Source organism: Peromyscus californicus, unplaced genomic scaffold (assembly GCF_007827085.1).
Source record: "Peromyscus californicus insignis strain IS unplaced genomic scaffold, ASM782708v3 Scaffold_6__1_contigs__length_162567912, whole genome shotgun sequence".
In the NCBI taxonomy this organism is placed as follows: domain Eukaryota; kingdom Metazoa; phylum Chordata; class Mammalia; order Rodentia; family Cricetidae; genus Peromyscus; species Peromyscus californicus.
Window position 1 is genome coordinate 71,361,636 of NW_026294584.1, and position 1,153,433 is coordinate 72,515,068.

Here is a 1,153,433-nt window from a genome sequence, read left to right on the forward strand (position 1 = left end):
AATTGCTTACTACAGCTAGGACAGTGGAGACCCTGGCAGCAAAAGTAACTACCACAGTTAGTTAATCTTTCATTCTATTGGGCATGATAAATTTAATTCAATAGTTATATACATTTCGATTGGCTTTGAAAATTATAAATTTATAAACTCAATTTCCATTTGCTTTTGGTATACCATCTTACAAGGACTCCAATTTGCAGTAAAGCTTGTTAAGGAAGGGAATGGCTCAGTTGCCTTTAGCCTACTGGTTATGGGTGGGTTAGGACTTCTGTTGGTCTTTTCTGTGTTGAACACACAGATTGCAAGCCCAGCGCCACTTTGAGATCTTTGGCAACAGTTAATTCTGCTGCTCACACACGATTGAGCCTGTATGATAATGAGTATTCAAAGATGGGTAATGCCTGGGGGGCACTCACCAACCTAAGACAGAGCGCCTGTGTGGCCTGGACAGGAGTCTCCATGACGGGTAAGATGACTTGCTGACGTCCCACGCAACCTAAGTCAGAAGCTCATTTATTAGTAAAAGGAGGACCTGTAGGGCCCTGACCCCATTTTGGGTAACTGTTGCCTTGCTTGCTGACCTTGACCTTGATATCCTCCCTATGCTAATTCCCTCCCGGGTTTCAACCTCCTGAATGCTTAAGGGAAGTTCCTTGTCTGTGTATCCTACATAATGGGTGTTAACAGCTTAGATGCAAGATTGTAAAACATCGATAGCAAACTTCTGCCCTCTAGGGTTCTCCCATTGTGCTGTAAGCCTGTATTTAAGACCTCCTCCAAGCCGGGCGGTGGTGGCACACACCTTTAATCCCAGCACTTGGGAGGCAGAGGCAGGTGGATCTCTGTGAGTTCGAGGCTAGCCTGGGCTACAGAGTGAGTTCCAGGAAAGGCGCAAAGCTACACAGCGAAACCCTGTCTTGAAAAAACCAAAAATAAATAAATAAATAAATAAATAAATAATTTATACTGTATCAAGCTGATAATAGAAAAATAAATAAAAATGAAAAAAAGAATGCTTGAGTAAATAAATTTTAAAAAAAGAGCCTGACTTAATGTCTTTCATTTCTCCATGTGCATGGAAGTCCTATATAAAGTAAAATAAATGTACAATGGATGTCTCTGTGAAAATGACACCGCTGGTTTAAACAAATAGGTGTTTGTTTTTCTTACATAATAAAGAGTGTGGAGCTGGAGTCCTTGGCGTTGACTCTGAAACTTGATGTCAAAACCAACAGCTCTGCCATGCTCCTGGCCACTTCCAGATGCCCGTCACCTCCTGGTAACTTCACAAAGAGCTACTGGGGCTCTAGGGTATGCGCCAGTCAAGACATGGCTAGAGAGAATCAGGGTCAAGAATGTCCTTTCTGTTCATTTTCTATCAGAAAAACAAGGAGCAACTCTCATCCCTGGATAATATATCTAGGTGTCAGTGGCCAGAGCAGGGTCATTTGAGTATTCTCACCTTCTCAGGCAGCTGGCATCATGGGAATCATGATAAAAATACTAATTTAAACCAGAGTTTGTTTCCCAAATGATGGGTGGTTGATGTAGTCTATAGGGTTTAGCTGTGCCCTATAAAACTGGCCCCTTACTTCTCATGAGTCTGGAACCTTCTGACTGTAAACATGCCTTTTCTGAGCTCATTAGAAGCTGGCTAAATTAAGTGGTGTCCAGTAATGTGCTCTGTGGTCTTTTCAGGAAGTGAGCATGGGAGAAACACCCAGCCCTCACTGGCATCACGGAATGTGTGACACCAGCGTGCAAACTCACAGTGAGGCACAGGAGCTAGAGGCCTCTGGCCTTGATGGAGGGAACCACATATCAGGCATCCAAAGAGGAGACTGAGAAGACTGAGGTGTGCTCATGAGGAGGGTCAGGGATGCAGGATTTCCATCCTTCAAGTCTGTGTCACTGGCGAGCGACCAATGCACCACTCCATAGACATCCAAGCTGTCTGAAGGCTAATCGCACTTTGGAAATCAAAGCTTTCCCATGACTCTGACACATGGAGGTGAACATTTTGACTGGACTTCAAACACATTCACATGATCAGGCTAAGTGTTGGAATTACATTTGCCAAAGAAATGTTAGATTGCGACTGCATTTTAGTTGCAACTTTTGCATGATAGTAAATGCAATTCTAATTTTCTTAGTCACCCGCTTGCGTTAGCAAAATTGTGTTGGCTACCAGGAATCTGAAGACGCCTTCATCTGGAAACTGTTACATATGTTTATGATGACTAAAGGGGGTTTAGCTACCTAGAGTCAGAGGGGTAAGGAAAAGATGCAGAGGTAGATCGACACTGCTCAAGGGATGTTTCCTGCCTTTTTACCTGACGGAGCCAATCCATTAATTCTGGAGAGAGAGAGAGAGAGACAGAGAGAGACAGAGAGACAGAGAGAGACAGAGAGACAGAGAGACAGAGAGAGACAGAGACAGAGAGAGACAGAGAGAGAGACAGAGACAGAGAGAGACAGAGAGAGAGAGACAGAGAGAGAGACAGAGACAGGGAGGGAGGGAGGGAGGGAGGGAGGGAGGGAGGGAGGGAGGGAGGGAAGGAGGAAAGAAAAGGATGGATGAGAGAGGCTATGGGGTAGCACAGTGGCAGAGTACTTGTCTGACGTAGGTAAGGCCCTGGATTCCATCTTTAACTTAGGGAGAGAGGGAAAAGGAATGACAGGGGCCTGGATCCTTGAGTCACCTGTCTGCTGGTCAGAGAGCTGCCAGGAGAGCTGACTGATCAGGCAAGTTGGAATTTGCAGGAGCGAGGTCACTCCCATGTCATTAAGTCCTTGATTTGTTTTTATTTGCTTGTCTTTTTTTGTTTCTGAAAAACAGCTGGGACCTAGTTTGACTTATGCAAGGGGAATGAAGGGACATCGAGTCACAGGCTTTTGTCAAATAGGAGTAAGCGTCATCATTGCCAGCAGGACTCAGAACTGGCAACAGCCTGCAGAGAGCAGCGAGGTCCACATTCTCCTTCCACACATGGAATCAGAGGCCCAAGGCCTTTAGATGACTCACCCAAGGTCCACAGCTGAATTTGGGTGCCAGGCCTCCAGAGGACTAGGCCACGGGTTTTGTTTTCTTTCTGTATTGGCCCAACAAATTGAATACACTACAACCATCCACAGTGAGTCCTTTAACACAAAATAAAAAAAAAATTCTCTTGTAAAACAAAATAAAATCAGGAGAAAAGGAACATTTTCCCAAACCTCAAAGATAAGTTAAACTGTTCACACGTGGGCGTTTTTAGTGCATTGAGAGGAAACTATTGCTGTTGTCCAATCACGTGGCTACTTTGTGCCTCTAGGTGAACAGCTTGCTCAGAAGTCCAGGGAAATGTGCCCTGGGAGATCAGATTCCTACACGGTGTCCCAGTCCAAACCCTGGGCATTAAACATTAATGATGGAATAATGATTCTTAGTCTATTGTGCCTGGGTTGCTTGTGATTAAATCAAAACAGCATTAACTAATAAGAGATTAAAATATTTAGAGTTACATTAAGAGTTTCCACAAACTATCTCTCAAAGCCACTTAGCTCTGTGTGTGTGTGTGTGTTTTAAACTATTTTAAATTCTTCTGAAGATTTAAGTGTCACACAAACTCATCAGGGACAATAAAAAATTAAAAATTGCAAGTGAGTAACACATTAACAAACATTCTTTAAATGTACAAACCCCTACGGATCACTAGAGAGTGCAATGGAGCTGAAGTCAGCCTTCCCAGGTCTGAATGCTGGCTGTGCATTGGATGTTTCCCCCACAGTTAACCTCTAAAGGTATCAGTTACTGTACACACAAAATCAGCACAACCCTACTCTGCTCTGCGAATGACATGGCACGTCAGGTTTGCAGAGTGGAAAGAATGCTGATACTGTTTAGATGTGGAATGTCTTCCACAGGCTCTTGGGGTTCCATCCTTGGTCTCCAGCTGGTGGCGCTGTTTGGGGAGGCTAGGTGCCTGGCTGGGTCATTGGAGTGTGGCTGTTGAGCATCATGGCCCATTCAATAGCTGCTTCCTCATCTTTATCACCACATGTTTCTACCACGCAGCACCCCTTGACAATGCCTTCCCCACAATGATGGATTGTACCCCTGAAGCCACGAGCCCCAAATAAATCCTTCCTAAATGACCTCTGTAGAGTATTTTGTCACAGCTGTGAGAAAAGTAATATATACATGCAAACTAAGTGATTTGAACTTCCTCCATGCCAGCCAGCCTTCAAACGTAATCACTGCATAGGACTGTCCACACACTGAAGGGGAAATTTGGGGAAATGGCAAATTCTGTGGTAGCCAGATCTGTGTTCGCCTAATATTAGTGCTGAGTTAGAAGGAAGCCTGCCTGGCCACTCTGCCTGCTATGAAGCCATCCCCAGTAATCAAGGGCACATCCTCTTTTACAGGTTACCACTACTGGGACAGTATTTCAGTCTCACATAAGTGGCTTCCCCTTTTGTCCAAGTTTTTCTCCAAGATTCTAATCAACTTGAAAACCTAGACTACTATGCTCATGGGGGCTTTGAACATACAGGGTTGTTCAATGAAAATTTATTGAGCTGCTCTGACCAGCTGTCACTGGGGTAGAAATCATATCAAGCACTGAGAAAGATCAAAATTATTCAAGAAAAGAACCTTCCATGCCCTAGGCAGAGAGACTACACAGCAACCACAGCAGTCGTGATTCAAAGGCAGCCATGGTGGTCTCTTCATAGTTCTTCTTCCATCCCAAATTCAAGGAGGGGAGCCACAAAACAATTGACTTTAACACACAAGTGCACACACACACACACACACACACACACACACACACACACACACCAAGTTATGAGATTCATTTAAAAACCAAAGACAGATTAACAGTTTAGTACAGGAGAAAGGCCAGTCTTACAGGGATTGGCTAAGTAACCTCCACATCTGTCTCAGGGTCACTTAGATCAAAGGATAGAAAACATAAAGCCCCCAGCTTCATAGGTGGCAGCAGTGACATGGGCCAACCAAACACTGATGGGATGGTGGGAGAAAGGAAGGTGCAATGAGGACCAGAAGGTAGCAGAGGGATGCTTGAAGACCTTCCCTTTCCTGCATGGGTGACTGTACTAGTGCATACCTCTCCAGCTGCCCTGCATGCTGGCTGCACTAGGCATGCCTATGGAAGCCATCCTGCACGGTTGGTTGTACTAAGCATGCCTATGGAGCTGCTCTTCCCGAGTGACTGCTATTCTGGTGTATGCCTGTGGGGCTAACCCTAGTGGCCAAGGATTGTGGACCAGCTACATAGGTGTCACTCAGGAACTGATTAGAAACACTGACTCTCAAACCCCATTCTAAACTTAATGACACTGAATGAACTCCCAGGTCATTCACTGAACTATTATTGAAGTTTGGAAAAACAGCTTCTACAGCACATGGTTATGACACACAGCCTTAACCATGCAAAGGAAGTAGTGGATATGGGAGCAGGGGCTGGGAGAAGGCTGTGGACACTCACTGGGGCAGAAGCAGGTTCCACCAGCCCCCAGCAAAAACTGTATCCACTGCTGATTGCCAGAAAGCGACTAGATCTCAGAGAACAAGAAGCAGTAAGTTCAGTGGTTCTCAACGTGTGGTCTGGGGAACTGGAGCATCATCCTTGCCTGGGAATCTGCCAAAGAGCAGAATCACAGGCTCTACCTCAGACATTTCGCACTGGGTGGGAAACCTAGTGAGCCGTGTTCTAAAGCTCTCAGGGTGACTTGGATTTGAAAACTACCAACGTCATGTAGGGTCAGTTTGACCCACCAGAAAGCCAGAGCAGGGCAAGGAGCTGAGGAACTCCCCTAGAAAAACTAGAACATACTACAAGTGTTTCTGACTTGAATCACTGCTCTTATACACAAGGCAGATAGTTAGAGGCAAAAGTTGAGGAATTCAATTGTTTAAATATCCAGGGAAAAACTGGGGCTGCAATTCAATGGTAGAATGCTTGCTTAGCGTGTGCAAAGGCTCAGGTTTAATTGCCAACACTGCAAATAACAATAATAATGTTTTTAAACATAAAAAGCCAGATAGAGGGACTGGAAAGATGACTTAGACTTAGTTGGTAAAGGTCCCACACACAAGTATGTGGACCCGGGTTACCCCAGCATCCATGTGAGAAGCCAGTGTACGTGCCTGTAATCCCAGTGCTAGAAAGGTAGAGACAAGGAGGATTCTAGGGACTTGCTGGTTAGTGAATAGTGGCAAACTGTGAGCTCAGGGTTAAGTGAGAAAGCCTGTCTCGAGAAACAAGATAGACGACAGAGAGAAAGACACCTTTAACTTAACTCTCTCATGTGCTCCTGTCTCCCCACAATTAACATGCACATCCACATATACCCTCCCCTAGGCGTGATCACACACACATCCAAGAAGACAAGATAGATAAATTTTGTTTCTTAGGATGAATCTAACCAGTGGGAAGCATTGAAACATTTATTGATGTGCCTTTTCAGACCATGCAGACACGGCGCATCTACAAAGACCCCGACCGTCTCTCTGCAGAGCCACACATGATGTTGTGGAGCTGTTTCTCTTGCTCTAAGGTCTAAAAAATTGTTCTGCCCCTGGGCCGTTTCGCTCCATTCTCGTTAACTTACAGTTTCAGTTTACAAAGTGCTTAATGCGTAGAGCGTCTCTTATTCACCATGTAGTATGCTCAGCACTTTCAACTAATGAATGAGTTTCTACTCCCCTTCCAAGTATTCACATATAAGATGCATTTGAGCTCCCTTTTGTATGCAAACAGCCAAAGCAAGCAATTAGACCTTGCCCATTTCTTCAGAACAAGGGGCCAGAATAGACACAGGTCAGGACTGTGCAATTTTTATGTTCAGGAGTCCATTAAACCAGCCGAGGGAGACTCACTTAAGTGAAGTGCACTGTTCCTTAGCAGCTGCTCTGCCACACAAAGAAAATCAGCTATGTGTCACCTCCCTGAAGTCTCTTTATCTCTTGAATTGAACTTTCAATATCAGAACGAGTATTAAAGTTCTATCACTTAATACAGACCACGGCCCTTCTTTCTCCTTCCCACTCTATCCTGCAGGCCCCCCACGGTGTCATATGATGAAAGCTACTCTTTAAAGCTTATACAATATTGATGATGATGTGTCCTGATAGTGGCATGTAAGCAAATATCAAGAAAAGTCTGACCATGAATGGATCTGAGCAGGCCAGTCTAAAAGGACTGGGGAAATAACCTAGGGTCCATCAAAATCTAAATGTAGAGTACTCGGATCCGACAGACTTTGCATCTAGGTGGATCTCACTTAGTGGGGATTATTGCAATTGTGAAAAGGTCACAGATGGGTGATGTTCAGGTAAAATATCTTCCAGGAGCTGTAAGAATGCACATATGTACCACAGGGGGACTCTTTCTACTGCTTTTTAGTGGGAGAACCCTGAAACTATTGTTTTTGTTCTACTTCTATTGAGTGAGATGTTGAGGATGGAAAAATCACCGACGCTTACAAGATATTGTTCTTGTGGATGGGCGTCTTCCTTGGTGAGTCATTCAGTCCCACAGAGCAGCCAGTTCTTGAAGAACAACTCCCTCCTTGTGACTTAGAACCTGATCACCCTCACAATCTCCTGCGTCCATTTCACACCATGCCCGCTAAAGGCTTCAGTTACAGTCGAGCATGTATTCACACTGTGTTAAATAATGAATATGCGAACCAGTTCCTTCTGGCTCCCTACTTAGAGCATGGCCTCGGAATGTGGGGTTGGTATGGCAGACCCTTAGTTTTCATGCCCTCACCTACCTAAGATTTTCAATTCTGCTAGACATCAAGGCCACGTAGTTTTGTTTTCAACATAAAACCTGAATCTGCTGGTTTGCTTCCCTCCGTGGCATCTTGTCACCGCAGAGTTAGATAACTGTGGCACCCAATGGACTCCCCTATTGACATTCCTTCCTTATCCTGCTATACTGCCCATTCACTCCTTCCTCAAACACATGCATCTCTGTCTTCTCTGGATCAGGACCAGCAAGTCATTCTTCAGTAACAAGTTCCTAAGGAGGAGGACCAGGGGATCAGAAGATAGGAAAGTGGGGGTCAGGAGATCTTGCATAAGCTATGACTTATGCCAAGCAAGTTTATTAAGAAGTACAGTATCGCCAGGTAGTCACACCTTTAATTCCAGCACTTGGGAGTTAGAGGCAGGTGAACCTCTGTGAGTTCCAGGCCAGCTTGGTCTACAGAGAGAGTTCTAGCACAGCCAGGGATACATAGAGAAACCCTGTCTTGAAAATCAAAAAACAAACAAACAAAACAAAAGTACAGTATCTTATATATGGTTTGTAGGGGGAAATGGGACAGGGCCAGCAGAAAGCTATCCTACAATGGGACAAGGTCAGCAAGAAGCTAATCAAGTAATGCTGCTCAAAGGGAACATAGGATATCTCAAATGTGCCACAGACCAAATGCTCAGTGGCCTTGGGAAATGATAACAGCCTTTCGAGAGAGTGAAAAGTCAGGTACCTAGGATCCAGAACCACAGCTCCCCTAAGGCCACCCCAGGCCGTTACTGGCCTTGCCAAGCATGTTCCTAGACATGGAATTTAGTTCTCCATACATCAGGACCTCAGGTAAAGTCTTAGACAGGCCTGGCCCACAACATTCTCTGCTTCCCTTTGGCTTTCTTATTTTCCCCTGACATACCTGCAGATATTTACACAATACATGTATGTGTGCAGACACAGACCCACTCATGTGCAAACACACACCCCCAGTCTTGCCTCAGCCCATGAGCCTTCTGTGGCTTTTCACTATGCTCCAGGCAAAGCTCAGATTCAGGGACTTCAGTACATTGAGATGAATTCTGCAAGTTCTCACTACTACCTCTTCATCCTCCACGTCCTTCCCACCTTGATACCGACTTCCACCATCCCAGGGATGACTGTCACTATGCAGGCCTGCCCCTTATCCATGAGCAGATTTGTTGATAGACATTCCTCTGCTGAGAGTCCCTCCACTGGCTCCTTCACTCTACCGGTGCCCATCAAGTTCCCACGTTCTCCAAGTCCAGGCCCACTGCCCCTTACTGTGGATTGGGATGTGTGCTTCCATCTACTCTCAGAAGGCTTTAGTGTAGCAAGCTTTTTCTTTTAGGCCACCAACCGGCTCCCAAATCAAAACACGGAGATTTATTTTTAGTTATGAATGCTTGGCCTTAGCTTAGGCTCCTTTCTTGCTAGCTCTTATAACTTAACCTGTTTCTCTTCATCTACATTTCAGGGCTTTTTACCTTTCTTTCCTTCTGTATATCTTCCTTCCACTGCTTCTCGTGTCTGGCTGGCTGGCGGCTGCCTGGCTTCTGGCCCTAGGTGTGTCCCTCTCTTTCTCCCTCATTCTGTCATCCCATCTTCTCTCGAGCCTAGATTCCTCCTCCTACTGATCCTCTCTGCCTGCCAGCCCCTCCTACCTATCCCTCTCCTGCCTAGCTATTGGCTGTTCAGCTTTTTATTAGACCAATCAGGTGCCTTAGGCAGGCAAGGTGAAACAAATGCAAGACATCTTTACATCATTAAACAAAGGCAGCACAAACAAATGTAACACATCTTTACATCTTGAACAAGGGCAACATAAACAAATGTAACATACCTTCACATAGTTAAAGTAATATTCTGCTGCATAAACAAATGTAACACATCTTTGCCTAGTTAAAATAATATTCCACAACACTTTAGTCATTATTTTTTTATCATGGTACTCTCATATGTCAATATTTCCATGTCTGTTTCACTCTCCTACTAGACTATCACATCTGTGGAACTGTACTGGAACTTATTCATTTCCATCATCCCATATGGTACCCAGTACAGGGCTGGGCATTGAGACAGGGCTTGGAAATGTGTTTGAGTATATGCCATTAACTTCTATAATAATGCCAACAATATTCTCTCTCTCTCTCTCTCCACCCCCCCCCCCCCAACTCAACACAAAATATAAATCTAACAGTCTTCTTTAAGGGTTTTGGTAACCACTTGCACAGATATCTCATCTACTGATGCAGATGAGGCCCTCGCTTTCCCCATGGAATTCCAGCAGATAGCCCAACAGTGATTAACATATAACCTGAAAGCCCTCAGAAAAGCTCCTGGCCATTTTCCTTTGGGTACCACTGACCTTGTCCTGGAAGAAAATCATTGATCTGAAAGTCTATAAGAGCTCTCTACCCTAAGACACATGCACACATCCCTCAGGCAGTCATACGGGGCTCCTTAACTTGCATTAAACTCAATGGCGCTGTGGCCCATTTAATCCAGTAGGTCCCAAATTGGCCATTTTTTCTGACCTCACACCCAATAGTGGCCTTGGGGCTAACAAATTTTACTGGATAAGCATGTTAAGTGTTGCAGAGGTTGGGAGGGACTTTCTAAGTAGGCTGTAGGCTCTCTTGACATCTCTTGGTTGTTGGTTACAGACCCTCTGCTCACAGCACAATCTCACCTCCCCATTTAGTCTGGTCCCTCCAATCTGTTTCCAGGCTAGATAAGAACAAACGTCTGTTTATATTTTCCTCAGTGTAGCTAAAACACTTTTTGATCTAGACAGTGCATAAAGCTCAAAGGTGACAAGCTGTAGAAATGCAATTAAAGCCCCCAAAAATTTTACATTAAAATATGAAAAAAAGTCGCCGGGCGGTGGTGGCGCACGCCTTTAATCGCAGCACTCGGGAGGCAGAGCCAGGCGGATCTCTGTGAGTTCGAGGCCAGCCTGGGCTACCAAGTGAGTTCCAGGAAAAGGCACAAAGCTACACAGAGAAACCCTGTCTCGAAAAACAAAAACAAAAAAAAAAAATATGAAAAAAAGCAATATTGAGATTTAAGGAATAAAGAGACACTGGGGAGTTGGCAATGGGATTTTTAAACTGTTAAACACGAAACGAATTTCTTTTTTCTATATTCTCTCAGATGGTTCCTTCCTGAGACACAGTATCTGGAAGCCAGAACAGTCCGAACCCTTTGATTGGCAAGAGCTGTTCAAGAGACTGTGTGGTCAATGCTCATTATTTTAAATCAGCAGCCAAGGTAACTGCTATTCACAATGCTTTGATACCTTTCTTCTCCATGGACTCATCTGCTGAAGGAAGCACAGGAAACACCTTCCTGGCTTTAGCTTCAGATTTTCTTTTATTGGCAAAATATAGTTAGAAAAAGTTGCATGTATTTCATGTCCTACGGTAGGTCCTAGAGTTGAGAAGTGGGACAAGAAATCATTCTTTAATTCTTACAGTCAGAACCATGCTGCTTGCCAGCAATAACAGTCCTAATAAAGCCACATTTAAGCAGCATCTTCGTCACTTTTTATCTTTGTTTATAGCAAGATAGACTGATGGATTTGGCGGACCTACTGATCAATCCTTACATGTGTGGGCATATGAGGGGACTGAATAACAGAAGTCCATTTAGGTTCATGCAGACCTATAGTCAAGTTCAGATAGGAGCCGCAGCCGTAGAAATGGTGGCAAAGAACAATGTTGGCTTCCATGGTTTCACAGCTTCTTTATCTCCATCTCTTTGCATCTGAAAATACAAGCTCTGTAAGTGACTTGTACAGAATAAGCTCCCCACCCTCCTTGAGTGGCAACACAGTGTCTCTAGTTCTTAACTCTTATCTGAAGCAGCATGATGAAATCTTCAGGAGCAAGCTGTGTTCAGAGCAACACTGATTCACTTATTAAGTCCATCGACTGATGTAACTGAGAGTCAAGGAAAGAAAAAATGTGTAACTAGCGCTAGAGCATGTAGTTTGTATATGCAAGGCCTTGGGTTTGATCTCTAACCCCACGAAAGGTGTAGACGAATTTCTAAATGGTCTTATTAAATAAAAAACACAGAGCCAAATATAGGGGTGAAAGCCTTAGAGAGATCAGGAAAGCCACCAGCCAACCTTACTTCACCAATTCTGCAGCTTCCAAATGTGAGCTACTTCCTGCCTTACCCATGCCTTTATTGCCTTGCTGTTCTGCCCTCTCATTGGCTATCTTAGCCCAGCTGCCTCACTTCCTTGTCACTGTCTGTCTTTACAGACCTCCAGGTCTCTATGGTTGAATTAAAGGCGTGTGTCACCACGCTTGGCTCTGTTCCCTAGTATAGCCTTGAATACACAGAGACCCTGCCTGCCAAGTAATCAGATTAAGGGTGTGTGCTGCCTTTAAAATACCTGGCCTTTTCCCCCTGATCTCCAGGCAAGCTTTATTAAAGCACAAATAAAATATCACCACAAAAGAAAAGAAGGAAGGAAAGGAAGGAGAGGGGAGAACTCAATTAAGAACAGTAGGGATTGGGGGCTGGGGCATAGTTCAGTAGTAGAGCACTTGCCTAGAAAGTGTTAGCAATTCCATTCTGCTCTATTCCTAGCACTGAACAGGTAAATCAGTGAATAAAATAATCCTAAAGATTATCCTGGCTCAGCAGTGATCTTCCTGGCTCAGGCCTACTTGAAAACAAATGATCATTGAAGACCCTAAGTTTTGGATAGTTTGTAAAGTTTGTAAAGCAAAACTGTTAACCAGATACTAAAGCAGACATGCAGTGCTGGGGAAACTGAGTCCTGCTTAGATTGGGGATGCTAGCCCATTAGTCTGTTTGTATGAAGATGAAGAAATCTCAGGGCCTTTCTGTTCTCTTCTACTGTGCGTTTGTACTTCACTTCCAGGCAAATCACCAGTTCTTTCTTCTTCTTCTTCTTCTTCTTCTTCTTCTTCTTCTTCTTCTTCTTCTTCTTCTTCTTCTTCTTCTTCTTCTTCTTCTTCTCCTTCTCCTTCTCCTTCTCCTCCTCCTCCTCCTCCTCATCCTCATCCTCATCCTCATCCTCATCCTCTTTCTTCTTCTGCCACAGGCAAATACTGTATTCATAATTCTCCTTCCCACACTCACAGGATGTCTCAGAGATGCCACCTTTCCTGGCCTCTGCTTCTAAATAAGGAGCGATTTTAGTGTTAACCATCAAATAACTATGAAAACATTTTTATTTTGCTTATTTTTCATACAAATGTCAAAGGTAGAGTCCCACACAAATGAATGGAGTCAAGTCTCTGGCATTCTTTTGATCTCAAGAACTGGGTTGCCTGCCCCTGAATGGTTTAAATTCTCCCAGAACCCCATCGGGCCACCTGTCACCATCCCAGAAAGAACAGATTCACTAGAATCGCTTACTCTGTATCTGTAGGCCACTGCTCCCACCTCAAACTGAGGTGCCCCCCAGAGGTTTCAGGAAGGCACTTACCTCACCAGCACATTAAGAATACATTAAGGCCAGCTGAATATCCACCCTTACCCCTTCTTCCTTGCAAGCCTCAACGCGCAAGGCCCCGCCTGAGACCAGGATTCATGGACTCTGACTTCATTCCACTTGGAACCTAGCAAAGGGTGAGACTGACCAAGAAACTTGTCATCAGGCAGGGCCTTTGTGAAATGGCAGTCTAATTAGCCATTTCATATTTTTGTTATTTCTTTTGCGATTCACGTTAAAAATATGTTCCATGAATGGCTGCCTGCTGGGAGCAAGGAGCCCCTGTCACTCAGCAGTTGTTCAGCGAACTAATAAATATCTGCGCCAGCTGTCTCGCCTCCTGCCTCAGTTCCTTCATTCCTCCCCCCCGCATCCCGCCCCCTACCACGGCTCTGAGGCCCGACCCACACACCACTCTCCATGCTCTGAAGGGTCATAAGGATTACCAAAGTAGGAAGGGAACATGGTCCACCCGGGAGCCTCTACTCTACAAGTTTCCTTCAGAGGTTACTCTGCCTCGGGTCTATGAGGTCACCCAAAGATGGGTGTGGATGGCTATCTTCAAGGACACGTTATCATAAGTAACCAATCCCCTGAGAGAATTTCAGCATCGGAGACTCCTAAGGGGAAAATGCCGTTTCATCCACTAAGCCACATCAGCTGGAGCTGGGAGGCATCCAGCTCACATCTGCGGAACAGCTTGGACCAGGACCGCGTGTTCTGTCAGCATTTAGGTGGGGCCCACTCTGCGGCCCTTGCCAAAATTTCAGCCGGGTCCTCCCTGCTCCCCACCCTGGCCCACGTTCATCATCTTTACTGAGCATCCCAGGAAAGAAACAGTAACCTCCCCTAAGAGGCTCACTCATCTCCTCTGCTTTAGGAAAACAGGCGGGAACCATCAAAACACGACAGGGGAAGATGCCGTTCGGCAACCAGCCCCACAGTCATCTTTCTCATGATGTGGCCTTCTTACCCTGTGGGTTGTTAAAGGGAGAATGAGCAGCAGAGGGAGACTGGCCTATTCCTCCCCACAATAAAGCTGCATTTTCATTTCATTTCATTTCAATAAAGCACCAAGGGTCGCAACCTAGCCTTTAACTGGAAGTTTCAAAAGAAAGAATTCAATGGAGGCACTAGAGACACCCCCTCAGCCTGCACTTGGGCACCCAGAGTACTATTTTTTTCTAGAGCCTCGTTAAGAGGGGCCATCACTTTTGGTATACTGCTAGGCACATGCATCACTAGGAGTGGATTTAGTGGTTTTAACTCCTTAGAAACTGATAAGCAAAGTTAGTCTCTGGGTCTGACTGCCATAGGTAAATAGCAATGACCAGTCACAGCAAAACCATGGCTCTTGTGACAGCAAGGGACCAGAAAGGGAAATGGACATGAGCAGGCTTGTTTTTCCTTCCCTACTCTCTTGTTTTGAAGCAGTGATGGATTGAATCTACAAAACAATAATCACGTTAAAGCCCTTTATTTCAGTAATGAAGTGTTGAGCAAACAGGCTTAAACATCAGTGATGCTGCCCATACTTGGTCTAGGAACAGGGTTTTCTTGCAGCAGTAAAAGTCTCCATAGATGCCCTTACTGTGGTCCAGACAGTCTTGCATCCAATGTGCCTTTACTTTTCTAACTCATGAGAAATGTAAAAAAAAAAAAAAAAAAAATCCACATATTTGCTTAAGTTCTTTCCCTCACACTAAAAATGTTAGCTAAAGAAACCAAATTTACTTTAGACTGATTTGTGCAGACCCTTGAGAAACAACCTAGCAAAGCAGTGTAATGAGGTGATAGCAAACAGGCTCTTGATGCTTGGGATGAAGTTTTCTAATCCTTGCTGGATAAAGAGGATACATAAGCCTGCCACAGCCTAATGCATGGTCAACAAGCACTCTGCTCTGAGCTGAGTGTCTCTCGACCCTTCATTAACTTATCTAAACAAAACAAATATTGCAGAAATACATGGTTAGTTTTAGGAATGATTCCCTTTATGAACACACATAATATAAGTCTCCAAAAATTTAAAATTAAAATACTGGTGTGTATTTATTAATACTAAAATATATTCTAGTGAAAAAGTAATTCCAACTACATCATAAAAATCAGATCTTCTTCAATTTTTCCACCAAAATCCCATTTGGCCCTAAATTTTTTTTTTAGACAGCTCCAACTATATACATATATAAGTAAATATACAAATCAAACACTAATAATAAGTCACAAATTGATTTTATAAACAATTATTTGGTGTATATATAATGTTACTATTTATTAAACATGTTTGGAAACTTGCATTCTAATAAGAGGAATAAGTTTACTTTTAAATAAAGAATTAATTATATCTTGGCTTAATACTATATCTTCAAAGTTCTTCAAAACTGATCAACATTTTGATGTTTTAAATAGAAATGCTAAAAATGCCCCTTACATAAATATGTAGTATAAAATGGCAGGAGCATGTTTAGTGTCATTTCAGAAATTGCTGGAAATTATGTCCTAATTCCAAATGAAAATTCATTTAGAGAATTTGTTTCTATGAAACTCAAGGCAAAAGCTTAAACAGCAATTTTAAAAAACAAACATTCTAACAGACTACAATCAATCTATGGGTTTCCTAATGTGATTCTGCCATCCTGAATATTGATGATAGGAAACACTAACAGTCTTTCTTTTCCATAACTGAACCATTATGTTTCTATGTGAGCAGAACACTTTGTATGCACAGTAAAAACCCTGCAATCCCTAACATGAAATAGCCTTACTTCTGAGCCAGCATGTTTCAGACAATGTCCCTTAGCTTCCTGAGATGCACACACTGTGTGTTGACAGCCAGGGCTCCCATGAAACTATGTGATTCCACTCACACACACTGCCAGAAACACCCCAGACTCATTATTTGTTCGATTTTGTATTAATTTTGGTATTTTGTGCCTTTAAAAACCTCTTAGTGTTGCCAAAATTTTGGCAACACCCGTTATCTATTACATGGCCCATGGGATCATACCCCCACACTTTAAGAATCTGTGGTGTGAATACATACTGCGGTTTTTAATGAATGTATGTTTTTTAAAGGAAAACTGGACAGATATATATAAGAGTAGCAACTGGCTAGTCTTGAATGTTGAGCAGAATTATCAGGGATATTTAATTTGCTCTTTACCCTTTTCTGTATGATGTGACTTGAATTTTAATTTAGAATACCCATTACTTTACATTAAAAAGAAGTATGTTAGGGCTGGAGAGATGACTTCAAGCTTAAGAGTATGTACTGCTCTCGTAGAGAACTGTTGCACGAATCCTAATCGGTCTTAATAGACCCTGAGCCAGATATCAGGGTGAAAGCTGAAAGATCAGAGAAGCAGAGTAAGCCACAGCCACCACCTCTTACCTCACCAACTCCTCAGCCTGAAAGAGAGCAAGTTCCTGTCTCCTCCGGCCTTATATTCCTTTCTCAGCCCAGCCATATCACTTCCTGTCTTAATAACTAGTGCTGGGATTAAAGGTGTGAGATCCCAAGTACTAGAACTAAAGGTGTGGCTCTGTTTCCCTTTTAGGCTGGATTAATCTCTTGTAGCCCATTGTGGCCTTGAACTCACAGAAATCCAGACAGATCTCTGCCTCTGCCTCCCAAGTGCTAGGATTAAAGGTGTGTGCCACCACTGCCTAACCTCTGTGTTTAATCTAGTGGCTGGCTCTGTCCTCTGATCATCAGGCAAATTTTATTTGTTCAAAATATCACCACAGAGAACCAAGATTCATTCCCAGCACGCACATACAGTGGCTTACAACTACCTGTAACTCCAGTGCCAGGGACTCTCTGACCTCCGCAGGCACTTACACACCTCTGGTGCACATATAAACATGCAGGCATACACAGAAATAAAAAAATAAACAAATCTTTTTTAAAAGAAAGAAATATGGCCGGGCGGTGGTGACGTATGCCTTTAATCCCAGCACTGGGGAGGCAGAGGCAGGAGGATCTCTGTGAGTTCGAGGCCAGTCTGGACTACAGAGGGAGTTCTAGGAAAGGCACAAAGCTATGCAGAGAAACCATGTCTCGAAAAAAAAAAAACCCAAAACCAAAAAAAAAAAAAAAAAAAAAAAAAAGAAAGAAAGAAAGAAATATGGACTGGAGAGATGGCTCAGTGGTTAAGAACACTGACTACTGTTCCAGAGGCCCTGGGTTCAATTCCCAGTCCCTACACAGTGGCTCATAACCAACTACAGCTGTGTTCTCATGAGCTCCATTGATATGTTCTGGTGTACAGATATAAATGCACACAAAACACCTGTATGCATAAAATACATAAAAATGAAACTTTAAAAAGGAAGAGATTGGTTTTCATTGAAAATATTTTCCCTGAAACTGATTTTGTGCACATTTCTGAATTGGACCAGCTCATTCTTTCCTCCAACAGTAAAGATCCCACTAAGGCCAGAAAGGCCTCTGTCCTCAAAGGCACTTTCACGGAGAAAAAGAGTACGAAAGTATCTGATGTAAGTGACAAAGATGTGTTCAAGTGAAACTCAGGAATGAAGCATCAGTGGGCCACATCCAAGATGTTCTAAAACTTCAGCCTACATAGTTTTGGGAAATACTACGGAAGTACTTTATCAACTAAAACCCCACAAATTCAGAATTTTGAAGTAAGAATGAAAATTATCTTTTTGAGTGATGATAGATTGACTAAGCATCAAATAAGCTGAATTTCAGGGTGAATGTTTATTTCCTGAGAGCCACAGGACCGAGGCTCCCAGGAGCACAGGGCACTGTTCTCACCCATTGACTACAGAGACCCACTCCATGCACAGCCAGGCATGCCACACTTGCTTAATAAGAACATTCTTTGACATTTCTCATTGAATGGCTGACTAGTACGAGGCTGACATGCAAATGAAGCTACTTCTTACTAATGGAAGTTATCAATGGTCTCTCAGCCAAACGGCCTTGGAAGTTACTGTAGGGAAAGTGTTCTCTTCATTCTTAAAACTAAGATGACTGCATCCTTCTCAGGCTTTGGGCTACATTTTCCTTTCCCTTGGTGGTTAGTCTGTAAGTGTCTCACGTTATATAATTTCAGATTTAATTAGAAAGTTTCAACTGGCACGAGAAGGTTAGGTGAATAGTAATCGGACATTTCGTCCAGAGACTGGGGCTCTTTTACACGCTCTGTGTTTTGATTCTCGCTGTCTGATTTGAATGCACTGGCGGCTTCTCTTCACCGCCATCGCGCCCCGTCACTCCAACACGAAATGTCATTCTCCCATACATGTGTTCTTCAGTCTAGCGTTCTTAGTCACGGGCAGCATCTTAACGAGCATTGTTTGCTGCTGCCATTGAGTTCCTTTCCACTTACAGAGGTGCTAATTCTGCAAAGAAAGAGCCTTGGGAAGCTAAGAGCGTCAGACCAGACGTTCTTCACAGGTTCCTCGTCAGCCCATGGCGGTGAGCTTCAACAACAGAGAGCAAGTGTGTGGCGACGAGTTTCTCTTTGAACTTTTTTAGTTTTCAGTAGGTGAAGGGGTGTCCTTGCACAGAGTAAGCCATGTATACTATACACTTGACATCCTCCACCACGGGGAAGCAACTATACTATACACTTGACATCATCCACCACGGGGAAGCAACTAAATGGTCTCTCGGAGCTGCCACCAACTTGAAATTGGAAGGTGACTTCTGTACATAATCTCCATCTTTGAAATCTCTGAATTCATTGTGACTAAGATAGTGGAGGAGGAGGGCATGCAGCAGCGTTCCAGAGCAAATGCACGATCGTGCTTCTGCTACGACAATACACAAGTGTGCAGAACACCGGGCTGCATTGTGACCTTGCCTTGCATGTCTATAGTGGACTTTGTGCCATCTTTCCCCTTCCTGCCATCTGGATTCCTTTTCCCATGGCACACACATCCACACCTGAATCACTATAGTCCTTAGGAATGTATCCAAGCGTGATGATGAGAGGACGTCCTCAAACTTAACTCATTCTGAAGAATGGATTGAAATTGTGTGTTAGAAAGATCTAGACTCAGACCTCAGAGCCCGTGCCTGAGACTTTTCCTTGTGGCCTGTGAAATCAGAAGTCTATCAGCGGTGAGTGACAAAGCCCTGGCCCCGTTACTTGGGGTAGATTTTGCAGCAGCTCTCTCTGTGATTGCAGACTGAAGCGTGGCATTGAGCAGTGGTGGCCTTCTGGATATGGAGTTTATAAAGGAGTAAAGGGGGGGGGGAATCTAATTCCCTTAAGTCTGGATCTTATTTTCACTTTTGCTGTTAATTAATGCCTTCTATGCCGGTAGCTAAATGTTGAGTGATGATTAATTTAAAAAATTCTGAGAATTAGAAATTCGTCCATTTTAATTTTGTTTAAAATATAGATATTTTCCTTCTTTTTTCTTTCCTTCCACTTATTTATTTATTATATTTAGTAAAATAAAGTGTTAACTATAATCTTCCCAAAATATTTCATTAGAGTAAAAGCTTTTTTTTCCCCCCAAAAGATTATTGGTTTGAATCAGGAGAAAGGATGGAACTTGAGTAAGAGAAGGGCATTGCTTCCCAGACGCTGCCTGCCAGTCTTTCATAGAGCGTGCCTGGTTCTCTGGGTAGGAGAGGTTTCTTAGACTCCCTTTTCCACACCTAATAACTTACCCTTCCATTCCCCATGCACGTGTTTATCAAGGTTGGGACCTTTTTTTCTTCCAATTATTTAAAATTCTTCACTGCCTTTACTTCCTCTGAAACAGAGCAGCTCTTTCATTAAGAATATTTATGGGAAATAATGTATTTGCAGAGTTGAAGGCCTTACCTCTTTTGCCAAGTCAGTTGTCTGGATGCAAATGTGCAGCTACAGGGTTTATCAACAACACTCACTAATGGAAAGTACTAATCAAAACTTTTCTACGGCAGTAAATTTTTATATTTTTAACCACTGGATTCCAATTAAATGTATTCAATATAGCAAGCTTTGATTAAGCAAATTTAAAAAGAGATTATGTATATACCCCCATGGAAAACAAGGCAGGTTAGGTATGCAGACACTTGTATATTCTTAATAGAAGTCTTTACCTGAAGGTAAAACCCAATAAATTGTAGCCTGTAATGTGCCTGGAACTGTGTTGATTTACCTGTATTACACAGTCAGCAGAAACCAGCATTACCAGGTACACACCACACTTATATATTCCGTGCATATAAAATGCATATAAAAGATCCTTTTTTCTTTTTATAAAGAATTACTGAATTTCATTAGGGCACGTTTTGCTCTAAAAAAAGTTCTTTGTGGACCGTGGAACACGCTGATTGCAAATGAAGGAGAGATAGCCCGTGCCCATGCCTGTAAAGGGAGGAAAACTCTTAGTGTGGAAAAAACACCATAAATACAAGATTTGCCCGTATCCTAATATGCGGTTAGCAAGATCTTTAAAAACTTCTCCCTGCTTTCACTGGTATATAAATATTTTCCTAAATGACTCAAAAAAGATATTATGTTATTTAATTGAGTCTGTTAGGAGAGGTCTGGGAATAGACAAATGAAAATCATTTGGGACTTTTTTGTAAAAAAAAAATGTCATTTTCCTCATCTGAGGATTTAAACACAACATCTTTGCACATTTCCAGTAAAAATAAAAATCACAAGCTTTTCATATGTGGGATTTCCCCCTTGTGTTTAAGTTTTTAGGATTAGTTGCAGCCTTAGAAAAATATTTAATTCTCTTTATTCTGTGACAAGGCGTAATGAATCCAGGCTGAGTGTCTTAAGGAAATCGAAGAAACCTCTTGACAAGCGAGAAGTCTCCCAGACACCCATTCCTGTCAGGGTTTTCCAAACCCACACGTGAGCCAGCCCCGCATCTGTCAAGAGGAGAAGGACAGGGCTTCCTTCCCTGACCTTTGCCGTGTTTAAGTAAGAGCTGTGCTCATTGCTCAGTCTCTCTGAGTGTTTAAATGTCCCTGTTGGGCACTGCTTGGATAGCATATTATGAACGCAGAAACGCTCATTACTTCTGTCTCTTGGACCCTCGTCTTATTCATTACTTCTGTCTCTTGGACCCTCGTCTTATTCACCACAGTCCACCTTTGGTTGGTTGCAAAAAGCTGTGCCAGCCTTTTTTGTCTTTGCTTTAAGATAATGTCACTACATGAAAATCTTGGTAGAAGTCCTGTAGTGACATTTCCTTGGTAGAAGTCCTGTACTGAAAGCCCATGCTACCTTTAAAGGAGGTCCAGCAGACACAGCATGCTTAAAGGGGAGAAGCGAAAGATGAGGCAAGTGACGTTACTCATCCTTTTTAACCTCAAAATTTAGGGAAAAAAATTTTTTCAGGAAAGACTTGTTTCCTGCCTTGGGGCCCTAACTTTATAGATGGACGAGGCTGCTGTTGGAGGGGGCCTTACTTTGTGGGAGGAAATGGCAGATATTTTCAGAAGTTGTGGGGGAAGCCGGGATCCGTGGGGCTGTGTCCCAGGTGACTGTCAAGACTCAAAGCTAATCCTGCGTTCAATACCCCGGTATGAACCTACTTTTCCATGTGGGAGAAGTGATCCATGGGTTTCAAGAGTAAGAGGAAGGCTCAGGGAAGGTTGGTAAGTGAGTCACGGAGTGTCCAGGTGTCCCCTCACATGCCCTGGGACCTCCATCTCCCAGCCACCAGCCTCTCCTGCACCTGCAGAGGAAAGTCCATGGACCAGCAATTTGCTCCCAGGAGTCTGGTTGCAGTCACGGAAGCGTTTAGGTTAAAGAGGCAGCCTGTGTAAGTGTCCCAGGGTAAGGAAATCTCCAAGCCAAGTCCCTAGCCCGAGGGTCCCTACGTGGGTCACCTGCAGGGCACCTCCTAAAGGCTGTTTCCTCAGCTCGGGCGCCCTCTGGCGCTGGCATGGGGGAAGTCACATGCAGGGGGAGGAAGGGGAAAAGGAGAGGCCTGCTTGGCTGCTTTGACCCTGGAGGAAGCAGGGCTGGCAGCCACCCACCTAAAACACTTACTGGGCTCTGTCCTGAACCGTAGTTCTTGCCTGAGTGTTTCAGGATCACAAAGCCTTGGGCCACAATCTCCCCAACAGTCTCCCTGGAGAGATAATACTGCACCTCCTGCTCCAGCTGGGACCCAGCAGGTCTCTGGCTTCTAGCATTCCCCACCCCTACCGCCAACCCCCACCCCATCCAGCTGTTCCACCTCACGCCTTACCTATTCTTTTGTTTGCATTAACCCGTGGTACATTGTTTGATGTACCAGTTTGACAAGCTAAAGTCCCCTTACCCCATCAGACACGAATCTAGAGGTTACTTGCGAAGCCCTTTGCAGATGCCATTGAAGTCACTATCATCTGGCTTTAAGTAAGGGAGATTATACCGGATCATGGGAGTGGGCCTGGATCAATCCATCTGAAGCCGTTCAAAGCAGGCTTGAGACTTCCCGAAAGGAGAGAAGATAGTCCAGGTGTGGACACTAGCTTCAACCATTCCCCTTGGAGTCCCTCTGTCTCCCATCTTCCTTCTTGAGGCTGCCCAAGGAGGCTTAGACCTGTTTTTCCAGCTCAGGCAAAGGACAACCCCATCCTTCCTCTGGTTGGACAGTACCTGACAAAACCCCACTCAGCCCAAGTCAGGAAAAGCATTAAGGGAATTCAAAGCACCAGGAGGCTCCACTCATCTCTTCCAATAGCTAATAAGTACTTTCTGCTTGTCTGGTAGTGGTTGGGTACAAGGTACTGTGCTCTGGAGAGGGAGCTAAGGACACAGACCCAGAGACTGGGTTACTTCCTTATCTGGGCCTCAGTATCCCCTGAGTTAGAGACAAGGAATTAGGTACTGAGTGAGAGGTGATGACTGGAATGCCTTTGCATGTGCGAGCACACAGAGCTCCATAGGGGACACTACAGTTTTCAAACCTGGACCAGACGCCATCTTTAATTGATGGTTTGTTGTGGGTACTGATGGCACATTTGGAGCTACATGAAGATACTGTAAGAGGAGGAGCCAGAGAGAGGCTGCAGACAGTAGTCTGTCCTGAGGGCCCCCAGTCTATCATCACTGGAGGTATAATGCTTGTTTACCCCACCGGCAAACCTCCTGAGTCATCCACCCCCACAGTGCATTTCCTTTGCACTTACTGCTTCTATATATGGCGAAGGGTGACACTTGCTGAGGATGGATCAGAGCTGTAGAACGCTGGCAATGGCAAAGCTGGCCAGACTGGGAAAGAAAGGAGCCTCCCTGGTGAGTAGCAAGACCACTGGTCCTCCAAACGGAGGAGTCAAGTAGAATCTCATCCCATCTCTAACATTCCTTCCTCGCATCCATGCCTTACTGCACCAAGGACAAGGATAGCAACCAAATAGAGTATTTCAACCCAACACACACGAGTGAGTCCCTGCCTTGCCACAAGCCCTCACTCTGTAGCCAGTGCCTAAACGTGTTTTTCCCATCACTGTTGGTCTACAAATGGATTGCTGCCTCTGGGGCTGACTTCCACATGAATCCAAATGATTTCTCCAAGGATAGTTTCCTTCGTATCTACACCTTCCTCTGGGCTTAGTCACACCTGGAAATGACTTTCTCCTTATGTCTTTACGATTTTGAAGGAGGCTTCTCAATTGACCCTCCTAAGTGTCATGCTTCTCAGAAGATGAGCAGTCTCTGATGACCTCCATTTCTGCGTCGGTGGTGTGGACTCCAGAACTAGCTATTCTCTTGCTATGAACATCACCACCATGAAAAGTTACCAGAACTGGGCATCCTCTTTGCCTTGCTTCTAACTTGTTGCCAACCCAGAATGCTCTTGCTGAATTAATGATACCAGAAAACAGAGATGGGGAGAGAGAAGGCCCTCCTTGGGACCTATTCCGGGAACCACTCTCAACAGAACCTGTACCAAGACTGCCAGAGGCTGCAAGCTGGCCCCGCTCGGTTGTAGAACATCTCCGCTCTGCTCCTCCTTGTACCCCTGCTTGTCTTCTTCCTTCCTTGACTTCCCTCAGGAATGGAGTGGGAGTGTCAACCAAATAAATCCTTCTCCCGTAAGTTGCTCAGGGTGTTTTACGGCGGCAGCTGACAGGAAACTAGAACGGTATGCATGTATTTTCAGGTAAGGTCTTGATAAGTCCTTTAGGCTGACCTGAAGGTGCTGTGTAGCTCAAGCTAGCTTCAACTCATGATTCTCCTGCCGCAGTCTTCCCAGTGCTGTGATTATAGGTGTGTACCACGATGCCTGGCCTCAACAGAACTTGAGATTACACCCTTGTGTGGGTGTTGGAGAGGATCTTTAAACAGCCAGTAGGAACGTCTTTCCATGGCTTTTGTAGGCCAACCTGCATCCGTTCACTCACCCACAGTATTTATTGAGCTTTGAGCACACACAGACTTCCTGGCACTAGAGACATGGGGCCTCATTGAGAACAGGTCCATGGTCATATGGAGATGATGTCTAGTGGGATAACCAAGGAGCAACATGAACAAATAAGATAAGTTCAAACAGTGCTTAAGTGCCACTAAGAAAATCCCCAGGGCAGCATGGACGGGAGAACGGGCAATCAGGAAAGGTCTCCAGCAGTGAGAGAGACACACTGAGCCTTAATAACAGGAAGCAGCCTTGGCAAGATCTGGAACAGAGCCAAGCAGAAGGAACAGTAGTAGATGGAAGCAAGGACGGGGCTGAATTTGTAGCTGGAGGGTTTGTGTTTTCTACTGGAGAGAATGTAGACTAGCCAGAGCAACGCCAGTGAGGCCTGGAGAAACCGAAGTCGGAGCCCTAGGTGAGTCCTTCGGGGCCTTTGAAGGCACTGAGGGCTGTTTAGACTGGATTATAAGAACAGAGAGAACCGGTCCATGTCCACAGTGAGGGAAATCATAAGGTTTGACTGACGAAGGAGGAGCTGGAAATTATGGCAGCCAGCAGCCTGGGTGAGCGAGGAGGGGCATGACAGGGACATGGTCAGGACAGAGTGACTCTGGGAAGGAGGACGAGGGAGGGCGGCCAAGCTAACTTGTCGCAGCTGTGCCGTTTGCTGAGCTTGCAATATCAACTCCTTTTGTTTGTTTGTTTGTTTTCTCAATTTGACACATCTACACACACCTGGGAACAGGAAATCTCAGCTGAGGAGTTGCCTCCATCAGATTGGCCTGTGGGCATGTTTGTGGGACGTTTTCTCGATTAATAATTGATGTGGGAAGGCCCAGGCCACTGTGAGTGGTAGTGCCGCTGAAGGTGGTCCTTGGTTCTTGGTGGTAAAAGAAAGAAGGCTGAGCAAGGGATGAGGAGCCAGGCAGGCAGCGGTACTGCTCAGTGGTCTCTGCTTCAGCTCCCACCTCCAGGTTCCTGCGTTGAGTTCCCGCCCTGACTTCTCTCACTGATGAACTCTGTCCTGGGATGTGGAAGCCAAATAAACCCTTTCTTCCCCAAGTTGCTTTTGGTTGTGGAGTCTACCACAGCAATAGGAAGCAAACTAAAACAGTCAAGCATCCTAGATTTGACCATTTACCATATATATTAAAATAATAAAAAAGGGGAGGGTTCAAAGGCTCAATACTTAAAATAATTTAAAAAGCTTTAAAAGGCATCAACATAAAGGAATACTAACTGTCCTGACCTAGTCATGGTATACTGTAGACATACATGTATCTTGAATCATCACGTGTCACCATGTGTCTGCGTGTGCAAGCATGCAGTTACTAAGTTTCCACTCAAAACTGAAAAAGTAGAAGCAGAATTCCGAAGACAGGCTACAGGAGAGGAACAGGTGGGGTTGCAGGGCGAGGTTAGATCCAGCGTTATAAATTTGCGTCGTATCCGTTTGCAGATGTTATTTAAAGCCACGGAGCCAAATGAGCTCACTCAGGGAAAGAGTGTAAATACAGACAAGGTCCCGGGGCTTGGGATCCAGCATCGATCTGGAGGTCATCAAGAGGAAGAACCACTCTTCCAGAATATGGAGACCTTTCCCATTACAAAGGGCTGCTTGTGTTTTAAACGTTATCCAAGGACATAAAGATTTCCCACATATCTTAGTAATAAACGCTGTGGCACAGTCTCCTGTGAGTTTTAAGTCATACTTGTCACTATGGGGAAGTGACTGCAGGAGAATGGAAAATGCATGTAGCTGAGGGTCAGGAGACCCTGGCAGCTTTCAGACACTCTGTCTGACACTCACTGGTGCTGTGACGAGCATAAGTCATAGCTGGGCAGAATCCCATTTTCTCCTCTGTAGCTTGGAAGTCATGATGCCTCACTTTGGGGTGCCATCAAAATTAATAGGGGGGAGTGTGCTTTGTGCCCTGCACGACCATGCTGTTCATTAGGAGCCACTCACGGCCAGGCAGTTAAGAGTAAACCCAACTAAACATTAGGGTCTTAAGACTAAAGAGACACGATGGCTAACAGCAATAAGGAAAATACCAGTATGAAGGCTGGTGGAATTCAAATAAAGTCTGCAGGTAAATGAACGGAACTGTGTGCTGTGTGGGCACAGTCCTGCAGTACTGTGTCAAGGTTAATTCCTCCCTTGATTTGTTTGGACGAAGGAAGGGTGGGTGGGGACTCTGTATTTGTACAGCAAAAAGCAAAAGAAAAATCAGCTTCTCAATCACATTTGCGGCACACTTTAAGTGCCTGCCGGGCGCCAGTCTCGTGAGCACTTGCTCATTTTGATAGCTGCAGTCAGAGTCCAGCATTCTCTCCAACCGCACTGCCTGCAGGATTAAACACACATGGTTTCCAGGTAACTCTCTGAGTAAAGCATCATGGGAGACTCATGGCAGCTTCAGTGAAAGGATTCCGATAAAAGGCAGATAAAGAAATCAGTCTGCCCTCTCAGACCTGACCAGCACTGCCTCTCTTTGGATATTCTTCCGTCTGTCAATGAAGGACTTGGCTATACCAAGTGACAGGTCTCCAAGACACCATTCCTCAGTTCCCTGCCACAGCTGGATCTGCCCTGTGCCAGCACACTTAGGCACAGTATGGATACTGAAAAGTGCACATGGCGCCCAAAGCCGCAGTCTGCTGGTCAACTCGCTAGCACATGGGGTTGTAAGGGTTTGATAGTTGAGGGGAGCCAATGGGAAGTCGTCTTTTCAACATGAGGCCCATCTGGCTTTCTGCTAAGTTTTTATTCATGACTCCCAGTTTTCAAAAGAGAAATAACTCAGTTCATACTACACAGGGATTTGGAAAGCACAGCTGACTATTGATTTTCCCTCTTCATACCCGAGTGGGCAGTCAGTAACAATAAATATCATTTTCCTTTCCAGATCTCTGAGACAAAGCTTGAACATTAACCCGTTTATTTCCATCAAGTTTGTTGATATTAATACATGCTCTTTTCCTTTCTGCTATTGATAGGGAAAAGCAATCGAAGAATGTTCCATTATAAAGAGGAAGAATTTGTCTCAACAAAAGTTCCTTTCTTGCCAGATCAACCTGAAATATTGGCCAGAATTGCTTAGCTTTCTTTATATTAACAGCTATTAAGTATATCTGAAGTTTATTTGCTTGTTTCTTTATTTGTGACTTGGTCCCAGTATATATCCCAGATAGCCTTGGATTTGCTATGTAGTCTAGATTCACTTTGAATCCACAGTCTCCCAGCTTCTGCCTCCCCAGTACTGAGATTACAGGTATGCATCACCAAGCCTGCACATGTATTTGAAATTCTGATCACTAATGAATTGTTTTTCTTTTCTTTTCTTTTTTTTTTTTTTTTTTTTTTTTTTTTTTTTTTTTTTTTTTTTTGGTTTTTCGAGACAGGGTTTCTCTGTGTAGCTTTGCGCCTTTCCTGGAACTCACTTGGTAGCCCAGGCTGGCCTCGAACTCACAGAGATCCGCCTGGCTCTGCCTCCCGAGTGCTGGGATTAAAGGCGTGTGCCACCACCGCCCGGCTTTGTTTTTATTTTCTTTACAAAAAGTACACATCAGTTAGGGTTCTTGTCTAAATTTGAAGTCATGTTTGAAAACCAGATTTTTTTAATAGGCATAAATCATGTACACATAATACCCAGAATTTTCTTTTGTGGTTTAATATATCACTGTATAAAAAGCCCCTTATATAATCATTAGAGATGTTCAATGAAGCTGATTTGCTAAGAATGAATTACCTGTGCCTAAGCAGATATGAGAATTTTTTGTTAATACCACAAATTGAAAGTCTTTAAAACTGAAAGACAGACAAACTACCTGGAGACCTTGAGGCAAAGTGATTACTAAGCTACAGATCTTTGGGTGGCTCCCCTGAGATTCCACCGAAGGACGTAGGGTGCAGACAGCCGAGGACAGCCAGCCAGCCCAACCCACCCAGGTGGTGACTTGTGTGTACATTCTCTTAATGTTCAATAGTAAAATAATGCTACACCTTAGATCTCACGTGTCCCCAGAGGGCTTATGTACCAAAAGACCAAGTTCCTAGTCTATGAAGCCTTGGGATGTGGTAGGATCATAAATCGGTGGAGCCCATGGGAAGGAGGTTAGATCACATGAGACTGGCCTTGAAAGGGATGTTGAGACCCCTGGCTTCTTTCTTTTGCTCAGATGAGTACACCTCTGTCACACATTGCCACTGCCATGGTGTGCTGTGCTGCCACAGGCCCAAACAGTGGTCTCTGAAACTGTCAGCCTTGTGAAACTTTCCTTCTTTTTTAAGTTGCTTGCCTTAGGAGTTTTGTCACAGCAGTGGGAAACTGACTAGCACAAGTGGTCTTCATCTGAATGGAAAAAGGTAGAAGGTTTGTGATTTGAATTGCAGACATGCTTTCTGTGTCTATGGTTATCAGGAGCAGCACAGTTGGTGACTGGTATCCATCGCTGCCTTGACTTGAACAGAGAACAATAATCCCATTAAAGGCCTTTGTCTCCCAATACTATATTTTCAATATGATGAATTCAATCCAGGAACAAAGGAATAAATGCCAGGTTATGACGATTGGGCTTAATAAATATTGGTTGGATGCATTAGTAAGTCTCATAACAGAAACTATGGTTCAAAAAACCAACAACAAGGTTATACAAAAGTGTTAAAAGAGATACTTTCTTCTAGCAACTTTAAAACGGATGGTCAGAAACCATGGAAAACACACACACACACCATTTACAGCAGAGCAAGAGGGTACTGTGCTCCTCAACTGGGCTTTTGCATTCTAGGTGGATCCGGACCCTGAGTTCTTATCTGAATTTAGTAGCCCATGCTTGGGAACTGGATCTTGTAACAACCCTCGGAGTTTTAAAAGAATTCTTCCAGTCTTTTCCAAGGTTAAAAGAAGACACAAACATTCCTCTTTGCTACAGTGTTTGAATTCATTTTAACAGCCTGCCAGACGATAACAACGACCAGTGGCCTGTTGCTTTCCCCTCCTCCACCATGGCTACAATCCTTCCCACCATCCCTTAGAAATGATTAGTTGCATTTGTTAAACACCCAACGACCATGGAGCTGCCTGTTGTTTTTATGTGCCTTGAGATTAACTGTGTCTTCCTAAGACAAATGCAAACATTCATTGCATTCCAGAGGAGAGACAGAAAAAATGCCCAGGGAGATTTGGAGACTCGGGGAAGATTACTGCAGACCTGGGAGGGCAGCCGTCCTCCCACTCTGTCACCTACTGAAGTATCATTCAGAGAGGACCTGGGGCTATCAAGAGCTGTGAGTGATCTCCATCGGAGGCTTAGGGTTGCTGATGACAGAGTCAGGTTCAGGGTTCTGACAATGTAAAAGTCCTTTCCAGGATAGGACTGAAACACATTGAGCAGAGACACCCTCCTCTCCTTAAAAACTCCATGGTGTTTTAGATACCAGAGTTCCTGAAAGGCTAGCTCTTTTAAGTCTATCAGATGGCACCAAAGGCTGCCCAGACCAGTCCTTTTCCAGCATCCTAATAAGTACAAGGGGGATCACAAGATCGGTGTCTGGAAGACAGGGAACCTGAACCCAGCTCAGGTCTATCCCAGAGAAGTGGGAACCTAAGAAGTGTCCAGAGAAAGGCAGATGGCAAATCAGTCAAGCTTTAGATGAATCAGGTGCAAGGTCTCCCAGAGTTCTTAGCTGTGGGGCCTTTAGGGCTTCCAACGATCAGAGATGCTACCTCCAGGCCTTTGAGCTTGACTCCCTTCCAGGCTGGAAGGGTGCTGCTCCAGGGTTCACCAGGCCCCTCCCTGGCTGTGGGTCTGTGCTCTGGGATGCCTGATCAAAGAGGCTTTTGCTAACTACATATGAAGTAGAACCTTCTACACTCACCTCCTCACCCTCCTGCAGTTTCCTTCCCAGCATTAAGACCAGTTCGTGCATTAAATATCCCTTTGTGAACAAAAACCTCAAGCAGGAACTGGCCCTGCTTTCTCATTTGTTTCTGCCGCTGAACATGGTTCTCCATTGTATTTCAGCTGGTGTGTGTAGGGGGGTGTGGGGTTGTGCGCGACACAGCTCTGGGTTTGGTTGATCCAGTAAAACCCACTGGCCAAGTATTGCTTGCACTGGTAATAATAAATGAAACGCAGTTTCTGATAAAAACACAAGAGCACCTAGCACCTCCCACATGAAGGATGGTACAGCTCTATGAATTGGTTTGAAAAATCTTTTTAAATGTTATTTTAGTATCTGAGTCATTTAATGTGCATTTTTTGGTACAATTTACTAAATCCACTTAAATAAAAAAGGGACCCATCCAAATTTCTGCTACCGCCTACCAGCGGTGGAACACTGCTGAATAAACCTGAGAGAAGGGGTGGGCATGGAGGGGAGGAGGCAGAGGCAGGCAGTGGACGAAGGAAAGAGCTGTGTTCCGCACAGCAGCCTTCCAAAGTGCTCACATTTAGGTGCCTAGCATTTTGTTTTGCTGAGAAGGGACAAAGGGGAGGGGGTGCTGAGTGTACAGCTCTAAATGAGTGGAGGAAAGGGAGACGGGAGCCTCTCTCTCTCTCTCTCTCTCTCTCTCTCTCTCTCTCTCTCTCTCTCTCTCTCTCTCTCTCTCTCTCTCTCTCTCCCCTCTCCCTCTCTGCCACTGAAGTCCTTCACCCAAACTGAAGATAGAGCATGAAGACCGGAGTCAGTGGGGTCTGCATTTCCTGTGAAGTTCCCTTCACCGTGGTCAGCCCTTACTGTTTTCCTGGGCAGCGCTGTCTTTTATCCGACACCCTGGAACATTTTCCCGCGATTTCGCTGTCTCTCCCCCACTGGTGAGGCCTCTGGAATGGAGGCATGCTCTTGCAATGGGTTTTCCTCACTAGCAGAGAGAATGCGGGCGCTGATTTATCTGCAAAGCCCCTGGGATGACTTTTGTACTTAGATGTCAAAGAATTTCTCCTTCTCCTTCTAAACCATTAATTTTATCATTATGGAAATAGCTTCCATAATGGGTAAAACATTGTCAACTGAATTTGACAGACTATTAAAACACTTCGGAAGATTTGTAAGCTCAGGCTCCTGCCTCTTGGGACTTACTTAAAACACCCACACCCATATTTATATTCTCTCTTAAATGTCAATGAAAAAAATCTTCATGATAAGGTCTTTGTACTGCATTCAGTCAGTAATCAAGAACCAAGTCCCTCTAGTCCTCACCAAGACATGCTACTATTTGTGAATAGGGCTAGCCATTCATCTTTCCCAATAGCTGTGAAATCTGAGGCTTTGCCAGAAATAGAGGAAGACCACCCTGTATAAGGTATTGCTGGGAGGTGAGCAGATCTCTGTGAGTTCAAGGCCAGCTTGGTCTATGTATGGAATTCCAGGACAGCCAGGGCTACATAGAAAGATCCTGTCTCAAACAAACCAACAAACAAAAAGGTATTGCTTGTTGTGAGGTAACTTTTTATGACCCTTAAATTTTCAGGTAATTATAGATCCACAGGCATCAGCAAGGGAACAATGGAGATCTGTGTGCCTGAACCTAGTATCTCCCAATGGCACAATTGTGCAAAAGCTGGGCCAGAGCCCGGAGAGATGGCTCTGTGGTTCTGGGCACTCACTGCTCTTCCAAAGGACCAGAGTTTGTTCCCACCACCCATGCCAGGCCACTCACATCTGGCTATAACTCCAGCTCCAAGGGATCAGATGCTCTCTTCTGACTTCTGACATATCTGAACTCACATGTGCACAGAACCACACAGACACACACACATTTACCCAAAAGATCGCTAGGGCAATACATCAAGTCTATTATGGACATTGATAGGTATGGATCTTGTTCCAACTTCCTGTTTTACTGGTATTCACGTGCCAGTTGAGAAGAAAGTAGTTTTACCGTGTATAGACTGTTCCACCACAGTCGAGACAGAGGATAGGTTCAGCACTGCAGGCTGGCTCAGGTTGGTCTTCTGTAGCAGATTCACAGCTCTCTCCTTGGGTATTGGTTTTTTGTTTTTTGGTTTTTTTTTGTTTAGTTTGCATTGCCTTATTGAACTTGGATGCATAATCAAAAGGAATAGATTTATGAAAATAATTTGCCTTCTGTTTGAACAAGGACCTCTCCTTGTAGCAGACTCAGAAGGCCTAATTTCTGCACCTGAGCTAGATTTCCACCCCATTCCTCTCACCAGGCACTTTCTGCGCATCCCTTGCTGCACAGCCCTGTCTCGCGGCTTTGAGTTCAAGCAATGGCACTGAAGGGAAGGAGGCATCCATCGTGGGACAAGACACTTCATTGCTTGGAAAAATTTAGGTAAAAATCATCAATCAAAATTCCAAATTTTCAGGTAAGTCAAGAAATTTCTCCCAAACCCAGGAGTTCCTTTGCAAGTTCCAAGTGAGAGCATCCAGAGTGCAAGCTGGGCTTCTCACTGGGACAAGGGTGGCACCATTCTCTAGAATAGCCACATTGTGCCAAAATATGAGGATACCCCCAAAAAGTATTTTTTAAATAGATTTAATAAGTCAACTACAATGTCTATCCTTTATTACAATCTAATATATATATATATATTAAATATATATATATTAAAACAGTGTGTGTGTGTGTGTGTGTGTGTGTGTGTGTGTGTATTTCCAAGCTGACATTCCCCATCTGCTTCTGTGGACGCTTTTGCCCATCAGATATAAAAGGCCAGCAAGGAAGTCCTCGAAGCCAGCCGAGTGACTTGATAAAATACAGTCTTCTTGTCACCCTTAGAGCTTAAATAATTCGTTGTCAAACTGGGTGGCTTTCAGAGTTGACATTTACTGCTGTTTGCGGCAAAGGAGATTACAACCTAAGGAGAGGGCCAGAGCTGTCAGTACCGCTGCCAACTAGGAGAACAAAGGCCTGGGTTCGACTTCTGTGATTTTCTTGCTGCCCCGTGGCTCTCAAGATAGATGGTTTCAAGCCGTGGATTTCTAGCGAGACACTCGAGACGTGTTTACCCAGTGGTCCCCATAACCCCTGCATATACAGACACTCAACCTATGCAAACACAGAAAACTTAAAAGGTCCTTTATTTCCCCCATCACTCCCCCCCCCCCACCACATACACACACACACACACACCTCTCATGCTGTCTTTTGTTTCTTTTTCAAAATCTCTAGGTTACAAACAAAAGACATGGGCTTTCTATACACGAGGAATGCATATCTGCAATGGGAATGAGTTTGGCTTTTGTTTGCTTGTTTTTTAACCTACAAAGACCGAATTCAGTAAAGACGCATTGAGTCTCTTAAATGTTTATGGCACTATAGTGTTGCTTTAGGGGACACCGGGGTGAGTCACTCCTCTTTCTAAAAAGGAGGAAACCAATATTGCTGGAGCACTTGTACAAGCCAAGTATTTTGTGTTTATCATTTCCTGTGATTCCATGACAATATAAAGAAGGTATTAGAGTTTTCTGTGCTGGGAAACAGTGCAGGTGGGCTGAGGGGCTCACCCAGGCGGGCTGAGGGGCTCTCCCAGGCAGACTGAGGGGCTCGCTCAAGCTCATACAGCTGATAGGAGTTTACAACATCCATGCCCTTTCTGCTCCACATCCTTTAAGAAGTGCTCACAAAGAAAATGTCTCTAGAACTGTGGAAACATGGAAACATAAGTCATCATAAAACTAACACAAAGCAGATTTTGGTAAATTGTGGATGAAATATTCAACTGAAGGATGATAAAGAAATTTAACATGTGGCTGATAGAGTGGCCCTCGTGATAAACATGTCAATGGAGCACTTGTCTGGGCTGCGGCGAGTGCTGGCGACATGTGACTGCCAGCTCCTCTGGAACTTTCCCTTCCTGAGAAGCCTACATCCACTGACCGATTGATGGGTGGGTCAAATGACTATAGAGCCTTACTTTCAAACCACTTAAGGGCTGTTCTGGTTCCAGAGTGCCCTTGTCTACCTGTGAGCTGCAGAGTCTCCTTCCTCCTGTCCACAGGCAATGATGCTCAGAGCTCTGGGTGCTGAGAATGCGAACAGATATGGAGGTTGCTGGGCGGACTCCAGCACAGTCCTGTACTTCAGCACAGTTCCATGGGCAGAGGATGAGACTTTCTGGAGAAGACTAGTTTGAGGCCTGGCTTTATCACTTACTATCTGAGGAGTTTGAGGGCGTCTCTTCATCCCTCCAAACCTCAGCTTCTTCCTGTGGTAATACAACACTTATAGTGTTAAATGTCTGGAAGTTTCATGGCATTAACACACACACACACACACACACACACACACACACACACACACACACACACACCTCTTTAACTCTGAATCAGCAATTCTATTTCTCAACCTGTCAGTCAGGACCCCTTTGGGGGTCAAATGACCCTTCACAGTGGTCACATATCAGATAGCCTGCATATTAGATATTTACATTACAATTTATAACAACAGCAAAATTATAGTTATGGAGTAGCAACAAAAATAATTTTATAGTTGGGGGTCACCACAACATGAGGAACTATATTAAAGGGTCACAGCATTAGGAATGTTGAAGACCACTGCTCTAAATAAATGTGAGTTCTAACTGTGAAGAAACAAAGGCCTGGGGCAGGGCTAGCAGACTCGAAACAGCATTCCTCCACTTTCCTCAGCCTGTTCCTGTCACCGAAGTTTGATTGGAACACATTTGCATCTATTCTTCAGATATTGTCTATGACTGCTTATAAAATACAGCATCAGGGAGAGGTGCTACCCCTAAACCCAAAATAATCTACAGTCTGGCCCTTCAGGAGAACTTTGCCACTCCTGACCTTGAATATTATAGTAGGTGCCTGGTAAAAGGACCGGACAGGGAGAACGTTTACAAGACCCAGCAGCAGTCACTCAAGCTTGGGAGGACAAAGGAACAAGATCCCTAGCCTTGCTCTCGTGAGAGTAACAATGTTGCTAACTGCACAGAAGAAATGAGACGGAATCACTCCAGTGATGGGCTTGATTTAGGGATCTTGGGTTTCAGATTCTGGTAAAAATATTCGCTGAGAGAATGAAAATGCAAATCTGATAATTTGGAAAAAAGCTAACGATGAAGTTCTGAGTTTCAGAATGTGTATACAGTTGTGGAAATTTGGGAGACAGTGGCTCTGGGTGGGAGAGCTTTTATTTAACGCCTACACTTTCTAACAGAGCTTCTGTTTAGAGACTTATTCCCAGGCTCGGTGTCTGAAACTGGAGGATTAAAGTTAGATTCTGCTCACCATTATCATATTGAGCAGAAAATGGAGTGAAAACAGTAACGTTCCATCATTTCTAGAAGGGGGACATCTGACCGAAAACCAGAGGTTAGTGATCTTTACCAGCATGGCCCAGATTGGTCCTCTAAGGTAAAAAGATTTGAAAGTCAGAATTTTGGAGAGAACCAGATTAAAGAAATTGAAGGCTTCACCACTGCAGAACTTGTCACTGACTGTGACATGTTAGTAAGAATCAGACATCCCTCAGAAGTAGATAAAGGTAATTGGATAAGGCTTGAAGAAATCACTGGCCTGGGGTCAAAGAGCTGTTATGGGGCAGAGGCTGGCATCACATTCAGCAGCCCCCCTGGGAGGTAGCCTGCCAATGATGCTGGTGGGGACAATGGTGGGGTGTAGTGGTAAAAGCCATTGATACAGTCAAGTGGACCTTCAATACCTGATGTTCCTTAAAAGGCTGTAGTAATTCTTAGTCTGATAAGCTGGTGTCAAAATAACCCTACATCAAGCCCCCAAAGCTTAGTAGTATAAAACACGAAGCATCTACCTATTGGCTGCTATAACTCTGGCTTGGAGCTGCAGGTTCAAATCAGGCCTACTCTGTAGAGCACTCGCCTTTCTGGAACCCCAGTCTGTCGCCGGCATCATCCACTCCTGTAGAGCAGAAGGTCTCTTTACATCACACCTGCTAACCATACCCACTAACCCCACTGCCCAAAGCAAGTCACGTGTCTGAAGCCAAATCTGAGGGCCTGGATGTCTGCTCCACCTCTAATGAGGTAAAACGCAATTGCACAGTAAAGCCCGTGGATACAGGAGGAATGAAAGAATGGAACCAATTGCCAGGCTACCAGGACCCCTGCATAAAACTCATTACAGAGCAGATAACAAAAATGTAATCTGTTCTGTCCAAAAGGGCACAGAGCACTGGCGTCAAGTTTCAAGTTTAGTCAACGTGATTTTGCTAGGCTTTTTCTTACTCATTCAGAATTTGCCCAAGTCTTGGCTTAACAAGGTGGACGCTCCTAGGTTAGCTCAGGGTTTGTGGATAAGTCCGGAAGTAGTCAACCGGCCCCTCTGTGCGCTCCTTCCCAAGCAGCACGTTTGTCCATCTGCCCTCTCTCTTGGTGCCCTCAGGTTTCTCTGCTATACCCTCTGCTTACTGTTCAACTGCCCAAACCAGGGGAGTGGGCCTGGATGTCACTGGAATGAAACTAGAGTCTTAGGAGAGTTGGTGTATCCATTTTAAGTGGGCATGAGAACCCCTGAGCCTTCCAGGACAGTCTGGCTGAAGTTCAAAGGCATGTTCAACTAGGAGGGTAGACAGCAGGAAATTAGGAAAGTAGAGCGAAGAATAGGAGGGTCCTGGAAGTGGACTATGAAGAGATTCTGGGGGAACTCAGGCACAAGGACAGCCAATTTTCTATGGGACACTTACAGCTCTGACCTCAAACAGAGAGGAAAGTGGTGATCTCTAAAACTTGTACAATTACTGTGTGTGTGTGTGTGTGTGTGTGTGTGTGTGTGTGTGTGTGTGTGTGTGTGTGTTGTACGTATACACATACAAGAGTATCTGCAAACACTTGGATGCATGTGCTAACTACCTTGTTCCTTTGAGGCAATCTTCTTTGAGCGTGAGGCTTCCCATCTTTCCACTAGGTTTATATAGTTTTATCTCTCTCACCCTGAGGTTGTAGATGCTAGCAGCCGTGCTCGGCTTTCACATGGGTGCTGAGGACCCAAACTCAGGTCTTCCTGCTTGCACACCAAGTGCTCTTACCCACTGAGCCATCCTCCCAGCCCCTCTTGTAAGATTCTTTGGTCATAAATGTGATGACGATGAAATACCCATCTTTGAAACCAGATAATAAGCATAGATAAGCTTCAAATAATCTTAAATGACCTTCTCATTCAAGATAAAAGCTCACATGTCCCTCCATCTCCCCATGTACCTTATTGAAAGAAGCCACTTCTCTGACTGTCTTTAAAAGTCATTGCTACGGCACTTCTTCCCAACTATCATGGTCCATGTGAAGGAGGATGTTACCAGGCTTCTGTTCTACTGCCCTGATCAAGAGTTATTTCTCTGAACCAAAACCATCCCTTCCCAAATTCCTTTGACTTTCTGGTGAGTCTTAGTGTCAGGTAGGAGTCCTCTTGTAACTGGGTTAGAACTCTATCTAAGAGAGGGAATCAGGCTCAAACATTTTAATTAGAGGAATAAGAGAAACGATGTTAAGCACTGGACCCATCATTTCTCTATAGGTCATACATTCTAGATTCTGCTCCTTGGGACTGGTCTAAGGTCGTCTCACTAGACGTCCACAGTAACTATTCTGGCTCCTGTATCTATTCTCCTATCAGGTAAGCGAATCCTTGCTTTAAAACCATATTGCACTCATCCCAGTGGCTGATGAAGAGTGCAACATTTGGCTTTTCTGTTTTTGCTTCAAGACATTCACTGAGACGTTTTGCAACACTATCACACCAATAGCAAATAAAGACACGGTAAAGTGTTGTGTTTGTGTCTGCTTTCACATTTAGCATATATTAATTGTATAAAACAAAAGGTTTCATTATGACTTTTTTTTTTTTTTACACATGTGGGTTACCTGCTTAGCTGCTGTGAAGGAGCCTGTAGGTCAGTGCATCTCCTAGACATTATTTACACAGGGCTTTCTGTTTGTGAAGGTAAGGCAGGGTGAGTGGGTGAGCTGGGAGCTCTCCTGGGGGCAGTTGGGGCTTTGAGGGTCTCTGCTATAAACTCTCTTTTCTCTCGGTGGACCACACATTTTATAACTCATTCTGTATAAACAACACAAATCTTTGGAGCATTCTCCATACGGTGAATGTTGAATAAATTCTATTCAGCGGTGACATTGGCTCCTGAGGCTATTTATTCGGACTTCCTCGGTGGAGATAGACTTCTACAAAGCAAGCAATCTTTTAAATGTGGGGCCTGGGACATATTGTAACTCATGTTTATGAAAGGAGTTTTATATTTTCTATGAAGGCGCAGAAAAAGAGAGATTGTAGAATGAATGAGTAGAATGCATAGGATTCACAGTTTGGTCTACACATGGCCAAACACATTGAAAGTAACCCTAGACATTAGAACTGTGTGCTGTGGAAATGCACCTCTTCAGGAGCTTTGAGAACTGGTCTTAAAGAAATATTAAAGCTACAAAAAATTGGCAATATATATTTCAATATCATTTACTTGACAGAATGTGCTAATGGCTACAGAGAAGAAATACCTAATTTACTAGGGAGAAATTAAACCGAATGAGAAAAATGAAATTATAAACAAGAAATCCAACTCAAGGATTGGGGCTGTGGTACAGTGGTATGCTGCTAGCTTAGCAGGCACAAGGCCCTGAGCTGGATCTCTCACAGCAATATATGTATATTCACACATCAACCTGCTATGTGTGAGGTGTGTGTATATGTGTATCTTTAGACGAGAGAATTTATGAATATTAAAAGAAAGCAGAATTGAAAACAAGAGTCAAGAGGTGTCAAAGAGATGGGTTGTTCCCCCCCACACACACACAATGAGCAGCTGAAAAAGGGATTTAGATGGTTGCTATGTTTCTACATTAGGAATAGCATGAAACTGCATTCTTGCAAGACTGTGTTGGGTGCTCCCAGTTTCCCAGCTTCCCTGATCCATTTCACCACTTCCGTCCCCACACATAAGACCTCCTTGAGGCCACATTTGCTTGTTGCCCTGAAATCGAGGAAAATATCTTCATTTCCATCACTGTGTAAAATCTGCATTCAGGTTACAATCCCTCACAACAAATTAGAAGAGCGTTTTAATGAAAAGAAAGTAAGTATACTTTTTTAAACTATTATGTATGTGTTTGATACTTTTGTCTTGTTTGTGTTTGTTTTTTTAAGTCAAGGTCTCACTATGTAGCTCAATTTGGCTTTAAACTCCTCAAATTTGAAGTCTTCCTGTGCAGGAGAGGATTACAGCCTATACCAGCATGTCCAGCTTGCACCACACTATACATATCAAAATGCAGGGGTCTGGAGAGGTTGCTCAGTGGTTAAGAGTTTTTACTGTTCTTGCAGAGGACCTAGGTTCGGTTCCTAGAACCCACAGGGCAGCTCCTGGCCGCCTTTAACTCCAGTTCCAGGAGGTCCAATGCCTCCCTGACCACCAGTGATTTGCGCACACATGGAACAATGAATAAATGATAGCTACGGTATAATCAAAATTCTTCAATGTCATTTGTAAGTTTATAGTCACAAATTTATAGTTTGAATAGAATTATCAGATTTATTTACCAATTAAAAAATAGGGTACAGATCTAAACAGAGAATTCTCAACAGAAGAATCTCAAACGGCCGAAAGACATTTAAGGAATTGCTCAACAGCCTTAATTATCAGGGAAATGCAAATCAAAATGACTCTGAGATGCCATCTTATACCTGTCAGAACGGCTAAGATCAAAAACACTGAAGACAGCTTATGTTGGAGAGGATGTGGAGCAAGGAGAACACTCCTCCATTGCTGGTGGGAATGCAAACTTGTCCAGCCACTTTGGAAATCAATATGGCAGTTTCTCAGAAATTGGGAATCAATCTACCTAAAGGTCCAGCTATACCAATATTGGGCATATACCCAAAGGATGCTCAAACATATCACAAGGATATTTGCTCAACTATGTTCATACTAGTATCATTTGTAATAGCCAGAACCTGGAAAAAACCTAGATGCCCTTCAACCAAAGAATGTATAGGGAAAATGTGGTACATTTACACAATGGAGTACTACTCAGTGGTTAAAAAAAAAAAATGACCTCATGAAATTTGCAGGATGGAACTAGAAAAAAATTATTCTAAGTGAGGTCACCTAGACCTGAAAGACAAACATGGTACGTACTCATAAGTGGATATTAGGAGTAAAGTATAAAATAACCAACCTTTAACCCACAGCCCCAGAGAGGCTAGATAACAAGGAGGGCCCAAAGAGGGATGCATGAATTTCCCTGGGAAGGGGAAATAGAAGAGATCTCCTGGGTAAAGTGGGGGCAGGGAAAATGGGAATAGAGGGATGGGAACTTGAGGGAGTGGGTTGGGTGGGCTGGATGTGGGAGCCAGGTTGGGGGCAGGACAGAGGAGAAAAGTAATGAAAGAAACATCTTGATGGGGGGGTGCAGTTCGGGGTTAGGGAGAAACCTGCCACCAGGGAAAAGGAATCCATAAGAATGACCCCAGCTAAGCCTCCAGGCAATAGTGGAGAGGGTCCCTGAACTGGCCATCCACTGTAATCAGATTGGTGACTACCCTAATTGTCATCAGAGATACTCTATCCAGTAACTGATGGAAGCAGATGCAGAGATCCACAGCCAAGCACTGGGCTGAGCTCTAGGAGTCTTGCTGAAGAAAGGGAGGAGGGATTGTATGAGCGGGGGTTGGGGGGGTGGGCTGGGGTGGGGTGGGGGGTTTGGGGTCATCATGGGGGAACCCACAGAGACAGCTGACTTGAGCTCATGGGAGCTCATGGACTCTGGACCAACAGTTAGGAAGCCTCCATGGGACCAACTTAGGCCCTCTGCATGTGTGTGACTGTTGTGTAGCTTGGTCTCTTTGTAAGGCTCCTAGCAATGGGATCTGGACCTGTCCCTGGAGCTTAGCTGACTTTTAGGAACATGTTCCTGTTGCTGGATTACCTTGCCCAGCCTTGATGCAGGAGAGGAGCTGGGTCCTCCCTCAACTTGATGTGTCATGCTGTGTTCAAGGCCACAGGAGGCCTGCCCCTTCCTGAAAGGAGACAAAGGAGGAGTGGAAGGGGAGGGAGGGAGGGAGGTAAATGGGAAGGGGGGAAGAGAGGAGGGAGGGGAAACTGCAGTCGGTACATAAAATAAATGTAGATGTAACCAACCTTCTTATTAAATAAGAAACACAGAACCAATGCAAAGAAGAAAGCCAAGAGGTCAGAGCTAAGAGCTAAAACCTTACCCTTCCTCCTGCAGTGGTCCTACCTCTCCGAACCAGAGCTACCCCTGTGTTAAAGTCTTTATATAGAGTTCCTGTCCTGCCTTCTCATTGGTTGTAAACCCAACCACATGACCGCCTCGTCATGGCCTGTCTGTATAGACCTCCAGGTTTTCCATGATTGGTATTGAGATTAAAGGCATGTGTATCCAATAATGGCTGTATCCCTGAACACACAGAGACTTACCCAGCTCTGCCTACCAAGTGCTGGGATTACAAGCATAGTCACCACAGCCCTGCTTTCCTACGGCTTGCTAATAGCTCTGACCCCCAGGCAACTTTATTTATTAACATACAAATAACATTTTAATACAAATAAAATATCACCATATTTCCCCTTTTCTATTTTAATAAAAAGAAAAAAAGAAAAAGGTTATAACTAATATAAGAAAAACTATATACAAAAGTACAATAACTATATACAATATATACAAGTAATAAATACCTAGACAATGTCTAGTCCATTTGTATTTGACAAATTCAGAGAAAATAATTTCATTATCTATCCTATTTTTGTAAGTCCAAAATGTATCTAATTCACTTTCTATCCTAATTAATCTTGAACTATAACTAACTAACCTTCAACTATAACTAACTAATCTTCAACTATAACTAACTAATCTTCAACTCCCTCAGAGACCCAAGAAGGAAATAATATTAGCTAACAAAAATAAAAACAGGAAGTGCATGCAAGCAACTTCCAAAAAATTTGTGAGTTGACAGAAACAGCCAGATGTCTGGACAGTCACCTGAGGTTTCTCCGCAGTGCTGGGGCATCATCTTGAGCCTATAGGCTTAGCATATCTGACAGACTCATTTGTGAAGTATGATGTACACAAGGTCAACAGTTCAACCTCACATTGAGTGAGAGCAGTCCATGTACCAGAAACACCTGAATTCCACTAGTGTCATGTCATGATTCAGGATTTTAAATTCTGGAAATTGTTGATGGTTTTTTTAATTCAGCTGTCCATTCTTCTTGGCTGTGTATATATGGCTTCATCTCAGCATCTCGCTCTTCTCCACATCCCTCTATCAAATGCCAGTCTACTATTGAGAGGCGTGAGCTTAGTTACTCTTCAAGAATAACTGTTTCAGCTGCTGTTCCATTGCACTTCAGAAGCCATCGGCCCACTGCCTGTTCAACTGCCTTCGAAGAAAAGGGCACTGTACCTTTTCTGAATTGCGAAGGCCACTTCAGGGAGGGTGCCATATTGTCCTGGCCTCAGAAGATGCCTTTTGATAAAGCCATAACCACACTTGTTTTGGCAAGAATCAGTAGTCCTTTGTTTCATGTCCTGTCTGTCCATTTTGTCCTGTTGATTCGAGGATACTTTGTTGTCCAATGGCTAACTTTTGCCACAATGGAAGTTAACTCCATATGCAGTTTCTTCAATGCCCATATTTTCTCTGAAGTAGATTGGTACTGCCAGGAGCTGACATGTCTCATAGTCATAACAAAAAAGAAAAATTTACTAAGTTATTAAAACATTTTAAATGCCATATTCTGTAGATCTCTGAAGGGTTTGAAGATAACCTGTCTATCTAAAATATATCTACTCAATCTTGAAAACATACCTAATATAACTATAAGTTCTATTATAATGTCTAACTACTAACTTTCATTTCTTTATATCCTAATAGTAATAACATTCAAGGATCAGAAAATTGCATTACATTGTTAGATGAACGGTACAATTAGAAATATACATATAACATTTTCTAACAATATCAATTTCAATATATATAATTTGTATACAATATAAAACAATACAATCCAATGTAAAGTATTTACATTTTTCTTTTCTTTTCTTTTTCTTTTTCTTTTTTTTTAATAAGAACTTTAAATCTAATCTTCTTTGCTTAGCCCTTTTCCTCACCCTCGACAACAACTTGTAACCAACCCCCCTAATCAATGAAAATTATCCCAGACCCAAAACCCATTAAAAGACCAAAAAAAAACATCTGCCCCACACCACCTCTTTGGGAATGTGGGCGTCGTATTCTTGAAATTGCTTCCTGCTGGGTATGGACGAAGGTATCTTTATCCTGAAAGAAAAATTTTAAGTTAATTGTCAAATTCTAGGAAAGGTAAATATATCCTTCATTATCCAGTCTGTGTATAATGCCAAAGTTCAGGGTTTATCTCAAATCCTTATTCAAGTAGTCTTTGAGACTGGATCATCTCAGCTAGCTCTCTCAAAATTGCTCTGAGCACTTTGTAGTTCAAAGCTGATCTGTAGGTGATGTTTGTCAGCTTAGTGATGTTATTATTGTCCACGTGGAATTGTTGTTGTTGTTGTTGTGGGGCCCCATCTTCTTCCTGGAGACTTCAGTTGATGTTAGGCCTGACCGTGATTTCCTGCAAAAAACTGATAAGAGACTCGAACACAAAGACTCTATATGCGGCTTTTTAGAATTAGTTAGTACTCTATATGACCATTTATATCTTAACAAAGTTTAAATGTGTATATATATATATATATTAATCTTGTAAATTTTGATATAAAATTCATACTTTAAGAAAAGTTTAAAGAATCAGAATAGAATCAAAGAGTTGAGATTAGTAATAGAATAGTCCCTTAATTAATTTGACTTTTCTCCTGTCCCATAGCAGAAGATGGCTCTTTTATTCTGGCATGATACAGGGAGTTTGCATTTTCCTTTTAACAACATGCTTGAGTTTAAAGAAGGAGAGAGCCATTCTCCAACTCCAAAGTCAGCTTTAAATTTTAATTGAACTGGGACTATTAGAAGTTAAATAGTGTTAAATCTTTAAAGAAAAGCAGAAACAAACATTTAGGAAGACATAAAATTTTTTTAGATAACATACCCATACGCCATTTCACTCTGTTTCTTAGGATAGACGATTTGTCCCTTTTCTTCAGTTGTCTCATTTGTCCAGTGTTCTTCAAATTCCTTAACCTTCATTTTTCTAAAAAACAAAAACAAAAACCTTTCCCCAAGGTTTTTTTTGGGAATGTTCCTTTTTGGCAAGTTATTATCTGATTAAATGAAAAGGCATGTGTTACTGGTGTAAGTTAGTTTAAATTGGATATTCATGATAGTTAATGAACTATCACCTCCTCTAATTAAGAGGTCTCTCTTGTTCAAATCGAACCTTTATCAATTTTGATGGTACCCACAACTTATCTTCTCCTGTAGAAATAAAAGCAAAACCTCGTCCCCAATGTAACACATATCCTGGTTTCCATTCTGAGGTCAGCACATCCTTAAAGTATATAGGCTGATTTAATTCTGTAGTTTTTTCTATTACCCAATGTCTCTCTGCAGCTGTTGTTCCTTTCTCATTGGCAATGAGAAAATTCAAAGTTAATAGAGCATTATGTAGTCTATTTCTGGGGGGTTTTGTTACTCCTTTTTGTTTATTTAGCATATCCTTTAGAGATCTGTTTGATCTTTCTATAACTGCTTGACCTGTAGGATTATGTGGTATACCTGTAATATGGTTTATATTATAATAAGCAAAGAACTGTTTCATTTTAACAGAGACATATGATGGAGCATTATCAGTTTTGATTTGTGCAGGTATACCCATAATGGCCATAACTTCTAGCAAATGAGTGATTACAGAATCAGCTTTTTCAGAACTCAAAGCAGTTGCCCATTGAAATCCTGAATAAGTATCGATAGTGTGGTGTACATATTTCAATTTTCCAAATTCTGCAAAGTGAAACACGTCCATCTGCCAGATTTCATTCCTCTGAGTACCCTTTGGGTTACATCCTGCTGGTAATGGCGTTTGATTGTAGAAGGAACAAGTAGGACATTTCTTTACTATTTCTTTGGCTTGTTGCCAGGTTATGGAAAAATCCTTTTTTTAAACCTTTACTATTTACATGATGTTTTTTATGAAATTCTGAGGTCTCCAGCACATTTCCTATCAATAATTTATCAATCTCATCATTGCCTTGTGCTAGAGGGCCTGGCAGACCAGTATGGGATCGGATATGAGTTATATATAAAGGATGACTCCTTTTCCTGATTGTATCTTGTAATTGAATAAATAATGAAGTTAATTCTGAAGCATCGTGGATAAATTCTGCAGTCTCAATATGTAATACTACTCTTTCAGCATACTGAGAGTCAGTTACTACATTGAGAGGTTCTGAAAAATCCATTAATACCAACAGAATAGCATACAATTCTGATTTTTGAACTGAATTATAAGGACTTTGAACCACTTTACTTAAATTTTCTGATTTGTAACCTGCCTTTTCTTGTTTGTTGGCATCTGTATAAAATGTACGAACTCCAGATATGGGTTTTTTTCCTCACAATTCGAGGCAAGATCCAATCAGCTCTCTTTATAAGATCAATTCTATTGCTTTTGGGATATTTGCTGTTAATTTCTCCCAAAAAATTACTACAAGCTTTTTGCCAAGCTTCATTTTCTATCCATAATTTTTCAATGTCCTCCTTAGTTAAAGGTACGACAATTTCTGCTGGGTCTATTCCTGCTAATTGACGAAGTCTCAATTTTCCTTTCCAAATCAAGTCAGAGATTTTTTTTCCACATAAGTTTTTAATTTTTTATTTGGTTTATTTGGTAAAAATATCCATTCCAGGCCGGGCGGTGGTGGCGCACGCCTTTAATCCCAGCACTCGGGAGGCAGAGCCAGGCGGATCTCTGTGAGTTCGAGGCCAGCCTGGGCTACCAAGTGAGTTCCAGGACAGGCGCAAAGCTACACAGAGAAACCCTGTCTCGAAAAACCAAAAAAAAAAAAAAAAAAAAAAAAAAAAAAATATCCATTCCAATATAATATCTTCCCTTTGCATTAATATTCCTGTTGGGGAATGCCTAGAAGGTAAAATAACCAAAATGCAATCCAGCTTTGGATCAATACGATCTATGTGCCCTTCATGTACTTTCTTTTCTACCAAGGCCAATTCTTTCTCAGCTTCAGGTGATAATTCTCTTGGACTATTCAAGTCCTTATCACCTTCTAAGGTTTTAAACAAATTATTCAGTTCATCATTTTTTACCCCAACAATAGTTCTTAGATGAGAAATGTCTCCAAATAATCTTTGAAAGTCATTAAGAGTCTGTAGTCGATCTCTCCTAATTTGCACCTTTTGAGGTCTAATTTTTTGAAGTTCTATTTTATATCCTAAATAATTAATAGAATCTCCTCTTTGTATCTTTTCAGGAGCAATTTGTAATCCCCAGCAAGGCAAAATTTTCTTTGCTTCTTCAAACATTCTTTCTAAAGTATCTGCATTTGGGTCAGCTAATAAAATATCATCCATATAATGATAAATTATAGATTTAGGAAATTTTTTACGTACCACTTCTAATGGTTGTTTTACAAAATATTGGCACAAAGTTGGGCTATTCAACATTCCCTGTGGGAGAACCCTCCAGTGAAATCTTTTAACCGGTTGAGAATTATAAGTAGGCACTGTGAAAGCAAATCTTTCTCTGTCTTTTTCTTGTAAGGATATTGAAAAGAAACAGTCCTTTTAAATCAGTAACTATGAGAGGCCATCCTTTTGGTAACAGAGTAGGCAAAGGAATTCCAGATTGTAAAGAGCCCATTGGCTGAATTACTTTGTTAATTGCTCTAAGGTCTGTTACCATTCTCCATTTACCAGATTTCTTTTTAATAACAAATAAATTTTAAAAATGTTATTTAAATACAATTTAAAAGAAAAAGAATTCTCAGATGTAGTGATGCCCAAACAATTTTCAGGTGTTAAACAACAGTTCTTTCACAGAGTATGCCCCAGGCAATATTAGGAACATAGAAATAAGAAAAAAAATGATTATTGTTTATCTAACATTCATATTTAACCGGACATCAGGCATTTTCTTTGGCACTTCAATGAGAGGATCTTCTGTAGGAAGCACCAGCCTGTCTGCCCCACAGCAACAATACTCTGAAGATCCTACTCTCTCCTAACCAAGCCAGACCCTGCAGCCTTCTGTCCTCATCCTGGCTTCTTTCACACCTTCCTCCACGCCCGTAGACTGCCTTTCCTTCCTCCATCCCTTTCCTGCGAATGCTCATGGGCCCTTTCTGATGTTTTCAATCCTCCTATGGAAATCTAGCAGAAATCTCTCTCTCTCTCTCTCTCTCTCTCTCTCTCTCTCTCTCTCTCTCTCTCTCTCTCTTCTGTGTGTGTCTGTCTGTCTTTCTGTCTCTCTGTCTATCTCTGTCCGTCTCTCTATGTTTCTCTGTGTGTGTGTGTGTGTATGTTTATGTGAATGTGGGTGTACATGTGGGTACACAGATGTGAAGGTTCACATGTGTGTGGGTATGCAGTCATTTGAGTACATGTGTTTAAGGGTGCATTGTGTGAGTGCATATGTGTAGGGGTGCACAGATGTGGGTTCACATGTGTGGAGGTATACAGACGTGTTGGTATACTTTTGTAGGAGTGCATGGGAGGCACACATGTGTGGGAGCATACATATGTGTGTCAGCACATGCATGTGGAGGTCAGGGCAATCGGGTGTAGCTGCTCACGGCTCTTCCACCTTCTGTCTGTGACAGGATCTCACTGGCCTGAGATCTCATCAAGTAGGCAAGGGTAGCTGGCCAGGGACCTGCAAGGGATCACCTGCCTTCCATCTCTCTTTCTGGATTACAAGAGTGCCCCAGCATGCCTGGCTTTTGATGTGGGCTCTGGGTATTTGAACTCAGCCCCTCACGCTTGCAAGGTGAGTGATTTACCTGCTGAGCCATGTGTCGGCCAGGGCATGCTTCTTAATGTCTCACCTGCACTAAGCCTGCAAGAAGGCTCTCAGCTCCGAGACACAGTTTTCCTCTCGTCTTCTTCTCCCAGGCCGCTTGGATGTTCTCAACTCTTCTCCCGATCCCTGAGTAGTATCAGAGACACTGTCGGGCTTCTGTGCTGTGCTGCTTGGCCTAAGGATCCAACCCTCAAGGGGCCATGCCTTAGGGGTTCCGCTGTCTTTGAATGACCTGGATGGTCAGTCTTCTAGCACACACTGCTAAATACAGCAAGCCCAACAGTGCCTTTTCTCTTTGGCCACTAAGGAAGAAAGCAAATTTCCCAATACTAAGTTGAAGATAGTGATTTTTTCTTTTTTTTCTCTCTCTTTTTTTTTTTTAAACTAAGTTTCCTTTCAATTCCTAGTTTGCTAACTAATCAGTCGGTGTTGAGTCCAATATTCTCCCTGCTGCTATTGGTGTTCATCATTTGGGTCTTTTTTCTTCTAAAAGTGTTGAGTTGCATTCATGTTTCAAATGTGAAAGCAGCTGTCACAGCTAGCATTAACTGACAACGTGACATGGCCTGGAGTCACCTGAGAGGAAGCCTCCACTGAGGAATTGTCTAGGTCAGATTGGCCTGTGGGCATATCTGTGGGGAAATGGTCTTGAACGTGGATGGGAGGGCCCAGCCCACTGTGGGCAGCACCATCCCTATGCAGGTGGTTCTGAGCTATATAAGAAAACTAGCTAAGCATGAACATGCAAGAGTGAGCCAGTGAGCAGCATTTCTTCGTTTAGTACCTGCTTGAGTTCCTACCCCTACTTCACTGCGTGATGGGCTGCCACCTGGAAATGTAACTCAAATGAATCCTTTCCTCCCCTAAGTTGCTTTTGCTCAATGTTTTGATCACAGCAACAGAATGAAACCAGAACACCACTTTGAACTTAGGGAAGAGATCCAAAATGGTCCTGAAGGATAACCCTTTTTATACATGTCTGGATTCATTTTCTATTGGAGACTTTAAAAATCTACTTTTTTTTTTTTTTTTTTTTTTTTTTTTTTTGGTTTTTCGAGACAGGGTTTCTCTTTACGCCTTTCCTGGAACTCACTTGGTAGCCCAGGCTGGCCTCGAACTCACAGAGATCCGCCTGGCTCTGCCTCCCGAGTGCTGGGATTAAAGGCGTGCGCCACCACTGCCCGGCCAAATGGAAGAGATAAGGCTGCAGTTGTCTTTCCTTACAGTCCCCCACTCTCTTTGTGCTGGTGCAGTTTGCAGAGTTCACAGTATGAGCTGGAGATTATCCTTGCTTCAACTCTCTGGAGGACTTGTTTAAATTTGATTTGTTTCTTCCTTAAACTCGTGAGGTTTCCCCTACAAGTGCCAACCTTTTCTATATCCTCTCTCTCTCTCCCCCTTCCCTCTCTCTCTCTCTCCCTCTCTTTCTCTCTCTTCCTCCCCTTCCATTTTTCTTGAACAATATCCATAGAGATTTACTGATCAGAATGGATCTTCTTAAAGAATTGACTTTTGACTCTTGATTTTTCCCTCTTATGTATTTTTCTTAGTACCTGGATTTTGCTTTTTATGATTCCCTTCCACTTCCATTGAGGCTAATTGCTCCTCTCCAAACTGTTAGAGGTGGCTGCGATGCTGAGGCTGTGCATGTCACCTTTCTTTCCTAACACCTAGATTTAAAGCTGTGCATATTCTTCAAGGCACATATTTAAACAGGCTCTACAAGTTTGATCTATTTTATTTTCATCATGTAGTTCAATGTATTACCTAAGACTTCATTGTAATTGCTTCTTTACTCAAAAGCACACTGCTCAACTCACAAACATTTAGAGATTTTCCTATAGTGTTCTTTGTTACTACTGATTTTATGCTTAGTTTTACTATTTTGAGATAATACATTGTGCAATTAATATTTTTAGATATTTCTGTAAAGTCAAGAATTTGGTTCTTTTGGTAAGTGTTTCCTGTGTGTTGCACAGGAGTGTGTATTCTACAGATCCTGAACACAGGATACTCTGTATATAAACTTTATTAAGTCTGTTACTCTTGCATTCAATTCACATATGTATTTGCTAAATTTTTATACTCAATCTATGGAGAAAGAAAGAGATTTGCTAAGAATCTATAGCTATGATTAGAGATGTGGCTATTTCTAATTCTGTCAGGTGTTTTATCTTCATATAATATGAGGTTATTTTATTTGTTGCACATAAATTAAGGATTGAATGTTATATATTTTATCATTTTAATAAGGTCTTTTATATTGAAGCCCGTTTTTCTTCGTTGCAATAGTTACATTAACTTTTATTCCATTGTTCACTTTATGTATTTTCCCATCTTTTTATTTTTAATATTTCTATAATCCTTATATTGAAGATGAGCATTATGTACTTGAGCTGCATTTTATCATCTACTAACAAAGTGTGCCTTTTCTTTGTAGTTGTCCATCCATTTATACTTAATGTAATTATCAACATTTTAATTTTTGTCTGACTTATTGTCATTGTTTTTTACATGTCCTATCAATTGTCTGTTCTTTTCTTTTTTTTGGGGGGGGGCCTTAATTGGTTATTTTAAATTCTTTTACTTTCCTTTCTAATAAACTATAAATTACTTCTGGTTTTATTAGCTTTCCTGGTCTTCTATAGACGCTCTTAGGGTCAGTTTGTTAGATAATGTTTAAATGTATATCCCTCTAACATTTTATCAGCAATGTCTTTGGAAACACAAACATACCAACATCTCTAAATGAAAACAAGAAAACATTTAGTATGAAATGTGAGTTCACATTAGACTTGAGTGGAAAAAGAGAAAGTCTTCCAGTAAATATTGAACCAATATGGTTTATATTCCCATTTCTGAATAGTCAGTATAAATTAGTGTAAATTTTTGTAATTAACAGTATTATAGGAAAAAACATGCTTGGAGGTAGACATTAACAAAAAAAGGAAAGAACTGACTTTTCTAGGAAGGAGAGATAACCACAAAGATGAAATTTATAAGAAATGACCGTATGCATGGGGCCCTCAGATTATGTATGGAGATGTTGGAAGAATGCCCTGTTGTCCCCAGAATCTAGAGAGGATCAAGTCCCTTAAATAAAATAGTGTAGTGTTCATGTACAATCAACACATGTTTTCTTATATGCCGTAAACCAGCTCTAGAGCATTTACCTTCCCCAATACAACATAAATGTTCTGTAAACTGACGGTACACCCTATCGTTGGGGCAATAATGACCGCAAAAGTCTGTAATGTTCTGTACAAATGAGATTTTAGAAAGGGTTTTGATCATGTTTGACTGAATCTGTAGATATAGAACCTGCAGATGCATGGAGTGGATGACGTGTCAACATCTGGTCCCTTTCTCACTCAAGGCAGTCGCCAGGCTGTACTTTCTGTGGCTCTCCCTGACTACCTCCATCTCTACTCTAGGGATTAAGGTGTGTATTGTGAAAATCCTCAGTCCTTGAAAGGTTTGCTTTCACCATTGGGCACAAATGGTGACCGGATACAACTACCACTGAGGAATATAAAGTCCTCAAGGTGAGACGTTGGAGAAGACTCATTCCTCTGTTGCCTCTGGCTCTTTTCCTACCCGCACAAGAGAGGTGCCCATCTGAAAGACCACAGTCTTCACAAACATTGAGTTCACAGGAAGTCTTTCCAAAAGCTGGAAGGGCTATGGGATGAGGTGTGACTCTTGTATTGCCCCTACACAGACGTCCATCCTTCAGGTGTGTCACGCATCTGCAGGGGGAGGAGGCCACTCAGGAAAGTTTCGTGAACTCTGAGGGAGGAACATCAACTGAACTCTCAGTGCGGCCTTGGTAGCCTGTTTTCTGTATACACACACACACACACACACACACACACACACACACACACATACACACACATACACACACATATACACACATACACACACATATATACACACACATAATGCACGCACGCGCACGCACACGTGCGCGCGCATACGTAGATGCATGCATCTCTCTTCTTCCTTTCTTCTTTCCCCCTCTCTTTCTCTCTAGCCCTGTCTTTTCATCCTGTCATTTCTAATCTGGGTTTCTTGCTGCCCTAAATCTCATTAGACTTTCAAACTAGGGCATGCCTTGGCTGTGGGCCCATGCAAGGGAAGCAGCACTTCCCCCTTGGACAGTTTGCACGTTCTGACACTTGAGTATTTGAATTCTCCTCTGGGGCCTGTTATCCCTTCTCTAGACTGATGCTGTTTTCATTATCATCTGGCCAGGTGTCTTTCCCTTTGCATTCCCCTGACAAGACAGTCGTTTTCCACCTCAATGCATTCAGAAGACTGAGAAGAATATATCCAGTGTCATCCCACGGGGCTTTAAAAATTAAATTATCAGAGCTTGTTGTATATCAGCTAAAGAAAAAAGCTCCTAACATTCCATGGCTGCATCACATGTGATTCTAAAATTATGATAAACTGTTTGCTGAGATGAAGTTTAAAGAGGAGAGACATTCTAACTAGCTATAAGACAGCGTGACAAGGAAATAATTTATATCATTAGCATTGGAATCTACTCACTGTTACCTGATTTGTCACTGATTCTTAGTCATACTTGTTCCTAAACTTGTCCATAAAATCCGTGTAATTTAATTATTTGGTTTGGGTTGAAATTTTTGATGGGTCTCACTATGTTGCCCAGACTAGTCTTAGTCATTGTCTTCTCACCTAAACCTCCAAGCTGAAAGCAATCTTAACCAAGATGAGGGCAAATAACTTGTGGGACTGACAAGCTGATCTTAAAATTTATATGGGAATGCAAGTAAACTAGAATATTGAATGCACTCTTCAGAAGTAGAGAGCTCCATATGTCAACGGGTTTTAAGAATTACCATAATTAAAATGAATGATATGACACAAGGAAGCAGCATCTGAGGGCTCCAACAGGAAGTCAGCTACTTGATTTACAGCGGTGCACCGTGGAAATTATGGTACTGACAATAAATAGCACAGGACTCATTAGCTATCCATAGGAACAGAATGACCAGAAACAAACAAACCAACTAACAAACAGAAACAGATAAAAAATACCAGTTCCAAATTGATCATAAGAAATTTAAAGAAACAAGGCTTCTAGAATCTAGAAGATATCAGCATGTACCTTCAAGACTTTAGGAATAGAGAAAAAGTTATCAGCAAAAGTCCAAGAAAATAGCAACCATAAAGAAATGACGGATACAATAGATGTCATTAAAATAAAAACCCCTGAACCTTCCTGGATCCTACATCGGGGCAAACTATAGAGCCCAAAGTGAAGTATTTGTAACGCATGTGCAGGAAGTGTAACCAGTGTGTGTACTACAAATCTCTGATAATATAGATAGAAAGCTCAAAACTGGGCAAGAACTTGAACAACCTTGTTACAACAGGGAGTGGTGTCTGAACAGCTATGTGCATGCAAAAAGGACCCCAGCATTATTAGTCACCATGGAAATGCAGATTCCCATACTTCCTATTAAGATAGCTTGATAGTACTTCCTACTGGTGAAGATGTGGAGTTTCCATACGCTGTACATATATTCAAGCAGTTTAACAGAAGCTAAGATCAGTGGTTAGCTGGAGGCAGAGGGTTGCACAAGCAGACACTTTAACAGAATCTATGATACATTAGCTGGGGTATCTTTGTTTTGAACTTCCTTTTTATGTATTCTTTGTGTCTTTCACATCATGTCTCCACCCACAGCCTGTCTCCCTATCTCACCCATCTCCATCACCCCCCAAAATATAACAAAATAAAATTTAAGAGAGAAAGGATTCCAAAAGAGGAAGAAAGGGAGAATCTCGTCATGGAAGCTGCAGTGTGATACAGTGAGTCACGCAGTAAACCCCTTTATCCATACATCTTTACATGTAGGTGCTCATCCCAAAGAATCATTGGTCTGGTTTGAGGCCCTTGGTCTCTACTACACCATCAATGCTGGGCCCTCACTGGGACTCTTTCTGAATGTCCCATTGCTGCCCTGTGTCGTGGAGATCCTGCAGCTTGGGTCCACAAGACAACCCCTCCCTACTCTCCCCCACCCGACACACAAACACACATGCTCCAGGAGATCACAGACTGGGTGGGTTTTGGGGTGGGCCAACACATAGCCCTGGTTCTGGGCCTGGGTGGTTTTAGTGTTGGTTAGCCTGCCAAGCTGGGTATCTTGATCTTAGGTTCCTAGAATAGAGTTGGGTAATATTTCATGGGTTTCTTTGTTAAGAGATCAAATTTTAGTTAAAACTGAAATGGCCTCGGTAAATATACAAGATGGAGGAACCCCTGCACTGTCCTCCCCTGTCACATCCTCCACTGGTTTTATGCACATGAGTCAAACAGCTGGCTCATCCTGTTCTAGAGGAGCATAGTTGATCCTAAGGACCAGCAGCTTAGTTGCCCATGCAGTTGAGGATACAGGGTCTCACCTTTAGCCCAATCAGAATAAGAACCAATGGTTGACTGATGCTATAGGAGCAGCAAAACAGGAACTCACACGGATTATCTAATTTTTGTCTCCTTCCTTTGCTTTCTTTGAGGTTTTATCTGACCATAGCAAGGTTTTCCCTAATTACTGCTGATTGGTTGGCATAGAAACAACAAGTTTCTCCTAAGGCTGGTGCCTTTTTCAAGTCTTCAAAGGCCCTCTGCTCAGTCTCAGTCTATCCCAAAGGCTAGCTATCTCTGGTGTTGGCATAGAGGGGCTTGGCTATCTCAGCAAATCCCATCATCCATAGCCTGCAGTATCCAGCCATCCCCAGAAATTCCCACACTTGTTTCTTCAGTGTGGGAGCAGGAATTTGAAGGATGGCTGAATTATGGTCACAGGCATATATCGGCTTTTCTTCCTGTAGGTTGTAGCCTAGGTATGTGACCTGAAAGATGCACAGCTGAGTCTTCTTGGCTGGCTCTGTACCCCACAGCTTGGAAGTTTTCTAAAGGGCCTTCTGTTGTCTATCTATTCTCCTCCTCAGTGGTCAAAGCTATGAAGAGGTCACATACACCCTGGAGCATGGTGCTTTGTGAATATTTTTGTCTCAATTCCAGCAGATCTGCACTCAGGGCTCCATCGAACAATGTTACAATGTTGGTGAGTTTGTTAACCCTTTCTTCTGGTCTGTTTTCCCCATATCCTCTCTCCTCTGTTTTCCTAAGGGCAGCAGTCACTTCATAGCAGAGTTTCTTTCCCTGTATGCCTTGGGCTGCATCTTGGCTTATAGGCACTTCCAAAAGTTGGGATCTACTCATTCCTTTAAGTCCCTCTAATTTCTAGAGCTTTCTCCTTATGTCTGGGGCCAAGTGCATGATAAAGACAATAAATATTAGTGGCTAGCTGGTTTGGGGATGGGGGGCATCCAAGTCTGTGGGAGTAAATACCTAAATACCGGATCTGCCTCACAGAGCCTTTCTGGAAACCCAGCAGGCAACTAACTCATCAGGTCTTTGAATAACGTGGCCTATCTTGGGTAAGCTGGTAGGTTTTCTAATGCTGTTTTTCATCCCTCTAATAATGTTTGTCAACGAACAAACAAACCAACAAACTGCCTCCATTCCTGTTACCTTATAACAGTTTCCAACAGGCTGATAAGGGCCTGTGCCTTCTCCAGAGAAAAGGCAGGCTTTGGGATCTTCCGGTCATACAGGTTACAGGAGAGTTGAACTTCCACTTTTACCCTGGACGCAACTTGGGGAACTAATTTCCCTTTCCCCAGAAGCAACCAGCTGTGTAGAACAGGAGGTGATGGAGAGAGAGAGTGCATGGGTGGAGGACACTATTTCTTCCTGCCTGCAGCAGGGCTGAGACTGGAGAACAGAAGTTTGGGGGTTCTCTGGGCAGCCAGGCACAGCAGGGTCCCCAACAAGAGGGCACACACAGATCCTAAGTCCTGATAAAGTGGGGGAATCTATAAATTTTGACTCTTTTTTAACTTAATACTTGAATTTTTAAATTTTATTTTAGACAGGGTTTCACTATGTAGTTCTAACTGTCCTGGAACTCATTATGTAGACCAGGCTGGCCTTGAACTCACAGAGATCAGAGTACCTCTCTACTTCCCTTTAAATTTTTTTATATTTACTTCATTCTTACTGATGATTAAATACTTCCGTGTGGCCTGAATGTACCATGACCACTTCCCCTTTTATGCATTTATGTGGTTTCTGACTACTAAAGACTGAATTGTGTCCCCTCAAAATTCATGTTAAGCCCTGAGCTTTGATGCCTTCTAACACTTTGTAATGTGACTCTACTTGGAGACAGGGTCTTTAAAGAGATAGTTGGTGCACCCTAATCTAATAAGACTGGTGAACTTACTTAAAAAAAAAAAAATGATCAAGACACAGGCACTCCAGAAAAAACAAACAAACAAACAAACAAAAACCAAGACAGACAGAGTGTAGAGGCGGCTACCTGTGAACAAGGGTAGAGGTCTCAGGATGAAAGCCACCACAGAGACCTTCAATTTCAGGCTTCAGCGACATGACGATATAGATTTCTGCTGTTTAAACTGCCTAGTCTGTGGTACCCTGTGATAGAAAACTAACAAACCAATGCACAGCTTTTTACACTTATATAGACAACTGTAGTGAACAGCCTTGACTGTACATGGATCTGTGTGTGTGCGCTTCATTATGCTGCATGGATAGAAGTTACAATCACAGTGGACTCTCATGTTGGTGGATACTGCTGGATTTGCTCTTCAGAGATACTTCACTATAATTATTTTTTTTCTTTAATTGCCAATCCTCAACATTTAAAACTTTTAAAAAAATTTTCCAATGATGAATCAAATTTGAGATTTAATTGGTTTACTTGATTATTATTAAAATAAAACTAAGAATAGTCAAATATGCCGGCCATTGAAAGGGTCCCTAGCGTGAGCTGGCTTTATGTTTCCATTGCCTTTTTGCTGGTGTTTTTGTTTGTTTGTTTTGTTTTCATCATTTCTTATTGATTTGTAGGGTGCTTTGGAAATTTTAAGATTAATCCCTTGTCTGCTGTATTCTGAGTAATTACTTCTCAGGGTACTGTGTGTTTTGACCTTATTTTTGACAGCCTGTCCTTGAGATCTAAGCTCCCCTTTCCCTACATTGGCTAGCTCTGTACTGCAGTGGCGCTGGATTACACAGGGACCCTTAGTGTTTTGTTTCCTTTTCTCCATTTTAATGGCGAAGCTTCCAACACAGGGGTCAGTCATGGTTGCTTTTGTTCTCTCCTTGACCCTTGACCCCTGGACCAGCTTCCTAATGGGGCTCTCTGCAGCTTAAGGCTTCATTGTTTACATTTGTTATTTGGTTTTGTGGAGGCAGGATTTGATTCCAGGAGCGTTCAAACTGTTTCCATTATTCCTTCCTCATTTCAAGTAAGATTTAAAGCTTCTAAACACCAACAGAAGGTGAACAGAAAGAGACTTGAGTGACAGGAAGATCTCTTTTCAGTCACATATTGTTTTTCAGATTCATCTTCAGTAAATGACTACATTTGGGGCATCTATAGCGAGTTTACTTCAAAGAAATGTTTTTGGCTTTTTTTTTTAAATAAATTCAATGTTCTATACAACCCAAAAGTCATGCACGCTCTAACATATGGAATAGAAAACATTCCCATATACTCCTCCTGCATCAGACTTAGTCATACTCCCATCACATACAGGCTTTTGATGTCTGTTAAAAACACACGAAAAGTCCTCCATTAAGGTAAGATTGTCTTTACCATGCAGAAGTGAGAGAGAGGGAGAGAGACCTGTGCCAGGAGCCGCTTCGGCACTCACGGTGAGACCTGTGCCACGAGCCTACTTCGGCACTCACAGTGAGCTTCCTCTTACTGAACACCTTTACTTTTGGTGTTCCTCGGAGTCCCAGGGGGCTAGCACTGGGTATGTGACATATGACGTAAGACATATGAAGCTTACAGACCCACTTGTGCCTCTATCTGCCACTGCAGGCCGGTTACATTTTCCTTCAACTGTGCCTGTGGGCAATGGCCAGGTAAAGCCAGATAGCACTTAATTGCAATTAATTCTGGAGTGTCTTGGCAGCACAGAACCAGCTGAAATAAAAAGCAAGTATATTTATGTGATGAATAATATTTGGACCCAGGGGGGTATTTAGAAGATGGAAAAAAGGAGTGGGTTAATTTTGAACCATTTTCAATTTCCATACCAGTCATTACCCACATTAGTGGATTTATTATGTTCTTTTTCTTTCCCTAATAAGAGCCTTGTAAAACTCAGCATATCATCAAGCAACCTAATAATTACTGTATTTAAGGGCAAATGTTAGATCCTAGACAGAGACCATTTATTACGTCCTGCTCCCTAAAGTTCAACTGAATAGCCATTTTTCTGCTTCCTCATTAATAATTATAATAAGTAAACTGCACAAAAGAGGAGGAAAGAGCTCAGCAAATCAAAACTTAGAAAACTGGAAAGGCCAGAGCGGTAAAGCATCCTGCCATGACTCACAGGCCACGCGAGATATTGGAATCATGATTCTTCATTTCTCATGACCAGAATTCTAAAGGGAACAAAAATTGGCACCAAATGAATCCACTCAATTGATGTGGATGCCCAGATGGAAAGGAGTGAAATAAATAATTCCCCTGAATCTGCTCTTTGTCACCTCCAGCCCCAAGCTGTAGGCCTCCCTGAAGGGCAAGGATCACAAAACAAAGCTTCCCGTGCCCAGTAATCCCGAGGGTTTGCTAACCCTCTGTCCTTTGGGCCTTGTACTGCAGCCAGAAAAACAAGATGTGATGGAGTCACCTTGCTCTTGGCAATGGCGTTGGGTTTCCAACAGCCCGGACCACTCACCACAGAGATCCTCCCTTCCTTTTCCTTCTCTCCCTTATCATCCCTTTCTTGGTTTTTTCCTTCTGTCTTGGTCTTCATTCTCTCTTTCTGCCTCTCTCTCCCTTCCCCTGTCAGCCTCTGTGTGTGTCTCTCTCCGCCTCTCTCTGTCTCCGTTTTTCTCTCTCTCCCTCCCTCCTCTCTCCCAGTTTAAAAATCTCTTCTGTGTCTTTGGACTTGCCCCTTTCCGTCCCCGGTATTTCTTGCTGATTTCCCCTGTCTATGACACGTTTAACAAACTTATCCCTTGCTTTAATTGCAGAAGGTACCACTGATGCCTAAACTCGAGCATAACACAATTACTGGTCAAAGAAACAGTTTTGAGCAACCGAATAACAAAGAGCCCATCCCTCCCATGATGTCCCCTCTGCCTTCCTATTTTCTTATCCCAAAGTAGAACCAAGGACTTTTTCCTTTTACAGATTTCTTCCCTTCTGCTAAGATCTGGGTATTTTGGGGGTGTTTAGACACCTTCTACAAGTATTCCCCTGAGGTGAGAGCAACAAGAACTCCCTCTTTGTTTTTGAAAACTTAGACCAGTTGGAAACTTTGGAACAACCACTTAGTGCCAAGTCTGCCCTTGATCTTTTCTTTATAGCACATGGGGTTTACACTCTACAAGCCAGATTCAGTCCCCCGGGACCTCTGCTGGGGAGCACAGGAAGAATTCTCCGGTCTGCAGGGAGTGATTTCCGGCCAGAATGCATAAACCATTGAGAACATCTCCTGTGGAGTCTGATGAGAGGAAGACAATCCATTACCCTGCAGGCGGTTGGCCCGGGTGGGAAGGACTGGGGACCCCGCCTCCAGTGATACGAATGGGAGCTGCATTTGAAAATCTCCCCTAAGCCAGGCTCTCTTTCCCCACAGGCTTCGCATTTCTCGGAAAGCAATGTAAAAAGAGATAGAGAACAGAAATGCAAATCGCAACCTTTAAGAAAACATATAAATCCAAAGAATGAATAAACGTCTTCTATTTCCATAGCAGCAGAAGAGTCCTGTTAGCTAAATTAAGACAAAGTCCCACGGCTGCAAGAAGTCTTCGCACAATGGCCAAATGAAACCAGCCTCCTTCTCAAGAGACTCTCCGGTCATACTTCAAAGTGAAGCACAGACCAGCTTTATCACCACAGGATTTGACAAGAATCCAGAGAAAGGCAGAGGAAACGAGTTAAGGCCTCCTTAAAAGCAGAAGCTGGGTGTAGACACTGAGCTGAGGCCCAGCATCATTGAGGGAAGCCTGCAGAGAGGCTGCCAGAAGTGGTATCCAACACTCATAGCCATTTGGGGAAAGACAGATCTCCTGCGCTTTTAAATCCCACAGCCATGGCAGCAAAGGGCTAATAAAAATGCTATGGAGGTTGGATTGTCCCTAAGAAGCAATGAGGCAGGATTTGGAAGGTATATGTGCAAATGGAGGGCTCCACCCAAAGCCAAGAGAAATGCTAAAATTGCAGAAGTGGGGAATGAGCCCTCAAAAAAACAGGCATGTGGTCCACAGAGGAGGACATAGAAATGGAACACAAATAGGAAGAAATAGACTGAGAACAACGGTAAATCAAGAAGGCCAAATCTACAAAAGGTCAAGGTTGTCAATTAGGAGACAAGGAGAAAGTGACCTGGGGCACACAGGCAGAGAGACAGACTGTGGGATGGACCTACACTGGGAGATATTTTGGACACACACACACACACACCCTCACACAACACCACCATCACTACACAGAGAGAGAGCCTGGCAACGTTTATCAAAATAAAAACAGTACGTTTATCCTTCGGCCCCACAGTTCCTCTTCCAGAGTGTCACTGATAGACTTGTGCTCATCTAGAAAGCAAACATGCACACAACAGCAAGGTTTTAATAAAAGAAAGCAATCTATTAAAAAACTATTTACAGTGACTATGGCATATATACATATATATGTTTGCATATAAATGGAAAGATACATAATAAATTGCAAATAATGATGGCCTCTGGGGAGTGAGAGAACATTAAAAGCATTTGATTGTGCTTTGTAAAGTTTCAAATATTTTAGCATTTAACTAGGTCATTGTTATTATTGTTGAGGAAAAGTGTAAGAAGTGAGTGTGAAGACTGTCAGATGGCACTTGTATCTGAGTGGCCAAAAGTCTGGACCTGGGTGAGGTACTGTTCTCGAAGGAGCCCTGGGAGGACCAGCTTGATCATGTATGTCCTTTCTTTCTGGAAAGTCTCTCACAGAAGAAATTTCCCTAGCCCTCCTCTTTAATGGATGCCATGTGTGTATAGAAATGATTTCCATGTTCAGAATCCTGTTTAAAGATCGATTTGACTCAAACGTTTTACCAGCTTTTGTTTCTCCCGAAAAGTATTCATTTCAGCAGACATTGTTACAGGCACACTTGCCCTGTAGCCAGTTAGCATTTCCACCCGCTTCAACAAATATCTTCAATTGCTCGCTGCCTCTAATTGATCGGCTAACTCTGCGAAGGCCTGCTGTGTGCTCAGCTTGGGAGTAGGTTGCCTGCCTTAGAAGGCAGCAGTGATGACTAACAGACGGCGAGGTTTCAGGTTTCCATATTGAAACGGCATTTGATAAAGTACTGGACTACGACTTTCCATTGAAAACGTGGGTGCCGGTGTTGCACCGAGAAATAACTCATTCATCCAAACATCAACCACGGGCAAACCTGGCTGTCTACCCTGCATAACTGAACTTGGAAATAGTAGAAAAGAAATGGAAGAGAGAGTCTCAAGACGAACAGGACTGTTACAGAGACCGGAAGAAGCACAGAGAAAAGCAACAAGAGGCAGAGGTGTGTTGCTCAATGAACTATCGAGTCCTTCATCTGGGAACTACTCACTGCTTCTATCCCAGTTCTTGTTATGGACTACGAATGATACCAAATGGGGTTCTGCTTTCCTCTTAGAGTCACCTGGGTGTGGGCCCTCTACAACTTCCATATAAAGTGACAACTGGCACATAGCACTATGAAATCTTTGCTCCAAAACAGGCTGGTTTGTTGTTGTTGTTGTTGTTGTTGTTTTAAATAAACATCACAACTGGAAATGAAAGCCACAAAACTCTGAAAATGAAAACCTGAAAACCGCGAAGATTTCTTTGGGGGTATACTACATATTACCTGGGAACACCCACTCTCAGTGAGTTACAAGCTTCAACAGCCGACCTCAGTCGAGACAAGCCTTAAACAGGGGGAGGGGCGGGGTGGCAATCTTCATCTAGCATGTGAAATTGGACCGCTCATCTAATGCGACAGAGTTTTCTCATTTGCTGTGGACAGCCCTTGTTATCAGCACCACCACCACTCTGGGCTGTCTTGAGTATCATGTTCTCTGTCTCATATGCATCAAAACTCACAGGCACTCTGGGTTGCAAAAGAGGTTTCATTTTTGCATCTGTCTTTCATGTCTTTGTCCACCAGTGTAACAAACACACACACAAATGCTACTTAAAACAGTTTTATTACCTCTTAAAACAGCAGCTGGTAGGGTATTGGGAAACTAAAATATTACTGATGGGAATCGAACAGCCTTCTCTTCTGACACTGCTCTGCATTTCTTGCAAAAGAAGAACCCATTTTTATCTATGTACCTAAAGTCTATTGTCTGGAGCCATGTGCTCTGTGACAGACTTCTAAACTAGCCACACATGATTTTGACCTCTAGTGTTTGCTTTATAAAATTCCCTTCCTCTGACTGTGGCATGGAGCATACAAAGAAGGTGATGGGCACATTGTGACCAGCTAACAAGACTGTGACTTCCATTTTGTTAGCAGACCTATTCATTGGCTTCCTGATGCAAAGCTAACTTCAGAGAAGTCTCCAGCTGCTATCAGTGAGGAAGTCAAGTCCTCAGTCCAACCAAATATGAGGATGTGAATTTTGTCACCAAGGACATGAAAGAGCTTAGAAGTGTGTTTTTTGCCCAGATGAGCCTCTTTCGGGGTCTCAGCTCTGGTTAACACTGACCACAGCCTAGGGAAGAGAGCTGAAGCAACTGTGTAGCTGAATCTTTATACCACCAGCTCACAAAAAACAACACGGAGACTTATTATCAATTATGAAAGCTCGGCATATAGCTTAGGCTTGTCACACTACTTAAATTAATCCATTTACATTACTCTACATTTTGCCTGATGGCTTTTCATCTCTCTTCCCTCTTGCACCTGCTCTTTCCTCTTCATGTCCTCTGGTGTCTCTCTCCTGCCTAGAGTCATCTCCTCTTCTTTCTGTGCCTGGATGTCTGGCCTAACCTCTTCCTGCCTAGCTATTGGCTGTTCAGCTCTTTATTAAGCAGTCACCGTGACACATCTTCACACATTGTAAACGAATATTCCACAACACTACTACCCCTAGATTCTTGACCCATAGAAGCTTGACCCACAGGTGTGAAAGTTAAGCCTGTTGGGGTGGGTCTGGAGTCATTGTAGATATTTAGGTAACTATTGAGTCCTGTGGATACTGGGAACACCACTCTTCTAAGCCTGCTTCCCTTTCTGCCTAGAGTACAGTGTGTTTTCGGTGTGTGACCGAAGTAGATGTGAAATAAGTGGTTGGGAGAGATGATGGCTAAGATTCTGTCTAACAAAAAGACTTGGCAGGTTTTGCCTAGACTGTGACAGCTCTTGGGTTGGAAAGATGCCTCAATCCTCAAAGTGCTTGCTGTGTGTGTGTAAGGATGACAGTTCACACCCCCAGAATCCACACAAATGCTGAGTAGGAGTAGTGACCCACCAGTACTTCCAGCCTCAAAGGGCAGAGACAGGGAATCCCCAGAGCAAGCTGGCTACCTAGATCAACCATAATAACAGCCATACTAGAGAGCTCTGGATTTGATCAAGACCCTGCCTCAGTGAGTGAGCCAGAGGGTGGAGAACGCTTCAGTGTCAACCTCAGCCCTCCACAGGCAAGTGACAGCTCTCAATGACAGGTTTTTAAATGCAGGTCTATTCACTGTCCTTTCTTGCTGTTTTTTTTTTTCCTTTTTGAGAGTATATTCATAAATTACCTTAAATTCTGGTTTACTCTTCAAATGAAAGCCAGCCCACCTCAGCATAGAGGCTGCTTGATTTCGGAAACACATCTCATCCTTTCTTGTTTTAAGTACAGCCTAACCTGTGGGTGTCTCGGCAGCCCTGGAGGATCTTCAATACTTTCAACTGCCTTTGACATAGTCACACGTCCTGCTGTCTTCCAGTAGAGGAATGTGCATTTTATGACCACAGCACACCTGGCGCCAGGGGAACACCTGGTTGTCATCTAAAGGAGAGGCGCATATGGCCTGGCCCACTGGCTGCATTTCCTGCTGCCTCTCTCTCTCTCTGCCTCCCCAGTGCATCATTGTCCTAACCCTGCAGATCATTTCCAGGAAGCTCTTGTACTGAAACACCACAGACCTGTTCTTCTTGCCCTTGCTTTCCTGAGGATCCGACTTGGCTTCACTGTCCACAAGACAGAAGTTTTAGACTGTAAACAATGTCTTTGAGGTCAAAATTGTAGGCATCGTGGGCTCCAAAGGTGACACCCTAAAATTTTACCCACACTGCTTTTAACATCCAAAGCAAGGGATGGAGAGATGGTTCCGGGCTTAAGAACACTTGCTGCTCTTACAAATGGCCAGAGTTTGCTTTCCAGCAGCCATGTTCGGTGACTCACAATCTGCCTGTCACTCCAGCTCCTGGGGTCTGATACCCTCTTCTGGCTTTCGTGGGCACTTGCACACATGTGCATTTACACACACAAATGTGTAACTGGTCTGGGAGAGATGAAGATGTTCTAGGGATATACTTGCGTCTCTCAACTTATCAGAGTGTTGAAACAGTGAACTACCAGGAAATCGGAATTCTCAGGCTGGAGAGATGGCTCAGCAGTTAAGAGCACTAGCTACTCTTCCAGAGGTCCTGAGTTCAATTCCCACCAACCACATGGTGGCTCACAACCATCTATAATGAGATCTGGTGCCCTCTTCTGGTGTGCAGGCATACATTCAGGCAGAACACTATACATAATAAACAAATAAACAAACAAATCTTAAAAAAAAAGAAAGAAACAAACAGGAATTCTTCAAGGCATTTCATGCTGGGAGAATGAAGGGTGGGAACAAGAATTCACACGGACCACCTTACAAGGTGAAACTGAGACCCGGATAAGATGAGTCAGTGGATGGCAGGACCACACCATGCTGTGGACTGCTTAGATGTGCATATCCTTGGCTTTCTACTTAAACTTCGATGCCACTCCAGGACCCTGAAGACTCTGGAGGGTTGCCGGATCTCTCTTCCCAATGTGGTCACATTGAATAGATCTCCTTTTGAGGCTTCCCACTTTTAATTGTTTCACTGAAGACACAAGATTGGACCTGACTTGGAACATGAGCTGTGACCCCCAAGTCTGATCATATGTGGACAATTTAAAATAAATACTTAAAAACAACTTTTTGCTTTATTGCTTTATTTTACAGAGAACAGTATACAGTAAAAAAAGAGGCATGCTTCGCTCCTGGGGCTTGTTGCTTTTGTACCCATGACAACCTCCCAACACTTAGCTCCAAACAGTTAGCTGGAGGGAGAAAGCCTGGTTCAGCAGAGCAGATAAAACATCCGACTTTACTTAAGTGTGGATTTTTGGTTTTCTGTGATGGCTCATTGACCTGTAAGCTTGTTCTTAAGACAATACTGCCAAAGGAACTCATTTGTGTTTAAATAAGCAAACAGAAATAAATACTGCATAGAAGTGTCTCCAGTCTTAAGCAGAATATAGGAAAAATGATAGAAAGTGTATGTATACACATGGGGAAAAAGATAGAGACTATAAAACCATATTTTATAGCATCATTTCTGTCTCCTTTTTATTACTTGCCATTTCAGAGAATTTAATAGTTCACCCAGACCTAGAAAAACAAATGTCATATGTTCTCATTCATATGTGAAACTCAGTATCAAATCTTTAGAACTGCGTGTTTCAACATAGACTACCTGCAGAATACAGAAAACTATAAAGATAACGTTGGCGGGGAGGGAGAAGATCTTAAGTGGGGGGGGGGATAGAATACAGGTGATATGAAGGGGAAAGAGGTGAGAATGGGGAGTGAGGTTTAAGTGAGGAGAAAGCTGGGGGGGGTAGGTTAGAGGAAGATGTGGAAGGAGAGATAACTAACACTAAGGATGTTTGAAAAGGTCATGTGGAAAGGATTATTATAAATATTCTTAAATGTCTATATATCCATGTACATTATGCTCATAAAGAGTTTAATTGGAGCTATCCTGCACAGGGATAATGGCTATCTTAGAAGCCACAGGTTTCCAGATGAAGTGGCAATGCCAGGTGTGGGACACCTCCCTTCCAGCTGTTCGTCATGGGTGTCCTGGAAACCCATCCCCCAAACGATACAAGCTATTTCTACTGCCCCTGGTTACCCACCAGAAATGAACGGTAAGACATGACTCCTGAAGACACCACACACTGTGGTCACAGGTTATGGAGAAATCAAGTTGGTACTAACCAGAAAGCCTCCTCCCTGGTGCCTGGCTTTCCTAGATAGAGCTGGAAGGTGCCATACGGATTGTTGTGGTGGGATGAGTCATCAACAGCTGTGAACTCTGTGAGTTTTAGCAATGACTGACTCTACGGGATATGCCCAGGGTGTGTTGGTGGCACAGACGCCATGGGGGCCACCAATCACTTTCTAATTGGATTTAAGGCTCCCTCCACAGGAAGAAAGGCATGCTTGGGACTGCAAATCTGGCCAAGAACCTGATTATGGAACTCCCAGGGGTGTTCAAAGGCCCCAGGGGTGACTGTACTGCTATTATTTTGCTGAATGGACATAGTTTCAAATGGCCCCCTAAATTCATATCTCTATACCTATGGATTAGTGCAGCTCTCAGAACCTCATTGGGGAAGTTTCTTTATTCAGTAGATGCTGGTTAGTACAGAAATTCACAACCTGTCAAAGTTCAGAGACTAATTGTCAGTGATGTGCTTAGCCACAAATGGGGCATATACCCTCCCCAAGGCTTAGGAACCATCATTGATGAAGGTTTGGAAAAATTATACTAACCAGAGGTCTGGAAAAACCAAAGCAAAACAGTTTCTTCTGAACTTAACAATATCTCTGTGCTCATGAATTCACAGCAGAGGTAGTTGCCTGAATAAGATCAAGTCAATGAATGTGCCAGCACAGCATGGGGAGGGCTCCCCCCAGAGGACCCCCTCCCATCCCATCCATCCCCTCCCCTAGGAGCTATTGAAAACTGATGGCTTTTGGGGAAACCGAGTCATTTTTTGGCCCCAGGTAGGTCAACCACACTCATGAGTATATGGGCAGCACAAATCGGTGGGTTATAAAATAAGGGGGGGGGCACTTATCAAATTATCAGAGGATCGGGACTTGGAGGTGGATCTGGCAGGAGCTGGGTAGAGGAGCAGAGGGTGAATGTGATCAAAATACATTGTATACATGAGTAAAATTCTCAAAGAATTAATAAAAATATTATGTTTTTTTTTAAGCTTCCTCTTAGTGTCCCTGCAAGGCCCTTCAAGGTATGGGTTAATTGTTGAGCAATTGGAGTAGGAGCTTGAGAAGTGGCCAAAGGTGGCAGAAGAAATGTCCTTGGCCCTGATGCATTTACTGCACTCATCTTCACCAGGGAGAAGAAGCCAAACATCTCCTGCTGGTGATAAAGGCACTGCATGGCCACACCAGGGTCACTGGATGGAATTCAACAGAAAGCAGCTGCTGAGGGGGAAGGTTTGCTTCCTACTGTGACTCCACTTTAAGGTTAACAGCTAAGCAAGACTATGTGGCATTTCATGCAAGTAGAAGATTTTCCATTGAAAGGAATCTCACAGATGAGCTCAACTGAATCACCTCATGAATTGGTAAGTGCCTTATACAAGGTCAGAGCACTGGAAACTGCTGAGACTGTGAATGAATGAATGAATGAATGAATGAATGAATGAATCTTTACAAAGATCTAATGAGAGCATGGAAAGATTGCCAGAGCCAGAGACCATTCAGCCCTGTCCCGACAGCTCTTGGGAATGGAGGGTAGATGCTAAAAGTTCATGAATGCATTGACATGTCCTGGACAGAAGACAGCCTCTCACTGCACACTTCTTACGTTCTTTCTGCCTCCTCTTAACAGGCTCAGTGTGTGTGGGTGTGTTCAAGGTGGGAGTGGAGTAACAAACATGTCCCATTTAGAGTTGAGTATCTATTCTCCAATTCTCAGCACCTGACCATTTCTACATCTACATTGATCCCCTCCTACACTACAAAAAGAAGCTCCCCTGACCACGCTTGAGAGCAGCTCAAGTCTGTGGATATAGACATAAATATTTAGAAGGTACTTGGATCACTTAAAGGACCTGCATGAGATCAAGCCAGCCAAGATTCCAGCATGGGTGAGGAAGGTGCTTTCTAGGTCCCACCCCTTACTGAAGAGCTACTGCCAGTTGATAGCTGCTAGGGAAGAAAACCCTTCTTTCTTGAGGGCATCCCTATGGTGAGTTTCCCATGCTCCAGGGGGCTGCCCCATACCCATGCACATGCAGGCAACACTAATTTAACTTAGAAAGTTAAAAAAAAAGACTTAAAGGTGTCATGTTTCAGGGATACAAGGAGTTGGAAGTGGGAAAGGGGGTGAAGATGAACATGTTTCATTTTGTATGTGTTTAATTTAAAAAGAATGGAGTATAAAGGAACTAGTTAGAAAGACGTGGTGCATTAGATGGTCAAAGAATTCTGTAGCCCCTGGCTAGTGCTGGTTTAGGAGAACTCTTTCACTGCCTCAGTCCAACATGTGAAACCTCACAGCATCAAAAACTGAGCAGATCTTTGTGAGTTCGAGGCCAGGCTGGCCTACAGGATTAGTTCCAGGATAGCCAGGGCTACACAGAGAAACCGTGTCTTGAAAAACCAAACCAAACCAAACAAAAAACCAACATAACAACTGAGGCTCAGTCACTTCATTACTCCACTTAGGGAAGAGTTTCCATTAATTTATAAAGATCATGGAGCTGAGCTCAAGGCCCGAGGTGAGAAAGCCCAGAGGGCTTGCAAGCAGCTCAAAGCAAAGCCGCCATCACATCACACCCAAAGGTAAGCGTTCTTGTTCCTTGTGGTCGCCTCAGGGACAATCGGATTGCCGTCATGAAGCGTCACTTTTGCTCTTACCCAGCATCGTCCTGCTTTGCCACAAGTTCAGTTGCAGCATAGCCAAGTGGCCCCCAAAACTGTAGGTCAACAGGAGCCTTCTCACTGCCTATGACATGGCAGAGGGCATCACATGGCGAATAGAAAACTACCCTGGGCTCTTTTCCTCCTCATATAAGATGCTCCACTCTCCCAACCTCGCCTAACTCTGATTACCTAACGGCCACATCCGATACCATCAACATACAAATTTGGATATGAAATTTCCTTGATCCTTTAGATTTGGGGAATACATGATTAAAAAACAATAACAACAGCAAAGAATTCAGCTGGGGCTGATCTTAGAAGAGCACTGCAGTGGCCGGGCGGTGGTGGCGCACGCCTTTAATCCCAGCACTCGGGAGGCAGAGCCAGGTGGATCTCTGTGAGTTCGAGGCCAGCCTGGGCTACCAAGCGAGTCCCAGGAAAGGCGCAAAGCTACACAGAGAAACCCTGTCTCGAAAAACGAAAAAAAAAAAAAAAAAAAAAGAAGAGCACTGCAGAATCAAGAACGGTTCTTCTCACCAGGTAGGGATGCCTTGTGCTTGGAGCAGCCCCCACAAACGTGCACCAAGAGTGACTGAAAAGCCACTGATTGATTCGTGTAAGCCTAGTGGGTTTAATTAGAATTACTTCGGCTTTACAACTTCATTAGAAAATTATTTGAGACTATTTACTCTGCCTGAATGTCTGTGCATCTAATTATCCAGCAAACTGAATTAAGTTTTATATCCAACCAAAGCATACATGTGTATGTGCCTGAAGCATGGGTAAAGAATGTTCAGAGTGTTCATAGGAGTCTGTGCAACCGGCCCAAACTGGTCACCACTCAGATGTCCATCCACAGTAAAAAAAAATGTGTGTGCCATAGGGAGCTGGTGAAGTCCTGAGCAGGCGAAACTCGGAGAGACTGTGTATTGTTTGACGTGAGCTGGCCATGCCAAGGATCACGGAATCCGGCCCATGGGAATTTGGCAAAGTCTTTCCCCACACGGGTCAGACTTGGAATTGGCAAAGCCTTTTTCCTTTGGTCCAAGTATGAGTGGTTATTAATGACTGATCAGTGTGTACAAAAACTAGCAAGTGTCTCGTTGTCCTTTCCCCAGATGCCTCAGACTGCTCACCTACAGAGACCTCCTACTGAGACGAGCTTAAAAAATGTGGAGGTTCTCAGTTACAGCAGTAGTTGATGGGGCTCCATCAGAGTGTGTGCAGTCTACCGGACCCCAGCTTCTCTCTCTCTCCCTCTCCTTCCCTCTCCTTCCCTCCCCCTTCCCTCTCTCTCTTTTTTTTCGAGACAGGATTTCTCTGTGTAGCTTTGGAGCCTGTCCTAGAACTTGCTCTGTAGACCAGGCTGGCCTCAAACTCACAGAGATCTATCTCCCTCTGCCTCCCCAGTGCTGGGATTAAAGGTGTGGGCCACCACCGTCCGGCTAGGCCCCCGGCTCGACCCCAGGTTTTTTGTACCTTTGTCCACATTTCTCGGGTCTCCAGTCCCTCACTGCCCTAGCCAGGCTTCTGGATCCAACTGCACAGGTCATGGCGATGTAGCATGATTCGCCCAATTAAATGAGTTTCCGTCCAGAAAGGAGACTGTGCTCTTTCTGCACACCAGCACGGACAGAGCTACTGCAAACACGAGGGATGAAAATGTCAAAGGGAAGCCGTGCAAGCCGTGACTTCCTTTCTGTCAGCTACAAAAGTGGAGCTGCACTGTTAGAAACTGACTCAGTCTTTCTTTGGAGTGGAGTCGGGATGAGAAGGGGGCTGGGGACCCTCTGCGGGGCTGGTGGTTTTTTATTTCTGGGTGCAGGATCTACTTACCCTGGGGTGTTCACTGTAGAAAATTCACCAAGCTATGCATTCTCATCTCTGTATGTATGTTGGACTTCCCTCCAATGCTTTTTAATTGAAAGTTAATTATTTCCTGGGAACCCACAGGCCGCTCCAGCCAGGGAAGCAGGTAGACTGACTGCAGCTCTTCACCTCTCCCTCAGCTCCCCTAAAGCCAACCCCCGAGTCTCACCCCCAGCTCTGTAACGGAACACTTACTGCAGCCGCCTTTCCCCAACCATCTCCAGTGGCTCACACAGACCTTCCCCTCCTGCCTTCCTTCTACCAGCCATGGCTTTATCCCAGCTCCCAACTCTATCAGGCACTCCCCGGGAACCCATAGGCCACTCCAGGCAGGGAAGCTGGGAGGCTGACTGCAGAGCTTCAACGCTCCCTCCATTCCTCAAATCCAAGCCCCATTCTCACCCCCAGATCTGCACAGAGTACCTGCTGTGGCATCTCATCACCCTCTGCCCCGTTCCCAGGAGACTAAGTAGATTCTGGTGGAACACCTTGCTCTCCTACTTCCTGTGGACACGCTCAACCCTGCTCTAGCCCATCCCTATGCCTAAGTGTCAGCTCCCAATACTTAGAAATAGATTTTACCTGGAACCCCCAGTAGCCACACCTATCAGGATCCCAGAAGAATTCCCTACCAGGCAACATAGAGCCACCGCACTCTTAAGAACCAGAGAGGGCCGTGTGGTGGTGGCGCACGCCTTTAATCCCAGCACTCGGGAGGCAGAGGCAGGCGGATCTCTGTGAGTTCGAGGCCAGCCTTGTCTACAGAGCGAGATCCAGGACAGAAACCAAAATGACACAGAGAAACCCTGTCTCGAAAAACAAAACAAACAAACAAACAAAAAAACAAAAACAAAACCAGAGAGGGCAACAGAAACCAAGGAACAAAACACCCACCCAACCAAGACAAGACCGGATATCAGCACCTAGGATTACAATCTTCCTACACCAGATGCCTAGAGGCCATTGTAGAAACACAATTAATAACAGCCAGGACAATATGTCTCTCCTGGAGCTTGGCAACCCTACCTCAGCAGGCCCTGAGTGTTGTAACACAGCTGAAGCGCAAGAAAAAAGACCTTAAAATAGCTTTTGTGAGTATGATTGAGGCCCTTAAAGAGGGACTGAATGAATCTCTTAAGGAAATCTATGAAAACATGAACAGTAAAAGGAAATGAATTAAAAAAAGTTCATGACTTGAAAGTGGAAATAGAGTCAATAAAGAAATCCCAAAGAGAGGAAAATCTGGAAATGAAAAATTTAGGAACTTAAACAGGAACTAACAGAATACAAGAGATGGAAGAGAGAATCTCAGGGATTGGAGACACAATGAAAAAATGGGTATCCTGGTCAAATAAAATGGTAAATCTAAAAAAATTCCTGACACAAAACATCCAGGAAGTCTGGAACACCATGAAAAAAACCAAATCTATGAATAATATGAATAGAAGAAGCAGGAGGAGGAGGAGAAGAAGAGGAAACCCAGGTGAAAGGCACAGAAAATATTTTCAACAAACTCATAGAAAATGTTTTCCTAACTTAAAGAAGGAGATGTCTGCGAAGGTACAAGAAGAATACAGAACACCAAACAAACTGGACCAGAAAAGAAAGTCTCCTCAGCACATAATTATCAAAGCACTAAATATACAAAACAATGAAAGAATATTATAAGCTGCAAGGGACAAGACAAGGTAACATAAAGGCAGATCTCTTAGAATTACACTCAACTTCTCAGTGGCATCTCTAAAAGCCAGAAAGGCCTGAACAGATAGATATTCTACAGACTCTAAGAGACCACACATGCCTGCCCAGACTTTTACACTCAGCAACATTTTCAATCACAGTAGATGGAGAAAACAAGACATTCTGTGATAAAAGCAATTAAGCAATATCTATCTACAGTTGGTTGATCTCCACAAACTGACAGCGAAACCCCATTGCTGAAGACACCACTTATGCAACTCATTATACACGGAGAAGATTGACCTTATACATAGAACCTTCACACCTATGTTCTAGCATCTTTAGTATGGGAAGGTACTCTACAGGCTACCAAAGGAAAAACATAAACACCAACCCATCCACAAAACCTTTGGTCTAGAATGGTGTCCTGCCTGCACCATATGCTAGGGTAATAGTGGCACAAGGTTTTTGTGGGAGTACCAACCAATATCTGACTTGACTTAAGGCACACTCCAGGAGCTGGAACCAGTACCCAACACTGCTTAGGTCACCAAAACCTGAGACTAGATAGCCCAGGGACCTAGGGGGAAAAACTAATTGTAAGCAATGTTTGCTAGAAAATGTTTTTGAAAGTAGTAAAGGTGGTGACCGCAATGTCAGAAAGAACAATTGCATGGCGTGAAGTACTCTGAGAATAAAAGAGTTCTTCTTACATCAATAAAGGGCCAGTCTTAGCCGGGCGGTGGTGGCGCACGCCTTTAATCCTAGCACTCGGGAGGCAGAGCCAGGCGGATCTCTGTGAGTTCGAGGCCAGCCTGGTCTCCAAAGCGAGTTCCAGGAAAGGCGCAAAGCTACACAGAGAAACCCTGTCTCGAAAAACCAAAAAAAAAAAAAAAAAAAAAAAAATTAAGGGCCAGTCTACCATGAAGGTTATTGGCTGACCTATGCCTCAGGCCAGCTAGCATCAAATTACATTGAATAAAGTATTTGAAGGGGAAAATTGGTAAGCATTTCATATATATTTATATATGTGTGTGTATGTATATATATGGTATATATATGTGTGTGTGTATGTATATGGTATATATATGTGTGTGTGTATGTATATGGTATATATATATATGTATGTATGTATGTGGTATATATTAAATATATGCCACACAAATGTCCCACTATAAACACAGATGCAGCAATCTCTGATGTGGTGGCAGAGGCCATGGAAGCTTGGATTAGGCAAATTATAAGACGGCTACCCCCTTTGTCAAAAGTCCCATAGCCTACTGTGGCTCTGCTCCTCACAAGAGTAGCCAGTGACTTAATGGCAGATCCAGTGTAGGGTCCTTTTCCAGAAAAGTGACAATCTTTCCTTGCTGCACACGGCACATTGGAGATGGCCAGGTGACAGAACAGAGGTCTAGGTGTCTTTGATGAGCCAATGTGGGATGAGACAGTTTCTGAGGTCCTGGCGGTGCTGACTCCCAACAAGGCTGTCCCTGGCCTTGGCCATGTATGTGTGTGTCCTTGCAAGGCTTGTGGCCTTCTTGCCTTGGTCATCTACTCACACCCAACATCACCCAATAGGGTCACCAGTCCTGTGGAGATTCTCTGGCCTCTGAGCCTCAACTTCCCACTGCCTCCACCCACCATCGCCTTGTGCTGGAATCTTCCTGGGCTCATCACCCCTCTCCCACCCCATGCGGAGCCAAACTGTGGAGACTCGGAGAACAGCAGTGCCTATGTTTGTGTGGGCACTTAGCCTAATTTTCTTGTGCTGTCTGGGAAAGGAAATCTGGAAGGTTCCACCTACACAAATTCACAACTTTGTTTATTTTCCTTTCAAGTCTCTTTCTGAGGCCAAGAGTTGCTGAGATGAATAGCCCATTTACTGCCCTGGGTTAGGACATCGCCCGTCTGTCATTACGCAATGTGTTTTTATGTGTGAACTTGGGTGCTAAGTGAAAGTGCTCAGAGGAGGAGGCGGTGGGGGGTAGGGTGGGGGAAATGACACAAACAACCCCAGGGGATGAACCGCCTGATCTGAAGACTGACTTAGAAGGTGACAAGGTCATAGTAGACTGGACCCTGCGTCTCAATGGGCAAAGATCGAGAAAATAACAACGCTAGAATGAAGTGCTTGGAAGGAGCACTCAGGGAGCCTTTAATAAAGAGACAATGTAACCAGCTGGGGTTCGTGTGCAGCCTGAGCTTGCTCTCCATTGCTGAGGTAAAGCAACTTGATGAGGAAAGGGTTTATTTCATCTTACAGCTCCCAGGTCACCCTCCATCACCGAGCGAGTCAAAGGCGGGAACGGAAGTGGAGGCCATGGAGGAACACTGCTCCCTGGCTTGCACCTCCTGACTTGTTCCTTTGGCTTTTGTATGCACCCCAGAAACACGCGCCCAGGGGTGACACCACACACAGTAGTCTGGGTCCTTCCGCATCAATCGTCAATCAGAAAATGCCCTGCAGACTTGCCCTTAGGCCAATCTAATGGAGGCAGTTTCTCGGTTTCGGCTCCTCTTCCTAGATGACTCTTTAAGTTTGTGCCAAGTTGACAAAACGAACCAGCAGACTTGGGGTCTCGACTGGTCAAAGACAGATTGGGATACAGAGGGCCCAGCCAAGGAGGTTAGATGATGATGCCTTGTGTGATGGAACCATTGTTACAAACGTGTACAATGGGGACCACCTGCTCAGGGGGCGTTCTAAGAGAACAGAACCTGAATTCTTGTTCTCTGTGTGGGGAACGGGCAGAACCGTGTTACTAACACACTGAGACAGGAAGAGACCAGTAGACCCAGTCGGATGAGCTCAGCCTGACAGAGAAATGGAGAGGATGAGCTGGGGTGGGATCAGAGGAGAAGTGTGTGTGTGTGTGTGTGTGTGTGTGTGTGTGTGTGTGTGTGTGTGTAACACTTCCGAGGCTTAAGGGCTGTTAGAATCTGGCTGCCAAGCTCAAGACCTGAGTTTACTAGCACCCAGCTCCTTCTCATCTGTCTTTGGCTTCCGGGGCAGAATGAGCATCTTATGTTCAGCCGGAAATCAGCCAACTAAGTTAGTTACCTCCTCCCCCTTCTCTTGGTAGCCAAGCAGCTGCTGTTCCTCCTAAGGGATCCGTTCGTGCCTTTTGGAATTTTGTCACTCCTGTAATTCGTCATTTCTTCCTTGTTTCATCGCTGGTAAACTCCAAAGCAAATCTCCGATTTACCATTTATTGTCAAACTGAGTTTTTATTAGAGCCCTGTATAAACTTGTCATGTTTGGTTTATGTTCCTACCTGTTCTCACCTGGCCTTATCGCTCTCTGCCAATTTTCACTTTATGTAATTTTTTGTACTACTTGGAGCTTTAGATATTTTGACACAAAGGACTGTTGTTATTAAATGGTATCTGAGTGGCTTTTAATAAACGTGTTCTATAAAAACACATGGCTTGTCTTCCAGTGTCGGTCGGCCTTGTGATTCACAGGAGGACTTTTACCAACAAGACCAGCAATTGTAGAAATAACAAAACGGGAGCTTGAGACTTCCAAGCTCTCCTTCCGGGGTCGTTCCGGCTCCTAACAGGCAGCCGACTACTTAGATCTGCACTCAGGCAAGTGCCTCCCGTTCCCTAACCCAGGAACAGGGGAATTACTGCCGATTCTACCAAACCTTAAAGAGGTGCTTTTTGATAACTGTACGACTGTAATATTGAAGGTGTTTTAAAGCCCTAAATCTCAAAATACATTATAAAATACCCTAGTCTGCTTATCACACTTCCGAGGTATGTTCGTTTCAGATGGGCATGTGTTTGGTTTTCTTTTACATCTGTTTATTTTGTTTAAGATTGTTTTAATACAAAAGAAAAGTAAATTTATGCTGGAAAATGAATGGATGATAAATCCAAAGGCAAAAGTATCCACTCTCCTGCCATCTTCATCTCAGACCCCAGAGACTGTGATGTTAGCAGTTTGGCATCTATTCTTCTAGACTTTTCTACATGCACGTAAACACAAGCAGCTGTGTGTACAAGCGACTACGTAGCACATCACAAAACGAAGCTTTCTATTTTAAATGAACCAAATGGATATTCTCCCAATTATCCACCCCATTTGCCATCCAGCTCACATTTTCAGTGTTTGCTGCTGTTGTCTGAAGCGGGGGAAAGAAGCCTGGGGCTTGGGGTCTCCCCGCTCAGCACTGTCAATTTGGTGTGCCTGAGTCCCACATTCCAAATTGAATCCTAACACACCCGGTGAGTGGATCACTCACACCTTCATGGACATCCGTGAACTAATGAGGACAAGAATGATTTCACCTCACTGGTCACACATTGGCGCCTTCAGGTCTCAACAAGACTATGCCTTTACCAGCTCTCCAAGGGAGTGATTGTTTTCCTCGCATTAAATTTGGGTTAAATGTGTAAGTACCCACAATGGCCACCAGAGGGCGACAAGTACTCAGTGTGCTTAGCTACAAAGCTTACAGGCCTGCTGAACAGGGCTTGGTTCCTAGCTCGAGTGTATGCAGGCTCCCATTGGCTGGGACTTAAAAATTTTCACCATAAATTTTAAAAGAGACGTGCAGGTAAAGCACTAGAAATGAATGTGCTAGGATTACAGGCTTGTGCCACCAGACTAGCTGTTATTTTTGTTGTCATTCACAGTCTATTTCTTTATAAAATAAAAATAAAAGACAGAGACCTACCCTTTGCTTTGATGGCCTCTGAGTCCTTGTTCAGCTTCTTCTGTTGGGAAGCACCATCCCCCCCAAAGTACCTCCTCTTGGAATTGCCGTACTGCTTCCAACATAGGCCGTTCAACCCAAGTTCACTTTTCAAATGTACCTCTTGTTTTCGAGAATTTCACATGTATACAACGAAATGTGATCATATCTACTCCATCCATCTCTCTCAAGACTCTATTGGTGAAGACACTAACCCTCTGACTATAGGACACAGAGAAATCAATTTCAAACTGATTGGAGAACTTCCTCCTGGCTGCCTAGCTCTCCTAGAGTGCCTGAAGGCTCCTGGTAGAGAAAGATATGGTCTTCTCAGTGCTGGACCTGCATCCTGCAATACTGATCTTCTAGGCACTGCCTGCCCACTTCTGCAATAGGGACATGGCCGTTTTGAGGTAACAAACCACTTTGATTAGTTTTGAAAACTGTTCCATGGGAGGAAATTTCATGCCTGGTACTATAATCCTGACCAAAAGCCCATGGCCTGAGAGGTCACGTGTTATTTTACTAAATAGTTATGCTTTCAAATTGTTGACTTCTAAATTGTTGGTTTTGTTTTGTTTTGTTTTTAACCAAAGACTAGGGCTACTCTCAGCCCTGGTTAATGATGCTTCCTTTGGCAGTGGGCAGCCGTCAGTAGAGTGATGCAGAACTAATCAGAGTGTTGAGAAGACAAGACAGAGTGCTCAGCCCTACACAGGACATCTGTATTAACCACCCCACCATCACCACGACAGCTCAGGGGACACTGCGGAAGAGGAGGCAGAAAGAATGTAAGAGCCAGAGGATCTGGGGGCGGGGACACCACACTGTGAAACGCTACCTTCTGGATGTGGCATGGACTTACAGCAGCTGTGGTTGTCTGCACAAGACCTGCGCAATATCAAGCCAGCCAGAATCCAGGCATAGACATAGATGGTCTCCACCTCCCGCACCTTAATCAGGTACTTTCACCAGTTGACAGCTGCCGGGGGAGAGAAAACCATTTTGAGGATGTGGCCACAGGCAGATTTCACATGCCCCAATGAATGGCCCACATTCATGCATTTTATTTTATAAAAAGTATCGTTATTAGAATTTCTTATCTTTCACGGTCATAAAGGCTGACTTGTTGTCAATATTTAAATTTTCGGTCACTCACAAAAGTTCAAGTGTTCCAGGTATGAATGGGTACTTCCAATAGCAAGCCATCGGTGAATTCAACTGAGGGCAGTCCATCGAATTTCATTGAATGCAAATGTCTCCACATATTTTCTGTGGGTGAATACAAGAAGCTGCTTTTTTATCTAAACATAAGAGCAGACTTTCTGCTGTTTATTTACGAATACTGCACCACACAAAATTCAAAGGGTGGGACCAGACCTCTGAAATCCTGGCATTCTCAAGGCTGCACCTGGAGGAATTTTGAACCTAAACCCACACAGTAAGATCCTGCTACAAAACACAATGGGCTAAGGTATCATTCCGGTGTAAAGTAGTACGTGCCTAGGATCTCCGGGGCCTGATTCTAGCCCCAGCGCCACAATAGATAAATTGATAGGCAAACTGATCTAATCCAAAGGCCAAAGGCTAATGCAAGGCAATACACCTTCAGTCCACATGGTGGCAGTATTTCATCGCAGTTAGACTTTCGCTCTTTGGCTTCTTTTGCCTTTAAATGTAAAAGGACCCTGAACACGTGATTTCCCCTGTATTATCCTAATTTGAATGCGATAAGCCAGGGGAGTTGAATGTTTAGAATTAGTTTCTATACCAACGACACCAAAGTACAAGTGTGTGGAGTATGAAGGAGCCACTGCCGAGAGACAGGCTTTTGAAATCTCACATAAAGGCTCCATGACCTTGACATCCCTGCCGCTTTTCACAGCGATGCTGGGCACCCTTGGATGTACAACGTGTCTCTCCTTCCTTTAGTATGTCTATCGGGTCCCAGGGAAGCAGGTGAGGGATCCTTTACTCTAACCATGTTCGGCTAAGGAATCTGACACACCTGTGATGCCCATCTTCTGCTGCGTGGAGCCATATGTGTGCGCCCACACTCCACCAAGGCTTGTCAGGAAGACTCACTCCAACGGGTGCCTTACCCAGCCGTGCCCGAAGTCTGGCCGGTGAGCTTTCCCCACACCTGTGGAAAGAGAAGATTGAAGTCTGAGGTTTTCACCCATTCTCCACTGACCAGGGCAGACACGAATCTAGGGGGCAGATCACAAGGAAGTCCGTTATCCACCACCATCAAATCCCGGCTGCACCTATCTCCCATCGCAAAAACATATGATGGTTTATTATCTGCACCCTTCAGCTGTGGAGCTGACATGTGCAGCATGCATCTAGTCTCTTCTGATAGGGAAACTGTAGAAAACAAACCCTCGTGCACTCGCTTATTATTCATAGGGAAGGCAATGTATAATATGATTACATCATGATGGATTGAATCTGACAGACAGCCTAAAAGGCGAGCCAGAGAACATTAACTAGGGAATGAGTTTTTCAATGATATTCCATGTCTCTTACAGTCAGTGGTGGAAGGGGGCAGGGCATGAGACCTATGTAAAGCCACACACACACACACACACACACACACACACACACACACACACACACCTTTCACTACAAACTTTCAAATGCACTTCTCTTTGAGGCAAAGGCTCATTGTATGCTGACTTAATGAGAGGCATTTCACCACGTGCTTTATACACCTGATCTCTTTCAACTACCCTTGCTGTTTGGATACAAATATACACACACAGTATTGTAGGGATGCAGTACTTAAAGTCCATAGAACTGTCCATCCTGGGCTTCAAGTTTATACTCACCTGTTGTATGACCTGGATCAGAACCAGATCTAGCTAAGGCCACTCAGATTGCTGTTCTCAACCTGCAGGATATGTTCTGCGATGATGGTCAGCCCCCAGATGGTGACTGCTGCGGAATAATACTTTTGTACACTGTGAAGATGTGTCACTCTGGTTGGATTAATGAAAAGTTGAATGGCCAATAGCTAGGCAGGATTTCCAGGCACAGAGGATGCTGGGAAGAGGAAGGGTGGAGTCTTGAGGAGACTCGGGGGAGGCTTGGCATGTAGAAGATGAGGTAACAAGCCATGAGCCACATGGCAGCACATAGATGAATAGAAATGGGTTAATTTAAGTTATAAGAGCTAGTTAGAAACAAGCCTAAGCTATCGGCCAACCTTTTATAATTAATAAGTCTCTGTGTGGTGATTTGGGAGCTGGCTGGTGGGGCAGAGAAAGACTCACTACAGGTGAGACCTCTGAGTGGGTGGCACCTGAGACCACACTTGGAATCCCAAAAACCAGTGAAGCTATGACGTCTATATCCTCCCTCAGCACAAACCTCGGAGCTGGATAAAGAACCATGGACCCACAGCCAGGAAAGCAAACTAGAGTTCCATCAAAAAAGATTCTTGGGGCTAGTCAATGGGTCAATGGTTAAGACCACTTCCTGTTCTTGCAGAGGACCTGGGTTCAATTACCAACACCCATATAATGGCTCACAACCATCTGTAACTCCAGTTCTAGGGGAATCTGATACCCTCTTCTGGCCTCCAGGGCACCAGGCATGCATGTGGTATATAGACATACATGCAGGTAAAACATGCACATAAAATACAAATTTTTTTTAAGAGCAAGAAATTTTAATTAGATTTTTGTTTTTTGGTAAATCCCTAAAGAGATTTTCAGGAGAGATGGGACCAAAAACTCCAAGGCCCCCATAACTTTTTGTGATACTAGTTTTCATTTAAAAATTAATATTCATATGATGATAGTGTAGTAAATGAATAACATATGTATATTTATAAGCCAGCTCTTTAAGTCATATAAGCCTCAGGCTTCACAAATTGAGGTCTGCCTATCCAGTGTGTTTCCCTCCTGTTAAATATTTTGCCTCTTGGTGCTGAGGAGGCTGAAAAGATTCCTCACCAATCTCGAGGCTGTCATGTAAGGCATCATGCCCGAAGCATCACTTTCCTGGAAGAGGAGAGGGAGAGAGGCAGGATTATGTAATTGCACGTAGACCTTGCAACTGGTTTATTCCATTAAAGGAGATAAGGAATCCACCTATGAGCTGGGGATGTGGCTCAGCAGTCCTGGGATTGATCTTTGTGTGTGTGTGTGTGTGTGTGTGTGTGTGTGTGTGTGTGTGTGTGTGTGTGTGTCTCGGGGAGCTCTTTCTGAACAGGTGGGATGCTTTCTCCTCTTCTGATGGTTCCCCCATACTTTAAACAGCTCTACCAGACCAGTCAATAAGAGAACAAAGATTCCTGTTGCCATGGAAATTGAGAGGCCAGAGATAAGGTCTAGACATTGTTTGTTTTTTTGTTTTTTTTTTGTTTTTTTTTTTTTTTTGGTTTTTCGAGACAGGGTTTCTCTGTGTAGCTTTGCGCCTTTCCTGGAACTCACTTGGTAGCCCAGGCTGGCCTCGAACTCACAGAGATCCGCCTGGCTCTGCCTCCCGAGTGCTGGGATTAAAGGCGTGCGCCACCACCGCCCGGCTAGACATTGTTTGTGTAGAGCCTGTTTTGTTTATTTGACAGTCTGTTAACACAACCGTCAGATTATCTCAGCCAGAGAGGAACAATCGTCATTTTGGCTCATCCTGTTCCTCCAATGAGAGGATGCTGAAGTTCCCGGAAGAGTCAGAAAAGATGACCAATGTGTACCAAGTGTTATAGAGTATTATCTTAAGGTGTGTTACTTTTGGTTTTGTTGCATTTGGTTAACTCCATGAAGCTGTGTTACTTTGCCTGTCTAAAACACCTGATGGTCTAATAAAGATCTGAATGGCCAATAGCAAGGCAGGAGAAAGGATAGGCAGGGCTGGCAGGCAGGGAGAATATATAGAACAAGAAATCTGGGAAGAGAAAAGGAAAAGGAATGAGAGAGGGAGGGGGAGGACTCCCGGGGCCAGCCACACAGCTACACAGCAAGCCACAGAAGTAAGAGAACAGGAAAAGCCCTGAGGCGAAGGACAGATGGGCTAAGTTAAGGAGAGCTGGCAAGAAACAAGCCAAGCTAAGGCCGAGCATTCATAAATAAGAATAAGCCTCCATGTGCGATTTATTTAGGAACTGGGCAGCAGATCCCCCCCACACACACACACAAAAAAAAGCAAAAAAACAACCAACAACAACCAACTACCAGGTAGATAGGAGAAATAAGTTCTGGTGGGCTTTGCACAGTTGGGGGACTATAGAGAAGGATAACACACTACCTTAAAATAGTCAGAAGAGGGACTGGGGCCATGGTGGTCAAGAAATGCTTGCCTTGAATGCTCAGGGGCTTGGGTTTGATCCCCAGAACTCATATAAAAATGCTGGGTGTGGTGGTGCTCACGTGTCTTTCTAGTACTGATGTGGACACAGCTGCTTCCCTGGAGCCTGCTGGCCAGCAAGTCTGACCTAATTGATGAGCCAATGATGGACCCGTCTCAAAGAAAGTAGACGTGCCCTCTAGCCTATACACATACATACCCACATACACACACACACACACACACACACACACACACACACACACAGAGAGAGAGAGAGAGAGAGAGAGAGAGAGAGAGAGAGAGAGAGAGAGAGAGAGAGAGAGATCATAAAAGATTTGGGATGTTCTCATCACAAAGAAATAGCAAACATTTGAAGAAACAGGTTTGCCCTGGTTTGACCATTGTTAAGATGTACAGGATATATTAAAATATTATATTTTACTCATGGGTACACATAATGTTTTGGAAAGAAAGAAACTAATAATTTGCTGTTCTGTGGAGTTCTCCACAGCCCTTTTGCTCCTTCAGCACATGGCTCCCTGGGTCATTAGGCCTGCTTGTGTCTCCGGAGCTTCTGATGGAGTTTAGACCCTCAAGATGCCTTCACGTCAGTGCCCCTTGAGGGACACTTCAACCACATGGCAGGCAGGCCTGGCCATTCAACCAACTGTCTCATCACGCGTGTCTGTAGCCACGGCCTTAACACTGGGGAAGAATGGATCACCAGCCTTGAAGAGTTTGGACTCCCCTTAGCCTTGGACCTCAGAGTCCGAGCAATTAAAACTCAGCAGTGAAGATAGATAGATAGATAGATAGATAGATAGATAGATAGATAGATAGAGCTTGACAAACTGAACCATGAGCCAGTATCCCACTGGAAGCCTTGACCCTTTCTGTTTCTCGAGGGTCTGATGGCTGAAAAAAGACAGAGTAAAAACTACACAGGCTGAGAATAGGAGAGTGAGGTGGAAAAGGTTTTTGGTATGTGGCGGCATATAAGGAGTGTATGGGTTTATGAAACAGAGAGGAAGACGAGCTATGTGGTCCTTGAAGCGCCTGGTCCAAGTGCATGCTTCCTGGCCTGCCTAGAGCAGGTTCTGGGCAGCTGTTGCCACTCTCTGGTGCCCTCACCCCCTTCGCCTCCTCCTCACCCCCTTCACCTTCTCCTCACCCCTGCACCTAGCCTTTGTTTCCTGTCCTGCTTTGGAAAGGTGGGTTGACAGACCTGCTTCTGTAGCTTGGAGTTACTTGGATCTCTCTTGTCCAGAATTAAACTTTTAAATTATTTTAATTAGTTGCTAAAAGAAATTCAAGTTTACACGTCTCAAGTGAAATTTTGCTTCCTGGAAGACAGAGAACACTCGGTGCAAAAAAAGTAGGTTTCTACCAAGAATTTACTGTATGGCTTGGGCGGCTTCTTGTTGCTCGTATTCAAAGACAGTCAAGTATATAATTAAGCCCACGTGAAGGTGTGAAGTGTGGTTTTGAATTTACTCTGGAAGACAAAGAGTTAACAGGACAACCTGCCTTCTTTTGGCTTCTATCTTTCTCTAAGGCTGTCCTCAAAGGTATCACAACGTGAGGAACCCTGAGTATCATCTAATGACCACTGCCACTGTTGGCCCAGCTCCTGGCTATCCCAGAAGTGGGCTTACTCATGCTCTTAACATCACAAACACGCATTTGTAGCACCATCCGTGTCCCGCTGGGGTTAACTAGCTGGTGGGGTAGCGAGGAGAATAAGGAGGTTAACTAGCTGGTGGGGTGGCGAGGAGAATAAGGAGGCGTGGCCAAAGGGCTTTATAGTGAAGCCATCGGGCGAAGAATCATCAGCGCATCATCCGCTTGTTGCCAGAGGAACCGCACGTGGTCTCTGTGTGAGGAAAGCTCTTCCGGGCTTTTAAGACACGCTGCTTGACTGACAGATCTTTCTAGCCACAGGATGCTTTCTGTTTAAAAGGGGGCAGCTTTGGGTTCCAGAGGCGATGGGTAGGTGGAGCTGTGGGGCCCAGGAAGGAAAGGGCAAGGCTCCAGAGCGGGTCTGCACAGCATGGGACCTGCTGGACCGCTCCCCGGCAGATCACTTGCTTCCTTCTTAAAAAGCCACTGTATCCCCGATTGGCCGCTGCGCGGCAGCATGGTGCAAAACAAGAAGCTGATTCCCACTTGGAAACAGCATAGTGCATTCTACAGGTAAAATGCTATCAGGGGTTCTCCAAATACTTTCCAAGCTCTCTTTTCCACCATATCAAAAATTAATCAAGTGGTAAGGCACCAAGGAAGCTATCCTGCCTCCCTTTCTCTCTCTTTCTTTTTTCTTTCTTTCCTTCTCTCTCTCTCCCTCCCTCCCTCCCTTCCTCCCTCCCTCCCTCCCTCCTTCTTTCCTTCCTTCCTTCCTTCCTTCCTTCCTTCCTTCCTTCCTTCCTTCCTTCCTTCCTTCCTTCCTTCCTTTCTTTCTTCCTCTCTTAGGTCTCAAGATTTAGAAGGAACATGAGAGACTACAAGAACAGATCCATATCAGAACCCACAAAATTCTAGAAACTCTCCTCAGAAGCCCAAAGTAAAAACTCAAAAGTAGTAGGTCTCAACCAGGGAGTTTTACCCTTAGGGACAGGCAGTGTGTGGAGAAACTCTTTGGATGTACCAGCTAAGGGAGAGAGGTGTAGACACTAGGACCCAGGGTACAGAAATCAGGATGGTACTCAGTGTCCCCAGCAAGAGCAAGCCTTCCATCCAAGACGCCTCTGGGAAAGTGGCGGCAAGCACCGCAGATCTTTGGTCCTTCTGGGCCTAGGTTGCACACCCTCTGTTTTAATCAGCTCGGCCCCTGGGCATGCTGAAACTGTGTCCCAAGGCGGCCTGCGCTGGAGGCATACTCAAGCATGCCAGGCAGACGAGCCCATCCTTTAGGTGGGGAGACCTGTCCCTGGCACTCTCTGCCTACCAAGTCCCACAGCTCTGATCACCCAGAGATGGAGTTACGGCCTGGGACCCTACTTTGGCCTCTAAGCACTTGGGTCGGAGACCTGCTTCCGCCTACTGTGACCTCAGTCCACTCAGCCTTGCCTACAAAAGATGTGGGGGTGATAAAGACTCCTGTCTATTGCCTGTGCTTAGGGCATGATGTGAATAAAGCCTGGTAGATCTTTAAGAGTCTCAGGCATTTCCCTGGCTCTCTCTCAATTCACAAGTCACTATATGCTCGCTCTCTCTCTCTCTCTCCTCTCTCTCTCTCTCTCTCTCTCTCTCTCTCTCTCTCTCTCTCTCTCTCTCTCTCTCTCTCTTGCTCTCTGACTAAATAAACCTAAGACCTTGAATGTTTAACAGCAAAACCACTCACCTAAAACCCATTGCTCTGCTCTTGTATCTGTTGATGGCCTTCTCTTCATCACAGAGAGCGGCATCCATCGTCCCTTTTTAAGACTTTAGCAGGGGTAGTTGAGCTCAGCAGCTACCCCTAGGTTCCTCATTGCCTTGTCTGCCTTCTTCAAAGCCAGGAGGGACTAGTCACCAGTGGAGTGTGAGTGGAAAACATGTCTGCCATCTGTGGGCAGAGCTCCAGCAAGCCAGACAGCGGTTCTTCAGTGACCTTTTGGCGTCCCTCACTCAGAGCCACCGTTTGGAAATGGTGGCATCACAGGGCAGAGGGAACAGGAATCAACACACAGCTGTCTACCTACCAGAAAAGCCACCCTGAAAGTCATTACACTCGACTGGCTTTCATAAAGTGAAAAACAACCATTTGTGTGTCTGTTGTCACTTGAATACTTGGGTTTATTTGTTACTGCAGCAAAGCCTGTCCTGCCCTGCCTAGAACAGTAACATTGAAATTTTTAAGTCAACAAAGTAAGTGAATTTAAAGAAAATATTAACTAAATAATGGTTCTGGATATATCAAAACTGAACAAAATGATGTTCAATGTCATGTGACATCCAACCTTCTTCCCTCTCTGGGAACCAGGACCAGAATGGAGTGAAACTCATCCAGGGGTTCCAAACAGCACAAAGTACAGTTCGTGAGGCAAGTTGGAGCCTTTGCCTCCTTGGTGATCATATTAAACTGGCTCTAAAAGGTGGGGGGCAGCAAGAATTGGAATCTTTGGGGACTGAAGGAGAAGATTTAAAATCATCTCCTTTTCCATGGGTCACCGGTATGGCACATTCCCATTACATTCCTTGGATGACACTCAGCTCTGCCGCAGCTCAGTCACATCAATGATGCACTGAGCTTCCTTGTGGCCCTGATAGGTTAAGTAATGGGATGCACGAGTCGGTAGCATATGCTTCTTGGTCAGTTTTTCCTTTTCCAGCCCTGAAGGTCTCCCTGAGGTTAAAATCCTTATTTAACTCACTTCATTAAACTAGACAGGGCTGGACACACAGAGAATTTGCAGATGAGAAACCCAAGTCTTGATTAGAGAGAGCCAGAGCTAAGGGGGAGTAGGGCCAGAATTGAAGTTCTCTCCATTCAAGTCAAGAGCATGCGGCCCAGGAGCCCTCCATCCCCTACCACACCACTAGATGGGGTGCGAGAGAAATGCAAGGTGAAGCTTGTCATGGACAGTGGCTACAGTGTCTTGTAATTAACCATTTGACCACACGAATTAATGAATTTATCTGCCTCCAAACCTAAATAGCTCAGGAGGAGAAGAGGCTGGTGTGGTCTTGGCGGTCCAACAACGGCTGTCTCCTGATGGAAAGGTCAAGTATCTGGTAGCTGTTCTGTCTAAGAAACCGGATATTTCAGTATTCCACCGCTAGTGCTGGAGTCCTAGAGCACTGCTGGTTTTCAATCTACACTGAAATCCCAAAAGGTAGGTTCGAATACCAGTGACAAATTGCCTCAGGAACAAGATGAGTGGATTTGCCATTGAGAATGAGGGCCAGCGCACAAAAAGCGAAAGCTTTCTTCTCCCATGTCCTTTTCTATGGGCTTCCACCAGAAGGTGTGGCCCAGATTTAGGGTGGGTCTTCCCACCTCAAATGGTCCACTCGAGAAGATCCCTCGCAGGTGTGCCCAGCTGCTTGGGCTTTAGTTGATTCCAGATGCGGTCAAGTTGACAATGGAGATGAGCCATCACAGGCATTTCGAAGGAAAATGATGTCTAGCACATGTCTTTAAAAGAGTGGGATGGGGAATAAAAAGTAAACGTTTCAAATTATGTTAATCTGGTGGTGACGTGAGAGATCCCTGCTCTTCATGCTGCTATACTATTCCTGTAGCCCTGTGCCAGTCTGGTGGTTCTGGGGGTGATGTGTGAGGTCTCTGTTCTTCCTGCTACTGTACTATTCCTATACTATTACACGTATTTGAAATTTTTTGTAATGGAGAAAATGTAGGTCACCAACTCCTGTAATTTTCCCAGGATGCATTTCTTTTATTTGCATAACTCATAATCATCTCAACATCTCAGCAAAACGTCTCTGCTCTGTCAGCCACTTTAGAAAAATGAGCAAATCAGATGCCATTGTGTTTAATGTAAGACATTCAGAGAAAGACAAACTAAAGTGAGATTTGTATTTGAAACAACAGGCTGGGCCTCGGGAAGCTGGGGTCTGGGGAAGTGAAACACTACACTGTGTGTTTCCTGGGGTTTGGTGGGACTGTCTGCAAGGGATTTTCTGCTGCAGAGAACAAGGGAACTCCCTGGAGGGAGGCAGGATTATCCTGACACTAATCTGGTCCCAGCCACTAATTGGTTACACGTCTTCTGGCATTCCTCAAATAACTAAAGCACTAGGGTAGAAAAGAGCCCAGGGCTCCATCTGGCCCCCAGGTTGTTCCTGTCTCTGAGACAGGACTCAGAGGGAGCCAGTAGGATTAAGCACAGTGCAGGCCAGGAGTGGCTTAGTGGAAGGTGTGGTCGAGCTCTCAAGCTTTAGCAGAATCCACAAGGATGAGGAGCTGGACATGCACAACAAGAGGAGAGGTGTGTAGAAGGAAGGAACATGAGCAGTAGATTGTGGTGGGATAGGGCAGGTCTCCAGAGATGCCAGGCAGCTGGAGCACAGGGCCCACACAGGGTGTGTGACAGGGCCTAGAGATGCTAGCTGAAGGGAGAGTATTTGGGACTTGAGTACTACGAAGTAATTCATTTGTGCCTCTGTAGCAAAATACCTGAGACTCTGTGATTTAGAAAGAATAGAAATTTATTCCTAGCAATCTGGAGACTGGACATCTAAGAACAAGATGCAGACACAGGCAGGTTAAGGGTCAGGTGAAGGCTGTGTCTGGGTCTCTGCTTCCACGATGGCACCTCACAGGCTATTCTTATGTGACAGGAAGGCTTTAGGCACTACCTTTAGCCTTTTCTGGAATGCCATTAATCTCGTCATGAGGGCTCTGCCTGAAGGCTTAATCTTTTCTAGAAGTCCCCACACTCGAACAATATCAAGCTGATTAAGGGTGAGTTTGGAGGGAAGCTGATTAAGGGTGAGTTTGGAGGGATGTGTTCAGGCAAGGCAACTGTAAGAACAGTTTATCTTTGCAGTTCCAACGATAATGGATATTCACCTGAGGATTAAATCATAAGCTTTCACTTTTTTATTTTTTTTTTTTATTTTTTATTTTTTTTTGGTTTTTCGAGACAGGGTTTCTCTGTGTAGCTTTGCGCCTTTCCTGGAACTCGCTTTGTAGACCAGGCTGGCCTCGAACTCACAGAGATCCACCTGCCTCTGCCTCCCGAGTGCTGGGATTAAAGGCGTGCGCCACCACCGCCCGGCCAGCTTTCACTTTTTAATGAGATCCACATCCCAGCTCTACACAACAGGCAAGTAGGAAGAAATGAGGTGAACAACTGTAAAACTCGAGAAAAGACACGGTAAGGGCTTCAGTTAGGAGAAGGGGTTGGGATTTATGAACCAGGTCATAAAAGGGCTGAGCTTTGAGGAGAGCTGTGTCTGGTAAGGCTGGACGTAGGACAGCAGGGACAGGAGGTGAAGGGGTGATGCCCACTCTGGGGGAGAGGGTGGGAGGGCAATGCCTGCCTGCTCTGATGTCCAGATGGAAGGCCCACAGTGTGAAGTTTGAGCTGCCCACCTCCTGGTACCACACATCTTAGCACAAGAGCGGCATCTCTCACCAGCACCCCAGTCCCAGAAGTCATGCATTAAGCATTGCTCCTCATGTCTGGTGCCAGCAGCAGGGTCCCACTCTAGCAGGAACCATAGACCGTGCACCACCAGCTGTCAATCATTTTTAAAAGGAGTGAAAGTTTAAGAGGGGGAGGTATATCACAGTGGGCCCTTGGGGTTCTGAGTACACCTTGCCTGCACAGACGTTTTTACCTGTCCTGCTCCCTTGGGCTAGTTTGGTTTGGGGTGTAAATGATAGCTATGGCCCCAAGCCCACCTTGCTATTGCTGCCCCAAATACTGCATTCTGACTTAATGAGTTGGCAGGATTTGCAGATACAGAGGATACATCTTGGATTTAACAGTAAAAACTGAAAAATGGGCACTGCCCCCTGGTACACATAAATGATGACTGATGAATTACTAAGTAGAATGCTGCATGCAAAGCCAGGTGTCGGGGCGGGTCAAATGTCTAAGTGGTTTTGATGTGGCATCTGCCACTAACTTTCTGCATCAAAAAGCATTCAGCCACTGGGGAGGTGGCAGAAATCCTACCGCTGGCTCTGCCTAGCACTGCAGAGATCTGCAGTGACTCCCAGGCATCTGCAGAGGTAGGTGGGAGGGGTGAGTGGAGAAGCCCTTCCCAGCATCTCTTCCCACTCCTCCCCACAGCACCACAGCCCAACTCCACACTCTGTGGCTCCCAGCCGGGAGTCAGCAGCCCTGACTACACTACACTACATGTGAGACTCAGAACGAAATGGAAATGTGGGGATCTCGGTTTCAAAGTGGGGGGAAGTTTACACTCGAAACCTTTCACCTTCTCCAGTCTGTCTCAACTTAGGTGCTTTTTATTTGCTACTTAATGTCATGCCAAGTAAAGAAAAATTAAGATGTAAAATCATTTGTGTCATTTTTTAATGTTATTTTTACTAGACAATCATAATTTAAAGGCAAATATGAGAATGTTTTCATTCATGTGCAGAATCACTAAAATCATGCAGATTTGATGTGCTGCCTCCCTGGTGCATATGGATCTTATTCTTACCAGAGTAAGAGTGGTTACAGTGTCACAAAGTAAGACAGCATTAGGGTCTTCTCATTGCTGTATAGTATTCCATTTCATGAGTACCTATGTATACTAATATATACCAAAGTATATTTACATATTCTCTTTTGTTTCCATTGAGAAGTACTGTTACAAACAGTTTTGAACATACCGTTTACTACGTGTGTATACAAGGGAGCCATTGCTATGCTCTTCAGCGTACTTACAGCCTCAGTACAGAGCAAGCATGTTACCAGAAGACTCTACGGCATGCCCGGAGGCACTTTGGATTGCATCCTGCAATAGTGCATGGGCCTAGAGGGAAATTCTGATGTAATCCAAAAAGTCTGGGGTTTAGTTGTCACCTACTTTCTTAATTTTGACAAATGTATGTAGTTTGTAAGATGCCAACATTAGAAGCAATCAGGTGAGCAGATTCTCTAGATGAGAATTCTCTGTATGGATTCTGAAACTTACATGACAATCTAAAGCAATTCCAAGATTAAAAGCTTAATTAAAAAGAGATTTTCTTAGCATGGACTTCACTAAGAATTACTAGCTTTAACTATCAAACAGCATTTAAGAGTTAAGGCGGCTCTCGGTTGTCTGGGGTGAGCGTCTGTTTCTGTGTTTAGGAGATTATTAGAGATCTGGTCAGCTCGGGTCTACGGAGTTCCGTGACTAACTGTCTAACCTTTGAGGTGTAATGTTTACAAATAAGTAATAAAACAATGGAACTGTAGAGCCAGCTAGGTTCTTAAAGAAAATACTCACCACCAGGCGGTGGTGGCGCACGCCTTTAATGCCGGCACTCTGGAGGCAGAGCCAGGCGGATCTCTGTGAGTTCTAGGCCAGCCTGGTCTATAGAGCGAGATCCAAGACAGGCACCCAAAATACACAGAGAAACCTTGTCTCACCCCCCCAAAAAAAAGAAAGAAAAGAAAATACTCACTAAGGACCTAGTACAGGCTCTTATGGCTTTGTGAGCTTGCTGGCCCAAATAGCTGATATTCCGAATCTTTCCTCTAAATGTTCAATGGTGACTACAGTTCTTAATACAGGTTACACCAAGTCCTGTCCTCTCTTTCTGGAAGATAGAGACCAAATGTATAGGAAATAAGGTCTCACGTCCTCCTTTCTGAAGCGACTACACTAGCTTGCTCATTTGAAGGCAGCTGGAGACATCCTTGCCCTATTTGTGCCAATGACTAGGAAGTTAGGCCTGCAATTTCCACAGACTGCTGCCCTAAGGGGCAGTCACTGACTGTCTGTAGAGAGGCCCTGAGTTCTGTTGTAATGTGTGTGCAAACCCTTTCTGTGTGACCCCCTTTCTAGCCTGCCACCCAGGGCAGGCTCCTGAATGCCTAGGATCCTTGCTGTGTGCCCCTTTTCTAGCCAGTCACCCAGGACAGGCTCTGGAACCACTGGGATGCTGTGTGAAATCCCTTTTCTGCCAAGGGCAAGAAGCAGTGTGGGCAAAACATGGATGTTTTCCAGCATCATGTTTCAGGGAAAACAGAGGGACGGTGGAATCCTCAGGCTGCTTTTTGTCTCCGGGTCCTGAGAGTTCCGTCTCATTGTAAGGAGAACATCCACCCAGAATCTTGGCAAGTGCTGAAGCAGAGAGGCACTGAGCGCCAGCTCCCTGGCTCTGATGAAATAATGTGAATAGCTTAGGATGTTTCCAGGCCCCTGGGAATAAGGTCATGCAAAGGGCACCGGCTCAGGGGTGAATCAGACGGAAGGAAGGAAGGAAGGAAGGAAGGAAGGAAGGAAGGAAGGAAGGAAGGAAGAAGGAAGGAAGAGCAGGCTGAGGTCACCGAGCTGCAACAGGAGGGTTAGCAGAGCTCACAGGAGGGCCAACCGCAGGAGCTGCACCAAGGCTAAAGGGAAAAAAATAGTGGCTCATCCTTTGGAAGAAGTTAGCCATTCTACAGTAAGTCTATCCTCACTGCCAGGCCAGCTCTAGCCCTCCATCCAACACTTCCGCCACTCACAACTGTAACCAACGCTACCCAGGCTCAGGGGACTGATGTTGGAAGGCAAATGATATGAAAGAGAACACATCACAAAAGAGCCTGTTGAGCAAAAATGGGGAGTTTATGGGAAGACCCAGGTAATCTCCAAATAAAGCACAGTGGTTAGATCAAAGCAGGAATTAGAGTCACCCAGAATCAGAGCAGCCTCTGGCTTGCCTCGGTTTCTGGCTCCGGTTCCCCGCCCCCCTCTGGTCCTCTGTGAGCATGGCTGAGCATTGTGAGCAAACTCCCTGTGCTCACCGTACTGCGCTCCAGTACAGTAGACGAACACTGCTGCTGATCGACTCCTGAGAGGTTCTGCTATGCCCAGCTCAGAAACGGAGCTGGCATGCTGGTGGAGTCACAAAGCTAGAGTGATGAATCTAGTCTTACAATCCTTCCCAAAGTGATGAGAACAGAGAGGACTGGGGCCCATAGAAGCCCCCAAAGACATGCCACATGTGGAAAATTGCCCCTCCTAGCAAATTCAGAAAATAGTGCCTTAGTCATTTTCTTTGGGAGCTCCTCTGTTCACCAGTTTAAATTCATCTGCTTGGAGATTGGAATCCTGATGAACAGGAAAAGACAGAGAAGGAGGCTAATAATGACGACCCACTAACTTTCAAGCTGCCTGTGAATGGGTCAGAGTCTGTGGCAAGATCTGGGCTCCCTTGGTGTCTTTTCCTGCTGTTCATGCTGGAATTCACACTGGAGAAGAAATGTTACCAAAGTCTGGAAGCATGCGGGCACAAAGGGCAGCTCTTCAGCCAGACTGGCATTCCAGCATACCACTCGTTGGTGGAAGTCACAACTGGCAGAGGCCATAACTGTTGCTTTAAGAAAGCAGGCCAGGCTGGGTACATTAGAAATGAGAAGGAATCTGATGGTGGGAAAGCTGGTTTCAGTTAATGAGACAATGTGAGCCTTGGCTTTCCTGATAGATCCCATGGTTAAGTGCTAGCCAGTCCTTCTGTGGTTGTACCCCTGTGGTGGTTTGAAAGAAAATGGCCCCCAAAGGGAGTGGCACTATTAGGAGGTGTGGCCTTGTTGGAGGAAGTGTGTCACTATGGGGGTCAGCTTTGAGGTCTCTGATGCTCAAGCTATACTTAGTGTGGCACACAGTTGTTTCCTGTTGCCTGTGGATCAAGATGTAGAAAGAACCCTCAGCTCCTTCTCCAGTACCATTCCTGCCTCCATGCTACCGTGCCCCACCATGATGATAATGGACTAAACCTTTGGAGTATAAGCCACCCCAATTTAGTGCTTTCCTTTATAAGAGTTGCCGTGGTCACAGTGTCTCTTCACAGCAATAGAAACCCTAACCATGACACCCTATTCAAACCTCAGCCCAGGATGGTGACTTGAAACCCAAGGCCACAGGCAGTGAGCATCTGTGAGCCCCGGTGAATCAGTGCCATGGCCTTGGAAAGCTCTCCCAGGCCTGCTTCCTCCCTAAGTACCATTGCCCAGAGGCCAGGTGTATGGTGGGAGCTACAACAATACCGTGTAATTAAGATAAAGTGTTCTTGGCTACATCTCAGGCATATTCTTTTATGACCAGAACAAAGGGTTAGTTGATGAAGTAATTTTTGGTGGGGAAAACTGTAGCATCTATAATTAAATGAACGCTTAGGGTTGGTTGGTTGGTTGGTTGGTTTTTCAATATCCCATTATGCTTGCTATACAGAGTCTCCAAAGCTCATGTTTCCTAATTTATTATCACTCATGACAGTCCTCTGGGATCCAGTAATTGAATCTCACTGTTGCCATTACCATACCCACCAACAAGCACGTCTTCCTGAGCAGAATCAGTCAAGTGTCCACTGTGCTCAAAGGATTTGTGTCCAGGGTGGAGATCAGTCTCAGACCAGGAGGGCCGCGCACGTCTCATACCACGGAGACTGACTGTCACTTGTGAGCTGAGAGCACAGGAGGCTGTTTGCAGTCAGGTCACCTCGAACATCATCCTCAGCTGGCAAACCCTGGGAATCCTTGCTGAAAAGAAAACTGTGATGTTCCAAATGGGCTTCCATCAGATGACCAGATGGAGTCACTGCCAAATAGGCACTCCTCAGGGGGACAAAGGTCTACATACAGGAAATTCTGTAACAAGATATTGAAATTCCAACTAGTAAATAAACTGAATAAGTAAATAAATAATAAAAAAAATGTAGACTGAAGGCCTGTGTTTTCCTTATACTGGAAACAGCTAAATGAAAAGTCAGAATTTTAAATGCATCTTAGTGTGACAAGGGAGGGCACAATATCCTCTGAATCCAGCATCATTTTAAACCAGTCTCAAGGGAATTCTTATCTTAAAATGAACATTTTTTAAAGTGCTCTATTTCTCAAAGATTGACTCCCAAATATGGACTGTGCAGGATTTAGCTGCTGCTTGCCTCCTGGGAGCCCTTGGGGAGTCATCAAATGCTGAGCCTTGAGATCCTGCAAACCCTTCTTCAGGGTCTAGCCTGCTGGGTCTGCCTGGTCCTGCCCTCCATGCACCCTTCCAAACCTCCCACATCTAGCCTCAGACTCATGAGGCCTCAACCCTCCTCAAAGAACTGCAGGCAGCTAAGGAATTCTGAGAGCGGGAGAGATCGTTTTCCTTGGGGAAGGGTGCAGCTACTTGTTATCCAGTACCAAACGGTCAGCCCTGAAAATACATACACACTAGCAATGTTATACAAACTGAGAAGGTTGTGTTAATATAGTTAGGAATAAACACACGCGCACGCGCGCGCGCACACACACACACACACACACACACACACACACACACACACACACACACACACACTCTACCAGCTTTGTTCCTCTAGAGAGCCCAGATTAATGCAGAGATCAAGGAGATGGTACCTAGGAGAGGTTAGAGGGAGGGAAAGGAAGGGGGATATTACGTGATTATATTATAATCTCAAAAACGAAAATAGATAGACAAAAATGTGAGCCTCCACCACTTTACCTGGAAAATGGGTTCTCAGGTTTCGTGTCCCTTACCCAAAATGCTGAGGACCAGAAGTGTTCAGAATTTCAGCTTTCCTTCCAGATTTTGAAACATTTTCACATTAATAATGAGATACCTTGAGGATATATCAGTAGCCTAAATATGAAAATTCCTTAACATTTTGCAGACTTCTTATACACAGAGCCTGGCTTTCAACGTCCCCGGATTTTTACCTCCACCTACGCACGAGGTTTGATGAGGTGTCTTCCACTCAGCGCTCAGGAGTTCCGGATTCTGGATCTTCCCCCTAGAGATCCTCAGCCTCTGGCTAGTCAGTTGGCTCCAGAGAGAACTGAGATACAAAGGCAAGGGCCTGACAAGGCACCAGCATCCAGACTGGGCAGAATTCCTCTCTGCTGTGGCATCTGGTGAGGAAATGAAACACGTGAGAGAATAACACACACATGTTGAGGGCAGGGGTCAACTTCAACCGTTTTTCTCTGTTGCTCTCCATTTTATTGTTTGAGAGAGTCTCTCAATGAGCCCGAAGCTTGTCATTTCAGCTAGACTAGCTGAACAGCAAGCTCCCAGGATCCTCTTGTCTCTGATCCTTAATTGTGGGGTTAAAGGCACGGGCGGCCACATCCAGCTTTTTGGTGGGTACTGGGAATTTGAACTGGGGTCCTATAGCTTATTCATCAAGTGCTCTTACCCACTGAGTGATTTCCCCATCACTGCCCCCCCAAAAGAATTTTTATGGTTTTTCGAGACAGGGTTTCTCTGTGTAGCTTTATGCCTTTCCTGGAACTCGCTCTGTAGACCAGGCTGGCCTGAACTCACAGAGATCCACCTGGTTCTGCCAGGCTTAAAGGCCTGTGCCACCACCACTCGGCTAAAGAATTTTTAAAGCATTGCAATATCAGTAAACAGACAGAAGGGACTCTGCAGGGAGCTGATCCACCCAGTTCCATCCCCACCGTATTGGAGAACATGGAGAGAAGCAGGCCCCTCAGATGAGCACCCCATATTTCTGAAGGCATTAGGCCAAGGACTTGAGAAATGTCCGAGAAGCTGGAATTTGCATGCCACTGGAGACTAAATTCTCTTTGAACCTTAGATCATATTTCAAATCAGACACTGTCAGCATCCTCAAAACAATGGCCATTTTAATGAATGAGCTGGAGTCCTCCAGCTTCGCCCTTACACTTCACTTTGCCACGTCCAGATTCTTTGTCTGAAAACACTGACCATCCTGCCAGTTCTCCATCACTTCCTCATCTTACGTGCTAGTCAACAGTCAACCAGCCAAGGACAGAAGAGCAAGGAGTATGAGTTATATTATGTCCCTTCCAGATCTGTGTGTGAATTCTATTCCCTGCACACAGCCTGGCCTTATGTGGAAGCAGAGCTACTGCATATACAATTAGTCAACACGAGGGCCTGTGGAGTAGGTGGGTCCCCTATTCCGTCCTGGCTGTTGTGACCAGAAGTTTGAACACAGAGACATAGATAGGGAGGATATGCCATTCAGAGATCAGGGCAGATTGTGAGTCCACAGGCTGAGGAACACAAGACTGTAAACAGGCCAATGGAAACCAGACCAGAGGATGTCACGAGAAGATTCCAGGCCTCAGAATAAACCCACCCTGGGATCTCTTTTTGGACCTTCATCCTCCAGACTGCGATAACATGGTTCTGTGTTTTAAGACTCCCAAGTTTGTAGTTCTTTGTTCTGGATGCCCTAACCACATGTTACAGGTGGTGACAACTTCATGGAAATATTGTCCTGGTGGTTTCTTTACCCCTGACCTAGCACAGCCAGAGACTAAGCACTATCTACACACTGGCTCCGACACAGCTGTGTCCCACTATCTCAGGGCATTTGGAGCTGTTCCATAAACCCCAGGCCAGCCGGGCAGTGGTGGCGCACGCCTTTAATCCCAGCACTCAGGGAGGCAGAGGTAGATGGATCTCTGTGAGTTTGAGGCCAGCCTGGTCTACAGAGTCAGTTCCAGGACAGCCAGGACTGCACAGAGAAACCTGTCTCGAAGAAAACAAAAATAAATATTAAAATAAAATAAAATATAAAAACCCAGACCAGAAAGTGGTGAGTGCTATGGTAGGGTCAGGGTGGGGAAGAAAACATGCAGCTATCCAAGGTTGTATCATTCACCTCAGCCCTAATCAGACTGCAATCACAGCCAGAGAGATGCTAGCTCAGATTGTCCACGGTCTGCAGCCTTGCTCAGCTCCCTTATAAGGGAAAACTATGCCCTTGAAGTCTTGCAGACTGGAATAGCTGCTGCAAATCTGAGCTTTCTGATAAGGATGAGAGCCCAATGCCATTTTCCCTCTTCAGTAAAAATAGAACAAAGTCCAAAGAGGAAAGAATATATAAGAAACCAGTCTCTCCCCCCCCTTCCTCCCTCCCTCCCCATTTTTCTGTCTCTTTCTCTGCCTCTGTCCCTCAGTGGAGGGGTCCACTGACATAGACAATTCTCTCCCACTGGAGTGAGTCTCTGATCCTTGCTGCACATTCACAAGAATGGAGATATTAGCTTCTGTGCCCTGGTGCAATGATGATACATGGGCCAAGTCAGCGGCCCCATCAGCTGCGGAGGCTGCTCTCTCTGGCAACCGCAGATAACCGCTCACCTGGCAGGGCTCCTTGCCTGTACTTCAATTCATGCTCACAAGTGTCCCTTATCTCACAGAAACACCTGTCTTTCTGTGACAGAAAGAAATTAATAAATTATCAATAGTCCTTGAATTTTTTAAAGTCTGTGTTCTGATTTTGCGGGAGAAGTGAGTGGAGTGTGGAAGACAAAGTGAAGTCGTTTGTGTGTGTGTGTGTGTGTGTGTGTGTGTGTGTGTGTGTGTGAGAGAGAGAGAGAGAGAGAGAGAGAGAGAGAGAGAGAGAGAGAGAACCATCTTCCATGTTCTAGAAAAGAGAGACCCTGACTTTGGTAGAGCAAAAGTTTTTCAGTAAAACTTCATTCCTAACAGGGCAGACTCCAAAGGGAGCATTTACAAGTGCACTAGCGTTTCCTGCGACTCTACCCTGTGATGCATACCAGGTGAAGAGGAGAGCTAACAGACGTCAGCCGATCTTAGACTCACTCCCAACACTCCGAAGTCTACAGGAAGACACAAACGGAAGACATCTACACTAAATCTCCCAATTATCTTGTTGCTGTTGTTGTTTTTAGCAACATCTGGTGTATCCAGGCTGGCCTTCAACTCCGGAGCTATAGCCAAAGCCGACCTTAAATGTCGGAGTCTCCTGCCTCCACCTCCTGAGTGCTGGGAGTACAAGAGTGCACCGTGGTGCCTGGTTTATGTAGTGGTGGGGATCAAACCAGGGCTTTGGAGCTGCTAGGCAAGCACGCTTCCAACTAAGCTTCTCCCTTGGACCCTCAGTTCTCCCCCTTTGAGAAACGTATTTCCACATTACAGATAGAAACACTAGAATCACATTACACCCTCAGTTAAATGCACTATGTCACAGCATCTGTCAGTTTTCAATGGTGGCTGGATAAATGTATACTTGAGCAGAACTGCAGCCATTAAATGACCTTCCCCAACACAAGGATGCATGTAACTCTCACCAAAGGACCTGGCATCTGAGTTACAGCAGGGAAAGATTGAGCAGCTGCCTTGCAGCTCTGGGTAATAAGCCAGGGAGGGGACAAGGAACTCTCTGCTAGCGCTGTCTGTAGAGACAGGAAAAAAAAAAAAAAAAGCAAGGCACACATCTTATCCTTAGGGAGCTCAGATCGGAAAGAACTGACCTTGCACTGTACAATCATGACCCAGCCATGTCAAGACAGACTGAAGCATTTGTGGCCGGGAGGCAGCTACATGTCCCTGGAATACGAAGGATGAGTTATATAACACCAGACACTGTCTTTACATATTCCATAAATTAAGAAAACTAGGCAGAAAACAAAGGTCAAAATCATACAGAAATACAGCATGAGTTTCACAGTGTACTGGGAGACGCATGGCTACATGGTGCATCTTAAGACAAGCCATTGAGGTTTTTTTTTATCTATCATGATGAGCAAGACTGAAGTGGCCGAGTACCAGGATTGGCAGCAAGAACTGGGGAGCTGAACAGCCTGGCTTTGAATCATCTCCAGCACCTTCGGACTGGGGATGTAAGCGCAGATCCATATCTGCTCCACGACCAGGCTTTGGCTCTACTGTGGGAAGTACTTCAGCAGTGGGTCTTATGAAGACTGAGTGACTGGATGCAACATGCGGTGTAATAATAAAAGCATGAAATACCCAAGACTCCGGAGCAGTATGTAAGTGAAAGTGTTCACGGACAATACCGAGGTAACGATCTCAAATACAGTCTCTCTCCGATGTGCCCCGACCTCATTTTCTAATACTTTGCTGTAGACAGCATCACCATTAGTCGTTTCATTTTTCTTGTATCAGTGAGCTGCTTTTCTTTGTCTGCAGTGTTGAGCTGCGGTGACAGCTCTAGAGTACCAGGCTTCTCTCTCACCTCACTCTTCTCCCATCAGTATTGGTTTTCGGTTGCATGTTTGCCTAAGTGAACCATGTACAGTGCGAAGTCCCGGCCTGCTGTGAGACGCTGCCCCTTCCTAGTCAATGCAACATTCAGAGAGACATCTAGGTGAAAGTTCACGAGGCCGTCATGAAAGATGTTCCCATGCTGATGTCAGCCGCACGCACAGGACTTTAGAAAGCACAGGACTCTCCACATTACTAAACCATTTTCATAACACCAAAACAAACCTCACATACAGAGCTATTTGCCTGCAAAATGGATCTCACATTAATTCATTTGAAAAATATAAAATCACCAGGTTTTACACACTATTACAAAATTTAACCTAATTCCTTCTTCATGCCTACAAACTCTTCAAAAAACACAATCCATTCAAACAAGAGCATTTCTTCTTGGGGCTGGAGAGAATTGAACTCAGGATTCAGAGATCCTGAGTTCAATTCCCAGCAACCACGTGGTGGCTCACAACCATCCGCAATAGGATCCAATGCCTTCTTCTGAAATGTAGGCATATATACAGACAGAACACTCATATACATAAAATACAAAAGTAAATACATAAATACATCTTTAAAACAGAAAATTTCTTCTTTATTATAGATGATATAAGCTACTGAAAAAAAAAATACCTGAAGTCTTGAGCATGCTACTTGACAAATAAGCCCACAGAATGCTAGAGGAATCTGAAGTCTGTAGTGGATGCTAGCAACAGTCAAACCTGAATCTGCTAAAGAAAATTCTTATTTGATTCAATTCCTCAGTCATGGTCTAAGATAAGAAATGACACATTCATCTCTGAGGATAAAACTATTTCCGTGTTTTGAACCAATGTCTAGGATTCAGCTATTAATATAACTTCCAGGATAAGCTAGGGAGGGAGAAAAGCAGCTTACCAGTGCGATGAATCAGTCGATAAAACTGGACCTCAGTGATAACCCACTGCTGAAGCCATGAGAAAGATACTTAATGTGGTGGACATTAATGTGACAGAGTACCTAGTGAGAAGTTATGGCATATACCAACAGGCGGAGGATTTCAGTCGGTGGATAGAGACTTTTAAAAATGACAGATATTCGAGATGAAAAATTCCTTGAAGGCATTTTTAGCAGGTGGGGTTAAAATTAGCAATCTTAAAAAGAGGCCAACTGAAATGCATTTTTTAAAGTATGAAAGGAAAAAGAAACCATTCTAGCCAGGAGTTATACAGTGGGATTATATGGTTGACACTTGCGTAATTAGATTCCCAGATTACAAAAAGAAAGACAGCAGAAAGAAATACTAAAAGGTGCCTGTAAAACACCAAGAATTCACTAAAACTTTTGAAAGAGAATCATCCTCAGGCCCAAGGATTCCAGAGAGACCTAAGCAGTTATGGTTACCGAAATTGTTTTCCTTTTTTTTATTTTTAGAGACAGGGTCCAGGGTGGCTACTCATTAGATAGATCAGACTGGCCTCGAAGTGGTGATGATCCTCCTGCCTCAGCCTCCTCACTACTAGGATTACAGAACTGTGCCTAAATGCTGGGATTCAATCGCTTCTTCAACTGACTATAAGATAGAGGTTGAAGGGATTTTTCTTAAAGGGGCAGATAGTAAGTATTTTATGCCTCATAAATTATGTGTTCTCAGCTTGAGTTACTCCACTTTGCTATTTCAGCATGAGAGCAGCCATAGACTAAACATAAACAAATCAGGACAACTATGAGCCAAGACAAGCTTTCATAAGGGCCTTGTATAGTTCTACACAGTGATAACAGAGGCACTGGGGAGGTGGAACTAAACTTTGAGGCTAGCCTGGGCTATAGATTGAGATCGTCTCAAAACAATAAAACAATATGGTTTTGTTTATGAAAGGAAGTAGCTTGTCTACAGAGCCAATCCTTACTTTAAAATAAAATTTTTCTCTTGAAAAAAATTCATATACTGTACATGAAAGATACATCATCATGCACGAGAAGGCTCCCCGTGGTTAAGTAAAAAATGAAGGTTGTAACCTCTAGAGCAGAAAGCTCCTAGAACTAAGTTTAGCAAGTCCATAAAATATATAGTTGGTCAAATGTGTAGCAGTCACCTTATTGTGAGGTAGGCAATGACCCAATTAGACATCTTATGCCACCAAGTAAAACTTCCAGTGCCCAAAATGGGTTACATCTTGTTGAGACCTTGGCCAAAGGGATCTCATAAACTGATGGTAAGGCCCTGTTGCTGGAAACACAACTTACTCATGTCATTGAATACAGGGAAATTGAGCTGGTGTCCAACTGGAAGCTTTACCCCTACTGACTAGTGTTAATGATGTTAAAAGGCACTTTGCAGGATACTGGAGGAGAAAAGTAATCATCAGTATCACCTAGCTACAAATCCTTTGACCTACAACAGCAACCTGACTGAAAGATATACTGGTATAATAGTGGCACAAATGTTATGGAAGTAACCAATCATGGTTTGATTGAATTTAAGGTCCACTCTGTGAGATAAAAGTCATACCTGACACTGCTAAAATGGCCTATTCTTCTTCTGAAGGAGCATAACAATAAAATGACTCCAAATGACAAATTGCTGTAACTATAGAGCATCATGAAGCCCTCATCAGAGAACCTTCTTCTTGCAATAGATGGTAATTAACAAAGAGACCAACAACTGGACAATATACAGAGAGAGGGACTTTGGAACAGGCAATCCTAAATGGGATGTCTTTATAAAAGCCCTTCCCTCAAGGCTCGGGGATCTATTCAGAAGAGAAAGCAGAAAGCTTGTAAGAACCATACGTGATAGATGACTCCAAGGAAAAACCATCATCCAAACACAACAGGATTAATGCACATACAAACTCACAGAGACTGTGAAGAGAAGTGGACATAAAGTTCCACCCATAACCAAAAAACTATTTGCAACTGATACCTTCTAGGAAATGAAAAATTAATTTTCCTCAATGGAGTATCATTGGGTTTATCAACCACACTCCCAGTCAGGCCCCTTGCCCAGGAGTAGTAGATAAACACAAAATAGACTCCACTAGAGTGTGTGTGTGTGTGTGTGTGTGTGTGTGTGTATCTTTTGTATTGTTTTGGTAGTTTTTTCTTACTGATTTTTTTTCTAGTTTGTTTTGACTTTTGTTTTATAGTTTTTTTCTCTCTTTTTTTTTAGAAAGAGAGAGAACAAAGTTGGTGGGTAGGGAGGTAGGGAGGACCTGGGAGAGCTGGGGAGGGGTAAAGAACATGATTAAGCAACATTGTATGAAAAACGTTTAATGAAAAAAAGAAAAAATGGAACTAAAACCCATTTATGATAGCCTCAAAAAGCTGTGAAATACAGAGAGTGCTAACAACACAGACTTAAGTTTGTTGTTTGTTTCCTTGTTTTTTCTAAAAACCAGACAGTATCTATCAGGAGGTAAATTCATTGAGAGCTGTGCAGCATTCACAGATCCAGGGTTATCCGTAAAAGGTCAGTTCTTGTAGGGGTGATGGTGTCTGTCTGTAATCCCAGCACTCAGGAGCTGGGGGCAGAAAAATCACAAGTTCTAGAACAATCCATGTCACAAAACATTCAGCTCTCCTCCAAATCAATCAACTGTACCAACTGCAACCCTACTGTTTGTATTCTCCCAAACACCAAATTCATACATTGAAATGGTAACCCCCAGGAAATGGCATTAGGAAGTAAGGCCTTTGGGACAGACACACTTAGGCCTTAAGACAGAGCCCTTGTGAATGGCATGTGGACTCTTATAAAAGAGGCCATAGACTGGGCTACTTTGCCCCCGGTACCTGGTGAGGACACAGATAGGGACAAGTAGGCCATGCCCTGATGTGGGATGGTCTATATGTCAAATGTGTTGCTGATTGGTCAATGAATAAATCACTGATTGGCAGTGGCTAGGCAGGAAGTATAGGCGGGACTAAGAGAGGAGAATTGAGAGAACAAGAAGCTGGGTGAGGGAGACACTGCCAGCCGCCATCAGGACAAGGAAGATGTAAAGTACCGGTAAGCCACAAGCCACGTGGCAAGGTATAGATTAATAGAAATGGATTAATTTAAGCTGTAAGAACAGTTAGCAAGAAGCCTGCCACGGCCATACAGTTTGTAACCAATATAAGTCTCTGTGTTTACTTGATCGGGTTTGAGCGGCTTGGGACTGGTGGGTGAGAGAGATTTGTCCTGACTGTGGGCCAGGCAGGAAAACTCCAGCTACAATGCCCAAATGTGAGATCTGCCAGTACCTTGATTTGGAACTCCCAAATCAGAGCACTGGAAGCTGTCTATAAGCTATCTAATTGTGGCATTTCTTATTAAAGAAGCTAAATTATCAAAAATACAATAAAAATAAAAATATATCTTAGAAACATTTTTTAGTGCATGCGTGCATGCACACTGTGTGTGTGTGTGTGTGTGTGTGTGTGTGTGTGTGTGTGTGCATGAACAAATGCTCATGTGCCACAGTGTGCTTATGGAGGCCAGAGAATAATTTGCAGGGGTCCGTTTCCTTTATTTAGCATGTGAGGCCCAGGGGTCCAATTCAGATCCCCAGGCTTGGCAGCAGGTACCCTTAGCTGTTGAACCATCTTACTCACAATCAAACATATTTTAAATAGCAATAACAAAATTATTTTAAATTATATATGTATGTATATATAAACTTTGATGTAGGGGACAGAACCCAGGGCCGCACACAGGCTAAGCATGCACTCTATCATTGCTGTGTTTTCTGCTCTCTGATGCATGCACACAGTTGAAAAGGTCAATGAGTCAAAGTCATCTTTAGTAGAGGAAAAAATATGGAAAACTGATATTTACCTCATTTCAAGATTTACCATTGCTGGGCAGTGGTGGCGCACACCTTTGATCCCAGCACTTGGGAGGCAGAGCCAGGGGGATCTCTGTGAGTTCGAGGCTAGCCTGGACTACAGAGTGAGTTTCAGGAAAGGTGCTAAAGCTACACAGAGAAACCCTGTCTCAGAAAAAAAAATTTACTGTGTAAGCAAGGTAACTTAATGTTGGCATACAAATAAGCATTAATCAGTGTTTCAGAATAGTAATAAGAAGAGTTAGGGTCAATTGTTTGTAACAAAATTGAAGGGGTTATTCAGTAGAGGAAGGCGTTTTGTTCTGTTTTGTTTTGTTTTTGAGACAAAGTTTCACTATGGTGGCCTGTCTTCCCTTGAACTGGCAGGGATCCACTTGCCTCTTCTTCCCGAGTACTGAAATCAAAGGCTTATGCCATGGCTGGTTGAGAAAGGCTTTTTACATTTTCATACAAAAAGTACAGGAAACACATCTATCCATGCTTACTTACCTCACACCAGAAGGTGTGGAGACATTTCAAGATCAATTTGCAAGCCAGGCACTATGGTACACGCTAGAATCTCAACACTGAGGCAGGAGAATCGCTAAGCTGCCCAAACCGGCTTTCTATTGCTGGGCTAAAGACTATGACCAAAAGCAAGAGGACAAGGAGCAGGGGGAGGAAGGAGAAAAGGACGAACAGGAGAAGAGGAAGGGGCATGGCCCTGGGTTTGTTTAGGAATTTGGTAACTTGAATACAAACCACGGAAAAGAAAGGAAAGCTGATTTTACTGCTTTGTTCTTTTTTTATTTTTTAAATCAGGGTTACAATTTCTGATCATGATCATTGTGTTATGGTTATTTAAGAGACCAGCCTTCTCTTGAGGGAAAAGCAACATGAGCTTAGGAATTGCTCTCGGGGGGACTGAGATGGGGAGCTTTAAAGCAAATGGGAAGAACATGAGCAGAGGATAATGCTGAGAGTGCATAGGCGTGAAATACTCTTGCAACTTTCTTAATAAATTTAAAATCATGAGCTTTTAGTAAAACAAAACAAAACAAAACAAAAACAACAACAACAAGAAAAAAACAACCCAAAACCATAGTAAGGGAGAGGGTAGTAATGATAAGAATACATGGTGCAGAAAGAAGATAAGGCCAAGGCAGAGATAACAGTGAGTGTGCATGCGTGTGTGTGTGTGTGTGTGTGTGTGTGTGTGTGTGTGTGTACATGCATGTATGTGCTAGTGTGTATGTATGTGACTGCGTATATGGACGTGAATGTGAGTGTATGAGTATATGTGCATATGAGTGTGAGTGCATCAATGTATATATGTGAGTGTAGGAGTGTGTGGATGTAAGTGTGAATGAGTGTATGTGAGTGTGAGTGTGTGTTCAGTAGTAATTCAGAAGTAGAAAAAAATGTGACAAGACCTGAGAAGGCTGAGAGAGGAAGCAACCAGCTTTCTTGAGTGCAACTCCATTCAAGTAAAATACATTAAGCAAGGGACTGAAGTCAATAGCTTTGGCAGCAGAAAGCCAGAGTGTACAGCCCTGTGGAGCTCTTCCTGAGAAAGGAGGGATTGGCAAGTAGGCAGAGATGAGAAAGGACACACAAGCATCCCTCAAGAAAGACAAAGGATCTGCCCTCATGCTACCACCATGCAATGCAGCACTGTGGAGGGAGCAACCTAGAAACAGACACTTCCTCTCTCAATACACATATGTGCATAAGAAGCCACATACACAGCAGAGTGTGTAGAGTTCACGCATACACAAACAGCAACGCCTGGAATAGGCAAAGCAACAGTATACTGGCTGAACGGGGTGTAGCTGCCAATTTAAAACACCAAGACGGGCCTGTGAGACAGACCCATGTGGCAGAAGGATAGAACCAATTTTTGCAAGTTATCCTTCGACCTCCACATGTGTTCTGGCAATTGTGTCTAAACTTGGACTAGAAAGCACTACATCAAACAGTAGTTGGGTCTGAGGACAGGGCTTAGGGATATAAACTGGAGAATATTTCCAGTGGAGACATTCCAGGCTGGAAACAAACACTGCAGTTTTGTTAACTTGCTGGGAGGTGCAAATGCGGGTGTTTGTTGTTATTAGGAGGCATTTTAATCTCCCAAAGTAAAAATCCTTGGAAGGATACCATGCCTGGAAGAAGAGGTAATCAGAGGCTGGTGGCCTGCAGTAAAAGTGAGTTTTTACATGCTACAGTGTTCATGTGCTAAGAGGTGTGACATCAGCTACAGAGTGAGCACCACTTCACCTTTAGGTGCTATAATTTGGAAAGACTGCTCCACAGCCGCAGCTAGTCTCAGTACACAGTAGCACTCCCCTGTCTCAGCATAGACTGTGGTACAGAGCTAGCACCAGGAAGCAGCAGTCTGGAAGAAATGCTGCTGTCTGATGACACAGTCAGGGCATGCTGGAGTCTGGAACGATGGATATGACAGCTGAATTCTGTCTTCACAGACAAAGTACAAAACCACAGGACCGTGCGAAGGACAACTCACACTATCCATGGCTGGAATTCTCTCAAGATAGAGCAACCAGAGGATGGTTTTTCCAACTAGGCTCTCACAACTATTTCAGTAATTAACCCATTAATGCTTAAATGGAATCTCTGAATAGCTCAGTTTCCTTGTGCAACCTGAAAGGAGTATTGTTTGCCCCACCATTTAAGAAGGATGAAGTGGCTTAGAAACAGTCAGAAGAAAAGCATGCAAAGCCTACATTTATGCAAGCAGAGAGGAAAAGGGATTCTGGGTAGGCTGTGGATGAGGGGACTAAAAAGGGAGCCGCTGTAAAACCCAGCTGCCTCAGTACCCTAAATTTTAATCTAAAGGATGAGGCAAATTATGCCAAGAATTTCATAAACACAAAACATTTCTTGACTCTCAAACTCATCCCGTTTTTAATTATGAAAGAGTATTGCAATTACTATCATTCTGCCCCAAACTGTGGAAAAGTCTCAGGTAACTGGGACAAGGGGCCAGGGGCAGGAATCGATAACTTTAATCCGATCATCTGACGTTCTGATTGTGTTTAAGCAGAAATGCCTAGGCCCTGGAATTCGAAAAATCGTCATGCAGCTTGCTGTTTCCTGCAGGAGGATCCAGCTACTGAGGGTGACCTTAACACTGAGCACAGGTCGGCCTAAGTGCTGCTGGCTGCTGTGAAGTGTCACAGTTCCACTGTGCAGTGGGCATGCAGGATGCTCATCTCAACTGATGCAGAAGTGGAAACACAGACAGAATGGGGGGAAGAGACAGTGGTGACCTTCTGGTGGCCAGGAGGCTTCACCACTGATCCTTGCTGTGGACCCTTCCACACTCTAATTCTCTTAGGATGGTGAAGGTCATCATCCTGGGTCACAGTCTGGGGTTTTAAATAAATCTCTGGCACTCAAACACTAGACTGTCATTTACCTCCAACTCTTAAAAGAGAAGCAGGAATGATTAACTACGAACAATCCAATGTCTGCTTTAAACGTCTGTTTAACATACAGGAGCAGCCCAGTATTGTTGCCTTTGGTGCAAATCAGGTGTGTGGCAAATGAGTGAAGCCGCCCTGGCCACACTTAGCACCTTACAGAAGCAGTCGCAATAGTGAGGCGCACACGGAACCAGACCTAAGGGTGGCTTCAGAACTGAACACTGCTACTGCGTACAAAGATCATTCTTTATCTTCAGGAATTTTATATTTCCACAAGATCTGTAAATGGGAAAAGAAAAAGAAAAAGTCCCTATAATCGGTGCTCATGAAATCCAGAGGGTGTGGCTGTCAAGGAGCACCCGATGGGACCTGGTCACCTTGCTGTCACCGGCATTTGGTAACATTTTCACACTGGGCTGGCCATTTGGTTTTAGAGTAACATTCATGTCTCTTTACATATGAACTCACGCAATTGTTTCTTTTAAGACAAAGTCCATACTCTCTATGAAAAGGAAAATAATAATAATAAAAAACCCCTCATAGACATCGAGCTTCTGTTTCATTTATACAAGTGGAGACTGCTGTCAAAAAACTCCTCCTGTCTTTGTAAACATGCATCAAAACATTTGGAAGTTCCAACCAGACATCTCTATTAGTATGTGGGTTTATTGACATAATTGAACATAACAATGTATAACATTTATTCATTTCTCACTGAAAGACTTTTCAGTGAGACTGCTTTAAGTCCAGGCCGTAACCATTTTTTGGTGATATTCGACAGTTGAAAAAGGCAGGTGGTAGATACAATCAGTGGGGTTTTTTTTTCCCAGACTTTCAATGAGCCCCGGTTTTACACTGTGTAAAAGAAACAGCTAAGAGATGCAACTGTGCTGTGCATGACAAATTGTGAGTTTTACAGAAGGTGCCAGAGAGCCTGCAGGTTGAAAATAAAAGGGAACAGCTCCGCCTCCCACCTCCCACGTACCATACGCTTGGAGTCTCAAACAAGGCCTGGCAGCAAACACAGGATGACAGTCTATTTCCTGGGGTTTATTAAGTTTGGGCCCTGCAGATAAGACTGCCAGCAAAGCAGCTGTGGCTTCAGTGGTCTGGACATTTACTCATCCGGACATAAACAAAGACCAGCTCATTTAGACCCTGGGTCCTCAGCTGCTGAGACAAGGCAGGCCCGGCTCATGTAGGTCAAACATAGAGTGATTGGGTTGAAGGGCCCTGGACTGTGATGGGTTCCCTGAGTCATTGGGACCTTCAGGGGCCTGAGACCTGAAACAGAAGAGTCACTGTTAGCCATAGCACCTTGAACTGGCTGACCTGCATAGTACCCCACTGCTAATAAATCCATAACCACGGTGACTGTAACCACAGTGTACACTTGGACCACACATGAATTATTAATGTGAACCCAACCACTACATTTAATACAAACACAGACTTCATAAATATTAGGGAAGAAAAGTATGCCACATAGCTAAAAGCACAACTAAACAAATACAGGAGACTAATCCTAAATTTAAAAAAATAATAAAAATGTTGCAACTACTACTAAAAGTGGAGATTTAATAACACAGTAAAACACTGACTACTGAAGGAATTAATTTGTAAAATATGTAATTATTTCACAGTGAGGGTTAAGTACTCATGATCTTCTGGGTTTAGTAGAAGCAGATACTCACTACTGTGTTGTGTTTTCACATTTGTTTCCCACAAGTCCTTCTCATCTTCTATTATAATGTGGTCAGAGATTACACGGCTAAGAGACCATGCCCCATTGCTCTGTTTTGTGGTACTGGGATGCACTCAGAGCTTCACGAAGGCCACCATGGAACCCAGCCCCCAGCCTGACAATTACCTTATGCTTATCGCCTAACTGTGCAACTCAGAAATAGGTACTGTCAGGAAGGGTGGGACATCGATGATATGTAATGAGAAGTAGGTCACATCTGTACCCATCTAGACATGCTATCAGAATGTGGTAAGTGAGCTGGAAGGCCGCGTGCCCTAGGTGGTCATCGGTTTCCTACATGTTGCATTATTTTAATCAAATCTGGCATTCACTTTTTCCATATATAGATTTTAAAAATAAAATTAAAACCACAGGAGCAAGCCTGGTGGAGAAGTATCGCATGCAGCTTTCTCTTGAGAACAATGTCAGTTAACCAAAGGTCAGCAAAAGGTCACATCCTGCACAGGATAAACAGTAGATGGGATCCTGTCCAATCATGAGTCGTTGAGTTTACTGGTCAGTTTATTAAATGCTCCTCATCTTGTTGGAAAAGGTAGCATCTTATTGTTTAAACCTTAAGGCTTCCAGGGAGTTCTACCAGCCAACAGAAAAGGCTTCCTGGATGAGTGTGGCACCTATTTATTTACCCTGCCCATTCTGGCAGGGACCACCAGATTGGTGGGGTCAGTTGCCAGACCCCCTTTGTGATGGTGGTAAGTTCCCCTATCCTTAACCGGGAACAGAACCCTGCCATAGAGCAAACCAAAGTACAAACCGGAGTCCTCTGGTCATGGTGCGAGCATAAAGCACCCTTTCTAGCTCAAGGTTGGTCAGGCTACTGTGCTGCAATGCCACAGGAGCCGTGCCCCACCACAGGAACTCTGCCCTGCCACATGAGCCATGCCCTAGGTGTGCCAAGGCTTCCCACCTTTACCCCCCATCCATTGGTCCCTGCTCTTGGGTTTGACAACCAAGACCCATCCATTTGTTTTGTGAGTACTGGGACGTGAAGGGTGGCGTCCAAATTCACTTTCAGTACCACTTGACTTCAGCAAATGCACAAAAAAGAGAAAGAAGAGGTGTAATAAATCAAGGTCTTCCTCTGAGATAGCATGGGGCCACAGAGAGAGGCTCCTCGGGGCCAATGAGATGGTTTCCACATCGAGGCGCTAAACCTAGTCAGCAAATCTTTGCAAGAGGTGGTCCTCTCGCCTCAAGCTGCCCCCGGCCCCACCTCCCGTGCTGTCCATGAAGCGGTCGCAGGGAAACTCAATGAGGTCCGCCTCGCTGAGCGCGCACACGGTGGTGCGGGGCCGGTGCGACTGGAAGCCCGAGAAGTCTGCGGACACACCAGTGCCCATGGAGCGCAGTGGCCGTCGGGTGGAGTACATGTGGCGAACGTGGACCGGGCCCCCTCCCTTCCGCCTGGCACGAAGCTTCCTCCGCAGCCACCGCGATCCCCAGGCCGCCAGAGCCAGGAGCACCAACAGTGCGTTGACAGCCAGCAAGACCAGGGTCAGGAGCTGGTAGTCGACGCCGCCTCGACCTCGTGCCTCCGGCAGGGTTACCAATCCCGCACAGTGGTCCCTGGGGGCCACAGGGCAAACTCTGCCCCCGAGCACGCCCTCCACGCACACTAGGTAAGGAGTGTCTCCGCGCAGCTCGTGCAGTGTGGCCGAGTCGCTGCGCTCGGGCAGGTAGACGAAGCGCTGGAACTTGGGCTGCTGGCCAAAGCGGTCGAAGAGCAGGCGGAAGCGTGCGCCGCCCTGCGGCCGGGGACTGCGGTGCTCGCGAACCGCCCAGCGCACCGAGGCGCTGTTGGCGCTCACCGCCTCCACCGTCAGGTTGCACAGAATGAATTTGTTGAAGTCACAGGGGTCAGACACCAGCGGTGGCAAGCCGACCCCACCGTCGGACAGGACTTCTCGCTCTTGCTGCTCCGAGCCTAGACGCTGCTTCGCTGCGCGCTGCCAGCTGTCTCTGGCAGATGGTGTCCCAGAGGCGGGCTCAGCCGTCGGGGTGGGCTCTGCCTGGGCAAGATTGGCACGGGTGGGACCTCCTCGCTCAGACTTCTCGTGCAGGTCCATGGACTGTGGGACAGGACCCGAAGCAGCAGCGGTAGAGGGGCCCTGATGCTGCAGGCCTGGACCCCGCCGGCTCAATCTTAGTGAGCTTCGGTTGCCCACGAGCTCCTTGGCAGCCCCGCTCCAGGTCACTCCTGGTAGAAGTCTCCCCCTCTGCTGGGGCTGGGGTTGCGGCGGCAGCTCCTGCGCGAGACCCCCTGTAGGGGGCGTCATCCTCTCCCCTGTGGCTGTGGATAGAGGCCACTGCCTACGGCCTGCTGTAGGGGAAGGTGAGGGATCCACGCAAGACCCATTCTGCAGCAGTTGGTCATCCAGGTAATCCAGGTACTTGCCCCGCAGAGCCGGGGGGTGGCGACACTGCACGAAGACAGTAAGAAGGCGGCCCTGAGAATGCCAGTCGCCCATCCAGCGCTTCAGACCCCGCAACCGGCAGTCGCAGGTCCAACCATTGCCATCTAGATCTAGGCGGTAGAGAGCCGGGCTGGCGGCGAAGATGTCTCCAGAAAGGGCTCTGAGCGCGTTGTCGCGTAGGCTGAGCTCACGGAGCCGGCCCTGGTGGCCAAAGGTGGCAGGGTGCAGAGCAGACAGCTCATTGCCGCTCAGATCTAAGGCCTCCAAGCTGTGCAGAGGCTCCAGCAGTGCCAGGGGAAGCTGGCTCAGCCGGTTGCCTTCCAGGTGCAGCTCGCGCAGGGCCTCCAGGCCCCAAAAGGCCTCTGGCGCGAGCTGTGTGAGCTGGTTGCCGCTGAGGGAGAGCAGGCCCAGGCGTGGCAGGTGCTGGAAGACGCGGGGGCCGAGGTGCTGCAGGCTGTTGGAGGAGAGGATGAGCGTGGAGAGGGAGCGTAGAGGGACGAAAGTGGCTGCATGGCGCAGGGAGGGCTGCAGCTCGTTGGCAGAGAGGTTGAGGAATCGAAGCTTGCCCAGCTGGGTGAAGGCATTCTTGCCCAAAAAGCGGATCCGGTTAGACTCCAGGTGTAGGTAGAGCAGGTTGCCCAGGGGAGCGAAGACTGCATCCGGTAGTGCCCCTAGAGAGTTCCCGTCCAGTCGTAGCTTGACTAGACTCTCCAGGCCCTCGAAGGAGCCGCGGCTAAGGCGGCCAATCTCGTTACCGTTGGCATAAAGGATGCGCAACTTGCGCAGCGGAGCCAACGTGCCAGGAGCGAATGCCTGTAAGAGGTTGTTCCCCAGGTACAGCTCCTCCAGGCGCGACAGCTTCTCGAAGGTCTTGGGGTGGAGAGAGCGGATCTGGTTGTACTGCAGGTCGAGCCGTCTGAGCTGCCCCAGGCGGTGGAAGTCGAAGGCGGTGATGTTGGTGATGAAGTTGCCGCCTAAGCTATAGGTGAGCACGTCCTGGGGACTAGGCAGCGAGCTGGTCTTGGGCACCGCGCGGAGCCCCCTGTTGGTGCACAGGAGGTGCTGGGGGTGCTGGCAGTCGCAGCGCTCGGGGCACACGGACTCTGCCCGCGGCGGGAACGCCAGGCAGCCGCACACCATGAGCCAGAAGCGCACGGCGCCGACACCCTCCATTGCCGCCCGTCCAGCGCTCTGCGGCCGGATCGTCCTCTGGGCCGGCCGGCTCTGTGTCTTCTCTGCATTCCCCTCGGCCGGGCCAGAGTCGCTAAAAGGCCTCTTTCGGACTTCTCTGCTGCTCAGTCCAGCCCTTCCTTCGCCCTTTGTCCGGGTGGCTGGCCCGGGTCTCCGCAGGCGGGCTTCGCGGAGCCAAATCAGGAGGCGCTGGGCGCTCGATGAGCCCCGGGTGCTACTTGTTGCATTTCTGCAGAAAACTGTTTCTTCGGCTGTGCGTCGGGGGCGGGAGGAACCAGCCAGAGTTGGTGCTTTTTGTTTGCGCTGGAGTCCGGAGAGCTGGATTCCCTGGCGCGGATTCTCCCCGCCAAGCGGATTCCCCCACTGCAGGCGGGATCCCTTCCAAGAGCTGCTGGGGTGCGGCTTGGCTGCGGAGCACCGGCCACTAGGCCCGCGTCTCCGGCGCCTGCTCGCTCGCGGTCCGGAGGGACTCGGAGCGCAGCCGGAGTGGGCAGTCTGGGGGCCGTGCAGGCTGCGCCCGGAAGGGACCCATGTCGGCGAGGAGCGAGCAAACCCGGCGGAAATTCGTTCTTCCCACACTCTGCCCCCCGGGGGATGCAGGCGGAGAAAGAGGAGACGGCGGAGGCAGGACAGACCCCGGCTGGGGGAGGAGGAAACACTAAGTGGCTCCGCGTCTGGTCAGCCCAGCCCGGACGCCAAGTGAGAAAAGTAGGGATTAAAAACAGCTGTACGGGTCGGCGCGCGGGCTGGGGGCGGGGGTGGATTACCGGGCGAGCAAACGGGGATTGCAGACAGAGACCTTTTTATTTTAGGCCAGTTCGCTGGCGGCTTCGGAGGAGGGCGAGAGTGCCTTCTCTTAAGCATTTAACCTACTCTTCCCGGTGCCACCCTGAGGGAGGTTGAGGCAGCACCGACTCTCCCAGCTTTCTGCTCCAAGTCTGGGAGAACCTAAGGTTGCCTGCAGAAGGCCGTCGGTGGACTGTTGTCAGAAGACGCCAAGCTCAGTCCTTTGAAAGTGTTTGTTTTTCTGGTGTCCTTTTGCTAGAGTCAAAGGAGAGGCACCACCCCTTTTAGGTTTCTAAACTGAATATCCACTGGATTCCGCTCTGGGAAAGACCGTGAAGAAAGTTCCTAAGTGGGGCTACAGTGATTGTGTCAGGGCCAGATTTGGCGATTCAGCCCTTATTAATTCTCCTGCAGTCTTAAAGCCCTTGAAGTAGGCCCTGAACGTGTGCCTGTAGACAATAACCTGCACAGCTCCCTGGGAAATCGCTTCCTGAAGGGCTCTCCTGCTTTGTGCCTGAGCTTGCAGCGGTCTTGGAAGTTTTCAGGCTCCACTGTGCTCAGGCCTGGATCGGTTGGGGAAAAATATTAACATTTATTAACAATACAGAATAGGGGACCATTTCATTGACAGTTCCTTTAGGGGCAGTCCCTGAAGAATTAAAAACAAGCCAGAGATAGCTGCTGCTGCTGCTTGCTATTTGTTTATGCAAATTAACTCTTTGAAAACAGCCCTTCCCCCAAGGTGTGCAGAAACTGTAAATGTTTAGGTTTACGTTCTGCTAGCAGTGTGGAAAATGAGAGTACACAGCCTCAGTTCTTGAGGCTAAGCATCCCATGGGAAGGGAGGTGCATCGACAGGTCAAGTAAGAAGATGAGCCAGTGAGAGGAGAAATCTGCGAAGACTCCAGTGATTTTAGTAACTCCAGCACTGCATTGTCTTGTTGAGCAGTTTACCGAGGGGAGTGATGGAGATATGTGCCGAACCTGGCGGGGTGGTGAGTGAAGAAGACTTCATGGTGAAGGAGCGACCCTGACTTTGCAGGGAGGTGGGTGTGGGAGAAAAAAGGTAAGACACTAGTGAACTACATCCAGTTTACTGTGATTTGCTTTGAGTTTCAAATAAAAGACTAACTTGAGACACAAGTGTCTGTTTTCCTAAAATGAAATATGAAGTTTATTTTTCAGTTATTGTGACAACCCCACACTCCCTTTAACTACTGACTCTTCCGGTGAGTGTGGCTGCTGGAAGTGGGAGAGCCTGTGCTTGTGCAGTGTTGTATACCTTGCTAGTTCTGCTGACCTTGGCCAAAGACACTGTCCTTGCCAGGAACAGGGATCATATGGAGTTTTCAGAGGAAACAGAATCCAAATGCTGCCGACTTTTAGGTTGAACCACCCCTAAAGATGCCTGGGATGGAGCAGCTTCAAAGTTCCTGCCTCCCACTGCATCCAGGCAGGGAACAGTTTAGAAGCTGAGAGATGCCTGGTGTGGAACGGGAATGGCAGAAACCAAATCCCAATGCTTTGTTTGCATAAACCCATTTCTTCTCTGGACCTTCTGCAGAAAAAAATCTCAGAGCCAGGATAAACAAAGGTAAGGGTTCTCCGTATATCCATGGAGTATATGGATGGATCACCTAACCTCCTTCACAGACACCTCTAAGTCAGACTGACAGACTTATCCAATATCTGAAGATAACACACACACATGTGCACGTGCACACGCATAGGCACATGCGTATGCATACTCACACATGCATGAACCTGAGCACACCCAGTGTCAAACATCTCCACCAGTCATCTGGATTGCCAATGAAGTGGTATCAACCAGAGCTTTGTGTCAAAAGACAATTGTTCTTCTATTCCATTCCATTTTATTGAAACAACCCATCCGCTACATGCATTTAACAAAATGGATATAATGTAGCATATTTCAAGTTAGTAGGCACAGTTTCCGATGGCAGGTGTTGCTTGCCTCTTCAATCCAGTTTCAGGAAGGAAATCTACAGAGAAGGGGGTAGCACATAGCATTCCGATTCCTTCTTAAAAAGGGGGGGGGTCCTTCTTGAAAAGCACGTGGCCTAAGGTCAACTTTACAAGTTTAAATAATTCAGAGTAAACTGATAAGGTATTTCTGTGATACAATATGCTCATGTGTTTAGTTTATTTTCTGATAACCTTTCTCTTTCGGGAATTATAGTGATATTTTATTTGAATTTTGATACCAGTCACCACAACCACTACACTCACTTCCATAGCAAAGAGCTGTAACAACTCCCAAACTGCATTTGCTTGGAGAACTGGCTGCTATTGGCACACTATGGAAAAGCAGCCATGAGAACTCACTGTCTGGAAGGGAATGGGAACTGATAAGATGCAGTGCTAGACCGTAGTGTGATGGGGAGGCTGCTAAATTACTCTGAACTATTTAACTATCGTTCACAGGTAGAGTTGACCTAAGGCTGCATGCTTTTCAAGCAACAGGTGGTGGGGAGGCTGCTGAGCAAGCAGCCTTGATGTACCAAGTGATGAGAACTGAGAGGTGGAGATGTGGCGACTCCAGCAAAGAGTCCCGGGATCCTCCAGGAAGCCTGTGCTGGGCTTCAGAGCTGAGGGTATTACCTACATGGAGGTGAGCTGCTGATATTGGAGGGGAAGCCTGAAAAGACACACAGTACAGGAATGCAGGAAGCTTCAACTCTACCTGCATCCTAGGGGTGAGATGTACTGGATGATTCTTCAGCAACACCAAACAACACTGGCTCACAGGATGTCTAGAAACAGTTACTCCTTTCTTCTCCTTGAAAAATTTTACCAGACAGTAGACATCATGTTATACTTTGTAGAAAAAGAAATCTCTGCCTAAATAGATCAAATAGACAATGTCTATCTGGATATCTTCTTCTAGGTCCTTGGTTTTGGTGATATGGTTGGCAAGTGTGGCCCAAACATTGGACCAGGATATTCACTTGTGCAACACATACTTGGGCACTGATGAAACTGTTATTCACTTGTATACACTGGGCATTGATGAAACTGTACAATCAGCATCAATGGGCTCCTTCCCTACATCCCATGCCTTTGAGGGTCATGTCTCAGCTTTCTTCTGATGGTGCCCCTCCAAGGGCAGAATTTCAGGTCTCCATGGGGATGTACCTTCCATAGCCCGGGGCATTCCTGCTCAGGGTTCCTGGGACCCAGGATTTCCCTGTCTTTCTTTTTTGCTAACGTTTTTGTTCCTCCATCAAGTTTGTCAGGCTACATGGTGTATAGTCTAGATAGCCAAGGGAAGCCCAAGAGACAGATGTATGAAAGGAATCTCAAGACAGGGCTGGTATTTTCCAATGCGATACACCCAAGAAAACTCTGGAAACACAGGGGATGAGAGCTGCAGAGGGGAGCTGGGTGCCTGGGGCCTCCTTTATCACTAATTCTAGACTCTTGAGATGTCAGCGAGGCCTGATCCCATGTAGCACTTAGGGAATGGGAAGGTACATGTTTGATTGAGAAAGAACAAGGAAGTTAGAGGAATTTAAAGGAAAGCACTTTTTAGAGAGTGTAAATTCTCCTTTAGTCTAACGTAGCCAGGCCCAATTTTCTAGGAAAAGTGTCTTTAGAAAAGGCAAAAGCATGGCTGTCTCCATTCAAAAAATTGTCTCTTAACTATAAACGTTTTGTTAATGGATGGATTCCAGCTCGATCAGGTTCTGGGAGAGTCACGTATCAATTATGTTTGATTGATAAGTCACAACTGGAAATCCTGGAAGGAATTCTACTCAGCAGGGGACCTGTGCTCTCTGCACCTTGAAAGCTTGCACCCAAAAATCTCAAGCAGAGGACACAGGCAGACGAGTTGGGGCTGGTCCTGTGGCACATGTGTGTGTAACAAGGATCCTCAGATGCTCTTGTTCCAGCATGGAATATTCTTGGATTTGCCAAGGATATACACAGGTGTTTTCCCCAGAAACCTGTGGTCCCTACTGAACTTTCCATATAAAGGTATGAAGAAGGCTGTGTCTTCAGCAGCTCCTGGAGCTGGGCTGAGTTGGTTGAGGCACAGCTAGGGTGCAGGATGGGTTAAGAAGAGCATTCTGGCCAAGGCTCCTCTGGTAAGGGGTTGGGGCTGGGGGTGGGGAGATCAGGACATGGGGCTAGCCAAGCCTGCTGGAGCAGCGCCCTGGATTTTACCCAGGGCGGCCAGCAGAGCCGGCAGCTGTTTCCTCACCATGGGTGAGCCAACCCCAGATAGGCAGTGTGGCCTCTGACACAGACACACAGGAGGAAACCAGAGAGTTCCCTGTGGGCCCTTCCCAGGTTATCAAATGACCCTCCCCAAAGTTGGCTTTCACCCCCTAAATGAGCCTTCTCTCATTCCCCAGTCTGAAAAACAAATTTCTTGTCCTGGAGGGGTGGTCTGGAATGTGAATAAGGGAGCCACTGGTTTATAGAACATCTGCCCATGTGCCATTTTCCCCTTTGGGACATTACAGCAGTGCAGGTATCTGGCTGAAGACCAGAATGTCTGGGTGACAAAGTCACAATGTATGTTTACAAGCTCAATCGATGATTTTTAAAATGCGCACCCCAGGTTGAGAAGAGACAATACTCTAAATCACTTCCTTATGGCTGATGTGCTGCTCACAAAGACTGCATATCAGTCTTTTAAAGTGCTTTGAGACCACACGTGTTTCAGATTTTAGAGAGTACATGTGTATGCGCATGTGTGAACGTGTGTGTCTGTGTGGATATTGGCATGGATGACATTGCCAGTTGAGCATTCTTAAGTCCAAACTCTGAAATACTCTAAATTGAAACTTTTTTGAACATCAACGTGACTTTTGAACACTTAGAGTTGTTTTTTTTAATAAGTATTTATTTTGATTTTCTGTGTGTGAGTGTTTTGCTTGCAAGTATGTATGTGCACCATGTGCTGGGATGCTGTGGAAGCCAGAAGAGAGTGTAATATTTCCTGGAGTTTTGGATGGCTATGAGCTGCCATGTGGGTGCTGGGAACTGATCTTGGGTCCTCTGCAATAGCAGTAAGTGCTCTTAATCACTGAGCTGTCTCTCCAGCCCCACTTAGGACATTTTAAGATTAGGGCTGCTCAACCTATAACAATAATAATAGTAAGTAGGACTTACTGAAGACCAGGGATGAGGTGAGCATTCTGCATAGAATAACTCCCATGTCTCCATTACTACCTTGTTATGTAGGAACTATCACCCACACTCATTTAGCAGATGACTGTTAAAAGTACAGGATCCTGGGCTCACTCTTCAGAATTGGGCCAAGGACTTTACTTAGCACATTGCTGGGTAATCGATCCCAAGGACCGAAGCTTAAGATAGCAAGAGCTAGGATTTTTAAGAACTTATTGAAGCATCTCAGCATGTCCTTTGTTAGGAAGAAAATGGGCAGGACAAGACTAATCACACACACACACACACACACACACACACACACACACACACACACACACACAAATGAACAAAAAAACAAAACTGAACAAACAAACAAAACCCTATGCCCTAGAAGATCCCAGATTAGTAAATATGTGTGATCAAGGGGGGTCAGCACCAGCATAGGTGAAAGCAGTGTGTCCATACTGTATGTGTCCACACAGTCCAAAGGGCACTCTGTCCTTTGAAATAATAACTGCTCCTTAGACCAGAGAAGGCAAGCACCAAGCATGTCTCCATTCCCTTGCAAAGTGAATGCATCCCACACTGGATTTTTATATCAAAGGAAAATCTTCCAGTTCTGAGAAGCCCGATGATTTGAAATCAGCGCGCACACACAGTCTAAGTATCTCCCAGTGGCACAGTGAACTGTAGCTACTCTGGCAATCCCCACAGGAAAGGCAGATGCTGAGTGAGCATAACGACTTCGGAAATAAGGCAAATCCATTCCTGTTTATGGTTACAGCATCGAGCTGTTTACATGGAGCTGAAATTTTAGAGCAGTAATATAATGCTGTCTTCCGGAGAATCAAGTGGAGTTAGCAGCCTACAGACATACCCTAGGTACAAAAGTGTCTCTTAAGAAGAAAAATATGTGTCATTTAGGGAAAACCAAATGTGTGATTGTGCTTTATGATATAACTTTTCACTAGTCTTTATTTCAGATTTTTATCTCTACCTCACTAAAACATTTATTTAGCCACACACAACTCCACCCATCTAAAAGGGCCATCAGCCTTTTCACTCATTTGGGGGGCATTCAATAACCAATCCTGGATTTTCAGCACCTTCACAAACAGGAAGAGGCAAAGAAAATCAGGTGTTAGCAGGTTCTGGCTTTAGACAGTGAGGGAAAAAAACCAATTTTCTTTTTACTCTACTTCGCGTGTTCATGATTGCTGCATGAATTGAAATTATGATTAAGGTATCTTACAGCGCGCACTTTCATATTTAATATTTGAAAATCAATATAGCTCTCATTAGGAAATCAGGTGAGAATTGTTCATCTCTCCAGTGTTATTGTTTGAATCGGAAGTGTCCCCCCAGAGTTTCCTGGTTTTGACACTACTGGTTCCCTTGCTCGTGGCACGGTTTTCAGAGCCCGTGGAGCTTTTAGAATTGGACCCTCGCTGGCACACTTCAAGAGGGGTCAGTCATACTCAGCCCTGCTCTGGGTCTCTTATTCTGCTTCCTGGTCTGCGATGATCTGAATGGCCTCGGCAGAATGCCCAGCTGCCGTGAACTGAGCTCTTTTACCATGGATGTCTTTTACCATGGACGTCTTCCTTGCCGCGGTGGCCTGAAACCGTCAACTGCTGGGGACGTCTGTCTCTACGCTGTGAATATATGTTCTTCCCATTGGTTAATAAATAAGCTGCTTTGGCCTATGGCAAGGCAGCTTAGAGGCAGGAGGGAAATCTAAGGAGAGAGACAGGAAAGAGAAAGGTGGAGTCTAGAGCGACGCTTTGAGCCGCAGCCAGGAGAAGCAAGATGTAAAAGTACCGCTAAGCCACGAAGCCAGGTGGCAATGCATAGATTGATAGAAATGGGCTGAGTTGAGTTGTAAGAGTTAGCTAGCAAGAGACCTGCCATAGACCAAACAGTTGATAATTAATATTAAGCCTCCGAATGATTATTTTATAAGCGACTGCGGGACTGGAAAAATGGCTACAATCAACCAAAGCAAAATTGTTCTTCCCTTAAGGGGATTTTGTACAGCTATGCAAAAGTAGCACTTTTTTCCTGGTTTTGAGGAAAGGATGTCAAGAGTTAGAGAAGTTAGCTAACTTATGGAACAATCTATGCTATGCTGGAGAATGAATGCAGAGCACCCTCTGAGCTATTGGCTGTTGACTCCAGGGTTTTACAGATGGACCCCAAGAGGCTGCTCATTGACAACATGGTTGTTTCACACCAACAAGGCCGGTCTGAAAATTGATAGTACTTAACTACTCAAAGCATTTAACAACTGATAGAGCAGGACACAGACAGTCCAGAAGAGTGGCCGCTGTGAAGCAGCCCATTGTGTTTACCTGCTGCAGGTGGATGCGCCAGTCCTTGATTAGACTTTCTGAGTGATATTTTATTTCTCTTTCCCTTTGCCAATGAGTACGACAGTCAGAAACCCTGGAAACATTCAAGGCCTTTCTAGCTCCAAGTACTTTCAGGTTTCTGGGACCCTATTTTCTGAGTTCAGGTTCACTAGAGTGGCTGAGATTTCACAGAAAACTGTTGTGTGGAAGCAAAGAGAAACCAACTGTGATGAATCACAAGCTAGGTTTCCAATCTCTAGGAGAAATAGCCTCCCATTCTCTTCAGTGAGATGTATGGAACTCATTAAAAATTGTTATTTGGAGCCGGGCGATGGTGGCGCACGCCTTTAATCCCAGCACTCAGGAGGCAGAACCAGGCAGATCTCTGTGAGTTCGAGGCCAGCCTGGTCTATAGAGCAAGATCCAGGACAGACACCAAAACTACCAGAGAAACCCTGTCTCGAAAAAATAACAACCAAAAAAATTGTTCTTTGGGGGCAGGGGGATGGCTCATCAGGGAAAGCTACTTGCCACTAAGCCTGATGCCTTGAGTTTGATCCCTAGACCCCTCATGGTTGAAGGGGAGTGCTAGCGTGCATGCACAAAGAAATAAAAATTACATAAGTAAACTTTCTTAAATATCATTTTCCCCTCACAAACAGATCTGAATTGATTTAATTGATGACTGAAATATATGTGTAGAGGGCCACTGCATCACCAGGTAGGAGTATTGGTCTGGTATGAGGAAGGCTGCGTTAAATTCTAAGATCCCTTCCAGTTTAAAACATAAAGGAGACAATTGCATTTCTTCTTGGAACATAATTCAGTTCATTGGAATAAAAAACTCTTTTGAAGATTATTCATCTAAAGGACTAGCAACCCATCCTTCAAATTTTCAAAGACTTCCTATAAAAACTTGGGGGCACAAGTGTCAGCTCCCCACATTTTCTCTTCCTTGGAGTAGTCTATGTCTCCTTAGCCCAATGTCAATGTGTTGAGGCCAAATAAGGATGGCACATTCAGACCTATGCTGAAGAAAACTCTGGTTCTATCCTGGCAAGAAATAGCCTGCCAATCTCAGTAATGAAAATAATCCTGCCCCGTTAAGTAATTGACTGTATATATTGTAAATACTCTGAAAGTGCTTGCAGATTGCATCAAAAGACCAGGAACATGGCAGGAAAGGAAATGAGGGGGAGGAAGCCTCCATCCCTCTTCAGAGAGACTGCAATTGTCTGTGAAGGTTTGCACGTTGATTACACTTAGTAACACCATATGCTGAATGGGACATGAGATCAAAGACCCTGCCCACAGCCCTGGAGCCCACCCCTCCAGCGAGATGAAATGTGTCTGTTGGGAGAATGCTAATCGATCCATGAAGACACTTCCCTGGGTTCCCCTACACTCCCTACTCGGTTTCAAAATACAAAGGAGCAGCTTCAGATCTCAGTGCTCTTCAAACTTTATTCATTGGCATTGTGCTTTGTAGAGTGGGGGAAAAGATCTTACCACTTAGATGTTTGGAATCCAAGAATTTTCAAAGCCTTAAATTAAATGGTTATTTATTTATTTATTTATTTATTTATTTATTTATTGAGAAAAATTCTCACTATGTAGCCTTGGCTAGCCTGGAACTCACTATGTAGACCAGGCATAGACCACGCTAACCTCAGGTGCACCTGCCTCTGCCTCCCAAGTGCTGGGATTAAAGATGTGCACCACCATGCACAGCCCATAAATTGTTAATTTTTATACTACATATGGCCTTAGAAATTTGGGGAGAAAGAGCTTGCTGGCCCCTGCATTTTCTTGGTTGAAGAGAGTATGGATTTTCTCGACCATTTTTATCTACAATAAAAATTGTACACAAGTTAAAAATCTCCAGGAAAAATAATATGATGTCATATACATTCTAGTGTTCCCTATCACCCTGCCTTGTCCTTCTCAGTTACAAATAGTCCTTCTGGTAAACCTTTCTAAAAAATCAATCTTGGTAATGGAAATAACCTTGGCTAGTCAGTTTACTGTATACAGAGTAAATATCCCCAAAGCTTTCACAAATGTCATAAAAAGCTAAATGCTTGTCATAAACCATCCATGTGACCAATACAAGCGATAAGAAGATGACATGTAGTTGCATTACCTCTGCCCTTGAGCCGCATTCGTGGTCCAGGGTTCATTTTCTCATCTGTAAAAGAGGACAAATCACACTTGCTCAGGGTAAGAGTTTGGGAAAATATATGTGAAAGCGCTGAGAACACAGAGTTCAGAAAACAGGACCAGCACCAACATCTCAACACTAGCATCTTCTCCATGACAATACCAGGAGGCCCATGAGGCTAAGATGGAGGCCCACCCACAGTGCCTTGTTGTCCTGTCTGGCAACAACCCAGGGTCTTTACTTAAGTGGTTGACCTTTAGCAGAGGTTAGGTTGAACTGAAAGTCTTAACCTTTCCACTTTTGCTGCTAGAACAAAATACCAGGGAATTGGAGAATTTATGAGGGACAGATATTTACTGATGGTAGATATGGAATCTGGGAAGCACAAGATCAAAGTGATAGTGTGTTCACTGTACTGTATGGATCTGGTCTCTGTAGTCAAGAGAAAACTTTGAATGTTACGCCCTCCAGAGGGAAGTACAACTCTGTCCCTACATAGGTAAAATGAGATCTGAAACGTGGGAGGGACCCAACCAAACCACAGCAAAGAGGAAACCACACTCTGCTTCTTCTCTCTTCCCTGCAGGTTGGTTTCTGGCTTTCATTATTTGATTCTTCTCCAGGCTGCCTGGGTCCTAAGCACACAGTGTTCAACAACCCAATTCTCTCTGGAAATCTGATCAGACAGGCCTGGATGCCAGGTTTCCCGTGTAATCACATAGTTCACACTCCAGATCCTTTGACCACACTGGACATAGGTTTCCTTCCATGGGAAGGGATGTAGTGGTGGTGTAGTAGGGTTTTCCAGAGGGTTCTTATCATGTGTATGGCCTTTGAGGTATGAAAAGACTGTGCAGGGCCAGGAGGAGGTCCTGTGCGAGGCTGCTCCTCACTGCCATATCTGTCTCGGGGGTTCCCAGAGGACAATAGCCCATTTGGGCCTTAAGAAATGCTGCAAAAGTTTAGATTGTCCTAGGGGTGTCAGGTAAGACTGTTGGCCTGCCTTGAGGGACACTGAGGTAAATGTTCTGGAGCATCTCTCTCCTTTCAGCTGTAAACATAAGCACTGAGTTGCATTTCTTAACTGGGACACTGTTCAGTTCACACACTGCTTTAGGGGAACGTGTTCTTTTAAAAGTCTGCATGTTATACAATGGACTGCAATTTTTCACACTGTGTGCTTGGCTGGTCTCAACTCATGATATCAGATGGTCTAATATTCATCCGTAATAATAAGGACAGTATATATGAAGCCTGTCACCTATCTCTCACAGTCCTAGAAAGCTGTTTTGCTTTGCCTTTAAGCTGCCAAACTAACAAATGACTAGACCCTTCCTTCCACCAGGATACAGGTGTCAGAGCCGCATAGCCGAGATTACCATTTAGCGTGCTGGGGATTCTGGCTAAAGAACTGTTGACTCTTCAAAGCATTGCTAGCTAGTACTGATGTTAGTACTGATGGGGTGTTTCCTGGGAATGTTGCCATTTGGAACATCATCAATGGTAAAACCTTCAGGGTACTCAAGGATGCTCAGGTGAAAAGGCACCTTTGGTACTCAGTATGTGACTTCCGCTCTTCCTTGAGGTGAGAGATGTAAGGACCAGCTTAACTAAAATTCCAGAGTCATTTTCCAGCCAAAAACAGGTGGCTACAAACATCTGCCAGAATAACAAGCATTCATGACTGGCATCACCGTGTTGATCCTGTGCCAGGTGCCACTCTGAGCCCTCTGGAAGTATTCAATCTCTAAATCGCCAATAGCCCATCCAGGAAAGTGCATTATTCCTCCTGTCCTAGATAATGCACCTGAAGCAAAGAAAGGTTCAGTAATGGGTACAAGGTCATCCAGCTAGACTCCAGTGATACAGTGGGAACGTAAACTAACAGCTTAAGGAAATTCCTCTTAATACTCATCATGTGAATCTTTGACCTAGGTGTCCTTGTTATGATTTTTGGAATCACTTAAAATGTTATTATTTATTTATGTGTTGGGGAGAATGGGGGTAGGGTGTGTGTGTGTGTGTGTGTGTGTGTGTGTGTGTGTGTGTGTGTGTGTGTGTTTTGTACACGGGATGGGGTGAAGCGAGGTGGGATGGGGTGGGCACAGTGATATGGAATGGATTCCCTTGGAAGTTGGAAGGATATTGGAATACAGGTGGTTGTGAGCCACCTGGTCCGGATGCTGGGAACTCAGCCACCGTGATGCCCACCTTGATGATCTGGGACAACATGGAGTTTGAATCCAGAATTTCACATAGAGATTCCCAGAGCCAGTCCCTCCCACCTTCACTGTCAGGGACTGGTGGAGCCCCCCAAACCGTACTTAAGAGACCTCTAAATCACTCCCCTATCCTTGCTGCTTGCCTATCAGCCACAGCACGATTGTGGGACTGCCCAGAGTCTGAACTCTAGTCCTCTGGAAGAGCAACAAGTGCTATTAACCACTGAGTCATCTTTTCAGCTCCCATGGCCAATTCTGATACATAATGTTTTCCAGAGTAACTCGTCTGCCCTTTCAAATACATTGTTTGAATGACAGTGTTTTGAAATACCATTCTTACAGTGGAAATTTCAAAGCCGTCAGCATCTATTCCCATGCAGAACTCAGCATTTTCTTCATTCCTACTATTGGTTCATATTCATGAGCTCCACAATAGCACCACTTATTATATTAGGTTATACACTAGCCTTTTGTTATTGTAGACACAGTATATGTACATTATAGAAATTCAGAAAATACACATTAGCAACAACAATAATAATATAAAATACTGCACCCCTTCCATGGGGGGCTGGATAATGGCCCCTTAAAGATGTTTACAATGAATATCTACCCCACAAACTTAAAGATACGTTAAACTCCATCACATGGAGTGAGAGGGTAAAGGTCAGTGTAATTAATGTTGCTCATTAGTTGGCTTTAATACAGAAAAAGAATCTTAGAGTTTCAGAGTGTCTGAAAGGGGCAGAGGTGGGAAGAAATCTCTGAGTGCTGTTATGCAGAACAGCCATTGCTGGCTTTGAGGAGGAGCAGGGCAAGGGCCATGAGTCTGGAAATCAGGCAACAGCTAGGAGCCATAACGGCAGGAAAATGCATTCATAATTTGAGCCTCCAAAGGACAGCATCTCTGCCCATACTCTGAATTAAATTCAACCAGACTCATGTTCAACCTCTGTCTGGATTGGTGTTTCTATTGCTGTGAATAAACACCACGGTCCAAAGCAACTTGTGAAAGACAGGGTTAATTTTCCTATGCTTCCACAGTCCATGGAGGGAAGTCAGGGCAGGGACTCAACCAAGGCAAGAACCTGGAGTTGGGAACTAATGCAGAAGCCGTGGAAGAGTGCTGCTTACTGACTTGTTCCTCATGGCCTGTCCAGTTTGCATTCTTATAACTTTCAAGACCAGCAACTTGGGGGTGGCACTGGCCACAGTGAACTGGGCCCTTCCCTATCAATCTTCAGTCAAGAAGATGCACCACAGGCTTGCATACAAGCCACTCTGGTAAGGGCATTTTCTCAATTGAACTTCCCTCTTTCCAAATAACCCTGGCTTGTATAGAGTTGAAATAAAACTAGCTAGCTCAACTTCTGGCCTACAGGTTGTAAGATAACAAATGTGTATTGTTCTATGCCACCAATAATTTTAGTAGTTTGTTACAACAGCAATAGAAAATCCTTACACCTAGAGTTTATGAAAATACAAGCCTTACATAGGCTTAAAATGTAAGTGGGGATGGGGGTAGGGAGACAGAGAAGTGGGGTGGTTAACCTAAGCTAAGGATATATGAAGAAGCCTTGCAGAGGTCTAGTAGTTTGTAAGCTAATTAAAAATAGAATATATAGCCTGACAGGGGTGGTGCACACCTTTAATCCCAGCACTCAGGAGGCAGAGGCTGGAGGATCTCTGAGTTTGAGGCCAGCCTGGTCTACAGAGTAAGTTCCAGGACAGCCAGGGCTACACAGAGAAACTTTTCTGTCTTGAACATATATACTTTGCATGTGCAGAGCGTACTGCTCCCAGAAGATGTGTCATTAAACAAAAACCTGAGTTTCATGCATTAGCTATTAGTCAAGAGGTGCCAGAGTTTCCCAAAATAATGCAGGCTATTGTAATTGCTCATGGTTTCACATCATGACTAGATAGTAATACTCTACTGCTGCAGACATTACTCACTTTGGATGGAGGATATAGAGAAATCAACTTGAGTGATCAGCAAACTCCCTCCCTGCTGCCTAGCTTACACAATGCCAGGCACCAATGGTCTTACCCAGTGCTGGGGTCTGCATGCTACAATACTGCTCCGCCAGACTAGATGCACCCTTTAGTGCAATAGTGGAGAACATCACTTATGGAGAGAACCAACCACTTTCCGAGAGCATCAGAGTCCTGTTTCACAGGAAGGAGTTCCTGCCTGACACTGTTAACCTTGTCAAGATCTCATGGGGCTCTAGGGGCGACCTACTGTTGTTCTGTCAAATAGTCATGCTGTCAAACTGCCTTCTGGATACATCTGTTTGTATCGATAGATTTGTGTTGCCCTCGACTCTGATCAGAAATGTCTCTTTTCCCAATGAATAAAAGGTTAATGGAGAGACTCATCAAAGGGTCAAGTATAAATAACCATAAGTGCTCAGCTGTGGATGAACCACCTGTATCGACCTCCCCAACCCAAGGCTCAGGGAACGTTGTAGTGGAGTACTCAGAAACTGTAAGAGCTGACAGAAGAGGATGGGGACTATGGAATGTTGGGTTCTGGACATGATGTGGCTACTGCACACATTCACTCACAGCAACTGTGATTATCTGCAAAGACCTGGATGAGAACAAGCTGGTCAGAATTCCTACATGAAGGGTGGGCTGGAGCTTGAAGCCACATCCTGGGAGAGGAGGACAGTGGATGGTTGCTAAGAGGGGAAGGGAGGGTCACTCTCCTCGGGGACATGGCTGTTGGCAGGTTGGCCATGCCTCAGTGAATGCCTCAGACCCATGGGCAGCATTTGGTCTCTGGGGATTATCAATGACACAAACTGGAGGAAGGAAGTTGGGAGGGAGTCGGGGTGGGGGATTTTAGGAGGAGCTGGAAGGAGGTAATGGTAGAAGAATATAATCAAAACACATTGTATGAAATAAGCAAAGAATAAATGAAAAATAATTTTTAAAATTTATCACATCAGCTAACTAGAGAGTAGAACTATTGAAATATATGTTTCTGATCTTTATATGACCATTTTTAAAGATTTGTATTATTTTTAAAATTCTGTGTGTGCCCACTCGAGTGCAGATGCCCACAGAGGGCAGAGGAATGGGATATCTCTGAAGCTGGAGTTACATGTAGGTTACTGTGACTCTTCCAATGTGGGTGCTGGGAACAGAACTCAGGACCTCTGGAAGAGAAGCAAGACCTCTTAATTGCCAAGCCTCTCCACTCCTGCGATCTTTCTTTAGAAATAAAGTTAAGATCGTAATGTTGTAAACTTCCTGTCCATGTCTGTTTTCCATTGCTGTGAGGTAATAATAAAAGCTGCATAATCTGGAAGGAGCGAATTCTGACCAACAGCCCTGGAGGTACGAGCACCCAGTGCCTGCATCCTCTCAGGGGCATGTGTTGCACATGTGTGGGGGAGAAGCAAGAGACATGTGGGCATATGTGGAAGAGACTGCCAGAAAAAAAATGAAGCAGCAGAAAGCCCAAATGCTTGTTTAAGAATCCATTGCCATAATAATTAACTCCCATTCCCATGGAGTTCACGTATCCCTCTGTGAGGACGGAATTCTTGTGATCTGACTCATAAGGTCCTACCCCACTCCCACACTGCTCTGTTGGTAATGACTTGGTGGGACAAACCACATCCGGATCCTAGCCCTGCCTGATTTCTTTCACTAGGTGTCTTCTCTGGTGATAAATTTTCATCATATGTAATATTCAGACTATACTCATTCAGATTTCCCTGGGTACCAGGAGTCAGTTCAGGAATATGCATTATGCATTATTATTATGTTGCTTAGGTATTTTAATATCTAAAACAGTGCATCCGTTTTCTGGTTCAGTATCTGTCTGATTGCTTCTCCATATTGCCCACCTCTGCTTGTTCTCATCTCATGTATTTCCTGTAAATTGGAAGTTAGGTCTAGGAACCTGGGTAATTACCAAAGATGTGTATTCTAAAATACATCTTGGGTGCAGTGGTGTGTTTCATTTGGCGTTATGAAAGGAGGCACATGCCAGACAGTGCCACCATGACTGAAGACCACTCTGCATGACTCCACTGACATCAGGTCTAAGACCACATACCAGGTTGTGGAGATCAGAACAGTAACCTGCCTGGAGATAGTGGGATTTGACATAACTAGACTCTACAGGAGTTTCTGGATGATGGCTGTATTCTGGACCTTTCTGTCTGGGGTACAGAATGGCCTTCCAAGCTTCCTGCTGCACAGTGAGATTACCTCCTGTATAAACAGAACATTTTCTGTGTGGCACTACTTAAGTGCCATACAGATGTCTGAGTTCTGCCAGCTGCTGCCATGACTAGCAGCATGTGTAGATGCCGGTAAGCCACGAGCCACGTGGCAAGGTATAGATGTATAGAAATGGATTAATTTAAGATATAAGAACAGTTAGCAAGAAGCCTGGTACGGCCATACAGTTTGTAAGCAATATAAGTCTCTGTGTTTACTTGGTTGGGTCTGAGCGGCTGTGGGACTGGCGGGTGAGAGAGATTTGTCCTGACTGTGGGCCAGGCAGGAAAGCTCTAGCTACAGAGTTCTCTTCATTCATTCATCTAATGGTCAATCCCATCTCACAATCTTGCCTGGAATGATACTGATTAGAAACTGTAAAAATAGCGGTTCATCCAATGTGTCCCTTCCTTTTTAAACTTATTAGCTGCTGTTCCTTGAGGAGGTCAGGGTTGGGAAGCTTTCCCCAATTAACTAAAGTATTTGCTTCCCTGAAAAACAGTTTGTACTGAGGAAACAGGAAATACTCTACCCTTTAATCATCAACTTTCAAAGAGAGAAATTTGTTAATAATTTCAGTGATGACAATTGATAGCTTTTACTGTCTCACTGGATCTCTTTATTTACTCATTTACTTAAGGGGGAGGCACATGTCCAAGCCATAGCATCAGTGTGGAGATGAGGGGACAGCCTGTGGAAGATGATTCTTTTCTTCCCCATGTGGGTCCCAAGGGCCTAACATATCCTGTCAGGCTTGGTTGCCGGTGACAATGAGCCATCTCAGCAGCTGTCTGGCTGTCTCCTTCTGAGAAACACGAGCTCAGGGATTTCCCACAAATCCATTGTGTTTCTGTGTGAACGTATTATCAGTTTGTTAGGTGTACGCTGAATTTGTTTTGCAGTTCTGGGATAGTTCTTGTTGTAATTTTTAATTAAGTTTTATCAGTTCAATATCAAAATTAAATGAAAAATCTTCACAGAGAACCTTATTTTTGACACCTCTCCCTAATCTACATTGCCTTTTCCTGCTTGTCAACGTCTTATGAGGTATTCACCCACACACAGACACATGCACACACAGACACAGACACAGACACACACACACACACACACACACACACACACACACACACACACACACACACACACACGTAAGAAAGGGTTATATGTGTAAGTGTGTAGGCCTTTGTCCTGATTTCATTCACCTCTTTCTTTTGGACCCTTCGATTTTCTTGTTTGTTTTATTCACCAGTGGCTTCTTCTTGTGACTTCTCTACATCGACACATGCAAACCATTTTCATTCCCTTTCTGGAGCGTATTAGAAGTCCATACTGTAGATACACTGCTATTTGTTTATTCAACCAGTTCCCTGTTAGCATAGACTTGGAATTTTTATTATTATATATAACAAACTTGGATATTTAGCATCTTGTACTTTAGCAGCTGTAAATATCAGTGGTATTTTAGAGGTAGAATTGCTGGGTCAAAGAATTACTACACCTGTAATTTTCTCTATACTTCTAGATTTGTCAAGACCTCAGATTCGAAGCCACTGTGTCAGAGGTCTCTAAGAAGTCTTGTTCTCATTAAACAGATGATGACACTAAAAACTGAAGTCTTAGGCTTGGGGTGTGGCACAGTGACAGTGCTTGTCAAACAGACAAGAGGTGGCCAGTCCCGTCCTTAGCACTACCAAGGCCAAACTAGAGCAGGAGATGCTTAAAACATGAAGGCAAGAGTATGGAGCAAGTGGCGTGCTCACATGTTGTTGATGGGAATATAATAGTGCAGATGTTTTAGAGAACTGTTTTTCAGTTTCTTTGTACAACTAAACCTATGCCTGTCCCTCAGCTGGAAATATCCAACACTACATATTTGCCCAAGAGAAACTAAGACATGTTTCGTTTTTAATTATAAGAAAAATAATCATAGTAGCCTCATTTTAATAGCCTCCAACTGAAAGCAACCCACATATGGACTATCAGTTAAGAGCATGAGCAAACTGACATGTGGGGTGGAATGTCATTCTGAAACAAGCAGGGATTACACACACTGGCACATACAAGCATGTGGATGACCCCAAATTGCTGAGTAGTAGAACACAAACACACATTCTCTAAAGTGGAGATATAATCATGCCCCCTCCCTGCCCCTGTTCCCTTTATGCTGCCTATTCTTAGACTCACTTAATAATAATTGGTCTTTCCAGGCTGACAACACGAAAAAAATTAATTCAAGTAGACCGAATGACTTAAAGAGCAGAGACGTCTTTTCTTACTCCTAGAAACAAGAAGCTCTATGATCATCAGGTTATTGAGGATGGCTGGGTTCTGGTGAGGCTCTCTTCTTGATTGCAGACGTTGAATTCTCACTGTGTCCTCATGAGGTGCTTAGGAGAGACAGACACAGAGACAGAGAGATCTGGTGTTTCTTTTTCATAAGAACACTAAGCCCATCATAGGATTTCCTGCCCTGATGACTTCATCAAGGCTAATATTTCCCAAAGGCCAAATCTCCAAATATCACAGCAGGGATTCAACATAAATATGTAGGTGGGTGTAGCATTTAGCCCAGAGCACCTAGGAACAATGAATGGACAGTGGCCACATCTCATTGAGAAGTTTCTGCCGATGCAAAAGGCTGGATCAGACCAGACTGAAAAGCAGATAGATACAGGTTTCCTGGGTGTTGCTCTTGGGCAGGTTCACCAGTTCCAAAGAACAGGGCCAGAGAAGTTACGGGTCCAGGCTACAGTAAGGAGGTTTTATAGACCTTTGGCAAGGGGTGATGATGTGCCAGCCAGGACCTGGGACTGTGTCCCAGTATGGTCAAAAGTTAAGTCCCTGGGCAGGCATTTGGGTGCTGGTCACGTCAGAAAGGAGGGTTGCATTGGCTACCAGAAATGCAGAACTGGGGGCTTTTAGTGCCATTCCTTTGTTCCTGGTTCTCAGTGTGGCCAGGGTTGGGGGAAGTAGGGCAGGCAGGGGTTCCCATCTTGTGCAGGGACAAGCAGGGATTCCAGTTGAACACTCCTCTCCAGGGATTCTGACGGGCATCTGAATTATTTCACACTTTGCTGTCACATGCAGCTAGAATTGCAGACCTCTGCTGTATACCTCACCGTTCAGGGCTGTTGGTCATAGCATCAACACACACCAGAATCATGTTAAAATGCAGACTCTCTGACCCCATTCCAGTCCTGTCCATCCAACTCTCTATCTTAATGAGACCCCAAGGAATACTTGCTTGCACTACTATGTTTTTAAATGCTGGTCTGCAGCCTCTCGCAGAGATGTGGGAACACTCCACCAATCAATTCTCAGTTGAATCTAAATAGATGAGCATTTTGTCATCAAACCAAGTTTCTGCCTTTTTCATCTGGGAAGGCTGTCAAGGTGTGTAGATCTTGTCTTCAAATAACTGTACTTCAGTGTAAAAACATATACATTGCCTGTATATCATTGCCTCTTAGCAAACCAGAAAATTCAACAAGTACAGCCAATATTAACAAAAAGCTTGGATGGTTTCTGAAAATATACTACCACCCAGTGAGCCGGTTGCTGTGATTGATTACTTCCTGACTTCCAAGGAGACTCTCAAGTCCACGATGAAGTAGAATACACACTTGCACTCGAGTTGCAAAACAAGTCAGAAACAGCACTTAGCACAGAGCGTGAATACAGTGGAACTAACAAACAACTCAGTGAATTAGGGAAATAAGAAACAACTGTGCTTAAACACGTAACAGTTTTTAGCATTTAGCATAGCCTCGTGACAGGAGATGGGGGACTGTGAACTAGGTTGAGCCCGTGTCCCATGTAGAACCAGTATTGAAACGCTGATTCCTGCATTAGAAATGTTGCAAGAACTACAATCTTACCTGGTGTTCTAGAAAGAAATTCAAGGCCTTGTTACCCATCACGATCCACTGCGGTCAGCAGCATGAACGCGGCTCATGGCTCTGAACCCGGTTTCCTGCCCGACAGACACGGAAGGTGGTGATTTCCACTGTTGTGTCATAGAAGTGCAGGACGGTCACATGCTTTATTCTTAGGAACTACTGATTTCCCGACCCATGATATCTACAACACCTCTTAGTTCAGTATGACCACATATCTAAACTCTAGCGTCAAGGGCAATGCCTGCTTCAGGAAATTAATCTTCTCATTTTCTTAGTCTCTGCTTGATAACATCTTGTCTGCTAATATAATATGATGAAACTGTTTGCTAAGATGTGTCAGGGCAACTTTCTGTTTTAGACCATAGTGACATTATAGTCTGTCCAATAAGCTAAAAGTAAAAGAGGAAGGTAGGTGTTCAACTGTATTAAATGCCCGTGTATGTACAGAAGTATACAAACCCATCCTCACAACAAGAGAGCCTCACCAAGGTTTTGGATTTACATTTCGTCTACCAAATGCTGAGGGATGGTATTGATGTAAATAGTAATCAGATTCAAACCAACAAGTTCTCATTGACTCCCCACAGTGCGCCCAGGAGAGACATATTTGACTCTAAAAATGCTTTGCACTGGGTGTATGTAATGAGATTTCCAATCCTAAATTCCAAATCATAGGAGAAAGACCTTGCTACTTGTGGGCTCAATTTAAAAAAACAGTTTAGAGTGATCTGTTATGTATCTTTTCCCACTTGTCTTGCAAAACAACACTAGAAGAAAGTGAGAATTTCCCCGTAGATTGTATATAGGAATATGTATTTGTTAGTAAAATAATGAACAGACAGAAATGTCTGCATTTTTTTAATCAAGAAGTTTTCTATTTTTAATAAAAATAATAAATACACTTCTTAAAAATAGCCAAAACATAAGAAAAAGATAGTTGATGCAAAGTGAATTCCCATGTGATCTCTAAGAAATGTTTTATGTACATATAAAAGTATATTTCATGTATAATTCTATACAGCATCTTGCTCCCTACTTTATTCACATAAGAAAATATGGTCTGAACTCTTCAAATCTTAAACTTTTTTATTTCTTAAAGATTGTTCCAGATCATCATCCATTACATTTTCTTTTCAGTGCTACATAGTGATCCAATCATAGATTTAACCATAGCTATCAATATACATTTAAGTTTATTCTAGATTTTTTTTAATGTCATTAGGAATGTCATAATAAATAGCATGCAGATGCTGGTGTCTCTTTGGAATAGAATCTTAGAAGTAAAACTGATAGGTCAAAGAATAGGTACATCTCTAATTTTATTGTATAATCTTGATTTTTTTTTAAAAATGTTCACTCACTGGCGCGCATCCATCAGGAGTAATTCTTCCTTTGCTCTCCCAAGCAGTTGGTAGCTCCTCTGGATAATTCCTGTTAGTACACAAATACCCTGTCTTCCTCATCAGTACAAAAAATACAGTCTTTCTCATATCTTGAAACAACAACAAAAATCCTCTGTGAACAGTTGATGCCATAACTATTGTCATATTTGCCTGCTTCTTTTTACCTTGAAATTTCTAGAAAACCCTGAGGTCTAACTTCTCCTGCCTTTCTCTTTCCATTGTTTGCAGTCTTCTCCGGTTGGGATTTTTAGCCTTCCACATCCTCAGAGCTGTGCTCCGCAGGTCACAATGACCCTCCTATTTTGCTTGACAGTAAGCTTTGATACAGAAGATCTGTCCGTTCTCCTGGTACCACTGTGTTCACTCGGTCCAGATGACACCATGCCCTCTTCTGGCCTGAGGGGCTGCCCTGTCTCACCTGACTTTTCTGTTGTCTTTCATCTCTACAATGTCTGGACTCATCTCTGCATTGCTTTCTATCTCTATAATGTCTTGAAGTTCTCAGAACTCAATCTTCAAGCCAGAATCCTGCTTGTGCACTGAAAAATTTCATTCCATGGCATTAATTAGGTGCTTTGAATTGTCCCCAGCCCCGACTGATTTTTTTTTAAACACAAATCTTGTACGTCACATTTGCTTGGCATCTCTGCTCAAAGACCATGGAGAGCTGAGTAAATCATTTCCAATTTGGTCTTTTCCTCATACCTTTTACTCCTGATTTCTCATTTCAGGCTACAGCCTACGCACCCAGCTCTACGTAAAACACTGTAGAGTCATTGTTAGCTGCATTCTTGTGTTCATACCTTATATCCAGTCCCTTAGGAAAGCTCATGGGTTCTTTTATTAGAATATATCCAAATTCTGACCACTTCTTACCACTTCTACCTCTAACACCCATTCTGTATAGCCTTTACCTCACTTAGATTGTTTTAATAACCCAATTCTCCACTGTCCGTAGAATTAAAGACCTGTATCTATCAAATCCCATCATCCCTCTAGTCAAAACCTGCAGGGGCTCTTCTCTCACCAGACTTTATAAGCTATATGTGAACCCCCAGCCAGATGCATGTAACACACACACACACACACACACACACACACACACACACACACACACACACACGGAGGGAGGGAGAGAGAAAAAGAAAGAGCTCTAATCTCATCTATTCCAATCCCCCAAAGCTACTGCATCCTTGGGGTCTTTTGCTGCATTTTCTGCACCATGGGAGTATAGTCCTAAGGAACAGAGAGCAGAATCCACAAACAGATTTACGTGTATATTTAAAGGCTTCGTCTAAACAGCTATTATTAACTAGAAAGAGAAGAAATTATATGAGTTATATAAATATTTTCCAATATTTTGCCAGAACTTTCATGGTACTTCCATGATGTACCAGGGAAATGCCTTTCACCTTGAAAGTCTCTTGTCTAATTCATGAAAGTACACTGAGCTAGTTTCCCACACCATGTGTAGGCCGGCACAATGGCAGTGTTTTCCCACAGTAAGCACGAAGGAAGGCAGGAGGGAATAAAAGTCCATGGTAGAACCCTCACTGACCATGACCCTGCCATCTGTCCATACCTGCCATAGGGACTTGGGAAGCTGGGAAGCTGTGGCCACATCTGGGGAGGGAGGGGGGACTCACTGTTCTGGATTCTGCCATTACTGTGGGAATACAACCATCTGTGTATTTCCAAACCAACTGCTATTGATTGGACTTGGGGCATTGAACAAGCAGGTTGAGAAGGCTCAATTATCAAACAACTTTATTTGTATTTCCCAGGATCTCCTCAAATCTATTCCAAGAGAGATTTTCATTTCATTGTGTGGGTGGAGCTGAGGGATACTACAGTTTCTGATCCCTCCTGGATGTAGGAAGAACAGAATTAGTTGTTGGGATCAGGTTTCTGCATACTTCCTGGATGTCTCAAACCAGCTGTCTGGTTTGGAGATTCTTATGAAACCTCATCAGGAGGAGACACCTTCATAGACCTCTTTATTTGGTGAATTCTGGGCTTTTAGAGGACAGAGACAAGCAACAGACTTAACATCTGGAAACACAGTGGGTACAGTTATTTTCCTGGGCACAGAGGTTGGGAGCACAAGCAAATTCTCACAGTACACAGGGGTCTTATCATAGGCAAATTGTTTGTGACTCTAGAGCAATATAGACAGGCAGTCTACTAGGGATTTGTCTTAGTCAGTGTTCTATTGCTGTGAAGAGATGCCATAACCCAGGAAATTCCTATAAAAGAAAGCATTTAATTGAGGAGACTTGCTTACAGTTTTAGAGGGTTATTCCATTATCATCATGGCAGGGAGCATGGTGCTACACAGGCAGGCACAATGCGAGAGAAAGAGCTGAAAGCTACATCCTGATCCATAGGGAATAGGCAAAGAGAGAGACACTGGGCCTGGCTTGAGTTTTTGAAACTGCAAAGCCCACCCCTGTGACTCACCTCCTCCAACAAGACCACACCTCCTAATCCTTCCAAACAGTTGAGCCGGGGACTAAGCATGTAAATATATGAACCTATGGGGACCATTCTCATTCAAACCACCACAAAATTATGAATTTATGGAATTGGAGAACCTAAAGGTCTAATTAACACAAACCTGAGGTGTTCATTAGAGAGAGGTAGATTCTCATCCAAGTCCAAGATCAGAGCCAGTTCAAAACACAGAAGTCCAAAAAACTCTCCAACCACGACCCAGAAGTACCAGCGAGAGCAGTGCCTGAGAATTTGTTTAAACACTGACTTATCAGGCCCTTCTCGAACCCACCCGACAGAGATAATAGCCAACCAGGTCAAGGACATGCACAGCAGCTCTTACTGGGTGACGCCAAGGAGCTCTTGGTGCTCCTGGCCTGGCTGTTGGTCTTCCGGATGCCTCTTCCCCTTAATAGTAAATGAGCAAAGGTCACCAGAAAGAGTTTGCCCTGCATCAGCAGGAGGATTGATGTTACAGGCCATGTCACCTCTGCTCTCTCTGTGGGGCTTTTCAAGGCACCATGCTGATGGAGTGCCTTCTTGGCACAGTAAGCAACAAGCAGAATACACCTCAGATCCCTGCTGCAACACATGTGTGCCAGAGGTGGGAGATGCCGCTGAAGAAAAATCAAAGTCTTTGGCTGATGACATTTGTAGGGTCTAGTGGCCTGGGGAATATGACATTTCCTTCCAAAGCCAAGGAGTTAGTGTGCTTTGTACTGTCCATCAACAACACAGAACTGTGTGTTTGGTATCTTTTTTGATGTCTGAGATAACAAGTCCTCCTTTAGAGTATACTGATCAGAGAAATCTTCTGAGGGACTCAGGAGGCTTCCCATGTTGCAGGGAACAGAGAAGAAAGAAAGAAGCTCAATGGTGGCCCCGGAGCTGTTGGCATTCAAAGGACGGTGTGGCTGTTCTTGGTTGTCAATGTCGCCACATCTGGAATTAACTAAAACCCAAATGGCTGTGCACACTGGAGAGGGATTTTTTTGTCTTAATTAAATGATATAAGTGGGAAGATCCACTTCTAATGTGGATCTTTGAGGTAGAAATACCCACCCGTAATCCAGATCTTTTGCCGTGGGAAGATCCACCTTAACTTCTGCTGGCAGCCTGTGTAAAGGACATGGAAGGAGAAAGCTTGCCCTCTCTGGCTCTTTGCTTGCTTGTTCTCCCTCTCAAGAGCAAATCTACTCTTTCGCTGGCATTCCAGCCTACTTGTTCAGGATTCTGGTGTACACTGAAGAGCAGCTGAGACATCCAGCCTCAAGGACTGAACAACTACTGGATTCATGGACATTCATTGGTAGATACTGTTGTTGGACTAGCTAGATAACAACCCGTAAGCCATTCTAATGAATCCCTTCTCTCTCTCTCTCTTGAATATATACTCTTATTGAGTATATACATGCAGATATACATATGTACATATATAGTCATCTCTCTCTCTCTGTGTTGAGTGCTAATGAAGTTTTACCAGCTACTTCATATTCCTGCTGCCATGATGGTAGCTAATCTATATAAATCTTTCATTTCTTAAGTTGTTCTTATCAAGTATTTGGTCACACAACAAATTAAGCAACTAATACAGTCACTTTATCCAAAATTCTCACATAACTAGTCCCCACCACACCATATGTTTGGCATATAGAGCAGAAATCCATCATCTAGTATAAATAATATATACCAGGGAGTTTGAGTAGGTCCTTAAGGCACAAGTCAGTGGCATGAGCAGATGAGTTTGTTTCACCTAGCACCTAGTTTTGTTGACATTATTTTCTTCCTCAGTTCACATATAAAGCCTCTTGGAATTAACAAAGGAGGAAGGCATTTGGATCTGGTTTACAAACTGATCCTTGTCATTTGGAGGCACCTAGTAGTTGGGGAGTGCTCATACAACACACCTCAAATTGTGAATGAGGTAGAGAAGTTCTTTTGAACTTCTGAACATATCGTGTGGATGGAGATGAGGCCAGAGATAGCAACAAACACTAGTTCATGGGTCACTGATGGGTCTGACTAGCTTGTTGACGATAAGGAAGTCCATGGGAGGTTTGCAGATGGACTTCTCCATGTGGCATAGCATGTATCCATATGAATGCTGGCCATGGGGCATCCACTGCAAAGGCTTTCAGTAGTAGCTTAGACAAGACTGTCTGGCCTGTGGCTGTCAGTCTGCTTCTCAACAGAGAGGAGGAGTGATGCCATAGTGACGTGATGCTACACATGGCATTCATGTAAACTCCCCCTGCTCACCCTGATCTGACTCCTGCTGCCGCTACAGCTATCAAACCTGCTGATGGGTATCTACCAACCCTGAATAGAACAGTTGGCTATCAGGTAACAAAATCATTTCATGGAACTCCTTATGCTATGGAGGGTTGTAGGTGGAGATTTTCTGTCCCACCAGTGCCTCCCAAATAACCACACAGAGACTTATTATTAATTATAAATGCTCAGTCACTAGCTTTGGCTTGTTACCAACTAGCTCTTATAAATTAAATTAACCTATATTTCTTATCTACCCTCTGCCATGTGGTGGTACTTTCTTTCAGCAAGGCACATTCATCTTGCTTCTATCCCAGTCTCCTTGTGACACCCATGACTCCACCTTTTTTTTCCCAGCATTCTCTCTGCCTCAAAATCCGGCCAGTTAGCTTTTTTATTGAACCAGTCACAATGACATATATTCACATAGTGTAAAGGAATAATCCACAGAGGGTGTGATTTTTTTCTTTTCTGCAATGTATATGGTTTCTAAACATACTAGGCATTCATTGGCCTCACTGTTCCCAGTAGTCACAATGTCTGTGAACATAACAACACTCCTTATCTGGCATGAGTTCCCATGCATAATTGCTTACATGAAAGACTAGTTTCACAGAAAACAAGTAGTAAAGCATGGACTCATGCTCTGGGAATTACAGGCTGCTATGTACCCCATTTGACCAAGCAGTCATTGTCACAGAATACAGAAATAAATAATTAAACTTTCAGATATAGCACCAGAAATCTCATGGCTTTCTGTTAGAAAGTGGAGTTGCTTTTACTTATTGAAAACAAGTTTTCCAAGTGAGAATACTCAGACATGGGTAAGGGGACAAGTACAGGAGTGCCCCCCCCCCGTCACACCCTCAATGTCAAAGGATATTTGCCTTCCCTGCACTGGGTCAACAGTCAAGGGAATAATTACTGACTGGGATGTCTGAACAGAATCTCGAAGAAGTAACTGGGTAGTACATGGTGACCCAGAGGTCTGTATTCACAACTCAGTAAATAATGACCAGAAAATACCCACATACCTCCATCCACACAGCATGCTCAGTATGTAACCCTGGAAGAACTTTGAACCTCATTCATGACTTGAGGTGTAGCATATGAGCACCCCACATCTACCAGGTGCCTCCAAATGACAAGGATCAATTTGTAAACCAGAGCCAGATGGCTTTTTCCTTTGCCAATCCCAAGAGGCCTTAGATGTGGACTGAGGAAGATAACAATGTCAACAAAACTAGGTGCTAGGTGAGTCAAACTCACCTGCTCATGCCACTGACTTGTGCCTTAAGGGCCTACTCAAACCCAATCAGGGATATAGCATCTTCCAGGTGCTCCTGAAACTCGTGTGTCCAGTAGGAAAAGGCACTAGACTAAGAGTACAATCTGAAGGACTTCCAAACTGCAGCCATCTCAGAGATACAGGTTAAAATCATCAGAGTGAGGAACCCCAAATGACTGAGGTACAGGCTGAAACAGAGAGATTACGGAACAGACATGGAAGGGGCTCATTAGCACTTCTACGAGCATCGCCCGTAGCAGAGTTATTCCCAGTTATCAGAGCAAGAACTGTGGCAGCTCGTGTTTTCTCCTTTGCCTCTGACCCAGTTTGCATTCTATTGCTTGAATAAACACCATGATCAAAATAATGAGGGAGGAAAGGACTTCATAGCTTACAGTTGTGGTCCATCATGCAGGAAAGTCGAGGCGGGACCTCAAGGCAGGAAACTGATGAAGGGATTGTGGAGGAGGGCAGCTTACTGGCTTGCTCCTCATGGCCTGCTCAGCCTGCTTTCTTATACAAACCCAGGACCACTTACCCAGGAATGGAACCTTCTGCAGTGTGCTGGGCCCTCTCACATTAATCATTAATCAACAGGCCAGTCTGATGGAGGCATTTTCTTAACGGAAGTTCTTCTTCCCAGATAACTCTACTCTACCTTGTGTCAAGCTGACAAAATAAAACAGAGGACGTCCCCTGATGGCTCTGAATGCCTATGTGGTTAATGGTCCTTTCAACCTTTAGCTTAGAGAATGTCCAAGCTGCCATGATGACTAGAAAGGAAGATTGGGCACAACCTTAAGGGAAAGAGTGGCCAATGCACCTGCCCCCAGGGGCCCTGTTTTATGATTTTCCCTTCTTAATAGAGTGAATCTAGTTTCATTTATATGAAAAGTACAGATATGTTAAGTTTGATAGAAATATGCTGCTGCTGTTTTTGGGCGGACACGATGGGATGTGTAGGTGCTTAATTGCCAAGGATAGAGGTACTGGATTGTTCCTTGACTCCGTATCTTTCCTTCCAGATCTTCTCCGTTCCCTTTTTCATCTAGCCAATTTCATGTTAGATTAGTGGTTCTCAACCTGGGGGTCGAACATCCCTTTCACAGGGGTTGCCTGTGAAATTGGAATATACAAATATTTACATTAGGATTCGTAATAGTAGCAAAATTATAGCTATGAAGTAGCAATGAAAATAATTTTATGGTGGGGGGGTCACGTCAACAAGAGGAACTGTGTTAAAGGCTCTCAGCATTCGGAGGGTTGAGAGCCACCATGTTAGATTATCAGGAGAAGCACAGAAGGCAGACTCCGGTGCAAAGGAAGAGGCCAGCTGTTTTTTTCCTCCTTTGACAGAGGACATAAAACAGGGCTGGATTGTGTGTGCTTCAGGCTGTGGCAGCCTGGGTGTGGTTTCAGAAAGAGCATTGAGAGTCTGCTCATGTCCTCCAAAGAACAGCGGCAGCTTCCCAGTCTTTGGGAAGATGTCCCTGTTTTATTTGTTTCTTAGCCCTTCCAGCAGTTTTCAAAACAATGCTCTACATTGCATTCTCTGCTGCTTATACGCTATAAAGTGGCTTCTGCTCTGTGGAGTTTTGTAGACTGTTTGTACACTGAATCATGGAGACCTCTCCATGTCAGTACATTGCAAGCTTCCTTATTCTAAATTCTTTTGTTTTGCTTTTGTTTTTTAAAGAATAAATCGTATTTTCATGAGTACCCCCAACGAGTGTTTATATCTACCTCTCAATCAGTAAGAGCAATAAAGGATGTTTCCTTTTTAGGGAAGAATGGTCCAGGCGTTTACTTGGCAATGTTTGTTGTGTCTTCCCATTTGGACTCACACATGCTAACACTCTTATGCAGGGAGCCAAATGGCTGAATTAGGAAATAGGATTAAACTCAACTCTGGAATCCAGAGTGTATCCATCTGTAGCTTGTTATTTATTGCTTAAAAAGTGTTTTAAAATATTGTCCATGTATGCCCTGGCTTTATCTCTTTCAAATGGATTAAGCACTTTGATGCTTGTTTTTTCCTCCAGTCTATGAAATAATGTAAACATGTTGGGAGACAGCAGCTTCCTCTTCTGTGGGTAACATCAGCTGAAGGTATCATCCATCTGGCAGTATAGAAAGAGCCCCATCTCCTCCATGCGGTCATGTGACCAGAGTCATGAAGCTTCCAGTTCTACATAGGGCAGCAGTCAGTTTAAATTTGTTCAGTTGGTTTTATTATTGAGCTCACTCGGCACCCCTTTCTTTGGAGGAGCATCTACAGTATTTTAAAGGATGTGTAGGTAGTGCTGCCTATTCAGTGACATGCGTATTGGAGGACTGCCCAGACCATTCCACTGCACTTCATCCCTTGAGGCTACACTAGTCCCCTCTCTAATAGGCAGTAGTCTGCCTCCACTTGCTGGAGGAGGAAGGCTTTAGCTATGTAGGTCAGCTCTGTGCTGACAGTATTTTCTCCACACTCTACCTTTCTCAACTTCCGGGTGTTCAGATGACTCCCCTGTCCTAGTTCCCACTTCCTCACGTTGTAATGTTCTGGAGTGGGGAAGGCATTTGCAGTTGCCAGGCCAACTTTCAATGGCCTTTTCCCTAGCAGGATGTCTCTTCAGCAGGTCCCACTGTCATAGCAACTTAATGTGTGACAGGAATCCTCAAACATCCACAGGCAGTGTGGCCAATAGGCCCATAGCATCATATCCTAAGATGAGCCTCCGGTTTCCTCCATGCTCCACAGGATACAACTTCTATCATCCTTAGCACAATCCCATAAGGCAGAAATCCTTGGCAAATCTGAGTGGCCACGGTAGGGAAATTCTATTTAAAGGCTAAAATCAAAGCTGCTTTGGGAAGGAATGCCGTTATACCATCAACTGCACTGTCAGCTGCATTAACAAAATGCCTTACTAATAATCAGCTAATCCTGATAAGACACATGAATATCCAAATCCACTTAAGCTCCCAGAAGCTTAAACATGGCTGAATCACATTGCTTCTTTTGTGGGGCTGAATTCTAGAAGATTCGTTTGGGTTATACTTCTAAATACTCAGCTAAAATGTCAAGAGGCATGAAAGGAACATTTGTTTTCTTTTTGTATTTCATCACTGGGAACACCTAGCATTTGTATTCATTTCTAATGCTCTGTAAAGAATGGCGAATGCTGAACATTAAATACACTACATAGGTTATTAGAGTAAATGAAGACCCTAGTTGGCTAGTTTTCTAGGTAGTTACATCTACGCATGAGTTTATAACTGGGTCGTCAGCATATTTAACACTTTTTCATTACTGGGAATTGAACTCGGAACTTTACATTGACCAGGCTAGGGCTAGACTACTAAGCTATGTCCCCAAGCCTGCTTTAATTTTTTGTTTTGAGACAGGATCATGCTAAGTTGACCACGATAGCTTGAAGTTGTAAAGGTCTTGCCACAACCTACCTAGCAGCAAGAATTATAGTACTGGATCATATCACCAAGCCTACTAGAAGTGGGTTTTGAAACTGTCAAAACAGAAGGAACATGAGAAGTTCATCCTCAACGCCCAGCAGCACACTGGAGATCTCTTAGGTTATTACTTTTTTTTTAAACCAGAATTCCACACACAAGTTGTAATACACAAGAGAAACTCTCAGGAGCCTCAGGTTTGACATGATCACATATTAGTTTTGCCCCTTAGGATACAGATCCACTAGACTTAGATGCAAAGACACCCCTGGAAACTCCTAGGTCTCCATCTGAATTTTGTTCAGACGACTCAACTCTGTCTCTGCCACCCTTATCCCATTTACTTCTAGGGCCCCAGGGACTTTGCTCATCTGTGAGCACATTTGGGACAGACTCATCTCTCTGGGAGAAATTCATTTAGCAATCTGGATTTTATCCTTCCATTTATAAGTGAGACAGACTTTTAAAAAGTCGCTCAAGAAGAGCTGCCCAGTTTCATCTGGCATGGGGCCTGAAGCTCTTGGAGTCCTACCTCTGCCATCAGCTGTCTTTTTGATGTGAAATCAGGGGCTGAAACTATGTTTGCTCAGCTCTTTAACCTCTGGCTCAGGTAACTATGATGAAGAATAAAGCAACATGGAGTAGATTTTAGAACCAGGTGTTTTATACATGTCCAGAGAGGAGGGGAAATGGGGAAATATCCTCTTAGCATATCTAATTTGAATTATGCTCTTGTACATCAATCCAGAATTGTCTCTGCAGGCATTGAGAGAAGGGGAGGAGACCATCGCATGCCATTACCACACCATTACCATCAATGTTTAGCTTACAAGTACAAAAAATATCCTTACATTCTGCTCTGACACTAGATAGACTTTTCATTGCATGGAAGGCTTGGTTTCCTAATGAGGAACAGAGTTTATAAATTCAAAGAAAGCTATATCTTAAACATTCTAGTTTAAGAACCTTGTTGTCTTCTAAGAGTGGAACTAGCTCAGTTTTTCCTTAATTCAAGGTGGATAACCAGCTCTGTTTTTGCATGAAACACAGCAAAATCCAAAAGGTGGTCAAACGCAGTTTCCCATTAGAAAATACCTCAGTTCATTCAATAACCAATGTGAAGGAACATTGCCAAGTGCCAGGCCCTCAACAAGGAGCTGTGAGTCCAGGACTAGACATAAGGAGCAAAGCTGGGTCCTCCCAGCTCTCCTGTTGCTTTTCTGGATGGCTTCTGGGTTGAATTAGAACATTAACAAACTGTCCTTCCCTAAATGGGTGTGGTCTCCAATGTGTTAAAAGCAACATAATACAAATTAAAAATAAATCCCATGCAAGTAATTCCTGCAACGCTCCCACAGCATCAATACCTTGAATGGTTTTACCATTGTGCTGACTACAGTGAGTGAGCTGTAAACTAATTTTTCTCATGAAAATCGTTGTCCTCTGGAAACCATTTTGCCAAAGAAAAGAAATGATCGTTTCTGGGGAGATTCGGCCACAGAGCTGGGAGTGATTCTGGCAGGGCGAGCAAGGGAGGGAAAGGATATTAGCAATTGGAAAATGGGTTCTTGCCAGCTGCTCTGTGTGATGACATTGGAAGCGACATGATGGAATTAACTGGGGTTCTCTGCAGGTCTGGTTAAGCTCAGAGCATCCAATAACCCACTGAACTGACGGCGAGTCAGCAAGCTGTAGCAGTCTTTTATTATCTCCGGGATGGAAACGCTATTTGGAAACCCATCGCTCCGGGAGAGTGACAGGATTAGCTCTCCATTCTAAGGGGTGGCAACTTTGCTGTCACACCCGTTCCAGCCCCTCTATACCCTGCCTTCTCTTAAAAAAATAAAAATAAAAATCCTAGAGTAGCCTCATTACTTTAGGGAAAGAGAAAGGGAGCGAAGAGGTAGGAAGAAGAGGGAAAAGGGAAGAAAGGATGGAAGGAGGGAAGGAAGGAAGTCTCTGCTTTGCTGGTGATGTAGCGGTTTGGAGCTGTGCCAACCAAGAGTAGCTGCTCTGTCCGTGAACATCCTGCCTACCTGGGCACCTGGGATCCATTTTCCTCCTGGTTCGAATCATCTTGACTATTTGTCAGTGGTGGGAGAGGGAGTTCTCTTTCAATTTCCCATTAATTTTGCCATGCTTTTGGTTTGTTGTCTTTCAAGTAAAGCGAGTTTTTAGTACATTCATTGGTTGCTTATGGGCAAAGCTGTGGCAGCGTAGCGGAAATACATGTCCAGATCATTAAAATGTCGGCTCACCTGTAGGATTTGTATTTGCTCCAAAAAATATTTAACTGTGCCTCCTCTTCGTCCTGGAACATGCCTTCTAATTCTCCCAGGGCTGAGGACCTCTCAGCACAGACCCCACAGTTTCCAGAAGACTGTCCCCAAAGCACATGGAAGGACAGAAGACTTCTATTAGCTCCCTCATTTATGTGAAAGGCATGTGTTTATTTGCAAAGTTGGAGAGTTATTATTACCTACACATTGAAAATAAATATATCTTATGTTTTTGTTCTTATGATGGGACCCATCATAGATGGTTTAAGTTGGGGTGATCTGTTTTATTTTTCTTAAAAAGTAATATTTTCTGGCTCCTTTAAGAAGGCACAAGTTGTAGATATTGAAGCAAGCTGAGTCATTCCTCCAGAGAATTAGAAACAGCTGGGGGCAGACACTAGCTGTGATTGCAAAGTCTTGAGGCACAGAATGCCTCTCTAGGACATATTCCAGGGTCCATCCCAAACCCAGAAGGGGATTGTCACAGACTTGGTCTTTCCAATGACAAACCCTGTGCACTCTGAAGCAAAAATTTTCCTAAGCTGGTGACCAGACTTTGGTTTCCTGCAGCAAAAGATTAAAAGAGCTATCTGGGTCAGCACACTGTCACTCAGTCTTGGACCACAAGATTTAGTGGCCCAGAGAAGACCCTTCTCATGATATTCAGTGGCTACTGAGTATCCTGTGGCCCCTGAGAGAATCAATAGCCTCAGGGGAACTTGGCCCAAATTACTGACACCAGAAATCTGTGAATTAAGCCATGATATCAAAACGAACAACTGATTCCATGGTTTTTTTTGTGTGTGATTTTTGCCCTGTTTTAGTTTGGGTACTTTTTATCTTATGAGTTCTCTCTCTCTCTCTCTCTCTCTCTCTCTCTCTCTCTCTCTCTCTCTCTCTCTCTTCTCCCTCTCTTCTGATATTTATTTTGCTGTTTTTCTTTTCTTCTTTTTGAGAAAGAACATGAAGACTATGTGGGGGCATAGGGAGGATGTGGGGAGTTGGGCAAAAGGCAAGAATTTGATCAAAATATAATGTATGAAAAAATCTTTTTTAACATAATTTTTTATCTATTCTTTGGGAATTTGGGAATTTCATGTCATGCACCCCAATCCCACTAATTTCCCGGTCTCTCCATATCTGCCCTTCACTCTTACAGCACCCACCCAAAAAAAAGTAAATTTAAAAATAAATAAATAAAAATATTAATTAAAGCAAACAGAAACACAAAACAAATCAACAACAAAGCAAAACAAAAACAAACCAACAACAAAAAAGAACACTTCGCTCCTCCGTCTTTCCTGCCTCTCCAACACCTCTTCATTTGGCTTAGCAGCCTTGGGAGCTGGGGCTGTGACGTTGTCACACAGTATGATACTCTTCTGTCCCCTCAGCTTTATTTGCAAATGTTCATTGCCGTCACACAGTATAATACTCTTTTGTCCACTCAGCTTTATTTGCAAATGTTCATTGCAAGAGTTGTTGGTCTGGTTCAAGGTCTCTGGCTTCTGGAACACTATCATGACTGAACCCTCACCAAATCTTCTCTTGGATATCGTGCGGTTGCCCTGAGTCATGGAGATCCCGTGGCTGTGGTTCCAGAGGGCCAGTCCCTTCAAGCACTCTGGCAGGTCATAGGTAGATGTAGAAGAGTGCCAACTCAAAGCCCCGGATGTGTGCCTAGATGGTAGCTGAGTTGGTCAGTCTGGGCCACTGGGACCACCTCCCTCAGCCGCCCCCCTCAGGTGAGGGACAGAGCCAGCTTTCCCACACTGTGGTGAGGAGTGGGACCAGCTTTCCCAAAAGGGAGATGGCAGCTGTCTTGTTTTGGGGTCATCAGGGGCCAGCTCTCCCATGAGGGGCAGGGCCAACTTTCCCAGGGCAGGTGATGAGTGGCACCACCTCAACACGGCACGTGCTTCTTCAATACAGATGGTGGCCCAGACCCCGGGCATCCACATGGCCTTCAATGCTAACAGGAGCCATGAACATCAACACAGACTCCAGCTTGCTGCAGTAGGACCAGTCATGGCCCCCTGCTGCAACTCTGACAGGGAAGTCACCATAGCCCCAGGTGGAAGCACAGGCCACCCAGATCTGTATAGCCCTGGCAGTAGCATGATGAGAAAAATCTTTTTGTAATTTTTTTAAATTGTTGATGGTGAAATGAGGAAAATGGACATCATCTCTTCATTGTGGAAAAATTAAGCTCTATAAATTAAGACTAAAAGAAGCATAGTGAGCATTCAAAGGTGGATATATCTATGCCCTGGGTTTATGGGTAAATTTTCGTGTTCCACATACTTATACTTTCTGTGCTGTGTATTATTTGTAATGAGGCATCAGTAGCCATGTGTGGTCCACTCTGCATTTAACAACTGTTTCCCAGGCACTTGCGGTGTTCTTGGTACTCTAGGAGTGAGCAGAGAGGGAAACAAGTCCCAAGCCTTCAGCATCATCAGACACCTCCTGTGACTGCCATCCCAACTCTTCTCCTCTCTTTCCAGGCTTTGGGACCCCCTGTTGGTCCTGCGGTGCCTGCCATGGGCTGCCCATAATAGCAGAAGCGGTGTCGTTCCTGCAGCTCCCTCTCAGCTGTCAGGAAGGCCCCTACTCATCCTGGTAAGGTTTCCTAAGAATGAGTTACTTTGCTCATCGCTGTGACAAAATACGTGAGGGGGAGGAAACAGGGGTGGGGGAGGAATGGTGTTGGGACCAGCAGTGAGGTAGCTTGGGATACCACTGCAAGGGTCAAGAGGAAGAGAGCTGTAGCTGGGAGAACCCATTTCCTCCAGCTAGGGCCCATCTCCTGAATGGCACCACCAATGGGAGACCAATTGTGGTTGGACAATTGTCAGTCAAACAAAATCAGCTCTTAAAAGTGTGTCTGGTACACACACACACACACACACACACACACACACACACACACATACACACACATACACACACATACACACACATGCACTCTCTATAGATATATCTATATATAGAGAGATATAGAGAGATATATAAAGATACATATATAGAGAGATATGTATTTGAATACTGGCATCCCACCCATTGTGATGTCTTTGAGGAGGAATCTGCAGCCTCGTTCATTACTATCTAGAGCAGTGTCTAGCTCACAGTATTCAAATACATATGTATCTCCCTCTCTCTCTCTCTATAGATATATATATATATAGAGAGAGATATATAGATAGATATAGATATAGATATAGATATAGATATAGATACAGATACAGATATAGATATAGATAATGCCAGAAACAGACATTACTCCACAAATTGAGTTGATAAGAAATACAACACCTGTTCATCTGAGTTGTGCATTTTAAAGCACAGAGGCAGCACAGTCCAGGTGAATTACAGAGGGTTTGGGGAACAGCAGCAAGACACCTTCCAGGAAGCCGTGTGGCACTCCAGGGAACACACCGGCCAAGACACCTGCTAGACAAGTGTTGTGGGGGATTTGGTCACTTCTTTAGCCCACAAGGACAAGGCCAGGATGCCTGCACACAGAGACAACTTTTGAAATTGCAAATGGCAAATAGGAAGTTACTAGATTAGCATACCCAGACAATCCATGAAAGCCCGCAGCTCCCTTTGTCAGTCGATAGCCTGATGGCCTGTTTGATCCTGTCAGCCTCCTGCTGAGCACTTGGCATGCTGTTAAAAGGGGCGTCTTGGTTTCATTTCTTGTTTCCATGCCACTATGCCCTACCTAGCATCACCTCTAGAACTCTCGGGAATGTAGGGACTGGTTTGGAGCGAGAATTAGGAGAGAATGTGGCAAACCTTCCTGGGTCCCTGCTTGTCAGCATTCTCTTTTACTAGAACACCCTCCCTCTGCTGCTAGGGTTTTGTTTGTTTGTTTGTTTGTTTCTGTTTTTGTTTTTTTTGTTTTTCGAGACAAAGTTTCTCTGTGTAGTTTTGGTGCCTGTCTTGGATCTTGCTCTCTAGACCAGGCTGGCCTCGAACTCACAGAGATCCGCCTGGCTCTGCCTCCCGAGTGCTGGGATTAAAGGCGTGCGCCACCACCACCCGGCGCCACTACTAGTTTTAAACCAACTGTTTTTGGGGTTCATCATTGTATAGAGCCCAGTAACACAGGATTACTGAATTCCTTCTTATTTAATGACGTATTTTTTTTTATTTTTTGTGTGTAGGCATTTTAAGTTGCACTTTAAAAAGATCTATTTTATTTTTACGAATATGAATATTTTGCCTGCATGTATTTATGTGCACCGTGTATGTGCTGGGTCCAGGCAGAGGTCAGGAGAGAGCATAGATCCCTTAGAACTGGAGGTACATACAGTTGTGTGCTGCTTTATGGGTGCTGGGAACCGAACCCCAGTCTTCTTGCTAGAGTAACAAGTACTCAGCCACTGAGCCATTGCTCCAGCTCCAAGGTTACTGAATCCCTTTTCTCGCTCTTATAATGCTTCTGACTTGAACTTGTGGCTATGGACTCTTTTTATGAAGTGTTGGGGGGGAGAGGGAGAAAGAGAGGTGGGTTGGGGGGATTCTCTGACAAGTTAGAATAACAGAAGCTTTGGGCGCTCCACTCCCTAGGCTGGTCCTCTCTCTCTTCTGCGAGCATTTCTGCAGAGGCGAAGTTTGGTGGAGTCTGATGCACTTAGGAGGCCACATGAGAACTATGTATCTCATCAGTTAAGCAACTAGACCTCCTAGGAGCTGTTCTGGGACTTGAGCCTAACAAATAGGAAGGTTTAGGGGTGCAGCGGAGCTCATTTGAGAGAGCAGGGATGGATTAGAGATCTCATTTCTTCTGTAGCACACCCCAGCTGCTGAAATCCCCCTGGGAAGGTGCTGCTGTCTGAGTAAAGAAGTCCCTGCCCAAGGTCTCTCCACCCTGTCCGAGGTCAACTTGGGTTTTCCAATGCAATGCCACTTCAAGCTTTTGTCATAAAAGCCGTGTGTATTTTTTGAACTTTTGTTTATTTTGGCCCCCAAGCCTCTGCTACTTCCCTCCAGTGAATCACAGGATAGGGCCATTTCAAAATGTCCTCCTTAAAGAATAGTTCTCTTCCCTGGGGAGACTGGAGTTGGCAAATGACAGCCTGTCCTAGCTGCCGCCCCCCATCCCCCCATCCCCCCACCCCCCGTGTGGGGATTGAAATACAGAAACATCACTTTACACTCTCCCAAGGCCATTTGGCAGGTGGGCTTCCAGATCTTTCCCCAACTGCATAGACACAAGAAGGGAAAAAATAAGCTATGGTTACTTGAAGGGAAAAAGTAAGCCATGATTACTTGAAGGGAAAAAGTAAGCCATGATTACTTGAAGGGAAAAGTAAGCCATGGTTACTTGAAGGGAAAAAATAAGCCATGGTTACTTGGGAATTAGTCCAATCAGCTTGTCATAGACTGGGTGCTTCTCCTCTATTAATTACAGGAGTTTAGGGAAGTTATTTGTGAATTCAGATTTTCAAGGGGGAAAAAAATATAAGGAATAGGAGAAAAGTAAGAGAGAGGTAGAGGAATGCTGAGAGCCTCACTGTCCCTGAACACCAACGTGGAGGCTCAGCCACTGGCAGCGCCCTCTTTTCTTCAACGGGGACTAGACACTCTTACTCTCCAGCAGTGTTGGAGCTTAGCAGTCACTCTGGAGTTCATTAATATTCATGAGGTCGGCTCCTCCCATCACAGACACTTTCTTTTAGAAGGCTTCAAGGGCGGGGCGGGAGATGGGATTTGTCTTTGGGTCCTTATCACCCAGAAAGAGTTCTGTCTCTCAGTTGAGTGTGGTTCAGCCTGATGTGCCGTGGAGGAGGGCCTGCCTGACTGTTCCCCGGGAAGCTCTGTGCCCAGGGCTGACTGCCTCATGCAAATAGGTCCTACTGTGTGTGTCCTTGCTCTCTCCCTCACTCCTAGGGCATTTCTTTTCCTGCCCTCTTTTTTTTTTTTCCACATGTGAGGATTTCAGATAGTTTCAGAAATTACTAGATACACACATGAGTTCTGCTTGTAAACATGCACTGGGAAATTCCAGAGTATTTCCAGTTCAGGTCAACAGGCCGAATCTGGCCTTCATCCTTCCGCTGGGATGGGAGACTGGTGTGTGGTGGACAGGTTTTGGTGGTTGAATGCCAAACATCTAATCCATCTGTGTCCATCTCTTCCAGTCACAGCATCTTGGGGAGTTCTCTTTCTCTATTTGTTTGGTGCAGTATTTAGGAAGTGGCTCCTGTCTCTGCCACAAATGCCAGTCTCCGAAGCACAGGTGAACATTAGCAGTAGTCAGTCACTAGTGTGTGCTACGGAATTATTTATTATTTATTTTGCAATGAGCCTCCCTTACTTTTGCAATTTGAAAATTAAACATTTAAGGGAAAGATTAATATTTGCCCCCCAAAGATTTGGCTAGATGCAACAGCATTTCCTGTGAAATCCATTTAGGCAGCAGCTACAACCCTGGCTTTCTCACACACCCAGAGCCCTGGGGAATGCAGACAGTCCTGTGTCATACAGCCCAGTTTGCCAAAAATCCTGCTAAAATGACTGGCCAGATGTCTTCTCTTGGTCTCCAGTAGATATAAATCACAACAGTCTGTGTTTAATTCCTAGGCTCAGTGTCTTAGGGGCAACAAAATGAATCACTTTCAGGGTTTTTTTCCCCGAATACTTTTTAAATCTCCAGCATTTTTATATCAATATACTATACTATGTGAGATAAAGTCAACATATGTGTGCAGGTAGCTGTATGTCACCCCAAGAGACAAGCCCCTATGTAATAGTGGAGGTGAAGAGTCTCCAGCCAGCCATCACCCCAAGGGTCCTGCATGAAGAACAGAATGGCTCTTAAAGAGCGTAAGACTGACATGGCCTGGCCTATGTGTCCACAGATGCAGGGAGGCTAGGGGGAGGAACATCAGACTTTCTCTGCATCAGGGACAAGATTCCGGCCTTGGTTTCTGGCTGTACCCATCCTACTTCTGGTGGCATGACAAAAGATAATTTGGCAGCATGCATTAAATGGCAGCTCTCAGCACTTCGCAGAGACTCATAACTCAAATGCATTTTCATACAAATCATTGTCTCTGCGGCTTCTCCTGAGCCCAGTGAATGCAACTTTTAAAGTAAAAGGTGTCCACTGCTTCCGCCTCTCTCTCCTCTTCCCCCTCCCTCCTTCATTCCCACCCCCTCCTTCTCTCCCTTGCCCTTCCCTTTCCAACAACCCTCATTCCCTCCCCTCCCGTTCCCTCCCTCCCTCCTTCTCTCTCCCCTCTTTCCCTCTTCTCTCTCTCCCTCTCTCCCTCCCCCTCCCACTTTCCTTCCCAACTCTCTCCCTTCCAACTTTTTTAAAACATATTCTTTATTGATTCTTTGAGAATTTCACATCATGCACCCCAATCACACTCATTTCCCAGTCCCACCATATCTGCCCTTCACCCTTGCAGTGTCCCCCTAAAAAGAAAAAAAATTTAAATTATTAAAACAAACAAATAAAAACCCACTTCAATCCTCTGTCTTTCCTGCCTCTCCAGCACCGCGTCATTCATCTTAGTGGCACTGGGAGCTATGGTGTGTCATGCAAAATAACCTTTTGTCCAAACAGCTGTACCTGCAAATGTTCATTATAATGAGTTGTTGGTTTGGTTCAAGGCCTCTGGCTTCTGGTACACCATCAGTACTGGACCCTCACCGACACTCCTCTCAGAAATCCTGCTGTTGACTTATCATGGAGATCCTGTGGCTATAGGTCCACAGGACCAGTCCCTTCAGGTGCTCCAGCAGGTCATAGATGGGATAGATGTTGGAGTTGGCCAACTCAAAGCACTGGATGTGGACCTGGGTGGTAGCTGAGAGGTCAGTCTGGGCCTCTATTGGGACTGCCCTCATCAGGTGAGGAGTAGAGTCAGCTCTCCTGCACCCACACCATTGGGGCCAGCTCTCCTGAGTACAGGGCCAGCTCTTCCAAGAGGGACAAAGAAATCAGGTTTCCCAGGGTTGGGGTCGTTGGGGCCAGCTCTCCCATGTGGCATGGAGTCAGCTCTCCTATCTCCTAGGACCAGTAAAGGGTGGGGCTGGCTCAGCATGGTCTTGGATTTCAATACACATGGTTTACATGGCCCTTGGTGGTAACACGGAGGCCACAGACATCAACACAGACCCTGGCTGTGGTAGGGACATGGACCCAGACATGGCCCTCAGCAGCTCAAGTCTGGACAACACCATGATCCCTGTGACAGCATGAACCTCCAACACCAACATGGTCACAGGTGATGGCCCAAACCCTGGGCATCTGTGTCATCTTTGGTGGAAACACGGGCCATGGACATCCACACAGACCCCAGCTGTGGTAGAACCATAGATGGACCTAGGCATGGTCCTTGGCAGCAGCCTAGGCAGCTGAGGCCCAGATGTCACCACGGCCCCAGGTGGCAGCACAGGCCACTTAGATCAGCATTTCCCTGCAATGGTCCCTTCCTTCTTTTAATTTCAGAAAATCAGCAGAAAATTAATACTACTTTCAAATTAGACTTTTTCTGTCCTCCCCAAATAGCAGTGTCCAAATATTGTTGCTACCAACCTCTTCACTAAAAATATGTAGGGTTGAACATGTAGTTCCCAGTGCAGAAGTTGCTTAGCATGCATGAGCCTCTGGGTTCATACGGCTCTGCAAAACAGAAACACTGACAGTATGTTAAAATGTGTAATTACATGCTTACCAGGTGGGTAATACAAACACAGGGCACTTTAATCAAAGTGGAAACTACAGAAGGTAAAATAAATATCAAATTTAAAATATCTGAGTTCTTATTGGGTGTGGTGGCTCATGTCTACAGTTCCAGCACTTGGGAAGCAGAGGCAGAAGAATTGCCATAACTTTAAGACTGTGAAGGGCTATAGAGTGAGATTCTTTCTCAGTAAAATAAAATAATCAAAGAAATTTAAATTAAATAAAAATCTGTCTCACAAAAATAAATTTAAGAAATAAAATAAAAGGCCAGTGAAATGCCTTAGCACTAAAAGATCTTGCTAAGAAACCTGGTGACCTGAACCTGATCCACAGAACTCACAGAATCCCACAGCGGAGGAGAACTGACTGCCAGAGTGCCCTCCACGTGTGCACTGTGTAGACAGGTATGTGCTCAGGCTCCTACACACACACACACACACACACACACACACACACACACACACGCACGCACGCACGCACAAACGTATATGTAAAATGTCTAGTTTCTTCTAAATGTGTTTGATTTTTAATGGGACAAAATGTTTGCATTCTGGAATGTCACTGTTAACACCTTTAATTGGATCAGTGTGTCGCTATGCTTTGTCACTTGGGGAAATCCTGGGTCAGACCTTTTTTTAACACAGCTATTGGATGTCCAGTCATGTATACAGTCTACTTTATTGCTTGGTTTCGAAATCCATGGCATCTGGAAAGGCCACTTTACGGAGCTGTGTGACTCCAAATGGAAGACAATTCTCATTAGAAGAGTCACATTAACGGGACAAAGGCCTTCTCCATCCTGTCTATCTCAGGCAAAGGTTTTGTTGAAAGTGTCCTGGACTCTAAGGAGAGTTTTGCTTTTGGTAATGTGCTCAGAGCAAGATGGAAACATTACCAAACATCTGTTTTCAAATTCTCTTGTTATAGAGTCATTCTGAAAAAAGACATCTCACTAATTGTGAACATGTCACTCTACCTTGAAAGCCAATCTGTGCCTCCTTTGGAAAGAATGCGATGGGGTGGCACACTGCCACTGGCCACTGGCCAACAGAGATGCTGTCACAAGGTACTGGGGTGACACAGAGACCTACTTGCCCCTTCCCCACCAAGAGTGCAGTGCTACAGTTTGCAAAAAGTGTTTCTTTTAAACTGATTTTGCGGTAGAGCCATAGTTGCCTTCCAATATGATTATGGATGAACATTCTTGGGACTGTCATTTTAAAATTTATTTTGAAGCTATAACTAGGTACACACATGATTATTTGTACTTTTGTGTGAAGTATTCCTTTTTATACAGGGATCACATTTTTCATAACAAAGTACTATAATGCGTTGATAATAAATGTTCAAACATTAAAAAATGAGTGAAGTGTTACAAAGATCAGAAGGCTTTATGAAGTTAATTTGATGCTTTGATGAAATTAGTCACTGATGATGTTGTGTTTGTTATAAAGTGCAGCTCTTGGCACCATGCTGGACCCTGAGACACCAGAAAAAGGCTTCTGTGGACCCCTCCTCCATGAAAGCCCCCTCTCTGCAGGTACCACAGGCTTCTAGAATAGGAGGGCATAGTGATCATCAGCTTTCAGGCCTATGAGTGAGGCTTATTCATGCTCTCATTTCAAAATGAAACAAATAGATTCAGACATTCTAGAACTTTCTCTCTGGACATCCCCCATGGGGTAGTCACCCCACTTGGAGAATACCTGCACAAGACTCTTTCCAGTTAACCATAATAACTTGGTTTTCTAACCCTCTCTCTTTTATTTTAGATTTTATTTTTTAATGAGCTTACAACTCAGTAGGCTTCTTTATGGAATCTTCATATATAATTTTGGCTGATCCCTTCCTCTCCCTCCTTAAAGTTAAGTATCTACAGATTCACCTCCACATGCCTGTCCCCTTGGAAGGGCTGGTGAGGATGGCTCCTGGAGGCCTGGCAAGCTGATCCCCTTCCCCAACCAAACACTACCTACTGTCCTGTGATGAGAACAAAAAGATGCTAAAACACCTATGATTTCCATTTATTGAACTATATTTTGGTACCAGCCACTATGCACACATCAAGGCAGTCCATTTTTGGTAGGAAAGGAATTTGCTGCAAAGTGCCTGGTGGCCCAGCTGAGGCTAAGCCTCAGGGCTCTGGCCATGCTCAGTACCCTTTCCATTACATGTTTATAGAACCAAACCCAGCTGCTTCATCCTAAGAACAGGAGAAGCAGTTCACCTTCCCTGCCCCTTTGTTCTCTGTGATACGGAAGTCAACTAGACTTCAGAGTGGTTGACTTGATGACTTATATGAGTGTGATGAACAGCATACTGGTTACTATTTTAAAAAAAAATTACCAAGCTGAACAAATCAAGCCCAACTGAGAAATTACAACTGGAAACACATTACTTTAGCCAATGCAAAGTGTGGCTTTTAAAATCCTGGGTGAGGTAACCCAGACTGAGGAAGTCAAATATGGTGTATATTTGCTTATATGTTCTATTAGTCGTTAAGTCAGTGATAACCCGAGCTACAATCCACAGAACCACAGAAGTCAGGTGTAGAGTAAGGGGTTGGGGGAGACAGAGATCTCTCTAGGAAAGGTAAATAGATTAAATAGTTATGGACGGAGGTGACTAGAAGAGGAGAATCAAGTGGGAGGGGCCTGAGGGAGGAAATCTGGGGAGAGACAACGAAAATTAAGTGGCATTTGGGGGGTTGTATGGAAACCTAATAGAGTAGAAGCTTCCTAAAATATACACATATCTGAAGGAGATCTAAATGAAGTCACCAAATAATGGGGGAGACAGAGCCTCAACTGGCCAACCTATTGTCACCAAATGAAGCCCCCAGTACTGGGACTGGGTTACAGAGAATTGAGTTGTTGGCCAAAAAGGTCCTCTGTATCTCCTCTTCTCTCTTTTAACTGTACAGTCCTCTGATTATATATTATAGCTTCTGGTTTAGTGTCTTTATGGGATTTCTGAGAGTGCAAAAGGAGTGTGTCTCTGCATCTGTACCTGTTTCTTGCACCATTTGGGGGTTGGTTGTTCCCAAACAACCCAGGATGTTGCTAAGACTATATATTGCTCTTGACAAGCTCAAAGCAAGGCCCCATTGCTCAAGACAACACCTACACAACTCTCCGAACATGGAGAAGTTGAACTGAACCTACATGGAGCCTTCACCCCTTCATCCTAGTGTCTTTGGTACAAGAAGGTCCTCTGCATTCTATCAAAGAAGAAACATAAGCACCAACCCAGCCACAAACTCTTTGATGTACAGTGCTGTCCTGCCTGCAAGAAATGCCAGTGCAGTGGTGGCACAGAGCTTGTGGGGGTAACCAACCAACATCAGATCTGATTTAAGGCCCACTCCACGAAGTGGAACCCATACCCGACACTGCTTGAGTGATCAAAAACCTGAGACTAGACAGGGAACTAGGGCAAAACAGAAATACTACTGTCCTAAAAACAAAACAAGGAAACAAAAACAACTGATGTAGCGATAAAATGATTCCTAATGACATTCTGCTATACTCAAAGATCAGTGCCTTGCTCAGCCATCATCTGAGAAGCTTCCTCCTACAGCAGATGGGAACAAATGTAGAGAATCACAGACAGTCAATGTGTAGAGAGTGATAGACCTTGTAATACTGAGCCTTAAATGGGATGGTCTCCATCGATTCCCTCCCCTTAGGGCTCAGGGGAACCTGGAGAAGAGGAGGTGGAATGTGTGAGAGCCAGAGGGAATAGAGAACACCAAAAAACAAAACAAAACAAACAAAACAAAACACAAGTCCCTCTAAATCAACATGATAATCACACACATGAACTCACAGAGACTTGAGGCAGCATGCACAGGATCTGTATGGGTCTGCCCCAGATGGGGTCCTAGAGCTGAAAGGAGAAGTGGACACATGTCTCCATCCTTAACCCAGAAGCCATCTCTAATTTGAAAATGAAAATTTCGTTTTCTCCAACCGAGTCTTACTGGGAGAACCAACGACTTCTAAGGTTGCATGCCCAACAATAGATGGCCAACAGAAGACAAACACAGGAGATTTCTTGTTTCCTATTGTTGTGTCAGGGATTTTCATTTCTTAAAAACATTTTATCTTCATTTTTATTTGTACTTTATCTCTCTGTATCTCCTCTTCTCTCTTTTAACTGTACAGTCCTCTGAGTATATATTATAGCTTCTGGTTTAGTGTCTTTATGGGATTTCTGAGAGTGCAAAAAGAGTGTGTCTCTGCATCTGTACCTGTTTCTTGTACCATTTGGGGGGCTATTTTCCTCCTATTCCAATATGTTCATATGTGTTTTATCATGTCAAAATATACTGTATATCATTTTATTATTGTCTCTTAGGAGCCTGTTGGATTTCTAATAGACAGAAAGGGGTGGATCTAGATGGGAGGGAAGATGGGGAGGTACTGGGAAAAGTAGAGGGAGGGAAACTGTAATCAGATATGTTATTCAAGAAAAAAATCTATTTTCAATAAAAGGAAAAATAAAATTTAATTTTTCAGTGAGCTAAATTGTGGTGATATATTGTGTATCCTAATAAAATTTGCATGAAGATCAGAGAATAGAACAAGCTACTAGATTAAACATAGAAGCCAGGCAGTGGTGGCACACACCTTTAATCCTAGCACTCCGGAGGCAGAGATCTATCTGGATCTCTGTGAGTTCAAAGCCACCCTGGACTACTTGAGATTGACTCAGTCTAGAAGAGAAAACAGAGCCAGATATTGGTGGCACACACCTTTAATCCCAGTACTGGGAAGCACACACGCCTTTAATCCCAGGAAGTGATGGCTGGGCAGAGAAAATATGTAAAGTGTGAGGTGACAGGAACTAAAGGCTTTTCAGCAGAAGCATCCCTTTCAGCTAGAAGCTTTTTGGCTAGGCTCTTTGGGCTGAAGCCTTTCGGCTGAGAGGACCCTTTTTGCTCAGAATTCAGAAGACATTCAAACAGAGGATTCATGGAATTGGCGAGGTGAGATGTGGCAGTGGCTTGTTCCTTTGTCTCTCTGATCTTTCAGCATTTACCCCAATATCTGGTACCAGGTTTTTACTATAAGACCTTTAGAAATTTGAGCAACACCAAATCATACCTGGGTAATACATGCTGAAAATCTAAATGTGCTGTAGAATTTCAGAGATGTGTGTGTCAAAAGGAAAATACGTCTGGATGTGACAGTTTTGTCATGAGAAAGCTAATGAGTGTATTCTCAACTATCCATATTTTGGTGCCAAGTTAGCTCAATTTTAATTCCAACAATGACATAAGATTAGGTTGCTCTTCATTTGATTACAGAAAGCAGAGAATTAAAAACTCAGATTTAAGAAGATCTAACATAGCCTGCAGGCTGTTTACAGAATGTGTACAACTCAATTGAGCCAGCGAACTCCAAAAAAGAAAAGGCAGATTGAGTGTGCTTTCTGCATCACATCCCCTGCTTATCCGGAGCTGGTGACATATCATTCTTCTACAAGGACAGTTTCTGCTCCTGAGAATTACATGATACCTTCTATGCTGAGATTTTGTGTGCTCAAAGTCCCTTCCAGAGACTGTTACACCTTCATCTTCTCCTTTGGGATGCTCAGCTGTTTTCATAGTAATATTCATCAACCCCCTCAGAGGCTGTTATAGTTCGAATTTGAAATGTCCCCACACGCTCAGGTTGTTAACTATTATTTCCCAGGTGGTGGCACTGATTCAGGAGTCTGTGCAACTTTTAGGATGTGGGGTCTTGCTGGGAGCACCAAGGGGTGAACTCTGAAGGTACAACCCAGCCCAGCATCCAGCCTCCCTCTCTGCTCCCTGGCCCACCACTATGTGAACAGCCTCTCTCCACACTCCTGCCACCATGGACTGAGCCCCTGCTGTGCCTTTCCTGCAGGGAAAGACTGAAACCACCAGTCAAAGCTAATCTTCCTTCCCTCTGCTGTTTCTGGATGCCAGGTATCTTGGTCAGAGCAACAGGAAAGTCCCTAGTACAGATGTGTCCAGAGATAAACTGTTTCATTATTTGCAGAACCAAATGTTGTCATGAATCTATTAATTTATTGAACTTTCTGTCCTGGGAAGGATTAGGTATTCCATCAGAACCCATTTTTCCCATCCCCTACATCAAGATGTGGTTCTCATTTAGGAGAGATAAAATCAAAAGGTCATGCATTTCAGCTTGACTTTTATTGATAAGAAATACCTTGCAAATATAAAAAGATATGTTTCTTATTTATATGGCATCTTTTTTTTAAAATCTTTTGTGATTAAAATTTGTAACTGTTTATGGAAAGGAGTTTATGAATTGTAAGGTTCCCATCCTCTGTCAAAGATGAATCGATTGATCATGTCAAAAGATCTCAGCGGCTGGTCATAGGGCAAAATGTGTCCTCCACCTCGAACAATTACCTTGATGAACAAAGACAAAGAAAACAGAGAAGCACATGTTATCAATACATGGACAACATAAACTCAGATTAAACACCACACACACACACACACACACACACACACACACACACACACACACACACACACGATGACTCAAATGGAATAAAAAGCTTGGCCTCTCTAACTTCATGTCATGGCTGCCCTTAACCTTTGAATCAAACCCTGTCCAGCTCAGCATCTAGATATCCTAACCATTTAGGAAATGTTTGGGTCACTACTGTTTAGTTGAGGGTTAAATTGCCTGTGGCCCATTGCAGCAGGTAGGTATTTCTTCTCTTGCTTTCCCAGCAGCACAAGCACCATGGTTTGACTGTCCAACAAGGAGAGAAATGCTTCCTCTTTGGTTCATTGTGAGTCGTGTGGAGGCTTACTGGATTCCTGCATATGGAATACTTAGCACAGGTGCCTGACTATACAATAAATGTTAGTCCTGTAGAGGTCTTGGGTTCACTCTAAGTGTCACAAAATGAATAAACATTTATTTGTTGTTAACAACACTTGTCCAATAATGATCTGTATCAAAACCCTGGGATTGGTATTGGAGAGATGGCTCAGTAGTTACATGGGCTTGAAGGATGAAGGATGAATTATGAAGGATGGCGTGAAGACCCTAGCACAAACCTAAGATGCCAGGCCACAGAGTGGAAGAGGAGGACATTGCTCCCTTCTTCTGACTGCTTCATGTGTTCCTGCACACACACATACACACACACACACACACACACACACACACACACACACACACACACACACACATACACACACACAAATAAGTAAATTGATTTTCAAGGGCCCCTAGAGTCAAAACATCCACTTTAACCTGGTTACCCTGGGACACTCGGTGTTCTGACCGTCATAGGAACAATCTGGGTTTAAAACAGTTGTTTGAGGAGTGGTCTCCTCACTTGGATGTGCATAAAAATATTTGTGTTTTCCTATTCTGAGGGTCCATGGAAGGTCTTGAGAATCTGCATCGCCAGCAATTCCAAAGTGTGACTGGAGCGGTCCATCCAAGGACTACCTGCTGTGATCTGCACCAGTACTTTCTCTGTTCTGCAACGAAGCAGGGGGTCTTCTATTGACGCCAAGACAATACAAGTTCAGTGCAATTCCATCCTTCCCGGGCATCTCTTCTCCTCCCATCTGCTCACATACCCTTGAGCCTGGGCACCCTCCACATCCTCCATCATTCAGTGGTGAGGAGAACAAGGGAGTTATTTAATCATTTTACTCTGTGATGTATCTCACCTTGGTCTACTTGTGAGCTGCCATATGGAATGAGCCAATGACATGGGACCCAGCATCCTTCACACTGGGAAGATAAGCTTCTATAGGCACAAGATTGTTTCCCATGGCTCCAAGTTCCCAAGCTGATCCACATACAGAGTTTTACCAACATCAACCTCAAAAATAAATTTATGAGTGCTGAAAAATAACACATTCGGGTTTTTTTTATAGCTAAGTCTCACGACTCACAAATCAAGGATGCAAGCCACTCAGCAGCTTTCAGAGGTGTGCGACAAAATGTGGCAGGGTTGTGATTACATATGTAAATGTGACAAGATTAATCTCAAGGCTCCCCAGATGGAAATAGCCTCATCCCCAGAAATGATGTATTTTGGGAGCTTCTAAGCTCATGCGTTCCAGATGTTCTGGAGGGTCGTAAGTGTGCCATGAATTTTAAAAGGGTTATACAAAGACTTAGAGCTTCATTCCAATTTAGTTTTTAGTAAATGATTCGATTCTCCCTGGATCTAGAGGTGTGGATCTAGCAGGAAAGGTTTCCCAGTTGGGGCTTTTTTAGCTGCCAGAACACAGGGAAACTCACAATGGCCTTATGGTACAGACATGTCAGGGCTGACTTCTCAGGGGTCTTTGGGGAAAAGATTTCTGGACAGTGGGTGGGCAGGGGTGCATGGATGCTTGACTATACTGCCAAGGAGGAATCTGCTCCTGCATGTACAGGAAATAACAGGCATGCACCACTTCTGTATGCAGCCCCACTCCCTGAGTAGTAGAGTGACACTGAGGAGAGCTGACCGGGCAAGCAACCACAGGATACACACCCACTGGGATGTGCTAGGGTGAACAGATTAGATTTGGGGTTTATTTTTAATTGCAGTAAAATACACTTAACATAAAGTTAGTGCAACCCAGTCACATTTAGTGTGTCCTCTGACATCAATAGGTAGCTGTGGATTTTTTTCACTGTCCCAACAGAAACCACAGCTGATATTCTGGCTGACCAGTCCTCATTTCTCCACAGTCTCTGGCAACCTAAGCAACTTCAGGCCTCTGTGGATCTGCCTAGTCTGGGCAGAACCTAAAGGGTTGTAAGTAGGGAATGACATGCTCAGATTTCTACTATTAAAATTACCTAATATCTAATGAGGAATGCTGTGGAATAATCCTTCTGTACACTGTGAAGATGTGTTGCTCTTATTGTTAAAAAAAAGAGCTGCCTTGCCAATAGCTAGGCAGGTAGAGGTTAGTTAGGACTTTCGGACAAAAAGAGAGCATGGGAAAGAAGGGGGTAGAGTTGCCAGCCAGATGCAGTGGAAGCAGGAGAAGAACATGCTGTGCTGAAAAAAGATACCACCATGTGGTAGAGCATAGATAAGAAATATGGGTTAATTTAAGATGTAAGAGTTAGTTAGTAACAAGCCTAAGCTATTGGCCAAATATTTATAATTAACAACAAGTCTCCATGTGGTTATTTGGGAGCTGGATGGCAGGACAGAGCTGACTGGTGGGAGAGAAAACTCTGCCTACAGAGGAGGCTTCAGAAGGGAATGATACCAGGACCATCAGCTTAGAAAAAGGATGGTGTAGGTTCATAGGGAAGAGTGGGAATGGGAAGGAGGTGGTGGTGCCAGAGCTGAACCAATGAAACCAGCGACTGATCAGATACAAAGGCAATTGACAATTGTCCTCCACTGCTGCCTCCACTTAGATTTCTGACATGAGCAGATTTGCAAGGATGGTAATTATCCAGGACAATGAAAAGGGGACCCATGGTAGATACAAGAGGTAGGATGGGTTGGAGGAGTCCAATGTCCGTGACAAACTGATGCACATGAGACACCTACTTGTTAGGATTTCAGATTTAAACTTAAGTTCTTTTACTGTTTTCAATATACACCCTAGCTGTGAACTCCTGGCTTCTAGCTTACAGATAGTAACTACAGGTCAAACTAAGATAAATATACCCTCAGGAAAAGACACATTGAAAAGAAAAAGTAACTGAAAATGAGAGTCAAAAACCCAGCCCCAGATTGTCAGTAGACACCTCTGACTATGAATGAGGCAAGGACTGTCCAAGAAAACCGGAGCAGAGATCAAGGCAGGGCTGCTTCAGCAATACACAGGAGGAGCCACCCTCAGGATTTCCCATTGTAAACCATCAGACTATCAATGACTATTGAACAGGAGGAGAAACATGGCTTCTGGGTGCCTTAGTGGATTCAAATGTCCCCAACACACTATCATCCATATGTTCCTGGAGAAATCCAGCTGGAGCGTTGGTGTGAGTGTTGTCTGTAGTGGATTCAAGAGAAAGCTGACCTTATAGTCTTAGGGGTATGTTGAAAAGCAAAACACAGTGAAAACCTCCAAAGGGGGAAAAATGGAGGCTTGGCACTGGGAAACGGCAGACTTTCCATTAGATCTGTGAGTTCCCACCGAGGGAGAAAGAGCAGGAGATAGAAACCCTCAGTAACCCCAGCAGCCAGCTCCACTGAAATCCTCTAACCACTGAACCCTCTTCAGGCATGCTCACACAAGGTTCATACATAAGCATGCAGGTGAACACATACATACAATACATACATACATATGTACACACATCCATACATATGTAATAAAAATAAATCTTAATAAAAAGATTTTCATCCATTGCTAACTGGAATTAAAAACTTAACAAATGACATTATAGTAGTTTATACATAGTAGATGAAAACATATTAGCAACAAAAGTTTATGTTTCTAGGTGAGTCAACAACATCCAGACTGAAGCATGGTGAGCAGCAGTGTAACATTACAACGGAAAGGCCAGGAGTCTCCAAAGCATCAGATTATTCTTGGCTGGACTTTGAGAATAAAAGCTAAGGGACAGGGCGAAGGAAATAGAAACATTTAGAGATACTGGTTGATAACTGTCCAGACTTGATAAAAAGCCACCCGTTCTCAGTCTTGGGAAGCTCGACAACCCCAAATAGGGTAACTATAGAGAAAACGACATCTAAGCACATCACAGGATACTGCTGAAGCCGCAGACAGGAACAGGAGAAGCATTCAAGAATGCCAACGCTCCTGCAGAGGAGCAAGGTTTGGTTCCCAGTACCTACAGCACAGCATAGAGCTGCTTGAAACTTCAGTTCCAGGGGAACGCATTCCCTCTGCTGATGTCCTCAGGCACACACACACGGCACACACACACTCACTCAGGCACACACACACGGTCCACACACATTCACTCAGGCACACACACACGGTCCACACACATTCACTCAGGCACACACACACACGGTACACACACATTCACTCAGGCACACACACACGGTACACTCACATTCACTCAGGCGCACACACACACACACACACACACATAAAATAAAACTTATTCTTTTAAATGTTTCACAGGAAAAGAAGGAGGAAAGTTAATTACAGAAATGGTGAAAACTGGAGATGATGAGAAGGTGCCTTCAAAGTTCTGCAAGAGTTGCGGGTCTAGCACCTCGGTACGCATGGAGACCTCATTGAGACATTTTCAAGGAAATGCGAGACTGAAAAACACTTTGGCCAGCAAAGTCTAAAGGTCGTTTATCAGACAGAAGGAAAAGGATCCCTAAAATAGTGGGCAAAAGTAATGAATGTTCTTACCATAATAATGGTAAAAAGTGTCACTTGCACAAAGGTGGTGTAAATCGAGTGAAAATAGTTCAAGGTATCCTTGCGTACTTGGAAAGTTGCAAATATGCCAGTTCACATATATTTCTTAAATTGGGATATCTGGGCATAATTCTTAGGTAAATATTAAGTGGGTCGAGAATAAAAGCATATGTTATCAGCAGATTATAATAGGGAACATGATGACTAAAATAATAGATGGACAAAAGGGTGCAAAGAGAATACAGACGAGATACCACATGTGAGGCGGAAAACTAACTATGATCACTTATTTAGAAAACAAGAATTATGATTCACTCGTCAGGAGTGGAAATAGCTATCTTCAATGGTTTTTTGATTCTCATATTCGGGGTCCCTCTTGCTCATGGAAACAATCTGAACAAAAGAAAGTAGCTTGACTGTGAGCTCAAAGCTCTATCAGCATGCTCAGCTTAACTACCTAGGTGATTTTTTTTTTTTTTTTTTTTTTTGGTTTTTCGAGACAGGGTTTCTCTGTGTAGCTTTGTGCCTTTCCTGGAACTCGCTCTGGAGACCAGGCTGGCCTCGAACTCACAGAGATCCGCCTGGCTCTGCCTCCCGAGTGCTGGGATTAAAGGCGTGCGCCACCACCGCCCGGCAACTACCTAGGTGATTTTACCCCTTCCGCTTGCCAACGCTATCAACCATCCCATTCTTTCTCTGCATCCCATCTCCCCTTCTCCCTACAGGTAATGCCAACCCCCTTCATCGCTCCACACACAAATGACAACCAGGCAAGACCTTACTTGCCGTAGCAGAATGGCAAGAAACTGTTCTGGCTTTCCCCCTCTTAGGAACTCACTTTACAACACAGTGTTTGGTGCAATTAAAAAGTAATTGAAACGTCCCTCCTCGTTCGGCCTTTCTGAATCCGGTTTTTATATCCGACATCCACAGGAAGGTAGAAAGCACAATCCAGTTCATTATTTCCCAGTATCTTACTTTAGGATCTACATTTATCGTTTCTTTTGTGTAAGGGTTGGGGTAGGGAGAGGGCAGAGGCTAAGCAGCCAGTGCCCTCCAGCAGTGGGGATGGCTCAGTATCCTGGATATCATGCAACAGGAGCCAGCCAACCCACTCAGGCTCTACTTCCTGCAAAAAGCTAGATGGAGTGGTTCTCGCAGGGCTGTGCTGGGCCTTTCCCACTAAATCAGAAGGGCCCATTAGATACAGAATCAGTGACATAAGTCAGTCACATGAAATTAGCTGAGGTCGAAGTGTCACTGCAGATCCTGGCAAACAGTGCAAACGAAAGCCTTTGACATATGGTCAGACAATGACCATTTTTGTCTTTCCCAGACAAACAGGGAACACGCTGGCAGGCTTCCTCTTTTTCAAGGTAAACTTAAGCACTGTGGTTTGAATATGAAGTAGTCTCCAAACACTCATGTTAAAGGTTAGGTCCCTGGCCCTCAGCACTACTGGAAGACAAGGAAGCCTTTAAGAGGTCTCAGGGGAAGGAAAGGTCACTGGAGCTGTGGCCTTCTAAGAGATAGTGGCTTTCTTCCTGTCTTCTTGCTTCCTGGTCACCATGAGGTAAGCAGCTTTGCTTCACCACACACTCTTGCCACAGTGTGTTACTTTACCACAGACCAGAAGGTGACCAAGCAGCTGACCCCATTCAGGGACCATGGACAGTGTGACCAAAATGACCTAGCTCAGCAGTCAAGAGCAATGGCTGCTCCTCCAGAGGACCTGGGTTCAATTCCCAGCACCCACACGCAGCTCATAACTGTCTGCAACTCCAGTTCCAGGGGACCTGACACTCTCACACAAACATACATGCAAGCAAAATACCAATGCACATGGAAATAAATAAATCCTTTACAAAATGACCTTTGCTCCTTTCCACCAGCTCTTCCACTGTGTTTTTGTCACAGTGACAGAGAGCCACCGCCACACAAAGAAACAGTCATTGAAACATAAATTACAAGGCCCCAAACTTCGATGAAACCTTGCCTCTGGAAATCAGATGGGCTAGATTTCAAATATTTGCAGAAAGATGAGGAGGCCTGCTGCTGGCCTGCCCATACCTGCCCCATGCTTTCTGGTGTAACTGGCAATAAGAAGATGCAAGCTTACCCACCAGGTCCCGGCTCCTTGCATCTACATCAGAGCATTCAGCCTGCTCCAAAGCTAGGCTGTTAGGGAAACCTCAGACCAGAAAGGATATTTGAACTTAACTGTATTATCGACCTGCAGTCTACAGGGATCCCAGAACCCACAATTGTTCCTGGGTCCCAGGGATTTGGGGTAGAGAGCATGCCAAACGTCAAAATGTTCCTGAAGACATTTCCTGAAATAACACATTTGACCGAGGAGCCCCTAACTGTAAGAAGATGTAGTTCCTTGGTCCTGCTGACAGCATGGCAGTACTTCTAAGACAACTTCGTGTCATTTTGCCCAGAATCAGGCCTACCTCCCTCTCCCTCCACTTTCTCCCTCCTTGTTTGTTTTCTGACTCTGTTTAGCATTCCCATAGTGATTGTGGTGACTGTTGCTTATGCTTTGAATCCAAACAACAAAAAGTTACTGTTTAAAAAACAAACCCGATTCTTTCTTGCTACTGATATACCATTAATTTTCAAAACCCATTCTCCATGGGTAGATAGTTCTTTAAATGTTATATTTCTTAGTATTTATTCACCTCCCATTTAATGAAATGGTTCTCTTTCAAATTTCAATAGATTATTAAAAACCACTCAACAGATAAGAGAAAATGATCTTTCTCTTTGTTGCCTAGCTGTAATACATCAATAAATAGATCTGCTAGCCAATGTATATTTTAATCATACAATAAATTAGTTCCCAGAGTATTAACTAAGTGCAATTTGGACAGCTTAATTTAGAAGCATTCTTTTTATGCTAAGCAGTCCTCTCTAATGAAATAGAACCATGTGAGTTAAGAAGGCTGCTGGCAAATCCTTAGAGTCAAATTGGGTATAGCTATTGTTTATTGTTTCCTTTGTTTTCAGGAAGCAAGCTGTGTGGAATTTTTTTTTTTAAGGAAACCAAACAAAAATCAAGAATCCAGTCTTTGAAAGGAGACGATGCTGTGCTCAGCCGCAGGATAATGAAGCCTGCAAGTTCTTTCATAACTTTGTGTTCCAGAATAGTCTTTGTGGTTGTTTTTTGTTTTTGTTTTTGTTTTCCTTCTTAAAGAAGACAGAAGGGAAATGGTCCATGGCTGAAATAATGCAGTCCTTAGTGGGAAGAGAATTGTTCTGAATTCTCCATTATCTCTGTATGTCTAGTCCATTGCCTGGAAGATGCCCTGCCCTATCTAAGTGCTCAGAAGCCATCACACTTCTTGGGAAATGTATTAAAATGCACATGTGCAGGAAAGGACAGGTGAGGGAGGGAGAAGTGAGGAGGAGAGGAGATCGGTCTATGGATGAAATTGAAGCCAGTTTGATTTGAATCCACTGAACATTCATTCACTCAGTGCCAGGGACTATGGCAAGGGGTGTGCAAATGGAGCCATGATACAATATCTCAGCCTCAAGCAGCTTGGTGTCCATCAGAAGCTGACAATCACGGTGTCCAATGTAGTACATACAATAGGGATGTACCTATCAGAGCCACTAAGAAAGATTCTACCCCTATGCTGAGGGGTAGAATCAAGGAAGGCTCCCGAAGGGAGCATGGGAAATGAGTTTTAATAAGCAAAGGGGGGATATTTCAGTAGCCAAAGCAGCAAGCATCATATCAGGTAGGTGTGAGAACATTGGGGGCTTGCTGGGCTCCTGTGGGGAGTGACATGGTATGTTGCTTTGCATCTCAGGGTTCTAACTGGGAAGGGGGGGGGGGAGGAGGATTGAGGCCTGAGCAGGGAATCTTTGTTAGGCTAAGCAGAGTTTAGACTTCAGCCAAGGGAACCAGTAAGAGGCTTTACACAAGAAAAGACAGGACCAGACTTGCAGTTTGGAAAAGTACTAAGACAAGGGTCAACTGATGAGTTAGCATCAGCTAAGGGGCTCCTGAGAAAGGAAAGAATTGAACAATAGAAACTGAAATACAAATACAGTTGGTCTTAAATGGCATCATTTAGAACATCGCCACAAGGCAAAATAGAGTTTGACTTGGGAATTTTCAGTGTGGGAAAGTCCTTATGGTGTTTTAATGCTCCCCTAAACACTGCACTATTTTTATTGCTATGTATGGATGCAGTGTTATGCTTTTTAAGTGGTTCTCTGTGGTTTCTATGACGAGCATTAGGGAATGAATCGAATCAGGCCAATGAGCAGGAGACTACAGAGCAGATGTGAGAGACGCCAGCTGAGGACCGGAAGTTGGGGAGAGGACAATGATGGCTCTCCTTCATCTTCTGGTAAGACTTATGGCAAGGCAGAATCATGCAGAGCAAACCAGCTGGATCATGTCTCCTCCCTGTCTGGACGGACAGGTGATGAAAATGAGGATTCTGAGAGAGAAAGAATCACGTTCTCTCTGCTGTTGCCTAAGGCTGGGTTGGAGCTGCAAGGCACCGCTGAAACCTGGTGGTTTGACTCGTTGTCTCTTATTACAGAGCCACTGACTGGTGGAGTTGAAAGGTGCTGAAGGAACGTATTTCTGATTTTTTTCCCCTGAAATCAGCTATGGCAGGGGATATGTTGAAAGAAAAGCACAACTAAAGCACCCTGGAAATTTGGGTATGCCACAGTCAGTACAGTTGGTAGGGGCCAGAAAAGTAGAGAGCAGAAGGCAAGAACAGGAGAAAACTAACCACAAACATCAAGACCCAGAAAAGATGCGAAGGCCTCCCTCACTAACAAGCCCAGGTAAGTGAAAGATAACAAGGAAAAAGACACAGTGTTCAATAACCCGACCTCTTAGACCTCAAGGACACAACCCGTGTGGAAGACACACATATTCTAGTTATGCTAACACAGGTACAAAGAGTTATTGGCAAGAACGTTCACAGTGAGACCAACTGTAGACACAAAGTCTGAGGAGGAGCCTAAGGGCCACCAGCGGTGGATGGGTGAATAACACAATCGTATTGTGTAGTGAAAAAGAATGGCGACATTGAGCACGTCGGCGTGGGTGAATCTCACCAGTGCAGGCTGGCACTAAGTTATGTCGTCACAAAATACACACTGAGCAGTTCCTTTATGTGAAATTAAGCACAGAAGGAACAAAATGTATATTTATAGAGAAAATATTATATATGTAAAGGATTATTAATACAAATGAGCAAAGGAAGAGAATGATGAACTCAAAACACAAGACAACACTTCCTTCCAGGGGTAGTAGGGAGGGGGTAGGGCAGGGAAAGCCAAGATACTGGAATGCTGGATTTCTTAAACTGGCCAGCAAAGATAATGGCATTCACCTCTGATCCACCTCACCTTCCATAAACATTATTACTACTGAGTATGCATTCAATATTTAATTGTAAAGGGGAAAAAGGAAAACTGCCTACTGATGCAGCCAGGCTCACAACAAGGAATCTGGAGGAGACCTAACATGCGATCTGATATGCTTTTCTCTTCTCCCAACATAGAGATGATGAGGTCAGGGCCCCTGTCTCAACACGGTGGGTGGGAAGGACACAGAAAAGCTACGGAGCAGAAGCCAAGGCTGAAGGTTCCCTGGAGGTCCCCTTGTGTAGCAGCTCCAGGAAGGCAGAGCTGCCAGAACCTAAACCCTGGGACTCTGGCCGCTGCGTAACAAAATAAATATTAGGAACAAAAATAAATACTGAGATCTCCACACTGGACAGCCCAGGCCCAGGAAGCTTGCTTTCTTGTTTTGAAGCTTGCTTGCTGCTCGCTACAGCTAAGCTCCTACATTTCCCTCCTTTGTTTCCATCTGTTAGGAATTTGGTACAAATGAAAAGAAAATGAAAGACTGGCTCCTCTTCACTTAGTGTCAGCAGGGATGTTTTGGACCATTGTTGAGCTAGAAGGGACTCGAGACTTTGGAGATAATTTAATGCTGGAGCCAGGCGTGGTGGTGCACATCTGTAACCACAGCGCTGGTGAGGCAAGAGGAATGTAAGTCAGAGGCCAGTGTGGGCTGTACTGTGAGTCCCTATCTCCAAACAAACAACTAAAAGGAAAGAGAAAAGAAAGAATGTATTGCTCAGTTTAGACAACGTGAACGGCAGACATCACCTCAGCTGTCCCTACTTCTAACTCAAAGCTTTCCCCGTCACAGAGAAGCAATAACCAGACACAGCTCTAAGTCAACCCGATAAACACTACTGAAGTAATTTAATCATTTGAACTTTTAACATGATGTCAGTAAGTGATCCCATGAAGATGGGAAGAGCTGCCTGGCCTGGGAAAACAGATGAATGCAGGAGAGGCTGGTACGAAGAGGAGGGACCAATCACCACTTGTCCACCAGGAGTTGAATAATCAGTGAGCATTAGTTAAATCATCATGGTAGCTAATCTTCCCGTGAATTTTTCCTTTTCTTTTAAAAACTAAATCATTTAAAATGCATAAATTTATGCTCAATAGTAATAATGCTTGTGTAAGGGAAAACAGATCAGAAATGAACGTCATTATTTTTGCCAGCAAGTTTAAGAATTCGAATGTGTCACAGGTGAGGACCCACTTGGACAGGCTAAGTAATTTGCCTCAAGTCACGCTGCTAGGGAGTAGAGCAGGGACCTAACCAGGCATAGCATGGTTTTGGCTAGGAAGCGCCCCTCAGAAGTTCATGTGTTGAAGGCTTTTCCCCGGGGGGAATGGATCAGATCTTTGGAGGTGTGACGGATCATCGGGACTCAGATCTAAACGAAAGATTCATCTACTGAGGAGTTAGACATTTGATGGCAAGATTGAGAGAATGGTCTGAGTGGGAGGAAGCGGGTCACTGAGAGCATGCCACTGAGGGGTGGATTCCAGCCACTGTCCCATGCCCTCTGAGTCTACGCTCCCCAGTGCTCTGCTCTACAATGTATGCCCTCTTTTACCTCTCTGCCTAACCACAGGCCCACAGTGACAGGCCAAGTAATCACGGCTAAAAACCTCAGAAACAGAGAACCGAACTGCTGCCCCCTCAATGATTTCTCTCAGATATTTGTTATGAGAAACATGAACACATTGCATCTGTCCTCTTAACCCCTCCCCTACAGTGTTAGCAGAATATGCAGATAACAGGAGAAGTGGATAGGCTCACTAGGGAAATAATTTACTTGATAGTTTAGCTCACAACTTCTCAGCCTTGGGTCACCAAAGCTAGGCTGTGACTTGGGTTTGGGAGACTCTATACATTATTTCAATAATTCAAAACAAATTTAACACATGGGTCCCTAATCTTTGGTGGGGGGGTGTTATAGGTACCTCTGTCTATCTGATATAGTCATAATGTTTTAAAACGGGGTGAGGGTGGGCTTTATATCTGCAGGGAATAGATTTTAGGACCTTCTAGGGATAGCAAAAATCTATGGATGCTCAACTCCCTTGATATGAAAGTGTGGTTATGGCTAATATTAAGCACACACTTCTGAACACGCTAAATCATTTGTAAGTTAGTTAAAACACTGTCATTTCTTACTTTTTTCATTTCTGTGACCGAATACTTGACAAGAAGAAACTTAGGGGAAGAAAGATTTATCTAGGCTCACACGTTCATGGACGGTAAGTCATGGCAGTACGACTTGCTCCCTCTCCTGGCAGCCTGAACTTGCCCTAATTACATCTCCTCAAAGCAGGAAGCAGGGGGTGGATCTGGACCATAAACCCTCAAGGTCACCTAGCAACCTTCTAAAACAGCACCACCATCAGCCAGTGTCCTGAATTGTAGAGCATGTTCTTCGGAATCACAACATTCCCTCCAGACTGAAACAGGAGGAAAGGGCAGACTCAGCTGCCAAAACCCAGCCTCAAAGACTGAATATCCTTGCCCAGCAGTACAAAAAGGAATAAACATCCCAACTGTGGAGCTCCCTGCAAGACACACAGAGAGCAGCAGGGTGCTGTTTGGGAGCTAGTATCCATGTCGCTATGGTATTTCTGGGGATGCAGATGCTTTTCAGTCATTCCTGCTCCCAGGAGTCATGCCTCTCCCACATTCCTATTTGGAACCTCAACAAAAAAACTTCTTGTTTCACCAAATGGGTCATTGGCTTAATTATCACATTGGTCTGTAGTGGACTCCTTTTCTAGGGTAAGTGTATGTGTGTGTGTGTGTGTGTGTGTGTGTGTGTGTGTGTGTGTGTGTGTGTGTGTTGTATCTTCCCAGGAAAAGGCAACATGTTCAAAACATAAACCTATGGGGGCCACTTCAAAGCCAAACTATTATATACACCCAATACAAAATGAATGATACATAAATCATTGTACTATATTATATTTAATAGGAAAAAATTGTCTACATGTTCTATGCAGATGTATCTATCATAACCACGTTTTGATCTATGGTGAATTCACAGACACAAAACCCATGGACACAGAAACCTAATTGTATAAACACACACACACATACACACACACACACACACATACACACACACACACCATATTTGTAGATCACAAATGAAGCTATTAAATAGACATAATCAATATGGTAAAATGTAAATTTACAATACGTGTATGTGTGTATATATATTCTATTAATTTAATCTGAAATCACTAGTTTCAGTAAGTCTGTAATTTTAAACTAATGATGAGCACCAAAGTCATTTCCAGTATCAACCTCAGCATCTGTGACAGTGAATCTGATGTAAAAATGGCTCTCCTTTCTGGCGAGGTAGTCAAAGGCACCGCCAGTGCCACTGTGATTTTTTTGTGTGTGTGCCTACATTCAAAACAAAAGGAAATGCCAAATTTCGTAATTCATAATGGAAGGAAATACTATTTCAGCAAAAGGTTAGTAAAAATAAGGATGTGATTTTTTTCCCCTAAGTTCAATGACCTCTTGAATCCTAACCGTAAAGACTCTAGTCCTAGACTAAGAAGCTTAATTGAATAACTGAATGGAAATATTAAGTTTACTCATAAAAAGACTACACACACTAAAACAATAGACTTTCCCCCCAACCCCTGCCTTTGGCATAGAAATCTATCAACCCCTTATAGTATTTGATCAACAATGAATAGAAACAAATTCTCTGTGGCCAGTGACCAGTGCTTTTGTTGAGAACCAACACTCTGGACGGTATTTAAAGCAGACACTGCCCCAAATAATCCCTTCTCTGTCAGAGAAGGACAGATGCATCACTATCTAAGATCATTCACATCAAAACCACATAACCACAGCACAGAACACAACTGCTAGCTTTTGAGAAAGGAAGCTGATGCTTTGAATAAAGAAAAGCGTTTTTCTACAAATCTAAATCGCCAACAGTCTCCCTTGATTTGAGAGAACAAGGCCTACTTGTAAACCAACAAGGACTGGCAAGAACAGAAGGTGAAAATTCAGCTTAAGTTTTTGGCTGAAGATTTCAGTGAGTCGAGGCTGTCGTAGTAAACTCTGCTGAGGGGACGAGCCATCTCCAACTGTGGTGCTTCTGATCAATTGCTGATTTTTTAGGGGTAGAGCCATGCTCTCTGATGTCTGACTAGAAAGCTAGTCAGTAAAATAAGTTAGAATTTAGCAATGCCCTTGTGAATCAGAGGACATTTGTACACACACGAGCCACATGCGGCTTCTGCAAGATGAAGGCCACAGTAGTGTCAACGGGATCAAAAGACAGCATAGTTTCTACTTTCAAATTGTTTGCTATCCTTTGCCCCAAGAAGAATACGACCTTTCTCTGGGGTTTTCTTGACAAAGACAACACAGTAGAAGAAAGTATTGTGACTTTTGAATGCAGACCTTAAAAGGAGACTTGTGAGTCTCAGTCTGACAGAGCTGCTGCCATGTTGTAATTAGGTCCAGGCTAGCATACTACCTACATGGCCCCAGAGAGAGAGAGAGAAAGCCCCAAAGAGGGGACCACGCTGACATCCCAACTTTAGCCAAGCTCCAGCTGGATACAGCCGTGTGTGTGTGTGTGTGTGTGTGTGTGTGTGTGTGTGTGTGTGTGTGTGTGTGTGTGTGAGAGAGAGAGAGAGAGAGAGAGAGAGAGAGAGCTCAGTCTACCCTGCCTGAATCAGAACATCCAACCAAGTCTAGTCTGTCCATGCTTGTGAGAAATAATAAACTGTGGCCTTACAGCACTGAGTTTTAGAAGCATTTGTTATTACACAGAAAATAACAAAAAAAAAGAAAAAAAGAAAAATGTTTTCTGATAAGTCTTAGCCAGTTTTTTTATCCCGAGAGACCAGGGTTCCTAACTTAAAATCTAAGAAGTGAAAACCAAGGTCCAATCCACCTTTCTTTTTGTCTTAAGTTAACTTTTATTAGCATTCAGAAAAGGGTTCATTATTATGACCTTCATATATATATATAAAATTGTACCTTTCTCATGTGAATGCCCTACCCTACTAATCCATCTTTATATGGCAGATGTTGGTGAGAATGTGGAGCAAGGGGAACATCCTCCACTGTTGGTAGGAGTGCAAACTTGTGCAACCACTTTGGAAATCAGTATGGTGGTTTCTTAGAAAACTGGGAATCAACCTACTTCAAGACCCAATGATACCACTATTGGGCATATCCCCAAGGAATGCTCAATTGTACCACAAGGACACATGCTCAACTATGTTCATAGCAGCATTATTCATAATAGCCAGAACCTGGAAACAACCTAGATGCCCCTCAGCTGAAGAATAGATAAAGAAAATGAGGTACATACACACTGTAGAGTACTACTTAGCAGAGAAAAACAATGACATCATGAAATTTTCAGGCAAATGGATGGAACTAGAAAATATCATCCTGAGTGAGATAACCCAGGCTCAGAAGGACAAACATGGTATGTACTTGCTCATAAGTGGATACTAGATGTAAAGCAAAGAATAACCAGACTACACCTCACAGCTCCAGAGAAGCTAGCTAACAAGGAGAAGCCCAAGAGGGATGCATGGATTGCCCTGGGAAGGGGAAGTAGATGAGATCTCCATGAGTAAACTGGGGGTGAGGAGGGGGAATGGAGGGTAGGGAATGGGGGATGAGAAAACAAGGGAATGGGATGGTTGAGCTGGAACAGGGACAGAGTGGGAGAGCAAGGAAAGAGACACCATAATAGAGGGAGACATCATGGGGATAGGGAGGAAAAAGGTGCTAGGGAAGTTCCCAGGAATACACAAGGATGACCCCAGCTTAGACAACTAGCAATAGTGGAGAGGTGCCTGAACTGGCCTACTCCAGTAATCAGATTGGTGAATCAGAATATGATGATGGTCATAGAGCCATCATCCAGTAACTGATGGAAGCAGATACAGAGATCCACAGCCAAGTTCCAGGCAGAGCTCCAGGAGTCCAGTCAAATAAAGAGATAAAAAAGGGATTCTATGAGCAAGGGGCATCAAGATCATGATGGGGAAATGTACAGAGACAACCAAACCAAACTAGTGGGAACTCATGAACTATGGACCAATAACCATGGGACTGGACTAGGCCCTCTGCATAGGCAAGACAATTGTGTTGCTTGACCTGCTTAAGGGTCCCCCTGGCAATGGGATCAGGATCCATCCCTGGTACATGAGTGGGGTTTTTGGAGCCCAGTGCCTATGGTGGGACACCTTAAACAGCCTTGGTGCAGAAGGAGGGGCTTGGACCTGCCTCAACTGAGTGGACTCTCCTTGGACACATTCACATCCTCAGCCGACTTTCCTCTCCATTGAGAGACCATTCAGTGGCCATCCTCTCCTACTTTTTTGAATTATGTGTGCTCACAAAAAACAAACTAAGGTTAAAGTTAGTTTTAAAGCAGTGCGGCTGGAGAGCTGTGGTAGTTATTACTTTCTGTCTGCATGGTCTGCCTTCTCCCTCCTCCTCCTCCTAAGAAGTGCACCTGCCTTTAGGGAACAAAGTCGTCTGTATGATCAGGATGTATTGCCAAGTACTACAGCCACCACCACTGCATGCACATCCATGGCAGGCATGTAGCCTCGAGCCTGCTGACCAGAGTATGCCATCCCACTCTGCCTCACTGTCCCTAAAGCGTTTAAGCGCACTGTGGTGTAGTGGGAAGATCTAGATGTGCTGCCTAAAGTTACCTACTAGGAAGAGTCTTTAGAGCATTGAGCACATTTCTCAGGTGATGCTTCTGCTTCCCCATTTACAAATTAGTAAGTATATTACCACAGATTACAGAGTAACAACAAGAATTCCATAGACTCAAGGATAGAGGTGGCAGGCTACAGCCCAAGGGGTTTTGCCAATGCAGGAACCTTGTCAACCATCCTTGGCATCTCCCTTGGTCCTTGCCACATCCCTACAGAGTAACTGTTCTTACTCTGAGTTTGCAGAACAGGTAGTAAGTGGCCAAACTGAATTCAAATCAGGTTAATCTAATTTCACAGTCTACCTTGTGCTCACTAACCACATGACCCCCAACGTGACCCCTCTCTGGAAGAGTCAACCTCTAAGTCCCTGTGCTCCTTCCCTCTCTGCTAAAGCTCAGGGCATGTTGGAGAAGCCCCCGAGACTGTGGCAGACCACATGTCTGAATGCTCAGTGGGGCAAGCATCCCCCGGAGTCAGGCGTAAGCTTGGCCAGGGCTGTACTGCAGGGGTTGGAGCGTCTTAGGACAGCCGAGCTGGCAGGGATACCAGCATGCTTCCTCTAAACATCATGGGCCTTTAAGGTGACATGAATACATGGTGAGAAACATCTCTCCAGGGAATCTGTCCTTACAGCTTGGTCATTAAAGCTTACTTCTCCATCTCTTCTTCGAGCTAGAATCAAGTGTCAAGCAGGCAATCTCATTGAAGAGATGAAGCATGTTCCCATAGTAAAACTTCTAACAGGACATTGTTCCCAGGGCCTCCCTGGCCTAAATTCATCCTATTGCTGCCATGTTAAAGTTCTCTTGCAGCTGTAAATATGTCCTTAAAATCTTTCAGTGATCCCCTGCAAACAGAACATATGTCCTTGAACCCACCACTAAGTCCCCATGACCCCCTTCTAGTCCTTTCCCAGCTATCCTCCAAGCTCCAGACCATGAACCAATGTGCTCTGCCCACTTCAGCTCTCCTTTCCAGCTCCCCACCCACATTCTCTCTGGTTACTCCGCCACTTCCAGCATTTGCTATTTTATTACTATCACAGGTTCCTAGTTACAACTCTTCTTAACACTGGATTATTGTATATACTAGTAAACTAATTTAGTAAAATATCAGCCTTAGATAATTTGCAGTTATGGATTCTTGTATATTGATGCAAATGTAAATTATCTTTATATTCCTATTTAAGATAATCTCTATATTGACATAAATACAAAACTATATTTGTTGTATTATATATATATATATATATATATATATATATATATATTCCTACTCCTATTTGAAATATCTTGTATATTGATACAAATGCAAAAATTATATTTATCACACTGAATATTTGTTCTACCTCTGTCTGAATATTTGTTCTACCTCTGTTTAAGATATTTTGTGTATTGTCACAATTTTGAGGTCATTGTCCTTTTACTGTACACCTGTTCACAGACTGTTTACCTTGTTTATATGAATTCTCAGTCCTTAGGTTATTTAGGTAGATAAGACTTACAGATTTATAGTCATCTATGCTTGTCATTTCTTAGTTATGTTAGTTAGGTTGTCCAGATTTACAGATACATAGGTCAGATGGACAGGTAATCTTCAAACACTTCATAGACCTAGAGAATATGGCATTTAAATGTTTTGATAACTTAGAATTCTGTTGACATGGACACAATTGCTCCTGGCAGCACCGATCTGATCCCAAGAGAGCGTTGGGCTTCTAAGACACTTCATTTGGAAGTTTATCTTCTTGGCGTAAATGGCCTGCTGGGCAAAGAACTGCTCTTGCCTTGACTGCTGACAGTACTAATGCTGTCCTTTCCATCCAAGCAGGACACAAGGAAAAGTGACTACTGAACTCTGCCAAGACAGAGTAAGATGGTCTTTCAAAATTCCTGCTTCTGAAAATGGTCTGTCAGATACTCCAGGCCTGCAGCCATATTGGATGCCTCAATGATGCTGAGAAAATTTAGGTGACTTTCCAGGCTGCCAGTTGTCTCTGTCTATTCTTGCAAGATTTCTGAAAGTTGATTGCATGCATCTCCTGTTTCCTCAGGTATTATTATATTCCTTCTCAGGTCTTTGATGGTGTTGAAGACTAATAGTTACAGTTCTAATCTTCTCGTATCTTAGCTAGAACATATTAAGTATTAGATTTAGATTCTTCAGGATAGGACAGCTTTTGGAATAATCTCTATAACAGGCCATTTACCTATGTTCTGGACATCTCTAGATTTTAGTAAGTGTCTCTTGTTTGATGTTGTTCTTGTTGGTTGTAGTTCCATTTTGTTTAGGTCATTACCCTTTATTTCTCCTGGACAATATTTGCTGATCATTCCTATTGTATATAGTTTTGTGTTAGGTTAGAACTTTCTTATGTAGACAAAAGAGGGAGATGTAGTGGGTAACTGTTCTAGCTATGACCTTGAAGCACTGCCTCTAGTGAGGTGGCAGTTAACTGTTACACCTGCCAATGACCTTGAAGTACATGCCCCTGAGGCATGGTCACTCAGGACCCTTAAGGTGGGATGCACATACACGGTTCTTCTCTCCCTGTGGTTTTGGATGCTGGAGACAAACCGGGCAAAAGAACAGCGTGGGACTGTGCCTCAGCCTTCCAGGATCCTGCAATAATTCCTCTGTTCTGGACAGTGGGTTTTCTTTCTCTAATAAATTCCTTTTTCCTTTAAGGAGACTCTGTGGATTGCTAGCAATATCTGGACCCATTACACTATGATTCCATCTTGACAGTAGCAGGCATGAGGTAAGAAAACATGAGGTAAGAAGCCAGGTCTCTTGGAATCCCATTTCAGCAATGATAAGAAATGAGGATAATGAGTGAGAAAGAGACCATGGTAGTTTTAATGAGACTGCCTCTCATGTGTCTGAGCAGCTGGTCCCCAGATGGTGGCACTATCTGAGGAGGTTTAGGTGGTGCAGGCTTGCTGGAGGAAGTATGTCAGTGGGGACAGGTTTTGACATTAAAAGCCTTGTACCATTTCCAGTTCACTCTCTCTGCTTCTTACTTCATTTGAGGATGTAAGTGAACTCTCAACTACCTGCTACCCACCATCATGCTGGCTAATGCAATTTCTTTTACTGTTCATTATAGAATAAAACTCGGGGACAAATATTAAAGATAAGATCTGAGAGAATCTCAAGTGACTGTGACACAAACTGCCATCCTTTGCTTCCTAGCTCAGCTCAAAAAGCCTGGGAAACCTTCTGGCCCAGCCTCTTCTTCCCCGGGGCCTCTCTTTCCCAAATACACCAGGGAACTCCATGATCCATTCTGACCAGTTGAATGTGAACCCCACCTCTCAAACCAACCCCTGATTCCACTGTACATTGGACCACAACATAGACAAAATTCCCCATAACAACTGGTTGTTGGCTTCCATGCCTCCCTGCCATAATGAACTCTTACCCTTCTGGAACCCTAGACCAAATTAACTCTTACTTCTATAAGCTACCTTAATTGTGGTGTTTTATCACAGCGATTGAAAAGTAACCAATACAGAAATGATGTAGCTTCTGGGATGTTGAGTTCTATGTTCCAGTTGTAAAATGCTACCTAGCTGAGATAACCCATCCTACGAGTCCTGAATATGTGTGGATTGATACTGATACTGAAAATGTAAAATACAATACCTATGAACAGCTGCAATCAGGTGAATTTGATTTATTAATTTTACAAAACTTATGTCAACAGAATTCTCACTCAGTAAAATCTAATAAAGAATGAAAATAGACAGGTAATCCAAGCTCTTATTTCAATGTTTACATGGAGAATAATTAGTGTCAATAAATATTTGCAGTAAAGATACAAAATGGAAATGATTAAATTATTTTCTTCAAGACATTTAGCTTAATGAAGTTTAAAATAGAAACATATTCCTCAAGCAGTTCATCAGTGTGGCTAGAATCTTGATAAAGTTTTATACATTTCTCAATGAGGAGTCAAAACATCCTTGTGGGGAAACAAAACCTTGGGGCCAGGCCTAGTGGTGTAGGCCTGTGATCCTCACCACCCAGGAAACTGAGGCAGGAGGATCACAAGTTTAAGGCCAGCCTCAGCAATGTAGTGAGACCCTGTCTCAAAATAAAAATGAAAAGGGGCCAAGGGTGTAGTTTAGAGGTATAGCACTTGCCTAGGGAATGTAAGGCCCAGCACTGAAACAAACGAAGACCAACAAAGCATCCCTTAGCTGGCGTGAAGATTCCATGATGTCAGCACAAAACAGCCTGCACATGGCCGAGGTGTGGAAACCAATGCACATCACCAACTTTCACATTTGGAAAAGGACCAGAGAGATCTCAAATGCTGCAGCAACTGGGTGGCCTTGACCTGGCCACATTTAAGAACAGCCAATGAAAAGGGACTAGAGCTCTGTGATCTAGAGATAACATTCGGAAGAGCCCAGGGTGACATCATCGTAGAGGCTGCTGTGATCTTGGTGAACCCCTATTCTGTGGATTATACATTATACATAGTGTATTTCCCTCCCTGCTCCCCTTCCTCCCTGTGTGTCTTTCTCCACCTTCATTTTGACTTCCAACTTCTTTCTTCCATGTGGAGATAGATAGATAGATAGATAGATAGATAGATAGATAGATAGATAGATAGACAGACAGATAGAATGTGCACAGACATGTATGTGTCAATGTAGCGAAAAATTGCAACACTTGCTGAAGGCCACTCTCCCATTCCACATTTTTTTTCTTATATTTATTTTCACTGTGTGCACAGGCATGCATACATGTATGTGCATGTTTGACTGCTGGAGCACACGAAAAGGTACCAGGACAGCTTCTGGGTGTCAGTTCTTGTCTTCTACCTTGTTGAGGTATCACCTCTCTTTGTGCTGCCCTACTGTGTACCCCAGGCTGGCTGGCCTGAGACTGTGCTGTCTGTCTCCCATCTCCCAGGAGGAGTGCCGTTATTCCAGATGTACACTCCCACATCTGACTTTGTGTGTGGGTTCCATGGTTTAAACTCATGTTGTCAGGATTGAGGGGCAAGTGCTTTTACCCACTGAGCCATCTCCCCAGGCTCCTACGTTTCTTACTAACTGTGGGACACCCTTGGACATTCATGAAAAATAGTTCACGTTTTCGTTAGAGGCCATATTAGAGACTATTTACTCCAGAGCCTGCATTTTCCAGACAAACTGAGACTCAGAAACTCTGTTGCCCCAAGCTGAATGACTAACTGGGCTGCTGTTTGCCATGCCCCAAACATCAAAGACTTGTCTTCTCTGAGCAGAACCCACAGTGGGACAGAGAAGCGCTCTCCCTGTCTTCTGAAGCCTTGCTGGAGGTGCAGTAGCACAGTTTCCTGGTAATATGGGACATGGAGAAGCTGGGGTGAGCCTTCTTCTCAGCCCCTGGCCCCACTAGGAGACCTGCCACCCCTTTAAGTGAGCATTTTGGGTACTCATGTGGAGACAAGTCTCCTTTGTTTTTGTTTTTTTTAATTAAGAGCCATGGTGTCCTGTAGAGACCGTGGTCTCTCCCTGGCAGACGCATGCACATACTGTCTTGTGTGTCTGAAGTCCATGGCTAGGGCCAGTTTTCTTCATCATCGGGTGCTTGGACTGTACTCCCAGAGCTGAGCCTCACAGAGAATACCTTTGTTCACCTAGGACCTCCTTACTCTCCTCCAGTCCCTCATCTCCATAACCACCAGGTAGTTCCAAGGCACCGAGGGGAGGGAGGTGTCCTCCCAGCATGCTCAAATTGCATATGCAGAATTCAGGTTCCCATCTGTGAGGCAACCCCTCTCTATAGATAACATAGGTGGGCCTCCTGATTCTTTTGTCTTTCCATGTTCTTGCCTTCACAGGAAGAATCAGATGGCTTAGAGTGATACTGGCTACAGGTTTCTGGCTGGTAGTTAATTCCTTTTTCTGCCTCTGTGATACACACTGCCCTGAGCATCCATCTGGCTTCCTAAGTTGGTAGTTTTGTGCAAGATGCAAGAAGGACATGTGTGTGCAGTCTCAGGTACTGGAGCAATTCACAAGGCTGATGGGGGGCATGCAGCGACAGGTGACTGGGGAGACCTGTGTGTGCTTCTGAGATTGCATCACTAAGAGGAGCATGGTGGGTGAAGAAGTTACCATCTATCTGCCCTTCACAGCTCACTGTGCATATTTGCCTCTGTGACCCAAATATTAATACCTAGCTTTCCCTTATGGGTTGGTTTTGAATGAAAAATACTTTCTTAGATCATGAATTTCACTGTTTATAATTTTCCATTTGCTGTATGCATTCTTTAAGCAATCCAGGTAATAGCAATAAAAGTAGAAACAGCAACATTTGTTGTGAGTCAGTAGTGCTATATGTGTATTAACATAGCTGAATCGTCTCAAAGGTTCCTGGCAGGAACCACAGAAGGGATGCCTGAGAAGCTGATAATCCAGGCACTAATTCCACTTCTGGAGATGATACTCTCTGGTCTTGCAGTTAGTAGCCATCTATCTGTGCCATGGAGCACATCTCTGGTGTCTCTTCTTATGAGGGCAAGACAGACATTAAAGAAAAGCACTACCTGATATATTCATTTGACCTTAATTATAACCTGTAGGTCCTATTTCCACAATGCAGTCACATGGTGTAGGGTTAGAGCAATTGAATGTGTGTGCTTGTGCATGTATGTACAGAAGTGTGGGACATGGTCTTCATTTCTGGGTTTTGGGGGGTGGTATTTTGGAGATCTTTTGGTGATTTTCTTTCTCTCTTTCTAGTGGTAGGAACCAAACCCAGGGTCTTAGCAGGGTGAACACCCAACACCTAAAGACAGTCTTAGAAGGAGAAAAAAGAGACAATGGCACATGACCATCCCGTTAAGAAATAGAGGCTGAGAATTTTATAAATATAACAACATGAACAACAAACTCCTCAAATTATAGTTTCTGCATGCTTAAGAAACCCAGGCAGGATGCATACCCAGTGTTCTAGTTAGCTTTCTGCTGGTGTGAGAAGGACCATGGCCGAAAGCAACATGGAGAGGAAAGGGTTCACTTCAGCTTACACTTCTTGGTAACTGTGGATCACTGCAGGAAGCCAGGACAGGAACTAACTCAAGGCAGGAACCTGGAGGCAGGAAGTGAGACGGAAGCCAGGGAGGAGTGCTGCTTGCTTCCCAGTTTCCTTTCTTATGCCCAGAGGTAGCACCACCACAGTGGGCCGGACACTCGCATTTCAATCATTAACCGAATAGATAGGTAGGTAGGAAGGTAGATAGAAAGATAGAAAGATAGATAGATAGATAGATAGATAGATAGATAGATAGATGGATGGATAGATAGAAAGAAATGTCCTACAGGCTTGTTTACAGGCCATTCTGATAGGGACAGTTTTTATCAAGTCAGAAAAAAATAAACCACTCAATGACAACAACAACAAGGACACCCATATTAATACCTTTTGGGTTCAAGCAGTAGAATTGCTGGAAAACAAGACAGAGATCATCTTGAAAGGCATTATGCAGAACAAAACACAAATCACCTTCAAAGTGGCATAAAAAAAAGCTAATATCTGACTCCTCATCACAAGGGTGCAGGACAGGACAGAAGTCACAGCCTTCAGGAGCTCGGGGAAAACAATTAAATTATTCCATTTCATGAGATATAGCTTTCAGTCTTTCTCAATCAAAGCCAGCCTCCTATTGCATGGGACAAGACCATCACAATCAATGAAAGCCTTCCATTGCATGGGATATGACCATCACAATCAATGAAAGCCTCCCATTGCATGGGATATGACCAGCCCAATCCATGGCAGCCTCCCATTGCATGGGACGTGGCCTTCCCAATCAAAGCTGAGAGAACAACACTTAAAGACAAAAATAGAGAACATGATGTCAACACACATTTCTAAAATAAGTGCTTAAGGGTTTTTGTGAGGGGACAAGAAATGCACGGAACATGATGGCAGCTGACAGGTTAAATGTGTAGTGAATTCTCAGTGAGTACTGGCTGGATCAAATGCTGTAAATAATGCCTGTTTAAACCAGATATAGAATTGCTTTTTAATAGCAAAAAACAGGAGCATAGGTAAAGCATAAAATATTATGAGGTTCTCACATTTGTCTGGAAAATAGTAAAATTCTAATTTATATTAGCATTAAGTAAGCCTAGCATCCATATTGTGCTGGTACTATTATAAAGCAATTTCAAAAGAATAATAGCTCACAGATCTATTGATGGAAACAAAATGACATAAAACTCTAAGGAGTTAAAACTAAAAGAAACAGAAATATAGACCCAAAGGGAACAAATAAAAACCATATAACAAGACAGTAGATCCTATAAAAAAAATCAGTAATTACTTTAAATGCAAATGTATGATTTCAAATTTAAAATATTGTTGGGATCCACAAAAAATAAAACACATTATACTGTGTAAGAGAAACATGTCTCAAATAGGATGCCGTAAAATGACAGGGAAATTCTGAAAAAAAAAAAAAAGGTATCCCACATGCACACTTTCAAAAGAAACTTCGTGTAGTTACACTACTATCAATCAAATTGACTTTAAGATGAGAAGCATTACTACAAACAAAGAAGACAGTTCACGGGAAAAGGAATATTTAGTGCCAGGAATGTGTAACAGAGATTCTATGGCTGTATGCAGTTAGCAGCACAACGTAAAAGGAAAAATAGAACAGTCTTCAATCACAGTGGGAGATTTTAAGAGATCTCTCTTGTCAGCTATGGGACACAGAAGGGTAGTTGGGGGAGAGAGACAGAGACATCACAGAAATCTATAGCTGATCAAATGCAGAGAACAACTGACTGTAGGGTGCCCATTGACAACAAAACCCCGACACCCAAAGCTCAGGGAACACTGTAGAAGAGGGCCTGGAAAGATTGGAAGAGCCAGAGGACCAGGACATCTGCTTCCGGATAGTGTCTGCTATAGAAGACAGAGAGTAACGCCCATGACATTAACAATATGGTCACCTAAACAAGACTCACACAATGACAACACTAGTTGACATTCCAACACAGATGGAGGACATCTCATAAGGCCCCAATCCTGGTGAAGAGCTATAGTCAATTAATGGCTGATAAGAGAGAGTGAATGAGTCTTCTCCAGGGATGAGCCCTCCATTAGGTTATCCACTCTCATGTGGTCAGTCTTAAATACATAAACATATAAGCAATGCTAAATGGACTCAGCAGGCTATATTTGTTTATACGTATGCATGTATGTGCATATATACCAATAATAATTAAAGAAGAAGCTGTAAATTTGAGAGGGAGTTTGGGGACACAGGGAGCATGTGGGAAGGGTGAGTGGAAGTGATGTAAATTCTCAAAATAATAAGTGTAAAAATGTTTTTCAAAAGACTTTGATTGACATAAAAAGCATTACAACTAGCAACTGAAGAATGAAATCGCTTTAAAAGTATACAGGGAATATTTGCCAAAAATAACCACTTCGAGGGCCAGAAAGTAAATTTCAAATGGTTGAAATTATAAAGATATGTGGGCTTTTAAACTACAAAGCTACAATAGAGTGTATTCCCTTTAGTTTATAATAAATACAAGAATGGAAGAGTCGAAATCATTAAAAATTAATCAATGCACTTTAAAATAATATACTGGCCAAAGGGGATAAAATACAATGGAAATTATGAATGCCTCAGCTCAATAAAACTGTAATGAATTTTTGTGTACACTTAAGACCAAGCTTAACACAGATATAACATCCGTTGAGCGCACGTATAAAGTGAAGGCAAAAGCTTTGTATTCTAGGCCTCCATTTTAAAGAATTTAAAAAGACAGCAGCCGGGCGGTGGTGGCGCACGCCTTTAATCTCAGCACTCGGGAGGCAGAGCCAGGCGGATCTCTGTGAGTTCGAGGCCAGCCTGGGCTACCAAGCGAGTCCCAGGAAAGGCGCAAAGCTACACAGAGAAACCCTGTCTCGAAAAACCAAAAAAAAAAATAAAAAAATAAAAAAAATAAAAAGACAGCAAATAATTCACTCCCACAACCTGCTCCCCAACTGCATACCTGGTGGAATTTATCCACGCTTCGCACATAACCAGCCACGTCATTATCAGATTTGAAGATCTTCCAAACCACTTTTTTGGCCTTTTTGTATTTCTGTGATCCATTCCAATCCATGGCCAGCAAGGAGCGCTCTGTCAGGGCTGCTGCCACGATGATGTCTAGTTGGCCATTGTAGAGCAGAACCTGAAATGAAGTCCAGCCCTCAGCAAGTATGGAATTCAGAGGGAAAAAACAAGGAGCAAACTCAGGAACAGAGGGTGAACATGAGTCAGACTTGGGAACCTGAGCTTTGGAGCCAGTGTCCCAAGAGGCTAGCCTCACAGATCTGAGGCTCACTTCCGTCCAGGTCACCACACACACCAACAACCTGAAAGAAACTCTGGTCCTGTCTTAGCCAATGCATCCTTCCAAACTTAATTCATCATAGTCAACAGACAACTGTGTCCCAAAAGATAAGCAAAGAGCCTTTTCTGGACTCTGTACAATGTTGATTTCTTCAGTCTCCAATTTGACCGGAATGGAGCCCTTCGGTTGAGTCCTCAAATTGAATTTCACTGTGGATGCTCTTTCTGCCTTCATAATGCAGCCTTCTTAAAAGGTTTAAGCAAATGTCAAAGCCCAGTGTGTGTGTGTGTGTGTGTGTGTGTGTGTGTGTGTGTGTGTGTGTGTGTGTGTGTGTGTGTGTTCATGTAGGCTTGGACAACTCACTTGGCTGTCTAGAGGGAAGTTATATTTTAATGGAACCAAGGAATGCTCTACTTGGAATTTTACATTGCTTGGGCCTCCTATGTCATTGGTAGCAACTACAGCTTCTTCAAATAGAAAGACAGACAGAAGTTCTCAAATCCGTTGACCCCGGGACATTACCAAGACTTCTTTGCTTTACTGTGATGGCCGCTCATCCACAGTGAGGGGAGCCCTTCCATTCCAGAACACACCTTTTCCTCCCATATGAATGGATACCATAAAGAATGCTGGGGTGGCTTTCCTTCTCTCCACACAATTCAATAGTTTACATGTCAAGGGTTCAGAGGTATGGATACTTTCTGTTCCCAGTAACCCTATTTTGTCAAATTCACTCTAGAAAAAAAAATTCATTTAACTATGCTCCTTGAGTCTGATTATAACCAAGACCTTAACAAAACCCAACATCTTGTAACTGGTGCAGAGCTAAATGCGCAGTGGTACAGGAATTCTATGGGATGGTGTAAATCATGTAAGTATTTGGTTGAGCCATGAAGTAAGGTGGGATATGCTTATCATGGAACTGAAGTGTGAAAGCTGAAAGTCAAACAGAAGCCAGATTACAATTCCCTTACTCAACGTACATACAAACACACATATATGGAATGAAAAGTTTGGAAAATAATGTGGTTCATTAATTTCCACGGTGGAGACCTGAGCGACTCCCTCCTTTGTTTGACAATCTCCTGACATTGTTCACATGGTACTAACAAGGTCCTGATGATCATAAAGCATTGCCACTTTGCCCGATCGAGAGGTTTTCCTAGGCTCTGTACAGCTTTGACCTACTCCCAGGCTCTGCCTTGGCCTGAGTGGAGACCTTTGGTTCAGGTCCTCAAATTGGATATCAAGTGTTTGCTGCATATGTTTCCAGCTCTGCATGGCACAGCTTCCTAAAAGGCTTAAATGTAATTAAAAAGCCCAGGACTTTGACACACTCCCAACCCTCAAACAGAGATGGGATAGGATTCTGGCTAAGATGAAAGAGTCCTGGACCTCCACCACAGCAACACTCAGTCTTTCATGTTGCTCAGCTGCCACCGCCACCCCTTCTCCTACACAGGAACCCACAGGAAAAAGTCCTTGATAGATTTAAGGCCATTTGTAAAGATCTGACTCAACTGAGCAATAAAATATTTGCATTGTTTATACAAAACACTGCCTCAAAGGCTTCTAGTACTTATGGTCTGTGCAAAGCCTTGTACAGCTGTTTCAGCCAAAAGTATGGAAACAATTACATGTGATGGGTACCAGTGAACAAGGCTCAAATGCTTCACTATTCTAGGAAGGCCTCATTAGGGCTGATTAACAAAGATAATCACATTCAAAGTAATTCTCCTCCCAGAGTTCAATGAAAAGATGCTGATTAATTAGCAATTCGTCAGGTTGTCTGCTCATCTGGGCTGTCCATGGCCATGCTATGAGCTAGCATCTTCTCCCAGATGGGTCCCTGGAAGCGACCTTTTTATCATCACTGTACCTTAGAAGCCAACGTAAGGTTGTTCCCTTGTTTCTCTTTTCAATCTTAGGGGACAATAACAAAAGTCATAGCTTACAGGGGCTTGTCTGCACAGAATTGCAGCATGCGTTTGCTGATCTGAACTGAGACACAGCCCACCCCTGAGCTGCTTTCCTTACCATTCCAAACTCTTCACAAACGAGAACACCAACACTCTGGGACAAGGTAGTGAGGACCAACATGCACAATTTTGTGTGTGAAGTGATGCAGAAGACTCACTGTGGGGGCCAATGAATAGCCTTCCTTTTCAAAGCAAGGAACACACTTTAAAATTCCTAAAAGGCACAGAAATCAAATGCAGCAAAAGAGAAATTAAATAAACGGTTGTGACCATCATGGCTGCCAACTTGGCTTTTTGCTAAAGCCTACTTCCACATGCATCTATGAGGATGTTTCTAGAGGCAACCAGCATGTAGGTTAGTGAACTGAGTCAGGAAACATTTGCCCTGAACGTGAATGGTACCCGCCAACAGGAATAACAAAAAGTCAGGAATAACGGAAGCCTGTGAGCCGCATGCTCCATCTTCTTCAGCAGACGCTGTATGTTACTGCCATTTCTCAAAGGTTTTCCAGATTCTCCAGGTTTTCAACACACATTCACACCAGTCACACCCTGGAGTTAAGGTGGGTGGCTTCTTGGTCTTTATCAGGCAACCTCTAGACTGAATGAATGGGCGAAAATGCCCCAGATGCAGCACCCATGAGCTGAGAACGCAGGTATGTGTAGTCTGGAAGCCATGAGCATGTACCATTTACTCACATCTAGAGAGACACGGAGATCTCAGGGCCATGCCTGAACCCACACTCCTGCAGACAATGCAAGATGTACACATGTACACATCCTCCGGCTTTTCCCAGATAGGTAGGCAGGGCTCTAACTCCTAGACTGAGGAGTTTCCCAGGACCAGGCTTGTCAGTGGTAAAGCAGGAGAGTCATGCAAACTTAGATGAAAAAATGCTTATTGTATAAAAAAAAAATCAATCAAAAATTGCACTCTACTTGTTTATACTCTATAATTGCTGTGTTTTTAAAAACACATGCATGCTTTCAACTTGTGACAAGAATGAGGAAATGTGCTGTCAGTTTCAAGGCAGCCAAAGGACGCTCAACGTGTTTCATAGCTTGATTGGTGTTGAGTGTTTTAGGTCACATGGTTACAGTGCTGTCATAATAAAAAAACTGTATCATAGACGGGGACAAAGCAGGTGCCTCGGTTTAACAAAGGATATGACTAAGGAAAGCACTTGCAAACCTCCAATATGACCAGTCCCATTTCTCACAGCAACTAGATGAAACAGCTTCATTTGGGGTCTTAGACAATCTTAAAACCGCATTCCCAAACTGAAGTGTTTATGAGCAAGGGATCAGGAGATCAGGATGACAATCGCCTTTTCATCTTTGACAAAAAGCAGAGAGGGTGGGCCAGTGAGGTGACTCAATTGGTAAAGTGACTTGCCACCCGGTTTGACTTTAACCCTCGGAACCCACATGTGAAAGAAGAGAACTGACTTCATTTTAGAGCTCTCATTACAGCTACGTGTGTCCTGTGGCACAATCATCCATGCATACACAGATACACACATGTACCAACACATGAGTAAGTGGAAAAACAACACACGAATAAGTGGAAAAACTTTGCACAGGCAAAGTGTTTTAGTCTGTATTCCGAAGTGCACTCCTCTACACGTGGCTTTATTCTTGCCCACCTTCCTGAGGCAGGGCTAGGTATGTGGCCACTGTGTTGTGAAGGAAGTCAGGAGTGTAGGAGGTACTGAGTGACTCCTGGATCCCAGACTTTCAAATTCCTACCTACAGCTCCTTCAGAAAGCAGCCTGGACCCTACAAAACAGAAAAGTCCTGATTCCCATGGCTAAGTGGTCAGTGTCACCCGAAGCCCCTAGAAACTGCAGGTGGGCAAGTGTGAAATTCAGTTCTTGTCTCCAGAAGCAACCTTGGGCAGTTTGTCTATCTCTGCTGAGGTGTATCCCTCAGTCACTTCTCTCTTTGTATGGACAAGAATGCATGGGAGGGGGCATCATTCACAGATGGTGACAGAGTCTAATTCCTGCCATAGGGGTGGCCTTTTTTATTATTATTATAGTTTTGCTTTTCATATATATTTATTGTAGAAATCCCAGGTTTCATATGGCATTTCTGTACAAGTATATAGTGTGCTCTGTTCAAATTTACCCTCACATCACTCTCTTGTCCATCTCTCCCCTTCTGACTTTCATGCTGTGTGTGTGTGTGTGTGTGTGTGTGTGTAAACTTACAATCTACATATGAAAGAAAACATCTGATATTTATTTTTCTGAGCACAATTTCTTATAACGTGATCTTGCATTCAATCCATCTTTCTGCAAATGCCAAAATTTTTGTTCTCCTTTATGGCTTAATAAAATTCCATTGTGTATGCATTCTATTCCACTTTTGTTTTATCTGCACATGTGTTGGTGGACATCTAGGCAGAGCCCATAACTTCACTGCTGTGGACACAGTGCTGCAATAAACGTAGATGGACAAGCACCTCTGTGACATGCTCACTTTGGAGTCCTCTGGCTATGTACCCAGGTGTGGAATAGCTGGGCCATATGAGAGTTCTATTCTTAGTTTTCTTGGGGACCTCAACAATGGTGTCCATAATGGGTGTGCAGCTGACACTCCCAAGAACAACATATAAGATTCCATTGACACCACCACCCAGTCCTTGCACACCAGCGTTTGTTCTCAGTTTTCTGTTTTACCAGAACCATTCTGACTGGGGAAAGATGGAATCTCCACATAGTTCGTTTGGTTTGGGTTTTGGTTTTCTCTGTGTGTGTGTATGTGTGTGTGTGTGCGTGTGCATGTTTATGAATGTTTGTGTTCAGGTGCACACATGCATGTGGGGGACAGAAGACAATTCTGAGTGTTGGTCTTTGGCCACTGTCCACCTTTTTTTGTTTTTGTTGGTGTGTTATTAAAGCCTCTCACTGGCCAAGTAGCAAGGTTAGCTAGCCAGCAGGTCCCAAGAATCTTCCTGTCTCTACATCCCCAGTGCCGGGACTGCAAATGTCTACCTTTCCATGTGTTTTGGTTTATGTTGCCCTGAGGACTATAGATACTGAACATTTTCATAGACTTATTGGACATGTGTACTGCTGTTGGGCATTGTCTGTTCTATTCTTTTGATGGTACATTGATTGGATTCTTTTTTCTGTTTCATTTTGGAATTCTTTATGTGATATAAATATTAATCCTCTGTCAGATGTATGGCTGACAATGATTGTCTCTCATTTTGTAGGCTGTCTCTTCATTTTAATGGTTTCCTTCGACCTGAAGAAGCTTTTCAATTTCATATATCCCACTGGTCAATTGTTGTTATTATTTCCTGTCCTTAGACTACTAGAAAGTCCTTACCTCTGCCTACACCCTGAAGGTGTCTATGGCCTTCCTGGGTCTGCTGTGGGATGCCATGAGCTGCTTGAGGAAGGGGTTCTCCATGCACTTGCTGTAGCTACCCCACTCCATACTCCCACAGAATGTATTGATGCTTGGAGGGCAGAGATTCCACTCCACAAAGGTTTTATGTCATGCTATGTGGAATCATGTGCTGTTTTGTCTCACCAGGTCCACTCTGTTTTCTCTTGGTTACTACTTTTGGTACCCAGTACTCATTGGAAACAGCTCCTCAGAGACTGTCACTCCTGGTTTCCTGCTTCTGCAGGAAGAACAGGTATGTGAATTAGGATAAGGGACTCAAAGCTCTTCCCCTACAATTTGGCTGGTGGGCAAAGGGACACAGGGGACCCAAACAGTATACAAACTCCCTCTCCTATGTAAGTGTCCAAAACCTCTTCTTGGACTTCCACGTGAGATTCAGACACAGATCTGCGGCAGGAGGACATGCAGCCAGGGTAAGTCTGCACTCACATACCCCAACTCTTGAGAGGGTAGTCAGTCTTCCAATACTTGTTTTATGCACATTGGTCATAACACCTCAGGTTTTCTTGAAAGAGCCATAAATTATTAAATTATTGCTCTAAAAGCACTTAAAAGCCTGGAATTCAAGATCACAAGGAATTTCCCAACATTAAATGCCATGCAAGTGTGGTCAATGGTACTACTTAACAACAACAACAACAACCACAAAAAGTCTTGAATAATACTACAACCCACTGTTGTTCTGTTGTGGGAAGCATGCTAAGCATCTTACAAAATGCCCAGAAGGCAGATGTTAGGGACTCCATTTTCAATGCAAGGTGGCAGAGATACAGAGAAGCATGCTAGCAGACCCATGGTTGTGTGGGGTGCAGAGAACAAAGTTCAGGTTGGACTAAAGCCCAAACCGTGTTTCTAATAACCCTCTTCCACAGTGTGTCGCTGTCAAAGGTCACTGTTTGCAGAGACCAAGTGACACTCAAGGTAAACATAAGCCTTTAGACTAAAGAATGCCTACTTAGAGTTAACACCACAGACTCTGCCCAGGTTTGCACGCCAGCTCTAAACAAAATAGCAGATTTACATCAACTAAGCTGCTAGATCCATCCACCAACATCTCCTCACCCATAAAATGGGGATAAAAAGCATATAAGAATTGACAGAACCGTGTGATATATGCACACAGTGCTCACAGCATCCTAGGCGTGGAAAAACAATCAACATTTCCAGTAATAATCTTATCACAGCCACCTTTAAGGCAAAATTCACAACAGCTTGGTATTTTCCAAATGAAATGTGTGACTAAGGCCACAAGAATTAGAATCTGACACAGCTGTGCTGGACCACAATCTGACAGCCAACAGCAGAGGCTTGTAAAGGCCCATGAAACGTGCAGACAGAAGTCATGAACCCCAGCCCTGGCCTCCCCAACCAGGCCTGTGCTCCCTGAGTGAACTTTGATATGTCACTAACTCATTGTGAGCCCTAAATTCTCCTGGAAGAGTAGAATCTCAATAGCTCAGAGTTTGGGGAGGGTCAAGTCATATATGAAAATGTCCTGTGATCTAAAGAGCAGGGGTCTACCAATGTCATTGCTGCTCTTCATCAAGTCCAAAGGCAAACTTAAAATATGCATTTCTATTGCAGTACAAAGGTCCCTATTGGCTGCCTGAAACCCGCATTCTTCAGCATTATTCATGGTGGATGTCCACCATATTACAGCCTACCAGGAGGCAGAGGACACATACCTTCAGAGACCCATCCCAGTGACTTACTTCTGCCAGCCAGGCCCCACTTCCTAAAGGCTCCACAGTCCCCCAAATTAGTGCCACCAGCTGTGGAGTGAGAGACATGAATGTGCCAGGGACATTTCAGATTGAAACCATAATATACCCCGCCAAACTCTAATCCACAATGCCATACAGTCAGAAGAAGAAGACTTTGGGTGTGACAGGTCATGAAGGTGGGCCCCTTAGCAATAGAAGGGAACCTGGAGAGATTTTTTTTTTTTAACATGTGATGATACCAGAAATCAGAAGGTTACACTTCTAAAAGGACCTTGGCTGCAGCCAACCACTCTGGCACTTGATCTCAGACTTGCAGCCTCCAAAACAGTAAAGCAAAGCCCTATTGTTTTCAAATCTCCCAATCTATCAAATATGTAACAGGAGTCCAAACTACAACAGTGGAACCTGGCCAAGCTGCACTCTCACTTCCCCTTAGCCATGGTGAGCTGACACTGGGCGGCGGCTTCCCACCCACCTGGCTCTAGCCTTCCCTAGTGTCCTCACACATAGAAGTTAGGGCACGTGTCTCTTATAGTCAAAATTAGCACTGTTATTGTCATTTTATTTTTAGGAACAGAAAAAACTTATTTTCTTGTACCCATGTCTCTGTCTGGGATAAAAAAAAAAACAAAACCCTCAATAGTTCTCATTCCAACACTGCTTCTTTATTTCCCCCCTGTTCCTGGACCTGTGGGCAGCTGAGTGTCACTTCCATCTGGCTGGAAGGAAAGTGGCCTTTTGTCTAAGCTGGCACTGACAACGTTCTCACTTAGCTAGGTGATGTAATGTTTATGGTTTGATTGCTCAGTCATCCCATGTTTGTCTAACAGACAAATATTTATACGGGTAGCTGAGGGGCCAAGCACCTGGGAACAGATCTGAAAAGGGGTGACCCTGACGCAGCTGACTTTTCCAAACTTTGCAAAACAGTGAACAATCAGGAGAGGAAAGCACACTTGCTCTTTCATTTTTGATGTTTTCCTCAGAAGAGGGGCCAACAGAAGTCAGCTTCACCCTGGCCTTTCTGAAATGCTAGTCATGTTAACAACTCAAACCATAAACATGGCAGATTCTCAAAGTACATTAATCAGCAATTCACCCGGGGAGTAACTCTCTAAGCAGGAAAGCTCTCTTCATCTCTAAGGAGCAGAGTCAGATGATGGTATAAGATGGCCTCAGTCTCACGGTCATAACCAGATACCTCCAGAAGCACCCTACAGTTCTCAGGTCCATCCAGAGAGGCTCTATGCTCTCTCAACCTAGACTTCGCCTCAAATAAATTAGGGATGCCACAAGACAACTGAAGTAAAAAGGAGACGTGTGCTTTAAACCTAGCTTCCATAACTTAGAAGGGGCTTGAGACAGAATTGTGTATGAAGGTTCATGCTGGTGTATTTTCACTGCCACCAATGTAAAAGGGTAAGGTAGAAAACAAAGGGCATGTGGCCCACTTACTGACCTAAACTTTACCTGTTTGATTTGTAAGTGTGCAAAGGCAAAGCAAAACACATACCTCGTCCACAGACAGCACAAGGCTTCTTCTCTCCCTATGTTCCAGTCGTGCGTCCCCTCACTAGGAAAATTACAGAAATGCTGCTGGGGGCAGCTTGGGCCTCTTGGTACAATGGAAAAGCAAACTGGGATTTTGTGTGAAGGGTAGAATTTTGTTGTTGCATTTTTCGGTGAAAGATTTATGCCTGCATTTTGGCCCACTCACAATACATCATAATGCCTTGCAGACAAACTTATGCTCTTTCCCCAATGATCTAGTGACCTTAATCTCTAACATTTTGTGGTTTCCTGTTTGGGGAAATGATTGAACAGAAGCCTGAGCTGTTCCAGGCTACACAGCATTCCCAGTGGGCCTCTATCTGTCTTACTTTTGAATGTTCTCCTGTTCAGTAATCAAAAAAAAAATTTTTTTTTAAAGAAACTTTCCCTACAGATGGTAAATCATCAAAAGCCCTGCAATGAAGCCTTCCACGCTTCCTTTTTTGGCTGCTTTCTTTATCATTCTTCTACTGCAGTCTCCAAGGTTCTGGGAGCTCTTTCTGCTTGAAGCAATTAGCAGGACCCACTGGTGCCTTGCCTCTGAACAGAGAGAATTAATTGCACTAATATCCAGCTCAACAAAGGATAATTCCCAAAGGCTTCCCAAACACTTAAAAGCAAAAGAAAAACTTGAATTCAACGAAGGAGTAAGACATTTAGGAACTGTTCTGACTAGAGGCAAAGCTATCGCCCTTCCATGGACAAAGATCTGGTTCCCGTGGTCATGCTTCACAATCTCGGCCCTTCTCCTTTCTCAGTTTTGCAGGGACTCTGGAGTACATTACACGGGAAGCCTGAGTCCCCAGGATTACTTGGAAAGGACTAAGGCAGAAAAATAGTGTATCTGTTGAGTCAAACAGTAGTCGAAACTACAACCAGGTCACTCCTACAATGAGAGATTTGCTTCCAAGTGTAGGCAAAGGGAAGACCAGGAGGCAGGGAAGTGAGCTAGGAACAACTATCACGTGTGCCTGCCAGTCCGCCATTGACTGGTTTGGTCAAGAAGGATGGAGAACAGTGAAAGTAGGGCAACAGACTTGAGTGAACGTCCAGCACTTGCACAAACAGGGCCTTTCAGCCAAAAAATGATTGCTTCTGCTCACAACGTCACGCTAAATAACTGAGCTGCTTGTAGAAGGGAGCACGAAGCAAAGCCAACTTGAAAAGCATCCAGAAAGCCAGTGTTCCCACACAGGGGTCTTACAGAAAACACCAACTACCTTGGAACAACACAATGCAAAAGACATCCCGTAACGACCCAGATTAATGTTCTGCTAAGTTTGAACGTGCAAGTCCTAGTGATCCTCTCTAGGGATCAATCTCTTTCCTTCTTGATCACTTCTCAAGAATGTTCACTAACTGTTACCAAAAAATGCATTTGAATGAGCTGGACACACCCCAGGAGCAAGCCTCCCCACTCTCCCACACAAATCCTCCCAGAAGAGAGTGTCTTCCTACCAAAGGGAAACCTCAAGGTCATGTTCAAGGGACAACCTCAAAGGCTACAATAGGCTTGTCAATATCATTAGCTTTCTGAAAAGGGGGCAGGGAGCCAATTCCTTTCCACATTATTAGATGTATTTAATTAATGTGTATACATTTGCACACAAACTAACCAACAAGAAACAACCCTGCAAAGAAAAAAAATGCTCAAATTTCTAGGTAGTTAAATCTAGTACCAATCTGTGCTGTTAATAGGCTGGTTAGTGAGTGCTTAAAGTGTGGCCAGTCCAAACTCTTTAAGTTCAACATACACACAGAACTTTGAATTTTTTGTACAAAGTAACCAATGCAAAATACCTCAATGGTTTCTTAATATTTACTGCAACTGATATAATAACATTTATATATATATATATACATATATTATATATACATAATTATATGCAACATTTTATAGGGTCAGTATATTATCAAAATTGATTTCATTGCCACTCATATTTTTAATGTACCTCCTAGAAAATTTTAATGTGTGTGGCTTGCATTCTATTTCAGTTATAAGGCTCTGGTATGCTTTGTGTTGAGTTTGTGCTGGAAAGAACTGATTCCTCTGCTGTTGCGGCCCAACGACCCAAGAAGCGTCAAGATCAGCCAATCCTGGCTGTGGTCTGCAGTGTCATCAAGCTAGATTAAGGCAACAGGAGACGTGACACTTTAGGGGCACAGCAGATACTCCCAATCGTGTCTGCCAACACAGAATGCATGTGCACACACACACCGCACACTATTGACTCCCCCATTCCCTATCATTACCACTGTTCTCAGATTCCAAAGCAATAGAATTGCTAGAGATGGAGAGGCTTCCCCGGAATGGCAAGAGAAGCCAACCCGGAAGCAGTACCACAGGGCAGGTTTGGGAAGGAAGGCCCATTTCCCATCCGGAGTTGCTCCAGGTGCCAGAGGACTGCAGCATAGCTTTGCTGTGGGAGACATTAATAGGAACACTGAAGCTCTCAAATGTAGCAGGAAGAGTGCCCGGGTGGGGGGTGGGGGGCGCAGCACGCAGTGTTCCGAGAGCGGAGCACTCATGGGTTGCAGACCACCATGGACTCTGGCTGGCCCATTCTCTTCTCCCGTAACACACTTGCCTTTCAGTTTGAGAGGCGTCTAGTTCTCCATGAATAGAGATTACTTTGTCCTTCTCTTACAAGGGGACTGGGTGTGGAGAGCAAGCAGGCATTCCTCCAATGAGCCAGGGGAGCCGCTTCCAGGAGTCCGATTCCTATCTGTAGAGAGGAGCCCGTAGAGCCCACCCAGGAGGGCAGCAAAGTGAAGGGAGCCATGCTAACTTCACAAAAGAAATCAAGTAGCTCACTTTTCCTTATCACGGAGAAAGTTTTTATCTCCACCGGAAAACCTGGTGTCAGTCAGATACAAGTCTCAATGGCTCTATTCATCAAGGCCACTCCATTAGCTTGCAATTAGGTTTGGGATGGCTTACTTTCTTCTGGAAGTGCAGCTCCCTCATTTGGAGAATAAAGCAGCCCTCTCCTCATTCTTTCTAGAAAATGTCAAACAGGCTAAAAAGATGGCACAAATCACTGTAACAAATACAGAGGCTGGCCGGAGGCCGTGGAGACAAATGGAGCAACAGTGTGATAAGAGCCCATTGGGGTATGGAGCAGAAAAATCAGGCCGGGAAGGTCAGGGCACGTCCCCAGAGTTCAGCTTTCACTCAGTCATATGTCACATAAGAAGCCTGCCCTGGGTTTCCTTGGCTGTCCCCCTATGACAAGGCTTGTTTACAGTAACAATAGCAACCATATTTAGTAACAGATGGTCCCCCAGCAAGGGTGAGGTTGAAAAACTCCCACAGTATAGGCTGGGCAAATCCTTCAATAAAAATCTTCTAGAAATAGTCCTACAGGGTGCTGTTGTGGCTTCTTCCTTGGGCACTGGGAAGTATGGGAATCCTGTTTTCTCTCTTCATCTACAGGCCAGAGCCAGCTGCCACTGAATTAGGCTATAGATTCTCAGAAGAATGGGAAATAGCCATGGAAGGAGCATTGGGCTGAGAGTCAGACTAGGTAGAAAATAGTTTGAAGGATGTAGAGGTGGTAGTGATGATGATGATGATGATGACGGTGATGACCAGAGAATGCAACGAACCACAAGCACTAGTTTTGCATCCTGACTCTAGACTGTCTGACGAGTGATACAGACCATAGCATCACCCCAGGCCCAATCTAAACATTAAATACGAGTAAAGTTTATTGCTTACGTTTTTAAAAAATGATGTGTTGCTGCATCCTCCCCCATTCCAGGGGGTGGTATTAGACACTGTTTTGAAATCTACTGAATCCAGTGTGGTCCAGTCATTCAACAGCTGCATCATCTTTTTGCATAGGCTCTGACCACTCCTACATCATCTTTGCAAAGTCGACTGACAGAATTGCCTGGTTTTAGCAGCTGCCTTTCCAGTAACTGGATTTAAAAGACTAACTCTTAGTTTACTGGTTGCCATTTCTCCAGCTCCACCTAACAAATGTCACTGCTATAATGGATAAATGTCCATTATCTTTCTTTCCAAACTACCCTCCCTCTGCCACATTTGGATGGTTGCAGATTAAATCCTACTTTTCTTGTTGCCCTAAACGACAACATACTTTTTAATGTTTCTAACATGAAGTGTGTTCAAATAACAAAGTAAATCCCTGACAAAATGACAGTGCTTGCAAGCAAAGCAACTTAACAAAATAATTCACAGGTAGATGCCCTGTAGAATAGAGATAAGAGGGGGAATGCACACTGGCCTGCATTTTAAACATTTCCTGCAACTTAAATTTAGAGAATGAACATGCAAAGATGCTACCTACAATCAGGTGAAAACAAATTCTATTTCATAATTTGTGGACATTCTCTTCCTTTTATTTATTGAAATGTTTAATGATTAAAAAAATCAGACAGACAAACAAACAACCCAGCTGCAGTGCCTGGAGACACGCCTCACACAGGTAATTCATTCCGTTCTTTCCTTGGATTGTGACCGACACAGGTAGACTGACTTCCCAAGGGGTCAGCAAGAAGAAGTGTCTGTGCCCACACTATTTTTATGTGACTCTAAGGGACAACTGATTGTCTGTAGTAGGCTAGGCTACAATGACAAGAAAATGAATGACCCCGGATGAGCATCCTTCTCCTCCATTACTGTTCACCGATAATCACCTTCTCCTCCCTGTGGTGTCTCAGGGAACAATACTGTCACTGCCTTCATTGTCTTCAAAGAGCATGGAAGAAGGGGGTCCCATTAAGTTTAAGGTCAACGAAGTCTGCTTTTCCCCTGTGGCTCAAGGGACGCTTGGATCCAACCAACAATTGAAGAACTGGACTCATTCAAATGTGAGCGTTTCTCTTGGCACGCTGTCATTTACCAGACCCAGACTTCTGGCCCCCAGTATCATTAACATGTCACTAGAAGATGTTCTTAAGGAAATACAATTAAAATGGGTGCTAAAACAAGCTAAACTAGAAAGATTTACCCTTTCAACTTCTCAGTCACATTCATTAATCAGGGCCTCCTCAGGCCTAAGGGAAGCTCTTTCGATAGCCTCAAGAACCAAATCAAACACCAGTGACCCGAGTGTTAAGGTCTCAGTCTGGTGGCAAAACTGAGAAACATTAAGACCCTGAATTCTGAAGATGCAATTAGGGGACATTTAATGAGCTGTAGAATGATAAGTGACAGGGAAATGTAACTTTATATTTACAATTTCCTGGCTAGATGAACTTTTAAACACAGTACATTAAGCCCTATCCTGGGGCCACTTAGCTTTTAAAAGCCCAAGCGTGTGTTGGCCAGAACAGCCACTTAGGGAAGATGCCTTCCCAACCTGTAGCACACTGCTGGCTTACTTGGAAGACAAGTGGACTCTGATTCAAGGGCAGTGGGAAGGGTTGGGCCTCACTGGCTCCTTTGTAGCAAGCTGTTGCTCCTACCTGTGGAAATGCTGACTTCACACAGAAAAGCTAACACGGTCCTGACTGCCTTTGGATGTGCAGCCCATGCACTTTTTAGGAAGAAGAGAACTACAACATTTTCATAACTTTTCTGGAAAATGAGCACAATGAAATGTCCTTTCCAAAAAGAACCAAGGGACCAGGGGACCTCTCCAAAGAGCTGAAGTTTCAAAGCTAGCAGCTCCATGGGATGAATACTGGCTATGCTTCTGAGAGTCTAGGGATGTGCCATCTGCTGAGGACCAATGCTACTATTTTAAAATCAGGATAGAGTCTATCTAAGCGAGAATATTTACATTTGACTTGTTTGGAAATGCTGTTAACATGAGGAAGGAGGCTCACATATACAATATAGTCAATGGTAATTAAGGTGGCAAATGATTTGTACTCATGATTGTGAAGACCGTTTACTGTATACATGGACCTCCTTTCTTTCTGTAACTCCCCCTTTATTTCCTTCCTTCATTCTTTAAAAACTTACTGCATGCCACTATATGCTTAACTACATCAGCGCCTTTCATGGGGAGGGCCATGGCTGGATGATTTTGAAGTTCCCCTGGTGCCCCTGATGTAAAGGGAGTCATAAGAATCACAGCTGCTGTGGAAGGAGAGCTTCAGGACAACAGGAAAGGAAGATTAAAGGAAGCAAAGTGTATTAGTGACATCTGCGATCCATCAAGACGTTTACCGCTTCCTTTGTTCCTGCGACAATTCCTTTTCCATTGATTAAGGGTTATTGAGTTGTCTGCCATGCACCTAGCCCTGGGCCAGGATATGGATACAGAGTGATGAACAAGGGTGCACAGCCACCCTGAGAATGCTTATTTTCTATGAGATAAGATACAATTTTACAGATCCGAAATGAAAGGAGATGGGGGATCCCAAATTCCAAGAACTTTGACTTCTGACCCTGAATGATCTTCCACACCACCACCAAAAGGATGTAATAGCATATGATTTACAGGGCTAATCCGATGCCAAGCACTTGGTATGCAGAGCCAGGTGCAAAAGATTGTTCTAGTAGTTACCGCTATTTTGGATTACGGGATCTCTTTCCAATATTGAGTAAAGTTGTTAGGAGTCTCTATGAGGGTAGATCAGGGTCTTTTCTCCACCACACTGTCTCACAACTCTTTGCATCCAGTTGAGAGGCTTTCAGGACATTTTCCCACAGAGCAGTCCAAATGTTTACAATACAGTAAATTAAATATCTGCATAAAAGTAGTCAATATGTGCCTTCAATAAAATTCCACACAGACACACACCAAAGACCACATAGCATCATAGCTTATCTATAGTTTAGAAGCATGATAAGAAATGTAATCACACATGTACCATCCACCTTAATATATTGAACCATGTTCCTAGGAGGCTGCAGCCGTGCCCTCTGAACTCATGAGCATGGCCTATTGGGAGGCTCCAGCTCTACCCATTGTTCTGGCAAGGACCATCTATACAGGAAAGGCTCCAGTCTTACCTATTTCCCCTTGTGGTAAAAAGATCTGTGGGGCTTTAGCCTTGCTTGTTGAGATGGTGGGGTCAGTGTACCAGGGATACTTCAGTCACACCCATTGCCCTGTGAGGTCAGCATGCCAATGAGCTGCCAACCTAGTGAGGACTCTACATGGTGAGGCTTCAGTCCTGTCATACCCCAGGGAACAAAGTGCCAGTGCACCTGGGAGTCAACAGCTCAACCCATTGTCCTGGTGCAAAGTGTGTGTCCACGAGGCTCCGATACCGTCCATCTTACTACTGCAGTCAGTATACACAGAGCACTTCATCTCCTCTCCTTGCCCTAATGAGGTCAGCATGCCCATGAGGCTTCTGTTCCAACTTTCATAGGGTTGCTAGAGAGTTCAAGCCCTACTTGTCAGATATAAATGAGGTCACTCCATACAGCTCTAGGGGAAAGCCATCAAGAAGACACTACAATTCCAAACATACATTGAACACGGGTGTACCTAACAGCATGAAACTAACGCTACTAACATCACAGACCAACCTCAACACAGTAACTGTGGTGACTTTGATGCCCTACTCTCATCCATAGACAGGAGGTTAGCCTGACATAAGATAAGCAGAAAGCCAGGTGTGGTGGGTGCTGAAATTCCAGCACTAGGGAGAGAGAAGCAGGCAGATCTCTGTGAGTTCAACACCAGCTTCATCTACTCATCAAGATCAGGCTGGTTAAAGTAACATAGCGATACCCTGCCTTATAAAAGCAAACAGTCAAATAAAACAAATTAATACATTAAAATAAACAGAGAAACAATTGAACTAAATGGCATCATGGATCGAATGGTCTTAACAGACTCTTACACAGCATTCCATGCAAACGCTGTAGAGCACACATTCTTCTCAGTAGTCTATGGATCATTCTCTAATTAGATTATATCTTAAAACACAAAGCAAGTCTTCACAAAGACAAGAAAACTGAAATAACTTCTTATGTTCTGTTTGTAATGCAGTAGGTCTTCTGATCAATAGTAGGAGAAATTATAGAGCATATACAAAATCAGGCAGATTAAATAACACTGTTGAATGAATGGTGGGTGGGTGTTTGAAGAAACCAAGGAGGAAATCAATAAGCTCCCAGAAACTGAAAATAAAAACACAGCAAACTAAAAAATATAGATTCTAATGAAAGCAGTCTAAAGAAAGAAGTTTATCACTGTAAGTGTCCATGCTAAGAAATCAGAGAAATTGCAAATAAATGGCTTATTTATATACCCTAGGGCACTGGAAAAACAAGAGAAAGCCAAGGCCCAAATCAGATGGAAAGTAATAATAAGATCAGGACAGACATTAACAACATGAAAGTGAACAAATCATGAAGCAAAGAGGAGAGTCTTTGAAAAAATAAATAAGATTGAAAAACCCTTAGCCAAGCTAAACAAAAGAGAGAGAAGCCTTAAATTAACAAAATTAGAGATGAAAAGGAAGCCATTGCAAAAGATACTAATGAAATTCAGGACTCACGAGGGCATACCTTGAAAGCGTATATTCCATAATTTGGAAAATCTAAAACAAACGGATGAATTTTTAGATGAAATGATGTCCCAAAATCAAATCAAGATAAGATGATTTAAATGACTCTGTAACAAGCAGTGAGACCAATGTAGTAAAAACAATTTTTCCAACTAAAAATAAGACCTAGACGGATTCATGGTTGAACCCATCAGACCTCCAAAAAACTAATAGTAATGCTTTTCAAAAAGAAAGGACACTAGCAAACCCTTGTGACAAAGCCAGCATTATTCTGACACCAAAACTGCATAGAGATGGCAAAAACATAAAATTGAAGATTAATCTCCCCAGTGAACATAGCTGGAAAAAAAATCAACAAAATACCTGAAAACTACCTTTAAGAAAACATTGAGAAGATTATTCTTCATAATCAAGTACTCTTTATTCTTGAGATTCCTGGGGGTTCAATATACGCAAATCAACAAATGTAACACATCAGCAAATGGACTGTAAGACAGATAATACAAAGTCATATTGATAAATGCAGAAAAGGCCTTGAACCAAGTCCAATATCCTCCCAAGACTCATCTAGACTACTCCTGAGCTAGCCCAAGGATTCTGTACCTTACAATAGAGATACCTCCTCATTCATGTTTATTGCTGCTCTATTCATAATGGCAAAGAAATGAAATCAGCTTGTAGCTCTATCAATAGATGAATGGATGATTCTACACAATAAAATCTCATTCAACTACAAAGAAAATTAACCTATAGAGTGCATAGGAAGCCGGGAGGTGGTGGCACACACCTTTAATCCCAGCACTTGGGAGGCAGAGCCAGGCAGATCTCTGTGAGTTCGAGGCCAGCCTGGTCTACAGAGTGAGATCCAGGACAGGCACCAAAACTACACAGAGAAACACTGTCTCGAAACAAAAATAAATAAATAAATAAATAAATAAATAAATAAATAAATAAATAAATAAATAAATAAAGTGAATAGGAAAATGGTTCAGAAAGAAAAACCATGTTCCTTCTCATTTGTGTGTGTACGTGTGAGTAAAATATAAAAAGCTTAGAAAAAAATAACAGAGGACTATACCTCTGATCTTTTGGGTTAAGCATTGGCCTCTTAGGTACAGTAACAAAGCACCCACAATAAAAGAGGGCAGAGATCAAGGAGAATTCACTAAAACCAAGAACTGTGGGCCTTGATGAATACCATGGAAAAAAAATCCTGAGAGTTAGTAAGGTACTTGTATGAACTGTGGAAGGAACGCTTACAGCTACACAATTCAAAGACAAACCAATCAATAAGCGGATGGAGAATGGACATAGAAAGTTCTGCAAAGACACAAAAGCAAGCAAAGGAAAACCAGAAAGGTGCCAGGTGCTGGCAGTCTTGAAGAACGTGCACAAACCACCCCAATGCTCTCCTTTCATCCCTTCCTTTTTACCCTCGATGAGTTTGCTTAGACACACAGTAACTGTCATTTCTCCTCTTTGTTTTATTCAACAACTGTTTCATTTGATGCCAGTTGGTTATCCTTAAAACTGGCCTCCTCATATTTTAAAAATACTTTTACATAATTTACTGACTTACTATTTATTTCCTTATTGGGGGCAATGTGCACATGTCATGGTGTGTGTGTGTGTGTGTGTGTGTGTGTGTGTGTGTGTGTGTAGGGCAGAGGACAACTTGCAAAAGTTGGTTCTCTTTTTCCATTATGAGCACCCCAGAGATCAAACTCAGGTAGTCAGGTTTGGCTGGACAAGAGCTTTTACCTGCTGAGCCATTTACTGGCCCAGCGTCAAGATACTTGATAATTCCTTATTTATCTCTTATTTTGTAACCCCATTTTACATATTTAAGTATACTATATAGAGTTATTTTATATGTTTCCTGCATATCAAGCATCTTGACTCTCCACGTCTGTTTACTCTATATGGCAGCCTATTTGTGTGGTAAGTGATTTTTTTTTTTAATTGTGGACTGAGATGCTTAGTCTTTGTTGTCAATTTAACTGTGTTTAGAATCACCTAGGAGACTCACCTATGGCTGTGTCTTTGAGGAAGAGGGTTAACTGAGAAAGGGAGACCTATGCCGAATTTGGGTGCCACCAACCCATAGGCTGGGATCCAGGACTGAATAGGAACAAAGAGGAGAGCGCCACGTGAGCACCGAAAGCCAGATGTGTGCCAGCATTCTCCTGTTTCCTGATGCACGCCGATGGGAGCACGGGCTTGCTACTCTGGCAGTGACCCACTCCCAACACCACGCTTTTCTTGACATGATGGACACTGTCCTCTTCAACTATGAGCCTGAAGACATCCTTCTGCAGGGAGTCACTTTCTGTCAGGTCTTTGGTCACAGAGAAACATGAAGAAGACATAAACGTACATTTTTATTGAGTTTAGCTATGAAAATTCCCAGAGACTAATGTCCTTCTGGGTTTTGTTTGTTTCTGCTGGTTGAGTGTTGACTACCAACATGGGGACCGTGTAGGTACTTTGCCCATCCCAGACCTGGTATTGAGCTTTAGGTTAGGAACCGCACTTCACATGGACCCACAGCACAGTCCCTAGCTGAACATCTGGAGAAACAGTTTCCTGGTGTTGTTTTTGCTCTAGATCTACAAGCTTTGTGACTGTACTTATACTGTATCCCGGAGTTAGCTATACTCATTTTGCAGGTGGCTATCCAGTTTTTCAGCATCATTTATTAAGATTATACCTGCTCCTATGTGCTGCCATTTGCAACTTGTAAATGAGCATCTGACTGTACTTACATGGCTCTGCTTCTCAGTTCTTTTCTGTTCTACGGATCTATTTGTCTGTTCTATTGCCTGCTCTGTGGGAAGTTTTGTTTCTCTGTTGTACTGGCCACTCTAGGAAGTCTTTGTAAATCCTCCAACAATGTGCATCTTTAATGTTGTATTGATTAATATGAATCTTTTGACTTTTCCTATGAATTTTGGAATCAACTTATTCACATGTACAAAATAAGTTGCTGACAGATTTTGGTGGGTGTTAGATTGAAACTATGGATCAAGGTGAGATGAGTTGACATCTTGGTAATACTAACTTGGCCTCTGCATAAACAGGCAAACTTCTCTATTCTGTGTTGCTTATCTTTTATCAGTTTTGTGAGTTCACATTTCACTAGATCTACACCTAAGTCCCCCTCCCTGTGTGTGTGTGTGTGTGTGTGTGTGTGTGTGTGTGTGTATGTGTGTGTGTGTGTGTGTGTGTGTGTTAATGTGAATAGTACTGTTTTAATTTCAAATTCTGTTTATTTATTGCTGATAATTGAAAAGTAGTCAACTCTTGTGTATTTGTCTCATATCCTACAACTCTGTCATGGTTATTCAAGGAGATTTTTTTACACTGATTCCTTTAGATCTGTTACATAGCCTATGCTGTTCATTATTTGATTCCCCCTTTTTAAATCTTTTCTCTTTTTTGTTGTCTTTTGGGGGGATTGTTTGTTTGTCTGTTTGTTTGTTGTGTGTGTGTGTTTGAAAACAAAGTTTCTCTATATAGCTCTGGGTGGCCCGGAACTTGCTATGTAGACCAGGCTGGCCTCAAACTCATAGAGATCCACCTGCCTCTGTCTTCCAAGGGCTGGGATTAAAGGTGTGCCCACTATGCCTTGCTCCCTTTCATTTCATACACCTGAATTATTCATAGAACGTTTTGTTTTCTTTCTCTTTGAAAATCTTTGAAAAAGTTTCTGACAATGCAGATCTACTGAGAACATATTCCTTTCTTTCTTTTCTTTTTTTTTAAAGAACACCTTGCATATTAGATACCTGTTTTGTTTATTTGTTTTGCATTTATCCTGTCTGATGTTCTCTGAGTGGTTTACACACAGCATTAATTTGCATAAATTTTCTGTCATTAACTGCTTACAATGTCACTTATGTTACTTTTGAAAGATTCTCCCTTTGGTAATGTCATTGCATGAACGTCACTGTTTTCTTTCTCTTGTCACACGGAAGCTGGACACTGTTTTGTGGGATGAGAGTTGTTTTGACTGCTTCCTACCTTGGTTTTTAAAGTTTCTATTCTCACTTTCTTTCCTCAGTGGTACCCAGTCTGCTAATGAACCTACCAAAACACTTCTTAATTTCTGTTGTATCACTAACATTTCTGTTTTTCCTCTTAGATTTTCCACATCTCCATTCCCACTATCTACCTGTTCATACATTTTTGTCATTTTCTTTGAAAGTCCTAATCAAGCATCTTCTGTTTTGTTTTAAAATTCCTGGTCTGGAATGTTGCCATTCTTGCCACGTTTCATTCTGGTTCTAATGAGTATTCAGTGTCTTCAAAGCACACTTGTTGCCTTTAGTTATGCTTGTAAGTTTTTGTTGAAAGGTTGGCATGTGCACTTGGGAGTGAGAACTACAATAAATAGGTCAACATACGCAGTTGAAAGACTCTGGGAGCAGGAGGTGCTTCATAGTCTCTCTCTCCTGGGAACTTCCTGGTTGTCCCTGCCACTCCCGGTGGAACAAGATGGCTGCAGGTGGGTTTAGACGGCCCTAGACTTAGGATGAATCAATTTAGCCTTTTTCAACTTTCTGACGATGTGAAAGTGATACTCATTTGCAGAGACTCTTCTTCCATGTCTGTATTCTGATCTTTTCCCAGGTCAGTCACACAGACGACTGTGTTCTCTTGCAGTGCCCTAGTGAGAGCAAGCTACAGCTCCCAACCAGCCCTGCAGCTCACAAGGCGATAGCTACCCAACAGTGCACCACAGGACCAGTGGTTTTGGTTATTGCATTTTGTGATTTCATATCCATTTAACAATAAAATGCAGGAACCAGTCAACATTTAGTTAGAGTAGTCTCCTGTTGGATGACTTTTCCCAGCCGCAGACTAATATGAGTGGATTGAGAAGGCTGAAGACAGGCTGGGCTGAGCACTGTCTGTTAGGTTGTGTTGAAGGCATTTTCAACTAGCACTGTGTTTAACCTCCCATGGCTTTTGGGGGGAGGGGGTACAACCCCACCTTAAGTCAAGTAGAAGCTCTAGTAGACTATGATCAAACTCCAATAGGTTTGATGCTGGGAAAACAGTTGCTTTCCCAAGCAGATCCTGTGAAGAGCACAGCACTCAGGCAGGTTTCACAATGTTCCCCTACCCTCTCCACTGACCATGATAAATGCCAGGGGTTATCCTCCAAATAGTCCCTGGGGAGCCTGGATGAACTCTTGAAAGTAAAATTCAGAAACATATACAGTCTGGCTAAACTGGGTCCCCAGTGTTTTGACTTCTACACACCTCATATTGGCCTCTAGCCATGTGCCAGTCACAGTTCCACTTCCTGCTAAGGTCCCCAGGTTGTGTTCCAGGCAGGGAGGGATGAGTCTCTATTTGCCTTCAATTTGGAGTTGAGTGACTTACTCTGTGACCTTATTATATTCAATGTTGAGAAGAGCTTTTTCCCTGTAGGGATGGAGTGGTGATCTAAACTCAAATTCTAACAGGTAAGTGGGAATCTGGAGGCCTTTTCTGCTTTTGTATGTTTGGGGGTTTCTTGTATAAGCTTGTGAGTGTGTGTGTGTGTGTGTGTGTGTGTGTGTGTGTGTGTGTGTGTGTGTGCTGTGGAGGTGAGAAAATAACCTCAGGAGTTAGTCCTTGGCCTCCATCTGTTTTGAGGCAGGGTCTCTTTGTCACTTGCTGCTGCATACTCCAGGCTAGCTGACATGCAAGATTCTGGGGATCCACCTGTCTCTGAATCTCATATTGCCATGGGGAAACTGGGACTACATAGAAGTGGGTTCTGGAAATGTGTACTCAGGTCCTCACACCTACACCTGCATGACAGGGCTGTTACCCATTGGGCCATCCTTCCTGCCTTCTTATATCACTTCTTCACTCTTATGTATAGTGGGATCTTAGGTAATTTGTCTACAAGTTCTTGGTAATAGATTATGGTTATAAACATGTTTCATCTATCAGGGAGTGTGGTAAATATAATCACTCTTAAACCTCATGAAAACACACTTTTTTTTCTCCCATTTTATAACAAAGAAACTGAATCACAAAGAGTTAAAAGAACAGCCTTGAGCCCAAATTCACTGTGTTTTACCTGACCCTGGGGCATGTTCTCTATCTAGACCACCACAGTCTTTTACTACATGACTCCTAAAAATCCTCACAACATTCTGACCTGATTTAATCATGAAGAAATTTAGATCTTCCAACAGATTATTCTAGTTGTATAGATCTCAGTTTACCATTCCACCATCCAAAATCGTGGCATCTGAATCTCCTACAATTCATTGTAAGAACACAGCTGTGCTTTCATTGGTTTGCACAGAAACTGATGTTCACATGGAAACACACAACAAAACACCATCCCAGACACTCCTGAAGGCCTTTCTCATTCTGCCAGAGGCACTCACATTGGCTGAAGAGAAGACAGTACTGGGGAAAGACTCCTGTGTTCATATGAACGGAAACAGACCCACTGCTTTCTATGACAAATGAGAGCTGAGTCTTACATAAATAGAACATTAAGAACACTAATGTCTGAAGCCAATCTATGTTGTCCTGATTCTGCTATATACACATTGAGGTTCGCCATCAACAGCAGACAAGCCAACAGTGATCCCTGCCAGAGGCTTCTGCCAGCTGTCTCCATGAATGCAGGGTCTGTTCCACAGCCGCCCTGTCTAGTTGGAGTTTCGATTGACTGCACAGTTCCTTCTTTCTTCATGGCAACATGCATTATCTGCACTGCTAAACCATTTTCTTTTGCTGGAAACTAATCCAGAATGGAAACATAAAGAGAATATTCAGATTTCATTGGAGTTCACATTTGTAGGCACTGGGGTCTGAATATTTCTGTCTTTCCCCCCAAATTCTTGTGCTGATACCCAATCTCCAAAGTGGGGACTTGGAAAGTAAGGTGATCGTGAGGGTGGAACTCTTGAGAATGAGATTAAAACCCTATAAAGGAATTCCAGCCAAAGAGAACCCTGAAAGAAGGCAACAGGAAGCTGACTCACACTCCCACAGCATTCCCAGCAGACAGCAGTACACTTTTGTGGAATGGAAATTACCCAGTCAAGTATTTTATCATGGCAGCCAGGAAGACTCAAGACAGCTAATTTGGGTTATAGGGGCAACAAAGGGAGATGTTGAAATATCCAAATGTACACTAGTTAGTATGTTCCCTTTTATCATCCAGGGCTCAGCTTGAGACGATTGGTCAACATTTGGAACATTATACCACCAGGAATTCTGTATGCCCTACCCTAGTCTCACATGTTGAGAAAGGGCTCACATTTCAGATGTGTGTGTGTGTGTGTGTGTGTGTGTGTGTGTGTGTGTGTGTGTATACATATCTCCATCCATCCCAGGGCTCAATAAAGAACAGTACTAGAAATGCTTTTCAACAAAGTCACTTTGGATTTTGTTATGGTATCTCTAACTTTTTATGTCTTAAAACACAAGTGTTAAATGCTTTTTTGTTTAATAAATTTGAAGATGATAAATACCGAATTAGTTATGATAGGTTTTCTGGGTATATTTTTGACATAGCTAGGGTTTCTTTTATTCATTCCTTGGTCATGGACATGTGCTTTGGGTCCGCACCTGCCTGGGTGTCAGAGCAAGCACCGAGAAGCAGCAGCATGTTATAAAGCTCACCAAAGGGGAAATCACTTGGAGAGGAGAATAGGCTAAGAAGAGACAAGTACCATATTTTCTCAGAAGAGCCAAAAGTAAGGATGGCTGAAATGCTGGCCTGATCTTGTGTGGTCCCTTCTTCCCTAGAGTGTAGGGTTTTCTCATGTTCTGCTGGCTAGCAAGACATTACACAAATGTTAAATCCTGTGTACTAGGGGCAGGACCAGAAAAGGTGAGCCTTCCAGGTAGGAATATTCTAAAACACAAACTGGTAAGTATGTGTTTGTTTAGATGCTTCCTGCACCAGAGTGCAGACAGTACATCGAGAATCCCCAGACCATTCCTACACAGACGTCATAGACAGGGATGCTCCTCATGCTGGAAAGGAGCTATGGTGATATTTTATTTGTACTGAAATATGATTTTATTTGTATGTTAATAAATAAAGTTGCCTGGGGATCAGAGCTAATAGCAAGCCACAGCAAAAGTCTGGCAGTGGTAGCAGATGCCCTTAATCCCAATCACATGACAGGCAGATCTCTGTGTGTTCAAGGATACCACCAGCATGGAGACACATGCCTTTAATCTCAATACCAACCATAGAAGATCTGGAGGTCTGTATAGATGAGCAGTGATGAGGAGGTCATGTGGTTGGGTTTACAACCAATGAGAAGGCAGAACAGAAAGTCTATAAGAAGACAGACACACAGGAAGTAGTTCTCTGACTGAGGAGGACAGCAGTGGCAGTGAAGGGTAAGGTTTTTAGCTCTTAGCTACTGCTCTGACCTCTTGGGCTTTTTAACTTGGCAGTCGGCTCTGTGTTTCTTATTTAAAAAGACGGTTACATCTACAAGGAGCAGTAAAGGCTGTGACTCTACAGAAGCAGAATGTGGACAACTTATGAGAGATGAAAATTAAATACTTTGAAGACAAGACTTTGTCTAATTCATACAAGGTGCCTTACAGACTGCATGGCTTTTGTTCATTCTGGGTATCTCTCTCGCCTCTTCCAGATACAGAAAGGAAGTTTCAGTGGAAGTAATCCTTCATCATTTCTGCACTCATCCTTCAGGGATGCCCCACAGGCCATCCCTAGGATGCAGGGGTGCTGTTGAGAGAGTGGTACTAGAAAAGGAGCAATGCACAGGGACCCAGATCACTTGTTCTTAGCATCCTCCCTCATTGTCAGGGACCAAGGGGCAGCTCACTGTGTTTCCACTGCGGTTTCCTGTGGCCAAGCAATCGGAATATGTCAACCCTAAACATAGTGCCTGCCTTGCTCTGTTCAGAACAGTGTCTTTGCTCACTCCAACGCAACAGCCCAAGAGGGCTAGGCTTGTGGCAGACACAGGCAGAATAATCACTGATTACAGCCAATGGGAGCAATTCTTAAGCAGACACACTCTTGGATTAACCACGATGAGGCTGTCATTCACATCATAGAGCAAACAAGGACAACTGATTGTTACACACGGCTGGGCCTCTTCTGGGCTTTATTTTTCCTTAACTAGGAAAGTATGCGGACTGGTGTGGGCCACAGGGAATTTCATTTTCAGAAACAATTAAAAAGACAACTTGGAGAAGTAAAATAAAGAAGGTTATTTCTATTTTATAAATAGAATAGGTGATGTTTTTTGAAAGGAAGAAGTAAAATAAGAAATAAAAGGACGTCCTTCTTGGCTCACGGTGACCCAGGAGTTCTGGGATTGACCTCCCCGCCAAGGTGCCCTGCTCACCTTGTAGTGATCCATGATCTCAGCTAGCCAGGGCTTCACCGACTGCACTGTGTCCTCTCTCAAGTACTTCTCGACCTCGGCACCGTCACTGAAAGTCCGGTTTCCCACGTGGATGGCTTGTCTCACTTGTGGGAGTGACAAGAATTTCCCGTAGTAACCTTGGTCCTCAGGTTCCTGGCAGAAGGTACATCAGTTGGTGTCATGGAGGAGGATGTCAGGCATGGCCTAGAGGGAAAGCTGAGACTTTCTCACAACACACAGCACAGTAAACAGGACGTGACTAAACCGTTAACTTGTCCTTGGGCTTGACATTTTAATGGGGCATCCTAGTCAGGTAAGAGGAACCCTTTCGCTGAGGCCAGACACAGGGGATCTCCTCAGTTTGCAGTCAGTATCCAATGTGCCCGGAGAATGGCTTTTCTTCCTCACACTAGTCTTTGCAGCCCTACCATCTAATTAGCCAGCTCATTGGTGACAATACCGGAGAAAGGAAAGAGGGTAGACTATGTAAAGCAATCACGCCTTGACCTTGGCTCTGTGCGAGATGGTCAAGCTGCTTTTAAGGGACCAGGGGCAGCATAGTGGTTTAAAGCCATGGTGTACTTGCCATTTTCTGCTGTTCACTAATATCGCTCTGTCTCGCCCCTCCCTCGCACAATCACCTGATTATAATTTATGGGGGGATTATATCGTAGGCAAAATACTGATACTTAATAAAAGACATAAAGCAAGTTACCTACAGCCCTTTTTAAAAACCAAACCGCCCCCTCAAAAAAACCTACTCAAAAGTCTCTAATAATCATTAAGCTTTAAAGAAAAAGGAGCAAATATTCATTTTTTTAAAAAATCCTCTAGGTTACAAAAATACTGTTTAGGATTTATGTTCAACAATTCTGTGCTTCATCAGCAAATTTTTTTTGGCTGTGAATATATTACTTTCTACAGAAAAACATTATAATCACAAATTCTGTTTCTCTGTTTCCTGCCATGTTTTGTTATTGTCCAAAACCACAGGGCTGGGAATCCCACCAAAAGTAACTTAAAATTTTACTTACAAATAGCTCATAAATAAGGCAATTTAAAAACCGAATGTATTGTCCTGTGTGGTAGACAAAGAGTCCGCACATCCGAACTGCCAAGCGGGCTCTCCTTCTCTTATTCACTTAACTCTACACAAAAGATGTCAGTCAACTCTGGCCTACTTTTATGAAAGAAACTACTTGAATACTTTAAAAAGTATTCCAGAGGCCTTGAAGTGAGGGCGGTCCTAGATGTTCTAAACACCTCAAGTTCAAAGTAAGACAAGGCAAATATTTTCAGGGAGGCTTGGCAGTGTTGATTACCTCAGCCATCTTAAGTGCATAACAAAGAACGTGGATGTTTTCAAGAGACTCAGATTGAAGCCTGAACCCAGCACTCAGGGCTGCAGTCCCAGCCTGCACCCTCCCCAGAGCCCATCCTCCCAGGGACAAGGTCTAGTAGGGACACTGAGTTAAACAGACACCATTCTGCACTCTCTAGAATATCACATATTATGGGTGTCACTCTAAGCAGCCATGAGAAACAAGCCCCAGGGGTCAGGAGACAAAATTATGCAATACCCGTCGGACATAGCCATCCAGTTTAAACTGAGCTATGCTTCCCAATCAGAGGCTGTTCAGTTTGGCCCAAAGTTGGAAGCAGACATTACTGTGTTTTTAACATGTCGTTGTTACCGTGCACTGTAAAATGTTGTAGTAATTGGTACACCCTGTCACATTCTGGAAGTAGGATGGCTCATTTGTTAAATCACTGTCCAGCAGCTTATCCAGGATCTAGGTCAGAGAGGGAGAAGGGAAGGACAGTGTCAGGGAGGTCTAGCATGCACAGCCCTTGTTGTAGCATGCAGTCAGGACGTCTTTCTTTCTTACTTTTCTTTTTGTTAGGATGTGTATATCTATATGTGTGTGTTTATGTGTTTACATATGCGTTCATATGCATGATATGCATTTGCATGCACTCACACATACGTGGAGGCCCAAGGACGACAGCCTTGGGTATCATTCCTGTCCACTGTTTTCTTTGAGACAGGGTCTCTCACCCACCTAGGACTCGCCAAGTAGGGTAGATTGGCCTCCCCAGCACAAGGCCATGCCACCATGCCCAAGCTCTTGTTTATACTTGGGTTATGGGGCTCAGATTCCAGGTCTTTGGGACTGCATGACAAACACCTTCCCAATTGAGCTCTCTCTCCAGCCGCTATATTTTAAAACCTTTCTCATTTCACTTCCTGAACATTTGTAACAGGCGAACAACATCTCTCGTAGAACTTACATTCTCGGGAAACAAATAAGCATGGCAAGACAAAATGCATCAAGTGTTAGAGCCATATGTGCGTTGGGGATGGTAAGGAGAAGAATGGGAGGCGTTATGGGTGTGTGTGCCTACAGGTAGGGGGCACTGAAAAGCAAAGTTTCACTTAGAAGATGGCAATTGAGTTATGACTCATTGGCTGGGAGAAAACCAGGAACATAGACAACCAGGGGAAGACTATTCTAGGCAGAAGACAATAAAACCAGATGCTTCAACTTGGGAGTTTGCCTAGTGAGAGGGGTTGCCTTCACAGGGTCCCTGGAACACTCACCCACAGCATGAGCAGAGAGGGCATGGAATGTGGGCTGAGATTCAGGGTCTTAGAGCTGGTGGCAGGTATCTATAGACTCCAGGTTTCATCACCACTGGGTAAGGTGACATTTGCCATGGCTGTTGGCTTTTCTCCAGCCATGGGCTGCTGAACAAGGGCCAGCATGGAGGGAACAAAGAAGGAGCATCAGCCAGGGTTTCGGCTTAGCCAAAGAGGTTGGAGGAAGCGTTAGCAGAGCTCAGTGGCTGGAATGTGTGAATGGACCTGGGTTTAGGTTGGGTACTCAGAGAAATGAAGACTCAGGGCTTAGGGCTCACGAAGAGGTGGTGATTCAATGGGCTGAGAGGCATCTGAGCTGGACAATGGCTTCAGCTGGTTCATGAACATACGTGGGCTGGGGGGATAAGATGTGGCAACTGAATCAAGATATTTCAGCTTCAGATTGTGGGTGATGGCTCTGGCAGCTCTTCAGTTGTTTATTTACTTGGTTGCTTTTCTGGTTTTTGTTTTGTTTTGTAGCAGGAATAAGTAACTAAAGGGGAGAACAAGACTGCTAAAGAACACAAGAATTGAGTATTAAAACATCCCCCTGACGGATACTACAGTTACCAGGAATTATATTGGGAGTGATGGTGAGCCAAACCAGCCAGAGAATGTGAAGAGAGACCAGGGCATAAACAACTGGCCTAAACAGTGCTTGGTGGCGCCCTCTGAGGCTGTGAAATAAAATGCTCAGTGCTTTAGGGGGAAGAGAAAAGTGTTCTGGAAGCCGCCGTGAGGAAAGAGGGAGATAGCTGCCCCACCTATGGGTCAACCGGAGAGATGCGGGTGTGTGTGTGTGTGTGTGTGTGTGTGTGTGTGTGTGTGTGTGTGTCGCATGTTAGGAGAGTGTCAGGCCTGCGTTAAAGCAGGAAGAAGAGAGGAGGAGGTGAAGGTGTGTCTTCTCTTTCTGCTGCTGTTGCTGCTGCTGCTGCCGATGTATTTTAAGAGGGTCCTCTGAAAGGACGGTATGACATGAACGCAACCCATTCTGAAAACCATCAAGGATGAGTTAAGTTTATTATAAGATAAAATAGCATTGTCCTAGTGTTGGGTGAGGAAATTAGGATGCCCAGAAGTGCAGTAACTTGCCAGGGCACCCGCTGATAAAGGCATGAGTGAGACTCTAGCCCCTCCACGACTTCAGCCGGCACCCTCCCTGTCCTCAACACCTCTGGCTGTGCAGTGGCCCCACATCTGGCTGTATAGAGATGAGGGGTCTGGATGAAGAAGGAGAAGGGTAAGAAACCATCCAAAGTGAGCTAGGCAAACCAGGGATTCTGCTCCAGGCTACATCTGGAGAAATACCCATACTCCAACCTTCACACTGTGGAGATACCTGCGTGTTAAACAATGAATCCACAGGTTCATAGCCCAGAGCAGGTGTCTTCCTTTAATTTGCCCACTCTAGGGTAGAAGTTGCACTGAATGTGCACATCATTTGTGGAACTCATCTTTAGAAGCCATCCTCAACACCAATGAGAATGTAGGTTAAACCTTTTTTTTTTTTTTTTTTTTTTCCGGTTTCTTGAGACAGGGTTTCTCCATGTAGCTTTGGTGCCTATCCTGGATCTCACTCTGTATACCAGGCTGACCTCGAACTCACAGAGGTCTGCCTGGCTCTGCCTCCCGAGTGCTGAGATTAAAGGCGTGGGCCACCGCCGCCTGACTAGATTAAACCTTTAAAGAGTCAGTTTGTTGGGGTTAGGGTGAGAGGTTCATTGATAAGGTTCTTGCCCTATAAGCATGAGGACCCAAGTTCAATTCTCAGTACCCATGTCTAAACCATGGAGTATTGGTGCTCACTAATAATATCTGAGTTTTAGAGATGGAAAGAGGGAGATTCCTGGGTTCTCAGGCAAGTGAGAGACCCTGCCTCAAAAAGCAAAGTGGAGTGAAGAACACATCTGACATCAACTTCTGTCCTCCACAGGTGCATAGGTAAGCACACATCTGTGCTAGTATTTATGCACATGCACATACATGTGTGCATACATGCTAATTTTTAAATGAAAAAAGCAAAATAGTAGGTTTGCTTTCACCAAGAAACAAAATCACTTGCCGTCTAACAAGTAATGCAGCTAGTTTATTCAATCTTTTGAAATCTACTTTCTAATCAAAACTTGTTTCACAGAGAATGTTCTGTGATTCAGAGCATCATCAGGAAGGAGAGAGGAGGGACCAGAGATCAGCCATTTTACTCTTGGAGAATTGTGAGGATGCCCAAGGAGTTTTATGGAATACCCAAGAACTACTGCAGAAGGGAGAAACACTGGGCTAGGAGTCAGGCCAACCCATCCCAGCCCTAGGCCTCCCACAATCTACAGGTATCCTTCTATGACTCATGACTCTCTTCTGTGCCCAGCATCCCCACCAGTGCATGTGCAGGGATGGCATCACCTGTCTCCCATGTTCTCACCAGCTGTTACTGCTCTTTTACTAATTGATCCATCTTAAAAAATCAGAACCCTGGGTCAGGAGGAGGAGGCCCAGCCATGAAGAGCACTTGCTGTTCTTGCAGAGGACCCATGTTCAGTTGCCAGCACATACTTATTGGCTCACAACCAACTGTAAATCCAGTTCCAAGGATGTGATGCCTTGCTCTGTCCTCGAGGGGCATCAGAAATGCATTGGTACACATATATACATGCGGGCAAATACTCACACATAAAATAAAATAAGTAAAATTTAAAAATAAGAGTCAGAACATCAAACAGGCTGAGTCTGTTGGACTTGAGATTTGGATATCTGTGTCCTTTTGAACTGTACAATGTCTTAGCATCTTTGGCTAATGTACTAAACACTGCTTTGTCTGTTTCCTTTGAAAACTCAGAGGCTTTGATCCATCTCAAGATCTTGGATCAGTGATTGAAGAGACATCTCATACCTTCAAGGAATGACAATGGAGGTCTTTTAAGTTTCTACTGAATTTGGTTTAGGAGAGACTCCTGGGCCAGAGCCTCATTGTCTCCAACTGCACAAAATACTCATACTTTTCAATAGTTTTCCCAGCCTGTAAGTGTCAGAGCTGTCACATCATGTGCCACGGACATCATTTTACCTCCTTCTTTCAGGTCTCTCAGCTGGTCTTGACACTGCTTAACAATCTCTGTGAGCTCCTTCAAGCCCATAGCAAATGTCTCTCTTTTGCAAATTAGTCTCACATCACATAAAGCTTGGTAGTAATTCTCAATTCTCAAGCTTTCCTCTTTTCCCTATCTCTAGCATAGCAGGCAGCCTAAAACCCAAAGCCTGTCTGGAAGATACTATTAATGTCCATGAAAGCATGTATGATCTTACATGCTCACAAGACAATCCCGATTCCTTCGTGTTTACATCTGCACAAGGCATCTGACTCCATGTTTTGCAGCCACATCTGGTACCCTGACACAGAAAGGAGTCTGTCAGCATTCTGCCTAGGGCTGGGACTTCCCTTTCTCAAGCCATCTGCACAACTTGCTGTTCCCAGACTCCATAGCAAACCAAGCCACCTCCATGAGGGGTCCCATTAATGTCCTGCAACCCTACTCATAAAATGAGCATCACTGTAAAGCTGCCCCTTTTCTCCCCAGGTTTGCATGTCTGCTGTTTGGGTCATAACTGGCACATTTGATGCACCTGAAATTCTATTAACATCAAGCCTTGGTCTGAATGGTCACAATGACTTTAGGTACATGGAATATGAGTCTAATAGCAAGCATACTGAGGTCGGTCCTCGGAGTCCAGCCCTTGTCTCGTCTACCAGCATGTCAGGCAGGATGGCTCTATAGATGTGTAGCAAAATCACGGAAGGAAGATTGCTTACTCTGCTTTTGCATTGGCTGAAACATGCAAGTTCCTGTATCAAAGTGTTAAGTATAACCGCACACCTTAAATAACCCAAATCCAAAGAAAAACAAGCTGGTGAAGCCTCAAATCATATCATCATTTTGTTCAATTGTTAGGTTAACTGGGTAATAATATTCACACACACACACACACACACACACACACACACACACACACACACACACACTATTTCTGTTGGAAGATCTTTCCCATTACACTACATTTTGTAGTCTTTGATCCTGACACTTGAAAGCATGGGACTTTGGTTACACACCAGGTCACTTCTCCAGCTGGAGCCCTGCTTGTGGACATAACCCTTCTAAATGTTTCCAAGCATCTGTTGAAGCTCAGGCATCCACTTCCCAGGTTGCCTTGCTTCTGATTTCCATATGCTACAGGACCCCTTCAGATCCCACACAGCATTTAAGGAAATCAGAACAGCTCATGAAAGACACAGATAAGCATGCCAGGATGATCTCGGGTTGAAAACAGCCAAAGTGAATTCAGAGAAACGTAGGCAATGCTTTTCTTCATGCCCACTCCTCCCTCCTCCTGATCTTAGACAGAGGAGGGGATAGATACCATCCCCAACGCTGGAACAGCATGGTGTGCCTCCTGACCCCGCCTCTCCTCAGATGGTTTTAATTGCTGTAGGGCAGCCTGGGGGCCCCAGAACTCACTTCAAAGGCCTCCAGCCAGTGCTGATCTTTGATGTATTTTATGCACTTGTTGCACTGCTTCTGGAAGTGCTTTTGCTGCTGCTCATCCAACAAGCCAATTTGGTACAGGAATGTTGCATACCCTCCTATAATCTGGGGACAGAAGAGACAGGCATGAACACCAGAGAGAAGAGGTCAGGACACCCTGTGCCTCGAGAAGAAACACTTTGCAATGGCCTATTAATGTTTGCTGGAATTAGTCAAGGAGGGCAATTATACACAGAGACATATACAACAGAAAAGTCACACATACAGCACAACACACACAGATGTACAATCTGGCATCGGCAACCAATGAGGCTTGAACGGTAAGTTGACACACTGAAAGGTTTAGTTAAGAATTAGATTGGAGCTAAGTTAACATTGCCTTTTAGCAAGTTAGGCCTCTGAGGTAAAAGTGGTGTTCATCCAATTCAAAGGAATTAGTCTCTGTAAGGGACAGACCGAGAAAGAAAAGGCGGGTCACCAACCGATTCGGGATCAGAGTATGCATCTCCAATGGCAATTCCTTCCAGGCGGATCTTGAACTCTCTCACGGGGTTGAGGGAGTGGATATAGTGTGCTATGGCCGGCACATACTTCCCTGCATAAGACTGAGAAGGACAGATGTTGAAATGACAGTCCCAAATTGATCCACACACAGCTGCATGTGCTGAAGCTAATTAACAATAATTATTTCCATCCATACCTTCGGCTCACTTTGAAAATTCTACAGTAACAAAGAGCTTTACTCTTACCTCTGTTCTCACACCATATGGCCCCAAGTGACATGGAAAACACATAAATACCATGTTATCATGGAACATTCTAATGTCCTTCAACACAAAATGAATGACCTAGAGCACTGGACACACAATTCTATCACCTGCTGGGTGTCTCTTCCCACAGTCTTCTATTCCAACTTTTACTAAAAGAAAGAAAAAAAAAAAACCTCAAGTCTAAACCTAAGACTTAAAAATCTGCATAATGATGCAAAATTTAAAATCAGTGTGTATTAAAGGAATAGGAGAAGGGGCCAACCCGATAATATTGGTCACAGATTTTCTTTGAACTTATCTGTGTGTTCCAGCTTTTTCTAGCACAGGATCCTTTTTCCAGGCAAATTATTTTATGGGCCATTTTTCTTCTAACAACACAGTACTTCCACTTTCAAACTATTTCAGCAAGTGCTATTATTGGTTCAGTTATACAGCTTTATTTTTTTTATTACATACATTTTATTTATTAGGGGGGTGGGTCAGAGTCAAGTCTTTCCTTCCACCACATGGGTTCCAGAGATGAACCTTAGGTCATCAGACCTGGCTGGAAGCACTTTTTTCCTGCTGAGCCCTCTCACTGGCCTGCTCGGTAGTATTTGGAAACAGAGTTTTGATTAATTCCACCAAGAGTTGCCTTCATGGCTTGTCCAGTTGTTTAATCCAACTGGAAACTCCATATGCTCAGAATGAAGCCCTCAATCCCAGAGTCTTCCGGTAACCTCCCTTGCGATTCATGTGAACTTTGTTCTGAATGTGCCGGCCAAAAATCTCAGTATCATCATTTTTTTGTGTTTCTTTCTCTTGTACCCCTTAAAGTTCACAACGAGGCTTGTCAATCCTATCTAGCCTATCAAATGCACCTGGAATACAGTGTCTTCTTCCATGTCTGGTTCCTTGCCCTCCTCCAGGTCGCCATCACACTATCTGCAGCCTGGGTGACTGCAGCAGCTTCCAGGTTGGTCTTCTTTGGCCCTTAGGCCCAGCCACTTTATTTTCTAGACAGTGGTACAGTTAAAGCACAAGCCAGCCCATGCCATCCCTCTGCTTAAATCTTTCTGTGGCTGTGTACCAGAATCAAAGCAGCAGGCTGTATTTAAGACATAAAGTCTAATGTGAGCTACTCCTTTCCCCAGCCTCAGCCCATGCTCCCTTCTTACTCAATCCTTTACAGCCCCACTGGGGGCCAGAATGTTCCCCATGTGCACCAGGGCCTTTGTGCTCATATCTCTTTCCACCTGGAATGCTCTCTCCCACATATCTGTGTGGTTCATTCCCTCATTCCTTTAAGTGAGGCCACCTGAGCAATGTCTTCTCTGGCCTCTAACCAAAAATGTAATAGTCCTGTTTTCTTGTTTTACATCCTTTGCTTTCTCACTTAATCCTCACACTTCCTCAACAAATGCTTACCTACTCATCAGCTTACATCATCCTGTTTGCCCCCATCCTCGAAGATGCCTGAATGTAGACATAGCATCTACTGTGCTTATTTTTGTTCACGCTGCCTGATGCTGTTAGTGTCCAATAAATAGCTGTGAAACTAATGAGTCCATGTGCATTTGGAAAAGGGCAATGCACAGGTCAACTAGAGGCCTTAGATGGGTATCTGTGAGTCCACAGACCTTCTATGACATTCCCAAGGCTCTTCATAGGCTTGGAACATGTGGCTGCTCTAATTGATCTATATCATAATCCCAGTCACAGGTTGCAAACACCACTGTCCTCCCTTCAAGCTAAGACACAGAACTTGGAGAGGTTAAGTGGTAAGAGTCACATGTGGTCTGATCTACTCCAAAAGTTCCAACTCCCTTCAAGCTGATAAAAGCAGGTAATTCACATAACTTATCTGAGATCTTGTTTGCACAGCCAGCCCTCTTGTGCAAGAGCAGTTACTTAGGTAAAGCAGTGAATCAAAACACCTCCAGCATTCATTCTTAGGAATCTGTTTTAGTTTCCTTGTGGCAATATAAAGATGGGATTATATGTCTGAAGTTTGGTTTGCTGCATAACTGTGCGATATGATCTTGCTAGTGGAAATAAGTGAAGAAGATTTATCAAATGTCTGTAAGATAATACATTTTCCTGAGCAATGACTTTCCCGGTAAATATGTCACCCAGACTTCAGTCAACAGGGGCTTCTGGGTCAAGGTCATTGTGCTAGATATTTCGGGAGACACAAAAAGGAATAAAACACAAAAATGTCCTTAGAAGGGTCATAGTTACTTCTAAAGAACATCATGGAAATCCTGTCTCCCACCCACCAAAGCAAACATATGATTCATGAACTATAGTCCCATGATGTGCATAATGATCAGGGCAAACCAGGCCCACACAAACACACTTGACACATGAGTGACTGATCTCATATTACCTCTAATTATTTTTCTCCAAAGAAATTGGTACAGAAATGTTTGTACTGAGTGATAGTGTCTCCTGAGTTGTCTTCTTGTTACATTTGGTAAATGAAATGTATCCTTTCTGAGATAGAAGGCCACGTCCTTTACATGGCTGTGTAGTCAGTGGTGGTAAACTTAGCCTAAAACATCCAGTGTGTGGACTCTTCCTCCCAGTCACTGCATGTGAGACATACTAGGTAAGAAATGCAAAAGGGCCGGGCGGTGGTGGCGCACGCCTTTAATCCCAGCACTAGGGAGGCAGAGCCAGGCGGATCTCTGTGAGTTTGAGGCCAGCCTGGGCTACCAAGTGAGTTCCAGGAAAGGTGCAAAGCTACACAGAGAAACCCTGTCTCGAAAAACCAAAAAAAAAAAAAAAAAAAAACCTGAAGAAATGAAAAAGGACCCTGCATTGTAATACCCATTCCAGAATTGGAGCTTTGTCCATGAACCAAGCCATTCCACTCATCCTAATACGAGCCCATGTACAATAAACTTCATTTTCTTACATTTAGCAACAGTGAAATGAGGTCTGTGCATGTTAATGGAATGCATAGCTGGAGTTCTCCCCAGGCATGGCTGCTTCCACAGCACTCACTTTCTCTAGCAAATCACATTCAGTCAGTGGTCACAGAGTGTCCTGTAGCTCTCGGGTCCCATGCTGGGACCTGTTTTTATCTACCCCATTCTTACTAAGCAGATCACTCATGACAAACAGGACAACGAGATGGATAATTCTATAACCACTTTATTCTTCAATATTCATCCCACATCTGCTATCCTAGCGGTGAGGATGTTTATCTCATTCTTTGTTTCTAATGACTATCACACACTTCCTTGCTTTGTGTCAGTGTGACAAATTCTTCATTGTCTTGTTCATTAATCATTCCATTGGCTGAGTGACTCAGGCTGTCACACAGTAGACAATTACAGGATTATTTTATGGGGAATCAACATGTTATAGCGAAATTTCCATTATTTTTACATTCCTTGCTGGGATGTATTTCTTTGTTTTCAAAAGCAGACTTCTTATTCTGGAATCATTTATTTCTCTGCGAAACTATGCACTGACTATCACAAACACTTTGGAAGACAACAGGTTAACAAATCAAGTATTTTTTGTTTTACCTCCCACTCCTTCTGTATATATCTTAAAAAGAGTAAAACTTCATGTTTGGGGGGAGTGTCTGCCTTAGAATCCGACTATGGTTGCCTATGTCATTACTTTAGACCTAAACATAAGAACACTTGCTCCTTTGGTTCTGAATTATTCCCTTAATGAGGACAGTAATGACCACAACCAGAATTCCAGTCCCGAGCCTTCCCTGACCTCCCAATGGTGCTCCTCAGTGTGACCACCAGCAGGCCAACAAAGCCCCTGAAGTCTGCAAATTAATAGTAACCTTCCACCCCCGGATTCAACATGAGCCTTATAAAAGCTCAGAGCAACATCAAAGCCATTCTAACAGGGAAAGGGAAAAGTGCTGCCTGTGGGAACAGACACATTGTATTAGCATTTGGCAGTGACCTTTGAACAAGGAACTCAGCCAGATAAGCATACACGTCCCACACAGCAGCTCAGGAGAGGTTAGTAATCAACACATCTGGATCCCAGTCTCACCTTGGGATTCTTCGCTGATATTTAAGGTGCTGCAAGCTGCCAATCCCAACACTGTGTGTGTTTAACTCACTTTCCCCATGGTGACTGTAATCCCAGTCACCTCCAGCAAGAAGAACCGGGGACTTTGGGCTGTGTTTGTTTCCATTTGCTTCATCTGCTGAAGCTCAAAGAAGCAATAAAGCTCGGATTCTTCTCCTGTATCAGAAGCGTGGCAGAGTTCAGCTCTCAGTCTTTTATTTTGCCCATGAGATAAGGGTCTTAAGATCATAGCTGAATGTAGTTTTGACTCTTGGTCTGCCATCCCTGTGAATACTCACATGGTGTTGGGTACAGCTTCATGGAAATCACATCAAGAGCTTACTGTACTTGTAAAACAGTCTGCAGAGGATGTAGTGCTCGCCTAATTACCCAGATGTGTAAACGTCCAATGAGAGTCAACTTAATTGTGTATTCCGTCTGAATCTCTCCCTTCTTATATGTTTCGACAGCATCACAGCTGACTCCCTGTGTCCCTGCCATCCAGGTACTTTAAAGGGAAGGGAAAAGATTTCATGGCTAAAACCAAGCTTCAGTTAGCTCCTTCAAAGAGGGGGTGGGGCAGACAGTAACATTACGCTGGAAACAACACCCTTTTATATAAATGCTGCATGCACCCATGGATTCTAGTGTTTACAACACATTCACCCACACTTGTGAAGTACAGCTTTAAAAAATAAAAACAAAAAAATACCAGTGCAATTATACTCACTCGTTGCCTTGTTTCTAGGCATAAATTTGGGGGTAAAACATTCATAGCTTTATCAGTGATGATAAGCAATGGCGTTTCAAAGAGAGACAGCTGCCCTGAACATAGATCCTTCATTCAGAGTTGGGCACAGTCCTCATTTCTACCTGGCAGAAAAGGCCATGGAATTTGCGACCTCAGCAGTAGTGAATTGATTCCCCTGAGGGTCATCCTGAGCACCCATCTCCCCAGTCACTCAGCTGGCCAAGATGCCCACCCCTTTGAAGAATTCACGGCTGAGCTGAGGGAACTCTGTGTCTCCAGAAGGGAGCAATGGTAGCTGCATGTCTAGAAAGAGTTACACATGCCCCAGGGCAAAGCTCTTCCCAGGCTCGGGCTTTGGAGCAGCCGCCCGCACTTAGGGGAATAGACTAAAAGAGAAGGAAATCTTCAATACCATGAACAGAGTTCTACATACACACTGAAAACGCAAAGAAAGCCACAAAAATGGCAACTCAATAAATCAATCAACAAAAACCTAAATCTAATGGAATAGCCCAATCAAAATGGGACCGATGCAACCCTGACTTCATCTAGCCTTGGGGTTGGGGGGTTTTCACTTTCGCTCAATGTGGTGGTTTGAAAGAAAATGGCCCTGGCCCCTAAAGGGAGTGGCACTATTAGGTGTGGCTTTGTTGAAGTGGGTGTGGCCTGTTTGAAAGAAATATGGCACTGTAGAAGTGGGCTTTGAGGTCTCATATGTACTAAAGCCACATACAGTGTCTCAGACCACGTCTTGTTGCCTGCTGGTTAGCCCCTTCTCCAACACCATGTCTATCTGCATTCTGCCTGCTTCCCACCATATTAATAAGGGACTGAACCTTTGAACTGTAATCAAGCCACCATAAGGAAATGTTTTCCTTTAGAAGAGTTGTGTGGTCATGGTGTCTTCACAGCAATCAAAACCCTAACTAAGACACTCAGCACCACTATTTTCTCTGCAGAGAGAAGTGTGACTTCAAATGGTCAGTTTGGAAAATGAGCAAGGAAGGCCAGCATATCAGTAGTGTTGTGGTAATCTCCACAACTTCCTAGACATTTCTAGACCATGCGTCATCTAACTTTGAGACCATACCGCTGCAATTAAAAGGGGAGCTTTTTAACAAGAGCATGATATTATCAGCCATCCATTTCTTTTGAATATGAGCTTGCAAAGAAAGCTGCAGGAGCTACAGGCATAGACACGGAGCAAGAACATTTTGACCTGCCGCCAGCTTCCAGTCACACCAACCCACACAAAGGGATATGCTGACTTCTAAATGATGGATAATTCAGCTTTAATACTGAGGATGTGTCTTTGAAAACATTGCCCGTCAGGGACAGGTACAACGACACGAGATGCATCCTCTCCTCATCCTATTCTCACCTCAAAGCTGACTGGGAAAGCCAGCTTGCTGCCAGCTGACCGAAGTAGATGAATAAACTCCTTTGTTTGAAATGGAGACTCCAGTTAATTTGACTCGTAAATAATGAGTATGAGCAAGCCGGGCCACAGGCACGAACCAAGGCCTTTGTGCTCTGTAGATAAAATTTAGAAAGTTGAAGCTGCTTAAGTGATTTACCTTAGAATTGCCTGTCCCCACCCTGGACATCTCTAACTAGGTCCCAATGTTGTGTCTAGACTGTACTGTATGATCCACCAAGATAGTTCACTTTAGACAAAGCTTATGACTTCTGTCTATGTACTCACATTCTTCTCCATGCAACTTGAGAATCAGTAAATATGTACTGATTTGATTTGGATATATTCTCTGAAAGCCAGAGGCCCAACTTGTAAACATTTCCATATGCCCTCGTTCAGTTCTTTGGGTTACAGCTTAAACCTTCATTTTTATAATATTAAACTCATTAAACAGTCACAAATCCGTTTTCAATTCTAAAAGAAAATATTGGCAAGTGCAGATGGATGTAATTGAAAATAGACGTTTGTCATGGACTGAAGAGTTAAACCAGCTTGAATGCTATCTAATAAAATTCAGCAAGTTCCATGGCCGAGAAATAATTGCATTCCAAGGACTTCCAGCCCTTATATCACTTGAAACTTCCATTTGCTCTATAAAACTTTATGATCAAAGCCAAGGCTTTGTGATTAAAACTAGGTCTTGGCCAGAAAGACAGACATCCGTAGAGCTGGGGAACCTCTTCCCACTTGTAGAGTTATAACCCTAGACAGATGCAGGAAATAAGAGTGGGGGTGTCAGACTCCCTTCCAGGAGAAGACGGAGGAGAGAGTTCCTGGAGACAATTTGGTTTCCAGAGAGCATCTCCCCATGCAAGGCTATATAGCCCACAATTGATGTCAGCATTTCAATTTTTTGCCCTAGAGTCTCATCATTAGATTCCAGTTTTGGCTTTCCCCCTCTCTGGCTAGGTGACCTCAGGAAAGCGTACTTAGCCTAAGTCTCAGTCACATTAAGACTGGGATAATTTTAAGGAGGCTGTTGGGATTAAGTGAAACAATGCATTGGACAGCACTCAGCAAGGGCTCATGGCCGCTGTGTGTTCCAGTGTGAGCAAATGTTCTTATGCAAGATCACTGATCAAACACCTGAACGTGATGTCCTTCAGCCTGTCTTCTGGCCCCCCAGTTCCATGACTCCAAGGCTGGAGTAACAAGGCTGTTGGAGGCCGACACAGAATGATTCTTGGCCTGCAGCTAGCATGGTTCTCCCACTTCACCTTACACGTCACTCCATCACTTGCCTGTCAGTGCTTGTGAGTTGACTATTAGAAATATCCTTCCATGGGTCGGCACTTTTCTTAATTCAAACATAGCTATGTGTAGCATGAATCTTAACAAGTCTTATTAATAAAATCAAACTGAGGCCAGATATTGGGGTGAATTCTGGAAGATCAGAGAAGCAGAACAAGCCACAGCTAACCTCATCTCGCCAATTCCTCAGCTGATCCTGTTTCCTCAGACTGGATGCCTCTGAGTCCTCATCCAGAATGAATCTCAGCTGAACTGCTGCTCAAAAGCCTGAATGCTTAACCAGCCAAATACTTCTAGTTTCTGGTCCTCACGCTTTATATATCTTTCTGCTTTCTGCCCCACTCCCTGGGATTAAAGGCTCACTTTCTGGGATTAAAGGCGTGAGTCACCATGCTTGGCTGTATCCTTGAACAGATGGATTTCTGCCTCTGGAATGCTAGGATTAAAGGCGTGTGCTACCACGGCCTATCCTCTATGTTTAATATTGTGGCTGTTCTGTCTCTGACCCCAGGTAAGTTTATTAGGGTGCACAATATTTTGGGGAACACAATACCACCACAGCTATGTTAAGAGGAAAATACACTGGGTGGAATTAATCTCATCTTTTTATTGAGCTGTGAACTGGTAAGTCAGAATGGAGAAGGAGAACCAGACTGTGTGGCTGGGTAGGGAAGAAGAGTGGAGAAATAAACCTGAGCATGAGATTGCCCAGGAGAGAAGACCGAGTGAGCGTGGGAGACTGAGCAGAGAGAGGATGAGAGGTGGGAGAGTTTCCAGGGATCTGGGCAGGAGAGAGGGATGAGGGCAGAGAGATGGAAAGTAGCCGAGGAGAAATACCACTGATCCATTTATTGTGACTAATAGCAGCCTCTCATGAAGCCACCCTGTATCATACATTTAGCAAGCGCTTAACACTGCATGAGAAAAAAAATGATACAAGCATGGCTCTCGTGTGCCGGGCTGCTCCCTCAGCCCATCGGATTATAATGATGACAACATGCTCCCAATAGGATTTTTTTTCATGTAGATGAAGATAAAGTACCTCCGTTGGACTGATTAACTAACATGTAAGTAGATGCAAGGTTCATGCCTGTATTTGGTCCCCAGTTCGTCTACGACCACAACCCTTTTCTGCTATGGGGAAGAGATGCCCAGTTTTAAGCATATGCCTTGCCATTTGGGAAGCATCCTCATTTCTAAAACCACGGACAGATTTGAGTGGTTGCCCGTACTGGGACGTACAGCCCCATGCTCCAACAATGGCCAATCCCTTTTCACCCTGCCACCTGCCTGTCTTCCAGGTAGAGCTGTCTTCTTTGACTTCAGGCCCACTCTGTGGAAGCTGCAAAGAGCTCTACAGTGCAGAGATGCCTCTAGAACAAGAGCTTTCTCACTAATTGTTACTGGCTCGGGGAGACTAACACTTAGAAAGAAAGTTAATCATGGGAATTAAACGCAGCTTGTTTCTTTTTGAAGTATATTTTTTTTCCTGCCTCAAGGAGGGTGATTTACAGACACATTTGTCTCTCTTTAGAGAAAATTAATTCCAGTTGGTGTTCTGGGCATAGATGAAGAGAAGAAAGAGAGAAGAGGCTTCTCCCTTGTCCTTCACACCCACAGTGGACCTACACCGCTCTCCCTGGTGTGCCCTGCCAGTGGGATGTGGGTGGGTCCTCACACATGCTGATGTGTATAAAGCAAATCATTCCAACTTCTAATATCAGCTTCAAGGCTCCTTCATCTTTTAGGTAAAGCAAATGCTTTTTAAAAATGCATTTGACTTGGAATGGAGCACAGTGGGATAGGACTGGTTTATCATGCTCAAAGCCTTGGGTTAGATCTCCGGGGACACACACACACACACACACACACACACACACACACACACACACACAGCCAAAAAGACTCAACAGAATAGAACAGGCAATGCTATAGACCTCGAGTGAGCAAGCCGAGCTGCTGTGAACTCTTCTGGCCTGCTCTATACGCCTTGGGCCATATGCTTTGAGCCCTAACGGAGGCATCATGTGCCGGATGCTCACTGCAGTCAGTCACTATTTGACATATCTAAGGAGGATTATATAATTAAACAGTCAAATAGTACTATGTAGTAGGTACTATTAGCATTTCCAGACTCTCTTAGACCAATGCCCTGGCTCAGAACAGCCACCACAGCCCCCTTTGCGCAGGCTGCTTTCATTCCCGGCACACAAATGTAAGGGTGCTCTACCACATGTATGTCCGCTGAAAAGCAGAAAAAAACATTTCTTGAGTTTATCCATTATTTTCCAAGATTGAGTCTGCAATTCGGTGGTATTATTTCTTGTGACTCCCTGAGAAGAACAAATGAACATTCAGAACAGGAAGGGCTTTCCTGTAACAGTTTGGTGAAGGGTTGGAGAGAGGCAGGGAGGGTTGGTATTATGTCCAAACCGAAGGAACATGGAGATGCTGTGAGAGTGAATCTGAGTGTCTGCCACTGAACTTGTAATAAATACAGCAAAACAGCCATGGGAACTGATTTCAAAACTAACCAACCTCCGCTACTGGCAAAAACAAAGACTCAGAGAGGTTAATGACTTGCCTGGAACCATCCATTGAGACCCAGCTCTTCAATTATCAACCCAGAACTCCTCTACTCTGTTCCAGCTCTCCAATTATCAACCCAGAACTCTATTCTCCCTTGTGGTCTTAGAAGACAAACAAAGCAGAACATGTGAGACCGGAGAAGAGGGCATTGCTACTTAGCATTCTTCTTTCTACAAAGGAATGTGACTTCTAGAGCAGGCATGCCCATCTTGTAGACTTAGGGCTGCATGTAGCCAAATGCAGAATCACAAACATCTTTAACATGTGAGGTTTCATTTTTTTGTTTTTTTCCTGTAGGCCAGTTGCTTAGTTCTCAACTGTGAACTTTGAACTTTGGAAATGGAATAGTGTCACAGTGCCAGAAAGTTGGACACCCATGGGCAGACCACTGTGCTCTTCTGAAGCTAAGGGCACATGGTTACTGCCTTTCTGCCCCCAAGCCCTTCTTGCCCTCCTGCTCATCTTCCTTTATCACGGAAGGCACAGGTTTCTCTAAGAGTATTCATCCTGGCAGCAGAGAATACAATTTTTTTTTCTTTTCCCACACACATTTGGAGATGATATGCATAAAACCACAAGGCACAAATAAAAGAGACCAGTCAAAAATTTCCTCCAGTACTTGGCAGCTTTGCTGAGCATCATGGTTAGCAACATCGCCACATTATTTGTTAGACAAGGAATTACACACTGAGCAGACCAGTCTCCTGCCGGAAGGGGAAAATGTGTGACTTCCAGGGGAACTCGGAAAATGACAGGGGTGTCACCTTCTGCTCCTTTTCCAACTTGCCTCTCAAAATGCTCAAAAGGTAAAGGACGGCGGGAAATATTACTGATGGAGAAAGTAAATGTGATTTGACACTGAGGAACTGAGTATTAATAAAACCAAACTTAGTATTGATTGCTAAACCGGTCTCTCTGACCACTTAGAAAGAGAAGACAGGCTCAAATTCCTGGCTCCATGCTTGCTGTTCCCCAGGAATTTAGCCTGTTCCTCTCTTTCAGTCCCTTCATAAGCACATCTGTGGACCACTTGCCTGTCATCCTTTCTGGCCTTCCTCTGGCACCATCCCTTGACCTCTCTGTGATGATCACTCATTCCACCGTTAAGCCTTATTGCTCAGAGAATGACCGCCCCAGCATGATCCTTCCTCCCCCAGAGCAACAGAGTAGGCCTTGGTCACTGTTCTTTATTCTATCCCTCTAGCCCAAGTTATGGATGGGACCTAAAGAAACCCTCGGAGATTCAGGAGCATGGAGAGACTTGCCTGGTTCGTTAGATATGCACCAGCGTGGAATGCACGGGCTGTTTAATATGAAAAACACTTGCCTGAGAATGAACTGAGAGACAAGAGAAAAGCTCCAGAGACAGAGCAGCAGAGAGTGGGAGACTACATCCTGGTGAAAGAAACGTGGAAGCCTTTTGTCAGCTATGGTGAAGACAGAGTCATTCTAAAGTCATGCAGGGTACAAAGTGGGATTGCACAGAGGAGGAGAACGCAGTGCTGCTGGAAAACTTGCTCCTCCATGTGGGAGAAGGTGCACACAGACATCCGTGGAGGAAAGCATTGGAGAAGCCTGTGCTGGGAATCAGAGTTACAGGACTCAGCCACAGTCCCAAGGTCCAAAAGAGCGGCCATCCTCCCAACAAGGAGCAGTACACTTAGTGCTCCAGTCTTGGCTTTTCAGTGCCGCTCTCCATTGGAATGAGCCAGAGTCCCTAGAAAAATGACTGATTCCAGGACCCGGGAAAGGCATGCACAGGGTGCTTCAGAGGCAAATGTGGCAATATGTTGTGTACCCTAATAAAATTTGCCTGAAGATAAGAGAACAGAACAAGCCACTAGATTAAACATAAATGCCAGGCAGTGGTAGCACACACCTTTAATCCAAGCACTTGGGAGGCTCAAGCCTTTGATTCCAGCACTGGGCAATCTCATGCCTTGTATCCCAGCGTTTGGGAGGCTCATGCCTTTAATCCCAGCATAATCAAGAGGTGGAGACAGGGATATAAGGTGGGTGGAGACAGGATCTTACCCCCCCCCCCAATTTGGTATGAGGATTTGTAGAGGTAAGAAGCCTCTAGTGGCTGCTGCCCTGCTTTTCTGATCTTTCAGGTTAGCTTTATTTGTCAGAACACAAAATATCACACAACATCACCCCAGGGGCAAACTGCCATGGTGTGGTTCCTGGTGGAATGCCTAGGAAGCACACAGGCTTATCCAGGTGGAATCTTCACTGAATCTGAACACTGAGGAGAGAATAAAACATGTTCCCAATATGGAATGTACTAGAGGCACCTGGCCCCTCCCTTAAAATCATTGATATGAGTGACAATAACAAAAAGGGTAAGAAGACTGGGACATGGTAAGCTGCTTCACCCATCCCAATATGTGAACCTTCACTGATCCCTGCATCAAAACATTGTTACCGAGGATACTTGGGGGATACTTGGGAAATTGTGATGGTGGACTGGATCAACACTAATACACACACACACACACACACACACACACACACACACACACACACACATACACACATGAATATATTTGCTGTAACTGTCATCATATAGTCCGGTCTTTGTAATATTGGAGGCACACAAGAAAATAAGTTGTCAACTCACCTCCCCAGTGACATAAAACAAATTCTTCGCATACTCAGGGAACAACTTGAAAAACTGAATCAGTGCACTGTGGGAGAAAGGACATCGAGATTGAGTGGAAAAGTAAGGCAGGGGCTTGGCTACCGTGCCTCACCAGCTGGGGGCATATGCCCTGCTTGGAAGGAGCTGGCACTGGGCTGTGCACTCCTCTGGTGTATGGTTTTAGTCCCCGCCCCCCCAGCAGGTAATACTGCATTCTACATGGGTGGCTAGGCAAAACAAATAGGGAGGCTGATATTGCCATTGCCATCCTAAGAAGTCTAGACACGGGACATCAACAATGTCAAGTTCTAAACCTGGGATTGCTACTCTGGGTCATCTAACTGCCGAGGGGTCCTTGTGTCCACGATGCCAGCTTCCACATATTGTTTAGCCATTAGGCCAGATTTGTGGGAAAAAAATAGAAAGTTTAGCTTCTTATCAACAAACCATGGTGGGGAACCCGGACTCTTTCTAAAGGAGCTCCCAGAACGTCAGTGTTTTAATAAGAACCCCAAAGCTGTGAAAAAAGAAGAGAAGGAGGGGTGGAGGGAAGAAAAGCAACCAGAATCCCATGGCCACTTGAGTGAGCTATGCTGAAATAGCTTAAAAACAAGCTGATGGGGGGTGTTTTGCAATAAGGAAGAAAAGACTGGCTGACTTTTAAATGTCTTGACCAAAGTCTTCCCAAAAAGGAGACAAAAAAAAAAAAAAAACAAAAACAACAAAAAACAAAACAAAAAAAAAAAACCATGAAAAATGGAACTCAGGCACTCTAGGAATGTCTTGACCTGGACTGCAAGGCCTGAGAAGTCAGGCAGGGCTTTGGTCCCAGCTTCCAGCTGAAGGACTAAAAGCTATGACCCCTCCAGGGAAGATGAAAGGCAAGGAGGCTCTGAAAAGCCAGGAGTGGGAGAGAGTTCAAAGGTTACAGAGAGAAAAGCTATGACCACCGTGATCCCTGCTAGACCTAATTTTCAAAGGCTCTATAAAAATCGACTGTGAAGCACTGCTGGGGTGTTTTGGTGTGTTCTCTATTTGTTATTTATAGTGACTTTGGGCAACTAAATTTGGGAGACTGCATTGTGATAGTTTCCACGTTAGGGCTGGCAGCGAACTGGCTTTAGAACAAGGGTAAAAATAGGAGTTCATTCTCCACCCTCCCCTCAGGAACCTTCAGGCTAAAATCCACTTCCCTTCCCTCTTCCTGCTGGTTGGACTCATTTACTACAGTCAATTTCAAGTCCCCTGCTCTAACTTACATCTTTCTTCCTTGGTATTTGATGGGGCGCTGTTAGGGCTGATAGGTTTAACAAATAAAAAATTCAAGGTGTCCAATTAAAATTCAAGTTCAGATAAATAATAAATAATGCTTTAGTACAAGTATGTCCAAATATTGTCTAGAATATTCTCGTGTGTGTGTGTGTGTGTGTGTGTGTGTGTGTGTGTGTGTAAGCCACAGGTCTGTGTTGGCTGTCTTTTTTTAATACTCTCCACTTTTGAAAGATACTTATATATAAAGAAATATTCATTGTTTATCTGACTTTCCAGTTTAACTGAGCATTTTGTGCTGTATCTGGCAACCTAAATTAAAGGAGATACTCTCCCATGTTACTTCTGTCTGGAGAGCACCAGCGTAGCTGAGGTTTCTAAAGCGAAAGCTTGCTGAAAGAAGTTATTACTCTTTGAATCTCACAGTTCAGGTCTTTCCATGGACTGCCTGTTTTTTCAGAGTCTTTGGTAAGTGGTTCTTACACAACAGTAAATTATGAAAATGATAAGTTCAGTACCCAGAACCACACACACTCCTTGCCCATTTGACTGTCCTTAAACTAAGCACTATTCCGATGACACAGCGAGGTTCTGCTTAAAATAAAATCAGGATTCATGTCTGCATGTATTTCAAAGCTTAGCATAATGTTGGTGTGTGTGATAAATAAATGTGTGTGTGTGTGTGTGTGTGTGTGTGTGTGTGTGTGTGTGTGTGTGATTTATTTAGGTATGAATGCTACCTGGCACAGAAATCTTATATCATCGGATGACTCTATTAGATATCCCTGATAAACAGAATTTTAGAGAAAGGCTATTTGGTCACAGAATGATACATTATTGAAAGAAGGAGTGGCTGGGAGAACACTGCTCCTCAGATGCCTTTTTGAAAGGTCCTCTGGTGCCAGTAGGGCAGAGAAGGTGATGGAATAATATGCAACAGAGCCAGTGGCCGTAAGAGAATCCAGTCAGTTCTGCTTGAGTAGAAGCAATAGGAACTCAAGAGACGTTTAGCAGGCTCAAGACTCAGGGCAGGAGCTGCACACTAATGGTTTGAATCTGAAAGGTTTGCCAGAGCTCCAATGTTGAAGGCTTAGCCCCAAGGCACCGAGATGGGACTTTGGGGAGGTACCTGGCTCACAAGGGCTCTGACTTTAGGAATAGATTAATCCACAGGTGGATTCACAGCATGATGGGCTATTGGGACAGAAACTTGAGGAGGAGGGGAAAGAAGTATGTCACTTTTTGACAGGGTGTGATTTGCCTTGGCCTCTTCCTCTTCCTCACTTTTGACTACCAGGCTGTCAGGAGGGGAGAGCAGCTTTGTGCCATCTCCATTCATCTCCAAGAAGGTAACTTCAGGAGCTCTACCAGGCCATGAGCTCTAGGAGCCCAGGGGTTGTGTCTGCCAGCGATTGAGGGAGACCAGAGGACAGCAGCACCAGACAAGAAATCCACGTCACAATGAGGAAGCTGACTACATCTCATTCACATTTTTCTAAGCTGGGAGCCGCCTTGGCTCAGCAGCATGCGTTACAGTGTGTGTCTGCACGTGAGTGAAAAAGTTTCTCTCTGCACACAAAGAAAGCCAGCAGAAACGCGAATGCTAAATGGCTCTTTAGGAGGCCATTCCTTCCAGGCCAGGCACTGTTCACAGAAAAATAGAACTCCATCTTCAGGGGTGGGACGTGACTGGGGTGGGGGTGGGGCTTTCAAAGGGAGAAGAAAGATCGGTTCTTTAAAGCCCCGGTAGCCCATTTACTGGTTCCAAAGCAACCTTCTTATTGCAAACACCCATCTGGCAAGCTGGAGAGAAGAATGCAGTCACAAAAGGAAACGAATAGTGTAAACTGTAAAGGAAACAGCTGAAATCAGTTTTCTGCACTACTCCTGATTAGCTATTTTCCAGTTCTAAGAGCCTGAAGCAAAGGGAACTGAAACAGCTATAAACAACGGCTGCTTTGAAATACGTCCTCTTTCCATGTCATGCAAGAGGAGACGGACCACATGTCAGCAGTAAACATCCACACAGAGGGTCAACAGCAAGCTGGAAGAAGCATCCTTGTTTCCGGCTTAGGGGGTGGGGTGCTTTGCAAAGCTCTGGCTTGCAAAGAGTGAACACGTTTTTTTAATAGAGAGCCTCCACCCTCGGGGGCGTGTTTGCTAGTTAAACAATGGAGCCAGAAGATGGTTGTAGTAAGGGCTGAGGGTAGGTGTCTGACCTGAAGGAAAACACAATAGTGTAAGTGGTGGTGGGAGGCACCTGAGTCTGCTTCTGAGGACAGGCACCACAGTCATGCCTGTGCAGGGAGAAAGACAGTAGAGGGGGGAGGTCCCTCTGGGAGGATCAGCTAATATGTCCGAGGGAACCACTGTGCCCAGGTACAAAGGTACCAGGACCCAGGTATCCCTGCTGGAAACTGAACACAAGTGTTAAAAATCTTGAGGGATTTTATGTGAGAAATTAGAGAACAGCCAAATTCTTTTCTGGGACAGCAGAGGGAAAGAAAGAGATGTCCTTGGCAGAAAATAAAGACCAGGAAGCCAGCAAAAGCTTGGTCCCTCAGCCCCCTGCCTGATCTGCCCCAGAAAAGAAGGGAGGCTTCTGTCCTGACCAGACCAGATATGCTTTCCCCTTGGAGTTGTGCTAGGGGCCGGGTTTGCTCACTGGGTAGTTAGCAGAGCCAGTGGGCAGGTCAGACCGGCCATTAGGAGTCTTCTAGTAGATTCTCATGAGGCATCCAAGGGTGCTCAGGAGCTCTGAAAGAATTCAGACTTGGTTTGTTTGTTTGTTTGTTTGTTTGTTTGTTTTTTAAAGATTTATTTATTTATTACGTATACAGTATTCTGTCTGCATGTATCCTTGCAGGCCAGAAGAGGGTACCAGATCTCATTACAGATGTAAGCCACCATATGGTTGCCGGGAATTGAACTCAGGACCTCCGGAAGAGCAGTCAGAGCTCTTAACCACTGAGCGGTCTCTCCAGCCCCAGACTTGTTTTCTACTAACAATTTATAGCCTGGAAAAATTTGACCAAATTAGAAAGGTCAACTTAGTTTTTAAAAAGTACTAAAAATAGATGTAAAGAATGCAAGAAAATTTATGTGTATATACTTTAACCAAGATCACAACTTTACATTCCTTCCTTCATTTTTTTTTAAAGTGAAAGACAAATTTTGTAAGATGAAGGAGAAGGAGAAAGACCATTTTCAGTCTGGAAAAGTCATGACAAAGCTCCAGAGTGAACTATACATCTAGAGTCACAGAAGGAGCAATTATGGGAAAGAAGACAAATGCCTGGAAAAGACGTTATCTCCTGGCAAGCACAAAGTTAAATAGAACCTTAGAGACAACTGGAAACTTCTAAGCCATCCAGGTGGACGGCTTGAAAAGGAATCTTTGGTTGAAAATGTGTGTTGAGTCTCTATTGTGTCTTGTAGGATACTGCTATAAAACTTACGTTTATAATTTAGCTCTGTTTACTTTGTCTGCTGGTCATTCAAACAATAATCAATGACAAGATAAGAAAGAGCAGAAGAAACTGTGTATGTGCCCACATACTCATGCAGAATGTTCTGCAAAGTTTTAGAAGTTGGGCAAATGAGGACCGATTGGTAGTGATTCTACCATTGGGAGACTTTCCTTATGGCCATAGATGCATGACATACCTGTACAAATTTTGGGCTATATCGCTCTCACTGTTGGCATATCCCCGGAGATCATCAGTGAAGCTGAACCCTGTGCCCACCTGAGTGGGGAGGAAATGAAGATAAGCATGAAGACGCAAGTTCCCTGGGGACATTCAACTAGACCCCACACTGGGAGATGACCTCACTGCTTCTAAAAACCACGCCTCTGACTCCAGATCTCTGTATCACTCCATGTATCACTGAGGCATTCTGCTTCCCTTGGAAAGGGAAGTACACCAAGTTTGGTTCTTTGTATCTAGAAGTCTACATGAAAGACGGGGAATCCATTATCAAGCAACAAGCCATGAATCAGGAAACCCACACGGTCAGTGAAAGGCTACCCACCCCTTATCCAAGGGGTGGCATTCAATGCTGTTTGAGATGGGAAGGGTCCCACAATGTAGACTAGGCTAGCCTGGAGCTTGTGATGTAGCTTAGGCTGGTCTTGAACTCACTATCCTACAGCCCCAGCCTCCAAATACTGGGATTATAGGTGTGCTCCACCATGCCTGGCTGCTCACTCTATAAATTAAATTCTAATCTAAAAAGGAAAAAAGTGTATCTATATTTTAGAAAATGTACAGCAATATATTTCGTAATGTCGAGGACAACTAAAGCATTTGTTCTTGTAAGCCACAGTGAGGACTCACACAAACCTAGAAGGCATAGTCCATCACCTGCTGCAGGCATGCACACAGTAACATGTTATTCTACTGGATACGGCAGGAAACTCGAGCACAGGGGCAGGTATTTGTGGATCTACACATGTGTGATGATTGAAGAGGTAGAGGAAAACACAATTAACAGGAGCATCTCAGCTTCTTAATAGCCTTACAGGAGCATCATTGTGTATGTGGCCTGCTGTTGACCAAACTGTCACCATGCGGCCATGACTGTGCGTAGTAAAAGGAAAAGGGGCATGATGCCAGCACTGATGCTTCCCGCTGTCCCCTGGTTCTCACCGGATTGTCAATGTAAAGCATGGAAAGGGTAGTGGTCCAAGTGAAGTCTCTGGCAAGAACTGTCAAAACAGAAGAAAGGGTTGAGTTTTAATAAAACATCCCAGGCAGGTGCTCCGGACCCCAGCACACCTGCTTCATCTCACCATCCCGGGTATCCCCTCTGCCCTTGTGCCACAGTCGAGAACCTCTGACTGTATCAGGGCGGACTCCATCTCTGTCTCACTGGGGAGGTCGTTCACTTTCCCTGGGTCAGCATTCAGAGTGTGAATTTGTTTGTGATTCACTGTGTTGTGCCAGCTTTGATGGGGTTGATGTTTTCTTCAGCACTGGGGAGGAGGAAAAGGATCCGAGAGCCTGGGTGCAGGGTAGAGGGTGTACTCTGGAAGGGCAGTGCCCATCGCCCCTTTTCTTCTCTTCTGTACTTTTGCCCACCGTAGCAGTATCTATAGCTAAGAATGCAGCCGTGACAACGAAACGTCACGAGAACTGACGTGAAAACGCCTGTCTGTCCTATCCTGTAAAGGGCTCCTCCACCCTCCACCCAGGCTCTCGGATCCTTTTCCTCCTCCCCAGTGCTGAAGAAAACATCAACCCCACCAATGCTGGCCCAAAAGCTTTTACAGTGAATCACAAACAAATTCACACTCTGAATGCTGACCCAGGGAAAGCGAACGGCCTCCCCAGTGAGACAGAGATGGAGTCCGCTCTGACACAGTCAGAGGTTCTTTCTCCAGCCCTTCCTCCACCTCAGCCTCACCCACAGCATCTTGCTCTCAAGGCATCGGCTCAGTTAAGTGATGGACTCATAAAGCATTCTATCCCCAGGGATAATGAGGGATATAATTCCACCATTAGGCCCGTGCAAGAGGGCTCACCCAAACAGTAATAAATACCAACTGTTTTTGTAAGCCAAGAATGCTTGAGTCAGCAGCCGGCTTGCAGAAAACAGCTTAGACCCTTTCACCCACATTTGCAGGAGAAAGTAAGCCAGGCAGGACACTCACCCTGGGGCTCCTCCTTCTGGACAGAAGTTGCCACCAAGTTGTGTTTCTCTAATCTGGAACTATTAAGCAACTCCCAGTGATTCTGTGTTTATTCTAAATTTGTTTTAGAGTAGATACTGGCTGGGAGAAGGCCCATGGCTAAAGTAGTCAGAGCATCACTTACCAGTCAAGTTGCTTGTGATAACATAAGGCCCATGTTCTACAAAGAGTCCAAACATGGATGAACCTCCAGGCCCGCCCTGAAGCCAGAGGACTACTGGGGCATTCTCAGGCTGTATCTGGAGGGAACGGAGAAACCAGTGAGCAGAAACGCACCAAGGTTGCCGAGTAGACCCAAGAGCATGAAGCCTCTGTCTTCCACATCCCTGACAACATTCTAGAACGCCTCTGGCCCCAAAGGTCCCACTCTCCTATAAAGAAAGGTTGGTCCCCTTTTCCTCTTTGGGATTTACACGTGCCCCAAACGCTGGTGTCTTTCTCTGCAGTTGGCAGCATCTATTGATCTGCATGGTCTATCCCCCAAACACAGTAAGGGAACCAAACAACTCCTGCCCCTTCCTCGTTGGCTCAGTCCTTCACACAAGTACAGACATTGCCGGACTCCTCCTCAGGACACTGTGAGGAGGTTAGTCTTGGGAGGCTAGACTAACTTATGAGGGTGTCACTGGGAGCCGAAGTCAAGCATCTGGAGGAAGATACATGGGGACACGGCCTTCCTGTCGTCTAAGATCTGACATAGGTTCCCTCACATGTTCTGGCCCTTCTCTGAGAGTGCTCTTGGGAACAGCCGTTGTCTGCAGAGTAGCCTTTTCATGAGGGGCTACCTCCAGATGCATTGTTCTCAACTGTCAGGACATAGAGTGACATAGCTAACGCCCCTGGAGCACTCAGACACGATAAATGTGAACGACGGCTGTAATTGAGGGGAGAGTGTGGCAAGTGCTGACGCCCACAGTCAGGCTGGGCTTTTGTTCGGCAGGCCTACAGCCACAGTCAGCCATGGGTGAGTGACAAATACCTGTACTCAGCTCTCCACACAAGCCCAGGCTCTGCTTGTCCCCAGCTAGGTGACTTTAGGTGAGATGCCTAAGCAATGTGGGCTTCACTTTCCACACCTGTAAAATGAGCGCCAGCACCATGATCTACAATGTGTAGTTGGCGGGAGGATGACTCGCGTCCCATAAAACCAGCGGAGTGGCTGTGACACGTGTTTGCAAATGCTAACTACTGCTGCAAAGGATGAATGCTGAGGGTTTAGAGGCGAGCTGCCCTCAAAGCATCTACAAAAAGAAGAACAGGAGAGTGCTCTGCTTGGAGGCTTTTCTTTAGTCCTTTGGCCCCTATCATCCCAGGTCTACTTTTTACTCCTTTATCTTCCTGCCTCAAATGTTGACATGCCACAAAAAAAAAAAAAAAAAAAAAATCAGGTTGTGGGGGAGTCAGCGGGGGGAGGCAGGTGTTTCTCTGTCAAGTCACAGCAGAAAACCAAAAATGAAAGCCCTGTGTCAGAGCTGCTGTGAGGGAGGCCTGGAACCAGGAGGCTCCCACTCTGCTTGACAAAGAGTAGCTGTGGTGACCTGGTGCTCTGCTTCTTCCAGCCTCGACTTCCTCACCTGCCCCACGGCAGCAGTACAAGTGTCCCTAAATGCTCTGCTGAAAAACTCTGCTCCACCCTGCCCCAATCTTCTGGAGCCAGTGTGTGCTTAGCTTAGACACGTGAGTTCCCTCCTCTCAGAGCCGCTACCACTCACCAGGACCCCCCACTCCTCTATACTTTCACTCACCCAGTAGTGGGAGTAAACCCCACACAACAAGGGGTAGGAAAACCAGGGAAACGGGAAGGAAGCCATCTCCATGCTTCCCAGCCTCCTGGGAGTTTGAGGTGCTGGGGTACACTGACTTCAGGATACTCAACCCTCAGGCCCTCACTAGGTTCATGTATACCAGGGGTCCTCAAGCTTGCTTGTATATTAAAATAATGTGGAAATCTCTTTAAAAAATGACTTCTGCCTTGGCTCAAGCGACAGCGATTGCAATGCCCTGGTGTGGAGCAGGGTGGCACCCTCAGCTTTTTCCAGAAGTTTCTTACATACAAGCAGGACTGGGGACCTATAAGGTGACAGGGATCCTGCTTTCTTAGTCTCCTAGGTAACCAGTCTCCACCCTCGCTTCTCCTCCTCCACCTTCCTGTGACCTGGCAGGGTTAAGGTTATCTCTAGACTCTCAGAAAAATAGCCTGGTCCTGAGAGGCCACACTACAGGACAAGTCAAACAACAATGTGCCAAACAGGGTTCTCCTGGGGCCATAAAGCACGGCACCTGCATTCCTGGGATGCTAGAATACCAAGAACTAGCAGGCCTCCAGCCTCAGCTGACCTGCCTCCTCCATGCTCAGCAGCCCTCCAAGCAGTCTGTTTTTAAAGAAACCCTCCTGCATGTCTTTCTACAATGAGCCAACCAGCCTGTACATTTACTCCATGCCTCAATCACATGCTGGGATGTGAAGGTGCTGTTTAATGCTATGTACCCAAGAGTTGTTTACAGCTCAGCACGCTTCTGTGATGAAGAAAGCGTCATAACCGTGACAGACAACAACCACTGTGGCCACACTAGTGGCCCGAAGTTCTCACAGAGAATCCCCTGGGACATATCTATCACTTGTGAGGTGAGGCCCTTCTAGAAAAGAGGAGAAGTTGACGATGGCATCCTGAAGGAAACCACACTGCAAACTTGGGGGCCAATGAAAGAAGAAATGTCTGCTACTTCGCTACAGGTGGGATGGAATTCAGAACTTTAAAAACATTAATCTCATTAAAGTTATGATTCAAGACATTTAGTTCTTCCCCTGAAGGCTTGGAAGTCATTTTCCTCAACACATTTTATATTTCAAGTAGAGTACTTCTTTTGAAATCCTAGTACATTTATTAATTATCAATTTATTTGCACGGCACACTCGTGGAGGTCAGTGAACAAATCTCGGTAACTGGTTCTCTCCTGCAATGTGGGTCTCGGGGGCAAACTCACATCCTTAGGTTTGGTGGAGATGGTTCAGATGCTGGACCATCTCTCAGCACTAGAGTATATATTCTTACCTAGGGATTGTTAGAGATCAGTTTCAAAAACCCCTTTGCCCTTCCCAGTCTTACTCCCTAAAGTTGATCATGGAGACATCTGTGGACTCTTCTCAATAAACATGCCACGCTCATGGTCTTATGGATGGACATTCCCTATGCTGTCGACATAGTTAAGAGACAAGATCTTGTTTCCCTGGTCACTGGACCACAGGTTATGGACATCTCTCCACAGCAGTGAGCACTATTGTGCTCCCTGCATCCCGCACAGTTCATCTAATAGCACACACTGTCTTTTCCCAGGCTGCTCTTTGAAGCTATGGGTTAGCTCCTACTTGTGGCCATTAAAAAAGGAAGGAAGGAAGGAAGGAAGGAAGGAAGGAAGGAAGAAAGAAAGAAGGAAGGAAGGAAGGAAGGAAGGAAGGAAAGAAAGAAAGAAAGAAAGAAAGAAAGAAAGAAAGAAAGAAAGAAAGAAAGGAAGAAAGAAAGAAAGAAGAAAAAAAATGCACACTGGTAAAGAGTGTGGATACCAGAGTCACACTGCCAGGACTGGAGTTCCAACTATGCTATTTTACAGCTGTGTGTCCTAGGACAAATGCCTTCATGTCTCTGTGTCTGCGTGCCCTCTGCCTGGAAGCACAGGTTGTTAAGCATATGCACTTCAGGCGGTGTCTGGTGTGTCTTTCTAAAATGTCAGTTCTGATTGGTTTTTCTGATGGGTGGGAAGACAGCTAAGTGTCACTACATATGTGACAGATGGACAGAGGAGCAAGAGATTGAGGACTCCAAGCAGCTTTTGAGGGGATTATTCAAATGTGTTGGACCTCACAGATGAGCAATCCCACTGGCCAAGGGTTATCTGTTTGATGAAAAAGGAAGCACCTATGAATGAATCATGGGTCTGAGTATTAACTATCACAAGAGCGGCTGCAAGAAGGGAGGGGTAAGGGAATGGGAAGGAACAGAGGACTGCTGGATCTGTGGGATACATAGATAGCAAAAGCAGATGACTGACACGGGAAAGATGGGGCCCAAGAGGATGAGCCCTTCGCTGGTAAACAAGAAAGAACCATGGTCGCTGGGTGTTGAGACATACCTGCAAGCCCGCTGCTAGGGAAGTGAGACAAGAGATGAAGAGTTTATGTTGGCCTGGGCTACACAGAGAGACCCTGTCAAGATGAGGGAGGGAGGGAAAGAGAAAAGGGAAAGAAAATGGAAAGGGAGAAGAAAGCTCGAAAGAAAGAGGCCCATTTTTATCAGCTGTCCTCTCAATTCTTCTAGCGACCCCTGGTGGCCGGTCACAAACTTGGCTACTCCTTCCTTGACATTTCTTGCATAATGAACAGCCAGCCAGGAGGAAGAACTTTTTCTTTCTACACTAGCACATTCTACTGCTTACTATCAATGACTGGCAAAGAAAAATGATCCTGTGCCTTCATGGATTGTCATTTGAAGGAAGCAAAATTTATGAGCTCTAAACTGGTCCTGACCTGGCCCATCATTTTCCTAATGGAGACACATCAGCTATGCTCCTAGAATTTTCCTCTATGTCTCCAATCAGACCAGACCCAAGCTTTACATACATAGGCAGACAACAAGACAGAGTCTATGTAACTCTCTATTTGTATCTTGCACATATTGCTGAAATGGAGAGTCAATACATGGGGAGCAGGGACTAAAGGCACCAATTTCAATCAATGTGACTGTTCTGCTGTCTTTCTGCTGCTATTATAAACACCATGACCATAAGCAACTTGGGTAGGAAAGTATTTATTTCATCTTACAGTTCACAGTCCGTCATTAAGGGAAATCAGGACAAAAACTCAAGGAAGGAACTGAACTGAATCAATGACAGTGAAAAAATGTTGCTTATTGGCTTGCTCAGCTTGCTTTCTTATACCTCTCAAGATCACCTGGCTAGAAACAGCACCACCAAAGTGGGCTGGGCTTGCCCATATCAATCATTAATTAAGAATATACTCCACAGTCCAATCTGATGGATACAATTCGTAAGTGGCTATTCCCTCTTCCAAGGTGACTATTTTGTGTCAGGTTGACAGAAATCTAACCATTCCAGTGGTTATACTCTACTTAGAAGATCCTACTGTGGTTGCTCTAGGGAGTTTAGGCAGCTTACCCCGTGAGAGGGCAGTATTTCTGCTAGTACCCAATCTGCATACATACTTCTAGCCAACCCTTTCCTCCATGCCCCTAAGAAACACCATACTAGGTAAAAGGATGTAACAGCCAAACCACTGACAGACTTTAAGCCAGGCTAAAAATGGAAGTGTGCTCTGTAAAGCAAGGAGTCCTTCTCTGTACTTCTATATGTAACCACTGATGGTTTGCTTGCTTCCAGTAACACGTTCTCTCTCAGTTGAAGTCATTAGTATCCGAAGTAAACGTCTTTAAATTCCCCAAAGTAGATTTGAATGGACTCCCACTCTGCCCCACAGATATCTGCTCTTATGACGCTTCAGCTGCCACACTGTGTTAATTAAGGAAAAGAATTTTATTTAAAGCAATTAGTTTGGTAACCAGAATCATTAAACAGCTATGCGGTGCCATTTTAATTCTACACACATTGTTCCAACACATGTGAACAGCTTGCTAAGCTATCTGTGTGTTCCCAGGGAATGCCGCTCATCTCGCTTCATGTTGACACACATTAGAGCATCCTTTACTATGATCATTCATAGGGAAAATTAACTTTTTCATTTCTTTTCTGGTCTCCTTATATCACTTCTAAACTCCACTGGGTTCTTCTCAAGCTTTGACTTATCTCATCAAGCAACCAGCTTCAAGCCCCCAAGACTGCTCTGCTGGCTCTTCCCTAAACATCCCAGGAGGTAGGGGAGGCTTCTCAGGTTCTCAGGCTGGCTTAGAAGGAATGAGAGGCAGTGTAGATGTGGGGATCTGGTCTTATTTCTGCTTCAAGATAAGATGAAAATGATTGGAAAAGTTAATATCTTCCACCTCTGTGTAGGGTTTTCATTTCCCCAAAAAGGCAACTGAGCACAAAAAGTTTTCTATAGAGTTCAAATATACTTAGGAATAGAGTGATCTATAACTTATCATTTTTAGCTACTTTGTTTTGTTTCTCATGGTTTTGTTATTTCAGATCTTTGATGCCTCAAGAATATCGAAAAGAAAATATGAAGACAGTAGTTTTTGACTTCTAACACTTGTTGCTTTGTGGGTGGCTTGGTAAACACCTGCAATAGACGTAGTTTGAGAAATCTGTCGACCCATGTGCCTTTCACAGGAATGGCCCCTATACTCATAGAAAAGCCCCATTGGCCATGCTTCTGCCACTTGACCCTTGGCTGATCGGATCAAAGGAAGATTACCTGATGTGAAGTTGCCCAATCACACTGTACCTTTAGGCACACACTGGTGAATCCCTGTTGGTTCCATAACCAAGGTCAAGGTAGGCCTGCAAGCTGCAGTTTGGCCAATTTGGCCAAGTGCCTGAAGAAGGAAAGCATATTGTTGTGCTAAGAATAAGGGTGAGTGATATGCTGGCTGATCCAGCCCCTGAGGTCTTTCCAGAATATTCTCGTTTCCTTGGGAGAGAGAATGAGTGGCGATACCACTCAGGGTCCAATCATAAGACAGGAACTACACAGTCATTTCCCTGTGTGACTGACCAGTTGCTCTGTTTAACCAGAAACACTGTCCTGTAATCCTGCTCCAAGATGCAGTTCAGCTACAGCCTCGGTGGGGAGCACACAGCATCAGGGACTGAAGTCCAGAGAGCTGACCTAAGACCAGCATGTCAGTACGCTTCCAGTGTCTTCCAGGGAACAGGAAAGATAGTATAAAAAACACAGACACAACGTGTGTAAAAAGGACACTGGGCTAGAGGGGAGAGAGCTTATTGAGGGTAAATCCCATAAGGAGGGGTGTGGACACTCCCCAAAGCTGTGCTTCAAACCTCCTCGAAGAAGGCCTAGGAACAACCCTTTGGAGCTAAGTTCCCTGGGTTACCTGGCCATAAGCTAGCAACAGCTGGATGGTCACCTAGGCAAAGGGTCTCACGGTCCTAGGGACCAACTAAGGTAGAGCGTCACGGAACTGCGCAGCAAGACCAAGAAAAAGCAAAACACAGAACAGGGAACAGAAAAAGGAAGGCTACTTTGTCCGCAGTGCCAGCGCCCTCTACTGGCCTACCCACCCAATAGCAAAGATGCCTAAAGCTGTTGTCTTGGGCCGTGGTAAATTAGAGCTGAGATGCAAAACAAGCGAGCATGCACACTGGCACACCCAACCTATGCAGTAGTCACCACTGCCGAGGTTTCGGTCCCACGGTTTAGTGAGTAGATACCAATTGTCACAAGATACTATAGCTCAGCCTAAAGGAACAAGGTGTTAGTTATCCAGGACTGCGCGGAGTCTTTCCAAACCTTAATAGTTTTTTAAGACTTGGTGATAACATCATCCCTCATACTGTTCGTGGGTCAGGAACAAGGTGATGTCTGGCAGGGTGGCTCTGGTTCAGGGTGTCTTGTAGAACTAAGACATAGCCCTACACATCAGTTAAGTTGACCTTCTTTATTTGAATGAGATCAGAACCCCAGGGAGAATAAATGCCTTATACCAAGTTAAACAACCAGGAATTGCAGACCTGGAACAGAATCTCTGTACCCTAACCTCCAGTTCTTTATTCCCAAGTTCAAGACCACTGGCAAGCTCTACTAGCATAGATGTGGAGCGCTTGTGGAGTGCTGATCTGGAGCGTGGGGATCCTGGATGGGTAGGGTACCCGAGAGGGGGCTGTCATTCTTTTGAAACTCCCAGATGATTCTGATGAGCCACAGGGAGTCTGGACTCCCTCCCCTCTCCCACACATACTCTGCTACTGAGGAAGCACCCAGAAGAGGGAGTGCACCTGACTGCCCGTGACAGATTAGGGGGCCCCTGACTACACCTTCACTCCCAAGACAAGCTGTCCAGTAGGTTCTCAGGACACTTTAGAACATCTGCCTCCAGTGACAGAGAAAACACCTTGTTCCATGAGTGTCAGAGCATTCTCTCATGGCTGGGGGCAGGGATTGATAGCCTAATCCTGTGTCACATTGATTCCCTGCCATATGGCTGTGAAGGGTCCAACCTGCAGGTTCCTGAATGAAAACCTCTTCATCTGCTGCCCCCCCCCCCGTGCCTCATAGTATCTCTACTCTTTTATAAGCACCAAATAAACCAGGATTTGCGCCTTGTCCTCTGCCAGGTGAGCGAGGGGTGGACCTCAGGAAAGGGGCGGGGCTACCTCTGAACACTTCAAATTACTTGTGTTCCTAGAAGATAAGGTCAAAGTCTCTTTCCAATGAAGCTGGCCTCAGAGGTCTCTTTATCTTCTCAAGTGTGACAAATCCCAATTTTATAATAGTCATTTCCTTATCCAACAGCCATTAATCTACATTCTTGCCTGGTGATTGGAGCCTTTGGATTTGCAATTTCCCTCTATTTCCTTTAAAGCCCACAAACTGTTATTTATTTGGCTCAGTATTGGTGGCAACTGGTATCACCAAAGTGATAATGGTAATAATAGTCACAGGATATAACAATAAAAGTGATATTTATTGTGAGTCCGGTGTTTCTCTAATCAGCTGACTCTGTTTCTTCTTTTGCCCTGAGACCCAGGTCAGGCAGCTAGCTGTTCTAATTCTCACTGTGAACTGAGACAGCAGATGCTCTGTGCTGCCAGGAAATGTGGGTAAGTGCTCTGGCCACCCAATCCTGACTAATTCAAGAAGTCATACTTTCAACCTCTGTACCCCAGAATCTGAGCTTTAAATTCTGGCTCAGCCAAAGGAGCAAGGGGGTTGAGCACAGGCCTTGCGTTGTTCCCCTAACAGCAGCCACCAGAGACGCTGTCTTCTATTGGCTACAGTGCACTGCCCATGCCAGGCATGAAGTCTGCTATTTCCCCTACAGTATCCCCACTGCACACCAACGTTGTCCTCTGGAATTCATTATGCACTGATTTGTAGACAATAACAGGGACTCTCACAGAAATAACAGGAAAACTAAACTAATCTGAGAAACAGCATCCAGAAAATGACTCAGAGGATGCTCTGAGTGCGGCGTCCTTCCTGGATCTCTATTTTTGCTACCCTCATTTTTAAAAAGGTGTCACTTTTCTCCTGATGACAATGTCAGCTGCTTCCCTGGGATAGGCAGGGAACTCATATTTCTGCCAAAGGAAGGGGACTTCCCTCCTTGTGGTTGGCAGCTGCGTCCCCTTGGGCACTGTATCTGTCCCACCCTGTTCCTGGTTCCTTGCTGGAAGCCTTGGATACCTGGTTGTGCCTGGGAGCATCCCAGTGGGGTGTTGCACAATCTTTCCCTTCCACAGCTGTCTGCACCGTGGCCTTTTCACAAAACTCGGCCAGAAGCTGGCCTGTCGCTTCTTGCAGAACCCTGAGCCTAAGACCTTGAGACAACACATGGCCAGAATTCTGGGACCGTCTTAGGAGTATTTATGGCTATAGCACTGGATCTGAAGGACCAAGGCCCAGTCAGTGGGTGAACAGCTAGGTTCTCAGTTAATTAAGGTGGGGGGGGGGGCGACTAACAAGCCAACAGGCTAATCTTGAACCCACAGAGCATAAGGAAACTGCACCCCTTTCCAGTCCAGCATACAAAGTCATGCTCAACCAGGCCTGCCATGTAGAAACAGAAGAGAAGAAAACCTTCTTTCTGTTGTTAGATTCTTCTCTGATCTTTTACTAACTGCAGTTCTCTCAAATCTGAATAATGACTAAAGACTCAACATTCAGTCATTGATGAGGAACTTCTTGGTACAAAGCCGGGGTGGACAATGTAGAAGTGAAAGGAGAGAACCAGGCTTCCCTGGGTGGGATAGGGGTGGAGATCACAGAGACAGGAAGGGTGAGATGACGGAGGCTGAGCCCCAAAAGACCTTAGTGAAATGCCAAGCAGGATCTGGAAAGCTGACCCCCATCCTAGCCGACACCCCAAAGGGATGTGGGTGACTGGGTTTGACTACTATGAGCACTTCTTTCTGATAAAGATGGGGACCACTGTGGAACAGAGCAGTAGCCTGGAGAGAGGAAGTGGGGGGGGGGAGAGTGGGGCAAGGTTTAGTCCCCAAATTTAGCCCTGTAGGCACTAAGTTATAATAAGGAAGAAGTTCCATGTGCATGCACAGTATCGTGTCAGTAAATAACGATAATGTTCAGTACATTGCAAAAAAGATAGAAAAACTGTTTTGAACATTTTTACCACAAAGAAATAAATGTTTATAAGACATAACATGCTCATCTGAATTTGAGCATCACGCTGATATTTAAACACCACACAGTGTACAGATGTATCAAAACATCACGTGGTAGTCAATAAAGATGTATGACTTTTATGTGTAGATTAAAATTTGCTATGTAGCCAGGTGTGGTGGTGCATTCCAGTCATCCAGGCACTGGGAAGGCTGAGGCAGAAAGACTACCACTAGTTCAGGGCTAGCCTAGACTACATAGCAAGACCCCATCTCAAAACAAAACAAAGCTTAAATAAATACATATGTGCTTCCTAAGTCAAGTGTGAAGCCTCAGTTGGAGTTTGGGAAGCAAGTAAAAAGAGGTGAGGGGACAAGGTGTGGAGAGGAGAAATGGGAATGGACAGAGACAACAAGAAACACGACAAAGTCCTGCTGGGAGCTCATGGAGATCTTCAGGCCAGCTTAGGGTGTGTATAAAGCTGAGCTTGGGAACCAATACAATACAGAAACACAAGTTCGGTGATATTTTATTTGTGCTCTAATAAATAAAGCTTGCCTGGAGATCAGAGGAAAAAGCCAGCCATTATAAGTAAACATGAAAGTCATGTAATGTTAGCACATGCCTTTAATTCTACCACTTGGGAGGCAGGGATCTGTCTGGATCTATGTGAGTTCAAGGGCCACACTGGGAACAGAGCCAGGCGTGGTGGCACACGCCTTAAAATCCAACACTAGTTAACCATGGAGGTCTGGAGGTCTCTACAGACAGACAGGAAGTGACAGAGCTGGGCAGGAAGAGGAAGTGATGTGGCTAGACAGAGAGAGCAAATCAGATGGCAGAACAGCAAGGCATATAGGCGTGGGCAGACAGGAAGTAACTCGCTTTTGGAAGCTGTGGAGTTGGTGAGGTGAGCTTAGCATGGGGTTGTTCCTATTCCTCTGATCGCTCTCGTGTTTTCACCCCTATATCTGGCTCTGTGTTTTCTATTAATAAGACGGTTTAGAAATTCATCTACACACAAGAAACATCTCTATGTAGTAAAGTGGGGTAATATTTTTAGGCCTCATTTAGATCAAGTGGCCTGGAGACCTCTGGGCTATTTGCTGCTAAAAGTCCCTTAGCATCTTTCACCCTGCTGGGCTCTGCTGGGAGCACACCTCAGTTTCCCTGCCAGCTGCGCGGTCTACCAACAGCTTGCACTAGGGAGAAGACTACAGTCATGTACAAGTGCTGACCTTAGACACAGCCACCTCTCCCCATCTGTCCCATCTCTCCCGAAACTCTGTGCCCTGCGCGCCTCAGTTCCTCATTCAACACAAAAGGAAGAAGTAAAAATCCCTTTTAGAGTCCAGGACAGCCTACCAGGAACAGTGAGGGTCCAAAGACCCAACCTTAAACACCTGAAACTCTCCGTTGCTCACCGGCCCACCTCCATTCTCTGAAGGACGGCTTACTGTGAGGTGAAGTACATCAGAAGTCATGAGGTTAGGGGAGAGAAGTAAGTCAAGAAAACACAGCAGGACAGTACCAGTAAAAAAAAAAAAAAAAAAAAAACCTATTCAACTTCACAGTGACACTGGTTGAAGCAATTTACTAGGTTATTAAATATGCAACACTGTTGTATGCAAATCATATTCAAATATGAATACCAACCTCCACAGAGATAGGCTTTACTTTGCTTTCTCCAGCTTCTAAAGCAAATCCAATTTGGCAAGCGAGAATAGAAAAGGGCTCTGTAGTGGGCTTTTAATGTGTTTATGGAGCACGGCACCTCTCCCCAGAGCCCCAGAGGGACCTTCAGCCTTAAAGTGTCTTGTTCACAAAGACCGGTGTGACCTGGGCATGAGCTAACCCGCAGTGGTGAGCTCAAAAGCATCCCCTCCGGTGTCTCCAGGGCCCTGGGAAGGTGAGTAGCTCCCAAGACTACACGTGAGCCTGGTGACTAAGCTGTGACCTGTTAGCTCCAGAGGCTGCCCACTCGTTGATCTCAGCGGCTCTCCCCATCCCTTCCTTTCCTTGGTCTCTCTCCAACGCCCACCCTGACCCAAGTATTATTTGAATAAAACAATTAAAAGATACAAAGAAGGTCGCGACAGGAAGGAGGTACTGTGTTACTATAAAGTGTGTGTCGGGGGGGGGGGGGGGGGGGGGGGGGCGGTCTCCACGCCTCCTACACAAACACTTATTCATGTTTGGAAACATGTTAAAGTACTTTTTAAAGATTCTTAAGCCTTATGGGAAATAGAAGTTTTCAGGAAAGTGGGGGAGGGTAATAGAGCTTATGGCCTAAAAGCAGTAAAAGGACTACCAGGGGCAGAGGGGACAAAACAGGTAGGAGGGAGGCAGATGGGGAGGAAGTGGGACAGGGGAATCAGCAAAAACGAATTTCCATAGGGATTCCATTATGAAATCTGCTCCTATGTCAGTTTTAACCTATTGTTTAACCTCCTGTATGTTAATTTTAAAAGAAAGGCCATTAGGGCTGGGGAGATGGACCAGTGGTCAAAGTGCTTGCCCTGAGGATATAAGGACCTGAGTTTGGATCCTCAGTGCCCACATGAAAACAAGATGGGTTTGGAAGCATCGGTTTATAGCTCCAGAATTTCAGGGAAAAAGGCAAACAGATCCCTGGGGCTGGTGGCCAGCCAGGTTCAGCAAGAGACCCTGTCTCAAAAAATAGGGCGAGGAACCAATGAGGAAGACACATTGACTTCCTCCCTCCATGCACACACACACACACACACACACACACACACACACACAACACGAAAACAAACAATAACAAAGCCCATGGGTCTACCCACGGAAGCTACCATTCCCACTCCATCTGGAGCGAGCTCCTCTCAGCTCTCCACTACAGGCCTTGGCCACCTACCCGAGCCGGAAAGAACCAGAAGAAGAGGTTGCTGTTGTAAGTCCTATTCACCGTGATGTAGCCGGCATAACTCTTCAAGTTCATTCCAGGGTAAGGACTGACCTCGCTCTTCCTTTGCGCTGGGGAAGAGAAAGAAAATGTACCCAAGGATTAGGAGAACATGCTCCACGAGGCTGCTCAGGCTGGTGGAGACCACCTATCCTGACCACCAGGCCAGGATAAGAAGCCAAGAGGAGGCTGGCCGGCATGAGGAATACTCACAACTACAAGTTCCAGCCTCCTCCAGCTGACCCCATAGGTTCCCCACTCACAGTGAGGCCAAGGTCAAAGGGAAGCTGTGAAGGGGGGCAGGATCGGAAGGGGGCCAGGATCCAGGTCTTTGCAGCTGTTTTGTTGTTCTGTTTTGTTTTGTTCTTAAGAAAAGGAAATTACCAATCATCTCTATCACTTTAGTACCTCAGGTGTTTCTACTGCACCCATTGAATGGGCATGAGGAAGGGTACAGGGAAACAAACTAAGCAGAGGGAGTCTTGGGGCAGCCTCTGGGCCTCACCTTCTTGCTGTTAGGAGCACAAAGTCTGCTGGCCTCTTAAGGATGAGGTCTGAGGGGCTCAGAGTGGCTGGAGAAAGGGTGTTGAGCCTGGGGCGACCTCATGGCTACAAAGTGGAACAGGGACAGTTGAAGAAGGCAGAGGCCCTGGATTTCTGATGGCAGCCAAGGGACAGGAAAGGAGAAAGAGGACATGTTCAGCCAGCTTTGGGGGCCTTAGACTAGATGATGGTGGTGGAAGCTAAGATTTACAAGGCTCTGACAAAAGAGACGCATTGGAAGGAGAGGGAACGTGCCCAAGGTCTCCCAGCAGTAAAGAGGAACTGAGGCACACACACCCCAGCAGCCGCAGCCTGGCTGCCAGGCTCCTCCTTTCTGCCTCCCGAAGGTGGCTGCCCTGAGTCGGGGTACAGGCAACAAGGAATGGGAGAGAAGTAGCGAAAGGAACAGGGTGGGAAGAGAAGAGAAAGTGGGTGTTGGGCAGCAGAGTGAGAGGAAGGGAACTCAGGGAGGAAGAGAAACGGCCTTCAGTACAGACTCAGTCCAGAATGGTATTTCAGTCTGAGATATATTAAATTAGAGAATGCTTAGGAGGTCAACATGCCATCAACTAATGATACCCACTGTGGTGGGCATCTCTCTCAGCCCAGCACCCAGCTATGGTGATATTTTATTTGTGCTGAAATGTGATTCTATTTGTATGTTAATAAATAAAGTTGCCTGGGGATCAGAGCGAAAAGCAAGCCATTTAGCAGAAGTCCGGCGGCGGTGGTGGCATGCGCCCTTAATCTGATCACATGACAGGCAGAGTCTCTGCGTAGTCAAGGACACAGCCAAGTGGTGACCCTAACCTTTAATCCCAGTACCAACCATAGAGACCTGGAGGTCTGTTTAGACAGGCAGTGATGAGGAAATCATGTGGTTGGATTTAGAGCCAATGAGAAGGTAGAACAGAAAGGCAATAAAAAGACAGGCCACACAGGAGAAGGTCTCTGTCTCAGGAGAAGGATGGCAGCGAGTGGTAAGCTGAAGGGAGTCTTGGCTCTTGTTCTGATCTCTTAGGTTTAACTCTGTATTTGGCTCTGTGTTTCTTACTTACTAAGACCGTTTAGAATGTCATCTACACCCAGCCACATCACTGACAGAGCAAAGAAATCTACCATAGTAAGAGTATTCAATCCCAAAGGGAGTGATGGAAAATCCAGGGCCCTTCTCCCACATAACTCCAGCTCAGTGCTTATAGCAGGTAGGAAGGAGAAGACTTGCAGCCAGGCTGCAAATGCTGGGGTGTGTGTGCCTCAGTTCCTCTTTGCTGCTGGGAGACCTTGGGCATGAACCCCCAGGACCTACAGAAAAACTCAGCTTATGTGATGGGTGCTTGCAATCCCAGTGCTAGGGAAGCCAAGACAAGAGGACTCCCGGGGCTTGCTGACCTTCTGGTTTAGCCAAATCAGTGTGTTCCAGGCTCCAGGCTAGTGAGAGACCGTCCCAAAGGAGGTGGACACCATTACTGAGGATGACACCCAACATTGTCTTTTGGCCTCCACACTAAGGCACATATGGACACATGAGTACATACACACAGGGGAAAAGGGAAAGAAAAAGAAGCTTGCTTGCACAGAGCATGGTTACCATTGTCTTTAAAGTGCCAGTGGGGATGGAGGCCAGGCAGCAGCTGGGGGAAGAGACAACGGTGGGCAAAGGCTGGGTCTCAGTGGGAAGTGGACTGAGGGTCCAGCTGGGCTAGCTTGTTAGAAAGCTGGACTTTTTGGTCAGACAGACTTAGTTTATAATCCTAACTCAATCCCTCACTAAGTCACTTCCCTCCAAGACTCTTTCCGTGTGGGCCAAACGTGGGCACTGATTGCTCTACTGGAGGCTTTCCGTGAGGAAGGACAAAGAGTGCTTATCAACATGCCTGGGAGGGAACCTGACAGAAAACAAGATTCTGGTCTCTAGGAGGTGGGTCTCCTTAGCCCCTGAGAAGTTACCCCTAAAGGAAGCATAGCAGTCTGGGAGTTTTGCCTTTTTTTTTTTTTTTTTTTTTTTGGCAGGATTGTTTAGTCCAAGTCCCATAGTTCTGCCTACTCTCTTGCCAGGGGCACTTGTCCCTCTTGTGTCTGAATGTCCCCACCAAAACTCACGTTGGGTATTGAATACTCATTTTGAAGTATCAGAAGAGCAAAAATTCAGTATTTGAGAACTGGGCTTTGGTGGGTGATGAATTTTACTTGTACCATCAGGGCGGGTCCCTGATCCAATAGGGCTGTGGCTGTATAAGAAAAGAAGGACCGCCGGGCAGTGGTGGCGCACGCCTTTAATCCCAGCACTAGGGAGGCAGAGCCAGGCGGATCTCTGTGAGTTCGAGGCCAGCCTGGGCTACCAAGTGAGTTCCAGGAAAGGCGCAAAGCTACACAGAGAAACCCTGTCTGGAAAAACCAAAAAAAAAAAAGAAAAGAAGGACCTAAGCCAGCACCTTCTGTCTCTTCACGATGGCCTGTGCTGTTTCGGGGTTCTACGAAGCACCCATGCCCAGAATGATCTCACCAGAGCCGGCCTCCAGTCTTGGGCTCTGCAGCCTTCAGAACTTCAAGCTAAATTAACCTTCGTTGTTTATAAACTACTTGGTTTGTGTGAATCAGTTACAGCAACAGAGAATGGACTAACACCTCCACCCCAAAAATGACAAAGGAAAAAGGAAAAGGATTTTAAGAGAAAGAAAAGAGAAGTGTCTGAGGAAATGTGATGTTTTCTGACTGTGATGGTTTGAATAAGAATGGCCCTCATAGGCTCCTGTATTTGAATGCTTAGTCATCAGGGAGTGACCCGATTTGAGAAAGATTGGGAGGTGTGGCCTTGCTGGAGGAAGTGTCTCACCAGGGGTGGGCTTTGAGGTTTTAAAAGCCTGTGCCATGCCCAGCCTCCCCCCTCCCCCCCCCCACTCTGCCTGCAGACCAGGTTGTAACTCTCCATCATCATGTCCTGCCTGCATTCTGACATACCATGGTGATAATGGACTAAACCTCGGAAAGTGTAAGCGAGCCCCCAGTTAAACATTTTCTCTTATAAGAGCTGCCTTGGTCGTGGTGTCTCTGCACAGCCGTAGAACACTGACTGAGACACTAGGCTTGCCTCAACGCTCACTCTTCCCTCCAATTGTCATTTTCTTCCTCTCCTTCTGCTCTCAACGAAAGAACATTGCATGCCAGAGTTAGAAAGCCCCTCCCTGAAACAAATCTATTAATCATCTCAACGTCAAACAGACAGACATCCATTCCCCAGAAAGAATGACCAAGAAGTAAAAACTGAAGGCTGGAATGGGTAAGGTACAATCCAGAGAGAGGTAATGGGTAGGACAAGATGATAGAAGACAGAGAAAAATGAGAGAGGTCAAAGTCCAATGAGAAAAAGAGAAAATATATAATAGAAAGGAGCTGGAGGGAATGGGATATGGGCGAGAGATGATTGGATCAATCTGTCTCGAGACCAGCACTGCACAGGGTGGTTCTAGATTGATGTGGCTGCTCAATTCTCCCTCCCCTTAAGAATTCCTGGGTTGCATCTCTACTGACTTGTACGTAGGCATGTCCTGTCCCTTTTCTCTTCCAGCAGGAGCCATAGGGAGGCAAGGAATGTGTCTTACTTTATCTCTGAACCCCTGGGACTTAGCATGATAGTTCACATACTTAAGACACTCCATAGATACTTTTTAATGAATGAATCATAACAAAGGGGCAGATGAAGAAATGATGGACAGCCACGGACACTACCTTGGGATTAGCATCATCCTACAAACTCCTCTGGAAAACAGACCTTATCAATATCTTAACAAATTTTGAGGACCCCTTTTTAATGAAAGAGTGTTTTTGCCCCATTTCATAGTTTAAATTCCTATTCACCCACTCACAGTAAAATAATCAAAGTTCCCTCAACTAACATGATTTCTAAATATGTTTGAATGTGTCTTTCATCCTTAGCCCAGAGTCAGCTGTTAATTAATAATAAGTCAGCTGTTTTTGTTTTGTTTTTTTGTTTTTGTTTTTGTTTTTAAAAAAACAGTTAAAGAAGGAAAAGGTTTTCTTTGAAGTCATCTCACTTCCTCTTTGCTGTTTACTGCTGTGGCCAGTGTTTGTGACATTAACACTCTGAGAATAATTGAAGTGTGGCCAGTAAAGGGTTGAACCAGCCAACTGGGGTACACAGTAGATCCACAAACACTTCAGCCACCCCCAGTGTAGACAACACACTTTCAGCCCACAAGCAACAAATTAAGAACCAGCAGCAAACATCCTTTGGAATTTGTAGAAATATAGTGTTTGTAAAGAAGCTAAAATTTGCTCTCTGCCTTTTATTCCAGAATGTAAGGATTTATTTTAGCCTCAGAGAAAGCAAACATGCAATTACAATTACATAAAATTAAGCTAGCTAATTGGGTATTAAAAAAATTAAAATTCCCCTTGTCTTTCTGTGAACTGCTGTTTATCTCAAAAATGTTCCATTGCGATGTTAGGACTCCCATTCCTGCAGCTTTGACAGACTTCATTAACAACAGGGATTTAAAGAGGGAGCTGGCCATCTGTCCACGGCTCCCCGAACTTTCAGGAAAGCGGATGAATAAAATTATCCTTAATTATGTTGTCGGGCAGCATCTGAGTCCCCAGATGTGCCGGCTTTGGGATCCACCATTCAAATTCCATTCAGCGATTCTGAGTGTGAAACACACTTTTAGAGACGGAAGTTGCCTATCAGTCAGTCCGTGCCTCACATTCAGGGGACGAAGATCTGCTGGGCTTGCCACCAAAGGACTAAAGACCAAGCTTTCTCCCTAACTGTGTATGCCCATGATGGTGGAATGCTCCTAGGCCAGAGAAGCCTCGAGGGAGGGATGGGGATGACCCTTTGCTTGGATGGATTCCACAGTGTTCTGTTCACTCAGTTCTGCCACAGAGGGTACAGGCATGCGATGGTTTCTCCACTTAATGCATCTGCTTAGCTGTCTCCTAATTCAGTGTGCACAGAGACCCTTCTGGGGTCACCCATATCGTACCCACAACCTTGAGTCAGGAGACGGTCATATGGCACAACAGTTCATAGTGTGGTTGGTAGGCAAAGGTTATGATCTCAGATCTGCCACTTTCTGGTTTTATAGCTCTGGGCAAGGTACTTATCTTCCTAGAACTTTGGTTTTCTTGTCTACGCAATGGGAACAATAATTATATGTTCTTTATTAGGGTGCTCTGAAACCTACATAAGCTAATATATGGAAAATGTGGTTCCTGGCACATGATTGAGACTCAAATGTAAATTGCATAAGTATTTACTAAGTGCGTACTGCATAAAAATATTGTGCCAAGTATTAGGAAATAATAAATAAATATTATTAATCATTGTTTATTACTTATTTTAATTCATTTATTATTTTAATTGTTTATTTATAATATGTACTTTATTTGTAATTTATTGGTATTTTATCATTAATTATTTTCACTATTATTATTATTTTCTGCCTAGATTATATCAATAGCATCCCTTCTCGAACTTTTGAGCATACCTACTGTGGATGTAACACTTCAGCTGCATTCCTTAATTGGTTCCCATGTATTAGCACATCTATTTCAGAAGACCACAAGCTTCTTAAACGAAAGAAAATAGACTACAGTAGGCAAAGCAGAGGGCAGAAGCCACAAGATCTGAGCCCCACCGTCTTCTCTGTTCCCAGCCTCCCCTTCGGGCAAATCCAGATGCCTGAGTCTCCTTCCTTGCATGAGGCTGGGTAGGACTTGGCTGTAATGACCTTAACCCCCTTTCAGCTAGACATCAAATGATTTTCTCTGACTTCTTGGTAATGAGATAAATCTGTGCCTCCGTCTGAAGTCACTAAGGAAGCTGAGCTGAGTGGGATCTGGCTTTGTGGGGTTGGGTTGCTGATGTGTTTCCTAGTTGGATACATCTTTAAGAACCAGCCCATGTGGCCAGGCAGCGGTCTTTCTGTGAATTTGGTGCAGAAAGTGAAACTGAATCCCCTTTTTCTATATTCTGATTACCCAGTGAAGGCTTTTTCACCTCCCTGCAGCAAGAAGTTGGCAAAATCTAGAGCTGAGGCAGATTTCATGGAGAAGCACTGAAGGTAGGCTTCAACCCCTCTGCTATTAAAGAAAACGAAAGAGGTCATAACTCGTGTTGGACACTTCCAATGAGGAAACTCCGCTTTATTTTAAACTTCCTCATAGAGTGTTTAGACTTACTTTCGGTCTTTGAAAACATTATTTCCCTGAAACTTCTGGTCTCATCCACCCTCAGTCCCTCATCTGCGTCTCTCCCACTCAGTCCCCTCCAGCAGCTCCTCAGACCGCACCTCACCCATCCCTTCCTTCAGCAAACACTCACTGTCTGTCTCCTCTGCTTACGACCCTCCCTGGACTCTTTCTGGCCACCAGCCCAGGCCTCTGCTCCTTTGTACAAACAATTCCTCAAAGCCAGAGCCTGCCTGCGCACTATTTGTGGCTCAGGGGTCAACTGGGTTCCCAAAAATGAGGTTCTTTGTGGCCACAGTGACTTCCCTAAGCACCAGGACGGAGTAAGAGCAGATGCAAACATACGCTTTGGTCTAGTAACACCAAATGGAAGGAGCTTCTTCCTGTTAACTGCAAGGTATTGACCTCCGGGTAGTCTCTTAATGACGCCTCTGCCAACACTAAGATTTGTGAAGAAATTTACAGGGTATGGGGAGTCTTCTAAATTTTTTTTCTCGCTAGATTTCCCTGGCACTCTTCCAAGTTATGTAAGAGGATAATTAAACCTGCATCGTCCTAACAAGGAAACTGAGGCCTGGGCTGTGGATAACTCACCAGGTGAGAGGCACAGCAGAGTGGGTGGAGGGAAGCCCTGTGAATGTGGAGCCCTCACCTACCAGCTGGCGGGCGCCTGTGTGAATTCTGGCAGGGCCGTGGACCTCCTACTTCAGTCTTCCTGTGTGGACGGACACACCTTGCTTTGTTGAGGAGCGTGAATGTCAACATTCACAGATGGAAGGTGCAAGGGTTGTAGTGGCTTCCTCAACGCTGTCCACAGGGAGACAGTCACTGGTTTTGTAAAGAGGAACGCTGCAACTTAGCGACATCAGTACTCCTTCCCTAACCACCTCATTTTAGCTCAAAACTCAGATAACACATGGCACCAAGCCTTTAGTGTTTGAAGTAAAACTGAATGAAAATGCCAACAAGTGTTTTGCATCTTGGGGGGTAGTTGCTTTTAAAACACCATTGAAAATGTAGCAGCAGTTTTTGGACACTTACCCAGCTTGATCTTCCCAGCTTGGATATAAGGGCTAAGAAACAGAGGCCAGCCTGCGTTTCCCTTGAATGGCGGGGAAACAATGGTGCTTCGGTATATGGAGCGAAAGAGTCCGTCACCAGGGCTGACCATAAACAGGACCAATGAGACAATCACCTTCCACATGGTGCCAACTGTTTCTTGGCCTGGGGTGAGAGCGGTAACATTCCACACATGAGTCGAAAGTCGGTGTTTGCCTATCCCCTTTACATGCAAGAAATCCTTTTGTTTACTAAAAGAAAAACAAACAAACAAACAAAAACCCTTTTCTGTTGTGTATAAAAGGAGTTTGCTGAGCACCGTGGACATCACCGGGAGCTAAGTAAGGCCCACCCAAACCCTGTTGATCCCAACCTCAGCTACCTAGAGGAAGATTCTGTAAGGAATTTCCAGTGTACCTGGAAAGCAACTGTTACATTTAAAAACTATGGCCTGGAAAATAAATTCAGTAGAGAGTCAAGTAATGCTGGGGAGCAACCAGGGCTCTAGAAATGGCCACTGTGTAAGTGGTAGGGACCATTCCAGCACTGCAGAATTGCAGGGCATCTGGTGCCCATTTCAGGAGGGGATGACCTAGGGAGTGCTCCCCAAGGTGACTGGAAATGAAAGGGGGTTGAACTCAGGTCTATGGGAGCAACAGGAAAAGCGCGCGCGCGCACACACACACACACACACACACACACACACACACACGCACGCACGCACGCACGCGCTACCAAACATACAGAAGATGGCTTAAGCATAGGGGAGACCAAGGGTTTCCAGTGCACTTCACAGGAGAATTTAAAATAACCTATAGGTTTCTTCAGCATTGCTCTGTCTCTTACAAATCACAAGTTTTATATCCAACAACAAAACAGAAAGAAGGGATGGAGGATCCTATAACTACACCCAAGTCCCTCTGCTCATTGTCATCTGATAAATAAACTTAAGGAATTAGGCCCCACAGGGCACATGCTTGCCTATAGTCTTAGTGGCTGGAAGTTGGGGTCAAAAGGATCAGACATTCAAGACCATCTCTGACCACGTAGTGAGTTGTCAGCCAGTGTAGGGTATGGGAGAGTCTGTCTCACACAGCAAACAAAAAGTTTGGGTGTGAAAGGGGCAGAGAGATGATTTAGATGCCAAGGGCTCCTGCTACTCTGATAGAAGACCAGAGATTGGTTCCCCACATTGGGGACTCACAACCTCTTGTACCTCCAGATCTGTGGATCTGATGCCCTCTTCTGGCTTCTGTTGACAATTGCACACAGGTGCACATACCCACATACAGACACATGCACACAGACAGTTAAAAATAAAAACAAATCTTTTTTTAAAGAGAGAAGAAAAAGGAGAATATTAGCAACAAACTTTAAATGGGATTTTTGCTGAGAGCATGCTCACAATGGCTTGAAATCATGTTATCTGCCATCCAGACTTTACATAAACACATAAATTGCGTCGGCAGTGGGCCTTCCTGTATATTTTTAATGTGTTTTTAATCTAATTTAAATAGCCTAATAACTCCACCAGAAAGGCAAGAAGGAGTCACATCAAGGTTAGCTAATAAAACTGGACTTGATATGTTGTCTCATGTAAGGACCTGAAGGTAGAGAAGCCAGGGCCTGACTTCAGGGACCCTGGATATGTGGGGATACATGAAGCTCCTGTGAGGTGTGGTCAGAGGCTGTTCTCATTTAAAATCTTGATTTATTTCCATCATAGTTTTTTTTTTAATCATTATATGGAGTTCTTGGTTGATTGCATTAAAACACAGTTCTCCTGATCGCTGGGCTTTCGTCACTGCCTTAGTCTTGCACCTGAGGCAGATGTCTCTCGGTCACACCTTAACCCCACCCTGCCTCGTGTGTTACAGGAGCTGCACCTGCGGCACCTGCCTCCACACCACCGGCACTTAGGCATGGTGGACAGCCTTAGTTCTAAATTCTGATTTGGGTAGTTTTCTTTTAGAGCTGGGGATGGAACCCAGAGCCCTTCACTTGCTAGACAAGTACTCTGCCACAGAATCATAACCCCAGCAGCTAAATTCTAAACAAAATACTGTGCAGTGAATAAATACCCCCATTCACTCAGGTTTCTGATTACAAAAGGAAATATACAATTATGCAAATACCATGCCTGATTTTGATTTTCAGTGCTTGAAAACGTCAAACCATTAGAACATTTTAAAAATACAAAATGTGTACAAACCTATTAACCACATGTTTAACATAACCCAATTTAGCGTATTACAAAATACTGGGTTGTGGCAAATTTTAAAAGCTTTTCAGCAACATTTTCTTATTGAGGTAAGGGTTTATAATCATAATTTGATTGAATATATGACCCTTGTCATATCTCTCAGGGTTAACTTAATAGAATTCTCTATGCTTAATGTAAATAAGCCCATCTGAATATAGTACATAGCTAAAAATGATTTTGCCTATTATTGACTATAATAAAGAACCAAATGAATTTAGAAATTGAAATTAAGTTCTCAAGAGACCCAAGGGTAATGGCCACTATGGCACTGTTAAGATATTGTTTTTAATTATGTAAATTTGTTACACCAAGGCTTTAATCACATAGCTACTTTCAGAGAATGCCTGAAATCAACAATTCTACTCGTTCTGAAAAGAGAAGCACAGTTTAAAAAAAATAGTAATAATAGAAGAAGCTCTTCCAGGAAGAGGGTCCCCTGGGGTAGACACAAAAACCCACCCTGTTGTCTAGTTTCCCTGTCTCCCAGCACCAGGCCTCCAGCCTGCTTAATGGCACCATTAATATTTAAACAACCACTGAAGTCACAGCATCGCCCCAGAAAGCAGAACTTCACTCAACGATTAAAAAAAAAAAATAGGTGCGAAGGGGCTTGTTTTAATTGACATAAATTTAGTACACAGAAGTAAGAGTTAGGTCAATTTAGCAGGGCTCATTAACATTTAATCAAATAACCGCTGGAGTCATGGTTTTCCACGTCAGTGAATTAAGGCAACAACAGACTTCATTCCACAGTTCTCGTTTAACAGTCAGAATTCCACAACTACTCAGCTGTCATCTCTCCTAAGGGAAATGAAAACCATTAACAGGAATGGAGGAATGAAAAAAACAAAACAAAACCAACCTTCTCCGATGCTTTTGCTGATCCTACGTTGGACTAAATCTCTCATTTATGAAACACTGGGCACTCTCTGAGTGAATAAACCTATCCTAAACAGAAGCTGTGACTCACAGAACATAAGAAAAGAAAAAGAAATCTACTGACCACACATTTCATCAAGCCTACTTGAATGGATATGAAGGGCAGAGAGCAAGCTTCAGTCTAAATATGTCATAGCGAAGGGTTCAGGGAAGATGGCCTCTTAGTGATCAGAAACACAAACTCTAGGTGAATTCCAGCCATATTAGTAGCATCAAATCAAGGCAGTTCAAGAGTATGTGCTTGCTACAACCACTAAATATTACTGTTAAGAGTCCAAGTGTCATACAATGTTTATATTAAACAAAGCTATCTACGCCACTGTTCTTTAGGATAAGAAAACAACACACTACATCTATAATAACGCACCAGATAACCAAGTTACCACTCAATAAAGTTGATATAAACAACAACTGAAATGATTAAAGAGAACACTCTGGAAATATGACAAAGTATTGGGTCAAGAAAAGTAAACCACTAGACTAGATATAGGTATTTTCTCCTTGTTTTATACGTTTTACAAATTTCTAAGTTTTCTACAATAATTAATCTTATAGATACAAAAGGGCAGTTTTTCTGATAATTTGATTTTCCTTCAGACAAAATGAAGCAACCGATAGACATGACAAAACCAGGGGGCTTGTTCCTTATTCCTCATTACTACCTGGTTATGACCTCTTGCGTTTCCTAGGAATAAGGTTCTATTTGTTCTTTTTTCCTTGAACATTCTATGAAGATGTACCCTGATCTAAAGTCACAGAACTTCAGAGGCTCAAAGTGAGGTTTTCCTTGGTAACTTAGAAGGATCTGGAAAAAGGTGAAATACTGTTGTCATTCATTATTATGATATTTGTATCTGGTTCTGATTAGAGTCTGTAACAAATATGTACGTGAGCATCACTAAGCAAACGTGTGTGAGACTGATGGATCTAAAGGGACCCAAGGTATTATAGACCTACAGAAGACATTAAATGTTTACATGATCTGAGTTAGGTGTTTGATGGGGTAGAAAACCCAAGCCTGACAACAAAATGGACCTGATCAGAAGGATCCCATAATCAGTGAGTAGTGGGGCCAAGACCCAAAGCCAGGATTTACTTGCGATTCTGAATCTAGCAGCTTTCCACTGCTCCCATCTTAGATCATTCATATTCTGACTCTAGTCTCAATAAACACCAGTCTTTAGCCTGTGCCAGTCACAGATTGTTGAACAATACACAGACAAGAGATAGATGGAATATGGGGAGGTCAGTCTTTCTGGGGAAGGGCTGCCACCGTAACTCATGGACCTTGGTAAGATAGCAGCTTCCCTGTCAGTGTGGCAGATCATGACCAGGACAACTGTTAGTTACATCTTCAGGAGCCCTGAGAGGCAGTTCTCTAACACAGATACTTCTTTTAAAAATCAAATTACAAAACTATATCATGGAATGAGTTTTATCTTAAAACAAGTTTAAAAATTAACCTCCCAAACTTAACACTTTTGGTTATTTTACTACTAACTTCAGTTGGGAGTCGTGTTTTTTTTTGTTTTGTTTTTTGTTTTTTTAATGTGTCTGGTGGGCAGTCTATGTGAAAGCTTCCCTCATGCGTCTTTTTCCAACTGTGTTCTTTTTTTTTTTTTTCCAGCTGTGTTTTGTAGATGGGGAGAGCTTGGCATCGGCCCTGACAGTAGTATTTACACCAGAGAAATCGGCAGTGTCTCACACGAGGTCTCCCTCTCCATGCAGTCCACTGCTGTAGAGTCTTCTGTACATCATTATCTGTAAAGTGAGCTGGACCCTACTTCTCATCAGCTCCCACTCCAATCTCCACCAAAGTGGCCGGCAGAAGGGACATGAAGGAAGTCCTGCTCAGTAGCCCTCCGTGCATTTGAGCAAGAGTAGAGTGCTCAGTCCGGAAGCCTCAGGAAAAGAAACCCAAAAAGGCCACTTGAGAGTGTTCACTAGTGAGAAAGAGATACAAAATCTTAGAATGAGAACACACACACACACACACACACACACACACACACACCCCTGCCTCTCCTTTACTCCTTCTCGCTTCCCCATTGGACACTATGAGTGCTCCAGCCAAAGCAATAATGTTTCATGTGATAAACATTATTGCCATGATTAAAAAAAAAATGGGCATTTGGATTCCTTTACACATTTAACTGCATTTTAGATTCCCAAAGTGATAAATAATATTTTGAAAAATCAAACAAGTCAGTAACAGACACTTTCATGAAAGCTGTAATTTAAAAGAGTATAAGTAAGTGGTTCTGCTGTTTAGAAAAGGTTTGGGCCCCTTGCAGGGTTCTGTGAGCATAAACAAAGCATGAGAATTTGATAATAAAGGGCTATTGTATTAAAAAGCAGTCCAAATCCTAAATGGAGCCATTTTGCTAAAGGATTCCCAAGTAAGCAAATGAGTAAAACAAAAATTATTTCCAGATCTCCATTGTTCATTTTCTTAAGACATCACTTCAATTTCTAAAACTGATATTTGCATCAGGCCACGCCCCTAAGGTGAAGGAGGCTTTGGCTGAAGTGGCCTGGCATGCCTATCTCATTTTCTCAGGCTTCACTTCTGGCCCGAGACCCAGCATCTGACCTCTCTGATGAATTTAGCTGTTGTTATCTTTGCCACCACAGCCTTGTACTAGGAAGAGTGAGACACAAGCTAGAACTGTGTGGCAGGGAAAGAATGAGCACGGTCGGGAAAGGAGAGCGTAATCCAATCACAGGCTGAACTGTGGAGTTCATCTTGGGCTCTCTCTGCACTTAGGGAAATGAGGGAGGTCAGGGAAGAATGGGAAATAAAGTAAGCATGCCTCCGGTGTTTATCAGTGTTGTGAAGCAGATCGTGTTCATGATCAAAGGCATCATCATGCCATGACTCTGGAGACGGCAGCCAACTGGTAAACACTGAGTACTCCTCACATACAAAGCACTGTGATCATTGCTTTACAGTCTTTCTTTTGAACCCTTATCAGGTGGGCAGTATAACTGATCACCCTATTTTGTAGTGGAGAAACTTGCTTCTCAGAGAATTCTTTCCTGGATTCACACGAATCATACATAACAGAACAAAGAATTCAGGGATCAGAGCTGAGAACATGACACCCCAAATATGACACCTGGGCATCAAATGGCAAGCTGACCCTCCCACTCTCCCCTCTAAAGACCTGGCCATGGATGCATAACCTGTCTTTCCTTCTCTGAAGATGGTTGTAAGACCCTCTTTCCAGACGGGCCCTGGCCTTTCCCAGAAGGAAGGAGTAGACTAGTAAAGAATCAGTTCTGTTGACCCATTTGCTGCCACAGACCCACTCTGGTGTTCCAGACCTCCTGTTTGTCTGTCCCAAAATGCTGTTTTCCCTGGGTCTTTGCTTTCTGAAGGCTCCTGATTCACTTGAAACTTACATTAAATAAATGTGTTGTGCTTTTCTTTTGTTAATTCCTTTTTCCTTTGCTGTAAGAGTCTAGGCTGTGAACCTTGCGATGGATAAGGGAATGACATTTTTCTTCCCTCTAAAAGCCAGTTCTAATTACAAAGCCCATCTCCATAGCCCCAGTACCAGCACTTCCTTACATGTCTCTTTCTCATTCAGGCAAGTATAGAAATACCACATGATTCATCCTTTCAGAATCAAATAACTACTCTGAGAAATTCTGCTTAAATATGGAACTTTAGCCTGAGAAATATTCCACAAGTTAATATTTGAACAAGGAAGTCTCTTTATCTTGTATAACCGGTACGGATAACTCGGTGGAGCATGCCTTGTGATCTTACTCCTTTTACAATCCTTTCTGAGGAACCTCTGTGTCCTCCCTGGGCCTTGCCCTCCAAACCCTCAGGAAAGTGTTTAGCTAACTGGAGCCAAGAAATCGGTCTCTGTGGAAACAACCGAGCCATGAGAAGTCACCAGGCCTGACGAACGTGCAAAGACCCTGAAGTGAAAACAAGCTTCTCAACTGGTGGAGACAGAGAGAACAGACTCGGTAGCACAGAAAGAAGTAGAGAGAGGGGTGGGACCTAAACCTGCAGTCTTCTGGTGGCCAGAGGGTTGGGGGGGATGGGGGGCACTGCGGGTGGGGTGGGAGGGGGGAGGGGGCGGGACTGCTGTGGGCCTTTAAGGCCCGGAGCAATAGTGTGAAGCATATTGTGAAATGATCACTCCAGCTGTTCTCTAGCAGGTGGACTTTAGCAGAATGAGAACGGAACCAGGATACTAATTAGAGGAGCATATAATGGTTGGTAGTGACGAAAGAGCCTGTGCCAGGGAGTCACAGCAGAGGTAGTAAGGAATGGCCAGCTGTAGTTTGAAGGCATAGCCACCTGTGTCTGTTAATAGGGTATGTTGATTTGGAGGGGGGGACATGGAGGCCAGCTGTCTTAGTCCATTTTCAGTTCCTATAGCAAAACACCCAGGACTGGGGAACCCGCAAACACTAGAAATTGATTTGACGGCTCTGCTGGGGAGTCTAAGAGCATGGCAGCCATGTCTGCTCAGCATCAGGCAGGCTTGCTGCATCATAACATGGAAAAAGCCGTCTACTGTGAGACAGAGCAAGCAGACTAGCCAGGGGCTCTCTTCTCCTGTGCAATCACCACCACTATCATGACCTCATCTAATGCTAATTCCTTCCCAGAGGTCATACTTCCAAAAATAAGTCATATGAACTTCAGAATTGTTCTTCTAACACATGAACTTCTGAAAGACACATTCAAGCAACGGGACTTCCACCTGAGTGGCTGCATCAACTTTTAAAGACTGGGTTGTATCTTATACAGAGAGAGAGAGAGAGAGAGAGAGAGAGAGAGAGAGAGAGAGAGAGAGAGAGAGAGAGAGAGAGGTTGAAGCCCACCACCACCTTGACACAGGGCCTTATTTGGGAAAAGCAGCTTTGGAGATATTGGAGATATAATTGGTTAAGATAGGATGAGGATTAGGGTAGAGTTTGTCACACATGATTCATGTCTTTTGAAGGAGGATGAGGAGGAAATGCAGGAAAGAGAGCGCTCTGAAGGGATAGAGAGACATAGAATACAGCCACACAAGAAGTGGGGATCAGAGTGTGCAACTAGAAGCCGAAGGCCACCCGGGGTCTTGGAAAGCAGCCAGTGCTGGAAGAGACAAGGGAGAACCCTTCCCTAGAGGTCTCAGATGGGGCCCCATAGCTGCCTCTGTACTGTGGCCTCCAGAACTGTTGGAGAACAAGTTCCTGTTGTCTCCAGTGTGAATGTGTGTTCTTACGCAGCCTTAGGAAGCTAATACAGGCAGGGGGAAGCCCTCCTGGAGGGAGGCATGGCAAGAGAAAAAGGAAATACCAAACCCCAAGAGCTCTTTAAGTTGCCTTTAGTTACATACGAGAAAACTCTAAGCGGCCAGCATGAAATGGAAGGGGAGCTACATTCATTTCTCATGTGAGATATGATGAGCATGGGAAGCAAGTTTGAAATTCAAGCCAACCAAAAGGTCTTTCCAAAGCTGACCTCACTAACTGCTTTAAGTCTGCAGAGCCTGGGTGGCATTCAAGGTGAAGACAAGGGAGCAAGCCCACAGACTGGCTTGTCTGGTTCCTAAGTTCTTGAATCACCCAGCAGTATTGTCCTGTCAGCCATCTCTGAAGGCAAACACTGTTCTCACTCTTACTTTCTACATTCTGACTTCTGTCCACACCATCTTGCTAAAATCACCAATGAACTCATTTCCAACTTAAAAAAAAAAAAATCGTCAGTCTTCATAGCTGACTTTTCTAGACTTCACGATGCCTCTACAGGTTTGCCATGCTTTGCCTCCTTGAATCTGAACTTTTCTCCACCACAGCTCCCTCCATTCTGGGGTTCCCAGGAGCCCACCCTTGGTCAGATGATTATCTCACCCCACCCCCACACTCTCCTGGGTAGTCATCATTTTAACTAGCTCTTTCGGCTGACATGCTTCTCTAACACTTCTGGCTCACCTCTCCAGCTCCCTGGTGAAGTTCCCATTTGAATTCCCCGTCAAAATGGAAGCCGGTCCTGTTAAACCATAGAGAGCTGAGTCCATCTGTTTCGGTTCCCACAGGAACATCTCTAGAGGGAGAGTAAAGACTTTTTAAAAAATATTTATTTATTTCACATCCTGATCACAGTTTCCCCTAGCTCCTCTCTTCCGAGGCCCTCCCCTTACCTCTCTTCTGACCCTCCCCCCATCCACCCCTCCTCTGTTTTTACTCAGAAATGAGCAGGCCTCCCACGGATATCAACAAGACATGGTATATCAAGTTGTGGTAGGACTAAGGACCTCGCCCTGGCAAGGGAACCCAGTATGAGGAGTAGGGTTTCAAAAGTCAGCGGAAGAGTCAGAGACAGCCTCTGCTGCTACTATTGGGAGTCCCACAAGGAGATCGAGCTACACAACTGTCACATATACGCAGAGGGCCTAGGTCAGTCCCATGCAGGCTCCCTGATGGTCAGTTCAGTGTCTGTGAGCCCCTGTGAGCCCAGGTTAGTTGGTTCTGTGGGTTTTCTTACGATGTCCTTGAACCCTCTGGCTCCTACAATCCCTGTCTTCTGCAGGATTCCCCAAGACCCACATTATGTTTGGCTATGGGTCTGCATCTGTTTCCATCAGTTGCTGGATGAAGACTCTGATGACTATTGATTGGCACCAATCTATGAGTATAGCAGAATATCATTACGCAGCATTACATTGACTTTTTTTTTTCAATCCTGTTTGGTTCTATCCTAGGTCTCTGGGCCACTCAGCCTTTGGATCCTGGTGCTCCAGGCAGTATGTACACATACCTTAGGCAGGACAGATGGTTATGTCAAAGGTTATGTGGCTGGATTGGTGTCCCAGTCCTTCCACTGGAAGTCTTGCCTGGTCACAAGAGATGGACAGTTCAAGGCTATGTGTCCACTTCAGCTAGGAGTCTTAGCAGAGGTCATCCTTGTAGATTGCTGGGAGTTTCCCTTGTACCAGGTTTCTACCTGACCCTGAAATGACCCCTTTTCAAGTCATCTCTTTCAGTACTCTCCCCCTGACCTGATTTCTCATGTTCCCTTCCCCACCTGCCCCCCAGTCCACCCACAAAATCTCTTCTATTTTCCCTTCCCAGAGAAATCCTAGTGTCCCTCCTGAGCCCTACTTGTTACCTAGCCTCTCTGGGTCTGTGAATTGTAGCACGATTTTTCTCTACTTTGCAGCTAATATCCACTTATGAGTGAGTACATGCCATGTTTGTCTTTCTTGGTCTGGGTTACCTCACTCAGGATAATTTTTTCTAGTTTCATTCATTTGCCTTCAAATTTCATGATGGCATTGTTTTTAACAACTGAGTAATACTCCATTGTGTAAATGTACCACATTTTCTTTATCCATTCTTCAGTTGAAGGATATCTGGGTTGTTTCCAGGTTTTGTCTATTATGAATAAATCTGCTATAAACATAGCCGAGCAAGTGTCCTTGTGGTATGATTGAGCATCCTTTGAGTATATGCCCAAGAGTAGTATAGCTGGGTCTTATATCAAAAAATGGAAAGATCTCCCATACTCATGGATCAGTAGAATTAATATAGTAAAAATGGCCATCTTACCAAAAGCACTCTACAGATTCAATGCAATCCCCAACACAATTCTTGAAAGAATAATACTCAATTTCATAAGAAAAAAAACCCATGATAGCTAAAATAATCCTGTACAATAAAAGAATTTCCGAAGGTATCACCATCCCTGATTTCAAGCTCTACTACCGATTTATAGTAATAAAAAATTGCATGATATTTGCATAAAAACAGACAGGTGGATCAATGGAATCAATCAAAGACCCAGATATAAATTCACACACCTATGGACACCTGACTTTTGACAAAGAAGCCAATGGAAAAAAGAAAGCATCTTCAACAAATGTTGTTGGTCTAACTGGATGTCAGCATGTAGAAGAATGCAAATCGATCCATATCTATCACCCTGCACAAAACTCAAGTCCAAGTGGATCAAAGACTTCAACATAATTCCAGATACACCGAACCTGATAGAAGAGAAAGTGAGGAATAGCCTTGAACACATTGGCACAGGAGACAACTTCCTAAATAGAACACCAATAGCCCAGACACTAAGATCAACAATTAATAAGTGGGACCTCATAAAACTGAAAAGCTGTAAGGCAAAGAACATGGTCAATAGGACAAAACAGCAGCCTATAGAATGGGAAAAATCCTCACTAACCCCACATCTGGTAGAGGCTTGATTTCCAAAGTATATAAAGAACTCAAGAAATTAGACATCAAAAAAAACAAATAATCCAATTAAAAATTGGGGTACAGATCTAAATAGATAATTCTCAGCAGAAGAATCTCAAATAGCAGAGACACAGTTAAAGTAATGTTCAAAATCCTTAGCCATCAGGGAAATGCAAGCCAAAACAACCTAGAGATTCCACCTTACACCTGTCAGAATAACTAAGATAAAAAACACAAGTGACAGCTCATGCTGGAGAGGATATGTAGCAAGGGGAATACTCCTCCATTGCTGGTGGGAGTGCACTTTGAAATTCAGTATGGCGGTTTCTCAGAAAATTGGCACTTCATCTATCCTAAAGACTTTTTTTAAGGGCACAAATCCTCTGGTAGAAGAAGGCAGGAGAGACAATGGTCAATGAGGCAACTCAGACATGTAGGATGAAAAGTAAACAGTTTTCCAAAAAGAAAGCAAGGTGTCAATGAGAAACACACTACCTCAGATTACAAAGCTGCACAAAGGCTCAAACTGGTCAAAAGCTAAGCCCTGAGGAAGGTGTGGGTACTACAAGAAGCAGGGAGAGTCTGTGCAAACAAACATTCCTCGTTCCTCTTAAGAACATTTAACAGACATGGTAGATATGAAACAGTGTAGAAGAGGTGCCGGCCCAGAGCTAGAGAAAAGTTTGCACAGCCATATTCTCCACAAACCTGGGGTGTTCGGCATAGGGGGAAGGGGTGGCATCTAGACAATCACCTCCACCTTCACCCTACTTGGGAAGCTGAAGGGTTCCTCTCCACAGTAACCAGATCTTCTTAGAGGAAGAACCTATGTGCAAACGTGAGGGGCCACCAGTCACATGCCTGGGACCCTTCCAGTCAACTTAGTAATTACAGATCCCCTGATTACACAGAGGTGCTAAGTAATAGTTTCTTACACTTACAGAAACAGACTACAAAGAAACCACAGGAAAGTACCAACTTGGGAGAAAATCCAAAGGCACTATGTAAAACAAAATATCTAACTAAACCTTCACAAGGAACAAAAATTCATGGAGTGGAGTAGCTCTTAATATAAATATTATATAATATTTTTATGTATTTTTTATATTACAAATATGCTTAGAGAGATAAGATACTCTATTCAGTAAAGACCAGAATGTTATCTTAAAATACATTTGGACTAATCAAAAGAGAAAATTTTTAACTAAGTTAATTATATGAAACTTACAAGAAAGGATTGTAGTAATAGTAAGCCACACAGCTTGGCCATGAACCACACTCACGCAATAAGGTAAACATTGGATATTGACTTGGGATAACAAATTATTTCCACCATTCCACGGGTTGCGAGTAAGGCAGTCTGGAGATACAGTATGCAGAATGCTAGCTGCTCACTTTGTGGCCTAAGACTATAATCAGGAAAGCAGGAAACAGTCTGGGGAGGAAGGAGGGCAACAGGAGGGGACAGGGGACCAGAGAGGGTGTTGGGAGGGTAACCATGAGCATAGTACAATGACATACATGTATGGAAGCATCATATGAAACCCATTATTTTGGAAGTTAACTTAAAAAATTCATAAAAATTACAAATTTAAAATCAAAGAAGCCGAAGATTCCTTAAATGTGTATAGCTAGAGTGAACAGAGGTACAGAAAGAGGCCTCGAGTTAAGGGAAAGACAGGGGAAAGTGAGAAGAACACTGAATTGTAAACTAGAATAATAAGGGTGTTAGTGGTTTTCACCTACGCACAGGCATACGATGTTGACAGACATGAAAAGGAATGGGAACTCGGACACTGACTGCATTATCCTCGTCCCTACACTTCTTCCTTTAGTTCCTGCTATGGTTGGAAGTGCGCTGTGCTGTCAAGCTCCAGTACTAGAAACCCAGCCTGGCTTCCTGCCCATTCCCTCTTGATCCTCCTGTCTGGGGTTCCATGGTTCTCGTTCCATTTCAATATGTGCTAGGTAGCAACAGGCAACAAAGAGGCAAGATGGGAGCTGAGGGTGGAGACAGAGCACCGCAGGACACACAGACATCAGGGGAAGCTCGTGTGCAGGACGCCCTAAGGACTCGGACTTGGTCTCTAACAATTAGGAGCTGCTTCGAGGCTTGGTGTTTCGAGGACAGAGAAAGGCCACAGTGACAGGATGGACTTGAATTTTAAAGTCATCAGCATTTGCCAGATAAACAGAGTCCAACAGAATGAGGATGGTGGGGGCTTCAACCAGGGCAGGGAAACAGTCACGTGTGGTGAGAGCAACCAGAAACAATGGGGTGGTAAAGCTGGCAGAACCTTCCTGGTGATGAATGGATCACAGCCACCAGGGTAGGAGGTGGGGAGATCCTAAGGGAACATTCCTCTCTCTCCCTGGACTTTGGTTCCTTTAAATTGTAATGGTTAGATGAACTACATGAGTCCCAGCATCCTAGCTCAGAATTCCAGGGATCTAGCAGCAGGTGAAGATAAAACTGCAGGCTTTCTAAGTCTGAGGGATGGCTCACTCCAGCCACACTTGCGAGAGGAAAACCCACATCACTACTCCACCCCGGACATCAGTGTGAGGCTGGCTACCCGGGAAGAGCTATTTGGTAGTATGGTTTTGAGCATGGATTAACACAACAACAAAACCGTACCAGCAAATTCCCAATACGTGCCTTCCAGCTCATTGTTGGTTAAAATGGGTTTTGATGTGGCTCCACAGAAGGTCACTTCCCCTCCAAGGCAAGTTAATTCTGTAAACACATCCATACTCAGAACGGGAGGGAAAACAAAACAAATGATTTGGGGTTGTATCTGCTGCTTGTTGATAATATTATTTGTCAAGAACCCCAGGTAGGGATGTTTCTCATTTTCAGGATTAGCTAGAGCTGCCACCTGCCCTTGTCAGGCTGACAAGCCATATCTCAGGGTCCAGGCTACTTCAAGACAGTTCCGCCTTTATTTAACTTTCTACATTTCTTGCTGCTTAATTTAGAAGTGTAGGGGCTGTTCTACCAGCCTCGTCTGTCCTTGCAACCTTCCTACTCTCCCTCAGCACGAAGTGGCCCCTTGTCTCAGCCTGTTCAAGCCCCACCACACTTTTCCCTGCAAAAAGCTTTGACTCGTTGAACAACATTCAGTTCTTTAGTGATATTGGGGCCTTAGACTACGGAGTGAGACAACATCAAACCTTAGGAGGAGGATGGAAAGAGAATAGCTCCCGGCCTCAAAGAGCACATATTCTAGAAAGGGGAGTAAGCATGCGCAGGGAAGCCAGGGACTTTAGACGGCCTGTAAGTGAGCATTGTGATGGGGTTCAAGGGCTGGGCTCTGTGGCCATTAAAATAAATCTTACCCTCATTAAGTTTTCACCTGGCCATGACCTGCTTGCAAGGTAAATCTTGTACAGGTAGCTACTTGTTAACTTCAGCGAAGATAGGACTATGGGAACAAAGCACAGTTCCTGTGGCTACCTGGCTACCAAACGCCTGGGGGTGGTTTTTCTATGGGCATCCATCCTAACTTACTCTCTCCCTCTCAACTCACAATGGGGGGGAAAACAGATTAAAAAGTAAACACTGGCTTTGGAGACAATGGAGAGGGGAGGGAAAGGCCACAGGTGAGCAATGCAGACATCAGAAAGATTGTTCCCCATTTCACACTTAAATCAGCAGAGCTGAAAGTATCATCTCGGGGAGACTTAAGGAAGCAACCGCTAAGCGCGTGGACATGGGAAGTTGCAAGACCACATCAATTCCAGAGGCTGGCATTCAGAAGAGGGATTGGCCCTCAGCACCAGGCTCAAGAAGCTGAGTAGAGCAAGAGTACCTGAAAGAGAGGCACCTGCACGGGAATAACCAACTGTGCAACTTACCAGCCTCCCAAGATGGAGCAGAGAGCTCACCTGAGCAAACATCTGAGTCACCGTGCCTAGCAGTGGACTCCTGGCCAATGCGGTTGGGACTTAGAGTATGTATACACTGCTTCAAATATGGCTTCTGTCCATTGAAAAATCAAGTACTTTTAGACAAAGTGCTCATCTCCTGTGGAGACTCCCACTGCCTTTCATGGAAGTAAGGGATATGTGCATATCTATACATGCATGTGTGTAAAGTAATATAGAAAGTAACAACAACAGTATCTGACCTCCTTTTCTACTTGAAATCTTGGAACAACAAGCCCTTGGCAGAAAAACGAAACAAAACTGGTGCTAAAGTTTGCATAAGACATGTTCAGGGAGCTGAGTATTTATTCAACACATAAGGAATGCACACATGTATTAAAGGGGAGAAAAGGAGGGGACTTAGGTTGCCAAATATATGGATAAGGATTTGGTATCCATACATCTGAATGAGTGCCACACCAGAGTTTGAGTTTGGAAAACAGCGGCCACCGGGATAGGCTGCTGTGGCGCCAGAGAGAACAAGCATTGCTTTGTGAAAGGGTAGACAAATGCCTGCGCCTCGCCCACTGCCCTAGCATGGAGGTGCCTAGAAAGCACCAGCTGTAAGTTTTTGGAGGAATTGTGCTCTAACACTGAGAACAGTTTCTAGATCTCCCATAACTGAACTCCTGGACTTTGTCCTTACAAGTTCAGACACATCCCTCCAGGCCTTGTCTTCTGTGGTCCAGCCTGGGTTCAGGTCTGAGACCGGGAAGGGACATCAGGGCAAAGAAATGAGTTGTCCAATCACCGGATGAGTTTCACACAAGCGGCCAGCCCCGAATAGCTCCAGCTGTTTTTATTTGTACATCAAAAACAAGCATGTTTTTCCATAATAACAAACAAGTTTTTCCCGTCCTCCAAAGTTAACCTCCGGCAAAACCCAAATGTGTCAAATATGTTTTTATCAACTTTTATATCAAAACATCTTCAAACCCAAAACAACACTTATCGTTTTGCTAGCTTGGCCAAATACCAATACTGAGCCAGGTACATCCTGTCTTTACAAAACTAAAAGGTTATTACATAGGCACACATTTTCAAGAACATATTAACAGAAATAGGGGTGATCTGCCTCTGATTCTGTCAGCACTGAATTAGAACAGCTCTCTGGGTCTGAAGCAACAGCTGGCATCTTCAGCCAAGACACCTGAGAAGCATCCCAAAGAATTTTTAGGGGCAAGATATTCAAGAAAAACTGGGGTTTCCAGGAATGATCACGTCTGTCCAATGCGTGATTGACAAAATGACACTAAAACCACCAAGAGAATCATCAGTATTCCGAGAGAAAAGAGAATGTGCAGGCCACATGGTCCCAGCAGAATTCTGCGCTGTCCTGAAGTCCACTGGTGCTTGCCGAGTGAGACTGTCCCCATGGGCTTTTGCCTCATCTGGAGACTCATTGGATAAGCACTCATATACTGGCCCAAAACTAGGCCACACGGCTCCCAATACTTGTCTTTCTTTCTCTCCTTCCATGCATTCATTCTCAACTACCCCTTGAACACCAGCCACTAATTTACTTGCGCAGTCTTGCCACTACAGTGGCAATTTCAGGACACTATTCCTATTCTCAACCATCACTCACCAAAGAGTTCCTGATAATCATCGACCCTGGGGCTCAATGACACTGTGTTACAACTGCAGATCCTGGTCTCTAAGGACAAGAATCTTCACGGTAAGTCAATCACGAAATCGCAGCCTTCCGTTTTCCTCTCTGTGTAACCCAGACTAGCCACAGTACAGCACTTACATGCCCAGGATGTTTGCAAAGCCTCTGACTCCATCTCTCAGCCGTCAGTTCCTCTCCACCACAGCACATCCCGTCTCCGATGCTGGAATTAACTACCAAAAATACATGCCAATTTAGTCACATGGCCCCTCCACACACTTTTTGCTCCAGGCTTTGACTTTACCCTTTGTTGTTCTCGTGTTTACACCTTTGTAAAGGACAGCGTGAAGCAAATAGTGGCGGGATCACCAGAACAGTTGAGTGAGAACAGAATGGGAGAGATGCACCAAAAATTCTTCAATTTTTCTCAATGTTTGAATGTTTTTATACTCAGATATTAGAAAAACATTGAGTATTACTTGATTAAATGACTTGTAAAGACCCATCTAGTAGAAGATATAACAAGAGGGCTTTTGGAAAGATGAGTGATGGAATGGGAAGCTTCAACAAAGAAAGAGGTAGCCCCAGAAGCTCTAAGGCAGTGGTTCTCAACCTTCCTGATGCTGAGACCCCTTAATACAGTTCCTCATATTGTGGTGACCCCTCAACCATAACATTATTTTCGTTGCTACTTCATAACTGTAATTTTGCTACTGTTATGAATCATAACATTAATATCTGTGCTTTCCGATGGTCTTGGGTGATCCCTGTGAAGGGTTATCTGACGCCCCCAAAGAGATTGTGATCCACAGGGTGAGAACCACTGCCTAAACAAATATCTGGGCCAGTAATCAAATCTGAGCAATGTAAAGATGACTTGTATCCAAAATCAGACCACAGAGAAAAGGGTGAGAGAAAACCCCAACTGTATTCAAAAGATAAAATGCTACGAGTTGGGGTTTTTGAACTAATATATTTGATGACTTAGTCACCTCTCTCCCACTGCTAACACCCCCATCTTGCTGCCAGTCTCTGAGTCAAAACAATCAAAGAAAAAGATGCTTTTCTGTTGAAGGTGGTAGCTACAATGTCTCCTGGGAGAACAGCATCTGTACCAGGTTTTGGCTCAGTGATATGTAGGAGTCCCAGTTTCACCCAAAAACCCATTGAGAATGGTCCTGTGAATCTGAGCCATGGCTGCCTAAATCCATGAACTTGAAAACAAGAGTATAAAGGGTTCTGCTCTGTTCCTGGGTTTAACCTTAAAAAGACAGTTCTAAGCTTTCTGTCCAGTTAAAGCACTCTACCATGTCAACATGGGTTTGAGGTGTCAGTGCTGGGGTCAAACCCAGAGCCTCGGGCATGCCAAACAAGTGTTCTTCCACTGAGTAACGTAGCCTAAGCCCCTACACTTGTAGTCTGAATATCAATGAGTTGTTATATTAGAAGCATCTTTCTACACATGACAATTTTCCTTTGTAAATTCTTTCAGGTAGTCTTAGTTTAGCCCATGAAAATCCCACATAATAAAATCATTGGGAATATTGACCTAAATAGTAATGCTTGCTCTTTGCTAGGCTTTGGATATGGACTATGCTGGGCTGTGGGATCCAAACTTTAATAGGTGACAAATCATGAGAGCTCTTACCTAAATAATCAGTGGATGAATTCACTGATGGATTCTTAGTATGATAACATTATTGGGATGTGAGAGGAGTTTCCTCAAGTGGGGTCCAGTCGAAGGAAAGATGCGCCATTAGAGGACACTTCTTGTTTTATGCCCTATCTTTCTCTCCTCCTTTTTCCTTTCTCTCTCCTCCCTCCTCCCTCCTTTCTCCCTCTCTCTTTCCTGCTCATAAGATGAGCAGTCCTGCACTAATTATATACATACATAGGAAGAAAGAGAGATAAATAGAATATGCATTTCTAATATATATTCCAATATATATTCCTATATGTTTCTAAATATGTAAATACAATTGGTTATCCAATAACAAGTGATTAGTCCTGAAACCATATGCATACAGATAACACCATATGGATCGTGCAATAATTTTAATAGTGACCAAATGCCAACCTGGAGCCAAGCACTCTTGCATTGCTGCTGGAATCTTGGAGCAACCTGATGTGATCTGTGCTGTATCCTCATTTTGTAAATGGGGAACTGGGACTTAGGTTAAGTAACCATCAGGGTTACATTGCATGCCAGTGAGCTGAGTGTATATTATAAAAAGCCACCGTGGGGTGGGTGGTGAGCCAAATGGCAGACATTTAAAATGGCAAGGAGGCAGAGTGGGAAGCAGTGAAGAAAAAATTGGGGGATTTTGTCCTCATTCTCCGCCATAGCAGCACCAAGCTGGACGCGAGTGAGAGGAATGAGGACTCCTCCCTCCCAGCCCAGGCTCCAGCTGTCCTCAGCTGCCCACCCAGCCAGAGAACCAGCCATGCAGCAGCCAGCCCAACTCTCCAGAAGAGAAAAAAGTAAATCATTGCTATTTTAAGTCACTTTCAATTTAAGGCAGTTTATTGTGCAGCTGAAGCTAACTGGAGCTCTGGTTTTGTGGCCTGGAACAAATTACTCAATGTCACTGAATCTTAGTTTTTCCAGAGCACCTCCCTGTTGTGTGATTGTGAGCAGTAAATGAAAACCCTCATGCAGATTATGTAGTCTCCAGACTGCAGACTTTGTTTCCTGTCATGCATTATGCATGGAGGTATTCCCTACACACTTAACTCTTCACGGAGAAAAATTTGTTAGTGGAAAAAATGATTCTTCAAGACCGTATTCAGAGCCTTGAATGGTTATGGTACCCACAGTGAGCCTACAAATACAAGTCCATAACCCAGATGCCTAGATGCACAGACATTGCCAAGCTAAGAGGCCATTGGCCATCATAGATTTTGCCTTCCTACTTGACATTGTAATGATACAAAAGGCCAGGTTTGGGATTCCCGGGTGTTCTGCATCTCAGTGTAACAACCTGAAAAAGTGGTATCCTGCCCCTGCTCTGCAGCCACCTCCCCTCTTCCCGAAAACCTCCATACCATAGGTGGAAGACCAGTTCAGCAACATGGAAACAGCTGCCACTAGCTACCTCTTGAGTTTCAGGACAGAATGGCAAGAAGCAACATTGTCTGCCCATGGAGCTAGACTCACCTGGGTACAGCTAGTCTGCTTACATGTGGACCCTTGAAGCAGGCTTTGTGGCCTTTGTGGAAGGAACTTACAATCCTGGATTGAGGAGCAGTGGGGCTTAGGAGTGAGGTGTTCAATGGTACATTCCCATGGACTCCTAACTGTGTTGGAGCAAATACCAGTCATGGGCCAAAGCAGAGAGGCTTCTGCCATGCAGCCCTGGACAAGAGCCTCTTGGATTTAAGTGCAAAGAAAGCTGCTAGCCAAGAGATACCTGTGCCAAAGATGAAGCCAGTCAGATGAAAGTCAAACTGAATTTTGTAATAAATACAGACTGATCACACATCATATTTACAAGCATGTTGTACCAAAATCCCTACTATAGTGTATCTTTGGAGGGACGAATGTTGCAACATTCGAAAGTTTAAATGTATTTCACAATCTTTTCGTTTTGTTAATGCCGGGTATTACTTGCATATTAATTTTTGTTTCTGTTCTCCTGAGTCAGCATACATTTGCTAGAAGAAAACAAAATTACAATAATATTCATAAAAAGTAATTAAGAATATGACTAACAGTGATCAATGGCCAACACTGTTTTTCACCATTGTAGTTCTAAATTATTCTTAATTTTATTTTCAGGTTAATTACTATGTGACCTCTTGCTGGTAACATTATCATGGATGCTACAATGAGAAAAACATGAAATTAAATCAAATTTGAGAGAAAGTATGGTGCAATAAATTCTGTGATCCTGAAGAATAAACTGGCAGAAGCTGTTGAAGGACCTGTGTCATTGGAAGTAGAAAGACTGACAAACAGTGGCTGGGGGAGGGGATTCAGACTGCAGAGTGCTTACTGTGTAAGCACAAAGACTTGAGTTTGATCCTAGGCACCTCTGTGAAAAGCTGGGTCCAACAGTATCACCTATAATCCCAGTGTTGTTTTGGGGGGGATTCCTGAAGCTTTCTGGTGAATTAGTGTACCCAGATCAAATCAAATGAGTTCCAGATTCAATGAGAGAACCTTCTCAAAGGTGAAGAGTGATTGAGAGAGACACCTACCATAAAGCTCTGGCCTGGACACACACACACACACACACACACACACACACACACACACACACACACACGTTCATGCATGCACACACTGACAAATGCCTGTATGAAATATAATGTCTTGGGTCAGAGACCTGCTGCAGGAGAGTATTTGTAATCAGACTTTCCTTTGGGCCCCCAGCTCACTCCCAAATAAGGACACAGAGACTTCTTATAAATTATAAAAGTTCAGTCTATAGCTTAGGCTTGTTTCTAACTACCTCTTATAACTTAAATTAACCCATCTATGTTGATCTTTGCTCTATCACATGGCATTACTTCTCTTCCATCTTGCACCTTCTATGTCCTCTCCATGTCTCCTGGCATCTCCTGTACATCTCAATTCCTCCTCCTCTTCCTTTCTTTCCCCGGAAATCCTGCCTATACCTGCTGCCTAGCTATTGGCCATTCAGTGTTTTATTACACCAATTACAGAAAATACACCTTCACACAGTGTGCAAAAATTCCACAACAAGTATTCCTCTAAACACCAAGACAATTGTGGCCAAATCAAAAACATTGTTTGCAATATTGAAAGGATGGTGGACCCAACCGTGGTGTTGATATCTACGTGGCTTAAATAATTCAAGTCATTCTCCATTTCATAATGTGAAAATGAGTGGTGAGTCTTTTGAGAATTTGGGGGCAATCTTGTTCATGGAAAAAATTAATTACCAGAGCAGATCATCCATAGAATAAAACTTCTCTAGTCTGGAAACTTATGTCTGAAAGAACTTTCATTCATAAAAAGGATAACAGAATGCAAGGATTCAAGGCTCTCACAGCCAAGAAAACTATCTAATTTAGACCAGTGATACAGCTACAAATTGGAGACCTTTGTGTACAGTGAGGATCCCAGAGCCTTTAAGACTTTGGAGAAGTACGTGTGGTTTGGGCATGGTGGCACTCATCTTTAATCCCAGTGTTCTGGCAGCTGAGGCAGATTCACCTCTGTGAGTTCAAGCACATCCTGGTCTACATATCAAGCCCCAGCCCAGACAGGGATGCACAGTGAGACCCTGTCTCAAAAAGGAAGAAGCAAGTTGAGGGAAGGAAGAGAAACAACAGAAGAAGCAGAGGCAGCAGCAGAAGATGGCAGACAGCCATTGTGAGGACATGGCTTGTGCACACAGGAGGAAGAGAAGTCGTGGACCACATCGATCCCAATGCAGGACATCCTTCTTAACTGTTCTGCTGCTAAGATGGAGTATGCTGTTTGGGAAACAGACTGCTTTTCCAGATATGCATAGCCAATACCAGTGCTGCACGGCACCCTCTCAGTGGTCTGCATGCCAATATTGAAGTGGTGTTTTACCCTCCAAATACCACCCTTTATACCCAGTGTGCTCTTTGGTCTTGATAGAATATGTGAGTGGATTAACAAGAGTCTAAGAGTGACGAATCATACCTATATCTATGAGTGTCTGTGGGCACATATCCAGGGAGCATCTATATGTGGGACAGTGACTGAGGGGAGGAACACTTTCCCTGAATGTGGGCATCACCATCCAGTGGGCTGAGAGCTGTCGAGAAGCCAGAAGAAGGCAGCGTGCTTGTGTATGCACATCTCTTTTCTTCTTGAATGAGTGTGTGTGACTGCTGCCATCATTGGTGGCCATCAGACTCTAGTAATGACTCTCCAGAGAGGTTTTAGGCCTTCAACCCTAGAGGACCCCCGGGTGAGGTGTCTGGATTCTTTTGTTTTGTTTTTGTTTTTGTTTTTTGAGACGGTTTCTCTGCGTAGTTTTGGTACCTGTCCTGGGTCTCGCTCTATAGACCAGGCTGGCCTTGACCTCACAGAGATCCACTTGGCTCTGCCTCCCAGGTGCTGGCATTAAAGGTGTGAGCCACCACTGCCCGGCTGAGGTGTCTGGATTCTTGTAGTGAGTAGCTGTGGTATTTTCTGCCTCTCCAGCATGCAAGATGACCGAGTTTTCTGTGTGTGTGTGTGTGTGTGTGTGTGTGTGTGTGTGTGTGTGTGTGTGTGTGTCTTTGGTTATGGGGAAGACATCAAGAGGACACTGAAGTAGTTCTGGAAGGCTTAGCACAGCTGTGATTTCAGCAGAATCACAAAAATCCTTTCTTGGGATCTGGTACTGTCTCCAAGAAGTGTATGGTGCGTTCAGGAAGGCCACCATAACTTCAGAGGACGCCAACAGGAAGCAGGTGCAAGACACCAGCACTCTGAGAAAGTTACCAATAGTTGTGCTCTTGGAATGAGCAAGAATGCCACTGGAGTCCCTGGAGGATGGGCCTGAGGAGTTGGCATGAGGAACTGCTTGGCTGGGAAGGGAATTCACAGCTGAAGATGAGGCCAGAGCTAAGGCAACTGCAGAGGAAGGAGGAACACTGCAGTAGAATTCACAGTGAATCATGAAACAGTAATAGATCTTAAGTAGATGCATAAAGCTCCCTAAAAGGTGTGAGTACAGGAGCCCAGCCTGGGCAGTGTTTCATTAACAGAAAGGAATGCCAACAGCACATGATTTGTTCACAAGCAAGTTTACGATGACTGTGAAAAGAACCCAAGGGAACCCCCATGCATATATTTCAGAAAAGAGGGATAGTCCTTTAAGAGTTACGGTAGGTCCTCAGGAGGGATCTAGAAGATGATGTCACTGGTAGTGAGAGGTCCATATGTGCTATCATCCCTGCAGGCTTTCCCATGGTACAAGAGAACAAAAGGGAAGAAAGTGATATTGATAATTCCAGCCTTGTGTTCTCTCTCTCTCTCTCTCTCTCTCTCTCTCTCTCTCTCTCTCTCTCTGTGTTTGTCTGTCTGTCTCTGTGTGTGTGTCTATTTGTCTCTATCTCACTCTCTGTGTGTTTCTCCGTCTGTTTGCCTGCCTGCCTGCCCACCCCCATCTATATCTCTCTGTCACACACACACACACACACACACACACACACACACACACACACACACACACACTACCATGTATCCAAGGCTGTCCTTGAACTTGCTGTATATCTGAGGATAGCATTGAACTCCCAACCCTGTTGCTTCTACCTACTGAGTGCTGGGATTCTTGGGGTGGTGTGTACCACCGTGCCCGGTTTTATATGGTGCTGGGAATCTGCTAGACAAGCACTCTACCCACTTAGTTGAGCTACATCCCTGGCCCATGTGTCTTGATTTTTAATATAAAGAACTTAAAGAGAAAAAAATAAAAACATAGAGAAATACTTATAAAATAATGATACCCAAAGAAAATATTTTTCATAGCTGCACATTTGCATTTTATACAATATTTTTACAAAAAGAATCACAGTTTTTTAAAAGTTTAAAAATTTATAAAATAGAAAGTTAGATGCAGTTAATACTATAATGTAATAAAGTATAATCACATCATGATCATAAGGTGGTGGGTGCTGTGTGCAGAGATGGCCTGGTTCTTCATCAGCATTCCCACACACTCATTGACACACCCAGAGCTTATACAGACACGTCATTTTTTATATCTGTATGCCATATTTACTGCATGTTTTCAGTATTTGGATATGTTTAGTGCCCCATATACTTAGCACAGTAGTAGAATTGCCTACAATGTCAGTATAGTAATGCTCTATATAGATTTTAGCTCAGGAGCTGCAAATTATAACCATAAGCCTGAGTGTCTAGTAGGCTGGACCACCTAACTTTTCACAAGTATACACTGTGGTGTTCACACAGTGGCAAAGTAGCTTGATGACAGTCCTCAGGATGGGCTGCCAAGATTGAGTGATGCATGATTGTTATTAAAACTTAGTGACAAAGAAGTAAAATTCCAATGACAGTTTTGTCGACCTGTCGAGTTCAGACTTCTGCTACTTACAACCGTTTGGGACATGTTATATCGGGCTGTAGCTTAGTTTGTTGTTTGGGACATGTTCTGTGCTCAACACTTTTTAAAGTGAGGAAATAAATGGCTTTCCCTAATAGACTCTAAGAAATTTGCAATCCAGTGAAGAGCAAAGGTGAAGGAGACAAAAATTGCTCTCAAACACACGGCGACCAGAGAGCAGGGAACAAGTGCCTCTCTGAAGAAACACAATGTCACCAGAGGTGACATGAAGAGCACTGGGAGGAGGAGGTGGCAGTTCACTCACTCCAAGAGCTTCCCTGTTCTCTGAGAGTGAAGAATGAATCAACTGGACGTGTCTGAGGGGGCCTTCAAGTGTGGAGGCTAATGTCACTCAGGATGACTAGATTGAGAACTGTGTTTGCTTAATGTGAACAACAATGGAGCCAGCATACTTAGTTTACCAGGGCTGGGTGTTCAGAAGGCTGCAAATCCAAAATTAAAGGGTCACGAAAGACCTGTTCTCTCTGATACCAGTAGGGAAGGTACCCCAACTTCTGGTGGTCCCAGGTATACCTTGGTTTGTGGCAACCTTACTTAGATCTCTCACTTATCTTCGCAAGGACTTTGTGTGTGCGCGCACGCGGGTGTCCGTGTGTGTGTGTGTGTGTGTGTGTGTGTGTGTGTGTGTGTGTGTGTGTGTTTCTGTCTGTCTGTCTGTCTGTCTGTCTGTCTCTGTGTCTCAGTTTTCCCTTCTTATAAAGACTACAGTCATAAAATGGCCCTGTTTTAACTTGGTTGCTTCTGCAAAAAACTTTGGTGCTGAATGGCTCCTTCTGAGGTCCCGGAGTTTAGACTTCAGCACACACTTCTTGTGGAACACAATACAGTCCACCACATTAGGAAAGAAAACATCAGACTCAATCATATTTTAAGGACTTTTTTTTTGCTGTTTTGCTACAAATTACTGCAAAGTTAGTGTCTCAAAAATAATACAAATGTATTCTCTTATAATTCTGAGGTCAGGAGTCAGAATGGTTTAGTTGATAGAATAGCTGTGTTCTTTCCAGGGGCTCCGGGAAGAATCTGCTTCTGCCTGTTCCATCTTCTAGGAGCTTTTCACACTATCTGGTTCTTCATGATGTCCACCTGAGTACTCTAACATAACTAAACGATCTCTTTAGTTTAATCCCATCTTCAAATTTGACAGGAAAGGTGGAACATTTATAGATACCATGCCTCAGGACCTGGACAAGACAATTCAAAGGGACAATTGAGTCACAGTGCAAGGTAGCCTAGAAACAGCAGTATTGAAGGACTCCTGGATATTTGAATGAGATAAATTGTTTTGCTTATTATGAGCACAACATGATTATTTATAGAAATGTGAATGCATACAAAAAGATTAGATAAATATTCACATTATAACTTCTCAGAGATAACCTAAATTATAAAATTTTGTCTTTACAAAACTATCTATCAAACAATCAGAATCATATTACATGAAGTTGCTCATCCTTTCTTATCATGTACCAATTCTTTCCACAAGTTGTCAGTTCGAAGACATATATTTAACAGCTGCATGATGTTCAGTTGTGGGGACATATGATGATTTATTCAGCCATTTTCCAGTATTTCATCCTGGCGATGCTTCCTGATGGCTGTCACCAAGAAGTGTTCTCATATAAAAACCTGGACAGCAGAACTTCTAAGACACAGAGTGCAGAGAAGTTTATCCACGCTTGAAGAGGACAGCTATGTTGACAGAGATGGGATGGGGGGAGTGCCTGTGGGAAAACTGGGAGGGAGGACGTCAATAAAACAAGTGTGGGCATTGGTGTTCTGGAGATGCCCTAGGAAACAGACAAACCTGGTGGCTGGAAACGATAGTAACCTACCCAGTTCCCTGAGGGAGAGTGTCTGAATAAGAAGCCTTCTGACTCTTTCACTGCCCCCTACAAAGCCGGGACATCTTTTGCCTGGCAGCTGTCCCTGGGTGGACTCTCTGCTTCTGTTGTTGCTGGTCTTTCCTTGAGTGTCTCTGCACATCCTCTCCTGTTCTTATGAGGACACCAGCCATTGCATCCGAGCCTCATACTATTCATTGTGACTTCATCTTTACCAATTTTACCCACAAATACCTTTTTGCACATAAGATCACATTCAAGAGTTCTGGGTATTTATGAATTTTAGGCAGTCTTTTTAACCCACCAAAAAGAAAATGTGGAAAATGTGGGGAAAAAATACAGCTTAGAGATTTAGATGCATTGAGGAGATCTAGGGCGGGCTAACTGTGACATAGACAAAGGAATTGAGTCTGTACATTCCCATTAAATAATGCCCTATCTCTCGGCATCCATTCTTCAAGGGACTGTTCTTCTGGAGAGACATACCTGCTGAATCTCCTGAGTAATTGCATCTGGAAACCAGACTAAAGAGGAGAAGGTCACCTTTAGGGGGGCCTCCAGCTAGCTGTGTAGGTACAGTTGCCAGGAATGTGGAGAAGGATGATTTTAGTGTTGGCTTGTCCATTGAGACAGATGGAGTCCTTCTCCACACTACTCAGTAACATTTTCTTATATCACTGGAAAATATTTCTAAAGCTTTCCATGGTAACAGTTCCAAAACATTTCTCCCCAAGTGTCCATAACAATAATTAACTTTGTAGTCAAAGAATCAAACTTCGTGACTTAAGGTGTGTGTGTGTGTGGGGGGGGGGGAATCTAATGATGTGTGCCATGCCCTGAGCTCTTCCTGGTGGTGCATGTACTAAAAAGAAGACAGAGATCCAGGCTAGCAAAAGGTCTCACACTTGTCTCTGACTGGAATTTCTGAGAACAAAGATTGAAAATGACTAGGGTGATTGGTTGATTGTCAGGTTCCCTGATCTTGTGTTTTCCTTGGCGGGTCAGAGCATGAATCGGACCAGGGTTCAGATCCCAAACCTGCTATTTGGTGACTCAGTCAAGTTACTTAATCCGTTTTCTCATCCATGGAGGCTACTTTGCAGGGCTTTAAAGAGAATGAAATGAGGTGGTATACAGACCGAGTTCATATATGCTCATAGATATAAGCGGTAGTTCACAACACTGAGAATGGGGTAATCTTCAAGATTCTGGTTGTGTGACTGCAGGTCTTTCTGCTCTCTCTGTCTATCATAACGGTGTCTGGACTTCCCTGGAAGGCTTGCCCCTCCCTCACTGGCCTTGAGCTGATGTCTGCTGTGTGCCACACACGCCAGTCCAGGAGGTGGAAAAAGCAGCTTGCTTACACGTCTGGAGCAGGTACACACGATTCCAACTTCCCGGCGGGCTTTCACAATTGTAGCTGCTGCCACCAAGATAAATGTGGAGCTAGGATGAGCACCAGAGGAACTCTTTTGCAGCAGAATTTATGGTTCATGCAATGTCTTCAATGTGCACAAGAGGAGCTACCACCGAGATAAATGTCAAGCTAGGATGAGCACAAGAGAAGCTGATTAACCTTGCCGACGATCACGCCCTTCTTGGACCTGTCTGTGCCTCTCCCCAGACTTGGCAAGACTGCTTACGTTGCTCCTCTAAACATCATTACCAACCTTTGATGGGCCACCTCACAACTTGCGCAATGGTCTACAGGTGCACCGAAAAGAAATGTCACACCCTGCACACAGCACATCAGCCTGGTTTTGCTTGGTAGGTCAGAGGCCAGATGTGGCAATACAAGAACGGGGGATACAAGGCAGGAGGCTCACAATTTCAAGGCCAGCCTGGGACATAGTAAGACCATGTGTGAAAAATCCGTGCACGCTCCCTCCCCCACAACAAAGAAAACAATCTAGTTAGGTACATCAAAACTTCCACTTGCAAAAATGCAATTAATTTTAAATTAAAAAAATATATTTTTTTTTTTTTTGGTTTTTCAAGACAGGGTTTCTCTGTGTAGCTTTGCACCTTTCCTGGAACTCACTTGGTAGTCCAGGCTGGCCTCGAACTCACAGAGATCCGCCTGCCTCTGCCTCCCGAGTGCTGGGATTAAAGGCGTGCGCCACCACCGCCCGGCAAATTAAAAAAATATTTAAGTGTGCTATTTTTAAAACCAGGTAGGTGGGAGATCTGGCTGAAATCCCCGGGCCCAGCTGTTCTGCACCTAAACCATAACCATTGAAGACTTCATCACATGAGAGACAGGCACAGGTGGCAATAACCCAGCCATGGGACACTGACAGATGCCTGATAACTTACTGAAGTGTTTCAGTCTCCTAATGCTTCCTAAGGAAGGCTACCTTCTAAGACTAGCCTCGGGCTACACACTCCAGGGAAGTTGTGGATAATTACATGGTAATCGTTTGTAATAAGTGTTCCTACTCTCAGCGTGATTATATCCTTCCCTGGGTTGCTTGCCTCCTTATGCCTGGTTTATGGAGGGAAACAATGTCCAAATTAATCTCTGTCTTTTGTAAGTGAGTCTGTACTCCTCTGATGATCCAGATGGTTTAGGGTCCTTTGGTAGCAGATGTTACGGCTTTTCCAGAAAAGGCGTATTTTCAGCTTCCCATTGGCTATGGGGGAAACTGGGAAACAAGATGTTGGGGTTTAAAGATGAATTATAGGATTAATATAGATCTGGCCGCTAGGGAGAATAGAGCTAGCTCTGGGCAAAACCAAGACAAATCACCACAGCAGTCCTTTGCAGGTGGGCTTATGGCTCCTGCAGGTCCTCAGGAGGTTCATCTCTGTGGATTGTCACTTCACCACAGCAAGGTGCACACTGTCTTATCCTGAACCTGCTCAGATGCAGGTCAGTGTCTGATTACGGACATGACCTTAGGAGTAGGCAGATGAGGAGCTGAATCCTAATGCCTGTCAGCTGCGTGACCTCTGCTGTGTTAATTAACCTCTCTAAACTTCAGCCTTCTGTATGGAAGAGGGACTACTGCAAGACTACAGGCTGATCTGAGAATTTGATGAAATGCAAACAGAGCCATTAACATGACCCTTGACCTGTAGCAACCCAGTCACCCACTGGTTTAGAAAATGATATTCCCAAATGATAAGCAGAGGTGAAAGGAAGTGTGTCTATAAAATAACACCCACAGTCACCTCTCTTCTCCTCACTCAGATTTTATTTTTTGTCCTCCAGGGGAAATATTGGTGTTGCATGTGCTCTCCTCACTGATTAGTTTCATTATACTGAGAGCCACTGGTCTAAGGGCAAGGGTCCACCTGACCCCATGGACTCATTAGGGCCTGAAATAATCTTAAGATGCACAAGACTGAAGCTGTAGCTCTGCGGTAGAGCACTTGCCTAATAAACACATGGTCGGAGTTTGATCCCCAGCACAGCAGACAAACAAAAACAAAGCAAAAGCATGCAATACCATCAAATAAAAAAATGCAACTGAAATGAATCGAAACAGAGCAGCTCCTAGCAGGAATGCTCAGAGTTTCAGAAAACAAGGTGTTAGGTTTCAGGCTTGACAAGCTTGGGAAGAATTGCTCACACCTCCTGCCTGTCTTATCCCTATGGATATAAAGGACTCAGTCTTGATTTTGAGACAATCTGGAAGCCCCTGGCAGTTAGAAGAGGATACACTAGACTCCCAGACCCCAGATTTTGGGTTTTTTGTTGTTGTTATTGGTTTATTTGTTGGTTTTGTTTTTCACTCTGTTCTCTGTCTGTGGCTACCACCATTAAACTTCGGTTTCCTCATTTGTAAACAAATTGTCCATCCACCCTTAGTACTGTCCGATCCCAGATTGTAGAGACACAACTGTGGGTACACATATTTCAGTTAATAGATTGTGTAGGCAGAATTTTCTGTCCCACCAGTCAGCTCTGTCCCACCAGCCGGCTCCCAAATAACCACACAGAGACTTATTATTAATTATAAATGCTTAGCTAATAACTTAGGCTTGTTACTGACTAGCTCTTTCACTTAAATTAGCCCATATTTCTTATCTATGCTCTACCATGCTTCAGTACCTTTTTTTTTTAGCATGGCATATTCATCTCCCATTTCTCTGTATCTGGCTGGTGACTCCACCCTCCTTCTTCCCAGAGCTCTCTATTTGTCTGTAAGTCCCACTTAACTTCTACCTGCCTAGTTATTGGCTAGTCAGCTCTTTATTAACAATGAGAGTAATACATCTTCACAGTGTTCAAAAAGATTGTTCTACAGAAAGATTGTTTCTTTGGTTCAGAAAACTATGAAATATTTAGACACATAGTGATATATCAGCCTTCCTTTTGTATTCTTGTCCCGAGTCTCTCAAGAAAGGAAATGATCCTTTCCTCATGTATGCTACTAACAATGTCTGTGTCCTGTTATTATATGACAACCTGGGCTATTCTGACTATTACACTAGGGGAGGAGTATGGGGAGCCTATCTGAATATATACTACTGGACATTAAATTAATAGCACAGGTATCAGGAAAGGCTCATCCCAGCAAGGAGTCCAGCAGCCTCTGGGGATATTCCTTTCTGTATGGTAAGGATGCTCATTCAGTGTACAGTGAGGAATTCATGACAGATTTCTATACATTTCCCGGGTCAGGATTCTGATGGAAAGATGAGGAGCACCAAGGGCTGTGAATCCTGAAGACCAGGCTCTTCCCCATTTGTGTGTTTGAACTAAACAGGAGAAGAGCTTCCCATTCCCCTCTCTGTCCTAAACTTAACTGATTTCAGACCTTGTTACCAAACTAAAAAGGCCATTTTCCTCCCTCGAGGATTTATAGACAGTCAACTGTTATTGTGGGACTGAGAGTCACTCCCAAGGAACCACGCAACCCTAAGGATATATGGACAGTGGTTGCTTGGGAAAGGGAGAGATTTTCTTCTATGGGTCAGCCACCCATAAGTTGTCTATACTTCTGTATGTAACTCCAGATAAATTCACTGGCCTCTAAGCTACGCTTGCCTGGAGTCTGTTTTTTGTTTCTGCCGTTAGTAACATTTATACGGTGAGTTGGTGCTTGCTCGTTCATGCCCGTTCATGCCTCCTTAGAAAATTTCAAGTTAACGGTGAGTTGAGATGCTCCTATGGAGCCCAATTCACCCCTGCCCAGTGGTTACTAGTTTAAAAAACAAAACAAAACAACAACAAAACCCTCACATTTGCAATCAGTCTTGACCCCTGAACTCTAACAAGGTCAACAACTAGGACGGCAAGGCCAGATTGGATGAGGGGAATGGTTACTGTGCTCAAGGCAGAATCCAGAGAGGCGGCTGCAAACCACACATCTCCTCTTTTGACATCAAGATTTTTCTCTCCTCATTCCTTAGCAGCCTGGTCCTCTGTCTCTTCATTCAAAAGTCCTTCTGTGGCTTGTCTCCTTCCCTGCAAATCTCTCCCAAAGCAGTCATATCTCAGTACCAAGCTCCGTGTCAAAACATCCTCACGATGAAGTGTTGCAGCAGGAGCTTTTTGCTTACAGTTCCAAGGTCCATGTGAAGACCACAGTTTAATTAGAAATTTCAAGTCTGAGACACTGAACCACCCAGCCCATCTCCAAAATCCAGAGTCTCCATAAAGTCTTAATTTGGGAGGAAAAAAAAAAGAAAGTTTAAATCTAAAGACAGAGAGCTTGCTAAATAACTGGCCACATTTCGTTTAAGTTGAAATTCTGACCTGAGGCTTCTGAAGATCAGCATCATCCATATTAAAGATTGGATTTTTTTTCTTTTCAGAAGTTCATTTATTTTGTTCATTTTTATAATAAAGTTTATTTTTATAGTCTGTAAATTAATGAAAATACATCTTAGTTGCGTGTGTGCGCACATGTGTGCATGCGTGTGCGTGCGTGCGTGTGTGTGTGTGAGATATATATATATATATATATATATATATATATATATATATATATGTACCCATGAGGAGGCCAGACGACAAACTCCAGCGCTATTCCTCAGTTTCTCAGGCGCTGTCCACCTCAGTTTTCTGAGACAGTTTCAGTGGCCTGACACCTGTCAATGGGCTAACCAAGCTAGCCGGTGGGCCCCAGAGACATGTCCACCTCTGCCTCCCCAGCCCTGGAATTGGAAATACATGCCCCCACAGCCAGATTTTAGGTTTTGTCTGTGAGTGGTCAACTCAGTTCTTCATGCATCCTCAGCAAGAGCATTACTGACTGAGCTCTCCACAGCCCTACTGTTGCAGTTTTGGCCACCACGTGGGAGTGACTATTGCTTTCCCATCACAGATGCAGGCGTTTGTGGCAAATAACCAGACATCCCTTCTCTGCAGAGACAGTGACAGAGCCCAAGAAGTCAGAATTCTTTATTAAAACTGTCCGTTGTTCTAGCCTGGACCACTGTCCGGGGAATGATGTCTTGTGTTCTCAGCATGCAAGCCCTCTGGCTGCTGTTCATACTGACCAAGTTGTCCCATTTTAACTAAAGAAAAGATGACTAACAAATACCAGAACCAAAGCTACCCTCTGAGATCGCCATTTCCACATGTTGGTCCACTCTGCCCCGTCGTGATGCCAGCAGGAAGTAATCTCACCTGTAGAAAGGAAGCCAGCATCCTGGCTGTGCTGCCAGTTTGTGGGGAGTGAGAAGGCTCTCTGACTAATGAACAGTATCCTTATTTATTTCCAAAAGCATAACGAAGAGCTTCTTTTCTCCCACAGCCCATCTAAGCGCACACTCAGCTTACAGGACAGGTCCGCACACCTCTGTGGAAGAAGAAAAGGGAATAAATGAGGTGTACCCCTCTCTAACCCTGCCACGCCCACGGACCCCTGTGGGTACTGTGTCCTAAGTCAACTTTCCAATTGTGCATGCCCAGCCCCTGCTGGGTTAGGGAGCTACCCATGTGGTAACGGACTACCCATTGTTCCTCTGTCTTCAGAACGTCTCTGGAGAGAAATGGCATTTTCTCAGTCACTGGGCCGAAAGCTGCTTCAAGTTGACTTTTCACAGTTGTTTGCTCAGTCTGCTTCCTGCACTCTTCATTCATTTTGCTTTAAAAAAAAAATCAGATGGATGTGCAACTGTGGAAATGTGAAGTGTTGAAGTGGCCTCTTCTAGAAATTGACTGGGATTTGCATTTTGCAAATGCCACAGAGAGCAAGATAATTTTTCTCTCCTCCCCATAATGTCTCATTGGTGGTAAATTTCTACTTCCTCCACCAGTGAAAAGCCACTCAGTGACCTGAATAGGATCTGGTGAGAGAAAACGTATTTTCAGTAACCGTGAATTCATTTCTCTGCCAGGACAAATTAGTTGGTAGCGCTCTCCTGTCACTGAGGTCCTGAAGAGGCACTTAGGAGGGTGTTAAAAAGATCCTTCGACATAGATGATTAGAAATGTCATGTGCTAATGTAAGAGCAATCTTTCTGCTGTAAAAAAAAAAAATCTTCCTGAAACCATGTTTTTATTTTCAATTCCATTCCTAAACAGATGTCCTTCGAAAATGGCTTCAAAAGGGACAAGAAAGGGGGACTTCATAATCTAGCCTAGAGAGGCGAGAAGGAGCAGCATAGAATGGAAACAAAGACATAAATGAGCTCATCTTTTTCTGTTCCCATCTCTACTAGAAGCTGCTGTGAGAAAGGCTGGGCTGCAAGCAGGAAGCTCTCCTTAGATCTGAGTTCCCTGAAACAGAATGAATTTCTGAATGGTTGAAGGTCCGTGTTCTGGGCCTGGCTTTCTTTTACAGCACACATATAACTCTTGGGCCCCTGTTCCCATCACTGCATCACAGAGGAAACAATGGCTACTTTTCGGGGCTGCTGAGATTACCTAAGGTGCTGTGAACAAAGCATCTGCCATAATATCTGCTATACAATTAAGAACAGCTCGAGTGAGGTAGAGCTATGATGCATGTGCCTGGGGTTCAGGGAGCTGAATGCTCAAAATGCAGACAAGAGCCGGGCGGTGGTGGCGCACGCCTTTCATCCCAGCACTCGGGAGGCAGAGCCAGGCGGATCTCTGTGAGTTCGAGGCTAGCCTGGACTACCAAGTGAGTCCCAGGAAAGGCGCAAAGCTACACAGAGAAACCCTGTCTCAAAAAACCAAAAAAAAAAAAAAAAAAATGCAGACAAGAACACCTAAGTTTGTGCTGCCTGGATTTTTGCTGATGAACTTCTTATTAAAGTTTACCAGTGCCTCTTCAGCGTGGACTATATGATTTATTTCACACACGTGGTAGGTTGCTTTTTCGGAGACAAGCAGTTATTGAGAGCGACGGCTTTGAACTTGCTACGTAGCTGAAAGTGGCCTTGAACGCCTGCTCCTCCTACCTCTGTGTCCAGAGTGCTGGGGTTAGAAGCCAACGCCACCACGCATATGATACTAACTGTGTGCTTCAGTAGGAACTCTGTCCATTCCCTTGTTGAACCTGGGTGTCGTGCAAGCTTGACAAGTACTCCACCACTGAGTTTGATTACCAGGCCTTTACCTCAACTTTCTTTAAAAATTGGGCCGTCAGACATGACCGTATTGTCAACAGTTTAACATAAAAAAAAAAGTGTTGTCGTTTAGCAGTATTTGATTTCACCCATTTTAAATATTTACAGATGCTTCACTCTTAGGTAACTTTGACATTCCAACAGATTTAAACTCTCTATAAATATTCTTTGGGGACTTTTCCTCTTATTCTGATAGTAAAACCTACTAGAGGAATGTGAATTAAACCTGATTTCCAAATAAGATATCCTGAAGCAATTGAAATAGCCTGTGTGCTTATTATCCCCTGTAAAGTACACTTCACCCCAGGGAATCTGCTGTAAGAGAAAATTAAAACCTAGCTACCCGTTTTAAAGCCCATTAAATCATTACCCGGCTCTTCAGAATTCCTGGCCTCATTTTCCCGGTGGGCGACAGAGCACAGCTTTCCCCATCAGCCCCAAAGAAAAGCATCAGAGACTCCAGCAAGGAGAGTCTTCGAGTTAATCATGGAAGTATAGACTGAAGACTGACCCTACACTTCACTCAGCTCCTTTCATTGAGAGGAAAAGTGAGGACAGGGAAGATTTGATGGTGTTTTCAAGACTCATAGCTGGTTAGAAGCAGCTTGAAGGCTGATGACCTCATCGATGCCTCCTGCTGAGCAGGGTCCTGGAGGTGGCTGGTCCTGCTTCCCAAGGTGGATTTTGGATGGTGGGACTAGAAAACTATCTGGTTTGGTAGCTATGTGGAAAAGTAGAATGGAGTTAGTCATTCTAGGCGTGCTCTTCCTGTTACTGGAGCTGTTCTGGTCAGAGCGCAGGCCCTGACAACCTTAACAAGCTGGACTTGAGCACTGTCCTCAATAGAGAAAAGAAACAGTGACAAGCACAGAAAGGAGATTATTCAATATGTCCACACTGAGAAGAGCAAAGAGGTCCAGTGACTTCCCTTAATCCATCTTAAGAGTGCTGATCTGAGGTGTAAGTTTACATGGCGGGCTGGGCGGTGGTGGCGCACGCCTTTAAGCCCAGCACTCAGGAGACAGAGCCAGGTGAATCTCTGTGAGTTCGAGGCCAGCCTGGTCTACAGAGCGAGTTCCAGGACAGGCACCAAAACTACACAGAGAAACCCTGTCTCGAAAAACCAAAATAAATAAACAAATAAATAAATAAAGTTTACATGACGGGCATGAGACATTATAACTAGACAGACCTGGTCAAGATGTCACCCCATCCATCATGGTTGTCTGGACTCCATCTTTCTGTAAGGTGGTCTGACTAGTTATCAGAGCTGTGTTAACTCTCTTCTTGGAAGACAAGTTTTTCCTCTGGCTACGTGATACTCCTGAGGAAATTCTAATTCCTGTGGGACCATTGTCTCAATAGTCTGATTCCAAACAGGCTGGACACAGGTATCTCTCTTCACAACACCTTTGCTCCTGCTAGGTTATTTACATTCCCACATGTGGCTACCTCAGCCTCCATCAGCACACCAGGTGATTCTCAGGCAGCTCTGTTATTACATCACCTTGCAGGAGGAGAAACATGTGCTCGTAGACCAGCAGTTCTCAACCTGTGGGTTATGACTGCTTTGGCAAAGCTCTGTCCCCAAAATTTTACTTTACAATTCATAACAGTAGCAAAATTACAGTTATTAAGTAACAATGAAAATAATGTTATGGTTGAGGGTTATCATAACATGAGGAACTGTGTTAAAGGGTCGCAGTATTAGAAAGGTTGAGGACCACTGCTCTAGTCTGTCTGACAAGGCCAGCCATTAAATTCAGCATTTATTGTTTTACACATCTATCCCAGGCTGGTTTTGAACTTGCTACGTAGCTAAAGATGATCTTGAACTTACGAACCTCCTGTTTCCACCTCCCAAGTGCTGGGATAACATGCAGGTACCAGCATGTCCTGTTTGGTTCTGTGGTGGAGATGGAACCCAGGGCTGGGTATGCTAGGCAGGCTCTCTACCGACTAAGCCACATCCCCAGCCCACCAGCATGACTCTACATGTTTAACTATTACTCAGTTTGCTACCATCTATTCTTTGTTGTCCAAAAATCTCTATTGAGCACCAGCAGTGTGTGAAGTTGGTGTTACACATTCAGTGGTGGCAGGCACCGCTGGGCTGTATATTTTGAAATATATGAGACTACTTCCCCATAAAGTTCCTCTACTTCCCCTATAATCTCCTTCTGGAGTCTTGGCCTCCTCTGAGTGACAGACAAGGTCTCTGGCATATTCCTCATCCTTATTCTTTGTATTTGGTATCTCATGCTGGTTTGGGCAATGAGCAAGCCCAGGAGTTGATCCATGTTTGGCCCTCCTTAGTCAAGGACAACCTCTTCCTCCTTTGACTATGATTGTTCTAGAAGAGAACACACAATGCAGTTCTGGAAAGTGAGATATAGTGAGTATCCCCATGGGGTGCTTGGGAAAGATATTCCCATCCTGAAAAGATATGGAGGTGTAGCAATCCTGACGTGCTCTACCACCTGGATACCTTGATCTGGAGGTATCATGTGATGCCTGGTGTTGTGGTAGCCATCTGGTGGCCACCAGGAAGGACAGCTCATAGATATGAAGCTAGCAGAGAAGACTGATGGAACCAGAGGTCTTAGAGACAGTGTTTCAAAGCCAGCACACCCACTGAGACCATTCTGCCTCCTGACTTCTTTGTCACTTTCAAATGATGGCATCACTTTGTCTCTTAATAGCAGACCAGAAGTCTCTACTGAAAAATCAGAATTGTGTTTATAGCTATGTCCGTCTTGATATCACATTAGGAGAGATTTCATCTTCCCAAGTCTTTCCTCTGTCACTGACTTTTCCTTACTTTTTAAATTCTTATCGTCCTCTTTCTAACTCTGTGAACTTATTTTTGTATAGGAATGCTATAGGCTGTCTGTCTTCTTGTGAGACGTTATCTTAAGCTCCTTTTAGCTTTATCTCCTGTTTCCTGCCTAAAGCCCTATCTTTGCCTGCGATTAATAAGATAGGGGAAACTATTTACAGTTAGGAGAAAAACTGAAATATTTTCAACCTCAGGTCTGACTGGGTTTCCAGGGCTGAGTAGGAAAAATGAAAGAAGAAAGGGGGCCAGGAGGGAGGAGGAAGGATCCTGCTGTTGTTTACCCAGCCCATCTCCCTCCCTGACCACTGCCTGCAACACTCCATTCTCCTGGAAGAGGGCTTGCTCCTCAAGACCTGCTCAACCTGTTTTCTTATATACCCCAAGACCATCTGACCAGAGGTGGTACCACCCACAGTGAATTGGGCCCTCCCACATCAATCACTAGGAAAATGCACCACAGCTGTGCCTACAGGCCAGTCTTACAGAGGCATTTTCTCGGTTGAGGTTCCTCTTCCCAGATGACGCTTGCTTGTATCAAGTTGACAAAACATCAACCATGACAGCTGATCCACCTCACGGTCTTCTTTGTGTCTTGTCTTGTACTATCCCATTTTCTATAAACTCTGATACAATGACACCTAGTGATAAGAATGGACGTTTTTGTATTTGCTTTTACCCTAGATGAAAGGCTGTTAATTGTGCTATCAACTGTAAAGTTTCATGATGTCCTTTATCTGATTAAGCTTTATTTTCTCCCTTTTGCTGAAATTTTTCAGCATAAATAGATGTTGGATTTTCATTAGATGATCCTTCTATGTGTATTAAACCAATTTTATGATTTTTAAAAAGGTATGTCAATATGGTGAATCACATGGGTTAATTTTCAAATCTGAAATCAACATGGAATTCTTAAGATAAACTTTTTACTTGGTAAAATTTGTAAATTTGGGGTGAATTTGTTCATAATAGATATCTACATATTTTGTCTTCCTTCAATGTCTTTTTGGCTCATAGATGATGGCCTCATAAATTCATAAATGTTTCATCTATTTTTTGAAGGTTATATGGAGAATTAGTATGCCTTAGTCAATGTTTTATTGCTGTGAAAAGACACCATGACCACAGCACTTTTATAAAGGAGACCATTTAACTGGGACTTGCTTAGAGTTTCCAAGGTTTAGTCCATTATCAGCATGGTGGGAAGCATGGAGGTATGCAGGCAGACATGGTGCTGGAGGAGCTGGGAGTTCTATATCCAAATCCACAGGAGTTCTATATCCAAATCCACAGGAGTTCTATATCCAAATCCACGGGAGTTCTATATCCAAATCCACAGGAGTTCTATATCCAAATCCACAGGAGTTCTATATCCAAATCCACAGGAGTTCTATATCCAAATCCACAGGAGTTCTATATCCAAATCCACGGGAGTTCTATATCCAAATACACAGGAGTTCTATATCCAAATACACAGGCAGCAAGAAGAGAGAGAGAATGGGCCTGGCTTGAGCTTAAGAAACCTCAAAGCTCACCCCTAGTGACACATTTCCTCCAACAAGGCCACACCTACTCCAATAGGACCAAATGTCCTAATCTCTCTCAAGTAGGGCCACTCCCTAATGACCAAGCATTCAAATACATGAGCCTATGGGGGCCATCCTATTCAAACTACCACATAGTCTTAATTCTGATTCAAATGTTTGGTAGAATTTCAGAAGCATTTTGGTGCAGACTGTTTCAGGGCTCTGATTTTGTGGAGGGAGGTCTCTGGCTGTGTGTTCTATTGCTACAGAGCTGTGGAGCTGGACAGGTTGACTGCATTATTCTGAGTGATCTTTAGGCGAATGCCTGTCCCAAAGACTATGTGTATTTAATCAAACTTGCTGATTACAGTGACAAGAGTTGTTTATACTTTCTTGTATTTTGAAGCTTCCCTGAACAATTCCAGCACCCCTCTGTGTTCTATAGTTGACAATTGATGTCTGCCCCTGTTATGGTTCTTTTCTCGTCTTGAACTCAAATAAGAAGATTTTTTTTTAATCTCAAGGACATTATTTGGTTTTGGTTTTCTTCTACTTCCTCTACTTTCTAGTTCCTCCAAGATCCACTCTCATTTCCCTATCCCCCAAAGTGTACGTCTTTACTTATTTATTTTTAATTTTTGAGAATGTCATATGTGAATACTGTATGTACATCACTTCCACCCTACTCCTCTTCTACTGACTCTCATATCTCCCCTCATTCCTTTTAGAAGTAATGACCTCTTTCTCTATAATTATTGTTTTACACACACACACACACACACACACACACACACACACACACACACAACCTACACCTACCTGTGCAACCTATTGAGTCAATTTATTGTTGCTTGTATATAAATGTGTTGAGGGCTGACCCATTGGTATTAGACAACCTGTCAGGAAGCTCGTCCCTGATGAAAACTGATTCTCCCTCCCTTAGTAGCCATTATTTGCCTACAGCTCTTCATTTAGAGGTGAGGTCTTGTGAAAATTCCCCCACTCATATTGGCATGTTGACTGATGTTGTCATTATGCAAGTCTGTTTCAGCAATCATATTGTTGAGTCGTCCTAAGTACAGCTTCCCTGCCATGTCCAGAGGACACTGTTTTGCACCAGGTCCCCTGGCCCTCTAATTTACAACCTTTCCAACCACTCCTTTGCAATGTTCCCTGAGCCTTTGTAGGAGTCATATTGCAGATGTAGCTATTGAGGCTGGGTACCCCATGGTCACTTACTCTCTGCATTTTGACCAGTTGGGGATCTCTCTAATGGCTTCCATATGTTGCACCAAGAAGCATCTTTAATAAGAAGAAAGAGCTACACATTAAAAAAAAAAATAACCTATGGAGATCAATGTGCCCTGCCCAAATACTCCTTGGTGTCAGGCTGTCCACAGAAGCATAGTCAACCAGGGGCCATACCCTTAAAGAGAACTGATTATCCCTCTCCCCTAGCCATCCACAGCTTCTAGGTTAGGGGCGGGCCTCTTGAGCTCCTCCCCACTCCATGCTAGAACATCGACTGGCTTGATCTTGTGCAGGTTTTGTGCGGACGACCACAGCTGCTGTGAGGAGGAGTGCAATGGTTCTGCCATGTCCAGAAGCCGCTGTTTTGCGCTGGTTCTCCCCAGCCCCTAGCTCTTACACTCTTTCTGCCTTCTCTTCTTCGGTGATCGCTGAACCTTGTCAGGGAGCGTGCTGCAGTGTACCATCTGTGGTTCCACTGGCACTGACTCTGTATACCTTGGCCAGTTGTAAGTTTCTGCATTAACCGCCATCACTGGGCATCTCTGACGAGGTCTGAGAGCTGCACTGATCTATGGGAAGAGAGGTATCAGTTTAGAGGACATGTTTTGATACAGAATAAGCCTGTGAGCTTCCCAAACACAACTTCTTGGACAAATTTTCAGTACTAGGTATGTTTCCTTCTGTAGAGAAGGCCTTACTTAAGTCCAGTCAGAAAGTTGTTGTTTACCCCCATAACATTCATGCCATAAAATTAGCTTGTATATCTTCATTTTTGCTTAACTGCATAATCCTAACCAATGTATTAATTTTTATTACTGAGACCTTTTTAAAAGTACAATAATTCTTGATTTAACTTTTTCACTCAATATGATTATTTTAAAATTCACCAAATGATAATATATGCTTAATATTCATTTTCTATGCTGAATGATATGGTATCAAATGAGCATGCAGGAATCTCATCTATTGTAGTATATTTGTACACGAAAACTGTTTATAATCATTCAAATCTATGAGCTGGTGGGGGCCATTCTCATTCAAACCACCACAACATGCAAAAGTAGAGAAAGAACTCTGATCATGTGACTGGATTTGGAGTCACCTGGGAGATACATTGCTGGATGCATCTGAGGGTGTTTCCAGAGGTTTAACCGAAGAGGGAAGAACCACACTGAATATGGGTGGCACCATCTTATTGGCTGGGGTCCTGGACTGGAACCTTCCTATTGGCTGGGGTCCTGGACTGAATAAAAAATAAAAAAAGAAGCAAGCCCAGGAGCCAATATTCATGTTCCCTGACGATAAGCACCACGTGATCAGCTGCCTCATCTCCTGTTGCCACGCCTTCTTCCCTCCGTAGACTGTGAGCCAAGACAAACCATCCCTTCTTTGAGTTGTTTCCCGTCAGGTGTTCAGTCACAGGAGTGAGGAAAGTAACTAACACAATAGTGTGACACACCAACTTTAATAACTACTGACTCATCATCAATCTTGATTAACCTCTGTCTACCCCTCCCCCCAACCCTTGGGTCATTTTGAGGAAAATGCCAGGCATCATATAGTTTTATCTCTGCATCTCAGAGCATAATGACTCATTGTCACGTATAATGCTACCTTTATGTACAAGTGTCTGCCCACTTCCTTGTCAGTACAGAATCTTAGGTCTCAGGTAGTACATACATCCAGAAATGAGCTCAAGCTGGACTTCAGAAAGATTTCTGGCAGTCAGATAAGAGCCAGCATTTCTCAGGAACTTGTGAAATGGGTTTTCTGTCCACCAACAGGGGTCATTTCCCTTGCATCTGGCAAAAGGGACACTTGACTCTCCATTGACATATACCTGTGGCACCCATCAGCTTATCAAAGTCCATGCTAGCTTCCAGGCTCCCAGGTCCCTATTTACAGGCACCTGTTACACATTTCAAAGCCCTTCTCACCTTCCCCTAAACTCCCAGGCCTGCTCCAGGCCACAGGCTTCCCTCCCCCAGCTACTTGTCCTCCTTATAACCACCCTGATTTTCCTACCACCCCCTCCTGCCCTGTCACTTCTCCCTCAGCTAGGCGGGCCATGTCCGGTCTGTTTCTTTGTCTCCCTGCTCCGGGCTCTTCCAGATGCCTCTGGATAGTTTCTCTCTTACACAGTGCAAACCTTCACCCCTAATGGAGCAGCCACTGTCACTGGCTGTTTCAGAAGATTCTTTACTGCCCCCCTTGCAGACACAGACTGAAGGCTCAGTCTAGACTGTTGGCTTCCAGGGAGAGCCTGTGTCTTTGCCCAGCAGGTGACAGGAGACCCTTAAAGACAACCTTCTCTTCTGTATTATGTTAAAAAGTGGTGGCAGTAACTGAGCTTCACGTACACTCATGTTTCTAAGACACTTCCTAAGAAATGTGTTCTATACTTGTGTGTTTTACATAGTTGTATGTTCACCACTGTCCATCGTGACCTTTAAACTTCTAAAGGGTCCGAACTGTTTCTTTGTGCTGTGTTTGAAGTAATGCCAGCCCATGATTCAGAAGTAATGTGTCGTGGATTCTGTTCTGTAGAAACAAAAGCCCTGGTGAGTGTTAGGACAGAATGAGGGGAGGAGCTCACGGCTTGATTTATATAAGACACTCTAATGGCTAGCAGAAGAAACTTGCCTCGTGTAAAATAAATTTGGGATGTTTCTTCCTGTTCGACAAATCTCAGCTGTCTTCCTTTCAGGGCATTTTTAGTTAGTCTATGTATTGTGGATTCAGCACTGTCCATTGAAAACCACACCATTGAAAACCGTATCACTCAGACTATGTAGTGTCTTGGGGATAAATGCACTACCATGACATCAGCATTGTCCAAGAACTGAGGAAGAGCTTTCTACCTTTAGACTTCTTGAATGAACACCCCCCCCCCCCGCGCGCCTCATTGAGTCACTTTTTTCATGAGTAAAGTACTTTGTCTTTCAGAATGTTTCATTTCTCTCTAAAACGATGTCTTAATTGTTAGCTTAAATAACACAGTGCCATGTGGTGATTTCTGCCCTTATATTGCAAAACAAAACTATATATACAATGTTAAATACAATGTTCTGTTAATTAAATAAGTGTAACTATCTTATTGTTCTATTATCTTTCATTTATAAGAGAACAGAAGATTAAGTAGGGGACACACATGACCTGGGGCTGGCTCTGGCTCTCTGTGGCCTGTCACTACGTGCAGCTGTCTCTGGTCCTCAAGGCTTACTTGACACGTTTGACCCGGGAAAGTTCCTCCCTTCCTTCTGACCACACGTGTTCCTTTGCTGTGTCTGTAACTCTTCCTGCCCTCATCCTGGGGCTGTCAGGCAGGACCAAGAGTTGTGAGTCCTTTTGATCTTTATGTCTGACCTTGAAAAATCCACAGGAGCCCATTTTCTAGAGTGGAATTCAAGGAATCCTGACGGGGTGGGGAGGGCCTCTCTGAGTTCCTGACCCTGGTTCCAGTGAGCTTCCTGGACACTTCATGCTTCACAATAGATTGCTGGCTACAGTGGCCTCACTCTTCCTTGTCCTCTATCTGGCATGCTTCTCCCCTGCCTGAGTGACCAGCAAGGTTTCTTTGATCATTACCACCAATGAAAATTTGTTCTACTTGATATTAAAGACTTGCCTTTATTAATTTCGGATACCTGTACATGGTGGTTTTTCTCCCCATCATTCATCATTTTCTAGTTGCTCACTGAGAGACTGAAGTGTACCTATCCTCCCATTAAAATGATTTTGTCCACTGAACACATATTTACAGAAAACTACCATTATGTTTGTGGACTGACTGTGTATTTTGAAGGGTAGCCATTATCTGTCACCATTATGTGACAGATGTACATCTTCTAATAATTTCATTTCTCAACTCTGTGAAATACTTCCGAGTGGCTTTCTGGGATATCTAATCTCAGTGAATGTAACTAGGCTGGTCTATGACTCCACAGATCCACATCTCTAACAGATACAACCAGGCTTCCTCTTAAATGGCTGTTCACGAGGTGTGTCAATCAAGATGAAAAGTGCGGCGGCAGGAAAGAGCTGGTCATGCATCATCCGGTCCAGACTCTTAGATGTGCAGTCCCCACCACAGCTTCCAGTGCATCACTTCTGCCTGGTTCTAGCACCAGCTGCTTGCTTTCCTAAGACACTTTCCAACGACTCCCCAGAAACCAAAAGCTCTTCGGCTACTTCGGCTACCCGGGCAGTTTACAGGACTGCAGAAAAACACTGCAGAGTGGCCTTGCCTCTCTGTGGGAATGCAAGGAGCGTAGCACAGAGGCCACACATGACAGACAGTTAATAGTACTACCACAGTGAGGGGTGGCAATCCCAGAGGGGCCAGTTCAACCCAGAATCTTCCTCAATCCAACCTAATCTACAATACAAAAAAAAAATCAAAAACAAACAAACAAAAAACTCCAGGATCTTCTGTGTGCAGAAGTGAGTGCCAGACATTTCTTTCGTAGCTGAACCAAGAAGATAAATTCTAAAGCCTTAAGGGACACTATATAATCTAACCCCATAAACTGAATGCCTGTCAGGAAATACTTAAGCCTGATATTTATTGTAGGCTTAACCTAGACTCATGACATAATTAAGAAACTACCAGTGTGTCTCTAAATAATGCAATTTTACTTTGTCAATAATAACTGCTTATCTATCCAATCTATGTGACTTTATCCAATCCTATCACTTTCAAAGTCATGGAGGGTTGAAACTGAATTCCTCCAATATATCTTAACATGTAGTCCCTACAAAAGGAATTTAAAACCTGCCTTGAAGAGCAGCTTCCAATTCCTAGATCCCTGGTTGCAAAGGACAACATAGCTGTGGTGTGAAAGATTAGCCCCTCAACAAATGGAGTGCTCCGCTTGGGTATTGTGAACAGTAGGTGGGGGAACTCATGAGACACAGAGGAGGAAGTGGGCAGCTGGACCACATTATATGCCTGAATTGCTTCGCTGTCTACACGAACCATGAACAACTCAGATTATATCTGGAAAGCTTGTTGCAATCATTCTTCCGTCAATGGGGCATCTTACTGTGAACCATTTAAACTCAAGTCCCCTCCACTCCAGGCCCCAGTCCACTGAGGACGAGAGCACCATCCCAGTGGAGATCTTGGCAGACTTGTGTTAGCTGCACCCAACTAAATGACTTTGTGGTCCACGTATCCACATGTTGCTAGGTCTAGATTCATTCTTGGTTGTGTAGGGTTAGTGTCTAAAGTTTGCCTTGGTATGTTCTCCCGATAATATCCTTGTCTCCCCTGTCAATGTGCTGCCTTCCAATTACCATTGGCCATTTTTATTTTGCTAAGCCCCACCCCCAAGCTATTGAATTCAGAGAATCACTAAAATCAGTTTCTTTTCCCTTGCAGTTGGAAAATGAGTTTTAAATTATTCATATTAACACCCTTCAGATAAATTGAACTTCTAGACTCTATTCAAGACTATTTAAGTAAAGATTAGTTTAAAAAAATCAATTTTTTACATTAATGGAAGGCATTTTTAAACTATTAATTTCATATTAACCATTGGTTTTGACTTACATAACTATGTCATCAAGAATTTCAAGAGTCATTAATATTAATAAGGAGAGAAGTAAACATCATAAGTTTAACATTACAAAACATACTCTCAACTTCTACTTCTAGTCATATAACTCCCTAGCTGGCAGAGCCCTTTCCCTACCCCACACATCATCTAAACATGCTGACTGTGGCAGTATTTAAAATACTTCCTGTTCATTGCAACTCAGTTCAGACATGAATTTAGAGGGGGTTCTCTAAGACCAGAAAGCTAAACAGGACGGTAGATTAAACGTGAGTGGGCCTCCAGCCAGCATTGCCCGGAAGTTGTTGCCTGGTGCTGTGGCCTTGAGCTCAGGCTCACCCTCAGTAGCTGTCTGAGTCTTGCTCCTCGGTTCTGATCAAAACCAGCCTGGAGGAGGAAAGGGCTTGGTCAGCTTACAGATTAAAGTCTGTCTTTTAGGAAAGCAGGACAGGAATGGAAGCTGAGACCACGAAAGAATGATGTTTACCTGATTGCTCCCCATAGCTCGCTCCACCTACTTGCTTTTTAAACCCAGGACTACCTGTCCAGGGGCAGCATCACCCAAATGGGCCAGGCCCTCCCACATCAGTCCTTAACTAAGAAAATGCCTCCATAGACTTGCTCACAGGCCAATCCAATGGAGGCAACTCCTCAGTTGGGGCTCCCTTCTCAGATGACACCTGTTCTTGCAAGTGACAAAACGACTAACCAGTGCAGCAGAAACATGAGTTATCCCCAAAGACACTGCTTATGAAGCAAAAGGTGGCACTTTCCTAGTGACAGCTCAATCAGAACATTCTGATAAATGGTGGGCTGCATATGACAATGTTCCCATGGATTATAATGAAGCAGAACAATTCCTGAGGTACAGTGACATGTCAGTCACCATGATGTCATGGTGTAACTCATATTTTCAGACTTAAAAATAACCATATAACAACTCTGGAGATGAAAATATCATATCTTATTTTATTCGGCAGATAAGCAAACTATATTGGTGAAAAACCATCAATGTGGTAAAGAGTAAACTGCCCACAGTAGAGGACAGAGAAATATGAATGGGGAACACAGAAGGGAAATAGCACAGGAGAGGTTCACCTCACTGAGGGCTGAAAGGAGAGAGCAAGCAGTGCTCATAGAGGAAATGGCTACTTTCTGAATCTGGAAAAAGACTCCTGAAATTTACTAGGGCCCATGAGGCTTAGGAAAAAGAAATAATGTTACAGCTAGAACCATTATAGGAAAAATGTTATGTTCCATCCCAAGCCCCATGGGGAGAGGCAGTTAACAGACTCTGAGAAGCATTAGGGTGTCAATGGTTGAGGAGAAGAACCCATCACTAGAATGATCACGGTTTTCTCATTTGCAAGAGAAACTGTCCAAGCACGTGGGCTAACATCTCCAGAAAACTGAACAAAATTAACTGCCAGCTTGAATCCTTACTACAAATTAAAGAAAAAAATAAAGACATTTATAGACAAAACTTTTTAATGAACAGAAAGATCTGTACAGTTGGATCTCCATAAAATGCCCCATCCTTGACAGGAGATTTTTTTTCCAAAATAATATTTGTATTGATTATTTGGGAATTTCATACAATGCACCCCAATTATCCTCACTTCCCAGTCTTCCTAGGTCCAACCTCCTATCCATGTGCCCTCCCCCCAGAAATAAAAAAGATATATCAAGTCTAATTTGTGTTGCCCATATACTCACCAGATCCTGGTCAAACTCCCAGTGGGCAGCCCCTTAAAGACAACTGAGTCCTTCCCCACCCCACCCCCACCAGAAGCCATCAACTGTGAAGAGCTACACTTCAGCATCTTTAGTATAATTTTTTTTCAGTTGATTCCTGTCTGAACTGTTCCGGGGGTGGGGGAGAGGTTGTCACAGAAACCTTCAAGGTCTCTCATTGCCAACTACGAGTCTGCAGCCATGGATACTGAACTTCCTTGCCATAACAGCCAGATCAAGGACATCCACAAGGCCTCTGGCGGCAGCACAGACCACAGAGGTCTTTTGAGGGAGCTTACTTCAGAATAAGAACCTTTCTTCACCTCAGATATCTTGTGAGCTCCAGACTGGTGCACACCACCCTTCTGGTCCTACCACAAGGACATGCTCGCTTGCCCATGGACTGCGGCTATGTTCCCATACCTATCGCTTCTGCAGTCTCTAGTTCGGCCTCTTTCGGCTGCTAGCATGCCGCTCTGTTCTGCAGTCTTTCATCCATCATAAAGGCATAGCAAACTGCTGTGTGTCACACAGTGTGTGTTTGTGTGTGTGTGTGTGTGTGTGTGTGTGTGTGTGTGTGTGTGTGTGTGTACATATTTTCCTCCCAAACAGCTTTACATGCAAATACTTATTGCAACAAGTCATTGGTCTGGTTCCAGGTTTCTGGTTTCTGAAGGACCATAAATACTGGACTGTCCCTGAGACTTATCTGGGAATAGCCTATTCTTGCCCAGAGTCAGGGTGATCTTGCAGCTGGGCAGTATGTGGGGGGTGGGGGGTGAGGGGACAGGAGCCAAGTGAGCTCCAGGCCTTGCATACCTCCCTTCCCTCTGTGCCGGCTCACAGGGCACAGCCATTGTGCTTGCAGCCCTCAGGCAGCGCCAAGGCCTGAGTTCTCCTCTCCCCAGCAGGGAGTGCATCCAGTGGCAGCAGTGGCAGTTCTAAGCTGCAGGCCAGGCCTCCTGGCCCAAGCCTTCTGGCAGGCCAAGGACCAGCCCTACTCATGGAGGACATGCTCCTTTGCGGCCTTAGCCCATGCTCCCATAGCCATTGCCACTGCTACTTTCCCTTCTCTCATCTGCTCTTGCAGCTCCACTCCACCATCTTTTTTCCAATTTCACTTTGCTGTGTCTTCCCTCAAAGCCCCTGTGGGTCTCTCAGGCTACTCAGCGGTCCTGAGGTGCTGGCACTGGCCACCTTTTTGAATCGCTTCATTGAGATTTTTATCTGCATGCTCATTTACCAACACCTACCCATTTAAAAAAAAAAATGTCTCCTGTAAGTAGTTAAGCTCCTCAAGAGAGGGGCATTGAAGGGCCTCTGGGCGGCTCCAGCATGTTGAACATGGCTTTGGGAAGCTTTGCCCTTCTCTCCCATTCCCTCTGCCTTGCTAAAAATGGTTGGATTACATTCCTAAAGCTATCCATTAAGGTCTATTCCTTTACTTGGGCACTTTCTTATGTCATTCCTGAGGACAACTACCAATGTCCAGCAATCGAAAGCCCCCTTGGGTTCACCTAATTAACATGCCCAATCAAAATATGCCTCTGCATCCTAGCCCATTCCAACATACCCCTTTTTCTCCTCTTAAAAATAACACCTGCAAGGTCATTTGCTGCTGTTTTTCTGCCTGAATCAGAAAGCAGCCATTTTAGCTTTTTCTTTCCAGTTTAATAAAGGATCTCCCTGTGAAAACAGGTGTTTAGGTATGGTTTGTACCTAATCCGAGGCCTGGGATGGAATCCCCACAGGGGAGGGGATTCCTTCAGACATTGCTGTTGAATCCTCAGGGGCTGTAGCTTTGTCTAGAACACAGTAGGGACTCCATTACTGTCTGCTGCATGAGTACTTAGCCTGAGTGGATTAGGGTTTAGAGTGATTACACTATTTAAAACAAAACAAAACAAGAAACCAATAATTTGTTAAAGACCTTGCCTTCCAAACCCAACAGGAACCTTCACCTCCACAGTCATGAGTTAGTGGTCTCCTGACGACCCAGTTTTCTACAGTGTTAAAATAGGAGAGGATCTTTGAGTTGTATACTGTGTACTTACAGTCAGAGGGTCCCTTTGACAGTAGTATCTGTTTGCCTTTTGGCAAGTGTGTGCAGGAGGCTGTGCTGATTATACCTGGCAGTCACTTCCCAAATTACCACTCAGAGGTTTATACTAATTATAAATGCTTGGCCGATGGCTCAGGCTTATTACTAGCTAGCTCTTATATTTAAATTAACTCATATTTCTTATCTATGCTTTGACACATGGTCTGTGACTTGTTACCTCATTTTCTACATGTCTTGCTTCCTTGGCGGCTAGCTGGTTGGCAGCTGCCCCGACTCTGCCCCCCTTCATCTCTGTGATCAATTTGATTGTACTGCCTAATCTTATTCTGCCTTACCATTGGCCATACAGCTTTATTATCCACCAATGAGAGGAACACATAATCACAACATACAGAAGGACATCCCACAGCAGGAGGCTCACCTGTGCTAGGTGGCATTGCCATCTGGAAGGACTCCTCAGAAGGTTCTAGGCCTTCACAAAGAGTTCCATAATTACCATCCTGAGGAACCAACTCTGGCCCCCCAAATTCTTAAGGAAGTTTGCTCTCTGTGTGGTCTTCCTTCTCACCCAGTGTCAGCTGCCCCCTCCCCCAAAACCTCTGCAACTGAGTCAAGAAGGACCTCCAGGACATCCTGGGTTTTATGGAACAAGAGCAATTATCAGCCTTTGCATACTGAAGAACTCATGAACCAGACTCAACACAGAATCTTCCCAGAGTGGGAAGCAAAGTCTCCTGTCCTCACTCTAAGCCTTTTGTTCTTGTGGCAGTGTGTTTGTTTGTTTGTTTGTTTGTTTAGCAGCAGCAACAGGACACTGCCACCACTGCCACAAGAACAAAAGTCTTAGCATTTATTTGTTATGAAGTCTAACTTTCCTGGTGAATAAAGAAATATTCTCCTATGTAAGGACCATCAACAACAACCTCATGTTTATTTCTCCAGTTATGAAATCCTTGGAGGCTGCTCTGCGTCCTGTAAATGCAAAGCACTGATAAGAACTAGATTCGGAGTTGATAAGATGGCTCAGCGGGTGCAAGTGTATGCCTGAAGACCTGCGTCTAATTCCTAGGTCCCACAAGGCAGCAGGAGAGAATGGACACCTGAGAGGTTTCCTTTGACTTCAATACCAGATGGGAAATTACCTTAGGTGCTACAAACTTGATCTAATGTCCATCCTGTTCTGAAAGCATTAAAATAATTCACAGTGTTAAATATGTGATGGGTCTTCTGCTATTCATATTACTTTCTCATCTTACTTTCTGACAGGGGAAATTGTCTTCAGAAAACCACACATGTGTTCCTATGTGCTTCCATTCTTACTATTCTGAAGGTAGTCTGCATCCCAAGGTCATCTTTTCATTGGAAAAGGAAACATTTCATGGCAAACTTTTTAAAATATCATAGATGAATTTGAAATCCTTTTAAGAAGCTAATAGCCTGACTATAAAAGGAATTCAAGTAAATTGATAGATGACTTAATTTTTTAAAGCAAATAATGAGTCAAAAAAAGATATCTTTGCTAAAACTTTGACCATTCAGAGATTGCTATAGCTACCATATGTAAAGAGTCAATACAAGCCATTAAGAACATTGACATACCAATTAATTGGCCCAATGGTGAATGATTAAGAGATGAGCCTCTAGAGTTAGTTCTAGACTCAAATCCGGACCCTGATATTTGGTATTCTTTACAGGGCATGATCTTGAACTCCCACATATTTCTTAGATGTATGTTTAAAATGATAGAACAGACCAAGCACGATCATGTACATACACCTTGAATCCCAGCACTCAGGAAGCAGGTGCATCTCTATGAGTTTGAGGCCAACTTGATCTATGTAGAGAGTTCCAGGCTAGACAGTGCAATATAAGGCACTGTCTCAAAATAAAACACAATAATAAAATGATAGTATAATTAGAAGAATAAGGTCCCACATGAACGATGCCTCATGTAGTTATAAAGACTCTAATTATTATTTTGACTAAAAATATAAATTATTGCAAAAACTTTAGTCATATGAGTAATCAAGCATCCAAATTAATACAGCAGTTAGATACCATCTGTGCTTAGTAAATCTGAATTTAAAGATATATTCTAATTGTTAGTTTTGATACATAAACATGGTAAGTCTCAGACTGAATGTAAATTGAGACAGTTTTGTCAGAAGGCAATTTAGACATTTTATCAAGTCCTGTCAACATCCTGTCCTGGGCTCTCCATGCTGTTCTGAGGCCAGAAGTTTGGGTGTGGCCTCCTGTGAACATCATTTGTGTAGAGTATATTGCACTTGGGGCCCCATAGACCTGTTCAGGTGAGGCCTGACATTGATTTATTCTGTACACAACAATCAAGCCTATAAATAAGAGCGCATACAGATTTATGTGCAAGGATTTTTTTTAATCACAATGTATTTCACAAAAGCAAAACTTAGCATTGTATATTTCATTCAACAAAGGAATAGCAAATGATAGTTTCATGCAATGAAGCTATATCACTATTTAAAAATCATGTTAAGAGATGAATAATACAAGGAAATACACAAAAGTGGTTTCATCATTATTTTCAACTTAAAAGAGTAAAAGTTCAGCCGGGCAGTGGTGGCACACGCTTTTAATCCCAGCACTGGGGAGGCAGAGGCAGGCGGATCTCTGTGAGTTTGAGGCCAGCCTGAGCTACAGAGCAAGATCCAGGACAGGCTCCAAAACTACACAGAAAAACCCTGTCTCAAAAAAAAAAAAAGAGTCAAAGTTCACTCATTAAAAAAGTACCTAATTTGGGAAGATTAAACAGTCAGATAACTTTGATACTATGATAGGGTCCCAATACAGTTTTTTCCCCATAAATGTTCCTGTTCCAACAAAATTTAAACTTTAAAAATCCGAGTGTTCAGCTGCAGATAGCCACAGTGGGGAGAATGACATCATTTGCCAATGGTGATGGCAGTATGGCTGATTTTTTTAAAGTTATCGTTATCGATTTCTAAAATCTAAAATGCCCATAGGAAACTTGAATTACTTTATTATGAAAAGAACACTTTTAATAATATAAAGACCACCATAAATGCATTTTTCTTACTTATGTCTATTTATTTCAATGCTTTAAATATGAAATTTTTTTAATGGCAACATTCCTTTTGGAAAATGGGAAATGCCATTCATTAATCACCTGGTCTTCTCCCTATTAATAAAGACATGTAAATACATATGCAAATGAACTGAATTTCTATTATGAGATGGTGACAGGATGCTCCACAATAGAGAATGTAATGACAGAGCTTGAAAAATGGGAGGGCAGAGGAAGGTTAACAGTGGTGTTAGATTTCCAGTCTGAATGCCAGAAAATTCCCACTAAGGTGGTGGGATACTGTCAATCAATAATAAAACAATATCACAAAAAACCTGAAGAAACAAAGCTAGGCCACGGTGTCATGGCAGGATGTAGTGGAAGGGGAATATAGATACAGACTTGAAAATGAAAATGTATAAGGTTGTAACATTCTTCATTCTTTCTCATAAATCTTGTCAGATTATCATGTTCAAGTAGTCGACAAATACAGTCAATAACACCCACTTTTAACCCTAGGGTATTTTTGTCCAGTATCATATATCTGGATCAAAACTGAAAACGAGATGAGTTTAGCATTCAGGCATTTTGTCTACACAATTTCGTACACTCACTTGCCTAGAAATACAAATTGAGAAAACTCAGTGTCCCCCAAGACTGGTAACATTCAGTAGACAAAACTTTAATGTCACGAGGGGGTCTGAAGCACTCCGGTTCTTGAATATAACTCTCCCAAGGAGAATTACATTTAGGCTTACAGAAAATTAAATTCACAGGGCAGGGCCGAAGAGGCTATCAGACAGCCTCCCATTGTGTTCATCCTGCTTCTGCCTTACCGTGGGGAAAATCAGGGCAGTCTGCTGCCTTTAAATGGCTTGGGAAACCAGAACAAAGATAAGCCGTCGCATTCTATAAACATTTCTAAAATTCTATTATAGGAAAGGTTCCTGGGATAATGAGGAGAGATACAAAAGCTGTGACATGCCATCGCTGCCTCCAGGTTTTTTCAGTGGAGTGAGAGAGCCAGGCAGAAAGACAGCTGCAAAGCATCGCAGGATTTATTAAAATGCTGACCCAATGGTGTACATGGGAAGAGGTTAAGTGACAGTCCCCTAGTAAGGGGCTTCAATCATACTCTAGTAATCCTAGGTGGTGTCGCTCACAACAAGGCTTGGGGACTTGCAGCCTGAGCACCACCCAGTAGCTTGTGGAGAATGCAGGCCCTCATTTATACTCGGACCCCCTGAGTCAGCAGCTGGGGGGAGGGCAGCCCAGGAATCAATACTAACAGCTCCCAGGTCATGTTTATAAACTCTAAGTTTGAGAAGAAGCATTGCTCTGAAGCACAGGCACTGGGATATAAGGACATAATCCATTCTGTTGGTCGTGATAAACCTTTAATAACATGCATTTTAAAAATCAATGATTATACATTCTCAATATTGAAAAATTAGAAATGTGGAAGAATACAGAAGGAGAAGAACATTCATTCTCAATGCATCAATATGTTGGCTAGCAATTTCAGAGGCAGACTAGGAGACAGAGGGCAAGAAAATGCATGCAAAGGATATATGTATCTGTGTTGAGGTCTAAATGTGATCTATGCCTATACACCCCCCAAGTGTGTGTGTGTGTGTGTGTGTGTGTGTGTGTGTGTGTGTGTGTGTGTGTGTGTGTGATAGTTTTTGGTCAACTTGATGCAAGCTGGGGTTATCTTGGGAGAGGGAACCTCAATCGAGAAAATGCCTCAATCCGATTGGTCTATAGGCAAGTCTGTATGGGTATTTTCTTAATTAACAATTGATGCAGGATGGCCCAGCCTACTGGAGGATGCTGCCACTTCTGAGCAGGTGGTCTTGGGTTTTATTAAAGGAAAAAAAAAAGCAAACAGAGTGATCCACAGAAAACAACCTGGTAAGTAGCATTCCTCCCTGGTTTCTGCTTCAGTTCCTGCCTCTGGGTGAGTGCTTGAGTTCCATCCCTCAGTGATACTGAAGTGTAAGACAAATACCACTCCTCAAAATTGCTTTTGGTCATGGTGTTTTATCATAGCAACGGAAACCAAACTAGGACAAAAGTTGGTACCAGGATCGTGGACTATTGCTGTTACAGGCCTATACATGTTGTTTGTGGGATCTTGGAGCGTTGGGCTGGGAAAGCCACTGAGTGCTCAGGGCTTAAGGAGCTGTTGTGAGAACTTGGAGGCTAATGCTGAGAGCAGTGCAGACAATGGTGGCCTGCCCTGTAAAGTTTCAGAGGGAATCAAAAAATGTATTGAGGATGACTACCTGAGAATATCAATTAAGAATATGTGGAAATTAAACCATTGTTTTACTACTACAACTGACACTGGTTAGCTGGAGATGGAGAATGAGTTTTGATTGACCAGAGATCAGTATCGTTGAGGTGAAATCTTCGGTGAAGTATTTTCTCAGCATCAGCACACTGAAACTGCTTTCCATAGTGGGCCAAGGCTCTATCTCAAACTGGAAGTTGAATGTGGTAATGTGTAAGAGCTTCACTGGCTTCACTGGTTTGCTGGTTTTGGTGTCATGAAAACTGCAGGACTAAAGGGAAGAGAGAGACTCTCATATTTGGTGCCAAAAGAGGCCAGAAGAGGCCACTGATGAAGGCGCAGCCTCAGTCGCAGTGGAGACCCCAGAATATTGGAGGTGCCAGAAACATGCAACAACCGCCAAGGACACCAGGAGGGGTACGGTTGAGCTGGTCTGAGCCTACAAGACAAGCTGGATGTGCTACAGATGGTGGAGACAGGAAAATGGCACTGCCCATGCCCTCTGTGGCCCAGAAGCTTGTGAGAGAGTCCAAGGCATTGAACATTGAGCTATTTTCACTGTCGGAGTTTGGTTTTGTCTTCTCTGGTTCTTTTAATGCACTGGGTCTTTTCTCTTGGAGTAAGAAAATATTCAACCTGGTCGTTGGTTTTTTTGTTTGTTTATTTGTTTATTTGTTTTAATTTTACAAGAATCCATAAGTTAAGCTACTTTGGATTTTTAAAGGCTGGACTTTTAAAGTAGTGGAATTTTTAAATACTGTGGGACTTCAAAGTTATAGTGTATGTCTTATGTTGTGAATTGCTATTTAACATGAGCTCCTAGGGATAAACAAGAAAGAAAAGATCATGGCTTAACAAGGAGTTATTCATGTGCCAAGTTGATAAGAGGTTAATTGTGCTGGGTAGGTTTTTTTTTTTTTTTTTTAATCAGATTGACACAAATTAGGGGCATCTGGGGAGAGGAAACCTCAATTGATAAAATGCCTCCTCCCTGTGGACAAGTCTGTGGGACATTTTTTTATTATTATTAATGATGGATGTGAGATGACCCAGTCGACTTCTGTGGGCCAGTGCCTTCCCTGGGCAGGTGGTCCTAGGTTGTATATGAAAGAGGGCTGAGTGAGGGCTGAGTGAGCCAGTAAGAAGTGCTCTTCCATCGTCTCTGCTTCACTTCCTGACTCTAGGGTTCTTAGTGATGGACTGTGATGTAGAGTTGAAATCCTTTCCTCCGTAAATTTGTTTTGGTCATGATGTTTTATCACAGCAACAGCAACCAAACAGGAAAGAAAGACAGGGAGTAGGATACATATGTATTATATGTAAGATATCTATGCAGAAAGGGTATGATAGATAGATAGATAGATAGATAGATAGATAGATAGATAGATAGATAGACAGACAGATAGGCATTCATGTGTGTAGGGGGTGAAAGGAGAGATTTACTCTAAGTTATTGGAGATTATGGAGGTGAGGAGGTCCTTCTGTTGTAGACCCAGGTCAGATGAATGTTTGGCTCCAGCTTGAAGGCCAACAGACTCCAGTTCCAGGAAGCATTAGTCTTTCTGTTCAAATCTGCAGGGAGAAGAGAAGCTGATAGCAACCAGTCTGAAGGTGCTCGGAAGAATTTTCTCTCATTCCTGAAGGAAGGGTAGCATTTTTGTTCTGTTCAGCTTGACTATTAGGGGCCAGACACATTAGGAAGGGTTATTGACTTTACCCAATCGGCTAACTTAAATGTTAGTCTTATCTCAAAACAGAATAATACTTGAGACCAAGGCTGTGGTTGCCCTGGGCCCTGTCAAGTTGACATAAATTAACTATAACACGTGAGTGTTGTGTGACCAAACCTTTCCTGGGGAGACACAACACACATCTGCTCACCCCAATTAGGGATCTCACAACAGAACAGGGTACAGATACCATCAAAGCCCAACCTGGTTATATTGGGGTTACTTACAAAAGTATGGGTGAGGGGTTACAGGAGCAGAAATGACTGAAAAATAGTGGCCTCACCAGGGCCTGCTCCAGCATGGGTCAGAGATCACAAACTGGGAAACTTGGAGCACACTGCTCAGCCTACAGGCAGCTCAACAGTTGGAGTAATTCTGGTCTAAAATCTTCCAGGCAACTCAGCCTCTTTCTGCTTCTTCCAGGCAGCTTGGATTTTCTGAGTCTTTGCAGCCTATCTGTTAGCTGAGACTGACTCTCAGCTTTTATTGATTACTCCATGAGGGAGGGACCTAGTGGATCTGGTCAGTTTCAGGGACTTCCTGAAGCTATTTTTGAGTTGTTTACCTTCCTGCTTAATCAGCTTCCAAGCCTTGTCCAATGTTTCAGTCTTGGAGGAAACTGTTATACAGCGAAGAGTTAAGTACTATAAACATTCTGGTTTACATCACTTGCACGCTTTCCATTTCATCCCTGGGGACTAGCAGGTGACATGGAGGAGGCCAAAATCTTTGGGCCTTTAGAGTCAGCAAACATACTTTCCATCAAAGCTCCACCCTCCCCAACCCTCACCCCCCAACCTCCCACCCCTCCCCCTACTCCTCAACCCCCCACCCGCGCCATGGTGGGCTGGCTCAGCTGTGATACCATCTCTTTCCATTCAAAGTTTTATTTTCATATATTCAGAACACATCAGAAGTTGAAGGTGTTTTTCCCAAAGCAATTTTTCTAGCTGTAGTGTGAAGCATTTCTCTGGCATAAACATCACCCTTCAACCCCATCTGAGTTGAAAATCCCATTTCTAATCTTCTCTCTGATTGAGAAATGATAGAGTGGATTTGCTGGGAAACATCTGCCTGGATGACAGCTGCCTGCCCCAAGGGAGTGGCCCTAAAGTAAGTGCTTATTGTTGATGCTCATTCACCCAGGCATGCATTTTAAAAAATCACAGCATGGACTAAGATCTGAGGAAGAGTTGCCGCTCTGCTGATTGGAAAATTTGTGTTCTAATACCACATTCTATTTTTCTACTCCATGTCTGTGGATGCAGTCATAAGAGAGACAGACCTTGGCAAGAATCTGACACCTTGCCTTTTCTTTTCGGACCAGAGATGGCCAGATCTGGCCGATCACCATGTGTTTCTTTCACAGTATCATTTGTTTGCTAAGTCCTCTGGTCCTGCCAGCATCTTCAAACCTTACAGCATAGAGCAGTGAGCTAGGAGCTTTGGCTTCTCTTTTGTTTTGGTTTGGGGTTTTTTTTGGATTTTTGAGACAGTTTCTCCGTGTAGTTTTGGCGCCTGTCCTGAATCTCGCCCTGTAGACCAGGCTGGCCTCGAAACTCACAGAGATCCACCTGGCTCTGCCTCCCGAGTGCTGAGATTAAAGGTGCCACTGCTGCCCAGCTTGACTTCTCTTTTTAATACTGATCAGTGTGGTCCTCCCATAGAGCCTGCCTTGATGATCCCAGATGTGGTCTTAGCATTGGGATTTTTGAAAGCCCATTGGATGGTTTTGATGAATCCTGAGTTGCAAACCGTAAACCAAAGGTCCTTGTTGCCTAACGAGATGTTAATCACCTTACCCCCTTTGATCTTCTTAGAAATACAGGGTGGAGCCTGCCCAGACTTGATGGATGGAAGTCTGTATAAGAAAGACCCTTAGGAATATTAATGCTTACATGGTCCTCTCCTATATGATGACCCTCTACCTAGAATTAAATTCAGCTGTGGGGGGTGGGGAATAGGGAAATGTAAGTAAAAATATCTAATTTATTCTATGCCCAAGTCTCCCTCCCATCAAGTGACTAAATTCTACTAAGTGTTCATGGCACCTTGTGGACCAGGAAATGAATCTCCAACAGTGCAGTTTCCGGTGTCTGCAAGTCAGGGTTCCTCACTAGTAAGTGTCCCTTGGATCTTTGAAATCCCTTCATTTTGGTAAATTGCATCTTCATCTCCCTGACTTCATGCCTGTCCCCCTACCTGAGCTCTGTAATATAGAGCATAAATCCTTAGCTCTCAAGGAGCCTAGCCTGCACCTGAGGCTTGTGTTTTAGACAACTCAAAATGACAGTATTGTTCTAGGTTCAGATAAAAAAAGAAATAAATATTTAAAGTACATGAAATATCTTTCAAACCCTTCGTGTCTCGCCCCAGTGAAGGCTCAAACAGGAAAATATTTACTCAAGAGCAGAAACTTCAAACAAGCTGGGAAGGTAAGTTCTCTTTGTGTGTTCTGCAGAGGCAGCCAAAGCTGGCTTAAACTGGATAAATGTGACCTTGAGAAATTATTTATATTGTCTCCCTTTTCTCTTTTTTGACCAAGTAAAGTGGGAAGGTATGTATTATCATCCTCTAAGTGAGGGCAGTTGTGCATTTTGATTAAGCCGTCATGGAGCTTTTTGGCCTCGGTTTTTCCTATTGGAAAATGTAGGCAGTGAATCTCATTTTAGCACTGTTACAAGTGTGTGACAAGGTGCTGAAGTTCTGAGCAGGCCCCTGGCATACAGTGAATAATAAGTGGGGTTTTATACCACCAGTGATAGGGAACTGAGTTTTTCATAATGGAGGATGGGTAGGAAAACATCTTACCATTTAGTGGGGTGTTGGGGAGTATGGAGAGAGACATTGTGCTTTTGAGATTCTGCATATCACTCATAGATACTACCACCCACTGTGGTGGTTTGAAAGAAAATGGCCCCCAAAGGGAGTGTCACTATAAGGAGGTATGGCCTTGTTGGAACAAGTGTGTCACTGTGGGGTGGGCTTTGAGGTCTCTTTTGCTCAAGCTTCACTCAGTGTGACAGACAGTGGACTTCCGGTTGCCTGCAAGACGTAGGACTCTCAGCTACTGTTTGCCTGCATGCTGCCACCACGCTTCTGCCGTGATGATAATGGGCTGAACCTCTAAAACTATTAGAGAGCCACCCCAATTAAATGTTTTTCCTTTATAAGAGTTACTGTGGTCATGGTGTCTCTTCACAGCAATAAAAACCCTAACTAAGACACCCACTATTTTTTCCAGCAGTTTTTGTCTCTGTCAGGAGCCACAGTTAAAAAGCACCTGCTGCACGGGTGCCATTGAGTACAGAGGATGGTGGTCAATCATTTACATAAAAGATGAGGCAGATTATCATCTCCATGTGGGAATAAGGAGACTGTGAATTGGAAGAGTTAAGTCCCTGTCCAAGGTTATCAGACAAATATAGCTCAATTAGGATCTGAACTCAGATTTATCTCCAAATCTCAGGCCTGGGTTATAGGTCTTACTATCTCCCTACATGGGTGACATTGTTGAAGTGGATGAAAATTACTTTTCCCACAAACGATAATCCTTCCAGACTCTTCTGAAAGAGCAAGTGAAGGCCTACCACTCTGGCCTTAAGGCACAAACAATGCCAGAACTCCCCACCAGGCTTCTGTGCATCAGACATAGCTGTTGTTTTATTCAGCCGTCCCGCACTCTGTAAACTGAGGTTCAGAACCAACCCCATTTTAAAGATTGGGAAACCGAGCTTAAGTAACTTGCTCCAATGACAAACTACCACAGGTCTGCTGGACTCCCAGAATACATACTGAGCCTCTCTAGAATCACCCGTTCATGCTTTGTTTTCAGATAGTCTGAGACACGTGTAGAAGATGCGTTCTTGGCAACAGTTCATGGGCCCAGGTACTGTCTGCTGGGTTTCCGCCAGTATTCACACTCCTTCTTTGGAAAAATTATTGTTTCATTGTTGAATCTACTGCTGCCATGGGGCAAGACGTGAAAATATTGATTCTGATGTTCTGAGAGTGAGGGCCACGAACACTCATAGGATAATCATCACTTATTGATGAGATGTGTTCTGAGATCTGTGTCACTAGGTGATTCTGTGGCCGAGGGGACATCGCAGCTTGTGCTCTTAGTGCTTACTCAATCCAGGTGGTAAGGTTAGTCCCTACTAAATGTCTCTTGATTCCACCACAAGACCCAGCAACCGCAAGACATAGAAGGTTGCTGGCTGAATAATAGGGCACCCCATTGACATTAAGCTTTGTATTTTTATGTAAGAACACTCCTGAAATCATGTTAAGACTTACCATATAGCAAATGCACAAAGCAGTAACATGGTCACTGTGGTTATTGTCAGGAGTACTGGGCAAAATTGCATGTACTGGTCCCACTGGTAGACTTCATCCCAGCAGCATCTTTATGAAAGGTAGCAGGTTGTGATGCATTCTCATAGCAGTTACAGGACCATGATGATAGGGGGTGGGTTGGCTCTATTATAGTCCCTTTGGGATCTCTACCATGTGTGTAGCCTGTGATCAATAGAAATATTGCTATGTGGCACATGTCTTTGTCTACATACTATTTACTTTATCCTCTGAGCCAATAAGCCTAAATTGTGACTGAGAAAATGTCAGTTACCTAGAAAATAGCTTTTGACACTTGATTTTAGAGGTTTTGTTAAAAAATAAAAAGCCAGCTTGCCAGATGAAAGACATTTTTCTTTTCTTTTTCTCGAGACAGGGTTTCTCTGTGTAACAGTCCTGGATGTCCTGGAACTGGCTGTGTAGATCAGGCTGGCCTCAAACTCACAGAGATCTGCCTGCCTCTGCCTCTCTGCCTCCCGAGTGCTGGGATTAAAAGTGTACACCACCACCGCCTGGCTTTTTTCCCCCTTTTATTATGTGCATTGTTGCTTTTTGTATGTGCATTGTATGTCTGTATGAGGATTCCCGATTCCCTAGAACTAAAATTACTGACAGTTGTGAGCTGCCATGTGGATACTGGGAATTGAACCCAGGTTCTCTGGAAGAACAGCCAGTGCTCTTAATCACTGAGTCATCTCTCCAGCCGAAAGACATTTTTCAACGAGGTGGATGACACCTTTGATTTCTCATAGAGATCACTCCATAGTTTAAACAGATTTCAGTTGATGCATGAGGATCTCAGAAAGCAGTGTCTGGCCTTGTACCATGGGGTCCCAAGGCAAGGATATGGTTTTCCTCATATATTTATCCATGGGTCTAGTACACATCCTCCACACAGTAAGTGCTCAATAAGCTTTCTGGGTGGATTACATGCAGGAACAGATGAACAAGTAACAGAGAAGGTGGCTTTAGAGACAAATTCTGACAGTAAAGGTGAAAGTAGCCAGAGGTACTCCTCAGAGGACACACAGACCAAACTCATTCCGCACTTGGCCCAGAGCAGGCTTAGAGCTTTCTTCACTTGAGTTTCCCTTAGATTTCTCCAGGGACCATGAGGGCAGAAAGTTTTTATGATTTTTTTTAAGTGCTGGGGAAACAAAGCCACAATGAGCAGTGTGCCGATGAAGTACTTCTCTGCCTCTTGTTAAAGAGAGGGTAGCCAATGAATACATGTGTGGTTGTGTGTGTCTTGCTCGCTGGCAAAGTGGTCACACTGGACTCTGGAGGCATCACCTCCACGGTACAGCACCAACTTCCAGGGACATCTGTGCCTGCAGCATGCGGATCTCCACTAGGGGTCTCCAGCAGCTGGCGATTGGCAGAGGCAGTTGGGTTTGCAGGCGGCCTCTCTTTGTCTGCACCCCAGGTGTGGACTCTTTGTTCCCTAGCTGGGCTGCTACCTGCCCTGAGAGCCAGCTGGGTGCTCAGGGTACCTTCTGAGGCCACCGAGGGCTGCCAGCATCTGCCGCCAGTTCGCTTCCTGCTGTCTGAGAAGAGCCAGTGTTTTCTAGCAGGGGTAGGTATCTTGTATAGGAAACAGGGCTTGAACTAAAACGGGAAATTGATGTTGATGATGAGGAATTGACGGCAAAGGGGCCACTTCTCAGGCCAGAGTAATTTGCCATAAAATATTTAAAGCCGCTTGACGAACAGCTCCACAATTCTCCCGTGCACGCCAACCACTGGATTTATCTTGGAAGTAAGGAATATTTCATTCTGTGTTTAGCGCAGGGAAAGGGAATGACCTTTTCTGAGAAACACACCAAAGGATTGCTAAGGGCAGCTCCACATGCTGGGACATTCACCCTGCGGTATCTTCTGTCTGCCTTCAAACTTCAAAGGAGCGCTAAAATAAAATAACAGATTACAGTAATGTAAGAGCACCCTGTAAACAACAAATTACAGGAGTTGTAACAGTCCCTGCTGATGGAGAGGCAGGGCACAGACTGTAAACATTTACGTCATCAGATGTGGCTCTTTGGCTTTCCCCATCTCAGTTTGCCTTGTTACAGGCTGGGGTGTCTCATAAGCCTTTCTCCTGCCCTTTTGTGGCCCAGAGGTGTTACTCATCACTCAGTGGTCACAGCCATAGGGGCAAAAAGTCATTCAATTCATTGCTCATGTATTCAGAAGATATCTCTTGATGACCTACTGTGGGCACAGCACGGTGAATTACACAAAGGCTGGATAAACAACATCCAGCTTCCTTTCCTACCCCTTCCAAAAAAGCTTTGAAAGACAGGGGGGAGAAAATTGTCCTTACACCCAGCATTACCATTAAGGCAAGGTGGAACTGCCCAGAAGGAGGTGCAGCAGGCTGGGAGCATTCCACAGAAGAGCTGTCTGGGAAGTGAGAAGTTTCTCTGGACAAAGTGCATTCTGGCTGAACTTTCACCATGGCACCATGGGACAGCTGGGAGGACCTGGACAGGGACCAGTGCTGAGAGCTCCAGGGTACACAGGGCACAGTGATAAGAGGTCACAGCTGAGGAGAGGACAGGAAGTAAGGTGAGAAAGGGAAGCAGGAAGTTTTTAAGGTGGGGGCCTGTTCAGAGGCCTGGGCTCCACACCTGGTAACTTCATGAATTTCTGATTTGGTGATAAAAATCTATAATAAAATTATAGCTAGGGGCTGTAAATAAGATAGCTCAGTAGGTAAGGACATTTGTCCCCAAGCCTGAGGACTGGGGTCTGAGTTCAATTCCTGGATCTACATGGTAGAAGGAGAAAACTTGACTCCTGTAACTTGTTCTCATGTGCAAGCATGTATGTGGACACACACACACACACACACACACACACACACACGTATACACACACATGCATACACATATAAATACACATGCATGCATATACATATAGACATGTATACACAAATACACACATGCATACACATGTACAGGCATACATACCAAATCCATATGAATAATGCAGAAGTAGGTGAGTGCTAAGTTAAAGCAACATGGCAATTTTAAATTCTGTGTCAGGACCACATTGACAAAGCCTCCTTTTCCCCTGCATCTTTTATCATCTGGAGGAAGATACAGTATCTAAGAAGATTGCACCAGGTCACATTAGAATTTAACAAATCTCAGATCTTCATGGCATCAATATTCTCATTTCATTGGCAACCAAGATTTTGTAATGTCATTCAGAAGTGGATAAAATGCATGAATGAAGATTGTTTCACTGGGGGAAACGTGTCAGAAGGCCCACCAGCGGCTCCTGCACCTACTGACAAAGAGACTGAGCACTTTGCTTCGGCGCCTGCCTGTGAATTTATGGTATGAAACATCCAGTAGGGAGCCCCAAGCCCCTTGGCCTTTGAACTGGAGAAAGCAGATCTTGATCACGAGCACCTAAGCCTGCTGAGTTTTCTCTGCTGATTAAGCTTCACAGTCCCAAGGAGCCATCCGCTTTCAATGTCAGCCCAGAAACTGGTACTTTATCCTTCTGAAGAACAGACTCTGGGCTTACCATTCACCTCCTACCACAAGTGGGGCCTCACTTAAGAATCTCTGTCTTCTACTTTCGTACTGGACAGGGTTACTGGGCGGTGCCTTCACAGTGAAAGCCCCTCCATCCCTTCATCTGTTTGGAGTATAATAACTTGTTCACTGGGTCATACTTTGCTTTCTTAAAAATATTCATTTATTTTATTATTTTACCTATATGAGTGTCTTGTCTGCAAGTCTGCATGTGTACCACATGGGTTTCTGGTACCCACAGAGGTCAGAAGAGGGTGTTGGAACACCTAAAACTGGAGTAAAGATGTTTGTGAGCCACCATGTAGATGCTAGGCTCCGAACCCAGGTCCTCCACAAGAGCAACAGGTGCTCTTAATGCTGAGCCAACTCTCCAGCCCACACACTTTGCTCTTGTTACTAAAGTTCTGTGAAGGCAAATATTATAATCTGCACAAATAGAACCAGATATTCTGTGAGATTTACAATAAAGAATGAAGCCAACACTTAATGCTCCATTTGGGACATAAGAGACAGTCTTTGGGCTACAAATGAGGCATTTCCCCACTGGTTAGCGATCTCCAGGAGAGAAAGCAAACATTGTTCAAACCATTGATTCCATATATCAGGTGAACAACTTACAACCTCTCCTGGAACACAGTCTTTAGGCCTGGTACAATAAGGCTCCAGACCTAGTATCTTTTTTTTTTTTTTTTTTTTTTTTTTTTTTAACGCTTAACAACACTCCATATTATCTACCAGTAAAAGAAGTGGAGAAACAGCCTGAATCCAAGACATTTGCTGACATCCTAGAACCATAGTTGGAACCCAGATGCTTGTTTTCTTTGAAGCCCAGGTAGCAACAGTCCTGTCTAGGGATGTAGCCATGTCCATCATCTAAAGATCTGGGCGACTTCATCAACTGCTAGCCCAGTAACTAAATGTTATGTTGTGTCTTGAACTAGGGGCATCCAGGAAGTTCTGTTCTCACAGAAAGGTCAAGGGTATGCTGGGCAGGTGTGTGTCCCTATAGGGCTCCAGATGAGGTCACACCATGGTTGCCATGCCCACCCAGAGTAGGTGGGAATGGTGCGACTTGGCAGCATCAGGATTCAGTTTACCCAGACAGATCTGTCTTAAGAGTCCTGTAAATGGAGACCATGCAGATGCAATTCAGTGTGACTGAAGAGGCCCTCAGGCTTCAGTCCTTTAGCAAGTTGACTCCTTTTCCTTAAACAAACCAACAAACAAAAAACGAGTGGGGACATTTGTTGGGCAGTCACCCTGGGATGGCATCCTGAAGGGGAAATTTAAAATACACTTTAAATCAAGTAGAAAATGTGACATGAGTGCATATTGTTATCACTTTATGTTTATTATTCACTGTCCATGAGGCCCTCTGCAGATGTGGAGGCCCCCAGAACCTGGCTGCTGTTTCTGAGTCACTCCTGATAATTTTCAAATGGACTATGTCCTTTTAGTCATGTTTTTTGCAAAACCGTGTTGCTCCCAAGGCGAACACTTTCCGTTTTGCGCTGTAATGAGAGTACTTTCATTCCTTTAATGTTTGCTTCTTTCCTTTGATCTAACAATTTCTGTCCAAATTTCACAGTTTTCTGTAGCTTCAGGATTGAAAGAACCGATTACCCTGCTGGGAGCGTGAAAAGGATTTAAAAAAATGTCTGCATGACATTTCCTCCCAGTGAAATTAATTTAGGTTTAAATACAGGAGGATGGCACACACCTGCTCCAGTCTTTCCCTCACACACCTAGGCAGTTCCTTATCCTGAAAGGACACAGTTGCACCTGCTGAAGAATCTTAGTCTTTTGTGGGGATCCTTTTCAAGGGGCAGAGGACCTCTTTCTTTGTGTAAGTCTGATGCCACCTTTGAAATGTCTCTATTTCTTTGAAGACCAGTCTCAGAAGCCCAATGGACTTTCTGGGCACAGCTCCTGCCAGTGGCTGGGGTACTTAGTGTGACCAGATTGGCTCCCTAGATGCCTTAGGAGACGCTTCTTTGGCAGGGCAGGGACCTCCGGCTCCTGAGCAACAAAGGATAAATTGGAGGTTGGTGGAAGGGGCACTCCCTAGCCTCAGTGGCATCCTGGCCAGCTTCTGCCCAGCACCTAGTCCTCAGTGACTCCGCCTTCACCTTCTGGATCCCCCACCCACCCCCCCTGTGCGGCTGCTCCAGAGCCCAGAGCTTGCTGCGAGTCCCACTACCTTCCTCCTAAGACCCCTCTAGCCCCTTCTAACCCGGGAAGCAGCGCTGTACACTGTTGCTCGGCCCGCCTTGCGTCCCTGGAGGTGTGCCCAGCACCTCGGGGCAAGCTCCCTGTCGGGTCGGTCCCCACCCTGTGGTCCTCAGCCTCCCACTGCTGCCAGGGGCGCAGGAGCTGTCAAGCCGGCGGAGCCGATTCAGCCGGGAGCGCCGGCGTTCCTCTCCTTCCTTTGTGTGCGCGAGCGAGCCGAGTTGGGGCGGAGGGAGAAGGGGGAGGTCGCTGTCTATCTGTCTCCCCCGCCTTTGCCCGGGCCGCTCGAAGTGCGGCGGCGGCGGTGGCGGCGGGATCCCGAGAGCCGGTGCGGGGAGCCGCGGGGCGCCCCAGGTTCCAGTCGCGCGCAGGGAGCGGGCCCGCGGCGGGGAAGGCGGGGACAGTGAGAGCGGCGGTCCCATCCTTCCGCCCCACCGCCTCGGCCTCGCTGCGCCCCTGCCACCCCGCCGCCCGCAGCGGAGCGCGCCCAGGCGCCGAGAGGGACGGCGAGCACGAATAAATAGCGGCGGCCGCAGCGCGTCATCTGGCGGAGCAGGAAGTGCAGGCAGAGTCCGGAGGCCGGTGCTTCCCGCGCGTCCCCAGGACTTTGCCATGGGCTGGGGGCCGCGCGGGCTGCCAGCGGCCGGCCAAGGGCAGCGGCGACGCCGCCCGCACTGGGACTGAGCGAGCGGAGACGCGCGGCGCCGAGATGGCAGCGTCCAGCAACTCCAGTCTGTCCGGCTCCTCCGTGTCCTCCGGTGAGTTTCAGCGTGCGGTCGCCCGTGCACGGATGGAGAGTCTACCTGTGGCCGTCCCGCCTGCTCTAGGAGAGCGGCGCGGGACAAGGACGTCCCGCGGGACACTTGTTAGGGTGGCCCGCATCCTGGTGCCTCAGCACCTCCGCTCCTGACCTATGACAGTGCAGCGGTGGGACGCGGTAGCATCCTAGGCATGCGGACCAGGGGTCTGGGGCTCCCGGAGAGCGAAAGCAGCAAGGCAGCCACGCACTTTCTGCACAGCTGGAGCAGGGACAGGCGGTGTCAGGGAGGTGAGGGCGAAGCCAGCCGCCCGACGTGCCTGCTTTGGTGCCTGCTACCATTGATACCCAGAGCCAAGGCAGAAGGGTGCAAACCCTTGCTCCTTGCAGACTCGGATTTCTTTGTTTGTTTCAGAAATTAGCTCCTTGGAGACACTCGCTTGGGGCATGGGTTTGAGAGAGCAGCCAGGAGAATGTACCTTGCTCTTACTGAAGTGAGATTGTGGAATGGAGGTCGAGCCCAGCCTCTCGGACTCCTGGCATGTTTATAGTGAGTGTGAGAGTGGTGTGTGTGTGTGTGTAAGAGAGAGAGAGAGAGAGAGAGAGAGAGAGAGAGAGAGAGAGAGAGAGAGAGAGAGAATGAGAATGAGAGGGGGGGTGTCTCTAGACATGTTCTTATACTACTCTGTAATTTTAGTTTGAGGGCTTCCGATTTTTTCCTGTATTAAATGTGGTTGGGTGAAAGAAGGGCTTTCAGCTTTTTTATGGTTGATCAGCAGGTCTAATTGAAGAGGGAAAAAAAAATGATAATGAACGTGAAGGCATAAGAATCAATGGAGGCAGCCCCACTGGTTTCTGAACATGACAGATTTCTAATCAGAATGATGCATTAGGCACAGTTCCATTCCCCTTTTGGTCATTGGAAACTTTAATAAGAAACCCTGAAGGGATGGCTGCTAAGACATTTGGTGTAGTACACAGAATTCTAGGGTCAAGACGGTCTTGAAGTCCTAGTGGGAATGCTCGGTATATTCGTATTGTACGTGCCCTGTTGGATTCTTTTTATTACTCCACAATTTAAACTCTGAGTGGAGGAGAGATCCAGCACTGAACAGGAAGGCAGGCATGAAAGGAACCACATCTATGGATGTGGAACTAATCAAATCCTAAACACAAGGTAGGACTGTGACCAAGGTGCAGTTGTGATGTGACACAAGGTGTTCTCCTGAAAGCTATCCACTATTTTGGGGGGGAGTAGGGTGGGTGGGTGTCAGGTTTAATTGCAGAGAAATGGCACTTCCTTTAATGATTGCTGACAACCAATAAAAACAGCATTGTTAGGTGTCCCATAGTGTGAGCTGCTGGCGGTAGCGGCCAGTGGGCAGAGCAGTCAGCTCCTATTAAGAACAGCAACAAGTTGACCGCCTGTGGTTTTAATTCTGAGAACTCAGCAAATGCTCCAGCTTATTTTTAGTACCCGCAAACCACTGCTGCTGCGTTTCAATTCATTTTGGTTGACTAACGCTGAATTTAAAATGCCGAGCCCTTGGCTTCCTATTAGCACATGGTTCTCCCTCTCCAAAGACTGCCCACTGGATGAGCTCAGGGGGAGAGGTAGCAAAGGGGCACACTGAGAAAGGACTAGGAGACAGGATCCTTGCAGGATACACTAGAGGCGTGGAGTACAGAGGCTGTGGCCTCTGAAATTTTGCATCTTGATATAGCTTAAGAGGTCTGATTGAAAAACCCTACCTCAGCCCTGGGAAGACTCTATTGCTCAAAGAAGCCAGGATAAGCTTTAGAGGGTGGTAATCGTTTTGTAGATAGGGGAGGCATGCTTACCCTGGCTTTCTTTCCTGTCTTACGGACTGCCGTTTTTAATCCTGTTGGAAACTGCATGAAATCAGAAATGCAAAGAGTGGACATCAATCTATTTACTACTTCATGCAAATCAACCTGACCTCTGGGCTTATACACCTTAGTTCCCCAATTCAGCACACACTTTGTCTTGCAAAATATGGAATCATAGTTCTTTTTAAGTACACTTACCATTGTGTGGATAATGAATAATTCAGAGGAGACAAGCAATTCACACCTGTGAGAGGTGTTGAGCAGGAAAGAATGGAGCCTGTTTCTCAGAGCAGCTGGGTTCTCTCAGGCAGAGGCCAGAGTCTGAGAAAGTAGGGCACTCTGTGAACCCATTAGTCACCAAGCTGGAGGGCCAACTGTGGGCCAGGCTTGAGCTTCGAGGCTTAGCAAGGGAGATAATTCTAGCTTTCTTTGTAGCTCCAAACATCTGAGATCATTGTGTTTGAATCCTGGCTCCACTGCTGACCAGTGAGGCATCTTGAGGTGGGTTACTTATTTTTCCTATCCTCAATTTCCTCATTAGGTCAGTATGCTGAGTTTTTGACCCAGGATCTAATGCCTAAGAGTGCTTGATAGATGCTGAAGGGATGACTCAGTGGTTATGGGCAGTTGCTGTTCTTCTGGAAGACCTGAAAGCTCACAGCAACCTGTAACTCTAGCTCCTGAGGATCTGATGCCCTCTTCTGGACTCCACAGAATACCTACATATGTAGTACACACACACACACACACACACACACACACACACACACACACACACACACACACACACACATTCTTTAAGAATAATAATAATAATAATAATAATAAAAGAATGCTTGGTGCAAACAGATTGTCTGCTTTGAGGAATGAAATGAAGGTGCTCAATGGCTCTAACCATAGGTGCTGAAATAAACTCAGCTGTTTCTTCCCTCATATGCCAAATTTGATCTTGAGTTTGGGCTCTATCAAAAAAACATTTATTGAGCATATTCCGGTTTCAGACATAGCTCCAGGCTTGCATTAAAAAGATGACTCAAGAATCCTCTTGAGAAGCAGCAGCAGAGATCGCCTGTGTTCTAGAGTGATACAGTACATGCTGCAGAGGACTGTGCAGGGCAAGGGAGTGATTGCCTCAGTCTGGACTGACTGGTGGAGGTGACACAAGGCTTGGGCATTGACGGATGACAGGAGCTTTCCAGAATCCAGGTAGAGAGAAAGGCATTTCAGGAAGATGGAGAACTTGAGTCCAGGCCTGGAGATGGGAAAGTCTGTGACTTTCCTTTGTGTTTCTTGGGGCATTGTCCTTTTCCCTGGTGGGTTGGACACCTCTTGGAGGCTTTGCTGGGATGATCCTGGAGTCTTAGGATGAACTTGGACCTCTGAGCCCTAGAAAAGGAACAGCTGACTTCTGCAGGGTCCCAGTATGGTCTAACCCTGTCTCCAAGGAACGGCTGAGAGGGAATGGAACTTGCTGGTGTTTGCAAGGAGGGAAACTGCAGTGATTTTCTCAGCATAAGCTCAAGGTTCTCCGATTGGAATAATCTCACTTACTCTTATTTAACCACAGCAGCCGGCCGGGTGTGTCTTTGTGTCTGTTACCTACTGACACATAACGAATGAAGTTATCAGGTTAACAGTCACTTGAAAATACATGTTCTGAGAACTCTTCAGAATTTTCTTCTGGAGGATTCAGTTATGTGTGAATGGAATTGGTATGCTTCTGTTTTCATGATGACTACTGATAATTAATTTTCACAATCCCCTAGATTGACAAGAAGGTTTGATGCCTTTTATGATTTTAAACCATCCACAGACACAGAAATCAGTAGCTTTAGGATTTTAATATAGCCTGTGGTACTTGATTATATCCAGAAATAAAGTGGCTGATTTGACAAACAGTTTTCTTAATAATCATGGGTCACATTTGCTTTTATAATTAAAATAAGAACTTTTCACATATTAGTAATGTGATTGCCAAATGGATAATTTCACAATCAAGAAAAGAAAAAAAAAAGGCAGCCCATGCAATGTAGTAAACAAATGAGATATTTTCTAGTAACTGAACAAGTTAGAATATTAAATATTAAAGAGACCCCCCTGGATAAGAATTTAACATGTTGAAAACATAAGCACATGATTATTAAAAGGAAGTTTATCATTTTTACAAAAGGAAAAAGGTAAAAATCAGCACAGTGTCCAACCTTAATGGAAATAACATTCTTGCACAGATTGAGGTATTTATTTATTGGATTTTACAGAGCAGTGTTGAAGGCATGGAGGTAGTGCTGTTTCTACTGTCCCTCTGGTGTTGACCATGGAAGCAGTAAGCAGAAATGTTTCTTACTTGTCATTGGAAGGGAATGCCCACAGACATACACAGTCTTCTATATCCTGCATATATATATATGCAGGGAAGGCCTGGACTTTGGTATGGCAACCACTAACATATGTGTAGTTAGGAGCTGCATGGATCTAGTGTCTGCCAGGGAACTGGGACAGAGGCAGTTATGTGTGGAAGACCTTGCTTTGCTTTCAAATGATAGCTGCTGGGAATTAGAACCATAATCATCTATATTATCAGGGAAGGTTGATTATCTGTTGTATTTTAAACCACATGCATAAAAATCGGAGTTGAAAATCACAATGAAATAATAAAAAGTTGCAAAATGAAAATTAACACTGAGGGAGAAACCATTCTCTCAGGTGAGGCACATCTGCTTTCCTGGTGGCCCTTTTCCATCACATTGCACTTAGTAGCCTTTACTGCCTACTTGTGGTAACTCAGATGAGCCCAACAGTTCAGTATCTGAGAGATTAATGACAGTCTTCTTAAATATATTTGTTATGGTTTTTTATCTTAAACCCAAAGGTCACAGTTTGATGGGCTGGTCACCAGCCCTGATCCTACTGGGAGGTGGTGGGACTTTGGGAGACAGGGCCTACTGAGTTGAGGGTATGTCTCTCCCCGCTCTGCCCACCAGGAGATGAACAAATCTCTGCCCGTTGTTCCCTGCCATGAAGTTCTGCTCCACAACAGAGCTAAAACCTCCGAGACCATGAGCCAAAATCAACCTTGCTGCTTTAGTCTCTCAAGTATTTTGTCACAGCAGTGAAAGGCTGATATGAGGAAGCAGATTTTTGGAATTTGACAGGGGCACTCTGATCTGTGTGTTTTGCTGAGGTGCGAGTTCCCCCAGCTAGCCTCGTGAAGTGCGTAGGTGACTGTCCTTTGTTTGACGTTTGAGGCATGGAAACATCAGGCATTTTCTTATTCCAGCCTGCAGATGGTTTAACTGGACAATGTGTACTCTTAGATGCTACAGAGGTGTTGGCCTCTGTGAGGTCCATCTGCTGCTCACAGGGTCTCCTGTCCCTACACAGTGGTAACAACAGCAGGACATTTCGTTGGAAAAGATGCACAGTGTTGTGCTGGCATGTTTGTGGAAAGAATTTCCGGCCAAAGATCAGTATTTCTGCCAAGATATGTATAAAGAAAGAAAAAGCAGTCTTAGCATTAGGTTGGTGAATGATTGATAGCATTCATCTATCACTCACTGGTCAGTTGTCTCTGAGGGGTGTGTTTGCATTTCCTGGCTTCTAAAAATGTTATTTAAGTTTCAGAAAAAGCATTCTGCCTCCCTCCTTCCTTCTCTCCTTCTCTTCCTGCCTCTGTTCCTTCCTTCCTTTTCTTTCTTTGCCCTCGTGCTTGTCATATTTTTGTTTAGAAATACTTTCACAAATCCCACATTTGGTTTACCTTGCCGTCAACGTTGTCTACATCGCTTGCCTTCTTCCTGCCTTTCCTTCCATGGGCTGTGTGGGAGAAAAAGCTGGCCTTCTATATTTCACACGGATTTGAGTCAGAGTGGTGGACACTTGAGCCTCCATGCATGCCGGTTGATGGAACAGAACGCAATCATGTGCCTCCAAGTTACTAGCAGGAGTTTATTCAACTTTGCCGTGGCCAGAGGGAGCCAGCCTCTGTTAGGCTTGTCTTGGCTCTACAGGCAGTCAGCTCTGCCAGGGATTTCTGTTGCTATCCACTAGGGTCTGAAGCTGATGGCTAGGATGGGGCCGTTGTCTTGAGATTACTTCTTGCTGGAAGAACTGCCACCAGCTCCATGTACAAATAACCGGCTTTCTTCTTCACAACTAATCCCACAGCATAGTGGGCACTGATGGATGAGTTTAGTCACATGGTGTGTCTGAGTTGCAACATTGCCTTGTCTCAACAGGTAGGCCTGTCAGTCACCCAGCCTCACCCCTTTTGCAATATTGTATCAGCACCATAAATTATTAATTTTAAACAAGCAGTGTCTCACCCTCCTTTGTCCACTAATAAATATGAGCTCGGCTGAGCAGGTTCAGAGTCCAGCAGAGCTTGGGGGTTGTTCAGCGGAACCTGACCTTTGGTACCTTTGAAAATCAAGATCCAAAGAACTCAGGACTGTCTGTCCAGTGAAACTCAGCTAGGTCACAGTGTGGCTGACTGTTCCAGAGTCCCAGTTCCCACACACCAACTCTCCATCCTTCCTCTTGACTCATCCAAAGAGTAGCACCAACCTTAGAGGATTGATTGCAGACTTTTTTCTGTCCGGCTTCATGGAGGGTCTTCTGCTTAGTTATGTGTTACTTCAAAAAAAGAAGACACACAGTGCTTTGTATTTTAAATGGACCTTGCATGTCATGGACACAGCAGGATTTAACTGAGTCCGACCTTCTAGGTCTGTATAGCACGCTGCTGTCAACCATAGTGGCCATTAGCCACAGGTGGCTACTTCCATTTACGTTTGAAAAAAATTCAGTTCCTCAATATCTGAATGCTCAAAAGCACACATGGCCTGTGGCTACCATATTGGACCACACATATTTCTATCATTGTGGAAAAAAAAATCCTTTTGGATGACATGGGCATACATAGTTCTAAGACAGGGGACTAAGAAATACAGATGAACAAGCTGAGGACAGAAAATTCCATCACATTTCTATGTTCCTTTGAGTCCCTAGTTTATGTTTTCTAGATAATTTTGGTAATTGACTTCTTTTGCTGAACAACCCCCAAGCTCTGCTGAACTCTGAACCTGCTCATCCTAGCTCATGTTTATTAACTGAAAAAGGAGAATTGAATACTGGTTTTTTAAAATTAATGATTTATACTGCTGATATGATGTAGTTTTTTCCTGACTTTGAGGGGAACTGTGGAGAGATGGCTAAAGGGAAGAGGAACTAAAATGTTTGTGAAACTCCTTTAGTGCCAAGGTTTGATTCGAGTTTCTAAAAGAAAAAAAGGGGGGGGGGAGGTCCTGTTATTTCCTTACTGGTAACTTGATTTCTTTTTTAAATAAATCCACAGTGAGCATTAATTTCAGCCTCCAAGAAAAAAATGCCTATGTCTAGAAAAAGTCTGGGTCTCTCAATTATGTCTCTTCCAAAGAATCATGAAGAGAATAGGAAAATTGTGAATGTGTGGACTGAGGTTACCGCCTGCATATCCAAGCCCTGTTATTGGAAAGCCTTTTGAGCAGCCTGCCCATCATCAAGCAGCTTGCCTAGAACGGTTCTCCCTGGGCAGCACTTGGACAATGCAAATGAATTGGGTATTTTAACACATCAAGTTAGTTTTTGGAATTTTAAGTTCTTATAATTTGGGAGAAATGCCTACAAATAAGATACAGGACCATGAGAGTTCCTACGGAAAGGAAGTTTTTCTCCTCAAACTTCTCTTCCCACCTCCAGGCACAGCAGAAGTGGAGAGGTGGACAGTGTCTTTAAAGGGTCAGTAACTGTCAGAAAGACCAGTGGATTCAGAAACCAACAGCCTGTGGTGTTCATAGCCTGTTCTTCATAAGTTCAGACCCTAGCTTTGGGGTCGATGATTTACAGAGTCTCTGGGGTGGCAATCTTATGCAATTCTCTTCTCGTTGGAGGACCAGGTCCTTGGTTTCATAGTGCCCATGGGTGACATTTCCAGTGTCATAGTACTGACTGTTTCAAGGAAATGAAACCAAGAGCTTCCTTATTGTTTCAGATAGTGCCATGCTAGCAATGTAAAGTACTTTTCCTTGAAATGGTTTTATGTCTAAAGAATAAACCCAAGAGCCCGTGTTGGGATAAGAAGTAAGAAGCAAGAACATGGCTTCAGGAGTCAATCTCTTGCTGTATCTCTCAGCATGCAGGGGTTGCAGATTTACCCATAAGAGTCTCATTCTCGGACCTAGATCTGCTCTGATCAATATGGTGGCCTCATGTGGCTAGGGGTCAATGAATTATGGCCAGTCTCTGAATTATTGATGACTAAAAGCATCTTAGGGAGGAAAGGATTTATTTCATTTTACAACTTTCAGGTCACTATCACTGAAGGAAGTCAGGGCAGGAACTTAAGGTGGGAACCTGGAAGCAGGAACTGAAGCAGAAGCCATGGAGGAATGCTGCTTCCTGGCTTGCTCAGCCTGCTTTCTTATACAAAGAAGGATCACCTGCCCAGGGTTATTACCACTGCTAGTGAGCTGGGCCTTCCCACATCCATCATTAATCCAGAAAATGCTTCACAAACTTGCCTTACAAGCCAGTCTTTCTTTTATATTGAAAACATGTTTTATACAATATATTTTGATCATTTCCCCTCCCCCATCCCACCTCCTCCCAACCACCCTACACACTCAACTTTATGTTCTCCCAAAAAAAAGGAAAAAAAACCCACCAAGAAACAATAACAACAACAACAAACCTCCAAAAAATGAAAGTCAAAACAGACAAATAAAAGGCCAGTTCGTGGAAAAGTGCCAGAACAAAGCAGAATAAAACAAAAGAGTCCACAAAAACATCATCCAGTTTATTCTGTGCTGGCGACTACTGCTGGGCGTGGGGCCTGCCCTGGAGTGTGATTGATAATCCCGGTGACCCTCCATTGGAGAAAAATGATTTTCCCTCTCCAGTAGTGTCAGTTGCAGACAGCTTCTCGGTTAGGGGTGGGATCCCATATCTGCCTCCTACTCTCAGTGCTGGGACCCCATCAGGCTTGAACCTGTGCAGGCCCTGTGCATGGTGCCACAGTCCTATGAGTTCATATGTGCGTCCGTCCTGTTGTGTCCAGAAAGCACTGTTTGGATAGGCCAGTCTTATGGAGGTGTTTTCTCAGCTGAGAATTCGTCTTCCCAAATGACTCTAGCTGGTGTCAAGGTAACATAAAATTGACCAACCCAGGCTTAAAGACAGTATAACAGAAACAATTGAAAATTATCTTATTGACCTTTAGAAATTCTGAATATGTGTGGAAAACATTTAAATGAAATAAAATTACTTTAAAATTAAGTTCACTTGATTTTAAAATGTTAGTGTGACTCTTAGTGTATTTAATGTTGCATGTGAGGCTCACAGTACCTCTGCAGTAGACAAAACTGCTCTGGGTGGCTCCAGTGAGCAATCTTGCTCTAGCCTTTGCCAAGCACAACCTGCTGATGCACACTAGTGTTTCTCATGGTATGCTTTCCAGAAAGTGACTCTCTGGCCGTTCAAACAGCCGAGCCTCTTTTCTGAGGTCCTGAATTTAGTCCCAGACTTGAATACGTCATTAGTCGTTCTTGAATCTATTCATGGTTTGGAATTGAAGTGCCATATAGAGAGCAGGTTAGGGCATTACTTAGACTCTTGCATAGAAGGGTTTGCTTTTTGTTTTGTTTTGTTTTAGATTCACTAAAATTCCCCATTTTGCACATCTGTATGTTAGATTTGTGGACACCTTTCCTTTCAAAGAAAGTCTTCAGTGCTCTGAAGTTGGAAGAAGACAAGGGGCCCATCTCTCTCTGCCTGTGTGCAAAATGTTCCTCTGATAGTCCCTGGGCTGAGGCAACCTGAGGCCAATCTGTATGTGTATACACATGCGCGCGCACACACACACACACACACACACACACACACACACACACACACACACATGTGCATATATCTGTGTGTCTTTCTATGTCTACACAGAGAGTGGAAGTAGATCAGCTTTCAAACAAAAGTTATTTCTAACCAAATTTATATTGCATATAAGTTAATACCAAAGGAAATGAAAAGTCAAGCCTAGCATTACTTTTAGTAATGAAAAAATTCACTTGGGATTATGCTAATGATATGTAGATATTAATACACATAATACCAGTGCCTAATATTGATTTAAGTTGCTCATTCAAATTCACTTTATTATAGAAAAATTAGCCACTTTGTTCTCCAATGCTTGTCCCCACAGACAGCATCGGGAACATTAAAGCGTGTTTATTATTTGCTGGTTCTCATATGTAGAGGGCACTGTAGTGTCTCCCACAGCGTGTGCCCTTTGGCTTGTGAGCTTCGGGTTGGGGCCCCCCTTGGCTTATACCCATTACACTCTCTGCCACCTCCCTCATGATCAATGTCTAGGGCTGAAGGTACTCTGTGACCAAGGAAGTTCATTTTCTCTGTGACATGACTATGCGCTAGGGCTGAACTTTGACCACCCAAGGGCCCTATGCTGGTTTGCCAAACTAACCTACACACCTTCCTCTCCCACCCCCACCCCCCCAATATAAAGTCTTCCTCTGAGGAAAAATCAACTGACAAGGGCTTTGCAGACTCTGCTGACATACTTAATGTCAGATTCTGGCTAGGAACAGCCATAGCAGATGTGAGACAGGTAAGCGTGTCCGGCATCATGAGGTTTGAAAGTCACTTGTCCTAAGAGCCTGATGATGGCTGTTGTTCTATTTAGCCTTGTACTGTATGGCACTAGCATAGTGTTTTGTAAAAAGGCACAGCAGCCTTTCGGGGAGGAGATTCCCTGCAGCATCTCCTGTTCATGAATAGCTGAGTGTAAATCTGTCATTCAGAGGTTCCTGGAGACATGTCTGACTCCATCTGGAGTTTGAGCTACATTTCTTCCTAGCAATGAATCCAGTCCATTTGAGTGGCTGGCTGTTCTTTCCTCTGCTTCACATCGAAATCTCAGAAACTTGTTTCTACCATCCAGTTGTTGGGGTTTGTAAACAGAGGCAGGTGCATTTGTGCCACACACCTCTGATAAGGCATCACCAGCAGTGGTGGGCTCTGTTAACCTGGGCTGTTGAGTCTATAAAATGGACTGACAAGACTGACAGGACTGAATCTGTAAATGACTGTGTAGAAGACTTGAAAATTCATGGGGGGAAAACAATAAAAATCTCTGCTCTCAAGCTATTTACATTCTAGAAAGAGGCTTTGTGAGTGCCCTGCCTGGGTGATAACCCCACTCATGGTCTGCTGTCTGGACACACCTTTTCTTAATACATTGGCCAGCTCTTCCTCAGCAGCCTCGCAAACCCTTGGATTGTAGTAGAACGAAGCCAGACAGTGTGTACCCCCACATTGCCAATGCCATTTAAAATTAGTTTAGGCAGTTCTAAGGACTGCCATTATTTACACTTTCTTACCCAGAGGACTGGCTCTTTAAGTTAACTACTATGTACCACGCAGTGCAGATTCTCCTCAAGTTACATGGCTTGCATCCAAATAAGCACATTGTAAATGTAAAATGTTGTAAGTTGTGAAAGCCCGGGACACATCTAATCTACTGGGGAGCATTGGGGCTTAGCAGCCTAGCATACTGATTCCATCCTGCGATCACATGGCTGATGAGGGGTTGTGGCTTGTTGCCCACCATTGAAGGAGAAGATCTACCTCACAGGAAAATACCCAAGTTTGATGTGTGGTCTACTGGATGTGCGTTGCTTGTGGACCATCACACAGGCAAACACGTGTCCCAAGAGAACTGTCTACATATGCAAAAGAATTTTTGCCAGTAGACCTGCGTGTTGTGAATCATACAAGACAGTGACCAGGAAGCCACCATGCAACTTAGGAGTGTTCTCTCTCCTCAATCTTCTCTGGACGTTCCCTCCTTTCTCTGTCTTCTTCCGACCCCTCCTGATTAAGTCCTCGACTCTGAATTTTTGTTTGTTTTTAAGTGCTAAAGTTGAAGTTTTGAGTGGTACCCACCATACAGGGGACACTCGGTGGCTAGATGTGAGGAAACATGAATACTTATATGTCAGGCACTCTTGTCAGAGGAGTGCCCATGTTCCAGGTGTGTAAAGACTAGCTACCCGTTCACATTGACTCCTGCTTTGGTGGCTTTCCGAATATTGCTTTTCTTTAAATTCACAATTTACAAATATAACTCCTAATATACAAAGTAGTTCTTCATATCAATAGACTCCCGACAAAACCAAACTGTCTTTTCTGAACAGGACTTCAGTTCACAAGCTCCCGCAGAAGTGAATAGTGGACACTTAGGAAATGTAAATACAGGTTCAGGAAATGCAAATACAGGGATGTAATTTACATGCTACAAGATGAGCCTGAGAAACGTTGTGGCAAGGGAATGAAGCCATTCACTGAAGACCACGGTGTTTGATATCACTGATATGAGACATCCAGGAGAGACCAAATCATAGACTCGAAAGTAGATTCGTTGTTCCTGAGGTTGGGAGGGTTGGAGATGAAAGTGAGCCTCTGCTAACAGATAGGAGTTGTCTTTTGGGACACTGAAATTATTTAAATTTGACTGTGGTAATAGTTGCTGCGGATATCTATGAATACAGGAGAAGTCATTAAATTTTGCATTTTTTAGCAGATGAATTGTGTGGTATCTGTTAATTGTATCCCATTAAAGCTATTACTTTTTTAAATGCTAAAGTTAATATAATAAAAATGAGGGCCAGGCATGGTGGCACGTGCTTTTAATTCCAGTACCTGGGAGTCACGGCCTGGTGCGTCTTTGTGAGTACAAGACCAGCCTAGTCTACAAAGGAGTTCCAGGCCAGCCAGAGAGACACAATGAAAGCCTGCCTCAACAAAACAAAACAACAACAATAAACCCAAACTAAAACAACAGCAACAAAACAAGAAGGCAAAATGTTCACAAGGTAATAAGACTATAGGAAAAAATCCACAGGACAGATCCATTCTGGACAGGATGCTAGTAATCAGGAGGCATTTAAGCCCACCCCATTGATCACTTACATGTCACACAGTGGGACTCCTTCCTTCCTTCCATCCTTCCTTTCTGCACCCCTCCCATTTCCTCCCTCCCTGTCCCTCCCTCCTGTCCTCCCTCCCTTGTGGTACTGGGATTGGGCTTGGGGCCTCCTATATCCTAGGCATGGACTCTACCACTGAGCAGTATCTCCAGATCTTTTTTTTTAACTTTTATTTTGAGATTATGTCTCACTAAGTTGCTCAGACAGACCATGAGCTTGCAATCCTCCTGTCTCACTCTCCTGAACAGCCAAAATTATAAATGACAGGCGAATCCAGGGCCTTATCTCCCCTTTATTTCCACATTCATTTTTATTCTACCAGTGGCTCACTCAGCCTCCACTGGACAAATGCCCCCCCTTCTTCCATTGTCCCCTAACGACAGGGGCATTCCCCCTCCCACGGAAGAATGGGGAGAACAGCAGGTCTTTCCCCAATGTTGGACAAGCAATTAACACGTTTTTCATCACTAGTTAATTAGATTTTTTTAGCATTCCAAACCCTGGACACAATACCCTCCCAGTAGAATGTGAGTCTTTCAGGGCTGAGTGTCCCCTTGTGCCGTCGGTAGCCTGGTCAGTTATGGTTACTAATACAGCTGTGCATCTGCTGCTGCGTCCTCCGAAGGCTTGCTGTGTAAACATTCCGAAGCATGTCTTCTTGGCTGTGCAGATGTTCCTAAGGATGTCTTCAGCTGCCTCTTTTGTTATTTCTCGTCAAAGGGCCATCGGCACCCTTTGATCATGTCAGATCACAGTATTACACAAGAAACACTTTCTTAGAAAGACCAAAACCCTGCAGAGGAATAGCTTTCTCGGGTGTTCTGATAGTGTGGACTTTCATCCTGAAAATGTCAAGAAAAATGCGTTTGATCCAATCACATCTAAACTATGAATCAGCACAAACAGGAGCGTTTCAAGAGCCACACAATGTATACGGCTGGCTCCAGTTAATGAGCATCTTCCAGACACCTGCTGCTCTCCAGCACTGGCTTGCAGAGAAGTTCTCCTCTTCGCCCTTTGTGTGGAGACTGTCAGCTTGACAGAGTGACGGCTCTGGCCTGGAGCCAATGGAGGTGAAGACTAGGGTGGCAGTGACAGCGACCCCGGGACTGGAACATCTTTGTCGGTTCTTTTCTTACTGTCTCATAGGAGCGTTTTCCTGGTGTCCAGAAGGGAAGTGAGAATGGGGTAGAGTGGATCCGGTGTCTGTGTCCTCCCTGGGGTGAAATCTGGCTCCCCTCTCTGAATCTCCTAGCACAAGAGCAGTGACAAGTGATGTGCTCTGTGCTGGCCTCTGCAGCTGCTCTGCCTCCTCACCCCATCCGTCCTCCCACTTCCTAATGCCACATGTTGAGTTCTCTCTAACTGAAGAGCCCTGGGACCCACTCCTCACTCACCAGTAAGCTCATCTCAGGAAAACAGCAGCGTGTGTGACAGACATATGCACAGCCCTTCTTCCTGGCCACAATGCAAGAGTCCTGGGGGATAGGGTACTATACCTCCAATATCACACAGTTCTGTGCGCTGTGACCTCTCACCCTGTCTGCTTCTCTCTAATTCTCTCAGCTCTTCCTTCCTCACGGGTGAGCTTTTTTCTTTAACTTCACTCTGGTGTCAAGGTGACAACAGTCTTGGAATCCTCTCTAGATTCTTTTCCCCCACTGGCTCTATGGGAAATTGAAAAACCTTCTCCATAAGCATTGGTACCTTCAGCAAATGTTCCTTTTCCTCATTGGCTACAGTGTTGGCAAATGCTTAGGTGTAAACCCATCACAGGCAAGGAAGTAAGATTCCCATGATGCTCTTCGTCCAGTCGAAACCTATTTCTGGGATGAGAATGGGCCAGCCTCTTCTGAAGATCCAGACCGAAGAGGGTTCTGTTAAGAAAATGGGAACCAATATATCTTTGGCAGGCATCTCAAAGAATGAAGTTCTAATGACCTCTCAGGGTCAGAGGAGAGAGCAGTTCCAGCCATCTACTCTGTGTGAACGTCACTGCCTGAGAAACTGCTTTGATCTGGACAGACTTCAGGAGATCTACACCTTTCTCAGAACCACTTTCTCTTGTTAATGCTTTATGGTACATGACTTTGCCCATGGCTCTGGGAAACATAGATGTATTGATGTGAGAAGTGTTCAGACCCTTTACTTCTCATAAAAAAATGGGACTGTGGGGGTTAAAAGTTTTGATTCTTGACAGACTAGCACCCCTGGGCCTGACATACACTGGAACTGTATTATTAGAACGTCACAGGATAATAGTAGATGAGTCAACCTCTCCCGGTTGCTATGGCAGGGAATTTTTAAGGCTTTCATTTATGAGAAATAGTGATCATTAGCAGTTCTTTGTTTTTTAAAATAGAGATTCTTGCAAAAATTGCCGGGCCTCTCCGGCAAGAGGTGATTGGCATCTAGCTGCAGAAAGGCTTTCAGGTGACTTTTAAAGCAAAGAGGCCAGGCAGAGCGCTAGTGGGGAGCCGTCCCTGTTTCTCATTTTTTTAGGGCAGGGCAGGGTGAGGGGAGATCTCTAGGTGGAAAGTCACATGACCTAAGTCTCCACTAGTTTCAGCTCAGCATTTACTTTTTGTGTGCCCTGGGGCAAATGGCAGTACCGCTTTGTAACTTTGACGCTCGTCGGTGGAATGATTAGGTCAGGCCAGATCGTCTGAGAAGGTCTTGAAATTTTTATGATTTTCTGACTGCCTATCTCCTCTTGCCAATTTGTGATGCTGTGGTGGCTGCTCAAGGGAGCAATACTGTTTCCGCTTCCAGCTCTGCTGCCCCATGTGCTTTAAACGACAGTTTCCATAGGCAGCACCCAGTTGTGAGATAGGAAGGGCTGTTGGGGGTGTGTGTGCTGCATTCACCTTTCAATGTTCAGTACCTCAGAGCTCTGTGGGTGTGCTCCAAGACACTGTCATACAAGGCTGTGTGACCCACACCAATAAATGTATTGTACATCACAGTCCGGTGCACATTTACTTGCACAAATGTACAGGTATTCTAGGTGTGAGAGAAACTACTGCTGTTGGCCAGAAAGGCAAACGTTCTGGACCTCCTGGAGATGTAAAGACAGAGAGATAGTAAACAGAGGAAATGACATAGGATATATGTATGCATCCCTATATAATTATACTATATATAATATGTAATTAGAAGGTGGTAACTTCCATAGGGGGCAGAAAACAAAAACAGGGGTACATACAGAAGGCAAAAGGCAAGGGCTCTGAATTTTAAAATATGTGGTTGGAGGCGTCTTTTCTGAGAAGGTGACATTTGAAGGTGAAGGAACCATTGTGTAGCTTGTGGCGCAAGAGCCATACCAAGCATGGAGCCACAAGCACCGCGGCCCACGGGAGCATGCCCCTGAAATGTTGCAGGAATAGAAACAATACCGGTGGTCTGGAGTGCAGGGTAATGGGACCAAGCAGGACACAAACAAATCATAGCTGGTCCCATTGGGCCTTGCAGGAATTTGGTTTCTACAATGAATGTGACAATTCTAGGGGGAAGTGCCATACTTGGGCTTAGGCTTTAACAGACTAACACATCATGCTATACACACAAAACACACATGTGTGTATCTACACCCATGAAAATGGTTTTATAGTGCAAAATGTTCTGATACTGTTTTTTTTTTCTGTTGTATTAGTATTCATTCATTTGAAAGCTAGTTGTTAGCTGCTAGGAAAGGAAGGGTCAGTTTTCCCTAAGAGTGTAGCCTCTTGTAAGTCAACTACCATTGAGTGGAAGGCCACACACCCAAGAATATTTAGGCAGTACAAATTGACCTTGATTTGGGGGGAAAGACAAAAAGTCATGGAAGGGAAACCCTGGGAAATGGGGTAGGGATTGGTGATTATGATCAAAACTCATGGTACAGCATTCTTAAAGAACTAATAGAAAAATTAGTCCAGGCCTTCCAAGTTGAGGACATAGTCCACAGCAGGGTAGTGGCTAGCACTTTGGAGATGTCTTGAATTGGGCTTGAACCCCAACAACATGTAGACCCAGTTTGCTTGCTCAGGATGTGGTATACATGGCATATGGAGACCTCATGATCATATAATCCCAGCTTTCAAAGCACTTTTGTTTATATTCAAACTCATTACACTAAATAGCATCATTGTATTAGGTTGCCATTTAAATTTTCATCTTCTCCTATATGTTTGGTGGGCTTTTGTTACCAGTTCATATTTTAAGTAACTTTTTTATTGTGGAGCGTTTTCACATAGTCTAACCTAAAGACAAACATTTAGCTTTAGTGGTGATCACATCCTACCTTGGTTTATTTTGAAACAAAACTCAGGCCTGGCAACATTGCATCTGTAAATATTCAGTTGGTAAGGGCTAGCGGGCAGGGTGGGAGTGGGGGGTGGGAGATGAGGAGAAGGGGTAGGGGGGTAAAGGGGGAAGGAGAGGATGCACTCTTATTATGGTTGTAACTTGTGTGCACACTCACCAAAAGCTTGAACCGTGCTGTCTTTAATTTATCTGTCTGTCGTGGGAAACTGGCGACCTTTGTGGAGGGAAGCTGTGGTCATGTTTTCTCCCCTCTGGGTCTAGAGGTAGTGTTTCTCAATGCTTCCTTGAAGAATAAATGCTTTTTTCACCTCACCTCCAATTACATTAGTTCACTCCTGTCCCCCTGTGTACTTTCGTTTATGCTCAAATACAGCTTCCTGTCCTGTGGCTCTTGAGTAATCGGGAAGGCACTGACTGGTCTTACTCACCTTTATAGTACCCAGTGGCTTAGCATGTTTCCTGGCCCCCAGATGTCCTCGCATTTTTGTTAAGGCTTTGCTTCCTGTCCTGCGTGGACTTTGGAGGAACCTCTCCCTTGGCCTCCTGGCCTACCACTTCCTTTTGGCCATATGCTGCAACATCAGCTGACATTTCTAGGAAGCCTCATCTCTCCTAGGATGGGGGAGGCTTTCTCAACTGACATCGCCTGTGACAGGAGCCTCCCACTTCATCTCAGCTTTTACAGAATTCCTCTTTTCTGTTCCACGACCTTCTATGTCCATCAGTAAGGAGCACTCATCTTATATCTGCCCCATTCAGCACAAAGTCCTTGCCGGAGACCGACTTGATAGGCTTAAACTGCTAAAGCCATCGTCACATCTGAGTATGTTTAATAGTTATAATTTCAGAGAGAGAGAGAGATAAATCCTTCTATGATTGAGTATATGCTCCATGCTAAATTATTATTGACTATCCCTTATTTACTTGATTAAATTTCTCAAACATTTAATCTATAAAAAGTATGAGGAAGATGTCAGGGCCTGGATCTTTCTCTCCCCAACTTTTCTTTCCTATTCCTTTTCCCTGGCTCTCTTTCATATATATCAAGAACAGGTTTGGTTCTAGCCTTGCCTGGCTCTAGGGACAAAAAGAAATATGCAGCAGCTAACTTGTAACTCCTTAGAGTGTTTCCAGTTGACTATCGTTCTCTGAAGGAAGGGACCCTGGGGTCACCAGCTCCCAGCAGAAAGACTATTACAACCATCATAAGCTCTTAAATTTTTTTTTAAAATGAGCAAAAGAAAGACTGAATGAAGACATTAACTTTACTGAGAAGGTTCACAGCCCAAAGAGCAAAAGCAGCCCTGCCACATGACACTGAACTCGGGAAATCCTCCGTAGTAGTGGCTGCTGATGTTCAGAGTTGGCCCGAGTTTCTGTGCGTCCTGTGTTTTCCACATCCTCTCATTGATGCCAGCAGCTGTATTACCTGGAGACTCTGACACATGGTGGCACAGTGTGGCCTCAAGACTGAGCATCTACAGGCTGCAAGGAGAAGCTGGCCACTTCCTCCACTTTCCCTGGCAGAGGTACTTATTCTGGTTCGATCGGGTGCTCCCACTTTCTCATTGTCTGGGCTTCTGTAAATGTCACAGTTTGGAGAAGCCTTCCAGATGTCTGGATTAAGGGTCTTGTAAAGCTTGGAACCAGCCTTGTAGTTCCTTACCATAAAGAATGCTTTGTTAAAATCAGCTGCACCCAAGGTTTTTCCTTCCTCTGAGTTGCAACTCAGTGTTTATGTTGTGCCAGGAGACATTTACTTATGATTAAAAATACTTACTGCTGGGCTGGAAAGTTGGCTCAGAGGTTAAGAACACTTGTTGCTCTTGGAGAGGACCCAGAAGGCTCAATTCCCAGCACCCACTTGGTGACTCACAACCGTCCCAGGGAATCTGACTTATCCTTCCGACCTTGGAGGGCACCAGGCACACGTGTGGTTCGCGTATATACATGCAGGCAAAATACTCATACACACAGAATAACAAATAATCCTAAAAAGTGCTTGGAAATACTTGTTGTCATGTCATTCCAGGGCAAGGATGTACCTGAGTGCAAAGCTATGTGTTTGGGCTGTGTGTGCATGCATTCATATCTGTGGCATCCAGCAGAGGATTCCATTCCCAGGGGAAATAAAACTTCAAATGACCATAGTCCATGGGGGAAAGTTTTAGGTATTATCTTTTCTTTTGCTTTTAAATAATCCACTCCTCTTCTTTAAATGATTTACTTTGAATAGGAGGCAGCTGAGAGTGGAAATGGTATTGTTGGACATTTTAATAGTTTATCCACCGTCTTATTATGTAAACCAACTTTTTTCTTAAATCCTCAGGTGTGGTTTATAACTAAGTCTAAGTAATTCTCTACATGCAATAATAACTAAATCTCCGAGAGGGAGGTGTTTTGTAGGGTGGAGCTTTCTTCTCCCTCTCTCTAAGACACACTTTAGCCACTAAAGGAATCCTTATAGATTCCCTTAAAATTAAAAAAAAAAAGCCAGAGGAAGAGGAAATTACAATTAATAACCTTAAAATTCCAATTAATCTCTCTAATAGTGATTAATTTCCAGAGACCCAGAGACTCTGTAGTGTATCTGAGTGAAGGGGAGGACAATTAGGGTTGGGGAAATTGGTGGAGGACACAGGGGTGGTGGAAATCCCACCAGAAACCAGAGAGCTGATGAGCTTGGAAACCTGCCAAGAGGCCTCTCCCCCGGCACATGTCCATTTTTAAACCCACTGGCCGTGTCTCCTAAAACTATCTCCTGTCCCATTGTGGAAATCTTCAGATCTGTTATGAAACTGCATTTCTTATTTGCTGCCTCTTCATTTGTCTCTGGCAGTAATTTCTCCCCATCCCCCTCTGGGCCTATAGTATGCCTGGACTCTCTTCTTCCCTAGCACTGAACATCTCAACAAGCAAGATTAAGTTCGTGTTGGTTTAAGTCAGAAGATGCTTTACATTTCTGAAACCCTAATGTAGTCTAGCACTCATAAAGACTGGCTGATGTTTCCTTCTATAAAGGCAAAATTAATACATTAAAAAATACAAATAGTTAAGAATTGGTTGAACTGAAGGGGAACCACTGTGTTCTGTGGAGCTGGCTGTACTCATGAAAATAATCCATCCTGCTGCTTTGAGTCGCAAGCAGTTGAGTACCAGGTTGTATGTGAAGCCTGAAGTTTTAATTACATAGTAATGAAGTCAGTGTTCAACTTCTGCAGTAGCACGGCTTTGATGTCCTCTGACATAACTGTCCTTATTAGGAGTAAAGGTCTCTGGAGAATGAGGACTAAACATCATGTCTAAATAGATGTAGCAGTAAACAGAAGAAATACAAGCAAACTAGCCATTCATGGTCAGCTGTAAACCTTAACTTCCAGAGGATTTGTCCAGCTATACTGACCTAGAAACTGAATAAGCAGTTTGGAAAGTCTGGTTTGTGCATATAATTATTTTTATATCATCTCAGGCTGTGCCTTGCAAAGAGCAAACCACAGTAGTTATCTGACCTGGTGCTTGGCCTTTCTGCCAATACAGTAATTGCAGAGGACTCAGCACATTTTTAACTAGCAGTGTGTGCATAGAGCATTCCTTCCCAGATAGCCCTGTCTATCTGGAAACTACTCATGTGCTCTTTAATAGTCCTCCATATAAATGGAAAACAACCCTTAAATTGTGACCTCTGTTAACACCAGTAGACCAGGAAGGCCAAGGAAACACATACCCTTGGCTCTGGTGATGTTTGAAACAGCCCTGGCAGTTGTGATGTATCAGATCTTTTAATTTAAAGTAGAAGCTTAATCTTCCAGATGAAAGGGTCCAAACAATGGTTTTTTTTATTTGAGTATAAATATTTAGTTGGGAGGTCGATTACAGGATGTGTTTAAGGTCCCAAAGTCCTTTAGGATTACTGTTTTTAACTCTGGCTCTTCCTTTAGACGCTTGGAGCAAATAAGTGATTTCCTTCCAAGTGTGTGCATGCTTCTAAGGGTGTCTAAATAAAAGATGTGGGTGTGATAACGTGCTGTCTCAGCACCATCCCTCTGGGCATCAGACTGGAAGTCTAGGGCTTAGGTGAGTAGAGAGGAAGGTTCTGAACATGGAGGGGGAGGTCTCTAGGAAAGCAGCTAGGAAGGTAGTTTAGTCAGGGGCAACCTCAATGGCTTAGCATGCCGCTGGGTTGGATTTGTAATCAGAAGCCACTCACTTTGCTTAAAGGATGGATTGCCTGGTAGAGTTCAGATACTAATAAAAGTGAAGTTTCATCTTGCATTTAAAAGACAGGTCAAAGAAAATGGTTTATTGGAATTAATTGTAAACTTTGAAGGACTCTGGATGATTTTAGTTTCATTTGGGATTGTGACATTTCCTCGTCTCATTCCAGGCCCTCACCTTGTAGCTCCTCAGTAACACAGGCAGAGCACCTAGCATACTGAGAAATATCATAGTGAAAACAGTGAGCTTCCGATTCAGTGAGTGACCCTATCTCAACTAAGGTAGAGAATGACAGAAGAAGGCACACAATGGCCTCTGGCCTCTTCATGGGCATGCATATTCACACACTTGTACATATGTATGCAACACACACACACACACACACACACACACACACACACACACACCCCTCACAAAAAAGAAAAGTGTGAATAAAAAATTGGAAATTATGATTAGCTAACTGACCGAATTGACTAATATAGACTAATACATCCAACAACTGTTTCTTTTAAAATGTGCATGAATGATTTTAAGTGCTTATGGGACATTTAACAAAATTGAATATATTTTGGCCAGAAAGTATGTCTGGGTAAATATCAAAGGATTGGAATCAATATGTATCTTCTGACCAGCATAAAATTGAATTAAGGCTAAGTAGTAGAAATATCACTAAGAAATTTTCAAATACTTGGGAAATTTAAAATAACCCACGTTGGAGGCATTTCCATTCAGTAGAAAAGTATTTCAAGATGAGCATCAGGGCTAATGAAAATGCATCCTTTGCAAACAGTGAGCTGGAACAGCACTTAGAGGGCAATTCACACTTGAAATGTATGTAGTAGCAAAAAAGTAGAAGTTTTCATTGGAATTTCCAACTCAGGAAACCAGAAAATAATCAGCAAATTAAATCCTGAATCATAGTTTGTGAAAACACAATAGCCATGGCCACAGTCCAGAGCTAATAATGATTCGTAGACTCTCCTCTAACACTGAGGCTAATGCTGTTCTGCTGCAGGCCAGGTCATGAGGCAGCTGCACATTAGGGAGCAGGATTGCAAAACCATTAGCAGACATCAAAGAAGGAGAAAAAGATACACAAATTTAGAATTTGACAAGACCCAGAGTGGTTTCTGGAAAATGTTACTGTGATTGGTAAAGGCTTAGTGCACCAATCAAGGAAAATATAAGAGAAAACACAAGTTAGGGACATCATGGAAAATAAGGGAGTCACTACTACAGGTAATATAGATGTTGAGACAGTACTAAGTGATTATTATTTCCTATCCATAAACTGGACAACTTAGAGAAAGTGGCTAATTTCTTTAAAAACATCACTTACAAAAAATATGCCCAAAGAAAGTATAGAGCATAATAATCTATTATCTAGTGTTTACATAAGAAAACAAGTCAATCCTTTCTCAGAAATTAAATCCCAAACCCATATTGCTTAGGAATAAATTACTCCAAAATTTTAAGGAAGACAATTCATTCTGGTCTTACACAAACACTTCTAGAGAACAGTGAAAAGGGAACATTTCTTAACTCATTCTATGAATTAGCTGAAGTTTTTCCTAAGAAAAATTACCACCAAATATATTCCCTGAACCTAAAACAAATGTTTAAAGCAAATGGAGTTCAATGATATTAAATTTAGTCATATATTTTTACCAATTGAAAGGATTATAAAAATGATAGTCTCCCCAATGTAATTTATAGCTTTAATGGCAGTTTCAACCTAAGCCAGTGTCTTTTTTTGAAAATTATAAAATTTCTCCAAAATCTAAATGGAAATATGAAGAGCCTTGAATAATGAAGCATTATTAAGAACTTAAAGAGGATTTATACTTCCAGCTATTAAGACTTACTATAAAGCAACCATCATTATGGTGGTATGTATGGTATTGGCTAAGGGTACATGAATAGGTCAAAGAGAATCTAGAAGAAAGTGGTACAGACATGTATATCTAACAAAGTGCCTTGCATCGAGAATATATAGATTCCACAAAAACAATGGGCAAAATACACTCAACCCGATTAAAATTGGGGTGAGAATCAGCAGAATTCTTTTTTTTTTAATTTATTTTTTATTTTGCAATACAATTCAGTTCTACATATCAACCACGGATTCCCTTGTTCTCCCCCCTCCCATCCCCCTCACCTTCCCCCCAGCCCCCCCCCCCCCCCCCATTCCCATCTCCTCCAGGGCAAAGCCTTCCCCACAGACTGAGATCAACCTGGTAGACTCAGTCCAGGTAGGTCCAGTCCCCTCCTCCCAGGCCGAGCCAAGCAATCCTGCATAGGCCCCAGGTTTCAAACAGCCAACTCATGCAATGAGCACAGGACCCGGTCCCACTGCCTGGATGCCTCCCAAACAGATCAAGCCAATCAACTGTCTCACCCATTCAGAGGGCCTGATCCAGTGGGGACCCCTCAGCCATTGGTTCATAGTTCATGTGTTTCCATTCATTTGGCTATTTGTCCCTGTGAGAATCAGCAGAATTCTTGAACAGTCCTTTAGAGAATAGAATATCACAGTTGCCAAACAACATACAGAAAGATGCTTGATGTCATTAGTCCTCAAGAAAATGTAGATAATAAGGATGTTTGATGTCATTAGTCCTCAAGGAAATGCAGATAATAGCAATGTATGATGTCATTAGTTCTCAAGGAAATGCAGATGATAACAATATATGATGTCATTAGTCCTCAAGGAAATGCAAATAATAACAATATATGATGTCATTAGTCCTCAAGGAAATGCAGATAATAACAATGTATGATGTCATTAGTCCTCAAGGAAATGCAGATAATAACGATGTTTGATGTCATTAGTCCTCAAGGAAATATAGATAATAACAATGTTTGATGTCATTCGTCCTCAAGGAAATGCAGATAATAACAATGCATGATGTCATTAGTCTTCAAGGAAATGCAGATAATAACAATGTATGATGTCATTAGTCCTCAAGGAAATGCAGATAATAACAATGTATGATGTCATTAGTCCTCAAGGAAATGCAGATAATAACAATGCATGATGTCATTAGTCTTCAAGGAAATGTAGATAATAACAATGTATGATGTCATTAGTCCTCAAGGAAATGCAGATAATAACGATATATGATATCATTAGTCCTCAAAGAAATGCAGATAATAACAGTGTATGCTACCTCCTGCCAGAATGGCTGAAAGGAAATAGACTGACCGCAAAAGGCTCTTCTTCCTCTTGGTGATGCTGGGTGAAGAATTCACCCTACCCTCTCTCTTTTTGGTTGGAGTTCTCTGTGGTCCCAGTCATTCCCCTCCCATTGCTTTAGTCTTGCTTTCTGCCCACAGCCTTCTCAGCCTATCCCAGGCAACCACAGCCAGTCTCCTTGGGTCTCCATTGAAATTGTTTTCTAATAACTGGTTCTCCCCCCCACCCCATTAAGCACAGATTCTATACTAGATCAATTTAACAGGCTACACAATTTTACATACACGAAACCAAGTGATACATCCTAAAGAATACTTCTGGGACTAGATTCTTTCATTCCACGCTGTTTTTGAGGTTCATTCATCTGTTGTGCCTACCCAAGGCTCCGTGCTGTAGAATATTCCAGCTTCTATGCAATTATCTCTGTTTACCTCTTCGTTCTTTGGCCTCTTGGGTTGTTTACAATTTGAGATGATTACTCAAATTGTGCTGCTATTATTATTATTGTGTGGAATTGCTAGATCAGGGTGTACACATGTTCAACAGAATACTGCCAGAGTTTGCTAAAGTAGTTTTATTGAGTTTTTCCATCCTTTCAGCAATATATGAAGATTTTTCATGTGACATACCTACCCTGTGGTGTCCATGACGTATTTCTTAATGGCTTAAAAGTATGAAAATGTTTTTTTCTTGGCTGTCTTCAAACATGGTGGCAGTAAATTCAAGCCTCTTTTATTTCAATAACTTGGCCTGCTGGCATAGGCCTGTAACCTCGGCTATCCAGGAGGCTGAAAAGGGAGACTGAGAGTGTGGGGCAGCCTCCCTGGGTTACCAGTGAGTTCGAGGCTACCCTAAGTGCCTTAGGGAGACCAAAACACAAAAGAAGGAGGGGTGGCGGAGGGCCGGGAGTTGTAGAAATAGCTCAGTGGTAAATGTGCTTCATGCATTGGGCACTGGGTTCTGTCTCCAGGAACACAGGCACACACACACACACACACACACACACACACACACACACACAAGCACGCATGCACACACACATGCATGTGCATGAAAGGACAGAAGGAAGGGAGGGAGAGAATGAAGGAAGGAAGGAAGCAAAGAAGAAACAGAACAAGAAGTTTTTCATTGGGGGGAAAGTAATTACATTTGGCTAAACTTAAGAACAACAGTATGGCAAGACAGACAGACTCACATGCTCTTTCATAGTTAAGCCCATTTGAAGGCCACTTACCAAAGCGAAACTATTAGGTGGAATTATTGCCCACTAATGTAATTTTTCCAATTATAAAACATTATGAAACAATTTATGATTAATTGACATCACAGTGAACACAGCAAACATAACTGAAATGATATTTGCCTGTGGTCAGAGGCTACTAAAATTGAACTGAATCTGTAAGTTATGATAGGAAGAAATCAGGCTGAGGATGGAACTCAGTGGAGGGTAAATGCATAGAATATGGAAGTCTGAGTTTCACCCCAGCATCTAAAACATGCAGACATAAAACTTGCACATTACAAACAATTTCTACTTTTGTTGAATGCACAAACGGTTTATTTCTAAATCCCTACATTGTTTAAAAAGAAATCATAGGGCACAAAATAATCTAAGAGCTCATGGGTCGTTTCTCTCTGGCTAACTGCATGACTCTAGTCGGGGGCTTTTGTCTCAGTGGAAAGTATCTGCAAAAATACGGAAATTATCCCCTCTCTGTTTATAAAAAATGGTATTGTGAAGAACAATTGAAATGACCTGGAACCACTAGCTCATGCAGGAATTAGAGTTCATAAAGTGCTTTCGGTTGTATATTTAGAATGGTCTTAGAGTTGCTAAAGTGCTATTCAGATGTTTTCACATGAGAAAGCACGGGATGATCTTATTGTCATATGCTGTGCTGTGAGCAGAGCCAGTGAGGCGCTTCTAAGTACACTTTCCTCTTCTTGGCTTCAGTAGAAAGGGATGGAGAGAATGATTCATAATGAGCAAAACATGTATCGCCTCCTGGAGATCGAAAATAGAGAGAAGGGCAGATTTCCATTCTGGAGAATTTATTTGGGTTTTGGAAATGATTTGAGATGCTGATCCCCTCCATTGGCCATTTCTAGCTTGCTTCAGTTGACACCTCCATTTCAGTCACAGCAAGGTTGCAGTGAGTTTCAGGGAATTGCAAAAGCCAGGAATGCCAGCCAGTTTCAAATGCCTTATAGATTAACAGCAGACAAAAGGAGGCTGGTAACTGCCTTCCTGAGTGCCCTCACATGTGTCAAAGATTAGCTAAATTAATCCAGATATTTGTCTAACTCAAGATGGCTGGGGGAACAGGTGGTGTGTGTGTGTGCATATACTCCAACACCAGGAGGCCAATGCTGGAGGGCCTCCATTTCAAGCCCATCCTGGGCTCCTTGGCAAGACCTTATCTCAAAAGAAATAAATATAAATACATAAGGAGATGTTGCATAAATAATGGCCAAAACATATGTTGCTAAACCTGGATGTGATAAATCAGTGGGGTTGGGGGGACGGGGAATGCTAGCCTTCCAGCTGCAAACTTTATTGGGAAGTATTTGGGGCTCATACTTACCTGAGGGTTAGGCAGAGAGAAACAAAATCATACAAAGTGATTAAGTTCCCAGATCAGTCCACTACACTGCCTTAAACTACCCCCAACCCTGACTGTCTTGGCAAAGCAATTGGGCTCTGTACGACTTCAGTGCTGTACTTTTGCATGTCTTCATTTCCTAGCCTAGTTTTCCATGATGGGTGGAGTATAGCCCAGGCCAGTAGCAGAGGAAGGCAGGTCAGCCCTGTTGGACATCCAAAGTACAGAGTACAGGCACTGGTCCCTCTTGTGAGCTCTCCCAGATACATAGTGAGACTAATATCGCATCCCTCCCCACCCCCCACCCCCAGTGACTTACTGCCTCACAGGAAGGGGTGGGGCAGTGACTTACTGCCTCACAGGAAGGGGTGGGACAGTGACTTACTGCCTCACCGGAAGGGGTGGGGCAGTGACTTACTGCCTCACCGGAAGGGGTGGGGCAGTTCTGGTTATTGATAGGGTGTCAGATTCACTGAGCTTGCCAGTTGTTAATACGTTATTCTGAGCCGTGTCCTACAAGCTGTGGGATTAGGTCTTTATTAATAAAACTCTCCAAATGGTGTTTGCCACGTGTCATTCCACTTGAAAAGATAAAGAGGGTGGAATTAAATGAACAAGGAAGATTACTTATCTTATAATTAAGGACATTGTATATAAGGATGAATTTTAAATTTATAGCAGTTTTCTGGGCTGGAGAGGAGCCATATTAAATCACTTTCCTTAAAAAAAGAAAAAAAAAGTCTTTTGAGACATAAATTCTCTGTGAGGGAAAAGCAAAGAACAATAGGCTGTCTTTTCTTGATCAAGTGCCTGTATCATTCTACAGCTTTGAAAATGAAAGGAAATTTAATGTTTTAAAGTTATCTCCCACAAATCTAGTGTTATGAATGGGGAGAAAAGTGAACTCAAGTATTTGGAATTTGTGGAAACTTCCATGATGTAAGTTTGTTAAGTGAGCCTGGGGATAAACCAGCCCATCAAGGTTGCTGTTGTGAAACTGATGATGAGTCTTTGATTATTTTTTTAGTCATCTGAAGAGCAGCTAATTGAATGTGATTTTTAAAATAAAAAAAAAAAATCAATAATTTCTTGGGAGGAAGGCAGTTTCTGTCTGAGACTCTCTTGAACCTCACATAGCTTCGTCTTATTTTTTACAGTATATAGTGACCTATAACAGGACCTCATGTCTGAGTATTTTAAGGACCTTGTTTACATCCTTATTCTCCTTTTCTTCCCTTTTTTTTTTTTTTTTTCAGAATTGTTTTAGGCTATATGGCTCAGATTGGCCACAAGTTCTCGATGTAGCCCAGGCTGGCCTCCAACTCAAATGAGTCAGTTTTTAATTTTCATATTTTTCTGACTAGGAATTGCCTTCCTAAGTCAGTAACCGCCTTTCTGCAGTGGGTCACGTGCATTCCGCTTTCATCCTTCACTCTGTAGAGGTGGATGTGATTGATGGCTCAGTTCTCTGCTAAGGCCTAGAGCCTGATGTTCGGCATTGTAGCTCCTTCTCTGGGGAAGTCACTCTTATGGGGCCTGCTTTTCCCTCACTAAGTCTGCCTGGGTTTGCAGCTTCCGGGAGTGACTTGTGATAGGACCTGCAGGGACAAGGACTGCAAAGGAATGTGACTCCTGTGGAACCATCAGGCATTTGGTCTGGATTTTTCTTGCTGGGTTGTAGCTGGAGTCATCATGGAATCGTACATTTGGGACTTGAGATAGACACATCCCCATGGAAACAGAGCACAGACAGCAAACTGAGTCCTGCTTCTTGTCTGGTCCCGAAGCCATTAGTCACTTAAGTTTTACTCCTGGTCATTGGGCTACAACAGCTTTTCTTTTCCCTTTTTCATCAAAAATAGTTAGAACCAGGCTTTTGACATGGTTCGCTTGCAACAGAAATAACTCTAAAACACAAAGACTATCTCTCTTTCTTTGTTTAATACCAACTATTTCACTGGTAAATCCAGTTTGCAAACCTTTCATGTACTAGTCCATCATATATATTGCCAAACAAAAGATTTCAAATTAGACAAAAGGCTTCTGCCCTATGTTACTAAAAAATACATTATCTAGATGTTATTGCTCATAATGCATAGAAAGGATGCCTTAAAACACATACCACATACACATGCACCACACACATGCACACCATACACCACACACATGCACAATACACATGTAACACACACACACCCTTCTGTATCTATGCACCTGCAGAATAAACCAGTCATGGAGTTTTAAATATTCAGAAAAAAAATTTGCATCTGTCCTTAACATGCACAGACCTTTCCCCATTCTTATTTCCTATGAAACATAGCATAAGAACTATTTGCACGCCGGGCGGTGGTGGCGCACGCCTTTAATCCCAGCACTCGGGAGGCAGAGCCAGGCGGATCTCTGTGAGTTCGAGGCCAGCCTGGTCTCCAAAGCGAGTTCCAGGAAAGGCGCAAAGCTACAGAGAAACCCTGTCTTGAAAAACCAAAAAAAAAAAAAAAAAAAAAAAAAAAAAAAAAAAAAAAAGAACTATTTGCATAGCATTTACATTGCATTCGCTATCATAAGTAAATTAGGTGATTTAAAGTATCTGAGAAGATACGCACAAATTATATTAAAATAGCATGCCCGTTTGTAAAAGGAACTTGAAAATACAGCGACTTCCATATCCACAGGGTGCCCTGGAGCCAGTTGCTCATGGATCCTGCAAGATGACTGCATATGCACATGTACATAGTTATGTGTGTGCATAAGTAATACATGTATTTGTGGGTGTTACATCTTGAAATTGTGTTTCACTCACTCATATTTAAGAAGCCAACAGTCTTTTTTACTGGATAATGTCAGGAAATCAATACAGGAGGGCAGAGAAGCTGACCAGATCAAAGTCCAAGAGGGTTTGGCTTCAGGCACAGTGATAAAGCGGGGGTTGTTTGTCTGCTCTGACCCAGGTTTCAAGGAGGCCAGTCCACCCACCAGCCCCAGGGCAGGGTGCCAAGCAGTGTGTCTCTGGCACTGCAGCCCCACCTCCTTCCTGGACTCTGGCTTCTCACCCACTCCTCCTCCTGCTCCCACTCTCCTCCGACTTGGCCTCATTCCCCAGCACAGTGACACGCACACTCCCCTTTTGGCCCATGGACTCCAGGATGGAGTCAATTTCCGGCTTTAACCCTCAGTGCTCCCTGGGATGTGGTTTGCCTGGCTCTGTCCCTCCTCACCTAGTGTGACCATCTGCTGTCCACCAGTTAGCTCCCTGGCCCAGCGTGCTGGAGTCGGGGGAAGATGAAGATGCTTAGGACGAAAAGTGGTGGCTGGAGAAAAGCCTGAGGTGCCATCACCCCACACATCCTTACCTTATCTAAAAATACTTCCCACTGACAGGCAAGATGAGGAAGACAGCAAATGGCATATGTGCCAAGTGCACCAGATTGTAATACTATATACACTTGAATTACAAAGTCTGGATATTACAGCCATAAACATATGTAAACATTTTCCTGTTTTGCTAAGAAGAAGAAAAAAAAAACCCAATGATGTATTATCCAGATGAATTATCATGGTCATTAATTATGTAATCAAACTTTACATTGACAGAATTCCCCCAACTCCAGTGACATATCCTTCAGCTATGGTAGAGAATGATGGTAGTTTTCATTTGGTCTGATTGTTAGCAGGTGCTACTGTTGTGTTCTGTATATTGTGATCCTAGAACTGGAAGGAAGCCGTAGATGAGGAATTGGAAACCCTGGCACATAGGCCAAGCCCAACCTGCCACCGTTTGTAAAAACCCCAGCCAGGCCCGTTCATGTGAGCATAGCTGCTTTCTGTTAACACTAGCAGAGTACTAGAACGGTGACATATACCCCCAAAGTCTGAAGCAGTTTCCCGACTCTACAGAAAGTGCTTCTCAGCTTTGCTGGCGGACTCTTACCACTTTCTAGAATACTTTTATTTCTGTTGTCTCAGAAAAGTGTTTGTCTGTTTAAAAGATATTTCTAGGATTGAACATTATATTACCTTTCACACACACACACACACACACACACACACACACACACACACACACACACAGAGTTTTTTGAGTCAGGATTTCTCTAACAGCCCTGGCTCTCCTGGAACTCACAGAGATCCACCTGCCTCTGCCTCCCAAGTGCTGGGATTAAAGGTGTGCACCACCACCACCTGGCTGATCTCTCTCTATTTTTATAATATAGAATAAACCCAATCTCTCTTCCTTTTAAATTTGGGTTCATTCATGGTCTCAGCTGCTCAGTGAAAGCTCTCTGTACATTTAAAACCTACCAAGTGTCTCAGTGTGTGTCCATTTTCCCCACATGGGAAGAATTTGTCCTTGTTGACTTCTCCAAATCCTGAATTTTAGAAAATGTATAACATTTTATTTTCAAACTTATTTTTATTATTTAAAATATATGTATATATGTCTGGGGAGGGGTACATGAACAGAGTGCAGGTGTTCTCGGGGTCCATGAGACAGTCACTGCTCCCCTGGGGATAGAGTTGAGGCAGGTATGAGACACCTAAAGTGTGCTAGGAATGGAACCCAGGTCCTCTGCAAGAGCAGAGAATGCTCTGAACACTAAGTCATCACTCCAGCCCTTTTTAATATTTTTTTGTGACTTAACTACAAAGCCTTTTTCATTGCCTATAGTGGCATTTATTTGCTTGCTTTTAGCAGTGGATGCTGTAGTTTGTTGATATTGACCAGTGTAAAGTACATGCAGGTGGACAGTCACCAGCTGGCATCTCCAAACATCAAGCTGTGGTTCGAGGCCTGTAAATGCTTTTATGTACTCATTCTGCAGGAGAGAGTTCTCATTAGGCCCATTTTGCAGATGGGGGACAGCAGAAACTGGTAAACCCTTTCTTCCAGCACTGCTCACTGCCAAGTGCACTGTGATGAGCCTGCCAGGAAGGTCGTGATGTCTCAAATAAGGCCCATTGTGTGCTGGGCCTGGTACTGTGCTCACTCTGGGGAAAAAAATGTTCTGCCCTTCATTGTGTATCTGCTACTTAATTTTAGCTCAAAGTTGATCCCCCCCCTCTCTCTCTGACACACACACACACACACACACACACACACACACACACACACACCCCACTAGTGGGACTTTGGTTCTTGGTGCATTACTTCATTCTTGTTACTGGACACTTCAGCTATAACAACAGGTTATAGGTTCACAAAGGAAGTGAAGGACAGCATGGTTAACTCATTAGAACTCACTACCAGTAGGAGGAAAGGTGTGTGGGTTGGGAGGGGCGTGTGTTCAAGGATGTCTTCGGTGTATACCGAAGACAGTATTAGCTTTACATTTCCATGTTACTCACAGGCAGCCCATCGCTACGGTCTGCACTGTGCTGGTTGTTGCTCCTGATCTCCAAAGTTTCCGAGTCTGACGGGCCATAATTCACTTTCATTTTGGAATCTACACCTCAAGATTGATCTCTTCTTGCTTTTTTCATCATCATTCCTATTAAAACGAATTTTTTGAGTCACCAATGAAAATGTTAAGTAAAAGAAACAAAGGAACATACGTAAATAGACATTTTGATTCTTGGCAGAGAACAAAGATGGCGCAGCAGCCGTGCCGTGTGAATATGAGACAAGGGTGCAGCACTCTGGGGTGGATGCTCTCCAGCTTATTTCCCAGCCTGTGCGTGCCTCCTTCGGGACTAAATCATACTTCCGGTACTACCGCTAGCATGGTGGTTTACGGCGTCCGTGTGTAAGGATGGCATTCTGACGCTTTCCTTTCAGTAAAATAGGACGGACCTTGCCTGGTCTGTTGTTCTGCTGGTCTGCGCACCTTCATCATGCACAGGCATCATTCTACACGGACAGAGCATTCCACAGAGGCCCTCTTGGTGCCCTCGTCAGGCTACTGCACTTTCAGTCTTTATATTTACTACTAATGATGCCAGAGAAGTCAACGGTCACTTGACGCATACACCACTGGGAACAAAGCACAGATGGTAACACCCCTTGCCCTCACCCCTACCCCAGTGTCTGGATCCTGTGGTCCTGCTGATTGTGTGAGGAGCAGAAAGGGCATCTGGACTCTGAGACCCCTGGCTGCAGTTGAGAGGGACCAAGAGACCTCTGGCTGCACTTGAGAGAGGCCAGTGAGGAAATTCATCATCTGATTTGTAAACGGGAATGTAAACCTGGGACGTTTTGGGAGGACGTCATTAGGAGACAATAGATTCAGGAACTTGCTGTCATTGTTATAGTCAGGATTTGAGTGAAACAGGACTTTCAAATAGGAATATCACTTTTCTTACCAGTCTTCCTGTCAATTCTACTGGGAAAAAATCCTTTTTATTTCCTTAACCTTTTCTCTAGTTTAGTGGCCAGTGGGTACTCTCATCTTATCAGATATCAGATTTCTTTTCATAGCCAAGAAGCCTAACTCCCAGAATCACTGCTCCTTCTGCCTTTAAGAAAAATATTCCCTCCCTCCCTGCCTCCCTCCTCCCCCTTCCCACCCTCCCTTCTTCCCTCCCTCCCTCCCTCTTTCAGTCTCTCTCTCCCCTTCTCTCTCTTGGAATCACATCCAACAGATGTAATTACCACGTTCAGGAAACAGTCATTCTTACATTTTCTTAAGGTTCATTTCATTCTCATAGCTTCAAAGCTAAAGCTGGTATTTATCTCCACCTCGGAACAGAGGCATCTCTTTTTAGCAGTGATGGGGTCTGATGGAGGCCACCCTTCCCATCTGAGCTGATGGCATATCCTCTCTGTGTGCATTCACATATCTTAAGAGTTGTTGAATGCTCATGAAATGCAGGATGCCATTAAATTTTGTAGGCTTCTTTCAGAACTATTATTTATACTTCCCATGAAAACTTCAGTTATTTTTATGACAGACATTACTTTAAAGGAACAGGGGGGACAATGACTTTTCATTGAATTGTTCTCATGCATCTATAATAGAACCCAGTTTTCTTAACACTTCTTATAACTTAATTTTCTTTAGCCTTTCTTTTAGCCTGAAAGTATACTTTATTTCTACAATTTCTCTACTTTTGTTTATTCAGTTAGTGCATTTCTGGGGGTTTATTTTAAAGAAGAAATTAACACAGGTTCAGTGCCCATTTTCCAGGGTTTTGAGTCTCTATGTTTAACCTTATTCTGCCAGCAAATTAGTCACATGTCCTGCACAGTCTCTGTGCACTGTTCTCTTTTATATAAAATGTCAATAAAAATATCATCTTATTCCTAGGGTGAATCCATGGTTAAATGAGTTAGATCATGGGATTTGCTGGAAATTCAGTCTGGACTGTAGAAACTGCTCAACAACCATAGCTATTAGGTGGCTATTACCATTGTCTGCATTGTTGGATTTTGAAGAGTAAGGACTATGTCAAAACAGCTTATCTCCAAAATCCCTCTACAATCTCACAACAGACGTAGGCACTTAAGGAATTTGTTAAGTATTTATAGTAGTCATATAATGGCCCCCGAAGATGCTCACATCTAATCTCTGGAGCCTGTGAATATAATGCAATTGGAAGATGGAATGGAGGTTGCTGTCAGTAGACCATGACATGGGGAGACTGATCTGCAACTTCTTGGTGAGCCCAAGATATCCGCAAAAATCCTTGAAATGTGGACGAGGAAGATAGAAAAGTCCACGGCAGAGAGATTCAAAGTGAAAGGGTCATTCATTGCTGACCCTGAAACAGAACCCACACTTAAGGAGTTTGGACAACCCTAGAGACCCTGGGGAGTGGAAAATGCTTTCTTTTTCATCATTTCTAGCAGGAATGAAGTCCTTCCCAGTATCTTGGGTGTATCCCATAGAGATCCATTTCAAGCTGTGCCCTCCAGAATGGCCACATAATAAATGCGAGTTATATTAAGCAACCAAGCATGTGGTAATTAGTTAGAGCAGCAATAGGAAATTAATAGAGTGACTAGCTAACTGAATTAAAAGATTAATTGTTTGAGATCATGATCCCATAGAAAGATAGGTTTCATTATGTTAACAAATTGTAAGGAGGAGCTACTTCTTAGCACAGTTAGCTCTGTATCTCCCTTCCAGATTCACTCCTTTACAGTAGCTCACCCTCATCATCATAAAGGTTTTCTAGTATTTAATGAGGCCAACACACCTTACTGAAGCCCTCCATTGACCTCAGGTTTTAACTCTAGATTTGCCTGGGACTTGTCAAAGCTCAGAAAAATTTTCACTTTGAGTATAGGGAGCAACCTTGATTGTCTGAGTAATAGGTGCTCTGAAATAAAAGTGGCCAAAGGCCCTGTGGATGTCCATCAAAGCTACGAGGTAATTTAGAGATTTGAACCCTGTTCAGTCCAGTGAAACTTTAAAGCCTTATTTTCCATGTTTTAGGCTTCCATGGCAATGTCATGTCCCAAGTCATCGTGTGACTCTTCTGTCCTCCTCTTGTCAATTGTCAGAGGTGAGGATTCCTCATAACATGGGTAATTTGAAAGCTAAGGTAATGTTAGCAAGACAGTCATCTTTATTGTATCTTATTCCCAGTAAGGCTCCTGGAGCTTCACCAAAACATGGAGAACGAATATTTAATGCAGGAAGAGGTGGGCTATCTAGTGCTGTGATAAAGTCTGGTCCATAGTCAAATACCAGTCCTGGAATGGTAGGGATGTGAGGTACTAATGATGAAGACCTTGAGTTCCTCCTGGTCTTGTGGTGCCTAGAGTCTCCCCCTGGTCTTTGTTGAAAAGCAGATGCCCCCTTGACTCACACATGTTGCAGACACTGGTTATTTCTGGTGTCTGATAGGAAATCGTCAGGCTTGTTGGATATTGCCTGAAGGATAAGCATTTGCTGGAGGAAGAAAGCAGCCCAGACATTCAACAAGAGCCCAAGATGGAGGAGGAGTTCTGTGAGAAGATAAGAAAGGTTGCCAAGAGTGGCATGGGGCTAGTGACTAACACCAGCTGCCATCTTGGCCTTCTCCGGCTAGATCCAGAGTATACCTGTCAAGATCCCTAAAGAGTATACGTGACTATGAGTGATCAGTGCCCATCCTTATAACTTAATACATACACCAGTGGTGTGGGAGCGCTGGAGTTTTTTATGGCCCCTTCATGGAGCTCGCTGCAGCTGCTTGTGGGTCTGTATCTTTGCTGTTCACCATCACTACATGAATTGGGATTTTACACAATTTTACTAACTTCCACCTCAGGCACATTCTTACACAGAATTGGCTAATAGACTAGATTTAAAAGCGAGGTGAGAGATCTGTGTTTAGTTCTTGATTGGTAATGAGTCACCAAAACCCAATGGCTGAACACATCACACATGGGCGATTTTGTAGTTCTGGAAGGTTAGAGTGGATCATCATAACTGCAATCCTTTTGGAGGCAGTAGGGAAGGATCTGTTCCTCACATTGTCCAGCTTCTAGAAGCTTCTCATGTTCCTTGGCATCACTATGACCTATGCTTCCCTTTTCTCATCTCCTGTCTTAGATTCTCTTGTCTTCTGCCTGTAAGAACTTGTAATTCCCTTAGACCTGTCCAGGCAATTCAGGATAACCTTCCATCTCATGTTCCTTAGTCACACCTGTATGTCCCCTGTGCCTCCTGGGGTACATATGTAGTGATTCCACGATCAGGATGTGGTCTTCCTTGGAGCCATTATTGTATATATTACAAGGTGCCAGTACCATTCCACACCAAATAACCACTTTCATCAAGGTCTTAAGCCAAGGCCTCAGTCTCACCCTGTTCTGGAGGCAGATAAGTCTTCATCACCCCAAGATAGCTTGTTTTCCATTATGATGCATATAATAGAATATGCTCAATGTGATTAGAATTAGCAATGCCTTATCTCACCCTTGGCTCGGTGGTGAAGGGTGCTGGGAAACAGATTTCTCAGCTCCGGGCCTTGCCTTTGCAGGTCTGTAAATTCCTCATCAGATTCCTGATTGTTTCGGTAACTCATCCTCCCATTGCCTTTTAAAGAGAGCCTCACACTGCATTCTTTTTTTCAGACAAACATGACATGCTTTTCAGTGTGCATCTGTCTAAAACTCTTCTGAACATTTCAACTTTCTGTTCTCATAGTTAAGAGTCATCGTGAAACTTAATTGTTTCCCCAGATAACTTCAAAGGATGGGTGAAAATGATCAAATAGGGAGGAAGTACCTCAGAAACTTTCCTGGGCTCCTTCCTACCCTACAGCTCCTCTCTAGGCCAATGCCAGGAGGAACTCAGGATACAAGGGTGAGCCCTGAGGCAGGAGACATGCTCGGAGCCGGAGGTTGAGCAATAGAGCCAGAGACCACAGGGCCAGCCAGCCAAGCAGAGCATCTTAAGCCAGTGGAAGATGCAAAGAGGGGATGAGCTAGCGGAAGAGGGGTTGAATGACATGCACGGAGTGGGAAAATTCTAGTAACGTCCTCGCTCCACAGTGCTTTGTATATGTGTCTAAGGGGCCAGGGCAAGATCTAACAGATGCCAGTTACACACTGCTACACACCGTCTTGTTACATGGTCATACACACTTACGTCACTCCATCGTTTGGATCTCTGCCTCCATTCACTCACACTTGAACATCTACCATAACGTGTCTGTCATCTTCCAATTTCACGTTTTCAGGCAGCACACTGAATTTTCTTTCTCATGGCAATGATCATAGGGAAACATGATCTTCATATGTGGAAGATACAGAGAAGATGCATTCATCCACATATTTGTTAGTTATCAATGATATGCCAGGTATTCTTCCAGGCACAGAGCAAATGGTAGCTAATGAAGTACAGAAGGGGACATCTTTGAGAAGCCCGCACTCAGGCTGGGAGCAACCAACAATAAATGAAAGTAGATAAAGTTTCCAAAACAAAAACAGGATAAAGGGAGGTTGGAGAGATGGCTCTGCAGTTAAGAGCACTTGTTGGAGTCAGGCTCAATTCCCAGCACCCACATGGTGCTTACAACATCTGTGATTCCAGATCCAGAGGATCTGATACCCACTTCTGACTGCCACAGACACTGCACATACTTGTGCACTTACATATAGGCAAACACAGAAAATAAATAAATCTTAAGAAAAAAAATAAGTAAATTAGAATCTTTAAAATAGGGTAAAGATATATTATGGTTTGAATGTAAAATGTCTTTTGTAGGCCTATATTTTGATTCCCAGATATGGCACTAATTAAGTCTGTAGAGCCTTTGGGAAGGGAGGCCTGGCTGTCAGACATAGGTCACTAGGAGTGTGCCTTTGAGGCTCTTACCTGGTACCTGCTTCTTGTTGGTTCAATCTGTGTACACTGAGGCAATTGGCCACCAGCATCTGGTCACATGCCTTCCCAGCCATGATGAAATAAAATTTTTCTGTAATTGTGAACCAAAATAAATCTTTCCTCCATTCAGATGTGCAGGCCCATCAATGAGGAAAGCGATGGCTAGAATTGGGGACATAGGACATTGAGCTTGAGGATGATGGATGTGGGCATTCCTGAAATGGGGACTTTTTCATGAAACCTAAGGGAAACGATGGAACTAGTTTGTATATATCTAAGGGAAAGAGGAGCCTAGCTCAGGAGAACAGTACCAAGATCCTGAAGTGTAAGCACGCCCTAAGTGCTTGAAGATGGCTGGGGTGGGTGAGTATTGGTACAACAGTACACGAAGTTGGCATGTGTGAGCAGAGGATAATTCTGGGGTCAGGGGAGATCTTAGAGGCACCAGCAATGGGTTCTGTCACCAAGTAATGAGAACTCACTGGAATGTATTAAGCTAATGATGTGACCTGACCTTTTTTCACAGAAACATCCTGGGGTGGGTGTTGAGAACAGAGGACCTGGCAGAATTAGGGACATCTGCTAGGAGGCTGTGCCAATAACCCATGAGATAAACATTGGCTCTGACCAGAGAGATGGCCGACTGGCTGGTGAGGAGAGGTTGGGTTTTGAGACTAGTTTGAAAGCAGAGCTAGAGCTGGATTCATTGGCCATGAGAGTAAGGCAATGTGGAGTCGAAGGGACTTCAAAGTTGCTGGAGAATGATTGGAAGCATCCTTAATTGAGGTTGGAGCTATGGCAAAAGGAGCAGATTTGGAGGGCTCCATCAACACCTCATTTTTGAGATGTTCAGTTTGACATACTCATTAGACATGCCAAGCAGGATCCTGTATACATGGATCTAGAAATTAGAAGAAAGATCCCGTCTAAGAATCTATATTTACACATACATATGCACACACCAAAAAAGCTATCAACTCTGGCCTCCACTGTAATGTTTCCTAAAAGCATCACTTCTAGGCTTCACTTGGCACTGCCCTAGAACTTTCCAACCTTGGTCTGAGAATCTGTGAATGTAGCCCAATAGTAGAGCTTGGACTAGCATGTATGGGTGGCCTGGATCCTACCCTAGCACCGTGAAAGGGGTGAGGGTGGTTTTGACCTCTGGGTCCAGGGCTTCTTCCCTCATTCTGGCCTGTGTCCTTCTGTTTCCATCTCCTCAGACCACAGCTTAGATTCTCTTGCCAGTCCTTGGCTGGAGCTTACGAATCCAACAGCAAAGTCTCAGGGAGGTTCTGCAGTTGAGTGAAGTGGGCACATAGTGAGCTGCAGAACACATTCTATTCCCTCCAAGCACATTTATCCAAAAGGGGCATTCCTCAGTCTTCTCAGAGTCAATCCAGAAAGTGTTTAGTGCTGAATCTCCCCATCTTCAAGCAATTGGTAGCTAATCCAAACATTTTTTTTTTTAAAGATCATGGGGGCCAAACAAAATAGAGCTGGGCCCGTTTCTCTTCCACAGGCAGCCAGCCTTCCACCACTGATTATGTGTTGGCATGGCAAGCTTGTTGCGCCTGAGGTTTGGCCCCTGGACAACACCTCTTGGATTTTCCATCTTGGTTTCCTCCAGTGCAGATTGAGGGCATGAACAACTTCCCCATTGAGAGGTTCCTGAAGGACATTGTGCTATGGGCTTGGCTCCCGAAGTCCCTTTCTCTGAAAAGATGAGACTCATACCCCAGGCCCCTAGGAGAGTGGTGTCCTAGGCTCCTTCATCCCCCTCTTCCCATCCCGTCTCACTTCATGGGCAGAGTGAGTATTGATGTCATCTCTTAGATGAGACAGGGAGAGCCAACTGAATCAGCACCTCTTTCATATATGCCTGCTGGTGAGCAAGATTGCGGAAACAGTAGCTGAGCAACAATTTGAGTGTAAAAGCAAGTCTCAGGGAAGGTAGAAGGGATTTTCCTTATTCATTTTCCTACAATTATGTATTGAGCATCTGCTAGGCACCACTTATTTTACTACAGGCTGTATGTACGGAAAAAGATGAAATGCAGTCCACTCCTCGGAGATTCTCAGCCTTGAAGAGGAGACTGCTATGGACAGGAGCAAATGATAGCAGTGTGAAGGGATTGGGGGGGGGGGTGTCTTTTGATGAACTGGAGATTTAGCTCAGTGATAGAGTGTGTGCTTTGAATGCACAAGGCCCTGGATTGGATCCTCAGCCAACAGAAAGAGCAAAGCCTTTTCTAGTGGTGACAGCTGAACCGAGGTTTGAAAATGAAGGGATGTTTCCCGTGAGGAAGAGCATGCTGGGAACATGGAGGAGTGGAGGACCTCCTTAGTTATTGTAGACGCTTCCCGTGTGAGAGGAGTCCCAGGAAGAAAGGGACCCAGGGAGGAGACTGTCTGAGGGAGCTTGTCCCGGGGAAAGAAAGAGGCCCAATGTCTTCCCATTTATTACCTGAACTCAGGAGGTATAGGCGGGAGGACCAGAGTTCAAGGCCAGCCTCCGAGCTGCATAACAAGTTCAAGGGACAACATGAGGGACACCAGACTCAGCCTTAGGAAAAAAAAAAATTAAAAAGACATAGGATGGATTTACCAATCCTCCAGGCTATGCAGGAAACAGAATCTGAAATTCCCACGTTCGGTGCTAATGTTCTTGCCAATATATCCTTTCAATCTCAAATTACATAATTTAAATAAGTCTGAAGTTAATTGCAGTTCATCGTGATTGCAGAGATATTTATAGCACCAAAGTACACCTGAGTCAAGCCAGGACCAGTCAGGAGCCATCGGATCTGAACACTGAGTGCCTCTCTTTTTAAAAAGAAAGTGCCTTGTGAAATAGTGCCCTGGATTGTTCTATTGTTAACATGGAGGAGGGAACTTCCTGGGATTTTTTTTTCCTTAATTTTTTTAGTGCTTTCCAAACTGAAAAGGAAACACTGAGTGGCGCTTAATGTTAAGCCTATTGGCTACACCATTATTTTCTTGCCCCACACCCAAGTTCCCCTTCCTTGCCGTCATCCTAAGTGATGTGTTTACTTATTTATGCTCTTCCACTCTCACTTCCCAGCGTGGGACTTCCCCCTCTCCTCTCTGCGGAGTAGAAAGTGTTGGGAAGAGAAGCTGGTATAGAAAGCCACGGTGCTGTGGTCAGCCACCCTTGCTGTCTGGGGACAGAAGTCAGGAGATCAGGAAGGACACAGTGTGTCTCCCAGACAGAGCCACAAAAGTGATGCACAAGCTGTTCTGGCAGTGGCTGAATCTTTTCTCTTCCCTGCTGTAAGAATTTCAAAGAATCGCTATGGGTTTGGCTCCCCACGTCCCTTTCTCTGGAAAGATGAGACTCCCATTTCTGTAGGAAGACTCCAAGGTGAAGGCACCAGAGCTGTTGACTCCTCTTGGCAGGGACTGTTGAGGTTGGTAAGGCTGGCTCTGGACTGGCTGGGAAAGAATTCTGGGTCTCAGGCTCTGCCACCTGTGACTGCCCACTGTTCGTGAGTGCTGAATCTTTGTCTAGATCTCTAAGCCTCTCTCAGTCTTACTCAGCACTATCATACAGGCCACATTTCCAGATTCCCACATCCCGGGCAGGCCAGGTTACCCGCAGGCTCTAGGATGTGCTCCACACGGCCCCACCTTCAGCCAAGTATTCTGTGCGCGCAATGCCTTCTGCGTTCTTCTCTTTTCTGCTTATTAATGTCCTTCCTTCTTTTAGATACAGAGTATCACAGAACTTCGTTTATGGGACCTTTAGGACCTTAGACTTACTACAATTGTTATTCTGTCCCCAGCTAGTTTGTAAAGTCATGGTGGGGAATTCATGTTTCATGCCTCCAATATACTTTTCAGTGTATAATCAAGCTAACAAAACGCACTAAAAATTACTTTAAAGAGGAAAACAAAAAATGCCAAAACAGTGGGAGAAAAATAGTTGCAATGAGGCTGACTTACTTAGGTAAACACATGCTTTATACCTGTTGAATTTGGGCAAAATACAATGTTGTATACTTAAGTGGGGATAAGTAGGCAGGAAATTATCTTCAAGGAGCTTATGGCATGTCAGCAATGATAACAAAAGCAATGGCTGAAAGTTGCATTTATCGTATGTTTATCCTTTACCATATTTTTCCATATACTACACATTCTTAGAAGAGCTCTTCAGGGCATTATCTCTCCTTACTGATGATAAGGCTTAACACTAAGAGTTTAAGGAACTGGCTTACAGCCACACAGCTGGCGTGTGATCCTCACTCTAGGATTCTGAGGGGCACCCAGGACACCCAGCACAATGAGGCAAGGACTGGCAGCTCACTCAGCTTCCTTCTGTTTGTTCCTTTCCATACATTTGCTCGCCCTGCTGGCTGCCCGGCCAGCTCTCCTCACCCCTATCTCTCAGCTTCTGGAAATCCTTCCTGTACTTCAAGCATGAAGTTGTCTCCTTGGAGGCCTTGTTGCTTCCAACTGGGCACCTGATGGCGTGGACCCTTGTACATATACACAACATGAACCTTTTAATGCCAGGGTCAACTCTTCTTCCATTTGGGTGCTTCTCGGGAGAGGTAAAACCATGCAATAAAAAGTGACCAGAGGGCTGGAGAGATGGCTCAGAGGTTAAGAGCACTGGCTGCTCTTCCAAAGGTCCTGAGTTCAATTCCCAGCAACCACATGTTGGCTCACAACCATCTGTAATGAGATTTCTGGTGCCCTCTTCTGGCCTGCAGGGATACACGCAGACAGAACGTATGTGTACATAATAAATAAATAAAATTGTTAAAAAAAAAAAGTGACCAGAGGCCAGGCGGTGGTGGCGCACGCCTTTAATCCAAGCACTTGGGAGGCAGAGGCAGGCGGATCTTTGTGAGTTCGAGGCCAGCCTGGTCTACAGAGCGAGATCCAGGAAAGGCGCAAAGCTGCACAGAGAAACCCTGTCTCGAAAAACCTAAAAAAAAAAAAAAAAAAAAAAAAAAAGTGACCAGAGAATTCTGCTTGATTCTACAGATGTTCGTGGGGTGCTCGTCAAGGGCCCGTGGTAACAGAAAGTGTAGAACAACTTCACCCTGTTTTATAGAAGAGGCTGTGGTGACGCCCGCGGTGAGGTCATCATCTGGGGTTTATGCCATACAGAGAATGACTTCTTATCTGAAGCAAGAGATTGCTGGAGGGTTTTGTTTTCTTCTGTTTTGTGCTAGAACTCATCATTGTCCACACAGCTTTGGGGGAGGAGAGCAGGCAGTAGCACTGAGTGGACAAAATCTCAGAGGAAACTTACCTGTTGGAGTTAGTAGCCAAAATGGGCCTCTGAAGAGGCCTTTTTGCCTTGGTGTTTCCGGAGTGGAGAGTCAAGATCAGACCATGACTGACATTGTTTGTCCTCACTGGTTTATTAGTAGGTTGGAGAGTTTGGAGCAGGCCAGTGGCCATGGTGAAAGCTCGTCTTCTCACTCTTTCATTTGTAAGGGCTCCACCCTGTGACCTAATCACTTCCCAGGCCATCACTCTGGGGGCAGCAACATAGGACTTGAGCAGGGACAGCAAGCACTCAGTCTACAGCAGTGAAGTGTCATGTGTCGTGTGTCATGATGAAGTTGTGTATCAGATGTTGTTAGAGACTAGAGGAAGGGAAGCTCTGGCATGCCAGGAGTGTCCCAGAACATTGTGTGGAAGTGGTGATGTCTTTGCCCCACATGGCAGATGAATGATCTTCTGGCAGGCTAAGGGAGAAACAAGCACTCTTGAGGAGAGATCAGTAGGCTCAGAGGTCTGAGCAGACACTAACCTCATCCTTGGTTTAACTGGATTGTGGGGGAGTGCAGGTGAATGGCTCCCTCAGAACCACACATTTCAGACTTTCCTTTTTAAATGTTGCTGATACTATTCAATACCACCGCTAGCAAAAGAAGGCAGAACAGGACTTTCTTCCCTCCTGCAAATTGCATATACCCTGCAGAGGCTGCCCCTTCCCTCTTCATCATTTCTGAATATTGCCTCCCAACCTCCTCCACCAAAGCAAGGGACCATATGTTTTGCCAGTCTTCTACCCATGTCAGACTCCAGGAGGCTCAAGGATGCTGTGGCCCATAGCTGAAGGACCACCCCACACAGAGAGCACCCTGGCTCTGTGCCTGGGCCCAGAAGAGTTGGGGCTTGTCTGATTCTCTTCCCTGCAAGATCACCAGCCCCTGGGTTATAGAAAAGAATAGAAACAGATGAAAAAGCTTCGCATGCTCAGTGGTGCATCAAAAGATCTGACCTTCTCTTAGCCAGCTCTGACCTCCATCTTATCACAATCCGAGCCATGGGGACAGGAGCGTGGACACTGTTCTATTGTTTCCTCGCCAGCCTTCCCTTCCCATGGCTTTGCTTTCCACATAAAAACAAAGCAGAACAAAACAAAAGTCATACAAGGCAAACATCCTCTGTACTCCTTAGCCTCAGGTGGTCAAGGGTTAGAGTTCTCTGTTTTCCAGGGGAGACTTTGTTGTTATAGGAAAGGCATTGTTATATGGGAGCCCTGTGCTCACTGTCTTGGTTAGGCACAGATTAGAGAGCAGATACAGAGACTGGCAGCTAGCAATGAGGTGAACTGGCAGCTGGGGGTGAGGGTGAGATGGAGCAAGCATTCTGGGGTTGGAGAAAGAGCTTGCCCATAATAGTAAAAAGCAGTCTAATCTTCAGATCTGACTCTCTTAGAGGTGGTGAAGGACGTCTGTCCAGGCTGCTACAGGGCAAGAACAGGGAATATGGAGAGAAAGATAACAGGCAATGGGCCCAGTCCCTAAAGGTTCCATCAGGAAGAAAGATACTGGCTATTGGACCATAATACTGAGACCTAGACTGGCTAACCTCACAGTCAGACCCAAGTTCATCCTGCTTCCCCACTGATCCAGCCCTTTCATCTGTCTCCATCTTACTAGCCAGGTCTCTACTAGTATCAGTGGCTTTCATTTCTTCTAATGTTGGGACCTTGGTTTAGGCCCTGCACCTTCATAGGCAGGTGACTTCCTGTCTGGAGTCTCTCTCCTGGGCTTGCGTTTTTGGACCACTATCAGATAGCCTTCCCTGAAAGATGATTTCTCTACCATACATCTTCCATGGTTCTCACACTCTTAACCATGTTTTTTTAGGCCTCTAGCATCTCTTGTACTCTAGATCTTTCCTGTAAATTCCTTTCACCAATAGATTACCACAGCTGGTTCCTCAGAGGATGTATTGGGGAGCTTTTTAAACATTTAATCCTTAGCTCCTCTCTGGGTGGGGGTACTACAGTAAATTGGGAGCCAGACCCTGAATGCATTGAGTTTTAAACTCTGATCATGTGATATAACATATGAGTCAGGACTGGAATCCGGGGCTTTGCCATGCTCTTCCAGGTTCTGTTGGGTCCTCTCTCATTACATCTTTCTTTTGTCCAGGCTCCAGATCTGATATAGTTCCTGCTTCAGGGGAGGATCTGATTCCAGCCCTCAAATGTCTTTGGGGGGAAAGGAATAACTCTGGTGGAGCACTTGCTTAGCATGCTGATGCCCCAAGTTCAATCTCTAGTACTTCAAGAAGGCACAGGTAAAAAAAGAAAAAAACAAAATTTCTTTAGATAGGACAATAAAAGTATTCCGATGATGTCACATTTAATAATTTACCGGAATGATCTTTATAGTCTTGCCTGTGAAGGAAGTACATGGCTTGTGAATACTTCTGCAGTCCCAACACCTTACTCACTTAACTAAGTTTCACTTGGGCTCAGGATTTTATCACCCACCTGTCTGTTGTAGCTGTTCCCCTCACCACCAGAGAGTCCAGCTGGTCCAGACTGCTGTAACAGCTACAGTGGTAACTCAGTCTGGGGACGACTCCATACCAGGAGTTAGCCATTTAAAACACCTTTGTCGATACATTCTCATTGGAAATATCCTTTTATCTGCATTGCAAAAATGAAATTATATATCCATTACCAAAATGAAGTAGGAGACTTATTGGATCATAAATGCTTTCTTTTTAATCCTTAAATGAGCACAGGTTTCTTTTTGATAAGTCTGTAAGAGAATTAACATTCCCTCTTATCCTGAAATGTTGAGATAGGAGATTAATCTACTTATGCTTTATCACTGTGTCAGAGGTACCCATCTCTATCAGAGAACACTGGCGGAGTGTTCACCTCAGAACTGTGCAGAGGCAGGAGTCCCGAACTTCTTTACAGTTCATATTCTCCAGTTGTTACTGTGGGGAAGGGTGCCAAAATGGAATAAAAAATACTAAAATCCATAGGTATTGGATATGCGTTTACTATGTAAAATGCTTATACGCACTTGAAATTTAAAGTATTTCCCCTTATAATATTGCTTTTTAAGATTGCAGGGGTGATGTGCATAGGTAGCACCTAGCATGCTGAATACTGAATAAAGGCTAAGTAGTATTTCTAGGGAAACCTGTTTTAAGGGACATATGCACACAACTTTAGAGAGAATGAATGAAGACAATCTAGACTTACCAATAATGAATGGGTAAACAGAGGTTTCATGCTCCCCACACCATGCTCTAAGATTCAAATGAAGGTGAATTTGTTGGCACGTGTTAACTGTGAATGTTCATTTTCAACGATGAAAGTGAAGCCAAAATTCCAACTAGTTCTGTATGCATCACAGAAAGAGAATCTGATTACATACCACTCAAGACCATATAAGACTTTATACATGGTGCTTATTTTAAATACTTAAGCAACTAAAACCAGGATGAACTATTTAATCAAATAATGAAAAGCTATAGGCTACTGGATAAGCTTTTAAATTTTTTTTTTTTTTTTTTTTTTTTTTTTTGGTTTTTCGAGACAGGGTTTCTCTGTGTAGCTTTGCGCCTTTCCTGGGACTCACTTGGTAGTCCAGGCTGGCCTCGAACTCACAGAGATCCGCCTGGCTCTGCCTCCCGAGTGCTGGGATTAAAGGCGTGCGCCACCACCGCCCGGCTAAGTTTTTAAATTTTATATCTATCTCTGTCACCTTGCATATGATTAACACGGAAGCAGATCAGACACATCCTCTTAAGCTCTGAACAGTTAAAGAAAGGTGGGTGAACAGAGCAGCTGAAGCTGAAGTAAAGGCTTTGCCAGTGCCAAGGTGAAAGACACCCCTCCTCCAGGCTCATGCCCATCCAGAATCTCAGAATGTGATCTTAGTTGGGAAAATGTCTTAGAAAGTATAAGTAGTGAAGATGATATGATGCTGGGTTAGGGTGGGGCCCAGGTCCAGTCTGATTAGTGCCATTCTAAGAAGAGGAAAGGTATGGCCCAACACAGAACAGAAGGCAAAGCTGGGGTGCTGCTGCCACTAGCCAGGTGACACCAATAATAAGTTGGCAACTAATAGAAACAGGATGTGACAAGAATAAAGGTCTCTGTAGAGACTTCAGAGGGAACATGGTGCACCTGATACCTGATGGTAAACTTATAGCTTCCAGAACTTCAAGAGACTAATGTTTCCTTTTTCTAAGGCCACCAACTGTCTGTCATGGCAGCCAAGGAAGCCATTGCAGCAACTGATCAGAGATGAGCTGCCATGTACTGAGCACCGTTTCCTAACCTGAATAGTGGGCGTGATCAGCCTGCCACACAAGAGTGCACTCGACTGCATGAGACACTGTGTGTAGTCCAAGTGCTGGGAACACACAGAGATGGCTTATGTAGGTAGAAGAAACACTAGTTCGTAAAGGTAACATCCAAAAGTGTAAATGCCATCTGATGAGGAGGCAGTTTCCTGTGATGGAGAAGAAAACACAAAGGCCAGCGAGTGACACATGGCTGCATCACACTCCGTTAGCAGAAGCCAACTCACAGTAGCTTAGTCAAACAAGGATATGCTGGAGAGATTCCCACGTAAGCTGCCTGAGATGTGTCTACAGGCCTGGTGGTGGCCTGTAGCCCCCGGTCCTTCTCTCTTACTTCTCCTCTGTCCTTACTCTCTGTGCCTTCATCCTGGTTACCTGAAAGTGGCTGACTTACCTCTACCTCCCCATAGGTTCCTTCCAGTAAAAGAGGAAAGTGGGTACCAGAGAGGCCAACACCAAGAAGGCAAACCTTTCCCAGGATTCCCCAACACATACCCCATGATTCTCTTTAGAAAGATCTGCATCACATGACCAGTGAGTGGCTGGAGAAATGTAGCTTTGAGGTGGGTTTAGGGCTCCTCCACACAAAATAGATATTGTATTTGCAAGGAAGAAAGGCATCATAAGCCTGCCATAAATACTTAGAAGCATCTTCCATGAAAGAGATTTCCAAACTGGTGGTAAATTGGACTAGTGACCCACGTTGCTACCCTCGAGGGATTTATAGCTTGTATTGGAGGCAGGTTCTAGACCTAGTTGTGTGGATTTGAATTCCAATTCTAAGCCTTACAGATGTATTCAGTCCTGCTAATGGGCAAGTTACTCATCCTTTATCTCTTAGTTACTTTATTGATAAAAAAGGGATGGTAATATCAGTTACTTTGAAAATCACCTGAATTAAATACCTCAAGTGTTAACTATAGTCACTTCTCAGTATCCACAGGGATTTACTTCAGGATACCTTTCCTTTGAATCTGGATGCTCAAATCCCTTATATAAAGTTGCATACTGCTCACATATAGCCAACACACATACATCTTCCATGTACTCTAAATTGCCTCCAGATGACTTGTAAGACCTAGCACAAGTAAATAATTGTCATACCGAATGATTTCAGGAATAATGCCAAGGACAAAATGTTTGCATATCTTTAGTAAAAATGCAAATGTTTTTCCAAGAAATGTTTTTCTTTCTTTTTTTTTTCTGATATGTCATTGGCTGAGTCCCTGGACATGGAGCCTACAGGCAGCAGGCTGAGTCCTGTTTGGCTCTGATCAGTGCTAAATGAATGCGGCTATGTCTTTTCTCCTTTTTGGAAGTTATCTGAAGGCAAGTGTGTGTGACACATTCGCATGGTAGCTCAGAGCCCTTTAGCAAATCCCAGTTCAGGAAGTGAACCCATGAGACAGAACAGTGCTGGCAGGAACCTATGACATGTTCAAAATAACAGAGAGTCGCCATTTCTCAAGTAAGACTTCATGTGTTCATGTAAAATAGGGGACAGGGGCACGTTATCCTAGTCTTTCAAGCCTCAAACCCTCTGTCTAGTCTCTCCTGAACTCTGGATCTTTCCAGATGTTTCCTCTCATCTATAAGGTGCACCAAGGGGGAAATAATGAAGGTAGATGACAAGCATCAGTGTTGATCAGTGTCACTCTCACAGGCAGTAGAAGTCTAAGCAGAAAAGAGTTACATTAGGGGCCTTGAAGAACCAGGACTGTTCAGCAGTGGCTCCCATGATACCACACTCGTGTTCCACATTGGTGTTATTGGAGACTGACCATGGGAACCCCTGTCATGGGCGTGCCAGACAAATCACACATGCCATCTCTGTAAGAGCCAGTGTTCTCTCACAGTCCTTGACTGACATGCCCTTTCAAAGCATGCCTGCTTTTCAGAGCTCAGTTTACTTATCTCTGCAAAGGAGCCTGGGAAATGTAGTTTTAGCCTTCCAGCTTCTGCAGTACAGGCAAATTTGCCTAAAGGACATTCATTCGTGAGGGTGCTTAGCCAATGAATGGAGCCAGCACAGAAGCCATTCTGAACAACTGTTGAAGTTATTCCCATAAGGCAGCTTGAAGGTCACGGTGAGGTGAGCTCACTGGGTGGAGGAACAGGAGGAAGCTGGTAACACACAGCAAGAGCCTACAGAGCAGACACCAAGGGGTGGACAGTGTGGGGAGACAGAAGGAGGGATAGAGGGTGGAGAGGGCTAGAAGAAGGGACCCCAGCTGTGCACAGGTAGACTGTGGACAGAGAATATCTGCTTCTGTAGTTTCCTTTTGCTTGTTTGGGGCTCAAGTAGGGTCTTACAGCTCAGTTCCGCCTCATCTGGGGAGAAAAGTTGTCAAAAGAGGGGCTCCTATGGCGGTTGTTGCAGAGTGCTGCATGCGGTCTCTTCAGCGTTGCCTCCCATCCTGCACTAGGGCTACAGAGTGGCAGGGGGGGGGACTAGGGGGGGGGTAATAATCATGAGACGGGAAGGAATGCCTGTCACAGTGAGGAGCCTTCCTTCAAACCTCCCAGGCCCAAGGAAAAGGCCAAGTAATCTTCAGAAGAAGAAACACTTGGATGCCATTTTTCTTTCTCATCTCTTTCCTCTTGTCTCCCTGTTCAATGTAAGTTTGTGCCTTATAGACTGGGTGGGACAAACAAGCAACGAGTTGGAGCAGATATTGCAGATGGCTAAGACTGCAAGCTCAGGGGAGTCAAGTTCAGAAGGATCTGCGCACGATCGAACAAGCACCCAGGATTTGTCCCCATCCCTGCCCTTTCTACATTCTTTTTCTGGAAGCAGCAGTGGAGAATTTGACGAGTTCACTGACATTTCTTTTTCGCAGGCTGTGCTCATCTTAGCCCTGTGCGCTGGTGTATTTTGGGTAAGGACGCCGTCTCAAATGCAACCCGTGGCATGCAGAAGCCATTTGCTAGAAACAGATTCCGTTTAATGCCATTAAATGCAGTCAGAACTTGCGGAGCCTCTTACAGGAACTCTCTTCCAAATGTAATCTAATCCAATTTACCCTTCCTTTGGTATTTAGGTTCCCGATAGCCAGAGTAAAAGAGACCTAGATGTTTCTCAGACAGAGCAGTTTGGCTGCAAACAGGTGCCTGCCTCATTCTTGAGTTTTCTGACTTGGCATCTCTATGTGATGATACAATGAGCTGTTACCTCTGGCTAATAATGGAGCTATGTAGTGAGGTGCTGTCACGTCATTATCTTGACTTTAATTGCAAGGACTTGTCTCATGTCTGGGGTGACTGAATGAGAGGAACCCTGCCTCCCAGCCCCAGAGGCCTTCTTCCTTTATCTGGGAGTCACCAGGTCAAGTGATAAGGTGACAGTGCTTCATCGCAGGGGGGCAGCAGCTTGATGACTCATTCTTACTTGTTTTTACTTAACTTTTTGACCGAAAACTATTTTTTAGAAGAGGAACTACATACGACTACTCAAAGGGAAGAAGAAAAGCATGTTCTAATTTTTCCACTAGGTAACAGTGACAGCATTTTACTTTTCTTTTATGGTTTTGAATGCATGGACATAGTGTACCCATAGACAACCCACCAAAGTTATGATTTTATCACACACAAAAATGGTAGAAGATGGAGAAGAAATACATGTCTGGACTCTTCCAGAAGCTGAAGGGATTATTTTGAACTCATTTCATTTTTGATAATGTCTTGTTGTCATATATTCATTTACATGGCACTGCGTTCAGAGGGACATTTTCATCCTAGTCTGCAGTCTGTTGTGCATCCTGCCCTGTAACACCAATTTCTAAAGGTCTTTTAATAAAAAAAAAAAATCCACAGCCAGATATTGTAGTAAACATTGAAAGATCAGAGAGACAAAGGAACAAGCCACCTCTTACCTCTAGGACTCCTCAGCTTGAAAAGCTTTCCTCAGCCTAAAGACTTTATTTTAGTTCCTGTCTGCTCATGTCTTGTATACCTTTCTCCACCCAGCCATCACTTCCTGGGATTAAAGGTGTGTGTGCTTCCCAGTACTGGGATTAAAGGTGTGTGTGCTTCCCAGTACTGGGATTAAAGGTGTGTGCTACCACTACTTGGCTCTGTTTTCTCTCCTAGACTGAGTCAATCTCATGTAGTCCAGGGTGGCTTTGAACTCACAGAGATCCAGACAGATCTCTGCCTCCAGATTGCTAGGAATAAAGTTGTTTGCCAACATTGCCTGGCTTCTATGTTTAATCTAGTGGCTCGTTTTGTCCCTCTGATATTCAGGCAAATTTATTAGGGTACACACTACCCCACACTCCTCCACCCCAGCCACCCATTAGTCTCTTATTTCCCTGCACAGTTTCTCTTCTACTTTCTCATCATATACACATACATGATTTCATGTATCTGTATAAAATGGAGGATCCCCAAATGAGAGAAAATATATGCTATTTATTTTGCTGAGATTGACATAATTTGTTTGAAATGATAATCTCTGATTGCATCCATTTTCCTGCGCATGGCCTGGCTTCATTCTCGTTTATGTTTTAACCCACTGTCTGTGCAGTGGCATCAGGCTGCTCTGGCATGGATGATTTCTTGATGATCGTTGGAAGCCTGACCACTTGATCTCCCGAGTTAGAGAACTTGAGCTCTCCAAGGAACAGGCCCAAGGCCTTTGAGGAAGAAGACTCTTGACACCCCTTCCCCAGGTTTCCTGACAGGGTTCTCCAGAAGTCACAGAGCCCCCAATAGAAAGGAGTTTAGCTTCAAAACCTTCCACTAGAAAAACGAAACCAAGTCAAAACTCATGATGCTTTCTTGGAGTCTAAGCTACAAGCATGGGTCTTCTTTGAGCACCTGGGACAGAGCATGGGTCTCGTTCAGAACCTTTGTCAATGAAGGCAGGAGCTGTCAGCAGATCTGGCCATGAAAAGCCTGCCATGCTTTCCCAGGCTGCTTGGCTGAAACCTGGACCCTTTAGCTATGTTTACTTTGTACTCTTCTTCTTTGACTTGGCTACGAAGAGCAGCCTTACTGAAGACAGGTGCCAGGACTCTCTAAAAGTAGTCTATCCCACACCCACTTCCACTGGTCACCTCCATGTGGCTTGGTCACACATTGGTGTGGTGTGCTAGGTGTCTAAGTCACCACTTCATGGCTTTTGTGTGGTCTCCAGCACAGCACATATAGGATTGAGCTATATACAAGTCCCAGTCCAGTTCAGTGGTTTGCATTCTTTCATGTCTCAGAGACAACATTTCTGCCCTACCATCTGTCCACCTGTTCTTTATCTGTCACATCACTTCATCACTTGCTTAGTCTTGCTTGCACCTAAGAGTAGCAAACTGTAGGACCTGGAGTATTAGAACTGGTGGGACACTTAGAATACAACCAGGGCATTTTTTTTTAACACAGGTAAGTAAAGTATAGCTCCAGAAAGGTTAAAGAAATTGCTGTGTCTAAACCAGCTGGCACAGAGTCAGGTCTACTGTCCTTTTCCTTGTGTTCTTGTTACCTGCCTGGTGATGTCCTGCCCCCATCTCTGTCCTTCAACTTCTGTGGACTTTTCTGTACATGTAAGAACTCAAACTTATTTACAACTCCTATATAATCTCTCTCTTCCTCTCTTTCATCACATATGGATGGTGGCTCTGTGTGGAATGACTGACTCTACAATTGATTGTCCATACTGTATCTTTTGATATTAAAAGAGATGCTAAGGTCACAGGAAGAAACGATGACTCCCCTAGGGCAAACTAGGGAGTATGTGTACACTTGTAGCCTAAGTTCTGAAGACGGGGCTTTGCCCATGGAGTTTAAGGTTTTCTACTGTTGGGTTACACTGCATTCGTCAGCTCTGTGTTCAAGAATCAACACAAGATTTTGCTCCAACTTGCTCATCCTTCTTGGCCAGAATACCTGCCTGAGAATCTGGCAACCTTTCTTGATTACCTAGTTTCTTGCCCCACACCCCCCCCCCCTCCCCCGGGCCTGGTTAAACCCGATTTCTTTCATAAAATCTTCTAAGTTGGTTTCATCACCCAAGATTGTATAGTTGTTTCAAAATCACCCACTTGCTTTCTGTATGACTAATTTGACACAAGTAATAAAATGAGGTGTTTTTTTTTTAATAGTCATGAGAATAGTCACACAGAAGGAAAACATTACCATGAGCAAAGCTTCCAAACTGGAAACCGGAACTCTACCTTACTGATGAGTGTATAAACTTACACAACCACCGAAAAGAGTTAATTTGGCATTCTTTAGCAGAGTACAATGCAATTCTACTTCAGTCTTTCTGTCCATACTCAGGGGAGATAACATGTTATGAGGGTATTGCTGAGTCATCACTATAATTCCAAAAGGTTCGAGACAACAGGGCTCCAGTTCTGGGAAACTCATTGAATGGATGGACTCTGATATAACACAATGGAGTCCTATGCAGCGATTAAAAGATAAGGAAAAAAATCTATGTATGAATATGGAGAGATACATAGGACAGAGAGAAAGCAGAGGTTCAGGACTATGGGTGTTGTGTGTTACACTGTGTGTAAAAAAGGCTAGCACAGAGTGTGTATTCATCATATATTCACTGTATATTCCTGTATAAACACCAGAGGCATACAAAGCATATTTATGCACTCCTAACACATTTGTACTATTTTCAGAAGGAAATGGTATTAATCAGCAAGTGAGACTTCCAGAGCTGGGTGTGGTGTTATATACTTCTCATCACAGAGCTTTGGAAGTAGAGCCAGGAGGACCAGAAGTTCAAGGTCTTCCTCCACTGTATAGCCAGTTTGAGGGTAACCTGGGCTACCTGAGACTGTTTTTTATTTTTTTAAAGCCAAAACTTCTATTTACTATATGTATTAAAGTTCTTTAGAAGATGTGTGTGTGTGTGTGTGTGTGTGTGTGTGTGTGTATGCATATGGATGACAAAGGGTACAGACCCATCAGGAATGAAGGTATGGGTCACTCTGGGAAAAGAGCCAAGACCTGCCGAGGTGTTTCCTGAGGGTGGATACACACACACACACACACACACACACGCACGCACGCACGCACGCACGCACGCACGCACACACGCACGCACAGCATATTAAAGGGGGTCTACAGGCTCTGGTTCAGTTAGTTCAACAATGGACATCTACCAGTGGAAGGTCAACGAACTCAGTAGTTGTTCAGTCCATGAAGCTGAGTGTCTCCGCTAGAACCCTGAAGAAGTAGGCTCCAATGCCAGTGAAGGAATGGACTTGCTGGACAGAGTAAGAGCAAAAAGGCAAGGAGAGCAAGCTTCCTTCTTCCATGTCCTTCGTAGAGGCTGCCCACAGAAGGTGTGGCCAGGACTAACGGTGGATCTTCCCACTGCAAAAGAGCTGGATTAAAGGTGGGTCTTCCCACTTCAAATGATTTAATTAAGAAAAAAAGTCTTCACAAGTATGCCCAGCATCTGGGGTTTTAGTTAATTCCAGATACAGTCAAGTTGACAGCCAGAATAGCCATCACAAGTCCACCCCTTGTCAGTTTCACACACCAGCGTATCTCCTTATATCATGCTTAATTTCCAAATAAAAACAAAAGCCAGGTCATAATTATGCCTAACATGTTATAACTATACCTTGTACAACTGCAAACACATTATACATTTTAGAGTTGGTGTCAATGTCCTTAGAGAGACATTCTTTTAGTGTCTCAAACTTAAATATGATAACCACTTATATTCTCCTAACTGATGTTATAGTACATGATAAAGAAATCAAGGAATGAAAACCCAAATATCTGCACGAGCACAGTCTTAACAAAATATGACCAAAGCATTCATGTTGCTTATAATTATGGATTCTGCAACTGGTCAGATGGCCTCGGCTAGTATTTATAACTACCCTCCTCTATTGCCCATTCTGTATTTCCTCTACCCTCAGCAAGTACCTCAGCAGGTTTTGGCTTTTTTTCCTGGAGGAGTGACCCATACCCTCATTCCCGATGGGTCTGTGCCCTTTGTAATCCATCCTGGATTGGGTTATTGTAGTTTCCAATTAACTTTAATCACAGGACATGGTAGCACCAAGAGATGCCCTGAAGGATCTCTTGCACTCCAGAAATAATCTTTACCTCCATTGTGGAGAAGCAATCAGTGTCCCCCTTGGTAATCTGAGTCAATCACCCCTCCTAATACTGTTATCCCTTTCTTAGCCTGTTGACTTAAGGGCATCAGAAGCCCAAAGTGGCCAGAGGGAGTCTGAGGTTCCAGTTCAATGGCATGTTTGTTGTGGATCATGGCAGGAGCACTCCTTACTCTGGCACCAAAACTTCTAGGTCAGCAGAACTTAAGTTCTCAGGAACAAGAAGCAAAAATTTTCCTAGTGGGTGACTAGGGGCGATAGTGAGTGGGACTATTCCCTTTCCCCGCCTTGATTCCTGGACTTGTAGATCCTGGCTATGGGAGAAAAATGTACCATACGTTGGACATTAATTCAAAGCATATACTGTCTTCTGGAGACCCCTGAATTCTGAAGATTTACATATGCCGTGGTGACTCTAGTTAATGATCCTGTGTTATGCACTTGGGATTTGGGAGCAGTAGATCTAAGTGGCCTCCCTGCCTGCCATATGCAAATGGTAACTGGTGATAGGTGTGAATGTGTATTAACTGATTTGTTGTGGCAGTCACTTCACAGTGTATATATGAATCGAATCACTCCACTGTACACCTGGAAGGCACACAGTTTTATTTATCAATTATATCTCAGGAAAGCTGAGTGAAAAACAAATACAACTGAAATATAGATAGAAACTAATGAAAAATGACTACTTGCAGGAGGCAGGAATAGAAAGAAGGCTTTTCTGAGTATATTTTTCTCTTTCTGTTTGTTTAGTTTGGGATTTGAGTCATGCAAATGCATTATCTATGTAAAAATAAAAGAGATAGTTCAGAACTGTCGAGCATTCTTTCATCTGTGAAATAGAAGGTAGTGTGATAACTTTGCATTCCCTCCTTGAGCAGAAGGACATCAGAGCTGTGCTCTGGGATGTTCTTTGGACCAGTGAGTGAGGCAGGTTGGATATGGGAGGAGAAGCCTGGAGAATGGGTGACCTTGAGTGGAGGCAGTGCTAGTCTCCCAACTTCCAGCCATGGACAGGGCTCTGCCAACCAGGATTCCTTTCTGAAGCTGAGCCATCAGAGAGCTTCCTGATTCAGGGTTCCTCCTGCTGCCTTGCAACTTTAAGAGTTTGGGCTTTGATTTGTGAACTACAGCCTGATTTTCCAGCCTGTTAATTCTGGGTATCCTTCTTGTTTTCCTTGGTCATGTGTCTGATAGTTTCTCCTAATAGCAGAACAAAAGTTCCTTTGTTCACCCTGTGACATTGTGCTTCCCTCTGACAAATATAATTCACAGTGAGTTTTATCTAGAAATAATCTCCTGTTAAAACACTACTTTGTAGTTGTGTTCTCCTGTTAAAACACTACTTTGCAATTGTGTTCTGTGGCCTCCTAACACACCTTGGCTTTTGCTGGCTAGTATGGTTTTCTGTCTGAAGTATGCCCGAGATGGCTTATGTGTTGAAGGTGGACGCTAAGTTCATCATTGGTTCATCATTGGGTCAATCCACTGATTAGTCATGTAGAGTGAGCCATTATGCTGTAGCCTTTCTAGTTGGAGGAAGGTTACTAACGGTGTCTCTTTGAAGAGCCTATCTTGCCCTGGCTCCTCCTCTTCCTCTCCTCTCCCCCTCTTTTCCTCTTGACTGGCCTAAGGGTAAGCAGCTCTGCTCTGCTCCATTCTCTCCTCCACAAACAACACTTCTGTCTTACCACAGTCCCACAACAATGGGGTCTGAGCAAACATGAACCTCTTTAATCTTGATACCAATCACCCTTTCTTCCTTTAATCATGTATCTCAAATATTTGCCACAGCAACAAAATTCCGGTGAATACATGGAGGAGGAGATGTTAGGACCTGGTGCTTAATGAAGATGTCAGGAATCCATTCATACTCTGTAGTGGTGAAGACTCCCTGCCCTGAGCCCCAAAGGCACTCTTTTGTCAACCACTGTGGTTGTCCTTCATCCAGTGCTTTCTGGAACTCTCTATCCAGCTGGCTGGCTGTTTACCTTTCCTTGTGTTTTGTATGCTGCCTCATGCTATTCTTCAGTCAACTCTTTTACAGAATGGGGAAGAAAACTGAGACTCAAGACTATGGGGAGTACTAAATAACAGGCCTAGGATGTGGTGATCACAAGGGGGTCTCTGTTTCTTTTTTTCTTTTTCTTTTCTTCTTTTCTTTTTGTTTCTTAAATTGTTTTAAAACTTATTAGGAGATGTTTTGGTTCTCACTTTCTCTCCTGGAAAGCCATGATTTCCTCCCAGTGAGGCTCTGCCTCCAGGTATCACCTCTTACAGACTTCCTGTTTACCACCTGGAGCTCAAACTCCCATTAAGCCACAAGCCTCTCTCCTCCAGTTCACACATATTTTCCCGTGGACCTGTTTACATATATAGTAATCATTTCCTCTTGGGAAAAAAAAAATTCCTCAGGACTTGGAAGATTCTCTTGTCCTTGTGTCCTGGTGAAGTCCTTCGTTTTAACCAGAACTGCAATTCACTTATTTACTTTAAACCACAAAAATGTTTAGCAGAATACATGTTATAGTTACCCTGAATAAATGGCACTTTTGGCTATACATACAGTTTACCCAGTGATGACCTTTCTAGAGGAAACTGATTTGCAGGTTTGTCATGATTCTTCAGGATTTTGCCCTCCCAGATGGACCTGTTAGGATTCACAGGCACCACCTTTTCAGATGAGATCCTGCAAGAAAGGAATTGAAAGACCTGGTGGTGACTGACTTTGTGTAGTTCGTGAATACACTTCTGTGGGAAATCAAATAAAACTGGCCACGTTAGTTCTCTAAGTGCATAGTGTGGCTTGGACAGAATCATGTGCAAGCTTCAAAGTGCTCTATTCCAGAGCCTGTCAGTGTTCTTGAAAGGTGACCTGAACTATAGGCTGGCAATCTTGATTACATATGTCAGGAGTCTAAGAAAATTATCTCATAAAATATTGGATGAAAAGGGCAATTCTGTAAAATATATTATCATACACAATAGTGATTATGAGCATATATTAGTAAACAATACACTATTTCCTCTTAGGCCCTAAAAGTTTTTATAGCCATTAGTCTCATTGAGAAAATGACACTTGCTTTGTTTTTAGAAGTAATCTCCAGTTAAAACACTACTTTTCAATTGTGTTCTACTTTCCTTCTTACATACTGTGGCTAGTGCTGAGTAGTATGGTTTTCCATATGAAATATCCCTCCAAATGTTCATGTGTTGAAAAATGTTCCGGGGAGCTCACCAGAGATGACCACTCAGACAGTTTATAGCTAACTGAAAGTCTTTATTCCAGCTGACTGGGACTACACTCAACTATCTGGGAACCCAACTATAGCCCCAAGCATTTAGAGCAAGGGACTTTTAAAGGCAAAAACCACATCCTGGTGTCTCACTCCACAGATGCAGTAGGAGATTTTGTGCAAGCAAGCAGTTTAACAGAAGCCAAGTTAGCTGAGACATCTTGACCTCATTTTTTTATTTGGGGGGGGGTAATTTTCTGTGGAATTCTCCATCAAGGAGATCAAACTCTACTTGAACCTGAAATGGCCTCAGTAAGAATACAAGATGGAGGAAACTTTGTACCATCTTGTCCTGTCAAAAAGGCAAGGCTTTCAGTTGGTGGATCCACTCACTGAGAAGACCATGTTCCTGTCTGCTTTAATCTCAGAGCAGTAACTGACCAGCAAAGAACTGTCACTATTGCTGTAAAACAAACTGAAAATTCAATAAATAAAATAAAAACCATGCTTTGGACCAATCAGAAATTCTAGAAGGACCCAGATGGGAGAGGTTTGTTTTACTCTGTGAAGTCCACACCTTAGCTAGAATCATCTAATCATGCCTACACAGATACTGGCTTCCTCATAGCATGGTAGCCTTGCAATAGTCTTCTCCTGGGAAGAGTACAGCATCATATCATAGAAGATTATATGGAACAGGAAACATTATTATGGCCATTTTTTTAGAAAACATATTTTTCCCCAAAGAGCTTTGGCAAGCCCACATATAATGGAAAAAAAACAAAAAACAGAAAAACAGAAAAGCAGAAGAAAAAAAGTCACAGTGGAAGTGCTACAAAGTCAGGAAATGCTATTGATTGGTAAGCTAAGTGAGCATGGGCAAAGGGAGAGAACAGGAGGACATTTAGAAGAGAAATGATAGAGGTGGAATAGAACCAGGCACCTGGCATGTGGCTAAGGAGAGATGGTGCTCTGTTTGGGAGTCTGGAAGTCAGTGACGACAGTGTGACTTGAGCAAAACACAACAGAAATCCAGGGAAGAGAGTGAACTAAGCCTATGATCAGGTAGGGAGGATGAGACCCGGGAAGCAGGCCCAGCAGCTATCCATCCCCATCCTCAATATCAAACTCCAGATCCATGGGCTCTCGCCCACCACACCCCTCAGTCTCCTGTCACTGGTGCCTCCTTCTGCTTGATTTTCATGCTTCCGTTGGTGCCCTGGTCCTCCACCTTTTTGGTCCTCCACCCTTGTGCTGCAGCACAGGCTTCCCACTGCCCATCTTGACTGCTGTTGTCTCTTTATGTCCTGTACCCCACAAATGAAGGTGGGTTTCTGGTAGACCTGAGGCCATGAGAAGGGAAATATGTTTGTGGTCCTGTGCAGATTGGCAGGGGTGTCTGGGAGGTGACCCACAGCTTCATCAGAGTCTCAAGGAATTAGGAAGGGTCAGGATCCCCTGCCCTCTCCATGGTATGTCACAACTCCAAGCTGTATTTATGCCTGAACACTCACTTAACATACATGAAGATCTTTAGGAAGTCTAAAGAATACTTATGACCAGGGACTGGCCCCAGACTAACAGACTCCAGTCCTGATTATAATGTCTAACACCTTATTTATTAAAAGTTAATGTAAATGATATAAACGCAAAGCCAGGGCTTGGGGTCCATCAAATTTTCCATCCAGCTGCACAGAGGAGGTCATCTTCTATATGGAACAGCATTAGTTTGATAATATTTTGGGGTGAAAGATACTTGGAATTAAAGATATGTAGAATAAACTGGGTGGTGGCTGCATACATCTTTAATCCCAGCACTTGTAAGTCAGAGCCAGAGCCAGGTGGATCTCTGTGAGTTCGAGGCCAGCCTGGTCTACAGAGTGAGGTCCAGGACAGGCACCAAAACTACACAGAGAAACCCTGTCTTGAAAAAAAATAAGATATGTAGAATATTTTATGTGCTAAGTGCATAGGGTCATTTTTAATACTTTTCAAATGATGCATTAAGTCTACTTTAAGTTAATCATGATGCAACTTAATGTATGACTAGTACTTTAAACTATTTTCTGTTTGCTGGGCTAGTATAAATTAAATTGTACTACCCTAAAGAGAGTTAAATGTTATCAGAATCGGGTTGCCAATTTATTTATTTATTTACAATTTCTGTGTACAGCCATTTTATTCCTGTCTTTGCTGTCCCAAGGCACTAAAGGATCAAGTCACTAGATTTGTCAGTGCAGGTGACAAAACCTGTTCATGTAAGTCAGTAGAGATAATTGGTTGAATGCAGTTGTTTTCCTTGTGTTGACTTGATTCTACTTCTACCCTTTTCTTCTTTACCTAGTTGTTTCTTTTGCTTTATTTCTGCAGGGAAACTTCCTTACTCAAAAAGACACTGGGCTTCATTGAGTATAGAGTTTCAGTTTTGCAACATAAAAATGGAGTGGAGGTGGGTGATGGGAGGTGAGTGGTGGGTGGCAGGTGGCCTGGGGTGGTGGCACAATGATGCAACTGTGCTTCATGTCTCTGAACTGTGAACTGAAAAATGGCCAAGACAGGAAAATACATGTTATGTGTATTTTATCACAATTTAAAACACTAGTGTAAATTAAAATTAAAAGTACAATTATTTAAAGCTACAAAAACAACTAAATTTGGGGCCAGTGGGAAAGCTTGAGAGCAAGGACACTTGCTGACAAGCCTGATGACCTGAATTCAATCTCCAGGATTCATGTGGTGGAGGAGAGAACCAACTCCTGAAAGCATGTACACCATGGCAAGCATGTCCCCAGACAGATAGGTAGATGATTGATAGATAGATAGGTAGATAGATAGGTAGGTAGGTAGATAGATAGATAGATAGATAGATAGATAGATAGATAGATAGATAGAAGTTCTTAAACAGCTCTATTTAGTAGTAATAAAAGTAAACAATTGGCTTTTAAAAAGAGACCTGTTGTTTCTCAGGAAAGTAGTCTAGTTGGTGGGGCACTATATCAGAGCTAATCATATGTGTGTGATGAAGTCAAATTAGGAGGGCGGGGAGTAGGTGGTATGGAGATTTTGGACAAACTGTCCCTGATTCAATGGTGAATATATGTTTAGAGTCAGGGGAATATGTGTCAGGGACACATGGCAGACTGCCTTTCCCTCTGGTCTTTGCTATTTCAGTTGCACAGTCCATGTCATGGCCCTGATTCCCTTCACTCAAAGCACTGTCTACTCAGCTTCAAGCCTCTGAGGCTCCAAGTTGCCCCCTGACACTTATATTGGGTGTGCATGGTCTCTTGACACTCTTCCTATGTCTCTGGTTGTTCACCTGATTTTAGACTTGCTGCCCAGTAAGAATGCAAAGTGTTCACTTGCTGTCCTAGACTCTAACTGGCCAGTGTCACAGAACCTCTTGATGTTCTGTTTTTTTCTGCATTCACTTCTCCTTCCTTAAGACTCCCTGCATTGAGGGCAAAGCCTCCCTGAAGCAGGCTGTGAACAAAGAAAGGGAGCTTTGAAAACTGTTTAGGAGACCTGAATAAAATGAGAGACTCCTCCAGCAAAGACATGGGTACTCAATAGCAGCCTCAATGAGACTAGGAATCTGGATGCTAAGTAGCAATGTACACAGAATGCTTTTTGCTTTGGCTGATGACAATAACAAGATACTCATGAAGACTGTCTTAAAGGACAGAAGTTTGATTACTTCCTTAGTGAAAAATCCATCTCAAGAACACTCCATTAGATATCTTCATGCTGTATGACATATTGCCCTAATGATTGTCAACATGCATGTCCCCTACAGAATACAGTAGCTATACACTGAGGTGCTTCACAGGAAATGCCTTGAGACACTGCTGACCCTTACAAAGTATTCTCTAGATGTCTTGGTCCAGAGTTGGGAGAATTCATTATGTCCTTCTTCCATAACTTCTGCTCCCTCCATTTTACCAAACCCTCCTGCAATGTGTCTGAAGAATGAGCATCCATTAGCTGCTAGGCTTTAGGAAGCATTTGTACCTTCCAGTAGGAACAAGGAATTTGATAAATCACAGACTGACCACACTGTTTATCAGATGGAACAACAGAACAAGAATTTCTGAAATCATACATTTTCTGGGAAAATTCGAAAGCTTTCTTCTTGTTGGTTCTCAATTCAGTGGGTAGAAGATGATGTGAAAGCAATTGGATGGGATCTAGCATTTATTGGCCATTTGTGTGCAAAATGCTGAATTTCAAGTTTTAGATGAATTATGTAATGCTTGGGAACCCCCCTTACTGTGGCAGACATCACCCCATTTTTTTTTGATTTTTGGTTTTTGGTTTTTCGAGACAGGGTTTCTCTGTGTAGTTTTGATGGCTGCCCTGGATCTCGCTCTGTAGACCAAGCTGGCCTCGAACTCACAGAGATCCACCTGGCTCTGCCTCCTGAGTGCTGGGATTAAAAGTGTGTGCTACCACTGCCCAGCCACATCATCCCATTTTATGCTTGAGGAAACAGAACATTAGAAGGATATATCGTTGATCTAAGTCATCTGTCAGGGGAGGGTAAGTTCATTTTGTGTTTCAAGACCACTCATCTTTAAAGGAAGGCTCAGTAGGGTCAGATCTTTCTTCTTGATGTTTTCCTTCCTTGCTTCAGCCCTCCATTCCAGGGTCACTTGAGACCTCCCTCTTCCTTTGGCATGTTCATGAAGTTCCTGATGACTTCCACATCTCTCCCTGGCAGGCATATCATTGAGCACACTGCCCTGAGTCTCCCATTCAAATAGTAGCCAGGCCTAGCCCTGCTTAGCTTCTGAGATAGAACTTACTCCACATTGCCCTGTAGCTCCCCAGGACAGCCCAACAACTTCTTCAGTTGGCCACCGTGTGCAGATCCCCCAGTAGTCTAGCAAAGGACACAAAAAGACAATGACTTTCCTGGAGAGGCAGGAGATGGGGGCAGTCTTGACAGGCATGGGCCAGAGGGCCTTGATGAAGCACTGGTACCTTTTGCATCCCCTGGTGTCGTAAGCTGGGTGGTCAGGGTGTCTCTGTTCTGAGACGCTGGTGATTTGTGGTGACTAGATGGAGAGTTTGAAGAGAATCAAGGACATTCTTCACACCGCAGAGTACTCCCAAAGTGCTGGACAAGAACAGGCTCCCCTGCCTGTGCCAGGCTCACCGGAGCCATGTTTTGGCTAGTACCTGATTTGGATGACTCTACTTAAAGCAGGACAGCCAATCCCCTTATGCTGATGACAGTAGTCAGACTTTAGTCTCCACTGAGGTCCCCGCGCCATGGAGGTTCTTTCTTTTCTAGAGAGAAGGCTAAATATTTTGTATTGAATTCTTTTTCTTTCCTGCACCTATTGTATATTTTCTATGTACGTTACAAGCAAAAATCCATTTGAACACCTTTATTTTCTTTGCTTAGTTCAAACCCTGACACTAAGGATTGGGTAGCAGTTACCCACATTTAGTGTGTGTGTCTTACTCAAAATGTCATCCATTTTAGGTAATGGGGGAAAAATAGATTATTGATAGGATATTTGCCATTTTCAGTTTTTTTCTTTAAAATATTATGCCCCATTAAAAAAAGCTAACATTGCTCTGGGTTGTCAGTATTGGCTAGAGAGAATTTTAAAAATTACTAATTCCTGTGTGTTTCCCATGTCTTCCTTTGTGTTTTGAAGGTACTATTCTCTAGGCAGCATTGAAGCTATTAATAGAGGTGAGAATGCAGGGATGCTTCTGTACAGAGTCCCAAGGAAGGCTTTTCCAGATGTGGGGTGCCACAGGGAGTGGATCTGCCTTGGATAATTGACAGCTGCCAGCCTGTAATCTTCACTGCTAAACTGGGGCTTGGGTCACAGAAGGCAGCAACAGCTGGGCTGTTGGGAGCCAAGTCCTTGCACATGGCACACTCTGCTCCCCACAGCTACTGGCAGGAAATATATATATATATATATATATATATATCCAGGACAGGAGGGGAGCCTGGATTAGCACTGGGCTATCCAGGAAACACCATGATGCGCTCAGATGGGCCCCAGTTGTTAGTTGGAGATGCACTTCCTATTACATCCTTTAAAGCATTTTATTCTTCAGTTGCACACCAGTTCCTCAGATGAGGCAGGACATAATATAGAAGGACTGAGCATGTCAACTAGAGGAAACTGTCCCCTCTCAGGGCCTGTGAATGGCACATACCCTGGCTGAGTTCCATGTCCTTACTGATGACTGTTGGCCCTACGATGGGCCATCTTAGGAGCTTCCTCAGCTTCCTTCCCTTACATAGATGGGATAGTTATCACCTGCATCATAGGCTTCTCCTGGGAATCAAGTGCTTTGTCTCCTGTTAGACCAATTTAAGCGGAACACAGAGGGGCTAAGAAAAAGTCCCTGAGATCTATAGCCTCTAGTTCTCCTCCTATTCTGAATCGTGAGCGGCCTCTTTTATGCCAGATGGATCTGAGTGTGTCGTAGGCATCACTTTATGTATAATCCTCAAGAGTGCCTTGCTGTCTGCGCAGTATGACCGCAGCTTCCATTCACACAGAGAGAACCCAGATTCTGAGTCTAGTGTGCCCTTCCAGAAAGCTCCATGTACTTTTCCATAAACTGCCTTCTAAAGGAAGGGGCATTCACCAGAGTTCGTGCACCTGCAGCTGCCCAGTAGAGGAAGAAGGTAAGGGGTCTGGAGGGAGAGGAGGACAGAGTTGTTGGGCAGGGGGAGCAGAATTTGTAGCTGCAAGAAAAGTTACAGTTTTTCCCAACAGAAGTGATTTGTGATGTGCATTTGTATTTATAAACCTCATCTAATGCTTTATATGCAGATAATCCTTAAAAGCACTCAGCTAATTAGTTCCTGGGACTTTGAGTTCCTAGTGCATATATTTGGAACTAATGATCGTGATAATCTTTGTAAAAGTTAGGTGAAGCATAAAATGAGAGAATTGCCAGGATTTCAAAACTTTGACAAACAGAACAGAGATGATTCCACTTGAGGTGGGGGTGGCAGAGGTGAGAGGAAGGGGAGGAGGGGGGTGGGTGTGCAAATTGCCTTCAGAAAACACTTTGCGCACAACTTCCCAGCCCACCTTCTTCCTCCTTGCCGCTTTGTCCAGTGTATCTTTATTCCGGCTGTGGTGTTGTCGGCCTGACGTGAACAGCAAACAGACGAGTTGCTGACAGCGGGCACTGTCAGCCCCTAGCAGCATGTCTGTCCCGGGTTTTGGTAACAACAGGTGATGTTCACAGGAGTTTTCATGGCAGCCTTTCAACCCAGAGCCTTATGGGGGCTCCAAAGAAGAGCAGGCATTCTGCAGTTCAAAATGATCCAGAGCCCTTTTCCATCTCCCCAAAGCTCCAGGGCTCGGTATGTCTTTGCGATCATCTCCTATGGGCTTCTTCAGGTGAACCCTGCCTGGGGATACAAGCTCACCCAGGTGGATGGGGGAAGTCTCAGTTTGGCAGGAAACCAGGTTCTTTCTGAGTCTACAATTCAATCTGAGGTTAAGAAATCACATTTATAAAGGAGAAACAGAGCGATGTCTTTCACAGAGTCAATTCTCTCATCTCAGATATCATGGATTATTCAGGATTCTGTTTCTCTGCTTCCTTTGGTAGCATTTTCATTTGCCATCATATCTTCATGGCCTCTAACAAAGCAGCAAAGCAGAGAAATAAGATAAAAATGGAGCTTGCATTTTGCTGCTGAAAGGTTCCTGGAGGGCAGAGAAAGTCCATTCTCTGTCCATCTTCACATTTCTCCCAGCAGCCCTTCCCACGGGTGTCTAGAAGGTGCTTTGTGCAAGTGCTTGGGTGCAGGTAGCTGTTTTGTTGTGGATCCAGAGACAGATGGGAGTGGGGATCCAGCTTTGCCCTGCTAGGAGTGCTGCTGAAGCCCCCTGGAACCTGAAGCTTTGCCTGGGGCTTGGTGTTCCTTGTGGTATTTTTCACACACAGAAGGGGACAGACACTTAATCTGTAGCCTGCCATCCACTGATTGATGGTCTGGCAGCTCAAGTCCCGCATCACTGATTCATGGGGCTCCTCAGTCTCAGGAGCCCAGGCTTAGCACTGTTTCCAACTCCATGGTCCTCCTCTTTCTGGTTATCAACTTACAGAAGCCTTTGTTTGATTGATGGGCCAGCTGAGCTACTCATATGCATCTGGATGGTGAGTGATTGCCAGTTGAGGCACTGAGGAATGCCATCCTCTGCCTTGCCAGGCAAAATAAACAACTGTGAACCTCCAGGATCAAAGTAACAGGCAGAATAAGGACAATTCAGTAGTAAGGATCTGTGGCAGAGTAGATAGTAAGGCTGCGGGGAGGAGGGCCTGCACCCAGGCCCAAGGCAGTGGTGAGCCTGGAACAGATGGGCAGACACTCTGCTGCTGGCTAGAGAAGGAAGGGTGTGTCCTGTGGGTGACAGAAGTATCAGCTTCCTCCAGGTTAGCATTTCCCAAATCTTGGGGACCCTGATCCTCTTTATTCTCTTCACAACAACTATAGGTCCCAGGATGTAGGTCATGTTGCATAACACTTGCCGTATTACAACTTCAAACTGAGAAGTGTTAAAAAAAAAAATAATCAATTTATTCCAAACAATATGGTGATTACATGTTAACATAAATTATTTTTATTATAAAAATACATTATAAAATAATAAGTGAGAGATGGGTCACAGTTTTACTTCACTTCAAGGCTCCCTGGAGTCTGGTGTAGTGGGAGATGGTTGGATCTCACATCTGCTTCTGTATCCAATCTGTTGCAGAACTTCATTGTTTCTGCAGGAGGGAATGAGAATGAGCAAGCAAACAGTGTCCTAGCATTACTAGGAAAATGTGGTTGTGATTTCTCACACCTCCTGTGGTGATTTCAGGGAGCCCCAGTTTCCCCGGTCCATGCTGGCACCACTTCCCAGGATGCCACCTCCTCCCCTCCACCACATATTTGCCTGTCTCTGGTTGTGACATGTGGCTCTCTTGTATAAATGTGACATTTCTGCACCAGCAAAAAGTGGGTATGGTGAGCTGAGCACAGGCTTTCCTGGCTTTTGGCATTTGCATAGTGTGGGTGACTTCCCAATACACCCCAGACACACAGTAGAAGAAAACAGACGTCAAAGGCCCTGTTGGGCAGTTCAGCTAAGCCCTTGTGCATGGACCAGAAAACAAGATAATCCAGAGTGTGAGACAGTCTCCTCTCCACACTTTCAACATGTGGCCTCAGCTCCTAAGTGACCACTTAGCCAAGACAGCACATGCATTTTTCCTTTCCTGATTCCACGGTGCTTTATAAAAATAGAGAAAGAGCGGCTGCAAGCTCTCTATGGGCTCCTGCTTGTGGGACTCCCGAGCAGCGGAGATGTAAGCGAGCCAGCCAGCCCACACAGCCCTTCACCCGGCTCATCTGCTGTTTCCTGGGTGCAGAACCATCTCAGTTCACTGGAACTCCTCCCCAACCCCCACAGTGATCCAGACAGTGGCTGAGCTGAAAGCGCATGAACATGAATGGAGAGCATTGGGTTGTTAAGGGTGGGAATTCTGCACAGCACCAGGCTTTGCTTGCTGGAGAGAATGACAGTGGATACAGCCAGTCAGTCTGTGGCTAATTTGCAGATCAAAGAAACGTGATTCACAAAACCAAGCAGCAAACAGACCATGTTCGGGTGTTCTAGCACAGGGACGTGGTTTTTAATGTAGTTCAGGAAAAAAAAAATTCAACTTCATCCTCTGTTCTTGGGAAAATGACTTGCATTGGTGCTGTGGCTCCTCCAGAACTACAGCAGGTAGGGGACATTGAATCTAGGTTTATTTCTAGTCATGTGAGTTTACAGAGGACAGAGTTGGAGATCAGCAGTGTGGAGGAGTGAGGCAATGGGGGGAAGGGGCAGAAAGCAGAGACCACGTGCCTGCAGCCAAGAGCCAGACTGCATGGTCACATCTTGGAGAATTGCCATGGATGTAGGGCATCGTGTGCTGGGGCAAGTGAAAAGAGCAATTTAGTGCTGTGTCTGTAGCAACTCATGATTGCATTGGGTTGGAAATAGGGGGAGCATTTTTATTTTCAATTTTTTTTTTATTGTTGGTTTTTTGAGGCAGGATCTTTTTGTGTAGCCCAAGCTAGCCTCAGACTCATTCATGGTCTTTCTGCCTCAGCCTTCCAAGTACTTAGGATTACAAATATGTGCCACCATGCTTGGCTTTATTGGAAAAGAAATGAATATTTATTTCAAACCAAACAACCACATAACCACAAGGAAGTCAAAGTTCTGAGGAACAGTGTTTCTCAACAAGCACTGAACTGACTAATTACTTGCGTCTACTGTCTCACTTCCTGCCACAGCCTTCAGAGGAGGAGGTGCTAGTACCCTGCTTGGTTTCCCGCAGCAGGAGGGTATGAGTCACTCAGCATCAGGTGGCTCTCGTGGTCACCCCAGGCAGGCTGTCTGCTGTCTCTGTCCTTCACCAGTGTGATAAGGGACCGTCCTCAGCAGGTCGCAATGCTTTGTCTGCAGACGACCAAGTCAGATGTTTTTCTTTGCAGGCAAGATAGAAGATAGGATGTTTTTCATCAGTATTTGGGGAGACTAAGTGGCTGCTGCTCCATGAGTAAATCCTTATCGTTGATCTGAAAAAGCATTCAGCCAAGAACAGATTCTTGCAGTGGGGGAGATAAGATATGAGACTTTAGGAGTCTTTTGTGGCACCGAGGAGAAGGACACGTTAGGAGGGGACAGATATCCAAAAACTTCTGAAGGGGATGGGAAGAGGTATACAGGAAGTAATCAATGAGGAGAGCTACCAGGTGAGCCGGAACCTCCTCAAGTTCACTGGAGGATCTCCTGCTAGTGTGGAAGGTATATTTCTCCATCCCCATCCAGGAGCATATGTGAGTAGATGGAGTTTACTCTTTCTGAGAGGCTGAATATCTCAATATAGGAGCACGAAGTGGGAGTCAGTGGGAACTGTAGAGGGCCCTGAGTTCACATGTCAGTTCTGCCACTTACAGGGTGTCAGGAATAAGAATGGCTCCCATTGGCTCCCATATTTGCATGCTCAGTTACTAGGGAGTTTAACTGTTGGAGAACAATTAGAAGGATTAGGAAGTATGGCCTTGTGGAAGGCAGTACGTAGCTAGGGGTGGGCTTTGAGGTGTCAAGAGCCCACACCAAGCCCAGTATCTCTCTCCCTCAGCCTGCTGCTGCAGAACAGGATGTAAAATTCTCAGCTACTGCTCCAGCACCATGCCTATCTAGACAGGATGATCATAGACTAACGCTATGAAACTGGAAGCAAGTCTCAATTAGATGCCTTTTTTTTTTAAAAATGAGAGTTGCCTTGTTCATGGTGTCCCTTCACAGCAATAGAACAGTGACTAAGACACATGTTTACAGTTGTGCTAGGTTCCAGCCTCCAAGTTTTCACTGGATGGTGGTGACATTAACTAAGAAATTGCATGTCAGTGAACATCCCATCTATGGAAGCCTCCAGTGAATGCAAGCCATTGTTATCACCATGCTAACTAGAGTTACTAAGGTGATGCAGTTGCCACCACTGTGCTGAGGGCTCTTTCCTTTATTGTGGCCTACTCTTGCTGCTGTTTCTGATCACTGTGTGATACTTGCTTCAGGGTCCATGGCGGGGAGGGTGGCTGGTGTGGTGTCAAGACCTCTTCTGTAAGTGTAGAGTGTCACTGGCTAGGCTACTCATCTTGAGCCTTCTACAACAAACCTGAAATCTTCATGTGTGCTTGGGTCCCCAGCTGTGACTAGAGCCCTGCTCCTGGCTCAGCTGAGGAAGGTTGTGGGCTTATCATTTTCTGGTTTCCTGGGTTCCTTGACCCTGTCAGACTGCAAAGGAGTTCTGCTCAGTTTTCTAAGCATCCATCTCTATACCAGCCAGGAAATGCTACTGTGTAAGACCTAGGCCTTGCAGGGCAAAGCAGTGACTGTCCTCCCCGCCTGATGCAGGCCAGGAGCTGAGCACTGAGTGAGGAGCCCCATGGATTTTGCAGTACAGCCTTCACAGCTTTCAGATGCTGCTGAAGCATTCAGTGGTTTTCCCAAGGGAGAAGTCATCCAGTATATGACCACAAAGCCCTTCTTGAGTTACCAGAGAACAGGCTTGGCAGACTGATGTCAATTTCACAGTGGCACAGAGGAGGAACAAGGTAGTAGGCAAAAGTGGAAGTCTGTAGGACAAGATCAGCTGCTCCTAGATGTGCCCATATGCCTCAGTGTGTGCCCAAAGCAATAAGATTTCCGTGAGTATTCACCAGAAGCTTCCAGAGTTACCATCAGAATCTAAGCGAGGGTCCAAATCCAAGAACGCTAGCCAATTCAGGGGGAAGTAGGCAGGACTCAGCCGTGAGTGTTGCTTAAACTCTCTTGAACCAGGAGTCTGCCAACCCAGGTTGGCTGTTCTGATCACCATACTACCCAGAACTTTCTCGGCAGCCCATGGAAGCAATGCTCAGCCTCCCACATTGGTGTTTCTAGTCATATGGGGCCTTTGAGAGTTTTTCCTATCCTCCTGACTGCTCTGTGCTGTGGTGAGCCAGCCCCTCCCCCATCTCCTCCATCCTGATGCTGCTACCAGTTTTTAAGGGCTGTTGTGCACGGGCTACATACAATATTGCCATGCACCATAGATCTTGGCCTTTAATTTTCTTAACAACCCTAGGGAGTGGATGTTTTTATCCCCGTTTGCAGATGGAGAAACCAAAGCATAGAGGGTTACATCAATTATTGGCATGTAGCTAATATGGCAGAATGGGGATTGTGGACCTGGCCCATCACACGGCACTGTACTGTCTGAATCATAGTGAGAGGAGAGGGAAGCTTAGGTTTGACTTGTCCAGTACTTCTGCCTTACAGCATCAAGCTTCAGCAGAGACTTATACCCTCGGTTGCACACTGAAATCTCCTGGGCAGCTTTACTTGAGTCTGGGTCCCGCCTGGACTGTCTGCTTATCGTTGGTCTAAAGTGCAGCCTGGGCATTTGCTAGGGCAGGATTGGCCAAGTCCCCTGTAAAGGACACGTAATACATATTTTCAGCTTCAAGGGCCATGTAGCCTCTGCTGAAACTACTCAGCTCTGCTTTGGTAGAGAGAAAGCAGATCATGTTCTAGCAAAACTTTTATAAAACCGTGTGTCTGGAAAACATTGATCTGAGCCATAGTTTGACAAGGACAGGTGGAATTGGGCTGCCGTTGGCTGTTTGGACCCAGCACCAAGAGACAAGAATGTACCTTGCTGAAATCTGATGTCCCTGGTGTCCTAGCAGAACCCTAGGTAACCAAGTTCATCATCCCCTTGCTGCAGGCTCAGGGTTAAGCTTCCAGGGTGGCTTTATTTTGTTTCGGGGTGGGGTGGGGATTGAGGATCCTGGCTCCCTGTGGGTTGGAAATCCTTCATGAGCTGCCATCTCTTTGGCAGGTGTCCTTTCTGTCCGGCCAGTCTCATAATGAGTTAAAACTACCCCTCATCCCAGCCTTGACTGCCAGCCAAGTCCTCTGTAATTAGAAGGATTAGCTGGACCACAAGGCTGCCACCTGTTTGATAAGGAGGATGGCCCCTTCAGGAGCACCCCCCACCCCACCCCACCCCACCCAACCCCACCCCCTGCCCCATCCTGGCTGTCCTCCCAGCGTTGGATCCTTCTGGAGTCAGTCTCACTGGGAGGTCCTGCCCTGTTCAAGGATCTCCTTTCTCTTTTCAGCTGAACTTCCCTGCCTGCCTCAGGCTTGTATCTCGAGGGATAATATTTTCACCCAGGAGATTCCGTATATCCATTTTCTTCTGTGCAATATTAATATAGTGCTTCTGAGATTGTGGGCTGGGATTATTTACAAAGTCAAAAGGACACCCGGGGAAATAACCGCGCTGAATTGTCCATGGTGACTGAAATTAGGCTTCAGCCCGCTAAAATACAGAAATCAAAGCATGTTTTCTGTAATTACCTTCTCTCACATGTCAGCTTTCTTTAATGGTGGGACACAGGGACACCACAAAAAAATACCATGATGATAAAAACCATGACTACAGGTGGCACTTAGAGTGTCAGTGTGCATGCATGACAGTCTTTGTAGGTTATTCTTGAGATAGTGGAATAAATGTGGACGACAAATGTTTGTGGTTGAGACTCTTGTTCGCTCTGGGCATCAGTGCTGCAGTCTTGGTTCTGCTTCACCAGGGAGGGACAGCGTGCGGACAAACATCTACGCAACAGGACCAGCAGCGCTGGAGTAGAGGCAGGAACAATGCTCGGAGCACCAGAGGGACCGGGATGGAAACTGAGTTTTCAGGGAAACTTCTCATAGAACAAGAGAATTGAACCTGGTTGATTGGTGCTCCCCAGCCGGAAATCAGAAGGAGAGGTACCTCTCGGTAGAGGGACCAGCCTGCCAAAGGTGGGACAAGGGTGTAGCCGTGTTTGTGGAGTATATGGCTTCAGTGTAGAAACGTGGTGGAGTCTGGAGAGAAGCTGAGGGGTCTGCAGAGCAGCCCGGTGTTCCCTTGTTTCTGAGCTGCTGGGGCCTGTGGGGGCTGCTGTGGAGGAGAGGAAGGCAGCCTGCTGTCTGCAGCTGGAAGATCATGATCCGATGGTCCGTGGGACCCGAATCAGGCTGCAGGAATGCCCCCCACACACACACATTGGAAGTGTTAGCAAAGGCTGGAGTGGAGGGAAACAGGATCGGGTGATCGCACCCAGGGGACAGAATTTGTGGGGTGAAAGAGGTAAGTGGGAGTTCTTTACAGTCGACAATACACAGGGTGGTTGGTCGGTGGGGAAATAAATTGCCTCGTAGGAGCAGCTGAGTGTCGGAGGGTGGTGAGGAATGTGCAGATGGAGTTAAGCATTAGGGTGTGGGTAACATGGAGCAGGAAACCCGAAGACTGGAGGTGAGGGAAGTGCAGGTGCTATTCCCTGTGAGAGAATGGGTTGACAGGGGTGGGCGGGGCAACCTAGAAGGCCAAGGAAGCGGGCAGAAGGGGAGGGGGGAAGGCTGAAGTGGAAACACAGGGAACACCAGCATTTAGTGTGGAGTGGAGGGGACAGCTGAGCAGACAGCCTTCCTGGTGGATTACGCATGTGTGGGTGTGGTACACCTGTTCCCACCCGTGACGGAAGAAGACACCCTCCATGGGCCACAGTATGATTTCAGTGACCCTCGCCATTGCTCCTACCACTCAAGGACACTATTTCATAGGTTTCTCAACTAACTTATCCAATGAACATTCCCCCAGGTGCAGGACGTCCTCCAGGTGCTGGGTGTAGACCCGGCCCTCGACTCTGTTGCCCATAGCTTAGCAGGGAAGAGAAGCAGTCAGCAATCAGCCCGGAAACACAGGTGTTCATGACAACAACCTTTGACTGTGAGTGGGGTGACTGTAAGTCACTGCCCAGCCTTGGCTTCCACCTTATCATTCAAAAGAAAACGGGAGGGGATACAAACGTCCCAGCCGTAAGTCAGGCATTCATAGGGCTTATGGTCTGTAACTATGGCTACACTAATGGAATGCTTACCACTGACAGCCTCACATGCTTTTGAGAACTGTATTTTGAATAAGCAGTATATGAGGACACTTGAAAATTCAAAATTCATGACAGTCTTGACATCCAGCACGCAGTCCTCACCCCCAATGCCATCTTCTTGTGTGCCCTTGCATGTATTCTTGCCATGTTGAAAATGGTACTACTTCTGTGCATTTCTTTTTGCCTATTTATTTCTTTTTTTCTTTTTTTTTTTTTTACAAAATGCTAAGGTACCATTAATTATTCTGTACCTTGTTATTTGCCTGAAAAAAGTATTTCCATTGAAGAGTACGAATTTTACTTGCTCAAGGTCTATTTATAGATATTAGGTCGTTTCCAGCTGTCTGCTCTTATAAACAAGGCTGTGTCTTTTCTCACACATGTAAAGGATCTCTAGGATCAAACTCTCAAGTGGAATAGCTACATCAAAGGGAATGCATATGCTTGTAAATTTGATGATTGTGGCCAAAGGTGTCTCCGTAGTGATTTTACCAAGTGACGCTCCGGTTGGCATGCTCACGGCAAAGTGTGTTTAAGACACCTGTGTGGGCTGAGAAGGGTCTGCATGTCTAAGGGTCTTTATCTTTCTTCCCATAAACAGCAGCTCTTCTGTCTGTTCTCCACACTGTGAGAAGTGATAATTCCCTGCCAGGAAAAAACCTGGACGGCTTTATGTAATGTTTACCTGCAAGAGATGTATGCTAGTTGGTTGCATAGACAAGTGAGGGAGCCTTGGGTCTTAAAATCCCTTAAAGCACTCACGTCTTTAGGGCTGACACTGTGCCCTTGACTCCTGGGATACAGCTTGTGTTGTGTCTGAGGACACGGAGCCGCAGAGGCCTCAGCGGGCAGGGCTGCCTCAGCTGTGAGGGTGACTGGTGACGGAAAGACCCAGGACTGTCAGCTTCCTCCATAAACAATGCAGAGACTGCAATGCTGATGAGGCTGTGACAAGACACAACAGGTCAGCATGGAAATGATGACCTCACCTGGTTCTCCACTAGCAAGAAAGATGTAACCGATAATGCATGTCGACTTATTTGTCCATACAAGCACTCTGCCGTGGACTGTGTTCCTTGGTGCTCCTGTTCCTGTTTTGAAAACTTGCACCCTAGGATTTAGCAATAGATGCCAAGTAAATGGACCCACAGTGCCCTTCTTGCTGAGCTAGTGCCTCAATTATGCTCAACAGCTTTCTCCTGAGACACCTCAAGTCAGCTCGAAAAATGTCTACTGTGTACCTATTGTGTGCAGGGCAAAGTGATGAAATGCATGACATTTTAAAATACTACAAAGGTCTGCCACCGGGTTGGCTGTTTTCATTGACTCTGGCAAGCTGCATTGGCTTGTCTTTTCCTCTGCTGACTGGCCATTCATTACATTCTACATCTGCAAACCGGATTGCAGCCCCGGGGACGAATCACTTTGCATGATAGAAGAATCCTTAAAAACTGTGTTTAATAATGCATCATTACAAAATGAGTAATGCTTTGACTATAGGGGGGAATTTCCCTATTAAGAGGGTGCTAAACTGTGCTAAACAAAAAAACATTGTTTTTTGATTTCTCTGTTTGGTAAAGAATTTTTACCTTATGGAAAAAATAGGTCAAAATCTGATAATGTTAGGAATCTGAAACAATATCATGCATAGCCTTAAATACTTTTGAGAGCCCATGAGTGGTGAGTACTAATAGGAAAACCCACACCGTGAGGATCAGGATGGGATGCCTGCTGGCTAATGGAACAGTGTGAGCTAGCTCAGCTTGATGATGGCGGCTGATAACGCCAAATTCCTCAGAGTCCAAATATGAGAGTCCTGAGAGGAGTGGCGGAGAAAGCCAGAAGAAATCGCCACATGGAGCAGGGGAGGATGACTGTGGGTGGTAAGACACCTGAAGGGCCAGAGGAGATTAAAGCCAAGCGGTGGAAGTGGCCACAGAGAGGAGAGCTGGCCAGTGGAAAGAAACAGAAGCCGCCTCTCCATGGAGGCCTGACCCACTTTCCCTGTTCGTGTCTAGAGCACAGAGGCCTGGGGATGAGCAAACACCACTGAATTCGGTCGTTTCTTCTGGTGCCATGAGAGCCCGCTCACAAGGCTCACAGCTCTTCTTGGCAGCTTACAGGGTCCTGCTACAAGTGCTCTGTGTCTGTCTCATGGAAACCTGTAGCGACCCCTCGAGGAGCCATTGTTTGGGATGTATAGACAAAGTAACTGAGTTTCAGAGAGCAAGAATGACTCACCTGAGACAAAAAGCCTTGAGTGTAAAAAGCAGGTATAAGTAGAAATCTACAATGCACTTGCTATTCCAGCCCCTTGTATAGAATGTACCCTATGGAATCTGCTCTTACCCAGTGTGGAAGGATTGTAAGGGGGATGGGTATTCACTCTCCTGGCTAGGTTACATGTTACAGCAAGAAGGAAGACTTTATTTTCCTTTTTCTTTGTTTTTTTTTTTTTTTTTTTCCCCCAAGGCAGGGTTTCTCTGTGTAGTTTTGGTGCCTGTCCTGGATCTCACTCTGTAGACCAGGCTGGCCTTGAACTCACAGAGATCCACCTGGCTCCCAAGTGCTGGGATTAAAGGTATGCACCACCACCACCTAGCAATTCTTTTTTTTTTTCTTTAAGGATTACAAGTATCACTTGATTTTCCAGTCAAAAGGAAAACTGTCTTGGCAGGGCCTGACCAAATCAGGTGTGTGTCCTTAAAAGAGGGTATAGACCTCCCTAAGAGAAGAGACTTAAAGTAAGAGATTTTTGTGTTTCTCTTCTTTTGAATAAATGACCATGTTGAGCTCATCCGTAAGAGGGGGACATGTGGCAAGGGCTTGAAAGCGGCCTTTGGGAGCTAAGAGTGGACCCTGGCCAATAGCTAGCAGGGAAATGAGGACATTGGTCATCAGCCATGGGAAATGAACTCTGCCAACAGCCATGGGATTTTTGGAAGAGGACTCTGAGCCCCACTGAGAGGCACAATACAGTTACTACTTGATTTCAGCCCCTGAGAGGAGGGTAGGTGCCCAGCTCAAGTACCCTACCTGTCCTCTGAGTCTACAGAGAATCGAATTGGGAAGTGAGTGCTGATGTAAGCCACCATGTTTGTGTGAATTTATTAGGTGGCAACAGAAAGGAAATATGCACAGAGCAGAGCCCCCAGGATTCTGGCTACAAAGATAACCCACTTAACCCCAGAACTCATCCTGGAACATCAGGGTCAAATAGGAACCATCCAGTCCAGTGGCTGCATACAACTTTTCCTTTGGGGGAGAAGCCCTTTGTGTGGACAGGTTGGGGCACTGCTCTGCTTGTAATGGGGAGCAGAGAGGTACAAGGTGGGTGAGTCTGTCTCCCCACCTTCTAGCCAGAAAACATGATATCTCCTCTTCACAACTGTTCTGCAACATCTTCCCCAAGATGGACACCCCAGTGTGCTCTACGGTGTCCTCCTGGTTGACCAACATTTACTCCTGTTTTCTGCAGCTGCCCCTTATCCCTTCTCCTCAAGGCACCCTGGGGAAATACAGTTTTCAGATCACTGATGAGAGCCAACTCATCTCATCTCTGCATGTGCCTTTACAGCATCCCAGGCTCTGTTTGAATACACACACACACACACACACACACACACACACACACACACACCCGCCACACACACACATTCTTTTCTCCCATCTTCAGGCCATTTCTTTAGATGTTCTTTCTTTTCATTAAAATCTGGTCACCCATAATGCCTGCTGTTGAGCTAAGTCCAGCCATCGGTGATTCATAGAACAAGCAGAGAGCAGAGCTTCTTCTGCAGGACAATTCCTCATGTCTTTAAATATGGCCTCTTGTTCCACAGAAGCAATCTATCTTCCAGATCTCCAGGCCCTCACAGGACTTTCTAATCCTTTCTTTCCCACCAGACTTCAGTTTGCCTGTGTGTTTCTTAGAGCAAGGTCAGGAACCAAGGGTGAACCTCTAGTGTGGTCTGCTTCACATGAACAACAAACCCAGCAGGAGCCACTGTCTGTATATTACATCCTGTTAATGCTGCCTGAGACCACACTCGCTTTTAGACAACCACAGTGCATTGCTGACTCATACCGCTCACTGAGGCTACCAGATCTCCTTTCTCACATATGTATGTCCCCACAGTCATGTGCCAAGTGTTTGTTTTAAGCTGAATGCAGGCTTACCACTCATCCCTGTGTGTCTCATCGGAGAGTGGGGGCCTACCGTGTATGATGATGCCACCCAACAATATTGCTCAATCTCCCGGCATCTCGGCTCTCCATTTTATAAGTATGGCACAGCTAGCCTCACTGGAGTCATTGAGAGAACTTTGAAACTGGACATGGCTGAGGTCAGAGACCTCTTCTTGCACTATAATGATGACCAACTCTCAGTGTTTGATCCTTTAGTTATATATCTTCTAATGGCAATTATCCAGCTTATAAAGGTACCATTAAGCTGTCATGAACTATTTCCTGGAGTTCAGATAAAAGCTGGTGAGTCTCTTTCTGGTCCCTTCCAGATAGGAAGTGATTTAGCCATTCCTTACAAGCATATTACAGCATCTTCCCCTGGAGAAGCACCCCAATGCTTTCTGGTTCCTCACGTTAGGTAACAAATGTTTGCTCCTATTTCCTCTTCTTTGTGTCATTCCAACTTACTCTTACAGAAGAACATAAAGACTACGGGACCTTATAACATCTATCGATAAGAATGAACCCCAAGATACCTGAAAGACTGAGACGGAGCTCGATTTTAGTCTAGAGGGGAGTCTGTCCTTGATAGTTGGAGAAGGAGAGTTAAATCAAGACAAGATACAAAAGGGAGTATGGAGGCCCCGAAGATGAGGTGTGCGTGTGTGTTGGGGTGGTGAGGGAGATAAAGGAGACTTGCCACCCTCTGAAGAAGGGATAGCAAAGCCTACGATGGTGTTCTTGGTGGAGACACACCATGATGGTAGATATAACTGTCCTGATTACTTCATTTCTTTTTTTTTTTCATACCTGCCTCCTTCTTCACATTTATTACATAAAAGTGAAAATCACCACCAGGCTTCTGTTACTCTATTGACTACTCCCCCACTGCTGTGGTAAAACACCATGACCACGCTAACTTATAAAAGAAAAAGTTCATACAGTCCCAGCATGGTAGAGCCCATAATGGCAGAGACAGCAAGACTGGCGGCATGGCTGTAGAACGAGGAAGTGGCGTGCTCACATCATGGACCACCAGCATGAGGAGCGAGCTGGAAATGGGTGAGCCTTTTAGCTCTCAAAACTGCCCCAGTGATGTATGCCCTTCCGCAGGCCCACACCTCCTAGACTTTCCCAAGCAATGCCACCAACTGGGAACTAAACGTTCCTGTGCCCAAGATATGGGGGAGACATTTCTCATTCCAACCACTTATTCCGGCAATTACCTAAGGATTCGGCTTCTCTCAGATCATTTCAAAGGAAGCACTTGAACTGCTGTCCAGTTTAATCTTACAGTGCAGTGGCCATGTGTTACTGTGATCACTGAGTATTGGGTCTCAGTCTCCCGTAACTGTCACTTCTATTGGGACAGGCTGTCCTGTTCTTCTGGACTTTGAGGCCCTTTGTTCCTGGTGGAGCACCCTCTAGTCTCTGCTCTGAGGTGTGTTAGATCTGTGACAATCAAAGAGAGACTTTTGAGAGCAGGGAGGAACTTGTGGAAATGTAAACTTGGTTTCAACTAGGGAGCCAGACTGCTTGGGTTTGGATTTTTCTGCCCTTTTTTGAAGGGTCCCTCTTGGACAAGTTTGACTCAGTGCCCCTGATTTCTCAGCTGTAAGATGGACTCATTATATACCTTCTGAGGGAACTGTAGGGTGAGTCATGGGAAAGGCAGACAGCAGGACGTATCCTTGGGTGGATGCCACTCAAGTGTCTGTCTTCGTTTAGATCACATGTCCAGCCAATTCCTAAGATGAGACTCACCTGGCTCCCTTCTTTTAGTCCAAAGAGCAATAACTTCTCTTTTGCATTGGGCAGTTTGGGTTGTAGATTTTTGTAACTTAACACAAAGATTCCAGTTGTTCTAGTTTGCTTTCCATTGTTGTGATAAAAAGAAACTTGGGGAGGACAGGGTTTAATTTAATCTTACAGCTCGTAGTCCATCATCCAGGGAAGTCAGGGCAGGAACTCAAGACAGGGATCTGGAGGCATGAACTGAAGCAGAGGTCATGGAGGCATGCTACACCTTGTTTGCTCTGCATGGCTTGCTCAGCTTACTTTCTTAAACAGCCCAGGGCCACTTGCCCAGGAATGGTACCGCCCACATCAGGCTTGGCCCTCATCCATCAATCAAGAAAATGCTACACACACTTGTCTCTAGGCCAATCTGTTGGTGAAATTTTCTCAGTCAAGGTTTCTCTTCCCAGATGACTGTAGATTGTGTCAAGTTGACAACAAACAAACAAACAACAAACAAACAAAACTAACCCTCAAACCCATTTGCTGGAGTCCCTGGCATCTTAACTCTTCTGAAATAATATTAAGGTGGAATGACTCAGTTGTTGTAGAATGATGGACATGGTCTTAGAGCAGGCTCATTTCCTCTCCTAATATTTTGGTTATGTTTGTTAGAAATTTACTCTTTAGCATTTCTTTAAAAAAACAAGTTGCATATTGTGAGAACCATCAAGCATTGCAACTGGACTTATATAACAAGCATATACTTGTCGTTTATCTCCAACCCATGTGGTGTTTACAAAAAACGATGACTTTAGAAATTAATATAAAATATAAACACATACAACTATAATGCAAATTATCACTCAGTGATACACAGCAAAGGAAGTACAGTTGTCTGGTGCTGTGTGTAGAATGCAGAGCAAGCCAGAGGTCCTGGGAGCCATGGCCTGTTAGGCAAGTGTTTGTGGGTTCTAGGTAATGTGTAGCTCCCTGCTTTCCTGGTCTCTAGGCCAGACAGAATGACAGCTGAGCTTCCCTCTTTGAGTTTGAGATGTGTAAAAGTTTTCTTGAGCGCATCTAATCTGTTCTGCGACTGACATGGTTAGGGGGGGAAAAATCAGAAAAATTGAACTCTTGGCTTACCACACCTACATTTTGGGGCGATCTTAAAGTTTATCTTTGGTGGCTCAAGGTTACACCTTCTAATCTCTTTTCATGAAGATTTTGTCTTTGTCTTTTTTTTCTCACATATTTCTTCCATCTTAAAATCCCACGTGGTCATCTCCTTGCACCTTCACCACCTTTCACAGGCTCTGGTCGGATTTCCTTATCTGACAGGACTCAGAGAGGGACAATAGGGGAGGGCACTGAGCAGGTGACACATGGTAAACTGCAAAAAAAAAAAAAAAAGCCACAAAGAACTGAGTGGAACTGACCCAGGGAGCTGGGAGGAAGAAGCCACAGTGGTGTGATTCCTTCTGCTTTTAGCATGGAAAGCCAGACCTGGCATGGAGCAGGCACTCAGTGAGTTTGTTGAGGGAGGGAGGGAGGGACAGAGAGGGGGAGGGAGGGAGGGAGGGAGGGGGGAAGGGAGGGAGGGAGGGAGGATGCAAGAGATGACTAGGTGAGCCTGAGCATTTGGTTGTGTGTGGACACACTTCATCCTGCCAACTGCACTAGCCCGTGGAGGATAGGGGAAGAAAATCACGTAAGGAAACAGGGAAGCCATGCGCCAGCACAGAATGCACCGGCACGGCCCAGGCAAAGGCACCTGGAAGGCTGAATGACATCTGGCAGAGCCAGAGCATTGTGGCTAACCTGAACCAGAGCCTTTGTTTTTGAAATCCCTGGTGCTTGCTTTCTCTCTCTCTCTTTCTTTTCTTCCACAGTAAGTACTCATTTCATGCCTTGCTATTTGGCTTTTAGGTTGGACTTAATTAAAAAAGCTGTAGCATCTTTGAGTCCAATTTCCTCTTTTCACATAGCATCTGTCCCTGACAGCTTGTGCGAGGCCTGGCCACTTGTTGAGGCCTAGGCTAGAGGAGGAAGTGACAGGGGAGAGGCAAGGTGGACATAAGCCTCTTGTTGGAAGCAGTGCTCTCTAGTTCTGCATGGGCCAGTCACGTGCTTTGAGGCTTCTCTGTTTAAGCAAGGCAACAGATGTCTCCGAGAGGGGTGCTGGCAGAGTCACAGAGGCCAGCAGGGCTGCGGGCTGGCATGAGTGTTGCAGCAGGAGGGAGCGCACTCAAGCTTTCGCCCTCTGCTCAGCATGGAAAATGGGCCAGAATTAAATACAGGCAAATTCTAGAATTGAACAGAGGGTGAAGGCAAGAGAGCTGCTTGGAAGGCTGGCATCAGGCAAGCAGGCCTCATGCTTTCTCTATGTAAATAGATGGCACAAAGATGAAAGCCAGTCCATGCTGGGCCTTGCCTATGGATCCAGCTGTGTTTTGCTTTGCAAAGTTCTGTATGTTTTTACCTGGTGTCTTGGTTCTCAGTGTTAGCAAAAAACGGAAACTGAGTGGGGGGCGGGGTTCCCCTCCCTTGGTGGTTAGTCACAATCAAGGCTATTGGTAAATTCAATCACCTTGTACCTGATTGTGAGTTTGTGCTAAGAGAGCTCCTGGTGGGGCATACTTAATTTACCTCCCATTGCCCATTTTTTAGTCTTACTTTCAAGTACCTTGTTTGAAGTTCAAGGTATTAGAAGTTAGTTCTTTGGGGGATTCATACATGAAAGGAATCTTTGTAGATTGTTTTGTCCTTTTGTTGGGCTGTGTCCCTGGAATTTTACCTGGCAATTTTTTTAGTTATTTTATGCCCAAGATCCTTTGACCAAACAGATGCTGGATTTGGGTTCTCTTTCTGGGGCTTTCAGCTGACCCCCTGGGGATCCCTCTCCCCCAGTCCCCAGAGATGTCCTGGCCACATCTAGGGACAAGACGCCCCTGCTGCTTTTGTACATAGGAAAGCAGCCTCAGGGTCCCTTCAGGGGAGGTCTCTGGGGTTGGAGGCCCTGCTGCTGGCCCATGTCTTTCCACTTGCTGCCTGAGACAACAGAGAGCCTGACCACTGAGAGGACTGTCACAGATCTGTGGAAGAAGGCCATCTCTGGGCACACTGTGGCTTAAACTCAGGCACAGCCACATGTCTGGAAAGCCAGCAAGGTCAAAAGCACTAAGGGTGCACTTGGCCAGATGGTCTTATTGGAGACTTGTTTGCCCCCATAAACCATGTTTAGCAAATTTTACTGACAGTTTTCCCAATAAGAGAATGTTAAGATGTTATTTGTGGACAAGTTAAAACAAAGAATGATGAGGAAAAAGGACAAGCTACCAGAAAAAAAATCTGCATTTAGAAGACATCTTCTTCACAGACGTACTTGCATATAAAGATATAATTTCTTTTTATTAAACTGTGGTTAGGTTGTTCATATTAATTTGATTTTAAAGTCTGTTATAAGTATCTTTCTACTTTTATATTTGACATATTTTTAAATATAAATTTTTAATTTAGTTTTTGAAGTTAAATTATGAATTCATCATTTCCCCCTTTCCATTCCTCCTTCCAATCCTCCCATATCTCCCACCCCCTTCTCCCTCTTAAATTCTTGACTTCCTTTTCTTTAACTGTTATTGCTACATACATATGCATGAATATACCAATGCAACTTGCATAGTTAATTTAATGGTGCTTGTCTGTTTATGATTTCAGGACTGACCACTTGGCATTAGATAACGATTTAGAGGCTCTTCCCTGAGGAAGACGATTTCTCCTTCTCTCAGCATCCCTTAGTTGCCTATAGTTCTTTGTCTAGGGGTGGAGCCTATGAAGTGTCCTCCTTCCATGTTGGCATGTCTGTGGCTGCTAGACTTGTCGCACAGCAGATGTCCTGGTCCCCCGGCTCTTACAGTCTTTCCACACTCTCTTCCTCAATGTTCTCTGAGCCTTCGGGACAGAAACTGTGTTGTAGATAAGTCCACTGGGGCCGAGCACCCCACGGTCAGGTCAGTTGTTCTCTGCATTTTGACCAGTTGCGATTTTCTGTGATGGTCTCCATCTGTTGCAAAGGGAAGATTCTTTGATGAGCAGTTAGAGCTACACTCATCTGTGGGTATGAGGATAAGTGTTTAGAATGCATTTAAAACCAACACGCATGAGCAGTACCAGGCATGAGAAACCCCCTCCCTTTTGAGTTGTTTGTTGGTCAGGGACATCCTGTAGACTACCCCCACCCCCACCCCGACCAAACTTTGGCTATTGCTGTTGCCCTTGGTTACCTCCCAGATGTTAGAGGTAAGTCCCTATTGCTGAGACACCGTGACCTTCAGACACAAGACTCAGGAGCTGAGCTGGATTGGACCCGAAAGCTTGCTCCCTGAGGACAGGGTTTCATAGTACTAGAAGATGCTACACAAGCTTCCAAGGGAAGGTATCAAGCAATAGTGCTACCCAACTCAGATGACTATGAACCACAACAATAACCAGCATGGCAAGATGTACCTGAGGGTGGAATAGCACTCATATGTTGGCAGTAACCAACAGCTGTCTAATTGGACTTATGTCCGACTCAACAGGAGGGAGATAATGTTGAGTACTGGAAACCCAGCCAACTTCCCTGAGGCTAATGTAGTTATGAATCTTAGAGGAAAACCTATTACAGACACTTCTCTATTTTTTGATAATTTCATAAGTGAGTACTCTATATTATTTCCACCCTTCTCTCTCCTCCTCCAACTCATCTTGTGCCCCCCATCAGCTCCCCAAATTCATGACCTCTTTTTTTAGTTATTGTCACAGGTATACATATACATATGTGTATATAAATATAGCCTGTCAAGTTCCTTCAGTGTTGTTCATATGTGTATGTGTTTAGGGCTGATCACTTGGGATTGGGTAACCTTTCAAGGACTTGTTCCTGAAGAAAACGGATTCTCCCTCTCTCTCACCAGCCATTGATTGCCTGTGGCTCATAATCTAGGGGAAGGGCTTTATGAGATTTCCCCATCCACACTGGCAATATTTGATATAATTTTAATGGATGTATACAACTGAGTTGCACAGATAAAACTTATTTTAATCGTCGTGAATTGGTAAATATTTAGATTGATTCTTGTTCTATTTTTTTTCTCCTAATGAACCATACTGAAACTTTGTGTAACTTTTCTTTAGTGTTTAGTAGGAGTTTAATTGTATGGCTCAAATATGCCATTTTTCCCCCATAGGATCTTCCTCAAATGCCCTAAGTACAGCAGAGAAAGATGAGGCAGCAAAAGCTGTGGATAATGTTTCTCAAACAACCTAAGATACGGCAAGGGGAGGAGTGGGTTTCTGCCTTCTGCTCCTTGGGAAGTTTTGCAGGCTTTACTGACTGCTATGAATTTGAATAGAAGAACTGGACTTCTGATGTATTTTGTTTGGATCATGCTAAAATTTTAGGTATTTAAAGAGTTCTTAAGAACCTATAAAGGATGGCCAGAGAGATGGCTCAGTGGATAAAGCCCTTGACACAAAAGCATGAGGCCCTGAGTTCAAATCCTCAGGACACACAGAAAAAATTGGATGAAGTTGCACTTGGTAGTAACCCAGCTTCTATGGCAAGATGAGAGGTGAAGGCAGCAGAATTCCTGGAAGCAGCTGAGCATGGTGGCACACGCCTTTAATCCCAGCACTTGAGAGACAGAGGCAGGTGGATCTCTGTGAGTTCCAGGACAGCCAGGGCTCTTACACAGAGAAACCCTGTCTCGAAAAACCATTAAAAAAAAAAAAAAAAAAGAATGCACAGCCCAGCATAGGCAACAGCTATGAGAACCTTTCTCAGATAAGGTGGATGGCAAAGACCAGCAGCAGAGGGTGTCCTCTGACATGCATATCTGTGTATTTCTGCTTCATCTATGAGAGCACCCACACATAGGATCTTGGGTAGAAGTGGGGGAGATACCAGCATCACCTCAATACTACAATTGGGCTACAAATGATCAAAGCATTGCATGGTCTTGATACTGAGAGGAGAGTTACTGCAAAATGCAGGCTAAGAGTGTCACACTGGAGAACAGAAAATACCCGGAGAGCCCAGAGTGTTTGGAGACACTTGTATTTCTATTCATTTCTCTCTCTCTCTCTCTTTCTCTCTCTCTCTCTCTCTCTCTCTCTCTCTCTCTCTCTCTCTCTCTCTCTCTCTGTGATTCCATCTCTTTGCTAAATTCTACTTTAATGTCTTGAATTGTTTTCATTTCATTATTTCATTCAACTGTATGTGTCTTTTCATGGTCTTCATTAATTCATATTCTATTTAAGATGTTTGAACATATTCATGACTGCTATTTTGAAGTCCTTGTCTTATGCTTCAGGTGAGATGCTTTTCTTGGGGACTAATATATAAGGTCAGGGTTGCTGGCTTCTGGAGAAGGTATTGTGTTATGTCTGGTTTTGCAATGGGATCTAAACATCTGGAGTTATGATGTTTGAGATATCTTTTGGTATAGATATGTAATCTCATCTTTGTTGGATGGGAATTCCTTTCTTTTCTTGCTGTTACCCAATCTGGAGTCTAGCAAAAGTGTGGTGGCTGTGAGGTCCCTGGTAGAGAGCTGTTTTATAGGTCTGCAAGGAGTCACAAAGGATTAGGGATGGGCAAGAAGGAAAGGCTGAGAGGCAAAGTTTGGAGGAGCTAAGGGGACCCTGGGTCTGTATCATGAGGCTGAGGCCCAAGAGGAAGGAGATGGGCCAGCAGGAGAAGCCCCAGTGGGCAGACTGCAGTAAGACTGAGGGTAAACCTGGAGAGACTGGGATGGAGGACGTGAAGTAGGATGGAGGTCCCCTGCCTGTCCCAGTAGAGAGAGGTCCTGCCGGTCAAGGGAGTCACAAAGAACAGGAGATGGGCTAGAATGAAAGACTGAAAGGGGCCACCAGGAAGAACTCTATCATTTATCAGAAGAGCCCATAATGGCAGTCTCATTTCGAGGGAGGGCAAACACTAATAAATATTGAGAAACGAGAGTTAAAAAGACATCAAGTTAATATTTTACTACCCCTTCTTTGATCTTGGAAAGCTCAAAGTATTTTTTTCCACACTCATTTTGTGATTTATTGATTCCTTCCTGCCAATTGGCTTATTGGAACAGACACAGACGCCTTGCTTTTAACTACAGCTTCCATTTCGATATTGCTTTACAATGCCAACAGAGTTTTATGTATTCCCTGGCATCACTTATTGATACTGCCACCATTCTGGAATAATCTTTGCTAGTTAAAAACTGGATCCTTGTCAATAAAAGCAACTAAAATGTTATTGATTTAGTATTCAAGGCTGGAATAATGACTCTTGGTTTGGTTGTATTGGCTTTGGGGGAAAAGAAACAATACTCCCTCAATCTCAGTGATGCTTTCATACTTATTTGTATTTAAAGTATATTTAGACTCTGATCATTTTCCCATTTCTATTACTACCATGCTAGTCTCAAAAGAGTGAACCATATCTGTCCTAGATGGCAGTGGCCTCTTTACCAGATGCCGCCGCCGCCATGCTTTGCCTTCCTTTGATCTGGTCTGAACCCACAAACAAGAGCCAGCTGGTTCATGTCACAGTGCTTCCTGTCTTTGAGGTGACTTCTGGGTGATTGGCATGCCCCTTGTCCCACTTATGCACATCTGTGGAAAAGATGGGGCTGTCGGAAGAGGATCTCCAAGTTCCCAGTGCTCTGCCTTTCCGATCTCAAGGGTGGATGCTCTACCCTAGCTGCCCTTTCCCAGAAGGGGTGACTGTCCCTGTGGACCACTACACCCCCCACCCCCTTATCTACTCTGCCCTCTCCCCTTCTCACTCGCATCAATGGTTTTCCAACTCAAACACCAGACAAGCAGACTGTTGTTCCTCTCTTTTGGAAAAACTTAAACAGAAAACCCAAACAGACCAGACAGCCTTGCTTGACAGCATTCTCTCTTCCAGTGGCCACCCCATTTCTCTGCTGCTTTTGCAGAAAGCTCTGCAAGGTCCTTCCTTCCCTTTCTTCCTTGTGTTCAGCCTGTCCAGCCGAGTCACCTCATCTACACCTTCACAAGCCACACCCTTCGTCCTCAGCATTGACGGTGGGGAACCATGCTCCATCCTCACCTTGTCCATCCTCAGTTGCTAATCATGATCGAGTCTTTCACCGGTACATGTGTTATTCTTCCACATCCACACTATGCTGACTGTCCTCCTGCCTCAGAACTCCGGCCTCCACTGCATCTTTGTCTTACACCTTCTTCCTCTTTCCTTCCTTTACTGAGTTCCAGGCATCCTGAATACCCATGATCAGCAATTGGTCAGTCATGTGAGGAACATGTCAGGGCCCCTGCATTTGCCATTTTCCCGGTCTAGCGTGCTCTCCTCCTCATTATTGGCCTGACTGTCCATCTCTTTCTCCCACAAAATCTTTGTTCAAAAGTCACAGTTCCAACCTTCTGCCTTGCCTTGTGCTGTTTCTCTACAGCTCAACCCACATCACATTATTCTGCAACACAGAGCTGCACGTCAATCTCAGCTTTCCTGTGATCCTAGTCTGGGGATCTAAATATGGCTGTGTTTATGCCAGGCTAGTTCTTTAGAGAAACAACACAGCTGTATATCTCAGCAGTCAAGAAAGACAGCGAAAGCCTGGGGCAGATAAGCCTGTGCTTGGCGTATGTGAGGACCTAGGTTTTATCTTTGGTACTAGAACAAACAAAACCCTGGGAATCAATGCATCTGTGGTTATTAAAGTTTTTCTACCAACATTTTTACCTAGTAAAATAGACATAGCTCAGTGTCATTTGGCTGCCGAATCTACTTACCCATGTTTGTTAGGAAGACCAAGAAAATGTGCTTTAATAGCAACTCAAAGAAGTAAGCCCTGGTGAGCAAATGGCTTGCTAATGCAGCCCTGGCCTTGGTAGGGCAGCAGCTCTTGCCAGCAGAATGGATTAGGTAAATTGGCAAAGCGCCTGGAGTCAGCAGGGTCCTGTGGGAGGCTCACTAATGTCTGAGACTTTGGGCTCGGGGTCCCCAAAGAGGGAACATTGGCATGATCTTGGCAGCAGAGCTGGCTGTGAGATGAGCACAATGGGCTAGAAACATCCCAGGTTGAAGCTGAGAAGCTTAAGGCAAAATTAATCCGAAGAGGGGAAGGCCTGCTCGCAGGCAATCCTGCCATTTCAGGTGTGTGCTCTTAAACACATACTACAATGTTATATTTCTTTCTAGGGGCTCTCAATAAAGCTGGGAGAATGACTTCCATTTTTTGAATGCTAGGATAAAACAACAACACCAAAGATCTGGACAGTCCATAGGAGCATGTGCCTGGCAGCCTGAGCCGCCTTCTGCCTGAAAGTGTCACCTGCTCCAGGGCTCGGTTTCTTTCTCCTAGCTTCTTTCTTTTAAGAACATCTCCTTTCAGTAGCTTGTATGTATCCCATTAAAAGGCGAGGACAAAAGAGAGAAGTTGATTCCAGTCCATTTAGTAGTCCTAGGAGGCGTGACTCCAGCACCTTGGTTAATGAGCTTCCTGTGAGTTTCCTCGAAGGGTGCAGGGACTTTCTACAGGCAAACAGAGTCCCGAGACTCTGCCAGCCTGAGTCTGTGCCCACCTGCTTCTCTGACAGTTGCAGAAGGTGCCCTGTGGTGGCCCCTCTGGAGGAAGGAGATGTGTCTATCATAGAGAGCACAGCCGGTACTGACCCAACATGATCTCTGTCCTGCCTACACCCTGCTTGCTCTACCTGAAGTCTGCTTCCTATGTGCAGTAGAGCCACAGAGTAAGACACCCTGCTCTAATGGCTAGAGCTGTCTGGAAGCAGGAGTAAAGGTATGAGTTGGCTGGAAACCATTCTGTGTTCTGTTCGTCCAGCACTTTCAGAAGTTTCTGCTCCCCTGGCACAAACAGCTTCTCGTCAGCTCCATGCTCCGGTGTCAAGTAAGAATGGCAAATACAGCCTTTATCTGAAGTCTAGGTTATAGACAGTAGATTGTAGGGCATGGCATATGTTCTCTTTCTCTATTTCTCCTCTCTCTCTTACACACACACACACACACACACACACTGCATCATTATTGTTGCGTGTAACTCCAGACTCTGCCTTCTTAGAAGAGTACACAGCCACAGACCAGGGTTCCCGCTGTCGCCTAGCAGCCCATGTGAATCATGTGTCTGCCCAGCTTCTGTAAAGCCGGAGGCTTCAGGAATTGAGCAGAAACAAATGTGGTCAATGCTTGGGCTGAAAAGTGACAGTGTCTTAAGAGACAAGTGGACCTCTCTCAATGAGAGTCTAGAAGAACGCATGGGAGGGTCAGGAAGACTGAGTAGGTGAAGCAGCATGGGGATGGGATGCAGGAGGGGGACATCTGTAATAGTGGAGGGATTCGACAGCAAATCAGAATGAACCCAAGGAGAATGGATTTATTCAGAAATCCAAGGCTGAGCGCAAACATGATCTGGAAGAAACCCTGGAGTCTGGTAATGGCTGGTCTTTCAAGTTAAGCTGAGGACTATGGACTTTGATACTGAGTCAATGGTAAATAGTATGTAGGACTAGAGAGGTTGGGAGCAGTGGAGCAGACACCAGTTGTTGGTGTTTTAATTGTAGCTAGGGTGCTTCAGAGAGAATAGAGGTGAGGGGAGGGCCAGAGGACTCTGGAAGGAGGAGAGATGGGAGCATCTTCAGTGAAACAGTAGAAGCAAAGGTGACAGTGATGGGCGGGAGTGGGGGGAGAGGGAAAGGGAGGGGGGGGAGAGAGAGAGAGAGAGAGAGAGAGAGAGAGAGAGAGAGAGAGAAGGAGCTGGGTTCTTCCTGGTGAGTGTCTGCGGCCTCCATCCCTTCCCACTGAGTCATCATCATAGGGACACATCACCCTTTGATATTCTTTGCCAGTTCCAAATAATGCTATTCTTTCTTTTATTTTGCTCAAAATACCAAATATCAGCAAAATACTGGAAGCCAACAAGATGATGTAAGGGATCAAACTAGAGAACCTTAAGGAAAACTGCGTTCATTTTTCACACCTGAGGAGTTTCTTTGTTTTAAGGCACCAAAGCTCGAATATCTGACTTAGTGAAGCAGGTAAATTGGGGTGATGATTTGAATAATAAAGGGGAGCTTTCCCCAGAGTTTCTCTAGCCATTCTTCAAACAGCAAGGGACTATTCCTAGGTTCCATGGGCTACAATGTGATTTATTTGTAGGCATTTGATAAAGCATGGGAATAAACTTATAAGGCATGATATTCCTCAGAGCTTCAGTCACCATGATCAAAATTGAGAGCATTGCTAATTTACTTATGTGTACAGTAACTAAAACATAAAAATCCCAAGAAGGTGAATTAATGTACATTTGTCTTCTCCTACTTGGAGCTGAGAAATTAAGTTGTAATTGTTATTAAACATTTTAGTGGCAAGTTTAAAGTTTGCCAAGTGTTTTGATGGCAGCCAAGTATAGTCCTTAAATGCACAGAGCCCAGAAAGCCACTTGTCATTATTCTTCCAAAGCTTGTGACAGGAAAGCTCTCCTAATGGCAGCTTAGACACCCTAGCAACAGCTTCCTTTATGGATTCTTAAAATGAGTGAATTTGATTGTTTTTTATGATTCCAGACAGTTGGAAGCTTTCTTCTATAGAATGCTTTTAATAAATTACTCTCTGCTCTCCCAAAGCATTAAAAATAGCATTTGGAATGGGTGTATGAATGCTCCTAGCAACGTTCTCCATGACAGCCAAGGCTGAAAACAACCTCATGGGCAGATGAATGACTGAAACAAAGTGTCAGGTACCTTCAGGTCTGTTTTTCATTTGGTGTCTAAGTGCAGCAGGAGGTAGGAGGGCTGCCACAGAGAAGGTCCCAGGTCTGACCTTTCTGGTATGTTCTAAACCCTAGATGATCCAAGTTTCTCTCTCTCTCTCTCTCTCTCTCTCTCTCTCTCTCTCTCTCTCTCTCTCTCTCTCTCTCTCTCTCTCTCACACACACACACACACACACACACACACACACACACACACACACACACACTCTGAATGTTGTTCAGTATCCAGGGTCTCACTATCTATCTGTCCAGGTGCCAGGGACCTCACTAAATACCTTGAACTGTCTGTGCCTAGATACTGTCACCTGTCTCTCGGCCCCAAGACATTCATTGAAATGTTTATTTCCCAAAGTCACCATCATGCTAGCCCATGGTCACCACAGCCAGACAGTTCAAGGCCGGGCTCTCTCTGAATTACTGTCATCATGTAGTTGATGGAAACATGGCAGGCTACTTAAGCCTGATGACCACTTCCATGTCTCCTTGGCATCCTCTGGTACCTTGCCACCAGCATGTGCTGGGTTTGCAGAGTCCACAGCCTGTAGGACTTTCTTTGGGGCCTTTGTCTACGTAACACTGTCCTTCTAACTCTTTAGCCCATGCCTAAGGTTTTGAGACAGAAAGAGCCAAAGCCTTTGTTCCTGGCCGTTGTGCTCGGCGACTCCTGTTCTCTAGACAGATGATTGCAATAGTTCTAGCTAAAGGCACAAGCCAGGATCACTGGGTTCAGGAGCAAAACACAAGACCAACACCTAAAATGCCATGGAGTCAGTGTTTCAGAATAGTTCCCTAACTCTAGCGTGTGAAGTCAATGGTTTAGTACAGATTCAGAAAGAGAATAGAAGACCTAAATTAGAGAGGGAACAGAGCCAGCTCAATTTGCATATGACTAAATCTGATCCTTTGGCATTTCCCGGAGATTTCTACGACGTGAGACACAGCTGAGTGTTAAGAATCCAAAACTGACTAGGGGAACACTTTGAAACCACACTGGGAGAAGCTGAGCCTTATGTAGGGACAGCTTGACATGGACAATGTAAAGTGTGATGGAGTGATTATAACAGCCTTAACTATCTGCCTTGGAAGTATAGTGTCTCACATTTTCCAGTATGGCTGAATGTTCTTCTCTATACCATGTTAGGTAGAACTGCTTTAGGCTAAGGGTTGTAGCTCAGTAGTAAGTACTTGCTTAATATGCACAGGGCTCTAGGTTTGATTCCTAGAAACATAAGACACACACACACACACACACACACACACACACACACACACACACACGTAAAATAAGATAAATTAAAATGGAAATACGTTAGCCTCAGTTTTAGACTGAATACCCAAAGCTTTCCCTGTGGATTTCAACATGATGGATGAGACTATAAAGCTGTAGCTCAACACCATCCATAGAATTTTCGAGAGAAGTGCATGTTAGCCTCTAAATCTCACCTTCCCCAGAGAGGGAGGCATGGGACATCCCTGCCTTTCCCCTCCATATAAGGAGATGAGCTGGATTCCTTGGACGGTTTAAATAGGTTTTTCTGCATTTGTGGGACATGGACAACTGGGACCCGGCTCACTGTAGAAACCCCAAGAAGCAAGCTGTTCTGGGATTGCTGACCCTAAGTGTGCCAGGACAGAGGACATGACTGTTTCCCATGAGGCACAAATGACCTAGGCTCTAGGGACAAAGCACGGAGTCAGTCTAGATTCTGTGAGGAGAGCTTCCTAGAGGGATGGAAGCTCCAAAGGGAAGGTGGTCCTCCACATCCTGCTGCTAAAGAAGATGCTTTGCAGCCAGCAGCCAGCTCTCCTGAGCTACCACAGACAGAAGGGCCTGGTAACTTCCTGGTTTGGGCTTCTCTGGAAGCCCTGCTCCTTACCCAGATCTCCGTCCTAGGATAGAGCTGGTTCCACAGTCCCAGAAGAGACTGAGACTGTCGCTGACCAGACCAGGGGTAGCCTTGGAAGAGCCAAGGAGGGGAGAGAATTCTCTAATCCCTAACAGTCAGAGCTTGGAATGAGAGAAGCTGAGCTTCCAATCGGGTTAAATCATGCCAGAATATGGCCCAACAAAGCCGTGTGAAGGCTGAAGGTTAACTCCCTGGGATGGCACGTTTAGTATGGGAAAAGCTCTGGGTTCTACCCCAGAACCCAAACAAGCAAACAAATAAAAGTAATCTATGAAAACTGCGGTTTTCTCTAAATGTCTTTCAGGTCAGGGAAGAATTAACCTGAAACCAATTGAAAGGGATAGTGAAAGATAAAAAAATAAAGTTTCTTTCAGTCCATGATTTCTGCTTATTCAAAAATCATTACACACATACAGGAAAGATTTTGAAAGACATGGAATGTCCATATCCAGCAAATGTTTTTGAGATTGCCAGGCAATCCTTGTCAGGTGTAAGGAATAAAGAATGTCCCTATCCTGGCTATTCACCATCTCTATCCTTCAACCTTAGAATTATTTAGCACCTTGGTTTCCTTGAACCTACTGTGGCAAAGATAAATTTCACTTTTAAAGCTTTCCTGCTTACTCTGGTTTCTTACAGATCTTGTGAGAGATATGCACTATGATGTCTTTCCAGCATGATGAAGTAGAAAGGCAGGTCAATAGCTGGGTAGCTTTTAGAGGCTAGGTAATCAAGGCCATTGTAGAGTTCAGTATTTGGTTTGCATGACACCAAATAAAATCAGATCGTGGAAACCACATCCAGAAAGAATTCTCAGGATTCAAGTTTAGTCTTCTGAACAAGAAAGGGCAGACATGTTGAGTCTCAGTCTGTCATCCCTTTCCTCTCCTCCAGTCCCCTCCTACTCTTCCTCTTCCCCCCTTTCTCCCACCCCTTCTCCTTGTCTCCCTTCTCTCCACAATCCAAAGCCCTTTAAAACACATACTTACTTGACTCATTTTTGAATAGTGGGTTTCTGTATTTCATATCTATTATGTTTGCCACTAGGTGGACAAAATGAGGAAATAGTATCAAAAAGACACTACAAATACTACTGTGCTGCGATTATCTTTCTGTCTCTTTCTAGGTTAGGTCCCTTCAGGACCTGCTAGGGAGCTACTGTGTGAGCCTTCATAAATTCAATCAGTGTTTAGTCAGCATGGTGTCACCCGATAAACCATGAGTCCCTAATCTGGTTGTGTCTTAAGAAGCAGGCATTAAAGATTTGTATTGCTTTATTGGCTTCTTGGGAAGTTGCTGCAAGCTTAAAATCTGTGGGCAGGGGAAGTGTCTTCTGGGAAGTTTATATTTAGCAGCTCTTGAAAATGAAAGCTTGTGAAGGGGTAGGAGGGTATTTGATTAAGTGACTTCTTTACTAAATGACAAAGGAACTATAACGTAAGGGCACAGGAGAGACGCTGATGTAAAGACAAAATCCCTCAGTGCTGACGGGACACAAGATAGATGAGAGTCCACTGAGAAGAGGAGACATGCCAGGAGACCCACATCTCTACAAGAACAAGGCCATGGGGAAGACGCTGAGTGAGCTGTTAACACAGCGCGGGGCGGGGGGGGGGGGGGCTGTGACAAAGGCACCCTCCAACAACAAACATCCAGGGAACAGGCACCAAAGCTGTCTGATTTAGTTTTATTCTGTATTATTTAGGGTCTTCAAGATTCATTCATTCACTGGTTTTTTGAAATAGTCTTTCTGTGTCGCCCAAGCTGGCCTCAAACTTGTCAGTCCTCCTGCGTGGATCTCCAGAGGGTTGTGATCACAGGCTTGTGCCTCCAAGCCCAGCTCCAGTGTTTTGTTTATAGTGTTAATGTGCGTCAGATCACTGAATCTGGTACAGTAGGTATGGATGGGGTGTAACTAGCTGTCCCCATCATGTAGCTTTATTAGTCCTTTCGAGATGGCCCTGGGATGCACTTGGTCAGCTCAGATGGAGATGATCTGAGAGGTGGCCTGCATTCCAGAGAGTTGTTCATTTCCTGTCTTCTTGTCAACAGTTCCCTCCAGAAATGGATGTGTTTGGAACAATCAACCCTGTGCCTCCTATTTGTACTGGTAATGTCCAAGCCTCCTTATTCTTAGGGTTGTTATTTTCTTGCAATAAAATTTTCAAAGGGGCAGTCCCAAACTCCTGTTTGGGAAATAGCAGAAGGGAATAATAGCCAGATCTGTGTAAGTGCTAAGTATTCTGTCCCAGAACTCTAGACTTCAGAGGCTTAAAACATTTGAACTTATGTGGCCCTTCAGGACACAATCCAGTGTGGTTATGGTAGATGTGTATGTTATGTACAAGGATCAGCCATGTCCTGTGTGGCCACTTCATGACCTCTCCATCCCCTTGTCTCTTCTCAAGAGTTCTCAGCAGGATCACATGCATTCACCTGGTGAGACACAGAAATGTATGGAGTGTCTACGCCAGGCTCAGAAGTGGGAAAAGCCACTTGTGCCCACGTTCCATGTGCTCATACCTAGATGCAGAGGAGCGAGCAGATGGTCTTCCTGTGGTCCAGGAAAATGAAACAGCTGCGTGAATAACAGCAAGGCTCTCCCCACGGCAGATGCCTCATGTATCACCCTTGCAGAGCCCGCTTGACCTCTGTGATGGTTCCTCATTTATCCTCCACAGTATTTTACAACCACTTACTTGCCTCTGCTGTCTCGCTTTAGTTAATTTATTGACCATGTTAGAGAGAGGGACTCATCTGTTTTGCTTACTACTATGTGGACAAACCTGGCAAGAGTGTATCCTGAATAGAGCAGATGACCCATTGGTAATAATTAAGGTGTGATGAACAAGTGATTGAAAGATCAAAAACAAAAGAAAACAAAAAACGAATTAGTAAAAGGTGCACACCAGGGCTGGAGGACAGCTGCCATGCAGCAAAGCCAGAGAACTCAGTCAGAGGTCTTTACCAAGGGCAAGTTTTAGTAAATAACTACAAGGCTGTTTCATTTGTTTGCTTGCTTTTGTTTGAATTAGAAATAAGACAGTGGGTTGGGGATCAAAGAGTGTTTGCATTGCTCTGCTCTTTTGCTTTTCCTTTGAATGCTGGCTTCCAGGTGAGCACAGTGGTTGGGTTGATCCACTCTCTTGTTCTGTTATGAGTGAGCGGCAGACTTCCCCCATCCTGCTTCTCCACTCACAAAGGCCAAGTGATGGTGTTCGTCACCTTCCATCTAATCTTGTATTCATGATAATGCAGGTGGCAGCAAACCCAGGCAGAGGATGGAATTTTCTTACTTCTTTTCAGTGTCCATTTGGCTGAGCTTGCGCAAGAGATATGCGGCAGTCTAAGACGCCCAACCCTAGGAAATGGCGTGAGAGAACCACAGCTATAGCATTTTGGAGGAGCTGGTTGCTCTGGGTTTTTATCCATCAGTTCATAAAAGAAAGATCTCTGCTGGGAGGAGATTCTGACCACTTCTCCTCCTTGTCCCTGGGTAGCGCTCCAAGGAGGGTCCTTGGCTGCATCCATCACCTGCCTGTGGAGATAGGGCTCCATAGCTTCACCAGCCCGGAGCTGGCTCCTGGATGCTTAGTGACTGTGGCTAAGAAGACGCTCGAAGCAGCTGTTCCTTGGAGTCCCCACCCAGGCAGGATTTATCCACCTCACATAGGTGTCTCCAGTCCTGCTCTTCCCCTGGGATAGACACGTAGCACTTTCTAGGAAGGGCCCAAGGAGCTGAGCATGGGGTGATCTTGCAAAGTACATTGCTGCGCTTCTTTCCCTCACTTTGATGCACATTAAAAAGGAAAGTTAAAATTAAGGATGTGTGCAGAGATTTATCAATAGGAATGTTTGGTAGAAGAAAACAAAAGAAACAAATGCTCGCATAAGGGAGTAGATAAAAATAAATTATGACACACTCACAGAGTTGAACACTTCCCATTAAAATTGATCATGTAGAAGAACACTAAACGACGTGTAATTGTGTTCACTTTTAATTTTATAAGCTCAAGCTGTAAAACAGTAGATGCCACATGATGGTTCTTTTGAAATAAAAAATGCATAATCAATATACTGGTATAAATACTGGAAAGATAAATATTAAATTGGGGATGATGATTGTGGTGAATAGGATTGTGAGTCACTTGTATTTTTATGGCCCAGTATTAGTTTTTAACTTTCCTATAATGAATTCATATTTCTTTTGAAAAGGGATATAAAGAGATAAGATGTCATTTTATAAATTAAATGAGGCTCTTTGTTGGTCTAGGCTGTTTTAACAAAAATATCATCGTCTGGGTGGCTTATAAACAACAGAAATGTCCGGCTCACAGATGTGGCATGTAGGACATAGACAGCCGAAGGGCTGACAGATTGAGAGGCTGGTAGGACTCATTTCCTGCTCCACAAAAGATTCCGTCTTGTTTCAAGTCCCCCCCCCCCATTCCTCTAGACCAGTGGTTCTCAACCTGTGGGTCGTGACCCCTTTGTGGGGGTTGAATGGCCTTTTCACAGGGGTCTTGTATCAGATATCCTGCATATAAGATATTACATTACAATTTGTATCAGTAACAAAATTGCAGTTATGAAGCAACAATGAGATAATTTTAGGATCCGGAGGGTCATCACAACACGAGGGACTTTATTAAAGGGTCCATGTGAGGAAAGTTGAGAAGCACTGAGCTAGATCAGCTTGCTTCTCCTTTCATATCATCTACACACATACAACACTGTGGAGTTAGGACCCAAGAAGGATGTCTGTCTTTCTTTTTTTTATTTTTTTTTTTAAAGATTTAATTTATTTATTATGTATACAGTGTTCTGTCTGCATGTATGACTGCAGGCCAGAAGAGGGTGCCAGATCTCATTACAGATGGTTGTGAGCCACCGTGTGGTTGCTGGGAATTGAACTCAGGACCTCTGGAAGAGCAGCCAGATGCTCTTAACCGCTGAGCCATCTCTCCAGCCCGGATGTCTGTCTTTCTAAGACTGACTTAATTTACTTAATGTGACTGTTGTCAGTCACATTCATTTTCCTGTAAATGATATGACTTCGTGATTTTCATAGATATATATGAAACTAAATTGGTGTCTCTTACCTTGTCTTAAAATAAACTCCAAATAATCAAAGATGTAAGACTTGAAATTGTTAGAACTGATATAGGAAAAGGTAGAGAATGACAGGCACTTTCTGAATAGGACACCAGTCACTCAGGAAATACTGTCAACAGTTAGCAAATGTCATGAAAGCGAAAAAGCTTTTGGATAAGTGAATAAAATATATTAGATAATGAAAGTGAAAAAGTTAATGTGAAGCTCCACAGTTTCTGTTCCAAGTGTCTGTGCTAACTAGAGAGAAGTTTGTTGAGTTCTATGGACTTTGGATCTGGTTAACTTTGGTGTATGATTTTTTATTTATTTGCAATTTTTAAATAATAAAGTTTATGAAATTAAAAAGAAGTCTATGCACAGCAAAGCAAACAGTCAAGTGAAGACACAGCTATTGTTGGTTGCTTTTTTATGCTCTTTTGCTCTCTGGGGGGCTGCCACCCAGCTCCCAAAAAAACCACAGAGACTTATTTCTACTTATAAATGATTGACCATAGCTTGGCTTGTTTCTAGCCAGCTTTTCTTAATTTAAAGTATCCTGTCTATCTTTTGCCTTTGGACTTTTACCTTTCTCTATTTCTGTGTATCTTTTCTTTCCTTCTTATTCCATGTTTGGCACAGCCAAGCCTTCAACCCATGATACTCTTGCCTTAGCCTCCTCAGTAACTGAGATTCATGACCAGAGGCACCAGGCAAAGCTCACTCTTTATCTTAGAGGTTCTCATAGAAACTTTACACTTCTCCACTCCTTAGCATTTACTTTGTGCCGTGTACTTCCTAATTCCTGTATATTAACTCTTTCAGTCTCTGTGATGGCCCTGTGTTCTAGTGAATCATGGAGAGAGGCTTATTAACTTGTCTGAGCATTGCAGATAGAAATGGCAGAGTCAGGCTCAAACCCAGGCAGTGTGAATCCAGCCTTCCCTTCATATATACACTTTCTATCTCTCACCACTGTAAGCTTTCTAATAGTTAACTTCTTATTGCCCTCACTTGTGCATGACAAAAGAGAGCAACCATGGAGAGGCGGGATTGGTTCTGGCTCACAGTTTAGGAGAATATAGTCCATCATGTTGAGGAAGTCATGATACAGGCAGTTTTCAGTGGCAATGGGAACATTTCTCTTACTCATATCTCAGCAGATCACAAAGTGAGAAAGAGGAATCATGCATGGCACTCATCTTGTTTTCTCCTTTTCCCTTTTGTTCAGGCTGGGCCCCAAGCTCAGGTGATAGTGCCACCCATATTCTGGGTGTGTCCTCCCTCCTCAAGTCCCTTTGGAAATGCTTTCAGATCTATACCCGGCCATTGTGTCTCCACAGTGATGCTATATGTCTAGTCAAGTTGCCAATGAAGATTACCTATCATACCCTTCCATGTGTCTTTCCCCTCCCACATTCTAGATGGGGGACTGTATCTTACATTTATCTGCATTTCTTTGGTTCCAAACCCTGAGGCTTGCATATAAAAATCTATGTAAACTTATTGATCAAATGCCTGTGCAACAAGTATTTCTTGAGCATTTGTGGTGGGCTAGCCATTGTTTTAGCATCTGAAATCCCAAGTAGCAAGACAGAACAGGATTCCTGCCTGCACTGTTGAGGAACAACTGACCCAGAGTCTAGAGAACATGCCAAGGGAAGTTGGGTGACGGCTCTGGTATCATTTTGCTGTTTTCTGTATTCATGTTCTGCTAGATTGCAGTAAGCTTCTCTTATTTTAAATTTCAGGTCTAGTTTGAAGCAACTACAGCCCTGAATTCCCACAAACCCCACTTTGTCCCATTAGAACCTGATGACTGCTTGCATGTAGATGCTCTGTTAGTAGTTTGTTAGGATGGCCTGGTGGAGGTTTTGTTGTTGTTGCTGCTGATGTAGCTTTGAAACAGGATCTTGTCATGTAGCTCTCGCCAGCCTGGAACTCACTGTGTAGATCAGGCTGCCCTTGAACTCACAGAGATCTCTGTCTGCCTCTGCCACCTGAGGGCTGGCATCAAAGCTGTGTACCACCACATCTGGCTTGCTTGTTGCTTCTTGATGCTTTGAAATGTAATTCACTCTAAAATACAACCTTTTGCTCATCTTGTTATACTTTTGTTCTTGTATATTTTTCATTCTTTCTTCCTCTGTTCTTCTGTGAGACTTCTGATGGCCTCCTTCCTCCCTCATTCTCTACCTCCCTTTTTCCTGACTTTCCTTTTCCAATACACATTGCCAGAGTATTTTTTGAATAATTTTTCAAAACCCATAAAACTCCAAGTAATTTTTTCTTTCACCCTGTAGGCAAAATGGTGAAGCGTCAATATGATGCAAAATTGTTTCACCAAGTGTTTTGCATTTAATTTGGGGTCAGAAAGAAACTAGAAACTGGAGTATCCTTGTGGTGTAGGTGTTAGTCCAGTTTTATTAATAACAAGCACAGATTCTGAAGAATGAATTATCTAAGGTCACATAGAAATGCACAGTCTTCTACAACATCTGGCTTCCCTCCCCACTCCAGCATGGAACGTGATGAGATTCATTTCTTCTGTTTGAGGGATGCATTTTCCTTGGTTTTGTTTATTAAAATGAAATTGAGATATTAGAAAACTCAGACTGTTTTCAATTAATAGCATTATTTTAAAACAAATGGACTCTCACTGGGACAGAAATAACCTATTATACTTGCAAAATACTAGCTTAAAAAGACACCACAGTTTGTGTTAGGTCTTCGTTTTTACCTCCCTACTTTCCAGGCTTCGTGACTTGAAGGCACTGTTCCTTAGATCTTATATTACATTCTGATGACCACAGAAAGCCTCTGCATCCCTCCGCGGTTCCTCACACCTTGGGCAGTCACTCCCCTCAGATCTCCAGGGCATTGTGTTTTAAGACATTCTTTCTGTGGAACTCTGTTCCACAACACAGTCAGCCTTCATGTTTTACTCAGTCCTCTCAGTTCTTTGGTCATTTGCAGTCAAATTTCCTGAATCACTGAACACCCACAGGTCACCAATGACCTGCTTACTGCCAAGTTTCCCGCTTGGTATCCATTCTCCTCAGCCTTCTGAGGTATACAGCCATGTTGGGCTGATGTTCGGGTCCCTCTCCAGGAACATGCTGTCACACAGGGAGAAGGCATGGAGGAGAGAGAACAGCTAGTTTAAAGAAATGTCATCCTTAAGAGTCCACTGCTTGGCTAGGCTGAGAGGCAAGGATGAAGCTTCCTAAGTCCCAAAGCATCTGCTCCTACACTGTCTCTCTGGGCAAAGTCCTTCTGAGAAACTCCTCTTGGTACCTCAGTGCTTGCTTTCTGTCTCTTTTCCTCTCTTGTTCTTCATTTCATAGCTTCTGTGCCCTTTTTACTAGTGGTGGATCTCATGGTAGTTCATGGGGCATAGTTCACCATGAATTATGTTTATCTTTAGGAACTGTCCCCAGTGCAAGGCCCCTCAGAGTCACAGACTCAGCTCTGTCCAAGGAGTGCCGTCCCCTGTTTGATTATAAAGTCTTCCTGCCCAAGGTGCTCTTCTAATCCTAAACAAAAACAAAAACAAACAAACAAAAAACCCCGTCATGAGTACCCACCAGTGTACATATTAATATTAGATGGGGGCTGTGTGGTTGATATATTGTGCATCCCAATAAACTTATCTGGGGGTCAGAGAACAGAACAGCCATAATATTAAACATAGAGGTTAGGCAGTAGTAGCACACACCTTTAATCCTAGCATTCCAGAGGCAGAGATCCGTCTGGCTCTCTGTGAGTTCAAGGCCACACTGGAAACAGCCAGACTTGGTAATAAGAGCCTTTAATCCCAGGAAGTAATGGCAGAAAGCAGAAAAGTATATAAGGCGTGAAAACCAGGAACTAGCCGGTTAAGCTTTTAGGCTTTTGAGCAGCAGTTCAGCTGAGATCCATTTGGATGAGGACTCAGAGGCTTCCAGTCTGAGGAAACAGGATCAGCTGAGAAATTGGCAAGGTGAGGTAGCTGTGGCTTATTCTGCTTCTCTGATCTTCCAGCATTCACCCCGATACCTGGCATCAGGTTTGTTTTTATTGATAAGAACTTGTAACGATTCGTGCTACATGGCTGTGTGATTCAGCAATTCCGCTTGTGAGTTTCCACCCCAAAGCATAAAAGACGAGTCCTCAAAAGGCCAGTTGCATGCTCATATTCATAAGCACTGTCCTTCACAGTGCCAAAAGCTGGGATGATGCAAGCGACCACCAGAACGTGCATTGGTGGGAGGAAAATTCGGGCAGCACATACATAGTAAAATTCCAACTTAAAAAGGAAGAGATTCCAGCACATGCTACAACATACATGAACTTTGAGGTCATTCTGCTAAATACAACAAACCAGTCAAAAATGACAGCATGGCAGGACTCTATTTACACGTGTGTATTGATACAGAAATTTGAATGGGGGTTTAAGTGGCTGCCTGGCTGGCTAGGAAATGGATTGCTCTTTGTGATGGGCCTAAGTTTAGTTTTCTGAGATGAACAAAGTGCTAGAGATTGTTCAACAGCATGAATGTACTAAAACTTCAGAACCCCACACTTAAAGTTAGCTATAGTGGTGAAATTTAGGTTGTATGTCTTTATTCACAATTATAAACAATAATATTTTAAATAGTTGACACTAGAAGAGGAATTGAAAAGATATGTCAAAAAATATCAAAAGAATTCAACAAAAAATTAAAGAATTCATGGCCAACAAATAATTCTCATTACTACAAATGATACATGTGTGCCAAGGACCAAAAAGATAATGAAGACTGGCATGTGTCCCAATGGGGATGTTGGGATTATATGGATGATAAAATATGTATAAAGGAGCAATTCAGTGAAAATTTCAAGAAGTGGAATTTTTCACAGCTGGGAGGGAAGTGTTCCAGATACTCTCCATTTCAGGTGAGCTTGAGGAGGGCAGGGAGGAATCTGAAGTGAGCTAGAAATAATTGCTTTAATTACTTCTACTTCCACTGATAGGTGGGTAATTAGTACTTCACTGTCCTTTAGGTTTCTGGTGTCTCAGGGACTGTTCCAGCTCCCCTCCCATGAAGTATCCCCTGATTAAATCTACTCCATGCCCTTGTGTGGGAAAAGAAGTGCCAAGTGCCACCAGATTCGTTAGAAGGGACCAGTGTGAAAGTGAGTGAAGCATATTCAGCACAAGAATTAAGCTCCCGCTAATCTAGTATTTCGTTGTGAAGATACTGCTCAGGCGCCTGGATTTTTGTGAGGCTATGATTCTTATAAGATTCCTGGGAAACAAAGCTGCATAATCAGGCATGTTATTTGTAATTTCCTCAGAAACAAAGGGGTAAGATACCTCCCACCATGTGTGGCTTAGGTACAGGGACTCTGTGCTGATCATGAATACAATACTTTACAATGGTTATAGCTGGGAGAGAGAATCTGTTAGAATTGCCTGGCCAAGCTGCCTATTTTGATCAGCTCTTTCAACTTTGGCAGATGAGTGCAAAGATCACAATTTCCCCTGTATGATCCTAGAAAGCAGATTGCTGAATCATAAGAGTCCTGACCTCAGGTTGAAGGTGAAACTCATTCCCACAGGGAGTGATGTACAGGTATAGTCTGCAGAATTAAGCTGATAAGAGACGACATTGCAGTAAGAGGTTACGATAATGGGATCACCTTAAATTAAGTTCACTGAATGAATAAAATCAATGTATTATTCTGAGGTTCACCTCAGCCTTGTAAAATGTCTGGCACATCACATGTTCTGGAAAAATGTCAAATAGAGGATATGAGAAAACGAAGTCTCCAACAAAGCTGTGATACATCTGAGGATTACCATATAGGATTCTTTTTCTTTCGTTTGACAAATGTCCCTTGACCATTTCCATCTTACTCAACGCTAACCTTTGTGGTAGAGCAGTGAATCAAAGGGAAAAACCCTTCCCTTGAGGACCTTTCCTGCTAATTCAGGTGGCTCTTAGGAGCTGTTCTAAGGACAGGCCCAGCAGCGAGGGGCTCTGAAGTCCATTGACAGTGTTAAGATGTGGGTCCATATAAGAACCGAGAGATTTCTAAGAATGGGGAAACAGAAGTGGTGGGACTCGGCGGCATTCAGCCCGTGGACGAAGGCCCTTGGTGGGGGCAGGAGGTACAGTGGGCTCCAGGCTTCACTTTGTCACCAGTCAGTCTACGCGGCTTCTAAAGTATTTCCTCCTCTGAGCAGGTTGGGCCTCATGAGTTCCAAATCTCAGGACCTTGTGGTCCCCTAGAGCTGCCAGTATAAGCCAGTTACAGCGGGCTCTGTATCCTTCGGTGCCAGAACTGTGGGTTCACCCAAGACCTGACAATGATATGTTTTAAATTGTGTCTGAGCTGAAGGTGCAGGGGCCTTTCTCCTTGCCATTAGTCCCGAAACACCGCCGTCTAACCGCCATTTACATGCCATTTACATTGTGTCTGCTATTGTAAGACATCTGGAGGTGATACGTTTTAAAGGACACATGAGAATATGTGTAGAGCATATGCATATTATACTATTTTACATAAGTGACTTGAGCAGCCAAGGATTTTTGTGTCTGTGCAAGATCCTACAACCAATCCCTTGTGGATACGAAAGGATGTCTATTAAATGCATTTTTATGAGCATTCTGGCCATTGAAATTCTAGATACTCTGGATACATAGGAATTTCGTCATACATATTGCATTATAAGAACAGATCTAAGTTGTTTACCAGTTGTAAAACTGGCATACCATTGTAATTGGATTTTTGGTTGTTGTTTTTTCTTCCCTCTGTAATTTCAGGTAAGGCAATTTGATTCTCCTCAGTTGAGCTAAGTATAGGGAGAGGAATTTCTATGAGTTGATTACACTGCATTTTGCTACAATTTCATCGTGAAAAAGCCCAGTTAGGATCACACATTCACCGTGACACCTATTTCCTGACACAGTCCAGCATCACACAGATTCTTTAGAAATTGTCAGAGGAAATGTAATTATCCAAAATGCTGAGATTATGTGTGTAAATTAGCCTGCCTGCTGCAGACCCGTGGCATCTCTGCACTACCAGCCCATTTCCAGGGAGAGTGCAGGGCAGCCAGAACAGCCTCCCCTGCCTGGGTGATTAACACTATGGAACTCATACAAAGAAATACGATTTTTTTTGAAACAAAACATTAGAGTCATATTTTTAACTTGCCAAAACACGTAGTTCAGCTTTTGTGGGCAATGCCTCCCTCCAGATAACCGTGGCACGGTCTTCTCTTCAGGGGAGGAACACAGTCCTGGAACCCTGAAAGCGATTATTTGTTCTACTGATAAAAAGGGTTTTGTTGCCATAGAAGAAGGTGTGAGGCAGCCAGAAACGGGGTTTCTATTTGGTCATTGTATTAGAGTTCTGGGAAAACAGGCTGTTCCTTTGAATTTCTGAACAATCATAATTTGTTTTAGACTTTTGCACAATCAAGATAAGTAACATCTTGATAAGAAATGCTCAGGCTGGCAGAGCATCCACAGGGTGCTGCACAGATGGCGAACAGTTACGTTCTATTCAGTTTAGTGGCACCAGGAGACAGAAGCCGATAGGGAAGGAGATCATTTAAGATGTGTACAAACTCAGCAAATCGAAGTCATTTGGTGCCGTTTTATTAATTTCTCTGGAATTTTGATGAGGTGTTAGGAGATGTAATGAAATGACTTTAGGAAAGAAATCAACAGATGCAACACATGCAATTGGGGAGGAAGTCTGTGCAGGTGTGGGCACTGTGAGGCCACAGTGTGCTCCTCAGGTCCTTGTCACTCCAGTACATGTCATGGGTCAGCAGCAGGACCTCAGCTCCACTGTAAACCTGCAGAATTAGGACCTGTGATTTAAAAGGTCTCCAGGTCTGTCTGTCTCTGTCTCTGTCTCTCTCTCTGTCTCTCTGTCTCTCTGTCTCTCTCATTTAAAGCCATTTGGTGTATACTTCTTGGAAGTCCATATTCTTTGTGCACCCAGCGTCTTAAGGGAATCATTAGAAAAGGGCAAGATTTGGGTATCAGTCCATCTTCATTAGAATAATGATGTGGATAGTGTGGATGCTGACTCCCAGGCAAGGACCAGTGAGTAACATCTGCATGTGGAGGTAGACAAGGCTGCACGGGGATGTCAGCTGGCCCCTTCAACATGATGCAGAAGTGCATGCCACTCCACTTTTATACTAGCGCAAAAGGCTCCTTCAATTCTATTCAATTCTCTGGTTCCTGGCATAGTGCAGCTGTCTTCCTTTACATCCTGTCGTGGCACATTCATGGAGACACAACTCAGACATAACAGAGCTGCCAGAAAGCTGATTTAGATCGGACACCCGATCTGTGTGTCCTTGGAGGGACTCCCACAGTTTGATACACCTGGGGGACTGCACTTGGTCAGTGTGAGATTGCATTTCCAGACTACAGATGCCGAGTCTGCCTCCACTTCCAGTTTATTCCCAGCCTTTCTCTGCCTCCCTGGGAGTGCCTGGCAGTCTGTCCACGTCGCTCTGCCGGGGTATCTGACAGGGCCCACCTCTCTGCCCTTCATTCTCTCCGGAACTGAGTGGTACCTGGCATGTTTGCCACATCTCACTCCGGGAGGCTGAATAAGCAAGTGCTTTGATGTGAGGCTCCCTCGTGCACCCTCCCCTCCATCACATGACCTCTGCTCACATCCCCATCTTGTGACTCTTTATGAGAGGAGGAAGCCACAGGGGGTACTGGGTATTAGGGGGAAACCTTTACACATTTAAGCTCCTGTATCCTCCCTGCCTCCCCAGAGACAGGCCAGTAGAGTTCTCCGTTAAACAGGACATCATGGAGGCCTAGAGAACTCACATAATTTGCACAACATGCCAAAGCCAGAAAGCAACAGAACTGGATTTGGCCAGTGTGGAGTTCTTAGCCATCAAGCTAATTGACATCATGAACTTCAGATGCCAGAGACATGTGTCCCAGACCCACCAAATTGTAGCTTCCCTTGTCTGCAGCCTCCATCTCAAGGGAGGAGGCCAACCTGTCACTCCCAGGGCTTTAGACGGTGCTAACCAGCAGCAACAGACCCTGCAGTTCTGCTCAAAGTCACAAGTGCAATGGTTGCTTCTGGTTGGAAACCCCACAGATTCGCAATCATTCATTTCTTTGGCTTTATTATTTAGAAAAAAAAATTCTCCTTATGGAAAGGGAATGGGATAAATACTAAGGAAACCCAAACCCACAGGACCACTTCTGGAGCAGAGGACCTTTCCTTGCTACCACCTGACAGTGCTGAACTGAGACCCAAGCTGGAAAGTGGCTCTGAGCATGCTCTCACCTGTCAGGAAGCTGCCTCCACACTGTGGGAGGTGTGCGTCCCATGGACTGCCCTCTCGCCCACTTTCTCTCTGTGTCTCCTGATGCTGCTCTTTCCAGGCGCTGTCAGACCTTCCTCTGGCCAGTGGCATCATTTGGCAGCTCCCTCCTTCGGCTGAGCCCCCACCCCGTGCACCCCCATCCCCCACGTTCTTCCCATCCCGTTTGCGGAGTTGATTGCACAGTCACTATACTATTCCTTCCGTGTGGATGTGGGGCAGGTGCAGGGAGGTCAGAGGACAATTCGTGGGAGTCAGTTCTCTCCTTCCACCAGGTGGGTCCTGGGGATCGAACACTGGTCATCAGATTTGGCAGTAGCCACCTTTACCACCTCAGCCATCACAGGAACCCCTAAATGGCTTCTCTTAAGCTCCATTTAGAACGGGACCTCTAGTTCCTCACCATCTCTTTGATAAAAGTCTTGGAAGAAGGTCTTGGAAGAAGATATTTACAGATTGTTAGCAATTCCAAAGTTAAAGTGCCATTGGGGGAATATATATATATATATATATATATATATATATATATATATATATATATATATATGTAACAAAGTAAATTTTGGCTTTCTGTGTATTCCACCAATGAACCAGTGAGTGCTCTCTTACTCTACAATCAGGTCTTACAGCAGGAGCCTAACAAGGACTTAAATCGATTTCAGCCACCCTGCACGGGCCTACTTTCCACACACAGTGCAGTGATAATGGAGAGTGAATGGGAATTGTGTCCCAGGGGCCAGGCACTCAAACATGAACTGATTTATTCCCCACAGCTAGCCTCTGGGGGGAGGGTATACTCATGATCTCTGTTTTATAGATAAGGAAAATGGGCACAGAGCAGTCGACCAACTTGTCCAAGGTCTCATAGCTCTTAGGAGGTTCACCTGGGATTTGAATTAAAGGCATCTAAATTTAGAAACTGCTTGTAACCTGCCTTCTAAGCTTCTTGACGTACAGACGAGGAAGTCTTAACACTGATCACATGGATTAGCTAGAGGCTTTTGCCAATCTAATTTAAGGCATACCTTGTTAAATACTTCAGTAGAAACAGAAGGTAGAGTGCTCATAAATCCTGACTATTTTCTAAAAGCCATTTGGGATCTGTTTTCTATCCCAAGGAATCATCAATCTCTCACGTAGTTGGAGAAACTGTGGCAGGGTAAGGCAAAAGTCCTAGAAGCTATCTCTTCCTGGTCAATCACCAACTGCAAGAGTCTTCCCCTGTGGTTTCTGAGAGCTCTGCTTGGCTCCCCAAGTGAGTTCTGCATATTTTGTTCTCCAGTGCTTTGTACTCAGGACAGCATCCTGCAGAAAGATGGGACATGGTAACAAACTGGTAGACAACCAGGTTACCGATCCCGTACCTCGGGATAGAAGAACCTTGGCCTAGTCTTCTCAAGTTAGCACATGGGCAAAATGAAACTTGCCTCCCTCTCTCCTCCCCACTTAGTGGGAGTATTGGGAAGATTAAAAGCAATAATTGGTGTGAAAACGCCCAAGCTCTGAAGATGAAAGGTCCCTGTGACCCCGCATCTCATTAGCTGGATTTATTGAGATTTCTGCATCATTTAATGGCTAGGAGGAGTTCTCCTGACTGGCAGCTTCAAGTCCTGGGTCTCTACTTCAGAAGCAAAGGATGATTTGCTGCTCATTCAGTCAAATTAACAGCATCCCTATCTGGGACAGCCAGGGATGGCTGTGCCCCACTTTGGGCAGCATTGTCTCTCCCTCCTGAGAGGTCCCTGTGTGGGAACGCCCCGCCTTCTGAAGTAGCTGCCGGGGGCTGTTGGCAAAGACTTCCTCATGGGAGCCCTGTGTCCGTACAGAACATGTTCACTGGTCTTTCTGCTGTTTGAAGGTGTGCACCATGCTCCTCCGGAGGCATAGCTCACCCACTTCCCTCACCTGGGTCTCATAAGAATCCTCACCTTGTCCTCCCCACATGGCCCACCTCTTCCTTAAGGCTTTCCAGTGTGCCTGGTCTAGACCACACCACACACTAGTCTAACCAAAGCCCATGTCATTACTCTGCTCGCACAGCCTACCCTTCCGTTTTCACCTGTGCCTTGGTCACACTTTAATGCTATCGAATTTGCCTGGATTTTAATTTTCTACGTCCATATCACATGTTCCACCACTAGCTTGAGTCTCTCCCACACTGACAAATAAATAAATAAATAAATAAATAAATAAATAAATAAATAAATAAATAAATGAAAACCACCTTCTTGCCAAAATATTATGTTTATCTCTGCAAAACTAAAATTGTATTGCATTTTGTGCCAGCTTATTCAGATCTTTTGATTCCACAGCTTCCCATCTACTGTATTATTTACCCCACCCAGCTGGTAATACAAGCTTCCAAGTTTTTTTTGTTTCAGAAAGGGCAGACAGTTTACTTCCTACAAACAGAATGAAGTTTTATTGGATCATCTGTACTGGGACCGTTTTGATAAGAATACATCTGCTTTTGATCAAAGATTGCCTGAGATAAGATCAAGAAATAATTCATGGCCTCTGTGACTGCCAATCAGCCAGCTTTTTACTTTTCCACTGGTATTTGATCTTAGCTTCATAATCATGTCCAGAATTCTTTGCTGAAGTCCCTCTTACCTGCTTCATTTTTGCTGATCTTCCACTTTGTGGCTTCTTCCTGGAAAGAAGTGGCTGGTATTCGCCTGTCTTTTGTTGTTCTTAGGAAGGCTGGACTGGCACCTAGACTTTAGCAGGCTCATTCCCTTGCAATCTGTTCCACTGATCATTCTGGAATCAGTTTGTAGCTCTTAGAGAGTTCTCGCCTCTGCTTTAAAACAGTGCTTTGCTCTGGTCCAATTCTTGTGAGTTGAATCCTCCTCATAGGCGCTGCAGCAAGCTGGCCATCCTGCAGGGATGCGCCCTCTGAGCTGGGTATAGCTTGTCTGGGATTCGAGGTTCAGATTCATTTGGACCAGTGGGGTGTCCTTGTCTGTCCAGTTCATCTCACCTTGGGTTCTGTTTCCTTTGTGGTCATCTTTGTTTCCTCCTCTGCTATCCAAACGCTGTTGTCCTTGGCAAAGAAGCCTGGAAACAAGAAAGAAATTGTGTCCTCCTTGGAAAGTCCCTCAGCATCCTACCAAGGATGCCAGCTGAATGGGAACTTCCTTGGTGTTCTCCTGGTACCGAACTCTTAAAAAGAAGTCTTAAAATCCTCTTCTACCTTTTGTGTGATCTTTACTAAAATGCTAACAGCTGTCAGAGAGAGAGAGAGAGAGAGAGAGAGAGAGAGAGAGAGAGAGAGAGAGAGAGGAGAGAGAGAGAGAGAGAGAGAAGAAGAAGAAGAAGAAGAAGAAGAAGAAGAAGAAAAGAAGAAGAAGAAAGGGAGAGAGAGAGAGAGAGAGAGAGAGAGAGAGAGAGAGAGAGAGAGAGAGAGAGAGAGCACCCAGTGAATGGTTTGCTGGCTGGACTGGAACACTGAAACACATATACCTGCTCATTTTAGGGGAGTGAAGGTTCCATCTTAGATTCTTGTTTACAAGACAGATGTGAGGGAGAGCCTGATAGAAAGAAACTTGGATTGGAAGTTAGACTGCCGGGCTTGTCACTGATACCCACTTCTAAATGGTCTAGCCAGACCTCTGTGCCCTTTTCTGTAAATCAAGACTGGCAGGTCAACTTCAGATGAATTGGGAAGCCCTTTCTACCACTGATTCTGTGCCAGGCCCAGCCGGTCTTCATTCTGCAGTTGGTTCTGGGTTTCATTTGCGAGTAGTGTCACCTTTCTGGACCATACCTTCTACTTCAAGAGAAGAGGAATGGACTGTTCTGCAGGTTTCTAGGCAACCAGTGGCTCTACAAAGGTTAGGAGAAGCAAGATGGAGGCCTAGGGGAGGACATCCATCCTCCCCTTGCCCTTAAATCAGAGCAGATGGAAAAATAGTTGTGAATCTTCTCCGTAAGTTTTCATTGAAGATAGGTTTGATTGCTGCCTTGCTGGTCATTAATGGATGACCTCTTTGTAAGTGCCCACATGGTCTAACATCATAGATGACTATAATGCCCTCGTCTAATACAAATGTTGATATTAAGTCCTTTGAGGGGGGGTGCAGATGGACAACAATGACTTGTCCTATCCTGTGTTCTTCATAGAGTTCTAGAATGTGTTCAAGGGATGTAGGACAAGCATGTAGTAATAATGATAATCATTAATGAGTTTATACTCCCTGCCAGGCATTTGGTGCCTTAGTGGGTGACCTCAGCTAACCCTTAATTAAACTCCCCAGAATAAATATGGCATCAGTCCATTTTATAGATGTAAAGAAAGAAGGACCTCAACTTGAGTGGCGGCATCTTGAATGATGTCAGAGCCACCTTGACGGCCTCATTTTCATCTGGTGGGACGTGCTGTGACTGAGGGCAGGAGATGTGGCCCTCAGGGTGGTGCACATCTTTAATCCCAGCACTTGGGAGGCAGAGGCAGATGGATCTCTATGAGTTCATGAGTTTGAGGACAGCCTGGTCTACAGAGCGAGTTCCAGGACAGCCAAGGCTACATGGAGAAACCCTGTCTTGAAAACATAAATGAATAAATCAATAAATAAATGGAAGGAAGGAAGAGCAATAAGAGTCTAAAGATCCAGCATAGAGGAAAAGAGGGCAAACCTCAGGGTACCTGAGAAAGGCTTTGGTGTGAAGTGGAAGGCCTTTGCAGTTGAGTTCCACAGACCACCACCCTCTCCTGGGAACTTTCCAGAAATGCAATCTCAGGCCCTGCCTGAGACCTGAATGAGAAGAGTGGAGGCGAGGCCAGGAGACTGTTCTAATAAGCTCCCAACTCCAAGGGACCTGACACATGGACTGTTCCAGAGCCAAGGCTGTGAACACCCAGAGTGTCTCATTCTGAAGACTGGGAAATCTCCTGGCTTCCGCACTATGGTAATTCAAGCTCAAATCGACCCCAGTATTGAACTCCTGTGTATGTTAAACACAAGGCAGGCTAATATGTCTGTGCGGCCAGAGATTCTCAGTACCATTCCCTCTCTCAACCTTCCTTAGTCTGTAACCTGAGGCCTGTCACTCAACTCCCTGTCCCCTGCCTGTGTAATGTGGTTGAGGACACCAAGCTCCCATACTGGGACAGCCAGACAGATGTGTAATTAGTGGTTGTGATGCATCTGGAGCCTAGAGCGCTACATAAATACTGCAGGGTAATAACCATTTTATGGCCTTAAATGCTGCCTGCAACCTGACACATTTCGTAGTTCTTTCCTGAATGGTAAAGTTTAAAGTTCATTTAACAGTTTGGTATTTGTACTTGTTTTTGATTCATTCTGTAGCGTGGTGTTTCCTTCTTGTGCTTCCTTTGACTCCCAGAGAAAGTAGGAAAGGGGAAGGTTTGAAAACTCAGGGTCTTCTGGGAGAACAGCCTTCTGAAGCATCACATCATTGTCAGTCTCGGCATCTGCAGAGGTTTGGAACAGCAAGCTGAATGGTACCCTCTAGGGCCTGTGGTGATGCTGAGGTCTTTGGAATTCCAATGTCCTGTTTGTCAATCAGTTTTGTTTGAGTTTTTTTTTTAAATTTGTTTTTATTTTGAGATGAGGGCTTGCCATGTAACCCTGACTAGCCTTGTAATTATCGTAGTTTGGGCTGGCCTCAAAGTCATGGCAGTCCTTCTGTTTCAGTCTCCTGAAAGTATTGGGATTGTAGCTGAGGTTTTGCTTCAAGCTGTGAATCTTTAAAACAAGTCCATGATGGGTGGCTTTGTTTCTGTAACGGCTTTATAACAGGGACCCTCCCTTCCCTCTTCAGAATTTGACAGTTTAAGCCATGGCCGTTCTCCATCCAACTTCAGCTAACACTTCCTTTTTTAGGCAAGACTCCTGGCCCTGCATGTTCACTCTCTTGAGATTAGGAATACGAGAGTGCATCATGGTTCTTTTTTCTCAGTGTGAAAACGGCTAGAAATCACTCAGATAGAGGGAGGCCCAGCAAAAGCATTTTCTTTGAGAGTGTGACCAGGGCTGGATTTCTGTGGAGAATACAAATAGAGATTGATAAAGATAAATGCATCAAAAAGGCCACTATACCAGCAGTGTGGTATGAAGGAGAAACTTAAATGCTAAATAACCGTAGTTTGTATTTTGTATAGCATGACTTTAATATTGGAGCATAATTACTAGGCAGGAAAAAACCTCCATCCTTTTATCATCATTTCCTGGAATTTCAAATTACACACTATCGCTGAATTAAAAAAGAGAAAAGAACAGCAAAATAGAGATTGTCCAGACTCAGAAGGGCACACTGATTTATACATTAAATCTGAAGGAGGGAGGCTTCTTTCTCCTTGAGCCTTCTCCTCGGGGGAGGGGGGGTGTCACATGCTCACAATCACCTTAAATAACAAGTTTCCATCATTGGGGGAGGGAAAAGAAGTTCATAAAGCTAACAGTTGCTGTCATTTTAGAAGAAACAGTCGAAATTCTTTAGTCAGGGTACTTAGGACAGCTCCATGTCACCTGTAAGCCACTGGGGGATTACAGAGGACCTGGGAAACGGCACCGAACTGAGGAGAGTCCTCTTGTAGGCTGGTCCACCTTCACAGCTGTCCGGAGTCCCTCATTGCAGACTGAGGAGTGTTTCTTTACAAGTCCAAATAAGTCGAAGTGAGTTGGACAGTAGACTGTAAGAGCAAAAGGGAGGCGGGGGCGGCAGGGGAGACTCTGCCGCATCTCTTCATAGAGACCAAGTCTCTGCATAGTCCAAGACCGCTCGCACAGCTCTGGCGGGCGATTTGCTGAACTCAAACAGTGGTTTGCCTGCTAAATTGCAAGGTCTGACAGCTAGCAGAAGGGAAGAGGGTGGCTCCTCCTCATCTTCCTGACCAGCATTAAGCCTTCAGATAAGGCAAGAAAAATGGCCAGCCATTGGGACAGTGTGCCCTTCATAATAGAACACGGTCCAGCCGGAGATAGTTTCTCATTTTTTTATTACCTATCTTCCTTGAGGTTTTCTTTATCGGGTGTAAATGATTGGTTTGCAGCTTTTCTGAAATTGCTCTAAGAAGATCAATAGAAAATGGCGAGGGAAGAGAGCATAATTTCTCTGCCTTCATTTCTCTGAAAGCCAGCTACTCTCAGTTCATGTTTACTTCCTGCCACATTGGTAATAATTAATGCAGAGTGCACACTTCATCTGCAGGAGCTTATCAAGGAATAAGTGCATTCAATCATTGTTTGGGCGACCATAAAGCATTGTACTATTAGACTGTTCGGTCGGCAAGCCTCTGCAATAAAGAAAAAGGGTTGATTGGAGTAGATAATATAGTTTCCTCTTGTTATTTTTTTTAAAAAAAACAGGGACTGTTGCTGTTCAGAAAAAAGAATATTTTTTCTGGAAGAATCCACTGGCAGTTTCTATGGTTCCTTTTTTTTTGGAATTTCTAGAGTCACCACTGTCTGCAATAATCATCTCTCACTTTCAGTGTTGATTTTCATACACCATTAATTTTTTTTCTTTTTTTAATGCCATAACCAGATAAGACTGTAAATGCCTCAAAAGTAAACATCTTCCAAATTTCTTTATGTCCTAAACCATCAGCTTATGAAGCTGCAACCAGAGCCTGTGTCGTGGTTTAACCATGTGCTCTAGCCTGTTTCCTACTGACACTGAATTCTGCCTCTGCCTGTTTTAACACCGCAAAGGCACACCGAGATGCATTATGTTTGACAGTCTCTTTTTTGAAATGGGGCCTGCCCTCATGGCCCAGTGTCATGTAGTAAAGTGCTTCAGTCCTGGCTCATGTGATGTGGCTCGTGTGTCATACAAACCCACAAGGTCCCTTTGAGCCACTGTTACAGGATTGAAAGAGTTCATGCCAGCACTGAGGTTAGACTGGGCAGTTTCTGTGTGTCTCCTGTGTGTACTGGAAACCATTATCACTCTGAGAAACTCCCACAACTGGAGACTAAGTGAGACAGTGTCTCCTGTCATGGCTACATATTTATTCCAGTGAATAAGAAATTTGTTCCTGAAGGTGGTCTTTGGGAAACTGGGTTTTGGAATTGAATTTTAGCAGTTGATGTTGAGGAGACAAATTGTGTTCCCAGACACTGCCATGTGTTTGAACATTTGTGAGTGCTTATGAAAAAACTCAGGAATCATTTAATGTCTCCACCCATGTCGTTTACATTTTTGGAAATCCCATAATTGCAATTCTGTGGCCTGTGTAGTACATGAAGAAAAGAAAAACTGACCTAATGAAACTGTGAGGCTTTGCTCACAGTTCTCTGCCCAGAACCCACCCATGGCAGAGGTCAGAGCTCAAGGTTTATGACAGCTTCTAGAAAGAACAGAGGTACAGACTGAGGTCTCCTGATGTACTTGGAGTCAGGATCAAGTTACTCCAATGAGCAATTATACACTGTATAATGAGCATAAAACATTTATTCATCTTCTCAATTTAAACCCACTCTCATTTAATGGTGGCAGTTGGGAATCTACTTGCTGTTTTGGCTGGTGGGCCTGCAGCTCTCCCTCCAAATGTGGTGATATATTGTGTACCCTAATAAAATTTGCCTGAAGATTAGAGAACAGAACTAGCCACTAGATTAAACATAGAAGCCAGGCAGTGGTGGCACACACCTTTAACCCTAGCACTTGGGAGGCAGAGATCCATGTGGATCTCTGTGAGTTCAAAGCTACCTTAGACTATGTAAGATTGACTCCGTCTAGGAGAGAAACAGCCAGGCAGTGGTGGCACACACCTTTAATCCCAGTATTTGGAAGTCACATGCCTTTAATCCCAGCATTAGGAAGGTTGAGACAGGAAGTGATATGGTGGGCAGAGAAAGGTATATAAGGAATGGAACTAAAGCCTTTTCAGCTGAGGAAGCTCATTTCGGCTAGAGGCTTATTGGCTGAGGCTCTTTCAGGCTGAGGTGTTGGTGAAGTAAGAGGTGGTGACTGTGGCTTGCTCTGCTTCTCTGATCTTTCAGCTTTCACCCCAATATCAGGCTCTGGGTTTTTTGTTAATAAGACCTTTTAACATTTGTGTTCCGCCAAGTGGAATAGAGCTGGAGCTGTTTAAAAAAAAAAAAAAAATTCAGACCATCCACGCTCCCTTCTCCTCCCTTTGCGTAGTGTGTTTAACTAGTTTGTAGAAAGTAAGTGAAAACTTTCTGCAAAAGTAAATGAGCACCAATCACTCAGGTTCAGGTGTGGCTTTAGTGTTTTCTATGGTCAAGTGGTGACAGAAGCCACTTGTCAGGGTCCCGCAGGGGCACATAAGACACACTCAGATGCAATGTTGAACAGAAGTTGATGAAGGGTCCTGATGACAGGTGTAGGCAGGTCTAGAAGGGCCAAGAGAATCCGAAGCATCCAGGTGTGCTCAACAGTGGGCGGCCATCCCTCCCTCCTGGAGGAGGGAACTGCATTGGGGTGGGGGGGGCTGGGGAATGCCTAGAGTCCCTGGAGAATAGCCAAGGCTGGCATTGTTTAGGCCCACTACATTGTAGCACATTGCAGTGAGAGCATTAGACTAAGCACAGGCATCTCTCCTTCTTGCCTTGCTTCCCACTGGGCAAAGGTAGCTGGAAGCTAGAGATGATGAGGCCAGGCAGTGCAGCTAGTGAGGTCAGTGCAGTGCAGCTAAGAGGTCAATGCAGTGCAGCTAGGAGGTCAATGCAGTGCAGCTAGTGAGGTCAGTGCAGTGCAGCTAGGAGGTCAATACAGTGCTGCTAGTGAGGTCAGTGCAGTGCAGCTAGTGAGGTCAGTGCAGTGCTGCTAGTGAGGTCAATGCAGTGCGGCTAGGAGGTCAATGCAGTGCAGCTAGTGAGGTCAATGCAGTGCAGCTAGTGAGGTCAGTGCAGTGCTGCTAGTGAGGTCAATGCAGTGCGGCTAGGAGGTCAATGCAGTGCTGCTAGTGAGGTCAATGCAGTGCTGCTAGTGAGGTCAATGCAGTGCAGCTAGTGAGGTCATGCAGTACAGCTAGGAGGTCAATGCAGTACAGCTAGTGAGGCCAGGGGCAGTGCAGCTAGTGAGGTCAGTGCAGTGCAGCTAGGGGGTCAATGCAGTGCAGCTAGGAGGTCAATGCGGGTGCCTGCTAGTGAGGTCAGTGCAGTGCAGCTAGTGAGGTCAGTGCAGTGCAGCTAGGAGGTCAATGCAGTGCAGCTAGGAGGTCAATGCAGTGCAGCTAGTGAGGTCAATGTAGTACAGCTAGTGAAGTCAATGCAGTGCAGCTAATGAGGTCAGTGCAGTGCAGCTAGTGAGGTCAATGCAGTGCAGCTAGTGAGGTCAATGTAGTGCAGCTAGTGAGGTCAATGCAGTGCAGCTAGTGAGGTCAATGTAGTGCAGCTAGTGAGGTCACTGTAGTGCAGCTAGAGAGGTCAATGTAGTGCAGCTAGGAGGTCAGTGCAGTGCAGCTAGGAGGTCAATGCAGTGCAGCTAGTAAGGTCAATGCAGTGCAGCCAGGAGGTCAATGCAGTGCGGCTAGGAGGTCAATGCAGTGCAGCTAGGAGGTCAATGCAGTACAGCTAGTGAGGTCAATGCAGTGCAGCTAGGAGGTCAATGCAGCTAGTGAGGCCAATACAGTGCAGCTAAGGAGGTCAATGCAGTACAACTAGGAGGCCAATGCAGTGCAGCTAGGAGGCCAATGCAGTGCACCTTGGAGGTCAATGCAATGCACCAAGGAGGTCAATACTAGCACTACAAAGACTTCTTTGAGGGAAGAGATCCACTGTGGGAGACTTTACTCTTCTCTTTAAATCTGGGTTTACAACACATTGATTTCTTACAGACTTGACTGGAAGGTGGGATGGAGAGGTGACAGACAGCAGAGATATGAAGAGTTATGAAATGACCCCCCCAAAATAAGAATTTGGGAGAAGGTTTGACTTTCACAACCTGAAAATAAAGGCTAATTTTATGCTACAGTTCCCATCGAGGAGAAAGAAAGAAACAGTGAGTCACGGGGAGTAGTAGTTAAGGACATTAGCAGTGAAATGTGATATGGAGTCCCACCCAAGCTTGGCCCTTAGCAGCTGCCTGTCTGGGGCCGTGGCTCTTCAAAGCTCTGCCACTCAGTTTTAGAAGAGGGAGTATTAGACCAGGCTGCTCTGTGGGATTCTTGAGAAGACAAAACGGAAAGATCACTGTGAAGTGCTTGGCCTAGTCACAGTCAGCACTCAGTAACTAGAGTGGCTCACTGTTGACCGGAAGTCCGGAGAATGCCCAGACTCAACTGTGGGCCTGTCTGAAGATGCTCCTTTCCCTGCTTAGGAGTTGGGGAGATGAGATGATTGGCATGTGGTACTTCAGGAGTATTGTTGATGTTGTTGTTGTTATTTGTTTAAGTTAACATCAACTGCAGTAGGCTAAAAAGCACTTTGCTTCCTGTTCTGTTACTATAACAGAATGCCTGAGCCTGGGTGACTTACAAGGAAAAGAGGTTAATTTGGCTCATAGTTCTGGAGGGTGAAAAGTCCAAGTGGATGTCTCTGGCATCTGCTGGGCATTAAGTGGCAGGGCAGCAGTTTCGTACAGAATAGGCAGAAACAGAAGTTTCACTTGGTAACAACCACTCCCCAGTGCCCTTCCAGCCAGAACTCACTGGAAACAGTTAAGTCATTCACCAGGCTTGGCTTCCAGGGCTCAGTGCTTCCTAGCTGCCCACACTTGGACCATATAGGGTACCAAGCCAAACCATCCCTACACCATAACAAGTGGTCCTCCCTTCCCCCAGCTTACAGCTGAGGGGGAACTTGCTTCTCTCTCTGATGCTGGGAGCCTTCAGGAGAGGTAGGTCAGGGTCAGAGGAAGTGAAGGAGGAGGATGTGGTGTCGGGGTTCTATCACCTAGGCTGGGGCATACAGAGCATTGTGGGATTCAGTCCCAAAGGTACTTCCAGTGTGAGGCCCATGTTCTTCTCGGCCCTCCCACACTGCACACCACACACCAGAAGCACTGTGACCTCAGGCTACACCCACCTGGCTCGGCCTCCCTAGCTGCAGACCTAGGCTGCATTGAAAGGTTTCTTCTCAATGCACTGTTCAGAATCTTTTTCTCAGGAAATGGTTACTGGTTGGAGGGATGATCCAGTAAATAGGAACAAAACATGCAGGACAGATCAGGGCAGGGAAAAATGTAGTCCCTGAGAGAAACAGCCAGTAAAGGAACCACAGATGGAGTTACATCTTTAAGACAGCCTGTCCCATTTGCATAGTCTCAAAAATAAAAATGGGAAGCGGGTCGTGGGAACATAATGACAGCTGTAGATGTGAAGGCTAGTGGCCAGATTCTGCTCTGAACCCATGAAGTCTTAAGCATGTCCTATCTTGCTAGCATGTCCCTGAATATTTTCTTCCCTGGCCTTAAACTTCTTGTAGAGTCTCCAACTGATGTCTGACCCCAGCCCCAACCCACCCATGAGCCAGCATACGCTGTCTTCTGAGGACTTAGGGAAGCCAAGGAAGAGTTGGGGTGAGGTGGATGGATGTGAACTACTGAGAAAGAACAAAATAATAACAGCGACAAAGGCACTGTGCTATGGAGTCTGTCTGTCTGTGGGAATTTTTCGCCTGTGCACATGTATATATGTATGTGGTATGTGTGGAAGTGTGTTTGCATGTGCAGGTGCACTTGTGTGTGCATGTGTGAATGCATGTATGCACAGGTGCCTGGAGACACCTAAGGCTGGTGTCCGAAGCCTCTCTCCATTGCTCTCTACTTCATCCTTTGAGGCAGGGGTTCTCAGTTGAACCCAGAGCACAGCGATAGGGATGGTCCATCTCTCCAGCTTGCTATAGGGATTCCCAGCGTCCCCCTTCCAAGGGCCAGAATTGCATGTGGCCCACTGAGCCTGCCCGAATGTATGTGGGTGCTGAGCATCAGATCTCCAGTCCTCACGCTTGTTCAGCAAGAACATCATCCACTGAGCCAACACCCCAAACCTCTAAGCGTTTTGAAGATGACCTGGTCTCTGGTTCTTGGTGTCGAGACTGGATTAAAACACATCTGAAAGCCCAGTAGTAAATAAATTCGGTTTCAGAGCAACCATTTCACCATGTAAGGTGAGTGTGGATATTTGTGGCAGATGGGCTGTGGTAATCACCAAGTTGGAATGACGAACGTTGGAAACACTCTTCTTTGGGTCCTGTTTAGAGAGAAATGGTTCTGGAAAATCCCCATCAGAGTCCACACCTGTTGCATCTGAGTCCTTTAAGTATGAGGAGTGGGGTCAAAGGCCCGGAGCAGAGTGGAAAAGTTAATGTAGACGGGTCCCCGGGTGGACAGGAGGCTGTTACTGGATGTATCCACATGTATTGTCTCTGTGTTTTTAAGGTGTCATTGACATCTGGAATGAGTCAGTAAATGCCACAGACAAATTCCCTAAAGCAATGGGCACCTGTAGAATAATGTGAGTTTAATAACCCGAGAACTCTTAGGAACACAAATTGCATTTAGAAAGATGTCTTAAATTCCATAGTAAACATCTCAGAGGTGGTCAAGATCTGAGTGCATCTTCTTTCCAGAACCATCTGTTTAGTGAGGTGGCATTCACAGGAGTGGAACCATGTGAAGTCACTCTTGTGTTCTCTGTCTCTGGGACCCAGGAGCAAAGCCTATTCCATCAGAATTGATTGCTTTTAAAACAGCTCCTGAAGACTCAAAGGTTGCCTGTGGAAGAGCCATGCCAGCGCTCCATGAAGACGCCTGTCTTGACCTTAACTCTTATTCCTGAATGGGTGTAAGTGGTCTGTTGGGACCCAGAAGAGAATGCCTGCTTCCTCCTAAGCAGCCCAAGCACTGGAAGCTTCCAGCTTCCTCAGCAAGCTTAGACCTAGAGATAGAGAACCTGTCCCATGTTATTTAGGAGACCTCGACCTGGTTACGCTACCTCGTGGCTTTCTGATTTCCTTTTTCACTTGTTAAAGTTTGAAAGTTAGATCCTACCATACCTTGTACCTAGACCTGTGGGTGCCAGAGAAGGACACTGAGAGGCCTGTGGAGGGAGGAGACTTCCAGAGCTGGTCTACTGGAGCAGGCATCCTTCAGGACATCGGACTGTGTTTCATCTTCCTCTCACTTCGATAGTGGCCATTCAGTGTGACGAGCAAACAAATGCATACTGAGCATCTGGTGTGGATTTAGTGTCTGTCTCTGCTTCAGGTGGTGCTAAGGACCCCTGAGCTAGGTAGGGGGACTGAGGATTGGGATATGCCAGCAGCTCCCCTAGGATGGCTGCCATTGGAATTCAAACCTCACTGTCATTGTCCCCTGAAAGCCAGAGGCTACTCTCTGGTAGTGGTCAGCCTGGGGCTTCTGCTGTGAACAAGTTAGCCCTCTGCCTGCTTGCAGAGGCCAATGGTCTCCCCCTCAAAGGAGAGTTGCTTGAAGGGAAGAATAACATATCATCTGTGCATCCCCGGTGCCCATGTTGGGTCTAGGAGCAGGGTGATGAATAATCTGTTAGGTGGTTCACTGGAAATGACCGCAGATCATTTGTCGAAGTGCAGTATGCACATCTGTTACTGTGCCTTAGGCCAGGGCCGCTGGATGTGGAAGAAGTTACCAGTATAAATAGCCTCAGACAAGGGCTGAGTGTGAAGGAAAGGTTTATTTCAGTGTTTGGTTTCAGCCAGTAGTGGAAGCATGTGGAACTTTCACACGCAGCAGTTAGGAAGACAAATGCCCCACTATGCAAACAGCAAGAAGATATGGCGGCCACCACATAGGGTACTGCTGTCCCAAACCCTGTGAAGACATACAATACCAAGATAACAGCAGGGGACAGGCAGGGGTCCATGCTTCTTGTCTGCTGTGCAGTACAAATGCCTTCTCTTTCGGAAATCAGGAGCCACTTGTTGTCTGTCTTCTTAACCCTCTAATTACAGACGTGATGAAGCTGTCACCCACCCTGCCAGGACCGACAGGGAGGCTTCCTTCCTCCCTGCATGCATTTGTGCAAGGACTTCACATCACATTGACACATGCAGTCTCCTCAGGGCCTGGCCTCTTGCAGGTCTCTGATGCTCAGAACACTTCCTGTGCTTGCTGGGGTTTTTTTGTTAGTTTGTTTTTTGCTCTGTGGTATGGCTGGGCAGGCGTCTGAAGTGTTGCTTTCCCATGTGTTTGTTGTCTTAGAAATATTTCCTTTGTAAGAAGTTATTTTTAAAGCAAATGATAAAGAAACCACAGAGATCAAAACCTAGGAGTAAGGCTAAACCTGAGCTCTAAATCTCAGGAGGTTTTGTGTCTTAGAAACTACCCACCCCCCCACATCTAGGCAACCCTCTAGGCCCCTCTGTCCCCCTCTCCTTTTTTGTCTTAATGTAGTAAGAGATCAAGATTAGTTGGCATATTAAGCAGAATTCTCCAGAAGAGCAAAATCAATAGAATACACACACATACACTTTTGTATGCACACATACACACGTGCGTGCACACATATTATCCTCCCTCCCGGTGGAACTAGGTAGTCCAACAGTGGTTGTTGGCATCCCAGAGAGGCAGAGAATATGGTAGTTTTTCAGACCAAGAAGCTGAGCAGCTCACAGTCTCAGCCCAGAGCTTCAGGCCTGGAATTTCCCTGGTGAAAGGAGGAAGAAGCTGGAGTCTGATGGGAGCAATGACCCATAGATATACTCCAAAAGGAAAGAAGGTTTGCACATGTGTGTGGACACTGCCTTCCTCCAAGTCCTTTCCACCTGCCTATCAGCCTGTTGGGTGGTGCCATTGGCATTGAGGGTGGGTCCCCCAACCCTCTCCTCACTATCTCACCTGCCAATGCTTTTTAGAAATGCATGCCCCCCGCCACACACACACACACACACACACACACACACACACACACACACACACACACACACACACAGAAATGTGTTATTTTAGCAGTCCTAAATAGATAGCTCTTAATCCTGTCAACCCATCAACAAGAGCAGCCCTCACAGTTGGTACAGATGCATAGCTATTTAAAAACTTGTCGAGAAATCCAATAACAGATTGAATACTGTTAAGAAAATGGACTTAATTCTCAGGGAAAATATAATAGGTCAGCCTTTCCAAGATGACCATTGAGTGACATAGGATTGACTGTAACTCTTCAGATGGGTACAAATGAGCTAGCCAACTTTGGGCAAGATATAGTCCCCTTGGGGCCTTGGGTTCTATGCTGAGGAATGGTACAGTGCTGCCCTCCTCATAATGCTTGGGGGAGCTTGTGTGGAATGGATGTGAAGGGTCCAGTCTGAGCAGCAAAATTTTGCAAGGGAAAAGTCATGGTTTTCAGATTCAGAGAGAGCTTAGAGTTAGTACTCAACACCACTGCTTACCACATGCACCCCTCCGTTCTTCAGCTCCCTTGCCTACACAGTGTGATAGAGCCACCCATATACAAGCCTGATACATTAGACAAGGCACTAAGTGTGGAAAACTGATGTTATTATGCAATGACAGCCTATCAGTAGAGAATACAGTGACTAGAGCTGAACTGTATCTGCCTAACCTTTTAGATCATTTTGGAAAGATGGTGTTGTCTTAAATTTTATTTTTCTACAAAGCTTTCTTGGGTTGGAGTTGGAATTCAGTGGTAGAGTGCTTGCCTAGTTATGTATAAGGTCCTGGGTTCCATCCCAAGTGCACACAAACACGCATGTACATACATACACACACACACACACACACACACACACACACACACACACGAAAGAGAGAGATCTACTACTCAGTTAGACTACTCAGTTCCTTTGTTCTGAGCTCAATTGTGTTCTAAAATATCCAGTATACCTGAAGTTATCTTAACCGATGATAGCTCCCCTGCAGGGGCCTCTTAATAAATATATTTAACAGAAACTAATCAATGTGTAAATATAGTTGCAACTGCAAGAATAAGGTGTAATTGTAAACGACCTTGGTAGAAGTTTCCCTCCTCTCTACCTCCTTCCTTCCCATCTTTTTGTTCTTTCATCCTTTCTTTTTCCTTCCCTATATATCATTAAAAACTAAGGCTCCCTCCCTCCCCTGACCTCAGCCACTCACATGTTCTTTGTAACCAGACATAGTCTTAGCTGTTGGGAATTTCTTGGGAAAATTGTTTCACATATTGCAAACCTCGGGCTGTACAACTAACTCCAGGGAAGTTGCCAAGTCTGACCATCACGGTAGGATTTAAAAAAGAAAAAGTAAAGAGCAGAGGAGGAAGAACACCTTGCTACCCGGTATATCAAGGCAGATAAGGAAACCGAAGCCCATCTGGGTGGGGCTGAGGGAGTGCAGGCATCTCCAGCACACTGTGGGAGGGGCCAGCACAGGACACCTGCGGCTGTCTCCCAGTATCCTGTGGGTTTAGGACCAAGAGCTCAGGGACCCTAACTAGGATTCAGATGTGGAGGAAGAGCCAGTGCCTCTCAGGCTGGCAAGTTCCTCAGTTCTGTTGTCAGCCTATGAGATGAACTGTGATCGGGCAAGCTTGGGTCCCAGTGAGTGGCCGCTGATGCGTGCCCCTTCTTGGTATGAATTACGGCAATTATATCATCTACACCAATTTCTGTGAGTGGTCCGTTGTGAAGAATGACGGTGCTAACAGTTATCTGCTGTCAGTGCAGTAGTGAGCCGACAAGCTGGGCCGAGCGTGAGCTGAGAGTGTGTTGATGGTGAGGCACGGGAAGGAGCCATCCAGGGTGCTTGATACCTGATGTGGACACAGACCTGAAGAAGAACTGGAGTGATTTGGGGAACGAGGAGGAGGGGGGAAAGAAGGAGAGACAAAGGAAGATTGGGAGGGAAAGAGAGCACGTTAGTACCATTTCACTTTTTGTTCTAAAACGTGGCAGAAAATTGAATAATGTCCTGAGTTTTCCTACTTCTGTGCTGTTTTCTGCAGCGTTCCAGCCATGTTGTTTTCTTGCGGCAGAGCAGAAGGACCTGCATACTTCACATTAGCTTCTGCATTGCTGAGTCTTCTGGGAGACGAAAGCCGTGGGGAGTGGGAGAATCAATGGGCTTGAGAGCGAAGCAGGTCTAGTTTTTAACTCCTCGTCCTGCTACCCAAAGGGCCTTGGGAAAATGGCTGGATCTCTTGGAAGTGCATTTTGCTCCTTTCCAGGAGGTAAAAGTATTTACCACTGGGAGCCCCTGTCCAACCGTCCCTGGTTTCACATGATCTGGATCAAGGGGACATGTGAAGGGAGTGATTGGTCTGTCTCATTCATGGATCCATCTTTGAATGGGCAGGTGGGTCTGGATGGATAAGTCAGGACAGTTATAAACATTTACGATAATACATGGAAGGAGCCTTTACCAGAGTCTGAAAGGGCCAGGCACCTGAAAACGTTATGCTGTTGGTGGAAGATTTATCTTCTGTTCTGTCTTCATCCTCCAGGACCCTTTGACTCTGAATCTAATATGGGTAAAAATCTCCCTTTTTCTGCCAGTGGCAACAGTAGCAGGCCGGGACTTCGGAAATGCCTTTATGAGGATTTAGTATATCATGCCCAGGAGCTAACCTCCTCAGGAGAAGATGAACAAGAACCAAACCAGACAAACAAACAAACAGACAACCCCCAAAATTAAAAATAAATAAATAAATAAAAGACCACCACCACCACCAAACAAACAAACAAACAATAACAACACAAATACCAAGGAACAACTGGCTAAAAGAATTTCTTTCTCTTCTCCATTCCTACAGCACTGTCGGTCTAGTCTTGTCCCATCCTACCTCGTGTTATGATGGCACGTACATGTGGCCAGAGGCTGGATTTAGCAGAAAGGTGGTGCTTGCTGAATGAACAGACGAGTGAATGAATGAATGAATGAATGATGAATGAATGAATGAATGAATGAACTGAAGACATTCTTTAACTCCAAGCTGATTCCTTGTGTCTGCATTCTGCATCTTGCTTTACTATCTGCACCCATGTCTAGTGCAATATTTTGTGCCAAGTGGGCCATTAAACTCTAGGTAAATATTTGTTAGATGAATAAATGAATGCCCTGAAGGGCCCTGGAGAAAAGCCAGGAAGACATTCCTCTGGTAAAAGGAATTTGTAAAGAGGCAGGCAAGGGCTGGGGCGGGGGGTGGGGGGGGGGGGGTGGGGTGGGGAGGGTTGTGGGGAGGAAGGAGAGAGTTCTCCGGGCTTAAGGGAGTGGAGGCAGGGAGGCTACCTCTGAAGACTCAGAAGTAGCAGAAAAAGAAGCATGTAAAGGCAGAGAGAGAAATCTTTCACCAGGCACGTAGCTCTGACCAGGCTGGGAAAGGCCTGTATCTTGTAGGAACAGAGCGGCTAGGTGGGAGGAGGCCCCTGGAGGCAGAGGAGAGCAGGAGTGGTTTGGCAAAGGTAATGGGGGTGGCAGCCAAGCCAGTGGCGTTTCTAGATCTCAAGCCCTCACCCATCCCCCACCCCCACCCCGTTGCCACAGCGTGTCTCCATGTGTCAGCCACAGCTCCCACTCATGTGTTCGTTTTTATCCACATCCCCTTCATCTCACCCCACTGTGCGACTTCTACCCCAAGGTCATCCTCCACCACCCCTCCCACACCCTCCTGTTGCTGCTGCACTGGCTCCCTGTCCTGCCTGTCTCATGGAGAGAGCAGCCTCTGACTCCCTTGGCACTTCCCCTTCTGAGTAGCCTTGCCTTGCCACGCCTTCTCTCTGCTCTGGCCTCTGCTGATTCTCTCCCTATACCTTGCATGTCCATATTCTTGCCAGGCTCTTCAGAGATCTCCTGTCATGCCCTGTGCTTCAGCGTCTGCAGCGGCCATGTGCTTTGGGGCTTCCCTTCAGAGAAGCCCAGGCCCAGGCTTTCGTCTGGACTGCAGACCTCTTGGACTTGGACTTGGCTGTCCCATTGCTGCCTCTTTCCAACAGTGAAAAGCAAGGGCCACTCACTGCCATCGGCCTGGCTTGTTTCTCAAATGATTTGCTTTGTTACATGAAAGGAATCGCTCTCTATCCTACTACCACCGAGGCCATAGACCGTTCTCCTTCCTCTACCGGGTCAGCATCGTGTCCTCTTTCTCTGCTTAGGAACAGTTCATCCCAAGGTCTGCTCACTGGCTCCTCAACATCTGCTGCCAAATCCATTTCCTCAAATCCATTTCTTCCATCTCCATTGATGTGGCTGAAACTCAGGTTGTTAACATCACTGATCCAGCTTCCTGATGGATTGATCTCGCTGCCACTCACCTTCCCTTACCCCCGCCCCTCACCCTCTAACCCAGCTTCACACCCACACTGGAATAATCTTTCTGGCCAACACACTGGCTCCTGCATCGATCCTGTTTATTCTTCCTTCCCTTCCGTGCAAAGGCAAGAACTTAGCTTCTTCTGACTGTCACTTTCCTGAGCCCTGTTTACTTCTCTGAGTTAGTCTCTAGCCACTTCGGCACCCCCCACCCACCACCCACCCCCGAAATACCAGCATCTGCCCTAGCCAGCAGACGGGGCCAGTCCTGCTCTTGTGTCTTGTCTGGCTTCGGCAATACCTTGGTCTGTGTGTCATGGGCCAGTAGACTGTTGGTTCACAAGGCAATCTTTTCGGCTGTTGTGTTCCGTGTCTAGGTGGTAGAGCCACCCTTCAAGCAGGTGCAGTGTACTATGGTACCGGAAGTTATTTATTTTCTTGTCTCTGGGGCATTTAGCCTTGTGGTTAGATTACGCTCCCCTGTGCCTACTATTGCAAGGCCCTAGGCAGAGTGACTCAAGGTCAGCAGTGACCGGCCAAAACCTGAGAAAGGACAGAATGAGCCAGGCTAGTCCCACCTTCCAAAAGCTGGGAAATGCCACTCTGGGAAATTACACATCCTCCTGCCACGTTCCAGCTGTCTCCTCCTTTGTGTCCCACAACAGAACGGATGACATGAGTTTTTGTCTTTCACTAAGCCAGCACTTGACTGAGCGCCTGCTACATCCTAGTATACAGTAATCATGGAATTTCAGATAGTACTGTTTGTGGCCGTCAGGAGACAAGGGGGTGGGGGTGCTAGACCCAGTGTGAGAATCACCTAGCCGGGCCACACGCTGTAACTGGCATCCATGTCCCCTAGGAGAAGCATCTTCTTCACGCTGTCCAAATGTAGGCTCTGTTCAACCACCCAGTCACCTACCTGAGTGGGACATCTTTGTCTAAAACTCACAGAAGAGACCCAGTAGGCTAAAAGTGACACAGATAGCAAAGAACAAGATAAATGAGGTTTGCTGTTCATCAAGTATATGGGGATAACATATAAACGAAGACATTCATAAGTACACACACACACACACACACACACACACACACACACACACACACACACACACACACACACAATCCCCAAGAGAGAAAAGGCCCCAGGAGGAACTCGAAAGAGTCATGGCCTGGGAAGAATGTCTAGAGGAACCAGATTCCAGAGAGCTGGCCGGCCATGTAGCAGTTAGAAGGCAGACAGCGCATGTGTTAACTTGATGTATCCAAGGACCAAAGGAAAGGCCAATGTGGCTGAGCTGTAAGAGAAAAGAAGGGAGACACATGGGATGAGAAGGAGGAGCCAGAGGCAGTTCACACAGCTTTCTAAGCCCTCTTTGCTGGTGTAACCAAAGCTGGGCTCCTGGTATTTACTCAGTAAACACTTGCTGAATGGAAGACTCTCAGCATGCCTGTATGCAGCATCAGTGGCCCAGGACAGAAGTACCACGTGGCCCCAGTGCCCTCTAGTGACCACAAACTTCATCCAGTTCAGGGCTCTTTGTGACCTCATCATTTTTAGACAATCTCTCCATAGTTCATCTTCAGGCCCAGCCTGAGGAGCTAGAAAATTCTGGCAAGTTACAGGGAAATGTCCTATTAACTCTTCTGTAAGTGAAGCTCATTCCATAAAATGGTCTCTGAGACAGATAGAGACCATTACAGAAAACCACAGCCAATGAAATTCAGAGTGATGGAGCTAGGTCCCAGCTGATACATCTGCAAAATAATTCGTGAACCTAAGGCTCCGGGAACATTGTGAAAGAGGAGGTACAAAGATTGGGAGAACTAGAGGATCAGGGAGTTTGCTGTGAGATTGTGTCTCCTAGGAATGTCAAAAATCTCACCAACATGACGGCCTAAACATGAGCTGAACCAGGACAACAATAGACGTGTAACGTGGATGGTGGGCAAAGCTCGTGAGGCTTCAACCCTACACAAAGAACTGCAGGCAACTAAGGCATGCTGAGAGCGGGAGAAATCGTCTTCCCCAGGGAAGAGCACACCAACTGGTTATTTAATACCAGTGGTCAGCCCTGAAAACATGCATACAAGTGACATTATACCCAGACAGAGCAGCTTGTATTTAGGAATATATATATGTAACAGCAATTAATAAGAAGCCATGAATTTGAAAGAGAGCAAGGAGGGATAGGTATGAAGGTTTGGGGAGAGTAAGGGGAAGGGGGAAATTGTGTAATTATATTATAATTGCAAAAAAACCCTAAGAGAACTTTAAAAAACAAAACAAAACAAAAACCTGCTGAGCCCCACAGCTGATGCACATCAGGCCTTCATTTCTTCCTTCAGTTTCTTACCCAAACCATTTTCAAAGAGTATACACAGAAGGTCTCGTTTCTCAAGACAATGCAGAGAAACTGTGTGGGTGAGATGTATGAGCAAGAAATCTCTGGGAAGCTGCTCATCCAACCTTTTGCAGCAGTTTGGCTGCTGTGGTCTGAAAAGCCCATGGCTTGGGCTGCACTGTGGCCCTCTGCACATCTCCAGCCTCCGGAAGTGTGGGCAGTCCTGTTGCAGACACACTGCAGCGTACCCAGAAGCAGGACCCCACCCCCGCTGTCATGGTCCGCTTCCATTTGGATCCCAACCCATTCTGGGCCCATTCAGCTAATCATGCTACAAATCCTGAGCTGTCATCTCCTTGTGTGGCTGCTCCAGGACTGATTGAAAAACCTGTTTTCACCCAACTTCCCTGGGAAAAGCCCCACTGACTGCAGCCCATTTGCAAATGTGTGCATCAGTAAATCAAAAGCGGTAGCAGAGGGCTGGCATTTGTGAGAGACGGAATGGCAGAGGGTGAACCTGACCTATCCTTCCCCCATTTCCCAGAAAATCCCCTGATGCAAATGTACAGGCTTATCTGAAATACTCTCCGGGGTAGGTCTCCTCCAACTTCCTTGTTAGGGCGTTCTCTGGACCAGTGACTCTTTGACTCCAAAGCCTGGCTGTGCGTTTCCATTACTCTTGTCACCCTCCACTGAGCCAAGGGAAGGAAGCTGGCCCTCCTAGATGTTTACAGGGTTCCTCTCCGATTGTCACTTACCCAAGTAGAACATGTGCCATCTTTCGTTTTTCTACATTAATCAGTCCCCAAATTCCTTTACACTTGCTCCTCGGGTGATTCTATCGCGATGGCTTATTCCTGGAGCCGTAAATCCTGCCTTGCACAGCCTTCCAGCTGCAGCCAACAAAGCCCTCAGGTCTTGTGGATTCTCACATCAGGTCACAGCCGTGTTTCTGCAAGAGCTTCCTGGCTTCATCTGCTGATCTGCAAATATAGTCTTACCTGTGAATTTATAGTTCAACCTTAGAAGCCTCCCAAATTAAGACACAGATTGTCACCAGCCTGTGGGGGTGTGGGGAGCTCAGACTGGGAGGGGGAGTGTGGGGAGCTCAGACTGTGGGGTTATAGAGAGTTCAGACTGTGGGGTGTAGGGAGCCCAGACTGTGGGGTGTAGGGATCTCAGACTAGGAGGGTGTAGGGAGCTCAGACTGGGGGTGTGTGGGGAGCTCAGACTGGGGTGTGTGTGGAGCTTAGCTTTCTTGTACACATCACTGAGATTTTCAGTCACACAACCTTCCTTTTCTGTAAAATATTTTAACAAAGAGTTTTGAGACAGAAACACATAGACTTTCACGCACCAGAGTTCCACCCCTTGAACAATACAACACAGGTTGAGTCAAAACATTGTTTTCATCTGCAAAAGGCTTAAAGAAGCTGGAATGCCTATTGTTGGGAAATTGTGCATTAATAAATAATTTACGCCTTAGGAAACTCATGCACCAAGACTAAGCTTTAGTTAAGTAAAGGAAAAGAAACATAGATGCATGTGTACAGATGTGAAAAAAAAATGTCCACCTATGAAACAGCACGCAGAGCTGCTGATGTGGTGCCGCATAGCTGCTGTCCCAGCACTTAGGAAGCTGAGGCAAGAGGAGGGATGATTGTGAGAGAAAATGCCTTTTTAAAAAGTAAGAAAAAAAAGAGAAATAACTTTAAAATTCAAAAAGCAAACTGCATTGTGTGTGTGTGTGTGTGTGTGTGTGTGTGTGTGTGTGTGTGTGTGTGTGTATGGCCATTTTTGTAGACTTTTATTGTAACTAGTCACAGAGAAAAAGTTATAAAGACTCACACAAATCTATTAATGGCGCATTTTTCCTGAGGTAGGAGACTTTTAAAATGACACATTTTAAAATGATTGCATTTCCTGTTGTCAACAGTTAGTGTGCACTACTTCTGAGTTCCCTGAGCTCTCTGTAGAAGTCTTAGCATTGCTGTTCACTTCATGTAGAAAGATGATGTTGTCCCATGCATACTCTCCAAGAGCCCCACTGTCCCCAGGCTGCTTCACATATGGAACAGCCTTCCCCAGGCTCATTCCAGAATTTGATTTCCCCAAGACCATGATGGCTTTGCCATCTTTTCAAGGCTAAAGTGCTCAGCAGGTATGGCTTCCCCAAGGCCAAGTTCTCCTTGTGCCCTTTGGCCCCCTTAACCCTCTCCTCTCTCCTCTCCTCTCCTCTCCTCTCCTCTCCTCTCCCTTCTTCTCCTCTCCTCTCCTCTCCTCTCCTCTCCTCTCCTCTCCTCTCCTCTCCTCTCCTCTCCTCTCCTCTCCTCTCCTCTCCTCTCCTCTCCCCTCTCCTCTCCTCTCCCTTCTTCCCCTCTCCCCTCATCCCCTCTCCCCTTTTCCCTTCCCCTCCCCTCCCTTCCTCTCCCCCTCTTCTCCCCTCTTCCTCATAAATATTATTCATATTCTTTATAGGTAATTTCATTTGGTCCTATTACCCATTTTTTTTTATAAGTTTTTGATCATTTTCTAAGCATCTACATTCCTCTCCCACTTTTATCCCTTTTAAGTGAGAGGAGATAGCTGCTTCCCAGCCTGCCTGGAATGGTTGATTCACACTTATATCACAAGAGGTATTCAAAAGCTGGGCCAGGGTAGTAGGCCTGGCTGTCTGTTCCCCTTCCCCTCACCCTCTGCTCTTCCTGCATCAGCACCAAGGCTGTCCATGGTAAATAACAGCTGTTTCTATTGGTTTTGTTCTATCAACTTCTTTTCAAGGTGATGCTTTATTTAGGCAGTGAGTTAAAAACAAACAACAACAACAACAAAAAAAAAACAACCCTAGCACTCCTCCAAATTTATTTTCCATTACTTTTCATTTTCATATACACAATATAAATATACAGAGAAAATTACAAGACACAGATAAGCAATAAGAGAAAAGTAGGATTACCTATTCAATACCAGGTATAATGGCCTTTTAGTAATTGTGCTTCTGGGAATAGGAATTTATTTATTTGTTTGTTTGTCGCTTGTTCATTCCTCGGGTGATAGCCCAGCCAACAAGCAAAAAGATCTGAGTTTGATCCCTAGATTGCATATTTTTTAAAAAGTCAGGGATAGGGGCGCTGGAGAGATGGCTCAGCAGTTAAGAGCACTGGCTGTTCTTCCAGAGGTCCTGAGTTCAGTTTCCAGCAACCACATGGTGGCTCACAACCTTCTATAAGATCTGGTGCCCTCTTCTGGCGTGCAAGCATACATACAGGCAGGACATTATATAAATAATAAATGAACAAATCTTTAAAAAAAAAAAAAAAAAAACCAGGGATGAAGACCCACCCTTCCAATCCTGGCTCTGAGGAAGCAGAGACAAGAGGCTCCCTGGAGCTCACTGTCCAGTCAGCCTTGCCTACTTGGATAGCTCCAGACTCTCTCTAAGCCAGGCAGATGTCATCAAAGGAACAACACTCAAAGATGACCTTTGTCTCCACAGTACATGCACGTGTGTGCTAAAATACGAGGCTAAGGGGTGGTAACTTACATCTATAATCTCAGCACTTGGGAGTCTGAGACAGGAAAATTGCTTTGAGTTCTGAGACAGGCTGGGCTACAGACTAGGATGGTATCTAAAAAGGAAAGGAAGATCCTCTCTGGACAATAAACTGATTGCTTTGTAATTTTATGAGTAGCAATGTGGCAGGAATATCTTCCTGTCCTTAAAGATAGTGATAGCATTAAGCATAGAACTTACTTTATAGAAAAGTAAGTTTCATTTTAGTTTATTCTCATAGTTTATCTCATGTCCACCCTTTACATTTTTTTTTATCTTTCAGAACCTTTGTGTGTGTGTGTGTGTGTGTGTGTGTGTGTGTGTGTGTGTGTGTGTGTGTGTGTGTGTGTGTGATGTGTGTGTTGTTGGGGGCAGAGAGCATGTTTGTACTGTGAAAGTCAGAGGACGACTTTTCATCGGTACTTGCTTTCCACTGCGTTGGAGATGCGGTCTCCTGCTGCTCAACCCTTCATAAGCCAGGCTTACTGGCCTCAAGTGTCTGGGGATTCTCCCGTCTCAGACTCCTGTCTTGTTACCACATCCAGCTTTATGTGGATTCTAGAAATCTGGACTCCAACCCCCAGGCCCCTTTATCCATCTCCCTGGCTCCATTTACTTTTTTATTCTACCCTTTGTGTGTCTTTCTCAGTCTCTTCTCTGACCTCAAACATACTTGTTTTCTCTTTAAAGGTTATTCTTTCATATACATGAACCCTTCCATTGTCATAATGCTTTATGTTGGGGAGCATTCTTACTCTCATTTCATAAGTTAAAGAGCTGAGACCCAGAAAGATTAGATGATCTGCATGAGGTCTCACAGTGAGGGACAGAGTAGGGTGTTGACTCTAGATGGTCTCACTCCAGAGGCAGTCCCCTGGACCACAGGGTGTGGAGAGTATGCATAGTTCCAGGAGTGCCCCACCTTGACTCAGTGGGAAGATTTGTACTAATTTTTTTTTCTTTCAAGCTTCATAAGAATCAAACTAATAAATCTGCTATATGATAATGTCATTTTCTTAACTTCAATATATATGTATATTGGAGGGGCCTGTCTGATGAGAATGAATGATACATCCAGGTCCTGAAGACCACCGCTTCTGCTTCTAATTTGTTTTATAACCTTGAGGAAGCCACTTAATAGTTCTGTATCTCCTTTCACCCACTGACCAAGTAATGAAGGAGAGCTAAATGACCCTAAAGGCCTGCTCCACGTTTTAAAGGGAAAGTGGACTAAAGATGTAGCTGAGTGGGTAGAGCGCTCGTCTAGCATATTGGAGGCCACAGATCCAGGCCCCAACACCACATGGACCCAGTGCAGTAGTGAATATCTATAATCCCCGCAGGAGCAGTAGGATCGGAAGTTCAGGGTCATCCGTGGCTACATAACAGCTTCATGAGATGCCTGAGAACTTATCTGAGAAAGAAAGAAAAAAGATAAAGTGAAAAGTATCAGCTGATTCAAGAGTGAAGTCCTTCATCAAAGAGAGAAATAGATCATGGAGACACATTGGGAACAATTGGTGCAAAGAGCTTTATTGCTAGTTGAGGTGATGTTGGAGGCAACTAAATATTTGTTATGACCTCTTAAAATTATCATGTGATCTGTCCCATGACCATGGCCACCAAGTGCACTATAGTGGTTTGTGAAACATGTCTCGAAGGCCAAGGTAATTATAGTCGGTTCACTGGAGCATGACAAATAGCCTCTCAATTTGAATTCTTTTATATGAAGGAGGAAACTTCGGTGACAACAGCCCTGGAACTTAATTACAGGCTCCAGGTTTGGGGAAATGGAGACAGTCGATGGCTGCAGTGGAGAGAGCAAAGACAATGGCTGTGAGCCACCTGGGAAGAGCGGGGACAGGGTGACATCACAGTGACACAGTAATAGCAGCCCGCCACATCAGGGGACTTGATGCTGAGCACAGTTCTCTCCTGGGAGCATCACATAAGCACTCTTATTGAATCCCCATGACACCCTAATACTCACGTAGGAGACAGAAGGATCTGTGTGTCTCATGCCACTCAGCAGGGCTTGTCTGCAGAAGGCAGAGGATAGCTAGATCACATAGATCCTTTAGATAGGGTCTCACTGCACAGCTCTGCCCGTCCTGGAACTCACTATATAGAGCAGACCACCCTGAAACTCACACATACCTCCAGCGGCCTCGGCCTCCTCCGGAGTGCTGGGATTATAGGCATACATCACCTCTCCCGGTCTCAAAAGTGTCTTCATGCATTTAACATGTGTTTGTTTGAGGTTTTGGGAGGCATCTGTGCTCACCATTGCCTCACTAGTGCTTCTCTGGTTTGTGTCTGAAGGCCTGGTATATGATGGCACCTTTCCAAAGGGCTGGTAGTGCCAGAGTGAGTGAGCCAACGCTCCTGCTTTAATGGAGTTTGACAAATTATGGGGTGAGGCCAGTCATAAAAAAAAAACAACAACAATCAATAAATAATCTCTATGGTAACAGAAGCTATGAAGAAAATCAGGCCACATGATATGAGAGGGACTGGGTTAAGGGCAAGTCCCCTAGGAGGTGACATTTGGGCTGAGCCCTACATGATGGAGCAAATGAGCCATGTCAAGACCTATTAGTGAGCAGTTTATGAAGATAGTCCACAGAGCAAAGGCCCACACTCAGCAAGGCTTTATTTGTTCTAAGAACACAGAGGCTGGTGTGGCAGGGCGAGCTGTGGAATGGGGAAATGCATGAGGTGGACTCAGAGGGGGCAGGCTGCAGATGGAGCAGGCCACAGTGAAGTCTGTTCCACACACAGAGGGAAGAGGTTGACGGGTTCTGGACCAGGGGCTGCTGAGTTCCTCAGTTCTGTGGGCAGCTTGCTTCATCTCTGAGCTGTGTTGCCAACAGGAGGCAAGTGCAGAGGAAAACGCTTCACAGAGCTTGCAGGGCAGCCATCCTCGGTTGTTCTGAGGGCAAGACTGACATTCCTAGTGAGGTTGTCTAATTTAAACTGACCTGAGGTAAGAACATCTTAGATCTAAGCCAAGCTCAGGACTGTAGCCACACAAGGGGGCTACTTCCTTTGCCTCAGAACTTCCCTTGAATCCACAGAAAGTAGTGCTGAGGTACTGAACGAGCTTGACCACACCGAGCCTGTAGGTTGTACTTACCTCATAGAATAATCTCACCTGAAATAATAAGAGGTTACAGGTAGATTGTTTTTTTTCTCCCTATCTATAATGCCTTAGGTAGTGTCTCAGGGATTTAATTTCTGTATGTGTGTCTGTGGATGTGTTCGTGTGTGTGTGTGTGTGTGTGTGTGTGTGTGTGTGTGTGTGTGTGTGTATGTTCAAGTATGTGTGTGCAGTTGCCTGTATCAATTTTTATTTATCATTGAAAGCTATTTTTGGAGATGTTCTCCACACCCAAGCATATAAGACCCGGCTTTTCTGGTGAAGAGGCCTGGGGTGGATGGTTAAGAATTTTATTGTAAACTCAGCAAGTTGGTTTGTTTGATTTAAAAGGTCTTTTATAAACATTCATGCTAACATTTAACATTGATTTATGGTGCAAATAGGATAAAACGAACCAGCTATTTGGGCTAATAGCTCATTATTATGAAACATTATTTCTTACTTTGGCACAGGTATTAAGAGTTAATGCCAGCAAGCTGGGGAGATGGCTCAGAGGTTTAGAGTACTGGATACTCTTGCAGAGATCCTGGGTTCAATTCTCAGCATGCACGTGGTGGCTGACAATCACCCGTAACAGGGGGTTTGACACCCTCTTCTGACCTCTGTAGGCACCAGGCACCAGTCACACATGTGATGCACATACATACATGCAGGTAAAACATTCATATACATAAAATAAATAATTATGAAAAATATTTAAAGAGTTAATGCCAGCATTTGTCTGGTCACAATACAAACTGTCAGTGCACTGTACTCTCATGCACCCCTGTTTCTAAAGGGTGCACCATGACATTTGAGCCCAGGAGGTGATGAGCCAAAGGAATAGGATAGTCATTTAAAATAAAATTTTAATCTAAACAAGCATAACTGAGTAGGATTTGGGGGGAAATTTTTATCACTTTGGAGTTGGTATTGATCAATAAATAGCATATTTGTTTCTCAGGGAGAAAAACTTTCTCAGATGTTAATTCCCTCCAAAATCAGCAAAGTCCTTAGAGAACGAAGCCCAAGGATAGGGGTAGGACAGAGCAGCTGGGGTGGGGGAGTGGGGAGCACACAGCAGGCCTTGTTTACCTAAAGATGCTAAATTAGAAAACTCAGGCTTCCTTCTGAGCCTCATGTATCCTGGGACAAACTCTCCTCCCCTGGCTGTCTAGGCTGGGGTGGGCTTCCTTGGGCTCACCACTGTGAGTGCACAGGACATAAACTGTAAGGGAGAATGGGCTGTCACCCAGGCCAGGAGCTGAGGGAGCAGCCGTGGCCTCCTCTTGCCTGTTTCTGAGGGGGATGAAGAACAACTTGATCCTCTCCTGTAACTCTCTCATCCAACATTAGCATTTGCTGTGAGGCTTCTGGAAATGTGCTAAGCCACACGCTGACATTAATTCAAGGAGCTAATGCAATCCCCATCCCCCATCGCGCCATCAAGGCCTCTGCCATCAGACCCGGGAGTTCAGGAGTACAGTGGCTTTGGCTGTGCAACTTTCCACATCTAATATTGCATGCTTGCCACTTTGCATCTTGCCCTCAAGTCTTAATAAATGGACTAAAGATCTGCCTGGAAACTGTGAGATAAATTATGTGTTTATTACGCCAAGTTGAGTAAATATATTTTTGAAAGGATCACTAGAGAGTACAATTGAGTTAATTACTTTAAAATCTTTTTTTTTTTTTAATTTACGGGATTCTGAAAACTGTTAAGCTGTTTATTCTATCACAGTAGTGATCCAAAGATGTTGTTGTTGTTGGGCCCATCAGTTACCCATGCACGTTCTGGTTTTGTGTCTGGAACTATTCTGTTCATGAGTGGAGAGGCCTCTGGGGTTGGAATGTGAGTCCAGCTGACAGGCTGTCCTTCCTCTAGGGAAGACATGGACTGGCAGGTTGACATGCAGTCTGACGTGATCTCTCTCTTCATTCTAGATGCTGAGGAATACCAGCCTCCGATATGGAAATCATACTGTGAGTATCAATGACACAAAAATCTCTGCAAGTCTTTAACCCACCTGCCTTCTTGAAGGATCCTTGCTGGGGTGCATTGCACAAGGGTAGTCCCATAAGCAACCCCCCAGATCCCAAGCTCTTCTTTTCACTGATAAGAGAGATACCTATCAGAGAGGGTGAACTCTGCACTTGTCCCCAACCAGAACCTCTAACAACCGCTGACCTGTGTGATCCATGTTAGGACTACTCCAGAGGGGAGGGGACCTTCTGACTTTCAGTCTGGGGGCATATTTTCATTTTGGGGACTTTTGGTCAGCAAGGTCGAATGTATTGACTTCCATGAGTTATGCCCTTTGCTCATCACTCCAGGGCTGTAATAGCATTTGACAGAAACTGTTGAAAAATGAACACACAGTGAAGACTGTCTGGTCACTCAGGGTGACCCTTTAGAAGCATAGATCATGACTGACCAGCAGCTCCTGTCATGAAAGCAGGCAATGGCCATTACCTCAGACTCTCTTTCTCTCTCCTTGGCATCATGGGTCTTTCCCAGAATTCTGTGAGGAGAAGAAAGGACTGTGGCCGGATGGAGCCCATCATGGCCAAGGCAGGTGTTCCTGCAGACTCGCTGCTTGGTAGCAATCCTATGTGCTGCTGTCACTACTTTAGTGTCCTTGCTGCTGCTGTCCACTGAGGACCTGCCCTGGCCTCCGAACTGCTGACTCTCAGATTCACAGATAGGCACAGATACTGTCATCTCTGCCTCGTCTATGAGGAAACCACAGCTCAAAGGGGGTGGAGGCTTCTCCAAAAGCGGTGGGAGGCATTCAGAAGTAAAGTCCAGGTGCCCAGAGGCAAGCCAGCTCTGAGCCTGCAAGCAAGCATTCAAGACTTCTTTTCTACTTGTTTAAAATCACAAACAGAGCACAGTGATGCACACCTGTAGTCTTAGCACTCTGGAGGTAAAGCCAAATGGACCTCTTTGAGTTCTAGGCCAGTCTTGTCTATACAGTGAGTTCTAGAACGGCCAGGTCTACATAGAAAACTCTGTCTCAAAAATTAAAGTCTCAGATTTTCTATGTATATGTCTGTCTGCTTACCATTGTAGTCATGTGTCAGATAATGGGACCTCTACCAAAAATGGACTGGGCCTATGACAACATATACTATCAGCCTGGGCCATATAGCACATGTGTGTGCCAGGCTGTACCATCTAGGTTTGTGTTAAGTATACTCTGATATTTGCACAACCACACATTGCCTAACAAACATTTCTCAGCATGTATTCCTATCATAAAATGATTAGAGGGTATATGGACGTTATACATACACACATATGCACATATTTGTTCTGACAATATGGAGGCCAGTCTAGCCTCATCAGTGAGCTCCAGGTTTACTTAAGAAGCTCTGTCTCAAAAAATAAGCTGTAGAGTGATCAGTGAAGAAACTGATAACCGACCTCTGGTCTCTCTCTATATATGCACACTCATGTGCGCGCACACACCGTGCACATGAACCATATGTTAATCTGAGAGTAAGACTTTCCCATAATACATAAACCAGCCCCTGCCTCACAGTGCAGTCCACCCCACCCCCCTTCCCCACATGTGCTTTCTGTCTTTCTGTTATCTTGTAAGACATACGCCGCCATGTTTAAAATTTTAAAAGCGTGCTGGGTACTGAGGTCTTTGTCACTCTGTTTTGTCTAATGGGTCTCATTGTCCTTGGCACTCTTCAGCTTCCTTCTCCTCAGAGATATATGGCCCTCATCTTTCCGTGCAGGCACGTATGTGCAGGGCCACCTCATTCTTTACTACGCAAGTCTGTTCTCCCATCTGTGAAGTTAGGGGCTGTGTGGGTCTCTGAGGGCCCTTCCAGTCTAGGGCTCTGCTTTCCCATCTTCGATTTTAAAAGGCAGTGCTAATGACTTAGTAATTGGATGTTTTTGTTTGTTTGTTTCCTAATGGAGTGTGAAGTACTCTGACAGTAAATCAACAAAATATCCTTGGGAAGAGATGTGGGGTGTTCCGTGAGTTACTGGGCATCTCACACTGCCTTCCTCACATTAACAATCCAATAAATATTTGTTGGACAAAGGCCACTACTGGGAGCTTTTCTAAAATACGTGATATTGGCTCAAATTCATCTCCTCTTTTTCTAAGTGACCTTAGGCCACCCAATTTATTTCTAAAAAGCACTTTTATATCCTAAGAAAGCTAGGAAGAGCATTTCTAATTACATGTCCACAAAATCAATTTTACCCTAGATTATTAGGCTGAAATTTTACTTTTGGATCTAGAATCATAAAATCTGACTTGAAGAAGGCATAGTTTGGACTATTTAATACAAATTTAGTGGCATATACAAAGTTCTTTATTTTATCAGACTAATAGACACTCGTTATTCAGAGTCCCCAAGTGAATGAATTTACAAAAATGAAGGGTACATGTCACACAGGACACCAAAGCCACGTTGATCAAAGCCCTACAGAACATCACTAGAAAGAAGGGTTCTTGGTGATTGTGGGTCAGGGAATTCTTTGTGGGGGTGTTGGCGCCCTTGTGGACCACCTCCTGCTTTGTTGTTATCGGGCAGCACTGCTCCATCAGACTCCCAGCCTTCCCATCACGAAAGCAGCCATCATCCCTTCCGGGATGTCTAGTGATAAATACTAAAACTCAACAAAGAAGATAATGTGGCCCACACCTACCTCCAACTTGTAGGCTAGTGAGAAATAAGACAAACCTGTAACATGGAAAAAAAAGAAGATCTTTGCTTTCAGTGGCCATTGTTTACTATTACTTTCACTTATTTGATATTGTTAAGAAGCATGGAACCCAGGTGTGATGCCATTCCTAACAAAAACTTAGTCTACTCCTGCAGATTGACTTTAAAAAAATTGTTTTTGTCTTACTGCTAATTGTGATGTTCTTGGTTGCAAATTAACAGATTGTTCCAGTCAGTCACATAGACTGACTTTAAAAAGACTGGAGGCCGCCGGGCAGTGGTGGCGCACGTCTTTAATCCCAGCACTCAGGAGGCAGAGCCAGGCGGATCTCTGTGAGTTCGAGGCCAGCCTGGTCTCCAAAGCGAGTTCCAGGAAAGGCGCAAAGCTACACAGAGAAACCCTGTCTCGAAAAACCAAAAAAAAAAAAAAAAAAAAAAAAAAAATTATAAAAAAAAAAAGACTGGAGGCCCTGGCTTTGGGTATGACCCTTTCCACTCCCTGTCTCCCTTTTCGGTCACACTTTTCTATGGTTGCATTGTAACGTGATCTTCCTATGTCATTCCCAGACAGACCCTACACCACCAAGGGTATTGGCACTATTTTGGGAAAACAACAGGCAAAGAGACCATCCATTTATTAACCCTTCAAGCAAGGCATCAGAATTCAATTTCAGCCTTCATTGACCTCACTTTCCTATGCCTGACTTCATCTCTGTGGTCAGGGTGTTGGTAACTGCTAACTTTCCTAAACTGATCAACATCCACTTCTGAATCAATCCTATAAAAATCATGATCAGAAAATCTGGTGGAAGGGAGAGACATGAACAGGTATTGGGGAGATAACCACAAACACCAGGCTGGGACACTTTCCAGTAAGGGTCTTTAGAAATTGTCTTCTCCGGTGGTGTAGGTATAGTGTTCCTTCATTTACTCATTCACTTAATCAGTGCATATTAAGGCTCTCTCTTAAGTCAGAGAGTGTACTGGGAGCTGTGGGGCCACAAGGATGCCTAAGACCAGGACTTGACTCATGGAACCCCAGTGTCACATGATGGCTCTAAAATCTCTGCTCTCACCACTTCCCTGTGGGATTAGAAGACTTTCTGTTTTCTTAAAGACAAACACTATCACTTACTTCGCTATGTCCATGGGATAATCTTAGCTCTAAACATCATACTTCTGTAGCTCCACTATTAAGACCAACCCCCAAACCATGGGCAAAGTCCTAGAGAAAGTGTTGGAGCTAAGGGCCTAAAAGAATAACCACTTTTGAATTCACTTAAAATAATAAGGAAACCACATTTGAATGGTAAGCCAGAACTGGGTGAAATGTGGGCCGGGAGCTGACAGGGTCAGATGCCAATCATCAGGAGACTATTCTGAGGTTTTCCTTGGTAAGAGACCAAAAGCCAGCCAGGCAGTAGATGCTGGGGCTGACAGCTGTCCCAGGAGCCTTGCACCAGTGGGGGGGTCATGCACTCAGGACTTGCGCCTCTTTTTCTAAGTAGGACCTTGGAATCTCGACCCCTGTAGAACTGCCGCAGCCCAACCACCTGACAGGAATACGACAGCAGTTATTCTTTGATCCTATTCCAGCCTGTGAGTCATAAAAGTAGCATGTGTGCCATTTGTCAAACCCCTTAGGTCTTGCTTATGTACACAGTTACCTGGCTCCCTGCTTCGGGGCCCCACAGGCCTTGTCTTGGGGTTGCCGTGGTGCCATTGGCCAAGCAGTAAATTTTAAGATAACATTTTGTTAGCAAGGCAAAGCCTTCACATGGTAGCTGGAGGTGAGGTTGGGAACAGGAAGTCACCCCACGGCACCAATAACCTGCTCCCACCTGTGAAGTTTTTTTCTGTGAAAAATGATAAGGCATGACAGTGGGCAGAGTAATAGAACTCATCTCTTTTCCACTGGCTAGGCACAGCTCCTGGATCCACAGGCCCCTTTAGAAGGGAGTGGGCTTCAGAGCCTATCCTGGAGGCCCAGTCCTAGGAACTGATGGGTTTTTTTCTCATATCACCCACAGAAACCTGTTGACTTATCCCTGTGTTGTTAAGGTAGGTCAAGTTTGTTGCTAAAGAAAAGAATAAAATACTGGCTTTCTCAATTGTTGGATTTCATGGGAAGCTGGGCATCCCTTTCTCTATCTCCACATTCCTTAGTGACCTCCACCCCTGCCAAACAGGTTGATCCAGTGGAAGAGTTCTCTCCTGTGCTGGATAGCTCCTCCACCCCCCACTTCCCACCTCCCACCCCCCCTCACCCCCTGCCCAGGGAGGGCCTGCAATATGCATAGGACATTGCTGTAGAAGCAGATTCTACCATGTCACCTCTCTGCTCATGGAGCCATGGGACCACCTTAAAAGCGGTATTCATTATTGCATTTGGCTTGGGAAATGTCTTTGTAGAGTTAAATCAGGAAGTGACACTTTCAGACTTTGTGATATGTTTCAGTTACCTTAAATGCGCCCTGCAGAATTGTTCCCATGGGTGTCTGTTTTAGCTAACCCTTCAAATGATGGGCAGGCTCTTACTGAAAGCTAAGATAGGAAGCCGCCTTGCTTTTCATTAGTTCCTGTCAGCACCTGGGGGGACAGATACACGGCCTACATGGTACGCTGGCTTCCCTTCCGTTTTGGCAAACTCTGCTGCTCAGAGAGCATAAGCAAGCCTTGGGGTTCTGCAGCCTTCTGGCTGAGAAGAGGGCCATCAGTTAATGATGTCTGCTGTGAGGGGCCAGGACTGGAGGTGCCTCCGGGACTTAGTGGGCTGCAGAGGCCTGTTCCTCTTCCAAACTATCCCTGGAGCTTCTGTTTCCAGGTGTGTGGGTGCTGATCCTGAATTTCTCTATGCTAAAGTACCTAGTGCCTCAGAGGGTGAGGTTATGAGATTCGGGCTGCTGACGTTAAGCACACTGTCCAGAAGTGTGGCCATTGCCTGCATCCTTCAGTTCCCCCAATGGCATCTCAGACTCTCTCATTCAGGGTACTCTCCATCTCACTCTGTCATCTTGCAGACTTTCACAACCTCTGCTGTGTGTAAACAAAATACTGTCTCCCCACTTCCCTGCTTCCCAGTGGCCCCTGCCTGGTCCCCCTCAGTGAGGCAAAGACAGTGAGTGCCTCCACCCCTGGATGTGCACTACAATCTTCTGGAAGGGTTTAGAAGACAGATTTTGAAGGCTCCCTCCAGGTTCATGGAGTGGATATTGCCAGAGATGGAGACTAGGAATCTAAATTTTATGGCAGCTTCCAGTAAATTCTAGTGGAATCAGCCCCACTTGGGACCTTTCCACCAAATATGTTAGAGAGCTGCTGACTTTGGGGCCTGGATATCCAGGCTTTGAAACTTGATTTAGTGTTGTTGTCTGTGTGACTTTCGGTGTCTTCAAAGTGAGCCGACATCTCCATGGCTTCATTAGCATGAGTGAATAGGTCATGGAGGAAATTTAATCAGGAGAGTCAATGAGAACATGCCAGAAATTCTGACTTATAGCAAGTTCCTAGCAATGACAGCGTCCTTGTTTGCTTTCTGTTGCTGCGATAAACACCACGACCAAAAGCAACTTGAGGAGGAAAAGGCTTATGTGGCTTATCATCATAGTCCATTATTGAGGGAAGTTGAGATCAGGAACTCAAAGCAGGAACCTGGAGGCAGGAACTGAAGCAGAGACCATGGAGGAATGCTGCTTGCTGGCTTGCTCTCCATGGCTCCCCTTGCCTGCTTTCTTATACACCCTAGGACTACCTGCCCTGGGGTGGTGCCAGTGGGCTGGGTTCTCCCACATTAATCATTAGCCAACAATGACTAAGAAATATCTCAAAAAATGTTCAGCATCCCTAGCAATTAAGGAAATACAAATCAAAATAACTTTGAGATTTCATCTTACTCCAGTAAGAACAGCAAAGATCAACAAAATAGCGGACAACAAATGTGGAGGTAGGAAACCTTCATTTACTCCTGGCGGGACGGCCAACTCATCCAGTCACTCTGGAAATCAGTGTGGAGAATCTTCACAAAGCTAAAAATAAGCCTACTATATGACCCAGGTATACCACGCCTTGGCATATGCCAAAAGGACTAGATGTTGTACATCACAGATACTTGCTCAGACATGTTCATTGCTGTTCTATTCATGAGACCTGGGAAATGGAAACATCCTAAATGTCCTATAATCAATATAATTGATGAGTGGATAATGAAAGTGTAGTATAGATACACTATAAAATACTATTCAGTGGTAAAGAACAGTGACATCATGAAGTTGGCTGGTAAATGGATGGAACTAGAAAAGATCGTATTGAGTGATGTAACCCAGACCCAGAAAGACAAGCATTGCATGTTTTCTCTCATCTGAGGCTCCTGATCCCAAATCCTCAGATGTTATTACATAGCCCGGAGTAACTGTAGGAACCAGGAAAATAAAAGGGACCATTGCAGGGTCAGGCTGGAGGACAATAGAGAGTGTAATAGCAGGGTACAAGTGATCTGATCAGGAAAGTGGGAAAAATGGAAGGTTCTAATTAGGGAGAAGGAGGGAGATAAATACAGAAGGAGAAAGGACCATAAAATAAAGGTGTCAAAAAAATCCATAAGGAATTATAGTACTAACTATCTACCTAAAAAATACATAATATATGTAAGTCTGTGATTAAATATACATATATAGTTTAAATGAAATTTTCCATCTGGGCTCACAATGTACCACCCAAGAGCCATAGACTAACAACAACTACAACAAAAACACTACTAGGCACGAGAAGCCCTTTGTCAAGTTGTTCAGGGTTGTCCAAGAGACTCGAAAGCATAGACTATAGTTATTGCACTTGGTTGCCTCTCAGAGGTAGAAGGTACTCCTTATTGCTGAAGATGCTATCCACTTTGGACACAGGGTACAGAGACCTCTGAGCTGGAACTGACCTGAAAGCCTCCCTGGGGACTAAATTTTGTGGTACCATAAGGCATGGTGTTATGCAAGCTTCCAGAGGGAAGTAAGCAGCAATCCTACCCAGCTATGATGCCTACAAACCACAATAACGACCAGCATGGCACAATTACCCTCAGGGTACAGTAGTGGTATGCAGAACTTGGTGGTAACCAACAGCTCTTAGTTGTACTTAAGACCCATTCAACAGAGGGAAATCATGCCCAGTACTGGAAACCTAGCCAGCTACCCAGGGAAGTGATAGATCTTGGAAGAAAAAAAAAAAAACTATACTTTACTACACTTTATTAAACCAGCATAATTCCTGACTACATTCTAAATATCTATCCTTATACCCACAGGTAAGTGTAGTCCTCACCCTCATCAAAGAAAGATCTCTTTGTAATAGGAGACCATTACAGAAAACCACAACCAATCGAACTGCAGATTTGTGGAGCCCAGTCCTAACTGATACATCTACAACACAACTCCTGCACCTAAAGTTCAGGGATTATTATGGAGGAGGGGGTGGAAAGATTATAAGAGCCAGAGAAACGGGGAATTTGCTGTGATATTATGTCTACTAGGAGTGTCAGAAGCGACATCCATAAAGTCTCACCAGCGACAGCCTAAACACAAGCTGACCAAGGACAACAGTAGACAGGCTGCACACAGACGGGAGAAAGCTCACGAGGCCTCACCCCCACACAAAGAACTGCAGGCAATTAAGAAATGCTGAGAGTGGGAAAGATCGTCTTCCCCGGGGAAGATCGCACCAAATGGTTATCCAATACTAAATGGTCAGCTCTGAAAACATACATACAGGTAACACTATACAGACTGAGCAGGTTGTGTTTAGGAATATATATGTACACACATACTTATGTATGTCTATAATAACAGTTAATAAAAAGAGACTGTGAATCTGAAAGAGACCAAAAGAGAAGTATTTGGGAGGGTTTGGAAGGAGGAAAGGGAAAGGAGATATAATTATATTATAATTTTCTATATAATTATATTATAATCTCAAAAAGAAATAATTTTTTAAAAGAGAAGAAAGTACCCCCACAGTCTTACCCATGGACCAGTCTGGCAGAGGCATTTTCTCAAATGAGACTCCCTCCTCCTGTCACCCTTTCGTCTGTACCTGCAGCTACCCCCACCTGAGTCCCTCAAGGAGAGACCCATGGTCCTTTATCCTGATGACCCGGGGAAGCTGAATGGCTTCCTTCTGTGCCAGTCCTTGAAGCTCTTGTCCCATGTGGATGCTGTGTCTCTGTAGGACTCCCACAGAACCAGAGTCTCTTTGAAGGTACAGCCATTCCTTCATCAAGTTCCCTGTTATTAGTCTTGGGGACACTGCAGCAACCAGAGCCAGGTGGCCTTGTGACCCCACACTGGCATCAAGACAGACAGTATGCAAGAACTGAAGATTTGTTTTTTACTTGTTAATGGCGTCCATGGTGATCAGTGTTGTGAAGAAACGGAGGAGCAGAGGGGAGCAGAGTGAGGATTGTGTTCTCCACAGGCACAGCTGCCACGGCTTCCCTGAGATACCAGGAGAAAGGTGGAGACCTGAGTGAATGCAGCGACTTATGGATATCTTAGGAAAGAGCCAGAGGTGGAGGGTGCAGCAAGTGCACAGTGCCTGAGGTGCAGGAACAGCTCACAGGACTTTGAAATCAGAAGGTCACGGTGCAGCTGAGTGTCCTCACCCCGATAATTAACCTCTCTGCCTGTCTTTCCTCATCAGAAAAGCAAGGATAGAAACAATCCCAGGTTGAGTTTTCTGGGGTTTGTGAAGACACCAAAGTGTTTTCTAGATTCGCCGGCAAGCTCTTAGTAAGCCCTTCCCTTGTCAGTGCCTGCCTCCCATCATCCTCTGAGCCTCCACAGAATGCTGACAGTGGTGCCTGGTGGATAGCAGATGCTCACACACTGGCTCATGTGACTTGCAAAGGAGCATTTAGCTCAGACTGCTCTTATCTTGGGACAGATGCCTGTCCTTAGACTTCTCTGTCACAGATGGTGTTCATAAACCCATCCCAAAGTCCCCATAGAACGGTTGGCTTCAGGAAACACTGACAATGGGAAGAGGGCTGAGAGGGGAGTTTTTCTGTGATCCCACTTGAATCTAAACCCCTGTGAGTACAGGAGCAGCCTCTGTAGTTTGCATTATGGTCTCTCACAGCCTCATCCTGCTATGAGCCTGCCAATGAGTAAGTGCCCTGCTGGTGGAAGAGGAACAAAGGGACTCCCTGTGCAGCCTCCCTGGGGTCTTGCAGAAGGCAAGAGCCCTGTTTCTCTGTCACTGGCCAGCTTGTCCTCATGTTCCCCATTCACCAGCAGCCTTCCAGACACTGTCTCTCAGAGCCTTTCTCCTAGTTTTGAATAAGCGATAACTACGCATGGTTCCCAAATCACAACACTAGAGAGATATTCATGGGGAGCTCTTTATTCCTTATTCTGCTGCTGTCCTCTCTCTCTCTTCATCTTTCAAAGGCAATTGCTTTTCTTACTTCCTTGTTCCTGCCAGAGTTTATTTATACAGACGTAGCAGGAATGAATCTAAACAAACTATTTCTTCTACCCTTCTTACAAAGAAATCATTTTTCCTGTGTGCATGTGTGTGTGCTCGCTTGCTCGAGTGTGTGTGTGTGTGTGTGTGTGTGTGTGTGTGTGTGTGTGTGTGGTGTGTTTGGATACAGCAGTCCTCTGCTCTGCTCTCTGCAGGACATTGGTTCCAGGCCTCCTGCAGATGCTGAAGCTGAGGATGTCCTCGTCCTTTCTATAAAATTATGTGCTTAGTATTTGCACACGATGTACACACAACCTCCTATAGATACAAGGAGATTGCCCTAGATGACTTTTAGTGCCAAACACAGTGTGAAATTCCATGTAAACAATAGTTTCACAATTGTCTGGGGAACACTGATAAGAAAGAGCAGTACATGTTCAGTGCGGGCATAGTTTGTTTTCAAATGTCTTCAGTTTAATTGAATACACAGGTGAGAATGGCCTGGATACTGGGGGCTGGCTGTGTGTTGTATTCCCCCCCACTGCCTTTTTTGAACCATAATATATAAGCAAAAGACCTATAAGGTTAGAAAAAGAAAGTTTAGACAAAAAGTTATGAGACCACAGAAAAAAATCTTCAAAATGTAACTGAGCTCATTTTGTATTGGCCATATACTGCCTGGCATGGGGCCTGTCCCTAAATGTGGTTTGTATATCCAGACACTCCATTGGAGACAACTAATTTTTCCTTTGTGAGTGTTTTCAATTGGAGATAGCTTCCAGGTTGGGGATGGGTGCTTGTGTCCACTTCCCCTCTCAGTACTGAGATCTCATCTGCTTGAGACCTGTGCAGTCCTGTGCATGCAGCCTCAGTATCTGTGAGTTTAATACGTCAGCAGTCCTGTTGTGTCTGGGAGGCCTTATTTCCTTGCTGTTGTCTGTCTCTACTGGTTCTTACATACCTTCTGCCTCCTCTTCCACACAGTTCCCTGAACCCTGGGGGACAAGTTTAATGGAGACATCCCATTTACGACTGAGTAATGTCTCTCACTCTCTGCACATTGTCCAGTTGTGGACCTCTGTATTTGTTCCCATCTGCTGCAAGAAGAAGCTTCTCTGATGATGGCTGAACAAAACACTGATCTATGAGTATGGCCGAATGTCATTAGCAGTCATTTTATTGTTATATTCCATAAGCAAAACAGTAATATTTGGTTTATCCTGTAGGTCTCTGGCATATCGTGCAGATAGATCACTATTGTAGATCCAAGTGTTGGTATGTGGGTTGGTGATTACCTTTTTTCCTCGGTAGCATGCAGAGTACCTTCTAGTACCATTAATGCTAGTTAGTAGGAGTAAAGGTTTTAGGTAGGCACTAGCTTTGACTTCCGTGTGTTCAGTGACTTATCTAGGGGTTATCTTTAGCAATAGGGCCCTATGACCAGTTTGTAGAGAGAAACCAATAAAGCTGGCAATAGCCTAGGCTGCTTGGGGGTTTTTAATGGGGCCCCTTTGTTGAAGAACCCAACTAGATGTAAACCATTCCCAACCCTGGAGGTTTCATTTGGTGATGAGAGATGTCTAGTTGGGGCTTTGTCTCCCTGTTATTGGTGATTCTATTTAGATTTCTTTCATGTACATGTGTAGGAAGAGTTTTTCGTCCAGACTGCTGGCTCCCAAATAACCACATGGAGTTTTCTTATTAATTATAAAAGCTAGGCCAATAGCTTAGGCTTGCTTTTGGCTAGCTCTTATAACTTAACCCATTTCTATTCATCTATGTGCTGTCCCAGGGCTCGTTTACATCATCTATGTACTTTTCATGCTGCTTCTTCTGAGTCTGGCTGGTGACTCCTCAGACTCTGCCCTTCTTCTTCTCAGTGTCCTCTTAGTCTGGTTCTCCCACCCAATCTCTTCCTGCCCAGCTATAGGCCAGTCATCTCTTTATTAACCAATGAAAGAAATACATATTTACAGTGTACAAAGATTGTTCCACAGCATATGTATATATTTTAAGAAGCTTCTACAGTAGCAGGTTTACATGTGACCCCTCTAATGGCTCTTAGTTTTATCTGTCCCTCCCCATATTCCCTCCCTTACCCCCTCTTCCCTCCCCCTCCCTTTTTGACCCTCCCAATCCAGTCTTCCCCTACCCTCTCCATCCATAACTATCTATTCTATTTCATGTAAATGTAACCAACCGTCTTATTAAATAAGAAACACAGAACCGATGCAAAGAAGAAAGCCAAGAGATCAGAGCTAAGAGCCTTACCCGCCTGCTGTAGCTAGCCTCTTCAGCCAAGAGACTGTAGCTGGAGTTTTCCTGCCTGGCCCACAGTCAGGACAAATCTCTCTCACCCGCCAGTCCCATAGCCACTCAAACCTGACCAAATAAACACAGAGACTTATATTGGTTACAAACTGTATGGCCGTGGCAGGCTTCTTGCTAACTGTTCCTACAGCTTAAATGAATCCATTTCCATTAATCTATACCTTGCCACGTGGCTCGTGGCTTACCGGCATCTTCACATGCTGTTTCTCTTCCTGGCAGCTGGCAGTGTCTCTCTGACTCAGCCTTCCACTTCCCAGCTTTATTCTCCTCCTTGTCCCGCCTACACTTCCTGCCTAGCCAATGGCCAATCAGTGTTTTATTTATTGACTAATTAGCAACACATTTGCCATACAGAACATCCCACAGCAAGAGACCTCTCTGAAAGATATTGATATTGTTAGATGAACGGTATAAGTACAATTAGAAATATACATATAGCATTTTCTAACAATATCAATTTCAATATATATAATTTGTATATAATATAGAACAATCCAATCCAATGTAAAGTATTTAAACTAGTAATTTCATCTTCCTAGGGAGATCCTTCTCTTCCCCCTAGTCCCTATATATAAAACCACTGTACTTATATAGATTGTAGTCTGCTTTTCAAAGAATTAACAGCTAACATCTACATATAAGAGGATACATATCATTTTTATCTTTTGGAGTCTGGGTTACCTCACAGAGGATGATTTTTTTAGCTCTATACATTTACCTGCAAATTTCATTTTTTTAAAGAGTTGGATAATAGTCCAATGTGTAAATGCATCATATTTTCTTTATCAAATCATCTATTTATAGATATCTAGGCTGTTTCCAATTTCTGGCTATTATGAATAGAGCAACAATGAGCATGATGGAGCAAGGATGGAGCACCTTTCAATACATGCCCAAAAGTGGTATAGATGGATCTTTAGGTAGATTGGGTCCCAGCTTCCTGAGAAACTGCCACACTCATTTCCATCATGTCTGTATAAATTTGCACTCCCACCAGCATCGGGTGCATGTTCCCCTTATCCCACATCCTCACCAGAATAAGCTGTTGTTTGTTTTATTGATCTTGGCCATTTTGACTGATGTAAGATAAAATCTCAAAGTAGTATTGATTTTCATTTCCTTGATGACTAGAGATGTTGAACATTAAGTGTTTCTCAGCCATTTGTGCTTCATCTTTTGATAATTCTCTGTTTAAATCTGTACTCCATTTTTTTTTTTTTGGTTTTTCGAGACAGGGTTTCTCTGTGTAGCTTTGCGCCTTTCCTGGGACTCACTTGGTAGCCCAGGCTGGCCTCGAACTCACAGAGATCCGCCTGGCTCTGCCTCCCGAGTGCTGGGATTAAAGGCGTGCGCCACCACCGCCCGGCTAATCTGTACTCCATTTTTATTTGGGTTATTTTCTTGATGTTAGTTTTTTTTCAGTTCTTTATATATTTTGGATATTAGCTCTCTATTGAATGTGTGTTGTAGTACAGTTTGAGATTGGGAATGGTGGTACATCCTGTAGATGTAACCAACCTTCTTATTAAATAAGAAATACAGAACCAATGCAAAGAAGAAAGCCAAGAGGTCAGAGCTAAGAGCTAAAACCTTACCCTTCCTCCTGCGGTGGTCCTACCTCTCCAAACCAGAACTACTTTCTGTGTTAAAGTCCTTATATAGAATTTCTGTTCTGCCTTCTCATTGGTTGTAAACCCAACCACATGACTGCCTTGTCACGGCCTGTCTGTATAGACCTCCAGGTTTTCCATGACTGGTATTGAGATTAAAGGCATGTGTATCCAATACTGGCTGTATCCCTGAACACACAGAGACTTACCTAGCTCTGCCTACCAAGTGCTGGGATTACAAGCGTACGCCACCACTGCCCTGCTTTCCTATGGCTTGCTAATAGCTCTGACCCCCGGGCAACTTTATTTATTAACATACAAATAACATTTTAACACAAATAAAATATCACCATAACATCCAGCAGTTCTTTTATTATTTTGGACTGTTTTAACTATTCTGGTTTTGTGTGTGTGTGTGTGTGTGTGTGTGTGTGTGTGTGTGTGTGTGTGTGTGTTTCCATATGATGCTGAAAATTGTCTTTTCAAGTTCTGTGAGGAATTGTGTTGGAATTTTGATGGGGATTGCATTTAAATCTGTAGATTGCTTTTGGTAGGTCTGTTTTCATTATATCTATCCTACTGGTCCATGAGCATGGGAAATACTTCCCTCCTCTGATATCTTTTTCAATTCTTCAATGTCTTAATATTTTTTTCTTATACAAGTCTTTCACTTGCTTGGTTAGAGTTACCCTAAGATGTATTTTTGGACGCTATTGTGAAAGGTGCTGTTTCCCTGATTTCTTTCTCAGTCCAGTTGTCATTTGTATATAGGAAGGCTACTGGTTTCTGTAAGTTTTGTTTTTATATCTTGCTACTGTGCTGAAAATATTTATCAGCTGTGGGGGTTTCCTGGTGGAGTTCTTAGGGTTCTTTATGTATATAATCATATCATCTACAAATAAAGATGCTTTGACATCTTCCTTTCTGATTTGCATCCACGTTTGTCTCCTTCACTTGCCTTACTGCTCTAGATAAAACTTCAAGTACTTTATTGCTGATGACCATGTCAGAGGAGCAGCAGGTGGTAACTGAGCTTCAGGAATTCATGTCACCATAATGCAAGGCACTGATGGGCAAATCTTGAATAGGCAAGATCCTGAGGGCTTCAGCTCCAGAATGTCTTTCGCTACTGATGTGCCTTTACATGTTTGCTGTTGCCGTTTTTCTCTGGTATCTGGCATGGTGTGACTGGTTGTGGGGATCCCCACTGCCTTTAATGTAGTGTGATTATTTCATGGAAATATCCTGTTCTACTGGGCATTTTTACTTGTGGATTATTATGAAGATGATTTCCTCTTAAGCTGTACTGTTTAGTTGAAGTAATGATTTTATGCAATAATAGTGCTAGCTTAAATAAATTTTGATGAGTAAGGGTTTTAAATAGATATATAAGGGATTATAATAGAAGTTAGTTTAGTGGGAAAATTAATATAGGTAAAGGCAGGATATAGTGTTGCCACTGCCCCTGATAAAGCAGGGGCTGCAGAGGATAGAAAATAAGAACAAGAAAGTGTCAGGCACCTAGGACTTATGAGTTTCTCTTAAGTAGCTGTATAGACTGTGGCTTGGGTTAATGATTAGGGAAAACAATTGTGTCCCAGAAGTTAGGCTAGCTCAAGTTCTTTCAATCTTAATGTTGGGAGATGTGTTCACATCTTTGATGAGCATCATAGCTAAAGCAAAGCTTTAAATAATGACTTAAGGTTAGGTTAAGATTTTTTTGTTAATGGTTTTGAGGTAGAAAGTCTTGGGGGAACAATTTAAGGTTCTAAAAAGGCACACTTTTAATAGTTGAGTAAGGGACTCATTGAGATCAGAGAGCAAAAACAATGATAGCCTGGCTATTGCTGACTGATGCACCTTTCTTGCTAGCATGGGTTGGTGATTAAGGGTGATGATTAATTCCTTGTGCCCATTTCTGCCTTCAGCTTCCTGATATAAAAAACTGTTGATGAGGGGTTATACACCCTGAGGATTTAAAGTAAAGCTGTTTTTCATATATAAAAGTTTAGATTTGTGATTCTTTTAAGATTTTTTATAAGATTGTCTTTTGAGATAAATAATAAAATTGCAATATAATTGCAAAATGTAGCCTGCCAGTAAAAGAACTGACTGAGAAAAACACCTTACTTGCTTACACTTTGTTAATCTATAACAAGTTGTTTGTACATGAATTTATGTGTGTTCTTGGGGATAATTTGTTTTTTTGAAATATGCTGTTTTTTACTTGTATTCAAATCATTCACTTAAAGAGTAGAATGTAACCACATTGTAATTTCTGTACGGCTTGAAAGATTTTGCTGAGATATATAAGCTGTAAGGAAAAAATTAAGAATACACAGAAGGGATACATCTGGATAGAGGTAAGATAAGAAATAAGGGAGGTGAGAGAGAGATGGTAGACTGTAAAGGTGTGTGTGTGTGTGTGTGTGTGTGTGTGTGTGTGTGTGTGTGTGTGTCCCTTTTTTTGCTGGCCCAAGAGAGTTAAGTCCAACTGAGTAACTAGTCCGCCGATTCCGTGGCTCCCCCTCAGTTCCGGAGCTGCTGGAGGCTGGTCCTCACAGCAGCGAGCACTATGTTGAATGGGTATGGAGAGAATGGACAACCGTGTTCCTGATTTTAGTGGAAATGTTTTGAGTTTCTCTCCATTTAGGTTGACTGTAAGCTTGCTGTAAACTGCCTTTATGATGTTGAAATATGTTCCTTATATTTCTAATCTCTCCAAGACTTTTATCATGAAGGAATGTTGGGTTTTATCATAGGTTTTTTCTGCATCTAATAATATGATCATGTGGTTTTTATGGTGGGATACATTTAATAACTTATGTATGTTGAACCATCCCCACGTCTCTGGGATGAATCCTACTTGTCCTAGTTTGGGTTATTATTGCTATGATAAAATACCATGATCAAAAGCAATTTGGGGAGAAAAGGTTGCATTTGGCTTATGTTTCCACATTCATAGTCCATCACTGAATAAAATCAGAGCAGGAACTCAAACAGGGTAGAAACCTGGAGGCAGGAGCTGATGCAGGGGCCATGGAGGGGTGCTGCTTACTAGCTTGCTCTCCATGGCTTGCTCAGCTCATTTTCTTATAGAACCCAGGACCACCAGCCCAGGAGAGGCCTCACCCACAATAGGCTGGGTCTCTCCCATCAATCACTAATTTAGAAAATGCTTTACAGGCTTGTCTATAGCCCAATCTTATGGAGGCATTCTCTCAATTGGGGTTCCCTCCTCTCAGGTGACTCTAGCCTGAATTAAGTTGTCATAAAATTAGGCAACATACTACTTGATCATGGTAGATCATCTTTTGATGTGTTCTTAAATTTAGTTTGAAAATGTTTTATTGAGAATTTTTGCATCTGTGGTAAAGGAAATTGGTCTGTAATTTTTTTGTTGTATCTTTATGTGGTTTGGGTGTCAGGATAATTGTGGTCTCATAGAGTTACACAATGTCCCTTCTATTTATATTTTATGGAATAATTTAAAGAGTATTGACATTACTTCTGGTTTGAAAGTCTGGTAGAATTTTATGCTAAATCTACCTGGCCCTAAGCTTTTTGCTTGGGAGACTTTTAATTGCTGCTCCTATTTTACTAGGGGATATAGGTCTGTGCAAATTGCTCATCTGATCTTGATTTAACTTTAGTAGGTAGTGTTTACCAAGAAATTTACCATTAGATTTTTCCAATTTGGGTGAAGTACAGATTTTTTTTTTTTTTTTTTTTTTTTTTTTTTTTTTTTTTTTTTTTTTTGGTTTTTCGAGACAGGGTTTCTCTGTGTAGCTTTGCGCCTCTCCTGGAACTCACTTGGTAGCCCAGACTGGCCTCGAACTCACAGAGATCCGCCTGGCTCTGCCTCCCGAGTGCTGGGATTAAAGGCGTGCGCCACCACCCGCCCGGCCAAAGTACAGATTTTTAAAGTATGTCCTCAGGATTCTCTAGATGTCCTTATATCCCTCTTTAATTTTTTTAAATTATAGCTTTCTTTAATTTTATTAATTTGGATCCTCTTTCTCCATATTTTGGTTGATTTGGCTAAGGGTTTATCAATATTACTGATTTTTCTTAAAGAACCAACTCTGTTTCATTGATTCTTTGTATTGTTTTTTATTTGTTTGCTTCTATTTAATTAATTTCAGCCCTGAGTTTGTTTATTTCTTGTTGTCTACTTTTTTCTGGTGTGATTTCTTCTTTTTGTTCTGGAACCTTCAGAGATATGCCATTAAAGGCCAAAATGTTTTCTAGGCACTTAGTGCCATGAACTTGACTCTTAACATCACTTTCGTTGTGTCCCGTAAGTTTGAATATGTTGTGTTTTCATTGTCATTCAATTATGAAGTTTCTAATTATCTTCCTGATTTCTATCTTAACCCATTTTTCATTCAGTAGTGAGTTGTTCAGTTCCATGAGTTTGTAAGTTTTCTGTTGCTGTTGAGATCCAACTCAAATCCATGGTGATCTGACAGGATTCAGGGTGTTTTTTTCAGTTTTCTTGTGTGTGTTGAGATTTTCTTTGTGTCCGAGTATTGTGGCCATTTTGGAGAGAGTTCCATGAGGTTTTGAGAAGAAGGAATATTTTTTGTGCTTGTGTAAAGTGTTCTGTAAATATTTGCTAGGTCTGTGCAATTAATGACATCATTTAGCTGCAACATTTCTCTATTTAGTTTTTGTCTGGATGACCTGTCTATTGGCAAGAGCGGGGTACTAAAATCACCCACTATCACTGTGTGAGGGTCAGTATTTAATTTTAGCCATAGATGTATTTCTTTTAAGAATTTGGGTGCTCTTGTATTTCATACATAATATTTAGAACGACAATATCCTCTTGGTGAATTTTTTCTTTGATGAGTATATAGTAGCCTTCCCTATCTCTTCTGATTAGTTTTTGTTTGAGTCTATATTGTCAGCTGTTAAAATGGCTATGACAGCTGGATTCTCAGGTCCATTTGCTTGCAATATCTTTTTCCATCCTTTTATCCTGAGGTGATATCTATGCTCTATGGTAAGGTGTGTTTCTTAGATGTAGCAGAAGGATGGATCTTGTTTTTGAATCCAATCTGTTAGTCCTTGACTTTTACTTGGAGAACTGAGACCATGGATGTTGAGAGTTATGTGTGCTGATTGCACTGTTTGTTGATTCCCATTATTTTGGTGTCATGGTGTGGGAGTTTTCCTTCTCTTTTGATTGGGGTTATTTATTCCTTGTGTTTTCTTGGGTGTGATTAACCTCTTCTGGTTGAAGTTTCCTTCTAGTGCCTTGTATAGAGCTGGATTTTTAGATAGATACTGCTTAAAATCAGCTTTATTGTGAAATGTTTTTTCTGTCTTCATCTATTGTGATTGAAGTTATTGTTGTGTATGGTAGTCTGGCCTGCATCTGTGATCTCTTCAAGTTTGTAGAACATCTGTCCAACCCCCTCTGGCTTTTAGAGTCTCCACTGAGAAGTCAGGTATTACTCTAATGGGTCTGTCTTTATATGTTACTTGGTCTTTTCCCTTGAAGCTTTTACTATTATTTCTTTGTTCTGTACATTTAGTAATTTGATAATTATGTGTCATGGGGAATTTCTTTTCTGGACCAGTCTGTTTGGTTTTCTGTATACTTCTTGTACCTTTATAGGTACCTCATTCTTTAAGTTAGGGAAATTTTCTTCTATGATTTTGTTGAAAATATTTTCTGTGCCTTTGATAAGGTTTTTTTTCCTTCCTCCATTCCTATTATTTATAGATTTGCTCTTTTTATAGTGTCTGAGATTTCCTTGATATTTTGTGCTTGAATTTTTTAGATGTAACATTTTTTTCGACTGAGGTAAACATTTCTTTTCTCTGGTCTTCAATGCCTGAGATTCTCTCTTCCATGACTTGTAATCTCTTGGTGAGGTTTACCTCTGAGTTTTTTGATTGACTCCCTGAATTTTTCATTCTCAGTTTTGCCTCGGTTTGGCTTTTCTTTAGTGATTCTATTTCTACTTTCACGTACTGAACTGCTTTCATCATTTTATTCTACTGTGTATTTGGCTGTGGGTTGCCTAAAAGGAAGTGCTTCTGAGAACCTGCCAGCTGTGGCCATTGGGAGTCCCTGACAGAATGTGTTTCCGGGTGGGGGGGGGGACTGAGGGCTAACACAGAGGACTGGGGATGGGCTAATAAGGAGGTGCTGAAAGGGTCCATAGGAAGGATGAAAGCTGGGTCTGACATGAGGTTCCCTGGAGTCCACAGGGAATGGAGTCAGGGAGAGAGGACAGGCCCTTGCAAGTGGTCTCTGTGTAGTGTGTGTGTGTGTGTGTGTGTGTGTGTGTGTGTGTGTGTGTTTTAACCTTGCTTTTTTAACTGAATAGAACATCGGAAACACTAATCCGTACTGGGGCCAGAGAGCTCCACAGTCCTCACTGAAGGAGCCAGGTTTCCACAATGAGATGCACCAGAGCTCAGACAGCGATTCCCTCCCGATGTTAGAAGAGCTTGTATCTTGCCAGCTCTACAATTGCTGTCCTGTTTCATACAGATATTTCTCTTTTCTGGGTTTCTCACAAAATATGACAGGCTTCTCACAGATGGCTATGATTTGATTTGATTTACGGGCACAGCACCTCAATAAATATTTGAGATACAAGACAAAAGTAAACATAGTCCCTTTCCTCATGTCAGGACTCGGGAGACTCAGGAAGAGAGACAATCCTCTTCAAAACTCTCCCCAGTTACTACAGTGATTATCTAGTGGGACAAGCCATGCGAAGGAGGGACCAAGCGTTGTAAGGGCACAGAATAGCCGATGTCTTCCATGTGCTGTTAGGGAGTTAGAAAAGATGGCTGCGCACAGTTGATATTTGAACTGAAGTCATGATGATGACGAGCAGAGAACTGGAGATACAAAGGGGAAGATGGGGGATAGCATGGGGTAAGGCGCTGTGTGTACAAAGGTCCCGAGGTGGAAGGGAACACTGTGTGTCTGGAAAAAGAGAGGAAACAACTTGGTTAAGAAATGAGTATGGTGTGTGGGGAGGTGAGCGCATGTGGGGCCTTGCACCAGACCAGACACTCAGCTCTTGAAGGTGAAGCCCTGGGAGCCGGTCAGCAGGCCTCTAGGACATTGGGTGTATGAGCTGCTACTTCAGGGAGGGTTCTGAGTAAAGACGGAGCCTTGGAAATGTAAGTCATGCATGAAGTGTTAGATGTGGGCAGTGTCTGAGGGCTGGAGAGGGAGAGTGGGACCCACAGAAGGTCTAAAATCAGCCTCGGGTACCCCTCCCCGCCCCCCCGCCCCCCCCCCCCCCCCGTGGTCAATGAGGAAGAAGAGGAAGAGGAGGCAGCACGAGACCTGCAAACCACAAACCCCAATATGAGGAAAGATGAGAGGGTGGTCCCTCAGAAGCCAAGGAAAAGGGAGGTGCTGACCAAGTAAGTAGTCCACAGATTGACAGCGGCATGTACTCACCGCTCCTCATTCCCCCAGGCCTCCTTTCCATACACTGCTTCATCAGGACCTGCAGGCTCTTCCTTCAAATAAGAATCAGTTGCTGGGAGGCCGTCTTTTTAGCTGTCTTTCTTGGTGTCTTTCTGAGCCAAGACGTTATGCTGAGCTCTGCTGTCTTTACATACCTGGGTGCGTTTTTCCTCGGGTGGCTTGTGCACACGGGCAGCAAACTCTTGGAAATATAGCAGATTCTAACTGGGAAGGGGTACCTAGTTTGCTCTATGTTAGTACTGTGGAATCCACATTTAATTGGGTAAGAAAACATCCATGTTGAGCTGAAGGCACTAGGGAGCTGTAATTACAGATGAAGTCCCATAGTTTTCATGCCTGTATCCACACTCTGGCTGCCTCTCCTTTAAGATTCTTCTGTTTTATTTTTAGGACCAAGATTAAATCAGAAATTTGTACTTGTATTATTGTGTTTCCTTAAAATACCTTATAGAATTTAGATTTTACCTTTTTATAGACTTACTCTGTCTAAAATTAGTTTTTTCCCTCTTCAACATTCCGCATATAAGATTAACTTGGTTTGTTTCCAACCTCTATTTTCATGGCACTAGAGTCTGAAAGAATTGGCATAGGGTAGCTATTCCCTTGAAGAGAATAATCAGGGCTGAGGTTCAGCTCAGTGGTAGAGTGCTCGCCTAGACAGGGAGGAAGGGATGGAGAGGGTGACTCAGAGCAGTCCAGCAGAAGAAAGCCCCCTCCTTGTAGTCTAGAAACCCCCAGGTAATTGTCTGGTGAGCTGTGTTGTATGCAGTCTCCTATTTTGTGCACGCCTGTGTCTGGTTTGCACTCTAGTGCTGTGGTCAAAATGCCACAAACAAAAGCAACCTGAGGAGAAAAGTGCTTCTCTGCCTCCCATGTCCTGATCACAGTCGATTATTGAAGGGAAGTCAGGGGCAGGAACCTGGAGGCGGGACTGATGCAGAAGCCATGGAGGAGTGCTGCTTATTGGCTTGCTCATCATGACTTGCTCAGACTGTTTTCTTATACACCCCAGGACCACCAGCCCAAAGGTGGCACCACCCGTAGTGGACTGGGCCCTCTCGTATCAGTCATTAATCAAGAAAATGCCCCCCACAGGCTTGCTCCTAAATCAATCTTATGGTGGTGTTTTCTCAATTTAAATTCCTCCTCCCTGATGACCCTGGTTTGTGAGTAGACAAAAATTTAACCAGGACACACACCTGCTAAGTAGGTTTAGATACTTATTCCTTAAGATGTGAGAGCAACCAGGAAAGAGAAATGGCAGCAGATGGGAAGTGGTGAGTTGAATGAGAATCCATGGTGAGAGGCAGGGCAAAGGTGGAGGGGTGTGTGTGTATGCGTGTATGTGTGGCTGGGGGTGGGGACGGGGGAGGACAGAGAGAGACAGAGACATAGAGAGACACAGACACAGAGAGACTTGGTATTTCCTTCACTCACAGAATCCAGTGTCTTTGTACATAACTGTAATATTTCAGACAATGACAGTCCCCAATGCCAGCTCTTCCCTAGCTATATCAGGAGCCATCAGCATTTAAATTCATGGAGCCTGTTATATCATGCTACATCCAGGTACTCACAAGCAGAATTTCATCTCTAAAATAATCAAAAGCATTTTACCTGCATTTAGCCTCCCAAGAAAGCCATAGACTGAACAACGCCAGCAACAATTATGAAGCTAAATTGGCTTTATAAGAGCAAAAAAAATCAATTTTGCTGGTTTGCATTCAGTAACTGATTTCCATATAAATGAGCTGACTTCTGACTTCGCCCAGTCTGAAGAATGTGTCTGTACTCTGGGTTTGCTGTTGTTGTTGTTTTGGTTTTATGGTTGCTGCTGTTGTTTTCTATCTGTGGTCCTGAGGATGAACCTGGCTGGGAATATGTGAAGGTGTGTGGCTTATGCAATGTGGTTTCCTAATTATAATCATCTTTTTTTTTTTTTTTCCTTTTGGCAGTGTATCAGCTGCAGCAAGAGGCGCCTCGTCCCAAGAGGATCATTTGTCCCCGGGAGGTCGGTACTCAGCTCTTCCCAGTACACCTTGTTAAGTGTGATGAATTGGCAGCGTAGTGCCGCTGATGCTGGAGGGACTTCGGGTTTCCTGGGGGGTGATTTCTATTAACGTTTGGCACAGTGTCACCAAATTGAATATCTTTATAACTATGTCTTGAAATTCCATGTTATCTCAATACCTGCCTTTTACAAACTGAGAATCAAATGTCTCACATTTGTAACAAATGAAGAGACAAACTGAGCTCTTTGTAAATGCCACAAAATGTGTAATATGGTTGTCTGTATCATAGTCGCTCTGACTCTTTTAAGGATTTTTTATTAACGTGTATTAATTAAATGTAATTATGAGTTCCATTGTGACATTTTATACATGCATATAATGTGTTCACTCCCATATCCCCTCTTGTCCCCATCCCACTGATCTCCTTCCTCTTCCCAACTAGCCCCACCCCCACCGTGTGTGTGTGTGTGTGTGTGTGTGTGTGTGTGTGTGTGTGTGTGTGTGTGTATCCCCGTCCTGATTAGTTTTGTTAGGGTTGGTTACAGGAGCACGGGCACCACGTGGAAAGCTGTAATACAGGGCTGAAGAAGATGACTCTAGCTCTCCTAGGGACCGTTAATGATGCAGATCCTGAGGTCTTATGCAGGTAATCAGAGATGAGAGGAGACCAAGGGTCCCACCAGTCACATCACACCCAGAAGATGGTTCACAACACTCCACCCCTTGTCCCTGCTCTTATGTTCTTCCCACCCTCTCTTCAGCAATGTTACCTGAGCTCTGGAGGGGTGATGCAGATGTCCCGTTTATGGCTTGGCAGTCAACGATCGCTTAAGTTTAACAATCTGACCTATTAGGAGCCCCTGCAGTTAATGCTCCCCCTACCTAAAAAAAAAAAAAAGGGCTCTCTAGCCAAAGATGACAACAGCAGTTAGTTAGAAGGCAATTTGATGGTTACAACATGTCCACTTAGCAAAGTAAAAGCTGTGACTTCCCTTCTAGGGCTTCTGACCTCTCCATCTGTGACATGTGACCAGGTGTAGAAGGTCATGTTTGGACCTTTTAATATGCTCAGTTATAAAATGTTTCCAGAAAACACAGTACAAAACTGATAAATACATGGCTATTTCCAGTATCCGTAGTTAGCAAATCATTATCATCATATTTACTTGAAATTTTTTTATTAAGGATTTTTTTTATTCATTTTACATACCAACCAGAGATCCCCCTCTCTTCTCTCCTCCTGCCCCTCCAACCCACCCCACCATTCCCTCCTCCAATAAGGTATGGCCTCCCACAGGGAGTCAGCAGCTGCTTACTTGAATTTTTTAAAATAATAAAGCTATTTGTGGGAAGGAAATATGTTTCAACCCTGGAAACAGCTTTCAGAATATATTCATTTATAAAACTCCCACCAAGCTCACAGGAGTTTCCGTTGCCCTCGTTCATGAATCAGCTTGTTCATCACTTGGGGTACAGCGAGATTGGAAGAGCGAGATCAAGGTTCTGTTTTCTATTCACATCCCGACCAGTTTGTATATAGCCCACCTAGCACCCTTCAAACCAAAGGCTCCTGGGTACTGGTTTCTGCTGCTGTTGCTTTAGTTAAATATAGAACAGCAGCATGCTTTTCAAGCTCTCTGTGGGCCCTGGCAAGGCAAGGAGCCCCCATCCCAGCACTCCTGAGACTCGTCAAGGAACATCAGGGATTTCTCGGTGGGTTTTGAAGCTGTTTCAAAGACTTTGGTACAAGCACCACGGCTACCTCATCCCCCTTCCACAGTTACCTTGTCACAAGTTAGCCAGTTTTCTACATACAATTTTACTTCCACAGAAGGGGGCTGAAATTCATCAAGGAATCATGATTTTAATAGAGACTAGACTTTCTCATCCCGGGAACGTCACTGGAGAGAAGATCGGATGATTATGAGAAAAGTCTAAGATGACTTCCAGTTCACTTGGTAGCCTGATCTTGTCACTGGCTCCTCAGTGTGTCACCCTTTGGGAAGTCAGGAACACTCACATAAGAGAAAGGATAATTTGCTTTAAGTGAAGCAAGAATTATGAAATAGGCTACTGAAATTCACCCACTTCTGCTTTTCATCTAGTGTCTCTTCATGAAGGAATTACGTGTAGGATGCAGTTTTGAGATGTCTGAGGAAAAAATACAATTAGGGTGGGACTGGGGAGATGACTGTTGGGAGTGTTTGTCTTGTAAGTGTGCAGACCCGTGTTCAATCCTCAGAACACAGCTGAAAGAAGCCAGGCATGGAGCCATGTGCTTCTAACCCCAGCACTGGGGAGGCAGAAATGAGCAAATGCCTGGCACTCCCTGACCAGCCAGCCCACCTAGACTGCTTGGCAAGTTCCAGAACATTGAGAGACCTTCTCTCAAAGAAAGGTAGATGCATCTTGAATAACAACACTGCAGTTGCCCTCTGGACCACACATATATGTCTACATATGTGCATACATGCATGTAGCATTGTACAGGAACACACATGCACACATACACTCTTGCATACAATCAAATAAAATCAAAATAAAATTTGGAATGCAACTAAGAATTTAAATATAATTAGGAACTGCACTGGAGGCAGTAACAGAGGCTCGCTAGCAAAGTTGAGCACCAACACCAGTGCCTGAAACCAGAAAGGGCAGTGAATGATCAGTGGTCACTGTCAGCAGATGTGTATGGAGCACTCTGTGTCCAGGTGTGGGAACTGTGAACTATAGCAAAAAACTTGGCCATTGGCATTTCGAGGAGTATCTTTTTTTTTTTTTTTTTTTTTTTTGGTTTTTCGAGACAGGGTTTCTCTGTGTAGCTTTGCGCCTTTCCTGGAACTCACTTGGAAGCCCAGGCTGGCCTCAAACTCACAGAGATCCACCTGGCTCTGCCTCCCAAGTGCTGGGATTAAAGGCGTGTGCCACCACCGCCCGGCGACTTGAGTATCTTAATAAAGGTGAACAAAATGATGACTTGAGAGAGAGAGAGAAAGAGAGAGAGAGAGAGAGAGAGAGAGAGAGAGAGAGAGAGAGAGAGAGAGAGAGAGAGAGAGTGTTTAAGGCTTTAACCGAGACAGAGATAGAAAGAGAGAGAATCAAAATTCTGGCAACCATGCCAACTTTCCTTTGGGTAAAGGCAATAGGTATATTCTCATGTCACAGAAACTCTTCCTGGATTTCAAGTGATGCTCTTCAGACCTGCAGGGAGCTGAGGATCCGCCATGCAGTCCTCATCACCAGCTGCGTGCAGGGATACAATGTATATGTGCTTTTAAGCCTTCCCCTGCGTTTTAAACCATGCTTCTCATCTCTCCACTGTGACTAATTTTGCTCAAGTAGATGATTGCTGGCTGGTGTTTGATCCACAGGTAGCTGGGCCCTAGAAGTTCCATATCCCATGGCAGCCACGAAACCTAGTGTGGAGTGAGTGCCCATCAACTCCATTTCCCCAGCAGGCTGCCTATGGCCAGCCCGTGAGGCAGGTGTCAGGTGATAAAGGGTAGACTTTTCTAGGGGAACAGGTGCAGTTCTTAAAGGTAACAATAGGCCCATCCTTGGTCCACTTTGTCCTCCAGTGTTATATTAACTGTGAGTATTTTCTGTCCAAACCCTGGGCCTCCCAGGACCTAGCCTCTTAGGAGTAGAGGCCCAACTTCCTTTGGGATGCTCCTGCTAAAGACATTGTTTAGTTAAACATCACTTTGCCTTGTTGTGTATGCACCTGCCTCCTTGGGGATCCTACCTAATGAAGACAGACTATCTTCTCAGTGGACTGTATGGGCAGAGTGAAGCTCCTGTAACATGTTCACTCACTCATAAGGCTTTTGTTTGAACAGTGAACACTGACTTCTGATGTACATGTTTTTCTGGTTCAGCTCTCCACACAGCTCTGCTGCCTCCTTCTTCATCTTCAGCCCAGCCCCTCCGCCCTGGTCCCTAGCTGGATGGCTCCACATCCTTATAGTCCCTGTCCCCTCTCTCACTGATTACACCTCCCCAGGCTATGCATCTCTCAGAATAGGAACCTCAGCTTCCCTGGAGCCATACACACCAACATGAATGCAAAATGAAGTCCAAAGTGACACAGATAGGAGACCCCAGGACCCCAGGATCAATCTCAGGTCAGCCTGACTTGATAACCAATTGCAAGCCACAGGACCCCTGGCCTGATGGGTTCCACTGAGCTGCTAGGTGAGAGGAGGGCAGGCTGACCCCACAGGCAAGATCAGAAGAGCTAGCCAAGCCAGGAATGGGGAAGCTCAGCTGCAGAGTCACATGTGGACTTCTCCTGACTTCTTGCTCCGCCAATCACGTGCCATCTGTCTCAGAACCAACAAATGTGGCAAGCATCTAGTGTGGCGCCTGTCACCTAACAGGTACTCAGTTAACGTGCAAGAGCCAAGGCACGTTCACCTATGGAGAGCAGGCTTTGAGACAGTCGCTGGGGACAGTAAGGGTGATGACAGCAGTCTCTGAATGTGAGGGCGAAGTGGCAGTGATAAGGAACAGAGCTCGATGCCCAGGATGAAGATTCTGAGGATGAGAGATAGAGGGTACCAGCAGCTGAACAATGGTGCCAATTATGCCAGCAAGAGTCGGCCATGGAAATAACGGTCTGTTGCTTTCTCAAGATTCATCAGTGTAAATTAATACTGGAGTGAGCTGCCACAGCACCGGGCATTCTATAGGCATTTCCAGAACACCCCTTGCCAAGAGATTCAAAACATTGTCTAGGAAACAAGAGTCTCACTTGCTCTTTCCATGAATTATCAATCAGCCACTTCATAAGCATTTATTATTAATTACCAAGTGTATGCTTGGGTGGTCTGGCAGGAACTGTGCAGAAAATTTACTCCAAAATTTGTTTCTCTAACTGAGACCTCTCCCCAGGGCTTCCAAGACCTCTACCCATCTGTCTGCTTGGCTTCTGCAGGTGTGTGGCACCCAGGTCACTGAAAGCCTCGCTTTCAGAAAAGACCAGGCCTACTTCATTTAGGAACATAGCTCCAGAAATCCTGGCTTTCTACTCCCCACCCTCACCCCTTTCTCCTGCAGTCTTAGCACTTCCAGATAGTTCTCTGATGCGTCCCAGGATCTCTGCTTGTCTGCATCTCAGATTCAGTGTTGCTTAGTACCAGGCCATCCATGAACCCCGTGAGAATAAGCTCCTCCAAGCATGGGCCTACTACCCTATTTACTCTGTCTCTACTACAGTGAGCCTTTCTTGTCCACAAACGATAAGACATTTCAAGACATCTAGTAGATGTCCAGAAGAGTGATGGGTGCTGACCCCTACATATAGTCTACTTACCTACAATACAGTTTAATTTATATGTTAGACATAGTAAATGATTAACAACTTCTAGAACAATTTTAACAATATATGGTAACACAAGTTACTTTAAGCTTCTGAATTGTTTATTTCTGAAATTTTCCACTTAACATTTTCAGACCATGGTTGACTGGAGCCCCCCCCCCAAAAAAAAAAAAGACAAGGAAAACAAAACAGATAAGAGGGGAATAGCCTGCTTAATATGCCTCCTGAAATGCTTTCTTAACGTATGTAATCATCACGTGTCTCTCTGTAGAACGGAGGGGTGCTCCAGAGATCCCCACCTTTTCTGTCCATCCCTGGCATTGGGAACAGCCAAACAACAGAAGGTGGTCAATAAAACTGCAGAGGGGGCAGAGATCGGTAACGTAAGGAATTCCAAATCCTCAGAGGATCGCTAAGAGCATATCGGGTACCCAGTGCTGTTACCAGGGTGGTGAGTTGGGCTTTTGGCGATGGAGGTGCTTACTTAAACCCAGACTGATACTGTTTCCTGGAATGGTCCAGGTTTCTTTCTGCTCTTATCCAAAAGGCCAAAATGTCAAGATTTTTTGCCTACCTAATTTAAAGTCAGATTTCATTGGCGCTGCCCTCAGGACACCCCCACATAAGCAGAAATGTTTCTGTGACAGAAATGCCACAGTCTCCTTTGTCCACTTTGATGCTTGCCTCGAGAATCGAGGATTACAAAAGGCAATTCCAAAAGGGAAATACAGCAGGCTACCATTTCAAACCATTCTCTGTTCTATACGGCTTCGTTTCTGCTCGCTTGCCATACAATAATCTGTTTGGGAAAACTATTCTTTTAACGTAAAAGTCAATTGTAGAGCTGAGGCTCCTTGCACTTGTGACCAGAACTGCCTTTCTCTGGACTGTCAGAGGTTGGATGGGCCAGAGGCACAGGAGACATCGGCCCTTCCTAGATGGCAGTCATTCCTTACTGCCCTGTTTCACCTGCCAGGGGATCGAATGCTTTTGAAACATCCCTTAAATGTCCCGTCCCTCTTCAGGGACATTGCCTATTCATTCTGGAGTTTCTCTACAGCCTGTTTCAGCCTTTCCCTTGTATTTGTAAAACTGTCCTTTGAATCAGCCCACAGAAGCATTCTTCGTCATGCATTTTAAGGTTTTAGTAGTTGCACCTCGGATTCTCTGTCCTGGGCTCTAGGCCTTGGTCTTGTCTCAAGAGTGCCCGGGAGATGTGACCAAGTCATAAGGGTTGGCCAAATGTTTCTCAACGCACTCAATCCATTTGACATCACAGATTTAAGTAACTCAAAGCGGTTTTCTGTTATCCCATCATCCTCCTGCTTTCCAGGTTAATCATTGAAAATAAATATTTTAAAACAAAGTGCATTCTGGGAGGCCGCAACACTCTACAGACACAGATAACCAGATCTGGGACAGCTCTAAAATCGTGCGATTGATCCTACAAGCCAGGAACAAAAATCAATCCCGTTGCTCTTTAATTGGCTTTATGTGTAGTGATCAGAAGGCAATTGCTTCCCTGGTAGAAGCATTTCCATTCCTTTCATCCTGGGTTTTCTGCGCTGGTCTCTTTCTTCCCTCTTACTATTGACACAACTAAGAATAAAGGGCTTTTCCCATCAGCTTTCCTCCTTGTCTTTCATCTAACTCACTAACACAGTCAGCCTTCTTTCTTCATGTTAGTCTGTTCTTAGTCAGACTTGCTTTGCTCTTGGACTGACTATAGTCTGGCAGAAGAATTGACATACAAGCTCTTTTCCTCTTAAAGATGAAGATTTTAATACGTGTTTCCCTTTCCTTTCCTTTCCTGAGACCCTGTGCCTGTTAGAACTCACTATATAATGCAAATGACTTGAGCAATCAATTTCTGTTCGTCATTCTCAGGCCACCACCTCCTGAGTCACAGAATTACAGACAGGTGCCACCATGCTCCTTCTGTGCGTTGTTGGGTATCAAACCCACAGCTCCATGCATGCTAGGCCAGAACTCTACCAACTGACCAGGCATGGATATACATGCCTCTAAATACCAGCACTTGAGAGGTAGAGGCAGGCAGATCTCTGTGAGTTCCAGGCCAGGGGCCTACATAGTGAGACCCTGCCTCAAAAAAAAAAAAAAAAAAAAAAAAAAAGAACACTACCAACTAAGCTGTCTGTAGCCCCTTGTGCTTATTTTTAAACAGAAAGCTCTTAATAAAAAATAATTTGATCTCTCCAAATGCATATCCCTCCCCTCCAAACAAGAAGAATTCACTCTCTTTGGAATACTTTGAACTTTTTCTAAGCTAATACAGACCCTCGGTTGCATGTGGGAGCTACACAGTCATTTTAAGGTGAACTCATGAAGGGCAGGCCTGAGTTCTGGAGGCCCAGCTGCTGTACGGTTCTGAAACTCAGAGCTAAGGGACACAGAGGCAGAAACAGGCTGGAGAGCCAGCAGGGATCAGAGCAGCAGTGTGCCCACACTGGAGTTGAGTTGAAAGTGGGCTGAGGAAAACGGAGGGGCACTCACACAGCAGCTCATAACAGGCAAAGTTTCTTGAAGATTCTTTAACATCACATGTGGTTTCTGTTTCTTAAACTCGAACTGGGGTATGTGTATGCCGCTCTTCTACAATCACACTAGCATGGTGCATTTCACGGAAAAAGAAAGAACAACTGAACTATCATATACCACAGCATGTGTCTGCCACCCTTCCCTAGCCTGGGGCATCATGACCCATCCCCTCCCATCCCTCTCTCAATGAGGCGAGGCCTCAGGAGTGACCCAGTACAAAACCTCTGCTCTTTGGAAAGCCAACTTCAGGCTGCCTCTGCGGTTTGAACATCCCCTCCAGCTGTAATGATGCTGACAAGTGGGGCTTCTGAGCAGAGACTGGGTCACAGGTCCCCGCCCTGGTACATGGAGTAATGCCTTTGTGGAGGTAGCAGGCTAGTTACCACATACATGGATAAAGTATACAAACAGAAGTCAAATGAGCCACACCCTCAACACATACAGAGAGAGAGAGAGAGAGAGAGAGAGAGAGAGAGAGAGAGAGAGAGAGAGAGAGAGAGAGAGAGAGGAGAGTGAGCAGCTCCTACATCAGCCCAGGCTGTAGCTCCGAGATGCGAGGGGCCTGTGGGGAGGAGTCAAGAACAGTAAGAATAGAACACTGCTGGGGATTTGAAGACAGAATTTTGCTCTCCTGGTTAAACTGACAGAGAAGTCGTGCTGACTAAGGCAGGTTGCACTTTTGCCCTGAAGAGCCCTATCTCCTAGGGGAATGTGGTCTAGCTAACCAAGCATCTTAATGCTTGAAAACCAATTTCAAATCTTGACTCTATTTTCCATCAGAAAAATGTGGATGGTGCAATTTTAGTCAGTTCCAACTTTAATGTGATGACCCTACACATCACCTGATTGTTGGTTTATAGTCGGTCTTCTGGTGCTGGGGAAGGCACTGCCTGTGCCCTGAGCCCTGGCCCAGTAGCTTCTTCTCTCCTGTCCCTTGAGGCACTCCCATGGGGACAGATAGCACAGGAGAGACAGTCCGCATCCAGGGCATGCCTCTCAAAGTGTGCTTCTTGGGCCAGGTGAGGGCATCACCTGGGAACCCACCAGAAATGCGTATTGTCTGTTCCAGCCTGGACCTGCTGAATCAGGAGCTGGAGATGGAGGCCAGCCATCTGTCTCAAGTGTGAGGACCAAGGCTCTCAGGGCTGTTCTGGCTTTGTTCTGCTTCCTATCCACACCTTCCCTACGTCCTGAGGACACAGGAATCAAAACTATTTGGCTTGCTGATACTGGTGGACCATCTCTGTGCTAGCTTTCTCGTGGATCTCAAAGTAGACATCCAGGCATCCCATGGCCCTCTTTGTTTCTTCTCCATATCCTTCCTCCTAGATGCTATTCCCACCCTTTAAAGATGTCTTGCCTTTCTTCTTTGCTAGGTCTAGCTTTCCCAAACTCTCCCATGTTTCAGAGATCAACTACAAACCCTTGTATGGATATGGTCTGTGGTTAGTGCCTGACTTAGCCCTCTACCTGTTCTGGCATTATACCACTGATGCTATTTTGTATTAAAGTTAACAGAATTATTCAAGTTCACATCTAATGATTCACAGTGATGTTTATTCATATTTTAAGTATTCTCTTATGAACCCCACCTCTTTCAGGATAGTTCACATATTTTCTTTATCAGTGACTATGCATAAAACATCCTTGCGAGATCTCTTTCTGCTTTGAGAAAACCTTTGCCTTAGTAAAAATAATAAATTCCTATGACTCTGCCAGGAATACCGTGACTAGCGTTTCCACCCCCCAAGATCCTAACTCCTTCACTTAGTGCTTAATGAGCAGCTCCTAATCTGGGATTTACGTGACTGTTTTGCTAATAAAAGCCGATGCATAAGTGATGCTCTCATACCCACACCCTGCCTTAGCTCCCACTTCTCTGTTGTCTCCAGCATAATGCTGGCTGAGCCATTGGTAAGCAGTTTCCTCTGGCTGTGCCCTTTCACAATCTCAGTCTTGCTTGACATCAGATCTAAATACACCCTATCTCCAGGTCCTGTTGGACAGAGCAGCAAGCTGCACTTTAGAGATGGTATCTCTTCCTTCCTTCTTATTTACATAGCCTCTGTCATCTCCCTGTCTCCTGTGGAAGGAAATTAAATAGCCTAGGAAAAGCCTCACAAAGGCATATTGGTTGGCATCCAGCACCTTGTGTCCTGTTAGGTAATTACACATCGATTGTGTGATGAATTGTTCCAGTGTCTCCCTGGCCATTTCCACCAGGCATTTAATTACACTCCCTGGGTATCCTGTTGCTCGGCTGTGGTCCTCGAGGTTCCATGGGTTCTCAAGAACAGGCTGACTGTTATGTCTTCAATACTTGCCCATTTAAGGATGCATAAAAGGCTCATTTGTGTTCCTATAGTCTCCCTTGCTTACGTATATAATCCAGCCACTTTCTGCCTTAGTTCATAGGGATTTAAGTTGCCTCAGCATATCTTGCTTAAAAATTAAAGATGTCTTCCACTCAATGCAGCAAATGGAGAGGCCTGCACACAAATAGAGGACTTGACCCACCATTAGCTAGAAAGGCCTAGGAAGCATAGAATGAACCAAGTCCTTGAGACAGAGACTATACAGTTCTCAAAGCCAGTCTAACCCCTGCCAAGAGAACTTTGCTGACCACTGATGGTACAGTAACATTAACATTAACTTTGAAGAGTGAGTTGATACACATGAAGCAGTTAGATTAGAGACAGACCTGGCAGCTGTACACAGGAAGTACCGGGGTTCATTCTTGCCCACTCCCAAACACGGTGAAGCTAGAAGGAAACTTCAACCTGTAGCTGAGGAAGGACTTCACCCCCAGCCATTTGGAGGAACAGCCTGCCCTTTGTGTTTAGCACATGCGCATTGGCAGAAAGGCCAAGACAGCAGCAGGAAGCAGGCATCCAGTTCCCTTCTCCCTCACCTGCTGGTGGCAGCCTGCTAGCAGAAGTGACCAGTGCTGCTCAGTGGGGGCTGAAAGGCTGGGTGGAGTTGTCGTTTGTAACTCTTCCTGGACATGTAAACTGTACTGGCTTTAATTTCAGGAACAAAGCTGGTGTCACCTCCTATCAAAAGTCTAGGAGCCATTGAAGCTGACTAATGATTTGTGTTTTAACGTTTGGAGAGAAGAGTGTGAAGTCCTCCACTTTGAAATACGTAGTTTTAAAAGTTGGATTGATGGGCAATAAAGGATGAACAAATAGATATGCTTCAAAATGCTGTGGATTGTCAGTGAAGTGTACATAGGTCTGCTGTGAATCCCTTTGAACCTTTCGTATATTCAACCAAATGTATGAAGGTTTTCACACAAAAGCATCAAGAAAGCCAAGACAATCTGTGCAAGCAGAGAAGGCTGAGAAGCAAAGCTGTTCTCTGGGGTGCTGGGCCCTGACAGACAAGACACAGGCTCAGTGTAAACTCTGCTGAAGTGCACAGGCCATGCTCAGGAGTCCGTACTGTGGAATTCAGAATGATCAGAAGTGAGGACAAGCATAAGAAAGTGCTCTCACTATTTTATTTATTACTCTTCTGGGGAGTTCTTGGGGGAAAGCCTACTCTAGAAGCAGTGTATTGGATTTTTGTTTTGGAGTTTTGTTTTTGTTTTTTGAAATAATAGAACAAGCTTATAGAAAAATGAGTGCTAGACCTGAAATCGGGGCTGGGCTTCAGTCTTGGCTTTATTGAGCTATTCGAGTAAACTGGTACCCACTCTGAGCTGCAGCTTCCTGCCCTATGAGAAAGATGCAAAGGCACACAGCCCACCAGCCTGGTGCAAGAACACATGTGAAAGCACTCTGGAGGCATGAAGAACTCACAGGAACGTGAATTCTCAGGGCGCAGTATTATCTCCAAGGGAAAGACTTGATCTGAGAGAGAGACAGAGACAGAGAGAAACAAAGAGTTAGTCACACAGAAAGAAAGTGATGCAGATAGAGAGACGAGCTGTCTTAAAATATAAACCACAAATGTGCATACACAACATAATAGATAGTGAGTTTGTCGTCAGAATTGAATTTTTATTGGGCAGGGGTTGCAGGGACTTGCCTAAACACCCTCCAGAATAGACTGTTTCTGCAAAAGAGATTAACACTTACTGAACAAATCTTTCATTTCCACTGTAGCCTAAGCTCCATCAGTCCTCCTTTCTCTTTCTTTGTGCATGCATTAAGCTTTGAAGGAAAGAATTCGCTAAGAGGAGAGAGGACGTAGGCAACTGTGTTCACCGACCTGCCCCTAACTCCCCCAAAGTCAGCGGGCAGCATCTCTCCTGTAGCTCCAGCTCCTCGGGCTTGGGAGGAACGTGGAGAATTTAACGCAGCTCAGAGGAATGAGAGAGATGAACTGAGGGCTGGAGTGGAGCTTTTTAGAAGGACTAAGAGAACAAGGGTTATTTAGTGTGAGGAAGAACGTGCAATCAGGGGCCAAGATCACGTTTAATGATCAATCCTTGTTCTCTGGAGAAGAGTCTGGGTTCTCATTTCCACTGGAGGCCCAAGCGAGGCAAGAGGCATAAACTGAAGCAAAAAAAATGCAGGGTCAGATGTATTCAGAGGACGTTTCTGCCCCTAATGGAAATCCTGGATTGTATTTCTCTTTACAAGGTTTCTTATTTTAAAACATGACACCTGCTTGTAGGAAGTATCAGAAGGATGGAAATGCTGGCAGGGTAACTCCATTTAAACCACACACACACACACACACACACACACACACACATACATGTATATACACACACATACACACACAGAGTCTATTTTTAAGTAAGCTTATAAAATAATATTTCCCTATAACTTTTTCAAACATTCTTAGTGTTGTATATCTTTCCTTCCCACTCACCCTATACAACCCCTCTCCCCTGTTAGTCCCTCCATTTTCTCCCTTTCATAGCTCCTGTGCCCTCCCATCCTCCTCCCTAGAGCTCTACACACATACACACACACACACCCCACCCCACCCCTGCCCCACCCCTGCCCCATCCCCGCCCCACGATCCCTTTTTACTTCTTTGGCTTCTGCAGTTATTTCAGGTTAGATATTCGAACCTAAAGATTCAGAGCTAGGGGGCACAGATGAGGAAGAAGGAGGTGTTTGTCTCTGTGGGGGTTGAGTACAGTGTTTGCAGTGAGGTAGAGGAGATGCTGCTTTTTAGTGGAGAGGCCCAAGGAGAACCAACTAGCTCGTGTGGGTTTCCCCTCCAGCAATGAGGAAGCTGTGAAGGGTTTGGAGCAACATGAGGATTGTCTTTTTCTGGCTCACTCTAAAACATAGATCTGGGGACAAGGACAGTTCAGACCGAACCGCTAGTGAAAATTCTGTTTTGGTGGACCAGGAGAACAGATTCACGATGGTGGACATAGAAAGAGACAACTGGAATAGCATCTAAGAGGAATGCACCACAGGATGGGAGAGGGTGCACTCTTTATGATAGTGCCCAGGAGCCCTGAGTAAAGTCGTTCACCGAGATGCTGAGACACCAAGTGTCGCAAGTGGAATCTCTATACCAGCCACTCTAATGGGGCTGGAATAGACAGTACTGGAGATTTTGACAATGTGTGTGGGGGCGGGGGGAGGGGTGTCAACCCAACGATTCCAGCGGAATCAATGTTTTCTGTTGTTGCATTTTCTTCTGTGCTTTGGAAATTGCCATTCCTCTCCATGTAGATTATCAGCATCTGGTTAGTATGTCACCCTCATGCCTTTTCATGACCTTCAAGGAACGTAGCCTTACAAGTCTTCCTCTGCTCATACGGGATGATAGCCTCTGCCTGGCCTACTTGTTGGGAGAACCAACATGTCTGTACTAAAGGAACCTGTCCAGTATGTCTCCTCCTCTGCCTCTCCCAGCCCTGCCCTTAGGGATGCTCTGGATCAGGGGTCAGTAGGCCTGAAAAGAAGATCAAAACCAGAAGCACAGGCCCAATGTTCAAGGGAGGACACAGTGTGTGGGTGCGAGTCTGGGTGTAATCGCTGGTCCTTTTCAAATGTGCCCATAAGAAGTCTGGACATCACATCTTCCCCCATTGTGATCCGTGTTCTGTGGCTGCCTATCTAGTGAGATCTAGGAAATCTTCACTTCATTGAAGTCCATCCTAGACAAATAATTAAACAGCCTCTCGCCTCCAGTATGTATGTGCAGCATATACATGTAGTGCCCATGGAGTCGAGAAGAGGGCCTCAGATCCCCTAGAACCAGAGCTATAATCCACCATGTGGGTGGGAACAAATGCAGATCTCCTCCTGCAAGAACAGCTGATGCTTTTAACCACTGGGCCATTTCTTCAGCCCCGGACAGTGGATTGTTATTACACGTTCTGTTGAAGAAAGGAGAGAGTCATCTCTCAGGGCCCAGTCTCAGGTTCAGAGGGCTTAAAGTAATGCCCCGAGGAGAAGGCGGCTTTGGGTTCTAGAAAGAAGTGGGGATTTGGATGTGCTCAGTTTTCAGTCTATACCATGCACTTTGAATTATAAGAATGAAAATTCCTGGGCTTTTATTTTATTTCCTTTTCAGCAGAGACCTTTGGTTTCTAATTAGAAAGGCATTAACCATCTTTAATTTTTGTGGATGGAATTGCCCCAGTATGACCAGTTCTAATCTCCCATCAAAGGCCCTTTCTCCCACATTTGATGTGTATCTCAGAACCCAGCAGTCTGGCTACCTCATTCAAGAGGATCCTAAATTAGGTTTTAAAAAAATATTTCTGTTAAGTATAAAGTTAACATATACCAGCTGCTGAGGGATTATAAAAGCTTTGTTTTTTTTTCTTTTCCAATAATTGGAAACCTTGTTTACAGAAGACTCAACGATCTGCTTTAAATGTCTTTGTGTTGAATATAAAAGAATTTGTGTTTATCTAAGGAACAATAATCTGACTATAAAGAAACTCATTTAAGGCTTACACCTCCTGTCTCTCAGGGCTGCTGTCACCAGAATGTTCTTCCAGGCTTTGCAAATTGCTGAAAAGTCTTCCTTAAAATTAGCAAAATAAGTTGGGGGATAAACCCAGTAGTTTGGGAAGAAATGTAATTCTGAACCACAGGGAAAGGATGCAAGACTCAGATATCAGGACATTGAGGCAAATTTATTGGAGTTCCTGTTGACAAAGTGGTTGATAGAACTCAGATCACTAGGGAGAGGTTTTAAGGTATTCATCCCCAGCAAAGAGAAACCCCGAGTCTACCAGATGAGCAATTAGTGAAAGTGAAGAATTTCAGGAGCCAACCAAGGCCTTAACATTTTTTAATCTTTGCTGGAACAGGAGAGAAGTCCTGAGATCGAGAATGTCATACAGAGGCTGGTACTATCTCTGAGTCCTCACTTACCTCCTTGTGGTAAAGAGAACTTAATGAAATAACGCATAGAAAACACAGAATCTGTAGCAACACTCAGCAATGTAAGACCATCGCCTGGACTGTTCCAAGTCTCATGGTTTATATAGGCAATGCCTCATCTGATTTCTGAAGCTGTCATATTAATGTAGCATGTCTTAACAGTACCAATATTATTAAAGATTGAAGAAAATGAGATGCAAAGAAGTCTAATAACCTCTCCAGGGTCGTGCAGCAGGTAGATTCACAGTGAGGAAAGACTGCATCCATTTTCTTCCCCTCATTCTGTTGACTTCTGCTGAGCACAGAGCTCTTTACTCTATGAACACTGAATACCTGCTACTATGGCTCACTAGCCATTTAGCCATCCTCTTTCCTCAGTTCACAGCCTACTTTACAAGTTCTCGGACGCCTGGCACCTTCTAAGATCCTAAGACTTTTGTGACTCCTCTTTGAAGTGCAGATTCAAGCTCCATGGTGAAGGCAAGGCTCTGGTCCTGATGACTTGGTGACAGTCTTTTCCATGATACTTTGAGTAGGAGGGTGCCAGCCTGTGGAAAGTGGCTTCTTCCAGAGCTTTGTGTTGCCCTGATTGGCCTAAGTTTAAACATAGAGGACAATCTCCTTCTTTTCCCCCAAGGAACTGTAGTTAGTGTTTAATAAGCTTGGGCACACCCAAGGGCACCACCAACTCTGTTCCAGTTAGGGGTAACATCCATATCTTTGACAACAGCATTTCATTGTTTATTTTTATTATAGTATGTGCTCAGTGGAGAAGGGTAATGACATCCCTAGTCTGTTCAGCTCTATATCTCACAGAGGCATACGTATGCATTACTCTCCTGAGTGTGTTAAACAACTAGAAAATTTATCCTACAATGTTTCATATTATATAAAAAAATCTCACTATGGTGCTCAATTGTTATTTAGGAGAATTTTAGCAACATTTAGAAATTTGATCTTTTAGGGTGCTTTAGCAAAAAATTGTCAGTTTTTGCCACCTGAGTGGAGTATAGGCTCTCCATGCCTAACTCATTCTGTAGGATTGTATGAGGCTCAGATGCATACTGTCTCTACCCTGTGCCAGACATGCAGAGGGTCCTGAGAATGGGATGAAGACGAGGAAAGACATGACTGCTACTTCAGAAAATTCTCAGAAAGCTGGGTACCATGGCACATGATGTGTGGCCAGCACTTGGGTGGCTGAGATAAGTAGAATTCTTAAATTTGAGGAGTTCTGCCTGGGCAGCATGGAAGGGTTCCCTCTCAACAAGAAAACAAAATAAAACAAAACCCCTCCAGGCTCAGTGAGAGACTCTCTCTCAAAGAATTAGGCAGAGAATGATAGAGACAGACACTCAGTGTCTTCCTCTGGCATCCGTGTGTTCCTGTAAGCATAAGCACATGACATGCACATACTGTGTGCATATAAACACACATACACACCCAAGAGGGAGAGTCTGGCCTCCATGTGTTTCTATGGATATGCACACATGACATCCACACACACTGTAAACACACGTGTGTGTGTGTGTGTGTGTGTGTATGTGTGTGTGTGTGTGTGTGTGTGTGTGTGTGTGTGTGTGTGTGTGAGAGAGAGAGAGAGAGAGAGAGAGAGAGAGAGAGAGAGAGAGAGAGAGAGAGAGACTATCATGGCTAGGGGAGCTGTGTCTGGGGAGAGAGCTTATTGGGTTGTACTGGGCCACAGCGTAGAGGTTAGCAGTCTCACTGGACAAGACCCTGTCCCTCTCAGTCTTGATACTGAGCTGACAATGTTTTGTTCATATCCAAGGATCTACTATCATCCAGCTTGAAAAACTGTTGAGGCTCTGTGTCTTTTCCAGGGTCCTTTAACTAAAGAGTAAGTGCTGGGCTGGTTTAAGGCTCGCTGGAGTGTGTACTCTGCTGAGACCTCTGCCAGCAAAGAGTTTAGAAATAGAAAAAAGATGGTCTTTAACCCCAGCCATTTTCTCTATCATGAACAATTATAAATATATATAATATATTATGTAATATATAATAGTATGTTATGATATATAAATATATACATATATTTATATATTTGCAAGAGCTACAGAAAGGACCAAGGAAAGGAAATTGGATCAGCTTGTTCTCAGAACAGCTTTACAGTGGGATCTGTGGTCATGGGGCCCAGGACATCCTTGCTTCCTCTCTCTTGCCTATGTAAAGCCCCCAAATGAAAAGAATATAAGAACACCAGCATGCCTACCTAAATTCAAATTCAGAAAAGGCGGAGTAAGAGTTGTACCATACTTCTCTGGCAACATTTGGAGCCTCTTCTCTGGCTCCATTCCATGTGCACAGTGTTCTTTGTGACTTGTGTCCCTGGTTTATGTTCTAGTGGTTTCTCACATAAGGAACTTGCCCCTCACTTGGATCCAAGTCTCCTCTGGGAAAGATCTTATTTGGGGGACTTTAAGATTTCCCTATTTGGTAGTCTGTGTCAGATTTTTTTTCCTTGTGACCCCCACGTGTCCTGAGCACAGAACCCCAGAAACTCTTCATAGCTGTGTCCTCCATGTATCTGCTCAGCAGCCATCACTGCATGAACAATGACAAGGCTAAGCCCTAAACCTAATACATGTGCTGTGTATTTTCTAAAGTGATGAGTGAACTGAAAGCGATTGTTTTCTTATTTAGAATCAGTTAGATTCAACAGTTATTGACCTCTTACCTACAGCCCAGGAGTTAGGAGTTAGCTTTACCTACCATGCTGTCCACATGAGAAGATTGATTAGTTACTCATCTCCTGAGGGAGAAATGAGGATAGGGAGATGGAATAGGGCTAAAAGCTGCACTCAGATTTCACACCTTGTATTATAGATTAGCCAAAAAGATGGGAGTGAAAACTTTCCCTTCTAGAGAATGAACCATTTCTAATTTTGGAATATTAGATCTCCAGGAATGGAAAGAGATTTTGGCATCATGTGTTGCCTATATCCATTAGCTTTCCTAGATCTCGAATGCACACTGATGTGGCAATTGAATATCAGTAGTATCAAATAAGAACTTCAAAAGTCAACAGAATGATAGCAGTGACAATGTTCAGCTCATGTTTTAAAAGTTACTGATGTGTAAAGTTACAATAGAACACAGCATTTATAGAAAAGACACCTGCTAAGAGGGGGCCTCTTCACACACTCTGAGCTTTGGTTGATTATATCATTCAGACATTTCTTCACAAAAACATGGAGCAGTCTTCACACCTCAAAGATCAAGAGTTACAGCAGGCCTTTGATTGAGTGCCTTTCAGGTGTGAAATGAACAGAAGAGAGAACACATGTTTAGAAGTGTCTAGATGATTAGCTGTGTGCAAGTTAGATTTGTTTTAGGTAGATTGTGAGGTGGTCTTCAGAGCCCTGGATCCCCCTTCTGAAATTTTCTCATGGCCTATAATATCCTATGGCCCTTTATCCTTTGGGGTAGAGGGGAGATGGAAATACACCAGGAACCTGCCTGGTACCTGGAAATCCAACCATTGTGCCTATCTGTGATCCTTGTTGGGAGAACAGTGTATTTGGCCATAGACAGAGCTGACTATAGACAGACAGAAAAATCTGCCAGGCTCGTATCCTACACCTGTCAGCAGACACACATTTGCTTCCAAATGTTCAACCATCAATAAAACTTCTAGCTTCACGTGGTTCAACTGGAGTGTCTCAAGTGGAGTGAATTTGGAGTATCCCAAGACTTAAAGCAGGACCGAGAGCCAAATGTGAAAATCTGTGCTCGTCTCTTACCAAGCCAATACTGTGAGCATCAGAAAGCAATGTTCTTATGTGACAGATGACATGTGTGATCACATAGAATGTAGTCATCTCAGTCTTTCCCTCCATGTGCTGTGCCACTGGTATCAAGTGAATTGTGACCCATTACTAGGTATTTGTTGAAAAATAAAGAAGAATGCTAGAAATACCAATTTTATTGGAGAAGAAACCAAATGATATTTGCTTTATTTTTTTAATCCAGATGCAAACCCTTGTTTATTTATAAGTACAAAACAAAACAATTAAATGAAGATTGAAATAAATGCTTAAGTTTTATTCATGCTAGAAGTATCTGTCTTGTTTTTAGGATGAATTTAAAATATCTTTTAAAATCCTTTACTCTTAAAATAAGCAACACATTGTTTCCTTTGGGGGGGAACTGTTATTTATTATTTTGAAAATTCTTTATTGTATTCATTTGGTTTGGGTGGGAAATGAGCCTAATGAATATAAAAATGTAATAATTCTGCATTGTTTCTATCCATGAAGATGTGTTGATTAATTCCAAAGTTTCATGGATCTCTGATTTAGTGAATGAATCTATAATAAAATTAGAACCAGGACACTAGCTGTTTATCTGAATCACATTTTTATCTAGCTGATTTGAATACAAATGCATTGTTAACATTTTTCTTTTTTTTAATATAGGTGGAAAACAGACCAAAATATTATGGAAGAGAGTACGTATTATACTATTCTGTGTTTTAATAATTTAATAAGTAGTTACTTCATATGTCATTCAAATATTAACTATTAAATATTCCCTAACGTGGTCTTCATCACATGTCCATTGTGTAAGAGTGTAGTAAAAAGAATAAACGCAATCAGACAGCTTTGTGTTGAATTTTCCTTCCCATACTTGGTGTCTGGTTTCCACTAAGATACAGAATCAGCTTCCGGGTGCTTGGCCAGTGCTTGAAATGGAAAGCTCGCCATCAGCTCACCATCAGCATTTCATTTCCCTCTCTACCCTGATGCAACACAAACACTTTGGTGCCAGAGACCATTCACTGCAGTTGAATTCCTGATTGTCAGGAACCTCATAGCACAGTGGTCAGGAAAAGCCTCCTGTTTCCCTTCAGTGTCTTTCTCTGGACTTGGATGGATCAGCCAGATTGCCTTAAGTCCACTGTTACTCTTGTCCCACCCCAGCCACATTCTCCTTTACCTCCAGCTCTAGCCTTGTTTGACTCCCTCAGGAATTGAGCACAGGGCAAACACCATGACTAGTAAGGTCATTTGTAGTCTGAGACTGAAGTATAGAATGCCGTAGAGAGTGAGAGCTGTGGAATGGTCTGGGCGGGGGGAGATACGTAAGTCACCTCTCTTCCTAAGGTCAACCCTGTGGTATGATGAGGCAAAACTGCTTTCAAGTCCACCTCCTGGACTCTCTTGGCCAATGCAAGATCTCCCCCCTCATCCTCATACCCAGAAGAGCCTCAGCTTCATGATTAATGGACCCTTTGGTCATCCTAGCCCAGAGCTCCTTCACAGTGGACACAGCTGCATCCTGGACCCTTTCTTATCAAACTCTGAGCCTCTAGCCAGCCAGCTCCTTTCAAGAACCCACCCAGGAATGCAGGCCTCCCCTCTCACCCACCCCCACCTCTGACAGCTAGACTATGCTGTCTCCTGGTTGTGACTGTCCATCTGATTTGGGGGTTACTTGTAAACTGCACAATTATTTTTTAAAAGAGTTAGCAAACAGGAAAAGCTCCCAATACAGTTTTGTCCCTGAATCTAGTGGGTGCATTATTTATTAAACGTTTTCTTTTTTACACAAAAGTTTTGATTGAATAATCTTTTCTATTTCATCTTCCAACCTGCCAAATCCTGTAAGCAAAGGAGACAGGAAAACAAGGAAATGTTTTCTTAATCACAAAAGAATATTTTATATTAGAGGAGAATTAATATAAAACTTGCAAGGCTCTGCTCCTCTTGTTTTTTTTTTTTTTAAAAAATAAGTTCTCCTTCCTGTCTACTCAAAAAGCCATGCACATGTCCCTTAGGAAGCATATCTGTGCACTGCTCAGTCAGTCAGGAAGCCCCAGGTGACAGTGGCTGTCTCTGTGGAGCAGAGTATTTGTTTCTGTATAGTTTAAACTTTCATATCGTTTGTACCTGTACTGTCAACATTGCAATTCTGGATGTTCCCACTGTGAACTACCCCTTTCTTTTTTGTAATTTTAATTTTTAAGATTATGTGTGATTTGTCTGTATAATGTCTGTGTATCAAGTGTGTGCTTGATGTCTGCACAGGCCAGAAGAGGGCATCGGATGCCCTGGAACTGGAGTTAGAGAAGGTTGTGAGCTGCCATGTGGGTGCTGGGTCCTGTGGAAAAGCAACAAGTGCTCTTAACTGCGGAACCATCTCCCAGCCCCTACCATTTGCATTTTTGGTACTTAATACCTCGTAACCCTGGGAAAGTAAAACACAGAAAAATAGATGGTGGGGAGCACCCACAACTCTCCCCACCCCAAGAAAGAGAACCATGGTTACCTTTTTACCTTTGTCTGGATATTCTGACTTTTTAAACCGTGTATAAATCACAGACTGTTTTCAGCCACACAGAACTGCAGCTTCCTTCCTTTAGACAATTGAACTTGATTCTTGACACACACACACACACACACACCTGTCCCTCTGGCCATCACTTCAATTTCTGGTTCAAGAAAGCCAGTACTTAGCTGCTCACCTACTTTCAGACTGCAGCACCCCCAGCCCTCCTGCCCCTCTTCTGCAGGAGTAAGCAGGACAGGGTGCAGGTCCCTGTACCCTCTTTAGTGAGCACCTTACCCCACCACCCCACTTCTGCCCTATGGCAGCACATCCTGGCATGTCCTAGACACTCTATCCTCATACCTCCTCTGGAACCAGGTTGGGTCCTTTTTCCTGTGCCCGCTGTTCTTCCTATCCCATGTCCTGTCCCTGTGTCACCTCCCCGACACTGGCCAGGCTGTGCTCAGGGCTCTCCATCAAGGCCACTGCCAGCCCTCCCTGCCAGGGCTGCTCTTACGTCTCAACACTCATCCCGCCTTCTCCAGAAGCACTGTTGTAAGCACTGGTCCCTGAGATGGAAAACCAGAGCTTGGCAGAGCATACGGCATCTTTCCCTACAAGCTACCCTGGCCTTGACCTAAGAGCTGGGTTTTTAATACACCATTGATGCTCCTGGCATCTTTCCTCCCCTAGGACCAGAATTTCAACTGGAAGAGCCTGGTATTGAAAAAAAAGGAATATAGAAAAAGAGAATTAGGAACAGAGAGAAAGGCACACTCCTACACACACACACACACACACACACACACACACACACACACACACACACACACACACACACACAATCTCCATCACATTTGCACTCCAGCCTAACCTTTGTATTGTTGGTGGGAGGGAAAAAAAAAGGTTTTTTTTTTATGTTCAGAAAATTTCTTGTATGTATATGATTATTCCCCAGAGTTTTCTTACCGCTAGGTAATTCTAGAAAGAGGTATTTATCCCTCTCCTAAGAGTTTAGAGTCCCTGGGCACTGGCCTCTTTCCATACTCAAGGCCCCTTCATCTTAGACACACAGAGGATAGAACTGCTCATGATGACAGAAAAAGAGAAAAACAGCTGAGCATGGTGGTGCCCTCGGGAGAAGGCAGAGGCAGGCAGATCTCGGTGGGTTCAAGGCCAGCCTGGTCTATGTAGTGAGTTCCAGGACAGCTGGGGCTGCGTAATAGACAGAGTGTCTCAAAAATAAACAAACCAAAACAACCCAAAGAATTGCTGGTAATGGCTGTGAGCCTTCATCCTTACTTAAAGGTAGAGGGACAAATGGATCCTCCCAGCCACGTGCCTTCCACCTCCCCAGTCTCTGTCCAAGCTCTAGGCCTCAGACAACCCCCTCAGAGAGCCAACACAGTCTTTGACAAGCCACAAGTCCCCTCAGTATGCCACATATTCTGTGTGTGTGTGTGTGTGTGTGTGTGTGTGTGTGTGTGTGTGTTCATTTTGTAATGGAGATAAAGAAGACAAACATTATCACTCAGACAGGAAAGTAGGTACCTTTTGCAAATACCCACCTAAACAATTTACTCTCGAATGTAAAAGATTGGAAGAACATGGCTCCTAGGCAGCCCTTCTTTCCAGAGAATGAGCCTCTGACATTAACGATGTCCAGCACCCGAAGCAAGCAGGTTGCCAATCAATACGTGTTCATTTTCAATCAGGATAATCCATGGTTCTCTGTGTTTGAGCTGAAAGTTAAATTGGTAATTGCTCTTTTGTTATTCCCCGCGGTTTGAAAGGAGCTATAACCCAGCTTTCACATCCATTTTCATTTTCAGCCCAAGAGCCAAGACAGTAGCAGAAAGCCAGATGGGCTGTGTGTTTTCCTGTGTTTGCAACTCTTGGGGGGAATGCAGGGGAATAGTTCCAAGAGGGTCTTTAAGGTGTGATGTAGACACACCCTCCTCATTCCATGGGAGACAGTAGGTGCCCAGGGACCTAGTAACCATCACTTTTAGCCAGGTTCCCATAGTACCTACCTTGTACATGGTCTGTTCAGAGCAATGACTGCCCTGTCCCTCCAGGTTTCATGGGATCATCTCCCGGGAGCAGGCTGATGAACTTCTTGGAGGTGTAGAGGGTGCCTACATCCTTCGAGAAAGCCAGCGGCAGCCAGGATGTTACACATTAGCACTAAGGTGAGCGGCGTTTCACTCACTCTTTGTGAAAGTGGGTTTGATGATGTTCCAATTTTTAAAAATTATAAGATGCTCCAGGGACAGACAGACCTGACTAGGATGGTGAAACAAAAAGAGATAGATACGCAGAAAAGCTGACAGCAGGTGGACTGTGCTGTCTGGTGGGGGAACTATAGCACCCCAGAAGAGCAGCACATGTAAAATATAGTATTGACTAGGGAGATGGGGTTATTGCACACAGTTTGGGCAAGGAGGTGGAGTTTATGGCATACAGCTGACTAAGGAGGCAGGGTTAGTTTGTCTCAGTAGGAGCTGTCTCTGTATCATAGCAGTCTTCAGGCTGTAAACATCCAGAGAGAGAAAGCTATGGCAGACATTTTCTGGGCACAATGTCAATATTCAAGCTCAAGACACAAGGAAGGCTTTGCTATTGTATTGCCCTTTGAGCCTGCCCAGGACTGGAGGGTATTTTGCCATTTCCCCAATGAGTGTGAGGCTATGAGGTCCTTGACATGGCTGTGCCCATGTCAACAACATACATTCACTCAGGACTTCACCCTACCACAGTGAAATGCACATAATGTAAAATTGGCCATCTCTATCAGTTTAAGTGCACAGTACAGTGGCATCAGACACACCAGCTCTGCTTCACAGCCACTGTGGCCGTCCACCTCCAGAACCTGCCACTCATCCCAGACACTCAGTTTCCACAGTCAGCCTGGCTTGGGTTACTTTGCATTCCACTGTCTCCAAAGACCAGCTGCAGGCTAGGGGTCAAGGGTCTGTTTACCTGGCTACAGACGTGCAGAACGAGTGCTTCACAGACATGCAGCCCTCCGTCCGTGAGTCCTTGATCCCAAACATACCATGATGACTCTGTTATGCATGCCAGCAAGCCAACAGGGCAGGCTTCTCCCAAGCTTGGCCAACACCACACGTGCTGAGACACTGCGGGTGTCACTTGTGTATGTTAGGCTGTTCACTCCTCACACAGTTCTCTGGGGACTCTTGGAAATGGACTAGAGCTTTCTCCATAGAAAGAATGGATGGGATGCAATGGAAATCCTTCCCAGGCAGGCCCATGAAGGGTGTGTGTTTAATCCACTGTCTCCATAGTGTAACCTCATAAAGAAGCTTTGCAAGTTGCAACTGGAGATATCCAGAGCATGTTTTAAGTGACTCAATGAGGAGGGAGTATTTCAAAAGCTCCCCAGAACTCTGGGTAGGCAGAGTTTTCCTATCTCCTGGCACTCCATAGTAGGCACAGTAGTCATGCAGGTGAAGACTGGGGGATGCCAGTATTAGTGGTACACTCAGCACCAAGCTGATGTTTCTCTTCTGCTGTACTAACCGGGGTGGTAGAGATGGGGTATCAGTCAAAGATATGACAATAAGGGACATCATAGAGCTGTGACAGTGATATATCCCTTGCAGAGGTAATTATAATTTCCCACTGAAGAAGTTTCTAGGTGACATATTTGTAAATCAAGGCTTTGATTTACAAATGGAAAAACACAATGTCCTGAGTGACTTACAGGATGGGATGTTCCCAAGGGTGTACCTGAGGTTAGATCCTATCTGCTTCATTCCAGGCACGTAGGCTCCAGCAGGGAGCTCCAGCTCTTTATGACTCGGTTGCTTCTACTGTGAAGTATGGATAGTAATAGTACCCATCTCCAAGGATCTCCGAGATAATTAGATGCAGGCACCCACTCCAGGCCTGCCATGTGGGATATGCTGAAAGCTACAGTTGCTTTCCCAGTGCTTGTCTTACCTGCTGTGTTCCTTTGTTTTCTGGTGGGCAGGTTTGGGAACCAGACCTTAAACTACCGGCTCTTCCACGATGGGAAGCACTTTGTGGGTGAGAAGAGGTTCGAATCCATTCATGACCTGGTGACAGATGGCTTGATCACGCTCTACATAGAGACCAAGGCTGCTGAGTACATTGCAAAAATGACCACAAATCCCATCTATGAACACATTGGATATGCCACTCTCCTCAGAGAAAAAGTCTCCAGAAGGCTGAGCAGGTCTAAAAACGAATCAAGGAAAGCGAGTGTCACCAATGAGGAACACACGCCAGTAGAGAAGGTGAGCAGCCTATGGCATGGCTATCTACTTCCACTTGGTGCTGAATGAGATGGGTTATGATAGATACAGTTTGCCAAAAGGTTGGAGGAGATTCTTCCCTATTTTAGAACTGGGGTGCCAGAAGAATGTTAGACTCTTCCAGGTCAACCCCTTCTTGAGCTACATGTGAGAAACTCAAGACCCACAGATGTCCTATGATTTGCCCTATGGTCAGAATCGGGACTTAGACAAATAGTCATTTGTGGGTTTGTTTTGGATGGAAAGGAAGAAAATACTCCATTATTGTTGTATGCCAAACAGTGGATGAAACGTGTTTTAAATGGCCACTTGAAGCCTGCTGGCTGTCTCCGGCTACAAAGCAGGTCAAATGCATGGTATTTGTTTGTCTGTCCTGGAGGCTAGTCACCTTTTGAAGGTGAGCTAACCTAGATGAAGAATTCTAACAGACATGGAAACCTTGATCACAATGACCACAGTCTCTGGGAGGCTTAGTCAGGCTGACCTCTCCACACCCCCCAGGAAAGTACACCACCCCTCACTGCTATCAGAAAACCCCTGAGTTGGGTGAATGTACAGCTGGGTGTGTTGTGGTGGTTGCAGGATATGGTAAAGGGGACACCATTTTCCTCTCCAGTAACCTGCTGCTTCTTTGAAAGGTACCACCACAGCTGCCCAGCAGACTTGGGGGGGGGGTGCCCCTTCGGGGACCATCTGCTTTACCTGGTCGTATCTACTTCCCACTGAGATTGACAGCCTACCACACCATCAGCACTCACCATGGCTGAGCCAAACCCAGCTTTTGGAGTGGACTTGGGCTAGATCAGAGAGGGATACAGAGGGATCGCTGCTCCTTTGGGTGGCTGCTAATCCTTAATTAAGCTCAAGTGGGCCCCTGATCCCAGGACTGGTGGAAACTAACAGAGGCTTAGGTTGAATGGAAAAAGGACTAGGCCTCAGAGATGGAGACCCACTGAGCTCTGGGGTGGCTGGAGAGAGCAGCCTGTCTATTGGCAGCAAGAGTGTGATACTAATTGATTTGCTAATTGGGTCTCAGAGCAAAGGAGGGTCTTCCCCAGCCTCACATCAGTTGAGCAGCTGGCCCATGAAAACATCATTTGCCATTTTCTTTTTATAACTCTGTCTCCCCAACACCTGTGTATTCTTTCACAAATAATTGATTTGGGAAATTTGGGGACTGCTGACTGTTTACATTTTAGGAGAGTGGAAGGGGGAGGCATGGAGAGGGAGAGGGAGGGAGGGAGGGAAGTGGAGGAAGGGAGAGAAGAAGAGAGGGGGGGAGGGAAGGAGAGACCCAATTTTCAGAGTTTGTTCTGGTCCAGATGAAAGCAAATCCTTAGTCTATAAAATCTGATCAAAAGCAATTTAAAATAGAAAATCTGGAAGCCGACCTTCTCAGCCATGATAAATCAGAAGATGAATTGTAAAGTAAGTCTCTGAAGTGGTGTTTGTGTTTCTGAATCAGAGAGCGGTGTCACTAAAAACTCAGTCTGTTACAGAAAGCAGGCCCCCAATGGAAACTAGTAAGGAAGTTCCAGCGACAGAAACTGTATTTCTGGGGGCTATTTTTAGCAGGAACCTGGGGTGACAGGATGTCCCTCTGTCTTAGTTAGGGTTTCTATTACTGCTAGAAAACACCATGTCCAAGCAGCAAGTTGGGAAAGAAAGGGTATATTTGCTTTACACTTTCATACCACTGTTTATCATCAAAGGAAGTCAGGACAGGAACTCAACTAGGGCAGACACCTGGAGGCAGGAACTGATGCAGAAGCCATTGTGGGGGTGCTGCTCACTGGCTTGCTCAGCCTTCTTTCTTATAGAACCCAGGACCACCTGCCCAGGGATGGCACCACCCACCATGGGCTGGACCTTCCCACATCAATCACTAATTAAGAAAATGCCTTACAGCCAGATCTTATGGAGGCATTTTCTCAGTCAAGGTTTCCTCGTCTCAGATGACTATAGCTTATGTCAAGTTGACATAAATCTAGCCAGCACACTTTCCCCTAGACAGTAGGGCCTAGAGAAGTGAGTAATCTAATTAATAATCACATTGAGTGAGGCAGCCAGTAGCCCTATTATTTGGGGAGGTGGGAGGTGGGGAAGAAAAGAAAGGGGATGTTGAAGGAAGAAGTCCATATTCAGTAAGAGATTTGATGGACAGTTGTCAAGGGTGAGGATTTTCATGGACACTAATGATGTGCTTGGCTTTCTTGGGGAATAGTCTGGACACTAGGTCTGGACACTTACTGCTGGCCACTCATTTTGTTAGTAGCTTGTGAACTAACTTGAGAAGAGTCTAGCCATTTCTCTGTGACCTGTATTGACAAGTATGATTAGGAAAAGCCTCAGTCTGACTGGAGATCCTGTTGCCCTTCAGGGCAGGGCAGGGGCCTGTTGCCATGGAGGCAGGGGCTGGAGAAGAGCTCGTGGGAACTTGAGTGGATTGACTGAGAGGAGCCCGAGGTCCTTGTCTGCTTCAGTTAATGGTGTGCCTTAAAGGTTTTAATGAGTGGGATGCATTGACTTCCCAGCCTCGCTCAAATCCAGCATGTCCATTCCACAGTGCTCAAATGGTGTGCCTTAAAGGTTTTAAGGAGTAGGATGCATTGACTTCCCAGCCTCGCTCAAATCCAGCATGTCCGTTCCACAGTGCTCAAATGTTGCTCACCCATTTGTTTCATTGATTATTTCCAAGTAAATCTAGAAAAGACGATGCTGTTGGCGGATCCAAGAACATTAACAGGGCTAATTGGAAAAAAGATATAGTACCTCCTCCATCAGATTTGAAGTGGTGTCTAGATTTACTTCCTGTCCAGGTTGTTAGCAATGAACCCAACTTTAGTAACTGTAGAAGAGGTGGAGGGATGGGGAGCTCGCAGAAGGAATAAAGCTGTAAGAGTTCAGCCCCTACTAGTAGGTAAACATCACGATTCTTTATCTAATTGGCTTTTAAAATGTGGTATATTTTGGGTCCCCCCCCCCATTGCATGTATTTAATTAAAATGGTCAGTCTAGTACAATCACTTATATGAAATATAATTTAGAATTTATATCACATGTAGATTATCTACTGGTCTTCAGAAAAATGGTGTGATAGGCAGTCTCTGAATAACGCTGAGATTCAACACCCAGATTGCACAGACGTGAAACCATTTCCCATTTTGGACTCAACAGCTTTGCCAGATTCCCAGGCAGGATCCTCTATGCCTGTCTTCGTCCAGCCGCACAGTAGCAGGATGAAGAGGTGATCCCAGGCTTCCCCGTCCCACATTCAGAGCATTTTAAATCTGCTGAGCCACTGGACCACATCGTGTCCCTGTTGCCTTTATCGTTCTAAGTAACCCCTTGGATTTGGCCACCACCCTGTCGGTGGATGCTAGAAATCACTCAGTCTTCACGTGGCCTGATTTGGAAAATGCATTGCTGTTTCTAGCTCTAAGAACCAGCCTTTCTCACCAAATGCATCCCACTGAATCAAATAAACAGCCTGGCAAGCACATGTGTATTAATGGGGTATAGACTGATGTGGTCAATTGCACCTGTGTTTGATGTGGGAAAATAGTGTGCACCCATTAAAGCACTTTTGATAATATACAGGTCGAATATCCTCTGCCCAAGATGTTTGGGAACCAGGGACTTTTCAGATTAGGGATAGAGTAGCAGTTTTTCATCTCTAATCCAAAAACCTGGGACAAAGCACTCCGGAATTTGAGGTCTTGGATGCAGGGTGCGGAGCCCGGGTTGTATCTTATTCATTCCTTGGCTGTTGTGGGGGTGCTTGGCTCCACCTGGATCACGCTCATTCCTCCCATTGTCCCTTTCACGGGAGTCAACACTAGGCCTGTTTGTTCAGCTCACTGCTCATGGAGGATGGTCAGCCCCAGTTATGTCTTGTTCATTCATTTCACTGTTTCCGGTGGTGGGAAACGTCAGCCCACGACCTTCCTGAATCCCATTGCAGCTCCTCCATGTAAGTCAGCATGTCCTGCAGCCCCAGGACAAGATGAGGAGGGCTGATGCAGAAAAGGAAAGTATGACTTGTGTTGTTAATGTTCCGCTTGTGTAAATTAGGAAAACACTGATTCTTTTTTACGTGTTTATTTCTTGTCAAATCATAAAGGTAAAAGAATAGACTTCGTTGATTGTTGGAGGGGAAGCAGGAGTCTGAAAGAGTGTGGTGGGGGTGGGGGAGAGACTTTTCCTTTCCTTGCTCCTGTTTGCAGCTCTTTGACCTTTGAACCATGACATACACAGTATCCCTTCAAAGACTGAAACAAGAATAAAAAGCTTACCGTGTCTTAGGTAGAGGGCACATTAAAGTCAAGGAAAGCGCTTTCTGCCCCGGCTGCTGCAGAGCAGCAGAGCTGATCCAGTTCCCTGCCTCCCCCTCCCCCTGCTTCCTAGTGCTCACAGGACCCCTCCTCTCCCACCCCATGCCTCCAGATCGTTCACACAGGATCTGTGCTCTCAGGACTTCTTGATAATTTGGAACTGGAAGAGAGTCATGGCAGCACCAGGCAGAAATGGCCATAAAGTGGGGAAGAACTCCCAGGAGATGGGGATGGGTTTGCCCTTGACTTCCTGGTACTCCCACCACATCCCCAGAGGCTCCCCAGGCCCCTGCCCACTTCCATCCCCTTTCTCTGCCCACACTGCCTTCCTCTTGCTCATGGTTCTCAACCTTCCGAAATGCTGCGACCCTTTAATACAGTTCCTCATGTTGTGGTGACCTGGACCATGTAATTATTTTCTTTGTTACTTCATAACTGCTATTTTGCTGCCATTATGAATTGTAATGTAAATATCTGATATGCAGGATATCTGATATGTGACCTCCAAGGGGGTCGCGACCCACAGGTTGAGAACTACTACTCTAGCTGCTCTAGGGCCAGTGCCCCAATCACTCTTTCATCCCTGCCACTGGCCACAAAGCCTCTTAGGTTTCCACTCTCCTACCAGAAGGCCTAGACCAGCAGCCCTTTCTTCTGCCTCCCTAGGAAACCTGTCTTCACTGAGGACCTGCTTCTGAGAGCAAGGCTCTGTTCTCCCTGCCCATACCTTGTTTGAGAAACGGTCTCCTTTCTGGCTGCCCACCCACATTCTAGGTGATTCTTTCACTGTAGTTTCTCCGTGATCCAGCTGCCCATCCAGATAGCTTTAGCTGCGTTGTCCCTGGCCTGAGGGCAATTACCAGGCTGAGGAAGGTTTGCTCAGCTCTGAGGAGCGGCAGAAGCCTGTAGAGCAGATGGGGGTCATCCAGAGTGTTTTCCTCTCAATCCTAAGGTCCCACAGAATGGCTGGTGCCTCCTGGACACTGCTCAACAATGCAGGACAAAGTTCAAACACCTCCTCAGGACTCTGGCTACCAGTGTGAGCCTAGACTCCTAGCAAAGATTCAAGATCTCTAGCGGCACCCCGAGGGAGAAGGCGGGAAAGGTCAGGTCAGAGAAAGTAAAACAGGTGGAGAGAGAGCCTAAAAGGAATGGGCATTGCTGAGTCCGTATTTGGTGTTCTGTGTTTTTTAAAGAGCCATGCTGGTTCTTGGAGGAACTGGGCAGGGACACTAATCTACCATCTCCTGGCCTCTGGAGGCTGAGAGGTACGGGGAGAGATCCAGCCTCTCCCACTCCAAACTGTACTTGCTGATGAGTGCATATCTACACAGAAAGACAGGGATGCTCGGGGGACTGGCTAGCTGATTTTCCAGAGAGAAACCTGGAGCCATAGTGTGGCCTGGTGTGGAAGGCAGGTTGGAGGAGGTGATGAGGATTCAAGGGATAATGGAAACGCCCATCATGCTTTGCAGTCTGGTGCTACCCTCCCACTGGCCTCCCTCTCTACCCCACATCACCTTCCTTTCTTTGTTCCCTCAGCCTGAAATGCTGCCCCCCCTTCTGTGATCTTCAGGCTTTCTTGAGGTCCAGCATAGTTACCTCTCTCTTTGTTATATCTTCCTGGATTCACCTGGTGCCTCAGAACCACCCCAGAGACTGGCACATAGTCTTTATGTGGACTTAGTCCACTGTATCCTAGGTAACTGTTACATCAGTGGTTCTCAAGTTGTGGCCCTGAATATCAACACTGTGGGCCTTCCTGAGAGGGTAGTCAGATATGCGGCCTATGGTCAGAGCCACAGGATCAGGTCTTCGTGGAGGCTCTGACATATCTTTATGGGGCCCCAGATGGATCCACACAGGAAGCACTGGGGAACCATTGGGGAACCTCCGGTGTAGATGTCTCTTGACATCCACGTGAAAGCTTCTCTTTCAATGAGTTCTGCTTCCCAATCCCAGCACATCCCAGAGCACTCACTTGCCAACACTTGTTGAATGAAGCAGGAGCAGATAGCTGAAGTGTAACAAACTGAGCCGAATTCACCATGAGGATCCATGCATCTCATATTCACCCAGAGCCAGGTCAGGGGCTCCGGGCCCTTCCCTGGACAAGCTCTTTCCTCCAGGAGCTGCAATCTGGCTCTGAGCATCCTACAGTAACAGGAGAAGCCAGAGCCCAAGGAGAAGGGATCTGGCACCTGAGCAAACCCCTTGCTTTACAGACCAGGAGACTGAGCCACGAAGCAGAGTACTTCCCAGACCTCTAGAAGACTCAGACAGAAAATGATGTCTTCATCCACCCTCCGCTTAGACTCCCCATAGTTAAGCTCTCTGAAGTCTGTCCATTATACCACTAGGCTCCTGTCTGAATCAGCCAGAACTGAAAAGTGAATTCATAATACACCCTGTGGCCCCAGCAGGACTCCTGCAAAAAACAGGGGGCCGGAAGTCCCAAGAGAGTTTGTTTAACTGGGAAACTTTCCCTGGGGTTATCAGTGAAGAGTGGGTCACCACCGCATGCTCAAGGGTCCGGGGTGGCAGGAGGGATAGGGAGGGTTCATGAGAGCTAGAGTGAGAACTCCCCCCAGAGGTTTGCAGCCCAAATCACAGCCTCATTCCCAGCCCCCAATTCCTCTCCTCCCACCACCTGACCTGCCCATACTTCCCATTGGCCAAACCCAGCCGAAGTTCTGGGGCAGACACAGGAGCAGGGCTGCAGCTTCCAGGGGCCAGCCTCCTGACAGGTGCAGGCAGGAGAGAGGCGTGAGAGGGGGTGTGGTGGAGAAGAGTGTGGGGAAAGGTCAGCCCCGAGCACGGTTTTCATCCCCTTTGTTAGCATGGTTTGTGTGGCATTCTGCATAAAGCTAACTGGCTTCAGAAGCCCAAGCACCTTAGTGTGCGATGACGCCACAGCCCCTCTCTTGGGTGGGCTCTCAACTGGGTGCTGTGGTGGGAGTCTTCATCCTGGGGTGTGCAGTTCTTTGTGTCTTCGTTAGACTTCTGCAGGATATTGACCAGTGACCTTCACCAAACTGAGGTGCAGCATTCCTTTGCAGAGAGTGGATGGGGGGAAAGATGGGGCGGGGGAGACTGAACCATGGACATCATGGAGGAGGTGAAAGAGAGAAGCTTGGATTACAGGGTCCGGAAAAACTGTGCGTTCTCTCCTCAGGAGGTGCTTTGGAAATGACACGTAACTGACATAGGCAGGCTCTGCTCGGGAGTCAGGGATAAATGAAGATGAGCAGAGCCGAGCTAGTGAAAATGACAGGTACAGCAATGGCTGCGGTCATCCATCTTCCTGTCACGCACACACAGCCATAAAAACAGAACAGGAGCGCTGCGTGAACGGATCTGAACTAGCTCCATGTTCTCAGGAAGCCAGGATTTACGGGCTCTTATTTCATGCCAGAGTCTAACCATGTGGATTTTTCGGGGGTCTGAGCAACAGCTGACTTGGGTGGGTAGGGGAGGTGCCGAGGGGGAGCCCTCACTTCATGCCGATGAGACTTACTCTGGGAAGAAAAACAAACACCACCACACATGTTCAGTCCTCTTAACCTATCGAATCAAAGGCTGGTGGGGTTTGATTATCCGTTATTTTAGCACTTCCCAGTGATGCTGAAGCTGTGCCCAGGTGGGGACCCTGGGTCATGAGAGGGAAGGTGAGTCCAGGCACACAGGACGTACATTCTTCCTGGCCTCGCTGCTTTTCTGCTTCGGAGGCTTTTGTGTCCTCACTTAGACCCTGGCCTTCCTTCCCAGTCCTTCATACGTGCACAGTGGTTTTCATAGAGGTCCATTGAAGACAGAAGCCCCAAGGCTTGGGGAGACTACCTAAGTTAAATCAGCACACCCCCCTTAGGGCCAGCCGGTGGAGACAAGGCGGGCAGCACTGTGGCTCTCAGCCTCGTCTGCACACTGGAATTTACTGAGGAGTTTCAAAAACAGTTAGAAAACATGCTTGGATCTCACCCTCAGAAATCCACATTTAGGAGAGTTAGTAGTTCGTTGGTAGTGTTGGCCTAGCATGTGCAAGGTCCTGGGTTTGATTCCCAGCACTGCCAAAAGTTAAGAGAAGAAAGAACAGAAAAACTACGAAATCTAGATTTAGCTTCTTGGTAAAAGGCCCAGGTGTCTACATTTAGTCCATGCAGTTGTTTCTAATGGACAGCTGAAGCCGCTGTAGAGGAATAACTGAGTTTGAATTAGGGCTTCTGCCCCCTACACTGACATCTAAAAGTGTGTCTGGAGGCCAGTTTCACTCTCTGTGTTCTTGGGCTTGGAGCTCTGCAGGAGCAAAAGGGAAGTCGGCTGTGTGAGTGTGTGTGAGTGTGAGTGTGTGTGTGTGTGTGTGTGTGTGTGTGTGTGTGTGTGTGTGTGTGTGTGTGTGTGTGTGTGTTGGCCAAACACTCCTTTCCATCCTATCTAAAATAAATAAATGATAGATATAGATAGACAGACAGACAGACAGACAGATAGATAGAAAGATACATGGAGATGATAGCTCTAGCTTCCTTGGCCCAGGGTTGGCTATTTTCTGTGCAACACTGCCATCTTGTGGTGACCAAAAGGAGCATTGTACATTTAACATACTCTAGGCAACTTCAAAGGCCCAAACTTAGCAGATGTGGGAGTAATGAGCATGAACGAATTTTCGGCAGGGAACTCGTTGAATCATCCACATTTCTTTGGGTTTTATGGGGCAGACTTGGCTGTAAAATAGTTGGGGTGTGTTCTGCAATGTGTGCTCACTTGCTGCAAAAGCTGGCCTGCCACCCTGGGCTGCCCTAAGGGATCTAACTAGCTCAATTTGGGGCCAGAATTTCTTGGCCTCAGGGCCCTCTAAGATCCTTTAAATGTACAGAACATTCAAAAGAGCTCTAATTTATTTGACTGTATCTTACTGATATTTACTATATTAGACGTGGCATTTAAAATGTTTACTCATTTTTATAGACAAAGCAGTGGGAACATCTTGCCATTGAGAATACATGGTGTGTTTTATGAACTATAACCCAGATTTCAAAAATAACAAAGGAGTCCTAATTTTTGGCATTGCTTTGATATGTGTGTAAATCTCACGGTCTGCCTTAGTGGGAGGCAGCTGGATTCACACATCTGCTCCTGTGTTCCATCTGTGATGATGAACTGTTTTGTTTGACACATAGAAGAAAGCCCTGGGCTTACAGACATCCATTGCAAAGAGAGGGAGTGTTTAGACAGATTTTGTATACAAGTGTAGATTTTAAATATATACATATGAGCAAAATTTAACAAGTGGAAGTTTCTTAAGGATTAGTTATAATATCAACTACTTAAAAGAAAATTGGTTTGGCATCACAGACTCTCTGCAATAACCTTGGCCCCCCCCAAACCCTGGTGGGCCCACCAAGAACTTCTGTTCAGAGCACCCTGATGAACCAAGAACTTGATTCAGGGAGACATGCACCTGTGTGTCTCCAGGGGCTACTGCACTGCCTTCACAGCCTTTGAGTGAGGAGGGAAATGGCGCCATCCCTTGGGCTGCTGCCTAAACTGAGTCTGTACAGTGAGGAGTAACATTGTTTCCATCCAGTCTCCCAAAGGCTTTGCCCTCTGTGAGCACAGAGCCCCTTCCAATGGGTCTGGACAGGGGTCAGCCACAGAACTGAGTCCTGGTGATTCTGATATACACCAATGTCCCTTTCTATCCACATGGGGTTGGCTTCAGGAGCCAAACACTCCAGAGATGCTCAAGTCCTTTGTGTTATGTGGGTACTGTTTGCATATGAACTACACACCTCTTCCCAAGTACTATGAAGCATCTCTATGTTACTTATGACAGTGAATACACGTGGACAGTATATATCTCCCAATTATAATGTATCACTTAGGAAACTGTAAGAATAACAACTTGATAGATGTTCAGAATAGATCTTCCCCAAGTATTTCCAGGCCTCGGTTGGTTGGTTGACTTCACCGATGGAGAAACTGCAGAAATGGAGGCTGACTTCACAGTCAATGAAGATCTACCAACCTGGCTGGGCCTTTCCCTTCTGTTAGGATAAAGTGGTGGAAAAGCTACCTCTGGCAGGCCCGGCCAATGTGAGCTACTAAGAGATCACACCACACAATAGATCTAAAGCAAGAGGTTTATTGGGTGAAGGGGGAGAGAGCGAAAGGCCATCTCAGAGTGAGAACATGAGACAGACAAACAGAGAGACCGAGAGAAAGAGAGAACAAAGGAGACAGAGTGATCTGGAGTAGCTAGGGCCCTTAAGGGGGCGTGTGTCACCATGCAGGTTGGTGGGGGTGCCAAATTTACAATACCTCCTCTCTATACAAATGGGAAACTGAGGCTCAAAGCTTAAGGTGACATGGAAGGTGGTGCATAGGCGCTGTCTTGTTTCTTTGGCCTAGCACTGGTGTGGCCCTCTTCTGTTCATAGACAGTGTCTGTCTGCACACCTGGTCCTCTACCCCCATTCCCACAGTGAATAGCTGTCGTTTTCTGCCCAGAACCTACTCACCACCTTCTGGAAATGGTTCCCAGTACTTCCCTCCCACTCTCAGTTTATAGATGTGATCTTCGAAGGGGATTGTGGCTCAAGGCTAATGGGAGTATTCTATTTCCCTGCCCACTGATTGGTTTAAGTGTAGGCATGTGATGCAGTCCAGTCACAGCCAGTGGAATACCAGAGTTTCAGAAAGCCCTTTCATCCTTCCCTCTGCCTGACTGGACTCTGCAGGAAACAATGTCCTTGGCCCAAGACTTCAGATTCCCTGTAGTTCCCTGAATGGAACCCACAGAGAAAGAGGTTGAGTCTTTAGAAGGGACCTGAGCCTGTGGCAAATTTGTGTGCAGCCTGCTGCCCTCTCCAGGGTATCAGCTGTCAGTTAATTCCTGCTTCAGCTCTTGAGCAGAGTCTTGGAATGTTTGTATTAAAGTTAAGTTGCCCCAGTTTTCAAAACTGGAGCTGTGACTCAACCACATGCCAGCCTCTCCATCTGTCCAGCATTCCTGGCTTGCTTAGCAGTGATCTTCAGGAGAAAGCGAAGGTATTCAGATGCATCAAGTAACCCACACTATCCTTATAATGGTGATTTGGGGGTGGGAACTGAGGACCAAGGACATCTAGTGTTGATTTTAATGGGCAGGAACACAGAACACTGATTACAAATGGACTTGGGAAGTGACCCCAACCGCTGTCAGTGAACAGTCTCTTCTTTACCTCCTGTCTCTAATGAGGTATGTCTGCAAACCTCTTGCTAATTAAATGCATTCTATAAAATGGAGGCAATATGCTAAGAGACTTGGCAAACCATCAGTGAACTAGGTGCTTGTGAGATTTCGGGGGGGGGGGGGAGATTTTGTAACAAATGAAAACAAAAATTGATCCCTCTCTAGCAGATGCCCCTGCAGATATGAGCCCTCTGCCTGACCCTGTCAGCAGAGATGGTGGCAGCTGGAAGCCCAGCCCCTGTGGGAAGAAAGAGACCCCATCCACAGTTTTTTTTTTTTTTTTTTGGTTTTTCGAGACAGGGTTTCTCTGTGTAGCTTTGCGCCTTTCCTGGAACTCACTTGGTAGTCCAGGCTGGCCTCGAACTCACAGAGATCCGCCTGGCTCTGCTTCCCGAGTGCTGGGATTAAAGGCGTGCGCCACCACCGCCTGGCCCATCCACAGTTCTTTATGAACTCATTGTTTGACCCATATGAATTTGGGGGGACTTTTTTCTCATCAAGTCTGGGGAAAGGGGAAGACTTTTGTTTTCTGGTAGTGGAATGAGACAGACCTGGCCATGTTTTAGGGTGCTTGTGAGGTTGCCTCTGAAGCAGGCTGCAGGACATCTGTACTAATTTCTCAGTACCAGTGTCCCTGGCCAGGTCCCATGATGATAGATTCTTCATGTCCTCACTGCTTTTTCATCTCCTTATACAAAGCCAACTTGGAAGTTTCCAGAGAGTTAATATTTCACCTTGTTCTGAGTCCCCACTTCTGAACCTTGTGAAGTCCGGCCTCTGTAAGAATCACTGAAGCCTTACACACCCAACTTTTATTATTCTCCTGTGGCTTTGTGACTGCAGAAATTGTCATTTGTCATGTTCAACAAACATTAGTCAATGCTCGAGCTAAAAGCCAGAAATAAGAGGGAATTAGGAGCCATGTGTGGCCAGCACACCCACCCATGTGTGTCAGGATAAAGGCAGTAACATTTTTGTACAATGTATATAAACTTTATATTAAATAATCCAAGCTATAAGAGATTTCTGTTAAGTTCAATCTGGAATGACCTGAGGATTTACGGTTATCCCTGCCCCTCACCTTCAAGTGTGCCATGGCTTTTAATCCATTATCAACTGTGCAGTATCTCACTCGGGCTCCCAACAACCGTGTTGTTTGTGTCTCCTCATCTCTGCCAGTGAAGAGACGCGAAAATGGAGTCTGTGGAGTCAGGGTGATTTGCCCAGAGCCAGCTAGCTACTAACGTACAGGCCAAGTGACTTAGTTCCTCATGGTGGGCATTGGGTGCATCCAGCTTCCAAATAGCTCTCTTCCCTTGCAGCACGCAGACCGAGGGAACATAATTTCACTGTGCTTGATGTCAAAGCGTCTAAGACAAATGCTGTATTGGGAATTATGTTCCTCCTCAAGTGTCAGCACTCACTGTCTGTGTGGCATGAGTCTAACATCCACTCCTGACTCATTTGTTCCTGTAAAGAAGTAGACAGGGCTGCGAAGATCCCTTAAGGAGAGACATGTTCACTGTAGAAAAACAAAAGATTCTCTGTGAGCATTTTCAGCCCTGAGCTTTGTGGGTTTTGAAAGAATTTGAAAATGTTGCAAAGAGCTGATCCTCTCACCAAGTCCCAAGTGACAAGAACAGGATGCCTGTCCAGCCCCAGTGTCCATCTCTCTTCTTCAGTTATGATGAGATACACTAAAAATGAGGGGAAATTGGACATTAGGCAGTAATGTCCAACCCGCTTCTCCCTGGTGGAGCTTTGAATCACCTGCTGAGTTCCGGGTTTGTAACAGATAACCATGGAATGTTCTCACCACTGGCTCCTCCCTCTTAGATTCCAAGGAAAAGAAGAAACACTAGGGAGTCTGTGGGAGACCAGCCCTGACCTGCTCCCACCTTTCAGAAGGGTTCTTGGGTGGAGGAGAGAGGAATGAGGAAATATTAGGTAGAAAGAGAGACCTAGACGACGAGGAGAAAGACAGGACACAGGATAGTTTCAGGAGGGCCCTAGATCAATACCCAGCCACCCTAGACATTTATTTAAAAGGGGTTTTTTATAATATGCCAAGGGGAGAGGCAAAAGACCTCCCCCTTGCAAGATCAAAGCACACCGTACAGCCAAGTGTAGACCCTTCCAAACACCTGGTAACCACGCCCGTGGTCAAATTATCCAATTATGCAGCCCTGCTGGGTAAAGCAAGCTCAGATTCTCTGACCTTGAGCAAGGCCTTAGGAGAAAGACTCTATGGACCCCCACATATTTCTTGGTGTATACCATGTGCCAGGCTTTGTAGAGGCTATCTTTAGTTGGTCATTCAGTCAATCGTCAGAATGCCTCTGATGGGGAGTCACTGGGGTAGCTGTAGTGAGCAAGTGACTGGCAGGTGTGTAGAGAACCAACCACTCTGGCCATCCCAACATGTTTTCCCTGAAAGTGACTGGAAGTATGGCATGCAAGGCCTTCGTTGACCAGAATGCTGTTGCTGGATGTGCATATTGTCTCCTCATCCTCATCTACACAGTGTCCCCACAGTGTCCAAGAGGCCACCACAGCAGAGCGATTAAAGTGCTGTGACCCCAGCAGTAGACTTAATGCCCCCCCCCACCTCTTACACAACATCTCCCAGCTCCTTGTCTCTCAGCCCCTGCTTACCTGGGAGCCCCTGAACACCACACAGGCCAAGCCCTGACACCTCCTTCCTTGAAGTCATCCCTTACCCTAAAGGCTTCCCTCCCTGCACCTTCCTTAAGCTGCCTCCTTGAATCTGAGGTAAAACTCTGGCTGCACTGACCACAATACACCAGAGGGTTTGTGAATTCATCCATCCACATGTAACTATACCAAATCAATAAAATAGTTAACTCCTGGGCACCTAACCCATGTCAAACACGGCTCTACTCCATGTTGACCAATATATCGCCAAGGGACAGGCCATACACCCAAGCCAAGAAGCCTATGGGTTTTGTAGAATAATCTATAAAAAAAAAAAAAAGTATTCTTCCTGCCTGAGCTTACTGAGAAACAATGTGGCGTGAATGTGGCCACCCAGCCGATACATGGGTATCTGACAGAGAATGAAGCCCAGAGAGAGGCAGAACCAGCAGACGAGGAATAGGCTAGACCAGCCAGCACACATCTTAAGAGGCCTTCCTTCTGGGTGGTCTATACACTTCCCTTCAGTTTTCTTTCTGGTGCTAATTAGGGTGGACTTTCTGTTGCCTGACACAAAGGAGTGCCAGCGCGGTCCTAAGGGATGTAGAGCATGCCTGGCGTGAAAGACCTTCCAGAGAAGGCAGCGGGGCAGGCAGTTCTGGTGGGAGGGCTAGAGAAGGGAAGGGTTCTGGGCAGACATGAGGGGAGACCACTGAAGGTGCCAGGGCCACATGCAGCAGGTGTGACCTTGCCCTGTGTACATGAAAGTGTGGCGGGCTGTCGGAGATGTTAACTGGGGAAGATGAATTGAAGACAGCATGGGGTAGACTTGCGGTGGACAGAAAGAGGACAGAATGAGAGCAGCTATGAAGACAGCAAGGTCTCTGCATTTTGTGTTCCCAAGCCAGTTGCCATTGAAGACTTCTAAATGACGACACCTCCACCAAGGCTGGTTATCATTTTCTGTTTTCAAGTGATGATACCATTCCATAGTAATCTTCCAGATTTCCCCAACCTAAGTTTGGTTAGCTGTTTTTGTAAGTCTGACTCGGTTTAAATGAGAGTTTGGAAAAGCCAAAAGCCCCTGGTCCACTTCCTTTGGTTGAACTGGGTCCCATGGAGCTGCCTCAACAGAAAGGGGCTACCTGTCCCAGGTCAGGCCTCTGCACTCCAGGCCATGGCTGCTTACATCCCTTGAACACGCAGTTCCAGTGAGTGCTTGTTAAATCAGCTGATGTCAGTGTCCTTCCACTTCCCACCCGGAAAGGAGGGAATCCGACACACGCTTTTCTTAGAAGAGCCTCAGACTTCTGAAGTTACCTTTGAATTTGGTAATAAAGTGAAAATACTCATTGACCCAGACTTCACAGATTAGCCATTAATAGTTGTGAAGAAGTCACCTTGTAATTAAATAGTTGAAAGAATACTAAAACTAAAAGGGGTTGAGGCGGCGTCCTGAGACTCGGAGGAAGTACACACCAACAGGGTATACTGAGGTTAGCAGGTTGACCTGAGTCTTTACAGATTGGAATCACACCATGGTGTGCAAGATGGCACCAAGGAGGAGTGGCCCGGCCTTCCTGGGGTGTCCCTGGGCCTCCTCTCTTTCTCGTCACCACTGGTGTCCCCTGCAGGTTGTTCAACCACTCTGGGTCAAGGGCTGTGACTTACTGATGTCTTGAGGGCACACTGCAGGCCATGGACTGTGTACGACAGGGACTTAGTGTCTGGAAGGAGCAGGGTGGTGGAGGAGGGGGAGGGAGGGAGGAGGGTGGATTTTGTGCTGCCGGTACCTGACATTTAGGGCAACATTGCTGGATTCAGGATTCACAGATGGACTCGACTTGGCCACAGCTTACACAATGTCAATTAAAGAGGTGGGTGGTGGTGAAGAGCAGAGAAGGGGTGTTTAGTCAGTGTGGTACACAGGAAAGAGATGCAGATAAATGAGCTACAGTGACCCCAAGTTTGTATTCAGGCCACTGGCATGAACTTTAGATTTCAATAGAGGAAGAATTTTTCTTTGGGACAGGGACATCTCATTAATTAGTCTCAGCCAAAGTAAGGTCTGGTTGATTGTTACCTCGGGTCTGGTTCCAAGAAGTCACTATCACTGGCCTCACTCTGGGGAATCCTATGATTATTGATAGAACATGATTATTAATACAAAATCATTATTTCTGCATGAGGATGTGGGCCTCACCATTAGAGAGAAGTTTAGTGGTAACAATGGAGCTGAATGGCAGAGTGTTTGCCTCATATGCGCGTGCTTGAATTCCTAGGTTCAATTCCGTGGACCCTGGCCCCATAAAAGAAGGAAGGGAGGGAGGGGACAAGAGGGGACGGGAAGGAGGGGAGGGAAGGGGAGGGAATTGGAGGAGAGGGAGCCTTTGGGTACTGGTTTACCCTCAGAAACTTTGCTATTTCTGGAATCACAGCGTACCTCAGGTTTAAGACAATGTTTCTTATCTTTGTGCCTTCAGCCTTAAAGGCCTCGAAAGGGGCCAGGGGTCCCCAGGTCTCCCATGGACACTCTGTGGGTGATAACATGCTGGTAGTGCAGAGTCTAGCTGGAGTCTGACCCAAAGTAAAGGAGATGCAGGAAATGAAGATGAAGCCACCAAGCTTCCCTCCTGCCTTTAGTTACCCTGGGGGCCAAGTGAGGAGCCAGATGCTTTACAACAAAGAAATTAAAAATAAAACCGTGAGGACTTTAATGCAGCGGGGATGGGCCCTACATCTTTCTGGTATTTTCAGTAGGAGTCAATGTGAGTTCTTTTCTGTTGCACAATAAGCCTCGTTCTGACCATCACTAAAGGTTGACAAAGCCAGGCAAGCTGTCTGGGGACCCACTTCATAGTTCGTCCTGCCAGGGCTGCTCAGATCTCTACTGCACCCAAGGGGAGCATCCCCAGATTGCCAACCAACCCCACCATTCTGCCTTTGTGCTATTCCGCTGCTGCTGAGAAACATCACCAGAGTGTGCTCCATAAGAGGAAGTCAAGGAAACATCACCAGAGTGTGCTCCATAAGAGGAAGTCAAGGCAACATCGCCAGAGTGTGCTCCATAAGAGGAAGTCAAGGAAACATCACCAGAGTGTGCTCCATAAGAGGAAGTCAAGGAAACATCACCAGAGTGTGCTCCATAAGAGGAAGTCAAGGAAACATCGCCAGAGTGTGCTCCATAAGAGGAAGTCAAGGAAACATCGCCAGAGTGTGCTCCATAAGAGGAAGTCAAGGAAACATCGCCAGAGTGTGCTCCATAAGAAGAAGTCAAGGAAACATCGCCAGAGTGTGCTCCATAAGAGGAAGTCAAGGCAAAGCTGCTTAAAGATTTGTTCAGAGAGGAAGTTTAGTCTCCCAGTTAGAAAGCTGCTGCATAAGCTCCTGCCACACCAACCTCACATCAGAGAAGTGACAAGGAGGGAAAACTCCTCAGTAATTACACTAAGTCCAGCTTCATCACCTCTTCTCCAAAGTGGACCGAGTGGTAAGTAGGTTCATTCATGCTTAGAGAAGTTCATTCATGCTGAGAACTAAAAGATGCTGTTTGAGGAGGGAGAAGGGCACAGATGTGTGTGAACTGGTGGTTCTCAACCTGTGGGTCGCAACCCCATTGGGGGGGGTTGCATATTGGATATTTATATTACGACTCATAGCAGTAGCAAAATCACACCATTATGAAGTAGACAATATGTATACAGCCAGAGGAGATACCTTCAGGCTTGTGAACAGGGCAGCTCACACCAGAAAGTGCTGGCTAGTGGCTTATAGGGTGAATAATGTCCATCCTCGCCATGGCCGTATTAGAAAGAAGACAGCTATCTGAGCATCATCCACCATTGCAGTCTTTCAGTCAGAGAACACTGGGGGATTTCAGCGAGCAGTTGTCAGACCTGCAGAGCCTCCAGGGAAGGTCTGCTAGCTGTTCACAGGGGTCCCGCATGTAAATGTGAGTTTTAATACCTGCATGCAAAAATAAGAATTCCTAAGATTATAGCAGCATGTGTAGTGAGCCCTTTGAAACACACATTCAATTTTGTCCACATCAACAAATGTATTAATTCTTTTAACTTTCCCAAGTGAGGGATATAGAGTAGTTTGCCTTTGAGGTTGTTTGCTAAGTTTATTTCAAGTATGGGTTTTATCACTCCTATGCTGCTATTGACCCATCAGAAGAGGATGGTGTGAACATGAAGGTTGGGAGCAGTGGCCGAGGTGTAAACTGAGAGCCACACTAGCCAGGTGCCACTCTACTTCTTCTGTCTATTGGGCTGGGTAAATTGTTTAACCCCTCTCAGCCTGAACATCCCCCCGCATCCATCCATAACTATCTATTCTATCTCCCCTTCCTAGGGAGTGCCATTCCTCCCTTCTAGTCCCTTACTCTACACCTAACCTCTGTGGCTATATGAACTGGGCTTGCCTGTCAATGACTTAACAGTGAATATCCACATATAAGTGAGTACATACCACATTGTCTTTCAGGGTCTTTGTTACCTCATTCAGGATGCTGTTTTCTAGCTCCTTCAATTTACCTAAGGATTTCAGGATTTTTTTTTTTTTTTTAGTGGCTGAGTAAGATTGCATTGTAAAACTGTACCCCATTTTCTTTATCCATTCCTCCATTGACAGACATCTAGGTTGTTTCCAGTTTCTGCCTGTTATGAGTAGAGCAGCAGTGAACATGGTTGAGCAAGTGTCTCTGTAATAGATTGAAGCACCTTTAGGGTAAATGGCCAACCACCGTGTAGCTGGATTGTGAGGTAGATTTTCCCAGCTTTCTGAGGAACTGTCACACGGATTTTTCCATGGTGAGTGTACAAGTTCACACTCTCATCAGCAATGGATTAATATTCCTCTTACTCTGCGACCTGACCAGCATGAGATGTCATTTGTTTGATTGATTTTGGCCATCTTGGCTGGTGTAAGATAAAAATCTCAAAGAAGTTTTGATTTGCATTTCCTTGGTGACTGAAGATGTTGAGTATTTCTTTTCAATGTTTCTCAGCATTTGAATTTCCTCTTTTGAGAGTTGTCTGTTTATATCTGCACCCCATTTTAATTTGGGTTGTTTTCTTGATGTCCAGTTTTATATATACATAAAATTTGGTTATTAGCCTTCTAGAGGACATGTAGTTGGTAAAAATCTTTTCCTGTTCTGTAGTCTGTTGGTTTGTCCAACTGATGGTGTGCTTTGCCTTACAGAAGCTTTTCAGTTTCATGAACTACCATTTATTAAATGCTGTTCTAGTGCATGGGCTCTCGGTTTCCTGTTCAGAAAGTTATTGCCTGTGCCAGTGAGTTCAAGATTATTCCCCACATTCTCTTCTATCAGATTCAGTGTATCTGGCCTTATGTTGAGGTCTTTGATCTATTTGGAGTTGAGTTTTATGCAAGGTGGTAAGTATAGTTCAATTTGTTTCTTCTACATCCAGCCATCTAGTTTGACCAGCATGGCTTGTTGAATATGCTGTCTTTTTTCCAGTGTGTATTCCTAGCCTCTTTATAAACAATCAGGTGTCTATAGGTGTGTGGACTTATTTCTGGGTCTTTAATTTTACTCCATTGATTGATATGTCTGCTTTTATGCCAATACCATGCTGGTTTTATTACTATAGCTCTGTAGTGCCATTTGACACTGGGGGTGGTGAGACCTTCAGTGGTTCTTTTATTATTCAGGAACGTTTTAGATATCCTGATTTTTGTTTGTTTCTATTTCCATATGAAGGTGAAAATTGCCCTTTCAAGTTCTACGAAGAATTGAGTTGGAATTTTGGTGGGGAATTCGTTGAATCTGTAGATTGCTTTGGGTAGAATGGCTATTTTTACGATATTAATCCTACCGATCCATGAGCATGGGAGATCTTTCCAACTTCTGATATCTTCTTCAATTTCTTTCTTCAGTGTCTTAAAGTTTTTACCCTATAAGTCATTCACTTGCTTGGTTGGAGTTACCCTAAGATACTTTATATTTCTTGAGGCTATTGTGAAAGGTATTGTTTCCCTGATTTCTTTCTCAGTCTGTTTGTCATTTGTATATAAGAAGGCTCTCATCTTTGTGTGTTATTTTTGTATCCCGCTACTTTGTTGAAAATGTTCAACAGCGGTAGGAGATTACCAGTGGAATTTTTAGGGTCACTTATGTACACTATTATATCATCTGCAGATAAAGACAGTTTGACTTCTTTGCTTCCTATTTGTATTCCCTTGATCTCCTTCAGTTGTCTTAGAGCTCCAGTTAAAACTTCAAGTACTATTTTGAACAGGTGTGGAGAGAGTGGACAGCCTTGTCTTGTTTCTGACTTTGGTAGAACTGCTTTGAGTTTCTCACCATTTATGTTGATGTTGACTATGGGCTTGCTGTAAGTAGCTTTTCTAATGTTGAGATATGTCCCTTATATCCCTAATCTCTCCAGGAGTTTTATCATAAAGGGGTGTTGGATTTTATTAAAGGCCTTTTCTGTATCTAATGAGATAATTATGTGGTTTTTGTCTTTCAGTCTGTTTATGTAGTGGATTACATTTATCGATTTACATATGTTGAACCACCTCTGCATGTTTAGGAGTGAAGCCTGGTTGATCATGTTGGATGAGCTTTTTGTTGTATTCTTGTATTCATTTTGCAAGTATTTTATTGAGAATTTTTGCATCCATGTTCATAAGGAAAATGGGTCTGTAATTCTCTTTTGTTGTTGGGTCTTTATGTGGTTTGACTATCAGGGTAACTGTGAAGGCCAAATTTTTAAGACACTTTCATGTCTCATAGCCAACCTTGCTGTCTGGCTCTTGCTATAATCTGACTGACTCTCCATTGCCGGAAAGATAGTCTCAGCCAAGATTCTTCTTCATGGATTTAAGAACACATCCTAAGAGGCGCAGACCATTCTGCATCATTGCTGTCTCTAAAAGGACTTTTCACTTAGGAAAAACAAAACCAAACTAGTGAACTGCTTGCTTTACACATAGAAACCCTTTAAAAAATCACATAATCTTCCTAGGAGATGGTTTTTGTTGTTTTTTATTATTATTTTATTTTATTTTACAATATAATTTAGTTCTACATATCAGCCACAGATTCCCTTGTTCTCCCCCCTCCCGCCCCCCCTCTCCTTCCCCCCCAGCCCACCCCCCATTCCTACTTCCTCCAGGGCAAAGCCTCCCCCGAGGATTGAGATCAACCTGGTAGCCTCAGTCCAGGCAGGTCCAGTTCCCTCCTCCCAGGCTGAGCCAAGCGTCCCTGCATAAGCCCCAGGTTTCAAACAGCCAACTCATGCCCTGAGCACAGGACCTGGTCCCACTACCTGGATGCCTCCCAAACAGATCAAGCCAATCAACTGTCTCACCTATTCAGAGGGCCTGATCCAGTTGGGGGCCCCTCAGCCAAGACCATGGTAAATGAAGACCACATGAGAATAGGAAGAAGCAAAGTACTAGAGAGGCCCACAGAAATCCATAAAGTTACCCCCACAACAGACTGCTGGCAATGGTCAAGAGACAGCCCGAACTGACCTACTCTGGTGATAGGATGGCCAAACACCCTAATTGTTATGATAGAAACCCCATCCAATGATTGAGGGAACTGGATGCAGAGATCCACGGCTAGGCCCCGGGTGGAGCTCCGGGAGTTCAATTAGCGAGAAAGAGGAGGGTTTATATGAGCGAGAATTGTTCAGACCAAGGTTGGATAAAGCACAGGGACAAATAGCCAAAGGAATGGAAACCCAGGAGATGCTAATGCCATCATCAATGGTCCACTGAAGTTACATGTCGCAAGCTCAGTAGGTTTCTCCTGCAGGGATTCCTGATAGGCATATGTAAGCCACCATCTCTGAAGGGGCTGCTGTGAGTGGCTCCTGTGTTATTTGCCCATGGACCCCTTTCAGTGTCAACCTGTGTGCCAAAGAAGTGGAACCAACGCAGTTCAAACCAGGGGAAAGGTTTCCACACTGAGGGTCCATTTCACAGCTTGGAATGCTAGGGCCCCTCCCCTACATTTACATTGTTAATTCCCCTTTCTGCTTTGAGCTGCATGATCCCAGCCATGTTCCTGACTTTGGCCCCGTCTGCACAATGCCTCTGCTGTCCACATTGGATATGAGCTGCTATAGAGAAGAGCTCACTTTCCTGGGTTTGAATTCTCAGAGTCATACAACTGTAGCTGCCAATGTGGGGAGAAGCAAATGGCTCTGGCATCTGCTTGGTGCTTGATGCCCACTGACCCCATGATGGTCATGCTCTGTAAAGCGGTCCACTTGATGATGCGCACTGACCCATGATGGCCATGCTCTGTAAAGCGGTCCACTTGATGATGCCCACTGACCCATGATGGTCATGCTCTGTAAAGCAGTCCACTTGATGATGCCCACTGACCTCATGATGGTCATGCTCTGTAAAGCGGTCCACTTGATGATGCCCACTGACCTCATGATGGTCATGCTCTGTAAAGCGGTCCACTTGATGATGCCCACTGACCCATGATAGTCATGCTCTGAAAAGCGGTCATGACAATCACCCATGTTGTAATGTGCTGCCCAGCAGTTGCTCTGTGCAAAGTCCATGATTGACATGGGTGTGGAAGCTCAGATCCTTCACCCCAATTTGTCATGACTTTAAAGACAAGCCTGCTCAGCACCTCTTGGGGCTAGAGCCTTTGCTGAATGCCATTGCCTATTCCTCTTAGCCAATCTTGTTTCCAGGACCCTCTGCTAGCCTGAGTCTGTATCCCAGAGGACCCGACCTGTAAAAATTTCATAGTGACTGTGAAATCCCAGACTAAAACTAGAAAACAGCATCTCTGTTGTTTTTTGTTGAAGCCAGTTTCCTTCTTAAGCTGGCAGTCTGTCTGTCCTCAGGTTCATTTGAGTATCCCCTCCACCCTCTTCTCCCTGGAGTTCTAGCTTCTTTGCTTGGGGCCTTTGCAGGGTCATTGGGAGTTGTCTTAGTTCCATCAACACCTTGCCACACTTGCATCCTGTCCATTCTCTGTGCCATGCCCATGCCCATCCTAACTTCATCCTAGGCTCATTTGCCAGGTTTCCCTAGCCAGCCTTCTCTCAGTGCCACATCCCTCCCACTCACAGCTTCAGGGAACCACTCTGATATCTCCCGCCACTGCAGAGCTGCGTGGGGACAATATGAGACTGCTCAATTTCCCACCATTGAAACTGTTTGGGCAAAAAGCCCACCCTAGCTTTACGGTTCCTTTTAATTAGCACTGAAGATTCCGTGTGCTTTGAGCACAAAGCCAACAATCTGATGCTGTGCAGAATGCCTTAAAGAAAGAACAATTTCATTTTCCTGTGTCCCAGGGTGAAAAAAGCCATCACGTGTACTCTCCTTCTGCAGAAATCAGTTTGAGTTAGCTCCATGCAAACATCCACATTTTATCACATGTTGACTGAGAACCTTCCCTCACCAGGGCTTGTTTAAAATATAGTGGTTCACAGAGCAAGGCCTGGACATCAGAGAATTTAGAACCACCATTTCTAGAATGTTCTTGGGAGGAGTTGGGTCACTTTCAAACCCAATGAACTCCAGCAGTGAGTGACGTCAGCCTTGAGCACCTCTAGGAAGGGCCCATAGTGTTGTGAGACACATCTTCAGTTATTCTTCTTTGCAAGAGATTGTCACACCCGTGCCTCTATACAGGTAGCAAATGGACTTGTTGGGGTCCATACCTATCTTGGGCTGAAAGGTATGTTTGACTAGTTTGCACATTGCCTTTAGAAGTATTTTTAATTGTGGCAGTTTTTATAAAATTTTATTTCTAGTTTCTCTTTTTAAGAAGTCAATATCTGGAAGGCCACAGTCCATACAGAACCAAATCTCAAAGTATCTACTGCTCTATCCCATAAAACACACCCACCTCTGCCCTTACATGGGCAGGTGCTTTACATCCCCATCCACCTCTGCCCTCAGATGGGCAGGTGCTTTGCAATTCCACCCTCCTCTGCCTTCTGGTGGGCAGGCTGTTTGCAATCCCACCCTCCTCTGCCCTCAGATGGGCAGGCTACTTGCAATCCCACCCTCCTCTGCCTTGTAGTGGGCAGGGTCCTTACAATCCCACCCTCCTCTGCCTTGTGGTGGGCAGGGTCCTTACAATCCCACCCTCCTCTGCCTTGTAGTGGGCAGGGTCCTTACAATCCCACCCTCCTCTGCCTTGTAGTGGGCAGGGTCCTTACAATCCCACCCTCCTCTGCCTTGTGGTGGGCAGGGTCCTTACAATCCCACCCTCCTCTGCCTTGTGGTGGGCAGGGTCCTTACAATCCCACCCTCCTCTGCCTTGTGGTGGGCAGGGTCCTTGCAGTCCCACAGTTTCCTCAGCGCTATCCTCCCTCACCCACTTCCCTCCCCAACCCATGTCCTCACAAGCCATTGATGGAGGATTTTGTTTTTCTTTTTAACCACGTAGGGGAATTATTCACACTTAGGTTTGTTTTCCATTAATTAGCGGGAGTGGGGACATAGGATTTTTGCTTAAACAAGTGCCTTAGAACAGTAACCATCCCTCTAGATTTTCCCTCTTCTGGCTCGTATGGATAGATAACAGATCACTACAAACTTAGCTGATTTAAACACTCTGTTCTATCGGCACCCTTCCCACACGGGCCCCTCCACCATCCAGCTGATCAGAGCAGCAGCAGCCTTTTCTGACTTCTGCTGCCAGCCAGAGAAAACCTGCTTAGGAAGGGCTATGATTACCCACCTGGGTAATCCCCCCATCTTATAGGCCACTGATTGGTACCTTTAATGACATCCGAAGAACACCTTTGATCATAGACCATAACTACATAACAGGATATCATATAGCATAATCAAAGGAGTAGCTCCAGGGGCAGAGGTCACGGTAAGAATCTAGAATGCTGCCGTCTTAACCTCTGGCTGTTCTGCCACCTCTCTCCACAGCCTTTGATAGCATCCCCCGACCCGTTTCTTCCTTGCCAGCTCCCGTCTCTTCTGGAGAATCTAAAAGCTGTTATCATCCATCCTTCTGTTTGAAACAAGCAGGGTGTTCGTTCATGTAAGTGTGTGTTTTCTACTCAGGCCTTATCTCGCTGTCAGTACAGGAGCTGGCGAGGTCGGTTGGCCCATACCCCACAGGTGTCACAGGTACCCTGTTTGGAGTTCTCCAAGAACAATCGTGTTTACTGCACACATTCAGAAACTCTTCACATAGAACAGGGCCCACTCTCTCTCCAGGGGATTTAGAAGCTGACACAGACGTATCTAAGGCAGTTAGATACACAGGTAAAAGATGGAACAGGGGAGCAGCTGCCCGTCTTTCCAGAGTTCATGGCAAGCGGCAAAACATCTGCAGGCTGTCCTGATCCCACGGGGACCCAGCCGTAAGAGGTGGCCAGGGAGGAGCTTTGGTGGGGTTTGGCTCTCTGTTCACTGTTTGGATTGGATTTTGCTTTGATACCTTTATACAACTACATAAAATCTACTTTGTAAGCAGAGGAGTTGATGACCTTTGGCAAGCTTGCCTCACTGGACAGACATCTTACTTTGGGAGCACACACAGATACTCACATACACACACATGCACACACAGGTAGACATACACAAACAATATACATGCACAAACATACACATGCACAATGCACAAACATACACTCACACAACATATATATATATATATATACACACACACACACATGCATACATACATACAGGTTCACATGGAGAGAGTCTCTCAGAATTCAAGGATGTATGAATGATGGCGGGGGTCGGGGGGCACTGACACTTTAGGAGGAGCATGTAAGTGAATGCTGGCTTACATTTAGAATTGTAAGGAACAACTTTAATTTTTAAATTCATTATGGCTAGATTAGTTTTAGGTGTTTGTACAATGTGCACTGGTAAATTTATACCTAGCACTATGCTATGCTTTCCTGCCAACATGAGGGAGGGAGCTTGGACAACTGGCATGACCTGGAAGCTTTGTGGCTGTGTCTCTGCACTCGGGTGTGGTTTGCATTATAACGACTGAAGGATGTTAGTATTTCAGGGTTCTTAGCTTTAAGAATTCACTTCAACTATGCTTAAAAAGTAATAGGCTTGATGTAGGATGTGTAAGTTAATATTCTCTTAATGTTTAAAGATAGAAATTATTAAGAGTCTAGTGAGAGGGTTTAAAATGCCAAGACACTTAGAGTCTCTTGAATAGAAAGGTCAAATTGGAATTGAGAGGAGCTTGGGGCCAGAGGCTTGATAGTGGACTGGAGATCCTTCTCATCGCCCAGCCTTCCTCCTTGTCTTGGGTCCACGAGTTTCCACAGAGATTACTGTCCCATTGCAGTTATCACATAATAATTTCCATAGTGTGAGGCAAAGGAGGTATCTTAGGGTTTCTAATGCTGTAAAGATACACCCTCGTAAATGGAGGTTTCTCTATCCTCCCCCGTCCCACAGCCACTTCTAAATAATTACTCAAAGCCTTAATATTAATTACAAAATGTTTGGCCTATTAGCTCAGGCTTATTACTAACTAGCTCTTACACTTAAATTAACCCATAATTGCCAGGTGATGATGGTGCATGCCTTTAATCCCAGTACTCGGGAGGCTAAGGCAGTAGATATCTGTGAGTTTGAGGCTAGCCTGGGCTGCAGAGTGAGTTCCAGGAAAGGCACAAAGCTACACAGGGAAACCTTGTCTCAAAAAACCAATCCTCCCACCAAAAAAAATTAACCCATAATTGTTATCTATGTTTAGCCACATGGCTTGGTACCTTTTTTCATCTTGCTCCCTTTGCATCTGGCTGGTGCCTCCTGACTCCACCCTTCCTCTGGCCAAGCATTTATAAGTAATGTTAAGCCTCTGAGTGGTTATTTAGGAACTGGCAGGCAGGAGAGAACAATTCATTTACACACTGTGACCACGGCAACTCTTACAAAAGGAGAACATTTAATTGTAGTGGCTCACTTACAGTTTCAGAGGTTCAGTCCGTCATCATCACGGCAGGGAACACGGTGGAGTGCAGGCAGACATGGAGCTGGCTACATCTTGATCAGAAGACAACAGGAAGTGGACTGAAGCACTGGGTGTAACTTGGGCATATATGAGACCTCGAAGCCCACGCCCACCCCCACCATGACACACTTCCTCTAACAGGGCCATACCCACTCCACCAAAGCCACACCTCCTAATAGTTCCACTCCCTATGAGCTTATGGGGCCAATTACATTTAAACTACCACAGGAGGTGATAGTGGGAAGAACCTTCTCCATCTGTCCCTTCTCACGCAAAAATCTCAACACCAGCCTTTGCTTCCTCACTCACCAGCCAGCACAACACCCTATGCCTGCCTGCAGAGCAGTCATTGACAAATGGCAACCAAGAGGAAGAAAAATGGTTTACAGCAGGCTAGATCTGGGCACATTAATTGCTGCTTAAACCAAGCTGGAGCCTGCCTGACAAGTAAGAAGGGGAAATGGCTGTGGGTGGCATCTTCTTCCCTGGAAGGGGAAGTGCACCTGGTGTATGGTTCAGAACAGCTCCCAGAGCACAGCTTAGTACAGCTGCTCATTCAAGCCTTCCCTGATGGGGGAGGTTGCCCATGTGGGCAGGATAAAATGTCTCATGTCCCCTGACTTTTGCAGCTTCTTGCAGCAAACCGAGTGGCCTACCATCACATCCTATCTCAAACACAATCTCGGTTCAATCATTAGAATCCATAATGCTGAATAATACCAGGAAATGTGACCCTGGCTAGAGTGAAACCTCTCCTTCTACAGCCTCTGCCACCTAACATGGGGCTGCAATCACTTCTTCCTTCTTTCTTCCCTCCTGTGTTCAGACCTCAACACCCACGGTTAGGGGTGCACAGCTGGGTGAGATCTCAATGACTGGGGGTTATGCTAAGGAGGATTCACACATGTGGCTCATGGTAGACACACTGTGGGTGCTTGGGAGGCAGCCCCACGGGACACTCTACCTGGCTGTTCATAACCATAGCCATAACCCTGGTGTGAGAATGAGTAGGGTGGCAGGTGGTTATGATTTCAACAAGCCAACAGTCACGAAGTGGGATTATCCATTTGGGACAAATTAGGGAGAAGAGACACAGAACTACCTGAGCAATGGAGATTGGTCTGGGGACCGCTTCTCTTCAGCATCTCTGCTTCCAGCTATCCCTTTGCAAGGAACTCTCTTTTTAACCCTAACCCTCCCAATCATCAATGTCTTGCTTAGGGTTTCTACTGTTGTAATAAACAGCATGACCAAAAGCAGCCTGGGGAGGAAAAGGTTGATTTCAGCTTACAACTCATCCCTGAGGGGAGTCAGGGCAGGAACTCTAGCCAGGAACTAATGCAGAGGCCATGGAGGACTACTGCTCACTGGCTTGCTCCCTACGCCTTGCTCAGCCTGCTTTCCTATACAAGCCAGGACCACCTGCCCAGGGGTGGTACCACCTACAGTGGGCTGGGCCCTCGCACATCAGTCATTAATCAAGATAACACCCCTGCAGACTTGCCTATAGGCTAGTCTTGTTAATGCCATTTCACAATTGGTGTTCCCTCTTTTCAGATGAGTCTAGTTTGTGTCAGGCTGACAAAAACTAACCCTGATGCCAGATTTGAATAGCTCCTTAGATGGTTCTGCTTTGTCACTCACAAACTGGTCTGCAGCTGACGCTGGCTTACTTTTTCTCTGAGTTTGATGGACATTTTTTGTTTAGCTGATAGAGCCCTCCCTTCCTTCTCACAGGCCCACAGCTAGAGCATCCCACCCTGAGACTGCTCAGGCAGTAGTTGTCAAATGCCATCTATTCCTGTGGAATTGAAGGGTTTCTGAGATTAGCCAGGTGAAATACCTAACTTAGAAATCTACGCTTCACTTGCCTCTGAATTCACAGGTACAGTATGCCTCATTCCTCAAGAGATGGCTGCCTCCTGTTTTTGCCTTTCTTTGGAAAGGTAAAATTGTTTGAAGTTTAATCAAAAGAACTGAGGCATAATGATGGCCCAATGCTCTACCCAAAATGCAAAAAGGTTAGCAAGAATTTTCCTAAGCTCCTCGTAGATCCAAACATGCATGGATGAATTCTTCCTGCTCTTCAACTGAAGAGCCTTCCTGAGGGAATAGGACATAAGGGAGCATAAGAATAATGGAACAAATGCTTGCTGAAAGGAGCCAAGGTTATTAGTAAATATATGCTTATGGAAATGTGGTAGGTTTAACTGGACTTGTCAGTCATCCAGACTAACATTTATTAATTTTAAACTGAAGAGCTGAAGATAACAAATATGAAACCATTCAATGATAGTTGCTGAAAGAGTTTGGGCTCACTTTGCATCATGGGTAGTCCCAGTTTATCTCTTGTTGTTTAATTCATAGTCAAGAGCATTTTGAGCAGCTAGCCCTGGCCTTTGAGGATATAATGATGGTTTTCTTTTGAGCTATATTTTGGCTACAACCAACAGAAGGAAAGGGTTTGTGTGGAACCAGAGTTGACAGGTAGGAGGCTGTGATGCTGACAGTCCTCTGTTGGCTGACAGCCCTGTCACTCCTGGAGTATAAAAGAGAATCCAGGAAATGCTCTGCAGAAAGAAGGGCAGCTCTTGCATATATAGCCTTTTCATCACAGCAAGCAGCTCCCTCGGCAGGGAGAGTTTCAAGGGGGATATTTCATCTTTTCACTGTTTAAGTCAGCAAATAGTTATCATCTATCTGCACTGATTGTTGTGGATGGAGGTGGTTTTTTTTTTTTAACTACACTTTGGCAAAAAGTGGTGTGTTGCTTGGATCCTAACAGGCTCCTGAGGGGGTGAGAAGGCACAGCATCAAAGACTCAAACACTGGGAATCCGTTGAAAGCAAATAACAAACTCATTTATTCAATAACAGGGAAGGCCTTATATACCCTCCTCCCAGCGCCCAATCTGTGTGGTCATCCCTCATTGACTGGGCACGATCAGGAACTCTGACATCACACTGACTGATGCTAGGCCTTCAGGTAGATTCTGCACAGTCAGGAACTCTGACAGCTCCTGTTGCTAGGCCCTCAGGCAGACTCCAGGTTGGCTCTTAAGGAATACGTTATGTGCATGCCTTGGCTATTGGTCTGAGCCAATTTCCTCAACTTTATGGGCCTGTCCTACTACAGTGGTGTCCATACAGGTCAAACTGAGGGTCATCTTTGTCTTGTTCTCCTTTGGGATAAGATCTAGAAAGCTAGGAAGGACCTATAAAGTGTCAAGGAAAGTCTTGTGCATGAAGTAACTTTGGAAAGTTGTGTGGCGCAGAAAGTCAGCAGAAAATGGAGTGGGGAAGTTGGACATTAAGGATCTTTTCTTTGTCCTGACCATAACTGATCATTTGCATCAAAGATGATTACTATATGCAAGCTTTGTACAGTAAAGTGAGGAAGCATCCTGGAAACCCCAGATGTAGACCTGCCTAATTTCAAAGGAACTTTGCAGTTCCCTGTGGACCACAACACCCACAGAGATGAGTGAGTAGGGCAGTGGCCTCGTATGCATAGCAACTATAACTCATCAACAATGACCCTCACTCTTTCCAGCCTTCTGTCTTAGAACTTTAGATTCTTTCTCTGGCGAAACTGAAAAGCAGATGATGTGGCTAAGCTCTGCACAGAACAGGAAAACCTCGACAGCTTATGCTTCCTCACGCTGCCTCACCCTCTGCCAAGTGCCAGTACCTGCTTGCTTAGAGAAAACGGTCTCTTCCTCTCCTAGCAGCTAACAATTGCCAGTATCTCCAAGGCCAGGGGTGGGACTTCATGTCCAACCCCCTTCTCCATCCTGCAGTTTGGTCTTGCTTGGACTTTCACAGGTCTTGGATGTGATGTCACGAGTTCTGTGAGTTCATATATGCAGATGCCCTGCTGTGTCCAGAAGATAATGTTTCCTTATAGTCATCCACCACCTCTGTTTCTTACATTTTCCTCCCCCGCTTCTTCAGTGATCCCTGTGATTTAGGAGAGGGGAGAGGTACATATCTTTCATTTAGGGCTAAGAATTTTTCAATCTCTTATTTTCTGTACCTTGTCCAGTTGTGGGTCTCTGTGTTAATCATCATCTACTACAAATAAAAGTTTCATGAGAGATGCATTGATCTACAGGTATAACAATAAGTAAGTAGGAGTTGGTCTAATACTATGTCCATTCAGCAACATAAACAGTAGATTCTCTCTAGGGCATACGACCTGTCTAGCTATAGGTTCTTAGCATGAGATTGGTATCAGGTATGGGTTTTATCTTGTGAAGCAAAGCTTAAATCTAATCAGCAAGTGGTTGGTTACTCCCATGGTGTCTGTGCCATTATTACACCAGTGGGCCTGTCTTTCCAGGACAGTTGTTGTTATTCAAAAGGTTTACAGCTGGGTAAGACTGATAATTCCTTTCCTCCTATAGTAGCTTTTGAAGGTAAGATGCTCAAAGGATGTACTTTACAGGTAAGTCCAAAGATTATGTAAACCGTAAAAATTAAGTAAGAACAGCCAGGCAGTGGTGGCAATGCGCCTTTAATCCCAGAACTCAGGAGGCAGAGCCAGGTGGATCTCTGTGAGTTCGAGGCCAGCCTGGCCTACAGAGCGAGATACCAGGACAGGGACCAAAACTACACAGAGAAACCCTGTCTCGAAAAACCAAAAATAAATAAATAAATGAAAACATAAAGAACTGGTTTCTTATATCTCTTATCTTAAATAAATCCCCTTTGTGGTGAAAGTAAAGTCAGTTTATGAGGTGCATGGTTCACATTTATAGATGTGAGAAGAATATGGATAGAGCATAGCTCAAAGGTAGCATGTATGAGTCAGCGTGGTGCATTAACTTCCTGAGAAAGGGGTGTGGCTCTAAGGCAGGCCTCAGTCTTCATAGCACTTTTATTTTGTCAGTTGTGCCAACATTCTCCACTCTCAGCTGCTGAGAAATGAAGAACAGGTCCTGGGGAGAGGAACCTTTTTGTTCCCATGTTCTCTCAATTTTCTGTTTTCTCTGCCTTGGACTCATTTTCAAGGTTTGTGCCTGGTGACACATTCTGCCCCAGACAATCCCATGTTGCTTTGTATTTTGGCTAAATTTTGTTCTCAGGTTTTTTGCTCCTTAGAAAAACTAATAATAAAATGATGAAGTTTGCCCTTTAATCAAAATGTAGATGCCCATTGAACAAGTGGGTGATGCAGAAAATTAAGAAGGATGATGTTAAAGGCTATCTTCTTCCAATAGCTACTACATACAAATATATGCTTGGTGTATGTTTATCATTTGAATTAAAAATTGCAGGTATTTTTTATTGTCTTCTATTCCTAAAAAGTAATCTGAATACTATGTCTTCATTGCAAGCCAATTAGAAAATGTAGATTTGAAGAACACTTGATAGCCACCCCTGTAGGCAGAGTTTCTCTGTGTCCCGGCAGCTGCTCCCACATAACCAGACTAAGACTTATTATTAATTATAAATGCTAGACCAATAGCTCAAGCTTGTTACTAGCTAACTCTTACATTTTAAATTAACACATATTTTTTATCTACACTCTGCCACATGGTTTAATACCTTTTCTCAATATGAGAAGTTCATCTTCTCTCCATGTCTCCTCTCGATTCTGAGAGACTCCTCCTCTTCTTTGAGCTCTCTTTTTTTTTCTGCAAGTCCTTCATAACCTCTGCCTGTCCAGCGATTGGCCAGTCAGCTTCTTTATTAACCCATTTACAGTGACACATACTCACACAGTGTAAAGGGAGAGTCCACATACACCTAATCTGACATGGCGAGGATAACCACAGTACATATCTGCCCAGAAATGAATGACACTGAAAGTCTATTTTAAAAAATCACAATGCATTTCTCCAGCTACAGCATTCAGCTTGGTTTCCCTGCTGGGTGAGTTAAGGGGAAAATGCTTTCAGTAGTTCACCAATGAGAATGAAAGCCCTTGAGATATAGTCTAAAAACAAAAGGAGTAAAATGAAAGGGACATTATTATCAAGATAAAGTTGCATCTATATTGTGTGCTCCCCCCCCCCGTGTGTATGTCTCTCTCTCTCTGTCTCTGTCTCTCTGTCTCTCTCTGCCTCTCTGTCTCTCTGTCTCTCTCTCTCTCTCTCATAGCCTGGAACAGACACAGCAAAATGTAAGAGCTTCAAGTGCCACATGAGCAACAGCACTAAGGCGATCTGGAACCCAGGTGTCTGGCATTCAGTTGTGGATTGATTGCTGTTGATTGATGGGAGGAGGAGGGGCGCTTTAGTGGAGTTGTCCTTTCTGTCTCCTCTCACCCTCATCCCTTAATTTCCAGGGAAATTGGTATGCACATAGATTCCACAGTGGAAGACTCATGGGGATTAGCGGAACAGTGATGGTGTATAATAGAGATAATAGCAAGCCAAAAAGGAACAGCCAGAGGGCAACTTCCACAAAAGCAGAGAATGAGGTCCTCAGTGAACATAGCCCATAGCAAGGGTGGTCTGTAAACATAGCCCACAGCAGCCCTTAGTACCCAGAAGCAGCTGGAGAGCCATTTGGATTTCTTACTGAATCAATGCCGTATAGATTTCATGACATTTATTCCATTTTACTAGAATCTTAAAAGTGAGATTTAAACACTCAGCCAGCATTGGTAAAGGGAGTTTTAAACACAGAGTTTTGTGTGTGATCTGAGAAAACAACTCGAAGGCTGTTTTCTCAGTAATTTCTTAGAACCATTTTCTAAATAAAGTCATTTTCATAAAACTGTTTTTGGTGGTTGCTTAGTAATCTGTTAGATGAATGCACCTAGTTGGTTCAGCTCCTCACTTCACTTGGATTCAGTTTAAACTGATCATTCCATACATTTAAAGACACTCATTCTCTCATATTACAAGTATCTCCTCAGTAAGCATCCTTGCAGCTCGATCTTTGAAAGTGTGTTTAACAGTTTCCCTAGGTTAAGTTTACGTACCTAGTTTAAACTTCTATAGTTATATTAAGATGGAAAACTAATATGAGCAGATTCTTTATGTGTTTTTGAAACCTGTTTTGCCATTCAGATCATGTGTTTTGATCTGGTTTTTCTTTTCTTTTCAAAAAATATTCTTCCATACATCATGACTCTTTGGGTCACCATTTTAATTGGTCATCACTAGTTGATTAAACAGGTTTTCTGTTGAGAGGAATCAGTAACAGTCAGTTGTCCAATGTGGAAACAATGGCTTAAACTATTTGAAATACCCCACTGACTGGAGCCCTAATATGTAGGAGAGGAGCCAACAGTGTTTCTTTAAAGAAAATGTTGAAAGGAATTTAACAGGACTCTTTCTTTTCCCTGACTTGGCCACAGAGGTAGGAAATTGCATGGTCTAGCCTCTATATGTATAGGGTATGTACATATACATTGTGCTATCTGGTTATACAACACTGGGGATGGGATTTGAGGTGAGATCTATTTATAGTGGGATTTATGTATGGGGAGACTAAGGCTCAGGTAGATTAATTAGCTTTTTCAAGCTCTGCCTAGGAAAGAAAGGACCTGGGGATTGAAGGAAGCTTGAAGTCTGATGTTAAGCCATGTGCTAATGACAAAATCTCACTTTGTTCGGGTCATATTTCAAAGAAAGCAAGACTCTTAATATAGTTAGAAACATAAATCTTTATGAAACTGAGCACAGTTCCAACCCTGAATAATAAGATTACCCATTGTAACATGCTCTAGAGGCTTATTCCCCCCATAAGTTACTCCATGTAAGGGGCTTTGTCTGCACTGAATTGGAAATATAATGTACACCAACACCATGCTTGAAGACAAAGTTTCAGATACTGCAGAAGTTTAAAAAACTGAGTTCAGAGTCAATGATTCAAGTAGAGGTAAAGGAAATCAATGAAAATAATGTTTTAGAGGATTTGAGTTGGCCCAAGGTTGTCACAGCTGCACAGTGTCACAGCAGGGGTGCTAAGAGAGGACCTGAGAGTAGCAGATGTGCACTGTGAAGAAGAGGTCAGCTGTTCCCACTGTGCAGGATGTCCCTCCGGGCTCAACAGTGACAACAAGCCCACACATCTAGGGCCAACTGATACCTTTATAAGAGTGCTGAGAACATTTAATGGGAACCAAATAGTCTCTTCAGCAAATGATGCTGGGACAACTGGATGTTCCATACAGAGGAATGAAGTTGAACTACCATGCACTGTATATAGAAATTAATTCAAAATGGATCAACAACTTAAATGTAAGAATTAAAATCTTGAAGGAAAACATAGAAGAAATATAGATAAATGCTCATTATCTCCTCTCTGGTTGTGGATTCTTAAATATAACACCAAGATATGAACAACAATTCAAAACTAGATAAACCATGCATCCTCAGAATTTAAAGTTTTGTGTATCAAAGAACATTATCCATGAGAAAGGATGACATGGAGGATGAAATAAAACACTTGCAAATCACATTTCTGATAAAAGTCTTAATATCTAGAAGGTATAAAATGTTGTAACACCTCAAAAAAACCACACATGAAATTCCATTTTTAAAATGAGAAGCCTCCTGAAAAGATATCTTTTGAAAGAATATGTACAAATAGGCATATGAAATTATGTCAGTTTCCATTAGTCATTAAGAAAAGGCAACCAGAGCCATGATGAGTGGCATATCCGACAGGGTGGCTGTTGCTATAGCAAGTTACAACTGACAACTTGACACAGCCTAGTATCACTGGGGAAAGAGTTTCAACTGAGGAATTATCTGGATCAGGTTAGCCTGAGGGCACATCTATGAGGGTTGTCTTGATTGTTAATTGATACAGGAAGACCTGGAACTATGGGAGGTACCATTCCCTAAGCAGAGGGGCCTGAAATATATAGGACAAGAGAAAGTTAGAGGAAAGCCAGCAAACAAGACCTGCTTGTTTATTCTCTCTACTCTTAACTGTGGATGCAATGCCTTAAATTCCTGCCTTGACTTCCCCACAACAATGGACTGAGCCTGAAATTGTAAGCTAAGTAAGTCCTTTCTTCCCTAAGTTGCTTTTGATCCATCCCCATATTTGTAACATCAACAGAAATGAAACTAGAGAAGTTGTGATTCTTTTAAAAAAAATATGTAAGTTTTAGTGAAGCTGTGGCCGTTGGAGTCCTCATACGCTGCTGGTGGAAACCTAGAGTGGAATGGTCTCTGTGGAAAGCAGTCTAGCAGCTCTAGACTTAAGTGTAGAGGCAAATTACCCCATGACCTAGCAACCCTGCACATAAGTATATACCCCAAAGAATTGAAAACAGGTGTATAACCCATCACCCCATACAGATGTCTACAATAGTCCTGTTCACAATAGCCCAAAGGAGGAAGTGACTTAAATATCTACCAACAGATGAATGGCTAAACAAACATCAGTATACACCTGCATGAAATACTGCTCCTGAACACAGAAGAAGGTTCAAATAGACACTACACTGTAGGTGCACCTTGAAGGGGTGTACACTTTACATCTGCTAACTTGGTGCACTGTGAGTTTTGTCTCCAGTAAATAAATAAAGGAAAGAAAGACTTCAGAAGCTAAAGAAGGTACATTGCATGTAACTCCCCATCCTGACAAATCCTCATGACTCAACAGGGCACGGCTCAGGTTTCAACCACCTATGAAGTTATATTGGTATGTGTGGGAGGGAGGGTGGGGATGAGCCATCCAAATAGGATTATAGGCTGTGCAGGCCCAACTGCAACCTGATCTGGGCGCTCTGGACACAGGATGTTTATCGCAAATGTGGCTTGGCTGTCTGTCATGGCTGCCTCCACTTAGCAATGTTGCAAAGCTCATTTATTTAGCTCCGTACTGTATAAATAACAACAGAATATAAAGTTGTAAACAGCAGAATTGTCAGTAACTAAACTATCCCTCTCTGAGGTCTCAGATAATATCTCTATGATAGCTCTTACCTACGCCCAGCTTCCAGTGTGCAGATGGTGGGCTTCTGCCTCAGAATTGGTGTCTTGTCCCTTCTGTGAGAATGGCATAAGCTTGTATTGTCCCACGTCCACCTGAAAATTTTCACAGGCCATGTAACCATACACTGTCTCCTAGTTGCTCCTAGAATCATTGGCATTGTCACTGATAATGCGTACACACCAAGTCCCTTTAAAACAGCAGTATAGGGGCTGAAGAGATAGCTTGCCAGTTAAGAATACTTGCTGCTCTTACAGAGAGGACTGAGCTCTGATTTCCAGCACCAACATGGTGGTTCACAGCCATCTGTAACTCCAGTTCTAGGGACTCCAACACCCTTTTCTGACCTCCATGGACACCAGGCATGCACATGATGCACAGACATACATGCAGGTGAAACACCCCTATGCATAAAACAAAAATAAAAGTCCTTTAAAAGAGCAGTATAAATTTTCAGCTCTGTCTGTGTGCCTTGTCACCTAAGATTTTTCCTGATGATTCCCTCTAGTTAAGCCCTGTCATGTTCAGTTTTCATTGAATTCCTAGCAGAAATAGAGCTGTGGGTAGTATAGGTCATCTAGTCTAATTTTTTGGAGGATTTTGTATATTGAGTATACAATATTGTATTGTATTTTGTATATTTAGTATATTGTAAATTGAGTATAATTTTGATCATGCACCCTAGCATATGTGCACATGGCTACTGGGCTGACCACTAGAGCATGGGCAATCTACCAGGGGTGGGGGTGGGGTTATTCCTGGAGAAAACTGAGTCTTCCTCCTTCATCAGCCATCAGCTGCCTGTTGCTTCTCCGTGAGAGGTGGGGCCTTATGAACTCTTCTTTATCCATGCTGGAGTGTTGACCGGTATGATCTTGTGCAGGCAACCATTGCCACTGAATGTTTCATCAGAGTAACATCCTTTTCATGTCTAGAAGTCACTATTTGTCAGCAGATTTCCTGGTCCTCTGGCTCTTAAAATCTTTCTGACCCCTCTTTCTAAGTGTCTCCTGAGCCTCAGGTATAGCTCTGCAGTGAATGGTGGTTACAACAGGTTCCGTGACTGTGGAGAGTCCATCCCCAAGTGGAGCATTGTTGTTGGTTGTTTTTTTACTCTTTACTCTTTGGGGGGCCCACCACCCAGCTCTCAAATAAACACACAGAGGCTTATTATTACTTATGAATGCCCGGCCTTAACTTTATCCCATCTACCTTTTGCCTCTGGGCTTTTACCTTTCTCTGTTTCTGTATATCTTTTTCTTTCCTTCTTACTCTGTGATTTTTGTGTAGCTGGGTGGCTGGCCCCTGGTGTCTTCTCTCCTTCTCTCGCTCTGCTCTTTGATTGCCCCTTCCCAGATTTCTCCTCCTATTTATTCTCTCTGCCTGCCAACCCTGCTTATCCTTTCTCCTGCCTCACTATTGGCTGTTCAGTCCTTTATTAGACCAATCAGGTGTTTTAGACAGGTACAGTAACACAGCTTCACAGAGTTAAACAAATGCAACATAAAAGAATACAACACATCTTTGCATCATTAAACAAATGTTCCACAGCATAAACAAATGTAACATACCTTAAAATAATATTCTACAGCAGGGCATCTTGTCTACTTCAGTGTGTAAGTTGGGCATACTGAAACAGACAAACATAAATATATGATCATACACATATGTACATGCATGTTTGGGTTAACAGTGTAGAGCCACAGCCTACCCATACCAGGCACACACAATAGTCTTTATTGTGGAGTAAGGAAGGCCTGACCACAAAATCAGAATCTGTATCTACAGTTCAGCTAACCTCTGGTTGAAAACAACTAGAAACAGAATTTCATCTGTTTTGAACATAAATAGACTTTTTCTGTAAACAGTACAGTATAACAACTATTGATATAGTTTGCATGAGTTAAGTATTCTGAGTACCCTGGAAGAAAATGAAGGTGTAAGAGGCACATGCCATATACTGCTATGTTTTCTTTAATGGACTTGAGTGTCCTTGGACTGTGGGGTGAGATGTCCTGGAACCAACTCTTTATAGATACTAGGATGGACTGTCTCGGTTCATTTAAAAAGTAATTCCTTGCCTGTCTGTCATCCATGGGTTTCTGTAACTCGGCCTCATTTTATCCTTATTCTAGGGCCTGTGCTGAAGTAACAACCCTTATCTGAGATGTACTAGCCTGAGGGAGGAGGGAGACAAGGGAGATATAGCAGAGCCATACAAAGGCTCTTAACCCCAGCTCTGTGGTGGCTGAGGTCTCTTCCATTCCCATTTCATTGTCCAAAGCAAGTCTCATGCCCATCAGAGAAGTAGAACCTCCCTTGTAGGGAGGCAGGCACCCTCATTTCCAGATAAGGCTCCCCTCATCTTGTTTCTGCGAAGATGGCTGACTACCCATGGGTTATACTTAGCTATCAAAGTTCCAGGCTTCCAACACTTTAGAAGTGTAAAGGAAAACTATCGCCATTAATGAATTTTATTTATTCTATTGGGGAAAGTCATATATTCATTGAAACATGACTCCTTGAAGCTCCATTTGAAGTTCCTAAGTATTTCACTTGGGGCATGTGGCAGTGGTTTAAGAAATCCTATGTGTATATTTTACTTTCACTTGAGGAATATTTTGAAGGCCAATAGCAAGGCTCCTGTCGTCTGCAGGGCATGCATTTGTCTGCCTGTGAGCACAAGTTAATAAGTCTGCTCACAGCAACAGGTAACTTGAGCCAGGAGAGAGGGCAGCTCAGCAGGAAGTGAGTGAGAAGCTTTACAGAACACTGTGGCTGGGAAAACCATGGCCTCCCCAAGATACCAGACACTAATCCCCAAACCTAGAAGAGTGAATTCCATCAGGAAAGGGACCTTGTAAATGTGATCACATTAAGGATTGAATTTTTTAATTAATTTTTTATTATTTTTTAAATTATGCATGTGTTCCTGTGTGTGAGTGTGTACACATGAATGCAGGTGCCCACCAGGGCCAGGCACATCACAGTCCCATGGAGCTGGAGTTACAGTAGCTGTGAGCCACCTGATATGGGTGCTGGGAACCGAACTCGGGTCCATGAAAGAGCAGCGCATGCTCTCAACAGCTGACCCGTCTCTCCAGTCCCCACATTAAGGATTTTAAGGGGAAGAGATTGTCCAATGGCCACCAAATGCCAACATAAAGGTCCTCCTAAGAGTGACACAGTGACAAGTCCAGAAGAGACGGCCATGTAAACCAGAAGCACAGAGAGAATTGAGAGTATGGGAGGGATGCCAACAAGATCCAAGGAGAGCAGGCGACCAGGAGAATCTGCTCCTAGAGCCTCTGCTGCAGAGGTTCTCAGCCTGTGGGTCGTGACCCTTGGGGTTGTGTATCAGATATTGACATTATGATTCACAACAGTAGCAAAATTACATTATGAAGTAGCAACAAGATACTTTTATGGTTGGGGGGGTCACCATAGTGTGAAGAACTGTATTAAAGGGTCCCCTATTGGTGAAATTACTAAGGCCACTCCACGTAGTTAAAAGGAGATTTATTTAATGGCGTAACTTACAAATGAAGGGATAGGTAGTTTGAGGGTTCTGGGAAAGACGCAGCAGTAGTCCAGCGATGTTCTCTGGAGAACTCTCCTCCGTCCACCTCTAGCAGCAAGAGCATACACATCCCGATCGATCTCGGGTCTTCAGGGCCCTCCCTCGGCCCCGCCTTGTGGGCGTGATAGTTACCAAAGTTACTCAGTGTGGGTTGGAACTTCCAGACCAAAGCTGGAATGGCTACCCACTGTAGTCCCCACCTTGGAAGGTTGAGAACCACTGCTCTAGAGGGCGTTGTAGCCCTTGATTTCAGCAAGAGAAATTAATCTCTGATTTCTGTTCTTCATAATTACGTGAGAACAAATGCTCTTTGACGCTACCAAGTTTGTTAGCTGTTCCAGTACCCACAGAAAATTCGCACAGCAGTATCCATCAAATGAATCGTATGGGCATCATTCATTATTTTGTTTGCACCATAATGAATGAGAAAAAGAGAAGCAATAGCAGCTTCCCCTAACTGCTTGTTCACCCACATAGCCAGAGACAACTGGGAAACAGCGCAGGTGAGTGAGCCAGAAGTGTGAGAGCCTGATGAAGGGAGAGCCCACCACAGCATGGCGAGAAACCGGAGAGGAATGATGTTCTGGAAGCCTTAGACAGCTAGGTGGAGGCACGGCACAGAGCCCACCCTGCTCAATTCCCTGTTTTGTGTGTGCCTGACTTACAATATTGTCTGAAGCAGAGTTGACGGTGAGATCAGGGTCTACCCAGACCACATCTGCATCCACCAGTGGGTTCCATTTTAAAGTCCACTGGGTTTCCTTAGGCTGACGTGCAAGCACATTGGATTCCTCTAGCAAGACTGGAGCTGTTTTCTCACTGGTGTTGACACCTTGTACTTCCTACAATTTTGTTCTTCCTCACACACCCTGGCATGCCTCCCAACTCCTCTGTGTCTTGAAAGCCTCAGTGGAGAAGGCTTCCATGTGCGGGGATGTGAGAGAAATGACAGAAATATCCAAATATTACCACTGTATAAAAGGTTCAAACATGCTCTGGGAACTTGGTGATAAAGCAGTTAATTTTATCAGTGATGAGGGTTTGGGGACAGTTCAAAGGGGAGGTGACATTTGACCTGTATTATTAAGGAAAAGGAAGTTGCATTGGGCAGAGTAAAGACAAGACATGCCAGGTAGCAAGCCTGGGACCAAAGATGGGGGACTTCAGGTGTGGCGATTGGAAGGAAGTGTGAGGAATAGTGTGGAGCAGGGTAGGGAGATGTTCACAGTGCTAGCTGCTGTTTTATGGTCAACTTCACACTCCCAGAATAGCTAGAATATAGGCCAGGGGGGTATGGAAATGAAATGCAAGTGTGGTTTGAGATCTTGGGGGTGTTGAGTGAGTGGGGATTCTTGTATAGCAGGCTGAAGGAGTTTCCTATCATGTTTTAGCCAGGGAACACACAGTCATCAGCATCTCAGTAAGGGTGGGCTAGGTTAGGTCACAGAAAAAGAAGTCCTAATGTTAGACTCTGACAGCACCCAACAGTTCATTTCTTATCCATGCTTCATGCCGTGTCATCATGGGATGACAGTGGTCTTTGCCCAGGATTGTCTTCTTCCTATGGCCTATCCTCAAAGTGACACCCAACTAACTCTACCTTATTTGCTTAGCCAAAGCAAGTCACGTGGTCAGACTAACTCTAACAGTACAAAGAAGTAACAGTGACTGTATGACTATGTGCATTTCTTAAAACTCACAGAACTGTAAAGCAGTATCACCAGCTCTCAGCTTCACATCCACGATCCAATGTCTTCTTGGTAGGTTTCAAACTTAAGAAAGTCATCTCAACTGCCATTTGAAACGTTCTTGGTTCCTTTAAAGATACCACATTCTGGTGTGCCGCTGGATGAAACTGAGGTGCTGCCCTGTGGGGCAGCCAGAGGGAGACCTGGTGTACAGCCTTTGCCTCTTCCCATTGTGTGGATTTCCTCCCTGAGTGTCCCTGATCTAGCTGGGGTGAGATGAGTTCAGCAGGTAAAGACATTGGCCACCAAGCCTCATGGCCGGAATCCACAGTAGAAGGAGAGAACCAGTTCTCAAAAGCTGCCCTCTCACCTCCACACGTGCACCCCTACATTCCGCGGCACAGTTTTGGAGGTCAGAGGATAACTTGCAGGAGTAGATTCTCTCCTTCCACCACGTGGATTAGAGGTTCACACATAGGTTTGTCAGGCTTGGCAGCAAGCACCTTGCCCCACTGAGCCATCTTGCCAGCCCCCCAAAATTGTTTTTAAACTCTTGGTAGTTTAATGGTGAAACAATTCATTTTTACAAAATAAATGTTCACTTATCAAATTTGTATATACAGTTAAGATTTAATAATCATAGAAACATTACTATAGTGCTAAATACTATAGCTTGAAAAAAATCATCCCATAAAATTAGAGATTATGAGTTGAAGAGATGGCTCAGCAGTTAAGAGTACTTCCTGCTCTTGCAGAGGAATCCCATTTAGTCCCAGCACCCACATGGTAAGTCACAATTGTCCATAACTCCAGTTCCAGGGTATCTGAGGCCCTCTTCTGGCCTCCATGGGTACTGCATGTGTATGGTGCACACATACATGCAGGCAAAACACCCATACACATAAGATATAAATAAATAAATACGTTTTTAAATTATAGAAGTTATCTGTGACCTCAGAAGCTATTTAGTCACATCATAGTTGTGGACACCCAGAAGGGTAAAGTTGTGCCCCACATCACATCTCCTCTGTCCCCACATGGCCAGATGGGAACTTGAAGCCTTCTCTCTTGACCTATCTCCTGCCTGTATGGTTTTCCCGACATTGGGACAGTGTGGGGTTCCAGTTTTCTGGCTGGGAACCCTGGTTCCTGGTCTACTTTTAGATGTCCATGCATCAACATTGTTTTTCAAAGGTCAAAACACCCAGGTGGGTAGAAGGGCGGGCACAAAGAGGGGCCAGGGACATGGGATGGTGTGGACAAGAATCAACAAAAATTAATTTTGTTTGAAAATGCCAGAATGAAACTTAATATTGTGTATGCTGCTATTTTTTTTTAATACCTAAAAAATGCCCAGCTGAGCCATGCCTGTGGCCAGCAAGTGACAGGGTGGGGTTGGGGGAAGGTATCAGATGCTGTTTGACAGTTCTTGGATCCAAACGATGCCTTTTACTCAGGAGGGAAGTAAGGACAAGGACACCACACCTTGTCTTGTCTGAGGACAGTTCAGCCCAAGCCCACGTGAGCCTGCTCTCCTGGTTCCCGGCTTTGTGGTGCTCAGTCCCAGTTCACCCTCCGTTACAAACAACACCACAACTGTGTCCTCAGACCCACCTACGAAGCATTTTCAAATCCCAAACTTTGAGGGGTCTGAGAAGAGTGTTTGGGAGGAGCCCGCTCTGCAGGTCTGAGGTAGAGAGGAAGCTGTAAGGACTGGGGTGTTTCCCCGTGAAGCTCTTGCCTAGCTCACAAGGCCCTGGGTGCAGTCCCTGATACTGCAAACACAGGAAACGGTAATAACAAATCTGACAATGGCTATTTCACTGACAACCCTGTCTTCTCCTCAAACACATCCCGAGTTTGTGGGGTTGTCCACTTTAAATACTTTGTCTTTCTCTCTGTCTGGCACATGTTTGCCCTTCACAAGGCCTGTCAAAACCTTTTGAAGATTTCTTCCAGCCTTGACCTTGACGTACCTCCATATCTGCCTCTCTGAACTTATTGACTTCTACCACGTTCCCAGAACACTTTGGACCTACCCCTCCCAAGTTCCAGAGCACAAATTGTTTCATGATTACTTACTCAACTGTCTATTTTCACTCCTGCAAATATTTGCTTCTTGAAGTGAAGTCTCCTGAATGTTAGTCGTCTTCAGCTGCCCGTGCCCAGCATAATGCCTGGTTTAAGGGGAGGGAATCTGATAGGCAGGGAAGTCTCTAGAAAAACTGTATCTCCCCTGAGCCCATGGCTGCCTGCAGTTACCAAATGATGGACAAACACCCAGGTAACAAATCTCAGGCATACTGTGTCTGAACATTACTGTGGACTATTTAACCTGCAGGTTTCTGTCCCCTCCCCCACCTTCCTTTCGGATTTCTAGGTCAGCCGTGGGTCCCGCAAATCTGGGTTTCCACAAGCCCTCCGGGTGAAGCTCCAACTGTGCAGGAACCTTCAGAGGTCTTTGTCCAGTGGTTAGGAATGCCTCTGGTTGGAGCCTACAGGGAAATTAGAACAGAGCCCCAGGCTGCTCCCCAGGCAGCCTGTAGAGGGTGCTGTGTAGCCTGTTTCTCCACCGGGAATAGAAAGGTCCCAGAAACATCACCCCACCTCTCCCCAGTCCACAATCCAGGTCCGCGCCTCCTTCACCCACGCCACAGCACACCGAAGCATGGTGGCACACCTTCTTTTTGTTTTCCCAGGATATTTAAGAATCACTGGACTCTATTGTGGAGTGGTCACACAGAGTCCTTGTTTCAGCGCTAGCGGTGGCTGGTGCTTCCGGGGTGCAAGGTGTGACGTTTGGGCTCCCAAACGTCTGGCAAAGGGGTGACCAGGCCAGGGCCACTATCACAGCAGGTTTCTGCTGACCTAGGGCCCTCTCTACACTGCCCACAGCTTTGAATCAAGCCATATTACCCCCCCCCCCCCCCCGCCCCTTCCCTGGAAGCTGCCACATGCACAGCAGAGAGTTCCGTGTGTCTTCCAGGCAACAAAACTGTCCTTGGAAAGGGCCCCCCTTTCTCCCTGTTGGTCTCTCAACCTCACATCCCTCAACCCCTCCCTCATCCCCCCCCCCCCCCACACACACACACATATACACCACCTTCTCTGCAAGCCTCCAAACAATCTGGCATGAGCTGGGCTCTCCTCATCACACTCACACGTGGAGGTCCGCTTGCTTCCCAGAAGAGGCACATTCCCTTCCTGCTCATTAAGTCACTGTAATTATACCCACATGGGCCTAATTGGTTTTAATTGCACTCTGAGGTTGCTCTAGGTTACAGCGGTGAGTCTCTGGCCTTGGCGAACTCTCTCCCTGTATTCATTCACCGTTTAAATGAGTACCAAGAAGGAAACAGGAGAGATCATGAGGAAACTCGAGCCTTTGAAGTGCTTGGCCATCCTGATCCTGCAGTGCTGGGTTCAAATTCAGTGCAAGGAAAGTCAGTGGAGTCCCTGAGAAGCCATCCTGCTGTGGAGGGACCAGCCTGCACTCAGGCTGGCTGTAACAGCATGATGTTTGCCTTTGGTGTGGTAGCCTCTGTTATTTGCATCTATTTTCAAACTGCACACACTGATCTACCTGAAATTTACAAATAAACCATAGCAATAGCATAATTTCAATTACTCACGCTGTCAAAGACAATTTTCGCATGTTATTGTCATGGATCTCTTGTCAACTTTTAAAGTCCATGCCTGGGGTGTTAAATGCTATCAAGTCTGCATGACTGATTTGTATTCCTCCTTCATGTCACACACACACACACACACACACACACACACACACACACACACACACACGGAAATATAGGTCCAGTCACAGGCTATGACTGTGTATACTGTACAGTTGAAGCATCGTGGATATCTGGTTATTTTTCAGGTGGTAAAGATCCTAGAACTAATGGGCTGTACTGATGCTATTTGAATGTCTCAACCAGTGGTTCTTGACCTGTGGATGGCGCCCCCTCTAGGGTCATATATCAGCTATCCTGTGTATCAGATATTTACATTACAGTTCAGAAATGTAGCAAAAATATAGTTATGAAGTCACAATAAAATAATTTTATGGTGGGGGGGTCACTACAACATGAGGAACTATATTAATGGGCCACGGCATTAGGAAGGTTGAGAACAACAGGTCTAAACATGAGGCAAGTGACATAACTAGATATTGTCCCCCAAGGGAATGCCACAGTGGCTTTTAGACACATGCCACTCATCAACCAGATGAATGGGTCTCATGTCAGCTGTCAGCCTCTGTCCCCTGGAGCTCCAGTGTAATATATGGTTATCTGTCTCCACTCCTTCCTTTTCAAAGACACCTGGAGTCCCAGTGCAGCAGTTAGACCTTGCCAGATAGCAGACACACAGGGTCGTAGCTAAGCCCTCATTTTGGAAGTAATGAAAGAGGAACCAACCCCATCAGATTGCCCAGCAGAGATGACAGCAGTGAGGATAGGTGCACGTGGAAGAAGCAGAAGACGTCAATCATCAGATCAAAGTGCTTATGCAATGTCCCTGGCTGAATTCTCAGTGCCCTCCAGCCACTGAGCTGTGTGAAAGCCGGTGCTTCTAGAATGGAAGATGCTCGGGGCTGAGATAAGGCAGGAGGAGGCTCTGGCTCCCTCTGCCTATCTCTTCGGCAAAGCTCTGTTTGCATTGATCCAACCCTGTGACAAATATCAGAATTCAGGGACGGACAGATGTGGTGCCCAGGGGATGAAATTCAACCAGTGCTGGCCGCTGGGGCCTTGAGCTTGACGGCGATTCCTTCACAAAGAAGTCTCTGGTACTTCTGAATTAAATTACACTGGACCAGGAGGAGCCAGTTCCCAGTGCCCTTTTATGTCAGCTCAGGCAGTCTCAGGGAGCTCATGCTGCCACATACCCCTGTGCCTTGCCAGGAGCCCCAGGAGTCAGGAGTTAGTCTCTTCTGAGGCTTACAAAGGTTCGGGTCCCGACAGGTTTATTCATTTATTAACTGACTGGTTGCCGTTCTAATCGTTACACTCCAATGTCTTTTTCGAGGTGTGTGAGACTTCTCCCTGCTCTGTTTTTCTCTTGCTCGCTCCCGTGAGCCACTGATACTCTTTCATCCCTCCTTCTCCTTTGTTGGTTTCCCATGTATCTGGAGTTTTCTTTTTCCACAAAAGAGTGAGCACAGCCCTGGAGAAATCAGTGAGGCCGTACCCCCTAGTCCTTTAAAGTTTCCCCAGCTCACTTTTCCTGCAGGTAAGACCTCTGGAAGACAAAGACAAGAGGCCCCAATTGTCCCCAGACACAGGACAACATCTGGCAGATGGTGCCAGTCTGAAGTCAGTCAGCAATCCCAGTTCACTCAGCTCCACAGGACAGACCCCCAACAGCAGTGGGGACCTTTACTGGGACAACAATATATACTCAGGTCTGTGGGGCATTAGCTTTCAGCGCAGTATGGTCCATGCCCCCTCAACTCAGTCACCTGTGTGCCTGGCTCAGATATCCAGACAAGCAAGAGGGAACCTCTTGTCACAGGTGGACTCCTGACTTCCTGGCTGTTCCCCCTCTCACAGTTGGCCTTAACCCAGGCCAGTGACCACAGTCTCACTGTTCACTGTTCCACGGGAGCAAGTTTCCCTTAGCATACATGTACTATGATCATCTGAGAGTCCTTAAGCAACGTGGATGCATATTGGCATATATTCGTCATTATATAAAAGGACCTCCATGTTTAGAGCATCAGAGTGATGAATAGCAATGTCTTGTGAATGTCAACACTCCTAGGCTGCAAACACTGCTGCTAGTCTATGAACTATTATAAGTGAGGGCAGGGACTGGATCTAATGGGTGTCCAGAGACCAATACAGAGCCTCACCCTGAGGAGATGGTCTCCCCATGTTGGCTAATTGTCTATAGGCTAGTCAGTTGGCTAGGTGGGTGGGTAGATGGATGCCTGAATGGGAGAGGCAAGGTGGCAAAGTGTCTATATAAGTATCTAATTTATACCTCTAATAAACTGTAACTATACATTCCTGTGGTTCTGCAGCATAAAAATATTTTTACATATGCTGGAACATCATAGCCTACACATTTTCATTCAGTTAAACTATTTTCATACTGTACATAGAACAATGTTCTTGTCAGAAGAAAACTAAGCTATTGTTTCATGTATACTTTGTCTACACAGAAAAAGTAAATAAAACTGCATTCTACATAAAGTTTCTAGCATAGGTACCATGCTAAGCATTAATCCCTTTTTTAAAAGCCAGTGATTTTGCATAAATCAAATAAACCGGAGGCTTCATCCTCAAGGACATTAGCTTTTAATGTTGAAGTAGAGAGGATTTCCACCAGATCTCAAATATCATTGCTAAATGACAAACCAGAGTTGGAAAAACAATACTCATTGTTCCATGGTATCAGGTTCTGTTGGGTTCTGAGAAGTCTGGAAGTTAGAAGTTTGCGCCCTCTGGTCTTGACGGGGACTTGACAGCTGGACTCTGGAATCACGTGATGGCACCTGCACTCACACATCTGGGGGCTGAACTGAGATGACCCACAGGGCTGCCAAGCACAGTTCTACATGAGGCTTTCCACACAGCTTGTGTTTTCTTGAAACATGGTGGCTTCCGGACAGTGGGAGCTTCTAACCTGACAGCTCATGGCAGCAGCGCAAGAATTCTAGTGCACGAGATAAAAGTCTCACTGCCCTTTGCATTCAGCCTTGGAAGCCCCATGGCATTGCGTCCATCTCAACTTACAGAAGCATGCAAAAAGAGTTTCAGAAGCATTACAATTCTATACCCTTAGTTCTCAGAAATTGAACCTTAGAATGAAGATTATTTATTATCTATTTATCTTGCATCTTTATTTATTTATTTGTGTTATATAGAGACTTTTTCTGTAGCCAGGGCTAGCCTAAAACTCCATGTAGCCTTGGCTTCCCTTGAATTCATAATCCTCCTACCAACACTCCCAAGTGCCGGGACTACAGGTACACTCACCACATCTTGTTGGGTAATCCCATTTGAATTCATCATTCTCTGGGCACCATTTTTTTTTCAGTATGTACTATTTTGCCGTTTGTGAGAAATTTGCTCTTTCCCTCCCATCCTGCCTGAAGCATTGTGTTAACAGAGTTGTAAGAAGACTCTGCTCTCCTTTGCTCAACTGGGACTCATCTTGGATCATGTTGATCTGGAGAGGCAAGTCCTGGCATCAGCTGGGCCAGTAGAGGGGTTCTTCCAGATGGGATGACAGAGCCCAAAGTGGGGAAGCAGGCAAAGCCATAGAGTTGGGAATAACATCCAGCAAACAGGCGCTCGTGCCCCCAAGTAGCAGCTGACACCAACCTCCCACCACCCAGAGCTCTCCTCTGATTCTTGGTCTTTGGCTATATGCTTTGGCCTCAGGGCATCAGTTTTCTGGAAGGACTTGGAACCAGGGAAGAAAGGACAGTGGATTCAGATTCTTTATGATGTAGCTTTCAGAGATAAGTATTTCAGAGAGAGACCATTTCTTAACCCCATTGTGTGTGTGTGTGTGTGTGTGTGTGTGTGTGTGTGTGTGTGTGTGTGTAGGGGTGTGGTGTAGAAATGAGGTGTGTGTGTGCCAGGCCCTTGAGGCAGCGCCCAAAGATCTTAGGACTTTAGACTCACTGGCACCAGGGCACTGACAAGGTCACAATCTGGAATGCTGGGATTCAGATGACATCCTGGACTCTGTCCAACAAGACACCATCAACTCAGAAGGGCCCAAAGAACCAAAAGGTACCCACCTTCTCTTCCTATTACTGTGATAAAACATCTTGACCAAAAGCAACACACTCTGTCACTGAGGGGAGTCAGGACGGGAACTCAAATAGGGCAGGAACCTGGAGGCAGGAACTGATACAGAGGCCGTGGAGGAGTGCTGCTTACTGACATGCGCTCTGTGGCTTCCTCAGCCTGCTTTCTTATACACTCCAGGACCACCTGTCCGGGGTTGACACCACCCAAATGGTCTGGGCCTCCCGCATCAATCACTTAGGAAATGCCCTACAGGTTTGCTCACTGGCCAACCTGGTGGTGCCATATTCTCAAAGCTCTCTCTTCCCAAATGACTTGAACTCATGTCAAATTCACATAAAACTAGCTGTCACAGTGCCCAAGTTTTTCTGCCCACCCTGCCTGGAATTGATGTGACTAAAAGGTTGTTATCTGTGGCGATAATCTTTGTCCACTAGCCCTGAATGACTCATTGTTTAGGAGACAAGATGGTAACACCCATATCCACCCCATCTCAGGGTCACTCAGGACTATAGGCAAGACCAATGTCCATCTTCTCCTGTGAGTGTGCTGCTCAGGATAAGCAATACTTTTAGCTAAGCTTAATCAGAATACATAAAATCTCTGCTGAGCCATTACTGGGCTGGAGGCATCAAACCATGTTATATATTTTGATGGATACAACCATCCTGACAGTAGGCACTGAGTCTCCCAAACACTATTGCTGTTAAATATTTGTTGGTTTTACATGGGTAGAGACAACTCTGGAAAATGCTGATATGTTTAAACAATGGTATAACATATAATCCTGCAAGACATAGATATACACAGAATTTTCAAACTCATTTTATCACAGAATAACTGGAAATAACTCGATATTTTAAATAAGATAAAATTGATGCCATCATGTACGGTATAGAAGTTGCCCAGTCAGCAAAGTGCTTTCCACACAAACATGAGAACTTGGATTTAGAGCCCAACATCCTTGCGAAAAGGCCAGGTGTAGTCACACACACCTGCAATCCTCTCCCAGGGGACATGGAAGCCATACAGATCCCCAGAGCACCCTGGCCAGCTGATCTTAACTACACACACACACACACACACACACACACACACACATATGGTGAAGAGCAAGAGAGGACACCCAGCGTTGACTTCTGGCCTCCATGACCAGGCAAGTGCAATCTCCCTCCAACAGCCAGACACACACACGTGCAAGAGGAGAAGCTGAGTGAGGCCACTGAGCCCAGCAAGCTGTTTAGAGGCGACTCAGCTGCTGAGTGCCACCACCTGCTTCAAGACTGTGCATTGTTCTCCCCTGAATGCAGCTCTGGATAGGGCCCAGGATTGAGGCCACCGGCCCTGCTCACATCCCCAGGGCCATAGAAGTCGTAATAACTGCCTCCTTCTTTGTTTTTCTGCGTTTGCGTCCTCGAGTTTCTTTCTGATCCCATGATGCTTCACGGTATAGACTGTTTTGTGGCACTTATGCTTTTAATAAAACTCTCCACACTCAGCCACCAAGTGTCTCTGAGGAACTAGCACATATATTAAAATACTTACAGGATCTTTGTTAGCTCTCCAGTGATTCTGATCAAATTAAAATGACCTTGTGTTTAGGAAATATAGCAGGTCAGAAGGGAATTTTTTTGTATCTCACATGAAGTAAAGGTATTTTTAGTTGAACCACACCTTCCTAAGACTTTGGAAACATCACCTGCATATTGTGAAAGTTAGTTTACTCTTTAAATTATATATGCATGCTTGTGAATATGTGACATGGTACCTGGCACTGAGTTGAACAATAGTCAGCATCACTTTAGTCCTCCATCAGGGACCTACGATTGTGAGGTACATCCAACCTTGAAAAAAAATTTGAGGCACAGAGTTGAGAATTGAGACACTTGGTTCAGTTTCTGCATGGGGGCGGGGGGTGTGAAGCTGGAATTTCAATCCAGACAGCCTAGCTTTGGACTCCACTGTAAACAAGAAAATGTTTTTGAAGTTTGCAAGTATCTTTCCCTATCTGTTCTCTTCTCTTCTCTTCTCTTCTCTTCTCTTCTCTTCTCTTCTCTTCTCTTCTCTTCTCTTCTCTTCTCTTCTCTTCTCCTCTCCTCTCCTCTCCTCTCCTCTCCTCTCCTCTCCTCTCCTCTCCTCTCCTCTCCTCTCCTCTCTCTCTCTCTCTCTCTCTCTCTCTCTCTCTCTCTCTGTCTCTCTCTGTCTCTCTGTTTCTGTGTCTGTGTGCGTGAGAGAATGTGTGTGTTTGTGTGTATGTGTGTGTGTGTGTGTGTGTGTGTGTGTGAGAGAGAGAGAGAGAGAGAGAGAGAGAGAGAGAATGAATGTTTGGGTGTGTGCATGCCGTGGCATGGATGGGAAGGTCAAAGGTCAATCTTGGACATCACCCTGACCTTCTTTCTTGTCTGAGACGGGCTCTCACTCTTTTGTTGCCCACCACTCTGTAGTCCAGGCTAGCTGGCCCTCAAACTTTTGGAATTCTCCTCTCTCTACCCCTTATTCCATAGGTGCACTGGGATTACAGATGTGTGCTACCAACCTGGCTTTAAGTGGGTTCTGGGAACTCACACTCAGAGTCCCCAGACTTGCACAGAAGGCTCTTTACCCACCACCCACCGAGAATGACCCCTGGGCTCGTTCTCTGTATTTTACCTCTCCGTAGCCCTGATGGCTTTCTTTTTTTTTTCCTCATTTTTCTTTATTAAGAAATTTTCTACTCACTCCACATACTATCCACAACCCTCCCTCCCCACCTCACTCCTCCCATCCCCCTGCCCTCGTTTCCAAGCCACCCTGCTCTTTCTAACACATCACCTGCTGTGTGTTGTTGCCTGTGTTTACTGTCAACCCTCCGACTTGTTCACTTGCTTAACCCTGTGCTTGATAAACAATAGCTGCTTTAGAAAGATTTGCTGGGGAGAGAAAGAAGGAGCGAGATGCTTGCTGTGTGTCCAAGAATAATTTGCTTGCCTTAAAAACAGAGCCGAGGTCAAATTGCATGTGGTCCTTTCAGAAGGTTGTCTTTGCCTGGAAGACTCAACCTTGCTTATTGCTGTGACCCACTGTCTTCACAGAGCGGTGGTGGCTGTGGCCATGCAGCGTCACCATACTGATTCCCTTGGGGGACGGACAGGACAGCAGGGCCACAGACTTGGTGTTGGGCTGGCTTTCCCAAATGGTAGACTCTGAAAATCCCAGTCTCCACCCACTACAGAGCCCAGAAGTGAGCTGAGATTCTCTGTGGAATGTGCCAGTATCTACATGCGGTTCCGAATACTGAATTCTCTATACTGGGCAAGTCTCAGCCACGCAGCTGGGGAATGGCATCAAAGGCTGTTTTGTTTGGGTGATTGTTCACTATGCAAAGCACAGTAGGGACTGGAGATGTTTTTATTTGTGAAAAAATATTTAACAAGCATCTCTGTCATTTGAATCTGGGACTGTTCACACACAGAAACCAGTGGGTTACCTTGAATTTTTTTCCTTTAGACAACAGACATGTACCACCTGCAGAGCAGAGAACATGTTCCATAGTGTGCAGGGCTCTGTCACGTGCATTCAGCAGTGGTGCTCTGAACATTGCCTCTCTGTGGTCACCAAAAACTGCAATTTGGCAAATGTGTGGCTTCCAGCAGGAATGTATCTAAGTGTCAACTAAGTGACAGTGACAGGGAGGGAACAGGACTCAGAGGAACACACCTGGGTTCTGCTACAGTCGGGCATCATAAACCAGAAACTGAGCGTCTTGAGTTTTGTAATAAAACCCATAAGGCAATCAATCCTTTGGCTAGAGGTGAGGAGTCACGTGACAACACAAAACTACAAAGCAAAGGAGACAAATAGGGAACATGAGAAGGACAGAGGGCACGGGGGGGGGTGGGGGGGGGGAGGACAGCAGCTGGGCACTTGCTGGCAACTGTTCCCCTCAGAGTGCACGGGGCTTTCAGGCATTTTAGCTTTGCATCATAATCCCTGAGGGATTCCTACACACTTCCAAGGAGCTTCACCTGACAGTGTCCGTTTCCCTAAAGACAACCCTGGCGTACTTCAGTAGGTGCAGACTTGGGAAGTGTGGCTGCGAATATTAAAGATCTCCTTTAAGGACATGCTCAGATGTAAAGCTCCTTGCTAGCTCCCCAGCTGCTCCCCAAATCAACTGTCTACTGAAATGTGTGAGCTGTCCGGTGTACCCTAATCCTTTGTCCACAGCATGGAGTGTCTTTGTTTCCACATCAAAGTGTCTAAGAAACATCCATTGTTCGCCAAAATTGCTGACGCTGGTCTCTGTAAAAACAGCTGGACAGGGGTCTGTTTGGGAGAGATCAATTACAACCTTGTACCAGCAATCTGACTGTCTGCTGCTGCCAAGGGTCTCTGGTCCCTCAGGAGCCTGCATGATGCGTTAGTGTTGGGAGCCTGCACGACCCTTCAGTGTTCAGAGCCTGCACGGCCCTTCAGTGTTAGGAGTCTGCACGGCCCTTCAGTGTTAGGAGTCTGCACGGCCCTTCAGTGTTAGGAGTCTGCAAGGCCCTTCAGTGTTAGGAGTCTGCACGGCCCTTCAGTGTTAGGAGTCTGCAAGGCCCTTCAGTGTTAGGAGCCTGCACGGCCCTTCAGTGTTAGGAGTCTGCACGGCCCTTCAGTGTTAGGAGTCTGCACGGCCCTTCAGTGTTAGGAGCCTGCACGGCCCTTCAGTGTTAGGAGCCTGCACGGCCCTTCAGTGTTAGGAGTCTGCACGGCCCTTCAGTGTTAGGAGTCTGCACGGCCCTTCAGTGTTAGGAGTCTGCACGGCCCTTCAGTGTTAGGAGCCTGCACGGCCCTTCAGTGTTAGGAGTCTGCAAGGCCCTTCAGTGTTAGGAGTCTGCACGGCCCTTCAGTGTTAGGAGTCTGCACGGCCCTTCAGTGTTAGGAGAATGCTATGCTGAAGAAAAGAGTTCTAGGAAGGGTGTTGAGACCCTTCCTTGGTGCTCTTGTTTCTCATATTGATCCTAGAAGACAATCAGGGTGGCTCCTGGGTATGTGCCATCAGAGCCAAGGCCTCACTACCACAGGTCTGGAGGTCAGCAGTAGTTCCAGGCCTGAGCTGGGTCAGGTATGAAAGCTGATGCTTAGAGGGATGCAATGGAAGCAGTAGTGTTGAGCTAGGGCATGGGTGGAGAGGGTGTAAGTGCCTACCCTGGCCCCTCAGTCCTTCCACCGCCATGGGGACAAGTCTGCAGTCCAGTGGCTCTGCTGTCCCCCTCCGTTTTCACACACAGAATCCACAAGTGAAGAAGCAAGCAAACACTCCAGGCAGTTCTTGGGAAGAACAAGGAAGCTTTATCTTGCAGTAGGAGAGAGTGCTCAGTGTCCATAGTATCAAACAGTCTGGGTTAGTAGTGTTGATGAAAACACATGCACGCGCATGCGCGCGCACACACACACACACACACACACACACACACACATACTTTAGGTTTTCACTCAGCAATATGGATTTATTTCATTCAACATTTCTGGTTTTTCACTTGTCCACAGGAATGGGAACTTACTCTAAAATGCTGCAGTAGAAACATAGTGGAAATCCCTGACTCTGCAGTCCCTCAACACACACAAACACACACACACACACACACACACACACACACACACACACACACACAGAGAGAGAGAGAGAGAGAGAGAGAGAGAGAGAGAGAGAGAGAGAGAGAGAGAGAAGCCCTCATAGCTAAGGATGTTACATGTATTATATACAGAAAAACATGTAGTAAGCAGCGTACATTGGTGTTTCCATTCTGCAGCCATGAAAGGTGTCAAAGGGGTCTTCATAGAGAATGAAAACCAAACCAAACCAAGCACACCTTGGGTGCATTAGTCCAGACATTTCCTCCTGGAATGAATGGCTGCAGCACGTTGCTAAGTGTTCTCGGATCTGGGCAGGTGTGAGAGCTCTCTGTTACTATGATGAAGTGCCTAAGGTGAAAAGATTATCTGTGCTCATGGTTGCTTCGGTCACTTGGCGCTGTTGTTTCTAGGCTTGTACTGCGGCAGAATAGCATGTGGTGGGGGGATGTGGGGCAAAGCTGCTCACACGGAGTCAGGATGCAGAGAGAAGGAAGAAGCCACATCCTGATATTCCCTTCAAGGGCACAACCCCAGTGACCAATTCTGTCCATCTAACACCTCTCTCTAGTGCAGCAGGCTTCGACACGTTTATTCTACTACAGTGATGAGATTAATGGGCTAGAGCTTTGAGGACAGAGGCCACCTAGATTATCACCCAGGCCATGCTCCCTAGATGTGTGGGTAGTGAAACCAGAGTGTACAGAGAAAAAGAGCATGCTGGCTTTTTATAGAAGTTATCTTAATACCAGGTTATGAAAATAAAAAGCACTGCTAAAAAGTGAGTGTATTCATTTTTCACAAAACACAGCTTTCTTGAGGGCCAAGCCAAGGCCTGCAGCTTGCCACTCACTGGAATAGAGTCCATAGACGAACCACAGTTGTTTTCAAGTTACATTTTTAAGTATTGAAATTTTGTATTTTAAAATGCTCTCGGGAATGGAGAGGAGAAATTAGTCCTTGTGTCAGAAGATTGCTCATCTGCTATACTGGGAATCCAGGGATTTCCATAAAAAATGTCATAAGGTTCCTGAGCCTAACTCCCAGGACATGCCTCAGAGCATCTCCTGCCTTCTCATACACTGTGGGGACAATAACATTGACTCTACCTTGCTCGTAAGAAGAAAGACATCAAAAATAGATGAGTACATGAAGATTGTAGTTTGTTGTGTTTTACTCTTTTGATCTTTACTCTTTTTGGGGTACCACCACTCAGCTCCCAAATAATCACACATCTTTCTTATGAATGCCCGGCCTTAGCTTGGCTTGTTTCTAACCAGCTTTCCTTAACTTAGATTATCCCATCTACCTTTCGCCTCTGGGCTTTTATCTTTTCCATTTCTATATAACTTTCTTTACTTCTTATTTCCTATCTGGATATGTAGCTGGGTGCCTGGCCCCTCTTTCCTTGCTCCTTAATCTTTCTTCCCCCCAGATTTTACCTTCTCTTTATTCTCTCAGCCTGCCAGCCCCGCCTATCCTTTGTCCTGCCTTGCTGTTGGCCGTTCAGCTCTTTATTAGACCAATCAGGTGTTTTAGACATCAGATGTTTTAGACAGGCAAAGCTTCACAGAGTTAAACAAATGCAACATAAAAGAATGCAACACATCTTTGCATCATTAAACAGACATTCCATAGCATAAACAAATGTAACATATCTTAAAATAATATTCCACAACAGAAAATGATAGATAGGTAGGTGGATAGATATAGATAAATGATAGATAGATAATAGGTAGATAATTAGGAAGAGATGATAGTTAGATAGATAGATAGATAGATAGATAGATAGATAGATAGATATGATAGATAGATATGATAGATATGATATGATATAATAGACAATACTTAGGTAGATAGATGGTAGGTAAGTAGATAGATAGATAGAAGATGATAGGTAGAGAGTAGGTAAATAGAAGATAGATGATACATAATAGGCAGGTAGCTAGGTAGGTAGGTAGATAGAGAGATGGATGGATGGATGGATGAATGGATAGATAGATAAATCCTTATTTATTATTTCCAAGATACAGAGTGACATTACTCAAGCCCCAAACCTAACTAGTCTTGTTCCTTAGGGCTCATGACTTTGGGCCTGACCTACACACATGTTCCCCCACCACCACCCACCCATTTCCAATGCTTCCTTTGTAATGGCAGCAACTGGACAGCACAAGCCAGAGGAAATCCCAAAGATCACAGCCCCTGGGTGTTGTATCAGCGTCTGAAAGAGGGGAACTTAATAGTGATGATGATAAGCTGCTGTAGAGGTCTCCTTGCCTCCAGAGAGTTTATAGCTGAGAACATTCATGAATTTTGGTAAAATGCAATGAGTAGCTGTTTGGTGCCAGGTGGCATGACCTGGGCTTTAATTGTGATGGACAGTGTGCATAGGACCTGAGCTCATAAAGCCAGCTGGCTTGGGGGCTCCTGGCTCATAACTTCAGAACTATACTGCTAGGTGTATGGTTAGCAGGTACCAGCAGGGAAGTGGTGAGAAGAAAGCCTGGAAAAGTGGCAGAGGCCAGGCCACACCCTAGGAGACTATGGTATGGAGTTTTGCTTTTATCTTAAGAGTTGATGGAGGTTTTAAGTTTCATGAAGGGGGGTGTGAGATAAGGTTGCATGATTTGATATTTATTGATTCCTTGGGGGAGGAAACATTTCTTCAGTAGCAATTCTTACATTCATTCTTTCATATTTTCTAATAATCTATAAGCAGGAGAACTTGAGAAGCATTTGAATGAGAACTCTCAATTCCAGAAGCGCTTTACTTTTCCCTGGGGAGATGTCTGAGACACCCTCTCCAGAAAGAGTGTGATTGTTCTGAGGGGGCACCTTGAGCAGGTGTGGGGGGCGGTGTTTGCCTGTCCCCAGGTTTATCTTACTATCAGACAAAGCCACAGGCTGAGTAAAAAGCATATCTCAGGGGTCCCAGGGCCAGCAACACCAGCATCGCCTGGGAGAATGTTAGGGTTGCAGAATCTCGGGTCTTGCACTATACAAAGTGAACCAGAAACTGAGAGGTAGGGCACCAAATAGTCTCCCAGGGAACTCCATGGCTGTCTCTGTGAGGAGCCACCTACGAGTTTCACACAGGAGAATCCAGACCTGGATCTGTTTCTGGATCTAGTTCAATAGCTCTGTGGTGAGGGGCCACAGACCCTGGGTTCCTTCTCCCGAAGAAAAAGAGGTCTTAGAATGAATGCCAACTATAGTTCAGATACGAACAGCTTATCGTATGTCCACATGACTAACGAAGTCTGTACACTATAGTTTTAAAAGTAATTATTATTTAATAGAACTAAGTTATAATTGTAGAAAATTCCAAATATGTAGAAGAAAATAGAGGCCTGTGACAGTTCTCACAGTTCCACCCAGAGATATTATTCCTTATGTTCCGCAGTTTGGTGTGAGAGGGAAATATTTTGGTCTGTTTCTCTTACAAAATGGGTAATATGCCTGTATCTGGCTCAGCAGCCTTCTCCTCCCCTAATAATATGTGGGGATAGATGCTCTCGTCATTGAGGTGTTTACTCACTTTGGTTAACGTTTATGTAATATACCATTACACAATTGAACCATCATCTATTTACCTTTTCCCTATATTGAATGTGTTGGCCTTTTCCCATTGCTCAGTATTATTGCTTTGGTTAATCTCTCTCTACGTCTTTCTCTGTCTCTGTCTCTGTCTCTGTCTCTGTCTCTGTCTCCCTCCCTCTCCCTATCTTTGTCTCTGTCTCTACACACACACACACACACACACACACACACACACACACACACTCCTGTCTGTCTCTCTCCACCCCCACCCCCACCCCCACCCTGTGTGTGTGTCTATTTAAATCTCTGTCTTCAGAGCTGCCTAAGAATGCTGGAAATAGAACCAGTGGCTCCATTCAGGCCTTTAATAAGTCGCCAACCATTTTTCCTCAGACATAACTCTAGTTGCCGCAAACACCAGTAAGATAGTAGAGCCCCCGCCTGTGGCTCCCTGGCCAGCATGTAATAGTGAGTTTCATCTCTTGCACTGTTATGAGGCAGCAGAAGTGGCGGTCAGGCTAGTGATTGAAGACAGGACGTAGCTTGGGTTATAAGCACTTAAGGAAGACACAGACACAAGACAGGGCAGTATAAAGGGCCCAGGAGTACAGACAGGGACTGGGGTCACTGGGCTGATGGTGATGCTCTTCGTCACACCTCTTTAAAACGCATCACTGGGACACACTTGGGGTCTGTGGGGAAATAATGAACCTATAGTAATCACTACTTTAGAAATCTGCAGGTAAGGCAGAAGGCCGTGGCTCGCAGAGGCCAAGAGGGGCCTGTCAGGAGCGGGTGGGAAGGAGCCAGTGAGCTCACGAACTTCTAAGGTCCCATCTTCCTTCGTGACACTGGGTGCCCCAAATGGCTGTTTCCCACATCTCCTCAGCTACTGACCTACCTTCTCTTTCCTTCACCTGACAACATTCTGTTGCTTTCTTGTTACTGGACGCCTTTCTGGATGCTAGATCCTGAACATGGAGAGAAAGAACAAAGAGAGACTCTAAAAGTAGAATTCCAACCCTCATTATAGGAGATGGAAAAAAGAGAGGGAGATGGCCAGCTTTTCACCGCGTATTCATAGCCTCACCTGCTTGCCAGGATATCTTTAGCAGACACCGCTTCGAAGAGGGCGTGGGGCAGGCAGAAGCCCCTCTCTAAGCCAGTCTACTTCTGCTAAAGTGATCAAATGGTCAATCTTTGTTATGTGTGTTTACCACAATAAAAAATAAAATTTGCCCTGTGGTGGAAGAAGCCCAGACCTCCTTAGATATGCCGGCAGACTGCCCACCTGCCAGATTTGGGACCTTGGGCAAGGTATGTAAGCACATAGTTCCTGTGTCCTCATCTGTAAAATGGAAGGAATTAGAAAAGTGCAGCATTGTAGACTCATACATCTTTAGTGAATCCTAACATGAAATACACTTAACGTAGTACTTGGCACATAAGTAAGCGCACTTAAATGTTTATGCTGTTAACTTAAGCCAGACAAGCCCCACCGGAGAAGGGTTGGGCAGTACTAGGCAATGCCCTTCAGTGATCACAACGGGGATTCTACAGGTAACCAGTGAGGAGAGCCAAGGCGTGCTGCCAAACAGCTTACAACACACCCCAAAACAAAGACTGAGCTGGCCCCAATGCCAGCAGCCCAGAGAGAATCCCAGGTTTAAATAGAACATACAGAGAGATGTGGAGATGTGTGTTGAGGACAGTGACTCGTGCTGTGGAAGATGGAAAGGACTGGGGTGATTCCCTGCAGATGTGCTGATAAAGAGCCCTGTGAGAGGCATTTCCCAAGGAGGGGAGGTCACCCAGAGATTCTTGTAACCATTTTTTTTTTCTGGGCTAAGAGGGAGACTTAGAGTATCCCTAAAGCTACCACTCTCCTGGGGAGCTAACACTCACAGTCCCTGTAAAGAGGATTCTAGAAGGACAGTGTGTGGTTCTTGCCCATGGCTGAATGCATCTTGTGTTTGGGTAAATGATCTGGAAACTGAAAAAGAAGTCACTGTCATGAACAGAAATAAAAATCACTGGTTATAAGTAATGACACACACACACAAGAAAAGAGATTAAATCTTGTATTCAACCAGCAATCCACCACAAGGAGAAGGAGACTCTGTTACCCACTTGCCATAGAAATGGTTATTTAATCTGATTCTCAAATGGTATCATCATACACTTTGCCTCGCACACACTGTAGTACTGGCTATTTACATCAAAAGGTCTATGTTCATTTACTAGCCATGAAGATTTGAGAAAAGATCTTTATTCATGACCTCCAAAATTTTACCCTTAGGCTAACCCTGGAAACATTTGTAAGGTCTACCAAATCCCCATTCAGCCCCTTCATGGGCAGCTGAACTTCAGGACCGGGTCAGGACCACATCAGGGCAAAGATTCTTTGGGAGAGAATGGCCTTGGGCAGTCCTGGTCTTCAGAAGCTGGGCTGTAGGCAGTGATGATCATAGGATGAGTGGGAGATCCCGCCCCATGGGGAACACCTTCGCTTCCCTTTCTCCAGACTTCTAGCTCCCTCCATGTGCTAGGGCTTTCTAGAACCTTGTATTTGTTCAGTGGATGCTATAGCAAGGAGTCTCATTAGAGACTTGCAGGGGGACCCAAAGGTGACCCAGGCGCAGGGGGATTATCTGAGTTCTTGGTGTAATGGAGAGTCAGGACTGTCACTGGTTCCACTAAGACAGCGGTATGTGCAATGAAGAATGGTACTTAAGAGGGCAGAGTGCTCCGCCAGTGGGAAGTTTGGGACCGTTTTCTTGGCACGGGTGGCATTGAAGTTGAAATTTGCATGTTGATAAGGATGTAGGTGTGTTTAAATGATGCTGTAACACCCTAAAGGAGAGCAGGAGCTGCTCCATGGAGAAGCTGAATATGCCAGAAAAGAGATTTTTCTAGGATTTGTAGAGCAAATAGATATTGAGACCAGTAAAAGCTCACAGCGCCAGGATTTGTTTCAGCCGTGGAGGAGCATGGGATTCTGCTACTGATACAAGATGTGTGTCCTTCAGCAAATTATGTTACCGCTCAGTGCCTCGGTATTTTCATCCAGAAATGGGCCGTTCTCCCCTTATGCTGGAGATTCAATGAGTATATGTACTTTAGTGCATGCTGAGTGTTGCCTGGCCCAGTGTAAGTTCCTTCAAGTGACAAAAACTTTGCCTGCTATTTCTGATAAATAAATATATATCAGGATGAAAAGGGAGAATGACCTGGAGAGCGGATGAGGGAGAATGGCCAGAAGCCTTGCTTCTGACTCGCTGGCCTGGGAGCTTGCTGAGCCCAGAACCAAATGTTTCACACTTCTCCCATAAGCTGCTTGGGCTCAGACTCCTGCAGTTTGATAAATGTGTTAAGAATAAAGATAAGGTTTTCAAGTTCTGGGCAATTTAAGAAAATATAGGTGCGAGTTTATCCCTGTAAGATTAAAGAATCGTGTGGGTTTAAAAGTTTAGTCTGCCGGGCGGTGGTGGCGCACGCCTTTGATCCCAGCACTCGGGAGGCAGAGCCAGGCGGATCTCTGTGAGTTCGAGGCCAGCCTGGACTACCAAGTGAGTTCCAGGAAAGGCGCAAAGCTACACAGAGAAACCCTGTCTCGAAAAACCAAAAAAAAAAAAAAAAGTTTAGTCTGCTGGAGGTCAGCCCAGGATGAGGTTCAGAGGCCCAGAATAATTGGATACAGCTTTGACTTAGAACACCACAAGGAGCGTGGGGTCGGGGGATGTCTGTGGGGTGTGTGTGTCTGTATGTCTCTGTGTGTGTTTGTGTGTGGTATGTGTGGTGTGTGTGTGTGTGTGTGTGTGTGTGTGTGTGTGTGTGTGTGCGCGCATGTGTGTGTGGTGTGTGTGTCTGTGTGTGTCTGTATGTGGTGTTTGTGGTATGTGTGTGGTGTGTGTCTGTGAAGGCTTGTGCACACACGTGCATGTGCACACATCGCTGCCTCCCTGGGTCCCCTGCGCTGACTGGATGATCTGGGGGTGGCTACACATGAATGTGTGCTATTGTTTCAGGCACATGCCAGCCTTAAGAAATAGCACAAAGCAGGCCCATCCCTACTCAGCCAGAGCCCCCTCCATCACTCAGTCAGTCCCTTCCAGGTCACATGCCTCAGGGCTCTGCAGACAGGACACAGCTGCCTCAAATCTGCTGCCACAATCCCAAAGCTCTGCTGGCTTTAGAGAGCTCCACAGGGGACACTCGGAAGATCCGAGACCTAGGCACTATGTTCTCTCAGGAACTGTGGCTGGAAAATGAGAGAAAATGTGCTGTGGTTCGGAAGGCCAAGCCGGGCAGGAAGCGCCAAGAGCTGCTGGCCATTGCATTTGGGGTAAAGGTGGGACTCAGAGGTGCCTTTCTGTGGTCTCCTCTCAAGCTCTTTGCTTGTTCACAGATCTCCTCGCTCGTCCGAAGAGCTGCCCTCACACACAACGACAACCACTTCAACTATGAGAAGACACACAACTTCAAGGTAGGAGTCTGCATCCTTTCTGTTGCCCTGGGGGGAGGGATGTGGGGGTGGGAGAGGATCCTTGATGACTTCCATCTGGTCTCTAGTCAGAAAGACAGCGGCAGCAAATTCCTTTGTTTTCCACATACCCGATGCCTTGTGTCAAACTGAAGGCCAGAGAAAGCGCTGGCTCCGCGCTACGGCTCTTAATACCTACACGTGTGTATTAACTTGGTTCTGGGAAGCCAGGCCCACTTCCTCTTCATCTTTCCATGCCCGGTGAGAGGGAAGCAGGAGATTCCCACCCCGTGGCATTTAGAAGTTCTGCGCAAAGCCTAGCAGTACTTTTCCACCCAGAAGGGCTGCTGCTGTCTATGGCAGAGTGCAAACAGTTGTCCAGTTCGTGTTTGCTGTTTGGTCTTTTGTGTTCGGCGGTTCTGAGGAGCCTGTTCCTTTGTGGACAGCTGCAGATGTCATGAGGAGAGAACCCATTCACTAGCTTGTGTGTGCGCTTTGGGTTCACGGGCATCTTGCAGCCTGGCCAAGCTTGACCCCCGCTCTCCAGTCTAAACAAAAAGATAGGGAACCTGGTGGGGGTTTGAGTGGTTTTTCCCATGTGCTGTCTTCCTTTGAGACCAGCTCTGGGTGTGAGCCGCCGTCAGAAAATTAGAGCCTGGTTCTTTTACCCTGCTGTGTTGTCCCAGAAGTGTTCGGAGGGGAAACCCATGATGACAAATTGCCCAGCATGGGAAGTCGCTGGAGGAGGAAGGATGGGGCCATGTTAGAGATCCACCTAAGTGAATGGGTGATGATATGTGAAGCTAGGGGTTTTCAGATACAAGACTCAGGAAGAAAAAGACTAGGTGGGGACTTGAGTGTGGCTTTCCTTCTGGGGCCACTGATCATGGGAATGAGATTGAACGGCAGGAACAAGGAAACCATTTCTGCTGCTGCTTATGAAGGGTCAAGCCCTTCCTAAGGATATATGTGCACCTATTACATTTGCATCCGTGTTAGCATGTTAGCATGTTAGCCTGCTCTATCTCTCCGCTTCTAGTTTTAGAAAGCATGCAGCTCAGGCCTTTGTCTGTTATCCTTGATCAAAGAAACGGAAGTCTTCAACACTATGGGTTTAGTGATGGCATAGAGAGTTACATTGTTCCGGGTCTCTTCCACACTAAGACGTTTATCATTCTCCCATTGCTGAATAATGACAGGTCTGAAGCATGAAGTGTCCGAATATTTTTTCTTCTTCTGGTTTTCTGTTTTAACCCCTGTGATCTCTTCTTTCCTTAAGAAAGTGTTTTTCTGACTTTGGACAGAAACCCCTAGTTTGGGCATCCTGTGGATGCACTGCCAGGCCTGACTGGGTAGGTCTCGCTGGATTTTCAGATCCCTTCCCTTCCTCTCCAAAATTCCAGTGCTTTTGCTCTGAAGGTGCAGTTTGATTGTATTAGTATGAAACAGCTTCTCAGTGAATATTCCCCATGAGTTCAAAACATACGTGTACTCAGGTGATTGGCACTTTCAAAACCAACGCCAGTCTGTTTTAACTTATTCTCTGAAGCGGAAATGTTAAGACACTTTGAAAAAACATGGGTGAATCTTATTCCCTAACTTTGCTCCCAAGATATGTTGGTAGGAGAACAAAGCATTCAGTGTGCCATGGAGAGAAAATGAAAAAAACAACAAAACCCAGTATATATGTGTTGTCCCAGGTGGCTCCATGAGACAGACAGGAACACACCCCTTTTGTGGCTTACACAGACATCTTTGAAACCTAAGAGGCCCTGGAGTGGCTGCCACAGTTAACTGTGGCTTTCAATGCTACTGTTCCTGCCTTTGTTCTTCAGAATACGTGGCTGGGGCTGGAGGAGGCATTCACTGTGTTGTTATTCATCCCGCCCACCCTAGGTCCTTTACCTCTTCTTACCTTTGACTGACTACAAACAGAAACGTAGCATTAGCTTTTGGGAAAACATTCTAAAAACATATCACTGCTGTAAATATATCCATGGGCTTTTAGGAATATATCACTACCTAAAGAAAGCAGGCTTTTACCAAGGGCCCCACTAACTACTTGTAATTTGTGTTTTATACCTTAATTTTACATCAGCTTTTTATTTACATTGACTTCTAATGGGTTGTATTCTGGAACTTTCCTGATTTATTATTGGAAGATATGATGTACATAGCATGGAGTTAGTGTTCTAACAAGAATGCATAGTCCTGGCTTTTGTGCTTATCAGCAAATAACTTTTGCTTTGCTCCTACCTGAACTCTTACCTGAGATAGGAATCTGCTGTCAGAGCCTGCTACCTCACCTCCAGCAAGCCTCCTTGCCCAATCAGGTCTGTTGAGGTGGGGGGTAGTAAAAGCAGCCTCTTCCATGCTATACTCAGGAACTTCTTCATGCGGAATGATCAGAAGCTCTCACTACTACACAACACTGGGAGAGTGCCCTTCTCAGACACTCCAGAGAACATAGCATACCTGGTACCTGCTTTTCACACAACACTGCCTAGAAATAAAAGAAAAAAATCCAACCAGTGCAAAAGCTTTGGAGGGTATGCCTCACTTCATGCAATAATCATCCTTTTCAAACTATTTGCTAGTGCCGTTTTGGTTCATTCAAAGCTGGGGTTTCCTAGGGCTCCTTGCACTTAAAACACTCAAAGACAGTGGTAAAATTAAGACTCCAGGATAAATGAAAATTGTTTCTAGAGGACTAGAAAGAGCTTCCACTCTGTTGTCTGGCTGGCAGGGGGAACTCTCTTCTGTTGATGGAATAGTCTCTTCAGGTCATTGGTGGCTCACCTCTAAAACTCTTCAGGTGAGCAAACCCCAAGCCCTAGCAACCTGCATCCGTGTCCTTCCATGACATCACCACCGTGGCAGGGCAGCTGCAGATAAGGACCATGACTACTCCATGATCTCTGGCAATGAGCTGGGCTCTCTCAGCTTCAACTTCCTTGCCTGTAAAATGGGACTGTCGTAGGGTTTAAAGACTGCATGCTGATCAGCAGGTAACTCTTCTGTGATTCCTGTGCCCAATGCTTTCTTTGCAATGGGCTAATTAAATGTGGAAAAAAAGATAGATGTGAATGATGTGTTGCTTCTCTGTCCCTTGAGTAAGAGTTCATTTGATGCGCACTTTTACTATGACTTTATTACTCATCCGTTTGTGCCTCTCACTCTGCTCCGTCTTGTGTTTGGTTTTCTCTATGATGTGTTTTTTTTATTTAATTCCCTCACTTCTGCATGCTCTTCTTTCTTTCCTCCATTTTTCTCCCTTTCTTGTTAAATATGTATAACAAAAAACGAAATGAAGTCTGATGATGCTATTTCTTGAAATGTGTTCTGCCATGTACCTGAATGTCCCTCATTTGTTTAAAAAGTAGATGAGGAATTAAAATTTTTAGGCCTGAGTTCCATGTGTATTTTACCCAGTTTTCAAGAAGTTTGTCATATCTGTGAGGACTCTAATAAGTTCCTGCCTCTGTCATAACAAATAACCACAAATTTGGTAACTTAAAGGAACAAAAAATGTACTTTTTCATAGTTTTAGGTACCAGAATCTACAGCCAAGCTGTAGGCATTAGCTCCTTCTGGAAATGCCCCAGGCCCTCACCTACCTATCCATGTGACTGGCAGTCCTTAGGGGTTCCTCGGCTTACATTCCTACCTCCATCTTCCTATCACCATCTTCTGTGTCCTTGTAGGTTTTCTTCAAGGTCACCAGTCACTGGGTACAGGGCCATGCTCACCCAGCACAACCTCTTTCTAATTGTGTCTCCCACAATTTCCTAAAGGCCACATGCTCAGTGGCTAAGGATTAGGACAGTATCATACCTCAAGACACAGTGCAGCCCGTCTCAAGGACTTCATTGATTTTTTTTTTCAGGAGACTTAAAGGGGAAGAACCTCTTCCTCATCCTGAGGGTACATCTTTATCCTCCACATGCGTTCAAGCATGCCATTTTATTAGAGGCTTTCAGGCCACAGAATGAAAGCTTTAGATGGTAATTAATGTCCACTAAGTGCCAGTCTCTAGTGTGGGCACCACTGCTAAGGTCCACGGCTACTCATTTAGCATCTTGAAGGTTTCCACTGACTGATGTTTTTCCTATTTGTGCTTCATGGGTCTGACAGAAAGTGAAGAAATGTCCTTGTCTCTTTATTAAGCATTTCTTCACGAGTAAAAGATACAGTAAGGACACGGAGGTCTTAAAGGAGCTGGACGACCTTCCACTTGGAGGGTTGCATCCGAAGTGTCTGTTTGTTGTGGTTTGTTCGTGGAGGAGGTACACGTTACCATTAAGGCTCTGGCATGGCTGTTAGTTGAGACATATGGTTAGGTAGCTCCGGCTGCATCGTAGGCATGGCCTGATGCAAAACAAAAGTGTGAAGTGCCATGTTGAAACAGTAGTCAAGACAAGACAGGAGAGCCATTGGCCAAGATGGCCTACGACCACTGTGCCATTTCAGAGCCAGGCCTGCCCCTGAGCAAAGCTGGAGAGGAAGTGCGTCCATCTCTAGCACAGTCCCACCCCTGCTGTTTCTCTTGCCTGGTTACTCCTGTCCGTGGTGTTACTCTGCTGATTCCTCCACCGAGAGGTGACGTCCCTACTCAGTAGACCCGGGCTCTTCCTCCACTCCATTCTTCCAGGGTTCCTTTCTGCTGCTGGAACACATGTTAAACTTGGTTTGAAACAATCATCCGGTTTCTGATAAACCTACATGGGAAGTTACTCAGAGGTCTTCTGTTAGGTCTCTGTGATTAACCAGGACTGACTACTGCTCCACAGCGAGGACGTGTGTTGGTAAACTTTCTGTCACTATGACACAATGCCTGAGATAAACCCACTTAAAGAGCAAAGGGTATTTTTTGGCTCATGGCTTCAGAGATTTCAGTCCATGGTCTCCTGCGTCTGTCATTTCTGGGATATGTGGTAAAAGACAGAACATCATGAATCAAAGTGCATGTTGTCAAGCAACGCTGCTCACCTCATGGAAGCCAGGAAGCAAACAGAAAAACAAAGAAATGTTTCTCCTTGGGAACCCATTCTTCAGTGCTCTAACTTCCTCCCACAAGGAAAACTTCCTCAACCTCCTAAAGTCGTTATCACCTCCCAGTAGCACCGTAGCTAAGGACCAAGCCTTCAGCACATGAGTTTCAGGGGAAACATTTAAAATCCAAACTGTGATACTATGTGCTTAACATAAAAAGAGCTTGTTTGTGATGATAATGACTTAATTAATCCAGTTGTCCTGGTTTAAACAGATCCTTTGGGACTTAGTTGCATGCCATCTGTACCTAAAGCAGTAGTTCTCAACCTGTGGGTCACAGCCATTTTCACAGGGGTCACCTAAGACCCTCCAGAAATGCAGATATTTACATCATGACTCACAACAGTAGCACAATTACAGTTATGAAGTAGCAATGAAAATAATGGCTGGGGGTCACCACGACATGAGGAACTGTAATAAAGGGTCTCAACATTAGGAAGGTAGGGAACCACTGCTCTAAAGGAACTGTGTTCACAGCAGGAATTTCAATCAAGTGTGAAAATAGTTTTTAGAGAAGGGCCTCATGTAGTCAGATGTCTGACCTCCGTGCCAGGGCGGACTTAGAGCGTGTCTCCCACCTAGCTAGTCTTTATGTGCATGTCAGGGTAACTTCATCACTGTCGCTGTGAATTCCTCACAGACCATCAGAGCCCAGGATAGAGAAAGGGGTCCAGTGCAACTCCCAGCAGGGTGCCCATGTTAGGCCACACCAGGATGTGGCTCAGTCACACAGCTTCACAGTGTCAGTTATGGGCTACAAAGTCCGACCCCTATCAAGTGCTTAACTGTTTTTAATTTTTTATGGACTTTGTCCGGATCTAAATGACACGAAATTCAAAAGGACTATTCTAAGTGACTAAATGCCTGATTCTGGCACTTTCCACCCAGAGAAATAATTATGCCTTTTGTGTTCTGTGTGGGACAAGAGAGTGAGCACCAGTGGTCACAATTCATACTAGGGGACTCCTCCTGAAACTTTCCAGAAAAGAGAGCCCTTCAGCCATTTATGCCTTTACTCCACCAACACAGACCACAGGCTGCTTGTGTGCCAGGTGCCAGAAAGCGCTGAGGGAGAAACGGCTGCCCTCTCTGCCAAGGGCTTCACAGCCAGGACGCTTTTGACCACAGAGAGGACATGTGGCAATGTCTAGAGTTGTGCTTTTTTTTTTTTTTTCAGAGACAGAGTTTCACTGTGTAGCCCTGGCTGTCCTGAAACTCACTCTGTAGACCAGGCTGGCCTTGAACTCACAGAGACCCTCCTGCCTGCCCCCCCCCACCTCCTGAGTGCTGGGATCAAAGGCGTGCACCACCACCACCTGGCTGGAGATCTGCTTTTCATCCCACCAGAGTGTACCAATGACATCCAGAGAGGCCAGGGAAGACGTGGCCAGAACATCCCCCAGAGTAGTGTTGCTCAGCTGTCTTTTCACAGCACTGAGGAGGAAAGACCATGCTCCAGAGAATGGGGGAGCCTCTGGTTTCTCCTGCCCAAGCAATAACCAGGTCTGACCCCGCTTGACTTCTGAGATCAGGTAGAATCTGGTCTTTTCAGGGTGGTATGCCTTAGACCTCGGGAGGAGGTAAGTGTAACCAGACGGGGAAATTGGCACAAAAGTATCTCAGTTCCAGGAGAAGAGCCAAGAAAGGCTTCATGGCTGGTGGTGTTTTAGAACACGGCCCTCTTTTCTCTGCTATAGTTCCACTTCCAAATAAGCAGCTGCTGGCACCTGCTCTTGCATCTGGACCAGCAGCTGGGGTGTCACCTTCACCCCTTTCCCTGCCTTGGTGTTTCTGGTATAGGTGACTTAAGCTCTGCCTTGGAACCTTTGCTGAGGAGGGTCCGAGGGCTTCCCTCGGCTAGGAACCCCAACTCTTCGGTCTCTGTGGACCACCGTTGGAATGACGAGTATGAAGCTGAAGCCTTGCTCCTAGTTTGTCAAATTCAGCATTGCCAACAAGGCCAGGTCTCTGAGCTTGTCCCCAGCTTTACCTTGGCACCACATCTTTAGTCCCATTTTAAGTGCCCAGGCAGCTACTCTGGGGAACCTCAGTGCCTCCGTTAGAGCCTGGCTTAGCACGGGGCTGTCTCACATCGTCTGTGCAGTGGCCCACACTGAGGGAGCAGCAAGTGTCTCTGTTACAGATGACATCATTCCCTTCTGCTATCTCCTTACATCTGAGAAGGTTCACTTCGGGGTCAGAATTTCATCGGCTCCCGCAGGAAGGGAAAGCCCAGAGTTTAATGTCTCCCATGAGTCCATTGTCACATGATTGTGGGAAACATAGTAAATCAGAGGAACAATCCTCTGTGGAAACCTGGTGATCTTGACTGTACTACTGACCTTCTGGGCAACTGAGGCTGATTTGCCTCCCCTCCCACAGTGAGCCCTGGACCTCCAAAATGCAGGCTCTTGAATCTGGAAGGGTCTTTTGCCTACTCCAAGCCTCTCTTTTATACACATTAAACAGTCTAGAAAGTAGCTCTAGCCCTGTAGTCCTTTTCCAAGTAAAATGAAAGAGTCAAGTTCCTGTTTTTAATATGAATAATAGAACTGATAAGGTGGGGCAAAATGATTTTGTTCTGTGTCAGTGAGTCTCAATCGAGGTTGTATTGCCCCACTACCAGGAAGCATTTGGCAATGTCTGGAGACATTTATGGCCCATCCCTTGAGGGATACTGTGAGCCTCTGGTATGTAGACAACCAGGGATACTGGGGGGGGGGGGGGCAGAAAGGGGGGAAAAAGTCCCTGTAGTGCCCAGGATAGCCACCTACCTCCACAACCAAGAAATGTCTAGCCCCCAAATATTAACAAGGATAAGGCTGAAGAATCCTGATATGAACTGATAAGGAAAAATAAAAACTCCTCACCACAGCACGTCTTAAATAGCATTCGCTTCCAGCTTGAGTCTGGGCGAGTTGATTGTATGTTCTGGTGGTGTCTGCACTGGCCCATCAAAACATTTGCTCTAAAACCACTAGAGAGACCTGCTTTCCAGATTCAGCAAATGTGAGACAATAACATCCTGTTCATCTCCAGAGAGCCAAGTGGGGATGCCTGCTGTCTGCCTGTGACTTTCTTAACAGCGCTTCTTCCTCTTGTTTTTATTACGTGCCCATTTCTGGACCATTTGTCAAACACACCTTATCTCTTGTAATACCATCTTGTTGTTTGGTGTGGTTTTTGAATTCCAGGCAGACCATGCCAGTATAATAGTCTTGGACAAACACTCTTCCTGTCTGGAGAATTTTCTTCCTGTCTGGGGTATTTTAGTTACTGCCCTCGAGTCTGCAAAATGCTCTTTCTCTTTTTAAAAAAAAAAAAAAAAGATATTTTTGAAAATCAATAAATTTCAGAGAATAGAAAGTGCTGATTAGTGATTTTTTTTTTAAGATACGGGATCTTTCACAGAGATGGAACATGTCGCACATCAACCCAAAGAGGGTGGCTCGGAGCACACCCTCAGCATTCCCTGGAGTCCGTTCTCTCCTCAGGTTCCAAAAGAAAATTGAATAACACACGAGCCACAAAAATAAACAGTGGCCCATCCTCAAAAGGAAATCGGGCAGTGGGCCTAAAATAACATTTGTCTAACTCACATTCCCCCTCATTTTTATTTTGTTTTACTTTTGTGTGGGACTAAGCAGGAACATAGAGAGTCACTTGTTCCTTGCGGGGTCTACCTGCATTTGCTGTTTGGTCCTGAGATACGTGTTAGGGAAGGACACGTTAACATGGGTTAAATAAGGACAGGGCTGATAAGCACTATATGCAGTTTTGATGTGCTGGATGTCTCTGTAGACTACTGGCAGAAATGAAGCTTAGAATTGTGCAATGAGCAACCCCTCATTTTTGGAAGTGGTTGGTAGTTAGCCCCCCATCTATGTGTGTTAAACACTGAAATGGCTTTCCTAACTACTGAACCTGGCATTTGGACTTTTGCCCTGGGGAGGTTCCTTGGCACACTGGGTATGCTCCAGGTAGCTTTGTATCATCCCTTTCCTTACATCCCTCACAAGAAAAGACTGTTTCAACACCCAAGCCCACCTTCCTGGGCCCCTGAGTGTGCTGCTGTCTTCATCTTGGAATGTTGTCAAGTGCTCACCAGTCAACAGCAAAGGTCCCTCCTACTCATCGGTCCCAGTCTGGTGCATGTCTGTCTGTCTGTGTAAACCCTGTACCATCACTTGCCTCTGTTTTCTTGCAACAGCTGGCTCTTCTCCCTATTATCCTGGCATAGACGGTCTTACATTATCAGGTGCGTCGCCTGACTCATAATCGCTTCCGTTGCCTGTTTATCGTTATAGATGGCGAGATCCTTGGGTATAGGGTTTGCTTGCTTCTCCGCTGTCTCTCAACTTCACATATACAAGGATAGGGCCAGGCTCAAAGCAGCAAGCTGCATGTAAAGTAAATAGGCTCAGAAATGATGAGGTGATGGCAAGGTCACAAGTGAATATGGTAGGAAGCCTTTCTTCTCTCTGTCATCCTCCCACACTCAATGAGCCAGCCACACACCATTCTGAGGTATGCCCATCACTGCTGTGTACCAAGTCTGCTGCATACAGCATATTTGGGGTGGTGTTTTGTCTTTATGATTTGCTCATGTTATAGTTAGCAGTCAGCTTTTGAAAATGCTGTGTGTTTTGGGGGGGAAAAGTACATCCTTTGAATTCTTGGGTACAAACAAAGTCCTTTCCTATGTAGTCTTTTAACATTTATTTATCAGTTTCAGTAAATACATGTTGAGCTCATCATAATGGCAGAGTTGTCAACATTTCCTTATAATTTTTCCATGTTTATTTTAGATTTTTAAAATTGTTCAGATCCATGTAAGTTCAAAGTAGTTCTATCTTTCTGGTAAATTTTACTAATGTTAGGCCCTTTTATCACTACAACATGCAATAGGTGTATCTGGCTTATTGGGTTCACTGGGCCAGTAGCATTTTCCAAGTGCATCTTTTTGGCGCCAATATTTCTCTGGCATTGTGTTTTGAGTGTGTTTCTTATAAATATTTGTTAAATACCATCTGCAAATATGTTGTTCCTCTGAGTAGATCACTGGAGAATTATAAATACTTTACATATGCTCACTGATTTTATTGCTTTTTCTTACTTTTTTTTTTTTGACTTGATCAAATCTGTGTGTCATTTTCCCCCCTGAGGATCTGTGGATATTTTTCTTCATTTATGGATTCTGTGCTTTTTTCCTATGTACTCAAAAAAAAAAAAAAAAGAAAAGAAAAAAAGAAAGAAAACCACTGTCTTTAATTACTTAAAGCATTCCTTGGTTAATAAATAGTTCCTTTTACATCTCCCAAAGTGTAAAGACCAAGCAATGACTTGACTTTTACCCACATTCGGCCTTTTCACTTCTCGCCTTGTTCCTAAATCACTACAATTAGTTCTTTAGTGTTGATGTTTTATGCAGCTAGAACCACGGGGACTGGCCCTTTTCTTTTCCTCACCCACCGCTGTATCTTGTCTAGTACTCCTTTTTCTGATTCCTGCCACTCATGGAAGCATATCCTTTATCTCTTTGCATGGGGATCGGAAGTGCGTATTATCCACCAGAAAATATCACTGTTTACCCTTCTCTATAATTAAGTGGGTATAATTAAGTTAGGCTCACGATGTGATGGAGTTACTCTGTGATCTGTAACCTCATTTTTGCTGAAGAAAAGGACTGTCTTCACCCTAACTACTATCCTTTTCCAGGTAAGTGGTTTTGCTGTTATGTCTACAGGAATCAGGTTTGAACAGCGTTACCACAGTCTGTGTTGAAGCAGATTGTTTTTAATTTTACTTTGTTTGAAACTCACTCTTTCACTTTTCTTAATCCGATGTTTTTGTGCCTTTTGCTAATTCTAGAAAATCTTAAATATTCCTTTCTTTCAGTATTGCATCCATCCATTTCCAGTACCCTGCCATTTCTCAGCTCCTCAGGATCATCGCGCCTTTGTGTGTATTTGCCTGTTCTGCGTCTGCAGTGACTGATTGTATCAGTCCTATGGCCAGTTCAGCATGCTCCACCTTTTCAAAGCACTGTCTCTTGAGCCCACAACTCCCTTGCAGTGTCTCCTTTCCCTAAGTGCCATCATAGACAAGCTTCCTGTAGTACTGGGGACCAAACCTAAGGCTTCAAGCTTGCAAAGCAATTTTATTGCCACTGAGCTGCATTCCTGAGAACCTCTTTCACATTTCATATTTTAGTTCATGCCATGCTTTTGTTTTTTATTATAATTTTCTTTATTCTTGGGAAACGTATATATGTATAAGAAGAAATGTGATCATATAAACCCCTTCCTGAGGAGTTATTGGCAATTGATGACTGTTGGGAGTGAGAGGATCATTGGTTTTTGGGAGTGTGACCACTGGCAGATTTCCCAAGATCTAGCGGATGGCTCTATACCCGTGCACATATGGACAGAACTAATTGAATGTAGTGGGTTTGCTTTTTGCTTTTTGAGACAGTCTTGCTGTTGCCCAGATGGGCCTGAAACTCTCAGTCTTCCTTCCTCAGCTTCCCTGAACCACCAAGCCTGGCTAGCCAAGCGCCCTCATCGATTTTCCTACATGTTTCTCTAGTTCATTATTCCCCACTTATTCCTCAGTTCAAATTGAACCCTTGAATCTGGGTTCAATCTCCAAAGAGACTGTTCCCGACAAGGTTTCCAATGACTTCCCTGTACCCAAATGGACATCTAGTACCCTAGTACCTTAATAGGGTGTCTTACCAGCATTCAGCGTAGTGGTCCACCCCTTCCCTAAAACCATCTTCACCAATTGGCTTCAAATGCTTTGCTCTCTTGACCTCCTGACCAAGAATGGAGGAGCAGACATGAGCTCTCCCTATTTGCTTTCTCCTCCCTATCCCTAATACTTTTTAAGCCATTTGCCCAATTTAAAACACCGTCTATTTTTTCAGGGATGGCCACATGCATCTCTGTAACCCCCACTCCTCCTCCAAGCCACCAAATGCATGTGACTTCCTGCTTTAACTAACACTTCAGCATGATGGCATTGTCTGCAGCCTACCCAAAGCCCAGCACCAAACTTCTCCCCACTAGAATATCGTCCCCACCTCATCACACGGTATTACCTTCCACCTGGTTCTTAAGGGGGAAGTAAGGGGTCATTCATGACTTTCCCCACCCTCTCTCTTTCTCAGAGACCCACGTGCATTCTACTGTGAGGTTGTACAAATTCTACCTTCAAAATGTACCTTAACGCAGGCCCATACCATCTTTCCTGCCAGCGCTCTGCTTTTAGCCTCCATCATTCCTCAACTAGACTACTAAGCAGTTTCCAAACCTGTTCCACTGTCGACACCCTCTGTACCCTCAGTACAGGTTCAGAATAATCTTTTGAATGAATCACTTTTCTACTTCAGACCCTCCAGGATTGCCTTGTGGAGCCTGCTCCAACTTTGCATCACAAACAAAGTGAGCGGCCCACTTAACTTTCCCTTTCCAACCCTCTCCCTCATCTCCATCCCTCCCCTCTTTCTCTCTGTTCTAGCCACAGCAGCCTCAGCTGCCTAGTCACACCAAGCTCCTTTGTTCCTACAAAGTGTCCATAATTCCTTCTGCCCCGAATGTTCCCTGCCCTTCCTCTACGTCACCTTCCAGGACCGTCCAGGAAAGTGCCTCCCCCATTATTCTCGCTATGGTAGCAGCCCCAACTTTCTTCTCTAGCCCTTTTCATACTAGTTTTGTTTAACTTATATATTATTTTACCTTATGGTACAATTTCGACAGTATATTAATAATCAACTTTACTGCCAAAATTACCTGGCACCTTTAGCATTTTTCTAGTAAAACATTAATGGTTGTTGAATTCAGAACATGTTCAACTCTTGGTGGCTCGTTTTCCCCCAAGAGTTCTTTAGTGCGGAGTTCTGTTTCAGTGGGCCTAGAAATGAATCGTGGCATTTGGAAAATGCAAGTGCCTCGTGGATTCTCTGCATTCTTACAAGGAGTGCTTAGTCATGGGTTAGGCTCATACCCAAATGGAACACTTCTCCATGTAAGTAAAAACAGTTTTTGAGACCGGCGTCACCATTTTTAAAACAAACAATGTACTGGGCAATGTAATGAGCTAAAATACCCGAAAGGCGAGTGTAGCTGAGTTTGACTGCATAGAGCCATGGTCATAGCGCGTTCCCGAAAGGCGAGTGTAGCTGAGTTTGACTGCATCGAGCCGCGGTCATAATGCATTCCTTCAGATTCATTACCATGCTTTCTTTCTCTGTTGCCATTCACACTTGAGTGCCACTGGGAGGCTGATGTGGCTTGCCACCCTCTAGACACAGTTGCCAGGGTATGTAGATGAACAAAGGAACTGAATGGGCTGTTCCTTCTTCAGGGGAGAGGTCGACTGCTTCTCCTTAGAGAGTGCTCACCTTCCCAAACTGTGACAATATTTGTTATTTTGGTTTGTTTGTTAGCTAAGAATAGTATTTTTAAAAAGTACTAGTACATGGGTCCCCTACCTTGTTAAAAAATATGATTGTCTGACTTATCTTAGCTTTCATTGAGGGTTAGAGAAGTTTTGAAAGGACTTGGTCAAAACTCAGAACCTTGTCACATAGATTCATGTCCTCAATATACTGTCTGTGTGGTTTTCAGCTCCTCTTGGCCTGGTTCCACAGCAAGGACTCCCCTACTTCTACCTTCTGAACTTTCTCAGTGCTGGAGAACAGTTTTGCTTTGCATTGTGTCGTGCTGTGCTGTGCTGTGCTGTGTTGTTGTGTTGTACTGTGCTGTGCTGTGCTGTGTTGTGTTGTGTTGATTCATGGATTAATGAGTACCTCTGCACCTGAATAACCTAAGCTAAGACCATTCTTACTTTGTAGCGTTTGGAATATCGAACAGCCGGTTGAGATACTGAACAGTAAGACCAGCACTTTGGTCAGACAGGAGAGCCTTCCAAATTACTCACCTGAAAGCCATGTATTGCAGGGCTGGCTGAATATAGCCCCTGTCCCTGGAAAAGCCACTCCGTGGGCCCTTCCATAAGCCTGCTTTTTTCGCCAACTCCTTTACTTTTTTAAATGCCTTTTTCTGGAAGTGGCTCAAAGCCTTGAAACCTTTTAATTATCCCATAACCATGGTTTATTTATATCTGGCTGGAAATTCTACACCTGGATGGAGCAACTTCAGTCAAGAGGACACAGTAATTGAGTTCTTGCCCAAAACAACTTGCTGAGCTAAATGCAGGATGGAGCGACCTAGCAGCCAGCTTTTAGGCTAGCTTAGGTTTATACTCACAGAGCCTTGTTTGGGGTGTGACAGTCTCATTCCTTCTCTGTGGTCTCGCTCTTTCCCTATGTTCTGCTCACGCCAGGGTATGCTGGATCCTTGGAGAATTTCTACCATCAAAGCCTGTCTGTGTTTCTTCCAGCCCAGCATGCAACTCGGCCTCGCTACACGGAAAAGGGCCAGGGACAGGGCATCGCTGCTGAGCCTTCTTTGTTTCATGTTTGATGCCTTCAGGTGACTGAACCTTCTGTGCTGTTCTGTTTGGCTCACAGGTGCACACATTCCGAGGCCCACACTGGTGTGAATACTGTGCCAATTTCATGTGGGGGCTCATCGCCCAAGGAGTTCGGTGTTCAGGTAGACACAAAACTTTCTCCTCTTCTACTTACATCAAGTGCCACTTCGTTGAGTGGGAAGCAGCCTTCAGAGCTAGGGACTGTGATTAGATGAGCTCAGATGTCTCGCTTCCTTAAGGGCCCAAAGCCCCCCCCCCCCTGCTTGTTGGGGAGCCCATTCTAAGGGTTTGCAAGACTGAAACAGAACTTTAAAAAGCCACCAGACAAGTCCACTTCCTTAAAATGCACCTGTCTCCCCAAATGAGCAGTAGCCCTTAAGAGAAAATGGTTGAAATAGATTCTAATGGAACTGCATAGGTTTCTAAAATGCCATATTTCTTTCCTACCCCATTTTAGTATAGTAGACAAGGCATAAAAACAACACTGTGTAATTGTGGTATTTGCCACAAACACAAGGCTGCAGCCTCACCAGCAGAACCAAAGGAAGATATGGTTATCTCCTATTAAATGAAAAGGAGATCGAGTCCTAGAGGTGATGGCTCATTGCCAGATGCTAAGTGGTGAAACATTCATTTAAAAGCAGCAAGAGTCCAGAACTCATGTTCAGTTCTTTGCCATCAAATTGATAGTGAAACTACATCCGTTAAATAATTTAAGTTTTTAAACTTAAAAATAATTTAAATCATGTTTTTCTTCATCCTTTGAAAAATTTCATACAATGTATTTTGATCAAATTTGTTTTGATTTCACACACTTCAAAGTAGTTTGAACCCCAGGGTGTTTTCTATCTAGAAATGGATGTATACCCCAACTACAAATATCATGAGTCACATCTTCTTTAAGGGACACTGAACAAAATGCCAAGGGCTGCCAAATCAGCGTGTTAGCTGGGCTTTCTCGCTCACCCTGCCATGCCTTTCCAGGCACACACTGGAGCTGAGAGCAGGAATAGCTGCCTCTGGTTTTGACTGGAATACCACAGATTCTGTGGCTGCTTGCCTCCTTCCTATGACATGACCAACAGAATCAGCTGATGGCTTCCTCTGAGGGCTTCCTCTTGCCCATGGTGTCCGTTTAGTCCATGGGATCATATATCCTCTGCCTTCCTTCCTACCTGGAAGGTACTTTCTTAGCTCCCATTCTGTAGGCACAGAAACACCCGTATCAGTGCCTAACTGGTGTGTGAGTAATTCCAGCTTCCCATCCTGGGTCCTGAGGCAGGTGGCAAACCCAGATCAGAAACAGCCTCTCCAGAATGTTCTAATACCCTGCTGAAGACAGAACAGACGTGCAGGGCTTCACAAAGCATCCCACAGCCTGAGTGTGGTAGTCTACCAGCTGAATTACTCTATGCTTGTTAGCTAGGTCTGTCCAGATTAGACCTACCAAAAATATCCCTTGTCACAGATATTATCCAGTTTCAGCAGGAAATTGGTCCAAAGTCAATATTATGGAAACAGGACTCTGGGCTCCAGTTAGCTGTAATCAGCAGATTTCTCTAGGATGGAAGGGGTTCTGTGATTTTTTTTTTATTTGCTTGTTTCTGTTTCTATTTTGTTTTAATGGAAACATAATATAAGGTTATATTGTAAGTTGTCTCCAGTGGTTACTTTTTGATCTAATATTTCCCCCTGAAGATCAGGAAGACTAGAAAGTGGCCGTTCATAGTCAAGGGAGTCAACACAGGCCTCTGTTGTCCATAATGTAGATATTTTTTTAATGGTCCAGATTTCATTTGGGCACATGGAGTTCTACTGGTTTATAAAAATTTAACATTTTTATATTTGCTTTGAGAGATCCTAATTTTAATAGGATCAGTGTTCTCTATAAATAAACTAAATGTCTTCAAGTTTGTAAGAAAATTAAGCACAGAATTGCCATGTAATCCTAAAATTTAAAGGCAGTGTCTGCACCAGACACTTGCAGGTTCGTGCTTAGAGTAGCACTGCTCATCGTGGTTGAAAGATGGATAGAACTCAACCCCACTGACGGACGAACAGATAACGTGCATAGACACACTGTGGAATGTTCATCAATCTTATAAAAGACAAGAAGGCCAAGCAAAGTGCAAAGAAATGCAGCTGCTAGAATCTAGGTAGGACCCACTGGCTGTCACTGCCATCGAGTGAGTCCAGGGTGTGTATGTGTGTGTGTGTGTGTGTGTGTGTGTGTGTGTGTGTGTTTACTATTTGGTGGGCATCAAGTTGTAGTGCTGTCGGAGCACACAGGCTTTCATAGCAGGTGGCAGAGTAGCTGTATGACAATGTTTTTGATGCTACTTAACTCTGCACATTAAAATGCAGAAGCAGCTGGATCTCCGTGAGTTTGAGGCCAGCCTGCCCTACATAGCAAGTTCCAGGCCAGCCAGAGATACATAGTGAGACCCTGTCTCTAATAAATAAATATAATATAATATTAAATTAAATAATTATTGAATTATTTTAAATTAAAATTTTAATTTAAAATTTTAATTAAATGTGAATAAATTACAATTTAATGGTTAAAATAGTAAATATATCTTGTCTATTTTGCTGCAATTTAACAAAAATAAACTTTTAAATGAAGTTTGTAAGATGTAGTGAAATCCACTAATGAAAGAGCAGCAGGCCTGGCCTCTGTGTCTCCGCCCTGTGTCCTTGCTGTGTCTGATTTGACTGAGCACGGGCACAGCGGCACGGCTCTAGATTGGAGACACTGTGTAAGGATTTGACCATCATGATCACCTGGTGCTGGTGTAATCCCCACTTTATAAACCAGGATCCCAGGAAGAAACCCGGTTCGGGTTAGCGAAGTCCAAATTTAAATTTACATCCACTAAGTAGCTCCATCAAAATGAAACTGAATTATACTTGGATTTAGTTGAATTTCACATGCTGATTAAGCTAAGACAGTTAGAACTTTTCCTTTGAAAGGGGGAGCAGAGAACTGAGCCAGGAAATATTACCTGGGAATCACCACTGGTGGCTGCACAGAAGTCAGCACATGTCGGCCTTTGCTGTAGTTAACACTGCTTTTATAAGCAACTCTCCACAATATTTGTTATTGTGCATGTATCTCATATGTATAGAAATACCATCTTTATACCTAGGAAAGACGATGAGAAGACATCGTCTTCTCATGCAGAGCACATTCACATTGAGCAACTTTGTCATGAAACTTTCATGTTCCAGAAAGTAAACTGTGTCTCGTAATTGTGGAGAAAGTTCGTTGGTGGATGCCAACTGCTAACAAGGCTTTTAATTTGTGCATTGAACTCAAAAGCACCTTTTCAGCTTTGGCTCTGGGTATAAGCTTTATAAATAATTACTGTAATCATCACATTACAAGGCGTTGTCGTCAAATATCAGTTCTCAGATAGTGTACTGGAGTACAGTTCAACGTCACTTCCATTATGTCACAGCACAGCAACTAGAAGGGAATGACCCCCTCCAACTTCCAGCAAGAAGGATTAGAAACTACAGGCTGGTCTCCAGGAAAGGCAGAGGGAATAGAAGTCAGGAGCTCTGCAAATCAAAGACCAGACAGTCCTGCAGACAGTTACTATGTATCCCACAAAGGAGCATCAGGGATTCACGGGCACCCCTAGAAGGAGCCTCAGTGCTCTTAATGAGCCAAGACTAACTCTGAGAATCTGTATACCAGAGCTCCCTGTAGACCCCCAGTAGAACCCCAGAATAAAGAGAAGAGGCCTCCTGGCACCCTGACCAGTGACCTGACTATGTCAGGCAGGTGTTCTGTTCTTCTGGTCCAGAAAACAGAGACAGTCAGAAAGACAGTACAGTCATATAACACCTCCAAGTCAAGATGAATCCCCTGCTCATCTAGTGGGAAGCACCCTCTCTGGATGGGATGGACATTCCAGGGAAGTCCATCAAACCCTTGGGTACTGTGATATGCAAGGCTAATGTGGCTTCTTTGTTCACAGATTGTGGGTTAAATGTACACAAACAGTGCTCCAAGCATGTCCCCAACGACTGCCAACCTGATCTCAAGAGGATCAAGAAAGTGTACTGCTGTGACCTCACCACGCTTGTGAAAGCTCATAATACCCAGAGACCCATGGTGGTAGACATATGTATTCGGGAAATTGAAGCAAGAGGTTTGGAAAACACTCTCTACCATGAAATTATTATAATAATTATATTATGTTTACTATATTATATTGATTTTAATTTTAATTTTTGTTGAGGAAACCAACTCACTTTACTACCCCTGTTATGGCAATGACTTGCACACACACAAAAACACACATACAGATAAATATGCTACAGCTAGCCATAATACAGTAACCTCTATGTCTGCAGATGTTTACTGAGCATTTAAATACAGGCTAGAGACTGATGATATGAAAGTTTCCATTCTCAGCCTCAAGATGGTAGATTGGAGAATCAGAGGGACAAATAAACATAACTATACTCAAAGTACCACAGGTCCCAGAGAAAGATGTCTTCGTTCTGTTGAAGTCCTTTAAACAAGGGACTTGGTCCCTTTTTGAATATGCTTCCTCGTCTGTACAGTGAGGGAAATCAGTTGTACCCCAGAAGGTGATGCTGAGGGTCAAAACAAGTCTGTACATGTGAAGGACCTGTACAGTGCCCAGCATGGAGGGCACATCTTGTGCAAGCTCCTTCCACTCTTCCTGAAGGACCAACTGTGTTAGTTACTTCTCTCAATACTCTAACAAAATACCAGACAACAGCAGCTGGAGAAAGGAAGCATTTATCTGGGCTCACAGTTTGAGAGTACAGTTCATGACAGGGAGACATGGCAGGAGAAATGTGGGGCGGCTGGTCACATGGTGTCTACAGTAAACGAAACAAAACGAAGAGGTGAACGGCCACTACAGTAGATGCTGTTTTGAATCCAAATGTTCCGTTAGAGTAGGGAGATAAGAAAAAACAAATACTAGGATGATGGCTGGCAGCCTCTCCTACTCTACAAACTCCAGCCCATCTCTCACGACTGCCCCCGGTGATCAGCTTCCGAGGGGGTCTCCCTAGATGACTTCTCCCCCATAAGCAGGACTGCACGTCCACCACTGTGTACTCCTGTAAACTACTATGATCTTTCTCTGGCAATGCATGCCCCACTCTTGCTGGGATAAGCTTGAATGTACTACCTGGAACAGAGTGGCACCCAGGTTTTGTCTTGTGCCAGTTAATCAAGAGTGGCAATTTCAACAGTGGATACTGAACATAAAGACGAGAGTCATTAAGCATGCCTGCCATGAGATGGTAGAGCTGAAATTAACCAAGCATGCCTGCCATGAGAGAGTAGAGCTTTGTGAGATTAAGCATGCCATGGTCCCAGGAAAAGAGCAGAGACCCCATCCCTTGTATTTAGTACAGCCCTCATATATGGCAGATTACATATGCCATAAAAGTAAAAATTGAAAACCAGAAATGTATGTTAGTTATCAAGAGTTAAACAGAATATACATTTCACTTGTTTTTGCTGTAGCTCAGTTTTGACACCTGTTCAATTTTTACACATGGAATCTGATCCTCTATTCTTTCTGCTATTTTAATCTTGTATGTCACTGACTGGGTATAGGAGGGCAAGCTAGGTTTCAGCATGGGTTCAACATATCGGTATACTCCAGAGGGCAGAAACACATTCTCTTTCTTACAGTGATGAAGTTTTCAAACTACTAAATAGAACTTAACTTTACCACATCTAATTTATATGATTAGCTATCTGAAGGCAGAATAATTAAATCAAACATACTTAGTAAGTTAGCATACTGTCTTATTTATGATTATGATTATGATTATGATTAAACATAAAAGGCTATAAAATTTAGATTTCCCTAATAAATTGGGGATAATCAAGGATGGGTATGTGCAATATACCACATGGCTGAATAAGATGCCAGAGAGAAAGCTGAACTCTGCCTGCATTGGTGAAATGGGTGTGCAGAATTCTCATGAACAGGGGTAGATAGGGAGAATCTTAGATCTCAGCTCACTTCATAGCCAGGCAGAGGGAAGACCCAGTCTCTACTGAGAAGCCCATCTCCAACAGGCAGATGAAGACAGACTCATGTGGAGATTGGTAGGAAAAGGCCAAGTTCTTAGGCAACCAAGCAAGATGCATCAGTCAGATTACTAGCCAAATCTGCTCATTTTTGACAGCACTCGGTGCAGGTAGAAAATCAGAGTGGCTTTTTTAGATGCCATGGGACACCAAAATTAAAGGCTCCCCCTCTCTCCTGCTCTCCCCTGTCCTGTAGGATTAAAGTCGGAAGGGATTTACAGGGTCTCTGGGTTCACAGAACACATCGAGGATGTCAAGATGGCATTTGACAGAGGTGAGTATGAACTCTTTAATGCTTCCTGACTTATCCCAGTACCCTCTATGACAGAACAAGAGCTCAGAGCAGAAGTGGGGTCTTTAATGCTTCCTGACTTACCCCAGTACCCTCTAGGACAGAACAAGAGCTCCCTTAGAGTGGAAGTGGGGTCTTTAACGCTTCCTGACTTACCCCAGTACCCTCTAGGACAGAACAAGAGCTCCCTTAGAGTAGAAGTGGGGTCTGGGAACCACCGAGAGTCCTTCTTCAGAAATTGGAAGAATTGAGCTTTAAAATTCTCTGGGAGAAGTGTTTCCTTAGAGAGGTAACCTCAGGAGGAAGAGTGTCTGAAAGATTTGAATGGGAAGCCTGTCCACACACCATCAGAGAATGCTGTCTGCATCCTCATTTCAGGATCTCACTGATAGCTTTTTCTCAAGGTTCCAGAGAAGGGAACTGGGCATGAAAGCATGGGGTTCAGGAGATAAGTCCTTTGTTCTTTAGGGACACACACTATCCAGGAGGCTTTCTCTTAATACCATATTGTCTGTCATATCTGCTATGCATTTGCTGTCTTGGTTTGTGCTTTTAGCTATCTGATAGCTTCTTTAAAAACTTAGAACCTGCCGGGCGGTGGTGGCACACACCTTTTGTTTTTGTTTTTTTGTTTGTTTGTTTGTTTGTTTGTTTGAGACAGGGTTTCTCTGTGTAGTTTTGCGCCTTTCCTGGAATTCGCTTTGGAGACCAGACTGGCCTCGAACTCACAGAGATCCGCCTGGCTCTACCTCCCGAGTGCTGAGATTAAAGGCGTGCGCCACCACCGCCCGGCATTTTTTTATTTTTTTTTGTTTTTGGGTGGCACACACCTTTAATCCCAGCACTCAGGAGGTAGAGCCAGGTGGATCTCTGTGAGTTCGTGGCCAGCCTGGTCTACAGGGCGAGCTCCAGGACAGGCACCAAAACAAAACAGAGAAACCCTGTCTTGAAAAAACCAAAAAAAAAAAAAAAGCAAAAAAACAAAAAAAACCTTAGAATCAGAATCAATTTGCTAAGGCATTTATGCTTTTAACTCTCCATATAAAATATGTCAATAATCCCCATATGATTGAACAATATTTATCCAGAAAAAAAAAATCTCATGACCTGTGTTAGGTGAAATGGATTGATACTAATCGTAAAACTTGAAAGTTAAAAAAAAAATACTTAAGGGCCAGCAAGACGGCTCAGTGAGTGAGTACTTGGCACCAAGCCCTACCACCAATGTTCCATCTCCTAGACCCACACGATGGAGGAGATAGCCAACTCCTACAAGTCATTCTCTGACTGCCATCTGTGAGCCATGGCACAGCACAGCTAGACCCCCTAAAAAATTAAATATAATCTTTTTAAAAAAATAAAATGCTTCAAAGTGCTGGGAAGATGGCTCAGCAGGTAAGAGCACTTGGTGAGCAAGCATGAAGATCTGAGTTCAAATCTCCAGAACCCACTTAAAGATCTCATGTGTGCTTGTAAGCTCAGCACTGTGGGGTTGGAGGGAGGAGGACAGCTGGGGCTTGGTGGCTCCTGGTTCCATGTGTGCACACAAGGGGCATGTATATACACTGTATATAGACATACCACATATATACACATGCTCACACCTATGCACACACACACAAAAAATGCCTTTAGAATAACCATAACAATTAACAAGAAATAGAATTGTACCTATGCTATGAGTAGGAAGGGTCACATTCAAAGACCCTTCAGTGAGCCTGACAAAAGGCCTTGGAAACCAAAGATATCCAGTGATTATTTATATATATATGATCTTCTAGTCCAAGGCCAAAAACACTGGCAAAGACAACATAGAAATTAAAAAAGATGATCTGGCCACAACATATCAAGTTTCATGATGACATTTTCATACATGTGTATCATTGTATGTCACTTCATATTAGGTTGTTTCTCTATCATGAAGAGGCGTGTCTACAATAGGAATTAGTGTGATGCATTTCTGCTGGCTGGTTAGCAGGGTCTGGAACTAGAGAAGTCCTGCTCATCTACCCTGCTGCACTCTTGTCTGTCCTCATTCCTCAGAGCTCTGCCACTCTCACTGAGGGCCTTTCTGTCACCCCAAGCTCCCGACATTATTAGGAGCTGAGAGTCTGAGGCTTGCCAGGACACATTCTGTGTGGGATCTCCTTTTCCTGTGCCTGCTTTAACTTGGTGAGAGAAGATCTAATTGAGCCGTGGGCCATTCCCTGTTTTTCAGATGGTGAAAAGGCCGATATCTCTGCTAACATCTACCCAGACATAAACATCATCACTGGAGCCCTGAAGCTGTACTTCAGAGATTTACCCATCCCAGTCATCACATACGACACCTATTCCAAATTTATAGAGGCAGCGAGTAAGTACCGAGAACTACAGGCCTCTTCATCTCAGGAAAAATAAAGCTAAGGACTCTTCCAAGATGTTTATGGGCACTGGCCTTGTCAAGGGTGGCCCCAGAAGTTCAGCAAATAGAAACCCAGGTAGCACTCGCTAGATGTTCCACATCCATACCCGTCCAGCTCTGCAGGCAGAAGTTGAGAGCCAGGCAGCTCTGCCTCTCATCATCGTTCCCTGTGTCCTGGACAGAAGCACAGGGAGATCAGGTCTGGCATTTTCTGAAAGTAAATTTTTGTAATTTAAAAAAAAAAATGAGTGTTCTCCAAAGAGGGACATGTAAACCATTGTGCAAAGGCACATTGGGAACCAGCTAAAACCACATCCAGGCTTTGCCTGTTCATGTTGTTCAAGGTAAATAAAAGCAGTCAGCTGTAGAGCTGCAGAATCCTAGCACTAAAGGAGGCAGAGTCAGGAGGATCTGGAGATCAAAGCTAGCATTTATCTTCCATCAGCCAACAGTTCCTCATCCAGTGTTGACCAGCTGGGCCCACTGCTCTTGGGAGAGGGCGGGTAAAGGGTATGTCAAGAGAAGGGGCCACACTTTGCCTAGTAACGGGTAGTAACAAAGCAGGAGGAACTCAGATGCTCAGATTCATGGACGTGAAGCCAAGCCTTCTCTAAGGAACTGCTTTTGGCTTTGTAGGGTATTATGTATCTTTAAAGGTTTCAGTATATATGTTAGTGTCTGACAGGAGGAAGCAAGGGCCTGTTGAGATCTGTCCTAGGGTTTTTATTGCTGTAAAGAGACACCATGACCACAGAACTCTTACAAAGGAAAAACATTAAATTGGGGTGGTTTGCTTACAGTTCAGAAGTCAGTCCATTATCATCATGGTGGGAGTATGGTGGCGTGCAGGCAGATGGTAGCTGAGAATCCAACATCTTGCAGGCAACAGGAAGTTGACTGACAAACTCAGTGGTATGTTGAGCATAGGAAACCTCAAAGCCCACCCCCACAATGACATACTTCCTCCAACAAGACCTTACCTACTCCAACAAAGCCACACCTCCTAATAGTGCCACTCTCTATGAGATTATGAGGGCCAATTATATTCTGTGGGGGCCAATTACATTCAAACCACCACAAGATCCATGCACAATGTACTTTCCAGGTGAGCTGTGGTCCTGCCCCCTGGGTTCTGGTGGTATGAGATAGAGAAGGTTCTAGCAGCGAGTATTTCCATTCCAAGAGGGATAGCAGGAGGGCTTGCCTAGAGTGCCTGCCAATACCTATCAGTGGCCCGAAGTCCACACACTCTTCCTTCCATTGATAATGTGCATAGTATCTGCTTCCTAACCTGGGTTGCACACAAGGTTAACCCTTGCAATGCCTTTGTGCATATGCTTTTATTGACAGCATTGTTGATTGGCCCATCTGTCAATATCCTTGAATTGAAAAGTGTATTTGAAATGGAGGCCTAGGAAGGAAAGAGCCATTAGACAACTTCAAGGGCACACTACCCACACAATACAGAGGAAATTAGAGCTTTGATAGATTCAACACAGTCAGGCCTCAGAAGGGCAACACAAACTGTGTACACCACCAGAGTTAAGAATTCTACAGGACTCTTGCTCCCTGGATGGTGAGCACAAAAGCCACCTACTTCACAGATGTCCATTTAAATATACAGTGCTCAACCTCAGCTTTTTCTGGAACGAGACGGGACACAAGGAAGCTGAATGAAAGAGTATATGAGATTGTAAGAATTTGTTAGATGCCCCATTTGCAACAAAGACAAAGAAAACAGACTTCTCATCACCCCTCTGGACTGTTGATGTCCAGTGTTGTTGATTGTGTGTTCTTCACAGAAATCGCCAATGCGGATGAGAGGCTGGAAGCTGTCCATGAGGTCCTGATGCTGCTGCCTCCTGCCCACTATGAGACCCTGCGATACCTGATGATCCACCTCAAAAAGTAAGCCAACACCTCCATACCTGACCACCCCTGACCTGCCCAGGGCAGGAAGACATTCAGGCCACCCCACTGAAAGTATGCAGAGCAGCTCTTGGTGTGGTGTGAATTCTACAAGCTGTGACTGGAGATGCCCAAGGAAGGCAGCATTGTTTCCTTTAAAGGAGCCTCTGTCCACTCCAGAGAGGAAGGCTAACAACTTTTCCCATTTCCAAGTCTGGCTGTCAGCGTGAGATGCAGCCTTGGCTCCCTCTGGACCACCACTTCTGTGTGCTGACCCTGGGGAAATACTTCCAGGAGACTTTACCTCAAGGATGCTAGTTTCTTAATCACAGCTGATTCTTCAGCCCCAGCTGACCAGAACCACGCAGTTCAAACCACTATCTGAGCAGCCCTGAGGCAGTCTCGGCTTCCTTCGGAAACTTCACACGCCAGGCCGCCATCACCTGCGTTGTTCTCAGCATTCTTTTTTCTTTAATTAAAAAAGAATTTTTTATTCATTTTACGTACCAACCACAGATCCCCCTCTCATCCCTCCTCCTGCTTCACCACCACCAACACCACCACCATCCGCCTAAGCCCCTCCCCTGACCCACCTCTCATCCTCTCCTCCAAAAGGGTAAGTTCTCCCATGGGGGGGTGGACAGCAAAGCCTCGTACATTGAGTTGAAGCAGGACTAAGCCCCTCCCTGCTGCATCAACGGTGAGCAAGGTGTCCTCCATAGGTAATGGGCTCCAGAAAGCCAGCTCATGCACCAGGGATAGATCCTGATCCCACTGCCAGGGACCCCTAAGACAGACCCAGCTACACAACTGTCTCCTGTCTGCAGAGGTCTAGTCCGGTCCCATGCAGGTTCTACGGCTATTCTCAGCATTCTTATCTTCTAAGAGCACACAGAACACCCCATTGAGCACTAATGGCTTCTCCAGCCCAAAGTTCCAAACACTCCACAAACCTCAGGAAAACAACATGGCCCGGTCTCTTATGACAACCATCCACTCTCAGGTACTCATGCCTGGTCTAGTTAGGTTTCTGTTGCTGTGATAAAGGCCATGACCAGAAGCAACTAGGGGAGAAAAGGGTTTATTTGGCTTACATTTCTTCATTGAGAGAAGTCAGGGCAGGAACTCAAGGCAGGCACCTGGAGGCAGGAAGCTAGAGGCAGGAACTGAAGCAGAGGCCATGGAGGAACCCTGTTTACAAGGATGGCACCACCCACAGTAGATGGGCCCTCCCATGCCAATCATCAATCATGAAAATGGCTCACAGGCCAATCTGATGAAGACCTTTTCTCAATTGAGGTCCCTCTTCCCAGGGTGAAGAGTGACCTCTCTCCTGCTTGGTTTTTTTTGTTTTTTGTTTTTTTTTTTTTTTTTTTTTAGCTCTGCAGCATGAAAATGATTCAGACTGAGTTGACCAAAAATAACATGAAGTGGCTAATTTGAATCTGCTCCAAGGGAACAGAGAGCAAGGGATTGTTTCTCAGCAAAACCTAAACACGTGTTTAACACAGTCTATTCTGTTTTGTAGAACTTACTCCTTTTTGTCTATGATGAACACTCTTAAAAGACTTAATTCCTTAAGGTCAGAATCTGGAAAATCATCATTCATTCCACAGAGAAACCAGTAACGCAACTTTAGGAGTTAGATTTCCTCCTTAAAGCCTCTTTGGTTCTTCTCTGGATGCTGGTCCAACAATAATGACTGCTCTGTACCTCATCCTTTGGGAACTAGGCATAATAAACAATTGCCCTCTAGTCTGGCCACATTCCAGCCATTCTTCTGCCCTGTGACAATAGCCAGGGTCTTCCTAAACACAGAGCAGCCTGTTCTACAAACAGTCTTTCCCCTCTGTACCAATCCACACTCGGCCCCCCTCTCCAGCATGCAGACCTGTAGGAAGTAGTGACGAAAACCAGACTTCCATGAAAGGCCCATGAAGGTCCCATGGGTCAGCTCGTGACCTTCTGCCCCTTCAAGCCGATATCCCCTAAACAACAGTTGCACATTTCTTCAAGAGGAAGGACAGATTCCCAATCTGTAAACTGTCTTCACTCTCGATTCTAGTAAGTCATTTAGTTCTACTGACTGAAGGCAGTATCAAGAACTGAAAAAGGAAAATAAATCAGAACATTACCTGTTAAAAGACAGTCTTTCATTCTTAGTCTCCATTTGCTTTTGCAGGCTCCTGAACCCAGAGATGGTCTTGGAACCAAAGTGCAAATAGCTAGCATGTCAGTCCTTCTGCAGATCTGCCTGAGGTTTCTGTGTTTGCCTTGCAGGGTTACTATGAATGAAAAGGACAATTTGATGAACGCAGAGAATCTGGGGATCGTGTTCGGGCCTACCCTGATGAGACCCCCCGAGGACAGCACCCTCACCACCCTCCATGACATGCGGTACCAAAAGTTGATTGTGCAGATTTTAATAGAAAACGAAGACGTTTTGTTCTAATCCATCAGGGAAATGAGCTGGTATCGCTAACGGAATAAAAACATTTCTTACACTTGATTTGTTTTTCAAACAAGTGGCAGAATTTCCTGGACCACAGTGGACTGCAGAGTTGGGGACTGTGTCTCCCTCTTCCACAGGAGAGCAAGGGTGAGGGTAGGAAACCCCTTACCTTGGGTCTTTTGCCGTGCCTCGTATGTATGTCCGTTTTGCTGGAAGAGTGATTAATAAATCTTTCTTTAACTTATTTAAAAAAATGTAGACCTTTAAGCTTCAGTCTTACCAGTAATAAAAGGGAACTTAATTCATAAAGGTACTTGGTACAGTATACATTTTCCACCTTCAAAAAAAGAAGACAATTCTATATGTTAAATGTTAAATGAATCCTATATTGTAAAATGTATTTTATTTTAGCTGCAAGAATGTTATTTTATTTTAGCAAATAGAACTCAATGCAGTGCATTGGTTATTGCCCTGTACCAAGCTTGTCCCCGTTCTTGCTGTGATGGCTGGTGAATGTTGACCGGAAATGCAGTATCACCTTGACATACCTCTGTCCTGATTAGTGCTTCAATGAAAGTCTACCCCTCCCCCCCACGCCCCAGCTTTTCACAGTTTGTGCTCCTTGGCACTGGCTTTCTGCTGTGAGATAGTGTATGTTCATAGTGATTCTTAGGATGTCCGAAGCATCCACAAGTTTCCTTTCTATAAGCATTTTGTGACTCCCCAGAGGATGTTATGGAATTGGTTGTGGCCTTTCCATATCTCCAGTGTGTGTCCTAGAACATGCAGAGTGTGTCTTGTTACCCAAAGTGACCTGAGGACATGGGATGCACCTGGGCCACATCACAGGTTAGCACTTTTCCTCTCCTCAGCTGGGCCTGTCAAGTTTATGTCAATGGAAAATTGAAACTCTTTGCCATATTTCCATATTGATGAATCACGAACCTACAGGATCATTGTTGAGTCTTCTTCCTTACTTTTGTTTTATAAACCTATTATTAAGTTATGAATAAATAAGGCTTTTTTTTTACCAAATGTTTTTCCTTCATGAAAGTTGTTCTGTATGGAAGATAATTTAACATGATTTTATTACTAGAGACCCATCCTCTTGGTTATATTTATCTTAGCATGAGTTTTTCACACCAAGATCTCTATATTTGTAAGATAGGCAAAATATTTAAAACAGCAAAAACTGTAAATCTAGATTTTTAAAGCCAGTTGCAGTATCTTTGTGTGGATTGTCTGAGATGACCCATGTACTGACCAGTCTTGTCTGGAGTGCCCAGAAGAGAACCACCACGTTAAGGGGGTGGAGACTGCAGAGGCTGTTGTCCAGTACCTTCCCCAGGCCCTGCAGGCAGAATCTTGGCATCTGGGGTTCAGTTTGGCCTGCTCCCTGCTGTCAACATTCCTCACACTGTACAGATTTGTTTGTTGTGGCTTCTGCTGTACTTCTTGATACTGTCAAAAATAATCTGGAAATGGTTTTATTTTGTGAAGTGAGCAATACTTTGTAATTTACAACCGTGTAAATGGAAGGAAAAGCATTCCATGTATTAAATGCTCTGTCCATCATTTTGGAGTGTGTTAAGGGCGTGGTATCTGGGGGCAGAAGATGAGACTCTTCAAAACCTTGTTTTCAGATACATTTGAGAGTGGATTCTATCTTAGCAAACTGCAAGATGAAGTAGGACCTCAAAAAGTCCCCACCTCACCTGAGCCACCCCAAAGAGTTCACAGCTCACCTGGGTGACCCCAGAGCATCCCCACAACACCTGGGCAATCTGTTTCTCCATGCACTTTACCTGCTGGGAGGTAAAGACTTCTCACTTCTGAAAGGCACATTGCACCTACGCCCCTGCCCCCTCCCTACTACGTAGCAGTAAAGAGTGTTCTGAGAAAATGATGCTGGGACTTGAGCAAAGGACAAGGACTTTGGAGTCAGAAAGGCCCACGTTGATTCTAGACTGACTAACCTGAAACCAGATCTGACTGGTGGAAGCAGGAGATAGGATGCGGAGGAGGGAGGCTGGAGATGAGTATGTGCCTGTGGAAATGTGGCCCTCACATTCAGATTGTGACACTGTGAAGAACCGTGTGGCCTAAAATAACCAGTTACTGATTTTTCTTGTTACCACTTTAAGAGCGGCTGGAGGGGGTGGATCGTCGCATGGGAGTAGGGAAGAAAGGAACAGAGGAGAGAAGACTTTGTCCAGGGTTGAGATGAAGTCCCAGCAATATTCAGGGATGTTGGGACGTGGCTCAGTAGTGTGCTGTGAGGAGATTCGCTTGACTCTTCTCCTCCAAAGTGATCCCAGCACTTGACCCCCTCAACCTTGCTCTAATCTATAGCCTGTTCACCACACCTGTCACCCAAACCATCTGGCAGCCTGACATAGCTCCTCTTACCTGACTCCACATTTACTCCCAGTGGGATAATACCAACTATAAAGAAGAAGCAGTTTTGGAGATTTCCACAAGGGATTCGTGGGAGGTGGGATGGGCAGGGTGAGTGGGAGAAGACAGCAGGAAGGTGCACGGGGCCGCTGTTTTCTCCCATCCCCTTGAGTGGATTTTCAGAAGCTCTAGTCTTGATTGGGTTGGGTCTGGTGTGTAAGTAAAGGATGGCAGCAGAGGACAGTGAAGGGAAGGGGAAGTGTCGCTGCATCAGGAGTGCAGAGAGCATCAGGGAGAAACAGCATGGGCCAGATGAAGGCTGTCTATGCTGTCCTCACTCCACTGAAAACCAATGTGGGTGGCTTATAAAATCCCAACCTCTATCGAAATCCAATTTATACATGTTCTTTAGATTTTTAAAATCTAACATTTATTAGCTTCCAGCAAACTTGGATCAAGCTTCCCTTACTCTGAAAGGGTAGAGGCAAAGGAAAGGTTTATCTCATGGAAAGGATTAAATAGTAAGTTTAGTCTGGCTAAAAGAGAAATCTGGTCATACTAAGAGTTTCAGCCTTTAATGTAAGGGGTGTGGGAGCCCCTAATGTTTCCAAAGAAACTTTAAGTTGTCTATTTGTCTTATATTTACAGAAAAGTGGCCAAGATGCTAGAGAATTTTTACATAGCTGTGAGCCAGTTTCCCATAATGCTACTGTCCTGTGAAACCAGGGCACACCCAGCAAAACCAAGAAATCAACACTAGCATACCTCTATGCACTGAACTTTAGACTATCAACTTCCATGGGTGTCGTCATTAATTTCTCTTCTGTTGTTGTATCCCAGGATACAAGCTATTCATGCAGCGCTAGTACGTGCTCTTAGGAATCTGGAATGGCTCCACATAGAAAGGCTCCCACCACACATGCCTGGCAACTTGAGTGCCAGCACCAGAATGAATCCATGTCAACGGACTCGGCAAAGTTGTCCTCTTCCATACACACACATGCTGTGGCACACTTATATCACACTCATATCACACACACACACACACACACACACACACACACACACAAACACAAACACAAACACACAATTGTAATAAACTAAAAAATAAAAGGACTTGAGACTGCTGAGGTGGCTAAATGCGTTCAAGAACTTGCTACACATCCTTGATAATCTGTGTTTGGTCTCCAACTCATGGTGGAAAGAGAGACGCAATTTCTGCAATTGACCTCTGACCTACACACAAATGCTGTGGCACAGGCATGCCTATACCTTCATACTCACACCATGCACACTAATGATAACTCAGAAAGGAAATGTGAAATACTTCATTGTGACCCCTTAGAGAATGTGGGAGCATGCAGGGAACAACAATGGGCATCAGTAGTTGCTCATAGCAACAAGACTGAGATGCTGGTAGCTTGGACCAGGTAGAGATAGGCACGACTGGGTTGCAGTTGAGAAGTGGAAGTTGAGAAGTTTAGCTATAGACTGGATTTAAGAGTCTGATCTAATGCCCAGTCTCTTACTTCATCAGCCATGCGGTATTTACTAAAACAAAAGGTACACACAAGCATTAGGTGTCACTGGGGAGGAAGAGGAGATGTAAGTAAGGCTGGACCTGATGACACGGAACCACAAGGGGGGCCATTTCCGAATAATTGCTGAGCTGGAGATACTAGCTTTGGAAGGACTCAGTGAACAAAATGTCTGAGGGCATAGAGGAGACACCCAGGAAAACCAGGTGGACATCTCCAAAGTACTAACATTCAGGAGAGGAGGAGAGTGGGAGATGAGACCCATTGCAATGTAATAAAACACTGACGATTTCCATGAGCTCTTCAGTAAGTATCCCATCCTGGGGGCTGGAGAGATGGGTCAGTGGTCGGAGTGCTGGCCGCCCTTGCAAAGGACCAGAGTTCAGTTTCCAGCACTCATGGTGGGTGGCTCACATCTGCCTGTCACTCTAGCTGCCAGAGATCCAGCGCCCCCTCCTGGCCTCCATGGGCACCTATGCACACATGCTTACGTACACTCAGAAAGACACGTGTATGCTCATAAATAAAAATGAAACAAACCTTTTGTACGTATCATACATTCTGCTTAGTGTCACAATGTCCTTGTACCCATTGTTCTCTTGTGTTTGCTAGGCTTAAGGCATCTAACATAGTTAGACCCTGTTTTCTGGAGAGGTTTGCTTAGTTAGATGCTTTGTGAATATGAATAAGTCATGCTGTGGTCTCATTCTTTGTGTTCCCCTCTCCCAAGTTCATATGCTGAATCCTTATTCCCAGTACATGGTTCTTGGAGGCAGAGCTTTCCAGCAGTGATTGGGTTATGAGAGTGGGGCCCCATGACTGGAATTAGTGTCTTCACAAAAGAGAACCCAGAGAGCTCTCATGTCTTCTCCACTGTGTGAAAATAACTGCTTGTGATCCAGGAAGAGGGCACCACCAGACTACAGACCTCCCAGCATTTTGCTCTTGACTTCTCAGCCTCCAGAAATGTAAGTAATACATGCATATTGTTTGCAAACTACCCAGCCTGTGGCATTTTGTTACAGCAACATTGACTTAGTTAGGATTACTGTTGCTGGGATGAAACACTGACCAAAGCAACTTGATGGGGAGGAGGGGCGTTATTTGGCTTACACTTCCACATCTCTGTTCATCAAAATAGGAAGTCGGGACAGGAACTGAAACAAGACAGGAACCTGGAGGCAGGAGCTGATGCAAAATCTGTGGAAGGGTGCTTCTTACTGGCTTGCTCCCAGTGGCTTGCTCAGCCTGCTTTCTTATAGAACCCAGAATGAGCAGCCCAAGGATGGCACTACCCACTACAGGCTGGACCCTCCCACATCAGTCTCTAATTAAGAAAATGTCCTCCAGGCTGGCCTAGCCAAATCTTATGGAGGCATTTTTCTCAGCTGAGGCGCCCTCCTCTCTGATGACTCTAGCACCTGTCAAATTGACACCAAATTATCCAGCCCAAGCATGAGTAGACTAAGGTAGTTAGCAGTATTATGTTTTCCTAATTCTAGTTGAAAAGATTTTTATCACTTTGTTGTCTTCCTACTGATGACTTGTTTTTATGTTTCTAATACAGGATATCACAAACTGCAGTAATTGTATATGCAGCTGCCTCCCACTAAAATACAGACTCCTTGAGACAAGACGCATGGCTCCCACTTGCAGAAGTAACACATGGCACATCTCTGCTCATCCTCTGACACTTTCCCTGGCTTCCCAAAGCAGAGAATGCAGGAAGTGCTAGCCATAGTATGTGAGAGAACATATGGGTGGTTTGGAAACTAAAGTGGTAGTGCAGAGGAAGGGGATGAGAGCAAATATTCAGGCCAGCATGAGAGATGGAAGAGCCTGTGTGCCAAGAAAGAAGAGAATGCAAGTTCAAGGATGACAGGTCCATCAAGTGGCAAGACAAAACAGAAAATAAAAGAATACCGGCTCCATGCCAATCAGGATGCCGTTTTAGGCAGGAGCAGTCCAGCTCAGCTCACTCATGGCATGAGGGACGAGAGGAGAAAGGAGAGACAGGTGTGAATTCTTCAGGAGGGAGGCAGTCAGGACCACCGACAAGGGCCAAGTTCAAAGGATAGAGTCTCATATGGACATCACAACTTCTGGTTTTCACCACTAAGTAATTATTTTTAAGAAAATAAGAGAATCCAGAAGAAAAGTGAGGTCTGCAGGGAGATGTTGGGGGTTTAATCTGTGTGTTAGCATCAATGGTGTGAACTTCTGGTTGGTCTCTAGAACTCAGCAGGGAGGATGAGCTCATAGGCAGGTAAGTCAGAATGATAACATGGACAACTGGTAGAAAGAGAACCCAGATGACCACCCAGGTAAGAACAAAATCTAGAGAGTATCAAACTCAGAGAACCTGGGGGAAGAACAAAAAGTGGCCACAGGAGGCAGAGCCGGGAACATAAGACCAAAGCTGGGAAGACGCCACTTTTGGAAAAGGCCATGCTTTGCACTCTCACACTCCAACCCCAAGTCAGTAATGTCAGCAAGAAGGGCTTCAGTGGGGACAGAGGCTAAAAGGCAGGTGGGTGATGAGAGTGGGTGTGACGAGAAGAGACAATACGACTCACGAAGAACAGCAGATCAGCTCTTGTTTCACAGGCTTATCAAACTCCTGTGTGTGTAAACAGCAGCCAATAGAAAATCCTTCATGGTTGCCGAATGTGTAACTTTGCATAATCTCTTCAATAGTTGTGCACTTCAGAATCTTCAGCGTTAGCGTATTTACTGGAACATATTTTGGAAACTAGTTGCCAAGCATACTTGCTTTTCCTGCCCCTTAATTTCTAACCTAGTGTAATCTTGGTCTATAGTAGTTCTCTATCTGAAAATTGATACAATAACAATAAGCTGCCCTCCTGGTATCCCAGACGCTTTTCAAAGGGTCAGTTGATATCCTGTGAATACTCCAAGCTCAACGTAAAGTGTATAGGAATGCACAAATATTAGTTGTATACCCAGTCCCATTCTTCCCAAACCAATCCCCTACGTGATGGGGCAAGCCAAGTTTAACTCATGTACTGGTGGGTTTGGAGGCCAGAAAGGCACAAGACTGGATAAAAGGATCCTACCAAGGACAATATAAAGCTTCAAGCGTTGAGGAACAGGCCCAAAAGAACTCACCTTGGAAAGAGCATCCAACTTTCAAGAAAGAACCTGTGTGGGGCTAGGGATGTGGGAGCTCTGTAGAAAAGCACTTGGCCAGCATGCATGAGGCTGAGGTTCAACCCCAAGAACCACAAAAAAAAAAAAAATTAAAAAGCTTGCATTCAATTTCCTGGACCAGCAAGATAACTCAGCAGGTGAAGACACTTGCTATCAATTTGACAATCTGAGTTCATTCCCAGGACCCCACATGATAGATGGTGAGAACTGACTCCAAGATGTCTCCAACTTCCAAAGGTGTCCTGTGGTAAGCACTCACCCACACTCACACAAAAACACACAGAAATAAAAATAAAGAAATTAAAAAAAAAGAACTGCATCAAGACAAAAATAGTTCTCCTCATTCCAAAGATTCAGTGCTATAGCCAAATCAACAATAAGCCTGTTGGTTCACATACGTGGTGTGTATACAAACTGTATGTGTCTGGGTAAGGGACATGAGGTACTTTTCCAGGGAGTCATAATAATACAATTTTTTTAATAATCCATCAAGCTCCTGCATGGATCCCAGTGTCTCCTCACTGCCTCATGAGCAAGTTCAATGCTAGCATGGTCAACTTCATGTCAATACCCATAAAGACTTCTTGAGTATGAATAAGGAGACAGACATTAATCTATAGGAAGTATTAGCAGTAGATCTATCTACCAGGAAAGTTATTTAAAAAAAATTATTATGTATATGTGTGTAGAGGGGTATGTGCCCCATGTACATGCAGGCACCCTCACAGGCCACAAGTAGGTGTCAGATCCCTTGGAACTGAGTTCAAGCAATTGTGAGCTGTCCAGTATGGATGCTGGGAACTGAACTGATGATTTCTTCAAGAGAAGTTATCACTGAGCCATCTCTCCAGCCTCAATCAGGAAATTTTTGTGGCACATGAAATAAAACTGATTTAAAAGGACTTAAACAATAAGACATATGCTAGCTGAATAGGAAGTCCAGCTGTAGGACCGTCCAAGCCTGGTTCTGTCTTTCTGTCAGTCAGCTCTTCTCTCAGGGTTTGACTCAGGTGTTTACATGGCTGCTTTGTCCCAACTAATGGCAAAGAACCTTTTCTAGGAGCCTTCATCATCTGTCAATCACACTGGCCAGGATGGTTTTTCATGTGCATGGCTAAGCCAGTGGCTGTTGAGGGCAATGAGATCAGAAGGGATTTTCACACATGGTGCTTCACAAAGAAAGATCCCTTTGATACCAAGACCTAGGACTTGCTAATGAGTCCGGATATTGGGCTTGGCTCAGGTTTGGGGCTCTGCAAACGATTTTTTTCTTTCTATTTTTTCCACTTTTTTTTTATTGAAAAATAAAATGCAATACATCCTAACCACACTTTCCCCTCCCTCCTCCCTCCCCTCCCCCTCACACCCACTCCCCCTCCATCTCCCATCAGAAAAGAGCAGGCCTCCAGTGACAACAACCAATCACAACAAAACAAAATACAACACAACAAAGCTGGACAAGGCAACATAACAGGAGGAAAAGAGTCCCAAGAGCAGGCAAAAGAATCAGAGACACACCCACTCCCACAGTTCGGAGGCCCACAAAAACACCAAGCTAACAGCCACAATATATATGCAGAGGACCTGGTGCAGACCCATGCAGGCCCTGTGCTTGTCACTTGAGTCTCTGTGAGCCCAATGTGAGACCTGCTTAGTTGATTCAATGGGCTCTGTTCTCCTGGTGTCCTCCATCCCCTCTGACACCTACAATTTTTCTACCCCCTCTTCCACAAGATTCCCTGAACTCCCAGGGGAGAGACCAGCTGGAGGCCTCCAATTCAGACTCTCTATCTCTCTCTCTCTCTCTCTCTCTCTCTCTCTCCTCTCTCTCTCTCTGCACAATGTCTGGCTGTGGGTCTCTGCATCCACTTCCACCTGCTGCCAAAGAAAGCCTCTCTGTGAAGAAAACTGTACAAAGCACCGACCTATGAGTGTAGCAGAATATCATTAGGGTCATTTCATTGACTTGCTTGTTTCTCTCTCTCTCTCTCTCTCTCTCTCTCTCTCTCTCTCTCTCTCTCTCTCTTTCTCTCTTTCTCTCTCACCAATCATATTTGGTTCTACTCTAGGTCTCCCAGCTATCCAGTCTGTTTCTGGCCACCCAAGCAGTGTCAGGCACAGGCTCCCTCTCTTGGAGTGAGCCTCAAGTTAAATCAGATGGTGGTTGGCCACTCTCACAGTTTCTGTGTCACCATTGCCCCAGCACATCTTGCAAGCGGGACAGACTGTAGGTCGGAGGTTTTGTGGCTGGGTTTATATCCATGGTTCACTCTCAGTAGCCTACAGAGTACCTTGCCACACCAACATAGGGTGAAGGCTCCATGTGGGTAACAACTGGACCTCTCCGCCTTCAATGAGCTGTGTGGATGTTGTCCTTGGCAATGAGGCCCCTACTATCAGAATGTGGAAAGTGATCCTTTGTCCTAGCATTAGCCTTGGTTGTTTGGGGATCTCCATAGGACCCCCTTGGCCAGCTACTCAATTGAATGCAACCTAGTCCCACCACTGGAAGCCTTGCCTGGCTATAAGAGTTGGCAGTTCAGACTCCATATCCCTCATTACTAGAAGTCCTCACTAGGATCACCCTCATAAATTCCAGGAGGTTTCCACTGCACTGGATTTCCACACTGACCCCATAATGCTCCCCAATTCTAGCCCTCTCTCCCCACACCCTCTCCCTCCATCTCCCCACACACCTGATCCCTCCTGTTCCCATCCCCACCCACCCCAGTCTACCTGCAAAATCTATTCTATTTCCCCTTCCCAGGGAGATCCATGCATTCCCCCCTAGAGTTCTCCTCTTTACCTAACCTCTCTAGGTCTACAGATTGTAGCTTGGCTATCATTTGCTTAACAGCTAATATTCACTTATAAGTGAGTACATGCCATATTTGTCTTTCAGGATCTGGGTTACCTCCCCTGGGATGATTTTGTTTTCCTAGTTCCCTCTATTTGCCTGCAAATTTCCTGCTGTCATTCTCTTTAACAACTGAGTAATACTCCATTGTGTAAATGTCCCACATTTTCTTTCCATTCTTTGGTTGAGAGACATCTAGGTTTGTTCTAGTTTCTGGCTATTGTGAATAAAGCCTCAAAGAACATAGTTGAGCAAGTATCCTTTTGGTAGGATGGAGTGCCCTTTGGGTATATATTCAAGAGTGGTATGACTGGGTCTTGAGACCTAGGACACGTTAGTAAATCAAGGGATCAGGCATGGCTCAGGTTCTGGAGCTCTGCAAACTTGATTTTTTTTATTTATTCCTCCAAGCAATTTCATCACAAGATAAAGTTCGGCAAGCTGAGATTAAGAATAACCAGAATTTATACCTGAACCAGGGATGGGTCTGCTTTACTTAAGGTATCTTGATAATGGAGGGAATAGAATTCCCTGATAAGAGGACAGTGGCTATATAGCATTATGCAGACTGTTCCATTCTTAAGAGATGCATAGAATTGTCCGCACCTCCTTGAGTCACTTAGGACTCCAAACGCCCCAACTCCACAACTCTACTGAGAACTCTAGTGCAGGTCTGTTTAAACTACTAGCATCATGAGGTGTGGGAGCCCACAGAGGCTTCCTAGTAAGAACTTACTCAGGGTCAGAGAATCTAAGCTTGCTTTGCCCAGCAGGCCTGCATAATCGGATGATTTGACCACGGATGTGGTTACCAGGTGTTTGGAAGGGTCTACACTTGGCTGTATGATGTGCTTTGATGTTGCTAGGGGGAAGTCTTTTGCCTCTCCCCTTGGCATATTATAAAAAGCTCTTTTGAATAAATTTCTGGACTGTTGGGTATTGATCCAGGCCCTCCCAAAGCTATCTTGTGTTTCTGTCTTTCTCTCATCGGCTAGGTCTCTCCTTCTATCTGATATTTTCTTATCCATCTCTCCTCCACCTAAGAGCCTTTCAAAAGGTAGGAGCTGGACTCCCACAATGAGGACATGAATCTTAGCCCTGCTCCTACCTGGAATGGTACCTCATAGACAATAGGCACCTCAGACTTAATGGTATGTATTTCGCAAATAAAATTCCCATTTGGATGCAGTGGAGGGTAAGGGGGTGGAGAAACAGGAGAATCTGGAAATGTGCATCTGTCCTATGCAGAGGGATATACTAACTTTCTACGGAAAGTAGTGCTATATCCTTACAGGAGCACTGGATTTATAGCCACGTGACCTAGCTTGGCCCAAGGTCAAGGCTTTTTAACATTTCTGAGTTTCAGGTTTCTCTCTTTTGAAATATGAAAATGAATGCTTGCCTGGCTGCCATTCAACCATCTACTTCATGGAATTGTCACGGAAGGCAGATGACATTGGAACAGGTGTGAAGTACTACCACACACCTTCACACATCTCAGTACCCCATCCCCATCCTCAGGCCCCTCTGCCCATCCTCCTGTGGTAATACATGTGTGCCTCAGAAACTACTGTGTCCTCTACTTATTTTCAGACAATCATACCCGCTCTGCCTTTGAATACTGTCTGTCAACAACTCTAAATTAGCTTCAAGATTCAGCAAGGTACCTAAGGTCCTGTACAAATCCCTTCTGCCTGAACCAGCCTGGAAGTCAGTCACACAGTCAAGGCTCCAGAGGAGCATGCCTTCCCTCTGCTGCTTAGCTCCCAGAATCCTTCACACCCACTCCATTTGTATCTCATTAAGAGATTTTTAAAGTTCTAAATAAATGAGAGGCCTTGGCCCCATTTTCCCAGCCTCCACCATTCTTTGACATATTTTATGTCTTACATCACATATCCAGCAAATGCATGGTTTATACAAGTAGCACCGTGATTGTGTAAGTCTACATCCTATCTTCTCTCCATGTTTTTGGAATATATCTATACTGACACATCGATCTAGTCCATCCACTCTTATTGTTGCAAAATGCCATATTCAGTAATTTAACATTCCTAATGTCCGAGATAGAAACTAGGTCATTTCCATTTTTCTGTTGATACCTGACATCTCCAGATGCATTTTCATTAAATTCTGCATCTACTTCAAGTTGAGAGCTAAATCATGAAGGGAGATTATAATCAACTTGACTAGCCTAGCATGCTTCCCAGTGGTAGCACCAACCCATTTTTCTCCCCAGCCATGCTTGGGAGTGCTTGCCTGCACTTCGTGTCCTTGTCAACACTTGGCATTATCTATCACAGCTAAATATTTTTGCTAAACTGGTGAGATTTTGTTTTCATCTTTCTTTCCTCAATCCCACTGAAGTTGAGCAATTCTTTTGGTTTAATGACTGTTTGTCTCCTCTGTGAAACTGGTCTTTCTGAAGTTCTGCCAGGGCTCTATTCAACTTGTCTCACCTCTCCTGATTTGTTTTATTTATGAATTCCGAACTATCTCCTTTTCAGTCATCTGTGTGTGAACAGCCGAAGCAATCTTGAACAAGAGGGAAACATGGCTGAGAGCATTACCATGCCTGATGTCAAGCTGAACTAGAGAGCCATAGGCAACAAAACAGTATGGTATTGGCACAAAAAAAACAGATCAATGGAGCAGAATAGAGGATCCAGATGTAGACTCAAGCAATCTCAGCCAAAGATTTCGGTTTTGACAAGCCAAAAACCACAGTGGAGAAACGAAACAATCTTCAACAAACAGTGCTGAGAAAACAGGAAATCAACATGTACAAGAATGAAATAGATCCTGTACAAATTCCACTCCAGATGGCTCAGGAAGCTCAGAACAAAGCTCAAATGAGCTAGAGAAAGTGTGCTACAGGAAGTATGCCATGGGAAGTGCACTATAGGAGGTGTGCTATAGGAAATATGCAATGGGAAGTGCACTATAGGAAGTGTGCAGCAGGGAGTATGCAGTAGGAAGTACACTATAGGAGGTGTGCTACAGGAAGTATGCAGTAGGAAGTGCACTACAGGAAGTATGCTACAGGAAGTATGCAATAGGAAGTGCACTATAGGAGGTGTGCTATAGGAAATATGCAATGGGAAGTGCACTACAGGAAGTGTGCAGCAGGAAGTATGCAGTAGGAAGTGCATTATAGGAAGTGTGCTATAGGAAATATGCAACAGTAAATGCAGTACAGGAAGTTTGCTAAGGGAGTATGCAATAGGAAGTTACTACAGGAAGTGTGCTGTGGGACAGAAACACAGGTTTTCTAAAAAGGACGCTGGTCATTCAGGAAGTAAGGCAAACAATTGACAAATGAGACCTCATGAAGTTGAAAAGTTTCTGTGCAACAAAGGAAACTGTCAAATGAATAAAGAGACATCCTACAGGACAAGAAAAAATCTTTGCCACTTATATGTTTGATAGAGAACTAACATCTCAAATATACAAAAGAACTCAAGAAAAACAACCTAATCACAAAAGGGAAGTGAGTTGAACAAAAGAGGCTTAAAGGGGGCGTGCCTTTCATTTCTACACTCCGCCCCCATCTCTGTCTCTCTAAAAGGGGGTGTGCCTTTCATTTCTACACTCCGCCCCCATCTCTGTCTCTCTTGATTTTGGAATAGGTTCTCATTCTATACCCTCAGCTGGCCTTTTGCTCACATCAACTCCCCCGTTTCAGGCTCTCAAGTGCTGAGATTACAGAGATGAGGCACCAGGTCATGCTATCTATTTCTAATAGATTATCAGATGTTAGGAATGTTGCTGAGTATCTATATCTCTATATCTGATGTCTAATAACCTGTTGGATAATCTCATTAATGTTCATAGTTTTGTCTAAATATCATCTTAGTTTCTGCATAATTCAATGGAATATACCTTTAGGCAACTTTTCCCATTCTTCCTAATTCTCATACTTCCTCCTCCTCTTTTCCTTCTCCTCCTCCCTCTCTTCCAGAGGTATGGACCTCCAGTAATGACAGCAATCAGATCTTGCTTCTCACTAACAAGAACATATCTAAAATGTCTACATTTAATGTGATAGATGTTGTAACTTTTACACAACTGTTCCTCAAATTTGATATGTGTTGGAATCACCTAGAAAACTAACGCCATGGATGCCAGGTGTGCTGGGAAAGGAACAGACTGTGCCACTGTGTTTTCACCGTGGTCCTCTGGGGTTCTGCTTCCCAACAAAGGAGAACCACTCTTCCTCATGAACATTCTATCACAGAATCTCCCTTCTTGAACCTGTGAGAACATTCCTTAAAACTCGTGCTCCAATGGTGTTTCATAAAATACCCTCTTCTGCAATCTCTGGAGCTAGTTCCTCCATCAGCTGTTTATATAGTAATACAGCAAATATGTTTCTAAAAATTAAGCCATCCTTACTACCCTAGAAAACATTTCATCCTGGAATATGTAATGTATTTTTAGAGTGCTGGTTTAGAGAAGTATGCATCCAGCTCTTTACCTATTTAAATTTTATATCCGAGCTGATGGTACAGTTCACTGAAAGAATACTTGCCCAACTTGCATGAGACCATGAGTTCACTTCTCATTATAGGAAAAAATTATCAAGCTTTATTTATGGAACTGAGCCACAGAGGTTCATGGCTTCCTGCAATTCTCCTTTCCTACTTAGAAAACAGTCAACACAAGGTTAGCTGCAAGGGGCAGAAAATCCAAGTTTCAATAGACTGAATGAGACAGCAGCAAGTTATTTGTCTCTCAAGAAATTCTGAGTGCATGGTGGAGACCTGGTGTAGCAAACAGCATGTGGTGGAGGGCCAGGGGCCTTCCCTCGGGGGTCTACTGCAGATCTCCTGCCTGTAGCTCCCTCAGCCAGTACTGTCTCCTCCCGCAGGAGGATTGCTGATGGCAGGCACAGAGGGCAAGCAGCGCTGCTGGAGCTATGTCATCATGGAGTAGACACTGAGGCCAGCCTTGTTGCCTTGACTCATGACTTGCCACTCCACACGCTGGTGTGCTCCCCCAAAGCAAGGTACCCCCGATAAAGAGGGAAGCTCCAATGCAGGAAATATGGACAACGGTTCCAGGCGTCTCTAGGGCAGGCAGCCAGGAAGAAGTCAGCCCAGAGTGAAGGGGCATGGAGGTACCTGAGAGTGGCTTTCCCAGAAAACCTGAGAGAGACTCACGGTGTTGATGTGATTACGCCGGTAAAGAAGCACACTGTGATGGTTACTGCTCTCAGCACAATGACGAAGTAGCCATCAAAATACAACTCAAGTGAGGAGGGATTTGGCTCACGGTTTCATGGGAATCAGTCTGTCATGGAAGGGGGAGGGGGAGGGGACAGCTAAGTATAGGACTGCAGGGGCCTGCAACTACACATCTCTAAGGCCTAACGCCACCTGCCACAAACTTCTCAAACAGCAGACTTGCTTGGGAGCAGCTGTTCCAGCACAGGAGCCTGAGGCAGACAATCAGACTCAAACCACAACATGCACTAAAAGGTTACGGGAAGGGCAGAAAGGGACAAGGTAAACAAATAGAAAATTTTTATTTTAAAAAAATCAATAATTTCATAAAAAGAAACTTGGAGAGTAAATGTGTATCTGTAGATTTAAATGTTTAACCTAAACAATATCTGCATAGGCTCAATATAAACATAGAGCAGACAATTAAACCAAACCTGTGATATGTTTTCTGGAAGGAATATGAAAGCAGAGAAAGAGCCACAGTGGCATAGGTGAACTAAGTTCTCAGTTACCATGCTAGGGCTGTCTAATGCTCAGTAAATCAAAAGAAAGCATAATACCACCATGTTTGGAGGTACGGGGAGCTGTGAAGACCAAAAATAAAGTCAAAAATCATTGGAAATGGTGGGAGAGAGAATTGTGGGAAAGACTTAAGGTAACGGACTGTACTGGCTGGTTTTGTGTGTCAACTTGACACAAGCTAGAGTCATCAGAGGAAGGAGCCTCAGCTGAGGAAATGCCTCCTTGAGATCCAGCTGTAAGGCATTTTCCCATTTAGTGATCAATGGGGGAGGGCCCAGCCCATGGTGGGTGGTGCCATCCCTGGGCTGCTGGTCCTGAATTCTACAAGAAAGTGGGCTGAGCAAGCCATGGGAAGCAAGCCAGTAAGAAACATCCCTCCATGGCTTCTGCATCAGCTCCTGACTCCAGGATCTTGTCCTGTTTGAATTTCTATCCTGACTTCAGAGTGGGTACTAAGAATTGAACTTGGGTCCTCTGCAAGAAAAGTAGATGTTCTTAACCACTGAACCACCTCTCTAGCCCCAGTAAATCCCTGTGATTTTCCAAAAACATTTTAAAAACATTCAGCCCTTAAATGTACAAACATATACTATTTTAATAAAATAAAAACAAAAGAGAGTCATGCTGTCTGACATATTAGAGACATTACTCCACAGACCTCTTCCTTCTCCTGCGTGGCTCTGTGATGCAGGTGATTTGTTGAGACCCCAGAACTACAGTCTGGTGATGGTGACCTTCCTTCTGAGGAGCTCTACCAGCCATTTCTTAATCCTTTCATGTCTCATTGCTCTCAGACCTACCCCGGTATACTTTTCCCTTAACTTATTTTGGTGCTTAGAGATAAAAACCTTTCCTGAGTCATATACAGAAAACTCCCGCCTGATTGGATAGCCATTGAAAATGCTCCTGAAAGCAGTGTGACTCAGAATGAATTGTCACATATTACATATTCTACAGTAAGTGTTGTTGTTGGAGCCAGGAACTGGCCAAAGCCAACAAACAATATTGGGAACACTTTGTAAGATTTTGATGTTACTTTCAAAAAGACTTCGGAATTGACAGATGGGTTGGTTGGTTGGTTGGTTGGTTGGTTGGTTGGTTGGTTGGTTCGTTGGTTGGTTGGCTAATTGATAGAGTTTACTTACACAAATTTTAGCCAATAAAAGAAATTAGTCACAAGGAAAGCAAGCATTCCCTGGGTGTCTACTGTATGGACAGTATGCTAGGGAACTGAATAAGCATATTGTCTACTTTAGTCCTGGGTGCCTTCTAGAGAAGTGAATTGAATTGTCCCCACTTTACATACAAGGAAAGCAGATTCTGGAGACACCAAGCAATTTTCCCAAAGCCACCCAGCCAGCATACAACCCAACCGTCAAGTCCTTTTTGTAAGAAACTTATTTTATGACAATCCCCACAAGCTAATCCCAGCTCTCTGTGATCCCAGAGCGCATCACCACCTAAGCAACCATGTGTGATTTAGTTTTGTCTGAAAGGGAAAGTTAGAAGACAGTGACCTAATCAGAATTTTTGAAGTATGACTCTTCTGATAGCCTTGATAACAACAAAAGTTTATCAATCTAATGATTATCTAAATGCAAGTCAAGACTTAAATAGGCAAACAGGAGAAAAGGCACTGTACTGGGTACTGACAAACTGAAGCCTGCTCAAAATCGCTCCACCTCTTAAGTCTGGTGACCTTGGAGAAACTGCTTCAACTTCCAGGATGATTCTCTAAGACTGGAGGTGCACATCTCTCAGAGAGGCTCTGGCCATTCAAAGTGAGAAGCCTGTAGTGAGATTCCAAGTTTGCCATTATTACAGAGGTTTTCCAGTTGCAGCTGAGGCACTTCCTCTTGCTATGTAAATGAAATTGCATCTGTGTGCACATGCCTGAATGCTCACTAAGTGAAAGTATGCAAAGGAGGTGCCCCTGTGCTTGTCCTGAGGACAGATGGGCACCCTAAGCATCACTAACCCCCCTGACAGTCCGAAGAAAGGAAAGCAGTGACTCTTTGTGGATTGCTGCTCCAGACACTGGACAATCCCTGATGAAGGTGAGGAAACCCAAAGATCACCATGCACCTTTCATCAGATAGCCACCTCTGTTGTGCTCATGTGACACACGGGGCTGACACGTCAAGCAACCACAGAAGAGAAAACACAGCCCAGCAAACAGAGCATAACGGAACTGCCACTTCGCACAGGGACATGAGCAACAGTAGAGAGCGGGTCACCTTTGCAAGGAGCCCTGACCTGAAATCAGGTGACCAGCAGGAGAACCTTGCCTTAAAGGACAGCACGTGACTTCCACGACATCAATGGTTTTCTGACGAATAATAAAGCTGAATTCTCATTGTTCCCTGAGCAAGGTCAGAAGTCTCATTGAGCCTTGCTGGAGAATGTCCTGCTCTGAATTCCTTCAGTTCAGTTTTTTTTTTTTTTTTTTTGGTTTTTCGAGACAGGGTTTCTCTGTGTAGCTTTGCGCCTTTTCCTGGAACTCACTTGGTAGCCCAGGCTGGCCTCGAACTCACAGAGATCCACCTGGCTCTGCCTCCCGAGTGCTGGGATTAAAGGCGTGCGCCACCACCGCCCGGCCTCAGTTCAGTTTTTAACAAAGCCTCAGCAACAACTGTCTACCATAATATCCCTGTATTTTACCACCTAACCCATTTCTCTCTGTTGTTACTTCGGCATGATAGTTTTCTTCCAATATGCTAGCAACAAAAACAAACAAACAAAGCCAGATTTTGTCTACCAACCACACTCACATCAGAATTAAAGAGAAACCAAGCTGCTGTCACATGGAATGCTGAACAGCATTTCATGGCTGTTTTATTGCTTTTCTTTTTTCTGAATCAGTCGTTTTATAATCAAAGAATTCATAGCTACGTTTTCTATGATAACTCATTCAACAATACTGAGGCTATTGTTGCAGGCCCCATTCCAGGTGCAAAGACTCATCAGTGACGCATCTACACTCACGTGGAGAGACACACAGCAGAGTGGTGGACTGTGTCCCTGTACTCTGAAGCAGTCTCCCTGGGGTCACATGCCAGCTCTGACACCAACCAGCTGTGTGATCTCTGCAAAGTAGTAAGTTCTCGATCCCTCGCTTCTTGATCTATAATAAGAATAATGGCTATGTCATTGAGCTCTTAGGAAAATGAGTATTTATAGTATGCTAAGAGGTGATTCTAGAAGTATACACAATACAAAGCAGGTATCATGTAAATGATGGTTACATAAAATGGGACTATTAACTAGCTAGGGAGACCGGGTAATTAAACAAATAAATAAATGAACAAGAAAGTCAAGCGAATAAGACAGACACGCCACCAGATGTGTATAATTAAAGCTCATTCATGGCCCTTGGTGGGGGCGGGTTGTTGGATGGATCCTCCGCTGACAGAGGTGCACTCAGAAACAACTTCTATCTTGGTAGCTTCTGGAAGCAAAAAGGACATGTTCACAAGCCAGAGACTCACCCAAGGTAAAGATTAACAGAAGATGCTGTCCTCATTAACTCCAAGTCCCCAGGGGGCCTGATGACTTCAGTGAGTGCATGACATAGCAAAAGATCTCTCTGTTCATCTTCCCACAGGTCTGCATGCACAGTTAAGTTACAGAAGAACAGGAAAGACTGGAGGGGGTGGGGGTGAAGAGTAAAAGCATTGATGGATGTGTCCTCAGAGAATGTGGATACAGACTCCGGCTCGCATGAATTGGTTTTCTTTGTCTAAAACAATCCCAAGCTGTGAACCTGTGGTGCTCCTGTGTGCTAGCTCCCCTGAACTCTTGAAGATCCCATAAGTCATATTTTTTGTGCCTTAAATAATCCTACCAATAACCAGGAAATCAAAGAGCAAAATATGATGTTCAAGAATACCAAGAAATAAGACTCTGTGAGTAGGAACAGTCAGAAAAGACAAAATAAATAGACTTCTCTCTTAATTAGGGTTTCTATTGCTATGAAGAGACATTATGACCATGGCAACTCTTATAAAGGAAAAACACTTAATTGGGGTTACTTACATTTTCAGAGGTTTAGTCAGTTATCATCATGGCGGGGAATGGTGGTGTGCAGGTAGACATGGTGTTGAAGAAGTAGCTGAGAGTCATACATCTTGATTCACAAGCAACAGGAAGTGGTCTATCTCACTGCACGTAGCTTGAGCATATATGAGACCTCATAGCCTGTCTCCACAGTGACACACTTCCTCCAACAAGGCCACACCTACTCCAACAAACCCACACCTCCTTCAAGAAACAGGACACTATAATGACCTAACATAACTGTAGTAAAACTAAAGAGAATATTTATCAAAGATGTAGTCACAATGTATAAACTTGTGGGAGTCCCTGGGAGTCTAGCTCCGACCTGTGGAAGGGTTTTTGCGGGGGGAGGAGAGGGGAATGAGGAAATGATAGATAAAAATATAGAAAGACATGATAAGAAAGACAGAGACACAAGATAGCTTCAGGAGGGCCCTGGATCAATACCCAGTCACCTTGAGGTTTATTCCAAAGGGCTTTTTATACAATGCCAAGGAGCAAGGCAAAAGACCTCCCCCTTTCAAGATCAAAGCACATCGTACAACCAAGTATAGACCCTTCAAAACACCTGCTAACCACGCCCATGGCCAAATCATTATGCAGCCCTGCTGGGTAAAGCAAGCTCAGATTCTCTGTCCTTGAGTAAGGTCTTACTAGGAAGCCTCTGTGGGCCTCCACATAAACTAATGGAGAGATTTAACAGCTTTTTAGGTGTAGTATAAAAGAGAGGCTATATCATCATATGAATCAAAAGGAATAATCCAGAATACATCACAGAAAGCCCAAAAGGCTGGGGGAGAAGGTAAATTAGAAACCATAGCTGGACACACTAAGAAGGCAAATCAAAAGGAAGATGGAGACAGCTGGTAATGCATGAAACACTGGCTGAGAGCTGTCAAAACTAAGCAAAGAATCGAATTAACGAAACAATACAACAATGAAAAATAATCTGTATTTATGTACTGAATAATAGTAAGAAAATCTAAGACAATGAGAAAAATCTTAATAGTGGAGGGTGGGGTGGGGAACCAATTATGTTTAAACGAAGTTACAGATTGACAGTTAAATTCTCAACAGAAATAATGTAAGGGGTGTGTGTGTATGTGTGTGTGTGTGTGTGTGTGTGTGTGTGTGTGTGTGTGTGTGTGTGTGTGTGTGTTTAAAGAAGACAATGAGTAACCTAAAATTTGATACCATCAATGATGCCATTACCAGAATTGGAACAAAATGGCAGACAAGGGCTTAAAGAGATCCTCACCAGCTAACTATTGAGGAAAATACAAAGGGTAGTATCATGGTTAATCGGAATTGTCCATTTGAGGGGCTGTAGAAGCACCATAGGAACAAATCTCTGGGCATGTCTATGAGGGATTTTCCAGATTACGTCAGTCCACGTGGGAAGATCCACCCTAAATATGAGCACCACTCTTCCACGGGTCTTGACTCCATTACTTTCTGCTTCCTGGCTGTGGTATGATGTGACCAGCTAACTCCTGTTCCTGCTGCTGTACCTTCCCTGCTGTCCTGGTTAAGTTTGTTGTTGTTTATCAACTTGACACAATTTAGAGTTATTCCAGAGAGGAACCTTGATTGAGAAAAGGTCCCCACAGATTGGCCTGTGGGCATTTTCTTGATTAATGATTGATGTGGCTGGGTCCAACTCTGCAGGGTTGGAGTGGTACTGTCCCTGATCCTGTAGTGCTGAGTTGTATAGAAAGCAAGGTCAGGAAGCCATGGAGAGCAAGCCATAAACAGCACTCCACCGTGGCCTCTGTGGACTGTGGCTTGGGGTGAGTAAGCTAAATAAACTCTTTCCTCCCCAGGTTGCTTTTGGACATGGTGTTTGACCACAGCAATAGAAACCCTAAGACACCTGCCAGGATGGACTGTACCCTGAAACTGTGAGCCAAAGCAGACTCTTCATTAAGCTGTTTGATCAAACATTTTGTTGTGACAACAAGATAAGTAACTAATAGAGATATATTTCAGAGAAATATGTTCTAAGGGAGATTATATGAGATATAAGGACTACAGAGTAATAGGATAAACAGAGGTCATTGGGAGGATGAAAGCAACACGGGCAACTTCAATTTAATAATTTTTCTATGGAACATGGCTTAGTGGGGGCAAGTGAGTTGTCACAAAGGTTTCACTGGGGTGACAGTGTGACTGAAGGGCAGAGACTTTTTGGGAAGAGCAGAATGAAGTGGCTGAAAGCTGGTGTCATGTGACCATGTAGAATTGTGTCATATAGGGCCTGTGGGTCGTAACAGTTCATAACAAGAGGGCTCTATTGAGGGGCTGTAAGCATTGAGATCATTGTTGTTGAATATTAAGATGTATGACATTTGTTTATGCTGTGGAATATTTGTTTAATGATGCAAAGATGTGTTGCATTCTTTCATGCTGCATTTGTTTAACTCTGTGAAGCTGTGTTACTTTGCCTGTCTAAAATACCTAATTGGTCTAATAAAAAGCTGGACAGCCAATAGCTAGGCAGGAGAAAGGATAGGCAGGGCTGGCAGGCAGAGAGAATATATAGGAGGAGAAATCTAGGAAAAGATATTGAGGAGTAAGTGAAGGAGAGGAGGATTCAAGGGGCCAGCCACCCAGCTACATAACCAGCAACAAAGTAAGAGAGAAAGAAAGAAAGAAAGAAAGAAAGAAAGAAAGAAAGAAAGAAAGAAAGAAAGAAAGAAAGAAAGAAAGAAAGAGAGAGAGAGAGAGAAAGGAAGGAAGGAAGGAAGGAAGAGAGAAAGAAAGAAAGAAATAGGGGGAGGGAAGGAAGGAAGGAAGGAAGGAAGGAAGGAAAGGAAGAAAGAAAGGTATATAGAATAGAGAAAGACAAAAGCCCAGAAGCAAAAGGTAGATGGGATAATTTAAGTTAAGGAAAACTGTCTAGAAACAAACCAAGCTAAGGCTGGGCATTCATAAGTAAGAATAAGGCTCCATGTGATTATTTGGGAGCTGGGTTTCACCCCCCCACCCCACCCCCACCCCCCACCCCCACCCCCACCCCCACCCCTGCTGCCCACCAAGAGAAAAGACCAAAGAGCAAAGAGTAAAACAATCAACTACAGTAAGTGAGCACTCTGGGGACCATGAGGGTACAGGATGGATCAGGGACAGAGTAGGAGAGGTTATGCAGATAGGTTCTGGTGAGTCCAGTTGAAATATGTGATGGTTTAGATTATGGAGGAGCAATGGAAGTGAAGGGTGGCAGGTGAGTGAAGAGGCATTTAGGAAATCAAGTTGACAGGCTTTGGTTCACACTGGGTTGGAAAGTAAGAGAGGCAGGAGCTGAAGACATAGCTTTAGACTGAACATTTCTGCTTTGCCCCACAAGCATTGCTATTTAGAAGTAGGGCAGAATTAATGCTTATGTGAAAGACCATGAGCAGCTCCTGGAGACCCGTTTATGAGCAAGAAAGGTCACCGGATACTGACCCTGCTGGCACCTTAATCTTGGGTTCCTCAGTCTCCAGAACAGTGAGAAATGAATGTCCAGCATCTGTCAACTTCCTAGTTGCGTTAGTTACTTTTCCCATCGCTGTAACAAAATACCAAGAAAATCAACTTAAAGAAGGAAGGGACTAATTGGACTTAGAATTTGAGAGCCTAGCTCATCATGGTGGGGAAGTCATGTGGCTTAAGTTAGGTTTCTATTGCTGGGGTAAAGACCATGATCAAAGGCAACTCGGGGAAGAAAGGGCTTCTGTCATCCTATAGCATATGGTGAACAGACGTCGGGGCAGGAACCTGGTAACAGGAACTGAAGCAGAAGCCATGGAAGAATTCACTTCCTGGCTTGCTCTCCAAGGCTTGCTCAGTTTGCCATCTTGTACACCCAGTAATAACACTGCCCACGGTGGTCTGGTCCCTCCCACATCAATCTTTAATTAAGAAAATTCCCCACAGACTTGCCTATAGGCAATCTGATGGAAGCATTTTCTCAACTAAGGTTCCTCTTTCCAGATAACTCTAGCTTGTAGCAAGTTGACCAAAAAACTAGCCAGGACATCATGGTGACAAGAATGTAAAATGGCTGGTCACATGACATCACAATCAGGAAGCAGAGAGAGATGAACACTGGTTTTCACTCACTTTCTCCTTCCTCCTTTTATTCAGTCTTAGATCACACTCCTTGAGATGGTACTACCTGTGACAGAGTATCTCTTAGGTGATGCTAAATCCAGCCAAGTTGATAATATACATTAATCATCACACTAGTCTGTGGTACATTGTCATAACAGCCCAAATGCACGAAGGTCTTGCATTCCGGGTTGCACTATTACACAGGTATGGTGCCAGCCATTTGGACAGAAGATTCTGGAACAAGGGCAGATAATGGATGTGAGAGATGATGCTGAGAGATCCTGCTTTCCGTGTATTTAAATTGATGTATGTGTTGGTTACTTTTCCATTGCTGATAAACCATCATGACGAAGGCAGTTTATAGAAGGAAGGTTTTATTGGGCTTTATGGTTCCAGAGGGATAAGAATCCATCATCAACAAAAGCAGCAGGCATGGCAGCAGGAACGGGAGCTAAGAGCTCACATTTGAGCCAGAAGCATCAAGCGAGAGAGCAAACTGGCTGTGGGGTGAGGATTTAGGCTCTGAAAGCCCACTCCCAGTGACATGCTTCCTCCAGCAAGGTTCTACCAACTAAATCTCCCCCAAACAGAGCCAGCAACTGGGAACCAAATGTTCAAATGCCCAAGACTATGGAGAAGACTTCTCATTCAAACCACTCCAATATGACTTAATGATGAAATCTCAAGGAACCACATAAATACTCCATTTTGTAATTCAGAGAGACATGAGCTGAAGACAGAGTCAAGACTCACCTTCTTGTAAATAATATTTAAGGCCATGCATAAGACAAAGATAGTCAGGAGACTTAGGGCTGAATCTCAAAAAAATCCAAAGTGTAGTGTCTAAACTCCAGCTCTGGTGTCGGGTTGCCTTATCCTGCATCCTGGCTCTACCACTGCAAGGTGTTCCATCCAAAGTACCACTTACATTCTCTGTAGTAGCTACTAGCTGCTAATGGGATTGAAAGAAAAAACACATAGATAGCAGGAGGCATGATACTGATCTCACTGGAATAGCAATAGATAGACAGACAGACAGACTGACTGACTGACGGATTGATTGATTGATAGATATGGCAGCTTGCCCTGAGATCATCAATAGGAAGGAAGACTAAGAAGGAGCCACCATGGAGCAAAGGAAGAAGATGCAAAATAGTGGATGTTTTAAGGGGAAGCTGATGGTGTTGACATTGCAGATAGGTCAAAGGAGAGTGTCATTGTGTGCTCTCACAATCCCAGGGATGTGGAGAAGCCATGTTAGTGGAAGAGGCGGGGTGCCACACCTCCCTGTGAGTTACAACGAAGTGTGTTAACTTCAGCACATGAAGACCATGCTTCTGAGAACTGGGCAGAAAAGAAATATGCTTGGTTCCATCCGAGAACCAGGGTGACAAGAAAGATGGTTGGTTGATTCCAACAAGAAGGAAGACTGGTGAGTGGAGAGATCTAGGTCAGCGGTGGTGTCTGCCGAGCATGCTCAAGCTCCAGGGTCGCATCTTCAGCAACATGAAAAGAAAATCAAAAAGGAGGGCCATGGACACCTGCTACTGGAAGAAAGATCCAGCAGAGACACCACCACCCCTGCCCTGCAGGACAGCTAGATGGAGACCTAGCCAGTTCCTGTCACCAGCATTCTGCATGAAGTAGTTTGTGAAGAAGAAGAAGAGGCTATGACTTCCAAACCTGTGATCTGGTGTCAGGACCCCTGGGGAACAGAGAGGGGAGTGGGCCTGCTCAGAGGGCTGGCTGTGGGGACTGACTTGCAGGGAGAGCTGGATCTGGACAAAATTTGGCCTCGCTTAGATCAACTGCTTAGAAAACCATAGGAAAGGAACATCCATAGATGCTCCAGGAATGTGTCGAGGAGATGAGATGCTGCAAGCCGTAGATTCTCCTTTCCTGCCTGGTTGCAGTGCCCACTCTAAACAGTTAAACAAATCCAACAGTGATGTGAACACAAAGAAAGCCCAATGGAACATGCAAGTGACAGAGTTGGAGGCTGTGAAGGAAAAGAGAAATGCACGTCCAGCTGTCAGAGGACAGGGGTGTCCACAGAGAAGGAAAGAAGAGAAGGAGAAAGGCAGGAGCTAAGGAAAGAGAAAGGATGAGGACAGATGTGAAAACTGCGGACAGCAAGAGCAAGAACAAAACCTCACGACACACCCCAGCTCTCTTCGGGTGGATGATGGGATTTTGGTTTCTCCCATTTTGACTGGCTGTATTCCTTAAGCATTTGCTTGGTACCCTTCCCAAGTCCAGCCCTATCGTAGAGACATAAAGATGTGATCGGTTTCCCAGCCCCTCCAGACATTTCAGGTTTTCTAAGAGAGAATGTCAACTCCAAGCTCCAAGATCCTGATTTTAATTCCTAGTATCCAATATCTGCTTTGTAGAAACTCATCCCTTAAGCAGGCCAGCATTTATTGTGCCCAAGAGAGCAGCTGTTATGATTCTGTGTTGGGCCACATTCACAGCTACCCTTGGAAGCCTGTGTTGCGTTGAGCTGTCCAGCCTCACCTCCCACTTCACATCAGCCACTCAGCGCTCACATCACCTGCCTGTTCTTTGAGCCCTGAGGACCGCAGCACCCTTCACACCTTGAAGCTCCTGTACCTGCCATTTACCCTGGGAGACTCTCCATCTCCTGTGCCTCACTTTACCTTTCCATGTACCCATTCACCGCATGCAGAGGGTCATTTTGTTTACAAGGTGCTTCCACTCAACCCACAAAACACAACAGAGACATCTGACGTTGTTGAATGTAAATAAGGAGCTGACTCACTGAGAAGTGGAGCATCTGTTTATTGAGAAAATGCCTGTGGCTTGTCAAAACCACCCTGGATGAGGAGCCATTCAGCAAACTAGTGGTCCCCCCCCCCCGGTGTCTTTGACCCATGTCCTCAACAATACTTGTTCCATAAATAGTGATGAGACCCCAGACAAATTTTCCTCATCATTTGGCATCTTCCTCTGGAGAGAGTTCTCCCCTAAATGCTGGTAGCTAGTCTTTATCCAGCACTAGTGTTATGATTTAATGTCCCCACTTCAGAATCACCCCAAAGGAGTCAGATTTGGTGCTATGCCAGAGTTTGAGGCCAGCCTTGGTTACATAGTGAAGTGTTATCTTAAAGAAAGGAAGAAAGGGGGAAGACAGGAAGAAGGGAGAAAGGGGGGAGGGAGGGAGCGAGCTACTAATCTCTGGTAAGAAACAAATCACTTTCAAATACACAGAGCTGTGTTCATTGTATTTTTTAATTGTACCCAAACGAAGGAATCAACAGAGTCCTTGTATTTTTCTCCTCCCTGGTGTATTGAAAGTCTCTATAAAATTCCTGCCTATCAAATCTACATTGCAAGGGATTTGCGTGGGTGTTCTGTCTCCCACCAGGTTTATTCTGCAGAAAGCACTGCCTGGACTGCATATCTTAGAGGCCAGGAGTCCTGCTTGTATGTCCATGAGCTCAGAGACCCCAAGAATTGCTCTTTCAAGATATCCTGCAAGGTGGTGGAGCAAACTGTAGCTTCCCCTTCATTAGAGAAATGTCTCCTCTAATACTATTTTGTCAAATAATCACCTAGCGAAAGCTCTCTGCACAGTGATGGAGCCCACTGGTTCACTCTCTTGGTGGCTCGGGGCTGGAATTATATGCTTTGAGGGGGTGTCAGTTCGTGGACACCCAGACCTGAACGATGCACAGTAGCAAAGGCACTCAGGCATGGTAAGAACCCAGAGCCAACAGACTGCTGTCACGTGGTGGTTAAGCTAGAGTCAAAACTCCAACTCTGTTCCTTTTCGCTTCAGCGGGCAATCCTGGGCAACTGTTTAACCTTCGAGTGCCATGACTTCCTTGCAGGTCTGGAGAGGGTCACAGTGCCTGGTCCTGGGGTGTTGTGATGAGCAAGAGAGTTAACCTACCTAGTACTAGGGATAGCGCCCAATGGCAGCAAGGACGTGCTTCGCAACATTCAGCCTTTTAACTACGGGCGTTCGAAACTCTCCAACATGTCCGAGTTTGGATCAGCGCTTGGCATTAGAAAACTTTGAAAGCCTGGGACTCAAACCACAGAGCAAGAACGGAACACGGACAGGGCGCGGCTCAGTACAGTTTTTTTCTCCAATCAGAGTCCTCAAGGCTGAAACTACGTATGAGACCTCGTCCAATCTGGTCTCTAAGAGGGCGGGATCACCAGCGCCTACCTGCACCTGTAGCTGGGTGGCTGCCTCCCGTCCCCCCCCCCCCCCGACCCTCCCCGCCTCCGTGGTTCTAGTATCTTCAGTCCTTTGGCCAGCCACCAGCAGGTGGGCAGATGCCTCTGCGTGTTCCTACGGACGCTCAGGAAGAGCGAGTGCGCAGGAGTCAGCAGCCGAGGTCCCATCTCTCAGCGGTCCCGGAACAGCTCAAGCAGGGAAAAGGGACGCTCCCCAGAATGTGAGACTCCCACCAGGAAAGGCTGTCTGTTTGACAGCCCCTACGACCTAAGCGGACCGTGCTGCCACCCCGAGTTGTCCTTTGAGCGTGCGGGAGTCAAAGGTGTTGGGCCAGAGCAGCAGCAGCGATTCCTGTATCTCTTCGAGACGGCGCCAACCCGCACCCAGCCTAAGCTTCAGGCAGCCCCGAGACGTCCTTTAGTGCGCTGAGAGTCAGCGCGGCCCGGGGTCCCGGTGACCCTGGAAGCCCCTGCAGGTGAGTGAACCAGTGTCCCTCTGAGTCTGACGAGACAAACCCTGGCCCTGCGATGCCCCTCGTGATTGCTGTCCCGCGCCTCTCGGCGCCCCTCCTCCTGCTGCCAGAGGAGAGGCCCCAGAACGGTGCTCTGCCTACTTTTACATTATTTGCCATCTTTTCCTTGTGCGATTCTCACAAAGCCTTTCCGTGCACCGCACGTTGATCACTGTGGAGAAGAAAGTGTCGGGTGGAGAACCGAGGCGTTGTGGCTGCCCACCGCCACCATTAATACACGCCTTGGGGCACGGGTTTGTTTTTCCAATCTGCAAGATAGGAGGGAGAACGGTGCTTGCAAACCCTACCTCTGACGGTGCCTGAGGGTGTAGGCGCCTTTCATAGGGAAAAAACTTTGGGTGGTTTTGCTTTTACGGTTTTCGAGTCCCAGCCCGAGTGTGTCCTCCGGGCATCCTGAGGAGATGGGGCCGGTGGCCGTTGCGCCGCCTCCCGTAGGCGCAGAGACTTCCTCTCTCCGGCAATTCCGGGAGAACCTGCAACAACAAACGCAGCCCAAGATTCCCTCTTTTGAGCACTCGCGAATCCGGGCGTAGGATGCAAAGAGCGGAGCTCGAGTGCCCTGCCCACTCTCGGTGGTCCTGTTCAGTTGCAGGCGCACGGGAAGTGTGCGAGTAGTCTGGTTGCAGTATTAGGGGGTTGGGAGCTCCGTTATTCAATGTTTGGGGGTGGAAGAATGTTTTTCTGGAGTTCTGGTTGCGCTCTCTCCTTTGGAGGATGGTATCGCACAAGGCAAAGTACCAGAAGTCTTTAGTTTATAACTAAGATGATTGAGAATTGGAGAGCTAAGGGAAGAGGGGCTGGGGCCCGCGGCCTTCCTACCATCGCAATATTGGCCTCCAGGGAGTAAAAGGAAGAGTGGGGTGGCAGGTTTTCAAAGGCAGTTAAGTCTAGACGGTCTCTGAAAGTCACAAGGCAGAAGCAGTTTGGTGTAAGCACAACAATATGCTTGTGCATCCGACTTTCTCACTTGGATACACTCCCAAGCATCACCACTCAACATCGTAGGGAAAGGTTTTAGATAAATTTCAGTCTGTTTGCCTGATCTTCACTGTTCACCTGTAATTGGCAAGATACGCTAGGTGGTCCCGCCCCCTGCCCCCCCCCCATTACTCCCCTTTACGGTGCTCCTGTGAAGAAAGGCGGTTCTAGGGCAGTTGGGCGCCTACAGTGGTCCTTATACAGTCAGGTGGAGTGGCAGCCGGGCCAGTAATCCCTTTGGAGCCAGGCTGATCAAGATGATCAGGACCTCCCCTGGGTGGCTACTGCACTTACTCAGGAGTTAAGGCAAAGGTTGAGGCCAGGAGTTCAAGGTGTTCAATCTATAGATCAGGCGGTGTCCTGCTGGAGGCCCCTGGGTCCACCGAGCGTCCTGCGGCCCCATGGCTTGGAGCCCCAACTCAGAGGAAAGGAGAATGGGGAGCCTGTTACTTTGACCAAGCCAAGTTTTGTTTTCCTCCCTGTGCAGGAGCTCCCTCGATTCCCACCAGGCAGCCTGCCTGCCAGCGTGGAAGAAACCTGGAAAGGCTGGAGTGAACAGTCTTGAGACCACGGAGAGAGGAGGGGCGTCCTGGCCCAGGCCCTTCCCCACGCGGGGCGACCGTGGTCCCCAGACCTGCGGGCCATGGCGGACAGTGGCGGCTCCACCAGCAGCTCCAGTCCCTGGTGGAAATCACTAACCAGAAAAAAAAGCAAGGAGGTCACTGTGGGGGCGCAGCCTCATGTTCAGCCAGAGGCCGAGGATCAGTCACCACCTTACTTGGATCGGACTAGCAGCTCTCGAGAGAACCAGCATTCCCATGTCCTTGGGGACACCGGAGAGCCTCCAGATAAGTTGTGTGAGGAGAAATCCGGCAATAGCCGGCGCAATTTGAAGATCTCGCGCTCAGGCCGATTTAAGGAGAAGAGGAAAGTGCGTGCCACACTGCTTCCTGAAGGAGACAGGTCCCCTGAGGAGGCTGACTTTCCAGATGACCCCCAGGGGGACAAGCAATAGCCTGAGCAAGCTTCTGAGAGAGAGAGAGAGAGAGAGAGAGAGAGAGAGAGAGAGAGAGAGAGAGAGAGAGACACAGAGACAGAGACAGACAGAGACAGAGACAGAGAGAGACTATTACCCAAGTTCAGAATATTCAGAGGCCCAAGGCCTTCAATATTTAAATTTTTTCCAGAAAGTGAAATGTCAGCGGAGTCTTCAATATTCCATGATCAAAGACGAGTAAGTATTTATTTGTGGGAAGGATAGGTATCTGCTTCCGAGGAAGTCGGCTTTTTAGAAAGTTATTCTGAGGCCTCGCTGTTGTTCCCATCACCTGTGGGAGTGAAAAGGCTGAATGGATCTCTTGGAGGCAATAAGTATGTAATCATTTCTCCCGCTTCCCAGATGAGGAAGTCGTGCTCTTACCGAGAACTCCAGAGAGCAAATTACAGTACTGTTTTCAATGACTGAGACATGCACTTTAGGGTACTACCCTAGATTTATTCCTATGTGAAGGGGTGGGAGAGAACCCCCGCTCCTAGTTTAGAAGCGTTGAGAAGATTGTTTTAAATGAGGACTGCAAAGCTGTATGCCTGTTTATTGTGCACTATTAAAATTATTGAACTGTAAGACCTAAGGTGACTTTGTATTTTTTTTTCCTGTCCTAACTTTGACACTCACCATACTTTGAAACAGCATGCAAGGTCCTAAGTGACAAGGTTAATTATTGGCCACACACAGCTGCTGTTGGAGAGCTGCTGGGCAAAGAACTTTTCTAGAAACCAGCAACACCCAGCTGGAACGAGTTTGCCAGATATTTCAATTTGCCAACCAAATTCAATAGAAGGGAGGGTACCAATTCACGCTACCTAAAGTCTCCTGTTCGCCCTGTGCATTTCCATAGAGTACCTCACAAAGCCAATAATGCGTCCTTTTCAGTATCCATTGTGAACCTCACCAGAATTCTCCCAAAACATTTTGATGCATGGACTTCGGTCTGTGCCGAGCTGCCTTTCCCACCCGGTGCTTCAAAGCCCACCTCCTTCAGTTTGAGTCTACATTTATCTAGTTTCAAAGCCTTTGATCTGTCAAGCTGAGGATTCTTAACAACAGCAGCAACAAAAAAATCTACCTGCTTGCTTTTATTATGAACTTCAAGCAAAGGAGGAAATGAATACCACCTGCTTTCAGCAAATTGCAAGAGAGTATTGTACCCTAGAGAGAGGCAGCAGAACTCTTCCCAGCACAAGTTGCTTCGTTTACAAACAAATGCAGAGACATCATCCTCACCAAAATGTGTGTCCTTTTAGTCAATAACAAGGAAACAGGTGGATATGATGAAGGCTAAGGTTTTATTGTTGTTGTTGTTGAATTACTTATTTATGAAATAGTAAAAAATGTTGGCTAGCTAAAGAAATCTCAGAGATATTTGATGAGGATGACTAAAGTGCACTGAAATTAATGACGAGATTGGGTTCCACTGCACATAATGGAGTTAATGATCTGATCCCTCAGTCTCTACATACCTAAGACCTTACTCAGAAGGAAATTGCTGGAGATTATTTACCTGGCGATTACAAATATCTTACATTAGAACGGAAAAAATGCATTTTTCCTGTTATTGTTGTTTTATAGTCTTTGTAAGCATGACAAAAGTTTTAAAGTGCATTAAGAACCAGAAAGTATGTGGCCAGTGTCTCTGGGAGGTAGGCTTCTTGGATGAGGAAGATTTCCCATGGTTCTAAGTGGACTTCCTAGTCTAGATTCAAATGAAGAAGAGTTGAGAACTCGGAAGACTGTGCAGGTGAGTGTGAGCTGAGTGAGCGGTGCAGATGTTGAGGAATAAGGTTCTGGAGAAACTTTTCAAGGCATTTCAATTTCAGTTTGCAGGCAATAACAAAAACTAGAGTAGGCACCTATGCAAAATGTCTTCTGCTCTCAGGAGGACAGTAAGTTAAGGCTGTTCTCATCTACAAAATTAGGTGTGCACTTGAATAATTCAAAAATCCTATACTTGTGCTTCCATCAACTATTTTATTGTTTAAGAACTATCTTTCAGGACTAGAGAGATGGCTCAGTGTTTAAGAGTACACTGGCTGCTCTCTCAGAGGTCCTGAATTCAAATCCCAGGCCCCACATGTTGACTCACAGCCATCTATATCTGTAGTCCGATGGGATCTGATGCCCTCTTCTGGGGTGCAGATCTGCATTCAGACAAAACATCCATATATGTAAATAAATAGGCCTTTAAGAAAAAAAAAACTATCCTCCTCTTTCTTCAAAATTCCTCTAAATCCACAAACGCATTGGCATTTTCCCAGCTTCCGTGTGTGGTGTTGGATTCCATCCAACTCTGTAATTGCATGGATATCCAATAGCAGGCCTGGAGCAGTAGGACTTAGGAACATGACATCCTTACCCCACTATTCTGAAAGGAAGCCATGCTCTAGGCAGTTATGACTGTGAGTGCGACTCACAGTCTGCCGTTGAGGTTTGTAATTACATCGTTTTCAAATGCTCCTGAATTATGCATCAGGAAGAACACACTGATTTAATCCCAAGCCAGGGAAATCTGAAACCACACAAAATTGATAGGATAATAAGATCATGAGTAAGATGAGATAATCCGACAAAGTGTCTTTCTGGGATTTGTATGCTTTGCAGGGAATTAATTACACTCCCAGACTTCCAGCACTTCTTAAACCTTGCAATCTTACAGAAAACAATGGGAAACTGGAAGGAATTTGGAGTTTATTGGATTAGAACATTTGGTTTGCTGTGAATATATTTATAAGTGAAATTTCACTTCCAAATTTGGAAACCAGTACAGAAAATTTACTACTGTGCCTTCCAAGTGATGGGAAAGGAAACACAAAAGTCCAGTGGTGTGTTCCCTATCCAGTCTTGTAACCATGGCGACTACACATGGATAGTTTTGCCTGGGTGAGTTTGCAAAGTTGGTGGTTGAGCAGTGACTCATATTTCAGGTCCCCTGGCTGTCCCTTTGTGTTTGTCCTTCTGTTGCTCACCCAACTCTAGCTTTCACTTCAAAAGCCCTGGGACTCAGTTCTGCATATACAGGGACATACTCAGGTTCAGCATCAGCATTTGGGCAGTTTTTTTTTTTTTAGATTTTGTTTTGAGACACTATGTGAGGTTAGCACCTCTGGTCCTGCCCAGTCTTTGTAGAAGAAAGATGTAAAACTGGTAGTGAGGGGGAACATCCGCCAAAGCCTTATCAGAAATAGTTTCCTGAGAACATATTGATGCTTTAAAACAAATAAATCAAATATAGAGCAGAAAGAATGTCAAGTAAAAGGTGACAAAGAAAATAAGCACCTGGGCATGAATAACCAGGGACCAGGAACCTTTAATGAAAAAAAAATAAAAAAATAAAGAAAAGGAATATTCTTTTTTTTAAGGCATGTAAGCCACACTGAAAGCCAGCACACAAAAAGCTAGCTTAGTAAATATACTAAGCTGATTTTTAAATTTTGAATAAAGTGTTTTATTATTTAAAAAAAGTGTTGGAAAAAATACCACACACAGAAATTAATCAGTCCCAAAGTCTATACAACGCAATGAACTTTCATACAATTAGAACAATTGTTCAGCAAGAATTACTCAACATCCTCAGCCATCAGGAAAATGCAAGTCAAAACTACTGTAAGATACCATCACCTGTCAGAATGGCTAAAATCAACAACACTGATGACAGCTTATGTTGGACAGATTGTGGAGTAAGGGGAACACTCCTCCACTGCTGGTGAGAGTGCAAATTTGTACAGCCAATTCAGAAATCAGTATGGTGGGTTCTCAGAAAATTAAAAATCAATCTACTTCAAGACCCACCAATACCACTCGTGGGCATACACCCAAAGGATTCTTAATCATACCACAATTGCTCAGTTATGTTAATAGCAGCATTATTTGTAATAGCCAGAACCAATAGCTAGAAACAACCTAGATGCCCGTCAACCAAAGAATGGATAAAGAAAATGTGGTACATTTACACAATGGTGTATTGCTCAGCTGTAACAAACAATAGCATCATGAAACTTCCAGAAATGCACAACAAATATTGATCCTTTAAGCTCTTTGAGATCTGTTGCATGAATCAATCGCTCTGGGAGGGGGAAATAGATAAGATCACCTGAGTAAACTGAGAGAAGAGGGAAGAGAGGAGGGAATGGAGGATGAGAACATGAAGGAACAGGATGGTTGAGTAGAGGGAGGGATGGAGAGGGAGAGCAATAAAGGACATATCTTGATAGAGGGAGCCATTATGGAGTTAGGAAGAAACCCAGTGCTAGGGAAATTCCCAGGAATCCACAAGGATGACTCCAGATAAGACTCCTAACAATAGTGGAGAAGGTGCCTGAAGTGGCCTTCTCCTGAAATCAGATTGGTGAATATCCTAACTGTCATCATAAAGCCTTCATCCAGTAACTGATGGAAGCAGATGCAGAGACCCACAGCCAGGCACTGGGCCAAGCACCTGGAATCCAGTCGAAGAGAGGGAGGAGGGATTGTATGAGTGTAGGGGGGGGGCGGGGGGTGTCAAAATCATGATGGGGAAAACCACAGACATAGCTGACCCAAGCTAGTGGGAGCTCATGGACTCTGGATTGACAGCTGTGGAACTTGCAGGGAACTGAACTAGGCCCTTTGAATGTGGGTGACAGTTGTGTGGCTTGCTCTGTTTGTGTGACCCCTGGCAATGTGACCAGGATTTATTACTGGTGCATAAACTAGCCTTTTTGGAGCCCATTCCCTATGGTGGGATGTAACTAGAGTTTTCCTGCCTTGTCCACAGTCAGGACAAATCTCTGTCTACCGTCAGTCCCACAGCCGCTCAGACCCATCCAAGTAAACACAGAGACTGTATTGCTTACAAACTGTATGGCTGTGGCAGGCTTCTTGCTAACTGTTCTTATAGCTTAAATTAATCCATTTCCATAAATCTATACCTTGCCACAAGGCTCGTGGCTTACCGGCGTCTTCACATGCTGCTTGTCATGGTGGCGGCTGGCAGTGACTCCTTCTGCCTTCCTGTTCTTTCTTTTCTCCTCTCTGTTAGTCCCACCTATACTTCCTGCCTAGCCACTGGCCAATCAGTGTTCTATTTATTGACCAATCAGAGTAATTTGACATACAGAACATCCCACAGCAGTGGGACACCTTGCTGAGCCTTGATGCAGGGGGGAGGGACTTGGTCCTACCTCAACTTGATATGCCAGACTTAGTTGACTCCCCATGGAAGGCTTTACCCTCTCTGAGGAGTGGATGGGGGATGGGGGGGAGAAGTGTGTGTGTGGGGGGAAAGTGGTTGGTATGTAAAAGGAAAAAAATCAAAATAAAAAATAAGCAAGAAACCAAAACAAAACAAAACAAAAAACATTAAGATGTTAGTGCTAACCCCTTCCCCCCCAAAAAAATATAGGCATTCAGAATAGAAGATGATTTTTAAGTCTTTTCGTGAAATATTTTATAAGAACTATATTAAATTTTAAAATGTTGGGGGGGGGACAAATTGATCTCGATACCAAATAGAAAGTGGGACCACGTTTTCCAGAAACAACTGTGGAACTCATTGTGAAGTTGTTGACAAGCCCACTGTCCCGTGGCAGCGCTGTCCTTGTCACCTCATCTTGGCCCTTCCTGGCTCCCTATTCCCCTTTCCTTTTAGCCATAGCACATGGGTTCCCATGAGGCTCAGCGGTGTGGAGAAGGGGAACTCCAAGAGGCCCTGGGAGAGTTTCACCAGCCACTGAAGATGTGGAGCTCAGAGTGCACAGCACGGGCAGCCACAGATCATGTCTGAGAGACGAATGTGAGGAAACTCCGTGGGCTGATCTTAACAGAGACAGCTGGACATTGGTACTGGAAGACTAAGAACTGGGGGCCATAGTAAACGACACTGAAGGCCAGAGGCAGCCATCCTATGGGTGTGACAAGCAAGGGACCTGGCCTACAGGCAAAACAGTGGGCTCATAGTCATTATGCCAGAGTTTGGGGGCCTAACCCCATGAAATAGTATGATCCCAGGAAGGTCTATCTTTATCTCTGGGGTGCGGAACATGACTGTTGATCCTGGAGTTAAATTTTTCTAGCTCCAAACTGGTAAGTTTCGCATTAAGGAAGGCAAAAATGAAAATCTCCAGCCCTGACTGACTGGGTAAAGGATTAAGTACCAATCTCTGTGCTTTTTTCAAAGGGGTTTAGCCTTGTGTTACAAACACCCTGGATTAAAAGCTTCTCCCAGTAGCCAGTGAGTAAGTGTAACGTTGTTGGCTCACACCCTCCCCAGAGGATGGGCAGCGGAAACCCTCTGCTTTCCAGGACACCTGTTCTAGTGCCTTCTCTGACTTGCTCTTCTAGAAGTCTTAGGTAAGCTGGGTGTCTATTTACTCTGCCATAAAATGAGGGGGCGGGGTTTATAGCCCAGCTTTCAAACTCTCTGCTATTTTAAGTAACTGGTAGTAAAATTATATAATGTTCGGTGTTTACCTTAAACCGGAAGGAACTAGCTACCTGGTGGCCAGGCGCTGCCACCCCTTGGCTGTCATTTGGCCCAGAAACTGACTGTACTCCTGCTAGCTAGGAGCATCAAGTGTCTTTATTCATAGTGAAAATGTGATTGCAGATGCTGTAGCAAATTAGCATTGAAAGGTGTGCTTCAGGGACTGGGGACACAGCTCTTACTCAGTTGGGAAATGCTTGCTGTCCAAGCATGCAGAGTCCCGTAAAAAGCCAAGCATGGTGGCGTGTGCCTGTAGTTTTGACTTTGGAGGGTTAGGAACAGACAGATCCCTGTGCTTTGCTGGCCAGCCCTCCTGGCCTGATTGGCATGTTCCCGGCCAATGAGAATCACCACCTTAAAAACTAGGTGATGGCTCCTGAAGAATGACACTAAAGGTTGACCTCTGGCCTCTACACACACACACACACACACACACACACACACACACACACACACACACACACTGTGATTTAGGGCTGAGGATAGAGGATGCCAGGCTGTGAGTTCAATCATCCCTAGCTTTGTAAAGAAAAACCAAGTGTGTTTTCAGCTCTATCATTTCATTCGTTCTTCATAGCTAGCTCTCAAGTGTGCAAAATGTTATTAATAAAGCTGATGGCTTATTGGTTTGAAATCTTTTCCACATTCCCTGTGATGCTGTTCTAGGTCAGGAATGCACACGCTCACACACACATGCATGCGCACACGTGCATATGTGTGCACACACATGCACAGGAGTGTGGAGACAGTCACTTCTCAACTCTTCATCTTTTTCTGAACTCCTGCAGGGAAGACCGCTCCCTTCCCGAGGACTGTCACCTCCGTCTTGCTTTTCTGTAGGACTAATAGTTCCCCTGTGGGTATGCCTTGGACTGTGCAGACTTCTGTCCTTCTTGTCATCTCTGTCAGAGGTCACATTCTTTCCACACTCTGCCCTGTAAACCCTCATGAGACTTACAGGTGCCTTCCATTTGCTATCATTTCTCTCCTGAGTATCTCCTAGGCTCATGCATTAGAGGCTCATTTCTCAGCCTGTGGCACCATGAGAAAGATGTGGAACCTTTAGTGTAGAGTCTAATGAAAGGCCCTGGAGAACAAGGCATGGTGGCACATACCTCTATTCCCAGTACTTGGGAGGTGGAGGCAGGAGGATCAGGAGTTCAAGGTCACTCGTGGCTGCATAGCAGAATTTGATGCCAGCCTGAGCTGTATGAGACCCTGTCTCCAAACAATGCAATAAAAATACACAAGGTCTTTTCTAACATCTTCCAGAGGGGCTGGAGTGTCACCATAGGCCCCAAAGCCACAGGGCCTAGTGACCATGGAGTGAAACCTCTGAGACTGTGAGTCAAAGCAAACTTACTTCCTTATAACTAGGTTATTTTGCATATTTTGTCACAGTGACAGAAAGTCAACTAATACACCATGCTCAGGAGCTTTCTTTGGTCTGGCATTGCTGACCAGTTTCCTGAGACAGGTCTTTGTGCATGTCAGCCTATGCTACCTACCACCAGCCACCATATTTCATGGATATGATCATTTGTCTCCCTGCCCTTTGAGTTAGGAAACTCAGGGAAATTCAAAGGGGCAATACAATTCCCTATGTGCCTTCAAAAACCCCAGGTTAACATGCAAGGAATGGATCTGTTAGACAGTTCTTAGCAGGGTCTTAATCTTTCTTTTCTCTCTCAGGAAGCAGGCTGTTCTGGCTGGTAGAGAATTTTCTGAAGACTGTGAATATTCAGAGTCCATTAGAAGAGAGAAACCACACAATAAAAAGGAAATTGGGTTTCTAATGCAAAGAACTACTCCCCATAACAGGGATTTGAAGTATCAGGATTGACTGCTAACATTTAAAGTGGGGGCCATATAAATGAGAAGTCACTAGCCCTTGGGCTGCCACAGGGCACTCGAGGCAGAACCCTTCCTTCCTCCGCCTCTAAATTCTTACTGGAAATGGCACAGTCATGACCTGAACTGATAGAGAAGTCACTGTGATGCTCCCCATCCCAAGTTGCTGGAAATCCACCCTCTAGAAATGGTCACTGTATGCCAGTAGGCACTAAAGCACTCATTAATGATCTGCAAATCTCATGGATGACCTTATCATAGGAACTATCACCGTGTGGTTCCAGTAGAGGGAGGAAATTTGCATTCCTGCAGGCTCACCTACCTCAGATTTGTAGCATCTCAGTCTGAAGTCATTGGAACTGCTTTAAGGATTCTGTCTCCTCTCCATCCACCCTGGCCAAAGCAAGCACCTTCCAGCTCACTGACTATCCTGTCTTCTACCTCAAGGTCTTGGAACACAGTCTACCTCCCACAGAGGACTCCTCTGAAGAGCAGGCCCTGGGGGATGCCTGGGAACTTGGAAGTCTCTCAAGATAGACTCTCTTGCTAGACTTCAGTGAGGCTAAGGACACTTCTGCTGCCTGATTAACCACGTGGAAACAGCCTGGAACTTGCTTGCATGGATTGACCTCACCCTCACCTTCTGGCTTCATTGACCCTCGCTAGCCAGGTGGAATTGATTAACAGCCTATGAGCCAAGTCCATACACAGGCATGTCTCTCTGAGAAAGTGCATGGCCTTGCAGAAGTCTTCGGTAACACCTGCCCTTCCACACATTCTTCATCCCCATATTGAAGCTGAGGGTGGTCTGAACTCTTCCAGCACAATCTAACATTTAGAAATCAGCAATCCCCAAGCATCTGTTGTTCAAACACCTGTGCTCATGTCTTTGATCCAAACATTAAAGGGTAGACGGCTCTGGAAGGGTCTGTGGAGAAAGAGGGAGGTCGACGCCATGGATGAGAAAGGTGAGTGGGATTCTATGCCACCATGTTCCTGTTCAGGATTGCACCCCGCATTTGGGATTCTACAGTAAATTCAGTTAAGGAGCTGTCATTCCCCAGAGATGGCATAGAATAGAGAAATAAAGAGGCAATTAACAATGCAAGTTCCAGGAATGGCTAGGCCTGGTGTGCTGTTCATTTTGCAACTTGACTCAAACGACCCACCTGGGAAGAGGGAACCTTACTTGAGGAATTGCCTCCATCAGGTTGGTCACGGGGTTTATGTTCTGATTAATGGTTGATGTGGGAGAGCCCAGCCCACCAAGGGTGGTGGTCCTACCCCTGGACAAGTGGGTTGTATAACAAAGCAAGCTCATCAAGCCACTGGGAGCAAGACAGTAAACATTGTTCCTCCATGGCCTCTGTTTCAGTTTCGGCCACCAGGGTCCTGCCTTGAGTTCCTGCCTGACTTCTCTCTGCAATGAACTGTGTGATCTGTATGCTGAACTAAACCATTTTCTCCCCAAGCTGGTTTTGGTCAGTGTTTTATCACAACAGAAAAGACAAACACCTGGCTTAGAATACTTAGCTCACACTGACACATAGCATACTTCATTTCTTCAACAATTTTTTTTTTTAAAAATCTAAATCCCTGAGAATAAGAATTCTGCCTGTTTTTCTGAAACTAGAGGCAGGAGAAAGGACAGGAAATACTCTCATCCTCACAATTCCACGTGGGTTATTCGAGACGTCCACCTCTGTCCAGGCCACGACAGTTTTCTATGGGATGTCTTTGCAAAGGAATCAGGGTTGGAATCTAGGCTTCAGGTAGCTTCTTCGCAGGTCGCTATAGGATGTCAAAGCCGAGAAGCTTTGCAAGCGACCTGCTACAGAGAGATGTAGGTCTGATTGAAGGTAACTCCTCTCATCTTTGCCGTTGGGTGTATTCTACATTTCTTTCTTTCACATTGAGGTCAGCTCTCAGGGTTTGCATGGAGAGATTAGGGCAGGAGAGCCTAGGTGACAGAGTAGCAGATGTGTCTTAATGAGCATCTCCAAAGGCACAAGAGTTTCAAAAGGAAGTGTCCTGGCACCCATCCCTTCCCCAGCTGGACAAAATCAAAAAGGGATGTGTGACCACTGCTAACCCTTCAGAACGAACACGAGCAGCTCCAGAAAGCATTCACGGGTGTGTGTGTGGGGGAGCCACTTGTCACTCCTTTTCAGTCACAGAGACACAGGGACGAGGGCTTCCTGTGAGCGAAGGGTAGGTTTTAGTCACCTCACCTCTAATCGTGGGGACACTGATGGTTTTAGTCATGTAGTGCACTCCATCTACTCTTCTTGATTTCTGGGATTTACAACCCCAGTGCAATTCAACATGCCCATTGTGTAGAGTACACAGAAGCTCCTGAGACAAAGGAGCGGAAAGGCCTAAATCATCCATGCGTTACACATTTCATAGGTTCAAGCCCTGGAGATGCTATTCGTGTATTCATCCATTTATTTACTCATCAAATATTTACTGAGTTCATCCATTCTTCTAATTATTCAATGTATTCATTAGGTACTAGGCAGTGGATTAAACTTCAGGTACAGAAGGAAAAGAAGATCTGAAAGTTGGCCTGTAGCACGTTGGAATAAACACAAGGTAGATTCTGGGTCTGTAAGAACTGTCCGGGACGTTGAATTTATTGACGTTCCATGCCATGCTGTTTCCCAAAGGTGTTCAAAGTGAGCCACATTGTAAGTGCTAAGATCTTTGCCTCTGAACCAACACATCTGAGCCAATCCATAGCTTAGACAATTAGAAGATGTGATATTCTGCCTCACAGACGGGTCACAGAATCTGCAGCAGCCGTGGGGTGACCTGGGGCCTTCCCTGAATTCCTAACAAAATTCTTAACAAAACCGAGTGTTTTCTTCAACAAGCAGGCTCCTTGGGTTCTCTTCCCTTCTCTTCTTCCTCTGACAGTCAGGCTGTAGTGGAGGAAGGCTGTTATACCCAGACACATCTCTGTAAGTGTGTAATACTCTCTCCACGGCAACAGCGTTCAGTCGCCCAGCTGGCTGCCTCCCTTGAGTCAGCTTTCTCCCTTGGTTGGTCAGGGAAATGGTAAACACAGACTACAAGTTCACTAAACACAACCTGATTTCCCCTGTCCCTCATTCTATTCATCTGACCATCAGATTCCCGTTCTTTAGTTCACTCATCGGGAGACTCAGTCAAGTATTGACGTTCAGGCTACATATGAAATTGTACTGTTGCTCCCCAAACCTCTCCGGTAAATTATGGCACTGGGAGTCATTCATTACATGACAGCATTTACAAGCCCCTGGGGCGATCTGCCCCACAGATCTGCCTACCCACTGCACGTTGCCTGGTACCTAAGAAACAGTCACAGTGTCTGTTAAATAGGCCAGACCACTGACCACACTCAGTGTCCTGTACAACTTGCCCATTTGGGAACGGCTTTTATACTATTGGATCTGGACAAAAATTGTATGTTGCTAGGGCCTTAGCTTATTGTTCCTGCATCCACATCCTCTTGGTACTAGTCAAGGTGTGGCACCTGTTACCTAACCCTTTGTGGGTTATCTCATAGCTTGCTCTGGTTAAAAACTGTGGTAGAAGGATATTACTCAAATTCTATGTATGCTGTGGTATGTTCTGTATGGCAAATGTGTTGCTGATTAGTCAATAAATAAAACACTGATTGGCCATTGGCTAGGCAGGAAGTGTAGGCGGGACAAGGAGGAGAATAAAGCTGGGAAGTGGAAGGCTGAGTCAGAGAGACACTGCCAGCTGCCACGATGAGAAACAGCATGTGAAGATGCCGGTGAGCCACGAGCCATGTGGCAAGGTATAGATTAATGGAAATGGATTAATTTAAGCTGTAAGAACAGTTAGCAAGAAGCCTGCCACAGCCATACAGTTTGTAACCAATATAAGTCTCTGTGTTTACTTGGTTGGGTCTGAGTGGCTGTGGGACTGGCGGGTGATAGAGATTTGTCCTGACTGTGGGCCAGGCAGGAAAACTCTAGCTACATATGTATATTAATTTTCACAGGCTGTTGTAACAAAACACTACAGGCTGGGTGGCTTAAAGGATTGAAACCTTGTCTCGAAAAACCAAAAAAAAAAAAAAAAAAAAAAGATAGAAACTTATTTTCCCAAAGTTACACACACACACACACACACACACACACACACACACACACACACACGCCCAAGGCTTCATTCAACCTTATTAACTAACTCCTTACAGATCTACCACCAAGTAAACTTTACGACTTTTTTTGGGGGGGGAGGGGTTGGTTTTAGTTTTTCAAGACAAGGTTTCTCTGTTAGCCCTGGCTGTCCTGGAACTCACTCTCTAGACCAGGCTGTACTTGAACTCACAGAGATCTGCCTCCCAAGTGCTGGCATGCACCACTTTAAGACAATTTAATGTGTCCCTGGCATAAAATCCAGGGCCTTGAGGGCCCTTCCAGCTTCTGTTCTTTCTGTATCCCTTGATACAACTTGAGGCAACTCTAGTCTATCCTGCTGGTGGGAAGAGACAGACCATAGGAGCAGAAATGAACTGCTCTCATGTCTCCTGAGAATAGCAGGAGTGTGTGTGTGTCAGATATATGTGTGTATATGTAACATATGTGTGTGTGCGTGTGTGTAACAGGTGTATGTGTATGCATACAACAGGTTTGTGTGTATACATGAACACATCAAAGTGGCCTCAACTACATTTCTCTTAATAGAAGTGATTTTCAGTATCTCTTAAACATTACACTTTTGTGTGGGTGTGTATGTAGGTACGTGTTCATGTAGGTGCATGGGCATGCTCAGGTGCAGGAGCACGTGTCTGCATTTGTATGAAGGTCGAAGGTTAACTTCAGCTTTCATTCCTCAGGAAACACTCACCTTGCTTTCTGTGACAGAGTCGCTCACTAGGCTGAGCCTCCTTAATTAGGCTAGGCTGGCTAGCTCGTAAGCACCAAGGACCCACCTGTCATGTCTCCTCAGCGCTGGAAGTCCACGCACCCATGACTGTCCCTGGCCTCTTTACAAGTGTTCTGAGGACTGAACTCTGACCCTCAAGCTTACGTGGCAAGGCCAGACATTAAGTTCTGCATCTTCCTGCGCTTACTCTTTTTCATAGCTGTTGTCCATGTTCCTATTATAAATAGTTTCATTGTTCTTGTTCATCAGTCGTGAGGCATTTGCTTTTCTGTTTCTTCATCTAGAATCTTTAACCACATTCACGTCATGAAAGGATTGAATTCTTGTCTTCCTACCTTTGTTTGGATTATGGTTGTTTTGTATTTACTTGCTTCTTCGGATGTTTTCTGTTTTTCTTTATTTTTATTTATTTATTTATTTATTTTGACTGATTGCTGTGACTCCTCAGGAGAACTGCCAGTTTCCTAGGTGCATTGCCAATGAATCGTCCTCACTCCTTTTTTTTTTTTTTTCCAGCCTTAGGCTAAGTGATCATTCCCCAGCAATAACCATGTGTTGTATTGAATGAGAAGAAAAACTGGATGCTATCTGGAGGTGAGCGGATGTCCCCTCAAAGCACATCCTTGCTCCCCAAATGTATGATTATGATATGACCATATTAGGAAAAGGGATTTTACAGTTGCCATTAAAGGTTTAAAACATGATCACACGTTGGATTCTCCAGGTGGAATCTGCATAACTATTCACAGGTGTACACAAACCCTGGCCGCTCTAGAGAGGCACAGCAGAAGAGGAGCTGCCCATGCTGGTGGGAAGCAAAGGCCAGAGTCAGGGAGCCACTGTGGAAGGAAAGCCTGGATCACTGCCTGCCAGCGGCAAGGACAATTCTCTCCTAGAACCGGCAGTCTTGTTCATAACTCAATGTCAGACTTTTAGCCTCCAGACCGGTGGGAATGAATCTGGGTTGTTCTAATCCACTACGTTGGTGGTAATTTATTATGGCGCTAGAGGGTGAACAGCACCCTTCACTCCTTTGGTGCCCTCTCTGTTATAACAAGTGTGTATATTTTACTCTGTTGACGAGTTATGAGAAGAAAGCGAGGTGTACAAAGTTCAGGAGAAAAGGGGGAAGAGAGGCTGGAGGTGGGTGGAGAATGCTAATTCAAGGACAGAAGAAAGAGAAGAGGAAAAAATAAAACCGAGAAGGAAAAGCAATAGAGAGAAATGAGGTAAAGAAACGTTAGCATCAACGCAGAAAGGCCCTTTCCTTTACCTCCCCACTCCACTATCCACATCCCTCCCCTCTATGCACTGTCCTGATCTCCAGTCCCGTTAGGCATTTTGCAAGTTCATTTATTTGTGCTCTTTGCACACTCCTGGTCTCTAACCTGCAGGCAAGAAACAGTCCCTCGAAAGCCGTAAGTCCGAAGCTCACCCAGGAAGCTCCGCTTGCATAGCCATAGGACACCCTAAAACGTGGCGGGGAACCCACATCATTACCGGAGGCAGGGTCTCCTAGGCAAACTTGAAGCTTAGGCTGCCACAAGCACCCACTTGCAATGCTTCCGCGGTCACATCGCCCCACTCTCCCTGCCGCCCACAACGCAAGTGAGCTCAGCAATGCAAGGAGCCCACACGTACAAAAAATTCCAAAGGCTGGGGAAGCCGCTGTGCCTGTTTTTACTGCTTATGGTCCTTCTGGGTCTGAATGGAGGACTTTCAACGTCTCTGCTGCCCCGAATGGTCTCTGGATGTGAAGTTCCCCTAAAGGATCCAGGGAGTAAGGGCAGATGTTGACTTGAGGTCTGGGGAATAGTTTGGAGACAAGTGCCATCTTCTGCCCCTCACCCTCATCATTCTTTGCAAATTCTCACCCAATTTTTAAAATTTTCTCTGAATTTCTTTCTAGGCACTTTCTTCATCGTTTTTGCAGAAAAGATTTTTCAGCATTTTGAAAGTCTATTTTATATTGCGATTGCCTGGTTTTCAAAAGAGCATTTTAAAATTTACATATGATTTTAAAAAAAAAAAACCTCTTTGGTATACAGCTCTGTGAATCTGGGGAACTCTTTGGAGTGGTAAAACAGTTGCCCCACCGTGGGACAGTGGTGGCACACACCTTTACTCCCAGCACTTGAGAAGCAGAGGCAGGCGGATCTCTGTGAGTTCAAGGCCAGTCTGGTCTACATAAGAGTTCCAAGACAGCCGAGAATACACAGAGAAACCCTGCCTTGAAAAACAAAAACAACAAACTTTATTTGTACTGAAATGTGATTTTAATTGTATGTTAATAAATAAAGCTGCCCTGGGGTCAGAGCTAATAGCAAGCCATAGCAGAGCTGGGCATTCGTGGCGTACACCTTTAATCCCAGCACTTGGTAGGCAGAGCTAGGTAGATCTCTGTGTGTTCAAGGATACAGGCAGCATTGGAGACACACGCTCCAATGTGTGTCTGGAGGTCTGTACAGACAGGCAGTGACAAGGCAGTCACATGGTTGGGTTTACAACCAATGAGAAGGCAGAACAGAAAGTCTATATAAAGACAAACAGAAAGTAGGTCTCTTTTTCGGAGAGGTCTCTTGGCTTAAGAGGCTAGCCGCAGCAGGCGGGTAAGGCTCTTAGCTCTGATCTCTTGGCTTTCTTCTTTGCATTGGTTCTGTGTTTCTTATTTAATAAGACAGTCGGTTACATCTACAACAAACAAACAAAAAAACACAGCTGGCCCCATCAAGATATAAGACATTCTCTTTTTCCCTCAGTGCTGGCAGCCACCCAACTCCCAGTTAGAGCAGACGCCACGGGTTTCAGAGACCTGGTAAGCCCCATGGGCCTCCGGGTGCTCAGCCATTACCTGACAAGAGCTACACGGAGGAGTATGCATCATCAGAAGCCCATGTGGCAGTATTCGAAGCAGTCTCTGACCCACTGACTTGTGACACGCCCTCCCTTGGTATAATTACAGCAACCCTAGCCTGCCGAGAATGAAGGACTCTTCGAGCGAGCGAGCACGGCCCCGCCAACGTGGGAGACGTAACAGGAAGTGGAGCTGTGGATGCTAAAGAAGATGATGACACTGATCTCTTTGGATCCGAGGAAGAAAGTGAAGAAGCAAAGAGCTCGGAGAAGAGTGCCTTGCACAGTATGAATCAAAGAAAGCCAAAAAGCCCGCCCTTGTTGCCAAGTCTTCCACCCGCTGGATGAGAAACCTCGTGATGACAGACCAACTTGACAGAATTGGAGGAGTATGTTAGAAGCCTCCGGCTTTGGTGTAGGACTTTTCTAAATTGGTTCCGGTGGGATATGGAATTTAAAAGCTTCGAATACAGTGTGTAGTCCAAGAGGCTAAAGCTGGAACAGATATGCTGCAAGAGCGGGTTACTTTTGAGGACTATGTGCAGTCCATGGATGTGGCCGCTTTTAACAAAACCTCAAGTTCATCCTCACCTCAAGTCAGCACACTTCAATAAAAGCTTGAAAGACGTAGAAAGAAGAGTCATAAGACAATTCCCTCTTGGTTAAAAAAAAAAAATCACACAGATTGCATCATGGTAATCAAATCCTCCTTCCTTAGGCTATAGCAACTCCCGTGACTTCTTCCCTGGGGGGTTATGTCTTCCAGAATTTCACATAAAGGAGTTCAGTAGTTTTGACCCTCGATTCCTTCACTAGCACATGGACTTGTTACATGCACCTACTTTGAAAATCCCATACTTCACTCCTTTTTTCTGCTGATCAGTTAACTTCTTAAATATCATGGCTGGTAAACGCTTCTGCCCAGTGGAGGATATTTGGGGATTTCCAGTGGGTTTTTTTTTTTTTCATTTATAAGTAGTGCTGCTGTAACTGTCTAAAACCAGCTCTTGGGTGAAACTCTATGTTTTGCTTTATTTTTTCCTCTAAGGTAAACATACGAACACGTACATGTTTAACTTCATGAGAAACTGCCCGTATTCCTAGCACGTTTGGGGGAGCAATTTCCCCATTTTGTGTCTCACTAGTAATATTTGCAAGTGCTTTGCAAGGACTCGATGCTGCTGGTGTTTTTCTAAGGACCATTTTTAAAGATGTGTGAAGTTTCACACTGTAGCTTCAATTTTTGTGTTCCTGGTGACTAATAATTTTGAATAGCTTTCATTCGCTTAGTTACTATCCAGATAACCTCCTTTAAAAAGTATCTAAATCTTTTACCTAGTTTTTATTTTTAATTTTCTGGGTTTTTTTTATTAAAATATAATCACATCATTTTCTCAAATTCATGGCTTCTTTTTCACACACACACACACACACACACACACACACACACACACACATGCATGTGCATGCACAGTTAGTACAACTTGCTTAGTCTGTTTAGTGCCATTTGTATGTTACAATTTTAGGGGTCACCCCTGAAGAAGACTCTATCTTCTTACTTCAGCACTTTGTTGTCTGTAGTTCTTTGTTTAGGGATGTAAGGTCCTGTGAGAGTTTTCCCTTTCCTCATTAGCATATCTATTACTGTTGTTTTTATTCAGGTCCTGTTTAGGCAGCTGTATTATTGAGGTATCATGGGTGAAACATGCCTGTCAGTTCTAGAGGACACACTCTCACAGCATTTTCCCTGGTCCTCTGGCTTTCCTCCATGTTTTCCTGGATGTTTCTGGATTCTAAATATAGGGCTTGTGTTGTAGATGCATTCATTCAGGTTGGGCAGCTCATGATCAGGTGTTCTCTGTATTTTGACTGGTTGTGGATTTCTGTAATGGTCTCTGTTGCAAAGAGACACTTCTTTGAAAATGATGGGAGCTAAACTTATCTGTGGGTCTAAGGATAAGTATTTAAAATGCAGTTAGGAATCATGTGGGTTTAGAAAAGTAAAAGTATAAAATTCTCTTCTAAGATCCAAGGCCCGGGAGGTTGGGTAGGTTTCCAGTGCCAGTCATGATTTCCCTCCCGTTGATCATAAGCCCAATTAGATAGCTGTTGGTTACCACCAAGATATGAGCACCATTATTGCACTCTTAGGTATGTTTTGCCATGCTGGTCATTGTGTGGTTTATTGGCATCACATCTGTGTAGGACTGTTCATTGCTTCCCTCCTTTGGAAGCTTGTATAACACCTTCTGATGCTATGAAAGCTAGTCCTTGGGAGGCAAGCCTTTCAGGTCAGCAGCTGGGATCCTCTGGGTCCTATTTCTGAAGCCTGTGGTGTCTTCATCCATGGGGATTTACCTTTATCTTTTGGGAGGCAACTGAAGATTAGCCCATTTTTTAAGAGGGTTTTTTTTTTTTCCTTGACTTATGGAAGTTTCTTTTACATTTTTTTGAGAATTTTATGAGTACTATATTTACATAATTTCCACATCTCTATCTCCCCACTCAACTCCTCTTGTGTACCCCTTACCCTTTCTCAAATTCATGACTTCTTCTTCTTCTTTTTTTTTTTTTTTTTGTTTTTCGAGACAGAGTTTCTCTGTGTAGCTTTGTGCCTTTCCTGGAACTCACTATGTAGACCAGGCTGACCTTGAACTCACAGAGATCCGCCTGGCTCTGCCTCCAGAGCGCTGGGATTAAAGGCATGCACCACCACTGCCCGGCCGTGACCTCTTCTTTTTAAATTATTGCTTTATGCGTGTATGCATGTGTATACATATGTAAAGACAGCCTGCTAAGTTAATTTAGGGTTGCTTATATGTGTATTTGTTTAGACCTGACTACTTGAGATTGGATAATCTATCAGCGGGCTCATCCCTGGAGAAGACTGAGTCTCCCCCTCTCAATAGCCATTCATTGCCTACAGCTCTTCACGTAGGAGTAGAGCCTTGTGAGATGTCCATCATTCACATGTCATCTAGTGTTGTCATGGTGCCAGTGTTACTTAGGCGATCTTATTTTTGTGATCTCATGAGTGCAGCTTCCCTTTCATGTCTAAAAGACATTCATCTTGCAGCAGACTTCCTGGTCCTCTGGTTCTTAGAATCTTTATGGCCCCTCTTCCTCGATATTTCCCGGGGCTTGTATACAGTGGTTGTGTTGTAGATATATCCACTGGGGATGGCCACCTCAATATCAGAACAGTTATGTTGTTCTGTGTTCTGACCAGCCTTCATTTGCTCCAAAAGAAGTCTCTTTGATGAGGAGTGAGAGCTATAGTCCTCTATGGGTATGAAAGTCAGTACTTAGAATACAGTTCGAGATTGTACAGGTTCGGGAAAGCGGCAGCAGCAGGGTCTCCTCTAGGGTCCATGACGTCACCAGCCATGGGTAATTCACTAGATTTACAATACCAGGCATGGATTCCCTCCTACTGAATGGACCTTAAGTTCAATCAGATACTATTGGTTATCCCCAAGATACACATGTCGCTGTTGCATCCTTGGGGTTATCTTGTGCCGATCATGGTTGTGATTCTTAGCTTTACGGTTGGGTAGGACTATTGGTTGTTTTTTTTTTTTTTTTTTTCCCCTTTGGCAGCTTGCACAGCACTCTCAGTAATATGGAAGTTAGTCCTCAGCGAAGAGGCTTCCAGATTAGCTGCCCCTTGATTCCTCCAAACTTTATGTCTAAAGTGTATGGTGTCTTCAGTAATAGGGTCTTACCTTCAAGTTCTCAGAGACAAGCAAGGGCGATGACAATAGCCTGTATTATTTTGAGAGTCTCTCCAATTCCCCTGGCTCAGAGGGCGGTGTCCCACGCCTGGCACTGAGGTTTGTTATGTAGTCTATGGCTCTTGTGGAGAAGCATTAGCCCCACAAGTGACACAGCTTCATCCAGACTGTGTGTGTGTACACACACTGATACAGGTTGGATATGTATTCTTAAGTAGACACAAAATAATATGTTTCCCTAAGGCCTTTTCAAACGTCTTAAATGTTCTCTCTCTCTCTCTCTCTCTCTCTCTCTCTCTCTCTGTGTGTGTGTGTGTGTGTGTGTGTGTGTGTGTGTGTGTGTGTGTGTGTGTGAATTCCCACTTTGAAGAATCCAGGCCTCCCACTTGGGAAACCACTGATCCCTCTGTCACCCTCACCAACATCTGATTAACACATCAAGCTGTCGTTTTCTTCATATTATCATAGAACAAGTACATGGTTTACAGTGATGTCAGGTTAAGAATGATGCCAAGATGATAGCGATAAATTGTAATTTTATCATTTATATTCTTCCTAATTTTTTCATCAGTGTTTGTTATTTCTGAACACACATGAATCAAAATAACAGCTAATACACAAAAATACACAGTACTTGTCATCCACGATTATGGTATGTATGGGCTGCTTATTGATGTTTTCTGCCCCGCTTTATCTGATATTGCTGAAAAGAAGCAAAATAAAATCCTAGAAGAGATTCTTGTACCCTGTTGACTCAATATAGCAAAGATCAAATATTACTCTGTGTGAGAGTGAATCATTCAACCATACCTTAATGATCACAAGGACAGATGCCGCCTTGGTGGATACAGAGCTTGTAAAAGAGATGTTTATCTTTCCTAATTCTCTGTATTACTCTGAACATAATGTTAAGTGGCAAAGGTCTCCTCAAGAATGGCTTTCTCTTCTATTGGGTTCTAGATAGCAAGTTAATTCTGATTGGACTTAAGATAATACAAAGTTATGTTAAGTGACTGAATTTATAATCTTAGATTTCCAAAGTAGGGGGAAAAATAGTTAAATTGTTTAACAAAATCTTATGTTCTTTAGAATAATTGAGAAATATACTTAAAACAAATTTCTTTTATGGGAATCCAAACTTTAAAAAACACTCAGTTTTTCTCCTTTAGGTAAATCTAGAGAGCAATGATTTTGGATTCACAGTGAATCCATTATTTCTTATTCTCGATTAACAAAAATAAATGTGATCAGTATAAGTTGTCAAAAATGTTATTTCCATGCAGGGGGAGAGGCTTGGGCCTGCCTCAACTGAATGTTGGCAGGCCCAAGTCAGCTTTGCTGACTCCCCATGGGAGGCCTTACCCTTTTGGAGGAGGGGATGGGGGATGGGTTGGGGGAGGGGGCCTGAAGGGAGTGGGAGGAGGGAGGAGGGGGCGGGAAAAAAGAAAAATAAAGTAAAATTTTAAAAAATGTTATTTCCATAGGAAACTCATCTATTTCACAAGAAAGCATAACTTGTTGAAAAGTGAGGCCATCCATTTCATTGGTTTGACTCCATGACATTAGTCATAGGTACTCAGCTGTAGGCACACGATCCTGTTCTTCTGTACTCGTGTTCTACATGATTAATACATGTCTATTGTAAAGTCATGAGTACCCAAGGAAACACTGCTTACTTAGCCCATACATTTATAGAACTTTCTCATTTTAATAGGCAATGAGTTAAGAAAAGACAGGCATAAAATACGTGATGGGGGCAGTGATTAATTTGGGTTGCCAAAATTGTTTAGATTAAAGAAAGGTTCAATCAAAATGTTTATGTAGTATCTGTAGATGCTTAGACTATATAGAAGAAAACTTCAAAATGAGGATATTGAAGCCCAAATGTAGATACATTTATAAGTAAACAAACACAGAGTGGCATTGTAATATAAGCTGATAATAAAGTAATCATCTATGAGATAGTATGAAATTTAATCCTTCTTTCCTTCCTTTTTGTGTGCATGTACGGTGTGTGTGTGTGTGTGTGTGTGTGTGTGTGTGTGTGTGTGTGTGTTATGACGCATCTATCCTTGCCTTTGGAGGCAGGGCCTCTCTTTCACTGTTTATTGCTTTGTATGCCAGGCTAGCTTGACTGTGGGTTTCTGGGACTGCCCTGTCTCCACCTCCCATCTTGGCAGAGGAACACTGGAAGAACACTGTCACAACTGTCTTTTATGTGTGTTCTGGGGATTTGAACTCAGGTCCTCAGGTTTGCCCAAGTGTTTAACCCACCGAGTCATCAACCTAACCCCCACAGGAAGTACGTAATTCCATATATAGAAAACTATTCATTTGGGAAATTCCTCTCCTCACACTGACGATGCAAATCTCACGAAAATTATTGTAGAAATCATTACAAATTACAAAAACAAGAGGCTAGGCACTCAGAAAAATAATCTTCCCAGGCTTATGGTGAGACATTTAACAAATGTTTTCTGCCTTCATTTGGCAACTGATTATTGAAAAAAATTAAACTGGACCTTAGCCTCCAGGATGGACCTGTGGGGATGATGGGCATGGTGGTTTGCATGAGAAATGGCTCAGCTGTCTCAAAGCTGGCTCCCCAGTGGGGGGTGCTGCTGGGGGTAGCCTTGCTGGAGGAAGTGCATCTCTGGGGAGCAGGCTTTGGGAGCTCTTGACATCACCCCACTTCCTTTTCTCTCTCTTGTGTTTACAGTTGAATGTGTGATCTCTCAGCTCCCTGCTCCAGCTGCCTGCTGCCTAGCCTCCTCCACCACAGTGAACTCCCCCTCTGGAACCGTGAGCACAAATACACCCTTTTGTTTCATCAGTTGCTTTCGGTAAATGGTGTTTTATCACAGCAACTGAAAAGCAGCTAATACAGGGATTCGCAGTAGCTACTCAGAGGCAGTTATTCTGGCCTCCAAGACCAATTCTAGAATAAATTAAAAATATGATGCCAATCAACTCAAGTCACCACACACAATTCCTTATGTCGTTAGTAAAACATAAATTAATTCTTTTTTTTTTTTTTTCCAGAGCTGAGGACCGAACCCAGGGCCTTGCGCTTGCTAGGCAAGCGCTCTACCCTCTACTGAGCTAAATCCCCAACGGCCATAAATTAATTCTTTCCTTTTGGTTATGTAGGAAAACATTTTTCTGGTGCTGACTCATTTTCTCAGACTAGGAGCATATTTCCAATGAAAATAATTTGACAGGATACTGAGTTGTTAACCTACTTTAAGTAACAGACTGGTAGTAAACCCAGAGCACCCACAGACCTTGGCTTGAGTAAAGGACAGAGACCATGTTTCGGATACTGTGTGGCTACAATGTAAAAAGGTCCCACAATATTCCTTGAATGCGTGGATTAGCCAGTCATCAAGACCTCTGACTTCCGAAGATTACATGAAAAAAGAAGCAATCTATCTTCCAATACTTAGGACCAAACAGGACATTTGTGGGTCTGGTGTGAAGTACTTACAACTAGTGTGAAATGAGTGTTCTCTTGAGGGCTTTAAGACACACGAGCAGTCTTTCCAGCATCAAGATAACTTGGAAAAACTCAAGATCAGCCCATGTTGCCCAGCTAAGCAGGACACCAAAGAAAAATCTATTCATCTTCAACCTTCACAGATGAGAGTACTCAGGCCCACTCCAGGCATCTGCATGTTGGAGAGAGCTCATTAGTCTCATCTGTTAGAATGACACCGTGCTCCTGTCTAGGGCTCCTTCGGCCCACACGCTTCTTCTTACAGGAGAGTTTAACTGTGAAGTTGACTAAACAAGTAATGACAAATCTCTTCTTTTAGTTCAATTTAAATTCCTTCTTTTAAATTATGGGTGTCTCATTTTGTGTGCACACATATGTGTGTGAATGCCCGTGTGTGTGTGTGTGTGTGTGTGTGTGTGTGTGTGTGTGTGTGTGTGTGTGTGTGGAGGCCAGAGGTCAACACAGAATATATTCCTCAATCACCCTCTACCTTTACTATACATCAGGGTTTTTCACTGAATCTAAAGTGGCCAGACTGGTTAGACAGACAGTCCCCAGGGATCCATCTGTCTACCTTGCCAGCCTGCTGCTATGAGCACCTGCCTTCATCCCTGGCTCTTATGTGGGCTCAGGCTAGAAACTCAGGTCTTCAAGCTTGTACAAAAAATACTTTACCAACTGAACCAACAACCTGCCCTGTCTCTCTCTCTTATTTTCAAGTCTATGCTTAGTCAGTCTCTCTCCCTGATTTCAGGTAAACTGAGACCTTGCCTCCAGACAGACAATGCAAACTGAAGATGCTGGGAAGCTCCTGGCAGGCGGTTGCTACAGCAAGATAAGGAAACTGACAGGAGCCTGTTCCACCCTCACATGGGAGCAGGGGAGACCTGGACCTGGAGTGCTCAGGCTGGGCTGCCAGATAGGTGGTGTTTGTCTGTGGAGGGTCTGACTCAGTGGGAGTTGGCATTTGAGGGCATTGCTAAGTTGTTTAAAGATACATGGTCCAAAGAGATATGAAAGAAATATTATGTTCAAATGTCCATTTATTAACTAGATAACCAACTCTTGGACAGATGTCTGGAATGAAAATGTTGCTTGGAATTCAGTAAGATACCAACCAAGTCAATGTTTTGCAGTAACATTTGCAAACTGTTATAGCCAGCATCCCACGCTCCTAGACAGTAGTCAAGTATATTCTCATGTTGGTACATTGAAATTAGTAAGGATAGCTAGTTAAACACAAAGCCAACCCCAAGACCTTTCATCCCTAATTAAGATAAATATACTTTATCAATTGGTAATGGTTTTCTCCAAGGATTATTAATGAATAATATAGATTTACTTTTTCAAGACTTCAGTGAATTAGGATAAGACAGTCACATGCATGCACAAACAAAATATATATGTAAACATATAATAAGTTCTTCATTCTCATGATAGCTATGTTGTATAGTCTCTACTTTACTGGATCAGTAATTCACCAAGTCAGTTAGTTCCAAACCCTGGTTTCCAGGGAAGACAAGAGGTCGGTTCCCATGTGCCTCCTCTCACAGCACATTTTCTGCTAATCAAATAAACATGAAGTATCTTTTTGAAAAAAAAATCTTATTTAATATACATTGTTGACTTTCAACAGAGCCTGCAGCACTAACTGAATGAGGCACACTGACATATTTTCTCTATCAGGAGCATCTTGTTCCCTAAACATTAGACAGTCTTTCGGTGTTATGCTTGGGGCCCATTTGAAACAGTGTAATTGCCAACAAAAGGCACAAAGATGTAACAGGAAAAGGGCACCTGTTTACAAGGTGAGAGTGAAAGCCAGGAGGCAGGACATACCCTGGTTCCACTGACTTGGAAATGTAAATACATGGGTGACACCTTTTCTAGTGTTCCACACATGTCCGTGAATGATTTCATAAGTGTCACAAAAATGGACTCTAGGGCTGCAAACAAATGCCAACAAGTAAGAAAATAAAAATGTGGAAACCATGAGTAATGAGGTTGACTGAATGTGTCTGTGGGACACATGCTGCCCTCCAACCACCAAGGAAGTCTGGACCAGAGTTGTTGGCACTTGTGACTGCTTATAGCTACACTGTCATTTCAAAACCCACCAGGAGCACTCTGGCTGTGCGTTTACCTTTGTCTTTAGGGGCAAGTGTATTTCTGGGAAGTGTCAATTTTTCTTAAGCTTGCAGATTCATCCAACTGTATATTTCTTTGAGCTCTTTATAAAGACCATCCTCTTCCTCTTTGGCATGCTTGAAATGGAAAAATGCGAAGGTTCCTTACTTTGAAAGTAGCAGGAAATCTGAAACACAACAGCCTCTTTTGTCATCCCAGAGTGAGGAAGAGCTAAAGCCACAGCCTTGTCCTGGCCAGGAGCTCAGCATGGCACTTTGTGTGACTTGGCATGAATCCATGAGAGGAGGGTGGGTCACACAGGGCCTGGCACTTAGTTCTTCCTGGGTGATCTTTGACTGTAGAGTAAGGATAATAACATTTATCTCATGGTGTTGGGAGCAGAAGCCATTTTGTGTTTTGTTCTTATCACAAATAGAAGCAATAATAATCATACTTATAGGAAACATAGATAACGCATCAAATTCAAAGAAAGCCAAAGTCATGTCAGCAAAATAAACATTCCCCAAGGACACTAGATTTGGGCTAATAGAAAATAATACAGCCTAGCTGTGGGTTTTCTCTGTGGACCGCTGTTGAGATGTTCCAGCCTATGGCAGGGTACTTCTGGACACCCATGTCCTGGTCACTCAGGACTGCCCATGCCATTAGCCATCCCAACATGTTGTTGCCTTGTTCTCTGCAGAACACTTGAGGTCAAGAGCCATGCCAAGGACTCTTCAAAGGAGCTGACCCTAGTGGGCAGCTCCGTGTTCACAAGGCTTCCTGTGTCCCATTCTCCGTTCTTTGAGGTGTTTGTGTTCCCTTTTTTGTCTCCATTGTACCTCCCATCTTGCAGTGGGTCTTTTTTTTTGGGGGGGGGGTCTTTATAAAAGATTTTGTTTTTCATTTACTTCAAATCACATGGTGTGTGTGTGTGTGTGTGTTGTGTGTGTGTGTGTGTGTGTGTGTGTGTGTGTGTGTGTGTACGTACCCTACATGTGTATGGGTCTGGCTTGAGTTTTATCTGCTCTGCTAATAAAATATAAAGAGTAGAAAAGGAGACGTCTAAGGGCCTGTGATAGGAAGAGAACTCTGCCTGGAAAAGGCAAATATCAGAATAGAGGGATGTGTATTTAGCAGATATTTCTATGTGGAGAGACAAATGCTCACATACAAATACTAACATATATTTTATGTAAAGACTGAGATCGATATTCTCTGTAGACATCTATCAGAAAATATCAGGTTATACTTACACAAAATCTCTTTCTCCCCCAGCTGTACGTGATCACAATTTCCTATCACTTGGGTTTCCTCTCAAAGGACAAGACAGGCAACCTTTGCTGGCTGTGCAGCTGCGGGTGTTGGCTCAGTCCCTTCCTGCATCACCCACCGTCCTGAAGCATCTGCGGCATGGCTGCCATGCAGAAGCCCTATGGCTTTTGCTTTTACTCAGACACTCCAGAGGCGTGTCTAGTAAATGAATTCTTTTGACCCTTCCAGAATCTCTGAACTCATGGGATTTATAATTCAGAGCACAGTCTTGGCAGGCTTTCCTGATGGGAGTCTATTGATTCTTAAACTCATTGAACTTTTTGGAAGATTCCCTGTACGTCTAGCCTTCTTACTCATACACTATTTGAGGAGCAGAAGCTGTGGAGTATTTTGTATTGACAGATGAGAGGGGCCCATCACACATGCATCCTCATAAGACACACATCTCCAGTCGCTATACCAAGATACTAATAAAAAATATCAACCACAACTCAGGATAGTATACACTATCACAAGCCAGAGCTCAAAATCCAGCCAACAGAAATATATAATTTAAAAGCAAAAACATCGATTAAGAATTGCATCATCTTAAGACAGTGTGATGCTTAAAGTTCTGTCTCCCAGACTGTGGAATCCTGGGATCTGTGCAACCATAACTATGGTTGGAATATTTCAGTTGCAAGCATTGTGTGGGGGCAGCTTCCCCACAGATCTGAAGGGGAGAGCACCTGACAAGGCAGCAGGAAGCCCTCCTGCTGTCCTAAGGACTATCTGCTCTTTCTCCTCTTTGCATTAAGGAGGTGACTGCAATATTCTTAGAAGATGTTTTCTTCTGTAGTGAAAAAAAACCACTTTCCCCTATTTCTGTTTATGCTTCATCTGGGGCACGGGGAAGTGGTTTCGACAGTGCAGGGCAAAACTTTCTGTAGATGAAGAATGAACTTCCTTGGAAAGAGATGCCATAGTCTGGTGTGCTGACAACAGTTCCTGGGGTCTCCCTGGTCTGCTGCAGAGGTGGGATTGAGGATAACAGAAAACTGTGAGATAACAATGGGAGAAGCAGCTCTGGTCTCTGTGGCTATGTGTTGATACCCACTTGTTGGCTTATTCCCGACACTCCACAGTCTTGTGTGAGCCTCCAGTTCCAGTCAAGTCTGTTGTGGCCACAGCCTTGCTTGGGAATCTGTGGAGACTCTGAAAATGATAAGAAAGGTCTTCATTCTGTAGGGCGAGGCCAATTTTTAGACAAATGGAATGGTTAATTAGGAAGTCAGTAGCCAAACAAATGGCCAGAAACACCTGGGGAAACCTTCTGAGGAGAGGACTGAGGCACGGTGGACTTGCGTAGAAAAGCTAGAAGCTCAAGGGAGCTTGGGTTACTCTTGAAACAGTCTGTTTTATTTGTGAATGCCAAATTATAGCAAATCAGGCAAATAACTAAGGTCTTCCACAAGAACGAAGTCCTCAGGAAGCCCAGCAATCACTCTCCCACAACCTCAAACCCTGACTGCGGAGCTGCCTTTGTTCTAACTAGTGGGCAGGCCCCTGACCCATCACTTGCAGACAGAGAGGACTATTCAAGTGCAAAGGTCAACCACAGCTCCAACCCCATGCTTGTCCTGTTCCCTGTGATCCCGTGGGTAAACATGCTTCATCAGGGTTCTGAAGACCATTAACCGAAGAAGAAACTGAAAGGTGCCTATAACTTCATTACCCATGAGCACTTTTGTGCATTTCCTTCCAGGCTTGGTTTTTAAAAATGTTTTAAAGAGCAAAACTAGTCAAACAGATTAGCCATAGTGACTGTTTCCATCCCTAAAAACCCTTTGGAAATAACAAACTAGAAAGTTTAAGGAACTGTGTTAAATATACAGGTTACTTCCAATCACTGTTACACCTGTTAGAAAAATGCACAGAAGGATGAGCCAGGAGCTCAGAGAGAAGGGAGTACAAATGTCCTACAGCTATAAAAACATGCAAATGTATGAATACGAAAGAACTAAAAATGAAGCGACATGAGTCACTAAGTTAATGGTCCCTCAATGCTATTGAAGATATGGACATTTAAAGTTATAAAAACTAGATAAATGAGAAATCAATATTATAATTTTAAAGGAGGACAGGTATCGGTGACTATGGGGGTCCAACCCCTAGGTAGTCCCCTCCCAGGGTCCTTGAAGAATCTACAACCAGCTGATAATTAATCTTTGATGAGAAGAAATGAATCTATGTACATGAAACTCCTTAGTCCATATACTTTATTATTCTGTGTCAGTTACAAGCTTATATTCTGCTCTCATATTTAGCTCATTTCTAGCCTGATTTCTCTCTACACTTGTCTGCGGCCCCCTCTAGGTTCTATCTTAATTCCCTCATCTAGTTCTGCCCCTTCTAGGTTCTCATCCATCTTGTTCCTTCCCATATCGTCTCCTCTCCCATCTCCTTCTCTCTCCTCATCTCATTCTTCCTCATCTTGTTCTTTCTTCCCCATCTGGCTCTTCCTTATCTTCCATCTCGTTCCTCTAGCACTCTCTTCTAGCCCTTCAATCTAGTTCTTCCCCATCTCAGTTTGTTCCTCTCAAGTTCTTACCCGTCTAGTTCTTCCATTCTCTTTTCTCTTCTCCAACCCCCATGCCCTGGAAGTCCTGGTTTATAAAGCCAGGCTTCCAGGGTCAAATGGAGGGGTGATAAGAATCACATTGAGAGGCAATAACCATTAATTATCACTTGCAACCCCAAAGGGAAGTGACCAATGGGGAAATGAATTAACTAAAGGCTAAATTCAGGTAATATCTAAGAAGAGGGATCTTATGTGCTCAACTATTAAACTCTTAAACATGATTAGTAGAAAATGTTAAGAATCTATAAGTTGCTAGGTCAATGGGAGAAAATAGAACTGTCTTCTTTTTTCCTGTAGCTCCTATCTGTCCAAGCTATCTGCTGTTTTTCTGCAGGGTGGGGGAAAGTGTGCTCAGTTGCTAGGCAACCTGTGTACAGTTAGATGCCTTTGGTGATAGTTAAAGGGAGATCTGGAACTAGAGGTAGGGTTTGGGAAAGCAGGAAGTAAAGCTTAATTGGCACATTCGCCAGACCTTCTCAAATGGGTAGCCTGGATGCTTAAGTCTGTTCTTAGAAAGTACGGAGGTATCTCTGATAAAGTACTTTCCTCCATCTGGGGATGGACCTGGCCCGATGCTGCCAATGATGATAATTACAGAGAGGCTTGAACTGGGGTTCTGGCTGAGCATAGCTGTCAGTGCAGAAGGTTATCTAAATATTCCTAGAAGTGGTTAGGTAAGGAGTTAGCGGTCTATAAAGTTAGTAAGGCTGTAAGAAAGGAGGGTCCGAGCTGAATTGTGTAAAGTTATTACTTAACGTCCACCTGACCTAGGTGGTGTCTCCTTGTGGAATTTACCTTAAATCAGGAAACTTGCATGTGGACTGTTATTACTGCTAGTCCTTGAAAGTGATCAAGGGAGATATCTGATTCCAGAGAAAGCCTTTCCTGAGGCTGTTCTCCAAATACCTGGAATGTGTATGTCCAGAGAGTGATCATTCCACACTGTTAGCCCTTCTTAGGGAAAAGTCAATTGGGAAAACTATGAAGGCACACATGATTTTCATAACAGAATACAGCTGATATATAACAAGCCAAGTAACACCAAAAACTCCTTGGGATTTGGCTTCCTGTAGAGGAATTCCCTGATCCCTCCAGGTAGTGACTTTACCATAACCAGCTGAGTTCTTATGATATATTCCTGCGGCCTGCAGCAGACAGCAACTGCAGTATTGTTTGTAACATAGAAAACTGGAAACAATGAAGGTGCCCATTCATCAATAGGCGATTTGAAAAATTATGGTAAGTTAATACAAAGGAACACTGTGGAATCTTTAGAAAGAGAAAGATAGATCATACACATGTTGATATGTGTATTGATACACTATGAAGTTAAAAATAGAAAAGGTAACCCCAATGTTTTGTACTCAACACACATCCCATCAGTTGGGGGACAGATTAGCCGGGAAAGTGGAGCACTAGCTGAATCCAGGGGTTGCACGTGTTATACAGGCCCATGGGGCCATGTTTCTTAGGATGGCAATTTCTTGCTCTCCTGATCCATATGTGGTGAAACGATGGCAGGATCCCAGCTGCAGCCTCTTAACTGCAGTTGGTTCTTCTGGGCTGGTGTGCAGTTATGCGACACTTCATGATGACAGAGCACTTCTGCATCGCTAGGATGCCTGGTCGGCTCCATCATATTCCCTTTGCCTCTTCGTTGAAGCACCTTGACCTGTCACTGTGCATCTCAAGATGCCTTTCTTCTGTTTTGAGTGCGGTGCGGTGCTTTCACTTGCAAGCCCCCTGCTAGTCAACAGCGGCTTAAATGTTTTGCCCAAATACCAACCACAGAGTGGAAAGAGAATAACACGTATTGCAACAGTTCTCACAGAACTGGAGAGCTTCCAGGAACAAGCCCAAACTCTCACTGGCCAAGAGCACTCAACTGAAGTTGTTATGCTGGCTCTTCTTGACCGAGTGTGAAATCATATAGCGTAGAGGAACAATGTCATAGTGTCATGGAGTCATGGAGTAGTTGTAATATTCCAAAGACAAATAATGTTGCTCCTCATCATAACTAAGGTAGAGTAAATGAAATGTTTCTGTGATTCCATCTTGAAGAAAGATTATTCACAACATTAACATGCAGAAACACTACTTGAAGAAAATTAGATCAATCAGTTAGCCATCATTATATGTGGAATCTGGAAATTGGAAACAGCACAGGAGTGTTTTCTTTTTTAGCCCCTCCCTCTCTGGATAGTCCATTCGCACCTTTCTCACAGGGATGCCATCAGGTTGTCTTTCGTGAGATTTCTCTAGCTGATTATGGATCATTCTTTTTCTGTTTGTTTTTGTTTTTGTTTTTTGGGACAGGGTTTCTCTGTGTAGCCCTGGCTGTCCTGGAACTCACTCTGCAGACCAGGCTGGCCTTGAACTCAGAGATTTGCCTGCCTCTGCCTCCTGAGTGCCGAACTGGTTCACAGATTGTCAGACATTCCCCCCCGACACACACACACATCTCATGTATACTGAGTGTGTTTTCTAAGCCCCCCTTTTATCCTCAAGGGTTCTGAAAAGTGATGTATTTAGGTCAGATGCAAAACTGACTTGGGTCCTGCTCCACGGCCCCTGATGTCTGGGTGGTGTTCATTGCTCTAGCTGGATTTCCCATACCTTGTGCATACTGACCTTGTGTGGCTCTAGTGAATTCCAGGCTACCTGGCCTTAAAGTGATATTTGTGCAATGAAGAGATGCTTTCTTTTTTGATGGCAAACCTGCTAAAAAAAAAAAAAAAAAAAAAACCTCTGGCTTTCCAAATTGAAGGGTGAAGAGCAGGGGCATGACAGCATGCTCCCTGACTTCATTTCAGGCCAGTGGCATTTTTGAGTTACCTAGCCCAACCCCCCAAGCATAGGCTCCATCCATTCCAGTAACACTGACATTAGCAGACTGAGTTGTGGGATGTTTTCTATGTTTTAATGAGCAACAGAGTAAGGTTGCCCTGGGACTTACAGGCACTTAGAGCTGAATTCTTGTTTCCTTCGAGAGAGGACTGTCCTGTGCTCGCAGATGTCCTGGGCCCTCCGGCGGTTTGAGAGTCTATTCATGAATTCGGTAGTCACAGGGTTGCCGTTAGCTGCTTGCACTCTGCTTTTACTATGCCAACTCCGCATGGCCCATAGAAGCCCATTCTTTCCAGCACAAACTTGAATTGTCTCTGGCCACGCTGGTGGGTGAAAGTAGCTGTCCAGTGTGCCTGTCCCTCTGTGACCGTCATGCCCACTGCTTGCTATGGAAAGTCAGCATTTCAGCTGAAATGACTTCTTAAATTGTACTTATATGCAAGGTGGGGGTGAGGCTGCCATTGAGTAAGAGAGAAAATTTTAATAATAATTAAAACAAACTGTATTATGAAAAACAGTGTGTGGGCGTGGGTGTGTATGGAGGTGTGTGTTCTAGCTGCTTTCTGTTGCTATGACAAACACTACGACCAAAAGCCACTTGAGGAGGAAAGATTTTATTTGAGTTATATGTCCCAATCACAGTCAATCACTGAAGGAAGTCAGGACAATGGTGACTCAGGCAGGAGCAGAAGCGAGAGACTGGAGGAAAGCTGGTGACTGGCTTGCTTCCAGGGTTTTGTTCAGCCACCGTTCTTACACAGCTCAGGTCCCTAAGTAGGGCTGATGCTGCCCAAAGTGGACCCTCCTCCTCAAAAACTGTTCCCTGCCCTGATGGACTATAGAACATGGTGGAGTTCACGGCAGCGGACGTGTGAAGCTGGGACCACTCACATCTTAGGGAATCAGAAGGCAAAGAGGAAAGAGAGAGAGAGAGAGAGAGAGAGAGAGAGAGAGAGAGAGAGAGAGGATAATGCTTTTGTACACTGGTTTAATAAAAACACTGTATAGGTGGGATAAGCAGACAAGGAGAATTCTGGGTGAAGGAAGGCTGAGTCAGGAGATGACAGCCCGCTGTCCAGGGAGCAGCATGTAATGGCACACAGGTAAAGCCACAGAAAACGTGGTGACATACAGAGTAACAAAAATAGGCTGAGTTTAAGTGTAAAAGCTAGTCAGTAATAAGCCTGAGCTAATGGCCTAGCAGTTTTAATTGATATAAGCCTCTGTGTGTTTACTTGGGTCTGAGCAGCTGGGGACTGGAAGGGACACAGGAAAACTTTCAGCTACAATGTATAGAAGTGGGGCTCATCTATAACCCTACATCCACCCTCCCCACAGCAACTCACATAAGGCCCCACTTCCTCAATGTCCTCTAATCTCCCCAAAGATGAATGTGGTCAGAATGGCCCAAGTGTTCAAACACATGACACTGTGGGGGATCTTTCTCACACAAACCACATCAGGGTTCATTTTGTCTCTGGTCTATTAGGAGTGGAACACGGTGCTTTTTAAGCACAAGGGCCTGATAAGGCTCAACTTTGCCCCAGACCCACAAAACCAACGAGGCAACTGGAATGAGTCCTGTACCTTCAGTACCCGCTGTTGTCTATACGGCAAAGTCCTCCCCTCCACCTCACGCACCTGAGGGCTCCCCAGTATTTAAGAAAAATGTTTAAAATCACATAGCAGGGGACGGCTTTAGGGTGGGTGAGGAAATGCAGGGACAGCAACGTCAAGGAGTGTGTTCAAGGTGCATGTGAAGGTGTCTGTTAGTGAAAGGGCTCAGCTAGATTTGGGGTCTCCTGGCCCTCACACAGGACTTACCTCATAATACGCCCCACTCAGCAAATAGCTTTTGACATTTCCTAACATCTGTAAGCCAAATTCACAAACGCTCATTCCTCTTTGCTTTTAAATGCAACAGTCTCCGAGAGCTTCTTTTCAATGATTCAAAAACAATCTGTATGGTAACGTACAGCTGTGCTTCTAGCACTTGAGAGACGAAAGCAAGGGGGTGGTTCTGAGTCCAGATCTAGCCTGTGATACATTGTGAGTTCCAGGCCAGCCTGGGCTATAGAAGCTATAGTGAGCTTCTATCTAAAATAAACAAACAGTACAAAAAAGTGTAAATTAATATCAACCGAATGCACTGCTTGAAAGGAGATGTTTGCAGGAAAAGGAGAAATTTATTGTAGTGTTCTGCTCCGACGAGCAGAATACGCCTACGACCCTCGGGGTGAGTCAGAGGGTGTGGTAGGAGCAGAAACAGCAAAACTGATAATCTCCCTCAGCAAGCCAAACAAAGCAAATTCCGCTGCTGCGGAAACTCCATTCTTCTTGCAACAGGCTTTGCTACTTTAGAACTGGCACTTGATGCCGGCAAGGAGAAGGCCCTGAGCAGGCAGGCGAGCAAGGCTCACTGTGAACGCTGCATCTCTCTCTGCCCTGGCCTGCCCTAACTCCAGGCGCTCTGCTCCACTGGGGTTAGGCATGGGCTGTACTGAGCCTACATCACAACAGTGGCCTAGAACAGGGACTCCCCGCCACCATATCATTGTCTGATGCTGGTGATCTGTCACATTAGTGCTGACTTGTGAGGTCACACAAGGCAGCAATACTTCTCTGTATCTACAGGCAAAGTCCACACGCTTTAGCTGCACCCAAGATCTGTAGCCATCCTCACCTCAGCCTGGCTGGCTGCTTTGTCCTTGTCCTAGTCAGGAATGCTCTTTCTATGGGTTGCATATGCATAACACATCCCTACCGTTGCTCTACCTGAACTACCAACCCCTTTCCCTGGCCCTATTTCTCTGCCTTCCAATGCCTCCCCTGGATAACTCAGCAGTCTGTCTTTCAGGAGGCCACTCTGTTGTCCTAGCAAAAATGCTGATGCCAGTGTTACTTGTAGACATTGGGGACTCACTTGGCAACCTTGTTAGGTGTTGGTCCAGATCACTCCTGGAGGGTCTCTTTACTGTACCGCAATAGGGGAGGGACTTTGTGGAACTTGGGAGGGAGGTGTGGTGTTGAAATCTTGGCATCAAAGTGATGGAAATCCCAACTCAAAATGGATTAATATATGAAAACACATTCCTATCTCACAAATGAAAAGTTTTGGGAAAGAGATGGCTTTAACGAGTTACCAGGAACTTGACTTGGCTTCCCCTTTCTCATGCTCAGTGGGTGGCTACAGAAGCTGCAGGCTCTGGCCTGCAACAACCAAGCCAGCAGAAGGCAGACTTTGTCCCAGACTTCCTAGGTCTCTTGCATCACCATGGCTCAGGAGAGGTCATCCTTGAGATATGCTATCTGCCTTTTATCAATATGTAGCCATCTTGGCTACAGAATGACATCTGTACTGTCATAATGCTTTTGTTCAAGTAAGTCTTAAGAGAGAAGAAAGAAAACATTCACATAACATTTATTACCATATATTGCTATGATCATTTTATTTTATTATTGTTGTTAGTCTCTTATTGTGCCTAAGTTATAGACTAACCAGTCATAGAGTGGATGAGATGTAGGTTACAGAGGTCGAGCAGGTTGGTATGCAATGGGAATGCATTACTTCCCGTTTCAGGCATCCCCAGAGTCGTGGGCTGCATCCTCTTGCCAGATAATACAGGTCTTATAGTGTGTGGACTAAATCAAAGTTCCAGCTCAGGACATCTTCTTGGGTAGAGCCCAGCCCCTTTGTGTAGGTAGTGGCAAAGCAAATGTGCATGATATGGACTTCACTAGAGACTTTTGCCACAAGCTAGTAATTTTCTTTAGTATTTTAGCTTCTGGAAAGCTCAGTTCTTTACCTAGTTTGGGGGGAGGGTTTGCTGTGGATATTGCTCTGTATAAATAAACACTGATTGGCCAATAGCCAAACAGAAAGTATAGGCAGGACTAACAGACAGGAGAATTGAGGGAACAGGAAGGCAGAGGGAGAGACTGCCTGGAGCCGCCGCCAGGACAAGGAAGATGTAAGGTACCAGTAAGCCACAAGTCACGTGGCAAAGTGTAGATTAATAGAAATGGGCTAAATATAAGAGTAAGAGCTAGACAATGATAGGCCTCATTTGGGAATTTTTTTATTTTGTTTTTTTTCTTAGGGGGTAGGGTGGTTTTCTTATATGTATGGGTGTTTTACCTGCATATATATCTGTGTACCACATGAATGCCTAATGCCCAAAGAGGCCAAGAGAGGGCACTGGATCCCCAGGAACTGGAGTAACAGACAGCTCTGAGCCACCATGTGGGAGCTGAGACTTGAACTCAGATCCTCTGGAAGAGCAACCAGCTCCCGGAGTCAGTTGTTTCATTCTCTTGTTAAATTTCTCACCTCTGCTTTACAAGTTGCCCCTCAAAAACGACAGTAAACCGGCCTGTGAGACAAATAAACACCAGGCACAAAATTCTTTTAAATGCTCGTGGTCCAGTATAGTTTCTGAAGCTGCTTGAAATACAGATGGACCAGGCCTTTCTGTCATGGATGTGATTGTATCTTTGTGCCAGGCACTGGACTAAGTCCTCTGTACTATCTTATATATACTTTCTGAGCCATATTCATAACTGGGCTCCACCAGATGCAAGAGCTGAGAGCTGGGGAGACTCACTCAGTTCTCAAGGCCACCAAGACAGACCGGCTCCTTAAAACTATTATGGAAAATTGTTGTTGACCTTCTACTGGCTCTCATGACACGTGAGTATGCACTGAGGTCACACCAGTCATGCTGAAGGGAATCAGAGAGGCACTCTGGCTGTTCACACACTGGCCCAGAAGCATGTCCTCCAGCCTCAGGAGACTGTGGGACTTCATTCCTTCAAATTGAGTTGAAGACATTCTCCAAATGGCAAGCTTGTAGAAATCTGGCTCCTTTTCCATCTTTCTCCTCTATTTCCCATGCCATAGATGCCCAACCCCCTTCTGTTCCCCAACCCCAGCCCTAGGGAAAGAAATCTGCCCATGTGGATAGAAGAGGCAGGAATGTTTGTGGCTGAAGTGGGCATAAACTTCCTTCCTTCCTGTACCCACCTGTGGACCCCAATTAAGGTCATAGAGTAGACAGAATACAAGATACAGAGCCCAGAAGCATACCCCAAGCTCAGCCTTTGTCTTCTCTTCATGGCTTTGAGAAACAGCTCCAGGAAAAACCCTTAAAGGGACATGTGAGACTATGGGGTGCTCCACTCCCTCAGCCTTCCAACAGGAAACTACAATCCTGGCCTGCATCCTTCCAGGACACAACCCTGTGTCTTGAAGAATTAACCTCCAGCCTTACAATTTTCCACATTCTGGGAATGGGGGATATATCTCAGTGGGTAAAAGGTTTCCTTTGTGATCCTGGAATGCTGAGTTCCAGCCCAAGAATTCACGTAGAAGAAGAGAACTGACTGTACAAAAACGCTCTGTAATCTCGAAATATGTTTTGTTACATGTACACACACACCACCATCAATAATAATAATAATAATAAATTAAAATAGAGTATTTTTCAGTTCCCATGAGTGGTTTCTCACTCAGAATGATTAGAGTGAAAGTCAGTACAGCTGGACACCTTGCCCTACTCAGCAGATCTTCCAATGGCCTAGGAGCATCTGTTCACTTAGCTTACCTCTGCAATACAGGGGAATGAGGGCATCTTCAACCCAGACAAGGTTATGGGGAGTAGTCTTCACCTGGGTCTCACAGGCTGAGCAACCAGACCCTCAGTCTGCTCCGGAGCCGCTGCCCTCTTGGCTCCTGGATTGAGAGAAAAAGGTTGTTTCTATTTTGGCTTCAAAACTAAAGTCCTCCCTTCTATAGAATATGAGCTCTCTTCCTCTCTCCCAGGGTCGCTCTTCTGCCTTCTGGGTCTGTCCCTTTTCTCAGGGACCCTTTCTTGCCTTTCTTTCCCACCCCCCACCCCACCCTGCTCACTCTCCCCCGCCCCGACCCCCGTCTCTTTCTTCGTTGCATTTTTTTCTGCCTGTATTACTCATCATGCAAGTCTGGATAGATGTGTGCCTTGGCAGTCAAGCAGTGGCTATCCCATCATTTGTCCCAAAATGACTGGCCTTAATTTAATCTGAGAGAAACTCACAGAAGGCAACACACTTAGAGCCATGAGGTAGAGCAGTGGCGGATGCCAGGAAGCTTAGCAGATGGAGAGCTCTCTGCGCGCACGCCACCTCGTGGTTTGCTGGAGTAAGAACAATGCAGGCAGGGGTGGACGCCTCGTTCTCCCAGAGCGCAGGCCGGCACTGTGCCCCCTGCAAGGCGCTTTCTCGTTGTCTTGTTTAATCAACACGGATTATAAATCTCTCTGAACGGGAGCTGAAGGATGAAGTATAACCTGAGAACTCAGATTCAAGCCTTCACCTCTGACTGGAAAGTTAGACTCCTTGCAGAGCACACACATCGTGGGCACAGAGGACAGCAGGCAGTTTATCTGATTAGGAGGCTAGAATTCAGCGTGGATAATAGTTACTCTCGATGATCTTGAAAAAACACTAGGCTGTCCAGATTGTTAAAATATTATTTCACACTTGCATCTAGACACATTTTAATAGATAGCTGGCCCCCCGTCCCCAAAACTGAATCTATAATCTCCATTTCATTCACAACAAAGACAACACCCCCGCCCCCTTACAAGAGGGGACAATGTTGGTATTTCTGGTCCAAGGATTATTTTAAGCTTTGCTTTTCATCAACAGTGAAAAGAACATTCCACCTGCAGGAAAACGCCAACATGTTCTGAGACTATTTGATCCAATTAAATGTCAATGTTTATCACGAAATAACTAATCAAAACAAGATTCACTGCTTGTGATGATGTGCTATTGGAATCTGCTGAACTGAAACAGCAGATGTGCCTCACAGAAACCCACACCAGCAAAGCTGCAGGACCCCTCTGCAGTAAATACCAGAAACCCACACCAGCAAAGCTATGGCCTCTGCAGTAAATACCAGACCCAGTTGGCCAGGAGGCTGTCCTGAGTGTGGGGAAGTGGTAGAGAATGCATACTAAAGTTTTCTAGTCTCCACCAGGCATCTGGAGGCCTGTCTCTTTGTGACTGAGTACAAAAGCCTTCCATGCCATGGCCAGTAACCAATGAGGTGAGGGTGCCTGCCTAGTCCTGGAGGGAGGTGCTGCAGATATGGCTCTTCAATTCTGCAGCCCAGCAGCCCTGCCAGGACCCCAGGCCATAGTACAACTATCTCTTCTCCGACTGGGTAGTAAGGCATTTGCTTTGTCAATCTCCGTCAGCAGCACGGAGAGTGAGGCCCACACTGTCATTCTGCTTAGAAAGGAAAGCCGCACCACTGGTCAGGGAAATGATTCATACAGACAGATTCTTTGGGGATCAAGTTTTTGGGGGCTCCTTGAATGAAGAGGAGGGTCGCCTCACTCGACGATATAGAAAACACTTAGATATGGTATGAAATAGAGGTAACTAGCTTCCTTCCCTTTCCCAAATCCCTGAAGAAATCAGTCTTGATTTACTAATGGGCACACTTCACACAATGAAGCTTTTAGAGCACCAGAGAGGGAGAAACAGAGAGAGAGAGAGAGAGAGAGAGAGAGAGAGAGAGAGAGAGAGAGAGACCCAAGACCAAAAGAGACAATCTCAAGACAAATACAATTGACTCAAGAGATCAAAAATGTAGTTGCCTTTTGTAGGTGACCCTGGACATCGGGTGTGTCCGCCATTGATTGGGAAGCTGCTAAGCAACTCTTCGGTGAGACACCAAACGAGGGCACAGCAAGAGAGGCTGAAAGAAAAGGGAACCAAGAGAGACGGGAGGGGTGGGGGAGTGTGAGGGAAGACAGTGGCACAGGGGAGGAAGAACAGAAGGGAAAGGCAGCGGAGGGTGAGTGGGGAAGGAACAGTGGGCAGGGAGACGACTGAGAAGAATGGCGGGCGCAGGGGAAGCAGCTGGGTGAGGATGGAGAAGCCCAGGTGTCCGTGGTCCAGGAGTAGCTCTGAGCCGTGAGACTGCAGCAGCTGAGAGCAGGGCCCATTGCCACCAGCATCCAGGAGGCTGGGAATCTCTCCACCCTGCAAGGCTGCTCTGGTCTCTCGTTTCACGGCTTGACTGGCCATGGTAGCTGGGGGGGGGGGGTTGGGGGGAGTGGGGAGGGGAGACTGGACCAGGCATAGGCAAGCTGCAGGGAACCTGAGTCAGGCTTCCTTTGTTCTTGCAGACACACCCTCCTTGGTTGCAGCCCCCCAGGAGCGAGACTTGGATTTCCAGCTCCACTGTCTGTACCCTGAGAACCTCTGGGGGAGTGTTGGGTGTCCAGCCCTTGGGAGGACAGCAACACAATGGGAGGCTGACCAAAGAGAAACTCCTGGGCTTTGATGTCCCCGTTTCCTTCTAAGTAAAAAGAGCTCTTTCCCTCTTTCGTTTCTTTGGTCCAAATTGAGGACAAATAAAAAAGAAAGCTCATAGAGATTTGTATAGAAACACAGCGAACTTTCTTTCCATGCTCAGTCCCCAGTAATTTATAAGAAAGGTTGACACAGACCTTGAGAACGCTCCTCAGAAACCCCAAGTTGACAGTGAATCGCAGTGAACCCAAGGAGGGAGGTTAGGAAAGAAGGTGAGTGGAAACCGCTTGTGTCAAAGGGTCGGGAGACAAAGCTTTCTTCTGTTTCAGGGGCAGCTTCAGCCACTAGGAAGCAAAGAACGTGGGGAGCAAACCTTTCTCCTTTTCAGCTTCCTTCAGCTTCAACCTCACCAAGTGCCCAGCCGCATCTTAGCACCTCCAAGCTGGAAAGGACCTGAGACCGTCTAATAACTTCAAGCTTTTCATTTTTAGGACAAAACACATAAACAAACAAGGCCAGCAAATTCTGTCCCAGGCAAGCAGCTTCCCGTGATACTAGTGTTGAGTTGCAGGGACCCAGACAGCTGAGCGGGTACCTCTGGCTGTGATAATGGGATGGCATTCCTACAGGAAGCCCTTTCTGCATCTTGAAGCAGGTAAGGGAACATGGTCTGTTCATGTAGGGAGCATGTAGGACATGGTCTGTTCATACAGGCTCATTTACTCAGCAGCAGAGCATCACTGGAATCAGCCTGCCCTTCCCTAGTTCAACCATATTAACTACCTTGTAGTGGGTAGCCATTCCAGCTTTGATCTGGAAGTTCCAACCCCCATTGAGACTTCGGCAACTGTCACGCCTACAAGGCGGGGCCAAGGGAGGCGCCTGGGGACCCAAGAGCTGGATTGGCGGGCGCTCTCTCTGTTGCGGGACCCTGGATAGTGGAGGTGGCCCGAGCAGAGCTCCAGAGAACACCGCTGGACTGTGATACACCTTCCCCAGACTCCGCGACCTATCTATCCCTTAATTTGTAAGTTACGCCATTAAATAAATCTCCTTTTAACTACGTGGAGTGACCTTAATAATTTCACCAATACTACCTTTACCCAATACTTACTTCCCTGCTAATGGAAGAAAGAAGAAGAGAGGCCCCTGGTAGCTTGTGGATCCCTTCATGACCAAGGAGACAGAAGACACAAGCACCTCTTCCTCCACTTGGATCTTGGAGATGTCACCTGACATTTCTGTTTGTTTCCTGTAAAATGAGGTCATTGGAATTATTATTTGGACAGTACTGATGCTCTTTAACTAATGATGGGAATACGTCCTGATGAGCCCATTGAAGGTTGACAATACCACCCCTTCTAAACCACTGAGCATCACAGCTGAGTCACACAGCACACAATAGGATGTGGCAGTGGAGCTGGCTGAGGGCTGCGGTTCCTGCTGCCACCCAGCTTCTCTAGACAGTATGGTGCTGCAGGTTGTTAGACGGGAAAGCATCAAATTCACCTGAAATTCTAGCCGAAGGCTAGATGCTGTCTCCAAACAAACAAAATCAAAACTCAAAATATGCTTTCTACGGAATGGGTATTGCTTTCACATCATTATAAAATTAAAAGAATCCTAAGCTTGAACCATCATAAACTTGGGACTCGGCACTGCTTTAAGTTGACACAAATCCAGGATGCAGCATTATAATTGCTGCATAAATAAAAATGTTGGATCTTGGTGCTTTTCTGTCAGTGGGGTCACTGACTCTCACTTCCAGCATTATCAGGCCTGAGTCTCCTCCTGTGCACAGTAAATGCCTGCTGACTGAAAGAACTCTTGGATTTCACATTTTCAGTGGCAAGTCATTCCCAGTTCTAGCCTAGTGTTTGCTGCCAGTGAGGTTAAATATAACGAGAGATTTTAGTATTTCTCAGCAGAACTGGGGATGTTTATCTGCTTTGAGAACTCTGTGATTAGATTGCACCCTCCAAATAATCCAGGAACCACATTCTTACCTAAGATGGGCAACCTTAACTCTGCCTACACACCCAGCTCCCTTTCTAAGCCATACAACAGAATGATTGCCAAGGTTTTTTGTATTATCAAAGACTGAAAAACACCACAATGTCTTCCAGTAGTGAACAGATTCTTTTTTAATGTGATGTATCTCTATCTGGAATACATCTCACAGAAAAATGAATGAGCTATTGACAGACGCATGTAGCAGCACAGATGAGTCTCGTATGTATTGTGCTGAGTGAGAGAAGCCAGGCACACTGGCTATACAATATTAGATTCCTGTGCTATGTTCTAAAACAGGTAAGACTAGAGATTGCAAGTCTTGGTTTCCGAGAGCTAGGGGATGGGGTGACCCTAAAGAGGTTTAAGGAAGTATTTGGGGACAGTTGGACACGTCTTCACCATAGTGGTAGGTTCACCATTGCATGAGTTCATTAGGACCTTTAGAAATGTACAGTAAACAGAGTTCCCTTGTATACAAAGTAGACACAAGCCTGACTTTTAAATGAGGAGTAGTTGGGGGAGAAAGGAAGCTACAGTTGAAAGGTCGTTTGTGGTGGCATCCATGGAGAAAGAAAGACCCATTAGGCTATCGTGTAGTAGGTCAAATAGCCCCGGCTGAATTGTGGCTTTCAGGGACCATCTCCTCCCTGGAGGAAAAAGCCAAAGATCATATTTGTGACGGTGTGAGTATAAAGTTCTCCCTCTAACTCTATAGGCAATAAAACTTTTTCATAGACTAAGCATTTTGTGATCCCTGGGTACTCTGCCCAGTGGAGAAGTCAGTCCTGGTTTGACTCAGCACAGTGAATGCCAGGAATAAAGCTGCACGTGTGGTTCCTGGTACAGCCATTAATTTTCCAACATCTTGTTACAAACTAGCCAACCTCTCCCCACCTCAGGTCCAACAAATACAAAAGGGACACACACTCAGCATATGCTTTAAAAACCTCTTCCACAAACACCTGCTCTGTACCAGGCTCCACACAGTGGGTGGGGAGATTCAGTATAAACCCCACGTCATCCCTCACCTGCATTCCCTCCAAAGAATGCTCTTATCTCTTTGAAAATTCGCAAAATGGGAGCTTCTTGCCAAAGCTTTTCCTTTTTGTCTACTTTAAAATGGTTCCTTCGACATCACTTGGCTCACATACACCGTCCCAGAGAGTAGCCACAGGATGTGTTTATGAATTTTGGAGAAATCTTGCATTTGTAGAGGGAGCTTTCAATCAATGGTCCAGTGGGTTTCCTACACAGATGTTTGTTATGACAGCTATGGAACCATTTTAGCATGTCTCCAGAAGGCAACACACTATTTTACATTTTCTTTCACCCTGCTACTTGAACTGAATTGATGGTGGTGGTGGGTGGGTCCAGTTGAAGAGAAACTGGATACCCGGGAAATCCACTGCTGGCCTCCTACCTGACAGCCCTACTGCTGAAAATTCTTTCCTTTGGTTGGCTTTTCCTTTCCTAAATGTTGGCTTTTTCCCGTGAGGTCAATGTGGTGGCTTGAACGAGAATGGCCCCTATAGGCTCATGCATTTGAATACTTGATCCTCAGTTAGTGGAACTGTTTGGGAAGGATTAGGAGGTGTGACCTTGTTGGAGGAGTTACGTCACTGGGGTGGTCTTTGAGGTTTCAAAAGCCCACACCAGACCTAGTTGCTCTCTCTCTCTCTCTCTGACTGCTCTCTGTGGATCATGAAGTAAAGCTCTCAGCTGCTGCCCCAGCACCATGCCTGTCTGCCTCCTGCCATTATGATCATGGACTAACCTCATGAAACTTATTATATTTTTATTATTTAAAACAATTCTTAAATTTAACTATATTTGACCATATTCTTCCCCTCCCCTGAAGTCCTACCAGAGCCTCTCCCCCTCCCTACCCACCCAACGTTAAGTTCTTTTTCAAAAAAAAAAACAAACAAACAAAAACTCAATACCACAACAAAATCACCCAAAACTAAAACCACACTTTGAAAGAAAAAAAAAAGCCACCAAACTGTAACTAAATAAAAGCATCCACGCGTGCGCGCACGCGCGCATGCACACACACACACACACACACACACACACACACACACACACCACAATCCTATGGAGTTCATTATTTGTTGGCCAACTACTCCTGAGCATGAGGTTCATGATAACAAACCTGGAGAGATCAGGGATACAAGGGACATACCGCAACACAACAAAGACAGTTTACAGCAAGCCCACAGCCAACATCAACTTAAATGGAGAGAAACTCAGAGCAATTCCACTAAAATCAGGAACAAGACAAGGTTGTCCACTCCTTCCATATCTACTCAATATAGTACTTCGAGTATTAGCTAGAGCAATAAGACAACAAAAGGAGATCAAGGGGATACAAATTGGAAAAGGAGAAGTCAAAGTATCTTTATTGACAGGTGATATGACAGTGTAGATAACTAACTCTAACATTTCCACTGGGAAAATCCTAGAAATGCTTTCTTTCATAAGCATTGCCTTGGTCATAGTGTCTCACTAAGACAATCATCGTAAAGGTTCAAATATTTACTCCACCTACTAAGTTAACTGGCCTTGCAGCCGCAATGCATACAATGAGACTAAGAGAGTGGTACCAGCGAGGAAAAAGCACCTGGAAGGTTCCCTGAAGTGACCTCCCTACTCACCCACCATCCCCACTGCAGCTTCGGCTCATCTTCACATCTTTTCCTGTCAGTCAATCAAAACTAGTGGCCTGTGGCTGGGGGACTAGCTTGGTTTGGAAAGTGCTTGCTATGCCCTATCATGAGGACCTGAGTTCGATACTCAGATTCCATCGCAAACAGTCATTCTAGTGAGGAGACAGGTTGATCACTACTCAGCCAACCTGGCCTGTTTGGTAAGACCCAGACTAATGAGAGACTCTCTGTCAGAAACAAGTGGACAGTATCTGAGGTCTGACAGTCAAGACTGTCCTTTAGCCTATATTGGTTGCTCTCAAGCTGTGGGTCGTGACCCCAAATGACCCTTTCACAGGGGTCACACATCAGATATCTACATAACTCAAAACAGTATCAAAATTAGAACTATGAAGTGGCAAAAAAAATAATTTTATGGTTGGGGATCACCACAACATGAGGAACTGTATTAAGGGGTTGCAGCATTAGGAAGGTTGAGAACTATTGACCTACACACACACACACACACACACACACACACACACACACACACACACACACACTTATCCTTTAAGTATATGCTGTCAGGGAAAACAGACACCTGTGTTGATCTCAATTAAACTTTGTAGTCTTATGCTGTCAATAACAAACACCACCAAATACCATCCATGACACATTGCTCTACTGTTAGAAAAGAGCAGTGAATTTTTTTTTCTCACTAATTTCACATTTCTCTTGCAACTTTGTATTCAAGAGAACTTCAAATCACACAGTCCTTTTACCCAAATAGGCAAGACTTTGAATAGTCCACAGTGGACTCCCTTGTGATCTTACGTTTCTGTTTAATTAGGTTTCCTTCTGCATTAGTTACTTTCGTTGCTGTGACAAAATGCCAGAGAAGGAAGGAAGGTTTTCTTTGGGTTCATGAAGTGAGCCCTCCACCTCCCCACCCCACCTCCTACTCCACCCCCCACCCACATCCACCACCGCAGCTTCAGCCAATCTTGACGTCTTTTCCTGTCAATCAAAAATATGTATCTGTAGGCTGGGCGGCAGCTTAGTCAGTAAAGCTAGTTCAGTCTACAGTCAGCTGGCCCCATTGTTTCTGTGCTGTAGTGGGACAGGGCACTGTGGTGAAAACCCAGAGGAACGAAGAGTTCATCTCTAATGGACAAAAGGCAGAGAGAAGTGACAGAAGAAGAGGCTGGGGACAAGACCCGCCCTTAAGGACAGTCCTCTGGTTACCTATTTCCTCCAACCCGACTCTATGTCCAAATGTTTCCCTCTGGCCTTCCAACCAGACACCTGCGTGCAGATTTTATTTCTGTAGCCTGAGTTGCCTCCAGCCGAACCAACCTGACCAGGCTCAAGCTTAAATGGTCACCATCTTGCCCGTGGTCATCCAAAGAGAGCCACTAGCTGCCCCAGCCTTGTGTTCTGCATCCCTTGGGTACCTGTGAGGGTTCTGTGAGAATTCCAGGACCAGATAGAGTTACTCACCGGCTGCTGATGAAGGCTTCCTGTCTGAGGCTGGTGGTCCCAGTCTGATGACTAAGGAGACCATACACTGACCCCAGTAGCTACACTTTGGGGCTATCAGTTGAGAACATGAGGTCAGCACAATGTGGTAAGGACCGCACCATACACTGAGAGAAAGCCACGGTGAGAGTGTGGGTGAAGAGAAAGATGCTGACCTGGAGACTCCCGGAAAAGTGGACAGAGGCCATTGTGCCACTGAACGAGCCCTAGGCAAAGGGACAGAGAGAACTGGGAGGTAGGAACTGATGTAGAGGCCATGGAGGAGAGCTTCTTATGGCTTGCTTCTCATGGCCATTCAATCTGCTTTCTTATACCACCCAGGACCACCAGCCCTGGGGTAACACTACTTACAGTGAGCTGACTCTCCCATATCAATCATTAATCTGTAAACTACCCAACAGACGTGCCCACATGCCAGTCTTCTAAAGGTAGTTCCTCAGTTGAGGTTCCCTTTTCCCAAATGACTCTAGCTTGTGTCAATTTTTTGAGAAAATTTACCAGCAAATCATGTAAAAGGAAAAAAAAAGCCTGGATGGCGTGGGGTCACTTATAATCCCAGCCCTCAGAAGGCAGAGATGGTTTCCAAAAGAAAACTGGCTAGACAGAGAGGCTGGAATTGGTGAGTCACAGGTCAGTGTGGGATCATGCCTCTGAAATTTGAAGTGGAGAGCAATCAGGGAAGGTATCCAACACCAGCTTCCAGATTGCACATGCCTGTCTGTGTGTGCAACTCCCCTCCTTCCGCCCCTGGAACACACACATTACTGTTTTGCATGCTCTGGAGAAATGACCTGCAGTAGCTAAGTTTTTGGTTTTGAATGAGTGAGGTTTTTAAGGACACAACAAGCCAAGTAAAAGAATGAACAGCAGATGAGGATGAGGATGACAGCTAGCTAGATGATAGATAGATCAATACATAGATAGATAGATAGATAGATAGATAGATAGATAGATAGATGATAGATCGATACATAGATACATCGAACGAACATCGGCAAATCAGGTGCTCAAACATCCAGTAGAAATCGACTGAGGAAGCTCTTTAAGGCAGCCAGTCGGAGTTCCCAACAGAGAGAGTCCCAGGCAGAGCACAGGATACCTTTGTGTGAGACCGGCAGGTAAAAGGAACAAAGAACGCCAGGAAGGTAACACCACCAAACTGGAGCCTTGTAAACATCTAGCCTAATGTCCAAAGGGAAGTTGAGGCACTCAGCTGGAGTTCCCCAGAGCTTTCCCCCCTCTGAGGAGCTTCCCACAGCTGATCTTCCAAGCTGTCTTTCCCATTGCAGACACTTTTATAGCATGGGACAACAATAGGAACATCTGTTGGAAATGGCTCACCTTCCAGCTGTTCTCAAGGACACAATGCTTTGACTCTTTGGCTAGTTGGCTATTCTTTCCTCCCTGCCACACAGGGGGGTCTTAAAGAACACTTGGCATAAACATACTTGAGCTTGAGGGAGGGGTGCAAGCCTGCTTCTAGATCCAGCTTCTTGGTGAGCTCAAACAGGACACAATTTACCTATGTAATGTACACCACACAGTCTATGTGCATGGGAATATAACCATCTCTGTCTCTCCTTCTCTCTCTAGAATTTCCCCTCTCTCTAGCTCTTTCTTTTTTGTATCCTTCTCTCCTGCTCGCTCTCTCTCTCTCTCTCTCTCTCTCTCTCTCTCTCTCTCTCTCTCTCTCTCTCGCTCTCGCTCTTTATATATCTCCCCTCCCCTCTCCCCTCCAGCCTGTACTGTACTTATCCTTCTTGTGATGCTGTGAGATGGGCACAATGACTGAGCAATGAGATGAAGTGAGGTTGAATGATGTAGACACAGTGGCACTGGTGACATAGTGTCAGACCACAATTAGAATCACCTGAGCATAACCACTGTGGTATTGTGACAACAGAGGTTTGCTGACCAAGATGGCTGCTGAGTGGTCTGACGGATTGATCACATATACAGCACGGATATGCCGGATTAAGGGATAATTCCTGTCCTATATAGGATGACGAGCAATATCATCCTGATACTCAGAGCAGAGTACAGTTTAAAGCTTATGAAATACTTCTAGAATTTTCCACTTCTTATTTTTACACTGTGGTTGATCATCGGTAACTGAAAACATAGAAAGTGAAGCCTGAGCTACTATTGCATCAAAAAGTGGAAGGTATTATTTTAAAAGGTAGGGGATAGGAATGAAGGGAGTAGGTCACACCCAAAAGAACCCCATGGCCACTGCCAGAACAATTTGAGCAACAAAATAAAGATCACACTGCATGATAGCCCAAGGCATAAACTATATGTCTATGAGTATATACTGATACACAATTGCATAAAATAAATACATGGAAAAGAAGGGCGACAAATCTTACAGGAAGAATTTAGCATCAATTTTGGGACACCAGAATTATAGTTAGTGTAGATGAGATTTCCCAGATGAACGCTATATCAGTGGGCAAAACAGGACATTAACATAGCCCAAAGCATCTCCCTCAAAATACTGTTTAGTTACCATGGTGTTTTTAACACGTCACTGTTCTTTAACCTATCTATCATCTATCTATCTATCTATCTATCTATCTATCTATCTATCTATCTATCTATCTATCTTTTTTATTTATTTTTTGTAACTCTATAAGATAAAGCTTATCTTTGCTCCTCTTGTGAGCTGATGGAGCTTCATGACATACAGACACGTGTGTTGTAAAGTAAAAGTACTAATTCACACTAGAGGAAATCGGGGACACACCCTGACCCGGTTGTGATCAGGTGCCCCTGACAGAAGGGTCAAGAAGGAGAAGGGCTCAGAACCTCTGATGTTTTTCCCCAAACTGACAGCCCTGTGAATGATGGGATACCAAAGAAACTCAAGGAACCTCCGCTCTGTGGCTGGTTAGTGCTCCATACAAGCACCTGAACGATGGAAAGGGTGGGTTTTCTCAGACTGGAGAAGTCTGAGACACATCAAGTAAAGACATTACAGCATTTGAATCTGGAGGTGTGATCAAAGGATGCTGACGAGATGTGACATCCAAATGAAGTCTGAAGTTCGTTAAGACTGCCAAGAGTCAATTCCTTTGTTGCAGCAAGTGAATCTCATATAGGGATTCTGTGTATCGTCCCTACAACTTTTCTGTGAACATAAAACTATTTTGAAATGTGTAGATTAAAACACACAGAAAGAAAAACACTTTTAAATATTCATCAGTGATTCCAACAAGCCGCCAGGTGGCAGTAAGAGCAGTTCTAGGTAAAAGAGATTGAACTGGGTTGAAAATTGATTAAAAAAAAACAAAAAAAAAAAACCCTCTATCAGATCTCTGAAAGAATGATGAGGGCGTTGCTATGGTAACTGTTTTCTATTGCAGACACAGTAAAGGATGGTAGGAAATAAAGGATGGACAGCTAGGTCAAATTATAAATACTTTCTATACATTCTCCTTTTCCCACTCACAACCTCTTTGCTCAAGAAATTTTTACATGACTACAGGTAGATAAGTATATAATATAGATATACAAATCAAATTTTGCTGATAAGTCACTTAAATTTTTTTTTTTGTTTTTGTTTTTTTTTTTTTTGGTTTTTTTTTTTTTTGTTTGTTTGTTTGTTTTTTTTTTTTACGAGACAGGGTTTCTCTGTGTAGTTTTGCGCCTTTCCTGGAACTCACTTGGTAGCCCAGGCTGGCCTCGAACTCACAGAGATCCGCCTGGCTCTGCCTCCCGAGTGCTGGGATTAAAGGCGTGCGCCACCACCGCCCGGCCACTTAAATTTTTTAAACAACTCTCTGTATAATTGTAATTTATTTAAAACAAAAGCAATTTGCATACTAATGAGATGGGTGTTATTTATTTATTTTACACAAGCAACTAAATTCTGACTAAATATTTGGTGTTGCAGGATACAAAGCATCTTCATCATTTTCCAGAGGTGAACAACAATTTGATTTTATAATTGTCAATGTTAAGAACGCCATTTCATACAAATATGTAGTACAAAATGCTATATAGGTGTTTTTAAGGCCATTTCAGAAACTGTTGAAAAGTCTGTTCTATTCCTCAGTCAAATTTCATTTGATAATTTTTGTAGTTGTGTAAAATTCAATCCAGCAACTCAAATAGCAAATTTAAAAAGCAAGCCAGTTACAATTATGACAGTGTGTTTCATTGCAGTGTCTGGATTTCAATACAACATTCCCAGAAGATTTGCTGTCATCCAACAGGACGCGAGCTGAAGTTTAGGTTATTTTTAGGGTCAGAAATGTTTACTGTATGAGGATTGTGGAAAATAAAATGTCACTGTACTTTTAAAAAAATCCAACACTCTAACACATACAGCCCAAAGATATACCTATTTGATGTTTACAGCTGAGGAATACATGGAAAGTAGTAAATACAACAGTTTTCACAAGGACAGAAAGCCTTGTATGCATAGTAAAAAATACTGCAATTCATAACTTGTAACAGTCTCAAATCTGAGCCAAGGTATTCAGGCAGTGTTTGTTGGTGCTGTGTGGTGAGATGGCATTCGTGACCTAAAGTAGGCATGCTGTGTTCAGAACCACACCTACAGTTATGTCCCAGGAAGAACATTGAAGGATACTACAGAGTCACCAAGTGGTCAGCCCTGAGATCATACACACACAACTAACACTAAGGGATTCAGCGGGCTACATTTATACTGTGTATGCATTTGCATATATAAGCAACCAGAATTATTAAAGAGGCCATGAATTTGAGAGTGGGTGGGGGCAGGAGTTGGAGGGAGGACAGAGAAGGGGGAGATGATGTCATTATATTTTAATTTAATTTTTTAAATGATAGTTCTAAAAGAATACTACAGGAAACTCAGGGTATCTACTTTGGGCTTGAAAAAACTTCTGTAACTATCTTGAATGAAAGGAAACAAATCCATGAACATATCTGCTTGTTCATGATATAGTATTGTACACATTTGTGCACAGGAATGTGTGCTTCCCAATATGCCGGGAGGACCAAGGGAGGACACCCACTGCTCTCCCAATTTCTATATCTGGGAGGTGGCATTTTGATTGTTTTCTTTTTTTTCCTTTGGGCTTTCTGTATCATTAAAAAAATTTTAATTTTTGAAAGCTATTTTTATAATCATAAAACAAACAACTTTTCATTTTGAAATGAAAATGCACTTCAAAAAACCTATTGTACTCTGAACATTTCTCATTTTTCTATTACTAATGCTATTAATATTTTAAAAAATGATTCAATAACTAAATTCAAAATAATTAAGATAGCTTTATGTAGTTCTATTATATATAGTTTATATAAAGCTGTTCTAGATTACGGAATTTGGATCATTTCAAATTTTTGTTAAGTGGACGAATTGTTACTGTGACACAGTAATCTTTTTATTTCTGAACAGGTCATTGGAATATAAAGAAGAAGCTGAAAAGAAATTTTACAAATATAGCAAATTACCTACACAATGTTTAGGCAATGTTTTAATTTTGTTATGTTTACATATTATCTTTCTAAAAATTCTTGCCACTTGGTGAGTAAAAAGAACAGGTTTTTACTCAGGTTTCCTTAGTTCCTAGGGAGGCTATTAACTGCTCTTAAACTCATGAATTATCAATTTATGGCTATTATTGGTTGTAATTTAAACTGAAAGAGGGAAGTTGTGGTTAAATTTTATGAAATTTTCCTATCATAAGACCATGAGCTCACTTCTATAATAATTTTATAAACACAGAGTTTCATATTTTTATTTGATTTGTTGAGGCTTTTAAAAAGTAAATACAGCCGGGCGATGGTGGCGCACGCCTTTAATCCCAGCACTCGGGAGGCAGAGGCCGGCGGATCTCTGTGAGTTCGAGGCCAGCCTGGGCTACCAAGTGAGTTCCAGGAAAAGGTGCAAAAGCTACACAGAGAAACCCTGTCTCGAAAAAACCAAAAAAAAAAAAAAAAAAAAAAAAAAAAGTAAATACAGAAGGAAGAATGCACGTCTGCATGGCACAATCAATTATAAACTTTTCTTCCTCAGCACTTTAGAGTTTCTTTTTGTGCCTGAAAAGTCCTTCCCCATCCCAGAATCTATAGCCATTGACTTGGTCTTCTTTTAATTTTAAAATTTAGTTTCTTAATCAACTCCTTTAGATCTTCTCTAATTTAACATATGCCAGATGATGATGATGAACTAAACTGTTTTTTTCTAAGTGGTTGACCACCTTTTTAAATCCTAAATCATTTCATCTGTCTACCAAGCCCGGCTGTCTGTCAGGCCATGACATGATTCTCTGTTGAAGAATAACCTGGAGTCATTTACAGTCAGTTCATTGCTGGACTTCAAACAGAAATTAGAACTGTCAGTGACCTTTGACCCCCCCATCAGCTGCCTTTGAACCTGTGTTTCACCTGCCTTTGAACCTCCTGACTTTGGCTTCAGTGAGTAAGTGATCAGTCCATCCCTAGGGGATGTCAGCATTTTAAATTGTCAACCTGAAGAGAAATAGGGACAGTGCTGGCTTGTGGGGAGAGCAAAGAACTGCTTCCCCAGGGGCTGTCCCTGTGCCTTGGAAAGGTCACCACAGGGGCTTGACTTTGAAGTCTCAACTCTCTGGAGCCTCAAGTACATGGAAGCCCTAGTCCCTGTGCATATCAGGGCCTCTTAGACATGTTAATACAACTTCCGCCATGGAACAAATAGTTGACCCCTATGTTCAATCCTTGGGCAGTTGTAATTTGCAACTGATGCCAGAATAATTAGTTCTTAGAGTGTACAAGATAAGTAGCAGGTTCTCTCTCTCTCTCTGTCTCTCTCTCTGTCTCTCTCTCTCTCTCTCTCTCTCTCTCTCTCTCTCTCTCTCTCTCTCTCTCTCTCTGCCTTTCACAATGAAATCATTCATTTCCTTTAAATCAGTCTTCTAGAGAGCCCCTTGCATCCGTGGCTATGGACTGCATCTGTGAGGTATGTAAACTTCTCCTACAGATCTTTGCTTCACTCTTGATAAACTTGGACTGTTTTTAGACTTTACACATCTTTATCTTACCAGCCACTAGAAGTGTTAATCATGTCAAAGAGGGGAAAGGGAGCACCTGTAACTTGGAATTGTAGTACTCCTTATTTCTTATGGCACTCTCTTAAGCCAAATCACTCTTCGGTGTAAATTTTTTCCACACTTAATCTTTTGTGAGAAAAGTGAAGCATGTTCTGTTGTAATACAACTCTTCTTCTTCACGTGTCTTCAGTAGCTGTAGGCCATCCCAGAATAAGCTGTCAGAAATAGACCAGTAAAGGTGTATCCCTGGCAGACCCACATGTTAGAGTCACAGTTGTTCTGAGTTGAGTGTGATTTCTCCTCAGTGAATTCATCTTTCAATGGAATTTCCTCTGCATGTCTTAGCAAAGAAACCCCACACAGCTCTGACCTCCCTCAGCCAGTGATTGGAGGTAAGCTTCAAAATGCTTCTAAATATTTCAGCCTGATATATTCTCCAGTCACAGGTGAGCAGCTGAACCCATCTGCCCTTGGGCTGCCGAGCTCAGATTTTACAGATTTTAAACTGTGTACAGTTTGAGTTACCTAAGCCGTCCTCTATGGCTCCCGACTAGCACCCTCTGTGATCTGTTTCAAGTCACTTCTCTGTGCATCCATCCGTCCCCAGCCTGTACATTCATCACTGCCTCTCTTTCCAAACCTGGCTATGTGCCCATCCACCACAGTCAAATGCAATCCATCAAAATGGTGTTTTGTAGCAATTTCTTTCTGGATAAAAATCCCCATCTTGGGGCGAACCTCATTAAGACACAGCATGTTCTGAGAGGAGGTGAAACATTCCATCTGTTTACTTCAAAAAGTGAGCAACTCTAAAGCTTCTGGAAATCCCTGAAACTGACCAGATTCATCAGATTTTCCCCAACCAAGCACACACATAAGCAACAGGGATTACTGAGAAACCCTCAGACCAGCTGAGCTGCCTTTCCTAGCAGAGGCTCAGACCAGCGGCAGTCTGGAGGAAATGGAGACCAGCCAAGCTGCCTTGAAGAAGCAAGTGGAGCTGCTTTGAAGAGGATCAAACAACTGACTTGCCCGCACGAAACACTTTCCAGCCTGCGGAGCTGCCTGCACGGTGTGCGGTGAGCTCCAGGTTTCCGGCTTTCATGAACCGTCACCTGTGCTGGAGAGAGCTTTGGTGGTACAGATGTCTGAGTCATTTCTGTTCTGTAGGCAACCCCCAAAACACTCATTGGTTAGCTAAGTTGAACTTCGGCGATATCTGTTCTTAGATTCGGCGTTGACTCCTTCTCTGGGGCTAGTAGATGCAGACATGTCAGAGCAAGGCTTGAATTCACCAGTGAATAACACAAATTATGAGAGTTTTTTTCCCACATTTATTTTCGGAGGAAAAAAATATCCTAAAGTACTTCTCATATTTTTTAATGCCTAATGTTGGCATTTAAAAAAAAAAATCCATTAACAGCTGCAGAGTTAAAGTTGTAGCATTTTCTTAATTTAGAGGGATCTTTGCATAAGAATCTGTTACTTTGATTGTCCCCAACCAGAGAGTTTCTCTATCTGTTTAGGACTGTTCCGAATATGACTTATATGCTGGGGCTGTGCCAGCTAAAGCAGGCACAGAATCAAGAGATGATACCAAACGTCAGCAGGAACATTAGAAAGCAAACTCCCACTTGAACAATGCTGGTGGTGTGGCCACCTTGTGAAAGAGCATGACTTTAAAAGACTCAAATGTTAAAACAACCCAAATTTCTATGAACTGGAAAATGAAAACAAATTGTGGTATATCCATATCATGAAATAGTATGCAGGAAAATGGATGAAATAATATATGCAACCACATAGATGAACATCAAAGACCTCAATCTAGATGACCGTAGTCTAAAACAGACTATATATGTGATACGTGATCCCGTCTTTGTGAAGTTACACAATGGTAACAGGGCATTGATAGAAAGCAGCTTGGTGGCTGGCTACCTGGGGTTAGGGAGCAGTGTGAAGGGGACGGCTGGCAAGGGGAATGATAAAACCGTTCAGGAGAGTGTACTCTTCTACACACAGCTTGCTAGGGAGAGCTGAAATGTCTGCATACGCTCATCAAAGTGTATCAAGAAGTGTACTTCAAATGGGTGAGTTTGAGTGTAGGTATTGCCTGCTTCCGCCAAAATCAATAAAGCTGGAAGGAGGGAAGGAGGGGGGAGGAGGGAGAGAAGGAGGAGGGAGGGGAGGAGGGAGGGGGGAAAGAAGGGAAGCCAAGCAGGCAAACTGAGTGTGGTAATCCTGTAAACTCAGCTCTTGGGAGTCTGAGGCAGGAGAATTTCTGTGAATTCAAAGCTAGTCTGGGCTACACAGCTAGGCTTTGTTTCAAAATAAATAAATGAATAAAAAAATAAAAATTATAAATAAATAAATACATAGATAAATAAATAAATAAGCAAGAGTAGGAAACACTTCTGAAAGCAAATGAAATGATTTGAAGGAAGGTAATAAAATTTCCCTGGGCTTCAACAGGAAGAAATAAAAAAACTGAAGTAGGATGCTTTTATTTGATGTTAATCATGGATTCTTTTGTATTCTTTAGTAACGCAAGTGTAGGCAGTGAAGACCAGTGTGCATTTCAGACTCCCCATATGGTGTCAGACACTGAAAGTCAAAGCCATGGCTAGCACAGACTACACCCAGTCTTGGCAATAACATACATACACCTTTGGAGCAAGCCTTCAGAGGGTACCATCTACTCTCTCTGAAAACAAACTGCCAATTTCATTATGACATGTATCTTGGTGTTTTAACGGTTCCGTGGATGAGTTGAGCCTGTTTCCAATGGCAACATCTCCAATTCTCAGGAACGGCAATTTTACATCAATTTACTATTAATAGAAAGCGGAACAGCAAGCAGACAGAGCAGGCAACCTCAGTGCCTACTGTGGCCAGCAGGTTGGGGAGCAAACTGGGTGAGTGTATCATTCGCAAGGATGCTGCTGCTTGGTTGGGTGAGGTTATTTAGCACTGAGCCATCTGGCGAGTAGCACACACAATGATTTTATAGGAACAGAGCCTTCGAGCTAAAATAAGCCTTGGAAGATAGCTGGAACCCATTCTTTTAAAGCTAAAGAAACTGAGTCCCAAGAAAGGAAAGGGTTTAATGAAGGTCATTTGACTGGAAGAGGGCAGAGCCACGGCCAGAGCCACGGTATAGACTTACGCCTGAGATCTCTTACAGCATAAAATCGCCCCTTCCGACTGTCAGTTCTAGTAGCCACAACTCAGCTGAATATATATTGTTGAAATCTCTTGTGCTGTATGCCAAGACTAATCAACCTGATCTACCCACAGAGAAGCAAAGGCCATCAATTATGACTAAGTAAGGCTCTTGCCTATCACTGAGAAGTAGAATGAGAAGCCACGTGGCAAGCCTGTTTCTGCCAAGTGAATACAGAAAGCAGACCACACCTAGGGATTGTGTGTAGGATGGGACTTAATACTGAGAAACTGGCCGAAAGACAGAGGCCGCTGTGTGGTAGATTCTCAAGGGTGTTGACACCCAGGATGCTGCAGAACTGAGCCATCTGGGACCCTGCCACACCTATCCCAACTAGAAAGGTAGAAAACCAAGAGATCAAGGTGCTTACCCCAGAAATACTGTAAGAAAAAGCCCACACAGATGAGGTGCAGGATCAAATAGGAGTCAGGGAAATGGGAGTCAGTGGCACCTGCATGCCTCTCCCAAGTCCGGAGAATGAACACTGGACCACTTCCAGGATAGGAAGGAAACAAACCCAATTTATGCCCCCAGGCCTGACCTGGGTTCAAAAAAGCAACTAAAAGATGTCTCTGCCTGATTCCCACCACCTAGTTTCCAACACATGCATCCTGTTTGTGGGACCTGGTCTGCACCCAGAACTTCACCTGCAATAAGGCATGAACTTGTAGAATTTTGTTTGCTTTGTTTTTTTCAGCTTCCTGATTTCTACTGTACAGAAAGGTGCAGTACAGAACTGAGGAAGCAGGGAGAGGGGAAAGGCTTAGGAGGGAAAGGGGAGGCTTTGCAAGCCTGATAACCTGAGCCAGGTCCCCAGAACCCACATAAAAATCCAGACTCATGGACTCAAGCCTGTGCTCCCAGCACTACCACAGTGAGATGGGCGGCAGCAGCCGGAGAATGGGTGGGCAGCTCAAGTTAGCACAGCAAATGCTGAGAAGTAGAACGCCTGGCGTGATGGAAGCAAAGTCCACGAATTGCCTAACCCCACTGCAAAGGAGGCTCCAGGAGCCAAGGCAGCTACATTGAAAACAGCAGGCAGAGTGAATTAGAAGCTTTAGGCCTAGGGCCTCTGGCTCAGCCATTCCACCTTTTTCTCACTCAGAGAAACAACTGCACACACAAAAAAAGGTTCGTCCATTTTAGACTGTTTGCAACACACACACACACACACACACACACACACACACACACACACACACCTAACGAAAGTTAGGAGAACCATAGTATTGCCACTAAAATAAAGATAGAAAAAAAAACTTTCCCATGGGAGCTCAATGAAATCTTCAAATAGCGAAATGCACAGTCCCCAAAGGACCTCTGGGGCACACGGTGCACATGGTGCAATGAAGCAATTTGCTTTTACAGCATGCAGTATGGTGATGCTCACTGAACAAAAGGACAGCTTCAAAGCTGGAAAGTTTTATGGGCTGTACTTTAGCTCCTGGGATTAAAACGGGGAGGAGCTCCATAGGTGCTCAGCACCCTTCTGAGGCTCTTAGATCCATGAACAGATTAAGGATGTGAAAAGCTGGGGGTGGGGAGCACAGGGGAGAGAGTCCTGAAAAAGCACTGGAAGACATTTCCAGAGACAGGGGCATGCCTGCTCTCCTCTGCAGGAGTCACAGGAGGGCCTTGGCCGGCTACCTGGTATGTGCTCCCCAATCAATGAGAAGGCAGAGCAGAGGACTGGCAAATTCACAACCAGGGAACTTGGAGAGAAAAAAAAAAAAACAGATAATTCCTTTGTGGATGAGTCAGGGAGTCTGCCTGCACTGGGAAGAGCCTGTTAGCCCTCTCAGAATGGATGTGGTAGAGGAGGACAAGGATTTCCTTGGGCCAGGAGAGCCACGTGGAAGATGATAGAGCTGGACACAGAGCCTTTGGAGTCCTGGAAAGGCAATGATTTGCTTGCAGCAGGGAGCCTAGGAAGGGAACGCATTGTCTGCAGGAGGCAGGAACACCAGCACCAAGGGCATGTGAACTAGGGTGTGTCCATTTGTCACGGTCTCTACAACAAAGGACCCCAAACTGTGTTGTGTGAAACAAGACATTTGTTTCCCAGATGAGGAGGCTAGAAGGCACAAATCCGAGTGTCTCCAGGGCCTGCCCCCTCCAGAGTCAGTGTGAGGAATCTCTCCTGGCCTCTTTTGAATGTCTGATGGCTGCCCACAAACCCAGGCGTTCACTGGCTTGTGACCACATGACTCTCTGCCTCCATTTCCACGTGGCTTTGCATTCCTGGGTATCTCCTCTGCTTCCAAATGCCTGTGTTCTTAGGAATATCAGTCATTGGCTCTAGGGCCCACCCTAACCCAGGATGACTTCCTTTTGACTTAATTACATCGGCAAAGATTTTATTTCCAAATAATGCCACATTCTAAGGTACTTCACCTGTCTTTACAGAAACAGAATTGCACCTGCGTCACAGGAAAATGAGACCACTCAGGAGAAGACCCATCTCTAAAACTAACCATGGTGAGAGCTCAAGGCCACTGCTGGCGACAGCTCCAATCCCTTCCTCTCTCTCCCTTCCTCCTGCCTTGGCCTCCGGAAGCCAAGGTCAAGCAAGGGGAAGCAAGCTGGGTAGGCAGGGAGGTGGGCAAGAGCCGCACAGCAGACCCCAAAGCAGACAGCCAACAGCTACAAGCTTTAGCCGGAATTCTAGGCCAATGAGAGACACTATTAAAAAAGAAGAAGAAGAAGAAGAAAGTACCTGATACCTGAGTACTCTGGACTTCACACACATACACTTGTGAAAACACACATGTGTGTAAGTGCATACACACACAGAAACACAGGCACACATAAAGAATAGAATAATGGCGTCATTTGTGTGCCTGTCACCCAGCTTCAGCAATTACCAGTTCATGGCTCATCATATTTTTGTCCACAAGAACAATGACCTGGGTTCAATCCCCCAAAACCACATACAAAGGTCAGATGTGAAGGTATGCACATGCTTGAAATTCAAGTGCTGGGTATGCGGGGCAGTAGCTCTCTGTGCTCATAGGCAGCCTGCCCAACCTAATTGACAAACTCCAGACCAATGAGAGGCACTGCTTCAAAAGGAAGGAAGGAGGGAGGGAGGGAGGGGAGAGGGAGGGAGGAAAAAGATAGGTGGATAGCACCTGAGGATGACACCCAAGGTTGTCCACTGCCTCCACATGTACACACACATGTATGCATACACACACACACACACACACACACACACACACACACACACACACACGCGCACATGCACACGCACACGCACACATACACAAAGAGGAGACCTTTTAAGTCCTGAGTTGAACAATGACCCAAAAGTGGTACATCTGAGAAGAGGGAGCACTAATACCAAAAGCCTCAAAATAGAGTCAGAGTCTGCAAATTTGTGGAAAGCAGAGATGAATGCACGGAATAAATGGAGGTTTCTAGAATAACACCTGGGACTGGGCTGTCACTCATGTCTCTAGTTAGTCATTTTGATTTTTGAGACAAGGATCTCAGGCTGGCTTCCAACTCCCTTTGTTGAGCAGGATGACCTCAAACTTCTGATTCTCCATTTCCATCTCCTGGGATTACAAGCCCGTGTCACCATGCCCGTTTATGTAGTGCCAAGGTTCAGACTCAGGGCCTTGTGCATGCTAGGCAAGCCCTCTACCAACTGAGGTACATCCCAGCCCTCATGTCTGTATTTAGTACACCCAGATGGGCCACTGGCAGAGTGGGGAGGACTCGGGAGCTGAGACCCATCCCTTTAATGCTCAGTGAATGTGTCCATTATTGCTATGAGTTATGACTGAAGTGAAATTGTTATTGAACACTTGAAGTCCCTTCTGGATCTCCCAAGAATCGCCAGCACAACAGACCATGACATAATGGTCCACTGTTTCTCCTGGATGCCCTGGACTCTGTGGGAACCATCTCCTCCTCCCCACTTGCTGAACTATTTGATGGAGTGGCCTTGGTGGTAACCTATGAACTACGGATTTATGCCCCTAGCAAGGGATTTTTCCCATTAAAAGTGTGAAAGCCTTGCTCCTCATTGCATCCTACTTTACCCAGTGCCCCGCATTTCACTTACATCTGCATAGTAGCAGCCACTCAATGAATAAAACCAAGTTGAAAGACTTAGTTTAAATGCAGAAACATGGATTCCTACAACATGGATTCCTACAGCACAGGAAAAATCTTGAGGACACTAACAGGGATACAGACGCTAGTTATCTTAATAGATTTAAAAATTATTATTCCATTTAAGGATATTACCAGACAAGAAATCTATTCCACACAAGTGGCAGCAGAGGGCGCGCGTCTTACAGGTTCGTTTTCATTTTCATTTGCACTCTGGAAAACACTTGCTAAAATGTCTGTGTATGTTAAACTGGTAGCTTCAGGATTAACCAATGGAAGAGAGAAATACATAATAGCTGATAGATAGATTTTATATGTATATATATATATATATATATATATATGATATGTAGATAGATAGATGATTGATAGATGATAGGCAGCTAATTGATAGATGATAGATGATTGATAGATAGATAAATAGATGATAGATTGATTCTGTTTCCATGAGTAATTTTTACTCCTCCCCTCCAAGCACATCAATTTCTCATTTCACCATAGAAACGTTCCAACGTTAACTGAGAAAGCCAGGCCCTGGAGTACAGCCACGTCGTATGGCAACCTTGGGGTGAACCACTCTCAAAGCAATAGGGCCTGTAAATGATGGTGACACTGATCAGCATCTTCCCCATGGCTGCATAAAAATCCCTGAGCCAGAAGCGCCCAGATAAGTTGCTTGTCCATTCCTGGCCTATGACAATGGAGAGGCAATCAATGTTTATCCTTTAAGGCACTAAAGTTGGGGTAACTGACTAAGCAGCCATAGAAACCACTTCTCTTTTCAAAGCGCCCCAACAGCACAGTTGATACTGCTGTCTGGTTTCACACCCCTGTGGGGAAGCTCTCCAATGGCTCAATTTTAACATAAATCTCAAATCCTCCTCAGGATCATCAGTCTTCACAGACCTGACCTTCCCACCCTCCTCCAGCCCTCTCTGCTTTCCTTGCCTACCCCTCCAGCCACTCTGAAACACATTGTACCTTCCCAGTGTGCAAGGATATGTTTGCCAGACAAAATACATCATACCTGGGGACACTTGAATTTCAGATATGTGGCAAATAATACATAGAGTTGTGCAGTCCAGGGGACATACCTACACTAAAAATATGACTTGGCCCATACACATTCTGTTGTTTGTCTGAAATTCATATTTAACAGGGCAGCGTGTACTTTTTGTTACTAAGTCTGGCAACCCTGCAGATGTGAGCTGATTTCTCTCTGCTCCCACACATTCCCAGCTGGATTGTTGAAACTCCCCTGGTTAGCTCCCTGTCCTACAACTCTGAAAAGAAATCAGCACTTGTAGAAAATCTGTGCTGACTCCTCCAGCCTCTGCCACCTAGGATGGAGCAGATTTGTCTGCTGTAAGCTTCTACCCAATCCTCTGACTCCGGTCTAATGCCACACTGTGCTTCCTTATCCATGACAGATGCATTCCAAGAAGCCTGTGATTGCCTGCAACTAAGGGAGTCCTCTACACCAGGCTTTTCCTACACACACAGCAATGATGAAGGTGAGCTTATGAATTAGTAAGCACTTAACATCACCAAGTAATAAAATAGGACAAGTATATGATAATATATGCTGTTTGTTTTTGCTCTTTGCTCTTTTGGGGCACCCTGCCACCCAGCTCCCGAATAAATCACACACAGAGGCTTATTCTTACTTATAAAAATCCGGCCTTAGCTTGGCTTGTTTCTTGCCAACTTTTCTTAAATTATTCTGTCTATCTTTGGCCTCAGGGCTTTTATCTTTTTCTATTCCTGTATAGCTTTTTTTTCCTTCTTACTCTGTGTCTGGCTGTGTAGCCGGGTGGCTGGCCCCTGAAGTCCTCCTCCTTCCTCTCTCAGTCCTTGATCTTTCTTCTTCTCTCCTAGATTTCTCCTTCTATTTATTCTCTCTGCCTGCCAGCCCCGCCTATCCTTTCTCCTGCCTCACTTTTGGCCATTCAGCTCTTTATTAAACCATCAGGTGTTTTACACAGGCAAAGCAACATAGCTTCACAGAGTTAAACAAATGCAACATAAAAGAATGCAACACAACTTTGCATCACTAAAACAAATATTCCACAGCATAAAAAATGTAACACATCTTAAATAATATCCTACAACAAATAAAGGTTATGTGAATGTTTTCTCTCTCTTGCGTGCAAGTGTGTGTGTGCAGACAAATACTAACATCTTCTGATTGCAGATCACTGTAGGTAGAGGAAACCATAGTATGCAAACCTCAGATAGAGTGAGACTACTGTATTGAGTTGCTCCTTTCTGTCCTAGATCCAGAACTTATTCCCCAGAGAGCCTCCAATCCCAAAACATTTAGTTATGATCTCTGATTGCTGAACATTTGCTGCAAGCTACTCTCTGCTCTAAAATGTCTCATGTATACGTAACTCACGAGTCTTCATAAAACTGGAAGGAAGGACTAGCAGAGTCTTACAAATGGTGGCTGCCTTCTTTAGTTTTACATCCTACACACTGATTTAACCTGCAGCAGCCCTGACCCTGGGGAGGTCTTTGCATATCACCATTCCATAACAGACAATATAAATTGGGTGGAATAAGAGGCTTACACCAATATCCAATGGTAATCAAAATCTAACCTTATAGAACATTTACATCTCAGAATTTTTTGGTTCCAAGAAATGATAACCAACTCTGGCTTAAGTTCAGAAAACAAACTATTGAAAATATGAAATGTGTTGCAGACTCCAAGGAAAGGCAGTGGCCTCAGGAGAGTCAGGAGTCAGGAGCCTTCAAAGATCAAGGATTCAGAACCTCCTTGGGAAAGCATGCCATAAAGACACATAAAGACCTTTTGAGACCATATGATCCTAATCCCAAGATTTAAATACATGGTTAAGAAGCTGTATTTGGCCCACGTGACTTTCCCTTGGCACCATGACAGGATGATAGCAATGCCGTATTCAATAGAATAGATGCCCCAAGCGAAAGTGGGGATCTTTAGCAGGAAGGACAGGTGTTAAGCTGGCAAAGCCACTAAGTATTAACAGGTTTTTGTCAACCACTCACAAGTTAGGGTCATCTCAGAAGAGAAAAACCTCAATTAAGAGACTGCCTCCATCAGATTGGCCTCTAGACAAGTCGGTGAGACATTTTTATTGATAAATTATTGATGTGGGAGGGCCGGAGCCCACTGTGGGTGGTGCCACCCTGGGTGGTATAAGAAGCAGGCTGAGCAAGCCATGGGGAGCAGGCCAGTCGGCAGCACCCCTCCCTAGTCTCTGGCTCAGTTCCTGCCTTCAGGTTGCTGCTTGAGTTCCTGCCTTGATTTTGCTTCATGATGAACTACAAGAAGAAACAGACTCTTTCCTTCCCCAGGTTACTTCTGGTCATGGTGTTTATCACAGAAACAGGAACTTAACTAGAACAAATATTCGCTCTAATATCATGCCATTTTTGCAAGTGTACCATCCTGGGATGTGGAGAGATACGGGGCCTCTGCATTCCAGATAAAGCTACACCAATCCTGTAACATGATGACAAGCGTTTTGTCGATTCCTCGCAATCAGCGTCTGTGTGGTTTGCCTCCTTACCAAGAAATGTGAGCTTGCCAATCAGACCGCTGCATCTGTTTGACCGTCCACCACCGACGAAGGAGAGCAAGGCAGTGAGGCAAGCTTAGCTCCAGCTGTGCCACCGTGCCTACACTTTGTCTGTCATTTCAGGTCAGACCACCAGAGCCGTCAAGGAAACGTGGTACAGCCACCACTCGGGATCAGGAACTAGGATCCAGTCCTTGCCGTAAAGTAAGCCAGCACCCGGCATCCCAATCCACTTCCATCCTTGGCTGGCATGCCTGGGTTCCCCAAATTCTTTTCTTGTTTAAATTTCTTTGAGAGTTTCCTACCTATATATGATAAAATATGATCATATCTACCCCCATGTCCTCCTCTAATCCCCTATATCTTCCCAAAGTACCTCTCTCCCATTTTGGTCTTTTTTTCTGAGGGCAGGGGAGATACCTACTAAGTTCAGGAAGTCCTGTCCATATGTGAGTCTGCATACCTATCTAAGAGGAATCCTGCTCAACAGGAGAACTGTGCTGTCCTCTACAGAAGAGAGCACAGAAAGGGACAGTCAGAGGGAGAGTTGGTTTTCTTTAAGGATGTGACCCCCTAGTAGGGGGGGACCATGCTTCAAGGCAGGTCTCACACCCAAGCATCACAAATTGGACTTGATGAATTTTAGAATGAAAGACAGCAAATGAAGTTGGGTGGATAGTGGGTGGGGGTGGATCTGGGAGGTGGTGTGTGTGTGTGTGTGTGTGTGTGTGTGTGTGTGTGTGTGTGTGTGTGTGTGTGAATATGATCAAAATAGTGTATGAATTGCTCAAAATATTAATAACATGTTATTTTTTTTAAAGGCAATTCAAGAAAATGCCAGCGGGCCATCACTTGCCTCATGCTTATACACTGACCAAGAGGAATCAGGAATCAGAATTAGGAAAGCTTAATGGGAGTGGGCTGTCGGGCCTGCCAGGGAAGCAAAAGAGTAAAGCAGACAGCTAGAAGATGTGATGGCTGCTGTGATTCTTGAAAAGGCAGCCACTAAGCAAAAGCCTCTGAGGGTCTGTGATCTGATTTTGAAATGAAGATCAGCTGTGGTGTAGTAGGAGGCGCTGTAGACGTGGATGAAGAAGCATATGTCAGTGTATAGGCCCGGCCACAGTTCAATCTGCAGGAGGAGAAAACAGAAATAAATAAAATAAAATGAAGCCAGGCTCTGGCTCCACAGCAGCCGGGTTCATGTCCTAGTTGGTCTGGTTTTCAGCTCTATGACTTGGGGGCTGTTTAGCCCTCTCTATACTTCAGTATGGCATGCCTGGTTGGTGGAGTTAGCTAAATAACACGGGCCACACAGGAATGCTGGGGGAGAAGGGAGAGGGATGGAATCAGGGCATTCTAGAGGGAGGAAAAACAACTTCTAAGGTCAAGTTTGCTCTTCCATAACCTTCCACTCTCCTGGGAAATAACTCATTCTAAGAGACTAACATTTGTCCTTTCTCAAGATCCCTCCGCTAATGCCCTAATTACCCTTCACTAGGCTCCACCTCTTAAAGGTCCCACCATTTTTTTTAAATACCTTCCCACTGAAGATCAAGCAGCCAACACATGGCCCTAGTGGGGACACACTGGAGCCATATCCTGACCACAGAAGCATTGATAAGTGACGTCATTAAAGAACATCATGGCTTCAGAGTTCTTGAACATAGGAAACCACACCTAGTACCCCACTTACAAAGTTTGAGTCTGCTTCAGAACAAGCCCTTTGCCCTGGTCAGACAGCAAAGTCCTCTGAGACTGAGTACAGATCTGCATCGTGGTGGCTCTCCCCTTTATTCCTCGCTCACTTCTTTGGCTCACTCTACTGCCCTTCTGCCGTGATCACGTGGCAGAACATCCCTAAGGCTGACACCGTGTGATAGTTCAGAGCCAGCACAGCTAATCTGTGAAGGTTAAAGGTCAGCCCAGAGCCTACTAATAGGACCAGCCTCTTCTACTTGACAGGATTCATGACTCAGAGGTCCAAGTGTCATGAGTCACCATCTCCCTCCTCCCCTCCACCACTCACATCCCACACTCTTCCCCACGTCTTCATACTCCTGGGGCTGCCATAGTTACTGAATGAAAATACAGGGACACCCAGTTCAGTTTGAATTTCTGGTAAACAGTGATTGGGTGCTATGGGTTATCTGGAATTGAATTTTTTGAAAATCTGGTACTGCTGCACTAACCCATCATGAATACAAGAGCCAGCAGACTTCCCAAACAGAAAGGGTAGCAACAGCTCTGTCTCACCTGATCAGGAACCCAGAAGGCCAAGAGGCTTGCCTTCATTGAAATCTTATCTCCCAAGCCAAATTCAAAGTACATTTCCTGACAATTAACTCCACAGGATGTTTGCAGATTAGAGATCTGTTCTCAAATAGATTTGGGAAGTTGTATTCTCTTTAACTCCAATCACTTGGTTTACAGAGTATTAATATCTGATTGGTCCTATTACTATCTGTATAATGTTATCACAAATATTCATTCTACGTAGACTATTACCTATGTTATAAGTGTATACTTCCCATTAGTACTTTATGCAGTGAAACTCCATTTGTAATTATTTAAAAGTTTTAACCAAATTCTTTGCTCACTATTCATTCTTCTATCTCAAACTTACTTTGCAGGATCAGTTTTCTCTTGTGAAAACAAACCATTCCTATGAAGGAATGTTCCTCTAATGAGAGTCTGCTGAGTCATAAAAGTATTAAATTGTTTTATTTCTACTTCTTTTTGCAAGATGATTACAACTGAGTGCACGGAGTTACACTGATGTCTCCAGACAGCTCAAGGTTCCAAGGTTCTCAACTCCAGTCCTGTGACTGAGAAGTTGGCTGTCATGCTATCTAAAAAAATTGTATTTTATCTCTGACCAGATAAAGAACTTCTATTTTCCAACTTTTGCTGTTGTAGACATGATTTTCTTTTGCCAACTAAATGTGGGACTCATCTTGGTTCTGACAGATGTGTAGTTTCTGTAAGTCCCAGGTGACTTTCTGTCGTTTCTTGTTGATATATTATCCCCCTGTTCTCTGTTCTCTTTCCCTGGGACTCTTGCTGAGTGTAGTGACACCCGTATAGCCCATGCATTCTTTCTAAGTTCTCCACATGAAGGTCTCTCTGGGCTGCAGTCTGGGCAGTTTCTTCAGAGAGATCTTTCAGCTTATAAATTCCATTTTTGACAATGTTTTATCTTTAATCTGAACACTGACTTTTAATTTCAATAATGACGTTTCCAGAAATTCTTTTTTTTTTTTTAAATTGATCTGATTCTTTCAAGGTATCCTATTCCTTGTTTGTGCTTTTTTATTTTTTCTTTTTCTTTGTATAATTTAAAAGTATTTTACATTTGTACTTTATGTTCAATCATTTAAATGTCTAAAATCATTAGGGTAAAAATATTAGTCGTATCTGCAAACTTGTGATAGTTCATTTCCTTAAGCGTTTTGTAATTTTGGGTTTTGACCTCAAAGTCAAGAGTTTGTTGATATTGTTGTAACAAGTAAGCGATGTAATGCTGTAAGCAAGTAGTCAATGTTCATTTCAGCACATGGGAAAGCAAACATGGAAAGCAAGTGTACCTGACAGAGGAGGGGCTGAACACAGCCAAGCAGCAAGCCCGTTGTTTGGTGGGTTTGTATGTGCAAGTACTGGAGAGTTTTCATGAGTTAGTCTGTGCAGAAGGAATTGTTTCCATGCTTCAAACACCCTATAGCTTCCCAGTCTGAAAGCATACTGTTTAGTTCCTCGTATAGTTTCTCAGATGATAAAGGTAATCTATGATTACACGTGTGGTGGACTTCTCCATATATCCTTAACATAAATGGGGATTAAAACATTTCCTCTCTTCTACCTTTTCTATGAATTGATTTTTTTCTAATCACTGCTCTTACCTGGCAGAGCAGCCATATGAGGGTCCAGGTTTAGCACAGAGGTCACAGCCCCAAATCTGTCCTTCAAAATGGCTGCTAACACTCAGGGTGCTGGGTCTCCGTGACTGGAAATGCTTTCAGTTCAGTGCGATGTCATCAGTAACTTATTGTACTATTTCTTGTCTCTGTTCCCCCCACAATGATTTCCATAATTTTTGCAAACTGTGCATATAAAAAATTATGTGTTCAGCCAAACGTTCTCCGTGTTTTATAAAAAGAAGACGTTCTGAATGCCTGCTTACAATGTCACTGGAAACCAGAGCTTAACTACATTCTGTAGGCTCACTCTCAGAGGCTGCACGGTGGTCCATTGAGGGGGCCTGATAAACAGCACAGTGGCGCCTTAAGTCCGTGATTGCTGAACTTTTCCCTGACCCTGCATCCTTCTGTTCAAATAACACCTAAGAGTTGGCAATTTCTAGAGCGCTCTTTAGAAAACACTGGTTTAAATAATAATAGCGAGAGTCTGGCTGCTAATGGGCAGAAGTCCTCCTTGGCATACCTGGACATTTGCCAAGCAAAGCTTTGCAAACAAATTGTCTTTTGTGGAGGTTTTGTCTGGGTTTGATCCCGTGTGAACTCCAGAAGCGCTGTGGACATTCTCCCCCATCTTGGCCAGAGCACAGAGCTGATCTTATCTCTGTTCACACAAGGGGGGAGAGGATGCATTTTCCACTCTGGCCCTTGTTTTTGTACCCAAAAGTTTCCATGCTTTTATTCTGGGTGAAAAACTTTCCCAACCCAGTGACATGCGATCAATTTGGTGGAACAGTTGTATAAAATCTGTTCTGCCATTTTTGAATAAGGAAACTTATTATATTTATTTTTAGATCATAACACGTCTACTCCTCTGACAGCTCAGGAACAGCCAGCATTGACGCAGAACGCCACACAGATCTACTTCTGATGGAAGGATGGAAGTTAAGCCTACTCTCCCAAAGTTGAAAAAGTTTAAATGAGCTGCCAAACAGAGCACAGCCCGACACAACAACGTCCCTGTGCCACGACCCATTCATCTGACTTTTCTGTAGGCCTTCCGCACTAGTTAAAGCACAGGTATCCCGCGAGTTCCCGAAGCAAGTGTGCTCCAAACTGGGGCATTGCATAGTTAGGGAAATCCAGTCTATGAATAGTTCTAGGAATCAAATGAGTAGAACATTGCTGCAGAGTTTATAATAACTCAATGTTAAAATTAAAATGCATACAGGAAACAAATTGGGGAACCCAGATCTTACTAGTAAATGTTGGTTTTTTTTGTTGTTGTTTGGCTAGAGTGAAAACAGATCTGAAGGTTGGAAAATGAACTGGGGGTCTGTCCACCTCTGAATTCTGCCTTTAAAATTCCCTTTTCATAGTTAGGTTGCAGATTCACCTTACTTAGCTTTGAGGAGAAAAATCTCCATACCAAAGAACAGCCAGTGAAAAGTCAATCAACAGATCATTGAAAGCGTATTGAATATCTCCTCTGTATAAGGGATTCATAGAAAGTGTTTTCTCCCCAGAAGTTTCCAAAATTTGTCTGAGAAATAAGGTAGGTATGTGGGAAATGGTAGAAACAGGACATCTCCATCGATCTTGGTAATGGTGTGACACCCTTTGATAACGTGCCTTTGAGCACCTGGTTGAAATGTCTCTTCAGGTGTAGACAAAAGTCATATTCATGAAACAAAGAAAAGCAAAAGTTCTAGAATATGATTCCTAAGTCACTGAAGATAATAGTGATTTGATTTAGAAACATGCCTCTTTGTTTCCCTGCACTTCGTGTATGAGACAGCTGAGCCAGCTACTTGAGAAAAGTTCCTCTCTGTTAGAAAAGCCGGGGGGAAAGGCTTGGGGACAACAGGCTGGTGTGTACTTGATACATATTGAGAGGACCACTCTCATCCCCCAACCTTGACTCACCAGTCTTTAAAATGCCCTTTGACGTTGCAACTCCATGTACACAAAGAGCAGAGGTGGGATGCCCACAATGAACCAGGACATCCTTGGAAGCATAAATGTCCACAAGTGTGAGATGAACAGGAGGGCTCCTGTCAGTACTCACTGACTTATGCCTTTGTGTGCTCCCCCAGAGAGCCAGGAAGGGATGGTCTGCAATTTCTCCTTCAGAGAGAAAAGCATATGTAAAGCACACAGCTCTGCTGGGTTTATGTAGGGAATACTTGAAGTTGGATAAAAGAAATTGAGGTCTGCAACATACAGTAAAGTCACGAGAAGGGTACAGCTAGTGAATGAAGGCGAAAACAGCCCTCTGTGTTCCATGTTCATAGATTCAACCAAACGTGGGCTGAAAATAGGTGTGTAGGCAGTAGTGTGCCTCTGTAATAAACATGTACAGACCCATTTCCTATATATAGTAAGTCTCTAAACAACTGTTTACATCATCTTTGCATTGCATTTAAACTAGAGGTGATTTAAAATATTCAAGTGAACATTCTAGCTCATATACAATATTACCCACACTTTACACAAACGACCGGAGCATCCACAGATTTGGGTACCTAGGGGATTCCTGAGGCCAATCCTCCAACAGATACCGAAGATCAACTAACCACATCATATGAGCCAGGGGACAGGCTTGCTTTGGCTAAGCTGACAGGGCCAGCAAGGAAAAGCATGGAGCTCCCATCCCACTCCGTTTTCTCTCCCTCAGTGAAGAAAGGCTATATTCCAGGCTACACTGCACATTCATAGCTCAAGAGGAGGATGGACTGGACCTCTGTGCTTCATCTTTTTACAGTACAAATATGAGAACAGCTTTCCAGATAAGGAGTAACTACTGCAGTGTAGGCGTCAGACGGGTTGGAATCTGTTAAAGGACACAGGTACCCAGCATGTGATAACTTTATGTGGAGCTGGAGCTAGGCTACCTACTCCCAAGGGAAATCAAGTTAGCCAATTCCAAGGCATCACATGACCTGTCTGCCTGAGCTTTGGGGGTCATTCACCCATCAGCCCAGCTTGCCTGTCTGCTCAGCCACTATAACCCTGGACATTTTTCATGGGGTTTGCAGCATTTCTTGACACTGTGAAAGGAAACATTCATTGCATATGCAAGGATTTTTTTTTTCATGAGATGTCATAACCAATTGTGGTGGTTTCATGACTGGCCATGTTAGGTTTAAACATAGATTCATCAGGCTACTGTGAATATGAGAAATGCCTGGATCTGGTGGATATTTTGTGTGAATATTTTATTTAGGATGTGATCTCATAGACATGTGCACAGATCAAGCTCATAGTTGAGTTATATTTGTTGTTATAGGGACACTTCAGATGGTGTGTTCTTAATTGTTCAGTTCTGAATGATATGGTGGCTTCATCTTGCCGCAGTGCCCCTAAGAACAAACACCTCCTGAGCCTGACTAAGCAGAGGTGTATCTGGTCAATGCTTGGACAAAGATCTATGACTAGGAGCAAGTGTGTTGGAAAACAGGGTTTAGTGAATGGTGGTGAGGTCTTCTAGTAATGCTGTTACCACAGCAATAGATTATGAATGGAGAACTTATCCCCAGGACTCCCACCCTCTCATTCTCCAATGTAGTGATTTGGCAAGAAGACTCTTGTCAGAAGCTGACCCCTCAGCCTTGGGCTCCTCAGCTCTGCAGCAGGGAGTCAACAAACACTGTACAAATTGACAACATGACCGTTCCATTGTATGGTTGAGGGGAAGTTTTAATTGTGGGTATGAGAGAGAACAGCCAGAGGCATCTGGAAGAGTCCAGAGCAGAGGAAGTAGTAGACTGAACATGGCCAACAGACTGGACCTGGCCAGGAGAGAAGCAGGAGCAGAAAGAGAGAGAAAAAAAAAACAAAGAGAGGACAGCACAGGAGAGCCAGATCGAGAGAGGAAGAGAGGGAGACTGAGAAGACGAGCAGAGTTTGGGTAAAAGACAGAGCACAGTCAAAATGGCCGTGAGTGGGGAGGATTTGCGGGGGGAGGTGGGGAGCCCATGAGCTGAAGATGTTTACATAGTGGAGGAGGTGAGAAGAGCCCGGATGCCAGCATGGATTCTAAACTGTGTGACAGGTACTTGGGATACTGAGGGAGCCTGGAGGCCAGCATCACTTTGATATGCTCAATAGCCACCACAGATAGCCTTTCTTCCTTTCTGCCAGTGATAAGGGAAACGGCTTCTTTTGGTAGAGGGCTTCACAAGTTTCTGAGGAACACCAGCTTTATCTAAATACCAGAATTTTGGGAAATGGAATTCTCTTTGGACCTGACACATACTGCTCATAATTAACCCAGCCACAGGTATTCTGTTATAGGAGCAAAAAAAAGAGGGGGCACTAAGACAGTCAATGTTGGATTTTAGTAATTTCCAAAAGTCTGAAAGGCTGGCAGCCTAGAAGCAGAGATAGCTCAGGGGCCTCAGAGTCCCTCATGGTGGCCCTTTCCAAGAATGTCCATCCCATTTGTACTTTAGTCTGACAAGTCTCAGATGAAATCCACTCCATGGGCAAGCACTCAGAAACTCTGGCCATCCACCCCATTGGCAAGCACTCAGAAACTCTGGCCATCCACCCCATGGGCAAGCACTCAGATACTGTGACCAGGGGCTGCGAACAAAAGAAGGTCCTAATACTGCCAGAGAGGTTCTTTTGCCATATCTAGGGAGTCAGAATCTAGCCCTATTGTTCTTTAAGTTTGAGAAGAATAGGAGACAGATTTATCCAGAGTCACTCCATGAGCTTTTTTTTTAGCCTCAGAAGGTAGAAACAAGGTTGAGCAAACCATCTCTGTGATATTTCATTTTACGCACCAGTTTGGCAGGGCTCAGGATGCCCAGGTAACTGGAAGAACATACCTCAGTGTACATGGCATGTCTCCTGGAGAAGTGAGCCCTTGAACCTGCATATGGAGTAAAGAAGCTGAGCTCTGTCTCACTAATGCAGCTTGGCACCACCAGACCCATGAGGTGCCTGCAAAGAACAAAAAGATGATCTCCTCCTGGGCAGGAACAGTCATCCCCTGCCGCTGGTGTCTTTTTCCTGATTCTCAGCTCTTCAGATCAAGATGTGCAGATTGTTGCCCTCATCTCAGGCCTTCACATCTAGAGCAGAACTATACCCCTGCTTCGCTGGCTTTGGAGAGATTTGGGAGGCTGCTCACCTGCATGCTCTGGCAGACCAATTCCTCACAACGAATCTCTTTACATATTCTTCTCTATCAGTGACTTCTACATCCATGGGCTCAGCTATGAATTAAACATATTCAGAAAAAGATGTGCCTGTACTGAACACTTTCTTGTCATGATTCCTAAACAGTATCGTTTGCATCCCTCCTTCAGGAATCAGGCTGAACTGCATGTTTTCACATGCAAGCTGGTCTGTGTGTTCCCACATGCAAGCTGATCTGCATGTTCCCACATGCAAGCTGCACACTCAGAACACAGTCTGGCCTGGCCTCAGTTCAGACTAGTCATCTGACTCTCCCTTCCTGTCTGAGGTACCCATGTTCCTTGAGACCATACGCTCAGGGATCGTTTTTATAGTTCATCTCTTGTTTCCTGAACCTCAGTCTGTGTCCAACCAATCAGATGGAAGTCCTTGACGTATTGGATGACTTTAAAACAGTTACAACAGCTGTTGTCCTTCCAGAACTTGCTAACAATGGTTAAGGTTTTGCTCTCTTGGAGCATTATGCCAGAAGAAGTATATCACAAACATATTTTTTCCTTAAAAAGCAAAATTACATAGAACTTTTTATAGCTGAGCAATTGGTGACTCAATTTATTTTTATCTATGTATATGTTTGTGTGGCAATGCAATAGTCTAAAGAATATTTAAGAGACTGGAACTTTTGCTGGACCTCAGCCAGAGTTAATAATACACCTTAAGGTCACTGACTTAAGATTGCCATCCTACTGTGTACTCAGGCAGTTTGTTTAACCTGCCTTTAAGAGGTAACAGTCAACTTTACTTGCCTTGGATTTCCCATGTAATCAGCCTTTACAACCTAAACTAACACGTAATTGTAATCTTAAATTATGTACTCTTCCGTGCCGTGACACAGACAATACATCTGTATATTTGCTGAAAGCAGCAAATACGGAAGTCAAAAGCCATTTTCTAAAATCTACTATAAAGGCTGAAGCAACCAGTAACGGATGTTGGTTGATACACAATACTATTTGCTGTCAGGGTCAGTTGGGATCAGTTAAATCCAGGAACTTCATCCCTTGTACATTCTGTTAAAGATTTCTGTCAAGGGTCCTATTCCTTCCCACCATGTGATGTTTCCGTGCTGTTCCATAAAGACAGAGTGAAGCCCTTTGTTAGGGACACACACGCATACAATCAACAGACTCAGAGACACACGCAGACAGTCACAGCACTCACAGACAGGCACCACAGATAGGCACAGAGACACACACAGCCATACAACAGACAGACACACAGAGACACAAAGGGACAGGGAGATACTGATGCAGGCAGATGCAGACTCCTACAAGAGAGGACAGAAGACACGAGGAGTGTGAAGGAGAGGATTCAAATCAGGACTCGCTCTTGGTTGAACGACTCCAGGAGGAAGTGCTTTTATGTCTCTCCTTAATGTGACACTGATGCATTATTGGTGACTCAGTCACTAATGCATTATAATCTGCAAATGTGTGCATGCTGTGTGTGTGCATACAGGTTTCCGTGGAGCCCAGCAGAGGGCTTCAGATCACCTGGGGCTGGAGTTACAGGGAGTTGTGAGCCATCATACGGGTGCTAGGAACAGAACGTGGGTCCTCTGTAAGAGCAGCACACACTCTTAGCTGCCAAGCATCTCTCCAACCTCTAGCTGAGCAACTGAAATAATGATATTTTGCTTCTTTAAAACATTATAAGACTGATTCTGGCAAGTCCTTTATTTGGGGAAATTTAATAAAGTGAACAAGAGTAGCTATCACCCTACAACTATGTCTATTTAATTCCTTCCCTCTCTCTCCCTCCTTCCTCCCTCCCCTTCCATCTCTCTCTCTCTCTCTCTCTCTCTCTCTCTCTCTCTCTCTCTCTCTCTCTCTCTCTCTCTCTCTCTTGTGTGTGTGTGTGTGTGTGTGTGTGTGTGTGTGTGTGTGTGTGTGTGTGGTATGTTTGTGGGTATGTGTACATGGGGAGGCCAAAGGTCAATACCAATGTCTTCCTCATTTGCTTTCCACTTGAGTTTTGACGCAGGATCTCTCACCAGTTGATTCACTTCGGCTTTTTTGCCAGCAAACCCCAGGAGTCCTTCTCCTCTCCAGCTGGGATTCCAGGCCCCCCCTGCTGTGTCTGACTGGTGCTTGAGAGCTGGGCTTAGGTACTCAGGCTTGCACAGCTGAGCCATCTCCCCAGCTTCCTCAACTGCACGCTTTATCATACCATCAGGATCTGTACTATTCCTAGGTTAGCTGAACTTTAAAATGCATGCAGTATGATCTTGATACTACAGTCTTGGACACACATAAGCAGACAAAAAAACTACAAAGAAATACATCAAAATACCTAGAGAAATTATCTGTGCATATTCTCTACTTTTACTACGACACATTAAAAATAATAATGATGAAATTGAAAACCGGGACAGATGTACTGGGGCCTCTTATTTCCAATTCTACTTTAAAATGAGGCATGGGTTACTCAAAATATACTATTACACAGCTCAAGTATTCCTGGTTCAAAGAAATAAAGACAAGGACATCATACAGTTGAAAGATAGGGTGGCTCCTAAACCAAGAAACCTCCCCTCCCCTTAGAAGACTGCCTGCTCCTCTGATGAAGAAACCCAACCCAAGCTAAACTTTCCATTTCAGAATAGCTCCAGGTGCCTATCCAATGCCCCAGGATTGGAAAAATCCCTACTCCAGTCCCCACTCTTATCTGCTATAAAACCCGGCTTCCTCGTTCCCACCAGAACAACCTGTGTCTGATAGCAATAGAATGTGATCTGTTTCTGTGGAGGTCAAGTTCAGTTCCCTTCATTTTCATATCACCTCCGCCTATCCCCATCTTACAACAGTGAGAACGGAGGGCTGGATTTTCGTCTCCCTATTTTTCTATGTTTTTGAGTGAGCATTACATGTAATTACTAAAAAATGAACATTATTGTAACAATCAATACACATAATTTATACATGTCCATGACTACTAAATGGAGAAGAACAATGACTGGAAAGAGGCATCACAGGTTGGAATAGTCTTCGCATGCTTTAATTTCTGCCTTCTGGCTTTTCATAATCTCTATAAACAGCAGCACACGCATTAATGTGTAATGTAAAGAAAACACTCCATTTTCTTAAATAAATGGCAATTGATTACTAAAAAGCAGTAGATGCTAGAAAAGAAAACAAAAATCTGATGGTAAACACAATTACTCTTGAGAAACGAGATTATTCCATTGCCCTGGGAGAGGAGGCTTTCCTTGAGCTTGAAGGTGCAACCAGGGAAAGAAGAGGGGGCAGGGCATCCTGGGCAAGGAAATGGCAGCTCAGAGTGCGCGTGGGCGGCTTTCTGAGTAGAGTTCAGAACCATGACGGCGTGAAGGACAGTAAGTGTGAACTGGGCTCTACTCACCTGGAATGGACTGTGCGCCTTCAGTGATGCACCTTGACTTTATTCTGCAAGGAAACACTGTTTATGGCATCAGTGCCCAAAGCAGCTTCAGGTTTACAGCTGTGTGCGTAGCTACTGTCTCCAACCACTGGCCCAGTTCAGCTGAAGACTCAGAGCTGTTCCCTAGAGTCAGTTCCCTCTTCTAGGAAACCATCCCGCATTCTTCTTCCTACCCACCTCCATCCAAGAACTGTTCTCCCCTTAATGGTATTGCTGACAGGAAATTAGATGGTCCTCAAATTCATACTAAAAGAGAAATTGCAAGTAATCTAACATTTACTTTAGAAGGATATTCACATTTTTTAAAGGTGCGTGTGAATCTATTATAATTAACATGATTTAGAAAAAGAGGTCGTTTTTATTGTTGTTGGTTTTTGTCTTGTTTGTTTGTTTGTTTTGTTGTTGTTGTTGGGTTGTCTTTGCAATTTTCCTACCTCCAATTTAATAAAGCCGCCAGTCTCGGCCCCCAGAGCAAACACCATTGGGAAGGCTGTCAGCCCTTTTGGATCCTTACAGATTCAAGAATGAGAGCAAAAGAGTAATATTCACTGACTCCCAAGTCCAGGCAATGCCAGGGAGGGCAGCTCTTGGCACATGACACTCTCCTCTGGTTACACAGCTGTTCAAGGCTGGCAAGGGCTGGCTTGACAAAGTCCCAGGGTCTCTGAAAGAATCAGGAGTTGCTTTGACCCCTATGGCCAGGGCACATGCCTTCCCGCTTACCCTCCCACCCACCCGTTCAGAGTGTACTGGTCCTGACCCCCCACACACACACATTGCAGGGACAGGGGAGGAAGAACAGGGACATGCATGGGACAGTGCTGTAGGAGCTAGAGGGTGGTGACATGCAGAACAGATGCTGGGACAGGTTATTATTAGTGTCCGAGTAAACAGGAGGACCACGTACCCGGGATGACATCAGCTGTCTCTGCATGGGGCGAGTTCCAGGCATGACCATGGCCACTCTTGCCGGTTTGCTCAAATGTCAGAACCTGGGAAAAGGCTTTCCTTGTTTCTAACGTCTCCAGCTTTAGTTTCTCTTCTCCAGCCAGACAGAGAACAACCATAATAATTGGTAATAATACATTGACAACTGTGGGAGCCCCTGACTCCAGAACACTTCTAACTTGGGTTTTTTCTTACAACCAGTCACTCGTGGAAGAATGACTGTACAGATGAGAACCCTGAAGCCCAAAGAATTCATTATCCTTATAGAAGAGCTGCCAGCTGAGAGCCAGACTTGGGATTTGAACCTATAGCTATTCCTAACTGCTCTGGCACCCCAGACCTTCATCACTTAGTCTCATTCGACTTTGCTCTCACGGAGTGTGGAAGGAACTCGTGCTGCCTTGAGTCACACAGAACAGAGTCCACACTCCCCAGTCTGAGTGTAAGGGACCAAGCTGTTCAATATCCTCAAACCTGGCACATGTAATCAACAAATACCCTTACATATTTGGATCTTTGTTCCCAGCCCCCTCTCCTCCAGCTAGGGGAAACCCCGCCCACCTTCCCCATCCTATCTCTTGAGAGTGTGGAACCAAGCTTTGAGTAAGAAAACGTGTGCATCAGACCCCCAATTCCTATCCATTTGCCTACTATGCCATTTTGTTTCTGACTGCTCATGGCTCCCTGTATTTAGAAACCCTTTTACTGACTCCACAGGCGTGTTTTGATATCTATTCTTCTAGGAGCTCAATTGGCAAAATACAAAGATCTATTTTAATATAAAACATCAGAATCCTTTAATAGCATAATGCCTTCAAGATTCTCTGAGCAAACAGATCAATAAAATCTTCCATTTGGCTGAACCACCTTATCCTTACAAAACCAACCTTATTACCCTGATGACAGCATTCGGCCAATTGTTCTGGCCTCTGCCATGTCTCACAGGAACCCACAGCACCTGCCTCTCCCTCTTGCTTGGTTTGGTGATCCCTTGCCTTACTTAAGCATAAGGTCGTCTGGGAATTCTCATTCAGACAATCTGGTAGGGCCTGAAGTTCTGCCTTCCTACCAGACTCTCAGATGCTCAGGCCAAACTCTGAGCAAACGGAACATAATGCTGACTTGTCACGGAGATGCCAGCTCTGTGTCCTCTCCGCAAGGTGGTGCACCGTCACAGACTGGCCCCAGAAGATCCTTCTTGGATCACCCCTACACACTATGCAAACCCTCTCGTTTGTAAAATCTCTACAATCCCACCTGCTACTTCCTGTTTGCTCATCCTGTGGTGTCCCTATCCGCCATCCTCCAAGCCTGCCCTTAGCTGGGGTTTCTCTTTCTTGGGTTCCCATTGCCCACGTCCACTGTGGTCTGAAAATAAATTAAAAAATTCGGAAATAAACAAGTATGAGTTTGAAATTATGCTTCCTTCTAAACAGCGTCATGAAATCTCCACCACACCACTGGAGCAGAGTATCACCCCACTGTCCAGTGTATCCTCAGCGTGTGCCTCTTGTTCGTTACTTACTGGCCAGTCATCCAATGGAGTGCTGGAGTATTGCTGTCAGGTTGTCCGCTCAAATAATGCTAATTTGACTGTATAACATAACCCATGGTGTACAAGTAGTGATGCTGAAACCCAATCATGCCAAAGAGTTGAAAAGATGGAATTTTAGTAATCATAAATGTAAGTGTATATGTACATGAAATATGTAATAATATGTGTGTATGTAAAAAATATTTGAAAAATATTGTGAACATAGGGCTCAGTAATCTTCATAGTTTTGGGAACTCATGGGGCCTGAGAACATGTCTGTCTCAGATAAGGATTTCCATATTCTCTCTGCTCTGACTGCCTCTGAGCCATCAGATCTGCAGTTGAAAATCTTCACAGTTCCTGTCTGTGGAGCTCCACACCACACCAAATGCAGCATGTGTTTCTTGCTACCCAGACAACCCATCATTACAAAAACATCTCCACACATCTAACCAATCTCAAGGCTGCGCACTGCTGTGGGATGCATGTACCAGAGAGGAAACGTGGGAAGAAAACCACACAAAAAAAAAGCCTTCAAAGAACATCAGGTACTTCGTGTCTTAGTCACAAGGGACCTTGATTATTTATTATGAGCGTCATTATTCTCCCCTGTAATCACGAGGGAGGAGAAAACATTATCGACGTTGAGGGAGGTTGGTTCCAGGGGCTCAAAAACAGCAGGAGCAGGCCTGTCATTCTGGAGAAGACTGAGGAGCCTGAGGCTGTCAATGTTCCCTCCACACTTAGCCCACCACCACCACCTGCCCACGCCTAGCCGCCAGCAGGGCCACCTCAGGGCTCCTCTTTCATCACCACCCAGCACTATGACTCTGGAATATTTTTGATGGGTTCTTTGTTCGTGGAATTTTTTGATTATTCAGATCGGAGGGAACGTAGGGCCTCTGTGGGCGTCTCCTGAAAATCTGAGGGGGATCTCAGGGTGTCCAAGTGCATGAAAAGGAGACTGTAGGTTAAAAGTGCTTCGCCAACCTAGGCAAAGCATGGAAGAATGATTTCCGAGAAGCTGTCTAGAAATGAGAAGCAGAATGTTTAAGGGTCATGGCTCTCAAACTGTGGGTCACGACCCCGTGTGGTCAAAGGACCACAGACTCAGATATCTTGCACATCAGATATTTATATTATGATTCATAACAGTAGCAAAATTATAGTCATGAAGTAGCAACGAAAACAATAGTTTGGTTGAGGGTCACCACAACCCAAGGAACTGTATCAAAGGGCTACAGCATTAAGAAGGTTGAGAACTGCTGGTTTGGGGCCAAGGGCAGCACCGTGAACTCTGTGGTGAGGACATGCATTTCGGTACCTTGCTTAACCTGTAGGCAGTGACACTCACCATGAGTTGGCAGCAAACTTGAATACAGTTCCTCATGTTGAGAACCGCAGCCCTAAACTGTCCTGCCGAGGTGTAGACAGAGTGTGCACAGCAGCAGAGCACGCCAGGATGCTCCAGGATGAGGCAGAGACTTCCCAAAGTTCATGCTTCTCCTCAGCACAAGAGCCGTAACCAGGTAGGAGTCTTTTTCCCCCTGGCTTTTCCAATGGTTACAGCCTAGCTGGGAACTGGTCACCGGCCCCACTTCACAGGACTTTGTCGGCCTGCTGCAGAGCAACCCACCTTTTTGACACCCAGGAACATAGGCCTCTGTTGACCTGGGATGTGGGCCAAGGAGATGGGGACGCCTTCTTCTAAGCAAAAGGATATAAAGTCCTTGGTGAGAAAATAATCTGGGACGGTTGTGTTTCTACCTCAAAGCACTTTTAAAACTACTTCGAACTGGAAGGCCAAGGCTTTAAAGAGCCTAAGGACTGGCTGTTTATCTCCATTTCCCTCTGTGTCTGGTGCTTCTGTGAACATGAACTGACCCCAGACTGTGGGTGGAAAAGCAGGAAGGATGCCGCCTCTGCATTAGCACACGCCTGGCTACCAGCTGAGAGAGCCTGAGACATTGCCAAAAGGAGAGAAACAGCAGACAGCCTCCCTGTGGAGCGCGACTTGAAAACACTACTATAAATCTTTGAGTTAGACAATTGCCTAATATTTTAAATCATTTGACAGATTTTACTAGAAAGAAATGTTGTGATGAGTCACAAAATAATCTGCTTGGGACATATCCTAGACTTACATGGGAAAACAAAACACGTAAGTTTCTAGAGGAAGAGGAGGGGCTATCTCCTGTCTGTCTTAGTCAATGTCTATTGCTATAACAAAGCGCCACAGGCTGAGTAGGTTATGAAGAACTGAAGTTGTCTGAACACAGTTCCAGAGATGGGAGGTCAAAGATCACAACGCCAGCACACTCAGTATCTCATGAGAGAGGACTCTGGCTGGGAAAGTGCTGCCCGCTGCTGCTGCTGGAGAGGACAATCCCGTTATTAGAAATTAGTCTTGGAGCAGACGGTAATTAGGACACGGCAGTGCAGCCCTCAATAATTGGATCGGTACCTCTATTAGACACAAATAAAATGTCTTGTCTCTTTAGCATGGGAGGGGACACCCTGAAGATGGCCCTCTCCAAATCAGGGGAAAAAACGGTGAATCTTCCGGCACCTTGATCTCAGACTTCTCTCTTCTACGATTGCAAGAAATAGATGTTATTGTTTAAACCACATATTCTACGATTTTTATTATAGCAGCCCAAAGTAAGACGGTAAGGTTTCTTTTTATTTATTTATTTATTTATTTATTTATTTATTTATTTATTTATATTTATTTATATGTATATAGGCATTTTGCCTGCGTGTATGTCCGTTTTACCTGCATATATGTTTGTGCACTACATGCATGCAGTCCTTGTGGGGGCCAGTAGAGTGTGTCAGATCTCCTGAGAGAGCTGTCTCATGTGAGTGCTGGGAATTGAAGCTGAGTCCTCTGGAAGAGCAGCCAGTACTCTTAACCAATGAAGTATCTATCCAGCCCAAGTATAAACAGAGGCTTTTCTCTGTCCTGTCCCATCCCACAGCCAGAGGTGTATATTAATTATAAATGTTTGGCTGAAGGCTCAGGCTTCTTACTAACTAGCTCTTACATTTAAATTAACTCATTTCTATTAAGCTATGCATCACCATGTGGCCCATGGCTTACTAGTCCTTTGGCATCTTGCTCCTTGGACTGCTGGCTTGCATCTCCCCAACTCTCACTCCTGCTTCATCTCTGTCCTCAGTTTGATTGCACCACCTAACCTTATCTTGCCTCATCATTGGCCAAAGAGCTGTATTATCAACCAATGAGAGCAACACATATTCACAACATACAGAAGGACCATCCCACAGCATTTCCCCTTTTTTGTCTAATCAAAAAGGAAAGTTTTAACTTTAACACAGTAAAATTACATATAACAAAATAGTTATCAAGCAATAATTATGGTTACAATATCTAGTCTATTTGTGTTTGACAAAATCAGAGAAAACATTCAATTTTCTATCTTATTTTGGTGAGTCTAAAGTTTTATATCTAATTTACCCTTTATCATAACTAAGGAAAACTTATAACTGTCTAGTCTTCAACTCCATCAAAGATTTCAGAAGGATATAATGTTACCTAATGACGGGGACATCAGGCTGCCTGGAAAGTCACCCAAAGTTTCTCTGTAATGTTGGGGCATCCATCTTTGGCCTACAGGCCTAGCATATCTGACAGACCTTTTTTAGAAATTTTTAGAAATAGGAAATTTTGAAGGACTGTCCTATCTTGCCTTGGCGAAGTTCAGCAGTTGCCTTTTTTGCATCCTACTGGTGCAGTTTGAACAGTAACTGTCAGCAATTGAGGCAAGGGCAGATTCTTTGTTCACATGGCTAGCTTTTGCCATAAAGAAAACAAACTTCATATGGAGTTTCTTTGATGCCCATCATCTTCTTTGATGTTTGTCAAACAGAAATGTAAAATCTTTTGAAATTAACAGTTGTTTTTTGGATTAAAGTAGATTCAACAATCTAACCTTTTTTTCTATCATTTTGTATATCACATCCCCCTTTCTTCTTTAGAAAGAGATTGACTATGACAAATAACAATTTATAACCAGCCAGGCAGTGGTGGCACATGCCTTTAATCCCAGCACTCGGGAGGCAGAGGCAGTGGATCTCTGTTAGTTTGAGGCCTGCCTGGGCTACAGAGAAAGGCATAAAGCTGCACAGAGAAACCCTGTCTTGAAAAACCAAAAAAAAGAAACAACAAAAAAAATCTATAACCAATCCCCTAAACAAAGACAAACATCCATAATCTATTGTTTGGGAGTGTGAGTGTAGTTCTCTAGACTACTTCCTGTTGATTGGGAGTGTTAGTAATCTTTTGGGGATCCTGAGAAAATTTAATATAATTGTTAAGTCTTGGCTGTAGTATTTTGTGAGGGTGGATCATCTTAGTCCATGCCCAAGAGTTTTGTTTTTGTTTTTGTTTGTTTTTATTAACTGAACCAGTTTGGCAGCTGGATTTCGAGGCTCCCTTAAACTCCCATTCAAGAATCACCCTTAGCTATTAGACAGTGCACTTGGAGACTCCAGCTTGGCTTCACATGCCCTTCTGTCCTTGTTACACATTTCTCTTGCCCTTAAGTTTAGTTGTCTGGGACCAGGTCCACCTATCTGGCTCAACAACCTTTCCTCCAATTTCTGAACATGTTTTATTACTTTGGGGGTGTAAACAAAGAAATAACATTATAGATAATGGAATTGTTTCCTATTGCTGAAAAATGTGTGCCTGCACAATACTTTCTCATGTTGATTTGGATTTTTGTCAAGAGAGACTCTGGATCCACAGTCTTTCACTGTAATTATGCTTTCTGGAGCAGGAATGCCCCAGATTATCATCTTATTAGTAAATTATCCTTGATCTTTCCTGACACACATTGTTTGCTTATTTTATTCTGCTCCTCATGCTGGCCTCTCCTCCCACTCCTGACAGCCACCTCCTTGCCTTTACAACCTACCAATGCTCACAGTAAGCTGAACCTTTCACCCAAATAGTGGCATCATGAAGACAATTTGGGAATGCTGGACCACAGCCCCCTTTCCCAGCTTGTTGACACTGTCTTAGACTTACTATTGCTGTGATGAAATACCACGATCAAAGCAATTTGGAAAGGGAAGGGTTTATTTACTTCTACACCACAGTTCATCATCAAAAGAAGTCAGGACATGAACTTAAACAGGGCAGGAACCTGGAGGCAGGAGCTGATGCAGAGGTCATGGAGGAGAGCTTCATACTGGCTTGTTCCTTATGGCTTGCTCAGCCTGCTTTCTTATAGAGCCCAAGACCACCAGCCCAGGGATGGCACCACCCACAATGGGCTGGGGCCTCCTCCCTTGATTGCTAATGAAGAAAATGTCCTACAAGCTTACCTACAGCCTGATCTTACAGAGATAGGTTCTCAATTGAGACTTCCTCCTTTCTGATATCTCTAGCTTGTGTCAAGTAGATGTAAAACTAGCCAATACAGACATGTTTCTATATGCCTGCACTTAGAGATGCAGTTTTATTAAGAAATGCTGCAAATACAAGCTGAACTATTTCCTTGGATTTAGTTCATGATTCATTAAAATTCCTGTCCATTATTTTCTGATGTTTGATGTTTGAATCTGCTGTTTGATTGCTTAGAGCTTCCATTCAGTTCTAAGAACAGACCACTTCCGGGGCATCTGTCGGTAACTTTTTGTGTCCCATCCACCATGTCAGTCTTCATCAAAGTGTGGAACTTGCAGAACAAAGTAGAAATTTATTCTTCTTTTGTTCTTAACAGAATTTATCTGAATGGACTCCTTGCTTCTGGAAGACACCACTTGTCTATTGACGTTCCTTTCCCTCTGTGACCACTCCTCTGAGCACAGGACCCTGAATTTGTCCCTCAGTTTCACTTTCCAAGATTTCAGTTGTCCATTCCCTGAACTCCCTCCCCTATTAATAGCAATCTGAAAAAAAAAATCACATGGAAAATTGCAAGAGTGATTCATAGGCTTTAAGTTGTGCAGCTTTCGAGAGAATGTGGTAAAATCTCTCTCCTTGCCCCATCCTGTAGAGTCATGAATCAGTCCTTGATCAAGCAATCCACCTGTGTTTACCTGCCTGTTACATACTAGTCATAGCCTTGGTTATTAGACTGACAGTTAATAGGTTATCTCAGTGTCTGTAAATAGAGTTTGGTACTATCTGCCATTGCAGGAATTTATCAGGGACCTTGGGATGTATCCTCCACCGACGAAGGGAGACAGCTCCCAGGTAGAGCATCTAGAGTGGCCATCGAACTCACTGTAGCCTGTGATGGGTTTAAAATCAGCCATGCAGCCTGGATCTGCCACTGAGATGTGCACAGACATCTGCTCAGCTCTACTTCAAGTAAAGTGGTTTCCTCTGATAGAAGAGGCAAGCCCGCCACAGCACTTCACCTCTTTGCCTTACATCGTTCTTTCTTCCAGCCTGGAGCAAGCATGTGATAGCAAAGCTATAAGTTAAGTGACCTTGTGACTGAAAGGGAGCAACCAAATGCAGTGTTCTCAAGCTTAATGCTCCGAGTTGTTGATTTCGCATCCAAGAAGCATCTAACTCTGGATGTCTGGTGCCTTCTGCCCTGCCTCTAAGATGCTCCTGCTAACTGCTGCCAAAGGCTGTTTTAGCAGATACATCTCTTAGAACTAATGTATCCCGATCAGCTTCTGCACACAAAGGACAGTGCCATCTCCTGGGAGACAACCACTTGCTCCTCAAGCCACTCTTTGAAAGAGTTCTTAGCTTCCCACATTTCAGAGCACAATGCTGGGTTCAGTCAGATTAAGGAAAATGAACAGGTAGGATGAAACCAAGGCCTGTGGGATGCTAGCATCCAATGCAGCTCCCCCAGCAGGCTCTGGGGTAGGTCATGTAGAACTGTGCTCTATTTGGGCTAAATATTGAGCTTCTGGGTAGTTTGAAAATGGGAATGCAGGATCTTTCTTTTTTTTCAAAAATGATTAAAAAACACTGTGAAAAAAATTGGAGTTACAGATCATGGCCAGGGAATGAATGACCCCAGTGGTGTGAGAAGAGTTTATTTGCACCACCCTGCCTGAGTCATGAATCATCCCCTGTTCCAGCATTGTCTTGAGTAGGAAGAATGAGGCAGAGACCTGAGAGCAGCACTCCACACAGAGGAGGAGTAAGTGAACAGTTCAGAGATGTGAACAGACCTGTGAGCTGGGCACTGCAGGGCAGGAGGTAGACATGGTGTTGGGGAGAATGGAAGGTGTGATTGTATAGGTACCGATGTGTCCAACCTTTCGATGAAGTCATCTCCAAGGTTCACACTCAGTATCTGTGTGCAACTGAGTTCCAAAAATATCACATGACAATCTCAGAAGGTTTTAAATATTTTCACAGTTTTGTTAATTATAAATTTTTATACAACATATTGTGATCATTTTTGTCTCCTCCTCCAATTCTTTCCAGATCTTAGGTGGCACTGATAGCTGTCCTCTCTCAAAGTGACCCATGACCTGCCAGGGGCATATTGGGCGTGCCAGGTGGGTCTTATAGGCCTTGGAAAGAGGATGGAAGGTACTGGAGGATTTTGTGCAGGGGTAACAACATCTCACTGACCTTTTACAAAGATCACTTTGCAGCTGTGTGGGAAAGAGACAGACAGCACAGAAGCCGAGAGGGGAGGCGGGGAGAGCGGCCGGAGATCAGGCAGGGACAGCATGGTGACCAGCGACGGGGAACACGGCCGAGTCGGAGGAAAAGTTGAAGGCCAAACCAGCAGGACCAGATCTGGACTCTGTGCAGATTAAAAAGGAAACAAAGACAAACCCTGCCATCGGTGGAAGGTCAGGAGATCAGGAGAATAGTAACACCCAGACAGAAAGAACAAAGCCAGGCTTTCAGGGTTTGCATTTATTTACACCGAGTGGCAAGACCGAGATCGGGTGACCTTTCAACCTCAGGACACGGTTATATCCCACTGACTGGGATGCAGGGGAGTGAGTGCGTCTTTCGGGGAGAACTTGACCTAAGAGCTCCCTCTGGGAGGTATGATGCTTCAGCTGCCATTCTGTAAGTGCTGACTGGACAGATCGATAATAAGACAGCAGACATGGTCTGCATTGGCATTTCACAGTCAGCCTTAGGAAATAAATAGGTGCTGTGACTGTCCTTGTCCCAGTAATCAGACACAGAAAAAGAAAGCTGGCCCAAGACCCCACAGCGGGCAGATGGCAACAAGCCATCTAATCATGGCTTAAAATTCCAAGGCATTTGTTTCTCCCACAGAGGTCCACACAGCCAGAAACTCTGAGGGGTGAACTCCCAGACCCCTTCCTGAGGCTTCTGCACAATCCACAGCCTGTTCCTCTGAGGTGGGGCTTCCTCAGGCTGGGCCACTAAGCTGCTTAGGCCCTCATTCCCTGGATAATTCTGACCACCTCCAAAGGAGAGAGCAAAAAGAGAGAGATTGGTCCTTCTCCTTCTCCTCCTCCTTCTTTTTCTTCTTCTTCTTATGAGCTAGTAAGATTTTTCACCCTCGAAGTTTATTAAATCTAAAAAGCTTTCAATTTTAGAACAATGATTCTTTCTCACTTCAGTGGGACCTCATCATAAAGGAAAATATTCTCACATGCTCTTCTGCAAGGTGAAACTTCTCCTTTCTGAGGCTAGGGAAAAGCAGCTGCCAATAGGTGCCTTAAGGCTCCTGCCTGGGGTTATCTCACCTGCAGTGTGCCAGAAAAGCTCTGTGAGGTTGACCCTGTGTAGGGGACAGCAGTGAATCCTGTGATCATCACGCTGATTCCATCCTTCAAGGGCCTCTGAGCAGCAATAGTAAATAATAAAGATGTCAGAGCCAGAGCCCTACCTAGACCTTCCAAGGTAGAAGGATGATACCCAGGACGAACAGGAAGGTCCGGCTGTCTGTCTTATAGGGGATGGTGCCAGTGAAGTTCTGTGAATGTGTAGGCCAGTAGAAGGATTCCAGGACACAATTTCAACCCAGACGGTATGAGGCTCCTGGAGGGATGATGAACAGACAACTGGAGAGCATCTGAATGAAGCTCAGCCTCAAGGAACATCTTCTTTTCCAGTTCCCATGGAACATGATATGGATTTTCCTCCCCTCTCTTTTAGGGGTTCCTCTGGGGGGCAGTTTTTGTTTTTTCCTCCCCCATGATTTAAATGAGGAAGTTGAGCCTGGCTTCTCCAGCAGAACCTGATTTTTGTCTCAGTTTTTCACCCCATCTTCTCTCTCAGGCTGTACTAAAACTGCTGTTATCCGAGGGTCCTGTCCTCTCTCACATACTGTACCAAAACTGCTGTTATCTAAAGGCGTTTTTTGCACTTTTAGCTTTAAATTTGCTCCAATTTTACAGGCAATTCCAATCATTTTTCAATTTTCCTTTGAGCTGGAATCACCAGAGTGCTGATCACCAGCCATCCTAAAGATCTGGGACTGCTCTGAAGGTCTTTCCTCATCCCCTGCTCTACAACCCTTCCAGAAAGAAACATATTGTGACTTCTGAGGCTGACAACATCTTCTCCCAAAGAACTCCAGCCCCAAGCACTTGCCACTGTCCCTCAACCAAGCTGAGCTCCAAACTGGAGGTATCTCCCTGGAGTCACGGATTTCCAAGAGTCCCAAAGTGGTGGAGCCTACACAGCTTTCAATAATTGTAAGTCTATGCCCTCCCAAGTAAGGAGAAATATCTAATCCAGATGTGTGTCCCTCAGTTCCAGGCCCCAGTGAGGAGTTCACAAAAGGGAGACTGGAATGTTCTGTTATGTCTGTCAATCAGCTGCTGCCTCCTCACCCGAGAGACTTCTCCTAGCACCAATCCAAGCCACCTCACACAGCGCCTGTGACATCTACGTGGCAGCTCACACACTCCCTGTGAGTCGTCTCACTTCTTAATGGTGACATTACAGAATCTGGTTAGCTTCATCACTGTGTCCCAGGGGAGGGAGGCAGGGTGACATGGAAGGCCTGTAAATTTACTGCGACCAAACTGTAGGTGCTGCGGTAAATCTTACATGGGACTTTTTTTTTTTTTTAATGTGGAATAAGCAAGACAAGGTCTTTAGCTTTTCTTAAAATTCTAAACTGACAAAATTTAAAGCCTCTTTTTAAAGGATCAAGTTCTCACCGTGATGGTTCATCTCCTTTCTTAACAGGTAGAGTCCCCTTGTTACATATCTTCAAATTATTAAATTTATAAAAACTAAGAGGGGATATGGTCAGATTTACTCTACTCAGAGACCCAGACCCCCCCAGTTTTCTGCATATGGAAGATGAGCTACCAATAATGAATGAATTGACTAATTTTAAAACATAATTGAGAGAAAACTGTACCTTACTTTTAAAATAAATAAATATTAGCATGTAGAAGGAAAATAATGTAGAAAAATATACATCAAATTTTTAATACCTTGCTCAATAAGATTCAAAAGAAAACACAAATGAAAAAACCAAAACCAATAAACAAATGAAAAACCAACCCACAGTACAGCATCCTTGTGCTGTGAATGGATCCCGAAACTTATTTTGAAATTCTAAGTCTTCACTGTCTGAGGGTGACTAGGGCAAAGTTACTCACCCAACCCTTTGTATCTCACTTTTTCCTCATTGGACAAAAGGGATAGTTATTATAATGTATGCTTTGTAATAATATCAGAGATGCTGTGAATGTGAGTCTAGGGGGTCAGGGTCTTGGAAATGTACTTTCTCATCTGGATATTTGACGACAATCAACCCATAGTGTTTTGCCTCTAAGAAAGAAGGCAAGGTGTAAATATCTAAGTTGTCAAGGATCACCTATTACAGGGGCTTACCTTTGACTAATGGGATGTTAACAAGAAGGTAAACATTAAATGGATAGGAGGAGACTACTCATAAATATTCAGAATGGCAGGAAAAATTTCTCTCCTGACAGAAAGACCGCCTGAAAACAAGCATAATGTTAAGAAACAAGAAAGGATCCACAGCTGAGACCCAGGATTCCAGACTGTTACATACAAGGAGGAGAGCCAAGTTTAGCTCATGAGCAGAGGATGAGGGTGCTGAACAGTCACGAACTTCTCAACAACACTGGGGTGGGGTGAAAGCCCAGAATAGCTCCAACAAGGAACGGGACTTTCATCCAAGCGTTGCATGTCTGGAGAAATCCATCACCCAATGTGGGTGAAGTTCAACTGAGAGAGAATGTGCTGAGGAGGCAGCCAAGGAAGAAGAGAGAACACAGGGATGGAGGAGCCATGCAGAGGATGAGAGGAGATCCCCAGGAAGGCAGCTTCACCCTACCTTTGAGTCAGGAAGACCAAATGCATAGACTATTGCAATCAGATCTGAGAAACTACAGGAGGATAAAATAATTTAGCAGTAGAGCCAAAGCAAATTAAGCAAATATACAAAACAGAAACCACAGAAGCCCGGTCCTCCTCACCATGGTGAGAAACAGATGATAATTTAATTAACCAAGAAACCAAAATGTATGCATATTTTTAAAATATGAAAAATACGAACACAGATAAAAGATGAAAAATTAAGAGTTGAGAGTAGCTGTCTCTGCAAAAGAGGAACTATATGCAGTATCTGGTATTTTTGTTACGTTTTAAGAAATAAGTTTTTCACAGTGTAAACAACCATGTGATTGCTCCTGTCTTAGCTTATCTAAGTGTGTGTGTGTGTGTGTGTGTGTGTGTGTGTGTGTCTGTGTGTCTGTGTGTGTGTGTGTGTGTGTGTGTGTGTGTGTGCCAAAGTGTACATGTGCACGTGGAGGTCATAGGACAACTTGCAGGAGTCAGTTCTTCATGTTGGTCTCAGGGATTGAACTCAGGTCCTCAGACCTGGTGGCAAGTGTCTTTATTTGGCAAGCTGTCTCCTTGGTCTACTTACTGTCTGTTTAAAACCTAAACCTTGTGTCGTGAGTCCTGAAGATGGACTTGAGGGGGCAGGGTCACTGAGCCTCTTTTTCCCTCTTCCCAACGTGCTCACATTGACTAAATCACCTTCCTCTGCTTTTCCCTATCGTGCATCTGTTTAATTGACTAATTTGAGGATAGGTGGCTGGGCCTAGCCTGTTAGGGCAGCCAGGACCCTGGCTTTGACCCTATCAACTCAGGCGACAGCTCTAGCTCACGTCACAAGCTGGCAAAACCAGAGAGGTTGTGGGGCTCCGTTATAGCAGAACAAACCCTCTCTGCTCCTTCTTCTGATTGAGGTCAGCACAGGACCCTGAATTAGCCCTTGAGGTAGGGAGAAGAGCTCTTAGGCTGCTCAACTTCACACTCTCACAAGGCACAGTGTCTCTTCAATTGTTTGAGAGGAGAGAAAGCTTCTTGGGGTTCTTCAATCAACTGCTCTTCAGGAGAGAGCCCACACAAAAGGAAGCACCTTGGGTCTTAGACATGTGTGAAAGAACACAGACCACAGATATTCTTGTCCTTGTCAGCCAAGAAACAGGCCTCTTTGAAGAAGCTTGTTCCTAGTGACAACCTTGAATGGTGAGTTTCCAAATACTGCCTGTCTCAGGCAAGATGTTGGATTAGCTGTCTCCTCCCCTCACTCAACATGACGGATTCTTTCTCTCTACACTTATCTCATTAGTGCCACTGGGCTTTTTTTTCTCATCAGGAGTTAAACTGAGTTTCTAAGGACCAGGAATTTAGCAGTCCGTGTTTAGTAAACCATTCTGGTGGATCTTAGATCCTAAAGCCTTCAAACTGAGTTAGTGAAACTGGACAGAAATGCCATCTGTGTGTGTGTGTGTGTGTGTGTGTGTGTGTGTGTGTGTGTGTGTGTGTGTGTGTATGAGAGAGAGAGAGAGAGAGAGAGAGAGAGAGAGAGAGAGAGAGAGAGAGAGATCTACTTTCCTAAGATAATAAAAAAGCTAAAATAGGTGCTGAGATTGGGATGGATGAACCCCGAACCCCGATTTCTAGAATCTACAGGATAATGTCACAGGTGCATTGACAGGCAAGCGTAACTCAGGTGTACCTATTGGTGTCCTTCATTTACTGTCTCATTCCTCTAGCCCCAGTGGAGGGGGGCATTAGGGCAGTGCCCCACAAACTCTCTGGTTTTGCCAGCTTGTGACATGACATCTAGAGCTCTCGCCTGAGTTGATAGGGTCAAAGCCAGGGTCCTGGCTGCCCTAACAGGCTAGGCCCAGCCACTTATCCTCAAATTAGTCAATTAAACAGATGCATGATAGGGAAAAGCAGAGGAAGGTGATTTAGTCAATGTGAGCACGTTGGGAAGAGGGAAAAAGAGGCTCAGTGACCCTGCCCCCTCAAGTCCATCTTCAGGACTCATGACACAAGGTTTAGGTTTTAAACAGACAGTAAGTAGACCAGTGAGGTGGCTTATCAAATAAAGACACTTGCCACCAGGCTTGAGGGTCTGACTCCTGCAAGTTGTCCTATGACCTCCACGAGCACATGTATGCTTTGGCACACACACACACACACACACACACCATTTAGGGGAAACAGAGGGTTAACAAGAATGCTTATCACTAGGCAGTCCCAGTCAAGGTGTGGCCCCAATGCTGACGTGTCTTGGCCCTACTCTATCCTTCAAGGTGGTCTGACAAGTTATCAGAACTGTGTGAAATCTCTCCAGGAGACAAGTTCCTCCTCTGACTGGCACCAGGCCTCAGCCTTTCCCTTCTCCTAGCATGAGACCCCTGGGGAGATTCCAATTCCTTGAGTACCATTGATTTAATACTCTGATAGCCAAAAGAGGGGCACAGACCTCCCTTTCAGAGCATGCTACCATTTTATCTCACAAATGCAGAGTTTTCACTTACTGGTGAACGCTAGGCCCCAGCCTCACCCCAACTTAGGAATGGACTTTAAGATGAAGTCATCCTCAGCAACAATGTCACTTCACTTCCAGGAGTGAACGGCAAAACACTTCAGATTCTTGAGTTCCACTTCGCTACCACTGACTGATGGCAAGGAAATCTGCCCATAATGTAGTGTGAAGTGCCAAGTACAGAGCATGTGTGTGCACCCATGTTTTATAGGTGGAGGTGTGTTTCAGAAAAAGTACCAAAATGCTGTGTTACAAAATAGCTGGAGATGATTTGTGATGTTCTTTATTTTCCAGTTCTTTCTGAAGGAGCGAGGGGATATGTACTGTTTCATCAGTGAGAACAAAATATACCTTACATACAGTTTTTTTCTATTTAAGAGTTATGGTGGCTGCCCTCCTGGGGGGAAGAAGGAGGAACAGAAAATGGTGATGGAGCTGCCACCAAAGGTTATCAGTCTGCTTTGTGTCCCTGTGATGGAGCCCCTGACATTGGCCAATGTATAGATAAAGCGAGTTCACTTGGCTCGGGAATCTGGTGTCTGGAGAGTCTACACAGCCTGGCGCTGACAAGTGATGAGGCGCCTTAGCTGTATCACGACATGGTGGATGTTCCGGAACAGATACACACCAGAGAGATCACATGTTGAGAGCCAGAGTGTCTCTTGCTCTTTAATAGCAGCCTGCTCTGTGAAAATAAACTCATTCCAAAGCCCTTTGTGGTGAGTCTAACGTGAAGCCCTTCACCAGGGTGGTCATGCTCCAATCGCTTCCCACCAAGCCCCACATCTTAAAGAGCCTACTGCCTGTAAAACCTCACTACAAGGGTGCCTGAGCATTCAGCCCGGGAAACTCTAGGGACAAAGAGCCCCCAAACACAGCAGTAGTGTTCATCGCCCACATTTGGAAGATGTCCGGGACATGGTGAAGAGGGTGTCACAGCTTGACTTGTAGGTAAATGTTAGTTTTCACCATCATTATCACCATGCTAGCACTTTGCCCACCAGGTTCCTTTCCTCTCTGAGACAGTGAGCACTTGCCTATGAGATGTACTAGAGATTATATCCTAGACACACACACACACACACACACACACACACACACACACACACACACACACACGCAGTTTCTCTACAGAATCATGTTATTTCATTCTTCAGTCAACCTTTTCAGTAGTTCTGACTACTCTACTTGACAGCCAAGAAGGGTAAACACCTTCGCCTGGTGACGTGTTCTTTGACTTATCTTCATCTCTTTCAGCAGTTCCCATGCCACACAGTTCCTTCTCGATTCACTGGGGAACACTGATGTGCATCTCTCCGGACAGGCATTCTGTACTCTCCCTCAGTGTCCTCTCTTCCTACAACCTTCCACTGTCTCTGGCCCACATTCACCAGCCTCGTGGCAGGAAAACACGTGGCTAATCTTATATGTGCGCTTGCCACCTGTGAGAAGTGTAAAGAGGAGACAAAGGCTCTCTTTGGAGTACCTGACTAACCACGGTCTGGGTGTGGCACCTAATGGACCAACATTTCTGTGAAAGCAGCCATCACTCCCCATCGATGGCGTCGATAAATGGCACTTCAACACAGCGTCACATGCTGCCACGGTCATCGTTGATGCAGGGGCTTCTGAGGACAGTCACTTCTCGATGATCCCTCCAACAGCCTGTCTGTCTGTTTAGGGAGTGTGAGTACACAGAGTCCTGAGGCTGGGCGACCTAGAATGTGTCTGCATAACCTTGGGCTACTGCTTCGTGGTAACATTTGGTTTCTTTGCTGCTGTTGTTTGAAAGTTTTCTCCAGCATGAAGAAAAAAGTTACACAGTAGAAATTTGGCTCAGGGCTGCAGGAGGGGCGAGTCCGTGACCTATCACCCTGCCCTGGCTCTACACTATGCGGTGTAGCTGGAGCCTTGTCTCACCTCACTAAGAGAGAAAGAAAGAAAACATCTACAGTAACCGGCTTGTCACCTCTAAGACTATAGAGAATTTTTCCTGGACATGTTAGTAGAGGCAAAAAGCTTTTTGGTTAACTTACTAGTTCAAGGATTGAATGTTGGCTTTTCTGTGATTTTTTTGACAAGCTAGGTAGTAGTGGTCCTAAGGCAAGGACAGCATTCCTGCCTTTGAAGATACAGATGAGTAAATAGCTACCATACCACGCTCTGGGGGCTGAAACAGGACAGGGAGGAGGGTTTTACATGTTAAAGGCCTGATCCCCCATGAGGGTCCAGAAGGCTTTCTCGAAGGAAGGAATATCAATGGAGGAAGATGTTCTCGAGAAAATGAGGAGCAGGAAGGTGTTCTGAGACAAAGACCCACTCTGGATGGAGGTGGTCAGAAGAGCATATCGCAAATCCAAGGGCTTGGCTAAAATACAGTGTAGTTTTAGGGGTAAGAGACAGAAAATGGGATGGCACTGGCCTTAGAGGTCTTACATTATAGATAATACTACATTCTCGGGCTTTGTCCCAAGGTCAGAAGGGAATGACTCAGGCTTGCGAGCAAGATGATAAAAGTTGCACTTGAGAAAGATTGGAGTGGTTGCAGGGCCCTGGAGCCCTGTGAACCCGTGTTGAAGGCGGTGACAGGAGACCAGGCATGAACTCCAACAACAGCTGCAGGAGTTGGCACAGAGCAGAAGGGCTGTGGGAGGCAGAAGGTGACAGATCAGATGGCGGGGGTAGAAATCAGAGAGACGATAGGACAGTCCCAGTTTGGGACTTGAGAGAATCACCGAATGTTAGTGTCATGAGCAGAAGCAAGGAACATAGGAGGATGGGGTTCTCTTAAAGGGGCTTCCTTTGTGGTGGGGTAGCGCCTACCAAGATGAAGGACCACTGGGTACCACTGAGCTGAGACCTCGTGTGTTGTGTATCCAGCTGCTGTAGGCTGTGGGCTGGGCAGTGGGGACAGCAGTCTGGTGGATTTATTTCTGTGTGCAGCTCATCTCCTTAGAAGCCCCATGTCTTACACAAGCCTGTTAACCTCTGAGCTTCCTTTTCATTGCTGTGGCCTGAACCCTGGGCTTGCTCCCATGATCATTATTATAACACAGGGGAATTCCTTATAAACCATGGATCTCTGTAACTCCTTCAACACCAATGGGGGGAAAAAAAACAACTGAGGGTAGGATTTCTTTGTGAATGAAGGACACTATGGGCTACAGAGAAGCTGGGAAAACAGGTGAAGAAGACTAATCTCCCCAGGAGGTAACAGACCTGGAAAGAAAGGGGGGGCCTCCGGAGGGCCCTCGGCACCTGTCTCCCTCTGTATTGACAGTCCTTTCTACCCACAGCGTGAAAGGAGGTGAGCTTTTCTGTAGCTAAAGGACAGCACTGGGAGAGAGCCCAGTGTACTGTTATGATTACTTCACTATCGTCACTAATATCTTACTGCACCTTATTTGTAAGTTCAATGTCATCACTGGATTTCCGGGCTCGGTACTGCTTGCAGCTCCCGACTCTCCAGGGGGTTTGGAATATCCTCACGGTTCAGGAAGGAATGTTGTACAAAATTTCTGTTTGATCTTCCGTAATCAACTCTTTTTCTGTGACCTGGAGTAGGATTGCTGGGTTCTGTGGTCACTCTTGTTCACAGTTGAAGGGAATAGCCAAGCTGTCTTAGTTTGCTTTCTATTGCTGTGATAAGCACCGTGACCAAAGCAACTTGGGAGGGAAAAGGTTTACTTAGCTTACACATTAGAGTCTGTGGTCCAGGGAAGCCAAGCCAGGAACCTGGAGGTAGGAACTGAAGCAGAGGCCATGAAGGAATGTTGCTTACTGACTTGCTCTTCATAGCTTGATTGCTTATAAAACCCAGAGCCAGATGCCCAGGAGTGGCATTGCCTCCAGTGGGCAGGGCCCTCCCATATCAATCATCAATCAAGAAAACATTTCAACTGATCTGCCTGTTGGCCAAGCTGATGAAGGCATTTTCTCCATTGAGATGCTTCTTCCCACGTGTCAAGTTGAGACGAATCATCAGCACATAAACGATCATAGAGTAGTTTGAATGAAAACTGTCCCCCATAGGCTCAGGTATTTGAACACTTGGTCCCCATTTGGTGGGCTGTTTGGTGAGGCTTAGGTTGTGCACCCTTGCTGGAAGGAGTCCATCACTGGGGTGGGCTCTGAGATCAGTCCTACATCAGTCTGCTTTCTCTGCGTCATGCTTGTGGTTGAGGATGTGAACGCTCAGCTTTCTGCTTCCGCCGCCATGCCCACCACTTGCTACCATGCTTCCCTACCACAATAGACTCATACATCTGGAACCATAAGTCCAAATCAACTGTTTTTTTTTCCATAAAAAAAACTATCATAGAGCCTTTACCATTCCACATTCTTCTTAGCAACAGATAAGGGTTCCAAGTTGTTGACATCCTTGACTCGATATTTTCCAATGTTCCATTATGGCTATCTTTTGTTGTTGTTGTTGTTTTATGAGACAGGGTTTCTCTGTGTAGCACTGACTGTCCTAGAACTCACTCTGTAGACCAGGCTGGCCTCACACTCGGAGATCTGCCTGCCTCTGCCTCCTGGGTGCTGGGATTAAAGGTGTGCACCACCCCCACCCCAAGCCCTGGCCTCATTATTATGGCTGTCTTTGTGGGTGTGAATTAATGTCTCATTATGGCTCCAAGGCAATTTTTATTTTAAATGTTAATGACTTATAAAACTAAAAGCACTTATTCACAAAAAGCATGTTACATGAATATTCAAAGCAGCTTAATTTGTAATATTCCCAAACTGGAAACAACCCAAATGTCCACTAACAAGCACTGGCATATGCATACAATGAAACACTAATTAGCGGTATGAAGGAACAACCCATACAGAACACAGAGATAAGTCTCAAGCCATCATATATGGTTCAAGCACATAAAAATTCTAGAAAAAACTAAACAGTGCCAGATCTGTGATTTTCCTGGCCTGCAGGTAGTGACCAGTGGTGACAAAGGTACAAGTGAGAATCTTCTTGGATGACAGAAACAGTCTACATGTTGAACAAAACTGTAGGTACCTCAAAATATACATTGCTCAGTATCCATTAAACCCCAAATGAGTGTGTTTTGTTTATGTAAGAACTTCGTTTTTCATAAAGTTCATTGAGTTCAGTTTTAGACATGTGACATGAGGAGTTGCAGGCTCTCTCTCCCTGAATGCCCCTTCCTCCCCAGTCCTTGGCACTAGAGATGTCTGTGCATGCATGGAGGCACAGTTCAGGTGTCACTGCCTCCCTCCTCCACCAGGCTGCCTCCCCCGAATCTATCACTTCTTCTGTATTAGCGCTCCATCCAGGACATGCTCATCCATCACACGGAATCACAACCCTCCTCTCACCCTCCTGCAATCTAAGCTGCTGCCTCCCAGAGGACAGAGCTGTGAATCCATCTTTGCTCTCTAAGCACATGTAATAGCTGCTTTATAAATATTTGACAAAGTGAAGTGAACACACTTTAAACCACTCAGGTGTCCTTGGTGCCTTCCTCCTAAAGACCCCGAGAAGTTGCAGAACTGGCACAAACATACCTGCAAGTGGATCTGTTGCAGCCGAGCGAGGTGTGGCAGGCAAGCGACTGCAGGAGAGTGGTGAGTGGTGGGAGCAGATAGGAGGTCTTGTTCTTTTCAAGTTACGTTTTCCATTAGGAATACATTTAACTGTAAAAATGGGACCCCTATAAACGTTCCTTTCCAAATTAAACTGTCTCTATTTGGAAAGGATTGGGAAGTAAACAAATAAATACTAGTATTCTTGAAGAGCCAAAAAGAAAAAGAAAGAGAGAAAGGAAGGAAGGAAGGAAGGGAGGAAGGAAGGAAGAGAAAGAAAACCAGTGGCTTAAATGAACAGTAGTGATATTTTTTTTTCACCTAATAAATAGTCCAGAGGTGGACAGCCGCTGGCTTTGGCTTAGGTGCCTAGCAACACAACACTGTCTCCAGCTTCTACGCTGTCATTGCAGATAGTGGTGGTCGGCATCCCACTCATTGTTTCTTGGTTGAAATCTAGTTGTAGTATCACTAGGTACTGAAGCATAAAGAGACTAGGGAATGGAAGGACAGAGACAGACAGACAGACAGACAGACAGACACACACACACACACACACACACACACACACACACACACCCCTCCCTCTTCCAATTCATTGGCCAGCATCAAGCCAACTTAGGTCACCAACTTGGAAACAAATGCCTTTACTAGCCAAACCCTCTCATCTGCCCCTATCGTCTTCATTTTGATAAGGTTTTTATTTATTGTTGTTGTTTTGAGGTTTTTGTTTTGTTTTATTACCAACATACCGAAGTACTGGGGATTGAACTCAGCGAGGCAAGTGTGCTAAGGAAGTCTAGGTGATCAGGAAGGGTCTTGTTACTAAAGTCTTCAGTCTTTGACTGGTCATCCTGAGTTCTGTCCATAGCGAAGATGGGGAGAGTAACTTAGCTATCTGGAGCGTGGTTCCCAGGGACTTCCTCTAAGGGAATTAATCCTCTTGCGATGTCCAGAGAAACAGGATGTAGGGAGGAGCACACATGCCATGAGACACTGAACACTTGAACACAAAAACCTAACGATGTTTTCAGCCCCCCAAAGCCCCACTCTACAGACACCCATCACTTGGAATCAAGCATTTTAAAAACTCAATTACTGTGTCCTCCAGCAACTGTCCAGCTCATAAGATAAATAACTACATCCGCGCAACTAGTTTGTGCCTGGGGGACTCCATAGAAAACCTGCTGGGACTGCTACAGGACCATGGAAATATATCTTCTCTGCAAATTGAGCTTTCCTTCCTTTTTGAATCAGAACACACTTAGCTAGGTAATGAGAGTGAGGATTAACAACCAAGAAGAGTGTCCTTGGGTGAGACCTTGGACTTCTTAGTAGCAATTATTCATGCAGAATGGCTAATGACTTTGAGTTGAAGTATATCCTTCAGGTCTCACATCCAGGATCGTGTGTCTACACATAACCCTTCTTCATCTAAATCAAAAGAGAAAGCTGTATACTTGTCAACACAAAAGTGAAAGACATCCTGAGTGTGTTATTAATCCTTGATATAACCTTAAGCCTGTCAGGCTATAAACATGAGTAATTAGGGAAGTAGCTGAGGGTTTCTGGGGATACATACTTTGACCATGTGAATGGAGAGATAGGTTGCAATCCTGTCTGGTAGCAAGCTGCTGGCATTGACTCCCTCATGTGTGTTCCCAAACACCTCCTGTGAGCACTGGACCAGGGTTTGAAAGGTAGAGAGCTCGCCTCCTTCAATTAGTGCGCTGTAGGACCTTGCAGAGCAACAAGCTCACCAAAGAGCCTCAAACACTAAAGGGCCAGTCAAGAGTCCTTAGCAGGCAGGAATGCTTAAGACATGAGAGACAGGGAATGCTGGCCTGTATTGCTGCACCTGGAGCTCAGTGCACACGCAGCCTCAGGCACAAACCTGCATCCTCCAAGCACTAGACCGTGAGACAGTGAAGTGGCACAGCGATTTGCTGGCCACCCAACTTCACTCTGAAGGCTTATTGTAGTTTTCAAACTGCCTTCTTTCCCCTTCAGCCTCCATTGAAGCTACTTACCTCCCCGAGTTACCAGGATATATTTTGTGCTCACCTTTCATTCTCCTGGAGCAAGCTTCTCTACCCACCCCAAGCCCCAGTCTGAATAGGGTACCCCTCTATTTGTGCATACTGGATATCCTCTTGTTTCTGTATTGCACCTGCTCATTCTCATCAGGACAGCAAGCTTTCCTGTTCTCCTTTGTCCCCTTGCTTATGGCGCTGTCTGGGACTTAGCGAGGGCTCGGAAATGTTTGGAATACGTTGACGAGGTGGCGGTGCGGAGAACTCCAGCCCTAGGCCCCACTGTCCCCGCGGCTCACGCTTGGGACTCTGTACCTGGGAGGTGCGCCGCGCGCCCGGGACCCGCCCCCAGTGTGCCAAAGCGACCCCGCCCGCTGGGCCGCGTCCCCGTGCGCCAGGCGGCGGGGCTCCGGGGCGGCCGCAGCAAGCAGGTGGGGGCGGCGGCTCCGCCTCCGCGTCCCGGCAGCGCCAGAGCCTAGCCCGGAGCGAGCCGGGAGCTCAGAGCCCGGCTCAGCCAGGCGCGCAGCGACAACGCCAGGCACGGTCCGCAGACCGGGAGTGGACAGCGGGGACGGCGGGGGCGGCGGCGCCAGCTCCAGTCCGGTCGCCTCGACCAGGGCCAGCTGCAGGTAGCGGCTCCGCTTAGTCTGGGCCCCGGGTGGAGTGGCAGACGCGCGCTGTCGAGGGGGTGGTGGGGCCAGTCCCGAGGCGGAGTGGCCTCCGGCGGTGTCACGGACGCTGGGCGCGTGAGAGTGTCCAGGGACCCCTCCAGACTACAGTCCCCAGCCGCGACCAGGGTCCAGGCGCTGCTCCGCGCAGCCCTAGCGCCGGCCACTCCGCTCCCTGCCCGCATCGGGTCAGAAAGGGACCATGGCGACTACCAGGTCACCTCAGGGCTGCCGGGTGACCTCCCAGGACAACACTCTCCCATAAGCAGCTTCTGGCACGGAGGCTTCCTAGGCCTGGTGCCCCAAGGGGCCCTGCTTTCTTTCCTCACGTCACCCCCGAGAACAAAAGGGTAGGTCTCTCTGGGGTTAGGGCTGTTCCTAGGAAGGGTCCTGGCGAGTAGGAGGTATCTGGGAACCTGCACAGTTGGAAGGGACTTGAGGATACTGGAGCAGCCCTCAGGAAGAAAGCCAATTTCAGAGTTGAGAAGTGACTTATCCAAGGTCACACAGCTCCTGGCGACAGAGCTGGGTCAGGAGCCCTGGTGTCCTGACTCCCCCAAGGCTTATCTGCAAGCTTCAGAGGTCAGGAGCCAGAGAGTGTGTGTTTTTTCATTATCTCTATATCTATTTACAGCTGGCCACAAACGGTCTTTAAAGTCCTTTGGAGGTGCAAAGGACTGGGTAACTGTGGCCAATACCCTGGATACCTAGCCAGGAGCTCGATTGGGGCGGGGGGCAAACTTGGGAGAGGGGCATGCAGGCTGGCACCATTCCTTGGGAACAGTGCCTTTTGCATACCTGGAGTGCCAGCCTGAGTATGAGGACTGAGAGCCTCTAATTGGATAGATGTTCTGCAAGAAAATCCAGGAAGCCTGTCCAGTGGCCTAAGCACATTAGAAGTATCTCTCAGACTCTGGGAACACTCTGAGGAATGTTACTGACTGGACGTTGGTATTTCATTCTGCTCTCTGCTCCAGGGGCCCTGACATGCAAAGGAGCACCTTTGTTGGACAGACCTGTGTAACTTTAAAAGTTTGCGTGCCTCGGTCTCCTCCTTGCTAGAATCGTTGGTCACCTCAGAGAGGATCAGAAGAGGCATGCCACCAGTCAGTATTATAATCATCAAAGAGACTCCAGCCTTACTTTAAAGATTTAAGCTTTTTACCTTTTGTATGAGTCTTCTGCCTGCATGTATGTCTATGTACCATGTGTGTGCCGAGTGCCCCTGGAGGTCAGAAGAGGGCACTGGATCCCCTGGAACTGGAGTTATGGATGCATCTGAGCCACCTTATTGGTGCTAGAAATGAACCCCATCCTCTTACAAGACCAGGGTTTTCACCCCGAACTGTCCAGCCTCAGCCTTCTTCTAAAAGCTGTCTTCTCTGGAGTAGTGGTGGAGATCAGAAGCCGGGCTGCCTTTGGGCTTCCTGCTGTCCTGAGCAGGCCTTCAAGGCGCTTTGGGTCTAGACATACATAGACCCTCAGGAAGTTATGTGCCTTAGATTTGTGCATGTGACGCGTGTCATTTTTTACTCCAATAACAACTTAAGTGAGCATTTGATGCCGAAGGGCATTGGCCGTGGCAGCGCACAGACTGCTGCAGGTTTCCAGCTAATGTACTTTTAGAGATGCATTTTAAACCCACAGAAACCAAACCAGGAAAAACAGGGAGAAGGGCAGGGGAGAAAAAAAAAACAGTAGAAGTTACAGGAAATGGCTGGGTGCTGCAGGATGTTTCACTAGATGCCTCTGCATGCATTAACTCCAGAGTCCTGTGGTTCCCTCTAATTGTTGTGCCTTTTCACAGATGAGAAATCCAGATAGGGGTTAACTGAGTTGCTCAAGGAAGCCAAGGATAAGGTCTGTAGACTTCAAACTGCAAATGCACCATACGCATGCAGTTTTTGGTACCCTAATGTGGGCAGAGGAGTCAGGCTGCCTTACGAGAGCTGAAGAGCTGCTGTGCACCCCTTTTTAGTCCTTCCAGGAGCCTCGGTTTTCAGGCGCTTGTGAGTGTGACATGGTGCTCCACTAAGTCAGCCAGCAGCAGAAGGGGTGGAGGAGTGTGTGTCTAAGAACATTCAGTTTCAGGAATGGGAGACAGCCAGCTGGCCCAGCCTGGCAGCACTCTTTTTAGGCGATTATTGTTCAGCAGCCGTACAGTACAGGTTGAGATTTTGCAGTCATTCCAAAACACCACACAAAAAAAAGGAATAATAGAGCCGGGGAAAGGGCTGTAACACCAAATGAGATTAACACAGAGGAACAGAGAGTTTTCACCAGGAGGCCTCGACTTTTCCTGCCTTCTGTGCTTGACAGATACCTGCCCATTCGTGCTAAAGCTTCAACATCTACAAAGGGGCAGACGAGATAGTTCAGTGGGCAAAGGAGCCCGGGCCAAGCCCGAGTTCAAGTCCCAGAAGCCCTGGACTGGAAGGAGAGAACTGATCCCTGAAAGATGTCCTCTAACCTCCAGAGTTCAATGGGATACACACACAAAGAAAGAAAGAAAGAAAGAAAGAAAGAAAGAAAGAAAGAAAGAAAGAAAGAAAGAAAGAAAGAAAAGAAAGAAAGAAAGAAGAAAAGGGAAAATGTAAAATCAACCTACAAAAATAACTCAGTAAAAGAAATGAAATTTATTTTCCTGCATGCATGATAAATTTTCAGGACCCAGTCACATTTTAAAAAGTGTGAAGTCCTGAGAAATTTGCTCCGATGTGTGATCTAGTGACCTTATATATCTGTTCTAAGTCCCGAACTTAGAGACATAGAAACATTCTTGTTTTACCACAAGTTCCTGACGGCACATTGAATGTTTATCTTCTTGCGACCGTGAGGTTTAATGGTAGAGACCCCTGAGCAGGGCTACCAAGGCACCTGTAGGTGGGTCCCCTCAGCAGCGAGCCTGTCACAAAGTTATCTCCTGGTGAGTTGGGCCTTCTCATGGAAGTACTGCTGCCATCTGGCTGCTGGAATATTTAGAAAGGAATTGTAATATTTGACTAACTTGGCTGATAGCATATGACAAAACAAACTTGAAGAGGAAACTAGTAAATCAGAGTTCAGCTTGGTGAGAAAATGATTGATTAGTTCCTTTGCCACGACATGGAGCCAAGGAGCCTTTTAGCTCGCACTGACGTTCATCAGGCACACCATGTGTTTCTCCCTGGCTTCCGCCACTAGTGCACTTGAAACCTCTCCTTGCTATTTGAGCTAGCTCTTTCCTTCTTGTGGGGGACACAGCAGAGGGGCTTTCCCACACCAGGTATGCAGCCGGGGACTGCGTCGTGAACGAGAGTGTTCACACACCAAGTGGGATCGAGTGAAACAGAACAAATGTGGTAAAAATGGTGTGTGGGCACTGAGTGAGCCAGACACCCCTGGGAAAGTGTGCGGGAGCGTCCAGAAGGGCTGTTCATCCCATCCTTTACGGGTGATGGATTCCAGGAACAGGACGAGTTTCAGATGGCCGTACCCAGAAGAAACAGCCAGACCCATCTTTGGAGCTGAAGTTAGAGGCAGCTCCAGGCTGAGCTGGGAGGAGACACAGGTGGCCGCAGATCAGTGTGCTGTCAGAGCAAGGCACCCAGGCTGCTATCCACGGTTCCTAAGAGCTTCATGACTGACTCCTGCCAAGGCTAAGCCAAGAGTCTGAGAGACGCAGAAGCATCCCAAGAGCTTTCTCAGGGAGCTTAGTCTTCTTCCTTCCACTCTTTGGGTATTTGATGTTGTTAAGATTTATCATTGTGTGTGTGCAGGTACCATCACAGTCCAGCAGAGGGCGTCGGATCCCTTGGAGCTGGAGTTATAATAAGCATTTGTGAGGCCTGATGTGGGGACTGGAAACCAAACTGAGATCCTTTTCAAGAGCCATGAGCCGTCTCTCCAGCCCCTCCACTGTTTAAGGGAACTCGCCAAGGACTAAACTCTCAGAATGATGGTGTGCTGTTCTACTCTGAACTCCTCATCCTAACCCCACCATGTCCTTGACCTAGCTGCCTCTCCTTTATCTCCTCTCAGTTCCCAGAGAGCAGATGCTAAACCCACTTTCTCTGTTCCTGGCCTTGGCACCATGCCAGCATATGACAGATGCTCCCTAAAAGTTGATGCATGCATGCATGCATGAATGAATGAATGAATGAATGAATGAATGCCTTTGACAGGTCCAAGAGCCTTTTCATCATCGGTTGTTTGGCTTGTCCTGCCGTAGTCCCTTTGTTGCCCGGGATCCTCTGGCCTGATGGTAGAGATGGGATGTGAGGGCTGCGGAGTTTTAGGTTCAACCTGTGAAGTCAGAATGCTTCCACTTCTTGCAAATAGAAACAGTGTTATCTGTGTGGTGGTTACTTTAGAACTCCTTAACTTGCATTTATCACTGATTTGCTACATGATCTTAGGCAAACCCCTTAAGTTTTGTGTGACTCAGTTTCCTCTCTGTAAAATGGGACTAGTGAAAAGGCCTTGCAGCTTCGGTAAACAGGGCAGTGTTGTATTCATGGTGATTCTCAACAAATTACAGATACGTTTGTTATGAAGGCAACCTGGTCCTTTTATTAACTATGGGCCCTGCATGGTCCCCATTCCATAAAACAATGGAGTTTACCAAAAGTAGGTAGTGAGCAACTGAAAACTCATAATGAACTGGGCTAAAAGGAACTTGTAGGGTAGAAAGTGAGATCAAGTCAGAGATAACCTATGCAGCAGGAATGTATTGTAAGGTGAACGCAGTTTTCAGATGGAATCAAAAGCCGGTCAGAGTCTCCCGGCAGCCAGAGCAAAAAGGAAAACACAAATCTTTACCCAATCTACAGCAACCATGAGATAAACACAGATGGGTCACCAGCTCTTCCTGGTCCTGAAACCTGAGATAACTTTCCCCTGGCAGGTCTTTACGGCCAGCCCTGTTGCCATGGAGATCCGAGTCTTCAGCACGGTCTTGCCCACAGACAGTGGGAGTTTTGTGGAAGAGGACAGTACATGTTTCCTGGAACTTTATTGACTGTAGTTCTGGAGATGGCATGCCAGAGCACAGCCCAAGAGAACACCTGTGTAAAAGGCCAGGGCACTTTGGTCCAGAGAGTTGATGTTTTCTCAGCCATATGCCTGAGGGAGAGGAAAGATTCCTCCTTCCAGAGATGGTAATCCTTCGCAGAGTCAGGTGAACAGGTTCTAGCTAAAGGTGTTTGCGTGAACCACACTAGTCAACCAGAAAAGACCTGAGGGTGTTTGGGAGCACAGCCCCATTAACAGACGACTGTGTTTGCGGATTTTCTTCATACTCGCAGCCAATGCTTTGCTGTACCTGAAAGTTATTTTCCATTTTCATGTGGGTATATGTGCATGCATGTTTGTATGTCTGTGGGCACATATGTGTGGATGTGCATGCATATGGATGTACATGCATGTGGACGCCCAAGGTGGCTGGGACTCAACCTTGGTTGCACTTATTAACTGTGGCAGAGTCTCTCAATCAAGCCCAGAGCTCACCAATATGGCTAGTCTCATTAGACAGTTTGCTATGGAGATGCCTGTCTCTGCCTCCAAGGCTGGATTATAGGCTGGCCCTCCCGCCTGGCATTTACTTAGGCTCTGGGGATCTGAACTCTGGTCCTCATGCTTGGATGGCAAATGTTTCGACCACCGAGCAATCCCATCCCCCTGGCAACATTTTTCTTCTCTCCAATTTAGAGAGAAGAAAGACACTGCTAGGAAAAATGAAGAATGTAAATGTGTTTTAAACGTTTTCAAGCTAAAATATTGGCAGTCACATTGTTTTGGCCCACCGTGTGTGTGTGTGTGTGTGTGTGTGTGTGTGTGTGTGTGTGTGTATGTGTGTGTGTGATGCCCAGATATGACTTGATTCGGTGGGGATTGCATTCAGCGGCCGAAACAAGCAGGAAGAGTGCGCACATCTGGACCCACCTTACAGGGAGGTGGGTTATTTGTTGTGTAGAACCAGACTTCCCAGTAACGGCCATCTGGGGCTGCTGCATGGAGCTCACACAGGGACCAGGACCGGCCCCTTCCCATCTCTGCTTCTCCCTCCTTAGTTTGCCATACTTCATCCTAAGTCTGGTTGCCTCATAGTCACAAAATGGCTGCTGCATCTCTGGCTTTGCATGGACAGTCTAGGTTAAGAGGAAAAGGAGAACACAACGGCTGAAGACTGGCGTTGTTCTATCACAGAGGTTTTTTCTTTTTATTCAGGAAGTGACCACCTCTCCAGACTTCCACACACACTGGGCAGAATGATGTCACAAGATTGTTGATGTGTAAGAGTACGAGAAAGCAAATCTTTTCAGCTGGGTACATCCACCCCCCCACTCCCCCCCCCCCCCCCCGCCCCATTAGAGGAGGGGGTGGTTAGTGGGTAGTGACTAGCAGTGCCATTATTAGTCATGGCCCTGACTTGATTAGCAATTGCAAAGGTGACTCAGTCATTTTAAATGTCACAGGGTCCAGATCTTCATGGCAGAGTACTGGAAAGGGAAGTGTGGTCTACATGAAGATTCCTAGACCTCTCAGGCAGCCCCACCCCTTTCTGGGTCTCAGAGCTACTTTTCTCCTCACCACAGTCCTTCAAAGACTCAGACTCACTCCTCTCTGCCTGTGCTCCCCTCCCGGACTCTTCTCTTTGATACTAAGGTGGTCTGGCAGAGTGTCCTGGAGTTTATCTGGCCTTGTCCTTCTCTAAATTCCAGACACCCAGCGTTTCCCACTGATGTCAATCAAACTCAACTGAGCCGTCTCCCTTGCTAGTGGTGATGTTTACTCTTTCCTCTTTACAGACTGCATTCCATCCGCAGCCCCCAGGAATGAAACCCCAAATGCCTACCCATGTCCTAATGTCTGCCTGCCTTCCTGCTGATTATTAACATACAATTGTACAGATTGATGAAAGTCACTGGGATATGGCGTTTGAGCTAAAACCTTACAAAATAAAGCCCATAGCCAACCTCCATGGTAGCCTGTCCCTGTGAGCAGTATGCCACACCTTGCACTGGGCAAAGCTGTCTCCAGCCCACCACCACTGTGGTCAGGGAAGGCCCACCCCTGGTTCCTTCTTATCTTTTATATTTCCTCATGACCTGTGGAAGCGGTTCCTTCATTGACTTCACGTTCCCAAAGTGCTTATGTTTCTCTTGATGCTCTCTCTGTGCCCTGGATTCTGCCTTGCCTACTGGGAATAAAGCCACACTATCTTTTAATTACAGCTTCACTGAGATATTTACACATCTTAAAAAAATCACCCTTTTTAGTATTTAATTTCAGTGAGTATTAGAATATGCAGCATCATCGGAAAAAGAAACACTTTCCCATGGCTTCTCCTCTCAGCTCTGACCACCATTGGTCTACCTTTCACTCTAGATCCACCTATTCTGGACATTCTTTAGTGGATTCATACAGGCACAGCCTTTTTGTGAGTGGTTGCTTTTTCTTACATAGTAATCCACAGTACAGTGTGAATCAGTTTCCATGGCTTTTTATTGTCGAATAGTACTGCATCCATGAACTGATGGCCTGAGACTTGTTTCTACTTGTTGATTATAATAATGCTGGTCTAGAGATGTGGCCTAGTAGTAGATCGAGCACTTGCCTAGAATGCACAAGGCCAGGCATTGATCCCATCATTGCAGAGAAGGAATAGGAGGGCTAGGAGGAGGAGGAGAAGGAGGAGGAGGAGGAGGAGGAGGAGGAGGAGGAGGAGAAGCAGAGAGAGGAGGAAGAACAGTACCAACCATGTGGGAGTTTAGTAAGCGTCAAGCATGATTAATGCACATTTTACACATGTATGAAATTATACTGTGCCCCGTAAGTATGTTCAGTTATTGTGTGTCAGTGAGCAACAGTACACGTGTGCCATCCTTTGCAGACTCTGGGGAGATGGATCTGGATGCACTTGGCAAAGGCTGGATGCAGAGGAGCACAGGCCTAGTATCACACTGACCTAGGTGTCCTGGGCCTTGTGGTGTTGCAGCTGTTACCTCTCATGGTGGTTAATTACAGCCTGAGCCTTCCTCTCCACATCTTGGAAATGGGGCCGATATTGTATGTATGTCAAACAGAGTTGGGTTTCTCTTTTTGAGGGGTGGCGGTGAAAGAGAGTTATATAAGTCACTGTTGTTCATGATCAGAACATGTGACCTGTTGTCTTGTTAATGAATTATTTAGCGAAACTTCCTTAGAGCATGCCTTTCAGGGTTGTTTTGGGCACGCTGGGGACCAAGCCCAGGACTTGGCACATGCTAATCAAGTGTTCTGCTATTGAGCTCACCCCAGACTGAGGTCCATCAAGTAGACACTGACCATGACTACCAGGGAATAAAGCTATAGTGAAAAATGAATGTGCACTATCAGAGCGGGAGACATTTGCACACACACACACACACACACACACACACACAGGGGGGAGCAAGGAAAAGAGTGAGAAATATATTTTCTATTTCTTTTTAATGAAAGAAATTGGTTTTAAATGTCTATTGTCACTTAGAGCTAATGTTTATTCTAATATTCCCTTGATATTTGAATGAGATATTTTTTGTTTCCATTGTTCTGCTTTACAGTAAGGCAGAGGAAAAGTTAAATCACTCAGACATAACTTGTAAACCTGACAGATGGACAATTATCCTGAATGGAAAATTTGCTCCCCCTACATTTCAACAGCTTTTGCATGGTTTACAGTTAGTTGTTGCTCTGTTTTTTTACACGGATGTGTATGTCCTAAGGTCCAGAAACGTATTAGCAGAATTCTAGAAAGAAAGCAAAAAGTGTAGTGGGCTGATGCCTGGTGTGTGCCGGTCTGGCATTTATGGACGTTCAGTGGGTTCTCAGGGATGGTGTTTGATTTTGTTATGTTCACATTATCCATGTAAATTATGTCTGTGCGTACGTGTGTATACTAAAGAACACTAGCCCAGAATATCTATCTGTGGGAACTGGGGGTCCAGACTTTCTAGAGCAGGAAGAAAGCCACCGGTTGTTAGTTCCAAGCCGTGTGTCTTGTGGCTAGCATCCTGTGGTGTTCCTCAGTTAATGGATGGCAAGGATTGACTTCCCAGCTGGAATCAACTCACAAATGATCCCTGTCTAGTAAGAGTATAACTCTTTAAACTGTGGGTCCTGTAACTGAATGTGGCAGCCACAGAAATGTGATAACACTAAAAGGTTCCTGAACATGCAATGACCAAAAACTGATTCCAAATTATACAATCGCCTGCATTGTGTCGCACAACTTCCTGCAGCCATGGCTGTGGTCACACAAATGTCGCTCCACCTGCCACTCCGCCACCCAACACCAAGATACCTGACACACCTCAGCTCAGATTCCACAGCATTGTGAAGTCGTAAACTTCAGTGTTTCAATGTTTTCTGCTCTTACAGAAACACCTGGTTTGTTTATTCCCCAGTGCTTATCAAATTAGTTCAGATATTTGACTTTAAAAATTACTGTTTGGATTTATTCATTTAATGTAATGATCCATGAGTTTGAGGCCATCCTGGTCTACATATTGAGTTCCAGGTCACCCAAGACTACACAGTGAGACCCTGTCTTTAAAAATAAAATAAAATAAAAAAGAATTTTACTTTAGGATTAAGACAAAATTTCCAACAATTTCTGAAATGGCCCTGTGTTGTTTAGTTTTTTGTTTTGTTTTGTCAGTTTGACACTTTAATACAAGTTAGAGTTATCTCGGAAGAGGGAATATGAATTCAGAAAATACCTATTTTCTATTGTCAGATTAACCCATAGGCAAGTCTTTGGGGTATTTTCTTGATTAATGATTGATGTAGGTGGGTCCAGACCATTGGTGTAGGTGGGCAGTGCCATCCCTAGGCAGGTGATCATGGGATGGATAAGAAAACAAACTGAGCAAGCCCTGGGGAGAAAGTCAGCAATCGGCATTCCTCCAAGGCCTCTGCTTCAATTCCTGCCTATTGCTTCCTGCCCTGACCTCCCTTCCTGAAGGACTGTCAGCTGTAAGATGAAATAAACCTTTTCTCCCACAAGTTGCTACTGGCCAGTGATTTATCAGAGCAACAGAAAGCCAACTAGAACAGGCCCTAAATACACTTCTGGCACTTTCTACCACAATTTTACATGAAGGAGATATCTCAGCATTGATTATAAAATCAAATTATTGCACTCTGGAGCAGAGGCAGGAGAATCTCTATGAGTTTGAGGCCAGCTTGGTCTACAAAGTGAGTTCCAGGACATCCAGAGCTGTTACACAGAGAAACCCTGTCTCAAAAATCAAACAACAACAACAACAACAAAAAATCTAATTATCAATTAACTCTGAAAAATATTGAAGATGAGCTATATCCTACAGTATCAAACTTCAGTCAAGATTTAGTTCTTTATAGAAAAATGAAAAAGCAAGTCCATCTTATTAGTATGCAAATTTGCTTTCATCCTTAATAAATGGCAAAATTACAAGATTATCAAAGAATTGAGGGAGTTTTGTTGTTTATATACTATTGTTACCAATTCTTTGAGAATCTCTTTGGTGTATTTTGGTCATGGTTTCTTTATGCTTGTTTTCATCAAATGTTAGATTTTTTTTAATACCCTTTTTACATATCTGTATCCCCAGGCGGTATAAAAACTTCTTGGGTGAAAAGGAATCAAAAATGGAAACTGTCTAGGAAGGCTGCAATAGAGAAGTCCTCACAATGTGTTATAGACGTTACCTTGGGGCCATGGGCAAAACTGGGAGAGATTCATTCCACCTCTGCCTGTTTTCCCAGCATGCTCGGCTAGTCCCTTTGACCCCGTGGATGGCAGTGGCTGTGTGGGTGTCCTCAGAGGAGCAGACCATGAGGCTCAACTGAAGCACTAGGTACATTGTTGATAGTGCTTTGATTTTTTTTCCCCTGTACTCATCTGTACTTACTGTTTAGACACAGATGTCTCCTGATCCAGGTAGTATGAAGCTCAAGAAAGCCAAACAAACAAAAAACAAAACAAAACAAAATAAAACAAAAACAAAAAAACCCTTCCCAGTTCCAAATAAGCAAGGCTAGCAAGGCTCTTATTTAATCTATTCATCCATGGCCTTAATTTGGGGACAGGTAACACTGCACAGATGCTTCGAACGTATGGAAGAGTGCACAGTGCGGAGGGTTCTCAGGCCACCTAGCTGCTCCTGTTCTTCCAGACGCTTCCTATAAATGTAATCATAAACATGGATATAAATACACAGCATAAATAGAAACCTCCCCAGACTGTGTGCGTTTGCTGTGCACTGACTGCTTTTTCACTTACTATAACCTGGAGACGATGCCAACTGTCACACCCAACTCTACTAGATTCTTTTTTAACAGCTATCTAGTTAATCTTCATAGGGCGTGAATTAACTTAATATCCAGTTGATAGGAGGGCATACACTTTATTTCTGGTCTTTTTCTATTTAAAGAACACTGTTTCTCACAAGTATAGGTGTGTCCCAAAGATAACGTCCTAACATTGGAAAGCACATGCAAAAGTTCGATATATTTGACCTCACACTCTGTCCAGTGCATGAGATGGGGTGACCCCCACACTCTCCAACACATCAGAGGGGGTGACCCCCACACTCTCCAGCACATCAGAGGGAGTGACCCCCACACTCTCTCCAGCACATCAGAGGGAGTGACTGGTGCTCTCTGTCCAGTGCATAAGAGAGGGTGACCCCCACACTCTCCAGCACATCACAGGGAGTGACCCCCACACTCTCCAGCACATCAGAGGGGGTGACCCCCACACTCTCCAGCACATCAGAGGGGGTGACCCCACACTCTCCAGCACATCAGAGGGGGTGACCCCCACACTCTCCAGTGTGTGTTTATCCAGTTTTTGAGCTTGCCTGAGCTGATGGACACACAGCAGTATTCTGTGGCTTTCACTCACGTTTTCTCATGAATAATGTTGAGCATCTTTGAATGTGTTTTAATGTCATCCATACTTTTTCTTAACTATGAACTGTTTAGGCCCCTTATATATTTTTATTACATTATTGATCTTTACTATGAACTTATAAGTCTTTATATAGAAAATAAAAAGCCATTTTACTATAATTTTAATTTTCTATAGTTCCCCTAATTTGTAGTATGCTTATTTCGGTATGATTTTTCTCCAATTTGTAGTGATGTATGTCTTTGATACTGTGTTTTATGTACTTATATACTTACTAACCACAGAAATATTTTCTTATGGCTTTTAAAAGGTCTTTCTGGCTGGACTATGATGGTATATGCTTTTAATCCCAGCACTTGGGAGGCAGAGGCAGGTGGATCTCTGTGAGTTCGAGGCCAGCCTGGTCTACAGAGCCAGTTCTAGGACAGACAGGGCCACGCAGAGAAACCCTGTCATGAAAGTTTGTGTGTGTGTGTTGTATGTATAGGGTGTAGGGTGTGCATGTATGTGTGTGTGGCACATCTGTGCACGACGCATGCGTATGAATGTACTGGTGTGTGCACCTGTGTGTGTATATATACAGAGACCAGAGGATGACATCAGTGTTGTCCTCTATTGCTCTCAGCCTTAATCCTGTGAGGCAGGGATGCTGAGTGACCCCCAAAGCCAGAATCCTCCTCCTGTCTCCACCTCCAATGCTGGGACTGCACAGTCATGACTAGTTTCTCATGTGGGAGCCGAGGATACACATCTGGGTCTCCACTGCTTCATCGCGTACAGGAGCTCTTACCACTGAGCAGTCTCCTCCGCACCTTGTCGTGAAGAGTTTAAAATCTCCTATATTTTTCATATGATAATAGTTTCCTTTTTTAAAGTTTACATTTTAGTACTTTGAATTTTATTTTAAGGCAAGGCATGGGATCCTTACGCTGACATCTCTGTTTCTAGCTTGCTATTCAGTTTTCTCAATAATTTTATTGAATTACATACCTTTCTTTCTCTTCCTCATAATGCAGTGTCTTTTTAAAAAAAAATTATAGCCAAAATTTCTAAAAATAGATCTGTTTGGGGCTCTCAGATTCATTACCCAGGTATCTCTCTGTTCTTCTCAGTGCTTTTTCATTTGATTATCTAAGGACTTGAGTTTTGCTTGTGAACTTCAGAGTCGCCTGCCCAGTTCTGAAACGTAAATGAGTGGTATTTGCACTGTGGTCACTGAATTTTACAGCACAGCACGGACGAGTTAACATCTGTGTGGTGTCCAGTCCTTTCTGCTGGAAAGTAAGATGTGTTTTTTCTGCATCTTCTCTATTGCTCAGCCTCGTCTTACAGGGTCACCTGGGATTTGCATCTTCTGTCCCATATTCTCAGGCTGACTTTCGAGCACAGTGTCTCCTCACAATCTTCTAGCAGCTGTTTTCTGCACACAGAGGTGAATGCTGAGATTTTGCTTACTGGTTCTGAAGAGTCACCTTTAGTATTTCAAAGTTATTTTCCTACTGATTCTCTTAGGCTTTCCATGTACGTTGCCATATTTCTGAGGGGGCGGGCAAGTGAGCCTCTTTTCCAACTAATATATAAAAATATGCTTTGTTTCTTTTATAACTGAATTGACTCCTACCTCTGGCATGATGACATCAGGTAGTGACTTCCTGATTTATTCCTGACTTTAACTGGAATCTGTTGAGTCTTTTCTCATTTACTATGACGTATTTTGTGCTGTTATATTGGGTGACAGCTAAGGAAATAATTCTATTTATTGTCACTGTATGGAGAGAAGTGTGATATGTGTGTGGGTATGTGTAACCCGGCACTCATGCCGAGGTCAGAGGACAACTTTGTAGAGTTGGTTCTCCTATTCTACTTTGCTTGGGTGCTAGGGACCACACTCAGGTTGCCATGGGTTCTAGGGACCACACTCAGGTTGCCATGGGTTCTAGGGACCACACTCAGGTTGCCATGGGTTCTAGGGACCACACTCAGGTTGCCATGGGTTCTAGGGACCACACTCAGGTTGCCATGGGTTCTAGGGACCACACTCAGGTTGCCATGGGTTCTAGGGACCACACTCAGGTTGCCATGGGTTCTAGGGATCACACTCAGGTTGTCAGGCTTGGGCAGCAAGCAGCTTTCACCCTCACAGCCCATGTTGCTGGCACTGATTTTCTTTTCTTTTTTTTTTTTTTTTTTTTTTTTTTGGTGGTGTTCCTACCATGAGAAATTATGTCAATAGGTGTTTTTGCCTTGAAATGTCCATGCCTTTGGTTTTTTGAGACAGGGTCTTTCCACATAGCCCTGGCTGTCCTGGAACTCACTCTGTAAACAAGGCTGGCCTCAAACTCAAAGATCTATCTGCCTGTCTCTGCCTCCTGAGTGCTGGAATTAAAGGTGTGCACCACCATGCCAGCTGAAATGCCCTTGCCTTTGAACTGGACTTGGTTGATGAATCGTACTTTAAATGTTGCTGAATTTTGCCTATTTATGATTCTCAGTTCTCGCTCATAAGTGAGACTGGTCAGTGCTTTGAGGTTTGGGGTCTGGCTGGCTGGCTTTGGGTCTGTCGGCTTCCTGTAGTTAACTTCTTCCCCTAGCAGCTGGGTGGAATCCAGCGTTACAGCCTTCCTGTAATTGATGGCAGATCTTTGACTCATCCACTGTGTTCCGCCCTCTCTTGCCTTGGCTGCTTTCCTAATTCATATTTTAATAGAAAGCTGTCCACCTCAATCTGTGTTTTCAGACTAGAGCAGAAACTTAGCATCTTTATGGCTGTCACTAAGTCCTTTCCTTCCCCTGTTCTTTGTATTTTCTGATCTTTTGGAAGATTACTTTTTTTGGTTTCTGGTTTTCAGAGTAACCATGCATTTATAAGTTGCAACACTTGACATTTCCCTGATTTCTAGATATCTGTTTAAGTTCACAAAGGGAAGTCGGTTCCTTTCTCTCTGTCCCCTTCAGCAGAGCTATTGTCACTATCAGGGCTGTCTGTCCTTCTGTCCATCAGTGTCATTTTTTACAGCTGTGATGTGCTCTGACCTGTGCTTTGGCAATGTCACATCTGTCATAACCTTAATCCTCAGGATCATTGGGTTGGTTATTTTAGTGCCCCAGCATTTTCTATCGCTGCCGTTTTGAAGGTGTTCTCTGCATGTCTTGAGTATTAGGATTCTGGGGAACATCTCTTACCTGTTGTAGTCCTCTGCCTTTGGGTTAAGGTGATTTTTCTTTGCAGAGTTGCAGCTAAAGTACACTGTTTCTGTGCCTTTTTTTGTTGTTGTTGTTTTGTTTTGAGACAAGGTTTCTCTATATAGCCCTAGCTGTCCTGGAACTCACTCTATAGACCAGGCTGGCCTGGAACTCACAGAGACCTGCCTGCCTCTGCCTCCTGAGTGCTGGGATTAAAGGTGTGCACTACCACTGCCCGGCTTCTGTGCCCATTTTAAGGACGGCTTAAAGAACAAATCTATGCTTATGGCATACAGTCATTCTTTTCTAACTTCCATTTACATAGGTCTTTTGTCTATATGTCTGGTGTGTGTATTGTTCATGTGGGTGTACTTAGCCATCTCCCTAGCCCTAACATTATGCTTAACATCCTGTCTAATAGGTCTGATGTGGACATACAGTTCTGCAATGAAAACTCCAATTCTATCCACCATTCCTTGGGGTCCTAGAATTGCTTTGTTTTCTTGCTTGTTTAAGAGTCTCACTGTGTAGCTCAGGCTAGCCTCAAACCTGCGCTCTTCCTGCCTCTGCTTCCTGAAGTTATAGAAATGATCTACCACAGACTGCTTGCAATTTTGCTTTATTGGTTTGGTTACTGCTAATTGGCAGTTGATATTTCTGGTGCTAACTCATTTTTTGCATGTTATATCTTTGCCATGGTAAAGAACCCTAATTTATTTAGGTTTTTATATGGTTTTCATCTTTTGCTGATTTGGTGTGCACCTTTTAGACAGCACATTGGCAGATTTCAGTCCAACCAGAAAATGTCCTCAGTAGCATGGAAGTTCATCTTATTCTCATGCACTGATGGACAGATACATTTGCTTTTATTTCCATTTTGTTCTGCTTAATTTTTTCTGCTAAATTTGCTTTTTCACATGTCATTTAATGAACCATTTTAATTTACTTTGTTTCCATATTATACCTGAAAGACTTAGTTTTTAAGTTTTTCTAAATGCCTCTATAGCTAACTCTAATCTCTGAATGCCTCTGGGTTATAGTTTGCTTGTGTGTTTTTAATGCAGTAAATATCAATTGCTTCTTCCATAATCAATGCCCAATACTGACCTCCCCTGCCAACATTCCTTTTGAAATCTCTTTCTACCATCAACTGTTAGCTGATAGGATCATTTCCCTTAATTTTTCTAGTATTTACATTTATATCTTTTAATATACTTTTATTCTTGAACATATATGATTGATTCATTTCAAAGGTATTTTGACTCTACATGTAACAGCTAAAGAATCAATATGCACATATTTTCCACTTTGTGTTCCCTTCTTTGTAGGTAGAGTTTTTCTGTCCCAAATGCCTGCTCCCAAACAGCTGACACAGAGGCTTATTGTTATTTGTAAATGACCGGCTTATAGCTCAGGCTTGTTACTAGCTAATTCTTACATTTAATTACCCCCTATTTCTATTTATGCATTGCCACATGGCTCAGGGCTTGTCACCTCATTTTCTACACCTCCTGCTTGCTCAGTGGCTGGCTGGCATCTGTCCTGACTCCTTTGGCTCTGCCCTTCCTCCTCCCATCATTCTCTCTGTGTCAGGCTGTCTTGCCCAATCTCTTCTTGCATTGCTATTGGCCAATCAGTTTTTTATTAACAATAAGCATAATCCACAGCATTTTCATCTAATAACTCTTGCCGGTTATATCCCTCTGTGTTGCTATTTTGAATAGTAATTGCCTTCCTTTCTTTTTATTATTTTTAAAGTTAGAATCACTTTGTCCTATTCATCCCCTTCTCCCACTCTCTCTGCCCCCCTCTTGCTATTCTACTTCCTCCTAAAGGGCCCTCCCTGCTGTTTACAAGTCACAAAGTACAGTTTCCCCCTCTCTTTGACCCTCTCCTTACCCTTAAGATCTTTTCCTCTCCATCATGATGCTGTTTCTATTCCCATCACACACAGAATGAAAAATGAATATAATCTTAAAGATGAAACAACATACAGGTCACACACACACACATACACACACACACACACACACACACACACACACACACACATCAGGATTCCACATACCAGAGAAGACATGCAATATAGGAAAAACTGAGCACTAAATGGAAACTTGGAAGAGAAAGTAGGCCCCAAAAATGGCAGTGATGCTATGTTAATCATAGAACCAGATTTTCCCTATATACTATTATCAGTACAACTCAAATCAGGAACTCAAATTTGGCATATTTAAAAACATTTTACACTCGCCTTTTTACTGTAGTGATAGTTTAGCTGGGCATAAATGTTTGGGTCTTACATGATTTCTCTGGAGTTCTGTGGCATGGATAATGTCCCCAAAGCTCTATCATTCTCACTTAGTTATCATAAAAACCAGCATTGCTTTTCTCTGTAATAAAAGGGCACACTAGGAAAGATGGCTCAGAGGTCAAGAGCACTTACTGCTCTTGAGAGGACTCCTTTGGCTCCCAGCTCTAACCACCTGTACCTCCAGTTCCGGGGGGGGGGGGGGGAGAGAGAGAAATAAAAAGTAAATAATCTTAAAAATGAAAAGACATATGGGTGACACTCAAAGGAAAGGATTTGTTCCCTGTGGTGCCCATTGCCCACATGCTGTTACCTCAAAGGACAGCATTTCTGCATAATGCACAGCTCTACCTAGCTGTTGAGTTAAAAGCATCCTCCTAGTAAAAATCTAGCACCATAAACTAAAGAGGAGGCCGTTCATTTTATAAAGTGACTCACTGTATTATAATGAATAATGAACTGATTGTGTTAATGCATAAGGTGGGCTCTGTTTTTCAAAAACTGAGGTGCATTTTTTAGAAGCATAACTATTACATAAAGTGAAACTTCCTTACAAGTGTGTGATTAATGTATTTTTAATGAGCCCAGTTCTTCTTTTAGTCAACCCAGAGGTAGAAAAAAAGAAAAGACAGGAAACCAACATTTCTCGCCCTCGGGAACCACACACACAATGGTTATTATGAGCTTGAGTCATGGTGAATATTATCAATATCTCCAATTTTCCTTTCACCAGGTGCTGTTGAAATATTATAAAGAATTCAATGAATGAGCTGTTAACCAATTTGCATTTCAGCAAGAGTCTAATAAAAGGAAACTGATTTGTGAACTCATTTTCGGGTGTGACACTGAGTTTTGTACTGATTGTGGCTAAGGGATGTATCACCCTAGAATCCATGTAGATGAGCCTATGTTTGCATAGCTGATAACTGACTGGAGCATCTGGGTAAGGCAGAGCTTCAGAGCTGATGTTGGGTGGTGCTTCTCAGGTGCTGCGGCCCTTCCTGTGGCCTCTCTGCAATGGGACGGGCCTTACACAGCCTTAGTTATTTCCAGCTCTAAGTACAGTCTGCCGCTCACATGGACCCAGCCTGCTGAAAGTCAGTGAATCTGTGCAAAGCTCAGTTTTCTTAGCTAGGACTCAGCTTGTGGCTGTGAGCCAGTGTTCAGCATCCTAGGCGCAGGAGGCCTTAGTTAGCATTTGCATCCCTTACTGGGAAGATATTGCCAAAGAGGCTGATCCTGTGGGTCTGGCAGAGACGCTGCCCTTCTCACAAGCTTCCACCAGAGAGTCTCTCAGAGTGTGGTCCCCAGGGCAGCAGTGTTGACCTATCCTGGGGAAATAGGGAGGAGAGCTTGTTCAAAACAAGACTCTGTGTTCATCCTCTCTGAAAATGTGTGACCACTGCCCTAGGCCTCTTCTCCCAAGGGTTCAGTTTAGGCTCCCCTGAGAAATTTGAGATGAGTTTCAAGGGCAGATGGATAAACATCACCGGTTTGATAATGGTTGTACTTATTCTTACTTTTAACTTCCATTTGTGGTAGATGCTCTTACCTTGCCATTTACAGTCAATATTTAAATTTTTTTCAAAATAAACATATTTATCTAAAGACGTTAGTTGATTTATAGCAAACACTAAACATATAACTTCAGGTTACCACAGAAACTGTGAAGTTGCCTGCAGACAGGTGACTAAGATCAGCTTAGGGCTGAGAAAGTTGGGATGTGGGTTAGGACAGCAGCTCCCCCCGGGACTCTGTGTGAGTTCCATAAAGTAACCTAAGAATCATTATGTGAAAAGCTCTGGGAAAGGTGCCTGCTGGGAAAGCTGTGCCGGGGTTCTCTGCTGCACTTTATATGAAATAATACAGCTCAGGGCTTTCTTGAGTGTTCCCTATGTTGTATGTTAAGCATATTCCCCCCACTCCCCTCCACCCCCATTTCCTCACACCTACCTCCCCATTAGTCCTCTCCGTCCTCCGAGACAGTTTTGCTCCTAATGTCATGTCATTTGTGCATACAGGATTTTTATGTAGCCATATGAAATCCAGGATCCACACGAAATTTTTTCTGAGATTGGCTTAATTTAATCAGTATGATTATCTCCACCCATTATTCGGCAAATGATATGACTTTGTTCTTTCTGCTGAAATTTTGTGTGGATGGGTGGGTGGGTGTCTGTCTACCATATTTTCTTGATCAGGGATTTTTTTTTTTATTGTATGCTGCTTTATTTCCCCCTCCTCAGGTCAATGTACCCTTCTTCAAAGTTACCTCTCAAGAAGGCAAATATTTCTAGCAATCATATATCATGGAGAACACACAAGAGGCCAGTAGGAAGACAGTCTTAGGGGAGAGAGTGGGCTCATCAGGAGATCTAGCGGAGGGTGCTCAGAGAATCTGCTCAATAGCAGATGAGATGGCAACAGGAAGTGACTGTAGGTCACCTGGAGGCCATCTTTAAATCATCAAATCCCTTTGTCAATTCGTATTTACAGGCTTGGGAATTCTCCACAGGTATTTTGAGGATCCTAAATCTCATCAGGTTTGCCCAGAGGTTAGGAGTATGCTGTCCTGGCTGCAGGGCCTTTTTGATAAATACACTTTAGTGACTGGTCCTTAGATAGGACAGGCCTACTGAAGCAAAGTGTGAGTGTGGATTACCTCCTGGGATTCATTCATCTCCATTAGTTCAGAGGAAGTGCACTGCTGTTCTTCTATCTGGTTTCATGAGCCAACAAATTAAAGAAACTCAAAGGAGAAGGGTCGAGACACAGGGGGTGCAGGAAAACCTTGTTCTCAAATTCTCATTCTGAATGGACACAGATGGCTGGCCATGCAAGGGAGGGAAGAGGGGGACCCCGGTGTGACATAAGGATAGTGGACCACTTGTGTAAGGTTGGAAAGAGTTTGCACCATGGCAGTTTGTGAGGGCTGTGGGATGCATAGGTTCTGTTGGCCCACTGAGGCATGCAGATGCTTTTAGAGGAGCAGACAGCCCTCTGCATTCATGTGCTCTGCATCGGCTGATTAAACGAACCACAGATTGAGAACATGTGAAAACATTGCATCTGAGCTGAGCATGCACATGTACACACACACACACACACACACACACACACACACACACACACACACACACACACGGTAGATTATTGAATCTATTACGAAAAGAAAAAAGAGAGAATATGAATATGATAAGATAAAAAGGGAGACGCTGCCAGCTGCCGCCATGACAAGAAACATGTAAAAGATACCAGTAAGCCACAAGCCATGTGGCAACTTATAGATTAATAGAAATGGGTTAATTTAAGATATAAGAACTAGATAACAAGAAGCCTGCTGCAGCCATACAGTTTGTAAGCAATATAAGTCTCTGTGTGTTTACTCGGTTGGGTCTGACCGGCTGTGGGACTGGCAGGTGAGAGAGATGAGAGATTTGTCCTGACTGTGGGCCAGGCAGGAAAACTCTAGCTACACACACACACACACACACACACACACACACACACACACACCTATCTCTCTGTCCATCTGTACCCTTTCCTTCCATTGCTATTATTCCCTGAACAATGCAGAGCAACAACTATTTGCACAGAATTTACATTTTAGTTGGTATTATGGGTAATCTAGAGAAGATCTAAAATATCCCAAGGCTGTGTGTAGGTTAAATGCAAATAAACTACGTATACCACTTAATAAATATGAGGACTTGGATATCTGAGAATTTTGTATCCATGGGAGTTCCTGGAACCGAAGGTAACTTTCAGATACCGAAGGAAAACTGTACTTACCCACATTTCAAAATTGAATTAAAAAAAAAATCTGGATATGTGGTTTTTCTTCCAGAGAAAGGAAGTTCTGGCCAATACTGGGCTTGCATTCCTGTGCAGTACCAGTTATTAAGAGCTGAGTGAGGGCCTGCATGCCACACCCAGGCCTCACCCCATTACCCTCTTTGTAATCTTGTTTGAGCCTGTGGCCACAGCCTGCTTTCTACTTACAGGGGCGCTGGAAAAGGGGTTCTGGCTTCTGGCTGGCTCATACTGCAGGGAGTTTCTTGTATTTTACAAAGAATGTGTTTAATGATAGTGGGTGGCCACAAGACAAGCATCCACCTCATCCCAGCTAAGAGACACTTGGAGTAGTTGAGCGCCAGGCAAGCCTGTGTCTCCTTAGCCCTCTGCCCTCCTCTCCTCACAGGCGGACAATTCTGTCCCCGTATTTTCATGTCATTCCTGCTAGTAAGGACAGATCTCAGAGCCACCTGTTTGCCTTTTGAATACTCAGTCATTTCTACCGAAGGTTTAGTTCCCTCCCCCCGGCTGAAATGCAGTTGCCTCCCTTTCAATTCCAACCTCCACTGGAGCATTTATCCTCCTCTCCTGCTGGTTATTCTAACTATTCATGGTGGTGGTGAAGAGCTCAGCTGGTGTGTGCTGGGACCTGTGTGATATTCTTCTTATGCAGGACCTGCCCTGTGGACTCTGTTTAAGCTAAGAATATAGTCTTAGAGCACTCGTTTTCCAGATAAAATGTATCGGGGGGGGGGGGGGGGGGGAGAGGCGGGGAGATAAGCGGACTGGGAACCCAGTCTGTGAGTCTCAAGACAGCGCTACTGCCCTGTATCTGAGTCTCCTAAGGAGCATGGAGCAATCTCTTTCCCCTCTGCTCTCCCTGGTGTTTAAATCGCTAATGTGTACAAATGCAGCTTTTTGGTTATTTCATGAGTTGAGAGAAAGTATAAAAGCCTTTGGATATGTGGCTTTTTTAATATTTTAAGCATTTTGAATAATTTCAGAACAAAATAAAACTTTTAATGAGTGCAGAGAGCGTGAAGCCCCAAAGAGCTCACTGGCGCAGCCTGTGACTTCCTGGAGCTTGGTATTCTTAACTGTCAGATTCTAACAAGTACCTCTCTAGAAAATCGCTTAATGATTAATCTGTCAAGAGAAAACCTCCACAGCCATGAAGCACTGCACATAAAAATATCCTTTAATCGCCAACTTTGGAGAATCATGCCCTGTGATTTCAGCGAGGCTGGGTCGCAGTGGGGCCTAATTGCTCCCCAGTTCCTCAGGACAAAGCCAGGTGAAGAACAAGGGCACAGAGGGAGAGAGAGAGAGAGAGAGACCAAGAATTATTCTCACCCCGTGGGCCCTCATTCCTTTCTTAGCCTGAAAAGCATTTTTAAATCTTTGCAAATCAAAGCCACATAAGTAATGCAAACTGGTAAGTTTAATGAAAGATGTAGCACAGCCCGAGCTGAGGATGTGAATCCTGGGCCAGAGCTCCACGCTCATCTATGGACTTCTGAAAGTTGGTGGAAAATGCATGAGCTGAAATCAAATCGGGGTATCTGCTGCAGAGCAATGTTGGCATGTACCATCCGACTGGTGGGAAGGTTTGATAAAGCAATGTTCACAATCCCTAGAACTGTGCTGGGCATACACTGGGGAGGCAGGAGAGTTGGAGGGACATGGGTAGGCAGAACAAGCGTGCTAAATCCATAGATGACCAACCAGCATTCCGTCTCAAGCTGACTCTCATATTCACAGACTCACTGACTCAGCTCTAAAACCAGCACTCCCGGGGGTTTTTGTGGTCGTGCCTAAGCAGGAGGGAAGTGGTGATAATTGAAGGAGCCAAATCAAGTGTCCCCAGCTGAGGCTGGACAAGGCATCTGCTGCCTTGCTCCCTCTCTGTCACTCAAAACAAGCCTCCTTCTCACAGTTTATTTAAAATGCTCACTTTTTAGTTTTTGTGCTCCTTGCAGTTGAAAGGCATGCCCAAGCAGACTGCTAAAGTGCTGTAGGGTGTTCTGAAACTCAAGAAAGCTGTATGTGCCCTTAGGAAAGAGGATGTGTGATATGCAAGCTTCATTCAGACCCTAGCTACAGTGCTGCCCTTCTATTCCGCATTGAGTGCTGTTGTTCTAGTCCGCCCTCAGTGGAAGCCATGATGTCTACCCCCATTCGAGAGGAGGTTTGTACTAAGTCTACGGGTTCAAATGTTACTTCTACCAGAAGGACCCTGGTAGACACTCATACTAATCTCGGGGTCCCTCAGCCCTGCCACACTGTCACAGGAACTTAACCATCACATGCAGTGTCCAGGGCAACTTTATAGGGCAACAACTCCAGTACTGGTTTGACTAAATCCCATTTAGTTCCTATACAAAAAGGCGGGTAGAGTAAATGACCTCTAAAACCTCACATCTTAGCATCGTAGGAGTTTGGTATTTTTATGTATGTAAAGTCTTTGGCAGGTGACCTTACAGTAGGTGAGTTAGGAACCCATCTCCTGAGGCAATCAAAAAGTTCAGCAGATCAGGTCTGCTTTCTTTCTATTGGCGTGGTTCTACCTAACTGCAAAGGAGGCTGGGAAATGAAGTTGGAGCTTTCATAGGTAGCCCTGCTGTAGTTTTTGTTAAAATTGTTACCTTTATCATTTCTCTATAGGTAAATAGCAAAACTACTAGGTAAACAGCACTTTTTATGCTTTTAGTTAATTTTCCAAATAACTTTTTAAAAAATTCTTCACAGGAGAAAGCAAGTCTTCATCCTCTTGTATGCCCTAGTTAAAGATGAGGGAAGCTTGCCGGGCGGTGGTGGCGCACGCCTTTAATCCCAGCACTCGGGAGGCAGAGCCAGGCGGATCTCTGTGAGTTCGAGGCCAGCCTGGACTACCAAGTGAGTTCCAGGAAAGGCGCAAAGCTACACAGAGAAACCCTGTCTCGAAAAACCAAAAAAAAAAAAAAAAAAAAAAAAAAAAAAAAAAAAAAAAAAAAGATGAAGGAAGCCCTTAGATGTCAAGGCCATGCTGTATTCTCTTCTGTTAATATTCTGCCAACTCTTCCTGCTGCAAATTTTTTATTAAAAATATTTTTGTCATTGAATAAAAAATTATAAAGAATATATCCAATCTTTGGCCAGGGGTGTCCGACCCTGCACTGTTGCAGGTGCTAGACCATGAATAGCACACAACACTCAGCCTGCAGAAATCCAGCTGTGTCCGACCCTGCACTATGCAGGTCCTAGACCATGAACAGAACACAGCACTCAGCCTGTAGAGAGCCAGCTGTGTCCGACCCTGCACTATGCAGGTGCTAGACCATGTATAGCACAGTGACACTGCTTTGATTCTTCTCCCACTGCCCTGTGCCCTCCAAGATCTGCTCACTTTTACTGTGGCTTTATTACGTGGACTCTGATGAGTGGCCTCAGCCTTGGCTGTTGTTTTACTATCAAGGAAAGAGGCAGTAACAGTGACCGTCAAGCCCATTGTTTAAGGGAAAATATCAGCTCACGCACCAGGAAGACTATAAAAGTCATCCTTGGATATGCAATTTGTAGTATTTGTACTTCTTTGCAATTCTGGAGGATTCTTAACCTTGCTGAAGAGAAGCAAGTGTCATACAATAAGCCATTCCATGCTCTTATATATACCTAAAAGAATTGACAGTAAGGTCGTGTGTGTGTGTGTGTGTGTGTGTGTGTGTGTGTGTGTGTGTGTGTGTGTGATGACACGTGTGAAGGTCAGAGAAAAACTTGCACGAGTTGGTACCAGAAACTGAAATCAGACTTGATGGCAGTCACTTTCCCCCACTAGGCCATTTCACCAAGCCGGAAAGCAGTCTTACACAGGTGTTTGTGCACACAGCAGTGTTTTTCACATGGCGCCCTTGCACAGGAAGCAACTCAGCTATCCACTGGGACATGAATGACTAAACAGAAGGTGGTACAGACATACAATGTAATGACTGGGGAAACCATTTCTGATACATGCTGAAACATGAGTGAACATAGGAAAGGTTGTGCTAAGTGAAATGTCAGAGCCAGAGAGATGACTATTTCATGGTTCCACATAAGTAAAGAATACAGACTATGCAGCACGTAGGTTTCCAGATGCCTTGGGGTGTGTGAGGGGACACTGCTCAGTAGGTACAGCTCTCTGTTTGGAATGACAGAGGTGTTTGGGGGATAGATAGTAGTCATGCTTGCACAGCCTTGTATGTTTGTTTAATGACAGAGAATTATCAAATACTTAAAGTAGCTAAAATGGCAAATTTTATATTATATTCTTCCACAATAACTAAAAGTTACATTGGAAAGAGATTGGATTTGAGCTACTGAGCCGGGCCTGGGTTTTCCTTTTACTAAGTGTGTATATGACTTGGGGCAAAAGCTTCATTTCTCTGAATGTCCTTTTGCATACTATGGGAGCAAATGAAATCTCAAGTGAATTGTGTAGTTAGCATGAGCATGGCCATGTCAAGGACTCTGATGCCTCAGGCCCATGGGAATGGCAAAGCCTTCCTCTGGACTAAGTATGAATGGTTTAGCTAAATCAGTGTATGCAGAAACTCTCAATCGAAACTTTCTCTTCTTGGATCAATCACTGCCTCCTGAGTCTGCCCCCTTATGGAGACCTCCTGCCAAGATTAGCTTAACTGGTTTCCTCCGTCAGCTGTACACAAGAAATCTGCCTTCCTCAATCAGTGATATATAATAAATACCCAGAGTTTCCCAGCTCCTGGTGGTGCATCTCCATCAGAGCGCACAGCTCACCCGATCCCAGCTTTTCTGTACATGTGTCTGTCCTTTTCATTTACTCATCACCCGGGTCAGGGCAAGTCCAAAGCCATGCAGCTTGTGACATGTCCCTATAAAAACAAGGGCAGTCCTGCTTTTTGTGTAGGGATGCTGCAGGAAGTGTAACTAACTTGTCTCGTGGGAACTGTGACTAGCTTGTCTCATAATCTGCACCACGTAAAAGGTAAAGAGAAATGCCAATGGTTGCAGTGTTATAGTGTCATGTTGCGTAGTTGTTTTTTTGGCCTCTGTAGTACTGATGATGTATATACATGCATACACACACACAAACACACACAGAGACAGACACACACACACACACACACACACACACACACTTATATGGGGGTTGCAGAGAAATACATGTATCTGGAGATCAGACATCTTATAATATTAACCATTTTAAACAGAACTGTATTGGTTAGCCTTGCCAAAAGCTGTGTGTGTCACAAGAGATGTGACATGTCTGCACCCAGACAGCTATGTCAAAATGACAATAAGGGAACAGCAAGGAAAGGGGTAGGTGACAGATTAGAAAGAGTCAGGAAGATGTGAACACCCTTCCTAAGTCTTGCTTAAGGCTGGCATCCTGTGTGAGGCTGAACGTGACCCTGAGGAAGAGTCAAATGTCATTCTGACTGTTTACAAAGATGATGTCTATGCAGAACACATAGAAAATGATAAATCTGCAGGTCCTTGGTAATGATGTAGGAGTCAGTCATCAGAAAATCACTTTAGAATGAGGGGTGTGTGTGTGTGTGTGTGTGTGTGTGTGTGTGTGTGTGTGTGTGTGTGTGTAAATATTCACTTTCTGTGGAGATTCTAGAGTAAATTCCATCACTTTCATCACCAAATTAGAATCTACCCGCTTCTCTCACTCCCGGCACATAGCGCATGCCCACCTCCCAATAAGTGCTCAGTGACTGAGGGAACAGTCAGAGGAACCAAGGAACTAGGGAAAGAATGGAGCTATCTACAAAGGCATGTGTCAACAAGACCCGCAGCAGCTGTGTACAGAAGGGGCTGAGTTGAAAATGATCTCTTTTCTCTTTTGCAGACCAGAAACTACTCTCCTGGGACCATTCATAAGCAAGAGACACCAACACTGTGACATATGCCGGTGCCACCGCCGCCGCCGCCACCACCACCTCCTCTGCCTCCACCTCCTCCGCCTCTGGGGGCTCCTCCCCCTCCACCCCCACCAGGGCCCCCGGTAAGGCCTCTTTGTGTTTCTCCCTGGTTGACTGTGGAGCACTGGCCTTGGAATGATCTTGACCAGGAGCTTGGTGTTGGGATGCAGATGATGATGCAGGTTCCCAGGTGATACAGGTTCCCAGGCGATGCAGGTTCCCAGGCGATGCAGGTTCCCAGATGATGCAGGTTCCCAGGTGATGCAGGTTCCCAGGTGATGCAGGTTCCCAGGTGATGTGATGCAGATTCCCAGGTGATGCAGGTTCCCAGGCGATGCAGGTTCCCAGGTGATGTGATGCAGGTTCCCAGGTGATGCAGGTTCCCAGGTGATGCAGGTTCCCAGGTGATGCAGGTTCCCAGATGATGTGATGCAGGTTCCCAGGCGATGCAGGTTCCCAGATGATGTGATGCAGATTCCCAGGTGATGCAGGTTCCCAGGTGATGCAGGTTCCTAGGTGATGTGATGCAGGTTCCCAGGTGATGCAGGTTCCCAGGCGATGCAGGTTCCCAGATGATGCAGGTTCCCAGGTGATGTGATGCAGGTTCCCAGGCGATGCAGGTTCCCAGGTGATGCAGGTTCCCAGGTGATGCAGGTTCCCAGATGATGCAGGTTCCCAGATGATGCAGGTTCCCAGGTGACACCTTAGCATTCTGGCTCCGCTTGCTTTGGGGTCTAATCAGTCTGGACGAAATGCTTCTCTCCCCTGCTCCCCCGCACATCTCATTTGCACCTTACTTCAGTCTCCATGATTTCCCCCTCCATTCCCACCACATGGAGCAGGCTTTCCCAGTCTCCCTAAGTGACTTTCTGTCTCACTGGGCACTCTGGTGAGAGGCTCCTGCTGAGGTCAGGCCCATAAGACACTGGGACGTCAAGTTGTATGTGTCATGCAGAAGGTGGTGAGAATACCCTGGCTTCTGTCCCCCGGTTACATGTCGGGAGAAAGCTATAGGGAAATGGGACTCACTGACAGAAGTTTCCTGTGTCTGAAGCAATGAATCTAGTCTACTTCTATCCAGGCCACATACTTTTAGTTTAATCATTTGATTTGTGTTAGAAGAGGACCACAGAGGGTGACTGTTCTGTTCTAGAACAAAAATTCAACCTCAGCACCAGCGACATTGAGACCAACTGTAGGGAGTTGCTGAGCTGTACATTTTAGGATACTTAACATCCTCAGTCTCTATGCAATGCCAATAACATCCCTCAAGTGTGGCAATAAAAAAAAAAATCCTCAGACACTGCATGATGGAGGAAAAATATAGATGGAATAGGAATAAGTATTGAAGTTTCTTTGCTGAATTTGACCCCAATGCCCAAATTCAAGGTCATTGCCACATGGCGATGAACAGTTTGTAGATACAGAAAACAACTGGGAAACTATTCGTGGATCCTAGATTTGCTGACACTGAAGAAATGCAACAGCCAGAAAAACAGACACATTAAGGGTAGATAGAGGATCTGGGGGATAACCCTTTGCAAACACTGCTGGGGACACACACATCTCCAGCTTCCTCAATGGTGAACAGTTCTTTCTAGAGTGTTCTAGACAGGAAACAATAAACCTACGTGCATCACTGTATATTCAGGTCATTTTTCTTTTTAAGAGTGATTAAGAATTTAACCCTAAAGTGACCAAAAAGAATTTATACAAAGGTATGCACAGCAATATGTTTCAGACTTGTGAAAAAATAATGGTTTATGAGAACTAAATTTTTTTTTTTTTTTTTTGGTTTTTCGAGACAGGGTTTCTCTGTGTAGCTTTGCGCCTCTCCTGGAACTCACTTGGTAGCCCAGGCTGGCCTCGAACTCACAGAGATCCGCCTGGCTCTGCCTCCCGAGTGCTGGGATTAAAGGCGTGCGCCACCACCGCCCGGCCGAGAACTAAATTTTTTTATGTTATACTGCACATTAAAAACATTTAATTAACACAGTGTTAATTAAAAATGACATATATGGTTATTACTTTTAAGAGTATTGACAGCATGCCTTTGCACATAATGAAATCTGTTGTGTAATTTACATCAGAAGTAGAAAAGATCATAGAAAAGATCATTGATAAGCTAATATAAAATTTAATATTTCATGCCAAGCGGTTGTGGTGCATGCCTTTAATCCCAGCACTAGGGAAACAGAGCTAGGCGGATCTCTATGAGTTCGAGGCCAGCCTGGTCTACAGAGCGAGATCCAGGACAGGCACCAAAACTACACAGAGAAACCCTGTCTCAAAAAAACAAAACAAAACAAAACAAAAATAATATTTCATTAGGAAATTCTTTGGTTAATTTTTTGTCGTCTTTCTCATTCATTCCATTTTTTTAAAAATGTATGTCTCATGGAGGAAGCAGGTCACTTAGAGCAGAAAATAACTATGTAAATTTTAGTATTTTTAAAATAAGTTTCTGCAATCTGGAAAATTTTTACCATATGTATTAAAGGCAGAAATAGTTAATGTTGTTGGTGTTGACAGAGCTCTTATAGATTAGCATGAAAAGGATGATGGGAAAACAGATACAGGTAAAAGGATTTTCAGATTTAGAACATTTCAGATTTTTGGATTTCAGATTTTTAAATTCGGGATGCTTACTCTGTAAAATCTATTTGCAACTATTCCAAAACCCAAAAATACCAAAATAGAATCTCCTCTTGTCTCATCATTTGTGATGAGAAATGATCCACCTGTAGTGAGAAAGCATGATTCATCTGCTTGGATGACCATGGGAAATTTCAGAATTGGCCAGTGTTGCAATCTGGCCTTGGAGCTCTTAGGGAAAGCAAAACTATGATTTCCTAAGAGACAGTTTTGTGGTGTCGATCACACAGCTTAAAAATGAATGTACTCTGTGATCCAGTTTCACTCCAGGCAACCCTTCTTTAAGAAATTAGTGATGGGAGCCAGTGGAGAAGAAGGACAGCAAGGGAACAAGCCCCCTGGACACAACAGGACTGATGCACACACGGACTCAGACACACAGACTCAGAGACGGGCAACACGCACAGATCTGTCAGATTGGGTCCCAGCGCTGAGAGAGGAGGGAGACTCAAGCCTCCATTTCTAACCCATCAGCTATCTCCAAGTGATAGGCTCATGGAGGAAAACTTAGCTTTCTGCAGTGGAGTCTCACTGGGTACACACACCACCCTTAGGGGCAGCCCGTGCCAGCAGTAGATGCCAACACAACAAACCCAGTGGTTCTTTTGGATTGCTTTTTGTCCTCACACAGTTCTTTGTCGGGGCTTTTTTTTTTTTTTTTTTTTTAACCTTACAGATCTTTCGCTTATCTAACACGGCTTCTGATTTTGTTTTTATAAGTTTTCTGTGTGTGCAGATGTGTATGTCTCAGCATCTGTGTGTGTTTCTTGTGCTTTTTCTTTGGCTCTTTTTTTTTTCTATTTGCTTGTTTGTTTTGTCCTTTTTTTTTAGTTTTGTGATTATTATTTTTTAGATGTCTATCTGTATTCTAATGAGAGAGAGAGAGGGAGGGTGTATGTGGGTTTGGGTGGGTAGGGTGGGTGGGGAGGATCTGGAAGGAGTTGGAGGAGGGGAACGTAATCAGAATATATTGTATGAAAACAATCTTTTTTTTTTTTTTTTTTTTTTTTTTTTTGGTTTTTCGAGACAGGGTTTCTCTGTGTAGCTTTGCGCCTTTCCTGGAACTCGCTTTGGAGACCAGGCTGGCCTCGAACTCACAGAGATCCGCCTGGCTCTGCCTCCCAAGTGCTGGGATTAAAGGCGTGCGCCACCACTGCCCGGCACAATCTATTTTCAATCAAAAGATAAAATCTATACTAAAATCATGAAAATAATAATCATTTCTGATGTTCTGAAAAAAGAATGCATAGCTATATTACATTACTAAATAGATTACTTATAATGATAACCAAAAAAGAACGCAAAAAAATTTAATTAAGGAGAGTCAAAGTTGTTTCTCAGTGCACAAAACAGCATGCTAGATCTTCATTAAAATCATATTCCAACTAGCACATAATTTCCAAAGTACAAGTGCTTCAGGAAGATTGCTCAGAAAAGCTGCAGGCATCCAGTCCAGAGTTGTTGGGGGACAGCAAGATAAGCCAGGGAGTAAAGGCATTTGTTAGGCAAACCTCAGTGTGACCCTTAAAACCCACAGGAAAGCAGAATGAGAGAACTGATTCCCCAAAGTTGTTCTCTTATCTACACACACACACACACACACACACACACACACACACACACACACACACACTAATAATGATCAATAATTTTTGAGTTGATGGGGAAGAATGCTATTGAAATCCTAAGAATCACACAGAGCTTACATCTCTTTCCTTACATGTTGGGGATCAACCCATGGCCCACTCACAGAAAACCGTGGCTCTGCTACTGAGCAGCACCCCCACACGGCCCTTTCTTACGTACAGAATACTTCTAATTATGCAGGGAACTATGCCTCTAAAGTGGACCTCCTCTAGGATGACCTTATATCACAAGCCATCTGCTGTCACACAGCAGGAAAGGCAGTCATAATCTGCCTAGGCAAGCACTTACACACATCTAGAATATGGGCAGTGCTACAGAGAGCTTGGCAAGCTGCAGCCTGTGGTCCAAACCCGGCCTGTGACCAAGGTGCTTTCCAGCCAAATAGCTGGGGTGAAGAATTGAAAGAAAAATATTTCATGATACATAAAAATGACATAATATTAGAATTTTAGCCCATAAATAAAGTTCACTGGAGCACAAGTACACATGTCCATTTGTATATCATCGGAGCCTGTGTTTCTGCTGTAGCTCTGGCATAGCAAACAAGAAAAATGTTATTTGATCAAAAAGAACTCCCTTCTCGCTTGTGGACCTGTGTTTTAATAATTGATTTAGTTCGTACTGCTATGTTTTTAATTGGGGCAATAAATATTTTGTAGACATGATTTCTCTTTTGCTACAGACAGTCACATGGGCTGTCTTTCACTTGGCCCCTTGACCCCCAATCCCTGGAATATTTACTGTCTGGGCCCTTCCAGGGATGAGTCACCAATAACTGCCCTGCAGCCGGCTGGCCTGTTCAGGCTCCCGTGTCTCTCCAGCCACCAGTGATCTCTACACACTTCTGTCATGGCTTGTCCTCCTCTGCTTTTCCTCTCAGGGACTTCCCATGACCTCTGGCAGGCCCACCCCAGCTTTCACAACCGGGGGCCTGCCTCCCTCTCCAGCTCCTCCTGAGCCCCTCTCCCAGGGCACTCCCCACCATGGTTTTTATACAGCTGTTCCTTCCATCTGATAGGAACTTGCTACTAAAATCAAAGTAGAGGTCCAGTCCACAGACCCCACTGGCTTGGGTACTTTTTTCAAAGCCCTCCTTCGGAGCAGTAATTGTTTTTAACTATGTTTTTATTTTTATTAGTGTTTGCACTTATTTAATCTTATGTTTTTTTTCATCGGGCTTGAAACAGGCATTCAGCTTATGAAGGGAGGGAAGGAAGAAAGGAAGAGAGGGATGAAGGAAGGGAGGGGGAGGTGAAGGAGAGAGGAAAGGAAGGAAAGAAGGAAAAGGAAGGAGTGAATGAGATGGGAAATTAGTGACTGAGTAAATAGAGTTGAGAAACAGCTAAAGTTTTCATAACTAGTGGACAGGGCTCTACACACATGTTCAAGTCCAATCAACAAGACATTACTCAGGCCCCCAGGGCCCATGGGAAGTGAGACTAGACTCATTGAATGCAGCATGAGCAATGGGAATTTGTAGTCAAGAGCCTGAAAAGATGGGTGGTGGAGAAGAATTGCCAAGAGGAAACGTAGAGGGGGGTCAAGGAGACTCTGGATAAATCTCTCTGCCTTGTTTATCTATTTGCTGTAATAACCTGGAACCCTATGCGAGCTTGGCAAGCACTTTACTAGTTAGTAGCATCTCCAGCCAACCAAACACAATCTGGCATGATAGAGTTTATGACTCTAGTCAGAACCAGGAAAACCAGATATCTAGAGTTCAGGGTTCTTGGTAAACATGTTTAACAAGGTTCTTTTTCAAAACTGGATTATTTTATAAGGAAGTGCACAGATGGGCCTAGAAGTTCCTGATGCCTGCCCAAATTCTGATTGATTATGAAGACTTCTCCCTCTTGCCTTTCACCATCCCCTACCTGCCAACTCCAGACATGTGCGTCTCTGTCATGGCAGAAGGTGGGGTGGGCTACAGGGGCTCTGAGATAATCTTCTGCTCAGCCAGGCAGCTCTACCCTCGTGTCTCCCACCCTTTCCTGAAACCACACCCCCTCCAATCTTTTCAGCTGTTCTTCTTTTTCCTGTACCTTTAAAATCCAGTAAGCCATGTAAATTGCCTGGGGGGTGTTGTTGACTCACTTATAACTAAATTATTATTGTTGCTTTGTTTATAGGGTGTGGTTTTTTTTAATATCTGTTTTTTTAAACCTACAATGGATTTGGATTTGAAATGCAGCAGAATTGTACTAAACTTTTGTTTTCAAATCTTGTCCTCTTGTCCCTTTGTGTTCAAGTACATTAGATGTAGTAAGAGAACACACTCCATAAGGACATGTGAATTTCATCTGTCTGCCATGGTCCCCCACAGAGCAAAATGTAGGCATCACTGACCAGATGATAAATTTTGGAGATTGGTAGCCCAGACAGAGCCTGCTGGTAACATTCATGGTTGTAGCATGTGTATTTATTCATCAAGTAGATCTAGAGGTTTTCCTAACATTTGTTTTAATGTTGCCATTCAAGCTAGAACATCCTCAGAGGGAAATGGTTGTCCCAGATCTGATCATAACTTGTTATTTAAACATCAAGGAGGAACTGGCTTGGCTGTCATTGCTTTACCATGAGAGGCAGCACACTGATGCAGAAGATGCCACAGTGCCATGCATTTTGCCTACCTGTTCTGAAGACGGTGTTTATTAACACTGCTGGAGGGAAATGATAGTGGGCCCTCGCTGTTCTGTATCCTCCTTACTGTTTGTCAAGTTGTTTCTTTTTTTTTTTTTTTTTTTTTTTTTTTTTTTTTTTATTTTTCATAATTTATTTCACTTTTATTTTATGTGCATTGGTGTGAAGGTGTCAGATCCCCCAGAACTGGAGTTACAGACAGTTGTAAGCTGCCATGTGGGTGCTGGGGATTGAACCCGGGTCCTCTGGACCAACAGTCAGTGCTCTTAACTACTGAGCCATCTCTCCAGCCCAAGTTTCTTTAGGAAACTCGGTGGCATCATTTTCCTCCTGTGGACTAAGGGTTCGCATGACTCGTGGGCCAAGTCACCATCTTAGAGTTGACGGTATCAGCCATGACTTACATGGGGAGATTTTCCTGCCTCCTCTGGCATGCAAGGGCTTCTGATAAGGAAAGCAGTGTGGGAAATGCACTGTTCTCCGCAGTCCCATGAGATACTCCGGAGTCTTATGTTTGATGTTATTGAGGAAGAAGTGGGGGTGGGGAGAACTGGGTGAAAGGAAGCTTGGTAGAACTGCGTATTATATGTGCTCTGGAAAGGGTGATTTGCATGTCCACTAGTGCATTTGCAATAATGAAGGGCTCACAGATTCTTAAATACTGTCACTCATGTGTGCTCTCTTGTCACGCTGGTGTTTTGATTGGTGCTGCTAACAGGGGACTGGAGTGTTGCCCCCGCCCCCGCCCCCCAGTGATCCTGGAAGGAGGAGGAAGCTTTTGCAGTGCACTCTCTATGGGGATTGTATTAAGTTGGCTTTTTCTTATGTTTACCAGTCTACACAATGACTCCTTTGTCTCCCAGTGACTTTAAAAACCTGATTCCTTTCTGTGTGGATTTGCATAGTGAGCAGTAACAATAGGTCTGTGGAAACCAAGCTGGTTTTTTGCAGCAGGTTTCCTGTCTTCATGAGAGGTGTGTCAGGACCTGCCACTCATGCTTGCAAAGGGCCATTCAGGACAACGTTCGAATGTGTGTGTGTTCCTTCGCAGCTGTGAGGTAGGCAGGTGGCAGGCACAGAATGGAGAAGCCTGTGTGGTATCTAGTTGTACAGTGATGATGCCCAGGAGCCGTCAGGAGCCCACGGCACCAGCGTTCCAGCCAGCAAACCAGAAGGGCTTTCATCACACGGACCTGACCTGAGCAGGAGCCACCCCGTGCAGTACCTATAAGGAAGAGAAGGAAAAATTGCACAGTGCCCAGATAGCCATTGGATACAGCCAGGTACTGGAGCCGAGACTCCTTGCCAGGGCATTAGTCACACTCCAAACTGCTGGGTTTGGGCCTGAGGGAGCTTGAAATTCCCACCATCATTCGCTGTTCCTAGAAAACCACAAGCCGGCCATGTCATCCTCCCAGGCCTGTCTTCATCTGAGCATGGTTGTGATAAAAAGGGACATTCTAGAGCCTTTGGGGCCTTGCATCCCTTGCTCCAGCTGCTCTGACTTTTACCTTTCTGGTCATAAAAGAAATATCAAAAGCTTGCTAGCTCATGTGGCGACTGTCAGTGAGACACCGACCTGACCAGGTGTGAAAGCCTGAGGCGGGGTCACAGCTCCGCAAACGCTCAATGGTAGGCAGTATCGGGGACTCCTAAAGTCTTTAGTGAAAGGCCATGCATGCGGTGACAGCTCAGCAGAGTGCGCCCTGGCTGTGTCAATGAAAGCATGCTAGCTCGTGTGCACTCAGATGAAGACCGTGAGGACAGACACCAGTGTCGCCTGTCACCGCTGGCTTTTCAGGCAGGGAATTTTTGCTTATTTTTGAATAATAATTCCTCCACTTTCTCACATAGCCACCCGAGATTTTTTTTTTTTTTTTAATTTCTTGCTGCATTGTAGGTGGAATCCAGGGCCTTGAGTGAGCTTGGCCAGCACTCTTCGTTGATCTGCATCTCCAGCCTCATTGTTCTTATTTTTATAATTCCAAGAAATATGCCTTTAAAAAAAGAAAAGGCTGAGCAACAACCTGCCAGTGGGCTGAGTGAGACTGTGTAAAGATGATGGTGTGTGACGGTCGTGTGCTCAGGCACCTCCTGAGCAGCTGCTAGGCCTGGGCCCTACGCCAAGCACTCAATACAGATGACTAGCAGTTACAGTCAGAATTCATTCGGTAGGGCCAGCACTGGTGGGCCGGGGAGGGAGCTGAGGTTCAGAGGCACTGACAGGCCCAATGTCACAGACGCACTCAGTGGTGGAGGTGGATTCCTCAACAGCTCCCGAGTGTGTACTGATGCATTCTGCCTTGCACCCTCGAGACACCAAACAGTTGTAGGACCTCTACCAGCAAGCTGGGAGTGATGCTCTAGGACCATTACCAGCAAGCTGGGAGTGATGCTAAACTCCAACACATAGCCATTGAGTCGTTCTTAATGAGAGCGCCTTCACAGCAGGTGATGTTATCCTTTTCTAAAGATGTATTAACTTTTATTTTATGTGTATGAGTGTCTTGCCTGCATGTATGTCTGTGTACCATGCGTGTACAGCCATGTAGGGGACCAGAAGAGGGTGCTGGATGCCCTGGAACTCAGGTTACAGACTGTTGTTAGCCACCCAGTGGGTGCTGGGAATCAAACCTAGATCTTCTTCAAGCACAAGAGCTCTTAACCACTAAGCCATCTCTTCAGCCCCGGGTGATATTATTCCTAGTTTTAAGAAGCGCAGAGGGCCTAAGAACTTATCTAGAGGTGCACAGCTACTCATCTGATAAGACTGAGGTCTGAACTCGGGCAGGATGGCACCAGACCTGATGTCCAGTGTGAGTGTGAGGCCAGCTGCCATTTGCTCAAGAACAGAATGCACCGAGGGTATGGAATTCTCAGCCACTGCTGGTGCCCTCTGGAATCTGCAGATTAGAGAATTAATGGATCACATTCCCCAAAACTTGGACATGGCATCCAACTCCTTTCTATATCCCAAACTGCTTCTGGGGTTATTCTTTTCTTTCCCATTTTCCTTTTTGTGTGTGTGTGTGGTTCCATTATTTTTCCATTTATGTATTAATTTCTTCCTTTAAATTAAAAAAGGGAGCAGTTGAGCCTCCAAATAAAACTAATGTAGCAGCAGAGAATCCCATTGAGGAGGAGGCGGTGCCAAGGCAGAGGAGCTGACAGCCCACTAGGGATGAGCTTGCACAGAGTCTCTGCCACCAGTGATAATGAGCACACAGTGGGGACGGTAAGTGCTGGATAAGCTCAGCGGCAGCATGCTCAGTCCCTTCCTGTGACCAGGCCATCATGTGAGGCCTGAGCCCAGGCTGACAGAACTCCTGGGTCTCTTCCTCAGAAAAGTGTAGATTCCTGAATCCAGAGCAAAGCATGCCGCTGCTCAGACAGAGAAATGGAGAGTATAGATCTGGTTTCCCGGTCCCAGATCAAGGGTGCATTGGTAGTATAGTAGTGAGCAGAATCCCTCCCATTCCCAGATCAGAAGTTTGAGAAGTATATTTCCTCTTCATTATTTCCTACCTCTGGAAAGTGTTACTTTTAAAGGGCTCCTTTGCCCCCTAAGGAGTCACCCTCCTCTTCCCAGGCTTGCTCCTCCCATCATTTGAGTACTCTCCTGAACAGATGAGCATGGGGTGAGGAATGAGGGAGGGTCTTGGGGCTAGTGGTCATGCAGCAGCTAGAGAGTGACCGCAAGCTATGCCAAGGCCAATGCCAGACACCCAGTAGACACCTGGCTCCTAGCTTTATTTCCTGAGTTGGCACTGAGGTCACAGGTAAGGCTGCTGTGAGCTGGCTAGCCGCTGCCTTGTACCTTCCACCTGCCTTTGCCCTGCAAGCCCAGAGCAGGTTTTCTGCCATGCTGTGTAAGAACCCCACCAATACCTCCAGCCTCTACTACGAATGTTCTGTAAAGCAAATGCAATTATGTCAGACAGAGCAAACTCAGGAGCAGTAACAATTAACACTTGGGAAATTATTGAAAAGCAAGAACAAATCCTTCAGCACAACCGTCCTCGTTCTAATCTGTTATTATTTTCTCAGAGAATAGACCCTGCACCTTCGCTCTCCGCTCTCCATAGAGGTCCTTTAAAGCTCACAGAAAGCATGCAGTGCACCTGTTTTATAGATGGTAGCAATAGATTACCATTTTAATAAGATCCGTTCACAGAGGGGGAGCCTCTGACTGGGTTTCAAGAAGCTGATGGCAGGACTCCACCTGCACCTGCACGTGGAGTGTTGGAGCACAGAGGTGTGAAAATGTGTTTGTGTCCTGTAGCCCTCTGTTTGGAATGCATTGTGGGAAGCTGTGGGCTTCAGCAGGGAGCCTGTAACAACACAGACTGCTGTGTAAAAAAGGCAAAAACGTGAGTTTTAGAGTTAGGCAGATTGAAAACTGAATCACGGGAGTCGTTCCCAAGCTGTGTGATAGGTGAATGACATACCAACTCTGAGCCTCAGTTTCCCCATGGATTCATGGGAATAATAATGGTCACTCCCTGGGGTCCATTGCCCCTGTCGCAGAAACTTCAAGAAGGGAGGAATTGGGTTTTTTGTCTGGTTGGTTTTTGTTTGTTTGTTTGTTTGTTTGTTTCCACGTCTTGGGGATTGCCTGGCACACAGTGACATTTGTAAACACACATCAAACGGATGACTCCGACGCTAACTGTGAGGATCCGACCAGAGGATGACAGCGGTTGCTTGCCAAGTGTCTAAGTAGCAGCAACAACTGTTCCAGAGAGCAGAAACACAACCAGTCAAAGGTCCACGTCAATGCGAAGTTGCCAGAATAGACAGCAGAAGTTAAGGTCAAGATTGGGAGCCCCAAGGCGACAGTCGCCATTAGTCCGAATGGAGTCCAAGAATGGGGAAGAAAGAGCGCTACCTGAGGTTGTCTGTGGTTCCAAACTCACTCTGCCAGGTTGCCCTGCCCATGGATTCTGTGGATCCATTCTCCCAGAAGTGCCCTTCCCTTTTGTTCATGCTGAGTTGAGTGGACCCGCGTCCACGCTACACCGGAAGCACCTGGGACAGCAGATTTGAAGCACATGGCCTTTGCTGGGGCTCGGCTCCACTGTGGTGTCTCGTGGGGGAGCATCTTACCCACTCCAGGGAAATGGCTGCACAATTCAAATACTTTAAACATTTGGAGAAGGCTTTGCTTTGTTGTTGGACAACAGCAGTAGCAGACCAACACACTAGCAGAAGGGAAGGCCACCTGTCTCTGGATGATTTCACAGTCAGAGCAGTATGGGAATTCTAGCTGGTCTGGCTCTTAGCCCTCCCCTTGGGTTCTATAGCAGCTCCAGGAAGCTGAGGTCCAATGCTATGACCTGGTCTTTCTCTGTCTGAGCCAAACATTTATTTGCTTTCTACTGACAGGGAAATTGGAACACAGGTAGAGTATTTTCTTTGTACTAGTTGTTACTGAAAAAAAAGAGAGTTTTATAATTAGTTCTGATTTATTTTACTTAATAATACATTTATATATTTAAGCAGTTTTATATATATTTTTAAAGTATTGGGAGGTAAACAGCTGGTTGTAATGCAGATGAGATGGACTATGAGTTGACCACTGTTGAAGCTAGATGGTAGCTCCTAGAGGTCATTACACTTCTGACCGTTTGTATATGGTAGTAATTTTCTGTAACTAAAAAGAAACCTCCATAGATCTTAAATAACTTTTGTGACTTGGCAGAACCAAGAGACTGTACAGCCTGCTTACACTAATTCAGAGAGGTGTTCAAGGGACCAAATATTGGTGCTTTTTAATTTGGCAAAATGAGATTTGTATCAGCAGGAATCTGCTTGAAGTTATATGTTGTCATGCTCTGTGTCAAGTTTTCCACCATACAGTGAGGCACTGAATTTTTAGGATTTGATATTATGGGGGTGTTAGCTGCTTTGTCATCCCAGGGGTCCCCTGTAACCACTGGGCCAATCAGTGGCATCTAGGTAAAACATTGTTGCGTCTCACCAGGACTGCTCATCTCCTCTCTGTCTCCACATTCCTTAGGTGATGGTGCCAGGTGTGGAGGTTGGCTTGGATAAGAGCAGTAGCCAAGCCATTGGAGCTAGGTGTGTGTGAAGTCTCTATGAAGTTCAGTATTGTTTTCTCCAGCCGGCCTCATCAATGCCTTCTGTGTGACCTCAAGCTCCTCTGCCCCTCTATAGAACAGTCCCATTCTCATTCTCTCTCTCTCTCTCTCTCTCTCTCTCTCTCTCCTTTCCTCCCACTCCCTTCCTTCCTTTCTTCCTCCCTTCCTGCCCCCCTCTGTTTGCTAAGTAATGTCTGAAGAAAAGACTACTCTAAAACTTCAAATGTTTTGTTTTGTTTTTTGAGGCAAGGTCTCATGTAGCCCAGGTTGACTTTGAACTCACTACATAGCAAAAGATTAACTTGAACGTCTAAGTTTATGAAGTTCTGGGAATTGAACCTAGGGTTTTAGCGCATGTTAGGCAAGCATTCTACCAACTGAGCTACATCCCCAGACCTTAAATGTCTGTCAAAGGATGGATTTTAATACAAAATGGGGGGAGTCTGGATGATGGGGACATGACCACACCACACCCTTCCCAGGGCTCATAACAGAATCAGTGAGAGTCTTTGAAAAACCCTACAACTCATACAAACACACATGTTCTTGCTCTATGTTGGAAATAACTTTTTAAAAAGGTATCTCTGTCAGGATACACTCTTCTAGTACATATTACTTGCATGTTGCCTTCTTCCTTTTTGCTGGAGAATCAATGCATTTCTCCAGAGGCCTCATTCTCTCTGCTGCCAAATACAGACACCCTCTCAGGGCTCTGACATAGACACAATAGTATGCCAGGTTTCTGATTTAGAGTGCAAGTCTGGAGGATATATTCAAAGTCTCTTTTTGGCAATGGAGACTTTTCCAGGGCAATTACAATAGCACCTTCATATTGTCACTCAAAATAGGGAGTCTCCAGTACCTTACTGAACAGGTGGACAGAGTCCCATGATCTCTCTTGGCATACAAAGCAGAGAAAAGATGAGAGAAGTAGGTCATTGGGAATAATTTGGAGTCTGCTGAAGGTAGATCCTTTACCCTGCTGGGAACCCGTGTCTAGCTGTACAGAGGCTGCCTTGCATTGTACAGAGCCACCTTGAGTTGCATAGAGCCTGCCTTGCATTGTACAGAGCCACCTTGAATTGCAGTGTTTGGGAATCCCGGGCATACCGACTCACCCCTGAAGACCAGCAGCAACAGCTGTGCAGAAGTCACTCACCACTTGGTCAGTTCAGTGGAGCCTGGCTTCTGCACCCGCAGCTGTCCCCACCACACTGAGACATCTGTCCTTCTAGAAACAGATTGAGCTGTCCCTAGACAGAACCCACGTCTTGACTCTTGTTCCTGTGCTGCGGTGTGCCCACATCCCCACGTGTGTGCACGGCTTTGCTGCCTGCATTTACTGGCTACTCAGAAAAACACACAGACTACATCCAAGGAGCAGTTGACTCCAAGAACGTAGGCCTCTGCTTCTAAAGATTCAAATGCTGGAGGTGCTTCAGTGGTAATGCGGTTCAGAATCGATGGACAGACACCTGCTGTTTCTGGACGCTTATGTGGAGAGTCCGATCAATTCCTGGCAGCCTTGCATTATCTTAGCATCCATTATAGATGATCTCCGAGCAAGGGCAGAGCACTTGGCCCTGCTCGCCTGCTGTGCAGTGGTTGCTGACGTCTCTTCCAGATCTCCTGGTTCCTGAAGATGCTTGCTGGTATGCTGAGTCCCTGATGTGACTGGAGCCCCTAGATGGACCAAACTGTGACACAGACTGAGTCCTAGTGTAGAACTGGGGTGGGCAAAGTACACATGGATCACACAAGTCATGAAAACCAGATGGGGACCTGCTTCAATTATGTTTTATTTATTTATTTTTATTTTACAAATGATATTACTCCTCCTTTTATTTTGATTTTTGCGTTTCTCCTTTTCTCATGCTACCTAGACTCCTTGTATTGCTTCGTCTATGCTGCCAGAGTTAGAAAATAAAAATATAAAGCACACAGTTAAATTCAGTTGAAAACCAAAACAACAAAACAGCCAGGTGTGGTGGCACACACCTTTAAGCCCAGGACTCGGGAATCAGAGGCGGGTGGATCTCCAGGAGTTCCCTGCTAGTCAGGGCTACATAGTGAGACACTATCTGAAAAAAAAAAAGATAAAAAATTCAACTAATAAATAATTGCTTTAGAACAAGTATGGAGCAAATGTGGCCAAACTTACACATACAATAATCATTGAGCTTAATTCAAACTTGAGTGTCCTATTTTATCTGACAGTCTTAGGCCACATTTATGTTTCTTGGATATGTGTATTTGTAGATAGATAGATATCTGTCTACAAAATAGCTCCTTTATAGACGTGCTTGCTTTTCCTCACCATAAACCCAGGACTCATCTGGTCATTTGTATGTTCTGGGAAGCTAATAATGTTTCTCCTGTCTCCTTTTTTGAAGTTTTTGCATCTGTTTTCTCTTGTGGATTATCTTACTTTGGGACTGCTGGTCATACTTGACCAGGTTTGGTTCCCAGCACCCACACAGTGACTCACAACCATCTGTAACTCCAGTTCCGGGGGATCCCAGGCCTGCTTCTGACCTTCTCAGGTACACTCATGTTACATACACACAGGCAGGCAAAACACCCAGATACATAAAATAAAATAAAGAAATAAAAAACCCTGCTTCCACAAAGCCTTCCTAACTCCTTTTTATAATTGGCTTTTGTGGAGTTTGTTTGTTTGTTTGTTTGGGGCAAAGTTGTTGTTGGTTTGGTTTTTTTATTTGTTTTGTTTTTGTTTTCGTTGTGACAAGGTCTCACTCACTCAATAGTCCGGAGCTATGTATGTAGAGCAGGCTGGTTTCAAACTTGCAGAGAGTCCTTGCCTCTGCCTCCTAGGTACCAGAATCCACTATACTGTGCACGTGATTTGATTCCCAATAGCCTTTATTCTTACAGCAGCTTTAGTTCTTAGAAAAACTGAACAGAAAATAATGTCCCCACATACTCCCTGTCCCCCTGCAAGCATATCCCCCACAGTGGAAACCAGATTTTTCACCTATGCTTAAAGATTCTTCGTTTTTCAAACTACCCCTTTGATGGTGTCATTACTCAGAGTGAAGAGAAAACTTACCAAAGATTATGATTCTTAAAGATGTTTATGTGGTGGTTTTCTACAGTGAGTGCCTTACATTCGTATTATGACATGGTCTTATTTTCTGCCAGTACAGTGTGGTTCTTAAAATGAAATTAACTGTACTATAGGTCAGAGCAGTAGCTGGCAGGTCAAGAGCAGCTGAATACCTAAGTGAATTCATGCTCTAGTCCTTAAAGCGTCTAGGGCAGCAGGATGCTTCTGGGTCTTGGAATTTTCCAAAGCAGGGCTGCACCTGCTTCCTTCAGGGTGAAACACACTGGGCTCACCAAGAGGCAGAATCCATCTGCCTACAGAAAGGACAACACAGCAGCAGATCTGAGGTTACGGAAGTGAGGGTTGCGTCAGCCCACGCCACGCCAATTGCATGGAGCCCCAGTCAGCAGACCTAATTTTAGGAGGTGCAAGACAGAAATACAGTTGAGAGGAAGGAACTAAAAATAATTCCTCTCTATTCATTGCAGTTCACGTCCTCAGACAGTCTGAATATGTTCTGTTTCAGCCAACGAGGTCTTTGTCATGGTTGGCATGATGACCTCATGAGGCACAGTGGGACCCGGGTTCTGTTTTGAGCCACTGCAGCTGTGGTGACCTTCCACTTCTCTCCTGGCATCCAGTCAAACCAGGGCTACTGTATTTTCAGAAGATTAGCAGTGGCCCTGTTTAGTTAAAATAATCTTCAAGGACAGCATGAGTGAGCATGGTGTGTGAGGCATACCTCTGGGGTACCCACAGGCCTCTTCTGCCATTATCATGAAGAACATTTATTTTCATTTTTAATTCACATTATATTTATCACATTGAAGAACAAGTTTGATTTGAGTGGATTTTTAGGGTTTAACATGTATAAGGCATTGCGCTAAGTACTAGAAAGGTGGCTTCCGACAGAATTTCTACCTCAAGGAACATACTCGAGGGGACATATGCATGTCAAGATGGGCATGGTATCCAAACACTGGCTTCAGGTTGACAGTAAGATGTGCTCAGAAATCCTTGTCTGGTGTTGGAATGGTGAGAGATCAACTGAGGCCAGGCGAGCCCAGTGACCTGTGTGAAGTTGTTGATGACAGGTAGGATAAAGTCTTTCCGTTTTCCCACCATTTCTCTGCAAAGCTGCTGTGCTCATGAATGGTGTGTGTGTGTGTGTGTGTGTGTGTGTGTGTGTGTGTGTGTGTGCATGTGAGTGAGTGTAAATGTGTGTGTGCGTGCGTGTGAGTGTGAATGTGTGTGAGAGTGTGTGAGTGCTTGAATGTGAGTGTGAATGTATGTGAGAGCATGTGTATGTGAATGTGAGTGTGTGAGTGTATGTGTGTGCGTGAGGGATGTTGCCTTAGTTTGGGCAGCAGAAGTCTTACAGAGGCAGTGAAGACGTGAGACCCTCCCTGAAGTTGCAGAAATCTTCAGGAGGCAGTAGATTCCTATGGGCAGCAGTCGGGCACCTAAACAAGTCTCTTTTCACCCCATGCTCAAAGCCCAGCTGCTACTGCCCCACTGGACCAAACTCTCTAAGTTTATGGCTGTTGTCTAGAAAACACTTACAAGAGATGAACTGTTTATTCTGATTCTTGAGTGGGTTCCTGGAGAAAGCCTGCCCGCTGGGCGTGGGGAAAGGATTGGGTTTCAGTAGGAAGAGTGGGAACAGGAGACTGCATCAGGTATGGGGGAATGTGTGAGAACTGGGATGGGAATGGGGCCAGGAACAAGGAACTTGGCACGTACAGCTGCCATAGTGAAGTTGATGGTAACATGCACCATGGTCACATTCTGGAAGCCGCTAGTGATTCATGATTAGTGAAGATTTGTCCTAATCCTATGTGTAGGTCACCTTAAGCATGAGAAGATTATAGGGAAAATGACATGAACACTTAACTGGAGAGGAAAAAGTTTGAAAGCGAGAGTTCCTTGGGGAAACCATTCAAATCCATGACTTCCAGACACTCCACTTTTCACCCACACTTCTGCTCCCACTGCTGAGATCACAGCCCTGGTCTAAGCGGTCAAAGTAAGAAATAAAAGGACTGTGGACACAAGAAAGTGGTGGCAGATGAGAAGGAAGGTAGGAATTGGTGCCTTTGGGAAGGAGAGTTGGTGGGAAGTAAAACTAACTATGGAGGGAGAGGGTTTTTGTTTTGAGTCTGGTTGGCCTGAAGGATGCTCCTGGGATGTGTATCACAAGTGAACTAGCAGGTGGTGTACAGAGGTTATGTGTGCTCCTGTGTGTGCTCCTGTGTACACATATGGGAAGTGGTGGGAAGGGCCTGGCGTGGCTGCTGAAAGGAAGTGGTATCATTCCAGCACCCATGGCATACATGGATGCCTGAGGCTTACAAACATCCAGTAGGCTGACTCTCACTGGAACGTGTCCTATCAGCTTCTGGCACCACGTGTGGACAAACTGTACTGGTAGACAACTAGACTGGCATTGACGAGGACGCTGGCAGGAATGCCTCTCCTTTCTCTTCAGGAAAATGTCAGGTGTGAGTGCTCTGAATGTTGAAACTTTTCTTGTATCATAGGTGCGTTGTTGTGGAATATTATTTTAACTACGGAAAGGTGTGTTGCGTGTGTTCATGCTGCATTTGTTTAACTATGTAAGATGTGTTACATTTGTTTCACCTGGCCTGTCTAAGGCACCTGATTGGTCTAATAAAAAGCTGAACAGTCAATAGCTAGGCAGTAGAAGGAAAAGCCGGGCTGGTGGGCAGAAAGAGAATAAGTAGGAGGAGGAATCTAGGCTCAAAAAAAGAGAACAAGGGAGAAAGAGAGGGTGATGCCTGGGGCCAGTCAGCCAGGCAGCTGCCAGGCACAGAGAAAGCAGTGAAAATAGGGCATACAGGATGAAAGAAAGGTAGAAAGCCCCGCGGCAAAATGTAGATGAAGAAAAACAGGTTACATTAAGCTATACAAGCCAGGGGGACAAGCATAAGATAAGGCCAAGCATTCATAACTAATAGTGAGTCTCCATGTCTTGATTTGGGAACTGGTTGGCTGTCCAAGAAATCCTGCTACAGTGCCTTATGGCTGTGACATGATAATGAGTCAGGGAGACCCAGGGACATCACACTGTAGCTAGAGTTTTCCTGCCTGGCCCACAGTCAGGACAAATCTCTGACACCCGCCAGTCCCACAGCCGCTCAAACCCGACCAAATAAACACAGAGACTTATATTGGTTACAAACTGTATGGCCGTGGCAGGCTTCTTGCTAACTGTTCTTACAGCTTAAATTAATCCATTTCTATTAATCTATACCTTGCCACGTGGCTTGTGGCTTACTGGTACTTTACATCTTCCTTGTCCTGACTGCGGCTGGCAGTGTCTCCCTCACCCAGCTTCCTGTTCTCTCAATTCTCCTCTCTATTAGTCCCGCCTATACTTCCTGCCTGGCCACTGGCCAATCAGTGATTTATTTATTGACCAATCAGCAACACGTTTGACATACAGACCATCCCATAGCATCACACCAAGGTGCCAGTGGGACCAGGAAGAGCCTGGCTGCTTGAGGACATGGCATCTCAAAAATGTACCAGTTACTGAAATGAAATACTGCAGGAAGTTGGTAGGCAAAACAGAGCAACAGCATGTATGAGTGTGGTTTGAGTATATACCTGGTGTTTGCTCTTTGGAGCCAGTTTTTGGAATAACAGAGATGATAAGTCTACTGAGATGTATGGAGTTGTAATCTAATTAAAATGTCCACACTGTTAACTTTTTAAATTCTTTTTTACACCTATTTAGTGTGTGTGTGTGTGTGTGTGTGTGTGTGTGTGTGTGTGTGTGCATGAGGAGGCCAGAGAACAGCTTGAAGGAATTGACTCTCAGGGCTTGAACTTGTCATCAGGCAGGGGTCTTTACCTGTTGTTTTTATTATATTGAAGCATCATCTATCGGTCAGCTATTGACCTGCTGCTGTGAGAATCTCAGTCTCTTATAGCATCCTCTCACCTCTCCCTCCCGTCCTCTTCCTTCTGTGAGGTTTCTGCTCCTCGCTTCCTTCATGGTACCCGGATGTGTAAGTGCTGTGCTGTGTTAGTCATCTGTTGCTCAGACACAATCCCTGACTCAAACAACAGCTTTGGAGGCTTCAGTCCATGGTTGGCTTGCTCCATTGTGGGAGTCTGAGGTGAGGAAGAGCACCATGGTGGGAAGAGAATGGTAAAGCAAAGCTGCTCACACCATGGTGGCCAGGAAGTCTGCAGAGACAGGAAGGGGCCGAGACAAAGCACTCTTCAAAGGAAAAACTCCCAGGGACCTACTTCCTCCAATCAGGACTGAACTCCCAACATTTCCAGTCACCTCCCAAAGACACTGTCAAATATAGAATCCGTCAATGGATTAGCCCATTCATAAGGTCAGAGCCCTCATACCCCAGTTACTTCCCAAGTTTCTTGCCTGGGAATATCGTTAGCATCAGGGACATAGTTTTCCATAATGACAAACCTGTGCTGTTCACCGTCAGCATGTGACAACATGCCTTGACTCTATCATGCAGGGTGTGGTCACTGGAGCCTTTACCACTGTCCCATCTCTCCTTTATCTTTCTTTGGCCGATTTTTCTCTGCCACATTTTAATTTTGTTTATATATTTCAAGTTTCATGTGGTAAGATTGACTCTCACAGAGAGGGTGACAGCTCCATGATGACAGCTCACATTTAGATTCGTGCCATCGCCACTGTCAATCAGGCCACAGTTCAGTTCCACCCCGCTCCAGAGCTCCCCCTTCCTACCCCCTCCGCGGCCACACCCTCCTTCCGTCAGGGTCCCTGGCAGCCCCTGACCCTCCTTTTATTGTCCCATTCTTACCCAGTTGCTGGGTGCTGCCCCACATTTTGTTAACCCGGCCCCTGCTGAAGGGCGTCCCGGCAGTTTCCAGTTGTTTCTGCTGCTCTTGTTCCTTTGCTTCTTCGTATAAATTTAAGACTCGCCATGGCGATGTCTATTTTTAAATCTTACTGGGCTTTTGACTGGAATTGCACTGAATCTATACATTGACCTGTTCTCTTTATTGCGTTGTGTCCTCCGGTGGACACAGTGTACATCTTTATTGATTTAGACCTTCCTTGCATCAGAATTCTATGGTTTTTAGAACCCATACCTTGTGCGTAGTGCTATGTATTTCTTTCATATTTGGAAGTCTTTTAAGGTGTTTTTAAATGTTTGGTTTCCAGTTGTTTATCCCCAGTTTACAGTCTCGCTTGGTTTCTGTGTACTGACCCCCGTAAACTATGACCTTGATGACTCTCCTTTTAGCCCTACCTACTGCCTGGTAGCTCATTCATTTCCCTTTCTTACCTTATTGCGAGTGCTGGGATTAACGTTATGATGTTAAATGAGTCTTGCTTTATTCCTGACAGCAAGAGGCTACTTGACCACTGAGTCTGTGGTTAACCAGTGGGAATGAAGCTCCCTTCCATTCTGTTTGCAGAGAGCTCTTATCATGAAAGGATATTAATTTTGTTGAGTTTTGATGCCTTTTCTTAATCAAATGATGTGATTGTGTGATTTTTTTCTTCATCTTTACACTGTTAATATGATGGGTTTGTTTGATTGATTAGCAGTGTACACACACACACACACACACACACACACACACACACACACACACACACACATATATTGCTGGGCTCTATCAACTTCTTCAGTTAAGGATTTAAAACAACCGCATTCTGTTATGTGGTCATATTTGAGTGCTTCCTGCTTTGACTCTAAAACTGTTTCTGAGAGTTTGAAGATCCATAATAAACATTATTTTCATGATTATGAGGTATAAACAGGAGTCTTGTGGAGCCAATTGGGATTGTATGATTGCGTTTGTCTCGCTTTGAGACCGTCGTCTGCTGTACCTATAACCCACCGCCTATCTCCTTCCTTGCTCTATTAAGTTGCTCAAAGGTAGTGCCTGTCTCAGACAGTTTCTCCTTTTTCCTGGGGTTTGAGGTTCTCTTTGTGTTTTTTCAGAGGCAGGGAAGAGAGCAGACATAATCTCTTTGTCGATGGGCATCTTCCAGCCTTTCCCTTACTCCCTGGCTCCGGATGGGCCCAATTCTCCTCTGGTTTGAACTGGCTGTTCCAGAAACGAACACAGCTGTCATCTGGGACCATCTTTTTTGATCTCTGGCTTTATTCTGGGAATCACAAGCTTTAAAACAGGAAAAGGTGGGAGTCTGTTGGAAACTATTAGAGAGTGCTGATATTAATAGCCAATGTCTATTGAGTAATTACCAAGTGCCATGCATTGTTTTAAAATCGTTGCAAGGATTGCTTCATTAAAATCTCACCACAGTGCATATGGTAGTTGTTATTATTCTCTTCCCAAGTTTGCAGGTAAGAAAATGGAGACTTGAAGAAGTTAGTTAAATTGCAGAAGTTATACCACTAATACACAGAAGATCTGGAACCCACTCGAGTTGGTGGGACTGTTAACTCAGTGGGTTACAAAACAAAACAAAACGATGTGAATGTAGGAAAAGGTTGGAGGGAAGAGGGAAGGCGGATGGTTAATCAAAACCAAGAGAGGATGGTTTGGGTGCCAAGTCAGGAAGGAGAGCCTCCATGCTTTATTGGCAGGGCCCCGGAACTGGAGTGAGAGCCAAGTAAAGGTGTCAGCCAAGTTAGGGAGCAGACGCCTTGTGATCCCCAAAAGGGCCTGGAGAAGGTTCTGGAATGGAGGAGAAGCATATGGTCTCTCTTTGAGCAAATCTGGGAGTCATTGTTTCTCAAGGATCCACTCCATGCCAGCCCGGTAAGTTCCCCTGGGTGTCCATGCAGAGAAAACGTGATTGGAGTGGATGGGGTCTAAATCTACCTACATTATGATGATACTTCTTGAACTTCTTGGGAATTTTGTCATCCCTCCCTTAGTTACATTTTTTCCCACTTCTGACTCCTTTCACATGAACAATATCCATAAACCCCACCATTCCCCAGCCTAGAAGCCTTATAAACATTGCATTTTACCTGCAACCAGCAAGGAAGCATTAGAGGAGAACTGGACAGAGGCAGACCAGCAAGGTTGGCACCTGAGACCTGTGGGTTACCTGACGAGGGAGTGTCGGGTGCAGGTACCTTACAGCACAGGGTATCAGCCATCTGCACAGCGTAGGGTTCCTCTGCACTTTCCATGAGTGCTCGCACCCTCCCAGCGGAGGCATTTGACACACTCAGTGGGCAGTTCTCGGAGCCAGTCACTCAGCACTGACTGCCTTTCTGGCACCAGCAGAGGCCTAGCACTTAGTTCCTATGGCTCCCACCTTCTCCGAAGCTTCACTCCCCCTCCCTGGGCCTTCCCTTTTCCTTCTGATACCTCTTGCTTGCCTGCTCCTTCCTGCTCTGGTTCTCACATTGCTCGAGAAGCCACATCCCCTGGTCTCAAGCCAGAGGGCAATTGTCCCAGCTGTAGGTCTGCTTTGCACTTCTTGGATGACGTCATTACAAAAGGGTGGAGTAGCTTGGTATCAAAAGAACTAGGCTTCCCTGGGCTTATCTCTCAGTTCTCTGCTTCTAGGAAGTAGAGCCTGTTTCATGTCTGGGCCTTGTCCATAAACTGGACTTTGTACCCACAGTCACACACTGTATTACCATAACAAGTTCTTCAAAGGCCCCTAAAACGAGTTGAGACACACAGAGCCCTTGAGATGATGTCTAGAACACATGAACAGAGAGAGGGAACCAGGTCTCTGTAGAAGCATGGTTATTTCACAGGAAAGAGAAAGGAGCCACAGAGAGCCTTGAATTTCATTGGGGTGAGTGGGAAACACCCCTACCAGAAGAAGAAATGCTGAAATGGTGAGTCAGGCTTGAGGACCATAGAGTTTGTACATCAGCTGGGAGGGAGCCTGGTTCTCTTTGGCAATACTTGTGGCTTGAAGTTCCTCAAAAAATGAAGCCACACCTATGCATTCTGTCAGGCCAAGGGGTGTGTGTGTGTGTGTGTGTGTGTGTGTATGTGTGTGTGTGTGTGTGTGTGAGAGAGAGAGAGAGAGAGAGAGAGAGAGAGAGAGAGAGAGAGAGAGAGAGAGAGAGAGATTTGTGATTGTGCAGAGATAGAGTGTTACAGAGTAAAAACCAAATGATCTCAGGTCACCTTTAGACCCCTTAGGCCATTTATTCTCCATCTTTGACCTAACATCCTTGTGGCTATCAGGCAAGATCCTTTGGGGGATGCACAAGCAGATCCCTAGTTTCCACCAACTCAAAGGCTTCGAATGCCATCAGACAGCACTGGAAGCCTACAGCCGAGACTCCCCGCTCTGCTGTAACCCACTGATGTCCCCATCCATGTCTTTGAACGATGCCCTGACTTATGGTTTTCTTTGTTCTGCGGTTATAAGAACATCACGGAACTGTTGCCACTTTGGGATGTGGCATTTGGGGTGACCTGGACTGTGTTCTAGATCCATGGCCACTAATATTTGGCTTCAGAATAAACCCTTCTTCTCTTTGAGGTGAGAGCTGGTTTGGTACTGACATACTTTTTGTCTTAAAGAAAGATGAGATAAGAAACATTGCCCACCTTAGAGGTGCTGTTCAAAGCACGGATTGTTCATTAGCCACGCCTGCCTTGCTTTCGACTCTTAACCCAGGGAAATTTGGTTCTCTTAATATTCGTTAAATTATTCATCCAGATCCAACATCAGTTTTTAAATCAAATTTTCCCATAATTTAAAATTTACTCTTAAATCCCAGGAATATTGGCATCATTGAAAAAGAGGGTGTTTTCAAATTGAATTTGTACTTCTAGAGACAGGACAGCCTAGAGATGTGTATTAGCTCCTGTTCTATTGCTGTGAAGAGATACCACGACCAAGGCAACTCTTATGAAAAAAAAAAAGCATTTAATTGGGGCTTGCTTACAGTTGCAGAGATTTAGTCCATTATCATCATTGTAGGAAGCATGGTGGCATGCAGGTAGGCAGGCATTGGAGCAGTAGCTGAGAGCTACATCCTGATCTGTAGACAGAGAGGCCAAGAGAGCCAGGGCCTGGCATAGGTTTTTGAAACCTCAAAGCCCACCCCCAAGTGGCACACTTCCTCCAACAAGGCCACACCTCTTAATCCTTCTAATTCTTTCAAATAGTGTCACTCCCTGGTGACTAAGCATTCAGCTATATGAGTCTATGGGGGCCATTCTTAGTCAAAGCTCCACAGAATGTAAGTGAAAGGACACTGTGGGGAATCAGGGTTTTGAAATAACCTCAGAGAACAGAAGCTTTTTTCCAGACCTGCATGCTTTCTGAAAACAGATAGGTCGGGGTCTGCAGAATCAGGTTATACAGAGATAGTTACAGAAATGCCTACAGCTATACAGGCAAAAAAGCTGCATTCTCTGGTAGCAGGAAAGGAGAGACGTAGTTTCTGAACTTAATAATGAGAGGATCTTGAGAATTTTAATTCCAAAATGAATTCTAAGTTCCTTCTTCAGTAGGAAATTATTTGAAAAGTAGGAAGATACATGTTAGGGATAGAAAGATCAGCAATAAATAACTGTGAAGAGAGAAAAATTTGAGGCATGTACAGACAGAGGCAGCAGTCCAAATACTCCAGAGCCACAAGTTCAAAAGGACATTAGACATGTAAAGAGATTGGATTTCAGACAAAAATATATGACTATTTTCACTGATGAATGAACTTATAAATAGTTCACAGGACTTGAGAGTAAAGAGAAAATCCCCTCAGTTACTAAACTAATGTGCTTTGTGACCTCACCTAGGAATGCTGTTGCTTATGGGTAAACATGGGAGCCCAGGCAGGGACATGAATGTTTTATTCTGTGTGAGATGGAAAGCCATTGCTGGTTATGAGTAAAGTGACATGATCTGGGCGGCAGATGCTCCGCTGAAGGTAGGAACACAGAGCTCTGCTTCTGCCCTCCAGGATCCTGAGGCTCCTTGGAAGAGTGCCAAAAGACAAGTATAAAAAGATCAAAAAGACAGCTCCAGTCAGGGTCTGGAGGTGAGCTCCTTGGTGAAATAGAAAATTGGGGCTGGTCCCTAAGGGCCTTGTGCTACAGTGGATTTGATCTGAATCCCCAAGAGCCATGAGGAGACAGAAAAGAATGCTTTGGAGGAGAGTGGCACGGGACACTGCATGCCCCTTGTAAAGGTCACGCTGGCTGCTGTGTGGAGGAGGGCAGGGCAGCGAGCATGAGCGCTTGCTTCATGACACAGCCCGAAGAGGACAAAGCAGGAGTCTGTGAAGGAGTGGCTGCCTGGAATGGGGCAGGGAAAGAAGCCCCATGTAGTCCTCGGAGTTGTACCACTGTGTGAGGTGAGATAACCTTTCATAACCTGTAAGAAACAGGCCGGGCCTTCCCTGTGTCCTGCAGCCCCAGCAAAGAGGCTGCTCATCCTGGATCTTCAAGTGAGAAGCACGCAAGTACGCTGGTGCGCGCACGTGTCCACGCCGCCTCGGTGTGGCTATCAGGCTTATATGGGAGTTAGACAGTCCGTTGATTCTGCTCATGAATTTGAATTGCAATTTGGAATTCTAAAAATGAAACATAAAACTGTGTGATGGCAAAACGCCTCGTTCTTGAACAGCATGACTTATGTACCATTTGGAGTACAGAGAACATTGTGTCAGGCCTGATGGAGGAGAATGGGGTTTTCCCCCCCTAAGGATATTTCAGTCTCTCTCCTGGATGCAAAGTTCCCTGTGTTCTTCTACACAAAAAGGACGGCAGCAGGGGTGAGGTAGTGCTATTCTAGCTGTCCTAGTGATCCAGCCTTGGCAATGGATTACTGGGGCTGCTGAGACCTATCTGCCCACAAGTCTGAGGATGCTGGGGAAGCTGGGGCGGGGGTGGGGTGGGGGGCTGGGGTCATGTGCCTGGGAACCTGTGCCCTCCTTTACAGCTTAACAGCCATAAAGAAAAGGTCTGAAATCTGACAGCTGCAGAAAGTGAATGGAGTGGAATCATTGTGTTAAGGCGAGTGGGCAGACTGCAAAACACAAATGCTGCATGCTTTCTTTCGGAAGCAGAGCCTAGATTTCAATTTGCATGTGTATGTGAGGGTGGGTCATGAAACTACTGAGGACTTCACCAGAAGTAGGTAGAGACTTTAAGGGAGGAAGAAGAGGAAAAAGAGGAAGACGTTAATGAAATCATATGGCCTGAAAGCAAAAAGAAGATTATGGGTATGGGGGAGCCAGAAAGAGGGGATCAGGAGGGCAGGGAAGAGAAATAGGAGAGGGGGTGAATAAGAACAAAATACGTATGAACATACCTTAATTAAATGCATTACTTTTACACCAGCTTAAAAACACAATAACTAAAATGATTACGTTTCGATCATCTTTGAAAGAAATAGCTGGCTTGATCTGGGTCAAGCAGCGGTACCTTTTGTCTCCTTCATACATGAATACATTTTATTTTTATCAAAACCATCCCTCGCTACCCACCTTCAGCTTTCCCCAGGTTTGTCCACCCCCATCTTCCTTCCAGTTTTAGGTCCCTCTACCCTCCATAAAATGATAGGTGATCACAGATAAATAAATGGATGGATGGATGGATGATGGATGGATGGATGGATGGATGGATGGATGGATGGATGATGGATGGATGGATGGATGGATGGATGATGGATGGATGGATGGATGGATGGATGATGGATGGATGGATGGATGGATGGATGGATGGATGATGGATGGATGGATGCGGGGGCGGGGGGAGTTATAAACAGACCTATTGAGTCCAATTAGTGTAACCCAAATGCAGGTGAGTGTAGGTCTGTCTGTTATAGCTTGGGACCTCCCCCCACTGCTGAGAAACCTGACTTCCTCTGGTAGCCATTGACTGACTACCTGTCGCTTGAGCTTTGTGAGCATTGCCCCCGCGCCCAGGCATGCCAGGACTGATGACCAGACTGATCTTGAAAAAGTGTGTGTAGCATCCTCAGCTGTTAAAGCTGTTAAAGCTCATGAGTACAACAGCCCGTCGTGCCTGGAAGACAGTTTGGCGCCATTCCTCTGGGAGGTCCGCCTCTTGCAGTCTTTCCACTCTCTGAGACATTCCCTGAGCTTTGGGAGCAAAGAGTGTGATATGGATGTCCTGTTTAGGATGGAGAACTCTCCTACTGATCCTGATTCTCTGCACTTCAGTCTTGTTAGGATCCTGCCCTCACTCCTGCACATCCGCAGCTTGGGGTCTTGCATCTTGCATCATCAGCGGCGCTGGCGACTACGTGCCGCCTTAAAAAGCCAGACGCGGACCCCCACCCTCTCTGTGTGCTCTCTGCTCTGTTCCCACCATCTTTCTTTCTCTCCAGGCCTGGCTCTCCTCCCTCTTATCCCCTACTTCTTTCTAATAAAGCTCTTTGTAACTCTGGTAGTCGTGGCCATGGCCCGGTGACTTTTCCGCTGGTAACCAGCGCCGCCACCAGCTCCGTTTATCATAACCATCAAGTCTCTTGTTCCCTCTGGTAACTTCCCTCAACTGCTAAAAAGAAGTTTAAAGGGTTGAAGAGATAGCCATTGAGATGGCTCAATGGTTAAGAGTCCTGGCTACTCACTCCTCCAGAGGATCTGGATTCAGTTCCCAGAACCTATATAACCACTCACAGCCCTCTGTAACTCCAGATCCAGAGGATATGACACCCTCTTCTGGCTTCCTCCGGCACTGGGCACATACTTGGTGCACAGACCTGCAGGCCTATACCTAATAAAATAAAGACAGAAATTACTACTTTTAAAAAAGCGGCTTCTCTGATGAGAGGTGAGCGAACCGCAACGTTTGCGTCCACCTTCTTCCCAGAAGCCAGTGTTCACGCAGAGGCCAGAATGGCAAAGGGAGGGTGCAGCAGAGGACACATGTTTCAAGGTTTGGATCTAGACTGTCACTCCCCTTCCCCAAATAACAACAGAGGCGCTGCTGGTTTGTTTATCGGAACAGGAAAGGGACATGGAAGGCTTTTACAATCCATCCCCATCACAGCAGCCGCCTGCCCATCTCACTCCTCCCCTCAGCTCGGTGTTGCTCTCCTTTGATTTGGGTATTTCTACTCTTCATATTGGTTGGCCCCTGCCTTTCAGCCCCTTCATCCGAAGAGACGGGCTCATGTGTCTATCTTTTCTGTGATTACACTTCCCTCTAGGTTTCTGGACGGCTTCCTTTGAAGCACAGTAGCAGAGAGAGTGGACCGAGGCTTTGTGTGGACTCTGACAGATTTTTGCTCTCAATCACATTGTTAACAGAAAGGAGCAAGAGTGGCCTTTCCAGTGATGTCGTTGTGGGTGTTTCAGACAATTTGGGAGCTTGTTTTCTGTAGGGAAAGTGTCCAGGGTTGCTTCCTCTCTGTGCTTATGATTTTAGTAAAGTTACCAATAGCAAGGATTGGCAGAGAGTGAACCACCCAGTGGATATTTAGAAATTTTCCTCCTGCTTCATTATCCTGTAACCATGGTAACAGGGATTCTTAGGGTTGTAGATTTTTTTAGACCATTATAGTTGGAAGGCTGACAAATATTGTAGTGTGAGTAGAAATGACTGTCTGTGTAATATGATCTTCAACATGTGAATGAGTGTGTCTTTTTGTCTAAACCCACTAAGTCTAAATATATACGGCTTTTTTTTCTTTTTTAGCAGAAGTTAGCAATTCTTCCCTGGCCTGGCTCACAGAGAGAAGGTTGGCAGATGCCTTATGAATGGCAGGTACAGGAGAGCCCTCTAGTGGAAAATTGCCAGGGCAAACCCAGGAGCAGGAGGGAGTCAAGAGAGAAGGAGTGTTTAGGAATGCGCTGGAGGATGTGTTCATTTGCCAATCTGCCAGGCAAAAATCACCAGGCACATACTGAAGCACATGCCAAATACATACTAAAATTAAATCATGATTTCAGTGCATCATTCTTCATGGCCCTCACCTGAAACATGCGCCATGGGCAAAATCAGAGAGCAGGGATGTCTTTCGGCAATAAAAGAAAGTGAGGGGCCAGAGAGAGATGGTTTAGCAGGCTGATCTTCCAGAGGACCTTGGTTTGATTCCCAGCACCCACATGGTTGATCGCAATCCTTTGTAACTCCATTTCCAGGAGATGTAGCACCCTTTTCTGACCTCTGAGGGCACCAGGCAAGCGCGTGGTACACACACATACATACAGGCAAAACACCCATACACATAAAACTAAATTAAATAACCAAGTCTGAAGTGGGTGAGGTGGCACTTCTCCAAGGAATGGTGAGGAATGGGGACCACTCACCAGCATGAGTACTTCTCAGACAGAAGATTATAAACTTCCCCCTTCCCCGAGACCAACGTTGAACAGGACGTCCATTGCTGTTTGCCTTGTACTCAGAATTGCAGAACACTCCTTGTCTCCTATCCCTAGCCATAATGCATGCCTGAGACTGTAACGTCAAATTTACAGCAACACTTTTATCCGTCTTGCCCAGGGTCCTGATGCTTTTACTCATCCCATTTTAAACGGCTTTGATTTTAATGGCTTATACTGGATGTTTTAAAACCATGTTGTATAAGAAAGAACCCTGTTGTACATGTGTCCTAAATGCATTTGAGCTATGTCTAGATGTACTGAATGACTTAGAACTGGGGCCCGTAGTCCACAGCTACGTTACTGACCATCATCCATGAGCTTCTCGTAAGGGTTCACAAAGTGTGTATCCAGGCAACAAGAACCAGACTTCGAGTGTGTGCCTTTCAAAGACTTTTCTAACCCGCACCATAGTCACTGGTGGAAATGTGGACTCTGTATGTTTAGCCCAGAATGCAGTGGCTTTTGTTTTAGTCTCTGGCACTGCACAGCCCAGGAGTTTCTGTCAGGGGATCTAATCTCTTCTTTTCTGTGTCAGATCAGATGCATTAGTTGTGAACTCAGAATCACAATATGTGTCAGTGTCAAATTAAGGAAAGAAGTCTTAGAATAATTTAACCAAGAGCAAGCTAGAGTTTTCATTCTCCACATCTCTCCCTGCATCTTCTGCCTCTCTCCTGTCTATAATCCATCTCTTGTAGCATCCTGAATCTGTGCCTGCCTCAGTGCTGTCTTATGAAGCTGTCCGTGTGTGTGTGTGTGTGTGTGTGTGTGTGTGCACATGCACACGTGCATGCATGTGTGCCCATGTCCCTAACGAAGGACTTGTGTTCTGTATTTATGGAACAGCACAAAAGTATCACACAGGAAGGAACTGGAGATACCTCACAGAAATCTTTAACAGGGTTTTGCGGCGGATAACACTTGACTTACTCCAATCGACACAGCTAACAAACAAACAAGTGTCTATATGTTGCTTCCACTGCTTATGGCAGATGTTTAGTATATAAAGTTGCTTTCAACCTATTCGCTGTTTTCAGCATTTATTACCATAACATACATACATGCATGCATTACTCATAGGTCAGGAGTAATATATGCATGTATATATGTTAACTTAAAATTAGAGCTACACCCTAGCTTAGGCTGTAAACACTGATTACATGGGAAACTTAAGGCAGGAGAGGTTGCTTGTTACAGTGTTCTCTTAAAGGCAGGTTAAGCAAACAGGCTGAGTACCCAGTAGGATAGCAGTGACCTCAGGATGTACTAGTAACTCAGCTGTGAGGTCCAGCAAATGCTTAGAAGGTAAGAGATAGTTTCATAACATTATATCACCCCACTTTGCTGACTAGAGCAAGGATTTTCAAATCCCAGTCCCCTATCGGGAACTGTGTGAGGCTTCACATCTTCCTGGAAGCCTGATTTACCTGGTCCACATGGTCCTTGCTGAACACTCTGTGGCCTCCTCTCTGTGAGTCAGTGGATGCTCAGCTGTGCACTGCGATGTAGGGGAATTAACTCCTTGCGGTACATAATTGTGTCCCGGGCACAAGTGTATGCTTGGGAGAGTTCACACAGTGTCTTACACCTACTGGATCCAATTCAGTCATTCATTCGATCACTCAGTCATCCACCCACCCAGTCAATGGAGTACATAGTCACTAAAATAGACTGTGACCCCTGACTCCTTGTCTTCCTAATTCTCCCACCCTTGGGGGCCCCATTTCCTCTGAGCTTCCTAGTTCTCCCCTGTACTACAAGATCATATGAAAGTCACCATAGCAAGTCACCATACCTCCCACAAAACCAGCTCCCAGAGCCTGAATCTGCTTCAGCAAAGAAACATGATGGTCCACAATAGGCCCATTCAGAATCTGTGAGCGGATCTGTGAGATGTGAGATGCAAAAATGGAAGCCCAGGTGTGTGAAGAGGCTCCTCGAAACCACCAGGACTTTATACTCAAGATCAGCAGTGGGATAGACTGTCCCAGGGACAGAGGTGGTGTGGGCATGACCTGAGATTGTAGAAAATGATATGGGTGTGCTTGACCTTGGGAATGGGGCAGAAAAGGCAGAACTCCCGTAGGAGAGACGTGCAGCTGATGGGGCATTTTGTTTCTCTGCAAATGTTATGTCCAATGACAGTCAAATCCCAATTCCCTTGCAGATTAGTACAGACGCACCTAGCTTAAGGAAGACAGATCTGAAAGGTCGGAGTGCGCTGTTGGCTGACATCCAGCAAGGAACACGCCTGCGAAAAGTCACCCAGATCAATGACCGCAGTGCCCCACAAATCGAGAGTAAGTGAGAGCTCCGCGGAGCCTGCTGGGAGCCCAGGGCTGGGTGGAGAGAGCACAGCCAGACACAACACTGCCTGGTCTGCATTTGTGACCCATGCACTCTCAAACCACCTCAGACATGCTTAGAGGACAGGCCGCACCACCGAACAAAAAGTCAGACCCTCCTTTCCAAAAGTCCACAGGGGGTAGAGGCTGGAGCATCTTTCATTACTTTTCAATAACAAAACAACAGCAAAAAACAAACAAGAAGCCCTTCATGATAACTAGCGCTTTTAAATTGATAAAACACACATAACAAATTTCACCATTTTTAAATGTCCCATTGAGTGTCATAAGTTAACATTCACAATGCTGTTGCAGTCATCTCCCTTTTTCATTCGGTCAAGATTGCAAAAAGTTAATATGTTATACCCAGAATTATTTGTAATGTTAGATATTATTATGATATCATATATTTCAAAATGATGGCAATTCTCAAAAATAGTCCTGTAACTATTATTGTACCTCAATAACCTATAACTACATGTGTTAGTGCATACAGACACACATTTTTTTTTCTTTTTTTTTATTATTTTGCAATACAATTCAGTTCTATTTATCAGCCATGGATTCCCTTGTTCTCCCCACTTCCGGCCCCCCTCACCTTCCCCCCAGCCCGCCCCCCATTCCCATCTCCTCCGGGGCAAAGCCTTCCCCACAGACTGAGGTCAACCTGGTAGACTCAGTCCAGGTAGGTCCAGTCCCCTCCTCCCAGGCCGAGCCAAGCAATCCTGCATAGGCCCCAGGTTTCAAACAGCCAACTCATGCAATGAGCACAGGACCCGGTCCCACTGCCTGGATGCCTCCCAAACAGATCAAGCCAATCAACTGTCTCACCCATTCAGAGGGCCTGATCCAGTTGGGGATCCCTCAGTCATTGGTTCACAGTTCATGTGTTTCCATTCATTTGGCTATTTGTCCCTGTGCTTTATCCAACCTTGGTCTCAACAATTCTCGCTCATATAAACCCTCTTCTTTCTCGCTAATTGGACTCCCAGAGATCCACCCGGGGCCTAGTCATGGATCTCTGCATCCAGATCCCTCAGTAGTTGGATGAGGGTTCTAGCATGACCATTAGGGTGTTTGGCCGTCCTATCACCAGAGTAGGTCAGTTCGGGCTGTCTCTCGACCATTGCCAGCAGTCTGTTGTGTGGGTATCTTTGTGGATTTCTGTGGGCCTCTCTAGCACTTTGCTTCTTCCTATTCTCATGTGGTCTTCATTTACCATGGTCTCCTATTCCTTGTTCTCCCTCTCTGTTCTTGATCCAGCGGGGATCTCCCGCTCCCCCAAGCTCTCTTTCCCTCGACCCTCGCCCTTCACTACCCCCACTCATGTCCAGGCTGTTCATGTAGATCTCATTCCATTTCTCTGTCATTGGGCGACACACATTTTTAAAGGGTTATTTTATTCTTTTTAATTATGTGTAGGTGTGGGGGGTATGTGTGTGTGTGCACATGCCTGTGGATATGTACATGTGAGTACAGGTGCCTGCAGAGGCCAGAGGCACCAGATCTTCTGGGGCTGGAGTTGCAGCAGGTTGTGAGCTGCTCAGTGTGGGTGCTGGGAACCAAATTATGTCTTCTGAAAGAGCAGTGCATGCTCTTAACAGCTGGGCCATCTCTCTAGTCCCAAAGATAGATACATTTTAAAAGAAACATTTTCTGCACTGATTATAATAAAGATCTATTTCTGGTTAGACTCACTGTCTAATTGGTGGAGATCAATTACAGACTTATTGCCACACCCACTTCCTGATCACACCGAGTACTGTATCTAATCAGAGAAATCTGGTCGCTCACCCTCCAGTGGGCGCCACGCCCTGGTGGCTGTGTGTTAACCTTTAGCTTGTGTCTCAGTTGTTCTTCCATTGCTATGATAAAACACCTTGACCAAAACAAGTTATAGAAGAAAAAGGTTATTTGAGAGTCCATGATGGCGGAGCAGAGGCATGGCAGATGGAGCTAGAAGTTAGGGGCTTAGATTTTGAGCTACAAAGTGGAAACAGGGAGCAAACTGGAAATGGCTGGAATCCTTAAACTCTCAAGTCCCCCCTCCAGCGACATACTTCCTCCAACAAGGCCACTCCTAAACCTCTCCAAACAGTACCATCACCTGGGGACCAAGTGTTCAGATACCTGAGACTATGGGGGGAGCATCTCATTCAAAGCAGGAATTCTTGTCTAAGTTGAGCATCTTCTGTGGATCTGGAAGGCAGGGGTTGGTGATATCCACATGGGACATTCTGATCCATAAATAAAAAGTACGCGAGGAAGAAAGAGATGTGCAGGGAAGCATGAGCTGCTTGGGGCCTGAAAGCTAAGCGGCCACAAAAGAAAGTTCCCAAGCCGAAACCCTCCCGGGCCTTAACTTCCTGTTTGAGTCTCTGGCCAATACTTCGGCTAAGAAGTTAGCATGTCTGAGTGAGTTAAGCCTGGGCTTTTGTGAGGTGAAGGGGGCCTAGACTTTTCCATGCCAAGTTGAGTTTTCTAGTTGGAGCCACACATGGCCAGCACTTTGCTAGGACTAGACTAGAGAGGGTAGCCGGCAGGCTTAGGCGTGGGGAACCTGCTGGGTGCAAAGGGTGAGAACAGCCTGCTCAGCTACTCCTGCTGCTGTCTTCATGCCTTCTCTCTTCAGGTTCAAAGGGATCCAACAAAGATGGAGGAAGTGCTGGCAGCAGTGCCCGAGGAGGGAACACACCCCCGGCCCTGGGAGATCTCTTTGCTGGTGGCTTTCCTGTGTTGAGACCAGCAGGCCAGAGGGATGTGACAGGTAAGGAAGGGTCCAGCCTGGTGGTCTTCCTTCATGCTCTCAACAGGTAGGACATGTGGTTCATAAACAGTTGTGTAGTATGAATTTGTGTATTTGAGACCTTTAATTCTGGAAGTTCCCAAAGCACAGAACTGTTCTCTGGGAATCTTTTAAAAATCTCATCTATTTAAATGACATCATCATAATTGAAGAATGACTTGTTTAGCAAAGGTGTCACGTTAGACAGAGTTCCATTCATAATAGAAACGCTAATGCTGTGGGCCCACAAGCTTTGTGTTGAGCTGTAATGAATCTCCATCACTGTACCCATTAGACACTGCTGTGGACCCAAATGTAAAAGTATAGGTGCTTTAAACAACTGCTTATTTAGCCCGTAATTCTGTCTATTCCTAATGTGGGGTGGTCTCAGCTAGGCTCCCTTAGCATCTGCAAACAGCTGCAAGTTGGAGAGGTGGCTTACTTCCCCTATCTCTGGGGCATCAGCTGGAACAACTGGACTGATTGTCCTAGGAGCTACATGATCTGCACATCTGCAGCAAGCTGTCTAGGACTTGTCACCATGCTGGATCTCAAGAGAGAAGCAAGATGTGCATGATCTCTTGAGACTGTCCTGGGCTGGTTGGGAACTAACTTAGAAGTCTAGCAAGTGTTACTTCCTGCTCCATCCTCTAGGTCACCATAAGAGACAAGCCCAGCAGGGACAGGAAGTGGACTTCACCTCCTGCCAGAACACCGGCACAATCACTCAAAGACGGCACAGGAGGGCCTGATCCAGTCACTGAAGCTGTTAGGGGGCCATAGTCTGCAGCAATAATTTATGCTTCCGTGGGCGTTTAGTATTTTAAAAATCATCGAATTAAAAACTGGGCGAACACAGTGTTGCTGTGAGGAGTAGAAAGGGTGTTTTGCTTATTATTGCCTTGGAGGAGGACAGCTCCTGCCGCACTTCGAGGCTGCTGCATAGACAGCCTCACAATGGACCTGCATAGTTTAGTGTGCAGCTGCAGGGGCATCAGGCTTGTGCGTCCTGCATGCTGCCCACTCACCTGGACTTTTCCCTTCCCACGTTGCTGCTCTAACCTAGAATGTGTTTCACTTCCAGGTGGCAAGACGGGGCAGGGCCCTGGCTCCCGAGCGCCTTCTCCCCGGCTCCCCACCAAAGCCATCAGTGGCCCCCTTCCGGCCCCTGCATCTCCCAGGCTGGGCAATGCCTCAGAGGCACACAGCTCTGCCAGGCCGGTCCCTCCTCGCCCCAATGTGCCTGCTCCACCGCCTCCCACTCCGCCCCCACCCCCACCCCCACCTCCACCCTTACCCCCGGCCTCCCCAGTCAAAGCCCCGTTGGTGTCCCACCCTGTCCCTCCAACCAAGGGGAATCCCTCTGTGGCGCCACCCCCTGTACCCTGCACCCCTCCCCCTCTACCCCTGATCCCACCCCCACCGCCGCTGCCCTCAGCTGCAGTGCTCAGTGACAAAGCAGTGAGGCCCCAACTAGCCCCACTGCACCTGCCGCCCATCCCGCCCCCGCTCCCTCTCCTCCCACCCTGTGGGTACCCAGGGCTCCACACAGAGCCCAGCAGCCCCGCACAGGATGTGCAGGAGCCTCCAGCCCCTCCTCCTCCTCCACCACCACCACCACTGCCGCCACCACTCCCCACCTATGCCTCTGTCTCCCCCAGGGCCGCTGTGCCCACGCCCCCTTTGCCAGGCTCGAACCACAGCGGCGGCTGCGAGACTCCTCCCCCGCTGCCCCCCAAGTCCCCAAGCTTCCAGACACAAAAGGCCTTGCCCACTCCTCCGGGTGCTCCTGGCTCTCAGGCCATCATCCTACAGAAGAAGCGGCGAGGCCCAGGTAAAGCAGCCTTCAAGGCTCCACTGAGCCACGTGGGCACCTTGGCAGGGCTCACCTGATTTCCACCAGAACATGCAAGCCTGGCCCTTCCGTGGGATCGTACTGTTTGTTTAGAGGTGGGAACCACTGGTGAGGGAGGCTGGGAGCCCTGTCTCGGATCCCGCAGAAGGTGCCAGAGAGATTCTGGCCTTGATCCCCTTGGTTGCTAGCTGTGTGTCGTGAGGGAACCACTTAGCCTCTCTGTGCTTTCTTGTCTGTAAAATAGAGTGGCAGGCAGACGTTTTTTGTCTCTCACAGTCCGTAGGGTACTTGACACTGGTCTGGCTCTAGCAGCAATGAAAGCTAGAGAAGTAGTGTTTATCCTTCAGTCAGCCTGGCTCTGGACCTCCTCCCCGGGTTGGGTGCGGCCAGTTTCCAGAACTAGGTCTCTGGTTCAGTTGCCCTCCAGCTGCACTGACAGCCGGTCCCCCTGGAACACAGTCTGCACTCTGGCAGATTCCCCAGTGGACTCAAGAAAACAGGCTTGCGTACTGAGCCAAAGCAAAACTAGTTCCTTTGCAGAGAGCAGAGGATTGTGAATGAAGCGTACATTGTGGAGGAGAGAGCATGCGCACCACGGGCTATGTGCAGCAGAGACAGTGTAACCACATACCCACACATGCTGACATGCATGCAGAAACACTCAGCACATGAACAGGCTGATGAACACACATCAGCACACATCTGTTTACACAAGCACACTGGTATACACCCCACTCACACGTGCAAGTCCATCATACACACATTATACCACATACACATATGCACACACCCAGGTCCATCATATACACGTACAATACATACCACACACACACACACACACACACACACACACACACACACACACACACATATATGTACATGTGCACACTCCATGTACCACATATATGCATACACGTGCTCCACACACATATACATACTACGTATACATGTAATCACATACTGTAGACACATATACCACATGCACATGCACACCACACATGTCTGCACATTACATACAAATATACAGGCATGTGTGCAGAAAGTTTCTTAAAGGTATTTTGGGATCTGTAGTGAATTCAAATCCTAGGTTCACCATCCACCCCTGTGTAAGGGATGCTAGTTAAGCGGTGTTTTCTAAATAATGCCCCCTTTCACGTGAGATTGCTAAATGGAGGCCTGCATATGGCTAGGCTTGTGGTGTATGACTTACTTCCTAGTCCCTTATGGGCAGCTTCCCATCCAATAAAGCATCAGAGCCTTATCCTCCACCTCCTTCAGCAGGCTTGTGTGTGTGTGTGTGTGTGTGTGTGTGTGTGTGTGTGTGTGTGTGTGTGTGTGTGTTGGGGGGGTGCTAGTGTGTCCCTAGTGCCCCCTCAGGTACCTATGGAGGGGAAAGCAGGAAGGGAGGGGAAGGAGGCTAGGGTTGAGGAAGGAGGCTGGGAGGGGGAAGGAGGCAGGGATTGAGGAGGGTTGGGAGCCCTGAGGGTACACCAGAGGCAGGATGGTGTAGCTGGTGTGCACTTCACCTGGCACTCTGCTGCTTGCTCCAGACTCAAGCCTCCTGGCTAATGCAGGCACTTGTCTAGCCTTTGTCTCTGTGTCTTTAGATATCTACAGAATGAGGGCACTCCTGCTTCAGTCCAGTTGGGGTGTGGTGTGTGTGTGTGACAGAAGAGGCTGTTTGTAATCCACCAACACAGGGAATTCTGGGGCAGTGTTATTGCAAGCAGCAAGAACATGACAGGTTCACTGAGGGCATGGGTAGCAGTGGGACGCCTGTACTGAGGCACCAGGATGTGGGTTAGAGACACTGTATGAGGCAGCTGCAAAGCACTGTGAAGGAGAGAGACCCTCACCACCCTGACCAGGGAAGGCGTGAGAAAGGAGAGTGGTGTGAATTGGGCCCCGGCAGGCAAGAAGATTTTCCCCAGGCTGGAAGGAGAACAAAGGTTTGTAGCATGAGAGAGCTGGTGGGGGAAGAACCCAGGACAGAACCACCCCTCTGAAGGTCCTCTTTCTGACCTCACTGGGCCCTTGTCTTTAGGATTCCTCTTCCAGTTCCTATTGCTCTGCAGTGGGTCCCTTTCTGGGGCTATGTCATCTGACTGTTGTTGTTGAATATTTTTTACTCTTTGGGGGTCTGCTACCCAGCTCCCAAATAATTACATGGAGACTTATTCTTACTTGTGAATGCCCGACCTTAGCATGGCTTATTTGTAGCCAGCTTTTCTTGACTTAAATTATCCCATCTACCTTTTGCCTCTAGGCTTTTTCCTTTCTCTATTCTGTATTCCTTTCTTTCCTTCTTACTCCATGGCTGGTTGTGTGCCTGGCCTCTGGTGTCCTTCTCTTCTCCTCCATCTCTCACCCCTCCCCTTTTCTCCTCTCCAATTTATTCCCTCTGCCTGGAAGCCCCGCCTATTTCTCTCTCCTGCCTTGCTATTGGCCGTTCAGCTCTTTATTAGATCCATCAGGTGTTTTGGACAGGCAAAGTAACACAGCTTCACAGAGTTAAACAAGCACAACATAAAAGAATGCAACACATGTTTGCATTATTAAACAAATATTCCACAGCATAAAAGAACATAACATGTCTTTAACTAACATTTTTTTTTTTTTTTTTTTTTTTTGGTTTTTCGAGACAGGGTTTCTCTGTGTAGCTTTGCGCCTTTTCCTGGAACTCACTTGGTAGCCCAGGCTGGCCTTGAACTCACAGAGATCCACCTGGCTCTGCCTCCCGAGTGCTGGGATTAAAGGCGTGCGCCACCACCGCCCGGTCTTAACTAACATTTTACAACATCTGACCATGAGGTTTATCACATCATTAATAGTATAGTGGCAGCTAAGGTTGGCACACTTACTGTATCATGCATTTTAACCCATTTAATCCTTTCAACCACTCCAGAAAATGTTTGCTGGTATTATTCCCATTCTATGGATGAGGAAATTAATGGACAAATATATGTGACTGGTATTACTCGCATTGTATAGATGAGAAAACCGAGGTACAAAGAAGGTATGTGACTTGTGCCAATTAAGCAAACTGTGGTTCAGTCCCAACCAGGTTGGCTCCAGCTGCTGCCCTCTTACTTATCACATAACATTGCAGGGGCTAACCACTGAACTCCTCACATAAAGTTAAAATCTACCATCCCACTTCTGTGTAAATGGCCGCCCTCTTCTCTGTTAAGGAACCAGTGGGGGGAAGCTAAACCCACCTCCAGCTCCACCTGCAAGATCGCCTACCACCGAGCTTTCCAGCAAAAGCCAGCAGCCTGGAGGCCAGCTGCGGAATGGAAGCCAGCACGTGATTGGTAAGGACGCCACTTGCAGAGCAGGCTTCCTGCCCCCCTAAGACAGGACAAAGTTTCCCCTGCCCACCCACAGGGGGCAGGATGTAGTGGGTAACCATTCCAGCTTTGATCTGGAAGTTCCAACCCCCATTGAGGCTTCGGTAACTGTCACGCCCAACATGGGGCACGAACCCATGACCCTGAGATTAAAGGCGAAACTGTGGCAGACAGTTGACCAGTTTCCTATGCTGTCACTACAGTATCTGTTTCTCAGTGAGCAATGAACAGAGAACACAGATTAGCCTTCAGGATCTGTGTAATAGGGACTTTCCCTCCATGTCTTTTGGACCGGTCTAGGACCCACTCTCTAGCCCTGTGACTCAGACTAATAGAAGGAAGACATCCAGCATTAAACCTGTCCATGGAGGGTAGTTCCATAAGCCTAAAAGACCAGAGCTGCTTGGATAAGGGGAGGGAATAAGTGAACATCTTGCCAGGCAGGAGGAAAACTAAAACAGGAGATTGGAAGAAAGCCATTTGGGGTCCTCAAAAACTCCACATCCCTTCTGTGTGCTCAGCTACTATCAGATCAGAAAGGGGCCAGGGCCACTTCCCTCCTCACCAGAGCCTCAGGGCAGAACCCATTTGCTTGGGAAGCTAGGCCTCACACTGGACACAGCCAAGCTGACATGTCTCCTTCTCCTCAAAGCCTTCCTTGGAGAATTCAGCAGCACTCTTGTTGGAGCCTAATCCCAGGTCCTTTGTTGGGTTTGTTCTCCCAACTGGGGCCTCTTTCTGTTCCTTCAGCGGCTCCCTTAGGTGGGCGGAGGATCTTAGGCACGTGGATGGAGGATGACCGCACTTTGCCTCTGCTGCATCCTCTTGTCCAGCCAGGAGTACTTGAAAAGCAGGCAGATGCTTGGAGAAATAACCCTGCCACCAAACCCCTTGCACAGAGCAGGCGAGCAGCCAACAGGGTATTCAGTCAGCATGACCTGCGTGCCTCTGAACACAGTCACACTTGGGTCACAGCAGTAATAATCTGAGTAAACTCCAATTCCCGTATTTCTCACATGTACAGATGACTTCGAGTCTAAATTCACGTTCCACTCCATGGAAGACTTTCCCCCTCCAGATGAATTCAAACCATGTCAGAAGATATACCCCAGCAAGGTCCCCAGAAGTAAGTACCACTTCACCAAGACCCTCCACAGCACCAAGCACCTGCAGAGAGCACTGTCACTTTACTGTCCCCTAGCAAGGACACTGTACTGTGCAGACTTCCACAAGCCTAAGGAGACGTATTGGTCTTAATGCCTAGTGGTTCACTTAGAGGTTTCTATAGAACTCCAGAGTTCACTGGCATTCCTTAGGAATTGCTAGGATGCAGTGTGCATCCTTCCTTCCCCAGGGCCTTTGGCTGGGAGACTTGACACCCAAACAGAGAAATGGGACATGAGCTCTTAGATTTAATAACTGGAAAAGAACCCCATCAGATTATGGCAAACCATGAAATGGAACGTGTCCAAAGGCCAGTGGTTCTCAGCCTTGCCGACACAGAGCAATGGCCAGCCTTTTAAACTCCTGGAGGCCAGGCTGCATGTACTCAAGAGTGAGACCCAGACGTCAGAGCTGCTGCAAGCTGCCAGTCATCTCCAGTGCACAGATGAAGTAGAACCTCATAGCCCAGGGGCTCTTCCTCCTAATTTCATTGTATAGGCAGGCTCCAAAAGGAGGGTGAAGAATGGATGTCTCTCAGGGCCAAAACAGCAGGAAGGTCAGAGAAAACTTGAAGGTTGGAGAGGTGACCTCAAAGGGATTCTGCAGCTCCTGAGCAGTCCTGTGCAGTTCCTGTGCAGTGCTGGGTCATTCAGTACAGCAGAAGGTAGGAGAGGGCAGAAGCAGCTACGCATGTGTCCTTCCTTATCCCACCACCAAAGCCGGGTCAGAGTCACTTGTCTGTGAACTCAAAAGGAAAATGACATGTTCAAGGCTGGCCCCAAACCAGAGTCCAGGAGCAGCAGACTCAGTGGACCTGTCCCTGCAGAGGGCTGGCAAAGTCCCTACTATGGGGCTCAGCTCTGTGTCTGCTGTGCCCAATACAGAGAAGCTGCTGGCATCTCAGCATCCACATGGGTACAATTCTCTCTGCTGCCGGGAGACCTCACTCTAGACAGAGGGGCCTGGTGTGCCCTCTGAATAAGAGTAAGAAAAGAGACATGTAAAGGCCCCAGAAGCCAAGCCTTCTCAAGGTTCTGACGGACAGTGAAAACCAGCTGTGGGTGAAAGTGGGTGTTGTGTCCGCCTAGCATTCCTTCTTGGGCAGCATGCACATGAACTGGCAGGCGGCCGCAGGCACACTGTGAGCATCAGAGGCCACAGTGAGAAGCCAGGTACCCGGGCTCACCCCACACTCTGAAGTGGATGGGTGTCTTAGTTAGGGCTTCTATTGCTGTCATGGAACCCCATGACCAAAATCAACTTGGGAAAAAAAAAGGGTTTCTTTCATTTACACTTCCAGGAAGCTGTCCATCATCGAAGAAGTCCAGGCAGGAACTCAGGCAGGGTGGGAACCTGGAGGCAGGAGCTGATTCGGGTCATCGAGGGACACTCCTTACTAGCTTGTTCTTATACTTTGCTCAGCCTGCTTTGTTATCGCACCCAGGACCACCAGTCTAGGAATAGCACTACACACTGGGCTGGTCCCTCTCCCACCAATCACTAATGGAGAAAATGCCCTACAGGCTTGCTTCCAGCTCAATCTTATAGAGGCATTTCCTCAATCAAGGTCCCCTCCTCTCTGATGCCTCTAGCTCATGTCAAGTTGACATAAAACTAGGCAGGTCAGAGGAGTGAAAATTTTCTTAATGCATAAGAGCACTGATGACTGTTGACAGAACACCTCAGTTACCGCAGGCATGAGGTTTGGAGTTGTGCCAGTGAGGGAGCCAGGTAGGGCATGGGCATGTTGGCAGAAGTTAGAGACTCAAAGTCGTAAGGAGAAAGGCACGTTTCCATGTGGGCAGGAACCATCCAGGCTGGGAACCGCGCAGGCCAGGAAAGAGTATGACAGTTCAGGTGTATTTCACAATCATCAATGTTCCATGGCATGTGAGGGACCAATGTGCCTGGCTCGGATGGCACAGGGCTCAAGCTGGCGAATGTCAGTAAACGGCAGCTGTGGTCTTGTCCTGCAGAGGCACCTTGTGAAGTGTGCCCAGGTATCAGGTGAATGAAGACGTGAGCTCTTATTCTTAAAGAAAGACAGAGTATGGCTCAGGTGCCAGTCTTTCAAGGGCAAGTCCTCCAGTGACTTAAGACCTCCTAGACCCTGCCTCTTAATGGCTCCCCCACCTCCCAATAGAAGCCCAAAGCCTTTAGCATCTGGACCTTTGGAGACATTCCAGATCCAAACTACAACATGGCCCATCAATTCTTCTCATTGGTTAGACACCAAAGAATTCAAATAAAAACACGGATGTAAACGTCTATAGCCAAATAGTTGATAATAATCAAGCTAGTGGTGATGGTTACACATTACATTCATGAATGCCCATGCTGTGGCATCCGAATCTACTGGGAGAAACCAAAGACTTACACTCAGTTCAAATGTAGATGAATGAACTCATTCTTACTGCTAGCAGAGGGATGGCAGCCTTAGGGCCAAATAGCGTGCCGCCACGTGGAAGGGGGGGTCAAGGTAGGTTTCAAAGGCGGCCACCAGAAAGGAATGCGTTACAACTCTCCATGGAATCCACCCCTGGTTAAGAAAATTGTTTCGCTCCCCTCAGCTGTTTCTTACTTTCCTGCTATCTAGTAATAAAAAGACCATTCCATCCCTTTCCCATAGCGATAAGCAAGTTTTACAGAAGCCAAGGCAGCTGTTAATACCTCCCAGCCCATTGTCCTATTCTTCTCTCACCTGCAGGCCACAAGGATCTCCCAGGCATTCCAGAGCAAAAGGTCAGCGGCCCATAAGGGATGCCTGGATCCATATTAAGTTTCTTTAGTCACCCAAAGGGACCTGTGTAAATTATTACTCAAGTCTGAGCACTCTGCTGACTGGGATAGAGCAGTTCATTTCTGGGCAGGCAAAAGTAGTTAAGTTATCAGGTTAGGATGGACTGTCACGTTCCCACACATGCCATGTCACTAACTGAGTTTTATTTTACTAACATGTATTCAAGTGAGGGGGAAAAAACAAAATTTTTTAGGAAAAATTCTTGGGTCGCAAATGCTTATTGTCATTATATCAGGAAGGAAGGTCATTGTTATGTGAGCAAATACTTGCTGAGGTTCTCACCCACTAGAAAGATTTAGACCAGTGAGTACCTCACCCTGTGGTGGAGGATGGGAGAGGAGACAGCGCACATGACATCTTATTCCCATGTTCCCAGTTAATCACGTCCATCACAGTCAGTTCAGTGGGAAATTGGCTGATTTCACACTGTGCTCACACCCCAATTCTCCTTTTTAAAAGAAATTTCAATTCTGAGAAAAATGAAACATGAAAGACCCCATCTAAACCAAGTTTAACTGTTGGCCTGTTCAGTGTGATCACAATGTTATGCAACCAAATTTCAGAATGAGCCTCACCTTGCAGAACCCAAACCCCACACATTAGATAATAACTCCAGGCTTCTTCCTGCCCGAGCCCCTGACAACCACCACTGGACTTATTTTCTCTATGGTCTGAGCATTGTGAATAACTGGTGTAGAAAAGGAGCTTCTGCTATTAGATTTTTGTTGCTAGCTTATTTCGCTTAGCAGAATGTCCCAAGGTTCACCCATGTTAGTCAGAATGGCCTTCAATAGTCTTGCAGGTAGACACATATGTGTATGCATCTATCATACATCACATTTCATTTATCCATTTGCCCATTGTTAGATGTTTGAATTGCTTCCATATTTTAGCAATTGAGAATACTACTTACTACTAAGCACATGGGTGTTCAGAGGTCTCTTCATGACTCTACTTTCAATTGATTTCCATATGTATCCCAAAGGAGAATGTCAGGTCATAAGGAAATTCTGCTTTTAACTGTTTGAGGAACCACCATACTGTGTTCCATAGCAGTCAATCATGTTTCATCTTCACCAACTGCACACTGTCGTCTCAGTTTTTCCACATCCTCACTGACACTACCTTCAGTTTTTAATTTATTTAATTTCATAGCCACTCCAGGGAGTGCAGTATGATGGCTCACTGTTGTCTGCTCCAATTTTAGAGGCCACTCATGATACAATTATCCAACTATTTCCACAAGCTACAGAACTTCCTTAACACATTGCCAGAACTTTAACATAACCAAGGGGTTCATTTTACTAAACTCAAAGGACTGGATGTCCCAAGAGTGTGATACTCAGTAGAAAAAACACATGGCCACTGGCCATATCTAGTTCCACCTTTGTGGTGACAATGGGGTACGACCCTTACCACTCTTGATAATGCTGTTGCCCACAGCCTTACTGAACTGACTGCTGGCCGTCTATTACTTGTCCCATGATGCTGTCATTTCTGGGTATGCCTCACTCCTGTGAGACCACAAAGATGCTGCTCTGCCTTTGCAATTGTTGCACCTCCCTTTGGCCCCTTGGCTCCCCCCATTCCATCTGGAGTGCCTCTCCTGTTCTCTCCTCTTGGGCTTCCTGCCCCCTTAGCCATGGCAGATACTCCATCATGGCCACTCCTGGACTTCCATGTCACCACATCTCATCTAGAGTGGTGTTAAGAGTGGCCTGGCACCCCTTCCTCCCGACAGCCTCCTTCCCCTGCACCCAGACTGCTCCTCCATGTTCTGTTGTCCCATCAAAGGCATCAGTCATCTTTGTCTTCTGTCTCTTCTACCTCCCAGGATGGGACCAACCACATGCTCTGTAAATAATGGTCGGATTGAAAAATAAAAAAATATCGCATCACATATACATTGCTAACTACCTACAGAGTGAAAATTTTGGAAATAGCACCAAGTTCCAGCAATGGGATTAGATTAATTACAGCATAGTCACATGCTAGAACTCTTATGATCACTAAAACAGTATATTGAATATTTGGTGATGCTATCATATCAGTAAAAACAGCCCAAGCAAGACTGTACAAAAAAAGAACATATAACATTTTACAAAAAATGTATTATTGATTTATGTATTATGTAGTAAAGGAGGACTTGCGACTGGAAGAACACAAAAATGTGAAATGTGGGGAAATGCTGTGTGGCTTTCACTCTTTTCCTTTACTACTCTGTGCAGATTTTTATAATAGATGCGTATTGCAGTCTGATCTTTAAAACTAATTTTAAGTTGAAAGTGAGAGGGAGAGTAGATAGGATTAGCCCAATTCTGGTCCATGGACCTGCACAGGAGGAAATGGGGACCAGGAGACCAACCCAGCTCAGGGCCAAGTGGGCTGACTTCTATTGAGGGGATCTGGTCCCTTTTATACCAGTGACAACTGGGGAAGGTGAGGAAAACCAGGTGAGCAATGGGGAAAGTGGAGAGCCTTTCACTTGAGAAGACTGTTTGAGGCCATCCGGCCCAATTTCTCCATATACAGCTAAGAAATCAAGGCAATAGAAATAAAATGGCTGGTCCATGTCCCTACCTGGTTGCAAAAACAGGATAGTGCCCAGGTTCTGCACTCCACGTCCAGTGAGTGCTCTTTGTCCCTCATGGTACTATCTCTTCACTTTCCTGCAAGACTTAGCCAGTGCTGGCCCATGACTGACAGGTCTGATCTTCATAGGAGCCACCTTTCCCAAATACATGTAACAGTTCATGGGAATTGCTCTCTGAGGCTGGTGTTAGCACATCTACCAGATTCTGCCTTCATGGCCATCCAAGTCTATAAACCCTTTCTGCACCCTGCCCAAGCCCTACCTGGCCATCCTCCTGTTGCCTGTAAATAGATTTTCCTCATAATATGAAAGTATGGCTGTGCTTAGAAAGAGACAACAATGTTGCCGGGCGGTGGTGGCACACGCCTTTAATCCCAGCACTCGGGAGGCAGAGCCAGGCGGATCTCTGTGAGTTCGAGGCCAGCCTGGGCTACCAAGTGAGTCCCAGGAAAGGCGCAAAGCTGCACAGAGAAACCCTGTCTCGAAAAACCAAAAAAAAAAAAAAAGAAAAGAAAAGAAAGAAAGAGACAACAATGCACATTGGTTTACACATGACAAAGAGTAAAGCTAGAAGCCACCAGAGGCTTTTGGTCCAAGCACAGATAACCTTTAACCCCATGGTCCCAGTGCCTTTGTATCCATAGCCGTGTTGGTGAGTCAGGAGGTGGCAGCATGTTGGCTCTCAGTACAACAGGGATATGAGTTGGGGAAGAAGAGTGAAATACATTTCATGTTATGAACCACAGAAGCAGAAGTGGGCACACTGCCATCCCACTGAATCCGAAATGCCCATCTGTGCAGAAACAGCAGGTGGGAAGTACTGTTTACAGAGTAGCCCCAGAGAGTCTAGTGGTATCTCATAAGGGAAAATCCCTCTAAGATGCTCTGTCAATTCAAAACATCCTGACTCCCCCAAGGATGTCCCAGCCACTCACTCCCAACAGCAATGAAGTTTTTCTTGCAGCCAGATGTGGAGCTTGCTTTCCATTTCCATGGAGAAGCTAATTTTCCTCTGCCTCCTTGCTCTGATCAATCTCTTCAAAAGTGTTGGAGAGTTTTTTAAATGGTAACTCTACCACACAAGAGGGAAAATTGTTTATGTTTTTTGATGGATTTTTAAAAACCTAGATTTTTCTTTCGTACAATTTCACCCCACCCCAAATCATCTTGGTTAACATTCAAGCAGCTGCTTGCTGAAACACAATGTCTTCCTAAGCTCCCAGCACCTAGAACCATTTGTCAGAGACTGTCCTCAGTAACCACATGGCTGTTTAAGTAGCTCAGAATCCCAGATTCTAGGGCACACTTGGATATGCGGCTGTGGAATCCCTAGTCCCAGACAGAGGCAGGACAAGGAACAGTTGACAGGGGCTTCCAGCCAAACACCTTGGAGAAAAAGACACCAGGAGATGAGGTTCAGAACCATCAACTGAAGGGAAAATTTGAGAACACCTAGAGATGTGTATTTAAAACTTGAGCAAATCATCTTTAAAAAAAAAAAAAAATCAGACTTTCTGCTGTGGTGCCACTGGCATGAGAAACTGGACTTAAGTGTGGGACATACAGGCTAAGAGGCATTTGGGTCCCCCTCCCCCATCATCTTCTACATTCGTTCAGTTCTTAACTATGGCATTATACCCTGTGCAACTTGTATAATATTGAAGCCCAGGACATCTTGGAGATAAAGGTATATTTTTGGGGGCTTCACTGAATGGAAGCCTGAATCACGTCAGCCGACGATACCTGCACAGTACTGGGCTTGTCGCAACGGCAGATGGAGAAGTATGCCCGGAGGCTGGGCACATGCCAGTCAGGAAGGCCTCCTCACACGTCACTACTGTGGTTCCCTGCGCCCATGGTCTGTGACACAGAAGACGGATGGAAACACACAGTCCGGGGCCAGAAGGCGGAAGGTTTCAGGTTGGGCTCATGTTGCCTGGGGATCCTCTGCTGGTTTAGCAGAAGTGTCTCCGCAGGGTACGGAGGCCCTGGGCCAATAGATGGTGAGATTGCTCTTGTTTCTCTCAGGCCGCACACCTGGTTCCTGGCTCCAAGCTGAGGCGACTGGGCAGAGCTCCGATGACATCAAAACCAGAAATTCTCAGGTAACACCTCCCTGGAAGGCTCTGCCACAGTGGTTATCAACCTGTGGGTCGCGACCCCTTTGGGATAGCATATCAGATATCCTGCATGTCAGATAATTACATTAAAATTCATAGCAGCAGCAGGAAAATTACTGTTATGAAGTAGCAACAAAATAACTTTGTGGCTGGGGGTGTGGGGGTCACCACAGCATGAGGAACTGTATTTAGGGTAGAAGCATTAGGAAGGTTGAGAGCCACAGCGCTACAGGGATTTCTTCTCAACGGCTTTCGCTTCCCCTCTGACTCCTCTTCCTGGAGAAGGCCATTTGTTGTACCTTTGTTAAGGGCCAGAAAGAAAGACGTACAGCTTCAAACTCTGCCGTGTGGAAGGGGCTTTCCTTAAGTCGGCGCCTCGTACAAAAGATCTTCACTCGCTCGGACCCCGCCGTCTCATTCCTCCTGAGTCTGATCATTCTAGAAGCCTGGGGAAAACCCCATAATGTCTGAAACATAGGATTCAGTGTTCTCGCTCACCTATAGACTGGATAGCTCTTTGGGGCTCTTCTTGCATCAATATTATAATTGATTTTGACCAAAATTTAATCACAATTTAAGTGCCCTTGGCTACATGTAATTAATTGTCAAAGCGGGGAGGGAAAACCACATGAATGCCCTTGTTCTCAGCCAAAATAATTTATACTGTGAGTTTTCTAACCTGGATAGAGGTGGCATCTCTCAATGCAAGTGATATGATCTCTCTCCTCTTTTAAAATCCTTTGTTGCTGGGCAATGGTGGCACATGCCTTTGATCCCAGCACTCAGGAGGCAGAGGCAGGTGGAGCTCTGTGAGTTCAAGGCCAGCCTGGTCTACAAAGTCAATTCCAGGACAGCTGGGGCTCTTACACAGAGAAATCTTTTTTTTTTTTTTTTTTTTTTTTTTTTTTTTTGGTTTTTCAAGACAGGGTTTCTCTGTGTAGCTTTGCGCCTTTCCTGGAACTCACTTGGTAGCCCAGGCTGGCCTCGAACTCACAGAGATCTGCCTGCCTTTGCCTCCCGAGTGCTGGAATTAAAGGCGCGCGCGCGCGCGCGCGCGCACGCGCGCCACCACCGCCCGGCTTACACAGAGAAATCTTATCTTGAAAAACAAACAAACAAAAAGATAAAAATCCTTTGTTTCTCCTGCCCCGGCCTACACCTGTTTCCAAGTTCTGTGTATCAGACAGCAGGCTGGATGTTGATGAACTGGGTCATTCAGCAACTATATGACAGTTAAAGAAGTGGCCTGGCTGGGAAGGTACTAGAGTCCTGTGATTGCCCGGAACCCCTGCCCCCAGGAAGGTCTCACCCCCTTTTCTATTTATCTTTATTGTATGTGTAATTGCCTGCATGTCTGTATGTGCACCGCATGTGTATGCCAGTTCCTGTAGAGGCCAGCAGGGGGCATTTGACCTCCTGGAACTGAAGTTACAGGTGGTTGTGAGCCATCATATGGGTGCTGGGAACTGAACCCAGGCTCTCTTCAAGAGCAGCCGGTGATCGTGACTGCTGAGCCCTCTCTCCAGCACACCCCCTTTTCTAAACACAGGTAACCCAAGGATCATATAACCACTGTCAGATGATCACAGGTTCAAACGTGTGTAATGGTAACAAGTTCATGGAGGGGAAAAGGGAAAGAGGACAGATTTATGCAGGATTATTGACAGGTGGAAAGAGGCACCACAGTCTGCCACTCTGCCTGGACTGTGGTGTCTCTGACACTCTGTTGCAATTGTCTTGGAATTCTGGCATCAAGACTTGACAATGTCCAGGAAAGATTTGAGCTGTAAACTAGTTTCAGCTCATGAGACATCAGCAGTCAGCCATTTCCCACCCATACTCCCATGACAGGCCTCATGGAGCAACTTGTACACACCGGGGAAGAAAACTACCCACTCTCTCCTCACGATTTGTGATTACAGAGGTTCAGATACTGATGTCGGCATCCATCATTTTCTCACCTCCCCCAGACTCTTGCAAGCCTCTCCCCTTCAGGCTGAAATGCTTTCTGGAGATTCCCTCCCTCCCTTCCATTTTTCTGTTTCTCCTTCAGATAGTCAGACACTACTGACTAGGTCTACATTAGTCACTTTTCCTGTTGCACTGATAAAATGCCTTATAAGAGCCACTGTAGTGCGGAAGGTTTTGCACATTTGTGGAGGCAGGCACTAGAGGTAACTGGGCGCCTTGCACCTGGAGTGGGAAGCTGAGAGCTACCATGTGGGTGCCGGGACCTGAACCTGGGTCCTCTGGAGGAGCAGTCATGGATCTTACCCTCTGAGCCTTCTCTCCAGTCCTATACTTTCTAAAATGAAGAGATCATTTTTATGATCAGAAAAAGAAAATAATCATCATACCCCTAGTCCCTACATGTACAAAGCTTTTTCTGTTTTTCAGTTAGCTTGTCTGTGTTCTCTCATTTGACCCTTTATAATAGCCTGATGGTCAAGCTGGAGAGACAGGCTCATCTCTTTCCCCAAAGGGAAACTTGTTGCTGAAGGTCAAGGAGTTACCCAGGGTGACTATCTGACCTCTGTGGGATGTTCCCACCCACTGCTTCCACTGCTTTTGTAATGTAGAATCCTGAACAGCAACGGCTGCCATCTCCATCAATGCAGCAAGGCTGTGTGTGCCCTCGGGCAGGACCTAGTCCCTAGCCCAGCAAGGCTGTGTGTGCCCTCGGGCAGGACCTAGTCCCTAGCCCAGCAAGGCTGTGTGTGCCCTTGGGCAGGACCTAGTCCCCAGCCCCAGGACAAGCACACACCTAAATCATCCATGATAATAGTTTGCATCTTTCTGGACCTCTATCTTTAGGCTCCTAGCTCAGGGTTCCCAGCCATGGATTGGCCATGATGTCTGTAAAGAAGACCCCAGTTCAGTCAAGGAGAGGATGTAGTCTTTAGGCATCCCAAAGTCAAGCTATTTTATGTCTCATTGGAAATCATCTTAATTTCTTTTCACTGCATGAGGACACAAAGCAGCACAGAGGAAAACCATGGGGCTGGAGACAGTGGACAGAGCCAGGGAGTGGTACTGGTGTGGATGGGTCCAGTGGCCCCAGCTGGAAGTCTGAGGACTTTGGTCCCTTTCTCTCCTTTTATTGCCTTCACACTGTTCTTCATGCTGTTTGCTTTTCCTGAGCTTCCTGCCAAGTGAATTGTATACGCTTGCTTCCATAAATGTTCATAAGACAGAATCAGGTCTCCACATACCATCCATTTCAGGCCTCCGTTACTTCTTCCCAGTCTCAATCCCTGGGGCTGGGGAGGCAAAAACAAAACAAAAACAAAAAAAACCCCAGCTCCTTGTACATGATAGGGCCACTTCACCTACAAGGAAAATTTGTGATCCCAGCCCTGGCAGGTCTTTTGTGGGCAATGAGTGTTGTGACCCCTTTTCAATAATATTCTGTCATGTTTCTGCAGTTATCTCTCAAGGCACTCCGGTGAGAAGATGGATGAAGCCAAGGTCCTGGGGTTCTTGAAAGACGGACACCAGGATAACTCGTCAAGACTCTACCATACTCAAGCTCTTTTTATTTGATAGGCAGGCTCTGAATGGAGCATTATTTATTGTAAATAATGATTTGCACGAACTTTAAAGCACCATTTTAGTCAACTTTTATTTGAGTAATATTTTAATTTTTTTAAATATGCATCTTGGCATTTGTCTGTCTTGTACAGATGGAGCCCTACCCCACCCTATAGTGTCCACTGTGACTGTAAAATATGCTTTGCAGGCTGGTCCTTCCTAGATTCTAAAACATTTTTCAGAGCATCCTTAGTTTTCAAGCAGTCCCAAAGTCATAAATAACCACAACAGCTTCTTATCGGCACGACTCTCATCATACCAACTGCAAAATCAAACCAGACAATGCCTTATAAACAATGCAGCTCAGAGGAAGCGCTGTGTCCCCAGGTCCCGCAGTGCCACACAGCCTCCGGGGAGCGAGATGCCACGTCTCGCTTCTTTCTATCAGTACAGGGATGTCATTTTGCTGCCTAATGTAAATATATCCCAATGCAAAGATTAGAGTGGGCGTGGCCCCTCACATGCCTTCCACAGGGGCCCCTTTTGTAACTGAATTCTTTTACAAGTAGCCAATGCTTTTACTGTTTACAGCAGCCCTAGTGCCCAGGCTCCATCGCTTTCCTTCTGCCCTTCCCAGTTTCCAGCTCCATCCTGGTAGCCAGGGTAACGTCAGCTTTATGAGATTTTGATATCTTGTCACCCCTGCAGATTACAAATGTACATAGCTCATGATTGTGATAAGCTTATTTTTACCTCAGAGGTCTCCCTCCCCCAAACCCCACCTCGAGTGTAGGATTTACATGGGAAATACAATATACATTTAAAAAGGACAAAACGAGGCTGGGGCGATAGCTCCGTTGGTATCTGAGTTCAATTGCCAGCACCCACATAAAGCTGGATGTGGCGGGACACACTTGTTATCCTATTGCTGGGGAAGCAAAGGCAACCAGATCCCTGGGACTCACTGGCCAGCCAGGCTAATCCGGGAGCCCCAGGTCCCAGACAGCGACATTATCTCAAAATACAAGGTGGCAACTCCTGAGGCCACAACACCCAAAGTTGACCTCTGGCCTCTCCAGGCTCACACATACATGTGCATGCACACTCTACACAGGAACATATGTACCCGTATACAAATACATGCAAAAGAACCAAGCATTCCATTGGTAGGAATCCCAGAACACCTGTCAGCCCAAGGGAGTGTGAAAAGCACGGATGCCTGAGGGCTCTCTTGCTTTGTGCTGTGTATCTGGGGCGGCAGGCAGATATATGCAGCAGGTTCAGCTGCCCTGAGTAGACAGAGGGCCAAGCCAGGCTGGGGCTGCCCTTGGCACCCTTCTTGGAGCCTCAAGGGAGGGAAGCATGCTTTCTCTTTTGTCAGGCCCCAGATGCTCCCATCCACTGGAATGGGGAGGCTGTAGCAGAGAAGGGGAGAAATAGAAGGAACGGGATCCCTGCACTGTGCTCAGAATAGTTGCTAACGGGGAGAGGGGCAGCGAGCAACGGTGTGCTTTGGAGCACCGCACTCAGGCACTCACGCCAACAAGAACATTAGCCCAGGCCAGGTCATCCAGAGTTGATGGACAGGGAGAGCGTTCAGCCATGTGTCTGCAGACATCTGACTGCTTTTTGGAGCAAACATCCTACAATGGTGTTGTGCTTTCCCATTCCAGATAGTAGAAACTGAACCAGGGTCAAGCTCCCCTCTCTGGGACGTGACTCAAGCCGTCGTAACAACTACATGAAGGGCCATGAAGCTTCCATGTCGCTGATTTGTTGTGTTGGTTCTGAAAGTTTTCAGAAAGGTCAGGCTCCACTCCTCTCTACTCAGAGCCAAGCAAAGTACTACTCATAAGATGCTTTAACAATTGCAAGGAGGGCCATCAGCAAGGCAGCCCCGCCTGTGCAGTAGACTGCTTGCCCAGTGAGTTGTTCACGTGGTCATGTTCTACAGTGATGGGCAGAAATGAAAACTATTCAAGAGAGGCTGGGGAGATGTCTCAGTCAGTAGACTGCCTGCTGCCCAAGCCTGAGGACCTGTGTTCATATCCCCAAGACCTACATAAAAGCCAGGCATGGGGGTGAATGTCTGTAGCCCAGGTCATGCGAGTTAAGTAGAGACAGCTGATTCCAGGAAGGTCAGTGGCCAGCCAACCTCTCCAAATTAGCAAGCTGCGGGTTTAGTAAGAAACTCTAATAAGGTAGAGAGACCGAAAAAGACACCTGTTGTTGGCCTTTGGCCTCCATTGGCATGTGCACAGATGTGCCTTCATTCACATGCATACATGCACTCGTGCATGCGCGTGCACACACGTACATACAACAAATAAATAATTTTTAAAGCTATTTAAAGACAGAGGGGAAGAACAAGCAGAAACCAAAAACAGCAAGCAGGGAGCATTCTCAGGAATCTGGCCTAGCAGCTCTCCTCCAGACCTATCACTGAAGCTATGGCCCTCCAAGTTCGAGTGGGTACGTCCGGTTTCCACCAACAGTGTACAGGTTGAGCCCTTGACCGTGAACTCACATGTGGAGGCGTTGCTGCCGTCCTTGCCTACCCTCACATTGCAGACTGTGACTCCCCAGTGTCCCACCTGTACTTTGTATTTCTCGGTGTCTCCTGCTGCAGACTCATTCCTTTGTCCAATAAACTTTAATAAGTGGCAGTGTCTGTGGTTGTTTCCTGTGATCACCAGTGCTGATCTAAGCCTCTTTGATTGACATGTGATGATTGCACACGTTTCTGGAATACAATATGAGGCTGTGGTGCAGCAACGCAATGTGTAACAGTTAGACAAGTACTAAGACACATCTTTAAGGATCGGGAGGGCTTAAACAAAGGCCAGTGATTTCTGGAACCCCAGGAATAGCACCTTTAAAATATATTTATTTTTATTTATGTGTATGTATCTATGTGTGTATGCCACATGCACAGGTACCCACAGAGGCCAGAAGAGGGTGTCAGATCTCCTGGAACTAGAGTGACAGGTGGTTGTGTGCTTGCCAACATGGGTATTAGGAATTGAATTTGAGTCCACTGGTCCTCTTCTGCCCTGTCCCAGAGTACTGGGCCTACTTGCCTCTCTTTGCCAAGGAAAAGGGCCCTTTCCAGTCACCTTCCCAGAAATCAAAAGTCTGCTTCAACATTAGCCTTTGTGAACAGCTGTTAGCTTTACTGAAAGAGCAACTAAAACGTGTAGCCGTGTGTCTCCTGGCCCGCCCTTCCCTGCCTCGGGTAGCTCATCACTGCGTACCCTGGCAGTGGGCTCAGTCTGCCCTTCCCTGCCTCGGGTAGCTCATCACTGCGTACCCCTGGCAGCGGGCTCAGTCTGCCCTTCCCTGCCTCGGGTAGCTCATCACTGCGTACCCCTGGCAGCGGGCTCAGTCTGCCCTTCCCTGCCTCGGGTAGCTCATCACTGCGTACCCCTGGCAGCGGGCTCAGTCTGCCCTTCCCTGCCTCTGGTAGCTCATCACTGCGTACCCCTGGCAGCGGGCTCAGTCTGCCCTTCCCTGCCTCGGGTAGCTCATCACTGCGTACCCCTGGCAGCGGGCTCAGTCTGGCTGACACAGCTTTCCTTTCCTTTCTCTCCGGGTCTACATTCAGGTCTCCCATCTTCGTTGACGATGTCAAATTTGCCCCCAAAGCACTAAGCAATTATCACTCAGCCACTGAGCCATCCCTCTAACCCCCTTTGGAAATCTTTTCTGTTGTTGTTTGAAAAGCCAAAAATGCAGGGGAGTAGAAAATTTTCCATGTGCATTTTTAATATAGATAACAATATACTCACCAGTTTTATTACTACAGTGTGGATCAAGTATGTTGCTTATAAATTCTGCCAGTGTGTTGAAATGGGGAAGGTTTGTTTTTTAACTGTTTTGCAGTACTAGGAATTGAATCCAGGGCCTTAGGCATGCAACACTAAGGAAACCTTCAACCTAAAGCACTTAGGCTCTCCCCTGCCACTCAGCAAGCCCTCCAAAACAGCCTTCTCCGCTGAGCAGAGTCCTCTCACCTCCACGTTGTGTTTCTAGTGGACACTCCAGAGACTGGAACCGGGGAGATGAGGTTCCTCTGCTTGGAGCTGGCTGAGATTAGAGTTGAAAGGCTGGCAAGAATATGAATCTTTTGAGTTTGGGGGATTAAATTACTTAGGTGTGCCTCAGTTTCCTCATCAGCCAAATCGGGGTGTAAATGTGTACGTGGACACATAGTGATGAAGCCACACCGTCACACCCTGAACACTTGGGTCCCAGAGCTAAGTAAGGGCACACCCCACACTCTGGGAAGCAAGCAGTCTGTGTATTTGTTCCTTCTAGGTATTTCATGTAAACAGAGCTATGTATGTCTTCTTGTGACTGATTCACTTTGCCCACTATACTGTCCAGAACGTTCACACATATTGTGGCATCTATCAGAATGGCCTTCTCCTTTGGAGGCTGACTAGCCCTCTGTTGCACAGATATACCACGTTATGTAACCATCCATCCACTTACCTAGAGATCATTTAGCAGACTAGGAAGGTGACCCAACAGGCATCTTTTCCAGCCTTGCTTTCAACTCCTTTGGTACACACTAGGAAGTGGAATTGCTGGGGCATATGGAATGTGTTGAAAAATCTCCGTATTCTACAATGGGCAACCATTTTCATTTCTGCTAGCCATGCATGATGTCTCCAGCTCCCCACGTGGTAGTTGATTCTCTCTTTTTTTTCACTTTCTTTTTATTTATTCTTTGTGTCTTTCACATCATTCATCTTGATCCCATTCATTTCCTGTCCCTGCGTATCCGCCCTCTGCCCTTGCAGCCCCTCCCCCAATAAAATTTAAGAGAAAAAAGAAAAGAAAAAGCACGGGGGGGGGGGGGGGGGGGGGGGGGGGGGTCTCATCATGGAAACTGTAATAATGTGACACAGTGAGTCACGCAGTAGACCCTTTTGCCCATGTACCTTTACTTGTAAGTGTTCATTACAAAGAGTCGTTGGTCTGGTTTGAGGCCTCTGGTTTCTGCTACACTATCAATGCGGAGCCTTCACTGAAACACCTCTTGGTTATCCTGCTGTTGCTCTGTGTTGTGGAAATCCTGCAGCTTTGGATCTTCAGGGCAGTTGATTCTTGCTGCTGCTGTTCTGATGGAGCTAAGTGGCATATGATTATAGTTTGGGGGTTATTTTTAAATAGTGAATTCGTCTTCACAGTGGTACATAGTGTAGGGCCCTGCCGAGGTGACTGAATTTTCTAAAGATTACGTTCAGAAAAGCACAGCTCTTTCACACGTTTGTCTTGTGACTGGTGCCAACTGTGTTCATGAAACACAAACAAGAGGAGTCCCCTAGGCATTGACTTCGATATTTTTATTGTACATTTGGTGCATTTAAAGACACTCCCGAGGGCAAGCACTGGATAGGGACATTACTTGACCTGTAGAGATTTGTACAAAAGGCTGTAAGACCACACAGTCAGTTCCCCCAACAGGAAACAAGGGTTCTCTGTGACACTGCTCCAGCTATGGCATTTCAGTTCTCACAAGATGATTAAAGACATGTACTTAGTGGTTTCTGCAAGAATTCTGTGTGTGACATTTCAGGATGGCTGCCTTCAGTCAGATAAAATACATTTGGACACACACCACAGAACAGGAGCCAAGACTCAGCTCCACGTGGAATAAAACAGCACAGCTAAGGGAGGTACAGAGGAGCTGAGATGCTTGCCCTGCACCTGCCACTCCTCCCCTCCAGGGTTCCTGTCCCAAGAAACCCCCCCCCCCCCCCCCGCACCTCCATGTTTTCTCCCAAAGCTGAGACCTTTGCAATAAAAAGAATGCAGCCAGTGTTTTCGAGACATGCATACCTGGCTGCCCTGTGGGCCTGCATGGTGTGGTATCACCTGTAACAGTGTGGGATGACATTATTTTTTGTGGGTGACAATTACTTGTTATAGCTGCTGATTCACCTGGCAGTAATGGAGTGTCACCAGTGAGCTCCACTAGGCATACACCGGCTTCAGCAGCTTGTGAGGCTGACGGCCACAAACACTGGGTCTTGTGTTAGGCCGTCTCCATGGCTTTTATCAGGTCCTTATTCTATCACAGCTTCGAGACACCCCCAAGAATGGTAAAGACCGTTTCCTATTTACTAACTTATGTCCACGTAAGTGTCTGCCCTCCCACCCCCCCACCCCCCCATGATTCTGTTTTCACCTAGTGGAAATCTCATCCACACACGACTAGCTAGCTTATTGTTAGGTTCTGTGGGGCAGGTAGGAGGCAGGCAGTCTGTCCTTAATGCTCATGACTTATTTCTACACAAAATATGCTCAAGATCCCCCACCCTTGAGGCTTAATAGATATAGGGTGGTCTTCTGGGAAGTTATTTACAGAGTGATCTTAAACATTCCATGTTTATTTCATCCTGAATATCTATTTTCTCCATGTTCAGAAAGCCAACTCCGATTAAGAAATTACCCACGTAAGAAGCATTTCTTCAAAGAGAAATCCGTTAGGAGCATTTTAAAACAAATATTCTTCTACATCTGTCTACTCAAAATCCAGGATCATTTCTGCTGTTAATTTAGATAAAGTCACTGAAGTACATGCAGGCACCTGTCAGATTCCTTACTGTCCTGGTGTCTGTTCCCACCCACCCCAGTGAGAAAAATTTCTATTCTCAGCTCTTGTCCACTGCTTGAGGGGAAAAACCAGGCCCCCAAGGTCTGCCAGGTTGCCCACAGAGGGCTCCTGCGCCCTCTAGTGGTAAAAGGACAACATGGTTGAGGTGTACGACGCTCCAAGCAAGAGGGTTGGCCTTTTTCCTGTGATGCCAGACTAAAGTCAGTATCCAATGACAGAAATAGCCACTGTGTTCTGCAGTGCCCACCTGGGTAACGACATCAAGTTGGCACAGCCATCTGCAACCTTGGCCAAAGTACTGAAAGAAGGTTGTTGTGTTATTATTCACTTTCACTAGACTTCTGATCAAACCCTGAATCGCCTTGGCTGTCTCAGGCAGGTCAGATCTGATGAGCTGGCCTCACAGGTGGAGGTGAGACCACACAGGGAAACCACAGGATGGCTTTCGGCATCACCTTCCTTCAAAAACTCAGCAGGTGGGGTTGGACAGGCAGCTATTGTCTCCTCAAACATCACCCTGCTCCCCTTTGCACCTGCGGGCACTTTCGACTTAGCTGCTCTCCCTGTGCCCCGCTGTGCATCAGCATTAGATGCCAGGCTCAGCCTGCCCAAAGCTCCAGCAACTGCAAGCCATCATTTGGTCGACATGAACTTGTCCCATCTCTCATGTTTTGCCATTTGTTTACACATGGAACTCACAAAACAGTCAAGAAAGGGGCTCACAGCCCACACCCACCCTCTGAAAGGAGGGCTGAAAGAGACCGAGATTTGTCCCAATAAAACCTGTGGCCTGCATTGTGAAATGAGGGCTCAGGTACCCGCCAGCTCACAGCCCCATGGTACTGCAGCTAAAAAGGATCTGGTGACCCCACACCACGCCCGAGATCACTGATGAACCGTTTCTGTTTGCTCAGCCCTGTCAAAACTGACAGCAGATAACTGGGCCCTGCAGCACACCCCCACTAGCTGATCCTCTCATCTACACTTGTTCTGTCAGTCATCTTTACCCCGTGGCCCCTTCGGGAGTAGTGGAGAGTGGCAGTGGATAAGCACCCCCATCCTCTCGCTCCTTCTAGATACCGGTCCAAAGGCAGCTGCTGGACAGCGGGGCATGAGAACTTAGTGGGGAGACCCTGGAGGCCAGGTGCTCAGCACACTGATTTGTGGGGGTCTAGTTAACCAGGCAGTGGGCACAGCTGTCTGTCCTCAGCCTGCCCTGTCTTCCTCACACAACTCCTGGGGAGTCAAATCCTTTTTGCAACCCAATGGTGCCGGAAACAAATGAGTTTAGTTCCAGTGTCTACTGAGACAGTGGCTGCCGGGATCCCAGGTGCCTTCAGCAGTCAAGAGTGCCCCTTCTCTTTCCCTCTTTGGCAGCTCTGTGAACTCTGCCCAGGGCCATTTAATGACTCTTATAAAAGGTGCTGACAACCAAGTCACAAGTCATTTCTGCACAGGGCCATGTCCTCGCATGGGTGCAGTGATGGATGGGAAGGTCCAGATAACATGGATGCCCAGCTCTCCACATATATGTGGAAGCAGGTCTGGTCCACCGCACATGGACACAGCTCACAGAAGACAGATCTTTCAGAGTCACAAACACTGGGGCAGAGCTGGGACTGTACCCAGGGGTACTCTGTTCATCCCCATTGGCTTTGTTTCCCAAGACATACCTGTGGGGACTGTGAGCTACACATAAGCCTGTGCTTTGTGGAGGAAGGCTGGGGGGAGGGATTCTCCCCCATCGACACACATAAAAGCCTTCAGTATGAACAAAAGCCGTTTGTTAACCTTGAAGAGACCACTATCTAGAGAGGGACCAGGACCTTCACAGCTCTTGTCTTTCCCACCAGCGTGGCCCTGCAGCCCTGTCCAAGGCTGAGGGAACTCTAGTTCTCCTAAGGTGCCCATTGTCACTGAAATACAAGAAGGTCTTCAAGCCTGAAGCTTATCACACAATGGAGCAAGAGGCATGAGGGGTTGCGTTACATAGCGAAGTGGGGGAGGGTGCTAAGCTGAACAGAGGGAACATTTAGACACAAGGAGGCCACATGGTAAGTCTCGTTTTACTCAAACAGAAGAGTGTTTCTCTGCTGGTAATTTAGTTGGGTGGGAAGTTTGAAGTAAGGGCGAGGATGCTTACATCACTTAAAGAACTTCATCTCGGTGTCCACACAGTCATAGAAAAGGTCCCCCACCTCAGCAGGGTCTGGGGGCTCGGGGCTGCTCAGGATCTCTTCCATGGCTTCCAAGCCTTGCTTCTCCAACTCCAGCATGGTCTTCCTCAGCGTGCGACCTTGCTCCTGAGGAAGGACACAGCCATGCAGAACAGCACGTGTTATGGCAGTGGACACTGGCAGCTCAGGGTCCAGCTGGATTTCCTGCTCACAGCACCATCTACCCCCTGCTCTGTTCCCAAACCACCACTACCAGGGCTGCTCTAGAATGTGGTTACATCACCAGCCTGCTCGGAACACTTCTACAGCCTCCAGATGTCTGATTCAGAGGTGCTGACTACTGAGCGGTAGTCAGGGCACACGGGCCTCTTGCTTTGTGTATCCAACCCCTTCGGCTGTATGCATTGCTACACTCCATGACAATCTCTCCCCATTGTTCAGGTGACTCCGCACTCTGGAGGCCCTTCCCTCCCTTAACACTAGATCAACTTGAGCCCATCTTCAGACTTCTGTGGAAGGCCTTCCCTCCAGAATGCAATACCTTCTCCCTGCCATCATCACCGTCATCTGTATTGTGATGACTGGCCTGCGTGGCTGTGTCTCCAGTCATACCCTGACCTCCTGGAGAGGAAGAGGCTTGTATCTACCTTGTGACAACTGGAGCACTGTAGGCATTCTTAAAAAAGATAGTCTATTAAAGGGTTAAATGGCTCAATTAATAAACATGCCATGGATATCCCCATGTCACTTTTTTCCATGATGGTGGTTTCCAGCGGGGCCAAGGCTGCATGTCAATTTCCATAATGATGGTTTCCAGGGGGGCCAAGGCTGCATGTCAGGCTGGCAGCCAAACTTGGCGATATCTAGGAGTCTCTCAGGTGATACTGACTTGGGCAGCATGGAAGCTGCAGGATAGAAGGGGTTATGGAGAGCAGCTGAGGCTTGGCGCTGTGGGAAGCCATTGGTGATGACACAACCTCAGCTGCAGTGGAGACCCCGAGCCTATTGAAGACACTGGGACCAGTGTGTGACCACTAAGGACCCCAGCAGATGCGGAATGGAGCTGGCCTAAGCCTGTGACAAGCTGGGTGCTTTAAAGATGACAGTGCCTGAGAAATGGAGTTGTCCAAACCTTTGGGAACCCGGAAAATTTTAAGTGAGTCTCAGATACCACACTAAGCTCTAGGCTACAGGACTCGATTTATGATGCTGGGTGTCAATTTTGCTTTGATTTGATTTGAACTGTGCCCTGGTTCTTAGTTTCTTGAAATAAGAAACATGTAACTTTTCATTTTGCAGGAGCCCAAATTAAGAGATGTGGGATTTTTTGCCGGGCGGTGGTGGCGCACGCCTTTAATCCCAGCACTCGGGAGGCAGAGCCAGGCGGATCTCTGTGAGTTCGAGGCCAGCCTGGGCTACCAAGTGAGTTCCAGGACAGGCGCAAAGCTACACAGAGAAACCCTGTCTCGAAAAACCAAAAAAAAAAAGAGATGTGGGATTTTTAAAGAGAACTAAGACTTTTAAAGTATTAAATTTTATTTTATTTGTTTATTTATTTTTAAGACAGTCTCTCTCTCTCTCTCTCTCTCTCTCTCTCTCTCTCTCTCTCTCTCTCTCTCTCTCTCTATGTAGCTAGTCCTGGCTGTCCTGGAACTCACTCTATAGACCAGGCTGGCCTCAAGCTCACAGAGATCTGCCTGCCTCTGCCTCCTGAGTGCTGGGATTAAAGGTATGTAGCGTCACACCTGGCTAAAGTATTAAAATTTTTAAAGACTTTAGGGCTTGTGAAGTTATATTGTTTTATACTAATGCGAGATCTTACAGATGAACAAGATAGGAAAGGTTGTGTATTTCTGTGTCAGGCTGGTAAGGGATCAATTGTGCCAGTTAGTATTTTTGTCACTTTGACACAAGACAGGGTCATCTGGGAAGAAAGAACCTCAGTTGAGAAATACGTCAATCAATCTGTAATGTAGGCAAACCTGTGGCGAATTTTCTTGATTAATGGTTCACCTTGGAAGGCCCAGCTCACTGTGACCAGGTCCATCCCACCTTGGGCAGATGGTCATGGGGTATATTAAAAAAAAAAAAAAAGGAGGCTAAGCAGGCATGAAAAGCAAACCAGTAACAGCATTCCTTCATGGTCTTGGCTGCAGTTTCTACCTCCTGCCTCCTGCTTTGAGCTCCCGCCCTGGCTTCCCTCAGTGGGGTACTGGGATCCAGACATGTAAGTCAAATAAACTCTTTCCTCCCCAGATTGCTTTTGGTCAGGGTATCTACTACAGTCACAGAAAGCAAATTAGAACAATGTGGTGTATGTGTGTGTGTATGGTGCGTGTGTACACGTGTAGATGTGCATTCCTGTACTCATGCATGTTAGGTGCATGGAAGCAGAGGCCAGAAGAGGATGTTAGGTGTCTTGCTCCAGCTTATGACCTCAGAACAGGGCCTCTCAGTGAGTCTGGAGCTAGGCTGGTTACTAAGGAACCTGAGCAATCAATTCTCTTTCCTCTGTGCCCCACAGCACTGTGATTACAGGCTTGCACAGCCATGACCAGCCTTTTACGTAGGTGCTTGGAATCTAAGCTCAGATCCTCATGGAGGCACAGCAAGCGCTCTCGCTTACCTAGTAATTCCTCTGGCCTCAGTCATTGCCTTTTCCGCTTTAGATAACTACAGTGCTAACTAGAAGAAAGCGGGGGGGGGGGGGGGGGGGGCTGGAGAGATGGCTCGGTAGTTAGGTGTACACTCTGTCCTTATAGAAAACCTGAGTTCAAATCCTAGCACCCATGTTGAGCAGCTCACAACTGCCTATAACTCCAGATCCAGGGCATCTGACACCTCTGCCTTCCTTGGACACCTGCAATCATGTGCACAGAGACGCAGGAATAAAAATAAATCTACAAAAGACAATGAAGTGTGTGCCAGTTTATCTAGAGATGGTTCCTTCCTTCGGGACAGCGTAGGCCTGTGAAAGTCGTGGTACAAATAGTGGGGAAAGCTGAGGAATGTCTGACAACTACATTTCTTCTCCCTCTCAAAAATAAAGCGTAGGTTTGGGGTTTTCATGAGCTACTGTGGGCATTTACCAGGTGCTAGGGAACACTAGGGACTGCTAGGGATTTTTCTTCATTGGGTTGCTGTGTTCTAACTTTATTAGCCAAAGCTTTTCAGGTATAACAGTTGTACTGGGGACTTGAGAATCTTTATCTTTTTTTTTTTTTTTTTTTTTTTTTTTTTTGTATCACGATAGGATATTCATAGCATAGAAGCTACCTTGGAGTGTGGAGCTGTTTTGCACACTCATACTGTGATACCCCAAGTTCACACCGCCTTTGGGCAGTTACCATTTAGAAATGGCATATGACTCATTCCTGACAGTACAGCTTTACACCAAGATTTTATCTAGCGCATCTCTGCTGCTCTGAGGTCAGCAGCGATGAGGAAGAGACCCTCAGCCCACTGGAGTCGGAGTAACGACAGAAGCGGAGGCTTCATCTTCTTTGGTTTCAGGAGAGTTGGTAGGAAAGTTAACACCTGCTTTCTCTTTCTGAGAGAGACCCGCAGGGCTAGAGAAAAGGGATGTGTGTGCAGCCACCTCCCTGCCTCCTTTCCTGTTGACCTCCACCATCCTCCCTGGACCTCCTCCAAGCTCACCTGGTCACTCTCAATGACAGCACGTGCCCACTCATGAGCCTTGTATAGCTCATGCCGGCGGTCTGGCTTCTCCTGGAACCGAGGTTCCTTTTTGGCTGGGTCATCGTCACCAAAACAGGGTGACTGTGCTTTGGGGACAAGTTTTACGTCATCGACAAAGATGAATGGCTTGAATATGGACCTGTAGAGAAAGCAAAGCAGCATTAGCCAGACTGAGCTTGGTGCCTGGAGCGTCCAGTGATGAGCCAACTGAGGCAGGCAGGGGCAGGCCAAGAGACACACGGCTGCATGTTTTCGTCGCTATTTCTATAAAACTAGCAGCTGTTTACAAAGGCTGATGGTGAAACAGACTTTTGCTGCTCTGGGAAGGCGACTGGAAAGGTCCCTTTTTGTTAGGAAAGAAGGGTAAGTAGATGCAATGCTCCAAGACAGGGGAGAATAAACCATGTATTTGAATGGAACAGAGGACTGCCCCTTTCTCTCCTGGGAAGGCAGCAGTTTTCGATTTTGATCTTAAGGGTCTACTTGAAAAATCTTTGAAGTATCTCATAGACTAGAGGAGGACAGATTAAGGTGTTATCAGCTAAGCCCAGAGGCCCCAGAGAGGACATGATCAGGGAGGGAAACAGAAGGCTGGCTGGCTAAGAGCTGGCGCTGAGCAGAGAAGGTGGTCGATGCCTCCTGCCCCATTTGCCTCCTATTCTCCTGGCAGGATGAGCATATCTTAGAGGAAATAGCTGAGTCCGGGTACACGCACACATGGACTTGTGAATATCTGGGTATGCATCACACAAATACACATACACACCCCAAAGCAGCTACACATATAAAGAGCTGTACAGGACGAGAGATACCCACAGCTGGTTAACAGCTGGAAGAAAGCCTTATTCTCCCCCTCTCCCCTCCACAGCCCAAGAAAACACAGCTGGGACAGAGGTGCAATTCTAGCAGACACCCTGGGGGCCACTTGTGATAACAACAGGAGAAAATGAGAAAGTGGGCCTTTCACACTCTTTGGGGTGTGATGTATTTGTGTGGTTTACGTCTTTTCTTCTCCTCTGAGTGTTACCGGTGGTCCCACTTCAAGAAGCCATGAAGAGGTTAAAAGTGAGCTGGGATGTGGACTTCCTCAGCTCTGGCACATGTAAGACTCGAGGCGGCTAGAGCTCCCTCGCCATTGTGCTACACAGTCATGGACACTCTGACCTGAAAAGGACCATGAACCTGTCACCCTTGCTGTCTTAGATATGTCCTTAGATTTGCAGTGTCAACATCACTCAGAGCCCTGGAACCAGCCCTGTCCTGCTGACTCAGAACCAGCATTTAGCAAGACCTGAAGGGATTTATAATATCTAGGACCGAGGGACACCGCCATGGGTAATGTGCTGATAAGTGACGTCTAGGTTTGTTTTCCGAGGCCATGGTAGGAAAGAAAGCTTGACAGGGAGAGACACGCATCGTGACATGCAGAAGTAAGGCCTAAAGGCCAAAGGCAGCTAGACCTCTGCATTGGAGCTGGGAGAGTGTGTGGTGCAGGTTAAGGACAACTGTCTGGCACTCTTCTGTCCTCTCAGGTGACACACACATTTACCAAAAATGAGTCCACCTGAACGTCTCAAAAAATTAATGAAAAATGAGGGAACAGGTGGGTTGGAGCAATAGCTCAGTAGTTAAGATTGGAGCGCTTGCAGAGGACCTGGGTTCAATTCCCAGGGCCCACATGCAGTTCACTATCTTCTGGAACTCCAGTTCCAGGGGAATCAGATGCCCTCTTCTGGCCTCTGCAGGCCCTGCATGCATGTGGTGCATAGAGATACATGCTGGTAACACACTCATACACATTTAAAAAACAGTATTTTAAATGGGGGTGGGGGGGACAGAGGTTCTCAAAGAACTAATAACAACAACAAAAACCCTGACCCATTCTTCAGCGCTGTCTGCCAGACAACACAACACACGCCAGCTAGGTTGTCCCAGGGCCCTTGTTACTCAGCCTTTGTTTGGTTGGTTGGTTTGTTTTGTTTTTTCGAGACAGGATTTCTCTGTGTAGTTTTGGTGCCTGTCCTGGATCTCACTCTGTAGACCAGGCCGGCCTCAAACTCACAGAGATCCGCCTGCCTCTGCCTCCTGAGTGCTGAGATTAAAGGTATGCACCACCACCGTCCCGCGTTACTTAGCCATTACTAAAGGAAATCCCAGAATAGAGGGGAGTTACCCATGGACAGAGGAACACACTGTCACTTCCTGCAGCCTCTTGGGACTAGATCATTGCTTTCTCGTCTCCAGACTGCTGGGTGTGAAGGAGGAGTTAGTACAAAGCTTCAAACTGTCTGAACCAATTGTGATTACCTCTCAAGGGAGAAGAGGAGGAGAGGAAGAAAAAAGTGTGTGCCCAGCACCCACTGGCATCAGACTGCTGCCATCCAGTTCTTCTGGTCTCTGACCATACAGTTGTCATAGCAATAAGCATCCTCCTTGTCCCATAGGGTGAGCAGCATTTAGATGGTTGCAGTCTGTGCATGTGATACAGCAGCACCCTGGCTGGCCTAGGGACCCTTCTGCCCATGCAGTCCAAACACTCCTTTCAGGGCTGTACCAAACAGAGCCAGTGACAGACAGAACTGCTGAGCAGCTGAGTGGAACCTCCTTGGAAGGAGACCTCCCATTCTCATTGACCCCAGGGACACGGCACAGGATGCTCATCTGTGACATGCTGCCTCCTCAGTCCACCAGTCTCTGCCCTCTACTACCCAAACTCCAATGGGAAGGGAGGAGTGATCTCTTCCAGAGAACCCTGCCCTGCTTCCTGTGCTCTGACACACTGGTCACACCAGGCACGGCAGCCCAACAGCTCTAAACTGAGTGAAAACAGGAGGGACAGACAGTTGGACTGAGGCTGCGAACGGGAGTGCATCTGGCCAGATGTAAGGCCAGTGGTTTTTCTCTGCTTCTCAAGTGGACTGACGTGATGGCTACGGTTTCTTCCAGCACCTAAAGCTGCTCTGCTGGCTCTGCGCCTTTCCGTGGCCATTTCTACGAGGCATGCCAAGTTGTCATTCCAACTACTGTAAGTTCGTGCCACCCACAGTGTATCTTCTGCATCCAATATATAGGGGGAAATGGAGCGAAATACAGGAACTCAGTATAATGTCAGCCTCCCTCACCACCTACTGAATGTCAAGTTAGTTTACTGAACGATGATGTCAAGTGCCAGGTGGCTTTTCTAAGGCAAAGGGTACCATATGTTTAGCCTTCTGAACACCCTTTCTATTTGAAAACTAAACACTAAATTATGAGTGGGTCCCCATAATATTTGGAACTGCCAGAGCTTCCCCAGAGTTCTTTTTTCAGGCTGTGAAAAAGTCAGCATCCTCAACTGCAAAATATGTGAGGCATCAATTTGTGATTAAAGGTAAACTTGATAGTGGATAAAGAATGTAAATCACAAAACTATGTAATTCTAGCTATTATAAAATGGTAATAACTGTTGCTAATAACTGGCTGAAGAAATATCTGTCATTCATGTCTGATCATTTGTACCTCTGGCCCATGCTCTACAAAGAAAATGTGGGACACTCGGCAGCTGGCAAACATTCTAATGTTTTGCCAATCTTTAATGCAAAGCACACTTATGATTCTAAATAGACAAGGGCATGCGCCGGCATCTTTCCACACCTGAGCCTTAGACGGCAACTTCTTCAATGCACTTGAGTGCTAATTAACGCCCACAGAGATTAAATGACTTGACCAAGGTCACACGATGAGGTGGAGTCAAAGCTGAAACTGCCTCTCTGAGTCATGGCTGTACCACTCAGGCCACACTGCTCCAGTATCCCTGGGGGCCGCACTGCTTCCAGGTAGGAGGGAATGGCCCCATTTTACACATGAGATGTGTGAGGCTCACAGAGTTCAGTGCTTTGTCCAAAACTGCTCTCCAAATAAGTGTCTAAATTCAGATCTTCTCAATGTGAAATAAGCTCTCCCCACCACTTCTCACTCTTTACCCTCCATCTGCCTTTTGTACACACGTACTACTACAAAAGGCAATAGCTCTGGTCAGCGAACAGTCTGACCTCAGACACAACTTTGTTCTTGCTGAAGATAGAGACACTCCCCAAGTGGCTAGGCTGGGCTCATCTTGTGACCAAATTTCCTGAGGGACAGGAGACACAGTAAGGAACAATACACAGGCCCTAGCTCAGACGAATCTGTTCAACCCTGGGGTGGGGAGTCGGGTAGGAGGGGACCTGCCTAGAATAACCAGTTTCTCTCAAAATGTAGGTATCATTCTAAATGGCTCATCTGTGGTCATATGACAATGTCACTCTAATCTTACTGTCAGCTGAGATCAGAACCCCTCAGTGAAGGAGCTTGCATTGTATGGAAGCACTGGGAAGGGACATTGTACACAACACTGGGAAGAGACATTGTGCAGGAGCACTGGGAAGGGACATTGTACAGGAGCACTGGGACATTGTACGGGAGCACTGGAACATTGTACACAGCACTGGGAAGGGGAGCTGCACTTGAGGAGCACCCAGTGGCCCTACAGACACATGGTGGGCTAGGTCAGAAGCCTGGAGGCATCTTGGAAGGTCAGACTATAATAGGAAAAGAGGAGAGAGATGGTGTAGGAGGGATAAAGAGTGGAATTGAAAAGGATATGGGTGCCATTTGGTCCAGGGCCCCCCACTCCACATGCTGGTTGTGCCTTGTGGACCCAAAGGCCTTTTGTGCTTCCTCTAGGAACAAATAAGTACCATCTAAAGCTGACAATTACCCCGATGGTACAATCTGGGCCAATCCTTGAGGGGACGGGTGCTGCTCCTTCTACCTCTCAGCATCATCTCTCCTGTTAAGGCAACTGTATCCTTCCCCTTTGGGCTCCCCAATCCTTGAGTCTGCGTGGGCTTGCTTACATCCAGGGCCTGCCTCTCAGTGTTGTCCCAGTCTAACAACTACACCTCTCAAAAGAAATAAGCTCAGATTTGTGGTGTTTGCTGATTTCTATGGTGTAAATGCTCTCTCTGTGGCCCATGTGGCCCCACCAAAGACATCACAGTGCATGGGCTGGCACTGATAAACACAAGTACTCTGACTGCCACATACCCTAACAGTCTACCCTTGACAGACTAAAAGAACCAAGGTACCTCTCTAAATATTCTTTCCCTTCCAACCTGCCACATCTGTGGAGCATCAGCAAGTACTGATTTCTCAGGAAATGGCTCCTATAGGTCAGAGCCGGTTCCCCAAAGCCAACCAGCATCACTGTCAATAAGTGAAAAGCCTGCTGACTCAGCAGAGCAGCAACATTACAGTGGAATTTGTCTCCTTGGTAAGCTTGTTTAAAGGGCCTTTGCCTCTCCCTCAAATATTCAAGTGCTGATTTTCCTTCTCCTTTGACCCCCAAATTTACATGGTGCCTGGCACAGGAGAGGAGGGGGCATGGGAGATGAAGGGACGAAGGGAAAAGTCGGATGTGAAAGCCAGCTAAGATCTGTAGATTAATGTGTGGGGCATGACGGAGAAGGACCCAAGCAGACGGAGCCCCAGACAGAGCCTGATACCAACTGGGAGGAGCAATTCATTGTCTTGAAACATTTCTGCATTTTAATCCTAGCAGAAGTCAGCTGAGATAGCCTTAATTACACTACCTGATGACAAAAGACAGTGTTCATTGTGCCCAATTACGGAGAAGCACTGAGGTGTCAAACAGGGTGACAACTAACTGCAGTCCTGAGTCACAGTGGGCGACATGGCCCGTTTCTCCTTGGAAGACAACGCTGATCTGTCTTCTCAAAGGACTATCATCTTCAACAAGGGCTTTCCAATTAATTGAACCATGAATAATTTTCTTTTTCTTTTTTTTTTTTTTTCAGAGCTGAGAACCGAACCCAGGGCCTTGTGCTTGCTAGGCAAGCTCTCTACCACTGAGCTAAATCCCCAGCCCCGAATAATTTTCTTTTAAAATTACTTTAAAGTTTCCACTTAGTACCAGAAGGAGATCTCACAACCCATTGGATTAAGCAGCCTGCTTCAGCCTGAGCAATAGGATTGATTCTTCTCTGAGTGTTCTGGACAAAAAGTCTCATATCCTAAGCAAAGTTAGAGTGGGGTCTCCACGTAACAGGGCCCTGGAGTGTGGTCCAGCCAAACCCACTACTTGAAAGACACCTGTTTCCTAAAGAGTAAAGTCTGTACACCTTGGTAGAATACTCCATACTCAGAAGCAGAACTCTTACTGCTCCTGGAGAGCCCCTTGGCCCACAGAGCCCTTGGGAGACAAGTCTTAGCCTATTAGGAGGGGCCTGGACACAAACAGATGTGAACACAGGATCTGCTAGGCCAAAACATGGAGGAAGGCGGGGATAAAATCAACACCAAGCAGGTGGAGTTGGGGGTGCGGGTGAGGAATGATCCAGAGAGAGTGCCAGGAATACTGCAGAGTGACTGACACAGGGAAGGGCCAACAGCTGAGCATGACTGAGTTTGGTGAGTAGAAGGTAGGGAAAGGCCCAACAGAAACCTAGTAGCCAGCCTCGTATACGAGAAGGTGCATACCCAGCCAGTTCTGGTGGTGCAGACCTGTGATACTAGATGGGGGAGACCCCCAATCCTGGCTGTTCCTCCTAGAGGATGTGCCCTCAGCACTGTGCAGTACTGCCTCCCTGCTGAAGCAGGTGCGGGCAGAAAGCAGTTCTCCAAAACATGTCCAAAAATGGCAGGTACTTCCACATGTACCACCCCTGGACCATTTTGTCCAGTAAGAACTGGTTCCCTTTGTAAACCTTGGGCATCCCTGTCTCTGGACCTTACTGTGTTTTATGCATATTTGTGTTGTCATCTATAACCCAATGCTTGGGCCATGATCTATACTCAACAACAATAAACTGGATTCCATGACTAGAATGAACATCATGTGGCTGCAGGCGAGCAGCCCACCTTATCACAGCTCCTGTACTACACTGCCCAGGCTGAGAACGAAGAAAAGTATCCAAGGAAAGGACATGGCCACGAGCTTGTGCCTTCTGCCTACCTGACGTGTTTTAGACAAACCTGGAAGGATCCGGGGTCCCAGTGAAGTAGTGGATGCACGGTGAACTTCGGTTCTGAGGCAGGACAGACACTATACTGGATGTAGTGAGGAAAGACTCAGAGTCTATGCAAACTCCACTGGCTTTATCCCGTAAGATGTTAATCATCGTCTGCACGGTGATGCTTTCTGAGAGAGAGAGAGAGAGAGAGAGAGAGAGAGAGAGAATATAGCTGTGAAGGCTGGCAACCAAGACTGATTCACTTTTTTTCCATTTACTTCTCAACTACTGAATATAATTCCCAATTGCCCTGATAAACTCTGGCCAATGGGAGATGAGCAGGAATGGTGTCTGCACATCTCTGGTCACACCCATGCTCTGGCCTTCACTTTTTCCTCCTGCCTTCCTGCTGGCTGGGAGAGGTCAACAAGTACTTCACAAACTGTATCCCAGAGTTGAACAGAAAAATCCCCAGTCCTGGACTTTCTCAATCCATATAGATGCTAATGTGGGAAAGAAATGGCTTCCATCCCCTTTAAGCCATATTAACTCAGATCTCTTTGTTATAACCTTACCTCTACCTCAACTAGTGCAATGACCGAACAGACACACACAAGAAACTGTGTGGTGCCTAAACGTGGCCCTCCACACTCTCACCTTCATGCCTACTTGCTAATCAGGGTAAGAATGACCACTTCACAGTGTGAAACACACAGAGAAGCATTCAGAGTGCCCAGTCTTTAGGACTACGGACTCTAAATTCAGATGAGTGGGTTGAGTCCCTGACAACACATGATCCCACTCTGTCACGTCCTCCTGTGCCTATGACTCTGTAAAACAGTCTTTCAACTGCATGTGGTGGCTCATGCCTATAATCTCAACATTCAGAAGGCTGAAGCAGGAGAAGTACTAATTTGAGGCCAACCTGGGCTACATAGTTAGTTCCAGGACAGCCTGAGCTAAACAGGGAAACCTTTCTCAAAATACAAAATCAAACCAAATCAAAACTGAAACATGACCGCTTTGTGGAAAAGCAGTTGGCTAGCCATGGACCCCAAGTTTCAGGTCAGAACCTGCAATAAATTCACTCTTCCTCAAAACCCCTCCCCAAAGTACCAAAAACAAGCATGCAAGCCAACAATCCCACTCTTAGCCTGAGTGCACAAAGATGAACTCAAACAGAGAGAAGATTCCTTATGTCCTCTTTGTAAATCTCTTACATTTTACACACAATATTAACAATGTCTTTGGTTTCATGACCTACCCAATGTCCCGATTTCCTGCCTCACTGTCGTATTAATTTGAATTTGTCTCTGACAGGTTGGTAGTATCTCTGACATCTTCTGTCTTGTATTTCTTCCCTTGCTTAGTCCCTGCCATGTCTCCTAAGGTTCCCCAGTCTGGATTGGGCAGGTGGCGCCCCCTGGAGTTATAACGTGCTCCTCCACCCTGTGCTTCTGGTTAACTAGTGCCGATTTAGGGCTGATGTTTGAGCAAGATAAATAATTTCATCACTAGTTTTATTTTAGCTTAAAACATTTGGAACTTTCTCATGAAGCTCACACTTAAAAATGAATACTCCCATGCCTTTATATACAACAATTTCTACAGCAAAATCCCAAAGCAATATTCTACATCAAGGATCAGAAAATGTTTTCATAAAGAACCAGATAGGGGATATGTTAAGCCTCTGGACCATGTGTTCTCCGTCACCCTGTCCTCACAGCAATTCAGCTCCACCACTATAGAACAAAGATGGCCAGCGGCAGTACATAATGAAATGAGTTTGTGCTGCAGTTTGGACTTGAAATGTCCTCCAAAGGCCCAAGTGCTCAGACTATGATGCTAATATCATGTGAGACGGCCTAATATAAGAAAGATAGACTGGTTGGGGGTGTGGTCTTGAAGAGATATTGGGACTCTGTCCAACTCCCACCACACACTCACACACACACACACACACACACACACACACACACACACACTCACTCACTCAGTCACTCATTGCTTCCTAGCCATCATGACATAAGCAGCTTCCCCAACAAGCTTCTACTGCCATGACACCTGTTCCCACCTCAGACCCAAAAGCAACAGAGCAACTGATCATGCCCAAAATCTCTGAATCTATAACCCAAAGTAAACCTTTTCTCCTGATAAGTTTTTTTTTTTCAAATCTCTGGAATTTTGCTACAGTGATAAGAAAACTGAATAGCATACTATGGCTGTTTTCCAATAAAACTTTATTCACAAAAGAACCCACTACTAGAGGACATACTTTGCAGCCATTAGTTCTAAATGATCTTTTGATTGACAAATATGCATGTATAACTAATAAATACAAAATGTGACCATTATAAACCTGGGGGGCAGTTTCTATTCACACATATAAGGAGCCATCTGATCAACACATCTACTTAAATATGGGTTCTTAATCAGAGTTCAGTAGTGTATGGCATTGCTAAATGGGTTATAAAGAGAATCCAGTTCAATAGTCCAATGCAGAAGTTCATGGGTAGAATCTATACCCAGGCGCCACAGGAGGACCTCAAAGTGAGCAGAGGCTTATCCTGCTGGCTAAGTGGGTTAGGGAAGAGGGGTTCTCCCAAGTTTCTGGAGCTATAAGGAAGGCTGCAGTGAGTAGTACCACAAAGAATCACATGATAGCAGTGTTCACATCAGTAGGAATAGAAACCCCCACAGGTTCCTACAGGTGTGGAAGCTGTGTGTAACACATGCAAGCCGGCCCCTGGCCTGCACACCAGGACGTAAGATAGACGTGGGTCTTTAACATGCAAGGCTTATTCCCTACTCCTCCTGTTTATTGATCCTCTCAAGTTCAGTCAAGAACAAGAGTATAAGGAGAATTGTAAGGGGCAGGTTAACTTACCCTCCTGCTTTTCTAAGCTGTCTTTGCCTGCACAGCAGTCCAGGTGGTCATCAGCTGGAGAAAAAACCTGGGCAAAATTGAATTCATCCTCTCCTGTCCACCAGCCTTGACTCTGAGCATACGTCCTGAGTTCTGGATGCTCCTCATCCATCTTAGTTGAGAGTGAAAGCTGGTTGCAAATGCACCTCACTCCCTCTGCAAAGAGGTGGATGTGTGGTTAGTGGCAGGAACCCCAAGACTACAGGGAGAAATCAGTTCCACTTCTGAGAAGAGAAACACAGAATCCTTGATCCTCACTCCAGGAGACATCCTCAAAGGTTCAGCCTGTCTCCATCAGACATTATTATAGCTTAGATGGACATCAGCTTTACTGATCTTAAATTCACAAACAAAATGAAACACTAAAGGCCCTTTATTCACACTAAATAAGCCCCAAGCACTCATGTTTACAGGAAAACTGAGCAGTTCTTTGAAAGGACTGCTGGGCTCACAAGACTTGGGGATCTATATGTGATTCGCAACAGCAGTGGTTCTCAACCTGTGGGTTGTGACCCCATTAAGGAGTGCATATCAGCTATCCTGCATATCAGATATTTACATTGTGATTCATAACAGTAGCACAATTACAGTTATGAAGTGACAATGAAGATGATTTTATGGTTGGGGGGTCACCACAACATGAGGAATTGTATTAAAGGATCGCAGCATTAGGAAGGCTGAGAACCACTGCTATTCAGGGATACTCCACAACACTCACAGGCTCCCCATCTAGAGGAGCACTCCTGCCACCCCCACCACCACACACTCCCACAGATGAAGGGTGCCTTGGTCCCTAAGTTTCAAATGATGTCTAGACTGCAGAGGCCAGGTTACCATTGCTAGATCAAAAGGGCCCTTCACACAGGCTGCTCTCAGGAAGCATGCTGAGTTTCCAAATTCTTGGAGAATGAAGAACTAAGAAAAAAGCTCCAATGGACCACTTACTGCCTGAATCCCACTACAGCAGAGCCCTTGCTGCCTGACTCTGGATCCCTAGAAGCAAGATCAGCTGGACCGAGTTTTCCCAGGATGCCTTGCTTTGATGATTTACACCTCCAAAATATGCACTCCTGACTGAGAGGCACCGGTTGCTTGGCCATTCATTTTTTTCAGAGGGTATCACTAATATAAAATATAATTAAGCAATAGAAAACAGCTATGGTCCAAACAAGTGAGTTTGATACCATTCATACTAAGCCATTCAAAGAAAGAACTGTTTTTGTATACACAACAGATGTTATTTTCCTAGAGGGCTGATTTACAGTAGACATTTGTTTTTAAGAATCAGACTGAGAGCACAGAGTGCATTAACTCCTACCAACATCAATCACAGTGCTGTTGGGGTAGAGAACAGGAAATCAATGAGTTAAAAAAAAATGGCTCCAGAAAAAAAAATGTTTAGTGAAAAACAACACTCATTTTGTAGAGATGGACTTTTATAAGTGATGCTTTGAAGGGAGCTTGGCTTCTGAAATGCAGTTACAGATCAAAAAGTCTTAGATTCTACTTAAAAGCAACTAGACTGCTTTGAAGCGCAGCCCATCCGCCTTCCTGAGAAAGCCACTTGATAACATCACTTTATTTTAGGAGGGTTTCTGTAAAGGAGTTTTCAGTTCCTGCAGGGAAGGAGAGCTGGAGGTCTGGAGGAGGAGGGGCTTTTATTTTGCAAACACTGTAAGGCCTGGGAAGGGACCATGCATAAGTCCTGAGAGATGGGTGCTGGGCACATGGATGTAGGAATACTCCCTGTGCTGCTGGTGGTTGGGCTAGCCCGTTCCACACGCTGTGAGAACGAGCAGTCACAATCTTCACACATACAGGAAACTGGTTTAGACTTCTTGGTCTCTACAGGGCAACTTTGTACAGGGAATACACACTAATCTTGGGGGAGCCTTGGTTGCTGGAACTTGTGCACAAAATCAGGTTTGACTCCCAGTGACCGTAGAAGACCAGGCAGGCTCAGGTCAGATTTGGCTCTGATTACCTAAAAACGAGGGTGGCAAACAGATTGCATATCTAATAGTTTTCATAGTTAACTGATAAAGACCTCATAATAAAAAATATGCTGGAAAATAAGTATGCAGCCCCATAGAGGTTCAACAAGATACTAGTGTGATGGTGAACTAGCTGGCACTACCTGGAATTTGGCTGGGAGAATGGCAGTTCACATGGTGTGTAGTTATCATCCTGTCCCAAGGAGGCCAAGGGGGCTGCCACCAACCACATTTCTTTGGAACCATTTCTTTTTCTTTTTTTTTCTTTTATTTTACAATATAATTTAGTTCTACATATCAGCCATGGATTCCCTTGTTCTCCCCCCTCCCGCCCCCTTCCCTTCCCCCCAACCCACCCCCCCATTCCCATTTCCTCCAGGGCAAAGCCTCCCCCAAGGATTGAGTTCAACCTGGTAGATTCAGTCCAGGCAGGTCCAGTCCCCTCCTCCCAGGCTGAACCAAGCATCCCTGCATAAGCCCCAGGTTTCAAACAGCCAACTCATTCACTGAGCACAGGACCTGGTCCCACTGCCTAGATGTCTCCCAAACAGATCAAGCCAATCAACTGTCTCACCTATTCAGAGGGCCTGATCCAGTTGGGGGCCCCTCAGCCATTGGTTCATAGTTCATGTGTTTCCATTCTGGAACCATTTCTTTAGAAGCCCTTTAATCAATTCTAGGACCCTACCCCATTGGGAATCTGAGGGAGGGTGCTGGGTGGTGGTACACTGTCTCAGTATTGCCCCCAAAGCAAGAAGCTGCATGAACTAGAAAGACACTTCTCCTGTTGATGGCCAAGTCCATGCTCTTCTAGGGATGTAGCCTCAGATGGATGACCTGGTTGGCCCCGAGTGGCACTCAGTAGTCCTCACAGATCCAAGTTTCTATTTCAGAGGAACAGTCTTGAGAAGCTAGGGAACTGGGAGTGACAAGGGATTTGTTGTTATGAATGAAGACTCCCCATTCCTTTGCCTAACTCATAGTCATGGTTTGCAGTCAAAACTAGGTATGTCCAAAAAGCAAACAGGAAGTGTAAAAAGTTAGCTGTGTACTTCCTGAGTCTTGACATCCTTTCACAGGACTCAGGAGACTCTGGATACATCTCCGGAAACAGATACCTGGAAGTGAAAGGTATGCCTAAGCCTGATGACCAGTGCAGAGTTGATGCACCACAGCAGCCTAGCTCCTCTGAGACGGCCCAGCATGTCCAACCAACATCATCTCAGCCTGTCCTATCCTTCAAACTCTATGCTGCACCTCCTCACCTGTGATTCTCTCGGCAGCCCAATACTTCCCTACGGTCTCCAGCACCCAGGCTTCGTCACGATCGACCAGCAGGTATGCACTTTGGAAGCTATGGCAGGAGTGTGCATCTTCATAATAATTCCCACCTTGTCCGTGCTCATCCAACAAGGAGACAATGATGTCTAAGGCTTCTTTAGCCGTTGCCCCTCGTTCTAAACCAAGCCTGAAGGAAATCAAAAGTACACCTCCATCATTTCAGACCACAGGTTGGGACAAGGTCATATCAGGAAACATGCCAATGTGTACAAACATTTTAAATATTCAGACCAATATCTGAACTAATTAATAGTACTTTAACTCAGAATGCCTCTCTTACATATCCTATTACAAACTGTAGGAATGTGTTTCTTTAGACAATCCATAAGAATAGACATATCAGGGTCAGTCCCTCCTTACTCTTGGCTGACCGTATCTCCCATCAAGTTCAGCTCTAGCCTAGATTTCCTCCTGACTACTGCCTAAGGAAAAGGAAACCTTCACAGCCTAGATCAACTGTTATTCTACAGTGAGTGCTTTGGATACTGCTATAGCCTATTTGTGTCTCCTCAAGACGTTGAAATCCTAACACCCATGAGATGGTATTAGGAAGTGGGTCTTCTGGGAGATGATGAAATCACGGAGTGGCACCCTCATGAGTGCAACTAGTGTCTTTTATAGAAGAGGCCTCCTCAGAGAACTGTCTTGCCTCATTCCACCATTGGAGGACACAGTAAGTAGGTGCCGTGGATGAATCAGAATGCATCCACATTAGACATTAAATACTGGTGCCTTGATCTTGGATCTCCTTGTTTCAAAATCTATGAGCAATGAATTTCTATTGTTTATAACTACCCCATTTATTTTGTCATAGTATTCTATAGTGGACTGAGAAAACTGGATCTAAGGTTTGATTGCCAGCCATTGTCCTCTGTGTATATAATTTTCTCAGAGATCTTATCAGAAACAGATTATAATATGATGGGTTCTTTTTCTATGTACTTCCCTCCTACACATCAAACTGTATCAACTGATGTTGTTTATAGCATCAGCTATCAAAAGAACACAGACTCCTTCTAAAGTGAGCCAGACATCTTCCTTTCCCAGCCCTATCAATGAATAAGTCTGTTAAGGGGAGTACAGACACTACCTTCTTCATGACTTTGGGTAGCATATATAAAAGATTTGAACTTCAGTTTTATGCCATCTGTGAAAAGCATCAAGGTTTTCAAGGTGTTATAAGGTAATAAACATGAAAACACATAGCACTAAGGGCCAAGCTAGTAAACAATCCACTTCAGCAGGTGGGACGTTGCGGGATACAAACCCAGAGAGCATGGACCCAGCTCCAGCTCTGGTTATGCTACTCTATGGCAGTCTGCCCTAAGACATGGGACCTCTCCAGCTCTTTGTGCTCATCCTGGCCATGTGCACACACTACTACCTCCCTCTCAAGCTGAGATGACAGGAAACAGCACGTGAGATGCACTTAGTTCACTTCATCATCCATCTATTCAGTTGGACTATTGCTCTGCTTGAAGGAGCTCACATCTTAGAAGGGGGCAGCGGAGTTACTTAGGTGGTGACATAAGCCTGTCCTTGATAAATTCATGTCTTGGGAAGTAATGACTACTTAAATTCTCTCAATGGAATGCTTCCTAAGGGATGCTCCACTGTGCTGTCATGGAGAAGAAAGGATAATCCAACCATGAGCGGAGCGAGCTGTGGACTGAGCCCTTTAATGGGCTTATTTCATAGTCACAGTGTCATATCCCAAGTCACTTGACAGGTCTCCTTTTACATTTATTTAGGGAGACTTGATTACAGAGCTATAATTCACAAAGTTGAACCCTAGGGCCTTGAGAGAGCAATAAAAGAAAATCCTGAGCCTTGAGCTTCACAAACAGGGTGGCTAGGTTTCAAACTGTTGTCTGAGCCCTCCCTCCCTCCCTCCCTCCCTCCCTTCAAGGCAGCACATTATCTATCCCTCTGGCAGGAATAAAAAGAACAAACTCGCTGAAATAGACATTAAGTAGATTTCCCTTTGTCAATGCCATCATCTCCTAAAAGGAGGGGCAGCTCAAGGATTTGGACTAAAGTCTTTTCCAGGGTCCCTGATCACAATGCCTCGTGGCTCAATGCCCTCAGGCCTCTGCAGGCCTAACTGGACCCACCAAACATACTCCAGAAGCATGCAACCATGGCTGTGTGCAATAGTCTTTGGAGGTTGGAATTTCTGTTCTGTAAATTCTAGTGTGCACAGCTGATGTCCTGACTGCTGAAACCCCATCCAGGCTCTGTACTTGCACTTTCCCTTCATCCAAACATGTAAGTAGGATTCTGATTTCGCTGCTTCTCAGATCAGCACCATGAGTTAAATGCTATCTATGCCTTTAACCCATGTGACCATTCCTACCCGGCCTCCGGCCACAAGATGAGGACAGGACTGCCCACTCCACAGCACAGAGGCAGGTAAGGACCCTAGGACTGCACACCCTCTACCTGAGCTCAAGAAGTATAGATGAGTGTTCAGTCATTGGACAGGAGGCCATCACTCAGCATCCTAAGGCATGGTTTGAAACTGTCCCCACCCATTCTAGCCTCCCAGTTGGGTTAGATACACAGGATTCCAAATGAAAACAGCATGCTTCCGGCCCAATGCCCAATGTTGAGTTGGTGACTGTGCCTTAGCCTGGGAAAGACCAGGACAGAGATGGGTTGGAAAGGTACAGGTTAGTCCCATCCAGACATCTGCTTCCTTCCAAAGTGCTTTGTCTAAGTTGTTCTGGATCTAAGAGTTAGATGTTCCTGAATTCAAGTCTTGGTTTTGTGAAAGAAAAAAAAATTGAGTCCCATAGCCTGCTCACAGGTGGGTCATACTTCCCTGGCCATTCCTGAAAGGAGAGTTCATCAGATGGCATCTGCACTTTGGTTTAGGAGTCTGTCTGCTGAGCTTTGCCATATCTATGACTCTGTACATTAGAAGGGGCTCCCCTCTGTACCCCAAATAAGAAAAACTAGGTAAAAACTGGATTGGGTTTGGTAATCATTGCTATTCTGAGGCAAGCAATGAAAATAATTGATATCCCACCCTAGAGGACCCTGTTCTCAAAGGACACTGTCCTTGGAGGACTCTTACAAATTACCCTCCCCACTTCCTATCAACACATCGTCAAGGTCCCTCTGGTTTGTGGCCTTTTGGTAATTTAGAATATTCTCAAAAAGGGCTGGACGTAGGATGATGCTATGAACAGGTTTGTGCCCGTCTTCAAATGCTGAATCCACTTCCCCTGTGTGGTGGTAATTGGAGCTTTGGGAATTGGTTAGGCCATGAGGATGGAGTCTTTGTGATGATGTCAGGGCCCTTAACAAAGAGACACAAAAGGTTGTCCTCTCTCTGCTGTGGCCATCTGTACCTCAGATGGGACCTGTTGGCACTGTGATCTTGAACTTCCCAGCCTCCAGAACTGAGATATAAATATCTATCATTTAAACCTCCCAATCTGTTATGTGCTGTGTGAGCTTGAACTTTAAAATGTGTAGAATTGTTTTGGATTGATCTCCTGCAACAGGCCTCAGCTGACCAGTTCAAACTGGAGCTGCCTAGGCTAAATGCCCTATAACTGGAGCTTTTGAAGGCAGAGTTAACCCACTTCTTCTTCTCCTTAATGAACAATAGATTCTAGTCTGCCTGAGTCAGCATAAGAAAGTCCCTGGAACTGGAACTCTTTCAGGAAAGTAACCTGAAGTCACCTAATGTTAATGGGTTTCTTCTTCTTCCCCGAGTTGTTCTGTTTCTCCTCTTCACTCTGTAAAAGCCCGTGTTCCACTCTTGCCTGCTGGGAGCTTATTCTGCTTTCCATAACGAAGGCTGCCCTGATTCATGTACCAGGAACAAACGCCAACTCAATCTAAAACTCAATTTGCTGTCATTTCATCTTCTGACAGGGGAGAGGGTGTTTGAGACCTTTTGACTCCTTTCCATTTCAGTCTCCCTGGAAGAAGTAAAGCATGATCTAATCTGGAGAGAAGTGGTGCCCTGGTATTCCTAGCTCAGCCACCTTCTAGCCCTGGGGCGTTGGTCAAGCCACTTAACTACCCTAATTTCCAGTTTCCTCATCTACCATAGGAATTAGAAGACCTAGATATCTGGCTTGTTGTGGTTGTTAAATGAGATAATATGTATAAAGCCAGTTTCCCAAGAGAGTTCAGGAAATTGCGGCTTTAATTACACAGGTGCTTCCCCTACAGGTAATGGCTGAGCCTGCCTTCCCATCACCTGTGGGCTCCTCCGTTCACTTACAACCATAAAACCACAAGTCTTTCCAAATTTTTCTGATATGAGGAACAGCTGATGAGTTGTGTTTAGAATTATAAGATGCTCTGAAATGCTGAGACTGGCCAAATTTAGTGCCAAGATCAAACCCAATTAGAAGCAGGAAAAGTCAGTCTACAGGGGGATGACTGAGAGGACCTGAATTCAGATATAATATAAATGCTGGGTGCTCACCTGTAATTTCAGACCCCTGGGAATTCAAAGACAGAGGAACACACAGAGCAAGCTGACTGGTGGGGCTAGCTGTGCTGGGAGGCTCTGGGTCTTATTGGGAGACCCTCCCTACAGGAATGAGGTGGCTGAGTGATCCGGGAAGGTTCCTGGGCCTCCACGTGCATGCACATACATGCATGCATGCACACTACACACCAAGATACATGAAATGAAGGGGGAGGGGGGCTGAGCTGCAGAAAAATAAAAGGATGAAACTGTTGTGTAAGGGACAGGTGCAGTGCATGGACAGAATGCAGTGCTCTGTGAAACTGGCTGGTACCCACCTGCTCGGAGAACAGAAGGTTAAATCTGAAGGATTTTTGAGCTAGTTGCTAATCCTTCATCACCTTTAAATCTATCACAGTTGGAGTTTTTACATCACAGGTTTTGGAAAGGCCACAGTTTAGGGCTGCTGCCCCACTTCTAGCTGATTACTAGGTATTTCCCAGCATCCCACTGTCTAATGGGATCCAAATGCCTCCTGGTCCTCATCTGGATTGAGGCCAGGAGGCATCACCAGGACAGACAGACCTCAGATGTAATGGACCTCGGGTGTAAGAGAAAGCTTGACTTCCAGAAAACATCCCCTGATCTTAATGTTAGCTCCCACCAGCTGCTAATCCCCTATCTCATGTTAGCTCCTGCCAGCTGGATCCATAGTCCAAGCAAAGCATGTGTATGTGTTTATATGTGGGGGTAAGGTGGGGGGCTGCGGGAGGACTAGCCAGAGATCCATAAATAAGAATGAAAGAGGGAGGAAGGAAGGGATGGGGGGAGGAAGGAAGAAAGGAAGGGAGGGAGAGAGAGAGGGAGGGAGGAAGGAAGGGAGAGAGGGAGGGAGAGAGGGAGGGAGGGAGGGAGGGAGGGAGAGAGGGAGGGAGGGAGGGAGGGAGGGAGGGAGGGAAGAAGGAAGGAAGGAAGGAAGGAAGGAAGGAAGGAAGGAAGGAAGGAAGGAAAGGGTGAGGCAGGGAGGAAAGAAGGGAAGTGGGGGGATACCAAAAACAGACACAGCTTGCCTTTCAGCACTAAGAATAAATAATAACAAGTGTTGTTTAATGCTTGCATTTCTACATGCCTCTAAGAAGCACATACAAATTATACCTTTACCCTGAAGACGGTGCCTATTAAACCAAGGCTGTCACTCAGTCTCTTGGAGCTGAGCTTGGACTTGATATATGGGTGGAAGGCACGAAGGACTAGAGTATGTAGACGGCAGCAGCTCTATTCTTTGAATACCCAGCCACAGTCTCACAGACACTTGAAGTAGGGTGTGAAATATAAATAGTCTGTTCTTCCAGGAGCTGCCCAAGAAGCTGGCAGCCAAGCCCAGAGGACAAACAAGGACAGCACAAGAAATGATGCTCACAGCACAGCTGGAAGGCCATCTCCAGCTGTGCAGCAGTGTATTCTCCAGGATGCTCCACCTGCCTGCTGAGGCAGACTGTGGGCCAACCCCGTGTGCAGACATATGAGGGTGGGGGTATGGTGAATCTGTCTTTCTAGCAGGCTTCTGGGCAGTGTTCCTGTGGAGGCCAGGCTTTGAGAACAGCTGTGCTAGGGTTTTGCCACTCACAGTGCTGTGCTTGTGATCTACATCAGTGGGTCTCACCTTGCAGGTCGGGTTGCGCCCCCATTGGGGGTCGAAGGACCTTTTCACAGAGGTTGTCTAAGACCATCAGAAAACACAGATATTTACATTACGATTCATTAACAGTAGCAAATACAGTTATGAAGGAGCAACGAAAATACTTTTATGGCTGGGGGGTCACTACAACATGAAGAACTGTATTAAAGGGTTGCAACATTAGGAAGGTTGACAGCCACTGATCTACAGTATTCATATTTCTACAGCTCCCCAGTTAACACTGGAGGACTCTGGGCTCAGGAGTCATTCACAGAACTTGCTTGGTATGAAAGACTAGGTTTAACCAGTTTAAAGCTGGGACCAGACTCTGAACTAGACCCTGAACTTAGACATGTGCTGTAAGTACAGACTGTGTATGCCCTCCAAGAACCTGCCACGCTCAGGGTATTTGTCACACTGTTCTTACTACAACAGCTATGTGTGGGCCCCGGGGGAGATGTCAATTTAAATGGCTACGGGTCAGCCATCATCAACTCCTGCATTTGTCCTTACCCCAGACCTTGATAACTCTCACAGCACCAATTATCCACCAATTACAGCTTCTCTGTCTCTATCCTTCAGTCCCGGAGATCCCCACAGAGTGTGTCTTCCCTGAATATCCCAAATGCACCAGGCAGGGAGCCTTCAAACACCCAGGGTCTATGCCGGGCTAGCCCTGGAATTCACACCCAGAAGTGTCTGTGAAGGATAGCCCTGGAATTTTGTGCCCCTTGGGTGTCATTAGATCCCAGAATCCTCTGCTTCCCCTCTCTGTCACCTTCAGTCACCCTTAGATTTGTGCTGTTCATTCAAACTTGACATTGGAAATGTAAGCTGTGAAGGTTCACGTTTTATACTTTCAGTACTGTTTATATTTTACATACTCATCCACCACTGGGGAAAAAAAGATCCATGATAGAGTTAGAACTAACACAAAACCAGTTAGCTTTATATCCTCATTCATAACTCAATCCTAACTGTATAGGACTTCATTACATTGCATAGACTTTTGGTATGGTTAAATGTGTATGGGATATTATTTATTTACTTGCAAGGCTTTTATAATAAAGTTTATAAAGTAATTTTGTTTCTCTGGATTCGATTTTTAAAAAGACTATGTGTTGTTCAGTTTTTTCTCTTCTCCCTACAGGCAGACTACAATCTCTTTGCAGCCTTGAGCATTTTCACGCACAGCAGGGCGAAGAGCACATAGATACTGAGTGGGCTGCTACTGGGTTGAGAATCTCAGGAAGATAAAATGCAAAGCATGAAAGGAATGGTGTTCTCCATCAACACTCAGAAGTTAACTTCCTGGATTTGATGTCTCCATCTCCCCAGGTCCCATACTGCAAAACTAGCAGAGTCACAAATGAGGGACTTCATAGGGGTGTTTTCCGTTGCTAATTCTTCATTTTCAGGGTTTCTACTAAACGTAGAGGTTGGTTTAAAAAAAAAAAAAACTAAGTAAGGGAGATGCCAAAACCAATTCAAAAGTTGTTAGTCTACCTGTTTCGTTGGGAAAAATGAAACTGGTTAAACATAGAGGTTTGTCTGCCTCTTTTCCAGTTCTGATTTTACCCAGACTAATATCCTAGAACTCAGGAGGCTGAGACAGGAGGATTGTCAGTACTGGGCCAGCCTGGATTACAAAGTAAAACACTGTCTCCAAAGGGAAGGAGGGAGGGAGAGAAAATGATAAAAAGAAAAGGAAATGACACAGAAACGCTACCCAAAGGCCATCTCTAGCAGATCTGCATGGGGTTGGCAGAAGCCATGGGTCATAGGCGCTTCTAGGTAAATGTTCAGTTTCCCCCCAGGGGGGAAAAAACTGTCCAGACCTCAGTTCTTCTTCTTAGGAAGCTAGCTTTGGGAGGTTCTAGTGCCATCCAATAGGCCTCGTATTGAAACCTGGGAGACTCGGCATAGAGAAGAACCATCACTTGGTGTGTCCACTCCACTCTGAAAGCCAAGCCCTCCATCCCTCAGCCCCATCTTGACTCAGCTACATCCTGATTCCGTGTCAGAGGAGTAGTGCTCTCTCCCACACTCTCCTCTCCTCATCCACGCAGCACTTATTCACCTGTCACCCTCACGTGCCAGGCCCAGGCCCCATACTTGAGCCACAGCGGTGAATAGATATCAAGATCCCAGCCCATCCAGCCTCCACATCTGGCTCCTTCTGGCCCATGGTGTCTAGGAGAGGGGGGAAAGCAAGAAAGACCAGCAAGGGGCCGACAGGAAAGGGGTTGTGCCTCGTTTCTCTTGTATGCTATTATAATTTCTAATTCCATAATATTCTCCTATTCAAAATACTGTTTATAAAAGTTCAAAACACTTGCTTGTGAATGAGGGGTTTTTTTTTTTTTTTTTTTTTTTTTTTTTGGTTTTTCGAGACAGGGTTTCTCTGTGTAGCTTTGCGCCTCTCCTGGAACTCACTTGGTAGCCCAGGCTGGCCTCGAACTCACAGAGATCCGCCTGGCTCTGCCTCCCGAGTGCTGGGATTAAAGGCGTGCGCCACCACCGCCCGGCGTGAATGAGGGATTTTAAAGACATGTTTTTCATTAATAATTCTTCGTTTTCAGAGTTTCTATTAGAACAGTTTATACAGAAAGTTGTGTAAGCAATACCACCACCTACGTTTAAAACACCTTCATTATCCCCAAGGACACTGCCCTAACCCACTCCCCTACCCCATCCAAACCCCATAGAACCATTCATCCACTTTCTACCTCTATGACCCCACCTCTTCTGTGATTCACACGCGTGACATTTGTATCTGATGTCTTTGACTTAGTGTATGTCATGTTCTCAAGACCCTGTTTGTAACACAGAGCAGTACTTAATTATTTTATTGATAATATCCCATTATCATCTATTCTATTTTTCCCATCATCTTAGAATTTCTATTAAATAGAACTTTTTACAATACAGTAAGTACAGGAGAAAAGAATTCCCATTCCCATTGGCAGTGGTTTCAGGGAATCACCATTCTGTACCTGACCAGATCCATCCCCAGTAAGGCTTCCGTCTCAGCAGCTGGCTCTCTGGCCGTGATGGCTTCATTGGCTATGCATACCCCGTGTTCATTGGCTCCCATTTCTGCCCCCCAGAGCCAGGCAGGTCTGCTTATCACTATGGCGTGGGTCCTGGGAACTTGGTCGATTGAGATGTAAGTGCACTGAAAAGGAAGACAAGCAAGAAGGTGCCATCACCCGTGAGAAACCTTCGTTTCCACCCTGGTACCTACACTGGACATTAGTTACAGAGCTGAGAAGTAAAAGACCCGAAATGTCCAGTCTCCAGACAGACACCTGGGGCAGCCGCAGGGTCCACTGTCTGGCAGGGTCCCTGTGGTGAGCGCCGCCATTCTGCTTAGATCAAGTCAGTCCGCTCACAGTTTCCTCTCACACTCTCACCCTCAGCAGGTGTGGAGCTGACCACTGCACTGCCATTCTCTGCCTGCTTACCGTTCTTCATCCTCACAGGCAAAGCTCCAGCTGTATCAGCAGTCCTCAAACTCCCTAGAAGTCATGGATCTCTAGCTTCAAAAGGAACTCTACCCAGAAAGCAGGTAAGAAGATGTGTTGTCTAAAGCAAACAAAAACAGGCCTTCTGAGGCCCTCCTGAGGATCCTGGGGTCTGTGGAACATTTGACAACCTGTGATCTCAGCAGGGTAGAATAGGGGGGCCCAAAACAACGCTACCATTGCACTTTCACACGACAAGGAGTCCTCACACACACTCACTCCCCTGCCTAACCACTGGATTCTCATGCTAAGGTAGTGAAGCCACCAACAGGAAAGGACTCACTCCATTCCCCACCTCCAGGGGACTGGGCTGGGGCACTCAGTTATCCGTGGGGCCTCATGACTGCCTTCTGTAAGCCTGTAACAAGCTCTTTGTATGGTGTCTGTGGCCTGGAAGCACTAAGCTATCTGCAGGCTCCATCTACGTTTTAAATTGGGAGGCTGAAAGCACTGGATCCAAGGCAGCCTGAGATAGCTTTCTTTTTTCAGTTCAAAACAGCTGTTCGTGAACCGAATGCAGCCCAGACAGACGCTCTGCATTGGCTCCCTGTGACTGCTAGCTCTGTCCAGAGTGGAAACACAGGCAGTATGCACACTTCTTGGTTTCCAGAGTGGAAACACAGGTAGTATACACACTTCCTGGCTTCAGCCGCAGCCTTGGCCTCTGCACAACTCATGTCAGGTGTTTCTCAGCAATGGACTAATATTATTTCGCCCAGTACATTTTTAGAAACTGAAAGGTAATTAATCCCAGAGGTTTCCAAGAAATCCTTGAGGTAAGGATGTGTGTGTGTGTGTGGCAAATTGACAATAAAACACACTCTTGAAATGTTTTCCCTGATTTACTTGTTGAAAATAATTTAGTTTTAAAAATGACCCTTGCAGAACAAAAAATGGCCCAGTGGTGCTCACAACTGTACTCCTCCATGTTTTTCTAAATGGAAGTGAAGTTTCCATCTTCAAAACATATTCACTCCCTTGTACAAAGCAAGCAATTCCACATCACCATGACTTCATGTGGAATGTCCCCTGACACCCATGTGTTAAAGGCTTGGTCCCCAGGGCGATACTACTGTCACCAGACAGACATTCAAGGGCAATTGCCCCAGCTCCATCAGCCCCAGCAGACTAGGCTCAGCTAACCTAAGCCATATGCCAATTAAAAAGAGCAACAATTATGAAAGACAGAGGAAGGAGAGCTAGTGAATGTCAGGAAGTGTCCAGGGACTCTTCAACTTCATCTTCAGGGTACATATGATGAGCTCTAGGTTTTAATAGAGAGAGAATCGGGGTACAAGGGCACAGGGCATTCGCAAAGTTGAGGTACAGTCTGTTGACCACTGTCTCGGCTGATTCTGCAAGGTGGTCTAAGAAAGATGTATTGTTTATGAGGACAAGCTGGTTCGCAGGAAATGATCACTTTTGCTCAAGGCTTCAGCCTGGCTTCCATCTGGAAGGTGGTCTGTCCTGTGAGGCGTTGCTGTTCCTGGAATTCAAAGTGACCGCAGGTTTAAGACAATAAACGGTCTCTGTGCCTTCATCCTTGAAGGGGAATAAGATAGGCTAAGTGACACAAGGCAAAATAAAAAAACAGAAATTAAACAACATGAGAAAGGGGAAAAAGTCCCACTCTGAGATCTGGTTTGCCTTTGAGAACCCAGAAACTTCACCACAACTGGGAAGCCAAAATTACCTACAGTGAGACAATGTGCTTACCGAAAGGCATCTCAAACAAGAATATTCAAAACAACAAATGAGGCGGCTGGAGAGATGGTTTACGGGTTAAGAGAACTGGCTGCTCTTTCAGAGGACCTGGGTTCAATTCCCAGCCCCTACATGGCAGCTCACAAGCAGCCCACAACTGTCTGTAACTCCAGTTCTAGAGGATCTGGTGCCGCCTTCTGCTCTCCATGGCTACCAGGCACACACACAGTACATAAACATATATGCAGGCAAAACTCCTATACACATAAGATAAAAATCAAATAATTAAAAAACAAACGAATGTTGCTCGCTGAAGCCCAGAATGTGTGTGCCCTTGAGTTCCACCTTTAAAAATACCACACAATTACATTTACAAAGAGAAATCATTGATACAAAAAATAACTACACCATCTCACATTTTTCCTTTAATTTAAAATCTTTCATTTTAAGCAGTGTGCAATCGTTAAATCTTGTAAATTACATCCTTTGAGGACTGTAACTTAGGAAACCTCAGGATTAAACATACAACCACATAAATCCCTACTCCCTAGAGAAGCCAACATCTATATTCTGAGATTATGCACTGCCTGTTTCCTGTAAGAATCCCTGCCTCAATGCCTATTAACCTCGCTAACTCTGCTTCACTCTAGCTCATCCCCAAATTCCTTTCTGTGGCAGAGTCAAGGATCCAGCATTACTTGAGCCTAAGTCCCTAAAGGAGAAGGGAATTTCTCCTCTGGCTGCTGGTGCTGTGTTAAGGTGGTCTTCTTGACCCCCCCCCCAACACACACACACATACAACAGACACACCTTGAGTGGCTACAGCAGCAGTGAGCAGGAGGCTGACACATAGGAAAAAGACAGAAAAACCAAGTAAAGGTTTTCCTTCTGGGTTCAGTTATCTATGGGCCCAAATGAGGGGCAGAAGCTTCAAAGTGCCTGTCCTGGAATCCTTCAGAGGTGCAACCAAGTAAGAACCTTGGGTCCCCAGAGGTCTCAAAGGGTCTATAGGACCCTGGCCTCTTTCTACCTTGATCCCTTGGGTCTTGGTGTAAGCAGTTCTCAATCACGTGCTCCTGCCTTGATATGCAGCCTTCCCTGCTGTGGGATGTTCTGTATGGCAAATGTGTTGCTGATTAGTCAATAAATAAAACACTGATTGGCCATTGGCTAGGCAGGAAGTGTAGGCGGGACAAGGAGGAGAATAAAGCTGGGAAGTGAAAGGCTGAGTCAGAGAGATACTGCCAGCCGCCATGATGAGAAACAGCATGTGAAGATGCCGGTAAGCCATGAGCCACGTGGCAAGGTATAGATTAATGGAAATGGATTAATTTAAGCTGTAAGAACAGTTAGCAAGAAGCCTGCCATGGCCATACAGTTTGTAACCAATATAAGTCTCTGTGTTTACTTGGTCGGGTTTGAGCAGCTGTGGGACTGGCAGGTGAGAGAGATTTGTCCTGACTGTGGGCCAGGCAGGAAAACTCTAGCTACACTTCCCACAGACCCAAGGTAACAGGGCCAAATAGTCACAGCTGGAAGCCCCAAACTGTGAGCCCAAATGAACCCTTTCCCTGCATAGCTTAGCTAGCTGATAAAAGGCTAACCCAGGGGTTGGCAAAGACTTTTCAAGACTCCTTCCACAAGGAGCACAAGTGACAGATTTTATCTTGAAAAGAACGAGTGAGTAGGGAAGGAATTGTGGCTTCTCAAGCATATAGATTCATCATTCCATTTTTTTTTGAGACAGGAAAATGTTAAAATAGGAAATGGTTTTATTAATGTATCCTCCAGTTCATTTCTACACACTCATTTCTATTTTACCAATTATGTGCAGAGCACCCACTACACTCAGAGACAGAGCCAACAGCAGCTGGGGCGTGGGCCAGAGACCCGAGGAGTTCTTTCCAGTGACTTCTACTCAGGGGAAGATGGGATTCTTGAATTTGTCACAGAAAAGAATTGCAGGACCAGTCAGGTTAAAGTAGAACTGGAGTTTACTAAGAGATGTCAGCAGAGGCTTAAGCACTGGAGTTAGAGAGGCACTCAAGGAGAGCACAAGGCAGACTCAAGGGGGAGGCTTCCATTCTCAAGGGAGACTCATACTTCAGTGTCTTAGAAGTAGCCAGATAGAGCATCTGGGCTGCTGTCAAGTTGCATCTCAAAAGGTTGCTAAGAAACATTTTTTTCTTCCTATTTTCTCTTTTTCCTTAAATGGGATTACAAGGTGGTTCCAGGGTGTCTTGGATAGGACTTCAGTCTGGTAACGTAAAACCTGCGTCACAAAAGCAGCTCCAGGAGGTCCGACACATCTGTGCTGAGACTCCTTGAAAGCTGCAGATCAGGGCGGGAGGAAGGAGAAAGGCTTCACTGGAAGCCCTAGCTGCCTGGATTTTGCCTTGGTTCTTTTTTCATTATCCTGACAAAAACGCAACTTTGCAGACAATGGGTTTATTGGGGTACACAGTCACAAGGTACAGTCTGTCAGGACAGTCATGACAGGAGGGAGAGTTCTGATGGCCAGAGCTGGAGGCAACTGCTCACGCTGTGTCCACAGTAGGAAGTCAGAGAACCATGCAGTCCAGGACCGGAGCCCAGGGAATGTCATTCACTTACCTAACCTATATAATCCCTCACAGGCATGGCCAGAGGCTAACCCAACCTAGATAATCCCACATAGGCATGGGCAGAGGCTCATCTCCTAGGCAACTCTAGATGCTATTAAGTTGGTAACTGATACTGATATTAACTATCACAGGTCCTCAGACGTGATCCACTGCTATTTTAATATGTTTTTGAAACATACCTACAAAAGGAATATTGTTGCCATGTTGGCCACCTTCACAGCAAATGCTGTAAATTATGCTGGAATTTCTGACTTTCAGATAGCAAGAGGCTTCAATCAGACTCCCCTCCCGTGTCCCTTTAGTTTTTCATATGTGTCCTGCCTAAAAAGAATTTATGCCGTGTACTGTCAGCAGACATCATGGAGGCCAGTCCCTGCTCTATGCCTGGGAAGAAGGAGCAAGCACAAATGGTGACCGTCATCAGGATGACCTCAGGACATGTCACAGGGGCTGTCCATTTCATACACATGGTATCTTGTGACCCGCTTCTGATCAAACTTACCATGCTTCCTATGCTATTCCATATAATTGATGTTTTAATTATATGTGCTATTTACATATCTGCTGTCTCCTTCAGCTAGAATGTCAAGTTCATGAATAAAAATGTTTTTTGTTGCTTAGGTTATAAACATATCCCAAGGATGAACTTAGTAAGCACCGATGAGCTTTTTTAAGGATTTGTTTTTTATTTAATGCAGATGACTGTTTTGTCTGCAGATATGTGTATGCACTGTGCATATTCAGTGCCTGTTGCAGTCAGCAGAAGGTTTCAGATCCCCTGGAACTGGAGTTATAGATAGTTGTAAGCCACCACATGGGTGCTGGGAACTGAACCCAGATTCTCTACTAGATCAGCAAGTGCTTAACCTCTGAGCCATCTCTTCAGACCTGTCAATGAACTTGATGGATGGATGGATGGATGGATGGATGGATGGATGGATGGATGGGTAGATGGATGGATGGAAGGGTGAATGGATGGATGTGGATGGATGGATGGATGGATGGATGGATGGATGGATGGGTAGATGGATGGATAGAAGGGTGGAAGGATGGATGGATGGATGGATATGTAGATGGATGGAAGCGTGGGTGGATAGATGGAAGGGTGGATGGATGGATGGATGGATGGATGGATGGATGGATGGATGGATGGATAGATGGATGGATGGATATGTAGATGGATGGAAGGGTGAGTGGATAGATGGAAGGGTGGGTGGATTGATGGATGGATGGATGGGTGGATAGATGGGTGGATGGGTAGGTGGATGGGTGGGTGGATGAATGGTGGATAGAGGAACGGATGAATTACCAAGGTCTCAGAGAGTATAGGAGAGAATACATCTAGTTGGCCAGAGACTGTGAAGTAGGGGACATTTGAAAGAATCTTAAAATGGCCCAGGCAACAGATTCCACAAAGAACTAAGGGCCTGAGAATAGAAAACTGTATGTTCACTGTGTGTTCACAGTTCAAGAAAGTCCCCTCAGTGGCACCGAGGGGAGCTGCTGCACCACACTGTAGCACAGAACTGCAATGGCTCAGTAAGGGCTGAATGATAAATCTGTCCCACACTGAATCAGAAAGACCAGATGGTGCTTGTGGGAGTTAAAATCCAGGCAGCCAACCTGACACTTTTCAGGCTAGATTTAGATGATGGGGAAGGAAGGGGATCCCCAAGGAGCCAGATGGGCCCAGTCAGCCCCTCCTGAGCCTGAGAGTCCATGCTCCAAATCCACCCCATAGGGGAGCCTGTAACATGCGCCCCCAAAGGCCTCTTTGTCACAGGCCTCAGGAACCCTGGCCTAACAAGGGCCCTTGTGTGACAGCTATTCAAGCCCTCTCTGCTCCATTGTCAGTTAAACCCAGCTAATCATGACTACCTCTGGGGGGGAGGGAGGGGGTTGGGGAGGAGTGAGCTCAGCAGGCTCACACAGATTGGTTATTTACAGTGCCAGTGTGAAAGTAAATCTCACAAAACAAGTGCCATTTACACCAGATGTGATCAGCTAGACTTTGCAGAGCCAGCCATCTAGAACATGGACTCTGAAGGAAGTTATGTTTATAAATAAAATCTATGGACCTTGGCAATTGTTCTATAATTAATAAGGGAAAGAAGAAGCAGGATTTGAGGTACAGGGACTTCCCCCAAGAGCACCTGAAATTTCTCATGGCAAAATTCCTAATTAAATTTATAGGAAAACAAACAACAACAACAACGAAATCCTCGCAGAGTAGGGAGATGCCTCAGAAAGCTAAGTACTTGTCACCTAAGCATGAGGACCTGAGTTCATTTTCAGCACCCAAGAAAAGCTCTCTGCAGTGAAGCACACCTGTAACATTGACACCGGTAAGACAGAGACAGGGGGATGCCTGCTAGTCTTGCAAACCGGTGGACTCCATGTTCAGTGAGAAAGTCTTTCAAAAACTTAAGTGGAAACAATTGGGAAAAACACCTGATACCAACCCCAGGTCTCCACATGTGCATGCAAATATCCACATGCACACACACACACACACACACACACACACACACACACACACACACACACAAATACGCACACACACACTCATGCACACATTGTGCACATACACGAACACATGCATATACAAAAGAAAAGTCTTCATCACTTGAAAGGATCTTGACAGAGGTGGTTGGAAGCTAAGGAAAAGGATAAATAGTTTGTCTCACATCTCCACAGCCCCTCCCACCGTGCCTTCCATAAAACAGTCTGTCAGTGAGTGTGACTTTGGGTGCCAAAGCAACAACAGTAGAAGGCTGCCTGAGCAAGAGGGACACTTTCCATTGTCAACATGAGCCTATCCTGAGTTCTCATTCTTTCAAGTGGCTTCAGGGGGACACCTGGAGGAAGGGGCAGAGACAATGGGTCTTCAAAGGGCCCTACACACAATGACAGACAGCACCACGGTGCAGAGCAAGCCCTTCGATGTCTTGTGGGACTGGGTCAAAACTGAAAAGCAAGCTCAGCTTCACGGGTGCCTATGCCACCCACATTCCAGAGCACACTATTTCTGGACTTCGCCCAGTGAAAGGCGAACAGAGACTCACACAATAGGCATTTCAGTGTGTGAAATGCGGCCATTGTATCTTTCCTACTGTACTCAGATGGGAACCACAGCCCTGACACCACCAGTGAGGACCTTGGAGGGGCAGCCAATGAGTCAGCCAGGCTTCAAGGGCAGAAGAGAAATGACTGGGAGACTGGGGTACTTTGGGAAAGAAGTGTAAGAAGCTTGAGTCTTTAAAGCAATTAAAGCAGCAATACTCTGATGCCTGGGGCTTAGGGCACGGCCTGGTTTTACCCAGGGTTCCACCTCCTATTTGACTTACCAGTGAATTCTAGGGAAGGGGCTGAGGGCGGAGAGCACATCTCAGAATTGCCTGGCATTTCCCTGAGACTGCCAGATCTCTGGGGATGGACAATGAAGAGGCCTGGCTTGAGCAGTAGGTTTGGGAAGGGCTGCATGCCAGAAGGAAGCCCTCTACTAAGCCACACGCACTCCCAAAGCTGTGAGCATCAGACTTCTCACTCAGGACAGACCTTGGCTTTAGAGATGAAGAGAAGGAAACAGAAAGATGTTTCCCTTGGTTGTTTTTTTTTGAAGGTCCATTTTAATTGATGTTCATTTTTTACAAGAGAAACAAACAGCAGAATAATGGTTTGAGATTTATTATCAAGCAGCGCTAGAGTCTTTCAGGATGTATTATGTGTCAAATCTAGTTTTGTTAGTAGTAATTAGTCTCGCTGGGCAGTGGTGGCACACGCCTTTAATCTTAACACTCAGGAGGCAGAGGCAGACATAGCTCTGTGAGTTCAAGGCCAGCCGGGTCTACAGGGTGAGTCCCAGGACAGCCAGGGCTACACAGAGAAAACCTGTCTCAAAAAAAAAAAAAAAAAAAAAAATTAGTCTCGTGGGCAACGAGTATAAATGTGAACTTTACTAAAAATTCATTATTTTTCTGAAACAGTATTCTAATGTTGGTACAATATTCTCCTAAACAGAAGATTCAGCCATATAAGAACAAATGTGTTCACAGACATATATGCATGCACACAGACACACAAACAGCACATTACCCAGGAAGTTGTTCATCTGCTTCCTCTCCCCATCCAGGAAGAGCTGCACACACATGTCTAAGACAGAGGTGAATCATGGGATGCTCAGCAATACAGCATCCCCAGACAGCACGGAGGAGCTTTCAAAGACAAGTAGAGGTGCTCGCTTCAGCGGCACATACACTAAAATTAGAATCACATGGAGATTAGCACGGTCCTTGCACATGGTAAAAAAAGAAAAAAGAAAAAAAGTCTTCTCCACCCTATTCTTCAACCCTGAGAGAAGTTGTCATAAATTGAGAATCCACATGGAAAAATTAAAAATATCAACTCCGATGCTTCAGTCCTCCAGCTGTGCATTGGAACAAAAGCATTCGGTGTAATTTTAGAACTGAGAATCTTGTGCTGGGGAACCTCATTTCTTATTCTTAGCATCTCAAGCAGCGTGACAGGTAGATGGGAATGACTGGTAGGAAGGTGAAGGGTGGGTGGATTGGATGGGCAGGGTGGAAGGAAAGCCACGTGGAAGGGTGGACTAGCTGTCAGGAGGCCACTTTAGCATGTTTGTATGAGCTCTGCAAGTAAATCTCGGGGTCTGTGTGTTTGAAAGAGCATGAGATGGGTGTCGGTTTAGATTTACTCCCTTTATGTTATGTGCATGAGTGTTTTGCCTTCATGGACTTGTGCACCATGTGTGAGCCTGGTGCCCAAGGAGGTCACAAGAAGGCATCAGACTCCCTGAAACAGGAGTTATGGATAGATGTGAACCACCACATGAGTGCTGGGAACTGAACCCGGGTCCTCTGCAAGAGCAACAGTGTCTTAACCACTGAACCATCTCCCCAGTCCCTGATTTTTTTTTTTTTTAATGAGAAGCTCTCAGAGGTCTTTTTGTTTTGTTTTGTTAAGTCTGTATGGTCAAGAGTGTTTCTATGGAAGTCTCATGGTAGTGGTTGTGGTTCACAGGGGCAAATATATAAAAGAAGTTGTCATTCCGTATTTGTGACAATGATAAAATGGAGACTGAGATAACTATAAGGAGTTAAAGGGGTAAGAGGAAGGCTGAGGAGCAGGTTGAGACACAAACACCACTGACAATTCAGGCACTAGGACCTTGTGTCAGTGACCATGACAAAATGCCCAAGGAAATCAGCTCAGAGGAGGAGCCGTGTGCTTTGGCTTTGGTTCTGAGGCTTCTGTGAGTGGTCACTCTGCTTCTTGTCTCTGAGACTGTGGTGTAGCAGTGCATCACGGCAGGGTGCATGTGATAGAGCACAGATGCTCACCTCATGGTGACCGGGAAGCAGAGAAAAAGAGGGGACTGGGCCCCCAGAGACCTACTTCCTCCAACCAGGCCCCCCAAGTATCCACTGCTTCTCAACATCACCACCAGCTGTGGACAATCCTTTAACATGTGAGCAGTTGAGATCATCTGAGATTCAGATCGTAGACCTGAGTTTGATCCCCTGGGGCCCATATGGTTAAAGGAGAGGGCAGAATCCCCCAAGTTGTCCTCTCCACACACCACACGCACCATGGCATGTACACTTCCTCTCCAACCCCCACCAAAAATAAAATTAGTTAATTAAACAATTTTATTCTAAAACATACAATTGTGATAAGCCCAGAACCACAAAATCTCCATGCTAGTCAGAGACAGCTGTGGGAGGGATAGAGAAAAGGGGAGGTGAGGTGGATATAGATCTATACCTTTCTTAAAAGATCCTGCTTCAAGCTTACAAAGGACTTTTTCATGTCAGTTCATATATCTTATAATAACATCCTGGGTTGCAAGGAGTCATGCTCTCCATCCAGAAAATAAGGGAACTGAGTATCAAAAGACACAGTAAAGCAGAAAGCAGGACAAGAACCCAGGGCCCATCGTCAGGTCAGAACTCATTGTGTTGGCTTCAGGTTACTGTGAAGTGTCACTTGACTTACAACGGCAGATCATGCATAATAGGCTCCATGTCTGTAGAGGATCACAGAGTAGCAGGAAGAGGACATATTGGTACCAGGACCTTAAAGGATGGCTAGAAGTCTACAAAATAGACGAGATGAGAGAGGAAGGACATTCTCAGCAATGGCAGGAAGATCAAAAAAAGTAAATACAAGTTGTTTGTCTAAGAAATGGCAAGAACTAACTCAGTGTAGCTGAGGCCTAGGGTACAGGCTGAATGGATAACAAAGAATGAAGACAGGAAAGCACAAAGGAGGTGATGTAGCCCATGTCAGTATCCATCCATCAGAGGCTAGTGATGGGGAGGATGGGGGCACAAAGGAGATGATGTAGCCCATGTCAGTATCCATCCATCAAAGGCTAGTGATAGGGAGGATGCTCTGGGAACTCTACTTTCTGCTCATATCCTTATAAACACAGTACAACTCTTTTTAAAAACTCTAATAATTTAAAAAAAAGAAAGAAAGAAAAGGAAAGAAGTAAACAGAGTGCCAGTTGAAAAGAGTTCTACACAGCATGCGTATCAGCCCTGACCGTCATCCAACCACTTCAACAAGGTAGGAACAGCTTTGTTCTGTAAAGAAACTTCTGGTAATCCTTCAAGAAGAAGAATCAAGACCGAGAGAACGCAGTGCCAATAAGAAGAGAATAACAGAAGGAAGATGAGGTCAGTATGAATGGGACAGGGATGGTGGGGAGGAGATGGCGACACCAGACAGTGTCCGGACAGTAGACGCAGTGACAGCTCTCCCTGTGCATCCTGGGATGTGGGAAAGGGAAGATCAGCCTTTGCCTTGGCTTCCAGTGTAAGCTGTGTGTGTACAGTGGTGCGGTCAGCCAGCAGAGGCAAGTGGAATGGAGACCATGAGTGTGGTTTTTAACTGGGGTGTAACTTTACCTGCCAAACACACGTGTGTACAGAGGCAGCTCACAACACAGGTGTGGAACATGAAGAGGAGGCCACGGGCATCCGGGAGACTGCTGGATATTATCAACCACACCTCCATCTGTGCAAGAGCTCATGATTCAACCCATGGCATACTTGAGTAGTAACATATTGTGGGTTAAGCCAGTGAACAGAATCATGTCTGCTTCCTGACATGATTCTGGATACGAGAGGAGAGTGCCAATAGCTACTTAGCTTGTCCATTGAGAAAGGAAAACTTTCTGAAATTCTCCTTTTAACTGTTTTTTAAAAATTGTATGTATGTTTTGTCTGTGTGTATGCCTGTGCACCACAAGCTTCTCTGGTGCCTGAAGAGGCAAGGAGGGGGCATCAGGTTCCCTGGAATTGAAGTCATAGACAGTTGTGAGCTGGCATGTGTGTGCTGGGACTTGAACCAAGGTTCTCTGAAAGAGCAGCCAATGCTCTTTAACTGCTGAGCTATCTCTCCAGCCCCATAAAATTCTTATTTCAGACATGTTTACACCAGGCTTGTGTATAGTATTATGGGCACTATGGCTACTTAACAAATTACCCCTAAACTAAATGGTATTAACAGTCATTTACTGTGCTCCCAGATTCATTGGATCAGGCATGTGAATAGAAAACAGCTAGACACTGTGTTTCCACACCACTGTCTGGGGCTGGATCACCAAGAGGTCTTTCATCCACGTGCTGACAGTTCATGCTAATAGTTGACTATTGGTCCTTGGGTTTTGTCCATGTGAGACCTGCCCTATATATGTGGACTACTTTAATACATCCCAGCATGACAGATGACTGAGTTCTTAGGGTAGAGTCCAGAAAGACAAGGATAAACAGACAGAAAAAAAAAGTACATCTTATTATCTAGTCCTGGAAATCACTCTGTATCACTTCTGCATGAACCACCAGTCAGAGCAATCACCAGCCTTCATCGAGATTCATTCATGTCAATACGAGATTCATTCATGTCAATATGAGATTCATTCATGTCAATGGTCAGAGTGAATGATGCAGACCCCAACCATCCCTCTGCCTGGGGGGAATAAGAAGTGCATGTGGGATGGAAATGGGCACCACTGGCTTTGGGGTTTGAATCCATCCTGTAAAAAACCACAGGACCATTTCAGTTCCTACGTCTCTGACGTCAGATTGGAGAGATAACTATTCATGAAAGCAGACAGGAGAGGGAAGGCAACACCAACTTGAGCCAGCACACTTCATCCATGCAGTCTGCCCTGTTCCTGGAAAAGATACTCACACCCGAATGACACTGATATCCACTCACTGAGGAATAGACACTGAACTCTGACTCACTGGAGAAACTCACATTTCTCTTCAACTCCATAAGCGTCCCACTGAAGAGATATAGACTAGCTAGGGGCTCAACTCAAGAAGCAAGTGGTCCTGCTGAAAGCTCCATGGGACATAGTCTCCCACCATCTTGTACACAGACAGCTACACCAGGGTACACCCAACTCTGCCTTCCTCAAAATAGGCAACTCTTCATCGGGGTCTGTAGCCTCTGGTGCTAATGTCCACATTAAAAGAGTGAAGCAGAAACAATGTTCAGAAAAGAAAACACTAGACCCATTGGTAACAGTGCCTTTAAAACCAAGCAGGACATGAGAAAAATCTTGTATTTTTTTTTCACCATAAAACCCTAAGGAGTACAGATCTAGAAGGAGCTTGTTCTTCACTAGCCTAGTTTTTCTCTACAAATTCTTTATCATTTAACAACTACAATTTAAAGACACAAATGAATATACCATAACTAAGAAGCAGAACCCATGAATGCAAACATGACTCAATTTGCCAAAGAAATAGAAAGGAAGGCGTTAGGCAATCCTCCCCATAACTGGTGAATGAAAGGAAGGAAGGAAGGAAGGAAGGAAGGAAGGAAGGGAGAGAGAGAAAGAAGAAAAAGAAAAAATGATCTTCAACAGAATCTACCAATGCCTCAGAGCTATTTTTTAACATTTAAATAGGAACTCATGCAGAGATTTTATTATAATAAAGCTATACAAGTCTCAGTCTTGACACCAGCATTCTGATGTAGATGTCTACAGGCGTCTCTATTTAATCAGGTCCAGTTGCAAGGACATCACTATCTCCATTGTATTCAAGATAGAAGCCAACACAATCAGACAAGAAAATAATCAGAGATATGAGAAGAATCAAAGTACCCCCACTTTGAGGCCACAATAGGACACCTGGAAACTCCCAAAGAATCCATGGCAAAAGCTGGCACAGCTGAAAAAGAATTCGGTAAAATAGCAGGATTCAAAATTAACATAAGATAACCATCATGAAATACCAATAACACACTCTAGGCATAGAGAGAGACATACAGTGTCATGCATTGTTGGTGGGCATGCAAAGTAGTAAACCACCTATGAGAAGAAGTATGATTATATTTACCAAAGTTACATGTTTACTTAGCTTGTGACCCAGAATCTTATTCCTAGTCAAGTATCCCAAATAAATGCTAATAAAAATGAAATCTTAAAGCATTCAAAACAGGAAGTGATGAGCAACCTTTAGCATGATAGGCATACAAGAGACAAGACACTGTGATAGATAAAAAGGACTACCACTCCTCCGGCACTGCCGGTAGCAACCAAGAACTAATAACCCAGCAGCAATGTGGAGATGGTTAACCTAGTCCACTGGCAAAGCCATCAGATGCAACACTACACAATGAAGAATAGTGAAGTATATGCAGTGTATACTGTATTTTCTGATCTCCAAATGTGGTGGTTTCGACGAGAATGTCTCCACGTGCTCAGATGTTTGAATACAAGGTCCCTAGTCAGTGGCACTGTTTGGGTAGGCTTAGAAGGCATGGCCTTACTAGAGGAAGTATGTTACTGAGGGTGGGTTTGTCACTTTGGGGTTTTAAAAGCCACGTGCAATTCCCAGCATGCTCTTTGCTCCCGGCTTTCAGTTCAAGACGTAAGTACACATTTTGCTGCTCTGGGTGCCATGCAGCCTTGATACCAGGCTTTCCCGCTGTAATGATGATAGACTCCTACCCCTCTGGAATCATAAACCCTTCCTTCCATGACTTGGCATGGTCACGGTGTTTTGTCCCAGCAACAGAAAAAATAACAAATACACCTCAATATGAATTTTGTTGGGGAAAAAAAAAAACGAAGTAGAGAAAAGCAGACTAGCTATAGTGGTGTACTACACACATAATCCCAGTACTCAGGGGCCAAGACAAGAAGACTGTGAGTTCAAGGCCAGTAGCAAGGCTATGTAGCAAGGCTCTGCCTTAGGAAAAGGAAAGAAAAAAAAAGGAGAGAGAGAGAGAGAGAGAGAGAGAGAGAGAGAGAGAGAGAGGCTATGTACAGTCAGCTACTGTTACTCTCATAGGAAAGGAACCAGGATGAACATGCACACACGGATAGCTTAGAGAGTTTATTTTAGCTAACAGTCCCCAAGGAATAGATGCCCATAACGGCAGGGGATGCATGGCAGAAAATGATTAGAGCAGGAAGCTGAGAGATCACACCTCAGTCTCACACAGGAAGCAAGGGAAGGGAACCAGAAGTGAGGCGAGGCTAGAAACACTAAAACCCGCCCCCAGTGACACACTTCCTCCAGCAAAGCTGCTCGTTGTAAAGGTTCTGTCACCTCCCAAAACACCACCACCAACTGGGGACCAACTGTTCATCTATGAACCGATGGGGGACATTTCTCTGTAAACCAGGGCAGAAGGCTAAAACAACCAAAACAAAAGAACAAAACCACTTCTGAAATGAGGTTACCTATGGAGAGAAAGGAAAGCCATAAGGGAGCAAGCTGGACTTAAATGAATCTGTCTTATTTTACAGTCATCTTTGGAATTATGTATTTTCCTTAACCATAAAACAAGGACCATAGTGAACACAGAGTTCTCCATGTGCCCTTGTTGTTAAGGCTCCAAGCACATCAGCATGAAAAATGGAATTAGTAGAAATGGCATGACCATCTGAAAGGTAAGCAGGCTTCCAGGGAAGAAGTCGGGCGGTTAGAGGCAAAGCCAGAAGAAGACATTTGGAGGAGCGGAGGGACTTATCACTCACCTCAACTCTGCTCTCAGCTTCGTGCTCAGCAGCCGGGAAATACACCACCTCCTGCACTTCGTCTCTAGGCCGTGCGGAATTTTTCCCAAACACCACCAGACCATCCTTAGCTCGAGGTGGCAAAGCCACGAAACAGTAACTTGGAGGAGCGCCAGACATCCTGCAATGAGAAGGGCGGTGAAGGCTACGCAGCAGGCTGGACAGGGGACACTCCAACTGCCTGTGTGTGACCTGCACATCAGCAGCTAAAGCAGGCTGACGGTTGAACCGCTTGCAGCTAGCTCAGAACAGCATCCCGGCTGCATTCATCTGGGGAATCTGAAGTAGAATTTGCACAGTTGCAGAGACCACGCATGCTTAGTCCTTCGTGGGGCTAAGTAAACTCAAATTGGCAACAGGCCATAGTGGCAGCCGAAAAAGAGAGCAGTGATGTAAGAGAAAGGAAAAGAGGTTATTATTCCTGGCATCACACATGCGCATGCACACACACACACACACGCACACCACTGCAATCTGTCACATGAATAAATGAATAAATGATATACAGTTGTCTTTTGGTATTCCAGGAGATTGATGCCAGGACCCTGCAGAAATGCCCAAGTCCCTCATTTAAAAGGGTGCAGTATTTGCTTATAAACTATACACATTTCCTGCAGGCTTTAAGTCATCTCTAGATTGTTTAGAATGCCTAACACAATGTAAATGCTACATAAATAATTCATATACTAAATGGTTTGCAGAATAATAAGATGAAATCGCCTGTGCGTGTTGAGTTCAGATGCAATTCCCCCATGCTGTATTTCTGACCCTCAGTTGTCTGAGCCCACACACATAGAACCAGCAATGACACAGTGAGCCAACTGTCCCTTGTAGAAGTGCCCTGGACCAGATGCATGGTGGCCACCCTTAACAGATTTGGGCATTATGAGGAAAATGATTTGGAGATTTGAAAGGTATGGCCACTCTTTTAAAATAATTTTTACTCTGCCTCAATGGCATAATATGCAAGTACTCTGGGTTTTCCTCCACCTCTCTATTGGCTCCTGAGCTGGCTTGTTCTCACTTCCCCTGGGTGGGGGTAGGATGCGAACATGCCCAGAGATTCCTTGCACCAATAACTCTGACAGCTAAGCCCAGCTCAGTTCTCAACTTGAGTTTCCATCTCCTCCACTCAGCTGCCTCTCTGATATCCAAGGCTGATCTTTGTTAAACTTGGTCCCTTCGCCCAGATCTCAGGGCCAGCTCCACCATCCATCCTATTAGAGGGCTGGGACTCAGAAATCATCCTTACCATCTGCTTCACCATCTCCTACAGCCCTCTGGGAATTAGCCATTCCCTTTCATCCCAGCTGCCACCACCCCCCCTACCACCACCCCCCACACACACCATCATCTCTAGTCATGATCACATGGGAGCCCTTCAGGAATTTCTGAAAAAGCCTGTTTCCCACTTCAAAAGGTTCTCCACACTGCTGCCAAAGCAACTTTTTAAAAAAAGAACGCATTCGATCATGTAATCTCTGCCTTACATACTTTGAAAGTTGATGACAGCTCTTGAAACAAAGGCCTGATGAATAAGGTCTGATCAGTATGTGTTCCCCTGCCTCGGCTTCACCTCACTGCTCACCTTCCACCCTCAGTAGCACACAGACCTCTTCCCAGTTCTCCAACATCCCAGGGCCTTTGCTCCACTCCCACCTCCACCCCATCCATTCTGTGCTCCCCATGTCTCTGAGTAATTCTCACAGCTTCCATTTAAGTTCCAACACGATTCTAACTCATGCTACGCCTCTCACAAAAGCCTGTCCTTTACTTTTGAAGTAACAACCACAATCTGAAATACCTCTCTAACCATCTTATTATCAACAATTGATAGTCTCTCTCTCTAAAGACCACACACAAAGTGAAAGCCTCAAGTCTCTTAACACACCACTACAAACCCAGATCCACACACTGTCTTGTGTGGAGTAGGTTTTCAATAAACAAGTGTTCCTTTCTTGTTTTCTAGCATTCCACAAACTGGAGTTTTCTTGTCTGCAAGTGTCTGCTTTGCCATCCAGCTTCAGCACCTGGCCTGAGAGCCCTTTCCCTTGGTCTGCTTGCACAGCAGGATCTGATTTAAAGCTGCTTGCTTTCCAGGAGAGTTCTAGAAACTCAGTCAATTAGTCAGCATCCATGAGTACTAACACACTCAATTTTTTTCTAGAATAACATACATTTGTTGCTTGTAAACATATTTATTCATCTGCTTCACAAAAAAAAAAAGCCCTTGAGGGCAGGACTCATGCCACCCAATTACAATGGCCCCCTCTCCAAGTCCAGCGTTAAAGACACTCACTGACTCCACTTTCTGTCTGGGCCATCAGTTGCCCAACTAAACGCATTGTATTTTATGAGTCCAGAATTCAACAGAAGTAAAGCAGCAGCCTCTCAAAAGCTCTAGACAGCAGTTCTCAACCTGTGGGTTGTGACCCTTTGGAGTCAAACGACCCTTTCACAGGGGTCTCCTAAGACCATTGAAAAACACAGATATTTACATTACTATTCATGACAGTAGCAATATTACAGTTACGATGTAGCAGCAAGAATAATTTTATAGCTGGGGTCATCACGACATGAGGAACTGTATCAAAGGGTCGCAGCATTAGGAAGGCTAGGAGCCACTGCTCTAGACTGAGACTCAAAGCTCAGCTCTACCAGCTACCCGCTGTGTGACCACAGGCAAACCAATCTACCTCGCTGAGCCTTGGTTTCTCTTCTGCAAATGTTTTGTCTCACCTCACACGCTTCTTCTTACAAATGTCAAAGTAAATGACCCGGAAGACATATTTTGTAATTGTTAAAGGCTGTGTAAATAGAAGATACCATGGGGGCTGACTTTTAAAATAGGGCAGCACTCCAAACTTCCCCTGAGCAAGCCAGTCAAAATTGACTAGTTTCATTCACACCTACAGCAATCAAGTCTCAGAGTCAGCCATGTTTAGAAACTACCTATGCCCGGGCTACCCCAAGCATAGGTCTTTCATTTATAAGAGGTATTTGCAGAATACACAAAACCCAAAGGCTTTTGGCAAGCACCTATTCTTCTGCCTGCTCAGCAAGTCAGCTGGGTCATTGGGTCAAGTGACTATGAAGAGGACACAGACAACAGAAGCCAGCCAAGGAGGGTAGAGATCAGGGAGGCTGGCTTTTTCATTTGGTTTTGTGGATATCGAGGAATTCTAGAAGGTAGTGCAATCAATCAACCAATATCTCTCTCTCTCTCTCTCTCTCTCTCTCTCTCTCTCCCCCCCAACCTCCCCACCCTGTGTGTGTGTGTGTGTGTGTGTGTGTGTGTGTGTGTGTGTGTGTGTTTTAGCTAAAAGAACCCACAAACTACCTCACAACCATCAGCTGAGCTAACTGTCACTTTAGTGTGCCTGAGTCCCATCTACTAGCCTCAGAGATGACTCGGCAAGACTCCTAAGACCAGCAGATGATTGCAATGTCACGTCTTCTTTCTCCAGCATGGTGACCACTAGGCTTAACAATTTACATTTCAGCTGCCATATGTGACATCTAAGAACTCTAATAGGTGGAGCAGCCATACTATTTCTGAAAGAAACCCAGAAATGAAGATTTCCACATCAAGGTTTCTGCTAATCCCAAAGTACTTTGGAAACACTCCCAATTAGCCCAGTGACTAAATATGTCAGCAGCCACCAAAACTAAATGACTGCCAGTTGTACAGCATGGTAGCAGACCGACCCCTTTCATCCTAGCATTCTAAAGGAAACAGAACTCTGTGAGTTCAAAACCAGAGTCTACATAACAAATTCCAAGCCAGCCCGGACTACATAGTGAGACCCTGTCCCAAAAACAAAACAAACAAACCACCCCCACCCTCACCACCCCCACCCCTGCTAAAAATAGGAAAGAAGAATGGAATGCTTCTGGAGGCTGGAGAAAACGTCAGGAAGCAGCAACTGAACTGGTCACAGTAGCTCTGGAGAAGGCACTAGACATTCTGAACCGATATTCTTTTTACCGCGATGTGAGTATCATGGTGCTAAGGCAGAATCCACAAGGAAGACAACCTCATTTTTTTTTTTTTTTTTTTTTTTTTTTTGGTTTTTCGAGACAGGGTTTCTCTGTGTAGCTTTGCGCCTGTCCTGGAACTCACTTGGTAGCCCAGGCTGGCCTCGAACTCACAGAGATCCACCTGCCTCTGCCTCCCGAGTGCTGGGATTAAAGGCGTGCGCCACCACCGCCCGGCGACAACCTCATTTTAACCTGCAACGTTTGGTTTACTTCCTCTCTTTGGTTTATGAGTGACTTTTGATGCCTTCATTTTTTTTCCTTCAAACTTCCACCCATTTCCTTTAAGCAGGCTTGGCTTCCTAGCCCACAAAAGAGCGCTAAGTGTGCAGGAAAAAGGTCCATGAGGCCTCAACCTTATACAAAGAACTAAACAACTGAGTCATGCTGGGAGCCGGAGAGGTGGTCCTCCAGGGAAAAGCACCCCAACTGGTTATCCAGTGCCAAGTGGTCGGCCCTGAAAACATACATACAAGTAACATTATACAGACTCAATAGGTTATATTTAGGAATATATATGTATATATATATGTGTGTGTGTATATATATATATATACACATATATATATGTGCATATATATATATATATATGCATGCAATAATGATTAGTAAAAACAGAGGCCATGTATTTGAAGGAGAGCAGGAAAAACTATATGGGAGGTATGGGGGGGTAAGGTAGAAATGTTGTAATTATATTATAATCTTTTTTTTTAAAGCTGTGTGTGTGTGAGGGGGTAGGAAGAGACTCACTGGTGGCAAAGGTGGCATCCCTGTGCCACCAAGACAGCCCTTCCCAGACCCCATGCTGTGGCCCTCTTGTGGGTTACAGGATGGAATATGTGCATCTCACACAATAAGGGTCAGTAAGGTCATAAGCAGTTCAAAGCCGGACTGTATATATTCGTGCATACACATACGGGTAGACACTGGATTGACACAGCGTTCCACATTCACCGTGGGTTTCAAGGGAAAAAGCCTTAAAAGCAGCTGGCTGAGGGGTAGGCCTGCTGAATATGGCTGCTTTGTGGCAAAAGCTAATTAGGATTCTTGCCAGGTTAGCAATTCAGTTCTAATTAATGAAACACTCCAATTTAACTCCCATCAATGGCAATGCTAACCGGCATCTCCCAAGTCCACGCTGGGAACACTTTAAAGTGCATTTGTGCTCTCCAGGTTCTCTGAGTAAGTTCTTCAATTAGTTATTTAATGGCCGTGCACTGGAGGAGAGGGGGGCATTAAAAGATAGGAAGCTGGGATAAATATCCCATTCAGAAATATACAAATGCCTTGTGGCAGGTAGAGAAAGGAAGTCTGATTAGTTCTTAGCTGTCTCAGTGTGAAAAAATATCCGGTATGTTTTCTCCCACCCCCACCCCGCAGTCAGTTATCAGGGTAAGCCAGCAGATTTCTGTCCAATTAGCTCTTTCTGAGCAGTTGGAAGTCTCTTTCTTGGCTATTAGTAGTAGCTAGCCAGTTGTGGCTAATGAGTACTTGAAATATGTTTAGTGAAACTAAGGAACTATATTTTTAAATTAATTTAATGCTGGATGGTGGTGGCACACGCCTTTAATCCCAGCACTCGGGAGGCAGAGACAGGAAGGATCTCTGATTTCGAGGTCAGCCTGGTCTACAGAGCAAGATCCAGGACAGCCAGGGCTACACAGAGAAATCCTGTCTCAAACAAACAAACAAACAAACAAACAAAAACAAAACAAAATTTAATTTAAAATTCAGCAGCCAACCGTATGCTAATGAATAAGCAAATCAGAAAAACATAAATATACATGAGTATCCCTTTGCCCAATGTTTCAGACCTCAGATTATTTTCAGATTACTGGACATGAATATATGATGAAATACTTTAGAAGGACCCAAACTTTAAATACAAAATATGTGATGTTTCCCATACACCTTATACACATAGTCTGACTGTCTTGATGGACCTATCATATGAGGGTGGATATGAAATTTCCTGTTCTGGAGTTGTGTCAGACATGAAAAGTTGCACTGTAGGGTACATGAAATGCTTTTCTCAAGATGTGACTACAGACCTGACAAGAAGCACCTTAGCAGCAAAGGGTTTAGGGAAAGGCATGCTGACAGGCACACAAGGTGGCTGGTCACACTGGGTTCTCAGTCAGGAAACAGAATAACCAGGAAGTGACACCTGCTTCCAGTCACCCACTTCCTCCAGCAAGGCCCATCCTCTAGCTGGGGACCAAGTGTCCAAAACTATGAGTGGAATTGAACATATTCAAACCACAATATCAGATGTGGTGTGCCCAACCTGTACTATATGATTTTAGTCCCATCAAGGAACCAGAACAGTCAGACACCTAGAAATAGAAAACAGAACAGCAGGGGGGCGTATGTGTGTGTGGTGGGGAGCGAAGTGGGGAGACTGGGGCCTGGAGAGATGGCTCAGCAGTTAAGAACACTGACTGATCTTCCAGAGGACCCGGATTCAATTCTCAGCACCCACATGGTGACTCACAACCATCTGTAGCTCCAGTTCTAGGGGACCTGACACCCTCACACAGACGTACATGCAGACAAAACACCAACGCACATAAAATAAAAATAAATAAACTAAAAAAAAAAAAAAAGAAAGAAAAGAGAACGGGGATCATAGGGTTTGATCAAAAAAGGGAAGGAGAGCATTTGCATCTACAAGATGGACAAAGTCCTGGATAGCAGTTACACAACAGAGTGGATGTACTTAACGCTGCCAATTAGAGATGACATCAAGGACCACTGTACCAATTTTACCACAATTCAAATTCTGAAGTTAAATATCTGCATGTGCTTGCTCTTCCATCCCCAGGACAGCTTCAGATCTGTTGTCATTGCTAAGCAAAGAATCCCTAGGCACAGCCCTTAACCCCCCACGGGACCTCCTTAGGATTCATGACTTCCTCTTGGGGATAAGACTAGAGCTCATTCAGTATTGGTGCCTCTACCAGAACTCAGCCTGTGCCTGGTGGCAGGAGGCTGGCCTGCAGGCTTGTGGGACTGGGTTTGTGTTCCTGTAACTAGGAAACCACTGCAGAATGTCTAGACAAGGAGGGAGGAAGCTGCATGGGAGAAAAGGGCTTTGTCCTCAAGCTCGGGGAGGGATTATTGAAAACATGAATGCCCCAAGCCTGGCCAGGGGGTTCTTTGTATGGCTGCCAAACTGCCCTGGCCTTTTATCTCCACCAAGCTAGAGTGATCCTCATCAGTCACCTCGGCCAATAATAAGAAAGCCTTGAGTTACTGGAGAGGAAGAAAATGACTGTCTATATGAGCTATAGCTTGTTAGCTGTCGTGCGAATAACTGTGCAAACTGCCTTTCCTTATACTGGAATGAGAGGCAGTGGCCAGTGGGTCTTCCCTACTCCCCACCCTCCGAGGAACTCGGAATTCAAAGTCTGTGAAATAGTACTTTCCAGAGAGGCAAACAAATGATCTTTTCAGTGGATAAATTCATCTTTAAAATTATTGACATTGCTGCTGAACTGAAAATGGACAAATGATACTCATTTATAAACTGGGTCTTCTGTTATAGCTTTGCTATTGAAATAAGAAGGACTACTGACGTGTCTGGGAAAGGAGTTACCTAAAAATTGGGGTGTGAGTTACCTCAGACTCAGCAAGCTCTGCCTGCAAGAAGACAGATTTTATGTGGTCCTTTGGAGTTTGGGAGGCTATAGCATAAAGCACCATAGCCAGGGGGTATTTGACCCTAGTAGCCATGGCTTTGATGGAGGGACTACCAAAAAAGACCTCAGAAGGTGTTAACTGAGTGTGTAGCCAGCTCTCCTACACTGAAAAACAAAACAAAACAGCAACCCCTATAATCAGTTCAGAACAACAGAGGAGCGATTCTGGCTCACCGTTCGGGAGGTTCTAGTCCATGGCCTACAGATCCCACTGCTTCTGAGCCCATGATTAGGCTTATGGCAAGCAGTGTTGCTCACTTCCTGATTGGAAATGAAAAAGAGAGAGGAAGAGGCTGAGCTTGCTGCTGCATGAAAGACCCTCCACCCCTACCCCGCCCAGTGACCCATTGCTCCCCATTAGCTAACGCAAACAATAATAGGTCCAGTCTATATTGTTTGCTCCCAGGGTCCATGGAAGTCTAACAGCCAGCTGAGAATTCTAATCTGAGGGATATCAAATGAATCTAAGTACACTGAGTTCTTTAGTCCATTCACTTTATTCTTCTAAGTCAATTCTATCTACACAGTTTCTTTTCTGCTCTCTTACTTAGCTCCTCTCAGTCCCTCCTGCTCTAGGTCCATTCTGCTGTTCTCTCATGTCTGTCTAGTTCTTTCCATCTCTGTCCTTGTCTTTATTTTTCTAAATCAATTCTCTTCTTGCTGTTCTCTCATATCTATCTAGGTCTTTTCCATCTTCTTCTCTTCTTTATTCCCCCAAGCATATATGTGTATAGATCCATTCATTAACAACTTGTTAGTAAAAACTACAACTCTCAGAGACAAGTATTCTGATAAGAGTCACACTTAGCAAAGACTTAATCAGCTTAAGTGGTGATGGACAACAGTTGTAGGTTGTAAAAAGTTCTGGCTATCTCTTAAAGGGATAGCTACAAAGGTTACAAGGGAAGAAATTAAACCAAAGATCGATTTAAGGAAAAGGCAAAGAATGTGTGTACTATTTTATGTGATTAATAATATTCGGACATGGTTAATCAGTTAACAGCCTTTTTCTGTTAGTCACTTGAATCTCAGGACCTATACATAATTAGCCTACTGAGCCTAAAGTCTTGCATTAAAAACTGGTGTAGAAATAAGCACAAAGTGTTAATTGTTTTTTCAATCAGAGTTGAGAGGTGCTGGTGGATGAAGCTTAGGGCAACATAGGTGCTATTGATCTCTTCAAGGACTAGGATATACCAAGGCCAGACACCTACACTATCACTTCTAGTTGGCTATAATTCTTCTGAAGAGTTTTGATGCAACAAGGCCAGGCACCTGCAATTCCACTCTGTGAAAGTTCTGGCCAATATTTACCTTGTCAGTGCCTAAGGATGGAGAACAAGACCTCTAAGTGTCTATGGTCCACATGGAACAATAGACTTAGTATGAAACATATTTTAGTATGTTTTCAATCATAAAAATTGTACAGTTAAATTAGAAACCATCTTCTAGACTATCCACAATTATGTGTGCAGTCATGAGATTACATGTACACACAACATGGAGATGCACAGTAAATGGGGAGAATCATAGCTTTTATTGCACAAGAAGTTTTCAACATGAGACAGTCAGTTCATTCAAAAGGCAGTAATTCCACAACACCTTGTGTGATGGTTTCCTCTGACAGAACCCTTAGTTCTGATAGGTTGACCTTCTGAACTCTAGTTGTCACTGCTGTATACTCTCATGGACTTTTACTACCAGCAGCTCTCAATGACTAGGCCCACCCTTAAAAATTCCACCATCTTTCAGGAGTGCCACAGGCTGGGAACATGGAGGACTGGGGGAACACACCAGACACTAACTACACAGGGCAACAGCAGGTTATGAGCCCACATCACCTCAAATCTCAGCCTGTCCCTTCTCTAGAAAATTATGAGGGGTCATGAACTCTTCCCAGCTTGTGGCAAGAGCTAGAGGGTATATGCCAGAGCTTAAACATCTGCTTCTGACAGTTAACTGCTGGGTCTTCGGCCCTCATGCTTCCCAGCAGTACAACACGGGCCTGCAAACTGGCTGGTCTGAGCTGGTGTTGCCCTTTAGAGGCCTGAATTTGCAACTAACATTTTAAGACAGGCTTTCAGATGTTTGGCCTCTTCTGACAACTCAAAGGTCTGGCAAGATCTATTCACATCCTTCATGGCTCCAAGACTGGAACTGGGTGGGAGAGACAGGCTACGGTTCTCCCAACTGTCCCTGCATCCCTCCATCCCCAACCCAGGGCCAGTCAAAAATCAACAGGATCTAATTTGTGCAACTGTACTCTTTTCTAAGGTCTGTCTAGCCCTGAAGCCCCATGTGCACTAGGGCATGAGACAGACATGCTGTAGAGACACACAGATACTGTTTCCTATCCTGACTCCATTGATTAATTCTAAAACAGTGTTGTCTGGAAATGAAGACAATCCCTCTACACAGCATAGCACACAGGTTTATGAGAGGTCATGGGACATACCTAGCACTGTGACTGCATACAGTGAGCACTCAATCAGTGCTTACTTCTTTGTCTCCCATTATTTAGTGGTGATAATAATCCTAATTATCACTAATCCTACAGCGTCCTTCTCAGTAGTGATTGGCATCTAGATCATCAGCTATATTCCTATTCCAAAGTGCAACTTAAGCATACTGACTATCCACTGACATGAAATGAAAGTACATCAGGGCATGCCATCAGCAAAACCAGCGTTCTGGAACACTCTGTGGAACAAAGTTGGCTTCTTCAATAGTAACAATAAACAAAGAAAGATATTAAAAAGGCAAAAAAACCCAAAACAAACAAATACACAAACAAAACCCCCACAGATGGAGGGACAAAATCCCTTAAGATACACACCCAGCAATTACACTGAGCAGCACTTACTTGGATCCTAATTTAAATAAGTCATACAAAAATCTTCTAAGGCAATTGGGCTAACATGAACAACAAATAGATATTTGATGATATCAAGGAATGATTGTTAATGTCCTATACAATGTCATGATACTGTGATGACCTCCATTTAAAAACAAATGATTTTTAAAAGCTCATGTCTTTTATAGGTGTAATGGCCAACACCATCTAGCCTCAGTAACTAAGAAGGCTGATCTGAGTGAATCACTGGAGCCCAGGAATTTGAGATCATGCTGGACAATATAACAAGACTCTGAGAAAGAACAGAGAAGATTTAAAAAAAAAATCCTCATCTAAAAAGCACACGTTTTATAGAAACACACATACCATGTAAAATGCTATAGAGGAAATAATTCGGGGTGCAGAGGTAGTGCTCACAGGAAACAAAAATGGCTGAAATGTAAGCTGAGTCAGGTGATGGACAGGAACATGAGGTCTGTTCTACTGCCCCCTTTCTGCTTGTGGATTCTTGAATTGTCCTAGAACAGGCAACCTTTCCAGAAAAGTAAGGCTGGCTGGTGGTGCACGCACAGAAGCCCAGCACTCGGGAGGCTGAGACAGGAAGATCGCAGGTTGGCAGATACATAGTGAGACCCTGTCTCCAAAGTCCAAAACACAAAAATATAAAAGCAAAGCACATGTTTAGAATTCTTACAAGGTTAGAGGAGACACTGGGCTGACCCACTGGAAGGGATGCTTGCCTACAGTGTGTACTTACAATTTTGGGGGTGTCTCAGATACCTTCTTGAAGAAGAAATGTTGGGACAGGAAGGACAGGGAAGGGACTTTCATTTGGCTTGGAATGATCATGCACTATGGGGAGAGTAGAGACTCCGGTCCGGCTACCTTTCCTACACCCCACTGTGTGTGTGTGTGTGTGTGTGTGTGTGTGTGTGTGTGTGTGTGTGTGTGTGTAAGTTAGAAAATACATGGGGGGGAAGCTACTGAAATGACAAGAGTTCACGCAAATACGAATATGACATCGTTTAAATCGTTGTTATCTAAGAAGATGCTGAAAACAACCCTAAGGAAATGTAAGGGAAGTGGGAAGAGTGGTGAGAAGAGGTACACAGTTCACAGGGCTACAGACAGTACTCTACGTGTGTTTTCTCCAAGCATTTCCAATGTTTCCACATGACATCGAAAAACCTGTAACCACGAAAGTTTTCAGTGGAACAGTTGCAACAAAATAATTTGTCACTCAATTTACTGCAGCTGGTAACTATGGCCCTGTGACAAGGGAGAGACTCTGATGGCAATTGGTGAGCAGTAAAGAGCACTGGCTGCTCTTCCAGAGAGGACTCAGGTTCAGTTCCCAGCACCCACACCCACTTACAACTGTCTGTAACTCCAGCTCCAGGGGATCCGGTGCCCTTTTCTGGTCTCTGATGGGATTGCATGCACTTTGTGCACATACATACATGCAGGCAATCATTCATACACAAAATAAAAATAATTATTTTAAAAGGATTCTGAAGTGAAGAGGAGAAATAAACTGAATACAACCTTTTTTTTATTATTTAATTCAGGAAGGAGTGGACACACAATTCAAGTGGTACCCAGGCCAGGGAGATTAGATAAATATGGTCAAATCAAATTCATTCTAAGGAAGATATTCTCTTATACATGGCAGGTTGGAAAGTAATTCCCCCATTTTTCGAACGGGATGGGGAGGGAGAGCAGAGAGGGAAAGAATGTAAGACGTTAATGGCATGAGTTAGAAATACAGTGTCAGGATAATTACTTTATAGCTACAGTAAGGCTGCTTCAGAGAGTCAGACAGACCCACGTTCTGCATTCTGTTCTTGCATATCTTAAGTTCTTCATATGCAACACGGACCATGATGTCAACCACACACAGCTATATGCAGATCCATTTGGAAGAAAAGTCCATCGAGAAAAAGACTACCAGACCAGGCTTGGTGGTGCGCGCCTTTAATCTCAAGAGGATTTCTTAGTTCGAAGCCAGTCTTGGTCTACAGAGCAAGTTCCAGGACAGCCAGGGCTACACAGAGAAACTCTGTCTCAAAAATAAAAAAAGAAAGAAAAAGAAAAAAGAAAGGAAAGAAAAGAAAAAGACTACCCTAAGAACAGAGTCCTAGAGCTAAAGGAGGAAAAGTGTGTTTGAGAGCGCAGAGGCCCTTGATCATTGCCTAGAGCCCACTCCGTGGGAAACACCGAGAGCAACCATGAAAGCCACCTCCGGGTCCTTTCATCCCCTTCTGATCTCATTCCCAACACTGCTGTCACTGTGTCCACTGATTCGGCAGGTGGCTTTGAATCACGACCTTCCCATCCCACCATCTGTCTTCCTCTCCATCTAAACAATGTGCTGTCTATTCTAATCTTTGGCCATTAGCGTGATTTGAAACGTACCTGTAACTCTGTAAACTGGGGCTTTAAAAACAATCCTCCCCATTGTTCTTAAAATGGAAGCTTAGAATTTACTCTCACTGTAAAGCAAATGGCTTAAATATCCACTTTCTACAGAAGACATAAAATAATGTGTATTACTATATAAATAATACAAATCTTGCTGGTGTGAAATGAGATGATTTTACAATCAACAAAATGAAATTTAAAACTTCTTGTAAATATCCATTAGTGATGGGACTATTTATTGGGTTTTACCATTAACAATTTTTCCAGTTTTATTATCAAAAAATAATCTCTATATTAAATGTGTATATATTAGTATTATATGCACACAAATATACATGTGTACACATACATATAAATATGCAGAGAAATACAAGCATATGTAATGATAGATATATACATAGACAGACAGAAAGTGACCTGAAAGGATTAGACTGTAACTCAGAGTTGAGCATAAAGGTGTAACAGAGAAACAGAAACTTTAAATTTCACTTTATCTGTTTATGCAGCCTTAACCTGTTTCTTAAATAGTGAGGTCATATTCCTTTATTGGCCCTTCAATTTTTTTTTTTTAAATCAGATTACTTCGGTAAGGAAGAAAGACATTATAAGATATTCCATTAAATATTTCAGGTCACTAGGTCACTGCTGAATACAATCAAAAAACACACGAGGGCCTCAAGAACATACTCAGCTCCTGATTGCTATATTTTAATTAGAAATTTTCAGCCAGATGAATTGCCAACATGTATTTCGAGCATATAACCACTCACAGGTATATGTTCAGCTCAGGGGACATGAAGCCAGGGTGTTCTCAAGGTCTTTGTCTTTAGAAGAAGGGTGTGCTTGTGTGACCAGAGAAGAGGGTGTGCCTGTGTGACCAGAGAGAAGGGTATGCCTGTGTGACCAGAGAAGAGGGTGTGTCTGTGTGACCAGAGAAGTGTGTGCTTGTGTGACCAGAGAAGAGGATGTGCCTGTGTGACCAGAGAGAAGTGTGTGCCTGTGTGACCAGAGAGAAGTGTGCGCCTGTGTGACCAGAGAAGAGTGTGCCTGTGTGACCAGAGAAGAGGGTGTGCCTGTGTGACCAGAGAAGAGGGTGTGCCCGTGTGACCAGAGAGAAGAGTGTGCCTGTGTAACCAGAGAGAAAGTGTGCACCTGTGTGACCAGAGAAGAGGGTGTGCCTGTGTGACCAGAGAGAAGTGTGTGCCTGTGTGACCAGAGAAGTGTGTGCCTGTGTGACCAGAGAAGAGGGTGTGCCTGTGTGGCCAGAGAGAAGTGTGCGCCTGTGTGACCAGAGAGAAAGTGTGCCTGTGTGACCAGAGAGAAGTGTGCCTGTGTGACCAGAGAGAAGTGTGTGCCTGTGTGACCAGAGAAGAGGGTGTGACTGTGTGGCCAGAGAGAAGTGTGCGCCTGTGTGACCAGAGAGAAAGTGTGCCTGTGTGACCAGAGAGAAGTGTGCGCCTGTGTGACCAGAGAGAAAGTGTGCCTGTGTGACCAGAGAGAAGTGTGCCTGTGTGACCAGAGAGAAGTGTGTGCCTGTGTGACCAGAGAGAAGTGTGCACCTGTGTGACCAGAGAAGTGTGTGCCTGTGTGACCAGAGAGGGTAGTAACCTGATTTCAGCAATGATCAAATCTCTGGGGAGCTTTCCCAACATCTTGCTCACACAAGGGAGCAGAGGAACAGGGAGACTTCGGTTAAGCATACAGTCAGTTAGAATAGAAAAATTACCTCAAACTCCTTTTCCCAGGTTCAGGTGGGGCTCAGCTATCATCTTGTCATCCTGACTAAAAGACAGCCTGAGTGATGCAGGGGAGTGATGCTGGGGACAGGCAGAGATGACTAACACACACCTAAGTTCTTACCCTCTTGGACCTCAGGAATCTCACCTGCCACGAAGGGAATGGGAGTATGCCATGCGGCCTTGATGATACCACCAACAGGAACCTTATAACCATGTCTAAGAGCCGCCCACCGCCAAGAGGAAAGCTCTTATAAGGCTCAGGTGGGGGATGGGTGTGGGAGCGAGAGAGGAAGAGATGCACAGGACAGAAGAAGGATATGCCTAGCACTCTGAGAGAGGCATGAGGACTAGGCTGTGGCTGATCAACCTCAGAGATGAACAAAAGATTTTATGTGGACAGAGGAGAAGATCTAAAGGGCAGGGAATGTTTCAGTTCTTTGCTGTAAACATCCAGTGTTACTCAGAGCTGTTCATCCTCCCTAAATGAATCTGTGGATTCAACATGGCAGCAATCAACATATAAATAGGGCTTTAAGAGAAAGTGTGTCCAAAATGATGTTGAAGACTTGAGGGCTCAGTGCTCAGTGGTGCAGTGCGTGCTCAGAGCCTTGTTTCAGTTCTTGGAGCACCCCCGAAATCTACGAAAGAAAGGGGAGACTGATGTAGAAGTTTCAGAGGTGAAAACCAATGAAGTAGGTTTAGCCCTGCATGATATTAAACTACATGACAAAGTTTCAGTTTTAGGATGGTTTGACAATGATACAAATAGAACAGACTGGAGGGTCCTGACATGTAGCTGTGCATGGCGATGACGTCTGTTTGAAACTGAGGGAAAGGATGCTTCAGAGGTTCTGAAAATCATTGACTCTGTCACGTTTTTAAGCTGTTTAAAAAAAATCGTAACATCACAATATCTGGATGCATTTTAAAATAACATTAAAGAAGAAAAAGCCTACTAAGTGTTTCAGTTTCATCCCAGTTGCTGTGGTAAAAAATAGTCTTGACAAAACCAACTTCAAGGAGGAAGGATTTATACTCTACCTCCAGTTCTAGATAGTAGTCCATCATGGCCAGGAAGGGAAGGCTGGCACTGGAAGTGGGTAGTCACAGGTAGACTCAACTTAATTTTTCCACTCTTAACCCAAACCCAGGGAATGGTGCCCCCCCTCCCCACACACACAATGGGCTGTTCTTCCCACACCAATAAGATATCAAGACAATCTTCCAGAGAATTGCCTACAGGCAAACCTAATCTAGACAATCCTTCATTGAGACTCTCTTCCCAGATGGCTTTAGGTTTTGTCAAGTTGACTATTAAAACTAACTGTCACGGGAAACAAGCAAAAATAAATAAATTATTCAATAGGAAACAGGTAAATATTACAGACTTATTTATAATGTAACTTAAAATTCATGTGACAAAACTTTTAAAATATAATACAGGGAAACACATTTGTAACATCCACCAAAAAAAAGTTAATTTTCCTAATGTATAAAGAATTCTTATCAATCAATAAGAAAAACCCACTTCTAAAAAGAAAATATGCAAAGTCTAGATACCAGACCAACAAATACAAAGAGTCAAGAAATGTTCTAAAAAAAAATATTCAATTGTACCCGTAACTGAAGAACTATAAACTAAAATATAGTAATCATCTTAATATAAAAGGTTACAAAGTGTTTAAAATTTGGTAATATTCAGTCTTGACAAGGGAGTGGGGAAAGTAATTGAATAATTTGGTAAAATCTAATTTACTTAATTGTTATTTAGAGCTAAAAATCACACCTTAGGCATATCCACCAATCTACACTACAGTGTAACTTACTCTCTTCTTCCGACTATAGTTTCATTGACTCCCACTACTATCCAGTCTACTGGACTAAAGGAGAAAGTAGGTCCCATGTTCGGTGCTCGGCTTGCAGCCTCATGCCTGTGAGCCTGTTTACTGTGGCATCACCCTCCGCTTGTACAACGTGGGACACAAGAGCAGAAAGGAGTCAAGAAGGTGCCAGGTACAGAGAAATGGCAAGATGGCAGACTGCAAGAAACAGTCCTCTCAGTTCAAATGCTTAGGCCTTGTGTTCAGTCTGTGTGACAGACTACAGACTTCTACCAAGACATCCTTGAATGCAGCAAGAACAATGGCACCACAGTCAACGTCCATGCAGTCAGCAAGAGCAAGAGCGGGCCATGTGAAGGTGGCAGATTCTCATTTTCTTTTTCCAAAGGAGACAAAACAAGAAATGAATGACTTGTTCAAGGACATACACCTGATTAGAATAGGGCCAGCACTAGGACCCAGGCACTTCAACTTGCAGTTCAGGCCCCTTTCTGCACTGGGCTGCAGTTCCTGTCATGTGGACATGTGAACATGGCCAGATCGGGATTGACAGGTTAGACTGAGAACGAGACAGGAGCATTAGCAGTGCATCCCTGCTAAGCACCATAACATCTGCCAGCACCCACTCCAGGGGCTCCAAGTTAAGGGACACTGCACAGTCTGCTTATTCTATTTCAAAAGGTCTCATAGGGCTGGCGCATAGCTCAGGAATAGTTTGTGGTTGTAGCTGTACTTGTCAACTTGACATAAACCACCTGGGAAAAGAGTCTCAGTGAGGAATTGGGTTGGCCTATGAGCAGATCTGTGGGGGAGTGCCTTAATCAAACTAATTGATGTGAGAAGACCCAGCCCAGTGTGGGTGGCACCATTCTCTAGACAAGGGTCCCAGAATTGTATAAGAGTAACAAAACCAGGCTGAGCACAAGCAATCAAGCAAGTGAGCATGTGCATCCATTTCCCTCTGCCTTGGGGTGGGGATGAGACGTGACCAGCTGTTTCAAGACTGCGTGATTTTTGACCTCCCCACACCGTTTCTCCCTTAACTTGCTTTTCACTGGGGTATTTTTATCACAACAGAAATGAAACTGAAACAGAGCCCTGGCCAATGTGCACACGGCTCCGGGTTGGATTCCCAGCACCAGAAAACAAACAAAACAGAGAGAGAGAGAGATGAATCTCCTAACTGAGTTATTCATGGCCGCCACAAATTTCCCTCTCATCTAGTGTCATCAATCACTCATCCTGTTTAGTCTCCACCTGATCCTCCTCCTCCTGTCTCTTTATATCCAGTGTTACAAGCAGTATCATGAGCCTCTTGCTAATCTTCCACTCCACAATGACCCAGACCAGCACTGCCCAACAATATAATACAAGACAGACATGAGCCATGGGCACACAAGGTTAATACTGTATGGTAACCACATTTTAAAAAGTAAAGAGAAGCTGGTGAACATTTGTAATAACATACTTTACTTAATCCAATATTTATAACATATTACATCAATGGCCTATCAATATAAAAATTAATAATGACAAATTTTGCATTCTTTTTCATGTTAATTTTTTAGATCTGGTGAAAATTTTACACTCACAAGGCATCTCCTTCTGCACTATCTACGTTTTAAATACTTAAAAAGCACAAAGTCAATGTCCACCATACTAGACAGCGTGGAACTAAAAGTTCCGTGAGTTTTTTTTTTTTTTTAAATCATATTTGCTCACTTCTATACTTCCTGTTCTCCAACAAAGGCAAACCTCACGCATGTCTGTCCAAGCAAGGGCTCTGCTACAGAACTACATTCCCAAGTTGTGCTTCTGCTTTTGTTTTTAGGTTAGTGTTTGTTTGTTTTGAGGCCAAATCTCACCATGTAGCCCTGGCTGGCCTGGAGCTCAATATGTAGACCAGTCTGGCCTCAAACTCATAGAGATCCAGCTGTTTCTTGAATGCTAGGATTAAAACCTTACTTGGCTTAAGGCTACACATTTTTAAAGCTTGTTATTTTCAGTTTCTTCAACATGTCTTCACACTCATGCTCTAATACAAGCAACAGTTTTAGGTGGCACATGTCACGGCCGCATCTGTCTTCACCGTGGCGCCTTTCTCCATACCTGGCTCCTGTCTACCTGACTCTTGCAAGTCATTGCTCCATTCCCCATCTCCTGCTACCCTCTTCTCTGTGATGACTGGCTGGGGAAACAGAATGGCAGAATTCCCATCCCCTCACCACCCTACAGGATGCTAATCCATGCAGAGGACCTAGTTCTGCTCTTGTGAACCCGGGGTCACTGATTCACAACTCAGAAAATTCAAGCTACAGAAAAACCCAGCTTCAGAACAGGCTAATCATTTATTTTTACATAAAAGTAGATGCCTAGGCCACTTCAGTTTCTTTGCAAAATAAATTCATCTAATAGCTCTCCACCAACACAAGACAAGCTGCCACTTTTTCAAAGAATCTATTTCCCACCTCAAAGATTTGGTTACAACTAAAATTGTGGTTCCTACATAGAGATGCAGTGTCATCGCTAGAAAAAAGTGGGCTGAGTATAAGGTGGACACCTTCATGAAGTTAAACCGGCCTGGTTAGCCTGCAGAGGGACTGTGGGGAGGAGGAGGCATAACCCCTTAAACACCTGAGTTTTTACATTTGATAGTTTGCTTCCCTTTGCTCAGATGTTCAGGACCAATCTGCTCGCCCCTTCCGACTTTGAAATGAGGCATGTGGAACTCTGAACAGGAAAGCTGCAAGACCTGGCTGTGAGTCCTCGCAGTCAGCTGCAGCCACAGGCACGAGCTTAGGCACGAGCTTAGTTATCCATTCATCCTGCTTTGTAGCCTGTCCTGCGGCCCACCGCAAGCTCAACCGGTTCCCTCCAGCTCTGCCACCCCTAACCCTCGGGAATCATCTTCCTCTCTGTTCACGATCCCCAAAGCACCTGCTTCCTCCCGCACTTCCTCTTTCCTAAAAGACAAGATGGCTGGCAGCCCTGCAGTGAAAAGGGAAAGATAAGCTGCTTTATGAAAAAAAAAAAAAAAAAAAAATCCTGAAATGAGTCACCTTTCAAGAATCTGCAATCCTAGTGCCTGGGCGCTGTCATGCTAAGTCAGCCCTCCTAGTGACACTGCCTGTGTGTGTTATGCGCACTGTTCTAGGTGATAGTTACACTGTACACCGTCCTTCCTAAGAGCCACTTGTAGGTACAGAGTATGTCAGCTGTGCACCGTTACAAGCTGCACAGCAGACTTTAAATGAGCCTAAAGAAAATCAGATCAAAACAGAGTTTCGGTGAGGTTTGTACCAGCTCTTGACAAGTTAGGGGAAACAGCTGCAGCTCCCCAAACTTCCCACTTGCTCCCCCCAGGCACTGCAGCTCTAAGAACACTCCCGGATTATGCGCAGGAGAGCCTTTCCTCCGGCTGATTCTCTCGGCGGCTCAAGTCAGGGCCCCCGCTGCTGTTGGCTGTGGTCTGCTAGGGTTCCTTCCGCCTGGCCTGATTTTTCATGCTGCCATTTTGAATTAGCATAGGTTTCCTCAGCAAGTGATGATCTTTTAGGCAGGCGTGAAGCACAGTACACACACACACACACACACACACACACACACACACACACACACACACCAGGAAGAGGCACTTAACAAGCCACAATTACACAGAAAAACCATACTATTTAACGGAACCCTACTCGGTCAGCTTGGGAGACAGAAAATAGTAAGTTGCCTTAAATACAAATGGGTGTGATCGACATTTTTATTCCTAAGTTCTAACCGATTCTCTAAAATTCAAGCATCCCTCTCGCCCTGTAGACCTCACAGTTGTCGCTAAATAATTATGTCGGGACAGAAATAACAAAACTGAGAAGATAAAGGTAAACTGGGGTGGACTGCTAGCAAGGGTCTAGACACCTGCTGTGACCCCACCCCAACTCCAATGCAGGGGTGATGCCGGGGGCGGCGGCAGGGTCGGGGGGAGCAGTGTCAGGTCCCAGTGCATTGGCCCTTGGGGCCGACCGCGGACCCCGGGACTCTGCGGGGGCGGCCCAGGCAGCAGCCCCATCAGGCGCCGCAGGTGCGTTACACCGGGAAGGAGCCAGGCTTTCTGGGCTAGCCGCGCCCGCCAGCCCGAAATCCCGGGAGCCGCCCGGGGAAGCACAGGGACACTTCACCCGGCCCTGCAACTTGGCTCACAGGAAAATCAGCCCCGGGGTTGTAAGACTGAGAGGGAGGTGCGGGAAGGATGCGGGCTGGAGAGCAGGAGCAGGTTCTGACCAGGCTGCAGTAGCTTCGTCCCCGCAGTCCCTGCCTGGTCTTGAGTCACGCCCGACCCAGGCCACCTCTCAACTGCTCTCCTCTCTCCCGGCCTGCAATCGGGAGGGGAGGCACGGGACATTAGAACGGCAATGGGAAATGTGGTGACTGCCCAGGGGAAGAGCAGCAGCCCGCGCCCCGCGCTCCCCGCGCAGCCTGAGGCTCACCTGCTAAAGCAACGGGGTCGGGCCGGGTCCTGTGGTGCTGATGCTGAGACTGCCGAGTTGGGGGCGCTGCGGCGGCCGGATTACTGCGTCTGCATCAGGGGCTGCAGCGGCAGTAGAGCAGGCCACCGCCGGCGCTTCCCGATCTCCAGACTCTGAGCTCTCCAGCCCCCTGCTAACAGCTGGCTGGGTCACGTGATCGAGGGCCCACCCTCCCGCCTCCCTGAGCTCTGGGCCCCAGGACTAGACTGTGTTTGACTGTCACGGCCTCAGAGCCTGCCCCGCCAGGGAGGCGGGGGGGGGGGGGGGGGGGGGGGCGGGGGGGACGGGACCAGGAGCCCCAAGAGCAGCAGAGAGGGCGGGACTCAATCAGAAAGTGGCTACCTCCTTTCTAGATTTTTATTTCTTGGTTGCAGCTCTCTCAGAGGGAAGAACAGAGCTTTAAGGCGCCAGGCCCAGCTTCCTCCTGGCAACATTTTTACTGACCCTGGTGTTTGGTCGCTTGTCTGGGCCTTGGTGCCTAGGGGAGAATTCCCTGCAGAGATCTGTGTTCTGCATCGGGTTGACTCATGAGTCCAAGATGTTCCCTGATTTTAACCGATCGTGTTCCTAAGCCAGACTGTGCAGCATGCTCACACTTTGTGGACCAAGGGTATACAGCAAGTAATAAAGCCAAGATTCCACACCAGGGTTAATAAACTTTTTGTGGCGGGGGGAGGATGATGCCCGCCTTACTGACAGTGCATCTGGGGCTGTAACTCGACTGACCTTGAATAGATTGATAAGAAAAGGCCATATCAAACTATGAGAAGAAAGCCCACAAGGAAATAAAGGCAGTAGGTCCGCTGGCGGGAGAAGACCTACAAGCACTTCCCTATAATCAGAGGAACACGAATCGAAGTTTTATAGCCTCTATGGGGGGATCCGGCAATATCTCTCAAAATAAGAACATATGTAGACTTTCACCTGATTCCGCCTTAGGAATTTATCCTACAGAGGGAAGGGTACAATGTGAAATGAGCAGGAGGTCCTCTATGGCCATATGATCTGTACTAGCAATGACTAGAAGCAAATGTCAGTGTGGTGACACACACCTGTAATCCTATCTTTAGGGAGGCTGAGGTAGCAGCGCCAGTTGGAGGCTAGCCCAGGCTACATAGTAACACCTTGTCTCAAAAAATAAATTAAAAGATTGAATAAAATTCATCCTATAAATACCATGGAATGCTATCCAGCATATTTTAAAATGAGATCAGTGTCTATGTACTGATACAAGACTTCCAACCTACACCAAATAAAAGCCTAAAGCAGGGAAAAGAGTTAGGTGCAGAACAGTGTGTGCGTGTGTGTGTGTGTGTGTGTGTGTGTGTGTGTGTGTGTGTGTGTGTGTGTGTGTGTGTTGTGGGAATTTGGCCATTTGTCTAATGACCAATGGAATGGGGTGGGTCGGCCTGATGGGCATGGTCTTCTCTGAAGATACCAAATGCTTTAGGAATGGAGGGGGGAGGGTCACACAGCCACTAGGATGGTGGAAGTCTTCCAGATGCCATGGCTTGGTGACCTGGTCTGGACCTTCCTCCATCCCTCCCTGGTGGGTGAAGAGGCAGCAGCACTCCTTCATTCTGTATTTGTGAGTGTGTTATATCAATTACATCCTTTAATAAATAAGTCCTGATCCAAGACTTCCATGGACTGCCACTTTGTGTGTGTGTGTGTGTGTGTGTGTGTGTGTGTGTGTGCAGAAAGTAATATATACACTTGTACTTCCCTTTGCAAATGCATAGATTACCTTTGGAAGGATTCATAAGAAATTGTAACTGGGGATTCCACAGTGGAGGAGAGCTGGGTGACTGGCTGGTAGGAAAGGAGACTGTTTACCATGTCTCCTAGCTGTGTGTGTACTTGGAGCTTGTCGGGTCAGTGAACAGACAGTTGGGGAAGGATGAGGGAATGAAAGTGGACAGTGTAGAACAGACAGTTGGTTCACAGACTTGGAACACAAAGGTGCCTTATTGTTTATTTACTCCACACAAGGAACTGTGGCCTAATGCGTGTGGTTAATCAACATCAGAATCTCGCCATAACTACTGAAGTTAGTCTACAGAGCTGAGGCCAAGGAACTTGCATTCTGCCCAGCTTTCTGCTTCTCCTTGTGGATCAAACCTTGACAACTGCTGTTTGAAGTGTGTCCCTTATCTCCAGAGTCTGCACAGAGACACTGTTCCATGGTGTTAGCCGCTGCTGTTTGAAGTGTCTCCCTTATCTCCAGAGCTGCACAGAGACACTGTTCCGTGGTGTTAGTAGCACTTATGAAGCATCAATAAGACACTTTTTTCCTTGGCTTTGTACAGGAGAGACAGACTCTGCTGCCATTTAAGTCACATAAATAGAAATAAGGGAACAGAACAGTCCAACAGATACAAAAAACATCCAAAAATATCAGTTAGGGCTTTAATCACTGGCCTCTACTAATCATGTGAAGTCTAGCTGTGTGCAAATTACAAGGCTTTTGTGAGCTAGCCTACATGGAAAAAATCTCCTAAATAACATACAATTGTTACATAGTGAATTATAGTCTATCTGGCATGCTCAGAGGCCTGAGAGCTGGTAAATAACAGTGCATTGTGTGCCACTTTATTCCACAAAGTAGGCAAAGCTTTTTCTTCTCCAGGACCAAAAAGGGAAGGTAGGGGTACAGTAGTGAGTCTAACCTTCATGCATTGTCATGAGCGACACTCATAAAAACTCTTTAGAGAAAACCCTATGGGTGTACTTCTGGTGTTATAGATAAGCAGTTAAGATGGAAATTATTTGGGAAACTGCATAATGTACAATCCCAACAACATCATAACTGTTGCTGATCTAACCTCTCTTCCCCACTTGGATTACTGTTAAGAACATACACAGAGGCCAGTGAGCTGGTTTAAATAGTAATGCACTTGCTTCAAAGCCTAATGACCTAAGTTCAATCTCTAGGACCCACATAGTAGAAGGAGAGAATGGGTTCCTGAAAGTTGTTCTCAGACCTCACATGTGTGCCATGGCATGTACACACACACACACACACACACACAGAGAGAGAGAGAGAGAGAGAGAGAGAGAGAGAGAGAGAGAGAGAGAGAGAGAGAGATTGTAATGAAGTTTTTTAAGCTAAAAAAACCCAAAACCTTAAATAGCTTTTCAGTTAGTTTGGCCCACAAGCAATCAGTTGTCCTGGGCTGGAACAAGAGAAAAAATTTCCTGATTCTAGTGGAAAGTGTCGGTGTCTGATAGGATCCTGTCTGTATATGGACTCTCCGTGACAGGCTGGAGGAGTTGAGATGGTGTTTGGAAGTATAGGCGTTGTGAAGGAAGGGAGTAGAACCAAGTGCAGAGGAAGCCACTGGTCTGCAGTGCATTGCCCATCAGAATGTCATGCATGTAACCACAAAGGCCAGGTCTTCACACTCCCACCTTTCTCCGTTAGTAGAAGTGGGCTGCCCTGGAAAGGCCAGCACCTCTTGGGGGATAACTCAATACGACCAAGGCAGAAGACACTGATGGCTGGAGACTGACTATCAAACATCTGGAGGAAGCACTCAGTGTTTACCATGTATCTGTGTTTTCAGTTGGGTAGCTTATGAATAAATGTACTACCCATCTTCGTTTACAAGTGTTTTTGTGAATATAAGTTTTCATTTCCCTTGGGTAAATACCTAAAATTGAAATGAGCGAGTCACGTGGCTTTAAATTCATAAGTAACTGTCAACTGCATTCCTAAGTGGACTTCGCCAGTTGTCGTTCTACCTGTATTCTACCAGAGTCAACTTTCTCGACATTTATCTGGTCTGGCGAATGTGTGGTAGCTGCCCATGCTGCTGGGTTTGGATTTTCTCTGATGATCAACATAATGACCCTCCTTCCCTATATCTTCATTCAGGAGGTACTCACATTCTCAACCCGCTTATCCAAAACTCCCATTTTGGTTTTGCAGCCTCGTTAGCTCACATAAATCCATTATGTTTGAATGCAAGTCTATCACGGTTGTGTATGGAAAATACTTGTCAACTCTTGTCTTGCCTTTTCATCTTATTCATGATGACTTTCAAAAAGATTTCAATATTGGTGACGTCCAATTTATTCCTGCTTTTCCTTTTGTGATTCAAGTTTTTTGTGTCCGGTTAAAGAGAACTATGGGCTCGGGAGCTGGCTTAGTGGGCAAAATTGCTTGAATGTCTCATATAAACTGTGGGCCTGAGCTTGAATCCCTGGAGCAATGTAAAAGCTGGAGGTGTGGTACAAACCCTCGTAATCTTGGAGTTTCTACAGGGAGTGGGAGGCAAAGACAGAAGACTCCCCAAAGCTCACAGGCCAGCTAGACTGGCATACACAGCCAAAAAACAGCAGCAAAGATACCTGTCTATAATAAGGTGGAAGGTAAGAACTAACATCCAAGATTGTCCTCTGACCTACACACACACTGTGGCACACTGACACATTCACATAGATGAATGTGCACACACAGTATACACACACATACACACACACACACACACACTACATATTCATACACATAATCTTTGCCTACTTAAAGATGGCAAGAATTTCCCCTGTCTTTGCATGCAGAGATTGATAGAATTAGATTTCTGCTTAGGACCCTGATCCATTCCCATTTCATATCTGTGAAAGGGAAGAAAAGGCCAATTACTTTTTAGATATGAGTATTCAGTTGCTCAGTACCATTTGATTACTCCCACTGAGTTACTTTGCTGTTGTAAAAAAAATCAATTGGCTGTATAAATGCAAATCTATTTTGGCTATATTGTTCCATGTATTTATCTTATGTCAACAGTGCATTCTCGTGGTTGCTCTAGCTTTTTAGTGAGTCTTAAAATCAAGGAGCTTAAGTCTTCCAACTTTGGTTTCTTTCAAAACTGTTCTGGTTGTTCTAGGTACTTTGTACTTCCCAATAAATTTTAGAATCTTTTCATCAGTTTCTATTATTAAAATCTTGACTGGTATTACCTTTAATATCCAGCTGATTTTGGAGAAAATTCCCATCTTAATCTCAGTTTCCTAATATATGAACATATTTCTCCATTCATGTAAGTTGTCTTTAAATTTTCCCAGATTTTTGTAGTGTCCAGCAGCAAGTCTTAAGCAGACTTTGTTTAGTAAGTAGCCTATGTTTGTAGATGCTATTATAATTACTAATTTTATGCTTTACTCCTAACAGTTTGTGACTACTGTTTAAAAGCATCCGATGTCTTACATGTGTGTGTTGTGTGGGTGTGGGTAGACACATGCTCGGTGTGTATGTGGAGGTCAGAGAACAACCATGGGTGCCAGTCCCCAGGTGCTATCTGCACCCCACACACACACATACACACCTTCTTTTCTGGAGACAGGGTCTCTCCTTGGCCTAGAACTTGACCATGTAGACTAGGTTGGCTTTGAGCTTTCAGGGATCTGCCTGGATCCACCTCCTATCTCTCTATCACTGAGATTCCAGGCACATGCCACCACACGCAGCTTTCTATGTGGTCCTATATAGGCTCTCACATCATCAAGATACACACTCTGTCAACTGAGCCATCTCCCCTGTCCAACCACTGACTCTTGCACACAGCTGCTCTTTCACTTAAAATGATGTTATGCCAAAAAAAAAAAATCATAAGTAGGAAATACATTTGACTACACCTGGCCTACATCATCAAGGCCTGGCAGAATGTCACTTTGGGAGCTGATACTGAGGATCACAGCTTGGGAAAAGAAACTTCAGCTTTGAAGTGTGCTTTCTAGTCCGTGTGTATCACTCTCACTGTCAAGTCAAAAGATTATAAATCAGCCAGGCACACCTTTAATCCCAGCACTCGAAAAGCAGAGGTGGGTGAATCTCTGTCAGTTTGAGGCCAGCTTGGTCTACATAGCAAGATCCAGGCCAGGGCTACAAAAAAATGAGTCTCTGTCTCAACAAACAAAACAAAACCCAAGAAATACTCAATTCAAACTATCATGAAGGATGATAATCGTTGACTGTGCTAGTTGGCTTTAATCAACTTAGCTGAAATCATCTGCAAAGAGGGAGCCTCAGCTGATGAATCGCTTCGATCTGTTGGCCTGTTGGCAAGTCTGTGGGACTTGATCAATGATGGGTGTATTTCCTGACTTGGATTCAAACATAAGGAATTCCCGTGAGGCAAAACCAAAAGGAGACCATTCTTCTATGGTGTCTTCTTTAGATCTTTTCTCCAGGTTCCTGCTCTGACTTCCCTGCATGATGGACTTTCTTTCTTATGATCTGTCTTCCATAGGGCTTCTATGGCTCTGATAAAATACCATGACCAAAGGCAACTTGGGGACAAAAGGGTTTATTTCATCTTACAGCTCCCAGGTCACACTCCATCACTGAGGGATGTTATGGCAGGAACTGAACAGAGGTCATAGAGGAGCACTGTTTCCTGGCTTGCTCCTCAGGGTTTGTTCAGCCTTCTTTCTTATACCACCCAGGACCACCTAACCTGGGGTGGCAGCACCCACAGTGGGCTGGACCCTCCTACATCAATCATTAATCAATAAAAGGCCCCCATAGACTTGCTTGCAAGTCAGTCTTTGATGGCATCTTCTCAATTGAGATGAGTCTAGGTTTGTGTCATGCTGACAAAATCCAGCACGTGATCTTTCTCACAGCAACAGAAAGCAAACTGCAACCGTGTGAAGTGTCACTTAACCACTTCTATACACTTTTGGGCACTGGTTTGCATTCTCTCTTTGTGAAACCATGGAGAGCTCAAATACATTGCAGGTCTTCCTTTCTGATGGATGTGCTCTCTAGTTCTCTTTGATCCATTTTTGCCAGGACCTCCTTACAGTGCTAAAGAGGAACAGCACAAACAAATGTGTTCAGTCCCTTCCTGTGGCTCCTGTTACTCAAAGGGCAAGCACATGCAGGCTGTGGATGAGTCAGAAAGGACACTACTGCTGTTCAGATGAGATTGGACACACTCGAGTGCTACACCTGCAAACTCACACAAGGCAGTTCCTTTCCATTTCTCCTGTTACTCAGAACTCCATCACCGTGGCAAAATACCAACATAAATAACATGCGAAGAGAAAGTTTTACTTTGGATCATGCCATCAAAGTTTCCATCCATGGCTACTTGACTCTATTAGTTGAGGAGGCAGCTGTCTCCAGTACAGATGTGAGATAAATACTTCTTGTTGAATTAGTATGTTGAGGACATTCTTAAAATAATAGCTCTGGTTGAGTTGATTTGGGGATGTTAAGTATAGCATGAGTCTTAAAAGGTCTTATTAATAAAAACAAACATGGAGCCAGGTATTGGGGTGAACGCTGAAAGATCAGAGAGACAGAACAGGCCACAGCTAACCTCACCTCACCAATCCTGTTTCCTCCAACTGGAAGCCTCTGAGTCCTCATCCGGAATGAATCTCAGCTGAACTGCTACTAAAAGCCTAAAAGTTTAACCAGCTCTAGTTCCTGATCCTCACGCCTTATATACCTTTCTGCCTTCTGCCATCACTTCCTGGGATTAAAGGCGTGAGTCCAGTGTGGCTTTGAACTCACAGAGATCCGGATGGATCTCTGCCTTCAGAATGCTAGGATTAAAGGCGTGTGTGTCACCATTTTCTGGCCTCTATATCTAATGGCTGTTCTGTTCTCTGACCCCAGATAAGTTTATTAGTGTTCACGATATATTGGGGGACACACTACCACTATAGTTGAGTTCCTTAGAGGCATTGAGATTAGTGTCTGTACTTTCGCATCTGCCCATGAAGGGAAGCCCCAGGAGACCAGCTAGCCATGCTAAGCAACTAGACAACCAGGCAAAGTATGTGAACCTGCCGTTGTCAGACAGTGGACAACAGGCAAAGCAGGAACCCGATGCTCGAGGAGAAATGCTCCAGCTTTCTACTTAGGGGTCCATACGGAGGAAAGAGCTGGGTGCGCTGTAGCTTCTCGAGAGGCTACAGTAGGGGAATTGCTTTACCTCAGGAATTCCAGGCCAGCCTGGGCAGGAGAGGGAGACCTAGTCAGAAAGAAAGGGGGGAGGAGAGAAAGGGGGAAGGAAGAAAGAAAGGAGATGGGGGAGGGGAGGAAAGAGGGAGGAGGGGAAAGGAGAGGAGCAGTCTTACTGCCAGGGTGGGTTTGAGGGTTGAAGGAACAGGTTCAGGGAGGTCAGGGTAGCTAGGATTTGTGAAGGAAGAGAAAATTAGAGAAAGAACTTTGGAGACTGCATAAGCTCCCTGGGAGTAACACCTGGACATCTGCTGTGCATGCAGGAGGTGAGATGCACAGGCTGGGCATAGAGTCACTTGACAAGGAAGGCCATTACTGGGGAGCTTAAGTAAGTCCCAGAAGTCACAGGATGCCAGGAAGTGTTCACCCGTCCACGAAACACTTTCCTCCTGTGGATTGTACGGAACAGTCACTAGACACTGCCTGCAACCCACCTTCAGAGGAAGAGTAACAAAGCCCCAGAGCTGAGCAAAGTCCTGCACCTCCGAAAGGCATTTCCAAAAACCTGTCATTCCCAGCATAAAATTCAACATACAACAAGTCTAGCATCTAAATTACAAGACAACGGAGAAAAGTAAAAGAAATAATGGAGTTAACATATAAGAGTACTTTAAAACCAGTATTAGAATAATCTGAATATATTTAGGAAATTAGACGCAAACACATAATATGAGAGGAATGGAACATAAAAAAGAACCAGAGAGAACAATCTACCCTGTTTATTTGAATCCACAGATGTGAAGCCTGAGGACACAGAGACTGTCTTTGTATGCATATATTTATTGCATGTTCTATTTGGGGAATATAAGGGTTACACACAGACAAATATATTGAGAAATATAAACAAGTTTAAAAGATGGTCATAAATGAAGAGCACCCAAACAGACTATTTAAAACTTATCCCTGACAATTTGGCCTTTTCTTATCTAAAAACCACAATGCTCTGATTTTAAGGGTCTGAAATACAGGCAAGTTAGAAACCCATTTAGCACAAAGCATGTAAGGGGTCTCTTCTGCTCAGTGCTTCCTTTATGTATGATAGCTGGGGGGCGTGTGGAATATACCTGTCACTGTGCAAATCTGACGAGGATGAGCCAGATGACTTCCCGTGAAGGCAGCACTTCGGTGCAAGCCGGGAAGCCTCACAATTGCCTTGTGAGTAGGCTTAGAGGACTCAAAAGAAGGAGCTGGCAGTGAAGCCATGGAAAGACGAGAAAGAACAGCACTAGTCAGGATTCAAAAGCCACCCATCTTCATCTTACCACCACCATGCTTAGGACCATGCTCCTTAGAAGGTTACCATGGCAACAGACCTTTAGGATGCCCTTAAAGCAATTTACAGAATTACTGTGCACACTGAACATAGGGAACACAAGCATTTGTTGTTAAACTCTATTTTTAATCACATTTAGGAATTAAATAATCCATCAAACCTTTTAGACATAAATTGCATTGGGTGAAAGGCTATATTTTAATCAATGGTTCATAATTAATTCAAAACAAAATATAGTTCATAAATATTCTGGGCCTAGTTTTAAGAACACACTTGTTATCTGCTTCACCTTTAGGAGTTGGATCAGTTTCTTTTTGTTGCTGTGATAGAATACCATGACCAACTTAAGGAAGGAAGAGTTTAGTGGACCTTAGGGTTTCAGGAGAGTCCGTAATAGCAGGGGAGGCAGCAGGTGGCTAGAACAGGAAGCTGAGAGATCACATCTTCATCTACATGCAGGAAGCAGAAAGAGCAAACAAGAAGTGGGGTAAAGCCATACCTCTCAGAACCCACCCCTGTAAGGAGTAGAAGTCCTGAGTGAATAAAACCCTGGGTGAATATGTATTGGTGACATGGGCACAGCCATGACATGGACCAAGGCCTCAGACCCATGGGAAATTGGCAAAGCCTTCTTCCTCTGGTCCAAGCACTGGTGTTTACAAAAGACTGACTAGTTCATAAAAACTAACCAGGGCAGCCTCTTCCTTCTGAATGTGTTCAGCCCCTGCAGAGACCTCCTGCAAGACTAGCTAACCCCTCCTTGTGCACACACGGAGGAACTTCTCTGTGGAAATAGTAGGTGTGTGGCTCCATCAGAGCTCACAGACCACTTGACTCCAACTTTTCATGTCTGTCTATCATTTCTTCATTCCCTCACAGCTCAGGTCAGGTTTCCAAGATCCAACCTACATTGTTTGGGGCACATCTTCAGTGATTACTGCTTCCAGCAAGGCTCTACCTTTTAAAGATTCCACAGCCTCCCAAAGAGCGCCACCAACTGGGGACCAAGTGTTCCAATATGTGAACCTACAGGAGACAAGTTTCATTCCAACAGCACAGGAGCCATTCATTAATTTAGCTAATTGTGCAGATATTTTGAAGGGATGCTGCTAAGACCTGGTCTTTCAATGATCAAAACCCAGTCAAACTTCAAATCAGACTTCAAGTTTTATCCTAACCCTTCCTTGCTGGCATAAAATGTGTGTGTGTGTGTGTGTGTGTGTGTGTGTGTGTGTGTGTGTGTGTGTGTGTGTGTCTGTGTTCTCTCTCTCTCTCTCTCTCTCTCTCTCTCTCTCTCTCTCTCTCTGCACTCTACCACTGAGCTACAGCCCAGCCCTGATTAATTTTTTTTTGTATTTCTATGTGTGGAAATTTCCACCTTGTATTATGCACAGCTTAAAAATAAATTTGTTTTTAATATTCCAGTGATACTTGAAACCATTTTTAAGACTTATTTATTTTTAGTTTATGTGTATGAGTGTTTTAGCTTCATGTACATACGTGTACCATGTGAGTACCTGATGCTCTTGGAGGCCACAAGAGGATGTCTGATCCCCTGCAACTGGAAAGTTACACTTATTAGAATCAGTCATGTGGTTGCTGGGACTCTAATCCGGGTCCCATGGAAGTGTAACCTGGATCCCATGGAAGAGCACTTAATGAGCCAGTGTTCCAACCCCCACAAACTATTTTTAATAGTTAAGGTTTATCAAGTGTTTTCCAACATGAACATCTTCTATCTGCAATGTTGTGGGAGACCAGCCCACACTTTCACGACCAGGGTACTCTTGAGCAGGGAGAAGTGAGGAATATTTAGATAGAAAGAGATACCTAGACGATGAAAGGAAAGATAGAAACACAGGATAGCCTCGGGAGGGCCTGGGTCAAAACCCACCAGCCCAGAACTTTATTCAAAAGGGTATTTTATAACAACACCAAGGGGAGGTGCAAAAGACTTCCCCCTTGCTAGATACAGCCAAGTGTAGACCCTTCCAAACACCTGGTACCCACGCCTATGGTCCAATAATCCCCTCATGCAGTCCTGCTGGGTAAAGCCACCAGGAAACCTCAGTGGGCTCCAACACAGTATTAACACTGCTCACTTACAAAGTCACTTTACATGGAGAGCACTATTAGTTATTTCCCAGTTCTTCAGACAACCAAACAGTTGGTCTAAAGTGCTATAAGAATTTTGGCTTCACTAAAGGAACACTTCTCCCTTGCTCTGAGTGATTCAACAATGATTCCATTATTAAGAGAATTATGAAGTTTCTCTAACATTACGAAAAGAATCCTGTTTGGGTACTTGTTAATTTTCCAAACCACCAAAACCAAAAAAATCCAAAAGAAAAGAAATTTTAAAAAGGTATAATTTAATGTCATCTTGGATGAATTGCCTGGCTCTTTTAGAACTAGAAGAAAGGCAGATTAATAGCAATTTTAGTTTTTACATTCCTTGTTTCTCTTCACTTCCCTTTTCATTGCCCTTGACCCTGACTATAAACCCAGGCCCAGGTTTTCACTATTTATGCTCTACCCATGTACCACACGTCCTAGTGCTTCTATATGCAGAGTCTGACATTTCACTGTATAGAGTGATTTAGTCCTTAGGGTCGGGATTCACAGCTAGTTAACCTATGAATTTCAACTAGTACTTATCTTAAAATAAAATTAAAAATGGAAACTATTATCGAATGAGTTTTTTAGATAACCTATCCTTACTTTGAATAGAAAGAAAGGGTTGAACTTTTTTTTTTTTTTTGGTTTTTCGAGACAGGGTTTCTCTGTGTAGCTTTGCGCCTGTCCTGGAACTCACTTGGTAGCCCAGGCTGGCCTCGAACTCACAGAGATCCGCCTGGCTCTGCCTCCCGAGTGCTGGGATTAAAGGCGTGCGCCACCACCGCCCGGCGAAAGGGTTGAACTTTAAGAATTATTGTAAATACTTGAAATCCACAGAAAGAGCATATTGGTGGCTGCTTAGTCCTGGGGGAATCTGTAAAAGTGGACAGGAGCTGCAGATTATGTGGGACTTTGTTTTTCAGGAGTTAAAACAAAATGTCCTGTAACTGTGTTGAAGGTTATAGAGTTATGTGACTATCCTAAAGTTGATTGGTCTATTGAAAGCTCATGACCAGAATAGCAGTACTCACTTCTAATCCCATAGTTAGGACGGAGAAGCAGGAAGATCATGATTTCAAAGTCACCTGAGCTATATAGCAATATCCTGTCACACATACATAAAAAGGCTATTTTTTGTTGTGACCCATTCGTTTTAATAAAGGTCACTCACGTGGGCATGAGTGTGGAGCCGGCCATAGAAACCTGAGTAACTCCCCAGTTCTGTATCACAGAAGACAATGACTTCCTGTCCTCAAGCAGACCCCTCCCCCACTCATACCACTACCTTCCTGGGTGGGAAGAATGGGGGAGTGGGAGTGAAAAGAAGGTGGAGGGGTAAGTATGACTAGAATGCATTATATACATGTATGAGATTGTCAAGCAAATTAATTAGAATAAAACAAGGACTGTGGAGCAATGCACCTATCTTGAGGGGGGAAATTATTGTAGTACATATTAACTTTACTAAAAAAATAACTCGACTCTCCAAAAAAGAAATAGCAGAAAACCAACAAACATTGCCTAGGTCTGAGGAAATAAACCATGAAGAGTTAATAGCTTTGGAGATATTGTTGCCATAGCAATAAAATGTTAGAAAAAAATTCAATCAGAGTTGATTTACTGCTCAGTCTTAATGTAAGAATCAATTAACTTCAGCAAGCTGCTTAATTCTCTTTAAAGACTAGGACACAAAGCAGAAAGCCTTGGCTACTGCCACAGGAGGCAAGAAAAAAAATGTAGGGCATCTTGTGGAAGAATCTGTACCTCATAAAATTCAACCAAAATAATACAGGAGAAAAGAACCTTTAATAAATAGTCTCAGGGAACCATTGGCAGGAGAACTAACACGGATCCTCAGGATAATGGGCTATTACAGGTGGGAATTAAATTGCAAGATCTTTTTAAAAGTTTCTCTGCATGTAAAATGTTATCTTACTTAAAGGGAAATCTCGTTTTTGTACTGTTATTTCTCCTGGCTATTTTATACAGTTTAATCACTATTAGCATTCTCTCTCTCTCTCTCTCTCTCTCTCTCTCTCTCTCTCTGTGTGTGTGTGTGTGTGTGTGTGTGTGTGTGTGTGTGTGTGTGTGTGTGTATGTGTGTGTGTGTGTGTGTGTGTGTGTGTGTGTGTGTGTGTGTGTGTGTGTGTTAGGAGCTGCACCTGCCCATATATAGTGGTGTGGAGACCAGAGGTCCATTTTCGGTCTCTCTCTCTTGCTCTCCACTTTATTTTTTGGAGGTACATTCTCTCTCTGAACCTGGAGCTGACCCTTTTGGCTAGACCGGCTGCAGCAAGCACCCTGAATCCACCTGTCTCTGGCCTCTCTTAATGTTGGGGCTACAGATATGCTTATGGCACTACACCTTCACATGGGTGCTGGAGATGAAAGTCGGGTCTTCGGGCTGGCACAGGAAGCATTTTACTCAGTGAGCCATCTCCCCATCCCCGTAGGTTTAGTCACTGACCTCACTAAATTTAGTTGCTGAAGGGCCACCTGAAAATTACCTTAAACAGATTGTATTTGGCAGAAAAATAACTGCATAATAATTCCAGAAAACACTTGATCATATGAGAAGGAGCCACTAACACAGAGTAGACCATTATATTCCGGTCTCCTAAGAAGAGGCAAAAAACAGGCTCGGGGTCACATGAACATAACATACACCTTGCAAGAATAGAGCTGGCAAATAAATGAAAACGCTATATAAGAAGTTGGAACTAACCAAAAAGGGTGTCCGTACCCTTACCTTCTTTGTGATAATGAAATTGGCCCTCAGTACCTTGTTTTACATTGTGCTCACACCCATTTTACTGCAACTGTTTACTAAAGAAATTATCTGTTTCCTACCATAGCATGGAATTTTCAATTAATGAAATGCCTTATAAATTCCCAGAAATCCCCTAGTGGGGGATAATTTAGCTGTCACCAGAATAGGGGATAATTTAGTTGTTACCAGAGACCAACGGGACCCCATTTACTTTACTCTGAATTGCTGAGGATAAAAATAAAAGTCAGCAAAGGTCTTATGTCATTTCTCTTCAGACCATAAAGCAGAATTGATGTTAGTCTAGCTTGCAGGCACTTAAGATTGCTTTATGCATTATTGGCTGACTCAATGCACTAAGCCATCCATTTTATATCAGAAGTTCTACCAGCAGCACAGCGACACAGGGAACTGGTAAACAAAGATTCCCCGAGGGGATTGCTTTGTGGCTCTCTCGGTGTTCCAGGTGGTTTTAACCCTTTCTTTAGCAATAATCTAAGGAAATGAAAAGGAACCACTCCTTTCAGTGAAGCCCAAGCTAAGGGAGAGAAGCCATTGTTGGCATCAGAATTAAAGCAACTGCTTCTAGCATAATTTATGTGTTATTAAAACACAGAAATAGAGGCTAAGCATAGAATGATAAATGTTAAGAAACACAAGGAATGCTAACTGCATAATAAGGACACATTTTCAGAGAGAGGGAATCATGTCAAAAGAGAATGGTCCATTATTATATTTGGTATAAGATGCCATGCATGTTTCACATTACAGGTTGGGTATCCCTTACTGAAATGCTCCAGATCTGAAGTATTTCAGCTTTCATGGGTTGTTGTAATGGGATTGAGGAGATGGCTCAGTGTTTATAAGCACTGGCTGCTCTTGCAGAGAACCCAGGTTCGGTTCGAAACACCCACATGGTTGGTGCCTCACAACAGTCTGCATCTCCAACTCCAGTTCCAGGGGATCTGATGGCCTCCTCTGGCCTCTGAGGGTACCAGGCACACTTCTGATGCATAGACAGACACACATGCAGGCAAAACACACCTTTAGACACATAAAATAAAAATAAATAAATCTTAAACATTTCCAAAGTCTTTACCAGCTGAGCATCCCTAACCTGAAAAGCCCAAACCCCAAATGTTCCAAGTCCTAAACTTTTTTAGCATCATGTTGCACACTCATACACACACACACACACACACACACACACACACACACAGAGAGAGAGAGAGACATGCACATACACACCCCACATTAAGAGAATAATTCTCTTTTCTGTTAATCTGACTATGCATTCTTCTAGAGATGTGGTTTGTAGATAATTTCAAGGAGAATATTAAATTCAGGAAAGCCCAATGCTTGTTACTGTCTCCTTTCACGGAAGATGCTCACAAAAGCTAATGTTCTGATCATTTTTTTTTCCTCCCTGGTCATCTAATTTTTGCTGTAGAAATTTAGAACCGATTTTTAACTCTGGGAAAAGAGTAATTCCTCACATCTTATCCTTTTGGCCATCTATTGATTCTCAGGACTATTATTTGAACACTGCTTTCTAAATATGAGAAAAATTATTTGTAGGAGATAAAAATCAAGTCTACATTCAAGAGCAAGGATCTGGTAAAGTTCACTATCTCCAGTTAATGTTTGTGGATTTTCTTCATTGGGATCTGCTAGTAAGGGGGTTTAAACACAAATTCAGATGCAGGAACTAAGCAGAATTCCTAGGAAAGAAATCAGCAATGCCCACTTTTAAAATGCCACAAATGAGCCGGGTGGTGGTGGTGCACGCCTTTAATCCCAGCAATCGGGAGGCAGAGCCAGGTGGATCTGTGTGAGTTCGAGGCCAGCCTGGTCTATAAAGTGAGTTCCAGGAAAGGCGCAAAACTACAGAGAAACCCTGTCTCGAAAACAAAACAAAACAAAAAAAAAGCCACAAATGATAATGCGTTCCACAGGAAGGAACCATTGTTAGATTCCTGCCACCTTTAGGAATGAAGGGTGCCTTTCATTGTATTGAGGACTGAGCTCTGAAACCAGGCTCTTTCTGCAGTCCTAATGCAAGGAACTTGAGGGAACAGGAGTAAAGAGGAAAGACAGAAAAATAGCATTGTCTAACTCTTTGTGGTTCCAGAGATTGAACCCAGGACCTTCCACATGCCAGGAAAGCACTCTGCTGCTCAGCTGTCCCTCCATCATCCTATCCCCAAGACAGCAGAAAAAGAACCCTATCAAATAGACCCCAAACTCATATTAACTCATATTGTTATATAGGTTAGAGTTTGTGGGGTTTATTGTACTAAAGGGAATACAGAAATCATATTCATATGAATTCTACAGATAGCCAGAGAGCATCTACCCCTCCTCCTAAAGTCCCAATGACAAACTGAGGTACAGTTCCCTCAAAGTTCACTCGGGTACCAATGAATGATTTTTATCAGGCTGGCTTACAAAGCAATGGGTGAGGGGCTGTAGTTGATATATTGTGCACCCCAATAAACTTATCTAGGGGTCAGAGAACAGAACAGCCATAATATTAAACATAGAGGTTAGGCAGTGGTAGCACATGCCTTTAATCCTAGCATTCCAGAGGCAGAGATCCATCTGTTCAAGGATACAGCCAAGCATGGTGACTCATGCCTTTAATCCCAGGAAGTGATGGCAGATGGCAGAAAGGTATATAAGGCGTGAGGACCAAGAACTAGAGCTGATTAAGCTTTTAGGCTTTCAACAGCAGTTCAGCTGAGATCCATTCGAATGAGGACACAGAGGCTTCCAGTTTGAGGAAATGAGATCAGCTGAGGAATTGATGAAGTGAGGTTGGCTGTGGCTGGTTCTGTCTCTCTGATCTTTCAGCGTTCACTCCAATACCTGGCTCCGGGTTTGTTTTTATTAATAAGAACTTTTAAGATTCGTGCTACAAGGGGCTACAGGTAGGAGCATGGCAGCCACACTGGAGATGTGCACCCAGTAAGGACGATGGCTCTGCAAGTTGCATGGATGAGACCTCCCTCCTCCTTCCCACCCTCTATCCTCTAGCCACTCCCAGAGACCCCAAGGCCACATCCAGTTAGGTTATAATTGCATACAACTGGTTGGGTGGTGGTGGTGGCTGGATAGTCAGGTGAGGGTCCCATGATCCTCCTGCCCCATCTTTCCAAGAGGGAAGGTCAGTAACAGTCAACAAGTCCAGCTGTGAAGATCTTTGGTGGGCAGGCCCAGTTGGACTCTGGAAGATGGAAGCAGTTTGGCTGCAGCATATTCCTGTACAAGGCATACACATTTAAAATAATGGCTGACAATTTAGAATGGAATTCAAGCTAAAGTGGGTAAAAAGTAAATAAAACAAAACAAAACAAAACAAAAAGACCACAGCTAAGTGCTCTGTATCTTTGGAAAAGAAGTTACTTTTCCCTAGAGGTTTCATGACAGTGCTAATTTTCCTTTTTAAATAAAAGGTGAGAGGAATTTCCCCCATAACATGTCATCAAATCAACTGTTCCCCCACTTGGAATTTTTCAAACACCAAGAACCACCCCCCCACCCCCCACACACATACACATTGTTCAGTTCTGTGGAGACAGGGAGCATGCGGAACTCTAAACAGCACTGTGGAACTAATTTACTTCATGAATAAGTACAGTTCATGTGCACAAGCAAACATCCAAACAGCTAACTGGCTTCATCTGCAGCAGAAATCATTGCTTCTTGTTATTTGTGCCAACTCAGGCATTCCGTGTAATCACATAAGGCATTTGATAACACTAATTTACTCAATAGGCAGAAATCATGTCCACCTGCTACACACACAGTCAAGTGCCAAACCTAAACAACAGTGATCACACCCGCCCTCCTGTCTTCCCTACCATAAGCCCTGTGTGACATTCTCATCAACAACTGCCCGTAATGCTCAAGGTTTAATGTTAATTTGAAGGAACAGCTTTCCTGGCAAACCACAACAGAGCAGCTGCTCAAAGACAGACCACATCCCTCTACCCATCTCTTGCCACTGTCCATCTTTCCCACTCTATCATGAAACCTAGAATAAAATTGGAGAGGAACTATGGGTGTAGATCAATGGGTTAGCATACAGAAGACTCAATCCTTAGCATGGAAAAAACAGGGAGGGAGCTGCAAAGCTACTTTAATATTTTTCTTTTTTTCATAAAATCAGGGTTGAGGGGGTGAATGAGGGTAAAGCACCTGCCTTGCACATCAGCTTCCCAGAACCCACATAAAAAGGCCAGTGGGCAAAGCGGTTTAGGTGTAACCCCACTATATGGGAGGCAGAGACAGAACTCCTGGAGCAAGCTGGATAGCCACACGAAAGAGCTCCAGGTTCAGTGAGAGATCCTGCCTTCACGTATTAGGTGGAAAAATCCAGGAAGACACCTGTACCTGCACACACATCTGTGCCCTCAACATATGTGAATACACATACAAACAACACACACATGTACATATGCGAAACATTTTTTTACAAAACCAATTGTTTCCCAAATAAACTTTATTTTCACAAAGAGTATCACATAGACATAGAAATTTAAATATGACACATGGAACAGTTATGAGTCAAATTACATACATGTGAAGTCACAGTTGGTGTTTGATTTTTCCCACTAACGGGAGGGTGCAAAGATACTGCTATTAAAAAAAAGGCAGATGGCTTATACAACCATTATTACTGGTATATCTTTCTTTCATACTTGTTTGAATGTTTAGCTGAGGACTGATACAAATTTATACAATTGAATAATCAAGATTCTTTCTCTGTCCTTGCTCCAGCACAGATGGCGGCAGCAGCTTTGGTGAAAGCAGCCTTCAAGCCACACCACTGTCCTGTCATGACAGTCACAGGCCTTCTCACAGCCTCCCCAGGTTCAGAAAAAATGCTAATGCTGACAACCATTTTATGGTTATACCCGGCATCTTCAAGAACAGGTCTTAGAGTATGTTCTTCCCAATAGCATGTTTTGGTGGGGAAAAGGTCAATGCATAATTAGCAACTTCTACAAACAACAGGAAGTGATAGGAATGGGTGAACTAAGACATGTATCTGAACCTTCTCACAGGTCACAGGGGGTGGAGGATGACTGAGGCAATTCAGAGTCAATGTGATGATTATTCTATGAAAACACACATTCCTGAATCCTGAGGAGAGCTGTGACCTGCCAGGAACAGCCAGAACTGTCCCCGGGGGTAAAGACGCAAAGGGAAATGGGGCCCAACAGATACAAGCAAACTCGCTGCTTCTTCCTTAACAGAAAATAAAAAAGTGAACTCAGGGACAGAAGGCACATCTACAGCTTAACCACCAGCGCTGAGCTCCTCAATCAACTTCCAGATAACCCCTCTCCTCCAGAAAGAACTACTGTAAGACCAGCAGCTTCCCATGGGCATCAGAACAGCAACAGCTGGACAATAGTGCACTCGATCCGCTCTTATAAACTAGGAGAAACTATTTCTAACAGATGGAGCTCTGGGAAGTCTGTTGTAAGTATTTGAGATAACACGGGGCTGGAGAGATGGCTCAGTGGTTAAGAGCATGGGCTGTTCTCCCAGAGGTCCTGAGTTCAATTCCCAGCAGCAACCACATGGTGGCTCACAAACATCTGTAATGAGATCTGGTGCCCTCTTCTGGCCTGCAGGCATAAATGCAGATAGAACACTGTATATATAATAAATAAATCTCTAAAAAAAAAAGCTAACAACCAATTTGATTAAAATCAATTTGAAAAACAGAATTAGTCATCATTTTTAGAAGCCAATTTGAGATAAAATGATAAAAATCAATTTTCAAACCAAGGATAAGTGTATTGATAGTAGTTGGTATAGGCCGGCCTCATTTTCAATGAGTCAGAAACAGGAAAAGTCTAGTTGATTTACCAACTTCTCTCATGGTTTAGTGTTACTGCAAAGTAATATACCAGCTGTAAACTTTACACACTAAAGAACCAGGAGGCTAATCTGGTAGCCTTAAAGTAAACATTGACTCTAAATACAACTCTCTGCCATGCCTACCATAGTTTGAAGCATTGATCACAAGGAAACAAACACATAAATTATTTGTCTGATTTATTTTACTAGGCCATTAGCCACTATGAAGTCTTGGCAGAACATTTCAATGCACACCTATTCATGAGTTGCTAACTCCATCATTCATCCAACATTGCACATCTCCACAGTGAGGCCATAACTGTTAAGGAATGAGGGGCCACCACAGGTCTCCTCAAGCAGGGACTCAAAGGCAGGTAAAGAAAAGGCTACTTCACTATAACATGAAAGTAGCAAGCCCTGGACTACTGTAAAAGCTTTTAAACACATCAGTCATCTAACTTAGAGGAAACAGAAAGAGGCCGCAGTGCAGGGAACTGATTGTGCTCCAACCTGCTCATAGGTTGCGGCATGTTTCCAGTTGCGATACGTCACCGTTAGAAGGAAGCAAGCGAACAAGCTTCGTGCGAACATGGGAACAGCCCAGAAGTCTTCCACTCAAAGATGACTGTTTCTTCCCAATAACTTAACAGAAATATGTGGATATTTACAAAGTCAATGGGGTTTCTTAAACAACAGAAAATAATATAAAACTAAAAACAAACAAAGCAAGAACAGAATGTTAATGTTAAAAACTACAACTTCTTTAAAGGTGCCGCCTTCCCTTTACAGATGGACGCATATACAATGGCAGGTGCGTCCCTACAGTTCGTCATGTACATAGGTGAATTCTCTAGCCGATATAAATCCATCTTTGTCTTCATCTTCTTTATCAAAAATATCCTCCACCAAAGCATCATGGTGGCTTTCATTGACCACTGCACCGTGCTTCTCAAACTCCTCCTTTAGATACACTTTAACCTAGAAAATAACAGCTCTCGTTAACAACTGGCTCTCGTTAATAATCCACACACATTGTATCACTGTAATGATATAGAGCAAGTACAAAACAACTCTGTGACCCATTCCTAAAGGAGTTAAAACAACCTTTGCTTTACAGGTATGATGGAGACATCAAATAGTTTTCAGAAGTGAAAATAATGGCTTGTATTATGCATATATACACACACATATATATTTACATAATCTTTGTATCAAATACAACGTTTTTATTAAAACCTATTACCTGCCTTGTTGCCTTTTTTAAAAAAAATTGTGTATGTGTGCGCGCGCGCGTATGTGTGCATGTGCGTGCGTGTGTGTGTGTGTGTGTGTGTGTGTGTGTGTGTGTGTGTGTGTGTGTCCCTCCATCACTCTTACTCCCTCACTGTTTGAGATGCAGTCTCTCACTGAGCCTGGAACTCCCTGATCTCCACCCTGGCTGGCTGACAAGTCCCAGGGAGCTCCCTGTCTCTCTGCCTCCCCAGGGCTGGGATCGCAGGCAGATCGCAGGCATGCACTACCACACTCTGCTTTTCCCATGGTACTAGGGATCCCATTTCAGGTCCTCATGCTTGTACAGCAAGCACCTGAGGCATGGAGCCATCTCCCCAGCCCGTTTGCTTGTTTTAAGCCGGATTCCCTTTCATTCTCATAGTTGCACATTAAGAAGTCAACATTTAAGGATGTTTATTTCACAGCTCATTTAAATTTGTGTGTGTTCTGAGGTGTTTGTACATGTGCTTGTTCAAGTGGGGTTGTGCATGTGTGCACATGTGCATGCATGTATACAGAAGTCAACCTCAGATATCATTTCTCAGAATCTTGTTTTCTGAGACATGGTCTCTCACCTGGAACGGCAGAGTCAGCCACTGGGACTGGCTAGCAATCTCCAGGGATCTCCCGGTCTCCTCCTGCCAGCTCTGAGATTATACGCACACGCTTCCACACCCAACTTTTGTCCCACCTTGGATTCTGGGTCTGGGACTCAAGTCATCACGCTTGAGTAGCAAGCACTCCACCAACAGCTATCTCCTCATCTCCCATCTAGGGGCATTTTTAATTCCTGGATTATCTACCAATACTCTCTGACTCTGAATGGTATTTATTACTATTCTTCAGGACAGAAATGCCTTATTTATTAACTCCACACAGTACAGTCTCGTTGACACAGCGTTTCGTGTGACATCTCATGTTCTCAAGAGAACCAAACATGGTGGTGAACTAGCTTGACTGATCTGCTCACCATGGGATGCCTATGGCAAATGTGCTCATGCACTCACTGAAAGTAGAGGAAACAGGACATTAAGTTTTATGAAATTTCATGTTTGTCTTGGTGTTTTATTCAATTCGGCTTTTAGATTGCTTCTTGTATAGATTTAATTGAAAATAAAAATGTAGGCTTTAAAAAATGTTTGGGCAGCATTTTAAAGTGTTGACAGAATTAACATAACTTTAAAAATGTTTAAATATGCCATGCCTATTACATTGTTCACTAGGTTTAGCTAACATTTTCACAGCATTATACTAAAACTACTGAAAAAATACTTTAAAGAGATTATTAGCATCATAAAATCTTCCAGAAGTTGGTGAGATTTGATTTTTTTAATGTTCTTTTAAAGTTTAACTTATAGAAGAGGAAATTTTTTAAGATCTATTTTTATTTTATGAGTGCTTGCCTGCATGTCTGTATGTGCACCACATGCGTGCCTGATGCCACAGAGGTCAAAAGAGGCCATTGGGCATTGAATCAGCTGGAACTGGAATTACAGGCAGTTGTGAGCCATGTGGATGCTGAAAATTGAACCTGGGTTCTCTGAAAGAGCAGCCAGTGCTCTTAACCACCGAGCTATCTCTCCATCCCAAGAGACACATTCTTGTTTTTGTTGTTGTTGTTGTTTTATTTTTTCGAGACAGGGTTTCTCTGTGTAGTTTTGGTGCCTGTCCTGGAACTCGCTCTGTACAGACCAGGCTGGCCTCGAACTCACAGAGATCCGCCTGGCTCTGCCTTCCGAGTGCTGGGATTAAAGGCGTGTGCCACCACCGCCCATTGAGTGAACTGAAGTTTTTATGTACTTTTTTGTTTTTGACTCTCAATAACCAAAGACAACTTTAAACAAATTATGCTACATGTTTCCTGGCTTACTTGAATGCTATAATTCACTTTGCTGAAACTAAGAGATAAGTGTGTAATAAGAAATACTATACTGCCAGGCATGATAGTGCATGCCTTTAATGCCAGCAAAAACAGATGGATCTCTGAATGTGAAACCAGCGTGGTCTACATAGTAAGTTTAGGCCATCGAGGCTAGTTACATAGAGAAACCCTTTCTCAAATTAAAAAAACAAAAACAAAAACAAAAATTAAAAAAAACACACACACAAAATACAAAAAAATTATATTAATCAAAAGCTGTTTTAAAATATATATAAATTATATATACATATCAGAAAATGCTCTTAGAAAGATTCTAAACTTTTATAATCAAGAGGTTTGAAATAATTATGTGCTAGAATCAAATCACGTAAAGAAAAGCCAATTTTTAGGAGAACAAAAAAGATATCATAATATGCTTGACACCTTTTACATCGTGCCCCATCTAAGTCTGTCCAGGGTTTATTTCTAAGTGGTTCACCACAGAAGTCACCCCTCTACTTCCTCCCCTCCCCCTTTGCCCCTGCCTGGTCACCTCTTTTCTCTCATCAAATTCTCCCACTGCTCCTCTGGTTCCAATTTCTAAAATGTGCTTATCCACAGAAAGTTCAGCTGGCCACTGTCTGTCACAGGCTACACGCAGGCAACGCAGATCTACCGGGCACAAGATCACACTCCGTAGGTGCCACTGTGCTCCACAAAGGGGCAGCAACTCCCCAGAGCAAAGCTCTGTAAGAAGCGTGCACCGTGAAGACAGCGCATCCATTCTAACCAGCAGAATTCCCACGCTAATATATGACTAGGCGTATAAGGAAATTGATTTTGAAGGCCATATCCATTTGGGACTTCTCCAAATTTCTCTACTTTGGATCCCTGAAACATGTGTATGGGGGATGCCTCAAATCTATGCTTTTCTGGCCCTATCAGAGAACCTCTAGAAACGAGTCAAGTCATGACAAGAGCTTGGCTTAAGTTCACCTAATGCCTGTGTAACAGTTGTGAAAAAAATATTTTGTCATTTCCAGTATTCTCCCCAGAGAGCTTCTAAGTATTTCTGGCTTTCCTTCAATAGACCTTTCTCCGAAATTCACTGCAAATAACCAGAGCTTTGTCAAAAGTGGCTGCCAAGGAACAGAGCTTTCTCTGATGGAGCAAATAAGCAAATAAGGCACAGTCAGCAGCGTGGCCTACAGAGTGGCTGTTGGGACAAACTGTCCTGTAGCTGTGCTCCTCGGCCAGCTTGGGTCAACAGTGCATGCATACTGCCCGCTCCTGCCAGAATCCAAACAACGCTGCGCGCCTGAAGGATGGCTGCCTTTGGATACACTGGTTTCGAGTCAGAATTCCAGACACGCCTTCTAAAGTAAGATTATATTCTCCCTTTTCATCTGAACCCATGGCTATGAGTAGAAAAACTATGTAACTGGCTGTGACCATGCCACATCAGCAGGATCTGATCAGGACCCTGCAAACTTGAAAACCAAAGCAGAGTCTCGTAGGAGTGCCTATGCTATAGTTTCCTATTGTCTTTAAAAACACAATCCAAGGCTGGGGACATAGCTCAGTGGATAAGACCATTTGCTGTGTAATCATGAGGGCCCAAGTTCAAATCCCCGGCACTATAGAAACTGCATGTACCTGTAACCCCAGCTTTGTGGAAAGGAAAAGGGGAGATCCCAAGAGCTTGCTAGCCAGCCAGCCTAGCCAAAGGTTCAGTAAGAATCTCAAGGTAATAAGGCAGACAGCAATAGGGGAGACACCCAATGTCCTGTTCTTCTGGCCTCTGCATGTACACCCCTGGGTGTACACACTGCACATTTACAGGCATGAACCATATATACAAACCACACACATAAATATACATATAGCCAAAATGCTGTTTGCAACCCCCATGAATCACTAAAATGCAACCCAGCCTGTACCATCACGTGTCATCACATCCCTACTCCACCAACTTGGACCAGGGATCTCAGTCCTCCCTCCGCAAACTCTGACATGTAAACAGATAGCATTTGTTTAGGGTACAGTGATGTCATGTAGTTGGAATGAAAGTAAGGAGAGGGCTAAGGGAGGTAAAGGGGGCAAGGAGGAGGAAACGGAAGTTATTATATCCATCTCAGGATATGGTTTGTGAATAAAGGAAACTACTAAATAGTATGTACATTTTTTTCTGCCTTTTGTGTAAGTCAACTAATGATAAATATTTGCTTAAACACCAGAAAAATACATTAGAAAATAATAAACCTGGATGGGGTGGAGGGATCCAGTGAAGGATGAAGATGACATGGGCACAATAAACACACTTTTTTGTTTTGTTTTCTGAGGTGCTGAGGAGTGATCTCAGAGCCTTACACATTCTAAGCAGTGCTTGGCCAACTCAGTTACATGCCCAGCCCAAGACTTCTTAATATATATTAACTTGTATCAGTTGATTTTTTTAAGTCACAAGAATATGTTACATAATTTCTTTTAGTGAGAGAAAATTACAACTTATCTTGGGTGTTGGGGGAGGTATGTAACTGTTAACACCACATCATATGAAACTCAGTGACACAGATTCTAAATCCCAGTGCTTACGAAGCTGAGGCAGAAGGTTCACCAAGTCAAGGCATGCCTGAACACTGGGAGCTCCTATCTCAATCAAAACAACACACAGCAAAACAAAATTACAAAGAAACAAACCCACTAGTGTCCAGGAAGATCTCTTGGCTCCCAACAACTTTGTTTGAGACACCACTTCCTGGCTCTGAGAGAGAAACTCATCAAAACATTAAAAAGGACTGAACATCGCTGGGAGGCAGAGCCAGGAGGATCTCTGTGAGTTCGAGGCCAGCCTGGTCTACAGAGCGAGATCCAAGACAGGCACCAAAACACAGAGAAACCCTGTCTTAAAAAAAAAAAAAAGACTGAGCATCCATCCACCCGGACATGGCACACTGGGGTCTATAATAGGAACCGCAGGGCATGTGTCTGCCTCCACTTCCTTCTCTACAAAAGCCAGTGACTGAGAATGCTTGGGATGTGGAGAAATCCTTCTTCCTCCCACCCCAAAGGTTAGGACTTCAGATGGCTGAGGAAGATCCCCCTGTGGAAAATCCAGAAACCCAGGAGCTAACTTAACAAACTTGGTCACGTAAACTGCGTGTTGGAGAGTACTGTGAAACACACTCACAGCCAGCCCGCCATCTCAAACAGGAACTGTCCACATGGGGAACTTCTCGGGACTTACATGTTTCTCCTACACTCAGAACGGTCATGAAAAAACGAAACTTCCCAAGAGCCAAGGGTGAAGACGAGACACAGTCAACACTAAGCAGAGGGAAAAAGGAAGTGGCCAGAGACTGGACATGCTTTCTCAGTCAACACAGTTCCCTAAGCAAGGGTTGCCTACAAAAAAGGCAACTTTTGAAGCACTTTAGGAAAAGCTGTGAATAATTTTTTATCTAAATAAAAAGAAATTTTCCTTATTATTTACTTATTCTTTGAGAATTTTATATAGTATATTTTATCATATTTTTCCCAACCCCTCCCTCCACCCAATTTCATGTTCCTTTTCTCTCTTAAAAAGAAAAAAGCCGCCGGGCGGTGGTGGCGCACGCCTTTAATCCCAGCACTCGGGAGGCAGAGCCAGGCGGATCTCTGTGAGTTCGAGGCCAGCCTGGGCTACGAAGTGAGTTCCAGGAAAGGCGCAAGGCTACACAGAGAAACCCTGTCTCAAAAAACCAAAAAAAAAAAAAAAAAAAAAAAAAAGAAAAAAGCCATTAAAAACCATGGAGTCTGATTTGTGTTGGCCACTACTCCTGAGCATGGGGCCTGCCCTGGAGTACAACTAACACTCAGGATCACTCCACTGAAGAAAACGGAGTTTCCTTCTCCCAGCAGCTAATGTATTTCTGAAGAGTAGAAGAAAAACAGGACAGAGGCAGAGGGTAGGGTCACCTCATGCTTAGAGAGTTTCCAGTCATCATTGAGATCCATTTCTTGAAACGATTCATGGGACCTTGGGCCATTTCGAATCTCCAGGAGGTCAATGTTGAATATCAGTGTGCTCTCTGGGGGGATTTTGCCTGATATGAGGAGATAGGGAAATTTTTATTTAGAAGATCTGAAAGTATTCATAACAAAATCAATTGTGGTAACAGACATTTTAACTACATTAAATGAAAAGGCCCTCTAGGATTGTCGCAGGCGGTGGAAATCACTCATTCTATAATTACACTTTACCCGGGAAAGAAAAGCAGACTTAAAGAAGGAGTTACCCAAACTGGCAGAACAAAGGACTCTAGTGTGGAGTAGTGATAAAACATATGCACATATGCAGATGTTCCCAAAAGCTCCGATGCTAAGTTTCAAATATAATTAAGGCCCTTCATGTTACATGTCAAGAATGACTTTTAAAGGGCTTTGAGCAATTCAGACTTAATTATATTACAAGAGATTTACTAATTTAGATCAGAAAGTCTTGACCTTCAAGTACACAGGGTTGGTGCTGCTATGCCTACCACTGGGAGGCAGTATAGAACAGTGTGAGCTCTGTTCACATCTGCTGCCTCTAGTCATCAATTCCTTCTTTGTAAAATGAGATTGATAACATTTTCTGCCTTAGGAGTCTATGAGAAGGATAAAGGGCAAAAACTTACGCAAAACTAAAATGCTAAGTATTATTCTTAGTAAATAGTAAGAGCCTGATATAAGTTATTAAGATATAATTTTCTTACAGGCCTTAAAAATAATAAAGGAACATTCAAAATTTTCAACAACTTAGGAAATACCTCCCTGACATAGAACTTCATGCATTTGTTGAAGACATTTCATCAGAAAAGGAAAATCCAAATGAACTTCTGTAAAGGAAGCTAACAAATCTTCAAGAGTTTAAAAAAACAAAACAAAACAACAACAAACCTGTTAAAATCTCAGGTACAAACAAAAAAGCCCAACTAATAATCAAAGAAACAAACTCTTCTTGTAATTTGGGGCATTTTTTTTCAAACTTTCAAATTAGCTTTCTTATAACTCTATTTAATAGAAAGGTCTGGGCACACTCATTAAACAAGTCTTAGCTATGTCCCCATGGAACTTTCCTCAAAGTTTCATGAAAGGCCATTAGTCAGTTTCTAAGAGGATAACACTCACAGTGCGAGCCAAAGCTTACCGTTCATGATGGAGACAGGGAAGGGACATGCACTTAGGTCGGTGGGAAAGCTGGTATCTTTCCAAGGAGGCATGCAAGCGTGTGTTAAAACACTACAAAACTAGTGGCAAATACACAGTAGAAGAATTAGTTTCATGACACTGAAGGAATGACTGCATGCTATGAAGTACAGCTGAGTTAATGCATGGACAACTACGACCGCGCTGCATACATAAAGTTAACAGTAAAAGAACAAAGACACAGGAAAGAAAGACTACATCTAGGCACTAGGGAAACCTTTTTTCCTAACTACTGGATTTCTTTCTGTGAAGAATATAATCAGAACTGAATTTGGTTAATAACCAAGCCTGTGGACCATGGCTTAGATAGCCAGTCCTACTTTGGAGTATATCATATTCATATATAGTACTTAACCTCCTTAGGAAACCGGGGCAAGGAATCTTGGTCCCTACTTTGTCAGTGGAAATGCTTTGCTGAAGAATGGTGTGAAATCTATTTAAACCACATCAGAGTGATTCTCTATCTGCTTCTGATAGCTTCTCACAATTTTTTCTTCACTGTGTAAGTACTACATTTTCTTCAAAGAGAATTTGGAAGATAGAATCAGAAATGAATATAATTCTCAGAATCACAATACACTATGAATATTTTATTCATTGTGATACACTTTCAGTGTGCATATACTCCCCCTTATACTCACAGGGAAAGCTGGTCATACAGAAAATCTACTTGCTACTTTTACGTTACACACATTTCATATGTAGCTTATATTTGGCTAACCTCTGATGATAACACTCAGGTTGGTTTCAATCACTTTAATGTAAGAAACAATACAGTGGTAGACATCCTGGTCCACTAACCTGTCTCTTCAGATCTGGCCATTGGCTCAGAGCAGATTTCAGTGAAGAGACATCTGGGGCCAGCTGATAAGCATCACCAAACAGCCCTTGGAGAGCTGTGTAAACTCAGCCTAAACACCGGGTGCATCTGTGCCTTGGATCCAGTTGGCACAAAAACTGTGTGGACCAGCCAGCCAGCTTGCAATACAAGGAGAATTATTTTTAATTCATGTCAATATATTATTTTAAAATAAACTATTGAGCTGGGCAGTGGTGACACACACCTTTAATCCCAGCACTCACAAGGCAGAGTCAGGCAGATCTCTGAGTTAGAAGGCCAGTCTGATTTACAGAGCAAGTTCCAAGACAGCCAGTGCTACACAGAGAAACCCTGTCTTGAAAACACAAAAATAAGTAAGTAAAATTAAAATAAGCTATTGAAAACTTTACAGATATATTTGAAAGCAAGAATGAAAGGACTCCCAATGAGATCGACAGTGTGGAAGACTTCCCGGCTGTAAACTACATATATATACACAGCCACATATCAAATTATATCCAATGATCTATATTCCAAAGGTCCAAATCATCAAGACACTTGTTGGATGGCCTTTCTTGTTGCATTGTTAAAGTGAGTTGGTGGGTTTCCATTTGGGAGGGAGGAAACATTCAGAGACGCACAACAGTGATGGATACACAATTTTACCTTTTCCTTCTTTGCCATAGGCCAGGGCAGGAGGAATGATGAGCTTTCTCTTCTCTCCCACACACATCCCCTTCAAGCCTTGATCCCAGCCTTTGAGAGCCTCCAGGATGCCCAGGGTGAACCAGATGGGCTGACCATTGTTATGTTTGTGGCTACCAGAAAGAAAACATATCCGAATTTAAATAATTTTGGATCTTTTTTCCCCCATTAGGAATTTAAGCCAGAGTCCCATGAATGCTAGATGAGCACTCCATACATGAGAGATATTTTTCGTGACTTTAAAACAATGATCACTGCTATGCTTCATTTTGTCTACCCACCAGTGGTTAAGCTGATGACGTTGGAAACTAAAGAAAACAGCCATTCTTGGATTGGAAACACACAAACCCAAGTTTACTTCATAGCAATTCAATTAATTCCCTGCTCACTTTTCTTGATGCAAAATTCATAAATTGAGTCAGCCTGAGAAGGGCAGAGGAAATAGTAAAAATAATAATAACAATTAATTTGAACATGTACTTTAAAGCAAGTATTGTTGCAAATTTGTCTCTAACTTCAGTGATAATCCTGTTGTTGATAAGTATTCTTAGAAGATTATCCCCAGGATTTGATCCTCTGTCTCTCAAACCACAAGGAGCTCAAATCTACAGCAGTTGCACATAACCTACTGTATACATTAAACCATCTTTAGATTATACATACTATAATGTGAATGCTATATAAATAGCTGTTATATTGGATAATGACAATACAAAGTCTGCAAGAGTTCAATACATACATACATACATACACACACACACACACATTTCAAATATTCTAGATCTATACTTGATTTGAATCAAGGGACACAGAACCTGCAGACAGAGGGCCAGCTAATCTAGTATTATCCCTTTGTACAGAGAAAATGGAGGTTAAGTGTACAAGCATTTGACTTCAGATATACCTAACCTCTCAGTTCAAGGTCTTAATGACAAAGTTATACTTTCCCAGGAGGGAAAAATTCAGGGAATGTCTTGAGTTTGAGAAGGAAGATAAAAGGCTAGGAGAATTACTGCTAAAACATGAAGGTTCATTTGTACCCAGACACAGAGACAGGAGTATCTTATGTTTTTTTCTTTTCTTTTCTTCCTTGTTTTGTTTTGTTTTTTACAAAGTAATTAGTCCATTCTTTCTTTCTTTTTAAATCTATTTAAATTTATTTTATGTGCATTAGTGTGAAGTTGTCAGAACCCCTGGAACTGGAGTTACAGACAGTTGTGAGCTGTCATGTGGGTGCTGGGAATTGAACCCCGATCCTCTAGAAGAGCAGCCAGTGCTCTTAACCACTGAGGCATCTCTCCAGCCCCGAGACAGGAGTATCTTCCTTCCTGTCTACATGCCTTCCTGATGGCCAGTTGACTGATGGTTCCGATGCATGGAAAAGGCTGCTTTCCCCCTAAATCTCCACTTACACCCAGATCCTCTCCAAAGATCTACGATGGGGCTACTCAGAAAATCCTGGAGCAGTAGCCCCTCAAGTTCTGGAAGGGAAAGGAACAGGAAGATGTCCTAGCATCCTGAGAGGCCAGCTTAGTTCAACTACTAGAGAGCAAAGAAAGTGTTTTATTTCAGGATAACTTTTTGGTGTGAATAAAATGTCCTTGTGCTAGGTTTATGGGTACCATGGTTACAAAATCTGGGTAAATGGCATTCCTTCTTGTGGTACTGCATGTTCCTTCATGATCACGGGGCAAAAAGAATGGAGAAGCCGCAATCATCTGCACTGACTACATTTGGCCACATTTATTACAGCTAAGCTAGTCATCACACATGATGGTTCTGGCAACACAAAACACTCTTCGGAGACTTATTTAGTGGTATTTCTCCATTAAATATACCAGTTATACCCAGTAAGCCATGCCTAAGACTTTACATCAATGGCGGCATGACAACAGGCCCCTCCCCAAGTACCAGAACATTAGCAGTGAACTGCTACAAAATATCTGCCCAGGTTGTTGGCCCTGAGGTGGGAAAGAAATTAGGCTAGTCAGGAGAGAGATCAGACTGAAAGCAAGGATGTAACTGAAATTTTGAAGTGCAATGTCACAGTATCGGTTACTAACTGCTGTGCCCTGGCCTTACTGGCAAGGACAAAGCGATGACAACCTGTTTTGGGAACCTTTTACCAGAACAGTGTTCAGAGAGAAGTGTCATCCACTACCCTCAGGCCTCACAGAAGACCATGTCTCAAAGCAGTTTATTAAAACAAAACCAATCTAAGGACCTAAGGTGAGGTAAAGCTTGGGGCTTAGCTCCTATGATTCCCTCATTTGCAAAGTCCTCCTCCAGCTCCACCTTGATAATCTCCACTCATCACTTTCCTGGCTATTCTTCTGTTCTGAATGCCATCTTTACCCTCCCCGCTCAGCACAACTAACCACAGGCTCCCCACACTTTGCCAGTGCTCTCAACATTCTGCACTCTCCACCAACTGAGTCCTTTCCTATCTCCCCCGCCCTACACATGGAGTACTGCTGGAGGACCAGAACTTGTTTTTAGCAAACTTTGCATCTCCAGGACCTGAAATGCAGCTTTTAGTGAGTGTTTACAGGCTGGATGAATGGATGGATGCAGATGGTTAGAAGGTGAACTTTCTGAATGTCCCTAAGGAAGTGCTCATTAAATACTTTCAGAATGGAAATCATTACACCTGTGAACATTACCTGCCGCCTTTCTTTGTTTATAGAAAAGAAATGCTAGCGCAAAGCACCTGGAAATCCTCCCACTATGACTTCTATAACCACACCTACTCCATCAATGAAGCCTGAGTTTCTAGAAGGAATGACTCCTGAAATCACCATCCTGTACTTTGACCAAAATGCCACCTGCCAGAAAGTTAAACAGGTCAATGAAATAGCACTTGTGCATCTTTTAGAAGCGGGCCAATAGATGATTGTGCATTTCGCTCTTGAAGCAAAATGACACATTTTAGTATTTCTTATGCCCAATTAAAAGTGGAATCAGGTATTTTTACCTAAGGAATGGAGTTTGAGATAGAAAATTCTGTTAAGCCTTTTCTACTTACTGCTTAATTATAACCTAAGTATTTCTGTAAAACTTCAAATATTCTAGATCTAATTTTATAAAGAATAAAGTTAAAGGAAATTAACTTACGAAGACTACATGTTTCCAGAAAATTCTTTCAAGGCCTTGTTCTCTAGAACTGGCTTTTGACAATTTTCCCCCCCAAAGGTAAGCAGGTGTTTCAGTTTTTTTCTGTTTTCTGAGGTAAAGGAACTGTTAGCTTTACAAGAGGGCTGGTGTGACTGGGTGGGTCCTTTATCGTTCTGCCTAAGAGGCATAATTACTTACGTGGAGTGAAACAGGGAGCCGTCCTTTTCTAAATAGCCCTCGTAGTGGACCAACATCAGGTCCCCTCCCTTGGTCTTGCGATGGCAGATGAACGGCTTCTGGAGAACTTCGATTTTCACTTCTGGCTCCGGGATCAAAGCTCCACTCACAGCCATGACCCCCAGTGTCAAGATCGCGTTCCACAAGAAAAACCTCATGTTACCAAAGCAGAGGAAGGGCCCCCGACTTCATAGAGTTAAAATGTGCCTAAAGCGACGTCGGCCTCGGGTAAGTTCAGGACTCCCTCAACCCTCCCAAGAAGACGTGGCACTTTCACTACCAACTTTCCCACACACTGAGAACTCTCCTTTAAAGAGTTAAAGTCCCACCCCAACGTGATTGGCTCTGATAAGGCGACTGCTTTGGAAGAGCTGTCTTCCATTGGCTGGCGGTGCTGTCCATCAGGCTCCTCTCCAACCAATGGCGCTGCAACAGTCTAGTGCTTCGGAGTGGTGTTGGGTCAGACCGCCGGATCCAGCCTCTCCGAGAAGTCCTAGAGCCCGTGGATTAAGAAATTCTCCCTCCTTGGGAGAGCAGCTTAGTGCAGAGCTATCAGGAAACTCCTTGGGGGAGGGCTTCGTGAAGGGCTCCAACTGAGCCACTGAAGAGCCCCGGGCCAGGTGACAAGGGTCTTTTGGAAAGACCGGATACTGGAGAGCACCCACCTCCAAGATACCACAAACAATGGCTCAGTACCGTGGCTTACTAACTTAGAACGTGAACTCTAAGGATGAGTAAGAATGCTAAAGTTCATAAAGCACATTCTGGTGCAAGATCTTCACTAATTTAACTTTTTTTTTTTTTTTTTTTTTTTTTTTTTTTTTACCATTTAGACAGTGTCTATGTTAGGCTTTCCATTCTTGGGTTAAAACATCATGACCAATAGCAACTTGGGGAGGAAAGGATTTTTATCGATTACACCTCATATCACAGTCCATCATCCAGGGAAGTCAGGACAGGAACTCAAGACAAGAGTCGGGAAGCATGAACTAATAGAGAGGCCATGGAGGGATGCTGCTCACTGGCTTACTCAGCCTGCTTTCTTATAGCACCCAGGACCACCTGCCCAGTGATGACACCACTCGCAATGGGCTGGGCCCTCCCCCATCAATCAGTAATTAAGAAAATGCACTACAGACTTGCCTACAGACAAATCTTATGAAGGTTCAGAGCTCATCTTTCCAAATTACTCTATCTTGTGTCAAACTGGCATAAAACTAGCTGGGACAGAAGATAAACAAATTTAGGCTAGAAGTTAGTGTCCTGCTTAAGGCCACTTGGCCACAAAGAATTTGCACTCCACCTTAAGACTAGACGATTCATTCCACAAACATCACTGTTAATGACTGCTATGATTCATCACTTGAGTGGCCTTAGCATTGAGTAAATATTGGCTAAGGGCATCTCTCTTTAAAGAAGAAATAGCATTCGTGTTTAAATTACACAGCTTCAAGTTCCTAGTTTTACATTGTTGCCCTAACTAGTCCATTGTAGTGGCCCGAAAAGAAACTGGGAATCATCAAACGAGGATCTCTAGATTAAAATAAAAGCGAATAGGGCATTAAGCAAGGTGTGCAGTTCAAGTAAATAACCAATTAAGTTATATATTATTTACTAAACCTGTCATCCTTACATTAAGGAAAAACAAAATGCCCACACCCTAGCACTTCAGAGCATACTTCTGTGACATTAGCATTTGGGTTGGATTGTGCTCTTTCTAACATTTCCCTTCCACTCAACCTGTGATTAACACTTTTCTTGGCTAAAAATCCTAACAACAGCGCATTTTCACACTTTCATGTGCATAGGCATCCCCCTTGGGGAGCTTGCGAAAATGCAGACTTTGATCCAAAAGGTCTGGAACCCGGGCGAGATGGTATTTTTAACAGAACCCCAGGTGAAGTCAACGCCAGCTGTCCAAAGACCGCTCAAGAGGCCCTGCAGTTTGGATAGCGCCTTGCACCGGAGTGCAGCCGGAAACGCCGTACAGACTTGACTCATCCGAGGGTTCCGGGTCTCGGCCCGAATCATTCTACACTGACAATCTTGACCTTCAAAGCTGAACCCCTGGGGACTCGAATCCAGGGGTGATCCGCTACCCACGTCCGCATCCGCGCCCCGCCCTCCAGCCCCACGGCGGCGCGGCCAGACCCCGGCGGCGCGGATTGGGGAGGGGGCGCGCACGCGCGCGCGCGCGGCGCCATGAGCATGCGCGAGCGCGCCGGGGCGGGCGCTGTGGGCTCCGTGGCCGCGGAAAGGCGCCTGCCCGCGACCGCCGCCTCAGGGGCCGCGCCTCCCTCGCCTCGCTCCGGCGGCCGCTCCGCCTCGTCCACAGCGACCGACCGCGCCTGGCGCAGGCGCAGGCGCAGACCTCGGACCCGAAGCTGGTGCTCCTCGGCTGTCGCCGTGACCCCGCCCCCGGGCCCAGGATGTGAGGCCGGTCGGGTGTCCCCGCGGCGGGCCGGGGCGGCGTGGGGCCCGCGGGCGCCATGGAGGGCGTGCTGTACAAGTGGACCAACTACCTGAGCGGTGAGTGCGGGCCTGCCTCCGTGTGCGCGGTGCGCCAGGCGGCGCCCTCCGCCGGCTCGCGGCCCGGACCGACATTGGGGTGCAGCCGGCACCCCGGGCCCGCCACGGGGTCCACCCCAGTCTCGCGAATTGGGCGCGGGGGTGGGGTGGGGGGCGGCCTCGCCTGGGCCCTAGGCCTGTGGCAAGGTGCCGAGGGAGTGCCAGCAGCCCCTGGTATTCTAGAGTCTCCACAGACTCTCCCTACGCACCTTCAGGGTCATCCCCCTGCAGACCGAGGTAGCGGAGCTCCGCAGTCGGAAGCCCCCGAAGTGTGCGCTGGCGTTCGGCTTTTCTCTCCGAGTATTTCTTTTGTTCCAGACTCTGTCATAAAATGAATGCAGATATTAGCAACCGTGTCCTTGCCTTGCCCAGCACAATGGCTTAAAAATAGCACCCTGCCCCCTTCTAGCTCTTGGAAGCACTTTCCGCAACTATCTAGAAGTTAGAACTATTTCCTCAGCCGTGAAGATGATCCTCAGTGAGCGTTGCTTTCATCTGATCAGCAAATAATATTTAATAAGTTATATGCTATATGAACTGTGCTGGATGCGTTTTTTAAAGTTAAACTTTTTATTATGGGAAATGGGTTAACATTGAACGTGTCAGTGAGAATGCAGGAACCAGAAATCTTCCGAGCTAGAGTTGGAGTTTCCCCACCACCCTTTGATGGGGCAGTTCTGTTGTAAGGACAGACGTGGCTGGGAAGAGTTGGCACTGTACCTTTGAGGAGGTCACAGCACAGCACAGGCGGAAGTACACCTGTCGGCCTGTACCTGAAATCTCTCTCTGGGTAGCGCAGTAATTAGCACTGAGTTATTTCTTTCTCCTTTGATCACTGCCAGAGGGAGTGATGGGAGGCGTTGCCTTTAAAAAGGCCTTCATTTCAAGGATCTTCAGTGATGTCAGCAGAGAGATTAGGTTAGATGCGGATTACTCCAAAATGGACTTCAGTATGTTGAATTCTGGGAGCCCATTAGCATGCTGTTTATCTGAGGAGAGGAGGCTTGACCAGGCCATTCGCCTTTTGAGGTTGTCCTAAACTCTGAGAGGTAGTGTATGCATCTTAATGGTAAATCCTTACATCAACTACACCCCCTGCTGTCACACACACACACACACACACACACACACAGCACTTTCTTCTCCAGCCCCAACTTAATGCCCTTCTTCCTTTTCCTCCCGTTTCTGTATGGAAGTTTGGGCAATAAAATGCTCCTTCCCCCCATTTTCTGTATCCTTCACTGGGCCAAGATTTTTCCAGAAGAGTCTTTGGGAATCTTTGTTCTGGGATGCCCATAGCATCTGTTTTGATGTTGAGTCTACTTTTTTCTCCCCTGGGTTAGAGCTCTTAGTACTGTTGAGTGGTTCTTGGGTGCAGCCTAAGGATGGCACTGGAGCCATAGCTGCTGGTTCTTTGGGCCTGCCAGCCAGCTCGCCCGTCATTAAAGGCCCTCACACCCCTGGCTGCTCCTCTGGGTATGCTGAGAATTGTGGTTCAGCACTTTGTCTTTCACTGGACAGTGAGCTTACTTTGGGAGAGAATGGCTCTGACTTAGGAAGGTCACGGGGGTCCTTGCTTCCTCTGCTCTCCTTGGCTTGTTGGTCTCCCACAAAGGGCTGTTGGAGTGTGAATGATGCGCTTCGGGGGAGACGTGACTCCTTTTTTGCTTCTGAAGCTTTGGTTTTTAAAATATTTTTATTAGTTCTTTGAGAATGTCACACAACTTATTTTGATCATATTCATACTGCTTCCCTTTCTCCAATTCCTCCCAAATCCACCTTTTCCACCAATACTCCCTACACAACCTGAAGTTCTCCTCTTCCTCCTCCTCCTCCTCCTCCTCCTCCTCCTCCTCCTCCTCCTCTTCCTCCTCTAGCTAGTGTTGCCCAAACACTCTCCAGTGGGGGCCTGCCAGGGAACATACCATTAAGGAAAACTGACTCTCCGTCTCCGAGCCACCATCAGATGCCAGTAGTTTCTCAGTTAGTGCTGGGATTTCATGCCCTGCCCCCAGTTCCGCTGGGATTTTGTCTGGCTTGAGCTTGCACAAGTCTTGTGGGTGTTGTCACAGTCACTGAGTGCCTATGAGCAACTGTCCCGTTGTGTCCTTGATGTTATCTACCATCCTCGAATTTGACAGTCTTTTCACCTACTCTTCCACTAAGATGCCTGAGCCTTAGGGGTAGGGTGTGATGTGTTTGTTCCATTTAGGACTGAGCACTCCAGTCTCTTAAGTCTCCACACATCGACCAGTTGAGGGTCTCTGTGTTCATTGACTTCCACAATGTTGAGAAACTTCTCTGATAAGTATTAAACAATGCACTGATCTATGGGTATATGTAGATGTATCCAACCTTCTTATTAAATAAGAAACACAGAACCAATGCAAAGAAGAAAGCCAAGAGGTCAGAAGTAAGAGCTAAAACCTTACTTACCCTTCCTCCTGCGGTGGTCCTACCTCTCCGAACCAGAGCTACCCCTGTGTTAAAGTCTTTATATAGAGTTCCTGTCCTGCCTTCTCATTGGTTGTAAACCCAACCACATGACCGCCTCCTCACAGCCTGTCTGTATAGGCCTCCAGGTTTTCCATGATTGGTATTAAGATTAAAGGCATGTGTATCCAATAATGGCTGTATCCCTGAACACACAGAGACTTACCCAGCTCTGCCTACCAAGTGCTGGAATTACACGAGTACGCTACCACTGCCCTGCTTTCCTATGGCTTGCTAATAGCTCTGACCCCCGGGCAACTTTATTTATTAACATACAAATAACATTTTAATACAAATAAAATATCACCATAGGTATAGGAAAAAGTCATTAAAAGTTGGTTTAATGCTATGTCCTTTTAGTAGATAACAATATTAGAGTCTCCTCTTGGGCCTGTTACCTATCTAACCACAAATTCTTGGTCTTATTAACAGTGCCAGGAATGGGTTCCATTTCACAGAGCAGACTTTAGATGCAATCAGAAAGTGGTTAGTTATGTCCATAACGTTCATGCCACTGCTGTACCAGGGGGCATATCTTGTCAAGCCAGTCATTACTGTAGCTCATAGGGGTCATGGCCGAATGAGACTGAAGATTGCATTTTTCTTCTACTCGCATGCATAGCACCCTCCAGCGCTAGGAAAGCTAGCCAGTAGGATGCAGTTGAATACCAGCTTGATTACTGTGTTGTTACTCAAATATGTGGTGTATGAAGCTTATTTTAAAAACTTTTTTGTTTCTAGTTTGCATATATATATGTCTCCTGAGGTCTTCTGAAATTTTCTCCAAAAAGAGCTCATAACCTACCCCTTTTATGTAGCTTGTGTATTTCTGCTTGTGAAAAGCTTCATAAGAGATACTAGGTGTCTAGTGAAGGGTATGGTAATGCACACCTTTAATCCTGGCCCTCAGGAGGCAGACGCAGGTGAATCTTTGTGAGTTCAGAGGCCAGCCTGGTCTACATAACAAGTTCCAGGACAACCAGGGCTACATAGTGAAACCCTGTCTCAAACAAACAAACAAACAAACAAACAAACAAAAAGAAGGTGTTGAATTTGAGTGGAAAACTTTAGTATATCCATTCAGCCATTGAATCTTTGGAGAATGTATTAATTACTCTTTTGTGGTGCTAGGGATCAACCCAGGCCTAGTGTTGCTGGGTACATGCTCTTGCCATCTGCAATCCCTGATGATGATTTCATTTACCAACTGCTTACTCATAGGCACTACGCTAGGAACAGGGGAAGTAATGTTGAACAGGCAGACAGCTCTCTTGCCCTGCTTGTGCCTTATGGTCTGGTCTGTAAGAAAGATTGGATTAGTTAGAAGCAGGTTCCAAATGTGTGTGTGGGCTCAGGGACAGCTAGGAGGTTGGTCTGGGTTTTTGGAGGAAATTGCTTTATTAAATAGAGTCAGAAGGTGAGTCAGCCTACCTAGGCACGTGAACCAAGACAGCTGTGCAGTAGCAGTAGAAGGTGGTGCAGAAGAATCTGACACAGGAGCCATGTGTGAAGGCTTCAGACAGATAGGGACCAGGAGTCTGGAAGAGGAAGAGACAACAGATATGCTAGGGTATTTGGGAAGCCTTATCATGGCCTGTGTAAGCCGTGTGGTGTGGTGTGACTGTTTATGTACATGTACAAGTGTGCAAGTGTGTGAAATTTAAATGAACTACTCTGCTTGCAGCATTCAAAGTTTTCCAGTTACAGGTCCGGGGTCATAGCTCAGTGGAAAAGCTTGCCTACCATGCATAAAAGATCCAAATGCTGCCGGGCGGTGGTGGCGCACGCCTTTAATCCCAGCACTCGGGAGGCAGAGCCAGGCGGATCTCTGTGAGTTCGAGGCCAGCCTGGGCTACCAAGTGAATTCCAGGAAAGGCACAAAGCTACACAGAGAAACCCTGTCTCGAAAAAACCAAAAAAAAAAAAAAAGATCCAAATGTTTTGTTTTTGCCAGATGTGCTAGTGGCACATGCCTAAAATCCTAGCACTCAGGATCCTGAGACACTGTAAACCAGCCTGGGCTGCATGGTAAGACCTTCTCTCTTTACATACGTCTACTACACTTCTTGTGTTTTGACAAGCAGTGCCGTTATTTTATAGGTGTCTATTATTGAAAGTTAGAAGCATCAGGTCTTGAGAAAAGCATCTAAATTTCTAGCATGAATGTTATTCAAGAAGGCAGGAACAGAAGAGAAAATTCACTCAGTTACCAGTTTTATTCAATGCTCCTTGTGCTTCTTTAGTGAAAAATGAAAAGCGTTAGGGCCATCTTTCTCTTTAAAGTACAGAATATTAGACACTCAGGGATTTGTTGTTGAAATTTATTTTCAGATGTTAGAAAATTAAATTTGGGATATTGATTAATTGATTTTTTTTTTCAAGACAGGGTTTATCTGTGTAGCCCTGGCTGTCCTGGAACTTGCTCTGTAGACCAGGCTGGTCTTGAACTCATAGAAATCCACCTGCCTCTGTCTCCCAAGTGCTGGGATTAAAGGCATGCACCACCACTGCCCAGATAATTTGGGATATTTATAAGGAATCAATATGTGTTGTGACACAGTATACAACCACCAGGCACTGTTTTCTCACTGTTCATATCTTTTAAAACCTAAAATGTGGTCAGTAACGTTCGAGCAGGCTGTTGGCTAGATTCAGTGAGAGCTGGACTCGGACAGCAGCTCCATCACTGCCAGTGCCAGTCACTTGACCTTTCTTGAACTTTAGTGTCTTCCTCTCCCATAAAAAGAATGTGGCTTACTAGTTTAATTCTAAGACTGTTTAAAAATGCATCAGCACTTACAATGTGATACCTGCTATTCTGAACATTTTGCGTTTGAACCTTACACGAACTTTGAGAATCCTTTATCATTTCCTTTTGAGATGAAGGCATTGAATCACAGCATTAGATTGGGCTTAAGGTCACACAGTTAATAAGTGGCTCCAGAGTCATTGCTCCCTTACATAATACTGTCAAAGGTCCCTCTGGCTCGATCATTATATAATGCTAGCTGATTCATAATGTACCTATATTTGAAGCATGTTTGACCTAGAATGCAGGACTATTTGAGGGGAGGAGCTAGGGAGGAGTTGAGTGAGGGAAGCTTTGAGTACGGAATACTTGGAATACTCGGCATGTGTTTAACCACAGAGAGTTTCCAGCTGTGCTTTCTGATTTACCCATTTTCCTGCCCACTTAGCAGACAGGAGAGCTGTTACCTCAAGCTCTAACCAGTTGCAAGTTTCTTGAGCAGGTTAGGCACAAACACATTGTCGCACTGCACTCCAGAAACAACAAAAGCTTGCATCATGCTAGCCAGGTGGCTGCCAGTGAGGAGGCACTGTGATGTTTCTCCCAGGTGGTAGAAGTAACTCTTGCCCTTTATCTTTATGTTGTATAATTGCCAAGAGGACATCTAGAACATGGTGACCCAGAGTAGGGGTCATGGTCTCACAGCTACTTGTTCACATTTTTCTGTTGTTGTAATTGCAACATCCTCATTGAAATAATAATTCAGATACCATAAGATTCACTCATTTAAAATATACAAGTCAGTAGCTTGTATGTATACACACACAGTGTAACCATTACTACCATTTATTTTAGAGCATTTTCACAGCCCTGCCTCCTCCTGCATGTAGCAACCTCTGTTCCATTTGTATAGACTTGCCTAGTCTAGCTATTTTCTATGTCATTTACTTTCCTTGCCCTTGACAGAATAGCTGACAGAAACAACTTAAAGGAAGAAGGACTTATTCTGGCTAACAGCTTAGGGAACACAGTCTGCCATGCCTGGAAAGTGTAATACTTACATGGCAGTGTAAGCTTGCCCTGGCTGTGGCATCAAGAACATGTGGCAGCTGGTCACATTGCCAGGCAGTCCAGAAGCAGAAAACTTGGATCAAATGTGGAGCTGGCCTGTTATCTTCAAGCCTCACCTCTGCCAGCTAGGTCCCATCCAGAAGGTTCCACAACTTCCCAGAACAGTTTGAAGAGCTAGATTCTAACTGTTTAAACAAATCACATGATTTTAGGATTTTATTTTGTTTATCCATGTCGTGGTATGTATTGATTCATTTCTTACCACTAAATAATACTTCACTGCACACTGATTTGCATATCTGTTCTTCAGTAGATGGCATTCTTTCACATGTAAATGTCTAATGATTAACTTTTACACACGGAATTTTGGATTTAGTGACAGAGTATGTTGTTCAGTTCTTGCTACTGTGGTGAAATCCATGTGATAATTAACCCTATAAAGAAAATGACTTGTAATATTGGAAGTTCTGGTCTGTGATCTGTTGATCCTGTTGTTTTGGGCCTGTGGTGAGGTAGTGGTGCAGTGTATGGAAGAGCAGACCATTTACTTCATGGCCAAGAAACAAAACAGATAAGGGAGGTTTCTAGGGTCCTACAGTCCTCTAAAAGGACATTCCTATGTCCTGGAGATATCCCACCAGACCACACCTCTTGACAGTTTTCAGTTTCAGTAGTGCCTCAGTAGTATGACTCTTTCCTGCAGGCATACAGTTGTGACAACAAAATAAGCTTAGCAGCATAGCTAGCTAGTATAGTATACACACACACACACACACACACACACACACACACACACACACACACACGGTGGTGACCTCCCCACCAGGAGTGCCACACTCTCTCATTTTGCTGTATGATGTGGTTGGGTATATTGGGGGTGATCAGAACTGTGAACTGAAGAAATTGGGGATCATTTTTCTCAGATTTTGTTCTTGGTGTTTAGTCCTTATCATTTCCTGTTATCATCACTTTGGTTTTGTTTAGAATGAGCAAAAGTCAGCCAAGTTCCTTTAGATCCAGATTTAAGAGAGATGATACTTTGTTGTGTACCAGACGGATGTATAAGACAAGTAAGGCGCATCTCAATGCCACAATGCCTGGCTGTTTTCTTGGATCCTGCATCAGGCTTGTGGAGTATGTGGCAGCACCTGAAAAGATCAAGAAATGTGAAATATATGGAAAATACTGCTACAGAGAGCTGTTCTCAGTATTCTGTCCTAGCACAGGAAACTGAACATTTGCTTGAAAATACACTCCATTTCCTTCAGCTAGAATTGCTCTAAGACAAGAAGCTGTCCTTATTTTTAAAATCAGCAAAATGATTTCACAAATCTCTTTCAACACTATTACTCCCTTTTCATTTATTCATCTGAGAAACCCATATTGAGCTTGAGTTTCTCATCCATCAGACCCTTTGAGGGTGCTAGGACCCCTGTTTGGAGCAGAACAGAGTCTTTGTGCTCAAGAGATTGTAGTCTGACAGAGGACCTTCTCAATCATGGAAATTTGCTTCCACTTGAGTGTGGGTTTGGACATACAAATTTTTACGTGGCTGCCCCAAGGCTGTGACTTGCCAAGTCTTGGAGGATCACATGGTATATAGCTGTCTCTAGAGGAAGTTAGGTGTTAATCTTTCACTCTAGTGGCTTTCCTTAGATTTTTAACAGCAACTTTGGATTACCTCTGACGGCTCAACTGTAGGCATTTTGGGCCATCTGGTTTGGCATTGCAGGTGACTTTTGCTCCTTCCCTCTGTTGGCCTGTATTTACCTCTTATATAGAGAGAGATCAGCCCTAGCTGTTGTTGTTTGATCTTTGGATCTTTTAGGGGGGCCCGCCACCTAGCTCCCAAATAAATCATACACAGAGACTTATTCTTACTTGTGAATGCCTGGCCTTAGCTTGGCTTAGTTTCTTTCCAGCTTTCCTTGACTTAAATCATCCCATCTACCTTTTGCCTCTGGGCTTTTCTTGTTTTCTTACTCTTACTCCATGGCTTGCTGTGTAGCTGGGTGGCTGGAGTCCTCCTCCTCCTCTGGCTCCTATTTACTACCAGATTTCTCCTTCTATATATTCTCTTTGCCTGCCAGCCCCGCCTATCCTTTCTCCTGCCTTGCTGTTGGCCATTCAGTTCTTTATTAGACCATTAGGTGTTTTAGACAGGCACAGTAACACAGCTTCACAGAGTTAAACAAATGCAACATATACAAAAGTAACACACCTTAAAATAATATTCCACTACATTACCTGTGACACCAATGTAAGCAGCCAGAAAATAGGAAGAAAAAAAAAGAACAAAAAAAGGAAAGTATAAAATTAGCTAACAGAAACAGGCACATTTTTGTCAAGAACAAATGTTAAGAACCCCCTTTTAGCAGCGATGAAGGAAAAGCGTCTTGGAAGAGGTAAGATGCAAGGGTGGGTAGACTTGGTGTGGACACAGGTAAGGCACAGCACTGGGTTTCAAAGGGGGAAACAGGACCAAAACACATTCTTTTCCAAAAGGAGGAAATATTAGAGGGGTGTGAGGAGAGAGATTATTACACTAAGCTGGAAAGTGTGGAGTTTGTATGGTAGACAGTCACTCAGGACTTCAGAATAGGAAGAAAGAGTGGGTAAACACAGTCTTCAAGGAAGACTAACCTGGCTGGACATGACAAGTGAGTTAGAGTGAAGTGGAGGTGGGGAGAAGGGGAGAAGGGCAGTATTCCCTTGTCACTGATGAGTAAGCCTAGGCTCACATGATAAATAACTTAAAAACACAGTGAGCCCGTTCTGCATTACCATCCTGTCTGTGACCTCACACTCCGTGTCCCAGTGTGGCACAGTGGGATGCTGAAAACACAGAAATATTGAGAGTGGAGGGGCTCAGTGACTGGCCTGGAGGGTGAGGCAGAATTGGGCTTTTGGCTTACAGCTTGGATGGTGATGCAAGATGTGCTCAGAAAGACACCAAGTGAGAGGGAAGATGATGTTATCAGTTTGGAAGGAAACTTTGAAACTGCTTAGTTTGCCTCTGCTAGCTAGTTGCAAAGAAGGCTCAGAGCAATGAGTGTCTTGCAGCAATGACTTTTCTGTATGACAGGAGTCTCAACTTGCGCCAAAATGTTCTCACTCTAGTCTGGTGGTACATGCAGAAAGCATGTAATACACGATAAAGAAGTATGCAGTCTGTTTGCCCAGTGTACACAAGAGAGGCAACAGAGCAGACTCCACAGGAGGCTCCAGAGAGTTTTGAATAACTGATTATACTTAGCCCCTCACTACCTGCATCCCCTCCCTCTGTAAGCCTGTCCCTTCTTGAGGTCTACGATCTTTTCTCTAGACTCTAAGCCTGACAATTTTAACTGCTAAAATCATGCTCTGTGGATTAATTAATGTTAACTAAGGAGCCTGTAATTTGGCTAATCACAACTTACCTGTTATGATAAGGGGTGTTTCTTCCCTCTCTTCCCTCCTCCTCAGTTACTGACTGTCCTGGCACAGGAGCCCAAGGTTTTCCTAGCCACCTTCTCTGTGGGGCTGGGCTCTGCTAGAGATGTTGAGGTATAGGTGGGCTCTGAGGAGACCTGGTGTGGCTGAGTGCCAGGCCAGATGTTGAAAGCCATCAAGGTTGTTATGGAGGTCAGGGTTACTTGAGATCAGTAAATGCTTTGCTTCAGTTTAAAATGGTTCATTCTTAACACATTTATATAATATAAACAATATATGCTTGTGTTACCCACTGTTCTATGCTATGAAGAGACACTATGATCAAGGAAACTCTTAGGAAACAAAGCACTTAATTGGGAGCTTGCTTACAGTTTCAGAGGGTGAATCTGTTATCATCATGGTGGGGGAGCATGGTGAGAACATGGCGGCACGCATGGTAGCAGACAGAGAGAAACACTGTGCCTGGTGTGAACTTTTTGAAACCTCCAGTCCCACCTCTCCAACACATACTGCCTCCAACAAGGCCACACCTCCTAATCCTTCTCAAATAGTTCCACTCCCTGATGACTAAGCATTCAAATATATCAGCCTATGGGGCCATTCTTATTCAAACCACTGCAACACTGTATTATAACATGGATTAAAAACATGGAAACTATAGTTTTATGGTAAAAGTTAAATTTTGGCTTACTGCTTCAGAAAATTTGTCAATCCTTTAAGAATTTTAATTTCAGTTTATTTTCTTAACATTAGTCACTTGGCCTTAATAATCTAGGGAAAAGCTGAATTTTCTGTTGCTCTCTATGAGGGCAAAGATTTACATATTTTAAAAGCTTGCAGCAACTACTAGGAAACATTCAAACTCAATGGAAGTTTTGTGGGAAAAGCTAAAGCTAAAGTTAATAAAGGGGTTCAGGAGGTTAGTTAAGGGGCTCAGGAGGTTAGTTAAGGGGCTCAGGAGGTTAGTTAAGGGGCTCAAGAGGTTAGTTCAGGGGCTCAGGAGGTTAGTTAAGGGGCTCAGGAGGTTAGTTAAGGGGCTTAAGAGGTTAGTTAAGGGGCTCAGGAGGTTAGTTCAGGGGCTCAAGAGGTTAGTTCAGGGGCTCAGGAGGTTAGTTCAGGGGCTCAGGAGGTTAGTTAAGGGACTCAGGAGCTTAGTTAAGGGATTTTGCTGCCTTTTGCTCCACCAATCTGGCCCATTTATTGTAGTCAGTGGCCTCTCCTTTTACTGATCAAAAGGTATATTTCCTTCACATTTTTTCTACTTTATTTTCAGTAAATGATTTAAATAATGCTCTTCTCTTTTCCCCCCTGGATTTCTATACAGCAGCATTTCTTGTGAATTTAAAAATTCACAATGAATCGATGTTTTCTTTTTATGATTGTTCCTGCTAATGGCGAGATTATAAACACTTGGTTCCCATTAACACCTTAATTGGCAGATTTTTTTTTAAGGCACTCTGGTGAGTTTATAGACAGAATGACGGATGTACTCAAGCACCAGCTTCTAAAACTGTGGGTCTCAACTCTGAGAGAGTTGTATAATGGAATGGGAGGGAGTTGCAACCCAGCTTCTAAAACTGTGGGTCTCAACTCTGAGAGAGTTGTATAATGGAATGGGAGGAGTTGCAACCCAGGTAAAAAGGGTTTTGCCCACAGTCCAGTAATCAATTCAAAATCAAATGTGCTCACCGATGTTGCATGTCAGACCTTCATTCCATTGAACACACATGTGCACTTACACTGTGCATGTCGCCTGCCAGACCACATATTGTCTACAGATGCTGCCTGAAACATCTCAGCCTAGATTTAAAACTAATGTCACCAGGAACTGGAGTGTTCTTACTAGGCATATCAGGTTTTCTACTCTTTAAGATATAGTGAATGGTTGCTGAGGGATGGAAAATCGTACTTCTTTGGAGATGTGGCTGCTACTAAGTTGCCTAAGCCTCAGTGAATGGCCCAACACCCATGCACATGTGGGAAGCACTATTTGGACTCAGCTTATCAATACCAACAAAACATGAAAGACATGAAGTTGGGAGAGAAATGTGGGAGCACTAAGGGGAACTGGAGGGAGAAGATGGTGGTTATGACCAAAATACACTGTATACATTTTTGAGACTTTCAAAGAGTAAATAGAAACATTAAAAATACATAGCAGCTTGATTCTTTTCCTACTGCCTGTATGAAATTAGTATTATCTTTGGATTGAATTGTATTAGAATATATTTTACTTTTATATTGTATTGTATTGTATTGTATGGGTATAGGTGTTTGCTTTCATATATGTCTGTGTACCTCATAAGTGCCTCATGTGTACCTGGTGCCTGGGGAGGTCAGAAGAGGGTGTCATATCCTCTGAGACTCTGGTTACAGATGGTTGTATGCCTCCAGGTGGGTGCTGAGAAATGAACCCAGCTTCTTTGGAAGAGCAGTCAGTGCTCTTAACTGCTGAGCCATCTCTCTAGCCTCAGATTTTCAAAATTCCTTGAGTTTCTAACTTGAGTTTCATAAAATCCAGTCAATGAATTTTGGCTTGGTAGAACAGAATTTTCAGCAGTGTCTAAAATGGCCCTGAAACACTTCTGCCATCTTATACTGTGATGTATTTACACAAAGTGGCGTTCTCTGTCTTGACCATTATAAAAGTCAAAATAAGTTGAGTACATAGTGGGGTATGCCTTTAACCCTAACACTTAGGAGTCAGAGGTGGAGGGTCTCTGTGAGTTTCAGGCTGTCCAGATTTCCATAGCTAGTTCTAGGCCAACCAGAGTTATATGGTGAAGACCCTATCTCAAAAAAAGGTAATTAACTAAAAAACATTGACGATGCTTTGTCCTGCTGTGTCATATATTCAGCCAAGATTTCATTTATATAAAAGGAAACCAGCATATTAGTATGCAAATTTACTTCTTACCTTTTATATAGGGTTATATGTATACTAAAAGACTTGTTTTAAAATAAACCTCTTAATGATTTATTATCAGTAAATGCTAAAGTTACACGTAAAAAGAGATCATAAATGGAAGTGTAAGAAGCCTTGCTCTAGCATAAGGTAGCCATTTCACCTGATGGCATCCTGCCGTTCACTTGTTTAAGAGAATCATTATTGAGCCAAGAAGGGGGAGCCCCCTTTAGACCCTTTCCCATGGTTATAGTGGAAAAGAAAACAAAATACAGCAGCTATTCAAATGCCCACAGATACTCACCATAATTGACCTCATACTGGGCCATAGCACTCAACCTTACCAAGTGGTATCAAAAAAATGTTCTGTGTCCTTAACAGAAATCACTCTATCAATAACTAAAAGGATATAGAGATCCCCAAATATGAGAAAATTAAGTATTATACTTCATAGAAACATAAACAAGATCAAAAAAGGAAGTCCCTAATTAAATTGGGAAATACTTTGAAGTTAAAATGAAAATACTTCAGTGGCTGGTCAGGTGTAATGGTTTGAAATGAGAATGGTCCTCATAGGCTCATATATTTGCATGCTTAGTTACCAGTTGGTGAACCAGTTAGGAAGGATTAGGAGGTGTGGCCTTGTTGGAGGAGGCTTGAGTTTTCAAAAACCCATGCCAGGCCCAATGTCTGTCTGTCTGTGTCTCTGTCTCTGTGTGTGTGTCTCTCTCTGTGCCTCTCTCTCTCTCTCTCTCTCTCTCTCTCTCTCTCTCTCTCTCTCTCTCTCTCTCTCTCTCTCTCTCTCTGCCTGCCTTTAGATCAGATGTAAGCTCTTAGCCCCATGCCTACCAACCTCCATGCTCCCTGCCATGATGATAATGTACTAATCCTCTGAAACTAAGTAAGCTGCCAATTAAATGTTTTTTTTTTTTTTAAATGAGTTCCTTTGGTCATAGTGTCTGTCCTCAGAATAACAGAACAGTGACTAAGACACCAGAGGAGACTTGACCTTAAAGAGTAGCCCAAGAAAATCTGGGAAAGGACAGTGTTTGTCCCTTGACTATTGTACTTTTAGAGACCTGTGCATTTGTTGAAACTTGGACTTGTTTCCTAAAGGATACATTTTACTTGATAGAAATTTTAAAGTATTTCAGATGCTTGTTTAATGAGGCATCCCCTTCCTCAGAGTGGTCCAGATGAGCTGCTTGTCATACACTGTATAGCGCACTCATCTCCATGCATTACTCAGACATGGCTCATGTGTTTCTTCTTTAATTTGATTCTTTAAAGAAGTAAGAACATTTGTGTTTAGAAATTTTGATTTTAAAGTAGTAGTTCTGTTAGAATATTGAAAAAGACAATTTAGTGCCTGCTGTGGGTGTCTTTCTATATGCTGTGACTATGTGTTGCTCTGATTGGTTGATAAATAAAGCCATTTGGCCTATGGCAAGGCAGCTTAAAGGCAGGCAGGAAATCCAAACAGATAGACAGGAAGGGAAAGGAGAGGCAAGGCAGATAGATGCTGGGAGCTGCCGCTAGGAGAAGCAAGATGTAAAGTACCGACCAGTGAGCCACAAGCCACGTGGCAAAGAAAATATTTATAGAAATGGGTTAATTTAAGATATAAGAGCTAGCTAGCAAGAAGCCTGCCATGGCCATAGTTAAAAATAATATAAGCCTATGTGCATTTATTTGGGACCAAGCATCTGCAGGATGCGGGTGGAAAAGATTCCGCAGGACTGGAGAAAACTTCTGGCTACAAGTGCCAAATTAACACAAGCAATATAAGTTTGCATCTAAATGTAAGTACATATTTTGAAGAAAATTATGTGTGTGTGTGTGTGTGTGTGTGTGTGTGTGTGTGTGTGTGTTTCAATATTAATTGAGTTGAAAAGCTTTTTAGTTTAAGATAAAGGCAGCTTATTTTAGCCAGGTATGATGGCATGTGTAGTTCTAGCTACTCTGGAAGGCAAGGCAGAAGGATCCAGTGAACTCGGGAGTTTGAGGCTAGCATGACCTGTACAGCAAACCTCTGTTTCCCAGAAAGAATGAATTGCAAGTGACTGTCTGATGATTAAGTGTAAAAAGCGTCCGCTGTGTGAGGAAGGGACAGCAGACTGTAATTTGGGAGTGGTGGTATTTAGGACTTTAGTTTTTTGTCTTATTTTGTTTTGTTTTGAGACAGGGTCTTGCTATGTAGCCCTAGCTGTCCTGGAACTCATGATGTAGACCAGGATGGCCTTGAACTGACAGAGACCTGCTGCCCAAATTCTGGGATTAAAGGCCCGCACCACTATGCCCAACAACTTTAACAAAATTTTAGTGGTATCTTGTCTCTTTCAGAGTTTCACACTTCTGTTGAACTGCTTTTCTGAGTAGCTTATTTGATGTTACAGTAAATGGTTCTTGAATTTTATTTTCAAATTGTTCATTGCTTCTGTACAGAAGTGTGGTTGGTGTTCATACATTGAATCTTGTTGAAGTGACTAGATTTGCCTTTTCCTATCTCATATGGATACCTTTTATTTCATTTTCTCACTCACTGCCCTGCCTAAAACCTCCAGTGCAATGTTCAGTAGAAATGGCAAGAGCAGGAACCCTATCTTGCACTGATCTTAGGGAAAAAAGCTCTCCATCTCTCACTGTTGGGCATATTAATTGTAGGAAAGCCTTTTCTAGTCTTAGTTTTGGTTTTGTTTGTTTCTTCTTTTTTATCATGAAAGAACTTTAGATTTTTGTCAAGTGCTTTTTTTATGTTTGGTGAGTTGATTCTTTAGAACTCTTGTTTGAAGAAAATTCCTATTCAGCCAAGCTTGCAAAACACAACAAAAAAATAATAAAGATGTGCACTACCACAGAGGTGCCAGATCTCTGTGAGTTCGAGGCCAGCCCAGTCTACAGAACAAGTTCCAAGACAGCTAGGTCTACACAGAGAAACCCTGTCTCGAAAAACCAAATAACAACAACAACCAGGACATTGATTACCTCACTTGCCTGGAAATCCAAGGGTGTCTTCCCTTCAGGCATGACATGCTCTGATTGAACAGCATCCAAATTTCCCTCTTCTCCCTCTGCCCCTCAAATTATTTGCCTCCCTTTCCCCTTATGTGACAGTCATGCTTAGGTACCTTGTAATGACAAAATGGCTTCCAAGTATCCTTAAAGTCTAGGAAAAAGGGACAGTCTCCAGTAATTTCTGTCTTTCTCTGATGCTAGAGGAAGTTACCAGAATGCTCATTGGGCCAGTTGTTCATTCTAGAACTCACTGAGGTTGGAGTATGTGAAACTCCAGTTACACCTGTATTGCATGCACATACCTATCCTGAAACTGGGCAGCTTCACCCAAATTATGTGAAGTGTGGAGAAAGGGGTTTGCAGCAATGGAAATATGCAGGGTGAATGCTGAATTTCCAAAAAATAAATGTCAAGTGTACTTTCTGCAGTGGCATAATCCAGAATTATACAAAGCACAAATTTGCATTTATATATTGTTTTCCCCTTGAATGCCATCTCCAGTGATAAGAGGGTGCGAGCTAAAATGCTAGAGTTTCTTGGATCATCTTTCCGTGTACGTAGTTTGAAAACATGTTCCCTCCTTAATAGAGGATAGCAAAAAGGGGCTTGGGTTAGGCAGGAAGATAGTCAGTTGGCAGGATAAGGAGCAGGGAATCGTACAGACCCATAGTTTCCACCAGTCTTTTATTACCTTGAGTCTTTATTATCTCTCATTTCCAGGCTATCTGCAGAATATCTTGAAACATGAACTAAATCCATAGCCACCTCACCATCCATGCATCTTTTCTTGTACAGTTCGTTTTTGCTGGATGGTGGCCCAGTTTGTCTGCATTGGGCACTAAAGAGAACAGTGTGTCCAGCACTAATCGGACTTTCCATCACAGCATTTAATGTCGTCTAACAGGAATGGGGTTTCTTAATGTGTCTTTTGAGACTTCAGGAACCTTGAGCTTCTAAAACAGCTCTTCTTTGTCACAGTTTCTATAGTTCCAAGTTAAAGAATAAAATGGTGACATATTGAAATTCCCTTGAATAATTACACCTCCCCCCCAGGTAAACACAATTTACAGTAAGGAGTTGCTTCAGTCATTAGTGCAGTGAGGGGATTCCTGCAGGTGTCATTTGGGGAAGTGAACCACTCAAAGAGATAAGAATGAAAACCCGGTGCAGATTGACTTTGTCAACCTGGAACAGACTTTGGAGAGTCTAATGCCAGGCCATTCATGGTCAGCATATTTAAAACATAGTACAATTTGGAGAAATGTTTCCAGGCAACAATCAGTCCAATCAGTCCATTTCCAGGTGCACAATAAAGTTTAAGGTGTGACTATATAGAAACTCTTTCACAAAGTACATGTGACCATGAGGGTGGGTTCTGTAGCTAAAAGGCCTAGAATCTAGTGTGGTCTCTGACCTATAGCATAGAGGTCAGCAGGCCATAAAGTATGTGTGACATCTCCCCTAAGGATAGGTAATGGTCTAGGGAGGGAAGAGTCTGGAATAATCATTCTGGGGGATTAGGGTGACATCTGTTCCTTCAGATAGCAAAAAGGTCACTAGGTCATTAACAACATCCATTCTCAGCTTTCTGGATGGAATGTAGGTATTTGATTTGTATCTCCTCCCTTGAGGAGACACCCCTGCGTGATTAACATTCCTGGCTCTCTTAGTGCTTCTCTATGAGCACAAGGACCTCTGTGCCTTCACCAGTGCAGGCCACCAGCAAGTCTCAAAGCTCACTGCAGCTGGGCTGTGCAGAGAGGGGAGGACTTTCAGCATTTTAGGATCCCTGTAAGAGAAAGCTAGCTTAGTACATTCTTTTTTAATTTCAAGATGTTATTTTATTATTGTTATTACAGAATCTGGAATCACATTGTGATTAGTGTTTTATCTTTGTTTAATTGGCAGGTTTTTAAAAAATCTTTGCTACATTGAAAATGCTCTTGAAATTGAGGTAGTGGTTTATTTTAGTGTCAGTTTGAGCCACAGGGAGCTGACGTACTTTGGATATGGAATGCTCCTCAAAGACCCTTGCGCTTAATTAAGTCTTGGTCCTCAGCTTCATATTGTTGGCAGGTGGCAGAAACTTTATGAGGAGCCTAGGAAAAGGAAGTGGGGTTACTGAGGGGCATATTCTGGAAAAGTTGGATGCTGGTCCCTCTCCTGCTTCCTAGCTACCATAAGGCGAGCATCTTGTATCAACAAGCTCTTGGCCACTACCATCATGTACCACTTCACCACAGTCCAGAAGCAGTGGAGTCCCAGTGACCATGACCTGAAACAGCGGATAAAATACTAAGCCCAAACCTTTCCTCCTTGCAAGTTGGTTTATCTTAGGATGTTTGTCATAGTAATGGAAAATTGAGGGACTCAGATCCTCAGACGTTTGGGGGAACACTCTGGATGGGTCTAGGGTATTTTTAAATAATATTAGCCCTTGAAATGGTAGATCAATTAAGTAGAATGCTCCTCCAATCATGTTTATAGGGTCTCACCTAGCTGCTTAAAGTCTAGAATAAAACAAAAAGGCTGAGTAAGAAGGGACTCCACCTGCCCAGCTAGAATGAATGGGGTGGGATATTGACCTTCTTTGAAACCTGCTCCATGGGCCCCAGCTTTGCTGACTGCAGATCTTGGGATGAGCTGATTCTTTATAGTAATTCACTCGGTATGTCAATATGTGATCCTGTTGCCTCTTTTTCTTGGAGACTGCTAAAGCAAAAGTCCTAAACTTGATGAAATAGTTATCAGGTATGTCTCAAACACGTTCTACACAAAAATTGTGGTATATTTCAGGGGCAGGAAGTGTCCACACAAGTCAGAGTGGCAGGAATTGAGCTCTAAGTGAAAAGACTGCTCTGTATCAGGATGGCTTTCTACCAACAGGGAGCCAAAGCTTAGGAGTTTTTGTGCGCACAGGGGGAATATAGGGAGCATGATTTTCTCCTTAGTTCTCTTGTGTGTAGTATGTGCCTTGGGATAGGTTTCCTTATCTATAAATTGAACAGATTAGCCTAGGTGATTTCAAAGACTTCTTCCCTTTTCAGATTCTGAGAAAATTTGTTTCAGTGAGGGCAAAGCGGCCTAAACAGTGGTGTCGTCGATAATCAGATTCTTTAGCAGACGTGTAGTGCTTCGGTGATGCCAGGAGAGCCGCAGTGTACTCAGATCAATGATAGCTTTACTGGGTTGTGTGGATGGTGGCCATCACATTTTGTTTCTGTAGAACTTGAAGTTGAGATTACAAAGTATCTCTTCCAACATAAATATATTATGAATTCATCTCAACAAGTTTGCTAGGATTGTAGGCGTGGCCATGATAAGACCATAGGGTGCCTTACAGTCAATAAAGGGTCTTCCTCTCTAGGCAGAAACTTTCAGTACAGAAAGGCTAACGAGAGGAATAGCTGCAATTTTTGAAAGAATATTTATCTTTGGTGAGAAAAAAATCATATGTCAGGATATTTCAGTTCAGGAATTATTGAAGAGTAAATCATTGGGAATTAATGTTCATCTAGTTTTATTTAAGGAAGTGAGAGAAGTGTTTCCTGGCAGGATTGTGTCTTGTGTGGTTCTTAGAAAAGCAGGCCCTGGTGAGTGGGAGGGACATCTCACCTGCCCTCCCAACCCCTTCCCTTAGATTTAGTGCAGACCACTCAACCTGGGGAACAAGGAAGAGAGGAGTGGTTCCAGGAAGTACAGCGTCTCCCAAACATGACTAAGTGTCATGTGGACAGCAGTTGGTGTTGTACCCATACCACAAAAAAGTTCTTACTTTTATATGCATGTGAATGTTTAGCCTGCATGTATGTTGCTGTGCATTGCTTGGTGCTCACGGAGACCAGAAGAGGGCATTGGATCCTCTGGAACCATGTGAGTGCTGGAAACCAAACTGTGGTCCTCTGCAAGAACAGATATCTGTGTCTGTTCAGTCCTTGGAGCTCTGCTCAAAGTCCCCACAACCTTCTCTCTGGATGCCTCAGCCATAGTCAAGTCACATGAGAGAAAGGTAATGTGGCACTTCAAAGAGGAAAACTATACCCAACTGAAGATGCCTGCTGGGTGTGTGTGTGTGTGTGTGTGTGTGTTTCAAAATAGTCAGGGCATTTTATGAGGAAGATGAAGCTTGATTCTTCGCAAATCAGTTTGGTTTGTTTGGAATTACAGGGCATATAAGAAGACTAGCTAAGATGCCTGCTTCTGCTGTATACAGCTTGTCCCCATACCCAGATATTGACAGGAGTAGAGCTAAATCATGAGGGTTTAAGGTTTCTGTGCTTTGGTTGGCCAATACTAAATGGTCAGAGAAATCTATCCTAAGAGCTCTGTAGACTGGTTCATTAGTCTGGACACCACATTCCCTTTGCTGAGATGTCACCATAATCTTTGTTGCACAGTTTCTAAGTTCCTGATAATTCTTAGACAAAGGGGATGGATGTGTGAGAACAATGATGTTCAGGACAGTAATTGTTTGTCTGAAAAAAATTAAGAATCACAGATTACTAGAACTGTGTTAAAGGGGGGCAGGGAATGAAAATAAAACTCTTGTGTAAGTCTTATTACATATCACCATTTTTGTTTTTGAGACAGAGTGTCTTTGTATAATAGTCCTGGCTGTCCCGGAACTCACTCTGTAGACCAGGCTGGCCTCGAACTCACAGAGAACTGCTTGCCCCGCCTCCCGAGTGCTGGAATTAAAAGCGTGCTACCACTGCCCGGCTTCACCATCACTTCTTTACTCCTGATCCTTCCCAGCTTCTGTATCTAATGTGACTAAAGTATATACCTGTAGGACTGTTTGTTTCTCATTTTACAAGAATAGGTTCAAACGGACAAGTCTTGTTTAACCCACGTCCTTCTTAGAAACAATGAAAAAGGCTTCACATCTGGGACTTGGTACTCTGCATTATTAGGTCCCATTTCTGTGCCTGGGTTGACACCTTTCACACCAGCAGTAATTGTTCCTGCTTTTCCCCTGTTTTTAGGTTGGCAGCCTCGATGGTTCCTTCTTTGTGGGGGAATACTGTCCTATTACGATTCTCCTGAAGATGCCTGGAAGGGTTGTAAAGGGAGCATCCAGATGGCAGTTTGTGAGATTCAAGGTGAGTGACAAGCAGCTTACAACTTTTATTTTTCTTTGTACCTCCCTAGAAGAATGACAAAGCCCTGGCCCCTGCATGCCTTTCTCTGTTGTTCCTGCAGTACACACTGGGATATGAGGTACAGTGTCCTTGTAGTAGAGCCTTGGGAAGAAATCTAAAACTACAGCCAGCTTTTTCAGGATGGATTAAATCAGAATAATGGGAGCAGCAGTTTCACACTCAGACAGTACCCATTCCTTTCCTGCTCACGTGGGGCTGGAGATTGTAAGGTGTTGGTGATTTACTGTAACATCAAATGCTTTTGTGTTTAAATCAGGATAGACATACATACCCATCTGCCCAACCCACCTCCCATTCAAAATAAGCAAATACCTACAGGGCCAACAAATAGTCTTTACTTCTTAGCTTTAGACTCTTGGACAGTGAGATGTGTGGCTGAGAAGAAAACTGTTCGATGGGAATTTGGGGAAAGTCAAGGAGAACGTGTTTTGCTAGTTTCTTCTCTGGAAGGGTTCTAAGACCCACACTCTGGCCTGACTGCTGAAGGAAAGAAGAAAAGAGGAAATAGGTTCTTGATTCCCAATAGCTACAAGGAGATAAAGATTGTACCCTTGCTCATTAAAGGTATATTAGTCTGTTTTCTTTTGCCATAATAAAATACTCAAGTATGATAATGTAAAGAAAATCATTTTAGTTAGCTAATACTATTAGAATATGGAAGTCTAAAATAGAAGAGTGCTAACTCTGGTTAGAGCACACTGGGTAGGTCATACCATGGCAGATGACATCATGATGATAGACTGTAGGGAAGGCAGGTATCACATAGGAAGCCAGAGAAACCAGGGAGGAGGCCTTGTTCCTGTATAATGACCCCCCTCAAGTACTAATCGGAACCCCATGAGAACTGTGTAATTACCTCCCAACTGCTAGGATTAAAGGTGTATGCCACTACACCCTGCAAGGTTTCCCTTCCTGATCAACAAAGCTGTCTAGAACTTAGTGTCACTAAAAGTTGGTAAGGACTGACCCATCTCTCTGAAGAAGCTTCAGGAGGCTGGAAAGGTGGCTCAGTGGTTAAAAGCACTTGCTGCCCAATAATAGGGACTGGAATTTAGATCCCAGCACCCATGTAATAAGCTGGGTATCCAGCACACTGCTGTAACCCCAGATCTGAGTAGGACAGACACAGGAGGATCTCTGGGGCTTGCTGGCTGCTACCTTAGCTATGAGAACACATGTTCAGGGAGAGGCTCTGCCCCAAAGGAATAGTTAGAGTGATAGAGGAGAATAGCTGACCTCTTCTGGCCTTGGCATACACACAGGCATATGCACCCCCCCACACACACGTGCACACATAAGTGCACCGATAAGTGCGTAATAAATCTTAACAAAACAGAAAGTTGGGGTGAAGCTGCCCAGGCAGTTCTTACCTAGTCTGATCCCCTCCTCCATTGCTCCTAGTTCATTCTGTGGATAACACTCGCATGGACCTGATCATCCCTGGGGAACAGTATTTCTACCTAAAAGCCAGAAGTGTGGCAGAGAGACAGCGGTGGCTGGTGGCCCTAGGGTCTGCTAAGGCCTGCCTGACAGATAGTAGGACCCAGAAGGAAAAAGGCAAGTACTGATGGTTCCCTTGTCTGAGAACCTTGGGAATTACCCAGAGGCATCTCTGGGTTCCCTTGCCCAGCATTTGATATTGTTGGAATGCTATGTGTCTAAGCAGAACTTACACCAGGGTCCCTACATAATTCTAATTCTGCTTTCTTAGTGAGGTAAAAAACATGAAGACTTTGGAGCCAGACACAACTGGCTTGAATGATGTATCAGTATTTCACAGTTGTATGATTCTGCCACAGGCCACTTAATTTTTCTGAACTTCATTCACCTCATCTTTGCAAAGGTGATGGTTTCTGCCTTGGAAGGATGACTATGAGGTCTGGTGATGACATGAAATGTTATCACAAAATTTGATATAGAGTGGGTGATCCAGAGAAGCCTAGAGTCAGGGTGTTCGCTGCAGTATACACCTGCTTTCCATTGTCTCCTCTATGGTGGGTGGATACTTAATTACCATGTTGCTGCTGCTTAATGCTCATTGATATCACTTGGTCTGGGCACCATGGCAGACCTTTTTTGCATTGGCTAAGAGTGTCAAGGCTTACTTCCTAGCCCCTGGTTGCTACTGTCACAGATCCACAAGCCTGTGTGTACACTTGAAGAGATTGGCTGTGCTGAGGGAGCCTTTCATGTGACAGATGGAGAAGTTCCTAACTCTTCAGGTAGACACAATAAAGTGGCTTCTTCCTTAGTTGTTTTGGTGCTAAATCAAACAAATTCTTGAAGCTGTTGACTGGACTCAAAGCAGGTGATAATATGTAACACTTTTATGAAAAAACAGAAGTGGCAGCAATTGTTTCTGATCCCTTAGCACCAAGGTGGTTGCAGAGCCTTACTGGTAACAGCTAGGTGCCATTAACCCTGGTGGGTGCATGTAGAACCAGTCCTCAGACAGAACCCTGTTCCCAGTGGGCAGATCACTATGATCCCATATTACAGAGAGGCGAACTCAGACCAGAACTCTGGGCTCGGGCTCTGTTCCCAGTTCTCAGGAGAGGGGCTTCCCATACTCTTCTCTTTCTGAACCTATGATTGATTGTTCAGTACATTACCTCAAGAAACAGCTGGGGTATGCCCTCTTTCTATTTTTGTTCATCCCATATCTTTACCTATCACATCTAAAACAAGTACCATAAACCTCATTTGAGGCATGAGTTACTTCCTTCACTTCTGTGCAGCTTACTAACTAGGGAATGGCTGTTCCTTCTGGTAACTACTTTACCTTTTCTTGTTGTTAACTTAGAATTTGCAGAAAACACTGAAAACTTGAAAACCAAAATGTCGGAACTAAGGCTATACTGTGACCTCCTTGTTCAGCAAGTAGATAAAACAAAAGAAGTGGCCACATCTGGTGTTGCTGACTCCGAGGTAAAGTGTTATTTTAGTGATGATGTTCCTGGCATGCTACAGAAAAGTAATGTCAGATCGCCTATGGGCATTTATTCTCTACCAATTCCTGACTATCTTGGAATTGACTGTTCTTTAAAAGAAAGTGGCAGAATTCCACACAGAAATGCATGCATTGCAGTGCTTAGAAGCACACACTTTCTTACCCTCGAAGGAATGTAGGATTAATCCATAAAAATCGCATAATATGGGGGATTTTTAGCTTTAGTATTAAGAAAAAAGAAAAAAAAAACCTTACTGAAGTATGTTTCTTCCCAGTTTGCACTGCTTTTTAAATAGCTAGTCTTCCCTGTCTAACTGAACTCTTTGCTTACATGTGCCTACTGAGATGTCAGCATGATGTCTGTCAGTGCTGTCTGTCGTTCTTGGTGAGACTGACAGGACTGTACTCTGTCACAGTAAATGTGCTCTGAAACAGCCCCGTGCTTTCAGAGGTGGACACGTGGCTTTGTTCCGCCATCACCAGCAAGGTTCACAGTTTGTTTGTTTGTTTAGAGGCAGGGTCTCACTATTCAGCCCAGGCTAGTTTTGAACCTTCCTAGAGAAGCGTCCTGAGTTCCGGGATTGCAGGCATGTGCCACCATGCCCAGCTGAGGATTGGGACCTTTAACATTTGTTAATGAAGTTGCCCTTTACTGTCTCAAAGCATCAGAAAAAGATTCATTAGGCTGTGTGTGAAATTATTCACTGAGGAAGAGAGGGTCTCTCTAGTGCCCTCACAGCAGCTATGAGCTACAGCCTGAGGAACCCAGAGCTTATGCCTAAGACTGTCAATTCATTTTCTTAGGTGTTAGAACACCATGGCACTAATACTGTTTGGAAGTCTTTGTGATAAAACTTTCATTTACTTTCTTTGGCTTCTTATGCTCATTCATCAGCTACCTTGTTGTGTTTAGGTACTGTGTTTGTGGGGATGAAGGAACAGAAAAACCAAAAGCCATTTCATTCCTGTTTTTGCAGGATTTATGTTCTAGAGCATGGCCTACCAATCCACAGGTTCTATATCTGGGGACATTTTGAATGTCAGGATTGAGGAAATGCCATTGGTATATAGTGTTTAGAAGCCAGGGGTACAGTTAAACATCTTACGATGAGCAGGAGAATTATGCCTCACCCCTGCAAGCAGCAGACAGACAGAAAGACTACCTTAGTCATTATACTATTGCTGTGAAGAGACACCATGACCAAAGCAATGCTTATAAGAGAAAGCATTTAGTTGGGGCTTGCTTACAGTTTCAGAGGTTTAGTACATTATCATCATAGCAGGGAGCATGGGGGAATGTAGATAGACATGGTGCTGTAGAAGTAGCTGAGAGTTCTGCTTCTGGATCTACAGGTAGCAGGAAGGGAGAGACACTGAGCCTGGATTGGGCTTTTGAAACTTGAAAGCCTACTCCCCAGTGACACGTTTCCTCCAACAAGGCCATACCTATTCCAACAAGGCCACACCTTCTAATCCTTCTCAAGTAGTGCCACTCCCTGATGACTAAGCATTCAAATATATGAGCCTACAGGCCCATTCCTATTCAAACCACCACACAGACATACACACATACTAACTAACCCAAAGTCTCAGTGGTGCCAGGGTAGAAGCCTGATTTAGAGAGAAGGAAAACTGTGAACATAGCAGTCTGTAATTGAAGAAAGTGCTCACAGTGAAAGCCTTGAGAACTCGATAACAAATACGGATTGCAACCAACAGCATTGCCTGGGACCTTTATTAAAAATACATATCATCTCCCCAATCTCTAGTCAAGAGTGTGGCTCCAGAAGTTTCATGAACACCTTACTCATATCAATATCCAGATGCAAAACACCCAGACACGTAAACTACTTTAGAAGAAAAAAGTACTTATTAGGTGTTTAAATAAATGCCAGTTACCATAAACCCCCAAATCATCCACACTGGGAGCAAACAGTACACAGTGCCTGCATCTGTGCCCCGCACCTAGCGCTGTACTAGCTTACAGTGCAGAGCCAAAAGAAGTTGCCATTAGCTGGAGCAGTGAGGGTATGTATGATAACAGATAGCTTGGGCTAATTCATTACTATTGTTTATCATGATGTGCCTATTTATCCAGCAACATCTTGATTGTGTACATTAGTATTGTTTTGTGAATATAAACCTCACAAGAGATAATGCAATTGAGTTTTTCATTTTGTAGCAAGACAAAAGACTCTCTCTCTGGTTGTTATGTAGGAGGGAATCGATGTGGGAATGCTGCTGAAATCAACCTGCAACACATTCCTGAAGACCCTGGAGGAATGCATGCAGATTGCAAATGCAGCCTTCACCTCAGAGCTGCTCTACCATACGCCCCCAGGATCCCCTCAGCTAGCGGTGCTTAAGTCCAGCAAGGTAAAACCACCCAGCTCAGTTTCTCTCCAGAAACATTATGGAATGTTAAAAGTTAAAGGACACATCCTTTCAGGGTTAGTACTGCTTTTAGAGCAGCTTGCCGTATTTACACTTTTGTATCTGCCCTTGGTCCCCTATGCCTAGTTGGTTATTTTCAGCAGTTTGACTCCTCGTACACTTCTCCACTGTAGCCTCTTTTCTATGACCCCAAAGAGTCTTGTCTAGAATACTGTTATCCTTACTAGTCATAGTCAGCCTGGCCCTTCCATTAATCAACATTAATGAAGTGTAATTTGGGTTTTATCTAAACCTTGCAATCGTTCCCTCATGGCCTATAAGCTCAGACCAAAACTTTGTAGCCCCTTCCTGTATCACCCACTTTTGCCCTTGACAGTGCCTCGCCTGAATGTACTGTTCCTTGTGCCATTTTCCAGTGCTGAGAATACTCTCTCAGCTTCTCTCCCAGATTAGCCCCTACTCGTCTTCCATTAAGTCTTCCATCAGTCCCTATATTGGACTAAGAAGACCTCCTCTCTTTCACTCCCCTATTCCCTAACTTCTGTTGAAGTTGACTTAAGGGCAGGAATGTCTGTAATGCTTACCTTCATGCCTCTAGTGTTGGGTATAATGCTTCACCATAATTTGCTATCTATTAATGCTGAATAAGGCTAACAAATTACAAAAAAAGCTAGTCACTAGGAATTTGGCTATGATAATGAGGTCTTTCAAAACCCCATCTTCCTTTCCTAAGATATTTGGATGCACTTTGTTTGGAGGGGCCCTAGAATTCTTTTTTTGAGGAGGGCAATATATATTATGGCTGTATTGACCACTTTCCTATGTGATGATGTTCTAAAATAACACTGCTGCAATTTAACACATGAACTTTCATTTCTTTGCTTTTTTCTTTTTTAAAGATGAAACATCCTGTCATACCAATTCATAATTCATTAGAAAGGTATAGTAAACTCTTGTTTTTCTTCCTTCTAGAAGTTAGAAATCTATATACACTGTGTTCCTTATTTTTAAAGAAGCAGTGGTGTGGTGATGGTGATTTGAGATGGTACCAGGAGCAAACTACTTGACTCCTTCTGTGTGAAGCTCAACTACAAGTGGGTGTGGCAGAATTGGGCAGATGTGGCTATTTCCCTAGGAAATCGAGTCTTGCCATCACATCCACTGACTTAGTCTGTCTAGAGTTGCTGAAAGTTAGAAGGTGTCTTGTAGAAGAGCTGCAATGTGCTTTTCCCCAGGAAAACTAGTGCTGCTCCTCTGTTTTATTTAGAAATGAGAATCTTAAATAGCTCAGTAAGTTGATGGGTAACTTGCTAGCAAAATCTAGACTAGTACCATTACTCTAAATGATTCTTTGATTTAAAAAAATATATACACGGGGTGCAAGTTTGTGTAGCTCAGTGGTGCAGTGCTCACTCAGCATGTGTGTGGCCTTGAGTCCTATCTGCAGCACCACCAAGAAGGGAAAAGCTCCCATTACACAGTTGTCAGGGTCTTTACTCATCAAAAGAGTGAAGTTGTGTAGGCACTCCCATGAATTCACATAGTACAAATAATCCTTTTAAATTGTTAATAGTCCATCCCTTTATATGCTGTCGATATATGGTGTGTTCGTGTGCATGTGCGTGTGTGTATGTGTTTTGATTTGTTATTGCAAAGATAGTCCTCAATGTGGTTCTCGCTAATTTTTTCCTTTTCAGATATTTTTACTAGAAACATTTTTGTTGATTTCTATTTCTTTTGAGACTTTAGCTCTATGTATGTCCACAGTTTGAACTGTGAGTTTGTGTATGCATTTGAAATAATTTTTTTTCTAGATTTGCTAGAATCATTATGTGGCTTGGATGCTGTCCTGTTACTCCTTTAATTTGACTGGGCATATTGCATCCCTTTAACAGAATCAGCTGGTTCACTTAAGTGTTAAACAGCTTTTTCTGCTCCCCTGATGGGCACTCAGTCCCTGGATGCACTGTGATCCTCCTGCTGACAGGAGAAATTTATTCTGGCCACAGCTGGAGCTTCAGACAGTTAACTGCTAAGCAAACATGTTTAAGTAGCCAGTGTGATGAGGAAAACCTCCCGGGGAGAAGTTGAGGAAAGTCAACTAAGTGTTAACTGTGGCACCTGGAGAAAGCTTATTGCACACTAAAGAGCTGCCCTGAGCATTTCCTGGTGCTGGTGGAAGCAAGGGGATTGAGTCGCATGGTACAGGAAAGCCAGTAAGGCTCCTCTATTGATTGATCAATCGATCCATCGATCTGTCTGTCTGTCTGTCTATCTATCTGTCTATTTAAAAAGAGGGTCTTAATCTATAGGGTAGGATGATGGCAGTCTTTTTACCTCCACTTCCTAAGTGAAGGAATTACAGTGTACTTGCCTTGGTGTCTGTGGAGACTGAGAGGTTTGGCTTAGTTTAAGAAATCTGTTTTTAATCAGTGTTTGGTGATTGTGGATCTTCCCATCCTTTAGAGTAATATCTGGGCAACCTGTGGCAAATCACAGTAATTTCTTTTAAACCATTTGTTTTAGGCAGATGGAATTGAACAACTGTGAAAATGGATCTTTAAATATGGAAGTAAATGGTGATGAAGAAATTCTAATGAAAACCAAGAGTTCCTTGTATTTGAAATCCACAGAGGTAGATTGCAGCATGTCAAGTGAAGAAAACACAGATGATAATGTGACAGGTACTGTCAAAAGATAGTTTGGCAGTCTGTATTGAATAGTAGACTTAGGGTCTTCCTTACACACAGGAGGGCACCAGTTCAGATTAGCCTCCAAACAGTGTGCTGTTGATCTAAGCGAGCTTGCTACTGCAGGTGACATAACTGTACAGCATTCTGTTACTCCATCCAACACTGTTTAGAGGAAATACAGAGTTCTTGGCACTGATGCTCATGGCTGTGTTTTGGTGGGTGTAAATGGTTCACTGACTTTCCCACAATATCTCAGTCTTTTGAACCCAGACTGTAATGTCAGACTTGGTATGTAACATTAGAGCAGCTAAGTTTTTCAATCTCCTGGTTTCTAGTAGGGCCTGAGGATGTCACAGTTTACCAACTACCAAACTTCTGTGAGTTAATCAAGCCAAATTCCAGGTAATATATGTGTAGTTGGGAATAATGTCCTTTCAAATTTACTAATTGCACTGGTACTAATCACAAAGCCCTGTCTTCATATCAGCCAGATTAACTGTACTAGAACTTGTAGTTGTGTGTTAAGTGCTTACTAAATGATTTTAAGCCTGAGTACTTAACTCAAATAAGTTAATTTCTTCTCTGGCTGTCTTAAAAGATTCTCTTATTTTTCTAGCCCGGTCAAGTTTTTTTCTTTTTTTTAATTGTATTAATCCTAGAAGCTGTTAGATAATGATCTAAGAAAAGTAACGTACAACCCTTAAAAGTCTGATCTCTTGAGTAAAGATTCTCTATAGGAATCTATGGTCACAGACCAGTCAGATTTAAAGGGAAACCTTTGAGCAGGGTTCTTTATGACATGATGGCAGTTTTCATGGGTTATGCTTATACTGTATAAAGTCATCCAAACACTGATTAGCAAATAATGTGAGTGCTCTAAGGGAGTAGTTTGCTTTCTACAATCCTGTGGTTTTGATCACCCGATCAATGAATAACATTGCTCTAATGCCCTTTTCTATTTAAAAACACCTATGTGGTCTAGATAAACATTGAGCTCAGAGCAGGCATCAGGCATCAACTGTAACTCGTGTTTAAATGAAGCTTGTCCACACATACTCTCTCCATGGAGATGTGTCTCAGACTTCTTGTATTTTTGCACCCTAGACAGTATTACTGCCTAGAACCTTCTTAAACTACAACATTAGTAACAAAAGGCACATGCATGCAAAACCATGGCAGTAAATAAAGGCATTTGTGGTTTGAGATTTGAAGCAAGACAAACACCTAAGTTTGTACCACCCTGTGTTTTCAGGATTACTTGAAAAGCACCACAAGTCTTGATTTGGGAGTCACAAGTAAATGTTAGCAAGTGGGCAAATCCACAGACAAAGAATATACTTACAACCAGGACTGTCTATATTTATAGGAGAAATACCTTAGAAACCACTAAATGCCTCTCAAATTGCTATAACTGATACCAGGAGGTCCTTAAAATCACATTTCAGGGGCCAGCCAGCAAGATTACTCAGTGGGTAAAGGCACTTGCCACTTAGCCTGATGATCCAGGTTGGATTCCCTAGAATGCATATGGTGGAAGGAGAGAACCCACTCCTCCAAGTTGTCCTCTGACCACACACATATACAAAATATATAAACAATACATCATGTTTTTGAAGAGTAATGAACAATAATGAAGTAATGGTGATGCACTGATGACCGAAAACAAGATATACATCTGTTCTTCAGGTGCATATACGTGCGTGCATACGTGCATGCATGTGTGTACATACATTTCCTGTTCTATGTTTTAGAAATTTTTACTAATGATTATGTGTTAATTTTTATACTAAATATATAAGAACTTAGTGATAGGCATTGTTTACTTTGTAGTCCAAGGTGAGATACTGAAGGAAGATGGAGAGAAAAACCTGGGGAATCATGACAGTGAGCTTGCACAGCCTGGATCAGACTCAGTTTGCTCGCCAGAATCCGTCTGGGAAGACAGCGAAGAAGTTATCCCAACTTTCTTTAGTGCCATGAGTGCCAGGTATTCCAGGCCCTTTAAACTCCCTGGCAATCAGACCCCAGTTTCCCTTTTGAGAAATAAGTTGTGATGGCATATTTGGATTATGAGAGTGGATTATCTCCAAAAAATTATGTTAATGGATTGTTTTGTAATAGAAAAATAATGTCTGGGGCTACTCATGAAATCAGGCAAAGTGGTTTTCCCTAAAAAGCTGTTTTTGTGACATCTCTGAACTGCAGAGTGCTGATGTGGTTTTAATCTTCTGTTCTCCATGTCACCAAATTGTTCAGCTTTAGTGACATTGAACTTCTGGAAGACAGTGGCATTCCCACAGAAGCATTCTTGGCATCTTGTTATGCAGTGGTTCCAGTACTAGGTAAGACAGCTACAGTTGCATTATATTCATTAGTTTCTAGACTGTTTTTCCCATCATAGTTATTTCAAATGATATTTACAGTAAGTTGATTCTTCTTAGCTTGCTCTTGACATCACATTCCACATAGTGAAAACTGTGTGACTTAAACACTCTTATATTTTCCCATTCCATTCTAATTGATTAAGTTATTGATCTTAGAGTGGTATAATGAAAACAGGGGATTCTGCTTTCTAGAAAATATACATACAAGCAAAGTGGAAGTAGTTCAGGAACAGACCTTCAAACCTATCGCTGCTATGGGGAAATATCTTACCAATCAAAAGAATTTTGTCAAAAAAAATTTGTGTACATATATACATTTATGGTATATGTGTGTGCACATGTGTGCTAGAATACATGTGTGCATAGGTACACAGTCATGTGGAGGCTAGAGGACAATCTTGAGTGGTCTTCCTTAGGCCACTCATGTTATTTTTTGAGACAGAATTTCTTACTGGTCTGTAGCTAAGCATGTAGGCTAGGTTGGCCGGCCAAAGAGCCCCAAGGATCTACCTCCCCAGTGGCCCTACCAATATTGAGACAGTCAGCATGTGCCTCCATGCCCGGTCTTGGGGAGTGAAGGCAAGGGCTTTACAGCCATCTGCTCAGCCCGTCGTCCATGTTGGAATTCCTTTTTGTATGTGTCATGATGTGAAGATTGAGGGTCATTTTTTCTTAATCATAATCAAGCTATTTAGGAACCATTTGCCAAGAAAACAGCCACCAATATCCTCTCATGTTACTCTGGCCATCTGCTCCAGAACCTGTAGGCCTATAAAATGGGTCTCTTTTCTGCTCCCAGGATTTGTTTATATTTCCTTAGTGTCTTAATTATGTAAAGCTCAAAATCAGAGATTGTAAGTCTTCCACTTTTGTTTCTTTTCATGATTGTTGAGGCAATTCTAGGTTCTTTACAGGTGTGTATAATTTTAGTTTTAAATTACATATTAAAGGGCCTCTGGGATTTGATTAAAACTGCATTGAATTTATAAGCCAGTCTGAGGAAAATTAATGTCTTACACAACATTATGTCTTCTAGTCCATGAGTATGATATGTATATATGTGTTATACATATATATATATATATACACATGTTTTTTATACATAGATATATAAAACATATAAATGGATACACACACACACTTTGGTTGTGTTTATTTTCTCTAAACAATGCTTTGTATAACTTTGTGTTTCATTAGGAATAAACTTTGGAGTTTTATGGTTTTGATACTATTTACATATGTAGCATTAATACATGTAGATACATTGTTGTATGCTACTGGTTGTTTTTATAGCCATGAAATCAGATAATTTTATAAAATGCTTTTTCTGCAGCTATTGAAATTTATGTTTTTCTGGTAATTACCTATAATGAAGTATATTTTTACATTCATTTACATTCACTACTGTTTTGCTGTGTTTCTACCTCTTACTTTGTGTTCTGTTTTGCCTTTTTTTTCTTCTTATTCTGGCTCTAGCCAGTGAAACTATTGCTCTTCAGTATGCTATTTTATTTCATATTTGGGGTTGTTTTTAGCTATGTTGTTTTGAACCTTTTTTTTTAAGATCATCTAGATAATTTTTAGAATTCATTATTTTTTCTCTGCTGCTTATACTTTAAAAGTAAAGATTATGTTTAGCAAACATAAATAATTAAAATTAGAAAGTTAGATCTAGGAAAATTAAAATTAGTATAGTCAAACCACATGTAATTTTAAGTTTATAGAAGATACATTAAAATAGTAAAGTAAAAATTAATATATCTTTTGAAACATAGCATATCTGAAATGTCATATTAACATGTCGTCATTACAGAGAGCTGTTAACGAGGTGTTTTTCGTTCCTTGGTGCTGTCTTTAAAATCTGATGGTGTATTTAGACTTTCAGTTTAGACTGTGCAACATTGAAAGTGCTCAGCCAGCCTAAAGGACTTCAGATGGATGCTCTGAATTTATGAGGCATGTTCCTCAGACGTTCCACACAGGACCTTGTTCCTGTGACTCATCTCAAAGCAGCATGAGAGAAAAGCTGGGCAGCAAGTCCAGTTCCAAAGCCTATGTTTAGAAAATGACTTAGAAGTCAGAAAATCTTGGGGGAAAGATCTTCTGTGTTATTACTATACAAATATTTTCTATTGTCATAATATATATAAATGTTTCCTACATTTAAAAAAAAACTCTTTTTCAAAAATGTTTCTGATCCTTTCTTTCAGACAAACTTGGTCCTACAGTGTTTGCTCCTGTGAAAATGGATCTTGTTGGAAATATCAAGGTGAATATACTGGCTTGTCTCTGTAGAGACTTGTCAAAAAAGGAAAAAATCATTCACACTGGGAACTCTCAGTAGAGGAATGGCTGGAGTAGCCCTGATATGTGATAGAGACAAGCCTTTGGTAGGCTGGCCTCTTTGAAGATCTTAGCTGGATCAGTGGGAGGCACTCAGGTCAGCAATGATTGTATGCATTTTGGGGTTAAACAATAACAAGGTACATTTCTCCAAAAACATGTCACTGGCAATAGCTATTATTTGTCTGGGACTCAAAAAACCAACTTCCTGGTGCATCTGTGGAGCCATCAACAATAGGAAGTCTGAGCCTCCTTCTCAGAAAAGTTAGAGTTGTTTATATTACATCCAACATTTATGGTTAAAATCGCTTTTTAAACCAAGCGTGGTGGTGCATGCAAATCCTAGCACTTGAGTAGTAGAGGCATGAGGATCTCTGAGAGTTCAAGGCTAGCTTGGACTACAGAGTGATTTCCAGTATAGCCAGGGCTATGTAGAGAGACCCTGTCTCAAAAATAAAGTACAGTCTGCACTGCTAGGTATGATATGTTGAAGAAGTTCTGTGGAAGTTTCCCAGCATGTTTGGAGAGGTGGAAAGGTACATGGAGTCACTCATGCAAGTGATTGTTCAGGGGTGAGTAAAGGTACCTCAAGAGCATTGCTTAAAACCTTTGGCTCTTGGTGCTAGTTAAAGATTCATAGAACTCTTGGAATTTTTAAAATGTTTACCCTAAAAACATAAGAAGATAGTAAAGTCTGGCTTTGGTTTCTTAGAAATCTTCTTGCTTATAGATTTGAATACTGATACTACTGGTAATGTTACCATTTTCATGGTAGGCAATAGTTCTGGTTTTTGTTTTTGTCTTCCAGAAGGTAAATCAGAAGTACATAACCAACAAGGAAGAGTTTACTACCCTCCAGAAGATAGTGCTGCATGAGGTGGAGGCTGATGTAGCTCAGGTTAGGAACTCTGCGACAGAAGCCCTCTTGTGGCTGAAGAGGTGAGGCCGTCAAGTGGAGCAAGGGCATGCTCCAGTTCAGCTCAGTTGAAATGGTACCAGCTCACTGTTGCCTTTGAGTGAAGGAGCTAACCAAAGGTTAGACCTTCCAGAAAGTCTGCTGAAGAGAACATCAGCTTGATAGTGACAAATATTGTTAATCTTGGAAGTATTTGTAAGATCAAGATTCTAGACAGGCGAGCCAATGAGTTTCTCTTTGAGTGGCTTTCCATTTCAATGGCAAAGCCTGAGAAAACACTGAACTCACAACCCAAGTTTCTGGAGCCCTAAATCTGGTGTGGGGTTCTAGAATTTTCGTTTCTAATGAATTCTAGCTGATGCTAAAGCCACAGCCATAGCACTGTAATTTGAAAACACTGCTTTAGGAATGCCGAGGGAATGAGGTGGGTGTCCACAGCTTTCTAATAGGAAGCCAATCAGAAAGGGCCTTTGTCCATCCTGCCTGCCCCTTGCCTTGCTTGAGACACTTAAATAGAAGTTAGATTCTGCCATCTGAACTTTGAAAATAACATTTTTTCTCTCTTTCATTTTAGAGGTCTCAAATTTTTAAAGGGCTTTTTGACAGAAGTGAAAAATGGGGAAAAAGATATCCAGACGGCACTGAGTAAGTGTGCTTCATCATATTCTGATAATCTGCAGTTAAACTTGAGATGGAGACCCTGGAGGTGGGGACAGAGCATAGCATTTCTTTTTTAATTTCATTTTTATTCATTGCTTCTTATATGCTTTCTTTAAAAGGAATCTATGAGAATGTGACTTAATGGTAGAGCATTTACCTAGCATGTGTGAGGCCCTGAGTTCAATCCCTGTCTCGTAAGAACAGAATAAAGGGAGGAAAGAAAAGTACCTATGCAGTGACCACGTCCTCCAGGTTGGGCTTGGTAAGAATCAGATATCACCCTAGTTCATCATGAGGTTAGGTTTTCTTAAATGAGTCGGCAGGAATCAGTATTTGAAGAGAAGTTCATGTTAGAGTGCAGGAAAGAAAGTGGGAGGGGGAATCCTGAGGAGCTGGCCGTGGAGTGAGACTAGGGGCCAGCTCTCATCCTGCACTCCTCCACATGTCTATTTTGTAGTTATAGAGCCAAGATTGCAAGAAAGGCCTTGTGAGAGGAGATTGACCTGGATTTCCATCACAGTATGCTAACTGCAACATTAGGTGCTTCTTGATAGGTGGGCTATGGGTTGGTGCATCCATCAGAGTAGTTTTGACAAACTAGACTTCATAGCATCTTCACAGTACACTGATAATAACATGGCTGGATTCTCACTCTGTTGCATGAGTCTTTTTGTTTGCTTGCTTGGTTTGGTGTTATGGAGACGCATAATTCCATGCCTCAGTCTCTTGGGTGCTGGAATGACAGGAATGTGCCAACACATCAAGCATAGCATAACTCTTGGGATATGAGGAGGGAGTGAAATCCTTGTTATTCTAAAGCCTGGATAATTATAGTCTGGAGAGACAAAGTCAGGTATTAAGTAGCCATGGTTATAAACAGAAAAGTGAGTTAATTCTGTGCCTTTGGGGAGGGTTACAATATTCTCTGTGGCACTTTTTTCAGTTTCCTAGGAGGTATCTTCCCTCTTGGCACAAGTTGTGAGAGACTCTGCCCCCCTAAGACTTGCCCCCCTAAGATTTGCCCCCCTATCTTGGCTGGAAACTGCTGGTGTGCCATGTGACAATTGTGCCGACAGTTCTGCAGCACTTTAAAAATGGGCACAACTTAACTCCGTCAGTGCCATGTTACTCAGTGCAGAACCAAGATTATGAGATATTGAAGTACTTGCGTCAAACCCCATAGTCATCACATCCCACACAACACTAGTAACCTACCAGAAGTAGGGCTTATTTGTCCCAAATCAGAAGTGGAAAGCTTGTGTATCTCAGATGTCAAACCAAAAATTCCTCTTCTGACCAGCTTCTTAGCGTGGAAATTTCCTGCTGGAAGGGTGCTTTACTGGAGAAAGGGCTAGAGATGATGCTCTGCCTGGAAGGCCGAACATGTGAGCCAGGACAGTGCTGATGGTGCTCTTTGCTGCAACTGGGAGAAATGGATCCCCATGCTCACGGGGCTCTGCTTGTGAACAGGGGGGCTTTGACCTTGAGGTTAGCCCTTCCATGCCATTCTGCATTTGTTTCTCCTCTAGTTGGAACTTTCTGTGTTTGTTTGTTTGGAGGCAGGGTCTCATGTAGCCCAGGGTGGCCTCCAACTCAATATGCTGCTGAGGATCCCCTTGGATTTCAGATCCTCCTGCCTCCAGCTCAAGTGATGGGATTATAGGCCTGTATCAGCACTCTTGGTTCATGCACTGCGGGGCTGGGGACTCAAACCCAGGGCTTCCCATGTGCCAGGCAAGCACTCCGCCCACAAGCTGCACATCCCCCAGCACTCTGACTGGAACATTCACTTGAGTTGCAGACAGGACCCAGAAGATGTTGACTCTGTGAAGAGAAACTTGGAAGGACAGATGTTGCTGTACGACTGAAAGGACTGAAAGTGATCGTCGCCAGTCTTAGCTCCGCCTCCCCACTCTGCCTTCAGTGCTGCTCTTGGAAGAGAAAGGGGAGCTGTGAATTCGATATTTCATTCTGACATTCAGGCTCATTTCAAAGGTCTTGAATGGTGTCTTTGTAATAACGATAGTTTCCACTGCCATTCAGTGTGAGGAGCTAAAATACCCTGGCCACCTCCCTCTTCAGACATGGCTGCAAACAGACGTGATTTAATTTTTAATTCTTTGACCATTTCATACCTATAGTGTATTTTGCCGTTTCTGTCTATACTGCTGTCATCCTTTTCCACTCCTGCTGAACCCCTTCTCCACAAATATATTCACACTTTGAATTCTCTTTTGGAAGTATAAAAGTCAGTGTTTAGCAGGAGGGCCTTAGAAAAGCCAGTCACAGACCCAGACTCTATGAGCTCTAGTTTGTCAGTGCGTGCTAAGGTTCTTAGGCACCCCGGGCAGGCTTGCTCACCCATGGCAAACATGGCCTTAAGAGGACCATGTACATTAAGTTGTTCACACCTTAAAGACTCCTTGATACAGATTTCTTCTGGGACAATGGCTTTGCTTGTCTCATTTAAAATTATGGCCTCTGTAAGTGGAGCTGGTATCATGTCTGACTTGAGTTACGGTGGTTATGTAGATAAGAGTGTGTATGTGTGCAGGGTCAGTGAGATGGCTCAGCAAGTAAAGGCACTAGCCACCAAGTTCAGTGACCTGATTTTGATCCCTGTAACCCACATGGTAGAACTCTCACAAGTTGTCCACTAACCCTCACATATGTTGTTATATATAAACACACAAATATATCATAAAAATTTAAAGATTATACAATATGCTGCATAGAAGCAAATTAGCTTGCTTCTTTCAATTCTAAAACTGCCTTACTTGATAACAGCTACTATTAAATAGTACCCAACTATAGCCATAACAGTAGCTTCTTGATTTTTCTTTGCTTTGTTTTCTGGCAGTTCTAGGGATCAAACACATTCTAGGAGAGTGTTCTTACACTAAGCTGTGGAATAATTCCCAACACCCAGAGGAAATCCTGAGGCCTTACTCTGCACCCTTTGCTCTTGAGCTTGGAGTTGATCAAAGTGAAACAATTTGGGTGGTCTCATTCAACAGTGGTTCTGTGCTGTTAGTGTCTTCTGACATTCACTCAGGATCATCTCAGAGGATCAGATCACAGGTGATAGGGTTAATGGTCTGCCCTAGGACTGAGCCATTTGTAGATGCCACAATAAAAAGGTTTTGAAAATCTGTCTTGGCCGTGGAAGTGCAAAAGCTGCCCTGGGGTTCTGAGCACCATTGTCCTAAATGTTACTTGCTCTGCACTGTAACTCAGCAGGAAGGCAAATTCACACACCATGCCTCACGACAACTCCATAAATGTCAACCAAGATCTAGACCAGAACAACAAGAAAAGTTTAAAGGCTACTAGGTCATGTATTTAATGTGAAAGGCCATCCCAGACAAGGACAATTAAGTGAGAATGCAGAAGCAGGTATTTAAGATCAAATAAAAACCTAACTAATTATTCTGAAAGCACGAAGGGGCAGGAATCAAGTCCTGCCCTTTGGAACTCCCAGCATGCCTTGTACTGGCAGGGTTGCCTAATGACAAGTTTGCTCATGATAGTGTCCAAAGTTGACATGGGGCATGTCTGGGTGCTTGTTCAATATCTGCCCTTGGTTACTGAATTGATACTTGCTCACACAGTTTTCATCACTAGAGCTTCTCAAGAATTCATAGGGGTCTTTCTCAGTTTAGTTTTGGTTTCTTGAGACAGGGTCTCTCTGTAGTCCTGGCTGTCCTGGAGCTCACTGTGTAGACCAGTCTGACCTCAGACTCAGAGAGATCCACCTGCCTCTGCCTCCCGAGTGCTGGGATTAGAACTGTATACCACTATGTCAGGTTCATTTATTTCTTTTAGAGGCCAAAAAATACTAAATACTACCAGATTACAGAGCACATCTTATGATAATGAGAGAGAATTGCAATGAAGATTAATGCTTCTCATTATTTAACTTTCTCTGTGTAACCAAACTAGATCAGGTTAGACTTCATCTTATTTCAATTCAACCTCACATGACACAGATACTTGCAGCCCTAGAAATCAGCTAAGAACTTTTGACTTTTTTATGCATTTTTAGTTTATTTGTTGATATTGAATTTCATCAGTGATCTTCCTCGGCTTTTGTCAGGACCCAGCCAAAAGTGTATCTTCTCTTCTCCCTCATAGCATGTGGCTCCCATCTTGCAGGAGGAACACTCACTGTCAAGATCAAGGTGTAGACATGAGGAACAACCTCTTCCTCTGACTGGGCCAGGTGGGAAGACACAGGTAGCATGTGGTGCACCTGCTCCCTTGTCCTTAGGCCGGCTGCTCATGCTTTTAGACTCACAGTAATCTTGTCTTCTCTACTTCCTGCCCTTTAGAGGGAGGGCGTGGAGAAGGCTTTCTAGACTGTTTGATATGGTGGCTTAAATGGCACAATGCAGGAAATGTGAGTACTCAGAGGTTGATAGAACACTGACTCCAGAGCAGTTTGCCCAGCCAGGTGCTTTGTAGCTGAGAGCTTGGAACCAGAACAGCACTGTTTGCTGTATACTGTAAGGAAGTGAGTCTCGTTCTGTTAGTTCCCTGTCACAGATGTAATTGAGATGAGGATGGGTTTGTTGACTGTATAAAATAATACTCTGCAGGGACATTTTCTGTGAAAAGGAATACTGTGGATAGCGCTCTGTATAAATAAAATGCTGATTGGCCAATAGCCAGGCAGAAAGTATAGGCGGGACAAGCAGAGAAGAGAATTCTGGGAAGTGGAAGGCTGAGGCAGAGAGATGCTGCCAGCCACCACCATGAAAAGTACTGGTAAGCCACGAGCCACATGGCAACTTATAGGCTAATAGATATGGGTTAATTTAAGATAGAAGAACTAAATAGCAAGAAGCCTGCCACAGCCATACAGTTTGTAAGCAAGGTTGGGTCTGAGCGGCTGCAGGACTGGTCGGGGAGAGAGATTTGTCCTGACCATGGGCCAGGCAGGACCAGGAAAACTCTAGCTACAAAGGAGAGTTTTTCTCTGGAATGTTGTATGTTAGTTAAATCTACCAGTATCTTTAGCCCCACATTAAAAACTGTCTATTTGTGTGTGAGTTCGAGTGGGTCAGGGTGCACAGCATGCTGCAGTGTTTTGTTTCTTCTCCATCAGATACTATAAAACGAGGGAGGACATATATTAACGTTTTCAGAACTGCCACTGAGCCCTAGGTAACTCAGAATCCATACTGTAAAGATCTTTGCTGTTTGATCCCAACTTCTTTCCTGTCCCAGTGAACTGCTCCTAGTTGCACAGGTTGGCCCAATTCCATGAGTCTTTCTCATCTGTGGCCGTCACCCTCCTTCTGTATACCCTATCCAGCCTTCAAGATGCCTGAAAATCCTGGCTGCTGCACCGAGGCTGCGTTAGTCTCTGTTCCTTTGGCACTATAATACCATCCGTCATATAAATGTATTATATGATATGATAATGGTGTGTTAAAAGGCCAGCTCCTTCTGTATCCATCATGTTCTAAGAGCAGAGGGTTGACTGAGTGTAATTCATCTGAAGATCCACTGCTTTGCACAGTGTGTGGAATAGAGTAGATCAACACTAAAGTCTTGTTAAATGAAACAGCTTTCACTATAGATATTCAGAGATTTTGGCTTTTCAAAACAGGGTTTCTCTGTGTAACGGTCCTGGCTGTCTTGGAACTTGCTTTGAAGACCAGGATGGCCTTCAAATCACAGGTCTGTCTGCCTCCTCAGTGCTAGGATTAAAGGCATGCATCGCCACTACCTGGCTACAGCAGATTTTCATAATGACATTTAATACACTGGCTGGATTAGGGTCACAGGAAAGCAAGGAGACCCACTACCTTCCCCAGTAACTCCTGGTCCAGGTGGCTCCTCAGACAGCTGAAAGGGTTAGAAGGTGGCTGTCTTCTTCCTGGTTTTCCTCAGGGCTGGGTCTGGCACTGCCTGCCTGGGCTGCACTCTCTGTACTGTGTGAGTCAGCACGGCTCTTCTCAAGACGTCATCACCAAAGCCCTGGGTACCATCTAACCTTCCCGCATGCCATCCCAGAGTCAGCCAAGTGTTGGCCTTACACGGGGGATATGTGTCTTGAACCAGGTCCTGGCCTGCTCAGACTGTATGCCTAAGGGGAAAAATTAAATGTAATCTTAGGCTGTCCTTTCAACTGTGTCTAAGAATTTCTCCATATTTGCATTTAATTTCTTTCGCTTCTGCATGAGCTACCACACTAATGCTGACATCTCATCCTGTTCCAAACTCTAGCTAGCCAAGGGAATCTGTTGTATTTAAAAGCTTATATATAAAGTATGTTATAACATATATTGAAGTATTCTTTTATAGAAATACATTTTGTACAAATTCAAATTATGTGAAGTGGAAATGGTAATACTGAAGTTTTTAATAAAGCCTTATCCAAAAAATTGGAATAGAAGTTGGCTAAAATTACATAATTTCAAAGCTGTAGTAGGCTATAGACCTAAGGTGCAGCCACATGGCAGTGCTGGACTTAGAAGAGAGTGCAGTGTCCTGTGCGCTGCATTGCTTTCCCACATAGGAGCTCATACGTGTAGTTCTGGTACCTGTTTCTGTGCATCTGCCCTGGCCAGAGCAGAGCATGATTGGTCAGCCTATCACAGTACCACCTAAGCCTTCACTAAGGGGTCCAGTGCCTGCACCAACACCGGATTAGCACAGGAAAGTAAATAGGTTTGGAATAGAAAACTCAGATGTGCTCAGGCAAAACATGGAGATAAAGGTTAAGCTGCTCCTGTGAGGCACTGTGCAAATAACCCAAGAATGCCATAAGCTCCTGGAGACAATATGTAGACATAGATGAAACATATGAAGAAAAATCCATGGCGGGCTTCAGATTGTCTTCTGAGAATATATCTATTCTGTGGAAATGATGGAAAATCAGTTACCCAATATTTCAAAAAATGTATCCTTTGCATAAAATGCCATCCTTTGCTCTTGGGACTTTTTAAATTAAAATTATTATATACCAGTTTTAAAATCTCACTTTAAAATATCTTGGGACCAAAATAATAGATAGTTAACTTTAGAATATAGCATGTGAATAACTTTATTAACAGTTCTCCATACTTACTTTATAGCTACCTTCAGGCCAATCTTGTCTAGACATTTTATTTTCCTTTGTTTTGTTTTGTGGGATGTTCTGTTTTGTTTTGAGATACAGTCTCCCTCTGTTGCCTAGACTGACCTCAAATTTTTTGGCTCAAATGACTCTTCTGCCTTAGCCTACCGAGTGGCTGGAACTGTAGATGTATACACTACTCATGGCTTTTCCATAACATTTTAGAGGTTCTGGGCTTTTATACTGTATATCCAGGGCTACAGGGTATTAAGACAAATGTTTGCTACAAATGTTTTCTATCTCAGGAACAAACATTAAAATTGGCAAGAACTTAGAGATTATTTCACTAAGGGAGAGATGGTGATTAGAGAAGGTATATAAGCCTGGCTCAGGCTTAGGCTACATTTCAAAGAACTGTGTTTTAAGTTAATTGCATCATTCCAATTGTATTTAGTCATAATTTTCTATATCCTTTTCTCCCTACTTACTGCTTTATATATGAAACTTTCCCACTATGATAATAAACCAAAGTTCAGGTACAGTGACCCAGTATAGGTGAAAATGCCTATTTTTCTTGAATGAAATAAAAGGGGGAGAGGTAGAAGGGAAGGGGGAAGTCTGTCTGCACTCCTTTCGTTTGTAACACTGGGTGTGTAAAACCTTGGAATTAGATTTGTAGTACGCATACATTAGATAGTGCATTATGCAAATCACACCAGCATCTTACCATTCATACCTCACAAAATCTCTTTCTTTTCAAGATAACGCATACGGCAAAACATTACGGCAGCACCATGGCTGGGTAGTTCGAGGGGTTTTTGCGGTAAGTCATTCCTGTCCTCTAAAGTTTGCATAATCAGGAAGGTGTGTTTTGTTTACATGCTTGCTTTAGTTTTGGAGACAAAAATTGCTAGCTCATTTATGTTTATAGGCCTTTGGAATGTGGAAATGTCAGCAACAGAAAATAGCAAGACTCACAAAGACCAGTGAAGACTTATGGATGAGAGCATTTCAGTGACTTTAGAGTTGTGCCTCTGAAGTGACCGTCTTGGGGGTGGGGGGCATGAAATAAGAAACTGGGCAGCCATGCAGAGAGAGCTGGGTGTAGGCTGTGATTTCAGATACCACCAAGGAGAGATAGGTCCAGCTCTGAGTTCCAGCCAACAGCTCCCTTTGTTGCCCATTCTGTCAGCCCTGTTCATTCTCAGCTCTTGGTTCATTTTTGTTGTTGTTTTTATCTTCAAGTAGTAACTCTGTGGGTACATGTCACTAGGCAAGGCTAGTAATCTCTTCTTAAACAGTTGTTAGCACAGTGAAGATACTAGAAACTTCGATGTGTGTTCACCTGGTTCTGCCATTTCTTCTTCCTGGCACTTTGTTTTACCTTCTTAGCTTTTTAAAAATATATTTTGCGTTAATCTTTTAAATACTTATCTAGTTTATATATTTCTTTAAATATATAGTTCTACTTAGACATATACCCACATGTTTATGGAATGTATGTAATTAATTATATAAATTCTTATTTTTTACATTTAGCTATAGTATAATTCTGTAGTCTTTATCCATACTTAATAGATTCTGTGGTGACTTTTGTTGTTGTTTGTGGTGTTAAGGATCAAGCCCTCAGTCTCACAGGCTAAATAGGCACTATTACACCAGCCCCTGTTATAACCATTTTAATACCACAAGAGTCTGAGAAAAAATTTGTGTTTTTAGTGGCTGCATAATAGGTCCCATAATTTGTGAGTTTGTTCATATGAGCAGCACAGAATCTACTCACACATTATACTAAAATTCTTACTTCCCTAAACTAGATTGCTGAAAGAGTTGCCTATCAAATACCAAGCATTGCATCTGCAGCTTACAGTTTAGAGTACTTACCATGCACTAAACATTGTTTTCAGTGTTTGAGAGACATGAAGTTACTACTCTCCTAACACAGAGATAACTCTTGTTTTCCCTGCTGTAGACAGAGACCTGACACACAGGATATAGCTAGCCCATCTGTAGCTGTTGACAGCCTTAGGCAGGGTCCAGTGTTTGGTGGTGCTAGCATTTAAGCAATGCATGATTTCAAGCCTTTGCCACAGCACTGTCTGTAGATGGGTCAAGTCTGGATCTTCCCGGGCCTTGAAGCCTCACAATGGCTCCTCAAATCGTCCATACTTTGGAAGGCTGATTGCATTTTCTAGTATGCCAACTAGTCAATCTCAGTGGTTCAGAGAAAACATCTTTCCATTCCTGGAATCTAACTGATTTACCAACCAAATAGTGAACTTTAATCCTCAAACATGTCAAGTCTGAACAGTTACCAGCCGAGCTTCTCCTACCAGCTTGCTGATATCCAGCTGTCACTTGACCTTCTTGTTTTCCTCTCCAGTCAGATTGGAGAGTTGAGCTTAGCATTGGCCCTGCCTCTTTTTTCCTCTAGTGCTGGTCTGGCTCTAGACTAGCAGTTGTTTCCTTAGGAATTCTGAAGGCCTCAACTGTCATCTCCAGCCTCTGCTATCACTACTAGAAAATTCCATCCCACTCTATCAACTGTACCTGCTGTCAATAGCTCTATAGTCTTTCTTTCTCTTTCCACTCTCAGATTTCACGATAAGCTTTTCTCTGTTTTCCATCATTTGAAGTGCAGGGCCTGCCCTTCAGTTCCGGGAGATTTTCTACATTGTGGTTTGAATAACTACCTTGTTTTCCTTTTTCCGTGTCTCTCCTTTATACTTACAGTATCTTCTGAATGTTAATTATGTGCCAGGCTTTGGGTGAAACAATTTTATATAATCTTAATCTTTAAAATAAGAAAAAAGGTTCAGCTACCTTCTGTGGTTGAGGAAAGTGAGGTTCTAGGAAGTTAAACACTTTTGCTTAAATTCTTCACATGAATATGTGAAAAATCTGAGATTCAGTGATAGTAGCCACTCTTGCTTCACAAATGGGGAGAAAGGCTTCTCAAAGGCTTTCAAAATATAAAGGGAACCATTGTAGATCCTCTGCTGTTTTAGGAGGGCCAAGCCTAGGGAAATTCAGAAAGGGGATTTGGCAAGCTGGGAATAGCCAGGCTAGCCAGACTGTATCAAGAGGTAGAGAGAGAACCTGGGAAGTTGTCCACCGAGAAGAGACAGGCTGTGGTTGAGAAGCACAGAAGGAGCCTAGGTTTCAGTCCTGGCCCCAGTGTTCTGAGACTGACTGTGTTTATCCAAGATCAAGATAGAGACTGCATGGTTCTTACAGATGATGATTAAAATATCAGTCTAGAAGCAAACATTACCTCTGTATGAGTTACTGTTCCTGCAGCAGCACACCCAACAAAAGCAGTAGGAAGGAACGCTTGGTTAGGCTCACAGCTTGAGGTACTGTCGTGGCCCAGAGGCCACAGCAGCAGGAGCTTGAGCAGCTGGTCACACTGCTTCCAGAGTCAGGAAGTAGAGCAGGGAAGTCTACTGCCTGCTCTTTTTTATCTAAGCAGGCCCCAGTCCATGGAGTCGTGCCTCTTACATTGAGAGTACGTCTCTCCAACCTTAACTGACCCACCTTGAAACTCACTCACAGATGGGCTCACAAGATTGTCCCCTTAGTGATTCTGCATGCCTTCAGGTTAACACTATTGTCATCATAAGTCTACCCTTTTTACTATAGGCTCATGGCCATCTCAGCACAGAATGCATTCAGTCCAATTTCAAAAGTCTTCATTTTATTGTCTTTAACAATTCCAAAGTTGCCCAAAAGTCTCTTATGAGACCCAGGCAATCTCTTTAACTTTTAGCCTCTGTAAAATAAAAAGAAATCAAGCTACATTCTTCCAACATGGAAAGTAGGGCACAGAGTAAACATTCAATTGCAGAAGAGAGGAGTTGGGGCATAACATGGGAAAGTCAGACTAAAGAAAGACCAAAACCCAGCGGGGAAAACACCTAATTGTGCAGCTCCAAATGGAGCATCTAGGGATCATGATGGAATCATTGCACTCCAAAGTGCTTGGCCGCCCTGCTCTTGCAGCTCTGCTACCTGCAGCACATGGAGCCACCTCTAATCCATGTCTCCAGCTTTCCTCAGTGGATATCTATCCCACGGTCCTGGCATCTCCAAGATCCCGAGTTCTCCATTGCAACTGGGCTCCACATTTGCAGCATTATGCAGTGATCTCTCAGAGCCTTCAGGAAAGGAATCCAATCTTGCCTCATATAGCTTGGCCTCAGAGGCCATCTGGAATCTCAGTCAAGCCTACATGATTCCCTCACCCTTGAGTCTGTCATGGCTGTAAAGCCTGTAACACAAGGACAGTATTTTCAAGTTTTGCTGTCAGCAGCAAGATGTGGCCTGGCCTCCCAGTACCCAGTTGTATGGGCCTCCATGTGCCTTACAAGCTGACCATGGGGAAACACTTCCCTATGGTGGTAGTTGTTTACCAGGGAACCTCTTTGGTAGTATTCTCAATTCATCGTCTCTTTTCAAATGAATTTGTATTTATACAAGATGGGCCAGAGCATGCCACAGCCTTGATACTATCTGTCTTAGTTAGGATTTCTTTTACTGTGAAGGGACACCATGACCATGGCAACTCTTATAAAGGAAAACATTTAATTGAGGTGGCAGCTTACAGTTTCAGAGTTTTAGTCCATTATCATCATGCAGGGAGCATGGCAGTGTGCAGACAGATGTGATGCTGGAGAATTCTACATCTTGATCCAAAGGCAACAGGAAGTGAACTGAGTGTCACACTGAGTGAAGCTTGAGCAAAGGAGACCTCAAAGCCCACCCCTGCCCCCACAGTATAACACACTCCCTCCAACAAGATAACACCTATTCCAACAAAGCCACACCTCCTAATAGTGCCACTCCCTTTGAGGACCATTTTCTTTCAAACCAGCACATTTCACTCCCTGGCCCCAAAAGGCTTATAGCCATATCATAATGCAAAAATGCATTCAGTCCAACTTCAAAAGTCCCCATAGTTTTATATAACAGTCTCAAACTTATTTAAAAGTTTAAAGTTCAAAGTCTCTTCTGAGATTCATGCAACCTCCTAATCAAAATCAAAAGGCAGATTACATACTTCCAACATAAAATGGCACAGAATTTACATTACCATTTCAAATTGTAGGGAAGGGAGCATAGTGACGAAATACTGGACCAAAGCAAGGCTGGGCAAACTCCAAACTCTGCATCTCCATGTCTGATGTCACAACGCTCTTCAGATCTCCAACTCCTTTCAGCTTCCTTGACTACAACAAAACTGTTTTCTCTCGGGCCGGCTCCACTCCCTGTTAGCAGCTTTCCTCGGCAGGTTCCCACGACTCTGGCATCTTCAGTATCTTGTGGTGTCCAAGGCCGTCCAAGGTTCAGCTTCACAGCTTCATGCATTGTCCTCTCTCAGCCTCCATTCAGGGACACTCCTGACACATGCCTGGCCTCTGCAGCTTTCCTTAGTCTTGGAGGTAAATTCCATAGCCCCTTTCTTCTATCCTTAACTCCAGAACCACATAACTGATGCTGCCAAGTTCTGCTGCTTGCTGTGGTTGGAACGTGGTCCACTCGTTCAACCTTCGTTCACTTCACCTTTCTATGTTCTATGGTTTCCTTCACTGCCTAAGCTTGGCCGTCTTGCAATTGAATCTGTAGACCAGGCTGGCCTTGAACTCAGAGGTCTTTCAGTTACATCTTCACCAGCTTTCTGTTTTCAATGATTACTTTCACTGCCTAAGTTTGGCTGTTCTGGAACTTGCTCTTTAGATTAGGCTGGCCTCAAGCTCACAGAGATCCGCTGGCTGGTGCCTCTGGAGTACTGAAATTAAAGGTGTGCTATACCACACCTGGCTCTAAGCTTTCCTCTTTTTTCTTTTTGTTTGATTGTTTGTTTGTTTTTTTTTAAAGACAGGGTTTCTCTGCAACTCTGTCTGTCCTGGAACTAGCTCTGTAGCCCAGGCTAGCCTCAAACTCACAGAGATCTACCTGCCTCTGCCTCCTGAGATTGGCATTACAGGTGTGCACCACCACCACCAGCTTCTAAGCTTTTCTTTAACTCTTTTTTACAAATTGGAAACTTAGCTGGGTAGGATCTTATCCTGAGGTTACCACTCCCTTTATTCCATTTCTTAATCTGTTTATCTCCTTGACCACAGAATTTAGCTCTATTCCACTTCCTAGTGTTCCTTTTCTCCTCAAATTTTATATTTTCTTGCTCCTCATTATAAATCTGTATAAGAGTGACCAGTAATAACCACACAACAGAGTCAATACTAGGCTGCTTTGAGAGTTCCTCTGCTGATAGAATTAATCCAAATCGCTTCACTTTAGCCTCAGGCAGACTTTTCAGACAAGGGCGAAAGGTCGCCATTTTCCTCACCAAAATATCATAATAATGATCTCTAGACAACATACTAAAATTCTTCTCTGAAACCTCTTGAACAAGCTCTCCCCCACCCCCCATTCAAATAACTTAGCATCACCAGCTTCCATGCTCCTATTGCTGTGGCCCATTAAGCAGTGCTTAAAGCATTCCACTGTCTTCCTAACCCAAAGTACCAAAGTCCAAATTCCTCCAAACAAAAGCATGGTTAAACCTATCTCAGCAATACCTAGACCCTGATACCAACTTCTGTCTTAGTTAAGGTTTCTAATTCTGTGCAGAGACACATGACCACTCTTATAAAGGAAAACATTTAACTGAAGTGGCAGCTTACAGTTTCAGAGGTTTAGTACATTATCATCATGGCAGGGAGCATGGCGGTGTGCAGGCAGACATGGTGCTGGAGAATTCTACATCTTGATCCAAAGGCAACAAGAAGTGAACTAAATGTCACACTGAGTGAAGCTTGAGCAAAGGAGACCTCAAAGCCCGTCCCCACAATGACACACTTCCTCCAACAAGGCCACACCTATTCCAACAAAGCCATACCTCCTAATAGTGCCACTCCCTTTGGGGGCCATTTTCTTTTAAACCATCAAACAATTCTATCTGATATTTCCTCTGCCTATGAGATTATCCCATTGCCTTTGAGTTCAGCCTCACTCAGAGACTGAGCACAGGTAGAATGCAGCCAGATGATTTGCCAGAATATAATGTGAATGGCCTCTAGTCCAGTTCCCAGTAGAATTCTTATTTCCCTCTGAAACTGCATCGCCTGGACCTCCATTGCCCACATTCCTGTTGACATACTCATCTTCCAAATACCCACTAGAACAGGCTACTGAGCTCTGCTTACAACATCCTAAGGCTTTTCTAGTCTGAAGTTCCAAACTCTTATGCATTGTTTCCTCAACAACCCCACTCCTGGTATCAGTTTTTGTATTCATTACTTTTAGCATCGATGCAACAAAATATCCAACAAAAGCAGTTTAAGAAATAGTTTATTTTGGCTTAGATTTTGAGGATCTAGTCCTATACCCTGGAGCGTAAGACAGTTGGTCACATTGCATCCAGCCAAGAAGTAAGAGAGATGAATGTTGCTGCTTGGCTCCTTTCTTCTTGTTCCCATTGGGGACTCCAGTCCAGGTAATAATGCCACCCACATTTATGGTGTGGGTCTTCCTACCTCAGTCAGCCAATTTAGAAACTCTCTTAAAGACATGCCAAGTTTGTCTCCTAGGCCTATATCCTGTCAGGTTAACCATCACTCTTACAAGTTCCTTCTTTATTAGAAAATATACAAAGAGTCCTAGGAAATAGTATCCATATTGAGAAATAATAGGAGATAAGAAGACAAATGAGCCGGGCGGTGGTGGCGCACGCCTTTAATCCCAGCACTCGGGAGGCAGAGCCAGGTGGATCTCTGTGAGTTCGAGGCCAGCCTGGGCTACCAAGTGAGTTCCAGGAGAGGCGCAAAGCTACACAGAGAAACCCTGTCTCGAAAAACCAAAAAAAAAAAAAAAAAAAGACAAATGAAGTGTGTGTGCAAGTGAGATACTAATAAAGTGCCCTGGAAGGCTAGACAGACAGAATGTGCATGCTTACAGACAGATGTGCGTACTGATTGTGAGGAGTCATGGCATTGTTCATCATTAAGTTGGCCCAAGTAGACGCTTACCTATTCTAGACTTGAAGTTATTTGATTTGGTGCTTAGACCATGATTTTAGGCAATCTGTGAATTATGAATTTGAAGGGCATTCATATTTGTTTACCCTTGCTTTCCTCAGCCCTCCTCTCCTCCCTCCCTCCTTTCCATGCCTACCCTGTGCGTGTGATGTGTGTGTGTGTGTGTGTGTGTGTGTGTGTGTGTGTGTGTGTGTGTGTAAATATGCAAGTGACAGTTGTGTTGCAGATCCTCACAGGTAATTCTTTTGCAGTTAGCACTGAGGGCAGCACCATCCTATGAAGATTTTGTGGCTGCGCTAACCATAAAAGAAGGTGACCACCAGAAAGAAGCTTTCAGTACTGGGATGCAGAGGGACCTGAGCCTTTACCTCCCTGCTATGGAAAAGCAGCTGGCCATACTGGACACTTTATATGAGATCCACGGGCTGGAGTCTGATGAGGTGGTGTGACAGCTACAGGACAGCACCTCCTAACTTCAGGGAATAAAGTTTGCTAAAGTGTTGTGTTGCCCTAGTTAATTTTCAGCAACAGCTTTGATGCTCTCCAACTCCTTTCCTGGGGAGATAGACAGGAGGAAGCAAAACCTAGTGCTTTTATAGAATTGTTTTAATGCATATGTGTTTGGTGTTTTTAAAAATCAAGGTGCTAAATATTTCAGTTCAACAGGCCTACTGGAAACCAAATCATAGCTGTCACAGACTTGAATAGCAAGTAATAAGAGCAAAATTGACAAATGAATTTGTTGGGATCACATTTTATATTGTTCTGTTTCAGTTATTAGTTTTAATGGACCACCCAAATCCAAGCAGTATGCAGGACTATAATACAAAGCCAGTGTTTAAAATAGCTTAGAAATCGACTGAGTGTTGGAGGGAGTGTAAGCTTTGTCAAAGGACTTGCTGTGCAACGGTTTGTTATTTCTAGACTGTCCCGAGTGGGTCCCTTCTCTGTGACTCTGCTGATGAGAAGGGCAGTGTAGTGAAGACATTTTGACAGTTGTGGGAAAACACTAACAAGGACTGCCGCGCCTGTTGTCAGGGGGGACAGTGGCTCCAGGAGATGACCTCACCCCATGCTTGAGAACAAAATAGAAGTGTAGGGTAAGTTGTTTGGGTAACAAGTGCTACTCTTGGCCAATACATTTCCTGTATGTTATCTGAATTGGACATCATAACAAAACAGTGACACTATAGAGGATTGCTATCCTACTTCAGTAGTAAAGCCTATAATAGAAAGGTCTACTCACATTCATGGAGTATCTTGTTTCTCTTGATTTTATTTTATTTTTATTTATTTATTTTTTGCCGAGCTTTATGAACTCTCTTCAGCAAAAGAGCCAGGTGGCTTTAAATGTGATCTAGATCACCCCTGTATTGAAGTCATATGATGTGCTGTTTGAAAGAACAGAGTCCTAGAACTTACCTGAAGAACCCACTCTGGAAGTGAAACAGGAATTTTCTGGTTGATAACCTTCCCAGGCGATACTCAAGTACACAAGGTCGAAGGGCTACCCAATTGAATTCTAGTTTTCAGGATTCCCATTCTTCTGCAAGAACCAAATGATGCATCCCCCTACCCCAGGAGAAAGAGGGCCATCATTCAAGTAAAGTAATTAAGTAGAGAGTGAGTAGACCAGCAGCTTGGGTAGCATTGCTTGTGGCATCTCTGTAAAGAGTGACAAGGTGCCCGTGTCTCCCAGTAATGGACCAAGAGAGTGCATAGGGGAGAAGCCATGCATGCCTTCCCCAGGAGAGGCTACTTCCTCCTAGTAACAAGAAAAGTCATTCAAGCATGAGCAGTCCCCCAGAGAAAGGGAGCCCTTGCCAGGCACAGGTGAAGGGAGTGACTGCACGCTGCGATTGCTGCTGCATACACTAGGGCTCTGCAGAGAATTCGTGCAGGGAAAGGTACTGCTTTGGTCTGTCTTCAAGCAAGTGGGCATTTACTCAAATTAATGAAGCACTAGAGCTGGCCACGGCGGTGCACGTAAACCCAGCTGTTGAGGAGTATGAGGCAGAAGTATCACTTGGGCCCAGGGTGTGGAGGAAAACCTGGGCAGCTAGCAAGACCTTGCCTCTTAAAATTTTTAAGAAGAAAACCTCAAGTGAAGCAAGCATTTTGCCTACATGAGAAGTTCTAGAAAGTAAACAAACAGGAGGAAGGGCTGAAATTACTGACAATGTGCTCTTAGCTCCCACAAGAACTTCATCTGGGTCCTCTTCCTTGGCTAGTGGAAATCTGAGGGAGGGGCTAGGGCATAATTTAGACCTCCTGCCCTTGACATAGCCTCTTAAAACCAGAAAAAGAAAAGGTAGCTAGTCTTCTTGTCTCCGAGAGTGGGTGTGACATCAGTGGGCTGTGCTACCAGGAAATTGATACTAAGCATGGCTGCCCTAAGCAGCTGTGGGTGCCTCTCTGGTCTCTAGAGCCCAGGGGCAGGGCACTCTGAGAACACCTCGGTCTGCACTGAGGCTCTAAGTGCACACAAAAGGAAAGCTGCCTTGCAGGGCAGTCTGAGTTTCTAGGTTCATTCCACCTAGATTGGTAGTCTTTGGTTGCTTCTCACTTTAGTTAAAGCTAGGGTTTTTGTTTTATTTCGGGGTTTTTTTTTTTCTCTGATTTTCAGTTACTTTCTAAGAAAGGGGTAATAAGAAAAGATCCTGAAAGTGCTCCCAGGAGCCCTTCTAAGAGCCCTGGCATCCCTCAGCCACTTTCACCCCAACAGGTGGAGACAACGCTCACCCGATCTTCATTGCTAACAACAGTTTTGGATTATTCTCCTAGCATAACTTTAAGGGAGAATCTGAAGAATAGGGAAATGTGTCTCCCTAGACACCAGCAGCATTGAATAAGGAGCATTGGCTGACCCTTACAGAGCACTGCCCCACCACCATTTCATCGGCCTGCTCTTCACCCCCACCCCATGAAGCTCAGCTCCACACTGGCTGGCATCAGTGTGCATGTGTTGAACCGAACAAAGGCTCTTCAATTGTGACAAGCCTTTTGTCTTTTGAAAACATCTGATTATAACTAACACCTACTGAAAGATACTAACTTGGAGGTGTGGCACCTTTGAGGGTAGAAACCAGCTTGTAACTGAGGCAGAGGTGATTTCCATGGCAGCTCTTGACACAGCCAGAAGGGTGCTCTGGGGATGTAGTGGCTTGTTACTGTGTCCCAGTCATTCTGAGCATGAAACTATCCCCCAGTGTCACTTCCCATAGTGGGGAACATCATCTATACCCCTTCTTTCAGCCTTGGAACTTTTTTCTTCTGTTATTGAACATTGCTAGCAGTGAGCTACCCCTCCCTCCCCGCCCCACTTAAGCTTGCCACAGGGATCCCCGCTCCTAGCCCTTGTTTCCTCTTCTTCAGCAGCAGCAGCAGCAGCAGCCCACCTGGCCCAGGATCTGTTACCTACCTATCGAACTGCCAGAGCTTAGGGCAGAAGCCACGTTCACATTTGTAGCTGTAAGGTAGGGGAGGGTCACAGTGGGAGAGCTGAATGCCACAGGGAAAGAGCAAGCACACCTCTGCCTTTGACTGGTCCATGTACAGTTAATGTGTTCACCCTGCAGAGTAGTGTTTTTAGGTAAGAAGTGTGTGGTGAGATTGGTAAATTCAGTGCACTTTGTTAAAGTGAGAAGAGCTGAAGAATTGTTTTTCTAAAGAAAACTAGTACAATCTTAAAGGTCATGTGTATGGAGAGACTTCAGATAAAGCAACAGAGAAATGAGAAGGTTTTGAGCAATATAAAATATAAGGCATTTTGGAGACTTTCTGGAGAACAATTTTTTTTTGTCTATTTCCTGCTAGACCCCTATGTCCTACAGGCACGGGGTCCCATTGTGTTGTGTTTTGAATCATCGATTCAAACCACTGCTTCTGATGTAGTCATGGGTTTACAACAGTTCAAATCTCCACCCTCATGTTTCATTTCACTACTAAACATTTTTAAAATAGAAGGTTTCTAGATGTAGAATTTCTGACTAACTACAGTCTGTGTTGAGCCAACCCTCAATTCAGCAATCTAATGTGTTTGGCCATAGAGATCCAGACCTGAGATGCTTTGTGACACTGCAGTCTACATGTTTGTATGCGGCAGACTCCAAAAGTATACATGAAGTGCTGTATTGAGAAATGCATTCTACTTCCATGTGATCCTTTGTAACCTGCAGTTGCTTACTCAGGGGTTTCACAATAACAACATAAATATCCGATAGCTGTCCGATGGCATTTGAAGACTTTTTCCATAACAAGGTTATAGATGTATAATATTAGTTGAGGGTCCTTTCACTGCTCACTGGCCCTCCCCTGTGAATGCTCCAAGTCCAACCCTGTCCTGCAGACCATTTACATGATTTCTTGCTGCACAGCTGCATTCAAAAAATCTAGGACATGATCAGCCTGTCACTGGTGATGCCTCTGGTACAGATGATGCATGCATTGATCTCTCTTCTCCATTGTCTGTATATAGCCTTTAATGGAAAGGAAAAAAGGCCACTACTCTGTAGTGCACAGTTTTCTTCTGAAATTCTTTCTTGTAAATTGTAAATCCTTGAGTCACTTTTTCAGAGTGAAAAGTGTTTCTAGCCAAGCTGTGGGGGGCATAATATCCTACTTGTTTGAAATGTCTCATGTATTTAAACTGTGGTCAGTATCCTCCTCACCTTACATTATGCATACCCCTGGGTGGGGTGGTCCCCTCACCCTGTGGGGGTGGTTCCATCATTCCTGGCATGGATGACCTCATTACACAGCTGATCTCATCCACACAGAACCCCATGTGTGTGTCCACAGGTGTAGGTGGAGTCGGTGAAGAGAAGGGTGATCTAGACAGCAGATGAGCCAGCTACATGGCACGGGTAATGTATGATTCCCATGTGTCATGAGAATTTCACTAGAATGTCATTCAGCAGCCCAACTACCTCATGTGAAATTGGCTGTGGACAATCTGTGTTAGGTGAGAAATGTGTTCAGAGAAATTTATTCTGGTTAATAAATTGAACAGAGTGGTGTCTCTATGAAGAAGAAACATGTTATACCAGATGCCAAAGGCTAAACTATACGTAGATTTTCTTGGATTCCTTTCTACGTTAATGTTTAATTCCACAGTCTGTATCTTCATGAATGTTTGTAGTTTTGTAGAGCCATATGCTCTCAATACCTGTCACAGAATCCTGTGTCAACCCCCTCGTCTCTCAGTATTTTGAATGAACATCATAATGCTGATAGGAAGCAAGTTAAACTATAAAAATGTCAACTTGTGGCTTCTTAATTTAATGGACTTTTACTTAGAAATGTATTGGAGCCTTTTAGGACCAATTGTTGAGTGAAAATATTGTGTGCAAATTTGTCTGCTTCTCTGTCCAAGTTGTTATTCTGTATTTCATGGGAAGTGGGGCAGGGGAGGGTTTTACTTCCTTTGGAGAATGTTTGAAAACATCCATCAGATTTTTATATTCATTAATTACAATAAACATATTTTTAGAGTATTTTATTAAGTGTTTTTCAAAGGTATTCTCTGAGTTTTGCTTAATTTTATATGCCAAAAATATGTATTGTTTATGAAACACCCACACCATGCCAGTTATCATTCTAAGTCCTTGACCAATATTAACACATTTTCTCCTACTAACTGTAAGACAGATACTCTAGTTACCTTGAAGTTACAGTTGGGAGAACTGAGGCACAGACTGGGAGGCCTTCTGCCTAATTCCCACAGCTGATGAAGACTGGAGACAGGCTACGAACCAGGACTCCCAGCTCCGGGATCTTCACAAAGCTCATAAAACCTCCAGCATCAGCCAGAGTAGTGGCGTCTGCATTGGTAACCTGGGTGTTCTAGAAAGACCAGCCCTTTTCAGAAGCGGTTCTTGACTTTGTTTTCAGAGCTGTGAGCAGCAATGAGGTCACAGCCCAGCGCTGCTGCCAGAGCCTAGGAAGTTCTTCCCTTAGAGACCTCCACTCCAGTGAAGCCAGATCCTTGTCTGCCTCAGAAAAGAACCCTAGAACTCCAGAGAAGCAAAATTAGTGTTCATCAGGCAGAGAGAAGAGACAGTGCATACTTCAGATGTAAGGGAGGGGGGTTGAGAGTTGATACTTTAGTTGTTCTTACACTTATGCAAGTATAGCAGATGAGATACCCTCGACCCATTCTGAGGGTAACACCACACACCAGAATCGACCAGTCATCATTCCAGGATGACAGAAGGGAGCCTTTGGAACAGTGATGTTCACGTTGGCCCTGGTGACTGAGGACACAGGTTGCTTTGCAGGTAGACTCCAATTTGAAGCTGTCTCCCTTAGAGAACAGAGCCACCAAGTCTTTGCTGACCTGTGTGGCCAACTGTAGGTCATTGTTCGGTTGTAGAGTCAGAATTGTTGAAATGGCTTTAATTATTAAATGTTCAAAGTCCTTCATAGATCAATTACCTTAGTTGCTGGGCCCTCATCCTCTGAGGCTTCATTGTCCACCCCCACATGTGCCCCAAGTTTCCTCAGTCACTGGGGAAGACGGAATGATGATCCTCCCACTGGCTTTTGATTTAGGCCTATTCTTGCCTGTCCTCCTCCTCGCACACTTGCATGGTCATAGAGTCCAGACACCCTGCTGACAATCTTTAAATTACACATGAGGTACAGTCCATTCACCTGGACTGTGATCTGGCAGCTTCATCCTAGACCCACCTGTCTCCTGGTCATCTTCCTTTCAGTAGTCCTTCCTTCCCCTGAGACCCCAGACCAAGCCTAGCTGCCCCTTAAGCGTTTCCAGCCAAATCAGGGGTGTCACCATTACTCTGGTATCTCAGGCAAGACATACCCTCAGCTCCCTTCTCCCTCACTCTGAATCTGCTTCGTCTTCAAGGCCTCCCTTGCTATCCACATTCCCTAAGCTGTAAAATCATCTCTCGGTCCTCTTTCATCCGGATTGACATGTCTCCCAAACCTGAAAATGCACCCTTAGCTCCATGCCTTGACTCAAACCCCTTCAGGAAGTTGGAAAGCCACACCCCTTTTCCACTCCAGGAAGATATTTCCAAACCACCTAGACACAAAAGTCTTAGCCATCAGTTCTCCTCCAATACTCCTGCACATCTAAATGATACCATGTCAAGGAGTGTTGCTAGAGTTGTAGCTTAAGTTTTCCTGCCTGGCCCGCAGTCAGGACAAATCTCTATCACCTGCCAGTCCCACAGCCTTTCAAACCCAACCAAATAAACACAGAGACTTATTTTGCTTACAAACTGTATGGCCGTGGCAGGCTTCTTGCTAACTGTTCTTACAGCTTAAATTAACCCATTTCTATTAATCTATACCTTGCCACATGGCTCGTGGCTTACCGGCATCTTCACATGCAGTTTGTCATCATGGCGGCTGGCAGTGTCTCTCTGACTCAGCCTTCCACTTCCCAGCTTTATTCTCCTCCTTGTCCCGCCTACACTTCCTGCCTAGCCAATGGCCAATCAGTGTTTTAATTATTGACTAATCAGCAACACATTTGACATACAGAACATCCCACAGCACTTCCCCCTTTTTTTTTTCAAAAAGGAAGGTTTTAACCTTAACAAAGTAAAATTACATATAATTTGGGAATTTGGACGTAGCTTCTCTTACTACTTCCTGCTGGAGGGGGACGCTGTATCTTATGGGGAAACAAAGAAAATTTTAGGATTATGGAATAGTCCATGAGGCTGTATCGTCTGAGCCAGTTGCCTTGAAACCATTCTGGATGTTGGATCATCTGGGCCATGGTGTCATAGGAGACCTTTCAGGGGGTCTTGGCTGGTCAAACCTGATGTATCTTAATCTTGAACAAATCCATAGCCTCTGGCTTTCTGTGGAAACAAAAGAGACTCTTTTCCAAAGCAACATATCCTTATATTCAAATTTTGAAGTCAAGGTACCTTTAAAATATACATTTTGGCATAACTCAACAGCTTTTACAATCAAATGTTTTTCTGCAGTTAAAAGTCCCAAAGAAAACACAATGCAGATTCTCTGTGTAATATCCATTTTTACGTGGCTTATTTTTTATACTACCTTTACTGTCTCTTTAAAGACTTTATTTTTTAAAACTATGTATTTGTTTCTATAACTCTATATATCATCTTTTTTGTCTCTTTCAAGCCTACGTATCTTTTACACACATTGCAAACTATTACATCTGAATCTGTCTTATTGTGAATCTCTTGCTTTAAACTGCAGCAGCTGTGGCTGCTGGCTCCGCCCACCTCAGCTTCCCAACATGGCAGTGGTTTACCGCCAGCTCTGGGAGCTATCGTGGGTCTATGCTTTTATCCAAGCAGCAAGTAGCCCAGAAACCCTTTTTTGTTTTGCACTAGCAAAGGCTAAATCCACCATGTAGCTTAATGTGCCACTTGCAGAGGCCTCATTCCCGCCATACTGCAGGTCGAGCACGCACTCTAGGAACCCACCAGTAGCTCAAACAGGCAGCTGCCGCTCATTGAGAGAGACATTGGATAATAGAAAAAACTACAGAATTAAATCAACCTATATACTTTAAGGATGTGCTGACCTCAGAATGGAAACCAGGGTATGTGTTACGTTGGGGACGAGGTTTTGCTTTTATTTCTACAGGAGAAGATAAGCTGTGGGTACCATCAAAATTGATAAAGGTTCGATTTGAACAAGAGAGACACTGCCAGCCGCCACGATGAGAAACAGAATGTGAAGATACCGGTAAGCCACGAGCCATGTGGCAAGGTATAGATTAATGGAAATGGACTAATTTAAGATGTAAGAACAGTTAGCAAGAAGCCTGCCATGGCCATACAGTTTGAAACCAATACAAGTCTCTATGTTTACTTGGTCGGGTCTGACGGCTGTGGGACTGGCAGGTGAGAGAGATTTGCCCTGACTGTGGGCCAGGCAGGAAAACTCTAGCTACAAAGGAGGACTTGGGGACAGGAGGCATGACTTCCAAGGTGACTGGGTTAATTCTTTGCTGTCGTGTCTAATTATTGGTATAGCTGCCAGTGACTCTGAGGTTGGTCTACCCTGCCTCTTATGGTGCTTTCTCTGTGTCTGCAAGGATTTTGAAACAGTTTTACAAGCTAACAGTCACCTCAAATGGTGTTTCCTGATTCTTTCAGATGAATTATTTCTGTTACCCAGCTAGATGAAGTAGATACCAGGCAGTGCCCCACACAGTACAGCTCCCCTCTGCTGCCCCGAATATTTAAACAATACCTAGACTGGCTGCTGTGGGGCCAGAGGGAAGGAGGGAACAGGAGGAAAGAAGATGATCAGGAGGGGAAGGCTGATTTTGAGTTTCTCTGTGTGGCCGTGCATCTGTGTATGTGTGTTTCTGTGTGTCTGTGTGTGTCTGTCTGTGTGTGTGTTTATGTGTCTATGTGTGTGACTCTGAGTGTGTCTTGTATATCTGTATGTGTCTGTCAGTATGTCTATGTATAATATTACTTGGACTTTGCTAATATTCCTAAAATGTTTGTGTCAATGATATTTTTAGGTGTCAAATTGTGAATCAGCAGTGTTACACCCAGTTCATGGTTCTCAGCTCTGTACATACAGACTTGGTAGAAGGAGTCTAAAAATGCTGATGCTTGGGCCCCTGCCTATGCATCAGTCTTGGGAATGTGGCCTGTCCCTGCTGCTGTTAAACACTCCCCAATAATTCTGACATCCAGCCCTGATTGAAATCCTTAAAGCTACTGGTCCATCCTTTACAATTGTCTGTGGGGCCTTTCAGGATGAATCCAGACTGTAGAACTTCCTTCTTAGGATCCAATAAAATGGTAATTAAAATAGGTATAATTTTTATTTATTTATTTATTTATTTATTTATTTATTTATTTATTTATTTATTTTGGTTTTTCGAGACAGGGTTTCTCTGTGTAGTTTGTGCCTTTCCTGGAACTCACTTTGTAGACCAGGCTGGCCTCGAACTCACAGAGATTCACCTGCCTCTGCCTCCTGAGTGCTGGGATTAAAGGCGTGCACCACCACCACCCGGCAAAATAGGTGTAATTTTAAAAGTTTAAAAAAAAACTTGAAAAAGTTTCCAGCGATCAAGCCGTAGAAAGAACCGAGACTTGTCTTTGTGCCTTGAACTCCAGAGTACTAGCCAAAGAAGACGACTAGATTTCCCACCAGGAAGAACAGCTCCTAACCCCATTGCCACTGAGGGAAAAATCCAGAATTTCATTGAAATCTCAGAGTTAGAAAGGAGCTGGTTACTAATGGGAACTGAAGTTCCCTGAGAAAGCCTCGCCCACATTGATTCTGCTGACTGGTTAGGACTTCTGTGGTTTTAGAGAGTTGGGATGTTGCAGATGAAGAGCCAGATTGTCTTGGGCTGCCCTCAGCCCCTCACTATTATGCACCTGTGCATCTGACTGGACATGTTTCCATCAGGGAAACTTTTGTAATGTATCGAGTCATAAACAGGCCACTGGTTTCCACTAATTGCCCCAAAGCTAAGAATGTCATCCAGAAGTATCAGAAACACAACAGGGATTCCCCTACTTAATTGTAACCCACCCAGCAGGTGTCCCCACCGATACATTTGGCAAATACTTGATTTGTCTGTTGTTACAAATTCATGTAGCTGCTTCCACAGTGGAATGTGCCATCAGAGAAGACTGAATCTGTGTCCCCAGGCCACAGTCACTCAGATCTGGCTCATATTATACTTTGTCTTACTCTCTTTGGAGCAAGAGCTGTGGTCTGAGTTGACAAACTCTTGTGGTGTAATGACATCCTTATGTCCTCCTCTGAGCAGAGGAATTGTGAGGCAGAGGTGAGGTGGGAATGAAGTTGGAGTGAGACAAGACTAGGCAGTAGCTCATCTCCCAGCTAAGAGGGAAAGCCACAAGGCATGCAGTCAGCGTGTCTTCTCTCAATACATTACTTTTCCTTAGGAGGTATGACCAAATGTCTGTTCACCAGGTAAATCAACAGCAGACCAAAGAAATGATTTTATGTAAGTCCAGCTTGGTAAATCAATGAGTTCATTGGGCTTGCTTACAAGAATATGGGTGTCTTAGGGTATATTTCTATTGCTGTGAAGAAATACCATGACCATGGCAACTCTTACAAAGAAAACATTTCATTGGGGCTGGCTTACAGTTTCAGAGGTTTAGTTCGTTATCATCATGGTGGGACATGGCAGCATGCAGGCAGACATGGTGCTGGAGAGGTAGCTGGGAGTTCTACATCTTGATCCGCAGGCAGGAGAAGAGACTGTGTTCAACACAGGACATAGCTTGAGCAAAGGAGACCTCAAAGCCCACCCCCACAGTGACACACTTCCTCCAACAAGACCACACCTACTCCAACAAGGCCATAACTCCTAATAGTGCACACTCTTTGAAATGGGACCATTTTCTTTCAAACCACCACAATAGGTGAGGAGGTGAGGGTTTTTTTGTTTGTTTGTTTGTTTTAATGGGAGTGTGGGTGAGGGATTACTCATGGGAGCATGGATGAGGGGTTCCTTACAGGAGCATGGTAAGGAGTTACTTAAGGGAGCATCACTGAAACATCCCCCAAACAACTGCATCCCTGAAAAGTCCTACCCCATCATAATAGGTGACGAACTCATGAAAGCAGCACCATGAAATTCCTCTTCAGGAAACTTTCCATCTCCAGTGTACTCTAGAGCCTGCCCCAAGACCACATGCTGCTGGGGGGGCAGGAGGGACTAGAAGGCTGAAACCTCGGGTATATTTTGTTCTGTTATTATTGTTGTCATGAGTGACAAGACCAAGGCCATGTCATTCTGTAGTTCACCATAGCAATCAGCTCCATGATGGCCCGGGCTCATAGTGTGTGTTAAGGAAAGAGCTACACCCCAGCACCACTCCACTCAAGATTACCTCAAAGGTGGAAGTTATTACAAGTTATCTGAAGACAGCAGAAAGCCTAATTCCTGTAGTAAAGCATACTTCTTGGGTTGAGACTGTCTTCCAAACATCAGTGTCCAAGGCTTTGTCCCTCCATGGAACCTGTAGAAGGCAGAGCAGGGTCTACCACGAGGTCTTTAGGTCACTGAGGTGTGGTCTTGAAAGGGATCGTGGGACACACAGCACAGCCTCTGCCTCTGTCCCTACTCTCCCTTGACTTGTAATGTAAGCAGCTTTGCTCTGCCACACACTCACAATTCTCCCTATGGTTTACAGGCTTGCCACAGGCCCAAATCAATAGGACCAGTTGATTTTGGATGGAAACAAATAATAAGCAACATAGTAAACAATCAATAAACCTTTTTTGTTTATGAGCCAATAATCTTGGGTGTGGTGGTTTGAATGAGAATGGCCCCCATAGGCTCATATGTTTAAATGCTTAGTCCCCAGTTGGTGGAACTGTTTAGGAAAGATTAGGAGATATGGCCTTGTTGGAGGACATATATCACTGGAGGTAGGCATTAAGGTTTCAAAAGCCCACACCAGGCTCAATCTCCCTCTGCCTGCTGCCTGAAGATCAGGATGTAAAGCTCTCAGCTACTGCTCCAACACCTTCCTGCATGCTTCCTGCCATGATGATCATGGACAAATCCTCTCAAACTGAAAGCAAGCCCCCAGTTAAATGCTTTTTTAAACATAAGAGTTGCCTTGGTCATGGTGTCTCTTCACAACAATAGGACAGTAACTAAGACATGTAGGTATTCCATTGCAGTGGCAGACAGCTAATTAGCACACCTATATATATTCTTGTTCACCCCACCATCCTTCCTGGACAGACACAAGACACTGCCACGAAGGGCTTATAGTTGACTGGTACCACAGTGTATGGTTGTGCTGGTCATTATGGCATCAAAATACTTTCAGGTAAATAAACTGAGCATCCCATACTGTCTGGCTTTCCTAGCCCCTCTCACAGAAGCTCCACACAAAGGCTACCCCACAGTCCAGCACCTACAGGAGTAATATTAGACCTAGCAGGGACCCTCTGACCCTGCAAGAGCTATGGCCATCATCTGTACTGCTTGATCAATATCTGTGTCATGCTGATTGTTGAAGATTTTTAGTGTTAACCTCTGCAGGAAAACACAGAGTATAAGTTCACAAGGGAAGAGAAATGGCAGCCAAGCAAAGCGGGAAATATAACAAGGCACATACCCTAACGCTGTATGAAACCAACAAGGGGGGTAAACAGAGTAGCACACCACAGAGGGGAGCAATTTTTTAAAGAAGTGATCTGGCAACTATCAAGTGTGCTGTGGTCAGAAGAGGGGGCTATGTGGGGAACAGGTAGATCCAATTTAGAAAAGCTCATGTAAGAGACAGAAGTCCCTGCAGGTGTACTGTGCTCCCAAGAAACTCAGAACATGAATGCCTAAAACATGTATTCAGACATGACCAGATAGAGCAACAGGAGAGAAAAAGACTAGCTGCAGAAATGAATAATGTGGCCAGAGAATATCAGAGAAGAAATAAATGAGCTAGAAAGACCCGGACGTGGTGGCACACACCTATGATCCCAGTACCTCAGTGGTAGAGACAGAGGATCCTGAATTTGAAGCCAGTCTGAGTCTGTATTGGTGAGTTTTATGACAACTTGACACTATCTGGAATCATCCTCAATTAAGAAAATGCCTCCATAACTGGATATCAACGTGTAGAAGGCTGCAAATAGATCCATATCTGTCACTGTGCACAAAACTTAAGTCCAAGTGGATCAAAGACCTCAACACAAATCCAGTTACTCTGAACCTGATAGAAGAGAAAGTAGGAAGTAGTTTTGAACGCATTGGCATAGGAGATCACTTCCTAAATATAACACCAGTAGCACAGACACTGAGAGAAACAATCAATCAATGGGACCTCTTGAAACTGAGAAGCTTTTGTAGAGCAAAGGATTCGGTCAACAAGGCAAAGCGACAGCCTACAGAATGGGAAAGGGTCTTCACCAACCCCACATCTGACAGAGGGCTGATATCCAGAATATATAAAGAACTCAAGAAATTAGACATCAAAATGCCCAACAGTCCAATTAAGAAATGGGCTATAGAACTAAACAGAAAATTCTCAACAGAGGAAGCTCAAATGGCTGAAAGACATTTAAGGAATTGCTCAACATCTCTAATCATCAGGGAAATGCAAATCAAAACAACTCTGAGATACCACCTTACACCTGTCAGAATGGCTAAGATCAAAAACACTGAAGACACCTTATGCTGGAGAGGATGTGGAGCTAGGGGAACTCTCCTCCACTGCTGGTGGGAATGCAAGCTTGTACAACCACTTTGGAAATCAATATGGTGCTTTCTTAGAAAATTGGGAATCAATCTCCCCCAAGATCCAGCTATACCACTCTTGGGCATATACCCAAGGAATGCTCAGTCATACCACAAGGGCACTTGCTCAGCTATGTTCATATCAGCATTGTTTGTAATAGCCAGAACCTGGAAACAACCTTCAACTGAAGAATGGATAAATAAAATGTGGACCCTTGCTTCTTAAGTTGCTTCTATTCAGGTGTTTTCTCACAACAGCAAGAACAGTAGTTGATACACAGCCCTTACCCATTCTTCCCTCTCCAGCCACAGATACTTGCTGATCTGTGTTCTACCTCTGTAGTGTGAACTAGTTGAGGCCTTTTATATAAATGCAGATGTGCAATATGTGATGTCTTACGACTAATTTTTTTCAGTTAGCAAGTTTTTGAGGTTCACTCATATTGTAATTTAGGTCTGTTTTATTCCTCTTTATTGTTGTGTGTTATCCCCTTATATGGATACCACTTTTGTTTACCCATTCCCAAATAATGAGTCTTTGGACTGTTTCCAATTTTTGGTTATTAATAATGCTGCTATACCAGTTTTGTGTGGATGTATATTTTTATTTCTGGTGTATATAATAAACACAGAATTGCTAGGTCATATATGGTAAGTTCATATTTAACATTTCAGGAATTTCCCTATTCCTTCTGGTGTGATTGCCCATTTCACAGTCCATTGACAATACATAAAGGCTCTGGTTTCCCTGTACCTTTACCAGTACTTGTTATTATGTATCTTTTGTTTGTTTCTAATTATAGGCATTCTAGTGAGCATAAAGTGGCATCCCATTGTGATTTTGACTTGTATTCCTCTAATGACTAATGGTGTTGAACATCTCTTTTTGCTTGTTAGCTTTTTGTACGTTTTCCTTAGAGAAAGTTCTAGCCAAATCTTTTTCCCAACTTCTTGGGGAAAAAACTGAGTTGTTTTCTTTTTTTTGAGTTGCAAGAATTCATAAATATATTTTTTTTGGATGTAAGTCCCCTTTCAGTCTTATTAAAGATTATGAAGATTTTCCCTCATACTTTCTTCTACAGATTTTTTTAATTTATTTATTTATTTGTTTGTTTGTTTTACATCCTGGCCTCAGTTTCCCCTCCCTCCTCACTCTGTTCCCACCCCCCCCCAATCCACTCCTCCTCCTTTTCTTTAGGAAGGGGCAGGTCTCCCATGAGTGTCAACAAAACATGGCATATCAAGTTGCAGTAAGGCTAGACACCTCCCTACATTTTAAGGACTGGGCAGATGACCAGTATGAGGAGTAGGGTCCCAAAAGTCAGTAAAAGAGTAGGAGACAGGCCCTGTTCCCGCTGTCAGGAGTCCCACAAGAGGACCAAGCTACACAACTGTAACATACACGCAGAGTGCCTAGGTCAGTCCCATGCAGGTTCCCTGGTTGTCACTTCAGTATCTGTGAACCCTATGAGCCCAGGCTAGTTGATTCTGTGAACTTTCTTGTGGTCCTTGACCCCTCTGGCTCCTACAATCCTTTCTCCTCCTCTTCTTCGGGATTCCTTGAATTCTACCTAGTGTTTGGCTATGGGTCTGCATCTGTTTTGCTGGATGAAGCCTCTGTGATGATAGTTGGGTTAGGCATCAATCTGGTCACAGGAGATGGCCAGGTCAAGCTATGTATCTACTATTGCTAGGACTCTAAGCTGGGGTCTTCCTTGTAGATTCCTGGGAGATTCCCTTGGGCCAGGTTTTTACCTGATTCTGAAATGCACCCCCTTTCCAGTAGTCTCTTTCAGCACTCCTCCCCCCACACCCCACCCCAACCTGATCGCTCATGTTCCCATCCTGACTTGTCTTCAGTCCATTCACAAAATCTCTCCTATTCCCCTTCCCAGGGAGATCTGAGTGTTCCCCCATGAACCCTCCTTGGATTACCTAGCCTCTTTGGGGTTATGGATTGTAGCCTAGTTATCCTTTATTTTACAGCTAATATCCACTTATGAGTATGTACATACCATGTTTGTCTTTCTCGGTCTGGGTTACTGCACTCAAGATGATTTTTTCCAGTTCCATCCATTTGCCTTCAAATTTCCTGGTGTCTTTGTTTTTGACAGCTGAGTAATACTCCATTGTGCAAATGTACCACATTTTCTTTGTCCATTCTTTGTTTGAGGGACATCTAGGTTGTTTCCAGGTTCTGGCTATTACAAATAAAGCTGCTATGAACATAGTTGAACAAGTGTCCTTGTGGTATGATTTTGTGCATCCTTTGGGTATATGTTCAAGAGCAGTATAGCTGAGTCCTGAGGTAGATTGATTTCAGTTTTCTGAGAAACTCCCATACTGACTTCCAAAGTGATGTACAAAGTTTGCATTCCCACCAGCAATATTCCCTTTGCTCCACATCCTCTCCAGCACGAGCTGTTGCTTGTGTTTTTGATCTTAGCCATTCTGACAGGTGTAAAATGGAATCTCAGAGTCGTTTTGATTTGTATTTCCCTGATGGCTAAGGATGTTAAACATCTTAAGTGTTTCTTGGCCATTTGAGATTCTGTTGAGAATTCTGTTTAGACCTGTACCCCAGTTTTTAATTGGATTATTTGGTTTGTCCATCTAGTTTCTTGAATTCTTTGTATATTTTGGAATTTAGGGTTGGTAAAGATTTCTACAGGTTTTGTAGTTTTGAATTTATGACCCATTTTTATATGTGATGCAGAGTTCTGGTGCCATTTGCAAAGAAGAGTCTTCTCCTCCCACTGAATTCCTCAGTATGTTTAACTGGTCAGCTTTATATGTTGCACTAGCTTGGCCTGTGTGACTTTGTGGTCAGTTTTGAAAGGAGAAGGTTAGTCCCCCCAACACGGTCCTTTTTCTAGTCTGCTTCGGTATTCGGTGTCATCTTGCTTATTTCTTTATTAACTGCTTTAGGTTTGTGATTTTTATTCAGAATTTCTCAGTTTTCCCGTCCATCGATTCTCGTTCTTGTTTTCGTTATTTCCTAGGTTCTAGGTTCGTGGATTTGTGTGTTTGTTCTCACAACTATAAAATGGGCATTGGTCTGAACATCTTTCTGGGTTTCATTTCCTAACATGCAGCATGAAGGCCACCAATGACTCTGGCATTACTGTAGCCACATGCCTCAAGCTTTAGTAGGCAGCGTTGCTGCCTGTAGGGCTAAGCATGCTCACTCCTCAAGAGTTAGTTCTCTGGCACAAACTGTTTTCATCCCTAAGTTTTAAAAAAGTCTCTTTTATCTAATACCAACGTAATTCCACTAACTTCTGGCTTCCATTGTGGCCACTAAACAATGCCGTGTGGGTTCCTCACTTGGAGTAATTACTGTGTGATTTCATTATTTTTCAGTCTTTACAGAATATTAGGTCTCGAATGTGCCCATGGTGGACAAGCTATTGTTGGGTTTTTGATTTTCATATCTGAAGTCTATTTTTATGTTTGTGGGTGTATGAAACATGTATATATACATGTGTGTGCGTCCATGTCTGTACATATGAATTACCCATGTAGTTTAGCTCACTTACCACACCAGAGAAAGCTTTCTTTTTACCATGTTTCGCTCCACTTCTTTTTCCCTTCTCTGTTCTGCATTGGATTGAAGTTTATTTTCCCCTTTACTTTTGTTTGGAGATGATGCATTTCTTTTCTTTCAGTAGTTACCTTGAACGTTAGCATGTATTACACACGGTTGAAAGTTTATCGATCTCTCTGTCTTTGCCCCAGAAGGCTATATGACCTTAGGGCACGTCGGCACCACTCAGCTGTCTCTTGCTCTTCTTGTACTTGGGTTCCTCCTCGGTTTTAGGCTTCAATTTTCCAACTGTTGTGGCAGCGTCAGCCAGTGGTGGGTCAGATTCACCTGCTGTTTGTCTTTGGAGATCATTAGTTTTCTCTTCCAGTTCTCTCCGACTTTGGTTTCCTCCTCCCTGGAGTTTACCCACGGTGATATTTTCTGTGAGAATCTATGAGTGATAGGCTCCTTCAGGCTTTACCTAAAAAGTAAAATACCTTTTCCTGCCTCGATTTTGATTGGCTCAGCTAGTTACCAAACTCTAAACTGTGGCTTCCTTTCCCTCTACATTTTGATAACGTGTTCCCGTTGTCTTCTTGCCTTGCTGTAACTGTGAGTAACCCGCGTCCCGTGCTTTGTTGTACAGTCGGCAGGCTCTCACCTCTGGTCATGCTTACAGCCCCTTCCTCGTGTGCTCTGTGATTCTCCCACACAGCGTCTAGGGGAGAGTTATTTCAAGTCTTTGCCTAGATTGAGGATGTGCCTTGAGGCTAGGCCTTCTTTCCTTCCTTTGCTCCTGGACTTCTCACTCACAGCTCTTTGCTGTCCGACTCCCTCTCTGTACACACTGAACCATCCATTCACAGTGTCTTTTAACCTCTTTTTACACTTTCCATCTCTTTACCCTCTTGCTACACTTTGTGTAATTTCTTCAAATGGTCCTTCTAATTTATTAATTCTCTCTTCAATTTCTTTCTCATCAGCTTACTTTTAATTTCAGTATCTTGGGTTGTGGTTCTGTGGTAGAGCACTTACCTAGCATGTGTGAGGCCCTGGGTTCGATGGCCAGAATAAATAGATAAATAAATCAATTCAGTGACTCTAGTGTGGTTTCTAGACATTCTGTTTCTTTTCAAAATCTCCTCCCATCCGTTTTTGATAATAATGACAACAGTGCTGGTTAACTTTCCGTTACTATAACAAAATGTTTAAAACGATCGACTTTTAAAGATTTAGCTCCCAGGAAGTTCCAGTCCATGATTAATTGGCCTTGTTGGCTTTAGCCTTTGCTGAAGAAGGATAGTGTGGTGGAAACATAGTGAGGTAAAACTGTTCATATGTCCAGGAAGAAAAGAGGAAGACTGGGGTCCCACAATCTCTTTCAAAGGCATAGTTCCAATGACCTAAAGACCTCCCGCACAGCCCTTCCTCTTTATGGATCCAGAACCTCTCAACAGCACAACTCTGAGGACCAAGCTTTTAACACAGCCTGTGCCTTTGGAGATATTTAACATTCAAACTATAGCAGCTGCCCATTCCCAGCATGTTTGTAATTTTCTAAGCACTGTAGTGAGGAGGCATTTATTCCTCACAGCCCATCACTGTGGGCACTGTTAATATCTGCACTTGACAGATGAGGAACCTAAGCGTGGAATTACGAGGTGAGTCTCCCAAAGCTACCTGGGCTGTAGATGGTGGGGTTGGCTTTCAAACACAGCAATTGAGCTCTGGTGTCTATGCTCATGGCTACCATGTGAAGGCAACTTTCAGCCAATTTGTTCTTTTCTAGTGTTTTAATTATAGATTCTAGGGTTTAATTACTTGGAACATGATTGCTTGACAATTTGTCTCAGATCATCATTGTATCATGTGAAATTCTCAGAGTCTTCTAGTGCTGGCCTGTGTGTCTGTTGACTCTTCTGGGGGATTCTTCCTGTGGTTTTTGTTTGTGAGCTCATCTTTAGCAAACTTGTCCAATGAGACTGCCCTGTGACCTGCACTGGAGATGAGTCCCTCGAGAGCTCTTTTGCATGTGTCACAGAAAAGTCTCCACACCTGGACCACCTCTTTGATCACTAATCATTTAGTGGAGCATTAGTTGTCTTGGTTCCTGGACCCCTTCTTTGATTGCTGGTCATCTTAGGGAGCACTCTAAGTCTTGGTTCCTATATCATTTCTTTGCTCACTTGTCATTTACTGGAGCACTAGTTGTCCTGGTTTCCATCTCACTTCTTTGGTCACTTAACATCTTAGGGAGCACTCACCGTCTGGTATTGGACCACTTCTTTGGTCACTTACCATCTAGCACTTAGCTTCTTGTCCTGGGCTACCTGCAAACTTGAATCTACATTCAGACCAGGAAGAATTTGTTTCTCACGTGATCATTTTTTTCCACTAAGAGCATACAGATTCTTTTCTGCCCGTCTGTGGTAGTGATGGCTTTCTGATACTTCATTGTGGGTGTAGCCCTTTAGAAACCACTGGAGCTCTTCGCCAACCCCAGATGTAGAAACATTGCACATCCTCTCGGTTGACTTCCCTTTCTGTCAGGCACACACCTGCGCCTCCTTTTATCTTGTCAGTTCATCCAAGTATTAAAATAATTTTGATAGCTTTTGTGCATCTTTCTTAGGCAGTACAGCAAAAGAGAATTATCAAATTGTTCTTCCTTTTATGAAATTAGAAGTCCCATTCCACTCTTTAAAAATCTTTCTTTTCATTACAGTAATGAAAAGTCAAGAACAGTCATAAAATTATTGGGAGGAAATCGGGAAAAACAGTAATGGAAATGGCTATGTGTTTCCTTATTTTTATATTTTTATGTGTCTATATATGCATGCATACTGATGCATGTGTTAATGTACGTATGACATAGTTGGGTTTGTATGTATACAATTATTTATATGTGTCATTTTACTTAATATTGTATCATGTTTTTCTTATCCAATTAGAATTTATTTTAAAATAATGAAAGAAAAACTTCTGTGGACAAATGGAGGCCAGTAAGATGCCTAAAGAGTAGGTAAAGGCATTTGAGACATAGCTTGACCTCCTAAGCTCCATCCCAGAATCCCTGTAGTGGGAGAAGAAAACCAACTCTCCAAGTTGTTCTCTGACCTCCACATGTGTACTTTGGTGCACACCCCTCACAAACACACAAGACAGACATACAGACAGACAGACAGCAGAAAAGGTAAATGGGAGGCTTCAGGCATGCATTTGGCTATTCTGAAAATATACTATTCTGTACCCACCACTTAGATATTTAAAAAAAGAAATACCCAAGCTTATATCCCTGTGATTTCCATTAGTTCTATAGCCCTGTTAGACATCATATATTTAAAGGATGTAATTTAAAGACTATGGTTTTAATTGATTATTCAGAGTAACTCAACTATTATTTCTGGTTTCCAGTGTACTAAAAAAAAAAATCTTCCATACTACCTTCCCCCCATTCTACCTTTCTTGGAGGAGACTGCACAGTAAGGCTGGGCTGTCTGAAGGAAGCCTACAACTAGCTGCATTATATGCTGGGAGAGACTAGAATGGGTCGACAAGTTTCCCGATAGGCCAAAAGACAAAGATGACCTGAAACTCAGTAACAAGTGACAGGCTTGTTAGATGGAATGGCCTCCACTTTCCTCCTTCTAGAAGCCATCTGGCTTCAAGAGAATGGGGACCATGTTTCAGTTGCTCTTGCAGATGCCAGTCAAGCATTGGCTCAGCCTTTTGTCTCCTCCAGGTTACGGAACTGCTGAGGAGTGCAGGCTGAATGTCTGGGAGGAGGTGATCCTGGAATCATGGCAGGGTGATAGGTTTGCAAGATGGGAAGCATTCTTGGGAGGCAGGTTCTCAAATCCCAGCAATCAAGAAATCAACTCAAACTCATACAGCCTGGTGAACGGTATGTATGCCCCACCCTAGAAGTCACCTGATGGCCCTCCTCATCTGTCATCACACTGAAATGGCTCGACAAGACATTTGAACTCTGAGTCAGTTCTGGATGATGATGATGATGATGATGATGATGACAATGATGATAGTGATGATGACAATGATGATGGTGATGCAAGTTGGGTTTCTGACATTCCAAGGGAAATTCTTTATAACAATCATTATTATTATTATTATTATTGTTATTATTATTATTATTATTATTATTATTATTATTATTATTAGAGACAGATTCTCATTCTCAAGGCTGAGCTTGAGCTTAGAATGTGATTGAGGATGCTCTTAAACTCCTGATCATCTTGGGTCCACATCTCAAGTTCTGGGGTTACACCAGGCTTACACCATATCCAATTCAAGTGAGATTCTTAAGATTTGTATTATAAACAATAGGATGATCCTAGACTAAATGTCTCCCATTCCAGTACACTCTAGAAGCCTGTGGTGCTGTTCTGGAGAGAAGGTCACCTGTGAGAATAGCCTGAATTTGGGTGAACCCTAAAGTGTCTGAGCAGCTGGAGATGCCTGGAGCTAATACGGTTGCTTTTCTGCCATCCAATGGAAGGAGGTTTCAAATGGGACATTAAATCAAGCTTAACTCCTTGCTCAGTTAAGTCTGTGGCTTATAAAAATCTTACCCACTAAACTGGAGAAGTGACCTAAAGGCTTTGTTATAACTAGGCAGGTGGCTGTACCTCAAGATGAAAGAGAGCAACAGGGCTACCTCAGGAAGGGCCAGTACCAGAAACTTGGAGGCTGCTGGGCTTTCCCCAGCTCTCGTCGATACTCCCTGCTGCCTGTCTGCGTCCCTCTGCTCTTTCTGAGAATGCACCTCCACTTGTCCCACTAGTAAGCTAGAACCCACTGGCAGCATTCCCAAGCCACGTGCCGTAGTACCAGCTACATATAGTTTGAACCATCTGTCTTATGACCTCATTCCCAAGTCCTCAGACAGGAATGGGACTGGCCTACTTTGGTCCCATTTCTATCTCTGTGTTCAATCAAAAGTGGCCTGAGGGGCACTGATGGAACTGCTCTGTGCTCACCACTTTGAGTCAGCACATAGTTATCAGGGAACTGGAAATGGTCGTGAGCTAGGAAGGCGTCCTCAGAATTGATGACTTCTGTGGGACTGGTGTGGGCCTGGTGCCTCACTTTCCCCAGCCGCAAAGTGAAGAGGATCTGTCCATTCCTGTTTGGAGGGAAGGCAAAGGTAAGAGACATGGGTTGTCTTTTGTCTGTGCGTCTGGCACTGTATGAAGTTAAATGGGTTATCTTTACGCATCCTGAAAACAACCCTAAGAGATGGGCATTTTAATTTCCATATCTATAGATAATGAAATTGGTGCTCCTAGAGGCTAGCTAGCAAGTGGCAGAGCTTGGGCCTGAACCTAGACAGAATCAGCTTGCTGCCGAGGAAGAAGCTGTTATTAAGAATGATCTAATGTCTGCAAGCTGTGCATTCTCGACTACTAATAACTTGCCTGGGGCAGGATCCCACACAGTGAATGCTCAGCCCGGGAAGACTATTAATAAGAGCCTCTCACCCTTCCATTACAGCAGCAGTCTTATCATCATGGAGTGTTTTGCTCACATTAGTACAACAAAAACCTCTTAAGAAGTAGATACCCATCTTCCTTGAGAGGTTTCGCCAAGGCACATTTTATTAAAAGTGAAAATGGAGATGGAAACAGTGGCTGATGTCTGTTTTAGCTGTAACTGACCTTCAGCCACCATTTAGTACAATGGATTAGAGAGGCTTGTGTTGGACTGAAAATACTAGCTTGCCAGCATATTGTCTTAGCTTTTAGGATGCATTCATGTGCACTGATCTCTTGACTCCCCAAGCCAAATGTAACTGTTTTGAGTACTCAGATGATATACAAAGCTCATCCTGTCTTTGCAGAAAAACTCTCAGTGGGCAATGAGCAAGCCTCTACTGCAGCAGTTCTCAACCTGTGGGTCACGACCCCTTTGGGGGGCCAAATGACCCTTTCACTAAGACCATCAGAAAATACAGGAATTTACATTGTAATTTTGTAACAGTAACAAAATGGCAATGAAAATAATTTTATGATTGGGGGTCACCACAACATGAGGAACTACATTGAAGGGTCGCAGCCTTAGGAAGATTGAGGACCACTGCTCTGCTGTATTTTCAGCCCTGAGAGTATTAGCTCCCTAAAATACAATCCATGTTATGAGACTAGTCTTCTCCGACCTCAAAAAGCCAAGAACTTAGTCACTAGGGAAATGTGAGTTCAAACTTCAATAAGATGCCTCTTCATATTCACCAGGCTGGCTGTAATTAGAGGGTGAAAGGCCAGATAATAACAAGCGAAGGCAGGGACGTGGAGAAATCGGAACCTTTGCATGTGGTTAGCTAAGAGGGTAAACGGCGCAGCTGTTAAGGGAAAGCAGCTGGGCAACTCCTCAGTGGGTTAAACATAGACCTACTACAGGGCCCAGGAATTCCACTCCTGGGTGTAGCCCCCCAAGAACTGTAGCTGATGCTCAAAGAAAAGCTCACATACAAAAAAACAAATGCCAAAAAGTGAAATAGCTCAGGTGTCCATCAAGCGATGAATGGATAAACAGAGTGTGGTATATCTGTGCAATGAAGTACTGTTCCACCATAAGAAGCAATGATACAATTGGTATACACTACAACATGGAAGCTTAAAACATTGTAAGTGGAAGAAGCCAGATGTAAGAGGCCACCTATTGTAGGATTCCATTTGTGTGAAGTATTTATAGATAAAGCCACAGAGACTGAAAGCAGATTGGTGGGTTCCAGGCATTGGGAGAGAGGAGAATAGGATACGACTAATGAAATGGATATGGGGTTTCATTTGAGGCCATTAAAATGTTGTAAAAGAGAGTGATGATTGTCACACAACAGTCAGCAAACTATGTTATATGTGTTTCACCATAATTCCTAAGAAATGCGTAAGGACCTCTTTGCAAAGAAAGCCAACAGTTTTCTTTCTCTAGTGAGTGAATGAATGAGATTAAAAAGACCGACCCAGCTGTGATGCCTATGAACCACACCAATAACCAGCATGCGAGATAGCCCCAAGGGTGCAATAATGGCACTCATATCTTAGCGGTTACCAACCGCTGTCTACTTAGACTGAAGGCCTGCTCAACAGCGGGGAAGTCACTTCTCATACTAGGAACCTAGTCAACTGCTGTAGGTAGTGAGATTCTGGATTTAGAGAACTTTCTATTGCTACTTTACTAAACAAGCGTATTTCCTAACCGCATTCTAAATACTCATCCTCACACCCACAGATAAATCTAGTTCTCATTCCTCATCAAAGAAGCTTCTCTTTGTAGCAGATGGAGACCATTGCAGTAAACTACAACTGGTCAAAACGCAGAGAACAACTGACTGTGGGGTGCCCAGCCCCAGCTGGTAAATCTAGAACAGAAACCCTGCACGTAGGGCTCAGGGAACATGGAAGAAGGGGGGCAGAAAGTTGCCAGAAACAGAGGACCAGGGCATCTGCTGTGAGATTGTTTTTCTCCTAGAAACGCCGGGGAAGCTTCACCCACTAGACCTCAACAAAATGGCTGCCTAAACAAGACCTGAACAGGGGCAGACATGCTAATGTGGAAGGCGGAAGCCTCATTGGCCCCACCCCCTAGACAAAGAACGACAGGATACCAAGGAATCCTGAGAGAGGAAGAATTAGTCTTCCCCAGGGATAAGTCCCCTAACTGGTTATCCAGTACCAAGCTGTCAGCTCTGAAATCATATACATGCAAGTAATAATAAATGCCTAATAATAATAATATATAATAATAAATAATAAATGGACCTAGCAGGTCCTATTTATATATTAATGTATATATATTATGTAACAATATAATATACATACACACATATATACATATATATCACAACTAAAGAAAAAGACCATAACCATGAATTGGATATGGAGTGGGGGGGGGCATGGGAAGGATTGGAGGGAGGAAAGAGAAGGGGGTAAATGATGTGACTCTATTTTAATTTTTAACTTTTTTTTTTTTTTTTTTTTGGTTTTTCGAAACAGGGTTTTTCTGTGTAGCTTTGTGCCTTTCCTGGAACTCACTCTGTAGACCAGGCTGACCTTGAACTCACAGCGATCCGTCTGGCTCTGCCTCCCGAGTGCTGGGATTAAAGGCATAAGCCACCACCGCCCGGCGCCCAGCTTAATTTTTAAAAATTTAAAGTATGTTTTTAAGGTTTTACTGAATTTATGAAAATTCTCAGGACAAAACTTTTATGCCCAGATTTCTATCCCTAAACATCTTCAGACTCTCATTCTTGGAACTGTACCTCAAAGATGGTTTCACTCAATCTCACCCCCTTGAGTATAAGATTTCTGGCTCATTCTTTACTGATGCCAAGCGTGTGTGTGTGTGTGTGTGTGTGTGTGTGTGTGTGTGTGTGTCTTTTACCCAAGAGAAAATGAAGCAGAGACCCAGAGGCAGAGCCAAGGTTACATATTAGGATAGATTTAGACGCTTAGAGTGGCAAGGTTGCCCAGGAAAACACCTAACTTCACTCCTCTGTCAACCTCCTCTTCATAGACCAGGATGTCTTCTCTAGGAAGCCGGTCCTAAAATGGCCACATACAGTGGATATCAGAAAGACAGTGGTCAGAAACAGACTTCAGAGGGATTGGCACACCAACAGGATGGAGAGTTTGTGGTTTCTCTATGCTCCTTGCCTGGAAGATGAATTGGCTGCATTCATTTGTGGCTGAATCTTTGGCTGTCTCTTCAGAGCCAGATCTTAGAGAGAATGTTGTCTCAACTTCTAAATCAATAAAGAAGCAATGTCAAAGATCCCAAACTAGCTGATTGCTGCTTCCAGGAGAAGTGCTGGCCTCATCAGTGTGCATCTACCCTTCAGGGAATGGTGCTCATATTCATCCTGTTTCAAGTCATTTAGAATTCCTTCCATCTAGCTAACTACGACAGTCACTGTGAACTTTGGAAAATGGCTGAGTCAACTGGGTCTTAGGAGTAAGTAACATGCCTAGCTTGCTCTCTGTATGTGCAGATGGGCCCCAGCTTAGACACATCCTCCTAAGGAAAATGGGAAAGCAACATGTATGCAGTGGAGAGCATGGTTCCCAAGCTAGTGACATGTGGCACAATCTTTCCATCTACACTGAATGTTGCTGTAAACTGCAGTTCCCAGTCGGCCCTGTTCTCCTGAAGGAAAACCACAGACATCCAGAGCTGTGTGGCTAAGCCAGCATGTTAGGCAGGTTAGTAGATTAGCTGTATCTTTGAATTACATAGTCCCCATCTATGATGATTCAGTGGGAGGCAGCTCAGTCATAAATGCATCTGTATAGAGAAATAGAAGAGCAATGACCCAAAAACACAAGATGGTCAGGGTGAGTCTCCCGATTCTTCCTGGGCTTCCATCCAGTGACCTTCCTCCTAAGACGCAGAATCACAGCACACTGGCTTGTGAGCACTGCAACAATTGGTCCATCTGGCTATTCTAGTTGTCTTTGGGGGGAAATGCCATCACATCTATATATGGATCTCTCTGTGTCCTCATTGTCAAGTATGCACAGATTGAGCAAGACCCTGAGACACTGTGTGCCACACTTCGCGCTGTACCTCCTACTGTGTCATTTTCTTTATTTCTTAAAAAGGCTTACTGTGACTCACGTTCAGCCGTCTATATCCTTTGAACATGCCCTCTCCCAGGGTTTTTGTTGTTGTTGTTGCTGCTGCTGCTGCTGCTGTTAAAACATGCTGAGTCTTGCCTCCTTAAAGCTCTTCTTTCTTTATGGGCCTGCCATGAACTTGTGTGTAATTTAGGATTTCTTTGTATTTATCTGTGTGTCTGTGCATGCGTGTGCCACACATATGGGAGTGCCTGCAGAGGCCAGAAGATGGTGCCAGGTCCACTGGACTAGAGTTCCAGGAGTTTGTAATCTGTCCGATATGGGTGCTAAGAATCAAACGCGGGTCCTCTGGAAGAGCTGCAGATGTTCTTCACTTCTGAGGCACATCCCCATCTCTTGTGTGTACTTAGGCTGAGCTGTTGGAATAGGTGCTCTGTGGAATGCATGCCCAGATGCACTCTCTTTCACTGAGAGTGCCCATCTTCCTAAGGCAGCCACGTTTGTGATGATGGCAAACCCTCTTGGCTATAAATGGATTCCCAGCTCCAGGGAGCCGAGGACATTGATGTTGGGGTGTAGACATGGTGGTAGCCCCGCCCCGAGAGCTCTCACGAAGGTCGACATTGGTGAGTGGAAGCTGCCGTTATGGATAACCATTCTCACACATCTGTCTGCAGAAGGAGAAAGAGTGGGCATTAGAGAGAAGAAAGTGCTAATGTGAAGGAGCCATGTGTGAAGATAATCCTTAGTGGAGAGAGGGAGAGGGGGGCAGATGGCAAGGTGTGGAAGAGGAGGGAGGGGAAGGGGGAGGGGAGGGAAGGAGGGGAGGGGAGGGGAGGAGGGGAGGGGAGGAGGGGAGGGGAGGAGGGGAGGGGAGGAGGGGAGGGGAGAAGGGCTCCTAGTGGTTTGCCAGTTCCTGGGTTTGGCTCTCATAAGGCCATGCCTGGCCATGGGACCAGTGAGATACGAGGGATTTTTATGCAAAGTTCCTTTCTCTCTCTCTCTCTCTCTCTCTCTCTCTCTCTCTCTCTCTGTCTCTCTCTCCCCCTCTCTTCCTCTCTTTCTCTCTGTCTCTCTGTGCATCTCCCTCTTTCTCTCTGTCTCTGTCTCTCTGTCTCTGTCTCTTCTGTCTGTCTGTCTGTCTGTCTGTCTCTCTCTCTCTTTCTCACACACACACACACACACACACAAACACACCCTCTCTATACTACTTTAAATAAGTTTCTAGTCTTCTATTGGCAACCAGAAGACCTTTGACTAAGACAACCAGAGTCTACTTCTAGTTGTTTCTGATCCCTGGAAGAGAGAATAATCCCCATTTCTTCCTGAATTAATGAAATGTAGTTATGAAAACTTAGATCTGGAATTCTACAATCAATTTACTTTATTTTTGAAGTGGTAGTATCCAAGGAAGCTATGGTATACCCAAGGTCAGGCAATCACAAGCTAGAATGAAAGCACAGGTCTTCTAAACACCGGTCAGATGTCCCCAGTGATCAAGGCTACCTCTATAGAAAAACAGTCAGTGCTATCCTTGGTGCACTGGACATTTCTATCATGCCCAGTAGTGTGGTAGATCCAGTGCCACCAGAGCAAATATGGGGTGCACTGCAGAGCCAGGCTGAGCACTAAGAGGACTGCCACATTCTGCATTATATTCCCAGAGAGGAGGAGATGGAAGTAAAGAAGAAGTATGCAGGGCTTTGGGGGAGAATGAACAGGAAATTGGAGATGAAGAGGGAATATAAATCTTTCACTTCTGAGATCCAAGGCATGTACGTGTGACAGCTGCTTAGGGTTGGGTTACAGAATTAAAAGGGAGTTTGGTGAATAGCAGGCCGGCACAGAGGTAGAAAACTGGGAGATGGAAGGAGATGGGGACTCAAGAACTTTAGCACTTAGATCCAGCCATGCCTGAAGTTGTTCAACTCTTTTTTTTTAAAAGATTTATTAATTTATTATGTATACAGTATTGTGCCTGTGTGTGTCCCTGCAAGCCAGAAGAGAGCACCAGATCTCGTTACAAGTGGTTGTGAGCCACCATGTGGTTGCTGGGAATTGAACTCGGGACCTCTGGAAGAGCAGTCGGTGCTCTTAACCACTGAGCCATCTCTCCAGCCTGAGTTGTTTAACTCTTGAGTTGTCAGCCACTGTATTTAATATTTTATTATTATTATTATTATTATTATTATTATTATTATTATTATTATTATATTTTGGTGCGCGTGTGTGTATGTGGTGGAATATGGGCATGCCACAGCAAGCATATGGAAATCAGAGGACAACTTTCAGGATTAGGTTCTCTCCTTCCACCATGTGGGTCCTGAGGATTAAACTCAGATCCTCAGGCTTAATAGCAGGTGACTTTACCCACTAAGACATCTTGATTGCCCAGTATTCTTTGCTTAAGCTACTTTGAACTGTCTTTCTGATGTAGTCACCCCTGGATGTCTGTGAGAATTGCTTTTGGGGTCTCTGTCAATTACCAGCATCTATGGTCACTAAACTCCTTTAAATAGAATGGCATGGTATTTGTGTTGGATTTATGCACCGTCTCTTGTATACTTTTAATTGCCTCCAGACTACTTACAACACGGAATGCAATGTGTCTTAGCTAGGGTTTCCATCGCTATGATAAAATATGACCAAAAGGAACTTAGGGAGGAAAGGATTTATTTCATCTTACAGCTTTCAAAGAAGTCCCGCCAGGAACTCAAGGTAGGAACCTGGAAGCAGAAGCCTTGGAGGAATGATGCTTAGCGGCTTGCTCCCAATGGCTTTCTCAGTCTGCTAGCTTTCTTTCTTTCTTTCAATAGAATAAAGAATTTACTGAGGACTTCAGTTTCAGAGCAAAGTTAGTTGAGTCCATGACTAGCACAGCAGTAAGCCTGATCGCAGGCAGGCAGGAATGGTACTGGAGTGGTAGCTGAGAACTTACCTTGGTCCACAAGCAGGAGGTGGGGGTGGGCATTAACTGGGAATGGTATGGGCTTTTGAGATCTCAAAGCTCACCCGAGTAACACACCTCCTCCAACAAGGCCACACCTCCTAATTCTTTCCAAACAGTTCTGCCAGCTGGAGACCAAGCATTCAAATGTATGAGCCTATCAAGGCATTCTCATTCACCACTACATTCCACTACCTGGTCCCCACAGGCTTATGGCCGTATCATAATGCAAACTGCATTTGGTCCAACTTCAAAAGTCCCCATAGTCTGTCACAGTCTCAACACTGTCTCAAAGTCTAAAGACTCGTCTAAGACTCAAGGCAATGTTTTAATTGTTACCCCTGTAAAAGCAAAAGTCAAATTAACATACTTCCAACATACAATAGCACGGAATATACATTACCATTCCAAAAGGGTGGAAAGGGGGAATGCTGAGGACACATTGGGCCACAGCAAGACTGAAACCCAGGAGAGCAAACTCCCAGTCTTGTAGCTCCATGTCTGCTGAAGCGCTATGTCAAAGGGCTTGAATGACTTTGCCCTTCCAGCTTCGCTGACTACAACACACTTCTCTCTCTGGGGCTGGTTCCATTTCCTGTGTGCAGCTCTCCTTGGCAGACATCCCACAGCTCTGGTGTCCCTAACGTCTTGGGGTCTCCAACTCAATCCAGCCTTTACTTTCACAGCTTCATGAGATGGCCTCTCCTGGCCTCCATGCAAGGACTCCTCAGCCACTACTGTGCCCTTCATGACTCTAAAGCCAGAACCATGTGTCCAGTGCTGCCAAGTTAGGCTGCCTACATGGCATAGCATTCGGCCCCCTCCTTGAATTACAATTGCATAAGCTTTGCTTTGTTGCCTAAGATTTCCTTTTCACAAGTCAGAAGTTTAGCTGGCTAAGGCCTGCCTGTAGGGCAGCACTCCTTTTATTCCATTTCACATCAGGCCTTCCTTTAAACTTCTCATCTCTTTGAGCACAAGACAGCCTGCTTTCTTATACTAGCCAAGACCACCTGCCCAGGGTTTGCAGCACCCACAGTGGGCTGAGTCCTCCCAAATCACTCACTAATCAAGGAAATACCCCCATGGACTTGCCTACAGGCCAATCTGATGGAAGCATTTTCTCAGCAATTCACTCTTCCCAGACATGTCTGGGTTTGTGACAAGTTGACAAAAGTCAACCAGCACACAGTGTAAATGTTCCATGAATACATGTCATACTGTATTATTCGGGAACTATGACAAGGAAAATACCCACGTTCAGTAGAGTGCAGTGTAACTCAGTTTCCAATATTTTCGAATCAAGGTTGTTTGAATCCCTTGATGTAGAACTACAGATATGGACAGTAAGTGAATTGTAGTAAGATTCCCTGCCAGCTCCCAAATAATGACACCAAGTCTTATTAAGTATGAAAGCTTGGTCTTAGCTTAGGCTTGTTCCCAACAAGCTCTGAAAACTTAAATTAACCTGTTATATTAACCTACATTCTGTCATATGGCTCATTACCTCTGCTCAGTATCATGTGTCCCACTTCTCCGCATCTGGCTGGCAAATCTCAAGTACCTCAGATTCTTCCCAGAGTTCTACTCTCTCCCCAGAAATTCTGTCTATCCTCTCCTGTCTAGCTATTGGCTATTTAGCTTTTTATTAAATCAATCAGAATGTGCCTTGGCAGAGACACATTTTCACAGTGTACAAAAAGATTATCCCACAACAATGAATATGCAATCAGCTAAACTAGAACACCAGAACATTGCTTCTACTAACTATAATTCAGTTTTATATGCTTCTGCTTCTTGTTTTCATATGTTATAGAGAGGTTGTATCTCTGAGTCATTATAAATGGATGTTAATAATTGAGTTAAAATTTTACTTAACAGTTGTTAGAGCTGACTGTATTAGCTACTATTCTGTTGCTGTGAGAAAATATCATGACCAAAGAGAACTTAAGGAAGAAAGGGTTTATTTTGGTTCATAGTTCCAGAGGGTTCGAGTCCATAATGAAGGGAAAGACATGATGTCAACACAGCAGAAGGAGCAGGAAGCTGGCTTATTGCATTTTCATCCACACAAGAAGCAGCAAAAGTGAGCCAGATGGGACGTACTTCCTCCAGCAGGGCTCTATCTCCTAACGTTCCATAACTTCCCCAAATGGATGCCATCAACTGGGACCAAATGTTCAAACTACCAACTACTAAGAGCGGTAACAAAGAATACAACTCAATAGGCACTTTTGACTTCTCAAGAGTATACTGAAGCAGGAGTTCTTTTTTTCTTTCTTTAGCTCTCTTACAACTTTTTGAGGATTCCAAAGATTATGTGTTTGTTATATAGGTTATAGCTTTCAATATTTATTGTATTAAAAATAGGAATTGACATATAAATTTTTTATTTTAAAAATTGCTATTTTATGTGTATGGATATTTTGTCCACATGTATGTCTGGGTACCACATTCATGCCTGGTGCCTCAGAAGCAGAGCTCATGGAACTGGAGTGACAGATAGTTGTGAGTCACCTTGTGGGTGCTGAGAATTGAACCTGGATCCTCTGGAATAGCAGCCAGAGCTCTTAACCACTGAGCTATCTCTCTTGGTTTTTTAATGAAAACTTTACTAAGAGCAGTGGGCTGGGCAGTATTAAGAATGCTGCCTTGGGTTAGTCCTTAATCATATTTTTTTTTTTAAATCTTCCTTGTTATGGTAAAATACATGCATCCCAAAGTCTATCATGCTATCTACTGAAGTGTTAAGTAAGACACAGTGACCCTCCTAGTGAGCCCCTTGTTCCTCAAATTACGAAAAGGTGCTGGGTTTCTTTGATGCTGGTGTAAGAGTTGCATAAGAAAGGTTGCCAAATCCAAAGGGATACTCGGCCTTCTGCAGGCGAATGTGTGTGGACAGAGTATTATGGCAAGCTTTGGAAGGAAGCCCTGTAGACCTGCCAGTGCCTCGACTGTCCATAGTTTGTTCTAACTCTCTAGGAAAATGCTGATTAAGACTCTTCAGACATGTTTTCTATGAGCATCAAATCCTGGCAGTGTTTTGCCTGACCTGCCTGTTCCGTGGGCTCCTTCAGTCTGGCTCCAGCCTTATCTTTCAGTTGACTGGCTCCTCCTAGACCAGCGATGGGCAGGTGAGCCTGTGTGTCACAGTTACCCATGGCACTTCATAAAGATGCAGGGCCCTGCTCCCTAACCTCCCCACCTTATGCTTGTGATAGAGTATGGCCCGCGGCCACTGTACTGCAGGACATTTTTCCTCTGTAAACCTTATGTTCCCCTTGTTGTAATTTGGGATTCCTGGAACATAATCTTGGCCACTGGTGCTCTGTGCTCATATCTCTATTTCTATCTTTTCTGGGCATGGCTTCATTGTCTTTGTTTGGAAAATTACCCAAGCAAACAAATTTCCTTGTTGAGTCCTTATATTTCGGCACCCTCTCTTGACCTCACTTCAGGGTGATTAATTATCTAATCACAGTGATTTTAAGTTATCATTTATAGATAATTTCTGTTTCACTTAATGGTGGCCTGAAGGTTCTACTATAAGCTATTTTGTCTTTAACTTTTCTCATCACTGTGACACAATTCTTGGCTAGAAACAACTTAAAGAAGTTGGTTTGTAGGAGGCGGGGGATACTTCATCATGGTGGGTATGGCGGTTTGAATGAGGATGGGCCCTAAAGGCTCGTAGGTTTAAATGCTTGGCCCCCTTGTTGATGGAACTGTTTGAGGAGGAACAGGAGATGTGACCTTGTTGGAGAAGGTGTGTCATTAGAGGTGGGCTTTGAAGTTTCAAAAGCCTATGGCCATTCCCAGTTAGCGCTCTCTGTCTCTCTGTCTCTGTCTCTCTCTGTCTCTGTCTCTCCCTCCTGCTTGAGGTCAGATGTAAGCTCTCAGCTACTGCTCTAGCACCATCCCTGCTTGCCCGCCTGCAGTCATGCTCCCTGCTGTGATGGTCATGAACTCCAACCTTCTGGAACCATGAGACTTCAAATTAAAAACTTTCTTCTATAAGGTGCCTTGGTCATGGTGTCTTATCACAATAACAAAAACCTAACTAAGACGGTGGGAAAGGCATGGTGACTGGAGGGAGGAAAGATTTATTTGGTCTTACTCTTTGGAAGGCACAGTCTATCATTGCTTGGCCTCCCTGTAACTTTCTGGAACAAAATGGAGTAAACATGTGGAAGAGAAGAGCTGTTAACTTCATGGCCAACCAGGAAGCAGAAGATGAATCCGGAAGTAACAAGGGATACTATATTCTCAAGGACCAGCTCCCAGTGCCCTACTTCCCCCACCTTGCAGCTCCCTCCCAAAGTCTCCACAGCCTCCTCAAACAAAACCTACACCTGGGAATCAAGCATTCCAAATGTGTGCTGTGGGAGACAATTCATATTTAATCCACACCAAGAGATGATACTTCTTTCTTCAGAATTGACCACCCACCTAGGTGTTTTTGTTTGTTGCAGTTTTTGAGACTGGGTTGCTTATGTAGTTCAGGCTAGCCTGAAACTTACTGTGTAGCCCAGGTTTGCTTCGAGCTCCCTCTCTTCTTGCTTCAATTCCAACATATTAGGATTATAAGCATTGCTATCACATCTAGCTTGACTCTAGAGCTAAAGGAAACATGATTTACTTCATTCGACAATACTCATGAAGACCTCTTAGGGAGATTGTCTGACATCTGGTCTGTAAGATCCTAGCTTTAGTGGGGGAAAAAAATGTTACTTTCAGGAAACAAGAATTTGGGGAGATTTTAAGAAGAAATAAATCCATCCAAATTATAGCTTGTGGATGAATGTGATGGTAAGAGTTTCTTAGTCACAGGATAACAAATCTTTTCATAATTTATCAGATTCCTTATGAAATCTTTTAGAGAGAAGTCGTATGAACCTGGATTTTACAGGTTCAAATTAAGGATAATGTTTCTTTGAGGCTGAGGTTGTAGCTCAGTGGTAGAGTGCTTGCCTTGTATGTTTAAGACCCCAGCTTCAACCCTCAGTACTATAATGATAATAATAAATAACAGTAATGATGATGATGATGATAATAATAACAAGCAATCTTTCTTTGAGACTGTATGATCACAAAAGGAGAGGGGGCATGTATTGATTTGCCTTATATTGCTGTGATTTAAAAAAAAAAACTTACAAAAACCAGCTTGAGGAGGAAAGAATTTATTTGTATGGGAAGCCAGGGCAGTACCTGGATGCAGGAACTGAAGCTAAGATCATGGAATGTGCTTCTTGGGCTTCAGGCTTGCTCTTGGGCTTAGGGTCAGCTCTCTTGAGTGGCACCTCTTATAGTGTATTGGGTCCTCAGTCAACAATCAAGAAAATTCCCCCACAGACATGTCTACAGGCCAGTCTGATGGTGGCAGTTCTTAATTGAGGTTCCTTCCTCCCAGGAGATTCAAGTTCATGTCAAGTTGACGGAACTGACCAGCACAGGGCGCGAGGGAAAGGTGTGGGGAACAAACTGAAGTAAACCAGGTTTCTTGAGATTGTCTATAGAAAGCCTCCACGTGAGTTCAGAGCCTGCCTTCCTGGGTGTTCTGATTCTATAGTTTGTCTTTGAGCTGTGTTCCAGAAAACTGATTTTAATGCAAGTAAAAACTGTATCCAGCTAAGTGCCTTTAATTCCTGCCCAGCAGCCATTTGCCCATTTTGCATTTCCCTTCAGTATTCCTGACTCAGTCATAAGAGCACAGCTGTCACTGAGGAGCATAATTCTGGTGCTTGTACCTTTGGAAGACAGCAGCCTTGGGCTGAACCTGGAGCACATTGGGAAAGTGCTTGCCCAACATGTGAGAGGACCTGGGTTCCTCCATCCCCAACACACACACACACACACACACACACACACACACACACACACACACACACATGTTTTACCAGCAATTTGCCCCATCAAGTTTCTTAGTCCTTTGCTACATTGCCTCTGTTCTAATGTGTGTCCTTTGTGGAGTTTGCTGTGACTTCCTGTCGAGCTACATAAAGTCTCCCCCACACAGCGAAGTCTCATGATCAAAGACTCACCAAATCTGTTCTGACCGGCCCACCTTCAGATTCTGTTCCTGTACAACAAAGATACACTTCTCTCTTGTCTCATCCTTTCAGTCAAAATTTAAATTATGAGAGATGAATGTGATGCCTAATTACTGCACCTTTAAATTTTAACATGCATTCTGGATTTAAGACAATCTCAAGCCTATTCATACTTCTATACATATTACATAAATGCACTGTCAAATCAGCATGCATCAAAAATGTAACATTCATGCGTGATTTAACAAAATGTCAACTTAATCCATACTTCTACACACATTGAACACTAAAGAATGCTACTGTAAGTTTAAGCGTACAGTCTAATTTCCTATACTTTAAAACCCAGGCTAGAGAGGTGGCTCGGGGGTTAAGACATCTAGCTGTTCTTTCAAAGGACCTGGGCTTCATTCCCAGCACACACATGGTGATTTGCTGTGTGTAACTCCAGTCTCGGGGTATCCAGTAACTTCTTCTGGTCTTTGTGAGCACCAGACATGTATATGGTACACAGCCATACATGTAGGCAAAACACTCATACACATAAAATAATAATAAAGTGTAAAACAAAGCAGTATATTTCTATTCCTTCCCTACCTTTCCCCCTCTTTCCCACCTCCCCACACCTTCTTAAATCCTTACAACAGGGTCAGGAATATATGTCCATCTTCACAGGTGTGGAAACTGGGGTTCCCAGGACAGGTAACATACCAATGTCACACTGCCAATTACAGTGTAGCTTACCATCTGAGGTCTTGCCTTGCGTCACCAGTCTGAGCTGTACTCTTGAAGCTCCTTTCCCATCATCCCCACTGATGCTGAGCACACTGGTGGCGATGTCATAGTAACCAGACTGATGCTAACAGGGCACCAGCTTCCAGTCAGCAGATCAGCTGGGTCCCCACCTTTTCCTGGAGGAAATCCCTTGTGCCCACGGGTGCTCTGAAACAAGGTACTCTGGGACACCTATTTATCTAAAAGGTGACTATGTACCTGGGTCCTACTACCTTCAGAAGGCAGGAAGTAGAGGGAGAATCAGCCCCACAATCTAAAACAAATAGAAAAAACAAGCAAACAAATGTTAAAAAAAAAATCAGTTTTGACACTTTTCAAGTCTTAGCATCAGCGGTGAGACAGTGCTGTTTCCTGTGCTCTGCTGCAGGAGGGCAATGTCAAAGTGTAGAAGTGAGGGCATGAGAAAATACTGTCATTGAAATAGTTACAATGGGGAGAAATATTAAATGATACAGAATACTCAAGTGTTCAAATCAATAATGAAATTAAAACCCATGTATGTAGACATTTCTGTTTGTTTGACATATGCAAAAAGGGAATATTTCCCAAGTGAATTTGGTCTGTAAGACAAGTTTAAGGCAAATGTAACCAAATTGCATAACCATTAACTTCCTCAGATTCTAGACCCAGGGCTAGTGGTGTGTGTGTGTGTGTGTGTGTGTGTGTGTGTGTGTGTGTGTGTGTGTGTGTATGCTTAGGGATATTAGCATGCTTAGGGCTCTGGATTTGATCTCTAGCTTTGGGGATGGATATAGATTAAAGCCTTTAAAAGCAATATCATCAACAACAACAAAAGTAAAAACTAGCAGTGGCATATTCAGAAACAACATTCTGAATGGCCTTTCCTAGCCAGATGATAGGATTGTTGGCAGAAATCACTCCCCTGAGCTTTGCAGACACTCTGGGTAAATTTCAAATGATTCTTTTATGTAAATTTTAATTTTTGTTCGTCTCTCAATTTCACTTTTCTTTGGGCTTTGTTTTCAAGGAGACATAAACTTTGGCGCAAACCTCATTCTCTGTGTCCCCTCGACTCCCCCTCCCCCACCCCGTGCACCCTCCAGACTGTGTTTCAGGGGTGCCCTCTCCTCCTTCCTGGGTTGCTCTTTTGTATGTCACTCCTCAGATGTTGGATCAAACCACACATGCCTCTACCAACTGCCTGGACTGTCTCCTGACAGGACGCGGCTGCCTTGGGCTCGGACCAAGGGTGAACATGGAGCCAGCAATCTCTGCTCCTAGCTCCTCCTGCTGTGGAATCACGAGGCTGTATGAGGGAATTGGCCAGAATAGATTTTGCCAAAGAGTAGACTAAGTAAGTGGACTGGCCACGAGGGAGTAATCGGAGGTCCACTTGTATGTTAAAGTCAGCCTTACTCAATGGAGATTTAAAAACCCAGAGACCCGAAGAGCCAGGTGGGTGGAAAGCTGGCTTTAGCCTGAGTGTAGGGTAGGCTCTGCCTCTCCAAACGGAGCTCCTAAGACCACCCAGCCCATGAGTATGCATCTGTATTTTCTTTTTTCCCAGCGCACAGCTCCCAGAAGCCAGGCGGCAACTCTTAAAGACAGCAAGGCTTCTGAGCAGAAGTATTTTTCTAAGTACAGTGAAGACTGCTCAATTCTATACTCACTGGTAGTAATAAACTTCTACTTCCAGACCATGGGAATGGGCTCATGGGAACACAAGAAAAGGCCCTGTTCTGTAGGCCCTGATATTCCTTCACCCACCAACAACACAAAAGGCCTGGCAGAAGCTCTGAAGTGGACACAGTCCCGCCCTCAGGACCCCCCAGGACCAGCCCAAGGAGGTGGAGACTTGATGAAGGCTGATGATCTTGTCTAAGCAGAGGTCCCTTTTCCAGGCATCGCCGGAAACGGAGGTTTCAGTGAAACACTTTTGGAACAGATTTGGGCTGTGATACATGGACAAGCTGTTTAACTAACTACTCAGTAAGTGACCAAAGGGGAACCGCCTGTAGGCTTTCCTTTCTCCATCTGTGCCCCCCAGGAAGGGCGGTTTTGCCCTCCAGATTAACACATAGTTAAAGAGACAGAACCAGATAAAACTGGAAGGATGCTCGGGATCCTTGTGTTGCCTGCTTTGCAACTTGGTAACAGCATATTCGGTATCACTTTCTACTGACACCGGTCTCTTTCATTGCCCCTTTATTTGTTTCTACTACTACAAGAGAAATTTAAACAAACTCAACAGCTTAAAACACCCATTTAGTGGTCCACAGTTCTGGAAGCGGAGATGCAGCTCAGTCATGCATAACTAGCTTCTTGGCTCAGGGCATCTCAAGAGTGATTCTGCGGCATCAGCCTGACACAGTTTTTGTCTGGAAACTTTGAGAGAAAGTCAACTTAAGTTCCTTCTTGAAGTCTGCTCTCTTACTGGTTGTTGGCTAGGATTGTTTTTTACACCTGTTCCCAGCCAGGTGCCCACCTCCACCCCTAGTGATGAATCCTTGACACCTTGGATATTCTCCAGGATGTACCCGGCACATTTTAAGAGCTCATCTCAGCAGGCTCACAGAGGATCATCTCCCTATCTTAAGTGCCTTAAGTGCATCTGCAAAATCAGCACAGCACCTAGATTAGCATCTGACAGGCTAGTTGGTGGGCCTGTGTATACACCCAGGGGGACAGAAATCTTAGGGGCTGTTTAGGTTCTGTGTAGAGTTGTATGCTCCTCGAGGGCAAAGCTGTGCCTCATGAATCTTTGGTATCCAACAGATATTCCACTGAACTAAACTGGCTTCAGGGAAGACAGGTGGAATCAGGGAATTGTTCTAAGGGTGAAGTTCTAGACAAGGACAGCTAAGGAAAAGAAAAAGATCCAGAAAGTTGTGTTGTGCGGGATGCCTTTGGGCTGCTCACTGTCTCTTCCTTCACTCAGAGCCTGATGGATACACTATAGGGATTCTGCCTCAGTTGACTAAGGGGAGCCAAGAGAAAGAAAGTCCTTGCCCCAGAAATAATCAAAGCAGACAACCGTAGAACACCACCTCTGGTGTACTAGCTGGACTTGGCCAGACTGCCAGTTCACTATGGCAGAGACCTTCCACTCGTGTTCACAGCTCCAGTTAGCAGTTCACTACTGCAGAGACCTACCACTCATGTTCACAGCTCCAGTTAGCAGTTCACTACGGCAGAGACCTACCACTCATGTTCACAGCTCCAGTTAGCAGTTCACTACGGCAGAGACCTACCACTCGTGTTCACAGCTCCAGTTAGCAGTTCACTACGGCAGAGACCTACCACTCGTGTTCACAGCTCCAGTTAGCAAGGCATACTTTAAAAACAACCACTGATGGATGTTTATAGAATGGATGCTATTTAATGTGTCCCTTCCAGAAGCCGAGTGTTCAGATGAGGACTCTTGCACTCCCTGTAATCCAGGGTGTCTGTTGGGCACGCAGCAGCCAGAGCATTCAACAGGTGTGGTCAATGGTCAGGCTGCGTGCTTTCCCAGCGAGCTGGGGATGTGGCTCAGTGGTAGTGTACCGGTATAGGAAAAACACGACCCTGGGTACAATCTCCAGGAATTCAAAATGTAAAATCAAACCCCCAAACCCCCAAACCAACAAAAAAAATAACAATTGGCCATTCTAGGTCATACAACATGATTTCAAACCGAATCATAGCGAAGGTATTTGTAAAAAGCACTGAACTTGATGTGCGTGTAAGAGCACACTTCCTCCCAAATCAGTCTAGAAAATATTCAGGGTTCCTTGGAGGACTGAATTTTGGTTTCTGTAGATAGCAAAGCTGTTTTCCTAGGCTCTCACAGCACCTCCACCATCAGCCCTGGTAAGGGCCAAGCAGTCTGTAGTTCTGGGAGCGACTCTTGCGTTTAGAGCAGATTCCGGATTCCGGAGCAAGCCTCCCACTCTGGCTCTACACCAAGGGGCCGGAGCCAGCCCCGCCCCACCCCGCCGCCACCTGCGGAGACGGGCGCCCCGCCCACACCCTGACGTCACCGGGCTCTGGGCCGCGCCGGGTCGGGCTCCGGGGATTGGCCAGGGCTCGTGACGTCACGAGCCTGGGGCGGCCCGGGGCTGGCGGGGCCCCCGGGTGCTTGGGTTCCTTTCAAGAAGGGCGGCGGGGGTGGGGGCGGGGCGGAGGCGGAGCGGGCGGTGTAAACAGACCCGGGAGCCGCGAGCCCCGGAGGAGGCGCGGGCGGCGCCGCCATGGACTTCCAGAAGCTGGCAGATGTCGCGGAGAAGTGGTGTTCCTGCACGCCCTTCGAGCTCATCGCCGCCGAGGAGACCGAGCGCAGGATGGACTTCTATGCCGACCCGGGCGTATCCTTCTACGTGCTGTGTCCCGACAACGGCTGCGGCGACAATTTTGTGAGTACCTGGGGAAGGCGAGCTGCGCTGCACCCGAGCTCCTCCAGGGAGGCTGGGTGGGGCGGAGTGGCAGCGGCTGGGCACCCGGGGCCGCCGAGCCGAGGTGTGGCGACCTCCCGCGGACCACGCCATGCCCGACGCGTGGCTCAAATCATCCCCAGGGAGTCCCTGTATGGCATCCTCCGGGTGGGGCGCACAGCCCCTGCGTCTACATCCAAGGTCCGGTCCGGGGGAGGTGTTCTTCCCCCTCGGGATCTCAGACACAACTCTGCAGCTGCCCCTCCCATCAGGGCCCCCGCCCCAAGCTGCGAGTCCCTCGGAAGGACACAAAGCCTCTGTCTACACCCGCAATGCTAGATCTTTTGGACCCTATTTGCGGAATTACTCCCTGGAGCTTGAAAATGCACGCGCGTGCATACACTCGCGCGCGCTCGTGAGGTGGGGGGCACGCCTATCCCCGGTCCCACGTTTCCCTAGCTCCTCAATGAGCTGCCACCAAGTGTGTGTCCCCTGTGCAGGTTCTGGGCAGCCATGAGGCTGCTGTGGCCCCACCGAGGCCTTTCCGCTTTTCCAGAGGAAGAACCCACACCCCGGCCCAGAGGGACCAGGACCGTGCCTTCGGCCCGCATCCCGCCCACTAGGGATCCTGGCGCTGACAGTTTAGGAAGGGGATGCAGAGAGCACGAGGTTGTGATGGGAGGCGTGGGGGCAGGGCAGGGATGGCGCGCCATGGAGTGTTTGTAAGCACTATAAATAATAGTCCCCAAATGTAAGATGGAGGCAGCTGGGAATGAGGGTTATCGTGTGGTCGCTGGCCTGAGGCTGGAGCAGGCGCTGCTGCTGCCTCTGCGGAGGGAGATGGGGCGGTGCATCGACTGGCTTGGCTCATCAGGTGGAGTGACAAAGCTGGACATGGACCCCGGGCTCCGCGCATCCAGCCTATCCACGGGCAGTTCAGCCTAGGATCCCTGAGACCCTATCTCAAAAATAAATATCTCACCTGTAGAACAGTTCACAGTGAAGTCAGCGAGACCTTTCTCAAACCCGGACAGGACAAGTGTAGACTGATGCGTACCTGGCCAATATGCTCCTGGCTTTGGGTGGCAGCTAGATTTGAGTTCTGTCCACTTGTCTTTTCTTGAGTTGCCTATCCACAAAATTATTTTCCTGATACCAGTTCTCTGGCAATTGTTTAGGTACACCTAGCAGGCTGATGCACGGCACGTGTCCCGCAAACGTCCAGTTCAGAAACCTGGTGTTCCCCACGCACTTTGTTAAAAACCCTTACTGGGAACTAAGGATGTAGCTCTCGGTTGGTAGAGCTCCTGTGTAGCAAGTGAAAAGCCCTGGGTTGGCGCCTCAGCACTGCCAAAGTGGAGGTGGGGTGTCTGTGGGGTGTAATCCCTACACTTAAAAGGTGGAAGCAGAGGGTCGAAATTCAAGGTCTTCCTGGGCTACCTAGTGAGTTCCAAGTCAGCCTAGGATCCTGAGATCCTGTTTCAAAAATAATACCTTATCACAGAACCGTTTTCACAGGGGAGACAGATAAGTTATTGATTCATGTAAACGCACATCGGCTGTTTTTAGCATAAGCAAAGTGTTGGCTGACCATGTGAAGGAGGGGATAAGGTATAGAGAAGACCATTCCTTGGATACACTAGCACTTTCTCAAAGTTTCTGGAGACCAACCACAGGTGTTTTCTTAGCCAAAGTGCTCCTCAAATCTGTACCAGATTGGGTGTGCTAAGTGCTTGCCTCTTGGGTCTTGTCATTTTTTTCTAGGAAAATCTGTTAAGCATTTGAAGAAATTTGAGTTAAGTGGTATCTCTGCTATTTGAAGATTTTGGTAACCATAAGAATGTTACGTGGCATCTCTCAATTTACAAAGTTTTAGATCATGGAAAAACTTACAAACATTAATGAGGGCTTGGTCTTTCCTGGGTCAGGGCTAAATCCAGCATACAAATGGCATCATCCCCATAAGGATGTTTAGCTAGCTCAGAAGTTATGTAGCAGCCCTGAGTCTGCTCAGACATCCAAGCTCCCACTTCTGTCTGTGCTTGGAGACATCATTGAACTCCTGTCTGCCAGCTTAAGCAGCTGTGACCTCCTATTACCTGCCTTAAAGTGATGAGCAGCCTGTTGTCAGTGCCTGGCAGGGCTGCTGGAGAGCACATCTAGCTTGTGCTCGGCGCTCATATCTGGGAGCCTGTGTTGCTGTAATCACTGTAAACGTTCCTGCCATCTATATGATAGATCCTAGCCCCAGTTCTAAAAACCTAGCTTTCTCTTGCCCTCTTCCTGGGTCCAGATCATCAGAGTTGTGCCAGCATTGTGGGCAAAGCGTGTGCGGTTCCCTCCTGTTTCCCTCCATGACTGTGAAAGCAAGTGGACCTGAGTTCAGATCCCCAGTGCCCATATAAAACCTTATAACCCCTTGCCGGGCGGTGGTGACACACACCTTTAATCCCAGCACTTGGGAGGCAGAGCCAGGTGGATCTCTGTGAGTTCCAGGCCAGCCTGGTTTACAGAGAGAGATCCAGGACAGGCACCAAAACTACACAGAGAAACCCTGTCTCAAACAAAACAAAACAAAAAACCAATTTATAACCCCAGCAACTGGGGGCAGGATCCTCAGGTCTCTCTGGTCCTCAGGCAGGAAATGCTTGTGTTGTAGGAACTTAGAAATGCCAGGAGACAGGTCACATACAGGCTTGAGACCACCCCACCCCCATCCCCCACCACCGCCCCTGCTGCCACCTTACCACCAGCGTCTCTCTCAAGGATCTAAAATATGGTCTGGAGCTGGGCATGGTGGTTGAGCCCAGCCCTCAGAAGGTGGCAAACCAAAACAATAGTCATATTATTAAAGAAACAGTGCTCACGGAGGGACTCTGATCAACTCTTAAATACATGTTTCCATAGCTCTCACTTGTCAGCATGTCTCTGTGGTGTATTGAAATGGGATTGCACTGTGGTTTTGTGATGGTGTGAAGGAGAAAAGGCTTCTCTTTGCCTGCTACTCTTGGTTTCCCCATCCACAGAGTGGGATACTCCTCCTATAAGCCACTATTACTGTGAGCACTGTATGAAGAGTCATGTGCACAGTGGTGTTGCCTTATTGATAGAGGTAATTTCAAGGAAGAACAGTCGTGGTATTCAGCTAATCTTGAAGACGGTAAAATTGGGGTGTTATGGTCCAAATAATGGGGAACAAGCAGTTAACTGATTATCTGCTAAATGATAGACAGTTCGCAGGCAGACGCTTGTGATCTTCAGACCCCCCCTCTGGGAATAACTGTTGTCTGTGATTTACACATGGCTGAGCCAAAGCTCCCTTAAGCAGCTTGCACAGAGGCAGTTGAGGGTATGCATGCAGATTCCCTGTGGGGTGCCCTTTGCCCTCTGCTGCCCATGTAGCCACAAGGAAGTTACTTAACCTTTTGAGCCTCAGATTCCTCCTGGACAGAATGCTCCACACAATGAGCAGACTGCCTTGGTTATGGCTAACCATGCTCTGCCCTCTGGGTGTGCAAGTACGTTGGGTGCCACAAGGTGGCTTGTGGTTTTGGTGTTCTGTCTGCTCTGCGGACAGACATCAGTTTTAGATTAAGAGACACCAATTAAAAATGGAGCAAGAAGTGAGTTCCAGGACAGCTAAGGCGGTTACACAGAGAAACCCTGTCTCACAAAAAACAAAAACCCACCCCCGCACCCCCCCAAAAAGAGCAAGACTAGCAGACACTCTGCGCTTCAGCTCGGATGGTCCATGGGGAAGTTGGTTTTAGGACCTTCTTTAGATGCCAAAAATCTGAGGCTGCTCGGAGCTGTTGTGTGAAATGACATATTTGCACACACCCTACACACATTCTCCTGTATGCCTTAACTGTCTTAGACTACTTAGTACCGTGGGAGTGTGAAGTAAGTGCACGTCGTTCTACATTGTTCAGGAATAATGCCGTACAGACGTTGCGCGCTCAGTAGGGCCGCTGCTTTTCTCTTCAGATAATTCCCATCCTAGTTAGGTCACATCCCTGGCTCCGAACCTGCGACTACAGGAGACCAGTTACGTGGCAATGGGAGAGACACAGAGCTCAGGCCACAGATGTTCAGAAAGGGTCAGGGGTGTACGCCAAACCCTCCTGACCTCATCGGTCCATACAGGAAGTCTGGCAGCGCGCCCGTCAGGACAAGAAGAATTCAGCAGGATTGAGTTATCGTACTGATTTAATGTCACATTCTGATGACCAGATCTCCTCTGTACAGAAAGTGGAACACACCCCCTTCCTGTTGAGGGGTGACATGCTTGTGTTGTCTTAGCTGGGTGAGCTCAAGCCTGCTGTAACAGAAGGAAGAGCCACAGAAGGCCTGTTCACCTGGGGCGTTTGCTGTGGGAGAGGCAGACTGCCCGGGGTGTGGCCAGCGGAGGCCACTTCAATGCAGCTCGTGGCTCTGGTCAGTACTGGAACTGCTTGAGTTCTCCAGGAAAAGTTTTGAAATGTAGCCCACCTCCAATCAGAAACTCTGGGAGGCGGGCCTGGAAATCTGCATTGTAACAAGCTTCCAGGTGACTGCTGAAGCTGCAGAGGCCTGCTCCGTGTCACTTCCGGCCTCCTTGGCATGTCCTGCCATTACAGGAGGCCTGCAGCCCACTGTCCCCAAGGGCTCCAAGCACCGTCTGTACCCAGGGCAGCTAGTATTCTTCAGTCCGACACTCCCAGCTAAGCTGTTTCTGTGGCCGCAGCCAGCCTCTCCAGTTCCTGCTGCAGTTTTTCCCTGGCTGATGTGGTGTTGGGTTATATGTGCTTGGAGCGTTTTCCCAGCGGCATTTACAGCGGTTGTACCTCCTGGCCCAGGACTCGGGGTTTCAGCCACCCAACCATTTGTCTTCGTGACCCTTGCAGGCTCTGCCCTCTCACCTGGCTGCTTAAATCTCTTATCACCTCTGGTTTTGTATTTCTTTCCTTTTTTTATTTTCCTTCGGTCCACTCTCCACACACACACTTCAGACTTACCTCTCGGGTCATCTTGTCTTGTATTCTAACCCTGCTAGATACCTTTAGTTTTGAAAAGAAGTAGTTTAAATAAAATCAAATACTGTTTATTTTTTAAGTACAGTAGCTGTAAGACGATTAGCAGTTATTAAATGGTGGTTTGTTTTTTTTTTTCAGTTGTCATAGCCTCACTTAGACCCCAGCTGTGTCTACACAGCTCTTAGGCATCCTGTGGTGAGAAAGAAGGCAATGAGATATGCTCATGGGATGGCAAATCGAACTCCCTAGGGTGATGCCCTGCTTATGTACATGAATAGAAGCAGGCAGGTGGTACTACATGGACTCCCTGGAGCCCTTCTCCTAACTAGGTCTTGTCTCCTGCCTAGCCTTTGTGCCTCCTCCAGGCCACCAAACACCTTCCCTTTTCCCCGGCCTCAGCACTGTCTCATCAGTTGATACCCCCAAGACAGACCCTTGGTACCTGTGGGATACCCTGTGTTCCTGGCTGGTTGGCTCTGCAGAAGTAGAGCTTCTTCATCCAGACCTCCCCAGTCTGTTTCTCTAGTGCATCTAGATCTTTGGCCACTATGGGAAAAACTTGCTTTAGTCTTAAAGACGTGATAAGATGGATTTCCTCACATAAAGAAACGTTCCCCAGCCTCAGGCACAGCAGCAAACCCTAAATGCAGGCTGCTGTCCACATGTGCTAGGTTGATCAGGGATGCTTGGGTAGGACGCCCACCTAATGTGCCATGAAGGATGACCTAGCTTCCCAGTGACTCAGTACTGACTGCAAATTCTCCTAAGTTTGTTCCGTTCTGAAGAAACTTACCAGCACCCCCATTCCTGGGGCGATCTGCAGAGGGAACACCTTGTTCCAAGTTCATGATTACAAGCTATGGTTAATTAATTCTTTAGCTGTAGCTGAAGGCAAAGTAAAAGAATGTGAAGGCCCAGGCTCTGATTTCTCCTCCCTCCTCTTTTCAAATGAGCCTCATGCACCTGCTGGAGCTGGTGAGCCGGGGCAATGTCTGTCTGCCTCCCTGCTGTCTGGTGACTTGTAAGCAGATGGCAGACAGAGCAGGTGGGACTCAGGCCACAAAGCTTGGGAGAGTTCTCTGGATTTGGCATTTTCTGATCCCTTGCCACGCAAGCCAATGAAGAGCGAGTGGGTGGGTTTCACTCTGTAATGGAGGCCGACTTTGAGTGCGCGGTTCTTTACAACTCTGGGGTAATGATTTCTGTTCTTTGTTTCCTCCTTGCCCTCCTGGGGCCGCAGCACGTGTGGAGCGAGAGCGAGGACTGCCTGCCCTTCTTGCAGCTAGCACAGGATTACATCTCTTCCTGCGGCAAGAAGACGCTCCATGAAGTCTTGGAAAAAGTCTTCAAGTCCTTCAGACCTGTAGGTGCTGCATGGCTTCCGAAGCCGCCCTGGACCCCTCTGTAATGGCACCTGGATAGCAGGGATGGTCGGGAAAGGGGGCAAACCCAGGTTGACTGTTTTTCTCTTGTCTGCTGTTGGCCCTGCAGTATAAAGATGGCAGCCAGTGTTGGGAGGCCGAAGGTGGGATGTGACGTGGCTGTTGGGTGCAGGAATGGTGGCTCTTTCTAGCATCACTTGAATTAAGAAGTACTGATGGGGTGGAAGCAAACAGAGCCCTTACAAGACAATAGAGTAGTCCATTTCGCACCCAGGAGACCTGGAAATCCACCTGGAAGCGGTATCGTTTTTTGCTTGTTTTGTTGTTTTGTTTTATCACAGCGGTGCTTGAGTCAGGGACGTAGCTGGAAATCCAGATAAAGCTTGTCCGCATTTGTGCCTGTGGAGAAGGGCAGCATTGGATACTGATTCTTGTCTCAGTTCTCAAAAACATTTGTATATTGCTTGCCTCCCCTCTTGGGATTTCGGACTCTATAGTTTCTGTGGCAAGCTGATGGTCTGCTTTCATGATCGCTGGTGACATGTGACATGAATACTCTCCCCTAGCTTGGTGATTCCTTCCTTCCCTCTCTCTTCCAGAGTCATACATCCCTAGCATCACGACACACCCCACCCTTGTTGGCTTCCTTGCTGACCGTGAATATATTCCATGCATTCAGTGCTATGCTGTGGAATTTCTGTTTCTACTTCTCTGCTGAGCATTTCAAGCTTGTTTTATAGTCCAGGGAGGTCGGTTGCACAACCACCTTTCCGACATCTCAAGGTTAGTCAGTGTTTGGAGTCTTTCCTGCCTCCAGGCTGGCACTCTGGTATCCAGCAGTTGTGGGTGGCATTGTCTAAAGTCAGGTTCATGGACAGGAATAGATTGAGGCCCAAGATGATAGTACCTTCCAGAGAGGACTTTTGTTGGCCCTGCCGGGACTTGAGAGCCCTGTCAGCCTGAGGTGGCCTTCAGTCCTCGATTTGTAGTTCCCAGACACACCCAGAGGTGATGAAAAGTCGGGTTTCAGAACTTTTCTCTTTTTATCTCAGCTTTGTTCCAGGAGTGTGGGCCTTTGGGGGGCCTCCAGGTTAATGTGGGGACCCTGTTGCAGTCTGTTCCCATAGAGGGCCCTAGGTTTTGACTCCCTTCTTCATAGTTCTTAGAACAGTCTAAAACTACAATATACTTTCTTGCTTTCCCAGTCAGATTAAACCAACCTCTCTGGCTTCCAAGGCCTCATCATACTTAAGAGGCAATTTCCATGCTCAATGTGAAATGCTTGAAAATGTCTTAGCTGTTCTCAATGGAAGGGATGGTCCTAATTGTTCAGTCCACCATTATGAGAAAGGGAATTTCAGTGGCTTTCATTCTCTTATTTCAGCCATTCATCTGGCCTTCCATTCTTTTGCTTGCTAATTGTCTAAGCCACTATGCCTTTAAAGCACCAGTGTGCCCCCTCTCGGTCTGCTGTGAGCGTGTGGTAAATGCCCACCAAGCCGGGCGAACCCTTTCCCGCTCTGGTCCTAGCATGGGAGTCGGGAGGTGAACATCAGAGATCAAAAAGAGCTTGTGTTCCCCTTGGAGAAGATAAGGTAAGCAAGAACAGCTCAGTGTGTCTGCAGCAGGTACCAAGAAGGCGGGAAATAACTCAGGGATGGGGGTAAGAAGTGCTATCCTGAAGGTGCCGGAAGAGATCTAGGAGTCTTCAGTGAGAAGGGAATTTTGGAGTCAGCAATGATCATGAGGAGAGTCAATGGGGGTGGGGTGGGGCGGGGTCCAGGTGCAAAGACTAACAGGTCTGAAAGCCTAAGGTATAGGAGGTGTCTATGTAGCTATAGGGTTTGGAGTTGGGGATCTGGGCACAGCGAGAGGGGAGTCCAGGAGGACATCAGGTCTCATAGCTGTGGAAGGACTTGGCTTTACCGGTCATGGAGAGCCTGAAGAGATTAGAGCAGGAAGGCCATGATGATGTCCTCTTTTAAGAGGTCCCCTCTTGCAGACTAAAATGCTCAGATTGGCTGTCAGCAGCAAGAACCAGTCAGTGCCATCTTCGAGGCAGACGTGAGGCCAGCTCAAAAATAGCAAAAGTGGAACAAGGTCCTTGGATGCCTGGAAAGTAGACCCAGCAGCCTCGCTGTTGGCTTGAAGTAGAGTGTGAGAAAATGAAGAGAGAGATGGAACCTGAGTCTCTGGGCAGTGTGGTGAAGGAACTTCACAGTTGGTAGACTGAGGCTGGGAGGGCTGCAGGAGGGAACACATGGGCCCGGTGCTGTTAGAATACAGTTTTGTGGGACTGGGAAGTCAGTGGGGAACCCTGTACCCCTCAGCCCCCCTGCCTTCACCTCTGTCTGGAGCTTTGGCTTGGAAAGAAGACAGGGGCAGGGGCTGGCTGCTGCTGTCCCAGTTGAAAGGGCCTGTTGGAGAAGAGTTTATCCCGTTAGGATTGTGAGCCAGGACGCCAGTGCTGCGTTCCCCTGCCCGTCAGTAAGTGCATGGCGGCATCACACGTTCACCTGTGCCTTAAGCTGGCTGCATTCCGGGTGTGCAGATGTGGGACATTAAAAGGTCATTGTGCCCCCACTTCCAGCCATGATTGTTTTCACAAGGTCATGTGCCGCTGCCCTGTGAGGTCTCTCCACCGAGATAAGGTCTTATCTCTCTGTAGCCTTCTGCTGCCTCAAGGGACCCCAGTCAACTCTGGTTTGCTTGACCTTGCAAAAGCTGGGCACATGGCAGCCATGGCCTGAGGAGCAGTGTCACCCCAAGGCCATGCCACCTGGAGCTGTGTCTGTGGACTGCGCTCCTTCCCTCTCAACTGCACTTCCGACACTAAAATAATACCACAGAGCCTCACTCCACACACACTGAAATCTGATTGGATCTCTGAAAAGAAAGTTGCTCTCCCCCACCTCCCCTTCGGTCATCCTACTCCTTTTGTGTTTCTCCTGATTCATCATATTTCCCACAAAAAGTGCTAGTCATCTGTAGCCAAAGTCCTATAAAGGACGGCATAGCATTTGCCATCTGGACACTGATTAGGAGGAGCAATGGCCACAGAAGAGGGGAAGCCGGGGTCAAGGCAGAGCCTGTATTGGATCAGGTGTCCTGTGAGATGCTGCGCAGAGTGAGCCGAGATGCCCACCCACCGTCAGCTCCTTCCACTCTGTGGGTTCTTCGGGAAGCTATTTCTGAGAGGTTGGTTGTGAACATGTACGTCAAGCTGCTTGTGTAGGCTCCTTAGCTTCAGAGCCCAGTTCTGGCTCTTGCTGGCTAAGGGCCTTGGACAGTTTAGCCTTTGTTTCTCGGGTTCTCCATTTGTATTTGAGGAAACTGACACAGGTAGTTACCTCAGGGTTTCTAAGCTATTTAATCTTCACAGCAGCAGCAGTCTGGCTGGGAGTGACCTCTGTGCCTAGCAGGCACCAAACAGATGCTACTGTTGGTGTGTACAGGGTGAGGACGTCTCACAAAACACTGGTGCAAAGTGGGGGCTAGATGTGGTGAATTAAGGGTTTTGGTAGTGAAAAAAAAATTTTTTTGCTAAGTGATTTCAACACGTTTAACTGAGATATCTGGCTGAATAAGGGACTTTTCAAAGGTCATGGAGGGGTCAAGAAAAAGATTGTCAACATTGGCTTTTGCAAAGTAATGAGCTCACTGGAGACCAAATCCATACATGGGAGGTGACAGGCTATAAAGAATAAATAAATGTCCACTCCAAGGCATGTACTGAAGAGCTTCCGGATTGTGGGTGATTTTTATTTTCTTCTTTTCTCTGTTCTCTAAGATTTCTGTCATAGTCACATAATCAGAAAATATAGACTTTAAAAAGGCTAGATTGCTTACATGTGTCAGAAATGCCAGAAGTTAGGGAGGGGCTTCCCTGAGGATCAGAATACCAGACAGTGCCTCCCTGCAGAGCTTCCACTACACACAGGAGCAGGAGGAGAGCTGACCCAGGCAGGGCCCGCCTTGGCTGCCTGGCTCTGAGTCCTAGGAGATTCCCCAGGATAGACTCCCCGTCCCTTGCTCTGTGGCTTCGTGCAGTTTTCTTAACCTTTGTGTTCCCATCTTCAAAACATGGCCAGCCACCCTTTCCCTGTCCTGTGGACCCATGGGCAATGTTTAAAGCAGACCATGAACACAGGACTGTCAAAGTCCAGCTGCCCTGGCCTAGGGGCGTGGTCACTGGATGCAACTGTCCATTTTTTCACCTAACGTGACCACCATTTCTCTCCACTGGACGAGCCTCCGGCCTCATGAAGGAGGATCTCAGGCCTGATTCTTACCTCCTCACGGCTAGCATGTCAGATGAATGCAGATGACATTGGCACTCGCTGTTGCCACCCGAGACTAGCACCGCTCTGGTAATGACTTTCAGAGACCGCTGGTAAATGTGGACAGACATTTTCCTCACTTAAGTGACTGTCGGGTGGCTGTTGCTGGCCATCGCATGATAGACCTAGATAATGGGCCAGTGATATCAATCCTCGTTGCTGGTGACCTTGCCACTCAGTTTTGCCCGTTTCCATCCCTTATTTGATGATGAGTGTCAGACTGGGTTGCTGGGGAGCAAGCAGAGCAGGAGAGAAGAGGTGGTCCACGAGCATGAGGATGGCTCCCCTCTCTGCTGCATGCAGCCCCGGTCGGTCCTGTAGCTGTGCCTGTGGCAGTCTTGAACGCTCGTTTGGCTCATGTTGCTGTGATGGCCCAGCCTGGCATTAGCTCCTGTGGTTCCCATGGCTCCTTCCTCTGAATGGCCCAGTCTTCTTGCTGAGGATGCCGTGTTACACTGTTTCTTTTCTCAAGAAGGGAATCTACCGGAAGAACACTCCCTTGAGTGGACACTGGCCTGAGGGAGACTAGTGCTTTTGGGTTGCATCCAGTGGCCCCGGGGAACGGGGAGCCAGGGATGTCTCCACACAAGAACATCTCCTTTATGGCCCTGAACAGTGCCATTTCTGCTTCTGCTCCTGCCATCTGGTCAGGAGCCTTGAAGAAATGAAAGAACACACTGGTGCTGAGCTTGCCCAAGTGGGACAGAGAGGCCAAGAAAAACATTGCCCATGTGGATTTGCATGAATGACAATAAATATTAGAAATTGAACTTTTCCATATCTTTTGGTTCGGTTTGGTTTGGTTTTTGGTTTCTTTTTTTGCTTTTGCTCATGTTATGGACCTTCAAACCTTGTCAGTTTTTTAGCCAGGCAGTGGTGACACACACCTTTAATCCCAGTGTTCAGGAGGCAGAGGCAGGCAGAGCTCTGAGTTTGAGGCCAGCCTGGTCTATAGAGTGAATTCCAAGACAGCCAGGGCTACACAGAGAAACCCTGTCTCGAAAAACCAAAACCAAAACCAAACCAAAAACCCTTGTGAGATTTCGGAAGGACAGCGCCCCTGTAACAGCGCATGGACCACTCTTGCCCATCTGACTCCATCTTGCCTCTCCGTCTTCGTTCTCATATGGAGAAGACTGCAACTCAATGTGAGCTTTAAGACAAACAGTTTCAAACCCCCCAAATGCTTTCGCCTGTCTTCTGTCCATAGACGGGCTTCTGGACCCCCTTAGAGCAAGTTAGAAATGCAGGGCTCCCCCAGGCCCACTGAGCCGGGATCCGCATTGTAGGTAGTGTTCTTGGTGATTCAGACACAGTTAAGTGTGAGAAGTGCTGCTTCTCCCTTGGAAGAAGTGTGCAGGCATGCCTGAAGCCCCAAGGACATGCTATGTACATGGAAGCCGTCGAAGATCCAGGGGTGCTCTAGAGGCCACGTCTGCCTTCTCACCCAGCATAAAGACGCCAGCCCAGAGCTCCAGCCACAGCCTCAAGTGATTTGCACCTTTGTCCACAGGACCTGAAATTAGTCCCACAGGGGACCAGGGCCTAAAGAACTTTAATTCTCAAGTGTTGGCAGCTCTTCCTTTCCAGTAGAGGCCAGTATGGCCTGGTAGACCTAGCTATCTGTGTGACTGTGGACTGTTCCAAGGGAGTTTTGTGGTCAGCAAGGCCTGGGAATGCCAGTGTGTTTTCCTGTTCACAATGAACAGAAACTTGAATCCCAGGCTGCTGAAAAAAAAAAAAAAGAAAGAAAGAAAGAAAAAAAAAATCAGCGAACTAGGATTGCACAGTTGTAACTATCAGGAATCATTTAGACATACCAGGCCTGTCAGCTGGGTTTTTGCCGTTTGTATTTTCTCATAAGAACATGCGGGTAGGTGGTACACGCCTTTAATCCCAGCACTCGGGAGGCAGAGCCAGGCGGACCTCTGTGAGTTCGAGGCCAGCCTGGTCTACAGAGCGAGATCCAGGACAGGCACCAAAACTACACAGAGAAACGCTGTCTCGGAAAAACAAAACATTCAGTACAGTCACACAATAAGGGCACCAGCTCTTTACCAGCTGTTTGTCATCCCACCTCTGATTTAGATCCTCCACCACCCATGGCATGTGACAGTGGTGCTGGATTGTTCCACACCTGTATGAACAAGCTTCTGGATCTCATTCTGGCAGTTTGCCATGCTGCATGTACTTCCAGGTTGTCATAATGTAAACATTAATTGCGTATATTTCCTACTGGGATAGATTCTGGAAACATGTATTGCACAGTAGAAAAATGGAAACTTCCAAGTGCCGGTCACAGCATTGACAGGCATCTCTCCCCAGGAGTCAGCCTGGTGGGTAGGTGTGGGAAGACTGCAGGCCAGTCACCAGAGTTTGAGTCCTGGCTCTGCCATCTTCCTAGGTGACTCTGGATAGTCTGGCAGCATCCCCTGATCTTGAGAACCACATGTAAAGCTGCTTGAGATAGCACCAGGCACACACAGTTTTCCTTCAGTCTGAAGTGTGGCGAACTTGTTTGTCTCCCTGGAGTGCTAAGTGCAAGTCTGAGGATGGAATCCAGAGTCGAGCAGAGAATTCTCCTTTCTTCCTGCTTCCCAGAATGCTCATTCACAGCAAGGACCTCCCAGAGCCAGCACGGCAGGAAAAAGGCAGAAGGAGACTACTTGGGCAGTGGGAACTCCCTTCACAGCCCAACGAGATGCTTGTCTGTAAGGCTGGACAGTGGGCAGACTGTAGCCATTTGCTTTTGCCTCTGAGCTTGAGTTTCCCTGGGTTCCAGCCAATGTCCAAGTCATCGCTGTCCAGAGAAGGGTATGTGCCCAAGGTCAAAGGTTACCAGACTGCAGGTCAAGTGCCATCTTCCAGCCTCACGCTGTGTTTGTAGAATCTGTACCAAGGAACCTTAGAAGTCCAGAGCCACTCTGAATGGCCTCTTCTCTTCCCCACTCTGGAACCGCAGGGGCTGATGAGTTCCACATAAGCAGGAGGATGCTTCCTGCCCCAGGGAAGACTTCCCTTGGGGCTGGTTCTCTAAAGTAAGAACCATGTGCTTTGACGTCATGGGAAAGGGTGAGGTAGGGAGGTGAGCAGAGGGAGGAGTATGGTTTGTGCCAATTAGCCTGCTGGATCTACTTCAGCAAGGCGTGCCGAGTCCATGAGAGGACTCAGAGCTACCTATAGCTTGAGTTGGAGTAAACAACCCAAGTGTCCTGTGAGGAAGAATCATCATAGATACATGTATGTACAAATATGCATCAGCTATACCATTCTTAGCCAGGAATGTCCTGGCTAACTATGGTTTCCCACTGAGCCTCAGAATCCTCCAGAACCCAGCACTCCAAGTGGCCCGTTGCTGCATCCGATTCACGAAGGGGTGGGGGGCAGATGCATTGACTCTTTGGCAGTTGGTGGCCGCCTGCTCTTCAGTGCTCTGTGTCTCCTCTCCAGCTGTTGAGATGATGTTGAAGCTGCTGCTGCAGCGTTCCTCTCACTTAACACTTCCACTTTGCTGTGTCATCCGCAGCTCTTCAAACTGACCACCGTCAGCTTTCACTGTGACTAGCTGTCTTCTCTCTCTGGAGGCGCCTTTATCTTGTCTTTCATTGAGTGTGAGGAGACAGTGAAAACACAAAGGAGCTTCTCTTTTCTTCCAAGGGCACATGAGATCCGTGTGCCAGGGCTCTCCATGTCCTTTCCTTCAAGTGAGCAGTCATTCTCTGAGACATCGGTAGCCGTGAGCTCTACAGGGACAGCACACATTTGCAGTTGGCTGTGGCCATCTTGACTTGTGACCAGATGGTTTTGTCCTGCATACTCTCCTAGGGCTCTGAGACTGTGAGAGTTGTAGAGTAGAGGCATTGTCTTAGTTGGGACTTCTAGCTTCCTGTTCCCCTATTTGAGCCACAGGAAGAATGGAGGAAGGATGGCGGGGTGATAGAGAAGCCATATGAGAAATGAGCAGGCCTACCCTTGATGTCTTAATGCACCTGAAGTTTAGGTCACTAGGGCCATTTAGTTAAGAGGCCTGAAGGTGACAAGTCTGAGGTCTCTGTGTGGAAAGTCTTTTGGCCACACTTCACCCAGTCATCACATGCAAAAGCCCAGGAGCACTAAAGGCCGTGGCTTTCTGCCAGCAACAAATTTGGGTTCATATTGCTCATGGCTGATTAGTGCTGTTCAGTTTCTGATGAAAGACCAATGTTATCACGGGGCTGGAGAGATGACCGCAGTTAAGAGTGCTTTTTCTTCCAGAGGACCTGAGTTTGATTCCCAACACTCACATGGGGCAGCTTACAACTTCCTATAACGCTAGCTCCACAGGATCCAACACCTCCAATGGCCAGTGACAGCAGCACTCAATTGCACATAACCCAAACACATACATGCACACATGTGCATAATTGAAAATATTTATCTTGAATCTGTCATGCTTCCCTGATCATAGTCATAGACTATTTGTGGAACATAGACGAAAAGGAAGCTGGGAAATAGTTTAGAGCATTTGTTGCTCTTTCAGGGGACCCAGGTTTGATTCCTAGAACTTACACAGTGGGTCACAACCATCCTTAACTCCAGTTTCAGCAGGTTCGATGCCCTAGTCTGACCTCTGTGGGCACTGTGTGTGCACATAGTGCACACACATCCTGGCAAAACATTCATGTGCATAAAATAAATGTAAAAACATTTTTTAAGCCGGGCGGTGGTGGCGCACGCCTTTAATCCCAGCACTCGGGAGGCAGAGCCAGGCGGATCTCTGTGAGTTCGAGGCCAGCCTGGGCTACCAAGTGAGTCCCAGGAAAGGCGCAAAGCTGCACAGAGAAACCCTGTCTCGAAAAACCAAAAAAAAAAAAAACATTTTTTAAAGATGAAATGGAAAAAAGTTGTCCACAATCCCACTTTTATAGAAACTTTATGTCACACATACACACACACACACACACACACACACACACACACACACACACACACACGCTAAATGTTTACAAAAAGTAGAGAGGGTCAGTGAGGTGGGTGGCAGCATTCGCTGACAGGTCTGAGGACCTGAGTTTTATATCCAGGCTTCACATGGTGGAAGGAGAGAACCAACTCTTGCAAATTGTTCTGTGACCACACACATGCTGTGACATCGGTACATGCATGCAAACGCACAAGGTAAATACATGTAACAATTTAAAGAACACTCAATATTTGAATATGTTTAATCACGGTCTTTTTTTTTCTGTGCATCCATATGAATTTTAAGAGAATCTGCATCCTAATTAAAATGTAATTTTATCATTTTTCATGTTTATGTGCCTTTTATATCATGAAATAATTTTTAAATTCAATTTAAAGTATATGTAAGATTCTATCTTACTAACATGCCATAACATTTAACCCTTTGCGACTGAACATCCTAGTTGTCTCAGCATCTTGTCCATGTGCTACTCTTAATAAGTAACCCCATGTGTTTGGGGAGAAGAAACAAAGCAGAGGATTGATTTGGGGACACTTTAAAGGGACCCTAGTACTGCTCATGGTGTGAGTCACCAACACACCAGCTACACACCGTACAGATGTGGTTTGTGGACCTGAGCTTTTTGACACTTGAAGAAGAGCTTCCCTGAGGTAGCCAGTGAAGCTGATAACCCAGGAAGACTCAATGTGTCTTCTGACGTTTGTAAAGCTATGATGGGGAGTTGGGTCCAGGGATGCACTCGCATTGTTCAGCCCCTCAAGGTGCAGGTGAATTTGGGTGCCATGCCTTTGTTCTTCCACCTGATGTCCAGGCAATGCTTACAGCTGTCGCTTTTCTTGTCCAATTCTTTCTCTGCAGCTGCTGGGGCTTCCAGATGCAGAAGACGATGCATTTGAAGAGTACAATGCAGATGTGGAGGAAGAGGAGCCAGAGGCGGACCACCCGCAAATGGGGGTCAGTCAGCAATAAACTCCTAGGTCACCTTCTGGAAGGGGAGTAAGCCCTGTGCTGCCAATGGGGTCCTGGGATCCTGGGGTAGCCTTTTGTATTAGATCTTCAAAACAGGACATCTGGCTCCTGACATCCAAGTGAAAATGAAATACCTTTTAAATGACCACACAATATCTGTGATGCGCTTCACTCAGAAGTGATCAGAATTTCTGCCCCGCTTTGGCGGGGTTTCTATGGAGATGTCTCGGTAGCCTTTGCCACTTTGAAGTTAGAGTCCATGTTGTGGCTGCCTGTTCCCTCTTGAGTTTATGTTGGAGAATTAACGTTTGCTGATTGGAATGTAGAGAACGCGGAATGTATTAAGGATGTGTTTTGAGTCCTCGCAGGTGACCTTGCTGAGGAAAAGCATGACAGAGGAGAAATGCAGCCTGTACTTTTTATGTACCTTTTAAGTGTCCGTAGTGAAAGGTTTTGCTTAGAAAGCATGAGTTTTAATATCTAGTCGTGAACTGCACAAGGACAAATGCAGAGGGTGAGGGTGGCCGAGGCTCCTTGCAGAGGTTCGCCGCTGCTGAATTGGTTACCTGGGTATGTGGCAGCCAGCCGCTGGTTAGTGTAAATGTTTCATGGTTGTTCGATCGTTTTCAAACATGCTAATTCCAAAGCCACTTTTAAATTCTAATAGTGGAAAGTATAGATGGGGTCAAAGATATCAATTATTGATTCCTTGAAGCTGTTTATAAACCTGCATATAAAATGAAACCTTTACTATCTCTCTTTACGATGAGATGGCAAAAGACAACCAGAATCCGAGTAAGTGCCCCTTAAGCCTTGAAGCCATAGAGTAAATCTAATAGGAAAATAAAGCAGGATAAAAAAAAGTTAATATAATGAAATCCTTTACTTTCCTAATCTTTTATTCTTTCGAGAATGTCATGAGAAGGCTCCCACTGAGTTAATTTATTTAAAATTATAATTAAATACTCTAGGGAACCTACATGCAGTGGAATTTTAAAGTGACATGAAAGTGAGAATCTTAATTAGGGAAGTGCTTGGTTAAAAAAGAATGTTTTTAATGATCAGGACACACAAACAACTCCCAGAAGTAACTGCTGTCATCATTTAGCCAATAAATACTTACCAGGACATTCTCTAATGCCGTTGTGAGACCCTTCCATGTCTTGGGTTCTCATACAGCCCCCTTTACAGCACTTGATTCCTCCATACATCCAGTTTGGGAATGTTTCTCTCTCTCTCTCTCTCTCTCTCTCTCTCTCTCTCTCTCTCTCTCACACACACACACACACACACACACACACACACACACACACACACACACACACACGCTGGTTATGTCATCAGTATTTTAAATTAAAACAAAACCAAACCCACAGTAGCAGAAGCTTGTGTATATGGCTGACATGTCGTCTGGGCATTTTCTGTTTAGCCCAGTGGTACCGTGAAGGGTCCCCCTGCTCCTTGGTGCACTGCAGAGTTCAGTTGCTGGGTGACGTCACATCGTGGTTTCCATCTGTGCTTTTGTGCCTGTACCTGTGTTCTCATCTTCTGGAGGAAACTTATTAATGGTTAGTTTCAAGCCGAGTGACTTCCCTTGAAGTAGCCCATTAGCGAAGTCAGACAGTGCTCCTTCCAGGGTGTGAGGTCCAGTCCTGCCCATGATCTCCCCGCCCCCGCCACCCACACTGGTCTGCTCACAGCTGGAAGACTTGAGCTCTCTATCTTGTAGATACGGTCCAGGGCAGGTAACTTCCATTTTAACATGATAGGCCACACAAATAAATGACTTTTGTAGGTCAATAGAAGATACCTAATCAGTTTGCTCCATTATGAGGTAACCTGGAATTTTATACACAGAGACTTCAAAACTAAATTTACGTGTGTTTGAACATTAATATAAGATGGGTTTTTATCAAAAACGTATTTAAACTTTGACCAAATATACTTGGTACTATCATATTAGTGTTCTCTATTTGTACAAGTTGAGCTGAGACCCCTCGTGGTGCAGTGGGCTGCTGAACAGTGGTCAGGAAGAGAGAACATCCCTGGATGTGGCTGATGTCCACGACAAAACCCCCAGACATACATCAGCAAATTCGCTGTCCTTGCCAACCTCCTTCTCTCTGTTGTTGTGTGTGTCCCTTCCAGTACATACCTGTGTGCGCAGGCATGCACATACCCACTCCGACCCGTACCGTCGATGCTCACATCCCAGTTAGGGCTGAAGGCAAACAGCCTGTGTTTAGTTCTGGAAACAGCTCCACAGTGAGACAAGTGTGACCCTTCCCAAGACGTCAGAGGCATTCCAGTGGCAGCCATGGTGTGAGAGAAGGGTCTTTGGGAGTTAGGAGAGACACTTGCTTCTAGTTTGGACTCAGCCCTTGACTGCACGACATCAGTTTGCTCCATTATGAGGTAACCTGGAATTTTATACACAGAGACTTCAAACCTAAATTTACGTGTGTTTGAACATTAATATAAGATGGGTTTTTATCAAAAACGTATTTAAACTTTGACCAAATATACGTGGTACTATCATGTAACTTTTCTACAGAGCAGGGGACTTTGCTCTTCTAGCTTAAAACGCTGTCCTGATGCGGCTGCTGTAGGAAGTATGTGAGCAAAAGAGCAACAGCCGAGGACAGTCAGGGCCATGGGAAGAAAATCATTTGGGATTTTGCCAAAGATGGTGTCCTTAAGATGTTGGCCATGCTACTACCTTAGAATATGGTGGCAGGGGGTGTCCAGATCCCTGGAGCTTGCTTGGCATGGGCTCCATCCCAGGCAACTGGTGAAATTCTGTTGCTTTGAGAAGTGGGTAACCAGAGGGCCCTGTAGATGGTTTGCCTCGGCTGAACCCGCTCTGCTGGTGGTGGGTAAAACTGCTCTTTGCCCACCCCCACCCCCCACCCACTGAAGGCTTTGGAGGTGGTTGGCAGTTAACCCCAGAGGGGAAACTGGCACAAAGAAGAGCTGGAAATGAATGAGCACTTTGCTTATCTTGTCACTCTGGAAAGAGAAATCGACAGTGGAACCTTGGTAGGTAGAGGGCGGAGACAGAGTGGAAATGAACATATGAGGGAAGGACTGATGGCTTGCTGAGCTGTGCCATGCCCAGCTGTGAAGTCTGAATTATGCCGTGACAACATTACAAAGCCTGATCCTAGCGCTGACTGACCCAGGGAGACATTTTTCTCCTGTCTGCCTGGTTACTTTACCCTGCCTGGTGACAGCACTGAGCAGGATTCAGGGATCCAAGTACAGAGCCAGGGAGGGTAGCGAAGCCCCATGCCGTGCCTGGCACCACTTGGGGTCCGGCACGCGGACTTTGTGACCCCTGGGCCCCACTGCAGCGTGTGGTACATTTTGTGTTTCCATGACCAGAGCACAAAACGTGCTCCATGATGAGACTGTCCTTGCACGCTGGCACCAGAACTGGTTTTGCAGTGTGCTTAAGTAAAACTGGAGCCCACTGGGCGTGACACCATTGCTCAGTACAGACAGAAACTGTTCTCTAGCACAATGCATGTCTCTGAATATTGTTTCAGTTTCTCAGAGCACAAAGAGTGTGTCCAGGGTGTTGTGATCCCAGAGCGGAATTTTTAGTTATTGCATGTTAAAACTCACCAGTGGGGAAACAGTTTAATCAAATAGTGAGAGGAATGTAGGAATGGACGGGGACTTAATGTGGGTTGGGAGGAGATGAACAGGGACCTTAAGAGAGTTAGGTCTCAGTCCATCTGGATTGTAAACAAAGCACATAGCCCACGCTTACCTCCCGGGGTAGAGGACAACTTGTTTTCTTGGCTGTCTCTAGAGAACTGCTTTCCTCCGAGACCGGATGTTTAGAGGGTGCTAGTGATGACTTTGTGACTTTCACAATGCCCCCTGCCCAGCCAAGGGCACAGCAGGTGTCCTGCACACCTGGTAGACGTCCTTCCCTTAAAAATAAAATCAGCCGCTAGCCAGGGAAGCACGCCTTCAAGAGTCCAGGCTCCAGAGCGGCTGTGGCTGCAGCTGGCAGAACACGAGCCATACCTGCCCTCTCCTGCACTGGTGCTGAGGTTGTCAGCGAAACTCCAGCGGAGGCTCTTGTCCCTCGAATAAGCCTTGAGGGAGATGGCATGCATGGCTTGTTGCATCATCTCCAGATGTGCATACGAACTTTTTTTTTTTTTTTGCATTAGAAACTCCTCTTGCATCCGAACTCAGTGAGTTTCCTTGGTTTAACGGTTAACTAGTATGACTTGAGAAGCCGAGATCTTTTAGGTGTCATATAGAGTAGGTGTAAAACTTGCCAGAACGCTGGCAGCCCGTGGTCTGTGGCAACAGCCGTGAGCATTTCATGTTAGAAACCCCATTCCCCACACTGCAACACTGAATAGTTCCAAGCAGCTTCAAGAGTGTACCAAACTACACAGGAATCAGCACTCAGTTTGCTTTGGACTGTGTTCAGGTTGTTCGGTATTAGGGAGAAAGCTGGCAGTGTGCTCTTCCTAAACCTTTCCCTGGGCTTTTCCTTTCGTTGTGGTGTCTTGATTCTGTTTTAGCAGGTACCTTCCGAACTGGCCTAGACCAATGCTCTATACAAAGGCCAGCTTTCTAAAAGGCACTAAAGTAAACATTCAGTGCTGGGTAAGTCCAAACCTAGCTACAATCCAGTGCTACTTTGTACAAGCAAGATGTCAGCCGTCTCCAGAGAAGCAAATCAAAAGAAACAAAAGCAATGGGCTTTGTTGTTTGCTTTCGGGTTTTCAGGCTGGGAGTTTTTCCTGTGACATGTGTGTGCTTTCTTTGAGTTCATATTTCCTTTCAGAGAGCTCTCTTGTAAATGACAAACTGTGAAATGGATTGCCAAAAACTGTGTCCTTTCTTAGATGCTTCAGACAGAACTGTGTAAATTTTCCCAGCACCCTGTCCCATCTGCTCTTCCCTCCCTCCCTCCCGTGAGAGCAAGGACCACACCCAAGGATGTAATTACCATAAGCTTGCTATTAAAGAGCCTTTCAGCCCTGGTGGTATTTGCCTTTTTTTTTTACTCTTTCCACAGATTTTAGCTACAGAATACTATATGTGATTTATAACTGAAAAGCAAGGACCGTAGATGTGGGAGGGGAGGGGCCAGTTACATCGGAGATTGGTAATTGGTAATTAATGAGTTTGGGAACGTGCATCTAACTTATGCTCTGGCTAGTGATTAGCAGTTTTTCATCCCCCTTTGAACTAGTACTAGTTTCGTAGGTCAGAATTCCCTTTTGCAGACCTAGTTAGGAGTCTTTTGTGGCACAGAAATCTGGTGTCCCGTGACAGTTTAATAACGACATCATGACATTTCCTCAGCGCCTTTCGCCCCTCCCACCCCCCCACCCCCCCCCACCCCCCCACCCCCGTTGCTGTTATTCACTAGATAAGGCGTTCTAGTAGGAGCTCTAAAAGTTGGCGGCAAGTTTCATTCTTTGGTTAAAGATAAGCTTTTCCCTCCGAATGAGGGGGTCTCTAAACTTGAGAATGGCTTAGCAGGCCCAGCTTGAGGCGGTTTGTGTTTATGTAATGTCATTGGGAGTCCTTGGTTTTGGCCAGAGATTCCAAGTTCAGAGTAAGGCTGTGTGTGAACATTCTAAACCACTCTGGACTAAGACTGGCTCCAGAAGGACCATGTAGACAGATTTTTATCATGGGAAAATTCCTGTTTCCATGGCTTGATCACACAGGCTCCCTTGGCCCCTTCACATGCAGGGACAGATCTTAGCATTACTCACATCTCCACTCACTGCATTAATCTCTGAAATCACTTGGCAGGTGGGAGGTTCTGGCCCAGGCAGGTCCCTGACAGTCTTTGTGGCACTACTCATACCCCCCCTCCCCCCCCCCCCCCCCCCCCCCCCCCGCGCGCCCATCCCCTTGTTTTCTCATGGGTAAGAGTAAACATGGTGACCTCATCTCTGCTTTCCCTTGGGGGAGGAGCAGGAGTGGAGCACCTGGGCACCTGGCCCTGCTGTAGAGGAAGGAGTGCCACAAGATCCCATAAAGCCACAATGGTGACCTGCACTGTTAGGCTTTTCTCTGGTTTACCCCGCCTTTCTTAAGATCCCCTTTTCCAAGTGAAGACCCATAGCTGTGTGTTAACCCAAATGCCACCGCTTGAAGGTGGCACATCCTGCCTTACCACACATCCTGCCTTGTCACACATCCCTTCTCTTTTAGTAGATCACAGGATTCCAACTACAGCTAAGAGGGAAGGGCAGGGTCCCTCGCTTAGGGATGTAATGAACAGGCTTGTTTCCATAGTGAAGTCGGGCAGGTGGGGTGGGTACCACAATATCCCCAGGGCTTGCTGAGCACACATGGGTGGATTCACAACACAGGGAAAGAAACAAACCCCACACCTCAGTATTTGGAGGCACCAGGGCTAGGTGTCTAGCCCAGTGTCCTGATGAATTGGGCGACCAAATATTCTTCCATTTGTCAAGCTTAGCCATCTGGAAGTGTGGAGGCAAGATTGAAATGCCTCCCGAACCATCTGACACTTATTTTCTTTTTGTACCATAATAGGCACAAAACCCCTCTGAATCTGGCCATCTTCCCCCTTTTTTGGAGTAGAAAGAAAACAAGAATGCTTCTAAAAACCCGGGCAAGTTGTAATTAGGCAGCCAAAGAACAAGTGTGGAAGAAGAACCAGCCCCCAAAGTGGATGTCAGTGCCAGCCAGGCACGAAGTGAAGTGGGTCCGTCGGGAGGCTGCCTTTTAATTGGAAGCCTCTAGAGGTCAGCACAGCATAAACAAAGGGCTTCCTAACACTGAGGTCACACACTCTCACCCCCTGCAGCCTTAGGGAGCAACCACCAGGGTAGACCAGGAAGGCAGTAGGCACCCCGGGCACTAGAGGAGAAAACATGTTTCTTCGGAGCAGCCTGCTTTTCTGGTCTGTCTCCGCAGCTCCCACACCTATGTAGCAAACTGTCTGCTGATTGACAGATGGACAGCTGAAGCACCAGCAGCTCCACCTTGTACCGGGCCGACTCGGCTCAGGGCTCGCTCTTCTGCGGGTCAGCACACAGGCTTTGCTAAAATGCCGCTGTCAGTGGGCTTGGGGAGAACCTAAGTCAGGTCCTGTAGGGCCCGTGGGGGTCAACAGATGGGGAAGGTCAGATACGGGGTGGGAGTGGCTACAAACTGCTAGACACCAGGGCCCCAAGCACCAGGTGCCGAGCTCCAGGCAGGGGTATGCCCCAGGCTTCACAAGATCAGTTTCCAGTTCCAAAGGGGGGCCTGGAAACCCCCAGAAGCTTCCATAGGATGGGAAAATACTAAAAAGGGTTTTCTCCCGTTTTCTTGTTGCCTGTTCTGTTTAGGGCTTTTTTTTTATGTCTGCCTCTCAAGGAAGCTTAACCCACACCCCTAATCAAATGCCATCGAAGAGGGTCCTTTGGTGGGCACTGGGATGCACCCAGGACACAGACATGAGAAAGGATATTGGTGGAAATGTCAAAATATTCCCCAGTTTCTCCCCCGAAAAACATTTTAATACTTGGTAACCTAGCAGTTTACTTTGAACCATTCAGTTTCAAAACGATGGCTTTTTGATCCCAATGAGTGTAGACTACATGTTATTTATAGTTCCAGAACAGCCTGGTGACTTTCCAGTCCCTTTTCTCATGAATTAAACAATGCTGAGTGAGTAGGCTCAAACTGTGTGTGCCTATTACATACTAAACCTGTTTTTTTTTTTAAAAAAAAAAGCGGTCTCACATAGTCCTTGTTGCCAAGGCCCTTGAACCCTTCATCCTCCTGGTAGACTGCCAGTCGCTGGGATGGTTACATTGTTACACCCGAAGTTCCTTTTAGCTTTTTTCATTTTCTCACTGGCTCTATAAGGTAAGTAGGAGTGTGTGTGTGTGTGTGTGTGTGTGTGTGTGTGTGTGCGCGGTGCGCGCGCGCGCGCTATCCTTTTCAAGATGAGGAAACTGAGTCAGGGAAAAGTTAAGTAATTTTCACAAGATGACACAGATATTAAGTGCCAGGGCTGGCATTCAGATCCAGGCAGCCTGGCCTCAGAGCTCTGTCCGCTACTTTGCTCTGCCTATCATGGTGGGGGCATGTTTTGATTCTAAGCCTTCCCCAGCCTTTTCAGCAGCTCCCTGGTCTTTCTTGCCTAGGTTGCTGTCCTGGAATCTGCCTCCCTATGGCTTGAGCACAGGATGAAATGTTGACAGTGTTTTCAACTCTTTGCTTTGCCCTTGACTAGATCAGCCTGCTGCTGGACACCTTGAAAATGAATACAGTTTCCAATATCCAGGCCCTGGCGCAGACAGGCAAGTGGTTGGAAGAAATGGCTTTGAAGATAAGAGGATGCTTAGACCTGGTCAAGGCTGAGGAACACAGCCTGCTTGCCTTCCTCTCTGTCCTCTGTAGGGTCCTTCACGAGGACGTCGCAGGTGACTCTGTGTCTTTCCTTGTGATGAAGGGCTTTTACCCCAAGTCCCCTGAAACTTGGAGCAGCAGAAACCCAACCCCCAGTCAGACAAGATACGGAAGAAGAAAGAAAACTCTCCTGGCTTCTGATCCCTGGTCAGGATCGACGGGGTTTCAGCACAGCCAGGGACTGATCTGGCAATGGGAATGTGCCCAGGCTCCCCCAGCTGGAGTCCAGCATGCCTTCTGGCACTGTGCCCCCAACCCCCTTCCTGTCGGTGCTGTGATGGGAGCACACCTATCATTTGAAGCCTTCTGCAGAGGCAGTGGGAAGGACATTGCATTTCAAACCACATTCATTTCATCTTTGAGGGGTCTGCTTGGGGGGTTCATTGCTGTTGCCTCCACTAGCAAGAAAGGAAAGCCCAGAGAGGCTGTTGGGGCTTCAGATCTGCTTTTTTGCTTCCAGGATCCCCAATGACAGGGACCCTGGACTTCCTGGGGAATGACTGTGGAGAATATGCTAAGCCCCCAGCAGTATTTCTCTGGCTTCTGAAATGGCACACTGAGAGAGTGGAACTGGGAAGGTGTGCCTAAGGGAACCCGTGGAGACAGGGGTATTGTGAGAAAAGCAGCCCAGGCTTTGAGAGGGGACTTGTCACAGAGTCACAGAGAAAGCTTACTTCTCTGCGCCTCACTCTTAATTCCCACAGAAATTTGACCATTTAGATCGTTGGTTTCTACTAAGAAAGGTTAAGGGGATCCTTTACTGGGGCTATACGAGACCCTAAAAATGGAAACATGTACCAGGCATAGTGGACACGCCTATAAACCTCAACTACTTAGGAGGCTGAGACGAGAGGATCACAAGTTCAAGGCCACACTGGGCTCTATAATGAGTTCAGAACCAACCTGGGAAACTCTAACTCAAAGATGAAGAGATATATTTTTTAAAGGCTGGGGTGTATGCAGTTCAGTGTGAGAGCAGTTGCCTAGCACACAGGAGGCCCCAAGTTCAGTAACTCGTAATTGTTTTTAAAAAAGAAATCATGAAGGATCAACTTTAGCATGGGCCATTCAAATTTGAAATGGGTGAACTGAGTGGTTGCGCTGGGGTCAGAAGTGGAACTCTAGTCACTGGAAATGACGCAAAATTCATGTGATCCTCAAATCTGGCTCTGCAACACTGGGGGACAGTGCTTAATCTTATCAGGTACATCCCTGGGAAAGCTGTCCTCAAGTCTAACTTTCACACCAGAATCCCCCTCTCTAACTCCCTCTCACACCCACCTTACCAGACAGAGACTTCAGACAGAGGGCCCCGTGCCTGTGGGTTCTAAATCTATAATATCAACCAAATATTCAGGCAGAAATACACTGGCACCTAAGCTGAGTATATCACAAGACTGTCCCTTGTCATTATTCCCTAAAGGGTACAGTATGTCAACTATGTTTTACTATTTGCATGGTAGATGGTATTCTAAGTAGAGATGTTTTCAGATACATGGGAGCGGGCTCACAAATCAAATGCAAATAGGCATCTGAAGATTTGTTACTTGTCAGGGATCCTGAACAACTTACCCCAAGTCCCAAGGGACAACTGTAATTCAAAGTCCATTGTTTTAATGTGGGCCAATGCATATCAAAACGTGCTGTTCCTATCTCCAAGTGGCCTTAGTTTTCACATTGTGCTTGCACAAAGGAAAACTCCTATGTGAAAATGACTCTTAATAGCTGAGAAAAAGACGAGAGGACACGAAGCCAAGCAGAACACAGCTCCGGCCACACTGCTCCTGGCACACGGGATGGGGGAGGGGTATAGGGGGTGCTCATCCAGAAGGTAACCCAAGCAGTTCTAGTCTCAGAACAAATCCACAGTCCTCAAACTCTCAAATCGAGTTGCAGGTCTGGGTGGGAGACTGATTCCTCCACAGAGAGTCAGCCGTGGGGAGGAATCCCATTCTGTCATACCATAGGAAGTGGAAGATAGTACCTGGGTACCAGCCTGACGGGGAACCTGTTGTTTAAAACTGAGCATGAAAATGAGGAAGAGCCACGAGGCAGGGTGCCTGATTTTTATCCTACCTCAGCCTCGGAGTAAGACAGCTCTGGCAGCAGCTGTGGAGAACGGCAGGAAGCTGACAAGCTGAAATGTGCAGGCAGCCAGGAGGCTTGCCTCAGAGAGTGATGTGCATAGCCCCGGCCCCAGCGATGGCCTGGAGTCTGATAGCCCGATCTGCTGTTAGTAGGTGATTAGTAGCTGGGACTATCTGCCTTTCTCAGCTAAAGAGCCAAAAAGTGCATCCCCCGGCAGGCTGACTGTTACTTAAGAGACAGTGAAATCCTGAAGACCGGTCCTCTGCCTGTACGGACCTCAGTGTTGGGATTGCTTCCCTCACTCAGAACACACTGAGGAGACACTCCCCACTGGACATCAGACACTCAGGCAAGCATGATCTGGGAAATAATCTCCAGGATGAGAGGATTTGCCCAGCCCACAGACTGCAAAGCTGAGGGTAGCAAGCAGTGGACCCTGGATCTACAGAAGGCAAGCTATCCAAGTAAAGATAGCTCCAGTGGACACCGGGCACTTGTTCAACACTGTCTCAGCACCAGCACGAACCGTAGGAAAGATGAGTTCACAAGTTCACACACACACACACAGAAGCCCATGCCTATAACTGGCCATCTCCAAGTTTTGAGGACACAGAGATAAGCTGCTTCTAGCACTTCCTCCTCTTCCTCATCTTCCTCCTCCTCCCCCTCAGAAGCCCCGCCCCCCAGCAGCCTTCCTCCTTGCCCCTTAAGTTCCCCTCTTTTTCCTGCTAACTACATGTTTAGCAGTATTTTTTCTTAATATTTTAAAAAGATTTTGATGTTTTCCCCCTTTGATCATGATCTAATTTTTAGTTCATTTTTATTTAGTATCAGTGGGCAGGTGGGTGCAGGCTGGCTTATGTGTAGCCATCAGAGGACAAGTTTCAGGAATCTGTTCCCTCCTTCCACCTTGCTAAGACAGGGTCTCTCCTGTTTCTGCTATGCTGCGTACTCCAGGCTCCCCGGCCCCAAGGTTTCTAGGTGGTTCTCCCGTCTCCATCTCCCTTCTCAGTGTAGGAGTGCTGGGATTCCAAATGCGAGCCATTGCATCCAGGTTTTCGTGGGGGTTGTGATCGTGCTCGGATCAGCAGGCCTGCTCAGAAAGCACTTTTACCAGCTGAGCTATCTCACTGCAAGCATTCGTCTGTATCTTACATGGTTTGATGTTTTCGCTCTCCCAGAGACCTGTTGTCTTTTCTCTGAGTGGCATCGGGGATTGAGTCTTCAAGAGCAGCCTTCCCAGTAAGATTTCCCCCATAAAACCGGAAGACCATCCATCCCAACAGGCACAGAAATATAAGAAACATGAAAAGCAAGGTACCACAACTCTCTAAATGTCTTGAATATGGATTTCAAAGATTCTGAAATAGGTAAAACGGAAGGTGATAATTTCAAAAGGTTACTAGAAAAAAAATTATCAAAGACTCCATGGAAGTTATAAACAAGCAACTTAATTAAATCCAGGACACAAAGAGGAAAGACAGCAGAATGAAGGGAAAAGTCAGCAGAATGCACGAGACAATCAGTAAAATGGATGAAAAGCAACATAAGAAAACCTGAGCAAGGAAATGGAGTTTTTTTTTTCTTAAAAAAAAAAAACAAAGCAAATATAAATGTTAGAGGAATTCAATGAACCAAATAAAAGCACAATGGAGTGAGCTTCACCAGCAGACTCAACCAAGTAGAACCCAAGGAAAAAGGACACAGTCAACGAAACTCTGGACTCAAACATCAGCAAAGAAAAGACTGAACGAGCATGACTGCAGCATCCAAAAACTCTGGATCACAATCAAGAGACCAACCTAAGAGCCCACGGGATAGAAGTGGGGGAGGGGCTAAGATTAAAAACTAAAGGTGTAGATATCCATTAAAGGAAATAATAACAAAAAAATACCCTAAGTCTACAGAAACAAATGGACATCCAGACAGAAAAGACATAGAGTCCCAACTAGACATTATAAGAGTGGAACCTCTCCATAACACATTATATAAATGTAAACTAAAGAAACACTATTAAAGGATAAAGGGGAAATGCTAACATACCTACAAAGGCAAATGTCTCAAGGAAACACCAGGTTTCTTATCAACAACCCTAAAAGACAGGAAAGCACTCGGGAGGCAGAGGCAGGAGGATCTCTGTGAGTTCGAGGCCAGCCTGGGCTACAAAGTGAGTTCCAGGAAAGGCGCAAAACTACACAGAGAAACCCTGTCTCGAAAAACAAAGAAAAACAAAAACAAAAAACAAAAAAAAAAGACAGGAAAGCATGACCTATTTCAAACATGAAAGTAAGTAACTCCCAACCAAGATTCATCATCCAGTAAAACTGTCTTTAAGGATATTTGAAGATAAATACAAGCTAAGATAGCTCATGACCAGCAATCCAGTAATGCAGAAAAAAAGAAATACTACACTACATAAAGAGGAAAGGAAACGTCAGCTGTGAAAGCCATGAGAGGAAAGATGAACATAGGAGGTATGGGAAGTGTCCTGGATGGTTTTATGTCAACTTGACACAAGCTAAGCCATCTGAGAGGAGGGACTCTCAATTAAGAAAATGCCTCCATAAGATAGGGTTGTAGGCAAGCCTGTAAGGCATTTTTATAATTAGTCATCAATGTGGAAGAGCCCAGCCCATTGTGGGTGGTGCCATCCCTGGGCTGGTGGTCCTAGGTTGTACAAGAAAGCAGGCTGAGCAAACCATGGGGAACAAGCCAGTAAGCAGCACCCCTCCATGGCTTCTGCATCAGCTTCTGACTCCAGGTTTCTGCCTTGCTTGAGTTCCTGCCCTCACTGCTTTTGATGATGAACTGTTATGTGGAACTGTGAGTGAAATAAACCCTTTCCTCCTCAAGCTGCAATTGTCAAGGTGTTTCAACACAGCAATAGTAAGCCCAAGACAGGAAGAAACCAGCAAACTGTTACTAGTAGGGAAGAAAGAAGTTAGTAAACAACAACCCAATCAACTAGAAAAGCAACAAGATGGCAAGAATTAGTAAGTATCTCTCAATAAAAGTCTTGGCTGTAAATTACCTCACTCACTAATAGACAGACACAGACTGGCTGCCTTGGTTAAAAAACAAAAACAAAAACTAGATTCAACTGTGTTGTCACCAAGAAACAGACCTCGCTGGCAGAGATATCCACAAAGTATGGCAGTCCATCTATCAAGAAAGTGGAAGCTGAAATGAGCTGCAGTAGCTAGTCTACTGTCTTACAGATTAAACTTCACAAAAATTACTCAGAAGAAATAAAGGTGTGCATATTAATGATGGTATAACAATTATAAATGTGTGTGCACTGAATGTTGGAACAGTCAATTTTATAAAACAAACACTAATAGGTAAAAAGGACAGATAGATCATGGTACAATAATAACTGCCGTACCCTACTCCTATCTTTAGATAGGTTATCTAAACTGAAAACCCCCTTAGAGTTAAAATAAACCATGGATCAAATGCACTGAAGAGATACCAAATATTCCATCTGACAGATACAAGAATATACATTCTTATCAGCTGCCTGAAGAAAATTCTCTAAAATGAGTCACATAATTTCTTGTATGTTACAAGATTGTATTGGAACAAAACTACAAAGCAATAGCAGGAGAAACTATAAAAACTGCACAAATATTTGGAGACTAAATAATCAACTGTTGAATGAACAGATCAGTAGAGAAATCTCTCTAGAATCTATTGAAAATGAAAGCACAGCTCACTAGAACCTTTGGGGTACAGCTGAGCAGTTTCAAGGGGGAAAATTGGTGACTATGAGAGATTACATTTAAAAAGACCACACATCTTAAATAAATAGCTTAGTGGTATCCTTCAAAAATCTTAGAAAAGAAGAACAAGTTAAACCCCAGAGCAACAGGCATTGGGAAATGGTGATGAGCAGAGCAGAAATTAATGAAATTGATACTAAAAGAATACTAAATAGGAACAACCAAACAAAAGGCAGTTCTGTGGAAAGGTAAATAAGATAGTTTATAGGCAAACTAGTCAAAAGAAAGAGATGGCCCAGATTAATAAAATTGGGGATGGAAATGAGATGTTACAACAGATTCCAGCAAAATGTAGAGAATTATTAGGGAATATTTTTTAAACTTACATTTTAAAATCTATAAGAAATAGATCCTAGACCATATGGTCTCTCAAAAGTAAATAAACACCTTAGACAGCTCTATATAAAAATGGAGATTGTAGCAGAGAGGAAAAGTCTATCCCCAAGAAAAGCCAGGACTCGATAGAGTTATTCTGAATTCTGCCAAACCTTTAAAGAAGAGTTAACAACAATGCCCTTCAAACTGCTCCACAAAGTAGAAGGTGAAAGCGCACTACCCAAATAATTCTGTGAAGGAAGAACTACCCTTTTCCCAAGACAGGCTAAGGACACATTATAGGAAAATTTCGCTGGTGAACACAGATGTAAAATTTTTTCAGTAAGCTAGCTGGAAAAATAACCACCTTTTTGTTTGATTGTTTCTATGTACACAAAGACATTAGCATGATAATATATCATGAGCAGGTTGGCTTCATCCCAATGATGTGAGGGTTCACTATCAACAAATCAATAAATAGAGTTGAGGATGTAAGTCATGTGATCAACTCAATAGACGCAGAAAAGGCTCTTGACAAAGTTGAACGTAATCATGATCAAGAGCTAGGAATATAAGGGAGGAATCTTAATAACACCTGTCCGACAAACCTTTAGCTGATGTCACACCAAATGGGAAAAGCTGGCAGTATTTCCTCTTAAGTGTGCCACTCTCGCTGCTCATACTTGATATAGTACTCAGTGTTAACTAGAGCGAGAAGACAAGAGGAAGAATTAAAAGGGATAGAAATATGAAAGTAAAAGCCAATGCACCCCTGTATCAGATGACATGAGCCTTAAAAAGATTCACCAGAAGCCAGACGGTGGTGACGCATGCCTTTAATCCCAGAACTCAGGACGCAGAGGCAGGTGGATCTTCGTGAGTTTGAGGTCTGGTCTACAGAGCTAGTTCTAGGACAGTCAGGAATACACAGAGAAACTCTGTCTCGAAAAAAAAAAAAAAAAAAAAAAAAAAAAAGATTCATCAAAAAACCAAACACCACTTTCAGGAAAGTAACGGAATACACACTCAACATACAAAAACCAGCAAAATGGTCCAGTGAGTTAAAGTGTTAGCCACCAAGCTGACAACCTGCATTCGACCCCTGGGACCCATATGGTGGAAGGAGAGAGACAATTTCCATTAGTTGTCCTCTGACCTGCACAAACTCTGTAGCATGCACGTGTACACACACACACACACACATACACACACACACAGCAATGTAGTTTTTAAGTAGCCTTTCTATATACCAATATTGAAATCAAGAAATGAGGGTGGGGGAATCCCATTCATAGTGGTTTAAAAATAAAATACTTGGGAGTAAATCTAACTAACAAGGTACAAGACCTTTACGGTGAAAACCTTAAGATACTGAAGAAAGAATTGAAGCTATTAGAAAATGTAAAGATCTTTCATACACTTGGATTGGGAGAATTAATGTAAAAATGATTATAGTACTACCCATTTAACACAGTGCCCATCAAAATTCCAATTGCATTCTTCGTAAAAGTAAAATAGACAATCCAAATGCATACGATAGCACAAAAGATCTCAAGTCACAGAGGAAATCCTAAGCAGAAGAGGTAATGTTGAGAGCATGCAATATTTGATCTCAAATTACACTCCAGAGTCATAGGAGCAAAAATAGCCTGCCTGGCACAGAAAGAAGTAGATTAATAGGATGGCTACCAAAACCAAGGACGGCAAATGGAACATTGGAAAAAGAAGCCTTAGCCGGGCGGTGGTGGTGCACGCCTTTAATCCCAGCACTCGGGAGGCAGAGCCAGGCGGATCTCTGTGAGTTCAAGGCCAGCCTGGGCTACCAAGTGAGTTCCAGGAAAAGGCTCAAAGCTACACAGAGAAACCCTGTCTCGAAAAAACCAAAAAAAAAAAAAAAAGGAAAAAGAAGCCTGTATTCACTGACAGTAGGAATGTAAACGATGCTGTCACTATGGAAGTTAGTGTGCAGGTTCCAAAAACAACCTAGAAAAGAGAGCACCGTATATATGATCCAGCTATGTCATCCACGTCAGCAGACCACAAAGGCACATGCACATCCATGTTTATTGCCGTAGTATTCACAATAGCTAAGAAATGAACCAGCCTAGACGTTTATCAACAGGTGAATGTATGATACACACATACAATGGAAACTTTTTTAGCTGTAAAGGAAAGGTCATTAAAATAAGCCAGTCTCAGAACAGAACCATTTTCTTTTATATGCATAACTGCCCTGACGGCTGCGATGAGTTTTACTTTCTCCTACACTGTAACCTCCTCCACTTACACCCCCTCACTTCCTGCTATTCTTCACCCCTGGTTTTAACCGGTTCTGTGGGGAGGGATGGGTCATTTGGTGGCAGAGCTAAACCTGATTTCTTAATTCCCCTTTCTTCAAAGATACCGTTGCTGACCCCTTAAAAGGTTCCTGCAATTGATTATGAAAAGGGCTAAAAGGGGAAATAAGTGATTCAGTTCTGGAAACCAAGCTAGTGCCCTTTTCTCTGGTGGATGGGGAAGCCTGTCTGCATGCACCCCACAGACCTGGTATTTTTAAATCTGTTATCTCGAAGCAAGCCAAAACACCTCCTAGCTAGCTGCCAACGAACCCATCTAGCCCATTTGCAAAGTTGGACTCTTCAGAACTCTAGCCAATGCTTTGCTTAGCACAGGAAAGAATATTTCTCAAGATATGTTTGAAATCTTGCCCTAACCCTGTGCCCTGAAACTCGGGGAGAGAAAAAAAAAATTGGCCACATGCTCTTGAAAACCTTGGTTTGGAAGCTGATGTTGGCGATTGTAGATAAAATTTTGACAAAAGCAAGCTGGAGAGATACTCAGAGGATAAAGGTACTGGATGCCAAGCCTGAGGAACTGAGTTTGATCACTAGGACCCATACTTCCTTCCACACGCAGACCATCACACACACACACACACACACACACACACACACACACACACACACACACACACGGTAATAAAAATTTAATTTGAACAAAGGAGAATTTAGGGTCTGGAGATGGCTCAGTGGTTCAGAGCACTTGTTGCTCTTGCAGAGGACCTAAGTTCAGTTCCCAGCACCTACTTGGTGGCTCACAACAATCCTAACTCCAGTTCCAGGGGACTCAGCACCCTCTTCTTGCCTCTGTAGGCAACATGCATGCATGGGGTGCATAGGCACACATGTGGGCAAAACACTCAGACACACAGACTAAAATAAAGAAACATTAAAAAGAAAGCGTTTTTGACAAAAGCGAATAAATGCTCAGTCGGGCATGCAGCACACTTTCCTGGAGGGTGGTTCTCTGGCACTGCTGGGGAAGACTGTGGCTAACACGGGTTGGACAGAGTGGCTGCTAGGACGTGCCGTGGCCCTGATTTAGGATCCATTGTCACAATAACAGTACTCTTGTGGCTCTTCTGTAAATAGAACTTCTTACTGGGCATCTCAGGTGGCTGTAATTTAGAGTAGTGACATCAGAAGGAGGTAGGGTAAGGGACTCTTTCTCTGGGGCCAATGCCTCACTCCATCTTCCAATATCTGCAAAGTGACTGATGCCATCCTCTTCCCCACCCAGCCCTAGACCCAGCCTGGTAGGGAGAGTGAGCTAGAGCCAGGCACAACAGAATCACATCTCTCTGACTCTTGGCTTGAAGAGTCCTGGTTCAATGCTTCCCGAATATTCTGGGGGTGGTCCTTGGGTGCCAATTCACACATTTCACAGGCTCTTATTTTGAGGCACCAGGGCCCCTCCATCTCTATTAGAGCTGTAGGACCCCAGATGGCATCTGGGTCACCAGTGTCCACAGAAGGGCACAGATGTTGACAGTGTATTTGCTTAAGGCAGGCAGTGTGAGGCAATGAACCTTGATGTGTGGTCCAGGCTGCTGTTGGCAGTGGTCAGAGTGTTGGTATCAGGGAAGGTGACATCCTAGTGACAGTTCTTTTAGTTAATCTTTCTTCCAGCCTTTCATAAAGGGACATGGGTTAGCTGGACATTACTATGTGATATACAGAATCACCTTCTTATCCAGCTGTGTCCATGGGGCCATGAACCCAGTATGTAAGCCTAGTGTGCCTGCCCAGCCCCTTCTGTAAATAGGCTCCTGGCCAGTCTACCTCCTGACCTATCAATCTGGTTGGGGAAATAGTTCTGTGGAAGAGCACCTTCCTGGAATGCACAAAGGCCATGGATGTCATTTCAAGCACCACAAAAAGAAAAATAAAATACATCATGTTCTGTACACAAAAATGGGATAAATGAAGGCTGCAGTCTTCCTGAGATGGGCTTGGCTATACCTTTGGACCCTCACTTAGTTTTTCTATTGATGTGATAAAACACCATGGCCAAAAGCAACTCAGGGAGGAAAGGATTTGTTTTATCTTATAGCTTGTAGTCTATCATCCAAGGAAGTCAAGGCAGGAACTTACGGCTGGAGCCTGGAGGCAGGAGCTGATGCAGAGGTCAAAGAGGAGTGCTGCTTACTGGCTTTCTCAGCCTGCTTTCTAATAGCATCCAGGACCACCTCCCCAGGGATGGCACCATCCACGGTGAGCTAGGCACTCCTACATCTATCATTAATTAAAACAATACCCCACAGACTTGCCTACAGGCCAATCTTATAGAGGCATTGTCTCAATTAAGAGTCCTTCTTTGAGCCGGGCGGTGGTGGCACACACCTTTAATCCCAGCACTCGGGAGGAAGAGTCCCTCTTCCCAGATATGTCTAGATTTGTGTCAAGTTGACAAAAAACCCATCAGCACAGACCTCAAGGTGCTGAATGGAAGCCTTATCCAGGGCAAAGGCAGGCTACGGTCCTAGGTGATGCATGTACTTTCCATACAGGAAAATTTTCAGTGCAGATGCTGAGGGTCAGGTGACTCTTCCAACAGAGTGGGACATTACAAGATGATTTAACTCCAAGTAACCAAAGCTTGGGCCACCAACCAATACTATGGGCCACCAGCAAGTCATAAGCATTAAGATGCTCTTGTGCCTCCTTGGCTTCTCCTCTGAAAGGGGAAGCAGGAGGAAGCCCACAGCAGGTGCTCTTGCCTGCCAGCCAGGACTTGTGGGAGGCTACTCAGCTTACCAACACTGCTGTTGACTGATAACCTGTCCTGATGACGCTGATCCCTGATGGGGTTGTGGGATGTAGCAGGAACAGCTCCTGGAGACATGGAGTGAAAGGCAGAGGAGTTTGATGCTGGGGTGTTTGTTCTGACTTCTAGTGCGTGTCAGTGAATGTGAGCAAGGCAGGTTCCACACATCCCCAGGGAGAGAGAAAGCATCGAAACACACCCTTCCTTCCTTCCTTCCTCCCTTCCTTCCTTCCTTCCTCTCTCCCTCCCTCCCTCCCTTCCTTCCTATCTTCCTTTTTCTCTTCTTCCTGATCATCTGCCATCAGGCCCCACAACTTCATGATTATCGAGGGGTGTTTTGGATTCCTGCAGAGCTCACGGGGCCATGTCTCAGGGCTGTTGGCACTGCTGGCCTTGGAGGCCTCTCTCTGCAGGACCATGTGCGTCTCACTGCTGTTTGCCTTCTCTTCATGCTTCCTTCATTCTAACAGGCACTCCTTTCCAACGTCTAGTCTCCTGCCTCCCTTCACAGCACTGCTCAGACACTCCTTCCCTTTGCTAGCGAACAAGCCTGCTCCTTCCAGTGACTGACTGCTCAGCAGGCCTAGCTTACCAGACATGGTCACCTCCAACCAGACATTTGGCCACTCAGACACCACAGAGGATTGAATGGCCTTCCCAAGCTATTTCCAAGATGGGCACAGGAATTTAGATTTGAGAAGACTGCCACAGAGCACTGGACACCTTCCCCATTGGGTGCAGGAATGGGTTCTGATCAGTGATAAGTATTTTTGGATCCCTTGTGGTTGGTTTCTCTGCCGACACAATAAGCCAGATCAAGTCTAATTAAAAATCCCCGTTTAAAGAGTAAAGCACCCCCAGGTGACTCTCAAGCACCCTAGAAGTGAGGCAGGGGAGAGGGAGGAGGAGAAATCATGTGGCAGGTCTAGGGACCAGAGCTTAAATACCCTGTAGGCATGATCTTGAGCAGCTCCAGGGGAGGAGCTGCTGCTTGGTGGGCTTTCTGAGGAGGGCTGGGTTTAGAGAAGGAGGAGGGGACTGAGGCAGAGCTTCCAATGGAACAATAAGGACCTAGTCCTGTTTCTAGACATCATCATGCAGTCAGAGTCGACCTCAGGGAGCCTTGATTTGATGCAGTGTACTGTAAAGACACACCTGAAATGAATTTCCAAAGTGGGCCTTTGCCTAGAGCGATAAAGAGAATCAAATTCATCTTCCTGTCAGTCAACAAAATCTTTGACCTGCCTGTGAGCACAACTGTGGCTTCTGGTGTGTGATGGCTACAAGCTCCTGGACTTGAACCGCTGCCACGCAGCAGTTCCGGCTCCCTCCCAGGACTGTCTTTACCGTCATCTCAAAGCTGGTCTTGTGCGGAATGTAGAATTAGGTGGCGGGGCTATTCAGAGGGTGAACCTGCCAGCAACTTCTATTTATGGGGAAGGCATCCTCAGGCACACACAGCTCTCCACTGAGGAGAACTCACTTGGCTGAGCTCCTAGCAGATGCCAAAGGGTAAGACTGCAGTCTCTGGCAAAGGAGGGCCCCGTCTGCCACAAACAATGGAGGTGGCCTTGGCGTAGTGTAAGATGAGCTGACAGCAGCAGATGCTCGCGTGTCCCATCTCCATTTGGCTGCTGCCAAATCCAGGGAGCAGTCTGGAGTTTTGTGTTTGAATTGGGGAAAATGAACAGCAAAGGGTTGTGGTTGTCTCTGTGGGAAATGATCACAAACTAGGACATGCTTAGCTCTGGCTGGTTGTATCTTGAGGGCAATGCAATTGCTAAAGGCAATAGAATGGGGAATAGGGGACCACACGTGACTGCAGTCATTTCCCACATGTCTAGCCAGCCCTAGAGTGCTAGGTACTGGCCAGCAGCACCTGAACTACTTCAGGGAGCTACATCCTACAGCTGGCTAGTTCAGGAAAATCAGGAAGGGCTGTACTGCTGTGGGTATCGCTCTGCATGCTGTGAATGTGTTGCTCTGATTTGGTTGATAAATAAAACGCTGATTGGTCAGTAGCCAGGAAGGAAGTATAGTATAGGTGGGATAACCAGAGAGGAGAATGTTGGGAACAGGAAGGCTGAGTCAGGAGTCACCAGCCAGACACAGAGGAAGCAAGATGTGAAGGCAGAACTGAGAAAAGGTACTAAGCCACGTGGCTAAACATAAATAAGAATTATGGGTCAATTTTTAGTGTAAGAGCTAGTCAACAGTTAGCCTGAGCTAATGGCTGAGCAGTTTTCATTAATATGAGCCTCTGTGTGTTTACTTGGGTCCAAGTGGCTGCAGGACTGGCAGGTGAGAGATTTGTCCTGACCAAGGGCCAGGTGGGACACAGGAAAACTTCAGCTACACTGTACCTCTGTGGAGGCAGTGAGCTTGGTTTTGATTGCAGCCTGTAAGTTCCTGTCCTCTGGTTAACCCTGACCATACCGAAGAAGGCAGAATAGCCCATTTAGGTGGGTATGCTCTTTGGAGATGCGCAGGGCCGAGTGTGAGTCCCTGCTCAGTACTGTAGTGGCTGTGTGGTGCCAAGCCAGTCAGTACCCCTGGGCCTCAGACTTTCCACTAGTAATTTAGTTAGCAATAACTAACTGTTGTGTGATAAAACTCGTCCTGGAGAGACACTGAGGGAACACTAGCCCACTTGAACATATGCTCTGGCAGGCCTTATCCTTCTCCCCATTCCCTCTGCCTTGCTAAAAAAAAAAAAAACATTAGGTTACATTCCTATAGCTAGCCACCAAGATCTATTCCCTTATTGGGCCACTTCCTCCCCCTGAGGCTGATTACCAAGGTCCAGTGATCAAAAGCCCCCTTTGGCTCACCTAAATAACATGCCCAATTAAAATTAAACACCTCATCCTAACACAGGGTTTCCCCGTTTACCTTTATAAGCTGCCGTTTTCCTGTGTGCCATGGCTGTCCCCTCTCTATCCAGAGGCAGTCCTTTGTCCCTTGGGGACAAATAGCCCCTTTCCTTCCTCACCTTCCCCTTCTCCCTCATCCTCTATCTCCTTTTCCACTGCATCCTAGCCCATTCTAACAGAGACCTCCTCTTCCTCTTCTCTTAACAATGACACCTGCGCCGGGCGGTGGTGGCGCACGCCTTTAATCCCAGCACTCGGGAGGCAGAGGCCGGCGGATCTCTGTGAGTTTGAGGCCAGCCTGGGCTACCAAGTGAGTTCCAGGAAAGGCACAAAGCTACACAGAGAAACCCTGTCTCGAAAAACCAAAAAAAAAAAAAAAAAAACAATGACACCCGCAAGGTCACTGGCTGCTGTTTTTCTGCCTGAGTCACAGAGCAGCCACTTTAACTTTTCTTCCATGCTTAATAAAGGAGCTCTCTGTGCAAATAGGTGTTTGGGTGTGGTTTGTGTCTAATCTGGGGTGTGGAAGGGATCTCCCCACTCCTCTTCCCTTCCACCCCCCCATTCGGGAGTCCTGTTCAGACACAATGAACGCATCTACTCACTCCAGATAGGGAGCCCATAACAGACCAAAGTACAGATGCCACCAAAGTCCAACTTGATGAACCAATGAGTTTTATTGGGGTTACTTTCAGGAATGTTAATTCCAGGTGAGGGGTTAGTTACAGGAGCAGAAATGACTCAAAGACAGCTGCATTAGCAAGGCCCACCCAACAAGGGTAACAGTGCACAAAGCTGGGAACCTGGAGCTCACTGCACAGCCTGCAGGCAGCTCAACAGGTTGAACATGCCCTTTCCAGGTGACTCAGTTGATCTAAACCTCTTCCAGGTAGCTAAGCTTCTTCCAGGCAGCTGGTCTGGTCTCAGAGTCTTTTTTGCAGCTCAGCTTCCTTCCATCTGAGGTGGACTCTCAGCTTTTATTGCTTACTCTAGCAGGGCAGAACCCAGTGAATCTGGTCAGCTTTAGGGACTTCCTGAAACTATCTTGAGTTGTTTGCCTTCCTGCTCAAGAGGTTTCCTTGAAGAATGGAATGTTTCAATCTGGGAGGATACTATTTTACAATGCTAACCCACTAGAAAAGTAGGGTAAAAGGGTCCAGAGAAGGAACCATTGTTCAGAAAATAAAAATGTCCAATAAATATGTGAAACGTGTTCAGGTTTTCTGGCCACCTGGAAACGAGACCTCATTCTTGCAAAATTGAGAAAATTGAGGCTATCAAGCAGTGGCACAAAGATGCTGTTACTGGTAGGAATGGTCCAGCTACGCTGAAATGGTCTTTGTGAGTCTCTGTCAGATCCTAGGTGCAAGCCCTTTGACCGTACCATCCCATTTCTCAGGAGCTATCCTAATGATATAGCTGTATGTTATGGATCTGAATGGTTATTGCTGTCTTGCTTATAATGCTTTTTTAACAAAACAAAACAAAACATTTATTTATTATGTATACAGTGTTTTGCCTGCATGTCAGAAGAGGGCACCAGATCTTTTTATAGGTGGCTGTAAGCCACCATGTGGTTGCTGGGAATTGAACTCAGGACCTCTGGAAGAGCAGCCAGTGCTCTTAACCTCTGAGCCATCGCTCCATCCCCACTTACAATGCTTTTTTTTTTTTTTTAAAAAAAAAAAAAGGAGGGACACATTTTGGGTTAGGCAGAAGCCTGGTGCAGGGGAATCTCTCAGGAGTCTGTGGGGAGGACCCCAGCTTAGACTCCTAGCAATAGTGGATAAGTAGCCTGAACTGCCTGACTCCTGTGACCAGACTGGTGCCTGACCCAACTGTCATCAGAGAGGCATCATCCAGCAACTGATGGAGGCAGATGCAGAGACCCACAGACAAACTTTAGAGGGAGTTCAGGAATCCTGTGGAGGAAGAGGAGAAAGGGGTGTAGGAGCCAGAGGGGTCAAGGACACCATGGGAAGGCTCACACAGTCAACTCACCTGGGTTCATAGGGGCTCACAGAGACTGAACCCACAACCGGGGAGCCTGCATGAGACAGACCTAGGCACTCTGCGTATATATTACAGTTGTGTAGGTCCTCCTATGGGACTCCTAACAGCGGGAACAGGGCCTGTCTCTGACTCTTTTACTGCTTTTGGGACCCACTCCTCATACTGGGTCACCTTGGCCAGCCTTAATACATGGGGAGGTGCTTAGTCTTACTGCAGCTTGATATGCCATGTTTTATTGATATTCATAGGAGACTTGTCCTTTCCTGAATGGAGACTGAAGAGGGGGGAACCTGGGGGGTGGGAAGGGGGGATGGAGGAGAGGGGCTGGGAGGGGAGGGTGGGGGGAGACTGTGGCCAGGATGCAAAATAAATAGATTAATAATTAAAAAGAAAGGAAGAAAAAGAATGAAAATGCAACGGGAAAGAAAGGAAAGTGAGGGAAGAAAAGGCAGAGAGGCAGGAACATGGAAGGAGGCAGAGTGTGAGGAGGAGAATGCCCAACATGATGTACATGTGGGTAAGAAAGCTTCAATAAACAAAAACAACAAAGGAAAAGGAAGGGCAGGAGGGAAGGGCAGAGCTAAGGAAGGAGGGGGGAAGGAGAGAAGTTGTCTGCTTATGAATAGCAAGATGGCTGGCAAGCAGTAGGCCTGTGGGTGCAGGAAGAGCTCCAGGCTCTAATTCAGCCACAATGCTGCCAGCCACCTCCAGCTGGAGGGATAAGGGGGCTCAGTCCTTGCAGAGTGACATCGGAACAACATGCATTTTCATTCTTCGAAGACAGGGTAGAGCAGAAGCCAGGAGGCTGCACATTCAGCTGTGCCCAGCAGTTAACTTCTAGAGAGCCGGAGCAGGACAAGAGGCAGAGGGTTCGCGCTTCACTCTCTGCTCCATGTACAGAAATAAATCTGTGGGTTTGCATTTCCATATTATCATCGGTCCTCCCAGTTCCTAAGACGCTGTCAGCTGCAGGCTGACCTGGGGTGGCTCCAGCTGGAGGAAGACCAGAGGTGGCATGTGGCATTTCCAGTACCCACCAGATACCTCACGGGCAGATACGGCCCACAGATGCTGAGCAAGGCGTAGGAGTCTGAGGCCTGAGCACAAGTCTGGATTGGAGACTCACAGTGGAGGACAAGTCCCTTAGAACTTCGGGACAGTGGGGGGGGGGGGGGGGGGGGGCGCAAAGATGTCCCATAAGAGAAGGTAAGGCTCAGAACCAAGTGTAGTGGACACCCAAGGCATGAGTTCCAGTGTCCTTCCCGTGGCTGGGTGTCTGTATGAATTCCAACAAGTTCAGGGTTCAGGTTGATTTCCCCACCCACTGATATCTTGTTAAAGCAACTCTATCTTTTTCTTGGTCTTAATCCCTGCTTTTTCTTCAAATCTGCCGCTGTGTGGGCTGAACTTTTTTGCTGCTAACTTTTAAAAAGAGTACTGTATTTTGCCTGCACATAAATGCACTGCCTCCCCACCCCCGCCCCCTCCATGGGCAGGGCCCGCAGAGACCCTAACAGAGAGTCAGATCCCTTGTTCTGTTCTCTTAGTCTCGGTTCTACTCATTTCTGCCCTGATCTTGATCCTGCAGTCTAGTGCTTTGAGACTGACTTGTTCTTGTTTTCCTGAGAGCTTGGTGGGAAGCACTGGTGCTTATTTGGATCCCTCTGGTTTTTAAAGCAGCAGCCTTCGTCGTCGTAAACTTTCCTCTAGAACCGACCTTCCTGTGTCCCAAAGGTTCTGATATTAGCGCTGGCATCTTCACTAATTCCGAAGATTTTAAAATTTCTTCTTTAGTTTATTCAAAGAGACAGTGGCCACTCAAAGCTGCATTTGGGGTAGGGGCAGCATGGCTCAGAGGATAAAGGTGCTGGCTGTGCCAGCCGGATGACCCGAGTTCAAACCCAGGAATCTGTGTAAAGGTGGAAGGAGAGAATCACCTCCACAAGGATGTTCTTTGGCCTCCACATGTATCCCACGGCACGTGTGCATGCGAACACACACATACACACAATAACAATGCATAAAGTAATATTAGGTGCCGTTTTCAATCTCCGTGTATTTGTATTATTTCCCGGGCTACTCTCTGTGACGTCAGCTCCAGAGGAGCCAACTCTCTCTTCTGGTCTCAGAGGGCAGCGCAATCACGCAGACAACCTATACGTAGACACACTCTTATAGACATGGTTACAAATAAAATCTAAAAATCAGGAAGAATGATAGTAAAAGAGGGAGAGAAAAATGCAGCAGCAAAAGAAAAGGAAGGAGAAACGAAAACAGTGCATTGGAGGACTGAGTGCCCTCCGAATTCTGCAGGTTGGGGGTCTGCCAGGGAGAAGGTGTGATCGCTTGAAGTTGGGTTGAAGTTGAACCTCTGTTTAGTTATATTTAAACTAGTGCTGAGCTCGGTGTGGTCAAGGGTTGGTTTCCCAGCAGTGGCATGATCACTTTAGGGACTTTTGTTCTTTATGTGCCAGAAACTACTCTGACCATTTGATCTTTTCAGTCTGAGGGCCAGCCAAGGTTCTCCTTCCCTCCCAAGTCTGTACACCTTAGGGACAGTGTCCCGTCCAAAGGGTGTTCCCCAGCTGTGTTGGAGGTGGATGAGGTCGGTGGAGCACTGTGATGTGTTGCTGGAGAACCTGTCTCAGTGTCCTCCGATCCTGCTGGGTGATAAATGCCTTGTGGGAGGGAAGAGGCCACGGGGAGTACCCACTGTTCTCCCTTTAGAGTTCTCGTTCTCTAAGTGAAAAAGTGCAGGGCAGAGGGAGATGTGGAGTTCAAGCTGCCTGCTGAGCCCTGGGTTAGTAGACTGCCATTACCCCACTCCTTGCCAAAGTGTGCAGGGGACCAATGGCCATGCATGGCACAGCTCAAGCCTCCTACTACCTAACTTCATGGTGTGTCCCTGTCAAGGCCACCCCCAGTCCATGATGCCACTTTCCACCCATGGACTGTGGAAGGCAGCTGACCTGGGATTGCTTGCTATCAGCTTCCAGAGTAGCTCAGGCTTGAAGAGTGGCCATTCTAAGACAGAGTGGATCTCTTTTCCAGGGATAACCCATACAGGATAAGTCACTGACCACAGCAATGCAAATGCTCTGGGCTTGGCCTGTGAACAGGACTACTGATCTTTTCTCACCAATACCACTTGAATTACCTCCGGGATGCAATTTCTATTTCTGCTGGCTGATGAGTCATGCAGACGCAGCCTTTGCTTCTTGCTCCTTTCTGCCGAGTCATTAATCCATTTCCCCACTTCTCAGCTGTCCTGTCACCCTCTTTGTGACTTCCAATGTCTTCTACTCTTTCTCCCTGGGGAATAGGGTCTGTTCTTTGTTATCTAGGCTCCTCACATTCATGTTACATGGAGACAGCTTCTAATCCATCCTCTGAAGTCTGAACGCTCATAATGGTCTTTGGAGCTCCCAACTCCCCTTCCTTTATCCTTCTGACTCCAGATCCCTGTGGATTCAAGTTTCATGCTGCTGAGAAGCCCTACCGCCCTGAGTAATCCCCACCCCTCACCTCTGCTTCTTCATATTCCTGCACAGGCAGAGCCCAGACCCCCTACTCTGTAAGAAGACTTCAACATCTATCCCATTTTATTCATGTTTTCTCATTTAATTGCCAAAAGGCAGCTATATTGTTGTGGGGGTTATTGCTTTTATTATCATCTCTGCTTTCTCGAGAGATGAAAGCAGAGGGGGTCGGATGAGCTGCATCTTATATTCTATGTAGTGTGACAGATCACCATGAGTTCAACAACCCACAGTCCACACTCATGATCTCAGGACTTCTGGGTATCAGGAAACCGGGGTTCTTATCCAGATCCTCAGCATCAGGTCTTTCCCAAAACCTCGGTCGGGGTATTAGTCAGGGCAGAGTCTCACGTGAGGTTCAACTAGGCAAGGACCAGCTTCCAAATTACTCAGTGGCTGTTGATGGAACTTCATCTCCCATGAGCCCTTGGGCTGGACTTCCATTGCGCCCTGAGCTGTGTTTTTTCTTCCGACTTCACCAGCACCTGGGAGCAGAGCCAGCAGCTGAGAACCCACGAGTGAAACAGAGGCTGCAAGCTCTTGTAACAAATCCAGGAGCGACTCCATCACCTTTGCTGTGTTGGTGGGATGGAAGCCAGTTGCCACACACGCTACATTCAATTGCATTGGTGGGATGGAAGCCAGTTGCCACACACACTGCATTCAATTGCATTGGTGGGATGGAAGCAAGTTGCCGCCACACACGCTACATTCAAGCAAAAGCTCTGCACAGGTCTTGACTAGCTGGAAGAGGCGCCTCAGGCTCTTGGAGTTAGCCGACCACAGGAAGCCACTCTCCGTGCCTGGACTCTTACTAGTTCCCTGCTCTGGCCTACTCCAAATGACAGCAATGATATTGTTTACCTCATGTAACTCCATTTAGTAAAAATATTTTTTGGGGGGAATGCTAGAAAAAAAAAAATCAGCATGCTTTCTGAAACAGAGCTCTCTAAGATCCAGCAGCGGAAGTAATGTCAGAAGAAACCGGTGATGCTCTGCTTATAAAGGCAGCCAGTGGCAGCTTCACCCCAACCCTCGGACTCAGACACTGGGCACAGTTCCGCCAACTGCCATTCTGGGGAAGGATATGGATCTGAGGAGCAGGAGACAACCACCCACCACATCAACATTCTCTGTGAGTCACCTTCCAAGCCACTCGGGTGGACACAAACCAAGCCCAGACTAAAGAAGGTTTCCCTTCAGTGGCAGCCAGGAAAATAGTCTTCTGTCAGCCGGGCCACTGTTCCTCTACTCTGGACGGCTTCTGACGGGGATGGTTACCTGGCAGGTGGCTCCTGACCAGCTTGCAGGGAGTCTCTCAGGCTCTAAAGCCTGAGTCCCAGGTTGTCCACCGCCTCGCCCCTCAGAAGGTCACTCCTATGTCTCCAAACCTAGTCATCTCTTTATCTGGTACGTTCTGTCCTTAGCTTGACTCAAGAGTTAATAAGTTATTTATGGGGCACTCATTAGAGGGCAGACACCCCTCCAAGCACTGACAGGAATCCACGTACATATATATTCACGTAATGCCAAGACTAAAAGGCTAAGAGCACAGCCCCGAAGTCAGAGAGATCCATTTTGGCAGTGGCCTGTACTTTGGCATGATGCTTCATCTTTCTGAACCCTTTCCTCCTCTATAACATGGAAATGATTTCTCTACTTTGCAAGACAGTTGCAAGATTAAGTGATTTAATTGCAGGTGAGCACTTAGCGCCATGCCCATAGTTAATGCCTAACACTTCACTATCCCCAGTATATGGAGAGCTCTGTGAAGGCTGGCTATGTCTGTCTTCTTTACCTTCACACCCTCAATACCCCAGATCTGGCAGGTGGTAAGTACTTAATAAACATTTGTCAAATGGATTAATGAATGAATCAGTACTATTGTGGTTAATGGCTAAAATAGTTATCTGGTGTAACTTTCCTAGGAGCTCAAAGATCTCTCAGTGCTACTCAATTCGGTTCCAAAGTCCACCTTGTCTGATAAGTAACAGGTCTGGCCATTTAGCTGGACATTAGGCTGCAGTCTGAAGAATTAACTTTGATTTGCCTGAAACCATAGAATAGATCTGGTTACAGGGTTGGCGTGGTTAGAGGGGTGATGCTCAAATTCTTGGATTCCCGATTCATTACTCCTACACACTCAGCATATTAAGACCACCTCATCTTGATGGATTTTGCAAGCAAGGAAAACTCCCTGTGAACTCCAGATTTGGAGTGGGGAGGGCTTCTTAATTCCACATGACCATGAATCATTTTGGTGCTAATAGTGGAACACAAGCCACCTGCCTAATATTTGCTGGTCTCAGATTACCATCAGATATCCTTGCAGAGTTTGTCAAGCATTCTAGGGGTGGTTTCCTCTGTGTACCAGCTACTCAGCATGGCCAGCAGCCACTCCCAGGGCTTGAGAACAAATCTCAGTCTCAGCCCCACAGCTCTGTGACCTTGGACAAGACATTCAACTTGTTTACATTTTCATCAACAAGTAGGAAACTAATACCTTGTGAGGACTTAATGATCACACCTGTATAATAGAAGATACCTTGCCTAGCACAGTTCCCAAAAAATGTAGAGTGCTTCAAGGTCTCTCACTCTCTGCACATTATCCAGTTGTGGAGCTCTATGTTAGTTACTATCTACTGCACGATGAAGCTTCTCCAGTGAGGGTTGAGTGATGCACTAATCTATGGGTATATCTACATGGCATTAGGAGTCATTGTATTGCTATGTTCCTTTAGCAGAATCATAGTGGTAGGCTTTTCCTTAGGACCTGTGACCTATCTAGTCTCAGGGTTTGGGCCTCATTAACAGTATCAGGCATGGGTTCTATTTCATGGAGTGGGCCTTAACTCCAATTGAAGAGTGGTTGGTTGCTCTCATCACATCTGTGCCATCATTATACCAGTGGGCATGTCTTGCAGATAGGTCACTATGGAAGCTTGCAGGGTTTGTAATTGGGTACACTGGTGATTACTTTTCTCCTCTGGCAGCATGTATAGCAATTTCCAGCACTATGAATGCTAGTCAGTAGGGAGAAGCTTCCAGTTGAATACATCTAGATTTTTCCACATTCTGTAGCATAAGTATGTGGTATCTTCAGCAACAGAGTCTTGCCATCAGGTTATGAAGGGTAACCAACAGCATTGACAATAATTCGTAATGTTTTGGAGGGGCTGTGGTGCACCTTTGGCCAACAACTCAAAAAGATGTAACCCGTTTCTGGTACTGGGGATTTTATTTGGTAGCATATAATGTCTAATTAGGGTATTTGGTCCCCCATTATATGGGAACTCCATTTAAGCTCCTTTTATATATTTCCTCATCCTAAATCATGCTGTTAAAATGATAAGAAAGCATATGAGACAGGTACATTTTTTTTTCATCCACTGAGGCAATACAAGTAAGTTAATGAAATGAAATGGCTCTGGGTATAAATGTTCTGAGCTGAGGGTTGACAAGCAGAGAGCTGAAGCAGGGATGCCTGATCAGCATACAGTCTGCAGGCGGCTCAGTCAGGTTGCCCTCAAGACAGTTCACACAGGATCACTCCTGGGACAAAGGGCAGAAAAGTTCAAGAAGACAAGTCTCACTTTATTCATTGAATTATTACTTTATTAATTAACAAAAAGTTACTGAATGCCTACTATAAACTGGATGCTGTTTGATGTTAGGTATGTCATTGGAATAAAAACAGACATTGCCTATGCCCCTTGAAGTTCACCATTACATCAAGTAATAATTTGCCACAAGCCCTGGCGCTTCAGCTCCAACCATGATTATTTTCTGTGCCAACACTTTTGGCTCCAAGTCTGAGTCTTGTTATCTCGTGTTATTCACGCTGTCTATTGACCTGATGAATTTCCATTCTGACTCATCCAGTTCAACCAGATTCTGACACCATGATACCAAAAGCCTGTCAGTAGATGGTGTTTGGGTGTTTTTGTTTGTTTGTTTTTTGTTTTTGTTTTGTTTTGGGTTTTTTGGGAGGGGTTGTTTTGGTTTGGGGGATTGCTTGTTTCTTGTCTATGGACAGGATTTTAGCTGGATTTGATCACTGGTAACTTGCACATGTGACTCGCTGATGGAGGTTTTTTAATTAGTCTACTGCAGTACTCCTACTCATGACTGTTAATTACCCCATGTGCCTGATAGGCCAGGAGAATGCCTAGTGGGTGATCTAATGCCTAGACTGAAAGACAGTCAGGTTCCTGGGAGGCAGCAGGTGGAGCATTCTCTATTCTGTCCTGCAGCACTTTTGCTTTTAGAGGTTTGGGGAAACTGAATCAGGTCTTGATGACCACCGAGCTGTTTCTGATTCTAAGGAACGTTTTTTCACCCTGGATCTTGAGCTTACCATGCTTATGGTGAAAGCTCATTTTGGGGAAAATGCTCCATCTCTCTTTGTCTTTTGTTTTTGTTTAGTTTGGTTTCTGTGGTGCTGGGAACTTGAATATATCAGGCGAGAGCTCTGCTGCAGAACTACACTCAAGCCCCAGACACTCCTTCACACTTGTTTTGTGTTAGATGCCCTTATCCTGGCAAGGTGTTTCTGCTTTAAAATGTAGCGCTCCATTGGGTGAGTCCTGATAACTGGAAAGCCACTTTTCAAGGAGCCATGACTCATGGGAAAGAAAGGAGAAAGGAAAAGGGAAGAAGAATAGGAAGACCCTAGCAACAAACCCGTGCCTATCAGGACACACGGTTTGCAGCATGCACGAAGGAGAAGCTGGACGCTGTTCCCCAGGCTGTTCATTCCCGCTAAGCTTCTGCAGGTCTGTTGACACTGAAGTCCAAGCTAGCGCTAAGCTTCCAAAGCTCAGCATTTGGGCAGACACATGGACTGTTTGCTTTGAGCGAATGGCAACAGCTACTCTTCCCCCAGAGTTGGCTGGGAGAACATTTTTGAAACACAGACTGTCATGATTGCTGGCACACACGCTATGTGAAATGAAAGAGGCCTTTCAAAAAAAGAAAAGCGTATAATACAACAATAAGCCTACACATTCAGTTCTTTTGGTAAATGTCAAATTTTACTCACCAGCCTCACACAGCCAGCAGTGATTACTCTTCCTCGGGTATTCCCCCTTGAAAAACTATGCTGTTTGTGAAGTCTCGGCAGTTTGTTAAGCAAGACACAAATTAGACTGGGCTGGATTAGCCCACCAGTATAGCTCATGCCGCCTCCTCACACCCAGCTCCGCCCTTCCTCTTGGCAGGGATCCTCCTACACTATGGCATTGGGCTTTGCCCTTGTCCCCAGGTTTCCTGGTCTGGAACACATTAGAATGGGTGGTGGTAGAGGAAAGGGGTCTGGAATAGCTGAATCCTTGAGGGCTTTAGATCTGGGCCCAGAAAGGCTTGATTTCAAATTTCAAAGCTACTTTGTACTAGGTGAGTCTTGGCCCCCAGATCTACAAAAGTCTTAATAATAATATGAACTTATATTGCTGTTATTCTTGTTTTGTGCTGGGGATTGAACTCAGAATCTTCTACATGATTGACAAGCACTCTGTCACCGAGAGCTATACCCCAGTCCCACATGAGCTTATTAAAAATCATGACAAGGGATTGGAAAGATTGCTCAGTGGTTAGGAGAACTGGCTACTCTTCCAGAGAACCTGGGTTCAACCCCCAGTACCCACAGGACGGCTCACAACCATCTATAACTCTAGTTCCAGGGGATCCAACATCTTCTGGCTTCCTCAGGAACCGCATGCACATGGTGTGTAGATATGTACTGTGGCACACACACATAAAACAAATTTTTAAGTTGCAGTGGAAGCCCTTAAGCCCAGCACTTGGGAGGCAGAGGCAAGCAGATCTCTGTGTCAAGGCCAGCCTGGTCTACAGAGTGAGTTCTAGGACAGCCAGGGTTGTTATACAAGGAAACCCTGTCTCCAAAAACAGAAATGAAAACAAGTAAACAGAAGTTGTGATGGATGCCACATACTGCACATAACGTGTAACCAGAAATGTTCTTGGTTTTTGTTGACTGTCTTGGTCATAGGCTTCTTGTTAGCAAAAGTGGTTTAAAAGAGCAGTGCTTACATGGATTTGTATCAGATTATGGTGTTTGTCAGAAGCAGTTTCCCTATGCGTTATTTAGTGCTGTCCAGTGCAACACTGAGCATTAATAGGAATTGCTATAGCCATGCTGCCTGCCACAATATAGCCAGTTACTGCACATAACTATTGAGCACTTCTAGTTTGCCTGTAGAAAATGACGTTCAAATTTAATTAATTTAAATTTAAATAGCCGTCCTCATATGGTCTGTAGCTACCATGTTAGACTGCACAGATTTATGAGATTTAAAAGAGCTCAATCTGTGTGAAAGAGGGCCGACATTGTGATAGACTCATTAACAGAACTATAGGGATGCCTAGAGCTGGTAGGATGGAGCAAGTCTGAAAGAGTCAAAATTGTAATGCATTATGGACACAATTCTTCTTACATCTGTTAGCATATGAATAAGCAAAATATGAAATAACGCTCATCTTAGAAGCCAAATAGTCTGGTTTCAAGGGCTGTTTGATTAACTATCAATTCTACTGAACTGAAAAAGATTTAAGATTTGCAAAATTTGTGCCATTTGGTAAACAGGCATAACAAACAATGACCCAGCAGCAGCAAACATGGTCACTGAATCCCAACATGTACAGAAGAGTTTCTGGAATGTTCTCCTCAGAGGACGCTGAACTTGTACAGCTGAGATCATTTTAGGGGATGATGACCGAGAAGCAATGTCAGCGCAGTGAGCTCCCCCATGACAGACTAATGAAAAGGATCACATGAGTAGAAACTGATGAAGGCGTCCCCTGTTTGTTCTTGTTGGCACAACTCACGATACTAGTACAAATGGTGTTTGTTCAGTGACGACTGAACTGTTCCGTACATGTGGTGAGAGAATGTCTGCTACCTATGGTGTATTTAAGTGATGTAAAAATAATGATACAGAAGGGCAAGAATCCAAGATGAGAAAGCACTGATTTCACATGACTTACCGTTGACTACAGACTTGAACATGGCTGATGTTAAAGCCATCCTTCGCCGGGATCTGAAGACCTGGTTTTGAGCCTTGGTTCTGCAGGCTACCATCTGGGATGCCTTCTTCTGTCCTCCCCATTCCGGCATGTGTAAATGGGTCAGTAATGCCCACCTCACAGATTCTTTTAAGGGTTGAATGGAAAACCGGGAAACAAACTGCACAGGAAGAGTTGCCGTCATCATCATCAGGTATTCTACTTTCTCAACAAACATCTACGGGATGTGGCAGAGCAAAGCTGACAGCCTACACATGAGGAGATCAAGGCTTTGGGGTTAAATGACTTGCCCATGGTTCTACCATCATGAAGACTGTAGCTGAAGTTTTCCTGTGTCCTGCCTGGCCCACAGTCAGGACAAATCTCTCTCACTCACCCATCCCGTAGCTGCTTGGACCCAAAAAAACATACAGTCTGATACTATTTTTAAACTATTTTTAAACTATAGCCAGAGCAGGCTTCTTGCTATCTAGTTCTTATATCTTAAATTAACCCATTTCTATAAATCTATACTTTGCCATGTGACTTGTGACTTACCGGTACTTTTACATCTTGCTTCTTATGGCGGCATCTCCTTGCTCTTTGTCTTTCTCTCTCTCTAGTTAGAATGTCCCACTGAACCTTATTCTGCCTCACCAATGGCCAAACAGCTTTCTTTATCAACCAATCAGAGCAACACATATTCACAGCATACAGAACGACATTCCTCTATCAGAAGACCAGTGGGCTGACCACAACCACAGAACACTGATGAAGTTGCCCCATTGAATTCAACAGTTTCATACTTTTTTCAGATACCTTGTTCTAGAGAGGTCTAAAATGACAAGACTGTAAGGGGAGAGAAGCCCCAGCTACCTTCTATATGGAGAAGGAGAGGCTCTTTCCCAGGGTCCTTGTTAGTTATAACAATCCACAGCCGACTGGACCAGATCTAGCTGTACTGGTAAACGCAGTTTTATTGTACCACAGTGCACTCATTGACTCGGGAGGTGCTTTTCACTGCTTTGCACTACAACAGCAGAGTTGAGCAATTGCAATAGAGACCATGTGATGTGCAAAGACAAAACTCTGCACTATCTGCCGCTTACCAAATAATTAAAGAGCTCGGCCCTTTGGTCCTCAGGATCTGGCTATTGAAGGGTGTGGCTCACAATACTAGGCAGAGGCTAGCACTATGACCAGTACCGCTAAGCCTTTGGTCCCTAGATTTTTACTGTATGTGTTAGATAGCTGTATGTGTTAATGTGATCACCATTGTTGTTACTCACATGAAACCCTTGTAAAATTGGCTCTAATAACACTCCCTCAGAGAAGGGAGCGTCATCAGACCTTGACCTAAGATTGCAGTCACTCCTGCTTTCCAGTCTCCAGCTGGACATAAACCTGCCCCAGCTGCAAAGGACCTTGGCGGGTGGGGTGTTCGTCAAATCATGTAGGAGATAAAAGGTTAACTGAGGGTGGGTTAACTGTGATGTAGCAGTGTTCAACCAGCTCGCATGCTCCGGTGGGCTTTCGGCCCAGCGGCTGAGCTACCCATGCTCCTACAAGTTACCTCAGTAAACTCACTGACTCATCTAGCTGGCCCTGGGTAGAACTGTTTCTCTGGTTTGTTGGTGCTGTATCTCGGGGGGTGGAGGGATAGGGGTTTCTGTGGATCTCCCCCGGGGAACGTCATGTAACACCCAGAGAAAAGGGCTCGTGCACACACACCAGGAAGTCTTGGGACTTGTGTCCCTGCTCACTTGGGCAGGCATGGTTTTAAGGGTAGAAGGAAAATGCGAACTGAAAAAGCGCTCAGGAAACAGAAGTGGCAAACAGATTTGTCAAATGGTTCGTACACAGATGCGGATCCTCCAACACCAGAGTGTCCGTCCTCCATGGAGAAGACGTCCTTGCTTCTCCTTTGGGTTTCAGTTCCTGGTGCTGGGTCTGGAGTGGTCACAGGCTGACACGGTATTTACATAGATACAAGTGGAAACTGGGAAACTTCTGCAATGTCAACTCACATTACCAGAAGTCTTTTTCTGTAACTCAACATAATGATGCCATGTTTCTTGAGCTTTCAATGGATGAACGCTGAACACTAGAATATTTTTTTTCTTTTCTAAAATAACTTCATTTAGATAATTTTGACTTGAACATTTCTGCTAGTATAAATTACAATTTGTAATTTGCTTCTTGATTTTTGTTTGTTTGTTTGTTTGTTTTGTTTTGTTTTGTTTTTTTGAGACAGGGTTCCTCTGTGAAACAGCCCTGGCTATCCTGGAACCCACTCTGTAGATCAGGCTGGCCTCGAACTCACAGAGATCCGCCTGCCTCTGCCTCCCAAGTGCTGGGATTAAAGGCGTGCGCCACCACCGCCCAGCTCTGCTTCTTGATTTTAAAAGTTCATTTTGAATTCTTAGAGGAAAAATGTACATGTGAGGATATGAAAGGTTTTAATTTTTGAATTCTTGAACATTTATTTTAATTTTGATAACTGGATGAAAATATATTCAAAATGTAAATAATACTGGATAATGCTGTATTGGCTTTTATAATTCTTGGAGCATTACTGTCAATGAAACAATGAAACAAGTTCTATTCACTCATTTGTGAGGGTAAGGATATTTTGTGTGTAGGGGAGCCTTTAATAATAAAAGAAATATCTTTTTTTTTAAATGTAGGCAACAGATGGGAAAGGGGCTGAATAGAATCATTAACAGAATCATTAGTATGGCCACAGTCCATCACCTACCATTCCCTAACTTCTGGTAAGGACTCATTAATGGGAATTATATTATTCCACTCTTAGGAATCTGTTTCTTAGAAGAAGAAAGAAGCAGGGGGAAGTCTTCCTCCTTTTCAGGACCGCCCAGCCCTATTTAGAGCTACTTTCCAGGTAGGGCCAGGCCTCCACCACCGACAGCTCAACAGGAGGCCGCCTTTCCTGAGGAGCCCCTCAGGTTGCCAGCACAGTTCCTTGAAGCTCCACCTCTGGCCCTTTCCCAGGAGGAGGAGGAAGAGCTGCTGCTGGACCGGAAACGATGCACAAGGCCGCCTTTGTCACCTCTGTCCCACAGATGACTGCCTCTCCTGGGTTCCATTAACACAGCCATGGAGGGCACTAAAAAAACCTACTCACAAACCCACTCAATGGAAACTGGCATGGAGCCTTTGTAATTACTCACGTGGATGCCACAGCTCAGCAGGTGGGGACACCTCGGGTGCCTGAAAGAAATGATGAGTTCATTTGTTAGCCCATTCATTCATGTGGCACACATAGACTGCATGCCTACTGTGTGCCAGGCATTGTGCTAGGTATGGGGACACAGCTGTGACAGTGACCAATGTGCCCCATCTGTCCTTTGTTCTGAGCGCCTCATGACCTTCTTGGGACTTCTTGATAGGAATTTTCATTATTCATAATGAGCTCCTTTGCATCTCAATCAAGTGTATGCTAATGAAGTGACTTGGGTGAGATCCCTAGATAGACTCAGGATGGGTCTGGTGACTAAAAAGATATTGGAACGTTCGGTGCCACCCACCAATCCCTCCACCAGCACCCATGGAGAGGGTCGGAGCTGAAGACTAAGTACTGTAGAAACTTCAACCAGGAAGTGTGGCGAGGTTATGGACTGGTGAACACACCCCAACTCCGTGAAGGCAAAAGCTCTTGCACCTGAGGCCTTCTAGAGTATGCTGACGTGATTTTTCGCCTGGTTGTTCCTTAGTTTCTTTTATAATAAACCGCATAATGGAAGTTACGTTTCTCTGAGCCCCGTGAGATGTTCCAAGAGGAGGGACTGATGGGAAGCCCTAATTTATACCCTATCAGTCAGCCTATGGGTCCTCCAGGCTTGTGATTACCATCTCAAGAGAGGATACACTGGTGGAACTTCCACCTATCAGGACCACCTTCCCTCTTTCTGGGTAGTTAGTGTTAGAATCGAAGTGAATTGTATGGTACTTTGGATGTCAGAGAACTGGTTGGTGTCCCAAAGCATGAATTTCTTCTCACTCCAATAAGGGTACAGTGGGAAGGGTAACTAGATCATGAGACATAATTTCTTTAGGGTGGTGTATTCGATGAGGAGAAGGATGAAACACCTGGGAGCCTGGGGCAGGAGGAACTTATCCTAACTGAAGAGGAAGAAAACGTCCCCAAGGAAGGCTACACGGGAGTTACCCACGCAAACAGGAGAAGGGAAAGGGCTCCAGGAAGAGAAGGAAGTAGGGACTAGAGGGAGGCTTGGCAGGAGCTAAGGCTGGACCCAGAGCAGGCGTGAATGGGAAGGCTACTTGTATTAGGTGAGAAAAATGGCAAGAAGCCTCACCTCAGAATGCCCTTGGGCGGCCTTGTAGAGTTTCCTCTTCCAACACTTCATCACTCCCCAAACCAAATCTTGAGATCTACTTGTATAGAAAACACACTCACAAGGGCTCTGTATCCACTTCTCTTTTTCCTGCTGATTATGGGTTTAAGGCCTTGGGGACAGAGGCAGACCTCTCCTTTCCCAAGGCTCCACACTTGGGATTTGTCATCACCCCAACAAAAAGCTGGCTTATTGCCTCTCTGTTTGCCCTGAGACTGTAAGACATGCCTCTGCCAGACCTTGATAACAGCAAAACCTTTATCTGAGATAGTAGATGGACCCCTCATAAAATGCTGACTGTTCTAGAAATCAAGGCAGAGTACTGTGAGATTACAAGGAGACTGATGAACTGTGAGGCCCTCCTGTTAGACCATTCCAACACTATGTGATGGGTCTGTCAACCCCCAACCAAACTCAACCCTCACGGAAGACCCCACGGGGTTTCCTAAGCTTATAGCTCCAGTTTCAGATCCTTCTGTCTAATCAAATTGCTCAATATCCCTCCACAGAAATACGGAAGTAGATTAAATGAATTACTGTATTAATGAGGCAGGATGGCTCACAAAGCAATGAGATTTATGGAGCTGATCAATGGAAACTATCGTCACCTGAGAAGCCAGCCTCCGGGCAGCACAGGGCTCAAAGGGAAATCCACAGCATCGCATGAACTAGACTTTTTTTTATCTAGTTTGGGGGGTTAGGGAAAAAGACACTCACACATTCTCTTGATGATGTCCTTCTTTATTCTCTATTCTTTAAGGCTTATGTGACAGCAGGAAGTTCCAACCTCTTCTGATGGACTGGCTAGACTGGCCTTGGACTTGACCTGAACTGGGACTGGACTGGGACTGGACTGGGACTGGACTGGGACCCCAAACAATCATAACAAGGCATATGTATTGATTGTTACACAAAGTATTTCCTCATACCAAAGCCCTTAACCTTAATCTACATGTCTTACTGAAGGGGAGCATCACATGCCTCCATGACTCTAGTCCTTTATTATGAATTGTGTGCAATACCACAATAATACAAGATCCCCTGGTGTGCCTGAGGCATCTTGTGACCAAAGTCTGGGATGGCCGCAAAGCCCCCTCAGGAATACAATCACTGTTTTCCACAAGGATTCTTCAAGGTCAAGGTACCTCTAAAAATCAGCTCTTCATTCTAATATCCACCCCATGCAGTGGTTCTGCTAAATTCCTACAGAGTACAGGTAAAAACGCTTGGTTTCAGCCAAATGATGCACACCAAAAGCTGTAGCTGCGTCTTTCAGCATTAGCGTCTTTCAGCATTAAGATTAAAGGAATTAGAGACAGCCTGGTTCCTGGGTCTCAGCTGTTTCTCTTAATCATTAACTTGAGCTACAATCTAAGCAGCTCTAGCCATGTAACATTTCCTTGTATTTACTTTTATTCATCAAAACTCTGTATAAGCTAACATTATTAATGTTATCAATTAGACAGTACAGCTTAAGAAGAAATCATCTTCACAGTAGTCCACAGGTAAAAATGCCCAGTAGAACGGGATGTTTCCATGAGATAAACACATTACATTACAGGCGGTGGGAATCTCCCCACACCCAATCCAACCATGCCAGATATCAGAGAAAGACAGCAACAGCAAGCATGTAAAGGCAGAGCAGAAGCAAAAGAAATTCTGGGGTCTGTGGCTTGTTGTGGAGGGGGGGCACTTGCCTAAAGGAGATTGGCCCATCAGGGTCGTCTCCTCTTGGTGGGCTGACACCTTGAATTTCAATTTCCACCTGCTGTTCCTCTGACATGGCCACCGGAAGGAAACTTGCCAAATACACAAGGCCACCTGTCATGGGAAGAACAGTCTCTAAGTTCTCTTAAGAGATGTTTTTACTGGAAAGGGATTTTACAAGGCAGTCAACAGGTTGTTCAAGGCTGTAAAGTTTACATAAATAATTTGCAACCTATTCAGTGTCCCCCCTTTAGGCTGTTCAGTGTTGGGGTACCTGTCTAGGGAAGAGTGGCAATTAGATTTTACCCATATACCCTCTAAAGCTGAGCATAAGTGCCTGTTAGTATGTGTAGGTACTTTTATAGGATGGATAGACATCATCCTACTAGAAGAGAAAAAGTTATAGAAACTATGTAAATGACCCTTAAATTATTCCTCAACCTGGGTTCCTGGCATCCTTGCAAAAAGATCATCGGTCTTCTTTTGTTGCAAAGGTAACTAAGAACATTCCAGAGCTCTTGCAATTAAGTATAAGTTGCATTCAGCTTGGCAACACCAATCCTTGAGAAAAGTAGAAAAATACCAACCATTCCCTTAAGCAAACCTTAGCCGTTTTGTGGCCAGAGCATCCCAAGGAGGCCCCTAACCCTGAGTCCTTCCAAGGCCCTCTCATAGCTGCTGTTTGATTTGATGAAAACATGAGCAATATCTGCAGTGCACGATGCATCTGGGTAAACCACAGAAGGCTCTTTTAAACCACGGGAACCAACTCTTGCCAGCTCTAACTCCAGATCCTGCTGTCCTTCCCAAGGAGGACAGCTAGGAAACAGGGCTATGCTTAAAATATGCAGGAGAGGGTCCCTAAAAGAGCAGCAGCTCCAGTCCAAGTGGAAAGGACCAGACCAAGTCATTTTAGCTCCTTCCATTGCTAGGTTCCTTCAGCCTGCTCTTCCAACGGCGCTGGAGTCTCAATCTCTTTGGTGGTACTGGGGATCAATAGATCATGAATACTGGAACAGAATCCCATTCTTTTTTTTTTTTTTTTTTAAATTCATTTATTTACTATGTATACAGCATATGTGACTGCAGGCCAGAAGAGGGCACCAGATCTCATTACAGATGGTTGTGAGCCACCATGTGGTTGCTGGGAATTGAACTCAGGACCTCTGGAAGAGCTGTCAGTGCTCCCAACCTCTGAGCCATCTCTCCAGCCCCAGAATCCCATTCTTAAGCTGTAATTTTCTTAAGTCCTGGGCCAAGGCATTATCAAACAAGGGTGACCTGTCCCTATACCTATAAACCAACATTGTTCAGGATAATGAGTAGCCTTTTTCGCTTTGTGGTCCCTCTACTCAAATGCAAAAAGATACTGTGAATCTGGAACAAACTGTATGCAGGATAACTATCCTTTCAGGGTAAGCCAGCTTTTTGACATTGCAACATGATGCTGTCATCTACAAAGTTCATACTTGAGAACCACATCATTGGGTTAGGGGGAAAGTCTATGATGTTTTAAGTAAGATGGTGATTTTGTTTAGGCTGTATATCCTTGGCTGCATGTGGCCCATGGGTCACAAGTTGGGACATACCTACTAGATCAAAACAGTAAAATAGTAAAACTTTCCTAGTATTTGAATAAGTGAAGTGTTTTTTTGTGTGTTGTTTTGTTTTGTTTTTTGTTTGTTTGTTTTTAAGGAACTGTAGAATAGATGAGAGCAACATCTCCCTCTTTAGCCATAAGGTCCTTCATGAAGTGACATCCTCCGGACAATTTCTTTACGCTATAGGTTTGATGATTTGAATGAGAATGGCTCCCATAGGCTCATATATTTGAATGGGTGGTCCCTAATTTATGGAACTTGTTTGAGAAGGATTAGAAAGCATGGCTTTGTTGGAGGAGGCATGTCACTGGGAGTGGGTTTTGAGATTTCAAAAGCCCACACCAGGCCCAGTCTTGATCTCTCTGCCTCTAGCTTATGGATGAGATGTGAGTTCTCAGCTACTGCTCTAGCGCCATGCCTGCCTGCATGCTGTCATGCTCCCCACCGTGATAGTCATGGACTCACCCTATGAAACCGTAAGCAAGTCCCCAATCAATGAACTTTATAAGTTGCTGTGGTCATGCTGTCTCTTCACAGAAATACAACAGTAACTAAGACACAGGTATTATTACCCTATGATTGGCATGGCTCAGTGAAGGGAAGTGGTGAGAATTTTTGTAGTAAGGCTGTGGTTCTTGAAGAACTTCTGAGTTTCTTTTTTTTTCTTTTAATTATTTTTTATTTATTTTACAAACCAACCACAGTTTCCCTCTATCCTCTTCTCCTGTTCCCTCTCCCTGCCTCCTTTCTACCCACCCCCGTCCACTCCTCAGGAAGGGGCAGGCCTCCCATGGGAGTCAGCAAAGCATGGCATACCAAGTTGAGGCAGGACTTTCCTAAAAGTATTTGACCTGGGCTTAAGTTTTATCTGAATTGGGCTGGCATTAATAAGCCCATCCTAGGCTTGTGATTTCCCAAACTCTGCTTTTACTAAGTCAAGTACTTCCTGAAAAATATTAGCTAAAAGACTAATGAATGAATATCTATTCTGAGGGTAGCTCAACCTAAATTTGGTTCCCAGGTAATAAGACACTTCTTCCTAATTTGGTCATCAGGTTGCTTCCTAACAGAGAAATGGAACATTCTGGTATATAAAGAAAGAAATGGGAGATGATTTGAGAAGCGATTTCACAAGCAAGAGGCCAATGGAAGGCTTTTACTGTGGACCTATCATCTACTCCATTATCAAGAACTCTTGGTTTAAGGCCCAGCAGGTGAGTCGGGACAGAGTCTCAGTTCAGCATCAAGGATGAATTCTGTTTTCTGACCTGTGGCATCAAGGGTGACCCAGAGCAACTATGACATGATATCAGTCCCAGTTTCTGTAGTCACATTGGTTCTTGGGCGTCTCAGGCATAACCATCATCCAATGGACAAAGTAGCAACTTCTGTCTTCAGCTGCCGCTCAATCATTCTGGGTGGGGAAGATCGAAGTATGCCTACTGCCAAAGAGCCCCCCTGGGACAGAAGACACTGATTGGGCCCCAAGAGCTGACCTCATTGGCCACCAAAATGTATATGAGTCTCAGGGTCACCTCAAGGTGACTTGACCAAGACAGCCAGAAGCTGGGTCAATCATTGATTAAGGTAGGCTTTCTCTGTCCGGCCTGTACTATTAAATACTTTAAAGGCTTCATTGATCAAAGAGACCATTGGAGTCAGGTCCCCTTATTCCAGCTTTTGAGATTTTCTTCTGATGTCTGTAGTTGACAGGAGAGTGAAATTCATAGTTATTGGGGCCTTCCTTCTACTGAGTTAGTGTCTACATTTGATTATTTTCTAAAAGTTTCCATCAGCTTATTTAGAAATATAGCCGGGTTTCCATCCATTCCACACTTGATCTTCTGGACTACACCATGACTTACTGGCTTAACTAGACTCCTCATAGCTTTGTTAGGCTAGTGAGGTCCTTTACCCATCCCCTACGGCCACAAAACTGAAAGCCATGGGAGATCCTTGTTCTGTATGACTGCATGTCATATTTTGTATGCATTATGATCTGAAATAATTAACTGTGTATCAATCAGCCACTTCCTTTGCCTTCACAATTATTCTTGCTTATTTATGGTGAAGAAATGGGCCAAGTTTACCATCACATCTTGCCAACTAAAGAAAGTCACATTGAGTTTTACAGAACCATATCAGGACTTATTAGGATTTTCTTAAAACCTACCAATTTGTATAGCATGAATACTAATTGGTCTTATTAATGAAAACCCAGAGTCAGATATCAGGGTGAAAGCTGAAAGATCAGAGAAGCAGAGCAGCCAGCCACTAGTTCTAACCTCTATGAAATCCTCAGCCAAAAAGGGACCTGAGCTCCTGTCTCCTCCCTCCTTATAGTCCTCTCTCATATCAGTCATGTCGTATCACTTCCTGTCTCCACCTCCCTAGTGCTGGGATTAAAGGAGTAAGATCCCAAGTACTGCGAATAAAGGTGTGTGCCACCACTGCCTGGCTTTGTTTCTCTTTTAGACTAGATCAGTCTTGTGTAGCCCAGGGTGGCCTTGTACTCACAGAGATCTGTCTGCCTCTGCCTCTTGAGTTCTAGGATTAAAGGTGTGTGCCACCACTGCCTGGCCTCTATGGGTAACTAGTGGCTGGCTTTGCCCTCTGATCTTCAGACAAGCTTTATTTGTTAGAACATATACAAAAATATCAGCACAAATTTGTGTGTGTGTGTGTGTGTGTGTGTGTGTGTGTGTGTGTGTGTGTGTGTGTGTGTTCTTAAGCCTGGTATAAAAGTAGACATGAGATCTGCCTACTCCCCATTAGGCATTTCCCTTGATTGAAATATTCTAGAACTTGATTCTAACTTTGCCCTAGTTCAGTCCCTTTGAGGAAGTCAGCGATGGCCTCTCAGATAGGCAGTGGACTAAAGGAGAGAGCATCAGAGAAGAGAAGGGTAAGGTGATCTGAGGCCAGCCTTGGGTGAGGAAGGGCTGCACAGTGGGATGCTGAGAATGTCTGTCTGTTCTGATGGAGGGGTTTGCAGCAGATGGAAGCTATGCAGATTCTACAGGAGTCCCTAGACTCTTAATAAAGTCATAAAAGCCTACTCATAAGGAACTTCTTCCCATTTTCCCATGCCTGTTGCAGAAACAATTTAGCTATAGGCATTGAAATTAATAGAGCTACTGGTAGGCTATTTCGAGACATATTGGGGCCAAGTGATGCTGCTGGCTGTTTGAATTTACTCCAATTAGAAGACACCATGAGAGGAAATATTTTGGAATGCTGACAGTGTTTCCCATATCCAAGATCTTGATAAATTTGATATCCCACAATAAGTGGACCTGTGCAGGGATAGAAGGATCCAGAATGAGCAGCTGTTCTGGTTAGGCGCTTTTGGTTTTGTTTCTTTTTTTCAACTAGAGTCATTTTGAAAGAAGGAATTGCAACTGAAAAAAAAAAAGACTCAGTCAGATTGGCCTCCATGCAAGTCTGTAGGTGCATTTTCTTGATTAATGATTGATATGGGAGGGTCCCGGCTTACTAAGGGATGATGCCCCCCTTGGAAGTTGGTCTTGGGCTGTATAAGAAATCAAACTGAGCCAGCTCTAGGGAGCAAGATAGTAAGCAGTTCCTCCATGGTCTCTGCTTCAGCTCCTGACTCAAGCGCTTGCCCCAGTGTCCCTCAGTGATAGAGTGTGACTGGGATAGCATGTGTCAGATAAACCCTTTCTTCCCCAAGCTGATTTTGGTCAATGTTTTATCACAGAAAACAGAAGCAAAGCCAGAACAGCACCTGAGTGAGTTGGATGGCACTGCTCTTCCTTCCCACACAGTCCTGGCAAAGGACTAACTGGCAGTCATCATCTTGCCTGAAGGATCTGAGGTGCTCTAACTGCAGCAGCTGCAGAGCTTAAGGGTGGGACAGAAGAATACACACCCAAGGCTTTTAAGGACATTGTGCTAAGGACCCTGAAGCTTGTCTTCTGTCTTCTGGCAATGACCCCTCACTGTCTGTGCTAGGGAAGAGGTAAAGAAGAGGGCCACATCTAACTGAAGGGGAGAGACTCCACTTGGAAACAACTCACTTCTCTTCTGGAACTAATAATTACAGCAGATCAGATCCTCTCCAAAGAATCTGAAAATACCTTCTTTGGAGACAAAATAATTGATTGGGGGAATGCTTTTGATCTTGGATGTATATCAGAGGAGGGGGTGAGCGCCTCTACAAGGCTGAATGAAAAGAAGATAACAGATCCTAGAAGAAATAAATTATTCAAATGTGGGGTGTGTGTGTGTGTGTGTGTGTGTGTGTGTGTGTGTGTGTGTGTGTGTGTGTGTGTATTTCTCCAGAGACAGGAAAGAGGCCTGAAGCCTGTGGTGCCAAGAAGAATGTGTTGTGTGGCATCAAGTTCCTGGGCTTAGCTGCAAGACCTCAGGGAGGCATGCATGACCTACCCAGAGGCTGGAGCCCAGACACCATCACTGCCTGAGGGAGCATGGCAGTCTTCTTGGCCTTGGGCAAAGGGCACAACCCTGAAATGAGAAGGGCCTCATGCCCAGCCTTTCCCTGAGCATTTCTCTCCCTTTGTTCAGGGTGGATTGGTTCCGTGTATGCTTCCCAACCTCACCACAGTTGGTCCTTGGCTGTGCTGTGTGGTGACAGACGCATCATTTCAGGGTAGTTCTGCCTCTGATTCCACCGGACGTCTTAGCAGTATCACAGGCCTGTAACAGCTTTTTGCCTTTTCTCTTCCTACACTGTCCAAGCAGCAGAAGCTCAAAGCAGCCTGTGGTTGGAGATAGTTAGGGAACAGATGAGTGGATGTTGTCATGCACACAGATGCAGATAGTTAGGGAACAGATGAGTGGATGTTGTCATGCACACAGATGCAGACAGGCAGGCCTACAGTGTAATGAGGGGTTTTGGTTTTAGCTATTCTAAATGTAACCCAGACATTCACAAAAGACACCAAAACTGAGGCCCCTTGAGTACTGTGTTAATCAGGACAAATTAGTAGTAGGCTTTTTATTTTACTTTTTAAAATTGTATGTGTATCGGTATTTGCCGGCATACATGTCTATGCACCATGTGCAGGCATGGTACTCATGGATGCCAGAAGAGGGCACTGGATCCCTTGGAAATGGAGTTACAGACAGGTGTGAAGGCCATATGGGTGCTGGGAATCTAGTCCAGAACATCTGGAAAAGCAGTCAGTGCTCTTAACCACTGAGACATCTCTCCAACCCCTTATTAGCAGTTTTGACAGACTCTCGGTAGCAAAGACATAACTAAGTAAAGGACCTCATCGCCTATCTCACAACCCAGCCTTGTGAAGTTAGCAGCTGCTCAGGAGCCTTCCTCATCATGCTTAGATGTTGGTAAGACCCTAAAGAGGTCTCAGCTATACCTACGTCATGTGTCAACTCAGTCCCTGCTGCAGTAGTGGAGACCACAAGGCCTCTACCCCTTGGCATATGGAGCCTTGCTTGGATGATCAGAGAACATGACAATGTTTCAGCTCTTGTAGTAAATGCTAATAATAATTAATACTTCTAATAATGAGAAACTCATCAGACTATAGGTAGTACAGACAAGCCAAGTGCATGTAAAGGAGAAAGCCTGTGCGTGAGAGTGTGAGTGTATGTGTGTGTGTGTGTGTGTGTGTGTGTGTGTGTGTGTGTGACATATGTATGGCATGTGTGTCATGTGTTTGTATGCAGGTGTGGTGTACATCTGTATCATGCATATCTGAGTGTGAGGAGCTGGACCAATCCCCAAACCTGGGTCTGCATATTTCTACAGACATGTAGGGAATATATGCATTATCTGGGTTTGCCCACGCGTATGATGTGTGTACATGTGTCTACCTTTGAGCCTTGTCCTGCACTCCCCAGAACAAACAGTAGCTGCAAGGTTAGTCACTCTGCCTGTTCTAGCACACGAAGTCTAAATCTTAGCCACAAGCACAAGTGTGCAGGAAATGAAACTTGGTTTTCAAGGCTGTTTCCACCACAAGCCTCCGTTTCTAGGGAGTGTGAGGTAGATGGGAGCTCATGAAATCCAGTGTCCCTTGCTCATCTGCTGACCCTTTCCCTGTCCAATGTGCTGAGTTCCAGATGATTTGCACAATGCTACCAGGGGAGAGTCACATCTGGTGTTCATGGCCATCTCTGGGTTGGCCAGGGTTGGGAACAGTAAGGGACAAGGAAGCTGGCAAGTACCAATTTCTGAAGTCAGAGGTCGGGAAGGGGCTTTGGTCCACCAGGCTGTGTATTGTGTAGAGAGGCTGATAAACTCTTGGGGTCCCCTGGGTACCTCTGCTGTCCCTTCCCTTGCTGTGCTGTAGTAGTTGATTGTTCTGGTTGATTTGCTGCCTCCTGATGTAATAGGAATCTTAAAAGGTCTTATTAAATAAAAAACTCAGTGCCAGCTATTGGGGCAAATTCTGAAAGACCAGAGAGACACAGCCAACCTCACCTCAACAACTCCTCATCGGATCCTGTTTCCACACATGTTCAGACTGAAAGCTTCTGAGTCCTCATCCAAATGGATCTCAGCTGAACTGCAAGTCTAAAAAGCCTAAAAGCCTCTAGTTCCTGGTTTTCAGGCCTTATATACCTCTCTGCTTCCTGCCATCACTTCCTGGGATTAAAGGCGTGAGTCACCATGCCTGGCTGTTTCCAATGTGGCCTTGAACTCACAGAGATCTGGATGGATCTCTGCCTCCAGAATGCTAGGATTAAAGGCGTGCACTACCACTGCCTCACCTCTATGTTTAGTATAGTGGCTGTTCTGTACTCTGTTTTCTGGTAAGTTTATTGGGGTGGATAATATATCAACCCCTTCCTGACCCTTACGTGCCCTCTCCCTGTGCTCTTTGCACTGGTTTAGTACCACTCCTGGGTGCAGCTGTTCCCATGGAGAAGTCAGGAAATCCAGGAGACACCTCTGTCATTCTTCCACAAGCCTCTTCCATGCTCTGATGTCTCGGCCTTCTAGATTCTGTCACCTCAGCCCTCTCTGAACCCTGGGCTGGAGTCACTACCGGAACATTCATCCCGGCCTGTGACCTCTGAGTATGCCCCTGCTCTTGCTCTGTTCTAAGTGCCCCAGCCGAGAAAACTTCAATTTGGGTGAGGAGCTGTTACAGGTAAACGATGCCGCTTAGGTGTCCTCATCATCTAATAGAAGTTTTCCCGGGTGTGTTCAGACAGCAAGCTGAGGGGTGGCAGTACAGTACCCTGTGCTGGATGTTTCTTTTGGTCAGAGGCTTGGATTTTTTGAGAATTGAAACACATTTAAAACTTTTCTTTCTCGGCTCTCTACAGCGTCTCCTCATCCCTGAGGTGAGGACACTATGTCAGCCTGACTGATAGAAAAGGACAGTGTGGAAGCACGGAGTGGGGAGAGAAGAAACCACATCCCCAAATACACCATCAACACGTGACCACACCAGAATAGCCATACAGTGGCTGCCATCAGGATTTGGGAGCCTGTTTAATGCACCTGTGCCTGGTGCATATTTTTTGCCCTAGGCATCTTTATAACCTCCAAAAGTACTGGGTTTTGTAGAAATCTTGTACAGATTGTGACACTCTTAAAAGTAACCAGGGCTGGGAAGATAACTCAGTGGTAAAGCTCTTGCTGTACAAACTCGAGGACCTCATCCTGAATCCCCAGATTAAAGCCGGGCACAGTGGTGCATGTCTGTGATCGCAGTGCTCCTATGGTGAGACGGGATGGTGGAGACAGGAGAACCCCTGGAGGCTGTGGGCCAGCTAGCCTGGTGTGCTCTGTAAAGAATCCCATCTGAAAACAAGATGGAAGGTAAGCATGACACCCCAAGTTCCTCTGACTCCACCTATGCTCTGTGGTAAGAGCATTCACACACAGTAACACCCACATAGACACACACATCAAACACACACATGCATGTCATACTACACAAGCACTCAAATTAAAATAATAGAAAATGGGTTGAAAAGTAATAAGGGATGTATAAATAGCCCTCAAATCCAGTGTTGACAAGAAAGGTGCCCGTCTCTGATTGGCCACTGATGAGTCAGTTGGCCTTCCAGGTCTATCATCCTCCTGTGGGTGTGCTGGCCAACAGAACATCCCTGTGGCTCTAGGAATGAGTCCATAGTTATCCCACACCAGGCATGGTGGCTCCATTCCAGGGCTGCCAGCCCATGGAAGACTCTGGACCAAGGCTCCCACTTGTGTGTTGGTTCCTTCTGGTCCGAGTGAGTGCCAAACCTCACTCACAGAGTATGTGACGATCAACTCTTAGGAAGGTGATCAAGGACATCTCTTAGGAACAGGAAAGATTTATTGGTGACATGGGGTGTGGGTGGCATTTCTTGTAGATATGTTGCTGTTGGCACATCCTTGTTTCACAAGCACAAAAGTGCACACATGTACACACGCGTGTGGAGGTCAGACATAAACTTGGGGTGTCATTCATCAGACGCCACCCATCTTTTCTTCTCTCTCTCTCTCTCTCTCTCTCTCTCTTTCTCTCATTATTCATTTTTTGCCATAATTCCTCACTGGCCTGGAGCTTGCCAGTTAGGGGAGGCTAGCTGGCTAGTGAACTCAGGATCTTCCTATCTCTACCTCCTAGTACCCAGATTTTTGTTTTATTTAGTTTTTATATGGGTTCTAGGATTCAAACCCAACTTTTTGTGCTTGTGAGGTAGGCATTTTAACAACTGAATCATCCCAGTCCCCAATGACTCTGAGTCTTTTTATTTTCCCTTTTCATTTATATATTTATTGAGATAGGGTCTCACCACATAGCCTTGCCTGGTCTAGATCTCATTATGCAAAACTGACTGGTTGCAAACTCATAGAGCTCTACCCGCCTTTGCCTCTAGATACTAGAATAAAAGGTATGCACCACCATGCCCAGCTGTCTGAGAATCTTTAATGCACAATTATGCATTATAAGCACTCAAGATTGTAGTGTGCACAATAATATATGCTGTAATAATGTGTGTGTGTGTATGTGTGTGTGTGTGTGTGTGTGTGTGTGTGTGTGTGTGTATGATAATACATATCATGGCCACCTGATGCTTCAACACTGTATCTTGGGGTTGTTGCCAGGCAGAACACATTTTGAGAAACACTGTGGCGGCACACACTTCTCCTGTTACAGCATAATGTTTTGTGGTTCTAACCACTATGATTTGGGGTTAGAGAAGATCTGAGCTTGGCAAAGCTACATGGCTGAGAAGCAGCAATTTAGAGTCACTACTGAGACAGCAACTCATCATTCCTGTAAATTTCCTGATTCTAGGAAATCAATGGCTGGGTTATTGCCACTACTCATTTCAGAGCGGGGCTTTCCTGCTTTTGTTACTACTGGTCTAAGGCCCAAGATGCTTCCTTTCCTTTTGCTTTTCTTTCTGAAATATAAAAAAAAACTTCAATATTCTAGAAGATATGAATCACCTCATTGCCTTTTCCATGAGAAACTCAGTTCTTTAGTAAGTCAATTTATCCACCTGCTTGCTTGGTATGGTTCTTACAGAATATGTGAGGTTGAAAGACCCTTTCATGTCTTCTGTGCCAATCTTTTTGTTTGTTTGTTGTTTGTTGTTTTTGTTTTTCGAGACAGGGTTTCTCTGTGTAGTTTTGGTGCCTGTCCTGGATCTTGCTCTGTAGACCAGGTTGGCCTGGAATTCACAGAGATCCGCCTGGCTCTGCCTCCCAAGTGCCAGGATTAAAGGCATGTGCCACTGCTGCCCAGCTTCTGTGCCAATCTTATCTGATGCTGTTAACCATTTATGCTCCAGAAAATGTCACATCCACACAGTTATGGATAAAGAGGCCGAGTGGAGTTGGATGAAGTCGGTGTAACTCTCCTAGGTTTGGAGCTGTAGGGTGGGGAAGAGTCCCCCGGTAATGGGGCAGGGAAGGTCAATCATTGTGTCACTGATGCTTGATTTTGCTGAATTTCTTGGAACAAGCAGCATTTGAAAATATCTGAAAGGAGAACCTTGCATTGGTCTCAAGACAAACTGAGCTGGGAAGATGGCTATCAGTAAAGAACTCCCCTCATAAACATGAGGGCCTGGGTTTGGGTTCCCAGAACTCATATCCAAAAAGCTGGATATGGTGACACATGCTTATAATGCCGGCAAGATGGGAAGTGGAGACAGGTGGGTCCCTGAAGGCTTACTGGCAGCCAGCCTAGCCTAGGAGTCAAGTTCCCAGACAATGAGAGACCCTGTCTCAAACAGAATTTGGAAGGTGCTTGTGATGATTAATCTCTGTTGTCAACTTGATTGGACACAGACTCACTCAGGAGACAAGTTTCTGGGCATGTCTGTGAAGGAGGTCCTGGAGCAGTGCTTCTCAACCTTCCTAATGCTGTGACCCTTTAACACAGTTCTTCCTGTTGTGGTGACCCCCACCCATAAATTTTTTCATTGCTACTTCATAACTGTAATTTTGCTACTGTTATGAATCATAATTTGGAGATAGAGGTTTGTCAAAGGGGTCGAGACCTTCAGGTTGAGAGCTGCTGTATCTAGATTGAGCTAATTAAGGTAGGAAGACCCATCCTTACCATGAGTGACTTCATTCAGTAGGCTGAGGTCCGAAACTGACTACAAAGGAGAAAGCTAGTTGAGTACAAGCGTTCATCACTCGGCTGTTTCCTAACTGAAGAATAAATGCGATTAGACGCTCCCTGCTCCTGCCCCAGCCTTTCCCACCATGGTGGACTGTATCCCCTGAACTGTGAGCCAGAATCGACCCTTCCATCCTTGGGTGACTTTTCATCAGGTGTTTGGTCACAGCAAAGAGAAAATTAGCTAGTACAACGCCCAAAGAATGACGCCCGAGGCTCTCCTCTCACTTAAACATGCACACACGCACACCCTCACATATATCTGCACCCACAGACAGATGACCCCGCACACACAAAAAAAGAGGGGAGGAAAAGGAAGGAAGGATACAAGCTGCCTTATAAATGTGCACAGATCCAGGGGCGAAAGTATTAGGACAGAGAATGAAGGGAAGTGGCCTTCTGAGGGACGATAAAGCTGGAGGACTTGAACCTCCTGGCTCACCACTGCAGACAGCCTGGCTTGTACGTGCCAGCCCCCATGCTGGGACCTGCCAGACCAGTGTTTCATGATAATGTTGGCCCTGAAACAGTATATTTCTTCATACAGCGATGGCAGGATCTCATGAACAGAAATTAGGCCTTGGACCAAGTTTATAATAAACTGCAAGCTTCACTATGCAGGTGAGGAAAAGGGACCAGCTGCTGAGTGATAGATTTGCCATGTAGCAAGAAGGCAGCTCTGAGACGTTGTTTAGGAAAAGGTGCCACTGTGATGTCTGACAGGCTCTGGGCATCTTTCTCTTGGGAGTGGCTGTGTAGGAGGACAGTAAGAGATCAACGATAAAAAAAAAATAGACAATTGGGGAGACATTCTTCCCACTTCTGCTGAGCGGAGTCATCGGGGCCCTAGAGAAATGGCACCGTCATACGATGTTTATTAAATGTGAAAGGAAGGCATACAAATGATTTTTCTATTCAAACCTCATTAAGATCTATGTGAAAAACCTGGGGGAGTTTTTTCTCCTGCTCAGAAATGAACAAAGGGCCTATTAACGTTAGGAAGTGACCTCACTGTGGTTAAAAATATTTGCGTTGCTGCTGTGTAGAGTGGCAGGCAAGTAAGCCCTCCCCAACCTGTGTGGGCAACAAGACACAAACAGAAGGGAGAGAAGGAAGTGAGGATCAGCGGCGATGACAGACTTGGATCAACACCAGTGCTTTCCAGGCAGCTCCCGGAGCTTCGGGATCAATAGCTGTGCCTCTGCCAGGGGCTCCACCCAGCCCATCCATCAGCAGGCTCGGTGCCTGAGCATGAGGAGTGTTTCTGAGGTTTCTTCCCCTCCTCGGTCCTGGTCCTTCCTGCCAGAGCCTGTCTCATCCTTGTTTCAAACACGGTGTCCCCCTTGGACAGTCACAGCCCTCTGCCAGGCGGCTTCACGTGCTCGGCTGTGCTTTGACCCACAGTATTTGATTTTGCCGTGCTCACGTACCCATTCGCATTTTTCTCCCTCTATGGCTGTATGTCATTAAAAGACCTTAGAAGTAATTAATAAGATGACTCTTGCTGAACCTTAAACAAGAGATTTCGGACTTATCCTGGTTGACGTTGCGATCTGCTGAGGCAGAAAGAACCAGAAGGATCTATTTGGTTCCTTTGATGGGCCTGTAACCTTTTCCTCAGTCTAAGAAGGGGAGAAAGTGCCCAGAACTGGGGGGAAGGGTTAGACTGAGAGGGGATATGGTGTGCCTTTCTCTGGTTCCATGGACGGTGTTTGAGCCATTCTGAGAGAGCAGAGCTGGTCATGTTTATGTTCCGCCAGCTGTGATCCTCGGGTATGATTGTAGGATGGCGGTTGGATTTGAGATACCCAAACATGCTGTGCAGTCCCCTCTGGTCCCCCATAGGAGTGTGTCGTAAAAACTGGAGAGACTGCTTTCCCTACTACTGAAGAAAAGAGCCCCAGGAAACCTGGCAGCTTTGAGAACAGAAGCCTGAGATGCAGCAGCCTTCACCTGGCCAGGAACCTGGTGGAGAGCCACAGTGGGTCATTACATCTGCCGCTTAAGGTCAATGCACTAAATGCACTGAGGCTTCTGACGAGCTCTGGGGTTCCCGCCCCCACATCTTTGTGCTCTGTTCTGTCTGCTAGCCAGAAGCTTTCAAACCACTAAGCTTATAGCAAAGACTCTCAGACTAGTTTTAGACAGGTAAAGGTGTTGCCTGGCACTTCCAAGTCTAACCCGTGCTCCTCAGATCCAGAGGCTGGAGGTCAACCTGAAGTGTCAGTCCTCAGGAGCAGTGAACTTTTTTTTTTCTTTTTTTTTCGTTCATTAGCCAGAGGAAGACTCAGAAGCCCTGGAGACACCAGAGCCACAAGACGGAAACAGCTTAGGTGACCACATCACTGCCTGGATATACAATTTCTCATAGTATACCACACATCCGAGGTGAGGGGGATAAACCTTTGCTGTATTAGAGGTTAGACCTTGCTGGCTACAGCCGTCCTGACATTCACCAATGCAGAGCTGAAGCTGAAGAATCATTATGCAGAGGGTGAAGCCAAGGGGGCCTAGTGCCTTCTCAAAAGATTTCCTCTGGACTTTTAGAAGTGCAAATTAGACTAAATTCACACACACACACACACACACACACACACACACACACACACACACACACACACCATACACTGAACTATGACCCATTTGGTTTCCTTTGAATTTAAATTTTCTTAGTCGTCTAAGTGGAATTTGTCTTCCTCACCATAAAAGAGCACTGTTTGCTTTAATATAAAACCAATACGTATGAAGTCACAACCTTCAAGTAAAACTAACTTTTAATCTAAGCCTTGGTATTGCCAAGGGAAATTTGGGCTCTAAGCCTGGTGCGATAGTTCATGTTGTAATCCCAGCACTCCAGCACCTGACAAAGGATTATCAGAAGTTTGAAACCAGCTTGGTCTACCTAGCGAGAATCAGGCCCTTGGCACCTTTAATAAATGCTCGGGACACCTGCCAGCTCTTGAGTTTCTACAGATTTTTTTCCTCACATCCAATCTGTGCCTTCTATTGTCTTCTCTCACTGTGAGCCACTTAAGAGGAGGTGACAGGTGGCATTGGTGCCCTCTCTGTACTGGCGGGCTGAGATAAATGTCCCTTTTCCTTTCATTCCAAACAGATGTGTGGATCAAATGCAGTATATGGCTTTTCTGTTGTAGAAAAGCATAAGAAAATTAAAATCTCTGGCTACGGCACAACTCCTCAATCACAGTTAACATGTGACTGTATTTCCGTCTGGTGTGGCCTTGACAGCCTCACTCTGTCTTTGCTAGCTAGCTCAAGGTTTCAGGACTCAAGCCCCTGTGCTCTGGGGAACCTCTATGAACCCTTCATGTCCCCAGGCACCCATCTTTACAGTAGCGGACTGAATTATGGGAACAGTGTGTTTGTTGTATGTCCAAGAGAGAAAGCCAGTCTACCATTAGTAGTAACGCAAGCCCACAGCCCGTTTAACAAGTATCTAACCAGTCACCCTAACACCTGCACAGGCAGTCAGATGACATTGAGCTGGTTCCGAACGCTTTTTGGTGGTGCTTACATGGTATTTATCTGTAGACGCTAGATTGTGGCGACATGTCCTAGGCAACTTACAAAAATCCAGTTCTCTTTGCGATCCAACCCTTTGTTTGGGAACCCTTCCCCTTTCTTGGGGAAAGGCTCAGTATTGCCAAGTGCTGGCTAATAGAGTTCAAATCCCAGGCCTGAGTTTTGTTAGCTGTGTGAGCTTAAATGGGCTGCTCATTGCCTTTGAGTCTCCATTTTCTTGCTTATAAATGGAAAGAGAAAGGAAATTCCTAAGGGTTTGTGAAGAAAAGAGGAGATAAGCTGTCATTTCTTAGACTCAAGACTGCCTGTATCTTAGAGATGCCCACTGTCAACCCAAAATTTATTATTAAACCACAAGTAACTGGTAAATATGTAAGGCAATGTGTGTTGGTGAGCTTGAGCTAGCCATTCCACAGTGTACAAATATTCCTGCGCATCATTTTGATTCCCATAGATATATGCGCATTTCCAATTAAAAGAGGTTAGAGGACTGGGGAATGGAGGTCAGTGGATAAAAGCATTCTCACTGCTCTTGCAAAGGACCTGGGTTCTAGTCTCAGCACCTACATGGCAACTCATGTCTATGGCTCTGGTTCCATGGTCTGACACCCTCTTCTGACCTCTGTGGGCACCAGACACACATGTGGAATACAGACATACAAGCAGGCAAAACATTCATACACACAAAATAAAATAAAATTAAACAGAATACATCCTAAATAGGGACACATTTACTTTGGGGAGGGACAGTATTAGACGTTAAGCCCAGGGCTTCGCGCAAGTGCTCTGCCATGGAATTGCGCCCCAGCCTCTCCTGGCCTTTTTGGGGAGCAGGGCAGTAGCTCTCCTCCCTCAGAAAACATGCCACACGGTTTCAGATTCTCAGTCTTTCTGTTCAGCTTAATCTACATGGCCATGGGAAGCAGGGCTTATTGTGCAAACGCGTAGCAAATGGGCTCTGAAAACCAACTGGGCAAGGCGTTATAGATTTGTTTATAGATTTTACAGAAGATGAGGTAAGGAGGTATGGCTGGGGGTTTTACTCACTTAATTTAAACAGTTTTTTGAGAACTCAACAATGCCAGAGAAAAGCAGGAGCATAGGCCTGGAAGTTACCCACCAAAACAGAAGGACAGAGATCAATGCATGAAGCTAGGGAAGTGACACACTTCTGCATGACACTCTCCACTAACACACTCCCTCCAACGTGCAGCCTCTAGAATCATGAGGGAAGAGAGGTTTTTGCTGCTTTGAACCACTCCGCTTACGTCAACGTCTCAGGACAAACGCTGGAAGCAGCACTCATTTTGGGTTGAAGTTGGACCCTGGACAGGAATGAATTGTTTGTGACTGTGGCTAGAAGGTAAGAAATAGTGACAGGGCTGACCAAGAGGTGGCTCCGGGACTGCCTGACCTCTGCAGACATAACTAACTGATGGACTCTGGTCCTCTTCCCACAGGGCCCAGCTTGGGGGAACTTCTCGACACTTGTGTTTCTGGCTGTTCCCAATGCCTGAGACTCTGGCCTCCTGCTAACTTCTTCGAAGCCAGCTTCCCCTCCCCAAAACCTCCTCAGTCTGTCCGCAGGTTATACTTTCTCACAGTAGGTGGGAGGAAGAGTGAACCGTTAGAAAAATTATATGGCATGAGAATTAAGTAGCATCCACCAGGCGTGGGAGACGGTTGCTAGGTGAAGGAAGGTCAAAATGACCAGGGGAAGTATGTTGAGCCCTCGTTCTGTCCAGGAGACTGGGTTCAGCTGCACGGGAAGATACCATCATGAGTAACTAACAGAAATCTTTGTTCCTGTTTGCCCAGTTAAAAAGAAACCTGGTTTTCTTGTAAGACTGACAGAGCACTCTAATCTTCAAAGTGTCTGCAGACACAAAGAGTTGTGGCAGCGTGCGTGTTTAAGGCCGCGTTTTAATTTGCAGCGGGACCCGCGGGGGATGGGGATGTGTAAAGCCTGTGTTTACTCCGGGCCTGTCAGGCGCCTCGTGGGGTGACTGAGTCAGCGTTTCCCCTGGGTCTGCCTTTCCCGTCACTGCTGCTCTACTGACACCAATCTCAAATGAACTTTAAACAAAGACGCGGCGCGACACTACACCCACTTAGCCTGCTGGCGCGTGGCGCGTCTGTTGTCACATGGCTGTCTGTCCTCGGGTCTTTGGAGTGAACTGACTCTGACTGTTATCTGCCTTCTGTCTCCTTGTCTGTCATCTCGGTGCCCTTCGCACTGACTTCTGGTGGTAGCGGATTTGCGGACCGTGGCACCCCACCCCCGCCCCACCCCACCCCCACACACATCCTAGCCCTCCGTTATTTGCATGGCATTAAGTATGCTAGTTAAACGGGTGAAACACTTCCTTATTCAGCTTCGACTTCGCAGTTCTGAGGCTTTGTTTTCTGTGGGCTCCGGTAACACCCAGTTTTGCTGCGGTAGCAGAAAGCCGGAGCGCCCCAGATGGAAGCCTGTCCCGTTTTCGCTTCCCTCCTCTCCTCTTACTCTCTCTTGGCCTGTCTCCTCTCTTTTCCCTTTTCTTACTTATTTGCATATTGAAGATAAAAACACTAAGTGACATTTACCATTTCAAATCATTTTTCAAAGTATCCTTCAGGGCCATTAAACATATTGACATTGCGTGCAACTATCCCCCTTACCTATATCCAGAGATTGTTCATCGTCCCAAACAAAAACTCTACCCATTAGGCAGTAACTCTGGGTTGCCTCCAATCCCAGTGCCTCCCACCACATTCTACAGTGTGGTGTTGGAAGGGACCTGAATTCATTGAAAATGCCCTGCACGGGTGGGCGTGGTCACACACTCCTTTAATTCCAGCACTTTGGAGGCAGAGGCAGGTATATCTCTGAGAGTTCAAGGCCAGCCTGGTTCTGAGTTCCAGAACAACCAGAGAGAGGCTACATGGCAAGACCCTGGTGGTGGCACAAGCCTTTAATCCCAGCACGAGAGAGGCAGAGGCAGGTGGATCTCTGTGAGTTCCAAGATAGGCGCTAAAGCTACACAGAGAAACCTTGTCTCGAGAAAAAAAAAAATTTTTTTTGTTTTTTTTTGTTGTTGTTGTTTTTCGAGACAGGGTTTCTCTGTGTAGCTTTGCGCTTTTCCTGGAACTCACTTGGTAGCCCAGGCTGGCCTCGAACTCACAGAGATCCGCCTGGCTCTGCCTCCCGAGTGCTGGGATTAAAGGCGTGTGCCACCACCGCCCGGCTGAAAAAAAAAAATTTTAAAAATAAAGAAAATGCATTGCAAGCTCCAGAATAACCACCAAAAGACTTTTAAAAATTATATTTAGTATGTTAAGAAAAGAGAATAGGATCACATCTAATGTTCAATTAAAATCCACAACAAGGCTGAAGAGATGGCTCAGTGGTTTGAAGCTTGTACTGCTCTTCCAGCGGACCTGAGAGCTGGTGTCTCACAACTTCCAGTAATTCCAGTTCCAGGGGCTTCTTCCGGCCTCTTCGGTTCTCTTCTGGCCTCCTGGGTACCCAGGCACATCTGGCACACACTCACACAGATACACACATAAATAAAAATAAAAAGTCTAAAAAATGTCCACAATGGGGACTGGCGAGATGGCTCAGCGGGTAAAGGTGCCTTCCTCTGGGCCGGACAACCAGAGTTCAGTCCCTGGAACCAAGTGGTGGAGGTGAGAAGGGGCTCCTGGAAGTTGTTCTCTGGGAGGCATATACACACAGAGAGAGAGAGAGAGACAGAGAGTAAGAGAGACAGAGAGACAGAGAGACCGACAGAGACGCAGAGAGACACTTTCTCTAAATAAATAATAAATCAATATAATAACAAAATTAAATTGAAAAGGCAGAAAAAGAGTGGAAGACAAAAACAGAAGCAAAGAACAGGGCCATTGCCAGAGAATGGGAAATATTGGTGTCAGCCCAGCTGTGTCAATAATAACGTTATTTTTAAGTCATCATACAAAGTAATGTCCTTCGTTATGGCATTTTCACACATCTCTGCCATTATCCTTTGTTCTCACTCCACCCCCATCCTCCCTGCCCTACCTACCGGGTCCCCTTCCTTCCTCCAAATAAACCTCCCTTCTGCTTTCCTGTCACAGGAAATGATCACTTCAAATGGCAATGCCCTAAACAAACATATTAAATGAGTTGTCAGGGTAGATTATACTGCCCCTAAGAAACTTGCCTTAAATATAAAGACGCATGTAGGTTACAAGAAAAAGAATGGAGAAAGATAAATCACGTTAACAATAATCAAAGTTAGAGAAGCTGTTAGTTTCCAACAAGCTGGCCATGGTGGTAGTGCACGTCTGTCCTTGGAAGGCCCACAGAGGATGATTACAAGTTGAAAGCCAGCCTGGGCTATATAGCAAGTTCCAGGTGAGCCTGGGCTGTGTAGCAAGACCCTGCTTCAGAACAGTCTCCGTCCAGCTGAAATGGCAGATTGGAGGCTGCATCTGAGCAAGGAGATTACAAAACAAAACAAACAAAAAAAAAGGATTAACTTGAAAACACAATATAAGTCTTCTTCCTCTAAGAGAAAGACAGAAATAAGCAGAGATGAGAATTCCTCTACAGAAGAGCTGGGGTCCCCAGTTCGGATGCAGCTCCAGGTGACCACCATCAATGGTAGGAGTCAGCACAATGTTCCCTTGGGCAGTGCTGTGAAGAGAGGTCTGGGCCGTGGAAAAGCAGTCGGGTGGATTAGGAGTGCACAGAGAATAAGCTAGAGCAGGAGAGGTTCCCTGAGGAAGTGTGACCAGAAAACCTGAAGTGGAGACTGGCAGATGTTAGCCAGAGAAAACACTCCCCACCAGCACCGTTGCCCAAACCAGTGCCACAAAGATGCTGGACCCCACTGCAGTGGCCTGAGGGCCACAAAGTTGCTCAGGAGGGCAAGTCTTCCAGGTTCCCCCAGAGTCTCTGTCACAGAGATCCTTGAGTGTAGCAAGACTGACCCCCAAACAGCAGCGTGGCGAGATTGCGGTTTGCTGGCAGGTAGCCTCAGACCAGGGAGTTTCGGCAGAACTGGACGTCAGCCAAAGAAATCCTCATCTGGAAGGACAGACTGACCTGACTTGTGGGAGTTACCAAGCCTAGCAGTGCTCCCTGCCCACAAACACCCCAGAGGACTCGTACAAAGGACAGTCCAAGGGCATGAGAAGCATCCTGATGAGGAAGAAACGCTAAGGCCCAAGCCTTCTAATGTTACTGCTTGTCTTTATTTCCTTGCAACTTTGTAGTTTAATTTGTTAGATTATTGAATTTTCACTTATGCCTCGCTGGAAAAGACTTCTCTGACCACTCTCCTGCTTTTCTAGGCTACAGTTCTGTTTCTCTACTGCTCACACCACTGGCCCTTCCTTCTCATACATACTTTACCCCCTTTCCTTCTTTTCCATTCTGTTCTCACTTCCCTACATTCACACTCGTAGCTTTATCTCTAAAGAAACTAAAAACTACGTTTTCCTCGTCAGGTACCCAGGTGCGGATGCCTCTGAACCTTGTGAGGAACACAAGTGAAGTCCACAAGTGTCTCCTACAGCCCATCAACACCGAGGACACTGGGAGATCATTGTGTTACTGCTGTTCCTCCCCACAAACAGCAGCGTAACCCCAAGTGAAGGCAACTCACCAGCAGGACTCATAAGATGAAATGAATAGAGTAAGAAAGGGAGAAGATCAAACTGAAGAGTGTAGCCACCCCAATAGCACCAAATAGGACAAAGAAACCCCAAATTATATGGGCGACCCACCGTGACACCTGCACAGGCCCACAACTCAACAATGGAAACCAAAGATGTCAAGAACCTGAAATGCCAGGAAGGTTCGAGCCTATCTTTCAAAAGAACTACCGGCCATAGAGGTGATTCAGATAAGATGAACAGAGTAAAGGGGTTCATTCAGGACCTAGGAGGGAGCATTACCAGTGCGGATGAAACCACCAGCAACATGGAGGATAAATTCAAAACTGTAAAGGAAAAACAGATCAAGGCAATTGAGATGCTGAAAAGAACTGAACAGAAACTCTGCAAACAAAGAATCAGTCAGCCAAACAAGAAACACAGCAGAGCCATGATCAACAGACAAGACTAAATGGAAGAGTGACTGCCGGGGGGGGGGGGGGGGGGGGGGGGGGACGACTCGCAGGGATCAGACACACACAACGAAAAGAATGCATTGACCAAAACTTCAGGAACTCTGAGATACACTCAACAGGCCAGAACCAAGAATCTATGGAGTAGATGAAAGAACTGACACAAAGTCTAAAAGAGTAGGCATTCTGTTCAGTGAATTTAGAGCAGAAAATGTCTCCTACCTACATACGTCTACACACACACACACACACACACACACACACATACACACACAATTTAAAGGATGTGGTTGCAGGGGCCCCTGCAGGCATCATGGCAGACAGAGAAACGAACTGCAAAGAGGTGAGAATGAAAAATCAGTTCAGCCTGACTTAGTCAACCAGGCTGGATCAAACTGCTAGAGAGTCTGATGCCAGGCAGCTTATTGCCAGCATATTTAAATCCAGAACAATTTTGAAAAAAGTTTCCTGGTGTAATACAATCCTTGGTGAACAAGGCATAATTACATCAAAACTCAACTCCAAGAAGATGGGTTCCAGAGATAAGCTACATGTATTAGCTTAAGGGCCTGGTCTTGGTCATACAGATAGTGTAAAGGTCATTTGGGCTATTAGCCACCTCTGGTCCTGGTTGTGGGAGCATGGGGGTGCCCCTGCTTATACAGATAATGTAAGAGTCATTTAAACTACTAGCCACCTCCAGTCTTGGTTGTAGGAACTTGAAATGGCCTAGCTCTAAAGAAAATGCAGATCACCAGGCTGTTAATCATCTCCAATTCCCAGCCTTCTGGATGGACAAACAGATTATATGTCCTTTCCTTAGAAAGGACAATCTGGCATGCTTAACATTCCTGGTTTTTCTGGTCATCTGTGGATGCAAGGACCTTTGTGCTCCCAACACAAGGTGAAACTGGGCTGTAACTCAGTGATAGAACACTTGCCTAAAATGTGCAAGCCCCTTTGCTTAATCCCTAATACCAAAACAGGTGTTTTTAAAAATCAGTTTCAGCCGGGTGGTGATGGTGCATGCCTTTAATCCCAGCACTTGGGGAGGCAGAGGCAGGAAGATCTCTGTGAGTTTGAGGCCAGCCTGGTCTACAAAGTGAGTTCCAGGACAGCTAGAGCTGTTTTATAGATAAACCCTGTCTAGAAAAACAAAATAAAATAAGTAAGTTATCAATGATTTTTTAAAAAAAAATCATTATAGAAACCCAGTGTGGTGGCAAATGTCTGTAATTCCAGCATCCGAAGACAGAGACAGGAAAATAGGAGTTTGAGACCAACCTAGGCAGTTCAAGGCCAGCCTGAGCTACATAACAAGACCCAGTGTCAAAAAACCAAAGGATGACAGACTTGCTTAGCATACACAAGGCTCTGAGTTAGCTTCCCAGCACCACAAGAACAGCAAAAAGGAGCATTACAGAATCTCTACTGACATTCCCCATAAACAGATCAGCAGTTGAGCTTGTCATCTGTCCTATAATCACTTTCTTCTGAGGTGACCAGGAGTCTTCCATGACACATCCAACCAGGTGTTCCTCGAGGAAGCGCTGCCGACCACATCTGGAGGAATGCAGGTAGAAATACAGGGCAGATCCAAGCAACAGGCACGCTCAGGTTCGGACATCACCTCTGCAGATGCTTGAGTCAGGCAAGTGCTCCCGCTAGGCTGAACACGACCTTCCCCAGCACTGAAACACAGCAGCTCTTCCTTACAGATGTGCTATGTAGATTCTGTGAGGGATCTATTTAAGAAGTGCTGGGTGATGTGGAATTTCTGTTATTAACCACGCCTATGGAATTCACTGCTGTGGCTGTCTTCTTATACCCTGCTTCTTATACTCTGCTAAGGTCCAATTTCTGTTACATGATCCATAACCTAAAGCAAAAAAGAAATATTTTTAACTTGTTTCTATTAAGTCTGGACTCCTCTCTTTCCACACATACACCTCAGAGCTATAGATGAAGAGTGGCTAATGCTGACAAGGACCTGGCTTTTCTTAGAAACATGACAGAGAGACTGGGTAGTGGGTAAGGAAGGGGATGCTTGGTAGGATGGCCTCCGAGGTGCACACATACAAGGGATAAGGCCCTGAGATTTCAGAATTGGAATACTAGAAAGATCAAAAACAGTTTACAAAGGAGAATGAGAAGATGTATTTACATGGCCCAGTCAGCAGAGCTGGCTAGTTGCTCCAAAACTGTTCTTCCTTTCTTCCACAGTATTATTGTCAGCTGGATGCATGGCCATCCTGGCTAAAGATTTTATCTCTCAACTCTGTTGCTGCTAGTGTGACTGTGAGACTGTGTTCCGCCAAAAGAGTGTAGATATAGTGGATGATTATTATATAGTTGATGATAACTACTGATTATTGTCTGACTAACAAGAGGTATGCCCTCCATGTGTATTTTCCCTTTTCCAATATAATTAAATGAGATGGTAAGAAGAGATATCTGGAGCTCTAAAACAAACGGAACACACACATAGGGATGTCGGAGCAACAGAGAGAAATGAACTGGGTCACTGACAATGTCAAAAACGGAGTGAACATTCCAACTGTGCTGCTGCCTGTGTGACAGGAGGCTATTTTTATGCTGCTGTTTCTTTTTAGTTTCTAAAATATGGCTACAGTGATGTCATCCCTCCCCCAACTCATGGAGGAGACAGACAATTGAGAAGGAAGCGATTCACAGAGAGAGAAGCTGTTGATGTGGCGGGTAAGGTGAGCGTTTAAAACCTTCTTCTCGGTTAAGCAACACACAATTCTCTTGTGACCCTACTGCTAGCATGTCCAAAGGAGGAACTGGACAAGAAACTCAATTCTAAGAGTAGACTAAGAGGAAAGAGGAAGGAGAGCAAGCGTAAGCACCTTGCTTTATGAATTATTGCGAGGGGAGGGACCCCTGAGGGTATCCTGTGCATGCAGGGACACGTGCTGGGCAGATGCAGCGGTGGGCTGGGCAGATGCATGCCATGTGGGCATGGCGGCAGCAGTGGAGGCCGCCAGTAATTCACAACCCAGACACTGCATCCACGCGGAGAGTTTATCATAATAGAGAGATGAATGAAAGAGATGATAGGAAAGAGAGAGACAGAGAGGGAGAAGAAGAGAGGGAGAGAGGTCGAGGGTGCACACCTTGTGGGAGGAAAAGAGAGGAAGGAGAGGAGTTTTCCTTAAAATGAGGTTTTTGTCAGGATGCAGGGCAGAGCCAAGGGGTGGGATCTGAAGAGGTGGATCAGAATATTAACACCTTGTCAGGAAGTTCAGCTATAGTCTGGGTCACAGCTCAGAGGTAGACTGCTTGCCCACCAGGCAGGAGGCCCTGGGTGTGATCCCTAGCAGTATGTATGTAAGGAATGAAAGAAGGAAGGAAGAGAGAGAAGTTTAGACATTAGGAGAGCAAATAGAAAAGAGCACAGAGTTAAGAATCCATTCTAATAATAATTGTCTCTGTTCTCAGTCTGTTTCTCCAACTGATGATCACACGTTACACTAAAACTTAGTGGCATAAACCATTGTAGCTGACTCCTTGGGATCTGTGGGCTGCCAGGACAGTTCTAGGACCTCATATGGTCTTAACTGAAGCATCAAGATGCCAGTCAGTCCAAATAGCTATCTGTGGGTGTCACCACTGCCTGGAAGATTATCTGGGGCTATTAATTAGGGGCCTAGGTTCTTGCCCAGTCTTCTCCATGTGGCTGCTTGAAACTTCTCATGGCATGGCATCAAGATTCTGAGAGGAAATCATCTAACACACAAGTATAAGCTGTTAATATGTGTTGGTTTGTGGCTCCATGGTAGAGTTCTGAGTTTCATTCCCAGCACTGGAACAAAGAGAGAGAGAGAGAGAGAGAGAGAGAGAGAGAGAGAGAGAGAGAGAGAGAGAGAGAGAGAGAGAGAGAATGGATGGATGGATGGATGAGGGAGCGAGGCAGAGAGTGCTGTTGGTACTTCACTTGTGTGCTTTCTAAGGATTAGGTCTGAATTCGGCATAAAAGGACATTCACCACATTCTGGTACTGTAAGTGTGTGAACACCTGGGCAAACACACTGGGGACCAGATAATAGTTACCAAACAAACAGGATCGCAGAGGCAGGTGAGATCTGAAGAAGGAAGAAGTATGTGTGGAGGGCAGAAGACAGGGTATGGGGACCATTTTTATCTTGATTGGAGTGATGATGTCCCAGGTCTACACATACTCACTCTGTCAAATTGTGTGCTTTGAATTTGCACAATTTATTGTGTACCAATTGTACTCCAATACAGCTATTTGAAAAGTGAAAGGGATCTATTTACAGAATAAAATACTCCAATAAGTTACCATCTGGGTGGGAGGTGGGGTGGTGGAATAAGTTGTGGCAATTACTAGGGGTACTTAAAATGGGTATGAAATAGTACCAAGAAACTTGTCTGGTGTCCTGGTGTGTGAGCAGAGGAGAACAGTAAATACGTAATTCTGGGTAGACTGAATTTTTTGTTCAAATATGGGAGTTAGACAAAATCAGGAAAAATATCCCAAATGAAATACACTCATGAGGGAAGTCGAACACTGTAGATTATTGTCTTCAGTTGCCCATGTTTTCTGCTACGGCCACAGTTCATAGCAAACTGCTCTCTAAAGCCTTCCGTGTTTTCCTTCAGTCCTTTCTGTTAGAATTCCTAACCACTCCCCCAGCTACATGACCGCGTGAGCTGGCAAGATTCTTAGTCATCCCAGGGGCCTTACATCCTACGTAATTCATGTGCTGCGTGATCACATAATCTATGCCCATGCGTGGCATAACTATGTAAGCCCATATGCGCATGTGCGGGAGGAGGGATCTATAAAAGCGGGTTCCACTTACCCCTCCTCTCTCTTCCTGCAGGATCTTTCCATAGGCCTAAGCACCCTCTTCTATTCCCTTCCCTTAATAAACTTATAGTGGGTTTTGTTGTACCTCGTGGCTTTTTTCACACAATAAACAGCATCGCTTAATGAATAACATTGCTTTGATTAATAAATAACACTTTCAACGCTCAGTCTGCTGTAAAATCCATGTCTGTCAAAAGCACTGTTTCTAAATGGTCCACTCCCGATGAGAGGCCACTGGAGCCAAGCTGACACACCTGGGAGGTGGAGGCAGGTGGATCCACGGGAGTTCCAGACCAGAATGGTTTACATAATGAGTTCTAGGCCAGTCGGAGATAATAATAATAATAACAGTGATAACAATAATTCAGTACAAGATACAGTTGGGGTCAAGACAAGAGTGGAACAGCGTGTAGGATGCTCGTGATGGTACTCCTGCCCCAACCTCCTCTGATGACAGAGACTGACCCAGCACTAGGACCTGATGCCAAAGGTGAAGAGCCGAAGGCGGCTCTGTCCTGAGACCTTGCAGGCCACACTGAGCTTGGAGACCTACCCTTAACCACAGGGAGAAATGCTTTAGGGCTGCAGTAACAGCAGTGTTATGAGAGCAGCAGAAACAGCAGCCTTGCTCTGGTTGTAAGCGACACAGACAGTAAGGGTCGTCACTCCCCCTGCTGCCTTCCAACTAACCACTCATCAAAATGCCCTGCCTTATTGGAAGGGGTCCTTTTGTACTGATTAGAAGGAAAATATATATATATATAAGTGGTCCTTCTGGAGAGCTGATCCAGAGTGCTGGTTCTTATTTAAATACTGTAGCACCACTGAGAAACCCCAGCTTTGGTTAAGAATTGCCAAAAGATAAGATCACAACAATTTAATGTTCAGATCTTATTTGGCTTTACTTTCAATCCTGGAACTGGACAACCCTCCATTCTACTAGAGATTGATTAGCACAGTGATAAGAACCGAGGTGTCGGGTTTTAAAGGTAGAGAAGGAACTCCAGAAGGCCTGTAAGAAATGAAAAACCAGACAGATGACTTAGAAGTTTGTTTTTGTGACACTGGAGATTTTTCTTGGGGCCTTACCCAGGCTAAATCAGTGCTCTACCATCGAGTCACATCCTCAGCCCCCGAATATCTTTCTTGTACATCACAGACAAGTAAAGCCAGAAGGGAACAACTTGGAATTAATGGGGAGTCATTTGCAAACTGCTCTTTTGGTTTAAGGATTATAAGAGACTGAATTTCCTTATCAAGCCAGTTGAAACTGGCTTGTTTAGACAATATGACTGTTCTCTTGTTAATCTTGATCTGTCTCAAGGTCAGATAAACAGTTGAGTTTCACTTGGTGATGTGAACTTCAGCATGAGGGACGCCATTCTGACGCTTTGCCTCCTGTGTTGGGGCTGAATGTGGATTAGTCCAGACCGATGACCTCCCACATTGCTGGAACGGGTAAGAGGGCAGGGAACTGCAAAAAGGGGCCTCCTGGGTTTAATATAGTCCCTCATGTGGGGGCAGGAAGCTCAAAAAGGAAGCACAAGCTATTTTTATTTCTCTTTGTATAAGATTCGGAAGGTTGTAGCAAATTCCCTTGGCCCCAATTTGCTGAGTGCCATCAGAGCACTGGAAGTCTTACAAGAAGATTCTAGAAAACAACATTGTTGGACCCTCCCCTTGCTGGACCAGTAGCAAGAGCTGGAATCCTATGACTGTAACCGGCGTGAACACTCACTGTTCATGGTTTTCTGCTTTCTCCATGACTGTCCCAGCAGTAGGTAGAACAGGTTGACCAGTTGCTGGAGGTACCAGTGTTGCCAGCAGCATGTAAGTATTTCTTCTGTAGAGGTCTCCTTTCACTTCATCCTGAATCTTAGGTTTCCGCCTCATTATCTTTAGTATTGCTTGCAAAATAAATTTTTGGAATTCTTTTCAACTAAGCGTGAAATAAACTCTCTCTTTCCCCTCTGCTCTGAGGAGGGAAAGAAGAAACAGTAGTAGAGAAAGCCTAAAGAGCCTGAAGGGCAGGGCAGGGCAGGGCAGGGAGGAGAGGGTGGAGCAGGGCAGGACAGGGCCCAGATAATTCCTGTTTCCAAGGAAATCTCAACCAGAGGCATTTGGTTTACTTGATCATACAAGCAGCTGAAGGAAGAAGACAAGGAAAGATGTCCAGATAATGTGTATGTTTAAACTCTGCGGTGATTGCTTGGGTGGGTCCAATCTTGTCTTCAAGTCTTCAGAGTCCAGAGCCCGATCCTCTCAGGTTAAACTGCAGGCGAGCTGCTCAGAGATAGTTACTGTTGTGCTTTGGAGATGGTCAGAGAAGCTAGCTGAATAGAATCAGCCCTTCCCTTCTCTCCTTCATCATTTCTAGCAGCTCAAGTGAGCTACTATAGCGACAACAGCAGTAATGACAATCTAGCATTGTGAGTTCCCCAAATTCTTTCATGTCACTTCCGTTGACTGTGACCGTCGATGGTCTAGGTGATGTTAACATCCCCAGCCACTGGTTGTCATTGCCACTAGGATTCAAACCTCACACGCTGGAGCTGAGATTCCATAGGATTCCTAATCAATGGATGCACAAGGCTCCCAGTCTGCTGAAATCTCAAGTGCCGGCTCCCAGTCTGCTACAGCTAAATTGCATTTCTATGAGTTTTCTATCTCTTTAAAATAATAGCTCATCTATGCATCTCCTTGTGAACTCTCAACAGGAGGTCAGAGGAACTGGACTTCTAACTGGCCTTATTAGAAGTGAGATAGATGTCAGCAGCAAGTGATGGAGGATAGGGACTCTTTTTTGTCTAACTGTGTGACCTATGATTCGGTGACCCAGAGAGTGGACTCCAAGTCAGAAAATGCAGAAACTTATTTTTGGGAAAGACTCAGCCTCGCTGGAGGCAAATAGGCCAGATGATGTGATTTCAGCTTTGCCATCCCAAGCCCTGCATGACTCCTGTCCTCAGGAAGTGTAGAGTGACGTTTGAAAACAAGGCAAACTGCTTTATGTCTAGCCTATGGATGTCACGTCAAAGGATGTGGAGAGACACGTCTCTGTATTCAGAGGGTCAGGAAGATGTTAGGGTGCAAATTGAACTTGGAATTTGGCCGCCAGAATTCATCTCCTGACAGCTTATAAGATGCCCTATGAATGGGATAAACAAAAAGGAAGGACGTGCCCCTGGGTGTATGGTGGAGAAAGTTTACTGTAGATGAAAGGGAGAGCATAGCCGGAGGCAGGGACATCTGGGGGAGTTCAGAGTGAACGTGACCCTAAGCTGGGACATGTGAGGAAGGGCAGGGAGAGTAGACAGAAAAGGAGCAGGTAACAAAAATATCTGGATTATCTAGGGAAGGGCAACTGTGGGGGGAGAGCAGCCTAGCCCCTGGGCTGGAGCCGCTTAGGGTAGGGGGCTGGGTTTGTCAGCTATACCCTGGAACAGGTGGGGACTGAGGGATGCTGGAGGAACCTGTGGGCCAGGTCCGCTTTGATATGTTAAATAGGAACCTCAACCATTTGTCCTGGGTTTGAGAACTAACAGCCCCTGGCAACCTAAGGCTTACTGCCCCTGATTGGTTGGTCTCATTGTAGGGCATTTTTTGGTATAAGGTGGTTTTAAAACAAACTAACGAAACACCAGGAATAAAGCTGGAGATGAGATTGCTCAATGATAGAAGACTTAGCTAGTACACATAAGACCCTGACTTGACTCCCAGAACTGCGAGAAAATATATAGTGCATTATGTTCCGTACATATTTTGTGTATATATGCATACACACATAGTTTCAAAAGATAAATAATCTCAGTGAAAATCAGGATAGTATTTACTATTTCCTATGGTTTGTGAAATGAAAGGTATATTTAGTTATTTTAGGGGAAATGTCAAACTGGACCTTGAAAAGAGGGCATTATATTTTTCTGTTCTAAATTTTTGGTCATCTGTATATTACATGTACAAATACACATTTGCTTACGTGTATTTCTATTAGATACACACCACTCCTACATAACTAAAAAAGCATGTACCTATGTGTGACTACCTCATACAGATTAAAAAATACCCACACAAGGCTTTGAATGAGCCACTTAGCATGCAGCTGAGTTTCTCAGATTTCTTGTTTTCATTTTCCACTGAATTAATATCACCCTTTGTAACAGAAAGTATGCAGGGCCTCCTGGCTACGGCACCAGAGAAAGGTGTGTGTGTGTGTGTGTGTGTGTGTGTGTGTGTGTGTGTGTGTGTGTAAGGTTTTGACAGTTAAAGGGTGGATATCTCTAGAAGGTAACTTGTTTCTCACAGGGAAGGAAGGAACAGAAATGGGAGGGGCCCATCGACTGTCCCACCCTACACTGTGCTGGAAGCCTCTCTCCAGGGGGCTGGAATGAAATCTCCCTTGGGTTTCCTCTACAATTCTAGTCTGCAATAAGCGGCTTCTGTTGCCAAAGTCACTTAGGATCCCAAATGATTCTTGGACCTCTGATGACATCAACCTTCTTGTCATCAGGAAGGAAGAAGAGGTGAAGAAAGACCCACTCCATATCCAGGAGTTGCACACACTACCTCTGCTTATATCCCGTTAGCAACTTGCCGTGAAAGCAGGGCAAGTGTAGGGTTTACTCTTGGGTACCTTCTTCCAGCTAATGAGTAGGGGTTCCATTTCTGTAGGAGGAAGATGGGAGAGATGAGGGAATATCAGCAGCTCCCGCAGAGATCAAACAGGTGGCCTGTGCAATGGCTTCCTAAGGAACACTGCGGCCACTCCAATAGCCTTGGTCACCACACTGTCTGGCAGAGCTGGAGCTGGGCCACAAACCACAGGTCAGCACCTTGTGACAGTGACTTTTCATGGCCTCCAGCCCCTGCTGACCGCAGCATGGACATCATCAGAGCTGAATGAGGGCTCCTCACGATCGATCCCCAGGCAGACAGAAGAAGAAAAGGAATAATTTAGACTACACTCTGAACTGCTCCAGTCACCGCTGGAGGCCATTGGTTGCTACCTTTTTTTTTTAAACCTTACTATGGGATGGGCATGTTGCGAGATCTTTAGTAGATCTGAGACTGGCCACTTTAGAACAAAGCCTAAGGAAAGGTCCTCTCTTAAAGAAGTGACAAGACGCACAGGGCGATGTGTTCTATCGACAGCTGTCATTTGGTTCAGATGTAGGTGCAAGCCATGGTGTGACTCCCGGCAACTGAGGCAGCTGACAAAGGGTCTGAATTCTTGGCTTTTCCCCAGCATGCACTTCCTGCTGCGTTGTGTCAGTGCTGATCTGTTGACACAGTGAACACGGTGTTGTGTAATGCTGCAGCTCTATCATGAGAAGCATTGCAACTTCTACCAAGGTCTCAGACTAATCACATGCCCACCACCATGCTCTGGGAATACTGCACCAATCCTTTTTAGAGGCCTTCAGTCCAAAACCAGCACCAGCGTCCCAGCCACACAAGCATGCAACCTCAGCACCAGACGCCACAGCCCAAGCTAGCCTTCAAATGACCATACATATCCCTGGCTGACATCTGTGAGCTTTTTAGGAGTCTGATCCAGACCCAGCTAAGTCTCCCCTAAGTTCCTGACTGCCTGACCCTGTGAGATGATTTATGTCCATTGCTTTAATGCCACTTTATTTGGGGGTAATCAACAATGCTAAGAGATAACTAATCTACCTCTTCATCTAATTTATTTATCGCAACACAACTCTTGACTAAGCACCATTATCCCATTTTATTGACAAGAAAACTGAGTCTCAGAAAAATTAGTTAATTTTTCCAGTATCAGAGTGACTGGTAGAAGCCAAGCTGGGATGTTGTCTTAGTTAGGGTTTCTATTGCTGTGACAAAACACCATGACCAGAAAGCAAGTTGGGGAGGAAAGGGTTTGTGGTGGTATTGTGTTCCCCAAAATACTGTGCACCCTAATAAACTTATCTGGGGTCAGAGACAGAACAGCCACAATATTAAACATAGAGGATAGGCAGTGGTAGCACACGCCTTTAATCCTAGCATTCCAGAGGCAGAAATCCATCTGTTCAAGGATACAGCCAAGCATGGTGACTCACACCTTTAATCCCAGAAAGCAAGCCTTTAGTCCCAGGGAGTGGTGGTAGAAAGCAGAAAGGTATATAAGGCGTGAGGACCAGGAACTAGAAGCATTTGGCCTGGTTAAGCATTTGGCTGGTTAAGCTTTCAGGCTTCTAGCAGCAGTTCAGCTGAGACCCATTCTGGATGAGGACTCAGAGGCCTCCAGTCTGAGGATCCGGTGAGGTGAGGTAGCTGTGGCTTGTTTTGGTTCTCTGATCTTCCAGTTCACCCCAATACCTGGCTCAGGTTTGATTTTATTAATAAGACTCTTTAAGATTCATGCTACAGGGTTTATCTGGCTTACACTTCAGCATTTCTGTTCATCACTGAAGGAAGTCAGGACAGGAACTCAAACAGGGCAGAAATCTTGAGGCAGGAGCTAATACAGAGACAATGGATGAGTGAGTACTGCTTACTGGTTTGCTCTCATGGCTTGCTCAGCCTGCTTTCTTATAGGACCCAGGATAACCAGTCCAGGAATGGTACCACCCACAATGGGCAGGGCCCTCCTCCATCAATCACCAGGAAAATGCTCTACAGTCTGGCCCACAGCCCAGTCTTCTGGAGGCATTTTCTCAATTGAGGGTCCCTCCTCCCAGATGACTACAGTTCATGTTAAGTTGTCATAGATCTAGCCAGCACAGATTCCAGTGTCTCTCCGCTCACATAAAATGCTGACACTGAACAGCTGCTCAACTACGCTACATACTATGTACATACTTAAGGTCTCCAGAACACCTGGGAGCAGAAAAAATGCAGATGTTCCTAGACCATGTGACTCTAGGAAGGGTTATAGTTTGGGCTACATGATAGTATTCAAAATTATTCATAAAGCTGGGTATGGCAATACATGCCTGTAATCTGAGCACTTGGTCATGGAGGCAGAAGCATGGTGAATCCAAGCCCAGTGTGGTGGTTTGAATAAGCATGGCCCCCATGTGCTCAAAGGGTTCCATAGCAAGACCCTGTCTCAGTAAAAAACAAATTATACAGAACCTATAGGCAGTTGTTGATCTATGCTCTAAATCCCACAACTAGTTTGAAACTTAAGTGCATGGCTGTGTTATGAAAATCTAAGTTGTATTAGCCCAGAGACTGACTGCCCAAAGAGATCCTCTACATAGGTGTTTGGACTACGTGGCTCCAAACCTCCCTGCAGAGTGTGACCAGCCTCAGAACACTTGCTTCTACTGGGGTCTTGTAACTTGGTGTCATTTGTGGATGCTGTATTTAAAGTGGTTGGAGTGAAGATGGAGTTGGGATATAATTCATTCAGTGGTAGACAGCTTGCCTAGAAAAATGAAACCCTGGGTTGATACCAAAATGCCTAAATAAATAAAGCCATCTAAATGTCAGAGCAGAGGGGTGTGGTCCCCAGGTTCTCAGAGGCTGAAAGACTTGTCAGCAAAGTGATGTGACCATTGCTCTGAGGCCGCATCATCAAGGGATGATCCCTGAGTTCCTTTTGAGAAACCTAGTGCAAGCTTCTTGTCCTTTTAGCTGAGAAACCCAGGGAAGTGGGCAAGAGAAGAGACACTGGTCCTGTTCTCCGGGCTTCCCTGATTATTCTGTCCTGGCCACCGCACAGGTAGTCAGCTAAATTAATAAGCAGGAGAGGTCTTCCTCCGAAGAAGGAAATCTCACTTTGGCTTTTAGCTCCCTCAAGCTTCCATTCTGTGGCTGGTACCCCTGTACCTCTGAGCTTGAAGACCTCAACATCAGTTGAGACTGCTCATCGTTTCAGCCCTTCAAATTGAACCAATTATCCAGGCATGTGAGTTATGTCGTATGTCTTTCTTACAACACGCCAGGATGGATTCCTTTCCTTTTTCTTCTTTACCTCTTTCCTTCCTTCCTTCCTTCTTTTATTCATTTCTTCCTTCCTGCCTTTGTTTTCTGGAGTGTGAGGGAGTATATACCAGACGAGTACTGCATAGCCTGGCTATCATTCATCCACTCTGCCTTAGGTCACCACCTGTGGAATAGTGTCCTGACTACCATGCCCAAAATTATCCGCCTGCTTTAGATCCAAACAACCTACTGCAATGATTCCAAATCTATTCACCTACCCTTCAACATCACCACAGAGTTTGCTCTTACTTAGTTTCCCACAAGACCCTAGTGCCAATCCATCCACATGCAGATATGCTCATACGAGTGTAGACATCCTCCTGCAGCTATACACCATGGCCTAGCACTCTTACCCACCCTTGGCTGGGACCACCTCCTGCAGGCCTGGGTTCTCTTTGTGATCCTTTCTTCCCTGGCTTGTTTTAACCCATTGTTACGGTTTGACTCTAAAATGTCTGCCACAGACCATGTTTTCATGCTTATTCTTCAGTTAGCAACGCTATTTAGGAACACTTCGGATCCTTTAGTGGTAGGTAGGTCACTAGGGCAGGCCTATGAAGGTTATTCCTGAACCATGATTTGAGCCTCACTTTCTGTTTCCTGCTCTATCTTGATATGAAGAGTCTCTGACACACAGTCCCACTACCACCCACCACAGGGTCACTCTACCATGTCTTCTCTCCCCAAGTGTGAAGGCTGAAATCCATCATGAGCCAATGAACAAAATAAACCTTTCTTCTTTATATGGTGTGTGTGCACACACATGCACGTGCACTTCTCCATGTTTAATGAGTTTAATGTAGGTGTTGTCTTCGGGAATGGAACCTTGCTGTCAGTTTGTGGAGAGCAACCTAGAGTCTTTGCAACAGCCTGGGCTGTTTGGGGATTCCCATGGGATCGCTTTGGCCAACAACTCAATTAGATGCAACCCAATCCTGGTACTGGAAGCTTTATCTGGTGATAAGAGGTGGCCAGCTGGGGCTCTGCCTCTCCTGTTATTTGATGATTTCATTTAGATCCCCTTCATAAAGGTACATAATTTACAAAGCTTCAAATATGTTAGGTTTTCTCTTGGTGCTAGTGAGCTCTGTCTCCTGGGTAGGCCAGTTGTGGTATTTTGAATCTAATTGGCCTCCATAACCTTATAGGGAGTGACACTATTGGGAAGTGTGCCTTCATTGAAGTAGGAATGGTCTTGTTGGGAAGTGCGTCACTGTGGAGGCGTGTTTTATGGTCTCCTGTGCTCAAGCTATGCCCAGTGTGTTAGTTCACTTCCTGTTGCCTGTGGATCAAGATGTACAATTCTAAGCTCCTTCTCCAGCACCATGCCTGCCTGCGTGTCATCATATTTCCCTCCATGATGATAATGAACTAAACCTCTGAAACTTTAAGCCACTCAAAACAAATGTTTTCCTTTATACAAGTTGCTGTGGTCATGGTGTCTCTTCACAGCAACTGAAGATTTAACTAAGACACCAGTCAACATCTCTCTACCTAGCTCCCTTGCTTGATATATATATATATATATGTATATATATATACATATATATACATATATATACATATATATATACACGTGTATATATATGTGTATGTATGTATATATATGTGTGTATATATATATATATATATATATATATATATATATATATATACTGGATGCAGCAGCACCTGCTGAGTGGGGCGGGGATGGGCCTGCCCTGGATTCAGACAGGAGTGCTCACCATCTGCAGAGAATTCTTTTTTGGGGGGAGGAGGCGGAATATCTCTGTGTAGTTTGGGTGCCTGTCCTGGATCTCACGCTGTAGACCAGGCCGGCCTTGAACTCACAGAGATCCATCTGGCTCTGCCTCCTGAGTGCTGGGATTAAAGGCGTGAACCACCGCAGCCCAGGCTGCAGAGAATTCTTAAAATAATTCTTTGTTTTAAGATAGGAAGTTGATCTGCTTCTAAACTGTGTCTGTGACAAAATAGTCCCTTCTCCAAAATTATTTGCTTTTAAAAATTTTTAAATGGTGGCTGGTGGGAGTTAGCAATAGAACTGGAAGCTTCCAGGTTGCACACTGTGTTAGTTACATTCTCATTGCTGCAAAAAAAAACGTGGCTAAAGTGTTATTGCCCAGGCAAGAAAGTTAGACTGAGATACATACAAAGCCAAATTAGATGTTCAAAGTGCCCATCAATTTCAGAAAGCAGCTCTCCTAGTTTGCTTCCTATTGATGTGATAAGGACCATGACAAAAATAACTTGAGAAGGAAAAGGTTTATTTCACTTAAACTTTCACATCAGAGCCCAGGCCTACGGGAAGTCAAGGCAGGAAGTTAAGGAAGAAATCTGAAGGCAGGAACCAAATCAGAGGTCATAGAGGAACACTGCTCACTGGATTGCTCCCCATGACTTGCTCAGCCTGCTTTCTTATACCACCCAGGACCACCTGCCCAGGGGTGGCATCACTCGCAGTGGGCAGGGCCCTTCCACATCAATCATTAATCAAAAACTTCCCCACAAACTTGACTACAGGCCAGTCTGTTGGAGGCAATTTCTCAGCTGAGGATATCTCTACCAGGATATGTCTAATAGTGTGTCAAGTTAACAGAAACTAACTGGCCCACTAGTATTTCACATTAACTTGAGGTCAAAAGCCTATCAAACTTTTTCAAAACGATGTTTATGGTTTTGACAAAGTATAAAATTCAAGTTTGTTTCTCTCTTCTAATTGCTGCTCCTGAGAATGACAAGTCCAAGATTGAGAGGTAAATGATAGCTATCTGGTAAACAGCTAAGGAAAGACCAGTGGTAGCTGAGGTTCTCACCTTACACCATGTTCTGTGGGCTTTTTAAATCAGTTGTTTCTAGTTAAAAAGACAAATATTAAGAAGTATATACCACTCTTGGGCATAGACCCAAACGACTCTACATCCTACTATGGACACTAGCACATTTATGTTCATTGTTGCTCTATTCATAACAGCCAGAAACTGGGAATAGCCTAGATGTCCATCACTTGATAAATGAATAATGAAAATGTGCTACATTTACACAATTATTCAGCTGTCAAGAAAAATAAAAGTATGAACTTTGCAGGTAAATGGATGGAGCTAGAAACAATCATCCTGAGTGAGGTAACCCTGACCCCAAAAGACAAATATTGTATGTTTTCTTTTATATGTGGATGTTAATTCTTAATCCTTCGGATATTAGCATTACAATCTGTATAACAGCAGAGGTTAGGTGTTTAGTAAGGGACTAGGTAGGAGGAGAGGATCTCCCAAAGAAGGGGAAATAGAATATATTGTTATAGAGAGATGGGGGAGGGGGTTAGAATGGGAAGGACTAAATGGGAAGGGAGAAGGAAAAGAGGGAGAAAGGAGGGACTATGGACAGGTACGATTAACACTAAGGGCCATGTGAGGAGTCAAAAGGAAGCCTGCTGCTGCAGAAGCTTCCATATATATATATATATATAATATATGTAATCTAAATAAGTCACCGAATAATGGGGGAGAGAATGTCCCAACTAGATATCTTACACCACCAGTAAAACCCCCAGCACCAGGAATGAGTTACTTCTTGTTGAGTCATTGGCCCCCGAACATCCCAGGTTATTGCCAATGCTATTGATTGTTTTCCTCAATAATGATGATAAGGCCTATTGCTGAAGGCAACACTTACATATTTCATCAAACACATAAAAATTGAGCTGGTACCTAATTGTAGGCTTCACCCCTACTGACTAATGTTCATGGTCCTGGAAGGTACTCTGCATGCTACCAGAGAAGAAAGATAATCACCAACCCTGCTGCAAACCCTATGACCTACAGTGGTGACCTATCTTCGGGATATGCTGGTACAATCATGGCACAAACCTTGCAGGAGTAACCAACTACTCTATGCCTGGATTTAAGGCTTGCTCTGTGGGATGGAACCCTGACATACCTAATAAGCCTCAGGTTGCCAAAGACCTGAGACTCAATAGGCCATGAGCCTAGGATAAAAAACAAATACTATTGTTCTATTAAAGGAATATAGCAATAAAATGACCCCTAATGACATTCTCCTATACCCAGAGAACAGTTGCCTTGCTCAGTCATCATCAGAGAAACTTCTTCTTGCAGTAGATGAGAACTAACATAGAGACCCACAACTGGACAATGGATGTTGAGTGAGAGACTTTGGAATACTCAGTCCTAAATGAGATATGTTCATTAAACCCTCCCCTCAGGGTTCAGGGATCTTTGTGGAAGAGGAGTCAAGAAACTGTATAAGCCAGACAGAGGTCACGCCAAGGAAACAGTGTCTTCCAGACACAACAGGACTGCTGTACATATGAACTCACAGAGACTGTGGCAACATGCACAGGGACTGCACAGATTCAAGTCAGACAGGGTCCTAGCACCAAGATCAGGAAGTGGACATGGGCTCCCACCCTCAACCAAGAAGTTATCCACAATTGGCACCAGCCTGCAAAGGAAAAATTAGTTTTCTTCAATGGAGTCTCACTGGATATATTAGCCATACTGCAGGAGCCTCATGGCCAAGAATAGTTGGACAATACAAAATGAACTCAATGATATTTTTATATTTTTTTTATACTTTTTTATCTCAAATTCCTTAGTTCGGGCATATTTTTTTTTGTTTTGTTTAACTCATCTGTTGCTTATATATTTTGGTTTCCATTTTTGTGTATTTGTGGGACTTTTATTGTTGTTGTTGTTGTTGTTGGTGGTGGTGGTGGTGTGTGTGTGTTTCTTGTTTTTTCTTGAGGGAGATAATTGAGAACTGGCCCCTATAGTGAAGTGAGCAGTTCTGCTTTATCATATTCTCCCTGTCATGACAGAAAGTGATGGGGCCAACTGACCATAGCCCCAAACCTGAACATGAAGCAAAAAAAAAGTCTTCCTTTCTGTGAGTGGAATGCCTTGGGTGTTTTGTCCCAGCAGGGAAAAGCTGGCTGACATACACAGCACACCATAGACTCTGAGTTGCTGTGGTAAATTCCTTGTTTGTTTTTTGAGACGAGTTTTACCCTGTAGCTCAAGCGGGTCTTGAACTCACAGTTCTCCTGCCTCCCAAGTGCTAGGATTTCGGGCATCAGCCACCACCCCTGGCTGTCTTTGTTAGCTTCTAAACATACCCTGTGAGTTAAGAGCACAAGTGAGACTCAGAGTTGGTGCCGGGTGTGTGCCTTTGGCAAGTGTCTAGCCTTATCCATGGGATGAGAAGGCAGCTCAGAAGGGAGATAACAGAAGTATTCACACCAGGGAAGCTGGTACGCCGTAGCCTTCAGAGTATTAGCTGTTATCAATGCTCTCCCCACCCCTGTTTTGGTTGTGGTCAGTGGGGCTGGCAGCAGTACATGGAGTGGCAGCTGTGGAGATACAGGACATCGTGGAACAACTACCATAAAACACCTCGACACCGGGCAGTGGTGGTGCACGCCTTTAATCCCAGCACTCGGGAGGCAGAAGCAGGTGGATCTCTGAGTTTGAGGCCAGCCTGGTCTAAGAGTGAGTTTCAGGATAGCCAGGGCTACACAGAAAACCCCCCGTCTTGAAAAACCAAAACCAACACCAACACCAAAACCAAACCAAAACAAAAACACAAAGGCAGCTTGGGACATGTAGTACTTTGAATAAGAATGCCCCTCCATAGATTCATTTGATTGCTTAGTCATCAGGGAGTGTCACTATTAGGAAGTGTGGCCTTGTTGGAGTAGATGTGACCTGTTGGAGGAGTGGACTTTGGGGTTTCAAATGTTCAAGTCAGGCCCAGTCTCTCTCTCTCTCTCTCCCTGCTGCCTGCGGATCCAGACGTAGGATTCTCAGCTACCTCTCCAGCACCATGTCTGCCTGCGTGCCACCATGCTTCCCACCATGCTGATAATGGACTAAACCTCTGAATATAAGCAAGCCCCAATTAAATGCTTTCTTTTATAAGAATTGCTGTGGTCATGACTTCTCTTCACAGAACATTGACTAAAACAAAACACAAATATTACTGGGCCAGAAGCCAGAGCTGTGGGGCTCTAGCACTTTTTGTACCCTGAGTTGGGCTTAATTTTTTATAAAGACATTCATCAAGCAGTAATGGTGTGTTGACCTGCTCTAGGTTGTCCTGGGGCACTGCTAGAAAAATGGTCTCTGCCCTCCCGATCCCTAGAGGGAAGCGGTAGAAACACATCACACACTAGGCACCCACACAGAGTCCTGGTCCTGTTAGAGAGACCCCAGCTAGCACCTGTGGAGCTTATGCATGGTTCCACCTTAGGGTTCTGAGTTGGAGCCCAGAAACAGAGCGGGTTTAGTCTTGTGACAGGGACCCCCTGCTCCTTGTTCCTCCTGAGGAGAGTTTCCTTTCGCGACAATGTGGCCCCTGCTGGCCATTTTCCCTGCTCTTAGTATGAGTTGTCCGTGTAGTTAAAAGAGAAGCATTGCTATCTGACCAGCTAAGACCTCCTCCTCTCAGGAGTGTCCCAGTCCGAAAGCAGACCGGAAGGTAATCCCCACCAGTCTTGGCCTTGTGGGGAGGCTGGCCCAGGACATCCCACCCAGTGTGATGGGTTCCCCTCAGCAGTCCTGCTCCACCCTCCCACTGAGTGACATCCTCCTGTATCACCTTTATCATTAATACAAGATGTTTTTACAACCATCTGCTGGATCTTCCCACTTATTTCTCATTAACTTTGAAACTTGCTTAGGACAGAGGAAATTTGTTTTTTGGTCCCCCCAGAGAGTTGAAGACTGAGACATCATATACCACTAGAGGGAATACAGTTCCTTGGGCAAGACCTGGTTGATGCCAATACCCATTCCTTCCTGTGACAACTAGTAGCTTCATTCAGTGAATAAATCAGTAATTCTTCTGCAGAGGGACTGGGGGATGGGCCATCAGAAACCAGGAAACACTATAGAAGAGGGGAAACATTTTATTCAGGCTTGGAAAACTGAGACAGAATCTGACCCTGCTTTCTTACGTGTAAAATAGGAAGTTATCCTTGCCTCCCTCACAGGGTCCTTGGGAGTATTACACCATCCATGCTGTGGGGCGTTTACCCAACCACCCCCACAGTTCCCCAGAGTTTTCTTGAGTGCGAGCAGCAGGAAATATAAGATAGAAGGATTTATTGCGGAGAATATCGTGGAGATAAACAGATAGAAAATAAAGGATAGCCTCGAGAGGGCCTGGAACCTATTCCAACGGGCCCCGACTGTCTCTGCCCCAGGGTTTTTATAGAGACGCCAAGGGGTGGAGCAAAAGACCTCCTCCCCCAGCACAGCCAAGTGCAGACCATCTCAGACACCTGCACTCAGGCCCGTGGTCCTAATCATCCTCTATGAGGACCTGCTGGGTAAAGCCACGAGGAACCCGAGAACGGGCTCCCACACCATGCCATGTAGAGACTCCTTAAAAACCATAAACTTCTCTACACATTATTATATAATGCCCAGTTCCCAGCACAAAAACTGTCATTAGCAGAGGAGGTGTGGTAGTTTGAATGTAAATGGCCCCCATAATCTCATAGGGAGTGGCACTACTAGGAAATGTGGCTTTGTTGGAGAAAGTGTGTCACTGTGGGACAGGCTTTGAGATTTCCTATGCTCAGGATACCACTCAGTGTCAGTCGACTTCCTGTTGTCTGCAAGATGTAGGACTCCCAGCTATTCCAGCACCATGTCTGCCTGCACACCACCATGCTCCCCGTCATGATGATAATGAACTGAACCTCTGAAATTGTAAACTGCCACCTCAGTTAGATGTTTTCCCTTATAACAGTTGCTGTGGTCATGGTGTCTCTTCACAGCAATAGAATCCATAACTAAGACAGGAGGTGAAAGCATTTTTAAGTTGATGAATCATTTTAATCTTTTCAATATAAAATGGAATTCTCCCCATCCTTAATGTTCCCTGTCCCCAATCCAAAAATGATTATCATTAATGTCCACAGTCCCCAATTCATCCACCATGTCATTTGTCTTTTCTCAAAACATGGACAACACAGAAAAGCACTTACCGTTGTGCTGCTCTTAAAAGTAGCATTTCAGAGAGAATAATAGGAAAACAGACCTCATTGCTTATGTGACATTCCTTGTTAGAATTTTTCAAGCTGACAATATCTACATGCAAACATCATATTTAGGAAGCAAATAGATTCTGGTGCCTTATAAATGTGTTTCTTCTCCTCATTTATATGGAGAGGGGGGCCAGCAGAAAACGTAGTGGCAATCAGATTTCTCTTGTAATAAGACAATGAAGCACTTTTGATGGGTATGTGTATTTAAATAATCATGAAGGCAGCAGCTGGCTTCTTTCTCTCTTGGTCTAATTAAGTGCTGTTTTCTCTACAAAAAATACTCAAATCATACCTCAATCCTCCCTGTGTCAAAAGCCTGTCTGGAAGACGGCTTCTCTTTATCCAAGAAGAAACAGCACACTTGTTTTTCTGCCTATGGAAGACACTGCTTCAGACAAAGGCTGCCGGCTTTGAGTAGCAATCTTATTTTATCCCTCGCATGTGGGTGAATGCTGTATCTTCTAGGGACTGGAGAGAACTGTGCCAGAGGAGGCAAGGACCAGTGTGGGCAGATGCTGTCAATAAACAAAGGGTTGGTGGGAAAGGAGAGAAAGCATGCATTAAGGCTAGAAGGTTGAACTTTAGCAGCTGGGGGAAGACAGGAGCCCAGGAAACAAGCTACTGGCAGAGAGTTTAATGATTTCAAAATGGCAATTGCTCCTATGTGGAAGTCACCCACACAGAGGAAGCGGTAAACGACACACACAGTCATAGGCTTATGTTTCCACTGTAAGCAAAGTTTCATGTGAAAAGGAGCAGGGCTTTGAAGCAGAGCCATAGATCTTAGCCCAGTGTCTGGATGCTCGGGTGCCATGGGGAAGGACCATGGCTCAGAGGAGACCCAGCTATTCACTTGAGCTAGTGTAATTCCTTTTTCTGGATGTAAGACTTCCCATTATAATCAGTAAGTTGTGTTCAGCATGGTGGTGGCTGTTACAGGAATCGAACTCCCGGCCCCTAACACCTGGAAGATGGTATGCAGTTTACAAAGTGCTTATTCGTGTATAGTATTGTAAATTTTTGCCCCCCAACAATCCCAAGGACTTTTAAAAAAGCAGAAATTATTTGTTTAAGAAAAAAAATTTCATAATAATAATGACTACTCAGGCAAGGTGTGGAGGCTCACAGCTGTAATCCCAGAACTCTGGAGGTTCAGGCAAGAGGGTCAGGAGTTTGCTGCCAGCTTGGTTTGTAAGTGAGTTCTAGAACTGTGTGGACTACATAATAAGACCTCATCTGTCCTGGACAGTTTTCTGCAACTTGACATAAGCTGGAGTCATCTGAAAGGTCCAGCTGTAAGGCATTTTCTTAATTAGTCATCAATAGGGCCGGGCCCAGCCCACTGTGGCTTCTGGCTGCTGTTTTGCAAATGGACACTAAAGGGCCAGTGAGATGGCTCAGCAGGCTAAGGTGCTTGTGGCACAAGCCTGGTGACCGGAGTTTGAAGACTAGAATCCATGTAAAGGCAGAAAGAGAGAACTAAAGGGAAAAGTATCGGCCCAGGACCCCCAAGACCAAGTTCTCAGCACAAAGGATATTTATTTGCCCCAGAGAGACAGAGGGCAGGGAATAAGGGACAAACTAGGAGACAGAGGATGAGAGAGAAGGGTAAGGGACAAGGGAAAGGGGGCAGGGATATTTGTCCCAGGGTGGGACAAAGGACTGCCTCTGGATAGAGGGGAGACAGACATGGTCCATAGGCAAATGGCTTCTAAAGGGAAATCCGGTGTTAGGATGAGGTGTTTAATTGGGCATGTTAATTAGGTAAGCCAAAGGGGGCTTTTGATTGCTGGATTTCAATAGTTTGATAGCTGGACCTTGGTAGTCAGCCTCGGGAGGGGGAAGTGTGTAGGCAGAGTTTTCCCATCTGGGGAGCCACTTCCAAATTACCACACAGAGACATATTATTTATAAATGCTCGGCCAATGGCTCAGGCTTGTTACTAACTCTTACATTTAAATTAACCCACTTCTATTAATCTATGTATTGCCATGTGACTCGTGGTTTGTTACCTCATTTCTACTTGTCCTGCTTTCTTGGTGGCTGGCTGGCATCTCCTTAGAATCTGCCCTCCTTCTTATCATTTTCAGTTTGCCTTTCCCACCTAACTTCCTGTCTGGCTAATGGCCTGCCAGCTTTTTATTAACCAATAAGAGTAATACATATTCACAGTGTACAGAAGGATTATTCCACAGCAGAAGTGGCCTTGGGGGAATAGACCTTGATGACTAGCTTTAGGAATGTAATCTAACAGTTTTTAGCAAGGCAGACATAATGGGAGAGAAAGGCAAGGCCTGCCAAAGCCATGCTCACCATGCTTGAGCTGGCCAGAGTCTCTTTAAGAACAGATGATATGAAGTTGTCCCCTGACCTGCACACACATGCATGAGCAAACACACAAGATTTTATATAAATGTGTGTATGCATGTATGTATATATGTACATATAAAATTTATTATATATTAATTATATATAATATTGTGGTGGTTTGAAAGAAAATGACCCCCAAAAAGAGTGGCACTAATGGGAGGTGTGGCCTTGTTGGAGTAGGTATCGTCTTGTTAGAGAACGTGTGTCACTGTGGAAGCAGGCTTTGAGGTCTCATGTACGCTCAAGCAATCAATGCCCAGTGAGTCTGTCTACTTCCTGTTGCCTGCATACTAAAATGTAGCAGCTCCTTCTCCAGCACCATGTCTGCCTGCATGCCACCGTGCTCCCCACCATGATGGTAATGGACGAAACCTCTGAAACTGAAAGCCGCCACCTCAATTAAATGTTTTCCTTTATAAGAGTTGCCATGCTGGGGGTTGGGGATTTAGCTCAGTGGTAAAGCGCTTGCCTAGCAAGTGCAAGGCCCTGGGTTCTGTCCTCAGCTCCAGAAAAAAAAAAAAAAAAAAAAAAAGAGTTGCCATGGTCATGATATCTCTTCACAGCAAGAGAAACAATAACCAAGACAAACTAAAGAGAGAAGGATGGAGGCCGGGAGGTCAAGAAGTGATTCACATGAAAGGCAGTGCTACTTGGGCTGGGCGTGGCAGTGTGTGGAGAAGTGATCAGACTCTGCATGTGTTTTGGTTAACGAGTCACACTGTACATTGACATGGTTGTGAAACCAAAGCCTGGTGGAAAGAAAGCTATTTTCTTCATACAGCAATGGATCCCAGGAGCTGTGAATGGTCATGTAAGACACTGACAAGAGCTGAGTGTTAGCATTCAGACCCACCCCTTGGGGACCCACCCCGCGTCCTGACAATGTCATCTTACATAAAGTCCTCTTTAAGAGAAAACCCCTCCCTCCCCCTCTCTCTCTCCTTTCTTCTCTCCTGCCATGAGGTAGCTCGCACCTCCTCTCTCCCTTTCTTCATGTTTCTCTTTCTCCTCTTCTCTCATTTCCCGCCTGCTTTCCCTCTCTTCCCTTCTCCCTTCCCCCAATAAAACTTTCCGTGTGAGTGTCCTGTCTGCATGGTGTGAGGGGCTTTCCTCTGTGCCCTGTTGGTTGCCACCCGCCATGTCTGCATGGCATGTCTCCCTCACCCGCCATGTCTGCATGGCATGTCTCCCTCACCCGCCATGGGGCACCTTGGCTCAAACCTGCCAAGGCCTCTCTCCCACCATTTTAACAACACAGAGCTTACAAAAGTTCACCTTTAGACCCAATGTAACATATGGCAGAAAACAACACAGTTCTTAGTTTGGGCTTTGGTTTTGTTTTAATATTATATCTATATGCCATCTTTTTTTTCTTCAGCATTTTATTAGAAGATTTAAGTTAACATAATGAGAACTAATAAAAGATGAAAACCATTAAAATAAAAATAAAAGAGAAACTCAATGTAGGTAGTTAAAAGTGTAGAAATATGTAGAAACAGATTATCACAGTATTTCAGTAGTATCACTAACAAGAAGAAAAATATATCTAGAAGTAAATTTGACCAGGAATTTTAACAAAACATAGTCAAGAATTGAAAATCTCTCATAAGTTATTAGACACTAATTCAATCAACTGTGAGTTTTAAGTTTTGAGTAAAGCATAGATACTAGTTGTTGGGATTTAGTCATGGAGCCGTGTTCTGTTGGAAGTCATTTCCCCTCTCATGGGCCCCTTCCTGGTGTTCTGGCATCTTCCCCCTTTCACTTCCACATAGACTCACACACATAAACCTGAAAGCTGAGAGCCACATGGAAGAGGGAACTGCCAGTGTTTGTTGGCTTGGCCTCAGGTAGTATAATGTTTTCCAGTTCCATCCACTTTCCTATAAGTTGTATACTTTTATTTCTCTTTACAACTGAGTAGAATTCTATTGTGTATATGTGCCATACTTTCAGAATCCATTCACTTATTGATGGACAACTGAGCTGTTTCCTTTTCCTGGCTATCGTGAATACAGCAACCAAGAACGTGATGAGCAGGCATCTCTCAGTGGGACATAGAATCATTTGGGTGCATGCCCAGACGTGGTATAGCTGTGCCATATGATAGATCTCCTTACAGTTTCTTGAGGAACCTAAACACTGATTTCCATAAGTGGGTGCATCAGTTTGAACTCCCACCCACAAGTGAATGAGTGTTCCTCTTTTCACACACCCTCTCCAGCATTTGTTAGATTTATTTAGAGTCGTTATCTCATTAAATCCAGTGGATTCATTCATATAAAGCAAGTCTCACCAGCAAAGCCACACCAGTGGCATGGTTCTTAAGACTGCGTGACAAGTGAGCCCACCGAGTCACGGTGCTGGAGGGACCGTTGCTGACCTCCATCTTAACCCGTGGAGAAATGCAAACAGAAGGAGAAGAGGAAGCAACACAGCGTGAGCTGCCCCTGGTCCCCAAGGCTGAAGCACTGAGCCCAGGAGAATTCGTGGGGCCCAGCTCTTTCACAGCCTGGGTGACGACTACTTTTTGGTCGGCTCTTCTCTATCTGGAAACAATTACAAGACAAGTGTTGGGCACTTCCGTAAGGAATTTTCTGGATCAGATTATCCGAAGTTGTAAGGCCCACCCTCGTGTGGGCTGTACCTTCCTGTGGCAGCTGAGCAAGGCAGTGGAAGAAGAAAGGGTTTTCGCCTGTCTTTTCGTCTCCTTGCCGGGTTGATGAACTCTCCCTGGCAGGTTCGTCAACCATGTTGCGGCTACTGCTACATTCCTTTATCCAACGTTACAACCTAGCTTTGAGCTTTAAGGTGGACTGAAGGCCGGTGACTGTCCAGGAACCTTCTAGGCCTTCGGCACCAGATTTGGGCTGCTGAGACATTGAGTCTTGTGGGCTGTACAACTATGGGATCCTGGGCCTCTCCATTGTGAGACAGTCATTGTTACTACCTAGGCCATATCATGGAAGCTGACCTAATAACTCCTCTTTCCCTCTGTCAGTTCTGCTCCCCTAGAGAAGTCTGACGAATACAGATTGCATCTCTAGATGCTAATTCAAGAAACAAAGCGCCTGAGCTGATTGGATTCCCATTCTTCTCTCATGAGAGAAAGACGGGGTGTCCAGTATGAATAGCGCTGTCTTTGACTGGGTGGCTCTGCTCCTCTGTGTAGAGCAGGGATGTTTTGCTGCTCAGATTGATTGGCTCCTCCTTGGACATCTTATCACGGGCATGTGGGCCAGAGATAAGCATCAGCCGTACCTACTGACTGCCTCCCATGTGCTGGCTCTCTGCCGTTGACTTCACTCCCCTTTGTCCGCAGAGCCTTTTAATCAAGCCCAGCATTGTTCTTTACAAAGGTGGCACCATTGTCAGTGCTCAGGATTGAATGATGGCGACCTTGCTCTCTGCTCAGTGGCAGCCTAAAGGTCTCACAGCCAGGGCATGCTCTTCTCAGCCAGGCCGACTATTCAAAGTGGACTCTGGTGCTGGATTGTGTTCTTTTTCACTTTTTTTTTTTAAACAGTGGTCTCACTATGTAGCCCAGGCTGACTTTGAACTGTCAATCATCTTGCCTTTGCCTGTGGAATGTTGGAATGGCAGTGTGTGCCACCACACCTGGGTCTGATCCTGAATTATGTTGCAAGGAATATGGGCTTAGTTAGATTTATATCCTTTTGATTTCTGAGGTTTTCTTTCTCTTTCTTTCTTGCTTGCTTGCTTTTTTTGGGTTTTGTTTTGTTTTTTTTTTGGCTTTGTTGTTGCTGTTGTTGTTTTTCAGCAGGATTTTTCTGTGTTAGCTCTGGCTGTCCTGGAACTCTCTCTGTAGACTAGGCTGGCCTCCAGCTCACAGAGATCTGCCTGCCTCTGCCTCCCTAGTGTTAGTACTAAAGGCATGCATCACCATGCCCCGCTGATTTTCTGGTTTTCAACTGTGCAGCCTACATTGGACTTCCAGTTAAGAAGGCAGATGACAAAAGGTGGTTCCTGTGAGAAAACCACCACAGACAATTAAGTATATTCCTTTCCGTAGACATAGACAGTGCAAGCATGCTAATTAAATAGAATCCCTATCTTTGGACATTCTAGACACTACAAGGAAAAAAATACCCAAAATTATAATTATTTGCAAGAATTAAAGTCAGGTGTGGAATTTCCGGGAGTCCAAGGTCAGCCTGGACCACATAGTGAGTCTCACAAAGACCAAGCCCCCAAAGTAATAATAATAACAATTGTATTATTTTTAAAGGATTATTAGAAACAATACGGAGCCAACAGTGGAAATCATTTTCTGTCATCTCCAGTAAGCAGAAACTCAGCAGTCAACTTGCTCACTAATGGCCAATGAAGAGGCGTTTATTATTGTCCGGAACTTCGTGCACACCCCACAGTGAGATGGAAAGAAAGGGAAAAGCTTGGGAGACCCATGGCCAAGATTAAAAATGGAGACCTAAAACCTATTGTTCTTTATCCCTCTGCCAACCAAAAAGAAGTCAGATGATACAAACCAAAGACCCATTGCAGCAAGAACCTTGGGTATCTGGTCAAATTTCTCACATTTCAAGAAATTACACAGGCTCACATAAGGTCGTTTTCACCCAACTGTATATTGTGCTTTGATCATATCCCCCTATACCCCACTACTCTCTCTCACTGTACGAGTGTATGTGTGTGTGTGTGTGTGTGTGTGTGTGTGTGTTTTCAAGAGCTTGTGTGCATGCATGTGTATGGGTGACTATGCACATGAGTGTATAGGTCAGAGGTCAACGTTAAGCCAATTAAGTCTATGTTAATGTCTTCTTCAGTTGCTTCTTATTTTTTGAGACAGGGTGTCACTTATCTTGAAGCTCACCAATTTGGCTAAAATGGCTAGCTAGCAACCTCCAGGGATCTTCCTTCCTAGTGCTGGGATCACACACACACACACACACACACATACACACACACACACACACACACTGTTGTGGAATATTAGTTTAAGATGTGTTGCATTGGTTTATTGTGTGGAATATTTGTTTAATGATGCAAATATTGTTGCATTCTTAGTGTTGCGTTTGTTTAACTCCCTAAAGCTGTGTTACTTTGCCTGTCTAAAATACTTGATTGGTCTAATAAAGAGCTGAAAAGCCAAAATAGCTAGGCAGGAGAGAGAAATAGGCAGGGCTGCCAGGCAGAGAGAATAAATAGGAGGAGGAATCTAGGCTCAAGAGAGAAAGATCTAGTAGCAAGAAAAGGAGAAGGAGAGGAGGATACCAGGGACCAGCCACCCAGCCACCCAGCCAGCCACCCAGCCAGCCACAGAGTAAGAAAGAAAGAGATATAGAATAAAGAAAGGTAAAAAGTCCAGAGGCAAAATGTAGTTAAAGAGAACAGGATAATTTAAGTTAGAGAAGCTGGCTAGAAACAAGCCAAGCTAAGGCTGGGCATTCATAGTAAGAATAAGTCTCCATGTATTTATTTGGGAGCTGGGTGGCAGACACTCAAATAGTGAAAAACAACAACAAACAAACAAAAAAAACTACAACACACACCTCAGATGGCATTTTCACTCTGGTGCTGGGAACTGAACTTAAGTTATCATCTTGCACAGCAACCACTTTACCAGACTCCTTCCCAGACTCCAGGTGGGTTCTTTGTCTCCCTTACATCACTGCTACTGCTACTACAACTATACACAGATTAGTGATAACATTTTAATAAGGAAAGAGCCTAAGAGTTTGTTTGGGGATCTATGATAATGAAGGTCCTCAAAGCTTTGAGACGCCTCTAGGGACACAGTGGATGATTGAGATTGTGGAAGGCTGGGTTTGGAGCAATGATGCTGTGTGAGAAAAATGTGCCCAAAGCATTTGAGGTAGATGACAGGTCCAACGTGGGAGTGTGGCTGGAAGAGGCAGGGATGATTGCTTGAGTTCATCCCAAAGAAGATTAGAATAATTTTTCCTTTGAGTTCAAAATATCTCCCTCACAGCTTTCAGTACATGGGTCTTTGTAAGCATGTCTAAATGTAAGAAGATTGCTTCATAGTGAGCCCACCTCCACATTGCCATGGAAACAGCACAGTGCTCATATGTCAGGTGTGAGCATGTACATGCACACACACAGCATGCTAATATATTCTCAAGGAAGTGTCTTTTGTGCTTTCTCCTTCTGGTGGCTCTTTATAGTTCTAAAAATTATGCATTTGAAATTAAAAATTTGCTAATCCCTATCTTGCAATTGCTATCTATAATCTCTCCTTTATTTTAACTTTAGAAGCTATTGACTGGGGACTTTTCTTCAGCATAGTCATTCTGGGTGTGAAATCATCTGTTGTCACTCCCTTAGGTGATTCCAATTTTTCTCCTATCCCTTAAACGAACAGACTGGGGCTCTCAATACCTGTAGCTCAATTTTAAAAGGAACCCCAGGCTACGAGTGTTGGTTCAGAGGTAGAGCACTTGCCGGCATGCACGAGACCTTGGATTCTGTACCCAGCACTGCCAAAGTAAACAAGTAAATCGCATTTTAGATTCCATTGATTTCTTTGGTAGGTATAACAGTGTGTTTGTATACTTCCTGTCCGTTAATATTCTTAATCTGAAATATTGTTTTAAACTGAAAAGATGGCAGTGTCTTGGGAGGCTGTTGATGAATCACAAGCTCGTGAATCTACGTAAACCTGAGGAGAAACTAAAGGAAACTCGTGCAGAAAAATCACTGAATTCAACAAGTAATTCTTGGGCACCTATTATTCGCCCGTTACCCTTAAGAGCTGATTTCACCTACCTGGAGAAGGTTGTGATTGCTGGTAAGGTGCTTAAGGAGCCTAAGAGTCAGGAAGCCCGTTTAGGAGTTCACCACCATTAGCCGTGAGCTTCCCCTTTGCTTGAATTGGAGTGTAGGCTCTAACCTGTAATATATGAGCAACTTGGACCAGATGGTCTCCTGGTCCCTTCAGTACCAAGGTGCTATGGCTACACTCCTGCTTCATCACCAGGTTCAGCTGAAGTGTACAGTGGAATGAGGTAGCCTTAGTTAAGTACCACCTTCTAGGAAGTGACTCAGCCACATCACTGGGTGTGGTCTGACACCCTAGCAGAATCCTCATCACAGTGTCATCAGTCTCTATCAAATGCCTTGGCACCCAAGGGCCACACCATGCCTGTATCTGCCTTCTTTACATTTGTCCTTTGTCACTCTCACGCTGAGACCAGCCAACTTGACTTGTTTCTTGATGCCAAATTACCCAGGGGCTACATCTGCCAAACTCAAGACTCTTTGCTACTTAGCCCAAGCTGGCCTTGAACTTCTGACTTTCTGGCCTCAGCTTCCCCACTACTAGGTGTATACCACCGTACTCAGCTTTCAAGGTAACAATCTTAAATTGTAAAGTTGTATTTCTGGAGCTACCAACCTGCCTACCTGTTTCTTACAACTACCCTTTCTGGGCTTTGCTTCTGCCTCAAGGGCAGTTCCTGGAACTCACCAGCTCAGGACAGGCTCCATCTGAGCTGATGGCCTGCGGCGCTGCTGCTACCTCCAGGCAGATCTTCACCTTACCCTAGTCCTTCTCCTGACTGAGTCCCCTGCTACTTGCTGTCTCATATATTACAAGAAAGCATAAACATCTTGTGATTGTCTGCTGTCCGTCTCCCCCAGTAGATCATAAATTCCACGAGGACATCATGCCCCAGCATATCCGGTGCCCAGCATGCACCAGGGGCTCAGGAAATTACTATTAAACTAATGAACGGAAGCATTGTCCCAACCCAAATACAAGACAAGATTGAGAATGGCACCCCCACTCTCCTGATAGCAGAGAGACTTTATTTTATTGTATTATGTTTTACTTTGTGAGACTGCTTCTTCTATGTAGCTCAGGCTGACCTTATGTTCAAGGTAGTCCTCCTGCCTCAGCTTCTCAAGTGCTGGGATTATGGGTATGCATCATTTTGCCCAGCTAGGAAGGTAGGGGTTTTTTTTGTTTTTGTTGTTTTGATTTTTAACAATAAAACTTCTCTCTCCTGGCTACTTACAATGCTCATGTGACTTTAAATTTTATATTTAAAGCTAGTATACAGAGATGGGTTTCTTTTGGGAATTTTCATACATGCATATCATTGTACTCTGTTCTCATTCATTACCTCCCCATTTCCGTTGCTGGCCCCTTTCCTCAGTCTACATTTTCTCCCTCCTTCTTTTATGCGACATGTGCTCCATTCGACTCTCTTCCCTCCTCCAAGCCCCTAAGATCATTTCCTCCCCTCTCATGGTCTTCTCTTTTCAATACACACACACACACACACACACACACACACACACACACACACACACACACTCATACACACAGACGAGTGCACATTATGAAAAATATGTGATATTTGTCTTTTGAATCTGACTTATGTCACTTAGCATAATGATCTTCAGATCCATCAATTTGCCCCAAAATGTCATGATTCCATTTTCTTTGTGGGTAAAGACTTCCATTGTGTATGTGTGCCACATTTTCTTTATCCATTATTCTGTAGATGGATATGTAGTTTGTCTCCATTTCTTGGCTTTTGTGAACAGTGCAGTGATAAACATGAATGGCAAGCATCTCTATGGTGTGCTGACTTAGAGTGGCTACACACTCAGGAAGGGTATGGCTGAGTCATATGGTCATTCGGTTTTAGTTTCATGTGTATTGTAGAATATTCCTTTACACTGTGTGAAGATGTATCACTGTGAGTGGTTTAATAAAAAGCTTAATCGCCAATAGATAGGCAGGAAGTATAAGCAGGACCTCTGGACAGAGAGAGCTCTGGGAAGAAGAGGGAGTTGTCAGCTGAACACAGAGGGACCAAGACATGCAGGAGGAGAAGTAAAAGCCACGAGTCACGTGGCAACACATAGATGAATAAAAATGGGTTAATTTAAGTTATAAGAGCTAGGGGGGGAGTGAGTTCTGTCTTTCTGGACCTGGCCGAGCAGGAGGCGCCATCATGGGTGTTGACATTGGACACAACAAGGACCGAAAGGTTCCGCGCAAGGAGCCCAAGAGCTGCTGGTCAAGCTGTACAGGTTTCTGGCCAGACAAACCAACTCGACCTTCAATCAGGTTGTACTGAAAAGGTTCTTTATGAGTCGCACTAACCAGCCACCTCTGTCCCTCTCTCGGATGATCCGAAAGATGAAGCTTCCTGGCCGAGAGAACAAGACAGTTGTAGTTGTGGGGACAGTCACAGATGATGTGCGGATTCTCGAAGTGCCTAAACTGAAGGTGTGTGCACTGCAGCCGTGCCCGAAGTCGCATCCTCAAGGCTGGGGGTAAGATCCTCACCTTTGACCAGCTGGCCCTGGTCGAGTCTCCCAAGAGCCGTGGCACTGTGCTCCTGTCTGGTCCTCGGAAGGGCTGAGAGGTATACCCGAATTTTGGCAAGGCCCCAGGAACCCCACACAGCCATACCAAACCATATGTCCGCTCCAAGGGCAGGAAGTTCGAACATGCCAGAGGCAGAAGGGCTAGCTGCGGCTATAAAAACTAACCTTGGATCTTACTGTTATTAAAAAAAAAAAAAAGCTTTGAAAAAAAAAAAGGGCTAGTGGGACAAGCCTAAGCTATAGACTTTTTATACTATAAATTATATGAATAGAATATAATTTTACTATATTATAATATAGTATGAAATTATATTTCATAATTAACAATAAGTCTCCATGACATTTTTTTTGTGCGCTGGTGGCCCAAAGAAAAATCATGCTACACATGTGACTTTTGAAGGACCAATGTCAGCAGCAGGAAACAATGACTAACTTTTTTGTTTGTTTTTTGAGACAGGGTTTCTCTGTGTAGTTTTGGTGTCTGTCCTGGACCTTGCTCTGTAGACCAGGCTTGCCTGGAACTCACAGAGATCCACCTGGCTCTGCCTCCCGAGTGCTGGGATTAAAGGTGTGCACCACTACCATCCGGCTACAATGACTAACTTGGCTTACAATTGTTTGTTAGCAATACGGCTTTGACTCACTATGAATCTTTCTTTACATGAATTTAAGTCATTTTACTTAAATGTACATTTTACTTTACACGTACTATTGAACATCAGTAACAGCAGTCCTTAGAATATGAGGCCCAATGGCATAAACTTTAGGTGGAGATAGTAAAACTTATACTCCCATCTCATAATGAGAGAATTTTCTGTTTCATCTTTGGCAGAACAAAACCAAACTCAATTTTTTTCCAGTGTTATGGTCCATTTCCTGTGCCATAACTAAAATGCCACAGAATTGGTCATTTATTGTGACTAACGGTCTATTTATCTCATTGCCCTGGAAGCTGAGGAGTCCAAGAACATGGCACTGGCTTCTGGTTAGGATGGGATGAGGGCCTTGTGCTACATTATGACAAGGTGGATGGTATCGCATGATAAAGCAGATCCAGCCACCAGAGAACCCCCCCTTATAACACAGCCACTCCTGAGACGACTCTCAGGAATCCTTGAATGGATTCATCCACTCATGAAGGCAGAAACCTCATGATCCCATCATTCCCTAAAGACCCCGCCTTCCAACACTGTCACTATCACGTTTCAAACTATGACTAAACCACAGTTGCTATGCAAGTCACTCTGCCTCTCTGGGCCTCAATTTCCCCCTCTGTAGACATTTTTATTCCCTTTATCTACTTTACTTCTTAGTAGACACTAAAATTTAACTTTTTGACATCAGTAATACTCAAATCCCTCACATACAAAAAAAAAGAGTATAAAACTATGTGTCAAACCTAATTAATTAATAGAACCATAATTTCTTGGATCTTGTGATAATATTTTATTAGCTTTTTAAATTGATTTGTGTTCTCTAATGTCATATTTGTAGCTTTAAAAAGTCACGCCAATGTGAGCTGTTAGAAAAACAACTGACTTAGGGATGACCTATTTGGAGAAACTAAAGGTATCAAGCATTTTTGCTGCATGGCTTGATGCTGGAAGGTTTTGAGTATCCCTGCGTGTTCTCTTTGTCTTTCCATGGGGGTAGCCAGGGGCTCAGCAGGCAACCCTCAAGAGTTTGAACATTGGACCCAACTTTCAAATACACTTTCTATCCTGACTTCACCACCATGCCAAAGTCCTACCATGCCTTAGCTTTATCTATTGCAAAACAGAAACTATACTGGGCTCTCTGTGTCTTGAGGAATTTGGCAAAGGATGTTGAAACTCGTGACTGTTGCCGTCCAAGTTCACACCCTGCCTGACCTCTGCTCACCAGAGGTTCATGACACCTCTCTTGTGGGGCCCCAGGAAGGTGTCTACAGCAAGGCACTAACTCGTGTTCTGGGCCAGAGCTGGTGTTACCTTCTGGAACTGCCAAAGGACCAAGTCCATACTGCCCTGTTCTGCGGCCAATGAGGAGAGCTGAGGTGAATGTGTCAAGCACGCCTTTGTTTGAATGTGAATATTACTGTCAGCTGTCCTTTTTTTTCCATATTATTTTTGGTGTTAAATTTTTAACGTCTGTACAGTGTGTTTGTGCATAAAATTCTAAGTTCTGCTTGGGAACAGCGAGCTGAGGGACAACCCTGTGGCTTCCAGGTCTTCTGTCACCTGCTTCTGTCAGTCAATGATTTGGTTAGCAGAGATAATACAAAGCTTTGGAAATTTACCCGGCTTTCGGTGTTAGGACTCCAGCCTTGATCAAGGGCACACATCCTGTGTGCCTACGTAAATAGATGGGACTTCCATACCTACTGCTGCATTAAGCCCTCTTGAGAGCTATATGATATTGGAAACATTATGGTTACTTAAAATAGCAAAAGTAAGATGCTCAGAGGGCACAAGTCACTGGATCAGGATCCCTAGTGATCAACCAGCCAAGTTTGGGCTTGAACTAAGCCCAATGTTCATGGTCTTTTAACTGTATCAGACTGGTTCTCAAACTGCAAAGGATGGGTTTCAATGTAGGGTACACTTTCTGCTGTCAGGAGAAAGTCATCTGGGGGTGGCATTTTAATATCTGTTGTTTTTTTTAAGATAGGGCCTTGCTGTATAGTCCAGGTTAAATTTGAATTTGTGATCCTCCTGTCTCAGCCTCCTGAGTGCTAGAGTTATAGGTTTGTTTCACCATGCCCAATGGGACCTGGCTACTCCTCATACTAGCAAAGAAACCCTGAGAGGCTTCAGAGCATGGGTTGCTTTAGTAGAGTTCTAGGCTGAGTGGGACTTGGACCCAGGACCATCTGCTGAGTTTGTTGAGTCCTAAGGGATGCTAGGGACAAAGCTGTGAGTCACATTGTGTCCCAAGTTCCTTGGTGTCATCTACCATGAGTTCTTTTTGCCATCTATAGGAATCAACCATATTGACTGGATGAGAAGGACAGAAACAAAGGAATCATTTGTCCTGCTGGTCTATACCTAGTAAGTGACCTGGTGTACAGTAATGTGTGGGCCAGTATTTATTTCTGTATGTCCTGTCTGCTTTCTGAGATGAAATTCTACTGTGAAGGTGCCTAAGAAAGGTCAAAGCCAGACTGCTCAAGACTTCACTATTAAGACATTAGTTCAAGGGGCTGGAGAAATGGTCCAGGAGATACCACTTACTGTTCTTGCAAAGTGGGGTTCTGTTCCCAGCATCCACATGATGGCTCACAACCATCCATACCTACAGCTTCAGGGGGATCCAATGGTTTCATGGACACCGAGCACGTACATGGTGCACATTCAAAGCTGCAGGCAAATCTCTCACATACATACAATAAATCAGTCTGAAAAAAGAAATCAGTTCAAGAGAAGACCATGTCTTTGAGCAGAATAATGAAAAAAAATGTTTGCAGACTTTAGTCAAAACAAACAAACAAGCAAACACTGTAGAAGGTTGGGTCAGATGTTTTGAAGTCAGGGTTACAACAAATGATCAGAGAGACTTGTGCAGGCAAAAAGACCCGTGGCATGCACACTGGGAAAACGTCCTCTTTTACACATAACACGGCACATAAAGTCTACTTGCCAGATGGAGGCTTTCCATTTATTATTTTTTCTTTCCAACTGACAGGGGTAAGGGTGCTTTTTGACCCTCTATGCTAAGAGGGAACTGTACAAGCTTCCAAATAGCCATTCATTTTCATGGATGTTTTAATATAAAATGGGTCAAAAAGCAGAATCCTCAGCTGTGGTGGGTTCTGGACAGATCCCAGGAAAAGGTGATAATCAAAGAATCCTAAAAACCCCCTCCCTGCCTCCTGCCCTGATGCCCTTACAAATGCCCTCTAAGGGCAAGGAGTGTGCTGCACTGTGTCAGTGTGCAAGTAGTGAATCTAGACGCAGCAGTCTCCAGATGGTTCTGTTTTTATCAACTGTACAAGTCAGCAGATCTTTTAAGTGCTACCTGAAAATGCCTCCCTTCTGGCTGGCTGCCATGCTTCTCCCCACCATGCATGGGCAGAGCTGTCTATGGCTGCCTATGGACAGGAACATATTCTGGCTGACCACTCATCGCTAAATACAGTGACCATCGTTCATGACATAACCAGAGCTGCCCGGATGAGCTTGCCATGGAGAACCATGAAAAGCAAAGGGTGTAAGGATGCTTCGGGAATGGCGAGCTGGAACTGAGGTAAAGTGGCAGAGGGAAGAACAGGGGATACAGCTAAAAATATTTACTGTGGTGTCTCCAACTGATTGGGGGAAATCAAACTAATGATGGTCAAGTACCTGCAGGAGAATCACATCTGAAGGATGGTTTGTGGCCCCTGAGCCCTGAGCTGGAACAGTGACATCTCGGCAATGACCATGCGGCAGTCGATTACTGATGTCTGCCAATTGATTAGGAATGGGTGTATGTGGCATGTGCGTCAGTCCTGCTCTTGTTGGCATGAGACTGTGTTTTAAACTGTGAATGTTTGCTGATCTTTCCTTTTAAAAATACAACCAGCCTTTGCCTTCTTCTTCATGAACACACACAGCTATCTGCATGCTGCTCAGGTAAGAGACTTATAGTTATTTTTAATTTATTTATTTTTATTTCACATACATTGGTGTTTTGCCATGGGTGTTGGGTCTCAGGAACTGGAGTTACAGACAGTTGTGAGCTGCCATGTGGGTGCTGGGAATTGAACCCGGGTCCTCTGGAAGAGCAGTCAGAGCTCTTAACCACTAAGCCATCTCTCCAGTCCCCGAGACTTATAGTTTAAGCAGAGTCTGTCCAAGGTATCTGGGCTAATGAGCAGTAAATTCCACTTAACATATGTCTCTAAAATCTATAAATGGAAATCCCTGCCGGGCGGTGGTGGCGCACGCCTTTAATCCCAGCACTCGGGAGGCAGAGCCAGGCGGATCTCTGTGAGTTCGAGGCCAGCCTGGACTACCAAGTGAGTTCCAGGAAAGGCGCAAAGCTACACAGAGAAACCCTGTCTCGAAAAACCAAAAAAAAAAAAAAAAAAAAAAAAAAAAAAAATGGAAATCCCTACAAATTGGCTTTCTCTTTTCCTTTGCAACAGATGTTCAACACATCAGGCTCTCCCATAGCTCAGAACCAACTACACTCCCAGAGCTGCTCATGGCCAGGGCAGAATCCATGACATCTGCCATTGGCCTCTCACAGAAGGCACAGTAGGTGAATATGAATTATGACTATGTAACCACCAACACTTTTTGTCACAACCAACTCTCTAGAAGCACTTGTACCCCTGATGGTGTGGCCAGCTATGCCCTACTGGGTGAAACACAGTACAGATAGGCATTCACCTGCTCCTTTATTGTTCCACTGCCTGGCTCTTCATCACTTTTAAAAAATGAATGTTTTCCTTATATATTGAAAAGTCTTGTGTTCAGAGACCTTCCATCTTAGTGTGCTTCGGCTGCTCTGATGAAGTGACCTAGATAGAGTGACTTCAACAGCAGGTATTTTCTTCTCACAGTCCTGAAAGCCAAAACAAGCTCAAGGTACCTACTGGCATGTTCTGGCAGGGGCTGGTTTCCCAGTCTGAAGACAGTCACCAAGCTGTGTCCTCACCTTAACAAAGATACTAGTTCCATCAAGAGCCCTACCCTCATGACCTCATCTAAATTGACCTACTGCCCAGAGGTCCACCTCCAAATATCATCATGTTGGGGGTTATATTGTTGGTTGTTTTTCTCTTTTGGGGAGCCTACCACGTAGCTCCCAAATAAATCACACAAGGAGGCTTATTCTTAATTATAATTATAAATGCCCAGCCTTAGCTTGGCTTGTTTCTTGTCAGCTTTTCTTAAATTATCCTGTCCACCTTTTGCATCTGGGATTTCCCATTCTCTTGCTTCTGTGAATCTTACTCTTACTCTGTGGCTTGCTGTGTAGCTGGGTGGCTGGGCCCGATGTCCTCCTCCTTCTCTCACTCCTAGATCTCTCTTCCTCCCAGATTTCTCCTTCTGTTTATACTCTCTGTCTGCCAGCCCTACCTATCCTTTCTCCTGCCTTGCCATTGACCTTTCAGGTCTTTATTAGACCATCAGGTGTTTTAGACAGGCAAAGTATCACAGCTTCACAGAGTTAAACAAATGCAACATAAACAAAAGTAGCACACCTTAAAATAGTATTCCCCAACAGGGTTATAGCATCAGTATACACATTCCGTAGCATTTCCTTATCTGCAAGGGGTACTTTTGCAACATCATTTTCCCATGTACCTCAAGCTGGCCTTAAACTCAATATCCTCCTGTCTCAGCCTTCCAAGATCTGGGATTTTAGGTCTGAGACTTCACGCTTACAAACACACTTTCTAACACTGGAGAGTTTTGCTGTGCCTTTTGATCTAGGTTTGGAGGAGGCTGCTGGTACTGGGAGAACAAAGCCTTAAAAACCTTGAGATTTAAAAAGGACATGACACACATACTGGTAGTCTCAGCAGTTGGGAGGTAGAGGCAGGAGGACCTTAGTTTGAGGCCAGTCTGTGTTGCATAGTGAGAGCATCCCAGAAAGATTTTTAAGATTTAGAAAAACAAGGGGCTGGAGAGATGGCTCAGAGGTTAAGAACACCGAGTGCTCTTCCAGAGGTCCTGAGTTCAATCCCCAGCACCTACATGGTAGCTCACAATCATCTGTAATGAGATCTGGCACCCTCTCCTGTATACATAATAAATAAATAAATCTTTAAAAAAAAAGATTTAGAAAAACAATGCTCCTTTTTTCAGTTTTGAAGAGAATTGTGGGTGACTGCATTACTATTACTAATAACAGAGAAATGCCCCTGTGAACTGTGTAGGTGAACACAGGATCCAGCAACGGTGTGGGGGTCGGATTGATTAGGCTGTTTCCCAAGAAGTGAGTTGACAGTTCTGCTTATTGAGTTGTCAATGCCCATGTGGAAGATCAAAGCACATGGATTTCAATTCATGATTCTCCCATTTAGAAGCACCATGACCTTGAGCTAGTTATTCAGTCTCTCTAAGCCTTGGTTGTGTCACTTCTAATGAATGAGTAATAATCATTTGTTGTGAAATAGAATATTTGTTTAACTATGTAAAGATGGGTTGCAGTTGTTTATGTTGCAGAATGATTGTTTAACTATGTAAAGGTTAGTTACTATTTTACCTTGCCTGCCGAGGGCACCCGATTGATCTCATAAAAAGCTGAATGGTCAATGGCTAAACAGAAGAGGGATAGGCAGTGCTGGTGGGCAGAGAGAAAAGGGGCCAGCAAGCCAAGGGCCAGACAGACAGACATGGAGGAAGCAGGATGGACAGTATGTAGATGAGGTAAATGAGCCTCAGGGCATCACATAGATAAATAGAAATGGATTGATTTAAGTTTAAAAACAAAAGCTAGCTAGAAACAAGCCTAAGCTATGGCTTAGCACTCATAATTAATAAGTCTCCATGTTGTGATTTGGGGGTTGGCAGTCCAAGAGAAAGCCCTCTACAATCATTCCTTCTTTATGATGCTCACTGAGCAAGACATCCCATGAGAATGCATGCAGAGTAATTCGGGAATCTGTCTAGATAATGCTAAGTGCTCATTGCTTGTTAATAGCACGTGACAAGGGTAGAGCACTAAGAAACAGCATCTTTCCCTCTTTGCTGATGTCAGTTAACAATGACAGCAATTAACACTTCACTATACCAGGCCCTTGATGTGCATTGATCTGCATTAATCTGCATTGAGGCAGTAGCATCAACCAAGTTATAACTGAGAAAACAGAGGCACACAAAGACTGAGCAACTTGCCCAGAATCACAAAGCAAATGAGCAGCAGGACCAGGAGTTGAACATCTGCAGTACAGTGCACATCTGCAGAGCCAACATGCTGAAGCCATCAGGATATTAGGCTGTGTGGTTAAGACCTTGGGTGGAAGCTACGGGTGGTCCCAACAACTGACTAGGATTCCCTCCCCGCAATGTCTGAGCTCCTTTGAATGTCCTTGATTTGAAGTCTGTGATTGTTAAAAGCATAGTACTACAGGACATGTGGTATATACAAGAACTCAGTGGATGCACATTTGAGGCCAGCCTGGGCTACACAGAGAGACTGCTCTCTCCCCGCCCCTGCCGACACCCCCATCTCCCCACCCCCCCCACCCCCCACCCCCCCACCCCCGCAAACAAACAAACAAAAGCCTATAGTTACTTTCATACATTTACTCAATGCTCTCCAATGGTACACAACTCAAAAATGAAAGGTAACATTATCTCAAGTCTCTTCTTGCTTCATCATCAACCACCTAGTTCACTCCAAGCTCTGTACAAGCAGACGCTGAAGGCTGGGGTGGAACTGTCAACTGATGGCCTAGTGTCACAAATGGCCTCTATGTGAAGACGGGAAGACACTGGTTCCTGGTATATCTAACAGTCACATGGCTACCAAGCTAACTAAGCAGAGACTTCATTGGCCAAACCTGAACAAGAATACATGCTTTACAGAATATTTTTTTACGGGCAGTAAATTAATAAGCAGCAAATAGCAATCATAACACGCTGGGGAAGGGTGACCATTTCATTTCCATAGTTACCACTTTATAGTCAGCTTGCTGTATCCATGGATTTTGCACACATGGGTCAACTAAGTATAGAAAAAAATATTTTAAAATGTTTTAATTACATTACATTTTTAAAATTGTATTTCTATTAAGTGGAGGGAGGGAGAGAGAGGGCATGCGCATGTCACGGTAAGCCAGTGGAGGTCAGAGGCCAGTTCGCAGGAGTCGGTTCCCCCCTTTCGCCATGTGGGTCACAGGAATGAAAGTCAGGCCTTCAGACTTCGTGATAAGTTCCTTTACCCACTAAGCTATCTGGCCAGTCCCCAGACATGTTTCTGTTTGTGTGTTTTGCTTTTTGTTTTTTTTTTTAATTGTATCTATGTGGAATAGGTACAGATTTTTTTCTTGTCACTGCTCTTTAAACAATACAGTTTAACGGTGGCTTACAAAGCATTTGCATTGTACTAGGAATCATAAATAATCCAGGGATGATTTAAAGCATCAGAGGAGATGAGAGCTGTAGCTCAGGGGTGGAGTGCCTTCCTTCTTTGCATATGGGAGCTCTTGGGTTCAGTGTCCAGCAGTACAAAGAATACACACAATAAATATGAACAAGCAGAGTGAGCTCTTTCCAAAGACTATGCAATTACTGTAATTAAATGTTACTGTAATTAAATGTCCTTAAAGTAACCAAAAATTGGGGAAACATGCATTGGTTGAAGGAATCAAATTTTATTCAAAGGTAACCCTGAAGAATATAGCCGGGTTACTTAGGGGGATTCATGGCACAGATGGACTTTATTGGAGAAAAATTAGATTGATTGAAAAGCTTAGCCAGGCAGTGATATCGCACACCTTTAATCCCAGCACTCGGGAGGCAGAAGCAGGTGGATCTCTGAGTGTTCAAGGCCAGCCTGGTCTACAGAGTGAGTTCCAGGATAGGGCACCCAGGATTGTTTCATAGAGGAAACCCTGTCTTGAAAAACCAAGAAAAGAAAGGAAAGAAAGAAAGAAAGAAAGAAAGAAAGAAAGAAAGAAAGAAAGAAAGAAAGGGAGGGAGGGAGGGAGGGAAGGAGGAAGGAAGAGAGAAAGAAAGAAAGAAAGAAAGAAAGAAAGAAAGGAAGGAAGGAAGGAAGGAAGGAAGGAGAGGGAGAGGGAGAGGGAGAGGGAGAGGGAGAGGGAGAGGGAGAGGGAGAGGGAGAGGGAGAGGGAGAGGGGAGAGGGGAGAGGGGAGAGGGAGAGGGAGAGGGAGAGGGAGAGGGAAGAAAAGAAAGGCTTAGTGATGGGCTGGTCCTTTGCCTTTACAGTGGCAGCATCACCACTGGAATGAACTTGGACCTCCTGCAGCTAGCTAACACGATCCTAGTGGAGGCCTTCTCCACACAAAATGGGTCAGGGGGGACTGGCGGTAAAGGGTAAAGGAAGCAAAACACAGTTCAAAATTTCCCCAACAACAGTTTCATATAAGGCAACTTCACATGGACTATGGAATCTCAAGGCAATCCCAGAACCAACTCTCCAAGGGACAATTTAATATAATTTTAGATGTCCGTGTTTCAGCCAAAGATCATACGGAATTTAAAAAAAAAAATGGGGTTGGGAAAATTACTTAGCCCATAAAGAGTTTGCCATACAAGCAAAAGGACCTTTGTTTAAAGCCCCAGACGCATAAAAACAAACAAACAAAAATCACCTAGACTGAGTATAACAATGTGTGTGTAATCCCTGAGCTAGGAAGGTAGAGAACATTTACCAGCCAGACTAACCAATCCACACGAGGATGGTTCAATGAGAGTCTCTGTGTCAAAACATAAGGTGGTGAGCAAATGAGGAAGACACCTGGTGTAGACTTCCAGCCTCCACAAATACAAGGGGGGGGGGAGGTGTTATGACAAACAGATGAGATGGCAATTAATGAAAAGCATTGTGAAGAAGTCAAGAACTTTGGATGTTCTTCATATACACCAATAATATGTGACTAAATAGATGGCCATTCTCTGGCTCAGTCAGACTGATATACACCTTAAAAAATATTCACTAGGTCCGGCAGTGCTGGAACCATAGTCCCAGCCACTCAAGAAACTGAGGCAGGGGATCACAAGATCAAGACTGGCCTGGACTGCAGAGAAAGTTCAAGATCAGTCTAGGCAACTTAAGTGAGACTCTCTCACCAAAGTGTTCTACCACTATAGTCTAGTGGTAGAAGACTTGCCTAGCCAGGCTTGCATAGTGCTTCACAGTTAGGTTACACCTCAAGGAGGCCTTGGGGCTCAGGTCTGGGCTTATGTGCAGTCTGCACAAAGATGTTCTTTTAGTTTCTCAGGAATAAATTGTAGCTCTGCAAAGCACCTTTAAAGATCTCATTCTCTAGATCTTCCTCTACGAGTTTGAGGAAGATCTTGTCTTGTCTCATGTAAGCCTCTTCTTGTCTCATGTAAGCCTTATTTCAAGATGCCCTTAAATTAAACACTGCTTTCAAATATTTCCAAGAAATCCCCCTAGCGAAAAGGAATTTTTACTGAGTGATTTTAAAATCAAGTGAGATAAAGACTGTCTACATCCTACAACAGAGAAACTTGGTCATCTATGTTCATTCCTGTTTTATTCATAATAGCCAGAAATTGGAAACAGCCTCGATGTTCATCAACTGAAAAATGAATAGTGAAAATGTGTCAGAATTATACAATTGGATATTATTCAGATGCTAGAAAAATTATGAAATTTTCAGGTAACTTGATGGCGCTAGAAACACTCATATCCTGAGTGAAGTAACTCAGACTCAAAAAGACAAATATTGTATGTTTTCACTTATATGTGGATGTTACCTTTTAAACCTTCAATATGAGTGCTAGTCTGTATAATGCCAGAGGTTAGATACCTAGTAAGGGACTAGGTAGGAGGAGAGAACTTCCTTAAGTAAGGGGAAATATAGTATATTGTTGTGGAGAAATGGAGGTAGACTGGAGTGAGAGGAATAAATGGTGGGAGGAGATGGGAAAGGGAGAGAATTTAGGGGAGGGACAAATAGCTCCAAGGCCAATTTGAGAAGCCACATGGCAACCTGCTGCTGCAGGTGCCACTATGCCTGGCTGTGTAAAATTCTTTTAGTTGATCTTTTAAAACTTATAATAGCTACAAGAGACACAGCTTCCAACACTAATGTGCAAAAAGCATTAAGTATTTGTGGTGGTTTGGAAGAGAAGAGCCCCCATGGGCTCATACGTTTGAATACTTGGTCCCCAGCTGGTGGAACTATTTAGGAAAGATTAGGAGGTGTGACCCTGTTGCAAGAGGTATGTCACTGTAGACCAGCTTGCTTTGAGCTGTTAAAAGACTCATGCTACTTCTAGCTAGTTCTGTCTGCTTCCTGTGTGTGGATCAAGATGTGTCCTCTCAGCTGCTGTTTGGCGCCATGCCTTTCTGTCTGCCGCCATGATGGCCATGGACTCCTAGCCCTCTGGAACTGAAAATCCCAAACAAACACTTCCTTCTATAAGTTGCTTCTATGGTGTTTTATCACAGTAACAGAAAAGTAATTAATTCGAGATTCAAGTGTCTTAATTGGACCACTGTCAGGTTGTATGTGAATGCTAGTTAAGGCATCCAGATTTAGGGCTTGAAAACGCACCGTCTATTTGCTTCACACTGCCTCAGCAATCATGACTATAAACATACTTCAGGTTTAGCCCTCAAAACTGTAAAAGTGAGACCCAGGGGACCTGGGGCACATTCTACTGCCTTTAAATTTTCTGACTGTATGTTCATACAAGACCAAAGGAAACAGCATGAGCAAAATGAAGTGGGGAGGCCTCGCATCCCCATTAAGCTTTGGAGACTCCCTCCCTGGCCTATCACTGTGACTCTCTGGAAAGATGGCTTTAATGGCCGCCTCTCATGCCTTCCCATGCTGCAGGCTGTCTTACCTCTGCCACTCAGGGAAAGAGTGACAGATGGTCTCCTCTGCTTGGCTTTGCTGCTTGCCAGCATTCATCGTTCCGTACCCTTTGGCTACTTTTGACGGTGTTGAATGAATGAACTGATCTTCATTCCTAAAATGTCCTTGTGCTGTTGCCTTCTGGGAATGCTCCCTCTCATTTTAACTCCTGAAATGCTGACTGCACCTACTTCTTCCCTTGGTCCTCATACCAGCTACTTGCCACTTTTAGAAGCCCTCCTACGTTTCTGAAAGCTCTCTCTTCTCCAGTGGTGATTTCTATAACATCTACCTAGCAGCATGCTGGCCTGATCTGTGTCCCTGGTCTCCACTCGGGAGCTGCATGCCCCTAGTTCGGATTCACCCCAATTCCGAGTTTCACACTTGTGATTATAATCTCCTGCTGATACCAGCATGGATATTTAGCAGTATCTCTAATCAAACATGCCCCAAATTGTATAAACTGTTTCCCACAAGAGTTGCTTTTCCTCTTTCCTTTCCAAGTCCTCCTGTCACCCTCAGCCTGGAGATACTGAGTTATCATTGTTATCTGTGGTGGTTTGAATGAGAATGGCCCCACAGGCTCATACGTTTGAAGACTTGGTCTTCACTTGGCAGAACTGTTTGGGAAGGATTAAGAGACAAGGCCCTGTTGGAGGAGGTGTGTCACTGTGTATGGGCTTTGTGGTTTCATAAGCCCACACTATCCCCAGTTACACAACACTCTCTGCTTCATGCTTATGGATCATATGTGAGCTCTCAGCTACTGCTCCAGAGCCATGCCTGCCCACCTGCTGCCAGGCTCCCCACTATGGTAGTCATGGACTCACCCTCTGGAACTCTAAGACCCTTCCCCAGTAAATTCTTTTTTCTATAGGTTACCTTGGTCATGGTGTCTCTTCACAGCAATGGAAAAGTGACTAAGGAACCAACCCCTCCAGTCTACCTCCATGTTCACTCTATTCTGTCTCCTACAGAACCATCTCTGCACCCACTTTCTCTCCATGACCTGCTTTCTTAGCTACCTCTGGGACTGTGGGCATCCCTACCCCCTTTATAACTGAAAATGATGCCAGAATCCCCTCTATAATACATAGATCTGTTCAGGGTCTGCTCTTGGAAGTTTCCAAAACCCAAGGGCTCTTCTAGCCTTAGATATATTTTTCTGCTAGGTGATTTTGTAGCTGAAAGTTTTCCTGTGTCCCACCTGGCCCCCATCAGGACAAATCTCTCACAGCCGCTCAGACCCAAGTAAACACACAGAGGCTTGCATTATTTATGAACTATATGGCCATTAGCTCGAGCTTATTACTGACTAGCTCTGATACTTAAATTAACCCATAGTTCTTATGTTTAGTCATGTGCCTTGGTACCTTTTTTCAGTTCTCCCTTCATATCTCGTTTCCTCTGTGTCTGGCT

General features: G+C 44.7%; 9 protein-coding genes and 3 pseudogenes across 14 annotated transcripts; 7 read left to right on the top strand and 5 right to left on the bottom strand.

Moving 5' to 3' along the window:
* Positions 1–62,739: 62,739 nt before the first annotated feature.
* Positions 62,740–62,859, bottom strand: LOC128100219 (uncharacterized; annotated as a pseudogene).
* A 46,792-nt stretch (positions 62,860–109,651) lies between these two features.
* Positions 109,652–115,031, bottom strand: Tril (TLR4 interactor with leucine rich repeats). The gene has a single exon (XM_052720661.1). It carries the CDS (start codon positions 114,353–114,355, stop codon positions 111,923–111,925), a length of 2,433 nt encoding a protein of 810 aa, XP_052576621.1. The 5' UTR covers positions 114,356–115,031; the 3' UTR covers positions 109,652–111,922.
* Positions 115,032–163,337: 48,306 nt separating this feature from the next.
* Cpvl (carboxypeptidase vitellogenic like) lies at positions 163,338–334,233 on the bottom strand. Its single transcript, XM_052721512.1, has 13 exons — positions 333,624–334,233; positions 266,045–266,227; positions 258,200–258,318; positions 245,176–245,290; positions 244,009–244,067; positions 243,026–243,105; positions 238,070–238,136; positions 225,062–225,184; positions 224,553–224,684; positions 219,098–219,196; positions 217,383–217,556; positions 190,557–190,739; positions 163,338–163,494 (listed from the first exon to the last, which is right to left on the bottom strand). Exons 1-13 carry the CDS (start codon positions 334,231–334,233, stop codon positions 163,384–163,386), a joined length of 2,055 nt encoding a protein of 684 aa, XP_052577472.1. The 3' UTR covers positions 163,338–163,383.
* Chn2 (chimerin 2) lies at positions 333,960–616,948 on the top strand. The gene is made up of 13 exons (XM_052719368.1): positions 333,960–334,377; positions 474,517–474,555; positions 498,081–498,136; positions 517,766–517,797; positions 521,696–521,809; positions 523,615–523,900; positions 587,596–587,673; positions 602,258–602,342; positions 606,207–606,380; positions 608,514–608,591; positions 610,828–610,965; positions 612,816–612,921; positions 615,202–616,948. Exons 1-13 carry the CDS (start codon positions 334,329–334,331, stop codon positions 615,371–615,373), a joined length of 1,407 nt encoding a protein of 468 aa, XP_052575328.1. The 5' UTR covers positions 333,960–334,328; the 3' UTR covers positions 615,374–616,948.
* A 26,522-nt stretch (positions 616,949–643,470) lies between these two features.
* Prr15 (proline rich 15) lies at positions 643,471–646,571 on the top strand. Its single transcript, XM_052720281.1, has 2 exons — positions 643,471–643,919; positions 645,442–646,571. Exon 2 carries the CDS (start codon positions 645,598–645,600, stop codon positions 645,967–645,969), a length of 372 nt encoding a protein of 123 aa, XP_052576241.1. The 5' UTR covers positions 643,471–643,919; positions 645,442–645,597; the 3' UTR covers positions 645,970–646,571.
* Positions 646,572–655,277: 8,706 nt separating this feature from the next.
* LOC128099555 (elongation factor 1-beta-like) lies at positions 655,278–662,694 on the top strand (annotated as a pseudogene).
* Positions 662,695–747,385: 84,691 nt separating this feature from the next.
* On the top strand, positions 747,386–830,376 carry Wipf3 (WAS/WASL interacting protein family member 3). Of its 2 annotated transcripts, XM_052719723.1 has the most exons (9): positions 747,386–747,618; positions 774,694–774,849; positions 807,335–807,467; positions 810,145–810,279; positions 811,382–812,131; positions 815,344–815,466; positions 816,527–816,628; positions 824,088–824,164; positions 827,605–830,376. In XM_052719723.1, exons 2-9 carry the CDS (start codon positions 774,751–774,753, stop codon positions 827,626–827,628), a joined length of 1,443 nt encoding a protein of 480 aa, XP_052575683.1. In that variant the 5' UTR covers positions 747,386–747,618; positions 774,694–774,750; the 3' UTR covers positions 827,629–830,376. The 2 variants fall into 2 exon arrangements, with proteins under 2 accessions (XP_052575683.1, XP_052575684.1); XM_052719724.1 differs by lacking the exon at positions 816,527–816,628.
* A 2,670-nt stretch (positions 830,377–833,046) lies between these two features.
* Scrn1 (secernin 1) lies at positions 833,047–899,828 on the bottom strand. Of its 2 annotated transcripts, XM_052718977.1 has the most exons (8): positions 899,570–899,828; positions 878,462–878,621; positions 862,574–862,755; positions 853,389–853,591; positions 850,091–850,285; positions 847,226–847,391; positions 840,170–840,350; positions 833,047–836,638 (listed from the first exon to the last, which is right to left on the bottom strand). In XM_052718977.1, exons 2-8 carry the CDS (start codon positions 878,618–878,620, stop codon positions 836,480–836,482), a joined length of 1,245 nt encoding a protein of 414 aa, XP_052574937.1. In that variant the 5' UTR covers position 878,621; positions 899,570–899,828; the 3' UTR covers positions 833,047–836,479. The 2 variants fall into 2 exon arrangements, with proteins under 2 accessions (XP_052574937.1, XP_052574938.1); XM_052718978.1 differs by lacking the exon at positions 878,462–878,621.
* A 15,837-nt stretch (positions 899,829–915,665) lies between these two features.
* Fkbp14 (FKBP prolyl isomerase 14) lies at positions 915,666–935,772 on the bottom strand. Of its 4 annotated transcripts, none has more exons than XR_008214206.1 (5): positions 932,818–934,997; positions 929,467–929,618; positions 926,709–926,836; positions 920,129–920,596; positions 915,666–917,005 (listed from the first exon to the last, which is right to left on the bottom strand). XR_008214206.1 is itself a non-coding variant. In XM_052719281.1 (4 exons), the coding sequence occupies exons 2-4, from the start codon at positions 929,531–929,533 to the stop codon at positions 920,438–920,440; spliced, it is 354 nt and encodes a 117-aa protein (XP_052575241.1). In that variant the 5' UTR covers positions 929,534–929,618; positions 935,634–935,772; the 3' UTR covers positions 918,231–920,437. The 4 variants fall into 4 exon arrangements, 2 of the variants coding, with proteins under 2 accessions (XP_052575241.1, XP_052575240.1); XR_008214205.1 differs by lacking the exon at positions 915,666–917,005 and adding an exon at positions 918,231–919,383; XM_052719281.1 differs by lacking the exons at positions 915,666–917,005; positions 932,818–934,997 and adding an exon at positions 935,634–935,772 and having other exon boundaries at positions 918,231–920,596.
* On the top strand, positions 935,104–991,196 carry Plekha8 (pleckstrin homology domain containing A8). The gene is made up of 14 exons (XM_052719279.1): positions 935,104–935,385; positions 956,075–956,191; positions 957,653–957,808; positions 959,055–959,179; positions 961,419–961,577; positions 962,495–962,535; positions 964,122–964,279; positions 966,119–966,275; positions 966,545–966,630; positions 968,883–968,941; positions 969,824–969,954; positions 970,506–970,576; positions 978,419–978,480; positions 985,948–991,196. The coding sequence occupies exons 1-14, from the start codon at positions 935,346–935,348 to the stop codon at positions 986,143–986,145; spliced, it is 1,560 nt and encodes a 519-aa protein (XP_052575239.1). The 5' UTR covers positions 935,104–935,345; the 3' UTR covers positions 986,146–991,196.
* Positions 991,197–1,026,938: 35,742 nt separating this feature from the next.
* On the top strand, positions 1,026,939–1,048,876 carry Mturn (maturin, neural progenitor differentiation regulator homolog). Its single transcript, XM_052720076.1, has 3 exons — positions 1,026,939–1,027,177; positions 1,033,451–1,033,573; positions 1,043,751–1,048,876. Exons 1-3 carry the CDS (start codon positions 1,027,016–1,027,018, stop codon positions 1,043,859–1,043,861), a joined length of 396 nt encoding a protein of 131 aa, XP_052576036.1. The 5' UTR covers positions 1,026,939–1,027,015; the 3' UTR covers positions 1,043,862–1,048,876.
* Positions 1,048,877–1,139,141: 90,265 nt separating this feature from the next.
* Positions 1,139,142–1,139,704, top strand: LOC128100044 (60S ribosomal protein L18-like; annotated as a pseudogene).
* The last annotated feature ends 13,729 nt before the right edge of the window (positions 1,139,705–1,153,433 follow it).

Bases quoted from the DNA above. Each gene is read 5' to 3' on its own strand.
- Tril (XM_052720661.1), bottom strand. From the start codon at position 114,355: ATGGAGGGTGTCGGCGCCGTGCGCTTCTGGCTCATGGTGTGCGGCTGC.
- Chn2 (XM_052719368.1), top strand. From the start codon at position 334,329: ATGGCAGCGTCCAGCAACTCCAGTCTGTCCGGCTCCTCCGTGTCCTCC. The intron at 523,901-587,595 runs GTGAGCAGCCTA...GCTTGTTCACAG, and splicing joins AACACACGCCAGTAGAGAAG to ATCTCCTCGCTCGTCCGAAG. The intron at 587,674-602,257 runs GTAGGAGTCTGC...TTTGGCTCACAG, and splicing joins AGAAGACACACAACTTCAAG to GTGCACACATTCCGAGGCCC.
- Mturn (XM_052720076.1), top strand. From the start codon at position 1,027,016: ATGGACTTCCAGAAGCTGGCAGATGTCGCGGAGAAGTGGTGTTCCTGC. The intron at 1,027,178-1,033,450 runs GTGAGTACCTGG...CTGGGGCCGCAG, and splicing joins ACGGCTGCGGCGACAATTTT to CACGTGTGGAGCGAGAGCGA. The intron at 1,033,574-1,043,750 runs GTAGGTGCTGCA...CTTTCTCTGCAG, and splicing joins TCTTCAAGTCCTTCAGACCT to CTGCTGGGGCTTCCAGATGC.
- Prr15 (XM_052720281.1), top strand. From the start codon at position 645,598: ATGGCGGACAGTGGCGGCTCCACCAGCAGCTCCAGTCCCTGGTGGAAA.
- Cpvl (XM_052721512.1), bottom strand. From the start codon at position 334,233: ATGGCAAAGTCCTGGGGACGCGCGGGAAGCACCGGCCTCCGGACTCTG. The intron at 245,291-258,199 runs GTAGGTGGCCAA...CGTTCCCTCCAG, and splicing joins TCTGGTTCTTTCCGGCTCGG to ATACAGCCTGAGAATGCCCC. The intron at 190,740-217,382 runs GTGAGCAGGGCA...ACTTCATTTCAG, and splicing joins AGATCATGGATCACTACAAG to GTTCTGCTCTACAATGGCCA.
- Plekha8 (XM_052719279.1), top strand. From the start codon at position 935,346: ATGGAGGGCGTGCTGTACAAGTGGACCAACTACCTGAGCG. The intron at 968,942-969,823 runs GTGAATATACTG...TTTGTCTTCCAG, and splicing joins ATCTTGTTGGAAATATCAAG to AAGGTAAATCAGAAGTACAT. The intron at 970,577-978,418 runs GTAAGTGTGCTT...TTTCTTTTCAAG, and splicing joins AGATATCCAGACGGCACTGA to ATAACGCATACGGCAAAACA.
- Fkbp14 (XM_052719280.1), bottom strand. From the start codon at position 933,014: ATGAGGTTTTTCTTGTGGAACGCGATCTTGACACTGGGGGTCATGGCT. The intron at 929,619-932,817 runs GTAAGTAATTAT...TCTTTCTGGTAG, and splicing joins GGCTCCCTGTTTCACTCCAC to CCACAAACATAACAATGGTC. The intron at 920,597-926,708 runs GTGACCCTACCC...GTTATTTTCTAG, and splicing joins GGAAACTCTCTAAGCATGAG to GTTAAAGTGTATCTAAAGGA.
- Wipf3 (XM_052719723.1), top strand. From the start codon at position 774,751: ATGCCGGTGCCACCGCCGCCGCCGCCACCACCACCTCCTCTGCCTCCA. The intron at 810,280-811,381 runs GTAAGGAAGGGT...TTTCACTTCCAG, and splicing joins AGGCCAGAGGGATGTGACAG to GTGGCAAGACGGGGCAGGGC. The intron at 815,467-816,526 runs GTAAGGACGCCA...TCACATGTACAG, and splicing joins TGGAAGCCAGCACGTGATTG to ATGACTTCGAGTCTAAATTC.
- Scrn1 (XM_052718977.1), bottom strand. From the start codon at position 878,620: ATGTCTGGCGCTCCTCCAAGTTACTGTTTCGTGGCTTTGCCACCTCGA. The intron at 862,756-878,461 runs GTGAGTGATAAG...CTTCCTTTTCAG, and splicing joins AAGCTGAGAGCAGAGTTGAG to TGCACTTACATCTCAATCGA. The intron at 847,392-850,090 runs GTAAGTTAACCT...TCTCTCTCTCAG, and splicing joins CAGCTTAGAAAAGCAGGAGG to AAAGCATCACCGTGCAGACG.